A 1,153,433-nucleotide genomic window follows, 5' to 3' on the forward strand; every position below is an offset into this window, starting at 1 on the left:
GCCTCATCGAGGATCTCTTGTAAAGGGGGCAGCAGAGGATGAGATGGTTGGATGGCATCACCGACTCAACGGACATGAGTCTGAGCAAACTCTAGGAGATGGTGAAGGACAGGGAAGCCTGGCGTGCTGCAGTCCATGGGGTCACAAAGAGCAGGACACAACTGAGTGACTGAACAACAACAACAGGACAAACGAGGGGTGCCTTCGTTCAGAACGCCCTCTGCAGCTGCAGGCATCCCTCTGAAACCACAAGCTTGTTTTTGTGACCCGGAGGGACTTGACAGTCACCTGAGGGCCATGAAGCAACTAAATACAGCAAAATGAATGAGCCATTTTATGGCTATTAAAAAACCCACTTTTGTTTTTTTTCTGAAGTTTGTTGGGTGAATCAGATCTGCAATATGCTGCCCCTCCCTGGAAACATAAAATCCCCAGGGGTTAGAAGGTAAGCTGGGAAGGACTGGAGCACAACGACTGTGTGATTTGCTGTGTGTGTTTTAGAGGAGAGAAACATCAGCTGGTTTTTTGTTGTTGTTGTTTGTTTGTTTTTTATTGGCAAATACTTACAGTGAAAAAGATCCAGATTGCGATGTCTCATCTTTTCAAAAAGGTACAAGGAATTTGATGTTTGAAAATGGCTTTCAGTTTCTTTGGGAGTCAAAAATAGTCCTGTAGTCTGTATGTCCATCGGCTAGTCTCTGACCCTCCCAGAAATGAAGGAGAGAAAGCGGGGAGCATATCACACCCACTACACACAGAAGTATCCAGTAATGTAATTTTTGAATGTGTAACTCAGCTTATTTTCCCATAGTCTTGAGTCATAAAATCAGACATTAGTTTTAGAAAACACTTTGATTCTAAGATGTAATAAAATTGTATTTGATGCTGTGAAACATTTTAAAGTGTGCTTTTAAAGGAAAATAATACACTTTGGATAACTATTAAGGAGCTTGGCTATTCAAACTATAAAATGCAAATAAAAATGTACTTGGATTCTGTTTGAGCTTTGGCACACACCTTAGAAATCTGCTGTGCCAACAAGAATGGCAGCTGAACTGAGCAGGCCCCCCGGGACCCAGCACCGGCACTGCACCCACTCTCCAGGCCTTGCAGCTTGATCTAATGCAAACTAATGCCGAGGACCTCAGCATCTACGTCTGAGCATTTTGAGGATGCTGATTGTAAGAATGAGCAGCTTGAAGTGGCATGGAGGGAGCAGAGAAGCAGACAGAAGCAGACCTGATATGCCCTCAGAGGAACATTTTGGGCAGCAGCTGGGGAAGGTGGAAGGAAGGACTCTGAAGCCTCTTAAATCAAGGTTTTAGAACTTGACTACTACTTCCTGAATGGGTGGGTGATCTTGGACAAGTCATTTAATTCCTTCTTCATTTCCTTTCTCAATTAATGGATATAAAAGACATTCCTGGTGGTACAGTGGATAAGAATTCACCTGCTAATGCAGGGGACATGGGTTTGATCCCTGGTCTTGGAAGTTTCCACCTGCCACAGGGCAACGAAGCCTGTGCCACCACTCCTGAAGCCTGCACTCTGCAATAAGAGAATTCACCACAATGAGAAGCCCGCACAACACAATTAGAGAGTAGCTCTTTTCTCTACAACTAGAGCAACCTGCATGCAGCAATGAAGACCCAGCACAGCCAAAAATAAGATTATTTTAAAAGTCTGTTTTAAAAAATTCTTTGCTTGTAGTAACCTGTAATAGGTGGGGACTAGAAATAATGATTAGGAATATTGATTGGAACTAAATAGTTGACCAAGAAATGATAAATGTTAATATTACCAGGATACACAAGAAAGTAAATCAATAATAAAGGAAGAGGTTAGCTATCATTTATAGCTGAGGGCTTCCCTGGTGGCTCAGACGGTAACGTGTCTGCCTGCAATGTGGGAGACCCGGGTTCGATTCCTGGGTCGGGAAGATCCCCTGGAGAAGGAAATGGCAATCCACTCCAGCACTCTTGCCTGGAAAATCCCATGGACGGAGGAGCCTAATAGTCTACAGTCCATGGGATCGCAAAGAGTTGGACACAACTGAGCGACCTCACTTTCACTTTTCATAGCTGAGGAAGTATTCTGTAATCTCGTTTTTGTTATTCAGTAAAGGTAATATCAGTGGAGAAGGCAATGGTACCCCAATCCAGTACTCTTGCTTAGAAAATCCCGTGGTCGGAGGAGGCTGGTAGGCTGCAGTCCATAGGGTCAGGAAGAGTCGGATACGACTGAGTGACTTCACTTTCACTTTCATGCATTGGAGAAGGAAATGGCAACCCACTCCAGTGTTCTTGCCTGGAGAATCCCAGGGACGGGGAGCCTGGTGGGCTGCCGTCTATGGAGTCACACAGAGTCAGACACGACTGAAGTGACTTAGCAGCAGCAGCAGCAGCAGCAACAAAAGTAATATCAAGGGATTTCTCTAGTTTATGAATATTGAAAGTCTGTGGTATGGTAACCAGCTTCCAAGATTATGTCCTGTGACTCATAGTCTTCATGACTAGAGGGAGATGTGTAGTCTCTCCATATTGTAAGAGGACAGGCCTGTGTGGTTTATAGAACATGGCAGAAATAATGGAAGTCACTTTTGAGATTAGGTCATAAATACATTGTATTCATATGCAAATGAATGAGGTTGGATCTTTATCTCATACCATATGCAAAGAATTTAGTAAAAAATGGATCAAATACCTGAGTGTAAGAACTAGAACTACAAAACTCTCAGGAAAAACACAGGAAAATCTTTATGAACTTGGATTAGGCAATGGTTTCTTAAAAACACACACACACACAAAGAAAAAAGTGGATAAAGTGGATGCCATCAAAACCAAAAATTTTTGTGTTTCAAGACCAAAGTCTTGGGATTTCCCTGGTGGTCCAGTGGCTAAGACTCCAAGATTCCAATGCAGGGTGCCCAGGTTCAACCCCTGGTCAGGGAACTAGGTCCCGTATGCCACAACTTAAAAAAGAAAAAAGATCCCTCATGCCACAATGAAGGTTGACAATCCCGTGTGCCTCAACTAAGACTCAGTGTATCCAAATAAATAAATAAATACATTTTTTTTTTAAAAAAAGACCAAAGTCTTGATCAAGAAATGGAAAAGAAAAAAATTTTCTCCCACAAAATGGGAGAAAAATTTTGCAAATTGTATTTGAAAAGGGTCTTGTATCTAGAATATATAAAGAACACATATAGCTCAATAATAAAAAGACAAATAAATGTACAAAGGATCTGAACAGGCCTTTCTCCAAAGAAGATACACACACAGCCAGTAAACACATACAAAGATGATAAGTATCACTGGCCATGAGGGAAATGCAAATCAAAAACACAATGAAATACCACTCTATCCTGACTAGCATGGCTGTATTAAAAAAGACAATAACAAGTGTTGCCATGGATGTGAAGAAATACAACCCTTTATCCGTTGTTGTATACATTGAGAATGTAAAACAGTACAGTTACTTTGAGAAGCAGTTTAGCAGTTTCTCAAAATGTTAAACACTGACTTATCATATAATAGCAATTCCATTCCTAGGTATATGCCCAAGAGAAGTAAAAACACATGTGGACACAAATACCTGTACATGAATATTCATAGTGGTATTATTCATAACAGCCAGAAAGTGGAAACAACCCAAATGTCTATCAATTGATAAACAGATAAATAAAATGTGGTCTGTCCACATAATGGAATATTATTCAGCACTAGAAAGAAGTGAAGTACTAATATATGCTACCAAAAGGAGGATCTTTGAAAACGTGCTAAGAGAAAGAAGCCAACCATGAAATATCACACTGTATGACCACAGTTATATGAAAAGTTCAGAATAGGTAAATTCCTACAGAGAGAAAGTAGATTACTTGTTGTTTAGAGCTGGGAGGCTTAGAGAGAAATGGTTACGGGGTTTCTTCTGGGGGTGACGGAAATTTTCTAAAATTGATCGTGGTGATGGTTGCACAACTTTGTGAATATCCCCAAAATATGCACATACTACACACCCAAGTACTTAATAGCCAGCTTAAAAAAATAGAATATTACCAAGAATATTACTCACCCCAGTGGAATTGCCTTCTCTCCTCCCAAAGGAAACTGAATTTTATGTTAATCCTTCGTCCACTTTTCTTTCCATCTATTGTTTTCTAAGGTTTCTGGTTGTTTGCTTGTTTGGGCCATAGTGGCCAACATGTTTGCAGTGGGCAGGACTTTAGACCAGACTAACCAATTTTCAGTTTTCTGGGTGAAAAACCCAGACAAGAAAAATTTAATACCCATCTTCCTTCTCCCATGACCACCCTAAGTAACTTGGACTCTGGGTGGCATGGCTGTGTCTTAAAACAAATGCCGTTAGTCATGGACCATTAAAAACCAAAGAGACTTTGTTATCTAGCCTGAAGATGGTGGGCTTCCTCTATGGCACAGTGGTAAAGAATCCACCTGTCATGCAGGAGTCACAGGAGATGTGGGTTCGATTTCTGGGTTGGAAAGATTGCCTGGAGGAAGAAATGTCAACCCACTCCACTCTTCTTGCCTGGAAAAAATGGACAGAGGAGCCTGGCAGGCTGCAGTCCTTGGGGTCACTAAGAGTCGGACATGATTAAACACAGCACAGCAGCAGTAGCAGCCCAGAGATGATAAATACCTGCAGGAGGCTGCCACTCCAATGCTCATGCAGACCTCACTAATCAATCAGGGTGTTCTTTCATACTGACCTGTCTTGACCCCAGGGAACAGATGGTGACCATTACTACCATCAAGCAACCACAGAAAGGGAACTAACATTTACAGACCCTTACGATATGGCAGGGACTGTGCCAAATGCTTCCCACTTTATCTTATTTAATCACCACCGTTCTCTAAGCACTAGTATCTCCATTTAGGGATGAGGAAGCCTAGTTCCCATAGCCCTCATCTGATAGGAACCCCCAGGAGGTCCATGGCGGGTGGGGGGGGGCCCACCCTGGAGCGCTTACTTGGGCATGATCGTCCAACAGGCACACACATCACTTGAGGGAACTGAACTGAATTCTGGCTCCGAACAAAGGAGGGGCCAGTGGGCAGCCCAGAGGGACTTTTGCTGTTCCTGCAGGAAATGCTTCAGCCTCCAGGGCTGGTGGAACCAAATTTAAACAAACAAACACCCAAAAATGCTGCTTTTAAGTTGGACAGAAAGAGACTCAGAGTGATGAGTACAGAGCAGGAACAGCTCATGGCAACTAAAACGGGACGGACAGAAGCACAGTAGCCCTGGACTTTGCTCCACATTTCAAAGTCGTGAGTCAGACCCTGATGTTTTAGCTGTCTGTTGACTTCCTGAAGCCTAATTACAGCCTGGGGACCCACATGTTCCTCTGGGTAATGCACGCAGCCTCAGTGACACCCCCTCCCCACCCCACCTTGCCACATGTGGAGTGAAACAGGAGACCAGGCACAACAGGAAAGGGTTGTCCAGGCCCCCAGACACGCCTCCTGAGCCGGTGCCAGCCTGACGTCACCACACACAATTTCCGACTCTCACTGGCGCCATCCCCGGCTCAGTGCCCTCTTTATCCCAAGTGAAAGGGACAGTTGTGTCGCTTGGTGCCCTGGCTCCCCGGCATATTTACTCTTCTTTGTAGAGGATATTTCAAGCCTGTCCTCTTTCCCACAGTATCTAGGACAAAGCTCCCCTCACAGATGGAGAGAGACCTGTGGATACTGTTCTGGTTCCGTGCCTTGTCCCAGGATAAACAGTTCTCCCCTCAGCTTTATGAATTACTTCCTTAGTCTTACTTATCTTAGAAACTGTTTTGAATTGACCTGATGTCTCATGATCTATTGATAAAAGCACCACTAAAAGTGTCCCAGGCGCAAGTAAATCACTTATATCTAGGCCTTGGCAGAGATTAGATTCAAACTCAGATTTTTACTTAGATTCTATGGCTCTTTCCTTTATGCTATTCTGCTTCCCCTAAGAGGGAGATAGAGGAGAAGAAGGATGTGGGGAAGGGAAGGGAGGTAGAGGTGGTCTCTGGTTGCAAGTGACAGAAACTGACATCCAAGGGAATTTTTTAGAGGGGCACCAGGTGGCTTTCAGAATCCAGTGACATGTCCAAGAACAGGGCTTTGAAAGGGACATGAACTAGAGTCTGTCTGGGGTCTGTGCAGGAGAAACTAATTAATAACTGCCTTGGGGCACTGCCCTGGGATAAATTTGCTCTATCAATTTCTGTCTCACTTTGAGGAATTGTCAAAGTCCCAGGATACAGCCTGACTGGTTGTATCAGGACCATTTGTGTGTCCTAAGCCAGGATTGAAGCAGAGGAACCAGAGATCAAATTGCCAACTTCCCCTGGATCATGGAAAAAGCAAGAGAGTTCCAAAAAAACCATCTATTTCTGCTTCATTGACTATGCCAAAGCCTTTGACTGTGTGGATCACAATAAACTGTGGAAAATTCTTTAAGAGATGGGCATACCAGACCACCTGACCTGCCTCTTGAGAAATCTGTATGCAGGTCAGGAAGCAACAGTTAGAACTGGACATGGAACAACAGACTGGTTCCAAATAGGAAAAGGAGTACATCAAGGCTGTATATTGTCACCCTGCTTATTTAACTTACATGCAGAGTACATCATGAGAAACGCTGGACTGGAAGAAACACAAGCTGGAATCAAGATTGCCGGGAGAAATCTCAATAACCTCAGATATGCAGATGACACCACCCTTATGGCAGAAAGTGAAGAGGAACTCAAAAGCCTCTTGATGAAAGTGAAAGTGGAGAGTGAAAAAGTTGGCTTAAAGCTCAACATTCAGAAAACGAAGATCACGGCATCCAGTCCCATCACTTCATGGGAAATAGATGGGGAAACAGTGGAAACAGTGTCAGACTTCATCTTTCTGGGCTCCAAAATCACTGCAGATGGTGATTGCAGCCATGAAATTAAAAGACGCTTACTCCTTGGAAGGAAAGTTATGACCAACCTAGATAGCATATTCAAAAGCAGAGACATTACTTTGCCAACAAAGGTTCGTCTAATCAAAGCTATGGTTTTTCCTGTGGTCATGTATGGATGTGAGAGTTGGACTGTGAAGAAGGCTGAGCGCCGAAGAATTGATGCTTTTGAACTGTGGTGTTGGAGAAGACTCTTGAGAGTCCCTTGGACTGCAAGGAGATCCAACCAGTCCATTCTGAAGGAGATCAGCCCTGGGATTTCTTTGGAAGGAATGATGCTAAAGCTGAAACTCCAGTCCTTTGGCCACCTCATGTGAAGAGTTGACTCATTGGAAAAGACTCTGATGCTGGGAGGGATTGGGGGCAGGAGGAGAAGGGGACGACAGAGGATGAGATGGCTGGATGGCATCACTGACTCGATGGACATGAGTCTGGGTGAACTCTGGGAGTTGGTGATGGACAGGGAGGCCTGGCGTGCTGGGATTCATGGGGTCGCAAAGAGTCAGACACAACTGAGCGACTGAACTGAACTGAACTGAAGCCAGGATTGAGAAGAGCCCCAAGATGGTATGAGTGGCGGGGCAGGGCACAGATAAACATCTAGCTCTCTATGTGCTGTTAGCAAATGAAGGCAAATGGATGCTGAGTGCCCAAACAACAAATAAACTACTATGCCAAAATTTCCAGGTGTTGGGGACTAAGATCCTGGCCACTCCAAACTGGATTAGGGCTGGGGCAGGGCCCTGCCCATTTAGTCTTACTCTTGCCATTGGGGTGGCCACCGTCATTACCACCATCTCCTTTCTATCCTCCAAACCTGGCTGCTGGGAGGGAGTGTTTCTTCTCTCAGGAACTAGTCCTCATTCGAAAACTTAAGATCCAGAGCTAAGACTGAAGACCAATCAGCTGCTCACAGTCGACGGTGTAGACACAACTGTCTTATAAATACCACTCAGTCACAATGCAGTGGTCTTTATCGTCAAACAACTTGAGTTGGACGTCTAACACCACTTACCAGCTATGATACTCTGAGAAAATACCCATCTACTCTCTGAGCCTCAGTTTGTTCAGCTGTAAAATGGGGAGATATAACATGTACTCTGCTTCAGTCTACATGTTGTTCTAGCAAATGAAGTAAAAACTGTCGGAATTTGTAAGCTGTGAGCTATATACAGATACAAAGAGGCATTTCTATAATTTTCATTATTATCAAGAGAAGCCAGGCCATTCGGATAAGTGGACAGAGGCAGGAAATGCAGCTAGAAACCACAATAACTGAGGGGAGGTTTTGAGGAGTGGAGGGTGGGAGCCTGGAAAGCAGTCCTCTAGACTGCCAGATTCTTCTCAAGGTCAAGTGCTGCAAATAGGTGAGGTTTCGCTAGACTCCATCACGCATCCCAAGGCCAAATGGCCTGAGGGCAGACTTACAAATTCCAACAGTCATTTTAGAAGCTCTGATTTAAGCTCTCTCTCCTTTGTTGAGAACCCAAGTGCTAAAGCCTTCACAGCAATTAAACTTCTTGAGGTTGAGCATTAACAAAGCTGGGTTGCCTCCAGACTCCCTTCCTTGCCTCTCATCATCCCTTCCTCCCCTTGGCATTGGGCAAGGCTGGAACCTGATAAAATGCTCCCTTTCCCATCGCCTGCCTGGATCTCGCTGGCCAGGCTTCCTGCAGCTGTGCTCCAAGATCAGCATTTCAGTCATCGCTCCCTAATCGCTTCAGCTCTCCCTACTCCAGGGGCACGTGAATTCCTCCCCTCGCTCACATGCCCCACTTCAAGCCATCTGCACACACTACAGGATACTTGCCACCTGACATCTTGATGTTCAAAGCTCTCCAAATCCTTCAAAATCTCACTGCTTGTGCTGTGTATGCCCTCAGAGCATGAGACAGAAAGCAGCCCTCTCATCTCATCTTAAATGTTCCATACAGATTCTAGGGACCTGGTCTGTCACAAGATTGGCTTGGTCAAACATCAGACTTTTTTTTTTTTTTTTTTACTATTTTCTCATTGATTTCCAAATCCTTGTCCCTTAGTGAGTATTCCAGATCCCTTCTTAAAATCCTATTCTCATTCATGTCTTTATTGCTTACTTAATTCCCAGAGGCTTCCTGAGGTTTACGGACTGTTTTATTTTTGGCTGTATCCCTAATACCCAGCGCAGTACCTGCCCCATCAGAAGTGCTCAAAACATGCTTGTGAAGTGAGGGCCCGCCTGCATGGATAAGCCCTCTGACACTGCTGTGACAAGCAGTATCTCCGGTAGAAACTAAGCATCGTGAAAGCAGAATTCTGATAAGGGTTCTCTTGTTTGGACGTCACTGTTGCAGCTGCTGCTAAGTCACTTCAGTCGTGTCCGACTCTGTGCAACCCCATAGATGGCAGCCCACCAGGCTCCCCCGTCCCTGGGATTCTCCAGGCAAGAACACTGGAGTGGGTTGCCATTTCCTTCTCCAGTGCAGGAAAGTGAAAAGTGAAGTCGCTCAGTCGCTCAGTCGTGTCCGACTCGCAGTGACCCCATGGACTGCAGCCCACCAGGCTCCTCTGTCCATGGGATTTTCCAGGCAAGAGTATTGGAGTGGGGTGCCATTGCCTTCTCCCTTGGATGTCACTAGGGGACCCTCTATTACAGATTTATAATTATAATGACATCCAATAGCATTTTTACTGTAGAACTTGTAAAGAGGGCAAAGGAATTGAGACCATCTGAAACCTCACTCTGAAATGAGAATCACTGACAGGTCACTAAAGTAAACTTAAGCCTAATTACATATTGTGAGCCATACAGCGATACTGTGGGGTTCTGACGTTAATTTCCAATCACTCCTCACCAAGGACTGGGGGAAAACCGTTAAGGAAATGTCCCTGTTTTCAGCTGGTCTGGGTTTATTGTCTGTGTACCATTCACAGAGCCTCTCCCTTCAGCTTCCAGGCTGCTTCTGCCCCTCACTGTGTGGTCTAGGGAAGTTCCACTCCCTGCAGCAGGATCAGGACTTGTGTCACTGCAGAGACTTCTTATATTCTGCTTGAAATCCTACACAATCCAGATTTTAAATGAAAAAGGGGAAAGTGGAAAGATTTGGATAGAGGTTCACAGAATACCATCACTGAAAGAGACACGCAGCACCACTGAGTCCAAGGATCATACGGTTTTCTTCCTCAGGTGTCCTGCCAACTAGTGCTGTGTCCAGGCTTTGCCAGAAAGAACGCAGTGACCATTTGGTGATCTGACCACAGGCACAGGATGACAGTGACATTGTCACATATCTGGCTCCTTGCAGAAAGTGAGGGGAGTCATGTGGGTGAAGGGAGGGTGGGATTCAAAAATAGCCCTGGTGTTTCAGGAAAGTGGAGACACGGTGGCAGAAATAGTATCCTTTTATTCAGTATCAATTGACATTCAAATCACTCTCATTCCAGCAAGACTAGTAGCACAGTGAAAAATAGTGGCATGAATGCCACCTGGCTGGTATGGAGCAAAACAGTCTCAAATCCAAACTTCCGTCAAACAGCTACAGCAGCAGCTCGGCTGGTTTTCAGCTCATGAGTGTTGGCGGGAGCATGAGGCAATGGCGGAGCAGCAAAGACCTTCGTCCCTTGGACCAGGTGCATCCAACTTCATGGAGCAGACATGTCAGGAGAATCTCAGCTCTAAACTGACTTCTGCAGGCCTTCTCTCAGCTTAAGGAGAAGGCAAGTTGCCATCCCATGAGGGAGAGCAAGTCAACTTGCATCTGGGGACACAAAATGCTGTGAAGTTGAAAAAAAAAGTTGTAATTTAAAGAAAAGGGGATAACACTTTGATGAGATAGTAACAAACACATGCATATGAGCCACAGAGAGTTATAAATGAGCCTGGTGGGCTGCAGTCCATGGGGTCGCTAGGAGTCGGACACGACTGAGCGACTTCACTTTCACTTTTCACTTTCCTGCATTGGAGAAGGAAATGGCAACCCACTCCAGTACTCTTGCCTGGAAAATCCCATGGACGGAGGAGCCTGGTGGGCTGCAGTCCATGGGGTTGCTAAGAGTCAGGCACGACTGAGCAACTTCATTTTCACTTTTCACTTTCACACATTGGGGAAGGAAATGGCAACCCACTCCAGTGTTCTTGCCTGGAGAATCCCAGGGACGGGGAGCCTGGTGGGCTGCCATCTATGGGGTCGCACAGAGTCAGACACGACTGATGTGACTTAGCAGCAGCAGCAGCAGCAGCAGCAGTAAAAATAAACCAATGGGATTACAAAGGGGATACAAATGGGATTACAAATTGTCTGGTGGTCTGAATTTTTGATGCTAGAAGTGAAACACAAAATTCATAAGTTTAAAATTCCAAACCTAAAATTAGAATGTTCAACTATAGAGACTGGGTAAATGAAGGATTGTGTACTTAATGACTGTTAGGCACCTGTTAAATATCATGATTATTAAGAATGAAGAACCACAGGAAATGCTTGTGATGACTTCAAGTGAAACTACAAATTTTTAAACTTGGGAAATGTGTTTACAACTAGGAAGAAAAGTGCTTCACTGGAAAAAGTCCTCTTTATTCCTTTACAGAGTAGAAAGGGTTAATGTTACATATTATGTGTAGATGTATACATTATTATAGCTCTCTCCTGTTTTCATCTGTCCATCAAGCATCAAAATAATTACAATATTTGTGCTCAAGAGCTGTAACCATGGGAGGTTTTCCTTTTGTTAGTTTTATTACATCATTCCTCCTAGTTTATTGCAGCAATATTAGAAAAGTGATAAAAGTAAAATAAAAACATTTATAATTTTACCCTGGAGAGAGAACACTTTGGTGTTTCCTTTCTAGGCATTTTCATATACAGATAGATTCAAAAGTACATTTATTGTATAAAATTAGAGTCACACTCTACATCTGGTGAACATCTATAACCACTGACCTCACACTGGCTGGTACCCTTGTCGCAGTGGGGAAGCCTCCTCCCTCCTCTGGGTGGAAGTTCATGGGCAGTCAGATCACAGAGTAGTTTGTAACCCAATCAAGTCGTGCATGGTGCTTTGCAAAATGTTAAACCTGAAATTGAAATAATGTGTAATCTTCTCATTTTCCACAGATGTAGCCCCTCCCCTGATAATCTGATGTGCAATTTGCTTTTGTCCTAGAAAAAAACAGCAAAGGGCAGAATGGCTCATCGAATCCCATGCCCTTGCCAAATGGTGTGTGGACAAGAAAATGTCAAGTGGTCCTGCTAGAGGCACCCGACCAAGAACGGCACCCCCGGGGAGGAGGAGAGGGTGCCTGCCAGGTCCCCCAACCTCCTGGTGCCCAGACATCATCCACCCTCTCCATGTCTGGGCTGTGCCCCTGCAGAGGGGAGGGAGGCTCCAAAGCTCTTGGATGCTGCTATCACAGAAACGGGAAAGACGCAGAGAAGACACTGGTGAGGAGCTGCCGCTCCCCCTGTGTTTGCAAGGCATCCAGTCTCTGGGGCTGTGAGCTACTAGAGGCCTCTTCCTGTTCATGTTGTTTACTTGCTAAATCAGGTCCTACTCTTTCGCGACACCATGAACTATAGCTCACCAGGCTCCTCTCTGTTCATGGGATTTCCCAGGCAAGACTACTGGAGTGGGTTGCCATTTCCTTCTCCAGAGGATCTTCCTGACTCAGGGATCGAACCCCTGTCTCTTGCATTGTAGGCAGATTCTTTTCCACTGAGCCACCTGGGAAGCCATTAGTTTCCTGGAGCAGCCGCAAGTTAAGTACCACAAACCAACAAAAACGGGAATTTCTTGTCTCACTCTTCTGGAGACTAGAAGTTGGAAATCCAGGTGTGAAGCTTCTAGGGGAGGATCCTTCCTTGCCTCCTGCTTCTGGAAGCCCCAGCTGTCCCTTGGCTTATGGCAGCATAACTCAGAGCTCTGCCTCTGTCTTCACGTGGCTGTCTTTCCTCTGTCTATGTCTTCACAGGATGTTCTCCAGAGTGTGCCTCTCAGTCTCTCTCTTGCTGTAAGGACATCTGTCATACTGCATCAGGACCCACCCTAATGACTGCATCTTAACCTATTTATGTCTGCACAGACCCTATTTCCCAATGTTAGAGTCCAAGCTCGCTCTGCTCGCCGCAAGACACCGAGGGACGAGGCGCTGGTGCAAAGAATACGACCAAGGGCAGTCTAATGTCTCAAAATAACCGTATGATCAGGGTCTGGGTGCCAGGTTCTTTTATAGATCAGAGATGGGGGGAGGTGAGGAAACAATGTAAAAAGGCCATCAGTCTTGAATATATCTCCTAGAATGGTCAGTCTAAGGCAGGGGATGTTTTAACTTCTTCCTGTCAGCTACAGGTGGACAGGGTTCTGAACAAAGTCTCTTTAGTTTAACAGTCAGGCAGAGGGGCAAGATTCTCTGAGGCAGGCCATTATGTGCTGACAAAGGTCGTATTGTCAAAGGTATTGTTTTTTCGGTAGTTATGTACGGACGTAAAGAAGGCTGAGCGCCAAAGAATTGATGCTTTCAAACTGTGGTGCTGGAGAAGACTCTTGAGGGTCCCTTGGACTGCAAGGAGATCAAACCAGTCAATCCTAAAGGTAACCAAAACTGAATATTCATTAGAAGGTCTGATGCTGAAGCTGAAGTTCCAATACTTTGGCTACCTGATGTGAAGAGTTGATTCACTGGAAAAGACCCTGATGCTGGGAAAGATTGCAGGCAGAAGGAGAAGGAGGTGACAGGATGAGATGGTTGAATGGCATCGTTGACTCAATGGACATGAGTTTGAGCAAACTCCCAGAGATAGTGAAGGATAGGGAAGCCTGGTGTGCTGCAGTCCACGGGGTCACAAAGAGTCAGACATAACTGAGCAATTGAACAGTAGAACACCAACAATATAACAAAAGCCATAAAAAGTAAGTCAAAGAAACAGTTTCAACATGAAGTCAGAATTGACTTTTTCCTGCAACACCAATAAGGAGACTGGGGTTTAGAACCATGACATTTCTTTTTTAGGAACCACCGTCCTCTTTCACTTTTTAGGTATACCTGGAGTGAGTTATTACATAAATAGGACAGGTTGAGTAACTAACATTCCTACAACTCTGCTTCCTAACACACTTCTTACTCAAAATCTTTTTGGTGTCTTTATGACAATTGTAGCTTTAGAAAGGTCATTCAACTTCTCTGGGCCTTGTGCTGTGCTTAGTCCCTCAGTTGTGTCTGATTCTTTGCGATCCCATGGACTGTAGCCCTCCAGGCTCCTCTGTCCCTGGGGATTCTCCGGGCAAGAATACTGGAGTGGGTAGCTTATCCCTTCTCCAGGGGAACTTCCCAACCCAGGAATTGAACTGGGGTCTCCTGCATTGCAGGCAGATTCTTTGCCAGCTGCTGCTGCTAAGTCACTTCAGTTGTGTCCGACTCTGCGCGACCCCATAGACCACAGCCCACCAGGCTCCCCTGTCTCTGGGATTCTCCAGACAAGAACACTGGAGTGGGTTGCCATTTCCTTCTCCAAAGCATGAAAGTGAAAAGTGAAAGTGAAGTCGCTCAGTCGTGTCCGACTCTTAGCGACCCCATGGACTGCAGCCTACCAGGCTCCTCCATACATGGGATTTTCCAGGCAAGAGTACTGGAGTGGGGTGCCATTGCCTTCTCTGCTTTGCCAGCTGAGCTACCATTTAATGAGTCTTTGAAGGTGTCAGCCCTTGACACTGGTGGGAACTAAGTGTTGTTTTGATGACTATGAATGACCCAGGAATGCCAGTGTTTCTCCTAACTTCTGCAGGTGACTCACACGTGTTGCTTCTCAGGCACAGTTAAAGGGTACTTGCCAGGAATTCTAAAAAAATTTGGTATTCATAAGCCAAAATTAGTGTCCACAGGGTTCACCAAGGATTCATATTTGTTATTCCATGCTATATACAGGCAGGATTCCTCCAGATTTTGGAAGGAGACTTTTTAGTTAGTTGCTTGGCATTTGTTTTGAGTTGTTGTGGTTTCCAATAGCTGTTATTCATATGTTTTATTTATAAATTGCTATTGGTTTTATGCCTTCATCATCCATTTTAGTCTGATAAAAGGCTTTGGGTTTGTCCTGTGGTGAGTATTTTGGTCCTATAAACTGTTCATCATTCAGATGTGGGTATAAATGAATGTAATAAAGGAAGTAATCCCATACAGATCCCAATTGCTTGAAGAGATGGACGTACAGTCCCTTACAGCTTGCTTGGATTGTAGAGTGATGAGCCATTCCAGTCAGCCCAGGACTGAAAGAGTTGCCAGGATGTGGAACTTCCAATGCTAACATTGGGAAAATCTGGGCAACCTGGCACCATTGGTCACACTCTCATGTAGGGACACTGGCTTAGTGGCTTGCTTGCCTGTGGTTTTATGCTACTCTAGTAACTTGCATCTCACAGTTGAGGTTAGTGGAATAAAATGAAGTGGGGTTATTTTTGAGACTGGAGAGCACTCACCATGTGAAGCCCAGTGTGTGCCAGGCTCTTCTCCTTTAACACAGATGGGAAGTGAGCCCAATGTCCCATGTTCAGCAAGTTCAGTGCAGCAAATTCAGTGGGCTCCTCTGACTCTCACTGCCCTCCCTAGAAGCTCATTGCCCCAATTATGCAAAAGAGGCATGGAACAAATAGGCGTGAACTGGGTGTTCTTTGGAGTCGCCCAAGGGCATATAGTCAAAAAATTTAGGACCCCCTGGGTAAGGGACGCAGAGTAATGCTCCTCCTGCTGCCACTCCACCGCAGCCTTGGGTTGCAGATCCACCTTGACTTAGCTCAAGGTCAGTTCAGTTCAGTTCAGTCGCTCAGTCATGTCCGACTCTTTGTGACCCCATGAATTGCAGCATGCCAGGCCTCCCTGTCCATCACCAACTCCTGGAGTTCACTCAGACTCACGTCCATCGAGTCAGTGATGCCATCCAGCCATCTCATCCTCTGTCGTCCCCTTCTCCTCCTGCCCCCAATCCCTCCCAGCATCAGAGTCTTTTCCAATGAGTCAACTCTTCACATGAGGTGGCCAAAGTACTGGAGTTTCAGCTTTAGCATCATTCCTTCCAAAGAGATCCCAGGGCTGATCTCCTTCAGAATGGACTGGTTGGATCTCCTTGCAGTCCAGGGGACTCTCAAGAGTCTTCTCCAACATCACAGTTCAAAAGCATCAATTCTTCAGTGCTCAGCCTTCTTCACAGTCCAACTCTCACATCCATACATGACCACAGGAAAAACCATAGCCTTGACTAGATGGACCTTTGTTGGCAAGGTAATGTCTCTGCTTTTGAAAATGCTATCTAGGACTTAGCTCAAGGTTCTCGACAGATGCAGAGGGAGGACCACGGCCTTGTGAAGCTTCCCTAAAGGTGTGACAGAGAATTACCCAAAGCAAGGGTAATTCTTGCCACCTTAGGAAGATTTTAATGCTTAGCCTCCTTGGAGAGTATCCAGTACAGATCCTCTGTTTTATGGGAAGCGGGGCATGGGGAGAGAGCTGCTATTTATTGATAGGTCACCTTCAGCATGGCAGAGCTCAGATAAGGGGCTTTTTGCTTCTGACTTAATTTACGTTCATCCTCACAGCAGCTCTATGAAGTGTGATTGACCTGACTTTGTAGATGAGGAATCTACATTCTTGGCCCAATGTACCTCAAACCCTGGGGTCACAAAGAACCCAGGGATCCATTCGCTTGAGCAAAGATTGCTCTCAAACTGTGAAAGGAGCAGAAGACTTAAAAAGCCCTAACAAACAGGTTGACAATATGATATAAAACCAACACGTACTCTGCCTGGCATGAAAGCTGCTGAGGGGCCATTCTTATAACTCACTGCCTATGCTCGCTTCACCCCAAGCACTGGGCAGCTCCTCTCCTATTGTTTCGGTTGCATTTAGGGCTCCCTTGGCTCCTGGGGCATCGTGGCCACCATAAAAGGTGGCTGCTACCCCACCCCGCAACATACATCTCTTCTCAGTTTGGAATGTCTTTTCAAATACAAATATTTCTCTGCCCTACATTTCTGGAGGACGTGTCCTTAAGTGTGGGTAGGTGACCGTGTTGTGACCTGATTCCTGCTCAGCTGTAAGGTTTTTCTGTCTCCTGCCAGGGGGCAGATATTCAGCATTCCAGACAGGGCTAGTGGTGGGACTGCTATTTATTTAACTGCTAATCCCACTTATGTGAAATTAATTTACTCTACCATTATAACTCACCTTGCTTCCTGCCTTGAAGGGCTCCTGTAATTTATACCTGACTGCTTCTCTGTGCCCTGCTTCCTGGGCTGAGGCTTTGGGAGCTGGGTCTTGGGGTGACTCATATTAGGAGGTGGTTTATACAGGAGAGAGGTTTTCTCATTATAGACTGAGGAGGGTTAGTGGTGTTGGTTTTTTTTTCTCCTAATAAACGGTTCCCCTTTAGGCCACCCCTTTCCAAGGAAGTTTGTTTACTATTATTAAACTTCCCAACTCCAAATACAGGCTGCTCCAGTTTAGACAGTGTGCCGATGACTCTCCACGTTCTCTAGGACAAACCCAGCCCCTGCGTTCTCACCCACCTCCATCCTTGAAATGCAAGTCGGTTGCACCGTCCCAAAACAGGTGCTCAACGACTGATGCATCTGGGCTGCTTCTGGAATAAAGGGCTTATGGGCCCACTACTTACCAGGTTTTACAAACATCTCTACAAAGTAGGGGATTCCCACAAAGGCCAGGGTCTCTCCCTTTTCTTGTGGCAGGGGTGAGCAAGGAAGCATTGGCATTGAGGCTGCTGGTGACAGGTCTCTTCTATTGAGACCAGAAGGATCCCTGCTGGCCTCCTGTGGACACCCCCACATTGAGCTCCTGCTCTGAGCAGACAGCGGGGGTAGTGGTCTGAAGATCTGATTCTAACCTTCTGGAGACACTCTCCTATTCCTAACTCACTTCCATTTCAGTTGGGTGGCTTTGAAGAAGCCAAGAGAAGGCAGCCTATAAGCTAGCCTTGGAGGGTTTCTGCCAACACTGTGAATGTGGTCCCTTAAACAAATGAAGAGACTGGTGAACTTCCAACTCGTATACAATCCCCAGTGTCCTCTCGGATAAACTCTATGTTGGCTGTGGAATGAAGCCAGCCTTCAGCCAGGTTTGAGCCTTTTGTCCTGCCTATTTGCCATCCTTGTGTGTACGTGTGTGTGTGGGTTCTCAGTTCCTCAGTTGTGTCCAACTTTTTGTGACCCCATGGACTGTAGCCCACCAGGCTCCCTCTGTCCATGGGATTTCCCAGGCAAGAATACAGGAGTGGGTTGCCATTTCCGATTCCAGGTGATTTTCCCAACCCAGGGATTGAACCCACGTCTCTTGCATCTCCTGCAAGCAGATTCTTTGCTGCTGAGCCATCAGGAAAGCCATATATTTTAATACACACACCAATTTAAAAGGACATACAAAATTATCCTGAGCTCTCTGCCCATTGCTAACTCCCTGCCTTTTGTAGCATGGTGCCCTGGAGGAACTAGAAAGCCCTCTTCATCCTTTTCACCCAGCAAGTCTGGAGTGATCTCACTCTAGCTCAGAGAGCCTCTGCTGGAAGAAATACTCTGTGACCCTATGTGCTCACAGGCAGTTCATCTCTCCATCAGGTTCCACGAGTATGCTCTGTACAGGTTCATCTGGCCCTGGAGGTGTTAATCCTGACATATGTGTTCTCTGCCTCCCCTAACTATCCTGTGGATGCTGTGAGACGAGGGACTTCACATTCATGCAGAACCCTTCAGAGCAGAAGGCCAGTAATGAGTGGGACTTGATGATAACACAACCAGTTATCTACTAGTTGGATCCAGAGTATAGCTTCTTGTTTTGAAAGTGAGTTTTGGTGTCTGAAAGACCTCGCTTCTAATCTTGAGTGTGTCAACTCTTGAGCTTTATGACCTTCGGCAAGCTATTTAACTTCATTGGGCTATTTCTCATCTGTGAAAACAGACACCCAGGGTAATTGGCTTCTTGGTTTGTTGTGAATTTAAACAAAGTAACACATGTGAACGGAGAAGGCAATGGCACCCTACTCCAGTACTTTTGCCTAGAAAATCCCATGGACGGAGGAGCTGGTAGGCTGCAGACCATGGGGTCGATAGAGTCGGACACGACTGAGCGACTTCACTTTCACTTTTCACTTTCATGCATTGGAGAAGGAAATGGCAACCCACTCCAGTGTTCTCGCCTGGAGAATCCCAGGGACAGGGGAGCCTGGTGGGCTGCCATCTCTGGGGTCGCACAGAGTTGGACATGACTGAAGTGACTTAGTAGCAGCAGCAACACATGTGAAAGGCATGGCAGGTGCATTGGCTGGCACCGAATCAGGTCTCAATAAACAGCAGCCATTATTATTACCTGATTCTTTTTTGGTCTGGTGCCCAGGTATCCCTGCTACAGTAAGACTCAACAAATAGTGAATTAATGGCGATCTTGGTTTTAGGGGAGGCATTGTAGAGGCAACATTGAAGTGAGGCTTGGAGATCCAATAAGGAGAGAAATTAGAGGTAAACCTATTTCTGAACTGCCTGCAGTCAGACTAGTTCTTAGCTGATTCTCCAGATATTGCAGTGTTTTTCCAGAGGCAGGTGAGGAGTGACTGTATGTGACTCTGAAGATCTGTATTTGTCACCTAACCTTGAAAGTAACAAACAGACCCTGAGGAAGGTAGCTCTGATTACAGTCATGGACTTGGAAGAGCTCTTTCAAGGCAGATTGATTCATTGGACCTGAAATACAGCTCAACAGCCCACACAGAGACTCCATCTTTGGCAAACTGCCCTGCCTACTTCTTTCTCTCTTGCCCTGATAAATCGATCTGTGTGTGTGAGTTGGTGCTTTATTGTTGAGGGGTGTGTGTGTGTGTGTGCACGTGCTGCTGTCCCAGGATGGAAGCTCCTGGCTTGGGGGCCCTCCGTCTGGGCGATTTTCAAACCTGACACTCGAAGTTCTCCTACTCCATTTCTTCATGTAGTGGCTTTAATTTCATTCCTCTTGTGGGCCCAGAATGTTCCAGAGTGCCTCTCAGTCTGTCTGAACCTTCTGAGTGCAGTAACATGTCATCTTGCAAGGCAGGAAGAAATCTAGTCTCTGCTGTGTGCCTTACACCAGGGAAAAGATCATTATCCCCATTAGTCAAAAGAAACTGAGACTCAGAGGAGTTGAGGAGTTTTCCCAAGGTCAACTGGTAGTAGAACCAGGGTCCGTACCCTGGTGTTTCTGAGAAATGACCTCAGTGACGGCAGACTCCAGGCTTAGCCCTGCGGCACACAGATGACCGGTTGTTAGTGCTTTAGTGTTGTGGCATGCGGCTCTAGATTGTTCATTCTCAGTGCTGAACAGGATTCCCTTGAATGAATATGCTATAACTTGCTTACATGTTGATGGGCACTGAGTTGCCACCAGTTTGCAGGTATCACAAATAGTGCTGCTATGAGCAGTGTATTACGTATCTTTCGGTGAACGCTTGTAAGCACTTTTGTCTGATGTATACTTGGGAGTGTCACTGTTGGGTTGTAGGGTGGGTGTGTTTCTATGGGCTGTGTTTATATATAGAATCTTCACATCCCCTCTGTGAGGAAGGCATTGTCAGCCCCTTTATGCATGCCAGCCTTTGAGCCAGACCTGCACTTCCTCCAGAGCTCCTGAGAGATCAGGCAGAAGCAAAGGCCCAGTGGAGGAAGTGTAGGTCTGGTTCTAATGCTTTTTCACTATTGACAACCCTCTTTATTACTTTTTCTTAAGAGACTCGTTATTTTGGAAGATTTCTACACAGCAAGCTACCAAGTGAATGTCACTTGCTCACTATCTGATCTGGAACCAGAGGTCAAATTGCCAACATCCACTGGATCATCAAAAAAGCAAGAGAGTTCCAGAAAAACATCTATTTCTGCTTTATTGACTATACCAAAGCCTTTGACTGTGTGGATCACAATAAACTGTGGAAAATTCTGAAAGAGATGGGAATACCAGACCACCTGACCTGCCTCTTGAGAAACCTGTATGCAGGTCAGGAAGCAACAGTTAGAACTGGACATGAAACAACAGACTGGTTCCAAATTGAGAAAGGAGTACATCAAGGCTGTATATTGTCACCCTGCTTATTTAACTTAGCAGAGTACATCATGAGAAAGGCTGGGCTCAAGGAAGCACAAGCTGGAATCAAGATTGCCAGGAGAACTATCAATAACCTCAGATATGCAGATGACACCGCCCTTATGGCAGAAAGTGAAGAACTAAAGAGCCTCTTGATGAAAGTGAAAGAGGAGAGTGAAAAAGTTGGCTTAAAGCTCAACATTCAGAAAACTAAGATCATGGCATCCAACCTCATCACTTCATGGCAAATAGATGGGGAAACAGTGGAAACAGTGTCAGACTTTATTTTTTTTGGGCACCAAAATCACTGCAGATGGTGACTGCAGCCATGAAATTAAAAGATGCTTACTCTTTGGAAGGAAAGTTATGACCAACCTAGACAGCATATTAAAAAGCACAGACATTACTTTGCCAAAAAAGGTCCATCTAGTCAAGGCTATGGTTTTTCCAGTAGTCAGGTATGGATGTGAGAGTTGGACTATAAAGAAAGCTGAGCGCCAAAGAACTGATGCTTTTGAACTGTGGTGTTGGAGAAGACTCTTGAGAGTCCCTTGGACTGCAAGGAGATCCAACCAGTCCATCCTAAAGGAGATCAGTCCTAGGTGTTCATTGGAAGCACTGATGTTGAAGCTGAAACTCCAATACTTTGGTCATCTGATGCAAAGAACTGGTTCATTTGAAGACCCTGATGCTGGGAAAGATTGAAGGCAGGAGGAGAAGGGGATGACAGAGGATGAGATGGTTGGATGGATTCACCAACTCAATGGACATGAGTTTGGGTAGACTCTGGGAGTTGGTGATGGACAGGGAGGCCTGGTGTGCTGCAGTCCATGGGGTCACAAAAAGTCGGACACGACTGAATGACTGAACTGAACTGAACTGAAGATAGGTCATGTGTAAGTAGAAAGGAACACTTTCTAAGCTGCTACCATGTGGCCAGAAAGACTTCAGGCTATTGCTGACATATGAGTGTCTCAGGTCTTTCCCCTTTGTCTGCTTCTGTTCTTCTCCATCTCTGTCTCTCTTTCTCTATCTCTCTATCTATATGTGTATGTATGATATACATATCATTCATACATCTCCCATATACATATATCTCATGGATAAATATATGGTGGCTTAGAATGTAAAGAATCTGCCTGCAATGCAGGAGACTCTGGTTTGATACCTGGGTGGGGAAGACCCCTTGGAGAAGGGATTGGCTACCCACTCCAGTATTCTTGCCTGAAGAATTCCATGGACAGAGTAGCCTGGTGGGCTATAGTGTGCAAAGAGTCGGATACAACTCAGCAACTAACACTTTCACTTTCCTATATATTAGAGAGTGACAGAAAGATGTCTATCTTTATATCTCTATAATATGAAAAAATTGGGATTCCACTGTATTTTACTTTTTAAAAAATTATTTTCATTTATTTGGCTGTGCTGGGTATTAGTTGCAGCATGTGGGATCTGGTTACCTGACCAGGGATTTAACCTAGGCCCCTGCACTGGGGGCACAGAGCCTTAGCCACTAGACCACCAGGGAAGTAGCATTTTTTCAATGTGATTAAAAAAGTTACTTCAAAAGCATGATTTTTAAAATATTACTGTTTGGGATTCCCTGGTGGTCAAGTGGTTAAGAATCTGCCTGCTAATGCAGGGAACATGGGTTTGATCCTTGGTCCAGGAAGATCCCATGTACCACAAGGTTCAAAACCTGTGAGCCACAACTACTGAGGCCCATGTGCCCAAGAGCCCATGTTCTGGAACAAGAGAAGCCACTGCAACGCGAAGCCTGTGTAAGCGACTAGAGAGCCCATGAGCAGCAGTGAAGAACCAGTGCAGCCAAAAATAAACAAATAAATGAAAATATTGCACTTTGATGTTCCATCAATGCAGTTACCATGATTAATTTAATTAATTCTGCATTTCAGGATAGTTAAACTCTTCCCAATATTTTGCCATTTGTCAATAACACTGCATGAATATGATTGTACCTAACTCCTGGGGGGACATCTCTGATATTTTCCTCAGGCTAAATGACAAGATGCTGAATAACCTACCACATGGGTTGGCTTTTGAATGTTGGCTTTTGAATCTCATTATCAAAATCAAATTTATGCTGCTGCCAGTGCATAAAAGAGTGTCTTTTCTGAACACCCTGGTAATTTTCTATTATAAATGATCTTTCTCAATTTCATAGGTAAAACACAGTTGCTTGACTTTGATTCCTGGTGAGGTTATACATTTTGTCAGACTTGCTGTCCATTCACGTTTCTCCCTCTTTTGCATTTTGGGCTCTGCCATGTGTCCCCCACTCTCTCAGAATGCCACTGTGTGCTCGGGCCAGCCTCTTCCCTGCTGTGCTCCTGCCTTGACCACGGGAGTCTCCTCAGTGTCCCACAGAACTCAGCACGGTCAAGCACTGTGCAAACAGAACGTGTGTCAGAAAAATGCACACTCACAAGGGCCGCAGGTGGCTTGGCCAGCCACATCTGTCATTCCTCCAGCTAGGATGCCCGGATCCCTCCCAGAGCTGCAAACCTTCCATCTCACTCAGACTCTGGATCATCACCCAGGGACCGTCAGAGCAGGAGGGGCCGGCCACGGCACCTGATGACTTAACCAGGTGAGGTTCACATGTGCTCGGCTGTGCCTCAGAGGAAGTGTTTCCTACTGCTTGGGGGAAATAGGCAACTGTAAATCAGGGAACAGCGTGGCACTGACTTATTTATCCTTATAAGAGTTTTATATTCTGAAGTCAGCAAGGGACCCATCGGCCGATCCATGGCCAATTTGCAGTCATTATCTTGGGAAAGCGCGATCCCCTTTGCTCAGCTGGCAGCATGCTGGGGCCTGCAGAAATCCAGGCACCCCACAGGGCCGGGCCCTGATCACATATCTCAGTGGAAACCAAATGTTATCTTCCAGAGATGTGAGACAGAGACAGGAAGTCACTGAACAGTGGGAAATTCTTCCTCTCTCTGCTAACACTGCTCTTTGGCTTACCCCGGCCCCTCCTCCAAGTTCTTTCTCCTTCGGATGAAATGTTTGCCAGGACAGCAGCAGCACCCTCTTAGGGGTGAGAGCGAGTCATGTAAGTCAGAGTGGACATGATAAAAGGGAGGTTAATTAGCGGTCAAGGCCAAGGCTACCCTCAATGTCCTAAAATAAGTCCTGCATAATCCTTACAAGAGAATATCAAGCAGCCATTAAAAATAATGTTTTCCAAAAATTTTTATGAGACTGAAAAATGCTCATGACATGAAGTAAAATGAAGGAAAGAAAGGTGCAAAACCCACCTATAGAATATAAAATATGATCCCAGTTATGTAAAATTGCTGGAAATTACCATTGTAAAATGGTGACTGATGATTTCTGCAGGTAAGATTAGGTTTGAGTTTTATGTTCTTTCTTATTATATTTAAAAATTTTCCTACAATAAGCATCTGTAACTTTTATTTACAAGAAAATAGTATTTTGAAAGACCAAATCTGATGTGATCTGCCCCAGGCCCCTGGGATCTGACAAGTTCCTATTTGTTATTCAGTTCTGCTCTCTTTACCTAAGTGTTAATAGGAAGTGCTTACCCTGACCCCGAGGCCTCCCTCCCTCCCTTCCTTTCTTTCTTCCTTCTCCCTCCCCCTTGCGCCCTGGTAAGTCTTTTGAGGAAAGCAAATCTTGGAACCCAGGCTAAAACCAAATTTTTAACAAGCTCAAAATTGTAGCTATTCTGATACTGCATGGAGCAAGGGACAGGACAAGGTTGACAGCCCTTCTTGTGGGAAAAGCTCTGTGGACCCAAAGATTGCTCTGCTCTTCTCTGGTCACACTGCTTCTAGCAGGCTGGCTTCAATCTGGTGCCAGGTTTAAAAAGGATGTCGAAAAGACTGCCTTCTGCAGAATCTAGAAATGACAATAGTATCTCCAGCCACAATATTAGCAGCAAGAGTGCCACCGTGAACCAAATACTTATCCTATGACAGATAGTGATCTATTGTTTTATTTGATCTTTAAAATAACTCTTTACAGGTGAGAAATCTGGGTTTATTGAAGTTATGTAATAAGGCTTGTTGTTGTTCAGTTGCTAAGTTGTGTCTGACACTTTGCCACCCGTAGACTGCTGCATGACAGGCTTCTTTGTCCTCCACTGTCTCCTGGAGTTTGCTTAAATTCATGTTCACTGAGTTGGTGATGCTATCTAACCATCTCATCCTCTGCCATGCTCTTCTTTTGCCTTCAATCTTTCCCAGCATCATGGTCTTTTCCAATGAGTTGGCTCTTCACATCACACAGTCAAAATACTGGCGCTTCAGCTTCAGGATCAGTCCTTTCAATGAATATTCAGGGTTGATTTCCTTTAGGATTGACTGGTTTGATCTCCTTGCAGTCCAGGGGACTCTCAAGAGTCTTCTCCAGCACCATGATTCAAAAGCATCAATTCTTTGGTATTCAGCCTTCTTTATGGTCCAACTCTCGTGTATGTACACGGCTACTGGAAAAATCATAGCTTTGCTTATACGAACTTTTGCCAGCAAAGTGATGTCTCTGTTTTTTAATACACTGTCTAGGTTTGTCATAGCTTTCCTTCAATGGATCAGCATTTTTAAAATTTCATGGCTGCAATCACCATCTGCAGTAATTTTGGAGCCCAAGAAAATAAAGTCTGTCCCTGCTTCCACTTTTCCCCTTATATTTGCCATGAAGTGATGGGACCAGATACCATGATCTTATTTTTTTTGAATGTTGAGTTTCAAGTCAGCTTTTTCACTCTCTTCTTCCATTCCCATCAAGAGGCTCTTTAGTTCCTCTTCCCTTTCTGCCATTTGAGTGGTATCATCTGCATATCTGAGGTTGTTGATATTTCTCCTGGTAGTAAGGCAGGTCTATGTTACTCTGTATAAATTTCATGGTGGGAGGCGATGCCCCAGGGAATCTTCCACCTGCTCTGCTCTGGGGCCTCTGCATCATGGCCTTGGCTGTTAGGTTGGAAGGGGCTGGCTAGGAGAGGTGCGTTTCCATGGGGACATCTGCGGGACTCTTTCAGACCAAGAGTGACAACCCAACTCACTTTAGAATAATGCAAGTGTGTAAGGAAAGATTTCAGTAATGTGACAGGCATGGTTTGCTCATGAAAAGTGAGAGGCTGAGTCTCTAGAGTGGGAGCGTGGGCCCCCAGATGACCCTCAGTTGCACCCACTTTGCACTCACCCCACCTGCTGTTTGCCTGATTCTGGAGGTTTTGATGGCCGGAGAGGCAGTGGCTCCTGTGTAACTTTGTGGGGCACTGGGGAATTGGGTCCTTTCCTATACAGTTCGCCAGAAGTGCGACAGCAGTAGACTGGGCCTCCCCAGGGCAGGCCTCTGATCAGCTGGTAGTGGGGGCCTGGCAGCGAGAAGAGGAGGCTTGTTGGTCAAATGGATTGTTTGGAGCTGATGCTGTGAGATTACTGAGTATCCCAGACAAGTCTACCCCATGTGGTTATTACATATTACCTATTCCACTAATACACAGAAAAAATGCAAGCTATCTATATAAAGCAAAACCAGTTTATTCATGAAGCTGTGGATGAGAGGTTAACCAGGACTCCGTGTGACTTGTACGCTTCTTCCAGAACAGTGGCCTGGGCCTTGAGGACTTGCTTGCCTCAGGCCATATCCTGGGAAACTGACATCTCAAGGGTGAATTCATCTTCCTGGGTCAGAGTTAGTTCGAGGTCACATGCTCCTGAGGTCCCTGAAGACCACGTGGGCTGCATTGCGTCCAGCGGCTCCCATGACACCTCCTCCTGGAAGGGAGCCTCCCATGAGCCAAAGCTATGCTCACCCCCCTCCCACCCCTCTATCCCCTCTGTGGGATTGCCAAGGCACCAGCCACAAAGCAGAACAGGGAGGACTGAATGGTGGTATTGGGGTATGGGTAACAGAACCACCTGGGACGATTATCAAAACAGATCCTGGACTCCCCTCAAGGCTTCCTGAATCCATGCAGGAAGGGCCAGTGTCTGGTCCAAGCAAGTGTCCCCCTTGCCTTCCCAGCCTGAGAGCTGAGGGGCAAGACTCCCAGCATATGAAGTAGAACGTGGGACTAGGGGTTGAGGGGAAGACCTGGTAGTACAGGCCCGTCTGGGAGGTCGAGGCCCAGTAGCTCAGAGGAAGCACCCATATGAGATGAGCCTCCATGGGGTCAGTTAGGCCTGGGATGGGAGCAGGGAAGAATTTTAAAATTGAGAAACTGCACTGTGTCGATCCTTACTGGTCTCAAATATGGACACAGAATTTAGAGACATGGGTCCCTCACAACCCCCAGTGGGAACTGGAGAGATGCCTCCACTAGGATGTGTCCCCAGGCCTCACGAAGAGGGCTGAGCGAACCCAAGGGTTCTGGCTGGAGAATTCTCAATGCAGGGGAGGGCTTGTTCTCCTGGGAATTCCCCGCTCCCCTACCTCTCATCTCCCGCCTTATTCACCCTGTCCCTCTGTCTGCGAGCTTCTGATGTCTGGCCAGCCCTCGCCAGCCACGAGGGGTAGTGGGACCGAGGCTCACTCACCAGGATGGGCCCCGCTTCCACAGAGATACAGGCCCTGGAGCGGGCTGCGGTAGCTGGAGTGGAGGGGCACAGGACGCGCGAAGTACAGCTGGTCCAGGCTCATGGCGCAGTGGAATATGTTCTGCAGAGGCAGGGCAGTAGTCATTAACATAGGAGTCTTACAGTCTCCACCGCCTTCCCCACCCCTGTTCTCCAAGGAAGGTTCTTCTCCTTCCAGGGTGTTTTTGGGCTCTCATGATGCAGAATGAGAAGAGGAAGAGAGGGAACAGGCACATGTCCCAGGGCTGGGGGTGAATTTTCCTAGAGGCATTTTTCAAGAAGGAGGAAGGGTTGGGTGCATCTTCAGAGGGTGAGGAAACTGAATGGGAGAGAAAAGGGAGACTTGAAAGATTGCGTTGTGGACTATGAACCCCCCTCACTCTGTTTGAAAAGTAGGGGAATTTGATTTATTTTGACTGCTGATGTGTGTTTCTTTGGCCAAGACACCCATCTGAGCCTGGGCCCTGGGGTCCAAGGTCACAGTGAGTGGCAGACAAGGGTGCTGGGACCAAGTGTGGTTCTACTCCAGTGGCCTGGGTCAGACCAGACGAGGAGGGGGGTGTGGGGCAGGGGAAGGTCACGCCCGAGGGGTAGGTCTGACAAGACCAACATATGTTGGACATCATGGTGGGGGTGACTGTCACCTCCCCTTCAGTGTGTCCCCAGCTGAGCTCGTTCTCTTCCCTGGAGTTTCCTCCTCGACGGATGGACGGACGGCATCACCGCCCCCTCCTCGGCCTCCAGGTGGACCCTTTACGTCCCCTCCAGCCCCCTCTCTACACATGCGTTTATCAAGATGTCTCAATCCACCTGCACCAAGCCTTCCACCTCAACCCTTTCCCTTCCGTCTCCACTGCCTGGCCTCCTTCACTCTCTAGCCAGCCTATGCTGTCTGATAAAAATATAACTGGAGCTGCACATGTACTTTTAGATTTTCCATTAGCCACATGAACACTTAAAAAGAAACTGGTGAAATTAATGTTAATAATACATTTAATTTAACCCAATTAAATAATACGTTTAATTTAACCCCACAGATCCAAAATATCATTTCAACATGTGGTCGATATTAAAATTATTGATGAGACTTGCTGCATTTTTTTTGTCTTTGCCATCTGGGGTGCATTTTATATTGAAACACATCTCACGTTGGCCTGGCCACGTCTACGTACGCAATAGCCAATCGGAGCTAGTCGCTGCCATACTGGCCCTGGTGGCCTACCCACTCCCTGCCTCCAGGCTCAGTGAGTTGTTGATAAATTGAAGAGAAGTGTGAGATCAAGCTGCCCGGGGGAGTGGAGGCCCCTCTGAAGAAAGGCAGATGGGAGATGCTGATGTGGACGTCTGGGCAGAAATCCCACAGTTCTGGTGATCTCTCCAGTGGGCACTGTCTCTCCCGTCTACATCTCTTCTCTCCTCCCCCACTGCCTGCAACTGACCCTGTCTCTGTCCTCTCTCTGCTGTGGTCTCTGCCCCTGTCCTCCCTTCCTGCCTAAGGCTGGGTGTGGAGGGCCAAGATAAAGCCAAGTGGGCATGTCAGGGAGTGGAGGTGCAAAGAGAGTGAAGGCAGAGTGTGATGAGAGCCTCCCGTCCTATACGAACTCACCCCTCCAGGAAGCCCAAAGACTCTCTCCAAGTCAGGGGGTGTGAGGATGTCTCTGCCCACCACGGAGCCCTTGAAGCCGGGTGCGTAGGCCTCGATGCAATCAAACACTAGGTGCCAAACACAGGGGAATGAGACAGCGTTACAGAAAAGAAGAGGCTTATGATTATACAATTTGGCAAACTTACTAAATTCGTTAAACGTTACACTTAAAATGAATATTTTCATATGCAAATTATACCTCAATAAGCAAAACAACAACAACAAAACAACAGAGTCCACCAGCAAATAAACAATTCTTTACGAAGGCCTGTGGGTCTCAGATCACCCCAGCCTCCCACTCCTTCCCACCTTTACACTCCAACCCTAAACTCTGTCTCCCCTTGAATATGCAAAGATTTCCTCACCTCATGGCTCCACTCAAGTTATTTCTTTTGCTTGGAATGCCCTTTGCTGCCTGGTCAACTCCTATTCACCCTTTAAAACCCAGCTCAAATGTTCCTTTCTCTGGAAGGCTTTCCTGTCACTCTGGCTCGTGGCTCCTCCTTTGGTTCACACAGTCCGTTGACTGTAAGGTTGGTTTATTATTCTCCCCCATTGGACTGTGAGCAACCTGAGGGCAAGAACCATGTCTTTTTGCCTTTCTTAGCCCACAGCCTGACCCCAGCAGGCACTCACTGTGTTGATTTTGGTTTCCCTGGGTATTCCTCTCTCCTTGGCACAGGCCTTGCAGGTGTTAATCTGGAGTGGGGCCACCAGGAGGAGAGGGGTCCATTCGGTCCACTGAGCCAGCTGTCACTGTGGAGACCTGACGGTCTAGCTCTCCTTACCTCTGTCTGCGTACGCGTTTCTCTGCTGCTCATCCCAGGCCTTGCCTCCAGCCAGCGTGTAGGGCGTGTACTGAGTGAAGAGGGAGATGACGTGGCAGCCGGGGGGAGCCAGGGTGGGGTCCAGCGAGGAAGGGATGCAGAGTTCGATCAGGGGTCTGTGTACGACAGGGGAGGAGAGAGGGCAGGGCCTGAAGAGCAACGCCTGCCTGAGGGAAGGGGCCGTGGAGCCATCCTGAGATGACGGGACAAAATGAAGACCTGAGCTGGGGATGCTGGGGCCGGATGGATCATCTCCGTAAGGTTATGGTGGTGTTTGTCTGCACAGGCTTGGTGACCAGTAGGACAGTCCAGACTACCCACGGGGAGCTCTCTCATCCCCAAGTCCCTGACTCAGCCAGACCTCCAGGCTCCAGGCTCTCGGGTCCCAGCCGGCCCAGGGAGGTAAATGTGCAGGGGGCCCTGCCCACCCCCCTCCCCTGCCACACACACCCTGTGCCCTAACCAGGGGCTCAAGCATCTCCAGGTCCCCCACCTCTTGGAAGGCAGGCCATCCAGGGCATCTTCAAAGGCCTGGTGGACAAGGAGGGTGTCCTCACAGTTCAGGTGGATGGAGCACTGGTGATGGGGCAATGGCTGGCCCCTGGGAGTGTTGGGGGCTGCCAGGAAGTCAGGCAGCCTGTTGACAGCCACTGAGAGACCAAAGGGGAGGGTCAGGGCCCAGGGGCCTGGGTCCTCAGCCCCTCCAGGGCCCTCCTTCTCTACCCATCACCTGCTCCCCGACATGGTGGGCTGGAAACAAGAAGCATGAAAAAGTGTTTCACCTTCAAACAGGGGGCAGGCTGGGGGGCAGGGAATAGAGACAGGTCAGTCTTTCCCAGACATGGAAATTTCTCACTCAGAAAACCTCAGAAAAGACAGTTCTGCAGTCCACTGTGCCTCTTACCATTGATCTTGGTAACAGGCGACTTGGTGTCCAGCTGGGCGATTCTCACCAAGAACTCCTCAGGAAGCCACTCCTGAAAAGAGAAGGTTCCACCCTAGGGGGGGCTGAGGCCCCAAGGGGGCTGCCTTCCTCCTTTACTCAGACTGGTGTCTCAACCTCTACTGCAGGAGATCCTCTCCCTCCCTCAGAGTTAGCCAAAATATCTCCTCTGTGAAGCCCTCCTGGACTCCTCCCACTCAGTGTTAACCACTTTTTCCTGTGTACTTTGCCAGCGTCCTGGCGGTAAGTGGCCCAGACCAGCTCCTGGTATGGATATGGCCCAAGAGCTGCAGCCTCTTTCTCCTCTGGCCTCTAAGCTCTTGGAAGTCTTGATGCTCTCAAAATTGTCTTAAGATGCTTTTGAAACTGGTGTTTGTTGAATTTTATTAGTGGAATCACTCAGAAAAATGATGCCTTGTCCCCAAGAATAAACCCCACGTTATTGGGAGCTCCATGTTCATACACATATTAGCACATCTTTGGGGGACAGGGCACATGTGGTCAATTGCAAAAGCTGTTCCAAGTCCCCACCCCTCCCTATACGGACACCCCTTTCTATTGCCCTCCACTATGACTCCAGTACTCTTGCCTGGAAAAGCCCATGGACGGAGGAGCCTGGTAGGCTGCAGTCCATGGGGTCACTAAGAGTCGGACACGGCTGAGCGACTTCACTTTCACTTTTCACTTTCATGCATTGGAGAAGGAAATGGCAACCCACTCCAGTGTTCTTGCCTGGAGAGTCCCAGGGATGGGGGAGCCTCGTAGCCTGCCGTCTCTGGGGTCGCACAGAGTCGGACACGACTGAAGCGACTTAGCAGCAGCAGCAGCATGACTCTGAGCTTGGTCCTGAGACAAGGCTAATGTTAAATAGGGAGCAAACAGAAGCACTTGCGTGATTGAGTTTGCTCCCTTTTGCCTTGTGCCAGACCCTGAGGACATGTCTGGACTATTGCGCTAGGGGATAAGAAACACATGGAGCAGAGCTGAGTCATCCCGGACATTCTGACTGAGACCACTGGACTAGCCACAGCCGTCAGCAGGGCCCACGAGCGCCCCTGAGCTGCTGGAAGATGTATGGGTAAGCCCAGATCAGCTGAACTCAGTCAATATCAACTGATTCCTCCTGCTCCGTGTACTAATCCGTAACTCTTGTGATACGCCCAGCAGTTGTATGGTTGTTATGCAACGTTCATGTGATGATGGGTTATTGACATAAACAGTGGAATCAGAGCTGGTTAGAGGGGAAAAATCAGGACAGCAGGAAAGCTGTAGAAACAGCTCTGGGTTGAAAGTCAGACTTGGGTTCTAGCTGTGGCTCTGCCGATCGCCAAATGCCTGGGCTCGGTCACCTCACCTCCCTGGACCTTTCCCTCACCTGTGAGGCTTGCTGCTACCTACCTGTTAGGTAAGCGGAGAAGGACGGGCTTCCCCAAATGTGGGGAGACTTGGCATTCACATCTCCCACCCTGATGCAGCCCCCTGAAGCCCCCAGGTTCCAACCCGCCTTCCCGTGCTGGGAGACGCCTCACCTCCCCAGCCTCACCTGTGGCGTTAACTTCAGGAAGGTGATCTGTGGCGACGCGTTGGACAGCACCACTTTGCTCCTCACCTCCGAGCCATCTTGCAGCACGACTCCTTGAACGCGCCCTCCACTGCTCACCTGTACTTTAGCCACCGTCTACGGCCACCAGTAGGAGCCCCGGGAGGAGAAACAAGGGTTGGCTTTTGGGGGATTTCCGCTGTTTGTGCTGCTCCTAGGCACCTACAGCTTTCTCATCCCCTGCCGATTTCCTGCAGATCCTGGTGAGGCGTCAGCCCACTCCCCAGTGCAAAGGCTCACCCCAAATGTGCGATGGTAGTGCAAATTCAAAGCGGACAGGCCTGGGTCACAGCTGCTCAGCCAGCGATAGTCTGCAGAGCCCAAACCCAGCCTTGTCCACCAGTAAACTAAGGACCCTCCGAATCTGCGACTGTGTTCTATTCTAAGATACTTGCCAAAAATCGGGGTGGGCGTCAAGGGGCTGTTCACCTTTTCAGTGAAGATGCTGACTCCGTGAGCGGTGGCAGAGCTTGCGATGGCATCAGAGAGGGCACCCATGCCACCCTGGACATAGCCCCAGGCCCCCCGAACCCCCTCCAGACTCCCCATCACGTGATGGAGTAGCACATACCTGAGGACAGATAATCAGAATCAGCGGCTGGAGATGGGGTATAATCTCCCCAGAATTCTAGGTGCAATATTCTTTCTCTCTCAGTGCCTTGAATGGACCACATAATCCACTTGCAGTTCTACATCTGCACATGCTGCTCTGGAATCTAGAACCCGCTTCCTCCCTCTTCTTTCGTTTGGCTAATTCCTCCTGTCCCTAGAGTTACAGATGAAATATCTCTTCTTCATGGGGGCTTCTCTGAGCCTGGACCACATTGCCCCTCAGCCTCGTTTACCCATCACAACGCCCACAGTAAATAGTCCTCCACTCCTCATTCTGTATCTGCCTCTCCCATGGGGATTTCAGCTCCATTCACTACGGTGTCCTCAGCACCTAGTGCAGGCAACTGCTCCATCCATATTTATTGAAAGAATTAATGGGAAAAAAAATGTCTTAAAGGCCTATTTCACAAACTGGGCAGTGGCGAAGCCTCCTGGACACCCACAGACAAAAGGACTTGCAGGCCCCAGCTAGAAAATCCTAATTGGCTGGTTGATCTTGGTCAAGGTGTTGCAAGCACTTGCCAACGCACACCCCCCCTTTTCCATGGCCCTGGGAAATTTGGGGCTGGCTTAGTGTGTGTTGAAAAACCACCTCTGAGGGGTGCTCTTATCCCTTGAGAGATAAGCCACACTGACAGCTTCTAGCTCATCTTCTGGTGCCCTGGAAATGGCCCAAGACTTGGCAGCATCCTCTATCCCTACACACACACACACACACACCCTCCATTCCTGCTCCTACAGGGCTCATTAAGGCATACCACAACTGCACACTTCATTGTGTCTGACTGCCCCCTCTCGGATGAGGCTGTCAGCACACCTCCCACTCACAAAGGGAAAGGCAGCTTCCCATCCATGTGAAGGTGTCTGTGTGTGTGCGCGCACATCCTGGAACCCAGGGAAAGGGCCTGCGGGAGAGGGGCAGGCAACGGGGCTTCGTGGGAAAGGAAGAGAGGCTAGATAGATACGTAGATGGATAGATGATGCATAGATAGACAGAGAAGATACTCATGTTGAGACATCACAGCAGGAGGCAGGACCAAGGCTCTTCTACTGCAGCAGTGGGGAGCAGTGGCTAAGAAGGAAGACTTGGCAGGGATGCGGGGTTCGGACAAGTTGGGCTGGGAACCAGCTCTGCCCTTACTAGCTGGGTAACTTTGGGAAGGTCATCTCCCTTCTCTGAACCACAGCTCCCCAGTGTTGCCTTGAGGGTTAAATGAATCCTGATTGAAGTAGTTGGCACCTGCATGGTTCATCGGGTGAGTTCAAAGAGTGATAGTTTTCGCTCTTGGGGGGTATCTGCGCCCTTCCCGCTGCCCCACCTCACCTGCCACACTCACCCACTTCCTGGAATGTAGGGATTTGTCATGGCTCCAATCACTGCATCCGTTGCTAGAGTGGCTTTTAGAGGCTCAGACTCAAACCACTGATCCAGCACCTGGGAAAGCAGAGCAGCATGGAGAAGGGCTTACCTGGGGAGCAGAGGCCCTGTCACGGCGAGGTCCAGCCTGAGGCTGGGGCACCGCTCACCTTGGTGGCTGGAGCTGTGAGGACCTGGTAATACTGGGGCAGCTGGGCTCCCAGGATGCAACCTGAAGACGAGATTCATAAAATGCAAACCGAGACAGGCAAGAAGGGAACACTTTGATCCTAATGGCTCTGCACCTGCTTCTTTATCTATAAAATGGGAGTCATATTTTCTACCCTTAAAAGCTATTGTGAGGATTAAATGAGGTAGGTAAAGCATTTCTAAATCTATAAGCATTTCTAAATCTAATTAATACATTTTAACTGTTAGAATTATTTGGGGGCCATTTTTAATTTGTATCTTACTCTCTTTGAAGTCTCTAAGGCTGTACCCTGGGAGGCAGTGGTTTGGCTAACCCATTTCTCTGACACTGATTTAAACTAGCTCAGAGAGTAACTGGGCACTAGAACCTTGAAGGTAGAGGTCATGAACTCTAGGCATTTTGCCCCAGTGCTGAGCTTGCTGTCTGGCACAGAGCAGTTGCTCAATAAATGTTTACTACGTGAATGCTTAATGCATGTTTATTGCATGAGGTTCCTTGGACTGGTGATGTGGGAGGCAATGTCTGCTCTTGACATTTGTGATAGATTCTACCAGCTTGACTCCGTCACCCTCTCTGGGTCCACACACTTTGCCCTGTAACTGCACTGCCTCCCACCCTGCCTGAGTGGACCTGCCTTACTTCTTGATTCTGGGCTCACATGATTTGCTTGGCCGTTGGAGTGTTTGCCAACATGATGCAACCAGGGGCTTGGAACTGGCCTGCACATCGGGGCTTGCCCTCTGCACTTTTGTCATGGATATAAGAAGGTCATGCCTGGATGAGCCTGCATTTTCCAAGAGGATGAGAGGCACCTGGAGCAGGGCTGCCCCAGCCACAGATGCACGCATGAGACCAGCTCAGACCAGCTCAGCCCAGTTGGGACCAGCTGAACCATGCAGACACGTGAGAAATAAATGTTCATTTTTACATGCCACTTGAAGGTTGTAGTTTGTTATGTGGCAACTTTGTGACCACAGCTAACTGGTTCAGTATTTTTGCAGAATGTAGACGCTTAACTGGTCTTTGTATCCTTGTTTGTTGTTCAGTTGCTCAGTCGTAGCCAACCCTTTGTGACCCCATGAACTGCAGCACGCCAGGCCTCCCTGTCCTTCACTATCTCCCAGAGTCTGCTCAAACTCATGTCCATTGAGTTGGTGATGCCATCCAACCATCTCATCCTCTGTCATCCCCTTCTCCTCCTGCCTTCAATCTTTCCCAGCATCAGGGTCTTTTCCAGTGAGTCGGCTCTTCACATCAGGTGGCCAAAGTATTGGAGCTTTAGCTTCAGCATCAGTCTTTCCAATGAATATTCAGGGTTGATTTCCTTTAGGATTGACTACTGTGATCTCCTTGCTGTCCAAGGGACTCTCAAGAGTCTTCTCCAGCACCACAGTTTGGGTACACTTTGTACCCTAGAGGAGTGGTAGAAAATAATAGCAGGCTTGGTGAGACTTCCCTTCTCATACCCACGGCAGACATCACTAATTGGCCACAGATATTTTTCTTGCTGAGTCCAGTCATCCAGCATCCTTCTTGTATGGGGGCATCTCTTCAAACTCTTTTGATCCCATCTCTCTCAGCCTCCCCCAGTCATGGCTATGGTGCCGAGCTCCATGCAGGCTCCAGCCAGCTGCACACAGTGCAACCTGACCGCATCTCACCTCAGGCCTGTAAGATGAGCTTCTTCTTCATGTCTTCCCTGGGGCCTCTCTGATACCAGGACAGGGTACCCATGGGGCTCACTTGGCACCCATGGATGCACAACCCAGAAGTTAGTGCCTCATGTGGGAGTTAATACCCATGGGGACAACCTCTGAACGCTGGGGAATAGAACCCAGTGGGCAAATGTTTCCCCTCTCTTCCCCTGGGCGCGTTGTCACGTGCATTCCCTAAGGCTCCTCAGTAGGTCCAGGCAGGACATTATCATGCACAGTTGTGGCCAGTTCTGTAACGCACCCTGGTGCTGACTCTCCCTCTTTCCCGTTCCTCCTCCTTTCCCTAGGATCCCCCTTCAAAATGAACTACGTGAACATAAGCCCTTGGTTCAGGATCCATTTTTAGAGCATGCTAGCCTAAGATAAGACCGTCTCACTTACAGTGCTCCAGGCGGCCCCTATTAATTGACAGCAGTTGGCAGGCTGCCTCGGAGGTTCAGGCTTATGGCCAATCATGGAGAAACTGGGCTCAGCCACATGAAGGCATTCATCATGCCCTGATACCTGCCCTTGGACTTACCTGCCTGCCACAGGGGCTTGAGGGTGGACAGCGACTTGAGCCTTTGTAGCAGGGAACCCCTCTGGAAAGCCTCCAGGTCCACCGGGGCTGAGTCCAGCAGAGGGTCAATGGCTAATGCCAAGCGATCCATGAATGCCTCATATTTGGGAAAGGCCTGGAACAGAGCTCTGAGTCAAGGTCCCACTGCCTAGAATTCCACAGGATCCTGTCCCCATGGTCTGCCCTCCAGACCACCCGGCCTGTGCCTCCCAGCCAAGCCTTGACGATTCCTCAGGCCCCACGCCCTGCCAAGCATGACTCCGCTTGGCTGTGCAGAGTTACTCCCAGTTCTAGGTCTGCACACTGGTGTCAGCACCAGGGCAGATGACAGAGGGTCTGCATAGTAATAGAAGGAGGTCACCAGGGGTGGCAGGCACAAGAGCCTAAGGCTGGCCAGCTGTTGGCCATGGAAAACTCAAGTACCCTAGGACATGGTCTCTGTGATAAACCAAAGACCACTTAAAAGTTTCTTCTCTCTCTCCTGTCTTTCTATATCTTACTGGTAGAAGTAAGATCTCTTGCTCTGTACCCCAGCATGTTGACTATTCCTTCCTGGTCTGCAAACCCCACCCACCACATCCTTTCATCATCAGCAGGAACAGAACCCTGCCTCCCTTCACCCCGCAATCTCCTACAACAGAATGCATATGACAGCCTGGTTATGACCCCCCTTCCCTGGATGGGTGACAGGAGCAGGGATGGACATCTTTGCTACCCGAGGCCCTATCTTACTTCTTAGCCCAGAGCTTTTAATTTTTCATTCTAGAACTCTTGGATATACCCATAGAATTTTAACACCTGTTACATTAAGAAAAGCTCTGTGTTGAATTGCACTGGAGACTCTTGATTAAAATGAAGGTAAACAGCTTCCTCTGCAACAGGTCTTCAATCTGACAATGTGCAAAGACAAAACCAGAATTCTGCTCCTGACTTTCCACACTGAGATGTGGCCTCTGCCTCCTGTTCCTGTGGTCACCAGCCATGGCCACGGCCACTGTCCTCTAGCTCAGGGACCCAGTCTTGTCCTGAATCCTCTCCAGTGTATCTGAGATGGGTAGGACTTGGAGGAGAGTGTAGGGAGTGCAACCTACAGAGTGAAACTGTACAAAAGAATCATGTGCAAAGCACTTAAAAAAAAAAAAAAGCAAAGCTCCCTTAGTGCCCTGATTGCCTAGTGCCCTGATTGTCCACCAGGTTAGGAAACCACTGGTTAAAGAGAGAGGCTGGATCTGTGGTTTTCTTGGTTTTACCCGATAGTAGATTAACAGAACAAAAATCATTCCCCATGGATTGCTTAACCCAGGTTCTTCTTAGAAAAATGTCTCCACCAAGATATGAGTTAATGCTATGCTGTCAGCTTGTATCTAGGTTGGTACAACAAATGGCCACTCAGAGAATCTTTTTCTGTCTGTAAAACCAATCACACCAGGCCCATTACATTCAATGACTCATCTAGACAAAGCTACCCAACAAACTCCTCACAGTTCAGTCCCAAGGGAAAACTGTGCCTTCTCCATCAGACCTGCTCATTGTCATGGGCACATTCTTGCTTTCGGCTGCCAGGGAATGATGCCAAAATAGATGAATACTTATTATAACTCTCTTCTCCTAAATTCCTGATCCAGTTTGTTCTATCTTTAACTGTCTCTGATCCCCCCCTTTTCTTTTTGACCTTCATGTGCTTTAATATGGAAAACCACTTGGAATTCTGTCTGAAAGGAGAGATAGAAAGCACATACAATATAAGGACATATCAGTGGACTCCCTTTTGAAACTTGAACAGTGGCTTCATGCTGAACACACACGGGTTTAAGGGTCTCCCGTGTCCACTGGTCTTAGCCACTGTTCTCCACCCCTTCTCTTTGCAGTGCCCAAGATCAAAGGCTGGCACAGACTGGAGCCCTCGTAGGGCAGATGGGGTGGCCTGTCCACACCCCTGTGGCCTTGGACAACTTGCTCTGGGAGAATTTCAACTAGGCCCATTTCCTTTCATCAGCAGCCTCCAAAGGACTCCCCTGGGGGTCCAGTGGCTAAGTTTCTGCACTTCCAATGCAGGGGGCCCAGGTTCAATCCCTGGTCAGGGATCTAGTTTTCACATGTTGCAACTAAATATCCCACATACTACAACTATACGACCTGGGGCAGTCAAATAATTTTTTTTTTTTAAAGAGCCCATCTCTCGGGAAATAATGTTTAAAAAGAAAAAAGAGCAGCCTCCAGGCTGAGATGGAGGAGAAGATCCATCGCTGGTCACTTTCCCTACCTGGGCATCCTTCTTTGAGAACTGGGCGATCTGCTTCTGATTTTCCACCATGTCTGTGCCCAGCAGAAGAGACCGGGGCACCTTGCCCCCTGCGCCCTCTTCCAGCATGGGGGTGAAGGAGTAGGGGTTTCGAAGATGAAGCCTCAGCCCATGTTTCTGCAGAACACAGACAGCACAGGTAACATTTGAAGGGCTCTGCCCATGACCCTTCTCTGATTGTGCTTAGGTGACCTGTATTTTTTTGGGCTCCAAAATCACTGCAGATGGTGACTGTAGCCATGAAATTAAAAGACGCTTACTCCTTGGAAGGAAAGTTATGACCTAACGAGACAGCATATTGAAAATCAGAGACTTTGCCAACAAAAGTCTCGTCAAGGCTATGGTTTTTCCAGTAGTCATGTATGGATGTGAGAGTTGGACTATAAAGAAAGCTGAGTGCTGAAGAATCGATGCTTTTGAACTGTGGTGTTGGAGAAGACTCTTGAGAGTCCCTTGGACTGCAAGGAGATCCAACCAGTCCATTCTAAAGGAGATCAGCCCTGGGTGTTCTTTGGAAGGAATGATGCTAAAGCTGAAACTCCAGTACTTTGGCCACCTGATGCGAAGAGCTGACTCATTTGAAAAGACCCTGATGCTGGGAAAGACTGAAGGCAGGAGGAGAAGGTGATGACAGAAGATGAGATGGTTGGATGGTACCACCAACTCGATGGAGATGAGTTTGAGTAGACTCTGGGAGTTGGTGATGGACAGGGAAGCCTGGCATGCTGTGGTCCATGGGGTCACGAAGAGTCGGACTCGACTGAGCGACTGAACTGAACTGAACTGACCTGTATGTATTTCGGTACCTGTATGCAGGTTCCCAGGGGATTCCCAGGTGGCGCTAGTAGTAAAGAACCCGCCTGCCAATGCAGGAGAAACGAAACGCGGGTTCAATCCTTGGGTCAGGAAGATCCCCTGGAGAAGGGAATGGCAACCTATTCCATTATTCTTGCCTGGCAAATCCCATGTACCAAGGAGCCTGGCAGGCTACACAGTCCATGGGCTAACAGAGAGCTGGACATGACTGAAGCAACTTAGCACGATCATACACATGTAGTTTCCCAAGGCATGTGGCCCTGGTTCCTATCTTTGATATAAGTGTATAAAAATCCCTCTTGCCCAGGCACACTGTGGCAGACCATACCACACCATGCGATGCCACACGTACATGCCATACTATGCCACATCACACCATGCCACACTACCCAGTGCCAGGGACTGTACCGGGGCTTACAATGGCTACAGAACCATCACAATGGTTCTGTAAGTATATCATCCTCATTGTAAAATGCAATAGCAGAGGCTCAGAGAAGTGAAAAACGTGTTCAAGGTCACACAGGGAGGTGGATCCAGGTTTCAACCCACATCCCTGTGACTCCAAAGCCCTGGCTCTCAGCAGTAGTCTTTAAATGCTCCCATTTCAGTAATAATTAAGACTGAGAAAGACACAATAAAGCCACAGTTATGTGAAAATCCATACTTACAAGGTAGATAAATTATTCACATAAAAAAACCCTTTTATTTACTTTGCAGACTCATTTACTCCATGGTCACTTTAAATGGAAGTTCCCTTGATGCATTTAAAATATTTGATTTACAAATATTTGATTAGCACACAGAACTTTCCAAGAGCACATTTACTTCTTCAAAGAAGGTGGAGATAAAACAAAAGGGGCCTGTGCGACCCCTACAAATAAAAGACATCCTGTTCCTTCTAGAGACTTTTTTCCTAAACCACTTTTTGGATGCGTGATTGACACACAAGGAGCTGTATGTATTTAAAGTATGCAACTTGATAGATTTGGCCTCTAGAGACTTCTTCCCCCAGATACACTTTGGTCTGCTCCCACTTCTTTAAGGTCTTTGCTCAGATGTTATCAGAGTAGCATGCTCAGCTCCCCCTGACTCTTTGGCTCTGATCACCATCTGGTCAATGACATGCTTAGTTTTCCTCTGTCTACACAGGTAGAATGTGAGCTCTCTGAACTCAGGGGCTGAGTCTCTTTTTCTCAGTGCCGTATCTGCAGCATCTAGACACCATGTGATCAATACATAGTCTATTGACTAACTAAATGCACTGCTGCAGACAGGGCACCACCCGAGAGGACAGAAACGAGATCTGTGAGCAGAAGTTTTAGGAAAACACACAGAAACCCAAAGAGACCTTTCTAGTATTACAGCAGAAGTCTCCCCCCAACCACGGGCATTCCAGATGGCAGGATCTCCATGACTGAGCATTGTGGAGGTGCATCCAAGTGTTGGAAGGGGTGGGGCTGGGAGACCCACAGGATCCTTCCTAATGCTGAGATGGGAAATTTCTTTGATTACAAACTGGAGGAATTTCCAGCTTGGTTCCTCTTGATACAGTGAACCCTCTACCATGCAGGAGGCACCCTCAGTTCCTCTGAGTCTCTCACCCTTGGCCTCCCATCCATCACCAAGTCTCAGAGCTCAGCCTCCAGACCTCATCCACATCTCCCCAACTCCCTGCCCTGCCTCAGCCCAGCTGCCACCTTCTGAGCTGCCCTGCAACTGCTTCCACCACAATCCACGCCATCCACCAAGAGGACTGATCTTTCATAAAGTCATAAATCCCATCACCTCACTTCCTGATTCAGCACCTCTACTGTCTCCCTGCTGTGCTCAGATAAAATGCGGGCCCTTCGTCCCAGCCCACAAGGCCCAGTCTCCTCTGGCCCTGCCCACCTCCCATACTGTCTGCTGCCCCTCTGCCTGGCACTTCTGCTCTGGCCACTTGACCTTGCTTTCCCTTAGGCCTGTCCACTTCCACTTCCTTCTGCCTGGAATATCCTCCCCTCAGATGTCCACAGTGCTGGTGACTGCTTGGCGTTTGCATGTCAGCTCAGATGTTCCCCCCGCCTCCAAGGGAGGGTTTCCTGGTCACCAGTCCAGGCTGGGCCTCCAGGCCCTCGCTGTCATGCTGCCTTAGCTTCCTTTCTGTAGGTGTGCTTACCTCCACCTGAGGTTCTCTCACTAAGCGCTCAGCCTTGCCACCCTCCCTCACCACCTTCAGTCCACATGTCTCTCCCAGGGCCTGGCACAGGACAGATGCTCAGCAACATTTGCTGAATGAATGAATCAATAACCCCCCCAAAAGGGATCCAAGAAGAACCCAGAGTTTGCTTCAGGTCTAAGTAATTGAACATGATTCATTTATTTGTCTGATTCCAAGACTTTTTCCCATAAAGAGAGTGACTGTCCTGTCCGACTCCTTGTGAACCCATGGACTGCAGCATGCCAAGCTTCCCTGTCCTTCACTATCTCCTGCTCAAACTCATGTCCATTGAGTCGATGATACCATCCAACCATCTCATCCTCTGCCGCCCTCTTCTCCTCCTGCCCTCACTCTTTCCCAGCATTAGGGTCTTTTCCAATGAGTCGGCTCTTCACATCAGGTGGCCAAAGTACTGGAGCCCCAGCCGGCTGCCCCAGACACTGTGCTAATGATGAGCAAACACCAACTACTACAAAAGCCTTCTGAGGCTGGTAAGATTACATCCCCATCTTACAGATAAGGAAGTCAAGGCACCGCAAGGCGAAGTCACACAGCTGCTAACGGCAGAGCAGAGATTCAAAATTGAGCAGTTAGGTTCCAGAGGCTGAAACCGCAGCCTTGTGCTCTACCCAGGACAGAGGTCCGTCCTGAGAGCTCACATCTGAGACCTGGCCCGTGGCCACCGGCAAAGTGCACGAGGCTGAGCAGGGTGGCCATCAAGACGCCCTTGGCGGTGGCACATCAGAGCTCAGAACAAAGGGGAAGAGTCAGTTAGACTTGGCTCCTCGGTCATTTCCTTGTGTGTGAGCTTAACCCCCTGAGTTCCCTCATAAAATGGGGACTCCTACCCATGCACTTGCCACCGTGCATAGCTAGTGTGTCTGAAAATTGCCTTCAGTGAGAGGCTGGTTTGTCTGGGGACAGAGACCCGTCCCCAGGCCTCGGCAGGATTCCACCTGATCCTGGCTGGCGACAGGTGTGCTAGCGGTCTCAGGGACTCAAAGAGTAATTCTCTCATGGTGACCATGGCTCGATGTCTTATTACTTTCAAACTCAGCGCAGAGCTGGTGCCGAACTGCTGTCAGCAGCATATGCAGATGGCGCCAGGACCCGCTCTGCGTGGTGGGTGACAGAGGCACCAAGCAGCCAAGTGGCTCCAGGAATGCATGACCGTGTTTGTCAAAAAGGCAGCTGGGGGTAAAAGGAAACTGAAAGGGCGGGGGCAAGACTGTGGACTAAGGCAAGGCAAAGAGGAGTCTACAGGGGCAGACTGGGAGTTCCCAGGATGCCCTACAATGGCTCAGGAGCCTGAAGAGCTGAAAGTCTGATTGCTCAAGTTGCCGAGGATGGTGACTGGCTCTCAAGTGTAAGGAGGGCAGCAGGTGGGTCCAGGACCTAAGGCAGCTTTGCAAACTCAGGTGCCCGGGTGCCCAAGGGTTCCTATGGGGGCTGGACAGGGCCCTGGCGAGTGATGGACAAAGCACAGCCAGGATGGCATTCACATAAGGGGTCAGCTGGTGTGGCATCTAGGAACATGGGCTTTGAGACGTTTGATTTGTGTATGAGGTTTCTCGATCTTTAAGACACCAGGTGGGCCAGACAAAGCCCATGTGTGGGCAGGCATCAAGGAGAGCATGGGAGATAGACGTACCCTCAGAGGGAAGAGTAGCAGCTGCCCACTTCCCCAGCCCCCAGGCCATGGAGCAGGTGGGTGGACACGCACATGTACACACACACACACTCTACCTTCAGCTCCAATTCGGAGTAAATCTGCGGTCGTAGCAGGCTGAGGAGGTAGGATGCTCGGGAGAACTTAAACCCTGAAGATGAATTGGATGAAGACAGTCACAGGGATCACCAGTGGTCACCCCCATGCCCCTCACCCACCTCTTTGGCTCACCTGGGACTATCTCCTCTGTGACAGCCGCACCCCCGATCACGTGGCGTCTCTCGAAGACTGCCGTGTTCACTCCAAATCTCTGCAGGTATGCCGCCTGGGACGAGGCACACAGGCCTTCCCTTTATTCCTGGGGTCCGCCCGCAGTCTCAGGGACCTCACCATAGGGCTGGCTCGAGCTGTCCCTGCCTCTGAGATGCCCTTTCCCTGCCCTTCCATAAATGCCCACCTCCTCAGATGTCCTCTGAGGCCTGACATGACTGCTTGTGCCCCTCCACTTCCCAGCCCCAGGTGACCTTCCTTCCTGCAAGGTCTGGAGCCTCTGTGAGCTCCTGCCCATCTCCTGGGCAGGGTGGCGGCAAGCCTCGCCCTCCTCCCTAGCCTGCAGCAGGTAGCATGGGGGGCGTGTCGTGTGAGCATAGAGGACACCTTTCCACTCCGCTCTTTTCCTGCTGGGGCAACCTCAGTACCTGATCCATCTGGCCTCAATTTCCTCCTGTGCAAAAATGGGGCTGATGATAGGAACACCCACTTTTCCTGCTTCACAGGGCTGCTGTGAGAATTCTCTGAGCTGGTCCCTAGAAGGAACTTAGACATGGGTCCCTGGCACATGGGGATGTGTTCGGTCAATGAAGCTATGATTATAATATGGCGTCATTTTGGGGAACAAATGTTTCAGGGGAGAGTATTCATCTTTCTCTAGCACTTGGTGGAAAATCAATAAATATTTGTTGAACCAAACTACTCCTCCATCTACTGACCTCAAATGCTGGCCCTCCCACCATCACCACAACCAAGGTGACCACATGGATGGTGTAGCTCAGAAGGTAGACTTTTGGCGACTACTATGCCAGATGCTGTGTGAGCATCGTCTCATACGATCCATCTTAGAGGTAGGCACCGTGATTCTCCCGATTTCGCAGAGGAGGAAGTGAGGCTCAGTGAGGCTAACAGCTCAAGTTCACAGAACTGATGAGTAGAGGTGCGGAAACTGCACCCGGTCTGTACACAGAATCTACACTCCTGACATATCCTAACGAGAAAGGAGAAAGAGGAGCCTTGGTGTCACATCTGGAAACTGGCCTCAGAGGTGAGCCGTGTTTCTCCCGTTAGATGTCAACAGTCCCACAGTGATGACGGCAGACAGAGGTGGTCTGAGACCACAATACAGGTGACAGGGCAGGGCCACTTCACAGCCGTGTCTTAGCAAAGACGAGACGAGGTCTGTGGGTCACCTTAAGATCCCAATCACTGGCTCTCATGGCCAAGATGTGTGATGCTGTGTGTGTGTGGCGACCACTCTGCATGCTAGCCTCCCCTCCCTGCAGACACGGTTCGGAGATGCCCCTGCTCTCCAACAGTAATCAATCTAGGGCCAACTGCCTACTTTCTCAGGCTGGCCCCAAATCATCCAGCGAAGTGCATGACCTAGAGTTAAGTTCTTCCTATATCCTCTCATCCTGGGATGCCCCAAGGTTACCTTTTGAGCAAGGCTTCTTGAGCCGAGGCCTCAGGGCACACCATCTATTTCCCTTCCCCTCAATTCAGTGAGGGTGGGCATTTTAATTCTCATTTTATCATGGGTCAGAGAGATTAGCTGACTGGCCTTAACCTTCACAGGTGGAAAGTGGCTGAGCTGGGAGACAAACCCATGTTCATATTAATATAAAAATCAGTGTTTCAAATTACTGATCAGTTGAGTTAAATAGGGGGCTTCCCTGATAGCCCAGTTAGTAAAGAATCTGCCTGCAATGCAGGACTCCCTGGTTTGATTCCTGGGTCAGGAAGATAAGCTGGTGAAGGGATAGTCTACCTACTCCAGTATCCTTAGGCTTCCCTTGCAGCTCAGCTGGTAAAGAATCCACCTGCAATGTGGGAGACCTGGGTTTGATCCTGGGGTTGGGACAATCCCCTGGAGAAGGGAAAGGCTACCCACTCCAGTATTCTGGCCTGGAGAATTCCATGGACTATACAGTCCATGGGGTCACAAAGAGTTGGACACAACTGGGCGACTTTCACTTTCACTTGAGTTAAATAATGTCTGCTGCAACATGTTTGAATAAAACTGCTATACTGGGGAAAGTATTAAGACGTAACACAGGTCTCCTGGCTCCCCACATTGCTGACTCCCCTGCACTGATATTCTGGAGCAGACACTGCTCAGAAGAATGCTCTGTGTGAATCTGGAGGCCTGAACCTCGATCACACACTATGGCCTCCTAGGGGTACACAGACTCTGGTTTGAGAAGCACAGCCTCAGGGTCACCCTGGCCTGCGGTCAGCCTGGGACCCAGAGGCCGGCTGTGCCGGGGCAGGGCCCTGCCTTCTCTGCTGGATTGGCTCCCTCACTGCCTCCAGGGTGGACCTTGGACCATGTGCAGCTGCATGTTCCCCAAGGTGGTGCCTGGCCTAGACCTAGCTGGGGAACACTGGCTCTGTATACAAGGACAGCCCACCATCTGGAGTCAAAGGGCCCCCAGCCCCAGTTACTTGCTTCCTAAAGTTCCAATCTGCCTCCTGTGTTACGTCCATTACACACTTTCCCAGCCGTTTATCACCTTGCTTTTGAAAGGTCAAGGGGGAAACCTATGAGCATTAAGGAGAGGCCAGCAATCCTATATCGTCTTTAAGGGCTGTGGATGTCCTCTTGAGCCAGTCACTGGTCAGCACCAGGGTGAGAGGACCAGCCGGCCTTTGCTTCCCCCCAGCGACCCTCATCCTGCTGGCTTCCTTACACTCCTGCTGGGAGCCACACACCCAGGGGCCAGTGAAGTGGGGCGGAGGGGGAGGGACTCACAGCCACCAGCCCGTTGTGTCCTGCAACGAGACAGAGGAGAGGGGAGCAAAGTGACAGTGGTCAGAGGGCAGATACATTCCTTGAGGAGTGTGGCCACCCACCCCTGTCCCCATGCCCATGAAGATCCTGGCGAGGTAGCAGAACTTGGGGGACCCCCTCACCTGAACCTGGATGTTGGAACAGCAATCTAGCTTGATACTGTAAGACACCTGGTCTTTGGGGAATCACAAAACCCTGGTTCTTGCCCCAAATTGAAAAAAGTCCTGTCACCTTGGCTTGGCCAATAGCTCATGCTGGAGTGGGGACAAGGGGAACCCGCAGGCATCAGATGAAAGTGACCCCACAAAGCCTTGCTGGGCTTCCAGCAAGGGAGGTTGAGCAGATGACTGTTGGAGGAAGTGTCAGAGTTGACTTAGAGGAAGAGAGGGAGGCATGATTGTGCTCTGATGCTGGTGTCCCTGGTCATCCAGGTGAGTGCTGGTCATGTGGACAGTTGCTGCCAAGCAGGGCTTGCTTTGCCCAAGCATGCCACACAACAGTGCTCCAGAAGGGGAATCTTTGTCAGTTTCCAGTGTTCCTGAGATAGAACAGCTCAAAATGAACTCAACACATACAGCGTCAACGTTTGCTAGATTGCTGAGTGTGCTTCAGGGTGCTAGACGATTGGGCAGATTTGTCTGGTATAAAGTTTCTTTCCAAAAATTTTAGGCAGGCAGCCCCTGGGGTGCAAGCCCTGAACTTGGTTTGGGGTCCCATATCCCACACCAAGTCCATGGCTAGCAAGTGCTTCTCCATCTCTGAGAAGCTTCAGGATCACTTAAGAACGTGCGTCATCACCGATTCCCGGAGCCCTCCCCAGAATCTACTGGGCAGGCTGGGGGCAGGGACTAGGATGGGGTTCATAGAAGCTCCCTGGTCATTCAGATGCAGGTGGTCTCAGACCCACAGGCCTAGCATGTGTTTCATGAACTAATATCGAATCATCATGTGATAAGCATGTCATGATCTATTTGATTATATTTCATTTAAAAATGCTAGTTGATAGAGTACTGTTTTTACCTGCTTTTGATAATTTTCTTAAGAAAGTTAAAAAAGTGTGATGGATGAGAATTATGAATGAATTGCAACCTGACGTCTGAAAAGCCGTGCTCTCAAACACATACAACAGATTAAAGGCAGACTGTCCTGGGCTCGCCCTGCTGTCTGGCGTCTTTTTCACGTGTAAACAGAGGGCCTGCTGGGCTTGCAGTGTCGCAGGGAGGATGACCAGTAATATACCTAAAGCACTTGTGCCTTAGCAGACCCATAATTAGTGCTGATCATAAATCCTGGAAAACCAATAAAGGCTTCCAGGCAACAGGGTCCAGTTCAGTCATCACGTGTAAGCCCACAAATGCACAAACAGACCTCAAATGGCAAAGGGCAGGGATCCAAGAGCCCAAGTTCCTCCTCCCTCCACTACTCCCCCACTCTAGTTGTGGCTGAAACTTTGTCCTGCGGCTTCTGGTGACCTCTCCCTTCCCCTGGAAGGAGTCTTAAGCTGCGGGCTCAGCTAATCTCCAGGCCTGACTGCAGGGTTCCTTAGGCAGCAGGCACAGAGGGATGCAGGGGGAGGGGTGTGCTGAACGTGGGTTCCCGAATGTGTGGGCTGCAGGTGCCACATCAGATCCACTCCAAGAGCTGGTTAGGTGTGATGATCCCCTCAGAACCCTAATCACCAGGTAGGGAGCCCTTGAACTGCATTTTAACAAGCTCCTTGGGTCATCCTTTAGGCAAATTTGGTCAAATAACTGAATCAGGATGATGCCCAGGTTACTGGTGTGACTTCAGGGAGCAGAGATGATCTGTATCTCAGAAGATACCGCTGTGCTCCTCACTCAGGTTGGATAAGCCTTCAACCCAGGTTTCCTGCCTTGCTTGGCAATCAGAGAAGCAACGTTGAAGAAAAATTCACACCTGAGAAACACACTTGTGAGCCATTCACCCAGGTACCTGGGGACCTAGGATCAACCCTCTCTGCCAAGAGACAGCAGGGGTGGGGTGTCTCCAAGGGCAGAAAAGGTGGGAGGAACTTCCGTTTACTGAGCCCAGTGGGCGCTGGAGCTGGAGTCCCCCAGCCCTGGAAGTTGGTGAGACAGTTGTCAAACAGCCCCTGATAAAAATTATATAAACTTACAATGAAATAATGATATTAAAGACAAAGGTAGTAAATACTCAAAGCTTGTCACTTCCTAATCGTTTTACTATATTTTCCTGTTGTCTATGTCTTCACAGTTACTTACATCCATGGACACATACAGGGGCCATGCTGCCTGATGATGCCTGGCTGCATCTCTCTCCCAAATTCGCAGAGACATCACGTTGGTAACTTAGAAAAAGGCTGCAGTGGGTGTATTCACACCATGGAAATCACGAACACTACACACCAGGGCCTGGGTTATTATTTTGTTGGTTGTTAGTACTCTTGCCTGGGAAATCCCATGGACGGAGGAGCCTGGTGGGCTGCAGTCCATGGGGTCGCGAAGAGTCGGACACGACTGAGCGACTTCATTTTCACTTTTCACTTTCATGCACTGAAGAAGGAAATGGCAACCCACTCCAGTGTTCTTGCCTGGAGAATCCCAGGGACGGGAGCCTGGTGGGCTGCCGTCTATGGGGTCACACAGAGTCGGACACAACTGAAGTGACTTAGCAGCCGCAGACTTAAGAAAGTGATGGAGAAAATGCTAATAATGCAAATTAAACTTAACTGGCAGTTGTGCCCACAGCAGTCACCTTGTGAAACAGAGCAAACAATTGAGGAACTGTTCTCCTGTTCGCAAAATATTATTTGACTGAGCAAGATCATTCCAATTGTTGAAGGAGGAGAGAAGTTCTGACATAAATCTTTGTTGCACTATCTTTCTGCTCTTTAAAGAAAATAAAAATATCATACAATGTTTCCTTCGGAACTATTTTCATTTGCATTTCAAATTGCAGCTGTAGGTTGGTTACTGAGTTCGGCAAAAGTCACGAGCACTTGCTGAGTGGACTGGCCACCTGGAATTTAGAGTATTGTATATTTCACCTGCAAAACTGTGCTACATTTCTTTGACTTCAGTATTTACAATAAACTTATGTATGGATATACATGCACACATTCTCCCTTGGAGAGGTTACTGGTAAGCACTTACCAGCACAGGACAGCTCTCCGTAGGGATGAAAATGAAGAAAGGCCCAAATAGGGATGCAGCTTTAAAGCCATGTGATGAGCAGGTCTTTCCAGGCCTGTCATCCCCTTTCTGTATAAACCCAGCTGGAAATAATGTCAGAAGTAGAATTTGAGGCTGTGAGTGGAAGGCCCCGAGAAAAGGAGCCTGGTCCTGGCCTGGTGCCTCATAGGCTCAAGGTGGAACCAGTGCCCTGCACCCTGGGGCTCAGCAAAGCGCAGCGGGGTCACCGCAGCAGGTCCTGTACAGCCCAGGCAGGCAAGGCAGTGGGGGCTGTCACTTCTGCAGACAGGCGGGAGGACCTCTGGGACTCGTGCCTATTTTCCTCTAACTCCCCTTGACGGAATGACTGTAGTGTCCTCAGGATGGTCTCAGTGGTCAGGTACTGGTGACCAGAACTCAGGTCACTTGTGTTAATTGCTCACACTAGTTAGTCGTGTCTGACTCTTTGTGACCCCGTGGACTGTAGCCTGCCAGGTTCCTCCATCCATGGGATTCTCTAGGCAAGAACACTGGACTGGGTTGTCATTTCCTTCTCCAGGGGATCTTCCCAACCCAGGGATTAAATCCAGGTCTGCACTGCAGGCAGATTCTTTACCATTTGAGCCACCAGGGAAGCCCCAGAACACTTGGGGCGGCAGGATTTCACAGGTCTGTTGTACCAGGGCTCCTTCCTTGCAACCCTTATCTACCATATGGTTTTCAAAGATGTGGCAGCAACTAGCTAATTTCACAGGAGATTCATGGAAACTCCTGAACTCACTTAGTCCTCCCTGGTCATTTTAGATGGGAAGACTCAAGCCCAGAGAGGGCAAAAATCTGCTCCAGGCCACACAGCAAGTCAACGGCAGAGCCAGCTCCAGAATCCTGGCATCTGCTCGCAGACGGGTAGAGTTTTCACCCTAGCAACTTGCTCTCACCCCAAATCCTGACCAGCCTGTGCCCAAGCAGTGAGAGGGCAGGGTCGTGGATGGGCACCCCCCCCGCCCCCTCCACCCCAGGATTCTGGGCAGGCTGCCCTCTCGCCCCTCAACTCCAGCCCAGCCTACTTTACCTGCGCCTACCACCACTGCATCGTACTCAGGCTTCAGGCGTCCCCTGGTGTCCGAGAGAGCTCGTCTCCATGTGGGGCAGGGAGAGGCACCCATGGCCCTCCTGAGCCCTCGGCCACATGTGGTCATTTCTGCCCAGGACCAGGCTGGGAATTTGCTTGCAAGCAGCCTTTTGTGCCTCTCCAGGCAGGGGGAGGAGCAGGGAGAAGGAGGAAGAGGAGGAGCTGCAGCCCAGCTGCCGTACTTGGCCCTGGGCCACGACTAAATGGGGACACTGAGTTGCCCGCAGCCCAGCCTTCCACCCGGGACAGAGTCATGGGCGGTCACCTGTTAACTTGGCAGAGGTCCTGCGCCTGCAGACTTCCAGAGTGGTCACTGTGCTGCTCATTATCTAGGGCTCCGCTGTGCCAGGCGCTGTGCCGACCAGTCGTGCAACCCCTCATGTGGGCCCCAGACGGGGAGCACTGAGGCTCAGACAAATGTGTGTGTGAGTGCGTGTGTGTGCATGTGTGTTCCAAAGGGCTGTCCCCTCCCCTGTGCTGTCCTGCTTCTCATTAAGGAATTCAATGTCCAGGATGAGCTGGGGCTGGGAATCCAAGTAAAGAGAGGGACTCAGGTCCAACTTCCCGTCCTTGCGGCTTGTAACAGGGTAGCTGCTCTATGCCTGCGGCAGGCTCAGGGATCCACTGCCTGCAGGACCAGGGCCTCGGCGACACTGCAGGGGGAGGGGGCAATCTGCCCCGGGACATCCAGAGAGCCCCGCGTCCTTGCCCAAATGCTTTAACACCATCTGCTTCACAGGCTTTCACAAAGCTGGCAAGGTTTGGGGGGCTAGTTCAGTTCTCTGTGATTCTGGGGTTTGCCTTTTTCTTTTGAAGGTCTGAACATTTCTCTTGCATGTTTTGGTACCTTTCTCATTTCCCAAGAATCCTCAAGGATTTAAAGAGCACATCTGTAAAAAGGTTCAGCTAAGTGCTCACTCTCCTGTGGCCTGTCCTGAATTAGGGGCCCCTCTGCTCCCTGCCCACTGGTTAGACCATTCCCCATGCAGGATAAAAGCACCCTAGGGGCTGGGAGTCTCTGTACACCTCTGACATCTGTCAGCCTTCCAGACACCCGCTATTAGAAGTGCATTTCACAATTAGGAGAAAATGTGGAAAGTTGCCTCTGGGTAAGAGGGACTTCTGGGGACATTTCGACTCTCAACTCAGACACCCCTCCACATGCCATGGAAAATTTACACTCTGTGTGTCTCTGCTAAAATACAAGTCAGGACCTTCTCCTCAGTGTTATTTATAATACCAAAAAACTAAGAAGACTGGTTAAACTGGACATGCCACATCACACAGCGGTTAAAAGGTAAGGGAAAACAGCAGGTGACAAGACGGAGGATCCTAAACAGCGGTGGGATCTAGGCTTTAGTCCTTCCCCTTTTGCTCTTGTATTGTCCACAATCATGTGGTAATCCCCATCGGTGAAGTCGGGACATTGAGGAGGAAGGCAGTCCCCGTCGCCTCCTGACTGTCCCTCATGGCCACCTTCTGAGGCCTTTAGCCCAAGGTGCGGTTCCAGGTTTTCCAGTACCCATGACCCCGCACGCTGCTCACTTACAGGGAAAGAACAGTCCTTGCATGAGTTTCAGCTCTCACGTCATTTCAGCTCTGGCGTCATACCTGAGCCCTCGGCTCTACTGCGTCATGCTCGCTTTTGGCTCGCTTCCCTCCGTCCCAGCTGTGGCCTCTCAGCCCGAGCAGCAGGCGCGCCCAGGTCCCAGGCTCTGCCGGCCCCTTGTCCTTGGGCCTGTTTTCTGGTGGGGGGCGGGGGGACTTTAGAGCAGGGGCTGTACCCAGGGCAGTGCTCTCAATCCAGGGCACACCAGGACCACCCCCGCCCCGCCCGCCCCCTCCCCAGGAGGCTCTGAGAAACCTCACAGCCTGGGATCCGTGGGACTGAGTGACATGAACCTCTGGGGCAGGGCTGGGGCAGGAGCCGAGAACCAAGAAGGGAACAAAGAGGCCACCGAGAAGGGCCAGGGGCTGGAACCACAATAACCGTGACCAGGATTTATTCGTGCCGGCCGCCGACCTGCAGCCCCATGACTGTCCTGATGGGGGCGCAGTCACACTGACTGTGGGGAGACAGGCTCAGAGGTGGGGGAGAGGGCCACAGCGTCCAGAGCCACAGGGAGGACACGGCAGAGCCAGAGCTCAACCCAGCCAGGGGAGCACCTTTCACGCGGGGAGGAGACGGCTTCCTGAGGTGCTCTCCCCACTCCAAGAAGAGCTGGGCACTTCCTGTCGGTCTCCTGGGGTAAACGGAGAGGCAGTTCCCAAAGTCGGGTGGCCCTGGGTCTAAGGTCACATCCACAGCTGCTCTAGCTAAGGAGACTGGCCTTCTTCTTTCTCCAGAAGGAAGGGTTTGGGGGTTTGCTTGTTACCCGCAATGGAGGTGGCTCTAAAAGAGTTTCTTTTAAGAAATCCTGGGGCTGCCCTGGAGACAGTGCCATCCCCAGGGCCACTGTGGACAAGAGGAGGCTCTTGCCGTGGTGATGTCTGTGAGCCAGGTAGGCCTGGAGAACCAGGGGCACAGGCCGATGCACGGGGCAGCCTCCTGGTCCTAGAGCAGGTGGACCCGGGAAGCCTCGCCCAGGCGCTGGGCCAGCTCGCCGGCCTGCTGCACCAGCACGTCCGTGGGCACAACCGACAGGTGGAGGGCCAGCAGCTCGTGGCACCTGACAGCCTCGGCCGGGTGGCCCTTGCTGTAATACCGCAGGAGCTTCCTGGGGGAGAGGGGGGGAGGACAGGATTCACGAGGGAGACATGGGTAAGACGTCACCTCACTGGACTCTAGCACCAGGCTGGAAAGGCCTTCCTTGCTCCTTGCTGACTCCCCATTTTTGAGGCTCAGCCCCAGGCCGTCAGGGCCCATCCTCTGGAATCCCAACCCTGGATGGCAAGGCCCCAGCTATGGGGCCACAGAGCCAGCTAGGGAAGGTCCCAGGAGCCCAGCAGAGACAGCTGCAAATGCTGTCTCAGTGTGCAACAGGAGGGGCGGAACCCCAAGAGCACCCCACTCTCTTCCTCTGAGTGCCCGGCCGTGAGGAGCTCTAACAAGGGGGGCTGGGCTCAGGGCGGGGGGCCAAGGAAACACTCCTGAAGGAGGGGCTGCTGCCTCTGCTGAGACGGGCACTTATCATCTGTCATCTGTCCCCCTCTGTTCCCAGTGGCCCTCTGGGTCAGCGTCACCTGTAGTAGTCTCCTCCCAGCATGCCGACGGGAGCTGAGTCATCAGACAGCACAGGCACCTCCATGATCTGGAGTTTGTGACCCTGGGGGAGGAGGAGAGCTTCTTGAGTGGGGAGGCGGTGGGCACGGCGGGAAGACCATGGGTCTGAGTCAGACACAGCGGGTCCGAGGCCCAGCTCAGCCCTGTTTAGCAAGTGCTTAGCACTGGGAAAATGCACTGACCTCTTTCTACCCTGTCTTCTCACCTGTGAACTGGGGATAAGAATAAACTCCCAAGAACATTAGATGTGATGAACATAAAGTTCCTGGGGTCATGCCGGGCACCATGGTGGTAGCTCTCATTCCCACCAACCAGTGGACCTGGCTCAGCGTGAAGGATGGTGATCGGGGAGGTGTCAGTAAGAGCAAAGTGTGACCAAAGGCCAAGTCTCTCTCTGAAAGGACTGGGAATCCCAGGGAAGGACATGCCGGGGAAGCGACTCAGGCTCTGCTGGGCTCCCACCATGTGCCAGGTGTCGTCATGGGGTTCCTGCAGTCCTGTGCCCACTGGGATGGTGAGGCCCGCCCATTACCCCATGGAGCCAACCACACACACACAGAGCCTGTCTCTCCCTAGAGGCTGAGGTGATGCTCAGCTCCACGTCCTGGGCACCTCTGAGGAGGGCACAGGGCAAAGATGGGAGCCTGCAGGCCAGGAAGCCAAGCCTGGGTTCTGACGTCATCATTTAGGACCTCGGTGCCCTGGCCGTGGTGTTTGATCTCAGGGCATCAGTTCCTCCACCTGCAAAATGGGATCAGTGACACTCGTCCCAACCAACACATGGGCTGTGCAGGTGTGTGAGGCTGTGAGAGCGGCGAGATCCCAACAGCCACACTGCACCAGGGAAAGGTTCGCCACGACCTCAGGCTGAGGGGAAGGAGGGCGTGCTGCCAGGAGCAGAGACAGGGCACGCAAGGTGCGAGCAGCTTTGCTCGGGGCAGGTTGGTTAACTGCTCTCAGCCTCCAATTATCTGTCTCAGCAATGGGAGCAGGAAGCGAGGCCTTGTATCACAGAAAGTGTGGGCTGAGCATCCTTGCTTGCGCGGGGCATGGCGGTCTGTTCATGTGTCACCAGGATGACTCTTGAACAACAGTGTGAGTTTTTCAGAGAACTGGGGGCAGGGGTCACAGAGCCTGAGCGCAAAGGCGGACCTGAGCTCTGGGTCCCAGCCAGCTGGGCTTCACTGTCAGTCCCACTGGTGACAAGAAGAGGTGGAGAGACAGACTGAACAGAATCCAGGAGAAAGGGAGAATTTCAGGACTGCCCTGCCCGGGCCAGCCACACCCACCATGTCGTTCTCGAACCACAGGAAGTAGGAGCAGCAGAAGTCCCCCTCGCGGAACAGCAGCGTGGTGTAGCCCTTCTGCAGGTATCTGCGCGCCAGCTGGATGAGAGACCAGACCTGGGGAGAGGGGACAGTGCTTGTCTCTGCAGCCCGAGGGTGGCCCTTACCCCACGGCGGGGGCTGGGCTCGGGCTCTCAAATCCCAGTGAAGAAAAGCACTCGGAGGAGGAGCTCCTGGAGGGCCAGGGGCCTCTCCTGCTTCTCTTCTTCTTTGGTGCCTGGGCCCAGCTTTGGCTCAGAGCAGGAGCTTAGTAATAAACAGATGATGGATGGATGGATGGACTACCTATCCCTCTCATTACTGCAAGGACAAAATATACATATCAACACTTTATGAATCTTCACTATATACACAAGCTATAAAGTAGCAAATTCATCTTTCAGGCCAGAACAGAGCCAGGGACACAAGCAGAGATGAGAGGGTGGCCACCTGGAACTCTCCTATTTCGAGGGCTCACACGGACCCCTCAGGGCTGAGGATCTCTGGCATGGCTCTATGCCAGGAAGGTGCTAGAAAAGTGTTTGAATGCACAGTGCCCTGGCCCTGACACATCCTCTGCTCTGAGGTGAAGTCTGAACGAGGGCTCACCAAGGGCACCGATGGGAACACAGTGACTGAGGGTCAACATGCCTCAGGTCCTCTCTGCGAGGCTCTCCTCCCTGATTCAAGGACTTCCGCCGCTGCCTGTGAGCTGCCCGAGGGGAGCTGGCAGCAAGGGGCACCTCTGCCCCCACCCCCCACCTCCCAGGGCTGGCAAAGGCCTTCTGCACTCCAACCAAGACACTTAGTGACAGGTGTACATGAGCCCCTCCCAACCTGATCACACACAGCATCTAATTAAATGCAAACAAATAACATGGACTTGCTCTGTTTTTCAGGAAAGCAATTAGACAACGTATATCGGTAACCTTAAAAACAATTCCTCCCACTTGACTTCATAATTCCATTTCTGGGAATCCATATTGAGAAAAAATCTGAGATGAGGACAAGGATAAATACCTAGAGGTGTGTGCACCAGCATTATTTATGACAGAGTCTGCGAACAGTCTCAGTGTTCAACACTGGGGAAACGGCTAAGTACATGGTGCTGCGTTCCCATGATGGACTGCCGTGGAGCCGGTGAGAATCATGTTGATAAAGAATTAATGACATGAGGAAATGCACCAGATACACAGTGAAGTAAAAATGCGGGAAACACATGCATATGCAGGATGACCTCAACTACAACAAACCGCACAGGAAAACGGCGGAGAGAAAGGCACCAAGACGAGCCCAACTACCCCGGACGGAGACAAAGATGCTGGTGTGGACGGTCCCAGGAAATGCTCGACCAGCCCCAGCTACATCCAGGGCCACTGCTGTGCGTCACCGTGTGTGTGCATCTGTAATCTACGCGGTAACTCCACGACGTTACTGGTGTTACCGTTCTCCTTTATAGACGAGGCAACTGACACTTAAGACTCCCTACCGCCCCAGGCCACACAACTAGTGAGGGGCAGAGCTGGGTCTCCAGCGGGCTGTCAGTGACCTTGTTTTCACCATTATGATACACTTTACTTAGATATATAAAATATACATATATAATAATGTAAAATACATGTAACATGTATAATATATAGTGACATAATATGTATAATATATGTATAAAATACAGTTTTTTATAAACTGGCAGAGGCCTCTCCACCAAAAATACTAGTTTGCCATGAAGATGAATCAAAGAAAATAAAAGGAGCCCTGGAGACTGTTTCCTCTGTAGAAACCTCCTACTTTTACATTCTGATACTCAAATCCATTAACCCGTGTGTCTCCTTTCTGTCTTAGTGAACTCAACAAACCCTTACTGGGCCCCGGCCATTCCCTCCCTGGCCTCACTAGCCAGTGCTGCTCCAGGAACTTTAACACAGCTGGGGAGGTGGTCCCACGTGCTGGCCGGGGCCCTAGGGCGACAAAGGCAGGACCGTTCTCTTGGAGCCTACAAAGCCGGGTGCGGAGGTAGGCAGAATGCAGTAAGAGTTCCCATGGGGGTGCTCGGAGTCTCCCGGGGCCCAAGCGCGGGGACTAGCCCTCCCAGGCAGGGTCCAGGCACGTCTTGTCTGACACGCAGGGAGCGTGCCCGGGCTGGGCCAGGTTACCTTGGTTTTGACGAAGGTGGCCAGGGGCCCCCGGCCCAGCTCCGATGAAGTCCTCTCACTGCTGCTGAGGGAAGGGGCCACCATCTGACCAGTGGTACGGTCCACGTAGATGAAATGCACCAGGCCTGGGAAGTCTTCCAGGAAGGTGAGGGGCTGAGTTAAGGTGCTTTTGAAGCCAGAACCAGGGAAGGAGGTCCTCCATCCACCGAGGCTTCCTTCAAGCGTCCCCCTCCCCCGCCCCCCGCCCCATAGGTTTCCTTTTCAGCCACCCTACCCTCCCAGGACATCCTCTTTCCCAGGTCTCGCTTTCCCTTTGAACTCCCAACCCCGAGAAGGTCTAAGGTGCAAGTACAATGGATCTCTGGCTCTGGCACATTTAACGCCGGGAGTTCTGCTCCCAAGGAACACAGTATGTTTATGTTTTACCATCTTCATGCAGGATGAGTTTAAATGACACACGTGGTGGGGCCAGGGTGGGAGCAGAGCTACGGAGCTGAGGAGTGAGCCTCACTGGCCGCCACCCACACGCCTCGCCATAATCCTCTTCATCTCTACGCCTCATCTTGGGCTGGAAGGTTCCATTTGAGAGGACGGGCAGCAGCAGGCGGCTGGCAAGGCCCTCTGTCACCCCTTCCACCTGCACGCTGAGGACTGAAGTCTCAGGAAATTTTAATACTGAAAAAACTGCTTCATATAAAGTTTCAGGGAAGATCAGTAATTGATAAAACTAGTTCTCTAATAAAACGATACGTCTTAGAGATGGCTTTTTAAACAGGGACCAATAAACACCCTTACCGCAGGCCTTCTCCAAGCCTTCATATTCCTCTGTACTGTAGCATCTAAGGAGGGGGACACGGCCCCTCAAACCTACCTGACCCCAGGCCCCTGCCCCTCCTGGAGACCCACAGCCACTTTGCTGGCTGGACATCTACACAGATGATCTCTATGAAGTAATCCTGGGACACCAGGGATTTCTCAAACTCCAGCCTCGGAGCACTCCTACAGATAGGACACCAACAGGACACTAAAGTCGCCTCACTTTCTTCAGCAAAAGGAAGCTGAGGTGCAAACTACGTGCTCTTCCCCTAAAGCCGCTGTCCTTCAAGTGAGGGGCAGAGGAGGCAGCAGCCCGAGGGGCCTTCACGGCTAGCCCAGGGCCGGGCATCAGGATATGACACCATGGTGACGTTCCTCCTGCTCTTCACCAGCAGGAAGTCCTTCCAGTCCGCCAGCTTTTCTCTGTCGAGGGAGCAGGGGAGCAGGAGGGTGAGGCGTGCCCGGCTCCCGCCCCGGCCGCCAAGGGGTCGCACCACCACTTACTGCATGAGTGTCTGGACTTGGTCCTGCAGGTGCTGGGGCAGGTGGGGGCCCCCCCGGCCCGGGGCCATGGTCAGGAAGCTGAACCGATAGATGGCGCATAGCTGCCGCTTTACCTTCCTGCATGCCTGGAGCAGCCTGGGGGCCAGAGATGAACTGTGACAGAGGGAAGGCTCCTGGAGGGCATACCCAGGATGGCACCCCATCCCTGTGGTCACCCTCCTCCTGGACTGATAGACGTGGCTGATGAACTACACCCTGGCCCTCACTGAGCTGGGAGTCAGCTTCCACGTTCCCCCGACATGGGGCTCTGAGAAACTCAAATCTCCTCCAACCTCCTGGTTTATTTTATGGAAAAACAAGGCGCAGTGACTTGCCCAAGGTCACGCTGGGTCTGTGTGGAAGCTGGGTCTCTGCTGGTGGTGTCCGGTCCTCAGGCCCTGCTCCTCAACCTCTGTCTTCTCTGTCCCCAGCCTCCCCTCAGCATTGTGGGGGTTGGACCCGCCCTCCCAGGACCCCCTCTGTCCTCAGAAGCGCCTCCCCGAGCATCTTCTCCTCCTGGGCCTGGAGGAAACCTGCCCCCTTGTCCAAACGATGCCCTCCTTGACCTCAGGGCCCACCACTCACTCCCAGGATGAGCCGGGCTCACTTTTGGAGAAGGCCTTGGTCTTGAACTCCAGCCAGGTTTTCTGTAAGCAGACAAGTGACAGGCGGCTTCCTGACAATGTTCCCACAGTGAGGTCCAGGGGGGCTCTGACGTCGGGCTCTAGAAGGCTCCCCATCTCCATGCACAGCACACAGCTGCTGTCCACAGCCAGGCTGGGTCTCTGGCAGGGCCCCCAGCACACTGTAGCCCACTGTATGCCATGGTCTAGTCACTCAGCAGGCTTTTACTTAAAAAGCAGCTTCTGGGTGTGAGCCCCAGGCTCTCGGCCTCGCTGGCAGACACGTAGACCAGTGCTGTCCGAGCGGCAGGTCAGTGCTTCGAGGGCGGGGTGGACGCAGGCAAGGGCGGGGGTGCTGATCCCCTTCAGGGATCTTTGCCTCCTGATACCTCACTGGGGCATGCCGGGCACCAAGAGACATGGGGCGCTGTGGACTAACTGGGCTTCAGTCACCTGCTCTGCCTCATCTGATCCCCTGCTTATTTTCAAACCAGTGCAAACTTCAGCCACAATGAATCTCAGTTCCTCAAACAGACCCAAGCCCTGCCAGCTTCCTGAACGGCCTCAGATCTCAGCCCAGGGTTCTCGTCTGGCGAGTTCCCTCCTAGGCTCCTGCGTGGATTGCGCCTGGTCTCCTCCTCTGTTCATGTACTGTCCCTGTGTCTGGGCCTCACGACCCTATCTGGGCTCTAAGCCCCCCGTGGGTGGGACGGCCTCCTTGTGTCCTGCAGCCTGTGAGACCAGCCACGTGGTGAGGGGCATAGTGGGCAGGCCACTGGCCATTCCTGAGCCCTCGAGTTGGGCTCTGCCTCCACTGCTCACCCATTCAGTAACTGGCCAAATCACCATCTATCTGAGTCCCGCTCTGGTTTCCTTATCTGAAACATGGGAGCTGGAACCTGTGTTCTGCCGAAGTCACACAAGAACGTTTAGGAAATATAAAGTGCACTGCCGAGCTGCGGGGGATCAGAGCACAGTCCTCTGGTGGGGTGGGGCAGAGGCTGGCCCCCTCCCCTTGAGCCTTGGCCCCTCAGCTGTGATGAGAACAGGCCTCCCCTCCCCAAGGTGGGGCGTCCAGGGCCTGCGTCTCACCTGAAGTTCTTGCCCACCTCGATTCTTGACAAACTTGTCCATCCTCTGGCGGAGGTCCACCATGATGGGGTGGGAACGCAAGGCACTCCCAGCCTCTTGCCCCTCCTTCAGCTTCTTCTCCAATTGAGAAAACCCATCCAGCAGCTGGTACAGGGCCAGGGCCAGGGCCGTGCTGGGGCACTGAGGGGAGAAGAGCAGGGCGGGGTGGACAGGGGTGGCCGGGGGGCAGGTGTCCAGGCCGGGATGGCCCCAGGGCAGGCGGGGGCGCTGATACCTTGGTCAGGAGCACCATGCTGATGCCCGGCCACAGGGGCAGGCAGTACATGGTGTGGGGCACCAGGGGGCAGTAGCTGTCTTTCACGCTGGCATCCAGGAAAATCCTTCTGGGGCCAGAGGGTCCTGGGGAGTGAGGGATCAGCGTCTGGAGGGTGTCTTCAGCCATCTGAGGAGGAAGAGGAGCTGTCAGGGGGAGGGGAGCGGCAGTTGTTGGGGGTCCTTCCCAGGCTGGGTTCCCCCGCAGCTGCCCACTTGCTGTCTCCCTCAGAACCTCGAGGGACAAACTCTTCTAGCCCCCAAAGTCCCAGTTCCTAAATGCTGGCCCTTTGCTGAGGCTCCCCTGGCAGCTCCCATCCTGCTGTCTGTCTCTCTCTCTCAGGATCCTCGGGGCCCTTCTGCACAGCATCAGGACTGGATGCCACACAGGGGTGGTGGGTAGTAAGAAAGGGGAAAAGGAAGAAAGGAAAGTGGGAAAAGCAGACGGGGTGGCATAAGCTGGGGGGAGGCTCCTCCCCAACTTCATGTACACAAAGGGTTTAAAGCCTGTTAACAATTGATCATTTGACCACCTTCCGGACCTCCAAAAGTCATTCTAAGGGTGCAAGTGAGGGCTTCCAGGACTAAATGAGAAAACTCCAGCCTCATGAGGGCTCTGGGTAAGAGTCTTCAGTGGGCAAAAGTGGAAAATTAAGGGAATCATTAGGGATGCCACAAAAGCTTCTTTGTAAGGAAGTCAGGGTAGTCTTATAACAACAGCAAAGGACTGGATGCAACACACTGGTTGTTCCAAGATCTTGCTAAATAAATAATAACATAATGCAGGCGATGCACTCTGAACAGTCTCGTTAAAAACCACATTGCCAAGGAGTGCCTCATCAATGGGAAAATGCTCAATACAAAAAATAATGAAGAGCATTAGGATTCAAATTGGGTAAAAGAAAAAATATATATGTTGTGTGTGTGTATATAAATACGTTTATAAAGTCATAGGAAAGCCTAGAAGGAAACACTCCAAATGTGTTTAACAGTAGCTAACATCTGGGGTTGGGACTGAGTGATTTTTATTCCTTTTCCATATTTTAATTCTGTTTTCCCCAATTTTTCTACAGTGAACATATTTACTCTCTTATTAAAAAAAAATTAAAAATTAAGTTAGACTTTCACTCCCAAGAACAGTGAGAGTGGGGATTTCTCAGGAGTGGAGGCTGTGTGTCTGGGGGAGGGGGAGGAGGGAGGGAGAAGGCCACCCTCACTCACCACGCCTCCCCTACCCCCGGCCCCCACCTCTGGGCTGAGCTCCGTTCCCTGCACTGGCCGGACAGCCGTGAGACAGCACCAGGAAGACCGGCATGGCTGGAGCGTCACCCCAGGGGAAGCCCTCAGAGTGCCCAGGGCCCACTGCAGCATCTCAGATCAGCTGGTACCCTGGCCAAGCACCCTAGGCCCCCAGGAAAAACTCACCTGAATGTGGGGCGAGTCAGTAGGTGGGGTGCCCCCATCCAGCCAGATGGTGCTACCTGCAGACAGACCGTAGGTAATAACAGGACGACAGAGACAGTGGGAAAATGTGAACACTGGCCCAACAGCCTGTCAGCAGGGGACGATGGAAAAGAGGCCCTTCCCCACTGGCAGCTCAAAGCACCTCGCTGGGCAGAGCACCTCAGTGTGAACTGGAGAGCCTTCCCCTTTTCATTCTACCCCAAGCTGGCGAGTGCAGGGCAAGCTCCCTCTGTGGTACCACAGCTAGGGCAGCCTGGGCTGGGGAAGAGAGGCACCCCTGCCCACTCCCCCCTGCCCAAGCTGGCTGCTAGGCACGAGTTCCCCTCCCTGTACCTCGCAGTGGGGGGGGCAGGTCCCTCAGACCCCTCCTCAGCCCCCCAATCCCCTCCTTGCTTTTGTCTTCTCTACCCCTTCGAGCCCCTCTCTGGCTATAACAGTGCCTTTTCACTCTTTGCTCGGAGGCAACACAAACTGTCAACAGTTCCCCGTTCATTTAGTCAATCAGCAAACTTTTACTGAAGCACCTACTGTGTGCTGGGAAATGAACTAGACTTCTTTTCCTAGGACAGCTCACAAAAACTACTGAACCAAGTGCATATTTGAAATATTATAGCTTTGTACTAACAATGTTCTCTTGTATATTTCACTGCAAATAACCATCATTTATAATCACGTTTCTTGGGGAAAGCTGTATCTATGTTTCAAAGACCTGTCTTAAAATGGATGAAAGCAACTCAAGCTGTTTGTAAGCTGTGAGTTCTGTGTGCTGTGGAACAGGAATTATTTACAGCTTTGAGGCATGAAAAAACTAACCACTGAGAGAAAGGGGTCAGGAGGAGGAACAAGGGGAGGAAGCAGTGAGAAGAAAACCACTTCAGCCGTCACCCCAAAGTAGCACTTTCTGATGTGCTTGGGCTCGTGGCAAGCTTACAGAACCTAGGAGAGCTGCGACCTTGGCCCTGGAGAAGTGGACAAGAGATGAGCTGCCACGTGGTCTCAGAAGTCCCAGGCTCCTTTTTTGTTTTGTTAATAATATTTCAAACATTTTGGTTTTTTTTTTAATTGTTTATCCACTTACTTTGGAAGTAAAGTATAAACTATACAGATTCAATATTGATATTTTAAACCACTGTGCTGGAAATAAACTTACTTAATTAGCTGATTACTTATTAACTACAAAAAAGAAACAGAAGGCAGAAGAGTACACACATGCGAGCTGAACTTTTAAATGAAATCAACTTTCATAAAAAGTTTTATGGATCACTGAAGTGGTCTCAATAGTCCTTGAATTCAAGCTGGAGCTGGCAAGACAGACAGAGGGGCTGCAGCAGACAGTGTCCTGGGCTCTAGGAATGTGGGTGTCTGTGCCTGGGCTCTTACAGGGCATTGGGATCCACTGACCCCTAAGACAGATTCCCAGGGCTACCAGTTGGCACCCAGCTCCTCCCCCTCACCATCCAGGGTCCCTCCTCCACTCTAGGTCTCACCTGAACTCTGCTCTCCGGGGGAAGGAGCTGGTGTGAAGTACTCTTCAGTCGGGGAGAAGCTGTCTGTCTCCTGGGAGGGAGAAGGGGCACCTGGGCTGAGGGCTCAGGGAGGTTCTCCTGGGGGCTCAGCCCTGGACCCTGCTCTCCCAGGAGAGGCAGACCTTCCCCTCCTCTTCCCTCCTGGCCCCTCCCCATGGTACAAAGCACATACGGTCCCCGCAGAATTCCTGGTTGGGTCTGCAGAACAGGAGCTCCAGGCCTGCTGCACGGGGATGCTCTGGCTGCGGTGGAGCCTCCGTGGGGAAGGCTGTGACAGGACAGGCCCGCGGATGCTGGTTAAAGCTGCTGACTGGCTTCTCTTCCTCCCAGCGCTTCATGGCACAGCCCTCGGGGGGCTTGCCGGCCCCTGCGCCCACTCCACTGCACAGCCCTGCGTGTGCGCCATTGCTTCCCAGGGATGTTTCAGTTCTAGTCTTTCTCCAGAACCACAGAAATTCTACAAAGTCCAACAAACTGGCATCCAAATCACTGCCACACTGCCACTGATGAGGAGGGTGGTGTGGTCAGGCTGGCCAGCACTTTCTAAGTGTTTCACTATGCCCCAGGCACCGCTGGGCTCCAAGTAACCCTGAGAAGTAGATGCCATGGTTGTCCCATTGAACAGATGAGGGAATTGAGGCTCCCATGGGGTGAGTACTTGCACAGCAAACAGCTAAGTGGCGGAGCTGGGACTACGTGACTCCAGAAACCTGTACTTTTAACCCACTAATCCACCTGCCTTCTAGAATTCCCCTTACACCTGAAAGCAGCTAGAAAAGTCATGCCTAACCACACATTCAGGACTGAGACTCAGAAGCCAGTCTCCCCAGCTGCCTGCCCAGCGCTCTTCAGACTGGCCATCCGAGTCACCTTTCTGGTGGCCTCCCACTGCCCAGAGAGCTGCCCCGAGAGAGACCTGGGGGTCGCTGTCCTCTGCTGTGCTCTCGCTGGGGTAGAGATCCTGCACCAGGAGGATGAGGGCCAGGAGGTCGGCTGGGCGCAGGGAGCTGGCGTTGTGGCTGTGGAGAGGACAGGAAGCCGGTCAGCATGTCTCCATTGCCCCTGCCCGCAGGTGGCAGTGGATGGGAGCAGGCAAGTAAGGGGGTCTGGAGCAGGGTCCCTGCCCTCCATAGTTTATAAAGGGGCCAGCTGACTTTATCTGCTTCTGAGAAAGACATGGAATATACAAAATTAATGAACTCATTCATTTTTAAAAATAAAACTTGGTTGTGCTAAAAAAAAAAAAAAAAAACAATGACCAGCGGAAAACCACCAGGGACCAGGAATGGCATATCAGGAAACCCTAAGTTCAGACTCTGAGACAGTATTCCAGGAAGGAATAATTCAGAGAGGGGAGTCAACCGAGGGGGATGAAGAACTGATAATCTAAGAATCAACACTTCCTGGAACTGATGGGTCTGGAAGGTTTCCCTGGCCCAGGAGGTGGTGCTTTTCAGGAAGGGGTCGCAAGAAAGGGTGAATGTGAGGGGTCCTGGGGCTCACCTGGAGTAGAAAGCCAGCAACTTGGAGTGCACGAGCAGGAAGGCGTGCAGGGCCTCCTCGCCAGCCCGCCCGGGGCTGGAGTTGACGGCCTGGACGACGTGCCGCTCCAGTGCCTCGATGCACAGCTCACAGAGCTGAGGGTGGATCAGCCGCTCCACAGCCTGGGCATGCGGGCAGGGGGATGGAAGCCATGTCACCCCAATTCCTCCCGTCCCAGCCAAAGTCTAGTGATACATTCACTCGGGCCACGGTGAGCGCACACCATGTGCCAGACGCTTGGGAGCAGGGAAGCTCAGACCAACACAGGCTGTGCTCTTGAGGGGCTCAGTCTGTACTGGTGTATCAAGCTCCTGCGGGGTGTACATCTGCCGGGGGCGGATTCCCCTGACACACTCACGGCTCACTCTCCTGTGCACCTGACTATTAATGGTGAGCTCATACTTGTTTGCTCTTCATTTGTCCTCTAACTCAGCGACTTTCAACTTGTAGTTCCCAAACCAGCATAACCAGCGTCACCTGGGAACTTGTTCAAAATGCAAATTATAGAGCCTCCCACCCTCAGTGCCTACAGTGACTGAGAAAAGTGAAGCCCAGGAACTCGAGATGATTCTGATGCATACAAAGAGGAGAACCACTGATCTACAGAGACTCTGTCTACAACAGGGAGCAAGGTGGGTGCTACCGACGACCAGCCTACCCCTCAGATCTGCGCTTAGGTAGGAGTTGAGGCTCAGCTCCCCTGACACTGCTGGCCGGAGACGTAGCTCACTGGTTGTAGCTGGTACCATCATTTGCACTCAGGCAATCTTTAGTGCTGCTCACTTTTTACTATTTTCTGCTCTAGTTTCTGCTCAGTATAATTTGGGGGAAGGGATCAGAGGCGAGGGAGCTAACTTCAGAAATTTCCATAATTTACTGAGAGCCCAAAAACTGCACTAAGAAGTCTGTTTTACCCAAAGTCTAGCTGCATTAGTATAGGGAGGCCCATCAGAGTGCCTAACGCACCACGAAGCCAGAAAGAGCAACCCTCTGAAATGCATGAGCTTGGGGGCTGCCGGTGCCCTCACTCACTGGGGTGGGGGACGGACGTCAAAGCGTGGTCTCAACGCTGCCCAGCCCCCGTGGCCTGACACTTCCGTGGCCCGAGGACTCCCGCACCCAGCGTCACCTCTACGGCGAAGCACTGCTCCTGGTCCCGCAGGCGGCTGTAGGTCCACAGCAGGCTCTGGAAGCGCTCCCACACCTGCACACGCTGCTCCAAGTCTGGGGGCCGCAGCCTGGGGCAGAGAAGGGAGACCCACAGAAAAGTGGCATCCCCAGCTTCAACCAAAGGAGCAGTCTGAGCTCACCGTCAGAGCTGGGCAAGCTCCTGTGGCAAACACCTGGGGGAAGCCCCACAACACAGCTGGGGGAGCCCCACAGCACACCTGGGGGGGCCACACAGCACACCTAGGGGGGCCACACAGCACCCCTGGGGGGCCACACAGAACACCTGGGGGAGTCACACAGCACACCCGGGGGAGTCACACAGCACACCTGGGGAGTCACACAGTACCCCTGGGGGGCCACACAGCACACCCGGGGGAGTCACACAGCACACCCGGGGGGGCCACACAGCACACCCGGGGGAGTCACACAGCACACCCGGGGGAGTCACACAGAACACCCGGGGGAGTCACACAGAACACCCGGGGGAGTCACACAGCACACCCGGGGGGAGTCACACAGCACACCCGGGGGAGTCACACAGCACACCTGGGGGGGGCCACACAGCACACCTGGGGGGGCCACACAGCACACCTGGGGGGGCACACAGCACACCTGGGGGGCCACACAGCACACCTGGGGGGGCCACACAGCACACCTGGGGGGGGCCACACAGCACCTGGGGGAGTCACACAGCACCCCTGGGGAGTCACACAGCACACCTGGGGGAGTCACACAGCACACCTGGGGGGGGGCCACACAGCACACCTGGGGGGGCCACACAGCACACCTGGGGGGGCCACACAGCACACCTGGGGGGGCCACACAGCACCTGGGGGAGTCACACAGCACACCTGGGGAGTCACACAGCACACCTGGGGGAGTCACACAGCACACCTGGGGGGAGCCACACAGCACACCTGGGGGGAGCCACACAGCACACCTGGGGGAGTCACACAGCACACCTGGGGGAGTCACACAGCACACCTGGGGGGGGCCACACAGCACACCTGGGGGGCCACACAGCACCTGGGGGAGTCACACAGCACACCTGGGGGAGTCACACAGCACCTGGGGGGCCACACAGCACACCTGGGGAGTCACACAGCACACTTGGGGAGCCACACAGCACACCTGGGGGGCCACACAGCACCTGGGGGAGTCACACAGCACACCTGGGGAGTCACACAGCACCCCTGGGGAGTCACACAGCACACATGGGGGAGCCACACCACAACCGGGGGACCCACACATAGTTGGGGTGCATCTGGCTGTGCTCTTGCCATGGAGCAGAGCGGGACGGGGGTGGAACCGGGAGGCAGGTGCCTGAGCAACTCACCTCACTTCTCAGCCTCTCGCTCACACATATATGACAAACGCCAGTGAGAGAGACCCAGGGAGGTGCCAGGAAGCAGCAGGGGCAGAGTGGGACCAGCAGCTTCACTGAGGCCTCGAGAGGGGTTCAGCACAGTACCCCAGGACTCACTCCTTTCGGATGAGCTGTCCATCCACAGTCACCAGCCCGAAGTGCACCTCGAACAGGTACTTGAGCACGCACAGCTTCTGCCGAAGGTCCCCTTCACCCTCTGTGTGGTCTCCGTTGATGGCGATGAATAGGCATTCTCCAAACTGCAGGCAAAGAAATCAGCTGATGTCAGCCAGCACCAGGGACAGAGGTGGGAGAGTGGGTGGGGGGCGGTCAGATCCCAGGGGATTTTGCTAAGATGCAGTATCTGCCTTCTAAAGGAGTCTGAGGTTCAAGATGAGGAAGAGGCATGTGGACCATCCGAGGAGCCAAGGGGTAGAGGAACATGGGCCCCAGGGAGGCACACTCACCAGGTGAAGGACATACAGGTAGCTGCCATTTTCCGTTGAGAAGCAGGTATATGTGTCTGAGAGCTTCTCCAGCATGGTCATAGAGGAGATGATGACAGGGGCCAGGAGGGTGCTAAGCTGGTCCTCCAGGGCGGGAGGCTGCAAGCGGGGGCAGAGAACAACACTGCTCAGGGGGTGGGCCGAAGAAACGGACAAGACCCAGAACTTGGCGTTAAGGGCTCCACAGTTCTAGGCACACCCAGGAGGCTGTCACTGTCCTGACAGGGAGACCCCAAATCTTGGGTCAGGAAGACTGGGAAAGGTCAGGCACCTAATTGCATTGTTCAGGCCTGAATTCTGGAAGGAAAGGTAAGGAATTAGGCCATGCCTCCACAGAGGAAGCTGACTCTAAGAAAATTTGACCAAAGTCCAGGCCCCTTGTTGCAGTAAGTCTCCTTTAGGGAAAGTATCCTAAGGAAAACAATCAGAAATGGGGCAGCGATACAGGCGCAAAAATGCTCCCCGCAGCATCATTTATAGCAGAAGAAACTGGAGAGAATGACAATGTCCAGTACCAGGTAAAGAGTTAAATATACAACAATACATCTAAACGAAGGGAAGATACAAAGCACTTAAGATATCAGAGCACTTCAGTGACGTGGAGAATTCCTATGATACAGTGTAATGTTTTTAAAAAAAGGTTGTGAATGCTTTGTACTTTCAACTGCACAGAAAAAACTAATTATTGAAAAACATTTAAAGATTCAACGTCATTAAAGTGATTGCTTCTGAACAGGAGGATCAGGAATGATTTCTCCCCCTAGTTTTTATATCTTTCTGTACTTTCCTAGTTTGGTGACAAGCATGCCTTTCCTTTTATAATCTCTTCCCTCATCCATTCTCCCTGCCTTCCAAATAAAGAACAGAACAAACAGACAAAACCAAAAAGAAACTGGACGAATGTGCTGAAGATCTGTGAGTGAAAATGGGATAAGGTCAGGGCGAATGGTAATAAGTCAAGTTCCTGACACAAGAATGAAGAGGTACAAGGGCACAGCTGACTTTCCCCATGCTGATCTCAGGAGCCTTGACTGAAACAGGGAGGAAGCAGAGTCCTAGTTTTAACTTGGATACAAGGAGCTGAGTAAGACCTGGCCTTGAAAAGAAAAACAGGCAAGCGGCCAGGGGTACTGTGCGGCACTTGAAATATGAGGGGGCTATGGCACGTGGGGCGTAATTCCTCCCACAGACTTGACATTCAGGAACCCAGGCCTGTGTCCACCATTGTAGGGGCTGCCAGTCACCTTCAGTAGGTCCCAGCTCAGGTGGCTCCTCTCCTGACCATCCCCAAGCCCACCCCACCCCAGCCTGCCCCATCCCACACTCTGGTTAAAAAAAAAACCCACGGTGTTTTTTTGCCATCTGGTTCATCTTTATCCTCTAAATTCTGCGAGTGCAGGGTCATGTTGCTACATTCACTGCTTTGGCCCTGAGAGGCTGGCAAATAGTGGATTTTCGATTAGTATTTGTTGAATAAATATCCCTTCACATAGGCAAATGCTGGTTGAATTATTCATGTACCATAATTTTCTGGAACTGTCATGAATCAATTACATTAATAGAAATGTGACTTAAAAACCTAGATGGTGTACAGAAACTCATTTTAAAAGCAGTAGCTTTCACTAGGTGTACAGGTGTGACAAGAATTCTTTTGTTTTGGTGGGGTGGCGGGGGGAATGATAATCTTTGGTGTAGCTCGAGTGTAAAGAGAATTCTCCTGTATTTTTGATATGTGGTGTGGTTATAAAGTGGTACAATATCTTTGAATGGCTTTTGAATCAATGATTCTTTTTTAGGAATTTATCCTAAGGAAATAATGAGATGTGGGATAAAATTCAAGCACAAATGTTCCCAACAGTAATAGCTATAGCAAACTAGAAGCAATATACATGTCAAGTACTGGGGAAATGGCTAAATAAATGATGCTATATTTACTCATATACTGAATATAATGTTTCCATTAAGATTTATGCTTTTGACAATATTTAACAAAATGGAATAATGCTTTTGCTATAATGGCAAGTGAAAAAAACCCAGGAATTAAAACTGTAACTGTGGTATGAGCTCAACTATTTGTAAAAGATAGAGACCCAAAGAAAATATATTGAAGAGCTAATAGCTAGAGGTAGAAGAATTATGGGTCATTTAAAAACTATTTCTCTGTTACTTCCCAAATTTCCTACAATTAAGTCACATTATTTACAGGACCAAGGGAAAAAGTGTTGTATCCAACAGAAATAAAACTCTGAAGACTTTTTTCTTTATGCCAGTCATTTAGGAACTGAAAAATCAGGAATCTGTTCCTTTCTGAGGTTTTTAATAAAGAGGAAGAGAAACACTATCAAATCGTTTGCCTCTTAAATTTTTCAGTTCAGTTCAGTTCAGTTGCTCAGTTGTGTCTGACTCTTTGTGACCCCGTGAGTCACAGCATGCCAGGCCTCCCTGTCCATCACCAACTCCCAGAGTTCACCCAAGCTCACGTCCATCGAGTCGGTGATGCCATTTTTAGACTATACTGATGCAATGGTTTAAGAACTAAAATACTTAAAAATTCTTAATTTAAAAATTATGTATATTGACTATTAAAAAATAAAGGAGCCTAACAGATATACCTGTTTTTAGCTTAAACAAAATCACTTAAATGTCTATGATCTCTGATACGCTGTATTATTCCTAAAGAGCATCAGTGATGTTGAGGCCAATTAACTTGCTGACATGGCACTAGTTCAGCTGATGACCAGGCCCACTGGACCAGGAAGGACACTGAGAGGCAACCAGCCTGTGTGGCTGCAGAAATGCAAGGACTCTCTACTGGATCCTCAACAAAAAAGTGTTCAATCCAAAATTAATCTGGAAAAAATTTTCAAAATAAATTATTCCTTTAGAATGTACAGTTGAACTTATCTAAGTGAAAAGGACACCTATCTTCAAGTCATCACATTAAAGTGTTAAACTAGATATCTATATGCAAAGAAATAAACTTCAATCTATACACTACATAGAAAAATTCAAAGTGCATCGTCAGACCTAATATAAAACCTAAAACTAAAAAAAAAAAAACAAACCTAAAACTAGAAAACTTCCAGGAGAAAATATGGGGAAAATTCTTTGTGATCTTGGGTCGGGCAAAGGCTTCTTAGATATGACACCAAAAGTATGATCCATAAAAGCAACAAGTGGATAACATGGAGTTATCATATTAAAAATATTTGTTTTCAAAGATATTGTGCAGTAGATATGAAGACAAGACACAGACTGGAAGAAAATATCTGCACAACGCGTATCTACTAAAGGACACATCCATAATACCTAGGGAACTTTCAAAACTTGGTAAGAATAATAAGAAACAATAAACGCAATAAAAAATAGGCCAAAGACCCGAGGAGACACTTCATTGATAAAGATATAAAGATGGAAAATAAGCACATGACAAGGTTCTAAAATCTCATGGGGTGAGGGTGGGGCACAGCCCTCCAGAGCACCCAGGGCTAACCTCTGAGGACGTGTGGGTGCGAGAGGTGCAGACACACGCAGCCTTGTTCGCCGCTCCGGCCGCCAGGGCGGGTGGGCAGGCTCCCCGCCTCCTGACAGTGCTGCGCTAGCCCCCCCGTCAGACCCTCCTGCCCTGCACTCACCTTCTCTCCCTCATTCTCTGTCTGTCCAAACTTCAGGCGCAGACTCTCTTCAAACTCCTCATCTGTCCAGTAGAAGAGGACCTCCGCACTCTCTGTGGCCACCAAGACGCACTTCATCTGCCAAGGAGAAGCGAGGTCAGTTACCTTCAGCCCCACACCCACAGACTCAGCCTGAGGAACGAAAAAAATTATAATCCCGGCAAATACCTACTGGACTTTACTGTGTGCAGGCACTACCACGAGGGCCTTCCTGGTGTTACTTCGCAGCACCCTCACAGCAAAGCAGGAATCTTCAGTTACTCCTATTTTTAACTCAGCAGTGGCCACAGGACTAGAAAAGGTCAGTTTTCATTCCAATTCCAAAGAAAGGCAATGCCAAAGAGTGCTCAAACTACTGCACAATTGCACTCATCTCACACGCTAGTAAAGTAATGCTCAAAATTCTCCAAGCTGGGCTTCAGCAATACGTGAACCATGAACTTCCAGATGTTCAAGCTGGTTTTAGAAAAGGCAGAGGAACCAGAGATCCAGGATCCAACATCCGCTGGATGATCAAAAAAGCAAGAGAGTTCCAGAAAAACATCTATTTCTGCTTTATTGACTATGCCAAAGCCTTTGACTGTGTGGATCACAATAAACTGTGGGAAATTCTGAAAGAGATGGGAATACCAGACTACCTGACCTGCCTCTTGAGAAACCTGTATGCAGGTCAGGAAGCAATGGTTAGAAATGGACATGGAACAACAGACTGGCTCCAAATAGGAAAAGGAGTACGTCAAGGCTGCATCTTGTCACCCTGCTTATTTAACTTATACGCAGAATACATCATGAGAAACGCTGGGCTGGAAGAAGCACAAGCTGGAATCAAGATTGCTAGAAGAAACATCAATAACCTCAGATATGCAGATGACACCACCCTTATGGCAGAAAGTGAAGAACTAAGGAGCCTCTTGATGAAAGTGAAAGAGGAGAGTGAAAAAGTTGGCTTAAAGCTCAACATTTAATCAGAAACTAAGATCATGGCATCTGGTCGCATCACTTCATGGCAAATAGATGGGGAAACAGTGGAAACAGTGGCTGACTTTATTTTTTGGGGCTCCAAATTCACTGCAGATGGTCAATGCAGCCATGAAATTAAAAGACGCTTACTCCTTGGAAGGAAAGTTATGACCAACCTAGACAGCATATTAAAAAGCAGAGACATTACTTTGTCAGCAAATCTCAGTCTAGTCAAGGCTATGGTTTTTCCAGTAGTCATGTATGGATGTGAGAACTGGACTATAAAGAAAGCTGAGTGCCAAAGAACTGATGCTTTTGAACTGTGGTGTTGGAGAAGACTCTTGAGAGTCCCTTGGACTGCAAGGAGATCCAACCGGTCCATCCTAAAGGAGATCAGTCCTGGGTGTTCATTGGAAGGACTGATGTTGAAGCTGAAACTCCAATACTTTGGCCACCTGATGCGAAGAGCTGACTCATTTGAAAAGACCCTGGTGCTGGGAAAGATTGAAGACAGGAGGAGAAGGGGACAACAGAGGATGAGATGGTTGGATGGCATCACCAACTCAATGGACATGAGTTTGGGTAGACTCTGGGAGTTGGTGATGGACAGGGAGGCCTGGCATACTGAGGTTGATGGGGTCACAAAGAGTGGGACACGACTGAGTGACTGAACTGAACTGAAAGCCAAGGCTGAGCTCTTTCCTGTGTTATCCCGCCTGTCTAAACACAGCATCAGACACACTACCAGCCTACTGGGATCAAGCGTAAAGAAGGACCCAGCTTGTGATCTGGACATGGGGTCGACTGCACGAGGGAGGCAGGCAGTCAAGGCCTGGTCTGGAACACTGGGCAGCTAGTGTACCTCGCTCTGGGCGGTCCAGTACTTCTACTCAAGTCAAGAACAGCTCCAGAGTACCAGCTCCAAAGCCCACAGACAGTGGGCTCAGCATTATGGGAGTTTCAGTCACAAGTTCCTCCTGCCCTGGGGGACACAGAGGCTGTGTGACCTTGGCCACAGTTCTTCTCACCCCTGCTTAGCTGCTGCTTCCTCAGCCACCTCCACCAGTATCCTCTGCCCTTTCAGACCTCCTTCCCCATCACCCACACATGTTCCCTCTCTGCAACACACAATGCTTGATTATGTAAAATGTGTTTTCTTATTCACCATGGTAGATTTTTAATCCACAGCTTCCTACTCTGGGCCTTGGCCCCCTGAGGTACAGCAAGACATTGACCTTCTCAACTCCTGGGGCAGCCTGACCACATCTGGTGAAGCCAGAGCTCTCCGGCCAGCTGCTTGCCCCAGGCAGGGGCTTCAGACCTTCTCCTGTACCTCAGCATGTCACACGGACACGAGCACATTACACATGTGGTAAGACATGACAGTGATGAGGAAGCCCCGCTCTTAACTCTTCCATGGGTGGACATCCCGTTTCCTCAGAAGGACCATTATATCTCGAGGTCTCAGACTCAGTTACACTCTTCAGGATCCCCTAGGTGACCAGCTTGGTGGTACTTGCTTCTGCTGCTGCTAAGTCACTTCAGTCATGTCCGACTCTGTGCGACTCCATAGACGGCAGCCCACCAGGCTCCCCTGTCCCTGGGATTCTCCAGGCAAGAACAATGGAGTGGGTTGCCATTTCCTTCTCCGATGCATGAAAGTGAAAAGTGAAAGTGAAGTCGTTCAGTCATGTCCGACTCTTAGTGACCACATGGACTGCAGCCTACCAGGCTCCTCCACCCATGGGATTTTCCAGGCAAGAGTATTGGAGTGGGTTGCCAATGCCTTTCTCCAGGTTCTTACTGAGTACCTCCCTAATCTCCAGTTGGATTATCAACTTTAACTCAGAGCACCTAGCTTTATAGTGTTTCTAGCACAGTGAAAAAAAAAGAATGTAGCCTACTCCCACGGAATTGCTACACACAAAGCAGAGACCAGGACAACAATGGAGCGTGAAAGGGAAGGTTGCTGCATGAGGGCAGGTGGGCCTGGAAGAGGCTGCCCTGGGGCTCCCAGGTGAGCCTGGCAAGGTTCAGGACTTGAGGGGCTGGCCTGGTGGGAAGGGAGTATGTGCGTTGGAGAACAGTGGGCTGTAGAATGAAGTCTATGAACAACAGAGAGTCCTTGTAGGCTGGTAAGGGTATGTGTCGTGGATGGGTGGGGCCAAGGTTATGGAGGCCAGTTGTCCTGGTGTGGGCTAATGTGGGTCCACTCTTTGCTGAAGGCCAAAGCAGGAAGCTGGGAGGGATTGGGGGCAGGAGGAGAAGGGGACAACAGAGGATGAGATGGCTGGATGGCATCACTGACTTGATGGACGTGAGTCTGAGTGAACTCCGGGAGTTGGTGATGGACAGGGAGGCCTGGTGTGCTTCGATTCATGGGGTCGCAAAGAGTCGGACACGACTGAGTGACTGAACTGAACTGAACTGAGAGGAGGAAGGGGCTGATTCAGGAGGTGTAGCTTAGAGGTTTGGTAGGCAGGGATGGGGTTTCCCAGGTGGAATAGTGGTAAAGAATCCACCTGCCAATGGAGGAGAGGTGGGTTCGATCCCTGGGTCAGGAAGATCCCCTGGAGATAGAAAAGGCAACCCATGCCAGTATTCTTGCCTGGGAAATCCCATGGACAGAGGAGCCTGGTGAGCTACAGTCCATGAGGTCGCAAAAGAGTTGGACATGACTTAGCAACTAAACAACAGCAACGGCCTGTGATGATCACCTAGATGCCAGGGAGGGAGAACAGAACAGGCAAAGGTGACATGAGGATGCAGGGCTGGGGCAGGCAGGGGGCGGGGCTGACAGCTCTGCAGAGCCTGAGAGAGCTCAGTCCTCTGCCTGCCTCACCCTGTCCACCTCCCATAGTCCGAGGAACCCCAGGGCGGGTGCCGCCTGCCTGCATCTCAGGCAGGATCACATACCGTGGCAAGGAGCACAGCAGAGCTTCCTGACAGTCGAAGGCTCAGAAAGGGCTGCAGGAGACAGCCTTGGTGACCAGCTCATGGAGAGCAGCACAGCATTCCACGACCTGGTTAAAACGGGTGGAGGGGGAGGGGAGCTAAGAGTAAGCAGAGGATCTCATTTCAACTGCTGCCCGTTCCGGGGAGTGGACAAGATGGTGGAGGGCTGAGTGGTCAAAGGTCTCTCTCTGGCTCTTGGGCAGTATGCTCAGAACACACTCCCCACTGCCAGGTGTTCCAGTGCTCCGCATACTGCTCACCCCTGCCTTCCCACAATGGAGAACATGGACCCAGCAAGCACAGTCCTTTGGACATAGCCGGTGGCCACAAACAGTAATTCTCACCTACTGTTTCTTCCTGAGCACTCTCACTTCCCTGTGGGTCACTCTGAACCATGGTATGGTCAGCAAGCCTACCCTGAGCATCCCCAGGGAGCCTGCTATGAGTGACTAATATTAGGCAATAGCACAGCACATCCCAGGGAGACAGATGCAGTCCTGGAAGACAGGAGATATCCCAGGATGATGCAGTGAATGGCAGTAAACCAACACAACAGGCACGGGAGACCTGGTTCTAGTTCTGGCTTTGCCAAGGCACTTACACCTCTCTGGGCTCAACCTCTGGCTCCATCTCCCTCCAGGGTTCTAGTGAGTCAGGGAGCAACCAGGCAGTCACATCCTTAGCAAACTACTTTCTTACAGAAGTGTGTGCTCAATCATGTCCTACTCTTTGCAACCCTATGGATTGTAGCCCACCAGGCTCCTCTGCCCATGGTATTTCCCATTCAGGAATACTGGAATGGGTTGCCATTTCCTTCTCCAAGGGATCTTTCCCACCCAGGGATTGAACCCACATCTCCTGTGTCTCCTGCACTGGCAGGCCGAGTCTTAACCACTGTGCCACCGGGAAAGCTCTTCTTACACAGAGGGTGAGGTGGGGGGTGTCACTATTCTTATTTCCCAGCTCCCCTCCTCAAAAACAGGGTGAACTAAACTAGTTCCAGAACCACTCATATTTTGATGATAAAAAGCAGGAACAATATAAAGCTTTAGCTTAATCAGGAAGCCAAACATTGTAAGCAAACAAAAGGCAAGAAAGGGCTGTTAAGGGCTCAGCATCTTGTGCAACTTGAGATTTCACTACTACGTCACTGGCATGACCGACCCTAACGCCATCTTCCCATTAACATGGAAATCCTCTTTAGTGGACATTAAGTTCTACTTTTATTTCAAAAGTTCTGTTGGAAAGAGAACCTCACTGGTGTTATTTTGTGGTTTCCCTGCTCTCTGCTCTAAGGAGGGAACACAGGACTCAGTGGAGCTTTAGATGGAGCCGGGGCAACTTGGGGAACCTCTCTGCCCCTTCTCTCCGCCCGCCCCCCGACTCATTTTCACCATTCTCCCCGTAAACTGCCCCTATGACCGCCGCCCCTGAAGGGCCGGAGGACGCAGGAGTAGGGTCTGCCCACTGGCAGCCTTCTTGTTTGCCCTGCACTTTACAGTTTATGCAGCAGTTTCACCCCCCATTCCCCGAACCTCAGAGTGGCAACCGCCCCACTTCGTAGCTGCAGAAACTTTGGCTACCAGAAGTGAAGCGACCCGCCACGTCCCCACGCCGGGTGGGTGAGGCTGGCGGTGGGGACCCCTCTACTTCCGGGAGGGCCGTGCCGGGGTCCCGGAGGAGGCCCCGCCGCCTACCGAGGCCCTCGGACTGTGCGTACCGAGCCTTAGCCAAACACCTACCAGTCTGCCTGGAGTCCGAGCCGCGCTTCCGGGTGTGGTCACGTGGTCGCCCACGTGACAGCCTGGGGCCGCATTGGCAGCTCGCTCCGCCTCTGCCTGGTTTAGGCTTCTGCCCGCCGCCGTGCAGTTTGCTCCGGCTAGGTAACAGGGACCGTCGAGCCCTGGCTGCGACCCTCACTTCCTGCGGGACAGTGGCTACGGCCCTCCGGTCAACGAGGAGGGCGCCGAGGCCCACAGTGTGCGGGCTTCCCCGGCAGCCGTCAGAGGCCCCTGCTGCATCGGCCACTGCGCTGGGCTCCGCCCCCTGCCTAAGCGCAGGCCACTCCCCACCTAGGTTCTGGGAACGTCCCTATTTTACAGAAGCGAAAACTGAGGCCCAGAGAGAAGAAATCACTTGTTGAGGACAGAGTTAGCATCAGAACGCAGGTCTCCTGGCTCCCCGTCTTTTCCTCACCCTCTGACTTTTTTTTTTTTTTTTTTTTGCTGAACCACAGTTCTAGGGTGAGAGCTGCTTTTCTGTGATTGCTTTCCTGGGTTCCTTGGAAAAGACACAATCTGCAGAAGGACCCAGTTATCCCCAGAGTTCCAACACTAGACTTTCTTTATAAGGGTTCTCAATTCATTTTGGGGGTGGGGTGCACATTAGGGTCTTTGTTTTGAACCTGTGTTTGCTAGAGTCTCTTACAATTGTGTATGTTTTTAATGGCTGAAGGTTGGGAAGAGTGATGAAGATCACGGCAGGGTCGAAATTCCCACCCAAATCACCTGTTAATGCCCCGGTGCCCCCTGGGAGCTTTAAGCACAGCCCAGCAAGCCATGAGTTGTGAGGACTGGCTGGGGTACAGCAGCTTGAGCACCACTTGGGACAAAGCCGGGGCCAAGAATTAATGCCTCCACCGCCTGCACGCAAAGGGAGTATCGCTCTCCACTCCACGGCGCCCGCCCCTCCCAGCCCACCGTAAGCCCCAGACCTTGCAGCTCTCCGTATACAGCACGTAGCCCCGCTGCAGGCATCGCTCTCTGCAGCCCACAGTTGGGGTCGTTCTGGCTGCGCCCTCTATATCCTGCTCTTTTCACTCGTGTTTCTCTGTCAGACGTTTCCTGAGCATGAATTTCAATGGCTGAATAAATTCCATCAAATGAATGCGCTGCTGTTTACTTACTTCTGCTACGAGTAGTTTTCATTCCCCCCAGCCACATACAAGCATCCTAGTTTGTCCACATCTTCACCAACACCTGTTATTGTCTATTTTAATTTAGCCGTCTCTGGTAGCTCAGCTGGTAAAGAATCCGCCTGCAATGCAGGAGATCCCTGTTTGATTCCTGGGTTCGATCCCCTGGAGAAGGGAGCAGCTACCTGCTCCTGTATTCTGGCCTGGAGAATTCCATGGAGCCTGGCAGGCTACAGTCCATGGGGTCCCAAAGAGTCAGACACAGGACTGAGTGACTTTTGCTTTAACTTTTCAGTGGGTGTGAAGTTATAGCTCATTGTGATTGAGATTTGATGCTGAGACTAATGATGTTTAGCATATTTTCATTCGATTTTTGGCTATTTTCTTGGGGAAATGTTTATGCAAATTCTTTGCCTGTTTTGATATTGTTCTTCTATTATCTAGTCCTAATTGTCCTTTATATATTCTGCATTCAAGTACCTTTTTTTAGATATAAGATTTGCAAAAATGTCCTCTCGTTATGTGGTATGTCTTTTTCACTTTCTTAATGTTATCACTTGTGGCACAAAAGTTTTCAATTTTGTTGTAATTCAGTTTATCTACTAATATTTGTATTTTGTCCAGGTTTTGGTGTCAACATAAATTTCTATTCTACATGGGTAAATACCTAGGAGTGCGGCGGCTGGGCTATATAGTAAGTGTATATTATCCTGCTGAACTGTTTCCAAAAGTGCGTGCACCATTTTACATTCCCTCTAGCAAGACTAACATTTTAGTTGCTCTGTAGCCTCCTTAGCACTTGATATTGCCCATTTCTAACTTTAGTCATTCAAGTAGGTATACAGTGGTATCTCATTGCAGTTTTGATTTCCATTTTCCTAGAAAATGGACTAATGACATTGACCTTTTTGTGTGCTTATATGCCATCTGTATATCTTCTCTGGTGAAGCATTCAATCATTTGCTCATTTTTAAATTGGATTGTTTTTGTTATTATTTCTATGACTTCTATTTTTAGATACAAACTATCAGGTATCTGTTTTGCATTATTATCATTATTTATTTACTTGTTTTAGCCAATCTGTGACTTTGTCTTTTTGTTCTCTTTATGGTGACTTTTGAAGAACAGAAATCTGTGTGCTTTTTTGAGTCCTATTTAAAAAGTCTTCACCTAAGCTAGGGTCCAGAAAAGCATCTACTGCTTTATTAACTATGCCAAAGCCTTTGACTGTGTGGATCACAACAAACTGTGGAAAATTCTTAAAGAGATGGGCATACCAGACCACCTGACCTGCCTCCTGAGAAATCTGTATTCAGGTTAAGAAGCAACAGTTAGAACTGGACATGGAACAACAGACTGGTTCCAAATCGGGAAAGGAGTATGTCAAAGCTGTATATTGTCACCCTACTTATTCAACTTATATGCAGAATACATCATGAGAGATGCTGGATGGGATGAAGCACAAGCTGGAATCAAGATTGCCAGGAGAAGTATCAATAACCTCAGATATGCAGATGACACCACCCTTATGGCAGAAAGCGAAGACAAACTGAAGAGCCTCTTGATGAAAGTGAAAGAGAAGAGTGGAAAAAGTTGGCTTAAAGCTCAACATTCAGAAAACTAAGATCATGGCATCTGGTTCCATCACTTCATGGCAAATAGATGGGGAAACAATGGAAACAGTGACAGATTTTATTTTGGGGGGCTCCAAAATCACTGCAGGTGGTGAACTTCAGCCATGATATTAAAAGACGCTAGATCCTTGGAAGAAAAATTATGACCAAGCTAGACAGATTATTAAAAAGCAGAGACATTACTTTGCCAACAAAGGTCCGTCTAGTCAAGGTTATGGTTTTTCCAGTAGTCATGTATGGATGTGAGAGTTGGACTATAAAGAAAGCTGAGCACCGACGAATTGATGCTTTTGAACTGTGGTGTTGGAGAAGACTCTTGAGAGTTCCTTGGACTGCAAGGAGATCCAAACAGTCCATCCTAAAGGAGATCAGTCCTGGGTGTTCATTGGAAGAACTGATGTTGAAGTTGAAACTCCAATCCTTTGGCCACCTGATGCGAAGAGCTGACTCATTGGAAAGACCCTGATGCTGGGAAAGATTGAAGGCAGGAGGAGAAGGGGACGACAGAGGATGAGATGGTTGGATGGCACCACTGACTCAATGGACATGAATTTGAGTAGACTCTGGGAGCTGGTGATGGACAGGGAGGCCTGGTGTGCTGCAATTCATGAGGTCGCAGAGTCGGACACGATTGAGTGACTGAACTGAAGCTAGGGTCACAGAGATTTTATCCTGTGTTTTCTTCCAGAAGTTTTTTAGTTTTAGGATTTGCATTTAGGTCAGTGATCCGTTTTGAATTGATTTTTGTAGGTGGTGTAAAGGAAGGGTTTGGTTTTTGTTTTTGCAAATGTGCAGTTTTTCTAGCATCATTTGCTGAAAAATATCTTTTCATCACTGAATTAACTTTGACACATTTGTCTCAAATCAGATGACCGTACATGTGTGGATATATTTGTGGACTCTACTCTGTTCAATAAATTTAGAAGGTTCAGGTCACACTAAGGATTTGACTGATTTTTCTCGAAGAAAACAGCTATTGGTTTCATCAGCTTTCATTGGTTGTCTGGTTTTATTTCACCAATTTCTGTGCTGATATTTACTCTTTCTTCTGTTTAATTTGGATTTAATTTGCTATTAAAAAAAATAGTTTCTTAAGGTAGAAACTGACCCAATGATCTGAGAAGTTTTATTTTTTATAAGTAAAGAGTTTACTGCTATAAATTTCCCCCGATGTACTGCTTTCTCAGCATCCACAACTTTTGATATGTTGTCTTTTCATTTCTCATTAGTTCAAAATGCTTTCTAATTTTTGTTTTGATTTTTTCACCCATGAGTTATTTAAAAGTGTTATTAATTTCCAAATATTGGGAGATTTTCCACGTAGCTTTCTGTTATTGGTTTCTATTTCATTTCCTTTTCGTCAGATAATATGCTCTGTGTGATTTGAATACTTTTATCAAGACATTTATTGTCACCCTGTTTATTTAACTTATATGCAGAGTACATCATGAGAAATGCTGGACTGGAAGAAACACAAACTGGAATCAAGATTGCCGGGAGAAATATCAATAACCTCAGATATGCAGATGACACCACCCTTATGGCAGAAAGTGAAGAGGAACTAAAAAAGCCTCTTGATGAAAGTGAAAGTGGAGAGTGAAAAAGTTGGCTTAAAGCTCAACATTCAGAAAACGAAGATCATGGCATCTGGTCCCACCACTTCATGGGAAATAGATGGGGAAACAGTGTCAGACTTTATTTTTCTGGGCTCCAAAATCACTGCAGATGGTGACTGCAGCCATGAAATTAAAAGACGCTTACTCCTTGGAAGGAAAGTTATGACCAACCTAGATAGCATATTCAAAAGCAGAGACATTACTTTGCCAACAAAGGTCCGTCTAGTCAAGGCTATGGTTTTTCCTGTGGTCATGTATGGATGTGAGAGTTGGACTGTGAAGAAGGCTGAGTGCCGAAGAATTGATGCTTTTGAACTGTGGTGTTGGAGAAGACTCTTGAGAGTCCCTTGGACTGCAAGGAGATCCAACCAGTCCATTCTGAAGGAGATCAGCCCTGGGATTTCTTTGGAAGGAATGATGCTAAAGCTGAAACTCCAGTCCTTTGGCCACCTCATGTGAAGAGTTGACTCATTGGAAAAGACTCTGATGCTGGGAGGGATTGGAGGCAGTAGGAGAAGGGGATGACAGAGGATGAGATGGCTGGATGGCATCACTGACTCGATGGACGTGAGTCTCAGTGAACTCCAGGAGTTGGTGATGGACAGGGAGGCCTGGCGTGCTGCGATTCATGGGGTAGCAAAGAGTCGGACACGACTGAGTGGCTGATCTGATTTGATCTGATCAAGATGTTTATTGATGGTCTAGCATATGGTCTGTCTTGGTGAATGTTCCATGTATACTTGAAAAGTGTATGGGTTTCTTGTTTTGCTGGGTTGAGGGATCTATAAATGTTAAATAGGTTAAGTTGACTGATAGCAGTATTTAAGGTTTCTATATCCTTGATGGTGTTCTGTGATCTTACTCTATCAAATATTGAGTGAGTTTTGAACTCTAATCGTAATTGTGGATTTGTCTATTTCTCCCTGTAGTCATGTCATTTTTGTTTCATATTGTTTTGAAACTCTGTTATTTGATGCATAAGCATTTATGATTATTATTATTATATTTATGAGAGCATTATGATGGCTTAGTTGGTAAAGAATCCACCTGCAATGCAGGAGACCCTGGTTCAATTCCTGGGTCAGGAAGATCCACTGGAGAAGGGATAGGCTATCCACTCCAGTATTCTTGGGCTTCCCTTGTGGCTCAGCTGGTAAAGAATCTGCCTGAAAGGGAAAAGCTACCCATTCCAGTATTTTGGTCTAGAGAATTCCATGGACTGTACAGACCATGGGGTCACAAAGAGTCAGACACGACTGAACAACTTTCACTTTATAATTATTATGTTATAATAATTATAATAATTATGTTAGTACATTATTATCAATGTACTAACTCCTATAGTATTATGAAATTATCTTTTAATCTCTGGCAATATTTGTTGCACTAAATCTACTTTGTCTGAGAATAGTATAGCTATCACAGCTTTCTTTTGATTAGTGTTACCATGGCATGTGAAGAAGTTCAGGACATGTCACTTTGGTATATTGATTATTTTGAGCTAAAGGCACTCGAAAAAAACAGCAGATGCACTTCACTTTTCTTCCTGAAAGCAGGGCACGAAACTAAATTCCTGTGTGAAAGACACGCTCCTCATATCAGGAGAAAAGAGACATCCTTGTCTCCAGGAATGAGGAGTCCAGGCGGAGAGAAATCTGTACAAACAGACTTTGTTAAAAAAAATTCTTAGCTTTCTTTAGTCTCCCCAAATAGTTTAGTTACTTTTCCACAATTGCCACACTTTGTTGAACCCAGTATATAAGCACGTCGACCCTGCCTGAAGACTCTGGGTCTTCATTTTCCTTGTGGGAGCTTCCATGTGCGTGTGAAAAAATTACTAAATAAAAGCAGTATGCCTTTCTCCTGTTAATCTGCTTGTGTCAGTTCCAGCCAGAAATCTTCAGAGGGTTGAGGAGAAATTTCACCTCCCCTGTGCTCTGCTCAGTTGCTTCAGTTGCGACTCTGTGTGACCCTGTGGACTGCAGCCCATCAGGCTCTGTTCTTGGGATTCTCCAGGCGAGAATACTGGAGTGAGTTGCCATGCCCTCCTCCAGGGGATCTTCCCGATTCAGGGATCAAACCTGGGTCTCCTGCTTTGCAGGCAGATTTTTTACTGCTGAGCCACCAGGGAAGCCCCTTTACCTCTCCTACATATGTAATTTTCCATCCCTTCACATTTAACATACTTCTGTTTTCATATCTTAAGTGTGTATTTTGGTAGCCAGCATATAGTTAGATCTAATTTTTTATCCAGACTGACAATCTCTGCCAGACTAAATTGTCAGATTATATGTTAAGCCAATCTAGTTTGATTACTAACATGGTTTAAGTCTATGAGTCTGTTATCTTGTTATTTGTTTTCTACTTGTCCTGTCTGTTCTTTGTTTCTTCTTTCATCTTTTTATGCCTTTTTCAAGAAATCTATTGGTATTTTTATGGTTCTGTATTCTCTCCTTTGTTGGCTTCAGGACTAGGACTGAGGTGAGAATGTGATACTCATCATGAATGCAAAATTTAACGGGATGTCAAAAAATTGGTAATCAAGATACATACTATATGAATTAATGTTTTTAAAAGTCAAAATTAATAGAAAATACATGATGAATAAAATCTCAAAATTTCAAACATAAACATGATCATTATTTATGGTTTTTCCTGTTGCCTCAGTCTCCAATATAGCTCAACACAACACTATTACTGACTGTGAGTCACATATTCCTGCTTCTTTGTGTGTCTATTAATTTTTTCTTTTATACCAGACATTGTAAGGGATGCATTGAAAAGACTCTGAATTCTATCTTCCACTGAAGTGTTGAGTTTTGTTCTACGAGGCAGTTGAATCAATGGCAGTTCATTTTGAATGTACAGGCTTGATCTTAGGCTTTGTTAGAATGGTGTATTTCATTTTCTTCCTTAATCCTAAGAGGGTGTGATCCTTACTCTTAAGGTGTGGCCTTTTGGGGGTTTCAGTGGGAAGTCTGAAGTGTTTACCAAGCTCCTCTAACTTGGTAGGACTTGAACTCAAGCCCTCTCCCCAGCACTGAGCAGCAATTTCTGTCTCTGCTGCTCTCTCAGTCTTCTGGCTCTTTTTCTGCTAGAGTTTTGAGTCTCACTCTGCACATACACAGTTCAGAAGTCAGTCAAATATTTGAGGGCACTTGACACCAGCTTTTCTGGGCTTCTCCCATTGCTTCTCCAGGACTTCCCTGGTAGCTCAGCTGGTAAAGAATCCATCTGCAATGTAGGAGATCCTGGTTCGACTCCTGGTTTGGGAAGATCCACTGAAGAAGGGGTAGGCTACTCACTCCAGTATTCTTGGGCTTCCCTGGTGGCTCAGCTGGTAAAGAATCTGTCTGCAGTGTCAGACTGGGTTTGATCCCTGGGTTGGGAAGATCCCCTGGAGAAGGGAAAGGCTACCCACTCCAGTATTCTGGACTGGAGAATTCCTACAGTCCATGGGGTCGCAAAGAGTCAGACATGGCTGAGGGACTTTGATTTTCATTGTTTTTCCTTTTTCTACTCCCTTCCATTTTCAGCTGCTCAGTCATTCCTGAAAACCAGTTTCTTACTTCACAGTCTGATACACAGCTGCTTTCTGCTTAACCTCAATTCCCTTTTTGTTGTGAAGTGGGGGAATTCCTTTAGGGGAAAAGCCAGATGAATGCGGTTCTTACTCTGTGTGATTTCTGTCATTCAGGGGTCTTGGCTCCTGCAGTTTATGCCTGCTTTTAGACATTCAGCTGTTCCCTATTGCCTTCAAAGAGCTGTGTGTGTGTGTTTGTGTGGTTTTCTGTTTTTTTTTGTTTTTTGTTTTTTTTTTTGTATCTTGTCAAGAGTTTAGAATTGCTGTTGGCAAAAGGATCAGTCTGATAAAATGTTAATGTTAATACCAGAAGTTGGAACTTCTCGCAAAGTTCGATATGTAGTATTTTCCATTGAGTTTGAAATATTTTCTTTTTTATTGTGATTTCTGATTTTTTTTGATTCATGGATTATTTATAGATTTGCTTCTTAAATCACCAACATAGGTAGGTATTCCAGTTATCTTTTAAAAAGTTTTCCACCTGTAATTCACTGTTATCAGAGAAATACTTTATATGTTACCATTCTCTGAATTTTTTTGAAACTTGATGTCACAGCATGTAGTTAAAGTTTTGTAAATGTTTCCATGTACTCTTAAAAAAATATTTTGTATTCATTTGTTAGCTCCACTGTTCTATATATATTACTTAGGTGAAATTTGTTCATTGTATTTTCTGAGAGGTATAATATGTAAAAGAATCTATCATAATTGTGGTTTTGTCTATTTCTCCTGTTATTTCTGTGAGGTTTTACTTTACATAGAGTACTTCACTGTGCTTAGTTGCTCGATTGTGTCCGACTCTTTGCAACCCTAATGGGCTGTAGCCCGTCAGCCTCCTCTGTCCATGGGATTTTCCAGGCAAGAATACTGGAGTGGGTTGCCATTTCCTTCTCCAGGGGGTTAGGTGCATGCAAATTTAGAATTTTTACTGTTAAATCAAATTTCTTTCTTTATAAAATGTCCCTTTCTATTATTAGTACTGCTTTTTGTTTTCCAAAAGCATTTGTTGCTTCATATTAATGTAGCCAATACCTTTCGTTGCATGATATAGCTTTTCCTTAATTCTTTTACCTTTTTATATTTTAGATTTTTCTTCAAACAGCATTTAGTTGAACTTCATTTCTTCTTATCTGAAAATTTTTGTCTTTTATTGGAGCATTTGTTCTATTGACAATAACAGTACAAATAATTTTGTGTTTAAATTAATCATTTTACAGCTTGCTTTCTATTAGTTCCACCAGTTCTTTGTTGTCTTTTTCTTCTTTCTTGATTTTAGATCAAGTATTTTTAATTATGATTCCACTTCCCCAACCATTCACTTAGAAGTAATTCCTCTTTTAATATTCTTTTAGTGGTTACCCTGGAGATTAAAATATGCATCCTTGACTTATCAAAGTTTAATATAAATTGGTACTTTTACCTCTTCCTCAAAAATGGAAAAAATATTAGAGTACTTTCCGTTTACCTGCTTTTAATATGTACGCTACTACTGTAATGCATTTATAATTCTCTACATTAAATCTCATGAGACATTGCTACTGTTTTATATTTAGATTTCCCCACATATTTGCCCTTTATGTTGCTCTTCATTCTTTCCTGCATCTCCCTTAGCATTTTTGTGATTATTCATTCTTTTGCTTCCCCGGAATCTTTCCTTTCATTGTCCCTCCAATTTCCCACCTCCTGCCTGCACCATCTGTAATTAGTTGAATTTCAGGACATGAGGCTCACACCATGATAAAAGTCTACTATACTACATTAGGTGTTGCTGTAGTAATTCCATGCGTGTGTCTTAAAGTTTAACTAATTTCTAAAAGTGGGGTCAATCTTTTTCTTTTAAAAACGAGTAACAAGGTGAGTGTACCTTGGGGCATGCTTCATCTACATTAAATTTGCAGTAAATCACTGCTTGGAAGAAACTGGTTGGAAGAAGTCACATAATTAACTCAAAGAAAAATCATGACAATATCTCCAGAAAAAAAGAAACCACCATCAAAATGTGTTGTGTTGAACTTCACATGCACTTTGCATATATGTAGAAATAGTGTCAAAAGTTTTAAGGCTAGTTTTGAAAACTCTCAAAGAGACATAGTTCATATATGAATTGAGTGTATATATGTATGTATGTATATTTTACTGTTTTCTTCGCATATGCAGTATGTATGAAATTATACAGGAAGACAATAGCAGCTGGAACAGGGACCATCTGACATAGGCTTGGAAACGGGGAGTTTCAGGTGACCCTAGGGTTCACTTAATCCAAAGTCCTTATTTTACAGAGAAGGACACTTGAGTTCAGAGAGGCTGAGTCACTTGTCTGACATCCCACAGTCAGTTGCTAGAGAGCTGGGACTAGAATCAAGGTCTCTGTCAGAGCAGCCTTCTTTGAGTTCCTGCTCGCCTCAGATGGATTCAATCAGTGGGATCTCCAGGTATGGGTACCCATCTTGGCTACAGCTGAGGCCTCTATGACTTGCCAGTGAACCATTAACCACTTTGCTACTTGAGGCTTTAAAGGGTATTTTTGATGTGTCTAGTAAATACTGGCAGAGAAGGCAATGGCACCCCACTCCAGTACTTTTGCCTGGAGAATTCCATGGATGGAGGAGCCTGATAGGCTGCAGTCGATGGGGCCGCGAAGAGTTGGACACGACTGAGCAACTTCACTTTCACTTTTCACTTTCATGCATTGGAGAAGGAAATGGCAACCCACTCCAGTGTTCTTGCCTGGAGAATCCCAGGGACAGTGGAGCCTGTTGGGCTGCCATCTGTGGAGTTGCACAGAGTCGGACACGACTGACGTGACTTAGCAGCAGCAGCAGCGGCAGTAGTAGATACTGGGCACAGTATCCAGTAGCCTAACTGGGTGGCAGTGGGACAACACAAGGCATTTTCTGCTAAAAATCAGCCAAATACTGATGTTGCTGCTGCTGCTGCTAAGTCGCTTCAGTCGTGTCCGACTCTGTGCAACCCCATAGACGGCAGCCCACCAGGTTCCTCTGTCCCTGGGAGTCTCCAGGCAAGAACACTGAAGTGGGTTGCCATTTCCTTCTCCAATGCATGAAAGTGAAAAGTGAAAGTGAAGTTGCTCAGTCGTGTCCGACTCTTCCCAATCCCGTGGACTGTAGCCTACCAGGCTCCTCCGTCCATGGGATTTTCCCGGCAAGAGTACTGGAGTGGGGTTCCATTTCCTTCTCCAAGCCAAATACTAGAAGAGGGATTTAAGGAATGGGGGAGATGGAAAAGAAAGCTCCTTGAGGTCATTATGAAGTATGTTAAAAAAAAGTCCTTTGAATTTAGATAGCACTGCACAGTGTATGACACTCACTCGATGGCAAATCACCTGGAAGGACCCAGTATCGTTGATTCATTCTCTGGCCGCCTAGCTGTCCATCAAAGTTTTGTGCTCTTTTTTCACGAATGTTTTAGTCCATTCAGAATGCTATGACAAAAATACCATAGGCTGGGTGGCTTGTAAACAACAAAAGTTTATTCCTCATAATTCTGGAGGCTGGGAAGTCCAAGCCCAAGGTTCTGGCAGATTCAGTGTCTGTGAGAGCCTACTTCCTGGTTCATAGGCTGTGTTCTTTGGATATGTCCTCACATGGTGGAAGGGGCAGAGGGGCCCTCTGGGGTCTCTTTTATTCATGAGGGCTCCATCCTTATGAGCTAATCACTTCCCAGAGGCCCTTCCTCCAAGTACTATCATGTTGGGGATTAGATTTCAGCCTGTGAATTCTAGAGGGACATAGACATTCAACCAGTCTATAGGAACAAAACGTAATTGTTGTGGGGAAGTGGCTGCCCATCCAGGGACTTCATTTTCTAGACCCCCATTCAGTGGGACTATGTTACTGACTTATGACCTAAAGAACCGAGGGGGAGGAATTTATGCCAGGTGAGACCCCCCATAATGCTCTCATATGATCTGCATACTCTCTTTCCCTGACTTCCAACTGCATTACTGATGCCATAGCGAACTTGGAGGCCAAGTGCTGAAGATGACAGAGAGCCTACATTGATCTGGATCCCTAAAGGACTACAGAGAAGAGAAACACTGTCCACTTTATCCATCACCACCAACTGAACTTTATGTGATCTATTAGCAAGAAATAAACTTTAATTGTGTTAGGCCTCTGACAGGTTAGGGTTTACCTGTGTGCAGCTAACAGTTACTTTAACATAGTCAATGACATCTAATTTGAATAATAAAATTGAATTTCCACTTGGAGTGCTTGAAGCAATACTTATGGGGAAGAAAGTAGAGGAAGAAGGTAGCACGCCATGAAACCAAAGATCCCCAGCATATCTGAGTTCATCAGCAATTAGTCTTTAGGTCAAAGTGTAGTGTGAACAATAGTGGCCTCCCTTTCCCCACAGAACACCCTGTGAAGAAAGTTAGAGTAGTCACATTTTATTACTTACAAACATTCCCTCAAAATATAAACTACCTTGTGGAATCAAGCTCTCTGCCATTACTAGGCTCATATAAACCTTAATATAATCTGTTCCCTGGAAGAAAATATTAACCCCTCTTCACACCCCCTGCACAGAGAACATTTCCTTGGGAGGTGTTCCTGCACTTATTTTGTTACTTCCAGATGAATGAAACTAAGACTTCTTTTTGCTTCTTCCAAAAGTATAATTTACTATATAACATTTACAAGTAGAAAAGCATCTGAGAATATTTTCAGGACTAGTAATTGGAAAATAACGAGCATGACGTGGTCTGTACAGAAGGCCCTTTTCTCTGCTGGATGCGCAGGACAGTGGGATGTACTCTCGAGCCAGTCCTGTGGAACTTGGTCAGCTCCTCCCTAATGCTTCCTGGGCTCCTGGGGCTACTCTGATGTTTAGAAGAAAGTGGATGCCAAAGCAGCTGGTTTGGTGTATTTTGGCTTTTTTTTTTGTTTTACAGTGATATTTGCAAATACTACCCCGAGGGCCATAGTTATTGGATTTATTATTTAGTCTGGGAAGGTGAAGAGAGATTCCAAAGCTCTCGGTGGTAGGAAAGGAGGAGCAGTGCTCAGTGGCAGTACCTGTGTAGGTGCTGACTAGCTCTGCCACTTACCTCCACGACTTCAGAATACCAAGTCATCACCTGCCGTGGGTAGCAGTGGCAGAAGTGGCCCTTTAAATTGCTCTCCAGAAAAGACAGAGAGGAGCGCATCGGGAGGGCAAAGGTGAGCCTGGATTCAAAATTCTACATCCAAGGTTGGTCACACCTCAACTCACCACTCAGCAGAGCTGCTGGTCAGGTCCTCCAGGCCCCGAGATCGCCTCTCCTGGGTGAAGGCAGCACCAGTGTTCTGTGTGGACACACAAAGAACCTTAAGAGAGCTAGCTGTGGGCAGCAGAGAAAAAAAAAACAACTTCCTTTCGCAAGGAAGCTGGCCACAGCCAGTCCAGCAAGAGTAAGCAGAGTACTATGAGAGCAGAATTGGGGCTCTGACTGATCTGGGTTCAAGTCCTAGTTACGCCACTCTGGTCCTTCCAAACACCCTAACTAGTCACCACCACCAGGAGTGGGCATAGCAGTTACAGAAACTGCTAGTGGAACTCAGAGGAGGGGTTTTAACTCTCTTGGGCTTTATAATAACTGTCTCTCTTTGAGTATTCCTTACCATCTTGTAATTCTGGTACTTCTTAAGACTATGTGAACTATTCTACAATCAAAATGTAATTCCCTTTCAGTACAATGGATTTCCCTGGGCTCTGGACAGGGGATAGAGTGGCTGGCAGAGGTGAGGCTGTGGAACTGGATAGAAGGTAGTGGGAAAAGAGCAGTGGGCAGTGGTGCTGAGGTTGGAGAAAGGGACGTGTTTATGCCTCTTCTTCCCTTACCTTCTCCAAGACACAGTTCTATTATTTTTGTTTGCTCTGTTGATGACTCAAAATTTTAGAGTCTTTCTGTGTCCCAATGTATCTATGGTCCGAGTGACCCACCTGGTTCGCCTTGGCTTTTGCAGAGATGAAACACTTTCCGTTTTGTTTTCAGATGTGAAGCTGCTCTCACTGTGTCTCCAAAGTGAATCCTGCAGAGGCATCCACCCCACATACAGGGGCCTTGGGTGCAGGTAGCAGGGTGACCGTGCAGGTGCTGGGCTGGCCCAGCCCCTGTGGCCGCTCAGCAGTTCACAGGCCTGCGGGGTCCTCCCCACTGCTGAGGGTCCTTACTATTGAGAGCCAGAGTGGGGGAGGCCTCTCAGGCAGAACCTGCTGACACCCTCTGCCATGTTGGAGGGTGCAGGGCTGGGGCTCATCTGCCCAGGGACTGCTTACACTGGGGAGGGGCTAGGGCTACAGATGGCGAGTGTGCCTCGGGAATGGCGGTTCTGGGGGTCCCAGGCACATGCTTACTGGAGCGCAGGTCTGGTGTTCTCCAGCTTGTCTCTAGCTGGAGATAACATTAATATCGCACGCTTGCAGCTTTTTCAGGGCACTAGAAGAATTGAGACTTTCTCTTCAAGGAACAATGAGAATTTGTTCTGAGCCTTTGTGATAAGAAAGGAGAAAGAAAATCATTCCTAGAGGCAGGAGAGGGGTGGAAAATCATCTCAGCAAAAGGCACAAACTTCTCATTATACATTATTATGCTTTCAAATAAGCATTTGTGCAAGCCCATTCTTTGGTTTAAAATAAAATGGGTCTTAAGTCTTAAAAGACTATCTTAGCCATGTCTTGTTTGGGGAGGAAAAAAATGATGGGAGGAAGCTGGTAGATGAGCTCTTTTGTCCTCGGGCCCAGCCTGGCAAGCTGGGTGCAAGCTGTCACGTGTAGGGTGATGCTGAGTTCTGCCACAATCCATCTTTTGCAGTGAGCGCAGTAGGAAAATCCCTTATTAGGAGGATCCCCAGTGATTTAGTAATTACCCCTCACTCCTAAATGAGAAAGCCAGGACAGATGCCCTGCACTAAAATCCCTATGGAATGTGATGTTATAGTGAGTTTCTTGGTATATTTTGAACTATGCAAATACTTCTTCCAGGAGGCAGTTGCAAAGTTAGAATTGCAGGACTCCAAAGATAAACTCTGTTGATTCCCTCCTCCCTTTTTATTAATTAAAAAAGAAGAAAAAAAAAACAAACCAAAATTTAGGAGCAATATTTAATATATAAAGACAAAAGAAGCAGAGACTGCCTATATCCTGCAACATTTAGAGTCTTAGTGAAAAGTCAACACTTATTTACAGAAAGTGTGTCTGAGTGGAGCTTCAGAGGTCCTGGCTGTACTGATTTAGTGGAACCTATGAAAAAGGAAAGAGGTAAGTCTGTGAATCAGGCAGCCACTGAGCTGGGTGCTTAAATGAACAGGCTCTGGACTGTTCTGAGCTCAGCAACCCATTCCCTGGGTGACCCTGGGCAGCTACAGGCCCACTCCAGGCCTCACAGGAAAAATGGAGATATGAATAGTATCTCCCTGAAGGGCTGCTATGTTAGGAAAGCAAACGAGCTCAGGGCTGGCCCGCAGGGACCTCTGGTCTCTGCTGTTATCATGAGGGCTTGCAGCTGCACCTGCGCAAGTATGTATTACAGAAAAGACTTTGATATTTGCACCGAGTCTTTTAAATTGGGGGAAACAACCTCTTTGTCTCTTACTCCTCTTTTCCTTTTTCTTCTTCGCTTTTCTTGGCTGCTTCTTCCCTGCCTTTCTACCCCCAGTGTTGGCACTTCTCTCTCTCCTGCTCCCACATCTGAAGCCTCAGTGGGCTGCACTGAGCCACAACTGACCGGGTTCAGCCTGGCCCTCGGTCTCCCCTTTCCCACTTCACACCTCCGGGTGCTGTTGCTCCTTACCTAATAATAAGCTTGTTGAAACTGACTCCACTCCTTCTCCCAATTTCCAGCTCTCCACGCTGAGAGTCTGCTCCCTCCTTTCTTGTCTAATCTTCCTTATCATTCACTCTGAAGGCTTGGCCCTACTCCTTAACTCTTCTTCAGGCAGTCTCTGTGGCCTCTGGCCTCAGCCACCTTGCCCCTCCTTAATTTCTATCCTTCCACATCAGCAGAAGTTGTGTCTCTCTCTATTGGAATCCTATGACATTGTCTAATACCTCATCCTTAAAAAAAAATCCTTTGTGTCATTTATCCTGCAAAAGAAAATCACATCCACAGAAAAGAAAGTCATTTCAGTTGTAACTTGTTTGCAAAGACCCACACAAACTTCTTGAATCATACAGAAGGTCTTCATTGTGAAATTTAAACCACTCCACTCCCCACTGCCCAACCCAGAGGGTCTTCCAACTCCTGTTTTTCCACAGTTTCCCCACGAGACCTCAGCGTCCAGATCTCCCTTCCCCAAAGTGGTGAACTGAAAGTATTTTTCTGTGCTCAAATAAGCTGGTCTGGGAGAGCATGGACCTGGTCATCTTTTATGAGCACATTAGTCTTCTACCTAATATAAGCTATTGAGAGCACTCAGCTACTTGGGAAGCAGCAGAAAGTTGTTAGATTCAGTTGTGTCTTACAGCTCTGATGACCTTTGATTTGTACCTTTTTTAAAGATGGTTTTGGTCAACCAAACCATTAAGGGCTTACCCTATCAAGCCCTTAATATTCTCTCAAAGTTGAGATAGGTCTATTTTCTTGGTTCAGTTGGGGTGTGTGTGTGTGTGTGTGTGTGTGTCTGCATCTGTGTGTCTGTGTTTGGTGGTTGGGTGTGCTTTCTCTAAAACTCTCCCTTGCAGCCACATGACAGATGATGATTGCTTTCTATGGTGCCTAATACATTGCTCTCCACTCAATGAATACTGTTACCTGACTCCCGTCCCAACCCTGGGGGAATCTGGATTCACAAAGGAATAGAACCTTCTTACAAAATCTGGAGTATGATTGCAATTTTACTTTAGAAGCACCCGCTTCCCAGAGGAATAGCTAGTGATTGATGCCACTGTCAGAAACCCAGATGCACACACTCATACATCAGCCAGGAAATTACATAAACAGCTTGCCCAGCAGGCCAGCACTGAGTCACCCACTTGCTCCCCTATGGGAGGAGAGGCGATATGAAACCCAAGGCAACAGCAGGGACAGACAAAGGAAAGGGGTTAGGTGGGGCTGGGCGCTCAGAGGCCCACAGGGTTTTTTTCTTCCTCATCTTCTGCCGAGGGCAGCAGCCACAGGCCAAGGTCTGTATTACTCCGCTACGTGAGCAGGACTGTGGGGAGTGGTTGTATCTGTCCTGGGCATGCACCGTCAGCTCGTTCTCATGGTGCGTGGACAAGGCTGCAGACAGCTTCACACACATGCTTTCGTGCTAACACAGGTACCGGGGATGTCCACCTCTTCCCTTGGGGTGGGAGTGACCTATTAGGCTAAGCTCATGCTAGGGTATTTGTCTCTTTGGAGAGCATGTCAGTGTTGATTCCAGCATGATGGGCTGGCAGAGACTGGTTGGTTGCTCAGAAGATGCCTGAAAAAATACTGATACCATTAGGGCGGAAGAGTGGAAAGTCGTCTGGCAGGCCTGCTGGCGACTCGTGAGTGTAAGGGGATTTATCGGTAGCGGCAGGCCAAAGCGTTGACGTTCTTGACCACATAAAAGCCCATGGTGACCGGAGGGATGACCAATGTCCGGCCGGCCCGCAGGGGGCGGGGCTTCAGTTCTGGGAGGGTCCCATCGTCCACCATCACTAGGGGCTGGCCGTTCAGCTGCACTGACCTACAGTGAGAAGAAACAGCATGGGACTTGTTATTGCCTTGAAAGGAAGCCATGGCAGCAGAGCCTGGGCAGCCTCAGCTTGCCCCTGTCCGCTGACCGTGCCCAGACAGTGACCACTCACTGACACCAGCTCTGCCCAGCCTTTCAGCTGGTGCTTCACTCAAACCGCACGGGAACATCCCAGCAATGCTCTGAGGAAGAAATGGTCCTGGTCCCATTCTCCCTAGTGTGGTTAAGTGACTTGCCCAAGCCTATACATCTTGTAGTCCTGGGAGCCAGGATTTAAACACAGGTAAATGGTAACCCACTCCAGTGTTCTTGCCTGGAGAATCCCAGGGATGGGGGAGCCTGGTGGGCTGCAGTCCATGGGGTCACTGAGGGTCAGACACGACTGAGCGACTTCACTTTCACTTTTCACTTTCATGCATTGGAGAAGGAAATGGCAACCCACTCCAGTGTTCTTGCCTGGAGAATCCCAGGGACGGGGGAGCCTGGTGGGCTGCCGTCTCTGGGGTCGCACAGAGTCGGACACGACTGAAGTGACTTAGCAGCAGCGGCAGCAGTCCAGTTCCAGAGATGCATCATTTATTCAGACAAATAAAAAGTCTCTGAGGCAGAAGCAGAAGTGTCTGATGTCTATTATTTTAAAACCATAATAGCAGTCCAGTTGGTGGTGTTGAAGAAGACTCTTGAGAGTTCCTTGGACTGCAAGGAGATCCAACCAGTCTATCCTAAAAGAAATCAGTCCTGAATATTCATTGGAAGGACTGATGCTGAAGCTGAAACTCCAATACTTTGGCCACCTGATGAGTCAGCTCTTTGCATCAGGTGGCCAAAGTATTGGAGTTTCAAGAGCTGACTCATTTGAAGCAACCCTGACGCTGGGAAAGATTGAAGGCGGGAGGAGAAGGGGACGACAGAGTATGAGATGGTTGGATGGCATCACTGACTCAATGGACATGAGTTTGAATAAACTCCGGGAGTTTGTGATGGACAGGGAAGCCTGGCGTGCTGCATGCAGTCCACAGGGTCATAAAGAGTCAGACACGACTGAGCAACTGAACTGAACTGAACTGGACTCTTGTACCTGAAGAGTGGAATAACACACAGGCTGAAGACGGCTCCAGAAGTTCCTATATAACTGCATCTTCATTAGTTTATTTGAGAGATGAGAGAACTGACATTGTGTCACTTGTCCCTGGCAGTTCTAAAGGAGGACAGTGACTACGTAACCACCTGCCTTCCTCTAATCTCAGCACGAGTTTCCACGTCTAATATTTGAAGGATGTTTCCATTTTAGGGACACCATGAAGTAAGTGATAAAGCAGGCACCTGTGACCCCAGTTCACCCATCCTGTTTGCTTTTATCCCTCCTGTGATCAGCCATCTTCAGCCCTGAGAAGGACTTAGAGAGCAAAGGGAAATGGCTCATCACCCGTCTGGGGTCTGTGGTACAGAATCCAGACAAGCTCCCAGCTGTTTCTGATGTGACTTGGGAAGCCATGCACCCAGACTGAAGCTCAGCTCTTTGGGTAAGTAGAAAAGGCCAGAACCAGGCCACTAGCTGTAAATACGGCTGCAAGTGACTTTTGGAAAATCAGCATGACAGTGTCGACTGTCTTTGGGCCTCGCCCAGCCTCCAGTGGGGTGATACTGCAGTGGAATCCTCTGAGCTGCCAAGAGAATAAAACTGTTAGAAACTGACAAGAGGTCTTGGCTTCGCATTCCTTCTGTGCTCTGAATGACAGATGGGTTTAGAGATTCATGATAAGACCCCCTGCTCAGCAAGCCGTGAACTCCTTGAGGTACGTGAAATATAAATTGCTCCAGGGAGAGCAGGGCAGAGTGGCCGCTCCAGGCCCAGCCCGACATGGACCAGTTCCGGCCTGGTCCAGACCTGAAGGGCCAGGGGCAGCCGCCTCTCTTGTTGGTCCAGACCTGAAGGGCCAGGGGCAGCCGCCTCTCTTGTTGGTCCAGACCTGAAGGGCCAGGGGCAGCCCCCTCTCTTTTTGGTCCAGACCTGAAGGGCCAGGGGCAGCCCCCTCTCTTGTTGGTATGACTGAGGAATGTATGAACAAGCAAGGGTCTCCTGCATGGAGAGCCAGGCTTGCCTCTGGAAGATGCAGAGGCATAGGAATCGGGATCTAAAGGGCAGTGTTGACCTCCTCAGAACGCGAGAACTTTTTATAACCATCTCTGGTGGAGACAGCATATTCTTCACTGTCTGAGCCACCAGGGATATTGGTCGGTTAAAAAGGTGACTCAGGTGTGAGCAGAACCAGGGAGCATGACCAAGATTCTGGAGTGATCTCTAACTCCAGGAGCCGGCCACTGACTTCCTAGATGGCGGTGGTAAAGCTCTTCATCACACTTCCTGCGGTTTTGCATCTGTGAGAAGACAGGCGATATGGGCTGTAGAACGAATTGAAATGAAATATAAATGTCAAAGTGCTTTGAAAGCAGCGAGCCATTACGTGGGAGACAGTGTTTTCTGTTGTTATTCATGGTCATGCCGGGTAGGTGAACTTTTTGGTCCTTGTACTGTGACACGGCGAGTTTCACGGCTCCCCTCCTAAAACTCTCTTCCCTTGGCTCTCATGGTAGCAGTCTGTCTGTCTGCGTGTCTCCCTCTTCTTGTTTCTCTCCCTCATTTTTGCATGTCATTTCCTTCTCAGGGGGACTGTTCCCTTACACCTGCCTCTCAGATGCTGGGACTCCTGGCGCTTGGTCCTGGGACCTCTCTGCTTTCCATACTATACACTCCCACTGGATGCTGTTACCCACACACAGGACTTGGATTACTATCTGCATGCGGATGCTCCCCAAATCTGTATCTGAAGCCTGCATCTTTCTTCTGATTTACATACCTCTGCTTAACTGTCCCAAAGGAACTTCAAAAGTCATTGTGTCCAAAATCAAGATCTCTTCGAATCTCTGACTTTTTAATCTCTGGGCTGGTTCTACCATCTATTGGATTACCTAAGCCAGAAAGCTGGGAGTCATCTGGGTCTTCTCCTCCAGGTCCCAGGTCTGGAGTTGCTGTATGCATGCTCAGTTGTTAAGTTGTGTTTGACTCTTTGCAGCCTTATGAACTATAACCCACCAGGTTCCTCTGTCCATGGAATTTTCCTGGCAAGAACACTGGAGCCGGTTGCCATCTCCTCCTCCAGGGGATCTTCCCAACCCAGGGATCAAACCCATGTCACCTGTGTCTCTAGCATTGCAGGAGGATTCTTTACCACTGAGCCACCTGGGAAGTTGCTAAATCCAACCAATTCTACCTTTTAATATTTTTCATATCTGCTTCTTTCTCTTTCTTCATTGTTATTATTTAGTTCAGAACGTCCCTGTGACCTATCTCTGGTCCCTGGCCTCGCCTTCATCCCCCATGCCAGCCACATTGCTGAGAGAGCCATCTGTGGCTGTCCATGCTTCAAACTCTCCAACCGTCAAACTCACCATCCCTTCCTTTAATCTGGATGATGAAGCCAAGCTCTGGCCACCTCCCCAGTCTCAGATGCTGCCCCTGCTCCTTACTCCAGGGCTAACTGTAGATCACAGACCTCTGGGGGTGGGTTTGGGGTGAGCTGGCAGTTACTGTAAGGACATCATCAGTGTATGCATGAACTGACTGTTCCTGATGAAAAACAGTTAAGCTTTGTACATAAATGAGGTAGATCTTTCTCAAATGAAAATGTCAGTAGATCCTGTCGGGAATAAAATACATGAGTTCATTTAAAAGAACAGTAAATATTTTTCAAATGCAAATACCTGTAGACACTGCTGGGATAAGAGATGAAACTGTTGTAAAATTCCTAATAGGTATTTTGGGAAGAAGGGGGCATCATGTGCTTTTATCAAGCTAGAGATTTTTAAAGGGACAATTACTATAATGTGGGAGGGCCATTGACATCTGTTGACATCACAAAGGATTCCCAGAACTCAAGGGTGCCTTTTGCCCCTGCGTGATCCGGGTCATCGTGTGCGGTACTCCCTCCACCCGGAGCACCGTCAACCTTCCTCCTCCATGGGACAACTGTTCTGGGTCCCTGCTGAGCCTGCTCTTTTGTTGTCCCCTCTGGGGAACCTTCTCTGAGCCCTGGGGGCTCTTCTGTTGTCCCCTCTGGGGAACCTTCCCTGAGCCCTGGGTCAGCAGCCCCGACTATGGGCTCTCTTGTTCCCCAAACTTCCCTCTAACCACCTCACTAAATGGTAAGACTTGCCCCCGTGCCCCTCACTGGGCTGCGAGCTTGGTGAGGAAAGGAATGGTGACTTTCACCCTGAATACTCAGGTTCTTGGCATAGAATTGGAGTGAAATATTTTCTGAACGAGTGAATGGACTTTTGAGGCCCTTTCACATTATTTCTGGTATTCCTGGGCTGAGTTTCTCCAACTCTAAGGAGGCTCCCTGGACGTTGGCTGAGTGTCTTTACAGATTTCATTAACGTACCAATTACTCTTGCTCTCAGTGGCCCTGGAGATGTTAGATAAGACCTGAATTATCGCTGATTTTCACAGTCACTCACTAGGTACCTTATCCCAATCAGACACAGACCATTAATCATCGCTAGAGTTTTTCATCTTAAAAAAGATCTATATGACCATCTCTTAGCTAAGCCAACATGAGCTGATTTTGTGAGACTTTAAGTCCTCACATGTCCTTATCTACAAAGTTCCTTCATTATAATGATGGACAGTATGCTATACCACCTCCATTCTATTTTTCCTGTTTATGTTTTTATTGTAATATTTATCCCATTACCCAATTAAGTCATATCACACTAAATATCACAGTTATCTTTCACTTTTATGCACTGAACAATTTGCAAACATATCATGTAAATGATAAAAATCACTGATTATTGAGCACCGTCTATGCCAGAGGCGAGATGCTGTGATTTACTCTATTGCATGAAGTCCTCACAACTGCCAGCCGAGGCAGGTGTTAGCACCCCTGCAGATGAAGACATGGACGTTTAGAGGGATCTAAGATTCACCCGAGTCATGCAGCCGTTCCGTGGTGGAGCTGAGATGTGCCTGAAGCCTTATACCACAGTCCTATCTGGCCTCCTTGCGACTGCTAAAGAGCCCAGTGAGGTACATAGGCAAGTATTATTATTATTATTTGAACTTCACTATTGAGATGAGGTCAGACAGGTTAGGTGGCCTGGGCAAGGTCACACAGCTAATAGGTGGCTAAGCTTAGTCTTGGGTTCAGGCCTCTTGACACCTGTTTCTATTATTTGTGTTGTTCCCCAATTCCACATGGCACTCACTAGGATCATGTTTCTTTCTTTTAAAACCTTTCTTATCATATTTTCATCACATTCTGGGACCTCTTTCCCGGCCTGTGACTTTTCAAACCAGATGCTAAATGATCCAGCCTACGTGGAGCTATTTTTCTTAATTCCCTAGCTGCTGAGGGCTTTTAAATTATCCAAATATTAGGACAACTGTGCTGTTTTTTTTTCTTAAATCACCATCTGTTTTTTCAAAGTCTGAGTTGCTTTGCAATTCCTAAACTTGTTTTCTTTACACTGCATGCTATTTGAAATGGGATTCCAGGTCTCAATTTGGAGTCAAGCCCTCTGCTCCCTGGGTCTCTGTGGGATCCCCCTGGCTGGGTCACCATCCACCCCCCACCACCTGTCTACAATCTCTGGTCTCATTAAGGTTCTTGCTAGCTGTGGACACTGAAGTAAGCTTTCAGCTCTTCTGATGTCTCAGGGAAGCAACTCTAGTGAGCATGCTCTTTGCCAGTCTTGAAGATAATTTGTTGGTCTGGCCCTGGGTGGATTTTTGCGGGGACAGAGGCAAGGGAAACCTGTATATTATTGGGAGCAGCCTGGGGAGCTAGTGACAGGTTTCTGCTGGCATATCTGGGGCCTTGAATGGGAGGTGAAAGGTCTCAGAGATAACTAGTTCCATCTCCACCACTTTGAGAAAGTGATCTGCCTTCTGTGAACTTAGGTTTCTCTGCCTGTAAGATAGACTAGGTGAACCCTAAGATTCTTTCTGGTTCCCATACTTTTCAGATGGGTTGCCCACAGTCTAATAGCTAGCTTGAAGCAGAGTTTAAAGCCAAATTCAGTGATCCTGCACAGATAGAAATCTGATTATGATGTTCACCTGTCTAAATGTTCAGTAACTTCCTGCTGGTCTTAGAACATTCTCCAAGGTCCTTGGGAGACCCCATAAGCAAGGCCTTAGAGGCTCCCCGGAGCTCCTGCCCACTGAAGCTCCCCACTACCCACTACCTCCTTTCATTCTGTGTTAAGCTTCCTCCAGTCACAAACTCTCTACTCTCAGGGCTTTTGTACATGTCATTTTGCCTGGAACTTTCTCTGTACTCCCTCCCTGCTTCCGGCTTCCTTTTCTTTACTAACTCCTACTTGTCTTTCAGGTCAGGTGCGGGCAAAGTACTCCCGATCACCTAGCACTTCTCTGTCTCTGCGCTCATCACAGTATCCGGCTTGCTGACTGCCTGTCAGCCTCTCCCCTAGTTAGGAAGACCCTGTGTCGGTCCTGCTCATCCTGCGCTCTCCCGTCCACCAACTCACACAGCAGGTGCTCAGTAAAAGAAGGCCTGGATGTAAATATGTGGGTAGATAAATCACAGTCTGGAAGGAAAAGACACTAGGGTGGGAGGACAGAGACTTGAGTTACAGTTCACACTCTGAGCATGACACGTGAAGGTCTAGCAATGTCACAGTTGGCTCTGGTTTGGGGTTTCTAGATTGTTCAGGGAGAGAAGGAGGGAAAAGATGGAGTAGGGAGCAGAAGAGAGGGAGGAAGGAGAAGAGAAAGCAGAAGGTGTAAGAATCTGAGTGGTGGTGGGGACACTGGAGGGCATAACCCTTACAACCTCCTAGTTCTAGCGCCAGCGGGCTCGCCCGCACGCCACTAGAGGGCACTCTTGCTCTTCACAACGGTGCAGAGAGCCCGCGCGGCGGCTCCCAGGCGGCGGAGCTCCTGCCTCTGCCCCCTCCAGCCCGCTTTCCAGTCCCGGGGAGCCCCGGAGACGGGCCCGGCGCTTGGCCTCTTGGAGCTACAAACCTCAGGATCAGTCCAATCCCGGCAAGAACTTCGTTGCGGTCCATTAACCGCCTCCCACCCCCCAGCGCCGCCATGTGGCTAATATTAAGGAACCATGCGAAGTCCGCAGCGATTCCTGCCGGGGGAGCGGCTTCCTCGCCGGCGTGCAGGGAGGGGCCCGCGCTCGTGCGGGGCTCGCGGCGCCCCGCTCTCCAACCCCGGTCCTGGCGCCCCGCCCTCCCGCAGGCAGCACCTGTGTGCGCTTTACAGGCCCCCCGAGGTCCCGCTGCCCCTGGAGGCCCCCTCGCTGAGTTAGGAAGCTGGTGTGTGCAGCTGCCCTGCCCTTTTCCAGGTCAGGGGCAGGTTAGAGCCGGGAGGGAGCCCGGCCGGGTTTGAGGACAGAGGGGCCTTGCTCCGCTCCGTTCCCCTGCTTCTCCGGGAGAGGCTGTGCATCTGGAGTAGCTTAGACAGGAGGGAGGTTCCTTTGAAATGGCCGTGAGAGACTACCCGCTGAGGAGGACTGCTCACAAGTGGCTGCAGCAGCCTGGTGTTTCCTGGTCCCCACTTGCCCAGCTGGAGCAAAGGCGGTAGGATGGCTCATGACCCTCTCAGAGAGCTGCTACTCCTCAGGGGTCACAGGGAAGATGATTTCCTGCCAAGGGTGACCTATGTGCTTTTTGCTCTGCCTGAAATCTGGTAGACTGTCAAAAAGCCTGATGTGCCTTCCAGGCCCCTTTGGATTTGGCCTCCTCCACCCCAACCTTATCTGAGATCCCCAGCTGGAAGAGGGGCACGTTTTTGGCAGCTTCTTTTCAGCATGAGACATCTCAGATTTATTCTCTGTGCTGCGGTCATTTCACCTGCTAAACTAATTGTTCTCTTTTTAAACTTTTCAGTGGCACGTGGCTCAGTGCCTTCTTGCCCAGGATAGTAGTTTAAATGAATTCTTGTCGAGTTCCACTCAGTCAGTCTCTATTCTCATGTGGCTGCTTGGACACTCCAGTCCCTTCCTCTGATGTTGTTAAAGAGAGGAGACTGAAAAATGGGGGTGAATGCTTCCTGTTCCCCTTACCCCACAAAAAGCCCGCATCATATATGAAGTTCCTGGCCACTTGAACAGTTTAAGGTTGATACGATCACTTTCTCTATGTCCTACTCTTTGAGAGCATATTGAAATGAGGAGTGTTGATCTAACTTCTTATATCGCTGAACAGGGAAAATACTCGGATTCCTTTATGCAAGCAGAGCTGAGGATTTTATAGGCAGGTTGTCAGGGATATAACCCTTTCCTGTTGGCAGTTAGGTTTGGGAGTCATGATTTGAACTGTGTTCTATCCAAGTCTGTGTGATAATGGTCTAAACCATCATGGGATCCTACCATCTGCTTCTAGTGGTTCAAAATAACTTAGCACACTTGGCAGAGAAGATGAGAGCCTAGCTAAGGAATGTGGATTTATACTGATAGTGTTCATTTCCATCAGATGAGAGGGAGTCATCTGGGGGCACTTCGGGAAGAAAGTTGGATTTTGCGACCATCTTAGAGCTCCACGTCATAGGTATATCACACTCAAACCACGAGAGAAACCGGCTACAAAAACCATGGGGGCTTCCCAGGTGGTATAGGGGTAAAGAATCTGCTTTCCAAGCCAGAGAGTGAAAGTGAAGTTGCTCAGTCGTGTCCTGCGACCCTATGGACTGTAGCCCACCAGGCTTCTCTGTCCATGGAATTTTCCAGGAAAGAGTACTGGAGTGGGTTTCCATTTCCTTCTGCAGGGTATCTTCCTGACCCAGGGATCGAACCTGGGTCTCCTGCATTGCAGGCAGACGCTTTACCATCTGGGCCACAAACACTTGAAGGAGACGTGGGTTCAATCACTGGGTTGGGAAGATCCCTGGAGAAGGAAATGGCAACCCACTCCAGTATTCTTGCCTGGGAAATCCCATGGACAGAGGAGCCTGGCAGGCTATAGCTCATGGAGTCACAGAGAGTCGGACACAACTTAGTGACTAAACAACAACAGAAACACTGTAAAGGCACGGCTTCCCAGATACCTATTCAAATGTATTAGTCCAAGGGGATAAATACCTCAGTTTTATCGGATTTTGACAGTGTTCCCTCAGTGCACATGAGGAGCACTGGCATATCCTCAAAAGGGAAAAATAAGATGTCTCAGGTGGCACAGGTTCTGCTCCAGGGCCCATGGACGTCAGCGTGCAAGGAGTGAGGTGATTCTGAGTCATTCTTGAGAAGGTCATTGGGGAAGATGTAGGCTGCCAAGTGTTTGCTGGGGTTTGGTAGCTGGTCCACAGCTTGGTGCTCCAGCCCCTTGTCTGGAATGCACCAGATCCTATTGTGGACTCCTGATGCTTGGCAGCCCTGGCTGACTCAATGCCCTTGGCTGACTCAACGCCCTGGCCCTGCTACAGGGATGAGGTAGCTTAGGGCTTCTCAGTTCCTTGAGGCTTATGTTTGTCTGTCACCTAAACCAGAGCCTCTGGAAGATGAGGAGAAAGGAGAAGACAAGGACCTTTACTTCTCTGCCCACCAGAACTGCCTATGTATTCAGCTTCCCCTGCCCCTCGGTGTAGAACCAACTGCTCGGAAACATGTCAGCTTTGCTCTGAAGTGCTCCTTCACCAGGATTTCATCTGGGTCATCCGAACAGAGTGGAAATCTCTGCCTGCAACGAGGAGGGTGCCCACGTGAGTGGAGCTGGGGTGGGGACACCACAGTATTGATGCTCAGCTATGCGGAGAGATTCCAGCTGCTGGGAATGATCTGGAAGAAAATGTGTTCTGGAGCTGAGAACAAATGACATCTCTCAGAAAATAACAGTGAAGACGTTGGATTCCTAAGCATCTTGGTTTAAGATGTCAAGTCACTGTAAAATATAAAAGTGTTTTATAATCCTCTAATCTGTACAGTGATCTGTACACTACTAATCTGGGAGTTAAAACAAAACAAACAGTAAAACCTTTGGGAGCCGTACACATCTTTCCACTTAGTCATAGAGAGAGCTCCCAGGGGCTCCTGGCATGTTCACACCTTTGGCAAAATGGCTTCCTGCCTGCATGAAGAATAGAATCTGGGTGAAATCAAAGATGCAAATCAGCTGGAATCTTGTTCCAGCATTTTCAAAGGGACAATAGTTCTCAACTTTGGCCACATATTTGAATTAACTTGGGAGCTTTAAAAAAATACTGGTGTCTGGGTCCCAGCCCAGAGACTTAGGTTTAATTGGTCTTGGGGACGGCTTGGGCACTGGGGTTTTTAAAACTCCCCAGGTAATTCAAAGTGCAGCCATGGCTGAGCAGCAGGAGCTGATGAAGAAACAGTGGGAATATGTTTGCAGCTGGGGCAGGGGTTGGCAGGGGGCAGGGAATCAAATAGCTTTCTAACCATTACATTCTGAATTTATTTTGAATAACGGATCTTTTCTTACTCTTTTGGAATACCATGTAAGAGGCCACATTTAAAAAACTAAAACAAAGATGTGAACTTTTCAAAGGCGAATTTCTTGTTGAATAGTCGGAAGTGGGCACTTTTGCTATTTCTGCAGAACTGCCTCATTGCATGCCTTCCCTGTAGTGAGTTCTCTGGTGGGATGAACGTGCTCCTCAGCATGGACCAGGGACGTGTGTGTGTGACTTTACAGCAGGAATTCAGGACCAAAGCCGATGGAGCATTTGCATAGATAATAAACTCTGCATTTCTTCAGCACTGAAGAGAAAAACTGCTCTGCTTGAAGGACAAAGTCTCTAAAGTCATGTAGATTTCTCTCAGGTCTTGGGCTGTGTCACAAAGAGCTCCACACAGACCAAGAGTGGCTCAAACTCTCTTCAGGCAGAAGGAACTAAGGGGTTAAATATATCAGTCATTGCCCTCACTGTATTTTCCAGATATGTATATAATTATTTACGTAGGTAATTCTGTGTATGTTGGCTATAGTTACTAACTCTTTAGGAGCCACCATACACCCTCAAATGAGCAAAAGGGTGAAAAGAATCCAAACTCCTCTAAGTTTTGATGAGTAAGCTTTCACTAAGTAAAATTTGGAAGGCTTATTTCTCTATATATTTACTTCTCTTTATTTTTTCTACAGACTGACCCTGAGGCTTACATATATCATATGTATTTATATTTATACTTTCACAGCATCTATTTCAGACCTTCTGAACTGGAACACTGCTTGGACTTTGCTGGTTAGAAGTATTACCTTTCTGTTCACTCATAACCATTTCATGGATCTCCCCAGTCCCAGGCATCTGTCTTCCCACTCTGTGCTCCCAGTCTCTGAGTCTCCTCTGTTCTCCCGAGGGCCTCTGAGTGGCCCGTCAGAAGGGCTACAGGTAACATGGTTCCATCTGTAACAGCAGGGCCTTTTCCTCCAGGAAACAGCAGTCTCTATCCTCTTTTTTTGCCCCCTGACATTTTAAAACTGACACCGGAAGCCCTGCAGAGGTTAACAGGTTTCCTCACACACTCTCAGCTTCAACAGCACTATTGTTCCTTACATCTTACAGAACATCAAAGCAAATTCCAAATGCATTAAAGAAATGAATATAACAAATGAAACAAAAAAGAAACTACAGAAAGTAAAGCTATGTATTTTTCTGATTTCAGGAATATAAATAAACATATAAATGGAACAGAAGGAACCACAAAGCAAAAGATAAATTTAACTATATAAAAAGGGAACACTTCTGCATGTCAAGATAATACCTTAAAAATGAAATAGTTGGAAAAGTAACAAAACGCTGAAGAAAATATTTTAACACATGATAAACATGATTAGAAAAAATGTGCAAATCATTAATAAAATGGATAACAGCCCAATAGAAAAATAAACAAAGGGGATGTAGAAAATTCACAAGAGCAATAAAATACTAATAGACACAAAAATTTTAACTTCACTAATACTTAAAGAATACAACTTAAAATAGTACTATTCATTATGAAGTTAGAAAAGATTTTAGAATATTACTGTTCTGCATTGCTGAGGTAAATTGTAATAACTAAATATTCATATTTCCTACTTTTCAGACCTCTACAACTAAGCTTGTATGAGGTAAGAAAATTGAATGGTTAATTATAAGAGATAAGGTTTTATGCTGCTGCTGCTGCTGCTGCTAAGTCACTTCAGTCGTGTCCGACTCTGTGCAACCCCATAGACGGCAGCCCACCAGGCTCCCCCGTCCCTGGGATTCTCCAGGCAAGAACACTGGAGTGGGTTGCCATTTCCTCCTCCAATGCATGAAAGTGAAAAGTGAAAGTGAAGTCGCTCAGTCGTGTCCGACTCTTGGCAAGCCCATGGACTGCAGCCTACCAAGCTCCTCTGTCCATGGGATTTTCCAGGCAAGAGTAGGAATGGTTAAAAAGCTGAGAGACTCGAAGTCTAAGGGCAGACATATTGGAAAATTGTTATAAGGATGACATAGATTTCTTAATTTTTCTAAAGCAAGGGTAGAAATGGAAAGAAAATGTGCTTTGGCCACAAGTAAGGAGGATCTTTCCTATAATCAGACTTGACTAGTTCTAAAGTGGGCCAACTCATTTTCAACTCAGTTCATGAGATGAAGAGTCTCATCAAGCACAAACTGACAGGCTTTTTGTCAGGGATGCTATAGAAGTACTCTCAGTACTTTCAGAATTCCCCTTTCTAAAGTCATCTTTTAATAACAGCAGAACTTTCATAGAATGGTTTATTTCAAGAAGAGATTAAATGATCCCAGACAAATGAAGATAATGGAAACCTGCAGGGAGTACATTTGGTTGACCAGTGTTCAAAATTTCCACCAACTAATATCTGCAGTCTAGTACTTAAACACTTAGACATCATGAGTCTGCTGAGATGTATGGAGTAATGGCCCTTCAGTCCCAGAAAACAGGTCTTTATGTTTTGTTTCTGAGTGAGAATTCTAAAAGGTAAGGTTTTCCCCAAAGCTCCTTTTGCCATATCTGTCCATGTCCCAAAATAAATGTGATGCTTCCTGTTAACTGTGGTGGGTCCGGCGGTGGCCAGTTCAGTCCTTAGGACCTTTATTACTAGCCAAACTCTGAATTTGGAGATGAAGTATCTTAATGTGGTCTGTTTCAGCAGGGACATGAGGATATTTTTAACGTCTTAGCACCTGGGAGTTACTTCAGTATTTTCAGAACCACTCTGTTTGGCTAACATCAAATGACACCTCTCTAAAGGCATGCAGTTAGATGCCAATGTTTTCCTTTGATACAGGATTTAATGAGGGTGAAATCAAAGCAAAAGTTATATCCCAGAGAGATGAAAAAAATAGCAGTATGTAGAAAAAGGAAAAAAGTATGTTCATTTCTTTGCAGAATAGGCAAAAAGATTCTTGGTTCATAATAGGAGGCTTGAAATTCTTTCAGTTAAAAATTATGGCAGCTGAAGGAGAGGCTCATGCAGGTATGAAATTTGATCATTTAATATGAAACTTATTAGCCTCAAAGCAGAAATATTCTGCACCTCTCTCATGGCGCCACCCACAGTCTACTTCCTGTTAGCTTTTTGTTTCTAATAATAGAGCTGAACTTTAATCCCTTCCCCTCAAATGTCCCTCTTAAACAGCTCTTGAAGGTCAGGTGATGACGTGGCCTGGCATTAAGACAATCAAGAAATAGCACATTAAACTTTACGTTGAGACTTTCCCTCTAATTTGTCTACTTGGGTTTCCTTAGTTCTTATTCGTTATGGGACCACATTCATTAAGAATTTAGCCAGATTAGTTGCCACTGCAAGTTAGAGTGCTGAAGAGAAACAGTTTTGTCTGGCACAAATAGGATCTCAATCAAGTTGATGAGTGGATGAGGATAGGTACCCTCATTTCCCTGGGAAGCCTCCTCTGACAGCTTCTTTCCCTCTGAGGAGGGGGTCCATTAGGTTTAGGGAGCTGGCAGTGTCTGTGTGCTCTGGGTCAGAATATAATATGCTGAGAGTGATTTTTAGAGACCTCGAATCAAACCAACTTACAGTCACTCCTGGTATTCAGTAATCTTTGTTTGAGAAGAGCATAGAAGAAACAGAAGGGAATTCTTCCATCTAGTTGAGAAAAAAGTGGTTTTCACTAAAATTTTGTGACTTGGAAATGGAATCTTAAAAACAGCTCAGAGAAGACCTTTTGATGAGGATCTGAAGTTAGGATTTTTGAAGAAAAGTTAATGGACCTGGGATGAGTTAGCCTAAAGAAGAGAAAACTGATGGCTCACCAAACTCTTTTCCAATCAACTCATAAAGTATCATGAATACATAATATATTATATTCATAATTCTAAGATGGAATGACCTCAGTGTCATGACAGAGATTGGCCATCCAATGTATATGTATATATATTTGTAAATAGTGTATGTTTGTCAATATCATTATAATTTTATACTACCTGACTTTTGGGGTAGTGCAGTGTTGAAGAAAGTACAGTTGACACAGGAGAACTGGACGCTAGGTACTTTCTATCTATCAGTTACTAGCTGTGTCACTCTTCAATAATCACTTAGGGCCCTAAAATTCAGTTTCTTCAACTCTAAAATGCTTCTTGGTGCTGTTTATTATCTATAAAGTCCCAGTCACAGGCACAGCTGGCCCCAGTGTTCTTATAAAATTAAATGTTCAGACAGGATTGAAACTGTGGGCCCTCCTTTCCTAGGGGTCTTTAGACATAGGGCATCTTCTGGTCCAGATGTCCTAGTCACAGACTGGGGGCAGGGGAGTGAACCAGACCACCTCAAAATGTTAGCCCACCACAGGTTTCTTAGCATCAGTGTGGCAGGGTAAAAGAGCCAGCGTGATGAAAGTTGTTTCCTTCTTTTCCAGTTTTTGGATCATTCTCCCTCCAAATGGAACTGAATATGACATGGAGGGAAAAATGCTGGGATCTGACCAAACCTGCTCCTGGTTTGACTTTCCCCTACAAAGTGAGTCCTCCTGTGTTTTTGTTTTTGTTTTTTTAATTAATTTACTTTTTAATTGAAGGATAATTGCTTCACAGAATTGTGTTGGTTTCTGCCAAACATCAACATGAATCAGCCATAGGTATACATATGTCCCCTCCCTCTTGAAACTCCCTCCCACCTCCCACCCCATCCTACTTCCCCTAGGTTGTTACAGAGTCCTGGTTTGAGTCCTCCTGTTTTTTGATACAACTTGCCTTCTTTGGCCCAACTTTATGTTGCCTTCCTGTTTGTTGAAAGACATTAGAGATATTTATGTCTTGGGAGACATGATTCCCTAAAGGATGGTGTTCATTGATTTGTGATCACATGAGGCATTGGGCAGATTCCCTAGTGGATGGTAGAGCTTCGCCAAAGGTGCTGTTAAACTCACCTAGAGGGGGAATTATTACTGTCTTAGGTGTGAATGGCTACTCCTTCTTTCAGAAAGATGAGAAAGCAGTGAAAATGGCAGGGGAAGGACCTGCAGCTAGAGATTTTTGGAAAAGAACTGGTCTGGTATTACCACCACTTTCTCTTATAGCATCGTTTCTTTGTGTGGCCTTTTGATGGCTTGAAGAAGCTACTCTCCTGGTGACCATAGAGACTACAGGCTCCAAAAGTGAAGTGGGAGTTGAGGGGAGGGGAATGGAAGAGAATAATAGAATCTTAGAGTTTGATGGGAAGCAGTAATCTTTCACCTCAACCTCCCACTGAGTAAGGAATCTTAAAGCACCCCTGAGATGGCCATGTTGCTTATTCTTTGATTAATAGTCTACCTCCTAAGGAAGCCTGTCCTGTCCCCAGTTAAACCAGGCAAGCCTTTGAAAAATGAGCTTATTTTGTGGTGAGCTCTTTCTCTTTTAAATTGTAGTCCCTGGTTTTCTGTCATTTTAGAGGATCCTAGGCCAAATCTGTTTCCTTTCACTTAGAAGTCCTTTGAATATCCAAAGAAAGTCCTCACAAGTTACCTTATTTTTCTTGTCTAAATCAAATCTCCCCATTTTCTTCAGCCATCCCTGAAGAATATATACTCCAGACACAGAACAGCCTTCTCTCATCCACACTGCAGTTTTCTAAGTTTCCCTGCTTCTATCCCATAGGGTACAGGGATAGGGTACACTTTTTGTCTGGTTCCTCGAGTGAGAACAATCTCTTACCTAAAGAGTTGAGATTTGAGTGGTGGGTCTCTTGACTAGTTTGCTCACCGAGATGAGAAACAGGAACCTTCGCTGAGGACCTGGATGCCTGGACTAGGCCTTTTGAGTGGCCTCAAGGCTGTTACCTATAGAATACCTGACGACCCAGTGCCCCAAGTTCACATGCCACTACCCTTTCAAAGACCTGAACTATTTCCAGCCTTGACGGCAATTCCAAGAGAAGGGGAATTACCCCATGTTCTCTACTAATTGAAAGAGTTTGCCAGTATCTCCCTGCTCCTAAAGCCCCAGGCCAAAAGGCCCCACTGGTAGCCTAACTGGCACACTGATTTGCTTTATATCCTCTTCCTGGTTGCTACTGACAGGAGCAGCTACAGGTTCCCAGAGCTTTCCATCCCTGCTCTGAACTAACATGGCTTCAGGCGACAGCAGGTATTAGCAGGCCAAGAACACAGAATCTGGCCCCAGAGGCTTATAAAACAGAGAAGGAGACACCAAAGGCTGAAGTCACTTCCTAGCATTTCCTTTCATCCTTTCCTGCAGAGTTTGCTGCAGTGAAACGGCACCTTTCCTGTGAGACCCGCATCCCAGAACCACTGAGGGCTCTTACTAGTTCTTACTAGCAGTTACTGAGCGGGACAGTGGGACGCGGGCACTGAGCAGGTACACGGCAGTCCCTGTCTGGCAGCCTGCAGTCAGAGATGGCGCAGCGTGTTCTCTCAAGAATGAGAGAGGCATTAAGTGAGCAGTAGCTCACAGGAGGAGGAACCTGCTTGGAGGAGTGAAGGGCCCAAACTTCCACAGTGAAGCAGTGGCAAGATTAGGGCTGGATTCCAGTTCTGTAGACTTTCAATTTCAAACTCTCTTTAATACAATATAGGTATAATCATATGTGAGTGTCTGTGGGTATATATGCATGGATGTGTGAAATTTTTATTTGTAGAAGGCTTCATTTCACCCATATGCTCTAACTTGATTCTCACAATAACCTCGTCTGACAGGTGAGCAAGCTGAGGTCACACAGGTAAATGGTAGCAGCTGGATTTATAGCCAGACTTCCTGGTTCCAGCTCCCTCTTCTTCTAATTGCGTGACATTGCTATTTAATTTCAGTTGGTGTTATCAAATTCCTCTTCAGGACCCTTGTGGAATGAAATTCTCTTTTTCCTGTCCCTCTCTGACAATCTAATAAAGCCATTACATAGCTCCTCAACAATATGATGGCAAGGTGAGGTAAAGATAGCATAACTGGGAATGCAGCATATCGGTAGCCACTGAGAGTCACTTCAGTCACTTTAAAGACAGAAGCAGGACAGAAGCCAGGATGTGGGCAGTTCAAACATCAGAGCTGTAATCCTGGAGGCAGGAATGTAGAGTTGGGCAAACAGGGTTAGAGGTTTGTGCCCTTGGGTGATGGAGAAACAAGCTCATAAAATGATGCCGCCTGCCACCATTTCTGCATGTTTCATGGTTTTGCATTGATTCAAGTCTTATCGTTTCTTTTTATCATAATCTTAACAAATGTCTTATCCACATATTATCTTAAAAATCTAAGAAGATGCCACTTTTGAAGAACATCCTTAGAGCAGTTATTCTTCTCTTCATCCCCAACTGGCTAGAGGTCTGAGGTGAGGAAAAGGAAGGCAATGAGTATTTACTGAGCATTTACTATGTGTCACGAAATTTATATAGAAGAATTCATCTGCTCCTCTCCACAGAAAAAATTTTACAGCTCCAAAAACTGAGGCTCACAGAGATCAAGTAACTTGTCTCAGGACATACAGCTAGCAAGTGGTAGAGCAGGGATTGACACCTTAGCCTGTTAGACTAAGGCCTTTGGTTAGTTTCTTCCATGCGGTACACGTGGTCTTCTGGACACAGGGCAGGCTCAGCTGCCAATCATCTTGGGTTCTAAAGGACCTGAACGATCACAATCGCTGTTGTGCCGTCACCTCTCTGCCGGATGTGACTTTGCAGATCATGACTGAATGGCAGTGCAGGACTTAAGCACGCAGGCCTCAGAAGGTCAGACCAGGACGAGCATTTTAGAGCTGGAAGGGACTTTACCATATATATAATGAATTTTGCAGATGAGAAAACTGAGGCCTGAGGATTAGGACTAAAGGATTTGCCCAGGTTATTTAGTGAACCAGAACAGCGTCTTGGGCCTAGAATGAAGACCAGAAACTCAGCACACCAATCGTGAACTACTGGGAAATGGAGAGAGGGGATGAAATACTCGAGAGTTCTGCTGGGATAGGTTGGCTTGAGAGTAATGGACATGCAGCCAGAAAAAAAGAGCCAGTCTGTGAACCGAGACTGCAAATAACAAACGCAGGGTGGGCTAAAGAGACTCAGTAAGTGACTTCCCAGATTGTGTTTTGTTCCCATCGCATACAGTTGGAAACCAAATGCAAGCCACCAAGGTTGCAATGAAATGGCGAACAATTACAGCGAAAATAGTTGTGGGCAGCTGTGGGAGTTCAAGCCACCTGCTCCAAGTTTACAGCTTTGTTAAACTTGGTAAACATTAAAAGTGGAATGGGAGCGCTCCCGGTCTGTACAGCACTCATGTCCTTCCTGGGAGGCCTCCCTCCAGGATGGGGTGGCCCAGAGCTGCCTTCTGTTGGTGGACGTCAGTGCTGCCAGAGTCTCTAGATGAGACTGAGGGCAGTATCGAGTGTCACAGAATCATATAGTTACAGAGTTTGAAGAGACTACAGAGCTCCCAGAATAGATAAGGAAACAGTTCCAGAGAGGAGAAGTGCCCAAAGTTATAAAGTTGGGGCAGAACTGACTTTTATTTTTTCTTACAGTATTTTATTTCTTTCTCCAGGTTTTTATTCACATTTATTTTTTATTAAATTAAAAATTAATCCAAATGAATCCCAAATTAAATCTTTTAGTTAAATCCAAAATTTTAATTTATTAGAACTGACTCCTGATCTCTGAACTTCTGAGTTTTGTCCAGTGCTCTGTCCTTTAGAGGTGCTCTACCTCACAAGGTTTGTAGATGTTGACAAATTGTTACAGTAGTATAGAATGCTCCCTTGGAAGGGACGTGGTTCTTAACTACCACTGTTTCTGGTTGTTAGATGACTGGGGGCACTATTAGCATCTAGTGGGTAGGGACCAAGGATTCTAAATAGCTTGAAATGTGATCATCTGGCATAATGCAGAGTCCTCTAGTCCCGATATCAAGAATGCCCTTGTTGAGATATATTTAGTCCATCATTTGAGTTTATTGTTGGGGACCCCAAGCCTAGAGGGGCTGGGAAGAGCTTGTCTAGGGTGCTAAAGGGAGTAAGCAGTCCCTGAGTAAATGAGCAGCAACCTTGGTGCCCTCAGCAAAGTGGCCATCCAATTCCCTCTACACCCAGTTCCTACTGCACTCCCTCCTAAGCTGTTTCTGGGCTGGCACTTACTTGGACTTCAGGCCCTCCTGTCCATAGGGCTGCAGCAGATACTGGTGCACGAGCTTGTCCCTGAGAGTCCCAGCCAGTTTGATTTTCTTTCTTGATCGGTGCAAGTTGATGATAAAAAGTGTAATGGACCCTCGAACGTAGTTGTGGCTGATATCCAGAGAGAGAGAGGGAAAGATGGAAATAGTGGTCTGTTAGATGCTTCTAAATCATTTATGGGCTGCACAGAACAGGAGTACCCCAGGAAAGGGCATTTACTTCATGATTCTTGGCCATCCTGGACTTCGAAAGACAGAAAGGCCTTCTTACTGTGGTTTCCTGCAAAGAAGATACCCACTTCCCACCATGTGCCTTTTGTTTTTGCTTAAATATATTACAATGATTTTAGAAAACAAAGTATCTTTTTCTGAATATGGAAGGCTAACTGGGAAAAAAAGGCAAAATATAGAGAAACGCAGAGAAGGAAAAGAAAAGTCCCCCATAATCCAAGTGTTTTAAGATATGATAACATTTTGGTTGACAACCTTCCAGTATTTTTAGTTTAATAATTTGACAAATATTTACTGAGTTCTTTGACACATACATATATATTTCTCAGTTTTTACATAATTGGGATCACATTGTTAGCATGTTTTTTTTTTTTTAAGTTCATGAACATCTTCAACATGCTGCCATGTTATTGTATTATATAGTCGTCTACTTATAAAAGAATGCTAAGTTCTTCATTCGTTGAAATTTATTTAACTAGCCTCCTCCTTTGGGGACATAGTTGTTTTTAATTTTTTTGCTATTATAAATTATTGATGAAGGACTTTATTTACATAAACTTTTGGACATCATGATTATTTCAGATAAAGTACCGGAAGTTGTAAACACTAGGTCACAGGGGATGCAGTGCATGATTCCTCATCAAATCTGCTGCTTCATTCTCAGCGGGGCTCCTCCCTGTGGGAAGATTTTTTTGTCCCTGCTCTGTTGAGCCTGGCGTGATCACACGGCTGGTGTTGGTCAATGCAATGTGGGTGGATATGTTAAAACCTCTGGGCCGAGGCTTTAGTAAGCAGTCCATATTTTGCCACGTCTCTTTCCCCTCTGCCAGAAGTCTGACAGTGTTCTTGATTAAGGCTGCTCTATTGATCTGGAATGAGGATGATATGGAGCAGAGCCACAGATGAGCCGTGACAGATGAGTAGTGTGAAAGAGAAATACATTTTCTTAGTGAAAGCCATGGAGATTTGCAGTTCCTTCGTTATCACGGTATAACCTCGCCTATCCTGACTAAAACATTTTGATAATACTGATATTATCTAGAAAGCTTGCATCAATTTGCTCTGATCACCTATGCGTGAGAGCACCCATTTCCACATATCCCTAGGAACATCAGATATTAATAATAACCTTTTAAAAGGTTACAGTTTAAGGTTTAAACTATCACCTCTCAAACCCAAGAGGTGATAATGGGATTTCAATGTTGTATTAATTTGTATTTTAAAAAAATTCACACTGAGGCACAGTATTTTTCTTATTGGCCTCTTTGCCATTTCATTTCTTCCTTTGTAAACTGACTGTTCATGTCCTTTGCCTGTTTTTCTATTTATTTTTAAAAACTATTTATTTATTAAAGATAGTGATTCTTTGTTTTCAGATATATTGCAAAATTTCCCCCAGTTTTCTTTGACTAATTCATTTTGTTTACATTGTACTCTGATGTACAAAAATTAAAAGTGTTTAGGTAGTCAAATTTATTAACCTTTTTGATTTCTACTTTTGCTGTTTTATCTACTCCATGATTATAAAATTATTCACTGTTTTGGAATCCTTCTAAACCAGTACAGGACGTTCAGAAGCCTGAGAGAACTACATGCTTGTACGCAACAGCCTTTAGCATTATCAACAAGATTGCAATGATTTCCTTCTCTCTTGTAGGAAAAAGGGCTTTGTTTCTAAGGGGTCCCTTAGGGCCCCCTCTAGATGGGTTAATGAGAGAAAGTAGAAAAAATGGCCTGGTCCTGCCTTCAAAGGAGGAGTTCCAAGAAACTCGAAGTCAACTGAGCCCAGAGGAAAATATCATTCTCTGCAGAAAGAGCACACCTCAGCCTCTGAGTCACTCATCTATGCCTCTAAAGGTGCTAATTAACAGTTGAGTGACCAACAGCAGGTTAACACAATAACTTAGATTTGAAAAAATATGGTTTCCAGGGCTCATTCCATTATTTAATCCATTTGTGATTGTATCTGAGAATCGATATTTAAAAAAAATCTCAGTATATTTGGCAGATGGGTTTGGTTTGGGAACTACTTGCCTAGAGTAATCTGTTAAGATTATGCGATTAATTCCCAATGTATATCATTTTGGCTGTGTGTCTGATGATTTTTCTTGCATCTGTAGGAGGGTACATTATTGCATTCAAGGCTTTTTGGATGCCTGCACTGATATTCTGAAAAATTATTAAGTGATAAATTATTAAATGACCCTTCTATTTAGTCCTCTGGTCCTTCTTCTCAATCCCATGAAGCATGTGAACCAACTGTTGGAGCCAAATGAGTTCAATCAGAAGAGAATGCCAATTTATTTTGAGTGGTCTTGTGTCATCAGAGACCTGAAGAAAGATGCTGCTAGCCGATGTCAGCATTTACCATTACTGAAAGTGAAAGTCACATTGTATCCAACTCTTTGCGACCCCATGGACTACACAGTCCATGGAATTCTCCAGGCCAGAATACTGGAGTGGGTAGCCTTTCCCTTCTCCAGGGGATCTTCCCAACCCAGGGATAGAACCCAGGTCTCCCACGTTGCGGGTGGATTCTTTACCAGCTGAGCCACGAGTGAAGCCCAAGAATAGTGGAGCAGGTAGGCTATCCCTTCTCCAGCAGATCTTCCCGACCCAGGAATTGAACCAGGGTCTCCTGCATTGCAGGTGGATTCTTTACCAACTGAGCTATCAGGGAAGCCATTACCACCATCATTAAAAAAACACCAACTATTTCCATTGGTGGGCTTTAAGTTGTGTGCAAAACTGAAGAAGACACCATTAACTACAGGTACTCTAGGCTTCAAAGTGTGAGCAAAAATAGGCAAGCAAGGGTACCAATTTTCACAGACTGTGGTAAACTCTTCTGCTAACTATCATCAGACAATCTTCTCAAAGGCCAGCAGCCCAGGAGGAGAGAGCTGCGTGCTTGCGTTTATGAGTTTCTCCTCTGCAGAGTTAGGGCAGAATGAGCCTTTGGAGACCGCAGAGGAGAAGGGCAGGATGTGGGGAAGTGGTGGGTGGGAGGGAGACCTGAAATCACAGCATTGCTTCAGGGAAAGCTATCTTTTCAAGCTGCTTGGCAGTGGTCTGATTTCCATTTCCATAGTTCCCTGGGGGAGACAAACCAGCACTGAAAGCCAGCTCAGACACCAACTTGCAGAGGCTCCCATAGGGCTCATGGAGCCTCCTCAGGGAGGGCCTGACACTGAAGACCCCCCTGTCATTCCTTTTTGCTGCTTGGCTGGTGGGCAAGGACGTTAAGCAGAGGCCTTTTAGCTGTGAAGACACATTCTTGGCTGGGTAATGCAGCACCAACCTGAAAGTACTATGTTGAGAATCCAGATTCCTGAAGAATGTCCATTCTCTGCCGACAGAAAAATAATCTTGGAGGAGTGTCTGCTCGCTAAGAAAATGGGGTCTTATTGAAGGTGTGGCCTGGAGGCAACTGCTGACCTTCTGATGTCGTCAAGTCCAGGTGGCTTTTGGTTCTCCTAGTTAATGCCTTTTCTATCTGGTAGAACATCTATCTTGCTCCATTGTCTCACTCACAGTGAGACTTTTTCACTAGCAGAAAAGGCCTGTATCTGGAGTTCATCTTTCCGGCTGTTCTTTTGCGGCCTGACATCTCTGTGTTGCCATGGGAGGAGGAGGAAGTGAGTCAGGATGGGGGCTGGAATTGGAATATCATGGATATAAGAGGTGAGGGGTGTCATATTGGGAGGTGCCTCTTGACTTATAGATGAAAAACAGTCCTTATTCTAGAAATATTTCCAGTGAAGCTGGGAGACTAGGAAAGGGAAGGGAGGATGATGCTTTGAAATCCATGTCCATTTCCAGTGAAAGTCTACGTATTTGAAAACTGGGTTGGTCCATTTTCTCCAAATCTAATTCAAAGTTTTTGGGTTTGGTAACAGTCAGGCCATGTTTTGCCAAACATCTTTTCCCCAATTTCAAAGCCCCTGTGTATTTTAAGGGAAATTTAATCCACATGTTTTTGATTCATTTACACTTAACTCATCAAAATATTGTTTTGTAAGAGCCATTTGATGTCCAAGAAGCCTCAGCAACCTTTTTATGAGTCTTTAAAAAAACTTCTTCTGAAAAACAGGAAGTCGTGCTTTGCCAACAATAAACAAACTTGAACCCCAAAAGACTCAATTTTTCTTCAGTATCCACCAGGCTCCAATTGGTTCTAAACTTGGCTAAGGATCTCAGCTCCTCCCCAGATACATACATTGTGTTAGCAGAATGGTTTATAAAAAGACTGTTTCCTAGTCAAAACCTGTTTGTTCTCTGAGTAAGAAGCCTTAGGGTGAGAACTGCTGTGCTGCCAGGTCCTAATTTGTTGGCTCTAGAACAGAAAGCAGAAAAGCACCTGCTAGTGTTGTTATCCTAAATCAGTTATAAAAGACAATGCTTTACTAGGTCAGAAACAACCCACAAAGTAAGAGATGCCATGAGAAGCAGTGAGGTATTCAAGTAGAGGTTCATGACTATCAGGGAGACTATAAAGGGAATTTCTATGTTATACAGGACAACAGGCCAAAGATCTCTAAGGGTTCTTTCCAAATATAAAATTCTTTATATTATTAATGTTGCTATTTGTATATACATGTGATACTGTAGAACCTTTGGAATTTAATACGATTACACTAATGCAAATAATCGGCAAGAGGCTTGGCACATAGCAAATGTTCAACTTATACTTGAGTGCAGGAGCTATTTTAAAAGACCTTTTTTTGGGTTATACTATCAATAAACTTATATTTTCTCATCAATCCCCTGTTTTGACCAAGGATATGTACTTTTTGACTGGTCAAGACTGAACAGCATGAAGCTAACATGCCCACTCTGGGACGTTTTTGTGACCTTGGTCTCTTTGGCTACAAATAAACCAAGTGGATCAGGAGTGCTTCCTGATAATGTTGTGGAGGGTGAGGGGGCTCAGACAGGGAATGCGGCTTCCTACAGAGAAAGGGCAGAGACACTTCTATCCTTGTGCGCATCTGTCTAAGGCACTGGACACCCACTGACATGGAGGAGATCTGCAGACTCAGCCAGCTTATCCTTAGCTAGCTCAGTGTGTCTACTGGGGGCTTTCTTCTCTAATAAGAACAAAAAGACCTTCACCCCAGTAATCTAAGGTCATTGGTGACATAGATTAGTAAAGTTGTTTCTTTTGTTTTTCTTTTTTAATAGGGAGGAGGGATGGAACTGGCAGAAGCACAGTTTCCCCGGAGAGGTTCTGGAATGACTTCCCATAGAAAGTACAGGAGATCTGATGATGGAGAAAGAATATTGAATACAATGAATGATTTTATGCTGGTGAATGCAAAATTCTTAAGCACTCCACCAAATCCCTTTCTTCTGGCCAATGTGGTGACCACAAAGGGAAAGAGAGCTAGAAGTATAAAGCATCAGTGATGCCCTGATGCCCTGTTTCTGCATTCATTCATAAAACATTCACTGACACCTTCTTCAGGCCAGTCACTCTGTGGGATGCCAATAATACAAAAATGCATGAAGCACTGGCCCTGAGTGCATGGTATATTCAGAATATCAGTGACAACTTCCCACAAGAATGTCAAAGAGCATCAGGATGAACACTGGGATGAAGCCAAGTGAGGAGACCTCTCTGAGGACCCCCGAAATTCTGCTAAGCCCATGGCTTGGCTACTGACATTTTCTCCTGGGTCCGCAGAGCCATAGTATAAAGGGCACTGACTGATATGCTTCCCAAAAGAGACAAAAGGTGCCAAGAGAACTTTTCCTCTCTTGAAGCTGGGAGTCCACTTTTTGGGTGGTTACCTCAAGGCCAGAGTGGAGACAAGGAACACAGTGTTCCCTTGTATGTTGATCAGATAACTCCAACCAAGGCCATAAAGCAGTCACTCTCTGTCAGCTATTGGATTGAGCTTCCTGTTGAGCAAAAGGGACGTTGAAAGCCTCTGGCCTCTGCCCAATTCAGCCTCCTCTCATCCACAATAGGCACTTGTATCTATAGACAAGACAACTGGCCCCTGGCCCCCTTGTGCTCAGAGTGATTCTTTGAAAAATCTTATCAGGATAAATTAATTGGCATGGCTCCTCTGTCATCAGGGAGGGGAAGGGGCATCTGTTGTAACCTGACCACGGGGACTCTTTGTGCTCTCCACTGCCGGTGATCAGCCCTGATAGGCTCGCTGGAATGAAGGTCTGGCTGGAGGCACTTGCTTCCTTCTTCCTCACTCCCAGTCCACACAAGGTTTCTCTGCCTTAAGAGAAAGGGTTCTTATTTCCAGGGCTGCCTACTCTGCTCCTTAAATTGGAAGCGATGTAAGAAAGCCATATTTGGTCAGGTGGGTTTTGCTTTAGGCTCTGTTTTAAGTTTTTATCTTATGATACTCATGTTTTAAAATATTTTATCTGCTAAACTTTATGTACTAATTATGTTTCCTGCTTCTTAAAAGACAACCCCAATAACCTCAGCTTCAGATGAAAAAGAGGATAACCATCCCCGTTACTGTGCTGATCGTTCAAGGTTTGGCCCCCTAAAAAAAGGAAGCCCAGATTTATTTTATTTAACCGTCTAACCTTTAAAATAGCTGAAATGGTTTTCAAAATACTGAAACGGCTGTAAAGCTGACATGCCTAGCTTTGGGCACTGCCAGCTTGGGATGCACTGGTACATGGTTAGGTTTCTAGTTGTACAGCTCTCCAACACGCATCTTAGAAAAGTAGGCTTATTTCCTCTAGCTTTGCTGGTATATCTTAGGAACAGATTTTATATCTCTACTTTTGGTTCAGGCGTAGGCACACAAATAAGCCTCCTGGGCATTACATCAACCGGCTGAGAGAAAATGCTCAATAAAAATTTGTTGGATGAAGAAGTAAATAAAAATGACATGTATCTTTATGAACATTTTATGAATAATTCCTCTAAGTGTGAGAAAGGGGTTTTACTTGGAGAAAAAACTGTTTATCAGAAATCATTTGAAACTTGCAAAGAGTGGGTCTAGTGAATCCAGAAGCAGTTTTCAGTGTCCTGAAGGGGTCCAGTGCCGTATGAAGTTCTCAAACGGGCCTAAAAATTCTCAGGGGTGGTCTCTGTGCCGTCTCTCTGAACACTTACTTGTGGTGGTTAGTGCAGTGAGCATAAATCCTTAGTTTGTCCCGGATCACTCGGCCCGGCCGGGGCTTCCGCTGGAGCCCAGCCACATGCACGGCCAGGACTTTGGGGCCGATCAGGCGCTTGTAAAGGAGAGAGAGCCAGTAGTCCTGAAGGGAACAGAGAAAGAGAGTCAGAGAGCGATATATACTCAAGTGTTCTGAGTAAACATACAAACACAAAGGCCAGAAAGCATTTCATACCAGGAGTACAGGGAATCAGGACGGGAAGACTCTAACCCTGTAAGCAAGGTCAGCACAACGAAGCACTTGGCTTCAGTTCATATGAAATGGGCACTATCTAAAGAGGCCTTTGGAACCGACCAAATGAGGAAATGCCCATGGGGCAAATCCAGAGTGGCACACAAAGCAAATGAATCAGTTTTTCACATATAAAAGAACAACAAGCTAGGGCCTTGAATTTTCAACTTTCTTTCCCTATGACTTTTACCTTTGGCACAGACGGTAAAGAATCTGCCTGCCATGCAGGAGACCCGGGTTTGATCCTTGGATTAGGAAGATCCCCTAGAGAAGGGAATGACAACCCACTCCAGTATTCCTGCCTAGAGAATCCCATGGACAGAGGAGCCTGATGGGCTACAGTCCATGGGGTCACAAAGAGTCAGACAAGATTACTGAGCAACTAACACACAAATGTTACTTTCATACTGGTTTATGACTTCTGTTTAATTATAGAATGTAAGGTTTCCAATCTTTTAGGATTGTCACTAATATGAGAATCCAAAATGTCATCTTCCAAATATTGTCACTAAAGACGTTTCTGTGGTGGGAGGAGGATAAAGCTCCTTCAGACACGAGACCAGAGTCCTGAAGTGAAGCCATGTGAAAGTCGCTCAGTCATATCTGACTCTTTGCGATCCCATGGACTATATAGTCCATGGAGTTCTCCAGGCCAGAATACTGGAGTGGTTAGCCTTTCCCTTCTCCAGGGGATCTTCCCAATCCAGGGATTGAACCCAGGTCTCCCACACTGCAGGTGGATTCTTTACCAGCTGAGCCATGAGGGAAGCCCAAGAATACTGGAGTGGGTAGCCTATCCCTTCTCCAGCAGATCTTCCTGACCCAGGAATTGAACTGGGGTCTCATGCACTGCAGGTGGATTCTTTACCAACTGAGCTATCAGGGAAGCCCAGAGTCCTAATTCCAGAGTCAAAAATGCAAACAGTAGAATGCAAACCATGGTGCTAATTCTTGGTCATCCTCAATAAATCTAAACTAAAAAATTTAGTTCTTTTAACCACATCAGGGTCCACTTGTAACTGATTAATAAATACTGAATCTGTAATCCACACATGTATTTGAACTTACAAAGGCCTATTTACTGCCACCTTAATTTCTACTGTTGCTATTATCATGTTTTATTTTTATATTTGACACACAACATATTTTGTATTTGTTTTGTGTTTGCTTTTAAATCCTACTATGGGGTAATGACTTAAGTGTTTATAACTCATCACATAAACAGGGCCTCCTAGTTTGTTTAGGAGCTTCCTCCTTCCCCGCCAATTCTGGAATCCAGTGGACATCCTACTGAGTGCAGGCATGCTATTCAAGATCTTAAAGACATCAACTTTGTTTTCTGAGCCTTCATCTTTTCAGTCAGAAGCCTCTTAATAATCTGCCCCCCTCCAACTTTTTTTTTTAATTTTATTTTATTTTTAAACTTTACATAATTGTATTAGTTTTGCCAAATATCAAAATGAATCCGCCACAGGTATACATGTGTTCCCCATCCTGAACCCTCCTCCCTCCTCCCTCCCCATACCATCCCTCTGGGTCGTTCCAGTGCACTAGCCCCAAGCATCCAGTATCGTGCATTGAACCTGGACTGGCAACTCATTTCATACATGATATTTTACATGTTTCAATGCCATTCTCCCAAATCTTCCCACCCTCTCCCTCTCCCTCTCCCACAGAGTCCATAAGACTGTTCTATACATCAGTGTCTCTTTTGCTGTCTTGTACACAGGGTTATTGTTACCATCTTTCTAAATTCCATATATATGCATTAGTATACTGTATTGGTGTTTTTCTTTCTGGCTTACTTCACTCTGTATAATAGGCTCCAGTTTCATCCACCTCATTAGAACTGATTCAAATGTATTCTTTTTAATGGCTGAATAATACTCCATTGTGTATATGTACCACAGCTTTCTTATCCATTCATCTGCTGATGGACATCTAGGTTGCTTCCGTGTCCTGGCTATTATAAACAGTGCTGCGATGAACATTGGGGTACACGTGTCTCTTTCCCTTCTGGTTTCTTCAGTGTGTATGCCCAGCAGTGGGATTGCTGGGTCATAAGGCGGTTTGGAATCTCCACACTCTTCTCCGTAGTGGCTGTACTAGTTTGCATTCCCACCAACAGTGTAAGAGGGTTCCCTTTTCTCCACACCCTCTCCAGCATTTATTACTTGTAGACTTTTGGATCACAGCCATTCTGACTGGTGTGAAATGGTACCTCATAGTGGTTTTGATTTGCATTTCTCTGATAATGAGTGATGTTGAGCATCTTTTCATGTGTTTGTTAGCCATCTGTATGTCTTCTTTGGAGAAATGTCTATTTAGTTCTTTGGCCCATTTTTTGATTGGGTCATTTATTTTTCTGGAGTTGAGCTGTAGGAGTTGCTTGTATATTTTTGAGATTAGTTGTTTGTCAGTTGCTTCATTTGCTATTATCTTCTCCCATTCTGAAGGCTATCTTTTCACCTTGCTAATAGTTTCCTTTGATGTGCAGAAGCTTTTAAGGTTAATTAGGTCCCATTTGTTTATTTTTGCTTTTATTTCCAATATTCTGGGAGGTGGGTCATAGAGGATCCTGCTGTGATGTATGTCAGAGAGTGTTTTGCCTATGTTCTCCTCTAGGAGTTTTATAGTTTCTAGTCTTACGTTTAGATCTTTAATCCATTTTGAGTTTATTTTTGTGTATGGTGTTAGAAAGTGTTCTAGTTTCATTCTTTTACAAGTGGTTGACCAGATTTCCCAGCACCACTTGTTAAAGAGATTGTCTTTAATCCATTGTATATTCTTGCCTCCTTTGTCAAAGATAAGGTGTCCATATGTGCGTGCATTTATCTCTGGGCTTTCTATTTTGTTCCATTGATCTATATTTCTGTCTTTGTGCCAGTACCATACTGTCTTGATGACTGTGGCTTTGTAGTAGAGCCTGAAGTCAGGTAGGTTGATTCCTCCAGTTCCATTCTTCTTTCTCAAGATCGCTTTGGCTATTCGAGGTTTTTTTGTATTTCCATACAAATTGTGAAATTATTTGTTCTAGCTCTGTGAAGAATACTGTTGGTAGCTTGATAGGGATTGCATTGAATCTATAAATTGCTTTGGGTAGTATACTCATTTTCACTATATTGATTCTTCCAATCCATGAACATGGTATATTTCTCCATCTATTAGTGTCCTCTTTGATTTCTTTCACCAGTGTTTTATAGTTTTCTATATATAGGTCTTTAGTTTCTTTAGGTAGATATATTCCTAAGTATTTTATTCTTTCCGTTGCAATGGTGAATGGAATTGTTTCTTTAATTTCTCTTTCTGTTTTCTCATTATTAGTGTATAGGAATGCAAGGGATTTCTGGGTGTTGATTTTATATCCTGCAACTTTACTATAGTCATTGATTAGTTCTAGTAATTTTCTGGTGGAGTCTTTAGGGTTTTCTATGTAGAGGATCATGTCATCTGCAAACAGTGAGAGTTTTACTTCTTCTTTTCCAATTTGGATTCTTTTTATTTCTTTTTCTGCTCTGATTGCTGTGGCCAGAACTTCCAAAACTATGTTGAATAGTAATGGTGAAAGTGGGCACCCTTGTCTTGTTCCTGACTTTAGAGGAAATGCTTTCAATTTTTCACCATTGAGGATAATGTTTGCTGTGGGTTTGTCATATATAGCTTTTATTATGTTGAGGTATGTTCCTTCTATTCCTGCTTTCTGGAGAGTTTTTATCATAAACGGATGCTGAATTTTGTCAAAGGCTTTCTCTGCATCTATTGAGATAATCATATGGTTTTTATTTTTCAATTTGTTAATGTGGTGTATTACATTGATTGATCTGCGGATATTGAAGAATCCTTGCATCCCTGGGATAAAGCCCACTTGGTCATGGTGTATGATCTTTTTAATGTGTTGTTGGATTCTGATTGCTAGAATTTTGTTAAGGATTTTTGCATCTATGTTCATCAGTGATATTGGCCTGTAGTTTTCTTTTTTTGTGGGATCTTTGTCAGGTTTTGGTATTAGGGTGATGGTGGCCTCATAGAATGAGTTAGGAAGTTTACCTTCCTCTGCAATTTTCTGGAAGAGTTTGAGCAGGATAGGTGTTAGCTCTTCTCTAAATTTTTGGTAGAATTCAGCTATGAAGCCGTCTGGACCTGGGCTTTTGTTTGCTGGAAGATTTTTGATTACAGTTTCAATTTCCGTGCTTGTGATGGGTCTGTTAAGATTTTCTATTTCTTCCTGGTCAAGTTTTGGAAAGTTGTACTTTTCTAAGAATTTGTCCATTTCTTCCATGTTGTCCATTTTATTGGCATATAATTGTTGATAGTAGTCTCTTATGATCCTTTGTATTTCTGTGTTGTCTGTTGTGATCTCTCCATTTTCATTTCTATTTTATTGATTTGATTTTTTTCTCTTTGTTTCTTGATGAGTCTGGCTAATGGTTTGTCAATTTTATTTATCCTTTCAAAGAACCAGCTTTTGGTTTTGTTGATTTTTGCTATGGTCTCTTTTGTTTCTTTTGCATTTATTTATGCTCTAATTTTTAAGATTTCTTTCCTTCTACTAACCCTGGGGTTCTTCATTTCTTCCTTTTCTAGTTGCTTTAGGTGTAGGGTTAGGTTATTTATTTGACTTTTTTCTTGTTTCTTGATGTGTGCCTGTATTGCTATGAACTTTCCCCTTAGGACTGCTTTTACCATGTCCCACAGGTTTTGGGTTGTTGTGTTTCATTTTCATTCGTTTCTATGCAAATTTTGATTTCTTTTTTGATTTCTTCTGTGATTTGTTGGTTATTCAGCAGCGTGTTGTTCAGCCTCCATATGTTGGAATTTTTAATAGTTTTTCTCCTGTAATTGAGATCTAATCTTACTGCATTGTGGTCAGAAAAGATGCTTGGAATGATTTCTAGTTTTTTGAATTTACTAAGGCTAGCTTTATGGCCCAGGATGTGATCTATCCTGGAGAAGGTTCCATGTGCGCTTGAGAAAAAGGTGAAATTCATTGTTTTGGGATGAAATGTCCTATAGATATCAACTAGGTCTAACTGGTCTATTGTATCATTTAAAGTTTGTGTTTCCTTGTTAATGTTCTGTTTAGTTGATCTATCCATAGGTGTGAGTGGGGTATTAAAGTCTCCCACTATTATTGTGTTATTGTTAATTTCTCCTTTCATACTTGTTAGCATTTGTCTTACATACTGTGGTGCTCCCGTGTTGGGTGCATATATATTTATAATTGTTATATCTTCTTCTTGGATTGATCCTTTGATCATTATGTAGTGACCTTCTTTGTCTCTTTTCACAGCCTTTGTTTTAAAGTCTATTTTATCTGATATGAGTATTGCTACTCCTGCTTTCTTTTGGTCCCTATTTGCATGGAAAATCTTTTTCCAGCCCTTCACTTTCAGTCTGTATGTGTCCCCTGTTTTGAGGTGGGTCTCTTGTACACAACATATGTAGGGGTCTTCTTTTTGTATCCATTCAGCCAGTCTTTGTCTTTTGGTTGGGGCATTCAACCCATTTATGTTTAAGGTAATTACTGATAAGTATGATCCCGTTGCCATTTACTTTATTGTTTTGGGTTCGAATTTATACACCGTTTTTGTGTTTCCTGTCTAGAGAATATCCTTAAGTATTTGTTGGAGAGTTGGTTTGGTGGTGCAGAATTCTCTCAGCTTTTGCTTGTTTGAAAAGCTTTTGATTTCTCCTTCATACTTGAATGAGATCCTTGCTGGGTACAATAATCTGGGCTGTAGGTTATTTTCTTTCATCACTTTAAGTATGTCTTGCCATTCCCTCCTGGCTTGAAGAGTTTCTATTGAAAGATCAGCTGTTATCCTTATGGGAATTCCCTTGTGTGTTATTTGTTGTTTTTCCCTTGCTGCTTTTAATATTTGTGCTTTGTGTTTGATCTTTGTTAATTTGATTAATATGTGTCTTGGGGTGTTTCGCCTTGGGTTCATCCTGTTTGGGACTCTCTGGGTTTCTTGGACTTGAGTGATTATTTCCTTCCCCATTTTAGGGAAGTTTTCAACTATTATCTCCTCGAGTATTTTCTCATGGTCTTTCTTTTTGTATTCTTCTTCTGGGACCCCTATGATTCGAATGTTGTAGCGTTTAATATTGTCCTGGAGGTCTCTGAGATTGTCCTCATTTCTTTTAATTCATTTTTCTTTTATCCTTTCTGATTCATTTATTTCTACCATTCTATCTTCTAATTCACTAATCCTATCTTCTGCCTCTGTTATTCTACTATGTGTTGCCTCCAAAGTGTTTTTAATTTCATTTATTGCATTAGTCATTATATATTGACTCTTTTTTATTTCTTCTAGATCCTTGTTAAACCTTTCTTGCATCTTCTCAATCCTTGCCTCCAGGCTATTTATCTGTGATTCCATTTTAATTTCAAGATTTTGGATCAATTTCACTATCATTATTCGGAATTCTTTATCAGGTAGATTCCCTATCTCTTCCTCTTTTGTTTGGTTTGGGGGGCATTTATCCTGTTCCTTTATCTGCTGGGTATTCCTCTGTCTCTTCATCTTGTTTAAATTGCTGAGTTTGGGGTGTCCTTTCTGTATTCTGGTAGTTTGTGGAGTTCTCTTTATTGTGGCGTTTCCTCACTGTGTGTGGGTTTGTACATGTGGCTTGTCAAGGTTTCCTGGTTAGGGAAGCTTGTGTCGGTGTTCTGGTGGGTGGAGCTGTATTTCTTCTCTCTGGAGTGTAATGAAATGTCCAGTAATGAGTTATGAGATGTCTATGGTTTGGGGGTGACTTTGGGCAGCCTGTATCTTGAAGCTCAGGGCTATGTTCCTTTGTTGCTGGAGAATTTGCTTGGTATGTCTTGCCCTGGAACTTGTTGGCCCTTGTGTGGTGCTTGGTTTCAGTGTCGGTATGGAGGCATTTGATGATCTCCTGTCAATTAATGTTCCTTGGAGTCAGGAGTTCCCTGGAGTCAGGGTTTGGACTTAAGCCTCCTGCTTCCAGTTATCGGTCTTATTTTTACAGTAGTTTCAAAACTTCTCCTTCTATACAGCACCATTGATAAGACATCTACGTTAAAGATGAAAAGTTTCTCTACTGTGAGGGTCACTCAGAGAGGTTCACAGCGTTACATGGAGAAGAGAAGAGGGAGGAGGGAGTTAGAGGTGACCCAAATGAGATGAGGTGGAATCAATAGTGGAGAGAGTGGGCTAGCCAGTAGTCACTTCCTTATGCGCACTCCACAACTGGACCACTCAGAGATGTTCACGGAGTTATACAGAGAAGAGAAGGAGGAAGGAGACAGAGGTGGCCAGAAGGATAAAAGGGGGGAATGAAAAGGAGGGAGACAGATCCAGCCAGTAATCAGTTCCCTAAGTGTTCTTCACCGTCCAGAACACACAGAAATTCACAGAGTTGGGTAGAGTAGAGAGGGGTTAGGGAGGAGACACAGGCGACCTGGTGAAGAAAAAGGAGAGTCCAAAGGGAGAGAGAGCAGCCAAGCCAGTAATCTCGCTCCCTAGTGAAAAATGGGTCCTGAAGATTGGGTTCTTAAAGGTACAAAATTGGTAACAAATACATAAAAGAAAAAATTAAAAATCTAGAGTAGAGTTTGGAATTTCAAAAGTACGATGTTAAAGAAAAGAAGAAGGAAAAGAAAGAGAGAAAAAAACGAACAAAGAAAAACAAACAAGGTCGCGAAAATTATAAAGAAAATACAGGTACAAAATTGATATCTAATACCAAAAAGCAAAAATTAAAAATCTAGAGTAGAGTTTGGAATTTCAAAAATACAATGTTAAAAAAAAAAAGAAGAAGAAAAATAAAGAGAGAAAACAAACAAACAAACAAACAAAAACAAACAATGTCACAAAAATTATAAAGAAAATACAGGTACAAAATTGATATCAAATACCAAAAAGCATAAATTAAAAATATAGAGTAGAGTTTGGAATTTCAGATATACGATGTTATATAAAAGAAGAGGAGAAAGAAGCAGAGAAAAAAAAAAGTCACAGAAATTATAAAAAAAAACTATAGGTACAAAATTGATAACATATACCAAAAAGCTAAAATTAAAAATCTAGAGTAGAGTTTGGAATTTCAAAACTACAATGTTAAAGAAAAGAAAAAAAAAAAAAAGGTCAAAAAATTCTAAAATATATATATGAGAAGTTTGCTGAAGAAGAAAAAAATAGGGACTTTTTTTGTTTTTTGCAAAGTAATAGGTTATAAAAGTGAAAATTAAAGGAACAATAGAAGACTTAAAAAATTTTTTTTTAATTTAAAAAAAAAAGGAAGAAAGAATGATCGTAAAAATAGTAAAAATATATCTAGGACTTTCTCTGGTTTTGTTGTGAGTATTGTGTGCTCAGTTCATTTTTGGCTAGTTCCTTGGTCTGACGTATATTTCTCAAGATCTATAGGCCACTTCCTATGTAGTCTGTAGTAACCACAGGGTTTTAATCTATTGCCTGTAGCTTTCAAGGCGTTTCCCTCTGTTATAGCTTCTTCTGTTTGCTGGTCTCTTCAGTGTCTGGTTTCCGCCCTGGCACAAAGGGGACGGTGGAGGACACTTTTTTTTTTTTTCTTTTATTAGGCTCACTTGTTCAGTCGCGCTGTGGGGAGGGAGGGAGGGATGCTGCAAACAAATAACACTGGCGTGCGCTCGCAGTGCCTCAGCACACTGGGTCTGCCCCTACTCATGGCGCGTGTAGCCTCCCTGCCCACACTGCTTGGGCTCTAGGTTGTTCTGCCGGGAACAATCAGAGGCCGGCCCAAGGAAGCGTGCACCTCCCAGGTCCAAGCTGCTCAGGTTCAGGCGCTCGGGTAGTCCTCAGAGGCGCAGTATCAGTTGGGCCCGCGTTTTGTGCTCTTCCCAGATCCGAGCAGCTCAGGTGATGAGGTGTTTGGCGGGCGCCAATGCTGCGACTAATCGCCTCCCCACCACTCGGTTATCTGGGTGTAAAACCGGCGCACCTTCTCAGGCAGATGCTGACCGTCCAGACCCTCAAGAAGTTTTAGTTAGCAAAGAAGCCTGCTTACAGTTTTATAGATAATGTCTCTCTGGGGCTGCGATTGCCCCCTTCCGGCTCTGGCTGCCTGTCACCGGAGGGGGAAGGTCTGCAGCCAGCTATCTCTGTTCAGTCCTTTGTTCCGTGCGCAGGCCTGGCGGTGTCTTAGGTTAGGGCTGGCTTTTCGCGTGGTGGATATCCCACAGTCTGGTTTACTAGCCCAAATTATTTCGCTCAGATAGCGCTCAGGGTATTTAGGCCAGATTCTTACTCTAAGTGATGCAGCCCGCGCCACGCCTCCCTGCCCAGCCCCCGCTTGCTAATGCCGTGTGCAGGCGTCTGTGCTGCTTCTCCTCTGGGGGAGTTACCGTAGGGCTCGCAATCTGCGAGTTTTAATTGTTTATTTATTTTTTCTCCCTGTTATGTTGCCCTCTGTGCTTCCAAAGCTCGGCACAGATTCGGCAGTGAGAAGGTTTCCTGGTGTTTGGAAACTTCTCTCTTTTTAAGACTCCCTTCCCGGGACAGAACTCCGTCCCTCCCTCTTTTGTCTCTTTTTTCGTCTTTTATATTTTTTCCTACCTCCTTTCGAAGAGTTGGGTTGCTTTTCTGGGTGTCTGATGTCCTCTGCCGGCATTCAGAAATTGTTTTGTGGAATTTACTCAATGTTTAAATGCTCTTTTGATGAATTTGTGGGGGAGAAAGTGTTCTCCTCGTCCTACTCCTCCACCATCTTGGCTCCTCCCCCCCTCCAACTTTTGTAGTCATTTATAACTTCAGGTGCTTAAAAAGTTCTGGTGAACTGTGTAAATCTGAATAAAGTCTCAAAGCTCCTTTGTCACCAGAATAGCTCCAGATTTTCCCTGAGCACTAATCCCTGACCAAATATTTACCTTATTTAACTTTAAGTGCCCTTAGGATGGCACTTAGATATGGTTTCCTTATATTTAAAATGGCAAATATGTCATCGTTGTCAATCATGCAGATGAAAAGAAAAACTCATTGGTTCAATTTGCTCTTACTTGATTATAATTTGGTTTGAAGCAACCTTTGTGAAGTTATTATCATAGTCACAATATTTCCAATGGGATGTCTATGTTTTTCTCATTGATTTGTAACACAACTTTAAATATTAGTGGAAGAATCCTTTGGAATATTTATAAAACAAATATTCTGTACAAGTTTGTAGTTTGCTTTTTATCACTTTTTATGATGTTTATGACATGGAGAATTAAAACAAATTATAGAAAAACATATCAATCTTTTCCTTTTGATTTTTTTCCTTTTCTTTTATTCTTAGAAAGTCCTTCCTCACACAAGGATCAGGTCAGTCTTCACTGAAACTTTTTCTAGTTCTTTTTATATTACCATTTAAAAATTCAACCTTTTCACTCACTGAAAAAATACTTTGGTGCATGGTAATGACTCTATTGGGCTTCCCTGGTGGCTCAGAGGTTAAAGCGTCTGCCTGCGATGCAGGAGACCTGGGTTTGATTCCTGGGTTGGGAAGATCCCCTGGAGAAGGAAATGGCAACCCACTCCAGTATTCTTGCCTGGAGAATCCCATGGAAAGAGGAACCTGGTGGGCTACAGTCCACGGGGTTGCAAAGAGTTGGACACGACTGAGTATTATTGACTAAATAATTTACTAGTTGTAGCATCATATAGTGGAGAAGGCAATGGCACCCCACTCCAGTGCTCTTGCCTGGAAAATCCCATGGATGGAGGAGCCTGGTGGGCTGCAGACCATGGGGTCGCGAAGAGTCGGACACGACTGAGCGACTTCACTTTCACTTTTCCCTTTCATGCATTGGAGAAGGAAATGGCAACCCACTCCAGTGTTCTTGCCTGGAGAATCCCAGGGACGGGGGAGCCTGGTGGGCTGCCGTCTCTGGGGTCGCACAGTCGGACATGACTGAAGTGACTTAGCAGCAGCAGCAGCAGCAGCAGCAGCAGCATCATATAGTAAATAATATATCCCTAAACTCACCTTTACCACAAACTAAATTTTATATGCATGAAATATGTATGTGTATTATATAATATACATTACCATATTTGTTATAATATGCCATATATACTATATTTTAATGTATATTATGATACATTATGCTATATAGTATTATACAATATACTATATAGTATAATGATTATTACACTGTTATAATATTGCATATCATAGTATATATATAGTATATACAGATATATATACTGATATATGATACACATACTAATAATATACAATACATTATGATATATAATATAAATGATGCATATATAATAATATGTGTATTATATAACACATGTATAAAATCTCATGTTATATAGAATACATATATAAATATATATAAGGACTTTCCAGGTCTCAGGGGTAAAGAATCCACCTGTCAATGCAGGAGATGCAGGAGATGCGGTGTGATCCCTGGGTTGGGAGGATCCCTTGGGGGAAGAAATGGCAACTGACTTCAGTATTCTTGCCTGGAAAATCCCATGGGCAGAGGAGCCTGACTGGCTATAGTTCATGGGGTTGTAAAGAGTCAGACATGACTGAGCGACTGAGCACACACACACAAATATATATATATAAATACATGCAGATATAATATATTTTATGATATGTATATCATGATACATATATTGATGAGAACTATTATATATACTATATAATAAATCCATATTACATGGATTTTTCTATTTTTTCTTCCACTGAACTCTCCATTTAAAAAATATCAGTTTCATATCATTTTCATAATAATTAGCATTTTAATCTGCAGATTCAAGTTTACTGCATTTTAATTTTTCCTTTTCTTTCAAACGTTCCTTAAGTAAGTTCTGAAAGTCTTTTGTTTGTAGTGGTGGTTGTTGCAGAGGTTTGAAGTGAGCACAAATTTTATTCTGTGTTTGGTTAGTCTCCTTGTTTTCTATCTCTTGTGTCGCGTCAGGATGCTTATAGGAGTCATGTTTTATTCTTGACATTGGAACTTTTACCAGGAATGTGCCAATGTGAGTTTCTGCATTAATTTGCCTGTATTTGGGGACTACTTTTAATCGGAAAGATAAGACCTTTCTTCAATCTGTGAGAATTTTCTTTAAATATAGCTTCAAATTCTTATGTATCTGCTTTCCATATACAAGAGCATATATGTAACTTAATGACAATGCTGAAGCACATGAGAACCCATCACCCTTCTTAAAAGCTACCAGAATACCCACACTCTTGCATCTAGTTATGTGAGTCTTCCTTTTCTCATTTTTGTTTTTTGCTGTCTTGCTTCATAGTTTAATCTCTCTATTTGTACCTAAGCAATATATTATTTAATTTGTTAGTTTTATAAAAATGGTATCACATGATATGTGATTTTCTGTGACTTACTTTTGTGATGTAACATTAGGCCCTGATTCATTCAGGTAGTACCCATACTAAGAGTTTGTGCATGCTACGTAGCTTCAGTGGTCCAACTCTTTGTGACCCTATGGACAATATCCCAACAGGCTCCTCTGTCCATGGGATTCTCCAGGCAAGAATACTGGAGTGAGTTGCCATGCCCTCCTCCAGGGGATCTTGCCCACGCAGGGATCAGTCTTGTGTTTCTTATGTCTCCTGCATTGGTAGGCAGGTTCTTCACCACTAGCGTCACCTGGGAAGCCCACTTGGTATTCCTTTTCAATATTGTATGATACTCCACTGTATACAAATACTACAGTTTATTTATCCATTCTTCCAATAGATATTTGAGTTGTGTTCTGCCTTTTATATTTGAACATTCTTGTTCCTGTTTCCAAAGACCCAGGTAAAGAAATCTGGAGAAGCTTTACTTACTCCAACTGTGATTGTAAAGCAGCAGCAGCCTCATCACCTGGGTGCTTCTTAGAAATGAAATCCATGGACTTTATCATGGATGTACCGAATCAGAATGTCCAGGGGTGAGGCCCCCAAATTGTGTAGCTTTCTAGGTGATTCAGATGCTTGATAAGGTTAGAGAAGCACTGTTCTACAGTACAAACCGAAGAGAGGAATTGCTGGGTTACATGCAGGTATACAAATATTCAGGCTTACAGGATAATGCCAAGTTATTTTCCAAAGTGATTCCAATTATTCCAACTTACACGTCCTCCAGCAGTGTCTGTGTGAGTTCCCTGTGATCCACAGCCTTGCTAACACCTGTTATTTTCAGACCTTTAATTTTTGCCAATCCAGTGGGCATAAAATATCCATTTCTTTTTGTATGTTGTTTAAGAAATCCTTATTCGTGTCTAGTTCATAAAGATATTTTACGCTTTCTTTTAAAACTTTTAGAGTTTTTTCTTTCATAGTTAAGTCTTTAATCAGTCTAGATTCCCTGGGGAATCTAGGATTTGGGCTGGTAAGTCAGTTGATAGTAGGTTAAAAGCCAAAGTGAACATCAAATTTGCACCTTTTCTTAGCTCTCTGCACTGTTTGCAGACTCCTTTATCACCCTTATTCTACTCTCAGGTCCCTATCTATCCAACCTTTTTTTAAAAAAACTTCACTTTCCCTCTCTCACTGTCCTTATTTCTCCCTCATGTAAACCAGCAGAATCAAATTATATTTCCTTCCTTCCTCCCCTTCTCTTCTTTATTTTATTTTGCTACAAATATGTGTCATTTATATAATCACAAATAAAATTAAACAAATGGAATAATTCCTGAATATCTCTAAAGGAAATGACATGAAAAGTGAAGAAAAAATCTTTATGCATAGGGCAGGTAGGAAAAAAATAAAGAATGCACACACACACACACATATATATATAATAACAAAAACAACAAAAAGACATTGCATGAAAGATGGAATATAAACAGAACTTTTCAAACAATAAGAATCATAAAGAAGGAAAGCAAATATATTAGATTTTCACGTCAACAAGAAAAAAAATCCAAAGCAAGGACTGCATTGCAATTTTCAAGAGACAAAGAGAGACTGGACAGACATTCTTTAAGTGTATCAGGCATGAGGAGAGGTTGAAGAAAAATAGTGTCCATTTATTAGTTTGAGAGGGAAAACAAATAACAGATGACACTAGAATGACAGAGGTTTTAAATCTTTTCTTTTTCTTCAGTATTTGTCAAAAAGTCAATTGTGGTCTGAGAGCTAGAAAATGCAGTATATAGAGTAAGTTGAACCAAAATAAATGGGAAAAGAGAAAGAAACTGACGGAAGGCTGCAGAAGTTACTGGATTAATCACTGAACCACGTGTTCCTTTAGGTCTAAGACTACTTACCCATTCCTAAAGCCCATGCCTGGTAGAATGCCTGACTTACAGGAGGTGCTAGAATTCATTTATGGACTGGGTACTATGTTTAAGGCTCCACACTAGGCAGTAGGAATATAGTGGTGGATAAGACAAATTCAGTTCCTGCTAACATGAAGTTTATAATCTTAGCAAGAAAAATAGTCCTTAAGCCGGTAAGTTAGGTGGTGAATTTCATTAGAGCTAATGGCAATGAGAAATCTAAGAGACCATGTCGTATCATAGAAGATGTGGCCCCAGTATGGGGTGGAGGGGTACAGCCAGGGAAGAAGCTTTGTTGCCAGAACCAGCCTGGACTTCAACCTGGGCTCTGGCTTCCTGGGAGCAGACTGGAGCTTTGGAGTGTGCACCACTCTGCTGGAAAGGTGGCAAGGGGCAGCTGCTGATGGAGATGTGATCAGGGTTTGGGCTTGTAGCCTGGCTTGTCTACAATGCATGGCCATAAGACCCTTAGTGACTAGAAATTAGACTAGTCACTAGAAATTCTATTTTAGAAGAATATTTAACAACATCAAAAGATGTTCAGTATAGCATGCAGAAAAAGGACAGACTCTAAAATAGAGTGATTCTATTTTTGAGGGGTAATAAAGTGTCTCTGCAATTAAACTTGAAGGATATACACTCGAATGAAAACAGTTGTCTCTGAGCAGTTCTCCTTTCCTTCTTCCAGTTCCTTGAAAGGCCTATCCTCCCACACTTCTGGGTCTTCAGAAATGCCATTCCCTTAGTCTAGAGTACTTCTTTCCCCCATGCCCTACCTAGCTAACTCCTTCTTATTTTGGGGGTTTCTGCCTAAGTGGAATTTCCTCTAGCGGCCTCTCTGAAGCCTATGTTTAGGTTTGGGCTTCTCTTGTATGTGATCCTGGGAAGCCAGACATTTCCCCCTCATAGCGATTTTCATAGTGCTTGTTAATTGCCCATTTACTAGTGTATTCTCCACTAGACCCTCAGTGACACCAGGGTCCATATTTGTTTTAACAATGTCAACAAACATTTCTTGAGTGATTAATATGTGCTTCACATGTATTATCTCATTGACTTCACCAGTAAATCCTGAGGAAGCACTGTTATTTTTCTTTTTACAGGTGAGGATATTGAGGCTTAGACATAGACATAAAGCAAGGTACTGAGGTGGCAGAATTGTAGCTCTAACCTCAGTGTTGAATAAATATTTTTTGAATTAATGGATGAAAATACTAAAATTACATAGATAAATTTCACCACTGCAGTTCTCTGAATTTATGATTAAAAAGTGTTGCTAGAATTAAATATACTGGCCTGATCAAATGGGTAAGATGTCAGTATGCAGCCAAACATCTTGTCTCACTGATTAGTGAATTCAGTCCGCTGCTGCTGCTAAGTCGCTTCAGTCGTGTCCGACTCTGTGTGACCCCATAGATGGCAGCCCACCAGGCTCCCCCATCCCTGGGATTCTCCAGGCAAGAACACTGGAGTGGGTTGCCATTTCCTTCTCCAATGCATGAAAGTGAAAAGTGAAAGTGAAGTCACTCAGTTGTGTCTAACTCTTCGAGACCCTATGGACTGCAGCCTACCAGGCTCCTCCGTCCATGGGGTTTTCCAGGCAAGAGTACTGGAGTTGGGTGCCATTGCCTTCTCCGGAATTCAGTCTGAAGCTCCCTTAAAAATTCAGAGCAAGTGCTGCCAGGAGATAAAAATCAGTCCCATCCTCACTCCCCCTTCCAAATGCTATGAATTAGTAAAATAGAGGCAGGCCATAGTTCACTGGCTGAATTAGATACAGGGAAAAGCAAGAGGTAAACACCCTCCTCCTTGCTGATCTACCCCCTAAGATGCCCTGTAACCCTGTTGGCTGCACTCTGAAGACACGAGCAGAGCCCAGAATAGGCCTGGGCTATGAAGAATATGAAGAATTCATAGTTCTTCAAAATATGAAGAACTGACCTGGGACAAAAGTGATAATCAACTGAGCACTGCAGGGAAGATAAAGAGTGCAGGCTGCCAGAATCTCAATTTAAGTTGGGGTTCAGCAAACAGAAAAGCCAGTGATAATAATAAATCTGCTTTTCACAGGGATTGTCAAATTTCCAAAATTCATTGGGTTCTTCTTGATTCTCTGAGGGATTCTCTGAAGTAATAAGTTATACATTATTATTATCTACCCTCAGTTCCTGGTTCTTTGAACCTGTCTTCTGACACACAGCTCATAAATACCTTAAATTTCCTAGGTGATAGGAACTCCAGTACTCTTGCCTGGAGAATCCCATGGACGGAGGAGCCTGGTAGGCTATAGTCCATGGGGTTGCTAAGAGTTGGACACGACTGAGTGACTTCACTTTCAATTTTCACTTTCATGCATTGGAGAAGGAAATGGCAACCCACTCCAGTGTTCTTGCCTGGAGAATCCCAGGGACAGAGAAACCTGTTGGGCTGTCGTCTGTGGGGTCGCACAGAGTCGGACACGACTGACGCGACTTAGCAGCAGCAACAGCAGGAACATCTTTTATTCTAATGAGGTTACTCTTACTGGGCTCCTGGATGGGGCTGGTCACTGGAAAGACCAAGTATATTTAGAAGTTTGTAACTTTCAGCTCTACTCCCCCATTCTCTGGAGAGGGGAGAGGAACTATAAATGGAGTTAATAATGGATAATATCTACATGATGTAGCCCTCATAAAATCCCTAAAATATGAGGGTTGGCGAGCTTCTGGTTTGGTGAACACATCCATGTGTTGGAGGCTCCTATGTACAAGACTCATCTGGACCTCACCCTATGTATGTCTTCAACTGGCTATTCATCTATATCCTTCATCATATAATACTCTGATTAAGTGTTTCCCTGAGTTCTGTGAGCTGATCTAGCAAGTTATCAAATCTGAGGAAGAAAGTCAAAGGAATGCTGATTGAGAGATGGTGTTGGTCAAAAGTACCAGGGACAACCTGGGACTTGCAATTGGCATCTGAATTTGGGGCAGTCTTGTAAGACAGTGTCCTTAAGTTGTGGGACGTGACACTAACGCCAGAGAGATGGTGCCAGAACTGCACTGAATTGTAGGGCACCCAGCTGGTGTCAGATAATTGGTTGGTACAAAAAAAAAAAAATCCACATGCTGTGCTAGAATTGCTATGAGTACGGCAGCAGTGTGAGAGTAAATGAAAAAATAGTGAGTTTCCCCTAAACAGATTCCTGGTTCCAGGCAGGGTGCATGGGAATATGCTAGGAATAATCCCTTCTCTAGAATGCCAGGACCCTGGGAGAAAGGTATCATTTCCTTGATCTTAAAACATAGAGCTCGGTCTTTCAGCCTCAACACTCTTGGTAGCTTGGGTCTGATGATTCTGTTGTGGCAGGTTGTCCTGCACACTGCAGGATGTTTAGCAGCATCCCCAGCCTACAACTTCTAGATGCCGGTAGCATACCCTTCCTCTAGTTGTGACAACCAAAAGTGTCTTCAGATACTGCCGAGTCTCCCCTGGGGGTCCTTATTTGGCAAACCTCTGACCTAGAAAGCGGAAAGTAGAAAATACTGGTGCATCCCACACTTCATTGAGTATCTCATAAATATATGTGGACGCACTCATACTTGTTTATTTATGGAGTGCATAGCCTTTCCCTTCTCCAGGAGATCTTCCCAACCCAGACATCAAACCCAGGTCTCCCACATCACAGGCGGATTCTTTACCAGCAGTGTGCAGTGGAAGTAAATAGTATCCCATTAAACCTAACATTTTATGTTTGATGAATGTCTAAGTTCTTAAGAATGATTTAGGACTATTCCTCCTAATCACCTCAGTTAACTATTTTCAAGCATGGAAAACTTGTACTATGCTCTTTGCTTTTGCAGTGGAGTTAGTTCCCTGGACCTCTTTGGATTTCCAGACACTTGTGTATGATCCTAGCAGAGGCAGAGAAGCAGGAGCTTTGGAGTTAAGCACATTGGGATGGAAATTCCAGTTATATAAATTTCATTTATCTGTGATCATTGCAAGTAACTCAGCTGCTTTAAGCCACAAGTTCCTCAACCATGAGAACCTTTCTTGCTTGATCATGACGAACTTTAAATGAGACAAGGTTTGGGAAAATGTTTGGCCCAGTTCTGGAAGGTAGAAGCAGTTCCTATTGATTAATGTTTTCTTTCTTTTGGTGCTTTTCACTCAGGAAGCAGGAGTAAGGGGAAGCTCTCATCCCAGTGGCTAGTGCCCCAGAATATTCTTTCAGCTTCTTGAAACAGATAGGGCAGGTGGCAAAGTCATGCTGGGAAAATCAAGGAGGCCTCTTGAGTGTGACTAACAGCTTTCACCTCAAGTGGGTAAGAAGTTGAGAGGTGGTAAGTGAAGACTGGGCTTGAGTGGGTAGGGCTTTGACAATGAGAATGTCCTCACAAAGTGAGAGGGCACCTGGTACAGAGGTTTCGTTTCATTCAGGAGACCTCTTTGACATTATTTTTGTGATCTATAATGGAACAGAACTAACTGAAGTCAGACTTGGATTTTAGTCCAACTTCAGTACTTCCTGGGTGTGACTACTACCTTGGGCAAGTTACTCTCCCCTCTAAGCCTCAGGGCTGTCATCTGTAAAACAGGATAACACTTGTGCCTACCTCTGAAGATGTTGTGAAGGTTAACATAAAAATGCAAGCAAAGGCCCAGGGCCTAGTGAGTAACAGACACTGAGAAATACCAGCTGATATTACTATTAATAATCATCTTCTATAAATGCTGTGCTACAGAATGGGAAAGACTAGAGATCTCTTCAAGAAAATTAGAGATACCAAGGGAACATTTCATGCAAAGATGGGCTTGATAAAGGACAGAAATTGTATGGACCTAACAGAAGCAGAAGATATTAAGAAGAGGTGGCAAGAATACACAGAATAACTGTACAAAAAAGATCTTCATGACCAAGATAATCATGATGGTATGATCACTCACCTAGAGCCAGACATCCTGGAATGTGAAGTCCAGTGGGCCTTAGAAAGCATCACTACGAACAAAGCTAGTGGAGGTGATGGAATTCCAGTTGAGCTATTCCAAATCCTGGAAGATGATGCTGTGAAAGTGCTGCACTCAATATGCCAGCAAATTTGGAAAACTCAGCAGTGGCCACAGGACTGGAAAAGGTCAGTTTTCATTCCAATCCCAAAGAAAGGCAATGCCAAAGAATGCTCAAACTACCGCACAATTGCACTCATCTCACACGCTAGTAGAGTAATGCTCAAAATTCTCCAAGCCAGGCTTCAGCAATACGTGAACCATGAACTTCCAGATGTTCAAGCTGGTTTTAGAAAAGGCAGAGGAACCAGAGATCAAATTGCCAACATCCACTGGATCATTGAAAAAGCAAGAGAGTTCCAGAAAAACATCTATTTCTGCTTTATTGACTATGCCAAAGCCTTTGACTATGTGGATCACAATAAACTGTGGAAAATTCTTCAAGAGATGGGAATACCAAACCTGACTCTTGACTCTTGAGAAACCTATATGCAGATCAGGAAACAACAGTTAGAACTGGACATGGAACAACAGACTGGTTCCAAATAGGAAAAGGAGTACGTCAAGGCTGTATATTGTCACCCTGCTGATTTAACTTATATAGCAGAGTATATCATGAGAAATGCCGGGCTAGAAGAAGCACAAGCTGAAATCAAGATTGCCAGGAGAAATATCAATAACCTCAGATACGCAGATGACACCGCCCTTATGGCAGAAAGTGAAGATGAACTCAAAAGCCTCTTGATGAAAGTGAAAGAGGAGAGTGAGACAGTTGGCTTAAAGCTCAACATTCAGAAAATGAAGATCATGGCATCCGGTCCCATCACTTCATGGGAAATAGATCGGTAAACAGTGGAAACAGTGTCAGACTTTATTTTTTTGGGCTCCAAAATCACTGCAGATGGTGATTGCAGCCATGAAATTAAAAGACGCTTACTCCTTGGAAGGAAAGTTATGACCAACCTAGACAGCATATTAAAAAGCAGAAATACTACTTTGCCAACAAAAGTCCATCTAGTCAAGGCTATAGTTTTTCCAGTGGTCATGTATGGATGTGAGAGTTGGGCTGTGAAGAAAGCTGAGCGCCGAAGAATTGATGCTTTTAAACTGTGGTGCTGGAGAAGACTCTTGAGAGTCCCTTGGACTGCAAGGAGATCCAACCAGTCCATCCTAAAGGAGATCAGTCCTGGGTGTTCTTTGGAAGGAATGATGCTAAAGCTGAAACTCCAGTACTTTGGCCACCTCATGCAAAAAGTTGACTCATTGGAAAAGACCCTGATGCTGGGAGGGATTGGGGGCAGGAGGAGAAAGGGACAACAGAGGATGAGATGGCTGGATGGCATCACCGACTCGATGCACATGAGTTTGGGTGAACTCTGGGAGTTGGTGATGGACAGGGAGGCCTGACGTGCTGCGATTCATGTGGTCACAAAGAGTCGGACACAACTGTGTGAGTGAACTGAACTGAACTGAGGCTTCCCTAGTGGCTCAGTGGTAAAGAATCTGCCTGCAGTATGAGAGACTTGAGTTCAATCCCTGGGCTGGGAAAATCCTTGGATAAAGAAATGGAAACAACTCTTCAGTATTCTTGCCTGGGAAATCCCATGGATTTCCTGGGAGGCTGTAGTCCGTGGTGTTGCAAAAGAGTTGGACATGACTTAGCAACTAAATAACAATATGTATTGTATTTGAATATATTTTAGAAAGGATGAGTGATGGGAAAAGTAAGGTCCAGGGTAGACAAAATATAATTCAAGTAACTAGCCAATCAAAAGAAAACAGAGGATTAAGTATATATGGGAGAAAAACACAGGAACAAGATAGAAAGAAAAAGTGGGCCATAAAAGATAAAGGTTAAAAGTGAATAGTGCCACTTTTAAGAAAAAGTTGGGGGCCAGTTACTTGTGTGATCAAACTCTTGGAGAATCAGGTCAGGGACAAGTTTTTACTAGAAATGAATAAATAGGTAGTAGATGGTTTTGGTCTATATATCATCATCATTATCATCAGTCACTAGAAATGGAGAAGGGGGAGACAGAGGATGAGATGATTGGATCATCTACTCATTGAACATTAGTTTGAACAAACTCCAGGAAATAGTGAAGGACAGGGAAGCCTGATGTGCTGCAGTCCGTGAGGTTGCTGCAGTCCATGGGGTCACAAAGAGTTGGACCCGACTGAGCGACTGAACAACAACAGAAATGAAGAAATAGGTAGTAGATTTTTTTGGCCTAGATATCATCATCATTCTACATTTGCTGGGCACCTGTGATACACTGTACAAACAGAAATAACTAGGACACAGTTTCACACCTTGAAGAGCTCAAGAATTTAACTTGGTGAAAGCCAGCAATGTCTTTAAGAAGATTCTGAGTAAACTCTGAGGTCCCATCTCTCTCTAACTGATTATCCTTTGGGTGTTGGTAGACAGAGGGTACAAGCATGTGACCTTGAGAAGATCTCCTCTTTTATACCAAACCTTTTTTGTCCCCAAAGTATTTGAACAAATCAGGGAAGTGCATGTGAGGTGCTTAGAGAAGAGGCTTCATAATAACAGGCTGCCTTCTGGACAGGCTACAGAAGACAGAGATTCCTGGAAGCGTCTAGAGAGGAGCTGGTTCACTCCTTTGTTCAGGGTAGCAGAATGCTAGCACCTTTCTGAATAATAAAGAGTCGAGGTAAGCCGGTTGAAGTCAGCCACAGACTTACCACAGCTCCAATAGGCCAAAGTCAGGGTCGACCAATCCCAGAGGAGATATTTTCTTGACAAATCTGATGAGCTCAGGGGATTCAGAACCCCAAAGTGAAGGTGGTCTCCACCCAGACAGCTCTAGGAAAGCCCTTGGAACATTCCCTTGTCCACAAGCTATTTTGCAGCTGTTTCAATTAAAGAATTAAACTGTATCTGAGTAGCAGCAACATCCCCCAGAGCCAAATTGGATTTCTCCTTGGAAAACAAGCTACAGACCACATCTTTATTGTGCAGACACTCATTAACAACAACAACAACAAAAAAACCCAGTTGGAGAAAGATGTTTTCCTGCTTTGGAGACTTTAAAAAGCATTTAATTCAATTTGGCATGCATGGCTGAAGCTAAAATGGCTACAATGTGTAACTGGTGGGAAAGCATGACCAACTTGCAGCTCTGTCTATCAATCCGTCCTCCACAGGACAAATACACCTCACTCTCAGCTGGGGTTAGCAGAAGGGGTTAGCTCCCTTTACTTTTTCTGAACACTGGAAAGGGGCTTTCAATGCTTCAGTCACTTCTAAGGTCAAGATCTTTCCTGGGGAAAAGAAATGCTGGCTGCAGATAACTAGATTAGTCTCCCCACTTCTCCCCTTGCTCCTGGGCCAGGAGTTAAATTGCTGGGGAAGGCCACAACTGATAGACCCTAGGATCATCTGAAGAGAGATTTAAAAACCAGTTGTCAGGAAATTGTCCCAAATAACTTCACATTTTACTGTTTTAGGTGTAGGATATGCTGTCTGTGCTTGAATGGGGTTCATTAAGGTTGTCTCGATTCCAGACTCGGCTCTACAAGGCCCATCTCGAGTGGATCCAGGCCTCGCAGTATATCAGACTTCAAGGTGCAAGGTAAGATCTGTCATTTAAGGAGACACTGAGTATCTAATGGCTTTTAGGATATTTTCATTGTTATCAGACATTCTGTGATTTTAAAATAATAATTAACTTTTCAGTCACCAAAGTATATTTACTACTCCAAAGCCAGGGCATGTGTGTAGAAATATGGAAAAGATGAAGAATCAAGCTGGGAATGGACAGAGAACCTTTGTTCCCCTTCATTTCCTATAATAGATGCTGGTAGGTACTTTGTTCCTTTTTATGAAAACCAAAGAAATGTGTGGGGTTTCGAGGTAGTTCCGGGATGGGAGTAAGTAGGTCTTGTGGGAAAAAGCCACCTCCATTAGGGAATCTTGAGAGGAGGAGGCAGAGGCAACAGAGACTGCGTCTATCCTGTGCCTTGAGTCTAGGCATGGTGACCACTTTTGCCAACATCAAGTGAAGAGAAGGACTGGTAGCTAACTGGCAAAGCCATGTTGCCAACCTGGATCATCCCCAGCAGAAAATACACTAGAAATGAGATTAACGAAAGTAGTCCTTTGGCAATTTTTTTCTGGATTGGGGCTTGATTTTTTTCTTTAATGATGCTGCCCTCTGACCAGAGACAATAACCTGTCCTCCTGGTTGGACATAGCACAGAACCATTGGAAGAGGTTTTTATTTCCAGCCATTACCTCATCCTTACTATTCAGGGAGGGATTGAAGGTTAGTGACAGGAACACTTTGGAACAAGTACTTTGCCAATATATATTATTATTCTTAATAAGTACAAATGGGAAGCCAAAGTACGAACTCAGTAATTACCTTTAATATTTCCCCACATATTGGAAATCAATCATTACAAACCGTAAGAGCTTCATTTACAGGGCTTTACAGACTTTGTGCAAAGAAATATTAGTTGATGGGGAAGCTGGAAAGAACAGCAACCTTGGCACAGAAACCCAGTATGAAATAAAATATGGACTCTTTGAAATGTGCAAAATTTTCAAAGTTCAAAAGAAAGTCCAGTTCCAGGAAACTGCCAGCTGGAGAACAGCTTATTGAACCCTGATGAAGACATTATTATAAACCTCATTACATAATTTGATAATTCTGACATTTGCAAAAGCACTGACATAAGTCTTGAATTGCACAAGTCAAATTCTCCCTACAAAAGAAGCTGGATGGAAAATTTTATTCTAATTTTTCTCTGATCACCATTTCTTAGTTTTAAGTGACAGCAGTTGTTTTAAAAGTATAAGTGGGACACTGAAAATGCATTTAAAATTTCCCTTATAATTAAGAAGTAAAGTCTGTGTTATATAGGTTCACTACTTGGTCTCTCACTTTGACCTCCGTGAAGTTTCCTTGTAAATTGGAATGAAAAAATTGGCAGAGTTCCCGCCTATCTTCTCTACTTCCTTAGCTGAAGATATAAACAAAATTTTCAGATGTTCTTGATAGAAACTGGAGCAGAAAGTCCAATAGGTTAGGGGATTTTCATAATGAGATTTCCTTTGGCGAAGTCAAGGTTCTGTTCCACCTATTTTCCCAACTCCCCAATCCTATAAGAGTTCGTCCTCATACTCAGAAGGGCCCTGTGCTCGAAAGAGCCCTGCATTTGGCTTAATGCTCTCCTGTTGCTGTCTTGAAATTCTTGATAACTTTGTCTTTCATTTTGTGTTTTGTAAATGAAATCTAATGAGACACGGAAGCATGCATGTGAGCAGAGCTGATGCACCAATATGTGTGTTTATAGTTCTCTGCTCTCCAGTTAACATAGAGTGTTTGTGATGAGCTCCACAAGGACAGAATTCTGGTGAATCCATAACCTGTGGGAGTGCAAGACGAGTGTGTGCAAGTGAGAAGCAGAGGGGCTGAGAGCCTCAAGAGGCCACACTTTCTGGTCACACCAGAACTCATTTCAAACACAGGAAGAAGGCAGTAGCTTTCTATGAAACATAAAAGAATCCTATCAAGTCCTTTCTTACTCATATTACTTCTCTGTATTAGCCGATCACTTTGCTGAAGATGAAAACAGAAGTAAAGGGAAAGTTAGAGCAACCCACAGTTCCTATTTCTATCAGTCCTTTCTTACTTATCAGTAATCTGAAGGTAGGGAACATTGGTAGAATGTCCACACATCAAGAAGTGAAGTAAAAATAGTTGAGTTAATTTTGCGCGGTGATCCCATTGTTATGGTAAGAACAAAATACATACGCATATATATAGGCTATAAAATATAAATTGTATAAATTTGGTAATTCACATACAACCTAAATGCTCTATTAACAATTAAGTCTCACGTGCACAATATCAAGATGAAAGGCAAAATTCATGCTAATTATTTAAAATTTTATTTCTTTACGTAGAACAACATTAAATAGCAAGTGAAAGATGTCCGAGTCAAGAGAGAGACTGGCAGAAAGCAAAAAAGCTTTGCATTCTAGTGCCTTTAATGGCATTTTTAAAAGTTGAGGTCCCACATCTTCATTTTGCATGGGGTCCTGTAGATTATGTAGGTGGCCTGATCTGTCTTCACTTTTCTTAACAAGGCTATGGCATGGTAATAGCTCTTCTTCTTGTATGTTTCATAGGCGGATACCGTAAAATAGGGTGGGAGTCCAAAAAACACAAGAAAGAATGATGGGCTGCTTTCTGGGAAGACAGGCCTAAGGGCGATCCTAAGTGGGTTTTTGACTATAAAAGGAAAAGCCATGGTAGTAGAAGAAAAGATAGCAGCTGCTAATAAGGGAAATAGAAGGATTCTTCTCTGGTGAAACTTGGGTCTGATAAGTGAAGCCCACAAGTTTCAGAGAAAGCAAAGCAGACCCATGGGCTGCTATAGTGACATACATCTACTTCTGTGGCCTTCAGGTTTCAGAAGAACAGGAAGTGAAAAATTAGGAGTAGGGTGGGCTGAGGAGTATGTGAGCTCAGCAGGGCATGTGTGTGCATGCGTGCTAAGTCGCTTTAGTTGTGTCTGACTCTTTGTGATCCTTTAAACTGCAGCATACCAGGCTCCGCTGTCCATGGGATTCTCTAGACAAGAATACTGGAGTGGGTTGCCATGCTCTCCTCCAGGGGATCTTCCCAACCCAGGGATCGAACCTGTGTCTTTTATGTCTGCTGCATTGGTAGGCTGTTTCTTTACCACTATTGTCATCTGGGAAACCCCAGAAGGGCGAGACTGGTAGAAAAATTCTTCAATATTTCACTTCCATAAAGGAATTTGAGAATTTGGCAGCATGAGGGAAGTAGCATTTGGCAGCTTTTAACATCCATATAAATAAGGTTTCAACCTAAAATTTTTAATATAACTCTCCAGCAAGAATACCTGTCTTGTAGGTTAGATGCTCCCACAGTAACAAGGCAAGATTATATCAAGGGTTGTCTAAGAATGTATTGTCTAAGATGTAATTTCCCAACATTATAAACTCCTTAGTCATGCCACAGAACAGGGATATTATGACTGTTTCAGGCAAAAAGTCCACAGCCTCAGAAGCTGGAGTTTCTGCTATCTCTGTCTTTCCAGTGCGGTTAGATGTAGAAGCGTGCTCCTTAAGGATCTGGAAGTGTGCTCTTTAAGTAGCATGCTACTTGAGGACCTGGTGTAGGGGGAAGGTATAGGAGAGGACTGGGTACAGCAAGGGAACCGCATCCCTGTAACTACAGGGATTACAATTGTCTTTTACGATGAGCTGTGTTCAGGTGGGTGATAGAGACAATAACTGACAATTCTTATGAGAAAACTATACAGCTTTATAGCTTTGGTATAACTGTGGAATAGAAATGTATATAAGTCATTCACACAAGCATCATTTCTCGTGGCATTATGACAATCACATTATTAGATGTTTCAGATCAACTCTGATGTAAGTTTTATTTTGATTATAACACTAACTCCAATATTAAATTAAACTCCATAGTATAAAGTTTAGCACGAGTCATGGGGAACGAGTCTCATTCCTTGATTCAGATTTCAGTGTCTGTGTTCATATAGCACAGCCGTCTGCTCATGACTTCAAAAATAAATACAGAGAACATCGTTTCTAAACGACCTGGAGGCTAAAATACAGAATGTGGTCATCATTAAGTTTACAGATGACACTAATGGGAAGAAGGGTGGGTTAGGAATTCACATAGAAATAAATGCAGGGTAGAGGCCTGGAGAGCAAATCTCAACCATAAAAGTGAATGATGGTAAAGGACTGCCTTTGTGTGGTCATGACTAGGTTAGGATCAGGGCTCACTGGGCTTGAGGGAGATGACGGTGGTATAAATTTCTGGGGCCTACCACTCTGCAACAGGGGCCAGTGTCCAACTGTGCTAACACCAACTCAAGTCCCTTGCAAGAATTTTCAGCCTTGCTTGGGAAGGGTGGAAATATTTTCAGGAGACTCAAACCCATTCTGGGGTTTGTACAGCACTGTTGTGATTTAAGATGATACTATTCAGGGGTTTGCATAAAAGGAGGCAGAATATAAAAAATGTTTCTTTTCTTATCCTTACTAATTCCCATCCAGTTCATTTCTACCTCCTCCTCCAACTCTCATCTACCCACTTCAGCCCTTTTCATTTCCATTACCCTAGTCCGAGTCATCAGTTTCCATCAGTTTCCATCTGGTCTGCAACAGCCTTCTCTCTAGACTTCTTTGCCTCTACTCTTGACTGTTTACAATCCATTCTCCACAGAGCAGCTAAAGTAATCCTCCTCAAACTTAGATCAGATGGGTTCCTTGTTAAATCCCGTCAGAGGCTGCTAATCGCTCTTAGACTAGAATCCAAGCTCTTCAGTTCAGTTCAGTTCAGTTCAGTCGCTCAGTCATATCCGACCCTTTGCGACCCCATGGACTGCAGCACGCCAGGCCTCCCTGTCCATCACCAACTCCAGGAGTTTACTCAGACTCATGTCCATTGTGTCAGTGATGCCATCCAATCATCTCATCCTCTGTCATCCCCTTCTCCTCCTGCCTTCAGTCTTTTCCAGCACCAGGGTCTTTTCCAATAAGTCAGTTCTTCACATCAGATGGCCAAAGCATTGGAGTTTCAGCTTTAATATCAGTCCTTCCAATGAATATCCAGGATTGATTTCCTTTAAGATGGATTGGTGGGATCTCCTTTCAGTCCAAGGAACTCTCAAGAGTCTTCTCCAACACCACAGTTCAAAAGCATTAATTCTTCAGTGCTCAGCTTTCTTTATAGTCCAACTCTCACATCCATACGTGACTACTGGAAAAACCATAGCCTTGAGTAGACGGACCTTTGTTGGCAAAGTGATGTCTCTGCTTTTTAATATGCTGTCTAGGTTGTCATAACTTTTCTTTCAAGGAGTAAGCGTCTTTTAATTTCATGGCTGCAGTCACCATCTGCAGTGATTTTGGAGCCCAGAAAAATAAAGTCTGTCACTGTTTCCACTGTTTCCCCATCTATTTGCTGTGACGTGATGGGGCTGGATGCCGTGATCTTAGTTTTCTGAATGTTGAGCTTTAAGCCAACTTTTTCACTCTCCTCTTTCACTTTCATCAAGAGGCTCTTTAGTTTTTCACTTTCTGCCGTAAGGGTGGTGTCATCTGCATATCTGAGGCTATTGATATTTCTCCTGGCAATCTTGATTCCAGCTTGTGCTTCTTCCAGCCCAGCGTTTCTCATGATATACTCTGCATATAAATAAGCAGGGTGACAATATACAGCCTTGACGTACTCCTTTTCCTATTTGGAACCAGTCTGTCGTTCCATGTCCAGTTCTAACTGTTGCTTCCTGATCTGCATACAGCTTTCTCAAGAGGCAGGTCAGGTGGTCTGGTATTCCCATCTCTTTCAGAATTTTCTACAGTTTATTGTGATCCACACTGTCAAAGACTTTGGCATAGTCAATAAAGCAGAAATAGATGTTTTTCTGGAACTCTCTTGCTTTTTTGATGATCCAGCGGATGTTGGCAATTTGATCTGTGGTTCCTCTGCCTTTTCTAAAATCAGCTTGAACATCTGGAAGTTCACAGTTCATGTATTGCTGAAGCCTGGCTTGGAGAATTTTGAGCATTATTTTACTAGCGTGTGAGATGAGTGCAATTGTGAGGCAGTTTGAGCATTGTTTGACATTGCCTTTATTTGGGATTGGAATGAAAACTGACCTTTTCCAGTCCTGTGGCCACTGCTGAGTTTTCCAAATTTGCTGGCATATTGAGTACAGCACTTTCACAGCATCATCTTTCAGGATTTGAAATAGCTAAAAGATGAGGCTGTGCTCTCTTCATGGTGATCTTTCTCCCTTTACCAGCTGGTTCCTGCTTAGCTGTCCAACCCCATGTCTTGTCACTCTTCTCCTGCTTCGCTACATCTTGCTTCCTCTCTGTTCTATGAATCCTCTGGACTTCCTCTCTTATAAGGCCCCAGCACAAAAGTGCTTCCTTTAGCTCTTATTGAAACTACCTCATTCTCATCCTTCAGGTCTCTGCTTAAGTGTCCATCTTCAGGGATCTATCTTTCATCACTTTATCCAAAATAGCCCCTTCACTAGATTTCTCTAAACCTTTATTGCATTTCTCATTATCTGTAGTAATTATTTTATTTATCTGGTCACTTATTTATTATGTCTCTTCCCTAGATAGACTCTGAGCTTGAGAGCAAGAGTTCATGTCTGTTTCTTTCATAGCTATAGTCCCAGAAAGTAGCACAGTGTTAGCACAAGGCTTGTTGGTACTCAGTAAGTATGTGTTGAATAGCTAAGTTCAGTTCAGTTGCTCATTTGTGTCTGACTCTTTGCGACCCCATGAATCGCAGCACGCCAGGCCTCCCTGTCCATCACCAACTCCCGGAGTTCACTCAAACTCACGTCCATTGAGTCAGTGATGCCATCCAGCCATCTCATCCTCTGTCGTCCCTTCTCCTCCTGCCCCCAATCCCTCCCAGCATCAGAGTCTTTTCCAATGAGTCAGCTCTTCACATGAGGTGACCAAAGTATTGGAGTTTCAGCTTTAGCATCATTCCTTCCAATGAACACCCAGGACTGATCTCCTTTAGAATGGACTGGTTGGATCTCCTTGCAGTCCAAGGGACTTGCAAGAGTCTTCTCTAGCACCACAGTTCAAAAGCATCAATTCTTCAGCACTCAGTTTTCTTCACGGTCCAACTCTCAAATTCATACATGACCACTGGAAAAACCATAGCCTTGACTAGATGGACCTTTGTTGGCAAAGTAATGTCTCTGCTTTTGAATATGCTATCTAGGTTGGTCATAACTTTCCTTCCAAGGAGTAAGTGTCTTTTAATTTCATGGCTGCAATCACCATCTGCAGTGATTTTGGAGCCCAAAAAATAAAGTCAGCTACTGTTTCCACTGTTTCCCCATCTATTTCCCATGAAGTGATGGGATCAGATGCCATGATCTTAGTTTTCTGAATGTTGAGCTTTAAGCCAACTTTTTAACTCTCTTTCACTTTCATCAAGAGGCTTTTTAGTTCCTCTTCACTTTCTGCCATAAGGGTGGTGTCATCTGCATATCTGATGTTATTGATATTTCTCCTGGCAATCTTGATTCCAGCTTGTGCTTCTTCCAGCCCAGTGTTTCTCATGATGTACTCTGCATATAAGTTAAATCAGCAGGGTTACAATATGCAGCCTTGACATACTCCTTTTCCCATTTGGAACCAGTCTGTTGTTCCATGTCCAATTCTAACTGTGCTTCCTGACCTGCATATAGGTTTCTCAAGAGGCAGGTCAGGTGGTCTGGTATTCCCATCTCTTTCAGAATTTTCTACAGTTTATTGTGATCCACACAGTCAAAGTCTTTGGCATAATCAATAAAGCAGAAATAGATGTTTTTCTGGAACTCTCTTGCTTTTTCAATGATCCAGCGGATGTTGGCAATTTGATCTCTGGTTCCTCTGCCTTTTCTAAAACCAGCTTGAACATCTGCAAGTTCACGGTTCCCGTATTGCTGAAGCCTGGCTTGGAGAATTTTGAGCATTAATTTAAACTCAGTTCCTATCACAAGGCCACTGCAGTGCCCACCATATTTTAAAAATAGATCTCTGTATCCTGTGGTCTACAGACAAAGAGTTGATGAATGCACGTGGACAGTAAAATTAACCCTGTTTTCAAGCTCCCAATTTGCTTATCTGAGGCCCTTCAGATCTGGGACAGGTATATATCATGCATGGTCAGATAACCTCTGAACCTTTTATTACAGCAGTGAGCACTTTGGAGAAAATATCCTTTTCTTTTGTGAACTTTCCACCAACGTGTTCTATGCCTTGGAGAATGCCTCTAAATTCAGTGTCACCTACATTCTCATGAAGGTGACTTTAACATCTGCCTTCTAGATTATGAATGATGATGAGAGAGACAACAATTAAATGGTTCCTCATCCCTGACAGCCTCACAGCAGGCATCCCTCTGTTCAGCCCAAAGTCACTCATCACTCTTCTTTGTTTGTCTTCCTCCAGCCAGCTTGTAGTTCATTTGACTGGCTTCAATTCAACACACTTAAGTTTTGAAAGCTGAGCTTTATGAGATACAATTCTAGATGCTTATATTCTCTGAGTCATGTCATTTTATCGAAAAACATGTGATGTGAGTTTTAAGAGGGCATTTCCGGAGGCAGAGCTGGAATTATTTTTTAAAAGAGTTGGAGAACAAGAGGATCATCACTTTAGCCCACATGGTGATTCCATCAGTGGAGCTAAGTGTGTGCAAATCAAACTGTGAGAGCCAGTGGAGGACAGACACCCAATTAGTTACAATAACCTCTGACTGGTAAGTGACAGGAGAGACCTATGAAATTGTGGACCCCCGGAAAGAAATTTGGAGAAGAAACCACTCTGAGTTTCTGGTCTGGTGTGTCAGCCGGAAGTGTAGCCCCTCTGAGAATTGTATTGTAATTCATTAGAACATGGGGAGCCAAGTGATTGGGAAGCAGCAGCCCCAAATGAGCTTCACAGTTACTGCGAATGAAAGAGGAAGGCCATATATTTTTAACAGAAAAATCCATATAAATCTGACAGCTCCACCCCACTCATAGCAAATCCCAATCATATCTAGCCAAACCACTCTATTTTGCTGACACAGACATGCACAGTGGGAAAGCACTGTGAAAAATCAGTGGTAATAACCGCAAACCACTTTGAGTACACTCTGGGCTCAATCAGGGTATCTTTGGATCTGTTCAGGGCAAGGTAGGTCACCTTGCATTTTCAACCACACACACACACACACACACACACACACACCCCCCAAACCCTTACTCAATCAACTAACCTGCAGTAAAAACTTCATATACACTGGATAAATTATACAAGGAAGTTGCTTTTCTCCTTAAATCATATTAAGCTTTTCTGTTTTGAAATTTCTAAGTCATTGGTCTTAGATAATACTGTTATCCAGTTGAAAGTGAAAGTCTCTCAGTCGTGTCCAACTCTTTGTGACTCTTTGCAACTCTGTATGCTAAGTCACTTCAGTCGTGTCTGACTCTGTGCGACCCCATAGATGGCAGTCCACCAGGCTCCCCCGTCCCTGGGATTCTCCAGGCAAGAACACTGGAGTGGGTTGCCATTTCCTTCTCCAATGCAGGAAAGTGAAAAGTAAAAGTGAAGTCACTCAGTCGTGTCCGACTCTTAGTGAACCCATGGACTGCAGCCTACCAGGCTCCTCCATCCATGGGATTTTCCAGGCAAGAGTACTGGAGTAGGGTGCCATTGCAACTCCGTATAGTCCATGGAATTCTCCAGGCCAGAATACTGGAGTGGGTAGCCTTTCCCATCTCCAGGGGATCTTCCCAACTCAGGGATCAAACCCAGATCTCCCACATTGCAGGTGGATTCTTTACCAGCTGAGTCACCAGGGAAGCCCAAGAATACTGGAGCGGGTAGCCTATCCCTTCTCCAGCGGATCTTCCCAACCCAGCAATTGAACTAGGGTCTCCTGCAGGCAGACTCTTTACCAGCTGAGCTACTGTTTTGTTTTTGTTGCATTGAAAGAGACAGAGATGAAAATAATATATTTTTTTAAAACTTTCCACTTAAATCTGCAAATGTATTGATGCAGATGATTCCCTGATGACTCAGCATAAAGAATCTGCCTGCAATGCATGAGACATAGGAGACCCAAGATTCAATCACTGGGTTGGGAAGATCCCCTGGAGGAAGAAATGGCAACCCACTCCAGTACTCTTGCCTGGAGAATCCCATGGACAGAGGAGCCTGGTGGACTATAGTCCATGGAGTTGCAAAGAGTTGGACACAACTTAGTGACTTAGCACACACCCTTTGGTTAAGTAATTTTATTTCCAAGTATTTTTACTACAGACCTATTGCAATACACGAAGACATCCTTAACCACCTGTCTTCCCCATTTTTGTACCCAGGCAGCTGAATGTAGCTGGAGAAAAGCATATAATCAGGCAGACAGGTTTCACCTTAAATATGGTCATATGATTCCACACCTCATATGTGTTCTTGGTGCTATCAGTAATCCTACGATATTTCTCTAGCTTCTTTATCAGGTTGACATTTCCTTCTCCAGGGGATCTTCCTGACTCAGGGATCAGGAACCCAGGTCTCCTGTATTTCAGGCAGACTCTTTACTATCTGAGCCACCAGGGAAGTCCAAGATTTTGTACATTTCCCCTCTATTAAAATCCTCTTCTCTACTCACTTCCCTTCCTCTCAGTCCACGACCTCGCCCTATACTTTAAGCAATATAAGAAATCATGATTTGAGAGCTCCTTTCCTGCCATCTCTCAATTCATGTACGATCGTCTCTGGATCCTATTCTTCCGATACAAGTCAGAGCACTGTCTCTCCTAAAGAAGGTTAGTCTGCATCTCTCATCCTGTTTCTCGCCTGTGTCATCAGTCCTCATGCTTTCACCTGACTTTAAATACACTGATAAATTTATATCTTCAGTCCAAACATCTCCTTTGAGCTCCAAACTTGTGATTAATCTGCATACTCAATGCTACATTTGGATGTCTCCCAAGCATCTCAGACTTAACATGCTCAAAATGGACCCTTGATTCATCCATCCTTCCCCCAAAACGGATTCTCTCCTAATCTTCCCCATGCAGTGAATATCTCCACTACTCCTTAATTGTCTAGGTTTATCTTCTTTAATCCCCTCATGCCTTCCTGTTATTCATGTCAATTCTGCCTTTTAAATAGATCTTAAATATGTCTATCTCTATTGCCACTAGCCTGGCCCAAACCAGGCTATCTTGCCTCTAGTACTGGAATTGGTTCCTTCTTGGCTTCACCTTTGTCTCATTATAATTTGTTCTCCACAGAGTATCTGAGTAGTCTTTTATACACCTATATCTGTATTCATATCTGTATTTTTTAATATATTTGATCATATTACTGTCCTGAATGAATTTCTTCACTGGCTTCCCATAACACTTCAGGTAAAACCCAAACTTCAAACCAAGGCTTACAAGATACTTTACAATTGGTCTCTGCCTACCTTTCCAATGTTATTTCATGCCACACTCTCTCATCCACCATTTTTTAGCCACACTGGACTCTTTTCCATTCCTGGAAAATGTTAAGTTCCTTTGCGCCTTGGGCTTTACAAATGGTGTTCCTTATGACTGGAATGCTGTACCACTTTTGGGCCCTAATTTAAATGTCAGCTTCTCAAAAAGTCCTTCTCTGGCTCTGTATTCAGGTAAGTGTTCCTAGCTAACTCTACATTAGTACACTTCATTTCTCTCATAGCACTTTCCCTAATTTGTAATTATATTGTCTTCATTTATTCTACATATTTCTGCTACTAGATTGTAAGTTCCACAAGGCAAGGAATATTATTCGGATACATATACCTAGTCCTTCCCACTTTATGTCACACATAAAGAGACCAATAACTATTGATGAATATTTGAGTAAATGAATACAAGAGTGTTAATTATAACATTATGATAATAGCAAAAATGTAAACAATTTAAATGTCTCTTAACATTCAGAAAACTAAGATCATGGCATCTGGTCCCAGCATTTCATGGCAAATAGATGGGGAGACAATGGAAACAGTGACAGACTTTATTTTTGGGGGCTCCAAAATCACTGCAGATGGTGACTGCAGTCATGAAATTAAAAGACGCTTACTCCTTGGAAGAAAAGTTATGACCAACCTAGACAGCATATTAAAAAGCAGAGACATTACTTTGCCAACAAAGGTCCGTCTAGTCAAGGCTATGGTTTTTCCAATAGTCATGTATGGATGTGAAAGTTGGACTATGAAGAAAGCTAAGCACCAAAGAATTAATGCTTTTGAACTGTGGTGTTGGAGAAGAGAGAGTCCCTTGGACTGCAAGGAGATCCAACTCAGTCCATCCTAAAGGAAATCATCCCCTGGAGAAGGAAATGGCAACCCACTTCAGTATTCTTGTTTGGAGAATCCCATGGACAGAGAAGCCTGGTGGGCTACAGTCTATGGGGTCAAAGAGTCAGACACGACTGAGCACTCAGGCAAAGGAAATCAGTGCTCAATATTCATTGGAAGGACTGATGCTGAAGCCGAAACTCCAATACTTTGGCTACCTGATGCAAAGAGCTGACTCATTTGAAAAGACCGTGATGCTGGGAAAGATTGAGGGCAAGAAGAGAAGGGGACGACAGAGGATGAGATGGTTGGATGGCATCACCAATTCAATGGACATGAGTTTGAGTAAACTCTGGGAGTTGGTTATGGACAAGGAGGCCTGGCGTGCTGCAGTCCATGGGGTCACAGAGTCGGACATGACTGAATGACTGAACTGAATAATAGTTATATAAATGGTGGCATATCTTTATAATGGTAAGAGGTGGAACTATTTGTTGAGGTAGAAAGCCATCCAGGATAAATTAAGTGAAAAGAGTGAACTGTAGAACATGGTATTTAAAAAGGCTTACACTACAACAAATATATTATTGCATATACGTGCAAAGTTTCTGAAACCAAAATGAGAAACTATTAACAGCTGATACTTCTGTTTAAAGGAATCATTTGTGTCCTCACATACAACTTGAATATCCTATCATGATTATGTGTTACTTTTATAATTTGAAAAACCTCTTAAAATTAAAATATAAACATGTATTAATTAACAAAAACTTAGCTATGTATTGTGTTCCTTCTCCAAGGGGGTACTAATTCCTATTTGATAGAAACTACAGGGGTAAAGGACACATGTGTAAGTAATCATTTTCATTAATTAATGGAGACCTGCTCTGCCTTGTTCCAGAATATTCACTTGATGTGACTACAAATAACTGTGTTCTGTGTGACGGGTAGGAAAGGTGGCATTGTAACCAGGTCAGGGAGGACCCTGTATGCAGAGCAAGTGGTGTGCATTAACTGGATGGGAGCTCGAGGATCACAGAAGACTTTGAGCTTTAAAAAATTTAATCTGGGCAGCCAGGAAGATTATCAGAGCAAATTTAACCTCTTTGTAACATTTTATGATTTAAAAACCACAAACCAGGTAACTCTCCCATTGTTCCTCTGCTAACAGTGATAACATGGAGGTGCCTTTAGTTGTAAGTTGCTGAAATGATTAGAATCAGCCCTGATGCCTCTGGGCCAGGTCTTGTGATCTTCACCAATTGCCTGGGCTTTGTCTCGTTCGAAAACTTGCAGACCACATTTGTGCCCATTGGCTTCTTTCCTTCTGGCTGCTTCACTTGTATTTATAGACAGACATAATGGAGGGGCGTATGTATGATAGATGGGGATAGGGAGGGGTGAGCTATGTGGTACTCAAAGGTACTAAGCCCAGCCAGCTGTCTGTAGTTCACTTGTGCTCCATCACCTGTCCACTTGCACGGCTTTAAATCCTCTTGTGCAGGAGTCCCCCATCCCTGGACTGTGGACTGGCTCTGGTCCATGGCCTGTTAGGAACTGGGCTGCACAGCTGGAGGTGAGCAGTGGCCGAGCGAGCGGGGCTTCATTTGCCCCTCCCATCACTCCCCAACACCTGCATTACTGCCTGAATCATACATCCCCCATCCTGTCCTTGGAAAAATTGTCTTCCATGATACTGGCCCCTGGTGCCAAAAAGGTTGGGGACTGGTGCTCTAGTAGCTCTCAAATTTTAGGGTGCATAATGAATTACCTGGGTTGCTAAAACGCAGATTCCTGGGCCCCATCCCCAGAGATTCTGATTCAGTGAGACTGGGGTGGGCCCAAGAAACTGCATTTCCCATAAGCTCCCAGGTGATACTGATGTTCTGGTCCCCACCCTCTAATAGTTTATACCCCAGTGGAGGAAACAGACATCTAAGTCGTTAACCACAGACGATCAAAAGCAGTAACTGCTAAAATGTAAACCTATGGCAGAACAGGGAGATGGAAGTAGGAACAATCATTTCTAACTGGAGATATAAGTAAGACTTCAAAAAGAGGTTGCCATTTCAGCAGGCCACAGGAGGCGTATGGGAGAAGCATGGAGCCTGCTTTGGCAAACAGAAGATGGGAAACAGTGTGTTTCTGAGCTTTTCCTTAGTGTCATCAAAGCATCAGATCTTTCCAGCTGCAGCTCTGCCCTCCAGGGGTATTTGTCAGTTTCCTAAGTTTGCAGCTGCTGTCGAGATCGGTTTTACTTTGGGCCTAACAATTTTAGCACGTACATACGCTAAAAATGTGTGTGGGGGGAACTCATGACCAATATTCATAGTTTAAAACCTCAAAGGGGGTCTTCCTAGGGAAAGATGACCGGTTCTCCAAATGTAGGACAGCAAGTTGTCTTACACATCACACTTTCAAACATGTACCCACACTTCAGATGTGGCTTTACTAGGTATGTGGGCTTTCTTTACCTAGATCCCATGACATAGGAAATGGAACAGTTATTTTTATGAATATTTAACTGAAATACAACACAGAAAACCATCTAGTGAATTCTGAACTTCCAATGTTATCTAATTCCTAATTGTCTAACCTTTAGCAAGTTGCTTTCTCTCTCTGTACCTCAATTTTCCTCATCCATAAGTGGGGATCACAATAATACCTAAACTCATAGGGATGTTGTGAGAATTAAATGAATTAATAAGTGTAAGCACTCAGTAACTATTAGTTGTTTTTCTTTTCTTTTTCTATTAACACTTGACCTAAGCAAATTAGCCTTCTAGGGCTAATATCTACTCCCCGCCCCCATATTTTTAATTCAGAACTCTATCTGGATTTCATAAGGGCCCTTCCTAGACACACCATGGACAATGTTTGCCTTTTCAACTTGAGGGCCCTAATTACGTTCTATTGCTGAGCAGTTCTTTAGATATTTGAGAGCTCGGGGGAAGAAAACTCTCCTCTTCCTGATACGTTGTCTCTAGTATATCTTTAACACTTCCCCCAAATGGTTTATAAGGTACAAAGTTAGAAAAAATAGAGAAGATACATCAGGTCCTAAGGGATGATTTACAACACAATGATGAGCACAGAAGTCTTGAAAGGCCTCTTCCTCCATAGGGAATATGGAATGGCAAGGTCTCTGACTCTTGAGTCAGTGTGGGTCTGGATCCTGCCTCTGTTTTGTGATCCTGGACACGTACCTTAACCTCTCTTTGTCCAACTTTACTTAGCTGAAAAAATGGAGATGATAAAAGTACTGACCATCAAGAGGTTGTCAGGAAGATTAAATAATATATTTTGGGTCAAGCAATATTAGTATATGCTTGGCACATGGCAAGCACTCAGTAGGATTGTGTTGTAGCATAATGGAAAGATTACACTGGAAGCTGAAGTAATAGATTTTTAGTCCAGGTGTGCCACTAATCATCTTTATATTAGACAACCTCTTGGGGCCTTGGTTTCCTCTTTTAAAATAAAATAAAAGATTAGGAGAGGATGATCTCAAAAGATTCTTCCCACATCTGAATCAGCTGATTTTAGCCTATCATCTTACCTTTCAGAGGGTGGAAAAATAGCCTTCTCTCTCTCTGGTGTTTAGAGAATAGACTGCAGACCCTGGAAAAGTTTCCTTTTGTTTGTCTAATTTGACCTTTATTGCTTCTGGCCTTACTGATTCTCAGGGCCAAAGGCTAACCTGGTTTCTTTCCCTTCCTGGCTCTGGGTCTGTTTTCATTTTTTCAGGTGCTCTGAATTTACTCTGATCCCTTGGTATCTTGATATTTATTGATGACCTAGGACCAGATATTCCCCTTCTTGCATCCTCAGCAGTCTCAGTTTTAGGGATTGGATGATCTCTAAGGTCTCCTCTAATTTCATTGTTTTGTAAGTTTGCAAGTCTCCACCGGTACCCTTTTCCAGTGGATATTTAGCTATGACTGCCACAAAGCCAGATGGTTCAAAGGCAGTGTGGGCAAAAAAGATTTCAGCCAATGGGCTAGACTCTAAATGAAGTAGCTGTGATGTCAAGAAGCATCACTAAAATTTGAGGCTCAAACAGTATAAAGTAGAATTTTACAGAATAAGGTATATTTGAGGGAGATATTTATGGGAGTCACATGGGACATTCTGAAGATATAAAAACACCATAATACAAAATTTCCTGGCTTTCTTTTGAATCACTGGGACACAGTGTTTATGTTTCATAATGTTAATCACATGCAATTCTTCTAAATCTGGGATCTAATGAATGCAAAAATTGGTCCAAATGTCAATTTTAAACATATGTTTTTTATATTGAATAGACCTGGATGGTTCCAAACAGCAGTTAACTCTTCGATGAAGTTAGGGGCTGATTTTTCAGAGGTGGTTCTGATTGGTATTCAAGATGGGGAGAACTCCTCAGATCACTCCAGCAACAGGGTCAGCATTGGAACTGCAAAAGGTGCCTCCGGAAGCAAAGCATGAAGGCCTGGGATAGCTCAGTGAAGACTACTCACTCTGAGGATGGAGGGAGTTAGGAAGCTATCCGGCAGACTTTGGTAGGTTCTGGAAATTTCAAAATTGGACAGAACAATGAAAGCCAATGTGTGAATCCTTTCATGGGGACTTTAACTGCAGATGGAGAGCATACTGATTTTGTTGGTCTTTAATAGTCATTCTGAATTTCAAAATGACCATTTTCATTTTTTTCTAATGATGTGAAACAGTTTCACTCAGTCCTCAGAGAGCAATTAACCAGATTTTTCGTTGCTGTCCAACAACTGTGCTTGTTGTTTTGTCTAAAGAAAAGGAGGCTGGGAGATGACTTAGCTTTTCAGGAGAAGAAGAAATTTATGGTTTAAAAAGTAACAGATAAGGGTCAGACATAAAGCTTTAAATGCCAGGACATCACAATTAGAAGAACTGACAAAAACCATGATCCTGAAGGATTGATGGTATCTGCTCTGAAGATCTGACAACTCCCACCTGCTTTTGTCCTACCAAGAGATTGAGGACAATTCGATTCTTAAAGTTGGACACCAACTTGGTCACTTTGTGCTTCAAATAACACTGCCGTGACTCACAACCATTTGGATATTTAAATTTTAATTGCCTTTTCAGCCAGTAAAAGTCATGGAAGAAATCCACTTCATAGTCATAACCTGGGATTTTTTTCACCCCAAGTGGAATTTCTCAGCTAAATTATTGACTCTACTCATTAGACTTGGCTCCAAAAAACATTTAAGTATTTCAAATAATCCAGCCCACATTTGCAGGATGAAGATTATCCATAGATAAGTTGCAAAATAATATGCTATAAACCCAAGAAGCAATTCCTAAAGAGATGTTTAAGACATATCTTGAGCAAAGGCAGTATTAGTAAAAGAACTGCAGAACCTTCTGAAGTGAATCCTCTTGAAGAGAACTCCATTTGGGTATATTAGTTCTGGCATGTTTGATAAAAAGTTAGCACACTATCTACTAATCTTACTTCATACGCCCTTTTTTCCTGCCCCATTAGAAACTAGGAGTACTAGAGTAATAGTTTACTGAAAGGGCTCCACTTGGTGGGATACCCACAGCAAACAACTTCATGCTTTTTTTAACCACTGTCTTTCAAAGCCAGTTTCCTATCCCTGAATCTCCTCTTGAAGCTTAGTTCTTAGATTTTGGATATTAATCTCAGTTTGCAGGTAATAAAAATACCAGCTCAAAATTGTATCAAAACTTTAGTTTTTCATCCAATTCTATTCATATCCTGACCAGTACAGGCTTGACATAAATCAGAAACGGTAATGGAGCGGGGGGTACATACTTTTGCCTGTTTGTTCTTAACCCGCTTCTCCAGCAGTTCCTGAAGGAGTAGAGGTATGGAAGAAAGGTTGATGGGGCAAAAACGCCCTCCTGACTAGTGCCATAGTACTCTGGCTTTGCTGTACCCTCTGAGGGAGATGTCCAAGTAATGGATCCTTCTCTTGGGGGACACTTTAGTAGGTTCTTCCAGTGTTTTCCTGCTGAGACCCTTCATATTGTACTGCTTGCTTACACAGGCAATAGCCTTATGACTGACCCTCTAAAACTCTCTGAGCTGCTACCCTTATGATGTATCTCTCACAAACTCTTTCTGCTGCATGTGATTTTTTAAAGACAACTGGTGTGATTGCCTTCCATAATGTCCACTCTAGGCCAAGCTGTCTCACCTCATTCAGCTGTCAAGGATAGCTCTAGCCAGTCTCTTCATTAGACCTTTCCAGGTGAGGACATGGCACTGGACTCTGTGTGAACCAAGCTTCTGAGAACACACATCAAGTCCTTCTAGAACTTATCTGCGGCTGAGAAGTCCTTTCACTTGGCTTGCGGTTGAGAGGAAGAACTTTCTTTCTGTCCCTACTTCTAATGAGGTGGATGAAACTGGAGCCTATTATACAGAGTGAAGTAAGCCAGAAAGAAAAACACCAATACAGTATACTAACGCATATATATGGAATTTAGAAAGATGGTAACAATAACCCTGTGTACGAGACAGCAAAAGAGACACTGATGTATAGAACAGTCTTATGGACTCTGTGGGAGAGGGAGAGGGTGGGAAGATTTGGGAGAATGGCATTGAAACATGTAAAATATCATGTATGAAACGAGTTGCCAGTCCAGGTTTGATGCACGATACTGGATGCTTGGGGCTAGTGCACTGGAACGACCCAGAGGGATGGTATGGGGATGGAGGAGGGAGGAGGGTTCAAGATGGGGAACACATGTATACCTGTGGCAGATTCATTTTGATATTTGGCAAAACTAATACAATTATGTAAAGTTTAAAAATAAAATAAATTAAAAAAAAAAAAAGAAGACGACCTCAGCGTTGGGGCTGGGGCCTCAGTTGACATGGACAACAAAACAGTCCCTTTGTTTCAAAAGCAAAGGTACAATGAGAATCAGAACCAAGGCATAACTGAAACAATAGTCTCAGTTTATGATTAGGAAAATTATTTCAGACATAGCTGAGATGCGTTATTTTGCATTAATAGAGAACCCGGCCAAAACTACTAAAAACATAGTTCTGATAGGGAACTTTGAGGTGATCCTAGAAAGAGATAGAGTGTTTCTGATGTGAACAGTGGATATTAATGTCCTTCCTTCTAAACTATTAAGGCAGAATTAAGCAGTGATGGACCTGGTTGTCAGAGATGGGGAAGAAAGAAAAAGATCAGGGTTGGTGGTAAACCATCAAGAAATGAGGTCAATAGGATAAGAGGCCAGAGTGAGGTTTGCTAAGCCAAGGTTAAAAAAAAAACAGAATCAAGTAGGGTAAGAGGAGTATTATTATTCTGAATCAGTAGATTCAGTTCAGTCGCTCAGTCATGTCCGACTATTTGTGACCCCATGGACTGCAGCACGCCAGGCCTCCCTGTCCATCACCAACTCCAGGAGTTTACTCAAACTCATGTCCATTGACTTGGTGATGCCATCCAACCATCTCATCCTCTGTCATCCTCTTCTCCTCCTGCCTTCAACCTTTCCCAGCATCAGGGTCTTTTCAAATGAGTCAGTTCTTTGCATCAGGTGGCCAAAGAATTGGAGTTTCAGCTTCAACATCAGTCCTTCCAATGAATATTCAGGATTGATTTCCTTTAGGATGGACTAATTGGATCTCCTTGCAGTCCAAAGGACTTTCAAGAGTCTTTTCCAACACCACAGTTCAAAAGCATTAATTCTTCGGTGCTCAGCTTTCTTCATAGTCCAACTCTCACATCCATACATGACTACTGGAAAAACCATAGCCTTGACTAGACGGACCTTTGTTGGCAAAGTAATGTCTCTGCTTTTTAATATGCTGTCTAGGTTGGTCATAACTTTTCTTCCAAGGAGTAAGCGTCTTTTAATTTCCTGGCTGCAATCACCATCTGCAGTGATTTTGGAGCCCCCAAAATAAAGTGTGTCACTGTTTCCCCATCTACTTGCCATGAAGTGATGGGACCAGATGCCATGATCTTAGTTTTCTGAATGTTGAGTTTTAAGTCAACTTTTTCACTCTCCTCTTTCACTTTCACCAAGAGGCTCTTTACTTCTTTGCTTTCTGCCATAAGGGTCAGAAAGCGAATCAATAGATTAGTGCTAGTGAATTAGCACATTGTCAGGAAGGAGAATATTCTAAGGCTTCAGTTTCTCATGCACACATACACACAAGCCACAAGTGCTCCTTGGTGATTACTTTGTACCAAGTACTGTGGGAGGCACTGGAATTGCCACAATGAACATAACAGAGTTTATCCAGAGATGAGAAAGAAATATCACATTCAAGGAACTAAAAGAAATTCAATTTAGTTGGAGCACAGAGTGTAAGAAAAAGAGTAGCAGGAATGGGATTAGAGGTGTGAGTAGACACCACCTCATGTGAGTCCCTGGTCACCATTTTAATGAATCTGAATTTTATTCAAGAGGCAATGAATTAAAGGGCTTTTAAGCAAGTGTTAATAGACATTGGGTTTTAGATAATACCTTTGATTGCAGTATAGAAAATAGACTAAAGAGAGGTATAGCAGAAAGATAGAGACAAATTAAGAAGACGTGGGGAGTGAGATGAAGGGAGAAGTCAAGATTTCTAACTCAGGCAATTGGGTGAGTTTGGCTGTTGGTGCCATTCCTTTAGATGTAGCACAGGAGGACTTTCAAACTTAGGGCAAGGGAGTAGAGAGGTAGGGATATTGAGATGTTGAGTTTATATACAGACATACCTGTGAAGTATCCAATCAGATGTATTCAGTAGGAAGCTCAAAGACAGAAGAGAGAAACGGGCTAGACAAATGCACTTATGGATGATGTCAATAACTGGAGCTATGTGAATGGATGAGCTTATATAAGGTATGTGTAGAATAAGAAAAAAGAAAGACTAAGAAAGAACCCTAAAGGCTATTAACATTTATGGGATGAATAGAGGACGAAGAGCTTGTAAAGGGAAATGAAATGTTGCCAGAGAGACAGGCAAGGAGCCAGGAAAGAAGGGTGTCTCAAAGTCAAGCATCTACCATCAGTCTCCTCCTCCATGGGGCTTTCTTCATCTTCCTGTGGGTCCTGATAGTCATGAAACTTCCTGAAACTTGATTGGCCTAATATCACTAGTAGATTTGGGAATGTATTTATTATAATTTTACATTTATTTCTTGGGGCAGCTGGGAGTAAACAAGGCAGATTGTTCATTCTTTAGGTCTCTGTAATGTCGTCCAGTATATATCATTAAGAAGGCCCAGATTCTGAACCCTGGCTGTACACTAGCATCATCTGGGGAGTTTAAAAAAATACTGATAAATGGGTCTTACCTCTTGCCTAGGAATGTTGCATAGCAATTGGAATTTTTAAAAGCTCCCCAGGTGATCCTAAATGTGTAGCCAAGACTAAGAACAATTGACCTTAATTAAGATGGGTTCTGATCTTGCATCAGTTTCCCAATAAAGGACATGCATTCATCTCTAGATAACTGCTTAGTTTAGCTTAATGGAAGAAATGAAACGTCTGAGCAGGCTTTTGAGGAATGCAAGTGAATGAAGGGAGCATACCCATTTGTTGGGGTAGCGAAGATGTTGGTGGGACCACAGGAGATGGTTTCTCATGTACTGCCAAGTATTCTGACATGTGTTGTCTTAACTGTCCATTGTTGGATGTAGGGTGGTTCTCTAGTAGCAGCACCAAATAGAAAATTATTGATAAGAGTAACATTCTCTAGAATTACTGACTCATCACATAGGGAAAGCAATAGATGATTGCTTAATATTAGGCTCAGGGAATTGATGGCCCTCTCTTGTTGAATCATTTTATTAACAAATCAATTCCATGACATGTAACACTGCAAGGCATGATGCTTATCCATCCTTGAAAGGCATTTTAAGAAGGCTGTTTATGTGATGCTATTTTTAACATTTTTTTTCATATTATTAGAAAAGTGTGGGTGTCATTCTACCTCAGCAATGTTTCCACCTTTTCCTTGTCATGTCTGCTTCTCTTTCTTTCTTTGATCCTGGCTCTCACTGTTCCATACCTCCCTTCTTCACTCTTTCCCTCCACTTCCTTCTCTTTTCTTCTCTGTCTCCCACACATATGCTTCTTTCAGTTACTTGGTACTTTGCCCTAAGCTCTTTGCCTCTTCTTTTAATTTCCATATTCACTCCTGGTTTTACACACTATTAAGTACATATTTCTTAGCTCTGTCATCCACAATTCTCGCTGAACCTTGAAGTCTCACTTCAACTTTAAGAGGAGGCATTATGGCAGCAAAGTCCTTGATTGGAGGAGTATGAAATCTGGAATTCAAGCTCCACCCTGACAGTTGTATTAACTGGAATAAGCCACTTTAACACTGATAAGCTTCAGTTTCCTTATCTGTTCGTAATCTTGACTGCATATGGTAGAATCATCTGGAAAGCTTTTTAAAAAATTCCAATGTCAGGGTCACATTCCAGATCAGTGAAATCAGAATATGTGCTGATGAAACCGCTGCCAGTTCCACTTTCCTCTGCCTAAAGAGATAGAAGAAGATTGCTCTCGGAACCCCCAAATTCTGTCCCATCTTCTTTTGCCTATATCACTTCTGGCTCTGCTTTGGAGAAGCTTTCCAATTTCATAGTTCCAAGGTTCTAGGTTTTCAAGGCTGAGAGAAGACAAATAGGGATGAGCGAATAGCACTAAGGATGTAATTAAAAAGGAGTCTGGAAGGACAGGCCAGAAGGCATATTTACTTCAACCACGTCAGTAATGACTTGTATGAAGCAAATGTTACACAAATGAGTAAAAGATCCATTCATGTAATAAGGAGCATGGAAAAGGAATAAGATGAGTTCATGGAAAACTTCAGTGAGAGGGTAAAGCCCTAATTTAAGTGCCAATCAGAAATGTTAACATGAATAAAAAGTTTAAAATGTTGAGGAAAAAAATCAATTTTATAGAACTACTGATACTGAGACACTAGAAGAACTGTTAGGGATGGTCTAATTCAGCAGGTTTCAAAGGCTGGTCTGCAAACTCCAGGGGATCCGAGACTTTCATGGGGTCTGTGAAGTCAAAACTATTTCTCCAATACTAAGTCATCATTTGCCTCATTCCCAGGTAGCGCTAGTGGTAAAGCACCTGCCTGCCAATGCAGGAGACATAAGAGACATGAAGTTCGATCCTTGGGTCAGGAAGATGCCCTGGAAGAGGGCATGGAAACCTGCTCCAGTTTTCTTGCCTAGAGAATCCCATGGACAGAGGAGTCTGGAGAGATACAGTCCATAGGGTCACAAAGAGTTGGACACAGCTGAAGAGACTTGGCATGCATGCGTGCACATTAGCCTCATTACTATGTTGCATTTAGCCTGATGGTGGAAAAGCAACAGAGGGTAAAAATAGAGCCTTGGCACACATCAAGGCAGTGCCACCAAACCGTACTAGCAGTTGTATTCACCAACACACACTTGCAGTGAACAATAGCAACAAAATCAGTTTCACTTAAGGATGTTCTTGATGAAACAGTAGAAAAAATATTTATTAATTCTTGACCCTTGAATTCTTTTAGAAATATTCCCTGTGATAAAATAAGTATGCAAAATGGACTCCTGCTGTGCAACAAAGCACAAGAAGAGCTCAAGAAGAGCTTATGCGACTGACTTCTAACTAAACTAACTGCTTTTTTTTCCATGGAATATAATTTTTGCTTGAATGAATGATTAACAGACAAACTATGAATATTCAGCCTTGGGCATTTTAACAAACATTTTCTTCAAAATCAATGAAGTGAGTTTCTCACTTCAAGGAAAATGACTTTCAAATGAAGATTAGAATTTTAGAAAACTTTGAGCTACCTCTGTGAGTATGATAGTTTCCCACTAATTAAAAACTTCTTGATGAGATTGGTAGAGATGTCAACAAAGAGATTTTTTCATATTATGTAATTCAATAATAAAATATTTGGAGGATCCATATAGCCCAGTGAACCAGTATTTTCCAAATGACCAATGAATGATGTTAAATACACAATCATGCATGATTAAAAGATCCATTCAAATAACAAGACAGACGGATGGATTTTAATGCAACAAAGTATAAAAAGTTCATTGGTAGAGGTCTGGATTCCACATTGCAATTACCCTTTGAAAAATCACTGCTAATTGACATAGTATCAAATAACAATATCTGAATCATCTGAAAAGCCTATTGAATAACTCCCTTTTACAACTACATGTCTGTAAAAGTACAAATTTTCTTCATATGGTTCAACAGAAACAATATATTGCAGAAAACTGAATGCAGAAGCAGATGAAAATTCAGCTATCTTCTATTAAACCAGACATGAAACAGATTTGAAAAACAATGTAGAACAATGCCACGCCTCTCATTAATTAATTTTTTATTTTTGAAAATACAGCTGTTTTCTTTATGTGTGTGTGTGTTAGTCACTGAGTCATGTCCAACTTTTTGCAAGCCCATGGACTGTAGCCTGCTTGGCTCCTCTGTCCATGGAACTCTCCAGGCAAAAATACTGGAGTGGGTAACCATTCCCCTTTCCAGGGGATCCTCCTGACCCAGGGATTGAACCCTGGTCTCCTGCATTTCAGGCAGATTCTTCAGCCATCTGAACTACCCGGGAAGCCCAGTGTTACTTATCTTAACATATAATGGAATTTATTATTATTTTTGAAAGAATTAATACATAAATACTTAAATTTTTCTCAGTTTTAATTTCTATAAAGTAAATATTGGTAGATTTAATCCACATATCTTTGGGTTCTTCAGTTATTTTTAAGAGTGTACAGGGAGCTTGAGATTAAGAAGTTTGAGACCTGCTGTTTAATATGACAAGCTATTGGAGGACAGGAAATGTATGTGTTTAGCTTCATGCATCACACTTGGCCTTATGGCCCTAGCACAGCGTTATGTATGAGCTTTATGATAGAATGGAAAAGAAAACAACACTGACAAACCAATCAGGCCATTCATTTGTTCTTTAATTCAATGAGATATTTATTACTGTTCTAGGTACTGTTCTAGGAATGTAGCAGTGAAAAAAACAGATGAGAATCCTTTTTCTATGGAGTTTCCTCAGAAATTTGGGTTTTAGTCCTAATCCTGATCCTAATTCCTTGTATCAGTTCAGTTCAGTTCAGTCGATCAGTCATGTCTGACTCTTTGCAACCCCATAGACTGCAGCATGCCAGGCCTCCCTGTCCATCACCAACTCCAGGAGTTTACTCAAACTCATGTCCATTGAGTCGGTGATGCCATCCAACCATCTCGTCCTCTGTCGTCCCCTTCTCTTCCTGCCCTCAGTCTTTCCCAGCATCAGGGTCTTTTCAGATGAGTCAGTTCTTCGCATCAGGTGGCCAAAGGATTGGAGTTTCAACTTCAGCATCAGTACTTCCAATGAACACCCAGGACTGATCTCCTTTAGGATGGACTGGTTGGATCTCCATGCTGTCCAAGGGACTTTCAAGAGTCTTTTCCAACACCACAGTTCAAAAGCATTAATTCTTTGGTGTTTAGCTTTCTTCATAGTCCAACTCTCACATCCATACATGACTACTGGAAAAACCATAGCCTTGACTAGATGGACCTTTGTTGGCAAAGTAATGTCTCTGCTAACTAATATGCTGTCTAGGTTGGTCATAACTTTTCTTCCAAGGAGTAAGCGTCTTTTAATTTCATGGCTGCAGTCACCATCTGTAGTGATTTTGGAACCCCAAAAAATAAAATCCTTGTATAACTCGGGTAAATAACTGGATCTTCTGGGGGTTTAGTTTTCCCATACATGAAATGAAGAATTTGGAGAGAGTATATCTAAAGGCCCCCTGAATTCTATGATTCTAGAACTTTAACTGGGCATTTCAGAGTGACTATACTGATTCACCTGGAATGTTGTTCTTCATTATCACATAGCTAAGCCTTCATCCAATATGTCTCTTTTTAAATATCATTTCTTTAAGTAAATTTCCCCTGAATCCTAGGTTGGCATCCCTTATATTAATAGTTATACTCTCCCTAGTTATACTCTCCCCTTTTAGGCCACTTATCAGACTGTAATTTTTTGTTCAATATCTGTTGATTCTATTGGACTGTTAGCTCCCTGAAGGCAGGAACTGTGTCTGCCTCTTCACCAAACGCATGGAACAGAGCAGGTGCCCGAAAGATATTCACAGAGATCTCACTCTATGTAAAATTTCACTTTTCTCACTAATACTTTCTAACCATCTCTCTTACTATTTTTAAGAAATTATTCTCATTTATCTTTATGTTACATGCTATATATCTTACTTAGTTATCATGTTTATTATATATTGTGAGGGTGGGGGCTATAAAACTTCCATGAGAACTAGAGTAGTTTCTTTTGTTTCCTGTATATCCAGTAGCTAAAAGAGTACATGCAGTATAGGAAGAAGTTCATAACTTTTGTTGAATAAATGAATAACTTTGTTGCTTGAATAAGCCATCAATGGTAGAGCACATAATTGAATCATTTTTAAGCCATGGGTTGGATTCGGATTTATTCATACATATGTTTTACTCTAGTTTCTCTTGTGCTTAAAAATATACATTTGTCTGAATTTTGAACAAGGTCATGAGCAAGGACTGTGATCTGTAAATGGTGTGACATAAACTGGCCCATGTGGTAAAGAGTGTGTGACCTTGACCATTGCTGGACCATGAAGAAGATGGAGTGGGCCAAAAGCAATTATGGTTGGCTTGACCATTCCCTAAAACCATTTATAAGTGTGTCTTAAACACATTTTTGAGGAAATCAAGAGCATATGAAGAAAGCAAAAGAATCTTTCTAGACTACATGCATAGAGAAGAGAGTCCAAAGGATCTTGTAGCAGTAAACCAATGATATAAAACATAAACTCCCTCAAAAGCATGTAAATAACTTAAATGGATAATGTTTGCTGTCTGAAAATATAGTTTGCAAGATGAAGCACAAGTTAAACAGTAAGAAAATTAAGTAAACAAAAGCAACTAAACCATAGCACATTAAGACTTATAATCCAGTTAGGAAACAGCAAGTTTAAAGTGCATAGTTTCAAATGTATCCACCATGATATAATTGGATTCTAGATATAGAAAGGAAATATCAGGATAATTAAATTTAAGATTGTATAGACTTAAGGACTGTCATATAAACTGTATCAAATTATAAAGGCAAAGCAAGAACAATGTGAAGAAGAATAATAGCTATTCTTTAGAAATAATCCTTATTTAGTATCAGATGACTACTTAAAGAACTTTTTATTAATTCTCTTCATATAATTTAAAAAATGGGGTTTCAGTGTGATACTTTAGTGTGGCATAAATGTTTATAGTCACTAAAGTTGGAAAATAGTTTTCTACTTTTCATAATTTTAAAGACTTTAACACTAGAATATCCTTATACTGCTGAAGTGTTGAAAGTTAAAGTGTTAATCTCTCGGTCATGTCGGACTCTTTGTGACCCCACCAGGCTTTATAGCCCACCAGGCTCCTTTGTCCATGGAATTCTCCAGATATGAATACTTGGTAGGTAGCCATTTCCTTCTTTAGGAGATCTTCTTGACCCAGGGGTTGAACCCAAGTCTCCTGCATTGCTGGCAGATGTTTTACCACTGAGTCACCAGGGAAGTCCTAAACTGCTAAGTCAGGGTTTAATCGCTAAAATTTAATTTTTCAAAGTTGAACTTTACTCCCCTGAAATATGCTGCATATGTCAAGTTCTGAACCATAGAGAAGCATATTTATTGAAACATTGCAACTGTCTCTGCAGATTACTTAAATAATATCTAAAGTGACAGTATTGAAACTGACATGTCCATGTCCAAGAATTCATTTAAGTTCAGGATTATTTGAACTAGACATAATTTCCAAGAAGTAGGGTAAGAAGTCTTTCTCCTCTATAGTAACTCAATTTAAAGACTTACTATGCACTTATAAGAATCTAGGCATTGGAAATACAGATATGGACACTACATAACCCCTGCTTTCCAAAGCAGATGGTCTCATAGGAGGACAAAAAATTCCCACAAAAAGCATAATATAATGAAAGTTATATATTCCATAAAAGGCCAAAGCACTAAGGCCACAGAGAAGGATATATTCAGTTCAGTTCAGTCCAGTCTCTCAGTCGTGTCCGACTCTTTGCGACCCCATGAATCGCAGCACGCCAGGCCTCCCTGTCCATCACCAACTCCCGGAGTTCACCCAGACTCATGTCCATCGAGTCAGTGATGCCATCCAGCCATCCCATCCTCTGTCATCCCTTTCTCCTCCTGCCCCCAATCCCTCCCAGCATCAGAGTCTTTTCCAATGAGTCAACTCTTCACATGAGGTGGCCAAAGTACTGGAGTTTCAGCTTTAGCATCATTCCTTCCAAAGAAATCCCAGGGCTGATCTCCTTCAGAATGGACTGGTTGGATCTCCTTGCAGTCCAAGGGACTCTCAAGAGTCTTCTCCAACACCACAGTTCAAAACCATCAATTCTTCAGCACTCAGCCTTCACAGTCCAACTCTCACATCCACACATGACCACAGGAAAAACCATAGCCTGGACTAGACGAAGCTTTGTTGGCAAAGTAATGTCTCTGCTTTTGAATATGCTATCTAGGTTGGTCATAACTTTCCTTCCAAGGAGTAAGCGTCTTTTAATTTCATGGCTGCAGTCACCATCTGCAGTGATTTTGGAGCCCAGAAAAATAAAGTCTGACACTGTTTCCACTGTTTCCCCATCTATTTCCCATGAAGTGATGGGACCAGATGCCATGATCTTCGTTTTCTGAATGTTGAGCTTTAAGCCAACTTTTTCACTCTCCTCTTTCACTTTCATCAAGAGGCTTTTGAGTTCCTCTTCACTTTCTGCCATAAGGGTGGTGTCATCTGCATATCTGAGGTTATTGATATTTCTCCCGGCAATCTTGATTCCAGCTTGTGTTTCTTCCAGTCCAGCATTTCTCATGATGTACTCTGCATATAAGTTAAATAAGCAGGGTGACAATATACAGCCTTGACGTACTCCTTTTCCTATTTGGGACCAGTCTGTTGTTCCATGTCCAGTTCTAACTGTTGCTTCCTGACCTGCATCCAAATTTCTCAAGAGGCAGATCAGGTGGTCTGGTATTCCCATCTCTTTCAGAATTTTCCACAGTTTCTTGTGATCCACACAGTCATAGGCTTTGACATAGTCAATAAAGCAGAAATAGATGTTTTTCTGGAACTCTCTTGCTTTTTCGATGATCCAGTGGATGTTGGCAATTTGGCTCTTGTTCCTCTGCCTTTTCTAAAATCACCTTGAACATCTGGAAGTTCACGGTTCACATATTGCTGAAGCCTGGCTTGGAGAATTTTGAGCATTACTTTACTAGCTTGTGAGATGAGTGCAATTGTGCGGTAGTTTGAGCATTCTTTGGCATTGCCTTTCTTTGGGATTGGAATGAAAACTGACCTTTTCCAGTGCTGTGGCCACTGCTGAGTTTTCCAAATTTGCTGGCATATTGAGTGCAGCACTTTCACAGCATCATCTTTCAGGATTTGAAATAGCTCAACTGGAATTCCATCACCTCCACTAGCTTTGTTGGTAGTGATGCTTTCTAAGGCCCACTTGACTTCACATTCCAGGATGTCTGGCTCTAGGTCAGTGATCACACCATTGTAATTATCTGGGTCATGAAGATCTTTTTTGTACAGTTCTTCTGTGTATTCTTGCCATCTCTTCTTAATATCTTCTGCTTCTGTTAGGTCCATACCATTTCTGTCCTTTATCAAGCCCATCTTTGCATGAAATGTTCCCTTGGTATCTCTAATTTTCTTGAAGAGATCTCTAGTCTTTCCCATTCTGTTGTTTTCCTCTATTTCTTTGCATTGATCGCTGAAGAAGGCTTTCTTATCTCTTCTTGCTATTCTTTGGAACTCTGCATTCAGATGTTTATATCTTTCCTTTTCTCCTTTGCTTTTTGCTTCTCTTCTTTTCACAGCTATTTGTAAGGCCTCCCCAGACAGCCATTTTGCTTTTTTGCATTTCTTTTCCATGCTGATGGTCTTGATTCCTGTCTCCTGTACAATGTCACGAACCTCATTCCACAGTTCATCAGGCACTCTATCTATCAGATCTAGGCCCTTAAATCTATTTCTCACTTCCACTGTATAATCATAAGGGATTTGATTTAGGTCATACCTGAATGGTCTAGTGGTTTTCCCTACTTTCTTCAGTTTAAGTCTGAATTTGGCAATAAGGAGTTCATGATCTGAGCCATAGTCCATTCCTGGTCTTGATTTTGCTGACTGTATAGAGGATCTTCTCCATCTTTGGCTGGAAAGAATATAATCAATCTGATTTTGGTGTTGACCATCTGGTGATGTCCATGTGTAGAGTCTTCTCTTGTGTTGTTGGAAGAGGGTGTTTGTTATGACCAGTGCATTTTCTTGGCAAAACTCTGTTAGTCTTTGCCCTGCTTCATTCCGTATTCCAAGGCCAAATTTGCCTGTTACTCCAGGTGTTTCTTGACTTCCTACTTTTGCATTCCAGTCCCCTATAATGAGAAGGACATCTTTTTTGGGTGTTAGTTCTAAAAGGTCTTGTAGGTCTTCATAGAACTGTTCAACTTCAGCTTCTTCAGCATTACTGGTTGGGGCACAGACTTGGATTACTGTGATATTGAATGGTTTGCCTTGGAAACAAACAGAGATCATTCTGTTGTTTTTGAGATTGCATCCAAGTACTGCATTTTGGACTCTTTTGTTGACCATGATGGCTACTCCATTTCTTCTGAGGGATTCCTGCCCGCAGTAGTAGATATAATGGTCATGTCTAATAGCTCTTATAAAACTTTTGCCATCATCTTGATTTTCTGATTTCGTGAAGAATGTCAGTAAACAATATACTGTTAACATTGGGTGGGCAAACTCCCTTCCCCTCTATCTTCCTGCAGAAATTCAGACATTCAGAGATGGATACAATTTTTAACCTTTAAGTAAAGAGGTGCAAGAGCTCCTTTGCACACTGATATGGGCCTACCATTGTCAGAATCCTATTTAGCACATTGAGAAGCTGAGACAACAGGCCCATTCCCCCACCCTTAATTCTACTATCAAGTACTCTAGCATCTGGATACATCTTAGAAGTATCAAGAAAAACAAACACATTAATCATCCTGTAACAATCATTTTTCTCACTATGGTAGGTAAGAAGGACATGAATCTTTTGATTCACCTCGTGACAGCTCTCTATTGAATTCCTTACAGTAGATTCCCAATTTTCCCTGTTCCCACAGAGGCCTCCAATCTTACCTTTGCCCACGTGCCACAAATGGCCTCAAATTCTATTTTACTGCATATGTGTATGCTAAGCTGTTTCAGTTGGACTGTTCGCGACTCTATAGCCCAGCAGGGTCCTCTGTCTATGGGATTCTCCAGGCAAGAATACTGGAGTGGGTTGCCATGCCCTCCTCCAGGGGATATTCCTGACCCAGAGATTGAACACACGTCTCTTACATCTCCTGCATTGGCTGGTGGGTCCTTTACCACTAGCACCACCTGGGAAGCCCCATTTTACTGCATAGTTTTAGGCTATCTGACACAAGTATCCTAAACTTCCATTCTGAAAGTGAAAGTCACTCAGTTGTGTCCAACTCTGTGACCCCATGGACTACATAGTCCATGGAATTCTCCAGGCCAGAATAATAGAATACTGGAGAGGGTTGCCATTTCCTTCTCCAGGGGATCTTCCCAACCCAGGGTTCAAACCCAGGTCTCCTGCATTCCAGGCATATTCTTTACCAGCTGAGCCACCAGGGAAGCCCAAGAATACTAGAGTGGGTAACCTATCCCTTCTCCAGCAGACCTTCCCAATCCAGGAATCAAACCAGAGTCGCCTGCATTGCAGACAGATTCTTTACCAGCTGAGCCACCAGGGAAACCCCCCAAAAGCCATGTCAAAATCTTTATTATCTTACAGTGTGCTGGTCTAGACTGGAGATTCTAGAATCAAGTTACTGAGAATGAAATCTTTTGTATAATACTTGAAACCTCAGAAAAGTTGTTTAAAACTCTAAGCCTCAAATTTTTCATCTGTAAAATGAGGAAAACGATAGTGTTTACTCTATAGGATTTTAGATAAGATTACACACATAAACTAATTAGAATAATTCTTGATACTTAGCAAAAGTTCAAAATAATAAGACTGTTATTATTATCCCTCCATTGCAGAGAATGAAGTTTCCTACTTGTTAAGATGCCCCTTTATTCCAGCCTCCTTCAGAAGTCAACTCCTCTAATTATCTGCATCTTATATTTTGACATTTCCATTAAGCCAATTCCCTCACCACATCAAAATTCCATTTTAAGAACCTGTTTCCTCACTTGTACTATAGTATAGTACTGTGACTCTTCCTCACAGCATAGACAAACTTCTTGAAAAAATATCTGCAACTCCTGCTTTCTTTTAAAATCACCTACCCTCTGGTTCCCATCAAATCAGTCTGATGCAAGAGTTCTTTCTCATCACCAGTGAGATTCTCATCACCTTACATTAGGGTTTTACTGAGTCATTCTTCTCCACCTCTGCATTTAACGTTGGTCAAACTGCCTCCTTATTCAAACTCTCTTCTTTGCCTTCTGAAACCTTCCACGGTTCCTACTTCAGAGTGAGCCTCTCTTCTATCTCTCTTAGATGTAGAGTTTCCTCAAGTTGTCCTTAGCTCGTTTCTACCAGCAGTATCATCTGTTCCCAAAGTTCAGCTCTGCATCTGACTCCCAAATCAATGTCCCAGCCCAATATCTGCCAAAATCTACACATTTGTGTTTCCACCTGAGTAGAGGATATTTGTACCTGCATTTCTTGTAGCACTAAGAACTGGACTTGTCCAGTTTAAATCTTTTCCTTCCAAAGGAAATTTTCTTATTTTACCTCCTTATCCCTATTGATGATTGTTGTGAACTAAATGTTTATGTCCTACTTGGATGAATATGTTGAAGTCCTAACCCCGCTGTGTGATGGTATTTGGAGATAGGGCCAATGGAAGGTAATTAGATTTAGATGAAGTCATGAGTGTGTGGCCCCATGATGCAATTAATGTCCTTAAAAGAAGAGGAAGAGAGAGCAGAGCTCGTTCTCTCTGCATCCTGTGAGAACATAGCGAGAGGGCAGCCATCTACAGGTCAAGAAAAGGGCTCTCACCAGGAACTGACTCTACTGGTATCTTGGTATTGGACTTCTCAGGCTCTGGATCCCTGAGAGACAAATTTAGGTTGTTTAAGCCACCTAGTGTATGGCATTTTGTTACAGCAGCTTGCATTGACTAAAGCCATGATTTTTCCGGTTAACCGCCTTTTTAAAACTGTCCTTTCTCAGCTTCCATCCCCACTCAGTTGACAAGTATTTTAGATTTGAATCCTGTGGATTTGCAATGTCTCTCAGATCCATTTTTTTCTAGTTCTGCCACTTACTAGCTGTATGACTTTAGGCAAGTTACTTAATCTCTATAATGGGAATAATAATAACTCTTATTCAGAGGCTTTTATGACACAATATAAAACAGTTAGAATGCTGCTTGGTGCATGATAGGCACTACTACATGAGTGCTAAATGAAAGAAATGAAATTAGATATAAGGATATGCATTTAAGGGGAGAAATTCTGGCAGGAAATGAAGATTTGTGAGTTACGATCCTAGAGGGAGTGATTGAAGTCATGTGAATGATCAAAGAAAGTATGTAGTATATAAAAAACAGAAGAGCCCCTGCTTGGTGGGCCTTCTCTCTTATTTCAAACTGTCAAAATTCTTCAATTACCACATTTCATCAATTCTAAAGTGATTTAACATCTCCTGAAAAGGAATGCCTCTTAAACTCAATGATATGTCATAATTTAATTATCAGAATTCTTTTTTTCTGAGTGGGGAATAAAATAGTGGTGTATCTCTCAATTGACAGTAGCTAGATTTTATGAGCTATAGAAGTGTGATCTCTCTTCTTTGAACCTTCAAGACACACTAGATGAGCTTCCCCTATCACGTTTATTCCAGTCTTCCTATATTAGAGATGTCTGTCAACTACTAGACTGTGAGGCCCCCAAAGATCATGAAAGCCCCTGATTCTCCTTTTAGTTTCTCCAAGGACACATTAAATGACTCTGCCTGTAGAAGGAAAACAATAAAAACTGCTTGAATTAAATTGGATTAAAAAGCAGGATACCAATTATTTGTAGAATTTCTGATATTTTGCAATTAGCCTCATCACTATTCCCACCCCTTAGTTAATCTGACATGTATAAACACACTTATTTGCAGATTACTAACATTATACATGATTCAAAGCATCTGTCACATGAATTCCACAGATAGCTGATTATCTGAACTACTTCAAGAAACCATATTCCTGTCATTCCTAGGAATTTAAAAGATAGGACCAGAAATCTTACCATAAAGTTATACTGAGAACAGAGAACAATATTCACACATATATTAATGATTAATTATGCAAATTGTGGTAGATGCTTATTCTTCCTGAGTGATCTCAATTTGCATTGTCTGTTCTTTCTGCCTGTTTTGGAAGCTGTATTCCTTTCTTTTTGACATGTGTGACTTTGGGTCGCTTATCTGTGTGTTCAGTCTTCCAGGATCCCCAGGGGTCAATTACATTCCCAGACATGCTTCCTTAAGTGAAGTAAAGGGCTTATCTCTCCCCTAAGCCTACTCTTTGCACAGAGCAGACTTCATATTTGGCAATGGCTGGGTGAATTCTCATGGTCTGTTCCAGCTCACTTTTCTTACCAGCCTCCTCTCTACCACTTCAAGCCCTGCCATCCCACTGGACAAGCCCTGATTTCACCTCTTTCCTTTTGGATCCTCAGATCACACGCAGTCATTAGCCTTCCTTCTTTTCCGAGGCCTTAGGCTGCTGAGGCCTCTCTAGTGTCACAACAGAAAAGAGAATGTACTTGTCCTCACAATGACTGCTATTGTGTTTTTCTCTGTGGCTCTTCCTGTGCTGGTTGAAGAGTTGCTTTCCCATCCCTCTGGAACTCTTTTTGTCCAGGTGGACAGCCAACCGTGTCTCTGCCTGATAAGTCCTCTAGCCCCTGTTTCTTTTTATAATATGATCTGGCTTCATGACCTTGGTCATTAGTACTCTGTCCTCCTCAGAACTCACCAAAGATTCACACCAAAGAGTACTTCGGGTACTCTTAGTGTTAAGTAAGTGGGGATATAGGCATGTAATTGTCACTATGTGACTCCTCAGTCCCATTTATGTTGTCTCATCATCTACAGTTCAGTTCAGTTCAGTTCGGTCGCTCAGTCGTGTCCGACTCTTTGTGACCCCATGAATCGCAGCACGCCAGGCCTCCCTGTCCATTACCAACTCCCGTAATTCACTCAGACTCACCAAAACTCAGACGCATCCTGTCCTCCTATTCTTATATCTCAGAACATTACACACTGACTCCTCTACTTAGGCCTCCAGCTGATCAGACTAGTCACTATTTCCCAAACTCACCATATACTCAGGCACCTCTCAATCTTTGTTCCTGTTGTTTACTTAAATCTGGGATTTTCTTCCTTCCTTCCTTTTTTACCTCTAATTCTTTTTTATATTGTGGTAATATGCATATAACACAAAACTTACTATCTTAACTACTTTCAAATGTGTGATTCAGTGGTACTACGTACATTCAAATGGGGCAGTCATCACCACTGTCTACCTGTAGAATACTTTTTATTTTGTAAAATGGAAATATTATACCCTTACACCCAACTCCCCATTTGCCTCCTACCCCAGCTCCTGGCAACCACCATCTACTTTCTACCTCTATGATTTTGACTTCTTAAAGTACTTCTTCATGAGTGGATTAATACAGTGTTTGTCTTTTTTGTGACTGGCTTATTTCACTTAGAATCATATCCTCAACATCAATGATGTAGTATGTGTCAGAATTTCCTTCCTTTTGAAGGCTGAAACATAACGCGTAGCATGCATACACCACATTTTGTTTATCCATTCATTCGTCAGTGCACACTTGGGTTGCCTCCACATTTTAGCTGTTGCAAACAATGTGGCTATGAACATGAATGGCTGTACAAACATCTATTTAAATCCTCTCCCTCCTTTTTGCCCATTGAAATCCTATTCATTCACCCAAGCCTAATTTAAGCAGCACCTACTTCATGAAGTCTCTCAGTTTCCACCTGGAAAGAACTGCCTCTTCCTCTGTCCTTCTACTCTTGTATTGCTATATCTACATTTATTTTAGTGTGTCCTGAATAATTATTTTCACTTAACCATCTAACGCCCCATAAAATTACATTCTTTGTGATCAGGAACTCCATGATCTTACCTTAGTATTCCTTATATTTCTCCCTACAATGCTTTGTAATGTTTATTCAATGAATGACTACACAAAGGCAGAGAGTTTGTTTATAGCTAAACAAGTATTACAAGGCTAAATCAACAGAAGGGTAAGTTGAATATCTAGAAACTCTTTCAATTTTGATTTATCTTACATTAACTAGGAAATCTGCTGCTGCTGCTGCTGCTAAGTCGCTTCAGTCGTGTCCGACTCTGTGCGACCCCATAGACAGCAGCCCACCAGGCTCCCCCGTCCCTGGGATTCTCCAGGCAAGAACACTGGAGTGGGTTGCCATGTCCTTCTCCAATGCATGAAAGTGAAAAGGGAAAGTGAAGTCGCTCAGTCGTGTCCGACTCCTAGCGACCCCATGGACTGCAGCCTACCAGGCTCCTCCATCCATGGGATTTTCCAGGCAAGAGTACTGGAGTGGGGTGCCATTGCCTTCTCCGACTAGGAAATCTAGTCAGTTACAAAAGAAAGCACACTGGTTTGGGAATTAAGAAACATGAGTGTTTGTCTTGGTTCTGCTTTGTCTCTTCTCTGGCTTAGTTTCCTCATAGCTGGATGACGGGTTGCTCTAGTTCAGTATTTCCCAAAGCGTCTTGATTTTTGCAATGTTTGCACAATACCTGTGCTTTATTTGCTTAACAGTTTTTTTTTTAATTTTTCAATCAACCCAGGCCTAACATGACTAACAACTTCAGCCTCATCCTAAATAAGGCTATCTGTGAAACTGTGGTTTCATTGTGTTAGCTATAATTTTTTTCTAACATAAACTAAAATAAATAGAACTGTGAAAGTAAAAAAAAACAAAAACCTGTGTACCATTAAAAGAACTCCTTATGCCAGCAGTGGCACATGGAGCATGATTTACGAGGTTTTGGCCTCGGTCCTCCTTGAGGCCCCTCCCAGCAACAACAGTTCTGTCTTCTCGGGGGACATCATGCCCCCCTTAAGCCATTTAGCAAAGTGCGTTAAATGCTTCTTTGGAAAGAAGTGAGCGTTAGCCCCGGGGAACAGAATGTAACTTAATAAGCCTTCCAGCACCTCTAACGCCTGGGATTCCACCCTCTTTATGCCTCCCCTCTGAGCGGGCTGTTTGCACATTCTGCCTTTTCTGCAACCTCCCCTTTCCTGCAGGGCCCTCTGGGTTTGCCTGCCCAGATCTCCCCTTCGAGGGCTGTTTATGTTTGCACACCCAGCTTGTCCTGTGGACTTGTCTAACTAAACTCCCCTTTGAGGGCTGTATATTTTGGCACTGTCTGGCTCTCTAAGGGATTCTTTTGTCCATTAACACCTCTTGTCTTGTAGTTATACCGAAGTCTTTGCTGCTCTCTCCTCAGGCAAATAAGTCCTTATTATTCCGTTCTTAACGATTCTTCTGTGCATCTCCATTTATTTTCTATACTTTCCACAATGAGTTTGTATAAAGCTTATAATAAAAAACTATAAATTTTATTTTTCAGAAATGTGAACAGGGAAAAAGTGAAGGGGACATCTGGTTACAGATGATGTAATAAAGGAATTTAAACTTCATTCCCCTCCTTCAAAACCCGCTGACAAAAACAGAAAGAGTGAAAAACAGCATTAAGAAGAAGGGCCATAATCCACGAAACCAGGAAACAACCCCAGTATGCCATCATTAGCACCATACACCATAATTACCATCTTTACAAGCATTAAGCTGGTTCACTTGAGGTAGAATAAAGCCAGTCTTGAAACTATATTCTTGTTAGCACTGAGAAACCTAAAGGCACAGGTAGGCCACCAGAGAAGTGGAGACTGTCCCTACCAGAGACTTAGCTCCCTATCCAGAAAAGACTGAGTGAATAATAAATCATGCTGACTTCTCACTTTTATTGTTTACCACATGTGCCTCTAGCCAAAAGAGACTGGTGATAATAATGCAGAGGGTGAGCTTATTAGATTTTAAAAGAGTCTAGATCTAAAGGGATTTACTGTGAGCTACACTGACCCCTGGGATACAGAGAACAGAGGAAGGAGCATACTTTCAGAGCAAAGGAAATATGAATTTGGTGGAAGGAGGTATGAGCAAAGACTCTCAATAGCAATTATAGATCACCCCCATAAGCATACTTCTTCAGCAAAGAGAAGGCCCTGATCAAAGATGAGTAATAATCAGAAAAGGAGAAATAAAACTCTCATTATTTGCTAATAATATTATCATGTATGTAGAAAATCCAAAAGAATCTACAAACTACTAGAATTAAGTGAATTTAGCAAGATCACTAGATATAAGGCCACCATATAAAAATCAATTTGATTGCTATATATTAGCAACAACTACATAGAAAATAAAACAATAAAAGCTATAACATAAACAAATATCAAATACCTAGGAATATATCTAATGAAAAGTAGGTATGGCCTCTACCCTGAAAAACTATAAAATATTATTGAGAGAAACTAAGAAATCTAGATAAATGAAAAGATTTACCAGAGAGATGGTATGGAAAACATACCATGAAAAAATGCTGCTGCTGCTGCTAAGTCGCATCAGTCATGTCTGACTCTGTGCAACCCCATAGACGGCAGCCCAGCAGGCTCCGCCGTCCCTGGGATTCTCCAGGCAAGAACACTGGAGTGGGTTGCCATTCCCTCCTCCAGAGAATCTACTTCTAAGTCCTTAAGTTCAGCATTACTCTCTGCATTTCTGAGCACATGCAGTATAAATTCAGCACTCTTTTTGGGCCACCTGTCCTGCGTCCAGTCCCAGTGTTTGGCCTGTGCTCACCTACCAACTTGATCACTGTAATGACGGAATGGCACGCATTGTTTCTTTAGGTGACATCCTTCAGATACTTGATGGCTTTTTGGATATGCATATCCGTAAAGGCCTGGGTGGTTTCACTAGTGTTCTTAAAATGAACATAAAGATTCGAACCTCTTGATTTGCATGATTTTGTGGGGGTTTTCTGGGTCCAGTGAATAGCGCATCATTTTTAGAGGTCATTGCAGGCTGCTTACTGGAAAAAGAAAGCAACAATCTGGTTTTAAAGTTCACATGCAAAAATCAAATGCCAAGGGCCGAAAATATCCAAAGCAACCTTGAAGAAGAAAAACAAAGTTGAGAGACTTACCATTAGCTATGAAGGCTTACTACAAAGTTATAGTAATTAAGACACTGAGGTTTTCGGGCAAGAATAGACCAAGTAACAAATGAAAGGTGATTCAGAGTCCAGAAACAGATCCTCCCATAAACAATAACCTGATTTACTACAAAGGCAACATTGCAGAGTATTGGGGAAAGGATGATTTTTCTCAGTAAATGGTGTTGAGACAATCCAACATCCATCTGGAAAAATATTTACTGACCCTACCTTATATCATACAATAAAACAATTCCAGATGGATTGCAGAGCTAAATATGAAGGGTAAAACAATAAAGCTTTTAGAGGGAACATAGGATAACATCTTTGCGACAGTGAAGTTTGCAAATATTTCTTAAACAAGACACAAATGATTCTGATCATAAAAAGGAAGTTGACAAATGGGATAATGTTAAAGTTAAGAGCTTGTGTTTATCAAAAGGTACACTCAAGGAGTGAAAAGGCATGTGACTGAGTGGGAGAAGATACACAGAGTACATTTATCTCTCAAAGGAATTCACATCCAGAATATAGAAAACAAAGGATAGACAATTCAGTAGAAAAATGAGAGAATAACTTGAACCTCATAAAATAGGCTAAATAGCCAATGAATATAGGAAAAGGTTTTCAACTTCAATATTCATCAGGGTGATATACATCAAAACCATAATGTTAATACCACTACACATTCATGAGAATGGCTAAAATGAAAAATAAAAATCATGGTTGACAAGGTTGTGGAAAAACTGAAATATTCATACATTGCTGGTGGGAATATAAATCTGTACACTCTAGACGTTTCTATTAAAGCTGAGCATATACCTATTTTATGACTGCTACTTCATTCCTAGATATATACTCAGTAGAAAGTGTGCACATATGTTCACCAAAAGACATCTACTAGATGTTCCTAGTAGCACTATTTGTGTAACAGTTAAAAAACTGAAACTAAATATCTTAACGCAGTAGAATAGACATAAATTGTGCTACATTCACATGGTGGGATATTATACAGCTGAGAAGGAGCAATCCACAACCACATCCTCAAACATAATGTTGAATGAAAGAACCTAGACACACACAAAGCAAAATACTACATGATTCCATTTATATAGTGTATAGAAGTGGCAAAATTATTCTGTGATATTAGAAGTCAAGATAGTGGTTACTACTGAGACAGTAAGGACTGGAAGGGAGCATTTGAGTAATGCTCCTGAATTGCTGATAATATTCTGATACTTGATCAGAGTACTACTAGTTACATGGATGTGTTTGGTTTGTGAAAATTAATTGAAAATTTGCTTAGATATGTGTACATTTTTGTATATATATATGTTTCAATAAAAAGCTTTTAAAGAATCCTACTCAGTTTCTAATATTTCACAAATGGGAGATTTCACTAAAATATATATTTCTGATTTCTCTTGAAAACGTTTTAAGATTTATCCATGGTGGCTCACCTGAGGAACCCTCTGTGGCTGTGCAGAGGCAATGCCCATCAGAGAAGGCTCACATTGTTACCCTCACCTTACTCATCCATGTTCCCTGTTCAGTCTCTGTAGGCATCTGAGTTCATCCCTGAGATGAAAGCCAATCTGTGAATTGGTTCTTTAGCTCAGGTCTGAGTCCCAGGATAGATCCCCCTCTTTCCCTGAATGCTCCTTTCTCCTCTGTCCAATTGTGCACCCCACCACCAATCTCCACTCCCAGGTGACTGAAGTTCAGCATGCCTCCATGTCTCACACCTTGAAGCCTCCTCTCATGGCCTGCACTGGCATTTATCTGCTTATGATCAACCTTCCATTCCCCAACCCCCTTCTCGCTCCCCTTATCCGTATCTCTATTTCACTGTCATCCATCCACTGATTCAACAAACATTTACTGAATAGCTATTACATGCCAGACTCTTATCAGGGACAGGTGAATTAAGGGACAGTCTTTGCCCCTGAGAGACCTACACTCTGATAAGAAATAAAGACAAGCTGTGAGTATCACTATTCAGAGAAAGCATTATATGTTTCCTGGAAAGTTTGAGACTAATTTGAGACAAAGCCTAGATTCTGTCCTTATTTGGGAGAGAGTAAATACTTCAGTGTGGCTGGAGGTACTAAAGGGGAGCAAGGGGAAGTAAGGCTGGAAAATAAAGTTGGGTCAGATCTTGAAGGGTCATTGTGCCACTAAGGACTTATTTTGTTTTATAGGTAGTACAGACTTTTGGAAGGTTTTGAAAAGAGTGCAGAGCTGGGGCTATAAAGATTCTGTTTCATCCATGATCTCTTTTCTCACTCTCTAAATCCCGAGGTCACCTTGGAAGCTCTACCTATCACTACTACTGATTGCATCCCTAAATCTCCTTGAAAATCTTCTCCCCCAGACAGACAGCAGTCCTAGGAACTGGGAATGATGGTCACAACTGGCTTCTTTCTCCCTAGTCCTTTGTTAATAAAATTGCAATCTCCTGAAGTATCAGGCGATGTGTGCCTTCTTCTCCCAACCAGTTTTTAGTGGGATAAAGAGTAGGCAGGGGAAGGGATGAAGCCACACAGGCCTGTCTCTGCCCTGAGATGCACTTCATGGGTGGTCCTGGGCCTGGATCCTTTCTCTGGGGCCTCGTCATAATCCCTGAGCAGCCTGAGACCAAAGCCTAGTCCTGTTCCCATGTAGGGCCCATCTTCTCTTTGCCTCTCAAGCCTTCTCTTCTCCATTGAGTGTATTTTCTTGTTCTACCTCAGGAAAACTTCACCTTCCTGAGAACACTCCTACTATAACCCCTTCACAGCTGAACAGCCATGTACAGTATACTAAGCACTCAGTCTTACCGGAGCCTCACAGACACCTTTCAAGAGGCCCCAGAAAGGCAACGATTAGATCTTTTGACTTCAAATCCATTGGTCTTTTCTGGTATATAATAGATATTTGGTATATAATAGATACCAAAAATATTTGTAACATGAACAGACAAATGATTTGATGTACATTTCAATCTCTGTTGAGGATGAGTTTCTTATTTTTTATTCATTTTTCTCTTTGTTATTTGATTTTATATGAGGCTTGACATGGAACATCTGATTTTAAGATGATCTTCTGTGCTCCAACTATCATATAAGTGGCTCTGAGGGTCCTGGCTTTTTTTTTTTTTTAAATATTGCTTTCAAAAGGATACATGTGTTCCTCAAAAATTTACATAGAGAATTACCATATGGCCCAATAATTCCAATTCCTACCTATATGCCTAAGAGAAACATAAAAACATAGGGGATACAAAAACTTGTACATAAATGTTCATAACAGGCAAAAATTGGACATAAACATTCAACTGATGAGTAGATGAGTAAAATGTGATACCTCCATTTAATGCATGATTATTTAGCAATAAAAAGAAATAAAGTACAACTATATGTTAGAAATTGATGAACCTTGAAAATATCATGCTAAGTGAAAGCATAAATTAATAAAGGCCATGTATTAAATGATTAAATCTATAGAAATGTCCATATTAGGCACTTCAATAGAGATAGAAAGCAGATTATTGGTTATTTGGGGCTGGAAGGTTGGGAGACAAATAGGGAGTGACTGCTAATGATTATGAGGTTTCCTACTGGAGTAAAAAAGTTGGCTTAAAGCTCAACATTCAGAAAACTAAGATCATGGCATCCAGCCTCATCACTTCATGGCAAATAAATGGGGAAACAGTGGAAACAGTGGCTGACTTTATTTTGGGGGGCTCCAAAATCACTGCAGATGGTGACTGCAGCCATGAAATTAAAAGATGCTTACTCCTTGGAAGGATAGTTATGACCAACCTAGACAGCATATTCAAAAGCAGAGATGTTACTTTGTCAACAAAGGTCTGTCTAGTCAAGGCTATGGATGTGGTCATGTATGGATGTGAGAGTTGGACTGTGAAGAAAGCTGAGCGCCAAAGAATTGATGTTTTTGAACTGTGGTGTTGGAGAAGACTCTTGAGAGTCCCCTGGACTGCAAGGAGATCCAACCAGTCCATCCTAAACGAGATCAGTCATGGGTGTTCATTGGAAGGACTGACGTTGAAGCTGAAACTCCAATACTTTGGCCACCTGATGCGAAGAGCTGACTCATTTGAAAAGACCCTGATTCTGGGAAAGATTGAAGGCAGGAGGAGAAGGGGACGACAGAGGATGAGATGGTTGGATGGCATCATCGACTCGATGGACATGGGTTTGGGTGGACTCTGGGAGTTGGTGATGGACAGGGAGGCCTGGCGTGCTGCGGTTCATGGGGTTGCAAAGAGTCGGACACAACTGAGCAACTAAACTGAACTGGGGTGACAAAAATGTTTTAAAAGTGGTTGTGGTGATGGTTGTGCAATCCTATGATGATACTAAAATCACTGAATTGTACATTTTATTTTATTACTATTTTTGACTGCATTTTTATTTATTATTATTTTAAAATATAAATTTATTTATTTTAATTGGAGGCTAATTACTTTACAATATTGTATTGGTTTTGCCATACATCAACATGAATCCGCCATGGGTATACATGTGTTCCTCATCCTGAACACCCCTCCCACCTCCCTCCCCATACCATCCCTCTGGGTCGTCTCAGTGCACCAGCCCCAAGCATCCAGTATCATGCATTGAAACTGGACTGGTGATTCGTTATATATGATATTATACATGTTTCAATGCCATTCTCCCAAATCATCCCACCCTCACCCTCTCCCACAGAGTCCAAAAGACTGTTCTATACATCTGTGTCTCTTTTGCTGTCTTGTACACAGGGTTATTGTTACCATCTTTCTAAATTCCATATATATGCATTAGTATACTGTATTGGTGTTTTTCTTTCTGGCTTACTTCACTCTGTATAATAGGCTCCAGTTTCATCCACCTCATTAGAACTGATTCAAATGTATTCTTTTTAATGGCTGAGTATATGTACCACAGCTTTCTTATCCATTCATCTGCTGATGGACATCTAAATTGCTTCCATGTCCTGGCTATTATAAACAGTGCTGCGATGAACATTGGGGTACACGTGTCACTTTCAATTCTGGTTTCCTCGGTGTGTATGCCCAGTAGTGGGATTGCTGGGTAGTATGGCAGTTCTATTTCCAGTTTTTTAAGGAATCTCCACATTATTCTCCATAGTGGCTGTACTAGTTTGCATTCCCACCAACAGTGTAAGAGGGTTCCCTTTTCTCCACATCCTCTCCAGCATTTATTGCTTGTAGACTTTTGGGTCGCAGCCATTCTGACTGGCGTGAAATGGTACCTCATTGTGGTTTTGATTGGCATTTCTCTGATAATGAGTGATGTTGAGTATCTTTTCATGTGTTTGTTAGCCATCTGTATGTCTTCTTTGGAGAAATGTCTGTTTAGTTCTTTGGCCCATTTTTTGATTGGGTCATTTATTTTTCTGGAATTGAGCTGCAGGAGTTGCTTGTATATTTTTGAGATTAGTTGTTTGTCAGTTGCTTCATTTGCTATTATTTTCTCCCATTCTGAAGGCTGTCTTTTCACCTTGCTTATAGTTTCCTTTGTTGTGCAGAAGCTTTTAATTTTCACAATTTGTATGGAAATACAAAAAACCTCGAATAGCCAAAGCAATCTTGAGAAAGAAGAATGGAACTGGAGGAATCAACCTGCCTGACTTCAGGCTCTACTACACAGTCATCAAGACAGTATGGTACTGGCACAAAGACAGAAACATAGATCAATGCAACAAAATAGAAAGCCCAGAGATAAATCCATGCACCTATGGACACCTTATCTTTGACAAAGGGGGCAAGAATATACAATGGAGAAAAGACAATCTCTTTAACAAGTGGTGCTGGGAAAACTGGTCAACCACTTGTAAAAGAATGAAACTAGAACACTTTCTAACACCATACACAAAAATAAACTCAAAATGGATTAAAGATCTAAACGTAAGACCAGAAACTATAAAACTCCTAGAGGAGAACATAGGTGAATTGTACATTTTAAATGAGTGAAGTATATGGCATGTAAATTGTCAAGCTATTATATAAAATACATGTTCATTAAGCAAAACTTAGAAAATATATACAAAAGAAACAAATTACCCATCATTCTACTATCCACAGATAAACCACCATGGACATTATTGTTGTACTTCCTTCTTACCTCTTTTATGTGTGTATACACACACACACCCAAACACACACACACATGGTTAGGGTAATTTTCTAAGTTCAAGTTTGCAGGCTGTGTGTTTGGAGTGATAGTGATCAAAGGCACTTTCTATAGATGCTAAAAGCAGGGGTTCTGGACTCAGGTAGGCTTCCTGAGTCAAGAATCTTGCTTCTGTCTCTAACTTGCTAAGGGGCCTGGGGAAACTCCTTAACCTCTTCAAGCCCTCACTTTCCTTAACTGTGACATGTAAATGCTGATACCTACTTTCCATGGATGCCATGAGGATTAAATAGAATTTTTCTTCAATTATACCTCAGTGAAGACCAATTTGTTTCCCTCAGCTGCAAGGCAGTCTGCTGTCACCAGTACCAGTTCAGATACACTAGAAGCTAACAGGTACTCTGTCCCTACTTCATTTAAACAGAACAGTTCTGTCTCCAGGAAACTTGCAGTGAGTATAGTGGTGAAGAGCACAAGCTCTAGATCCAAACCTCCTGGGACAAATTGTGCCTCTGTTGTTAACTTGAGCAACTTACTTATCTCTCTGTGACTCAATTTTCTTATATATAACTATGCATAATAGTAGGACTAAATTTATGGGTTTTTTGAGCATGAAGGAGAAGGCAATGGCATCCCACTCCAGTATTCTTGCCTGGAAAATCCCATGGATGGAGGAGCCTGGTGGGCTGCAGTCCATGGAGTCACACAGAGTTGGACACAACTGAGCCACTTCACTTTCACTTTTCACTTTCATGCATTGGAGAAGGAAATGGCAACCCACTCCAGTGTTCTCGCCTGGAGAATCCCAGGGACAGGGGAGCCTGGTGGGCTGCCGTCTATGGGGTCTCACAGAGTCGGACACGACTGAAGCGACTTAGCAGCAGCAGCAGTTTGAGCACGAAATGTATTAATATCTATACAGTACCTGGCCCATTGTTAATTATCCTTACAATATTCTTACCCAAGTTGTTGTCTGCCTTCTTATTTCAAATGTTTAGTTGTCTAAGAATTTGTTAAAACCTACAGCATTTCTTTTCCACAATCTGGGGCAGAGTGTCATTGGCTCTAAACTCAAAATGGTTGCTCCTTCACATCCACCAGCCCACAGCACAAAGCAATTTTTGTTTGGCAAATTGAGTAGTTAAGAATGTTGTTTCCATTAATTTTACTACCTACATACCTCCTGGAGGCAGGGCAAGGCAGTTTAGTTAAACCAAACCAAACAAAGCATTTTAGGGGTTTATAAATGAGTACTTATTTGCAGTTATTCTAAATCATCCCAGCCAGATGGTCATGTTTTAAATATTTCCAAGGAAGAGATTCCACAAGCTTTCTTAGTAACCTGTCTTAATGCTTCCAGTCCACACTGAATGTCTTTTGAAAATCTAATGTCTGGGGTGACTTGACAATTATCATCTAAACTGAGACATTTTAAAGGTATTAATAGTTACAACAGAAACAAAGTGAGGCAATTCTGGGCAAACTGCTGGGACATCCAGTCACCCCACTAATGGCAGTCCCTCCCGTGTTGAATGCTGCCTATGACATTTTACTTGATACTCACTGGAGAAGAACAACTCGTTCTCATGGTCCATGTAACAACCTTTTATTCTTAAACTTTTCCTTTTTTGTCAATTTGTGGAATCGGAAAATAGCAAGCAGAAAGCCTAAGTAGGCAAAGCTTGAAGAAGTTTTTTCCTTGTCTACACACTCAATGATGATGACGATGATGATACTTATAGAGCACTTAATATATGCCACACATTCTCGTGAGAGCTTTATAAGTATTATTTTATTTAGTCTTCACAAAATTTATAATATCATTATCATCATCCTTGTTTTTGCAGGTGAAGAAACGAGTCACAGAGAGTGGGAACATCTTGCCTAAGGGTATGCATACAGGATCTGCCAGTAACAGAAATCCAGAGGGTGGGCTTTAAACAAAGACACTCAGCTCCAGGCCTCTGCAAGACCCCAGATGGTCAACGCTTTTTGCTTCAGTGCTGTGCCCTGACTGGCTATACCAGTCCTGTGAGTGAATTCAGTTCTCTCTTTCTTGAGTTGGGACTCAGAAGGGTCTAAGCTAGATGCTCTCCAATGGAAGTGAGGTGACAGTCCCTCTGGCTCCAGAGGGAAGAGGAAACAGGAATAAAAGCCCAATGAAAGAGGTCTTTCCCCTCGTTACAATTATCTTAGACTAGACAGGGGCCCAAGGAAGTAGTGACAACGCACACTGAAACAGGGGTAGATGTGTGTGGAGTCACAAAGGAAGAAAGCTTGTGAAATACAGCTTCCTAGGCCATGCCCCCAGAATACTGATTCCCAGGAATCTGCATCTTTAACAAGTTTCCTCGCTGATTCTGACACAAGTAACCAAGCAACATTACTGTAAAGGGATTCCTGTTTGGAGTGTGAGAGGAGATGAGGTGGAAGGCAGGGGTGAGGGGAGAGAGTAGGGCTGACACACATCCCTTCTGAGCTGCACCATATGGTTTGGGTGAACTTTACTCTTTTAGTCTCTCTAATATTAATCTTCTTTTTGGATGTTTATTCCTTGGTTTCCTGACAGAGAATGCTTGAGTGACATATGAGGTGAGAGATCTGGGGTGTAATAATACCATGTCATGGAAACACTCATAAAGCCATGACCCTATGGCATATGAATTCTATGTGGGGTTTGCACAGGTATTAAATGTTCTGTGGTTGGCTTTTGGAAGGCTGCTCTATCCTGACACCAGGATTTCTAAGCTGGCCTGGAGGGAAGCAGGCCTGCAGCTTCCTGGTGTTTGGAGCAGATGGGGAAAGAGTCTGAAATATTCCTTGTCATCACCTCCAGCTGACAGACCACAGGCAAAGGAGGCAACAGGGAGAAGTCAGACCAGTTGATCTGGGAGAAAAGAGAAATCAATGGTGATGCCTTGTGAATGTTTTCTTCTTCATGTTCCTCTCCAAATGGATGGAGTATGTGTGTGTGTGAGCGTGTGTGGGTTGGTGTATGAGCATGCACACATGTGTGTGTGTGTACAAAATCATGTAGCACTTGTCTCTGCTTGGAGACAGTAATAAATCAGGGGCTACAAAACCACCACTAGCCACCTCCTGCAGGCCCTGTCAAAGAAACAGGCCTTCTTGAGCACAGCTGAACCGGCAGGATCCCCAGTGCTGTGGCCCCACCACATGGGATGAAAATCACACATCTGGGATCTAGCATGCCAGATGTGCAAAGGGCTAACAGAAAAGACACTGCTGGGAAGATCACATCACTCTCAAAAGCATTAGTGAGGGGTTCAAAGATTTTTCTAACCTTAGTCACCACAATGCTTTTATCAGGCTTGGGTAGTAGACTTTTTCTTATGCCTTGGTTCTCTGTCCTGGGGAGTCAAGAGGGTTGCGTAAGGACACTGACCCCCATGGAAGTAGTGACAGTAAACACCCAGAAGCTAGATGAGTCCTTGTTGGAGTCCTGGGTTTGAAATACATGCTGGCACTTATCTAGTGTATGATTCTGAGCAAATTTCTTTAACTCTATGAGCTTTAGTTTGTTAATCTCTCAAAAAGTGGGATAGCCATCTCAGCTTCATAAGGTTGTTGTAGGGATTAATTACCTCTGGGAGATAACTCAGAGATAGTTCCTGGCTCAGGCCTGGTACCAAGGCAGAAAGGGAGAGATGAGCATGCCCAACTGCTCCAGGATGGAGGTACAGAAATAGGGAAATGACTTCCTGTTCAGGAGAGCCCCGGAAGGTCTGTGGGGCAAGAGCAGTTGTGCGATTGTCCTGTCAGATCCCTGCATTACTGGGGCTGCTGTGGAAGTGCTGCCTTGCTCTCTGCTCCACAACTTTAACCATAGTTGGCTTCTCCTTCTCCTTCCCTCAGGGTCCACGAAGTTTCTCACCTGTCCCTCCTTTCCAGGCTCCAGTGTTCCAGGCCCTTTCCTCTCCCTGCTTGCAATCTGCTCACATCAGAATGTTTCTCCCTAGAGAAGCAGTGACATGGGACTTAAAGATCAAGGAGAGTCATTTAAAGTTTCTATCCATCTAAGAAAGACAGATGCTGAAGCTGAAGCTCCAAGGAGAAGTTGCAAGAATACATAGAACTATACAAAAAATCCTAATGACCCACATAACCATGATGGTGTGATCACTCACCTAGAGCCAGAGCTCCTGGAGTGTGAAGTCAAGTGGGCCTTAGGAAGCATCACAACAAAAAAGCTAGTGGAAGTGATGGAATTCCAGATGAGCTATTTCAAATCCTAAAAGATGATGCTGTGAAAGTGCTGGACTCAATATGCCAACAAATTTGGAAAACTAGACAGTGGCCATAGGACTGGAAAAGGTCAGTTTTCATTCCAATCCCAAAGAAAGGCAATGCCAAACAATGCTCAAACTACTGCACAATTGTACTCATCTTACATGCTAGCAAAGTAATGCTCAAAATTCTCCAAGCGAGGCTTCAGCAGTACTTGAACCGTGAACTTCCAGATGTTCAAGTTGGATTTAGAAAAGGCAGAGGAACCAGAGATCAAATTGCCAAAATCTGTTGGATCGTAGAAAAAGCAAGAGAATTCCAGAAAAGCATCTACTTCCGCTTTATTGACTATGCTAAAGCCTTTGACTGTGTGGATCACAACAAACTGTGGAAAATTCTTAAGGAGATGGGAATACCAGACCACCTGACCTGCCTCCTGAGAAATCTGTTTGCAGGTCAAGACGCAACAGTTAGACTGGACATGGAAGAACAGACTAGTTGCAAATCGGGAAAGGAGTATGTCAAACCTGTATATTGTCACCTTGCTTATTTAACATCTATGCAGAGTATATCATGCAAAATGCTGGGCTGGATGAATCACAAGCTGGAATAAAGATTGCCCAGAGAAATATTAATAATCTCAGATATGCATATGACATCACCCTTATGGCAGAAAGCAAAGAGGAACTTAAGAGTCTCTTGATGAAAGTGAAAGAGGAGAGTGAAAAAGCTGGCTTAACACTCAACATTCAAAAAACGAAGATCATGGCATTCAGTACCATCACTTCATGGCAAATAGATGGGGAAACAATGGAAACAGTAAGAGACTTTATTTTGGGGGGCTCCAAAATCACTGCAGATGGTGACCGCAGCCATGAAATTAAAAGACACTTGTTCCTTGGAAGAAAAGTTATGACCCACCTAGACAGAATATTAAAAAACAGAGACATTACTTTGCCAACAAAGGTCCATCTAGTCAGGGCTATGGTTTTTCCAGTAGTCATGTATGTATGTAAGATTTGGACCATAAAGAAAGCTGAGCACCGAAGAATCAATGCTTTTGAACTGTGGTGCTGGAGAAGACTCTTGAGAATCCCTTGGACTGCAAGGAGATCCAACCAGTCCATCCTAAAGGAGATCAGTTCTGAGTGTTCATTGGAAGGACTGATGCTAAAGCTGAAACTCCAGTCCTTTGGCCACCTGATGTGAAGAACTGACTCACTGGGAAAAAAACCCTGTTGCTGGGAAAGACTGAAGGCAGGAGGAGAAGGGGATGACAGAAGATGAGATGATTGGTTGGCATCACTGACTCAAAGGACATGAGTTTGAGCAAGCTCTGGGAGTTGGTGATGGACAGGGAAGCCTGGTGTGCTACAGTCAATGGGGAAGCAGAGTCGGACTCAACTTAGTGATTGAACAACAACAATAAAGGAAGAAAGAGAATTCCTGGCAATTGAAGCCTCTACTCTCATTGTTTGTGAGTTAAAATAAAATAGTTCAGTTTACTGCTCATAGGTGTGGGGTTTCTTTTTAGGGTAATGAAATGTTCTACAATTGGAGAGTTGCACGGTTGCACAACTCTATGGATATACTAAAAACCACTGAACTGTACACTTTAAAGTGAATTTCGTGTTATATGAGTTATATCTCAATAAAGCTGTTATAAAATAGTTGAGATTATCAAGTTAGCTTTCCATTCTTCTTTCTCTAATTTTAATTGAAATATAAATTATAATCTAATTATAAAATTAAATTAAAAATATAAATTTAATTAAATTATAAAGGGCCATAACATACCATATAGCATTTTGAACCAAGATTAAATATCATCTCTATCTTGAAAATCTATATCCCTTCTCACTCTCTCTCTCCTCCTCATCAAGTATCATTGTACCTGTCAAAATTCAATTCATCATTCCAGATTTATCTCACAAAGCCTTTCCTGGTCTCCACCAGCAAATATCCTCTCTCTAATCATGTATAAAACCAGTGCTTAGTTACTTCTGTCTATTCTGCATGGGACCAGGCTTCAGGGTGTAGAGATGAGGAGGTGAAGGAGGATATTAATAGGACTACTACTGGGGACTCCTCCACCCAGAAGTCTCTCCCATTCACCTCTTCCAGGAAAGCTCCAATCTCAGAATTAGACCAGGGCTGATGCCCAAAAGACTGTCCTGCCTCCTAGACTCTCCTACCCCACTGACTCCCAGACCCTGGAGAGTCCCTGTAACCATTTCTCAATGTGCAAAATAAGCTTTGTCAAACACCACTTCCATTGACGTTCCTCTTGGAATTGAGAATCCAACATAGTCCCACTTGCTAACTGAGTCCATCTAAGAGAACTTCCCTGGACCAGCTGTTTTATATCTCACTGGCATCTCTGGCCACTTCCCAATATACCCACTTGTTGTCTCAAAGGGTTTTTCCTGGCAGCTGGAATCCTCTCTCCAAGCTGCCCCTTCCTTGACCCTCACTTCTTTCCAAAGCCAGGTCTGAAAGTTCTTTCTCCTTGCAGGAAGTCTTCCCCTAAGGAGCCTTATTCCACACTTACCTGATCTGTCTTCATTCGTCATGGCCCCTTATGTTGCCCTCACTGGTAATATCTATGTGGCACGGCTTCCTTTGCTTTTGTGCCCTCACCACATAGTATGATATGCTGTACCCAGTAGGTGTTCAAATGAATGTTTGCCGACTTGACTTTTCTTCTTTAAGAAATATGCCCTGGTTACTTCAGAGCTCTCCCTCTGAACTATGAGAAAGCTTGTTTTGCTTTTTAAAATAAGCTGTTAATTAACTGTCCATGTGCTAAGAACTGGAAACCAGCAGTTAGTGGTAGCCTCGTAGTTAAATTCACTGTTTTGTCTGCTCAGCCCCAATCTACCCACTCCCTTAATGTTTTCATTAAACAGAGCCATCTGATGGTCACCACAGAAGTGGCCCTTTGTGTAATGTGACCATGTGGCCAGAGACAAGGGGCTCAGGGATAAGACAACCAACAAGTATAGGTCAACTGGATGGTGAGCAAACTACACCTTGGATTTTCTGACTCGAAGTTTGAGGCTCAAAATAATCCATCCTGCACAATTTTTAAAATACTATTCCTTCCTAGATTCTGTTTCCAATTGTATAGTGTTAATTACTGAATGTTTAAAGTTCTTGGTACTGTACAGTGTAAAATCTAAGTGTATAAATCTAATGAAATATGCGTACTGTGGCCTCATTGAGGGCAGCAGGACTATATAACTCTTTTTAGAATATAATTCAGGCAAATAAAGGTATTAAGTTATCCTAGTGCAATGGAAGATTTATTATCTAAACTTGGAAAACTCAGGAAATACCAGAGGCGGATTCCAGGAGAGATATTTCTAGAACAGAAAGTAGAAGAGACCTAACGCATGTCAGTGCTTGGTCCACTTGCTGCCTGGTACAATAATCCTGTGGATTAAGCATGGGATCATGTTGCAGAGACTCTAGCCCTATACCTTGCACAAAGGAGACCCATATTTAATGAATCATTGTTGAATGGGTTTCAAAGGAGTAAAATAATTTTACATTTTTAAAAGCATTTATCCTGAGGTCACTGACCAGTAAAACTACATTATCTCTGTTACAAAAGGAGACATTGAGAAAAAATTGAGGAACTGACTAGTGTCTCATAATGTGTCCATAGCAGATCTAGGACTGAATTCAAGATTTACTTACTCCAGAGATCAGACTCCAATTTTGAAGTCACAATGTTCATGGACCACTGGCTTATTTCATGAGATGAAGAAATTACAAGCAGAATAGAGGGCATCCAAAAATCCCTTTTTAAAAAAGTCACATTAAAAAAAAACTCACACAAAATAATTGGTAGGCAAGGAAGGGTCCTCAAGTCCAGCCCTGACAGTTAGGCCAGGCTCATTTTCAAAGCTGTCTTTCTCAGGAGGACTTTTATCTATTCTGGGCTCCAAGTCCTGAAGCTCTAATCCAGAGGAAGAGGATTCCTTTAATCCTTTTCTGTTCTTATCTGGCCTTACTTCTAATTTCAGAACAAAACTACTTTCCAAATAGAGTAGTCTCTACCTTCCATCAAGGCAAGATGCTATAGTTGATGATTTGGTTTTTGTCTGGATATAGAATCTGTGTGTTTCAGAGGTCAGTTTTATTGGTTTCTATGAACATGTAACCATTTTTCAATGAGCATCATTCTGCTTTGGCCATCCTTTAATTTTCTCTCCTTCCTAGTCTGATACACACACGCTCATGTGCACTAGGGATGACTGTGGTTGGGTTTCTTCCTTCTGAAGATTCTTTGTTAACTCCTATACCTGTCATTTGCATCCTAGCAAACAGCATATTAAAAAGCAGAGACATCACTTTGCCAACAAAGGTCCATCTAGTCAAGGCTATGGTTTTTCCAGTAGTCATGTATGTATGTGAGAGTTGGACCATAAAGAAAGCACCGAAGAATCGATGCTGTTTTGAAGTTGGAGAAGACTCTTGAGAGTCCCTTGGACTGCAGGAGACCAAATCAGTCAATCCTAAAGGAAAGCACTCCTGAATATTCATTGGAAGGACTGATGCTGAAGCTGAAACTCAAATCCTTTGGTCACCTGATGTGAAGAACTGACTCATTTGAAAAGACCCTGATGCTGGGAAAGATTGAAGGTAGGAGGAGAAGGGGACGACAGAGGATGAGATGGTTGGACAGCATCACCGACTCAACGGACATGAATTTGGGTAAACTCCAGTTGTTGGTGATGGACAAGAAGGACTGGCATGCTGCAGTCCATGGGGTCACAAAGAGTCGGACATGACTGAACGACTGAACTGACTGAACTGAATTGAATCCTCCCCATCTCTCCACTTTTCTGCTTTCTTCAGAGTGAATTTACCTTCCATGACTAATGCAATCCATAAGCAGCCTTCATGCTGATTCCACAGATTTTAATTTTCTAACATTTCCTTTTAGACTCTTCTTAACATACTCTTTTTAAAAAGAAAATCCCTTTCTCGGAGTTAGTCAAAGGCTCCACCTGGCCTCCTGTGTGAGCCCAATAGGGAACTCGTGCCTCAAGTAGTACATGGCCACGCTCAGACGTGGTCTGAACAGATGAAGTAAGGCAGAAGGTTCTAAGAGTACATTTCCACTGACATGTACCAGGAACAACTGTGTGCTGAGCAGCTTGCAAGAGGTGGTGAATGAGACAGGGATTAGTTGCGTAAGGCCTCTGACCTCTTGTCCTCAAGTCCTTAGCATGATTTTCAAGGCTAAAATACACGGAAGACAGCATAATGTAGCCAAAGGGGTGTAGGCTTTGGGGCACTAGATATATAAGACTTCAGATCAGCTACTTAACCTCATTTTTTCCCAGTTGTGAAAGGAGATGATACCTTTGTCATAGGGGTTCTTATGAAAATTTACTAGTATGAGTGGTATACACTAGGCATTCAACATATGGTGATTGATTATTTATTGTTTCCTAATATAATAGCAGTGTTTACTATTAGGACCTCAGAGTCAGCAATACAAAATCTGAAACCACTTCTGTTGTAGAAAAGCCTTCACAGAGAGGCCTCTAGTTCAAAGGAGACAGAAACTGCTCCAGCCTCTTTGGTAAGCCTGACTTCTGGGCCAGGCATATAGAACATCTTTGTACTCCTAAGGAAAGGGCCCATTTTTACCAGGAGGTGATGAAGAACTCTTTGGAGAGCTCATTCTGGGAAGTGTAGTCTGTTGTTCAGGCCCACAGGGATAAAAGGGGGACATTGAGTTTGCTGCCTTCCATTCTAGAGTCACAAGTGAAGTGGGGTGAGAGCAAGTTTCCCGCTTGACTCCAGCTCTTAGGATAGATGATGGAAACCACAAGGGGTCTACACCGCTCAGCCCCTGTCTACCCCTTTCCTCACTTCTTTACAAAGGTTATGGTCACGTAGCTCATGGCCTAAACTTAAAATAACTTTAACTGCTAAAGAGACTAGGCTTATCACAGAACATGCTGCCTGTATAGATGAGGAGCTGAGGGTAAAAACCACCAGCATCAGTAGACAGACCTTGGAGATAGTCTGATTTAATCAGCCCTGAAGAAGCATATCTAATGAGATTATTAATATATTTTTTTCTTTTATACAGCATTATAGAGATATAACGGAGAAGGCAATGGCACCTCACTCCAGTACTCTTGCCTGGAAAATCCCATGGATGGAGGAGCCTGGTAAGCTGCAGGCCATGGGGTCGCTAAGAGTCCGACACGACTGAGCGACTTCACTTTCACTTTTCACTTTCATGCATTGGAGAAGGAAATGGCAACCCACTCCAGTATTCTCGCCTGGAGAATCCCAGGGACGGGGACGGGGGAGCCTGGTGGGCTGCCGTCTATGGGGTCGCTAAGAGTTGGACACGACTGAAGCAACTTAGCAGCAGCAGCAGCATAGAGATATAATGCACATACCATACAAGTCATTGATAATGTGTACAGTTCAATGGCTTTTAGTATATTCACAGAATCATGTGTCCATCAACACCATCAATTTTAGAATATTTTCACTACCCTAAAAAGAAATCTTGTACCCCTCACTCCCAACACTGCTCTCCCTCTCACCCCAGCCCGGGAAACCACTAATGTACTTTCTGTCTCTACAGGTTTGTCTATTCTGGATATTTCATATAAACAGAGTCATACAATTTATGGTCCTTTGTGATTGGCTTCTTTCATTGGGCACTAGTTTATTTCTTGAAGTCAGAGATACTGTCAAAGTTTGTCAAAGGGGAAATTGCTAAATAAAGCAGAGTGCAGCCATACTGTAGATGACTTCAGCGCTTTAAAGCATTAGACAGGTCTATCATATTAATGTTTTGTGCTTGTGTGCTCAGTTGTCTCTCGCTCTTTGCGACCCCATGGTCTCCACAGACTGTAGCCCACCAGGTTCTTTTGTCTATGGGACTTTTCAGACAAGAATACCGGAATGGGTTGCCATTTCCTTTTCCAGGGGATCTTCCTGACCCAGGGATCGAACCTGCGTCTCCCGTGTCTCTTGCATTGCAGGTGGATTCTTTACCATCTGAGCCATTGAGGAAGCCCCCCATTATATTATAAAGGTCTCCAAATATGAACATACATATGAAATTTGTAAAAATACACAACCAAATGGTAAAAGTGGAAACCTCTAAGGAGAAGGACATGGGAATAAGACTGGGGATGCAATAAAAAGAAAGCTCCTCTTATCTGGAAGATATTTTTTTCAAGAATAGCTTATTCATGCATTACTTTCATAATTAAGAGTTAATTAAAAAAGAGAACATTAGATTTTTAGTTTCTGGTACCACATGTAAGGAGCTGGGAAATTGCCATCCCATCCTAACAATAAGTAAAAAGCTGAGCAGGCTGAGAAATCAACAATTCTTCTTGGGTCCATAAGGGAGGGATGGACACAGGGCACACTGCTGCTTCCAAGACTAGAGAGTCAGATGGCAAATACATGTCATTACCATTAACCAGAGAGGAGACCTGGGAGTGGAAACCATCTTGGGAACCAGAGGCCAGGCAGGGAAACCAGAACTGTCATTGACTCTGAGTTAAAAACTCCAGAGGGACCCAATCGGGCTCACTGGCTCCAATACTGAGATATACCCACCAGGATCTCAACCAGGTTCCCACAGTAAATGCTAGAGAAAAATCCCTCAGGTTTTCAGCAGGAAGTGGAGAAAAGGAAGCATATTGAAATACAGCAGAGTGCTCTTGTTCTTAACAAGGTCTACCCTCAGGGGAAACTAGTTAACCAGAGCCTTATCTACTGAGGTATTATCAGAGCCTAAATGACCTAAAGGTTGGGAAGGGAAATACCCAACCTCAAAACATTCTGGACATCCTGTTCCACCTAAGGGGAGGGGGAAAAAATTGAGAAATACCTTGAAGTTTGCAGTCCAGAAGCATACACTCACTGAAAGGGTGAGACCTAATCATGAGACTATAGAACATTTCCCCTCCCCGACATCTCCCACCACATTGCTAAAGGCCTATATATAGCAGTTCCTTTCACTCGGTACACCATGTCCAGCTATCAGTAAAAAATTACAAGGCATACCAAAAAGCAAAAAACACAATTTGAAGAGACTGAGTAAGCATGAGAATAAGACCTGGCAGGGATGCTGGAAATTATTAGACCAGGAATTTCAAACAACTATGATCAATGGATAAAGTAAGGAGGGCTCTAATGGATAAAGAAGACAGCATGCAAGAATAGACAGCAATGTAAGTAGAGAGATTTTCTAAGAAGTCCTAAAAAAGAACCAGAAAGAAATGATAAGGATCAAAAATACTGTAACAAGAAATGAAGAATGCTACTGATGTGCTTGCTGATAGACTGGACCCAGCTGAGGAAAGAATCTCTGAGCTAGAGAATATCTCAATGTAACAAAAAATGAAGAATGCCACTGATGGGCTTGCTGATAGACTGGACCCATCCGAGGAAAGAATCTCTGAGCTAGAGGATATGTCAATAGAATCCTCAAAAATAGAAAAGCAAAGAGAATAAAAACTGAAAAAGAGAATGTTAGAAATGAGAGAGAGAGAGAGAGACAGAAAGAGAAGTGGAAGTTTTCTTTGGACAGACCTAGAAGGAATCTGAACAGGAAGTCATAGGTGCCCTGATGCATCCTGAAGGACTTGGAACCATTCTGACATCACAGACTTGCTCAATTGACCCAATGTATGGATAAGATTCAGACCCAGAGGAAAGCCCAGAAAGAGATGCTCTCCTCTGAGCATGGGAGTAAGGAACAAGATCTACTTCAACTTCAGGACATTCCCAAGTTGTCCTCAGTTTTCTATAATTTAAATGGAAGTGGTAGTCTGGGGACTGTGAGCATTGAGAGAAATTACCAGGAAATGAAAGGGCGGCAGGAACTCATTGCCCAGGGTGATTACACAGAAACCAGGATCCAATTTCTAGAACCTTGGGAACTACCTCGATCTCAGAAGTCTCCAGAGATTAGTGGAATAACTCTCAAAACCAAAAGAGAAAAGGAACTTTTTCTTTTAAACTATTTTCTGGGATAGGGAAGAAAGAATCTGGGTGAGTTAGATCTGCAGCTAGTTGTAGGGGAGGACCCCTAAGAAAACAGGCTGAGCAGCCTTGACAAGGAAAAGACATCAGATAGAACCCTGGGCTTAGGCAAATAATTATAGATCATGAAAAGAATTTAGGTTCATTGTCAGTAAACTCTCCTGTTGCTTAAGGCCTAAGTATCACTGAATTTGCTTATGTAATAACCTTAGAAAGAAAAGAATGTCCGCTACCGCCCTATGTGTGGACAGAACACAGACCACTACCTAACTGGGGCGGTCCACGGTAAGTCTTAAGCAAAAGAGAGCCGAGTTGGAGTGTCACATTAAAACAGAGATGCGAGAACTCATATTCTAACAGACACCCAAATAGGTCAAATCATTTACCTGAAGCGAAATGGTGAATTTGCAGCAGCAGCAGCCATAGTAACATTGATGGCAAATTATTAATTATCCTTATAGAACAATTTTAGTATTTCAATAAAATATTATAGTATATTAAATATAGTATACAATCAGTTGACCTCTGAACAATGCAGGGGTTGGGGCACCAACCCTTCATGCAGTCAGAAATGCACGTCTCACAACATGGCTGGCCTGCCTTACATGCGGTTTGTCCATGTGTGATTCTGCATCTGCAGATTTAACCAACTTTGTATCATGCATGTAGTACTGTTGTACTTGGGCTTCCCTGATGGCTCAGTGGAAGAGAATCCACCTGCCAATGTAGGAGATGTCGGTTCGATCCTTGGGTCAGGTCGGGAAGATACCCTGGAGAAGGAGATGGCAACCCCACTCCAGTACTGCTTGGGAAATTCTATGGACAGAGGAGCCTGGCGGGCTACAGTCCATGGGCTCACAAGACAGACATGACTTAGTGACTAAACAACAGCTGTTGCACTTATCATTGAAAAACCATATATAATGGATCCACATGGTTCAAACCTATGTTGCTCAAAGGTTGTTATGTATATATAATATATATATTACACACGACAAGTCATAAATATTATAAATATATAATATATAAATGAAAGTTAATATTTTTTAAATATTTACTATGCGCCAAGCACTATGTCAAGCATTTCATACTCATTATTTCAATTAGTTCTCACAATTGCTTTATGATATAGATGCTATTATTATCCCCATTTCATGGATAAAGAAATAGATTCTCAGAGAGATTAAGTAATTTGATAGCTAGTAAGGTCGCAGAGCGAGTAAGAGGCTAGAACTACACCTCATGTCTTCTGATTCCAGTCTAATATTCCTACCATGCTATGGCCATGATGCCAATTCTTGACTTTTCTTGCCCTAGGCTTCCTACACTGGAGCCTTTAACTCCTAATAAGTTTTCAAACTGAATACAGGTAACTTACTCTTTTCTTATAATTTCTAACTGTATATTTGAGCTAAATTTATATGATAAAGACAAAAGGTTATTTTAATAAATAATATTCTGCTAGAATTCTGCTCAAACTTTGTAAACTTCCCGTTGGTATTTTTATATGCTGACACTTATAATCTAGGTGTTTGTTTTCACTATTTAACTAAAACTTGAAATTTACTCTTGATTTACTAAGTGGAATAAAACTCCTGCTTCACTTTTCTACTGGAAAAATATAGGTAAAGGTGAAAAATGAGTTTAGAAATAATTTGAATATTATATACTAAGCTACAAAGTGACCAACTTATGACCTCATAGATAAACTTAGAGTTGGTTAAAATAATGAAAAGTGTCATAAAAGAGCACAAATCACCAGGGAAACAATAAAATTCTGGCATATGAGAAGGCAGATTACATTTACCAAAAGAAATAGTGTAGGTTGGGGGTTGGGGGGGTTAAGTCTTTGAAGACTACTCACCCACAGAAGGAAGTCAACTGAAGACCACAGAGAAATAAAAAGCAACTCAATTTAGTTTAGTATTTTTTGTGTGTGAGAAACAGAAAACGTTTAACTCATCTGCTTTTTCAATTATGAACAGGAAACATAAAACTATAGTCAATAAGTACACCAAAAATTGTAATAAAATCTATTTCAGGCCCATGGTACAGCCAGTGAAAGAGGAAAATGAGAAGCAAAGAGGGAGGGTGTGCAGGGGCAGAAAGCGGACTCTCAGTTGGTCCGGCCACCTCTGCGTCTGTCACCAGCAGACCTTCCCCCGAGTGCCCTCCTCAGACTGTCCTAGTGCTCTGTTTCCTTGCTGCCTAACTGCTCACGCTGTCACTTTGCTTCCCCTTCTTCCCTTTCCCCATGCTCTCCTTAACCCTCCCCCTCACTAAACTTGGAGAAGATATTCAACGACTCTTTGTCTAACTAAAGCCCTTACTGTCTAGAGTCTTTCTACTGAACAATCAATCACTAATTCAGTTCAGTTCAGTTTAGTCGCTCAGTCGTGTCTGACCCTTTGTGACCCCATGAACCGCAGCATGCCAGGCCTCCCTGTCCATCACCAACTGCCAGAGTTTACCCAAACTCCTGTCCATCGAGTCGGTGATGCCATCCAACCATCTCATCCTCTGTTGTCCTCTTCTCCTCCCACCTTCAATCTTTCCCAGCTTCAGGGTCTTTTCAAATGAGTCAACTCTTCACATCAAGTGGCCAAAATATTGGAGTTTCAGCTTCAACATCAGACCTTCCAATGAACACCTAGAACTGATCTCCTTTAGGATGGACTGGTTGGATCTCCTTGCAGTCCAAGGGACTCTCAAGAGTCTTCTCCAACACCATAGTCCAGAAGCATCAATTTTTTGGCATTCAGCTTTCTTTATAGTCCAACTCTCACATACATACATGACTACTGGAAAAACCATAGCCTTGACTAGACGGACCTTTCTTGACAAAGTAATGTCTCTGCTTTTTAATATTCTGTCTAGGTTGGTCATAACTTTCCTTCCAAGGAGTAAGCGTCTTTTAATTTCATGGCTGCAGTCACCATCTGCAGTGATTAGCCCTTCTTTTATTATTATTGGGGCTTCTCTGGTGGCTCAGATGGTAAAGAATCTGCCTGCAATGCAGGAGACCTGGGTTCAATCTCCAGGTCAGGAAGCTCTCCTGGAGAAGGGATTGGCTACTCACTCTAGTATTCTTGCCTGGAGAATCCCGTGGACATAGGAGCCTGGCAAGCTATGGTTCATAGGGTTGCAAAGAGTCAGACATGACCAAGCAACTAACACTTATTATTATTTTTTAATTATTAGAGTAACATACATTCACAAAGTTATTTAAAAAAATGTTCATAATGTAGAGTACTGTCTCTCTTGCCAAATATACTACCATTTTTAAATTATCAAATTTGAAAATTATCCCTGATTTTCTTGTATAAGTGTTTAGTTCTTTAAAGCCCCACCCTATTTTCCCTTTTTCCTTCTCCTGATAGGGTTAAATTGTGTTTTCACTTCCTCTACTGTTCATCTCTGTAATTTCCAACAGGACATTTAAACAGATAAATTCTTTAGTTAGCAGCCATGCACCAAAGAATTGATGGTTTCAAACTGTGGTGTTGGAGAAGACTCTTGAGTGTCCCTTGGACTGCAAGGAGATCAAACCAGTCAATCCGAAAGGAAATCAGTCCTGGATATTCATTGGAAGGACTGATGCTGAAGCTGAAGCTCCAATACTTTGGCCACATGATTCGAAGAGCTGACTCATTGGAAAAGATCCTGATGCTGGGAAAGATTAGGGCAGGAGGAAAAGAGGGGACAGCAACTGAGCAAGAACAACAACAGTGCTTCCCAGGTGGTGCTAGAGGTAAAGAAGCTGCCTGCCAGTGCATGAGAAATAAGAGGCACGGTCGATCCCTGCATGGGGAAAATCCTCTGGAGGAGGGCATGGCAACTCACTCCAGTATTTTTGCCTGGAGAATCCCATGGATAGAGGAGGCTGGTGGGCTATAGTCTATAGGGTCACAAAGAGTTGAACATGACTGAATTGACTTACCATGCACACACACACATACACAGTTACCTGTTGATACCCCACTGTCTTCATTATTTCACTGTATTCATCAACATGACTTTACTATTTCAAGCTCTTGACCGGGAAGATACAACTTGAAAATAAGTTTATTGTTTGTTTCAGTATCTTTATGAAAACCCATTAAAGGAACATCAGACTGCTCAAAATTTCAATGTGTGCATATTCAGTTGTGTCTCACTCTTTGCGACCCCATGGACTGTAGCCCACCAGACTCCTCCGTCCTTGGGATTATCCTGGCAAGAATACTGGAGTGGGTTGCCATTTCCTCCTCCAGGGGATCTTCCTGACCCAAAGATCGTACAAGTGTCTCCTGTGGCTCCTGCTTTGGCAGGTGGATTCTTTACCACTGAGCCACCCGGGGAAAGTATCAATTGATTGTTTACTCTCCAAGACACTATGAAACACTCCCCTCAAAACCCTTGCTTTGCTGTATCCACTAGTGCTAAACTATTATGTCATGATACTTACCCAAACCTCAGTGAGCCCACACATCAAAAGACCTATTTTAAATCAGACTTCAACATCTTCATAAACATCCTGACTTTGTTCTCACCCCCTGAGATGCTGCTGAGACTTTGTAAAGGTATTTCTCTCATCACAATAAACTCAGTTTTGCCTTACCAATAGGTTGGTTGGTATTTTGGAGTCAGCATTCATTAATTTTGGTACTCCCACTGAAATCCAATTGAGAATTCTTCACCATTAGGACTCAAGGCTCTCAATTCAAAAACAGTGCTTCCCAGACACCCTCAGCCTCCTGCTGGGATCTCTTTGATACTAACACTTAAGTTTAAAAGTCCTGCATTTGGCCTGACTCTGATTCCTTTTTTATTTCACTTCTTTGAGCCCCTCAAATGTTGAGTTTACTTTGTGTCCCAAGAATATGAAAGCCATTTTAAGAATCCTTTGACTATCTGATCAGATTGGAAAAATTTTTATCCTTGATGAAAATTTGCCTTATTACTAAAAACACTACTATTTGTTTCTGAATGCCCTTCCCATTTTTTTACTGTGCATCTTTAAGATGAAAGTTCAAAGAGAACAGGAGAAAGACTCAGAGTCTGTTCCTCAAACTGGCCCCAAGGACTAAGAAGTTCAGGAGGTTTTGTTAGGAAAAATTTTCAACCCTCTTAGGGTCCCTGGCTGAATCTGAAAGTTAAACTGACAAATACAGAACAATAGGAAAAAAGCAAATGAATATGTTAATGTAAGTTTTTGCATGACACAGGAGCCTTCATAAAGAAATGAAGACCCAAGGAAATGTTTAAAACATGAGTATTTTTATGTGAGGTTTGATGACTGAGAAATGTGATTGGTCAAAGAGTATGAGATAAGTGTAGTAAAGAGGGGAAGTTTAGCAAGGCTTGTGTGTTGAATTTTTCTTGGCTTCCCTGCCAAGAAGAGTGGGAAAGAGGTCAGCGTGACCTTTATGCTTCTGCTGTTGTCTCCAACTCCTTCACCTTATAATATTCAATATACCTAGGGGCCATATTTGGGGATAGTGTATCCTGAACCCCAACTATTTCTTCTTGACCAGTATGCTTTGGGTAAACTATGCTTCCTGTAAGTTTTCAAAACCTTGTAAGAAAATTTCCCTTGCTATTTGGTCTGTGAGATTTTGATTCTGGGAGAGATCTTGTCTTCAAACTTTCTGTTCCATGGGAACTGGAAATCCATCAAGTTTTCCAATGGCAATGGCCCAGCCATTTGGATGGGGACCCAGGTCATGAGGAGCACGATGACACTTAACAACCGTTTCCAACCTCTCATGAGTTTGTCTCAGTCTAAACGTAATGATTCAACCTTACGGGCTATACTCCTGCTTCTTGAGCTTATTTTGTAAATGGCATAATTTCACCAGAATTTCTTCCATTTTACTCTGCTTCTGTCTCTTCTTCACCCACTCTACTATTCTCCTGGCCAGCCAGAAATCCTCAAAGCTCCTTAACGTTAAAGCCCTTTCAGAACAGGGAAAATCCCTGGCTTTTAGTTTCTGCTAAAAGAAACTTGTAGTTTCCCTAGCTGAGCACCAAGTGAAAAAACACTTTTCAAAGTCTAGATAAGATATAGTGAAATTTGCAGAGGAATTTATAGAGTAGTTTTGGTTGTACATAATACAGGGTTCCCAAATCCACATCCACTATTTGTCAGTGGAGACCTCAGTTGCAAACAATCAGATGGAGAAGGCAGAATGGGAAGACCCTGAGGGTGACTTAAAAGATCTAGAACTGCATTGGAAGCTCAGATTCAGTCCTATAAGTAAAGAAAGGATGAGTCCATCTGAAACTTCCAGGATAAACTTTCCCACACCTTTAGACAGCATTCAGAGGTTGATCCTGAAGCAGAGGGTGACTCTAGCTCTCTTTTCACTTTTGTGAATGGCCTTAAGCCAGAAATAGGGGATTTAATATATACATAAGCAAAATCTAGAATGGGAAAGAGTCCTGTTGCCAGATCATTAATACTTCACTGTGTTTAAGAGTCTGAGAACAAAAATAGAGTAAGATTTGCCAAGGTAATATACTCTATTATCTCCATTACTACAGTAAGCAATTCACTCATCTTTGCCACATTAACAGGTTATTTGGGTGGTATTTGCAGGACACTCAACTCTACTTTGTAAGAGAAGGTCATTAGTTCTCTCATCTTTCTCTCCATCTCTCCTCTCACCTTCCACTTTCCAACTTTTATTAGTCATGCCTTTGTTTTACACATTTTTCCAAGGCTGACAATATTAATGGTCTTTTCTATAACCATGAATATCTTTTTATATTATTAAAAATTTGAAAATCACCTTCTGAAAGTTATATCAACTTTTAGTTTGCTCATATTTGAATATGACTTTCTCATATGGTTTTCTCCTTATCCTCACTCTTCCTCTCTAACTCAGAGTTTCTAAAAGGCCTTTCTTCAGTTTTTCCAAAAATCTCCAACATACTGCGTGTTTCATCAAATTGCCATTTTCTCCCCTGAAACCCTCCTCTTGGAGTCTTCCATCTTCCAATGGCTCCAATCTGGACCATCTGCTCTGTAAATTTGCTACACAGCTGGTGCTTTTTGGATTTTCATGTCTCAAAAAGCTTTTGACAAAAGTCAACACCAAAACTTCAACAAACTGAGTATAGAAGGAACATACCTCAACATAATAAAGGCTGTAGGTATATGACAAACCCAAGCTAACATCATGCTCAACGTGAAAACCTGAAAGCTTTTCCTCTAAAATCAAGAATAAGACAAGGATGCCCACTCTCACCATTGTACTGAAAGTCCTAGCCACAGCAATCAGACAAAAGAAATAAAAGACATCCAAATCAGATGGGAAAAAGTAAAACCATCACTCTTGGCAGATGACAAGATACTATATATAGAGTCCTAAAGATATCACTAAAAAAAACCTCATTCGTGATTAGAACTAATATATCCAGTTAAGTTTCAGGTACAAAATTAATATACAGATTCTGTTGCATTTCTATATACTAATAAACTATCAGAAAGAAAAATGAAGATAATAATCACATTTACAATTACATCAAAAAGAATAAAATATCTCAGAATAAATTTAACCAAGGAGGCAAAAGACTTGCACTGAAAAAACTATAAGACACTGAAGAAAGAAAATGAAGATGACACAAATAAATGCTTCATGAACTGGAAGAACTAATATTGTCAAAGTGTTCACACTACCCAAAGCAATCTACAGACATAGTGCACTCCCTATCAAAATACCCACAGCATGCTTCACCGAAGTGTAACAAATAATCCTAAATTTCGTAGGAAGTTATGAGAGCCCCTTGGACTGCAAGGAGATCCAACCAGTCCATTCTAAAGGCGATCAGCCCTGGGTGTTCTTTGGAAGGAATGATGCTAAAGCTGAAACTCCAGTACTTTGGCCACCTCATGCAAAGAGTTGACTCATTGGAAAAGACTCTGATGCTGGGTGGGATTGGGGACAGGAGGAAAAGGGGATGACAGAGGATGAGATGGCTGGATGGCATCACCAACTCAATGGACGTGAGTTTGAATGAACTCCAGGAGTTGGTGATGGACAGGGAAGCCTGGCGTGCTGCAATTCATGGGCTCGCAAAGAGTCGGACACAACTGAGCAACTGAACTGAACTGAACTAAACTGATACACATTTTGGATTAGCAGCTTTATATTCTTTTTTCAGCTGTAAAAATACTGAAACTACAAAAACGATAAAAAAAAAAAAATGTACTTCGACCTGCCATTCTGCAGGCAGAAACCTCCAAATATCTTGAGACTTTCAATTTTTTAGGCCCTAAAGCTCCAAATATTGTATAGATTTTTAAAAAAGATCTTGAACTCAAGCTTAGCACTCAAATAGATAATTCATGCTCTTTTAGTTATATAACATTTACAGTAATACAAATAAGGGATTAATTTTACAGACATACAAATGGCTATTTCATAAAATGATACACTATCTAATAAATTCAGATAGTTAAAACTTTCAATTGAATACACCATGAAAAGTTCACCTAATTTAGCATTTGTGAAGAACAGAAACCTTAAGCTTCTTATCCTCAGAGCTAAGTTAAGCTAAGCTAAGCTACTAAAACCTGAATGAAAGAACACTGGAACTGGAATCAGAGACCCAGTTCCAGAATCATCTTAGCCATGTGGCTTTAGGAAAGTCAAAACCTTTCTGAGACTCAGTTTCTTCATTTTTAAACAGAGATAAAGATCAAATGCCTACATGTCTGAAAGGATTTTAAGAGAGTGAGACAAAAACCCAGTTCAAATAACTGAGTTCAAACTCAGTTCAAATTTATTTTGAAATTATCAGAAAGTAAAGAGGAACTAAAAAGCCTCTTGATGAGGATGAAAGAAAAGAGTGAAAAAACTGGCTTAAACTCAACATTTATAAAACTGAGATGATGGCTTCCAGTCCCATCACTTCATGGCAAATAGATGGGGAAACAGTGGAAACAGTGACAGAGTTTATTTTCTTAGGCTCCACAATCTCCGCAGATGGTGGTTGTAGCCGTGAAATTAACAGACGCTTGCTACTTGGAAGAAAAGCTATGACAAACCTAGACAGCATATTAAAAAGCAGAGACATCACTTTACTGACGAAGGTTTGTATAGTCAAAGCTATGGTTTTCCAGTAGTGGTGTATGGATGTGAGACTTGGACCATACACAAGGCTCGGTGCAGAAGAACTGATGGTTTTGAACTGCGGTGCTGGAGAAGACTTTTTGGAGAGTCCCTTGGACTGCAAAGAGATCAAACCAGTTAATCCTGAAGGAAATTAACCCTGAATATTCGTGGAAGGACAGATGCTAAAGCTGAAGCTCCAATACTTTGGCCACCTGATGCAAAGAACTGACTCATTGGAAAAGACCCTGATGCTGGGAAAGATTGAGGGCAAGAGAAGAAGAGGGTGACAGAGAATGAGATGGTTGGATGGCATCATTGACTCAATGGACATGAGCTTGGGCAACTCCAAAAGACAGTGAAGGACAGGGAAGCCTGGAGTGCTGCAGTCCATGAGACTGCAAAGAGTTGGATATGACTTAGTGACTGAAAAAAGATCTTAGGAAGTTGCAGAGATAGTATGCAGACTGGTCTCACATTGTTGTTGCTGTTCATTTGCCTACTTGTTTCTGACTCTTTGCAACCCCATGGATTGCAGCACGCCAGGCCTCCCTCTCCTCCACCATCTCTTGGAGTTTGCTTGGTCTCATGTTGCTGTTGTTCAGTCTCATGTAACTTTCATCAAATTTCCCTTAATGGTTACATCTTAATGTAATGATAATACAACATCAAAACCAAGAATTTGACATAATGTAAAGTGTATGGTTATATGTCATTCTATCCCAGTGTACACTGGTGCAACCACTACCAAAATCAAGAGATAGAATTATTCCACCATAAAGATCTCCCTCACGCCACCCCTTCATATTCACACACACTCCACAACCCCCACCATCTCTGATCCCCAGCAGCTATGAAACTCTTCTCCATCTCTATAATTTTGTTATTTTAAGAACGTTATATAAACAGAATTACAAATAAGGGACTAGATCTGACAGACAGAGTGCCTGATGAACTATGGATGGAGGTTCGTGACATTGTACGGGAGACAGGAATCAAGACCATCTCCAAGAAAAAGAAATGCAAAAAAGCAAAATGGCTGTCTGAGGAGGCCTTACAAATAGCTGTGAAAAGAAGGGAAGCAAAAAACAAAGGAGAAAAGGAAAGATATAAGCATCTGAATGCAGAGTTCCAAAGAACAGCAAGGAGAGATAAGAAAGCCTTCCTCAGTGATCAATTCAAAGAACTGGAGGAAAACAATTGAACAGGAAAGACTAGAGATCTCTTCAAGAAAATCAGAGACAGCAAGGGAACATTTCATGCAAAGATGGGCTCAATAAAGGACAGAAATGGTATGGACCTAGCAGAAGCAGAAGATATTAAGAAGAGGTGGCAAGAATACACAGAAGAACTGTACAAAAAAGAGCTTCATGACCAAGATAATCACGATGGTGTGATCACTGACCTAGAGCCAGACATCCTGGAATGTGAAGTCAAGTGGGCCGTAGAAAGCATCACTACGAACAAAGCTAGTGGAGGTGATGGAATTCCAGTTGAGCTATTTCAAATCCTGAAAGATGATTCTGTGAAAGTGCTGCACTCAATATGCCAGCAAATTTGGAAAATTCAGCAGTGGCCACAGGACTGGAAAAGGTCAGTTTTCATTCCAATCCCAAATAAAGGCAATGCCAGAGAATGCTCAAACTACCGCACAATTGCACTCATCTCACACGCTAGTAAAGTAATGCTCAAAATTCTCCAAGCTAGGCTTCAGCAATACATGAACTGTGAACTTTCAGATGTTCAAGCTGGTTTTAGAAAAGGCAGAGGAACAAGAGATGAAATTTCCAACATCCATTGGATCATGGAAAAAGCAAAAGAGTTCCAGAAAAACATCTATTTCTGCTTTATTGACTATGCCAAAGCCTTTGACTGTGTGGATCACAACAAACTGTGGAAAATTCTTCAAGAGATGGGAATACCAGATCACCTGACCTGCATCTTGAGAAAGCTGTATGCAGGTCAGGAAGCAAGAGTTAGAACTGGACATGGAACCACAGACTGGTTCCAAATAGGAAAAGGAGTACATCAAGGCTGTATATTGTCACCCTGTTTATTTAACTTATATTCAGAATACATCATGAGAAACGCTGGCTGGAGGAAGCACAAGCTGGAATCAAGATTGCCGGGAGAAATATCAATAATATCAGATATGTAGACGACACCACCCTTATGGCAGAAAGTGAAGAACTTAAGAGTCTCTTGATGAAAGTGAAAGAGGAGAGTGAAAAAGTTGACTTAAAGCTCAACATTCAGAAACTAAGATCATGGCATCCGGTCCCATCACTTCATGGCAAATAGATAGGGAAACACTGGAAACAGTGGATGACTTTATTTTTCTGGGCTCCAAAATCACTGCAGATGGTGACTGCAGCCATGAAATTAAAAGACGCTTATTCCTTGGAAGGAAAGTTATGACCAACCTAGATAGCATATTGAAAAGCAGAGACATTACTTTGTCAACAAAGGTCCATCTAATCAAGGCTATGGTTTTTCCAGTGGTCACATATGGATGTGAGAGTTGGATTATAAAGAAAGCTGGGCGCCGAAGAATTGATGCTTTTGAACTGTGGTGTTGGAGAAGACTCTTGTGAGTCCCTTGGACTGCGAGGAGATCCAACCAGTCCATCCTAAAGGAAATCAATCCTGAATATTCATGGAAGGACTGATGCTAAAGCTGAAACTCCAATGCTTTGGCCAGCTGATGCGAAGAACTGACTCATTGGAAAAGACCCTGGTGCTGGAAAAGATTGAGGGCAGGAGGAGAAGGGGACGACAGAGGATGAGATGGCTGGATGGCATCACTGACTCAATGGACATGGGTTTGGGTGGACTCTGGGAGTTGGTGATGGGCAGGGAGGCCTGGCATGCTGCGGTTCATGGGGTTGCCAAGAGTCGGACACGGCTGAGCGACTGAACTGAACTGAACTGAAGTGACAGATAATATGTGATTTGACCTCTTGACACTGGCTTTTCTCACTCAGCATATCACCTTTGAAATCCATCCAAGTTGTTGGATGCATTTCTTTTTACTTATGAGTAGTATTCCACGGCATGACTGTATCACAGTTTAACCATTCACCTATTGGGAGACATTGTGGTTAACAGATTCTTAACTATTACTAATGAACTTGCTATGAACAACAGTATATAAGTTTTTTTGTGGACATAAGTTTTCATTTTTCTGAGATAGATGCTTAGGAGTATTATTGCATGGGTTGCATGGGAAATGCATATTCAGTTTTCAGGAAATTAGCAAGTCTTTTTCAAGTGGCTATACTAATTCACAGCAAGGTGAGAGAGATTCAGTTTCTCTGAACCCTCAGCAGCAGTATAAAGCACTTAAAACTGTAAAAGTCAGACAACTCTAAGGGAGGTTGTTACTAGTCATAGAACTGCAGAAATGCCCATTTTCTCCCACTTCTAAGCCTCTTGAAAATCTAGGTATTGGACCATTCTCTTAGACTGACCAACAGGAAAAACAGAATGACAGGAGAATGTGCGGTTGTGTGGAAGCCAGGCAGATCATGTCCAGATTCAAAGTGAGGGAAATGCAGTGTCCTCTAGTCTATAGGTGGAATGCCAACATCACAGTATAAGAAGAACATGTGGGATGAATGATATTGTGGTAGTTTAGAAAATAATAAGGCACAAGCATACATCTAGGGTTTAGTTGAGTGAATTTTCATTGATCTAAATCCACGTGGGAGAAGCTCTATTTCTGAGAAGAAGCAGCTCTCCTTTTCTCGACGGTTTGGTTTTGCTGTGGCTGGGAGCTTCAAGGGTTGGAGAAAGCAGCCCTTTGATGGAATTGATGGCATTACTTCTAATAATGGCTGAGTAGACCCTTCAGCCTAAAACAGCTTTCTGAAGAAAGGAATTCTCAGGGCAGGGTGTATTAGCTTCCAAGAAGCACAAGCTGGAATCAAGATTGCTGGGAGAAATATCAATAACCTCAGACATGCAGACGACACCACCCTTACGGTAGAAAGTGAAGAGGAACTAAAAAGCCTCTTGATGAAAGTGAAAAAGGAGAGTGAAAAAGTTGGCTTAAAGCGCAACATTCAGAAAACTAAGATCATGGCATCTGGTCCCATCACTTCATGGGAAATAGATGGGGAAACAGTGGATACAGTATCAGACTTTATTTTGCGGGCTCCAAAATCACTGAAGATGGTGACTGCAGCCATGAAATTAAAAGACACTTACTCCTTGGAAGGAAAGTTATGACCAACCTAAATAGCATATTCAAAAGCAGAGATATCCCTGGTGGCTCAGATGGTAAAGCGTCTGCCTGCAGTGAGGGAGACCTGGGTTCGATCCCTGGATTGGGAAGATCCCCTGGAGAAGGAAATGGCAACCCACTCCAGTACTCTTGCCTGGAAAATTCCATGGAATAAGGAGCCTGGTAGGCTACAGTCCATGGGGTCCCAAAGAGTCAGACACAACTGATCGACTTCACTTCACTTCACTTCAGATAGCATATTCAACAGCAGAGATATTACTTTGCCAACAAAGGTCTGTCTAGTCAAGGCTATGGTTTTTCCAGTAGTCATGTATGGATGTGAGAGTTGAACTGTGAAGAAAGCTGAGTGCCAAAGAATTGATGCTTTTGAAATGTGGTGTTGGAGAAGACTCTTTTGAGAGTCCCTTGGACTGCAAGGAGATCCAACCAGTCCATTCTAAAGGAAATCAATCCTGAATATTCACTGGAAGGACTGATACTGAAGCTGAAACTGCAGTACTTTGGCCACCTCATGCGAAGAGTTGACTCACTGGAAAAGACTCTGATGCTGGGAGGGATTGGGGGCAGGAGGAGAAGGGGACGACAGAGGATGAGATGGCTGGATGGCATCACTGACTTGATGGACGTGAGTTTGAGTGAACTCCGGGAGTTGGTGAGGGACAGGGAGGCCTGGCGTGCTGCAATTCATGGGGTCGCAAAGAGCTGGACACGACTGAGTGACCAAAGTGAACTGAACCCTGTTCTCAAAGGAATTAAGCAGTGTAAAAAGTTTTCTGTGTCAAGTTATAGACAATTAGAATTAATAGGACCCCTTAAACCTAAAAGATGGAGATGGGGAAAAATTATAAAGTACCACCACCCAAATCATTCTTGTGTATAGGGCTGAGCAGAAAGAAAATATTTGAGTAAGAATTCAAGTTTGTGAAGGTCCTACTTAAGTGAGCTTGACAACCTGTTCTACAAAATCTTGGGGGACACATGTACACCCATGGTTGATTCATGTGAATGTATGGCAAAAACCACTAAAATATTGTAAAGCAATTAGCTTCCAATTAAAATAAATAAATTAATTTACCAAAAAAATACAAAATCAATTAATGTAAGCTGTCAATAATCCAGGGATTTCCCATTAACTAAATGTTGCCCATTTGAGGTACTCAGTAAAACACTGAAGATAAATTAGTTTTAAAATTACTTCAATATCAAATTGAAGAACACAAGAAGAAAGCAAAACAGGTCTTGAACTCTCATGGGAGAATATCTTCTTTCTGCTCATCTACCACCTCCCACCCCACATGTGTACTTCGCCACCTGTGAAGTTCCCAACCACAGTTTGATGTCACCTCCTATTGAGTTCCTCTCTGCCCATAAAAGGCTAGTCACCCCTTCCCTGATGCTCCTGCAGCTCTCTGTACATTCTTACATTGCAGCACTAACCATACTGAATTATAATAAGTTGTCTGTGTGTCTGTCTTTGCCACAAGACTGAGAGATTTTTGTGGGAAGAAATGATAACATTTACCTTTGTGATCTACTACTTAGCATAGTGCCTGGAATATAAGGGGAACTGAATGAATGAAGAATTTTTTAAACAAGAAAAGTAGAAAGGGCAGAAAGGTAGGCAGGTAAGAAAGGAATGGATGGATAGGTTGATGGGATATTTTAGTTGTTCAAACAAACTTTAGATCTCTAACATATGAGTACATTATAAGACATCTCTAGAATTCTTAATGTTCAGGGTCTTGGGTCAATTGGTTTTGCTTTTCCTTGTATATATTTATCTTATATTTCATACACCTTTCCAATGAAAAATAGGTAAACCCAGACAATATGCCTTTACTATGTCAAATGCTGTTATACAGAATTGTTATAATTGTTTGTTTATTATTTTCTCCTTTCATGTTCTAGCTATTTTTTTATACTAAAATATTTTCAACATTTAAAAATAAAATGTGTGTCAGGTGCCCAAAGAGCCCAACACCTGGTTCTAAGTAGTTTGTGAGAGTTTGTCTCTTGTCACACAGATGGCCAGTAGGCATATGAAAAGATACTCAACATCACTAATTATTGTGGTGGTGGTGATTTAGTTACTAAGCAGTGTCCAACTCTTGTGACCTCATGGACTGTAGCCTGCCAGACTCCTCTGTCCATGGGATTTCCCAGACAAGAATACTGGAGTGGGCTGCCATTTCCTTCTCCAGGGGATCTTCTTCACCCAGGGATATAGCTGTGTCTCCTGCATTGCAGGTGAATTCACTGCTGAGCCACAGGAAAGCTCTCACTATTAAGAAATGCAAAATAAAATTACAGTGAGGTATCATCTCACAGGGCTTCCCTGGTAGCTCAGCTGATAAAGAATCCACCTGTAATACAGGAGACCTGGTTCGATTCCTGGGTCAGGAAGATCCCCTGGAGAAGGGATAGGCTGTCCACTCCAGTATTCTTGGGCTTCCTTGGTGGCTCAGTTGGTAAAGAATCTTCCTGCAATGTGGGAAACCTGGGTTTGATCGCTGGGTTGGGAAGATCCTCTGGAGGACAGCATGGCAACCCACTCCAGTATTCTTGCCCAGAGAATTCCCAAGGACCGAAGAGCCTGGCTGGCTGCAGTCCATAGAGTCACAAAGAGGTGGACACAACTGAGCGACTAAGCACAGCACAAACACAGCAACATCTCACACTGATCAGAATGACCATCACTAAAAAGTCTAAAAATAATAGATGATGGAGAGGACCTGGAGAAAAAAGAACTCTCCTACAGTGTTGGTGTGAATGTAAGTTGGTACAGTCACTATGGAAAACAGTATGGGGGTTCCTCAGGGTACTAAAAATAGAATTACCATATAATCCAGCATCCAGTCCTATCACTTCATGGCAAAGAGATGGGAAAAAGTGGAAACAGTGACAGATTTTGTTTTTTTTGGGCTCCAAAATCACTGCAGACAGTGACTGCAGCCATGAAATTAAAAGATACTTGCTCCTTGGAAGAAAAGCTATGACAAACCTAGACAGCATATTAAAAAGCAGAGATATCACTTTGCCAACAAAGGTCTGTATAATCAAAGCTATGGTTTTTCCAATAGTCATGTACGGATGTGAGAGCTGGACCAGAAAGAAGGCTGAGTGCTGAAGAACTGATGCTTTTGAACTGTGGTGTTGGAGAAGACTCTTGTCCCTTGGATAGCAAGAAGATCAAACCAGTCAATCCTAAAGGAAATCAACTTTGAATATTCATTGGAAGGACTGATGCTGAAGCTCCAATACTTTGGCCACCTGATGCGAAGAGCCAATTCATTGGAAAAGACCCTGATCCTGGGAAAGACTGAGGGCAAGAAGAGAAGGGGGTGACAGAGGATGAGATGGTTGGATGGCATCACTAACTCAATGGACATGAGTTAGAGCAAACTCAGGGAGATGGTGAAGGACAAGGAAGCCTGACATGCTGCAGTTCATGGGGTCACAAATAGTCTGATACGACTTAGCAACTAAACAACAACAATAATCCAGCAATATCACTCCTGAGAATATACTCAGACAAAACTATAATTCAAAAAGATACACGCACCCCTATGTTCATACCAGCACGGTTCACAACAGCCAAAACATGGAAATGTCCATTCACAGATGAATGGAAAAAGATGGGATACATATATACAATGAAATGTCACTCAGCCATAGGAAAGAATGAAATACATGAATGCAACTAGATTATCATACTAAGTGAAGTCAGAAAGAGAAAGACAGATACCATATGATGTCACTTATACATGGAATCTAAAATATGACACAAATGAACCTATCTATGAAATAGAAACAGACTCACGCATAGAGGACAGACTTACGGTTGCCAAGGGGGAGTGAGGTGAGGGAGGGAAGGACTGGGAGTTTGTGATTAGCGATGTAAACTATTATATATAGGATGGATAAACAAGGTCCTATCATATAGCACATGGAACTATATTCAATATCTTGTGATAAAACATAATAGAAAAGAATATTCAAAGTGTCTATATGTGCTTACATGAGTTATTCTGCTATACAACAGAAACTGGCACAACACTATAAATCAACTACACTTTGATAAAAACTAAAATTTAAAAAGTCAGTCTTTTCTTCTTAATGAACAAAACCAATTTTTACCTTGGAAAACCCATTTTAACTCTTACAACTTAATGTGGGCTTTAGAAGTTAACTGTTTAATTTCAGTGCTAGGCTTATTTAACACATTTACAGCACATTTAGACTTAAGGGATACAATTTTTTACTCTCAGATTTACATATTTTATTCACAGTAACTATAGTTGTTATTAATAGAATACATAAGCCATCACTTACCATGAATACAATTACATCTGCTCAGACTTAGGCAGCAACATCAGGGGCATTCCAGTGTAGGGTAGAGGGAGCAGTCTGCCCTGGTACAGGCACGGAGTGGGGTACATTATGTGTAGAGATCTCAAACACAGTAATAAAACCGACTAAAGGTTGGTCTGCTTTTTATTATCACCATGTGCCAACAATTCTAAACACTGCCAATGATAAAGTACTCCTTCCTGAAAAAGTCTTTTGTTGGCCTAACTTTGAGACAACCACAATGGTTGTCTCAAAGTTACCCCTGAGTTTTAATAATGTATGTGTAAGCTTCAAGTTAGCACAATTTAATAATTTAACTGTTAGTAAACATTGTATTCTACATGGAAGTTATTCTGAGGGCTCTCAGTTATTCAGTGGGTCTCCTACACACATGCAGTTGGCTACACAAGTTCCTTTTGAGAATGAGCTCGGAACAGTGTGAGCTGTTCGGAATTGTGTTAACTCTCTTTCAGCCAGCACTTCACATCTCCAACCCTGTGAGGCTACATATTCCTACACTTAAACTGGGGATTCTAAATAAACAGTGATTGCACAGTGATCTTAAAGATGAGAAAACAGAGCTAGGGTTATTTCAGTACTGTTATTTTATATGACCACTTGGAGATTTTTGTTTAAAATTTAAACAGTAAAACAGAATACAAGCTGTAAGGTGTACTCTCCCTGTTTGATAAATGCAAATTTTAATTTACACTAAAATCTTTTCTGAATTTGAAAAATCTATATAAATAGAAGTGTCTTTAAAATAAAAACATATTCACTCGTCTACAGGGTCAGCTGTTTTAATACTAAAAAAAGAATCAAGAAAATAATGCTATTACTGATTATCACTACAAATAGCTGTCATATTGAGCAATGAGTATTCTGAAAAATGGTCCTCCTCTAGGAGTCAAAGCATAGAGAGCGCACCCCTGTGTGATCTGGCCGCTGCAAGCGCAAGCCCAGACAGTGTTTGAACCAAGAGAGGTCGGTGGTTCCAGTTCACTAGCTCCACAGGCATGTCCTTTTCCAGACTCTGTTCCTTCCCACTCCTTGTCCCAATTTTTACCAAATCCAAGATTCCTTTCCTTAAATTTCATTCTCAGCACTCAGTTAACATATTCTTTTACAGCATGACTCTCTCTAATGAACACTTACATTTTATGGGAACACTTAAATAGCTTTATTGAGATGTAATTCACACATGACAAAATTCACCCATTGAAAACATACCATCCGAGTTTTAGTATATTCACAGAGTTTTGCAATCATCACTACAATTTTAGAACATTTTCATCACCCCAAATAAGAAACCCCATGACCATTGGTAGTCAGTCCTCATTCCTCCCAATTCATCTTCTTCTTCTCACCTGCTAGCCCCAGGCAATCACTACTTTCTGTGTCTATAAATTTACCTATTCTGGACATTTCATGGAAGTGCAATGATAAAATATGTGGTCTTTTGTGACTGGCTTCTTTTACTCAGCATAATGTTTTCAAGTTTCATCCATGTTGCAGCATATACAATAATTAATTCCTTTTATTGCCAAATAATACTCCACTGCATGGACACATCACATTTTATTTATCCATTCAAATGCTGATGGGCATTGGAGTTGTTTCTACTTGTTAGCTATTGTGAATAACACTGCTATGGACATCCACACACAAGCTTTTGTTTGGACACATGTCTTTAATTTTCTTGGGTAGATTCCTAGGAGTAGATTTGTTGGATTGTACTGTAAGTTTATGTTTATCTTTTTTTTTAATTTTTTTAAATTTTATTTTATTTTTAAACTTTACATAATTGTATTAGTTTTGCCAAATATCAAAATGTTTATCTTTTAAATAAACTGCAAAACTGTTTTCCAAGGTCGCTGCACCATTTTTCATTTTCATGAGCAACGTATGAGAGCATTCCAGTTGCTCCACATCTTAACAGAAGCCTTTGAAAGCAGAGGAAATGAACACTTGCTGAGCACTGGGCTATACAAAATATATTAACTCCTGATCCTAATCACAATTCTCAGTGTGCTACCATGAGGACCAAAAAACCTGAATGAATCTTCAGCAGTGTAAGGGCAGAAATGGGGAGTTGGGTGGCATGAATTGAAACTATATCTACACAGCTTACCATCCACAGTAACCTGACTTAACCATTCCACTTCACCAGTTATAACATTACTACAGCAGGAAATTCTTGCCCAAGAATAAATGATAGAAGTTGGAAATCATTTAATTGTGCACTCCAGGAACTTCCTGGAAGACTCATCAACCCCTCAACAGAAAGTAGCAAACAACAGTTTATTCCTCAAGACTGCTTTGAACTCCTCAAGTCAAAATCTTCACCTGGCTCTCCACCAATACTGAACTAACACATCATGATCCTTGCCCAGTCCTAAGCTCCCACAATGAAGCACCCATCCTAAGCCAGACTTCCAAAGTCTCATAAATACCCTAATTTTGCCCTTCCTGCTCTGAGATGCTACCAAGACTGTTAAGATAATGCTTTCCTTACTGTTATACCAAGGTTCAGTTTAGGTAATGTCTTCCTTACCAGCTAAAACAAACTTACCAAGAGAATGCTTTGGAGAAATTCTGGAAAGCTAGCATTCAACAGTGGATATTTGTGAAAAGAAGCCAACAAACCCAAGTACTGGGTTGGCCAAAAAGTTCATTGGATTTTTCCGTAACATCCTATGGAAAAACCAGAAGGAACTTTTTGATCAACCCAATACATATGGAGACAGTGTCTTGTTTTCCTATCTGAAAGGCCAGACCTGCTTAGGAATGAAGGTTCCTTAATAAAAGCTTCCTGTATTAATATGGATAAAATTTTAAAAGTCATAAAATACTGTGATAGTAAAAAAAAAACCAGTGTGAAATGATAAAAGCAAACATAGAAAACAAAATTTAAACTATATTAAATCTACAAGTTCTGTTAGAGATTTCCAATAATTTAATAATTTAATTAATCATTGCCCCCCCAACACCCCTCAGTTCAGTCTGTTACTGCAGGTGGTGGTAGTAAGCCTTGACCAGAATGCCTTAAGTAATATAGTTTGCCCTGAATCTTGGGTTAGTTGCTACATGATAAGTTATTATAAGTAAAAAAGGTGCCAAATTATACCATAAGTATTTCTTTGCTTTAAAAGTTGCTCTTAAGTTAGTGTCTTTTAAAAGAAATGATTGCCTGATGTTAATCTGAGGCTTCATGTTTTATATTAAAGAGGCATATTGGATGAACCTAGAACCTATCATACAAAGTGAAGTAAGTTAGAAAGAGAAAGATAAATATCATATTCTAACATATATACAGAATCTAGAAAAATGGTACTGAAGAATTTATTTATAGGGCAACGGTGGAGAAACAGAGAATAGACTTATGGATATGGGGAGAGGGGAGGAGAGGGTGAGATGTATGGAAGGAGTAACATGGGAACTTCCATTACTATATGCAAAATAGATAGCCAATGGGAATTTGCTGTATGGCTCAGGAAACTCAAACAGGGGCTCTGTATCATCCTAGAGGGGTAGATGGGGAGGGAGATGGGAGGGAGGTTCAAAAGGGAGGGGATATATGTATACCTACGGCTGATTCATGTTGAGGTTTGACAGAAAACAACAAAATTCTGTAAAGCAGTTATCCTTCAATAAAAAATAAATTTAAAACAGAGGCATATTTTTGGTAAGTGACAACAATGATTAAATGAGAAGGATAAAAGTTGCCACCACCCTGGGATAAAGACATGCTTATGCCTTAAGCTTGACTTGTCCTTTCTGTCTTCATCTTTAGGACCAGTATCACAGCACATAGAGATACTGTTATTTATGGCTTTTACTGTATTTCTTTATTTACCTCACCTAAGGTGTTCGAATTAAATCATAAGAAAGCTTTAATTCTCTTTCCCACCTCCTCTCTGTCAAAGGTACTCCTTTTTCTCTGTACAAGTCACAGAAGAGAGAAGAGACAAAGAGAAAGAGGGCCGTATACTCCAGCGAGCCTAATGGTCTCTCAGTCTTTGCTTTCTACATAAGAATATTTAACTGTGACCAAACCACTTGTTTTTGGCCTTTCTCAGAAAATTAACTTATTTATAATTGGTTGGAAATGAATATAACCTACCTTGTGTATAAGTTACCACATACTTCTTTTACTATTAATTTACCTGAAGCAACTGGAGGTAGAGGATTGGAAAATATGAATTGTCCTAAAACACATTTCTTCAAGGAGACAGGTATACCTCACTCTGGGGGCATATTTTTCAAACTAAAAACAGCCTAATTATTCCCCCAGCATTCCTTTCTGAGAAGTTTGTGATATGGCTTATTTTTTAAAAGGGCTTTATATATGAGGAAAAAAATTTTTTTTCCTCTACCCTGTTAGGTTCTGCATCTGGGGCCTGTGAATTAGACTGACAATGCTAGATTAATAGGAGAAAAGGCATACAGATTTTATTTAATGTTAATATTTTAATTTTTACATGTGATAGAAGTCTTCATAGAAATGAAGTGAAAAGCCACAGAAGCAGTTAGTCTCAGAGGTTATATACCATTTTAGCAAAAACTGCTGGATTTATAGAGAAGGGGTAAGACTAAGGAAAAGATATTGGGATTCTAGTGTTCTTGCCTGGAGAATCCCAGGGATGGGGGAGCCCGGTGGGCTGCCATCTATGGGGTTGCACAGGGTCCGACACGACTGAAGCGACTTAGCAGCAGCAGCAGCAGGAGTGGTAGACTGTGGGAAGGTAAATATATGGGGGAAACTATGTATAACAGAAGATAATGGTTATTTTAGTAAGGTTTATTTGTGCTGGTGTTCTGTCTTCAGTGATAGTCACTGCTTTTCTTCCTTCTGGTATGGGAGATAGAAGGGGGAAGACCTTCATAATAGGCCAATAAAGGGAATCAGATAGTACTTCCTGCGTTCGCTGCTTTCCAACTGCCTATAGCCTAAAACAATCCTTTTGCTAAAGTGGTATATATTGGGATGGTATATTTTGATTCCTTTCATCTTCACCTCTTACCTGCTTATACAGAATGAAGCTTTTCAAGTTTTTAATCAAGGTTATGGCAGCTTCTTACAAAAAAGGAAAGGAAATTTCACAATAGAAAGCCAGAAACACAAAGATGGTATTTAATATCAATCACATTTTTATTGTGAAATTATTACCCAACAGTAACATTGCCAGTTTCATGCCTCAACCCGCACCATATATATTTTAGCTTCCCAAACTGTTCACCATTTACAAATACATCGTATCTTAATATGCTTCTCATTTTATGAATCATTATCTCGTCTTGGGGTGCTCTTTTCCCTTTACCACTGGCAGCCACTCCCCACAATCACTGCTTATCTAATAAAGTCTCACTGAGTAAGGCGCAGTGCCTCAGTGTCCCCAGTGTCATTCACACGGGCCACTAGCACAATTTCAACATCCATCTCCACTAGCAATTTCTCAATATTTAAAAAACTACTTACTTCTTACTTAAGTGTATAAATTGGAAACTTCACATAGAGTTATGTAAATTTTTAAAAAGCATCATTTTCTATAATTAGAAGCTAACCAAAAAATAAGTACTCTGAAAAAACACATTATTAAATTCTAGCCAGAAAGTTACCAAATGCTGTGAGCCCGAGGCTCTTTGTAAAATGAGAGGTTGGCAGGAATAAAGAGCTATAAGGACATAGTCCATCAAACTGAAACTTCCTCCCAGATGTTAACAGAACAATTAAATGGGAACAGTTCCCCCCCACTATGGAATTCAGTGTTATGTAATGCTATGCCTTGTTTCTCTTAAGCTTGTTCACAGCACGTCTGTCCCCCACTTTGCAAACACTGGTACATTGATAACAATGGTAGGCTTTGGAGCCAGATGGTTCTGGGCTGGAATCTGAGCTCTGTCATTAATATATTTAGCTTTAGGCAAAACACTTAACCTCTGCGAGCTGTACTTTTTACTTCTTAAGTACCGTATAAGATCTACCTCAACTGGGGCCTATAGACTGAATGAGCTCCTCGTCTCAAAATTCATGTGTTGAAATCCTAATCCCCAAATGTGATGATATTTGGCGGTGGGGCCTTTGGGAGGTTCCACCCTCATGATTGGGGTCAGTTCAGTTCAGTTCAGTTGCTCAGTCATCTCGACTCTCTGTGACCCCATGGACAGCAGCACACCAAGCTTCCCTGTCCATCACCAACTCCAGGAGCTTGCTCAAACTCATGTCCATTGAGTCAATGATGCCATCCAACCATCTCATCCTCTGTTGTCCTCTTCTCCTCTTGCCTTCAATCTTTCCCAGAATCAGGGTCTTTTCAAATGAGTCAGTTCTTTGTATCAGGTGGCCAAAGAATCGGAGTTTCAGCTTCGGCATCAGTCTGTCCCATGAATATTCAGGACTGATTTCCCTTAGGATTGACTGATTTGGTTTCCTTGCAGTCCAAGGGACTCTCAAGAGTCTTCTCTAACACCACAGTTCAAAAGCATCAATTCTTCAGCACTCAGCTTTCTTTATAGTCCAACTTTCATATCCATACATGACTACTGGAAAAACCATAGCTTTGATTAGATGGACTTTTGTTGGCAAAGTAATGTCTCTGCTTTTTATTTTTTTTTTAATTATTATTTTTTTTTACTCTGATTGTTCTTGCCTGTAACTTATTTTTTTTTTAATTTTATTTTATTTTTAAACTTTACATAATTGTATTAGTTTTGCCAAATATCAAAATGAATCCGCCACAGGTATACATGTGTTCCCCATCCTGAACCCTCCTCCCCCCTCCCTCCCCATACCATCCTTCTGGGTCGTCCCAGTGCACCAGCTCCAAGCATCCAGTATTGTGCATCGAACCTGGACTGGCAACTCGTTTCATACATGATATTTTACATGTTTCAATGCCATTCTCCCAAATCTTCCCACCCTCTCCCTCTCCCACAGAGTCCATAAGACTGTTCTATACATCAGCGTCTCCTCTGCTGTCTCGTACACAGGGTTATTGTTACCATCTTTCTAAATTCCATATATATGCATTAGTATACTATATTGGTGTTTTTCTTTCTGGCTTACTTCACTCTGTATAATAGGCTCCAGTTTCATCCACCTCATTAGAACTGATTCAAATGTATTCTTTTTAATGGCTGAGTAATACTTCATTGTGTATATGTACCACAGCTTTCTTATCCATTCATCTGCTGATGGACATCTAGGTTGCTTCCATGTCCTGGCTATTATAAACAGTGCTGCGATGAACATTGGGGTACACGTGTCTCTTTGCCTTCTGGTTTCCTCAGTGTGCTTTTTAATATGCAGTCTCAGTTGGTCATAGCTTTTCTTCCAAGGAGCAAGTGTCTTTTAATTTCATGGCTGCAGTCACCATCTGCAGTGATTTTGGAGACCAAGAATATAAAGTCTGTCACTGTTTCCATTGTTTCCCCATCTATTTGCCATGAAGTGATGGGACCAGATGTCATGATCTTCATTTTTTGAGTGCTGAGTTTTAAGCCAGCTTTTTCATTCTCTTCTTTCACTTTCATCATGAGGTTCTTTAGTTCTCCACTTTCTGCCTCATCTGCATATCTGAGGTTATTGATATTTCTCCCTGCAATCTTGACTCCAGCTTGTGCTTCATTCAGCCTGGAATTTTACATCATGTACTCTGTATAGAAGTTAAATAAACAGAGTGAAAATATACAGCCTTGATATACTTTTTTCCCAATTTGGAACCAGTCCATTGTTCCACATCTAGTTCTAACTGATGCTTCTTGATCTGAATATAGATTTCTCAGGAGGCAGGTAAGGTGGTCTGGTATTTCCATCTCTGTAAGAATTTTCCAGTTTGTTGTGATCTATACAGTCAAAGGCTTTGGTGTAGTCAATAAACGAGAAGTAGATGTTTTTCTGGAATTCTTTTGCTTTTTCCATGATCCAGTGAACGTTGACAACTTGATCTCTGGCTCCTCTGCCTTTTCTAAATCCAGCTTGAACATCTGAAAGTTCTTGGTTCACATACACTTGAAGCCTAGCTTGGAGAATTTCGAGCATTGCTTTGCTAGTGTGTGAAATGAATGCAATTGTGTAGTAGTTTGGACATTCTTTGGCATTGCCTTTCTTTGGAATTGGGAAAAAAAACTGACCTTTTCCAGTCCTGTGGCCACTGCTGAGTTTCCAAATTTGCTGGCATATTGAGTGCAGCACTTTAATTGGGATCAGGGTCCTTATAAAAGAGACCCTTGGGACATCCCTCTCCTCTTCCTCTATGAGATGACACAGAGAAAATGCAGCCATCTATGAACCAGAAAGCAGGCCTCACCAGATATGGAATCAGTTGGTACCTTGATCTTGTACTTCTGACCCTCCAGAACTGTGAAAAATTAACTTATATTGTTCATAAGCTAGCCAGTTTATGGGATTTTTGTTATAGCAGTGAAAATGGATGAAGAGAGCGGAATATTTTGAAGATTTGAGATCATGTGTACATAGAATGACTAGCACATGATTGGTTTGAATGAACAGGAGTTTATATTAATATTATTGTCTTTATCATCACCATTATCATCCTTTAAGGTATAAATCAAATGTCATTCCCTTGGCAAACATGCCAATTTCTTTCTTGAAATCACAAAACTCTGAATATTCTTTCATTTTGATAGAATAATTTGTTTCTATCTGTGTCATTTGTTGTTTGGTGAGTTCTTCAAAGGTAGGGCCTTTTCTTAGACAAAGCAGACACTGAAAAGGGAGGGGATATATGTATACCTATGGCTGATTCATGTTGAGGTTTCACAGAAAACAAAGTTCTGTAAAACAAGTATCTTTCATTTAAAAATATTAATTAACTAATACAATTATGTAAAGTTTAAAAATAAAAAAATAAAAATATTAATTAATTTTTTTAAAAAGGGGACATTGATTGAAAACCTACTGTGTTCAAAGCTTTTTGAACCATACCATTATTTGAAAAAAAGTTTGCAAATTTGGTTATGGAAAGACAGAGGACTCACAGTAGGTTAGGGTAACATCATTAGAAAACAGCCTTTTATATGCTGAACAGACAACTGGTATATTTGTCCATTTTGTAAATTAAGAGACACTTAAGTCCAGACGATTTTCCACAATGGCCCCAGCGTGTCCTTGTCTTCCACCAGCTGTTCCTCTCTACTCTTAATAAAATTCAAATTGCCCAAACAATGGCTGCTAACTCACAAGTGCAATTCTCTGCTCTTCTGAGAACTGTCTTGATCCAACTGTTCCCGAAACTAGCTGAACTTCAGCTAACCCCTCTTGCTAAAGCCCTATTGAAAACTTCTGCCTGGCTTCCTTAAGTCAGAAAGCTCCTTTGGAACCTTTTCTGTCCTGGCACTTTGGAAAAAGACATGTTAACAGGCTGTTGGGTTGATTTTCTTTACTACAGAAGGCAGTAAAGTATAATGAGAATGATATTTTAAGATTAAACCAATGTATTTAAAATTTTTATTACAAAATATTTCTTGAAACAAAGAATACATAAAATAACCAATTTAGTTTTCATTCTCTATAACCAATTTAAGCTTTTATTCCCTGTAAATCTTTATATATTGATTCAGCTCTTTATATATTGAATCAAAGACATTCACGGTTCTTTAGAAGTTCAGAAACCACTTAGAACAACAGGGGCGGTACTCAGCTCCAAGTTTCAAATTAGCCTAAGAAAGCTTCATGAGGCAAAGTTTTGGAAAACAGATTCTGTTAATTTCTTTCCCCGCTAAATTTTTAAAACTAGTCTTAACATAGCAAAATTCAGAAGTCTGAATATAAAAAGTTTCATGGGCGCTCTTACTGTAGAGAGGACTGAGAATATGATAGGGAAGGTTTGGTGGCAAAGAGACCTGTATTAGGAAGTTGCTTAGATCACAGAAAAGAGACCCTGTATTCATCCCCTAGTTCTCAGGCCAGAAAGGAGTTTGGGATTAACATATAGACACTGCTGCTGCTGCTGCTGCTACGTCGCTTTAGTCGTGTCCGACTCTGTGTGACCCCATAGACAGCAGCCCACCAGGCTCCGCCGTCCCTGGGATTCTTCAGGCAAGAACACTGGAGTGGGTTGCCATTTCCTTCTCCAATGCATGAAAGTGAAAAGTGAAAGTGAAGTTGCTCAGTCATGTCCAACTCTAGTGACCCCATGGACTGCAGCCTACCAGGCTCCTCCGTCCATGGGATATAGACACTACTGTATATAACATAATCAACAAGGACCTACTGTATAGCACAGGGAATGCTACTCAGTATCCTGTAATAGACTAAATGGGAAAAGAATCTGAAAAAGAATAGATACATGTGTATGTGTAACTGAATCACTTTCCTGTACACCTGTAACAAACACAACATTGTGAATCAACTATTGCTGTTGTTTAGTTGCCTAGTGTGTCTGACTCTTTGCTCCAAGACAAAATAAAAATTAAGTAAGAGAAATGGTGATGTGCTCTGGGGTCAGACTTGGGCTTCAGATCCTGGTTCATCATTTCTGGCAGGAGTTGAAATCCTCCTTTTAGTTTCCACACAGGGGTGCAGTTCTGTGCATTGCAGGAAATCTATGTCTTATAGAAGAAATCTAAACTCTCCTACATGACACCCTTTCAAATGTCAGAAGACAGTCAGCATATCACCTGTAAGTGCCCTTCTTTCACGTACTTTCCTCAAGACTTTCAACCGACACTCATATCATATGACTTGGAGTCATCCAGATAAGTCTGCCTACAAGCTGCTGCAAGTTGTCTATATTCCCTTCACACTCATTCCACACTGCTGCACGTCACTGCTTGATAATACTACACTTTTATTCTCAGCCTTGATTGGAATGGGTCTTCTCATTCCCTTTGAATCCTCATCTTGGACTTGAACCCCTTATAGAATTACTGCAGACTTTAGTCAGCTTGTTAGGAAAACGCCTCCTGGCAGCTGTGAGTCAGCTATCCAGATGTTCGTGATTTTCCTTGCCTTGTCTCCATTAAGCTGGCATATTTAAACAAAGAGGAGCTGAATTAGTGGGTCAGCCATTGGGTTAAAGTCCCCTGGTCACTACTTCTCTATAGAACAAGAAAAGAAAAATAAGAGAGTAAGGCAAGGGTATTTGTGCATCCCAACATCAAACCCCAAAGCCTGTCCCCTTTTCTCCTAATCACAAAAGGGAACTCCATTCTCTCTGCTCCCCACCAAGAAGGAAAAAGCACTATCCTGCCGATGGGAATCTCTGATTATACTTCCAGGGTCATATCATTTAAATATTGTACTACTTAAATGTCATTCCTTATTGTTATACTGTGGAATTCTCTCTCTGCTAGGATTTAGCAGTTACAATAGTAGCTGAGACTAGAGTTACATGTCTGGCTGGGGTCACAATGTCATCCACTGATAGACACATCACATTAGCTTTTCTCCAGTACAGAACCATGCAGTTAATTGAAATCTGTACTTCAGGATTGATATACCCAGAGTTAGACGCTGACTTCATTTTGTTATGGATTTCTCCTCACCAGGGAAAATGAGAATGGTAAGAGAGTAAGTCCTTGTGTCAGACGGTCTAGATTTGAATTTCAGCTGCTCCACTTACTAAACAGTGGACAAGTTGCTTAATTTCTCTGCACCTGTTTCTCTATCTTTAAAATAAGGGTAATAATAGGGACTACCTCAAAGTATAAGAGTATTAAATGAGTTAGTACAGTAAAACACTTAGACTATCTAATCAATTCCACCAAGAAATTTAAACTATGTCAAGAAACTTTCAACAAGCCGTAGTAATCTTCCATATAGAGTTATACTGATAACAGTAAGGAATTACCTAGGTACAGAAAGAATACTGGATTAAGGCTGAGAAGAACCAGTCTTGAGTCCCTGACACTGCCTTTAGCTAACCAATTGTCATTTCTGTGCTTCAGTTTCTTATCTGTAAAAATGAAATAGTCATATTGTCTGGTGGTTATTGAGAAGATTATGGGACAATGTATAAGAAACATGAGGTAAATAGCAACACATGGTACAAATGTAGATTATAATTATCATTGATCAGAGACTTTTATAAGATCAAGATATCCTGCCTCCTGGAAAGCAACAAATTATTCAACTCTCTTTTCCAAACTTGAAGAAAACCTCTTTGTATTTCCTGGTCATTGGAGCATTTGGTTTTCACTTCGGTGTTCCTATATAAAACTGCATGGCCCAGTTTCCAAGGTCAGAACTTGCCTATAATGACTGGACTTTAGTATGGCCTATTTAGATGTCTACTCTCTTCAAAAGTGTTTTCAAATGATAAGGATAAACACTTCTAGGAAGGTCTCCTGTTGATGGTCCATAAAGTGTTCATGGCATCAAACAAAGATTACATCTTATCCTTGTGAAGATATCTCACTTGAACTTGAGCTTCAGTTTCTATTGCTTTGGATCTCAGACTCCATCTTGCCTCTGGACTCTATGCTCAAAAGATTAGTTTTGATTTTGATCATTTATTTCCTTATTTGTAAAAGTTAGTCCAATTATAGCCAAACCTTTCTTCTTCCAGGTAAATCTTGATGTAACCAAAAGCAAAGACTTCTTTACATTCTGTGGGCAATGAGTGTTGTTTCATATCCCATAGTCCAGGGCCTTTTGTCTTACATCTTCAGGAATAAGAATGACCTACTTTCTATCACATGGGTCATGCCAAGTAGAAATTATCCTGAATGTCTGGTAGTCTCTATAACTTTATTGGGTTCTCCCTCAAACAAAATCTCTCTGTTTCTGATTATTTTGCCCCAGATGTACCTGGAGCATACTTTCAAGCTGAATCTCATTTTCTTATTTCCTGTGCATATTTCTAGCTTCCCCAGACCCCCTGGATAATTTATCTATTGCACTAATATTCATAGTTAAAAAGTATAATAGACCTGCGCTCTCTTCATTTTTGGGCTCAGGAAATATCTCCAATCATTTTTCAATCATTTGTGGTCCACGGAGAGCCAAAACATGCCTTTTCTGGGGAAATTTAATCCACATGTTTATGATTAATTTATATGTAAGTCATTAAATTGGTGTTTCTAAGACATTTCATTTGGCAAGCTACCTCTCTCTCACCCTCCAAATCCCCTCCCAAGTCTTAGTTGAGTTAATATGGCACCATGGCACCCATTCTTTTCAGAACTAGCAAAAGAAAGTAGTCCTAAATATATCAGATCCATTCTGTCCATATTGTAGTTGATACACAACTGCCTGAATGGTTGGCATCTTACAGTATAGAGATGATTAGAGAATTTATAATCAGTTCCCTTTAGGCAACAGTTGCACCTGTTCCTCGAAATGGGGTATGGGTTCTAATGGTTTAGTCACCCAAAATTCAACCTCATTTCAATTTAATTCAGGCAATTTAAAGATCTTTCCTTATGCACTATTATGTGGTAAGCACAATAAGTCATAATATTCTCTGCCTTAAATTTGTTAATTGTCTAAAAGGAGAGACTGACCTATATTTATAACTATGATAGACAGTATTGAAGAACCAGATACAACATAATTAAGGTGCTACTAGAGAACCAGAATGAGGGATTCCTACTGGGGATATTAATCTGGGAGTAACTGGTTCAAAAATAGGACTAGAAGCTGAGGGCAAGTCCAGATCACAAGAATCCTTCAGGGCGAAGGGCAATGGGAATCTAAGAAAGGTTTTTGAAGAAGGTGACATGACTATGTCCCCAATACTGGAAGACACAATGAAGATTAGGTCAGCTCTGAGTGACCTCTGGAAAGTTACCTAAAGTCCTTAAGTCTCCGTTTTCTCAATAGCAGACGAAAGACAGTATTTCTAGTTCTCTGGTGGCAAGCACGCTGCATGGCATACAGAAGTAGAAATATAACGGAGTACACATGAAACATAAAATGTTATAAACCAATGTTACTTTGATAAAAATAAATCTAAAATTAAAAAGTAACAAAGAAAATTCCAGTTGTTTTAAAGATTAAAAAACATGGTATGAAATGACCTAGTTCTTGGCATACAGCAGATTCTCATTTCATGGTAGATTAGAAGATGAAGATGATAGTGAGACACATGAACTAGGATTTCTGGAAAAATTCAACACCCATGCTATCGAGTCTCTGAACCTTTTGAGTATTCTCTTCACAGGTCTTTCACATGTATGATCTCTATAAACATCTAGTTAGTGGCTCATTTTAAAAGCAACCAGTCATTACAGAGATGTGTGGTAGTTAAAGCGATCATTAGCGAAAGGGCCATGTTTCCGAAAGGGAAACTGAATTGCTGACTAGTAATCAGAAACACCTTTAACACCAGATGTGGATGAGCAGCATATTTGCAACAGTGATTCCCTATTCTGGTTTGAGACAGCCCAAATCGGCAGACAATTTTTGACTGTTTCAGTTCAGTTCAGTTCAGCCGCTCAGTTGTGTCCGACTCTTTGCGACCCCATGAATCGCAGCACACCAGGCCTCCCTGCCCATCACCAACTCCCGGAGTTCACCCAAACTCAAGTCCATCGAGTCGGTGATGCCATCCAGCCATCTCATCCTCTGTCATCCCCTTTTCCTCCTGCCCCCAATCCCTCCCAGCATCAGAGTCTTTTCCAATGAGTCAGCTCTTCGCATGAGGTGGCCAAAGTATTGGAGTTTCAGCTTTAGCATCATTCCTTCCAAAGAACAGCCAGGACTGATCTCCTTTAGAATGGACTGGTTGGATCTTCTTGCAGTCCAAGGGACTCCCAAGAGTCTTCTTCAACACCACAGTTCAAAAATATCAATTCTTCGGCACTCAGCTTTCTTCATATTTTGACTGTTTATTAGATACCAATTGTATCTAGCTCCTCTAGGTGCTAGAGGAGATGTAGGAATCAGTATATCAGTATACTTCTCTCAAGGAATTTATATTCTGGGAAGGGAAATATGACAAGATTTCAAATGACTATGAATATTTCTAGACAATATGATACCTACAAAATGCATAAAGGGAATACAGATAAAATGTTAATGAAATTTAGAAGCAAGAGAGAAAACATTCACCTCGAAGAATTCAAGAAAAGCTTTGTGAAACTTTATCTGTGATACAAAGCTTGAAAGATAGCTAGGCATTTTCGCTGGATGGAGATGTTTAGGAAGGCAACCATAGGCAATAGAAGAATGCCAATCATGTACTGACACACCGAGTCCCTCTCACTCAACAAACCTCTATTGAATGTGTACTGTGTTTGAGGAACAGAGAGATTACTAAAATAAAGTCTCTGTCCCCAAAGTTTCACAATCTCTTTCAACTCAAATGTTTCTCCCTCTTCTGGGAGAGGAAAATGAAAAAAGATGAATGAGTGAATTGTAATACAATACTGTCAGTATTTTACTGATACAAAGGTTCCTCTGATAGTAACTAGTTAAATGTTATATGTGTAATAGTTCTCTAGAGCAACAGAACCAATAACCATTATGATGTTATGTGTGTATCTTTCTCTCTGTGTTTATCTATCTATTTGAAAGATTGATTTTAAGTAACTGACTCATGACTATGGGAGCTGGCAAGTCTAAAATCTGTTGGATAGGCCAGCAGACTGAAGACCGAGAGAAGAGTCATGCTGTGGTTAGTCTGAAGGCAGTCTGTTGGCAGATTCCTTCTTACTCAGGAGAAGTCAGTTTTATTTCTATTAAGGCCTTCAACTGATTGGATACGGCCCACCCACATTATGGAGGGTAATCTACTTTACTTAAAGTTTACTGATTTAAATGTTAATCTCATCTAAAAATACCTTCACTGAAATATCTAGAATAATGTTTGACTAAATATTTGGGTACCACTGCCTAACCAACTTGACACATAAAATTAACCATCATATTATATGAGATAAATTGAACAAATCTGGTCTCAGACTTCTGTCAGTCAGATTAACCAGAGTGACTCTCAGAGTGTCACACTTGGATGTAAATTTGGAGTTCATCCAAAAACATACAGGGCCAAGGGGTGGACTGTTGGGAGAGGCCACCAACCTGGTGGCCACCAGTTCTGACTCTTCCTGCATGATCTTGGTGAGTGTGCTAGTCTATAAGGCTTATCTGTATTCAAATAAAGAGCAGTTTACGCAGGTACTCACACGAGCAACAAATTGGGTCAACATGACCACAGGATATAACTACCATACATGCTTTGGTGCGGAGGAAGATTGGCTTATGTACTGCTTGCTACAATATTTTCTGCTTGTTCAAAAAGTGCTTGGTCCTTGGTCCTGAATTCCTCAGCTGCAACTCAAACCCACTGCATGGGGAGCATATATTTGGGCCCATTGCATTGCCCCTGTGGGGCCTAGTGGCCAGGAGAATCAATACAAATATACTAATGTCATGATGTTTGCTGTGTATGAGTATATAATCTTTTGTTGCTGACCTGGGAGTCTTGTGTCTTCTGCCTACATTTATGAAGCAGCAAAAGTGGACATACTAGGTTGCAAGTAGGTAAAAATCTCAGGCCCTTCACAGTTCTTGACAGCTACAGCGATAAGGATGGGATGTAGACAGTGGCGTGATTTTATGTAAGAGGAGGGACAAAGGCTTTGCAGACTAGGTTCAGGGATATAAGAAGTTTTCCTAGGGTCTGGTGGCGAATGCTCTCACCCAAATAGTGGGTGAGGTTGGGAAGTAAGGGTCCCTTAGTGTCCTGCCTATTAATAAACAAAAGTTAATTTCATATTTAGAAGCTGAGCAGTGAGAGGTAGGATTGAGATAAGCCACCAAAACTGTAGCTTGACTATTTTTCATTCCTTCACTCTCCCCAGGAAGGTGAGGAAAGGGATATTATCATGACAATGGGGACAGTGAGCCCTGTGACTCCAACCTAAAGACAATGTGGCTAAGGTTACTGAGCCAAGGACTCCCTAAAGCTGAAATAGGTGATGTCGGTAATGATGACCTTGCCACCCAATAGGGGGCTTTGGGTGAACCACTCAAGTTCACTTGGTTGAGCTGCGAGCAGCTGACACAATGCTCAAGACTGAAAGTAGTTGCTAAGATAATTTTGAAACTGAAAAACGTCTTCTTTATGGAACTCGTACTTCTCAATTTCAAAATTTACTACAAAGCTGCAGTAATCAAGATAGTGCGGTACTGGCATAAAGACAGACATTTACATTAATTGAACAGAATTGAAAGTACAGGGGAAAAAAGCCCTTACATTTATGGTCAACTAATTTTCAACAAGGGTCCCAAGACAATTCTATGTGCATGTGCAAAAGAATGAAACTGAATCACTATCTCACATCATATAAAAAAATTAACTCAAAATGGATCAGAGATCTATATGTAAAAGCTAATTATAAAACTCTTAGAATAAAACACAGAATTAAAATTTGATCAGACACCAAAAGCACAAATGAGAAAAAGAAAAACAAATAAGTTGGATTTTATCAGAATTAGAAACTTCTGTGCTTAAAAGACACTGTCCAGAGAATGGAAAGGTAACACACAGAATTGGAGAATATGTTTGCAAATCACATATCCAATAAGGGGTCTGTATTATTAGAACACTTACAACTCAACAGTGAAAGACAAATAGTTTTATTAAGTCCCATTTGCTTATTTTTATTTCTTTTGCCTTAGGAGACTGACCTAAGAAAATATTTCTGTAATTTGTGTCCAAGAAATCATTTTCATATATTTAGAATAGGTAATAATGGTCACATTTTTACACACTTACTGTCAGGTGCTATCTTATGCACTCACAAGAACCCTGAGATGTATGAACCATTGGTATCCTCATTATACAGATGATGGAAGATGAAGGAATCTTCCCAATGGGACATAGCAAGTAGACAGTGGAATTGGATTAACATCCAGATCTGGCTCCAGAGCCCAAACTCTTAAGGACCAAGCTGACGATCTCCCTGTACACAGGGTGTGTGTAACACCTGACAACAAATGCCTGCTTCCGAATTTCCATTACTGAGCAGTGCACTGAGGGCCCCAGATTCCCCAGTCACTTAGCATCTTTAGAATTCAGTAAGGACTGACTATGAGCAGGGCGCTGTGGGAGATTTAAAGATATGAGAGATGGCTTATGTTTTCAAGGAGCTTTCAGTCAGAGAGAGGAAATTAGATGTACCCAAACAATTCTAATAACAAAAGTGATAATGGGGTTACAAGAGCCTTAAAAACAGAGGACTCACTCCTTGTATGATTTCAAAGTAAAACAGTGTGGTTTAGCTTTATTTTAAAAGGCTTTATTAGTATCAGTTCAGCTGGGAGGAACGTCTGAAGATCCTGGTATAGAAATCTTGACAATGAATCAGAAAACATCAGAGCTGAAGGGGACCTCAAATGGTCGAGTTCAACACCCACATTTGCAGTGAACCTAGAGTGCCCAGCACCCTGGGATGAATGAGCTGGTGGCAGAATCTGAGATCAGATCTGGAACACCTGGTCTTCCATCTATTCTAAGCCACCCCTTCCTTCTCACTGTCTCAGCAGAGGGTGCCCTATGGGCAAGAAGCTTTGCTTGAAACATGTATCTGCTGGATACTAATCTTACAAATGTCCACTAATGACATCTTCTTGTACAAGCCTTCCCTGATTCTCCCCTCTAGCGCTTTCTTTCCAGCCAACAGTAATATCTCCTACATGGAGGTCTGGCTCTGGAGATACTGAGCGAGCAAGACAGAGCTTAGTGCGTCATCTATTAGCTCTCTCTCAAAGGCTCTCTGTTTTGTCATCCCAAAGAGACTGTAAACATGGAGAGTAAGAGTCTGACTTTATTTTTTATGTCCCAGAGCAATTAAAGCAGTGCTTTACTGTATTGTTTTTCACAACACCCTAGCATGAAGACATCTAAAATATCATTGAAATTTTTAAACACACACACAAAAGTGGAATTGTATGACAAACTCCCAAATGTTCATCACCAGCTTCCACAAGTACTGTTATTCTGCCATTCTTATTTCAAATCCTGCTGAGAGGTGGCCAGGTTGGTGACAGGGAAATGCAGTAGGCAGCAGGCTAGGTCGAGGACCCTGGACATAGCGGCAGGTGATGGGATACCACTATTCACAGGAAGAGACAGGAAGCAAAGCGGTTTGCCCAGTGGTGATGACACAGGTAGTGTTGGGAATCAGGCGTGGGGGCTTGAGATAAATTGTGCCCAGCTGCCTGGCCACGGTGTGACGGAGCCTCTCCCTTCCTCAGCCTTTGCAGATGCTGCTCCCTCTGCGAGAACACTGCTCTTCTACCAGCTTCTCCAACGGCTGCTTCCTCAGTGCACACTTCCTCGGTCACACTTTCTTAAGAGGTATCCTGTCCTCATTATTCTTCAACTTCACAGCCTGTCTGCTTCCTACACACCATTCTGAACACTGTATTAATTATTTTAGTGTTAGTTTACTTGTTTATTTTTAGTCTCCCCTGCTAGACTGTAAACTCCAATGAGGGCAGGGATCTTATCTTTCTCCTTTACCTCTATCTCCTCAGAAACTAGAAAACTGTCTGACACATAATAGACATTCAATAAATACTTGGCAAGTGAATTAAAAATTCTGCTACTATTTGAGGCTTCCCTCATGGCTCACTGGTAGAGAATCCACCTGCCAGTGCAGAAAACGTGGATTTGATCCCTGATCCGGGAAGATCCCACATGCCACGGGGCAACTAAGCCTGTGTGCCACAACTCCTGAGCCTGTGCTCTGGAGCCCAGGAGCTGCAACTCCTGAAGCCCCAGCACTCTAGAGCCCGTGCTCTCCAACAAGAGAAGCCACTGCAGTGAGAAGCCTGTGCGCTGCAACTAGAGAGTAGCCCCTGCTCGTTGCAACTAGAGAAACGCCTGCACAGCAAGGAAGACCCGTACAGTCAAATAAATCAATAACATTATAAAAAGGATTTTTGTTGTTTTGATTGTTGAAGCGCAAGTTGGGTACACAAGAGTACAAGAAAAGGAAAGGATAATTTCTAATTTAATCAGGGTAAATGGCACACTCAGTGGTTCTCAATTCTCACTGCATATTAGAATCAGGGGGTGCTTGATACAAACATCTGCCCTCCTCTATAGACCAACTGAATCAGAATCCCTGGGGGTGGCTTAGGTATTTTTTTTTTAAGCCCTATGGCTTCCCAGGTGGCACGGTGGTAAAGAATCCGCCTGTCAATGCAGGAGACCGGGGATGCGGGTTTGATTCCTGGGTCAGAAAGATCCCCTAGCGGAGGAAATGGCAACCCACTTCAGTATTCTTGCCTGGAAAACCCCATGGACAGAGGAGCCTGGTGGACTATAGTCCATGGGGTTGCAAAGAGTCGGACATGCCTGAGCATGCATTCATGCATGCACACAGGTTACTATAACGAGCATAGGCTTATACAGTTATGTGAAGTTTAAAAATAAAATAAAATTAAAAAAAAAAGAATCACTATTCTAATGAAGAAAAGCTGCAAAGATTTTGAGGTTAAGATAAAGGCAGTGAATTTGGAGTAGAAGATAGGTCTGCTCAAGTCAAGTTCAGAGTCAGTGAAAATGATATGTTCTATTCAGTCTTTTCAGTGCTTAAAACCAGAGCAGAGATGAAATGAACAGATGGGTAATAGTTGAAAGTTAGTGAGTGAGATATCTAATGACCGATAGATTTTGGCTTCCCTGGTGGCTCAGAAGGTGAAGAATCTGCCTGCAATGTGGGAGACCTGGCTTTGAACTCTGGGTTGGGAAGATCCCCTGGAGAAGGAAATGGCTACCCACTCCAGTATTCTTGCCTGGAGAATTCCATGGACAGAGGAGCCTGGTGGGTTATAGTTTGTGGGGTTACACAGAGTCGGAAATGACTGAGCGACTAACACACACATACATAAGTAGAGTAGTGTATTCAAATAAGAATTAAAAACAATATTCTATTTCTATTTTTAAACATTTCAGCTTTTATTTAAACAAACAAAAATAGAATCCCATTAACTGAGTTAGAAAAACAATGTATTATGTTCGGCTGTCATGGTGACTTCTATCGGATCCCTATTCCTAATGTCATAACCAGACATCACTGTGCCCTTGATGTCTGCAAATATCATGAAAAAACCTCAAGTTTGTCATGGTGTGCCACTGGCAAAAGACATTTACAACCTACCAGAAGACATTCCACTTTTCTGCTCCTATCTTTGTTTTTCTTCCTCCCTCTCTCCCTTCCTAGCTTTCTAGTCAGATTATTTTTAGGTAACATTGCAGCATTTCAGGTGAACTGATGAAGCCGGGTGAGGTGCAACTTTTCTCATTTCCAGCGCTGGTCATGCTCCTCCATCTTCTGAAGGTTGCTTTGGGGGTGGCGCGCTCTGCTGCTAAGCTCAAGCACAGTGGGGCTGTCATTGCTTCTTCTCCCTCTCCCTCATTTATTTAGGTTGTGGCACAACTTGCTGTATCTGTAATCCCTCAGTATTGCAATCTGGGAGCAATATAAATGGTTGATGGCAGAGTGAGATTTTCAATTGTTGCTCCTCACTGCTTCACATAATGTGCTGTCATTAGCGCTTTGATGTGACATATCACGGCTTCCAGGGCTTATTGGGCCATTTATAATACCAGATGAAGGTGTTAGACCTAGTGTTGCAGGGAGGCTACTGTCTTAATTGCCTTCATTGGGTAAGGTTGGCAGCATCTTCTCTGGAGGAAAATAAAATGTAATTTTTAGTTTGTCTTTAACCATCTGCAATCAATTCCTTTCAAGTGCAGGAATCAGAGCTTTCCTCTTCTGTTCTAATTTTCTCATCACTTAATTTTTACCAAAAAAAATCTACTTTTCATACTTTGGCTATTGTTACTTGATTGATTTTCAGATATTTGTATGAATATTCCACTGTATATTATCTTGGCACAGTTATATTCAAGTGATTAATGATGATTATTACCAACTTACAGAATTTTACATTTTACAAAATTACTTTATAAAATATTAATAGCAGCTGACATTTGTTGAGTACTTTCTAGGTGGTGAAAGATACTTATGCCTTGGTTCATTCAACCCTTTCCAACAGTGCCCTGAGATAGATTATTCATTGTCTCCCTTTTATGAAGGGAAATGGATGATTGTTGAGGCTGAGTAATCCGCCCAGGGACACAGTAGTAAATGGTAGATCTGGGTTTGAAACTCAGGTCAGTCTGTTTCCAAAGTCAATATTTTTAAGCACTACATTCAGATACTCCCCACTTTGTGACTTCAGCACATTAGCCCCATCTTACAAAGCAGGAAATGCACACTCAAGCAACTGGAACACCGTGGTGACACCGTGGAGCTTGCATCTTTTGATTCCAGGTAGCAGAGCTCTTTCTTCTTCCTAGGGCAGCTTCCACCAGGGTGAGCTGTTCAACTGCTGATACGGGTTGCTGACATCCCATTCACACCATTTGGATTAATAAATAAGCAACGGATGAGGACTGGTAGTTAAAAATGAGATGGGCTTCTCCTTAAAGTATCAGGGGCAAAAGAGAGCTGCATGCCTGGTCACGTGGTGCAGGCTCAGGCTCTGGTCTGAGAGGCCAGAGTTCAGAGGCACAGAAGGGGAAAGAAGCAAGTCATGCCCACTGGGCATGCAGCCCAGGCACTTCAGCCACTGACGTGGAACCGGCCCAAGTCCCAGTGATTGATCCTGCAGCTGAGGGTGCCCTTCTCTCAGCAGCCGCAGGTTCCCACAAAGGGAGGTTGCACATGGAGAACTCTTTGTCAGGGCCTCTGATGAGAGGATTGGGTTTCACATCACAGCTACCCCTAAACAGGTACTCTGCTTCTTTCATCTTCCTGATGGCTCCCACGGGAAAGAAAAGAAAGAGAAACGAAGCTACGCCAAGAAATAGGTCACAGGCCGGTTTGGCAAGGTTTTTTAACACCTTTGCCCCACCACCTCCAGATTTGTAACTTTAAATTCCTTAATTTTTACACACCCTGTGTGGCCAATGGACACTGATGGGAAAAGCTTTCCTAAGAAATTTTTCATAAACCATTGACCATGACTCTCTGGAAAACTAATGCCTCTGACCCTTTGTACATATTATTGCCTCTGGAAGATTCTCCCCAGACCTCAAACTTCTCTTCCTAGGGTTAACTTGCTCCTCTCCTTCAAGATCCAGCTCAGGCATTGTCTCCTCCAGGAAGTCTTCCTTGATGCCCCATGCCTGCCCTTTATCCAGGCAGGCTTCTATCTTTCTCCTGTCCTGCTAAAGCACTTCAGCCACTGTCCCTGCGGACCGATCTCCTATCCACACTGTAAGCTCCTTGAGGGCAGGCATACTCTCCAGCGTCTAGCACTGTATCAAGCACACAGCACAAGTGTAATAAAGCACCTAATTATTTTGCTCTAGTTTTTCTTTTTAAAATAGCCTTTATTTTGCTCAGGTTATGAAAGCAATAATGCTAATTGCAGCAATTTTCATAAAAATCCACAAAGAAGAAAATGTAAACTATCTGTAACCCCATGGCCCAAATAAAACCACTTTGACATTTAGATGTAGTCCCTGCAGTAATTTTCTATGTGTATATGTATATATGAAATTGGAATCCTATTGTTCTATCTAGTTCTCACAAGGATTATAACAATGTCTTTTGGAGGCTGATAGAGGAGACATTTTTATTACAATTTGAGTGATAAAGAAAACTAAAATCCAGAGATACACATCTAATGGATGGCAGAGCTAGGACTAGAACCTGTGAATCTTGTCAGAGTACTGGGCCCCTTCCTGCTGCTTCCCGAGGCCTCCTCACTAGGCAGTGCTGCACAACATCCGGCATCAGTGGGACGTGGGTCTATAACTGGATGTTCTTCCTCAGGGAAGGGACAGATTTAAGCTGATCCTGTGTCCACATCATGGTTGTGTAGTGCATAAAGAACAGTGTCTTAATGTTTCAAAGGGAAACAAGGATAGAGCAGCAAGTTTCTCATCCCTTATAGAGCTATGCAGATAACATTAAGATGCAGAGTTTCTTTCCAATAGCCATGTTGCTATGGGAACCACAGCTACAGGTTCAATCCCACCATAGACTAGCGAGTTATAAACTAAACTAATCCATGACTACTGACTGTATTCTAGAACATACACAGCGAGTGTTCAATTCAATAAGTGTGTACTGGGCTGAAGTGAATGCTTATTGTTGTTCATAAGGGACAGTCAGCAAAAAAGAGTGCTGTCAGTAAATGTAAATATCCCTACCACTACACTCAGTATAGAAAAGGCTATCTGATGGGAACTTGTTTTCTATTTCATTCTAAGGACTAAACTATAATCCCTCAAGTACAAACACACACCAGATTGTTAGCTCTACAGATGAGGGAACTGAATCTTATTTATCTGCGTGTCCCCAGAATACCTAGCCTAGAGCCAGACACATCTCAAGTGTCAATGCTTTTTTGAATTGAATTATATCTGCTAGGTCAGCGTGAGAGTTAAGAAGATGTTGACTAGTAATTCACCATTCCTTTCCCTGAAAGCTCTGTAAATCAAGCTCTTAAAAAAAGCAGCAAGCTAAATTCCAAAACCCTCGCTTAGGAGAAATGCCCACGGCTGGTGGGGTCTGGACTATGTCCACTGAATGTGCAGATCTCTTCTGCACAAACATCCCTTATTCCCAAGGGAGCCCATGACTAGTCGACAGGCTGTGGAGACTCACACGTTCCCTCTTTCCCAACGGCAAGGGGGTCAGGGGAAAGGGGTGGGAGTCGAGTGATGAAGCACTGCTGGACTAAATGTTCTTCTCTTCCCAGGAGAAGGAAAATCTCACAACAGGAGGAGAGTTGGCACTTCTCTAGAGGAACAGCCAGAAAGAACATGGGCTGTAGTGGAAAATGACCTTTTCTCAAAATAAGTTGTTTTTTTTTAAAGAGCTACCTTCAATATTCTCTCTTCCCTTAGATTGGAATGGCTTTGCCACTGGATTGGAATCCTACATACTCAGCTGACTGGGTCATATGGTATATAAGTTGGGAAGCCATTAGGCTAAGATCCTTTAACAACAACAACAGGAAAAAGTAGTATTTGCTAATAAGAGCTTTTCCTGAAATGTTGAATTTGAAGGAACTGGAATAGAAAATACTGATTTTTCTGGGAGCCAACCAAAAAACAACTTACTGAGGCCCTAAACTCTTAACTCTGGAGAAGGGAATGGCAATCCACTCTAGTATTCTTGCCTGGAGAACTCCATGGACAGAGAAGCCTGGCAGGCTATAGTTCGTGGGGTCACAAAGAGTAGGACACGACTGAGCAACTAACACACACAAACTCTTAATACTCTTGAAGATTTAATCACAATGTAAAATCCAAAGTTTTTATCAGCAGTGTTTGGACCTCAACTGTACAAATCTCTGAAATGGCAACCAGTATGATTCCTAGGTGTGTCCATTACACGTCCCAGGGGCCGGCTGGCAAGGTCTGTCAGATTGGTGCCCTGGTCTAGCCTAGTAAATTATTTCCAGGAGACTTAGGACACACTCTCCCAGCTGCCAAGTTCTCTGCTTATAAGGTGCAGAATTTATTAGCCCAAAGAAAGATAAAAAGAAAGGCTGCTACCTTTTAAAGTGCTTTTACATACAGTTTCTTTATTAGAGCTTGGTGTTTCCATAAATACAGCTGCTCAGATCACTTGAGCCTTTGTGCTAAATCAATAGGACTTGTTTTAGCTTCCAAAGAACCTCTGTGCTGTTCAGTTCAGTTCATTTCAGTTGCTCAGTCATGTCTGACTCTTTGCAACCCCATGAATCGCAGCACGCCAGGCCTCCCTGTCCATCACCAACTCCCGGAATTCACTCAGACTCACGTCCATCGAGTCAGTGATGCCATCCAGCCATCTCATCCTCTGTCATCCCCTTCTCCTCCTGCCCCCAATCCCTCCCAGCATCAGAATCTTTTCCAATGAGTCAACTCTTCTCATGAGGTGGCCAAAGTACTGGAGTTTCAGCTTTAGCATGATTCCTTCCAAAGAAATCCCAGGGCTGATCTCCTTCAGAATGGACTGGTTGGATCTGCTTGCAGTCCAAGGGACTCTCAAGAGTCTTCTCCAACACCACAGTTCAAAAGCATCAATTCTTCGGCGCTCAGCTTTCTTTACAGTCCAACTCTCACATCCATACATGACCACTGGAAAAACCATAGCCTTGACTAGATGGACCTTTGTTGGCAAAGTAATGTCTCTGCTTTTCAATATGCTATCTAGGTTGGTCATAATCTGTGCTGTTACTACCTATCAATCAAGGTGTCTCATGGTAAGCTTTTAAAGAAAGTCACCTGCATTATCTCCCATTTGTGGAGAATAAAATCATGAGATCTTGCATCTTTAACCTACAGCTGGCCATGAAAAGGTACAGAGAGATTTGATACACAATCCAGGTTTGTCCAGCTCTGAAACTCAAGACTGTCTAGTCACCCAAAGACCATAGGTTTTCTTCTAGCCTAGGTTTTCTTCTCTCCAGTTCCTCGAGATGCCTGTTCCCAACTCTAAACCCAATTCTGAGACAAACAGTGGCCTCAGACCACATCACAGACACCAAAGAGAGTACTGCTAGAAATAGTGTGGCATGTTGAAAAGTAAATAACATTTTGAACTGCAAAATTCCTTGTTCCAGCTCTCACTACTTGTCTGACCTTGGATAAGTTGCTGAACAACTTCAAAGAACCCTAGTGTCTCTTCAGCAAAATAAAGGCACACTTATGTCACCGGCTCACTTTAGAGCAATTATGTCCAAGAGCAGTTATTTATGTGTTTATATACTTTACTCTTCTTAGTATGCTTCACTAGACTATAAGCTCCAGTAATTCAAGGACCTTGTCTTTTTGGTTCATCATCGTGGCTCATTCAGAAATAGTGTTCAGCATGTAGTACATGATCAAGAGGAGTGAATGAGATTTGAATGTATGAAGGAAGGAATAAAGGAAAGAAGGAAATACAGGAAAAAAAGATGAGCAGAGGGAAAGAAAGAATGTTTGTAGTATTACTGATGTGCTGTATGTGAAAGTGAAAGTCGCTCATTTGTTTCCGACTCTTTGCAACCCCATGGAATAAAGACCACGAAATTCTCCAGGCCAGAATACTGGAGTAGGTAGCCTTTCCCTTCACCAGGGCATCTTCCCAACCCAGTGATCGAACACAGGTCTCCCACATTGTAGGCAGATTCTTTACCAGCTGAGCCACAAGGGAAGCCCGAGAACACTGGAGTGGGTAGCCTATTCCTTCTCTAGCAGATCTTTCTGACCCAGGGATCGAACTGGGGTCTCCTGCACTGCAGGTGGATTCTTTACCAACTGAGCTATCAGGGAAGCCTGCTGTATATGAAAGTGCCTTATAAATTTTTAAGTATTATCCACATTATTGGGCTTCCCTGTTGGCTCAGTGGTAAAGAATCTGCCTGCATTTCGGGAGGCACAGGAGACACAGGTTTGATTCCTGGGTCAGGAAGATCTTCTGGAGGAGGGCATAGCAACCCACTCCAGTATTCTTGCCTGGAGAATCCCATGGACAGAGGAGCCTGGTGGGTTATGGTCCATAGGGTCACAAAGAGTTGGACATGACTGAAGCAACTTAGCCCTCAGGCAAACATCCACATTTTTAAACATATAACTAACATTTGATGCATTAATTATACCAAGGTGATCTTTTAAGAATGTAAGTTAGATCATGTTACTTCCCTGCAGAAAACCCTCCAGTGGCTTTTCATACTACTTACAATAAAAGTCAAACTCCCTTTAGCTTTCAAAGCCCTGTGTGATCTGACCCAAGCTGGCCCCATGTCCAACCAGTCCCCCTGTTCCTTGCCAGGCCCCCAGCACTCTAGCACAGTTATATCTCCTCAAACATGCCAACTCTGTTCCTGCCTTGGAATCTTTGTGCTAGCCCCTTCCCCTGCCCAAAAGCCCTTCTGCAAAAATCTGCGTGTCTGGCTCCTTCTCGTAGGTGGACTCTTGGCCTCAGTGTCACCTTCTCAGAGAAGACTTCCTTGTACACACTCTAAAGGAGCCCTCACTGACCCCCTCTTACTATTTATTCAGTTATCTACTACTAGACTCCTCCCCAGTGCCTGATGGGCAATAAATATTTACATTTGTGTGACATTATATTTGTTCTGTGTTTACATTTCATAGATGCTTTTCTAATCACTATTTTGTTTTATTACCACAAGTTTATGAGCTCAAAACAAACAATGAACAAACAGAACCCCCTATGGTTCCAAACTGAAAACTTCCTCTCCGTCCCTCCATACCCCAGCTCCTCACACGCTGAAAGAGAGAGGTATCCTGGCCTTGTGCATAAAAGCAACTGTGCCAGTCAGCTTTGGTATTTGTGACTTAATTGGAGTCATGTACAATCAGGGATATAATAATTCCTTAGTACACTAACTAGAGGGATTCTTTCCAGACATAGAAATGGTGCTGTTGGGTGCCAAGCTGTTCTTTGTTCTGGACTTGGAGGCTTCCTGGTTAAGGGCTGGGGTGAGGGTGATGAGATGAACACAGAGGGTGGAAATGGGCAGAGGGAAGCAAAGGGCAGGAATGCTCACTGGGTTCCAGCTGGGTTTGTTTGCTGTGGACCCCAGGGCAGCAGTAATTCTGTAGGAAGAATACTGGGCCAGGGCACAGGAGTGGGCACTAGGGCTGGCACTATACACCCCTCCCCCAACCCAGGCTACCAGTCCCTCTGTTACATGAGGTGGAACTGGATCATCTCCAAGGGGAATCCCAGCTCTGACGTTCTATGGGCTAATGAGAGGACTCACCTTTTATCATGACCAAGATGTCTGTAAGCAGGATAACTCACATAATATTTTTGATAAGCACAGCTTTTCTGGACTAAGTGGGATTTCTTTGATGAGTCAATAAAGTCACTGGACATAGCCAGCTCTCTGCTCTTGCCATTCTTCTTTAGCCTCCCCTTTCTCTGCTCTCCTAGAGTAGGTGACACCCTGGGCAAATCCCCTCATCACACAGGGATCAACATCCAGTGTGAGTGCACTTAAGCCACTCTCCAAGGGATGGGTTTCTACTATATCTGATCTTGGACAACACTCTCCCATCTGCTTTCAACATGTTGCATCTGACATTAACTAATGTCTCCTATTAGCATTAAAAGAAAACAATCTGGAAAAATTCACTCTCAAGCAGAGTTCAAACAGGCCACAAGTAGATTTGGAATCTCAACTGCACAAGGTTTGTTAAAATAATAGTGGTAAATATATATAAATGCATAAATGTGTATATGCGTAAACCCATATGTACACATATGTGAGTATATATTGGGGTATGTCTGGGAGGTAAAGCTAAAAGTCTGTAAAATGGGTCAAAAATATTTCTGTCCAATTTGTGAAATTAATGAGTAACAGAAGGAGAAAAATTCTCCCAGTGGGGATCAGAGCACGATCAAAAGAACTGAAGGACATGGGAAAGGAGTTGGGAATCTTGATCTTACACTTACTGGTAATGGGTTAAAATTCTGGTCCACAAGGTGATTGTATCCGTGGTCAAAAAATGAGTGCCGAATCACAACATCAATGCCCTGATTGGCCAGCATTCCTAAAGTGTTCAACCATCTGAAAAGCAAGGGGGAAAAAAACCATATCGATACATTTAAAATCAATACATTTAAAAACTCTTATTCATACCCTCTGCTGGCCCACTTAATGATAATTACTTAGTTCTCTGTCTTTCCCCAGATGGTATGAGCTCATCAAGAATAGACACGTTTTAGCTTTGTACCCCAAACAAGCATCACAGTTTCTGGAACACTATAGGTGCTCAACAGTCTAAGTTGAAACTGATCTGGATAAAATTAGATTCTAGGATTTTGAGAATCACCATTTACATACTAGGGACAAATCATGCATAGTTATGATTCCCCAAATCTGAAATAATATGGAGCTCCAAACCAGTGACCTTTCTGACACTAAAGACCACTGCTAATTTTTACATTATGAATGAATATTATTAAAATATTTTCAAATCTTTTCCACATTGACAATTATATTTTATTCTGATAAAACTAACAAATACCTACTGATAATGAATCACATACAACACACACACAAACACAGTAAAATGCAAAGACAAAAGTTATAAATCCAAAAAGAAATCTGACAAAAATATAGTAGAACCATTTTGTTGCTGTTGTTCAGATTGGGACATTGTAACCCAGGGAAGTGAAAATGCGTTTGGAATATCACATGGCTAAGCTACTTGTCTTTCTTATTTTTGTTCATTTGGCAACACTGTGAGATCAGGAGAACAGGTTTAGCTTTGCTTTGGCCTCTGAGACACAGTTTTAGCTGACCTGTGGTAGAACTGTAACATGAATTCTGGGCTGACGCCTCCTAAGTCCGTGTTCTTTCCACTGAAATAGCACAAATACAGTAGGTTCTAACAAATAACAAGTATTTCTATGTCCAAACAAGTTTGTCTTTCTCACCCTTCTATCCCCAGGCTTACTGAATGAATGAAGAGACAAAATGACAAGTAAATACATAATCACATATATATGAATCCCTATCTCTAGTGGCATCTAGATGTCAATATTTGTATTTGTACATCTGATAAGATCCCATTTGTTCATTCATTTATTATTCATCCAACAATATGAATTCATCAACTGTAAATGCTAGATCTTGTTCTTAGCATTAAGAATAGATTAAAAAAAAAATGCCTGTGAGACCACATAAGTCATTTGTAAAGGACCGGGTATGTAGCTGTACCTACACATTTACAAGAATGTTATCAAATTCCTATTTGTGACCTCTACAGAGCCTAGCACAGTGAAATATAAAGAATATATATTCAACAAATAAACACTAACTTGTAAATCTGAGTTTTTTGGATTTTCTCCTGAGAATATATGGGTAGTTTTTGAAGGAACTTTAAAGAGAGAGGAAAGAATATTCATTCTCCTCTTTAAACCCACATCCTATTTGCACATCCCAGGTCTAGGGCATTAACAAATGACTATGGCCAGAGCCCCTGCTTCTCCATAGCTTTTCAGAATAGAATGGTTAGTTCTGGAATTGTCTTCATCTTCCTCTGTAATAATAAGTCTCCTGAGAAGGAGAAATAAATGGTGTTCCATGTCTCCTTTTTATGCTTAATTAGTGAAAAGTGGCAAGATAATTGACACATCTCACCAAGGATACTTCTGTGGCTATTATTTTCTATCCACAAAACACTATTGAGTATCTATTACATGACAGACATGTAGGTGCTGCAGACACAGCCAAGGGTAGGGCATCAAAGAATCTCAAAGTCCTGATTGGGAAAACTACCCTTGCATATTGGCAGCAGAGAATTCTAATTTATGCATGCATATGAATGTGTCCTGGTAAGCTTATATTAATGCCATATATTGAAAAAGGGCTGTAAAATGCCTTCTTTCCAACTCCTTGCTAGCCTATGGAGCTTCCTAGAATGCTGTACATTTTTTTTCTCCTGGAAGCAATTTATACCCCTTGGAAAATTGGACTCAAGGAGCATGTTTCTGGGTACTGCCAGTAGAGCTTACAGCCAGTGGATGATGAAAAGGTAAGAGAGAAGACCAGGAGCAGAATGAGCTGCTTTTCATTTGATCTGTCAACCAAGCACGGAACATCTGAACTACACCAAAATCTAAACAACGATGTTAATCTGTGTTCACAAAAGTGACTGTGGAGATCTATGGATATTTAGCTGATGCTAGTGAAAAGGCAAGTCTCTCTCTAGCTCTCTCCATGATGGTCTGTGTTATTTCTCATTTCACATCACTCTCTAAAGGGAAGAATCTTCATGAAAACACTCAGTACAAACAGACTACTTGCTAGGCCCTGCAGCTGAGTTCTTCTGAGACCACTAAGCAAAGGCCATATTCTTCTCTGATTCAAGGGGCCTCCAGCAGCCAACCCGACTGTCACAGTGAAACCTGCTGAGCAGAGTATTTTTGAAAGAAAACCCTCAGCAACACTGAACAACCTCTCTGTGCCGCTCCATGTGAGGACACGGGGCTGGAAGACCCCAGGCATATCATGTAGCCACTGACTCATTATCTTCATCTGCATCTGCCAGGATTCCATCTTAAAAGATATTTGCTTGACCAGCCTGATTTGCCCTTCACAAATGTAATAAAGAAGCTGCCTTAATGGAGAGGAACTATAGCTGTATAATTAGAAGTGGCTGTTCGTAGTGAAATGCGTAGTTGAGGGCAGAGCTGCAGTTCTTAGGAGAACCTTGTTCAGACAAAAAACCAGGACCCCAGACTAGATTGGACCAGAAACAGGTCACCTGGTCAGTCTGTGGTCCCGAGTGGTTTGTCTCTGTCTCTTGACAACGGGAGGCCAGGCAGAGGCCCTTGCGCTTCTGGCTTAAGTTGCTCTCCAGATGAGTGCAGCAGCCTTCAAATTCACTCTCCTGTCTCTTGCCTCTCCAAACTGGTGCAAACTATCAAACCCAGTGTTTTCAGTACAGGTCAGATCTCTGTAGGACCTCTCTCCTCCTCTGTAATCTTCAATGGCTTGCCACTGAGTATAGAATAAGGCCTCATATTACATCCTTGGTTTTCAAGGTCTTCTATGATTTGGTGGTAAAACTCTGTCCCTAATCATACCTGGGCTTCCCAAGTGGCATTAGTGGTGAAGAACCTGCCTGCCAATGCAGGAGACATTACAGACTCGAGTTTGATCCCTGAATCAGGAAGCTCTCCTGGAGGAGGGCATGGCAATCTACTCCAGTAGTCTTGCCTGAAGAATCCCATGGACAGAGGAGCCTGGTGGGCTAAGGTCCATAAGGTCACAAAGAGTCAGACACAAATGAAGTGGCTTAGCACAATCATACCTTCACTAACCCCTGCAGATACTGAGGCTTTCTCACACTAATCATTTCTCCTCATAATGTTCCTTCAGTTTAGAGTGCTCCCCACTACCCTCAGCAACAACCTTCGCCTACAGAAATTAGAGAAATTTCTTAATGTTCCACTCAATTGCCTCTTCCTCCACAAAGTCCTTCCTGATACTCCCAGTCAGAAATTCTTAATTCCTCTGCATGTCTACCCCTTGTGTGGATAGACCATGTAAGGAAGGAAGAGAGATGGTATAATTTAATGGCAAAAAGGTAGGCCTCTGGAGCAGACTGCTATAACTTGAGTCCAAGCTCTGCCATTAATTAATAATTGCATCTATCTCACTGGCTTCTTATAAAATAAGGGCATCTACTACACTGGTTGTTAAATCATTAAATATGCACAAAGCACTATTAAATATGCCCTCAGCACATGGTAAGCACTATGCAGTTAAAATTATGATGATGAAACTTATCTCCGATAGCTTTTCTTACCCTCCATCTCTATTCCTCCAGTTGCCTAAGTTTCTAAAGGGCAAAACCTCCCTCTTATTCTTACCTATCTCCCAGGACTCTGGTGAAAATTACAAGAAAAAAATGTATGCTATCTGTACTGTATTTTACACTGTAGACATAAAATAAAACTCTATTACTATCTACTTATTACTAATTACTTATTACTAATAACTACCATTATTATTCTTGCTCTAATGCCTGTACCTGAGATCTTATTATTTAGACAAGTCCCTAATCACTGTTTGTTGAGTGTTTAAACACATTTACAAAGAAATGGATGAAGAATTTTCAGTAGGAAACGAACCACCACCCCATCCAAAGGGCAGAATAATAAGCAATTTCACTGTCCTTTCCTTAGTGCCCTTGGGAGTGAAATTGCAAGTTCTACTCACAAGAATCCTGCAGCATAGGAATCTGAGAGATTGTTTGTGCCTCCAGCTGAGGTGGTCACCACACCTTCAAGCCAAATCTTCTTTCCTGGGGTGTATGTGTTAACCACCTGTTCACACAACAAAAGCAGAAGGAGATAATGAAATATTTAAAAACTGTTCCTAAATGAGAAGGACCATACATTCTCTTAAAGTTCCTCTGATCCTCTGCTCCCAGGTGGTCATGAGCTGTGTTTTTTCCATGTTGATACAGTCCATACAGCTGGCACACAAATACACACACACACACACACATTAATATTGATACATGTCCACTCAAAGAAATGATCATTTTTTTCTCCTAAGTGAACAAAAGTGACATTGTGACAGGAGAACAAGTGCATATTCTAGGACATAAGTTGACTGCAACACCCTTCAGTGAAAATTAATAGTGGCGGTCAAACTGGAATGCTGTTAAAGATTAAAGAAGAATTTCCCCTTGCACCTAGAAGAAGGTGGTCCTCTCCCTCTTCTTGAAACTGCTCAGAGTGCCCAACCCAAGGAGAGCTGGAAATACTATAAATAAGAAAGCAAGAAAAATACCTTAAATGATTAGAAAACAGAGTCATATTGTGAAAGTAAAGGTCTACAGTAATGATTCCCCTTAAAACATTCATGCTTTTGATAAACTTTGTGTTTCCTTTAAGATTAACTGGAACTACCTGCTCATATCTCTGAGGACATTATGAAGTGTGTACTTATGTAATTTAATCTTAGATAGAGAGAGAATAAAGATATGAAAATCCCTGCGGTTTCTTGACTCTTAGTTTAGGCACATTGGACATCAAACCTCTATTGACTGTACTGAAATTTTATAGCTTATATCAGCAGTTAAATTTGTGTGGCTTACTAGACATACAAAGAGATGATAAGATAGTTTTATTTATCTTTCCTGTTTTTACTGAGGTCTATTATATTGGTGAACACATTTTGAATATGTACTTGAATGTGTAAGATAGTGTGAATAGCATGAAATATCACAGTTACAACAGAAGACTCTCATTGGTTTTTTTTTTTCTCTACGTATAGGTTTTAAAAATAGTGACTTTGCTGAAGCTTTTTAAAATTGAGAATAAAAATTTTTGATGGTAAAAAAAAAAAGATTAACTGGAACTGAGTAATATATTTCTGTTTTTCTTTTTTGCCTTTGGCTTCTAGGATATTCAAAGTTTAATTTTTGTTTGAAGACAGATATAGAGATTATTAAGGCAGTCAGAGAAAAGTGGTTTTGTTAAAAAAACAAAACAAAAAGGTAAATAGTATAAGATGATGAACCTTGAAATCATTAAGCTAAGTGAAAGAAACCAGACACAAAAGGCCACATATTATATTCATTTATATGAAATGTCCAGAACAGTCAAATCCATAGAGACAGAAAGTAGATTAATGGATTTCTAGGGTTGGAAAAAGGGAAAGAGAATGAGGGGGGAAGATGGGGAGTGACTACAAATAGGTATGGGGTTTTTCTGGAGGATATGAACATGTTCTAAAATTAAATAGTGACAGTTTCACAATTTTGTGAATATACCTAAAACTGATTCATTTTGATATTTGGCAAAACTAATACAATTATGTAAAGTTTAAAAATAAAATTAAAAAAAAAACTTTTAAAGGGTGAATCTCATGGTTTGTGAATTGTATCTCAATAGAGCTGAGTGTGTAATATGTATCATTAACAATAGGAGAGGTAGACCCTAATAGGTAGATAACTGATGTGGAAAGGGGAATAAATTCTGAAAATCTGGGGTTCTACCACATAGCAGCCATGAGACGTTTGGAGAATCATTATCTCGGACTTCAATTTCTTCACCAACATATAAAGTAACGTATTTGGAGGAGATGAAATGTAAGTCCTTTCTAAATACAAAATGTATCAGTATTTTGTAATGCTTGTGCAGGTCCCCTTGGCTCCTATTCCCCAAAGGTCAAGAGTAAATTTGATTATGGAAATTAAAATAACATAAACAATAAATACAGGAGACAAAAAAGCCAGATTTGGTCATCTCAAAAATAAAGATCTTGGCTAGAGGTAATTATTGGGAATGGTAGAAAAAAGCCACAGGAGTAGGTGAAATTAGTTAAGGGGAATATTTAAAATTATACTGGGCTTCCCTGGTGGTTTGGTTGGTAAAGAATCTGCCTGCACTGTAGGAGACCGCCTGCAGTAAAGAATCTGCTTAAAATGTAAGAGACCCAGGCTTGATCCCTGGGTCGGGAAGACACCCTGAAAAATGAAATGACAACTCACTCCAGTATTCTTAACTGAGAAATCCCATGGACAGAGGAGCCTCATGGGCTGCAGTCCATGGGGTTGCAAGAGTTGGACACAACTTAGCAACTAGACCACCATCACTACCAAAGAAGGGCTAAGGCTGTCTATGCAAAAACATGAAGGCATTATCAAATGGATTTATTCATTCATTCAGTAAATATTTATTGAGCACCTACTATATGCCAAGCAGAATTCTAGGGGCAAACAGTGAATGAAACACAAGTCTCTGCTCTCATCAGCTCATATTTTAGTCAAGGGGAAGAGACTGACAATAGACACACAAACATAAATTTAGAAATAGGAAGTGCTAGGAGGAAAATAAAATCGATTAATCTGACAGAAAGTGCCTTGGAAGGAGAGGAAGGTTGATGTTTTAGATGAAGGTCAGGAAAGATCCCTCTAGCACCTTTAAATAAGGACTTTAGTTAAGCTCCATTAAATGAGGACTTGATTCCAGAAAATGGATGGATTTATAAATTGCTGTGTACACAGGACTCATCAAGGACACAGACACTGTGTAAATAAAGTTCATTTGAATTCTCTTCTGACTTGCAGGAAGATTTGGAAGGAGACAATCTAACACTTCTTATAATTAGTGAGGTAGAATTGATTAGCAGTTCGTGGTCTGCACACACATTGCCTGGGTGTGAATCCTGGTTTCATCATTGATGCACTGTTGAGCTTGCTGTGCCTTAATTTCCTTAGCTGTAAAATTAGAATAATAAATGTGCATTTTTTAAAATATTTAAGTGACCTAATATTTGTAAAGCACTTGGAAAGGTGTCTGGCAAATGATAGGCTCTTAAAGTAAAGCAAATGTTACCTAGATCACTCTCTTTGTCCAAAGTACATGAGATTGTGATTGGCAATCTAACATTAGAATTGGTTGCTTTTATTTGGATATGTTTGTGGTGGTAGGTAATAGACCAGATGTGTGCTAAATAGCAGGGAAAGGTCTATTTAGGATTTAAAATCTACATGGGTAGCTCACGTTAATGTAATTAGCATTCAGAGTAGTTTGTTTATCCACTTAGCACAGGAGCAAGTCTTGTCATTTTCTAGAGAAGCTATTAATACATGAACAACAACAAAAAAAAAACACAGGGAGAGAGTGCTTTGATACAAGACCAAGCCAGTTATATGAAATGTTATATGGAAGAGAAATTCCTAGAAAGTATCTGTGTTAGAGGTTCTGGGAGTGGTTGGTATGAGTCAGCAAGGATTTTCTGAACATTTACTGTTTGGGACATGGTGAGAGGCTTAATGAATATTGTGTCTACCGTGAGACAAGAAGAGGTTATCATAGTCATGTGTGGGGGAGGTACTGAGGTTGGGTGCTGGTTGGGCCTAGAGAGGAAATTAGTATGGGCAGAAGAGGAGAGGGAAAAAAATCAGGAAAAACAGATGGAACCAGCTGCAAAATTCCCTTAGAAAGTGAAACTCTAAGAAACTGAGGGCTGTAGTTCAACACTGCGGTTTTCTGAGTAAATATGATTCCCCCTGTGCTAGAAGAGAGAAAATTTCAGGACTGCAAAGAACAAGGGTACAGTTCCTGGTGAAAAATGATGTGCCAATGAAGGTTATTTTAAGAAACACATTGTCTGGGGAGGGAGAATTACAAATGCCCAAATGCCGAGATTATTGAAGTGAAGGGAGAGGGGAGTTGAATGGTTGGCTCCCTTTCAGCAGTTTTTTTAATCCCCCACAGACTTCAGCTCTTAGGCTCATGTGGACAAGGGAGCTTTGAAGCACCCACAGAACAGCTCAGCAGGTTGCCAGTGGCTGCGCAGAATCCTTCAGCCTGCTGGGGGCAGGGTGGTGTGAAGGGAAACCCTCCAGCTCCTTCCCTCTCATTTCAGGGGTTGAGGACATCAGGACTGTTTCGTGTGGCTATATTGAAAAAGGAGAGGTGAGAGAGAAAAATAGCTTTGACTTTTTAAAAAGTTTTATTTTCCCTACCACTTTGATTTTTTTTTTTTTTAAAGAAAACAATTAAAAATAGGAAAATAACCGTTTCTGTGGCACATTTTCAAACCTGGGCTTCCCTTTCCTGTCTCTCCAAAACTGTGATTTGCCTTTAAAAAAGACTCCTGAGAGCCTGGTTTCAGCCACTGGCTATGCAAGTGATGGTAGCCTTGTAGCAGCAGACATGTTGTTTATGGTTATCCAAACCCAACACCTTCCTTAATGAGAAAGGAAGCAATAAAACAGGAATAGTGGACAGGCCAGCTGGGCTAATCAGGCCTGGCAAGAGGCCCACCCTCCAAAGGAAGCTGGAGTCCATTAATTCCAGCATCTCATATAGTTGGAAATCAACCTTCCCTAGGACTTTAGGAAAAGCAGTGGTTCTTTAAGCAACCAGGTCCCCTATGTCACTGGTTAGAAGGAGCTGAATAGCTTTAGGGAACTTCTTAAACTTTCCTTACCCATGGACAGGGCTCTGCTTGGAGGTGCTCCTGTCTCTTTGTTCCTTATTGTATTCATAAAGCGTCCAGGTGAGAGCTCAATAATGTTCCAATTTTTCTTTACATCCTTCTTGTGTGTTTTTGACTCTAAGCTACCTACTATGTTAGATGAGGACAAAATCATTCCATTCTGTCCTCTCCTTTCTTACTGTCCCCTTCTGAGTTCCGGATCTTATCCTTTCTCCCTTGGTCTTCCTGCAAGGAAGACCTCCTTCTCAAGACTTTCCTCTATACTGCTTCTGTCTTTTAACCAGCTTCATCCTAGCTTCATAATCTATATGACTTCTCATTACCAGCAGCAGAACTCAATCATGTGCTCATGGAGTGGTCTGTGTGACTAGTTGGCAGACATGTTATGAGTGACTTGCTTCAGACAATATTTAAAACAGTGATTTGGGGAATGACTTACTTAAAAGTATTGATAAAATAAAGTAGGTTCAAAGTTATCATAATAACATTCCTTTCATTCGCCAGAATTATGAAATGCTTCCTTAACATGGAAAGAAAGCAAAGGAGCCAGTAAACTACACACAGCTCGTAGTTGATTTTGTTCATTTGTCCATGAAAGCATGTTCAGTTCAGTTCAGTCGCTCAGTTGTGTCCGACTCCTTGCAAACGCATGAACCACAGCACGCCAGGCCTCCCTGTCCATCACCAACTCCTGGCGTCCACCCAAACCCATGTCCATTGAGTCGGTGATGCCATCCAACCATCTCAACCTCTGTCGTCCCCTTATCCTCCTGCCCTCAATCTTTCCCAGCATCAGGGTCTTTTCAAATGAGTCAGCTCTTCGCATCAGGTGGCCAAAGTATTGGAGTTTCAGCTTCAACATCAGTCCTTCCAGTGAACACCCAGGACTGATTTCCTTTAGGGTGGACTGGTTGGATCTCCTCACAGCCCAAGGGACTCTCAAGAGTCTTCTCCAACACCACAGTTCAAAAGCATCAATTCGTCAGTGCTCAGCTTTCTTTATAGTCCAACTCTCACATCCATACATGACCACTGGAAAAACCATAGCCTTGACTAGATGGACCTTTGTTGACAAAGTAATGTCTCTGCTTTTTAATATGCTGTCTAGGTTGGTCATTACTTTCCTTCCAAGGAGTAAGCGTCTTTTAATTTCATGGCTGCAGTCACCATCTGCAGTGATTTTGGAGCCCAGAAAAATAAACTCTGACACTGTTTCCAGTGTTCCCCATCTATTTGCCATGAAGTGATGGGACCAGATGCCATGATCTTAGTTTTCTGAATGTTGAGCTTTAAGTCAACTTTTTCACTCTCCTCTTTCACTTTCATCAAGAGGCTCTTTAGTTCTTCTTCACTTTCTGCCGTAAGGGTGGTGTCATCTGCATATCTGAGGTTATTGATATTTCTCCTGGCAATCTTGATTCCAGCTTGTGCTTCTTTCAGCCCAGCGTTTCTCATGATGTACTCTGCATGCTGCTGCTGCTGCTGCTGCTGCTGTTGCTGCTAAGTCGCTTCAGTCGTGTCCGACTCTGTGCGACCCCATTGATGGCAGCCCACCAGGCTCCCCTGTCCCTGGGATTCTCCAGGCAAGAACACTGGAGTGGGTTGCCATTTCCTTCTCCAATGCATGAAAGTGAAAAGTGAAAGGGAAGTCACTCAGTCGTGTCCGACTCTTAGCGACCCCATAGACTACAGCCTACCAGGCTCCTCCATCCATGGGATTTTCCAGGCAAGAGTACTGGAGTGGGGTGCCATTGCCTTCTCCGGTACTCTGCATATAAGTTAGATAAGCAGGGTGACAATATACAGCCTTGACGTACTCCTTTTCCTATTTGGAACCAGTCTGTTGTTCCATGTCCAGTTCTAACTGTTGCTTCCTGACCTGCATACAGGTTTCTCAAGAGGCAGGTCAGATGGCCCGAAAGCATGTTAAATATGGTGAAATGGTGATGGGAACCACTGATCTATGGGATATGATGCCAACTGCTTTAACTTGGTATCTAAGACCCTTCATAACCACCCCTTAGCTGCCTCCTCCTCTCTCTCCCCACAAGACCTGAGGTTCACCACACAATGGACTCACTGTTTTTCAACTACATGATCTTCTTTTAGGATTTCACTGATCACTTTCTCCCTTACTCATTCCTCACCCATGTTGTCTGAGACATTGTTTTTTTCATGGCTTATTTCTAATGTGATCTCATTTGTGAAATTTCTCTCAAAACTTCAAGATATTAATTCTCTCCTCTGACCTCCAAAGTTCTTTGAATCTATCACTATTCTTGACCTTATTATACTGAGTTGTAAATTTCTGTTCGCCTAGCCTCCTACACTATAAGCAGCTTAAGAAAGCCATATTTTTTTTCCCATTTTGCATGCCTTATAGAATGTTTGTCAGTCATTTTGCTTATTAAATACTTGTTAAATAATGAGACAATGAAGTAGTTTACTTGTTAATAAATGAGAGAGTAATATTTTACCAATGGAAAGGCTGAGTATCAAAAAATATAACTAATAATTTCAGAATCATAAGAACAAACATTAAATTTTCACAGTTTCAGCTCAGAACTCTGTTCACTTTCTAATTGAATTTTGTTGTTTGAGGAGACCTAGAAGCTTCTGGTTCACTAAACTGCCTCCATATTTAATATGTTCTTCTCAGGTAAGACAAGCTGAGCTATTCTGAGCTCAGTGATTCCAATATCTCATCACATTCTTTCTGATTTATTTCTTCTGCCTAATGTACTTCCTGTCAGTTTCATTAATTTTTTTCTGTATAATTCTTTTTATCATCTCCCTGTTCCAGAGTGCCATATTTGCCCATTTTCTTTCGGTATCAGATCAATTTTTAATTTGTGGCTTCTGTTTCTGTGTCATTTTTAGGATTTAAAATTGCATTCTCTGCTCTTGTTATCTCAAACTGCAGAAAAGCAATTGAGTGTAATTGCAACTAAACATAGAATTAAAATAAGAAAATACACAAAAAGGAAAGTCACAGAGGAGACAAGGAAATTATGAGCATAGGCAAGAAAATGAGGAAGAAAGTTTCACAGTACCAAAGCAATGACTGTGTTCAAGAATAAGTGCTTGGTGGAAGGAAAGACTGGACAGCAGCTACCTGCACATAAATTACTCTTCTTCCCATCTCCAGTCCTTTTCTGTGACTAACCAACCCCTCAGGCTTACTGGACTGTCTACCTACTGACAAGTCCTAAGTTTCAGTGGCCTCAGAGGTAAGTTCCTCTTGCTCAGGACAAACCCTGTAATCTCCCCACTTCCATGTGGAAATGTTAGACGGTCACCACAAGCTGCCTTTTCCTCATGAAGAAGATTTTTGTTTCAAGGAGCAATTTGTTCTGAGGGCTAGTCCCCCAATATGTCCTTAATATACTCGTTGCCTTCCACATAACAGGACCTCACTATACGCAGGACAAAAACCGTGTACATGAAACATGAATGGAGTCCAGTGAATGAATGCAAATCGCTCCCTGAAAATCCTTGTCCTCGTCCACTCTCTAATATCGTGATAATATTATATATCACCTAATAGTGTAGCACCCAACTTTCATTCAGCCCTCACTTCTAGAACACCCACCTCAGATTATATCAACTGACTGAGGTCAATTTGATATTCTCTCACCAAGAACATTCAGTATTCTTTTTAAAAAGGTTTACTAATCCTGGGTGGTCAGGAATATAAATATTACATGGGTTACAAAATTAACGGTCAACATGCATGGGAGATTCAGAATGGTGTATTTGATACAGTGTGGGCCTTGGAATTAGGAGTTCTAATTTTACTACTTAGCAAGTGTGGCCTTCAAAAAACTTACTGGTTTCTTCAATGGATTGGTAATATTTGATGCACTCAGTGGACGGAATTTGTAACCTAAAAGGTAATACAATTACTATAGTTCTGTAAGCTGATGCATTTTAAAATGCATCAAATGGTTTTGAAATAAGAATGTTTTCCATCAAAAGGAACTAGCCAGCTGTTTACTCTCTCCCTCCAGCTATTATTAAATTTAAGGTTGCTGTTATTGTTCAGTCACTAAGTCATGTCCAACTCTTTGCAACCCCATGGATGGCAGGACGCCAGGCTTCCCTGTCCTTCACTACCTTCTGGAGTTTGCTTAAACTCATATCATTGAGTCAGTGATGCCATCCAACTGTCTCATCCTCTGTCGTCCCCTTCTCTTCTTGTCCTCAGTCTTTCCCAGCACCAGGGTTTTTCCCAATGGGTTGGCTCTTCGCATCAGGTGGCCAAAGTATTGAAGCTTCAACTTCAGCATCAGTCCTTCCAAAGAATATTCAGGGTTGATTTCCTTTCGGATTGACTGGTTTGATCTCCTTGCAGTCTAAGGGACTCTCCAGAGTCTCCTCCAGCATCACAATTTGAAAGCATCAATTCTTTGGCACTCAGCCTTCTTTATGGTACAACTCTCACATCCATACATGACACTGGAAAAACCACAGCTTTGACTATAGGGACTTTTGTTGGCAAATTGATGTCTCTGTCTTTTAATATGCTATCTAGGTTTGTCATAGCTTTTCTTCCAAGGAGCAAGTGCCTTTTAATTTCATGGCTGCAGTCACTGTCTGCAGTGATTTTGGAGCCCAAGAAAATAAAGTCTGTCACTGTTTCCACTTTTCCCCATCTATTTGCCATGAAGTGATGGTACTGGTTGCCATGATGTTAGTTTTTTGAATATTGAGTTTTAAGCCAGCTTTTTCACTCTTCTTTTCCACTCTCATCAAGAAGCTCTTTAGTTCGTCTTTGCTTTCTGCCATTAGAATGGTATCATCTGCATATTTGAGGTTGTTGATATTTCTCCCAGAAATCTTGATTCCAGCTTGTGATTCATTCAGCCCACTATTTCACATGAGGTACTGTGCATAGAAGCCAAATAAACAGGGTGACATATACAGCCTTGTCATACTCCTTTCCCAGTTTTGAATCAGTCTGTTGTTCTATGTCTGGTTCTAACTGTTGCTTCTTGACCTGCACACAGGTTTCTCAGGAGTTAGGTAACATGGTCTGGTAGTCCCATTTCTTTAAGAATTTTCTACAGTTTGTTGTGTTCCACACAGTCAAAGGCTTTCACATAATCAGTGAAGTAGATGTTTATTTTTTAAATTCTCTTGCTTTTTCTATGATCCAACGTTAGTTATTCAGTCATGTCCAACTCATTGTAACCCCATGGACTGTAGCCTGACAGGCTCCTCTGTCCATGGAATTCTCCAGGCAAGAATACTGGAGTGGGTTGTCATTCCCTTCTCCAGGGGATCTTCCTGACCAAGAGATTGAACTTGGGTCTTCCGCATGCAGGTAGATTCTTTACCATCTGAGCCACCAGGAAAGCCTATGGATGCTGGCAATTTGTTCTCTTGTTCCTCTACCTTTTCTAAACCCAGCTTTTACATTTGGCAGTTCTTGGTTCAGATACTGTTGAAGTGTAGCTTGAAGGATTTTGAGCATTACTTTGCTAGCATGTGAAATAAATGCTATTGTACTGCAGTTTGAACATTCTTTGGCATTGCCTTTCTTTGAAAACTGACCTTTTTCAGTCCTATGGCTACTGCTGAGTTTTCCAAATTTGCTGGCATATTGAGTATAGCACTTTAACAGCATCATGTTTTCGGATTTTAAATAGCTTAGCTGGAATTCTATCATTGTTTGAGTTTAAGAATCAAGGAAATATAGTTCACAGAATGACACTGAACAAAACTTTGGAGCTTTTTTTGTGGTAAACATATCTTTCCAGCTAGATTCCCCTATTTATCATCAGTGTCTTATATCTGAAAGAGAAGAGCCAAAAGTTCCACTGGGTCATATTCTCCCATTTTCAGATGCATAGTCAAGTGGAGTCACAGACAACAATTTACTGCAAAGCTCATCAACTTTAGCTCCCCATTTCCCCAGGCCTCTGTTAATGTCTTGGGAAGGGCCCTAGTAATTTGTTCATATGGTCAGATATATTTCTAAAACATGCAAATTTGTTTTGTTTTCTTTTTCTTAAAGTGGTCCCCATTGTATAAGTTGCCAGCCCCATAAAACTTAGAACCACACCTGGATGTCACCTAAGGTATCAGTGGGGCACAGTTTGTGTTTAGGGTCCTCTGTCTCTTGAGTTCTCCCTTGGCCTGTGTTTCTCTTCCCCTCTATCCAAACCTGGTCTTGGGAAGGACAAATACCATATGATATCACTTATAGGTGGAATCTAAAACATGACACAGATGAACCGCAGCCCACCAGGCTCACCCGTCCCTGGGATTCTCCAGGCAAGAACACTGGAGTGGGTTGCCATTTCCTTCTCCAATGCATGAAAGTGAAAAGGGAAAGTGAAGTCGCTTCTCCCGCTAAAGTAGAATCAAAATATATTTTTCTAAAGTAAAGTATCTGGCATTAGCAAACTGACTAAAATGTTACTCAGAGCCACAGAGACCTTTCTTTCACCCTTAAAGACATACCCAGAGGAAACTCTCCTACCATGCCTACAGATAGGCATAGCCCATTTGTGTGCTGTGTGTGTTAAGTCACTTCAGTCATGTCCAGCTCTTTGTGACCCTATAGACTGTAGCCCACCAGGCTCCTCTGTCCATGGGATTCTCCGAGCAAGAATACTGGAATGGGTTGCCATGCCCTCCTCCAGGGAATCTTCCTGATCCAGGGATCAAATCCATGTCTCTTGCATTTCCTGCATTGGCAGGCGGGTTCTTTACCACTGGCACCACCTGGGAAGCCTCATAGTCCACTTATGGTTGCCTAAATCAATTTCTATCTATTTAACACTATGCTACAAAATTAGTAGTGAATTAGATTCTTTTGGATTTGAATGGCAGAGATAGCACATCTGAATGAGATGAGAAAAAGATTTACTTTGCTTCTTCCACACTCCTATCACTATTTTACTCTGTTGATTCACCTTCCCTTCCGAGTCTCCCTCTAATACTGGCTGAGAGCCTGCTAAGTGATAGGCACTGTAGTAGGCACTGGCACATTGAAACAAGCATTTAGCATCGGCTTTCCTGGTGGCTCAGACAGGAAAGAATCTGCTTGCTATGCGGGAGACTCAGGTTGGATCCCTGAGTTGAGAAGATGCCCTGGAGATGGAAATGGTCATGACTGAGCAAATTAAAAGACACTTACTCCTTGGAAGGAAAGTTATGACAAACCTAGACAGCATATTAAAAAGCATAGATATTACTTTGCCAACAAAAATCCATCTAGTCAAGGCTATGGTTTTTCCAGTAGTCATGTATGGGTGTGAGAGTTGGACTATAAAGGAAGCTGAGCACCAAAGAATTGATGCTTTTGAATTGTGGTGTTGGAAAAGACTCTCCAGTGTCCCTTGGACTGCAAGGAGATCGAACCAGTCCATCCTAAAGGAAATCAGTTCTGAATATTCATTGGAAGGACTGATGTGAAGCTGAAACTCCAATTCTTTGGCCACCTGATGTGAAGAACTGACTCATTTGAAAAGACCCTGATGCTGGGAAAGATTGAAGGTGGGAGAAGGGGACAACAGAGGATGAGATGGTTGGATGGCATCACCAACTCAATGGGTATTAGTTTGAGTAAACTCTGGGACTTGGTGATAGACAGGGAGGCCTGGCATGCTGCAGTCCATAGGGTTGCAAAGAGTTGGACATGACTGAGCAATTGAACTGAACTGAACTGAGCAAATATATATAAATTATTGAATGAATTAGTCAACACATTAATCAATCAAACACTGATTTTTTTCCAGTGGTAATACCACTGTTCTTAACCAACTAGTGTGTTTTCATTTTCAGTTTTCTTCATTAGAGAAGGTTAACATTGTCATTGTCCTCATTTTCCTTTAATTGTGCATCAGTTATTCTATGACCCTTAAGAGTAACTGTTATTCTTCTACTCTCTTCTCCTTTGATATACTTTGATATAACTAGTAGGTAAACCAGAGATTGATTGAGAAAAAAGTTTCCTTTTTAATCTGTTCATTACTTCCAAAGGATTCAATACTTCTCTGCCTTACCTACATCCATGATCCTGCCACTAAGATATATTGGAAAAAGTGCTATAATGTTACTGCATCTATTAAGATTTCAAAAGAATTACTCTTTATTATTATAAGCAATCATAAATAATGATGATATTAACAAAAAATATTGGCTTCCCTAATATCTGAAATTTCCCTTCCTTTACAAACTACAGTAGATACATCCCACCATGGGCTCCTGTAGCACCCTAAATTCCACTGTTACGTGAGTCATTGCATCTTACTATCATTGTTTGTTTCATTAACTATTTTCCCACTAGACCATAAAGTCTGTGAGTATAACCACCATATCCTTCTTGCTCATTGTTTTATCCTCAGGAATTTGGAATACACAAGAATGTTATAGTTTGTAAATGAAGGAAGAAAGAAGGAAAAGAGGAGGGAAGGAAATTTTCAAATAGTAGGGAAGCCAATTGTTCGGTTTATTTAGTATTCAAAATACAGTCATAAGGACAGTATTTTTGAAAATACTTCCCTTATGACTGGGATTTCACCAACTCCTTCCTGTGCTTATTGAATTGCTGAAAATAATATCAAAAAGTGTTATTTCCTCCTCTGATTCCTCTAGGAAATGAAGATACAAATCATAGAGTCCAAGTGACTTGAGCCAAAATGGTTCATCTTGGTTCTTATGTTATTGTTTTGGAGTCTGCCCAGCTATCCACACTATACCATCTGCACTGTATCCTAAACATCTCTCACTTTCCCATCGGACTATTGGCTGCATTGTGAGATTCTCAACTCTTTCCCTCATCTCTCAAAGTACAGACAATTATTCTCATTCTAATCGAAAGGAGCGAGTGCGTGAATCACCCAAATGAGTGGGTTGTCCAAACACTGTCTCTGTTTGGTTTTCAAATGCATCATGTAGATTTTCATATAACCAGAATTCACCCACTGCTCAGAAAACTAAACATTCTTAAGTGGCAGTCCAAATTTGGAAACCACAGCTGTTTTTAGCAATTGAGTCACTGTCTTTCAGGTGCCAAAAATATCACCTATCATATTCTCCAGGGTTCAAAGAAAGAGGAAAGAGGAAGAAAGCAAAGAACAAGTTGAGAATAAAGGTAACATGAAGCTTCACCAGTAAAATGAATTGTTATTAAAAAACAACCATAATAACTGAAACAACAATAATTACGGCAATAAGAGCTACTATTCACTAGCAATGAACAAATCAGGGTCTCATGTGATCTTCCTAACCTCCTTAAGAGGGAAGGAGGATAGTACAATGGTCACTACCAAGTACTAGTACCAGGAACTGTTGTGGATATCAAAGTCTGCAGTTGCTTAAGGCCCGTATACAAAATGGTGTAGTGTTTATAATATAACCTAGGCACATTCTTCCATGTATTGTACTTTAAATCATCTCTAGATTACTTATAATACCTAATACAATGAAAATGCTAGGTAAATAGTTGCCAGTACCTGGCAAATTCAAGTTTTGCTTTTTGTAACCTTCTAAAATGCTTTTTTCTGGAATATTTTCAATCAGTGTTTGGTTGAATCCATAGATGCAGAACACACGGATACAGATAGAGAGAGCTGTGTTCTTAGCAATCTCATTTTACAGGTGGAGAAAGAAAATCAGAAAGGTTAAGTGAATGGCTGAGGGTCATACAACCCAAGCCACTAGACTTCAAATCCTGTCTCCTATCTCTTCTTCAAACAGCCTCACCACTGTCTTATATAAACCAACCTTGCATGAATTTGTTTGGGTAGGAAATCTACCCTTTTTCCACTACTAGGACCTAAGGAGAGATCATTAAGATTTCTCTGAACTTCTCAAAATAAAAAAGAAACAGATTGCATTTCTAGCTTTTGGATGAGAGTTCCATGTATATACCTAATAAAATGTTTACTTGGTCCATCTCCAAGCTGATTGGGGGGGCTCACAGCAAAGAACTTTGATCACTCTGCCCCAGACTGTACCCTAGTATCAAATTTCCCAAACCCCCATTCCACCCACAGGGGATTTCAGGAACAGCCAAAGTAACTTTTCAACTGACAAATCTTGATGACTCTTCTCTGGTCTCCTAGCCTTCATCTCCCCAAATCAGGCCACTACCTAGTATATCCTTTGCTGTGGTGAGAGACTCCCCTTCTCAAGGCCCTAACAACTGGGTCCAGGTTACTGTAGCCAGTAGAAGGTCTATCCTATGAGTCAAACCTCAATGAATCTGTGATCTAGCAGCAACACTAGCAGATACCCATTTAAGACAATCTCTGGCAAGAGCTTTATAAAAGAGATTTGGAAAAAGAAAACCAGTCAGAGAGAGAACTGAATGGGCTACTAAATAAAACAAGGAGGATGAAACAGACAGTATTTTCTCAAAGTGACTGAAAAAATGTTTCTGGTCTTATATGCCCTTCCAGAACCTCGTCACTCCCTTATCAAGAAGGTTTACTTCCTCTTCTCTTAAATCCCTAAGGGTCTTGGTGACTGTCTTAATGAGTCGACTATGGTTGAAGCAATGCCCTGTGACTTCTGAGGATAGGTAGAAAAGTTAATAGAGCTTCCACCTGACTCGCTCTCTTGGGCATCTGACTTTAAAACCTCAAGAGGAAGTCCAAGGCTACAAGGAGAGGTATTCTGGTTATCAGCCCCACAAAGGTGATAGTTGACAACTGACATCAACTTTCAGAGTGAATGAGCCTTCTGATGATTCCAGTCACTGGCCTTTGAATTAGCCTAGCCTTCATGTTTTCCAGCTGAAACTAATGGAGCAAAGAAAAGCCGTCCTATGGGAATTCCTGGCCCATAGAATTCATGGTCATAATAAATGATCGTTTTAAGTCACTAAGTTTTGGGATAATTTATTGCACAGCAAGACATAACCAGAACAGAAACGTAAGCCTGAGGGGACCGCTGAGCATTTTGTATTTGCCAGAGCCAAAAGGTGGTTCCAGGCCCTAGTGCTAATTCTATCTACCCCCTGCCAGGTGCCTTCTGTATATGTAGGTCATTTCTCTTCAAGGCTCCACTGCTCCTTTCTGCAATCACACTTGGCTCTCCTTTTCTGTGTCCATCAGACGTGTTTTTAAAGATCTGAATTTCAATTGTGCCCAGAATTTGAGACCTTTTCCTTAAGTTTCTTCAGCCTTGCCTGGACAAATCAGGAAGTGAGTTTAGCCTCTTATTTCAGTCTCTGGACATTCTGTGATGGTGAAGGAATATTCAGTGGTGGAGAGTACTAAGTTGTGGGGAGAAAGACGAGAATCTAACTCCTAACTCATTTGTCTTGGTTTTGACCTAGTTATACTTAAAGAATTACATGAACACAGTTAGAACCTTCACTCACAGTGCCATGACACCACTGAATCATTTTACTTCCAGTGATAATCCTTGGATCAGGTTGCTAGACTCAAAGCTGGAAAAACCAAAAATATAGCGACTTGTTATGTTGAACACTATTGTAATACAAAAACTTAGAATAGTACCTGGAACACAGTAAACAGTAAATATCCATTGAATGAAAGAAGGAACAAGTGAATAAATGAAAGAAATTTCCTCCCCTCTTTTTAGAGACTAATATTGGATTAGCATAATGTTGTTAGAAAACTCTAGAGTTTAAAAGGTTGACATTCTACTCCATTAGGTAATATGTTTTTCAGCTTGCTCAAAGTAAGTATTAAACCCTGAAACTGTAAAGTTCCTCAAGGGGAAAGACCATGTCTCATTCGATTTTGTATCCGCAGCAGCTGGCACTATGCCTGCTACTTGTTAAAAGCACAGTAAATAGTAGTTAAATATTAAAAACTAAGTGAATGTCAAGCAGAGACTGACAGACATTTCAAATCATTTAGTTCTCCTAGGCATTGCCTAGTAGGAGACAGTGACAAATAAGGGTGCTGGTCAATGCACCTGATCCCCAGAGGGATCAGACTGGGATGTAGAAATTCAGAAGTCCTGAGGCCTCACAGCTTCTAAAGACTCAATGGGTTATTTATAATCTGAGTATGACATTAAGTGCTTTTCTATGATTGCTCCAAATAGTATTTTCTTACACAACTAATTTTATAATGAGCCATTTATTTATTTACCCATTCATTTATTCATTCATCCCGTATATATATATATATATATTTTGGCCATGCCATGGCTTGCAGGATCTTAGTTCTTGGACTGGGGATTGAACTCAAAACCTTGGTACTGAAAGCATGGATTCCTAGCCACCGGACTACCAGGGAACTTCCCCCATTCATCTCATATTAGTGGGGGCCTACCTGGTTTTTTTTTTTTTTTTTTTTGCAAAGATGTATTTAATTTGCCCAAGAGGAAGTTGAATGTTTAAAAGGTCTCCATTCCCTGGAAAGGGCTTCCCTTGTGGCTCAACTGGTACAGAATCCACCTGCAATGCAGGAGACCAGGTTTCGATCTTTGGGTTGGGAAGATCCCCTGGAGAAGGGAAAGGCTACCCACTCCAGTATTTTCGCCTGGAGAATTTCATGGACTATATAGTCCTTGAGGTTGCAAAGAGTCGGACATGACTGAGCGACTTTCACTTTCACTTTTCCCTGGAAAAGTACCTGACTAGGAAACTAAAGAAAGATGAGATACTATTTTATAGAGGCAGATGGAAATTGTAGACATAAGATCCTCACAATTCAGACTTAACTAATCTAGTGTATTGCAAAATGTGATCTGCATTGGGTAGAATTACTTGACAGATGACTATTAAAAGGCAGAGATGTCTGGGATCCATTCCAGACACACTAAGTCAAAACATCAGAAGTGAGAGTGGAAAATTTACAAGCAGCCTCTAGTGATTTTCATTTTACTCAAGTTTGAGAACTACTGACCACAGGTTTCTTGCTAATATGACCTACATGTGATTGCTTAATCTATGTCTACAAAAGTAAGATGTTACTTGGCTGATTCTAAGATGCCTAGGAGTACTGTACAGGTGGCTGAAAATTGCCAATACCCTAGACCACAATTCCATTAAATGAATGTAATCATCCTCTTCTTAAACTAATCCAAAATAAACTCTTACAAAAAGAAAGTAAACCTATCCTTCCCTTAAGAAACTCACAATTTAGAAGCAAACTATTACAAAGTATTTGTTATTAAATATAGGAGTGTTTAAACCTGGATATGGCGCATTCAAACCCTTCTCAATCTAAAAACAATAAATAACAATCATCAACTGTGAGCGGTAGCTCATGGCCATGCAAGTCTAGACTGTACTATCCACAGTGCTACCATCCAGCTGGAACCCTGTGACCTTTCCTTGCCTTACTCCCAAACTCTCTCCTCTTCTTCCCCAGAGATTTTTACTCACTTTCTGAATTTTCCTAATCTGGTCAGAGAGTGTGTCTAACAGGCGAGTTTTCAGGAAGTCCATCACCTTGACCACCCGGCCATCAATGTAGCAACTGGAATAAAAATAAAATAAGAATCAGGTAAAATCTCAAGCAGGAGATTACAAATATATTTCTCTAGCCAGAGGTCTCTGTTGCCTGAGAAACAGCAACCCAGGGTTCACTTGAGCTTTTACATTCAAAAAAGTTTGGATCCTGCATACTTTTCAAACAAAAATAAACATCTTATCCTCTTTATTTTTACGTCCATTTGTGGGCTAATACTGTGATTTTTTTCAGCCTTTGTCCATTGAAACTGCATTTATTGCTCTATAGGAACTGATAGGAATCCATAACACGAATTGGTTAATGGGGAAAAGCTTACTTTGTTGCCTCCATAGGGAAAGTAATTTAACATCCCTTCCATACCATCCTTACTCCCACTTTAAAATAATAAAGGCATGTGAGAGGTTTGCAAGACTATTCAAACATTTTGAAAGGTTTCCACATCTTTAAATAAGAGAACACCAACCACAAAAAATCAGACTTAGTGCAGTGCTCCTAAGTCACTTCAGTCGTGTCCGACCCTGTGCGACCCATAGACGGCAGCCCACCAGGCTCCCCCGTCCCTGGGATTCTCCAGGCAAGAACACTGGAGTGGGTTGCCATTTCCTTCTTCAATGGGTGAAAGTGAAAAGTGAAAGTGAAGTTGCTCAACCGTGTTCTACTCTTTGCGACCCCATGGACTGCAGCCTACCAGGCTCCTCCGTCCCTGGGATTCTCCAGGCAAGAACACTGGAGTGGGTTGCCATTTCCTTCTCCAATGCATGAAAGTGAAAAGTGAAAGTGAAGTCGCTCAGTCGTGTCCGACCCTCAGCGACCCCATAGATGGCAGCCCACCAGGCTCCTCCGTCCATGGGATTTTCCAGGCAAGAGCACTGGAGCGGGTGCCATTGCCTTCTGCAGTGAGTGTGCCACAAAAATTTCATCTCCAGTTCACTTCCCTGGCAAAAACCTTGTAGTCAACCTCCTTCTACCTCTACAGTAAATGAATAAACAAATAAGAAAGACAGACTAAAGTCCAGGTGCCCTATCCTAAAGTAGCAACATTTGGCACTCCTCAGGGTGGCAGTGTCCCTGGTTCTGCTAGATGGCTTAAGTGAAACATCAAGTTGTGTTGACGCTACACTGTTAACATTCAACCAAAACAAGTCCATCCGGCTTTGTGTGGACTCTCTGAGAATTCTTACTCTGAAGACTAAGCCCAGGGTTAAGTGACCTTCATTATCTTAAACATCCCAATACTCATCTTTGCAAAAAAAAATTCAAATTAAATCAATTTAATTTAAGTCAAAACTTATGACTCCTGGATGCATTTTCCAATCTACTTAGGTCTCCTTGGTTGATGAATAATGATAGACTATGTCATTTTTAGTTAGTCACCGACCTCTCAGTACATGTTATAGAACCATGTGAAAATCCTTTGTAATGTTAAATTGCCATTCCAATACGTGATGTAGTGGAATGGTTAAAATTCCTTGTAATCACACTTTGAACCAGGTGCTCTGGTTGCAGTGTGGGTGGTAGCTGAGTGCCTCCCATTCAGCCTTCCCCTTGGCCTCCCTCACCACATCACACATTTCCACAGACTCTAATGTTTAAATCATTGGTATATTGGAAAGAGTCCAAGTTTTGGAGCCAGAGATATCTGAATTCAAATTCCATATCAGATATTTACTATCTATATGATCTTGGACAACATGCCTGGCCTTTATGGGCCTCAGTTTTCTTATTCTTAAAAGAGAGGTAGCCTATTTGCCTCCCAGGATTATTTGAAGATTAAACAGATAAACCTAAAGTATCTGGCATACAGTAAGCATTCAACAACTTTAAGTTCTTTCTGATTTCTCTAAATTTTCAGCTCACAAAGATGGGGTCATAAACAATAGGAGATTGACTAAATTACATGTGTATAGAATTCTAAAAGTGAAATTGTTGTGGCAAAGGGTACATGCTTTTGAAAATTTGGGTGGTTACTTATATTAGGGAATAAAATAAACCAATGACAGGACCTTTCACCTCATTCCTGGTACTAGATGCTAGACTCAGATCCAATAAACATTTACTATGTGTAACACACGGAGCTAGTAATGTCCATATCCATCACCTCACAACTCTATTAGTACTCCACTGTCAGCACCTCCAATTGTTTTTAAGTTGTGATTAGACAGCTTACTACCTGAAAGCTAGGCATATGAAAACACTGCAGTGTTTAAATAAAAAAATAATTCATGCAATGTTAATATAACACATAATGAAAGACATAAATATTTGTATTATATTACATAATGACTATGTGTATGTTAAAAATGTACTGTAATTAGTGTTCTTTTATGTTTTGATCAAATACATTATAGTTTCCTCTTTTTTCTTTGTTAGCTCCCAGTAACTATTTTAAACATCAGAAATATAAGTTTTGCTGGCAGCACGTATAGTTTAATGCTCCTTGAGATAAAAGTGCCAGATGTACTCTTTCAATATGTAGGATTCCCTGTGAACATGCATCCTATCCCACATAGTCCATGACCCAGGGTTGAGGGGCCTCACTCTTCCCCTCCTTCCTCTGGTCACTTTTCTCAAGTACACAAAACTTGGAGTTTGAAAGCCTTGGTTTAAGCTCAGCTTTGCCATATACTACCTATATGATACTAGGCTTCCCCTTCTTTAAAATTGGTTTAAAAAGAACCCAAACATATATTTTCACAGGGTTACTGTACTCTGTGAATAAAAATCAGGAGAAATGCTGAGAACAGAATATGGCACATAGAAGGTATTCAATAACCAAATCTGTCCTCCAGGTTCCTTAAATATCCAAGGTGGTAGCAACCCAAACTAAAAAGCCATGGGACGGGGTGAGCAGGGAAACACCTATCTGGAGAAAGACACTGTTCATCCACTGTAGGATCTGGAATGAGGGTATTATGGAGGAGCAAAAACAAACTCTGGATTTCCGGTAGGTGGGCAGGAAGAGAGAAAGAGAGAGATGGAGAGAGAGAGAGAGAATGAAATGGGGAGGGCTGTGATTATGCTACAAAAGTCTGGAGTCTAAAGATCTTAGTGGTCATGTGGTCTAAAGTAGGTAAGCCAGTGACAGCATCCCTGAGAGTGATTATGTGGGACAGGGAATCAACTCTCATACCCTTCTAGTACGGATCCACTGTAGCACAGCTCGAACCCAGGAAAGGTCTAACATTGGCTTCCTCTTACTGTTCACTCAACAGCTGTTTTCTTGGGCCCAGCAATAGTCCAGCTCCTCCTTCATGTGACATGTGGGGGAGGAATTCCAGTAAAAACTTTAGCTTAAGCATTTTAGAGCCTATTCTTGGCCCCACTCTTAACCTAACAAGCTGGATTCAATCATTCTCAGTTGGTCTCAGGCTATCCTGAGGGCCATGAATTAGACGAGAGCCTAGAGAACTCTAGGCAGGAAACCAGTGTGACGAGGTTATCTTATCTCAACAGTGCAGGCAAGAAGGAATCTGAGTCTAAGTACGGGAGGTCACAGAAAAAGTAGAAGTGAGAGCCTGTGAAGAAAGAACTAATAAAATAAAGCTGTAGAGTGTAGAAGAGATGGGAAGGGAGTCAGTGACGATCATGAGCTTATGAGAGAGAATGTCTTAGAGGACACTGGTGCCAAGGACATGTCGGCCATTCAGACTAGGTTTTAGGCTTGTCAAAGGAGAGAAATTATTCTGCCTGAGATACCAAAGACACAGAGCATATCAAGAGAAAACGGGTCCTTGGAGATGTGAGAAGTCAGCATACAGAAAAGTTGAGATAGAAAATGCTGACCTCGCTGTTTTCTTTTCTTCAGTTTGTAAATAATGAATGAAATCATGGCCATAGATGAGCTCTCTCAGGGAATCAGAGAAGTTAACAGAAATGGGAGATCCTCTAAAAGCTTCTCAGTTGTGGCCCTGAACATTGCCTCTGTCTTTGGCCTGAATAAGAGTCCCTTCCCCAGCCTGACCATCACAGTGTCTTTTTAATAATTGCAGTCTGAGTCAGATTCACATTTGGATGCCAAAGGAACCCCATATTACCATGAAGTTTCACCAACTTTCATTTGCAAACATAAATCCACATTTATATTGTACTAGGGAAATAAGAACTTTCAGTTCAATTCAGTCACTGAGCTGTGTCCAACTCTTTGCAACCCCAAGAACTGCAGCACGCCAGTCCTCCCTGTCCATCACCAACTCCAAGAGTTTACTCAAACTCATGCCCATTGAGTCAGTGATGCCATCCAACCATCTCATCCTCTGTTGTCCCCTTCTCCTCCTGCCCCCAATCCCTCCCAGCATCAGAGTCTTTTCAAATGAGTCAGCTCTTTGGATCAGGTGGCCAAAGAATTGGAGTTTCAGCTTCAACATCAGTCCTTCCAGTGAACACCCAGGACTGATTTCCTTTAGGATGGACTGGTTGGATCTCCTTGCAGTCCCAGGGTCTCTCAAGAGTCTTCTCCAACACCACAGTTCAAAAGCATCAATTCGTCGGTGCTCAGCTTTCTTTATAGTCCAACTTTCACATCCATATGTGACTACTGGAAAAACTGTAGCCTTGACTAGACTGACCTTTGTTGACAAAGTAATGTCTCTGCTTTTTAATATGCTGTCTAGGTTGGTCATAACTTTCCTTCCAAGGAGTAAGCATCTTTTAATATCATGGTTGCAATCACCATCTGCAGTGATTTTGGAGCCCAGAAAAATAAACTCTGACACTGTTTCCACTGTTTCCCCATATATTTGCCAATAAGAACTTTGGTCCTACAGAATTTAGTATTCCCTTTTAAGAGAGGAGACAATTGAACCATAGGTATGAGTTGATAAATACCTGAGCCTTTTTCTTGGGTACCCTGGGACTTTATATATGTGAAGCTTCTTAGAAAACATTCAGTGTCAGCAGTTTGTAGTTATTTGAAAAATGTTGCCTATTTCAGAGATTTGGCTCTCTGATAGTGGCTGCCTATGGTAAAGGGCTCAATATATCAGTTAGATTTGGACATAAGAGCCTATGATAACCACTTGGAAAGAATAAATTGTTAAAAATGAAAAGATGGTGATTTCTAACCAAGACTGGGTAAGTGGAAGTGGGACTGGATTCCAGCTGACTGTCCAGTGATGGGCAACTCTCTGTGCTTTCCTCTGTCTTCCTAACTGGGAGGGTAAAGACGATTCTGAGCTGCCAAGGTTTCTTCTCAAGAGTTAACTAGCTTAGCGACGGCTACAAAGGCACCAGAGGACCAAAAAAATCAGAGAGGAAAGGAAGGGAAAGACAGAGGAAGGGAATTTGCCAGTAAGATGTGCTTTGGCATCTTCCACATAAACCTGGCAGAAAGGTAGGTTCTAGAAATGCTTAGATGGATAAATTTAGGTCCTCCTCTAAATCATAGTCCTCCTCTAAGCTCTCTTGAAATCTCAGCATCTCTTAGGATCACACCACAAATGGCTGAGATATTCAACTAAAAGCTGAAGCAAGGAGAGGCTGTGCAGAAATACCCTTTGTGTGAACTACTACTACAAACACAATGGGCTTGAGACCATTGTGTGTGGACAATGGTGTGGACATGTGTGTGGACAAAGAGCCTGTCTGGCTCAGTACCAGTGACCATCATCCCTTCCTCTGCTGGCCTCCAGATTGGCAGCTCATGCCAAGCACACACCTGGGAAGGCAGCAAAGAGGACAGAGTATACAAAGTAAATGGAACTACTTACCAATTCATTCACCAACTCTCTTGCTCTCTTTTGTTCTAAATTTTTTTTGTTTAATGTTTTTCATCTTATTTAAAAGTCTGCCCTTTATCTGTTTATTATAAAAGGAACAAGTGCTCATTATAGACAAAATAGGAAATGCACATAAAATTAAAATATGAAAATGATAAATCACTGGTAAGTCCATCACCTAGAGAAACTCATTGTTAACATTTGACTTGTACCCTTTCAGACTTTTCATAGTAAATACACATAATTAGTTATTTTAAAATTAAAATATATTATTAAAATATTAAATTATATTAGTTCATTCCCATAATTAGTTATTTTAAAAACGTACTCCAGATCCTATTCCACTAGCATATAAACATAAAATTGTCCCAGCTGATTCTCAAGAAGCCATCACAGAGATCCAAACAAATATTAGAGACTCCAGATGAAATCATCTTATTCTTATTTCCATTCCATTCTGGCCAGATAGGGATCCTCTGCCAGGAGCAGGTCTGGTCTCCTTTCTTCTTTGCTTAACCCTGAGTCCCCTTCCCCCTTCTCTAGGCCCCTAGATTTAGTCTTCAGGATTGTACTCCAATTAGCCACTTATGCCCATTAGCCTCTTAAAACATTTAATGAGGAGAGCTTGTTGGCTCCAGGGGCAGCTGGTTTTGTTTACCTGGCTCTTTGCTTTAAAAGGAAAAACCTTTGCCCCTTATTGTCTGACCTCTTCTTTTATTTCAGGTAATTGCATTGGTGCTGGCTTTCCAAAGCTCAGGAATTTCCGGACCTATTTTGCTGCCTGCTGCTTTCAGGAGGAGGGGCTGTCTACTCAGAGTTCTAACACCCTGCCTCCTGCCTGGGCAGGTAATGCCATAAAACTGGGGCCTTCCCCACTGGATCGGAGAGAAGTTTGGATAATCACTAGAACAACCCTATTGACCTATAAAGGCTATTCTGACACCTTGAAGTCAAACACTGGAGAGGCTGATGCTAGTCTCTCCAAAGCTTTATAAATTGTTATCTTCCCCTCCTCCAAGGGCCTCCCTCTGGGTTCCCACTGAGCACATTTTCATATTTACCTTTGGTTTGCTTTCTGAGGCTGCACTATTCTTGATCGTCTTTGCTATGGGTCAACATTATTATCTTGTGTTCAGAACTACTTTGAGAAGTAGAGCTTAGATGAAATAAATGCTGTTAGGGAAAAAAAAAGGTCCTATGAAATGTAGATGTCTTTTGGCTTTCTTCAACCAGTTCTTATATTATCTATAAAGGAGTCACCCAAATGACTGAAGGGTTGTGGTACAGGAATTTCAGAGTTTGGTAAAATGTTATCATTGAAAAATTATACAAGTAACAGTCAAGGTGGTAGGCAATCCATCAGGCACATAATGGGTACTCAAAAGATATATTTAATGAAAGCATGGGTGTCTGTATAATCTAACCCACAATTCACCAAAAGAGTGGGCCTGAATCTTGAGTACAGTCACAAGGGCCTAATTTTCTTGAACTTTTCTCTCTCCTAATTCCTTGCACACTTTGGGTCCTGAGCTTCGAGCCCTAATCATTCTCCCCAGTGGACACAATGCATGTGGAGAGACATTGTCTTGGCAGGGACTCAAACAGCTGGCCCTTGATCCTAGCAGTGCTAAGAAGAGCTCCAGGGGAGCAGGGAAGGAGAGGGATAGGAAAGCCATCTGCAGAATGCTCTGAGGGGGGCAACTCTGGGAATTTTCAGAGTAGTAGCACGTGATGGCACCAAAAGTGTGAGCAGGGGTGTATCTGTGTGTTTTGAGTCTGAAATGTAAACAATTTGTGGGACCCTCTTTAAGAAAAGGAAATCAGAAGTACGAAACACAAAATTAGGTACAAAAGTAAATATTTATTTAGAATGACAAAATAAATCACAACAAACTCCCAGAAACTTCTTTCAAATCCCTCTTTTTCTGAGTGATCTTTACGCAATTTACCAGAAATGTTTACACAGCAGTGCTTCCCCCTCACCACCTAGAACATCCTACAATTCTGAGCAACTCCCAGCATTCCTAGGAATCAATGCAAGGGAAGGGCTTGAAGCTTAAGTCATTAGTTTCCTGGTCAGTTTAACTGTGGGTCATCAATAATAGGATTGGTAGGATCTAAGTTACTAGAATCTAACCATCTATGTGCAGTATTTATTTTCATTCAGTGTTTGTAAACTGGGAGCTTATACAGTTACCACAATCTTTCCCTGACCTCTTTTCATATAATTGCCATTGTAGCTGAATAGCACAACTAACTTAACTATAATTAGTGCATTACTAACTAGGAAAACAGAGAAAGGAGAATAAGGAAGGGAGGAGCCATATATGTATTAAATTCTTCTTCTTCTTTTTTTTTTTTTTGCTAGCTGTTTTACATATGGTGTCTCATTTAACCTCCTGAACACTCACTGTTTTGCAGATTATCACCTGTGGCTCAAAGAGATGTAGAAGGGACTTCTCTGGTGGTACAGTGGACAAGAATCTGCCTGCCAATGAAGGGGACATGAGTTTGATCACTGGTCCAGGAAGATTCCGCATGCCTTGGAACAACTAATCTTGTGTGCCACAACTATTGAAGCCTTTGTGCCCCAGAGCACGTGCTCTGCAACAAGAGAAGCCACCTAAATGAGAAGCCCACGCACCACAATCAAAAGTGGCCCCCACTCGCCCATAACTAGAGAAAGCCCCAGCAGAGCAATGAAGATCCAGTGCAACAAAAAAAGACAAGAAACATGGTAACTAGGAAACCAGAGACCAAGTAGGTACTAGGCAACAGATACCAAAAACGTCCCCCTCTACTCTGCTCTGCCAAGTGTGAGGGCTATGAAGACTACTGTGCTTACTTCATTTGTCTGTAATCAAGTTGCTGCTTTTCAACGTCCTTTAGTCTTACCTATTTCAACATCCTGAACACCTAAACAATACTGAGCTAAAGAAAACGAAACAATTACAACAAATAAAAGCACGAGCAAAACAATAACAAAAGCAAAAACCTGGGGAGATAAGTAAAGGAATGGAGATGCTATAACTTTACTCTTTTTCTTGCAAGTGTTTTTCAAAATATTTTTTATCAGTAACTGTTATATGAAGAAAAGGGGCTCTATTGTCAAAAATAAGTTTAAGAAATGCTGGGTTAAAACCAAATTAAGTAGTATTTCCTGTTCCAGCCAGCATGAATTAGATTAGAATTACCCTCCAGCCACAGACAACTCAAAATTGAACACAAAATACATAACAACTCTTTGGTCAGACAGCAGCCAACTCAAGCTGTGATCCTTGAGAAAGGCATGGTACCTAAGGTGAGCCCCACATTTACCTGGGCTTTCTCCTCTGGAGTGGAGAAGGCAATGACACCCCACACCAGTACTCTTGCCTGGAAAATCCCATGGACGGAAGAGCCTGGTAGGCTGCAGTCCATGGGGTCGCTAAGAGTCGGACCCGACTGAGCGACTTCACTTTCACTTTTCACTTTCATGCATTGGAGAAGGAAATGGCAACCCACTCCAGTGTTCTTGCCTGGAGAACCCCAGGGATGGGGGAGTCTGGTGGGCTGCCGTCTATGGGGTCGCACAGAGTTGGACATGACTGAAGTGACTTAGCAGCAGTAGCAGCAGCAGCTCCTCTGGAGAGGGTGGAGATAATTTATTGACCACCCAAATTTTGTGCTCCCCTTCCACAGTGCAGAGCTGTGTACAAGAAGCAGCAGCCTAGCCAGAACCTGTTATACCTCTGCCTAGATCACAAAAGGGGTGCCCATCAGACTAATAGGTCAAAGCATTGTGAGCAGAAGTGATGTGCCACCTTAGGCTAGAGTAGCTGGAGATGTGTATCACTTCTGAGCAGAAATTAAAAAGCCATGTCCTTCCTTATATATTCTTTCCTCCATTGCCAGATGAATGGAAGAGTCTCCAAGGAGAAGTCACATGATGGACAAAATCAGGATCCTGAAAAATCACATAAAAGGCCATCCACCAGATACCTCAGCATTGAATGTGACATTATTGAGAAACAAATGTCTAATTGTTAAGCCTCTGAGATTTGGGGGTTTATTTATAAGAAAACAATGTTGTTATATTTCCTAGTACATACGTATTCATTACTACAAAGCTCCATTACACCAATCTGTTTGATCAACAGTGTATAATAAAAAGGTTGTCCTTTGAGAGAAAATGGTCCCTGTTATGAAAATAAAAAGATTAACCCAGAGAACTCTAGTTTGAATTGACTAGGTAACTGTCAACAATGGGCTGAATTCTAATATCATGCAAGGACAGTTGAGGAGGGGAGAGATGATTCTTATTCTTCTATATCTAGGCAAACTGAGTTCAGGGTGAAATAATGACTAAGGTGATTACTAATGACCAGAGGGGGCATGGAATCTAAAATATTGGAAGGGAGGTCAGTTAATGGAAGCTACATATCAGTGGGTGGCAGCCTTTTGACTTACATCCAGTATCCTCCACTAGGCTGCTGGTGAAAACCTGAGTTTTCCTTTGAAGGCCAGCCATAGTTTGAGGTAGATTTATTTCAGCATCAATATTGTCAATGAAATCGCACATCCTAACTTGCATGTATCACACAAGCAGGAAAAGCAGAGGTTCAGCTCTCCTTTGTATGATGATATTGCTTATTTCTAGACACCCAGCACTCATAATTGTACATGCGTGCGCACACACACACACACACACACAAACTGCTACTCTAGCTGTATTCACCAATACTCTGTATATTTTAGTTCCCTCCCTGGTGGCTCAGTGGTAAAGAAACTGCCCACCAATGCAGGAGACGTGGGCTTGATCCCTAGGTCAGGAAGATCTCCTGAAGAAGGAAATGGCAACCCTCCACAGTATTCTTGCCTAGGAAATCCCATGGACAGAGGAGCCTGGTTGGACTACAATCCATGAGATCTCAAAAGAGTCGAACATCACTTGCTGCTGCTGCTAAGTTGCTTTAGTCGCGTCCGACTCTGTGCGACCCCAAAGACGGCAACCCACCAGGCTCCCCCATCCCTGGGATTCTCCAGGCAAGAACACTGGAGTGGGTTGCCATTTCTTTCTCCAATGCATGAAAGTGAAAAGTGAAAGTGAAGTCGCTCAGTCGTGCCCGACTCTTAGCAACCCCATGGACTGCAGCCTTCCAGGCTCCTCCGTCCAGGCAAGAGTACTGGAGTGGGGTGCCATTGCCTTCTCCGGGACATCACTTAGCGACTAGAAAACAACATTTAACATTTATTCCCAGCAAACTCAATGTCATAGAGCTACACCTTGAAGTATAGACACTGTGTAGAATATTGCACCTAGAGAAAAACCTTACACCAGTATAATTCTTTTCACAACAATAGCCATGTCTTCATTTTAAAAGAAAGGCTGGCTCTCCCCATGTAAGGCCTTAAAAGAAACTATTTATGATGAACATGATAACATTTATCATGAACAAACATGCATGTGTGTGTATATGTGTTTATTTGTGTTAAGAGGGACAGACTGAGGGGGAGAGAGGTATCCGTCTATTAATTAGACTTCAAGATTTGGATAAATATAAGGTTGGTTTTTGTGTTGTATGGAATGTGAATTGAGCCCCCAAAGAAACTATTTTAAATTTCAGTATTTGCATTTTTGTACAATTAAATTTGAGTATCATTAATATTTTATAATTTTCCTTTAAATTATTTTTATTCTTTTGATTCATGATTTTTAAATATAATAAAAATAATTCTGTTAAAAAATACACACATTTTAAAACTTAAACATGACAACGAAAAGTATAAAGAATTTGGTGATTAAACCAAATCTCAGTGCACCAACTTTATCAACATTCAGAGAAAATCATGCCCATCAGTTCTGTATGTCTGTATACATGCACCTGTATATACATACAAATACATGTATAAATACATATAGGAATAATAAAAATACTAATATCAATAATTTTAGAGTGACATTATATATTATGTTATATATCAGACACTAGTTCCTTAAAATGTTTTATTTTTTTTTTTTAATTTTATTTTATTTTTAAACTTTACAATATTGTATTGGTTTTGCCAAATATTGAAATGAATCCACCACAGGTACACATGTGTTCCCCATCCTGAACCCTCCTCCCTCCTCCCTCCCCATACCCTCCCTCTGGGTCGTCCCAGTGCACCAGCTCCAAGCATCCAGTATTGTGCATCGAACCTGGACTGGCGAGTCATTTCATACATGATATTATACATGTTTCAATGTCATTCTCCCAAATCTTCCCACCCTCTCCCTCTCCCACAGAGTCCATAAGACTGTTCTATACATCAGTGTCTCTTTTGCTGTCTCGTATACAGGGTTATTGTTACCATCTTTCTAAATTCCATATATATGCATTAGTATACTGTATTGGTGTTTTTCTTTCTGGCTTACTTCACTCTGTATAATAGGCTCCAGTTTCATCCACCTCATTAGAACTGATTCAAATGTATTCTTTTTAATGGCTGAGTAATACTCCATTGTGTATATGTACCACTGCTTTCTTATCCATTCATCTGCTGATGGACATCTAGGTTCATCGCAGCACTGTTTATGATAGCCAGGACATGGAAGCAACCTAGATGTCCATCAGCAGATGAATGGATAAAATGTTTTTTATAAATTTTTTTTAATGGATTCATGCTTTTGCTTTTACTATGTCCAACTTTTTTAGATAGTATATATCAATTGCCTCTGTGAAAGGTAAGGGTATTATTCCTATATTTTTACAACACTGACAATCACAATAGACTGTTATTTTTGTCTCAACCATCAAACATAGTTTAGAAAACTCAAGATCAGATCAGATCAGTTGCTCAGTTGTGTCTGACTCCTTGCGACCCCATGAATCGCAGCACGCCAGGCCTCCCTGTCCATCACCAACTCCTGGAGTTCACTCAGACTCACATCCATCGAGTCAGTGATGCCATCAAGCCATCTCATCCTCTGTTGTCCCCTTGTCCTACTGCCCCCAATCCCTCCCAGCATCAGAGTCTTTTCCAATGAGTCAACTCTTCACATGAGGTGGCCAAAGTACTGGAGTTTCAGCTTGAGCATCATTCCCTCCAAAGAAATCCCAGGGCTGATCTCCTTCAGAATGGACTGGTTGGATCTGCTTGCAGTCCAAGGGACTCTCAAGAGTCTTCTCTAACACCACAGTTCAAAAGCATCAATTCTTTGGGGCTCAGCCTTCTTCACAGTCCAACTCTCACATCCATACATGACCACAGGAAAAACCATAGCCTTGACTAGAAAACTCAAGAGGAGAAATAAAATCTATTGCATTTATTCACTCTTTGCCTTTTTAGTTTTCTTCCTACTTGATGCTCCAAGTTTCCATCTTTTATCATTCCTTTTTTTTAAAGAAAACTTATCTTAACCATTCTTTTAGGTAGGTCTTTGTCAACAAACTCTTAGTCTCCCATCATTTGAAAAAGTCTTGATTCCCCTTTCATTCTCCAAAGGTATTTTTGCTGGATACAGACTAGGTAGACAATTCTTTCCTTCATTCCTTAAAAACTGCCACTTTCTTCTGGCCTCATTATTTCTGATTTAAAAAAATCTGCCGTTATTTAAATTTTTTTCTTTCTTTTTTTTTTTACCTATAAGTAAAGTGCCAGACTTCCCAGGTGATGCTAGTGGTAAGCAACCCACCTGCCAAAGCAGGAGACACAGAGACACAGGTTTGCTCCCTGGGTTGGGAAGATCCCCTGGAGGAGGGCATGGCAGTTCATTTCAGTACTACCTGGAGAATCCCTTAGACAGATGAACCTGGGGGCTACAGTCCATAGGGTCACAAAGAGCTGGACATGACTGAAGCAACTGAGTAACCCATGCAAGGTGCCACTTTTCTCACTGGCTTCAAGATTTCTCAGTCTTTAGCTTTCAGCAGTTTGAGTATGGTGTATCTTGATATGGATTTCTTTGACTGTATCTGGCATTTACACAGCTTGTTAAATTTAAAGGTTTATGTCTTTTGCCCAGTTATAGTGAGTTTTAGCCATTATTTCTTTAGGCATTTTTTTAGTCTCACCAGCTTTCATTCTGGGGCTTCAACAACATAAATGTTAAATCTTTTGGTCCGACAGATCTCTGAGACTCCTGTTCATTTTTATTTTTTAACCCAGTCTATGTTTTTTTTCTGTTGTTAAGATTGGGTAATTTCTGTTATTGTATCTTCAAATTCACTGATTGTTTTTCATCTTTTCCCTTCATTCTGTTGTTGAGCCTATCCACTGAGTTTTTTATTTCATTTTTTGTACTTTCAATTCTAAAATTTCAATTTGGTTCTTCTTCATTTATTTATTTGTTGAGACTTCCTACTTATTTTCTATCTTTCTATTTTTTTAATATTTGTTTCAAGAATACTTGTAATTGTTTATTGAAATATTTTTATGACAGCTGCTTTAACAGCCTTGTATTTTGAACATCTCTTGTTATCTCGATGTTGGCATCTATTGATTGCTTTTTCTCATTCAAGTTGATATTCCTCTAGTTCTTGGTATAACAAGTGATTTTCACATGATATCTAGTCATTTTGGGTATTGCATCATAGGACTCTGGGTCTTAAATCTTTTATTTTGGTTGGCCTCCTAGGACACCACTCAGAAAGGATAAGGAAGGAATACTGCCTTGTTACTGCCTGGTATGGGTAGAGAAGTCTAGGCTCCCCACTTGTCCTCCATTAACACTCAGGGATTAGGGAACTTCCTTATTGGAGTGTGGGTGTAAGAGTTCCAGCTCCCCATTAGGCTTCCATTGATATACTAGCCTGACTTCAAGGGTAGGAGTGCCTTGTTACTTCTTCCCACATGGCACCCACTCACAAGAGTGGAGAGTAGTCGCATTACTGCTGGGTGGTGGTGAAAGTCCTAACTCTCCACTAGGTATCCTCTGATTGCACCCCAGGGAAGGGGAAGAGGCACCTCATTTCTAACAGCCGAGTGTGGGAATCCCAGCTCTCCATTTGGTCTCCAGTAACAATGAGTGGGGATGGTGAGGAGGATCTTTATTACAGCCTAGCAGTAATGAAAAGCCCTGGCATTCTTCACTAGGCGTTCACTGATGGAGGCACAGACATACTGTATTATAGCCCCTCCAGGGTAAGAGTCCTGGCTTCCTGATTGGCTTTTGCAGGCAAGAGTAGGGGTGGGGATGGTACTGCACTTTTCTCCCGCTGTGGTTGTGTGACTAGAGTAGAGTGGTTACTGTCTAAAAGTTTTCTGTTTTGCTAGCTTGTTCCTTTCTTGGTCCTTGGGCTAGAGAGAGTAGGCTTTTGTTGGCACATTTTTTGTTTGATCTGTAGGTGCTTCTGGGTTGCCAGCTTTTCTAGAACCAAGTCTGGGCTATAAGAGGAAAACAAAAAACAAAAAACCCTAAACCAATAAGCTCACCACTATACTGTTCCCTGGTTCCCAGCCTATTTTACTCTCTTCACTTTTCAGAATTTTTTCATGTTTGTTTTATAAATAATACCTAAGTTTTTTCCCTCTGTACTTAATCAGAGGAATAAGGAAAAGTGTGTATACTCCATCATTCTATTTTTTTATTGAAGGATAATTGCTTTACAGAATTTTGTTGTTTTCTGTCAAACCTCAACATGAATCAGCCATAAGTATACATATATTCCCCTCCCTTTTGAACCTTCCTCCCAACCCCACCCCTCTAGGTTGATACAGAGCCCCTGAATTAGCCATACAGCAAATTCCTGTTGGTTATCTATTTTACATATGGTAATGTAAGTTTCGATGTTACTATTTCCATACATCTCATCCTCCCTTCCCCTATCCCCATGTCCATAAGTCTATTCTCCATGTCTATTTCTCCATTGCTGCCCTGTAAATAAATTCTTCAGTACCATTTTTCCAGATTCCATATATATGCATTACAATATGATATTTATCCTCTTTCTGACTTACTTCACTTGGTATGATAGGTTCTAGGTTCATCCACCTCATTAGAATTGACTCAAAGGCATTCCTTTTTATGGCTGAGTAATATGTCATTGTGTATATGTACCACCACTTCCTTATCCATTCATCTGTTGATGGACATCTAGGTTGCTTCCATGTTCTAACTACTGTAAATTATGCTACAATGAACAATGGGATACATGTGTATTTTTCAATTTTGGTTTCCTCAGGGTATATGTCTAGGAGTAGGATTGCTGGGTCATATGCTAGTTTTATTCCTATTCTTTTAGGGAATCTCCATACCGTCTTCCATAGTGGCTGTATCAATTTACATTCCCACCAACAGTGCAAGAGCATTCCCTTTTCTTCACCCTCTCCAGCATTTATTGTTTGTAGACTTTTTGATGACGGCCATTATAACTGGTGTGAGGTGATATTTCATTGTAGTTTTGATTTGCGTTTCTCTAATAATGAGTGATGTTAAGCATCTTTTCATGTGTTTGTTAGCCATGTGTATGTCTTCTTTGGAGAAATGTCTGTTTAGGTCTTTTCCCCACTTTTTGATTGGGTTGTTTGTTTTTCTGGCATTGAGTTGTATGAGCTGCTTGTATATTTTGGAAATGAATCCTTTGTCAGTTGTTTCATTTGCTATTATTTTCTCCCATTCTGAGTGCTGTCTCTTCACCTTGCTTATAGTTTCCTTTGCTGTGCAAAAGCTTCTAAGTTTAATCAGGTCCCACTTGTTTACTTTTGTTTTTAATTCCGTTACTCTAGGTGGTGGGTCATAGATGATCTTGCTTTGATTTATGTCATCAAGCATTCTGCCTAAGTTTTCCTCTAAGAGTTTTACAATTTCTGGTCTTACATTTAGGTCTTTAATCCATTTTGAGTTTATCTTTGTGTATGGTGTTAGGAAGTGTTCTAATTTCACTCTTTTATATGTCGCTGTCCAGTTTTCCCAGCACCATTTATTGAAGAGGCTCTTTGCCTCATTGTATATTTTTTGCATCCTTTGTCAAAAATAAGGTATCCATAGGTGCATGGGTTTATTTCTGGGCTTTCTATCTTGTTCCATTGGTCTATATTTCTGTTTTTGTGCCAGTACCATGCAGTCTTGATGACTGCGGCTTTGTAGTATTATCTGAAGTCAGGAAGGTTGATTCCTCCAGCTCCATTCTTCTCTTCAAGACTGCTTTGGCTATTCAGGGTTTTTTGTGTTTCCATATGAATTGTGAAACTTTTTGTTCTAGTTCTGTGAAAAATGTCATTGGTAATTTGATAAGGATCGCACTGAATCTGTAGGTTGCATTTGGTAGTAGAGTCATATTCAAAATATTGATTCTTCCTAACCAGGAACATGGAATATCTCCCCATCTGTTTATGTCATCTTTGATTTCTTTGCCAAAGAATTGATGCTTTTGAACTGTGGTATTGGAGAAGACTCTTGAGAGTCCCTTGGACTGCAAGGAGATCCAACCAGTCCATTCTGAAGGAGATCAGCCCTGGGATTTCTTTGGAAGGAATGATGCTAAAGCTGAAACTCCAGTACTTTGGCCACTTCATGCGAACAGTTGACTCATTGGAAAAGACTCTGATGCTGGGAGGGATTGGGGGCAGGAGGAGAAGGGGATGACAGAGGATGAGATGGCTGGATGGCATCACTGACTTGATGGACGTGAGTCTGAGCGAACTCTGGGAGTTGGTGATGGACAGGGAGGCCTGGCGTGCTGCGATTCATGGGGTTGCAAAGAGTCGGACACGACTGAGCGACTGATCTGATCTGATCTGATCTGATTTTCTGTGTACAGTTCTTTTGTCTCCTTATGTAAGTTTATTCCTAGATTTTTAATTCCTTTTGTTGCAATGGTGAATGGGACTGATTTCTTAATTTCTCTTTCTGATTTTTCATTGTTAGTATATAGAAATGCAAGTGATTTGTACCCTGCAACTTTGCTAAATTCACTGATTAGCTCTACTAATTTTCTGGTACTATCTTTAGGGTTTTCTATGTACAGTATCTGGAAAAGGCAATGACACCCCACTCCAGTACTCTTGCCTGGAAAATCCCATGGATGGAGGAACCTGGTGGGCTGCAGTCCATGGGGTCGCTAAGAGTTGGACATGACTGAGTGGCTGCACTTTCACTTTTCACTTTCATGCATTGGAGAAAGAAATGGCAACCCACTCCAGTGTTCTTGACTAGAGAATCCCGGGGACGAGGGAGCCTGGTGGGCTGCTGTCTATGGGGTCACACAGAGTCGTACATGACTGAAGTGACTTAGCAGCAGCAGCAGCATGTATGGTATCATGTCATCTGCTAACAGTGAGAGCTTTACTTCTTTTCTGATCTGGATTCCTTTTATTTCTTTTTCTTCTCTGATTGCTGTAGCTAGGACTTCCAGAACTATGTTGAATACTAGTGGTGAAAGCGGACACCCTTGTCTTGTTTCTGATCTTAGGGGTAATGCTTTCAGTTTTTCACCCTTGAGAATAATGTTTGCTGTGGGCTTATCATATATGGCCTTTACTATGTCAAGGTAGGTTCCTTCTATGCCCATTTTTTGAAGCGTTTTAATCATAAGTGGGTGCTAAATTTTGTCAAAGGCTTTTTCTGCATCTATTGAGATTATCATATGGTTTTTATCTTTCAATTTGTTAATATGGTGTATCCCATTGATTTATTTGCATATATTGAAGAATTCTTGTTAATATGGTGTATCACATTGATTTGTGTATACTGAAGAATCCTTGCATCTCTGGAATAAGCCCAACTTGATCATGGTATATGAGATTTTTGATGTGTTGCTGAATTCTGTTTGCTAAAGTTTTGTTGAGGAATTTTGCATGTATGTTCATCAGTGATATTGGCCTGTAGTTTTCTTTTTTGTGTTTTCTTTGTCTGGTTTGGTATCAAGGTGACGGTGGTTTCATAGAATGAGTTTGGAAGTATTTTCCTTCCTTTGCAATTTCTTTAAAGAGTTTTAGAAGGCTAGGCATTAGCTTTTTGCTAAATGTTTGACAGAATTCTCCTGTGAAGTGATCTGGTCCTGGGCTTTTGTTTTTTTGATCACAGCTTCAATTTCAGTGCTTGTAATTGGGTTGTTCATAATTTCTACTTCTTCCTGGTTCAGTTTTAGAAGATTGAACTTTTCTAATAATCTGTCCATTTCTTCTTCTGCTGCTGCTGCTAAGTCGCTTCAGTCGTGTCCGACTCTGTGTGACCCCATAGATGGCAGCCCAACAGGCTCCCCTGTCCCTGGGATTCTCAAGGCAAGAACAGTGGAGTGGGTTGCCATTTCCTTCTCCAATGGGTGAAAGTGAAAAGTGAAAGTGAAGTCACTCAGTCGTGTCCGACTCTTCGCGACCCCATGGACTGCAGCCCACCAGGCTCCTCCGCCCATTGTTGTTCATAACAGTCTCTTAAAATCCTTGGTACTTCTGCATTCTGTTGTAACCTCTCCTTTTTCATTTCTAATTTTGTTGATTTGATTCTTCTCTCTTTTTTTTCTTGATGAGTCTGGCTAAAATTTGTCAATTTTGTTTATCTTCTCAAAGAACCAGCTTTTAGTTTTATTAATCTTTACTATTGCTTCTTTCATTTCTTTTTCATTTACTTGTGCTCAGATCTTTATGATTTCTTTCCTTCTACTAATTTTGGATTTTCTTTGTTCTTCTTTTTCCAGCTGTTTTAGGTATAAAGTTAGGCTGTCTATTTGATGTTTTTCTTGTTTCTTGAGGTAGTATTTTATTGCTATATACTTACTTCCCTCTTAGAACTGCTTTTGCTGCATTCCATAAGTTTTAAGTTGTTGTGTTTTCTTTATCATTTGTTTCTAGAATTTTTTTGATTTTCCTTTTGATTTCTTCAGTAACCTGTTGGTTATTTAATCTCTATATGTTTATGTTTCTTACAGTTTTTTTCTTGTAATTGATATCTAGTCTCATAGCATTGTGGTTGGAGAAGATGCTTGTTATGAGTTCAGTTTTCTTAAATTTATTGAAGATTGATTTGTGACCCATGATGTGGTCTATCCTGGAGAATGTTCCATATACACTCGAGAAGAAGGTGTATCCTTCTGCATTTGGATGGAATGTCCTGAAGATATCAATGAGATCCATCTCATCTAATGTATCATTTAAGACTTGTGATTCCTTGACTGCAGCCATGAAATTAAAAGACGCTTACTCCTTGGAAGGAAAGTTATGACCAACCTAGATAGCATATTCAAAAGCAGAGACATTACTTTGCCAACAAAGGTTCGTCTAGTCAAGGCTATGGTTTTTCTTGTGGTCGTGTATGGATGTGAGAGTTGGACTGTGAAGAAGGCTGAGAACCGAAGAATTGATGCCTTTGAACTGTGGTGTTGGAGAAGACTCTTGAGAGTCCCTTGGACTGCAAGGAGATCCAACCAGTCCATTCTGAAGGAGATCAGCCCTGGGATTTCTTTGGAGGGAATGATGCTCAAGCTGAAACTCCAGTACTTTGGCCACCTCATGTGAAGAGTTGACTCATTGGAAAAGATTCTGATGCTGGGAGGGATTGGGGGCAGGAGGAGAAGAGGATGGCAGAGGATGAGATGGCTGGATGGCATCACTGACTCAATGGACGTGAGTCTGGGTGAATTCCAGTAGTTGGTGATGGACAGGGAGGCCTGGCGTGCTGCGATTCATGGGGTCGCAGAGAGTCGGACACGACTGAGAGACTGAACTTAACTGAACTAATTCCTTATAATTTTCTGTTTTGATGATCTGCCTATTGGTGTGAGTGGGGTGTTAAAGTCTATTACTGTTACTGTGTTACTGTCAGTTTCTCCATTTGTGTCTATTAGTGCTTGTCTTATGTATTGAGGTGCTCTTACGTTGGGTGCATAGATATTTATAATTGCTATGTCTTCCTCCTGGATTGACCCCTTGATCATTATGTAGTGTCCTTCCTTATCTCTTGTAATCTTCTTTATTTTAAGGTTTATTTTGCCTGATATGAGGATTGCTACTCCAGCTTTCTTTCGCTTCACATTTGCATGGAATATATTTTTCCATCCTCTCACTTTTAGTCTATATGTGTCTTTAGGTCTGAAGTGGGTTTCTTGTAGACAGATATATACGGGTCTTGATTCTATATGCATTCAGCCAGTCTGTGTCTTTTGGTTGGAGCATTTGATCCATTTACATTTAAAGTAATTATTGATATATATGTTCCTATTGCCATTTTCTTAATTGTTTGAGGTTGATTTTATAGATCTTTTTTCTTCTCTTTCATATCTTGACTATATAAGTCCCTTTAACATTTGTTGTAAAGCTGGTTTGGTGGTACTGAATTCTCTTAACTTTTGCTTGTCTGAAAAGCTGTTTATTTCTCCATCAATTTTGAATGAGATCCTCGCCGGGTACAGTAATCTTGACTGTATATTTTTCCCTTTCAGTACTTAAACATATCCTGCCATTACCTTCTGGCCTGCAGAGTTGCTGCTGAAAGATCAGCTGTTAAGTATATGGGGCTTCCCTTGTATGTTACTTGTTGCTTCTCCCTTGCTGCTTTTAATATTCTTTCTTTGTTTTTAGTCTTTGTGAGTTTGATTAGTATGTGTCTTGGTGTGTTTCTCCTTGGGTTTATCCTGTATGGGACTCTTTGTGCCTTTTAGACTTGATTGGCTATTTTCTTTTCCATGTTGAGGAAATTTTCAACTATAATCTCTTAAAAAATTTTCTCATACCCTTTCTTTTTCTCTTCTTCTTCTGGGATCCCTATATTTAAAATGTTGGTGCATTTGATATTGTACCAGAGGTCTCTGAGACTATCCTCAGTTCTTTTCATTCTTTTTACTTTATTCTGCTCTTCAGAAGTTATTTCCACCATTTCATCTTCCAGCTCACTGATTTGTTCTTCTGCTTCAGATATTCTACTATTGACTCCATTTAGACTATTTTTAATTTAACTAATTATGTTGTTTGTCTCTGTATGTTTATTCTTTAATTCTTCTAGGTCTTTGTTAATTGATTCTTGCATTTTCTTCATTTTGTCTTCAAGGTTTTTGATCATCTTTACTATTATTATTCTGAATTCTTTTTCAGGTAGTTTGTCTATTTCCTCTTCATTTATTTGGACTTCTGTGTTTCTAGTTTGTTCCTTCATTTGTGTATTTCTCTGCCTTTTCATTATTATTATTTTTTTTAACTTACTGTGTTTGAGGTATCCTTTCCCCAGGCTTCAAGGTTGAATTCTTTCTTCCTTTTGGTTTCTGCCTGCCTAAGGTTGGTCCAGTGGTTTGTGAAAGCTTCATATAGGGTGAAATTTGTACTGAGGTTTTTTTTTGTTGTTGTCTAGTTATTTGTTTTTCCTCTGATGGGCAAGGCTGAGTGAGGTGGTAATCCTGTCTGCTGATGATTGGGTTTGTATTTTTGTTTTGTTTGTTGTTTGTTGTTTAAATGAGGCGTCCTGCACAGGGTACTACTGGTGGTTGGGTGATGCCAGGTCTTGTATTCAAATGGTTTCCATTGTGTGAGTTCTATTTAATACTCCCTAGAGTTAATTCTCTGATAGTCTAGGGTCTTGGAGTCAGTGCTCCCACTCCAAAGGCTCAGGGCTCGATTTCTCCCTGTGAGATTTTGATAGTGCTGTCAGTGGCAATTTAGAATCATTGCATAGTGACGTAGCATCAGCAAAATTTGTTGTATCATTCAAGCACATCTATTAGAATGGCCAATATCTTGAAACACTGACAACATCAAATGCTGGCTCGGATGTGGAGCAACAGGAACTCTCATACACTCCTTTCCCCCCACCCCCACCTTTGTGCTTCCTGTAGTTTCACTTGTCCACAGGATACTGCATGAAGAGGCCTCACTCCAGGTACTTCAAACCAGAGTTCCCAAGGCCAAAGGGCTGTGCCTGCTTCTTAGCTTGGGGCCATGTCCATCATTCTTAAAGTAAAAGTTTTTATGTTTGTCGTTAACTATAATTCCAACGATTTGAATTGTAATTTTAATCTGAATGTTTAAATACAGAAAATTCATTTGATACTTACAATCAATTCTTTTACCATAATTTCTCCATCATGATTCCTTTTGTTTGGCTGCTTCATCTTCAAGTAGACTTTTCTTCAAAGCCTTGTGCATAGCTAAATTTTCCCTAAATTCCTGTATGCTTAAAAACTGCTTTCTGCTCCCTCTATTTTTGAAAGACAAATCAGGCACATATAACCAGATGATATAAGAGTCCTCCATAAAAATGAGGGAGCTTAAATATTAGATTTTTGATTTTAAGTATCTTTGACTACATTAAAGCTTATTACCAGAAGATAGCTAGATAGACCGCTTAGGAGAAATGCTTAGGCATCACTCTCCTATAAACAATAAAATTCCCTCCACCATTTTAGCAGAACATCCCCTTTCAAATACAGAAACTAATGTACAGTAGCAGTTCAACAGCTGGCATACAGGAGCTGGTATCATTGAATGAATAGGCAAGAAGGGTTATTGACTGGAGGAGGAGAAGAGGTGGGAGATGATAGAGCTAAAGGATCATCAGCAATATGAGATGGAGGACAAGCTACAGTTTCAATGCCTGACGTTGATGGCACAGGTTTTGGTTCTTTGTTGGATTCAGTTCTATCCACCCCCTCTTAAATAAAAGATCCAGTGATGTCCGGGTAGCATCCTATGGGTGTCCCCCTTGGCTCAGTGGCAAAGAACCCACTTGCAAAGCAGGAGACACAGGAGACTCAAGTTTGATCCCTGTGTTGGGAAAATCCTCTGGAGAAGGAAATGCCAACCCATTCCAATATTCTTGCCTGGGAAATCCAATGGAAGAGGAGCCTGGTTGGCTACAGCCCATGGGGTCGCAAAAGAGTCAGACATGACTTAGTGACTAAACAACAATAATAATAATTTTCTGTTCTAGGTAAGCAAATTTTGGTGATGATTCTCTGGATTCACGTCTATATCCAGATTTCTTGGTGGTGGTTTGCCCTGCAATCTTAATTCTCTGATGGATCTAAGAAAATTCATTCATTGTCAAATTGTTCAGTTTCTTTTAGTTCAGTGAGTGAGAGTAACAACTTCCAAGCTCTTTACATGTTGGACTAAAACCAGAAATCCATTGAAAGCCTTCTTATTCTTACAAGGCATGCCAGCACTGATTTTTTAAAATTAATTTTTCACTGTGCTAGGTCTTGGTTGCTGCATACAGGCTTTCTGTAGTTGCAGCAAGTGGGACTACTCTCCAGTTGTGGTGCATGGTCTTCTCATTGTGGTGCCTTCTCTTATTGAAGAACACAGGCTCTAGAACATGGGTTCAGTAATTGTGGTGGACAGGCTTAGTTGCTTGAGGAATCTTCCTAGACCAGGGATTGAACCCATGTCTTCTGCACTGGCAGTCTGATTCTTAACCACTTGACCACCATGGAAGTCCAACCAGCACTGATCTTTTGATAGTACTTGTATTAAGGGTTTTGTTGAGAAATGGCCTTATTGCCACTTTATATTATCCACCTGTGTATTAATGTGGTCAATTAGTAATGTCTGCCATGGTACTGGCAATGGCACCCCACTCCAGTACTCTTGCCTGGAAAATCCATGGATGGAGGAGCCTGGTAGGCTGCAGTCCATGGGGTCGCTAAGAGTCGGACACGACTGAGCGACTTCACTTTCACTTTTCACTTTCATGCACTGGAGAAGGAAATGGCAACCCACTCCAGTATTCTTGCCTAGAGAATCCCAGGGATGGGGAAGCCTGGTGGGCTGCCGTCTATGGGGTTGCACAGAGTCGGACACGACTGAAGTGACTTAGCAGCAGCAGCAGCAGCAGCCATGGTACTGAGAATAAAGAACATAGGCACATATGTCACACATTTGCCATTTTTGACTAAGATGATTTCTAAGGCCTTTTCAATATCCAAAGCTCAAGGTCTCCTCATTGACACAGAGTGAAATTATACCATGTGCTATCCCCTCAATATGTGTGAGACTACTACATTTCAATTGGTATTAATGAAGTTGTGTTTGCGTATGGCTTCCCTGGTGGCTCAGACAGTAAAGCATCTGTCTGCAATGCAAGAGACCTGCGTTCAATCCCTGAGTTGGGAAGATCCCCTGGAGAATAAAATGGCAACCCACTCCAGTATTCTTGCCTGGCAAATTCTGTGGACAGAGGTGGAGTATAGTTTGTGGGGTTGCAAAGAGTCAGACACAACTGAGAAAATAACACTTTCACATGGTGTTGTCCAACAGATGCACATAGGAATATATTCAACACATGAAGAAAGCAAAACAAAATAACTTGCCCAAACATCTCATGTAAGTTTCCTACTTGAGTTTGATCTTCCACACCTTCATTTATTTATGAGATCAAGAAATTACTATTTTGTACTGCCTCAGACCCTATACCATGCCTTTACCTTAATGTAGGTTTTGTATCCATGTTTTTGAAAGAATAGGATAGACAGAAAGCATCTATATTATATATGTATGTGTATGTGTGTGTGCATGCATAAAAGAGCATCCATGTCATCACACAGTAAGAGTTTTTATGAGGACCTACCAGGAACATTTATCTCAAGGTTTAGTATCAGGAAAACGATATTTTTTTTTTTAAGAAAAATTAGTTTAAAAAAAAAAAAAAAGAAAAATTAGTTTAGGTTTTGACTCATGGACACTAAATTATAGTTTCTGCTTTTTTTTTGGCTATTTGAAAGCAGAAAATCAAATCTGTGGCATATCTCTAACAAGAAAATAAAGCCATTGATATACATTAGAGTGTTAATCTTTTCCATTGCTTTATTATTCTTCTAACTCTGTTTTCTGTTTACTCTTACTTTCTCATTTAATTATTTGTATCATTTTGCTATTGGACAGAAAAGTAACCAGAAAGAAGGTTGAGAGAAGCTGTGAAAAAAGAGGCACTCAATAATTCTTAGATTATCTGGCCCTCTATATACATAAAACAAAGCAAAGCCCCTTAGTTTTCTTTTCTGTTTTATTTTCTCCAAAATCTATCTTTAATCTTATTAAATATTTGGGAAAGCTTCAGGAAGCCCTCTTCTCTTATCAACTTTAAAAACACTCTTTTCTTTGTTGTATCAGATGATTTATTTGATACAATACAATTTGAGGTTGAATAATGAATCCATTAACCTTTAGCTTGTCGTAAATGGATTTCCCCTTTTAAGACTTTTTAGACATTTTTATGTTTTCCTGGGGCTAAAATCAGTTCTTCTAAGTGGCACCAAGTGTTGGTAAGGGTTGAATTAATATAATGAGAGTTACTGATATTTCCAGAACAGATTTCCCAAAGATCACAGAATACTTCACAGGTAAACTTACAGAATATTTCTGAGTGAGAACTCAGTTTTGCTTTCTTCTTTCACAATGAACAAGACAGTCCAGGGCTTTACTGATGGACATTCAGTCAGGGTGTACGTGTGTGTGAGTGAGAGAGAGAGAATGTATGTGTGTGTGTCTCTCTCTGTGTGTAGGGGGGTTGCTGGGCGAGGTAGAGAAGTGGAAACAGCCTTGGGGTTATCAGGAGATTGATTGGCCTGCACAGTATGGTGAAAGCCTATAGCCTTGCCCAGGCATCTACAGACTTTTTCTTGAAAGACACAGATCAGTAATTTAGTAATCAGTAATTTAGGCCTTGGGGGCTATGTGATCTCTGCTGTAACACTGTAACTCTGCTATCATAATGCAGAAGCAGCCATAGACAATTCATAAATTGATAAGCATAGCTGTATTCCAATAAAACTATTTATGGACACTAAAATTTAAATTTCATAGAATTTTGACATGTGACAAGTATTTTTCTTCTTTGATTTTTTCCAGCCATTTACAAATACAAATAACATTTTGTAAAACCGGGTGGCCAAACAAAAACCCATGATGGGCTGGATTTGGCCTATAGTCTATAGGTTGAAAATCCCTGATGCTCTAAGCAATTAAAATTCTCCACAGCTAAAAATCCATCAGTTATTCTCTTGGATTAAAGCATTATCTGTCATATTTCCCACTGCTGCTGCTGCTAAGTCGCTTCAGTCGTGTCCGACTCTGTGCGACCCCATAGACGGCAGCCCACCAGGCTCCCCCATCCTTGGGATTCTCCAGGCAAGAACACTGGAGTGGGTTGCCATTGCCTTCTCCATTGTGTGAAAGTGAAAAGTGAAAGTGAAGTCGCTCAGTCATGTCCGACTCTTCAGCGACCCCATGGACTGCAGCCTACCAGGCTCCTCCATCCATGGGATTTTCTAGGCAAGAGTACTGGAGTGGCTTGCCATTGCCTTCTCCCATATTTCCCACAGTTGATATACAATCACCACTTGTAGGGTTAATTAACATACATATCTCTGGTACCTATCCGTAATGATATTCACACTCCAATATACAAACCTCCATTGTAGAAAGCATGCTAAATGTATATTCCCCCGTTCTGGGTGGAGCTCTTGAACCTACATTTTTTTTTTTAGCATCCCAGGTGATATAATTTGTGACTAGCTGATATACAATCACCACTTGTAGGGTTAATTAACATACACATCTCTGGTATCTATCCGTAATGATATTCACACTCCAATATACAAACCTCCATTGTAGAAAGCATGCTAAATGTAGATTCCCCCACTCTGGGTGGAGCTCTTGAACCTACATTTTTAATCAGCTTCCCAGGTGATATAATTTGTGACTAGATTCGAATCCTTGAGGAATCACTGGATCACTGTAAATTATTAGGTACTTTGCTTATACAAAACACATAAACAAAACCCCACTAGGTCCTTAGTGACAAAAATCAAGCACTCAAAATATGGTCAACCAGCAAAGAAAGTTGGCACTGGCTTGCCAACACTGGTTTCCAATGGTTGCATAAACCTCTAGATAGATCCCTCTATTTCTCTCTTCCTATTCTAAATAGCTTCCTTCTTTGTGAACTTTTAACTGACTGTGCCCACAATGATTTACAGTAATACAGTTATGAATCCAGAAACAGTCCAAGCTGTATCACCAACTCTAATTTAAACTGACTTCATAAAAATGGAATTTGGACTTCTAAGTAAACACACATGACTGAGTGGATTCTAGGAATCCCCCTTCCAATCGTAAATATATAGAAATGCTGCACATATAAAGCAAAGAATATAAGCTAAACTTTTCTGAAATGAAGAAAAATCTCTAAATAGAAATAAATAGGGATTCAAAATCAGAATGGTGAATAGAATCAAGAGAACCTGAATTAAGCATAGGCCTCAAGAACAGGGACTGGGGGCTATAACTTACATAGAAAACTCAGAGGAATGTTTCATACATGAAACAGGACATTTTGTGAAGACCCTGTTTGTATCTTTTGCTCTTTCTAAGATCTAATCTCTTGTCTTTTCTTATTGACTAGCTGGGATATTTTACATATCCTGTATGCAAACCTTCTGTTGTAACTATATGGCCAATACCGTCTCTCAGTTTGTGAGTTGCCTTTCCACTGGCGTGCTGCAGCCCATGGGGTTGCAAAGATTTGGACATGACTGACTGAGTGAACTGACTGAACTGAATGGTGTCTTTTAAAAAATTTAATGAAAAGAGATTGTTCATTGAAACGAAGTTCAGTTAATCAATCTTTTTATCAGAGTTAGTGATTTTTATATCTTAAGAAAACTTTGTCTACTTAAAGGTCATGAGAATACACTGTTTTCTTCTAAAGCTTTGTTTTATCTTTCTGTAATCTATTTAATGAACATTTCTGGTGTGAGATATGAATCTAGAAAAAAATTTAAAAGCAGCCAAAAAAAAAAAAGACTTCACCTTCAAAAGAGTGATCATATTACTTACATTTGACTTCTCAGCACAAACTATAGAAGATAGAAGATAATGAAATGAGAGCTCTTTCAATGGCTAATTTTGTTTTTTCTCAGTACAACTATGATTTATCTAGGTGTGGTCTTCTTTGTATGTATCCTTATAACAATTTGCTGAGCTTCTTCTATAAATGCTTTTCAATTGAGCCAAAATTGTGTAACATAAAATTAACCATTTTAAAGTTTATAATTCAGTGGCATTTAGCCCAGTCATAATGTTGTACAACCATCATCAGTATCTAGTTCCAAAACATTTTCACCTGAAAACGAAACCCCATATCCATTAGGCAGTCAATCCTCATTCTCCTCTCCCACCATCCCCTGCTGCTGCTGCTAAGTCGCTTCAGTCATGTCCGACTCTGTGCAACCTCATAGACCCCCGTCCCTGGGATTCTCCAGGCAAGAACACTGGAATGGGTTGCCCTTTCCTTCTCCAATGCGTGAAAGTGAAGTCGCTCAGTCGTGTCCGACTCTTCACAACCCTATGGGCTGCAGCCTACCAGAGTCCTCCGTCCATGGTATTTTCCAGGCAAGAGTACTGGAGTGGGGTGCCATAGCCTTCTCCGCCCACCACCCACTAGGAACCACTAATCTTTCTGTTCCTAAGGATATACATATTCTGGGGATGCCATATAAATGGAACCACTTGATATGTGGTCCTTTGTGATTGGCTTCTTTCACTTAGCATAAGTTTTCAAAGTTTATCCATGTCGTGTCATGTACCAGTATTTATCCCATTGAATAGATATACCACATTTTGTTTATATATTCAAAAGGTAGACTTCTTTTACCTTTTGTAAATATTGCTGTTATGAACATTCATGGAAGAGTACTTGCTTTTAAGAATACCTGCTTGCAGTTTTAAAAATACCTATTATCAGTTTTTTGGAATATATAACTCTAAGAAGAAGAGCTGAGTCAGATATTAATTCTAACTTTTTAAACATGTGAGCTTCTTCAATTTGTGGCATTTTCTTGGTCATTATGTTTTCAAAAATTGCTTCTGTTGCATTCTCTCCTCTTATTTTGGCACTCCAGAAAAAAAAGTCAACAGTAGAAGTTGACTGTATCCCACATATTCCATATACTCACTTTCAGCATTCTTTTTATTTTTTCCTGTGCTTCATTTTGGATATTTCCTATTAACTTGTCTGTAAGTTAATTAATCCTTTTTTTTTTTTTTGCTATATCTTTTCTGTTGTTATGCACACCTAAAGAGTTGTTAATTTCAGATATCTTTGCACTTGCAGATTGTCCATTTGATTTTTGTAAAATGGGTTCCAATTTTTTTTTAAATCCTGTCTTTAACCTTTATTCATATTTTCTACACTTTCCTGAACATGTTGATCAGAATTATTTCAAGTTCCATCTGACAACACAAATGCCAGAATCACATGAGTGCACACATGCGCATGTCTGTGAGTGTGTTTCTTCTCTCTTAGCTTCTCTCTTAGCTTTTTTGGCTGGCTTCATAATTTTCAAGTGGATATTGGACATTGCAAATTAAAAGCTGTAAAGGCTATGGACAATTTGCCATTTTTCAAAGACAGTTATGTTCACTTCTAGAAAGAACAGAGAATACTAGCCGATCATCTTGATCCTATTAAAGTTTAGTTTAAGGCTTTGGTAGGTTTGGTCTTTTGGGATTAACCCTTACCCCTAAGATACTGTTCTTACTTCCAGGGCGTGGTCATTACTCCCAGGGTATAAGCCATTGGAAAAGACCCTGATGCTGGGAAAGACTGAAAGCATGAGGAGAAGGGGATGACAGAGAATGAGATGGTTGGATGGCATCACCGACTCAATGGACATGAGTTTGACCAAGCTCTGGGAGTTGGTGATGGACAGGGAAGCCTGCAGTCCATGCAGCTGCGAAGAGTCATTCACGACTGAGCGACTGAACTGAACTGATAAGGCTTTCAGAGTCTGAGACTCTCAACCAGGCATATCTCCTGCCTATTGACGGGACTTGAGCTCTAATCTGTTTCTCTACTATTTTATGTGGCTGCTGAAATTTTTGTGTAGTTGTCCAGCCTCTCAACTATGGTTTTTTGCTTCATTTGTAGGGATCTCAACACTTATACATATAGCTGAGGAGTTGGCCAGTCACTTGTGGAGAATTTGTATCATATTTTGGGATTCCTTCTTTGTGGTTTGCTTTTCTCCGGGATTTTGCCCATTAATACCACAACCACTTTGGCAGGCCCATATTCTATTTCCCCAGCCCCAAAGAATGCTGTTTCTGTTTAAACTCTATTCCTCTAGGTAATAATCTGGAAAATTCCTTAGGGAGAAATTTAAGGATGATGGTGATAGGGAGTTCACTTCATAGATTTCCCTTTTTTCAAGTGCTAGCCTCTCTAATGGAGAAGGAAATGGCAACCCCACTCCAGTACTCTTGCCTGGAAAATCCCATGGACGGAGGAGCCTGGTAGGCTGCAGTCCATGGGGTCGTGAAGAGTCGGACATGACTGAGTGACTTCACTTTTACTTTCATGCATTGGAGAAGAAAATGGCAACCCACTCCAGTGTTCTTGCCTGGAGAATCCCAGAGATGGGGGGGCCTGGTGGGCTGCCGTCTATGGGGTCACACAGAGTTGGACACGACTGAAGTGACTTAGCAGCAGCAGCAGCAGCAGCCTCTCTAAGTCTCTGTGTTGACTATACTTCAATGCCTTTGAGAGATTATTTTATTATTTGACCACATTTTTGATTTGTTTTTGATGGGAGGGTCAGTCCAATACAAACTATTCTCTCATGACCAGACCAGAAGCTCTCTACAAACCGGTTTAACAAAACCTTTAAAGAACAAATAATCCGTACATTAAATTGTGGTAAAAGAATATATTGTTTCAAAGAATAAAGAACAAAAACTACTCAAATCATTTTTTGATGGTAGAACTCTGATTCTAAATGTGGTAAAGAATAGAACAAGAAAATAAAATCATAGAATCATTTCCTTTATGAATATACAAACAAAAATCTTGATGTATTAGCAAATAGAAGCTAGCAACGTATTAAAAAAAATTCCTATCTAGATAGAGTTTATCCTATAAATAGAAAGATGATTCAATGTCAAAAAAGTTGTTCATGTAATACACAATCTTAAGGTGCTAAAGGAGAGAAATCACATAATCATCTCAGTGGATACAAAAAAGAGTTAGATAAAATTTGACACTTTCCATTACTTAAAAAGTAATATTCAAAAATAATAATCAATTATACTCCAATAAAAATCTTTTCTAAAAAAGAAAAACAACTCAAGAGGAATACAAAAGCAAGCTTAAAAGACCAAAAAGAAAGAATACTCCATACACAGGCTAAATTACTGGTGATTTTTCATACATACATTTTATTAAAGAAATATGAACTTTATACTTGTCTCATATTTACACAAAGGGAAAATAATTTAAAAAATAAAGTAACGCTAATTTACTTATGTGAAAACCTAGTCGTATAAAATTACATGTCTGACTAAATGCAAATGCTGAAAGGATATGGCACCAAAAATAAGTAGATTAAAGTTCATCAAAAGGCATTTCCTCAACATTTAAAAATAAATATCTTAAATATTCCTATATTTAGTAGAAAGTTTTGTCATTTCAACCTTTTCCAAATGAATCCCCCAAAAGATAATCACTCATTATCCTTTGATCCTGGCAAAGGTTCTTTTGATCTGTCTTATTTATTCAAAGACATTAAACTCTACTCCTTGATAAGCCAAATAAAAAAGCAGAAATAATTTTAAAATAATAAAACAATTCTTTAACAGAGATAAGAAGATCTTCTTAAACTGATAAAGGCTATCTACCAAAAACCCAGAAAATATATCATACTGTATGGTGAAAATTAAGTTATTCCCACTCAAGTCAAGAAAAAACAAGGATACGTTCTATTGCCCTCACTATTTAACAGCATACTGAAGATCCTAACTAGTAAAAAAATATAGACAAAACCCACAAAGAAAATCAAAACAAAAGTACATAGCTATTAGAAAGAAAGAAAGCAATTGATCATAATTTGTAAGCAAAACAATGATCTATAGAAAAGCTCAATGGCTCAGTGGGTAAAGAATCTGCCTGCAGTGCAGGAGACACATGGGTTCAATCCTTGGGTCAGGAAGGTCCCCTGGAAAAGGAAATGGCAACCTACTCCAGTATTCTTGTCTGGAAAATCCTATGGACATAGGAGCCTGGTGGGCTATAGTCCATGGTGTCACGAAGAGTTGGACACCAACTCTTTAGTCACATCACTTAGTGACTAAAACAAACAAACAAAAATAAACTATAGAAAATAACTGAAAACCAGAGAGGAAATTTAACATGATAATAACTTTAAAAATTAACATATGAAACCTATAGCATTCCCAAATACTGCTGCTGCGTCGCTTCAGTCGTGTCCGACTCTGTGCGACCCCATAGACGGCAGCCCACCAGGCTCCCCCGTCCCTGGGATTCTCCAGGCAAGAACACTGGAGTGGGTTGCCATTTCCTTCTCCAATGCATGAAAGTGAAAAGTGAAAGTGAAGTCGCTCAGTCGTGTCCAACTCTTAGCGACGCCGTGGACTGCAGCCTACCAGGCTCCTCCGCCCATGAGATTTTCCAGGCAAGAGTACTGGAGTCAGGTGCCATTGCCTTCTCCGTCCCAAATACTAAAAACAACTAATTAAAAGACATAGTGAAAATAATGACATTCACAACTGTAGCAAACCTGTAAGATCCTTAGGAACAAATTTATCCCAATGTGTAGGAACTATATGAAGAAAATTATAAGATCAGAGTTTTAGTTTACATCTAAAAATAAAAGTATATTCCAGATGGAATTAGGCCTAAGTATAAAAAAAAAAAAAGTTTTAAAACTGGAGCTTCCCAGGTAGTACAGTAGTAAAGAATTCACCTGCCAGTGCAGGATATGCAAGAGTTTTTTTGATCCCTGGGTCAGGAAGTTTAGCCTGGAAGAGAAAAGGGCAACCCACTCCAGTATTCTTGCCTGGAAAATTCCATGGAAATTGAAGCTTGGTGGACAACAATCCATGGTCTTGCAAATGACTGAGCGTGTATGTCACGTCATTAAAAACATTTTTTTTTAACTCTAAAAAATAAATGGAGAATATCTTTATGATTTTATAATAGGAAATGTTTTTTATTATACTGTATAGGAGAGAAAATAAATGAAATAAATTTATATTTAACAATATACACAGATCTTAAAAACATGTTGAACAAAGAAATTTATTGAACATGTAGTGTTATCACCCTATACTTATGTAATTCTATATAATTTTCAATTATATAATTCACATAAATGTTTAAAGTATATAAAGCAATACAATAGATAAAGATTCCCATGGCTTTAGTAAAACTATAAAACCTATTGACAGAATGCATGCAATCTAAAGTTATGTATTTCTAGGAAGTAATGGGACAAGGTAGAGGAATAGGTAAACCTCAATTTTATATCTATAATATTTTGTTTTATATAAAAATGTCATAAGCAAAACCTAAAAATACTAAAACTTATTAATTACGAGTGTGGAGAAATGAATGTTTTTACATAATTCTTTCTGCAATCAGAAAGAAGATTCTACAAATGGTTCTTTTGAAATCACCCTCTCACTTCAGGAAGAGAGGCAGTAAAGAGCTTCCTCTGAAAAAAAATTTCAACACAAATTTTTTCTTAAAGATAAAGAAAACACACAAAACCCAGGCCAAAGAGAAATTGAAACTTTCCAGGGAAATGAGTTCATTTCTAGAGATGGAAAGGACAGCTGACAAAGGATGTCAAGAATATTAGCATTTTCCTCCCTGGGACTTAGGTGTGCCAACTTCACTGAGTACTTGTGAGGCTCTAATGGGCTAAAAACAGGAAAGTTATGAGTCTTTGTTCAATTAAAATTTGGTTGCAGCATCATTAAAACTAAGCTGTTCCACCTGCTACTAATTTCATTCTTGGCTACTAGGCTGGTTATTTATTTGTTTGTCTGAATGAAGAGAGGGAAGTGCTGCTGGTAAGGCAGATCAAACTGAAGTATACAGGAGAGAAAAGAATACTCTCTTGTTAATGAAATAGAACTGATCCTGGAGCGGTTCTCAGCACAATCAATTCACTGCAAACTTACTTTCTAAATCTGATGACAGTTTGAGCACAGAATTGCACAAATAACTGGGATTTCTGTTTTCCTTTTTCCATTTGTGCTGGGTAGTTTTCTTACTTTAGAACTGTAAGGGTCTACACGGTTGTTAAGGACTGTCTCATTTGCAGACTTGGAAACTGAGACCCAGAGAGGTGAAATCATTGGTCTAGGATCATACAACTCATTACAGGGTCTCCTTCCAACGCCTCTGAAAATAATTCCACGTTCTACTTCTAAAATTATTCCATCCCTATTAAAAAGGCAGCTTTTAAAAAGCTCCCTTGACACATAATAGCCTTTCTTGGCCACAGAAAAGACCTTGGCAAAGGGCTGACATGTGAGCCCATTTGAACAGGGGAGGTAATTCCTGGCATCAGCTGGATGTCTGGACTTCAGCTCCCCCATAATGTCCCTTATAAACTCAGGGTGAGAGTCCAGAGATTGAAGAAGATACGGCTGCTCTCTGCTTCCTTTATGTGGGACGGTGGTGCAGTGCCAGGAGCAAAACGGCTTCATCGTCTGTTAGTGGATGCACATGAAGCAATTTACCCTCCACAACAAATCCATCTCTTCCATATATGTGGAACCCCTTGTGTTTGCCAAATACATTTTCATCTATAATTTCATTGGAGCCTCAAACCTTGCCTGACACAAGTAAGTCAAATCTTGTTATTCTAATTTTCCAGAGGAGAAAGTTGAAACACAAAAAGGGAGTACACTAAATTGGTAAACAGGTCAAGGCTCATAGCCCCAAGCCCCCCTTGAATCTGAGCTACTAGTCATTCCTTGGCCCCTCCTTGCCCTGCCACACACAGCCTTCCTTCCAGGTTGTATCAAGCCTGGCAGATACAGAATAACCAGCACTGGTGCTCCCCCAGAGAATCACAAGCCTTCCTGAGGGCTGAGAAGTTGGGGATTCCGGAGAAGGGAGCAGGGCATGATAATTTTTTTCAAAAAGAATGCATAAGCAAAGTCCCCAGAGGCAGCATGATAAACCTTGAACGATTGGTCTCAAAGGATTCTAATCTAGGAGGACAACATGTAGTCTGGTGGTTTCCAAATCTCTATTTCATTAGAATCACCTGAGCTTGCTTTTTATTTAATTTTTGTTTTTGGATATGCAATAGATTCACAAGTTTAAAAAATCAATAGGAAAAAAGAGTATATAAGAACGTAATGAAAAGTCTCCTTTTCATCTCTATGTCCTAGTGACCCTATTCTTCTTGGAGGCAAAAAATGTTATCAATGATTTTAAGCATGTATAAATAAAGCATATATTTCCTCCCATGCTGCTGCTGCTGCAAGTTGCGTCCGTCGTGTCTGACTCTGTGCGACCACATAGACGGCAGCCCAACAGGCTCCTCTGTCCCTGGGATTCTCCAGGCAAGAATACTGGAGTGGGTTGCCATTTCCTTCTCCAATGCATGAAAGTGAAAAGTGAAAGTACCCCCTATCTATACTGACATTTTGACACAAAAGGTAATATTCTATACATATCATTCTTGACTTTTCCTTTTTCAACTAGATGACATATTTTAGAGACTGCATCATATTAGTACACAAAGAGCTTCTTCTTTAAGCTGCATGTATGCATGCTAAGTCGCTTCAGTTGTGTCTAATTCTTTGTGACCCTATGGATTGTAGCCTGCCAGGCTTCTCTGTCCAAGGGATTCTCCAGGTAAGAATACTGGAGTGAGTTGCCATGCCCTCCTCCAGGGGATCTTCCTGACCCAGGGACCGAACCTGCATTTCCTGCATTGCAGCCAGATTCTTTACTGCTGAGCCACTAGGGAAGTCACTTAAGCTGCATAGTATCTTTTTATGAGCATATAAAATGATTTTTATTTAACCACTTCCCTCTTTATAAAGCATTATGTTGTTTTCAATCTTTTGCTATTACAAAATTACAGTAAATAATCTTATGCATGTCTAAAAGAACTGAGTTGTAGTCTAAATTTTAATGCTGTGTAGCCTTATGGCCTTGGGCAATTCAGTTAGGATTTTGACCTTTTAGAAGGAAAATAATCTTAATGACCATTTGCTGTAGCATTTCCCCAAAGCATGTGCATGCAACACTAGTCCCAAAGGATGCACACCCTGAAAATTAGTAGCACACATTAGAATCTGAGACCACAGTGAAGACACATTAATTAATCCAGGGTTTCACAAATTTATTTCATAATGGGGTCATTTCTTCAGAGTCTGTGATGGTTAATTTTATGTATCTACTTGGAGAGTAATCCTGGATGAAATTAACATTTAAATCAATGAACTTTCAGTAAGCAAATTGCCCTCCATAAAGTGAGTGGGCCTCATCCAGTCAGTTGAAGAGCTAATAGACCAAAAAGACTGGCTTCCCTGAATGAGAGGGCAAAAGGCAGTCCAGCAGATGCCTTTGGAGTTCACCATCAGCTCTCCTGAGTCTTGACCTTGGCAGCCAACTCTGCAGTTTTGAACTTGCCAATCTCCATAATCACAAGCCAATTCCTTACAATAAATCTCTTTTTGTATCTATACACAGGTCCTGTTGGTTCTGTTTCTCTGGAAAGCCTGATTAATACAGGAACCAACCATTGACGTTCCTTAAAATACACTTTGGAAAAAGAGAGTCTAGTCTAACCTCTTCTTGTTTTAGAGCTATGGAATCGGAAAGGCTCAAGGTTGTATGTTCAGCATCTAACACATGCTTAAATACTACAGCACAATAAATACTATTTGATTTGTTTTAAATAGTGATCTGGTGAGGAAGATAATACAAAGTTCTAAAATAAATTTCAAAATATCTAAAGAAAGTAAAGATGAACTTGAAGTAACTAAAACAGGGTATGATGAGTTGTCAAAAAATTGTACCATGTTGAATATGAGAGTTTAGAGATAGATAAAAGTCACTTAAAATTTATAGAGGAGGTGAAATCTAATATGGGTCACAAAGAATGAACAGATTCAATGGCAGAGGTGTGAGAGTTAGACATTCCAAGAGTCAAGAAAACAGAAGGCATGGTGTGGGCACACTGATTAGGACTTCAGTCCTCAGCAAGATTCCTTCAGTTCTCTCATTCAACAATGCATTATGGAGGATCTACTACTTGGTACTAATACCAAGCAGTATTCTAGGTACTGGGAATATAGCATTAAATACGATATAGCATTAAATATAGCATTAAATATGATAGACAATGCCTCTACTCTCATGGAATTTGCATTCTAGAAGAGGGATAAAAAATAAAAATAAACTAATAAATGTATTAGACTGGGAATAAATGCTATGAAGAAAAAGATAAAGCAGGAAAAAGGTGATACATGAAGTATTGGACTGAGGGAAATCATGCCTTTTTACAAAAGGTGGCCAGGGAAGGCCACTTTCATTAGGGGTCATTGGAACAGAATACTGAAATGAGAGAGTCATGCAGATTTTGGAGGAAGAGGATTGTAGGCAAAGGGAAAAGCAAATGAAAAGATCAAAGGTGGGAGCATGGCTGTCCTGTTCAAGAAAGCAGAGTTGACAGCAGGCAGGAGGATGGCAGCAGGAGATGAATTCAGGGATGCAGTTAATGAAGGTCCTTATAGTCCAACCTCAAGACTTTGGTTATTTTTCTAAGACAGATGAAGAGATATTGCAGGATTCTGAGCAGAGGAATGATAGTATCACTCTAGATGCTTGTTGAAATAGGCTATATATGGGAGCAAAGAGATCAGTTAGGAGGCTATTGCAATAATCTGGTTAAGAAATGAAAGCTGTTTTAAATATTTATGGTAGTAGTTAAAATGGTTAGAAGTGTTTTGACTCTGGATACATTTTGAAGGTAGAACTAGCAGAATTTGTTGATGAATTGTCTGATGATAATATAGAGCCAAGAGGGAGGAGGGAAACTCTACACAAGGAGGGAAACATACTGGGTTCTGTTTCCTCTTCGACTCTTATTTGTCCCACTTATGGAATGGGGTCATTAAGTTCTTTCTTGGAAAGAAAGTCAAATGATCTCATGAAGTGCCTTCAGTTGTAAAATCTATAAATTTGGCTAATCTGGGTCTCAAAATTAGTGTACGTAATTATCTACTCTTGTATTACTCATTTAATTTGATGTAAAGAACTATATTGTAAGTATCTTGAAGGCAGAGGCCTTGTCTAATACCCTTACATATCATCCAGTGTTTATCGACTGATTGAAAATAACTAATCCTCAAATAATAAGCCGAGATGAATTGTAAGCTGCATTGTTTGTTAATGAATTCTGTAATTCTTCATCCTCCACTACTTTTTCTTACTTTTCTTATGAATCTTTAAATTTAGTGCATAATAACAAGCCCCAGTTTCAAAGATCAAGAAAAGAAGGGCAAAAAAGAAGGAAACTCCAATTTAATGGTTGCTATTTTGAGGTAGGAGATTACTTAAGAAAGACTTAGAAGTCTGACATGGGAGCTCAACTCCAAAGGAGAGGTAAGCTTTTGTAAGAGAGAGAAGGGAAAGAAAGGCATTCCAGGAAGAAGAAATAGCACTAGCATGGAAGTGCATACTATGGAAAAAGAACCATTATCTCAACTGGAAAATAGCATGCCCGGGGGTGAGGGAGGCAGAAGAATGGAGAAGGATAAAACTGGAACGATAAATCACATCCAGATTATGATAAACCCAACATGTCATTCTAAAATGTTGAGATTACCAAGGAGAAAATGGGAAGTTACAGGGAGACCAGTTAGTTAGCTGAATATTGACAGTCTAGGTGAGACAAAGTAGGGAATGGCAAGCCACTACAGTATTCTTGCCTGGAAAATTCAATGGACAGAGGAGCCTGGTGGGCTACAGTCCATGGAGTTGCAAAGCTGGACGTGACTGAGCAACTAACACACACAATGGTCTTTATTATAATCAAAAGGAACTTTGTTGAATAGAATTTAAATAACTGAATGCTAATAACAACTCTATTTTCTTTAAAAATACTGACATGCCAGGGTATTTAATTTGTAAAATTAAGGTAGAAAGGCATTAATTAATTCAACAGTATCTGATCTACATTGTTTGCTGAGAAATCAATCAATATGCAGTGATAATGATAGCAAAATTGCTGTAACCGACCACTTTACCTGGAGAAGAATATTTTCCATGATTTATGCAAAATAGTTGCTGCTTTCCTACAGTGATGGTTGGGTTACATAAATTTTGTTTACAAGATGATATCAAAGTCATAAAATGTAAAAGGCAGCCAAAGTGGTTATTTGTGAAAAGCTTAGAGATATGTAGGAATTTCTTTACAGTGAAAGAGAATTTGCATTGACTAGAGAATGAGAGAGAAAGGGGAGTCTAGGTCTAGAAGGAGTAAGAACCAAGGGAAAAAAAGAATGAGAATATGGAGAAGTCATGAGATGAGACAAAGAAAATGAAAGGGGTCAGGATTGAGAGATAATTAGAAAGGACTCAATAGAAATTAAACATTGGTCTTACATAAAGAAGGATCTCTGTGTAACTGGGGAACAGATGCTGGTTATGCAAACACCCAACCAACCAAAAATTAGACTGAGCTTTAAATCCTGAGCAAATTAAGCGAAGCCCTCTGAGCCTTGCGTTCCTCATCATTATACCTCAGGGTATAATACTACCAACCATCCATGGTTGTTATGAGGATTAAATTAGATGAAACATATAAAGTACAAGGCATATAATCAGTATGTGACACATATAGCTATTTCATCAGGGAGAAGGCATGGACTAGTTTTGTAGTAAAAACGACTTGGGAAAGATTAATCTGAGAACGGGGAATTTTAGTATTTGACATTTTGGAAGCAGAGAAGAATCACACTGAATCACACTGTTCATTTCTTAGTCCTTCATGCCCCTTACTGTATCAAGTTAGATAGATAATTTGATAATCTTCCCAACAAAATTTAGCATTTTCATGAAAATTTTTAAACAGAGCAAGAAAAGTCTAAAAATGATTATAAGGAGACAGGACTGGCTACATAATTTGTGGGATCCAGTACAAAATGAAAATTCAAGACCCCTTGTTAAAAACAAAGAATTTCAGGACATTGACGATAAAACATTAATCTAAGTACAGAGCCCTTCTAAGCATGGAGCCGTATGTGAAACTGTACAGGTCACATAGCCACATAGCCAGCCCTGCATGTCATAAACCATGCTTATGGCTTAAAATTTATAAGGAATAAAATTCATGTATCAAGGTTCTTAAAAGTACAAGCACAGCGTTTTGCAGTGAGTGTCCTAGGAACATGTCAATTAACTGAGAAGTTTCTTGGGTCTTGGGAAACGTAGAGAGAGGAGCCATTCACAGTGCTAACTGGCCCTGAAGAGCTAGCTGGTGGCCAATGGGCATGAGAAGGGTAGGTGCTAGTTTTCTGCCTCCTTGATGTTTCACATTTTAATTAAATTACCACTTGAAGAAAGTAACCCACTGATTTTATTTTTAATGCCCTTCTAGGACATGTAAAACTATTATTCTGGACCACCTGTAACTGGAGGTGTGTGCATTTACAACTGATTTGAGGTATTAATCTCTCCCCAAACCCAACATCTTCTAATGTGCATACTAAAGGCGGGCTCAGCCCTGAGAAAACAGATCATTTTTAAGGAATAAGTCTGTTTTCAGCACTTTCAGTTTTCATCTCCCTTCAAATGTCCTCCTGGTGAGTGTTGAAAAAAGAAAAGCATCTTCTAAAAAGAAGCATCATAAATGATCATTTTCCTCTCTTTGTTCCTGTTCCTCTGTACCTTTATCTTCTTCTATTTCTATATTAATACCCAAATTAAATATAACACCTAATCATAAAGTACCATATTATATCACCACAACATGGATTAGACCAATTTTGTTTCCAATCTATTATTAGATGCTCAATTTATCTCTTTGGGCAAAATGTTAAAAAGCAGCATTGGTATCATTCTTACAGAAACTGTCGGAAATCCTGACAGTTATTTGTCTTGTTTCTATTAAGAAGAGAACTGTATCTAGAACGAAAATGGAACTTGGAGATGACTCCACTTAAGCATCAGTTCCAGCCAATGAACGACAACATGGGACTGACCAGAAGCAGCACAGAGCCTGTTATATAGCAGGTACTCAATAAATATGTGCCAGATGAGTAAAGAAATGAAGAAAACATGAGATTCTAGAAACCTAGGTTCTGGTAAAGGCTTTGCTATTAACGAAATATATTAATTGGTGAATTATTATATTGTAACAAAGATAAATTTATTATATTATATAACTTTTCTCAACCTCTTTTTCATCATCTGCAAAGTTGAATAATAATATTATTTTGACCAAAACAAAGTTCTGAGTACTCTTTAATACATGTGCTATAACATAATTTTATTAATTAAATACCAATATAACTTTGGCAAGAAGGTTGAAAAATTTAGAAGTGCAGTATTTAAGGCTATTCTTTTCTAGAGGGCCTGAAATCCCTTCTGTTATCTAATACTGTGATCCTGAAACTTTCCTATTTTATCCTCAGGGGAAAGTTGGGATATATTGCAGAATAGACCTTAAGTGTCTTCCCACAGCACTGTGAAGGGTGTTCTTCAGGAATCTTCATACCTGTTTTTCAGTGTGATCAGGGAAGATATCTATCAGGGAAGATATCTAAGAAGCAACCTTGTAATCATTGTTCCACTACCCCTAATTGAAACAGATTCAGATCCAACATTTGTTGACTATTTCCAATTTACAATGGTCTGTGCTTGACCCAGATAATCACAATGGTGTGATCACTCACCTAGAGCCAGACATCCTGGAATGTGAAGTCAAGTGGGCCTTAGAAAGTATCACTACCAACAAAGCTAGTGGAGGTGATGGAATTCCAGTTGAGCTATTCCAAATCCTGAAAGACGATGCTGTGAAAGTGCTGCACTCAATATGCCAGCAAATTTGGAAAACTCAGCAGTGGCCACAGGACTGGAAAAGGTCAGTTTGCATTCCAATCCCAAAGAAAGGCAATGCCAAAGAATGCTCAAACTACCGCACAATTGCACTCATCTCACACGCTAGTAAAGTAATGCTCAAAATTCTCCAAGCCAGGCTCCAGCAATACGTGAACCGTGAACTTCCAGATGTTCATGCTGGTTTTAAAAAAGGCAGAGGTATCAGAGATCAAATTGCCAACATCCACTGGATCATGGAAAAAGCAAGAGAGTTCCAGAAAAACATCTATTTCTGCTTTATTGACTATGCCAAAACCTTTGACTGTGTGGATCACAATAAACTGTGGAAAATTTTTCAAGAGATGGGAATACAAGACCACCTGACCTGCCTCTTGAGAAACCTACATGCAGATCAGGAAGCAACAGTTAGAACTGGACATGGAACAACAGACTGGTTCCAAATAGGAAAAGGAGTACGTCAAGGCTGTATATTGTCATTCTGCTTATTTAACTTATATGCAGAGTACATCATGAGAAACGCTGGGCTGGAAGAAGCACAAGCTGGAATCAAGATTGCCGGGAGCAATATCAATAATCTCAGATATGCAGATGACACCACCCTTATGGCAGAAAGTGAAGAGGAACTAAAAAGCCTCTTGTTGAAAGTGAAAGAGGAGAGTGAAAAAGTTGGCTTAAAGCTCAACATTCAGAAAACTAAGATCCTGGCATCTGGTCCCATCACTTCCTGGCAAATAGATGGGGAAACAGTGGAAACAGCAACAGACTTTATTTTTTGGGTGCCAAAATCACTGCAGATGGTGATTGCAGCCATAAAATTAAAAGACGCTTACTCCTTGGAAGGAATGTTATGACCTAGATAGTATATTGGAAAGCAGAGATATTACTTTGCCAACAAAATTCCATCTAGTCAAGGCTATGGTTTTTCCTGCGGTCATGTATGGATGTGAGAATTGGACTGTGAAGAAAGCTGAGCGCCAAAGTATTGATGCTTTTGAACTGTGGTGTTGGAGAAGACTCTTGAGAGTCCCTTGGACTGCAAGGAGATCCAACTAGTCTATCCTAAAGGAGATCAGTCCTGGGTGTTCATTGGAAGGATTGATGCTAAAGCTGAAACTCAAATACTTTGGCCACATCATGCAAAGTGTTGACTCATTGGAAAAGACTCTGATGCTGGTAGGGATTGGGGGCAGGAGGAGAAGGGGACGACAGAGGATGAGATGGCTGGATAGCATCACCAACTCTATGGACATGAGTTTGAGTGAACTCCAGGAGTTGGTGATGGACAGGGAGGCTTGGCGTGCTGTGATTCATGGGGTCACAAAGAGTCAGACACGACTGAGCGACTGAACTGAACTGAACTGTGCTTGATATTAGTTGAACCACATGAAATTGCCTTTCTTGTGGGCCAAAAATTGTTGAATATTGTCAATTTTATTTGGTTCAAGCTTATACTTTAACATATGTCACTTCTTTTTCTTGCACAATAATTCTATGAGGAAGATATTACCTTCATTTTATGAAGAAATCAAGACTCAGAAAATGAACTGATTTCCCTAAGGCCCTACAACTTGTGAATAGCAGGTTATAGATAGAAGGCTAAGATCTCTGTTTTCCAAGTCGAATGGAATTTCTTCCATACTACAAAACCATATATAAATTAAAATGATAGTGTTTAGTAATAAAAGTGGGCGGGGGCTGGGAAGACAAGAGACTCCAAAGACATTAACAAGTAGCAAAGATGAAATAAAATTACAATTACATATAAAAAGATATCAGTTTCCTTCCTCCTGGAGACACTAGAATTATAGCTACAATTATGTATGTGCCTTGGGCAGAGAGCAAGGAGGCAAGCAACAGAGACCATGTGAACTGAGGGTTCCCAGGAAACAGAAAGTGATCATAATCTGAGTAAATGGAGGTAGACAGAGCACTGAACAGAGAGGAAAGAAAGGGATGAGACTAGGGTAGATGGCATCCAGAGGATTTTCCTGTCTCTCTGCTAAACTTGCACACAGCATATCTCTAGAAGTGCAGAAGCTCAATCACAGAAGCAAGACAGCAGAAAGCAATCACTAATTATAGATAATGCAAAATGATGCTGTGCCAGAATAATCAGCAGCTTTTTGCAGTCTGTTCACTAAATATCTGTTATATATGGGTTGTGCATTATTTTATGTTAATTAAAACTCTTACTACGATTGCAAAATGTTTGTCCTTATAGATGTTCCCAGAAGTTCTGGGCAGGAATACATGCCTACCAGCAACATTTCATGAATCTATAAGGGAGGAATTAATAGAAATTGTATGGATCATGAGATTATACAAACATTTTACTGCCTGTTTTTCTCTCACATCCAAATTCTGGCAAATATATGTCCAGGAAAAATAAAGTAAGATATAAATAAAATGTCTCAGGCATTCACATGTCTTTTTTGCATATCATGTCCATTTCTCTGTATAGTGCTTTAATAAACACTGCTGCTGCAGCGTCGCTTCAGTCGTGTCCGACTCTGTGTGACCCCATAGATGGCAGCCCACCAGGCTTCCCGTCCCTGGGATTCTCCAGGCAAGAACACTGGAGTGGGTTGCCATTTCCTTCTCCAATGCATGAAAGTGAAAGTGAAGTCGCTCAGTCGTGTCCAACTCTTAGCGACCCCATAGACTGCAGCCTACCAAGCTCCTCTGTCCATGGGATTTTCCAGGCAAGAGTACTGGAGTGGGGTGCCATTAATAAACACTAATCATAAACAAAACATGGAGTGAAGTGATGGAGGGGAGACTAAGATTTCTTTCTTCTGGTTCCCACAACCCCTTTCTGCCTCTTGTTATACAATAATAATTTATATTGAGATTGTTAGGACTTTATGTGTTCTACTTCAAAGACATTTTAAAAGAAGACTTGAGGGTATGAGAGTTAGTAGTATGATGGGAAGAAGGCTGCTGCTGCTGCTGCTGCTGCTAAGTTGCGTCAGTCGTGTCCGACTCTATGCGACCCCATAGACGGCAGCCCACCAGGCTCCATCGTCCCTGGGATTCTCCAAGCAAGAATACTGGAGTGGGTTGCTATTTCCTTCTCCAATGCATGCAAGTGAAAAGTGAAAGGGAAGTCTCTCAGTCGTGTCCGACTCTTAGTGACCCCATGGACTGCAGCCTACCAGGCTCCTCCGTCCATGGGATTTTCCAGGCAAGAGTACTGGAGTGGGGTGCCATTGCCTTCTCTGAGGAAGAAGGCTGCTCAAACCTAGTTCTTAACACAGGGTATTTGAATTCCTTTAGGTCCATCAATGGGCTTCAGGGGATCCATAAACACCTTGAAATCACACGTAAAATTGTATGTGCGTGGGTGTGTTTTTGCATACACATACATTTTTCTAAGAAAACCAACAACTTTCACTACAATTTAAAAGGATTGATTACCTTAAAAGTGCCTTAAACTCAAAGAAACAGCATATAGTTCTGGCTTCTGTGGTTAACTGTGTAAGAATCTGGGGGTCTCTCCTGGGGTTTTGACCTGGAGGTCTTTCCTGGGTTTTGAGTCCTTCCAGTCCATCGTCTGCTCACTCAGTAAGTTGGTTTTCTCAAGCACTGAAAGAACGCTGCCGTTGGTGACACTGATGATACTGCTGCTGGAGCAGAGGCTTTTTATGCTCCTTATGGTAAAACCTGGCTCTTCACGAGATAACGTCCCCCATGCTGCAGGGAAATCACCAGCCCTTCACTTAGGGCATGCCAAATATTCAATAAGGAAGGGCATTTTCCAAACAAGCTGGCCAACTTCCTCTTTGCCCCCCTCCCAGTCTGTTAGGCTAACCCCAAATTTACAAAATTACCCACACAGAACAGGAAATGCAAATGTCAAAGTGCTCATAATACTTGACCACATTTTTCATGTGATTCACATTAAAGCGTCTTATGTAAAAGTTGAACAAGCATTGAAAATCTATGTTAATTACACACAATATAAATGAATTTTTTCAAATGATATAAAATTTGAATTCCTTGAATTTTAGGCCAAGTTTAGAACTTTAACAGAAATGTTTGTTGGTGGTGGTTCTTTTGTTACTCTTTTGATTCCTTTTGTTTATACAAAATGAAGTGGGAAGAGAGAAAAAAGGGAGGGGGAGGTGGAAATTACAGGAAACAGCTATCCACCTCCGCACTAAAATACCAGCAGAAAACCACAGTTATGCTGCCATCTAACAACAATATATTCTGTTCAGGAAACTCCCTGATTCCAGAAACAGCCATGTAACTCTAGACAATAATGAAATTACATCCTGCACATGCTCAAAATCATCCTCCCTAGCTTCTAATGACATAATTTTTTTTTTCTCTTTGCTTACTTGAATTCTCTGAGGTTTTGTTCCTTAGAAAGAAGCCCAACTATGACATTCAGAGAATGTTGTGGTGGAGGGCACTGGCCTGGTAATATAAATTTATCCTTCAGTTTCAGCTGCCATAAATTTGGGAGCTGGGATCATTTCTTATCAGAAAAGAGAAAACAGCCAATTTTCTTAAGGAGAACAAATGTCTGTTGGGGTAAATGATTCATGCAGAACCCTCAGTCTTTCCTCTTGTGACAGTAGCTGGGCTCACTTTCAATTTATCAAGAGACCAGTCATTTCTAAACTTCTTTGGAGGAAAGATTTAAGCAGCTCTTGAAATCACACAAATGCATTCAATTTACTTTGCAAATCTTCAAATTGGGTCTTGCCTAACTTGTCCAAGAAAAAGGTAAATACTAAATAATAGTAACAACCATCACTTTTGTGCTGAGATCAAGTTTTCAAGGTGTTGCTCACAAAAATCATCGGAGAGGAGAAACTGAAATTTGGAGATGACTTTGAATATCTGTACGATTTTCCCAGATACCATCAGGTGTGATTTATTCCTGGAAATCAGAGTTCTGATCATGGTAAATACAACAGTGGTTCTGTGGGAGCCTCGGATCCAGTCACCTGTGAGATTGCCATGTCCTGTAATCCTAGAACCCAAACTCCCAAAAGATACAATCAACACTCCATGTAATCTGAGGAATGCAATCAAACAGACGTGCTCACTGCACGAAGTAAGCCTGAAAGTCAAACATCCACACTGAGGTAATAACAGCATTCAAAGTGATCAAATGACACCAGAGACAAATGTATCAAGTTGTTGTGGCAACTGATCCAAAGTGTGGTCCAGCTGTTCCCAGTCTGTTTTCCCAACATCAGAGGCGACTGACTCAAGGCAAACCATATAAATACCTCCTTGCTCATAAAAAAAGACATTCCCTGACTCGTTCGCCAGATTGTTCATCTCCTCAGGCTATGGTCTGCCTTTCTCCATTTGCTCTTGTCTTCTGCTCATCAGAACAGGATTTGGGGAGAATCCTGCCAACAATTACACTTGGGTTCCCTAATTCAACAGAGAGGCAGCTTACCTCTTAAGAGCCTGGGAGCGTGTGACTCATCCGCCCACAGCCACACACAAACTCAATTATCATCTTCTAGGCTTGCTTCTTTGGACCAGTTGTTTATCTCAGACTGTCTAGGCAGAGGCTTTCAAAGTAGGTTCAAATAGAAGCTAATCTACTTTTTTCTCTATAAAATAGACTATGAAATATACCTATTAAAAAGAACTCGTGAGGGAAAGAATGTAGTAAAGAGTTTGGACTCTGTGGAGAGACTTCAGTTAAATCCTGCATCACCCTTTACTTGTGGTGTTTAGACAAATTACCTGCTCTCTCTGAAGCTTACTCTCCTCATCTGAGAAAGATGGTGCTAATGGTATGTGTCCCATCAGGGCAGTAATTCTCAGACTTCAGTGTGGCTGTGCAACACTTGGGGTTCTTATTACAATGCAGATCTTACTCAGTGGGCTTCCCAGGTGGCGCAGTGCTGAAGAATCCTCCTGCCACTGCAGGAGACATGAGATGGGCATTCAGTCCCTGGGTGTGAATGATCCCCTGGAGTAGGAAGTGGTATTCTTGGCTAGAAAATTCCAGTGACAGAGGAGCTTGGCGGGCTACAGTCCATGGGGACACAAAGAGTCAGACACGACTGAGTGATAGAGTGTGCAAGTTTTCTGAGTCAGTAACTGGTCTGGGGTGGGGCCCAAGAGCCTGCATTTCTAACATCTCCCAGGTGGTGCTGATGCTGCTGGTTTGGACCACAGTTTGAACAAAAAGGTAGTCAGGGTTTTCAAGGATTTAATACAACAATATCTGGTGTAGTAAACACTGGCAGATGGAAGGTTTTCAGTTAGTGCTCATCTGTTCAATTTTCATCATCCTTACCCCACACAATATATTATATAAAACACTATGTATAGAGAGCTCTGATTCCTCTGAGGATTTGAGAGTTTGAGTCAGCCAAAATCAAATTCTAATAACATTAACATCTCACATTCTTTTCTTCTAAAAAAGAAAAGAGATATGGAAAGGAAAAATGGTTAGATTGGTTGGGAATACTGGAAAGTCCTCCCTAGAAAATGGTTATGCTTTTCACCATAGGGACCTTTCAGACAGTAACCACTGAGAGACTGATAAAGCAACTGAATACTTGGGGAAAATTGTTACAGCTACCATTTGGCTTCAGTTTACACCTTTTGCATGACTTTTGCCAAGGAAGGAAATTGTTCAAAGACAATAAATACATTTTTTCATCTCATAGTAGTATGTATAAAAGTCAAGACTATGTAGGGAGGAATACAGCAGTTTCAAAGAGGCACCATTCCATTCATGTACTATGCCGATCAGTCTGAAAGATTCTACAACATATTGATATTTAGAAATCTGACTTCCATAAAAATGATAAATAATAATTATAACCAAAACATATTAAACACTCATGATTTTAAGTGTTGAAGGCTTTATACATGCATTATTTCACTTATCCTCACAATAATTCTACATGGTGGGAATGAATATGATACCTAAGATCCATTCCTATCTTGGAACCTTTGATCTAGTTTCTCCTTTGCCTACAACACACTTCCTCAGGGTATTAGCTTGGCTAATTTCCTCAACTTTTTTATATCTTTGGTCAAATCTCACCTTCTCATAGATCACTCTGTTTAATACTGCAGTTGGCCTCCTCCCTACAGTACTTCCTTTATTTCAACTTTTGACTTTTTATAACATAAATTTTGTTATATTTATTGTTTATTGCCTTTCTACCTACTCATCTTTTCTACCTTCCAACCAATCCCTATTTCCCTGCCAGAATCTAAGCTCCATAAGGACAGGGATTTTTGTATGTTTTGTTTACTGATCTACCTCAAGAACCTAAACAGTGTTTGGCACAGAGTAAAAAAAATTTTTAATGAATACTTATTTTACAGAAAAACTGAGACAGTGCCGTCAAATGACTTGTACAAGATAATTAAGCATTAGAGTCAGGACCTGGCACAACAATAGAGGGGTGATCTTAGACTTTCAAGCTTAATAAGTCCCCATATGCAGCCATTTAACATCCATACAGGTAGCAGTTACCCTTGATATAATGTACATCATGTGTTTGAGCAGCTTTAATGAATGGCAGATGTTATTATCTATGTGTAAGCCCTAGATTGGCATTTCTCAAACTTTCCCTCCTTAGGCAGAGGAGACCCCTGTGAGAACCTGGAGATAATGCCACATTTAGCCTTCTTTGTGGTTTTATGTATATGTATGTGCTCTGATCAAGGAGATCAAATAGTCAATCCTAAAGGAAATCAATCCTGAATATTCATTGGAAGGACTGATGCTGAAGCTGAAGCTCCAATACCTTGGCCACCTGATGCAAAGAGCCAACTCATTAGAAAAGACCCTGATGCTGAGAAAGATTGAAGGCAGGAGAAGAGGGTGACAGAAGATGAGATGGTTGAATGGCATCACTGACTCAATGGCCATGAGTTTGAGCAAACTCCAGGAGATAGTGGAGGACAGGGAAGCCTGGCGTGCTGCAGTCTACGGGGTCACAGTCAGACACAACTGAGTGACTGAACTGAACTTACAAATGAAGACACTGAGGCTCAGTGAGGTACTGAGCAACTTGCCCAAGGTCACACAGACAGTAAGTGCTAAGGACCTGAACTCAGTCTGTCAGGCAGCAAACCCATGCTCTGAAACACTTCTGTAAAGAACTTAACACAGAGTTTGACACCAGAAAAGGCCCAGTTAAATAAAATACATCCTTACAGGTGTGTGTGTGTATAATCACTTTTTTCCCCCCTTAGTCATATTGTATGACTTGCAGGATCCCTGAGCAGGGATTGAACCCCAGGCTAGGCAGTGAAAGTGTGGACTCGAAACCACTGGACCACTGGGAATTTCCAATCTTCACTTTCTTAAAATGGAGCTTCTTTGATTCTTCAACACTATTTTAGAAAGATCTTTTTTTCTCTCTTTCTTTTTCTCTAATTCTTTTGCAGTCAAGCTCCATGTTACTCATGGCTCCCTTTCCTCCTTATCCTTTCCTTTTTAAATGCTCTGCAGCAGACATTTATCTAGGCATAGCTCTCTCTGGGGCCCACAAAGATTTGCTTCCTATTGTCATTCTTATTTCCTCTACCAGGAGCACCTCTCCCTTTCTATCTTTTCTTCCAGAAGAATAGGCATGGCTTATAGAAGTGATCACTGGAGGGATAAACTCTTTGCTAACTAGAAGACCACTAAGCTTCTCATGGGGAAGGCTCTTGTCTCATTTTTTCTCCCGAGTCTATCTTTAAGATCTAGTGCAATGCCTAATATAATACATGCTCGATAAATATCTCTTGAATGAATTAATAGACAAAACACAACAGGTTTACCTCACAGAACCACTCAGTTTCTTCCTTTGATTGAAAAGACTATAAGCAAAAGACTTGGAGCGTCCACACAGTGCTATTGGGGTTGGCCAAAAAGTTCGTCAGGGTTCTCTGTAAGATGTTAAAAAAAAAAACCCAAGCTAACATTTTGACCAATCCAATATAAAAATGTTCAGTAATAGAATAGGTGCTAAACATCTGTATATTATATAGCAAGACACTTCCAGAAACAGAGAGATTAGGAAGGGTCACAGAAAGACAGAAGGGGAAAGGAAAAGGGAACTCAACATTTCATGAGGGCTCAATATGTTGTTGTGTGCACTGTACAAAGTGCTTTCCATGCATTACCTCATTTAATTTTAATAACAGTTTTGTGAAGTAGACATTAGCCCTACTTTATAGATGGGAAACAGCTCTGAAAGATTGTTTCTTCCCAAGGCTACAACCTACTAAGAATCAGAGGGATTCTGCCCAAGCCTATTTGACTTCAGAGTTCTTGTTCTTTCTACCAAATTATAAGATGCAGCACTAGAAGTTCTTTACTTCCAAAATAGTGTTTTAAATAAGTTTTAACACTCCTGTGAATCACATTGCTTTTTTCTCCATTTTTTTGGTAAATAAAGTTTGCTTTTCATTAGCACTCTTTTCTCTAAAACAGATTACCTATGTGATGGATTCTTTTAGCTTTTTCCTTTAAGCAGAATTGTTGCTTACCAAGTCACTCTAATGTCCAATCACCTCTGGAAATGTTCATGATTTTTCAAATAGATGCTATTCTCAGGGTCATTTTGCTCACATTTACTTACATTGTGTGCAAACCCATAGTTGCTCTTGCGATGACTTTTTTAAATGTTCATTTTTATGCCTTTAAATATAGCCAAAAGTCTAAATTATACACTTGATCTCTTAAAATTGATCTATTTAAGCCTACAGCTATATTATATGTATCGTATTTCATTTTCTTACGACAGCAGAAGTGAGGTATATAAGTGCAGACCAAGACCAAAAAGAGAAAACTTTCCTTTCTCTTTCTTATAGGAAAGAAAGACTTTAATATAGGACTTTCTTATAAGAGAGAAAAACTTCTTGAAAATTAGATAATCTGAAGCTCTGTCTTTGATTACAAGAGGCAGGAATTTTCTAAAGGCTAACTCCCAAGAAAATTTTTCTTGCTTCTTTTATCCCATTGCCATGTCAGAAGAGAAGCTACTGAATACAGTTTTATGCCAAAAAATTCAGTGATGAATGCATTCTTAGAGAGCAGGCAGTCATCCTCTGTGGTTCTCAAGGTCAGAGAGCATCAGAATTATGTGGAGGGTGTGCTAGAACAGATTGTTGGGTCTTGATTCAGTCAGTCTGGAATGGGACTTGAGAATGTGCATTTCTCACAAGCCCCCAGGTGGTGCTGCTGGTGGTCTAGAAGCTGTATGCTGAGTGTGCTCTCTAGAGTTCAAGTGCTCACGGGCTACCTGCTCAATCAGAAGAATCCAGGGCAGTAGTTCTCAGTCCTCACTAAATGTCAGAATCATGTAATAAATTTCAAAATACTGATATCTGGGCTACATAGCTATAATTTTTTATTCTCTTTGTCTCTGATGAGGCCTAAGCATAGAGAATATTTGGGTTTGCCTAACTTGATAAATGGGGCTTCTCCGGTGGTGCAAGTGGTAAAGAATGTGCTTGCCAATGCAGGAGATGCAAGAGACATGGGTTCTCTCCCTGGGTCGGGAAGATCCCCTGGAGTAGGAAATGGCAACCCACTCTAGTATTCTTGCCTGAAAAATTCCATGGACAGAGGAGCCTGGTGGGCTACAGTCCATGGGGTTGCAAAAGAGTTAGACAGAACTGAGCACACATGTGTTCATATATAACTGGCTAAATATTAACATTAACTTCATATTTTTAAATTAATCTTTAAATTTTCTGTTATTAAAAATAATCCTAGAAGATCAAAAAAGCAGATAGCAGAATTTCAAGTCAAATATGGTGTTTAAAAACAGGGATTTCCTAAGCTCACTCCCAGAATCCCATTGAAACAACGGCAATGGGACCAAAAAAAAGAGAGAGAGAGAGAGAGAAAGGTATTAACCCAGAAGGTCTAAGAGAACAGGACAGGAAAATACCACAGTAAAAATGTTGATATTAGAAAACAGAAGGAAGAGTGGTAACTGACTTAGCTAACCAGAGGAGGCTGAATTTTACACCTGTGAATCCTTTCAGGGAAACCCAAAAGCAGGCTGCTTCTTGCTGTGGAACCCTATAAAGTTTCAGAAGCTGGAAGCACCAGGTGCCTTTGAGAATAGGGGAGAAAAGGGGCTAGAAGCAAGAATATTGAAAAACAACCAGACTCTCTGATGCCTACCCTCACTCTACATCTGTGGTTATCAGAGTATGGTCCAGGGACACCTGGGAGTCCCCAAGATCCTGGAAGTCCATGAGATCAAAGGTATTTTCATAATAACATGATGACAATTATTTGCCATTTTCACTCTCACTTTCTTACAAGAATCTATATAACATGTGACAATGTCATTGCCCTGACATAATGGAATATGTACTTATTTATTCTTGTTTCTAGATTTTTCTATGATATTTTGGGGTATAAATATGTATGTTTTCACAGGTTAACTCACCTTGTTCTCAATATTTCTACTGTGTTATTACAAGCTATTTTTATTTTACCTGCTATCATCTGTGTAACCTTAAAATCATCCAATAAGTTATTTTGAAATTCTAATGTTTTTCTTAGGCATATATGAAAGTAAGAACATTTTTGTCTTATTTTGAAAATAGCATTTCAAAATTATTTAAGACTTATCTAAATTTAAAATCTAAAGAAGTCTTCAAAATAACTTTATTTTTTAAGCTTTTTATTTTATATTAGAGTATAGCTGATTAACAATGTTGTGATAGTTTCAGGTAGACAGCAAAGGGACTCAGCCATACATATATAGGTATCCATTCTCCCCCAAACTCCCCTCCCATCCAAGCTGCCATGTAACACTGAGCAGAGTTCCCTGTGCTATATAGTAGGTCCTTGCTGGTTATCTATTTAAAATACAGAAGTGTATACATAAATTTAGAAAAGCATCTTAAAGAATAGGTTTTCATACTGCACCAACTAGAAAGATACACAAGGTAGCTAAATGACTCATAGAGGCTGACATTGCTGAATACCTGCTAGATGAAAAGTCATTAAAGTTAGTAAAAGAAATCAGCCCAGGCTATTTCTTAACAACACACATTAAATTAAAAGTTTAACTGCAATCATGAAGACAAAGTTAACATCTCTGGATATTAATATCTCATATCTACAGACATAGCTTTTTCTTGTATCTATCCAACATCAGCACCAACTAATCATTGATAAATAAATTCTTTCATGTGACTGGCAGTAAAATACGCCTGGTGTATTGGCAGTAAACACAAATGCTTGGCACTAAATACAAAGGCTGATTAAATACAGTGTTAAATAATTTATTTGACTCTCATGGTTTGTACTGGGAAAACACTTGACACTTGGACTGATGGTACAAAAGCAACAATGAGCCCAAGAGCTTAATACAAATCAAGGCAGGAACATCAAATCGTGCTGGTGGTCAAGTCACATACTTACAATAAAACCAAATGTCAGTTTTACTTAATAATTCCCTTGATAGAGTAATAAAAATTATACATTTTATGAAATTTTAACCTCTGAGTATATGTTTTAGAAATATTCTATATGACTAAATGAGAAATATTCATAAAAGATGTCACTTTCACAGCTAATTATGATAATGGTTGTCTCAAGGATAAACAGTTAATGATTGTTTGGGTTGCAAATTGAATTGGTCATGTTTTTCATGAAGCAAAATTTTTACTTTAAAGAGTGACTGACAGACAAATTATGGTTATTCAGATGGGTATTTAGAAGACATTTTTCTCAAAATGAAAAAAAATAAGTCTGTCACCTCAAGGTAAACAAGATAGAACTTGTTGGTGATTATAAAGTTTGAACTGTTAAGTGAAAATTAGAATTTTAGAATATTTGTGTCTGCCACCATGAGGTTGTCAGCTTCCCAAAACTTAAAGGCTTTTTCTGATTAGGTCAGGGGTGATATTAATAAATGTGCTTTTTGATATTTCATAATAAAATGTGTCAACATGTGTCACAACCTAACAAAACAGTATTTTCCAAATGATTAATGCATAATGTTAAAATCATTCTTGGGTAAAAGATACATTCAAAATGCAAAACCAGAAAATTTATGCATCGGAGTATGAGAAGTTCATAGATATGGCTTCATAATCCATCCACATTGCAACTAACTTTAAGAAGCTATCACTTACTCAATTTTGGTATAGTATCTGAGAACAGCCACAAGAATTTGAAAAAGGCTATTTAAATACTCCTCCCTTTTTAAGCTACATACCTCTGTGAGGGCAAATTGTGTGCATAATCTTAAGCCAAACAATATATTGCCACAAAACATGGAAGATATAAGAATCCACATATCTTCAATCAAGTGAAGTCGCTCAGTCGTGTCCGACTCTGTGACCCCATGGACTGTAGCCTACCAGGCTCCTCCGTCCATGTAACTTTCCAGGCAAGAATACTAGAGTGGGTTGTCATTTCCTTCTCCAGAGGATCTTCCCAACCCAGGGATCGAACCCAGGTCTCCCACATTGCAGGCTGACGCTTTACCATCTGAGCCACCAGCTAGGCATTAAAGAGATTTTCAAGAATATAAAATAATGCCACTCTTCTCACTAACTTTTTTGGAAAATGTAGTTATTTTATTTTATTATATATATATTTACTTTTTTAATATAAATTTATTTAATTGGAGGCTAATTACTTTACAATATTGTAGTGGTTTTGCCATACATTGACATGATTCCTTCACGGGTGTGCATGTGTTCCCCATCCTGAATCCCCCTCCCACCACCCTCCCCATCCCATCCCTCTGGGTCATCCCAGTGCACCATCCCTGAGCACCCTGTCTCATACATTGAACCTGGACTGGCGAGTCATTTCACATATGATAATATACATGTTTCAGTGCCAGTCTCCCAAATCATCCCACTCTCACCCTCTCCCACAGAGTCCAAAAGACTGTTTTTGCTGTCTCGAATGCAGGGTTATTGTTACCATCTTTCTAAATTCCATATATATATGCGTTAGTATACTGTATTGGTGTTTTTCTTTCTGGCTTACTTCACTCTGTATAATAGGCTCCAGTTTCATCCACCTCATTAGAACTGATTCAAATGTATTCTTTTTAATGGCTGAGTAATACTCCATTGTGTATATGTACCACAGCTTTCTTATCCATTCATCTGCTGATGGACATCTAGGTTGCTTCCATGTCCTGGCTATTATAAACAGTGCTGTGATGAAATTGGGATACACATGTCTCTTTCAATTCTGGTTTCCTCAGTGCATATGCCCAGCAGTGGGATTGCTGGGAAAATATAGTTATTTTATAAAAAATACATAATTTGTGGTAAATAGTAATGAATTTATTTTAAAATAAATATATTTAAAGTTTCTATTTTAATTATAATACAGTGGTATCTATGAATATGATCCACTGTGCTACATAGTTGAGAAACTGTCCCATTTCCAAGACAGCAGAGCATTGGAGGCTGAGCTAGAGTTAAGACCATCAAACAGAGTTGAGGTGAAACAAGAGGACTGAGTGAAAGGCTACACACTAAACAATGAGATATCCAGCTCCTTTCTTAGATGTGAGGGTGCTAGCAGATTTATACTTCCAAGTTCTCAGAAGAGAGAATTCTTCTCTGGAAAACTAAATTGCACATGAGAAAGGACCAAAAGATTAGAACATTTAGGAATCCTGTAAAGTAATAACTCAGGCAGATCACCCTAAATAGACATCCAACTAGCTAAGAAGAAATGTTCATGAGCAAAAATGATCCAATCAGTTTTCATGCCTCTCTCTTAAATAGGAATAGAGATTTAAGGATCATTTTACATTCGAGGAAAATCTTTAATGTGAGAGACAAAAACAGAGAAATGAGGAAAGGAGGGAAGAATACAGAGGTAAAAAGTTAAATGAAGAAACGATAAGAAAAACTATCAGAGAAGAAAGGAAAGGAAGGAAGGGAGGGAGAGAGGGAGAAAGAAATGGAGAAAGATAGAAAGAGAAGGAAAGAGAGTGGGAAGAAGAAAGGAAAGGGGGAAGAAAAAGGGAGGGAGGGAGGAAGAAAAGAGAAAGTAAGAAAAGAAACAAAACAAACAAACACAACTAAAATTGATAGAAGCATTCAGAAACAAGGAAAGAAGCTATAAGAAGCCATAAAAAGGAAGCTTTGATGTAGTACATATACACAATGGAATATTACTCAGCCATAAAAAGGAACACATTTGAGTCAGTTCTGATGAAGTGGATGAACCTAGAGCCTGTTATATAGAGTGAAATGAGTCAGAAAGAGAAAGATAAACACCACATTCTAACACACATGTATGGAATCTAGAAAAATGGTACTGAAGAATTTATCTACAGGGTAGCAATGGAGAAACAGACATAGAGAATAGACTTTTAGACATGGGGAGAGTAGGGGACAAGTATAGAAAGAGTAACATGGAAACTTACATTACATGTAAAATAGACAGCCAACAGGAATTTGCTGTATGGCTCAGGAAACTCAAACAGAGGGTCTGTATCAACCTAGAGGGGTAGGATGGGGAGGGAGATGGGAGGGAGGTTCAAAAGGGAGAGGATATATATATACCTACGGCTGATTCACGTTGAGGTTTGACAGAAAAAACAAAATTGTGTAAAGCAATTATCCTTCAATAAAAAGTAAATTAAAAAGAAAAAAAAGGAAGCTTCGAGGAATAAAAAGTGTTTTTGAAAATCAGAAATATGATAACAGAAATGAAAATTTCAACAGAAAATTTAGATGATTAAGGAGATTTAACAGAAAACAGAAGAAAAAACAAGAGAAAAATATATAAAAATTAGACTACTGTTTGTATGATCAAACCAGTCAATCTGTAAATCAATCCTGAATATTCATTGGAAGGACTGATGCAGAAGCTGAAGCTCCAATACTTTGGCCATCTGATGCAAAAAGCTGACTCATTGGAAAAGACCCTGATGTTGGGAAAGACTGAGGGCAAGAGGAGAAGCGGGTGGTAGAGGATGAGATGGTTGGATGGCATCACTGATTCAATGAACATAAGTTTGAGCAAACTCAGGGAGATAGTGAAAGACAGAGAAGCCTGACTTGCTGCAGTCCATGGGGTCACAAAGAGTTGGACACAAGTTAGAGACTGAACAACAACAAGACTACTGTTTGAGGAGTTCTGATATCTGACTAGTGGAAATTGCAGACAGAGAGAGAGAGAGCACACACAAAAAATAATAATGAAAAAGAAAATCATCAAAGAGAAAATTCAGGAAAATTTCCCTAAACTGAAGGGCATGAGTTTCAGATTGATAGGGCCCACCACATACCTATTAACAGAATAAAAAGAGAGTCACACACAGGATCACTGAGGACAAAAAGATTTTAGTAGTACCAACAGAGAAAAAACAGGGCAAATAAAAGGACTGGAAATTTAAAAAGCATCCGATTTCTTAAAAGTTACAAGAAAAGCTAGAAGAAGATGGAGCCAAAGCATCAAAATCCAAGGGAAATCATATTCATCCAAAATATAAATCAAACTTTAATACAAGGTCTCAACATGTTTACCTCTCATTTATCTTTTCTCAGGAAGTTCTTGGGAAAAAAATGTTCCACCAAAATGGGGAGTGAACTTCATAAAAAGGCATGGATCCAACAAATAAGAGAGCCAAAAGGAATCCCTAGGATGATGGTAAAGGGAGATCCCAGGACAACAGCTGTGCAGGAAGCACGGAGATCAACTAGTCCAGATGGGACCAGAGGAGAGAATGCTCCAGGAGAACATCTCCAAGGACGAGATGAAACTGATGGCTACCTGGAGTGTTTGCACAAAGAGCAAGATTTACCCCTCTGGTACAGAGTTTAGGGATGAGTTGGGGAAAGACTAAGGGAAATTAAGTAAATGAAAAAGAGTTATTAACTGCAGGAAAACAAAAAGTTGTGGAAGAAAGAAAATGTAATCATTGCACAAGCATTCTCTTCTGCAAGTCATATTTACATGGCAATAAAACTGTGATCACTGAATTCTGATCTACCCAATACTTAAGATATAAAATATTAGAGGACAGGGAAATGTAAGTACATTTCAGTGTGTAAGGAGTAAGGGAGATGTGAGAGCTAAACTCTCATCCTTTGTAGTAGGAAATTGATAATATTTAACTTGCAAAAAATATAAAATACCATTAGATTGTTATTTAGAAATATGGAAACAAATATCAGAAATGACTAAAATTGTGATGATTGCTTCTGGGGAGGGGGAGTTGGGGTTGTGAAGGGTAGAGCTGGGTACTGCTGGTCTTTATTATAAACAAAACTGAAATACACAACCCTATTACAGAAAAATTGGAAACTACAGAAAAGTAAGATGACCATAAGTGTTCCTATGCTCTCTATGTCTAAAGGTTAATACTGCTAACCCATCAGTGCCTTTCTTTGAATTCTGTGCATTTTTACATTATTGAGGTATGAATTGTATATTTTATATCTTATTTTAGTCACTTAAAAGCATTTTACCATTTTTCATAATTATTTTCACAATATATTATTTAATAATATATAATATTATTTATTTAGGTATAACAATTTAGGCTTTTTTCCAATATCTTATTATGAAAGATTTCAAATAGAAACAGATAGAAAGAATTGTATAGTGAAAACAATATACACACTACCTAGGTTCTATAACATTTTGCTACATTTGCTTCATCACACACTTATCAATCTATCCTTCTATCCATCCACTGATTTATTTTATATTTTGAGGCATTTCAAAGTAAGTTGTAGACTTTAGTACACTTTATCCTACACACTTCATCAGTCATACTCTTAACTGAAGTTCAATATCTATATGGTTCTTTTTCTTAAGTAAATTTCACATATTAACGATCTGCACAAAACTTAAATGTTTATCGTCTGATGAAGTCTGACTAAATCATACATAGTCCTGTGTAACTCAAATCCCTATCAGAGCACAGAACATTACAATTACCCAAGGAAAGTCCCTCTTGTGCCTTTCCTTCTCAATCCATGTCTCTACCACCTACAACCACAGAGGCAGTTAATTTTCTAATTTTCAAAATCTATTCCAGAACGTCATATAATTGGAATAACACACATGTGCTGCTTTTTTTTTTAGTTTTAGAAATTAATTTTATTTTATACAAAAAAACTGAACTCCAAGTGAAACTGTTTTTACAGGCCAACATCTCTGAACACCTTGCAATAAAATTTGAAACCAATATAAGATGATTAACAAATATTAAATAATAGAGAAACTAAGGAAAGCTTCTCCTAAATAAATTCTACATCCAAGAATAAATCAAAATTCTACTCATAGACAATTTAATAATAATGATAATAACAACAACAGCACACATCAGAACATAATGGGATGTGTTCAAAGTTGCTCTCAGGAAAACTCAGAACTTTAAATGCTTTTATCATTGAAAAAAAAATGAAGCATACAGATAAAGATATAGGAACAACAAAAACAAAGAAATTAACTAGTTAGAAAAAAACAAAATGAAATGAAATAAAAAATAGAAATTAAAAAGGAAATGAATGTAAAAATCTAATAGCTAAATTGATGGCAAAGCTAATTAGAAAAAGAAGACCCAAAGCAAATGACCTGATTATACAGACTATGACCAGAGAAAAAAATATTGGGGGAAAAAACTTCAAAATATTAAAAATGGTAAAATATATAAATTATGATAAAAATAATTTCCTAGGAGAATATAGATGACTAAAATTGACTCAAGAAGAAGTAGAACCCTAAGAAATCAAATAAAGATATAAAAAGTTAAGAAAATTCTAAAAGAAACTCTCCTTAAAAACATTAGGTCTAAATATTTTCATGGGACATACACTTTAATATTCACCTAAACATTCAAGGAACACATTATCCCTAGGCTACCTAAATTCTCCCATGTTTTTTTTTTTTCCCTTTTTGGTGATCTTAATTTTATTGCTCTGAACATAAACATTTATATGGTGAAGGAACATAAAATCTCATTTTTTCTTTTTTTTTTGTGTGTCATATATGATATTATACATGTTTCAATGCCATTCTACCAAATCATCCCACCCTCTCCCTCTTCCACAGAGTCCAAAAGACTGTTCTATACATCTGTGTCTCTTTTGCTATCTCATATACAGGGTTATTGCTACCATCTTTCTAAATTACATATATATATATATGTGTGTGTTAGTATACTGTATTGGTGTATTCTTTCTGGCTTACTTCACTCTGTATAATAGGCTCCAGTTTCATCCACCTCTTTAGAACTGATTCAAATGTATTCTTTTTAATGGCTGAGTAATACTCATTGTGTATATGTACCACAGCTTTCTTATCCATTCATCTGCTGATGGACATCTAGGCTGCTTCCATGTCCTGGCTATTATAAACAGTGCTGCGATGAACATTGGGGTACACTGTTTAGCATGATTTTGAGATTCATTCATGTTAAAAAGTGTATCATTACTTTGTTTTTTGATCTTGCTGAGTACCATTCCTTTATATGAATATACAACAATTTGTTAAATCTACTCTATGCTGATGGACACCTGTTTCTAGTTTTTGTCTAACATTAATAAAACCACTATGAATGTTCATATAAAAGTTTCTGTGTGGCATATTTTCACTTCCTTTGGGTAAATACCTAACAATGGAATTGCTTTTTCATAGGATAGGTATATTTTAGAAATTGCCAGATATTCCAAAATGAACCAGATATACTTTAATGATATTAAGAATTTTAATGTGTCATTTTTGATAAGTTGTATTTTTCAAGGAATTTGTCCATTTCAGTTATCAAATTTGTTGGCATAAAGTTCTTCATAATATTATTCTCTTATTATACTTTTAATATCTATGTGGTCTACAGTGAGAATCCTTCCTTTATTGTGATACTGGAAATTTCTGTTCTATCTTTCCCATTCTCTCGCTCTCTCCCTGCCCCCCAATCTCTCTCTCTCAGTTTTCAAATTTGTTCACCTATTCAAAGAAACACTTCCAGTTTATAAATTTTCTTTTCTATTTGTCTATTTTATATTTTATTGTTTTCTGCTTTTACTTTTGTAATTTTCTTTATTTTACTTAGTTTGGATTTAGTTTGTTCTTTTTCTACTGTCTCAAGATAGAAACTAAGGTCATTGATATCAATGCTTATTCTTCTCTAATATAAGCATATTAGAATATAAATTTCCCTCTAAGCTCTGCTTTTACTAAATTTCACAAATTTTGATAAAATATACCTTCATATTTATTTTGAAATATTTCCTACTTTCTCTCATGATTTTTTTTGATCCATAGATTATTTTAAAGTGTGTTATTTAATTTCAAAATAAAAATACACCTTCATATTCATATTCATTTCAAAGTATTTCCTACTTTGTCTCATGATTTTTCCTTTGATCCATAGATTATTTTAAAGTGTGTTATTTAATTTCAAAGTATTTTGGTGTTTTATAGATATTTTTATTACTGATATCTAACTTAATTTCTTTGTCATCAAAACAGGCACATGAGAAGATGATCAACATTGCTAATTATTAGAGAAATGCAAATCAAAACTACAATGAGGCATGACCTCACAATGGTCAGAACAGCCATCATCAAAAAAGTCTGTAAATAATAAATGCCAGAAAGGGTGTGGAGAAAAGGGAACACTCCTACATTGTTGGTGGGAATGTAAATTGGTACAATCACTATGGAAAACAGTAGGCAGTCTCCTTAAAAAACTAAAAATAGAGTTACCATATGATTCCGCAATCCCAGTCCTGGGCATGTATCCAGAAAGGATGAACATTCTAATATGAAGAGATACATGAACCCCAATGTCCATAGTTGTACTATTTACAATAGACAAGACATGGAAGCAACCTAAAGGTCCATCAACAGGTGACTGGATAAAGAGGATGTGTGTGTGTATCACACACGCACACCATGAAATATCACTCAGCCATAAAAAGGATGAAGTGTGGTGAAATATTGTCATTTGAAGCAACATGAGTAGACTTATAGATTATCATACTGGGTAAAGTCAGGCAGAGAAAAACAAATATTATATGATATATCATATGTGGAATCTAAAAAATAATACAAATGAATTTACAAAACAGAAACAGTCTCACAGACATACATAGAAAACAAACTTATGGTTACCAGAGAGGAAAGTGGGGGAGGGATAAATTAGGAATATAGGATTCACAGATACACACCATTATATATAAAATAGATAAGCAACAAAAATATACTATATAATACAGGGAACTGTATTTAGCATTCTGTAATAATCCATAATAAAAAATAATTAGAAAAAATATATAACTGAATCACTTTGCTGTATAACTGAAATTAATATATATTATAAATCAATTATATTTCAATTAAAAACTTGTGCATGATTTCAATCCTTTCAAATTTATTGAGACTTGTTTTTACAGATGAGCATATATGATCTATTTTGTTGAATGTTCCATGTGCACTGGAAAAATATGTACATTCAAATGCAGCCCACAACTGTCAGTTCAGATCAGATCAGATCAGATCAGTTGCTCTGTCGTGTCTGACTCTTTGCGACCCCATGAATCGCAGCATGTCAGGCCTCCCTGTCCATCACCAACTCCCGGAGTTCACTCAGACTCACGTCCATCGAGTCAGTGATGCCATCCAGCCATCTCATCCTCTGTCATCCCCTTCTCCTCCTGCCCCCAATCCCTCCCAGCATCAGAGTCTTTTCCAGTGAGTCAACTCACTGGAAATTTTGCACCTTTGGCATGAGGTGGCCAAAGTACTGGAGTTTCAGCTTTAGCATCATTCCTTCCAAAGAAATCCCAGGGCTGATCTCCTTCAGAATGGACTGGTTGGATCTCCTTGCAGTCCAAGGGACTCTCAAGAGTCTTCTCCAACACCACAGTTCAAAAGCATCAATTCTTCGGCGCTCAGCCTTTTTCACAGTCCAACTCTCACATCCATACATGACCACAGGAAAAACCACAGCCTTGACTAGACGAACCTTTGTTGGCAAAGTAATGTCTCTGCTTTTGAACATGCTATCTAGGTTGGTCATAACTTTCCTTCCAAGGAGTAAGCGTCTTTTAATTTCATGGCTGCAGTCACCATCTGTAGTGATTTTGGAGCCCAGAAAAATAAAGTCTGACACTGTTTCCACTGTTTCCTCATCTATTTCCCATGAAGTGGTGGGACCAGATGCCATGATCTTTGTTTTCTGAACGTTGAGCTTTAAGCCAACTTTTTCACTCTCCTCTTTCACTTTCATCAAGAGACTTTTGAGTTCCTCTTCACTTTCTGCCATAAGGGTGGTGTCATCTGCATATCTGAGATTATTGATATTTCTCCCGGCAATCTTGATTCCAGCTTGTGCTTCTTCCAGTCCAGTGTTTCTCATGATGTACTCTGCATATAAGTTAAATAAACAGGGTGACAATATACAGCCTTGATGTACTCCTTTTCCTATTTGGAACCAGTCTGTGGTTCCATGTCCAATTCTAACTGTTGCTTCCTGACCTGCATACAGATTTCTCAAGAGGCAGATCAGGTGGTCTGGTATTCCCATCTCTTTCAGAATTTTCCACAATTTATTGTGATCCACACAGTCAAAGGCTTTGGCATAGTCAATAAAGCAGAAATAGATGTTTTTCTGGAACTCTCTTGCTTTTTCTATGATCCAGTGGATGTTGGCAATTTGATCTCTGGTTCCTCTGCCTTTTCTAAAACCAGCTTGAACATCAGGAAGTTCATGGTTCACATATTGCTGAAGCCTGGCTTGGAGAATTTTGGGCATTACTTTACTAGCGTGTGAGATGAGTGCAATTGTGTGGTAGTTTGAGCATTCTTTGGCATTGCCTTTCTTTGGGATGGGAATGAAAACTGACCTTTTCCAGTGCTGTGGCCACTGCTGAGTTTTCCAAATTTGCTGGCATATTGAGTGCAGCACTTTCACAGCATCATCTTTCAGGATTTGGAATAGCTCAACTGGAATTCCATCACCTCCACTAGCTTTGTTGGTAGTGATGCTTTCTAAGGCCCACTTGACTTCACATTCAAGGATGTCTGGCTCTAGGTCAGTTATCATACCATAGTGATTATCTGGGTGGTGAAGATCTTTTTTGTACAGTTCTTCTGTGTATTCTTGCCATCTCTTCTTAATATCTTCTGCTTCTGTTAGGTCCATACCATTTCTGTCCTTTATCAAGCTCATCTTTGCATGAAATGTTCCTTTGGTATCTCTGATTTTCTTGAAGAGATCCCTAGTCTTTCCCATTCTGTTGTTTTCCTCTATTCCTTTGCATTGATCGCTGAAGAAGGCTTTCTTATTTCTTCTTGTTATTCTTTGGAACTCTGCATTCAGATGCTTATAACTTTCCTTTTCTCCTTTGCTTTTTGCTTCTCTTCTTTTCACAGCTATTTGTAAGGCCTCCCCAGACAGCCATTTTGCTTTTTTGCATTTCTTTTCTATGGGAATGGTCTTGATCCCTGTCTCCTGTACAATGTCATGAACCTCATTCCATAGTTCATCAGGCACTCTATCTATTAGATCTGTTGCTGCTGCTGCTACTGCTACTGCTAAGTCGCTTCAGTCGTGTCTGACTCTGTGCGACCCCATAGACAGCAGCCCACCAGGCTCTGCCGTCCCTGGGATTCTCCAGGCAAGAACACTGGAGTAGGTTGCCATTTCCTTCTCCTTTACATGAAAGTGAAAAGTGAAAGTGAAGTCGCTCAGACGCAACCGACTGGTGGCGACCCCATGGACTGTAGCCCACCAGGCTCCTCCATCCATGGGATTTTCTAGGCAAGAGTACTGGAGTGGCTTGCCATTGCCTTCTCCAATCTATCAGATCTAGGCCCTTAAATCTATTTCTCACTTCCACTGTATAATCATAAGGGATTTGATTTAGGTCATACCTGAATGGTCTAGTGGTTTTCCCTACTTTCTTCAATTAAGTCTGAATTTGGCAATAAGAAGTTCATGGTCTGAGCCACAGTCAGCTCCTGGTCTTGTTTTTGCTGACTGTATAGAGCTTCTCCATCTTTGGCTGCAAAGAATATAATCAATCTGATTTCGGTGTTGACCATCTGGTGATGTCCATGTGTAGAGTCTTCTCTTGTGTTGTTGGAAGAGGGTGTTTGTTATGACCAGTGCATTTTCTTGGCAAAACTCTATTAGTCTTTGCCCTGCTTCATTCCGTATTCCAAGGCCAAATTTGCCTGGTACTCCAGGTGTTTCTTGACTTCCTACTTTTGCATTCCAGTCCCCTATAATGAAAAGGACATCTGTTTTGGGTGTTAGTTCTAAAAGGTCTTGTAGGTCTTCATAGAACTGTTCAACTTCAGCTTCTTCAGCATTACTGGTTGGGGCACAGACTTGGATTACTGTGATATTGAATGGTTTGCCTTGGAAATGAACAGAGATCATTCTGTCGTTTTTGAGATTGCATCCAAGTACTGCATTTCAGACTCTTTTGTTGACCATGATGGCCACTCCATTTCTTCTGAGGGGTTCCTGCCCGCAGTAGTAGATATAATGGTCATCTGAGTTAAATTCACCCATTCCAGTCCATTTCAGTTCACTGATTCCTAGAATGTCGATATTCACTCTTGCCATCTCTTGTTTGACCACTTCCAATTTGCCTTGATTCATGGACCTGACATTCCAGGTTCCCATGCAATATTGCTCTTTACAGCATCGGAACTTGCTTCTATCACCAGTCACATCCACAGCTGGGTATGGTTTTTGCTTTGGCTCCACCCCCTCATTCTTTCTGGAGTTATTTCTCCACTCATCTCCAGTAGCGTATTGGGCACCTAGGTCAAGCTTAATGATGATGTTACTCAATCTTCTTTATCCTTCCTGTTTTTATTTTAATCGAGTTGTCCTATTAATTACTGAAAGAGATGCTTTTAAATCCCCAACTGTAACAAGAGATTTATCAATTTCTCTCCTTTTGTTCTTTTAGTTTTTTCATGGGATATTTTGAAACTCTGTTATTAGGTATTGTGTTAGTTTTCCATTGCTGTTCTAAACAAATTATCACAAGCAATGGCTTAAAACAATTCAAATTTATTATTTTACAGTTCTGTAGGTTGGGCTTGCCTGGTGGCTCAGCTGGTACAGAATCCGCCTACAACATGGGATACCTGGGTTCCATCCCTGGGCTGAGAAGATCCCCCAGAGAAAGGAACGGCTACCCACTCGAGTATTCTAGCCTGGAGAATTCCAAAGAGTCAGACACGACTAAGCAACTTTCACTTTCCTTTCTGTAGGTTAGAAACTAACATGGATCTCACTGGGTTAAAATCCAAGTGTTGGGAAGGTTGCATTCCTTCTGGAAGTGCTAGGGAAGAATCCATTTCCTTGACTTTTCCAACTTCCAGAGGCTGCCCACATTCCTTAGCTCATGACCCACTTCTTCCGTCTTCAAAAGCAACAATAGCAATCAAATAATTCTCACATCATATCACTCTGACTTTCTTTTCTGTGGTTAAATCTTCCTATGCCTCCTCTTTTCTTACTGCCTCTTTCATTCTAATAGTCATTCTTGGGTCCATCTGGACAATCCAAGATAACCTCCATAGTTTAGGTCAGCAACTTTAATTCTATCTGAAACTTTAATTCTAGAAATAAAATTTCACAGTCTTCTTAAACACTGTATTACTTCACATTAAAAAAATCTGCAACAGTATAACTCCATTTACAGCCTCTGGAAATGGCAACCCACTCCAGTGTTCTTGCCTGGAGAATCCCAGGGACAGAGGAGCCTAGTGGGCTGCCATCTATGGGGTCGCACAGAGTCGGACACGACTGAAGCGACTTAGCAGCAGCAGCGTTCATCATCTTTTGTGGTATTATTGCCATTGCCAACAAAGGTCTGTCTAGTCAAGGCTATGGTTTTTCCTGTGGTCATGTATGGATGTGAGAGTTGGACTGTGAAGAAGGCTGAGTGCCGAAGAATTGATGCTTTTGAACTGTGGTGTTGGGGAAGACTCTTGAGAGTCCCTTGGACTGCAAGGAGATCCAACCAGTCCATCCTAAAGGAGATCAGTCCTGGGTGTTCTTTGGAAGGACTGATGCTGAAGCTGAAACTCCAATACTTTGGCCACCTCATGCAAAGAGTTGACTCATTGGAAAAGACTCTGATGCTGGGAGGGATTGGGGGCAGGAGGAGAAGGGGATGACAGAGGATGAGATGGCTGGATGGCATCACTGACTCGATGGACGTGAGTCTGAGTGAACTCCGGGAGTTGGTGATGGACAGGGAGGCCTGGCGTGCTGCGGTTCATAGGGTCGCAGAGTCAGACAGGACTGAGCGACTGAACTGACTGACTGACTGATTTTCACATCTATGTATGTTATAATCCCCATACTACAATGTTATATTTTGCATGAGTCAGGCTTTTTAAATAAATTAAGAGAAAAAATATGTATCTATAAATTTATACATTCCAAGGCATTTCACTATTTTTTGAGATCCAACTTTCATGTTGATGCTGTCTGAAGAACTTCCTTTATTATAGTATTTCTTGTAGCACAGGTCTGGTTGACTTTTGTTTGCCAAAAACATCTTTGTTTCATCTTCATTTTAAAAGAATATTTTTTCAGACAGAGAATTCTAGCTTGACCTTTTCTTTGGCACTTTTTAAAAGATGTAGTCCCGCAGTTTTCTGTCCTCCATTGTTTCTGATGTCAAGTTAGCCATCATTTGTGTCTTTGTTCTCTATGCTGTCATTTTTGTCTGAATACTTTGGAGATTTTCTCCATCCTTTTGTTCTCAACAATTTAATTATTATGTCCAAGTGTGATTTTCCTTGTATTTATCCTTCTTAGGGCTTGCCTAGCTTCTTGGTTCTATAAGTTAATGTTTTTCACCAAATTTGAGAGAAGTTCAGCTTTGGCTTCTTAAAGGTTTTATGCCCCACTCTCTCTCTCTTGTCCTCTGGATTCTAACTGCATAGTTGTTACTTGATATTGGCAATGAGCCTGCTGAAACTTTGATAATTTTCTTCCAATATTTTCTCTGTTCTTAAATTATATAATTTCAAATGATCTATACACAAGTTCACTAACCCTTTCTTCTGTATTTTCTCATCTTTTAGCAAACCCACCCAGAGAGTCTTTCATTTCAGTTATATTGGCCACGCTGCATGGCTTGTAGGAACTTAGTTCCCTGACCAAGGATCAAACCCATGCCCCTTGCATTGGAAACGTGGAGTCCTAACCACTGGACCATCAGGGAATTCCCATCATTTCAGTTATTATTCTGTTTTTCTTTAATAATTTAATTTGGTACTTTTACATATATACTGTTTCCATGTTACTGCCAATATTTCCCTTTATGTTTACTCAAGATGGACGTTTTCTCTTAATTATTTGAATATATTTGCAATTGCTTCTTTAAAATCCTTGCCAGCTAATTCTATTATCTGGGTCATCTCAGGGTTTCTAGTTACTGTTCATTCTTGGCCATGGGCCACATTTTTCTGTTTCTTTGCATTCCTAGTAATTTTTAAATTGTAAATTGTATATTGGAAAGTGTGGATGATATGCTGTAGAGATAGAAGAGTGTTAGTTTGGGATCTGGGTAGGCAGTTGGATGAATAGCTGGTCTTGTGGCAGCTGCAGTTTAGAATTTGTTAGGGTGACTCTAACAATTTATATTACACATGTTGGTTACACATTAGACTTAAGGCAAATCCTTAGACCTGGGACACAGACTTTACTCCTGGGCGTAAGTCTTTTAGTTTTCACTGGAAAGCACGAGCTGTTTATCAGGCCCTTCTAAACTTGTGAGATTCAAATTTTAATCTCTGTCCCTCATGTGACAGACAGCAGCTGAAATTTCTGTTCAACATTTTCAGACTCCCAGCTGTTGTTTTCTACCAAGCTCCTTGGAGTCTCCCTTATATATATACAGTTCAGAGATTAGGCAAAGATTTGAAATGAAGTTGATATGCATATTTGGTATGTTGCCCCATAGCTTCTTCCTTATGAGATTTCTACCTTTTGACTCTTTTTTCCAACATCTCAAGCCAATATGACCATGTATTTATTTTGAGTTTAAAGCCGTCTCATACTGTATGGATTCTTAAGTAACCACAGATCTCACCAGTGTCATTCACTTCTTTCAGGGATTGAATAACTTCCTCTAGCTCTTTGATCTCTCTTCTGGGTGTGTGTGTATTTATTTATTTATTGGTATTTGTTGTCCAGATTTATCATTGATATTTGATATAAGCTATTCCACCATTCCTGTAATCCGAACTTCATCTCACTAAATTTTTATGGGTTTTTGGCATGGGTTGGTGGGCAGAACAAATCATCAAGTTGTGTAAATCCAAGAGCAGGAAAGTCCAAATCAAAATAGTCTAACTATATAGACTTATTTATTTATGACTTCAGACTCAGAGTTCTGGTTGTTCAGGCTCCAAGCTCAATATCTCAGTACCTTTGGCTACCGATAGACAGATGTATATCAACAAATTCTATGCTCCTATTTTTCCTGACGATGACTCTTGATTTACTTTACCTTATTAAGAAATTTTCACCTCAGCATACTCAGAGTTAGAGAAACATGACATTTGGCTTTAATTTTCACTGAGTCCTTCTAGCCAGAATTTCTTAGAATTGTTCTGTAACTATCCCAAGTCTTGACTGAAGATTATGGCTGTAAGGAATAAATGGCAGAGACAAAGTAATACTTGTTGTCCCCAAATGAGTGTTGATCCTAGAGCCAAAAGAAATGCAATCCCATGCCTTCTTTGGGGGTATTTTTAGAGTAGCTACAAATACACGACATTTATCTTGAGAGATGGCCAATATTTTTTTTAAATAGCTAATAAACTGTATTTGCAAAAAAATTATTTTTCCTTTAAAAAAATACTTTGCTCACTTCACTGCATTTGTACTTGGAAAGTACTTGAGTAGGGGAGAAAAAATATCTCTGATCCCTCCCTGTCAGCCATGATAATTGAACAAGCCCTACATTCTTATCCACTAACTTTTGTACACTGATCTCATTACTTCTTAAATACTATAAAGTCTTCATTCTTTAGTCTTTATGCTACATTATCCAGATAGCTTTTGGTGAAGACCCTGAAGAGGATTTTAATTCCCTGCCCCCTCACCCCCCACCCTAGAATGTAATGGGCTTCCCTGCTGGCTCAGTGGTAAAGAACCTGCTTGCCAGTGTAGCAGACTCAGGTTCAACCCCTGGGTCGGGAAGATCCCCTAGAGCAGGAAATGGCAACCCACTCCAGTATTCTTGCCTGGGAAATTCCATGGATAGAGGAGTCTTGCAGGCTACAGTCCATAGGGTCACAACAGTTGGCCATGACTAAGCAACTAAACAACTATAGCAACTAGAATTCCAGTAAAGGATCACTGAGTGGTTACTAAAGCAGTAACAGTTAAGAGAAGCCCACGGAGTGAGACAGACCCAGCTTTGAATCCAAAATCTGCCACTTCTTTGTGATCTTTGGATTTTATACACCTTTCTCTAAGTTGTAGAAAATTAGGGATAAAAACAGTCCTGATCTCATTTACTTGTTTCGAGGATCAGATGTAGTAATATACATTAAAATTTCTACCACATTGTTATTATTATTATCCTTGTTGTTATTTTCTCCCGTAGTAAATGCCCAATTAACAATTGTCCAAATAAGCACTTGTTGAACTGAATAAGCATTATTTTGGTAAAAGATAAAACACATAAATTACAAAAACCAGTATGAAAAAAAAAACAGTAATTGTAAGTTATGGTAAGTACTATGGAAAAACAAAGAAAGAGAATTAAATAGGAGTTCTATTTTAGATAGAATCATCAGGAAAGACCTCTTGAAGGAGGTGACACATAAGCTGAATCTTAAGAGATGTGAAGGAGTCAGCTACACAAAAAATAAAGAAAACAACATTCCAGGCAGAGGGAATGATACATACAAGGTTCTTGAGGCAGACATTCATGTGAACCCTCTACAAACTGAAAGACCTCACCAGTGCTGTGACAGAACGAGTACGGGCAGGGTGGGGTCAGAAGAGAGCACTGACCAAACATAAAGGGCCTTAAAGGCCGGAGTAGAGAGTCTAAGAGTCTGGCTTGTGGTCTACCTGCAAAGGGAAGGAACTTGAGGGAATTTAAGCAAAGGAATAACAAGATCCTCAAACCCACTCAATCCAAGGCTCACAAAGACAAGCTGAAGGAGAATAAGAATTTCTGGAAATATTTGGAACTTCTTGTTTACAGAAACTAAGAATATAAATGTAGAATAAAATATTTTTCATTATGATCAAAGTTATTGATTGCCAACAACCAAAAATTCTTTTAGGATACTTAATAAAATTGCATTCACTTTTCTTTGTTTCATAACTGTCATGAATCCTAAGGGATTCTGTGACCCACTTAAAACGAAGGACAGACAGAAGGAGTAAACATGCTAAGCAGGCAGGATGAGAGTAACTGAGAAAGATGGCCATGGCTGACAGCTCTGAGGGCCCAGAATGGGAGTGCGTGTCTGAGCTGTGAGGACCACATTAGTTGAGAGATGATTTGAAAGATGCTGTGTGACAGATCTCTTACAGAAACGAAGGGCAGGGTTCCAGTATAAAATTGGTGAGACACTATGAGATGCTGGACATTTCAGCACAAATTTCATAAGGGGACTTAAAGAAAATTTAAATTTATATATCAGATAATTATCTTTACCAGTCAAGCTACCCTCGAGTAACAGGTAAGCTTATTCCCTGGAACATTGATCCTTTCTCCCCAGAACATTGAGTAAGCCATTGTAAGCTTATTCCCTAGAACACTGATCTTTTCTCAAAACTGCTCTCTCTCTCTTTATATATATATATATATATATATGTGTGTGTGTGTGTGTGTGTGTGTGTGTGTGTGTATTACTTGCTTCATATTAGTGACTCTCTTGGTACTAAATAAGACTACTGCCATTAATATAATAAAGTGTTTCTATTTTCTTATGATATATTAGATAATTAAAACTATTTACTCTCTTAAGGAAATTTATTCCCCCCAAAAAAGCTTAGGGTGGCATGCTTAGACTCACATAACCTGTACACTAATGAAAGGTTAGTTTAAGAGTGTACACAATAGCTGAGCTTTCCAAAATGTTGCCCTGTTTTTGTTTTTGGAAATAATAAAATTATATTACTATGATAGCCTATGTATCATAATAATAACTTTGGAGTTAATTTTAACTATTTTTCTTGGAGGATGAAAGATAGTTTATTAAATGTCAGTTATAACTTCATGACAACTACTTATCTTTCATTTCACAGCATTTGAAAATAAGTAAGAGCAAAAAAGGTGAATACCTACTGTTGCCAGGTAACTGCATCCACTGTGCTTCCTGCCACCTTCATGAATCTATAAGAAACAGAAAAAACAAAGATGTTGCAACTTAAAGTAAGCCATATCCCCAGGGATGAAATAAGCTGAGACATAGATCAGGCCAATTCTTGGGCAACTGTGCTTTCTGAGAGGGTCCACCCTCATGGTCTATCCATAGCCTTCGAAGGTTAAAAGGTACAGAAGGTGAAAGCAATCACAATTCCAGCTCTCCATACATTCTTTACCATCTGGAAATCAAGACTCCAAGATAGCATTATATCTTTGCCTGTTTTCCCAATCTCATGCCTGATGGCTCCCACATTGCTTTCCCTGTGATCACCACCTATCTTTTCCATCTTCTATTTTCTGAGGACTTTGAGATCTACTAAGAAATAAACAATAACATTTTCCAAGGAAGACAGCCTTTGAAAACCCTCTCTTCCTATAGAGAAATTTAACCATTTCTGGAACAGTTAAATAGAGAACTGAGTTTCCCAATCAGCATGCTCAGCTGTTTTCCTGAAAGGCACGCAGCAAAGTCTTGCTAGCACTCGCCACCCTCCTGTGCCCTTTGAGGTTCCATCAGAAACACTGGGCCAGAAGAAAGCACTCAAGGCCACACAGATTCCATGTTGTCATTGTTGTTGTTTAATCCTTCAGTCGTGTTTGACTCTTTCGCAATCCCATGGACTGTAGCTAGCCAGGCTCCTCTGTACATGGAATTTTCCAGGCAAGAATATGTTTCCTACTCCAGGGCATCTTCCTGATCCAGGGATCGAATCCATGTCTCTTTAGTCTCCTGCATTGGCAGGAAGATTCTTAACCACTTGCCACCTGGGAAGCCCAACTGGCTAGAGAAGTAGTATTTCTAGACACCCTAAACAGCTCTTTTTTATGGACCCATGCCACCCCTTCTAGGAGTACTTCTTTTGGAAGCAGGACACAGGTAGTCTCTGCTTTTGGAGCCCATGGATTTCTCTTTCTCTTCTCCTCTCCTTTCTCCAGCCCAGAAAAATCGCTTGAATCTGGGAGAATAGCTCCACTCTCCTCACTATTTCAAGTTCTATGCCCAGAATTCTTTCTTTAAAATTCAAAAGCCAGAAAGGCTTGTACATTCTCTTCTCCGTCTTTTCATGTCCCACCCCTGAGCCAATAAGTACACAATCAGCTATCTGCTTGAATAGAGAGGAGGAAAATGGAAAAGTCCAGGGAGAGGGGAAAACAGATTAGGATCCAAAATACTATTCCTGTCACATATGCACTCTAAGCTGCAGAGACCAAGTAGGAAAACCCAAAAATTATGAAGGGGAAATGAAATTGAGTACCCCCTTCCCAGGATATTTCAGAAATTAGAAAGCCTAGACAAACTTAGACACAAGTGTCATTAAGTATTGGGTTGGCAAAAATGTTTGTTTGGGTTTTTCCATAAGGTGTTATGGAAAAGCTAAATAAACCCTTTGGCCAACCCTGCGTGTGTGTGTGTTTGTGTGTGTGCGTTTACATGGGCTTTACTCTTACAAAATTATTTCTAAAATCTCTGAAAAGTAAAATCATCTCTATTTACATACAAAAATGACCATAATGAAAATTACACTGACATTTATAGTGCTTTCTCATTAAATTTTTTTTCAGCTTTCTATGTGTATAATTTCACATAACTCTCAAAACAGCCCTGGTAGGCAGATATTTTTAATAATATAGTGGAGGTGGCTAAGTCACATAGAGGTCATGCGACTTGTTCAAATTCATATAGTAATGCAAACTAAATTCAGTTTTTCTGATTCCGAATGCTATGTTGTTTTCAAGCTGTTTTCACTGAGGCCAAGAAGTACATACAACTCTAAAATGCAAAAAAATAAGTTGAATTTTTGCCTTAAGAAAGCACTACCCTATATTTTTCAAAAAAGTAAACGGCTTCAGCACCTCATTTGCTTGTTGACTTCCTCTCACAGACTTGAGCATTTCAGTGTTATCTGTAAGGCAAGGAATGTACTGGAGCAAAAGTGTCGAAAGGTGACTGAGTCAGAGCCTCTGCTATGCAACAACCACAGTAAAGCTGAGAAGACAGACGATGAGACAAATAAGCTACAGTGCCTTTGTGCTGACTCCTGCTGTGAACTAACTGCTGGGGGGAGCAGTCAAGGGAGTAGCTAGCTCTACCTTCTATGGCGTTAAAAGAGGGATACGCACTGAGTAAAGCTTCGTATCTCGCAAGACATTGAATCTCATATTGAAAGAAGGGTAGGATTTTGTCCTGAAGAGCAGGTCAGGCATAGGAACAGCTTGAGTAAAGCCAGATAGAGTCAAGGTGAATTTTTTCTCAGGAGTCCAGGATATGTGGATGTCAGAGGACAGGTAGGAAGTTATCTGGCAGACTGGTCAGATAACTGGTCCATGACACTGACACATCTGGCCTTTATTCATTCCTTAACATCTTGGTACAAGTTGACGTCTTGTTTATCTCTGCGTGATTAACACCCAACACAATATTATAAAATACAGCTAGCTCCTCCTGCCTGTTGGATTTATCCTCTGCTTAAGCAAGTGAGGGAGTGTCAGGTTCGAACATGAGTTTTAAGAAGATCACTTTGGCTACAGTAAAGGTGAAAAGTAGTGGTGTGGACAAATTGGTGGGAGATGACTGCAGAGTTATGGGAGGCTTTGAAATGTGGGAATGAAAAAAGACACAATTGAAAAAACACTGTTGGTGCATCCAAGGGGGTTTGGCAAGGGTGAGTTCAAGTGAGGAAAGGGTGTAAGACAGAGTGTGAGAGAGAATCCTGAAGTTTTAATGGCAGTAATGCCATTGCCTAAGAGGGGCAATACAGGGATAGACTTTAATGCTGGCGTTGCTGAAGTATTCCAATTCTTCTGAAAATGCCACAAAGAACTTGAAGCAAATGGTCACTGATGATAACAGTTATGCATTCACAAGAAAATTAGGAGTAAAATGCCCTTTCTGGCTAAAAGGTTCTGGACAGGCAATTAAGAACACATCAAATTTGGTGTCTTAGAAACTGGAAACTTGTCTTTCATGATACTATGATCTGGAGTTCCTCACATGCTTTGGATTGTTTGTTCTGCTAAAGGTTGATAATTAAGTCTTTAAATAACCTTCCATTATCAAAAGTTACATTACAAAAAGAACAGGAAAACTAGCATTAGCATCAGGAGCATTTAAAGTAATGCAAAAGTTTTCTCCCCACACTCCTACCTCATACTCAAAGAAAATCTATAATTAAATACAAAATACACTGGATCCATATATGTAATACTATATAGTTTACAGAGAAATATTTTTAAATTGAGTGTAGGAAAAGACCTACCATGACCTGGACTGGGAAAATCAATTATTCTTCCTAACCTAATTTATGGGTTTGATGAAATTCTAATTAAAAAAAATCCCGCCAGATATTTTTGAAACTTTGCAAAATCATTCTAACATTAATCTGAAAGAAGCCAAGAATGTTCTGAAGAAAAATTGGAATACCAAAGGGATATTTATTTGATCTACCACATATTAAAATACCTCACAAAACCTGCAATTATTAAAACATTCCTAGGAGTTAGTCAGGAGATCTTAGGAATTAGTAAAGAGATCAGGAATTAGTAAGGATATCTATGGAACAAAAGGGGATTTTTAAAAAAATTTTATATAAGAATTTATTACATGGAAAAGAATTTAGTATGTGAAAAATTGAAGCATATTTTTAATGGTGTCATGTGATTTGTGACTATTCGGAAAAAAAGTAATGTTAGATTCTTACCTAAAGTCTTATTTTGTAAAATAAATCAAAATATTAAAATATAGTTTCATTTCAATAAATATTTAAAAAATATGACAATCACAATTTAATATGTTTAGACCAATATTATTATTTTAACTTTGGTAGCATATTTAAGCAGTAGGAAAGTTGAGGGAAAAACATTATTAAATATTTGTTCACATGAAAATTTTTGTAATGAGAACAACTTCAAAAACATGGGAACATTTCTACTCTTATTCTGAGGAAGAAGAATCTAATTCAGAAATAATGTCAAACAAAATTTGCATTTCCAAATACTACTACCAGGATGACTTTTTTCTTGGGGATGGTTTTGGTCACCACCTCCTGTACAATGTTAGAAACGTCTGTCCATAGTTGTTCAGGCACTCTGTCTAGAGATCTCATCCCTTGAATCTATTCGTCACATGACAGATTTTATTTTCTTGGGCTCCAAAATTGCTGCAGATGGTTACTGCAGCCATGAAATTAAAAGACACTTGCTCCTTGGAAGAAAAGCTATAACAAACCTAGACAGCATATTAAAAAGCAGAGACATCACTTTGCTGACAAGGGTCCCTGTATTCAAAGCTGTGGTTTTCCGGTAGTCATATACAAATATGAGAGTTGGACTATAAAGAAGGCTGAGCACCAAAGAATTGATGCTTTCAAATTGTGATGCTGGAGAAGACTCTTGAGAGTCCCTTCTACAGAAAGGAGATCAAACCAGTTAATCCTAAAGGAAATCAAGCATAATGTTCATTTGAAGGACTGATCTAAAGCTGAAGATCCAATACTTTGGCCACCTGATGCAAAGCGCCAACTCATTGGAAAAGACCTTGATGCTAGGAAAGAATGAAGGCAGAAGAAGAAGGGGGTGACAGAGGATGAGACTATTGGGTGGCATCACTGACTCAATGGACATGAATTTGAGCAAACTCCAGGAGATAGTGAAGGGCAGGGAAGCCTGGTGTGTTGCAATCCATGGGTCACAAAGAGTTGGACATGACTTAGCGACCGAACAACAGCAACCAGGATCACTAAACACACTTTTGTTTTTTGAGAAGTATAGAAAATTCACCTAAAATTGAGCAAATTTTCTGCTTTCAGAACCCTTTGAATGATTTTTTTAAAATCTAGAAAAACAAAAACCAAGCACAGAAATAATACTTAAAAGGAAACTGATTAGATAAAACTCCACAGAATAGACACTAAAGCCACTAACTTTGGTGACTTCTTCTTAGTCCATGTTCCCCCTCTGAAAATTAGGATTTTTCTATATGTATTGTGTATCTGTATCATTTCCATACTCTGTTTTTATATCTATCCTGGCAATAAGCAAGACAACAAGTCCAAAAAGATTATAAATTTCTTTGTTTAAATCTAACATTGATGGATTCCTCTGCTCCCTAGTTTTGCCTGTTTCTCAGAAACTGGCCCAAACCACATAAATGAATAACTTCAACACAGCTGCAGAATGCTCAGCAATAGTAATATTAGAGGTGGAATAACATGCACACAGACCAGTGCTGTCAGGAGTGAAATACCACTGGGAAAGTGAAATTCCATTTAGGGTCCAGTATTATCCAAGGATTTTCAACCATCCACTTCCATTCTAATCCCTAGATTTAGGTCTATGAATGAACAAGTAAAAGATGACTTAGGATGTGAATAATGACAAAAAGGGAAGATCTTGGGTTTTCCAAAGTTGGATGTCTCCATACCTGAATCATGAAAGCAGGAATCCTGGATGATTATTTCAGAGAACAGAAGATGTCTGCCCTCATGCTGACATCCAGTCATGCAAAAAGGGACAAGAGAAGCAAGGGGCAGGGACCTCTACCTAAGGAAATTGGCTAATGCCAGGTAGACCTTTCAGGCAGGTTGAAGGGATCTTTCCCACTGGAGCAAATATGCTGCTATGGAAAAGAACAAAATATCCCCTTACATTGTGAGAGTTCCTTTCCTCCCCCAAGGGACCCCAAATCTGGGAGAGTTTCTTTCCTTTGTTATCCACCTGCACATATGACGTATCTAAAATATTGAGAGCCTTCTCTCCCAGGGCATATCACAGCTCCCTCTTATAATAAGGCACATCTTTATTCATGGTCTTTGGGGTTTGAATTCTACTTTTGGACCACAGAGTGTAACCCTAAAAACTAGTTTCCGAATTTTGCTCCCAGGAAAGAGGATAAATCCTTCATGAGGAACTGGATGTCTAAATGACTATAAACTTCAATAAGAGTGTAGGAGCCTGATCCTTCTTTTCCTTGCTCACAAAGAGAATCTTTGGTTATGTAACTAACATGAATAACATGTGACAGCCATTCTACACAAAAGCTAGGAAAAGCTTGTGAGGAAATTATTCATTTTGAGTTATAGCAAACCACGCATCTTCCATTTAGTCCAAAGCCATTTACATTTCCATGGCTAATTATATATTAAGCTATACTAGGTTAATTATATATTAAGCTCTAGAACAAATAAAATGCTGATTTATTTTTCCCCTGGATCTCCTGTTCAAATGCCAACATCTAGGTCCTATCCCCACATATTCCGGTTTGGTAGGTCTGGGCTGGAGACTAAGAATCATGTTGCATTTTTAAACAAAGATACTCATAGCAGCTCTGTTCATAATAAACAACAATAGAACTAAATGTCCTTCAGTGAGTGAATGGTTAAACAAAATGTAGTCCACCCACATCATGGAATACTAACCAGCAATGAAAAGGAACCAATTACTGACACGCACAACAACCTGGTTGAATATCGAGGGAATTATGCTGAGTGGCAATCCAGTCCTAAAAGGTTGTATTTACATTATTCCATTTACATAACATTTTTGAAATTGCAAAATTATAAAAATAGAGAACAAGTAAGTGTTGGCAGAAGTTTTAAGAAACAGGAAGAATGAGCAGGGTAAAAGAGCTACATGAAAAAAAAGAGCTACATGAGCTATTCCTGTGGTGATGGAAATTGTCTGTTTCTTTACTGTATCAATGCCAGTGTCCTAGGGGTGATACTATCCTATAGTTTCACAAGAGGTCACTATTGGGAGAAACTGGGTAAAGGGCACTCGGGATTTCTCGGGACTAAATATCATGCTGCGTTTTAAAGAAGCTCTACAGGTACTTCCAATGCAGGACGACTATTGGCCACACCTTTTACAAAATGATCTTACCAACACCTATTAGGATAGGCCATTCATAGAGAAAAAAATAAGGTTCTAAGGGAAAGTAGAATGGGAAAGTGAGGAAAGAAATGCAAAAAAGAAAGTGAAGAAGAATATTTCCCAAGACCATATGTGTTAAATTTTAATCTATGACCCAGGACTCCAGTCTCCTTCTACAATATTCTTTCTATTCCCTATCTGACTTCTCTGACAACAGAAGATGAGAGAAACATCCTTCATCATAACAGTAATAACTGTTAACCTTCAGCTTGAGTCAGGAATTAGGCTGTTTCTCTAATCAAGAAAGAAGTTTTGTCCAGGAAAAACAGAAAAAGAAAAGAAAGTAAGTTTAGAAGTAGGTATTAGCATAATATTAGCATAATTAGCATATGTTATTAGCATAATTCTCAGCTAGGGAGCAGACCTTTGCAGTAGCCAGTGCTTCCTTGTTAATTAGCACTGAACAGCTGCTGGGAGGCCTTGCCTCTCTCTAGAGGCAGAGATGGAAACTCTCTTCTTATGAACTAAGAGGAATAAATTGTTTTCTCCTCTTATAGTTTAAGTCATATAACTCTTTCACAGTTGAAATAAAACAGAAAGGTTATTAGGAATAACTGTTAATAATAATTTCTCTGTGCACCAAACTGTCCCCAGCTGTGCAACTTCCCACTTCAAACAAGAATTTGGTATAAGTAGGTTTGCAGGCAGGAGCTGTGATCACCCTCATTATGCTGCTGCTGCTGCTGCTAAGTCACTTCAGTCGTATCCGACTCTGTGCCACCCCATAGACGGCAGCCCACCAGGCTCCCCCGTCCCTGGGATTCTCCAGGCAAGAACACTGGAGTGGATTGCCATTTCCTTCTCCAAAGCGTGGAAGTGAAGTCATTCAGTCGTGTCCGACTCTTAGCGACCCCATGGACCGTAGCCCACCAGGCTCCTCCATCCATGGGATTTTCCAGGCAAGAGTGCTGGAGTTGGGTGCCATTGCCTTCTCCAGGAACCACACTAAGCACTTTAAATTCATTATCTCATTTAACTTCACAACATGCCTAAGAAATAGGTAATTTCATTTGCCTCATTTTACCAGTGAGGAGACTGAGGTTTTAAAGAGACTAAAGATTTCCTCAAGGTGACCTTGAGTTGGACCATAAAGAAGGCCAAACACCAAATAATTAATGCTTTTGAACTGTGATTTTGGAGAAGATGCTTGAGAGTCCCTTGGACTGTAAGGAGATCAAACCAATCAATCCTAAAGAAAATCAATCCTGAATATTAATTGGAAGGGCTATGCTGCAGCTGAAGCTCCAATACTTTGACCACATGATGTGAAGAGCTGATTCATTAGAAAAGACCCTGGTGCTGGGAAACATTGAAGGCAGGGGGCAAAGCGGATGACAGAGGACAAGATGGTTGGATGGCATCACTAACTCAATGGACATGAGTTTGAGCAAGCTCCAGGAGATGGTGAAGGACAGGGAAGCCTGGCATGCTGCAGTCCATGGGGTCACAAAGAGCAGGACACGACTCAGCAACTGAACAACAACAACAAGGTAACCTAACTAGATGCTGATCTGGGCCTCATCTAGTTCTAAAGTGTATGCACTTTACCATCCTGCTATTTCCACCCTCGTCTTCAGTCCTGCTACACTGGCTCACTACAGAAAAACAGAAAGCTGCTGTTAATGTTTTTCTGGAGGAAGGGACCCATGAGGTCAGAAATGCCCAGGGCCCACAAAAGTCATGAGAGCTTGTGTATAGGAACATAGTGAACTTTCCATCCTTACCCACCCATACTGCTTTCACTATTGTCTATTTGCCACTTTGAGTACAAGTGGAGCCTATAAATAAGCATTAGGCACTTCATAGAAGTTTTGGTAATTAGATGCAACTAAAGATAGAAATTCTGGATAGAAAAAGGCAATTTTCCTATATCTGGTTTGCAGATTATTGAGTTTATAGCATATATCATGTGGTCTACTGTGATGGAAAAGACCATTATTTGCTTCCTAATTCTCTTCTGCTTTTATCATCTTTGCCCAAATTAGAATACTTTCCATAGCTTTCTGGGCCTCCATGGGAGCTAAAGGCCCTGTCTAGCTTTCTGTTCTAACCCAGGTTCAAGTTAGAATATGCTACCAGCAACTCTATAGAATGTTAGGATAACTTCCATTCTTCATTCAACAAATTTGAGCACCCACAAAGTATTATACTAGGCTTTTTGCCAGTACTGAATATACATTAGTAAATACAACAGACAACTTCCTGCTCTCATGAAGTTTATAATCTCTATGAAACAAATAATAAATATGCAGTTTTGTGATGAATGCCATAATGAGAACTAACAGTGTGCTGATAGAGAATCACTTAGCAAGGCTATTCAAGAAAGGACTGTGATGGATGAGGTAAAATCAGTAATGTGGCAAGCTGAGAGAATAATTTAGGCAGAAAGAAGAGTGTACGTTGTGCAACCCCATCCTATCCACCCTGCTGAAAAAAAAAAGAGGGAGAGAGAGAAGCTTAGCACATGCCAGGTCAGTGAGGCTTGAGTGTGGTAAGAAAAAGGGAAATATGGAGAAGAAAAGAATGAAGAGCTGAGAAGCAGCCAGATCATTTGTCATAGAGCCTTGTTGGTATGGCAAGGAGATTCAATTTTATTCTAAGAGCAATGAATAGTCATTAAAGAGTCTTTATCAAATGACTGACAGCATGGGAATTATGTTTTTAAAAGATTTTCTGGCAATTGTGTGGTGAATAGATTGGAGAGAACAGTGGGTTAGTCACTCAGTCATGTCCGACTCTTTGTGACCCCATGGACTGTGCCTGCCAGGCTCTTCTGTCCATGAAATTCTCCAGGCAAGAATACTGGAGTGGGTTGCCATTCCATTCTTTAGGGGCTCTTTCTGACCCAGGGACTGAACCCAGGAGTCCTGCATTGCAGGCAGATTCTTTACCATCTGAGCCACCAGGGAATGTTAGAGAGGACAGGAATGGAAGCAAATAGACCAGTCATGGGGCTATCGAAGTGGTCCAAGTTCTGAGTTCTCCAAATTATAACTCTTCTGTTATTGTTTTCTCTATGGCCATCTCTCACCTAAAGCAGGGCTCACATTCCAAGTCAGCGTTGTCCAAACACATTAGTGGAATACTAGTCTCTCAAGATATTCACTGAAAACAAGACTAAGGTCAAATAAATTTTTAAAATTCTGCATGCTAAATACCCTTCTTGGAGATTCACAATGTAAACTAATGTAATAAAGATGCTAGGAAGTGTTTCAGTACATTTTTGTATTTCAGTATTTCTCAAACTTACTTGACTATGGAAATTTTACTTCCCCCTCCCTCCACATAATGCTATTATTTTGCAGGACTGGTATTTTCCAGAGCATATTTAAGGAAATGCTGCCATAAGTCATTCTAACCAAAGGTTAACTCCATGTGCATGGTTTACTGGGCCTCCTCTTCTCCACATCTGTCTGTCCCTCTGCAGACAGATTTTCATATTAAGCCCTTGGCTTGGTCACCCTTTCTTACCTCACCCTCTCTTGACTCTGAGCCTATCTGCAAGGCAAATTCTCATCTTTTCTGAGAGTCCATGTTCTCTGGGTTGCCACTTCCTCACTCTGATTATTCTGTCAATAAGCTTTCATCTGTTTATTGTCTTAGAGAAATCTGTCAAAAGCTTCTTACCTGCAGATGATCCCTCTTTCGTGTGTTTGTTATTAAGTGTTGTTCTTTATCAGTTTTTAAAAGGAGTTGGGATGGTTTTACCAGAAGAAAGTGGACCTTGTGATCAGATCACTGTCTTCAACTTGAAGCACACCCAATATAGTTTAAAATCATTTTTTGTTGCTACAGAGATATTATTTCCTGAGTATGAATATGTGTTCATTTTGGTGTATCTTTCTTTTGAAAATGTCCCTTTTCTTCACATGATGGCTCTTGAATGATGTATGCTAACTGTTCAAAAGGTGGGAATCATCCTCTATTAATTTCTCCTATTCTCTCACCTCCACCTTACTGAGATATCCATGTCTATCTTAATGTCTCTCCATTTCTTCTGCCATTACCTTAATCTAATTAAACATACCTCATAGTGAAAACCTCCTTACTGAGCTCTTTTGATTTCTTACTTTTGCACATTAAAATCTATTTGGCACACAAAATGTAGTAGATTCTGGTACATGCTACTGCCCTTATAAAAACTCCATAATAGCTTTCCATTGCTCAGAGGATAAAATACACAACCTCTTTACCATAGTATACATGATTCAGTAATAATATGATCTTTGCTTGTCTATGCAGTCTCATCTCTTACTACTCTCCTTTTGGTCACTATAATGCCCATCTTTCTGTTGCTCAAATGCCTTAATTTTGTTTCTGACTCAGGACATTGACAAACATGACCGACCACCTCTAACTAAAACTTTCTTCACTTTACACTTTGAACAATGGGTTCCTTCTCATTTTTTCATTCTTGGCTTAAATATATTGTTCCTCAGATAAATTGTCTGTAATTAACCTTGTCCAAATAAGTCTTTCAACTCCAGGTATCCATTTAATTCACAGAATTACACACAATTTGGGATAATTTGTTTTCTTATTTACTGTGGTTCGGTTTTTTAGGACTTCCCTGGTGGTTTAGACAGTAAAGAATCTACCTGCAATGCAAGAGACCCGGTTTGATCCCTGCATTGAACCAGGGTCAGGAAGATTCCCCGGAGAAGGATATGGCTACCTACTCCAGGATTCTTGCCCAGAAAATTTCATGGACAGAGGAGCCTGGAGGGCTACAACCCATGGAGTTGCAAAGACTCCATGACTGTGTGACTGTCACTATTTTTATTGTCTTGCTAAGCTCCAAGAGAGTAAGAGTTACTTTGGCTTTATTCATCAATATAAACCCAACACTTAAGCCAGGATCAAACACAAAATAGGTGTTCAATAAATGTTTATTGAGAGATAATTTAGTACTAATTTCACTATAGCTTAAAAGCCCCCAAAGAAGACTTAGTGAACCTGTTTTCAATGAATAACTGCTTTTCTTGACATTGCTACATCACCAAAAATAGATTCCGTCCTCATTCTATAGTAGATCCAACAATAAACTCCAAATAAGTTGAAAGAGCCTAACCTTGAAAATTAAAACATTTGTAAAAGGCTAGATAAAAGTGAAAGCTTTATCCTAATTGTATAAGGAAGAAACAGAGAAGACAATCAATAAGAAAATAGACAAGAACAGCTATCATAAAAAGTAACTTCTGAAACAATAAAAACATATTTCAAAGTAATAAGAAAAGTGATACATTAAGATAAAATTGTCGTTACATACATGATGCATAAAAGTTTGAAAAAGAAAAGCAGAGAAAAATGATAAAACCCTAAAGAACACTACTTCATGCCTTTAGATAAAAATCAATAATTGGGAAGAGCCACTTCCTGAACGAGGAAATGAAAATAATAAAATGTGCATTTTATTAAGTACTTCCCATATTCCAGGCAACATGGTAGTCCCTGAAGACACAAACATGAAGATTCTATCTCTGCTTTTTCATATCCTAACTGGGGGAAATAGTCCTGTATAGTCCAGTAAATACCTAAGTAGTTTTAAACTTTTTTAAACTTAAAAATTAGTTTGGTTCTAAAAAACTAAAGCTGTTCCTACATCCTGAAGGCTGCAGAATCAATAAAACATAGACTGAGTCCTGATCCTAGTCTACAGTCTGTTGTGGGAGGCAGATATGTAAATAAAAAGGTATCATCAATTTGGTAAGTACTATAGCAGAAAAGTAAAGTACCATATAAGGACAGAAGGAGGTGACAAGAAATCCTGCCCCAAGTTGTCAGAGAAGATCTATTGGAAAATGAGGGAAGAGAGTGGTATTCTAAAGAAAATGATACAAAATCAAAAGGTGCAAAGGTAAAAAAGTATGGCCTCTTCTAAGATGGACATATATATTTTTCATGTACTGAGGGCAGGTTGTGCAAGGGTATGTAGCTGCTGACTAGCTGCAAAGAAGTCAGGCACTGGACCCTAAAAGGCCAGGGGTGCATGTGAAAGGGTTTGAATTTCAAGCAAGAGTGACTTGACCACATGTTGCATTTTTAAAAATCTAGGTAAGGAGAAATCTGTTCAACAAGAAAAATGATAAGGTTTAAAATAAAAATGAAAAGATGGGATATGAGTGATACTAACAAGTCAGAAAAAACAAAACTTAATAACTAACTAATGATACTTGCTCCTTGGAAGGAAAGCTATGACAAACCTGCACAGCATATTAAAAAAGCAGAGATATCACTTTGCTGACAAAGGTACCTATAGTCAATGTTATGGTTTTTCCAGTAGTCATGTGCAGACATGAGAGTTAGGCCATACAAAAGGTTGAGAGCTGAAGAATTGATGCTTTCGAATTGTGGTGCTGAAGACTCTTGACATTCCCTTGACAGCAAGGATATCAAACCAGTCAATACTAAAGGAAATCAACCCTGAATATTCATCAGGACTGTTGCTAGAGCTCCAATACATTGGCCACCTATGCAGAGCAGGCTTATTGGAAAAGATGCTGATACTGGGAAAGATTGAAAGCAAAAGGAGAAGGGGGTGGCAGAGAATGAGGTGGTTAGATAGCATCATCAACTCAATGGACATGAATCTGAGCAAACTCTAGGAGATAATGGAGCACAGAGGAGCCTGGCATGCTGCAGTCCATGAGGTCGCAAAAAGTCAGACATGACTTAGTGACTGGACAGCAACAACACATGGAGTCTGTGAGCAAAGGAGAGGAATGCATCTAAAATGACCACCTGGTCTGTGCCTCCGGCAAAACAGGTATTGTGTCATTAGGCAAATGTGGGATAAGGGGAAAGGAGACTCCGTTAAGTTTTGGAAAATGTTTGGTTCTTTTCACAGTTAACAGGATTCAAATTTAAACAACCATGACATATAATCTTTCATTAATTAAAATATAGTACATTAATAAAAATAATACTCATTGCTGTGGGGTATTGGGGGAAAAGATACACTAATACATTACTGCCCTGCAACCTGGTGAAACTGTCCTGAAAAGAAATCTGGCAACAAATACAAGAGCCATAAAAAATTATCATATACTCTGACCCAAAAACTCAGCTTTTTGGAAGACAGCCCAAGGATGTAATTCAAAAGAAATAAAAAAACTATTTGTATAAAGATGTTTACAACTGTGGTATATATTCCAGACAAAAATTGGAAACAGCCCAAGTGCCCAACAGCGAGGGCTTGTTTAGGCAGACTCAGTGCATCAGTGCACGGGAATATTTGATTGGTATTAAGAATGACAAATACGAGAACTATGTAGAAATAAGGAAAGGGCAATATAAAACAATGAGCAAAAAATGCAGAATTTAAAATGATGCGTATACAATGATCACAACTATGTAAAATTTTATCTGTATAACCAGGAGGACTGGAAAAACTACAGAGCTGGTAATTTAGAGTGCTGACATTTTTGTTATTGTTAGTTGAGTCACTGGGAATATTTATGCATTTAAAGTTGTATTGCACTGTGTATTTAGTACATCTACATTAAGAAAGGTAAATCTCCATTTTTTCAGGAACGTAAGAAAAAAAGTATTCATCAGTACCTTTCCTTCTTGCCTTGTGTAATTTTTTCTAGCCTCTTGAGTCCTATTAGTCTTTAGATGTATGGAAAACTAGGCCTTTCCACTTGTCACCATACCACCTGGTCACATGCTCATTCTTTAAACTGTCTCTTACGATTGTGTCCAAGTTCTTATTCACAACAAGCTAACATCTATATGCTCACAGTTACACCATGTACTAGGATGCCTTAACTATACATTATATACTGTGCAGAAGTGTCTCCTCAGTATGATTTTTTAATCTTTGACATAGAGAAATATTTGTTTCTTACCTTCTGTTACCCTGGTGTAACTATCTCCCTTAAATGGGCCTTTATTAAATGTAAAGTCCAATTCCTCTGGATTCTATTTCTTCTAGCCTTAAAAGACTTCTCATTTGGTTATATCCTTTATCTCTTATACCATCTAGCTCTTCTCTCCTATTTAAGTCTAAACATACAAACCTGTTCTGCTATCTTCCACATTAAATTAAATGGAAAAATGCCATTATCTCCCTTGACCCCAAGTCTCCCTTCATTTTTCTACTCTCTTTCACGGTACAAATTTTCCTAAGAGCTGTCCACATTATTGTTTCCAATTTCTCACCCCTCATTCACTCTACAAACTATTGTGATCTGACTTCAGTTCCACCACTCCACTGAATTATATTTTTCAAGGTCACCAACAACCTGCATGTTCCCAGATTCAACCGCACTTTTCTGTCTTCCTATTACTTGTCTTCTTGGCCTTCCAGCAGCATCTCCTCTGTTTTCTTGGTTCCTATACCTCTCTCTCTCCCTTTCCTCTTACATATGAGGCCATCCCTCTTTTCTCACATCTCTGAATATGATAGTTCCTTTGAGCTCTCTCCTAAGCCTTTGGCTCATTTCTTTATATATTCTAACTAATCTCCTCTATTTCCATTGTTGTTGTTTTTCAGTCGCTAAGTCATGTATGACTCTTTGCAGTCTGGTATTCCCATCTTTTTAAAATTTTCCACAGTTTGTTGAGATCCACACAGTCAAAGCTTTTAGCGTAGTCAATGAAGCAGAATCCGATGTTTTTTGGAATTGCCTTGCTTTTTCTATGATCCAACAAATGTTGGCAGTTTTATCTCTGATTCATCTGCCTTTTCTAAAACCAGCTTGCACATCTGGGAGTCCTCGGGTAAGTACTGCTGAAGCCTAGCTTGAAGGATTTTGAGCATTACCTTACTAGCATGTAAAATGAGTGCAGTTGTAAGGTAGGTTGAACATTCTCTGGCATTGCCTTTCTTAGGGATTGGAATGAAAACTGACCTTTCCAGTGCTGTGGCCACTGCTGAGTTTTCCAAATTTGCAGACATATTGAATGCAGCATGTTAATAGCATCATCTTTTAGGATTTTAAATAGTTCAGCTGGAATTCTATCACCTCCACTAGCTTTGTTTGAAGTAATGCTTCTTAAGGCCCACTTGACTTCACACTCTAGGATGTTGGCTCTAGGTGAGTGACCACACCATCATGGTTATCTGGGTCATTAAGATTTTTTTATATGGTTCTTCTGTGTATTCTTGCCACCTCTTCTTAATCTCTTCTGCTTCTGTTAGGTCCTTGTCATTTCTGTCCTTTATAAAGCCTGTACTTGCATGAAATGTTTCCTTGGTATCTTCAATTTTCTTGAAAAGGTCTCTAGCTTTTCCCATTCTATTGTTTTCCTCTATTTCTTTGAATTGTTCACTTAAGAAGGCCTTCTTATCTCTCCTTGCTATTCTTTGGAAATCTGCATTCAGTTGGGAACATCCTTCCCTTTCTCCCTGCCTTTCACTTCTCTTCTTGCCTCAGCAATTTGTAGCCTTCTCAGACAAACACTTTGCCTTTGTGCATTTCTTTTTCTTTGAGATGGTTTTGGTCACTGCCTCCTGTTCAATGTTAAGAACCTCTTTCCATAATTCTTCAGGCACTCTGTCTACAAGATCTAATTCCTTGAATCTATTCATCATCTCTACCATACAATCATAAATGATTTGATTTTGGTCATACCTGAATGGTCTAGTGGTCTTCCCTACTTTCTTAAATTTAAGTCTGAATTCTGCAAAAAAGAGCTCATGATCTGAGCCATAGTCAGCTCCAGGTCTTGTTTTTGCTGACTGTATAGAGCTTCTCCAATTTTAGCTGCAAAGAATATAATCAATCTGATTTTGATATTGACCATTTCCATGACGGAGAAGGCAATGGCAACCCACTCCAGTACTCTTGCCTGGAAAATCCCATGGATAGAGGGGCCTGGTGGGCTGCAGTCCATGGGGTCGCTAGGAGTCAGACACGAATGAGGGACTTCACTTTTCACTTTCATGCATTGGAGAAGGAAATGGCAACCCAATCCAGTGTTCTTGCCTGGAGAATCCCAGGGACGGGGGAGCCTGGTGGGCTACCATCTATGGGGTGGCACAGAGTCAGACATGACTGAAGCGACTTAGCTGCAGTAGCAGCATTTCCATGATGCCCATGTATAGAGTCATCTCTTGTGTTGTTGGAAGAGAATGTTTGCTATGATCAGTGTGTTCTCTTGACAAAACTCGATTAGTCTTTGCATTGCTTTATTTTGAGCTCCAAGACCAAATTGCCTGCTTCTCCAGGTATCTCTTGACCTCCTACTTTTGCATTCCAAACCCTGTGATGAAAAGGACATTTTTTTTTTTTTTTTTTAATGTTCTAGATAGTTTCATAGGTCTTCATAGAACTTAGGGTCAACTTCAACTTTTTTGGCATTAGTGTTTGGGGCATCAGATCAGATCAGATCAGATCAGTTCAGATCAGTCGCTCAGTTGTGTCCGACTCTTTGCAACCCCATGAATCGCAGCACGCCAGGCCTCCCTGTCCATCACCAACTCCCGGAGTTCACATAGACTCATGTCCATTGAGTCAGTGATGCCATCCAGCCATCTCATCCTCTGTCGTCCCCTTCTCCTCTTGCCCCCAATCCCTCCCAGCATCAGAGTCTTTTCCAATGAGTCAACTCTTCGCATGAGGTGGCCAAAGTACTGGAATTTCAGCTTTAGCATCATTCCTTTCAAAGAAATCCCAGGGCTGATCTCCTTTAGCATGGACTGGTTGGATCTCTTTGCAGTCCGAGGGACTCTCAAGAGTCTTCTCCAACACCATGGTTCAAAAGCATCAATTCTTTGGGGCTCAGCCTTCTTCACAGTCCAACTCTCACATCCATACATGACCACAGGAAAAACCATAGCCTTGACTAGATGAACCTTTGTTGGCAAACTAATGTCTCTGCTTTTGAATATGCTATCTAGGTTGGTCATAACTTTCCTTCCAAGGAGTAAGCGTCTTTTAATTTCATGGCTGCAGTCACCATCTGCAGTGATTTTGGAGCCCAGAAAAGTAAAGTCTGACACTGTTTCCACCGTTTCCCCATCTATTTCCCATGAAGTGGTGGGACTGGATGCCATGATCTTCGTTTTTTGAATGTTGAGCTTTAAGCCAACTTTTCACTCTCCACTTTCACTTTCATCAAGAGGCTTTTGAGTTCCTCTTCACTTTCTGCCATAAGGGTGGTGTCATCTGCATATCTGAGGTTATTGATATTTCTCCCAGCAATCTTGATTCCAGCCTGTGTTTCTTCCAGTCCAGTGTTTCTCATGATGTACTCTGCATATAAGTTAAATAAATAGGGTGACAATATACAGCCTTGACTTACTCCTTTTCCTATTTGGAACCAGTCTGTTGTTCCATGTCCAGTTCTAACTGTTGCTTCCTGACCTGCATACAGATTTCTCAAGAGGCAGATCAGGTGATCTGGTATTCCCATCTGTTTCAGAATTTTCCACAGTTGATTGTGATCCACACAGTCAAAGGCTTTGGCATAGTCAATAAAGCAGAAATAGGTGCTTTTCTGGAACTCTCTTGCTTTTTCCATGGTTCAGCGGATGTTAGCAATTTGTTCTCTGGTTCCTCTGCCTTTTCTAAAACCAGCTTGAACATCTAGAAGTTCACCGTTCACATATTGCTGAAGCCTGGCTTGGAGAATTTTGAGCATTACTTTACTAGCGTGTGAGATGAGTGCAATTGTGCGGTAGTTTGAGCATTCTTTGGCATTGCCTTTCTTTGGGATGGGAATGAAAACTGACCTTTTCCAGTGCTGTGGCCACTGCTGAGTTTTCCAAATTTGCTGGCATATTGAGTGCAGCACTTTCACAGCATCATCTTTCAGGATTTGGAATAGCTCAACTGGAATTCTATCACCTCCACTAGCTTTGTTCATAGTGATGCTTTCTAAGGCCCACTTGACTTCACATTCCAGGATGTCTGGCTCTAGGTGAGTGATCACACCATCGTGATTATCTGGGTCATGAAGATCTTTTTTGTATAGTTCTTCTGTGTATTCTTGCCATCTCTTCTTAATATCTTCTGCTTCTGTTAGGTCCATACCATTTCTGTCCTTTATCGAGCCCATCTTTGCATGAAATGTTCCTTTGGTATCTCTGATTTTCTTGAAGAGATCTCTAGTCATAGACTTGGACTATTGTGATGTTAAATGGTTTGCCTTGGAAATGAACTGAGATCATTCTGTCATTTTAGAGACTGCACCCAAGTACTGCAGACTTTTTTGTTGATTATGAGGGCTACTTCATTTCTTCTAAGGGATTCTTGCACAGTAGTAGATACAGTGGTCATCTGAGTGAAATTTGCCTGTTCCTGTCCATCTTAGTTCACTGATTTCTAAGATGTTGATGTTTACTCTTCCATCTCCTGCTTGACCACATCCAATTTAACGTGGTTCATGGACCTAACATTCCAGGTTTCAAAGCAATATTGTTCTTTACAGCATCAGACTTTACTTTCACTGCCAGAGATATCCACAACTGAGCGTCATTTCTGCTCTGACACAGCCACTTCATTCTTTCTGAAGCCATTTGTAAACTGCCTTCCACTTTTCACTGGTATCACATTGGACACCTTCTGATCTGGGGGACTCATCTTCCAATTTCATATCTTTTTGTCTTTTTATACTGTTCATGGTGTTCCTGTAGCAGGAATACTGGAGTGGTTTTTCTATTCCCTTCCGCAGTGGACCATATTTTGACAGAATTCTCACTATGACCCATCCGTCTTGGGTGGCCCTGCAGGGCACAGCTCATAGCTTCATTGAGTTACACAAGAGTCCCTTCACCACAACAAGGCTGTGATCCATGAAGGAACACATCACCATACCCTTATCCAACATATCAAGTCCTGTGGCTTCCACTGCCAATGATACATTCCATTTCCACAACCCATTTCAGGTTCCTATCATTATGTGTACCACTACAACAGCTTTTCTCACTGATTTCCCTGCCTCCTCTCCAATCTGTTTGTCACAGAGGAGACATAGAATACTTTCTGTATAATAAATCAAATTTTTTCACTCCCCAGGTTAGAAACATTCAGTATCTTTCTCACTGTGCTCAGAAGAAATTCTAAGCCCTTCATTATGCCTATAAGTCTCTATATAACTCTTTTTTGTTTAGTTTTTTAAATTTATTTATTTTTATTGAAGGATAATTGCTTTACAGAAATTTGCTGTTTTCTGTCAAACCTCAACATGAATCAACCATAGATATACATAATTACTTCTCTAAATATACCTTTCTTTTGTCAATCTGGCCCCTTTCTCATCCTTAGGATCTTTGACATGCTTTTCATTTTTTCAAGAACACTGACACTGTTCATTTCTCATTTTGTCTAGTTAATACTCATTCAAGTTCAAATTACACTTTAATGAATTTTTAAAAATTATAGTTGATTTACAATATTATATTATTTCTGGTGTATGACATACTAATTCAATATTTTTATAGATCATACTCCATTTAAAGTTACTGTAAAACATTGACTATATTTGTCATGCTGTACCATATATGCTTGTTAGCTTATTTATTTTATACATAAGCTTGTGTTTGTATCTCCTAATCTCCTACCCTTGTCTTGTCCCTTCCCCTTCCCTTCTCTCCACTGGTAACCACTGGTTTGTTCTCTATATATGTGACTGTTTCTGTTTTTTTATATTTATTAATTTGCTTATTTTTTAGTTTCCACATAGAAGTAATAACACAAAGTATTTATCTTTCTCTGGTTTTTTCACTAAGCATAGTACCCTTCAGGTCTATTCATGTTGTTGAAAATGGCAAAATTCATTCCTTTCTATGGATGAGTAATATTCCATTCCAAATTTTTATCCATTCATTAGGTTGCTTCCATATCTTAAATAATGTTGCTATGAATACTGGGGTACATTTATCTTTTTGAATTAGTGTTTTCATTTTCTTCAGATATATACCCATAAGTGGGATTGCTGGATCATATGGTAGTTCTATTTTTAGTTTTTTGAGGAACCTCCATACTGTTTTCCAATGAGGCTGCACCAATTTACATTCCAACCAACAGTCTACTAGGGTTCCTTTACGCTATATCCTCACCAACATTTGTTAATTGTGGTCTTTTTGACGATAGCCATTCTGACAGGCGAGAGGTGCTATCTCATTGTGGTTTTGATTTGCATTTCTCTGATGATTAGAAACGTTAAGCATCTTTTCATGTGGTTGTTCCTCTTACATGTTAATCCTTTAGAGAACACTTCCAACCACCTAACTTGGTCAAATCTCAGCATTTACAGTCATTCATAGAACCTTGTTCCTCTCCTTGTTATTGTTTCAGTCTTAAGATAAGTTGATTATTGCCTACGTCTCCCTTACCATAGTACATACTCCATGAACGTAGAGAAAGTATTTGTTTTTGTTTATTATAACACTCCTGTTTTCAAACACAGTTCCTGGAACATAGCAATTACTCAAGAAGTAGTTGCAGAATGAATGAATTACTGATACAAAGTCATGCTACTGAGAAGACACTATATTAATCAAATCATTAAAGAAAAGGTATAATCTAAAAGAATAACTATGTGGACTTAGTTATTGGCTTTGCTTATGTATTATGAACTATGAGAATGTTCTAAATATGTGATTCTTATCCCCTAATTACAACATGTAAAATAAGGCCTTCATCACCATACCCCCTCTCCACCACATACATGGGATAATTTAAAAGTTCAGCAAAAGTATGCAAAAGGAAGCCCAGAGTTGTACTTGTAGGTAGGAGTAAAGGTCAGAAAAATTGTTCTGCAAGAAAAAAGGGAACTTCCTACTGAGAGAGAAGGAGAGGGGGTAAAAAAAGGGTGAAGGAAGGACAGAAGTTAATATAAAGGCTTGGGGATTCTTTGTAAAGAGGAAAATACCTAAAATTAAATTTCAGGCCATTAATGTTACAGTGTAAATCCTTCCACCTTCCCAAGCCTTCAATAACATCTGCTATGTTAATTAGCTTAGATCAAGACTAGGCTACCACAAAAGGGAAGAGAGAGAGTCATAAGAGCCACCAAGCCAGAAGGACCATTAAGGAGGTTAGCCATAGGTTTCTTTGTACTGGGATATATCTGTTTATACTTGTATACCATTTATCTAACCTCACTTGGGCTGTACAATTCACTGGAAAACATCTTACTTGCTTTTGAATTTATAGGAATAACCATAACTATTCCGGAATATGACAGGATGCTGCATAAAATGTATGCCAGATGAACTCCTGCCTCTCCCACCTTCCTTGTTCCCGCCCTTCCAGGTATAGTCACATCTCCACTTTGGGTCTTGGATTCAACATCTAACTTCAGTCTTCCTCATGCTATTCCCTCTGACATTCCCTCCAACCCTGCATAATTAGACTCAACATGCATGAATATTCCACTTATTTTATCTGGGCCTGGCCCACCAGCAGCACTGGGGAAGACAGCATTTAACATAGTGACCATCCACAACCAATGCTTAATAAATGACTATTCGATTCGGTCAAAATTAAATAAATCACACGATAGTAATTCTCTAGAATACCTAACAAATTTGTTAAGATATGCTTTAATGTACAGATGTTTGTAGTGTTTCTCAACTTTTTAACCTAGTTCCACTGTCCAGGATTTTGTCAAATTTTACTTTCTATAAGAGTTCCCAAGAGTATAGCAGATAATATTTTGCCTTCTAAAAAATATTAAGTTATATTATGCAATGCTATAGTATTAAATGTGCTTTTTAAAACAACACATCCTTTCCAACCTGTTTTGGAGTTTGCGATATTCCTCCCAATCCCACCCACTTCTGCTGACTGTGGAAGGCCTGGAGAGAGAAGTTCTTGCACTGTTTGTAGAGAATCCTTGGTTTATGGTGGGAGTTTTCACTTTGAAAGAGTCTCTCTGTCCTTCTTAAGACCAGAAATAACCAGGAAGAGTACAAATACATTAACTCATTACATGTAATGAACAACGTTTTAAAAACTGCTAAATAATCTGACCTACCCATCTAGAAGGGCGATGACGTTTTTCCTGGGCCGCCCAATATTAGGGCCATACAAGCTGGCTCTGGAGTAAATCCGGATGGGTTGCAACAGGCTCTTCAGCTGGATGTAATCCTTTCCCAACTGGCTGCCATTTACTGCCCGGCCATGCATGGTCCGATAGTTATTTGGTTCTAGATTAAAAGCAGACATGCAAGTCAGAGTTGGGAAGAGTGAGGTTCTGCCAACCTTTTCCTAGCCACAGATCTCTCTCCCTTTTTTCTTAACAATGTAAATAAAATAACCAAAGGAGGGTGCAAGTTAGCTTAACTTGAGAAACTGTCCCAGCAAAAAAGTCAAGTGCCATTTTATCATTCTATTTATTTTCAAACTAATCTTCACAAAAGGTCATCTAATCCACAACAGAGAGACCATACTGATTTTCAAATGATAGTTTATAATAAACGGCATATTGAGTTGAACAGTATTTCCCCCAAATTAATGTCAATCTAAAACTTTAGAATGTAATCTTATTTGGAAATAGGGTCTTTGAAGAAGTAATTACTCAAGATGAGGTCATATGGGATTAGGATGTGCCCTAAATCCAAAGACTGGTGTTTTTATAGAGAAAGGAGAGGAAGATTCAGGTACACAGACATACAAGGAGGAAGCCCATGTGTTAATGGAGGCAAGAATTCAAGTAATACTGCTATTCCAAGGCTTGCTGGTAGCTATTAGAAGCTAGAGAGAGGCACTGAATAGATTCTCTCTTAAAGTCTCCAGAAGGAATTAACCTTGGCAATGCTTTGATCTCAGACTTCCTAAACTGTGATAGAACAAACATCTCTTGTTTTACAGCACTAAGCTTGTCATGACAGGCCTAGAAAACTAATACAAATGGTAAGAAGGGAATGGTTCATAAAAATGATCCTTGTGTCAAAAAGACAGAAAAAATTTAATGTTCAATTAAACACAATTAACACAAAGTGGCTGAGTGTAGTCCTCTCGCCCAGTTCCTATTAACTTGTTAGTCCTAAAAAGACAAGGAAAGTCCTAAAATCCAGCAGTTGCACTGCTGGAAGAGCTAACTTGATTTGCAATGAAGGACATATCCCAGAGAAGGCCAACATTTTGGTTAACTTGAGGTTTTGACACTGGTAGGGGCAAGAAATAGATCAGCAGACTCACAAGAAATGTAACAGGGAGATTTGGGGAGCGAGGAAATCACTGAGGATTTTGGTAAACCCACAAATACCCCTCATAGTCTGGAAAGTTGTTCTCAGGAGGGACTGGAGAGGGCACTAGCTATCTACACATTCCCAGATGAATGTGAAACATAATATACTCATAAAGGACACATGAAAAGGCAGGTCAGAAATTAAAAGCCAGTCAGACTTGCAAAATGCCTGAATTTTGAATGTGTTCACAAACCTATACACAAATCTAACGGTAAAGATGAAGCCATAACAGCTCAAAGCAAGCGTAACCTCTGATCATTCATCACCTCACCACTAAGCTATGCCGACGCAGAGGCAACCCCTGGGAAGCTGGCTTTACAATTAAAAAATAATTGAAAAATTAAAAAAAAAAGAACGAATAGATATTAGTAGCTACATGATGCAAGGGAGATGAACTCTATGGAACTAGTCCAGGAAGTGAGTAAACAAACAGAAAAGAAATAACAAAAAAACCTCTGGAAAGGAGGATTTGGAATCCAGAGTTACCCCACCATATTATCTAAAATGTATAGTTTTAAACCACAAAAAATGACAGCATGTAAAAAAATAGGAAAGTATTACCCATAAGCAAGCAAAAAAGAGAAAAGAAACTATTTCTTAGGGAACTCAGATGTAGGACTTAGCAGACAAGGACTTCAAAACTGCTATTATAAATATGCTTAAAGAACTAATGGAAGAATAAAAAATTAAGGTATGATTTTACTGACTAATTACATATAAATATAGAGATATTAAAAATAAATACAGATAGAAATTACCAAAAATTATCAAATGGAAATCTTGGAACTGAAACAACTCTTCACATTTAGAACACAATGGAATTAGTAGCTGAATTTTTATCAGAAATAAGGCCAGAAGACAGTGAGATGATACATCCAAAATTCTGGGAAAAACATCAATCAACAATTCTGTATGCAGCAATCTATGCTTCAAAGCTGAAAGCAAAATGTAGATCTTCCCAGAAAAACAAAGGACAGAACTTGTTGTGAGAAAATTTGTCTTACAAGAAATAAGAAAGGATATCTTTTAGGTTGAAAGAAAATGACAGCAGATAGTGATCCAAAAGCACACAGAGAAATAAAGAACACCAGTGTATGTTAATATATGTGTGCCCTGACCATAATAGAATTAAACTGGGATTCAACAATGGAAAGAAATTTGAGAATCTATAAATATTTGGAAATCAGACAAATAATCCATAAGTCAAAGAGGAAATTGCAAGAAGAATTAGAAAATATTTTAATGAAATGAAAATGAATATATAATACATAAAAATGTATAGGATGACACCAAAGGCACAATCCATGAAAGCAATAATTAAGAAACTGGACTTCATTAAAAAAACTTTTGCTCTGCAAAAGGCAATGTTGAGAGAATAGAAGACTAGCTAAAGACTGGGAGAAAATACTTACAAAAGACATACCTAATAAATGACTTATTAAAAATATAGAAAGAGCTTAAGACTTACTAAGAAAACAAACAACCTGATTTAAAAATATGCTAAAGGTTTTAACAGATACTCACCAAAAAAGACATACAGATGGCAAACAAGTACATGAAAAAAAGATGTTCTACTTTATATGTCATCAGGGAAGTGCAAATTAAAACAACAATGAAGTTCCACTATATACCTATTAAGAATGGCCAAAATTTGTAACACTAACACCACCAAATACTAGCTAGAATATGGAGGAATTAGAGGAACAGAACTCTCATTTATTGCTGATGGGAATGCAAAATGATATGGTTACTCTGAAAGTTTGGTGGTTTCTTACAAACAAAACATACTGTGAGCATATAATCCAGCAATCATGTGCCTTGCTTTTACACTGCTGCTGCTGCTGCTAAGTCGCTTCAGTCGTGTCCGACTCTGTGCGACCCCATAGACGGCAGCCCACCAGGCTTCCTCGTCCCTGGGATTCTCCAGGCAAGAACACTGGAGTGGGTTACCATTTCCTTCTCCAATGCATGGAAGTGAAAAGTGAAAGTGAAGTCGCTCAGTCGTGTCCGACTCTAGCGACCCCATGGACTGCAGCCTACCAGGCTCCTCCGTCCATGGAATTCTCCAGGCAAAAGTACTGGAGTGGGGTGCCATTGCCTTCTCCGTGCTTTTACACAAAGGAGATGAAAGCTTATGTCCTCACTTTGTCTGCACATGGATGTATGGCATCTGTATTCACAAGTGCCAAAAGTTGGAGGCAAACAAGATGTTCTTCAGTAGATGAATGGATAAATAAGCTGTAGTACATTCACACAATGGAATATTATTCAGCACTAAAAAGAAATGAGCCATCAAGCCATGAAAGGGTCCATGGAGGAACCTTAAATGTATATCATTAAGTGAAAGAAAGTGTTAGTCACTTAGTAGTGTGGATTCTTCACAACCCCATGGACTGTAGCCCACCAGGCTCCTCCATCCTTGGGATTTTCCAGGCAAGACTACTGGAATGGGTTGCCATTTCCTTCTCCAAGGGATTTTCTTGACTCAGGGATTGAACCTGGGTCTCCTGCATTGCAGGCAGACTCTTTACTGTCTGAGCCACCAGGGAAGCTGGCATTAAGTGAAAGAAACCGATCTTAAAAGGCTGTAATACTGTATGAATCCAACTATATGATATTCTTATATCATAAGAATAAAAGGAAAAACTTTGCAGATTGTAAAAGGACCAGTGGTTGCCAGGGGCTGAGGAGAGGTGGGAGGGATGAATAGGTGGAGCACAGAGGAATTTTATAGCAGTAAATACTCTACATGATACTATAATGATGGATACATGTCATTATACATCTCAAACCCATACTATGTACTCATCAAAAGTGAACCATAATGTAAACTATGAATTTTGGGCGATTATGATGTATAATGTAGGTTCATCAATTGTAACAAATGTACCACTCTGGTGAGGGATATTGATAGTGGGGGAGGCTACCCAAGTATGGGGGCACGGAATATATGGGAAATCTCAGTACCTTCTCAGTTTTGCTGTGAACCTAAAACCGTTCTTTTAAAAAGTTTTTTAAAAAGTTAATTTGAGCAATAAGAGACACTAGGGATACACACGCAAAGGCCATGTGAGGACATAGTGAGAAGGTGGCCATCTGTAAGCCAAGAAACAGATCTCAGTGGGGGGAAAGCTCTGGTGATACGTATATGTTAGACTTCTAACATTTTTTATTGGTTAGGGAAAAAAACAGTGCTTACAGCCTTACAGACTCCTATATTAGAAAATAAGAAAGATCTCGAGTCAATAATCTAAGTTTTTCTCTTAAAGAAAAAGAGAAAAAGAAGAGGGAAATAAAATCAAAGCAAGAAGAAAGAAAATAATAAAAATTAGAGTAGAAATCAATGATATAATAAAGGAGAAAAATCCATTGAAGTAAAAGTTGGTTCTTTAAAAAGATCAACAAAATTGATACAACCTTTGGCTAGACTGGCCAAAAAATAGAGAAGAAACAGATGACCAAATTTAGGAATGAAAGGGGAAATACTATTAAGGACCTCACATTAATTAAAAGGATAAGGGACTACTGACACTTGCTCCTTGGAAGGAAAGCTATGACAAACCAAGACAGCATATCAAAAATCAGAGACGACACTTTGTCAACAAAAGTCTATATAGTCAAAGCTATGGCTTTTCCAGTAGTCACGTATGGATGTGAGAGTTCGACCATAAAGAAGGCTGTGAAAAGTGAAAGTGAAAGTCACTCAGTCGTGTCTGACTCTTTGTGACCCCATGGACTATACCGTCAATGGAATTCTTCAGGCCAGAATCCTGGAGTGGGTAGCTGTAAGAATTGTAAGAATCTATAGGAATGTAAGGCTGAATGCTGAAGAATTGATGCTTTTAAACTGTGGTCCCAGAGAAGACTCTTTAGGGTCCCTTGAACTGCAAGGAGATCAAACCAGTCAATTCTAAAGGAAATCAACCCTGAATATTCACTGGAAGAACAGATGCTGAAGCTGAAGCTCCAATAACTTGGCCACCTGATGTGAAGAGTTGATTCATTGGAAAAGACCCCGATGCCGGGATAGATTGAAGGCAAAAGGAGAAGGGGGCAGTGGAGGATGAGATGGTTAGATAGCATCACCGACTCAATGGACATGAATCTGAGCAAACTCAGAAATAGTTAAGGACAGAGGAGCCTAGTGTGCTGCAGTCCATGGGGTCACTAACAGTTGGACACAAGTCAGCAAGTGAACACCACCACCAAGAAATGAACAACTTTGTGCCAATAATTTACACAACTTAGACGAAATGAAAAAATTTTTAGAAAAGACACAAACTACGAAACCCAAATTAAAAAAAAAAATAGAAAATCTGAATAGGTCTATAACTACAAAAAACATTTAATCAGTCATTAAAATTATGTCCACAAAGGAAGCCCAGACTCAGATGGATTAATTGGTGAATTCTATAATGTATTTAAGGAAGAAATAATTCACAATCCTTCACAAACTTTTTCAGAAAATTGAGAAAGAAGGAACAATTCCCAACTTATTTTATGAGGCCAATATTTCCCTGATACCAAAGCCAAAAGCATCATAAGAAAACTACAGATGAGTATCTCTCATAAATACAGATTCAAAAATATGCAACAAAATATCTCCAAATGAAACCAGCAATGTATAAAAAGTATTATAGTATCATGACCAAGTGAGATTTATACCAGGAATGCAAAGTTGATTTAATAGCAACACCCAACTAATGTAAAATACTGTATTAACAGAATAAAAGGAGGGTTCAGGATGGGGAACACATGTATACCTGTGGCAGATTCATTTTGATATTTGGCAAAACTAATACAATTATGTAAAGTTTAAAAATAAAATAAAATTAAAAAAAGGCATCTGAATTAGAAAGGAAGAAGCAAAACCATCTTTATTCTCACAATATATCTTGTATACAGAAAATCATAAAGAATTCACACATGTAGGAAGTGGTGACCCACTCCAGTATTCTTGCCCGAAGAATCCCATGGACAGAGGAGGCTGGCGGGCTATAGTCCATGGGGTCGCAGAGTTGGACATGACTGAATAACTAAGCACATGATTATTATACCAGAGAGGCAGGCGTGAGGGTGGCAAAATGGGTGAGGATGATCAAAAGGTACAAACTTACTTTATAAAGTAAATAAGTCATGTGGATATAATATACATCCTGGTGACTATAGTTACGATACTGTATTATATATTTGAAATTTGATAAGAGAATAGATCCTAAAAGTTCTTAGCACAAGATAAAAGTATTTGTAACTATGTGAGGTGATGGATGTCAGCTGAACTTATCATGGTGATCATTTTGTAATAAATACATATATCAAAAAAACAATGTAGTCCAAGAACAGACATACAGATCAGTGGGAGAGAACTGAGCCCAGAAATAAACCTATTTATGGTCAACTGATTTCTGACAAAAATGTCAAGAGAATTCAATAAGGAAAGGAAAATCTTTTAAATAAACAATGCTGAGACAATTTAATAGCCATGTGCAAAAAGATGAATTTAGATTCTTATTTCACATCATACTCAAAATTTAACTCCTACTGGATCTTATTCCCAAAAGCAAAAGCAAAAACTACAAAGCTTTTAAAAGAAAAAATAGAAAAAACTCTTTGTGACCTTGGGTTAAAAAATCTTTGTGATCTTGGATTAGGCAAAGATATAATATCCAAAGCATACCACATCAAAAAAAGTTGATAAGCTGAACTTTATCAAAATTCAGAACATCTGAACTTCAAAAGATCCCACAAAGAAAATAATTAAATAAGCTACAGACTGGGAGAAAATACTTGCAGATCATGTGTTTGATAAAGATCTTGCATTCAGAATATATTTAAAACTCTTACAACTAAATAATATGATGACCTAATTTAAAAGACAAAAGATTTGAGTAGACATTTCACCTAAGAAAATGTAAGAATGGTTGATAAGCATGTGAAAAGATGCTCAATATCACTTGTCATTAGAAAAGTGCAAATTAAAGGCATATTAATATACTACTTCAAACCCATTAAAATGGCTTTAATCAGATAGACAATAAAAAGTGTTTGCAAAGATGTAGAAAAACTGTAATCCTCATGCATTATTGAGGAAAATGCAAAATGGTACCACTACTTTGGAAAGTAGTGTGGTTAATTTGTTCAAAAATCAACATAAATTTACCATACAAACTAGCAACTCCACTCCCCTCTGAGGTATCTTCCTACAAGAAATGAAAGTATACAACCACACACAGACTTGTAAATGAATATTTCAACACTATTGCTGATCATAATAAAAAAATAGAACAATCTAAATGCTTGTAATCTGGTGAATGGAAAAACAAAATGTGATATATATATATACATGTATATATGTATGAATATATGTGTATATTCATGCATTGCAATAGCATTCAGCAATTAAAAGGAATGAACTACTTTTACATGCTACAACACGGATACACCTCAAAAACTTGCTAAGTGAAAGAAGTCTACAGATGCAAAAGTCTACATACTGTACGATTCCAGTTACATGAAATGTCCACAAAAGACCAAAAGCAGATTAATGTCTCCTGGGACTGGGAATGGTTACAGAGACTGGCTGAAAACCAGCATGAGGGATCTTTTTGGAGTTATGGAAATGTTCTAAAATTGGACTGTGGAAATAGCTGTATAGGTCTATGAACTTATTGAGAGTATATATGTAGATGGGAGTATGTGGAAAAAGAATAGAGAAGATAGTTGATGAAGGTGAGAAGCAAGCAGAGAGAGGGAAAGGAAAAAAGTAAGCAGGTAAAGTGGTGACTTGGAGTAGGAAATGACAACCCACTCCAGTATCTTTGGTTGGAAAATTCCATGGAAAGAGGAGCCTGGCGGGCTATAATTCAAGGGGTTGCAAACAGTCAGACATGACATGCAAGGAAACATTTCATATCTACAAAACATAGTTGTTAAAAATCTTGTATCAAGGAAATCATTCTTTCATAGACTTTGACATCCTAAGCTTACTAAATTTTCACCTTTTGAAATTAAGTATGTTTTTGTTTTCATGGTCTGTAGCCACACTATTTACCAATTTTAAAGAAGAAAAAAAGTAAGTCACTTGAAGTTTAGCTACTCTAGGAGAAACAACCAAAGAAATATCTACTTCAGTTTTTCCAAGGCCAGATTTACTCTAGAGTACTTGTTAACAGGATGTAGGTATATGGGAGGCTGAGTGATAAGAGAACTGACCAGTTCTATTGTCTCTCCCTAAATGTGGATATAATTGTTAAACTATTACATCTGTCCAAAAAGATAAGGTTACAGAGAAGAAAATGGGTAAAAGATTGGAGAGACAGTCCGGGCCAGGAAGATGACCAGATAATTTTTGAGGGGCAAGGACCTGAATATACAACATAGAATAGTTGTGAGCAGAATACACTGGATATCTTTAGGGATATGGTGCTAGCATAAGAAAAACTATCAGTAGTTTAAAATGAATTAGAAAAAGCTACAAGATAAATCTTCAAACCCTAAAAGGTGTGTTTAGTTGGGAAGACTACTTATGTGTCATATCAAAAAAATAGAAATGCAACTTTTAAAATAAAAGGAAGAAGGGGTAAACCAACCAACTCCAGTCTTCTTGACTAGAAAATCAAAAAACTATATCTACCTTGATGGAAATTCTCACAAGAAACTTTACCAGATACTTTCTACCTTGTTGAATTTTTAAATTCATAGCCTTGGTTATTTTTCTATCTATTCCTGTCTATATCCCTATTTTCTTATCCATGACCATGCCTTTTCTCCTCCTCAAAACTGATTCTTTGTTTTTGTTCATCCTTGAAGAGACACCAAAAAGATGATGATGAGAATCAAGTGTGGCTAAGGTGACTGAACATTTTTAAAATGCAATTAGCTCCATCTCCAAACTGTTCAATGTAATTTGGGGAAAGGATGGAAAGAGGCAGACTCTCAGTTATTTGGAACAGATAGAAATATACAGAAAGATGCATATACTCTCCCCACCCATCTCCTGCCACCAAATCACTTCAGTTATATCAATTAAAGATTTACTTAGTTTAATAAGCTCCCAAATTCAGAGATGCCAAAAACCCTGGAGGAATTACTCCCACCAGTCACTGGTAAGTAAGTTTTAATTGCTTTGTGCTTATCTACAACCAGCTGAGATTCTTTTTATTTATTTTAATTGGAGGATAATTACTTTACAATACACCTGAGATTCTTTTACAAACAAATTTTATTTAGAAATAATTTAGAAAGAAAACAAATAGTTTAGGCAGAGCATATATTCTGTAGCTCACCAGAGGCCTTACCACTCCTTACTGTCTTTCACTCACTCGTTTTAAACATTGTCCCTCATGAGAGCTCTAATGTTCTGTTTGGAGAATGCATTGTTTGAACAGTATTCTGTTGTGTTTGGAGAAAAGAACTAAGCTGGGTAGAGTCTAATATAGGAACAGGGTAAGGTTAGGTTCGGTAATCATGAGTAGACAACACGAAATACCAAAGAATGTCAAGATATTCTGACATGAAATAGAAGATAGGATGGGAAGGGATCAGTAAATATCTTTGCTGTGTAATAATTTTGCCTCATTCTAAGCTGACCATATCATGCTTGCTTTTGTCCTAGAATGTATGATACCTAGACTGGTTGGGAAGATGAAAAATCTCAGGCTACTCTAGTTTTGCTCCCTGTATCCAAATTAGCTTCAGTTCAGCTCAAGTCTCCATTTGGTAGCTAACTATCTCCCAATTTCCCTGACTCCAGGGAAGGAAGAGAGCTACATTCCAGTAAATGGTTACTGATAGGAAAAAAAAGACACTTGTTCTGAAAAAATCCTCATCTCCTGCTTCCGTATGAGAATTTCAAATTCTAGAGTGCATAAAAACACACATGTGCATGTGTACACACACACACACACAGTGCTCCGAACAAATATGAGTTAGCTATATATATACGAGGTCATGGACCAAAATGTTAATATCAACTTGTAACAGTAATTTTAAAAGAATTCTTGGTTTATTAGACTCAATTGTTTTGTTCTAAGATTTACCAAAATATGTTTTAATTAGGGAATCAGAATATTTTCCAATTTAAATTATCCATAATTTTAACTATAATCCATATTAGTTGACTCAATAATATTAGACAGTCATGGAATTTATAGAATATCATATATATAACAAATCATACATTCATACCACTAGGAAAAATAGTGTGACTTAGGCAGTATTTCTCCCAAGTGTGTTCCATGGAACATTGTTCCATGAGATGATAATAGGTCTGTCTCACACACACAAACACACAGACTGCAATGATTAAACATGACTGGCTACATAATTTTCAGGGCCCCATGCAAAATGAAAATGTAGATCCCTTTATTTTAAAAATAAGATGGCAATAGAAGAGCATTAAATCAAGCATGATTCTCTTCTAAGCATGGGATCATATGTGACTACACAAGATGCATTCCCCTGAAACCAACCAAAACCTATTTTTAAAATGATTTTTAAAATGCTGGGCTGAAACTTTCCTGGTGGTCTAGTGGTTAAGACTCCGTGTTCCCAATGCAGGGAGCACCAGTTCAATCCCTGGTCAGGGGAATTAAGATTCTGCATGCTGCACAGCTTGGTCAAAATAAATAAATTAAAAAAAAAAAGAGGTGCTGTGTTGAAATAAAAAATTTTTAATGCTGGATTAAAAATGTTACACAGATTTCATTGCAGGAGGACTTCACAGAGTCTCTTATATGCTAATGTGCATTGTGAACCTTCAAGACATACATGTACTGAAGATCAGTTCCCAAATATACTTCACCAAACTCTTTTGAATTATTATAAGGTCATCTTACAGGACCAGTGTTCCAGAGAGACCCATTGTAAAATGCAGCTTAGGCTGTGCAGATAGGCTATATCTGATTTAACATCAATTTGTTAATTATAAGTCACATATGGCTGCTAAGTCGCTTCAGTCATGTCCGACTCTGTGTGACCCCATAGACGGCCTCCTACCAGGCTCCTCTTTTCCTGGGATTCTCCAGGCCAAGAACACTGGAGTGGGTTGCCATTTCCCTCTCCAATGCATGAAAGTGAAAAATGAAAGTGAAGTCACTCAGTCATGTCTGACTCTTAGCAACCTCATGGACTGCAGCCTACCAGGCTCCTCCATCCATGGGATTTTCCAGGCAAGAGTACTGGAGTGGGGTGCCATTGCCTTCTCCATCACATATGGCATTTCCCCTACATTTGGAATAAGGCAACTAGAGATAACTGTAGATGCAAAAGTGGGATTCACTAAATCTACTCTCCAATTGTTTGGTCTTTTACTATTTGGAAGGTCAACTCAGTGGTAAACAACCCCAGTGCTTTCTGGGATGGACTAGACATGGTCTGAGACTATATCCCAAGCCAATTTATTTTTCACCTTTTATCTTGTCAATTCAGAGGAAATAACATCCTTACTTACCATTACCCAGTTCCCAAGAAATGTTGTACTTTTTGCTGGCACTGTACTTCAACAGACTCAGGGCACTAGAGCTGTTCCAGGAGTTATTGGGATTGCGACGCAGAGCATTTAGAGCGAATATCAGATGGAGTCCAGAGCAATCAGCAAAGTTATACAGTTTGTCTAGAGACCTGGCTGGGAAGAAGCAGAGAAAGGCTTGTAACTTTCAAATCAACATCCCAACAAAACGAAACTATTAACTACTAAAAAAAAAATGTTTTTATGAACTTCCTGCTAATAAGAATTATACAGAGGCTTCCGAAAGGGACTATTACCATTTGGTTCAGGGTTCACTTCAAGGTGATTTCTGAAAGCAGCATACACAACTCCAGATAAAGGTCACAAATTGGCAACCAAGTCTAGTACATAGGATATAGTATATTTTATTTGTTAAAAAAATTGAATTGCTAACATTTAGAAATGGGAAGATATCACAAACTAGCTAGATTTACAGTTCTTCTCGAAAAATCTGGCACTGTGGGATCTGTACTCTCTAATGAAACGAAATGAGAGGAACAGTGTCAGGAGACAAGGCCAGGAAAGATGACTGGCTGGGGAGTCTCAGAAAACAGCTCAGCCTAGAAACACTTCCCAAAAATTTCACTCAATTTCACATTTTTAATATTTCTGAAAACAGATATATTAATACCATAACCACAAATAGAAATATGTTCATTGTCAGGTTGACCCCAGTTATCATGAAAGCTATTCACCATATGTTCCATACCCATCCCATTCCTTCATATCTATTGCCACCATTCTGGTTCTGGCTATTATTTCCACTTGCATGAATTATCACAAGAATGTACTTGCCTGTCTACTTCTAGATTCTTCCCACACTGCCAGATTCATCTTTTCCCAATTGATTTTATAAGTTTCACTTACTCTTCAAAATCTTAGTAGATTTTCAAGACCTTTGGTTTTTTCAATTCAAAGCCTCTACAACTCAACCATAATTTTTCCCCAACTTCAGGCCCCTCTACTTTTGTTAAAAAGTTCTTTGTGGGTGTTATCCAGTTCTATTTATTATAGAATCCCTGCCCTACTGGCCTTTGTCCTGATTCTCATTTGTCATGGCTTTTCCCCCTCTTTTAAACATATCCAGATTTTACTTGCCCTTTTATACATTGTTTCACAAAATATGGATGACACAATTTTCAGTGGTATACAGACTGAAAAAAAAATTTTAGGTTAATAATTAATTACAGGGGTTCACATTATCCTTGTATGTATTATCCAAGTCCCTAGAGCAGAGTTTCTCAAATGGAATTCTGTGCAACACCATGTGGGGCTCCATAAGATGTCATTAGGGAGTTCTGCAAAAGATGACAGTGACCACAGTGCTCCATTAGCAGCTGCTATAGATTTTTTAGGGCTTCCCACATGGTACTAGTGGTAAAGAACCCACCTGCCAATGCAAGAGACATAAGAGATGCAGGTTCAATCCCAGGCATGGCAACCCACTTCAGTATTTTTTCCTGGAGAATCCTATGGACAGAAGAGCCTGGTGGGCTGCAGTCCAGTGGGTCCTAAAGAGTCAGACATGACTGAAGCAACTTAGCGTGGACACATAGGTTTTTTAGTCTTATAAAGCAGGACCATGATCATTTGGTTATATCCAAAAGCAGAGACATTACTTTGCCAACAAAGGTCCGTCTAGTCAAGGCTATGGTTTTTCCAGTGGTCATGTATGGATGTGAGAGTTGGACTGTGAAGAAAGCTGAGCACCAAAGAATTGATGCTTTTAAACTGTGGTGTTGGAGAAGACTCTTGAGAGTCCCTTGGACTGCAAGGAGATCCAACCAGTCCATGCTAAAGGAGATCAGCCCTGGGATTTCTTTGCAAGGAATGATGCTAAAGCTGAAACTCCAGTCCTTTGGCCACCTCATGCGAAGAGTTGACTCATTAGAAAAGATTCTGATGCTGGGAGGGATTGGGGCAGGAGGAGAAGGGGACGAGAGAGGATGAGATGGCTGGATGGCGTCACCAACTCGATGAATGTGAGTTTGAGTGAACTCCGGGAGTTGGTGATGGACAGGGAGGCCTGGCATGCTGTGATTCATGGGGTCGCAAAGAGTCGGACACGACTGAGCGATTGAACTGAACTGAACTGATTATCAGTTTTTGAAGCAGGTTTCAGGGCTTGCTTCCGTCTTTATCTCTGTATATATGTATGAGAATTCTCACATACATGAATTTGAGCAAGCTCTGGGAGATAGTGGAGGACAGAGGAAGCTGACTTGTGCAGTCCATGGTGCTGCAGAGTTGAACACAACTTAGTGACTGAACAACAACAGCAACAATGTATGAGAAAATATTTTTTAAGAAACATCAAAAAAAGGACAGAAATTGTCTCATTTTAGCTGAAAATAAAATCCATGGGAACTTACCTCACATTAAGCCCAGAATCAAGTAAATAAGCAACAACAAAAAATGGCATAAGTGTCACATTAAAGAAATAAACATAATCATTCTTTAAAAAAAATTTAATCATTTATTTTTAGTTCCAAATAGCAATTAAAATTAAAGTGCATTTTTAGGCCTATTAAAATGATCATGAAACCAGCACATGTGTATATCAATCTTAGAATTATCTACATACTCCTGACATTGCCACTCAGTAAGAAGATGTTTTCTTTCAAAGTCTTTTAGAAAATGTCTTAGACTATAATTTTACTCATATTGCTTTGACATATAGTTTTAGTAACTTTGTTATTCAACTGTTAATTTATTTTCCTATTGAAAACAATATTAATGTAAGTTCATAAATGTTGTTTAAATAAACCTAACAAACCTACCTTTAGAAATATTATATCCCATTTTGACTTAAACCAGTTACTTAACAAAAACATATTCAGTTCAGTTCAGTTCAGTCACTCAGTTGTGTCCGACTCTTTGCAACCCCATGAATCGCAGCACGCCAGGCCTCCCTGTCCATCACCAACTCCTGGAGTTCACTCAGACTCATGTCCATCGAGTCGGTGATACCATCCAGCCATCTCATCCTCTGTCGTCCCCTTTTCCTCCTGCCCCCAATTCCTCCCAGCATCAGAATCTTTTCCAGTGAGTCAACTCTTCACATGAGGTGGCCAAAGTACTGGAGTTTCAGCTTTAGCATCATTCTTTCCAAAGAACACCCAGGACTGATCTTCTTTAGGATGGACTGGTTGGATCTCTGTGCAGTCCAAGGGACTCTCAAGAGTCTTCTCCAACACCACAGTTCAAAGGCATCAATTCTTCAACGCTCAGCATTCTTCCAACCCTCACATCCGTACATGACCACTGGAAAAACCATAGCCATGACTAGACGGACCTTTGTTGGCAAAGTAATGTTTCTGCTTTTCAATATGCTATCTAGGTTGGTCATAACTTTCCTTCCAAGGAGTAAGCGTCTTTTAATTTCATGGCTGTAGTCACCATCTGCAGTGATTTTGGAGCCCCCAAAAATAAAGTCTGACACTGTTTCCACTGTTTCCCTATCTATATTTGCCTTAAAATTTTTCAAATTCATAAAAAGGAAAAAAGGGATTAATTTCAAGAAACAAAGTTAACTACTTGGCTTTTTTCCCTCTTCTAAAAAGGCTGTATAAAAAATCATTTTCAGTTTTAAATAGGAAGGAAAAATCCTAAGCTTGCAACTTACCATATATCACATACTATATTTCAATAGCATTTATATGACAGAAAGTTTTGATAATGCTTTTAATCTTACTTGGGTAAGGTACCAAAAAGTCAAGGAGGACATTTTAAAAGGGAAAAACTGAAGTCTCTTCTACATATACCACTGAAATATTCAAGGAGAGGGGACCAACAAAAGAATAGGCTAAAATGTCAGCCAAACTAAACAGATTTTTCAGGAAAACACTGCTCTGTTTAAAAGAGCACTAGCAGTTATTATTGAATTATAGTATCTACAACTAAGTGATTACACTTTTTATCTAGGAGTCCCCTGATCCTTGAGAATATTTCAAATGTATCTGATATAAAACGTTTGAGAAGGCTGCACTAGTGCTAAAGAATACATAGCAAAAAAGTAATCCTAACACTAAAGTAGTCATTGCTGAGCTGAGAATTGACTTAAACATTCCTTCCACTTGGCAACATCCTCACTAATATCCTCACGAATACTATCAATGATGCTTTTAATTTCTCCAATATACAGTAAACCCAGTATATTTCCAAAGCTGTAGGAAAGTCAAATTGCAAATCTGAGCAAAAGACACAGGATTTTGTGAGATCATTGAAAATAATGATTGATAAATGTTTAAGTTACATGCCAATCCACTAAAAAAGATCCAGAAGAATTATATCAGTTAACTAAACAAGAGAAAACTTACAAGAGTGATAACAAAATAAATTACTCAAAAAATAATTTGAATATTAAAATCTCTAGTTCTACTTTGATGGTTTTAATATTTTAAATTGTGCCACAAAAGTTAAATTATTTTATCAGAAAGATACTCAATATATGATTAAGTATTGACATAATGAGGATTTTCTGTGTTTGTTTCATGTGTAATAGAAAAACACATATCAAACACAAAAGCACATCAAACATGATTTCATGAAATGAAATTTCATGAAAATGGTGTAGTAAGAAACTGAAAGTTACTGATAAAAGATATGTCTAATAATTATTCTTACTAGTTCAACAAATATACCCTGGAGTTTATTTTTAAATGACATATATTTAAATACAGTACATTTAGTAGATGCTCAACAAATGGAATCTTCTTGGAGCATTTGTTGTCAGTTCCATCCGAGCAGATATTTAAAGATGACTTCTACTTTTTCTACTAGAGGTTACCAATACCTCTATGTCCGATAGTCAGATTGCCTTGGCATCTCATAGGAACAGAGCTTTAAGGAGCCTTGTCTAGCACGCAGCTAGATGAGGAGCTGGAATCTGAGAGAGATGGAAGAGAGGGGCTTGGGAGTCTATACAGTGCTAAGATAGTTGATGCTGTGAAAGTTCTTGAGACTTTTGTAGGACAAGATGTCAGGATAAAACCTTAAGAAATGTCCAAATATAAAGATCAGGAAGCGCAGAGTAATGAAAATTAAAACAAAAATAAATGGGATCAAATTAAATTTAAAAGCTTTTGCACAGCAAAGGAAACCATTAATAAAACAAAAATGAAGAAACAGACAAAGGATTAGTATCCAAAATATACAAACACAAATAGTTCATAGAACTGCATATCCAAAAATGAGCACAATCAAAATTTAGGGGAAGGATCTACACAGACATTTCTCCAAAGAAGACATATAGATGGCCAAGAAACACATGAAAAGATGCTCAACATCACTAATTATTCAGTTCAGTTCAGTCACTCAGTCATGCCCGACTCTTTGCGACCCCATAGACTGCAGCATGCCAAGCCTTCCTGTCCATCACCAACTCCTGGAGTTTACCCAAACTAAAGGGGGCAGGAGGAGAAGGGGATGACAGAGGATGAGATGGCTGGATGGCATCACCGACTCGATGGACGTGAGTTTGGGTAAACTCTGGGAGTTGGTGATGGACAGGGAGGCCTGGTGTGCTAAGATTCATGGGGTCACAAAGAGTCAGACACGACTGAGGGACTGAAATGAACTGAACTAAACTAAATATCCATTGAGTAACTGATGGCATCCAACCATTTCATCCTCTGTCATCCCCCTGTCCCTGCCCTCAATCTTTCCCAACATCAGGGTCTTTTCAAATGAGTCAGCTCTTTGCATCAGGTGGCCAAAATATTGGAGTTTCAGCTTCAACATCAGTCCTTCCAATGAACACTCAGGACTGATCTCCTTTAGGATGGACTGGTTGAACCTCCTTGCAGTCCAAGGGACTCTCAGAAGGCTTCACCAACACCACAGTTCAAAAGCATCAATTCTTCTGTGCTCAGCTTTCTTTATAGTCCAACTCTCACATCCATACCTGACTCCTGGAAAAACCATAGCCTTGACTAGATGGACCTTTGCTGACAAAGTAATGTCTCTGCTTTTTAATATGCTGTCCAAAGTGAAGTCACTCAGTTGTGTCCAACTTTTAGCGACTACATGGACTGCAGCCTACCAGGCTGCTCCATCCATGGGATTCTCCAGGCAAGAGTACTGGAGTGGGGTGCCATTGCCTTCTCCAATATGCTGTCCAGGTTAGGCATAACTTTCCTTCCAAGGAGTAAGCGTCTTTTAATTTCATGGCTGCAGTTACCATCTGCAGTGATTTTGGAGCCCAGAAAAATCAAGTCAGCCACTGTTTCCACAGTTTCCCCATCTATTGCCATGAAGTGATGGGACTGGATGCATGATCTTAGTTTTCTAAATGTTGAGCTTTAAGCCAATTTTTCCACCCTCCTCTTTCACTTTCATCAAGAGGCTCTTTAGTTCTTCTTCACTTTCTGCCATAAGGGTGATGTCATCTGCATATCCGAGGTTATTGATATTTCTCCCAGCAATGTTGATTCCAGCTTGTGCTTCATCCAGCCCAGTGTTTCTCATGATGTACTCTGCATATAAGTTAAATAAGTAGAGTGACAATATACAGCCTGGACATACTCCTTTTTCTATTTGGAACCAGTCTGTTGTTCCATGTCCAATTCTAACTGTTGCTTCCTGACCTGCATACAGATTTCTCAGGAGGCAGGTGACGTAGTCTGGTATTCCCAACTCTTGAAGAATTTTCCACAGTTTGTTGTGATCCACACAGTCAAGGTCTTTGGCATAGTCAATAAAGCAGAAATAGATGTTTTTCTGGAATGCTCTTGATTTTTCGATGATCCAGCAGATGTTGGCAATTTGATCTCTGGTTCCTCTGCCTTTTCTAAAACCAGCTTGAACATCTGGAAGTTCACAGTTCACATATTGTTGAAGCCTGGCTCAGAGAATTTTGAGCATTACTTTACTAGCGTGTGAGATGAGTGCAATTGTGCGGTAGTTTGAGCATTCTTTGGCATTGCCTTTCTTTGGGATTGGAATGCAAACTGACCTTTTCCAGTCCTGTGGCCACTGCTGAGTTTTCCAAATTTGCTGGCATATTGAGTGCAGCACTTTCGCAGCATCATCTTTCAGGATTTGAAATATCTCAACTGGAATTCCATCACCTTCACTAGCTTTGTTCGTAATGATACTTTCTAAGGCTCACTTGACTTCGCTTTCCATGATGTCTGGCTCTAGGTGAGTGATCACACCATTGTGATTATCTGGGTCATGAAGATCTTTTTAAAAATAATTCTTCTGTGTATTCTTGCCACCTCTTCTTAATATCTTCTGCTTCTGTTAGGTCCCTACCATTTCTGTCCTTTATTGAGCCCATCTTTGCATGAAATATTCCCTTGGTATCTCTAATTTTCTTAAAGAGATCTCTAGTCTTTCCCATTCTATTGGTTTCCTCTATTTCTTTGCACTGATCACTGAGGAAGGCTTTCTTATCTCTCCTTGCTATTCTTTGGAACTCTGCATTCAAATGGGTATATCTTTCCTTTTCTCCTTTGCTTTTCAGTTTTCTTCTTTTCATAGCTATTTGTAAGGCCTCCTCAGACAGCCATTTTGCCTTTTTGCATTTTTTTTTCCCCCTTGGGGATGGTCTTGATCCCTGCCTCCTGTATAATGTCATGAACCTGTCCAGAGTTCTTCAGGCACTCTGTCTATCAGTTCTAATCCCTTGAGTCTATTTGTCACTTCCACTGTATAATCCTAAGGGACTTGATTTAGGTCATACCTGAATGGTCTAGTGGTTTTCCCTACTTTCTTCATTTTAAGTCTAAATTTGGTAATAAGTAGTTCATGATCTGAGCCACAGTCAGGTTCTGATCTTGTTTTTGCTGACTGTATAGAGCTTCTCCATCTTTGGCTGCAAAGATTATAATCAATCTAATTTCAATATTGGCCATCTGGTGATGTTCATGTGTAGAGTCTTCTCTTGTGCTGTTGCAAGAGGGTGTTTGCCATGACCTGTAAATCTTCTTGGCAAAACTCTATTAGCCTTTGCCTTGCTTCATTCTGTACTCCAAGGCCAAATTTTCCATTAATCCAGGTGTTTCTTGACTTCCTATTTTTGCATTCCAGTCCCCTATAATGAAAAGGACATCATTCTTGGGTGTTAGTTCTAGAAGGTCTTGTAGATCTTCATAGAATGATTCAGCTTCAGCTTCTTCAGTGTTACTGGTTGGGGCATAGACTTGGATTACTGTGATATTGAATGGTTTGCCTTGGAAATGAACAGAGATCATTCTATCGTTTTTGAGATTGCATCCAAGTACTGCATTTCGGACTCTTTTGTTGACTGTGATGGCTACTCCATTTCTTCTAAGGGATTCTTGTCCACATTAGTAGATATAATGGTCATCTGAGTTATATTCATCATATCAGTCCATTTTAGTTCGCTGATTCCTAAAATGTCAACGTTCACTCTTGCCATCTCCTGTTTGACCACTTCCAATTTGCCTTGATTCATGGACCTAACATTCCAGGTTCCTATGCAATATTGCTCTTTACAGCTTTGGACCTTGCTTCTATCACCAGTCACATCCACTACTGGGTGTTGTTTTTGCTTTGGCTCCCACTCATCATTCTTTTTAGAGTTATTTCTCCACTGATCTCCAGTAGCATATTGGGCACCTACCGACCTGGGGAGTTCATCTTTCAGTGTCCAATCTTTTTACCTTTTCATACTGTTCATGGGGTTCTCATGGCAAGAATACTGAAGTGGTTTGCTATTCTCTTCTCCAGTGGGCCACATTTTGTCAGAACTCTCTATATGTTATGTAAATTGCTACATGAACAAAACTTATATATTTGCCTTCATCCTTTTCCTTCCTGATGTTGTTGTTCAGTCACCAAGTCATATTCGACTCTTCGCAATCCCATGGTCCGGTCATCACTGTTGGTCCCATCAGTGATTGAAAGTGTCCTTCCTGATAGCCACTTTTAAATCCTCTTCTATAGAAATTATGGAGTCATAAATGTCACCTGGGAATCAAACAGTGATTTTCTAGGTAATTTGTGCTTCCCCAGAATTCTGTCAAGATGAGGCATTAAAGTCTCTTCATAATTCAATATATAGGAAGTCATGCCAGTATTAACCCTACCCCAAACATGCCCCTTTCCACTAAGTGCAACTTTTTCTTTGAAGGGGTTGGGTGGGGCAGGGAGTAGTTGCTTCAGAGGATATCAGAGTATCAACTGAGCTCTGTTCAAGTATGTTTCATTTGTACATTGTGCTTTTCACGTGATTTGATATTCTATTCATATTCTCATGTGCTCATAATTAGAATAAGCTGACACTACTTGTTGAGTGGGCTTCCCTGGTGGCTCAGTAGTAAAGAATCTCCCTGCAATGCAGGAAATGCAGGAGACATGGGTTTGATCCCTGGGTCAGGAAGATTCCCTGGAGCAGGAAATGACAATCCACTCTAGTATTATTGCCTGGGAAATCCCATGGATAGAGGAGCCTGGTGGGCTACAATCCATGGGGTCATAAGAGAGTCAGACACAACTTAGCAACTAAACAACAACAACAACAACTCTGTTGAACTCAGCACCAGTTTCCCTTTTTGAAGTTCAGTACTGTCCTCTAAGAGCTAACAGTAAGAAACACACGTTTAAATCCTTAGCCACACAGAAAAAGCACTCTTCTTTCACAAGAAGTTTTCAAAAGAAGAAAATAGTCACTAACAAAACTGGATATTTTTGTTCGATTCAGAAATGTGTAAGACTGGATTGAGCCTTTAAAACAAACAAACTATGTTTTCTGCATGATACTTGCTTAGACTTGGCCAAAGAATTCCTCAAATACTAGTCTGATTAACTTTATGCCATGTTAGAACTCCTCATCATTTCTTGACAAACCACATTATTCCTTGGCTGTCACTATTCTAAGCTTTTTATCTCTGCCTAGAATATCCTTTCTCATCTTTTCCTCATTCTTCATAGCTTAGGTCTATAGCCTTCTCTGTGAGGTCTTTTCCTTATTCTCCAAGATACAGACATTGGGGCTCCATCCTTTCATCTCTCTCCGCTCTTTGTTGGCTCCTGATACAGCCATAGCCAATCTTTGTATCATTGTTCAGTTCTGTGTTCCTCTCTCAAGGCAGATTGGAACATTTACAAAAAAAAAAAAAAAAGTACCATGTCTGCTTTTTTAGCATCTATTTCAGTATATAATATACAATAAGCCTTAATAAATGTGTGACTCATACAGGTATTATTTAGGCCCCTTCAATACCACTTGCAGACTGTCCTCACCCTATACATAATCCAACCTGAATTATCATTGTTCATGGTAGCAAATTCCGTCTAGATTATGGTCTATTACTACATGCTGTTAAATGCAGTTAAATTATATACTCAATTTACCTTAAGTGTTCAGTTTGGAATGAATAATATTGAGGAGGCACAGGTGACTATTCAATAGAAACTGGAAGAACAGAGGAATTTCTGGTGGAAGTCAGGGGGAAAAAATTGAGAGTAAAAACAGAGTGAGGCGAACTCTGAACTACCTCTGCTTTTTGTAATTCAGAGAGACATCATCAGTTAGCGGGGAACCATTAGAATTAGTGAGTACAACCAATAAGAAGTAGGGCATTTTAATCATAGCTATTAAGAGAGAACAGGTTGAGAATTGCCTGGGAGGAAAACACAGACATTTCACAGAGTGAAGCTATCTCTAAGCTGAGAGCTAATTTTATTACAAAGAAGAATATCTCCAGTTTAGTCAGGGGAATGAAACCTTAACTAGGTTATAAAGAAATCAGCATAAATGCCTATAATTTGACTGAAGCTGTTGAAGGTGAATGAGACTTGGAAAACGTTGTGAATAAAAAGTACAATATTATATTAATACAAGGCTCTGGGCTAGAGACTAATTACTGCATTAATCAAGTTAACTAGATTAAAGGGAAAACTAAATGGCAGTGAGTATAGTAAGATCTCTGGATCTCATCAGAATTCTGTCTAAATGATGATAGGAAAAGAGTAAAAGAGACACTGACATTATTAAAATGGCTAGGACCGCTTTTAAGAAATGTACTCTTAAGAAAGTGATTTATACATATATATATGTGTATATGTGTATATATATACACATATACACATATATAAACAAAGTATACATGTATTCTTTTTCATATTCATTTCCATTATGGCTTATTATAGGATACTGAATATAATTTCCTGTGCTATACAGTATGACCTTGTTGTTTATCTATTTTATATATAGTAGTTTGTATCTACTAATCCCAAACTCTTACTTTATCCTTCCCCCACACGCTTCCCCTTTGGTCGCCATAAGTTGGTTTTCTATGTCTGTGAGTTTATCTCTGTTTCATAAATAAGGTCATTTGTGTCACACTTTAGATTCCAAACATAAGTGAAAACATATGGTATTTGCTTTCCCTTTCTTACTTCACTTAGTGTGATAATTTTTAGGTCCATTCATGTTGCTGAAAATGGCATTTTATTCATTTCTTTGGCTGCATAGTATTCCACTGTGTATATATATCACATCTTCTTTATCCATTCATCTGTTGATGGACATTTACTTTTCTTCCATATCTTAGCCACTATAAACAGTCAGCACTCTTTTTGGTAATCAATAACTGAAAACAATCCAAATGCCTATCAAGTGGGGCCTGGTTAATCAAATAATAAATCTATGTTACAGGAAGAGGTTCTAAATAAGGAAATGGGGAAGGCTACAAGAAGCCTTGTGGAGATGGATTGGAAATGGAGGTATTAGTATAACTCATGGTTTTAATATATGTATAGATGAATAGATACAAAAATATGTGTATATATGGGTGTGTTTAATATTTATACACATTTCCTATCCATTGAACAGGCCTGGAAGCAATGACACTCCAGTATCAATGAACACACCCAGCACCAAGAGCTTGGTTTTTAAATATAATTCTGTAATAAAAGGAACCAGGTTTCCTTGGAAAAACAGCTGATGCCAGAGCTAGGTCAGAGAAAACATGAGAAGAGACTAGGCCATCTTGTGGTACCAGAAAATAAGGAATGCTCAAAAATGATGAAGGGATGTTAAAAGGACATAGGAGTCAACTTGAAGGATCCCTACCTTGGCCAAAGATGAGACAATGTGAACAACAAAATAAATAATGGTAGCACTGGATTATAACCCACAGAATGAAATAAATATCTGAAAGTCATTTTGTATAAATATATAATTCACTAAATAAATAAAAGGAAAAGGAGGAACAGCTCTTCTTCACAGAATATATATTAATAAATGTAGAAGAATGGACATATAAAATTGACATCAGGCAACACCAAGGAAGACCTACAGATGGTAATAAAGCACATGAAAAGATGCTCAACGTTGCTAACTATTAGAGAAATGAAAGTCAACACTACAATGAGGTATCACTAAACATCAGCCAGAATGATCATCATAAAAAGTCTACAAACAATAAATGATGGAGAGGATGTGGGGGGAAAAAAAGAATTCTCTTACACTTGTTGAGAAATGTAAACTGGTGCAGCCACTATGGAGAACAGTACGGCATTTTGTTGAAAAACTAAAAATAGAGCTACCATATGACCCAGCAATCTTACTTCTGGGTGTACAGCCAGAGAAAACTCTAATTCAAAAATATACATGCACCCCAAAGATTACAGAAGCACCTAAATGAGTATCAGCAGATGACATATAACTGAATCACTTTTCTGTATACTTGAAACTAACACAACACTGTAAACTAACTATACTTCAATTAAAAAAAAGAAAATGAAATAAATAAGTTCTGGAGATCTACTGTACAACATAGAGCCTCTAATTAACAATACTGATGTGTACTTAAACTTTTGCTTAGAGAACAGAACTTATATTAAATGCCCTTATCACAAAAGAATGAACCCAAACAAAAATATAAGGAGTGGGAGGAAACTTTTGGAGATGACGAAAGATGATGGCATTGATAGTAATGATGGTTTTATGGGAGTATACTTATCTCCAAACACATCCAGTTGGTACATTAAATAACTACAGCTTTCATATTTCAATCATACCTCAGTATAGAGTTAAAGAAAATCTAGAGCCAATGCCATACTAAATGTAAAAACTGAAAGCTTCCTCCTTCCAGAGAGGATTTTTCACAAGTGAATAAGGATTAAGATCAAGAATTTTGACAGAAATGTTGTTTGCATTAACAATAAATTAGAAACAACTTAAATGTCCATCAATGAGAATTGACAAGTAGTTTAAAGAGAATGAACCAGAGCTACAAGTACTGGAAGAGAAACATCTCAAAAATAAACCTTGGGTAAAAAAGAGTGAGTTGCAGAATGATACATGTGTTATGATATTATTTACATGAATTGCAAAAACATAAAAAATACTATACATTCATTATGAAAATACATTATACATGTACCCTCATAGTCAATGAAAGAGTTGGAAATGCAGTACTTGGATGTGATCTCAAAAACGACAGAATGATCTCTGTTCGTTTCCAAGGCAAATCATTCAATATCACGGTAATCCAAGTCTATGCCCCAACCAGTAACACTGAAGATGCTGAAGTTGAATCATTCTATGAAGACCTACAAGACCTTCTAGAACCAACACCCAAGAATGATGTCCTTTTCATTATAGGGGACTGGAATGCAAAAATAGGAAGTCAAGAAACACCTGGATTAATGGAAAATTTGGCCTTGGAGTACAGAATGAAGCAAGGCAAAGGCTAATAGAGTTGGCCAAGAGAATGTACTGGTCATGGCAAATACCCTCTTCCAACAACCCAAGAGAAGACCCTACACATGGACATCACCAGATGGCCAACACTGATATCAAATTGATTATATTCTTTGCAGCCAAAGATGGAGAAGCTCTGTACAGTCAGCAAAAACAAGATCAGAACCTGACTGTGGCTCAGGTCATGAACTCATTGCCAAATTCAGACTTAAATTGAAGAAAGTAGGGAAAACCACCAGACCATTCAGGTGTGACCTAAATCAAATCCCTTATGATTATACAGTGGAAGTGACAAATAGATGCAAGGGATTAGAACTGATAGAGTGCCTGATGAACTAGGGACAGAGGTTCGTGACATTATACAGGAGGCAGGGATCAAGACCGCCCCCAAGAAAAAGAAATGCAAAAAGGCAAAATGGCTGTCTGAGGAGGCCTTACAAATAGCTATGAAAAGACGAAAAGCAAAAAGCAAAGGAGAAAAAGAAAGGTATGCCCATTCGAATGTAGAGTTCCAAAGAATAGCATGGAGAGATAAGAAAGCCTTCCTAAGTGATCAGTGCAAAGAAATAGAGGAAAACAATAGAATGGGAAAGACTAGAGATCTCTTCAAGAAAATTAGAGATACCAAGGGAAGATGTCATGCAAAGATGAGTTCAATAAAGGACAGAAATGGTATGGATCTAACAGAAGCAGAAGATATTAAGAAGAGGCGGCAAGCATACACGGAAGAATTATTTTTAAAAAGATCTTCATGACCCAGATAATCATGATGGTATGATCACTCACCTAGAGCCAGACATCATGGAAAGCGAAGTCAAGTGGGCCTTAGGAAGTATCACTATGAACAGAGATAGTGGAGGTGATGGAATTCCAGTTGAGATATTTCAAATTCTAAAAGATGATGCTGTGAAAGTGCTGCACTCAATATGCCAGCAAATTTGGAAAACTCAGCAGTGGCCACAGGACTGGAAAAGGTCAGTTTACATTCCAATCCCAAAGGCAATGCCAAAGAATGCTCAAACTACCACACAATTGCACTCATCTCACATGCTAGTAAAGTAATGCTCAAAATTATCCAAGCCGCAGGCTTTAGCAGTATGTGAACCATGAACTTCCAGGTGTTCAAGCCAGATTTAGAAAAGGCAGAGGAACCAGAGATCAAATTGCCAACATTCACTGGGTCATCAAAAAACGAAGAGCATTCCAGAAAAACATCTACTTCTGCTTTACTGACTATGCTGAAGACCTTGACTGTGTGGATCACAACAAACTGGAAAATTCTTCAAGAGATGGGAATACCAGACCACCTGACCTGCCTCCTGAGAAATCTGTATGCAGGTCAGGAAGCAACAGTTAGATCAGAACATGGAACAACCGACTGGTTCCAAATTGGGAAAAGAGAATGTCAAGGCTGTATATCGTCACCCCGCCTATTTAACTTATATGCAGAGTACATCACGAGAAATGCTGGGCTGGATGAAGCACAAGCTGGAATGAAGATTGCAAGGAGAAATATCAATAACCTCAGATATGCAAATGACACCACCCGTATGGCAAAAAGTGAAGAAGAACTAAAGAGCCTCTTGAAAGTGAAAGAGGAGAGTGAAAAAGCTGGCTTAAAACTCAACATTCATAAAACTAAGATTATGGTATTTGGTTCCATCACTTCATGGCAAATAGATGGTGAATAATGAGAGACTTTATGTTTTTTAGGCTCCAAAATCACTGCAGATGGTGACTGCAGCCATGAAATTAAAAGACGCTTGCTCCTTCGAAGACTAGTTATGACCCATCTAGACAGCATATTAAAAAGCAGAGACATTACTTTGCCAACGAATGCCCATCTAGTCAAGGCTATGCTTTTTCCAGTGGTCATGTATGGATGTGAGAGTTGGACTAAAAGAAAGCTGAGCACCGAAGAATTGATGCTTTTGAACTGTGGTGTTGGAGAAGACTCTTGAGAGTCCCTCGGACTGCAAGGAGATCCAACCAGTCAATTATAAGGGAAATCAGGCCTGAATATTCATTGGAAGGACTAATGCTAAAGTTGAAACTGCAATCCTTGGCCATCTGATGCAAAGAACTGACTCATTTGAAGAGACCCTGATGCTGAGAAAGATTGAAGGCTGAGGAGAAGGGGAAGACAGAGGATGAAATGGTTGGATGGTATCACCGACTCAATGGACAAGAGTTTGAGTAAACTCTGGGAGTTGGTGACAGACAGGGAGGCCTGGCGTGCTGCGGTCCATGGGGTCACAAAAAGTAGGACACGACTGAGTGACTGAACCAAACTGACAGTATACTACATATGCACCTATATGTTTACCATGCAAATATAAAGTAAAAAGTGAGGAGAAATGGTTAGTGGTTACCTCTATGCTGAAATGGAAAGTAATGGGATTAGAGAGGAATACTCAAATTTGCTTTACCTATATCTGTAACATTTTCTTTCTTTAAAAAGATAGGATTTGAAGTATGTACATATAAAAAGATATCAGTCTTAACAAAGTTAGTTAATGGTGGGTAGATGAATATTTATTTCTTTATTTTCTATACCATTTGCAGAGTTTTCTATTCTTCCTGAGTTTTTAGTGTTTTTATCAGGAAGAAAAAAAATTGTTTAACATATTATAATGAAGATGGTTGCCCTCGAGAGGGCCTAAGATAGGTGGTAGTTGGAGAAGGAGCAGAAATTTGTGGTAGAGCCTCTGAATATGGCTTGTTCTGATGGGGTGGATAGTAGAGGTGGCAATTGTGATATTTTTGTTTAGGGACAATATGAAAACTGCTTCTTTAGTCATAAAGCCATTTTCTTAGGGATAAATTTCTTAAGATGCCACAGTGACATACTAACCAGGTTTTGGCATAGATCTCCCTGAAGCAGTGATAAATCTTACTGGCAGTAAGAAGTACACTTCTTACCTAGCCTAAAATCATTTTAGCTCTGGGATAGACCCAGCTCTCCCATGAGTGAAGGGGTTGGGAGCTAAATCATGCAGGGAAAAGAAATGTTTATAGAGAAATATGGGGTGTCTCTCCAATGACTGTGATTCTAATAGGGAACAATAAAGAGCTGATACAGGGAAGGAGGGAGATAGTTAAGAAAAGAGGTCACCAAACAGTTACTGACACTGAATTAGTCATTTGGATATTGAGTGTAATCAAAGATGAGACATGGTCCTTGCTTTCAAGGAATTTATAGGCTGACATATAGTAAATTGGATATAACCAGCAGATTATCAGTGCAGTACAGAATAATGAGACAAAAACACATACGCTAGTCTCAATAGTCACATACAAAAGCTACACTTGTATCAGATCAGATCAGATCAGTCGCTCAGTCGTGTCTGACTCCTTGTGACCCCATGAATCGCAGCACGCCAGGCCTCCCTGTCCATCACCAACTCCCGGAGTTCACTCAGACTCACGTCCATCGAGTCAGTGATGCCACCCAGCAATCTCATTCTCTGTCGTCCCCTTCTCCTCCTGCCCCCAATCCCTCCCAGCATCAGAGTCTTTTCCAATGAGTCAACTCTTCACATGAGGCGGTCAAAGTACTGGAGTTTCAGCTTCAGCATCATGCTAACTTTGAAGAGTCTTTGTGCAGAAAACACGTGTGTAGAGAAGCCCCTTTGCTTAAGCCACTAAAATAGTGATTAGAAGACACACTTCATCATTTACATTATCAAACGCTCACAAATCCAAGTGACGTTTCATGACCACAGTAGTTCTCCATTTGTAATTTTCTAATGTTCCAAAGATGCACTTATCAGTAAGCTGTAGGAAACTTGGTACCGATTTTAACATACAAACACAAGTCACAAATGGGAGTCAATTTCTTTGGAATGGCCAAGAAATGCTATACAAATCCATTCTGAATTTAAAAATAATTATAATACTAATGGTATGATAGAGTGATTCCTAGGTGTACTGTGTGTGTATATGTGCGTGTTCTGAATTTGAATTGTGGATGCTAGAATCCCCTTTCTTGGATATAGCCCTTCAGATGCTCTCATCTGCTAGTATTGAACATGAAGATTCACTGATATTAAGCAATGATTCTGTTTGTGAACTATGAAAAAGGTCATTCAAAATCCTGCTACGGGAGGTATAACTGGTTATCGGCTCCAGTTGTTTCCCTTCTACATTCACCACTGTGTTCATTCTGAGGCTACACTTCCTCTGAGCTATTCCCAGTCAGTGACTGAAAATGGTGGCCAAAGGACTCCTGCAGACAAATCTGGCTAGAGGAGTTTCTATTGCCCTAACCGAACCTTTCTTGGAATCATGCTATAACTCAATATTCCTACTCTATTGTTCCTTTCCTCTCTCCACAGACATTAGACTAGTCTGAAGATTTTCTTCACTTTGGCCAACTTCCTCCCCATGCCTACTGCCAGCTAATCTCTGGCAATCTAATTCTATCTTTGTGTCTGCTTCTTGGCATACTCAAACTACCACAAATAATAGTAAGAATAGTCATAGAAAGCAGGCAGTAGATGGAGATTTGGGACTGGCTCATCCACTACACATTTTGAGTGAGATAGATAGTGCCAAAGATTTCAGTAGTGGTGAGTTGAGAGAACAGCCAAGTAGCGGGATGCAGCTGCAATAATTTAAAAGATATGGGCCGGGGGGGGGGGTGTGGTGTGTGGATGGGATGTCTATAAAGACAGAATATTTGCAGATTACTACAAACTTGTATTGAGGCTCTGAATAAAAATAATGAGAAATTGAGGGCTGTCAACAAGTAACTAATAGGTAAGTGTGAGAGCCAGAAAACTTCTCTGGTCATTTATAAAGGTCTCCTTATATCCTGTAGTAGAGGAACAGATATACCTAAGCAGAAGACTGAAGATCTGACAGAGTTACAGGGCTTCAGAGACATTTGAAAGCTCAGTCAAGATGGGTCTGAAATGGTAATATCAGGGCCCTGGTTGGAAAAGCCAAGTACCATGAAATATGAAACAGAGACATGTGGATGGATGCTCCAGATGTTGGGGCTGAACACCCATCCAAACTTCATTTGCAAAGTGGCCTATACATCCCTAGTAATAGGTAGCACTTGCCCTGGGTTGGAAAACACTTCAAAAGCCTCTCCCTGTGAAACAGCAGGTGACACCTCTCAGGACCTGCCCTACTTCTTTTTATGGCTACAAGGCTGAGGACTAGAACTAAAGTCCAGCATTAGGAAAAGCAGAAAATGAAGACTGTGAAGTCAAGGAGTTGTGAGAATTAGCTAGTATGTATCAATAGGAGCTGAGGATGTACCCCTGGGATTGGATTTTAAAGATGCCTGATAATATACCTTATTCACATAAGACCAGATAATCAAGAATTCATTGACTTGTGGATATCTTCCTAGGACATGGGATTTAACACCCTGGCAAGGATACCAGGAGATGGGGCAAACTTGCTACCAGACTGACTTTAGAAGCCTAGAAAAAGCAATGGCCGTGTTGAGCAAAGTAGAAATGTTGGAGTTACCCTGACTGGTGGTAGCTGCTGCTGCTGCTAAGGTGCTTCAGTCGTGCCCGACTCTGTGCAACCCCATAGACGGCAGCCCACCAGGCTACCCTGTCCCTGGGATTCTCCAGTCAAGAACACTGAGTGGGTTGCCAGACTGGTGGTAGAGGGAGAAATAGAAGAGACAGAGGGAAGTGACCATGTTATAATAGAAAAATTAATAAAGCCGGAAGGCCCACCAGAGGATTATGGTCCAGGGAAGAACCCAAAGGACACCATTCCACCAAGGCCATTAGGAATGTGCTGGTGAGAGGGGTACAGCATCACTAAGAAATTCAGTGATTGCTCTTATATGAAAGCCATGTTTGAGCTTGTCAATAACCATGATGATAGAGTGGTGGGGGGTGGGGGGGGGTTGGAGTCAGGGAAAGCAAAAGAGCTCAGGCAGTGGTTCTTAACTATAAGAAGCCAAAAGTTGCAACTACCATAATAGCCAATAAAGTTAAAGGAACAGCCAAGGGGGCTGACTAACAAGGAGCTATGGAAATGGTTAATAGAGCATGACCTCTCTAGTGGCAAACAGATGGGCAGCCAAAAGGAGTGTTACTTAATATCTATAACCACAAAAGGACAAGTACAGAAAGCAGGAGGCTGAGGATGGTTGCCTCAACAAAAAGTCCTCCTCCTTTGCTAGTTCTTGGTCCTGAGCCAATTTTCAGATCATCCAGAACCCACTGAGTGAAGATACAGCTAGGTTTTTATGTCCGCAGCGTCATAAACTACAATGATTCTCCTCCCTCAAAGAGTCTTATAGTCATTTACTCAGGTGACTGTACACTAAGGAAAAAGGAATACCCAGATATTCTGAGGAATATTTAGCACACGATCTGAATGGACAGTGATACCTGGAGACTCAAAGTGTCAACATGACCCTCATAACAGAATGCAAATTGTAAAGGTTAGGTAATAAAATTGAGTCCAAGAATTGTACTTAATGCAAATTAGATGCTTACTATAATATTTGATTGATTTGATTTACTACAAGAATGGGTATGAAAAATAAAGAGAGAGTGTCCATCCTTGGACAAAACTACAGAAAGTAACCTTCCATGTACAAATTCTAGAGACAAAAATAGCATTAACAAAATGTGTTGAGTATGAGAATTACTGCTGGGAGGTTGGAACTCTGAATAAAAATTTATTAGACACCAGAAGTTTTTAGAAAAGATGAGAATTGCAAGGATGATTCTTCCACTGTTATTGCTGTTCAGTTGCTCAGTCATGTCTGACTCTCTACAACCCCATGGACTTCAGCATGCCAGGCTTCCCTGTTCATCACCAACTCTGAGAGCTTGCTCAAACTCATGTCCATTGAGTTGGTGATGCCATCCAACCATCTCATCCTCTGTTGTCTCCTCCTCCTCCTGCCTTCAATCTTTCCCAGCATCAGGGTCTTTTCCAGTGAGTTGGCTCTTCACATCAGGTGGCCAAAGAAGAGTTTCAGCATAAGTTCTTCCAATGAATATTCAGGGTTAATTTCCTTTAGGATTGACTGGTTTGATCTCCTTGCTGTCCAAGGGACTCTCAAGACTCTTCTCCAGCACCACAGTTTTACGGCATAAATTCTTCCATTCAGTTCAGTTCAGTTCAGTTCAGTTGCTCAGTTGTGTCCGACTCTTTGCGACCCCATGAATCGCAGCACGCCAGGCCTCCCTGTCCATCACCAACTCCTAGAGTTCACTCAAAGTCACATCCATCGAGTCAGTGATGCCATCCAGCCATCTCATCCTGTCGTCCCCTTCTCCTCCTGCCCCCAATCCCTCCCAGCATCAGAGTCTTTTCCAATGAGTCAACTCTTAGCATGAGGTGGCCAAAGTATTGGAGTTTCAGCTTTAGCATCAGTCCTTCCAATGAACACCCAGGACTGATCTCCTTTAGGATGGACTGGTTGGATCTCCGTGCAGTCCAAGGGACTCTCAAGAGTCTTCTCCAACACCACAGTTCAAAAACATCAATTCTTCAGTGCTCAGCTTTCTTCACAGTCCGACTCTCACATCCATACATGACCACTGTAAAAACCACAGCCTTGACTAGACGGACCTTTGTTGGCAAAGTAATGTATCTGCTTTTCATTAGGTCACAGTAAACTAACAAGGCCAGCAAATAATTATGATTGATTAGGAAAGATTTATTTACTTTTCTCACAGAGACCCTTAACTTCTACTTTATCTGCTCTCCATTTAAAAGCTTCATTATGGTAGTCTGTTTTCAAGATCCTGGACAGAGGTATATGAACCTTCATCCAGCAGTCAAGGTTATTCTGTATATCAGAAGTATTTAATCCAGTGGGCATTGCAGGAATCTATTTTTTGGTAGTTTAATTATTTCCTTACTATACTATCTCCTTATATTTTCTTAGATTACTTAAAAAAAAGAATCTTGGCTGTAATATTCTGCATCTCAGACCCAGTGGGTTCATTTAGTACTAATTGTGCTTCAATAAGTACATCACCAATAATGAATCAGAGGCCCAATTCTCAGATTAGATCTTTTTCTTTGCTCCAGTCCAGAAAGGTAAATAGGATGTATTCTTGCATAGTCTTCGATGACAACTGTCCTGTTTATTCTGATCTAGATACTTTTAGTATATACAGTAATAAACTCCCTTGTATTTTGTAATCTTTTGCTCTAAATTTCAATTTATTTATAAAAATTTCAGATCAGGTAATCATCAAAAGATTTTAAAATCTCCTTTGTAAAGAAACACTTTGGCAATGTGTATCAAAGGTTTTTAAAAAGCATATACCCTTTAAATAAAAATTGACTTCTAAAAATTGTCTCTGAGGAAATATATAGAACTGCATGAAAACTACATAAGAATGTTCATTACAGACATATTTAATGGCACAGAAAGAAAGAGAGAGAGAAAGAGAGAGACACTGTGACTGGCTCCAACAATAGGAGAGTGACTAACCACAAGACAGAATTCAATAAATGCACTATAGAAAAGTGAATATTTTTGGCATGAAAAAATTAACATATAGCTAAATGAAAAACAACAGGCTGCAGAACAAAAAATATAATACTTCTGTTGTTAAAAAATTCACAACAAATATTTCTGAGCTTTAAAAATTTTCTGCATTGCTGCAATTTTGGGCTTTTGTCTTATTAAAGCCTCAATGGACATCTTTTAGATTAAAATTGACATCAGGAAATTTGGGTCATATTTTGAGTAAATGTATATGTATTATATATATGTATATATTTTGTATAAAGTATATGTTATATATTAATATATATTATATTTTAAATATTTTTACATTTGTATATACATAATTGGGGCTTCTCTGGTAGCTCAGTGGGTAAAGAATCTGCCACCAATACATTAGATGTAGGAGAATTGGGTTCGATCCCTGGGTTGGGAAGATCCCCTTGGAGAAGGAAATGGCAACCCACTCCAGTATTCTTGCCTGGAGAATCCCATGAACAGAGGAGCCTGAGGGTCTACAGTCCACAGGATCACAAAGAGTTGGACACAATTGATGCAACTAAGCATGAGCGCATCCATATACATAAACACCTATATTCTATTCTGGTCTTTAAGGTCTTCTCAGCCTTCAGTGTATATATTGGTGTACACAAGGCCGAGAAGATCTTAAAGATCAGAATAGAAAACAAAATAATTGAACATTAGTGCCCTGATCAACTTTTACAGCTCTCCTTGGCAAGGCTAATATAATATTTAAGAAAAAATTACAAACTGATCCATATATAAAGCAATGTTGGTAATTCAAGAAAGCAGAAGCTAGAGAACTATTTAACAAATCCCACCACCACCAAAAGAAAATATATAGCACTACGTATAAATGGTTGTGTTAGCTATCTTTCTCACTTTTTAGCACTTGACTATGTTGGTAGTGTGTGGGAGAAACCTCCTGCGTCAACTGCACTATCAGATCACAATTCCAATGGAGGCTCTCAAGAGGTTCCCACTCATCCCAACGCCCACTCACCAATAATTGCATCCTGCTTTAGTCTAGCCCCCAAGGTTCTGACTGGTGAGGCATGGGCCTGGTCAGGGAAAGCAGCAGAGCAGATGCTGCAGTTTTAAGTGAAATCAGGTGTTGCCTTCCCTGAAGTAAGATCTGGAAAACGTCAGTCCTTAAGTAACAAGTATTGGCAGCTGAACACTCAGCCCTCCCCAATGGGCTCAGCCTTCCCTTTCCCTGTACAAAATATTTAGGCTTTCCCTTTTCTACTTACATTGCCTAGATCTCCTTCATCTCCTCTTTAGAGATCACTGAATAAGAATTTCCATTTTGCTGATATTCACCTGACAATTCTAAATGTGTTGGGAATAGGAAGGATTTTGTTAACAGAACACACAACACTCTCTGGTGACGTTGGTGACCTAGGCTTCCTGTGCAGGAAGAATAAAAGATATCTTGGAGGAGTAGGGAGGGAATGAAGTCAAATAATCAAATGGAGCTGAGAGAACATTCTTTTTCTTTCTCTTCTGCTAGGTCAGTCTGGAACTATTCCATAGCAGAGCTGCAATCCAGATTGCAGAAGCATGTGCACATGCACAGCTGACATGATCATCTTTATCTTGTTTGGTTGATCTGCATAATGTGCCTCAGCACTTTCTGGGATTGAACCCACTAACAGTGGGGGAGGTCTGCTACTCTCATCTTAACTAGAATGTGGCTCATTTGGGGAAGATGGTCCCACACTTAATCAGAGTACCTGGATTAAACATGAATTATTATGCATATGGGGTCAGTACTGGTGATTGTCCTAGTTGTGTGTGTGTGGGCTTAGTAGTTCAGTCATGTTCTACTCTTTGTTACCTCATGGACTGTCGTTTGCCAGGCTCCTCTGTCCATGGAGATTCTTCAAAAAAGAATACTGGACAGACAAATGCAGTTTGTGATGAGGCTCAACAATTCTGAGTTTACTGGGTGAATTAAGACCAAATCAGTGAAACAACCTTGAAACTTAAATTCTGAAAAACTAAGCAACAACTATACACTCAGCAAAAATGACACCATGAGCTGACTGTGGCTCAGATCATAAGCTCATGATTGTCACATTCAGACTTAAACTGAAGTAAGTGGGGAAAACCACTAGACCATTCAGGTATGACCTAAATCAAATCCCTTATGATTATACAGTGGAAGTGACAAATAGATTCAAGGGATTAGATCTGATAGGGTGCCTGAAGAACTATGGATGGAGGTTCGTGACATTGTACAGGAGGCAGGGATAAAGACCATCCCCAAGTAAAGGAATGCAAAAGGCAAAATGGTTGTCTGAGGAGGCTTTACAAATAGCTATGAAAAGAAGAAAAGTGAAAGGCAAAGGAGAAAAGGAAAGATATACCCATTTGAATGCAGAGTTCCAAAGAATAGCAAGGAGAGGTAAGAAAGCTTTCCTCAGAGATCAGTGCAAAGAAATAGAGGAAAACAATAAAATGGGAAAGACTAGAGATCTCTTCAAGAAAATTAGAGATACCAAGGGAACATTTCATGCAAAGATGGGCACAATAAAGGACAGAAATGGTATGGACCTAACAGAAGCAGAAGATATTAAGAAGAGGTGGCAAGAATATACAGAAGAACTATACAAGAAAGATCTTCATGACCCAGATAATCATGACGGTCTGATCACTCACCTAGAGCCAGACATCATGGAATGAGAAGTCGAGTGGGCCTTAGGAAGTATCACTACAAACAAAACTAGTGGAGGTGATAGAATTCCAGTTCAGATATTTCAAATCCTAAAAGATGATGTTGTGAAAGTGCTGCACTCAATATGCCAGCAAATTTGGAAAACTCAGCAGTGGCCACAGGACTGGAAAAGGTCAGTTTGCATTCCAATCCCAAAGATAATGCCAAAGAATGCTCAAATTATTGCACAATTGCACTCATCTCACACGCTAGTAAAGTAATGCTCAAAATTCTCCAAGCCAGGCCTTAGCAGTATGTGAACCATGAACTTCCAGATGTTCAAGCCAGATTTAGAAAAGGCAGAAGAATCAGAGATCAAATTGCCAACGTCCATTGGATCACTGAAAAAAACAAGAGAATTCCAGAAAAAATCTACTTCTGCTTTATTGACTACACCAAAGCCTTTGATCATGTAGATCACAACAAACTGTGGAAAATTTTTCAAGAGATGGGAATACCACACCACCTTATCTGCCTCCTGAGAAATCTGCATGCAGGTCAAGAAGTTAGAACAACAGTTAGAACTGGACATGAACAACAGACTAGTTCCAAGTTGGGAAAGGAGTACGTCAAGTATATTGTCACCCCACTTATTTAACTTATATGCAATGTACTATCATGTGAAATGGTGGGCTGGATGAAGCACAAGCTGGAATCAAGATTGCAGGGAGAAATATTAATAACTTCAGATATGCAGATGACACCACCCTTATGGCAGAAAGTGAAGAAGAGCTAAAGAGCCTCCTGATAAACTTGAAAGAGGAGAGTGAAAAAGTTGGCTTAAAACTCAACATTCATAAAACTAAGATCATGGCATCTGGTCCCATCACTTCATGGCAAATAGATGGGGAAACAATCCAAAGAGTGAAAGACTTTAATTTCACAGGCTTCAAGATCACTGCAGATAGTGACTGCAGCCATGAAATTGAAAGATGCTTGCTCCTTGGAAGAAAAGCTATGACAAAGCTAGACAGCATATTAAAAAGCAGAGACATTTTGACTAATACAATTATGTAAAGTTTAAAAATAAAATAAAATTAAAAAAAAAGAATAAGCAGATGATAACATAACAGAAAACTCTCAAGAAAATGGGGTCTCACATAAGACCAACTTCACAAGTTACATTTTAAAATGTTTCATTACCTCTTAAAAAAAAAAAAAAAAGCAGAGACATTACTTTCCAACAAAGCTCCATCTAGTCAAAGGTATGGTTTCTCCAGTAGTTATATGTGGATGTGACAGCTGAAGTATAAAGAAAGCTGAGTGCTGAAGAATTGATGCTTTTGAAATGTGGTGTTGGAGAATACTCTTTGAGAGTCTCTTGGACTGCAAGGAGATCCAACCAGTCAATCCTAAAGGAAATCAGTCTTGAATGTTCATTGGAAGGACTGAAGCTGAACCTGAAACTCCAATACTTTGGCCACCTGATGCAAAGAACTGACTCATTGGAAAGGATCCTGATGCTGGGCAAGATTGAAGGCAGGAGGAGAAGGGGACAACCGAGGATAGATGGTTGGATGGCATCACCGACTTAATGGACATAAATTTGAGCAAGCTCTGGGAGTTGATGATGGACAGGGAAGCCTGGCATGCTGCAGCCCATGAGGTTGCAAAGAGTCAGACATGACTGAGCAACCAACTGAATTGAAGCAAAAACTCTACAGAAAGAGTCCTGAACTAATAGCTATAGTTAAATGTTAATTAAGAAAGCTTTATCACCCCATCTCTCTTCACATAATACTCTTTCCAGGTGATCTAAACCATCCCTATGGCTTTACACCCTGCCTGTATGCTAATATTTTAGGCCCAAATTTAAATTCCAGTCCAGCGTTCATCTCCTGAACTCCAGACTCTTCATATCAGTCATCTCTATCTGAATGATCCATAGGCATTTCAAATAGTACATAAAGTCATCAGATATTCTAATAAACATTTCTCTTTTTTATATTCTCTGAAATGGTGAATAACAAAGTCACTTATCAACAACCCTGGAAATTATACTAGGTTCTTTCTTCTCTACGATCAACATAATGAAGTTCATCTTCTAAACTTTTCCAAGATTTTCCCTACCTCAGTCCCTACCATCTTTCCCCTAATATAGGCCACTATATCATTCACACAAATAACTACCACAGTTTCCCCATTTAGCATCCTTCAATCCTTTTTCTATACTGCAGCCCACAGAGTTTTCCAAAAAGGAGATATATACATCACCTATGTAGTATTCTTGCCAAACACATTCAAACAGAATCTAACCATAAGGAAACAATCAGATAAATTCAGATTTAAGTTCACTCTACAAGAAAACTGGGCTGGAGTCTTAAAAAATGTCAGTGTCACAAAAGACAAAATGTAATTGGTGAATAGTTCTAGATTAAAGAAGATCAAGGGAACTAAATATAAACATCATCCTTGTTTGGATGCAGATAGAGGGAAAGCAGGTGTGAATACCTACCAGAGACATTATTGGGATGATTAGTGGAAATTAGGATATGAAACTATATATTAGATAATAGTGAATCAATGAAATCGAGTTTCTTTGGTATTTTAATGATGCTGTGGTTGTGCAGAAGACAGTTCTTGGTCCTAGGAGATATATATTAAGGTATTTAGGGGTGAATGTCATGATGTTTGCAATTCACTCTCAAACAATTCATCAAAAAATTACATAGACAGGTGAAGAGGTGACAGAAAGAAATTAAATGCGGCAAATGTAAATAATTGGTGAATCAATGGCACCCCACTCCAGTACTCTTGCTTGGAAAATCCCATTGATGGAGGAGCCTGGTAGGCTGCAGTCCATGGGGTGGCGAAGAGTCGGACACGACTGAGCGACTTCACTTTCACTTGTCACTTGCATGCATTGAAGAAGGAAATGGCAACCCACTCCAGTGTTCTTGCCTGGAGAATCCCCGGGACGGGGGAGCCTGGTGGGCTGCCATCTATGGGGTTGCACAGAGTCGGACATGACTGAAGCGACTTAGCAGCAGCAGCAGTCTTTCACTCTTCAAGTTTAAAATGTTTTCAAAATAGAAAGTTGTGGAGGCAAGAAGAGAGAGAGAACATCCAGTCACCACTGCTAAACTATTTTTCCAGTAGATATCTTCTATGTCCACAAAGTCCTTAAATTTCTTGGAGATTTTAGAAAGAAAAAAAAAGGTAGAGAGGTCAATAAGGTTGACTTATCAAAGCCATTTCCTCTCATCCCCAGTACCACTGCTGCTGCTGCTAAGTCGCTTCAGTCATGTCCAACTCTGTGCAACCCCACAGACGGCAGCCCACCAGGCTTCCCTGTCCCTGGGATTCTCCAGGCAAGAACACTGGAGTGGGTTGCCATTTCCTTCTCCAATGCATGCAAGTGACAAGTGAAAGTGAAGTCGCTCAGTCGTGTCCGACTCTTCGCCACCCCATGGACTGCAGCCTACCAGGCTCCTCCGTCCGTGGGATTTTCTAGGCAAAAGTACTGGAGTGGGATGCCATTGCCTTCTCCGCCCCAGTACCACAGGCAGGCTTAATTCCCAAGTAAGCACAATAATGTAAATTAATAATACTAGACTTAGAAGATGTTATATAAAAGTGGTTAGGTAGTTCAGGGCTTCCCAGGTGGTGCTAGTGGTAAAGAACACACCTGCCAATGCAGGAGATATTGAGAGATGTGGTTCAATCCCTGGGTTGAGAAGATCCCCTGAAGAAGGGCATGGCAGCCCACTCCAGTATCCTTGCCTGGAGAATCCCTATGGACAGAGGAGCTTGGCAACCTACCATCCACAAGGTCACAAAGAGCCTGACACGACTGAAGCAATTTAGCAAGCAGGTAGTTCAACAAAGTGAGTTCAAGCTAGCCATCTTTTTCACAATAGAGAATACAAGCAATACAAACAGTTACAAGCAAACTCTCATCAAATCTCCATAACCAAATGAGACATTTAGTTTCATTTTAGAGATGAGAAAACCAAGGAAAAATCAAACTGAATTATTTCCTAGAGTTTTTATAACTGTTAAACAAATAAGTACATTATTAGGTGATACTAGATGTTTTCTAGTATCTAGCTATTTCATTCCTGAAAGATGATGCTGTGAAAGTGCTGCACTCAATATGCCAGCAAATCTGGAAAACTCAGCAGTGGCCACAGGACTAGAAAAGGTCGGTTTTCATTCCCATCCCAAAGAAAGGCAATGCCAAAGAATGCTCAAACTACCACACAACTGCACTCATCTCACATGCTAGTAAAGTAATGCTCAAAATTCTCCAAGCCGGCTTCAGCAATATGTGAACCGTGAACTTCCTGATGTTCAAGGTGGTTTTAGAAAAGGCAGAGGAACCAGAGATCAAATTGCCAACATCCACTGGATCATGGAAAAAGCAAGACAGTTCCAGAAAAACATCTATTTCTGCTTTATTGACTATGCCAAAGCCTTTGACTTTGTGGATCACAATCAACTGTGGAAAATTCTTCAAGAGATGGGAATACCAGACCACCTGACCTGCCTCTTGAGAAATTTGGATGCAGGTCAGGAAGCAACAGTTAGAACTGGACATGGAACAACAGACTAGTTCCAAATAGGAAAAGGAGTTCGTCAAGGCTGTATATTGTCACCCTGCTTATTTAACTTATATGCAGATTACATCTTGAGAAACGCTGGACTGGAAGAAACATAAGCTGGCATCAAGATTGCCGGGAGAAATATCAATAACCTCAGATATGCAGATGACACCACCCTTATGGCAGAAAGTGAAGAGGAACTCAAAAGCCTCTTGATGAAAGTGAAAGAGGAGAGTGAGACAGTTGGCTTAAAGCTCAACATTCAGAAAATGAAGATTATGGCATCCGGTCCCATCACTTCATGGGAAATGGATGGGGAAACAGTGGAAACAGTGTCAGACTTTATTTTTCTGGGCTTCAAAATCACTGCAGATGGTGACTGCAGCCATGAAATTAAAAGACACTTACTCCTTGGAAGGATAGTGATAACCAACCTAGATAGCATATTCAAAACCAGAGACATTACTTTGCCAACAAAGGTTCGTCTAGTCAAGGCTATGGTTTTTCCTGTGGTCATGTATGGATATGAGAGTTGGACTGTGAAGAAGGCTGAGCACTGAAGAATTGATGCTTTTGAACTGTGGTGTTGGAGAAGATGCTTGAGAGTCCCTTGGACTGCACGGAGATCCAACCAGTCCATTCTGAAGGAGATCAGCCCTGGGATTTCTTTGGAAGGAATGAGGCTAAAGCTGAAACTCCAGTACTTTGGCCACCTCATGCGAAGAGTTGACTCATTGGAAAAGACTCTGATGTTGGGAGGGATTGGGGGCAGGAGGAGAAGGGGACGACAGAGGATGAGATGGTTGGATGGCATCACTGACTCTATGGACGTGAGTCTGAGTGAACTCCGGGAGTTGGTGATGGACAGGGAGGCCTGGCGTGCTGCGATTCATGGGGTCGCAAAGAGTCGGACACGACTGAGTGATTGAACTGAACTGAACTGAACTGAGATGTTTTCTAAAGGTAAACATGTTAACCTTTTAAAAGCAGGATGCTTGAATCCGTTTTTCTTTTATAGCATTATTAATTTGCTATTTGTCCTTTATATTATAGCTTTACTCTGCCTCACAACAACAAAGGTTTTCTAAAAAAAAAACCAAAAAACTACATTAAGGCTTGATACAATCTTTGTTGCACTTAGGATAGGAACCTGAAGTTTCCTTATGATGGAGTTTTTGTCTCCTTGTAATTCTTTTTCCTTTGTCACATCCCCTTTTTACTCCCTATGTTGTAGCCATACTTAACTACTTGTACTTCCTTCAAACATAGTTTCTCTCATGCCACCAGCATTTACTGGTGATAGTTTGTTGTTATTGCTCAGTTGCTAAGTTGTGTCTGAATTTTTGTGACCCCATGGGCTGCAGCACACCAGGTTCTCCTGTCCTTCACTGTCTCCTGGAATTTGCTCATATTCATGCCCATTGAGGTGGTGATGCTATTTAACCATCTCACCCTCTGCCACCCCCTTCTCCTCTTGCCTACAATCTTTCTCAGCATCGGGGTCTTTTCCAATGAGTTACCTCTTCACATCAGGTGGCCAAAGGTTTGGAGCTTCAGCATCAGCCCTTGCAGTGAATATTCAGGGCTGATTTCCTTTAGGACTGACTGATTTGATCTTCCAGGCCAAGGGGCTCTCAAGAGTCTTCTCCAGTACCACAATTTGAAATCATCAGGATCAATGGAGAGGCAGTCCTAAGATGGCGGAGGATTAGGATGGGGAGACCACTTTCTCCCCCACAAATTCATTGAAAGAACATTTGAACGCTGAGCAAATTCCACAAAACAACTTCTTAACATTGGCAGAGGACATCAGGCACCCAGAAAAGCAGCCCATTGTCTTTGAAAGGAGGTAGGACAAAATATAAAAGATAAAAAGAGAAACAAAACAGGGATGGAGATCCATCCCAGGAAGGGAGTCTAAAGAGGAGAAGTTTCCAAACACCAGGAAGCCCTCTCACCGGCGGGTCTGTGGGGAGTTTTGGAATCTCATAGGGCAACATAACCGGGAGGAAAAATAAATAAATAAAACTCACAGATTACATGCTTAAAGGCAACTCCCAGCAGAAAAGTATCCTAGACACTCGCATCCGCCACCAGCAAGTGGGGGCTGAACAGGGAGGAGAGGGCTGCGTTGTTTAGTGTAAGGACCGGGCCTGAATGCCCTGAGGGCAACCTGAGGGAGCTAATGTGAGACAGCAACCTAAACTGTGGGATAGCCAGAGAGAGAGACAGAGGGAGGAAAAAAAAAAAAAAGAGAGAGAGAACTCCCGTGAAAAGCCCTACCCTAAGGCACTGCTGGCCGGCTCACAGAACAAAGGACTGAGTGAATACCAGAAGAGAGCTAGCAGGCTGCGGACGGGCCCATCCCCTGCCAGAGGCAGGGGGCAGGAGGGGGCCAGCCAGAGCCAGAAAGGGGCAAAGTTGGCCCCAGAGACAGCATCCCCTACCAAACTGCAAACAAGCTTCCAGTTTCTAACCAAGACTTCCTGGGATTCTGGACGGTTGACATCCGCCAGGAGGGTTGCAGCCAGAGATTAGCTCCCCAGAAGAGACACACGGCACACCAGAGATGGGCACTCCCGCTGCCACCCAGAAAACCAAGGGCTGGGACCAGGGAGGTGATAAGACTCATTCACCGCCTGGTTAGAGTGCGCTCGCCAAGCACCTGTTCGCCTGAGCTGCTCAGACAGGGGAAGGGCACAAAACACAGGCCCAACCAAGTCTGCACCTTTGTGGAGTACCTGTGAACCTGAACTTGAGCGGCTTAGACCTGGGCAGTGCACGCAACCCAGGGCCCGCTCCCTGCAGAGCACCCTGGAGCCTGACCAGTGTAGACTGGGAAAGCACACATGCCATGAGCGGGGGCAAACCCAGTGTGGCCAAGACACTGCAAGCACTCCCCACAAGTGCCAGTGATATTGTTTGCAGTGTTCCTCCCTTCCCACAGCAAGACTGAACAAGTGAGCCTAAACAAGAGATCACTTTCACTCCCTTGTGTCAGGGCAGAAATTAGACACTGAAGAGACCTGCAAACAGAAGAAGCCAAATAAACACAGGGAACCACTTTGGAAGTGACAGGTGCAACAGATTAAAATCCCTGTAGTTAACACCGACTACATCAGAAGGGGCCTATAGATCTTGAGAAGTATAAGCTGGAACAAGGAACTATCTGAAACTGAACTGAGCCCACATTGCCTGCAACAGCTCAAGAGCAATTTCTGGATATATTTTTATGATTATAATTTTTTTTAATTTTTTTCTTTTTTTAAAGTCCTCTATTACTTCTTTAATTTTCATTTTATAACCTACTATTACCTTGCAAAACAACAACAACAACAAAAAGACCCTATTTTTAAATATTGTATTTTTGAGCATCTAACCTCTACTCTATATTTTTAATCCTTGCTTTTTGGTATTTGGGAGAGATAAGAAAGCTTTCCTCAACAATCAATGCAAAGAAATAGAGGAAAACAACAGAATGGGAAAGACTAGGGATCTCTTCAAGAAAATCAGAGATACCAAAGGAACATTTCATGCAAAGATGAGCTCGATAAAGGACAGAAATGGTATGGACCTAACAGAAGCAGAAGATATTAAGAAGAGATGGCAAGAATATACAGAAGAACTGTACAAAAAAGATCTTCACGACCCAGATAATCACGATGGTGTGATCACTCACCTAGAGACAGACATCCTGGAATGTGAAGTCAAGTGGGCCTTAGAAAGCATCACTATGAACAAAGCTAGTGGAGGTGATAGAATACCAGTTGAGCTATTCCAAATCCTGAAAGATGATGCTGTGAAAGTGCTGCACTCAATATGCCAGCACATTTGGAAAACTCAGCAGTGGCCACAGCACTGGAAAAGGTCAGTTTTCATTCCCATCCCAAAGAAAGGCAATGCCAAAGAATGCTCAAACTACCACACAATTGCACTCATCTCACATGCTAGTAAAGTAATGCTCAAAATTCTCCAAGCCAGGCTTCGGCAATATGTGAACCGTGAACTTCCTGATATTCAAGGTGGTTTTAGAAAAGGCAGAGGAACCAGAGATCAAATTGCCAACATCCGCTGGATCATGGAAAAAGCAAGAGAGTTCCAGAAAAGCATCTATTTCTGCTTTATTGACTATGCCAAAGCCTTTGACTTTGTGGATCACAATCAACTGTGGAAAATTCTTCAAGAGATGGGAATACCAGACCACCTGACCTGCCTCTTGAGAAATTTGGATGCAGGTCAGGAAGCAACAGTTAGAACTGGACATGGAACAACAGACTAGTTCCAAATAGGAAAAGGAGTTCGTCAAGGCTGTATATTGTCATCCTGCTTATTTAACTTATATGCAGATTACATCTTGAGAAACGCTGGACTGGAAGAAACATAAGCTGGCATCAAGATTGCCGGGAGAAATATCAATAACCTCAGATATGCAGATGACACCACCCTTATGGCAGAAAGTGAAGAGGAACTAAAGAGCCTCTTGATGAAAGTGAAAGAGGAGAGTGAAAAAGTTGGCTTAAAGCTCAACATTCAGAAAACAAAGATCGTGGCATCCGGTCCCATCACTTCATGGGAAATAGATGGGGAAACAGTGGAAACAGCGTCAGACTTTATTTTTCTGGGCTCCAAAATCACTGCAGATGGTGACTGCAGCCATGAAATTAAAAGACTGCTTACTCCTTGGAAGGAAAGTTATGACCAACCTAGATAGCATATTCAAAAGCAGAGACATTACTTTGCCAACAAAGGTTCGTCTAGTCAAGGCTATGGTTTTTCCTGTGGTCATGTATGGATATGAGAGTTGGACTGTGAAGAAGGCTGAGCGCCGAAGAACTGATGCTTTTGAACTGTGGTGTTGGAGAAGACTCTTGAGAGTCCCTTGGACTGCAAGGAGATCCAACCAGTCCATTCTGAAGGAGATCAGCCCTGGGATTTCTTTGGAAGGAATCATGCTCAAGCTGAAACTCCAGTACTTTGGTCACCTCATGCGAAGAGTTGACTCATTGGAAAAGACTCTGATGTTGGGAGGGATTGGGGGCAGGAGGAGAAGGGGACGACAGAGGATGAGATGGTTGGATGGCATCACTGACTCTATGGACGTGAGTCTGAGTGAACTCCGGGAGTTGGTGATGGACAGGGAGGCCTGGTGTGCTGCGATTCATGGGGTCGTGAAGAGTCGGACACGACTGAGCGACTGATCTGATCTGATCAATTTTGTACATTTAAGAATCCAATCTTCAGTACCCATTTTTACTTAGGAGTGTGATTACTGGCTCGATTACTCTCTCCCCCTTTTGATTCTCCTTTTTCTCCCTCAGTTCACTTCTACCTCCTCCCTCCCCCTTCTCTTCTCTACCCAACTCTGTGAATCTCTGTGTGTGTTCCAGGCTGTGGAGAACACTTAGGGAACAGAGTACTGCCTAGATCTCTCTCTCTCCTTTTGATTCCCCCTTTTCTTCACCTGCTTACCTCTCTCTCCTTCCTCCCTCTTTTCTATGTAACTCCGTGAACCTCTCTGAGGGTTCCAGACTGTGGAGACCACATAGGGAATTATTTACTGGCTAGATTGCTCTCTCCCCTTTTGATTCCCTCCTTCTCCTCCCAGTCACCCCTATCTCCCTCCTCCCTCTTCTCTTCTCCATTTAACTCTGTGAACCTCGCTGGGTGTCCCTCACTGTGAGAATCTTTTCACCATTTACCTAGAAGTTTTATCATCAGTGCTGTATGGATGGAGAAGTCTTGAGGCTACTGTAAGAATAAGACTGAAAACCAGAGGCAGGAGACTTAAGCCCAAAACCTAAGAACGCTAGAGAACTCCTGAAACCAGGGAACATTAATCAATAAGAGGTTATCCAAAAGCCTCCATACCTACACTGAAACCAAGCACCAACCAAGAGCCAACAAGTTCCAGAGCAAGACATACCACACAAATTCTCCGGAAACACAGAAACATAGCCCTGAGCTTCAATATATAGGCTTCTCAAAGTCACACCAAACCCATAGACATCTCAAAACTCACTACTGGACACTTCATTGCACTTCAGGGAGAAGAAATCCAGCTCCATCCACCAGAACACCGACACAAGCTTCCCTAACCAGGAAACCTTGACAAGCCACTTATCCAACCCAACCCACAGGGAAAAACCTCCACAATAAAGAGGAACCACAAACTGCCAGAATACAGAAAGGCCACCCCAAACACAGCAATCTAAACAAGATGAGAAGACAGAGAAATACTCAGCAGGTAAAGGAACATGATAAATGCCCACAAACCAAACAAAAGAGGAGGAGATAGGGAGCCTACCTGAAAAATAACTCAGAATAATGATAGTAAAAATATCCAAAATCTTGAAAACAAAATGGAGTTACAGATAAATAGCCTGGAGACAAGGATTGAGAAGATGCAAGGAATGTTTAACAAGGACCTGGAAGAAATAAAAAAGAGTCAATCAATAATTAATAATGCAATAAATAAGATAAAAAACACTCTGGAGGGAACCAACAGTAGAATAACGGAGGCAGAAGATAGGATAAGTGAGGTAGAAGGCAGAATGGTAGAAATAAATGAAACATAGAGGAAAAAAGAATTAAAGGAAATGAGGACAACCTCAGAGACCTCTGGGACAGTGTCAAATGCCCCAGTATTTGAACTGAAACATATATGCCACAGAGGTTCTCCCACAAAAGTGACAGTTCTGAGTCCCACATCAGGCTCTCTGGTCTGGGAATTTGGTAACAGGAGGAGGAACCTCCATATCATTTGGTTTTGAAGGACAGTGAGGCTTGATCCCAGAAACTCCACAGGACAGAGGGACATAGAAATGCCACTCTTGGAGGGTACCCAAGGGTACACCAGGACCCAGGGGAGAAGGCATAACTTCATAGGAGCCTAGTCCAGACATATCTGATGGTCATGGAGGGTCTCTTGGGGAGGCAGGGGGCAGCTATGGCTTACTGTGAGGACAAGGACACTGGTGACTAAGGTACTGGGGAATACTCATGAGTGTGAGTTCTCCTGGAGGCTGCCACTTTGACACCAAGATTTGGCCCCACCCAACAGCCTATAGGCTTCAGTGCTGGGATTGTTGTTGCTCAGTTGCTAAGTCATGTCCGACTCTTTGCAACCCATGGACTGCAACATGCCAGGCTTCCCTGTCCATCACTATCCCCCAGAGTTGGCTCAAACTCATGTTCATCAAGTCAGTGATGCCATCCACCCATCTCATTCTCTGTTCCCCTCTTCTCCTCCTGTCCTGAGTCTTTCCCAGCATCAAGGTCTTTTCCAATGAGTAGGCTCTTCACATCAGGTGGCCAAAGGATTGGAGCTTCAGCTTCAGCATTAGTCCTTCCAGTGAATATGCAGGGTTGATTTCCATTAGAAGTGACTGGTTTGATCTCCTTGCAGTCCAAAGGACTTTCAAGAGTCTTCTCCAGTATCACAATTTAAAAGCATCAGTCCTTCACTCTGTATAATAGGCTCCAGTTTCATCCACCTCACTAGAACTGATTCAAATGTATTCTTTTTAATGGCTGAGTAATACTCCATTGTATATACAGAGTGAAGTAAGCCAGAAAGAATAACACCAATACAGTATACTAACGCATATATATGGAATTTAGAAAGATGGTAACAATAACCCTGTATACGAGACAGCAAAACAGACACTGATGTATAGAATAGTCTTTTGGACTCTGTGGGAGAGGGAGAGGGTGGGATGATTTGGGAGAATGGCATTGAAATACGTATAATATCATATATGGAATGAGTCGCCAGTCCAGGTTTGATGCACGATACTGGATGCTTGGGGCTGGTGCACTGGGATGACCCAGAGGGATGGTATGGGGAGGGAGGAGGGAGGAGGGTTCAGGATGGGGAACACATGTATACCTGTGGTGGATTCATTTTGATATTTGGCAAAACAAATACAATATTGTAAAGTTTAAAAATAAAATAAAATTTAAAAAATAAAATAAAATTAAATTAAAAAAATAAGCAGGGTGACAAAAAAAAAAAAGAATACATTTGAAAAAAAAAATAAATAAAAGCATCAGTCCTTTGACACTCATCCTTCTTTATGGTCCAACTGTCACATTCATACATGCTGCTGCTGCTGCTGCTGCTAAGTCGCTTCAGTCGTGTCCGACTCTGTGCGACCCCATAGACGGCAGCCCACCAGGCTACCCCATCCCTGGGATTCTCCAGGAAAGAACACTGGAGTGGGGGGAAAAACCATAGTTTTGACTATATGGATATTTGTTGGCAAAGTGATGTCTCTGCTTTTTAATATACTGTCTAGGTTTTTAGCTTTTCTTTTTTTCTTTTAACTTTATGGCTACAGTGATCATCTGCCATGATTTTGGAGTGCAAGGAAATTCATTTTGATATTTGGCAAAACTAATACAGTTATGTAAAGTTTAAAAATAAAATAAAATTAAAAAAAAAATCGATCACTGCTTCTACTTTTTCCCGTTCTATTTGCGCTGAAGTGATGGAACCAGATGCCATGATCTTAGTTTTTTGAATCTTGAGTTTTAAGCCAGCTTCACTCTCCTCTTTCACCCTCATCTAGAGGCTGTTTAGTTCTTCTTCACTTTCTGCCATTAGAGTAGTATCATCTGCATATCTGAAGTTATTGATATTTCTCCTGGCATCTTGATTCCAGCTTGTGATTCATCCAGCCCTGCATTTTGTATGATGTATTCTGTATATACGTTAAATAGGCAGGATAACAAAATAGTCTTTGCCCAGTTTTGACAAAGTACTCTTTCCCAATTTTGAACCAGTCCATTGTTCCATTTCTGGTTCTGCCTCAGGCCAAAACAACCAACAGGATGGGAACACAGCCCCACCCAGCAGTCCATAGGCTGCCTAAAGTCTTGCTGAAAGTAGAGCTGCCTCTAAGCACACCCCTTGGCATGGCCCTGATCACCAGAGGGACAAATCCAGCTCTAGCCACCAGTGGGCAGGCACCAGTCCCTCCCACCATAAAGCCTCCACAAGCCTCTAGACTATCCTCACCCACCAGAGTGCAGACACCAGAAGCAAGAGGAATTACAGTCCTACAGCCTGTGGAATGGAGACCACAAACACAAAAAGTAGACAAAATGAGACAGCAGAGGAAAATGTTGCAGATGAAAGAACAAGATAAAATCCCAGAAGAACAACTAAGTGAACTGGAGATAGGCAATCTACCTGAAAAAGAACTCAGAATAATAATAGTAAAGAGTACCCAAGACCTCGGAAGAAGAATGGAGGCACAGACTGAGAAGATAAAAGAAATGTTTAGCAAAGAGCTAAAAAATATAAGGCACAAGCAAACAGAGTTGAATAATACAATAACTGAAATGAAAAATATACTAAAAGGAATCAATTGCAGGATAACTAAGGCAGAAAAACAGGTAAGTGAGCTGGAAGACAGAAAGGGGACAATCACTTCTGCAGAATACAATAAAGAAAAAAGAGTGAAGAGATATTAGGACAGTCTAGGAGACCACTAGGATGACAGTAAACACACCAACATTCATAATATAGGGGTCCCAGAAGAGTAAAAAGAAAAGAAACAGCCTGAGAAAATATTTGAAGAAATAATAGCTGAAAATTTTCCTAACATGGGAAATGAAGCAGTCACCCAAATCCATGAAGTACAGGGAGTCCCATAAAGGACAAACCTAAACAGAAACATACTGAAACACATTGTAATCAAATTGACAGAAATTAAAGACAAAGAAAATATTACCAATAACAAGGGTAAAGCAATAAATAGCATACAAGGAAATCCCCATAGGGTTATCAGCCAATTTTTCAGCAGAAACTCTGTAGGCAGAAGGGTGTGGCATAATATGTTTAAAGTGATGAAAGGAGAAAACCTGAAACAGAGAAGATTCTACCCATCAAGGCTCTTTTCAGACTCAAGGGAGAAATTAAGAGCTTTAATGACAAGAAAAAGCTAAGAGAATTCAGCACTATCACCAGCTTTACAACAAATGTTAAAGGATCTTTCTAGGCAGAAAAGAAAAGGCTACAACTAGAAACAAGAAACTAACAAATAGGAAAACTCACTGGTAAAGTCAGACAGTAAAGATAGAAATTCATCCACACACAAATATGATATCAAAACCAGCAATCATGAGAAAAGGAGAGTACAAATGCGGAATATTGGAAATACACTTGAAATTAAGAGATGAGAAACATAAAACAGTATTGTATATAAATATTAACTGCTTTATCAAAACCTCATGATAACCACACCCCCAAAATCTAAATGTAAAATGTAAACAGATTAAATGATCCAATCAAAAGGCAGGGGCTGAATGGATATGAAAATAAGACCCATATATATGCTGTCTACAAAAGACCCAGTTCAGACCTAGGGACACATGAAGACTGACAGTGAGAGGATGGAAAAAATTATTTCAAGCAAATACAAATTAAAAGGAAAGTGGAGTAATAATACTCATAGCAGACAAAATAGATTTTAAAATTAAGATTATTACAAGAGACAAAGAAGGACACTACATAATGATCAAGGTATCAGTCCAAAGCAAAGATGTAATGAAGATAAATATATATGTACCCACATAGGAGCACCTCAATATAAAACACAAATGCTAATAACCATAAAAGGATAAATCAGTGGCAACACAATAACAGTGGGGGACTTTAACACTTCATTTTCATCAATGTCAGATCATCCAAACACAGCACAGGTCTTACATAACACATTAGACCAGAGGGTCTTAACTGATATTTAGCATTTCATCCAAAAGCAGAAGAATATATATTCTTTTTCTTAAGTGCACATGGAATATTCTCTAGGATAGATCACATGCTGTATCATAAAGCAAGACTCAGTAATTCAAGAAAATTGAAATCACATCAAGCAAATTTTCTGACCCCAATGCTACAAGGCTAGAAATAAACCACAAGGAAAAAAAAAAAACATAAAACACACACACACACACACACACAAAGTGGAGGCTAAACAATATGCTTCTAGACAACCAAAGGATCCTGAAGAAATTTAAAAGGAAATACAAAAATACCTAGAGACAAATGAAAAAAAAAAAAAATCCAAAACCAGTGGGATGCAGCAGGAGCAAATGCAAGAGGAAAGTTTATAGGAATACAGTCTTACACTGGAAAAAAAGAAAAGTCTCAAACAACCTAAACTTACACCTTAGACAAGTAGGAAAGAAGACCAAACAAAACCCAAAGTTAATAGAAGGAAAGAAATCAAAATGATCAGAGTAGAAATAGAGAAAAAACAATAGGAAAGATAAATGAAACTAAGAATCAGATCTTTGAAAAGATAAAACAAAATTCATAAACCTTTAGCCAGGCTCACCAAAGAAAAAAAGGGAGAGGGCCCGGAGAGAGTAACATGAAAACAAACATTACTATATGTAAAATAGACAGCCAATGGGAATGTATGACTCAGGGGACTGACTCAAACTTGGACTCTGTAACAATCTAGAGAGGTGGGATAGGGAGAGAGGTGGGAGGTTGTTCAAGTGGGAGGGGACATAGGTAAACCTATGGCTGATTCATGGTGATGTTTGGTAGAAAGCAAAACAAAACTGTAAATCAATTATCCTTCAATTAAAAATAAGTAAATCTAAAAAAATCAGGCGTGAAAAAGAAGTTAAAATCCACACCACAGAAATACAAAGTATCATAAGAGAGTACTACAAACAACTACATGCCAATGAAATGAACAATCTAGAAGAAATGGACATATTTCTGGAAAGGTACAATCTCCTAAAACTGAACCAGGAATAGAAAATATGAACAGACTAATCACAAGTACTGAAATTGAAACTATGATTTTAAAACTCCCAACAAACAAAATTCAGGGCTAGCTGGCTTCACAAGCAAATTCTATCAAACGTTTAGACAAGAGTTAACACTTAACATTCTGAAATTATTTCAAAAAATTGCAAAAGAAATAACACTCTCAAACTCATTCTATGAGGCCACTGACACCCTGATAGCAAAACCAGACAAAGATAACACAGAAAAGAGAATTACAGGGCAATACCACTGCTAAAGATAGATGCAAAAATCCTCAACAAAATACTAGCAAAGCAAATCCAACAATATATTAAAAGGATCTTATATCATGATCAAGTGGACTCTATCCCAGGGATGTAAGGATTTTTCAATATTTGCAAATCAATTAGTGTGATACACCACATTAACAAATTGAAGAATAAAAACCATATGATCATCTCAATAAATGCAGAAAAATCTTTGGACAAGATACAACATCCATTTATGATAAAAACTCCGCAGAAGGTGAGTTTGGAGGGAACCTATTTCAACATAATAAAGGCCAAATATGAGAAATATATGTAGCCTAGTTAACATGGTTCTCAATGGTGAAACACTGAAGACATTTCCTCTATGATCAGGAACAAAACAATGATGTCCACTCTTTCTACTATTATTCAAAGTAATTTTGGAAGTCCTAACCATGGCAATTATAGTAGAAAAAGAAATAAAAGGAATCCAATATGGAAAAGAAAAAGTAAAACTATCACTGTTTGCAGATGACATGATACTGTACATAGAATATCCTAAATATATTACCAGAAAAATAGTAGACCTCATCAATGAATTCGATAAAGTTGCAGAATACTATAATAATATACAAAAATCTGTTGCATTTCTATACATAAACAATGAAAGATCAGAAAGAGAAATTAGGAAAACAATCCCTCTCACCATTACACCAAAAATAATAAGATACCTAGGAATAAACCATTCAGGTATGACCTAAATCAAATCCCTTATGATTGTACAGTGGAAGTGAGAAATAGATTTAAGGTACTAGATCTGATAGAGAGAGTGCCTGATGAACTATGGAAGGAGGTTTGTGACATTGCACAGGAGAGATGGATCAAGACCATCCCCAAGAAAAGGAAATGCAAAAAAGCAAAATGGCTCTCTGAGGAGGCCTTACAAATAGCTGTGAAAAGAAGAGAAGCAAAAAGCAAAGGAGAATGCAGAGTTCCAAAGGATAGCAAGGAGAGATAAGAAAGCTTTCCTCAGCAATTAATGCAAAGTAATAGAGGAAAAAAAATAGAACAGGAAAGACTAGAGATTTCTTCAAGAAAACTAGAGATACCAAGGGAACATTTCATGCAAAGATGGGCTCGATAAAGGACAGAAATGGTATGGACCTAACAGAAGCAGAAGATATTCAGAAGAGGTGGCAAGAATATACAGAAGAACCATACAAAAAAGATCTTCACAACCCAGATAATCACGATGGTGTGATCACTCACTTAGAGCCAGACATTTTGGAATGTGAAGTCAAGTGGGCCTTAGGAAGCATCACTACAAACAAAGCTAATGGAAGTGATGGAATTCCAGTTGAGCTATTTCAAATCCTGAAAGATGATGCTGTGAAAGTGCTGCACTCAATATGCCAGCAAATTTGAAAAACTCAGCAGTGGCCACAGCACTGGAAAAGGTCAGTTTTCATTCCAATCCCAAAGAAAGGCAATGACAAAGAATGCTCAAACTACCACACAATTGCACTCATCTCACATGCTAGTCAAGTAATGCTCAAAATTCTCCAAGCCAGGCTTCAGCAATACATGAACTTTGAATTTCCATGAACTTGTGAACTTACATGAACTGTGAATTTACATGAACTTGTGACATTCAAGCTGGATTTAGAAAGGCAGAGGAACCAGAGATCAAATTGCCAACATCCTCTGGATCACAGAAAAAGAAAGAGAATTTCAGAAAAACATCTATTTCTGCTTTATTGACTATGTATGCCAAAGCCTTTGACTGTGTGGATAACAATAAACTGTGGAAAATTCTGAAAGAGATGGGAATACCAGACCACCTGACTTGCCTCCTGAGAAACCTGTATGCAGGTCAGAAAGCAACAGTTAGAACTGGACATGGAACAACAGACTCTTTTTCCAAATAGGAAAAAGAGTATGTCAAGGCTGTATATTGTCACCCTGCTTATTTAACTGTTATGCATAGTACATCATGAGAAACCTGGGCTGGATGAAGCACATGCTGGAATCAAGACTGGCAGGAGAAATATCAATAACCTCAGATATGCAGATGACACCACCCTTATGGCAGAAAGTGAAGAAGAACTAAAAAGCCTCTTGATGAAAGTGAAAGAGGAGAGCGAAAAAGTTGGCTTAAAGCTCAACATTCAGAAAACAAAGATCATGGCATCACTTCATGGCAAATAGATGGGGAAACAATGGCTGACTTCATTTTTGGGGGCTCCAAAATCACTGAAGATGGTGATTGCAGCCATGAAATTAAAAGACTCTTACTCCTTGGAAGGAAAGTTATGACTATCCTAGACAGCATATTAAAAAGCAGAGACATTCCTTTGTCAACAAAGGTCTGTCTAGTCAAGGCTATGGTTTTTCCAGTAGTCATGTATGGATGTGAGAGTTGAACTATAAAGAAAACTGAGTGCAGAAGAATTGATGCTTTTGAACTGTGGCGTTGGAGAAGACTCGTGAGAGTCCCTTGGACTGCAAGGTGATTCCACCAGTCCATCCTAAAGGAAATCAGTCCTGGGTGTTCATTGGAAGGAATGATGTTGAATCTGAAACTCCAGTACTTGGGCCACCTGATCCAAAGAGCTGACTCATTTGAAAAGACCCTGATGTTGGGAAAGATTGAAGGCAGGAGGAGAAGGGGATGATGGAGGATGAGGTGGTTAGATGGCATCACCGGATCAATGGACATGAGTTTGGGTAAACTCCGGGAGTTGGTGATGGACAGGGAGGCCTGGCGTGCTGCAATTCAGGGGGTCACAAAGAGTCAGGCACGACTGAGCAACTGAACTGAACTGAAACCAACCTAAGACTTGTACTCTGAAAATTGTAAGATGCTAATGAAAGAAATCAAAGATAACAGGAACAGATGGAAAGATACAAATTCTTGAATTAAAAGAATCAATGTTGCTAAAATGACTGTACTACCTAAGGCAATCTACACATTCAATGTAATACCCATCAAATTACAAATGGCATTTTTTGCAGGTGTAGAACAAAAAATCTTAAAATTTGTATGAAAACACAAAAAAATGCCAAACAGTCAAAGCCATCTTGAGAAAGAAAAATGGAGCTGGAGGAATTTGGCCCCCTGACCTCAAGCTATATTATAAAGCAAATGTAATCAAAAAGCTTCCCAGGTTGTTCAGTGCAAAGAGATATGGAGAAACAGGCTTGATCCCTGGGTTGGGAAGATCCCCTGCAGGGGGAAATGGCAAGCCACTCCAGTACTGTTGACTGGAGAATCCTATGGACAGAGGAGCCTGGCAGGCTATGATCCATAGGGTCGCAAAGAGTTGGACATGACTGAAGCACATAGCATGCATGCATGCATAGGATCAGTCAGTTCAGTTCAGTCACTCAGTCATGTCCAGCTCTTTGCAACTCCATGGCCTGCAGCACTCCAGGCTTCCCTGTCCATCACCAACTCCTGGAGATTGTTGGAACTCATGTCCATCGAGTTGGTGATGCCATCCAACCATCTCATGCTCTGTTGTCCCCTTCTCCTCCTGCCTCCAATCATTCCCAGCATCAGGCTCTTTTCAAATGAGTCAGTTCTTTGCATCAGGTGGCTAAAGTATTGGAGTTTCAGCTTCAGCATCAGTCCTTTCAATGAATATTTGGGACTGATTTCCTTTAGGGTTGACTGGTTGGATCTCCTTGCAGTCCAAGGGACTCTCAAAGTCTTCTCCAACACCACAGTTCAAAAACATCAATTCTTCAGCACTCACCTTTCTTCGTGGTCCAACTCTCACATTCATACGTGACTACTGGAAAAACCATGGATTTGTCTATAGGGACCTTTGTTAACAAAGTAATGTCTCTGCTTTTTAATATGCTGTCTAGGTTGGTTGTAGCTTTTCTTCCAAGGAGCAAGTGTCTTTTAATTTCATGGCTGCAGTCACCATCTGCAGTGATTTTAGAATCCAAGAAAATAAAGTCTCTCATTGTTTCCATTGTTTCACCATCTATTTGCCATGATCTACCTCAGTTAGAAAACCCAGAAATAAACCCATGCACCTCTAGGTCAATTAATCTATGACAAAGGAGATAAGAATATCCAGTGGAAAAAAGACAGTCTCTTCAATAAGTGGTGCTGGCTACTATGGATAAAATATATAACTAACGAGAACCTTCTGTGTAGCACAGGGACCTCTACTCAGTGCTCTGTGGTGACCTAACTGGAAAGAAAATCCAAAAAAGAGAACACATATGTATATGTACAGCTGGGTCACTTTACTGTACGGCAGAAACTGATACAGCAGTGTAAAGTATCTATACTCCAAAAAAATTATTTTAAAGAATGAAATTAGAACATTTTATAACAGCATACACAAAAATAAACACAAAATGGATTAAAGACCTAAATGCAAGACTGGATACTACAGAACTCCTAGAGGAAAAGATAGGCAGAACACTCTTTGACATAAATCACAGAAATATCTTTTTGGATCCACTTTCTAGAGTAATGAAAATAAATAAATAAGTAAGGGACCTAATTAAATTTAAAAGCTTAGGAAGCCAAGCAAAGGAAAACCATAAACAAAACGAAAAGGCAATGCACAGAATGGGACAAAGTATTTGCAAACAATGTGACTGACAAGGGATTAATCTCCAAAATGTACAAACTATACAAATTTAAATATATACACTGCTATACTTAAAATAAATAATCAATAAGGACATCCTGTGTAGCACAGAGAACTCTTAATATAATAACCTAAATAGGAAAATAGTTTGAAAAAGAATAGATAGAAGTATATGTTTAACTCATTTTGCTGTATACCTGAAACTAACACAAAATTTTTAATTAAATACTCTAATATAAAACTGAAAAGATGTGGTACACATATACAATGGAATATTAACAGCCATAAAAAATTTAAAAATGTATTACTAATAGTGGGGAAATCACAAATGCATGGTTACAATTGGTGCCCTTATACCAATTTTTTTTAATTTTATTTTATTTTTAAACTTTACAAACACTTATACCAATTTTAAAAAGTTTAAGGAAAAGCAACATCAACAGGACTTTTTCCTTAAAACTTTCACTCCAAGTGTGGCATGGAAGATGCATTTGGGGCTGGGAAACAGAGAAGGTCTAGAGATAGATATAGAATATAGGAGATTATTGCAACACTATAGACAAGAGTTAGACTTTTTATTGGTTAAATAGAGAAGAAGAAAAAGAATACAATATAACTTGAAGCTTTCAATGAGAAACAGGTTGTGAGTAATAACATATTTGAAACAGAAAACTCTTGAGAGTCCCTTAGACTGCAAGGAGATCCAACCAGTCCATCCTAAAGGAAATCAGTCCTGAATATTCATTCGAAAAACTGATGCTGAAGCTGAAACTCCAATACTTTGGTCACACGATGTGAAGAACTGACTCCCATCAACTTATACCTTGCATAAGATAAAATGGATTGGTCTTTACATCAGCAACTCCAGTCACTAATGTGAGCTGCTTTGAGAAAGGCTGACCTTGGGTGAGGCAGATCCTAAAGGAACTAACAGCTGGAGGCTGTTGTCTGCGAACTTTACTCCCAACCGCTGGACAGCAAGCACTTCTTTAAAGGGAAATCTGAGCATTACATCTCTATATCTATCACAAATGAGAAAAGACGAGAAAGCTAAATTAGGCTAGGATTGCCAGACTTCACAAATACAAATAATGCTAATGCATTAATACTAGCATGTCCCATTAATATTTGGGACATATTTATGCTAAAAATTATTCACTGTTAATTTGAAATTCAAATTTAACTGGAGATCCTGGGTTTTTATTTTTATTTTTTTATTGAAGGATAATTGCTTTATATAATTTTGCTGTTTTAGGTCAAACCTCAACCATGAATCAGTCATAGGTATACATATATCCCCTCCTGTTTGAACCTCCCTCCCATTTCCCACCCCATCCCACCCCTCCCACTCAACACAACCCCTGTTTGAGTTTTCTGAGCCATACAGAAAATTCCCATTGGCTATCTATTTTACATATGGTAATGCAAGTATCCATGTTACTCTTTCAATATATCTTACCTTCTCCTCCCTTTTCCCCATGTCCATAAGTCTATTCTCTATGTCTGTTTCTTGATTGCTGCCCTGTAAATAAATTCTTCAATACCATTTTTCTAGATTCTGTATATACATGTTAGAATATGATATTTATATTTCTCTTTGTGACTCACTTCACTCTGTATAATAGGTTCTAGGTTCATCCACCTCATCAGAACTGACTCAAATGCATTCTTTTTTATGATTGAGTAATATTCCATTGTGTATATGTACCACAACTTCTTTATTCATTCATCTGTTGATGGACATCTAGGCTGCTTCCACATTCTAGCTATTGTAAATAGTGCTGCAATGAATAATTGGATACATGTGTCTCTTTCAATTTTGGTTTCCTCAGGGTATATGTCTAGGAGTGGTATCGCTGTGTCATATGGTAGTTTTATCCTAGTTTTCTAAGGAATCTCCATACCGTCTTCCATAGTGGCTGTATCAATTTACATTCCCATCAACAGTGCAAAAGCATTCCCTTTTCTCCACACATCTCCAGCATTTATTGTTTGTAGACATTTCAATGATGGCCATTCTGACTAGTATGAGGTGATAGAGGAGGTACTCCACATTCAAGGTCAGGAGGGGTGGCCGTGAGGAGATACCCCTTGTCCAAGGTAAGGAGCAGCAGCTGGACTTTGCTGGAGCAGCCATGAAGAGATACCCCATGTCCAAGGTAAGAGAAACCAAAGTAAGATGGTAGGTGCTGCAAGAGGGCATCAGAGGGTGGACACACTGAGACCATAATCACAGAAAACTAGCAAATCTGATCACATGGACCACAGCCTTGTCTAACTCAATGAAACTAAGCCATGCCGTGTGGGGCCACCCAAGACAGATGGGTCACAGTGGAGAGGTCTGACAGAATGTTGTCTACTGGAGAAGGGAATGGCAAACCACTTCAGTATTCTTGCCTTCAGAACCCCATGAACAGTATGAAAAGGCAAAATGATAGGATACTGAAAGAGGAACTCCCCAGGTCGGTAGGTGCCCAATATGCTACCAGAGATTAGTGGAGAAATAACTCCAGAAAGAATGAAGAGATGGAGCCAAAGCAAAAACAATTCCTAGTTGTGAATGTGACTGGTGATAGAAGCAAGGTCCGATGCTGTAAAGAGCAATATTGCATAGGAACCTGGAATGTCAGGTCCATGAATCAAGGCAAATTGGAAGTGATCAAACAGGAGATGGCAAGAGTGAATGTCAACATTCTGGGAATCAGTGAACTAAAATGGACTGGAATGGGTGAATTTAACTCAGATGACCATTATATCTACTACTGTGGGGAAGAATCCCTTAGAAGAAATGGATTAGCCATCACGGTCAACAAAAGAGTCAGAAATGCAGTACTTGGATGCAATCTCAAAAATGACACAATAATCTCTGTTCGTTTCCAAGGCAAACCATTCAATATCACGGTAATCCAAGCCTATGCCCCAACCAGTAATGCTGAAGAAGCTGAAGTTGAGCAGTTCTATGAAGACCTACAAAACTTTTTAGAACTAACACCCAAAAAATATGTCCTTTTCATTATAGGGGACTGGAATGCAAAAGTAGGAAGTTAAGAAACACCTGGATTAACAGGCAAATTTGGCCTTGGAATACAGAATGAAGCAGGGAAAAGACTAATAGAGTTTTGCCAAGAAAATGCACTGGTCATAGCAAACACCTTCTTCCAACAACACAAGAGAAGACTCTACACATGGACATCACCAGATGGTCAACACCGAAATCAGATTGATATTCTTTCCAGCCAAAGATGGAGAGGCTCTATACAATCAGCAAAAACAAGACCAGGAGCTGACTGTGGCTCAGACCATGAACTCCTTATTGCCAAATTCAGACTGAAATTGAAGAAAGTAGGGAAAACCACTAGACCATTCAGGTATGACCTAAATCAAAACCCTTATGGTTATACTGTGGAAGTGAGAAATAGACTTAAGGGACTAGATCTGATAGACAGTATGCCTGATGAATTATGGACAGAGGTCCAAGACATTGTACAGGAGCCAGGGATCAAGACCACCCCCATGGAAAAGAAATGCAAAAAAGCAAAATGGCTGTCTGGGGAGGCCTTACAAATAGCTGTGAAAAGAAGAGAAGCGAAAAGCAAAGGATAAAAGGAAAGATATTCCCATTTGAATGCAGAGTTCCAAAGAATAGTAAGGAGAGATAAGAAAGCCCTCCTCAGTGATCAATACAAAGAAATAGAGGGAAAAAACAGAATGGGAAAGACTAGAGATCTCTTCAAGAAAATTAGAGATACCAAGGGAACATTTCATGCAAAGATGGGCTCTATAAAGGACAGAAATGGTATGGAGCTAACAGAAGCAGAAGATATTAAGAAGAGGTGGCAAGAATATACAGAAGAACTATACAAAAAAGATCTTCACAACCCAGATAATCGCGATGGTGTGATCACTCACCTAGAGCCAGACATCCTGGAATGTGAAGTCAAGTGGGCCTTAGAAAGCATCACTACGAACAAAGCTGGTGGAAGTGATGGAATTCCAGTTGAGCTATTTCAAATCCTGAAAGATGATGCTGCAAAAGTGCTGCACTGAATATGCAAGCAAATTTGGAAAACTCAGCAGTGGCCACAGGACTGGAAAAGGTCAGTTTTCATTCCAATCCCAAAGAATGCTCGAACTACCGCACAATTGCATTCATCTCACACGCTAGTAAAGTAATGCTCAAAATTCTCCAAGCCAGGCTTCAGCAATACGTGAACCATGTGCTTTCAGATGTTCAAGCTGGTTTTAGAAAAGACAGAGGAACCACAGATCAAATTGCCAACATCCGCTGGATCATCGAAAAGGCAAGAGAGTTCCAGAAAAACATTTATTTCTGCTTTATTGACTATGCCAAAGCCTTTGACTGTGTGGATCACAACAAACTGTGGAAAATTCTGAAAGAGATGGGAATACCAGACCACCTGACTTGCCTCCTGAGAAACCTGTATGCAGGTCAGGAAGCAACAGTTAGAACTGGACATGGAACAACAGACTTTTTCCAAATAGGAAAAAGAGTATGTCAAGGCTGTATATTGTCACTCTACTTATTTAACTTATATGCAGAGTACATCATGAGAAATGCTGGGCTGGAAGAAGCACAAGCTGGAATCAAGATTGCCAGCAGAAATATCAATAACCTCAGATATGCAGATGACAACACCCTTATGGCAGAAAGTGAAGAGGAACCAAAAAGCCTCTTGAGGAAAGTGAAAGAGGAGAGTGAAAAAGTTGGCTTAAAGCTCAACATTCAGAAAACGAAGATCATGGCATCTGGTCCCATCACTTCATTGGAAATAGATGGAGAAACAGTGGAAACAGTGTCAGACTTCAGTTTTTTGGGCCCCAAAATCACGGCAGATGGTGACTGCAGCCATGAAATTAAAAGATGCTTACTCCTTGGAAGGAAAGTTATGACCAACCTAGATAGCATATTGAAAAGCAGAGACATTCCTTTGTCAACAAAGGTCAGTCTAGTCAAGGCTATGGTTTTTCCAGTGGTCATGTATGGATGTGAGAGTTGGACTGTAAAGAAAGCTGAGCTCCAAAGAATTGATGGTTTTGAACTGTGGTGTTGGAGAAGACTCTTGAGAGTCCCTTGGACTGCAAGGAGGTCCAACCAGTCCATCCTAAAGGAGATCAGTCCTGGGTGTTCATTGGAAGGACTGATGCTAAAGCTGAAACTCCAGTACTTTGGTCACCTCATGTGAAGAGTTGACTCATTGGAAAAGACCCTGATGCTGGGAGGGATTGGGGGCAGGAGGAGAAGGGGATGACAGAGGATGAGATGGCTGGATGGCATCACCAACTTGATGGACATGTGTTTGAGTAAACTCTGGGAGTTGGTGATGGACAGGGAGGCCTGGCATGCCACGATTCGTGGGGTCGCAAAGAGTCCAACACGACTGGGTGACTGAACTGAATAATGAGTAGAGTTGACTCATTGGAAAAGACCCTGATGCTGGGAGGGATTGGGGACAGGAGGAGAAGGGGACAACAGAGGATGAGATGCTGGATGGCATCACCGACTCGATGGACGTAAATTTGAGAGAACTCTGGGAGTTGGTGATGGACAGGGAGGCCTGGCATGCTGTGATTCATGGGGTCACAAAGGGTCGGACACAACTGAGCAACTGAACTGAACTGAACTGAATAATGAGTGATGTTGAGCATCTTTTCATGTGTTTGTTAGCCATGTGTATGTCTTCTTTGAAGAAATGTCTGTTTAGGTCTTTTTCCCACTTTTTGATTGGATTGTTTTTCTGGCATTGAGTTGTATGAGCTACTGGTTATTTTGGAAATTAATCCTTTTCAGTTGTTTCATTTGCTATTATTTTCTCCCATCCTGAGGGTGGTCTTTTCACCTTGCTTATAATTTCCTTTGCTGTACAAAAGCTTTTAAGTTTAATCAGGTCCCACTTGTTTACTTTTGTTTTTATTTCCGTTACTCTAGGAGGTGGGTCATAGACGATCTTGCTTTGATTTATGTCATCGAGTGTTCTGCCTAAGAGTTTTATAGTATCTGGTCTTACATTTAGGTCTTTAATCCATTTTGAGTTTATTTTTGTGTATGGTGTTAGGAAGTGTTCTAATTTCATTCTTTTACATGTAGCTGTCCAGTTTTCCCAGCCCCATTTATTGAAGAGGCTGTCTTTGTCCCAGTGTATATTCTTGCCTTCTTTGTCAAAAATAGGTACCCACAGGTGCATGGGTTTATTTCTGGGCTTTCTATCTTGTTCCATTGGTCTATATTTCTGTTTTTGTGCCAGTACCATACTGTCTTGATGATTGTAGCTTTGTAGTATAATCTGAAGTTAGGAAGGTTGATTCCTCCAGCTCCATTCTTCTTTCTCAAGACTGCTTTGGCTATTCAGGGTCTTTTGTGTTTCCACATAAATTGTGAAATTTTTTGTTCTAGTTCTATGAAAAATGTCATTGGTAATTTGATAGGAATAGCATTGAATCTGAAGACCGCCCTTGGTAGTATAGTCATTTTCACAATATTGATTCTTTCCACCCAGGAACATGGAATATCTCTCCATCTGTTTATGTTGTCTTTGATTTCTTTCATTAGTGTATTATAATTTTCTGTGTACAGTTATTTTGTCTCCTTGGGTAAGTTTATTCCTAGTTATTTAATTCCTTTTGTTGCAATGGTGAATGGTATTGATTCCTTAATTTCTCTCTGATTTTTCATTGTTAGTACATAGAAATGCAAATGATTTCTGAGTATTGATTTTGTATCCTGCAACTTTGTTAAATTCACTGATTAGCTCTAGTAATTTTCTGATACTATCTTTAGGGTTTTCTATGTACAGCATCATGTCATCGGCAAACAGTGAGAGCTTTACTTCTTTTCCAATCTGGATTCCTTTTATTTCTCTTTCTTCTCTGATTGCTGTAGCCAGGACTTCTGGAACTATATTGAATACTAGTGGTAAAGTGGACCTTGTCTTGTTCCTGATCTTAGGGGGAATGCTTTCAGCTTTTCATTATTATTGAGAATAATATTTGCTGTAGGCTTATTATATATGGCCTTTACTATAGTGAAGTAAGTTCCTTTCTATGCCCATTTTTGAAGAGTTTTAATCATAAATCGTTGCTGAACTTTGTCAAAAGCTTTTTCTGCATCTACTGAGATAATCATATGGCTTTATCCTTCAATTTCTTATATGGTGTATCACATTGATTGATTTGTGTACATTGAAGAATCCTTGCATCCCTGGAATAAACCCAACCTGATCATGAAGTATGAGCTTTTTGACATGTTGCTGAATTCCGTTTGCTAAAATTGTTGAGGAATTTTGCAACTATGTTCATCAGTGATGTTGGCCTATAGTTTTCTTTTTTTGTGTTCTCTTTGTCTGGTTTTGGTATCAGGGTGATGGTGGCCTTGTAGAATGAGTTTGGAAGTGTTCCTTCCTCAGTAGTTTTTTGAAAGAGTTTTAGAAGGCTAGGCCTTAATTCGTCTCTAAATATTTGATAGAATTCTCCTGTGAAGCCATCTGGTCCTGGGCTTTTGATTTTTTTTGGAGATTCTTGATCACAGCTTCAATTTCAATGCTTGTAATTGGGTTGTTCATAATTTCTATTTCTTCCTGGTTCAGTCGTGGAAGATTGAACTTTTCTAAGAATCTGTCCATTTCTTCCTGGTTATCCACTTTATTGCCATATAGTTGTTCATAATAGTCTCTTATAATCCTTTGTATTTCTGCACTGTCTGTTGTAACCTCTCCTTTTTCATTTCTAATTTTGTTGATTTGATTCTTCTCTATTTTTTTCTTGATGAGTCTGGCTAAAGGTTTGTCAATTTTGTTTACCTTCTTAAGGAACCAGCTTTTAGTTTTATTAATCTTTACTATTGTTTCTTTCATTTCTTTTTCATTTATTTGTGCTCAGATCATTATGATTTCTTTCCTTCTACTAATTTTGGGGTTTTTTTGTTCTTCTTTTTCCAGCTGTTTTAGGTGTAAAGTTAGGTTGTCTATTCAATGTTTTTCTTGTTTCTTAAGGTAGGACTGTACTGCTAGAAACTTCCCTTTTAGAACTGCTTTTGCTACATCCTGTAGGTTTTGAGTTGTGCTTTCATTGTCATTTATTTCCAGAAATTTTTTTATATCCCTTCAGTAACCTGTTGGTTATTTAGAAATGAGTTGTTTAATCTCCATGTCTTTGTGTTTCTTACAGTTTTTTTTCTTGTAATTGATATCTAGTCTCATAGCATTATGGTCAGACAAGATGCTTGTTATGATTTCCATTTTCTTAAATTTACTGATGTTTGATTTGTGACCCAAGATGTGGTCTATCCTGGAGAATGTTCCATGTGCACTTGAGAAGAAGGTATATTCTCCTGCATTTGGATGGAATGTCCTGAAGATATCAATGAGATCCATCTCATCTAATGTATCATTTGAGACTTGTGTTTCCTTATTAATTTTCTGTTTTATGATGTATCCATTGATGTGAGTGGGTGTTAAAGTCTGCTACTATTATTGTGTCACTGCTGATTTCTCCTTTTATGTCTGTTAGTGTTTGTCTTACGTATTGAGGTGCTCCTATGTTGGTTGCATAGATATTTACAATTGTTATGTCTTCCTCTTGGATTGATCCCTTGATCACTATGTAGTGTCCTTCCTTATCTCTTGTAATCTTTTTTATTTTAAGGCCTATTTTGTCTGATATGAGGATTGCTACTCCAGCTTTCTTTTCTTCCCATTTGCATGGAATGTATTTTTCCATCCTCTCATTTATAGTCTATATGTGTCTTTAGGTCTGAAGTGGGTTTCTTGTAGACAGATATATACGGGTCTTGATTCTATATCCATTCAGCCAGTCTGTGTCTTTTGGTTGGAGCATTTGATCCATTTACATTTAAAGTAATTATTGATATATATGTTCCTATTGCCATTTTCTTAATTGTTTGAGGTTGATTTTATAGATCTTTTTTCTTCTCTTTCATATCTTGACTATATAAGTCCCTTTAACATTTGTTGTAAAGCTGGTTTGGTGGTACTGAATTCTCTTAACTTTTGCTTGTCTGAAAAGCTGCTTATTTCTCCATCAATTTTGAATGAGATCCTCGCCGGGTACAGTAATCTTGACTGTATATTTTTCCCTTTCAGTACTTAAACATATCCTGCCATTACCTTCTGGCCTGCAGAGTTGCTGCTGAAAGATCAGCTGTTAAGTATATGGGGCTTCCCTTGTATGTTACTTGTTGCTTCTCCCTTGCTGCTTTTAATATTCTTTCTTTGTTTTTAGTCTTTGTGAGTTTGATTAGTATGTGTCTTGGTGTGTTTCTCCTTGGGTTTATCCTGTATGGGACTCTTTGTGCCTTTTGGACTTGATTGGCTATTTTCTTTTCCATGTTGAGGAAATTTTCAACTATAATCTCTTAAAAAATTTTCTCATACCCTTTCTTTTTCTCTTCTTCTTCTGGGATCCCTATATTTAAAATGTTGGTGCATTTGATATTGTACCAGAGGTCTCTGAGACTATCCTCAGTTCTTTTCATTCTTTTTACTTTATTCTGCTCTTCAGAAGTTATTTCCACCATTTCATCTTCCAGCTCACTGATTTGTTCTTCTGCTTCAGATATTTTGCTATTGATTTTATTTAGACTATTTTTAATTTCAGTAATTGTCTTGTTTGTCTCTGTATGTTTATTCTTTAATTCTTCTAGGTCTTTGTTAATTGATTCTTGCATTTTCTGCATTTTTTCTTCAAGGTTTTGATCATCTTTACTATCATTATTCTGAATTCTTTTTCATAGTTTGCCTATTTTCTCTTCGTTTATTTGGACTTCTGTGTTTCTAGTTTGTTCCTTCATTTATGTAGTATTTCTCTGCCTTTCCATTTTTTTTTTTTTAACTTATTGTGTTTGAAGTCTCCTTTTCCCAGGCTTCAAGGCTGAAATCTTTCTTTTTTGGTTTCTTTCCTCCTAAGGTTGGTCCAGTGGTTTGTGTAAGGTTGGTATAGGGTGATATTTGTACTGACTTTTGTTGTTGTTGTTGTTTGTTTGTTTGTCTTTCCTCTGATGAGCAAGGCCGAGTGAGGTGGTAATCCTGTCTGCTGATGATTTGGCTTGTATTTTTGTTTTGTTTGTTGTTTAGACAAGGCATCCTGCACAGGTTGCTACTGGTGGTTGGGTGATTCCGGGTCTTGTATTCAAGTGGTTTCCTTTGTGTGAGTCCTCAGTATTTGATACTCCCTAGAGTTAATTCTCTGATATCCTAGGGTCTTGGAGTCAGTGCTCCTATTCCAAAGGCTCAGGCTTGATCTTTGGTCAGGAACAAAGATTCAACAAGTGATTTGTTATGGCATTAAGTGAGATCAAAACAAATATCCAAAAATGAGAAACCAAAGATGAACCCCAGACAAATTGCAGTTAGAAAATCAGGCAAATAATAACTAAAATAATGGCACATACACATATACATATAAATCCATGAGCAAAGTCAAAACAGTCCAACAAAAGTAAAATGCAGTAGATTGACCTGGTGAACAAAGGAAATCAAAAGTTATATTTGCCAGTTAAGAACAAAACTAACTAAAGCACAAACCAGAAAATAAAACTAAAGCAAGTGGGGAATAAAACAATGAAAACAAAAGTAACAAATATGTTTAGAGGAAAGGAAAGAAATAAAAGAACAAAGAATAGATATGGAAAGTCAAATAGAGGTAGATGAAGATTTATACACATTAAAGATTAACTGCAAGGGGAAAAGAACAGTAGGAAATAAATGAATAAATGTGGGACTTTGTCCAAACAAAGGAATAAATGTAGAAAAAATATAACAGGCTTTAAAAATTAAAATTATAAAAAAGAGAAAAGAAAAAAAATGGAAGAAAGAAAAAAAGGAAAACTCCTGAGAACTGCAAAAGCCCAACGTAGAGGCAGAGGTTTATAACAACAATAAAAACTGTGACTGAATATACATATATAGATATATACCCATAAGCAAAATGAAAACTGTCCAAAAAAACTAAAGTACAATAGACTGACCTGAGAACAAAGGAAATCAAAAATTGTATCTACTAGAGCAAAACTAACTAAAGCACAAACTGGGAAATGAAACTAAAGCAGGGTACCAATTGGGAAATAAAGCAATGAAAATAAAACTAACAAAATGTTGAGAGGAAAGGAAAGAAAGTAAAGAAAGAAAGAATAGCTATGCATAGTTAAATAGTGGTAGGTGTAGAAGATTTATATACATTAAAGATTAACTGAAAGGGGAAAAGAACAGTAGGAAAAGCAAACAAAGGAATAAGTGTAGAAAAAAATATAATAGGTTTAAAAAATTTTTAACGAAATTATAAAAAAAGAGAAAAGAAAAAAAAAGAAGAAGAAGAAGAAAGAAAAAAGGGGGGAAAAAAGGAAACTCCAGAGAAGTGCAAAAACCCAACGTAGAGACAAAGGTTTACAACAACAATAAAAAATGTGACTGAGGAAAAAAAAAGCTCAAAAGCTTAATTAGATTTCATAGTGCCAATAAAATTGACAACTACAACAGCAGGGGAAAGGGAAAAAAATAAAACAAATCCAAAAGAATCTACAGAACAAGTCAAGAAGAATAAAAAACGTTTTTCTTGAGTCATTGCTGTCAGAATCCTTGCCCTTGCTGGGAGTCACAGTCCACTTTACCTCCCTAGGATGCCCGCCAACACTGTGCTGATCTCTGGACCCGCTGTGGTGGCAATTCAGATTCTAATCTGGTCCTACTCCTGTGTGTTCTTGCTTCCAATGTCCACAGCTAACAGAACTAGTGCTTTTCTTTTGTGAGGGCTCTCAATGCCCTTTTAAGTATTCCATAGACACACAGTCTGCATCATGTGGATTTAATCTGCAGCTTGTACAGCTGGTGGGAAGGTTTTGTGTCTTCTTCCTTAGCCACACTGCCCCTGGGTTTCAACTGTGGTTTTATTTCCACCTCTGTATGTGGGTTGCCCACTGGGATTTGCTCCTGAGGTTGTCCTGGAGGACTTGGGTTTGCCTCTGTGAGGGCCAGGTGTGGAGTGGTGCAGCTGCTTGGGTCGCAGGGATTCTTGGCAGCATTAGGTACTCAGGGGAGTTGGCAGCCAGGGCAGCAGGAAATATAGTGCTTTAGAAGGGTATGGAAACCAGTGTTGGCCAATAAGCTCCAGTATTCTTGCCTGGAGAACCCTTCTCCCTGCCAGAGAAGCCTGGCAAGCCACAGTCTACAGGGTCACAATGAGTCAGACACTACTGAAGCAACCCTGCACTCATAGATGCAAGACTTTTTTTGCCTGTGGCAGCTCTGCTTCAGTGAGAGTTGAGCGTGAAGGTGGCATGGCTGCTTGGCTTGTGGGGACCCTGGTGGTGCCAAGTGTGCAGGGACATGGACTTCCTCCACCGCAGGCATTATGGCCCTATCAGAGTCTTTTTTTGAGCCTCTTGTAGCTGGCGATCAGAAGGCCTCTTTGGCCAGTCTTTCTCTGCAGCTCCGCTCATTCAGGAACCTAGAGGGCTCCCTTGCCTGGACTCCTCTGTTGTTCGGTGAGTAGAGGGGCACCCCTGGCTGGGGTCCTGCTCTGTAGTTCAGCACATCAATCACTGAAAGGAGCACTCTGGGTGGGGTCCTGCTCTGTAGTTCAGTGTGTCGGCCGTTTGATGGGCCAGCCTCCCTATTGTTCAGCTGCGGATGCTGGCTCGTGGGGAGAGAGAGGCTGTGGTGATGGCTCCACCCCTACACGTGACTCAACAGTATCACCTTGCTTCCATGGCTGCCCGGCTTTCCTCCACAGGCGTTTCCTACCACAATCTCCTCCCTCACATCCCCCTGATCAGTCTCTCCATAGTCAACAGCAGCCCTCGCCCTGGATTGCTCCACAAACCCTAAACTCCAGCTCCCAGCCGCTGCATCTTCCAGGGGACCTGCGTCCCTATCTGGGGTATGTATGGCTGCGGCAAGGACTGTGATTCTCATTTCATTTAGGCTGCCCCAGATCAACTGTTTCACTCTCGGCCTTAAATGTTTCTCCTCTGACTCAGACCATTGCCCCGATGTTGAGGCTGGACCCCTGCTTCAGTTCCCCCACCCACTAAGGGCAGGTCCAGTCCTACTAACACTTCTATTATTCCTCCTAGTTCCTTCATCCTACCAAGTTCTGAGTGGTTCTATATATTCTTTTCCTCTGGTCAGGTATTCCTGTCCACGCTCAGCTGCTGTTCTGAATGCACTTCTGTGTCTGAAGGTGTATTCTTGATGTATCCGTGGGGAGAGATGTACTCCACATCCACCTACTCCTCCCCCATCTTGTTCTCCCTCCTGTTCCAATTACTCATCTCTAAATTTTTATCAATATTATCCCTCAGGTTTCTTATTTTCTTACAAGACTTGCATCCTGCCCTCAAAGGCATCAGCAATCACCTGGAATGGTCCACACATGCTCAGCCCTACTCAGACATAGTAGTCTGTGCACAAACTGGAGGCTGGAACCTGAAAAAAATGTTTTAACATTTATCATATATTTGTCTGTGTTGGGTTGTGGCACATGGGCTCCAGAGCACCTGGGCTCAGTAGTTGCAGCATGTCGGCTTAATTGCTCCAAGGCATGTGGGAACTTAGTTTCCCAATCAGGGATCAAGCTCAGGTCCCTTGCATTGCAAGGCAGATTCTTAAACACTGGACCAGGGGAGGTCCTGTTGTCTATCTGACAGCTCTACTATGGGCTGAGTCTTAGTGTAGAGCTAGAGTTGTCAGGAGAGAAGTAAGTGGAATTGTCAAGAAGAGATAAGAGAAAGTCATAGAATGATTCAAGAACCAAGATGAAAGAATAGCAATGAGATCCAAAGAAGAAGGTGATTTTCAATATAATAAGGTGGATATAATAGAAAATCTTGAAAATTAAAGAAGATACATAAAAGAAGATAAAGACTGAGAACTACTGCAGTGACAAATAGACTACAGATTTTTTTAAAAGCTTCAAAAAGGAATAGTATCAGTATTAAATGACACATACAGGCAGAACACATACCGCTATACAATATTTGGGCAGGGGAAGAGCAGTGGGTGAAGTATGTCAAATTAGCTGTGGTAGGGCATGCCTTGCCACAAGATGGCACTCATAGTTCCTCTTTTTCTGAGTTTCTATCTATAAACATTTTACAAAAATGTTATTGTCACGGAACAAAGAGGATATCTTATGTTTCACAACTTACATATAACCTTGTGTCTCATTTTCTATCATTCCCCCACAGCTTATCATTGTTTTTCCCTTTACAATATGAATACATAATGTTAGAAATGAGTGGGGAAGTGGGGGAGGTACTAGAATCTGGAGGAGGGAACAAATGCAATGCTATAGCAGATAGTACCGAAGTCTTAACAAAAGGCTTTGGGACCAGCCATCAAATGAAGACCAATGAGCTTCAAGAAAATTAATACAGATGGAAATGGAAGCCAGATGGCTTAGTGTTGAGGACCAATAACATCTGAAAAAGCAGACAGACTATGTGTTTAGCACATCTGCTGGGAAAGACAGGATGGAAGACAGGTAGACTTTTTCCTTGAAAGTGATTACTTCCCAAATGAAACTTTGTTTGCCTTATTCGTAAGTTTCAAATACTTAACCAAACTACCTGTTAAATGGCACTTGATCTCATACAACAGTATCTCTACAAAGTAAATGCATTTCTGCTGCAGAAATACGTGTGTTTAACTAAATAACCCTTTTGGTTCCCCAGTATTATAGCACTTCTTTCTTTTCAAAATAAATTCGTATTTATTCATCATATTATATTGCCCATACAGTGAGTGTTTGAATGAAAGCCTACAGACCTCAAAATTTGTCTAACATTGCATAGAAACAGAACTGTGGGCCAGATGCATAATTCAACACCCCTTCTCTAGAATTATTCTTCCTGTCACTCAATTTCTATTTCAAGTTTCTACTTATCTAATTTTATTTTTATAGCATGCCCAAAACGAAAATGGCTCCTTGAAATTACCCTGTTTTGTATATTTTCCAAACTATATGAGATATGTAACAGTTAAACATTACCTGTGTCTGGAATAATATGGAAAAATACGTTCATTATCATTTCTGATTTTTATAAAACCTAATATAACCTTGAAAGTGAAAGTGAAAGTCACTCACCGTGCCCAACTCTTTGTGAGCCCATGGACTATACAATCCATGAAATTCTCCAGGCCAGAATACTGGAGTGGGATAGCCTTTCCCTTCTCCAGGGGATCTTCCCAACTCAGGGTTCGAACCCAGGTCTCCCACATTGCAGGCGGATTCTTTACCAGCTGAGCTACAAAGGAAGCCCTTGAGCTGAACTTAAAAGAAGAACTGACAAATTCAGTTCAGTTCACTTCAGTTCAGTTGCTCAATCGTGTCCAACTCTTTGCAAACCCATGGACTGCAGCATGCCAGGCTTCCCTGTCCATCAACAACTCCCAGAGCTTGCTCAAACTCAAGTCTTTTGAGTCGGTGATGAAAACCAATCATCTCATCCTCTGTCATCCCCTTCTCCTGCCTTCAATCTTTCCCAGCAACAGGGTTTTTTTTTCCAATGAGTCAGTTCTTCACATCATGTGGCCAAAGTATTGGAGCTTCAGCTTCAGCATTAGTACCTCCAGTGAATACTCAGGACTGATTTCCTTTAGGATTGACTGATTGGATCTCCCTGCTGTCTAAGGGACTCTCAAGAGTCTTCTTCAACACCACAGTTCAAAGGCATCAATTCTTCAGCACTCAGCTTTCTTTATAGTCCAACTTTCACATCCATACATGACTACTGGAAAAACCATAGCTTTGACTAGACAGATCTTTGTTGGCAAAGTAATGTCTCTGCTTTTTAATATGCTGTCTAGGATGGTTGTAGCTTTTCTTCCAAGGAGCAAGTGTCTTTTAATTTCATGGCTGCAGTCACCATCTGCAGTGATTTTGGAACCCCTAAAAATAAAATCTGTCACTGTTTCCCTATCTATTCGCCATGAAGTGATGGTACCAGATGCCATGATCTTAGTTCTCTGAATGTTGAGTTTAAGCTAACATTTTCACTCTCTTCTTTCAATTTCATCAAGAGGTTCTTTTGCTCTTCTTCACTTTCTGCCATAAGGGTGGTGTCATCTGCATATTGGAGATTATTGATATTTCTCTCAGCAATCTTGATTCCACCTTGTGCTTTATCGAGCCCAGCATTTCTTTTGATGTACTCTGCATATAAGTTAAATAAGCAGAGTGACAATATATATATAGCCTTGACGTACTCCTTTCCCCATTCGGAACCAGTTTGTTGCTTTGTGTCCAGTTCTAACTGTTTCTTCTTAACCTGCATACAGATTTCTCAGGAGGCAGGTCAGGTGGTCCCATCTCTTTCAGAATTTTCCACAGTTTGTTGTGATCCACACACTCAAAGGCTTTGGAGTAGTCAATAAAGCAAAAGTAGATGTTTTTCTGGAACTCTATTGCTTTTTTGATGATCGAACGGAGGTTGGCAATTTGATCTCTGGTTCCTCTGCCTTTTCTAAATCCAGCTTGAACATCTGGTTCAAGTTCTCGTTTCACATCCTGTTGAAGCCTGGCTTGGATAATTTTGAGCATTACTTTGCTGGCATGTGAGATGAGTGCAATTGTGCAGTAGTTTGAACATTCTTTGGCATTGCCTTTCTTTGGGATTGGAATTAAAACTGACTTTTTCCAGTCCTGTGGTCACTGCTGAGTTTTCCAAATTTGCTGGCATATTGAGTGCAGCACTTTCACAGCATCATCTTTTAGGATTTGAAATAGCTCAACTGCAATTCTATCACCTCCACTAGCTTTGTTCGTAGTGATGATTCCTAACGCCTACTTGACTTCGCATTACAGGATGTCTGGCTCTAGGTGAGTGATCACAATCGTGGGTATCTGGGTCATGAAGGTCTTTTTTGTATAGTTCTTCTGTGTATTCTTGCCACCTCTTCTTAATATCTTCTGCTTCTGATAGGTCCACACCATTCCTGTCCTTTATTGTGCCCATCTTTGCATGAAATATTCCCTTGGTATCTGTAATTTTGAAGAGATCTCTAGTCTTTCCCATTCTATTGTTTCCCTCTATTTCTTTGCATTGATCACTAAGGAAGGCTTTCTTATTTCTCCTTGCTACTGTTTGAAACTCTGCATTCAAATGGATATATCTTTCCTTTTCTCCTTTGCCTTTAGTTTCTCTTCTTTTCTCCACTATATATAAGGCTTCCTCAGACAACCATTTTGACTTTTTGCATTTCTTTTCCATGGGGATGGTCTTGATCTCTGTCTCCTGTACAATGTTACAAACCTCCATCCATAGTTCTTCAGTCACTCTGTCTATAAGATCTAATCCCTTGAATCTATTTATCACTTCCACTGTATAATCATAAGAGATTTAATTTATGTCACACCTGAATCGTCTTGTGGTTTTCCCTACTTTCTTCAATTTAAGTCTGAATTTGGCAATAAGGAGTTCATGATCTGAGCCACAGTCAGCTCCCAGTCTTGTTTTTGCTGACTGTATAGAGCTTTTCCATCTTTGGCTGCAAAGAATATAATCAATCTGATTTTGGTATTGACTATCTGGTGATGTCCGTGTGTAGAGTCTTCTCTTGTGTTGTTGGTAGAAGGTGTTTGCTACCCATGCGTTCTCTTGGCAAAACTCTATTAGTCTTTGATCTGCTTCATTGTGTACTCCAAGGTCAAATTTGCCTGTTACTCCAGGTATCTCTTGACTTCTTACTTTGCATTCCAGTCCCCGATAATGAAAAGGACATCATTCCTGGGTGTTAGTTCTAGAAGGTCTTGTAGGTCTTTATAGAACTGTTCAGCTTCTTCAGCATTACTGGTCTGGTCATAGATTTGGATTACTGTGATATTGAATGGTTTGCCTTGGAACTGAACAGAGATTATTCTATCAATTTTGAGACTGCATCCAAGTACTGCATTTCAGACTCTTTTGTTGACTATAATGGCTACTCCACTTCTTCTAAAGGATTCTTGCCCACAATAGTCTATATAATGGTCATATGTGTTAAATTCACCCATTGCAGTCCATTTTAGTTTGCTGATTTCTAAAATGTTGATGTTTGCTCTTGCCATCTCCTGTTTGACTACTCCCAATTTGTCTTGATTCATGGACCTAACATTCCAAGTTCCTGTACAATATTACTCTTTATAGCATCAGACTTTACTTCCATCACCAGTCACATCCACAACTGGGTATTGTTTTGCTTTGCCTCTGTCTCTTCATTCTTTCTGGAGTTATTTCTCCACTAATCTCCAGTAGCATATTGGGCACCTACCGACTTGGGCAGTTCATCTTTCAGTGTCCTATCTTTTTGCCTTTTCATACTGTTCATGGGGTTCTCATCGGAGAAAGCAATGGCACCCCACTCCAGTACTCTTGCCTGGAAAATCCCATGGATGGAGGAGCCTGGTAGGCTGCAGTCCATGGGGTCGCTAAGAGTCGGATACAACTGAGCGACTTCACTTTCACTTTTCACTTTCATGCATTGGAGAAGGAAATGGCAACCCACTCTCCAGTGTTCTTGCCTGGAGAATCCCAGGGACCGGGGAGCCTGGCGGGCTGCCGTCTATGGGGTCGCACAGAGTCGGACACGACTGAAGTGACTTAGCAGCAGTAGCAGCATGGGGTTCTCAAGGCAAGAATACTGAAGTGGTTTGCCATTCCCTTCTCCAAAAGAAGAACTGATAAATTAATGTATCATTAAAGAGGTAAAATCCTATGCCTGTTGATTAGATATGTAGATACTTCTGCCAGAATACAGTCCTACCAAATGATCCAAAACAGTTTTCCTTTCAGCCAATAAATCCAATCATTAGCTACTTGTTTTTATCTTTTATTGATCATCAAGGTGAAAACATTATTGGTATCTACATTCATGTAAAAATATATTTGATCCTGTTAGACATAAAGAAGAATGAAATGAAGACAACTTTAGCTTTGTTTCTACCATTCACCTCTTCCACCTCAAACATAAAAAAGGGTGTGGCAGCAGGGTGTGGGGGGAGCACTTCTAGCTAGTTCATCAATAATTCCATATAAGGCAAACGAAAAAAAATTTCAAGCTTGCTTTGTCGCTAGGCCTCCCTGGGGGAACAGCCTTCTTACTGCATTGGAAAGAATAAAGGGTATTTTTGAAGTCACAAGTGTCTGAAAACGTCATGTCTGCAAAATGTGGTTGGCATTTTTATGCATTTAAGAGTCTAATGAAGTCCAGCTCCTTAAAAATTCCTTCAAAAATTGAAGACTGGAAAATGGTTCCTGCTACTCAGGGGTCAGAGTGGTGGTACTGCTCCAACCAGCTGTACAAGGGAGACCTGTCATTTATAGATAGCTCCAAAGTCTTGCATTAGCAAAACACCATGAAGACTGATCCTTACCCAAAGAATTTACTCAGAGAGACATTTAGTATGGGGTAAATATAGCCTCAGAGAACAGCTTTGAAGAAGAGCTTTGAAAAGGTCAGAAGAAGATGAAATGAGGAATGTTGTTACTTAATGCCTATATTAAACAAATGCTTGCCTTAGCTCTTCTCTAGCATGCCTCAAAATGTGGCAAAGTAATAAAGACATGCCCACTTAACAGACAAAAAAGTAACTTGGAATGTGAAATTTTTCATTAGGATGGGCCCTCAGGCCAATGAGCTGTTTTCAAAATGCATGAATGCTCTGTTTCATCAGCCTGGAGACCCTTTCTCTCTCAGGGGCATATCTAGTGCTCCAGGAACAGTCCAGGATAGTTTGGACTTCAGGCCTTCTTCCCTAACTGTTACACCAGTTAAGTTTGGAAATCCAATTTTCCCCAATCCTTATGCCATGTCCTATCTCCTTAGGCTTTTGCTTTATAAAGAAAGTAACCAATCATTGCTACCATTATAGCAGATCGCATTCCAAGTGTTAATTATTTTGGAGTCATGGGCATTTTCAATTACAAAATCAACTGGCTAGTGGTATTTGATAAATTTTTTAGTTATCCATAACATCAATTCCTACAACCAATGTTTTTCTGCTGCTATTCGTCTCATCTTTGTATATATAAATGCATTCATCCATTTGACAAATACTGCTAAGTACCTGTTATGTGCTAGATATTGTTCTAGACAATGGGTCTATGGAAATTAGTAAGACAGACTAGGTCCCAACTTTCAGTGACCTATACTCTAAATAGGGAGGAAAGGAAGATTGGGAGTGAGGGAGATGATAGGCAATAAGAAGATAAATTTGGATGGCAGTAGTCCTATGAAGGAGATGGCAACCCACTCCAGTGTTCTTGCCTGGAGAATCCCAGGGACCGGGGAACCTGGTGGGCTGCCGTCCATGGGGTCACACAGAGTCGGACACAACTAAAGTGACTTAGCAGCAGCAGCAGCAGCAGTCCTATGAAGACAAGAAATCAGGTAAATTTGATGGAGACTGGGTGGAAAGCTGCTTTTGTTTGAGTGTCAAAGACTGCTATCCTGAGGTGAGATGCTCACACAGCTAAATCATGAAGAAGTTATATGTGAGGGATCTCAAGAATTGTGACTTTTTTTTAACTCCTAAAAATTTTTGTGTGTTTTTCCTAAGATCAATGGCAAGTATGAAGGTATAATTATCAAAGTTAGGAAATTTTCACTAAAATAATCAATCAAAATCAAAAAATAACATTAACAAAAATTATATAACAACATTATTATCTAATTTATAGACCTAAATGTCCTTCACAGAAATTTTATTGATCCAACCCAGGAACACATATTTCCTTTAATTTTCATGCCTTTTAAGTTTCCTTGTGACTATTTTTAATTCCTATGACTTAAGTTTAATTGTGACTATGATGATCTCATAGTAACAATATGGTTAAAAAGATACATGTTTTTCAAGTATGTAGATGGTTATGGGGATGTTGTATAACAGACAGTTTGAATACTAATCCCCATGCTTCAGCAAAGATGTTGCATGATTTAAATCCGACTTCAAAGAATCTTTTAAACTTTTGATTATGGAAAATTTCAAATATATACACAGGGAATCAAATATAATGAATCTCCATGTGTCTTTCACACAACATCAGTATCTTCAAAATTCTGCCACTCTTTTATTTTTTTTACTGTGGTAATAGATACATAATATAAAATTGACCATTTTAAGTGTACAGTTAAGTGGCAATAAGCATGTTCAGATGTTGTGTCTGCCATTCTTATGTTACCTAAATCTCCTGACATGGAATCCATGCATTCAGTCATACCATATGAAGGGTGCGGGCAAGTGACCTAAGTTACTGAATGCCTACTATGTAATAGCAGAGCTATTAGATTCTCATATCATGGAGGAAATAGGAGGGGAGCAGGTAGATACATAGTATTCTTGCTTGGAGAATCCCATGGACAGAGGAGACTGGCGGGCTATGGTCCATGAGGTCTCAAAGAGTCAGGCACAACTGAGTGATTAAGCATGCACCAAACCTCCACCTACTCTCCACCTATTGGCTCCATAATCTGAAAATTTCATGGTTTAAATCAGACATCTAACACTTCAATTTCCATCCAAATTCACATGCAACTTTTTGCTCTAACCCTCAGTTCTTCTTCATGAGTATCATAACACCTCTCTCTCAAAGTTGCTGTTAAGTTTAAAGAATGCATTCTGTTACTACATAGCAGGCACTCAATAACTTAGTTCACTTGCTTGCACCCTTCATATGGTATGACTGATGCCAGCAATGCTGCGTTGATAACACAATGGATTCCATGTCACTAATGTGACAACTCTCAAGTTTTACTTGAAATATTTTCTTGACATTTCTTCATTGTTCCTTTGTATCCTATCTGGGTGGGACATATATTCCTAATTAAGTTTCCAATACGATAACTGTCTGGCCCAGATGGTAAAGAATCAGCCTGCAATGCAGGAGACCTGGGTTCGATCCCTGGGTTGGGAAGATCCCCTGGAGAAGGAAATGGCAACCCACTCCAGTATTCTTGCCTGGAAAATCCTATAGACAGAGGAGCCTGGAGGGCTACAGTCCAAGGGATCGGAAAGACTCAGATACGACTGACCAACACACACACACAGAAAAGTGATGAAGAAGTTCTTTATGTCTTGGTGACAGTGCTTAATCATAAAAGTAATAAAATAAGTTCTGGTAGCCTAAGTGAGGAGTTTCTCAACTCTATACAATAGCTTATTCAACTTTGTCAATGAGAAAATAAGAAACACTTTTGATTTTCCTTTAATAACTAAGCCACTGTGGAAGACACAGGAAAGGGTTGACTCCCCTCTTCTGGGTCACTGCTCTGTCTAGGCTCTCTCATCTCTGACAGGTTTTCCTCAGCTTCATTTTAACTTTCTGCATACTAAATGGGAAGATATTCTAAGAACTACTCCTCAACCTTAAGTTCTTTTACAAGTTCCAGTAGATGACTTATTTAAATGACTTCAGTCAAAGCTCTATATATGAGCCATTCTAAAACCAACATCCACAGTCCACAATTCTCTGACTCCAAGAATCTTCTGAACTCATCACTATACCTTGAAAACTCCCTTTTCCCTCCCAGAAATCCTCTTTCTGTTGATGGTACCATCACTCTCCTGGTCATTGTGTCCTAAAAGCCTCATCATTCCGTTTTTTAAATCCCTAACTCCTATGTTCAATTCAATTCCAAGGAAGAGTGATTCCTCCTTAGAAATAATTCTTTCATTTGCTCCACACTTTACCCAACTCCATTAACTGGAAACATTACAACTTACAACCTAGTTAATGCAATAGCTCATGTGGTCAATCACATATGATTTCTAGCATATATATATCACTAAACTATATATACGCTAGAAATAAATATATATGTGATATAAACTATCACATATATATCACTATCTAGTGATAGTTTTATTATACAATTATCTTTGCTTTTTTAGCATATTCTGAATTAAGAAATCAGAATTCTGAACTCTTCTAGAAGTCAATCATGCCTCAACAGTCCTTCAACTAACACTTAGGAGAATTTAAAAAGATATAGATCCTTTTTCTGAGTCAGATAAAACAGAGTTCTCTTTATTGGTAAAGCATGTTATTTTATAACTAGGTCTGAATAATGCAAACATCTGATAATCTTCAGAGAAATCACACTAACAAAATCTGAGTGCAATATGGACCCTCTCAAATATAGCTCACATTTCCCTAATTTTACGGTCTCTACATAAAAACTTATATTCCCATTATTACATTTAGAGAGCCCTTCAAAGTTGCCATAAAGTTCCAGTCTTGATAATCTCCAATTAGTGTCCTAGTTACATAGCTCTGAAGTCCTAGTTTACTAGCTTAACATGCAAGCTAGAGCTTATCTTAACTGAAAACATTTATCTCTAATGACTGGTTTCCATTCCAAGCCCCCAGCTATGCAAAACAGCTAACTTCCAGATTTTAGTTTTCTGCTTAGTTTTTCTCAGGCAACTGAGTACAGTCTAAACATTTACCTTCCCAGGTGACTCTTCCATCAGAGAATACCCCAATTGACATTCACTCACTCCAATGCTCTGGGGCTCAAAGTTCTGATAATATGCATGCATAGATACAATTACAAATATATACATTATAGTCTCATTTATTTAGTAAAATCTTAGATACAACAATGTCAGTTCATAAGTGGGTAGGAGAGTGGGTAAGTACATGCTGCTGCTGCTCAGTTGCTTCAGCTATGTCCGACTCTGTGTAACCCTGTGCACTACAGCCTGCCAGGCTCCTTTGTCCATGGGATTTTCCAGGAAAGAATACTGGAGTGGGCTGCCATGCCCTCCTCCAGGGGATCTTCCCAACACAGGGATCAAAGCCAGGTCTCCTGCATTGCAGGCCAGATTCTTTACCACTGAGTCACCAGGGAAGCCTGGGTGAGTATACAGATGCAACAAAATTGCCATGAGCTGTTCCTTGTTGAAATTGAGCAATAGTTTTATTATACAATTATCTTTGCTTTTCTGTGTATGTTTGCATTTTTCCATAAAAATTTTTCAAATTAAGGGATAAACCTACTATGAATATAATGTAACACGAGAAACAATTAATTGGTTGATCTATACTCAGAAATAGAGCTATGATACACTGTCAAGGGCAAATAATAATAAATAAATAAACAATGAGTTTATTTATCTCCTCCTAGGGATTTTTAAAGCTCTCCATATGTTTATGAGTATATATTTTTGCATTACCACAGATAAAGGTCTGAACAGAGGTCCACGAAACTGACAGATAACCCCCAGAATTAGGAGGAATAAGAGTGGACGAGCACATCTTGCTCAATATACTGCAATAAGGTTTGAACTTTTACTAGCATCTGTTAAGTTTGAAAATTAAAGAAAATAATTATATTAATAACTAATATCTTCCATGCTATAGGGACCTAGAGGCTTATATTCTTGGGAATATTAAATACTGAGGAATACTAAAGATATATATCTATACTTCAAAGCATGCTACATAATAAAGGTAAAATCCAATCTGTTTATCTGACCTATTCTCTCAAGGCATTGACTTTAATTAACTGCTTTCCCTACCAACTTTATCTGGGACTGCCTTCTGTTACTTCCTGGCAAGGTTTTACTTAATTCTTTGATCTTTCCTTGTTATAGGCAGAACAGATGGAGGAAAGCCGTAAAAGATTTTTTTTGCCCCTTTCGTCTGGTCCAAATTCATAATTTTCTTCAAAATCATGATCACAGTCGATTTCCATGGCAACCTGTAGCTGCTAACTTTCTGCTTGGCCCAAAGACACTGGGACTTCACTGTTTGTACTCAGGGATCTGTACCTCTCCTTGTTTTGGTATCTACTGATTCTTATACCTTTCAGGTCCTAGTATCCCTGCTTTTCACTATCTCCCATCCATGTCTGGGTCTAGTACTTTCTTCTATCAAATTAGCTGTCATATTATGCACGTTCCCTGTAAGACTGCAAGAAAGCAGCAACCAGGAAAGGTCCAAATTTTGTGGATTCTGAATCTAATACAACTTAGGGAGCCTTCTTTAAGAGAAGGATATAAATTATAAGCACAAAATATGCAGAATTATGTATAAACGTGTATTATTTAGAATGAGAAGAGAAATCACAACAGATTATTGAGGCTTTAGAGTTTATGATCCCTCTCATTTGAGACTTCTTTAGACAATTTACTAGAGATGCTTACATAGAAATGCATCCTTATTGCAACCTAGCTTTCCTTTCCCATTACTGGTGGTGATGGACCCATTACTAGTAGGTGATGGATCTTAAAGTCTAAGCTTTAGTAGCTTCACCATAAATTTATGTCTGACTTCTTCACTGCTGAATTCTTGTTGTTCTTCAGTCACCAAGTTGTATCCAACTATTTTGTGACCCCCATGGACTGCAGCCTGCCTGGGTCCTCTGTCCATGGGATTTCTCAGGCAAGAATGCTGGAATGGGTTGCCATCTCCATCTCCAGCTAAATTCTTAGCAATCAGCTTAATGCTGATATATGTATGTACAAAATATATCTACTTAAATAATTTGTAAAGTGTAAAACATATATGTATATAATTAGATGTGGTATATAATAAATTATATAAAGATTATTTACTGATTAAATTATTTATGATAAGATTTAGCAAATTATTCATATACTTATATAAATTATATATATTTGGGGGGTTTCCCTGGTGGCTCAGATGGTATGTTATCTGCCTGCAATGAGGGAGACCTGGGTTTGATCCCTGGGTTGGGAAGATCCCCTGGAGAAAGGAATGACAACCTACTCCAGTATTCTTGCCTGAAGAATTCTATGGATAGAAGAGCCTGGTGAGCTACAGCCCATGGGGATTGCAAAGAGACAAGATTGAGCAACTAACACAGGCATGCGCACACACACACACACACACACACACACGCACACATATATATATTGCTGTTGTTGTTGTTCGGTCACTAAGTTGTATCCAACTCTTTGCAACCCCATGGACTGTAGCATGCCAACCTCCTCTGTCCTCCAGTATCGTCCGGAGTTTGCTCAAATTCATGTCCATTGAGTCAGTCATGCTATCCAACCATCTCATCCTCTGCTGCCCACTTCTCCTTTTGCCTTCAAACTTTCCCAGCATCAGGGTCTTTCCAATGAGTCAGCTCTTCACATCAGGTGGCTAAATTATTAGAGCATGAGCTTCAGCATCAGTCCTTCCAATATATAAAGTTTGATTTCCTTTAGGATTGATTAATTGAACTTCTTGTAGTCCAAGGGACTCACAGGAGTCTTCTCCAGTACCACAGTTTGAAAGCATCAATACTTCGGTGCTCAGCCTTCTCATATCTGTACACGACTACTGGAAAAAACCATAGCTTTGATAATTGGGATCTTTGTTGGCAAAGTGATGCCTCTGCTTTTTAATATCCTGTCTCAGTTTGTCATAGCTTTCCTTCCAAGAAGCAAGTGTCTTTTTATATATATACACATATAAACTAAATACATATATTTTGTGTTTTAAAGCTCTCATGTAGTCACTATAAAAGAAGCCAGATGGTCTACTGGATGCAACGACCTTTTATAGTCTATCGTATATCTGCTCCTGTCCTCATACTGAATTTCACAATCAGCTTCCCTGGAAATCGACTGCTAACTAAAAATATTTTAGGTAATTTGGAACATAATGCTACAAAAATATACCTGTGAATTGAGCTTATGCTCTATGGGTCTGATAGAGTTAAAGGTTATAGAAAAAAATATTATTTCTTTGAAGGAGTAATAGATATCCCTAAGATAATTAAATGATTTTATTAGATATTGTTATTACAATAGAACATGCTTTACTTTATCCTATGGGTTCCAAATTACTGTCTCTCCATAAATAGCCTTCTTTGTCACTGCATGTATGCTCAGATGCTTCAGTTGTGTCCGACCCTTTGCAACTCTATGGACTGTAGCCCACCAGGTTTCTTTGTTCATGGGATTCTCCAGGCAGTAATACTGGAGTGGGTTGCCACTATCAGTATTTATAAAGCAGTATTTTCCATATGACAATTCTCTGGCCTTTGCTTTATGAATTAATTGATATCAGTTCAATTCAGTTCATTCGCTCAGTTGTGTCTGACTCTTTATGACCCCATGGACTGCAAAATGCCAGGCTTCCCTGTCTATCACCAACTCCCAGAGCTTACTCAAACTCATGTCCATAGAGTCAGTGATGTCAACCAATCATCTCATCCTCTGTCTTCCCCTTTTCCTCCTGCCTTCAATCTTGCCCAGCATCAAGGTCTTTCCCAATGAGTCAGTTCTTTGCATCAGGTGGCCAAAAGTATTGGAGTTTCAGCTTCGGCATCAGTCCTTCCAACGAATATTCAAGACTGATTTCCTTTAGGATGGACTGGTTGGATCTCCCTGCAGTCCAAGGGACTCTCAAAGCATCTTCTGCACCACCATAGTTCAAAAGCATCAGTTCTTCAGCACTCAGCTTTCTTTATAGCCCAACTCTTATATCAATACATGACTACTGGAAAAACCATACCTTTGACTAGACAGACCTTTGTTGGCAAAGTAATGTCTCTGCTTTTTAATATGCTATCTAGGTTGTTCATAGCTTTTCTTTCAAGGAGCAAGCATCTTTAAAATTTAATGGCTGCAGTCTCCATCTGCGGTGATTTTGGAGTCCAAAAAATAAAGTCAGCCACTGTTTCCATTGTTTCCCCATCTATTTGCCATGAAGTGATGGGACCAGATGTCATGATCTTAGTTTTCTGAATGTTGAGCTTTAAGCCAACTTTTTCACTCTCTTCTTTAACTTTCATCAAAACGCTCTTTAGTTCTTTGCTTTCTGCCCTTAGGGTGCTGTAATCTGCATATCTGAGATTATTGATATTTCTCCTGGCAATCTTGATTCCAGCTTGTACTTCATCCAGCCGGCATTTTGCATGATGTACTCTGCACATAAATTAAATAAGCAGGGTGACAATATACAGCCTTGACATACTCCTTTCCCAATTAGTAACCAGTCTGTTTTCCCATGTCCAGTTCTAACTGTTGCATCTTGACCTGCATACAGATTTCTCGGGAGGCAGGTCAGGTGGTCTGGTATTCCCATCTCTTTAAGAATTTTCCACAGTTTGTTGTGATCCAGACTTAAATTCAAAATCAGGCTTAAATTGAAGAAAGTAGGGAAAAAACTAGACCATTCAGGTATCACTTAAATTAAATCCCTTACGATTATACAGTGGAAGTGACAAATAGATTCAAGAGATTAGATCTGATAGACAGAGTGCCTGAAGAACTATGGATGGAGGTTCATGACATTGTACAGGAGGAAATGATTAAGACCATTCCCAAGAAAAAGAAATGCAAACAGGCAAAACAGTTGTCTGAGGAGGCCTTAAAAATAGCTGAGAAAAGAAGAGAAGCTAAAGGCAAAGGAGAAAAGGAAAGATGAGTTATTATATTTTCTAATGGTATTCTTTCTTTCATTATGTTTTATTTTAGTAAATCAACTGATATCTAAAAAGGTTAAGATAGCCAATTTGGCCATATTTTAAATAAAATATTTTAAATTCAAAAGTAGAGCATATCCCTATATTATTATTCAGAGAAGAGAGGAATCACTAATATTTACTAAGAACTTGCTGTGTGCCATATACGTTGACACATTTCAACCTTCTGAGGTAATTTTTACTACCTTAATTTCACAAAAAGGAAAACCTAATTCTAGGAAGGCTGAATACCTACCTAATGTTATCCTGCTAGTAATCAGTTAAGAGGCACGGTTTGAATTTTTTAACCCCAAAAGCTTGTACAAGTTAATGGAATTGTATTATGTAAATTTTCACAGATCCAATTTATCAAATTTGTTACTATGTATATTTTCTTTTGCTGCTATTGAAAATGGTATTTTAAAATTTTATATTCCAGTCGTCTGTGGCTAGTATGTAAAAATATAATTGATTTTTGTATACTGAACACATAGCCTACAATCTTGCCAAATTCACTGATTAGTCCTGCTAGCATTTTTGTAGATTATACAGACCCAGTGTACAGAAACATAATTGTCTGTTTATTTCTCTGTGCCATGTTAAGTAAAAATGACTTTATGGATTTTCACGAACTTTGAGGCTGAGACTTGTGATTAGACTAATAATCTATCCAAAAATGACCAAAGGGAAAGGACACACTTATTAAAATACCAGGGACAGAGAAAACAATCAATTAAGGAGCACATTAAGGGCAGACATACTAAACTGCAATTTATGACCTGCTTTTCATTTGGGAAAATATATGTATTATGATGCTCCATACTTAGAGGCAGCAGAGATTTATTTATTTATTGTATATAAACAATTATATTTGGCAATAGAGAAGTCATCCAGTAAAATAACCATTATTTATTGTTTCTTAGTGTTATCTCTGCCCCTTCCCATTTATCACTCAATATAACCTGCTATTACGTTATACCCTTGTGGCCAATAAATTTAAAAATAACTCTGAGACTTCCATTCTTGATTATGAAGAGTCATGCTGTATCAGACTATTCTTCCTCTTGCTAGAAAAACTGGATTTAAAAAATAAGTTTGATATTTGGCAAAACTAATACAGTTATGTAAAGTTTAAAAATAAAATAAAATTAAAAAAAAATAAGTTTGAAGGCATTGGAGTGTCATCAAAAAAAGTCAGGACCTGAGAGGTAGATTTATGAAAGAAGGGTGTCTTACTGAGGTTAGCTGAATATTCTTTCATGGTCTTCCACTCAGAGTATTTGCTGATTCATGTGTGTGCAGAAATAAGCTGCAGAGTTAAGGAGAAAGGAGCAGCTAAAGGGCTGAGAACGTGAGCACAGTCTCACCATACTAAAATATAACACTTATCCTAAGCTTTCTGTTGGAGTCTTGAAAAGATGTATTGAATCCCAGGGACAGCAGAGCCTGCTGGGCTGCCGTCTATGGGGTCGCACAGAGTCGGACACGACTGAAGCGACTTAGCAGCAGCAGCAGCAGTTGAAAGAATTAATGAGAAAGAAGTCCTCACAAAGACTGAAACAAGTTTCAAGTCAGCTCCATTCCAAAATGGATTAAGGTAATTGGTTCCTACTTTGTTTAATAACAAAAAATAAGAAAGCTGTGGTACATATACACAATGGAGTATTACTCAGCCATTAAAAAGAATACATTTGAATCAGTTCTAATGAGGTGGATGAAACTGGAGCCTATTATACAGAGTGAAGTAAGCCAGAAAGAAAAACACCAATACAGTATACTAACATATATATATGGAATTTAGAAAGATGGTAACGATAACCCTGTATGCGAGACAGCAAAAGAGACACAGATGTATAGAACAGTCTTTTGGACTCCCTGGCAGAGGGAGAGGGTGGGATGATTTGGGAGAATGGCATTGAAACATGTATAATATCATACAAGAAATGAATCGCCAGTCCAGGTTCGATGCAGGATATTGGATGCTTGGGGCTGGTGCACTAGGATGACCCAGAGGGATGGTACAGGGAGGGAGGTGGGAGGGAGGTTCAGGATGGGGAACACGTGTATGCCTGTGGCAATTCATGTTGACATGTGGCAAAACCAATACAATATTGTAAAGTAATTAGCCTTCAATTAAAATAAATAAATTTAAATTTAAAAAATAAAATAAAATTAGAAAAAAAAAAGTAAATACTTTCTGGAGGAAAATGACAATCTGAGTGTGATGTTTGCTTTGTGCTAACTTGATTAAGTTGGAAACATTCCCCCATGTCTCCTTCCCCATATTGTTCTGGGTTAGAGTTGGCCAAAAAGGAATTAATGGAAAATTTGGAAGCAGAAGATAAGCAGCAGCCACTATACCCTAAAGGAATTTTTTCATGGTGAAAAGGAAAGTACCAATTTACATCATAAGTCAAAATCTAGATTTAGACTCTGTGATCTAGGCTCTGGATCTAGACTCTGTAATACTCCAGAAGTGACAATAAGACAATATTTAACCTCTTAAAAAGCCAGGAGCTTCCTATTTCTATCTTTTATAATGCTTGCTCTTGGTACCCAGACATCATTTTAGGAGAAAGACAGGCAGCCCACGGAGAGATCCATGTGGAAAGGAATGAGGGCCCTAGTCATCAACCCCAGCAGGTATTTTGCCAACTCCACCTTACTGGCCACATGAGTCAGCCACATTGGAAGCAGATCATCAGTTCCCAGGTTAAGATGTGCAGCTGGCTGTGTTAAGATGTGAGCTAAATAATTATTACTGTAAACCACTAGGTTTGGGAGTGTTTTGCTATGCAGCAATAGATAACTGTAACAGCCTTCAACAGAAAAGGGTAGAAAAATGCTTACTAAAAAGCAGCTAAAATTTAGTTACAAATTAGTAAAAGACTGGGAAATGAAAGAGTGAATGAATTGTATATTTTATCATGTGGTGAGTTTGTCAAGGCTGTATAGTGTCGTCTTGCCTATTTAACTTATATGCAGAGTACATCATGCAAAATGCCGGCTGATGAAGCACAAGCCGGAATCAAGATTGCCAGGAGAAATATCAATAACCTCACATATGCAGATGACACTACCCTTATGGCAGAAAGTGAAGAGGAACTAAAGAATCTCTTGATGAAAGTGAAAGAGGAGAGTGAAAAAGCTGGTCTAAAACTCAACATTCAAAAAACTAAGATTATGGCATCCGGTCCCATCACTTCATGGCAAATAGATGGGGAAACAGTGGAAACAGTGAGAGACTTTATTTTCTTGAGCTCCAAAATCACTGCAGATGGTGACTGCAGCCATGAAATTAAAAGATGCTTGCTCTTTGGAAGAAAAGCTATGACAAACCTAGACAGTGTATTAAAAAGCAGAGACATCATTTTGCCAACACAGTCCACATAGTCAAAGCTATGGTTTTTCCAGTTGTCATGTATGGAAGTGAGGGTTGGATAAAGGTTGAGTGCTGAATAATTGATGCTTTTGAACTATGATGTTGGAGAAGACTCTTGAGCATCTCTTGGACTACAAGGAGATCAAACCAGTCAATCCTAAAGGAAATCAACCCTGAATAATCATTGGAAGGAGTGATGCTGGAGCTGAAGCTCCAATACTTTGGCCACCTGATGTGAAAAATTGACTCTTTGGAAAAGATCTTGATGCTGGGGAAGATTGAGGGCTGGAGGAGGAGAGGGTGACAGAGAATGGGATGGTTGGATGGCATCACTGATTCAATGAACATGAGTTTGAGCAAACTCTGGGAAATTGTGAAGGACAGGGTAGCCTGGTGTGCTGCAGTCCATGGGGTTGTAGAAAGTCGGGCATGACTTAACGACTGAACAACAACAATTCATATGTATTTTCTTATTGGATGCCCATAATCTTGAAAGGCAGCAGAGTGAAATTTTCAAGGATGTTCAAGTTAAAGAATTCTTCCAGTGTCACAAGGTTGCTAAGTGGCAGAGCCTGGCTTACAAGTCATAATCATCTGATTCTTGGTACAGATTATTGCTGCTATGTCATCCTACCTTCTGTATGAATGAGGTGTTATTGTTTAATTGCTATGGAGCTTCAACTTTGCAAATGAAAATTTTTTCAGTTTTACATTTTGTGGATGGATGATTGTAATGGTTGTGCAACAATGTGAATGTCTTTTTTATTTTTCTTAATTTTTTATTATTTTTTAAAAAATTTTATTTTATTTTTAAACTTTACAATATTGTATTGGTTTTGCCAAATATCGAAATGAATCTGCCACAGGTATACATGTGTTCCCCATCCTGAACCCTCCTCCCTCCTCCCTCCCCATACCATCCCTCTGGATCGTCCCATTGCACCAGCCCCAAGCATCCAGTATCGTGCATCGAACCTGGACTGGCGACTCATTTCATACATGATATTATACATAATGCACTTGTTTTCTTTCTTCCTCACTAGAATGTAATTTCCATTAGCACTATTCACTTATGGGACTGTGCACTTAAAACTGACTACAAAGATAAATTTTATGTATATTTACCACAATCAAAAATAAAATTTAAAAAGTGAATATCCAAAACCCTCAAAACAAACAAACAAACAAAGACCCTTGAAAATCCCATCCAGCATTTATCATAAGGGCTTGGATTGTATTTTCAAAGTGATTTTTCAATGCCATCTTGATTTAGGAAATTTTTATCTTTAATTATTCTCCCAAATCACTGGGGATTTTTTAAGTAACTTGTTTCTTTTCTGGATGTTCTCATCCATTCATTTATTTAATCAGGCAGTCTTTCAGTCAGTCAATAAATATTATTCTGTGCCAGGCACAATGAAACTGTAGTGAATGAGGCAGATTCAGTCCCTGTTTTAATGAAGATTATATTCTAGCGGGGAAGACAGAAAAAAAAATAAATATAATGAAGAAGTAAGAAGAGGAAGAAGATGAGTGGAAGGTAAAAAAGAAACCAGGATAAGGAATAGGACTTAACGGAAAGGAAGGGACTATTTTAGATTAGCATCATTCCTTCCTCTGTTTCAAAGTTGTGTCTGATTCTTTGTGACCCCATGGACTGTAGCCTACCAGGATCTTTTGTCCAGGGAATTCTCTAGGCACGAATACTGGAGTGGGTAGCTATTCCCTTCTCCAGGGGCTCTTCCAAACCAGGGATTGAACCCAGGTCTCCCACACTGTAGGCGGACTCTTTACCATCTGAGCCACCCAGGAAGCCCTTCACTTCCTCTATTTCATGGGCAAAAGACACCATGCAATTCAGAAATGAAAGGCTGCAGTCTGAAAACAGTAGGTTCAATGACAGAACCCTGAGTTTCAGTAGTTATAACCTCCTGGGAAGAAGGAGAAGAATTTACAAGAATTATGCTTGATTCTTGCTGAAGCAGAAGAGGGCAACGGACGATGAGATGGTTGGATGGCATCACCAGTTCAATGGACATGAACTTGGGCAAACTTCAAGAGATAGTGAAGGACAAGGAGGCCTGGCTTGCTGCAATGGGGTCACAAAGAGTCGGATTCAACTTACCAATTGAACAACTTACGGAATCTAACTCCATGGTAAAAGTGTTTGTATAGAAACAAGAAAGGCTTATTAACAAAATTTCAAACGAGAATTTTGCTTCACTTTAACAAAGAAACTTAAAAATAAACATCCATCTTGTGTGTGGGAAAAAGACTTGATGGTTTAAAATAGTCTTTAACTTAACATCTCTTGGTTAAAAACAAACACACACATGTCGGCTCTAGAGAGCATGATTCTCCCCTCAGAATCAATGGGAAAGTAAGGCCATGCATTTTCAATAGTGGACATGAAATTCAATTTGATTCACAATAGTCCATGCAGATTTTTCCCAAGTTATTTTTATATTAAGACATGCTTGAAAAATTTCAACCCAGATTTAGGTTTAAGTTTCCCAGACTTAGTAAGTAATTGCTACAATAATGAGTTCTTATGTCTTAATTTGGTCTGCTCCAGATGTTAACATCTAGATTTGTTTGTTTTTCATTCTCCGCCCCTCTGCATTTCCTTACAGAACAGTACATTTGTAAATGTTCTGATTTTTTTTATACTGGGGGATTGCAGGAAAGAGGGAAGAAGTAGGATAGGAAAGAACTAGGGTCTCACCCAGTATGCCAATTTTTTTTTTAATTATTTTAAATTTTATTTTTGACCAGCTTGTTTGCTGGAGTGAAACTGGGGGAGGGCCAGTTTTACCTTCATGAAAGTTATACTGGCCTTTCTATATTTATAGGATGGTGGGGTCCTAAGAAAATGCATTCAGGGTTGCTGATATGCTTCCCCCAAGGCAGGACACTGTATTGGTGGTGGTCCTCTCTGAGTGGGAAATGAAATCCCTGTAGCAGCGTTGACTGTGCTGTCCACAACGCAGCTTACTCCCATCCCCATATTTATTGAACAAGGGGAATGAGTCCCATCCTATAAACCAGCACAACTGAATAATGGTTAGGAAAAACTTGGCTTCTACATCGAAGTTAGTAATGTACTGATACAGTATGTTCATAAGAATCTGCATTTTAGACCCAGCTGGTGAGCAGCTGGATGGCAGCTGGGAGATCTGAGATTGCCCTTCAACAGATAAAGGGAGACCTTATTCAAGCGCAATGGTTCTCAAATTTTAGTGTGCCTGGAATCAGCTAGAGTGCTTGCAAAAATGCAGATTCCACAGTCACAGGTCTAAGAATTCTGAGCCAGAAGAACTGGGAAGGAACCCAGAAATCTGCCTTTTAATAAGCAGCCTCAGGTGATTCTGATGCAGGTGGTAGAAAACCAGATTTTTAGAAGTTCTGCTCCTCAGAGTTACTAATATCATCATTCAAAAATTTTAGCAGCTTAAAAAAAAATAATTTAGCAGCTGAAAACGATAAACAGGCTTTCAACCAATCTTTCTGCTTGGTTTTTGACAGCCAAGTCCAATCCACAGCTGGTAAAGAGGTTGGATAATGACCACAGATAGGTTTTATCCCTCGAGATAGAATGCTTAATATGGTTTTGGGACCTCTGTTTCTCCCTCATCAATAAGGGAGTTGGAAGACAACCACAGGCTAGGCTCAAAATCCAGCTGGCACAAAACTTGGAAGACAAACTTCAATGAGGTCTGGGTTCAATATCTAACTGCTAAAGAGCTTGGCTGTCTGCCTTCTGTTATGCAGTCACTCTCCCTTCAATTGATACAACACTTTGATAACATATGAACATCATGGGTTAAATCCAGAAACTGTAAAGGATACAGATATAAGTCCTAAGACCTAAAGTTTGGTCCTCAGATGGCATGGAATTTGGACAATACTTGAGAATGAATTTAATCCTCAAATGGCAAGAGTTTTGGATGTCAGGAATGAGGTCTGGGTTCAATCGCTTGTCATTAAAAAGCTTGGAAGACCAGCTTGGGGGTCTGGTTTCAATCGTCAGATGGTAAAGAGTTCAAATGACAGCAATAGTTTCTAGGTTCAAGTGAAAGCTGACAAACAGCTTGAAATAAACTGCAAGATCTGGGTTCAATCTCAAAATGTTAAGGGTTTAGATAATTGTCATGAGAAATGAGTTCAGCTTGGAGGATTCTACAGTCTAGGTGAAGTAGCTAAGAATCTGCACCAGATGATTAGAGACAACTTGTGGTCATGATACACATGGGGAAAGGATTTAGATAGTGGCTACTCTTTTCAGATTATGAGACAGAGAAGGTGTCCACATACCAGTGACCTAGGACTACTTAGCTGATGTAGAAAGAAGCTTGAATTCCAACCATGGAATAAGAAAATGTATATACAAGTACTAGGTCATGGGCTAGTTTTGCAAAAGAATATTGTGGGACTTCTCCGTATCCATAACTATGAAGATACAGGCACCAGGCCTGGAAATGTGATTCCTGAAATAATGGAGCTCTTGTGCCAGGACTTTGCTGACAGAATGACTGTTTTATATGGCTAAGAAAGCAGATGTCTGAAAAGCATTGAAATCTATGATGTGTATTCCTAAGTGGGATGACAGCTGGCACCACTGCATAAAATCTTGTTCCTACTTTTACAGTTTCACTAATACTCTTCTTTCTGATTATTCCAATTTATCAACAAACATCAGTTTCTGGAAACTTTTTAAAGCATACTCAAATAGTCAAGAGGCAGACAGCTCTCCAAACACCTAACAATCCATGAGGCTGTCAGAGAGACAAAAATGGAACCAGATCCTATAGGGAAGAAGCAAAAATCAATCCATGACTACCAACTAGTCTTATTCCTAGAGATCTTTTTTCTTTGACCTGACAATTTAAGGTGAATTCAAAAAAGATGGCTTCATTAGGGGATTAGTTTAGAGCATCCATATAGCTGCCAAAACCTTCTGTGCTTATTAAATCTGAGCATGCTCCAAAGAATGCCTTTTAAGGATTAATCATGCTCAGACTTCTGGAACATATTAAGCATTTAAGACATTGCTATTGAAATAATATTATTAATATGTAACATTTACTGAGCACTTACACTGAATGAAATATTTTTTTCAGTAACTTATTCAAGTCTTAATATTACCCTGTAAAGTAAGTCTTGTTATTGTCCTTATTTTATATATAAGAAAACTGAGATACAGATGATATAAGTTACCTAATGTTACAGAGGCACTGGTGTATTCATCATACCACTTTTTCCCAGGCACAGTGGAAGACTATACTTCCCAGCATCCCTCACAATTAAGTAGCAAAAGTGATTAAATTCAGCCAATGAGGAATGTGGCTGTAAGTTATATATACCACTTTGGGGCCTGGACTTGTAAAGCATCTGGTACAATACTCAAAATTTTTTTATAATTTTGTCATAGTAAACTTACAGGCTGATGCTTCAGATGATATAACAAAATCGACATGCACTGCTTGTTGTTGATCATCGTTCAGTTGCTAAGTTATGTCCAAATCTTTGCGACCTCCATAGAAAGGCTTCTCTGTCCTTCATCATCTCCTGCAGCTTGCTCAAACTCATATCTGCTGAGTCCGTGATGCCATCCAACCATCTCATCCTCTGTCATCCCCTTCTCTGCCTGCCCTCAATCTTTCCCAGCATCAGGGTCTTTTCCAATGAGTCGGCTCTTCACAAAAGATGGCCAAAGTATTGGAGCTTCAGCTTCAGCATTTGTCCTTCCAATCAATATTCAGGGTTGATTTACTTTAGGGTTGACTGGTTTGATCTCTTTGCAGTCCAAGGGACCCTCAAGAGTCTTCTCCAGCACCACAGTACAATAGCATCAATTTTTGGCGCTCAGCCTTCTTTATGGTTTTTCCAGTAGTCATGTATGGATATGAAAGTTGGATCATAAAGAAGGCTGAGCACCAAAGAACTGATGCTTTTGAACTGTGGTGTTGGAGAAGGACTCTTGAGGGTCCCTTGGACTGCAAGGAGATCAAACCATTCAACCCTAAAGGAAATCAGTCTTGAGTATTCATTGGAAGGACTGATGCTGATGCTGAAGCTCCAATCATTTGGCCACCTAATGTGAAGAACTAACTCATTGGAAAAGACCTGGATGCTGGGGAACATTGAGGACAGGAGGAGAAGGGGATGAAAGAGGGCAAGATGTTGGATGGCATCACCAACTCGATGGATATGAGTTTGAGCCAACTCTGGGAGATGATGAAGGACAAGGAAGCCTGGCGTGCTGCAGTCCATGGAGTTGCAAAGAGTCGGACACAAATGAACAACAACAACTCACATCCATACATGGCTACTGAAAAAACCATAGCTCTGTCTATGCACTGCTTAACATTCCTCAGTCAGATTTTAAGCAAAATATAAACTTAATTGTGTTATAGTACTTTAACAAATCTATGATGCTAGTGATTGTATTACTCACTATTATTTTATACCTCAAAGAAAGAAAAAAATATTTCCAAATAAACAATGACATCCAACTAATTGTAAGATACACACTTATTTCAGAGATGTTGATAGTGAAAACAATGGCAGCACTTAGCTTCCTCACTATCAGAACTTGGGAGGCAATTTCAAGAGGCTCCAACTAGTTAAGACAGCAATATAAACTTCAAAAAAGAATAATAACTGCAATTTATTGGAACATATGAAATATATTTAAGTCCATTAATCTATAGTGATATTTTAAAAACCAACTGACCACCTTTGGGAGATGGTAGAAAAACCAATTAACTATCTTGAAAATTGGCAACTAAGGGAAAAGAATCATTTATTCTATCTTTTCTGTATCAATTGTATCACTAAATACACAATAGATGTGGGAAACAGAATTCTAACCAATAAATTTAAAATAAATGACAGAATATCACCAATTTACAACATCCAATGACTTAACACATTTGGGCACTGAGCATCAATAGCTGCTATCACCATAAAAAGATGTGCATTGTGTCCCTCTTGATGGAAAAAAACAAAAACAATCTACAGATCTACAGACTTGCCCAGAGATTCTCTAAAGACCCTGAAACCAAAAAAAAAAAAAAAAAAAAAAAAAAAAAGACCCTGGAACCCTTTCATCAGGGGGTCTGTGAGGTCCTTACATTTCCCACAGTATCTGTGTTGGAAATAATCAGGTTTTCTTCATACACTTCAAATAAAATGATACAATGCAACAGATTGAATGCAAAAGCAGATGTGATAATCTAACCACCTTCCATTAAGTGACACATTAAAGAGATTTGGAGAAATGATAAAAAAAAATGTTATTCTTCTCACTAGACATTTTCTAATTTGGTAAAATATAGCTATTTATGATTTTTAAATGCTATTTATGTTAAACATGCAATTATTATTTTAAATGAAATATTACATAAATATTTTTAAATGTTTTAATTCTAATATAGCAAATATTGATAAACATGACTTACACAAACAAAAGCTTTTGGGTGGCCCTTCAAAAATTTTAAAAAATAAAGTAATCCTGAAATTAAAATGTTTGAGAACTATTGGTCTTACCAAAGAGATCAAACCTGAGTCTGATCAAGCCTTTGGATCCAGTTGCCAATTTTCAGGTAATACAGAGAAGAAAGGAACATGTTGAATAGAAACAGAAATATGTAATTAGCACAAATCAGACTATTAGAAACTCTATGGGTCAAATACCCTGGATTCTTTCATAGACAAATGTAAGGAACAGAAAAGGATGAAAGGAAAGCCTTCAAAAACATGAATTTTTTTAATGGACAAGGCTAAGCTATAGTATTTAAGGATACACATTCGGATGACAAAACTATTAAAAAAATACAAGAAGTGATTGCTATAGTGATTGCTTTGGAGGGAAGAGACGAGGTTAATTGTGATGGGGCACACAGAAGGGATTCAGCATGACTAAAAAAGTTTCACTTATTGACCTCAGTGGTGGTTTTATAAAGGTGTTCACTATACAATAACTCATCAAACGCTAAAGAGCCCATCTTAGAATCAATAAGAGATGGCAAGCTCCTGAGCCACTCAGTCCTCTCCAGTGCAGGAAGGAGTATAAAGTCTGTCAGCTTAACCGTTACACTACACTGATGGATGTGTTACAACTTCAAAGACTACTCTTCAACTATATATTTAAAAGAAAATGGGATGCTAGCTATATGCCTCTTGAGTTCTTTTGCCTGTAACTCTCTAATTGTGGGTTTGCACACCTTCTCTTTGGAATCTAAACCACCTTTGAAATGAAATAATGTTTCACATGTTTAGTGAATAAACTGCCTCCTTGAGACCCTTGAAGTACCCCATGCAAATCTTGAGTTGGACCCTGCATGCTATCTTTATACATTTATAATCTATCTGTCTCCTTGCACTTGACTGGCACAAAGCAGGTTCTCAGGAAACCAATTACACAGTTATCTGACACTTTTGGAGAAGGAAATGGCAACCCACTCCAGTACTCTTGCCTGGAAAATTCCACGGACAGAGGAGACTTGTAGGCTACATCCATGGGGTCGCAAAGAATTGGACACGGCTGAGCGACTTCACTTCACTTCTGACACTTTAAAGCACCCTCTGATAAGAATTCACAGATTTCTGAGCCAGATGTATGGAAATCTATGCTTTTTATTTCTGTTCCTCCAAGCTACAGCCTATCTATTCTTTCTTCATGCTCTTTTCTTAAATACTTTCTTCACTGGTTTATAAGATTATAGGATGTTGTTGATGGTTGATATTAAGTCACTCAGTTGTTTCTGACTCTTTGCGATCCCATGGACTGTAGCTTGGCATGCTCCTCTGCCATGGAATTCTCCAGGCAAGAATCCTGGAGAGGGTAGCCATTCCCTTCTCTGGGGGATCTTCCTGACCCAGGGGTCAAACCTGAGTCTCCTGCATTTCAGGCAGATTCTTTACTGTCTGAGCCACCAGGGAAGTCCCTTATAGGATGTTAGAACTGACAAATTAGAAACAGAGAGGGATGGCTATAGGCTGTCGACTCAGCAAATATGTATTGTATAGCTATTATGTGCAATACACTGTTCAATGATTGGAGATAAAAATAACAGCCTCAAAGAGAGAGAGGAGACAGAGAAACAACTCAATAAATTTTGAATGATGGAACAATAATAACAACATACCTAATATTTAAAAAGAAAGGGAAGGAGGAAGGTGAAAAGGAAGGGAAGAGGGAACAAAGAGAGGGACATAAGTAAAGGAGAGGGAGGAAGAAAGGGCAAAGAAAGAAAGAAATAGATATTCTATCAGAATTTTTTTCAATAAAGTGTATGTATCAGTTATAGTTCAATCAGTAAGAGATATATATATATATATCATATAGATATAAAAAGAGAGGAGAGAGGTTTATTACAAGGTTTATGCTATTGTGGATTGCGGGGTCTGACTAGCAAATTTGAAATGTATAAGGGAAGCCATCAGGAAAGACAGGCACTGACAGAGCTGATTTCTGTAAGCAGAATTTCTTCTTTCCTCAGGAAGTCCCAATTTTATTTTAAGGCCTTTCAACCAACTGAATCAGGCCCATCCAGATTATCTAAGATAGTATCCCTTAAATAAAGCAAACTGATTATGAACTTTAATCATGTCTATAAAGTACCTTCAGAGAAGTATCTAGATTAACATTTGATTGAAGATCCGGAAACTTCAGCCTTGCCTAATTGACATATCAAATACCACCACAGTGTAAGAGAGTATTTTCATTAATACTCATAATTTAATTCAGCAACATGAGAAATGTCTACCTTATTTTAAGTCAGTGATGACAAGAATTTTTGTGTTGGAGAGGCTTAGAGGCAGTAACCTGGTTAGAATGGAAGCTTAAACAACATTTGCACTGTACTTTACTTAAGGTAGATAAATGACAATTGTCCATTTCAAAGAATGGACCAGGTACCAGAAATGATGAGGGATGCCAAAGCTGTCATTCAATGCGACTCCTTGGCCTTACTACTATTTTTTATTTTCTATGCACAATAATAAAAAGATCAAATTCAAAACAAATACAAAAATCAAGATAGTCATTAAATCATGACAGAGAAGAAATTGGATCTAGGAAGCATACACAGACCTCTAAATATATGTAAGGTTTTTATTGGAAAAAAAAAAAAGATTTGAAGAAAATCTGATAAAATACTAGTATATGACAAATCTAGGTAGCAGATACATGGATAGTCATTGTATTACTCACTACATTATTCCATATGCTTGAACTATTTCACAATTTTTAAAAAGACATCAGGAAAGTATATTACATATTCTGATCAAATTCCTACCAAAAGTAGTTAAAATTGTCCCTAAAGCTGCAAGTTAGAAGTATTTTTTCTCTCTAATCTTCCATAGTAGTTTATGGTTGAACTCCTGCTATAATTGACTTTCAAGTCACATAAACATGGATTTAAATCCCAGCTTCATAGCTTACTAGTTTAGTGACCATAGACAAATTATCTTATCCCTTTGAACCTTAGTTTTCTACTCTAAATTTGAGACAATAGTGTGTATCCAATCCTTTCATTAAAAGATAAAATAATGCACATACAGTCTGACACATAAGAGTTAAATGTATTATATTATTCCTATCTTATAATATAATTATCTTTTTACATTTTCATCTTCTCTTTTATGGAAGGACACAGACATCATTCATTTTTATATTCCTCACAGCACCTACTACAATGCCAGGTGTTCAAATGATTATAAAAGAATGTAGGAAAGTGTCCATTTCCCTATTTTATCCATGGTTCTGGCCTCCTAACCCCTTATAGCTGACCTATTAAGCAGAGCTCTCATGACAATATACAACAGGGGCACATACATTGTCTTCAGCTGCTGACAGGGGTTTAGAAATTTATGATCTAGTCTATATTTAAAATTCATAAACCATCTAGAGAAGTTAGTATAAAACTATAATAGACCAGTTCTAGAAATAGATCAGTGAAAAACAGGTGATTCACACTAATACAGTGTCTTTACTAATGTAGGTAATGAGTCATATAAAAAATATTCACTTCATTCATTTAGATATAAATAAAATGCAGAAACTGTATACATTAAAAAGGCCAAACTCAAAACCATTAAGTCTAAAAATTTGAATGCAGAATTTAGGAGAAGGAATTTTCTCTTGTTACTGCTGCTGCTGCTGCTGCTAAGTCGCTTCAGTCGTGTCCGACTCTGTGCGACCCCATAGACGGCAACCCACCAGGCTCCCTCGTCCCTGGGATTCTCCAGGCAAAAACACTGGAATGGGTTGCCATTTCCTTCTCCAATGCATGAAAGTGAAAAGTGAAAGTGAAGTCGCTCAGTCGTGTCCGACTCTTAGCGACCCCATGGATTGCAGCCCACCAGGCTCCTTCACCCATGGGATTTTCCAGGCAAGAGTACTGGAGTGGGGTGCCATTGCCTTCTTCATCTCTTGTTACTAACATCTGGTAATTCAACTCACACAGTTGTTGCATTTGATAATAGTTATGAAGCTCTGAAGGCTTCCCAGGTGCTGCTAGCGGCAAACCACTTGCCAATGCAAGAGACATAGATCTTTCCCGGGTTGAGAAGATCTCCTAGAGGACGGCATGGAAACCCACTCCACTATCCTTGTCTAGAGAATCTCATGGACAGAGGAGCCTGGGGGGCTACAGTCCATAGAGTCACGAAGAGAAGAGTAGTACATGACTGAAGTGACTTAGCACATATGCATGCACATGAAGCTCTAAAGTCTTATCAGATTCAAACTGTTCCCAAACCTCTCCAGTATTCTGTTCTTGAAAGATAAGATGGCGTTTTTTTTTTTAAAGAAATATTACAAAAAGGTGAATAACACTTTTATAAACATAAATTCAAATTTATCATTCATCTATTAAGTGTAAGGGAACACTCAGATTGTTCAAGACACTATACTAAGTTCTAGGAGGTAGAAACAAAGATGAACTATAATTTGGAACCCAGTTCTCCAGATCCTTACAATTTATTAGGAGAGCTAGAACATAAACATACATCTTTAATGAAAGGTATGCTGGTTGTTACCCAAGTAAAGTGTAGTGAAAAGGCTACTGGGGTTCAAAGAAAGAAGGGCTTACATTCAGTTGGAGGAATAGGTGATGATGGTAAAAAGAAAATTTCCAAGAAAGGCATTCAAGATCATCTTTGAGAAGCAAAAATCAGAGTACCTAATTACATTTTGGGGCTTCCCTCGTGGCTCAGTCAGTAAAGAATCTGCCTGCAATGCAGGAGACCTAAGTTTGATCCCTGGGTTGGGAAGATCTCCTGGAGGAGGGCATGGCAACCTACTCTAGTATTCTTGCCTGGAGAATCATCATGGACAGAGGAGTCTAGCGGGTTGCAGTCCACGGGGCTGCAAAGAGTTGAATGTGACTGAGCAACTAAGCACATGATTACAGTTTTAAATACTTTACAAAGCATTTAAAAAATACACATTTACATTTTAAAATACATTCTTATTTAAACCTATGAAAATCTTCAGTTGGATTTTATTTTTTGCAGATAAGGACATTGAGGTTTGGCAAAATTCAGTGACTTGTACAGCTGGTGAACTTAATCTCAAGTTTTCTTACTTCATGTTCATTGTTCATTCTAGTAGACAAATTATCCTTAATTAAGAAAATGTTTTCTCAGGATAGGGCAGGAAATCTTTTATAAGGAAAAATGAGTTAATAGTTCAGCTGTTTTATATAATGGATAAAAAGAGAACAGTAGAAAATATGGTTGAAAATAGGCAGGGGTAGATGGCAGGTTGGGAAGAGCAAGCTATTGAGTTTTGACTTTATCCTTAAGTGTTAAAAAGCTCTGAGTAGAAGCATGCCATGAAGTCTGAAAGTATAAAGGGAGAATAAGTCTGACAGCACCTATGGTTGGGAGAGGTGGCAGGCAAAAGTCAGAGATAGTAGTTGTATTGTAAAAGAGATAGTAGAGCTTTGGCAAAGATTATGGCAATGAGAGTAGAGAAGAGGGGGCCAGGAAAGACTGTACAGGGCTTTAAAACTGGATTCTGGAGGAGACAAAAGAAAAAAGTAGGCTTCAGAGAAATGACTCCAAATTTTCAAGTCTGAGTGGCTCAGAGGAAGATAGTGTCATCTACCTAAACAAGAAATACAGAAGAAAAAAATGGGAAGAAGATAATAAGTTGACTTTTAGTCATACCGAGATAAATGAGAGTGGTTAAAAAAATCAGCTCATCTATCCTAGAACTAAGAAATGACAGGAACACAGGATAGCCATGCTTATTTAAAGGTCAGTCACTTAACTTTAAGAAGGAATAAAATTTTTAATCTAATGTACATAGTATTGAATTAACCACAATTCTTGGTTCATGACGCACTCTATTATTTAGTCAACTAATTAACACTTAAGAACTCAACACTCAACACAAGCAGTGTAATAATGATGATAACATTTACCTACATGCTCCTTCCCTATCACTTCTCTCTGCCTTTCTGATAGAATCTCTGAGTAGTTACTACAAGGTAACTATTATCTCAATCTATTTATGATTGCCATAGCCTTTTTAAAATATATAGGTTAATAACACATATATTCCTAAAAAGTGTATTTCTTAGTTTCAGTTGTAATTTAGCATCATTTAAAAAAGACATAATAACTTTTTAAACTCATACTTTATGTAATCTTCTGGAACTTACTTTTTTCACTCATGTTGCTAAGCTTTAGCCTCACTTCTATGTAGCTATAGTACATTGTGGAATCCTATTTAATGTCTTGCTCCCAGAATTGTAGCTGTGAGTGAAATAGGGGGAACAGTTACTCCCTTGAGAATTTTCTCCATAAGGATTCCTTTTTCAATAATTCTCATGTAATATGCTAACATGGCTTCCCAGGTGGTGCCAGTGGTACAGAACCCACCTGCCAATGCAGAAGACATAAGAGACACAAGTTTGGTCCCTGGGTCAGGAAGATCCTCTGGAAGAGGGCATGGCAACCGACTCCAGTATTCTTGCCTGGAGAATCCCAAGACAGAGAAGTCTGGGCTACAGTCCATAGAGTCTCAAAGACTCAGACACGACTGAAGTGACTTAGCAGCAGCAGCTGTCTTTCTTATTCCATGCTGTGTCTCCTTGCCTCATTCACAATAGATAGCCAAAAAATATTTACTTACATACACTGAAGCAATGGGAACTAGAAACATTAGTGATCCAAAGACAGAGACGCTCATCAGAAGATCAGAAGATACTCTCCTCTTATGTGCTTACCTAGGAGCAACAACCCACTCATGGCTACGCTCTTTGACTCCACAAGTACACTTTTATAAGCCACAGTGGTGTCTAGTTGGATGAACTGGTTGTGGCTGAGTTTGCCAAAAATTTGCCCCATATTTTACAGTCATGTCAATGATGTGATATTGGATTCATTGAGATTTAAATCCTTCCTAACTTAAAATTCTGTATTGGGATATAAAGGAAATGGCTGAAAACAGAAAGAATAACCCAATATAGGATACAATACATACATTCTCAGTTATAACAAAACTGGAGTGAAACTGGAGTGTTACAGCTAATTCAAAAGATACTTGTATTTGGCTTATGTTTGAATATGGATAGGTTTTTTAATTATATCACATTTCAATAATTAAATTAAACCATAACATAAAGAAATGTAGTGAAAGGCTCTTCAAATTTCCCATTTCCTACTACAGCTATGCCCATCCCCATTCTCACTGTTGAAAGTAAACATAACATTACCTCTCATGAGAAAACTTGCATTCTACATAAATCTACAAGTGATAAATTTTGTCTTCTCTCTAGATATTTATATTTGTACATGACTCTTTTCCCAGGTTGGGGAAAGGGTATTCAAATGCTTTTGTTCTAAAGCCTCCAACTGGATGAGTTTACTGTCCGGTGATCAAAGGTAAATAAAATCCTGAGTCTTCTGACTTAATTTTAGATATACATTTCTTATATTTTTAGAAAGTATTATTATCACAATTTTAATTCCAATTAAAGTATTATCTTTCACTCCTAGGATGATAGTTTCATCGGAAGACAGAAATTTCTTGGTGCTTCTTAGGAGTTACCGATGGCAAGTGCTCTTTTAAATCAGTCATTAATTGATGTGGCTCTATTTCTTACTTATATGACCTTACTTATGTGACCAAATCACTTTCCCTTTCTGGGCTTAAGTTCCCTCATCTATAAACTGAGGAAATAGGCTAGATGATTTCTGAGGTCTTTTCCAGCTCTGATATTCTCTGAATTGAGAAGTATAAAAAGGAGCAGACTTTCCTAAGAAGGCATGTGCAAAATTAAAGCTTTTAGTAAGAACAACTCAGTGTGTATGGAATCATCAATCCTTTGACTTCATTTAGAACTGCTTACGTTTTTGGGTTGTGGGCTATGCTTGAGTTTATGATATTAAGCTATCCATAGTCTTATGTAATGTGGTAATTATTTAAATGATAGCTGTATATCTAAAAGTAATTTCCTTAGAATTAGACAGAAGATTGAAGAACTTAGACCTTTATCTATTTTTGACCTGTGCTTCAGAGACAAAGACAGACAAACATTAATGAAATGAAAAAGTCAACACCTAGTTTAGCAGTAATCAGAGGTACAACACACTTGAATCCAAGTCTATGCAGGATACTAATCAGTCATGTTACCTTGGGAAACTCAGCCTCTGAGAACGTAAGCATTTACTTCTAATAACAGCTACTACATACTAACTCTGGAGAAGGAAATGGCAATCCACTCCAGTACTACTGCCTGGAAAATCCCATGGACAGAGGAGCCTGGTAGGCTATAATCCATGGGGTTGCAAAGAGTCAGACACGACTTAGTGACTTCACTTTACTTTACATATTACATAGGACATACTATGTCCTAGGCATTATGTAGGTTTACATTACAAATATATTCCTAATACTTAATCTTTACAACAGATCTGAAAAGTTGGTTTAATTATTCTCATGAGGAGTCTGAAACTCAGAGTGGTAACATTACTTAAGAATAACAAGATTCTAACCCTTACCTTCTGACTAAAAACCCTAACTTATTAACAAATTACATCAAGGATATCTTTTTCTATTATGTGCAAGGTAAGGCAGTTGTTAAAGTCCATTAAGATTTTTAATTTCCTGGCTGAACAGATTGCCAAGTGCGACCCAAATGATTTGGAGGTTAACTCCTAAAGTTGCAACTGGGAGGAGAAAGGTGCTAAGGGATGGCTAATAACAAGGGAGTTTCTTCAGTTAGTCAGGGATGAGGAAGAATTCAGAAAAAGGGAAATAAAAAGTAATTTGCCCAATTAAATTAGGAGCATGGGGTTAGGGCAGAAGGGCTCAATACTTCATTCCTCTCAAATGAATGTTTCAGTGATGGCAACTGGGTGAGTAGCCTAAAGATGACTTTCAACATCGGTTTCTCATCTCCTTTTGTTGTTTCTAACAGGTAGTCTGTGGCAATGAAGGCATCTCTGGTGGTATATATCTCCTGTGTGGACCTCCTATCTGAGCATCAGGTCTATATATATCACAAAGTTTTTGGTTAAAAGACTGACAGCTGAGTATTAAAGAAATGAACAAATTTTCTAGAGCTCATAATCTCTAAAGGTCACTCCCAAGAAGACACTCTAAAAGTGCTATGAGCAATGACAGCATTTTATGTTTTCCATGGCCATCACCTTGAGAAACAATCTTCAATTGAATGCATAAATCCTATTTTTGGTCCAGTTGTCTTGCTTCAATTCTGATTGAACCTCATTACTTTCCAGTGACACCTGGTGTATGTCTCTGATGTGGCTGCTAGCAGCCTGGACAAGGGACTTCCCGTCTACTCTCCAGTGTCTCCTGGCCAGTGCACAGGTGTGACATGCACTAACATCAGGTTGAGAACTGGGTCATCTGTAGCCTAAAGGCAGCTGGAGTCTTTAGAGCACAAGCTTCTGCTGATTGCCTTGGGACTGCTCAGTAAAGGAATCAGAATTTTTAATTACCAGTAGTTGTGTTTCCCAACCAATAGGAATTCTTTCCCATTCCAAGTATTTCCCTCTTGAACAGATGTAGAATAAGGGAACTGGAGTCTGGCATGTGGTGTGGGATTTCTGTTTCCTATCAAGCAAGATAACTTCACAGATTTTCTTTACAGCTAGAGTTTATTCACCATTAGATGGAAGTTTGTCATAGCTGATTCTGTAGAGAAATATATTATCACAAACTTACTGATAGAAAATTTTTGTTTTTTAATATATAGCTTAACAAGAAAAGAAGCCAGGCTAAAAAGCCTACACCAGTTTTTGAGAGTTTTAAAACAGAAGCAGGTCAAAGCTAAAGTTTTTGAGAGCTATATAATGCCCTGCCTGCCTACCTCCTGGGATCACCAAACAGATTCACTTGTAAGTGCTTTGAAAGTCAAAATGTTCTGTTTAGATTTAACATACAATTACTTGATATCATATACATACATACACACTATAAAGAAAATGAAGCCTAATGACTTTATTGACCATGATGATATATGAATTATTTTAAGTTCTCTTTTGATAGCTATATTAATAAATACTGAGTGAAGACTTTTCACCCCTTTTAAGTAGAACATTCTTTAACATTAGTCAGAAATTTAAAAGTATAACTGTTATCTTATCAAAAACACAGAGTACTTTTTAATGGATGCTTTTGGGAAAGAAGGCTTCCCTGGTGGCTCAGACAGTAAAGTGTCTGCCTACAATGTGGGAGACCCGGGTTCGATCCCTGGGTCGGGAAGATACCCTGGAGAAGGAAATGGCAACCCACTCCAGTACTCTTGCCTGGAAAATCCCATGGATGGAGGAGCATAGTAGGCTACAGCCCATGGGGTCGCAAAGAGTCGGACATGACTGAGCAGCTTCATTTTCACTTTGGGGAAAAAAAGAAAAAAAAAGCTTTAAAATGGCAGTTGTTATATTACCTACAAATGATGACTTAAAATTAATAAGAAATAATAAATTTTTTTAAGAGTTCAAGGAACAGAGACTGGAAAGTAAGGGTAGAACAGTACTAATATTACCTGTGGTGGATTCATTTTGATATTTGGCAAAACTAATACAATTATGTAAAGTTTAAAAATAAAAAAAATAAAATAATTAACTAGCTCCTAGCTAGTTTATATGATAGAAATTTTGTTGTACTCACATTTGAACCCACCAATTCAAACAAACCCTGGCATCTCTAACATGGCAAATAAATGTAGCAGAGGGCAGAGATACCTGCAAAGTTTTGTTGCTTAATTTTTTTAACACATGTCCTACCAACCAAGAAGAGACTTTTTAAGTTTTAGTTTCTGTTTCTTTATGGGAATGATATATTTTTTGCTTTTCAATTATAACATAACAATATTGAATATACCTTTTCAGACTACTCATATGACATGGCATTCTAAAATGCCCCAGAGGCACTACCAAGAATCCGTACCGTGGGCCTATATGTTCACATAGGAGATAAAGATACTAAGGCCCAGGGTAATTAAGAGATTTAAGCAAGAAAGGTCAGACAACTAGTTAATACCAGATCTGGGACTAGAATCCAAGGCTCCTAGATCTTTCTGTTATGCTATGCTACTTCCTACATTTGGTTATATTTCTTTTTTTTTTTTTTTCATGATCCAGGTATTGAAGTTCATTATTAAAGAAGAATCTTAAAATACAGCACAAGTCTATATGTCAGTATGCTGAGCATGGAGACAGGCCTTGATACACAGCTGTGTACATTTTTTCCCCTGTTATCCAGGAAACCTAGGAATAGTGTAGGATCTTTTGGAGAGATTGCTGGAATAACTGATGTACAATTTAAACATTTTAATCTTTAAGGAAAAAACTTTCAATAAATCTGGAAAATCAAAAAGTTACTGAAACTCAAGCCAAGCAAATAAATAGATTAAAATTAACAAATAAATGAGCAAATGCAGCTGCAAACTGCTGTAATGGCACATTGTTTTCACTGACAGGGTTTACACTGATGAGTGCAGGAACTGAATTCCACAATATTCTGGGCAAGTTTAGAGAGTGTGTATCTGCAGATACAACACAACTTCAGAGAAGTTCCAAGCAAGTATAAACTACAGAAGAAGAATACCAATGCCTAAAGTTAGCCCAAGCATATCCTTGACAGTCTGGCACATTCATCTCTTCAATTCACCATCCACTTTCAGATTCAATGAAAACACTTAACAAGAGACACAAAGTCCAAATTTAAAAGGTTTCCCAGAGTTATGCAGATGCTGTATAACTCTATATAACTCTAGATAGTTATAAATGCTGTATAACTGTATGTGCTCTTAAGAATGTAATCTATGTCCCATTGCCTTTCAGTCAGGGATGGTTCATACTGTCTCCCAAAATGCATTTAGTAACTCTTTTAATCCTAATCATACTAGCAGCTACCACTTACTGAATACTTGTTATGTGTCAGGTATTTGTTGAGTACTTCATTTATATCATTTGATAATTAAAACAATCCTAGGAGACATTTACTATTATCTCCATATAATAACTAAGGGAATTAAGGCTAAGAGAATTTACACATCTAATAAGTGATTGGGCTGGGATTGAACCCAAATTTGCCTAAACACTAAAGCTAATGGTTTTAACCACTACTCCAGGCATGGCTGTTGGATTTCATTTTATATGCCAACTTACTTGGATTAGGGATACATTCCTGGATTCTAAGGCAAAGCTACACAAAAGCTCTGAGTGATCAAGCCTCATCTCTGGCCCGGATTGAATTCTTCTCCTCCGGAAGCCAAGAATCCCAGCGTCTTTGTGTGATTCAGCAACAACCTGTCATCTTGAGGGCTGATCCAGGATTCTTCAGGACAAGACGGGAGCTAACAAGTCCAGCCTCACTCCTTTGAACTGTATCCTGAAAAACTGGGATAGATCTGATCCTCAGGGTTTAAAGAAGACACACCTGATCTTCCTATGTGATACTGCATGCCATGGTATCCATTGGAGGATGGCAAACAGTGGCCGGTTGGAGGGTCTCTTAAGTATAATGCTGCTGCTAAGTCGCTTCAGTCGTGTCCGACTCTGTGCGACCTCAGAGACGGCAGCCCACCAGGCTCCCCCATCCCTGGGATTCTCCAGGCAAGAACACTGGAGTGGGTTGCCATTTCCTTCTCCAATGCATGAAAGTGAAAAGTGAAAGTGAAGTTGCTCAGTCATGTCTGACTCCCGGCGACCCCATGGACTGCAGCCTACCAGGCTCCTCCATCCATGGGATTTTCCAGGCAAGAGTACTGGAGTGGGCTGCCATTGCCTTCTCTGCTTAAGTATAATACTGTTTTACAATTAGACTGGTTCTGTAGAAAACAAGGGAAATGGGTAGAAGTAGCATATGTGTTGCCCTTTTTCTCTCTGTGAAATATGCCAGACTTATGTCCTAAGGGTATAGATTTGGGTGTGACTCCTTTAGCTCCCTCCTGTCCTCCTACTTTGCTAGATGAGATGGAGGACAGAAGACAAAGAGATAAAGAAAATCAGGTTTCTCCAATCTATCCCTGGGATCATATGTACAGAGCAGTCAGAGAGACTGAGGACCAGCCACACAAGCTATTGCCTTTCATGAAGCACCCACCGGGAGAAAAAAATCCATCTATGAGAGTTAATATGCCTTTTTCTTATCAATAAATACAAAGAATCAGGCAGGATCTGGGATACTATTTCAGCTCAATTCAGTTCAGTCAATCAGTTGTGTCTGACTCTGCAACCCCATGAATCGCAGCATGCCAGGCCTCCCTGTCCATCACCAACTCCCAGAGTTCACTCAAACTCACATCCATCGAGTCGGTGATGCCATCCAGCCATCTCATCCTCTCTCGTCCCCTATTCCCCATGCCCTCAATCCCTCTCAGCATCAGAGTCTTTTCCAATGAGTCAACTCTTCTCATGAGGTGGCCAAAGTACTGGAGTTTCAGCTTTAGCATCATTCCTTCCAAAGAACACTCAGGGCTGATCTCCTTTAGAATGGACTGGTTGGATCTCCTTGCAGTCCAAGGGACTCTCAAGAGTCTTCTCCAACACCACACTTCAAAAGCATCAATTCCTCGGCACTCAGCTTTCTTCACAGTCCAACTCTCACATCCATACATGACCACTGGAAAAAACATAGCCTTGACTAGACGAGCCTTTGTTGGCAATGTCATGTCTCTGCTTTTCAATATGCTATCTAGGTTGGTCATAACTTTCCTTCCAAGGAGTAAGCGTCTTTTAATTTAATGGCTGCAGTCACCTTCTGCAGTGATTTTGGAGCCCCCCAAAATAAAGTCTAACACTGTTTCCACTGTTTCCCCATCTATTTCCCATGAAGTGATGGGATATTCTTTAGAGGACCCAGAAAAATATATTAGAGCTTTTAAAGGTGTTACACTACATTATGACCTTACTTGCTTGGAATGATGTGATGTATATCTTGGGAAAAGCGGTTGCTTATGGAGATTAATTGGAGAAGGCAATGGCACCCCACTCCAGTACTCTTGCCTGGTGAATCCCATGGACGGAGGAGCCTGGTAGGCTGCAGTCCATGGGGTCGCTAAGAGTTGGACAGACTGAGAGACTTCACTTTCACTTTTCACTTTCATGCACTGGAGAAGGAAATGGCACCCCACTCCAGTACTCTTGCCTGGAGAATCCCAGGGATGGGGGAGCCTGGTGGGCTGCTGTCTATGGGGTCGCACAGAGTCAGACACGACTGAAGCAACTTAGCAGCAAGGCAAAGTATAACCTCAGTGGGGAAAAACTGTGGTCATTTATTGATGTCTTGTATGAATGAAGGGGTGAAAGTGGTAGCAGTGACAAATGTATCAAGTATTTGCGTCCTAGGTAATGCATCATTCAGTTCAGTTCAGTTCAGTCGCTCAGTCGTGTCTGACTCTTTGCGACCCCATGAATCGCAGCACGCCAGGCCTCCCTGTCCATCACCAACTCCCGGAGTTCACTCAGACTCACGTCCATCGAGTCAGTGATGCCATCCAGCCATCTCATCCTCTGTCGTCCCCTTCTCCTCCTGTCCCCAATCCCTCCCAGCATCAGTGTCTTTTCCAATGAGTCAACTCTTCGCATGAGGTGGCCAAAGTATTGGAATTTCAGCTTTAGCATCATTCCTTCCAAAGAAATCCCAGGGCTGATCTCCTTTAGAATGGACTGGTTGGATCTCCTTGCAGTCCAAGGGACTCTCAAAAGTTTTCTCCAACACCACAGTTCAAAAGCATCAATGCTTCAGTGCTCAGCTTTCTTCACAGTCCAACTCTTACATCCATACATGACCACTGGAAAAACCATAGCCTTGACTAGACAGACCTTTTTTGGCAAAGTAATGTCTCTGCTTTTCAATATGCTATCTAGTTTGGTCATATCTTTTCTTCCAAGGAGTAAGTGTCTTTTAATTTCATGGCTGCAGTCACCATCTGCAGTGATTTTGGAGCCCCCAAAAATAAAGTCTGACACTGTTTCCACTATTTCCCCGTCTATTTCCCATGAAATGATGGGACCAGATTTTATGAAGTATTAATCTCTCTACATATGATATGTGACCTACTCTGTAGACCAGCTTGTGTCATGTCTGTCTTACCGTATTTTGCCAGACTTATAAGAGAACAAGTTGTCAACTTTACAGAATTTCTTCCTTTACTTTGCCTTCTAAGAGACTTGGGGAACATAGACGCTCTACTTGGGAGATAAACCAGAAAGAGACTAAAAATGGCTCCAAAAATGTAAGGTTTATCATGAATTCACCATGTTAGCAAGACTGTCCAGCTATGGTAGCCCCTATTTTCATTTACACTCAAAAAACTAATTATCTTTAGCGAAGATTTGACAAACCTCATAGTTCTTCATCTTTTCTAACAACCTACAAACTGAAGGAAGAAATTGAAGAAACTGGAAAAAGCTAGATGAGCTTTTCTACTCGCCTGCAACTAGAGAGCTGCTGACTTCCTTGAACAAGAGCTGAAAAGTTTCCTATATGTACATAACATTCATTGGATCATTTATTTGTTTTCACAGCTTCAAAGCCCTCTACAGGGCTATATGTTGTCTGGATGAGCTCCAACACAAAAGTTTCAGAATGTAAATTAAACACAAATGGCAAAAACCACATATCTGAATAGTTACAAATGAAAATCACACAGACATTTTCAAAAATATCTGTGCAATTAATCTTCTTTGAAAAATTCTTACAAAATAGGCTATTTATAGAAGGCTGAACTATTTTATTCTCACAGCTAAATGAAGGAGGAACAGAAAAACTTCCCCCGAAAGTTCTGAGCACTTGTGGAGAGCTTGCAAAGAAAACACAGACAAAGGGAGATGCTTTTCCTCTTATGTCTGTCAAAAAGCCAAATGAGGTATAGGGGCAATTTTTCTATTCCTCTCCTGAGAAGCAAGGTGCTTCAATGAAAAAGGCTCCTGAAGAATTAAGTTCTAATCCAAGTTCTTTTAGGCAATGTTACTGCCTCTGATACTGATAGTAGACAGAAAAAAAACAAGCTTCCTATCTTTATCTTTTTCTCAGTCTCTTTTTTCGCCTCATCTCCTATCACCTCTCCTTTCTTTTCATCCCCTTTCCTTTCCAGAAATATGATTAGGAAAAATGTTTTGGCATAATGCAGTAACATCGTTTATAGTAAAATGGTCGAGAAAAACTAGAAATGCCATCCCCCTAAGAACCTCGCCTGCCCATAGTAATCTCTTCCTTAGTACCAACTATTCAATTGGTAATGTCAACATAGATATAAAATAATCCTAACAAAAGATAGGGAAGTTATAAAGAGATAATTTCTGTTCCTAAGCCAGAGGAGATGGTTCAGTTCCACTGCTTACTACATCACTTTAGTCCACTCATATATCTACATTGAGCTTCAGTTGCTTTATCTGTAAAATGAAACTAAAGGCCCTGCCTCACATATGAGGTATGTGAAATTGTTTTGTATACTGTCAAGTGATAAACAAGTGAAAGGAAATATTATTATCTTCTTCATCTTCTAAGTACGTTCATCAGAAAAATCAACATAATAAGCAAGACTTGTATCTCAGCAATTTAAAATTATATTAAGAAAAACAAGCTAGAATAATATAACAAGAAAAAGTTGCCTTCTTTCCTCTGGGAACTGGTGATGTTATAGGCAAGAATGAAAATTTAAAAGTGAAGTTTTCTTGAACGTCCTCTGCTCTTTCTCTTAATTTTCTCTACACTGCTTTCCTCATATTGCACATTTCATGCACACTTTGCATCATAATGACTATTTTATGAGTTGATGATTCTTTTATGAGAAATGGTTTACCGTGTAATCAAGTAGAGAGGGAATTGTCTCAAGGTTCACTTACAAGAAATTCAATTATGAATTGCTAAATGTTCTACTCACACAGAGAAGACTGAAACCTGTGTCTTGTTTTGTTTTCTTTTTAATGTATCATTAAGCATTAATGATAGCATATCTTTGCTTGTCAAGGCCAACTCATGATATTTCAACTTTCCATTCAGGGAGTGAAATGTCTCTAAAGACCCAGTAGTCTCAGTTCAGTCACTCAGTCTTGTCCGACTCTTTGTGACCCCACAGACTGCAGCAGGCCAGGCTTCCCTGTCCATCACCAACTCATGGAGTTGCTCGAACTCATGTCTATCGAGTCAGTGATGCCCAGCAGTCTAATGATCTATAATTAAGAAAAAAAAATTTTTAATTGGAATTTAGCAAAAATGTATGAACCTACTGCTATACATAGGCAGCATGCTGGGGGATTGGGAAGAATAAATATGAAAAGTAAATATAACTGCTGCCCTAAAGGAGCAGAAACTCTAGTAGGGAGAGAAGAGAAGGATATATAACATATAAGAAGCATACTGAGAAATATATGTAAACCAGGGCACTAAAATGAAAGAGATACTACTAGTAAGGGGCAAGAAAACCAAGTTTTTGGTACTTGTAGGTTTAGGGTCTTTTTGTTTTCTTTTGTTCTCTGCCATGCAAGATCTTAGTTTCCCAACCGGGGATGGAACCCATGCCTCCTGCAGTGGAAATGTGGAATCTTAACCACCAGGGAAGTCCCTGAGGTTTAGCTTTATACAAAAGTATTAAAAGTGAAAGTGTTAGTTGCTCAGTCATGTTTGATTCTTTGGGGTCCCTGAACTGTAGCCCACCAGGCTCCTCTGCCCAAGGAATCCTCCAGGCAAGAATACTGGAGTGGGTAGTCATTCCCTTCTCCAAGGGATCTTTCCAATCCAGAGATCAAACCCGGGTCTCCCACACTGCAGGCAGATTCTTTACCGTTGGAGTCACCTAGTTTTATAAAGAGCTATTCTAAACCACTGAGGTTCCTTATATATAACATTCAGTTCAGTTCAGTCACTCAGTCATGTCCGACTCTTTGTGACCCCATGAACTGCAGCATGCCAGGCCTCCCTATCCATCACCAACTCCCAGAGTCCACCCAAACCCATGTCCATCGAGTCGGTGATGCCATCCAACCATCTCATCCTCTGTCGTCCCCTTCTCCTTCTGCCCTCAATCTTTCCCAGCATCAGGGTCTTTTCAAATGAGTCAGCTCTTTGCATCAGGTGGCCAAAGTATTGGAGTTTCAGCCTCAACATCAGTGCTTCCAATGAACACACTGATCTCCTTTAGGATGGACTGGTTGGATCTCCTTGCAGTCCAAGGGACTCTCAAGAGTCTTCTCCAACACCACAGTTCAAAAGCATCAATTCTTCAGTGCTCAGCTTTCTTTGTAGTCCAACTCTCACATCCATATGTGACCACTGGAAAAACCATAGCCTTGACTAGATGGACCTTTGTTGGCAAAGTAATGTCTCTGCTTTTGAGTATGCTGTCTAGGTTGGTCATAACTTTCCTTCCAAGAAGTAAGCGTCTTTTAATTTCATGGCTGCAATCACCATGTGCAGTGATTTTGGAGCCCAGAAAAATAAAGTCTGACACTGTTTCCACTGTTTCCCCATCTATCTGCCATGAAGTGATGGGACCGGATGCCATGATCTTAGTTTTCTGAATGTTGAGCTTTAAGCCAACTTTTTCACTCTCCTCTTTCACTTTCATCAAGAGGCTCTTTAGTTTTTCACTTTCTGCCATAAGGGTGGTGTCATCTGCATATCTGAGGTTATTGATATTTCTCCTGGCAATCTTGATTCCAGCTTGTGCTTCCTCTAGCCCAGTGTTTCTCATGATGTACTCTGCATATAAGTTAAATAAGCAGGGTGACAATATACAGCCTTGACATACTCCTTTTCCTATTTGGAACCAGTCTGTTGTTCCATGTCCAGTTCTAACTGTTGCTTCCTGACCTGGATACAGGTTTCTCAAGAGACAGGTCAAGTGGTCTGGTATTCCCCTATCTTTCAGAATTTTCCACAGTTTATTGTGATCCACACAGTCAAAGGCTTTGGCATAGTCAATAAAGCAGAAATATATAACATTCACCTATAATAATCAATGAAGCTAACAAAAGGAGATAAATTAATCTATTTCACCTCTTTAAAAGTTCTAGTGGCAACTCATTGGACTTTTTGATAACTTCTTAGAATACAGGAAACTTCATTCCCACTCTAAGGACAAGAAAAAGTTAGATAATCTAGAAAATCATTTCTTGCACCAATTAGAGGGATGACTTAGCAACTAAACAACAATGTGAAGGCAATTCAGTTTTGCAATTACTAGTTGGAGTGGAAGAGTATATTTTTGGAGCAAAAAAAATCTCTTTATTGGTTGAGAACACTGAACACTATAAAATTTTAGATCACTCCCCAAAGTATATTAATACAAGTACAACATTTACAACATAAAAATTAAACTTCGAAATACAGACTAGTAAACACACACATGCACATGGACCCCAAATCTAGTTCCAAAGACATAAAAAATGTACAGTATGGATCTCAACGGAGTTGTGTCTTTCAGTAGAAAGAGAATTATACTAATGATCAGAAGCAAAGATGAAAGTTAAATGTGTATGGCTTTTAGCAAAGAAGTATTACTAATGGGGTTATCTAAGGATCTGATCTAAGACAGTTTTATTTAGTATTTTTATGCATTATTTGAAACAGGGAATGCAGAGTGGAAACTGTAGAGTACAGAAACTTTCCTATTTTATACAATGTCAAAGAGATGAGAAAATGTAACATGATCTCACAAAACATTGTACATAGAAAAAAAACCTGGAGGTTGAACTATTTGAGAAACAGTTTTATAAAAGGAAAACAGTGTCTTAGAGGCAAATAATAATAATAGCTACCAAATAAAAATCATAGCTATGAATATGTATCAGATATCACATACCATTTCATTCAATCCATAACAATTCTTCAAAATAACTATTCTTCCTATTTTAAAAGTGAAAGTGTTAGTCATTCAGTTGTGTTTGACTCTTCATGAGCCCATGGACTGTAACCCACTAGGCTCCTCTGTCCATGGAATTCTCCAGGCAAGAATACTGGAGTGGGTACCCATTCCCTTCTCCAGGGAGTGGAACCTGCATCTCTTACATCTGCTGCATTGGCAGGCAGATTCTTTACCATTTACAGACAAGCTAGCTGAAATTCAAAAAGCCTAAGTAGTGTGCCCAATGCTATAGTAATGATTGTTGAATGCTTATGTAAATGAATCTGTCTTAATCATTAGCATCCCAACCTCTGAAGGCTGACATTTAGTTTGAATAGGGTTGACTCAGAAACTATAAATTCTGCCAATCTTGACTTGGATTGTCTGACATAGAGTAAGCACTGGTAATTAGCAGTCTGTTAAGAACAAAAAAAACAAACAGGCAACAACAAAACCCTGAAATATAATAAACTTTGATTTTTGGCAACTTTAAAATTGACTTTAAATTTGAAAAGTGATTTTTTAGGGCAACTAACAGAAAACCAAATTTGACAATAAGAATTTCATTCTTGTTCTTTATAGGTTGACTTCTATGGCCTTAGAATAAAACCTTCACTAAGAAATCAATAAGAAGTTATACAAAAGTAAGTTTGGAGAAGGACAAGGAGTCCATATCAGAGACTACGAACTAGATGAAAAGATTCTTTGGAATTGTGCAAAAGGATGCCATAATCCTTTTTTATATTTACTAATCCTTTTTTACATTTACTAATAATTTTTTTTAATTTTATTTTATTTTTAAACTTTACATAATTGTATTAGTTTTGCCAAACATCAAAATGAATCCGCCACAGGTATACATGTGTTCCCCATCCTGAACCCTCCTCCCTCCTCCCTTCCCATTCCATCCCTCTGGGTCATCCCAGTGCACCAGCCCCAATACATTTACTAATAATTAATAAAAATTAATTATTAGTAAATGTGAGCTGATATTACATTATTTGTAAGCAGAATGAATTCCTGAGAATCTGTTCATGATGTTGTTATTGTTGTTCAGTCACTAAGTCGTGTCCAACTTTTTGTGATCCCAGAGGCTGCAGCACACCAGGCTCCCCTGTCCTCACTATCTCCCAGAGTTTGCTCAAATTCACGTCCGTTGAGTTGGTGACACTATCCATCTAATCCTCTGCTATACTGGAGTTTGTATTGGAGCTTCAGCTTCAGCATCAGTCCTACCAAGAATACTCAGGGTTGATTTCCTTTAGGATTGACTGGTTTGATCTCCTTGTACTCCAGTTTTCTTGCCTCAAGAACAGCATGAACAGTACGAAAAGGCAAAAAGATATGACATCACAAGATGAGCCCCCAGGTTGGAAGGTGTCCGATATGCTACTGATGAAGAATGGAAAGCAATTATTAATAGCTCCAGATAGAATGAAGTGGCAGGGCCAAAGCAAAAATGACACTCAATTGTGGATTTGTCTGGCAGCGAAAGTAAAGTCTGATGCGGTAAAGAACGATATTGTATAGAAACCTGGAATGTTAGGTCCATGAACCAAGGTAAACTGGACATGATCAAGCAGGAGATGGCAAGAGTAAACATCAACATCATAGGAATAAGTGAACTAAAATGGACAAGAATGGGTGGGTTTAATTCAGATGACCATTATATCCATTAATACTACGTGGGAGAGAAGCCCTTAGAAGAAATGAAGTGGACCCTCAAACCAAAGAGTCTGAAATGCAGTACTTGGGTACAATCTCCAAATCAACAGAATGATCTTGGTTTGTTCACGATGACGTTTGTGAATAACAATCAGCAAAGGGGACTTCTAGAAAACATAGAGGTTACAAAGACACTACCTTACCAAAAAGTTGTATTACAAAAATTGGTTTCAAGGTAACTTGTTTAGAATGCAGAATTAATTTCACCAGGGGAACAATGTTCCAAATCCAGGATCAACACTGTAGTCTGCAGGCCAAATCCAGACAACCACCTGTTTTTATTTTATTTTATTTTTTTAATTTAATTTTATTTTTTAACTTTACAATATTGTATTGGTTTTGCCATACATCAACATGAATCTGCCTCTGGTATACACGTATTCCCCATCTTGAACCCTCCTCCCTCCTCCCTCCCCATACCATCCTTCTGGGTCGCCCCAGCGCACCAGCCCCAAGCATCCAGTATCATGCATCAAACCTGGACCTGTTTTTATATGGCTCACAAGCTAAGAATGAATTTTACATTTTTTTTAATTGTTGAAAAAAAGTCAAATTTGACTACTGTTTCATGACACATGAAAATTACATGAAATTAAAATTTGAGTGTCCCTGAAGTTTTATTGGAATACAGCAACACTCATGTGTTCATGTATTTCTATGGCTGCTTTCACATATAATAACAGAGTTGTGACAGAGACGTTATGGGTTACAAAATTATGAACTCACATGCTATCTGACCCTTTACAGTAAAAATTTCATTTATCCAATTTCATTACAAATAATTTAATTTGCTGATTTCATTACAAATGATTAGTATATTCCCAGATTATCTGGCAAAAAAGTGATATCATTCAAAATGTGTTTGTGCTGTGGTGTTAATATCACCCCCAAGTCTATGCTTTGAGCTCTTTTGAGAACTCTGGTGGCAGTCCACCAGTGGAGGCACTGAATACTGGAAAAATCTTTCAGAGTTGAAGGGAGATAAGATGGCAGAGTAGAATGATTTGAGCTAACCTCCTCCCACAAAACACCAAAATCACAACTAACTCCTGAACAACCATCAACAAAAAAGACTGGAACCTTTCAAAAGAGATATTCTGCACCCAAAGACAGAGAAGAAGCCACAATAAGATGGCAGTAGGGGTGCTTCCAATATAATCATATTGCATACCCACAAGGTGGGCGACCCACAAACTGGAAAATAACTATATTGCAGAGGTTCTCTCACAAGAGTGAGAGTTCTGAGCCCCAACTCAGGCTTCTCAGGCTGGGGGTCTGGCTTTGGGAGGAGGAGCCCCCAGAGCACTTGGCTTTGAGGACAGCAGAGCTTCTGTGCAGGAACTCCACAGAACTGGTGGAAAAGGAACTCCACTCTTGAAGGGCACAAACAAGATTCATGTGCAATGGGACCAAAAGCACAAGTGTGATTTCATAGGACCTTTGGTCAAACCTAGCTGTGGGTTTTGGAGGATATCTTGGGGAGGTGGGGGTTGGCTCTGGCTCACCACAGGGGAAAGAACACTAGTGGCAGAGGCCCAAGGGAATTCCTTGGTAGGAGTTTTCTTGGCAAGTTAGACAAAATGAGATAGCAGAGAAATACGTCCCAGATAAAAGAACAAAATTAAACCCTAGAAGAACTAGGTGAAGTGGAGATAGACAATCTACTTGAAAAATAATTTAGAGTAGCGATAGTAAAAATGATCTAAGATCTTGGAAAAAGAATGGAGGCACAGATCAAGAAGATAAAAGAAATGTTAAGAGAAGAGGATTTAAAGAAAAAACAACAGAGATGAACTATATAATAACTGAAATGAAAAATACACTAGAAGGAATTGATAACAGAATAATGATGCAAAAGAATGAATAAATGAGCTGGAAGACACAATGGTGGAAATCACTGCCGCAGAACAGAACAAAGAAAAAAGAAGAAAAACAAATTAGGACAGTTTCAGGAACTGAGCATTGTAATCAAACTGACAAAAATTAGGGATAAAGAGAAAATATTGAAAGCAATAAGGAAAAAGTAACAAATAATATACACAGGAACTCCCACAAGGCTATCAGCTGATTTTTCAGCAGGAACTCTACAGGCCATAAGGGAGTGGCATGATATTTTTAAAGTGATGAAAGGAAAAAAAATCTACAACCAAGAATACTCTACCCAGCAAGGCTCTCCTTCAAATTCAAAAGAGAAATCAAAAGTTTTATAGACAAGCAAAAGCTAAGGGAATTCAGAACCGCCAGATCACCTTTACAACAAATGTTAAAGGAACTTCTCGAGGCAGAAAAGAAAAGATCATCACTAAAAGCAAGAATATATGGGAAAGCTCACTGCTAAAAGTGAAAAAACAGTAAAAGTAGGAAATCATCCACACACAAATATGATATCAAAGCCAGCAATTGTGAGAAGAAAAGAGTACAAATGCAGAATATAGGAGGTACATTTGAATAAGAGACAAGCATTTTAAAACAACCTAGTTTATATATAGACTGCTGTATCAAAACCTCATGGTAACTGCAAACCAAAAATCTACAATAGATACACACATGAAAAGATAGAAAATTTTAAGAGTCATATTTCAGACCTTTTCTTATGCTGTTCAGTCAACTTGGAATACTCTTCCCCCTGAAATAAAAAAGCTAATACGTCTAGTCAAGGCTATGGTTTTCCCTGTGGTCATGTATGGATGTGAGAGTTGGACTGTGAAGAAGGCTGAGCACCGAAGAATTGATGCTTTTGAACTGTGGTGTTGGAGAAGACTCTTGAGAGTCCCTTGGACTGCAAGGAGATCCAACCAGTCCATTCTGAAGGAGATCAGCCCTGGGATTTCTTTGGAAGGAATGATGCTGAAGCTGAAACTCCAGTACTTTGGCCACCTCATGCGAAGAGTTGACTCATTGGAAAAGACTCTGATGCTGGGAGGGATTGGGGGCAGGAGGAGAAGGGGACGACAGAGGATGAGATGGCTGGATGGCATCACTGACTCGATGGACGTGAGTGAGTCTGAGTGAACTCCGGGCGTTGGTGATGGATAGGGAGGCCTGGCCTGCTGCGATTCATGGGGTCGCAAAGAGTCGGACACGACTGAGGGACTGAACTGAACTGAACTGAACACGAATTCACAAAATCGAGTATATTTCTATGTTTTGAAAATTTTACAGGTATTTTTTAAATTAATTGTCACAAAAAATCAATTAAGTAGCTACTATTAATTTGCCCATCTACATGTTGGGAAATTGAGACCAAGAGAAGTTTTTGAGGTCAAGAGAGGATAGACATGAGAGGGTATCCATATCACATGGCCACTGGACAGCTTAAAGATAATGATTCTGGCACTAACAAGATGGGGGATGCAGAAGAAAGGACTCAGAGGGCAATGTCTCAACACTGTGGCAGGCTAACCCTAGTGCCACGAATGGTAAAGAATGTTGTCATTGTTACTCATGACTCCAAGATGCCTCATGATTTAAATATCTCTTGGAGGAGTTGAATCTTTGAAATACAAGCTCTCTAGTGTTAGCAGGAATGAGTTGTCTAGTATGATATTAAGGTGAAAATTGACACCTCAACTGAAATAATTATGTGCTCCTAATGAAATATTGGTTAACAGACATAGCAATAAATGAATTCATAACAGAAGTATTGGCTGGACTGGAGCCAAGGCTCAGAGAGATATCCATTGTGTGGAACTAGGATCTTTAGTATTCTGGAACCAGAGCCCCAAGAGTACTAAATATGAGCCCCATAGCATGTGAGTGTATACATGCTGAGTCATGTCCAACTCTTTGCAACCCCATGGACTGTAGCCTGCCAGGCTCCTCTGTGCAAGAATGCTGGAATAGGTTGCCATTTCCATAGCATGAGAGCACAAGAAAATAGGCAGGAAGCTGACTTCCAGAGAGAGATAGAGACTTGACATAATTTCTGGGAGATCTTGTTGGTAATTCTAATGGCTAAGAAACAGGAATATTGAAAGATCCATTGTTATCCTTATGGCAATCCCCTTGTGTGTTATTTGTTGTTTTTCCCTTGCTGATTTTAATATTTGTTCTTTGTGTTTGATCTTTGTTAATTTGATTAATATGTGTCTTGGAGTGTTTTGCCTTGGGTTTATCCTGTTTGGGACTCTCTGGGTTTCTTGGACTTGGGTGACTATTTTTTCCCCCATTTTAGGGAAGTTTTCAACTATTATCTCCTCAAGTATTTTCTCATGGTCTTTCTTTTTGTCTTCTTTTTCTGGGACTCCTATGATAGAAATGTTGGGGCATTTAACATTGTCCCAGAGGTCTCTGAGGTTGTCCTCATTTCTTTTAATTCTTTTTTCCTCTCTGTTTCATTTATTTCTACCATTCTATCTTCTACCTCATGTATCCTATCTTCTACCTCCGTTATTCTACTGTTGGTTCCCTTCAGAGTGTTTTTTATCTCATTTATTGCATTATTCATTATTGATTGACTCTTTTTATTTCTTCTAGGTCCTTGTTAAACATTTCTTATATCTTCTCAATCGTCGTCTCCAGCTATTTATCTGTAACTCCATTTTGTTTTCAAGATTTTGGATTATTTTCACTATCATTATTCAGAATTCTTTATCAGATAGATTCCCTATCTCTTCCTCTTTTGCTTGGTTTGGTGGACGTTTATTCTGTTCCTTTACCTGCTGAGTATTTCTCTGCCTTTTCATCCTGTTTATATTGCTGTCTTTGGGGTGGCCTTTCCATATTTGGCAGTTTGTGGTTCCTCTTTATTGTGGAGGTTCCTCACTGTGGGTGGGGTTGGACGGGTGGCTTGTCAAGGTTTCCTGGTTAGGGAAGCTTGTGTCGGTGTTCTAGTGGGTGGAGCTGGATTTCTTTTCTCTGGAGTGCAATCAAGTGTCCAGTAGTGAGTTTTGAGATGTCAATGAATTTGGTGTGACTTTGGACAGCCTATATATCAAAGCTCAGGGCTATGTTCCTGTGTTGCTGGAGAATCTGTGTGGTATGTCTTGCTCTGGAACTTGTTGGCTCTTGGTTGGTGCTTGGTTTCAGTGTAAGCATGGAGGCTTTTGATGAGCTCTTATTGATTAATGTTCTCTGGAGTCAGGAGTTCTCTGGTGTCCCATAAGGATAACAGCTGATCTTTCAATAGAAACTCTTCAGGCCAGAAGGGAATGGCAGGAATGGCAGGACATACTTAAAGTGATGAAAAAGAAAAACCTACAGCCCAGATTACTGTACCCAGCAAGGATCTCATTCAAATATGAAGGACAAATCAAAACCTTTACAGACAAGCAAAAGCTGAGACAATTCAGCACCACCAAACCAGCTCTCCAGCAAATGCCAAAGGATCTTCTCTAGACAGGAAACACAGAAAGGGTGTATAAACTCGAACCCAAAACAATAAAGTAAATGGCAATGCGATCATACTTATCATTAATTACCTTAAATGTAAATGGGTTGAATGCTCCAACCAAAAGACAAAGACTGGCTGAATGGATACAAAAACAAGACCCCTATATATGTTGTCTACAAGAGACCTACCTCAAAACAAGGGACACATACAGACTGAAAGTGAAGGGCTAGAAAAAGATACTCCACGCAAATAGAGACTAAAAGAAAGCAGGAGTAGCAATACTCATGTCAGATAAAATAGACTTTAAAATAAAGGCTGTGAAAAGAGACAAAGAAGAACACTACATAATGATCAAAGGATCAATGCAAGAAGATACAACAATTACAAATATATATGCACCCAACATAGGAGCACCACTATATGTAAGACAAATGCTAACACGTATGAAAGGGGAAATTAATGATAACACAATAATAGTGGGAGACTTTAATACCCCACTCACACCTATGGATAGATCAACTAAACAGAAAATTAACAAGGAAACACAAACTTTAAATGATACAATAGACCAGTTAGACCTAATTGATATCTATAGGGCATTTCACCCCAAAACAATGAATTTCACCTTTTTCTCAAGTGCACATGGAACCTTCTCCAGGACAGATCACATCCTGGGCCATAAATCTAGCCTTTGTAAATTCAAAAAAATGGAAATCATTCCAAGCATCTTTTCTGACCACAATGCAGTAAGGTTAGACGTCAATTACAGGAGAAAAACTATTAAAAATTCCAACATATGGAGGCTGAACAACACGTTGCTGAATAACCAACAAATCACAGAAGAAATCGAAATATGCATCAGTTCAGTTCAGTCGCTCAGTCATGTCCGATTCTGCGACCATTAATCGCAGCACTCCAGGCCTCCCTGTCCACCACCAACTCCCGGAGTTCACTCAAACTCATGTCTATCGAGTCGGTAATACCATCCAGCCATCTCATCCTCTGTCGTCCTCTTCTCCTCATATGCATAGAAATGAATGAAAATGAAAACACAACAACCCAAAACCTATGGGACACTGTAAAAGCAGTGCTAAGGAGAAGGTTCATAGCAATACAGGCATACCTCAAGAAACAAGAAAAAAGTCAAATAAATAACCTAACTCTACAACTAAAGCAACTAGAAAAAGAAGAAATGAAGAACCCCAGGGTTAGTAGAAGGAAAGAAATCTTAAAAATTAGGGAATAAATAAATGCAAAGAACAAAAGAGACCATAGCAAAAATCAACAAAGCCAAAAGCTGGTTCTTTGAGAAGATAAATGAAATTGACAAACCATTAGCCAGATTCATCAAGAAAGAAAGAGAGAAGAATCAAATCAACAAAATTAGAAATGAAAATGGAGAGATCACAACAGACAACACAGAAATACAAAGTATCATAAGAGATTACTATCAGCAACTATATGCCAATAAAATGGACAACTTGGAAGAACTGGACAAATTCTTAGAAAAGTACAACTTTCCAAAACTGAACCAGGAAGAAATAGAAAATCTTAACAGACCCATCACAATCATGGAGATCGAAACTGTAATCAGAAATCTTCCAGCAAACAAAAGCCCAGGACCAGACAGCTTCACAGCTGAATTCTACCAAAAATTTAGAGAAGGGCTAACACCTATCCTACTCAAACTCTTCCAGAAAATTGCAGAGGAAGGTAAACTTCCAATCTCATTCTATGAGGCCACCATCACCCTAATACAAAAACCAGACAAAGATGCCACAAAAAAAGAAAACTACAGGCCAATATCACTCATGAATATAGATGCAAAAATCCTTAACAAAATTCTAGCAAACAGAATCCAACAACATATTAAAAAGATCATACATCATGACCAAGTGGGCTTTATCCCAGGGATGCAAGGATTTTTTAATATCCACAAATCAATCAACATAATACACCACATTAACAAATTGAAAGATAAAAACCATACAATTATCTCAATAGATGCAGAGAAAATTCAGCATCCACTTATGATAAAAAACCCTCCAGAAAGTAGGAATAGAAGGAACATACCTCAACATAATAAAAGCTCTATATGACAAACACACAGCAAGCATTATCCTCAATGGTGAAAAATTGAAAGCATTTCCCCTAAAGTCAGGAACAAGACAAGGGTTCCCACTCTCATCATTACTATTCAACGTAGTTTTGAAAATTTTGGCCACAGTAATCAGAGCAGAAAAAGAAATAAAAGGAATCCAGATTGGAAAAGAAGAAGTAAAACTCTCACTGATTGCAGATGGCATAGAAAACCCTAAAGACTCCACCAGAAAATTACTAGAGCTAACCAATGAATATAATAAAGTTTCAGGATACAAAATTAACACACAGAAATCCCTTGCATTCCTATACACTAACAATGAGAAAATAGAGAAATTAGGGAAACATTTCCATTCACCATTGCAACAAAAAGAATAAAATACTTAGGAATATATCTACATAAAGGAACAAAAGACCTATATATAGAAAACTATAAAACACTGGTGAAAGAAATCAAAGAGGACACTAATAGATGGAGAAATATACCATGTTCATGGACTGGAAGAATCAATATAGTGAAAATGAGTATACTACCCAAAGCAAACTATAGAGTCAATGCAATCTCTATCAAGCTACGAATGGTATTTTTCATAGAACTATAACAAATAGTTTCACAATTTGTATGGAAATACAAAAAACCTTGAATAGCCAAAGCGATCTTGAGAAAGAAGAAAGGAACTGGAGGAAATCAACCTGCCTGACTTCAGGCTATACTACAAAGCTACAGTCATTGAGACAGTATGGTACTGGCCAAAGACAGAAACATAGATCAATGCAACAAAATAGAAGGCCCAGAGATAAATCCATGCACTTATGGACACCTTATCTTTGACAAAGTAGGCAAGAATATACAATGGAGAAAAAACAATCTCTTTAACAAGTGGTGCTGGGAAAACTGGTCAACTGCTTGTAAAAGGATGAAACTAGAACACTTTCTAACACCATACACAAAAATAAACTCAAAATGGATTAAAGATCTCAACATAAGACCAGAAACTATAAAACTCCTAGAGGAGAACATAGGCAAAACACCCTCTGACATAAATCACAGCAGGATCCTCTATGACCCACCTCCCAGAATACTGGAAATAAAAGCAAAAATAAACAAATGGGACCTAATTAAACTTAAAAGCTTTTGCACAATGCAGGAAACTATAAGCAAGGTGAAAATACAGCCTTCAGGATGGGAGAAAATAATAGCAAACGAAGCAACTGACAAAGGATTAATCTCAAAAATATACAAGCAACTCCTGCAGCTCAACTCCAGAAAAATAAATGACCCATTCAAAAAATGGGCCAAAGAACTAAACGGACATTTCTCCAAAGTAGACACACAGATGGCTAACAAACACATGAAAAGATGCTCAACATCACTCATTATCAGAGAAATGCAAATCAAAACCACAATGTGGTACCATCTCACGCGGGTCAGAATGGCTGCTATCCAAAAGTTGACAAGCAATAAATGCTGGAGAAGGAGTGGAGAAAAGGGAACCCTCTTACACTGTTGGTGGGAACGCAAACTAGTACAGCCACTATGGAGAACAGTGTGGAGATTCCTTAAAAAACTGGAAATAGAACTGCCATATCACCTAGCAATCCCACTGCTGGGCATACACACTGAGGAAACCAGAATCGAAAGAGACACGTGTACCCCAGTGTTCATCGCAGCACTGTTTATAATAGCCAGGACATGGAAGCAACCTAGATGTCCATCAACAGATGAATGGATAAGAAAGCTGTGGTACATATACACAATGGAATATTACTGGACCATTAAAAATAATACATTTGAATCAGTTCTAATGAGGTGGATGAAACTGGAGCCTATTATACAGAGTGAAGTAAGCCAGAAAGAAAAACACCAATACAGTATACTAACACCTATATATGGACTTTAGAAAGATGGTAACGATAACCCTGTATGCGAGACAGCAAAAGAGACACAGTTGTATAGAACAGTCTTTTGGACTCTGCGGGAGAGGGTGAGAGTGAGATGATTTGGGAGAATGGCATTGAAACATGTATACTATCATATATGAAACGAATCACCAGTCCAGGTTTGATGCATGAGACAGGGTACTCGGGGCTGGGGCACTGGGATGACCCAGAGGGATGGGACGGGGAGGAAGGTCAGAGGGGAGTTCAGGATGGGGAACACATGTACACCTGTGGCGGATTCATGTCAATATGGCAAAACCACTACAATATTGTAAAGTAATTAGCCTCCAATTAAAACAAATAAATTTATGTTGAAAAAAAGAAACAGGAATAGACCTGACAAAAATAAAAGGAATAAATATATATTATCAAGACACATTTTTTCCAATTTAGGAACAACTCAGCTACCTATATGTACACAGTTCTGTTTCGTGACTACTCCTACTCACCCTGTCCAGTACTACTAAAAGGTAGTCAGTAGAGGAAAACTACAGCTAGTCTCCATTTCTTCCTGCTTCAAGTTTAGAAAGTGTTCATCTCAGGGTACTCAAGTACACAATCAACATTGTCGTTCAGCTATCCTACAGGTTAAATAGTTCTTTAATGCTGGTCTAAAAAACTCTCTTATTTATAAGTGTGTTTACCAAACTTATACCAAGTATAAGGAGCTAAAACTTATATGTACTATACAAAATTTAAAATTTATTTAGCCTATAAGGTAATAATTAGTATATAAATGGATTCAAAGACCCCTTATAACTCTAAGGCTCCCAGAAAACTCTACCCCATGTTAGGAACCACTGATTTATAACACTAAACTCACATATACACAAAAAATGCATTCTAACTGATCAAGCAAACTACTAATTATATTGGCTAAATACTGGATTAAGGCAGTGAGTCTCAGCCTTTTTTATTGTCCTTTCTCCCAAGAGCCTTTTAGATATTTATTTTTCTTAATTACCCTCCCTCCCCCATGAAATTTTAATGCTACATATATACTGTGTATCTGTTTTATTACTATAGCCCTATGGATGGGAATAAACCACTGTAATATCAAAGGTGTCTTTTTTTTCACACATTTCCCTAAGAACCAATTTTTTTTTAACCAAGTTGAGGCTATACTGTCCTTACTGAGAATGCATGGACTAAGGAAGAATCTTATTTTTTCCTTATACTAAGATGGGTATTACTATTATTCCCATTTTTATACATGAAGACAATGAGGCTGAGAGAGACTAAACTAACCCAGTTTGTCAGACTTTATATGCTCACATGAGGACTATATTAAAACACTATGCATAGCACATTTCCCAGACCAGTCAATAGGATACCCACAATTTTGCCCCTAATGAATAATAGTGTCAAAGCCACACATTCTGCATCAGTAGAAGTTGCTGTATAAATGGCTAGGTTTCTTCCCTCTGACATTCATGATTTGATTAAGCCTAGAAAGTCTTTGCCAACTTGGTATTAGAAAAATTTTGAGTTCTACTGATCAAATGTGCACTATTTAAAACCATTTTTAAATGTTTTGAAATTTTCATTTCCTAATAATTGAAAGAATTTAAAGAATTATAACTCTCAGGTCATCTCCTTCTTCAATATCTTAGAGGAGATATGATAGCAGGTTTTACCACTGGGTAATTTTAGCAGGCAGTAATGATACCTAATTAGGTCAAATTAAATTTTTTATTTGGTTATCAAAACAGTTTGCAATTATTGTCACATGAAAACAGATGCACAAAATGTTGGTGTTTAAAAGTTTTATAGAATATAATCTCAACAGAGGCCCAACAATAATAACCCTAAGTTAGAAGAATAATTAAAACTTGAGTTATAGTTGAGAACTTTCTCTTAAGAAGTAATTTAATCTAAGTGGCCATAAAAAGAAAAATTCCAGATTTAAGAAATAGAGGGTATATTGACAGATTCCTAAGATATTTTCATATTGGTAAGTTACTAAATGCAGTTTAAAGGAAAATGTGGGAGTCTTCTGCTTACAGCCAAGATGGAATAACAAGGACCAGACTCAATATATGAAATAATGAATTTCAAAACATTGGCTATCAGACAGCAAAAGACAATGCACTCTAAGAAATGAGAAATAAATAAGGTGATGCTATAAATATCCATCTTTCTGTCTTGAAAGGGCTTATAGGCCACAACACAGGAAGGAAGTGAGAGGGAGCCTGGTAGACTCCTTGATTAGAGGAGATGAAGATAAAGGTCTAGGAGACCAAGTCACCTAGTTCAGAGTACCAGAGAGGAGAGAAATGCATGGAAACATGACCCTGGTATCTGTAGAAAGTTCTCAGAGACTTTCAACAGAGTCTAACGGATCAGCACATGGGTATGAAGAAACACCTGAGGCCATGGAAAGAATCAACCAAAAGAATACGGAACAGTATCTAATGCTCACTAACACTGAGAATAGTATTAATTCCCACCAGCCAGACTGGGAATAGTAATAATTTGCTGCATATTGGATAAAGTACTGAGGAAGGCCTGAGTTGTCTCAGTTTTAGAGAATATTACCCTTAAACTGAAAACTGCTCCAAAGCTATCTTCCAAATCATAAAAGCAAGCCAAAAAAGCATCAAACTGTTTTCAAATAACTTAACTCTATCTTCAAACAGAGTTCAAAAAAATATATGAGAATGCAAAAACTGATTCTGACCAGGTAACTTTCATAATATTGGGCATTCAGTCAACCTGGCATGCAAAGAGGTAAGAAAACATGACCCACACCAAGGAAAACAGCCAGTTAATCAAAACCAAACCAAACTGGCAGGTGTGCTAGAACTGGAAAAGAAGGACTTTAAAATATTTCCTGTAACTGTATTTCATTTGTCCAGGAAGTTAACTAAAGACACGGAAGATATTAAAAAAAAAAACCAAATCAAATTTCTAGAGACAAAATATACAATGTGTGAGTTGAAAAATACAGGAGATGGGGCTAACCACTGATTAGACAATGTAAAAAATAATATTAGTGCTTCTTTGCATTAATTAAGTTTTCAATTCTTTTGAGTAAATATCAAGGAGTGCAATTGCTGAATTGTATGTTATTAAGAAATGTTTAATTTCATTTCCAAATATTTAAGCTTTTTCTAAAGGTCTTTCTGTTATTGATTTTAACTTAATTCCACACAAATCTGCAATGGATAGTTACAGCCGCTTTACTAATAATTGCCCAAACTTGGATGCAATCAAGATGTCCTTCAATAGGTGAATGGACAAATAACTGTATACATCCAGACAATGGAATATTATTCAGCACAAAAAAGAAATGTGCCATCAAGCCAAAAAAGACATGGAGGAACATTAAATACATATTACTAAGTGAAAGAAAATTACTAAGTGAAAGAAGGTAATCTGAAAATGTACTGTATTATTCCAACAATGTGACTAACATTCTGGAAAAGGCAAAACTATGGAGACAATAGAAAAAATCAGTGGTTGACAGGGGTTGGTGGGAGTGATGATGAACAGATAGAACACAGCAGATATTTAGGGCAGGGAAATAATTCTGTATGATACTATAACAGAGGATACATGTCATTACGCATGCATGCTTAGTCATGTCCAACACTTTGTGATCCCATGGAAGGTAGCCCAACAGGATCCTCTGTCCATGGAATTTTCCAGGCAAGAATACTGCAGTGGGTTGCCATCCCTTCTCCAGGGGATCTTCCTGACCCAGGAATCGAATCCACAACTCCTGCAAGGCAGGCAGACTCTTTACTGCTGAGCCACTGGGCCATGTCATTATATATTTGTCAAAACTCACAGGACTACAATACTAAGAGTGAACCATAATGTAAACAATTAATTTTGGTTTGATAATGATGTGTCAATGTTGATTTATTGATGATGGGGGAGCCTATGCCTGTTGGGGAGGGAGGTATGTGGGAACTCCGTATTTCCACTAAATTTTGCTGTGAACCTAAAACTTCTCTGAAAAATGAAGCATATATACAACTGAAGTAACTTAGAACGCATGCAAGCATGGAGAAAGAGAGAAAGAAAATTAGAACGTTTATTTAACCAGAATACAATTACAACATAAATCAGAATTTATGGAATACCACTAAAGAGGTACTTAGGAAGAAATTTATAGCATTAAATACCTATATTAGATCTCATCTTCTCCCTTAGGAAACTAGAAAAAGCAAAGCAAGTTAAAGACAAAGTAACTACAAGAAAGGGAATAATAAAGATCAAAGTAGAAATCAATGAAACAGAAAAATAACAGAAAAATCTATGAAACTAAATGCTTGTTCTTTGAGAAGATCAATAAAACTGATAAATCACAAGCCAGATTAATCAGGAGAAAAAGAAAGAAAGACACAAATTGCTAGTAATAGGAAGGAGAAAGATGTCATTGCAAATTTTACAGATAACAGAAGTAGATAACCCAAATAGCCCTATATCTATTAAAGAAATTAAGACTAGTTAAGAAAAAAAAAAACTTCCCCATAGAAAATTGGTCTAGATAGCTTCAGCTTCATTAGCAATTCTACCCACATTTAAAGAAGTTGTTGTTCAGCCTCTAAGTCATGTCTGACTCTTTGTAACCCCGTGGACTGCAGTATGCCAGGCTTCCTTGTCCTTCACTATCTCCCCAAGTTTGCTCAAACTCCACTGAGTTGGTGATGCCATCTAACCATCTCATCCTCTGTCACCCACTACTCCTGTATTCAATCTTTCCCAGCATCAGAGTCTTTTCCAATGAGTCAGCTCTTTGCATCATGTGGCCTAAGTATTGGAGCTTCAACTTCAGCAGCAGTCCTTCCAAGGAATATTCAGGGTTGATTTCCTCTAGGACTAACTGGTTTGATCTCCTTGCTGTCCAAGCGATGCTCAAGAGTCTTCTCAAGCACCACAGTTCAAACTCATTAATTCTTTGGAATCCACCTGCAATGTGGGAGACCTGGGTTCAATCCCTGGGTTTGGAAGAGCTCCTGGAGAAGGGAATGGCTACCCACTCCAGTATTCTGGCCTGGAGAATTCCATGGACTGTATAGTCCATGGGGTTCAAAAAGTTGGACACAAATGAACAGCTTTCACTTCACTTCACAGCCTTCTTTATGGTCCAGCTCTCACATTTGCACATGACTACTGGAAAAACCACAGCTTTGACTATACAGACCTTTGTCAGCAAAGTGATGTCTCTGCTTTTTAATAGGCTGTCTAGGTTGGTCCGAAGAATTGGTGCTTTTGAGCTGTGATGCTGGAGAAGACTCTTGAGAGTCCCTTGGACTGCAAGGAGATCCAACCAGTCCATTCTAAAGGAGATCAGCCCTGGGATTTCTTTGGAAGGAATGATGCTAAAGCTGAAACTCCGGTACTTTGGCCACCTCATGTGAAGAGTTGACTCACTGGAAAAGACTCTGATGCTGGGAGGGATTGGGGGCAGGAGGAGAAAGGGACGACAGAGGATGAGATGGCTGGATGGCATCACTGACTCGATGGGCATGAGTCTGAGTGAACTCCGGGAGTTGGTGATGGTGAGGCCTGGCGTGCTGCGGTTCATGGGGTCACAAAGAGTCAGACACAACTGAACTGAACTGAACTGAACTAGGTTGGTCATAGCTTTTCTTCCAAGGAGCAAGTGTCTTTTAATTTCTTGGCTGCAGTCACCATCTGCAGTGATTTTGGAGCTAACAAATAAGACACTTTAGATATGTACAGTTCACTGCGTATCAATTATACCTCAATAAAGCTATTTTTTAAAAGATGTGAATAAACTGAACTTAATCTGAGTAAGAATAAAACATAAATAATTTAAGAAACAAATATAATGGGAGTATTAAAGTAGTTTAGTATTTCCTATGTTAAGAAAGTTTGCTCACTTTGAGAATATTAATAGATATTTGTTAAATATGAATGTTTTGTTTATTGTATGTTATTCTAGTGAAAGCAATAAAAGGAAATTTGAAAAACAAAACAGAAAACAGTTTAATAATATTTAAATGGAAACTGTCTTAAGTATCTAGAACAAAAAGTATGGCATCCAATAAATTTATTTTCTATAAATTAACAGATATTGAGGACCACTGATCCTTCAAGATGAGATGGTTTTTTTCTTCTAAAAATTTAGTTTTCATATAAAGAATTGCCATTTGCGGGAAAGTTTTTGTTTGCTTGTTTTAAATTTTCTAACTGGTTTGTGTTCTAGAAAATGGGTCCCAAAAGGAGTCAATTCTAGATAGTATTTTAGAAGGCTGAATGATTTGTCAGACCTCACCCTGTTTTAAGTGGGATTCTATATAAATTAAATTTTGTGTATTAAAGTTTAACCAACTGGGATTTTAATTTGAAAAGCACCAGAAGAATAAATGTAGAAAACATTGCTAATTATACTTGTTCTTTGTGCCACACTGTGATATTTTGTTTAAAAGCAGGTCAAAGTTTTATAAAAATAAGTACATAAAGGAAAAGAATGTTTTTTTTCTAAGTAGCTAAAGCGACACTGCAGAACATTCTTAGTGAACTACTGTGGGGTCACTACAAAGGTCAAAATGGATTAAACACTTAAGTGTAAGACCAGATACTATAAAACTACTAGAGGAAAACACAGGCAGAACACTCTCTGACATAAGATGGAGGCAATATTTTTCTTGGATTCATCTCTTAAAGTGATGAAAAAAAAAAAAAAACAAATAGGACCTAATTAACTTTTGCACAACAAAGGAAACTATCAGTTCAGTTCAGGCACTCAGTCATGTCCGACTCTTTGCAACCTTATGGACTGGAGCACACCAGGCTTCCCTGCCCATCAGCAACTCACGGAGCTTGCTCAAACTCATGTCCATTGAGTCAGTGATTCCATCCAACCATCTCATCCTCTGTCGTCCCCTTCTCTTCTTGCCTTCAATCTTTCCCAGCATCAGAGTCTTTCCAATGAGTCAGTTCTTCGTATCAGGTGGCCAAAGTATTGGAACTTCAGCTTCAGTATCAGTCCTTCCAATGAATATTCAGGACTGATTTCCTTTAGGATTGACTAGTTTGATCTCCTTGGAAATCAATGCCAAAGAATGCTCAAACTACCACACAATTGCACTCATCTCACACGCTAGTAAAGTAATGCTCAAAATTCTCCAAGCCAGGCTGCAGCAATATGTGAACCGTGAACTTCCTGATGTTCAAGCTGGTTTTAGAAAAGGCAGAGGAACCAGAGATCAAATTGCCAACATCCGCTGGATCATAAAAAAAGAAAGAGAGTTCCAGAAAAACATCGATTTCTGCTTTATTGACTATGCCAAAGCCTTTGACTGTGTGGATCACAATAAACTGTGGGAAATTCTGAAAGAGATGGGAATACCAGACCACCTGACCTACCTCTTGAGAAATTTGTATGCAGGTCAGGAAGCAACAGTTAGAACTGGACATGGAACAACAGACTGTTTCCAAATAGGAAAAGGAGTTCGTCAAGGCTGTATATTGTCACCCTGTTTATTTAACCTATATGCAGAGTACATCATGAGAAACGCTGGACTGGAAGAAACACAAGCTGGAATCAAGATTGCCAGGAGAAATATCAATAACCTCAGATATGCAGATGACACCACCCTTATGGCAGAAAGTGAAGAGGAACTCAAAAGCCTCTTGATGAAAGTGAAACTGGAGAAAAAGTTGGCTTAAAGCTCAACATTCAGAAAACTAAGATTATGGCATCCGGTCCCATCACTTCATGGGAAATAGATGGGGAAACAGTGGAAACAGTGTCAGACTTTATTTTTCTGGGCTCCAAAATCACTACAGATGGTGACTGCAGCCATGAAATTAAAAGCCGCTTACTCCTTGGAAGGAAAGTTATGACCAACCTAGATATCATATTCAAAAGCAGAGACATTACTTTGCCAACAAAGGTTCATCTAGTCAAGGCTATGGTTTTTCCTGTGGTCATGTATGGATGTGAGAGTTGGACTGTGAAGAAGGCTGAGTGCTGAAGAATTGATGCTTTTGAACTGTGGTATTGGAGAAGACTGTTGAGAGTCCCTTGGACTGCAAGGAGATCCAACCAGTCCATTCTGAAGGAGATCAGCCCTGGGATTTCTTTGGAAGGAATGAGGCTAAAGCTGAAACTCCAGTACTTTGGCCACCTCATGCAAAGAGTTGACTCATTGGAAAAGACTCTGATGCTGGGAGGGATTGGGGGCAGGAGGAGAAGGGGACGACAGAGGATGAGATGGCTGGATGGCATCACTGACTCGATGGACGTGAGTCTGAGTGAACTCCGGGAGTTGGTGATGGACAGGGAGGCCTGGCGTGCTGCGATTCATGGGGTCGCAAAGAGTCGGACACGACTGAGCGACTGATCTGATCTGATCTGATAAACAAAATGAAAAGACTACCTACTGACCAGGAGAAAATATCTGTAAATGATTCTACTGACAAGGGATTAATTTCCATAGTAAACAAACAGGCCATACAGCTTTATATAAAAAACACAAACAGTCCAATCAAAAAATTGGAAGAAGACCTAAATAGACATTTCTCCAAAGAAGACATACAGAGGGCCAACAGGCACATAAAAATATGCTCAACAACACTAATTACTAGAGAAATGTAAATCAATGCTACAGTGAGGTCTTTTCTCACATCAGTCAGAAGGGCTGTCAAATAATAAATAATAAATGCTGCAAAGTGTGTGGACAAAAAGCAGCCCTCCTACTTTGCTGGTAGGAATGTAAATTGATGCATCTACTATGGAGAACAGTCTGGAGGGTCCTAAGAAGCTAAAAATAGAGTTACCATATGATCTTTCAATCCCACTCCTGGGCATATATCTGGAGAAAACTCTAACTGGAAATGATGCTTGCACCCTACTGTCCATTGCAGTACTATTTACAATATCCAAGACAAGGAAGCAACCTAAACATCCATCGACAGAGGAATGGATTAAGAAGATATGGTACAGATATACAATGAATATTACTCAGTCACTAAAAAGAGTGAAACAATGCCATTTGCAGCAACATGGATGGACCTTGAGATTATCATACTAAGTTAAGAAAATCAAAGAAAGACAGATATCATATGATATTGCTTATATGTAGAATCTTTTTTAAGAATGATACAAACGAACTTATTTACAAAAGAGAAACAGACTCATAAAGAATGTACTTAAGGTTCTAGGGGGATCGATAGGAGAGGAGGAATAGATTTGGCTTGACATGTACATACTGCTATAATTAAAATAGATAACCAACAAGGACCTCCTGCATAGCTCAGGGAATTTTGCTAAATATTCTGTACTAACTTAAATAGGAAACAAATTTGAAAAAGAATAGATATATGTAACATATAACTGAATCACTTTGCTATACACCTGAATTAATACAATATTTTTAGTCAACCATGCTTCAATATAAAATAAAAAACTTTTAAAATTTTCTAGCCATTTTAAACATCAGAAAATTCTGCTTTATTATATTTTCAGTTTTTATTGGCTGCAAATGAATACTTCTAAGACAATTAACATTTTAATAGAATTACAGAATGTTTTGGCTAGAAGGGCTGAAGTTTCAATCCTCTCTCAAGTTAACCTGATTAATCATAGGAACCTTCTCTATAACATCTATACCTAGTAGTCATCTAGATATCTGCTTGGATGCATTCTATCTTTGAGAACATTTGACTCTTATATAGGTTTTCTTTAATTGTGCCAAAATTTATATCCCTTTGATTTCTCTACCTGCTACCAATACCAAGGGCACTACATTTTGAAGATACATAAAAAGTATTTTATCTCTCTCTTCCATATGATAGCCCTTCAGAGGTAGGAGGATGGATGGTGAACACATGGCCTCTCCTCTCCAAACAAAACAGCTCTAATTCCTTTACACATCGCTCATATGCCAAGTTTGGGAAGAGGTGAATCATAGGTGGTAAAAAGTACAGTCTTTGGCATCATATTCCAAAGGTTCAAATTCTATAACAACCTATGACTGTGTGATACTTGGATACTTAATACCCTATATCTTAGGTTACCCCATTTGTTACAGAGAAATAGTAATGGTATTGATTCCATAGTGTTGTTGTAAAGATTAAATTAAGTGCATATCACTGGAGTAGATTGGACAATCATTGTCAACTTTTCATACCTCTCTGTGTTAGAAGTAAACATTCATCTTCTTTGCGATGTATGCAGGGCCTACACTGTGGGTGAAGCATACTTATCTGTATCATTGATGTTGGGTTTAGCCAAATGACTTGCTTTCACCAATGTAACACTAGCAGAAGTGACTTAGTCAGAAACTTTTGGTTTGCTTGCTCTCATGTGCTGTGATGATCTTTGATAAGAACATGGGACCAGGAAGTCACTAATACAAGGAAAGTAAGAAAACACACAAAGCATACTTGAACCCAACTGGAACTATAATGCCAAACCTACCCTACTAGCTCAGCCAAATCCAGTAGAACCACAACTGATTCATGGTGGTGGTGGTGGTTTAGTCACTAAGTTGTGTTCAACTCTTGTGACCCCATGGACTGTAGCCTGTCAGGCTTCTCTGTCCATGCAATTCTCCAGGCAAGAATACTGGAGTAGGTTGCCATTTCCTTCTCCAAGGGGATCTTCCTGAGCCAGGGATAGACCCCATGTCTCCTGGATTGTAGGCAGATTCTCTACCAACTGAGCTATGAGGGAAGCCCACAACTGATTTATAAACTTTTGAGAAAAATAGTTTCTTGTTGTAAGCAATGAAGACTTTTTGGTTGTCTGTTACAAAACTGATCAACTATTGCCACAGTAATATTGCATAACAAAACACCCCAAAACTCAATAGCAAAAACAATAAGCATTTATTCTAGCTTTCTCATGTATAGGTTGACTGGGGCTGAGCTATACACTAGTCTTAGCTGTGATTTTCTCCAAAAGCTGCTGATTGGGTCTGGGTCTGCTCCAGATATGTCCTATTTTCCTCAAATGAGCAGCTACCAAGACAAGTTCATGTCACGATGAAAAGCAGGAGTGTAAGGGGGGAAACCAAACTAAGAAAACACACACATACACACACAAAGCTAGGCTTCTACAAACAGATTTTGTTTGTAGATAGCAGATAAACACGTGAAAAGATGTTCAATAACACTCATTATTAGAAAAATGCAATTGAAAACTACAATGAGGAAGATTTGGGAGAATGGCATTGAAACATGTAAAATATCATGTATGAAATGAGTTGCCAGTCCAGGTACGATGCACGATACTGGATGCTTGGGGCTGGTGCACTGGGACGACCCAGAGGGATGGAATGGGGAGGGAGGAGGGAGGAGGGTTCAGGATGGGGAACACATGTATACCTGTGGCGGATTCATTTTGATATTTGGCAAAACTAATACAGTTATGTAAAGTTTAAAAATAAAATAAAATTAAAAAAAAAAGAAAACTACAATGAGGTATCAACCCACTGGTCAGAATGGCCGTCATCAAAAAATCTACAAACTATAAATGCTGGAGAGGATGTAGAGAAAAGGGAACCCTCTTGCACTGTTGGTGGGAATGTAAATTAATATAGCCACTATGGCGTCTCCTTCAAAAACTAGAAATAAAACTATCATATGACCTAGCAATCTCACTACTGGGCATACACCTGAGAAAACCATACTCCACAAAGACATATTTTACCCCAATGTTCACTGCAGCGCTATTTACAATAGCCAGGACATGAAGGCAAGCTAAATGGATTAAAAAAAAAAAGAGATATGGCACATATATACAATGAAATATTACTCAGTCATACAGAGGAACAAATTTGAGTCAGTTGAACTTAGGTGGATGAACCTTGAGCCTTTTATACAGAATGAAGTCAGTCAGAAAGAGAAAAACATATTTTGTATATTAATGCATATAGATGGAATCTAGAAAAATGGTATTCATGAGCCTATTTGCAGGGCAGGAATACAGACACAGACATAGAGGACAGACTTGTGGACACAGTGGGGGAAGGAGGGGATGAGACAAACTGAGAGAGTAGCACTGAAACATATACTTTACCATACGTAAAACAGACAGCTAGTGGGAATTTGCTATATAACAGAGAGAGCTTCAACCTGGTGCGCCATAGCAATCTAGAGGGGTGGAATAGGGCAGTGGGTGGGAGGGAGGTTCCAGAGGAAGGGGACATATGTATACTGATAGCTGAATCATGTTGTTGTATGCCAGAAACCAACACAACACTGTAAAGCAATTATCTTTCAATTAAAAATAAATTTTAAAAAAGAGCTGGGCTTCTGCCTATCACATCTACTAACTTACCATTGGTCAAAGAAAGTCATATGCCCAAGCCCAAAGTCAAGAGGAGAGGAAATAAACTCTGCAGACCATGAGTCCAAAGCAAGTCACACAGCTCTGCTCAACATTAATGGGGTGGGAAAGTTTACTCTCCTAATGGATTTGGGGTGATGGAGGAGCAAATATTTACTAAACAATAATCTAATCTACCATGGTTATGCAATAAAAATTAATACAAGCACTTAAAAGAATGTTTGATGCACAGCAACTGGAAAACAAGTACTAGCTATCATAATTAAACATCATCAAAATGATTCAGGCTATTCTCCATTTTTATTACTCTCCTATAAACACAATTTGTTACTACCTCCTCAAAAATAAGATGCTGCTACAGAAAATAACAGCTTATTTATTATCTGACAGGATGGGATTATTATAGTTCTCATTCTAGGTATTCTTATTTTAAAAGAACCTAAGCATTTACATTTTTGGTAGCCCATCACTTTCACCTAAAATCCTAGTTCTCTTTCATATGCTAATGCTCAAACATCTCTTTCCTTAAGTGATAGATCACTTGGCTATATGTATATTTAAGTCTATCTTGGGATACTTAATTTAGTTGCAGCCTACTCAGATATTTTTGGATCCTGATTTTATCACCTTCATTTCATACATGTACTCTATCTTCATCCAAGTCAGCAAGAGAAATGTTATACTAACAACATAGGATGGAAGGACTCAATTGGACCACATCTATCCAGGGAAGTTGTGGAATCCCCATCCACAAAACAGGAGCCAATAGCTTTCTGCAAGAGTAGACCTCCTGAAAACACTGGCAATTCTTTTTTTTTTTTTTTTTTTTTTTTTTACATTTTAAATATTAATTTTATTTTTTTTTTTATTTTTTTTTTTTTTAATTTTATTTTATTTTTAAACTTTACATAACTGTATTAGATTTGCCAAATATCAAAATGAATCCGCCACAGGTATACATGTGTTCCCCATCCTGAACCCTCCTCCCTCCTCCCTCCCCATTCCATCCCTCTGGGTCGAGTTCATCATTCTTTCTGAGTTCTTCCTTAGCAGCTGCCTGCAGACTGTGCTAAAGCCATGAGACTGTGGAGGAGAAAAGAGTAGAGGCTCAAAACTATAAGCAAACACAGCAATGCTTCTGGGCAGGAACTAGTGGGTCCTACAAGCTGTCCTCAAATACAGGAGAACACTATGAGATAGAGAGAGCAGCAACAGCAACAAGAATTAATACAAATCCTTTGTTGGCATAGCAGACTTTCCATTGAAAATAAAGAGGATTGACCACTTAGGACTGGGAGGGTAATCTGAGGAATATCTGAAAAAAACAAACTCCAAGAAGAGAAAATAATCCTCACAATTCAAAAGATAGAGGCTTCTATTCATAGCGATTTTGCTTTGCTGCTTTTTAAAAATACTTAAACATGGGGGGGTGGAATTCAGTGGTATAAAAGGATATACACACGGTGAAAAATAAGTCTCCCTCTTACCTCTAGTCAATTGCTGGAGGCAACAATTGTTATTCAGATTCTGTAATAGCTCTGCAGAGTTATTTCAGTGTAATTTTACAAGAGTATCTAGACAGAGAGATGGTGATAGATAGGTAGGTAGATAGATGGATTTAATAACCAAGAGGAAGCAGAGCACATAGAGTTATTTAATTTTGAGTATTCATTTTGTGGCTGGTAAGAGCAAAACACCTGAGTTACACATATGCATCTCCTGAGGTTCATGAAGGCTAACTTACTTGTCAAGGTCATGAGCCTAAGAAAGGAAAAGCTAGTGTGGGATATGAAAAGCCAGACCTGGAATAAGACCTAAGCCTTACAGGCATGAGTTTACATAAAGGAATGTTCACCATATTATTTAGGGAAGATTTTCCAAGTCTGCAAATAGCTTGTAGTCATTTAAAGGGCCAAAGAAGAGTTATTTAGCTGTGACTGTGACCTAAATCCATGCACTATAACCTTAGCCACACCATGGCAATTTAAAGGAGTGACTGATGATTTTTTTTTTTTTTTTTGCATTTTATGTGTTAGGGTCTGGTATTTCTCAAAACTCTAAAATATTCTAACTAAAAACTGTCCTAAGGAAAAGGAAATGTTTCAATTTGAAATCCTTAATTAAAACCACATTCATAATTCTAAGTATTTAAAGAGAAAGTTAAAGAAGAAATTTACTTCTGCACATCACAGAGATTATAATAAACACAGACCCTTGCCAAAAGACATGCCTCCAGCTGCACTGAAGAAACGTCGGAATAGACCAGCACTGCAGCTTCAACAGGCAAAAGACTGAAGGCAAAGTCATGTACAGAAAGGGAAACAATCATAATGTAAAACTCATGTTCCTCATTGGAACAGGATTCTGAAGAAATGCATCTTACATGCGCGCGCGCGCGCACACACACACACACACACACACAGCCACAGTTGTTCCCCAGTATTAACTCAAAAATTTTAAGTTGTAAGCCTATTTTCTTGAGGTCCACCAAAGCCACAGATGTTTGCTCCATAAAACCTTTGCCAGTTTGGGGACAAGCTCAATCAATTTGTGCTTGAAAATGATTCACATGGGTCTTTACACCACAGAGCTCATTACTTTAGGGATTTCCCTGAACTCTACATTCCTGGCTGCCTGATCCAATAAGGGAATGAACATTTATTTTGCCAGAATACACGTTATGGCAAAAGACAAAAAAAAAAAAAATCCATCAAAATTTCTGTAATGCCTAAGATAACTATTGCCTCAAATGTGGAATGATAAACCTGTTAGAGAGAAAAGTGAATCCTTGCCAGTCATCAGTTGGAACAGGAATAATTCTTCCTGGTTTCTCTATCAAAAGTGTTTATGGTACTTGCACTATGTATAGAAGTTTATACAAGAAGCTAGGAAGAAGTAGGAAGTACTCTAAAAGAAACCAAAGACTAAAAGCATCGCTTACAGAATACAGATGTGGGTGGAATACCTTAAAACAACCACTAAGCATACAGAGAAGCAAAATCAAAACAATAGGTGCTTAGACATATTATTGGGGACAGAGTTCCTTTTATCAACACCCATGACTTCTATTACTGTCTACATGCTTAAGTCTCCCATATCTTGATGGCACTCTCACCCGAGCCCTAGACATATGTGTTCATTACCTTGACAACTCCAAGTGGGTATTCACAGGCATCTCAAATGCAGTTTTGTAAAAGTTAAACTTATTCTCCCTCAAATATATGCTTTCTTCAGAGTGGTCTCTTCAGAAAAAAAAATTGTTCTCCCAATTGCTAAAGACAGAAACAGGGACGCCATCCCTCATATCCCTCTGTTTCATCCTTCCCCAGACAGTTGATCTAGCATTCAATCTATCTCACTCATTTGCTTCTTTTCATACTACTGTCATACAGTCTCTGTAGCCTCTCACTGGGGCATCTGCATTAACCTGCTAACTGATCTCCCTGCTTCTTGTCCATTCCAATGCATTCTTGACTAGGCTTTTTTAATAATATGTAATTGAGTCAGGAGATCAAACCAGTTGACTCTAAAGAAATCAACCCTGAATATACATTGGAAGGACTGATGCTGAAGCTGAAGCTCCAATACTTTGACCACCTGACACAAAGAACCAACTCATTAGAAAAGACCTTGATACTGAGAAAGATTGAAGACAAAAGGAGAAGGGGGAAACAGAGGATGAGATCATTGGATGGCATCACCGACTCAATGGACATGAGTTTGAGCACGATCCAGGAGATGAAGAACAGGGAAGCCTGGCATGCTGCAGTCCATGGGGATGCAAACAATTGGACACAACTTAGCAACTAAACAGCAACTGAATCAATCTCTTCTTTGCTTCAAAAACAGGTTTCCTATTACCACTGGGATAAAGTACCATATTCTCAGCATGGCCTACAACCCTCTGCATGCTCTGACCCCTGCATCATCCTCCAGCTTCATTGCAGTTCTTCACCTGTCCTCTGTATTTCCATTTTAATCAAACTAAATGTTTAATTGCTTGGACATACTAGGATCCCTCTCACTTCTAGGTGATTGAAGCTTCTATTTTTTCAGTATAAAATATTAAGTGGTTATGCCATCCCTAACCTCCATCAACAGGAAGTAAGTCCATGACAGCAAGTTACCTACCTTGTCATCTTGTTCAGTTCTGCCACCCTAGCACCTAGCTGCTGCTGCTGCTGCTGAGTTGCTTCAGTCGTGTCCGACTCTGTGCGACCCCATAGACAGCAGCCCACCAGACTCCGCCGTCCCTGGGATTCTCCAGGTAAGAAAACTGGAGTGGGTTGCCATTGCCTTCTCCAGTACATGAAAGTGAAAAGTAAAAATGAAGTTGCTCAGTCGTGTCCGACTCTTTGCGACTCCATGGACTGCAGCCTACCAGGCTCCTCCATCCATGGGATTTTCCAGGCAAGAGTACTGGAGTGGGTTGCCATTGCCTTCTCTGCTAGCACCTAGAACAACGCATAAAGGTGTTGTTGCTGAGTCACCAAGTCGTGTCTGACTTTTTCCAACCCCATAGACTGTAATCCTCCAGGCTCCTCTGTTCATGGAATTTCCCAGGCAAGAACACTAGAGTGGGTTGCCATTTCCTTCTTAGGGAATCTTCCCAACCTAGGGATCAAACCTGCATCTCCTGCTTGGCAGGTGGGTTCTTTACCACACACTGAGCCACTTGAGAAGCCCTTGCATGAATATGACAGATACTCAATAAATATTTGTTGAATGAATAAATGAAAGTTTTAGGTTTAAGCATAAATTTCACTTCCTCAAGGAAGCCTCTTTTCAGGAAAATAATTATATCCCTTTATTATACATCCGGATAGCATTCTATGGGCTTCTCCAGTGGCTTAGAAGTAAAAAATCCACTTGCAATGCAGGAGACACAGGAGACATACATTCAATCCTTGGGTCAGAAAGATCTCCTGGAGAAGGGAATGGCAACCCACTCCAGTATTCTTTACTTGAGAATCCTATGGACAGAGGAGGCTGGCGGACTACAGTCCACAGTGTCACAAAGAGTTGGACATGACTGAAGCGACTTAGCATGCATAGCATCCTATGGGCTTCCCTGGTAGCTCAGTGGTAAATAATCTACCTGCCAATGCAGGAGACACAAGTTCCATCCCTGGGCTGAGAAGATGCCCTGGAGAAAAAAATGGCAACCTACTCTAGTATTCTTGCCTGGGAAGTCCCATGGACAGAGGAGCCTAGCGGGCTACAGCCCATGGAGTCGAAAAAGAATCAAACACAGCTTAACAACTAAACAACAACAACAAAAATAGCATCCTATATATCCTACACATGACCTAGAAACTACTTGCAGGCAATAAGTTGGAGACACTTCTCTCTGTTTTCTCAGTGATAGTCCTGTGCTGTCTGTTGTCCAGAATCTGAAACCTACCTATACTGTGTCCAACTTTTTACTTATTTAAGTCAAGAGCATAATTCTGGTTCCTATTATTCCATATTGGCTGGAAATGGACATTCCAGTTTAGTTTTAAAGACTAGATCTCACATATTTTCCTTTGTAATTACTATATATTAACATTCTCTGTGGTTTAGATCCTTTTTCCCCCCCAGAAGCTATCCTTCTTCCCCTGATATACTCTTAAGCTTAATGCACATTTCCACTGGGCTAAGATTTTTTTTTGTTGTTCATTTCTGAATCCCTAGATCCCAGAGCAACACAGGGAACATGGTAGACGCTGAATAAATTAAAAGTTGAATGTAAACTGCCCCCAAATATCCTCACTCACTGCATATCTGCTACTCAACCTAAAGTAGGACACAGGCCTTGGCAAATCACAGTTCTACAAATAACTGGCACATTGGTTTAGAAGTTAAAAAAATGGCACAGTTGATTTTTAACTATTTAAATTCTTTATCAGTTTACTCTTCATCAAGATTAAATCCTACTTATTATTTAATTTGGGCTTCTCTGGTAACTCAGACAGTAAAGAATCTGCCTGCAATGCAGAAGTGTCACATTTATTACTTTTGAAAAACAACTAGCATTTATTTTCAGTTATGATTTGCCAGGTACCATAGTGAGCATTAACTGATTTAATCCTCTCAACAAACTTATGAGATGGTATCTGTTATTATTCCCGTTCAAGTGACGAGAAACCAAGACCAGACTGGTTAAGTAAAATGTCAAGATAATAGAGCTGGGACACAATGGAGCCAGAATCTGGACACAGTTTGAGCATGTGTATTCACTATATTGCTACCTAAATTGCCTCCTAGTACTCTGTACCTGCAAACAGAATTGTAGATGGCTTACAGTAAAAGATTTCTAAAAATATTTAATTAAAATATAAATTTAAGAGATTTCACTGGTGGTCCAGTGGTTAAGAACCCAACTGCCAATGCCAAGGACATGGGTTCAATCCCTGGTCTGGGAAGATCCCGCATGCCATGGAGCAACTAAGCCTGTGCACTGCAATTACTGAAGCCTGCACTCTAGTGCCATGCTCCCCAACAAGAGTAGCCACAATGAAATATAATGCAGCCATTAAAAGAATGAAATAATGCCATTTGCAACAACATGGATGGACCTAGAGATTATCATACTAAATGAAGTAAGTAAGAAAGACATATATCATATGATACTTCTTATATGTGAAATCTTAGAAAATAATACAAACTTATTTATAAAACAGAAACAGACTCACACACTTAGAAAACAAATTTATGATTACCAAAAGGGAAAGGCGAGGGAAGGGATAAACTAGATGTTAGGGTTTAACATTTACACATTACTGTATATAAAATAGATAATCAACATGGACCTACTGTATAGCACAGGGGTCTCTACTAATATTCTGTAATAACCTAAATGTGAAAATAATCTGAAAATGGATAGATATGTTAATATGTATAACCAAATCACTCTGCTGTACACCTGAAAGCAACATTGTAAATCAACTATACTCCAACACAAAGTAAAAGTTAAAAAATAAAAATATTTTAAAGGTTATACTCCATTTATAGCTATTATGGTACAACACAAAGACTATAGGAACTATTTCATAATAATTATAAGTGAAGTATCAGATTGAAAAGACTACTTTGGTAAATTCAGTTGTTATCATTTTAGGAAATGTGGTAAGATGAAAGGGCATATTCTATTATTGTAAGTAAAAGTTCTCAAAGTTGTTTGTTTTTTTTTTTTGATGGTTTATTGGCTTGGATGTAGGTCAATTCAGGTTTTAATCCACTACCTTGGGCAAATTACTTAATCTCTTTGATACTTATTTTTCTCATCTATAAAACAGTCATAATGAAATATTTACAACATATAGATACACCCAAGGCATATAAGGTAAAAATACATTTGCTTGGACTAAATAAAAGGCATGCCAATCTAATTTAGTAGAATATGTTGAATAAAGATATATTATTTTCACATATGCCTAACTCCCAATAAATTTATAGAGCATCTACTGAGTATAATGCTTTAATAAGGAATTAAAGACCTATAAAACGACAGAAGAAATGCACGCTAATGAATCAAACACAAAGCCTAGGAAGAGAGATAAAAGGATTCATTAGAAGGGATAGTGATGTTCATCCATACATAGAATGGAGAGCTGAAATGACTTAACATGTGCCAGGCTTGGTGCTAAATAGTAGAATAGCCTGATGAGTAACTTAATAAGATTGGAGATTTGGGAAGAGAAAAGGATTGAAAGATTGATATATTTAATGCAAAGCCACCCAAGCATAAGAAAAGATTGATATATTTAATGCAGAGCCAGCCACATATGGTTCCTAGAGTACTTCCTTAATTCAACAGAGAATGGGAAGCCAGAATGTTATTTCTAAGGAGGCAAGTTTTAGGATGAATCATGAATTTGGAAGCTATAATAGAAATAAAAAGTGATGTGAAAGTGTTACTCCCAGTTGTGTATGACTCTTTGTGACCCCGTGGACTGTAGCCCACCAGACTCCTCTGTCCATGGCATTCTCCAGGCAAGAACACTGGAGTGGGTAGCCATTTCTTTCTCGGGGGGATCTACCTGATCCAGGGATCGAGCCCAGGCCTCCTGCATTGCAGGCAGATTCTTACCATCTGAGCCACCAGGGAAGCTGAACTAACTGTCAAAAAATAGTTCCCAGTGTTAATGAGTCTCATTTGCAATTAGTTATATACATACAAAGACAAACAATATGGTCAGACCTTTCTCAATCTTCTGTTTTCTAAAGAACGTAAAGCAGACTTAACGGTTTTGGTTCCTTTGTAAATAACACAAAGTAATACCTCAGTGGTAATTGTTTAAAAAGTCACAAATTTCCAATGATTAAGATACTAAACAATTAGTTTTCCTGTATCACAAAAGCTGTATTACCTCTGATTCATTCTCTATAGAATATAATCATACAATATGTATGTTTTTCAAATCAAAGTTAGGACTCATAATGTTAGCTGCAACACTTCATGAATTCCAGGGTTGGATCTCAATTTAGCTCAGTTTCTTCAAGTCATTAGGCCCTCTGTTTCTGCAGTGGGAAAAAAAAATGATACTGCCAACTCACTCTGCTGTTGTGTAAAAGAATTAAGTAACATTAGTAAAGAGGTCTAAGACACAGGAAAGTGCTAAATTTAATTATTTATTATTAGCATCTCCTCCCCATGCAGATGTTTCTGGTTTAAAAAATGTGAACCATGTGGGACAACACAGGATCAATGACTGTAGTAAATGGGAAACAAGAAGGATGGACAGAGAGGCATTGTGAAGCCATGTGGTCAGGAAAGAAAGAGGATCTAAATATTCACAGGGATGGCCTTTGAAGGAAAACAATTCAGCAACCAGGAACAAACAGAAAAAGCAAAAAGGGAGGAGGGACAGAAATGATGAATCTTGAAGATGTAAAGAAAAAACTTACAGAGAGGAAAATAAGAGAAGCAGCATGGGGGAGGAGACGAAAAACAAGCATTTGCAAAACTTGGCACAAATGTATCCTTTAGAAAACAGGAAATGTAAGCCTCAGTGAAAACAATATGGCAAAAGGAAATACAAGGAAAGTAATTTTAAAATGAAAGTTCAACACACAAAAAGACCAGTTGCAGAAATCAATGAATACAGAGAAAGACCTTTAAATATGCATGTACTTGCATACATGTGCGCGCGCACACACACACACACACACACACACACACACACACATCAGGGTAAGTTCTAAAGAAAGCCCAGCAGTACATGGTAATTAGCCCTGAAGGAAATTTAGCAGACAGATTTTTCTTTCCATTCTCTCTACATCTATTTTCTATTGAAATCTGTCCATGGAATCTCATCACTCACATTCCCATATTTAAGGAAATTACTTCAGCATACTTTCTAAAGTCAGGAAAAGATAAATATTTTTGTCTACTTATTAAAAATGACAATTATAAGGAAGAAGGCTGAAGATGGTGGAGTAGAAGGATATGTACTCATCTCCTCCTGCAAGAGCACTGAAATCATAACTAGCTGTTGAACAACCATCAACAGGAGGATACTGGAACCCACCAAGGAAAAGATACCCCATGTCCAAAGACAAAGGAGAAACGGCAACAAAATGGTAGGAGGGGTGCTATCATGATAAAACCAAATCCCATACCAGGTGGGCAAGCCAAACTGAAGAATAATAATACCAAAGTTCTCCCACTGTTGTGAAAGTTCTGAGCCCCATGTCAGGCTTTCCCACCTGGTCATCTGGCAAAACGACTAGGGATCCCCAGGGAATATGACTTTGAAGGCCAGTGGGATTTGATTACAGGACATCCACAGCAATGGGGGAAACAGACTCCTCTCTTGGAGGTCACAAACAAAATCTTGCATACACCAGAACCCAGGGGAAAGGAGCAGTGATCCCACAGGAGACTGAACCAGACCTATCAGCTAGTGTTGGAGGGTCTTCTATGAAGGCAGGAGTCAGCAGTTGTGGGGTTGGGACCCCTGACAGCAGCAGTCTTGGGAGGTACTCCTGGGCATAAGCCTTCTTGGAGGTTGCCATGAACCCTACCATAGATCCTGTAGACTTCAGGACTGGGTTGCCTCAGGCCAAACAACAAACAGGGAGGGAGCACAGTCCCACCCATCAGCAGACAGTTGAATTAAAGTTTTACTGCGCATGGCCCTGCCCACCAGAGCAAGACCCAGTTTTTGCCACTGCCAGCTCCTCCCATCAGGAAGCTTACACAAGATTCATGGTCTCATCCACCAGAGGGCAGAGCCACTAGAATGAAGATGACACCACAGAAAATTAATCCAATGAAAAGGCAGAGGACTTTGTTCCAGATAAAGGGACAAGATAAAACCCCAGAGAAACAAATAAATGAAGTGGAGATAGGCAACCTTCCAGAAAAAGAATTCAGGATAATGATAGTAAAGATGATCCAAGATCTCAGAAAAAGAATGGAGAAGATGCAAGAAATGTTTACCAAAAACCTAGAACAACAAAAGAACAAACAGAGATGAACAATACACTGGAAGGAATCAATAGAATAATTGAGGCAGAAGAACAGATAAGTGACCTGGAAGACAGAATGGTGGAAATCACTGTCACAGAACAGAATATAGAAAAAAGAATGAAAAAAGAAAGACAGTCTAAGAGACCTCTGCTGCTGCTGCTGCTGCTTCTAAGTCACTTCAGTTGTGTCAGACTCTGTGTGACCCCACAGACGGCAGCCCACCAGGCTTTGCCATCCCTGGGATTCTCCAGGCAAGAACACTGGAGTGGGTTGCCATTTCCTTCTCCAATGCATGAAAGTGAAAACTGAAAGTGAAGTTGCTCAGTTGTGTCTGACTCTTTGCTACCCCATGACTACAGCCTACCAGGCTCCTCTGTCCATGGGATTTTCCAGGCAAGAGTACTGGAGTGGGTTACCAGTGCCTTCTCGGGACAGTATTAAATGCACCAACATTCACCTTATAGACATCCCAGAAGGAGAAGATAGACAGAAAGGAGCCAAGAAAATATTTGAAGAGATAATGGCTGAAACTTCCCTTACATGGGAAAGGAAATAGTCAACCAAGTCCAGGAAGTTCAGAGAATCCAAGGCAGGATTAACCCTAAGAGGAACACACTAAGAAACATAGTAATCAAACTGACAAAAATTAAAGACAAAGATAAAATATTAAAAGCAAAAAGGGAAAACAACAAATAACATACAAGGGAACTTCCATAAGGTTCTAAGCTGATTTCTCAAAAGAAACTGTACAAGCCAGAAGGGAATATTATGATAGATTTAAAGTGATGAAAGGGAAACAATTACAACCAAGAATACTCTACCAGGCAAGACTCTGGTTCAGATTTGACAGAGAAATCAAACTGATAAACTGATAAAATAAGAATTCAATATCAAAAAAACTACCATTTAATAGAAAAACCTGTAAACACTTTTTTAAATCCAGATGCACATTAGAATTGTCTTGGAATTTTTTGAAAAATACAAATGCCCAGGTATTGTTTTCTTCTCCAAAGTTCCACATGTGATTCTAATGAGCAGCCATGTTTAAAACCAACTGGACTATGATACTCTTTTACTTTCATCTAGTTTGTTTCACTTTTTCTATTTTGTATTCAGTGCTCACATTTCATTTAGTTTATGTTTTCCAATTTCTGTCTCTTTTTTGTTGTTGTTGTTTCTCAAGCCTTTATCAAATGTAGTAGAAAAGCTTTTCTTTGTGTGCATTATACATATAATATAAAGCTTTTGTTTTTGCATGTGTACTATACATATAATTGTATGTATAATATATATATTTTAGCAAACATTAAGGTTTTGCTTAGCTAAAGAATTTATGACATTTTCGTTATACTTGTTTGACTAAGCATGACTAGAATGGTAGATTTCAAATTTATATTCACTCAGAACTTTGAAACATCTAATACTACTGCTAAAAGTCTAGAAAGCTTATTATTTTAGGATTAAAAAAATTTTTTTTGAGACAGGCCTGAATTCTCTAATTCAATTCTGAGAATACAAAGAAATACTATGCTGCAAAAAAAAAAAAAAACAAAAAAAACAAAAACACAGAATATTAACATGTGATGCAGTATTAACAACTAAAGTACAGATTTTGTTCAAATTTCACAAAATTTCATGGGTCCACTCTTTGTTTCCATATCTTATTCAAAATTCTACATTGTGTTTAGTTGCACTGAGCAGCTTCAGCTGCATGCAACAAATTCTGATAAATTCTCTTTTTCATTTTTGTTCTGTTACAAATATTTTCTAATTTTCCTTGTTAAGGCTTCTTAGATACACCTATCATTTAAAAATGGACATTTAATTTCCAAATACATGGGATTTTTAAAATATTCTTGATATGAATTTCTCATTTTGATAGTAATTTCTCATTTAAATGCTTTCTTCTCTGCAATCACCCTCTGTGTTTTTTTAGTCTCTTAAACTTTATTGAGGCTTTCAATGGCTAAGTCAAAGATCTCTCTTGGTAAATGTCACATTGCATTTAAATACCTGTGGGTTATTTTCAAATATCTTTTGATACTGATTTCTAACATAATTCCACAGTGATAAAAGAACAGACTCTGAATGATTTCAATACCTTTATATATATATTACATTACATTAAGTCGCTCAGTCATGTCCGACTCTTTGCGACCCCATGTACTGCAGCCCACCAGGCTCCTCTGTCCATGGGATTCTCCAGGCAAGAATACTGGAGTGGGTTGCCATTTCCTTCTCCAGGGGATTTTCCCGACCCAGGAATCGAACCCAGGACTCCCGCATTGCAGGCAGACACAGGCAGACGCTTTAACCTCTGAGCCACCAGGAAGCCCAATTCAATACCTTTAGATGATGAAATTTTTGCACCTTGTTTTATGTCCCTGGATATGTTCCAGTGTCTCCTGGTTTATAGTCTACGGGAACTGGAATAGAATTTGTATCCTGCTACTGTGTGAAAATTGTATAAATATTAATTATGTTGAATTGGTTCATAGTGCTTTTCTACTATATCCTTTTACTTTTCTATCTATTCATTCTATTAACTTTTGAGAACTTGAAATTGAAACTCCAGCTAAAAATCTTGACTTATCCATTTAAAATGATAGTCATAATTGACTATACCAATTTTTGTACTAGAAAATTAGGCAAAAATGTCATTGAGTGTCAATGAGAGAAGAAACCATAAGGAAATCAGAGAGATACCATCTCACCTTTTAATTTTCTTTTGTGACACTAAGTCAATTAACTTTTCTAAGCTTTGGTTTTCTCATCTGTAAAATGGGAATGATAATATCCGTTGTTAACCACAAATATGGCACTTATTAATTTCTCTATTATCCTCTCCTTTTCTCCTCCTCAAACTTAGTGGCATAAACACACTGAAACACACATAATTCATTTGGATATCAAAAGGTATTTCCCTATAATCCATAACGCTTTAATAAATCTCTTGTTAACTATGAACAAGGCATTCCTCTGCCAAAAACAAGGAACTGCGGGAAGTCAATTAAATTTCATATGCCTTTCAATTTGAAATTGATGAAAAGATAGATGAAAACTAGTCATTTCGAGTCACATCTCCAGAATTAGCCATCTCACCAGTGATATCAGTGGGATATCTATCACTTTCTTTTCTAAAACAATATGGACTTAGGTTTTAGATTTTTTTCTCTTGCTCCTCCTCCAATAAAAATGAACTGAAAATGAGCTTGATTCAGTCATACAGACTGGATTTATTCTTGTTTTTACACTTTCATTCTTGACCTTACTCTGCAACATTTATAGTTTGTATCTGTGGGCATGGACCAAGTGAGAGCAAGAAACAGAACACAGAAGGGAGACATGAACAGCTGGATGGCAGCAAAGTACACTGCAAAGGGCACTAGCCCAGGGAATCAAGGATCTCAGACTGGTTTCAGAAAACCTGAACTTTGAACTTCAATTTATTAATCAATAAGATGCTATTCTAGGAGTTGTCTTCCAGCTCCAATATTCTTGATTAACTATGGGGTATCTTTTGCTTTTAATAAATTAACAAGACTGAGTAGAGTGTGACAGAGGGGAGGGGGGTGCCATTAATGTTTTATAAGGTTCATAGTTTGGGTGGACAGGACAGGGTGGAGAACTGCTACAAATTAATGGAATTCTTTAGAAGAGAAATTTAGTAAAATATATCTAGAACATAAGACTCAGATAGATGGTGGTTGCAAGCTGCAGTTTCGCTGTTTTCAAAGTGGCAGGATTTCAATGCCTATTTAGTTAAGTTGTTTAACATAGTTATCATAGCCATAAATTAAAGACAATAATATAGCTATCTGAAGGTTATTGTGAAGATTAAATTTGGGTAGAGATTTGCTCCACTCATAAATCAGCATATGGAAAGTGCTCAAGATATATGCCAAAGTTTTTTATTATGTTTTGGCCCAGTGACCTCACTCTTGGGGATTTATTCTTAAGAAATAATTATAAAGAACAAATGAAGCATTTAATGAGATAATTTGTGGTATTACTGAATGCAGCAGGAAAAAAACTGCAAAATATTTAAATGTTTGACAATTAAAAAGTGGTTATAGACTTGATAGAGAAATAAGCCACTGAAATTATTATTATAAGGGGTAGATGATATCATGAGAAAAAGTGTATGATATAATGCTAAGTAAAGAAAGCATGACCCAAATGCTTCTATATTATGATTTCAACTATATAATAATGTACATACATGTATATAAGGACTAGAAAAGAACACAGAAAATGAAATCAGTTGATTATTTGGATAAATTGAGTTATCCTGGTTTTTTCTTTAAAAAAAGTTTTTTTCAATATAAGTGTGGTATTGTTATATAATGCACATAAAAATTCAGTACATAAAAACAAATGAAAGAAACAAAAGAAAAAAACCCTCCAGGTAAAGGATGTGTGTGTGTGTGTGTTAGTTGCTCAGTTGTGTCACACTCTTTGTGACCCCGTGGACTGTAGCCCACCAGGCTCCTCTGTTCATGGAATTCTCCAGGCAAGAATACCGGAGTAGGTTGCCATTTCCTCCCCCAGAGGATCTTCCCAACCTAGGGATCAAACCCAAGTCTCCTGCATTGCAGGCAGATTCTTTACTGTCTGAGCCACCAAGGAAGCCCTCAGGTAAAGGATAACATTAATACATGACAGTTTGGGTTCATCTGGGATTATAAAGGGGGCATTAAGCCCAGGACATCCTAACAGTTTACACATTTCTACACTGTATGCACAGGGACATTAGAAGGTATGCTTTTGTCGTGATTATTTTACTGACAGAGCTAGATTTTAAACTCTTCTGGCACTCCATTTACTCTAATAGCAACTCAATATCCACTGAACTTAGAAACAAACAAAAAAGAGAATCATATCCAAATGAGCAACAATAGCCAAAGAAAACCATTTGAGTAGCAGGTCATCAAAATTTCAAAGTGATCCCATAAGCACAGAAGGGTTAAGAATAAACTGAATAAATAATTCAAACCATGCAGAATCAGTGTAGATGAAAGCCCATGGATGTGGAACATTCATTTCTAACTGACTCATGGAATGTAAGTAAAGGGTTTAACAGTTGTTACATTCTTAAATGTGTGCTGCTGCTGCTGCTAAGTCGCTTCAGTCTTGTCCAACTCTGTGCGACCCCATAGACGGCAGCCCACCAGGCTCCCCCGTCCCTGGGATTCTCCAGACAAGAACACTGGAGTGGGTTGCCATTTCCTTCTCCAATGCATGAAAGTGAAAAGTGAAAGTGAAGTTGCTCAGTCGTGTCCGACTCCTAGCGACCCCATGGACTGCAGCCCACCAGGCTCCTCCGTCCATGGGATTTTCCAGGCAAGAGTACTGGAGTGGGGTGCCATTGCCAATTATCTTATACTTCTAGCATTTTGCCACAAATCTTTCAGACATAAAACTAGAGATGGGAAACATTTAAAAAAAATGAGCAAAAAGTCGAAAAATTCTTTTCAAAAGAGAAAAGCATTTATTTAAATTAAATAAATGCTATCAGAAAATAATAGGGCCCTTGGGATTAGGCGTACTATATCCCAGTTGCATTATCCAAATCCTCGGTCGTCCAAGGTCACAACCTAATATGATAACCAAAGCATCATCACAATCCCAGCAATCTTAAATGAGTTTTGGAATAAATTTAGAATAAAAATTCTTCAATATATCCTGACATCGCTTAGTCAATCTTCTACTTAATTCAATAACACATGACAATGTGCAAGGCATGGGAGTAAATACAGCAAATATACCAGAAACGAAAAAATATGAACCCTTCTCTCCGGATCTCCCAGTTTATGAACTCTCAGGTCTTTGTTGAACAGAAGAACCCTCTACTATCCTTTACAGATCAATATAGGAAAAATCAGGATATTCAAAGCTGTGCCAGTGTCTTTTCTGCTGAGTTCAGTTACAGACCCAACTTCCAGAAACCACAAACTAATTCATCAACCAGTTAATTGTCTGACATTGAAAATAAATTGCCTTATGACAAGTCTCATTTCCCCTGAATGATTTTAATTATCTCTGTAGCCAAGAATTGTGACTAACTTCTGTGACAGAAGTGAGAAGTACAGTGTTGAAAAAGCAATTAACACTTTTATTTTTTGGTGTTAAACCTTTGTAGAATCGCCCCCTCTCTTGGAACAGGGAGGAAGAGGGTAGCTAATGAGTACTTACCAAGTGCCATAACTGGTCCAACTATTTCATGTACATTATCTCATATAATTCTTGCAAACAATATTATGAAATAGGTATTATCACCCTCATCTTTAGGATGAGGCTTATGAGAACATAAGATGGTGCATCCAGTTCAGAAACAGGCAGTTTCTTACATTTGCCATGTGTGTGTGTGTGTGTGTGTGTGTGTGCACGCACACATGCATAGTCGCTCAGTCATGTCCAACTCTTTGAGACCCCATGGACTGAAGCCCACCAGGCTCCTCTGTCCATGGGGATTCTCCAGGCAAGAATACTGGAGTGGGTTGCCATGCCTTTCTCCAGGGAATCTTTCAACCCAGGGATTGAACCTAGATCTCCTACATTGCAGGCAGATTCTTTACCGTCTGAGGGGAACTTCCCATCCCAGGAATCGAACTGGGGTCTCACGCATCGCATGAGGATTTTTCACTAGCTGAGCTTCCAGAGAAACCCCTACATTTACCATACAACCCATGAATTCCACTCCTGGCTATCTACTGAAGAGAAATGAAAACAAATTCCCATGCAAAAATGTGTATATAATCTTCATGGTGGTTTTATTAATAGTAGCCAAAAACTGGAAATAAATCAACAGGTGAATGAATTGAGAAACTGTGGTATACCCATATAAAAGACTACTACTTAGCAATAAAAAGTAATGAGATACTGACACATGCAACATGAATGAATCTCAGAATTATGCTGAGTGGGAATAGCCAAACCCAACATACACTAAGATACTATTCATATGAAACTCTAGAAAAGACTAAGCTAACCTATGGTAAGAGAAACATATTAATGTTTGCTTGAGGATGGGAATGGAGGGGGCATTCACTGGGGAGAAACATAAGGGCACTTTGAAGACACTGAAATGTTTTACATCTTGATTTTTCCAGTAGTCATGTATGGATATGAGAGTTGGACTATAAAGAAAGTTGAGTACTGAAGAATTGATGCTTTTGAGCTGTGGTGTTGGAGAATACTCTTGAGAGTCCCTTGGACTGCAAGGAGATCCAACCAGTCCATCCTAAAGGAAATCAGTCCTGAATATTCATTGGAAGGACTGATGCTAAAGCTGAAACTCCAATCCTTTGGCCACCTGATGCAAAGAACTGACTCATTGGAAAAGACCGTGAAGCTGGGAAAGATTGAAGGCAGGAGGAGAAGGGGACGACAGAGGATGAGATTGGATGGCATCACCTACTCAATGGACACAAGTTTGAGCAAGCTCCGGGAATTGGTGATGAACAGGGAAGCCTGGCGTGCTGTAGTCCATGGGGTCGCAGAGTCAGACATAACTGAGTGACTTAAATGACTGACTGACTGACTGACATCTTAATTATAGTAGTGGTTACATGATTGTACAAATTTATACAAAATGTACAATTAAAACAGGTACATTTATTGTATGTTAATTTTACCTCAATAAAGTTGGTTTGGAAAAAAAAAATTTCCTCCAAGTGATTCCAGCATTGGGGAAGAAATCTCTGAATAAACCTAACCTCCAGTTGTATGCAAATATCTTCTCTACAATAATCACCTACCCCTGTCTGAATATTTCTCACTCTGAAGCTTGCAGCTACACAGGCTACTCTGTCCACTTTATGACAGCTCTGTCAGAAAAACTTCTCATGCTGAGTCTAAACATATTTCCCTCTAATGGTGTAAGTTCTCCACTCAGCAGCTACCTTAATATAATCTTATTGACAACAGTAGAATACTCAAAGATACCTGTCTTGGAGTATAGCAGAGCTGTTTTAACATGGGCTCTGAGATCTGACAGGTCTGAATTTGATTCTGGTCATACCACTTATTAGTGAACTTGAGCAAGTTACTTAAGCTTGCTAGACCTCAGTTTCCTCAGCTGTAAAATATTCATAATAATAGCTCTATGAGGGTTATGAGAATTAAGGAGATGATGCATGTAAAGCTCTTCACATAATGCCTGGCATATTAACCAGGCTAATCAACACAGGTACCTCAATCGTTAAGATTTTAATTCCAGAGTATTTGACATCCAGATTGCTTGAAAATGCTATAAATTGTTAATGTAATTACAACCTACACAGTCATCCATTTTTTTCTTTCAACATTAAATATGCCTTAAGTTTTCAATTCACAATCACAAAATGCTGACTTAAGAGGCATTCATTATCCGATACAAACAATAATTGTAAAAGGATTAGAAAAAAGACTTGAAATAAAGTTTTAGCAGAAGTAGTACTTGAATATGATTTTGCAGATTATAAAGTATATAAATAACAGTGTGTTTGATTAAAGAAAGAAGGGAGAATTTAATTTGTGATCTTCGTTAGACTTTCCAGAGTCTTAATTTATTTTCTGTCCATGAAGTGCTCTGAAAAGAAACTTCATACTTGACATATAAAGCCCTGCTTCATTTAAGCCTACGTACAATAAGCATGAGATTAAAGTCTAAGATTATTGCCACATTAGGGGGCTGCCTATGGATCATAGCAACCTCAGTACCTAAGCTCTGGATGACAATGTGAGTCAAAGCATGCTAAGCTGATGTTCTATTCCTCCCTTGATTTTGACCAAGCTATTTCCCTTCTTTGGACATCAGTTTCCTATATGTAAAATGGGAGGAGGGGGGATAATGTAAAGCTCTCCAAGCTCTTTTCTAACTTAAAACCCTATAACCCAGGTTACACATGAGTATGCATTTGTTAAAACTTAGTCAATAGATCCTTATTATTTCCACATTCAATTAGATACAAATTTTTATGACATCAAAGAAAACTCTATATACAAATGATAAACTTTAGTTAATGATATGCATGCTCACACATTTAGGGATTAATTATACTGATTTCTGCTAAAATGCACCCAAAATAAGAAGGATAAATGGATGGATGCATGGATAGAAAGGCGAGAAAGAAACTATACAAAAGTGTTAATGGTAGAATCTATGTGGTGAGTATATGAGGGTTCATTATAAAATTCTGTCAAAGAAAGTGAGAATGATAGTCGCTCAGTTCAGTTCAGTTGCTCAGTCATGTCCGTCTCTGCAACCTCATGGACTGCAGCACTCCAGGCTTCCCTGTCAATCACCAACTTCCAAAGCTTGCTCAAACTCATGTCTATCGAGTTGGTGATGCCATCCAACCATCTCATCCTCTGTCATCCCCTTCTCCTCCTACCTTCAATCTTTCCCAGCATCAGGGTCTTTTCCAATGAGTCAGTTCTGCATGACAGGTAGCCAAAGTATTGGAGCTTCAGCATCAGTCCTTCCAATGAACATTCAGGATTGATTTCCTTTAGGATGGACTGGTTGGATCTCCTTGCAGTCCAAGGGACTCTCAAGAGTCTTCTCCAACACCACGGTTCAAAGCATCAATTCTTCGGTGCTCAGCTTTCTTTATAGTCCAACTCTCACATCCATACATGACTACTGGAAAAACCATCGCTCCGACTAGACAGACATTTGTTGGCAAAGTAATGTCTCTGCTTTTTAATATGCTGTCTAAGTTGGTTATAGCTTTTCTTCCAAGGAGCAGCGTCTTTTACTTGCATGGCTGCAGTCACCATTTGCAGTGATTTTGGAGCCCCAGAGAATAAAGCCTGTCACTGTTTCTATTGTTTCCCCATCTATTTGCCATGAAGTAATGGGACCGGATGCCATAATCTTCGTTTTTTGAATGTTGAGTTTTAAGCCAGCTTTTTTACTCTCCTCTCACTTTCATCAAGAGGCTCTTCAGTTCCTCTTCATTTTGTGCCATAAGGGTGGTGTCATTTGCATATCTAAGGTTATTAAATATGTCTCCTGGTAATCTTGATTCCAGCTTGTGCTTCATCCAGCCTGGCATTTTGCATAATGTACTTTGCATATAAGTTAAATAAGCAGGGTGACAATATACAGCCTTGATGTATTCCTTTCCCAATTGAAACCATGTCGTTCCATGTTTGGTTCTAACTGTTGCTTCTTAACCTGCATACAAATTTCTCAGGAGGCAGGTAAGGTGGTCTGATATTCCCGTCTCTTGAAGAATCTTCTACAGTTTGCTGTGATCCACACAGTCAAAGGCTTTGGCATAATCAATAAAGCAGAAGCAGACGTTTTTCTGGAATAGTTGCTCAGTCATGTCCAACTCTTTGTGACCCCATGGACTGCAACACACCAGACTCCTCTGTCCAAGGGATTCTCCAAGCTAGAATACCAGAGTGGGTTGCCATTCCCTTCTCCAGGGGAGTTTCCTGACTCAGGGATTGAACCCATATCTCTTGTGCCTCCTGCATTGCGGGCAGATTCTTTACCTTCTGAGCCACTGGGGAAGTCTGCAAAATTCTGTCAACCTGGGTCTATGAAATTTTCATAATAAAATGTTGAAAAAAACCCAGTAGTTAAGTAATCTTTTAAATATCAGAAAAAATACCCTACGATTCTGATTTCTTCTTACATATTCAAACAACATTGGTAATCCTACATATCCCTGGGCTTCCTACATGGTGCTAGTGGTAAAGAACCTGCCTGCCAATGCAGGGGAGGTAAGAGATACAAGTTCAGTCCCTGGGTTGGGAAAATCCCCTAGAGGAGGGAATGGCAACCCACTCCAATATTCTTGCCTGGAGAATCCCTTGGACAGAGGAGCCTGATGGGCTACAGTTCATAGGGTTGCAGAGTCAGACATGACTGAAATGACTTAGCATGCATAAATACCAAGCACATGGCAAGATTCTCCTCCCTAATCTTTTTAGCACAGTCCGTAATATAGTCCCTAATATTAAAAAAAAAAAAAAAAAAAAAAAGGCTACTGAAAAGATGACAATAGCAAATACTGGAAAGGATATAAAGAAACTGTAACTCTCATGAACTGCTGGATGAAATGTAAAATAGTGTCGCCACTTTGGAAAACAGGCTCACAGTTCCTCAGTTAAACACAGAGAAATCATGTGACTTTATCATTCTACCCTTGGATATATACCCAAGAGAAATAAAAACATATGCTCATATAAAAACTTGAACACAATGTTCATAATAGCATTATTTATAATAGCTAAAAGGTGGAAACAACCTAAATGTTCATCAACTGGTGTATGGATAAACAAATGTGATATATTCATATAACAGAATATTATTCAGTCATAAAAAGGAATGAAGTATCGACACATACTAAGACATGGATGAAATTTGAATGTTTTATGCTAAATAAACAAACACAATCTCAAAAGACCACTTATTGTATACTTCCATTTATATGAAATGTCCAGAAAGTGTAAAACTATAGAGACAGAAAGTTAGTTATTCCCAAAGGCTAGAGGAGATGAGTGTTTGGGGTGACGGCTAATGAGTGCAGGGTTTTCACAGGATTGGAAACAGTAAAAATGTTCTAAAATTGATGGTGGTGATGGATACATCCTTTGTAATTGTTTTAAAAGTCAATGAATTTTACAGTTTCAATAAGTGAATTGTATGGTATATAAATTATACCTCAACAAAGCTGTAAAAAATTGAAAATCATGTCAAAACTTATCCAGTCTCTCTCTGGTCTCTTCTCTGCCCTATGCCTCGTTAGCTCTCTGGTCAAGAAGGGGTCTCACCAACTCTTTCCCTTGTCTTTTGCTTCAGAGGCACTTAAACTTTCTTATATATTCCTGGAAAACTACTCCTTAGATTTCTTTTTTTTTTTAGTTTTATTTTATTTTTAGTTTTAGGTTTTTTTTATTCTTTTTTTTTAGTTTTATTTCACCTTTGTGCTTGAACTATAATAATTTTTGAGGCTTTCTTGATTCCATTAATTCATTTGACAAATTTATAGAGTAGTTATGTCATGTCAGACACTCTATTAAGCACCTAAGGTATAAACTCAAAAAAACAGCCTGGTGCTTACCCTCAAAATGTTTGCAGTCTATTAAGGGAGGCAGATATATAAACAGATAATTCATATATAAATCAACATGTACCATAACTGAAGCAAGTAAAAGAGCTAAGGGAGAGAAGACTTTGCTGTTACACTTAAAGCCAGAAAACCTAGGTTAAACGAAGTAGGTTTAATAGCTTTGAAATCTTACACAAGTCACTTAATTACCCTGTGAAAGTGAAAGTGCAGTCGCTCAGTCATGTCCGACTCTTTGCCACCCTATGGACTGTAGCCTACCAGGTTCCTCTCTCCATGGGATTTTCCAGGCAATAGTCCTGGCATGGATTGCCATTTCCTTCTCCAGGGGATCTTCCCAACCCAGGGATAGAACCTGGGTCTCCTGCATTGTAGACAGACGCTTTACCATCTGAGCCACCAGGGAAGTCCCAGTAAAATGGAGAAAATGCCATCTACCTTACCAGGTTTGTGTGATAATCATATGCAAACATAATATGAAAATACTTTATAAACCATATATTCTAGTATACCATGATAATAATATTTTGAAAATAATTATTGCTTCATCTACTTTCTTTGCAATTTAGTAAGGATAAAGTAAGTAATGTGCTCTAAGATCTGAGAAAAAATAATATGATATTTTTCTTATAACTGAAAATAACAGATGGAATTTTAATACTTTCTGGAACAAAAGGAAACATCTTAAAATGTAATGATTTCAAGACTGACTGAGGAGATGGAGAATAACATGGACAAAGGTTTAGATCATGGTTGGAAGAGACAAAGCCCAAATGGATAGCAAGCTTGAACTGAACATAGGTGGGGTAGAAAACATGGTATTGAAGGCAGGACTTTGAAAGTAAGGGAGAATTTTAATGAGAGCTATGAGCTTGCCATACTCTTATCAATCACATACACTTTCTATTAACATATAAAAGTGAATTTATCTCAGTGAGGAAATGTCCTTTCCAAGAGTAACTTAAGCACAAAGTTCTACTGTATTTCAAATCTCCCAGAAAACAAAGAACTAAGAAGCTACATGCACAGACATAAGAACAGCATGTTTTCTGGTCAGTTTAATTAAGTGAAGAGGAACTAAAGAGCCTCTTGATGAAAGTGAAAGAGGAGACTGAAAAAAAACTAGCTTAAAACTAACCATTCAAAAAATGAAGATCCTGGCATTCAAACCATCACTTCATGGCAAATAGATGAGGAAACAATGGAAACAGTGACAAACTTTATTTTCTTAGGTTCCAATATCACTGCAGATGGTGGCTGCAACCATGAAATTAAAAGACACTTGCTCCTTGGAAGAAAAGCTATGACCAACCTAGACAGCATATTAAAAAGCAGAAACATTACTTTGCCAACAAAGGTCCATCTAGTCAAGGCTATAGTTTTTCCAGTAGTCATGTATGGATGTGAGAGACTATAAAGCCGAACACCAAAAAATTGATGCTTTTGAACTGTAGTGTTGAAGAAGACTCTTAAGAGTCCTTGGACAGCAAAAAGATCAAACCAGTCCATCCTAAAGGAAATCAATCCTGAATATTCACTGGAAGGACTGATGCTGAAGCTGAAGCTCCAATACTTTGCTACCTGTCATGCAGAACTGACTCATTGGAAAAGACCCTGATGCTGGGAAAGATTGAAGGTAGGAGGAGAAGGGGATGACAGAGGATGAGATGGTTGGATGGCATCACCAACTCGATAGACATGAGTCTGAGCAAGTTCTGGGAGTTGGTGATTGACAGGGAAGCCTGGCATGCTGTAGTCTATGGGATCACAGAGTCGATTACGACTGAGCAATTGAACTGACTGACACAGTAGTGGCTCCTGGTGAAATTTGTGGAGTCTCTGTATATTTTCTATCCTTCCTTTCTGTTTAAATACCAAATAAATTATAAGCTAAAGAACAAGTTAACCAATAAATCTGAATAAAGACAAAAATTAAAAATAATAACAATGGCAAACTAGCTCTACAGACCATATATATTAAAGAGAGGCAAATAAATTATAATCTCAAATAATGGAATAATATAACAGAGTTAATAGTACTATTTAACATTTAATATTTCAATGTCCCAACTCATATATATATATGTAAGTGTGTGTGTGTGTGTGTGTGTGTGTGTGTTTCAATCTTAATGACATACAAATGTAAGACATTTCCAAAAAATTCTTTAATGTCTAATATATTATTCCAAGTTCTCACTTAGCTGGATATAATAAGAGAATGGAATAATTACAGCCCACAAATAACATCAGTCACATATATGGGCTAAATGTTTGCATTTATTCCTATTTAATACTTATCATAGGTCCTAACAGGTGCTTCTGACTGGAGCCCAGCAACTGATGGATGAGAGGGGGGTAAAAAACTAAACTTAGGAAAAGGGAGGTGTTTTATTTACATAACCTAGATGTTACGTAAATGTTCAGGCCCAAATCCTTCTAGCCTATAGGAATGGCAGTACTATCACCCATGGCATATGGGCAGAGGAGGCTTCTCTCCTAGATTGGCATTAGAAAATTAGTTATAAATATTTTTTACAATTAGTTGCCATAAGTAATGCCAACATGGCACTATTTAATAAAGGCTGGAGAGGATTAGGTGGAGAGTTACTGGCCCTAGATTTTTAACCTTTCGCTGTGCTCAGATGCACTATAGAGTTTCTGAGCCAAGACTAGAAGGACACAACTGGAGATAGAATTTGAAAGTAAAAAACTGATATTTGACAGAAACAATGGAAGACAATGCCCTACAGGGCTACTAGATACAACTGTACAAAACATGCTGTAATGGATGCTATATTGCAGCTACCAGATCCCCCTTCAGGACCAAAGAATTTATTTCCTTGGCTACTGGGAGTGCTACCAGCTGACAATCCTCAGCTAACTGCCCTCTCCAGGAATTGTCCTTGCTTGAAAAGAGCTGCTTCTTCCAAAGTCATACAGCCTGCATCCAATAACTGGTTGATTGATGTGAGGGTCTGAAGTTCTGACTCCCTCACCTCAATCCTGAAAGACCATCCCAGCTCCAGAGCTTTGGTGGAGTTTGCTGAGCATTTGTTTGGAATGTTACCACAGACCAGCCTCTCCCTCTGCCCAATTCTGACTCCTTTCCTTCCCCCTAAAGTATTGATACTGAGAGCACTTCTCAGAAAACTCTGTCCATGTTATCTCTACCTCAGAATCTGCTTTGTGAGAAACCCAACCAGCAAGTCAAGGAGATATTGAACCACTGCTATGCAGTTTTATTGTGAATAAATTATGATATTAGTAATATCATAGGTCCCTAGGTAGTCCAGTACACTAAGAAGTTTATCAAATTCCTCCCCATTCTTGGTCTTCAATTCAGTACCTGACAACTAATTATCAACCTATGGAAAACCTGGAGAGTCAGAATTGCCAAAAGGAATTGCAATTACTTATTTCAAGACAATTGACAGGGAGAAAACCAACAATATAAGATTAGAAAATAAAATTTTAGTATAGAGGATATAGATTAGATATAAGAAGATTTGCCAATAATTCAAAGTGATAGAATATTAGAATAACTGGTAATGAAGTTAGATTATTCATTTAATACCATTTATAATAAAATAATTTGAATTCACTCTATGTTAAGAGCTATGCTGAGCATGTCATACAGCATATTTAAGTAATTAATCTTTACAACAGTGCTATGAGGAAGAATTATTATTACGCCCATTTTATAGATAAAGAAATTCCCAAGACTTACAAAGATAAAGTAACTTGTCTAAAGTTACACAGCTAGAAAATGATAAAATAAGGATCCCAACCCAGGATTTTCTGACTCTAAAACTCACAATCCAGACTACTGCCTCTGGGTACATATATATTTTGTGTGTTGTGTTAGAATCTGAGAAAATGAAAGGATATGCTTAATTTTCTCTAATCCAATGGGAAGAATGGCTAGTTGATGTAGATTCTGACCAATCATCGAATCTTTTGGAGCCTCTGTTGCTATTTGTGTCAAATAGAGAAGGCAATGGCACCCCACTCCAGTACTCTTGCCCGGAAAATCCCATGGACAGAGGAGCCTGGTGGGCTGCAGTCCATGGGGTCACTAAGAGTCGGGCACGACAGAGCGACTTCACTTTCACTTTTCACTTTCATGCATTGGAGAAGGAAATGGCAACCCACTCCAGTGTTCTTGCCTGGAGAATCCCAGGGACGGGGGAGCCTGATGGGCTGCCATCTATGGGGTCACACAGAGTCGGACATGACTGAAGCGACTTAGCAGCAGAGATAATGATACCATTATTTTTTTTTTTTTTTTTTTTTTTTGCCTAAAGTCATTCAGAAAAACAACTGATGCCCCTGGTCAATAAAATCTAGGATTTTATAATTTTTTGTTGAACAGGATAAAAATTTTTATATTGTTATATATCTTTAAGAAACTAAACTATTATTCACTTAAGGGAAACTGCTCTGAGTAAGTAATTTGGGAAAAACTAGGGGCAGAAATAACATTCATATATGCATTCCCTTTAAAAGATAAGTCTCATACTTCTAGAAAATAGAGGAGACCAAAAAAGTAGGAATTCTGTAAACAGAATAAATTAAGATTAAGCAATGGGATGTGAAAGTTCTCAGGGAAAAAAAAAAAAGATAAGAATAGAGCTAGTAGAATCAGATAGATGTGAGGTAATACAGCAGGTCATTTAAGCAAGGCAGAATAACATGAACAAGGATCAAGAATAAGCATGGCGTGTTTGAGGAAGAGAAGACTTTGAAAAGAAACAATAACTCTCACTTATATGGATTAACTTAGCCCTATCTTTTTATTAAGACTGGGAAATAGCCCAAACCAGTGCTTTGCAAAATTTTTTGTTTCAAGGCACAAGTGCAGAATTTCCATTTGCCATGGTACACACCTGGAGTGTTAATAGACCACTGCACTGCCATTTTTAGACATGAAATATTCTAATACACTGACAAGTTAGGATATCTAGAACAAATTTTTGAGTTGTAAAATACTGTAAATATATATTTATATGTGTATGTATACATGTGTGTGCAAAAGGCTCGAAAAGTTTTACCTAGACTTTTAAAGATACACACACATCAGTTCAGTTCAGTCGCTCAGTCGTGTCCGACTCCGCGACCCCATGATTCACCGCACGCCAGGCCTCCCTGTCCATCACCAACTCCCGGAGTTCACCCAGACTCACGTGCATCGAGTCAGTGATGCCATCCAGCCATCTCATCCTCTGTTGTCCCCTTCTCCTCCTGTCCCCAATCACTCCCAGCATCAGAGTCTCTTCGCATGAGGTGGCCAAAGTACTGGAGTTTCAGCTTTAGCATCATTTCTTCCAAAGAAATCCCAGGGCTGATCTCCTTCAGAATGGACTGGTTGGATCTCCTTGCAGTCTGAGGGACTCTCAAGAGATTTCTCGAACACCACAGTTCAAAAGCATCAATGCTTTGGCGCTCAGCTTTCTTCACAGTCCAACTCTCACATCCATTCATGACCACTGGAAAAACCATAGCCTTGAATAGATGGACCTTTCTTGGCAAAGTAATGTCTTTGCTTTTCAATATGCTATCTAGGTTGGTCATAACTTTTCTTCCAAGGAGTAAGCATCTTTTAATTTCATGGCTGTAGTCACCATCTGCAATGATTTTGGAGCCCCAAAAAATAAAGTCTGACACTGTTTCCACTATTTCCCCATCTATTTCCCATGAAGTGATGGGCCAGATGCCATGATCTTCGTTTTCTGAATGTTGAGTTTTAAGCCAACTTTTTCACTCTCCTCTTTCACCTTCATCAAGAGGCTTTTTAGTTCCTCTTCACTTTCTGCCATAAGGGTGGTATCATCTGCATATCTGAGGTTATTGATATTTCTCCCAGCAATTTTGATTCCAGCTTGTGCTTCTTCCAGTCCAGCATTTCTCATGATGTACTCTGCATATAAGTTAAATAAGCATGGTGACAATATACAGCCTTGACGTACTCCTTTTCCCATTTGGAACCAGTATGAAAAGGCAAAAAAAAAAGGCATGAACAGTATAAAAAGTCAAAATGATAGGATACTGAAAGAGGAACTCTTCAGGTCAATAGGTGCCCAATATGCTACTGGAGATCAGTGGAGAAATAACTCCAGAAAGAATGAAGGGATGGAGCCAAAGAAAAAAAAATACCCAGTTGTGGATGTGACTGGTGATAGAAGCAAAGTCCGATGCTGTAAAGAGCAATATTGCATAGGAACCTGGAATGTCAGGTCCATGAATCAAGGCAAATTGGAAGTGGTCAAACAAGAGATGGCAAGAGTGAACGTCGATATTCTAGGAATCAGCGAACTGAAATGGACTGGAATGGGTGAATTTAACTCAGATGACCATTATATCTACTACTGCGGGCAGGAATCCCTCAGAAGAAATGGAGTGGCCATCATGGTCAACAAAAGAGTTCAAAATGCAGTACTTGGATGCAATCTCAAAAACGACAGAATGATCTCTGTTCATTTCCAAGGCAAACCATTCAATATCACAGTAATCCAAGTCTGTGCCCCAACCAGTAATGTTGAAGAAGCTGAAGTTGAATCGTTCTGTGAAGACCTACAGGACCTTTTAGAACTAACACCCAAAAAAGATATCCTTTTCATTATAGGGGACTGGAATGCAAAAGTAGGAAGTCAAGAAACACCTGGAGTAACAGGCAAATTTGGCCTTGGAATATGGAATGAAGCAGGGCAAAGACTAATAGAGTTTTGCCAGGAAAATGCACTGGTCATAGCAAACACCTTCTTCCAACAACACAAGAGAAGACTCTACACATGGACATCACCAGATGGTCAACACCAAAATCAGATTGATTATATACACACACACACATATATATATATATATATATATATATATATATATATTCTATATTACATTAAAACATTTCTCTTACATACAAATTACTAATATAATTTTAAAAGTTAAAAAACACACAAATGTTAGATCATATTATTCCACATCCTTTTCTAAATGAGGAAACAGTCAGAGGAAGGTTAACCAGGGACTGGAAGCCAAGAATTCACAGTCCAGGGCTACTGTCCATCCCATTTGTCATATACCTCATGGTACCTCTGAGGTCTTTTTCCATAGATTAATCTGCTAGAAAACTAGATCAAAGGTCAGCAAACTTTTTTCTCTAGAAAGCCAGATAGTAGATATCTTTGGCTGTCAGGATCTGTCACATCTTCTTCTTCTCTTTCCCAACACTTTAAATATAAAAACTACATGCAGATTTCAGAACATACCAGGTTTGGTCCACAAACTGATCTAGATTAAGCAGAAGGAAAAAAGACAAAGGAAACGAGACTTATCATAGGGTAATTTACATCAGTCATTAGTGAGGTTACAGAGACCCCCCTAGGGTGGGAGGAGTATAACTGAGAGGGGAAAGGAGCTTAAATGACAATTGTGCTTAAATTTCCCCAAATTTCTGTAGCAATCCAGACTTGAGTTTTAAATGGCCAGTAAGGTAAGAAATCAACTTGAAAATTCTGAGGGGTAATTGGATTTGTGTTTTCATACATATTCATAATTGAGTTCTCAGGGCAATGTGGCCAATACACCCAGAGTAAGGAGGTAGAATGTTATCCATTGTTTTTAATGCTAGTACATTGGTTGAATGTTTGTAAACTAAAGTTAAGAGTTCTTTCTAGTTCTCAATCAAAAATGTTTGAAGAAAAAAAAAAGATGACGGAGAAGTGAGAAGCAGCTCTCAAGCTTAAAGAACTCTCACTTTAGGTTTCCTTTCTTGGTGATTAACAACAGTCACTGGAATCGCTCTGTCCCTGCCTGGCCTAAAAACTGCACATTATTCCACATTAACATCACAGGTGCAACAGGCATCCTGGTATAAATTAGAGGCATCCTGGAATAGTAGAGAGACTTTGACAGGAGACAGATCCAGTTTAAATTCTGATCCTGCTACTTACTAGCATTTGTGATCTTGAATTAATTATCTGAACCTCATTTTCCTTATCTAATCAGTCTGGATAATAATACCTGCTTCACAGAGTTACTGGGAGAATTTCATGAGATATGGTATAAAAGTAAAAAATAGTACCTGACATATGGTAGGTGTTCAACAAACTATTACTTCCTTTCCCTCCTTGTATCCCAGTGTTTGTTGAAGATCTCCTTTTCACCACTGTAGTTACACTTATATGATAGAGATCACTCTATTTTGGGAATTAAAAATTACTTAAAAAGTGCTTAGAATATTCAGTAGCAAACAGGCGGATGCAAAACATCTAAGATACTTAAGTAAAAGCCTAAGACTGATAGTTGCCTTGGAGAGTTCAAGCCTCTTCACACATAATAGATAATATTTGCCAAGGACAGGCCCAGAAAAATAGTAATTACTCAGTGTCAGTGTGTTGCTTTGTAGCTTGCAAAGTGCTTCTACATCACTACCACAGTTAAGACTCAGAATGACCCAGAACAGAGACCTTGAACCCAGGTCAGCTGATCATCCAGTGATGTTTCCAGTAGACCAAATTCAATGCAAAATACATAGGTTACTTTGTTTAAAATCTTAAGGCATGAGCACTGAATCTTCCTTTAAGAAAACTTTGCTTAACTAAAAGGTATTAAGTTTGCCTGCTCAGCTTCATGTGACCACCCTACAGGAAGATAAATGGCCCAACTGATAGTAAACAGTATGGGATTAAGAAATTTACAGTGTTATTTGTATTGTTTTGTGTCTTACTTTTGTAGAAAACAGAACCAGGACTCTCATTTTCACCTACTAAAATTTCATTTTCCTCAATGATTATATGAGAAAGAGAAAAATATTTATTAGATGTTTATTTGTCTCATTTTTTGTGTGTGGATTTGAGTTTCCACCAGTCATTCCAAAGAAATTTCTATCTCCACAAGAAAATATTTTCCTAGTCCTTGTGATGCAGAATACAAAGAATCAGAAATAGAAGACAGAATTAAACCAGAAAAAAGAAGAGCTTAGCCAAGAAAGAAGAGAGGGAAAGAGAAGAAAATATCAGACAACAATGAGAAATAAGTCTATTGGGTATAGAAGTGGCTTGGAGAGGAAACAAGATCTCACCAAATGTAACTCTACTCTTGGATGCTATTTCTTCAACCAAGATATAATGTGGTTTTGTTTTCTAGGGGCAGCGATTTACTTGGTGACCACTACCAAACTGTTTGCTAGGAGCTACAGGAGACAGTACAAAGATGAGGATTTGGCTCCTGCTCTTAAGAGACACATAAACGATTTAGGCTCTTTAATTAGTGCACAGTAGAGGCAAAGCAGGCCTGACAATACTTTGACAATGAATCGACCTAAGAGAAGACTGAACTATTTCTGGTTTTTGGTTTCCTTCTGAAATATTGTAAAATATCACCCTAAAGACATTTGATTTGTGAGAAAAATTAGTCTAAAACTTTCCAAAATGAACAACCCAAATGCCACCGAAAAAACCCAGGGATGTAGAAAACTGGCTACCCACATGGCTTGAAAATGCCTGAATCAGAGCAAATAAAAGAAAATTAAAGGCTTCTCTGGGAGAATCTGAGATGGCTCTTCAAAACTTTTTAAACATATTTCTTGAAAGGAAAGTTTTAAAGAACTTAAAAGAATGGCATGATGTCTTAATAAAACCCAGCAAGTACCATACTGAATGACTAGTGGAGCCTCAAATCCAGAAATAATTGAGGGGTATAAAGTAAATAGCTAATTTCCCCCCCCCCTCTTTCTCGTAAGATCAGTGAAGGAAATGAAATTTTAGTAGGTAAAAATAGAGGGCTTCAGTATTGGGAGATCTAGTGCTATTTCTTCAACAAAAATAAGAGGCAAAATAAACAAAACAAACAACACTCTGATTTTCTCAAATCCACTCAATTTAGTATCAGTTGGGCATTTATCTTCCTGGAAGGAAGCATAAAATAAATATTAAGATGGCTCCAATATGTTACCTAAATGTCAAACAGCAAACATTTCTTACTCCAAGTTAGCTGCACTGAGCAATTTGCTATAACTTCAGATGTATGTCTGATCTAGTATCTTTTGATATGCAGAATGAACACTTAATAAGAGAATCTGCCCAAGTCCTGTGAAAAAGCACCCTAGTGGAAGCTGAGAAATCTGAACTGTAGCAGCACCAAGGTACTCACCGTCTACACTCAAGGATGAAGGAAGAGCTTAGAAAATGGACATCCATCCACTGCCCAGCTGAAGCCAATTTTATTCCATTCCAGATGTCCTACTAGCTAAACACTCAGAAAATAATGAAAGGGTATGTGGCAGACTTCATCCCAAGGCCAGGCAGGCCCCTATACCAAAGATCAATTGAAGAAAAAACTATTATAAAACTTTCCAAAGTTAAGGCAATAACCAAAAGAATATGCACAGTATAATCTTAACAGCAAAGCATTATATACTAAAAAGCAAAAACACTGTAAGGAAATATGATAATTCATTGTTTTTGTCTTTAATGGTAAGATTATTTTTTTCTTCTATATTGTTCTATATATCCCAATAAACTCTGATATAATTTAATAATTTTCTGAATTTTACATTTTTTCTACAACGAGCAAGCAACTAGCTTTACAGTAAAAACAAACAAACAAAAAATACCAAATGGAAAAAAGAAAAATAAGAGGGAGGGGGAACACTTAGTTCTAAGGGGATAATTCTAGAATTTTCTTTAGAACATCATCATAAACTCAGAAAATCAGCATCACCAAAACTCTGTGATTATGCTTTAAAAACAGCCTCACATGTTGCATCTCCAGCCACTGGTCTTTCTGTGTTTGTTTCTCCTCTGTGCAAACTCGACGAAATGCTAATAAAAATCTCATTCCATGGAGAGTGTGTAAGTGAGAAGAGAAAGAAGGAGAGAAATGTACACTTAAGAAGGAGAGGGAGAGTGTTTGAAAAGCATGTGACAAATGAGTGACAAACTTTTGGAGAAGTATGAATGGGTAAAAATGCAAATAAAACTCCAAATGAGATAGACTTGAGGCTGGCCTTACCAACTGGGGGTAGAGTATAGAAAGATTATAATGGAGAGGAGAGAGCAAAGTAAAAAAGAAAAGATAGCAGGAAAAATACAAACTTCATGTGTGTGTGTGTTTTTCATATAGGATTCACAACATTCCTCAGAAAATTCAATTTAGTTGCCCTGTTCTAGCTTGCTAACCAGAACCAATTTAATTTTAAATCTACACGCAGAGCCAAGGGGGACGAAATATTTTGCAATTACTTTTAGCTCCCTTTTGGAAGGCAGAATAAGATTTAACCAGTTCTGCTCCAGCTACAGTAACCTTCTAGGTTTGTCAGAGGCCTAGATGGTGTCCTTCAGTTGAAAAGTAAACAACAGAAAACTGTGTACTGCAATTACTTGCTTTGTTTAACAATGTAATTTTTGAGAATGTGACAAATTGTTTTTTATTTATCTGCACAGGGCATGAAATACTGGTGCAAGAGAGCAATTTGTTTCACAGACAATGTCTACTCCTTGCTATAAATCTGTCCACTGTCACACTCTATTTGACAACCAGTTAGGTGATTTTTGAAAAACTAGTTTATTACTGCATTTAACAAAGAGCAGAAAACTGATATATGACCCTCTCATTGCTTCTCAGCTACCAGGAACACATTTCTCAGATATCAGTCTATACAATGCTTAGGTTTTATGCTCTATTGTGACAGATAGGTAAACAAGTTGATAAAATCAAGCTCATTCAAAAAGAAAAGGTTATCATATTCATGCATGCCCGTTGCTTGTCGTGAAACTTCAAACAGTTTCTGGTTCTGCTTACCATCTGCACAGATTTATTCCAAATAACATAACAAAGTTTGTTTCTTGATTTCTTTCAACATAAATAGAACCATTAAGTTTTGGGAGTGTTTATATTCTGGGAGATCATCAGATCATCTATTCTGATTAGTCTTAACACATTGGCCTGGCCCCTGCCTTTACACAGAGCTCAGCCCCTTCTCCCCTTCTCAGTCAGCACTTTCTACATTAACATTGCTGTATATCTGAAGCATCTATCCTCAGAAACATTCTTTGCCGTGCCTCCTACTGGGAGGAAATGAGGCTGCTACAGGTCTGACTTGAGTTCCCCTTAGGCTATATTGTAGTATGAAGTTGCTCAGTCGTTTCTGACTTTTTGTGACCCCGTGGACTGTAGCCTACCAGTCTCCTCCCTCCATGGGATTTTCCAGGCAAGAATACTGCAGTGGGTTGCCATTTCCTTCTCCAGGAGATCTTCCCAACCCAGGGTTTGAACATGGGTCTCCTGCATTGTAGGCAGACACTTTACTCTCTGAGCCACCAGGGAAGTCCCATATTGTAGCATATCTTTATTAAAAGCAAAATAAATGACTCACATGCTATATATCTGTGCTGTGTTGTGTCTGACTCTTTGCAACTCCATGGACAAACTCCCACCAGGCTCCTCTGTCCATGGAATTCTCCAGGCAAGAATACTGGAGTGGGTTGCCATTTCCTACTCCAGAGGATCTTCATAATGGAGTGGGTTGCCGTTTTCTACTCCAGGAAATCCTCCCAAACTAGGAATTGAACCCACGACTCCTGCGTCTCCTGCATTGCAGATTCTTTACTTACTGAGCCACCTGGGAAGCCCCACCTGGTGACTTGGCAACTAACTATTCCAAATTTTGACAGGTTTTTCGGTTCTTCCTTTTTTGGTGGGGGAAGCAGGAAAGGAGGAAGCCATTTATAAATGTTATACACATACAGATCCACCCAAGACTATTTTATCATTGTTGATTTAAATGCAGACACCATCTCCACCACACCAATTTACCATTAGCTGGTTGAAAACTGGGAGATGTTGAGGGAGAATCTCTAGCATTTTTAATAGAAACAATTCTTCTTGGTAAAATAAGAGCTAAATTACAAATATCCTAACTCTATACATTAGCTGTCCAATAAAAAGGAGTATGATTAAGAACTTAATTTTGTATGACATTATCTCATAAGAGGTGGCAAGAATACACAGAAGAACTATACAAAAGAGATATTCATGACCCAGATAACCATGATGGTGTGATCACTCAGCAAATCAGACATCCTGGAATGCGAAGTCAAGTGGGCCTTTGGAAGCATCACTATGAACAAAGCTAGTGGAGGTAATGGAATTCCAGTTGAGCTATTTCAAATCCTAAAAGATGATGCTGTGAAAGTACTGCACTCAATATGCCAGCAAACTTGGAAAACTCAGCAGTGGCCACAGGACTGGAAAAGGTCAGTTTTCATTTCAATCCCAAAGAAAAGCAATGCCAAAGAATGTTCAAACTACCACAAAATTATACTCGTCTCACATGCTAGCAAAGTAATGCTCAAAATTCTCCAAGCCAGGCTTCAACAGGATGTGAACTGAGAACTCCCAGATGTTCAAGCTGGGTTTAGAATAGGGAGAGGAACGAGAGATCCAATTGCCAACATTTGTTGGATCATCGAAAAAGCAAGAGAGTTCCAGAAAAACATCTACTTCTGCTTTATTGACTACGCCAAAGCCTTTCACTGTGTGGATCACAACAAACTGTAAAATTCTTAAAGAGATGGGCATACTAGACCACCTGACCTGCCTCCTGAGAAATCTGTATGCAGGTCAAGAAGCAACAGTTAGAACTGACATGGAACAACAGACTGGTTCCAAATTAGCAAAGGAGTATGTCAAGGCTGTATACTGTCACTCTGCTTATTTAACTTATATGCAGAGTATATCATGAGAAATGCCAGTCTGGAAAACATAAGCTAGAATCAAGATTGCCGGGAGAAATATCACTAACCTCAGATATGCAGATATCACCACCCTTATGGCAGAAAGCAAAGAACTAAAGAGCCTCTTGATGCAAGTGAAAGAGGAGAGTGAAAAAGTTGGCTTAAAACTCAACGTTCAGAAAACTAAGATCATGGCATCTGGTCCCATCACTTCATGGCAAATAGATGGGGAAACAATGGAAACAGAGAGAGACTTTATTTTGGGGGGTTCCAAAATCACTGCAGATGGTGACTGCAGCCATGAAATTAAAAGATACTTACTCCTTGGAATAAAAGCTATGACCAACCTAGATAGCATATTAAAAAACAGAGACATTACTTTGCCAACAAAGGTCCATCTAGTCAAGGCTATGGTTTTTCCAGTAGTCATGTATGGATGTGAGAGTTGAACTGTAAAGAAACCTGAGTGCTGAAGAACTGATGCTTTTGAACTGTGGTGTTGAAGAAGACTCTTGGGAGTCCCTTGGACAACAAGGAGATCCAACCAATCCATCCCAAAGGAAATCAGTCCTGAGTATTCATTGGAAGGGTTTGAAGTTGAAGCTGAAACTCCAATATTTTTGGCCACCTGATGCGAAGAATCAACTCATTGGAAAAGACCCTGATCCTGGGAAAGATTGAAGGCAGGAGACAAAGGGGACAACAGAAGATGAGATGGTTAGATGGCATCACCGACATGATAGACATGAGTTTGAGTAGGCCCCGGGGTTTGGTGACGGACAGGGAAGCCTGGCGTGCTGCAGTCCATGGGTTTGCAAAGAGTCGGACATGATTGAGTGACTGAACTGACTGACTAATCTCATTTAGAAGTTGGTATCATCAGATTCCTGGATTGAGTGGAAAAAAAATAAAACCTCAGCAATATAAATAGTATAAACAATCTTCAGATGAAAGGTGGAAATGATTCTGAAATAGGTAAGTCTGAAATCAATCGTGAAATAGAGCTATTTCAAAGCACTAACCCCTGCCTTCAAATCCTTCCTCCACCACTTAATTTCTCTGAACATGCAATTCTTCATCTTTAGAATGAAAATAATATTTAGTACCTCATAAAGTTGTTCTGAGGATTAAATCACCTAGTATGGTACCTGAATGAGCACTCAACAACTGGCATCTATTCTTATTGCTACTATTATTTTTCTGGTGTAATGTTTTTACTTACTATTATAGGCTGAAATATGAATGAATTAATGAAATGAATGAAAGGAAGAACAAATAAACACACTGTAACACTTGTAGAGAATAGACTCTAGGGTGTACCCAGCAAGGAAACTGCATTTCTTTTTTTGTTAGTCTGATGGCCCACAAAAATCTTAATGAAGAGCAATCATATATCACTAGTGACATTTTTCTGCAGATACAATCTAATATTAAGGTATATATTATATGGAAATGATATCATGTTAGGGTCATACTTGCCAAATAACTAAGGCCCTCAATTTTTGCCTGTTGGATCATCATACTTATATATACACATGTGATACATATATGAATGGTGTTGACCTCTTAGCAAGGCAAGTAAAGCAGCTATGATCAAGTACTGAAAATGATAAGATTTAAACATCAACAATAAATCCAGTTAACGAATATTAAAATTGAGGTTTCTTATGGTTCCTTATTTATATCCTCATTTTATTCATTTACATCCCATAATACAAATATTTGTTCAAGGAAACTGTGGTAGACACTGTAAACAATACAAAGAATGTAACTCAATTTTGGTTCAGTTCACCAGTATTTAATGAGCACCTCTCATGGGCCAAGCACTGTGCTAGGTGCAAGGGCTGTAAAGAAAAATAAGATACAGCCTGGGCCCTTGAGGAAAAGGGCACAAATAATTAAAATACAAAACATGGAGACTGGTAAGAAATTCAGTAGTAATACGAAAGATGAAGTGATCAATTCTGAAAAGAAATTGGAAAAACTGAGAAGAGAATGTCACGCCTGGCAAGATTTTTAACAGCCGTATGTCAAATGAACACAGAAGAGTCCAGTCTAGACAAAGAAAGGGGTATTACACAGGCATGTAGTGAGCAGAACTACAAATGGTTCAGTACCTCTTGACTAGGAAGCACAGGGGAGAAAAAAGAAAGTGATAAAGTTAGCAAGTTGAGGAGGGTTAAACTATAAACTGCCTCTCTCACTTATCACGTTAGGAGGCTTGGAATTTTTTCTTCTTAAGGCAAGTAAACCATTAAAGTTTTATACAAGGGTCAGATTTGTGTTTTGTATCTGTAGAGAAGAGAGAACAGACTGCTGCTGCTGCTAAGTCACTTCAGTTGTATCCGACTCTGTGTGACCCCATAGACGGCAGCCCACCAGGCTCCCCCATCCCTGGGATTTTCCAGGCAAGAACACTAGAGTGAGTTGCCATTTCCTTCTCCAATGCATGAAAGTGAAAAGTGAAAGTGAAGTCGCTCAGTCGTGTCCGACTCTTCAGGACCCCATACACTGCAGCCTACCAGGCTCCTCCATCCATGGGATTTTCCAGGTGAGAGTACTGGAGTGGGGTGCCATCGCCTGCTCTGAGAGAACAGACTAAAAGCTACTAAAATAATCCCAGGAAATGAGGAGGAGGGAAATGAACTAATCTAATAGCTCAGGGAATGGAGAGAAAGAACAATTTTTAAATATATTCAAGAGACAAAGTTATCATTCTAGATTGATCAATATTTATGTGAAAGTGAAAAGTATATACAAGATTGTTCTTTCTACTCACACCAGAACAGAAATTTGAAGCATTTTGAAAAATTATTAGCTACCAAAATGGCATAGCTTTAATAGACTCCAGAAACTAAAAAAGTCAGATAGTTGAAGATGTGTCTAGAAAGGAAGAGATGAGGGGATTCTTATAAGCAATGTACTTTGATATCAGAGGATTCATATTTAGAGGGAAATATCACTGAAATGGAAAGTCTGCTTCTTGGTTCACTTGACACCAGCTGTAAATTTGGGGAATGTACCCCAGTTTATCAATGCAATCTGTAACTGATATAACTGGCAGACATGAAGGTGTCCCACTCAGCTCTCTCTTCAAGAAAAGCTACTGCTAGAAGCCTAGTTATCTGACACCTTTAGATCCACAACAGCATTCACTGAGGCCATGCCCCCAGTCCTATCCCTGACCTTCTGCTCCCAAGCACAAAAGATGCAGCAGAGGTAGGCCATCTTCCTAGATATCTCTAACAAAGAACATCTGCCTAAAGACTCTCAACAGCCTGATCAAGACTTTCTCAGAACTGCACAGTGGTCTGAAGCTCTTCCTGACCAATTTTCTTTCCTTCTCCTACTCCTCTCACAAGTGTTGGACCTGCATCACTGGCTGAAGGCTCTCCCTGCCTACTGTTCATTTCGCCTTACGTTTCATGGGTGCTTCAAATAAACCTTATACGTATATAATTTCTCTCGGTATCTGCTTCTCAGAGTACTTGAACTGAGACAACTGTTTAAGTAATTTTATTAAGAATTATACCTAGAACTACACAGTGTTGTAGATCAATTATACTCCAATTTTTTAAAATTAGGAAACATGACCCATGCCAATATATGTGAAAACTTAAATGAAATGGATAATTTTCAAGAAAAATTACCAAAATTTACTCAAAAAGAATTATAAAAGTCCCAAATTAATTCCCTTTTAAAAAATCAAACTAATAATGAAATACTACCTCCATAAAAGACACCAGACTCAAATGTTTTACAATAACAGTCAAACCCTATGAAATGGTTTCAGAACTTAGAAAGTCAGAGAAAAATAACCCAACTCACTTAATGAGGTTAGAATATCTTTGACATAAAAACCAAATAAAGACACTAAAAGAACAAAGAATAGGAATCACAAAAAACACAAGGTCTTCCACAGAGAATCTCATACCGAAGCCACCTCCATAAGAGAGAAATGGAGCTAGTCCTCAGGATTTTCCAGAGATGATACAATGGCCCAGTGTTGGACAGCTCTCACAGACAGACACTCTATTCCTAATGACTAACCCACCTCCCTTGGGTCATATGTTCCATTCTAACTTCCAGAACATCTTTTACTAACATTTTATATAATTTAACTAAATTAGATTAAACTTTCCATAAAAACGGGGTTGAACTAAAAATAGTGAGAACTCTACCCATAAGAATTTTGTTTTAAATCTAGTGAATTCTCAACTAAAATAATCATAGCCTCCTCTTTGAGCCCCAGGGGCACAAGCAATTCAGGCAGACCACATAGCCTTTCGTGGAGTACAGCATTCATCCATTTCTCAGGAGAATTTGCCTTTCCTGCTACAAGAAGCTTCATCCAGCTGCCAGGAGAATATTTGGATGACACTGCCTCACAGTCAATACACAAGAATTCTAGTCAAGGGAAGTAGTCTCACACGATAGTTAAATGTACAAGCTCTGTACTCCTACACACCTGGATCTAAATTCTGGCTTCATTAGGTGTTCAAACTGGGTGACCTTCTCTCTCTCCTTAGTCGCTAAGTCATGTCCAACTCTTGTGACCCCATGGACTGTAGCCTGCCAGGCTCCTCTGTCCATGGGATTCTCCAGGGAAGAATACTAAAGTGGGTTGCCATTTCCTTCTCTAAGGGATCTTCCTGACCAGGAATTGAACCCAGGTCTCCTGCACTGCAGGCAGATTCTTTACCAACTGAGCTATGAGGGAAGTTTATTTTCCTCTCTGATCCTCAGTTCCCTCAATTGTAAAATGATTATAATAACAATACCCTGTCTTGAGCATTTGTGAGGATTAAATAAGCCAAGGCAGAGAGAGTATTTAGCACAGTTGCTGGCACATACTGAATAATCAGTAACTGAAAATTATTATTATTTATGTCATTGTCATCAGTGGGAATGTTGGCTCTGGGAATGAAAAGAGTTGCTCTCCACATTGGAGAAGCCAGTGACCATATAAAGTGATCTGGGCTCTTTTTTGACTAGAAAGCTGAGAAGTGACATAAGTGGCCACACATTAAGTCTCAGCCTTCACTCACAACAGCAAGAGGGAAGTTGATCTCTCTCTGAATAAGGGGCAGACAGCTGGAGAGGGCCCAAAGAGGGATTACCAAAAGATTATGATGGTCAGGGGAAAGCTGAAATAACTATTTTAACAGACAATTTGTGCTCCAATTACCATCTAAACGTTCATGGTAAATAAGGATCCATAAAAACACATCTGTAAAACTCCAACTTTAGTGACTAGGGCTTTGCATGGTTCATTAGCGCATACTCCTTTGCCCAAATGTGACATCACTTATCAGCACAGATCTTCTCATTTCAAAGCCTATTCTCTAGCAGTTGGAACCAGCGTCCTGTGAGGAAATCTCTGAAATCAGTGCAGTCACAGACCTCCTCCCATGAGTGCTAAACAGCCTTATTAAGAAGATATTCTCCATGATGTCCTGTCATCTATGCTGATGTTCTTCTTTCATTTTTTTTTTCAGTTAGACACATGAATTTTTAATACAAATTTTAAAGGTTTTGCTTTCATGAAATCCTCGTTGACCTAAATTTTTTTTTATTTTTTTGGCTGTGCCAGTTCTTAGTTCTGGCATGTGGGATCTTCAATCTTCCTTGCAACATGAGGGATTTTATTTATTTATTTTTTTAGTTCTAGCATACAAACTCTTAGTTGTGGCATTGTGGCACCTGGGATCTAGTTCCCTGACCAGGGATTGAAGCCAGGTCCCCTGCAGTAGGAGTGCGAAGTCTTAGCCACTGGACCACCAGGGAAGTTCCCATGTTGTCTTTTAAGATAAGGGAACCCTCTTACACTGTTGGTGGGAATGCAAACTAGTACAGCCACTATGGAGAACAGTGTGGAGATTCCTTAAAAAACTGGAAGTAGAACTGCCTTATGACCCAGCAATCCCACTGCTGGGCATACACATTGAGGAAACCAGAATTGAAAGAGACACATGTACCCCAATGTTCATCGCAGCACTGTTTATAATAGCCAGGACATGGAAGCAACCTAGATGTCCATCAGCAGATGAATGCATAAGAAAGCTGTGGTACATATACACAATGGAGTATTACTCAGCCATTAAAAATAGTACATTTGAATCAGTTCTAATGAGGTGGATGAAATTGGAGCCTATTATACAGAGCGAAGTAAGCCAGGAAGAAAAACACCAATATAGTATACTAATGCATATATATGAAATTTAGAAATATGGTAACGATAACCCTGTATGCTAGACAGCAAAAGAGACACAAATGTATAGAACAGTCTTTTGGACTCTGTGGGAGAGGGAGAGGGTGCGATGATTTGGGACAATGGCATTGAAACATGTATAATATCATATAAGAAATGAATCTCCAGTACAGGTTCAATGTAGGATACAGGATGCTTGGGGCTGGTGCACTGGGACGACCCAGAGGGATGGTACAGGGAGGGAGGTGGGAGGGGGGTTCAGGATGGGGAACGCGTGTATACCCGTGGTGGATTCATGTTGATGTATGGCAAAACCAATACAGTATTGTAAAGTAATTAGCCTCCAACTAAAATAAATAAATTTAAATTAAAAAAAATATGTATATTGAGACACTATTGGATGAATAAGAAATTTGGAATACAAAAAAAAAATTATCTGCCCTAAAGGGCTTTTAAAAACTTTTACATATTTTTGTCTGGTTATAAAAATAATAAATGACAGCAAAAGAGAAAAAAAAAGATAAGGCTTGAATCATTATAAATTATTAAGGTGAATATTTCCAAGGAAAGATTTCTGTGCTCTATGCAAGTGATCAGCTGTAAGAAAAGAACTAAATCCTGGGCTTCTCTGGTGTTCCCAGAGATTCTGTGAGCTACTTAATATCCTTTAATAAATTTCCCTGATGCTTAAACTAGCTAGAGTGGGTTCTATAGTGGGTTCAACTATGAATCTAACTTGAAAAGATATCTGGAGAATGTCATATGCAGATTTTAATATTATGGAAACAAGGGTTCAAGTCTCAGTTTTGCCATTTACTGCATCTATTACCCTGAACAAGTCACTCAGTCTCCCTTGATCTCCATTTCCTCATCATTATATGTTGGGTAGTTGAGGATTACTACAGATAATGTGTGTCATGCTGTTAGCACAGTGCTTGGTACATTGTTTCTGCTCAAATAAGTACACCAAACTATTGTGACTATCAAAAATAACAGGATAGGGTATTCTACTTCTTTGTAACCCCTCATCACTTAGTAAATGTGGATCAGAGCCTAACAAATTGAAGCTAAACTACAAAAGGCCATCAGGTTAAGCATAACAGATACATTTGTCTTTGCCTTGAAGATGTCCCACTCTGAAACACAGGATGAATGGACACACGGGGGGCGGATTCTCACGATCATTGAACACAGACATGGCAGCAACATGAAACGGACATCCAAGAGGAGTCAGGATGAACAGAGGGGAAGGAAGAAAACAAATAAAAGGCTTCTGAGCACCTACCTGAATCATATTCTATAAAATTACTAGAAAACTAAAGGGAACAAAAATGGTTTGCCCCCACCTCAGGGCTTTTAGGGCATCTGTGATTGACAAATGGTAAGATTATTTGTTTGTAAAGGTGATAAAATAGGTCCCTACAACAACAAAGTTACATTGTAACACTTCTTCTTACATTATGAATAGAAGTCTTTAGTCTTTGCTGCTAAGTCACTTCAGTCGTGTCCGACTCTGTGCAACCCCATAGACGGCAGCCCACTAGGCTCCTCTGTCCCCGGGATTCCCCAGGCAAGAATACTGGAGTGGGTTGCCATTTCCTTCTCCAATGCATGAAAGTGAAAAGTGAAAGTGAAGTCTCTCAGTCATGCCCGACTCTTAGCGACCCCATGGACTGGTGTCTACCAGGCTCCTCCATCCATGGGATTTTCCAGGCAAGAGTACTGGAGTGGGGTGCCATTTTTTTAGTCTCCCACTATTTATCATGGAAGGATGGGCTTTATAAAGGACAGAAATGGCAAGGACCTAACAGAAGCTGAAGACATTAAGAAGAGGTGGCAAGAATACACAGAAGAACTATACAAAAAAAAGATTCTTAATGATCTGGATAACCATGATGGTGTGGTCACTCACCTAGAGCCATCATCCTGGAGTGTGAAGTTAAGTGGGCCTTAGGAAACATTACTACGAACAAAGCTAGTGGAGGTGATGGAGTGCCAGCTGAGCTATTTTAAATCCAAATATTTGATGCTGTTAAAGTGATATGCTAAATATGTCAGATATTGGGAAAACTCAGCAGTGGCCACAGGACTGGAAATGTCAGTTTTCATTTCAATCCCAAAGAAGTGCAATGCCAAAGAATGTTCCAACTACTGTACAACTTTGCTCATTTCACATCCTAGCAAGGTTATGCTCAAAATCCTTCAAGCTAAGCTTCAGCAGTATGTCAACTGAGAACTTCCCAATGTACAACCTGGGTTTAAAAAAGGTAGAGGAACCAGAGATCAATTGTTAATATTTGATGGAGCATAGAGAAAACAAGGATATTTGGCAAAACTAATACAATTATGTCAAGTTTAAAAATAAAATTAAATTAAAAAAAAAAAAGAAAACAAGGGAAGTTCAGAAAAACATCTATTCTGCTTCATTAACTATGCTAAAGCCTTTGACTGTATGGATCACAACAAACTGTAAGGGGAAAATTCTCAAAGAGATGGGAATACCAGACCACATTATCTATCTCTGAGAAACATGTATGCAGATCAACACACAACAGTTAGAACCTTACATGAAACAATGAACTGTTTCAAAATTGGGAAAGTAGTACATCAAGGCTGCATATTGTCACCCTACTTATTTAATTTTTATGCAGAGTACATCATGTGAAATGCTGAGCTGGATGAATCACAAGGTGGAATCAAGATTGCTGGGAGAAATATCAACAACCTCAGATATGCAGATGATACTACTCTAATGGCAGAAAGCAAAGAGAAACTAAAAAGCCTCTTAATGTAGATGAAAGAAAAAAGTGAAAAGCTGGATTGAAGCTCAACATTAAAAACGCTGAGATCATGGCATCTGATCCCACCACTTCATAGAAAATAGATGGAGAAAAAGTGGAAACAGTGACAGATTTTCTTTTGGGCTCTAAAAATCATTGTGGATGGTGACTGCTTGCTCCTTAGAAGGAAACCTATGACAAACCTAGACAGCATATTAAAAACAGAGACATCACTTTGCCAAGAAAGGTCCATATAATCAAAGCTATGGTTTTTCTGGTAGTCATGTAGATTTGTAAGAACTGGACCATAAAGAAAGCTGAGCACCCAAGAATGGATGCTTTCAAATTATAGTGCTGGAGAAGACTCTTGAGAGTTCCTCGGACAGCAAGGAGATCAAACCAGTCAACCCTCAAGGAAATCAGCCCTGAATATCCACGGGAAGGACTGATGCTGAAGATGAAGCTCCAATACTTTGGCTATCTGATGCAAAGACCTGACTCACTGGAAAGGACCTTGATGCTAGGAAAGAATGAAGGCAAAAGAAGAGGACAGCAGAGGATGAGATTGTAGATAGCATCACTGACTCAGTGGACATGAATTTGAGCAACTTTGGCAGATAATGAGGGACAGGGAAGCCTTGTGTGCTGCAGTCCATGATGTCACATGATGTCACACACACACACACACACACACACACACACACACACAATGCCTCTTATCCTCATCCATCAGAAGGCAAACAGAAGAAGCAAAAACTACAATCCCATGGTCTCCAGAATGAAAACCACAGTCTCAGAAAACTAACCTAAAGGATCACATGGATCACACCCTTGTGTAACTCAATGAAGCCATAAGCCATGACATGCAAGGCCACCCAAGACAGAGGGGTCACTGTGGAGAGTTCTGACCAAATGTGGTCCATCTGAGGCGGGAATGGCAAACCACTTCAGTATTCTTGCCTTGAGAACCCCAGAAACAGCATGAAAAGGCAAAAAGATAGGACACTGGAACACGAGCGCACCCCCCCCACCAGATTCCATATATAAATGAAATTATATGGTATTTATCTTTCTATATGTGACATATTTCACATAGCATAATGCCTTCCAGGTCCACCCATATTGTTTCAGATACTAAGAGTTCATTCTTTTTATGGCTAATATTCCATTGTATTATACACCACATCTTTTTCATTCATTTTTTTCTATTGATGGCTACTAAAGTTGCTTCCATATCTTAGCTATTGTAATAATGCTGCAATGAATATAGAGGGAATTTATCTTTTCTAATTAGGGTTTTTAGTTTCTTCAGATAAATACCAAGAAGAGATTACAGATAAGGGGCTTACTCTGGAGTGACCCAGAATTGTTTAATGTCCATAAAGGGGAAAAAAGAAAACTATATAATCATATTTGCTTGTATTTGCATAAATAAAATCTAGAACAGAGGTTGATAAACTACTGCTAGTGGGCAAAATCAGTTCAGTTCAGTTCAGTTTAGTCACTCAGTCATGTCCGACTCTTTGCGACCCCATGACTGCAGCACCAGGCCTCCCTGTCCCTCACCAACTCCTGGAGTCTACCCAAACTCATGTCCATTGAGTCAGTGATGCCATCCAACCATCTCATCCTCTGTTGTACCCTTCTGCGCCTGCCTTCAATCTTTCCCAGCATCAGGGTCTTTTCAAATGAGTCAGTCCTTTGCATAAGATGGCCAAATGATTGGAGTTTCAGCTTCAACATGAGTCCTTCCAATGAACACCCAGGACTGATCTCCTTTGGGATGGACTGGTTGGATCTCCTTGCAGTCCAAGGGATTCTCAAAAGTCTTCTCCCACACCACAGTTCAAAAGTATCAATTCTTCAGCACAGGAAAAACCATAGCCATGACTAGACGGACCTTTGTTGGCAAAGTAATGTCAGCCTGATTTAAAACAATGCACAGCTAAGCATTAGTTTTTCATTTTTAATGACTAAAAAAATCAAAATAAGAATATTTTATAATACAGAAAAAAAAATTAATTCAAATTTCAGTGTACATAAACAGTTTTATTTACACACAGACAGGATCTCTTCCTTACTATTATTGTCTTTGAGTACATTCATCCTACAACAAAAGAATTAAAATACTTGCAACAGAGACTGAATTGTCCATAAAGCCTAAAATATTTACCATCTGATTCTTTTTAAAAATGTTTTTCTCATCTCTTAATTAATATAAAAGAAACTTTTTTAAATGGGTACCTATAAGAAGGGGCAAGGATGAGGACAAGAATAGGAATCTTGTTTGAGTATTTTTATATTATTTTGATTTGGGGACTACACAAATATATTCCCCAATAATAAAAGCTTTAATTTTAATTGCTTTGGGACATCATTGCCAAAGAGCACCCCTGTACTCTTGTGGCAGCTGGTCTCCAGTATGGACCCCAAAGGCATCCCCACCTCCTGGTACTCATCCAGTGAACCAGTGCAGTGGCTCAGTCATGGTCGACTCTACGATCCCATGGACTGTAGCCTACCAGGCTCCTGCACCCATGGAATTTCCCAGTCCTTGTGTAATCTCCTCCCTCTCTGTAACCAAGAAAGTCTGAGTAAGAAATATCACATAACAGATGGTATTTCACTTCCGAGATTGTATTATAAAAAACAGTGGCTTTTCTTTCCCTCTCTCTGTTTCTCACTTAGTTCATCAGCTCTGGGAGAAACCAGCTGCCATGCTATGAGAACACTTAGGCAACTTATGGAAAGGTCCATGTGGTGTAGAACTGAAGCCTCTGGCCAACAGCCAGTGAGGAATTGAGGTCTATCAACACCACGTAAATGAGTTTGTAAATGGACACTCCACATGCTGAACCTTCAGATGAGACTACAGCCCCAACCAATATCTTGACTGTAATTTCATGAGAAGCCTTAAACCAGACCCACCCAGCTAAGCATCTACAAGATTCCTCCCCACAGAAAATGAGATGATGGGACTTCCCTGGTGGCCCAGTGGTTATCAATACAGGGAACGCTGATTTGATGCCCAGTCAGGAAACTAAGATTACATGTGTTGCAGCTGTCACTACTGAATCTGTGTGCTCTAGAGCCCAAGAACCGCAACTAGAGAGAAACCTGCACTCCACAACAACAGATCCTGCATGCTGCAACTAAGACCCAAGGCAGTCAAACAAATATGTTTAAATAAATAAATAACACATTTAAAAACAAATATTATTTGTTTTCGATTTGGGGACTACACAAATATATTCCCCAATAATAAAAGCTTTAATTTTAATTGCTTTTGCAATTGCTTTTTGCAAGATGATAAATATTCGTAGTTTAAGGCACTTAATTTGGGGGTAGTCTGTTACACAGCAATAGATAACTAATAAAACCATCATCTCTGCCTATCTAAGAGAGAAAGAATAATGACAATGTTGACTAAAACCCAAGACTGGGAGCAATGGTGTTCCTGGGAAGGCCTCTCAGCAGGTATCTCAATACCACCTGCCTTTTGATTTAAGTAGAAAATTTACTCTTTTCTTTATCCATCTCTAAAATTGTAAGTTAGCTTCCAGTTTTTTCATCTTTAAACTATTTAAGCTTCCCCATCTCTTCTTTTATCTTTTTCTCAGTGCTGTCTTTGGAAGGAAAGGGCACCTGGAGAGCTAAGGATCTTCCTGAGCACTGTTAACTTTAATAACCAAGAGGATCATTATTTCCCTCTTTATGGACATTAAACATCTATGAATGGAGCATAAGATTGCTTAGATTGCTTTGCTGTCATACTACAATGGTTGCTTAATCGACTATAAATTCACTTAAGTATATACAAATTAATCATTTTAGCTACAAGATGTATGACATGGAAGCCTTTGTAAATTGATTTTCTGAAACCAATATAACTCCTGTGTATGAGAATATCCAATATATCAAGCCACTAACCCCAAACAATAAGGAACCAAATTTACTTTAGCAGAGTTTCTTCTTAACACAAGATGGCTTTTATTGATCACTAGTTTTTCCTCCAAATGTCCACAAAGTAAAAGCTTCATAGTTCTCTACATTGTTTTTACGCATATTAGAACATATAAATCACTCTAGTGTTTCCAGAATTCATTCATCTCCCTTAAAAATATTTTGCTTACATTTGATCTCTTGATAGCTTTACCTACTTATCATATTCATTTGTAGATGACAAAGATTCTCTCACTGCTTTCTTTCTTTACTCCCATAGACATAAAAAAAATCAATCAAACATGCAAAGGATTCATAATATCCTGTCTTTGGTAGACACTAGCTTCCAGCAGCCATCAAGATAGTTAAATTGCTTAGAATTACTATAGTTTGCTCTTTGTAATCTGTATTAGAAAAGCATTATTGATAACTATTCTTTGGTCAGACTGTCTACATACACTCAACATCAGACAGCAAACTAATTGTTTTACTTGAAAGTAATTTCAAATATTCTTTAGAAACTGAGGCTCAGGAGAGTAAAGGTTTTGTCCAAGGACACTGATAAGGTATACACAGAAGTCAATGTTCATGATACAGGAAGCATCTTAATTTTAACACCTTTTTGCTTTACCACAATTTTCAACTGCACATGAGTTTTCCTCTCTTTTTAACCTCAGTCCAAAGTTCTTTCCATGTTTAATTCTACTTACTTCCATGAAACCATATTTTGACATATTCACTTATGCAACAAGTGCTTATTGAACACTTTGCCGTATTATAATTGCCTGTTTGTGAACAACATTATGCACATACAACATATCCAGTACACTGCTAACAATGTAATGTGATGTTATCTACAACAGCTAAAATTAAATTGTCATGCAGGGCCACTCAAGATGGATGGGTCATGGTGGAGAGATCTAACAAAACCTGGTCCACTGGAGAAGGGAATGGCAAACCACTTCAGTATTCTTGCCTTGAGAATCTCATGAACAACATGAAAAGGCAAAAAGATATGACAACAAAAGATGAGACCCCAGGTCAGTAAGTGTCCAATATGCTACTGGAGAAGACCAGAAAAATAGATCCAGGAAGAATGAAGATGCTGGGCAAAGCAGAAATGATGCTCAGTTGTGAATGTGCCTAATGGTAAAAGTAAAGTCCAATGCTATAAAGAACAATATTATACAGGAACCTTGAATGTTAGGCCCATGAATCAAGGTAAATGGGATGTGGTCAAGTAGGAGATGGCAAGAATAAATATCAAGAGTTTAGGAATCAGTGAACTAAAATGGACAGGAATGTGAGAATTTAATTCAAATGACCATTATTTCTACTACTGTGGGCAAGAAATCCTTAGAAGAAATGCATTAGCTCTCATAGTCAAGAAGAGTTCAACATGCAGTACTTGGGTACAATCCCAAACATGGCAGAATGATCTTGGCTTGTTTCCAGTGCAAACCACATAACATCCAAGTCTATGCCTCCACCACTAATGCTGAAGAAGCTGATATTGAATGGTTCTATGAAAACATATAAGACCTTCTAGAACTAACACCAAAAATGATATCATTTTCATCACAGGAGATTGGAATGCAAAGGTAGGAAGTCAGGAGATACCTGGAATAACAACCAAGTTTGGCCTTGAAATACAAAATGAATTAGGGCAAAGGCTAACAGAGCTTTGCCAAGAAAACACATTTGTCATAGCAAACGCTCTCTTCCAACAACACAAGAGATGACTCTATACATAGACATCACTAACTGTTAATATTGAAATCAGATCAATTATATTCTTTGCAGTTCAAAATGGAAAAGCTCTATGCAATCTGCATAAAAAAGACCTGGAGATGACTGTGGCTCAGATTATAAGCTCCTTATTCCAAAATACAGGCTTAAATTGAAGAAAGCAGGGAAAACCACTAGACCATTCAGGTATGACTTAAATCAAAGCACTTATGATTATACAGTGGAGGTGACAAATAAATTCAAGGGATTAAATCTGGTAGACAGACTACCTGAAGAACTATGGACAGAGGTTCATAACATTGAACAAGAGGTGGTTACAAAAATCATCTCCAAGAAAAAGAAACGCAAAAAGGCAAATGGTTGTCTGAGGAGGCCTTACAAATAGCTGAGAAAAGAAGAGAGGTGAAAGGCAAAGGATAAAGAGAAAGATATACCCAACTGAATGCAGAGTTCCAGAGAATAGCAAGGAGAGCTAAGAAACATTTTTAAGCAAATAATGCAAAGAAATAGAGGAAAACAACAGAATGGGAAAGACTAGAGATCTCTTCAAGAAAATTGGAGATATTAAGGGAACATTTCATGCAAAGATGGGCACAATAAAGGACAAAAATGATAAGGACCTAACAGAAGCAGAAGAGATTAAGAAGAGGTGCCAAGAGTAAACAGAAGAACTACACAAAAAAGGTCTTAATGACCCAGATAAAAATGATAGTGTGGTCACTCACCTAGTGCCTACATCCTGGAGTGCGAAGTCAAGTGGGCCCTAAGAAGCATTACTACAAATAAAGCTAGTGGAGGTGATGAAATACCAGTTGAGCTATTTCAAATCCTAAAAGATGATGTTGTTAAACTGATACCCTCAATATGTCAGCAAATTTGGAAAACTAAGCAGTGGCCACAGGAATGGAAAAGGTCAGTTTTCATTTCAATCCCAAAGAAAGGCAATGCAAAAGAATGTTCCAACTACCGTACAACTGCACTCATTTCACATGCTCTCAAGGTTATGCTCAAAATTGTTCAAGTTAGGCTTCAGTGCTACCTGAAACGAGAACTTCCAGATGTAAAAGTTGAATTTAGAAAATGCTAAGGAACCAGAGCTCAAATTACTATCTTCCATTGAATCATAGATAAAACAAGGAAATGCAAAAAAAAAAAAAAACCAAACAAACAAACAAAAAAACAACAACAACAACAACAAAAAACTCCTTCTATTTCACTAACTACACCAAAGCCTTTGACTGTGTGGATCACAACAAACTGCAGAAAATTCTGAAAGAGATAGGAATACCAGACTGCCTTACCTGTCTCCTGAGAAACACGTGTGCAGGTCAAGAAGCAACAGTTAGAACCAGACCTGGAACAACAGACTGGTTCAAAGTTGGGAAAGAAGTACATCCTGTTTATCTGTCACCCTATTTATTTAACTTATGTGCAGAGTACATCATGTGAAATGCTAGGCTGGATGAATCACAAGCTGGAATCAAGATTCCTGGGAGAAAAATCAACGACCTCAGATATGCAGATGACACTACTCTAATGGCAGGAAGCAAAGAGGAACTAAAGAGCTTCTTGAGGAAGGTGAAAGAGGAGAGTGAAAAAGCTGGCTTAAAACTCAACATTTAAAAAACTAAGATCGTGGCATCTGGTCCCATCACTTCATGGCAAAGAGATGAGGAAAAATTGGAAACAGTGACAGAGATTTTATTTTCTTGGGCTCCAAAATCACTGCAAATGGTAACTACAGTCACCATTAATTAAAAGACACTTGCTCCTTGGAATAATAGCTATGACAAATCTAGACAGCATATTAAAAAGAAGAGATGTCACTTTGCGAATAAAATCCATATAGTCAAAGCAGTAGTCATGTAGGATTGTGAGAGTTGAACTATGAAGAAGGCTGAGCACCAAAGCATTGACACTTTTGAATTGCAGTGCTAGAGAGGGCTCTTGAGAGTCCCTCAGAGAGCAAGGAGATCAAATCAGTCAATCCTAAAGGAAATGAACACTGAACATTCACTGGAAAGACTGATGCTAATGCTGAAGCTCCAATACTTTGGCCACCTGATGCAAAGAGTTGACTCATTGGAAAAGACACTGATGCAGGGAAAGATGAGGACAAGAGGAGAAGGGGGCAACAGAAGATGCAATGGTGGGATGGCATCACCAACACAATGGACATGAGTTCAAGCAATCTCCAGGAGATAGTGAAGGACAAAGAAGCCTGGTGTGTGGGTTTCATGAAGTTGCAGAGGCAGACACAACTTAGTGATTGAACAACAAATTGTAAAATCCAGCCAATAAATAGGAAGTACAACATAAATTATGACTATCAACACAACTGAATAGCATAATGTTATCCTTCTGATTGCTACCTAGGTGAGAAATATTTATCACATAATATTAAAAGCAAGATAGAAAGTAATAGGTAAATACAATCATAACTCTTTGGGTGTTTTGGGGATGTAGAGGAGACCCGGAAGAATATATGCAAAAACACAACAAGTAAATGGGTTTCTGGGTAATTGTTTTTCTTCCTCAAAGTTTTTCTTTAATCTTATATTAAATATTCTCAATGTTGAACCCTTTTTAGAAGATATTTAATAATACCTAAGGAGAGACATGGAGCAGGGCATTGGCAACCCACTCCAGTGTTCTTGTCTGGAGAATCCCCTGAACAGAGGAACCTGACGGGTTATAGTCCACAGGATCCACAGGACAAACAGACGAATGAAGTGAATTAGCATGCATGCAAAGAAAGACAATTAGAAAACACTTAACTCTTATTTTACATTTACCACTGATGATTTTATTCTAATTCTCAAAATTGGTTGGTGATGAATCTAGAGCAGATCTACAGTTTCTATTTTACACATCTACAGATGAGAGTATTCTTTCCACAAGCATAGAAAAATAACAATAATAATGCAAGAAAAATACTTCAGAAGAATTTTTATTTGTAACTCACAATAATCTTTCCAAAAATGATGTAATGCCCCCCTCACACATGATGACTAGGCAATTTCCTTGAGGGTTACCACATATATAGGCTTCTGTCTTTTTCCACAACCATGGAACCCAAGGTGCAGTCTTCTCTTCAGTTCAGTTCAGTCACTCAGTCATACCTGACTCTGTGCAACCAATATACTACAGCACATCAGGCTTCCCTGTCAATCACCAACTCCTGGAACTTACTCAAACTCATGTCCATTGAGTCAGTGATGCCATCCAACCACCTCATCCTCTGTCATCCCCTTTCCCCCTGCATCACGGTCTTTTCCAATGAGTCAGTTCTTCTCATCAGGTGGCCAAACTATTGGCATTTCAGCTTCAGCTTAAGTCCTTCCAATGAATATTCAGGACTGATTTCCTTTAGGATTGACTGGTTTGATCTCCTTGTTGTCCAAGGGACTCCCAAGAGTCTTCAACACCACAGTTCAAAAGCATTAATTCTTTGGTGTTCGGCTTTCTTTATGGTCCAACTCTCACATCCACACATGACTACTGGAAAAACCATAGCTTTGACTAGATGGATCTTTGTTGGCAAAATAATGTCTTTGCTTTTTAATATACTGTCTAGGTTTGTCATAGCCTTTCCTCCAAGGAGCAAGCGTCTTTTAATTTCATGGCTGCAGTCACCATCTGCAGTGATTTTGGAGTCAAATAAATAAATAAAGTCTGTCACTGTTTCCATTGTTTCCCCATCTATTTGCCATGAAGTGATGGGACCGGATGCCATGATCTTAGTTTCCTGAATGTTGAGTTTTAAGCCAACTTTTTCACTCTCCTGTCACTTTCATCAAGAGGCTCTTTAGTTATTCTTTGCTTTCTGCCATAAGACTTTCCTTGGCATTTGTTAAATTGGATCTTGGAAAAGAAATTCTGCCCTTTTCTGGTGGCAAGCCTATGTCATAGATGTAAGTAAAGGGCTGCTTGTAACCAAGTTACCAGCCTTGTGAAAGAAGCCAGTCTGAGAAAATGAAGCTGACCAGAAAGTAGTAGAGTTTATAGAAGAAAATGGACAGTTCTTATGACACTACAGTCCCAGGTGTCAGTAATCCCTGAGCTTCAATTATTCCCCTTTCTGAAGTTACCTCAATCAATACATTTCTAAATTTCTACTTTATTGTTCATCTAAGCTAGTCTGAGTTGGGTTTATGTCACTTCAAATACAAAGGTAATTTCTAATATAGCAGATATTTGTATTCTGGTTCAAAATTGAGAAAGGAGTACATCAAAAGAAAATTCACACAGGAAACCTAAGGTTCAGAAAAAATAAGTAAGACTGCAAAGTCAGTAAGCTTTATCCTTGAAGCACATGTATTTTCTTTAAAGACAAGCAGCTAAAAAAGTCATAAAAAGTGAATGCATAAAACAGAAAGACATAGAAGTATGGCAAATGGGGAAATATGCTGTAAAATACCACACACACACACACACACACACACACATATACACACACCCATGGCATTGTGTCTAGTTGAAACTGAAGAAAGATCAAGTGTTTCTAAATTGCTAAGAAAAATAACTTTTGAGAATCTTTCATAACAGCCAATTCCATCTTAGCGTTTCCTTTTTTAAGTGTATCTTATCCAGGAGCAGCTTAACTGCATCTTCTGCCTCACAGTCTCTGATGTGGACCTCTCCACAGAGCATATCACAATGTGGCAGCTCGCTTTACAAGAACAAACAAGCATAAAGGCAAAGGAGAGTACCAGAAAGACAGACAGCCTTAGCAAGATTAAAGTCATGATCTTTTGTAACCAACTTATGAAATTACATCCCATCTGTTTTCTCTCTATTGTGCAGAAGCAAGTTCTAGGTCCAGTCCACACTCGAGGATTACCCAAGGGCATTGGTATAGTAGGTAGGGATCAATGAGCCGTGTCAGAGGTATTTGTCACTATAGTGGTACTTGAAATGATAATCAGTTCTATTCAGTTCAGTTGCTCAGTCTTGTCTGACACTTAATGACCCCATGGACTGCAGTACATCAGGCTTCCCTGTCCATCACCAATTCCCAGAGTTTGCTCAAACTCATGTCCATCAAGTCGGTGATGCCATCCAATCGTCTCATCCTCTGTCGTCCCTTCTCCTCCTACCTTCAATCTTTCCCAGCATCACAGTCGTTTTCAATGAGTCAGTTCTTTGCATCAGGTGGCCAAAGTATTGGCATCTTCAGCTTCAGCATCAGTCCTTCCTATGAATATTCAGGACTTATTTCCTTTAGGATGGACTGGTTGGATCTCCTTGTTGTCCAAGGGATTCTCAACAGTCTTCAACACCACAGTTCAAAAGCATCAATTCCTTGACGCTCAACTTCCTTTATGGTCCAACTCTCACATCCCTACATGACTACTGGAAAAACCATAGCTTTGACTACACAGACCTTTGTTGGCAAAGTAATGGCTCTGCTTTTTAATATGCTGTCTAGGTTTGTCATAGCTTTTCTTCCAAGGAGCAAGTGTCTTTTACCTGCATGGCTGCAGTCAGGTGCAGTGATCACTGACTCCAGTGATTCTGGAGTCAAAAAAATAAAATAAAATAAAATCGGTCACTGTTTCCATTGTTTCCCCATCTATTTACCATGAAGTGATGGGACCAGATGCCATGATCTTAATTTTTGAATGTTGAGTTTAAGCCAGCTTCTTCACTTTACTCTTTCACTTTCATCAGGAGGCTCTTCAATTCCTCTTCATTTTCTGCCATAAAAGTGGTGTCACTTCCATATCTGACATTATTAATATTTCTCCTGGCAATCTTGATTCCAGCTTGTGCCTCATCCAGCCCAGCATTTCAAGCATGATGCACTCTGCATATCAATTAAATAAGCAGGGTGACAATATAGTGTTAACATACTCCTTTCCCAATTTGGAACCAGTCTGTTGTTCCATGTCCAGTTCTAACTGTTGCTTCTTGACCTGCATATAGATTTAACAGGAGGCAGGTCAGGTGGTCTGGTATTCTCATCTCTTTGAGAATGTTCCACAGTTTGTGGTGATCCACACAGTCAAAGGCTTTAGCAAGTCAATGAAGCAGAAATAGATATTTTTCTGGAATTCTCTTGCTTTTCTTATGATCCAATAGATTGGCAGTTTGATGTCTGGATCCTCTTCCTTTTCTAAATCCAGCTTGAACATCTGGAAGTTCTCAGCTCATGTACTGTTGAAGCCTAGCTTGGAGAATTTTGAGCATTACTTTCCTAACATGTGAGATGAGTGCAATTGTGTGGTAGTTTGAATATGTTTTGGGATAGGAATGAAAACTGACCTTTCCAGTCCTGTGGCCACTGCTGAGTTTTCCAGATTTTCTGGCATATTGATTGCAGTACATTAACAGCATCATCTTTTAGGATTTGAAATATCTCAACTGGAATTCCACCACCTCCACTAGCTTTGTTCATAATAATGCTTCCTAAGGCCCACCTGACTTCACACTGCAGGAAGTCTGACTCTAGGTGAGTGATCATACCATTGTAGTTACCTGGGTCAGTAAGATCTTTTTTGTACAGTTCTTCTGTGTATTCTTTCCACCTGTTCCTAATATCTTCTGCTTCTGTTAGGTCCATAGTGTTTCTGTCCTTTATTGTGCCCATCTTCGCATGAAATGTTCCCTTCATATCTCAAATTTTCTTAAAGAGATCTTTAGTCTTTCCCATTTTATTGTTTCCCTCTATTTCTTTGCATTTATTACTTAGGAAGGCTTTCTTATCTCTCCTTGCTATTCTTTGGAACTCTGCATTCAGATGGATATGTCTTTCCTTTCTCCTCTACTTTTTGCTTCTCTTCTTTTCTCAGCTATTTGTAAGCTTTCCTCAGACTGCCATTTTGTCTTTTTGCATTTCTTTTTCTTGGGGATGGTTTTGATCACTGCCTCCTGTACAATGTTATGAACCTCCATTCATAGTTCTTCAGGCACTCTATCAGGTTTAATCCCTTGAACCTATTTGTCACTTCCACTGTATAACTGTAAGGGATTTGATATTGGTCATACCTGAATGGTCTAGTGGTTTTCCCTACTTTCTTCAATTTAAGTCTGAATTTGGCAATAAGGAGTTTATGATCTGAGCCACAGTCAGTTCCCAGTCTTGTTTTTGCTGACTGTATAGAGCTTCACCATCTTCAGCTGCAAAGAATATAATCAATCTGGTTTCGGTATTGACCATCTGGTGATGTCCATGTGTAGAGTCTTCTCTTGTGTTGTTGGAAGAGGGTGTAATTGATGAAGTTTCAGAATCATTGGGAGAAACTCAGTAAATACTTGTTGAATGATTAAATAGAATTAAGAAAAAATGATACTATAATGACAGTCCTGTTTTCATTTTCCTGCATATGTTATCAATATTTCCAAATGTTACTTGGTATCTCTCTGGCTATTCTGACCTCCCTAATATTGATTTTCTGAATGTACAAAATCCCAGAAACAATATAATCAACCTGGCATTTTATTATACTATGGCATAATGTACCATCACCTTTTTTTTTTCAGTGCAATATTGGCTTACTGCAATATGTGCTCACTCAACAATATCAATATTTTTATCTCAAATAACTCTTTCAGGAAGATAAGCAATTTAAATAAGCCATGAATTGAAACATGCTTCTTCTACCAAACACCACATAGTATCATTGTGATTTTTAGCCCATTGAGAAGCGGGTTGGACTTTTTCCCCTTCACTGTTCTAAATACTGTTTATACATGCACTGACCTCTGTCCAGCTTTCTGTGCCACCTTAAGTCAGAGACTGTAATGAAGGAAATTTCACACAAAAGCTATGTAAGCCACGCCTTTAAGAAAAGTAACAAGAACTGGTAGTTAGCCCCTTTAGCATATTATTACTTTAAATAAAGAAGGAAGAGAGGTTCAAAGTGAGCTAGAAAGTGAAAGAGCCATTTTATAAGCACAAGGAGATAAACACTGGCTCCTTTTCTTTCTCAAACCAAAGGCACAGTGCAATAACCCTGTCTAGACAACAACAGTGTGACTACAGAAATACTGCAGCCTTGGCTCTAACATAGAAGAGAAGCAAAGTATTTTTATGCTAATTGGTACCATTAAGATATGCTGATCATTTCTACGGAGGTGTTGTTTTGTTTGTTTCAAGATAATACACTATCTTTGTGAAGAAATGACAGTCAGCATATGTGATACGTGGAGCCTTTGGACTAAATGTTCTTCCAAGGAAGCCTCCCTCCTGTGCATGCTTTGGAGAAGCACCAGGGAAGTGACAAAAAAAATAATACATGAGGTATAATATTTGGCCACATTGTATACAGCATTAGGAGTAAAGATGCAAAAAAAGTCTAGTGGAACTGACTTCAAAAGGCCTAAGAAGATAGATAAACTGAGTGTGTAGGAAAGCATAACAGTAGTTTTTTCTGGAAAACAGGAATTTTGAAAATGTTTTAAAAGGCTTAGTGTCTAGGAGAGTCCCTTAATCTCATAGGAATCCTGCACGCTGTTATTCATACTTGTAAGCTCCCTGCAGGCAGGAATAGAACATTATTTATCTATGTATTTCCAAGTGTCCTTTACAGGAAGTGCTTAGTAAATAATAATGAAGCTAACATTCATTGACTACTTAGAAAACCAGATTCTCTGCTATAAGCTTAATATAGATTATCCAACTAAATCCCATACCCCTTCAAACAGTTAAACCCTATGTTATAAAACCCTATGTTATAAAGACTTTACTGTGAGAGGTAAAGTCTTATCCAAGTTCATACAGCTACAATCTGTGGAGACAAGATTCAAGCCCAAGTAGCCGATTCCAAAGTCTTACCACTCTTTGTTGTTGTTAAGTTGCTAAGTTGTGTGGAACTCTTTGCGACCCCATGAACTGTAGCCTGCCAGGCTCTTCTGTCCATGGGATTTCCCAGGCAAGAATACTGGAGTGGGTTGCCATTTCCATCTCCACTCTTAACCCTATGCTAAATAATCGCTGACTTGAATTTCTGTTCTTAGTTCTAGAGGGGGATAATGAGTGACCTCTTCCTGATTAGGTTTCATAGGATTTTGTTTTTCATGTCATGGATAGAAAAAAACAACCTACTGTCAGAGGCAGACTCACTTTGACAAGTGAGATGCTAAGCAGATCACCTCTTTTTCCCATGTCCTACTGTTCCCAAGTGTGTGAAAAGAGGGTGGTCAAGAAAGTCAAGGGCATTGAAGAAGAATTCTTTTCTCAAAAAAAAAAAATCTGTGTGTGTGTCTGTATAGCTGGACAAAATGAGCCAGTACTGGGGATAGAGTTGGGGAAGAAGTGAGACAGGGCTATCACAAATCTCACTTTAAAATGACTAATTCCTCCTCCCTCAGGTTAAACTTGTCAGTCATTTACAAATCAGTGTGAATTACATTGATCAATTTGCTTTTCTTTTAGGGACTGAAGAATTCCTGTTGCTCTGGCCAAAGAAAGTAACAAGACACTGAGGACAAAGGCTCTGATGATAAAGTAGTTGCATTCATCAGCTCAGGCTGCCATAACAAAATACCATAGACTGGGTGGCTTACATAACAGAAATGTATTTCCTCCAGTTCTGGAGGCTGAAAGCACAAGATGAGGGTGCCAGCATGACCGGATTCTGGTGAGAGCTCTCTTCCTGGATTTCACACAGCCTCCTTCTCTCTTTGTCCTCACATGGCCTCTCCTCGGTGGGTGTGCATGGAGAGAGTAAGACATCACTCTCCCTCTTCTAAATTCACATAGTTTTTGCCAGGGTTAAAAAGGTAATGCAAACAAGCTGAGTGTGAAATCTATAATAAGCACTCAATATATAATAGTTATTATCATTAAGAAGAGATATGGAGTGGGGAGAAAAGAACACTAAGAGTTTGGAAAGGGATACAGGAAGCAAAATGAGAAGGTCCCCAAATCTTCATTCCCTTTTCCCTTCTATTGGGAGCCCTAGTGTCATCAAATAGGTAACCAGAAATCTTCTTGATTAAACATGATAGTAAGATATCAAGGTTTCCTAAAAAATAATAACACTAGTTTGTTAGGAAGAACACAGTAAGTTGTAAGCTTTAGAAGTCATCAATTGGTTGAAATTACTTTCCAGTATTTCTGAAGCTTCTTTATTTCTTATGCTTTTACTCTTCTATAATACAAAGGTAATTTACAGATTTATTTAAATATGGCTATCGTGACTTTGGTGTATAAAGCCTATTGATTCATATGAAGGAATATAATGAAAGAAACTGTTTCTTTCGTTTTGAAATGTGAGATAAGGTATGACACTGATGGTTGTCACACTGAGAAGATGTGTTACACCTTTTTAATTCAATTCACCATTTGCTGCAATACCCTAAGTGGCATCCCTGTTTGAATGCTCAAGGGTACTGAAATGTAGTATTTGAGGGGGATAGCTCTGCTCTCCAGCTCTGTGGTACTGGTGGTGGTTTAGTCACTAAGTTGTGTCTGACTCTTGCAACCCCCTGGACTAGCCTGCCAGGCTCCTTTATCCATGGGATTTCCCAGACAAGAATATTGGAGTGAGTAGCCATTTCCTTCTCCAGGGCTCTTCCCCACCCAAGGATGGAACCCGCATCTCCTACACTGACAGCAAGCAGATTCTTTACTACTGAGCCACTAGAGAAGCCCTTTTCACAATCTAGTCGTATCCCAATGTATACAGAGAAACTCATTCTCAATTCTCGGTACTATGAGTTGAGTATAGAGCATTATATTTTATTATCTCTTCTCAGAGATCACCTATCCATGCTAATATCACTGGTCCTGGGTAGCTTCTAATTTTCCCCCTTTAAAACATTAGAAATATTTCAAAGTGTCCCTTGGTTTCCCACTACTTGTAAAGTATTCTAAACATTTTCTCATTGTACCAGTTGTTGCCTTTGACTCATTTTTAGGGAGATCTAGTGTGTTTTTCTGTATGAGGTCAAAAGAGATGGCAAGTTGGACATGAGTTAGCAACATGTAGCTGCTGGGATCCTGGGAGCACAACTCTGCAAAGTACCAGCCTTGTCCCATTTAACACATTAGTGAGAAATAAAGAAAATAAAAAAACGTTCATTCTATTTGAGGCAACAGTTATAAATATGAAGTGAATACAACAAAACCCAGCATTTTCCACCCTGTTTCTTTCTAATGTATATAGTTTAGGTTATACAGTAAAAATAATTCAAATTTTATCTTTTTAAATACTTAAAGATTAAAATGGATGTCCCCCTCAAAAAAATTAGAAATAAAAGTTAAAGTGAGTGTTAAATACCCAATAGATCAAAGCATCAGCAATACACAAGCTACTTGTGCGATATTGCAAATTTGAGTCCAATAAAGTGAAATTTTGAAATAAAGAAAGCCATACAAATTTTTGGTTTCCCAGTGCATACGAAAGTTATGTTTACACTATACAATAGTCTATCAAGTGCATAATAGCATTATGTCTAAAAAAAGAACATATATTCATTTAAAATATTTTACTGCTAAAAAATGCTAACCATCATTTAATAATGCAGGGTTGCCACAAACATTCAGTTTATAAAAATGCAGTACCTGGAAAGTACAATAAAGTGAAAGACAATAACATAAGGCATGCTAAGGCTAGAAAGAGTTATGCAATACATTACTATATCCAAAGGAAGAAGGTATGATTAATAGGACCACTGGTCAACACAGAAACAGAATCAGAGACAACTACAGATCCAAGTAGGAGGATTTTAGCCTACAAATTTCATTCACTCAACAATTTTTTATGGAGTTCCTATTAGATGTTTTTAAAATTTATTTTAAGGAATATAGTTGATTTACAACTCTCTGTTAATTTATGCTGCATAGCAAAATTATTCAGTTAAACAAATATATATATACATTCTTTTTCATATTCTTTTCCATTATGATTTATCACAGAATATTGAATGTAGTTACCTGAGCTATTGGCTTCCCAGGTGGCAGTAGTGGTAAAGAACCGACCTGCCAGTGAAGGAGACATAAGACATGTGGGTTTGATCCTTGGGTCAGAAAGGTTCCTGGAGGAGGGCATGGCAACCCACTCCAGTATTCTTGCCTGGAGAATCTCATGAACAGAGGAGTCTGGCAGGCTACAGTTCATAGCGTCACAAAGAGTTGGACATGACTGAAGCGACTTAGCATGCACCTGAGCTATGGTGTAGGATCTTGTTGTTTATTCATTCTACACACAACACTTTGCATCTGCTAACACAAACCCCCAATTCATTCCTCCCACACACTCCCTCCTCCTTGGCAACCACAAGTCTTTTCTCTATGTCTGTGAATCCTACTAGATATTTTTTAGTTCTGAGGACACCATAGTTAATAAAGAAGATAAGGTCCCTCCCCTCTCATCAACATGGTAGATAAGAGGAACAAGCAATACAGAAGGAAAGAAATCAGAATTCTCCAACTGTTAAAAAGTGTCATAAATAAAAAACAAACAAAAAAATGTGTCATGAAGAAGACAGGCCACACCCCAATGTCCATTGCAGAAAGTCCAAACTACCCCACAATTGCACTCATTTCATATGCTAGCAAAGTAATGCTCAAAACTCTCCAAGCCAGTCTTCAATGGTACGAGAACTAAGAACTTCCAGATATTCATGCTGATTTAGAAAAGGAAGAGGAACCAGAGATCAAACTGCCAACGTCCATTGGATCAGAGAAAAAGCAAGCGAGTTCCAGAAAAACATCTACTTCTACTTCATTGACTATGCTAAAGCCTTTGACTGTGTGGATCACAACAAACTGTAGAAAATTCTTAAAAAGATAGGAATACCAGATCACCAACCTGCCTTCTACCAAACCTATATGCAGGTCAAGAAGCAACAGTTAGAACTGGACATGGAACAACAGACTGGTTCCAAATTGGAAAAGGAGTATATATCAACGCTGTATATTGTCACCCTGCTTATTTAACTTATGTGCAGAGTACATCATGCTTGAAATGCTGGGCTGGATGAGGCACAAGCTGGAATCAAGATTGCCAGGAGAAGTATTAATAACTTCAGATATGCAGATGGCACCACCCTTATGAAGAGCCTCTTGATGAAAGTGAAAGAGGAAAGTGAAAAAGCTGGCTTAAAACTCAACATTCAAATAATGAAGATCATGGAATCCAGTCCCATCACTTCAAGGTAAATAGATGGGAAAACAATGGAAACAGTGACAGACTTTATTTCCCTGGGCTCTAAAATTACTACAGATGGTGACTGCAGCCATGAAATTAAAAGACCCTTGCTCCTTGGAAGAAAAGCTAAGACAAACCTAGACAGCATATTAAAAAGCAGAGACATTACTTTGCCAACAAAGGTCTGTATAGTCAAAGCTATGGTTTCTCCAGTAGTCATGTATGGATGTAAGAGTTGGACCATAAAGAAGGCTGAGTGCTGAAGAATTGATGCTTTTGAACTGTGATATTGGAGAAGACTCTTGAGAGTCCCTTGGACTATAAGAAGATCAAATCAGTCAATCCTAAAGGAAATCAATCCTGAATATTCATTAGAAGGTCTGATGCTGAAGCTGAAGCTCCAATACTTTGACCACCTGATGGGAGAAGTCAACTCATTTGAAAAGACCCCGATGCTGGGAAAGATTAAAGGCAGGAGGAGAAGTGGATGACAGAAGACAAGATGGTTGGATGGCATTGCTGACTCGATGGACATAAGTTTGAGTAAGCTCTGGGAAACAGTGAAGGACAGGTAAGCCTGGCATGCTGCAGTCCATGGGGTCGCAATGTGTTGGACACGACTGAGTGACTGAACAACAGTTTACAATAACCAAGACATGAAAGCAACCTAAATACCCATCGACAGAAGAATGGATACAGAAGATGTGGTACATATACACAATGGAGTATTCTTCAGCCATAGAATAATGAAGTAATGCCACTTGCAGCAACATGGATGGACCCAGAGACTTTCATACTAAGCGAAGTAAGACAGACAGAGACAAATACCATATGATATCTCTTATATGTGGAATCTAATTTTTAAAATGATACAAATGAATTATTTCCAAAACAGACTTACAGATATCATAAATAAACTTATGATTACCAAAAAGGAATTGCCGGAGAGAGGAGGTAAGTCAGGCGCTTGGGATGAGCATACACACACTACTATATATATATATATATATAAGACAGGTAATAAATAAGAACTTTCTGAATAACATGAGGCTTCTCTGGTGGCTCAGATGGTAAAGAATCTACCTGCAATGTGGGAGACCTGGGTTCAATTGCTGGGTCTGGAAGACGCCCTGGAGAAGGGAATGGCTACCCACTCCAGTATTCTTGCCCAAAGAATTCTATGGACATACGAGCCTGACAGGCTGCAGTCCATGGGGATCACAAACAGTCAGGCACGACTGAGTGACTAACATACTGAATAACAGAGGGAACTATCTCAATATTCTGTGATAACCTAGATGAGGAAAGAATCTAAAAAAGAATGAATATATGTACATGTAAAATTGAATCACTTTTCTGTATATCTGAAATTAACACAGCATTGTACATCAACTACACTCCAACAAAATTAAATAGATAAATATATTAAAATATTAAAAATATAAAAAGAAGACAAGCCAAAGAGTAACGGTTAATAGAGAAATGTGTATGGAAGCAGGAGAGGGATACTTTAAATTGATTTTGTGCAGTTTTTTTAATTGAAATATATTTGATTTACAATGTGTTATTTTCAGGTATACAGCAAAGTGATTCAGTTATATACATACATAATATATATAATACATGCATAATATAATCATATCCGTAGGATATGTATATATTTTTTTCAGTCTTTCCCCTCATAAGTTATTACAAAATATTGAGTATAGTTCCCTATGCTATACAACAGGTCTTTGTTGGTGATCTATTTTATAGACAGTAATGTGTATGTGCTAATCCCAAACTCCTAATTTATTCTTTCCCTATCTTTTCCCTTTGGTAACCATGAGTTTGTTTTCTATGACTGTGATTCCATTTTTGTTTTGCATATAAATTCATTTGTATCATTTCTTTTAGATTCCAAATATAACTGATATCATATGATATTTGTCTTTCTCTGTTTGGCTTACTTCATTTAGTATGATAATCTCTAAATCCATCCACGTTGCTGCAAATGGCATTATTTCATTCTTTTTATGGCTGAGTATTATTCCATTGTAAATATATAATTCACATCTTCTTTATCCCTTCATCTGTCAGTGGACATTCAAATTGTTTTTATATCTTGCTTATGGTAAATAGTATGCAAAAGTCTTCAACAAAATACTAGCAAACCAAATACAAGAATACATTAAAAGGATCATACACCAGGATCAAGTGGGATTCATCTCAGGGATGCAAGGATTTTTCAATATCTAAAAATCAATCAGCATGATATATCACATTAACAGACTGAAGAGTAAAAACTATTTGATCATCTCAATAGATGCAGAAAAAGCTTTTAATAAAATTCAATATCCATTTATGATAAAAACTCTTCAGAAAGTGGGCATAGAGGAAATCTACCCCAACATAATAAAGGTCATACATGACACACCTAACATCATACTCAATGGTGAAAAGCTGAACGCATTTCCTCTAAGATCAGAAACAAGAAAAGGATGTCCACTCTCACCACTTGCATTAACATACTTTTGGAAGTCCTAGCCACAGCCATCAGAGAAGAAAAAGAAATTTAAAAATCCATATTGGAAAAGAGAAGTAAAACTGTCACTGTTTGCAGATGGCATGATACAATATATAGAAAATCCTAAAAACTTTACCAGAAAACTACTAGAGCTCATTAATGAATTTAATGAAGTTGCAAGATAAAAAATTAATACACAGAAATATGTTGCATTTCTATATACTAACAATGAAAGATAAGAAAGAGAAATTAAGGAAACAATCCCATTTACCATTGCATTAAAAAGAATAAAATATCCAGAAATAAACATACCTAAGGAGGCAAAAGACCTGTACTCCAAAAACTGTAAGACACTGATGAAAGAAATAAATAATGACACAAACAGATAGAAAGATAGATTGGAAGATTCGATATTATCAAAATAATCATACTACCCAAGGCAATCTATGGTTTTGTGTAGATATAAATGAATATACAAATTATGTATTTGTATACATATATAGCAATGGCTTAAATGAGATAAAGTTTATTTCTCTTTTATTTAAAAGACGCCTGTAAGTAGACAACCCATGAAAAGTTTACAGACTCACAAATTCATCAGGCACTCACACTTTCCAGATCTCTGCTCCAACAGAAAAATGCAAATCCAAAATGAATGCCTTTTTCTCCATGATTAAAGATAGTTGCTAGAGCCCAGTCACCACACTTGATGTTCCAGGGAGATGGGGAGAAAGAAGGATGAACCTCCTCCCTTTTAGGGATTGTTTTCAAAGCACCACATTATACTTTGGCTTACATTTCTTTGGTCAGAATATCTACTTACAGAGAACCTGGTTAATATAGCTGTTTGGCTGTATGCCAAAGTATTTAACAAGGGAAGAAAGGTAAATGGAATATTGGGAAGCAAAAAGCATTCTTGCCAAAAGTGGTCAGGGAAGGCTTCACTGATAAGTTAGCACATGGCTTGAGGCCTCAGTGATGAGAAGAAGGTAGTCATGAAGACCTGGAAGTAGGCATTTTAATAAGAGAGAAAGATGAGTACAAAATCCCTAAAGTGTGAATGAATTCTGTGTATCTTTGAATCAAAAGAAAACTAGGACACTGATGAAAACTGAATGAGGGAAAGGGTACTACAGAATGAAATTAGGAGATTAGTATGTTAGACCTTATAATAAATAGTTCAGAGAAATAAGTTTAGAATAGAGTATGTTCAGTTCTCTTGAAAGGGCTATGCTCATTGTAATATGGATAGACAAGATCATCCTTGAATCTGAGACCATCAAACACCTGATTTATCTTCATTCCCTTGTCATGAATAGTCTTCTAATTCTACATGCTCCATCAATAAAGTGACTTATGATTCTTGAGTCTTCGTCTCATTCTCATTCCTCCTCCTCCTACTTCCTTAGCAGATTTTCCCAACTGCTGCACTGGGGTGCCTGGGCTAAAGAAGATCATGTAGGTGTGTTATGAACAGAGATACAATTCAAGGTACTAAAATCTTAAATTCCCTCAAAATAAACATATTGGTCAATTAATATAAGATTTCATTCTCAGCTCCCTAGAAAAATATTCAGGAAAGACTATCCTAACCTTTGTTTGCAATAAAATAAACAGTTCAACAGTTTCCCTTCTGCTTCTTCCACATTTCATATAAGGATTTGTCTAACATGTTCCCATCTGCAAAGAGAGGGGAAAGGGAACAGCTGGAGGGGCTGTCTCTTCTTCCAGCATTTGCTCTCTATAAGCTTTGACAATTTGAGTCATAGACCTTCCAGAAAGTTTAGCTGTTTAAAAATGGATCTGGATTTCCAAGAGGAGATCAGCAGGGCTATTAACAAAATAATGCCCTATAAGGTTAGTGTCTCAAAGGTCTTTCATTGTCTCTATATATATCACTCACTTACACACTCAAACACACACACACACACACACACACATACAATTGCATATATTTATATACCTATGCAATAGCTACACCAGGCCAAGTAATTGGCATATGACTTTTTTTTTTAACACATTTGTAGAACCTGGCTGGGCATTGTAGAGAACAAGTTTAAGTCAAGGATTAATTAACCAAATAATGGAGTTTAAAACAACATACACAGAAAAGGAGGTCACTCAAAGAACTACAGAACAAAGGAGAAGCTGCCACAGAGGAAAAGTCAAACTTTGATTAAATAAGTGAATAATGATAGTGATTATTATACATGCAATTGTTGAACATTAACTACATACTAGATAAAGTACTAAGCATTTAAATTACCTTATCTCAATTAATAATAATAACCCCAAGAGACAGGCACTATTATTACACCTGATTTATAGTTAAAGAAACTGAGTACTATAAAGATTAAATCTCTTGCCAAGTCTGAGAACTAGTAAGTGATAGAGCTGGACTCAATCCAGATCTGTCTCACTCTAAATCCTATTCTCTAACAACTTCTTATGCTTATTATTAGTCGCTCAGTGGTGTCCGACTTAGTCGTGTGACCCCATGGACTGAAGCCTGCCAGGCTCCTCTGTCCATGGAATTTTCCAGGCAAGAATACTGGAGTGGGTTGCCATTTCCTTCTCCAGGGGATTTTCCCAACCCAGGGATCGAACCCCGGTCTCCTGCAATGCAGGCAGATCCTTACATGATGCTAATATGCAAGACAGGGTAGAAAAAGAGGAGAGACTAAACTTAAGCTATATTAAAAGTTTATTTCTACTGGATTATATTCTTATCACACCTCACATGGATTATCATGTCAAATTTAGGAACCAAATTTAATGACACAGACTTATAAAATTAGGAGGTATTGTCTTCAACCACTCCTAGCTATATGACCTTGGCCAGTTACATAGGAACCTCAATTTCTTCATCTGAAATGGGTAAAGAATCTACAAAGTTGATGTGAAGATTAAAGTTAATGTGTGTGAAATGAAAAACAGTGTCTGGTATAGACTAAGCAGAAAAGGCAATAAAAATATGGCAACCCATAGATTTACTATTATTATTCCAAGAAGAGAATGACTAGGATATTGATCATATTTTCTGAACATTAGCATGAGCTGTGAATTCATCCTTTCTAAGGAAGTGGTTTTATTATTATTTTTCATTCTCCTACAAATTATAATTCTTTTTTTAAATTTAAATTTATTTATTTTAATTGGAGGCTAATGAGTTTACAATATTGTATTGGTTTTGCCATACATCAACATGAATCCACCATGGGTGTACACGTGTTCTCCATCCTGAACCCCCTTCCCACCTCCCTCCCTGTACCATCCCTCTGGGTCATCCCAGTGCACCAGCCCCAAGCATCTTAACAAGCTCAAAGTTGGGCTCTTCTGAGGCAAACAAGATAAATCTTATAAATCTAGTAATTTTACATTCCCCAGGGAACTGAGAAGGATTCTTTCCAGTCTCTTGTCAAAATTATCTCTGGGAAAAAATGGATAATGGAAAGGAGTCCCAGTGGCTGCTGATAGGCTGCCAAGTTCAACACCCGTATCTCTTCAAAGGTCTAACCCATAAAGAAATATCATTTTCTATCTTGACTGACAGCATTTATCTTGGATTTCAAAGCATCAAAGGACAACTGGTCCCCAATATGTTTTGTGAAATGATACTAATGTGTTCAATGATCTGCACTTGAGAGGCTGTATTTCTAAAGCTGACAGACTCTAAGAAATCCCACTAGTGAAGTTCATTTTCAATGTCATCTACATTTGAAAAGGCACCTATTAATCACATCTGTAAATGTATTTATAGTCTAAAGCTGATGCAGTATTGAAGATGGTGGCCTTCATCTAGATGGAGACACCTAAGAGAAAGGTATTAGAAATGAGCTCACCTCATTAGAAATGAGAAATGGCATTCAGCTCAATCTTATTTCTAGGCCCAGAATGAGTTCTGCTGCTGTGTGCTGTGCTTAGTCGCTCAGCTGTGTCTGACTCTTTGTGACCCCATGGACTGTAGCCTGCCAGGCTCCTCTGTCCATGGGGATTCTCCAGGCAAGAATACTGGAATGGGTTGTCATGCCCTCCTCCAGGGGATTTTCCCAATCCAGGGATCGAACCCAGGTCTTCCATATTGCAGGCCGATTCTTTACCAGCTAAGCCACTAGGGAAGCCCATGAACACTGGAGTGGGTAGCCTACCTCTACTCCAAGGGATCTTCCCAACCCAGGAATCGAATCGGGGTCTCCTGCACTGTAGGCAATTTCTTTAGCAGCTCAACCAACAGGGAAGCCCAGAATGAGTTCAAGGGGCAGAAAAATAAGACTGTAAGATAAAAAGCAAGTCTTCTCACTCCTCTTTCTACTGCCACCATAGAAACCACTATACTTTCTGTGCAGTTTCTCCATAGGAATATCCTTGCCTTAGATTCTGTCAACCAAATGCCTCAAACATGACTTCTTCCATGAAATTTGCCTCTCTTCTACTGATATCATATCCATCAGATGTAAAATCTGGACTATTGATTCACCAAAAAACTTCTTAAAAAGTGAGACTGATACCAAGAATGGTAAGAGAAGTCATTAGATAGCACTGAATCACATAGTGAGAATGGCATTCTAAATTCTTTTTCTAATTTTCTGATTTGTTAAGAAACAAGTCTCAGTGCCATGCTAATATGTCATGAGCATCTCTCCAACACTCGCTAAGCTTTTTTTTATAAAGACTTAGACTCAGAGCCAAGGAACAGGCAACACTACCTAGATAGAATTTAATAACACTATTTTGTTTATATCATTTTTATTTTTAGTTACTGTCTTTTTATGGCAAGTGAACTGGTTTTCCATTTATAGTACTAAGATGAAGTTTAATTTCTTAATTCATTTACTTGAATTATTAAAGTTAAAAAGATGGATCAACTGTAAAGATGGTATACAGATAAGAAGGAAATTATGAAGGTGAGTTGAAAATGATGAGATGAGAGATACTAGTTATTATATAATCTGGAAACAGAAGATTTAAAAATATATTCCTCTACTACCCTAAAGCAGAGCTAACCTCTCCCTCATGTGTGGTTACACTGCCTTGTTTGTGCCTCACACACCATGAATTCATCTTTTTTGAGTTGTAGTAGGTACGTTTCTCATTTTCTCTAAATAGAGTTAGCTCCTGGAAGTCTTGCTGATATGTGCAGATCCCCTCTTTGTAATATAAAAGTACATTCTCTGAATATTTGTTGAATAGGGAACCTGTTTCATCTTGATCCCACCTGCAGAATACTGATAATTACTTTAAGTATCCTCAGGACCCAAATAGAAGAAGGTTTCTCTATACCACATGGTTTTCATCACTTTATTTAAATATCAGTCAATAAACAGTAAAATAGACTTATTAAACTTCTACTATGGGACATCACCAAGATGGAGACACAAATTATTCCTGACACTGCTTCTCCTTAAAAGAAGAACAATTATATACCTGTGGCGGATTCATTTTGATATTTGGCAAATCTAATACAGTTATGTAAAGTTTAAAAATAAAATAAAATTAAAAAAAAAAAAAAAAAAAAAAAGAAGAACAATTAATAACTATTCAAGAACAAGATACCACTGAGAGAATCCTAGAACATGGGGGTGAGACTAAAGCATACCTTGTACCACAAAGACCAAGATAGACTCTCTTGAAAGGGTAAAAGAAATGGCTACATGATGACTGCATTGCCCCTCCTCCAGACCAGTACAGTTCCTCCAGTGGAAAAGAGAACCCAGGAGTACAACCAGCACTGCCTTAAGCATTGTGGGTTACTTTGTGGGAGTCCCTACTCTGATTGTGTACCACAGGGATTGCAGGGGATCTGTAGGGCTCAAGAACTGGGAATCTGACTGTGATGGAGAAGAGGGAAGGGGCTTGCATCCATCAGCACATGGTCTTGGCAGACCAGTTCATACCTGCAGTACCCAAGTAGTAATCCCAACCAGTGGCTTTGCTAATCTGCAGAACCAAATCAGAGGTGCACTCTGACCTGACAACTAGGTAGGGTACAGTTTTGCCTGATTTGGGTCCTCAAATGAGGAATTTTGTCAACTCTAGATCTCAGTTTATCTATATCCAGACGAAGAGCTGAATCACAGTGCCAACCACTTTCGCTCTACCTGGCCAGAAGAGCTAGAGACAACTCCTAGAATCAGTGTGGTCCAGTGGCAATCAAGCCAAGAGGTGAATGAGCACAGATGATCGCCCTCCAGAGCAAAGCTGCCCTGGGGCATAAAGTGTTTCTATGCTATGCACAGGCAGGGGGATTAATTCATAGTCCAAGGCTGAAAGTAGCTCCCAGACCCCTCCCAACCAGAGAACCTCAAAAATTTGAGAGAAACCTGGAACAGCCCCTCTCTCTCCCACCTAGGCAAGGGAGCTGACACGGAGCCCAATTACTGTGGGAGAGTATGGAGACATAGCCCTGTCTAACTGAGAGGGCTTGAGACAATTTCCGAAAGTTGTACAGCCTAGAAGCACCCATGTGGAGAGGCAGGCAGGCAGCACTGATAGTTTTGCAAAGTCGGTGACCCTGTTTGGTTAGGAAACTTGAGCTGCAAGTCAGCTTATCAGATCAGATCAGATCAGATCAGTCGCTCAGTCATGTCAGCTTAAGACAACAGGTAAAAGTCTTTTCCTGGCTTTAGAGCTGCTTCTCCCAATGCACCCAGGCAGGGAATCTATGTTGTAGCCACATTTATTGCTAAATACAGCCTTCAGCTTGTCTGACCAGAGGACCTAACCACAACACACAGAGAGCTGCATAGCCCATTCAGCAGTCAGAGGAACAAAAAGAAAAAGAATGAAAAAGAGTGTAAAAAGCCTACAGGAATTACAGAAAACAACAAAAAGAAACATTTGCAAAATAGGAATTTTAGAAAGAGAAAAGAGAAAGGAACAGCAAGTAAAATAATAATGACTGAAAAATTCCCTCACCTGGTCAAAAAAATGGACATCCAGATCCATGTTCCCAAAGTCTACATCAAGACACATGAAATTAAATTTTCAAAAACAAAAGACAAAAAAAAAAAAAAAAAAATTTAAGAGCAGCAAGAAAAAAGAGAGAAGTTACATACAAGGGAACATTATAAGACTATCAGCAGATTTTTCAACAAAAATTTCAGGCCAGGAAGAAATGGAATGATATATTCAAAATATAGAAAGAAAATAAATATTAACAAGAATTCTATTCCTAGCAAAGTTGTATTTCAGAAACAAAGGAGGGATAAAGACTTTCCTAAACAAGCAAAAGTTGACAGAGTTCATTACCACATTATAAGAAATGCTAAAGGAAGTTCTTTGAGTGGCAGTAAAAGAACACTAGTGAACATTATAAAAATATTAAAAGGTAGTATAAATATCATTGATATTGATAAATATATAGTCATAATTAGATTCTGCAATATGCTAATCATGGTGTATAATTCACTTACAACTCTCATTTTAAAAAAGTTTTAAAAAACTACTAAAAACAACATATACACAATAATCTATTATTAGTTACACAATTTATTTTTTAAAAAAACATGTAAATTTTAAAAGTAAAAACCTAAAATGTGAGGGGGAAAAGAAGAAAAAGTGTTAAGTTTATAAATTCTATTGAAGTTAAATTGTCATCAGTTTAAAATATGGTGCTATAAGTTTAAGCTATTTCATGCAAGCCCCATGGTAACTACAAGGTAAAATCCTGTCATAGTTGTACAATTAATTCTTTGACAATAAAGAACTCAAAGAATACTGATACCAAAAGCTATCAAAGCAAAAAAGACAGCAGAATAAGAAATAGGAACAATGAATCTACAAAACAGCCAGAAAACAATTTTTTAAATGACAATAGTAAGTTCCTAGCTGCATAGTTACTTTAACGTAAACAGATTAAGTTCTCCAGTTAAAAGACATAGAATGGCTGAATGAATTTTAAAAAGCAAAACAAGATCTAACAATATGCTGCCCACAAGAAATTCATTTTAGCCTTAAGTATACACATAGACTGAGAGTAAAAGAAAGGAAAATGACATTTCAAGAAAATGGTAACAAACAAAATAGACTGTAAGCTAAAAGTGATTTAAAAAAAAAAAAGATAGGAGGGGCATTATATCATGATAAAGAGGTCGATACATCAACAAAGATGTATCAATTTTAAATATGTACGTGCCCAACATCAGAGCACCTAAATATTTGAAGTAAAAATTAACAGAGCAGATAAGAAAAAAATAGTAACACTGTAAGTGTTGGGGACTGTAATACCCTGCTCTCAACAATGCACAGATCATCCAAACAACACACAGATCATCCAAACAAAGAATCAATTAGGAAACCATGGATTTGAACAATACTATAGGAGCAGCGGCTGCGCTTTGCTGGAGCAGCCGTGAAGAGATACCCCACATCCAAGGTAAGAGAAACCAAAGTAAGACAGTAGGTGTTGCAAGAGGGCATCAGAGAGCAGACACACTGAAACCATAAACTAGATTGACAGAAAACTAGTCGATCTAATCACACGGACCACAGCTTTGTCTAACTCAATGAAACTAAGCCATGCCGTGTAGGGCCACCCAAGATTGGAGGGGCATGGTGGAGAGGTCTGACAGAATGTGGTCCACTGGAGAACGGAATGGAAAACCACTTCTGTATTCCTGCCTTGAGAACCCCATGAACAGTATGAAAAGGCAAAATGATAGGATACTGAAAGAGGAACTCCCCAGGTCGGTAGGTGCCCAATATGCTACCGGAGATGAGTGGAGAAATAACTCCAGAAAGAATGAAGGGGTGGAGCCAAAGCAAAAACAACACCCAGTTATGGGTGTGACTGGTGATAGAAGCAAGTTCCAATGCTGTAAAGAGCAATACTGCATAGGAACCTGGAATGTTAGGTCCATGAATCAAGGCAAATTGGAAGTGGTCAAACAGGAGATGGCAAAAGTGAATGTCAACATTCTAGGAATCAGCAAACTAAAATGGACTGGAATGGGTGAATTTAACTCAGATGACCTTTATATCTACTACTGTGGGCAGGAGTCCCTTAGAAGAAATGGAATAGCCATCATAGTCAACAAAAGAGTTTGAAATGCTGCACTTGGATGCAATCTCAAAACGACAGCATGATCTCTGTTCGGTTCCAAGACAAACCATTCAATATCACAGTAATCCAAGTCTATGCCCCAACCAGTAATGCTGAAGAAGCTGAAGTTGAATGGTTCTATGAAGACCTACAAGACCTTTTGGAACTAACACCCAAAAAAGATGTCCTTTTCATTATAGGGGACTGGAATGCAAAAGTAGGAAGTCAAGAAATACCTAGAGTAACAGGCAAATTTGGCCTTGGAATACGGAATGAAGCAGGGCAAAGGCTAACAGAGTTTTGTCGAGAGAACACACTGGTCATAGCAAACACCCTCTTCCAACAACACAAGAGAAGACTCTACACATGGACATCACCACATGGTCAACACCGAAATCAGATTGATTATATTCTTTGCAGCCAAAGATAGAGAAGCTCTATAGAGTCAGCAAAAACAAGACCGGGAGTTGACTGTGGCTCAGATAATGAACCCCTTATTGCCAAATTCAGACTTAAATTGAAGAAAGTAGGGAAAACCACTAGACCATTCAGGTATGACCTAAATAAAATCCCTTATGATTATACAGTGGAAGTGAGAAATAGATTTATGGGCCTAGATCTGATAGAAAGAGTGCCAGATGAACTATCTGGACAGAGGTTTGTGATATTGTACAGGAGACAGGGATCAAGACCATTCCCATGGAAAAGAAATGCAAAAAAACAAAATGGCTGTCTGGGGAGGCCTTACAAATAGCTGTGAAAAGAAGAGAAGCGAAAAGCAAAGGAGAAAAGGAAAGATATAAGCATCTGAATGCAGAGTTCCAAAGAATAGCAAGGAGAGAAGAAAGCCTTCCTCAGCAATCAATGCAAAGAAATAGAGAAAAACAACAGAATGGGAAAGACATGAGATCTCTTCAAGAAAATTAGAGATACCAAGGGAACATTTCATGCAAAGATGGGCTCGATAAAGGACAGAAATGGTATGGACCTAACAGAAGCAGAAGATATTAAGAAGAGGTGGCAAAAAAGATCTTCACGACCCAGATAATCACGATGGTGTGATCACTCACTTAGAGCCAGACATCCTGGAATGTGAAGTCAAGTGGGCCTTAGAAAGTATCACTACGAACAAAGCTAGTGGAGGTGATGGAATTCCAGTTGAGCTATTTCAAATCCTGGGAGATGATACTGTGAAAGTGCTACACTCAATATGCCAGCAAATTTGGAAAACCCAACAGTGGCCACAGGACTGGAAAAGGTCAGTTTTCATTCTAATCCCAAAGAAAGGCAATGCCAAAGAATGCTCAAACTACTGCACAATTGCACTCATCTCACATGCTAGTAACCACTAAGTTGCTTCAGTCGTGTCTGACTCTGTGCAACCCCATAGACGGCAGCCCACCAGGCTCCCCGGTCCCTGGGATTCTCCAGGCAAGAACACTGGAGTGGGTTGCCATTTCTTTCTCCAATGGATGAGAGAGAAAAGTGAAAGTGAAGTCACTCAGTAGTGTCCGACTCCTAGCGACCCCATGGACTGCAGCCCACCAGGCTCCTCCATCCATGGGATTTTCCAGGCAAGAGTACTGGAGTGGGGTGCCATTGCCTTCTCCACATGCTAGTAAAGTAATGCTCAAAATTCTCCAAGCCAGGCTTCAGCAATACGTGAACCGTGAGCTTTCAGATGTTCAAGCTGGTTTTAGAAAAGGCAGAGGAATCAGAGATCAAATTGCCAACATCTGCTGGATCATGGGAAAAGCAAGAGAGTTCCAGAAAAACATCTATTTCTGCTTTATTGACTATTCCAAAGCCTTTGACTGTGTGGATCACAATAAACTGTGGAAAATTCTGAAAGAGATGGGAATACCATACGACCTGACCTGCCTCTTGAGAAATCTGTATGCAGGTCAGGAAGCAACAGTTAGAACTGGACATGGACAACAGACTGGTTCCAAATAGGAAAAGGAGTATGTCAAGGCTGTATATTGTCACCCTGCTTATTTAACTTATATGCAGAGTACATCATGGGAAACACTGGGCTAGAAGAAGCACAAGCTGGAATCAAGATTGCCGGGAGAAATATCAATAACCTCAGATATGCAGATGACACCACCCTTGTGGCAGAAAATGAAGAGGAACTAAAAAGCCTCTTGAGGAAAGTGAAAGAGGAGAGTGAAAAAGTTGGCTTAAAGCTCAACATTCAGAAAACGAAGATCATGGCATCCAGTCCCATCACTTCATGGGAAATAGATGGGGAAACAGTGGAAACAGTGTCAGGCTTTATTTTGGGGGGCTCCAAAATCACTGCAGACGGTGATTGCAGCCATGAAATTAAAAGACACTTACTCCTTGGAAGGAAGTTATGACCAACCTAGATAGCATATTCAAAAGCAGAGACATTACTTTGCCAACAAAGGTCCATCTAGTCAAGGCTATGGTTTTTCCAGTGGTCATGTATGGATGTGAGAGTTGGACTGTGAAGAAAGCTGAGCGCCAAAGAATTGATGCTTTTGAACTGTGGTGTTGGAGAAGACTCTTGAGAGTCCCTTGGACTGCAAGGAGATCCAACCAGTCCATCCTAAAGGAGATCAGTCCTGGGTGTTCTTTGGAAGGAATGATGCTAAAGCTGAAACTCCAGTACTTTGGCCACCTCATGCGAAGAGTTGACTCATTGGAAAAGACTCTGATGCTGGAAGGGACTGGGGGCAGGAGGAGAAGGGGACGACAGAGGATGAAATGGCTGGATGGCATCACTGACTCGATGGACGTGAGTCTGAGTGAACTCCGGGAATTGGCGGTTGACAGGGAGGCTGGCGTGCTGCCATTCATGGGGTTGCAAAGAGTTGGACATGACTAAGCGACTGAACTGAACTGAACTGAAGTGATTTAGCACCCATGCACTCACAATGAGAACAAAGGAGTTTGAATCTGAGGCAGTAAATTAGTAACACAGTAACAAAGTTTGTTTATAAAGCTTTCTTGACACTAAATTCCCTTCTACCCTCCTGGTTCAGGAAGGGTACCTTTCACATGGAAGATTTATTTCCTTCTTGCAAGTGGATAAAGGAGGGTCAGGTGTCCTTCTGGCACCAGCCCTTTCTTAAGTAACTTTAAAATAATCAATATTCCAAAGTGGTATATTTTACTTCCCTTCACTATCCACACCCTTTCTACTAGAGAATTCAAATGCATTCATGACATTTGCTACTAGTTATTAATTATTAGTTAAATCTCTCAAGTTCTGACTTCTCTCCCAAATTCTAGTCACATCTTCTTATCTCCAATTCTATGTCTTGCTAGGATCATATAAACAATCCAGGGACATGACATTTTCCCCCAAATCAATATCAATCCCTGGTTTCCTTTTGTTTTTTAATAGAAGTAAACCATTCTCTTACAGATGACTCAAAATCTTGGAATCACCAATGGTTTCTCTCTTCAGCTGACTATATTTAATCCTCACCAAGCACTGCTGATTCGTCCTTGCTCCTCTTCCTAATTTCTATTATAACTTGTTTCCCATGTTTCTGGTTTCCAGATAGGGCCACATATTGCTTCACACCTAGACAATTCCAACACCTTCCTTATTAGGATCTCTGTCAAAACTCTCCCATTTCTCACACACCCTGCACATGCCTACTAGAATAATCCTGCTAAAATATTACTTTAATCAGGAAACTCCCACAATCAAAAAAAAAAAGTAATCAAAGATTTTTGAAGATATTTTTGTCTAAAAAAAATAAAGCTCAGATTTCACATTCAGGTCCTCTACAATCCATTTCCAATCCAAGACTATTATTTTGAGACTGTCTATATATACAAGGACTTCCTTTGTAGCTCAGTTGGTAAACAATCTGCCTGCAATGCAGGAGACCCAGGTTCAATTCCTGGATTGGGAAGATCCCCTGGAGAAGGAAATGGCAACCCACTCCATTGTTCTTGTCTGGAGAGTCCCATGGACAGAGGAGCCTGGCAGGCTGCATACAGCCCATGGGGTTGCAAGAGTCAGACACGACTTAGCAACTAAAACACTGTAATAAATAACATGGGGAAGTGAAAAGAGAACTAGACTCTAAGTAAGGAGATAAAAAGTTAAAATTCCAATTTCTGGCATTTACTAGCTGTATGGGCAAGTCAATTAACCTCTATGAATCTCAAAGATAAGGAAAGCTGCTTAAAGATAAGTAATAGTGTTTTCATATACCTGGAGTAAATAAAATTAAGTATAAAATATTAATATGCTTGACATATAATAGGCATTCAGAGTCATTTGAATCTCAATATAAGCTTTTTTCTCTCTAAAATTCAATGTTCCTCAGTCTCTCAAATTCCAATTTCAATCCAATTCCCTTATTCACCTCTCCCGCACAGGAATTCCATTTTCTTATGCCCCTCTTCAACATCTATGCAAATATTAGCATCCTTCAAGTTCTTTTCAAAACGTACCTATTCTGTAAAGTCCGTAACAAAAACCTCAACCGAAAACCATCACTACCTTTTTCAAGCATTCAGATCTCAACTTACTAGCTGGTTTTTTATCATAAACTTTTCACTTATTCGGAATGTATCATCTTGGCAATATTACATTCTCCTTGAGGACTACTACTCTGCATCAATCACTCATGGAAAATCCTCTTTGATGAGGACTGAATTATACTGAGTTCTAAAGAATAAGTAGAAACCGACAAGGCAAAGAGTGGGAGGGAAAGCTTCAGGCAGAAGGAATAGCTTGTGTGATGGTCCTGGGGCAGAAACAGCTTGGCCAATTAAAGTAACTAAGAAAAGAGATGACATGGAGAAATAGAAAGAGACCAGACTGAAACACAGTAAAGTGGGAGAGAAGGGGAAGCAGTTGTTTACCCCGAACATATTCTATCAAAGTGCCATTGAAGTTCAATGGTGTCACAAAGAGTTGGACATGACTTAGCAACTAAATAACAACAACAAATAATACATTAAATTATAGCTGTTAATACTATAATGAAAAGACTTCAAAGATAGCAATAGGAAAACTGCTAGGGTAACAAAAAAAGTAGTTAAATAATGATGCTTTTTTGAACTATAGTTTTTCTAACATTCAGTGGCCAGGATCCCTTGGTCTACTGCCTCCCTGATCCTCTCTCTACCTCAGCCGGGATTCAGATCATGCTTGGCACTCCCAGGCTACGGGAAAAAAGGTGAGTTTTATGCAAAGGAATGTATGATCTTCCTGGCATTCTAATAAATCATTTTCTGCTATATGAACCATGATTTAGAGGAGAGAGTTTAGAAGAAGGTGGGAGACTTCCAAACTGTTTAGCCAAGAGTTTCCATAGAGGCTTCAGCTCAAAAAGAGCATATGGATATGGGAGCTAGTCGTAAACCAAAAAGCAACAGAATATCACAGAAATAGCTTAGCACATACTGACATACTGGGCCCACCCCAACCATGTCCCAAATGTGGTTCTGTGTTAGAGTTTATGACACTGTAGAGTGCTATAACATAGACACAAAGAAGTCATGTTTTCTTCTCTCCACTTAAGTCACTAGAAGTCTTCCTTCCACAGATTTCCCCTCATCTAACCATTCAGCTATTGCAGTGTGAACTGTCCCCAAACCATCTGATTTTGTAACTTCTCAGAAGTGTGCTCTGTCTCAGCATAAATGAAGATTCTTTCTGGGAAAGTCCAAGAAAAGCTCATGAGATATTTGTATGTTTTATTTAGTTTTTCAAGTGGAAAAAACAATAGACATTTCCCTGTTTTTTTTTTTTTTTTAATCTGTTGATGCTTACATACAAGTAACACAAACCAGCTGACCTTCAAAATGTCAAACTTCACATGTGGTCAAGCTTCAGACAGACTCTAAGCTAAATTTGGAAAAAAAAAAAAAAAAAAACAATTCAAATAATGATCTGGTAAAGCAAATAAAGTAAAATATTTGGATGATGAATCAGTTGAGTAACCACTAGTGACCCCAAACTGCCACTTGTTATGGATAGATGCCTTGTAAGATTTTTGAGCTGGGAGAGTTCAGAAACAACCCAATTATGGTGGGTGTCTTTCCAAATTGACCAGAGGATAGAAGCAAGATGAGGAGGAGTGACTGATCCACTAATGATTGAAATTCTGAGACCTTTGGGAATACTCTAAACAAGTCTATCACACACACGATTCATAAACTCTTGGATTAAATAATGAATTTTTCAGATTAGAGACTAAAACCTTTGCAGGACTGAGAATTACAGGCTCTCCTCTGCCTATACATCTTCCACTATATAATTCAAAATAAAAACAATGCCAACCTGTATTAAAAAAAAAAAAGTGTAAGAAAGTCAAAGAAATTTCTAATTTTCCCCATGGCAATCACTTCAATGCTTTCAAAAAATAACATTATTTTTTAAAATCTGGTGCATCTCTTTTTCCTAGCACCCTAAGCATATGATTAGTTTGCCTTTTGAGTAATCAGCACTCTCTGAATCCCAGAGCTATATTGTTTGGGTTTCTTATCTTTAAAAATCCCTGATTTTCATAGACTGACTACTGTGGAACCTCTCAGTAAGTACCTTTTTTTTCCCTTTGCGTACAAAAAGTCACTTTACATTACTAGACAACTATCTACAATTAAAAGAGACAGAGAGAAAATATGACTTCTCATTGAGACTCCTGTCGAATCTTTTCATCCCTCACACAACAGACTACTCAAGGATAAGCAAGACACACATGTTTGTGCACCATGAAAAGTTTATTTTGGTTTATGGAAAACTGAAAAGCCAAATTTACATATGTCAAGTCTTAACAACCAAGGACCTTCCACAGTAACCTTTCCTTTTACCACTTCAGTATCAGAATAAAAATTCCACTGTTCATTTATAGGTTATTTGAGGTTAACTAAAAATGAGCATGATGTAGTTTCTAGAAAGTAGCCTTGACTGAAGACAGAATACACTGTGACATTCTGAAGACAGAATAATGTCTATTGCCTTCAGTCCCTGACCAGTGATATGAGAGTTTACAGTAGAGTGATCTCAAAGACCCTTTGCAATTCTGACATTTTGTAATTACAGGATCTTCTCTGGCTCAATAAAGTCAAGGAAAGGGTTATATTAGTGTAAAATGAATGATTTGGTAACCCTGCACAAATATTGAAAGGAAAAGAAGAAGGCGACAGCAGACAATGAGACAGTTAGATATCAATAGCATCACCGACTCAACGGATATGAATTTGAGAAAACTTCAGGAGATAGCAGAGGCCAGAGCAGCCTGACGTGCTATAGTCCATGAGGTTGCAAAGTCAGACATGACTTAACAACTGAAAAAAAAAACAACCCTGCACAATAGAAGTGGGCTGATACTAAAAAGCATGCTGACATAAGCAATGTACTCTTTTATCACTGCAGCTCCTTAATCCAGGACAGTGCTTAACAAAAGTAACTGGCTTGAGACAGACTTTTTTGATTGTCACAAGTATCTGAAATCACTTTGTAAATTTCTTGGATGAAAGATCATTATTCTACGACCAGAATGTGTACAGGCAAATGGTTACCAAACATGTAATATTTGTAAAATAAAACAAATTCCTGATGACATGGAGTTCAGAGTGTTTGAGGAAAGGGATGAAGCAAAAAGATAACAGTCAGGGCTTCCCTGGTGGTCCAGTGGTTAAGAATCCACCATGCAGTGCAAGAGACACCAGTTTGATCCCTAGTCTGAGAAGATCCCACATGACACGGAGCGACTAAGTCCAGGCACCACAACTACTGGGCCCCAGTGTTCTAGAGCCCGTGAGCCACAACTACTGAGCCCACAAGCTGCAACTACCGAAGCGAGTGCACCTAGAGCCTGTGGTCCACACACAAGATGCCACCTCAGTGAGAAGCCCATGCACCACAAGCAAGAAGTAGCCCCTGCTGCTACTAGAGAAAGCCTGCATGCAGCAATGAAGACCCTCTTCAGCCACAAATAAAACAAACAAATAACGTATCTTTTAAAATATATATATATATATATATAGTCAGAAGAAATCATGTCAGATTAAGTTTTAAGAGAGTTTTAACTCTGCTTAATGTTACATGGCAGCCTGGATGAGCGGGGAATTTAGGGGAGGATGGATGCCTGTATGTGTATGGCTGAGTCACTTGGCTGTGCACCTGAGACTTTCACAGCATTGTCAATTGGCTATACTCCAATATAAAATTAAAAGTTTTAAAAAGAGGGAAAAAAACCTCATTTTCCTCTAAAAGCTTAAATGGAGCCAATAAAGCAGTTAGTCATGGAAGTAAGCAAATTTGCATTTTATAAAGCCACTGATTTAATTAAAACAGTGATATGACACGCAGAGCCACCAAAATGGAGAGGCTATATTTATTTCCCTGATTCAGCAGTTTAAACCATGGAGATAACAACTGTAAGGAACATAAGATCACTGAAAAATAATTATTTATATTAATTCATCCATCCAATTTACTCATTTAACTAACAAAAATGTACTATGTTTCAGGTACCAGAGTTACAAAGGTTAACAACAACAACAAAACCATTCTTTCAAACAATATAGAATTTGTAAAAGAATTATAGATGGTTTTTATTTTTTAACTTCTGTTATTGTTTTTGCTGCTTATTTTACTTAATAATCTCAAATTCAGAAGGCAGAATTAATTATACTCAGTTCATGATACATTATCATCATGAATCTTTGCAAATCCCCTCGCTTATTGCATTTAGTTTTTTTGTTTGTCTTTATACTCACACTATATTAAAGTTTTTTCCCCTATCCTGAAGACAGAAAACCACTTAAATGTGCTTTATTTATTTTTCTTTGCATATGCTTTTATCATGTGAGCATTTTTTAAATTTACATAAATGATATTATATCACTATTTCTTTCACAATGTTTTTATGACCCATCTGTGTTGTTATGTATAACAACAAATTGGTTCTTTTTAATTGTTGCATAATACTCTCTGTACTTACTTTACCTATGCATGCTCCCAGTAGTGAGCATCCAGTTTACACAACTCTCCACCACAAATAAAGTTGCAGTGAATACCCTGGTACATGTTCCTTTAAGAATCCACATGAGAATTTCCATGGGAGTAAACACATATAAGTGGAATTTCAAAATAAGAGAGTAAGGATATTTTTCATTTGCTGTCCAGAACATCTATCCCTGTTCAGTCCCACTAGCAGTACACAAGGGTTCCTATGTCCACACACCAAAACTTGACTTTGTTAAACTTTCCAACTTGACGAGTCTAGTATGTAAAAAATAATAGTTCTCTGTTTTTATAATGTGTTATCAAAATTACTAATTGCAAATGCTTTTTTAAGATAATAAATTCATATATTAATTCCTAAGTCAAGTAATAGTAACACCATTGTATTGAATTGTGTATATATTCTAGATTTCACTAAGCAACCAAAAAAAAAAAAAAAACAAACCTGTGAAATTTTTTTCTTACAAGGACTCCAGTGACCTCCATTGTACAATACAATTACAATATAATTTTGTAAAAATTTGTTGCACAAATCAAGTGAAAGTGATAATAAACTACATTAATAAATTATAAACTTAAGGTCTATTGTGTCTTCCATCAATCAGAAGCTACAGTAATAATCCTTGCTGAGAAAACCCTCAATAAAGTAGTAGTACAAAATTGACAGAGTCTGTAATTTTCTCCATTTGAGCTATATAATCACAATCACATGTCAAAATTATCTCAATAGATAAGCAATCTTCCATCTAGATCAACTAACTGGAAATAACAACTTTGACACAAAGAAATATCCTTCAGAAGAAAGCTGCCATCCATGCTGATTCACTAATTTCAGAATATCCCTCCAATGTATCACTATCTGATAATGTTCAAAGAATTTCCTGCTCATGCATGCCTTTGTTTCTGAAGGTAAATTCTTGTGTATAGTGAAGATACTGCTTCTAAAGCAAGATACTTAGGTCTACAAAATTTTAAAAAGTGTCTGCTGTATAAATAGCACTTCTGAACTAGATGGTCTTGATCACGTCTTAGTAACAACAAAAGGTAAACTGCAAATTTGCTTTACCAACTGTGAACAAGTTCTAAAAGCAAGAACAGCATTTTGCCAAGGGTAAAAATAAGGGTCTTGTGTTTTTCATTGGAATTTTTCAGGAGGATATTTGGGTAATGTCTTTAACCTTCCTTTCTATGTGTCTGTATTTTTCAAATTTCCTTTAATATACAAAATATACCAAAAAATGAAATAATTTCTTTTAAAAAACTGTGTTCATCCATATTCCCACCACCAACACTACCAAAAGTATCCATAGTGACAAAAGAGAGAGGTTCAAAGTCCAGGGGAGCTTGAGTGAGCAAAGAGGATGATTTGAAATCCCAAATAAAATACTCTTAATGTGACATTTTGAAAATCTGAAGCAACTTTATAGAGAAAAAAATTACCTAGTGATCATAGAAAGAGACTGTGAAAAACTCTGAATTATATTAATCCCAGTAATTCAACTTTAGGCACCAATATACTCATTATAAAATAAATAAAAATCTTATTACCTTGTTCCCATTTATTGTTAATATCTCTCCAGCTACAACCACTAACTGAAGATTGACTACAGATGCATTGTTTTGGAAGCAGGGAACTGATGCTAAATAAAGACAACATCAAACCTTTATAAATGGGAAAACCTAATGCTATTAGTTTTGTTATTCTGGTGTTCATTACAGCAGATGAAATGTTAGATTTATCTCCTTTGACTGTATAACAGCTACATAAAGGCTGAACTATGAAAATAAAGGAGGTTCTACTTTTAATTTTATATTCAACTTTATTTCCTAAATTGATTCCTTTTTTCACTTTGTTTGGGTGCCAGCTTTTCATGAAATATTATTAGATTTAATAGAGAAACTATAGCAATTGCTGAAATAATAATGTTCATGTATCTGGCTGAATAAGTATGTACTTTGCTGCATACTTACAAAGTAGAAAACTACTGTAAGATCACACTATTTGCTCATGAAAAGAAACAACGCTCACCTATTTCAGAAGGCTTTTGCTATTTATTCTAGGCCATTTCTCTGTATTTCCATAAGAAGAGGGGATTGGAAAGAGAAGTATTTATAGAAAAATATATGCATATATAATTTATTCAGTTAATCTTTTCCCATATAGAGGGATTTGAGACCCAGTTCATGTGTTTCAAGAGTTATAAGAGCAGGATTGAGTGTGTATATGGGTTGATTAATCAAAAGAGTATAGTTCAGACAACAGCAGAGGCTAGAACAGGTTAGGTTTCTGGCACTTGGTTCACCTAAGCAAATTGTTTGATCTGGTGGATTTCTTAAAAAACCAGAGGAGTTCAGATTCAGAAAACTTGGAATCAGGAAGGAATCTTATAATTAATTTACCTTAGTAAAAAGACCAACCAATGCTGGTTTTATTTTATTTATTTATTTTTTTATGATTTTCTTCTATTTTATTTTTTTTTAATTTTATTTTATTTTTAAACTTTACATAATTGTATTAGTTTTGCCATATATCAAAATGAATCCGCCACAGGTATACATGTGTTCCCCATCCTGAACCCTCCTCCCTCCTCCCTCCCCATTCCATCCCTCTGGGTCGTCCCAGTGCACCAGCCCCAAGCATCCAGTATCGTGCATCGAACCTGGACTGGCAACTCGTTTCATACATGACATTTTACATGTTTCAATGCCATTCTCCCAAATCTTCCCACCCTCTCCCTCTCCCACAGAGTCCATAAGACTGTTCTATACATCAAAATGCTGGTTTTAGAAACAGAATGGAACTAAGAAAGATTGTTTTTCCCATATAGCAAAGTAAAATTAAGTGACCAAGCCTTGGCCCACTTTTCCATTAAAATTACTCATTTATCCCACCTTCTAGGGCTTACCTGGTAGCTCAGTCAGTAAAGAATCTGCCTGCAGTGCAGGAGACTTGGGTTCAATCCCTGGGTGGGGAAGATCCCCAGGAAAAGGAGATGACAACACACTCCAGTATTCTTGCCTGGAGAATTCCAAGGACAGAGGAGTGTGGCAGACTATAGTCCATGGGGTCGCAAAGAATTGGACACAACTGAATGACTAACATTTTCACTTTTCATCCCACCCTTCTACTCCATTCTCTATCACAGCACAAGATCAAGCATCCTTACCTCATATGAGATTTATCATAACCATCTCTAGTAGAGACTCCATAATTTTGGTCTCTCGTCCTACAACTAGAACCCAACTATATTAGTCCTGTATTTTCCACAGGATTTTAGAGACCTCAAGGAAAAGCACCAGGTCTTATATTTCTTCTATATCCTCACAAAGGCAAATACAACAATAGCTAAAAATAATTAATAAACGTTAACTAATTAAATGCTGTGTGCCAGGATTTATAAGCTATAATAAATGCTTTACACATATTAACTTATTTAATCCTTACAACAACTCAGTGAGGCAACTACTATCATAATTCCCATTTCCAGGCACAACTTGCCAAAGGCCACATGGCTAATAAATGATGGGGGTAAGGCCAGGGATCTATAGCCAAGCAATGTCATTCCAGAGCCTGAATTCCACTGTCTTTTCTGGCTGTGGAGGCTTGTGATGAGGAGAACTGCATATTAAATTTCTCAGTAAGAACTAAGCACGAGTAGCTGGGAATATATTCAAAACTTAATATACTTTTAAAAGACAACAATTAAGCATGGCTGAGCGGTGTTTTATACATACTGCCATCTTCCCATTTGTAGTTGGCAACATAATCGTTTCTCACACCTGAAGTAAGGAACTGTTTGTGCCCTCATAAAAACAAATTTGACAGTTACTGCAAGCTGTGATAGGTTAAAAATAGCCCCTCAAAATATTCACATCAAATATCTGGAATCTATGAATGTCATCTTATATGAAAAAAGGGTTTTTGCAGATGTAATGTAGGATTTTGAGATGAAATCATCTTGGAGTATCAGGGTGGGCCCTAAGTCCAATGACGAGTGGATAAGAGATATAAAGAGAACAGACAGGAGGAAGGGATGGAATCATAGAGGTCAAGATTGGAGTGATGCAGCCACAAACCAAGGAACATCTAGAGCCAGCAGAAGCTGGAAGATACAAGGGACAGAACATCCCTTACGACTTTAAATGAAGCCAGTTCTGCCATCACCTTGATTTTGGATTTCTGGGCTCCAGTATTGTGACGGAATAAATTTCTACTGTGGTAGCCACTACATTTGTGGTATTTCATTACTGCAGTCACAGGAAACTGATACACTATACACCTGCTATCTGTAACAGACTGCAAGATCCTTGAACAGGAACTGTGTTTTGTGTATCTTTATACTGTTTACTGAAGAGGCCTTACAATAGCTGAGAAAAGAAAAGAAGCTAAAGGCAGAAGAGAAAAGGAAAGATATACCCATCTGAATGCAGAGTTCCAAAGAATAGCAAGGAGAGATAAGAAAGCCTTCCTAAGTGATCAATGCAAAGAAATAGAGGAAAATAATAGAATGGGAAAGACTAGAGATCTCTTTAATAAAATTAGAGACACCAAGGGAATATTTCATGCAAAGATAGGCACAATTAAGGACAGAAACACTATGGATCTAACAGAAGCAGAAGATAGTAAGAAAAGGTCACAATGATACACAGAAGAACTTTACCAAAAAATATCTTAATGACCCAGATAACCACAATGGTGTGATCACTCACCTAGAGCCAGACATCCTGGAATGTGAAGTCAAGTGGGCCTTAGGAAGCATCACTACGAACAAAGCTAGTGGAGGTGATGGAATTCCAGTTGAGCTATTTCAAATCCTGAAAGATGATGCTGTGAAAGTGCTGCACTCAATATGCCAGCAAATTTCGAAAACTCAGCAGTGGCCACAGGACTGGAAAACGTCAGTTTTCATTCCAATTCCAAAGAAAGGCAATGCCAAAGAATGGTCAACCAACCACACAATTGTACTCAACTCAAACGCTAGCAAAGTAATGCTCAAAATTCTCCAAGCTAGGCTTCAACAGTATGTGAACCAAGAATTTCCAGATGTTCAAGCTGGATTTAGAAAAGGTAGAGGAACCAGAGATCAAATTGCCAACATCTGTTTGATCATTGAAAAGGCAAGAGAGTTCCAGAAAAACATCTATTTCTGCTTTATTGACTATGCCAAAGCCTTTGACTCTGTGGATCACCACAAATGGTGGAAAATTATTAAAGAGATGGGAATACCATGCCACCTTACTGGCCTCCTACTAAACCTGTATGCAGGTCATGAAGCAACAGCTAGAATTGGACATGGAAAAATGGACTGGTTTCAAATTGGGAAAGGAGTATGTCAACACTGTATATTGTCACCCACATATTTAATTTAATTTAATGCAGAATACATCATGAGAAATGCTGGGTTGGATGAAGCACAAGCTGGAATCAAGATTGCTGGTAGAAATATCAATAAACTCAGATGTGCAGATGACACCACCTTAATGATAGAAAGTGAAGAGGAACTGAAGAGCCTCTTGATGAAAGTGAAAGAGGAGAGTGAAAAGGATGGCTTAAAGCTCAACATTCAAAAAACAAAGATGGTGGCATCCGGTCCCATCACTTTATGGTAAATAGATGGGGAAACAATGGAAACAGTGACAGACTTTATTTTCTTGGGCTCCAAAATCACTGTAGATGGTGATTGCAGCCATGAAATTAAAAGATGCTTGCTCCTTAGAAGAAAAGCTATGACCAACATAGACAGCATATTAAAAAGCAGAGACATTACTTTGCCAACAAAAGTCTGTCTAGTCAAAGTAAAAGTGAAGTCTCTCAGTCATGTCCAACTCTTTGGGAACCCATGGACTGTAGCCTACCAGGCTCCTCCCTCCATGGGATTCTCCAGGCAAGAGTACTGGAGTGGGTTGCCATTTCCCTCTCCAGGGGATGTTCCCGACCCAGGGATCAAACTCAGGTCTCCTGCATTCCAGGCAGATGCTTTAACCTCTGAGCCACCAGGGAAGCAAAGCTATGGTTTTTCCAGTAGTCATGTATGAATGTGAGAGTTGGACCATAAAGAAAGCTGAGCACCAATGAACTAATGCTTTTGAACTGTGGTGTTGGAGAAGACTTGAGAGTCCCTTGGACTGCAAGGACATCCAACCAGTCAATCCTAAAGGAAATCAGTCCTGAGTATTCATTGGAAGTACTGATGCTGAAGCTGAAACTCCAATACTTTGGCCACCTGATGCGAAGAATTGACTCATTGGAAAAGACCCTGATGACGAGAAAGATTAAAGGCAGGAGGAAAAGGGGACAGCAGAGGATGAGACAGTTGGATGGCATCACTGACTTGATGGACATGAGTTTGAGCAAGCTCTGGGAGCTGTTGATGGACAGGGAAGCCTGGAGTGCTGCAATCCATGAGGTCACAAAGAGTTGGACACAATTGAGTGATTGAACTGAACTGAACTGATATTCTTTACTTTTTCAACCTAGTGTAGTGCCTAAAAGGCATGGGTATTATGGCAATAATTTGGGGAAATAAGAGTGGAAATGGAAAAAGGGTTTACTACATAAAAATTGTGACCTTGAGACTTAATCTATTCATTTAGTAATCATATAGTGTGGTCTACTATGTTCCAGACAATGAACTGGGCAATCAGGAAGTCAACCATGAATACAACAAATGAATCTTTGCCCACATTTCATTCTGGGTGACTTATTACATTCAGTTCAATTCAGTCACTCAGTCATATCCAACTCCTGTAATTAATACTCTAACAGTAGAAGAGCAGTATTCATTATAAATTTATAGAAGGGACAGCTCCAAGATAGTGGAGTCTGGGAAACAATTCACTTAACTTCTTTGAGACTTCATGATATAACAAATAGTAAATAACAGAGACAATACAAACACTTCCTGCTTTAGAAAACTATTGTGTCCTCATTTAAAATAGGTTCTCTATGATAATAATACATACTCCTTATAAAATGTTTATACATACCTAGCATTGTGCTGGGAGAAGGTGATGGCACCCCACTCCAGTACTTTTGCCTGGAAAACCTCATGGACGGAGGAGCCTGGTGGGCTGCAGTCCATGCAGTCCATGGGGTCGCAAAGAGCTGGACACAACGGAGCAACTTCACTTTCACTTTTCACTTTCATGCATTGGAGGAGGAAATGGCAACCCACTCCAGTGTTCTTGCCTGGAGAATCCCAGGGATGGGGGAGCCTGGTGGGCTGCCATCTATGGGGTCGCACAGAGTCAGACACGACTGAAGCGACTTAGCAGCAGCAGCAGCAGCGCATTGTGCTGTGCCTCGTATACAAATTACCTTATTTAACTCTTAGGACAACTTAATGGTTATTTATGTATATGACTATACATAATCGTGTCTGACTCTTTGCGACCCCATGGACTATACAGTCCATAGAATTCTCTAGGCCAGAAAACTGGAGTGGGCAGCCTTTCCCTTCTCCAGGGGATCTTCCCAACCCAGGGATCAAACCCAGGTCTCCCTCATTGCAAGTGGATTCTTTACCAGCTGAGCCACAAGGGAAGCCCAATTATTACTTATGTGTATATATATATAACATATTAATGTCATTATTTCACCAATTTTTAAAAATGGAGAGACAGATTTATGGATGATAAATATGCCTAAGTCTACATAGCTAGTAAAAGGCAGAACCAGCATTTGAACCAGGCTCAATGCAGTTTTAACCACCACATCATACTTGTTACACAAATGTCAAAAACTGTAACTGATAGATAAAGCCTTCAAAGAGAATTTGTTGGATAAAAATGTACTTTTGAACAGACATAAGAAATAGAGGGGGAAAAGGCTATAGTCTCAAAGAAATGATTTTTCCATCAGCGATATTGAAAAAAAAAAAAAAAAGAGAGGGATGTAGGGTAGCATCAGTAGAAGTGGGCAAAAAAACACCCTCTCAGTCTGATGCTGTTTTGCCACTGATGCTTTTTGACTAACCAGTGGATTATTCTGTGATTTTAAAATAATCCCTTTAGAAGAGAGGGTGCGACAAATGGAGAGAGAAGCACGGAAATATATACACTATCATATGTAAAATAGCCAGTGGGAATCTGCTGTATGACTCAGGGAACTCAAACTAGGCTCTGTGACAACCTAGAGGTTCAAGAAGGAGGGGACATATGTATACCTATGGCTGATATGTGGTTATGTACAGCAGAAACCAACACAATATTGTAAAGTACTTATCCTTCATTTAAAAAATAAATATATTAAAATACATAAATTATCCCTTTATTTACTTCAGCTTCTGTTTGTCTAATAGTAATCTGATAATAGAGTCAAAATCTTCTCTTTACAGGGCTACCCTGAGAAATACACAGTAGTAAAGTATGTGGATCAGCCCTGGGTGTTCTTTGGAAGGAATGATGCTGAAGCTGAAACTCCAGTACTTTGGCCACCTCATGCGAAGAGTTGACTCATTGGAAAAGACTCTGATGCTGAGAGGGATTGGGAGCAGGAGGAGAAGGGGACGACAGAGGATGAGATGGCTGGATGGCATCACTGACTCGATGGACGTGAGTCTGAGTGAACTCCGGGAGTTGGTGATGGACAGGGAGGCCTGGTGTGCTGTGATTCATGGGGTCGCAAAGAGTCGGACATGACTGAGCGACTGAACTGAACTGAAAGCATGTGGTAACTTTAAAATATTACCTAATTCATTCAAAGCATCATAAAAATCCTGAAAATTGCAAAGCACAAAAATTGGTTTGTGATAAGCCCAATTAAAGTTTTGATGCTATTTTTGCTGACTTTATATTTGCTCATTTGTGTACTTGCTAAATGTATTTATTTGTAACCTCAAATCAATACTCATGGTGCGCTCATGCTCATTTGCAGAAATGTGCAGCATGGCAAAATTTAGTCATTCCATTCGCATGTTCCCAAAAGAAGTCAAATAAGGTGATGGTCTGCCTTCTTGTTTCAGTTTTCAAACTGTAAACAAGTACACTTTTCTCAGTCTATTTTATGCCATGTTTTTCACATTCTTGTGCTTTTTTTGGTGATATCATTATTTAACGTGGTCCCCAAGCACAGCGCTTAAGTGTTCTCTAGTGTACTTAAGTATAAGAAAGCTGTGATGTGTCTTCCAGAGGAACTACATATAGCAGATAAACTTCCATCAGAAAGTGAATCCTGGTTTTGTTGGTCTTGAGGTCAATGTTAATAAATCAATAATACAGTACCTCAAGAGAAAGGCCACTCTCAACAGTGCTAAAATAACATCAATAGTGTGTGGTGAAGCTATGGAAAAGATGGAAAAGTGAGTAAATGTGTGGATTCACATGATGATGACCAATTTTTCAAAAATGTGGTGGTGAGGCTTCAAGTGAAAGAAATTTACAGTCACATTATTCAGGGTCATGAATATGTTACGATCTTTTGAGCTAGTGTTTTATTATAAAGAAATACTCCATACAACTGAAACTGAGGAGGCCCTTGTAAGGTCTTCCTGGGTGTAAAAGCCCTTCCATGTCCCCTGTTTCTTGTCTGAAGAAAAAACAGCTTTAGTCTCCCAGGCCTTTTTCAAGTTCTAAGAGCAGACACAAGAAGTTAACAATTATGGAAGTGAGGGAATGCAGAAATAAAGAAAAAGTCAATCAAGAAAAGTAATGATAGCTTAAACAATGTTTAGCAATAAAACAGAGTTTGAGTTCCTCCCCAAGGGATCTACGTAACAATCTGACGCACATTTTTTGAGTTGTTCTGCAGAAACTAAGATTGCCATCCAGGTGGAAGAAGAGGACTACATGCTGACCACAAAAACATACACCCCAGACAGGCTGAAACCAGAAGGTTGATGATTAAGATTCCCAAACGTCACCCCATTACTGCACCATCAACCACTCAGAAGAAAGTCCGTGAGATCATCACACATCCGAGAGCCCTCATACTAATGTTCTTTTTGTTTGTTTGTTTTAAACATTTCCTGAAAGTTATCAGGGAGTTTGGCTCTTTTGAGCATTAACTGCCCATTCTCCTTGTATGGTGTCCTGCAATATACACTGTACTTTTTCTTTACCGCAATCACGTGTCAGTAGATTGGCTTTGCTTTTCATGGGTGAGCAGATCTGAGTTCAGTTTGGTAGCAAAATTATTTGTAGGAAGTGCATATCAAATAAAATGTCTTTTAACAAAACAAATATAAACAAGGCTGTGTGTTGACTGGTTGAAGAAAATGTGACCAGAAGCTCATAGGAGCTTGTATTGCTCCTTGTATTGCTCACCTAGGAGCAATGGCTCAGTTTCCCTAATTCAGTGCTACTGGCAAATTTATAAACAGCTACTTTTTCTTGTTCTTCAATTGCAAAGTCATGTCTGACATTTGCAACCCCATGGATTTCAGCACATCAGGCTTCCGTGTCCTTCACTATTTCCTGGAATTTGCTCAAATTCACGTCCATTGAGAGGATGATCCTATCTAACAATCATCCTCTGCTGTTCCCTTCTTCTTCAATCTTTTCCATCAGCAGGATCTTTTCCAATGATTTGGTTCTTTGCATCAGGTAGCCAAAGTAATGGAGCTTCATATTGAGGATCAGTCCTTCCAATGAATATTTGGGGTTGATTTCTGTTTGGATTGACTGGTTTGATCTCCTTGCTGTCCAAGAGACTCGCAAAAGTCTTCTCCAGCATCACAATTCAAAAGCATCAGTTCTTTGGTGCTCAGACTTCTTTACAGTCCAACTCTCACATTGATACATGACTACAGGAAAAACCATAGCCTCTTGATGAAAGTGAAAGAGGAGAGTGAAAAAGTTGGCTTAAAACTCAACATTCAGAAAACTAAGATCATGGCATCCGGTCCCATCACTTCATGGGAAATAGATGGGGAAACAGTGGAAACAGTGACAGACTTTATTTGGGGGGGCTCCAAAATCACTGCAGATGGTGACTGCAGCCATGAAATAAAAAGAAGCTTACTCCTTGGAAGAAAAGTTATGACCAACCTAGACAGCATATTCAAAAGCAGAGACACTACTTTTCCAACAAAGGTCCATCTAGTCAAGGCTATGGTTTTTCCAGTGGTCATGTATGGATGTGAGAGTCGGACTGTGAAGAAAGCTGAGCACTGAAGAATTGATGTTTTTGAACTGTGGTGTTGGAGAAGACTCTTGAAAAGTCCTTTGGACTGCAAGGATATCAAACCAGTCAACCCTAAAGGAAATCAATCCTGAATATTCATTGGAAGGACTGATGCTAAAGCTGAAGCTCCAGTACTTTGGCCACCTGATGGGAAGAGCTGACTCATTGGAAAAGATCCTCATGCTGGGAAAGACAGTAGGCAGGAAGAGAAGGGGACGACAGAGGATGAGAAGATTGGATGGCATCACCAACTCAATGGACATGAGTTTGAGCAAGCTCCGGGAGATGGTGAATAACAGGGAAGCCTGGCATGTTGCAGTACATGGGGTTGCAAAAAGTCAGACACGGCTGAGTTACTAAACAATAACAACAACAATCATGACATTAAAACAAAACTAGTTACTTACCACGGGGGTGTTTTTCTCTAGCCGCGTAAAGCTGCTTTGGAGCAGCGCTGAAGTAGGCTGCACTCTCTCCCAAACCCTCCCTGACCATTCCAGGTTTCAACCACCTCTTGCATTTCATAAGTTCCACAAATATTTCTCTAAAGATATATAGATTCTTTTCCAATCATGTAGAAAAAAAGTAAATTGCATATTTCATCAATTGCAACTTTTAACTTTATCTTGTCCTCCCAATCAGATTTTTATTTCTTCAAAAAGCAAAACAATATGTTGCTACATATTCCTAAACACATGACACAGTCATATGTAAGGCAAGGTTATTTTTTAAAATAAATGTTAGAAGTGACAAAAATAAAATTTACTGTATAAGTATTTTATTGTTCCCTTGGGCTTCAGAGGACTGGAATATTCCCCTTTCCTTTAACTTTCTGCCTTCTTTAGAATCAATTTTATAATTTAAACCATTGTTTTTTTACAGTAACCATTTTACAATAGAACTTCTTTAGTAATAACTCTCTAAAAGAGCCAAAATAAGACATATTAAAATAGAAAATGCTAATGTATTCCAGAACACTGGCATGAGATTATGTTGCTGCCAGTCATTTACTGGAGAGATCTGTAAGGAAGCTGAAGCCAATGAGAGTTTTATTTCTAAGTCATAGCCCAGCCTCTGTGTTGGATGACTAGAGTACAGAAATATTTAATTCAATTCAATAAATTTTTCATTGAGCACCTATCATGTCCAAGGCTGTGTGCTAGATCTACAGAGTGAAGATAAGAAAATTCTTTCACTCAAGGACCTTATTAAACAAGAAAGTATATACAAGAAATAATGATGCCTGTTACAGAGGCACAAAGCACCTAAGGAAAGGAGTAACATCCTTCTTCCCTACAAGTATTCTCCATGATAGTCAAGTATAGAGTAAAATAAAATGTGATTCAGGAGTCAAACATCTTCATATTGCACTGATTAAAAGCTGGGGTTTGAAGTTAGACTGCAAAGAGTTACAATCTGACTATAGTTCTTTGCAGCTATTTGACCTTGGACAAATTAACTTCTCTGAGCCTTAGCTCACAGTAGGGATAGTAGTTGTGGTGGGAATCACTACAAGTTAACCAATATTCAGTTTTCTAGTTCTGGGTACATAGGAGGATTGTACTTTCCTGTTCCTGTCTTTATCTCTTTGACCACAAGATCTGCCATCTAGCTATTTACCAGTAAAAAATAGGCTGTATGATTGCCTAAGAACTGTAATTGGAACTAAAATAGAAAAAGTTACAAGAAGCACTGAGTAGAGAATAACTGACTTCCTGAAAATGCTGGGCAAGGCTTTACAAAAGAGGTGCTTTTCAAGTTGAGTTTTTTTTTAAATGAGCATGGTGTTTCTGCTTTCAAGTTGAGTCTTAAAGGATGAAGATGGCTAGGCATCTGAGCGAGACAACGCTGCTTATACAACCAAAAAAACAACATCATATTCTGGAAAAGACAAGTTGTTCAGGCATATAGAATGTCCTAGGTTAGTTTTCATTCCAATCCCTAAGAAAGGTAATGACAAAGAATGCTCAAACTACTTCACAATTGCACTCATCTCACACACTAGCAAAGTAATGCTCAAAATTCTCCAAGTCAGGCTCCAACAGTACATGAACCATGAACTTCCAGATGTTCAAGCTGGATTTAGAAAAGGCAGAGGAACCAATCAAATTGCCAACATCTGTTGGATCATCAAAAAAGCAAGAGAGTTCCAGAAAAATATCTACTTCTGCTTTATTGACTATGCCAAAGCCTTTGACTGTGAGGATCACAACAAACTGTGGAAAATTCTTCAAGAGATGGGAATACCACATCACCTGACCTGCCTGCTGAGAAATCTGTATGCAGGTCAAGAAGCAACAGTTAGAAATGGACATGGAACAACAGACTGGTTCCAAATAGGGAAAGGCTCTATATTGTCACCCTGCTTATTTAACTTATATGCAGAGTACATCATGAGAAATGCTGGGCTGGAAGAAGCACAAGCTGGAATCAAGATTGCCGGGAGAAGTATCAATAACCTCAGATATGCAGATGATACCACCCTTATGGCAGAAAGCAAAGAAGAACTAAAGAGCCTCTTGATGAAAGTAAAAGAGGAGAGTGAAAAGTTGGCTTAAAACTCAACATTCAGAAAACTAAGATCATGGCATCTGGTCTCATCATTTCATGGCAAATAGATAGGGAAACAGTGGAAACAGTGATAGACTTTATTTTGGGGGGATCAAAAAATCACTGCAGATGGTGACTGCAGCCATGAAATTAAAAGACACTTGCTCCTTGGAAGAAAATCTATGACCAACCTATATAGCATATTAAAAAGCAGAGACATTACTTTACCAGCAAAGGTCTGTATAGTCAAAGCTATAGTTTTTCCAGTAGTCATGTATGGATGTGAGAGTTGGACTAAAAAGAAAGCTGAGCGCCAAAGAATTGATGCTTTTGAACTGTGGTGTTGGAGAAGACTCTTGAGAGTCCCTTGGACTGCAAGGAGATCCAACCAGTCCATCCTAAAGGAAATCAGTCCTGAATATTCACTGGAAGGACTGATACTGAAGCTGAAACTCCAATACTTTGGCCACCTGATGTGAAGAGCTAACTCACTGGAAAAGACCCTGATGCTGGGAATGATTGAAAGTGGGAGAAGAAGGGGACGACAGAGGATGAGATGGATGGATGGCATCACTGATGTAGTAGACCTGAGTTTGAGTAAGCTCTAGGAGCTGGTGATGGACAGTGAGGCCTAGCGTGCTGCAGTTCATGGGGTCGCAACGAGTCAGACACAACTGAGTGAACTGAACTGAAAGTTTTACCCTGAGATACGCTAAAAGGAAACACAGATGTCCTCTTGGATATCAACTTCAAAGCCCTGTCCTATCTCTGTGACAGCCTAGTTGTAGTAATAGTAGAGTTAGTTGCTTAGTTGTGTCCGAATCTTTGCAACCCCATGGACTGTAGCCTGCCAGGGACCTCTGTCCATGAGATTCTCCAGGCAAGAATACAGGAGTGGGTCACCATTCCCTTCTCCAGAGGATCTTCATGACCCAGGGATCAAAACCGCGTCTCCTGCACTGCAGGCAAATTCTTTACCATCTGAGCTACAGGGAAGTCCAAGGTTCTCCTAAATAATCCATGGAACTGCCATTCATCGAACCTTTCAATCTTTCTCCTGAATATATTTTCACCCTTTACAACCTCTTCAGTTAACAAGTTCTATAAGTTATATAAAAGAGTTTTTTCCTTTTATTTTACTTGAGATTCCATCCATGAAAGAAGCTTCAATGATAGCCCTCTTAACCTACAGTCCTGGGACTCAATGACTAAGACCATGCTCATTTTGCTAATACTCTGGCTGTTTTTCTGTATTGGTTATTGTCGCTCTTCATCTCATACATCAGTTCCAATCTACATGATTTTTTCTTGAACATCTCCATCACTACACTTTCCTCCCCTCTATTATTTTAGTCCTTTCTGATTCTATCATTTTTAATTTTGGTGTCCAAAAAAATTATACACAATGCTCTAGGTAGAAGGGCATCTATCTTCTCCAAAAATAAAATAGTGTTTTCCAGAAAATTATCAATATACACCTTTTTCCACAACAATGATATCAGGAAGCAGTGTTCCTTGGCTTTGATGCTCATAGCCACACACACTGAAGTTCACAGATTTTCTTTCTTTCTGTCAGGTTAGTACTGAAATTAGGCTTACAGTCTCTGGAGTCAGACTACCTCAATTCACCATTTTCTAACCACAATTTGAACAAATTATTTAACTTCTTTAAGCCTTTGTTTCCTTACCTTTAAAAGTGGATAATCATAGGATTGTTGTTAGAATAAAATGAAATGCTATAAAGCAATAAGCAAAGCGTTTTCTACAGAGTAAGTGCCCAAGTATTAGCAATTACTATTGCTATTATTAGGCCCATTCCTAAAATCGGGCTTCCCCAATGGCTCAGTAGGTAAAGAATCCACTTCCTATGCAGGAGACACAGGAGACAAGAGTTTGATCCCTGGGTCAGCAAGATCCCCTGGAAAAGGAAGTGGCAAACCACTCCAGTATTCTTGCCTGAAAAAAATCCCATGGACAGAGGAGCCTGGTAGGCTATAGTCCAAAGGGTCAGAAAGAGCTGGACATGACTGAGAGACTAAGCACATTCCTAAAGTGTCCCCCTTTATGTCTCAATGTCCAGGCAAACTTAGTTCAACCTATGTTTTTGAAGAAGTCATTGTACGTTCTTCCTTACAGGTTAATTTTTTAAATATTAAATGAGCCTTTTTTTCTGATCCATAGGAACTCTAACATACTTCCCTCTTAAGATAAACACTGAGTTCTACTCAGCAAAATATACCATTAAGAAAACTGACAAACCATAGACTGGAAAAAAATATTCACAACATGTATATCTGACAACAGAACCATATTCAGAACAAATAAAGAGTTCTTTAAAATCCATGATAAAAAAAGCAAATTCCCCTCCAAAAGAAACAAGACAAGACACCTGGACACTTCACAAAAGAAAATCTACAAATGGCCAAAAAACACATGAAGAAAATGATCAATAGTCACCAGAAAAGTTCAAATCAAAACCATAATGAGGGCTTCCCTGGTGGCTCAGTGGTAAAAATAAAATCTGCCTGCCAATTTAGGAGACACAGGTTTGATCCCTGATCCAGGAAGATCCCACAAGCCCTGGAGCAACTAAGCCTGTGCACAACTATTGAGCCTGTACTTTAGAGCCCGAGAGTCCAAACTACTGGCTCACAAACCACAATTAATGAAGTTTGCATGCCCTAGAGTCTATACTCCACAACAAAAGAAGTCACCACAATGAGCCCATCCACTACAACGAGAGAGTGGCCCTCACTCTGTACCAGTTAGTGAAGAGCCTACATAGCAACAAAGACCCAGCAAAGCCAAAAATAAATTTAAAAAACCATAATGAGATTAAATGCAATATGGTATCCTAGATTGGATCCTAGGACAACAATAACAAATAAAAATGACAATAGTGGAAAAACTGAGGAAATACAAATAAAATCTGTAGATCAATTAATAGTACTGTAACAATGTAATCTCTTAATTTTTATTGAAGTATAATTGACATGACATTATATTTTAATCTCTTAGTTTTGATCAAGGTACCAGGGAGATGTAAGACTTTAACATTAAGGGATGCTAAGTGAAAAGTTTATAGGAACTTTCAAAGCCAAACTTACAGAAGTTTTTAAAACTTCTATAAATCTAAACTTATTGAAAATAAAAACCTTTAAAAAGTGAAGTACCACTCTACATAGACTAGAACTGGTAAAGTGAGAAAGAATTAATGTTGGAGGGAACATGAACAACCAGAATTCTTGAATATTACTGGTGGAAATATAAAATGGTAGAATCTTTATGGAAAACAGTTCAGCAGTTTGTTTAAGCATGAAATATACATTTATCTACCTTCTGACTCAGCAATTCCACTCCTAGATATCTATATGAGGAAAAATGAAAATGTATATCTCAAATAAGCCTTCCACAAGAATGTTCATGAAAACTTTATTCATAATAACCAAAGACTGGAAATAATCCACAGAGCCATCAACAGGATAATGGATAAGCAAACTGTAATATATATAATGGAGTACTGCTGCTGCTGCTGCTGCTGCTAAGTCACTTCAGTCGTGTCCAACTCTGTGAGACCCCATAGACGGCAGCCCACTAGGCTCCTCTGTCCCTGGGATTCTCCAAGCAAGAACACTGGAGTGGGTTGCCATTTCCTTCTGCAATGCATGAAAGTGAAAAGTGAAAGTGAAGTCGCTCAGTCGTGCCCACTCTTAGCGACTGCATGGACTGCAGCCTACCAGGCTCCTCTGCCCATGGGATTTTCCAGGCAAGAGTACTGGAGTGGGGTGCCATTGCCTTCTCCAAATGGAGTACTATTCAGCGGCAAAAGAAAGGAACAAATCACTGATATAAGCAACAACATGGGTGAATCTCAAAAACATCATTCTGAGTGAAAGAAGTCAGATGCAAAAAAGTACATGCTGAGTAAGTCTATTTATATGGAGTCCTCCTAGAAAAGTCAAACTCAATATATGGTGAGAGAAATCAGACCAGAGGTTGTTTGAGGGTGGGACAGGGTGAGTGCTCACCAGTGAAGGATATGAGGAAACCATCTGGAGGTGATAGAAATTTCTGGGTGCCAATAGGGATGCAGTTACTTAAGAGTATGCATTTGTGAACGCTAATCCAACTTACTCTCTTAAGATATCTGTTCTTCACGTTATGCAAAATTATACCTCAATAAACCAGTTTTTAAAATAATATGATTATGCCTTATTCTTTCCTTTTGTTTCCTGTCCCTAAATAAAGTCCCTTCCTCAGTCCAAACAGACCCTTCTCACTCCAAAAACTGTGCAATGACTTTATTTTAAAGGCCTTTGATTAGAAACCTTGCTACAGATTTTTGAAAGTCTTACTTGCATTACACCCACTTCTTCCCTGCAAAATAGCTGTCCACTTATCTTCACTATCAAGAGATTGAGGGACTACAGTATTTCCACTCTTTGTATGTTATACTTTGGCACATTTTTCACAGATAATTTAAGAATATACAAATAGCCCTCTTATCTGAGGGAATCCTAAGTGTTTTACAAACCTTCAAAACAGATTTTTAAACTATCTAATATTTTGTAGGAGAAGCATTTCATGCACACTAAAGTGCAGAGACATCTGGCCTGCAACATGGCAGCTGTTTAACAGCCATGACACCTCACAAAAGTTTAGGACAGGAAGTGAAGAATTCTACAGCCAACTGAGGCGAAGAGGAGGAAGGCTGTAGAAGCAGAAGGCTGCAGTGGCGTGGGCTGGAGCAGAGCCAGCACTGTGTGCTTAACACCTCTGTCGTAACGAAAAGCACAAGTGTCATTAGTGGTCAAAACCTCACCTCACACAAGGCACACCCCACAGCACAGTGACCTTTCCCTTCCATCAGGAGCACTGGTTTATTTCTAATACAAGAAAAATGTTCCCACAAGCCATGTTCAAATCATTCGTTTCTGAGGTCTCCTTTCCAGGTACTAAACTGCACACGAGTTTAAATGTGCTGAAATATGACAAGATCTTTATTCTGATGTCACAAGGTCAAGCCAATAGTTGGTTGGATATATTTCACCACAGGCAAATAGGACAGAGAAAGCTGTAATTTGGGTTAAGGAAGTACAGATAAACACATTGTCATCCAAGACTCTCCTTTTAGGTATTTTTTGAAATTCTTGGTTTTATTTCTTTAGTTTTACTAAATTAAATGAGACAATTTTGACTATTTTCCCCTCCCGTGATAGCCTTCAAATACCTTCCTGAAGACAAGCTCATCTAGTTTTTGAGAAGAAACGTAGAGAAGAATTCTAGATGTAGAAGATATGAAAGAAGACCAGACTTCTTCATGTGCTTTTGGCCAGTACTATCCGTATATGAAAGCTTCTTTTAAGAAGGGCATAAACATGCCTGCAAATAACCATCACACCTTTGCCTCACATCTATGGAAACATAAATCCTCCTTTGTTTACCTCTAAACTATTCTGGATGCTAGACCTAAAGTCATTTTTCCCATACATAAAAATTGAACCAGATCACTCAGCCTTCCAGAAACTCCCCATCATTTCTCAGGAGTATATAAGGATTTGTGTCTTGAATTTCAATGCTTCCTCCTTGACAGTCATGCATGCACTATTTGAAAAGCCAGACAATGATAACCTAGTATTCAGACTGCCATCCTACAATCAGAGATCCACTCATGCAAAAAGATACGTTCTATACTTTCAGGATGCATATGAGGCTGTAGTGACACCTCCTGGATAACAGAGGATACTAAAGAGATTCCAACCTTGTAAACTCGTTAATCATTATCAAAAGACATGTTCTTTGTCTCCTTCCATTCTGCTCAAAGGGCAAGGCAGGTCAAAGACACACTAAATTTGAGACAACTCAAGACACCACATGAAAATGTTTGATAGAAATGATTACTCAGGAGAAAGATCGGACTGAAGATTTAGATTTGACCACCATCTGCTATCTAGGTGGTGCTAGTGGTAAAGAAGCATTCCTTGGTGGCTCAGAGGGTAAAGCGTCTGCCTGCAATGCCGGAGACCTGGGTTTGATCCCTGGGTCGGGAAGATCCCCTGGAGAAGGAAATGGCAATCCACTCCAGAACTCTTGCCTGGAAAATCCCATGGACAGAGGAGCCTGGTAGCCACCATCCATGGGGTCGCAAAGAGTCGGAAACAACTGAGCAACTTCACTCCCTCGCTCACTCCTGCCAATGCAGGAGACATGAGAGACACAAGTTTGATCCCTGGGTCTGGAAGATCCCCTGGAGGAGGGCATGGCAATCCACTCCAGTATGGTTGCCTGGAGAACCCCATGGACAGAGGAGACTGGCAGGCTGCAGTCCATGGGGTCGCAAAGAGCTGGAGATGACTAAAGCTACTTAGCACCCCCCCACACACCATCTGCTATGAACCAAGTAGGGAACAAGTTCACCAAGAAAAATCGTACAGGGTGACAGAAGTTAATGGCTAAGAGCTAGATTTTACAAATAAAACAAACATATGAAAACACACACACACATATTCAGAAATGCGAAACAGTTTCAAATTTGCATCTAAATCAAGGAAACCAAGGCTTAAAAAAGACAATTGTATAGAACAGTCTTATGGACTCTGTGGGAGAGGGAGAGGGTGGGAAGATTGGGGAGAATGGCATTGAAACATGTAAAATATCATGTATGAAATGAGTTCCCAGTCCAGGTTCGATGCACGATACTGGATGCTTGGGGCTGGTGCACTGGGACGACCCAGAGGGATGGAATGGGGAGGGAGGAGGGAGGAGGGTTCAGGATGGGGAACACATGTATACCTGTGGCGGATTAATTTTGATATTTGGCAAATCTAATACAGTTATGTAAAGTTTAAAAATAAAATAAAATTAAAAAAAAAAAAAAGACTTGGAAAAAAAAAAAAAAAAAAAAAAAAGACAATTGTAACTGGCAATTAGGTCATAGCAATCTTCAAATGTTCTGGTTAAGGCAAGCAATCAGAAAAAAAGGCAGATTTCTGAGAACTAATGAGAGTGTGGATTAAAAGTGGAGGTTATGAGACAGACTACAGATAATATTAGAAAAGACTGGCAGTGAAAGAAAAAAAAATAGGACTTTATATTATGTGCTAATGTACCTGGGAGAACTTCAACTTTCTCAGTCCATTATTTTTATTTTCATATTAAAATTCTATTATAAAGAATCACTATGCTATAATCTGAATCAAGCTATACTGCGGGTCAAATCCTGTCCCCTGTGTGCATGCTATTATACAGGATATCAGTCTCAATACACCAGAGAAAGCTTGTGAGTATTATCCTTATCCACGCCGGTCCTATCTGTGTTCTTACAGGGTTGAACTGTAATTTGAGTTTATAACACTAATGTCGGTTCATTGGAACATTAATATACTTATTATTTGAAATAAATCACCCCATTTCTGTAATCACCCTGTATTGACAACTTTACCAGTTTGGTGAGATGATGACATAGGAGCGTGAAAACCATATTGAAATAAGATTTATGTCTAAATCCAGATGTTTAGACATATTACACCACTATGGAGCCTGATGATTTATTTTCTCTCTCTATAGGTCAGAGCATATGGCTTAGAGAACACTTAAAAGAAGTGAGCTAATGTACTCATATTTCACTACTGGAACCGTTGGTTCCAATTTGAGTAAAATTACCAGTGAAAGAAGCTTGATGAACTTGTGTGAAACTCCACATTCCTCAATTCAGATCAAATTCTCCACCTGTCTACTTCCATGGGGAAAACCTAATGTTACCATCAAGGAATTTCTCAAAGATATAGGCAACTAAACACCTCAGACCTTGGTTATATGAGTCCTTTTATTCTGAGTTAGTAAAAGGGATAAAGACTCAATAGACTTGATACTTAAACTTATCCTCTCCATGAAAAAACTGCTGACAGAAAAGGCAGTTTGCAACTAGTCAAGTACCCTGGTAAAGGAAACAGTCATAGCCAAAGAAACATAGCTACCCAAACCCATGAGTGTTTAGTGAAGGCTTGCTGAGATCATGTCTGAGTAAAAACATTATATAAAGTTAAATCTGAAAATGCTGGAAACTATATTCCATCAAGCTACAGCTATAATGCAACATTAGAAAACATAGGGAATGGTCTAAAATAAACAATCAGCAAACTTTTCTGTTAAGGTTCAGATACTAATTAGGTTTTGCAAGTTATAGAGTCTCTATTGCACTGACATAGCTCTGCCTTTCTATTGCAAATTCAGCCACAGAATATGTTATAGAAGAGTGTGGCTGTGTTATATTAAAATTGTATTTACAAAAACAGGCAGCAAACAGAAGTGCTTAACATCAACAATAACAACAACACAAACTTAATGATGGAATATGTCAAAGGGATACGGGAGCCAACAAAAAGAACTCCTAATGGCTAGAGTTGGAACATTTTGAGCAATGAAATAAAGTAATACTGAAATAAAATCAAAAGAATAATATAACTATCCATGAGTCCATACTGATATTAATAAGTGACTGAGTAAATAAACAAATAAGGGGAAAGAGATGAATGTTCCATGCAGAATACAAATAATTTATGTATTTACTCCATCCTCAAGGAGGTAAGTTAAAACTCTCCACTCAAGTGTGAGCTGAACATAAGGACTCCCTTACAAAAATACATATTATAGAAAGAGGAGAAAAACCTTTATAGTGAAGGAATCTGACAAACACTACTTCAGCAAGGCTATCAAGGTCCACATGAACAGAGATAAGTCATGCTGGCTCTGCTGCTACTGCTAAGTCGTTTCAGTCGTGTCCAACTCTGAGCGACCCCATAGACGGCAGCCCACCAGGCTCCCCCATCCCTGGGATTCTCCAGGCAAGAACACTGGAGTGGGTTGCCATTTCCTTCTCCAATGCGTGAAAGGGAAGTCAGTCAGTCGTGTCCGACTCTTAGTGACCCCATGGACTGCAGCCTACCAGGCTCCTCCGCCCATGGGATTTTCCAGGCAAGAGTACTGGAGTGGGGTGCCACTGCCTTCTCCGATGCTGGCTTTATGTACTCTTAATATGTCACAATGAGAATATGACACTTTATTTCTGTGCTTTTCTTTCCCAAACCAGAAGCCTAAGTCTAGTCATGAGAAAAACACCAGAAAAATGCCAATAAAAAAACATTCTATAAATTTTCTGACAGTTCTCTTTAAAACTGACAAAATCACCAAAACAAAGAGAAGTCTGAGAAATTGTCATAATCAAGAAGAGCCTAAAAAAAGTCAGATAACTAAATGTAATATGGTAATGTGGGTGAGATCCTGAACAGAAAAAGAGCATATGTACAAACTAAGGAAATCTGAATAAGATATATACTTCTTTAATTATTTTTAAAAATGAAAATAATAGATGGCAGGCCAGATTTGGCCTGGGCCAACCTGGACCAAACTCTTATCTCCAGAAAGAATGAAGAAGCTAAGCCAAAGTGAAAACAACCCCCAGTTGTGGATGTGACTGGTGATGGAAATAAAGTCCAATGCTGTACAGAACAATATTGCATAGGAATCTGGAATGTTAGGTCCATGAATCAAGGTAAATTGGAAGTGGTCAAACAGGAGATGGCAAGAGTGAACACAGACATTTTAGGAATCAGTGAACTAAAATGGACCAGAATGGGTGAATTTAACTCAGATGATCATTATATCTACTACTGTGGGCAAGAATCCTTTAGAAGAAATAGAGTAGCCCTTATAGTCAACAAATGAGTTTGAAATGCCGTACTTGGGTGCAGTCTCAAAAATGATAGAATGATCTCTGCTCATTTCCAAAGCAAACCTTTCAATATGTCAGTAATCCAAGTCTATGCACTAACCAATAATGCTAAAGAAGCTGAAGTTCAGCGGTTCTATGATACCTACAAGACCTTCTAGAACCAACACCAAAAGAATGTCATTTTCATCATAGGGGATTGGAATGCAAAAGTAAGAAGGCAAGAGATACCTGTAATAACAGGAAGTTTGGCATTGGAATACAAAAAGAAGCATGGCAAAAGCTAACAGACTTTTGCAAAGAGAACATACTGGTCATAGAAAACACCCTCTTTCAACAACACAAAAGATGACTCTACACATGAACATCACCAGATGGTCAATACTGAAATCAGATTGATTATATTCTCTGCAGCCGAAGATGGAGAAGCTCTATACAGTCAGAAAAACAAGATCAGAAGCTGACTGTGGCTTGGATCATGAACTTCTTATTGCCAAATTCAGACTTAAATTGAAGAAAGTAGGGAAAACCATGAGCCATTCAGGTATATGCTAAATCAAATCCCTTATGATTATACAGTGGAAGTGGCAAATAGATTCAAGGCATTAGATCTGATAGATAGGGTGCCTTAAGAACTATGAATGGAGGTTTCTAACACTGTACAGGAGACAGGGATCAAAACCATTCCCAAGAAGAAGAAAGGCAAAAAGACAAAATGGTTGTCTCAGAAGGCCTTACAAATAGCTGAGAAAAGAAGAGAAGCAAAAGGCAAAGGCAAAAAGTAAAGATATATCCATCTGAATGCAGAGTTTCAAAGAATAGCAAAGAGAGATAAAACAAGCTTTCCTACATGATCAATGCAAAGAAATAGAGGAAAAGAATAGAATGGGAAAGACTAGAGATCTCTTGATGAAAATTAGAGGTACCAAAGGAACATTTCATGCAAAGATGGGCAAAAAAGATCTTAATGACCCAGATAACCATGATGGTGTGATCACTCACCTAGAGTCAGACATTCTGGAGTGTGAAATCAAGTGGGCCTTAGGAAGCATCACAATGAACAAAGCTAGTGGAAGTGATGGAATTCCAGCTATTTCAAATCCTAAAAAATGATGCTGTGGAAGTGCTGCACTCAATATACCAGCAAATTTGGAAAACTCAGCAGTGGCCACAGGACTGGAAAAGGTCAATTTTCATTTCAATCCCAAAGAAAGGCAATGCCAAAGAATGCTCAAACTATCACACAATTGCACTCATCTCACACGCTAGCAAAGTAATGCTCAAAATTTTCCAAGCTAGGCCTCAACAGTACATGAACCAAGAACTTCCAGATGTTCAAGCTGCATTTAGAAAAGGTAGAGGAACCAGAGATTAAATTGTCAACATCCATTGGATCATTGAAAAAGCAAGACAGTTCCAGAAAAACATCTACTTCTGCTTCATTGACTATGCTAAAACCTTTGACTGTTTGGATCACAACAAACTGTGGAAAATTCTTCAAGAGATGGGAATACCACACTCACCTTACCTGCCTCCAGAGAAATCTGTATGCAGGTCAAGAAGCAACAGTTAGAATCGGACTGGTTCCAAAGTGGAAAAGGAATACCTCAATGCTATATATTGTCACCCTGTTTATTTAACTTATATACAGAGTACATCATGAGAAATGCCAGGCTGGATGAAGCACAAGCTAGAATCAAGATTGCTGGGAGAAATATCAATAACCTCAGATATGCAGATGATACCACCCTTATGGCAGAAAGCGAAGAAACAGCCTCTTAATGAAGGTGAAAGATGAGAGTGAAAAAGCTGGCTTAAAATTCAACATTCAAAAAACAAAGATCACGGCATCCAGTCCCATCACTTCATGGCAAATAGATGGGAAACAATAGAAACAGTGACAGACTTTATTTTGGGGAGCTCCAAAATCACTGCAGATGGTGACTGCAGCCATGAAATTAAAAGACACTTGCCCCTTGAAAGAAAAGCTATGACCAACCTAGACAGCATATTAAAAAGCAGAGACATTGCTTTACTGACAAAGGTCCATCTAGTCAAAGTTATGGTTTTTCCAGTAGGCATATATAGATGTGAGAGTTGGACTATAAAGAAAGCTGAGCACAGAAGAATTAATGCTTTTCAACCGTAGTGTTGTAGAAGACTCTTAAGAGTCCTTTAGATTGCAAGGAAATCCAACCAGCCAAATGTAAAGGAAATCAGCCCTGAATATTCATTGGATGGACTGATGCTGAAGCTGAAACTCCAATACTTTGGCCACCTGATACAAAGAACTGACTCACTGGAAAAAGACCCTGTTGGTGGGAAAGATTGAAGGCAGGAGGAAAAGGTGATGGCAGAGGATGAGATGGTTGGATGGTATCACCAACTCGATGGACATGAGTTTGAGCAAGCTCTAGGATAGTCTGGTGTGCTGCAGTCACACACTTGGTGTGGGGTCACCAAGAGTCAGACACAAATAAGCAACTGAACTGAACTGAACTGAACCTTGGTTAATTGCTGTATTCACTGTAGGTCATGGTGGTCACCCAAAGCACAAAACAAAACATAGAAATAGATGACAGAATGAGAGCACAGCCTTTAGAGACTATCCAGTCTAGCACTTTATTTTATAACTGAGAAAACAGGAGCAGAGTGGTTAAGTGTCTTACCCAAGTTCAATCAGCCTGTAAGCAGTGGACCTAAAGCTAGGATTTTGGGATTTAACTTTTTGGCTAATGCTTTTTATGCTACATTATGCTGCTGCCCTCTCCTTTTCCCTATATACATAATTTCAAGTCACTACAGAAATATGGGAACATTTATTCAGCACTTAGTCAATACATATAACATCCTCTCCAAAAAGAAAATTCTACTATGCCTTCCTATTTTCAATTCCCAGATAAGATTTTTCCCCTAAATTCTTGTAATCGAAAGCTAGAACCCACAAAGCACCAGAGCCCGAGAAGAGTGACTCCTCACTGCTTTCCATCTCCTGATCTTGTTTACATGTGTTTGTCTGCAAAAGTTTTAATGAAATAAGAGAAAATGATTGCTTTAATTTCCCAATAAAGTCTGTGCTGCAGCATGAGTCATTGTTTTCTTTTTTTACACTAACCAGGCTAAAGCCTTCTGGTTTTAATAACTAATACTTCTGAGTTCAATAAAAGCACTTAATTTAATTTAATCCAAATCTTGATCAATGCCAGCTTCCCCTGGAATTTTATCTTTGTTTTAATTTGAGTCTCTATGTTCAGAAAAATGAGAGGCCAAGAGGAAAAGAACAGAAGTCAACTAGCTTGTAGGTTTGTTTCCAGGCAAAGGACATGAAAATACAAGAAATACAAGATTGACAGACAAACTCCAAGCTGCTAATATTTCTGCCCTGCTGAACAAACTTTTCCTGGCAGAATTAATGTTTTCTTTAGTCCTGAATAAAAAAAACTGAACAATTCACAGACCCCTTTGGAAAATATTTTTTAAATAAAATATCCCAAGCCAATGAATATCAGATTTCTAAACTGCAAATATATTGCCTCTAATGTGTTAATAATTGAGAGATATGCTACTGTAAAATTAGATACAGAAAGCATCTTGAGTCAAGCCTGCTTGAACATTAAAGCAGCTAGACTCAGTGCTTGGGGGACTGGAATGGATATGAAGACTGAAATGGAAATAGAATGAAGCAATTCTGAGGACAGTTTGATAAGCTTTTCTTAAATGGTCCTTTTATTACTGCAATAGAATTTTCGTATCTGAAAACATACATCACTTTAGAAAAATCGCTCCTTACTATCAATTGACACCACTTCCTTAACTTATACCTGTAAATTCCCTACTGACCTGTCAAGTGTGAACCAAATACTTATCGAGGTTGGTGGGGCAGGGCGGGGGTGGGGGGGTGGTGCGTGGGGGGCGGGCGTGGTTATTGAAATCTACATTTTAGTTCAATTATGTAGTTTTTCAGTGACAAAGCTCTTAACGCTTTTCTGAGGATCTTAAAAGAGGCCTGAGCATTAGGGCCAGCTTTCAATTTCTCCCCAGAGCAGGGTTACTGGCAGCCACATGTCCTTGCCATCATCCTGAAGTACTGATTCAATGGTGGACCACAGAGACAAATGCAGCCAGTCTCTTGCAGAATTCCAAACTTCAGTTTCTACAGCACCTGGGTTTTCCATAGGGGTTTTATGTCCAAACCTGATCCAACTACAGTTCACAGACTATAGAATGTTAACCCTGGGAGGAAACTTGGAGAGCATCTAAGCCAGTGATTCACATACTTAGAGATTTCATGGACCAGTAACATTTCAAAAAAATAAATATTGAGGGCACCAAAATATGATTACTCATTTTTTCATAGGTGTTTGCTTTACCAAAATAAAGACTAAAATAGCTACTACCGCTAATTATCAGCACCATTTCAGCTGTTACATTTTAATACCAAAAATATGTGAAGGACATAAACATGGAACTTAAAAATTAAATAAATTTAACCTCATTAAAAATTTATTACATTTTTCTTTTTTCTCATTTCACCCTAAATTGCTGAAAAATTCATCATGCACTAACATTCATTTATAGACCACTGTTTGGGAAACAAATAGCTAGTCTAAACCTTATACTTTACTGATGAGAACACTGACTTCGAGAGAGGTGAAGAACTGCTCACAGAAATAAAACTGACTGATGGCAGAGAACGGACCAAAACCCAGCTCTCTAAATTCTGAGTATTTTGCTTTACCATTTATAGCAGATTATTTCATTTGCTCAATGAACTCCTTGATCCCTGACTATATGCTTATGGAAAAGTTAAAAAGAGAACCCTCCTGAAAAATTTATGGTCAGGGTTGAATAGGGTGGTAAGTGGAGGTTTGGAGAAGAGACAAGTAACAATTCTAATTTAGAGAAGAATGTAATGTGCAAGGAGATGCAAATTGCTATGAAAGTCTGAGAAAAAGGAGGAACTAGTTATAGCTGGGGACTTCCTGATTTATAGAACAGGCCACATTTGAACTGAGTCTTGAGAAAAAAAAAAAGAAGGCAATAAGGACATACATAATCAAGTAAATGGTGTGAGCAAAAATTAGCAGAAAAGTAAGTTAAGGATCTATGATGTAATATCAAGCATTTGAATTTGGGCAAACCTTGAAAGTAGATAATAAGTAAAGAATAAGAAAGGTCATTTTGGCATTTCAGTAGATGTTGAATGTCAATCTAAGTTTACACCAATGCATCTCCAACTTTAGTGTGCATAAGAATTCCCCCAAAAAATTATCAGAGTTCAGATGTGGGAGACCAGAGACTCTGGTCCAATAGGTCTGGGTGAAGCTTGAGAATTTATTTCTTAATAAGCTCCCAGGTAATGTTGACGAGGTCGATCTGTGGATCACATTGCAAATAACACTACATTCAGCAACATTTAGACATAAATGGAAAACATTCACAATCAGCTGAATTTTTTTTAAGCAGAGAAGTATATACTCTTTCCTTGTCTATTCATTCCCTTATTTTGGATTGAAAAGTGGAATTATCCAAAGACCAATTATTAATGGCAGACCTTTAGAATTTTCTCTGTTGTGATCACAGTTGCTCTCCCATGAAGAAATAATCCAAAACACAGTCTTTTGGGGGGGCGGGGTGGGGGGGGTGTTGAATTTGGAAAAAATGAGATTTTGGAAAGTCTAAAGACTAACAAGGAGATTAAATGTGTTATTAGCTACCACTTTGAAAATCTTTAAGCACAAATATTATAAAAGGTAAGTAAAACATACACACAAAGAAAAATTACAACTGAATCAGCCTAACTAGGAATCTTCATCTTTCCTTAGAAGCAGGAATAATGTTAACAATACACCCTCTAAGCTTGGGGAAAAAACAGACTTATGAACTTCAGTCTTGTAGAAAAGGAATCTTGTATTTTGATTCCAGAGATCAGAACTATCATCAATGGGTAGAAATTTTAAGATATTAACAGCATTGCTAAACATAAGAACTTATTTTTGAAAGATAAAACTTTCTAATAAGTCTGTTCAAAGATGGTTGAACCTTCTCATGATATGAGAAGCCACACAATCTTGGAAGTGCTTTAAGCAAAATCTGGTTAATAATTTCACAGGTTTATTGCAAAGAGAAATCAAGCAAGTTTTAAATAACTGCTTGACCTAGATGACCTCAAAGAAGTCATCCAACACTAAAAATCTAGGATTTTGTTTTCATCTCAACCCCTACAAACCAAGAATCAGCAAAATATTAGTCAGATACTTCAGAATAGACACAAAACTCTCATGAGGACAAATGTTAACTACACAATTTCAGAATATTGACAACTCAGCAATCATCAGTCATGCTTAGATGAGCAATTATTAGAATTGGAAATCTGGACTCAGTTAAAATGTTCTTAAATACATTGTTACTTTTCATTACACCAAAATCTTTACAATTATTTTGATATATGCTTTAAATACACATTTTAAAGCACCTACTTCATTCCAGGCACTGTGCTTAATTGTTTTCCTAAAATAAACACACCCAGGTATTATGTAGAATGAAGCCTCTTTAATTTTAACGAGTCTTACTCCCTAGCAGTGGCGGAATTAGTATTAATAAAGAGGAAAAGTAGAAGAAATAGGCACTTGAAGAGCTTCCCTGTCTAGGAATAGCTCCCCACCATTTGACAGTTTGTGAAACTCCATTAATAAGAATCCTTTTCCTTGCTTCTTAAAGAATTCATATTAGAAGACTACCACTAAAAAGCAAATACACCCTGGGAAGAGAAATAACTTAAGACTCTAGCAGCTTAATAACTTCCCCTCTTTGGACGTCAGTTTGCCTACCTATAAAATAAGTGGTTTTGACCAGATGATCTCTGTGGTATCCTTCAGCTATGAAAATCTAGGACTTATTAGGCCTATAGGCCAGAGAATGTGAACAACTTAGGCTGGGTTTGAAAGGCTGCCTAGAAACAAGGTTAGACTCATAAGCAGTCCAAAGTACTTACAATGCTCAAACCCTCTCCTCAACCTGAAGTTATAGAGAAAGATTTAAACATGCCTCCAAGCCTCATGGGCAATTCACTCCCTTAGAGCTGCTGGACAACCATAAGCTAATAAAGATTAAACAAATAAATATAAAAAATGGTTCTATCCAGAATCCTAAGAGGCCAATTTGCTGTTAATGGTGGTGTTTAGGCCCTAAAAGGGTATTAACTTACAGAGTAGTTAAGTCTCCAAACACAGACCAAAGCTTTAAAAGACGTACAGGTGCCAAAATTAAAGGCCAAATTACCAATCTGTTTTAAATGATGGTCTGGGAATGCTCAGTATGACAAGAAAAATGTATGACAAATAATATCTTCAATACAAAGAAAAAGCTGCTTGAATTTATTAGAGGAAATGTGCTGCCTCTTGGGATTTCTCTTTTGCCCATTCCCCAAAGAGGTGATTTTTCAAAATTGACTTGAAGATACAGCTAATGCAGAATGACTCTTTAAACACAAAATAAGGCTCATTTTAAACTACAACAGTTTCCATGTCAGCATTTGCCAAAACCTTTGAGAACTTAGAAATCTCAAGAAAATGCACATTCCGTTAGTATCAAAACTAGGAGCTTCCATGATATGCTAAATGCCTACATTACTCAACATGTGCAAAAGCTTTGCTGTTGTTGTTCTTGTTGTTAAGTCGCTTCAGTTGTGTCCGACTCTGTGCGACCCCATAGATGGCAGCCCACCAGGCTCCCCCGTCCCTGGGATTCTCCAGACAAGAACAATGGAGTGGGTTGCCATTTCCTTCTCCAAAAGCAAAAGCTTTAGACCAGAGTAAAGCTGGCCACCACTCTACTCACTGACAAGTTTAAACAACTGCATTGGCAGCCCTGCTGTATGACTTCCTGTCAAGTAACTGACATCCTCCGAGGTGACAGGAAATGGGTTTAAACACTGATAATATCACTAATCAATCTGAGACAGCAGAAGTTCCCAGCCCACAGTTGTGAAGTTTGGTTGCAATGTGTTAGCTGCTTGCTAGGCCATGTGATTCTGCATAATGACAGATGAAAGGAAAGGTCAGATTTACTAAGTGTTGCAGAAGTGTCATCAAAGATGTATATTACTTCAAGATGTCCTCTGCATCAGAGACATCTCATATATAGGGGTCAACTTCTTCTACAGAATTCTTCTGTTTCCCAACTACTTTTCTGGAAGCTCCCAAACTTATTTCAATATATGAAGAATTGAATTTTCTCTTATTTCTGATTGAGATCAGATAGTCCAAAGTAATGGTCTTACCTGTACATGATCCTACCTTGGTCTTCAAGATAAGTGCATACTTGTATATATTTTCTAGCTTTGCCAAATTCACTCTTGTCAAGTTAAAATAGCCAATTTTTCCTCTAAAGTTCTTTCATATGCCCCAGTTATCTTGATACTTCAGGGACTGAGATAGTTCCCTCCTCAAATATTCTTTTGTATTTGTTCTAAAAGAGGCAGTCTTCCATTTTACATGAAGGAGGGCATGAGGAAATATAATTTTCCTTTTATTTACAGAACAAAAGGGACTTTAGGGATCCTCTTACAGAGTTTCTTCTATTAAATATTCATTCCTACAGTCATAATTATTTTTTAAACTTATTCTAAATCAGGAATTATGCTAACAGTTACAATAGTGAGTAGACCCAGACATTGTTCCTGATCTCTTGGAGGCACTTAAATAATAAAACACTAAGTAATTATTTAAATGAATGTATAATTCATAAATCAAAATTTTATAATCATTATATAAGTTAATTCAGTTAATGTATAGTTATTAACTGAGGATGAGTAAATAGACATAGAGGCAAAGTGACTTCCAAAGGTCCAACAGTAAATCTTTTATAGAAACGGTTCTCCTGGCTCCCAGCCCAGTTCTGTTTCAGGCTGTACCCCAGTGCATTTCACTGTCTTTCCCCTGGACTGAAAGATAATCTGATACTCTAGTTCCAAGGCAGTCTTGTAGCAGCTTCTCTACAGCAGGTCTTTCCAAGCTTTTTACCTCCTACTGAAGCTATAAAATGCTTTGCTCCTTAAAGGTATACCTAGGGGAAAGGCAGGGAGGGTATATGCTTGTGTGTTGGGAGGTGTGGTTGAGGGCAGTGTAACTAGAAGCAACATCATGATGGAGGTCTCCTAAACTGTTATAAACACTCAAGACTACACGAGTGAAAGCAGGGCATACACAGCTTTTCTCTAGGAACCAGGATAACCTCCCAAAGGAAAAAGAAGTATACCTGGGAATAGGCGATAGCATTCTAAGTGATTTTTGAGAATAACTACAAGCTTATGTCTTAAATACTGGCTGAAAATAGTGACTCAGCTCAGCCTAAAGGGCCAGGGAACACAGAGGCCATGGACATGACTTGGTAAACCAGAGCAACCAACTATGTGAAAGGATCATGCTTCTTGGCAAGAAGAGCAGAGTCAGGTCCCTCTGAAGCATTATCTCCACAGTCAAAGTAGCCAAATCAGGTAGTCCAATTACTCCTTCCCAGAGGAGGAGGAAAGGACATGGAAGTAGGTAAGTCTCAGGTAGTCAATCCCTCCATTAGGAGCTTTACAACTTCCTATAAATTCTAAAATTTTCTGCAATAAATATAAGTCTTCTCACAGCTTAGATTTTTGTCTCCACAAGAGAAAACAAGCTGTCCTTGTATGGACAGTGGCATCAATCTGCATTTTCAAACATTAATAAATAAGAAAACTTTACTAAGCACTTAGCTTGTAATAGATATTATGATAAGGCTTGGAATGCATTTCTTTACATAATCCTAACCCTATGTTTCAGCTTCATCATCATTCCCTCCAAAGAAATCCCAGGGCTGATCTCCTTCAGAATGGACTGGTTGGATCTCCTTGCAGTCCAAGGGACTCTCAAGAGTCTTCTCCAACACCACAGTTCAAAAGCATCAATTCTTCGGCACTCAGCCTTCTTCACAGTCCAACTCTCACATCCATACATGACCACAGGAAAGACCATAGCCTTGACTAGACGGACCTTTGTTAGCAAAGTAATGTCTCTGCTTTTGAATATGCTATCTAGGTTGGTCATAACTTTCCTTCCAAGGAGTAAGCGTCTTTTAATTTCATGGCTGCAGTCACCATCTGCAGTGATTTTGGAGCCCCAAAAAATAAAGTCTGACACTGTTTCCACTGTTTCCCCATCTATTTCCCATGAAGTGATGGGACCAGATGCCATGATCTTCGTTTTCTGAATGTTGAGCTTTAAGCCAATTTTTTCACTCTCCTCTTTCCCTTTCATCAAGAGGCTTTTTAGTTCCTCTTCACTTTCTGCCATAAGGGTGGTGTCATCTGCATATCTGAGGTTATTGTTATTTCTCCCGGCAATCTTGATTCCAGCTTGTGCTTCCTCCAGCCCAGCGTTTCTCATGATGTACTCTGCATATAAGTTAAATAAGCAGGGTGATAATATACAGCCTTGACGTACTCCTTTTCCTATTTGGAACCAGTCTGTTGTTCCGTGTCCAGTTCTAATTGTTGCTTCCTGACCTGCATACAGATTTCTCAAGAGGCAGGTCAGGTGGCTGGGAGGGATTGGGGGCAGGAGGAGAAGGGGACGACAGAGGATGAGATGGCTGGATGGCATCACTGACTCGATGGACGTGAGTCTGAGTGAACTCCGGGAGTTGGTAATGGACAGGGAGGCCTGGCATGCTGTGATTCATGGGGTCGCAAAGAGTCGGACACGACTGAGCGACTGAACTGAACTGAATCCTATGTTGTTGTTCAGTTACTCAGTCATGTCAGACTCTTTGTAACCCCATGGACTGCAACACACCGGGCTTCCCTGTCCTTGACTGTCTCCCAGAGCTTGATCAAACTCACATCTGTTGATTCTGTAAAGCCATCCAACCATCTCATCCTCTGTCTCCCTCTTCTCCTCCTGCCTTCAATCTTTCCCAGCATTAGGGTCTTTTCTAATGAATCAGCTCTTGGCATCAAGTGGCCAAAGTACTGGAACTTCAGTTTCAGCATCAGTCCATCCAATGAATATTCTGCTTGATTTCCTTTAGGATTGACTGGTTTGATCTCTTTGCTGTCTAAGGGACTCTCAAGAGTCTTCTCTAGCACCACAGTTCAAAACCACCAATTCTTCAGCCCTCTGTCCTTATGGTCCAACTATCACATCCGTACATGACTACTGGAAAAATCACAGATTTGATGATATGGACCTTTGTTGGCAGAGTGATGTCGCTGCTCTTCTAATATGCTCTATAGGTTTGTCATAGCTTTTCTTCCAAGAAGCAAGTGTCTTTTAATTTCATGGCTGCAGTCACCACCCGCAGTGACTTTGGAGCCCAAGAAAAGAAAGTTTGTCATTGCTTCCATTGTTTCCCCTTCTATTTGCCATGAAGTGATGGGACCAGATGCCATGAACTTAGTTTTTCAAAGTTGAGTTTTAACCCAGCTTTTTACTTTCTTCTTTCACCTTCATCAAGAGGCTGTTTGTGGTTCCTCTTTGCTTTCTGCCATTAGGATGGTGCCATCTTATATCTGAGGTTATTGATATTTCTCCAAGCAAGCTTGTGCTTCATCCAGTCCAGCATTTCGCATGATGTACTCTGAATGTAAGTTAAATAAGGAGGGTAACAATATATAGCCTTGACATACTCCTTTTCCAATTTGGAACCAGTCTGTTGTTCTATGTCCGGTTCTAATTGTTGCTTACTGATCTGAATACAGGTTTCTCAGGAGGCAGGTAACATGGTCTGTTATACCCATCTCTTTTAAGAATTTTCTACACTTTGTTGTGATCCACAATCAAAGGCTGTAGCATAGTCAATGAAGCAGAAGTAGATGTTTTTCTAAAATTCCCTTGCTTTCACTATGATCTAGCAAATGTTGGCACTTTAATGTCTGGTTCCTCTACTTTTTCTAAATCCAGATTGAACATCTGGGAGCTCTCTGTTCATGTACTGCTGAAGCCTCATTTGAATGATTTTGAGCATTATCTTGCTAGAATGTGAAATGAGAGCAATTGTGCGGTAGCTTGAACATTCTTTGGCATTGTCCTTCTTTGGGATTGAAATGAAAACCGACCTTTTCCAGTCCTGTGGCCACTGCTGAGTTTTCCAAGTTTGCTGGCATCTTGAGTGAAGCACTTTCAACAGCATCATCTTTTAGGATTTGAAATAGCTCAGCTGAAATTCCATCATCTCCACTAGCTTTGTTCACAGTAATGCTTCCTAAAGCCCACTTGACTTCACACTCCAGGATGCCTAGCTCTGGATGAATAACCACACCATCGTGGTTATCCAGTCATTAAGACATTTGTTATACAGTTCTCCTGTGTATTCTTGCCACCTCTTCTTAATCTCTTCTGTTTCTGTTAGGTCCTTACCGTTTTTGTCTTTTATTGTGCTCATCTTTGCACAAAATGTTCCCTTGGTATCTCTAATTTTCTTGAAGAGATCTCTAGTCTTCACATTTCCTATTGATTTCCTCTGTTTATTTCCATTGTTCACTTAAGAAGACTTTCTTATCTCTCCTTGCTCTTCTTAGAACTCTGCATTCGGATGTGTATATCTTTCCCTTTCTCTTTGTCTTTTGCTTCTCTTCTTTTCTCAGCTATTCACAAGGACTCTTCAGACAACCACTTTGACTTTTATTGGGGATGGTTTTGGTCACTGTCTCCTGTACAATGTTACAAACATCCATCCATAGTTCTTCAGGCACTCTATCTACCAGGTCTAATCTCTTTAACCTATTTGTCACTTCCACTGTATAATCATAAGGGATTTGATTTAGGTTATACATGAATGATCTAGTGGTTTCTCCCACTTTCTTCAAATTAAGTCTGAATTTTACAGTAAGGAGCTCATGATCTGAGCCATAGTCAGCTTCCAGTCCTGTTTTTGCCGACTGTATAGAGCTTCTCCATCTTCAGCTGCAAAGAATATAATCAATCTGATTTCGCTATTGACCATCTGGTGATCTCCATGTGTAAAGTCATCTCTTGTGTTGTTGAAAGAGGGTGTTTGCTATGATAAGTGTGTTCCCTTGGCAAAACTCTGTTAGCCTTTGCCCTGCTTCATTTTGTACTCCAAAGCCAAACTTGCCTGTTACTCCAGGTATCTCTTGACTTACTACTTTTGCATTCCAGTCCCCTATGATGAAAAGGACATCTTTTTTTGGTGTTGGTTCTAGAAGGTCTTATAGGTCTTCATAGAACCAGTCAGTTTGTTCAAAGAAACTTCAGTTTCTTTGGCATTAGTGGTTAGGGACAGACTTGGATTACTATGATGTTGAATGTTTTGCCTTGGAAACGAACCAAGAGTATTCTGTCATTTTTGAGATTGCACCCAAGTACTACATTTCAGACTCTTGTTGACTATAAGGGCTACTCCATTTCTTCTAAGGGATTCTTGCCCACAGTAGTAGATATAATGGCCATCTGAATGAAATTTGCCCATTCCTGTTCATTTTAGCTCACTGATTTCTAAAATGTCGATGTTCATTCTTGCCATCTCCTATTTGACCATGTCCAATTTACCTTGATTCATGACCTAACATTCCAGGTTCCTATAAGATGGCTAACATTATTATTCTCATTTCACAGATGAGAAAACAAAAAGGCTTTGTTGTTGTTCAGTCACTAAGTCATGTCTGACTCTTTGCAACCCCATGGACTGTAGCATACCAGGCTCCTCTGTCCTCCATTATCTCCAGAAGTTTGCACAAATTCATGTCCATTCAGTCAGTGATAATGTCTAACCATCTCATCTTCTGCAGCCCCCTTCTCCTTTTGCCTTCCATTCTCCCAGCAGCCAGGTCTTTTCCAATCAATCAGCATTTTGCATCAGGTGGTCAAAACGTTGGAGCTTTATCTTTAGCATCAGTCCTTCCAATGAATATTCAGAGAGATTATATTACTGACCCAAGGTTATTTAGCTCATAAAAAGAAAGATGCAGGATTCAAACCTAGGTCTAACACATTCAAAGTTCATGGTCCTGCTCACCATATTTAATTCCTCCTTCAGGATCAAGTCAGGGAAAGATGTAGAGTACCTCATTACAGGGTCCTACTCTCAATTAATTAGATCACTCTTAGCAGCAAACAAGAACAAAGTACTGGAAACCAAAAATAAAAGTAATATCTCACATACAAAGAGGAGTCCTGAAGTAAGGTGTTTTCATGGTTGATTACTTCAGTGGTTCAGTGATATCTTCAATGATGCAAATCCTTTCCAATTCCTGCTCTGCTGTCATCAGAGCGCTTGGGTTTGTTTTCAGGTATGGCCCTTAATGCTAGCAAGATGGCTACAGCAACTACAGGCAAAACTTCCTCACACTGTGGTGTCTGGAGGCAAAAAAGGAACTGTTTTTCTCAGTGCATTTCTTTCAGAAGTGCAGAAACCTCCCCCAGAAGGCTTCACCCCACCAGTAGACTTCCATTTTTACCTCATTGGCCATTCCCAAATCAATCAATGTTAAAGAGATTAGAATTACCACAACTGACTTAAAGTAGTTAATATTTACCTACCTAGGGTTGAGAAGGAATCAGCTTCCCTGAATCATACAGTCGCCTGTTCCTAAACAAAAGTGACATCCTTTGAAAAAAAGCAAAAGATTTATACAAGCTGAAAAGAAACCAGAGTATATGTAAGGACCTTTTTTTTTTTTTTTTAATTTTATTTTATTTTTAAACTTTACATAACTGTATTAGTTTTGCCAAATATCAAAATGAATCCGCCACAGGTATACATGTGTTCCCCATCCTGAACCCTCCTCCCTCCTCCCTCCCCATTCCATCCCTCTGGGTCGTCCCAGTGCACCAGCCCCAAGCATCCAGTATCGTGCATCGAACCTGGACTGGCAACTCGTTCCATACATGATATTTTACATATTTCAATGCCATTCTCCCAAATCTTCCCACCCTCTCCCTCTCCCACAGAGTCCATAAGACTGTTCTATACATCAGTGTCTGTTTTGCTGTCTCGTACACAGGGTTATTGTTACCATCTTTCTAAATTCCATATATATGCGTTAGTATACTGTATTGGTGTTTTTCTTTCTGGACATGGAAGCAACCTAGATGTCCATCAGCAGATGAATGGATAAGAAAGCTGTGGTACATATACACAATGGAGTATTATTCAGCCATTAAAAAGAATACATTTGAATCAGTTCTAATGAGGTGGATGAAACTGGAGCCTATTATACAGAGTGTAAGGACCTTTTAACAAGCAGAAGGGCAGGAATGGCTGCTGGATAGAAAACTAGTAGTAACTGCTACATACTCAGACCAAATCCTAAGTAAAACTAGAATTATATAAACTGAAGCATTTTCTAACCACTGCCAAATACTACTTGACAAATGCTTTCAAATCTAGTTATTTCCAAAGGCAAAGTAGTAATCAATTCCAACCTTCTAGGCTTTTGGAATGAAAAGAAACTGTAGAAGCAAACAAAATAATCCATTTTCCACCGATCTGATGTCAAAGAAAGAAAAACATGGTTTCTTTCTTAGAGTTCAGAGTCTAAGAGAAGAAAATATGTAGAAGCCAGTTCTTCCAATCCCTCTGCCCTTGACTCTAAGACAAAGGACGACTTGCTGCTCAAGGGCCCAAGATGGCTCCTGAGTTATAACTACCCACGTTTCAGAATTTCTTCTGTATTAAATCAGGTGGAACCCAATCCTGTCTATTAATCACTAAAGACTGTTAACCTGGGATTGCCATTTCATGTCTCTGAACCTTATTTAGAAATGATAATCTCTTCTTATATTAATAAGAAGTTATGAAATAACACTTGTGAAAGTTCTCTGCAAATTTTTATTTGCTATGCAAGCAGAATTTTTTTATTTTTATTTGTTATAAAGAAAGCTGAGCACCAAAGAATTGATGCTTTTAAACTGTGGTACTGGAGAAGACTCTTGAGAGTCCCTTGGACTGCAAGGAGATCCAACCAGTCCATCCTAAAGGAGATCAGTCCTGGGTGTTCAGTGGAGGGACTGATGTTGAAGCTGAAACTCCAATACTTTGGCCACCTGATACGGAGAGCTGACTCATTGGAAAAGACCCTGATGCTGGGAAGGATTGGGGGCAGGAGGAGAAGGGGACGACAGAGGATGAGATGGTTGGATGGCATCACCGACACAGTGGATATGGGTTTGGGTGGACTCCGGGAGTTGGTGATGGACAGGGAGGCTTGGTGTGCTACAGTTCATGGGGTCGTGAAGAGTCGGACATGACTGAGCAACTGAACTGAACTGAACTGAACTGAAGTTATGTCTGAGTCTTTCACAACCCCATGGACTGTAGCCCACAAGGCTCCTCTGTCCATGGGATTTCCCAGACAAGAATATAGGAATGGGTTGCCATTTGCTTCCCCAGGGAATATTCCTGACCCAAGGATGGAATCCACATCTCCTGCATTGGCAGGTGGATTCTTTACCACTAAGCCACCTGGGAAGCCAAATAAAATGTTCTGTTAAAAGTTCTGATTTTAGTCAACGGAATGACTTACATGATGGAAATCAATGTAATGTGCCCCAAATATTTGGGTTTTTGAAGAGCCTTTGCCAGTGTTATATCAGCCTCATTCTGTTGGCCACAAAAAATCACAAACGTTGGTTCAACAATATTGTTGAAAGATTAGATAACTGTCCAGAAATTTTCACTGACTCTCCTATATTTCCACGAGTCAATCTTAGCTTTGATTGGCAACCAACCTTAGTTTGGTGATTTTTTGTGGCCAACAGAATGAGGCTGATATGACACTGACCTATATCTGACTTATATCTTAATCTAGGCCTTAAGAGGCTTTCATCTGCTCTCTTGCTTTCTACCACCACTATAACAATATATCCAGATTATTTCACTGGTCCAAAGAGCAAAGACACTTAAATAAAGCCAAGAATAGATCAGCTAATCCCCAGGTAGCTGACCTTCAGACTTATGAATAATAGTAAGTATTTGTTGTTTAAAGATATTGAATTTTGGAGCAGTCTGTTATATAATAGCAAACCAATAAAATGCTCATTGTTCCTAAGTGAACAATGGAAAGAAGTCAGAAATGCAAAAAGGAAGACAATAGAATGGGAAAGACTAGAGATCACTTCAAGAAAATTAGAGACACCAAGGGAACATTTCATGCACAAATAGGCACAATAAAGGACAGAAAACAGTATGCACCTAACATAAGGAGAAGATATTAAGAACAGGTGGCAAGAATACACAGAAGAACTAAACAAAAGAGATCTGCATAACCCAGATAACCACGATGGTGTAATCACCCACCTAGAGCCAGACATCCTGTAGTACAAAGTCAAGTGGGCTTTAGGAAGCATTACTACAAACAAAGCTAGTGGAGGTGATGCTTTTCCAGCTGAGCTATTTCAAATCCTAAAAGAAGATGCTGTGAAAGTGCTGCACTCAAAATGCCAGCAAACTTGGAAAACTCAGCAGTGGCCATAGGACTGGAAAAGGTCAGTTTTCATTCCAATCCCAAAGAAGGACAATGCCAAAAATGTTCAAACTATCACACAATTGCACTCATTTCACATGCTAGCAAAGTAATGCTCAAAATTCTCCAAGCTAGGCTTCAACAGTAAGTGAACAAAGAATTCCAGATGTTCAAGCTGGATTCAGAAAAGGCAGAGGAACCAGAGATCAAATTGCCAACATCCATGGAATCATAGAAAAAGCAAGAGAATTCCAGAAGAACATCTACTTCTGCTTCATTGACTATGCCGAAGCCTGTGACTCTGTGGATCACAACAAACTGGAAAATTCTTCAAGAGATGGGAATACCACACCACCTCACCTGCCTCCTGCAAAACCTGTATGCAGGTCAAGAAGCAGTAGTTAGAACCGGACATGGAACAACATACTGGTTCCAAATTGGGAAAGGAGTATATCAAGGCTGTATATTGTCACCCTGCTTATTTAACTTATATGCAGAGTATATCATGTGAAATGCCAGGCTGGAGGAAGCACAAGCTGGAATCAAGATTGCCAGGTAAAATATCAATAACCTCAGATATGTATATGACAACACCCTTATGGCAGAAAGCAAAGAGGAACTAAAGAGCCTCTTGATGAAGATGAAAAAGGAGAGTGAAAAAGCTGGCTTAAAACTCAACATTCAAAAACGAATATCATGGCATCTGGTCCCATCACTTCATGGCAAATAGATGGGGAAACAATGGAAATAGTGACAGACTTTATTTTCTTGGACTCCAAAATCACTGCAAATGGTGACTGAAGGCATGAAATTAAAACACACTTGCTCCTTGGAAGGAAAGCTATGACAAACCTAGATGGCATATTAAAAAACACACACATGACTTTGCTGACAAAGGTCCATCTAGTCACAGATATGGTATTTCCAAGTCATGTACGGATGTAAGCGTTGGACCACAAAGAAGGTTGAGCACCCAAGAATTGATGTTTTTGAACTATGGTGTTGGAGAAGACTCTTGAGAGTCCCTTGGACTGCAAGGAGATCCAACCAGTCATTCCTAAATGGAACCAATCCTGAATATTCACTGAAGGGACTGATGCTGAGGCTGAAGCGCCAATACTTTAGCCACCTGATGCAATGAGCCGACTCATTGGAAAAGACCCTGATGCTGGGAAAGATTGAAGGCAGTAGGAGAAGGGGATGACAGAGGATGAGATGGTTGGATGGCATCACCGACTCAATGGACATGAGTTTGAGCAAGCTCCAGGAGATGGTGAAGGACAGGGAAGCCTGGCATGCTGCAGTCAATGAGGTCGCAAAGAGTCAGACATGACTGACTGAGCAACTGTACAAATATGATGCTAAAGTGTAGCTATATCTAGCTTGAAAAACATATGAATAAACAAATTGGGAAGTCCCCCAAAACAAAGACTCCAAGCACTGTGTTCTAATCAGTTCCTATTACCAATAACACTCAAGACTGATTTCAGGTATTTTTCTTCTTTAGACCATGCTGCTTGGAGAACTTCTTTCCCTGTCAGTTCTCTCAGTATTTCTCATCCAAAAGGTCACCTGCATTGCAAATTCATCTGTTCATTTAAGCAAGGGACTGAAGAACATGGGCTTTGTCTTATATTGACATATCAAGTTTAACAAAGTACAAAAGGCACTGCCTTACAAGTAAAAAGTACTCAATAAATGTCTTTTTAATTAAATTCTGATTCTATTTAATTACAGTGTCTGATAATCTAGAATAAGTAATTTTCAAGTACAGAATCTCACTACTTAAATCAGCTCAATCAAGATAAATGCACTGATAAGACTTCTATTGTCTGTTGCTTCCTTTGCTAATTCCACCCTTGCTTCAAGTCTCATTCCCAAGTCCAGGGAATACTCCACCTCATTGTTTTCATAACTGATTAGGAGTAGAGATCTTTTCTCCTTTCTCTTTCCAAGATCTATCTTTGTGGTCAGATCAGGCTGTGCCGCTGGAGGTCCAAATGTTTATTCATGGAGATTTTCCAGGGTGAGGTGACTTTCTCTTTCTTCCAAGACGTTTTTATCTAGCTAAAGGTGTTCTTTATGACAGTCTTTCTTCCATTTCCAACTGCTCTCTAACAGATTTCCTACTACTAGAGTATCTAACCTTTGTCTTCATCATAACAATATATTAATATTAATAGCTAATATGTATCAATTCCTTACTCCACATCAGGTCTGATTTTAAATTTTTTGTGTGCATGATATTTTTTCATCCTCCAGAGAAGTCCTTTGAGGCAGACACTATATTAATTCTATTTTATAGATGAGAAAACATCAACTTACAATAACATATTCAAGGCTTACACAAAGAGTGAAGATTACTATCAAACCATCCATATCAACAAGTTCACATTTCCCAGCAGTATTATCTCTCTAAATATCTATACCTTACATGAAAAGTGAAAGTGAAGTCGCTCAGTCGTGTCCAACTCTTTGCGACCGCATGGACTGTAGCCTACCAGGCTCCTCCGTCCATGGGGTTCTCCAGGCAAGAATACTGGAGTGGGTTGCCATTTCCTTCTCCAGGGGACCTTCCGGACTCAGGGATCGAACCTGGGTCTCCCGCATTGCAGGCAGACGCTTTAACCTCTGAGCCGCCATTTGCATAGTACACATCATAAATGACAAACACAACAGCTTCTCCATTAATTCTACACATCCTATCCTGAAGGGTTCTCTCACTGAGGCACAAGATGCCTGATTCAGTATTATTTTCTCCCTGCAATATTTGTAGTCTTCACATCAGTAGTGACTATCCAATTGCTTCTTCAGCCCAAAGGATGAAGGGGTTAGAGACAAGTGTTTGCCTTAAACTGCAAAAGCTCTAGGAACGGATCTTACCTTTCAAAAAGAATGGAAAATATTTAAGAGGGAAAGGATTCTCTCTCATTGATGGTAGCATTAAATGACCTTTAATCCAGCAAAAAAACACATTAATTAGGCTGGCAATAAGTGTACTAAAATGTAAGTAGTTCTCTCATTAAATAAGTATTAATATTATGCCACTTATATCACTGAGACATTATAAGAACCAATGAGATTACATACAGTAAAATGCTTTTCAAATTTCAGAATATTCATGTAAGTGCTCATTAGTTATTAATATTCTATGACTATACAAGTTACTCTTCCAATTATAATCTTCTGAATTAAGATATTTTCCTTTCTAGGACTCTTCTAGAGTCCTAACACTGGTCTGGGCCCTCTGTTTTGCATTACTCCCTAATTTAGAGTGTCCTAAAGACAGCACTTATTTACCAAGTCTTTCTACAATCATTTAATGAATACAAATACAAGCACATATGACACCAACTCAAACTACAGATCATATCCCTGAGATAGCACATCACACATTCAGACCATAAGCATGCAATTTACCCACACTGTATTAAAATTCCAATTTCTTCACATCCTTGCCAACACTTATTTTCTATTTAAAAATGGCCCATTTTAGTGACTGTGAAGTAGCATTTCATTAGGGTTTTTATTTGCATTTCCCAACTGACTAATGATATTGAACATATTTTAATGTGCTTGTTTTTTTGTTTTTTGTGGGTTTTTTTTTTTCTTCTTTTTTGGTTCTTTCCAGTAGACCAACCTAATAAATAACTGGGCAGTTTTGTGATTTCAAGATATAAGATCTTAAAAAAATTATTTTCAATATGCCCTTCCCATACCCTTTTCTTTTAGATTAGGTTCTATTTTCTCAGCTGAAATGATAAAGTCAGACAATCCAGAACTTCCTTAAGTCCCTTGACTTTCTTTAATATATGCCTAGAAAGGGGATATCCAGAAGCAAAGAAGTAGCTTGAAGTGGTCAAGACACCAGAGATACAAAAAAGATAAAGAGATTTGGTAAGGAAGAAGAGTAGGAATAGGGAGAATCATAGAGACAATGAACTAAGACAAATGTAGAAGACTGGAGCTGTTCCAATCTGTTATCTTTTAAGCTTCTGTATAGCTTTATTGAGTCATAATCAATATACAATAAACATATATTTAAAGTACTAATTTGATAAATTTTAATATAGCTATATACATAAGAAAACAATACTATAGTCAAGATAATGAACATATTCATCATCCCTCAGAGTTTTGTGGCTCTTGGTAATCCTACTCTTTTGTACCCAGGCAACCATTGATCTGATTTTCTGCTGCTGTCAATTAGTCTACATTCTGTGCAATTTCCAATAAATAGAATCATGCCAAATATAACTTATCTAAATAATAAGTTTATCAAAAAAATAATTTAAAAATTATTTATCAAAAAATAATAATTTTTTGATCCATGTATTCTGAAGCTCTGTTATCAGGTACATACAAATTTAGGATGGCTATATTTTCTTGGTTAATTGATCCTTTTATCATTATGCAAGATCCTTCTTTATCTTTTATCTTTTATTTTCTTATCTCTTACATCTACTTTGTCTGATATTAATGTGCCCCTACAAATTTCTTTTTATTAGCGTTTTCACAATATACAGTCAGTCTTCCATATCTGCAGATTTTGCATCCATGAATTCAACCAACTGCATAGTAAAAATACTACATAATCTGCAGTTGGTTAAATCTACAGAATACAGAACCTGTGGATTCAGAGGGCTAACTGTAAGGGACTTGAACATCCTTGGATTTTGGTATCCATGTGAAGTTGTCCTGGAACCAATCAGATAATGGGAATGAATGTAAACTTTTTCCATTCTTTTAGGGATTTTTAACTGTGGCTTCCCTGGTGGCTCAGACCGTAAAGAATCTGCCTATAATGCAGGAGACATGGGTTTGATCCCTGCATCGGAAAGTTCCCCCTGGAGAAGGAAATGGCAACCCACTCTAGTATACCTGCCTGCAGAATTTCATGGACAGAAGGGTCGCAAGGAGTCGGGCATGACTGAGTGACTAACACTTTCACTTTCAAAATAAAATGCATTTAATAAATTATCATTTCTATTAATATTCCTTCATTTCTGAGCTTCTAAGCTTCTTTCTGATACCATTTCCTTTCTGCTAAAGAACTCACTTTAGCAATTTTTTAAGATGTTTCCAAGAAATGAATTATTTTCATTAGTTTCAGAAGATCTTTATTTCATCTTTTTCTAAAGGATATTTTCACCTAATACAGAGTGTGGAGTTGAGAGTTCTTTTCTTTCAACATTTTTAAAATGTTGTTTCACTTCTTTCTGGCCATTACTGTTTCTGGTGAGAAACCTGTACTTATTCGAACTGTTCAGTTCAGTTGTTCAGTCATGTCCAACTCTTTGTAACCCCATGGACTGCAGCACGCCAGGCCTCCCTGTTCATCACCAGCTCCTGGAGCTTACTCAAACTCATGTCCATGGAGTCGGTGATGCCATCCAACCAACTCATCCTCTGTCACCCTCCTTCTCCTCTTGCCTTCAATCTTTCCCAGCATCAGGGTCTTTTCTAATGAGTCAGTTCTTTGCATCAGGTGGCCAAAGTGTTGGAGTTTCAGCTTCAGCATCAGTCCTTCCAATGAATATTCAGGACTGATTTCCTTTAGGATGGACTGGTTGGATCTGCTTGCAGTCCAAGGGACTCTCAAGAGTCTTCTCCAACACCACAGTTTAAAAGCATCAATTCTTTGGTGCACAGCTTTCTTTCTAGTCCAACTCTCACATCCATACATGACTACTGGAAAAACCATAGTTCCCTGAGATATACCAATATTGAAATTAGGCCAGTAAAAATCCCTAAAATGGCCCCTTGGTGTTCAAGTGAAAGGAAGAGTCAATTAATGTGGCAAACTTCATTGTTTTCTTTTTAAGAAATTGTCTCATCCATCCCAACCCTCAGCAATCACCACCCCGATCAGTCAGCAGTTGTCAACACCAAGGCAAGACCCTTCACCAGGAAAAAGATTAAGACTTGCTGAAGGCTTAGATGATTAGCAATTTTTGTTAGCAATGAAGTATTTTTAAGTTAAAGTATGTACATTTTTTAGACATAATGCTATTACATAAGACTACAGTATAATGTAAACATAACTCTTATTTGCATACAGAAGGCAAAAATTCATGTGACTTGTTTTATTGCTGTGGTCTGGAACCAAATCTGCAATATCTCTGAGGTATGTCTCTTGACATTCTAATGAATGTGAAGTGGTATCTCATTGTGCTAATTTACACTTCCCTAATAACTAATGATATTGTGCATCTTTTCATGTGCTTATTAGCCATTTGTCTTTGGTTAAGTGTTCATTCTGGAGTAGGCAATGGCAACCCACTCCAGTACTCTTGCCTGGAAAATCCCATGGACGGAGGGGCCTGGTGGGCTGCAGTCCATGGGGTTGCTAGGAGTTGGACACAACTGAGCGACTTCACTTTATTTTTTCACTTTCATGCATTGGAGAAGGAAATGGCAATCCACTCCAGTGTTCTTGCCTGGAGAATCCCAGGGACGGGGGAGCCTGGTGGGCTGCCATCTATGGGGTCGCACAGAGTCGGACACGACTGAAGCGACTTAGTAGTAGTAGTAGTAGTAAAGTGTCCGTTCAGATTCTTAGTGGTTTTTTTTTTTTTTTCAGCCTCATCCCATTGCAATTATTCCTGCTGAGATCAACCAATGATCTGAAAACTGAATTCATTAGGCTCTTTTCAGTCCTCCTCTTACTTGGTGACTCCACTGTGTCTGACACCCTGCTCCTTCTTCTGGACAGTCTCATTCCTCCCTTGAATTTGTTATACTACCCTCTCCTGGATTGCATCTTACTTTTCTGAGGATTTTTTCTCAGGCTTTTCTTCTTCCACTCATCTATACTTGAAACACAGCCAGGTTCCATCCTAAAGGATTTATTTTTGTTTGTCTTGCTACTGTTCAAGCCCATCACTTTGTTACCTCCACACCACCCTAAGTGGTCTCACTTAGAAGATCCTACCCATATGATGCTGATCCAAACCTTTCTCTCTAGCCCATATTTTGCACCTACATTTCACTCTGCTTGTATTTTAATTGAATTGTTCATCTTACTATTGAGTTGTGCGAGTTCTTTATATATTCTGGGTTGTTGTTGTTCAGTTTCTCAGTTGCGTCCGACTCTTTGGACCACGGACTGCAACATGCCAGGCTTCCCTGTCCTTCACCATCTTCCAGAGCTTGCTCAAACTCATCACCATTGAGTTGGTGATGCCATCCAACCATCTCATCCTCTGTCATCCCCTTCTCTTCCTGCCTTCAATCTTTCCCAGCATCAGGGTCTTTTCCAATGAGTCAGTTCTTCACTTCACATGTCCAAAGTACTGGAGCTTCTGCTTCAACATCAGTCTTTCCAATGAATATTCAAGTTGATTTCCTTTAAGATTGACTGGTTTGATCTCCTTGCAGTCCAAGGGACTCTCAGGAGTCTTCTCCAACACCACAGTTCAAAAGCTTCAATTTTTCAGCACTCAGCCTTCTTTATGGTCCAACTCTCACATCCATACATGACTACTGGAAAAACCATAGTTTTGACTATATGGGCGGCATAGTAATGTGCCTGAATTTTAATATACTGTCTAGGTTGGTCATAGCTTTTCTTCCAAGGAGCAAGCATCTTTCAATTTCATGGCTGCAGTCACCATCTGCAGTGATTATGGAGCCCAAGAAAATAAAGTCTGGCACTGTTTCCATCGTTTCCCCATCTATTTGCCATGAAGTGATGGGACCAGATGCCATGATCTTAGTTTTCTGAATGCTGAGTTTTAAGCCAGCTTTTTCACTCTCCTCTTTCACCTTCATCAAGAGGCTCTTTGCTGCTGCTGCTAAGTCACTTCAGTCGTGTCCAACTCTGTGTGACCCCATAGATGGCAGCCCACCAGGCTCCCCCGTCCCTGGGATTCTCCAGGCAAGAACACTGGAGTGGGTTGCCATTTCCTTCTCCAATGCATGAAAGTGAAAAGTGAAAAGTGAAAGTGAAGTCGCTCAGTCATGTCTGACTCTTAGCGACCCCATGGACTGCAGCCTACCAGGCTCCTCCACCCATGGGATTTTCCAGGCAAGAGTACTGGAGTGGGGTGCTTTTAGTTCCTCTTTAATTTCTTCCATTAGGGTGGTGTCATCTTCATATCTGAGGTTCTTGATATTTCTCTCAGCAATCTTGATTCCAGTTTGTGCTTCATCCAGCCCAGCATTTTGCATGATGTACTCTGCATATACCCATATTCTGGATACGAATTCTTTATCATATAAGTGATTCGTGAAAAATACCTTCTCCTAGTCTGTAACTTATTTTCCAAAATTTTTTCTTAAACATGTTTTTTGAAGAGCAAAAGTTTTTATGATAAAATCCTGCTAATCAATTTTTTTTCATTTTTGGTCATTTATCTGAGTATGTCTTTATTTACCTTCACATTTATAGTATAGTTTTGCTGGATATGTAATCTTTGGTTGACAGTTTTGCCACTCAGCACTTTATGTGTTTCCACTGCATTCTGTCTGTTGCAGAGAAGAACCAATTCTGACTCCATGTTAGAACTGTTTCTTAACTTCTTTTTTTGTTGTTTTTCTTATTGCAATCATACATAATGTCCTACCTCAGAGAACCCTGCCCCTCTGCCTGACTGTTAAAGTGCCTTTGTTTAGCTCACAGGGAGATAATCTGACCTGTGAAAAGAAGAGTTTAACACATCACTTCCCTGAGGCAGACCATTCTGAGAGATGCTTTGTAAGACTGAAGGCTCTTTGACTTTACTTCCCCACTGCCTCTCCTCTCTATTCTGCTTTTTGACTTTAGTTCTTCATTGCTTCTCTCTCTGACTCTATAAAAGAGTCTGGCATCTAAACCTCAACAATATGGTTATTTTGAGACATTAGTTGACCATCTTGTTCATCAGTCAGCTTTCCAAATGAAGTCATATTCCTGGCCTCAACACTTTGTGTCCCAGATTCATTGGCCTGTCATATGGCGAGCAGAATGAGCTTGGACTTGGTACCATGTCCTCGACTGTTACTGATTAGAGTCACCTTTGATGGTAATTTTTTCTTCTCTATATAATGGATAGTTTTTTTCTTGAGACTTCAAATTTTTGCTGTGTCTTTGGCTTTCAGTATTTGACTGTGATGTGTCTAACTTTGTATCTCTCTGCAATTATCTTTCTTGGGTGTTTTTGAGCTTTTTTATATTTACCTGAATGAATTTCACCATTTGGGAACCCTTTTCAACTATTGTTTATTTTTCTGTGCCTTTTCTCTGTTCTCTCCTCTGAGATTTACTTTATAGTCTATTGATATAATTGAAGTTGTCTTAAAGGTCTCTGAGACTTCACTAATTTTTCTTCCATCTTTTTTTTTCCTCTATTCTTCATATCTGCAAGATATTTTAAAGGGGTCAATTGAGTGAATTATTATATTAGCCTATGAATATCTTTCTGTTTCATTTATATATGAATGACAGGTTGGCTTAGTATAAAAATATGTCATCACAGTGTTGACTAAAAAGATGCACAACTTGAGAGTTGCAAGTTGAGTTTTATTTGGGGAAAATGAGGACTGCAGCCAGGGAGGCAGCACCTCAGATAGCTCTGAGACACTGCTCCAAAGAGGTAGTAGGGGAAGGTCAATATATAAGATTTTGGCGAATGGGGGGAGTTCAATACCATTAAGCATTTTCTGCTAGTCACTAGGATCTGATGTCACCATGAAAGTATTTATTGCTTTCCTAGATATGAGGAGATGCAAAGACTGAGATTATAAAATCTGTTCCTAAAACATCTATCTAAAGACCTGTCCCACAGACTGCCTGGAGCACAGAGTGCCTTACTCTACCCTGAACTCCCTCAGGGAGTGTTGAAGGTCAACAGCTTTGCTGGAGCCGAGAAGAGATACCTCACAAAGGTAAGAGAAACCCAAATAAGACGGTAGATGTTGCGAGAGGGCATCAGAGGGCAGACACACTGAAACCGTAACCACAGAAAACTAGCCAGTCTGATCACACGGACCACAGCCTTGTCTAACGCAATGAAACTAAGACATGTTGTGTGGGGCCACCCAAGATGGGAGGGTCATGGCGGAGACGTCTGACAGAATGTGGTCCACTGGAAAAGGGAATGGCACCCCTTCAGTATTCTTGTCTTGAGAACCCCATGAACAGTATGAAAAGGCAAAATGATAGGATACTGAAAGGGGAACTCCCCGGGTCAGTAGGTGCCCAATATGCTACTGGAGATGAGTGGAGAAATAACTCCAGAAAGAATGAAGGGATGGAGCCAAAGCAAAAACAATTCCCAGTTGTGAATGTGACCGGTGGTAGAAGCAAGTTCCGATGCTGTAAAGAGCAATATTGCATAGAAACCTGGAATGTCAGGTCCATGAATCAAGGCAAATTGAAAGTGATCAAACAGGAGATGGCAAGAGTGAACATCGGCATTCTAGGAATCAGCAAACTAAAATGGACTGGAATGGGTGAATTTAACTCAGATGACCATAATATCTACTACTGTGGGCAGGAGTCCCTTAGAAGAAATGGAGTAGCCATCATGGTCAACAAAAGAGTCCGAAATGCAGTACTTGGATGCAATCTCAAAAACGACAGAATCTGGAAACGACAGATGTCTGTTCGTTTCCAAGGCAAATCATTCAATATCACGGTAATCCAAGCCTATGCCCCAACCAGTAATGCTGAAGAAGCTGAAGTTGAACGGATCTATGAAGACCTACAAGACCTTTTAGAGCTAACACCCAAAAAAGATGTCCTTTTCTCTATAGGGTACTGGAATGCAAAAGTAGGAAGTCAAGAAACGCCTAGAGTAACAGGCAAATTTGGCCTTGGAGTATGGAATGAAGCAGGGCAAAGGCTAATAGAGTTTGCCAAGAGAACGTACGGGTCATAGCAAACACCCTCTTCCAACAACACAAGAGAAGACTCTACACATGGACATCACCACATGGTCAACACCGAAATCAGATTGATTATATTCTTTACAGCCAAAGATAGAGAAGCTCTATAGAGTCAGCAAAAACAAGACCGGGAGCTGACTGTGGCTCAGACCATGAACTCCTTATTGCCAAATTCAGACTTAAATTGAAAAAAGTGGGGAAAACCACTAGACCATTCAGGTATGACCTAAATCAAATCCCTTATGATTATACAGTGGAAGTGAGAAATAGATTTAAGGAACTAGATCTGATAGACAGTATGCCTGATGAACTATGGACAGAGGTTCATGACATTGTACAGGAGACAGGGATCAAGACCATCCCCATGGAAAAGAAATGCAAGAAAGCAAAATGGCTGTCTGAGGACGCCTTACAAATAGCTGTGAAAAGAAAAGAAGCAAAAGCAAAGGAGAAAAGGAAAGATATAAGCATCTGAATGCAAAGTTCCAAAGAATAGCAAGGAGAGATAAAGCCTTCCTCAGTGATCAATGCAAAGAAATTGAGGAAAACAACAGAATGGGAAAGACTAGAGATCTCTTCAAGAAAATTAGAGATACCAAGGAACATTTCATGTAAAGATGGGCTCAATAAAGGACAGAAATGGTATAGCCCTAACAGAAGCAGAAGATATTAAGAAAAGGTGGCAAGAATACACAGAAGAATTATTAAAAAAAAAAAAAAAAAAAAGATCTTCACAACCCAGATAATCACGATGGTGTGATCACTCTCCTAGAGCCAGACATCCTGGAATGTGAAGTCAGGTGGGCCTTAGAAAGCATCACTACAAACAAAGCTAGTGGAGGTGATGGAATTCCAGTTAAGCTATTTCAAATCCTGGAAGATGATGCTGTGAAAGTGCTGCACTCAATATGCCAGCAAATTTGGAAAACTCAGCAGTGGCCACAGGACTGGAAAAGGTCAGTTTTCATTCCAATCCCAAAGAAAGGCAATGCTAAAGAATGTTCAAAGTACTGCACAACTGCACTCATCTCACATGCTAGTAAAGTAATGCTCAAAACCATGAACTTCTAGATGTTCAAGCTGGTTTTAGAAAAGGCAGAGAAACCAGAGATCAAATTGCCAACATCCGCTGGATCATGGAAAAAGCAAGAGAGTTCCAGAAAAACATCTATTTCTGCTTTATTGACTATGCCAAAGCCTTTGACTGTGTGGATCACAATAAACTGTGGAAAATTCTGAAAGAGATGGGAATACCATACCACCTGACCTGCCTCTTGAGAAACCTGTATGCAGGTCAGGAAGCAACAGTTAGAACTGGACATGGAACAACAGACTGGTTCCAAATAGGAAAAGGAGTATGTCAAGACTGCATATTGTCACCCTGCTTATTTAACTTATATGCAGAGCACATCATGAGAAATGTTGGGCTGGAAGAAGCACAAGCTGTAATCAAGATTGCTGGGAGAAATAACAATAACCTCAGATATGCAGATGACACCACCCTTATGGCAGGAGGTGAAGAGGAACTAAAAAGCCTCTTGATGAAAGCGAAAGAGGAGAGTGAAAAAGTTGGCTTAAAGCTCAACATTCAGAAAACGAAGATCATGGCATCGCGTCCCATCACTTCATGGGAAATAGATGGGGAAACACTGGAAACAGTGTCAGACTTTATTTTGGGGGGGGGGGGTCCAAAATCACTGTAGATGGTAATTGCAGCCATGAAATTAAAAGATGCTTACTCCTTGGAAGAAAAATTATGACCAACCTAGATAGCATATTGAAAAGCAGAGACATTACTTTGCCAGCAAAGGTCTGTCTAGTCAAGGCTATGGTTTTTCCAGCGGTCATTTATGGTTGTGAGAGTTTGACTAAAAGAAAGCTGAGCACTGAAGAATTGATGCTTTTGAAGTGTGGTGGGGAAGACTCTTGAGAGTCCCTTGGACTACGAGGAGGTCCAACCAGTCCATCCTAAAGGGGATCAGTCCTGGGTGTTCTTTGGCAGGACTGATGCTGAAGCTGAAACTCCAAAACTTTGGCCACCTCATGCAAAGAGTTGACTCATTGGAAAAGACCCTGATGCTGGGAGGGATTGGGGGAAAGAGGAGAAGGAGACGACAGAGGATGGAATGGTTGGATGGCATCACCGCCTCAATGGACATGGGTTTGAGTGAACTCCAGGAGTTGGTGATGGACAGGGAGGCCTGGCGTGCTGCCACTCATGGGGTTGCAAAGAGTCGGACACGACTGAGTGACTGAACTAACTAAATAAAGACCTGTCCCACCAGACTGCCTCGAGCACAGAGTGCCTTACTCTACCCTGAACTCCTTCAGGGAGTGTTGAAGGTCAACACCTGCAAGAGTGCAAGGTTCAGTCTCTGCAGAGGCAGATGGCAAATGCTCTTGTTCAATCGTCGGCAACAATCTCGGCAAGTGCCAATTTGTAGTCGACAGTAGTCATTTCTTCTTAAATTTTGTAATGTGTTGTTTTCTTGCATTTCATGTTGTAAAGAAGAAATATGAATTTTGTTGCTTTATATAATTGTTTATTCTTGAGTTATTTTAGGGATTTTTCTTTATTGTTTTAATTTCAAATAGAATACATGTAGGTATAAACATTTTAAGTACTCTTGCCTGGAAAATCCCATGGACAAAGGAGCCTGGTAGGCTGCAGTCCATGGGGTCGTTAAGTCGGGCACGACTGAGCGACTTCACTTTCACTTTTCACTTTCATGTATTGGAGAAGGAAATGGCAACCCATTCCAGTGTTCTTGCCTGGAGAATCTCAGGGACAGAGGAGCCTGGTGGGCTGCCGTCTATGGGGTCGCACAGAGTTGGACACGACTGAAGAGACTTAGCAGCAGGTATAAACATTTTAAAGTTAATTTGGTCTAAAATAGAGATAAATTTAATCAGAAAGACATGAAATCTAAATTTAAAAAGCAAAGTTTTATTGATGTTCATAAGGCTAGATTTGAATAAAATAAAAGCAACCATATTTTTGAAGAGGAAACCTAAATGTTATTTCTTCCTAAATTCTATGTATTTCATCTTTGATCATATTAGGTGACATATATATATTAGGTGACATATTAAGTGTCCTACTATTAGTAATACAATTATAATCTGAATCCCAAGAGGATTTTAGGGGATGAAATTTGGCTTGTTTATTCTAAAACTTATTTACAATAAAGATATGAGAGTATCTGAGAAATTATAATGGTAAAATTTTTAAAACACCAAGAAAGGTGAAGAAAACCAATGGCTTAGAGGAATGAGTCTAGAAAATAGGTAAATATATATGGAAATTTAATGTATCAAAAAGATTGTGACACTTTAGATCAATGAGGAAAGATAGATTCAATAAGCTGCAGCTCCAGTATTTTGGTCATCTGATGTTAACAGATGAGTCATTGGAAAAGTCCCTGATGCTCTCAAAGATTGAGGGCAGAAGGAGAAGAGGGCATCACAGGATGAAATGGCTGGATGGCATCACAGATGCAATGAACATGAACTTAGGCAAACTCCAGGAAATGGTGAGAGACAGGGAGGCCTGGTATGCTCCAGTCCATGAGGTCACAAAGAGTTGGACACAACTGGGGGACTGAACAACAACAACTTAATACTGGACTTTGCAACTTTAAGAACGGAAATTTAGATTTAATTTTATGCTTCACATAATGTACAAAAAAAAACTCTGGATGAAAGTCTAAATATAACTCCTTTTCTAACTATAAAAATGTTACAAAAATGTGTAAGAATATTTTTCACAATTTGAGGTATATCTAGATAAGTCATCAAAGTTATTGCTAATAAAGGAAATAGATTTCACTACATCAGAATACTTGTTTTACAAAATAATACATAAAGTAAAAATGTGAACAACAGATTGAAGAAAATGGATGTGAAATAAAGAAGGCAAAAAGCTGATAAACTTCTGTGAAAATGGACACTGCTGGTAGGAATGTACATTGGTATAAAATTTAAGAGGCACATTCTTAGCAATCCTAAATCCAGGACCCTGTCTTATAGAAATAAGCCCATGAGTATTTTACTATAAGTTTTCTTTGTAGCATAGTTTAAAATAGAAAATCACTAGTATATGCACATTAATAGAATGATTAGATAAATTTGGTACATCTGTTCAGTTGAAATATGTACAGCTATTAAAGGAACACAGTAGAACTATATGAGCTGATACAGAAAAGTGCCTGTGATATATACTTAAATGAAAAATGCAATTTGAAGAGCATCTGTATAGCATAATCTTATTTTTGCAAAGAGAAAAGTGTATGTGTGAAAATATATGTGTACGTATATGCATATATATAAATCATAGAAAAATATTATGAAAGAAAACATATTTTATGGTTCAGTTCAGTTCAGGTCAGTTCAGTCGCTCAGTCGTGTCTGACTCTTTGCGACTCCACGAATTGCAACACACCAGGCCTCCCTGTCCACCAACTCCTGGAGTTTACCCAAACTCATGTCCATTGAGTTGGTGATGCCACCCAGCCATCTCATCCTCTGTCGTCCCCTTCTCCTCCTGCCCCCAATCCCTCTCAGCATCAGGGTCTTTTCCAATGAGTCAACTCTTCGCATGAGGTGGCCAAAGTATTGGAGTTTCAGCTTCAGCATCAGTCCTGCCAAAGAACACCCAGGACTGATCCCCTTTAGGATGGACTGGTTGGATCTCCTTGTAGTCCAAGGGACTCTCAAAAGTCTTCCCCACCACAGTTCAAAAGCATCAATTCTTCAGTGCTCAGCTTTCTTTTGGTCCAACTCTCACATCCATACATGACCACTGGAAAAACCATAGCCTTGACTAGACGAACTTTTGTTGGCAAAGTAATGTCTCTGCTTTTGAATATGCTATCTAGGTTGGTCATAACTTTCCTTCCAAGGAGTAAGCGTCTTTTAATTTCATGGCTGCAGTCACCATCTGCAGTGATTTGGGAGCTCAAAAAAATAAAGTCTGACACTGTTTCCAGTGTTTCCCCATCTATTTGCCATGAAGTGATGGGACCGGATGCCATGATCTTCGTTTTCTGAATGTTGAGCTTTAAGCCAACTTTTTCACTCTCCTCTTTCCCTTTCATCAAGAGGCTTTTGAGTTCCTCTTCACTTTCTGCCGTAAGGGTGGTGTCATCTGCATATCTGAGGTTATTGTTATTTATCCCGGCAATCGTGATTCCAGCTTGTGTTTCTTCCAGCCCAGCGTTTCTCATGATGTACTCTGCATATAAGTTAAATAAGCAGGGTGACTATATACAGCCTTGATGTACTCCTTTTCCTATTTGGAACCAGTCTGTTGTTCCATGTCCAGTGCTAACTGTTGCTTCCTGACCTGCATACAGGTTTCTCAAGAGGCAGGTCAGGTGGTCTGGTATTCCCATCTCTTTCAGAATTTTCCACAGTTTATTGTGATCCACACAGTCAAAGGCTTTGGCATAGTCAATAAAGCAGAAATAAATGTTTTTCTCGAACTCTCTTGCTTATGGTTAATGATAATTGAAGCTAGTATGTAAGCTTTAAGGGATAGAGGTAGACATTTACACTTTAAAATCACTTTTGAAGAGTAATTAAGGAGAAGTATATTCTAGAATATAATTACAGTGTAAAAGTAAAGCCCTGATGCTTTAGCTATTTTAGTTTGGCTAGATTAGAAATAAGTCAGTTAATTCAAAGAGCCAACTTTCTTCCTTTTCATTTCTTCCTTCCACTATAAGTATTAACTTTCCTTTTCTACTGCTTGATTCCAAGATTCCCAGAGTCCATTTCCACTGAACTTGCTCCATTTCTCTGTGCTGCTGTCCCTAGCTTGAACAACCTATAACCCATAGCAATATGATGATCTTGATGATCTCGCTAAACCTCTACTTGGAAAGGCCAAAGGAGAATCATGGCCCAGAGTACCTGCTGCTTCAGAGAGGAAATGGGAAATATATATATTTACTGTCTTTCATTTCATAGATTTTACATGCACTATCTAATGTGATTATCCCAGTAGTCCTGTAAGTTAGGAAAAGGAAGTGTTCCTATTCTAATAGAGGCTGGACATGGTTGGTATGTTACTTACTTGAGACAGCAGGTAAGGGAGTGAAACATAGATCTAGATTTTTACTCTATTTTTTTGTTGTTGTTGTTCAGTCTCTCAGTCATGTCCAACTCTTTGCGACCCCATGGACTGCAGCACACCAGTCTTCTCTGTCCTTCACTATCTCCCAGAGTTAGCTGATACTCATGTCCATTGAATTGGTGATGCCATCCAACTATCTTATCCTCTGGCATCACCTTCTCCAAGTGCCCTCAATCTTTCCCAGCATCAAGGTCTTTTCCAATGAGTTGGCTCTTTGCTTCTTGTGGCCAAAGTATTGAAGCTTCAGCTTCAGCATCAGTCCTTCCAATGAATATTCTGGGTTGATTTCCTTTAGGACTGATGGGTTAGATCTCCTTGCTGTCCAAAGACTCTCTTCTCCAGCACCACAATTCAAAAGCATCAGCACTTCAGTGCTCAGTCTTCTTCATGGTCCAACTCTCACATCCATAAACAACTATTGGAAAAACCACAACTTTGACTAGATGGACCTTTGTCTGTACAGCTATGCCTCTGTTTTTTAATATGCTGTCTAGGTTTGCCATAGCTTTTCTTCCAAGGAGCAAGCATCTTTTAATTTCATGGCTGCAGTCACCATCTGCAGTGATTTTGGAACCCAAGAAAATAAAGTCCGTCACTGTTTCTATTGCTTCCCCATCCATTTGCCATGAAGTGATGGGACCGGATGCCATGATCTTTGTTTTTTGAATGTTGAGTTTTAAGCGAACTTTTTCACTCTCTTCTTTCACTTTCATCAAGAGGCTCTTTAGTTCCTCTTTGCCTTCTGCCATAAGGATGATGTCATATGCATATCTGAGGTTATTGATATTTCTCCCAGAAATCTTGATTCCAGCTTGAGCTTCATCCAGCTTGGCATTTTGCATATAAATTAAATAAGCAGTGTGTCCATATATAGCCTTGACGTACTCCTTTCCCAATTTGGAACCAGTCTGTTGTTCCATGTCCATTTCTAACTGTTGCTTCTTGACCTGCATGCAGGTTTCTCAGGAGGCAGGTCAGGTGGTCTGGTATTCCCATGTCTTTAAGAATTTTCCACAGTTTGTTGTAAGCCACACAGTCAAAGGCTTTAGCATAGTCAACAAAGCAGAAGTAGATGTTTTTCTGGCATTTTCTTGCTCTTTCTACGTCAGTTATGTTCTGTGTAATTGTTCCACGTCAATAAGTGTTCATTCAATATAAGATCTTTAAAAATTTAAAAAGCAGAGACAATGTATGTTAAAATAGGTAAATATGAATTTGAAATAAATGGGAGAGGGAGTATGTGGGTATCCTGAGATACTTCAATGGAATCCTTAGGGTTCCATGGTATTCACTTTGAAGATTGATTTTTAATGACTAAATCATGGTGTATTTTCTGCTTTTGTAGACCCAAAGTTTCTTATATGCTGAATTTTTTCTTTCCATGTTATTTTTTAAGTAGTGGATGAATATAAGCGGGACCTCATGCTCTCAAGAAGTAATAGAACAGGTTAGAAGACATTTTCTAAAGATTGCCCTATGTGCAAGTATGTGTCTGCTAAATCTAGATCCAACAGCTGTTTCTCACTTTCTTATGATGTGCTCCAAACTTTCAGCAGTAACTATGAAAAACACCTTTAAAATGTCTTATTTATGATGTGGCAAGTGGAGATTAAGATTATCATGCTTATACTTCAGGCAGATAGATGTGGTGTGATTGATGCAGACATTCAAACTTAGGCGAAAAGCCTAGGTTGATTCGTGCATATTTTGTGAATGTTGTGATTGCTCTCATACTTAATAAGGAATCAGAAATCCCAGAAACAAAAGTCACTAATACCTTGCCATATTTGAACTTGTGGCATTCTCTACATAAGCTTAAAAAATACTGAACCTCTTCCTATTTCATTGCCAGTATGTTACATTTACCTTAGAGATGGACCTATTGACTTAACTACAAATTGTTTAACTTTGTATTTGAGGACTTCCACAGCCTTCCCCGCTTTGCCTTTCAAAAGTACCCTATACATAATCCAAGTACTATCAAAACTGGTTGTTTTCTGGCCCATACAACTGATCTATATCTTTTTCTTTCTATGCTTACATCTACTTAGAATTCCCTCCCATCTTTTCTCCATCTTAGCCTACAAAAATTCAAGCATTTTTCAAGTCCCAGCTGAAATTCTATCTCCTCATTGTGTCCTCTTATTCTTGGAAGGAATTTGTCACAGAGAAGTTATAATATTGTGTTATGTATTATGGAAATTTGATTACTTTATAAACTCCTTAAAGTAGGGACTTTCTGAATTACTTCCTCATTTCTTTAGGGCAAGTATAAAATTTAAGTTCTCAAGAGATGCTGCATAAGATTATATGAAATAACTGTTAGAGTAGGAAAACTAGGACAACTGACATGAATCCACTCACACAGATGGTTCTTTACATTTGAAAACCAGCTTTTGGCAACTTGGCTTTTAGTGTCTGTATGTTTGCCTTTTATTTTGCATAAATATATTTTTACTCGAGACATACTACTTTCACGTAATTGACATGCAGAGTTCAAAGAACTAGACTATTTAAGAACATATAGCGTATTAGTTTCTTTGGTAATTTTGATTTAGAACAAAGAAGGGAACTATTTGACTATACTATGTCTGAGCTCATCTTATAATTGAAGACTAACTAAGAATTGGAAGGCTAAGAGGTAAAAGATGAAGATTCTTCCAAGGGTTCTTGTCCTATTATGGGAAGATTCCTTTTTGTTAAATACATTCTTTTATTTTTTTTCATCTTCCCTAATTAAACAAAAACTAGCTTTCAAATGAAGTAAGATAGATATTCTATGCATAACTTATTACCCCATTTCTGTATATTCAAGGGGATAAATTGGAAGGTTAGCCTCAATTATATTAATTCTACAAATATTCATTCAATATAAATGTTTATCAAGCACCCAGAACAGTGTTTAACCCATACATCAGTGACTAAGACAAAGTCCTTGCCCTCATAGAGCAATCATGTTGCGGGGACATTTTCCAAATTATTAATTCAACACTTTCTCATTTAAAGTCTATGCTCTCTTATCTTCCTATTCTTTCCAAATCTTTTGGTGACTTCAGCTACTACATTGTACTTAATTTACTTTCCTTTGTGACTTGACCTTATTTTTGCCATTATATTTAATTTCAGAACCCATGTTATCTGGATGCCCAACACTCTGGCCTCAGTTCAATGTCAGTCTTAATCTTCATTCTTAATCATTATTCTTCATGGTCAGAACCTGGAACCTGCTGTCAAAAGAGTGGGGACTTCTACTTTTCACCAAGAGGGAGTAATAGGGACTAGACCTACCTCCTCATCTGAAATATCTGCAATACCAGGCAGAATATATGAAATAAAAGTTTTGAAGACATAGCACATCAGGTAGCTCAGGACAGTGATCTCTGAGAAAAGGAAAAAATAATTGTACCAGTTTACTGCTTGTAGAAAGTTTCCAGTTTTCAGTAGAAGGAGCAGGAATCTTTCCTCCTTGGTTTCCCTGAAATGAGCAGATTAAACAAGGATTCCAGAAAAGGCAAGGTGGCTAGAATTTATATCTGTACACAGAGAGAGTTTCAGGAGATATTCAGTGGGACCCCACTGATTTTTCTGCTGATTACTGATCTGCACATACATGTGTTATAATTGTCAGAAGCAAGGAATGTACACACAAAAGAAGCAGAATGAATAATTTATGGGGTTTACACAGGTCTGGGAGTCGTTAATATTTTTACCAGCCATAGTCAAAAGCCTCATAATTAATGGGACATTGGATAAATTACTCATAAGGGATTCCCTCATTGGTGGAGTAAAATCGGTATTGGATCAAAGGTTACTCTGGTCCTGCTCAACAAAACTGAAAAGCAGACATCAAAGGAATCTGGTTCAAAAAGGAGGAGCTCAGGAGAGTAACTGAATTATTTATGTGTTCAAAGGCTTATCACTGAGCTGGGTATTCATAAATCTGATCCTAATCACCATATTAAATCTATCAGAACTGAACCAAGAACTGGACCACTGTACTTGTCACAGGGGCTGGGGAGGCATACATGCAGAATATTTTTCAATAGCACTATAAAGGCTTTGAAAACAGTACTCTCATTGAAACCATAACCCATGGAGGACTGGTTTGGATTTCTGGCCTGAACTCATCTCTGTTGAATTGACTACTAAAACAAAAATATCAATAATCTCCAGAGTACTAAACAAGACCAGGATATATTCAAAATTATATGGCATAAAAATAACTTGGAAAATCTCAACTTGTATCAACAGATGCAAATGACAAGATGACACATATGTTGGAATTATCTGACAAAGACTCCAAGGTAGCTATTATAATAATTCTCCAACAAATAAAGGTGGACACTCTTAAAATAAATGCAAATATATACTGTCACAGTAAATAAATAAAAAATATAAAACAGAAGCAAATGGAAATTTTAGAACTGAAAATACAGTAAACGAAATAAAAAAACTCACTGCAGAAGATTAATAGCACAATCGAAATGACAGATGAAGTGTCAGTGACTATGAAAATAGATCAAGAGAAACTATCCAATCTGAACAAAAGATCAAAAAGATTGAATAACATTTTAAAAGATTCTCAAGGATCTGAGGGTCAATACCAAAATGTTTAACATCTGTATCATCAGAGTCTCAGAGGGAGAACAGGAGAAGTGTAGTGCAGAAAGAATATGTAAAGAAATAATGCCTGAAACTTACCACACTTGATGAAAGATGTAATCCTGCAGATTCAAGAAGTTCAGAGAACTCCAAACAGTATAAACATAAAGAAATCTACATTGCACTCATCATAATCAATCTGCTGGAAACTTAGAGAAAAAAATCTTCAAAGCAGCCAGAGAAAAATTATGTATTATTTATAGGAGAACTACAATTCAAATAGAACTGCCAGAACTTAAATAGAACTGAGGAAACAGACTCTTGGAGGGCACAAATGGAACCTTGTGGGCACCAGGACCCAGGAGAAAGGAGCAGTGACCCCACAAGAGACTGAGCCAGACTTGCCCATGAGTATCCAGAAGCCTCTGGGGGAGGCATGGGTCAACGATGGCCTGCTACAGGGCCGGGGGCACTGAGTGCCTGCGTGGGACCTTTTGAAAGAGGTCTAGGTTATCTTCATTACCTCCACCATAGTTTGGCCTCAGGTCAAACAACAGGGAGGGAACACAGCCCCACCCATCAACAGAAAATTGGATTAAAGATTTACTGAGTATGGCCCCACCCATCAGAACAAGACCCAGTTTTCCCTCAGTCAGTCTCTCCCATCAGGAAGCTTCCATAGCTTCTTATCCTTCTCCATCAGAAGTGAAGTGAAGTCGCTCAGTCGTGTCCGACTGTTTGCGACCCCACGGACTATAGCCTACCAGGCTTCTCAGTCCATGGGATTTTCCAGGCAAGAGTACTGGAATGGGTTGCCAGGCAGACAAAATGAAAACCACAATCACAGAAAACTAACCAAACTGATTACATGGACCACAACCTTGTCTAACTCAATGAAACTATGAGCCAGGATGTGTAGGGCCACCCAAGATGGACGGGTCATGGTGGAGAGTTCTGACAAAACATGGTCCACTGGAGAAGGGAAAGGCAAACCACTTCAGTATTCTTGCCTTGAGAATCCCACGAAAAGCATGAGAACCCCATGAAATAGCATGAAAAGGCAAAAAGATAGTATACTGAAAGATGAACTCCCCAGGTTGGTAGGTCCCCAATATACTATGGGAGATCAGCGGAGAAATAACTCCAGAAAGAATGAAGAGACTGAGCCAAAGCAAAAACAACACCCAGTTGTGGATGTGACTGGTGATGGCAGTAAAGTCCAATGCTGGAAAGAGCAATATTGCATAGGAACCTATAATGTTAGTTCCATGAATCAAGGCACATTGGAAGTGGTCAAACGGGATGGCAAAAGTGAACATAGACATTTTAGGAATCAGTGAACTAAAATGGACAGGAATGGGTGAATTTAACTCAGATGGCCATTATATCTACTGCTGTAGGCAAGAATCCCTTAGAAGAAATGGAGTAGCCATCATAGTCAACAAAAGTGTGAAATGCAGTACTTGGATGCAATCTCAAAAACGACAGAATGATCTCTGTTTGTTTCCAAGGCAAACCATTCAATATCACAGTAATCCAAGCCTATGCACCAACCACTAATGCTGAAGAAGCTGAAGTTGAATGGTTCAATGAAGATCTACAAGATCTTCTAGAACTAACACCTAAAAAAGATATCCTTTTCATTATAGGGGACTGGAATTCAAAAGTAGGAAGTCAAAAGATACCTGGAGTAACAGGCAAATTTGACCTTGGAGTACAAAACAAAGTAGGTCAAAGGCTAACAGAGTTTTGCCCAAAGAATGCACTGGTCATAGCAAACACCATCTTCCAACAACACAAGAGATGACTCTACACATGGACATCATGCAATGGTCAATACCAAAATCAGATTGGTTATATTCTTTGCAGCCAAACATGGAAAAGCTCTATACAGTCAGCAAAAACAAGACCAGGACCTGACTGTGGCTCAGATCATGAACTCCATATTGCCAAATTCAGATTTAAATTGAAGAAAGTAGGGAAACAACTAGATCATTCAGGTATGACTTAAAATAAAATCCTTTATGATTATACAGTGGAAGTGACAAAGAGGATCAAGGGATTAGATCTGATAGAGTGCTCGAAGAACAATACATGGAGGTTGGTGACATTGTACAGGAGGCAGTGATCAAAATTATCCCCAAGAAAAAGAAATGCAAAAGGAGAAATGGTTGTCTGAGAAGGCCTTACAAATAGCTAGGAAAAAACCAGAAGCTAAAGACAAAGGTACGTCTAGTCAAGGCTATGGTTTTTCCAGTGGTCATGTATGGATGTGAGAGTTGGACTGTGAAGAAGGCTGAGCGCCAAAGAATTGATGCTTTTGAACTGTGGTGTTGGAGAAGACTCTTGAGCATCCCTTGGACTTCAAGGAGATCCAACCAGTCCATTCTGAAGGACATCAGCCCTGGGGTTTCTTTGGAAGGACTGATGCTAAAGCTGAAACTCCAATACTTAGGCCACCTCAGGCAAAGAGTTATCTCATTGGAAAAGACTCTGATGCTGGGGGGGATTGGGGGCAGGAGGAGAAGGGGACGACAGAGGATGAGATGGCTGGATGGCATCACCAACTCTATGGACATGAGCTTGGGTGAACTCCGGGAGTTGGTGATGGACAGGGAGGCCTATGTGGTCACAAAGAGTCGGACACGACTGAGCGACTGAACTGAACTGAACTGAAAGGCAAAGGAGAAAGGAAAGATATACCCATTTTAATGCAGAGTTCCAAAGAATAGCAAGGAGAGAGAAAAAAGCCTTCCTCAGTGATCAGTAAAAATAAATAGAGGAAAATAATAGAATGGGAAAGACTAGAGATCTCTTCATGAAAATCAGAGATACCAAGGAACATTTCATGCAAAGATGGGTAAAATAAAGGACAGAAATGGTGTGGACCTAACAGAAGCAGAAGGTGTTAAAAAGAGGTGGCAAGAATACACAGAAGAACTATACAAAAAAGATCCTCATGACCCAGTTAGCCATGATGGTGTGATCACTGACCTAGAGCCAGACATCCTGGAATGTGAAGTCAGGTGGGCCTTCGAAAGCATCACTATGAACAAAGCTAGTGGAGGTGATGGAATTCCAGTGGAGCTATTTCAAATCCTGAAAGATGATGCTGTGAAAGTGCTGCACTCAATGTGCCAGCAAATTTGGAAAACTCAGCAGTGGCCACAGGACTGGAAAAGGTCAGTTTTCATTCCAACCCCAAAGAAAGGCAATGCCAAAGAATGTTCAAAGTACTGCACAATTGCACTCATCTCACATGCTAGCAAAGCAAGGCTCAAAATTCTCCAAGCCAGGCTTCAACAGTACATGCACCGAGAGCTTCCAGATGTTCAAGTGGATTTAGAAAAGGAAGAGAAACCAGAGATTAAATTTTCAACATCCGTTGGATCATCAAAAAAGCAATAAGAATTCCAGAAAAACATCTATTTCTGCCTTATTGACTATGCCAAAGCCTTTGACTGTGTGGATTACAACAAACTGTGGAAACTTCTTAAAGAGATCCGAATACCAGTCCACCTCACCTACCTCCTGAGAAATCTGTATTCAGATCAAGAAGCAACAGTTAGAACCGGACATGGAAAAATGAACTGATTCCAAATTGGGAAAGAAGTAGGTCAAGGCTGTATATTGTCACCCTGTTTATTTAACTTCTATGCAGAGTACATCATGCAAAATATTGGGCTGGATGAAGCACAAGCTGGAATTGATATTTCCGGGAGAAATATCAATAACCTCAGATATGCAGATGACACTACCCTTAAGGAAGAAATCAAAGAGGAACTAAAGAGCTTCTTGATGAAAGTCAAAGAGTGAAAAAGCTGGCTTAAAACTCAACATTCAAAAACAAAGATCATGGCATCGGGTCCCATCAGTTCATTGCAAATAGACGGGGAAACAATGGACACGGTGACAGACTTTACTTCTTGGACTCCAAAATCATTGCAGACAGTGACTGCAGCCATGAAATTAAAAGATGCTTGCTCCTTGGAAGAAAAGCTATGATACACCTAGTTCAGTTCAGTTCAGTTTAGTCACTCAGTCATGTCCAACTCTTTGCAACCCCATGAATCACAGCACGTCAGGCCTCCCTGTCCATCACCAACTCCCGGAGTTCACTCAGACTCACATCCATCGAGTCGGTGATGCCATCCAGCCATCTCATCCTCTGTCGTCCCCTTCTCCTTCTGCCCCCAATCCCTCCCAGCATCAGAGTCTTTTCCAATGAGTCAACTCTTCGCATGAGGTGGCCAAAGTACTGGATTTTCAGCTTTCGCCTCATTCCTTCCAAAGAAATCCCAGGGCTGATCTCCTTCAGAATGGACTGGTTGGATCTCCTTGCAGTCCAAGGGACTCTCAACAGTCTTCTCCAATACCACAGTTCAAAAGCATCAATTCTTCGGCGCTCAGCATTCTTCACAGTCCAACTCTTACATCCATACATGACCACAGGAAAAACCATAGCCTGGACTAGACGGACCTTTGTTGGCAAAGTAATGTCTCTGCTTTTCAATATGCTATCTAGGTTGGACAGAACTTTTCTTCCAAGGAGTAAGCGTCTTTTAATTTCATGGCTGCAGTCACCATCTGCAGTGATTTTGGAGCCCCCCCCAAATAAAGTCTGACACTGTTTCCACTATTTCCCCATCTATTTCCCATGAAGTGATGGGACTGGATGCCACGATCTTCATTTTCTGAATGTTGAGCTTTAAGCCAGCTTTTTCATTCTTCAGTTTCCCTTTCATTAAGAGGCTTTTTAGTTCCTCTTCACTTTCTGCCATAAGGGTGGTGTCATCTGCATATCTGAGGTTATTGATATTTCCCCAGCAATCTTGATTCCAGATTGTCTTTCTTCCAGTCCAGCGTTTCTCATGATGTACTCTGCATATATGATAAATAAGCAGGGTGAGGATATACAGCCTTGATGTACTCCTTTTCCTATTTGGAACCAGTTTTGCCAAAAAAATGCACTGGTCACAGCAAACACCCTCTTCCAACAACACAAGAGAAGACTCTACACATGGACATCACCAGATGGTCAAAACCAAATTCAGATTGATTATAATCTTTGCAGCCAAAGATGGAGAAGCTCTATACAATCAACAAAAACAAGACCAGGAGCTGACTGTGGCTCAGATCATGAATTCCTTATTACCAAATTCAGACTTAAATTGAAGAAAGTAGGGAAAACCACTAGACCATTCAGGTATGACCTAAATCAAATCCCTTATGATTATACAGTGGAAGTGAGAAGGGCCTAGATCTGATAGATAGTATGCCTGATGAACTATGGAATGAGGTTTGTGACATTGTACAGGAGACAGGGATCAAGACCATCCCCATGGAAAAGAAATGCAAAAAAGCAAAATGGCTGTCTGGGGAGGCCTTACAAATAGCTGCGAAAAGAAGAGGAGTGGAAAGCAAAAGAGAAAAGGAAAGATATAAACATCTGAATGCAGCGTTCCAAAGAATAGCAAGAAGAGATAAGAAAGCCTTCTTCAGCGATCAATGCAAAGAAATAGAGGAAAACAACAGAATGGGAAAGACTAGAGATCTCTGCAAGAAAATTAGAGAGACCAAGGGAACATTTCATGCAAAGATGGGCTCGATAAAGGACAGAAATGGTGTGGACCTAACAGAAGCAGAAGATATCAAGAAGAGGTGGCAAGAATACACAGAAGAACTGTACAAAAAAGGTCTTCACGTCCCAGATAATTATGATGGTGTGATCACTGACCTAGAGCCAGACATCCTGGAATGTGAAGTCAGGTGGGCCTTAGAAAGCATCACTATGAACAAAGCTAGTGGAGGTGATGGAATTCCAGTGGAGCTATTTCAAATCCTGAAAGATGATGCTGTGAAAGTGCTGCACTCAATATGCCAGCAAATTTGGAAAACTCAGCAGTGTCCGCAGGACTGGAAAAGGTCAGTTTTCGTTCCAATCCCAAAGAAAGGCAATGCCAAAGAATGCTCAAACTACCGCACAATTGCACTCATCTCACACGCTAGTAAAGTAATGCTCAAAATTCTCCAAGCCAGGCTTCAGCAATATGTGAACCGTGAACTTCCTGATGTTCAAGCTGGTTTTAGAAAAGGCAGAGGAACCAGAGATCAAATTGCTAACATCCACTGGATCATGGAAAAAGCAAGAGAGTTCCAGAAAAACATCTATTTCTGCTTTATTGACTATGCCAAAGCCTTTGACTGTGTGGATCACAATAAACTGTGGGAAATTCTGAAAGAGATGGGAATACCAGACCACCTACCTGCCTCTTGAGAAATCTGTATGCAGGTCAGGAAGCAACAATTAGAACTGGACATGGAACAACAGACTGGTTCCAAATAGGAAAAGGAGTATGTCAAGGCTGTATGATACACCTAGACAACATATTAAAAAGCAGAGACATTATTTTGCTGACAAAGGTCTGTCTAGTCAAAGTTGTGAAAGTGAAAGTCACTCAGTCGTGTCCGACTCGTTTGGACCCAATGGACTGTAGTCCATGGAATTCTCCAGGCCAGAATTCTGGAGTGGGTAGCCTTTCCCTTCTCCAGGGGATCTTCCCAACCCTGCAGAGGTTGAACTCAGGTCTCCCACATTGCAGGCAGATTCTTTACCAGCTGAGTGAGCCACAAGAGAAGCCCAAGGGAAGTCAAAGCTATAGTTTTTCCAGTAGTCAAATATGGATGTGAGAGTTGGGCCATAAACAAAGCTGAATGTCAAAGAATTGATGCTTTTGAACTCTGGCGTTGGAGAAGACTCTTGAGAGTCCCTTGGATTGCAAGGAGATAAAACCAGTCAATCCTAAAGGAAATCAGTCCCAAATATTCATTGGAAGGACTGATGCTGAAGCTGAAGCTCCAATCCTTTGGCCACCTGATGCAAAGAACTGACTCACTGGAAAAAGACCCTGATGCTGGGAAAGATTGAAGGCAGGAGGAGAAAGGGATGAAAGAGGATGAGATGGTTGGATGGCATCACTGACTCAATGGACATGAGTTTGAGCAAGCTTTGGGAGTTTGTGATGGACAGGGAAACCTGGCGTGCTGCAGTCCCTGGGGTTGCAATGAGTTGAACACGACTAAGTGGCTGAACTGAATTGAACTGAAGGAGCAAGTTTCACATTGTTACTCATTTTTTGGATAACAGATTTCTTTGGGTTTGACTTGAATGTATTCCAAATAACATTATAATCTAAGTATAAAATCTAAGTGTAAACTGACCACTGAACTGTGATACTCCAAAAAGTCTGCTGGAAAGCAACAGCTGAAAACTGAAAAGGCTGAGATATCAGTTGATGTGAAATACAAGGAGAGAGTATTTTGAATTTGAATTTTTTGAAGTCAGAAAGGCTTGATAATCATCTGGATTCTGCAGTAAAACTGCAAAAGGAGTAATGCCATAGGAGCAAAGACTACATCTCACCCTAAATTAAAAGAAAAAGTAAAACAGAACTGCTCTATCAAAGTGTAAAACAACGTCTACACTGCTTCAAGGTAATGAGTCAGGAACAGTTGTCTCCTTGCATTAAGAAAAAAAAAAAAAGAACTATTCAGAGAAAGAGAACAAAATCCAGATTCTTTATAATGTATCAAATATAATTTCCAGGGACTTCCGGGTGGTCCAGTGGCTAAGACTCCATGTTCCCAATTCACAGGACCTGGGTTCAATCCCCACTCAGGGAACTAGACAGGGAACTAGATCCCACATGCCACAACTAAGAGCTCGCATGCAGAAACTAAAAATATCGCACAGGCTGAAGCTAAAGATTCCACGTGCCACAGCTAAGACCTAGCACAGACAAATTCAAATATTTGTAATATATATATATAATGTCCAGATAAAATTTTTAAATTAGTAAACATAGGAGGGGAGGAGACAAGATGGCGGAGGAGTAGGACGGGGAGAACACTTTTTCCCCCACAAATTCCTCAAAATGTTAGGTAAGTAGAATAGGGAAAAGGAGTCCAAAATGGTGGTGGCTAAAAGACAAGGAAGGTCCGAGGACCAGAGTGAAAACTTCAGGCAGAACAAACAGCACTCCTGGCTGAGCCCAATTTGCATAGGGCAGGCCCAGGTGGAAGAAAAAACATATAAAAGGAGGAGCCAAAGCGCTTTCTCTGGGACTCTATCTCCCACGTGCATGTGTGCACACGCACGCTCTCGCACTCGCGCTCTCCCCCCCCACCCCGCGCTCTCCCCCCACCCCCCATGCACTCCTCCACTCTCTTCTCTTCTTGGATTCTCCTGCTATCTTCTAAATAAAATGGAGCTGTAACACTGATTTGCCTAAGAGCTGTAACACGGTTTGTCCAAGACCCGAGAGCTGTGATGCACTGAGGGCTTTAATGTCCGTTGCTCCAAATCTTTGTTGTGACGAGACAAAGAACCGAGGAACATACACTCGCGTGACAAAAAGAACATTTAAACGCCGAGTAAATTCCACAAAACAACTTCTGAATGGCGGCAGAGGACATCACGCACCCAGAAAAGCAGCCCAAGTCTTCGAAAGGAGGTAGGAAAAAAATATAAAAGACAAAAAAAAGAGACAAAAGAGGGAGGGACGGAGTTCCATCCAGGGAAGGGAGTCTTAAAAAGAAAGAAGTTTCCAAACACCAGGAAACCTTCTCACTGGAATCTGTGCCGAGCCTTGGAAGCACAGAGGGCAACATAATAGGGAGGAAAAATAAACAAACAATTAAAACCCGCACATTGCGAGCCCTACGGTAATTCCCCCAGCGGAGAAGCAGCGCAGACGCCTACATCCGCCATTAGCAAGCGGGGGCTGGGCAGGGAGGCGCGGCACAGGCTGCATCGCAAGGATCTGGCCTGAATACCCCGACCGCTATCTGAGCGAAATAATTTGGGCTAGCAAACCAGACTGTGGGATATCTACCACCTGAAAAGCCAGCCCTAACATAAGACACCGCCAGGCCCGCGCACGGAACAAAGGACTGAACAGAGATAGCTGGCTGCAGACCATCCCCCTCCGGTGACAGGCAGCCAGAGCCGTAAGGGGGCAATCGCAGCCCCAGAGAGACACTATCTATAAAACTGTAAGCAGGCTTCTTTGCTAACTAAAACTTCTTGGGGGTCTGGACGGTCAACATCTGCCTGAGAAGGTGCGCCGGTTGCACTCCTAGATAACCGAGTGGCGGGGAGGCGATAAGTCGCAGCAGTCGCGTGCACCAAACACCTCATCACCTGAGCTGCTCGCGGATCTGGGAAGGGCACAAAACGCAGGCCCAACCAAGTCTGCACCTCTGAGGACTACCCGAGTGCCTGAACCTGAGCGGCTTGGACCTGAGAAGTGCAGGTAGCCCAGGGCCGGGCACGGATGATTCCCGGCAGAGCAACCTAAAGCCTGAGCAGCGTGGGCAGGGAGGCTACACGCGCCGTGAACGGGGGGCAGACCCAGTGTGGCTGAGGCACTGCGAGCACACGCCAGTGTTATTTGTTTGCAGCATCCCTCCCTACCTCCCTTCAGCGCGACTGAACAAGTGAGCCTAAAAAAAAAAAAAAAAAAAAAACTGTCCTCCACCATCCCCTTTGTGTCAGGGCAGAAACCAGACACTGAAGAGACCAGCAAACAGAAGAAGCTATAACAGAGGGAACTGCCTTGGAAGCTACAGGCAATAGATTAAAACCCTGTGGTTACTACCAACTACATAGGAAGGGACCTATAGATCTTGAGAAATAAAAGTCGGACCAAGGAACTAGCCAAAAATGAACTGAACCCACAATACTCACAACAAAACCGGAGAAAGTCCTAGATATATTTTTACTATTTTTACGATCATTCTTTAATTTTTTTTATTTAAAAAAAATTTTTTAAGTCCTCTATTATTCCTTTAATTTTCACTTTTATAACCGATTACTTTGCAAAAAAAAAAAAGAAGACCCTATTTTTTTTAAGCAAACTTCATATATATATTTTTTATAATTTTTTTCACCTTGTGGGTTTTTTTTTTTTCTTTCTTTTCTTTAACATTGTATTTTTGAAATTCCAAACTCTACTCTAGATTCTTAATTTTAGCTTTTTGGTATTTGTTATCAATTTTGTACCTATAGTTTTTTTTTTATAATTTCTGTGACCCTTTTTTATTTTTTCTTTTTCTTTTTCTCTGTTTCTTTCTCTTCTTCTTTTAAATAACATTGTATATCTGAAATTCCAAACTCCACTCTAGATTTTTAATTTATGCTTTTTGGTTTTTGTTATCAATTTTGTACCTGTATTTTCTTTATAATTTAAGCGACTTTGTTTGTTCTTGTTTGTTTTTTTTCTCTCTCTTTCTTTTTATTCTTCTTTTTTTAACATTGTATTTTTGAAATTCCAAACTCTACCCTGGATTTTTAACTTTTGCTTTTTGGTATTAGATATCAATTCTGTACCTATATTTTCTTTATAATTTTCACGACCTTGTTTGTTTTTGTTTGTTCGTTTTTTCTCTCTTTCTTTTCCTTCTTCTTTTCTTTAACATCATATTTTTGAAATTCCAAACTCTACTCTAGATTTTTAATTTTTGCTTTTATGTATTTGTTACCAATTTTGTACCTTTAAGAACCCAGTCTTCAGTACCCATTTTTCACTAGGGATCGAGATTACTGACTTGACTGCTTTCTCTCCCTTTGGACTCTCCTTTTTCTCCACCAGGTCACCTGTGTCTCCTCCCTAACCGCTCTCTACTCTACCCAATTCTGTGAATTTCTATGTGTTCCAGATGGTGGAGAACACTTAGGGAACTGATTACTGGCTGGATCTGTCTCCCTTCTTTTCATTCCCCCCTTTTATCCTCCTGGCCACCTCTGTCACCTTCCTCTTTCTTCTGTTCTCTGTATAACTCCATGAACAACTCTGAGCGGTCCAGTTGTGGAGTGCACATAAAGAAGAGATTACTGGCTAGCCCACTCTCCTCTATTGATTCCACCTCATCTCATTCGGGTCACCTCTAACTCCCTCCTCCCTCTTCTCTTCTCCATGTAACGCTGTGAACCTCTCTGGGTGACCCTCACGGTAGAGAAACTTTTCATCTTTAACGTAGATGTTTTATCAATGGTGCTGTATAGAAGGAGAAGCTTTGAAACTACTGTAAAAATAAGACCGATAACTGGAAGCAGGAGGCTTAAGTCCAAACCCTGACTCCAGGGAGCTCCTGACTCCAAGGAACATTAATTGACAGGAGCTCATCAAATGCCTCCATACCTGCACTGAAACCAAGCACCACACAAGGGCCAACAAGTTTCAGGGCAAGACATACCAAGCAAATTCTCCAGCAACAAGGAACACAGCCCTGAGCTCCAAGATACAGGCAGCCCAAAGTCACCCCAGAACCACAGACATCCCATAACTCATTACTGGACATTTCATTGCACTCCAGAGAGAAGAAATACAGCTCCACCCACCAGAACACCGACACAAGCTTCCCTAACCAAGAAACCTTGACAAGCCACCTGTACAAACCCACACACAGCGAGGAAACGCCACAATAAAGAGAACTCCACAAACTGTCAGAATACAGAAAGGACACCCCAAACTCAGCAATTTAAACAAGATGAAGAGACAGAGGAATACCCAACAGATAAAGGAACAGGATAAATGCCCACCAAACCAAACAAAAGAGGAAGAGATAGGGAATTTACCTGATAAAGAATTCCGAATAATGATAGTGAAATTGATCCAAAATCTTGAAATCAAAATGGAATCACAGATAAATAGCCTGGAGACAAAGATTGAGAAGATGCAAGAAAGGTTTAACAAGGACCTAGAAGAAATAAAAGAGAGTCAATATATAATGAATAATACAATAAATGAAATTAAAAACACTCTGGAGGCAACAAATAGTAGAATAACAGAGGCAGAAGATAGGATTAGTGAATTAGAAGATAGAATGGTAGAAATAAATGAATCAGAGAGGATAAAAGAAAAACGAATTAAAAGAAATGAGGACAATCTCCGAGACCTCCAGGACAATATTAAACGCTACAACATTCGAATCATAGGGGTCCCAGAAGAAGAAGACAAAAAAAAGACCATGAGAAAATACTTGAGGAGATAATAGTTGAAAACATCCCTAAAATGGAGAAGGAAATAATCACTTAAGTCCAAGAAACCCAGAGAGGCCCAAACAGGATAAACCCAATGCGAAACACCCCAAGACACATATTAACCAAATTAACAAAGAACAAATATTAAAAGCAGCAAGGGAAAAACAACAAATAACACACAAGGGGATTCCCATAAGGATAACAGCTGATCTTTCAACAGAAACTCTTCAGGCCAGGAGGGAATGGCAAGACATACTTAAAGTGATGAAAGAAAATAACCTACAACCCAGATTATTGTACCCAGCAAGGATCTCATTCAAATATGAAGGAGAAATCAAAAGCTTTTCAAACAAGCAAAAGCTGAGAGAATTGAGCACCACCAAAACAGCTCTCCAACAAATACGAAAGGATATTCTCTAGACAGGAAACACAAAAACGGTGTATAAAATCGAACCCAAAACAATAAAGTAAATGGCAACAGGATCATACTTATCAGTAATTACCTTAAACGTAAATGGGTTGAATGCCCCAAGCAAAAGACAAAGACTGGCTGAATGGATACAAAAACAAGACCCCTACATATGTTGTCTACAAGAGACCCACCTCAAAACAGGGGACACATACAGACTGAAAGTGAAGGGCTGGAAAAAGATTTTCCATGCAAATAGGGACCAAAAGAAAGCAGGAGTAGCAATACTCATATCAGATAAAATAGACTTTAAAACAAAGGCTGTGAAAAGAGACAAAGATGGTCACTACATAATGATCAAAGGATCAATCCAAGAAGAAGATATAACAATTATAAATATATATGCACCCAACACGGGAGCGCCGCAATATGTAAGACAAACACTAACAAGTATGAAAGGAGAAATTAACAATAACACAATAATAGTGGGAGACTTTAATACCCCACTCACACCTATGGATAGATCAACTAAACAGAACATTAACAAGGAAACACAAATTTTAAACGATACAATAGACCAGTTAGACCTAATTGATATCCATAGGACATTGCATCCCAAAACAATGAATTTCACCTTTTTCTCAAGCACATATGGAACCTGCTCCAGGATAGATCACATCCTGGGCCATAAATCTAGCCTTGGTAAATTCAAAAAACTAGAAATCATTCCAAGCATCTTTTCTGACCACAATGCAGTAAGATTAGATCTCAATTACAGGAGAAAAACTATTAAAAATTCCAACATATGGAGGCTGAACAACACGCTGCTGAATAACCAACAAATCACAGAAGAAATCAAAAAAGAAATCAAAATTTGCATAGAAATGAATGAAAATGGAAACACAACAACCCAAAACCTATGGGACACTTTAAAAGCAGCCCTAAGGGGAAAGTTCATAGCAATACAGGCATACCTCAAGAAACAAGAAAAAAGTCAAATAAATAACCTAACCCTACACCTAAAGCAACTAGAAAAGGAAGAAATGAAGAACCCCAGGGTTAGTAGAAGGAAAGAAATCTTAAAAATTAGGGCAGAAATAAATGCAAAAGAAACAAAAGAGACCATAGCAAAAATCAACAAAGCCAAAAGCTGGTTCTTTGAAAGGATAAATAAAATTGACAAACCATTAGCCAGACTCATCAAGAAACAAAGGGAGAAAAATCAAATCAATAAAATTAGAAATGAAAATGGAGAGATCACAACAGACAACACAGAAATACAAAGGATCATAAGAGACTACTGTCAACAATTAATGCCAATAAAATGGACAACATGGAAGAAATGGACAAATTCTTAGAAAAGTACAACTTTCCAAAACTCGATCAGGAAGAAATAGAAAATCTTAACAGACCCATCACAAGCACGGAAATTGAAACTGTAATCAAAAATCTTCCAGCAAACAAAAGCCCAGGTCCAGACGGCTTCACAGCTGAATTCTACCAAAAATTTAGAGAAGAGCTAACACCTATCCTGCTCAAACTCTTCCAGAAAATTGCAGAGGAAGGTAAACTTCCTAACTCATTCTATGAGGCCACCATCACCCTAATACCAAAACCTGACAAAAATCCCACAAAAAAAGAAAACTACAGGCCAATATCACTGATGAACATAGATGCAAAAATCCTTAACAAAATTCTAGCAATCAGAATCCAACAACACATTAAAAAGATCATACACCATGACCAAGTGGGCTTTATCCCAGGGATGCAAGGATTCTTTTCTTCAATATCTGCAAATCAATCAATGTAATACACCACATTAACAAATTGAAAAATAAAAACCATATGATTATATCAATAGATGCAGAGAAAGCCTTTGACAAAATTCAACATCCATTTATGATAAAAACTCTCCAGAAAGCAGGAATAGAAGGAACATACCTCAACATAATCAAAGCTATATATGACAAACCCACAGCAAACATTATCCTCAATGGTGAAAAATTGAAAGCATTTCCTCTAAAGTCAGGAACAAGACAAGGGTGCCCACTTTCACCATTACTATTCAACATAGTTTTGGACGTTTTGGCCACAGCAATCAGAGCAGAAAAAGAAATAAAAGGAATCCAAATTGGAAAAGAAGAAGTAAAGCTCTCACTATTTGCAGATGACATGATCCTCTACATAGAAAACCCTAAAGACTCCACCAGAAAATTACTAGAACTAATCAATGACTATAGTAAAGTTGCAGGATATAAAATCAACACACAGAAATCCCTTGCATTCCTATACACTAATAATGAAAAAACAGAAAGAGAAATTAAGGAAACAATTCCATTCACCATTGCAACGGAAAGAATAAAATACTTAGGAATATATCTACCTAAAGAAACTAAAGACTTATATATAGAAAAGTATAAAACACTGGTGAAAGAAATCAAAGAGGACACTAACAGATGGAGAAATATACCATGTTCATGGATTGGAAGAATCAATATAGTGAAAATGAGTATACTACCCAAAGCAATTTATAGATTCAATGCAATCCCTATCAAGCTACCTACGGTATTCTTCACAGAGCTAGAACAAATAATTTCACAATTTGTATGGAAATACAAAAAACCTCGAATAGCCAAAGCGATCTTGAGAAAGAAGAAGGGAACTGGAGGAATCAACCTACCTGACTTCAGGCTCTACTACAAAGCCACAGTCATCAAGACAGTATGGTACTGGCACAAAGACAGAAATATTGATTAATGGAACAAAATAGAAAGCCCAGAGATAAATGCACGCACATATGGACACCTTATCTTTGACAAAGGAGGCAAGAATATACAATGGATTAAAGACAATCTCTTTAACAAGTGGTGCTGGGAAATCTGGTCAACCACTTGTAAAAGAATGAAACTAGAACACTTTCTAACACCATACACAAAAATAAACTCAAAATGGATTAAAGATCTAAACCTAAGACCAGAAACTATAAAACTCCTAGAGGAGAACATAGGCAAAACACCCTCTGACATACATCACAGCAGGATCCTCTATGACCCACCTCCCAGAATATTGGAAATAAAAGCAAAAATAAACAAATGGGACCTAATTAAACTTAAAAGCTTCTGCACATCAAAGGAAACTATTAGCAAGGTGAAAAGGCAGCCTTCAGAATGGGAGAAAATAATAGCAAATGAAGCAACTGACAAACAACTAATCTCAAAAATATACAAGCAACTCCTACAGCTCAACTCCAGAAAAATAAATGACCCAATCAAAAAATGGGCCAAAGAACTAAATAGACATTTCTCCAAAGAAGACATACAGATGGCTCACAAACACATGAAAAGATGCTCAACATCACTCATTATCAGAGAAATGCAAATCAAAACCACTATGAGGTACCATTTCACGCCAGTCAGAATGGCTGCAATCCAAAAGTCTACAAGCAATAAATTCTGGAGAGGGTGTGGAGAAAAGGGAACCCTCTTGCACTGTTGGTGGGAATGCAAACTAGTACAGCCACTATGGAGAACAGTGTGGAGATTCCTTAAAAAACTGGAAATAGAACTGCCTTATGATCCAGCAATCCCACTGCTGGGCATACACACTGAGGAAACCAGAAGGGAAAGAGACATGTGTACCCCAATGTTCATCGCAGCACTGTTTATAATAGCCAGGACACGGAAGCAACCTAGATGCCCATCAGCAGATGAATGGATAAGAAAGCTGGGGTACATATACACAATGGAGTATTACTCAGCCATTTAAAAGAATACATTTGAATCAGTTCTAATGAGGTGGATGAAACTGGAGTCTATTATACAGAGTGAAGTAAGCCAGAAAGAAAAACACCAATACAGTATACTAACGCATATATATGGAATTTAGAAAGATGGTAACAATAACCCTGTGTACGAGACAGCAAAAGAGACACTGATGTATAGATCAGTCTTATGGACTCTGTGGGAGAGGGAGAGGGTGGGGAGATTTGGGAGAATGTCATTGAAACATGTATAATATCATGTATGAAACGAGTCGCCAGTCCAGGTTCGATGCACAATACTGGATGCTTGGGGCTGGTGCACTGGGACGACCCAGAGGGAGGGTATGAGGAGGGAGGAGGGAGGAGGGTTCAGGATGGGGAACACAGGTATACCTGTGACGGATTCATTTCGATGTTTGGCAAAACTAATACAATATTGTAAAGTTTAAAAATAAAATAAAATTTTAAAAAAAGTAAACATAGGAAGCTAACACACACACACACACACACACACAAGCATAGGAAGAGAAAAAAAAATGTGATCCATAGTTAAAAGAAAATGCAGTCAAAAAAAAAAACCCAAAATGATGCAGAATCAGCAATCAAGTACTTTAAAGGTGCTATTATAAATATGACCAAGAACTAGAGAAAAAGATAATCATATTGAATGAAAAAATGGAGCATCTAAGCAGAAAAACATAAACTTAAAAAAGAACCAAATGAAAACTCTAGAAATGAAAAATACAATATCTAAAATTAAAAAACTGAAGAGACGGGCTTATCAAAAGATTGGAGGCATCCCTCAAAAGATCACAAACTCGAAAAACAGGTCAACAGAATGTATTAACTCTGAAGACACAGAGAATAAAAGATCAGACAAAATTAATAGAGTTTAAGGAATTTATTAATATATAGAACAATATCAAATAGTTGAACATCTGTATAATAAGAATCGCAGAAGGAAAAGAGCACAAAATTGTGTGGAAATTTTTTGAAAATATAGTGGATGAAAATTTTACAAATTTGATATAAAACACTGACTTTAAGAGACAAAAAACTCATCAAACCCAAGACAGGAAAAACATAAAGAGAGGCGCATTAGGCACATCTTAGTAGAAGAGAAGAAAAACAAAGATAATTTAAAAATCATGAGAGCAGCCACAGAAAAATGAAATATTACATATAAAGAAAGAACAATATATATGTAAGCTGACTTTCCAACATTAAGAATGACGGCCAGAAGAAAGTAGAACAATAATTTTTTTTAATCAAAAAACAAACAAAAATTTAAAATTATCAACCTAGAATTCTATGGCTAGGTAAAGTATTCTTCAAAATGAAAGATAACTAAAAAACTTTCATACGAACAAAATTTGAGGATTTGTCTTCAAACAGATACGCTTCATGCCAATGGAAGTACTCTGGAAGAAGAGAAACTACATCAGATGGAAATCTATATACAAGGAGAAATAAAAGGAAAAGGTAAATATGTGGATAATTTTAAAAGATGGTATTTTCCATCTATTAATTCCTTGAAAAAACAACTGATTGTATATATGTAACACTACTGAACTATACACTTAAAAACAGATAAGATGATAAATTTTATATGTGCTTTTTACCACAACAAAAAGAAGAAAATAACTACCTAATGAAAAAATTATAATATTGTATTATGGGGATTGTAATATATGTAGATGTAAAAATATGTAACAACAATATCATAAAGGACAGGGCTGCACGTGGAATTGCTGTGTTACAAACTTTCTATACTTAAAGTATAAAACTTTAGTGGAAATTGTACTATATTAACTATAAGATGTGATCAATTAAAGATCCATATTGTAATCTCTAGTAAAGCCATTTAAAAATAATACAAAGTTATAGCTAGAAAGTCATCGAAGTGAAAGTGAAAGTCGCTCAGTTGTGTCCAACTCTTGCGATCCCATGAACTATACAGTCCATGGAATTCTCCAGGCCAGAATACTGGAGTGGGTAGCCTTTCCCTTCTCCAGGGGATCTTCCCAATCCAGAGATCCGAATCCAAGTCTCCAGCATTGCAGGCAGATTCTTTACCAGCTGAGCCACAAAGGAAGCCCAAGAACACTGGAGTGGGTAGCCTCTCCCTTCTCCAACAGATCTTCCTGACCCAGGAATCAAACCAGGTTTCTTGCGTGACAGGCGAATTCTTTACCCAACTGAGCTATCAATGAAACATTTAAAATGTTGATTAATCCAAAAGAAAACAGAAAAAGAGAAAAAGGGGAGAGGGGATAAAAGCCAGGACAAATAGAAAACAAACAGAAAAATGGTGGATCTAGAAGTCCACTTCCAGTTATCACCTGTAACATAGGTAAAATGAGAGATTCCAAAATTTACCTATCTAATATTCCACAGATTAAGGCACATTCACTATAGAAAGACACAACAATGGGAGCAGGCAACCAACTACATGGTGTTTCATCTAGTATCTGCTTCTTCCCTTCACCCCTCCACAGTGTCCGAGTTCCAAGGAAAGCCCACCTGAACCCTCTGGAGCCCAAAAGATGTCCATAAGCTTTCAGGCCTTGACACTATAAGCTAGGAATAACTCCAGACAAAGCTTATCATCAAGATAATATCCAGAACTAATCCAGAAGTAATCATTCTTCTGGTAGCCCCATTAAGGTCATTCAAGTCAGTGAGACTGACCTTTCCCAACATTAACCCAGGATTCTAATTAAGCTGACATGGAAATTAACTTACTTTGACCAGCGAGCTACAAAAACATGTGCATAAATTTTTTCTTGCTCACCCTAATGCTAGCCTTTCTCTCTGTTCTTCCCGTTTCTTTTGTTTTTCACACATGCACAGTCACGTCGGCGTATGAGACAAGTGAACACTGAATCTTATGGGTAAAAAACAGATGTTTTCCAATTTTCCTTCACAAAATCATATTTTATATCAGGTTCTTCTATGGATTTATAGCCAATGAAGAGATGTTACTACATTAGCTCATGGAGGAGGGATGACAAAAACTGGAAAGGAAGAGTTAGACAAGGCAAAGAGAAGCTATCCAGAAGGCTGCAATTGGAGAAGCATGACAAATGGGCAGCACAGTTTTAGAGGGTTCCGGCAGAAAGGCAGATTGCCTGACTGGGAGAGAGTCTCCACAGCTGGAGCATCACACACACCATCTGGAATTTTTTAAATCTGCTTTCCCCAGGTGATCCGATTCTCAGAGTGCCAGTGGAGATGAAGAAAGGAGTAACTGTATAGCTCAGAACAGCTCTAAATTCTCCCCAAATTAGTTAATGAAATCTTGTTTGAATCAGTTTCAATTCCTCCTCCAAATTGAGCTCTTAGTTTTGCATTATTGTTTCCCTACAAAGAACTGAATGAAGGAGTTTAACCCTTAAAGGTTTTCTTTACAATGGAACAAAATAGGATTGCCAGCATGGTGGTCAAAAACGGTGCTCCAACTGTCAGATCTGGTCCAAATATCCCAGTACCGGCCAACTAAGCTTCATTTTCATTCTCACCCCTCTTGACTAGTCTTAGCACTACTTTTAGCTGTGGCCAAACGAAGAGCCTACATACTGAGGTCCCCAGTTTTCTTTCCCAGATGGTCCAAACTCCAGATGTAAAACAGTAAAGGAAAATATACTTTAAAAAATTTAAGAGCAACTGCAAACCCTCAAAATAATGAAAGACTTTGGTTTTCTTTCTTTCACATGTATGTGTTTGTGAATATAGACTGGGGGTGCATGAGGGAAGAGAAGGTGAAAAAAGGAGATTACTGAGGAACAGGAAGGTCAATGGAAGGAATAAAAAGTAGAGGATTATGCCTCTATCTTCTATCTTCATATCTGCCCCAACTAACTTTTTTTTTAGTCTCCTATTCTATCTTGCTTTAAACCAGGGGTATAAAAGCAAACTTTTACTGTAAAAAGTCAGATAGAAATTATTTCAAGCTTTGTGGGCCATGCAGGTTCTGTCACAACTGTTCAACTCTGCCACTGTAGAATAAAAACAATCAAAGGCAATATGTAAACAAAAGTTTCAATTTATGGATTCCAAAATTTGGATTTCATATATTTTTAACATGTCACAAAATATTATTATTTTGATTTTTTTTTCAACCATTTAAAAATACAAAAACTATTCTTAGCTTGGAAACCATACAAAAACAGTCAGTGAGCTAAATTTGGCCCGTAGGCAATAGTTTGCCAATCCCTATTTAATACCAATAAAAACCATTATTCCAGGATTAGTTCCAGAAATGCACAATGTTTACATTAAGACCCTCACATAATACCTTACTCAGAGCAGATTTTTTAAAAATTAAAGTGTTACATCCTACCATGAGTAGCTGTGGTAAACTTTTCATTCTCAAGTATATATGCCAGAGATCTAAATAAATGTACATATAAAATAAATTCCTTTGCCACTTTTAAACTTTCAAGAAATATGCCTGCTCATGGCAAAGGGAGTCCATCAGTTGGAAAATAACCCTCAACAGACCCAGACAGCATAATTTCCAACTAGATAGCCAGGTAAAACCAAACTATAAGACAGCCTAATATCTCCTCTTTACAATCAATGTATAGCAGTAATGAATACTAGACAGATCCTTTGAGATAAGGTCCATCTAGTCAAGGCTATAGTTTTTCCAGTGGTTATGTATGGATGTGAGAGTTGGACTATAAAGAAAGCTGAGCACCAAAGAATTGATGCTTTTGAACTGTGGTGGTGGAGAAGACTCTTGAGAGTCCCTTGGACTACAAGGAGATCCAACCAGTCCATCCTAAAGGAAATCAGTCCTGAATATTCATTGGAAGGACTGATACTGAAGCTCCAATACTTTGGCTACCTGTCATGAAGAACTGACTCATTGGAAAAGACCCTGATGCTGGGAAAGATTGAGGGCAGGAGAAGAAGGGGATGGCAGAGGATGTGATGGTTGGATGGCATCACCGACTCAATGGACATGGATTTGGGTGGGCTCCAGGAGTTGGTGATGGACAGGGAGGCCTGGCGTGCTGCGGTTCATGGGGTCACAAAGAGTCAAGACACGACTGAGCGACTGAAGTGAACTGAACTGAATCCTATGCATTAATTTCATATATACATCTTCGAACCAGAGAGATAAACTAACTTACACAAATTCATATAATCAGTTGGCAGGCCTAAGATTCCAACCTTATTATCCTATCTCCAGATAGTCCAGTATGCACCACACTCCCTTCATACCAAGTCCTCCAGTGATGTGTGTCCGTTCTTGTTACTCTCTCAGAAATTTCTGAAAGTTGCATTTTAGTATCTATACTTATAACTGTAGGTTTATAAGTTCAATACTTAGAAGACTAAAAGCATCTAAGTTTTATTGTTTTTCATCAGTATAAAGAACTGTTAATATTACAAGTCCTGGCATCACAAAGATCTACACTTAAATTCCATCACTGACATTACTGGTTGTATGCTCTTGAGCTACTAGGGTTTTACATCCATAAAACATAATAATAATGCCTCTGAAACAGGGCACTCAAAGCCGGTGCACTGGGACAACCCAGAAGGATAGGATGGGGAGGGAGGTAGGAGGAGAGTTTGGGACAGGGGTACACATTACACCCGTGGCTGATTCATGTCAATGTATGGCAAAAACCACCACAATATTGTAAGTAATTAGCCTCCAATTAAAATAAATATATTAATTAAAAATAATAATAATAACAATGCCTCCCACAAAGGACTGTTGTGAAGTTTAAGTAACATTTTATACGTAAAGTATGTAATACACGTCCTAAAGGATTTTGAGCATAACTTAACTGGCATGTGAAATAAGCGCAATTGTAATAAATAATAAATGTTAGCTATTGTTAAAAAAAAATTCCCCCTTTTCCATATTTTCACCCATAACAGGCAGGACAACCTAACAACTAATTTAAATAAATAAATTTATATTAAAAAATAATAAAACCAAAAAAAATAAAATCACTTTAATTAAAAAAAAAAAAAAGACAGACTATAGAGCCCTGTGCTCTACCACTTACTAGGTATGAGCTTGGGCAAATCATTTAAACTCTCTGTATGTCACATTCCCTATCTGTAAATAGGATTGTTGTAAGGATTAAATAAGACATTGTATGTAAACAACATCTAAACAAATAGAAATGTTTGTTAGCAAAAATTAACTTACGGGTAGAAACTTCCATCTGCTGGAAATTATTAGAGAGAATATTTTGTCAAATATTTTCTCAAAAAGATTTTTACTGTTCCCCACTGACACATATGAGAGAGTGGTTGTATGTACGTCATAGTAGGCTCATGGGGGTAGTAGGATGGGGAGAGAAAATGGGCAGAAATTGCTCAAAGACTTCTATAAATCTGTCACCAAAATACCTATCAAGAGAGATTTTTTTTTTCTTTTTGCTTCAATTAGCCAGAGTTGCATTTTACTGTTTATGAGTTAGCTAACTGATATTAATATTCTAAGGTAGGGTTTCATTTTATAACAATAGAATCATACTATTCACAATGTTCCACACTTTGCTTTCTATTTGACAATAACTTAGTTACTCTCTGAATTTCAGATTGGCTACGAGGTACACGCCAGCTTCCTTTAGTCCTTTTGTTCCTCTCAAACAACAGGTGACAAAATTTTTAAGGAGAATTTATATGATGAGAGAGTAAACTACCAATAGCGAGTTCTTCCCAGTCAGAAAGAAGAATGAAACATACATTTCCAATCTACCCCAAGCTCCTCACTAATATTTGGTATCTAGTACCTGAATTTTCTCATTAAACATTTTGAGGGCATTTTAAAATATTTTCTGTTTCATTTTCCCCAATGCAACTCTCCACCTCTGTCATCCACTAATACAAAGATCTAAGAGCCCAGTTATCACCACCATGGCCTTCAACCAGGGGCAAAATCCTAGATCTGGAACCAGGGAATCCACTGAGATTGCAGCCAATAATCTGTCCATACTTACAGCCAATGATCAGAGCCAGAAATTATGAAGTAAGCAAAGTTAATATCCAAGATCTGAGCCAAAAGCCATAAAATAAAGTTGGCAGGGAAAGGCAAGGAAGGGAAATGGGTGTCAAATCTAAGCCAAAGGAATTACAAACACCTCGTATCACCACAACCAACTAGAGGCCATTGCAAAGCTATTACTGTGGCTTTAGGCATAGTTTTCTTAAAAACTGCTGCCCAAATGGCGGGGCCCTGAAGAGCAGTCAGTTTGTTCTGTGGATCCTTCTTTGTTCAGTGTCTCCTTAGCCTATTCACCTATTCTCCACAGAGAATTCTTAGTAGACAATTAGCTTTTAATATTTAAAATGTGAATAACCTTTACCCTGGATATCATACTGCTAGCAAACTATCAATAAGAAATATTACTATAAATTCTTTAAAATATAAGTCTAGGATATCCAATAAAATAACTAAATTAATTGTGAATAAATGTGCACTTATAGATAGGGCTTCCCTGATAGGTATCACCCAAAAAAGATGTCCTTTTCATTATAGGGGACTGGAATGCAAAAGGAGGAAGTCAAGAAACACCTGGAGTAACAGGCAAATTTGGCCTTGGAATACGGAATGAAGCAGGGCAAAGACTGATAGAGTTTTGCCAAGAAAATGCACTGGTCATAGCAAACACCCTCTTCCAACAACACAAGAGAAGACTCTACACATGGATATCACCAGATGGTCAACACCAAAATCAGATTGATTATATTCTTTGCAGCTAAAGATGGAGAAGCTCGACACAGTCATCAAAAACAAGACCAGGAGTTGACTGTGGCTCAGACCATGAACTCCTTATTGCCAAATTCAGACTTAAATTGAAGAAAGTAGGGAAAACCACTAGACCATTCAGGTATGACCTAAATCAAATCCCTTATGATTATACAGTGGAAGTGAGAAATAGATTTAAGGGCCTAGATCTGATAGATAGAGTGCCTGATGAACTATGGAATGAGGTTCGTGGCATTGTACAGGAGACAGGGATCAAGAACATTCCCATAGAAAAGAAATGCAAAAAAGCAAAATGGCTGTCTGGGGAGGCCTTACAAATAGCTGTGAAAAGAAGAGAAGTGAAAAGCAAAGGAGAAAAGGAAAGATATAAACATCTGAATGCAGAGTTCCAAAGAATAGCAAGGAGAGATAAGAAAGCCTTCTTCAGCAATCAATGCAAAGAAATAGAGGAAAACAACAGAATGTGAAAGACTAGGGATCTCTTCAAGAAAATCAGAAATACCAAAGGGACATTTCATGCAAAGATGAGCTCGATAAAGGACAGAAATGGTATGGACCTAACAGAAGCAGAAGATATTAAGAAGAGATGGCAAGAATACACAGAAGAACTGTACAAAAAAGATCTTCATGACCCAGATAATCACGATGGTGTGATCACTGACCTAGAGCCAGACATCCTGGAATGTGAAGTCAAGTGGGCCTTAGAAAGCATTACTACGAACAAAGCTAGTGGAGGTGATGGAATTCCAGTTGAGCTATTCCAAATCCTGAAAGATGATGCTGTGAAAGTGCTGCACTCAATATGCCAGCAAATCTGGAAAACTCAGCACTGGCCACAGAACTGGAAAAGGTCAGTTTTCATTCCAATCCCAAAGAAAGGCAATGCCAAAGAATGCTCAAACTACCACACAATTGCACTCATCTCACACGCTAGTAAAGGATTGCTCAAAATTCTCCAAGCCAGGCTTCAGCAATATGTGAACCATGAACTTCCTGATGTTCAAGCTGGTTTTAGAAAAGGCAGAGGAACCAGAGATCAAATTGCCAACATCTGCTGGATCATGGAAAAAGGAAGAGAGTTCCAGGAAAACACCTATTTCTGCTTTATTGACTATGCCAAAGCCTTTGACTGTGTGGATCACAATAAACTGTGGAAAATTCTGAAAGAGATGGGAATACCAGACCACCTGATCTGCCTCTTGAGAAATCTGTATGCAGGTCAGGAAGCAACAGTTAGAACTGGACATGGAACAACAGACTGGTTCCAAATAGGAAAAGGAGTGCGTCAAGGCTGTATATTGTCACCCTGCTTATTTAACTTATATGCAGAGTACATCATAAGAAACACTGGACTGGAAGAAACACAAGCTGGAATCAAGATTGCCGGGAGAAGTATCAATAACCTCAGATATGCAGATGACACCACCCTTATGGCAGAGTGAAGAGGAACTCAAAAGCCTCTTGATGAAAGTGAAAGTGGAGAGTGAAAAAGTTGGCTTAAAGCTCAACATTCAGAAAACGAAGATCATGGCATCCAGTCCCATCACTTCATGGGAAATAGATGGGGAAACAGTGGAAACAGTGTCAGACTTTATTTTTCTGGGCTCCAAAATCACTACAGATGGTGACTGCAGCCATGAAATTAAAAGACGCTTACTCCTTGGAAGGAAAGTTATGACCAACCTAGATAGTATATTCAAAAGCAGAGACATTACTTTGCCAACAAAGGTTCGTCTAGTCAAGGCTATGGTTTTTCCTGTGGTCATGTTCGGATGTGAGAGTTGGACTGTGAAGAAGGCTGAGCACCGAAGAATTGATGCTTTTGAACTGTGGTGTTGGAGAAGACTCTTGAGAGTCCCTTGGACTGCAAGGAGATCCAACCAGTCCATTCTGAAGGAGATCAGCCCTGGGATTTCTTTGGAAGGAATGAGGCGAAAGCTGAAACTCCAGTACTTTGGCCACCTCATGCGAAGAGTTGACTCATTGGAAAAGACTCTGATGCTGGGAGGGATTGGGGGCAGGAGGAGAAGGAGATGACAGAGGATGAGATGGCTGGATGGCATCACTGACTCGATGGATGTGAGTCTGAGTGAACTCGGGGAGTTGGTGATGGACAGGGAAGCCTGGCGTGCTGCAATTCATGGGGTAGCAAAGAGTCCGACACGACTGAGCGACTGATCTGATCTGATCCCTGATAGCTCAGTTGGTAAAGAATCTGCCTGCAATGCAGGAGACCCCGGTTCGATTCCTGGGTCAGGAAGATCAGCTGGAGAAGGGATAGGTTACCCACTCCAGTACTCTTCGGCTTCCCTTGTGGCTCAGCTGGTAAAGAATCTGTCTGCAATGAGGGAGACTTGGGTTTGATCCCTGAGTTGGGAAGATCCCCTGGAGAAGGGAAAGGCTACCCACTCCAGTTCTCTGGCCTACAGAATTCCATAGAATGTGTAGTCCGTGGCGTCCCGAAGAGTTGGACATGACTGAATGACTTTCACTTTCACTTACTTATAGATATTTTATATTTATTCCTTTTCTATATATGTTATACACACAAATATGTTTCTAGTGAATATAAAAAGATATAGAAATTTATATACTGTTGATGGTATCTATTCCAGGGAAGTGAGATTAGAGAATATGGAGAAGAGGCCTTATATTTTATTTTTAAATGTATATAAAAAAAAAATATATATATATATATATATGCATCCTGTAATTTTCTCTACCCAAACTTCCTTCATAATTTTTAAAGACAAAAAAGAAAATATTTTGCAGATTATAAAGCAAAGTATAGTTGTTATTAATCTTGTTATATTTTATCAACAAAAAGAATCTAAGGTGAAAATAAACATGTAGTGTTATTATTTCTTAACCAAATTTCTCACTTAAAATTATCTTTGAGTCAAGAAACAAAAATTGTCAAGCTTTCCTTAAAAATATGATGATTCTAGACTTAAAGTACAGAATTATAATTCTCTTTAAAAAGGGTGTAGAGAAAATGTCCTTGCAAATTATACCAGTTCTTATATTTTTTAGTATTATTCTCATGTTTAAGGTGAAGAAGGAAATGGCAACCCACTCCAGTATTCTTGCCTACAGAATCCTGTGGACAGAGGAGCCTGGTGGGCTGCTGTCCATGCAGTCACATAGAGACAGACATGACTGAAGTGACTTAGCATGCATGCATGCTTTGGAGAAGGAAATGGCAACCCACTCCAGCATTCTTGCCTAGAGAATCCCAGGGATGGCAGAGCCTGGTGGGCTGCTGTCTATGGGGTCACACAGAGTCGGACACGACTGAAGCAACTTAGCAGCAGCAGGAGCAGCAGCAGCATGCTTAAGGCATTTTATAGACATTATTACTATTCCTAGAACTTGATACCATCTCTGACCTACTTGTCTTCTAGACTAATTACCCAGACTGAAATTCTCTTCTTTTAATATCTTACCTTTTCTCAGTTTGTCAGATCATTTTAAATTTGAATATGTTTCTCTGAGGCATAAAAAGATCACCAGCTCAGTTTTGTTAGATAAGCAAATTAAACACACACACCTTGCATTAATATAAAATGTTGCAAATTTATCAAAAAACAAGAATTTCAATAAACCATGTTAAGCCCAGGGGCAAATGGAGTCTTTAGCCTTCCCTTTACCCCTTTCTGTGCCCAGTTCTCCTGTGGTGTTGCCTGCCAGGTACCCCAAGCTCCCTCCCAGCAAAGACTGCTTTCAGGAAAAACATGGATGAGTGAACAACATAGAAGAAATCAAGCTGTAATTGCTAAATTTCAGAAACTGATATTTAAAATTCAACTTGAGGGGGACATCCGTGGAGGTTCAGTGGCTAAGATGCAGTGCTCCCACCGCAGGCAGACCAGATTTGACCCCTAGTCAGGGAACTAATTGTTCGGCTTCTCTGAAGGTTCAGTGGTAAAGAATCTACCTGCCAAGCAGGAGACGTGGGTACAATCCCTGGGTTGGGAAGATCCCCTGGAGAAGGAAATGGAAATCCACTCCAGTATTCTTGCTTTGAAGACTGAAGATCCTACATGCCGCAACTAAGACACAGCACAACCAAATATTTATTTTTAAATATTTGACTTGCATACCCAGTATTGCGTACTATATACAATATGAACCAAATTGATGGGCCCTGCCCTCAGAAATGGAGAAGGCAATGACACCCCACTCCAGTACTCTTGCCTGGAAAATCCCATGGACAGAGGAGCCTGGTGGGCTGCCATCTATGGGGTCGCACAGTCGGACACGACTGAGCGACTTCACTTTTCACTTTCCTGCATTGGAGAAGGAAATGGCAACCCACTCCAGTGTTCTTGCCTGGAGAATCCCAGGGACGGGGGAGCTTGGTGGGCTGCCCTCTGTGGGGTCGCACAGAGTCGGACACGACTGAAGTGACTTAGCAGCAGCAGCCCTCAGAAAACACGGAAAACAAACAGGCAGTGATGCTGAAGTGTAGTGATGGCTACAACAGAGTGTTACGGCCAAGACACAGTGTTTAAGATGCAAGATCTCACTAAGTGCAAAGGCTGTGGAAATTATAGAAGAAATATCTAAGCCAAGGATGTTAACATTAAGTGGGGGCATCAACCAGTCAAAGATCGGTGGGAAGAAGAAATGAATGTATGAAGAATACCTTCTTGACATCTCTAAAATCACATCACCTCATCCATCTAAAATAATGTCTGACCCTGGTGACTAGGGAAGTTGGGAACAAAATTGAATCCTTCTAACTTCTAATTCCTTTCATCATTTGGAACACTATATCCCTCACTTCCTCTCCTTTCTTTACTTTCAAATTGTCATGGAAAACAACTGAACTTAAAATGAGAAGCTAAAGAAAATCACAAATGTAGGGCAGAAACCGAGTAGGTATAGGTAGACAGCTGGAAAAAATGGCTCTGTAAGACTTTCTCTGGAGGACAAATGTTTGGGACAAAACAGAATTCCCAGCAACAGTGTATATGCCCCTAAAGATTGTAGCTTTGGCAGAGCAATAAATATTCAACACCAATGTCCAAACAGAATAAATATCTGGATAGTCTCTGCCAAACCAAGATTAAAAACTGCTACTATATCTTCTGAAGTACAAAATATCCAGCAATAAATTTGTCTGTTTTCACCTAAGCAATACTTAGAGGGAGATTTATAACTTTAAATGACTCTGCTAGAAAAAAGATCTCAAATCAGTGCCTTAAGCTTCGACCTTAAAAACCTAGAAAGCAAAGAGCAGACTCAACCCCAAAGCAAATAATAAAGTTTAGACTGCAAATCAACTAAATAGAAAAGAAACATAGAAAATAAATAAAATTAAAAATGCTTCTCATAAAAGGTAAACAACTTTCAAACTTTTACTAAGACCCATCAATAAAAAAATGACAAGACAGATCACCAAAATCAGGAATGAAAAAGAACATAACATTGATGCTACAAAAATCAAAAGAATTATAAGGGAGTATTATGAACAATTTTATGTCAACAAATTAGACCACTTACATAAAATGAACAAATTCTTAGAAATACACAAATGATCAAAACCAAGTCAAAAAGAAATAGTAATCTGAATAGACTTATAAATGAGTAAAGACACTAAATTAGTAATTAAAATTTTTTGCAGAAAGAAAAGACCAGATCCAAATGGATTTACTGGTTAATTCTATTAAAGATTTAGGAATAAATAATACCAATCCTTCACAAATTCTTCCAGAAAATGGAGAAGAGGGGAATAATTCCCCACTGATTCTATGAGGCCAGCGCTCCCCTGAGGGTACTCTTTAACCTGGTCTGAACAAAACCCAAGATCACAGATCAGATCTCAGTTAGTTCTTATACCTCTGGGCTTTCAATGGATTCTTAAAGCCAGCTGAGAAGCTAGAAATGTCATCTAAGAACATTTAAAGAAAGCTCTAGAACCAACCTGGTTCTCAAAAGTCCTCTAAATATTTAAGGCCACCTCATGGAGAAATTGAGAACAGCTACCTAAAAGGCCAAAAGAAAACTTTTTTTACCTATCTCTGCCCTGAATAGTTAGTAACTGAAATATTTTGTTACAGGGCAATATTGGGAACAAGTCACCAGAGCTGGGCCTCTCTGTTCTCAATCATGTTACAGATATTGGACATCCTCATTGGTTTAGGTAAGTAACATCTCATATATATGAGGTTACCACACCTATGAAAAATAAGTGATTTTCCAATTTAAAACAAAAATTTTTAAAGTATGTTCCAAAAAATAACTTCTTCTTTCCTTCCTTCTTATATGTACATTTATTATATATACACCACAGTTATAGGTATATAATACCAACACTCAACTTCACAGTTGTGAGTGATGCTGAAAACTGTTTAGCTAAATCAGCATAGAATGGCAATGACAGTGATGGCCTCATCAAGCATTTACTTGTACTCAGCACTGTTATGTGTTATCTCATATAATGCTCCCATTGCCCATGTTTGTTATCATCTAAAGAGAGTTACAGAGAAGGCGATGGCACCCCACTCCAGTACTCTTGCCTGGAAAATCCCATGGACGGAGGAGCCCGGTAGGCTGCAGTCCATGGGATCGCTCAGAGTCGGACACGACTGAGCGACTTCACTTTCACTTTTCACCTTCATGCATTGGAGAAGGAAATGGCAACCCACTCCAGTGTTCTTGCCTGGAGAATCCCAGGGATGGCAGAGCCTGGTGGGCTGCCGTCTATGGGGTCACACAGCGTCGGACACGACTGAAGCGACTTAGCAGCAGCAGCAGCAAACAGAGTTAAGTAGACACTGCGAATACTGTAACTGCGGCAGTTTTTTATTTTGTAAACATGTAAAAAAAATCTCTGCTTATTTGGACAAATAAAATTGGGATGTTTTATCTATAATAGAGTGAAACTGGGGTAGATACAAACAAACAAAAGAATCTATATATCTAGATAGTGGGGCGATTTGGGAAAAGAATAGAGCAAGGTTTTTAGTGCTTTTGTCCAGAGTAATATGGAAAGAAACGCCTAAAGACTTTTTTAAGTTTTCCTGTGCATTAAGAATGTAATAAACACCAAAAGCATGGCCCATGAAAGGAAAGAAACAATAAACTGGGCTTCATCAAAATCAAGAATTTTTGCTCTTTGGAAGACATTGTTCAGAAAATGTTAATATAAGCCACAGACCAAGACAAAATATTTGCAACTCAAATATCTGATAAAGGACTTTATCAAGAATATATTTTAAAAATCTCAAATCTCAATAATAAACAACTCAATTTTTAAGTGGGCAAAATATTTGAACATATATACTTCACCAAAAATAACATGAAAGTGAAAGTCACTCAGGCGTGTCTGACACTGTATAGTCCATAGAATTCTCCAGTCCAGAATACTGGAGTGGGAGCCTTTCACTTCTCCAGGGGATCTTTCCAATCCAGGGATCGAACCCAGCTCTCCCGCATTGCAGGCAGAGTCTTTACAAGCTGAGCCACAAGGGAAGCCCAAGAATATTGGACTGGGTAGCTATCCATTCTCCAGGGGATCTTCCTGACCCAGGAATTGAACCAGGGTCTTCTGCATTGCAGGCAGATTATTTACCAACTGAGCTATCAGGGAAGTCCCCAAAATATGCTTATTTTGTGGCAAATAAGCATATGATCAACATCATTTTTCATTAGGAAAATGCAAAGTAAAACCACAGTGAGATACCACTGCCTACTGTCAGAATAGCCAAACAAAGACTGATCAGATCAAGTATTGAAAAGCACATGAAGCAATTAGAATTTCCATACAATAATACTAGTGGAAAGTAACAAGGATGAGTCTCAAAATAATTATGCTGAATGAAACAAGTCAACAATAACAAAAATACATCCTGTATGATTCCATTAATATAAAATTTTTAAAACTGCAATCTGATGTATAATGACAGAAAACAGATCAGTGCTCCCTAGGGATAAGGGAGCCAGGGTAGGGTGAAAAGAGTGTATTACAAAGGAGCATGAGGAAACTTTGGGGGAACATAGGTGTATTCATTATCTTGATTACAGTGATGAGTTCATGGGTGTATATCAATGTTAACTATATTAAATTTCTGCTTTAAATATATGCAATTTATTGTATATCAATTGCTTACAACTATATACCATAAATTATTATTTTGATTTTTTAAAATATCTTAATTACTTTCAGTTACAATTTTCTGCTAAATTGCTATTTCTTTGATTAGAATACTACACAGAGATTGGTTATGTTGAATTCTAGCTATATTTAGGTGTCACTTGTCATCTTATTTTATACATAAACTGAGAACCAAAGTGGGTAAATAACTTGACCAAATCCATAGAGACTGTACATGATATAGTTAAGATTTGAATCCACATGTGTCTGGCACCAAAGTCCACATGCTTCACACTGTATATTCATGGAAAAAGTGAAATACCAAGTGGTATGGACATGATATTGTAATTATCTAACCATATCAAAAATGAAAATGATTGTCTTAGGTTGCTGAAATAAAAGATAATTTCTATTATATAATAATAAATATAATTACATTATATAATAATAATAAATATAATAATATTTTATTATTATAATGGAAAAACATTTCCTTGGGGTCCTCTAATGTTACATATGGAAAACATTTATGTACCAATAATCCAATATGAAATGCTTCTATTCCATCTTTATTATCTAATAAAAATCTAAATTAGGCCTATCACATGTAGAAGACAATGGCTTTGGGGACAAGCACCATGATACATTTTCTTCTTAAAGCCATAGATTCTGTCAAAAAGAGGGTATTTTTGGCACTGACTCTGGAGAGCCTGGAACCAAGAACTCTTAGGGATGTGAGAGAATAATGTGTAGATCCATCACATTATTTTATGTGGCATTATCCTGACACTGCTCAACCATTTCGTAAATATGAGTGGTGTGAAGACTACATGGTTCTGATTTAGTTCCATTTAGCAAATCAAAGTGCTGTTTCATGACTGCTGCTTGAGGTTTAAGGTAATATTCAAGTGGTATCCTTTGAAATAAGGAGATTGAGTCAGAAGCCATCATTCAAGTGGCATATGGATTAAAGATGATTTTTACAACCCAGCTGTATCAGTTTTCACTGAAGACCATGTTCTTCCCGAATGCATTTTCTTAGAATATGCCATGAGATTTGTTTCACAAATATAGGCCAAAATATCTCTGCAGCTCCATCTCACTTCAGGTTACTTAGAGTAAGCTTTTATCTCTTTACATAATGCTGCTGCTGGTGCTAAGTCGCTTCAGTCGCGTCCGACTCTGTGCGACCCCATAGATGGAAGCCCACCAGGCTCCTCCATCCCTGGGATTCTCCAGGCAAGAACACTGGAGTGGATTGCCATTTCCTTCCCCAATACATACTGCTAGTTACAGAATATTTGAAACAATGTTGATTGAATTCTAGAAAAGTCAAGGAATGTTAAGAGGGAACTGAAGAGCAGAGAACACGAGACCAGAAATCAGTTCAGTTCAGTCACTCAGTCGTCTCCGACTTTTGCAACCCCATGGACTACAGCACGCCACGCTTCCCTGTCCATCACCAACTCCTGGAGCTTACTCAAACTCATGTCCATCGAGTCGGTGATGCCATCCAACCATCTCATACTCTGTCGTCCCCTTCTCCTCCTGCCTTCAATCTTTCCCAGCATCAGGGTCTTTTCTAATGAGTCAGTTCTTCACATCAGGTGGCCAAAGTATTGGCATTTCAGCTTCAGCATCAGCTCTTCCAAAGCATATTATAGACTGATTTCCTTTAGGATTGACTGATTTGATCTCCCTCCTGTCAAGGGACCCTCAAGAGTTTTCTCCAACACCACAGTTCAAAACATCAATTCTTCAGTGTCCAGCTTTCTTTATACACCAACTCTCACATCCATACATGACTACTGGAAAAGCTATAGCTTTGACTAGACGGACTTTTGTCGGCAAAGTAATGTCCCTGCTTTTTAGTATGCTGTCTAGAATAGTATAATTTTTCTTTCAAGGAGCAAGCGTGTTTTAATTTCATGGCTGCAATCACCCTCTGCAGTGATTTTGGGGCCCAAGAAAATAAAGTTTGTCACTGTTTCTATTATTTCCCCATCTATTTGCCATGAAGTGATGGTATCGCTTCGTTTTTTGAATGTTTAGTTTTAAGCCAACTTTTTCACTCTCCTCTTTCAACAAGAGACTCTTTAGTTCCTCTTTGCCTTCTGCCATAAGGATAGTGTCATCTGCATATCTGAGGTTATTGATATTTCTCCTGGCAATCTTGATTCCAGCTTGTGCTTCATCCAGCCCAGCATTTTGCATGATGTACTCTGCATAGAAGTTAAATAAGCAGAGTGACAATATATAGTCTTGACACACTCCTTTCCCAATTTGGAACCAGTCCATTGTTCCTTGTACAGTTCTAACTGTTGTTTCTTGACCAGCATACAGATTTCTCAGAAGGCAGGTAAAGTGGTCTGGTATTCCTACCTCTTTAAGAATTTCACACAGTCAAAGGCTTTGGCATAGTCAATAAGCAGAAGTAGGGACCTTTCTGGAACTCTATTGCTTTTTCTATGACCTAACAGATGTTGGCAATTTCTATCTGGTTCCTCTGCCTTTTCTAAATCCAGCTTGAACATCTGGAATCTCTCGGTTCACGTACTATTGAAACCTGGCTTGGAGAATTTTGAGCATCACTTCACTAGCGTGTGAGATGAGTGCAACTGGGTGGTAGTTTGCGCATTCTTTGGCATTGTCTTTCTTTGGGATTAGAATGAAAACTGACCTTTTCCAGTCCTGTGGCCACTGCTGAGTTTTCCAAATTTGCTGGCATATTGAGTGCAGCACTTTCACAGCATCACCTTTTAAGATTTGAAATAGCTCAACTGGAATTCCATCACCTCCACTAGCTTTGTTCATAGTGATGCTTCCTAAGGGCCCACTTGACTTCACATTCCAGGGTTTCTGGCTCTAGGTGAGTGATCACACCATCATAGTTATCTGGATCATGAACATTTTTTTGTATAGTTCTTCTGTGTATTCTCGCCACCTCTTCTTAATATCTTCTGCTTTTGTTAGGTCTATACCATTTCTGTCCTTTATTGTGCCCATGTTTGCATGAAATATTCCCTTTGTATCTCTAATTTTCTTGAAGAGATCTCTAGTCTTTCCCATTCTACTATTTTCCTCTATTTATTTGCATTGATCACTGAGGAAGGATTTTTTATCTCTCCTTGCTATTCTTTTGAACTCTGCATTCAAATAGGTATATCTTTCTTTTTCTCCTTTGCCTTTGGCTTCTCTTCTTTTCCCAGCTATTTTTAAGACCTCCTAAGACAACCATCTTACCTTTTTGCATTTCTTTGTCTTGGGGATGGTCTTAATCACTGCCTCCTGTATAATATCTCGAACCTCTGTCCATAGTTCTTCCATCATTCTATCAGATCTAATCTCTTGAATCTGTCACTTCCACTGTATAATCGTACAGAATTTGACTTAGGTCATACCTGAATGGCCTCGTGGTTTTCCCTACTTTTGTCAATACTACTTTCATCTGAATTTTGCAATAAAGAGCTCATGATCTGAGCACAGTCAGCTCCCAGTCTTGTTTTTGCTGACTGTATAGAGCTTCTCCATCTTTGGCTGCAAAGAATATAATCAATCTGATTTCAGTATGGACTATCTGTTGATGTCCATGTGTAGAGTCGTCTCTTGTGTTGTTGGAACAAGATGTTTGCTATGATCAGTGTGTTCTCTTGGTTAGCCTTTGCCCTGATTCATTTTGTACTCCAAGGCCAAACTTGCCTGTTATTCTAGGTATCTCTTGACTTACTACTTTTGCATTCCAGTCCCCTATGATGAAAAGGACATCTTTTTTTGGTGTTAGTTCTAGAAGATTTTGTAGGTCATCATAGAACCATTCAACTTCAGCTTCTTCAGCATTAGTGGCTGGGGCACAGACTTGGATTACTGTGATACTGAATGGTTTGCCTTGGAAACAAACAGAGATCATTCTGTCATTTTTGAAATTGCACCCAGGGACTGCATTTCGGACTGTTTTGTTGACTGTGATGGCTACTCCATTTCTTCTAAGGGATTCTTGCCCACAGTAGTAGATATAGCAGTCATCTGAATTAAACTCACCCATTCCAGTTCATTTTATTTCACTGATTCCTAAAATGTCAATGGTCACTCTTGCCATCTCCTGTTTGACCACTTCCAATTTACCTTGATTCATGAACCTATCATTCCAGGTTCCTATGTAATATTGTTCTTTACAGCATTGGACTTTACTTTCATCGCCTGTCACATCCACAACTGGCTGTTGTTTTTGCTTTGATTCCTTCTCTTCATTCTTTCTGGAGTTATTTCTCCACTCCTCCAGTAGCATGTTGGGCACCTAACCAATCTGGGGAGTTCATCTTTCAGGGATAGCAGAAGTGATTATATTCAAAGGCAAATAGATGAGAAATAAATGCTAAGAAATGGAAATTTGTATAACCACCAATATGTCTTGAAATGAAGGTGGGACTGAGATGAAGTTAATGGAGATAACCTACGCATCTGGAATTTTAAAATACTGCTGGGGATTCACATAGTTAGATAAGTGCTAATTTCACTTTCTCTCTTCTTCCCACCTAGTTTCTCACCCACATTCTTGATTCTCTCCAATTGTCTAAAATTTTTATCCTGTTCAACAATGAGAGAAAGTGTATTGCAATGTGAGTAAATAAAAGAAGAGGAGGAGGAGATGTTAAGAGAGAGAAAGACCTACATGGGAAGAAATCAGAACAGAGGGGAATGAAAAAAGACTATTAAAACACCTGAACACCTGATAACTTTTAACATTGAAGCAATTTTAAAACATGATTCCAAATTTTTTGACACTCTTTCCATCAGTAAGTCGACTCTATGTCCCATCACCTGAATCAAGTCGTCTTTTGACTACTTCTACCAAATTGGAAGAGGTCAAACAGGAGATGGCAAGAGTGAAGATAGACATTTTAGGAATCAGCGAACTAAAGTGGACTGGAATGGGTGAATTTAACTCAGATGACCATTATATCTACTACTGTGGGCAAGAATCCCTTAGAAGAAATGGAGTAGCCATCATAGTTAACAAAAGAGTCCGAAATGCAGTACTTGGATGCAATCTCAAAAATGACAAAATGATCTCTGTTCATTTCCAAGGCAAACCATTCAATATCACAGTAATCCAAGTCTACACCCAGACCAGTAACACTGAAGAAGCTGAAGTTGAACTATGAAGACCTACAAGACCTACTAGAACTAACACCCAAAAAACATGTCCTTTTTATTATGGGGGACTGGAATGAAAAAGAAGGATGTCAAGAAACACCTGGAGTAACAGGCAAATTTGGCCTTGGAGTACAGAATAAAGCAGAGCAAAGCCTAATAGAGTTTTGCCAAGAGAAAGCACTAGTCTTAGCAAACACCCTCTTCCAATAACACAAGAGAAGATGCAAAACATGGATATCACCAGATGGTCAATACCGAAATCAGATCGATTATATTCTTTGCAGCCAAAGATGGTAAAGTTCTATTCAGTCGGCAAAAGCAAGACCAGGACCAGACTGTGGCTCAGATCATGAACTCCTCATTGCCAAATTCAGACTTAAATTGAAGAATGTAGGGAAAACAACTAGACCATTCAGGTATGAACTAAATAAAGTAAAAGTGAAAGTGAAGTCGCTCAGTCGTGTCTGACTCTTAGCGACCCCATGGACTACAGCCCACCAGGTCCTCCATCCATGGGATTTTCCAGGCAAGAGTACTGGAGTGGAGTGCCATTGTCTTCTCCATTAACCCCTTATAATTATACAGTGGAAGTGTGAAACAGATTCAAGGGATTAGATCTGATAGAGTGCCTGAAGAATGACAGGTGGAGGTTTATGATATTGTACAAAAGACAGGGATCAAGACCACCCCCAAGAAAAAGAACTGTAAAAAAGCAAAATGGTTGTCTGAGGATGCCTTACAAATAGCTGTGAAAAGATGAGAAGCTAAAGGCAAAGGAGAAAAGGAAAGATATACCCATTTTAATGAAGAGTTCCAAAGAATAGCAAGGAAATATAAGAAAGCCTTCCTCGGTGATCAATGCAAAGAACTAGAGGAAAACAATAGAATGGGAAAGACTAGAGATCTCTTCAAGAAAATCGGAGATACCAAGTGAACATTTCATGCAAAGATGGGTTCGATAAAAGACAGAAATGGTATGGACCTAACAGAAGCAGAAGATATTAAGAAGAGGTGGCAAGAATGCACAGAAGAACTGTACAAAAAAGATCTTCACAACCAAGATAATCATGATGGTGTGATCACTCACCTAGAGCCAGACATCCTGGAATGTGAAGTCAAGTAGGTGTTAGGAAGCATCACTAAAAAGAAAGCTAGTGGAGGTGATAGAATTCCAGTTGAGCTATTTCAAGTCCTGAAAGTGATGCTGTGAAAGTGCTACACTCAATATGCCAGCAAATCTGGTAAACTCAGCAGTGGCCACAGGACTGGAAAAGGTCAGTTTTCATTCCAATCCCAAAGAAAGACAATGCCAAAGAATGTGCAAACTACCACACAATTGCACTCATCTCACACACTAGTAAAGTAATGCTCAAAATTCTCCAAGTGAGGCTTCAACAGTACATGAACTGTGAACTTCCAGATGTCGAAGCTGGATTTAGAAAAGGCAGAAGAACCAGAGATCAAATTGCCAACATCCACTGGATCATCGAAAAAGCAAGAGAGTTCCAGAAAAACATCTATTTCTGCTTTATTGACTATGCCAAAGCCTTTGACTGTGTGGATCACAATAAACTGTGGAAAACTCTGAAAGAGATGGGAATACCAGACCACCTGACCTGCCTCTTGAGAAACCTATATGCAGGTCAGGAAGCAACAGTTAGAACTGGACATGGAACAACAGACTGGTTCCAAATAGGGAAAGCAGTATGTCAAGGCTATATATTGTCAACCTGCTTATTTAACTTATATGCGGAGTACTTCATGAGAAATGCTGGGCTGGAAGAAGCACAAGCTGGAATCAAGATTGCCAGAAGAAATAGCAATAACCTCAGATATGCAGATCTATGATATGCCATCCTAATGGCAGAAAGTGAAGAAGAACTAGAGCCTCTTGATGAAAGTGAAAGAGGAGAGTGAAAAAGTTGGCTTAAAACTCAACATTCAGAAAACTAAGATCATGGCATCTGGTCCCATCATTTCATGGGAAATAGGGAAACAGTGGAAACAGTGAGAGACTTTATTTTGGGGGGTGCCAACATCACTGCAGATGGTGATTGCAGCCATGAAATTAAAAATGCTTGCTCCTTGGAAGAAAAGTTATGGCCAACCTAGACAGCATATTAAAAAGCAGAGACATTACTTCGCCAACAAAAGTCCATATAGTCAAATCTATGGTTTTTCCAGTAGTTATGTATGGATTTGAGAGTTGGACCATAAAAAGGCTGAGCACTGAAGAATCAGTGCTTTCAATTGCAGCGTTGGATAAAACTGCTGAGAGTCCCTTTTGCTGAAAGAAGATCAATCCTAAAGGAACCAGTCAATCCTAAAGAAAATCAACCCTGAATATTCATTGAAAGGACTGATGCTGAAGCTGAAACTCCAACACTTTGGCCACCTGATGCGAAGAGATGACTCACTGGAAAAGACCCTGATTCTGGGAAAGACTGAAGGCAGGAGGAGAAGGGGTCGAGAGAGGATGAGATGGTTCGATGGCATCACCGACACAGTGGACAGGACTTTGAGTAAACTCCGGGAGTTAGTGATGGACATGGAGGCCTGGCATGCTGCAGTCCATGCGGTCACAATGAGTCAGACACAACTGATCGATTGAACTGAACTGGACTGAACCAATAGAGTAGGCAAGAAGTGATATGTGATATCCAAGATGAGGTGATTAAAGTCCAAAAAGTTTTCATCTGGTTCTTTTGGAATAATTGTCCTCTAAGGACTCTACCAGGACTTCCGTGGTGGCTCCTTGGTGGCTCAGTGGTAAAGAGCCATTGCAGTGGCTCCTTCAATGCAGGAGACCTGCATTTGACCCCTGGATTGTGAAGATCCCCTGGAGAAGGGCATGACAACCCACTCTAGTTTTCTTGCCTAGGAAATCCCATGGACAGTATAGCCTGGCAGACTGCAGTCCATAGGGTCACACAGAGTTGGACACGACTGAAGCGACTAAGCAGCAGCAGCAGTGGCCACATGGACTCTACCACATGGAGAGTCCTTGTTGGGAGAAATCAAATTCACATTCAGAAGACACGTGTACATGCCTTTTAGTCGACAGGCCCCACTGAGTTCAACCTTTGAGTCATTCCAGCCCAGGCATCATAAATGTGAGTGAAGAATCCAGGACCAGTTTCAAAGATGTGCAAACTATACAGTCACACAAGGCCCACACTCAGAAGGGCCTATGGTTGGTTTAATCTCTATTATTACCAATTACATCTTTGAACTTGTGTTTTATAAGTGAAGTCCAAGGGACAATGCTGTATGTGCACAAGTAGAGGTAACAAATAATATGTATATCTTCCACATGCCACCCCCAGTTCCCACCATCTCCTGCCACCTCACATATAGACTTCATGTTGCTCTACAAGTACAGAACTCAGATGGACCCACAATATGTGGAGTTCCAGAAGACTCAAAGTGAGTCCAGGATAAGCACATTACCTCTACGATTGAGTAAAGTGAAAATGGAAGTCTCTCAGTCGTGTCCAACTCTTTGCGATCCCATGGACTATACAGACCATGGAATTCTCCAGGCCAGAATACTGGGGTGGGTAGCCGTTCCCTTCTCCAGGGGATCTTCCCAACCCAGGGATTGAACCCAAGTCTCCCGCATTGCAGGCAGATTCTTTACCAGCTGAGCCACCAAGGAAGCCCACGACTGAGTCTAACAGCTGTGAGAAGTCACGCTTTTCAATTCAAACTAGAACCTGCTTTGAATGCAGGAATAAGGAGGTGGCATTCTAAGAAATTCTCACAAAAGAAGCCTATCATATCCTTTCTTACGTGTATTCCTTCTCTGTATTAACATACAACTACTTACAATGAAAATGATGGCATGGAAAGAAAGGAAAAGAGACAACCCATTGTTATTTTTCCTTTTAGTTCTTCCTTACTCGTCCATAAGCCAAAGGTAGAGAATGTTGGTAAAATGTGTGCATTATCAGAAAGTGAAGGAAAAACTATACAGATGGACTGTAAGATCAAAATATATATGCACATATGAGCTATGAAAGACAAATCATAGATCCAGGGCACAGAGAACACTAAAAAAAAAGAGCAAAGATCTTTTCTTCTTTAGTCCAGATAACACTATTCCTGGATTCACTATGGGCAATCCAGAGGACGGTGAAAAGCCTTCTATCCCTTTTCAACTATCTTGTCATTCATTTTTTCCTAGAAACAAGTGTTTCCTGAGAGGGCCCCAAGTTTCTTTTTCTCCAAAATATATGCTTTTTAGGTCAATAATTTTTTTTCTTTTTCTGAAAAGAAAAATTACAAGTGACAAAGAAGAAAATAAGAATATTTTCTAAAGGCTGAAAAAGGCCTATGATTCAGAAGCCATTGTTCATCTGCAAGTCTAAACCAAAAAGCTGTATGAGAATGTACAAAAAAAGCATTTAAAAAAGTAAGTGCTCAAGGTTTTCTCCCAACAGTCATTTCAGGCCTGGTCACCCCATCTTCAACCTGAAACATAAGGTACAGCTATTGGGAAAAGGCTGCCATTCACAGCCAGGTCAGAAGTATGAGATTTGTTTAGCTTGTGCTTTTGGCAGAGAGGACCATAAAACTTGATTCCTTCTCATCCTAAAATAAATGCTAGGCAGAGTAATGTTTCTAGAATGTCAAAAGAATGCCACAGAGAAGCATTTGCTTTTCTTGGTAGCTCGTACTTTTAAGAGCAGTGAAGTCCCTATTTTCAATTCCAGAGAATTAAGGACAATGACAATGATTTCAGGCTTTTTCCCCTCAGTGGAAAATGCTGGATGAAATTAAAATATAAAGTGGCCGTTTTGCTTCCCTGGTAGCTCAGCTGATAAAGAATCCGCCTCCAGTGCAGGGGACCCTGGTTCAATTCCTGGGTCAGGAAGATCCGCTGGAGAAGGGAACAGCTACCCACTCCAGTATTCTAGCCTGGAGAAGTCAGACACTACTGAGCGACTTTAACTTTCACTTTTTTTGCTATGCAAATACGTATTGGCCCCTTTCACTAACAAACCACTTGATGCCCATTATCTCCCATGTAGACCAAAGAGTCTCACAGAGGGAACCAAATATCTACAGGACATGGGTTTTCCCTTATTCTCAGGGAGTTATTTTTAAAGTTAGATATTTCTGCAAACAAGCCAACATTGAACCTCCCTGGGACACAATTTTTGCTGGGCAGGTTGGCTCCATTGGTTAGAAACTGATCTGAATGAGGTCAACCATTTGAAGCTTATTTCTCAAGGACCAAAATTCTAAAAAGGGAAACAAACAAAAAGCTGGTAACCCCAAAGATAGCACCTATTACAAACACATGCCTTTAGTTGCCAGCAGAATGTATCCAAAGTTCAGTTCAGTTCAATTCAGTCGCTCAGTCGTGTCCAACTCTTTGCGACCCCATGAATCACAGCACACCACGCCTCCCTGTCCATCACCAACTCCCGGAGTTCACTCAGACTCACATCCATCGAGTCAGTGATGCCATCCAGCCATTTCATCCTCTGTCGTCCCCTTCTCCTCCTGCCCCCAATCCCTCCCAGCATCAGAGTCTTTTCCAATGAGTCAACTCTTCGCGTGAGGTGGCCAAAGTACTGGAGTTTCAGCTTCAGCATCATTCCCTCCAAAGAAATCCCAGGGCTGATCTCCTTCACAATGGACTGGTTGGATCTCCAAAGAAGTTAAGACAGTACAATCTACAAAAACAAGCCAAACACTGTCCCCAACCTGCCACTCCCTATCAATAATACCTGACACAAAGAAAGTACATTAAAAAGCAACATACTCAGCAATGAGAAAGATCAGTTTTACCTATGTTATAATTCTCCCTCTCCTAGTCCATATGTTGCACATCTTCCACTCAAAGTATACCTTGACTATCAACATTCCTCTCTCTGTCTAGTACTTCCCATTCCCATCTCCTCCACCACTCTTCCTGGCCTGTAGGTATGAGACAAGGGGAGGGAGCAGCATAAGATTGCAGGTCTGTGAGTGCATCCAGAGTGAAATGCTAATGTGCTTAAGCACTGCCCAATAGCAGCAGAGAAAAATTTGCCAGGGGTAGCCTTGACTGTTGAGTATTTTTTTTTATTGGAGTATGGTAGATTTACAATGTGGTGTTAGTTTCAGCTGTACAACAAAGTGAATCAGTTATATATATATATATATATATATATATATATACACACACACACACACACACACATACACATATCCACTCTTTTAGATTCTTTTCCCATATAGGCCATCATAGAGTATTGAGTAGAATTCCATGTGCTATACAGTACATCATTCTTAGTTATCTATTTTATATATAGTAGTGTATATATGTCAATCTCACTCTCCCAATTTATCCTTCCACCCCTCTTTTCCCCACTGGTAACCATAAGTTTGTTTTCTACATCTATTACTCTATATTTGTTTTGTAAACAAGTCCATTTATACCATTTTTTACATTCCACATACAGCAATATCATATGATATTTATCTTTTTCTGTCTGACTAACTTTCTCAGTGTGACAATCTCTGAGTCCTTCTATTTTGATACAAAGGGCGTTAGTTCATTCTTTTTATGGCTTAATAATATTCCATTTTATATATGTACCACATCTTCTTTATCCATTCCTCTACTGATAGATATTTAGGTTGCTTCCATGTCCTGGCTATTGCAAATAGTGCTACAATGAATATTGAGGTGCATTATAATTTTGAACCATGGTTTTCTCTGGATATATGCCCAGGAGTGAAATTGCTGTATCATATGGTTTTTAGTTTTCTAAGGAACCTCCATACCGTTCTCCACAGTGGCTGTACCAATTTACATTTCAACCAACAGTGTAGTAGGGCAGGCTCTGGTCACCACACCACCAGTCAAACTCCCTATTTAGGGGATAACAGTCAGCAAACCTGATGAAAGAAGTGGCAGTCATCCATACTAAAAACATAAAAATAGCCCTCCAATACAGTCTGAGGGTCCAGCACTGAGGAAAAGAACCCCCAGAGCATTTAGCTTTCAAATCCAGCAGGGCTTGAATGCAGTAACTTCACAGAGCTGGGGAAAATAGACTCCACTTTTGGAGACTGCACACAAGGTCTCATGTGTCCTGAGACCCAGCACAAAGCAGTACCTCCATAGAAACCTGGACAAGACCTATCTAGGGATCTTAGATGGTCTCCTGGGGAGGCAGGGATTGACTGTAACTCACTGTAGAGGCAAGAACACTGGTAGCTGAGGCCCCAGGGAACATTAATAAACATGAGCTCTCCTTGTCGTTGTTTAGTCATTAAGTTGTGTCTGACTATTTGTAAACCCATGGACTATATAGCATGCTAGGCTCCTCTGTCTTCACTGTTTCACATAGTTTGCTCAAATTCAGGTCTATTGAGTCAGTGACGCTATCTAACCATCTCATCCATGAGCTCTCCTACATGCGTGTTATGTGAAGTCATTTCATTTACAACCGACTCTGTGCAACGCTATGGACTATAGCCCACAGGCTTCTCTGTCCATGGGGATTCTCCAGGCAAGAATACTGAAGTGGGTTGCCATGCCCTCCTCCAGGGCATCTTGCCAACCCAGGGATCGAACCCATGTCTCTATGTCTCCTGCATTGACAGGCAGGTTCCTAACCACTAGTGCCACCTGGAAAACCCTATGAGTTCTATTGGAGGTCTCCGTTTCAGCACCAAGACCCAGCCCTACCCAACAGACTGCAGGCTCCACTCCTGGAATGCCTCAGGGCAAATAACTAGTAAGAAAGGAACACAGCCTCACCCATCAGCAGAGAGGCTGTCTAAAATCATATTAAGTGCACAGCCACACCAAAACAGATTCCCTTATGTGGTCCTGCCCACCAGAGGGACAAGACAGCTTCAACCGCCAGAGGTCAGGCAACAGTCCCTCCCACCAGGAATCCTGCACAAGCCCCTCAACCAACCTCACCAACCAGGGGACAGACACCAGAAGCAAAAGGAACTACAATCCCATAGCCTGCAGGACGGCTGCAGTAAGTCAGAAAAAAATGAAATGACAGAGAAATATGTTGTAGATGAAGGAGCAAGATAAAAACCTATAAGAACAACTAAATGAGAGGAGATAGGCAATCTACCAGTAAAGGGAGTCAGAGTAATGATAGCAAAGATGATCCAAAATCTGGGAAAAAGAATGGAGGCACAGACCAAGAAAATACAAGAAATGTTTATTAAAGAGATAGAACATTTAAAGAACAAAGATGAACAACACAATAATTGAAATGAAAAATGCATTAGAAGGAATCAATAGCAGAATAACTGAGGCAGAAGAATGAAAAAGTGAGATGGAAGACAGAGTGGTGGAAATCACTTCCACAGAACAGAGTAAAGTAAAAATAATGAAAAGAAATGAGGACAGTCTCAGAGACATCTGGGACAACATTAAACACATCAAAATTCACGTTATAGGAGTCCAAGAAGTAGAGGAGGAGGAGGGGGAAGAGAAAGGGTCTGAGAAAACATCCGAAGAGATTATAGTAATAAAACTTCCCTAACATGGTAAGGGAAATAATCACCCAAGTCCAGAAAGTGCAGAGAGTCCACACAGGATAAACCCAAGGAGGAACACACTGAAACACATGTTAATTAAACTAATAAAAATTAAATACAAAGAAAAAAATATTAAAGGAAACAAAGAAAAAGCAACAAAAAACATACAAGGAAATCCCCCCATAAGGTTTATCAGTTGAATTTTCAGCAGATCAAAAAGGCTACAGAGGAGTGGCATGATCTATTTCAAGTAATAAAAGGGGAAAACCTACAACTAAGGATACTCTACCTTGCAAGGCTCTCATTCAGATTTAAATGAGAAATTAAAAGCTTTATAGACAAGCAAAAGTTATGAGAATGCAGCACCACCAAACCAGCTTTGAATCAAATGCTAAAGGAAATTCTCTAGGCAGAGAAAAAAAAAAAAAAAAAAAAAGACACAACTACAAACAAGAAAATCACAAATGAGAAAGCTCAATGGTAAAGGCAAACATACAGTAAATGTAGGAAATCATCCACACACAAATATGATTTACAAACAAATATGATATCAAAACCAGCAACCGTGAGAAGAAGAGAGTACAAATGCAGGAAATGGGAATTGCATTTGAAATTAAGACACTAGCAACTGAAAACAAACATGTATATATATAGAGAGAGACTGCTATAGACTGTTCAGTATTGAATCAACAGAGGAAGAGATCCTGGAGCATATTTAGACCAACTCCTCATTTTCAAACTAAGAAATATGAAACCCAGAGAAGTGGAGTAATCTGTCCAAGTGTGTGTGCTGGGGCTAACACAGAGGTCCAAGATTATTTCTCAATACCACAGTTTGTCAGATTGGGGTTAGCTGCATGCCTATGGTATTCACCTACATCATCTCTCTTTTTTTTTTGTTTTTAATTTTATTTTATTTTTAAACTTTACATAATTGTATTAGTTTTGCCAAATATCAAAATGAATCCGCCACAGGTATACATGTGTTCCCCATCCTGAACCCTCCTCCCTCCTCCCTCCCCATACCATCCCTCTGGGTCCTTCCAGTGCACCAGCCCCAAGCATCCAGTATCGTGCATCGAACCTGGACTGGCAATTCGTTTCATACATGATATTTTACTTGTTTCAAGGCCATTCTCCCAAATCTCCCCACCCTCTCCCTCTCCCACAGAGTCCATAAGACTGTTCTATACATCAGTGTCTCTTTTGCTGTCTCGTACACAGGGTTATTGTTACCATCTTTCTAAATTCCATATATATGCGTTAGTATACTGTATTGGTGTTTTTCTTTCTGGCTTACTTCACTCTGTATAATAGACTCCAGTTTCATCCACCTCATTAGAACTGATTCAAATGTATTCTGTTTAATGGCTGAGTAATACTCTATTGTGTATATGTACCATAGCTTTCTTATCCATTCATCTGCTGATGGACATCTAGGTTGCTTCCGTGTCCTGGCTATTATAAACAGTGCTGCGATGAACATTGGGGTACACGTGTCTCTTTCCCTTCTGGTTTCCTCAGTGTGTATGCCCAGCAGTGGGATTGCTGGATCATAAGGCAGGTCTATTTCCAGTTTTTTAAGGAATCTCCACACTGTTCTCCATAGTGGCTGTACTAGTTTGCATTCCCACCAACAGTGTAAGAGGGTTCCCTTTTCTCCACACCCTCTCCAGCATTTATTGCTTGTAGACTTTTGGATCGCAGCCATTCTGACTGGTGTGAAATGGTACCTCATAGTGTTTTGATTTGCATTTCTCTGATAATGAGTGATGTTGAGCATCTTTTCATGTGTTTGTGAGCCATCTGTATGTCTTCTTTGGAGAAATGTCTATTTAGTTCTTTGGCCCATTTTTTGATTGGGTCATTTATTTTTCTGGAGTTGAGCTGTAGGAGTTGCTTGTATATTCTCGAGATTAGTTGTTTGTCTGTTGCTTCATTTATTATTATCTTCTCCCATTCTGAAGGCTGTCTTTTCACCTTGCTAATAGTTTCCTTTGATGTGCAGAAGCTTTTAAGGTTAATTAGGTCCCATTTGTTTATTTTTGCTTTTATTTCCAATATTCTGGGAGGTGGGTCATAGAGAATCCTGCTGTGATGTATGTCAGAGAGTGTTTTGCCTATGTTCTCCTCTAGGAGTTTTATAGTTTCTGGTCTTACATTGAGATCTTTAATCCATTTTGAGTTTATTTTTGTGTATGGTGTTAGAAAGTGTTCTAGTTTCATTCTTTTACAAGTGGTTGACCAGATTTCCCAGCACCACTTGTTAAAGAGATTGTCTTTAATCCATTGTATATTCTTGCCTCCTTTGTCAAAGATAAGGTGTCCATATGTGCGTGCATTTATCTCTGGGCTTTCTATTTTGTTCCATTAATCAATATTTCTGTCTTTGTGCCAGTACCATACTGTCTTGATAACTGTGGCTTTGTAGTAGAGCCTGAAGTCAGGTAGGTTGATTCCTCCAGTTCCATTCTTCTTTCTCAAGATCGCTTTGGCTATTCGAGGTTTTTTGTATTTCCATACAAATTGGGAAATTATTTGTTCTAGCTCTGTGAAGAATACTGTTGGTAGCTTGATAGGGATTGCATTGAATCTATAAATTGCTTTGGGTAGTATACTCATTTTCACTATATTGATTCTTCCAATCCATGAACATGGTATATTTCTCCATCTGTTAGTGTCCTCTTTGATTTCTTTCACCAGTGTTTTATAGTTTTCTATATATAGGTCTTTAGTTTCTTTAGGTAGATATATTCCTAAGTATTTTATTCTTTCCGTTGCAATGGTGAATGGAATTGTTTCCTTAATTTCTCTTTCTGTTTTCTCATTATTAGTGTATAGGAATGCAAGGGATTTCTGTGTGTTGATTTTATATCCTGCAACTTTACTATAGTCATTGATTAGTTCTAGTAATTTTCTGGTGGAGTCTTTAGGGTTTTCTATGTAGAGGATCATGTCATCTGCAAATAGTGAGAGCTTTACTTCTTCTTTTCCAATTTGGATTCCTTTTATTTCTTTTTCTGCTCTGATTGCTGTGGCCAAAACGTCCAAAACTATGTTGAATAGTAATGGTGAAAGTGGGCACCCTTGTCTTGTTCCTGACTTTAGAGGAAATGCTTTCAATTTTTCACCATTGAGGATAATGTTTGCTGTGGGTTTGTCATACATAGCTTTTATTATGTTGAGGTATGTTCCTTCTATTCCTGCTTTCTGGAGAGTTTTTATCATAAATGGATGTTGAATTTTGTCAAAGGCTTTCTCTGCATCTATTGAGATAATCATATGGTTTTTATTTTTCAATTTGTTAATATGGTGTATTACATTGATTGATTTGCGGATATTGAAGAATCCTTGCATCCCTGGGATAAAGCCCACTTGGTCATGGTGTATGATCTTTTTAATGTGTTGTTGGATTCTGATTGCTAGAATTTTGTTAAGGATTTTTGCATCTATGTTCATCAGTGATATTGGCCTGTAGTTTTCTTTTTTTGTGGGATTTTTGTCAGGTTTTGGTATTAGGGTGATGGTGGCCTCATAGAATGAGTTTGGAAGTTTACCTTCCTCTGCAATTTTCTGGAAGAGTTTGAGCAGGATAGGTGTTAGCTCTTCTCTAAATTTTTGGTAGAATTCAGCTGTGAAGCCATCTGGACCTGGGCTTTTGTTTGCTGGAAGATTTTTGATTACAGTTTCAATTTCCGTGCTTGTGATGGGTCTGTTAAGATTTTCTATTTCTTCCTGGTCAAGTTTTGGAAAGTTGTACTTTTCTAAGAATTTGTCCACTTCTTCCTCGTTGTCCATTTTATTGGCATATAATTGTTGATAGTAGTCTCTTATGATCCTTTGTATTTCTGTGTTGTCTGTTGTGATCTCTCCATTTTCATTTCTAATTTTATTGATTTGATTTTTCTCCCTTTGTTTCTTGATGAGTCTGGCTAATGGTTTGTCAATTTTATTTATCCTTTCAAAAAACCAGCTTTTGGTTTTGTTGATTTTTGCTATGATCTCTTTTGTTTCTTTTGCATTTATTTCTGCTCTAAGTTTTAAGATTTCTTTCCTTCTACTAACCCTGGGGTTCTTCATTTCTTCCTTTTCTAGTTGCTTTAGGTGTAGAGTTAGGTTATTTATTTGACTTTTTTCTTGTTTCTTGAGGTGTGCCTGTATTGCTATGAACTTTCCCCTTAGGACTGCTTTTACCGTGTCCCACAGGTTTTGGGTTGTTGTGTTTTCATTTTCATTCGTTTCTATGCAAATTTTGATTTCTTTTTTGATTTCTTCTGTGATTTGTTGGTTATTCAGCAGCGTGTTGTTCAGCCTCCATATGTTGGAATTTTTAATAGTTTTTCTCCTGTAATTGAGATCTAATCTTACTGCATTGTGGTCAGAAAAGATGCTTGGAATGATTTCTAGTTTTTTGAATTTACCAAGGCTAGCTTTATGGCCCAGGATGTGATCTATCCTGGAGAAGGTTCCGTGTGCGCTTGAGAAAAAGATGAAATTCATTGTTTTGGGATGAAATGTCCTATAGATATCAATTAGGTCTAACTGGTCTATTGTATCATTTAAAATTTGTGTTTCCTTGTTAATGTTCTGTTTAGTTGATCTATCCATAGGTGTGAGTGGGGTATTAAAGTCTCCCACTATTATTGTGTTATTGTTAATTTCTCCTTTCATACTTGTTAGTGTTTGTCTTACATATTGCGGCGCTCCCGTGTTGGGTGCATATATATTTATAATTGTTATATCTTCTTCTTGGATTGATCCTTTGATCATTAAGTAGTGACCTTCTTTGTCTCTTTTCACAGCCTTTGTTTTAAAGTCTATTTTATCTGATATGAGTATTGCTACTCCTGCTTTCTTTTGGTCCCTATTTGCATGGAAAATCTTTTTCCAGCCCTTCACTTTCAGTCTGTATGTGTCCCCTGTTTTGAGGTGGGTCTCTTGTAGACAACATATGTAGGGGTCTTGTTTTTGTATCCATTCAGCCAGTCTTTGTCTTTTGGTTGGGGCATTCAACCCATTTACGTTTAAGGTAATTACTGATAAGTATGATCCCGTTGCCATTTACTTTATTGTTTTGGGTTCGATTTTATACACCGTTTTTGTGTTTCCTGTCTAGAGAATATCCTTTAGTATTTGTTGGAGAGCTGGTTTGGTGGTGCAGAATTCTCTCAGCTTTTGCTTGTCTGAAAAGCTTTTGATTTCTCCTTCATACATGAATGAGATCCTTGCTGGGTCCAATAATCTGGGCTGTAGGTTATGTTCTTTCATCATTTTAAGTATGTCTTGCCATTCCCTCCTGTCTTGAAGAGTTTCTATTGAAAGATCAGCTGTTATCCTTATGGGTATTCCTTTGTGCGTTATTTGTTGTTTTTCCCTTGCTGCTTTTAATATTTGTTCTTTGTGTTTGATCTTTGTTAATTTGATTACTATGTGTCTTGGGGTGTTTCGTCTTGGGTTTATCCTGTTTGGGACTCTCTGGGTTTCTTGGACTTAAGTGATTATTTCCTTCCCCATTTTAGGGAAGTTTTCAAATATTATCTCCTCAAGTATTTTCTCATGGTCTTTCTTTTTGTCTTCTTCTTCTGGGACCCCTATGATTCGAATGTTGTAGCGTTTAATATTGTCCTGGAGGTCTCGGAGATTGTCCTCATTTCTTTTAATTCGTTTTTCTTTTATCCTCTCTGATTCATTTATTTCTACCATTCTATCTTCTAATTCACTAATCCTATCTTCTGCCTCTGTTATTCTACTATTTGTTGCCTCCAGAGTGTTTTTAATTTCACTTATTGCATTATTCATTATATATTGACTCTTTTTTATTTCTTCTAAGTCCTTGTTAAACCTTTCTTGCATCTTCTCAATCCTTGCCTCCAGGCTATTTATCTGTGATTCCATTTTTGTTTCAAGATTTTGGATCAATTTCACTATCATTATTCGGAATTCTTTATCAGGTAGATTCCCTATCTCTTCCTCTTTTGTTTGGTTTGGTGGGCATTTATCCTGTTCCTTTATCTGCTGGGTATTCCTCTGTCTCTTCATCTTGTTTAAATTGCTGAGTTTGGGGTGTCCTTTCTGTATTCTGGCAGTTTGTGGAGTTCTCTTTATTGTGGCGTTTCCTCACTGTGTGTGGGTTTGTACAGGTGGCTTGTCAAGGTTTCCTGGTTAGGAAAGCTTGTGTCGATGTTCTGGTGGATGGAGCTGTATTTCTTCTCTCTGGAGTGCAATGAAATGTCCAGTAATGAGTTATGAGATGTCTATGGTTTTGGGGTGACTTTGGGCAGCCTGTATCTTGAAGCTCAGGGCTGTGTTCCTTTGTTGCTGGAGAATTTGCTTGGTATGTCTTGCCCTGGAACTTGTTGGCCCTTGTGTGGTGCTTGGTTTCAGTGTCGGTATGGAGGCATTTGATGAGCTCCTGTCAATTAATGTTCCTTGGAGTCAGGAGTTCCCTGGAGTCAGGGTTTGGACTTAAGCCTCCTACTTCCAGTTATTGATCTTATTTTTACAGTAGTTTCAAAACTTCTCCTTCTATACAGCACCATTGATAAAACATCTACGTTAAAGATGAAAAGTTTCTCTACCGTGAGGGTCACTCAGAGAGGTTCACAGCGTTACATGGAGAAGAGAAGAGGGAGGAGGGAGTTAGAGGTGACCCGAATGAGATGAGGTGGAATCAATAGTGGAGAGAGTGGGCTAGCCAGTAGTCACTTCCTTATGTGCACTCCACAACTGGACCGCTCAGAGATGTTCACGGAATTATACAGAGAAGAGAAGAAGGAGGAAGGAGACAGAGGTGGCCAGAAGGATAAAAGGGGGAAATGAAAAGGAGGGAGACAGATCCACCCAGTAATCAGTTCCCTAAGTGTTCTCCACCGTCTGGAACACACAGAAATTCACAGAGTTGGGTAGAGTAGAGAGGGGTTAGGGAGGAGACACAGGCGACCTGGTGGAGAAAACGGAGAGTCCAAAGGGAGAGAGAGCAGTCAAGCCAGTAATCTCGCTCCCTAGTGAAAAATGGGTCCTGAAGATTGGGTTCTTAAAGGTACAAAATTGGTAACAAATACATAAAAGCAAAAATTAAAAATCTAGAGTAGAGTTTGGAATTTCAAAAATACGATGTTAAAGAAAAGAAGAAGGAAAAGAAAGAGAGAAAAAACGAACAAAGAAAAACAAACAAGGTCGCAAAAATTATAAAGAAACTACAGGTACAAAATTGATAACTAATACCAAAAAGTAAAAATTAAAAATCTAGAGTAGAGTTTGGAATTTCAAAAATACAATGTTAAAAAAAAGAAGAAGAAAAATAAAGAGAGAAAACAAACAAACCAACAAAAACAATGTCGCAAAAATTATAAAGAAAATACAGGTACAAAATTGATATCAAATACCAAAAAGCATAAATTAAAAGTCTTGAGTAGAGTTTGGAATTGCAGATATACAATGTTATATAAAAGAAGAAGAGAAAGAAACAGAGGGAAAAGAGAATAAAAAGTCACAGAAATTATAAAAAAATACTATAGGTACAAAATTGATAACATATACCAAAAGGCTAAAATTAAAAATCTAGAGTAGAGTTTGGAATTTCAAAAATACGATGTTAAAGAAAAGAAGAAAAAGAAAAAAAAAAAAAAAAAAAACATGGTCAAAAAATTATAAAATATATATATGAAGTTTGCTGAAGAAGAAAAAAATAGGGTCTTTTTTTGTTTTTTGTTTTTTGTAAAGTAATAGGTTATAAAAGTGAAAATTAAAGGACAATAGCGAACTTAAAAAAAATTTTTTTAATTAAAAAAAAAAGAAAGAAAGAAAGATTGATCGTAAAAATAGTAAAAATATATCTAGGTCTTTCTCTGGTTTTGTTGTGAGTATTGTGGGTTCAGTTCATTTTTGGCTAGTTCCTTGGTCCGACTTATATTTCTCAAGATCTATAGGCCCCTTCCTATTACATCATCTCTAAAATGAGAAAATAAGAGCAGAAAACTGTTTCTCCTTCATTTGTTTCTTTTTCTCACCCAGAGATTTTTTACATCACTGTTTTTCACCTTGAATCCCTTCTATGATATCCACCATCCTGATTCATAAGCCTTTTTATTCAATATTAAAACTTTCCTGAATAAGTGGAGAAACACATTTATTTGATGCACTCAAAGAGAGAAGATATAAACTGGATTAAGAGGTTTAGAGATTATATCTGAAACATTTTTTTTATTAATTAAATTTTTTAAATTATTATTATTTTTTTTACTTTACAATATTGTATTGGTTTTGCCATACATCAACACGCAAGAAAAATGACTAGAATTTTATTCTGATATGGACTGAGATTGGACAAAAACATTAAGAAATTGAGAAGTGCTTTCATAGCAAAGTCCAAATCCCTCAGCTTGACATTCAGGGGCCAAAGTTGGTCCCAGCTATTTTATCTCTACTATAACTACTCAATACACCCTATGTTCTAACCACACAAGATGCCTCATTGTTCCCCAGTATTCATATCAAGCACCCATTTAATTATTTTTTCAGGCTTATCACTTCCACCTGGAACACTATTCTCATTATCCTAACTACACCTCTGTTATCAGTGAAAACCACACTTGTTTTCAAAGTGCCATCACAGATGATCAGGGTTATTTGTGGCCCTTCCAAAACAGCAGGCAAACGTGAAAACTTCCCCTTCCCCTGACTTTATTCTCTTCCAGAATTTTGTTTATATGTCTACTGTAGAATTTACTACATTTATCTTCTGTGCATAGTGTATTGTGTCTACCCCATCAACAGATACTAAGTACTTAGATAGCTGGAACTGGATTTTCAGCCCAGAATACCAGCCCTGAGACAGGCTTAAAGGAGTCACACAATGTGTTTTTTTAACTGAACCGAAGATTTGGGAAAAAGGAAGCATTATTAACCAGCATTAAATAGCTTCAATATGGTAATACACAAGAGAACTTTCATCTGAAGAGTTTAAATGGTAACCTCTGTACGTATTTGAATTGAATTTCTCACAGAAAACAAATTGTCATCCTTCATTCAAAGAACAAATGTGTTTCCCACTTATGTGTCTGTGTCACAAAATGAAAACTCCCTTCTATTTACTACTATGTAAAAAACTGACAATTTCTCTCCTTCTGAGTATTGGCAAGAACTCAATCTCCAACGAACTTGCAAATCAGAAGATCATGCAGAGTACTATTTTCCCATTTGTTGAATCCAAAAGATTCTCAGCAATTCTCAAACTCTAGACACCTTCATTGTGGAAAATACACCCAACAACAAATGAAATTTGTTGAAATAGTTTGGAGAAATAGTTAGTTTTCTTTCTCTGTTTTATTCCAATTATAAAATGAGAGTGATTTTGGAATATTTGGGTTTAGAATTTTAATTTCATTGTATTTGAAACCATACAACAGGCAAAGGATGAAAACTTTACTAGAGTCAGCTCCTGCATGTTTGAAAACTCATGTATACTCTTGAAAACACATTTGCAGATCACAAGTATTTGTAAACTTAAACAGTAATGAGCTGAGCCCGTATTTTGCATCTCTGGGCCATCTTAAGCCATCAATGTTGATATTACCACAGAGAAACTTCCCTTTCATGGTCATGAACTTGTCCCTTTCAGCAGATCTGTGATACTTTCTAGTATCTCACACAAAGAGTTTTTAAATTTAATTTCTAAGGGCCAGATTCTGCCCTTGGATACATGTGAGTAATAAGTACTGACGTCAGTGGAAATTCTGGATATGCATTTGAGGGCAGACTATGGTCCTCTGAGTATTCCTAATGTGACTGCTGAAATTCTCTTTGTTAAGACTGGTTTGATTTTGGCTCTCTTTCTCTTAAATATGCATACAATACCAGAAATGATGCATGAAGGCTGTGATCAAATGAAACACTTCAGAACCAGGTGGTAGCCTGTGTAGCCTTTTGACCCAAGGAAAGAGCTAGATTTTAAGTCCTCTATATTCCCTGGTGTACTACTGCCCTGATAACCAGCATAGAGCAAGATTTTTCATTTCTGGACCCACATCCTAATTAAAGAGAATAAAACTAAGATTACAACTAATGCTGATGATTTTAAAAACAGTTTTTAAGAGTTTTAGGATGAAAGCTGCACTCAGTTCGTAAACTTCATTTATGTAGCTACTAAATTATTTTATTTTCTGTTTTTTGTTTTTCACTGAGTTGAATATTGCATAGAAACCTGGAATGTTAGGTCCATGAATCAAGGTAAATTGGATGTGGTCAAGCAGGAGATGGCAAGAGTGAACATCAACATCTTAAAAACCAGTGAACTAAAACATATGAGAATGGGTGAACTTCATTCAAATGACCATTATATCTACTATATCTAAGGGCAAGAATCCCTTAGAATTCTAAAGGATTATATAATATATATTGTATATATATTATATCTTGCCATTATATCTAATATATCTTGCCATTATATCTAAGGGCAAGAATTCCTTAGAAGAAATGGAGTAGCCCTTATAATCAACACAAGAGTCAGAAATGCAGTACTTGGGTGCAATCTGAAAAATGACAGAATGATCTCGGTTCATTTCCAAGGCAAACCATTCAATATCACAGTAATCCAAGTCTATGTCCCAACCACTAAAGTCAAAGAAGCTGAAGCTGAACAGTTCTATGAAGATTTACAAGACCTCCTAGAACTATGACCAAAAAAGGATGTCCTTTTCATCATAGGGGATTAGAACACAAAAGTAGCAAGTCAATAGATACCAGGAGAAACAGGCAAGTTTGGCCTTGGAGTACAAAATGAAGCAGGGTAAAGGCTAAAGGATATTTGTCAAGAGAACACACTGGGCATAGAAAATACCCTCTTCCAATAACACAAGAGCCCACATTACATGCCAGTTCATCACCAAATGGTCAATACCAAAATCAGATTGATTATATTCTTTGCAGCTGAAGATGAAGAAGCTCTATATAGTCTGCAAAAACAAGACCTGGAGGTGACTGTGACTCATATCATCAGCTCATTATTGCAAAATTGAGGCTTAAACTGAAGAAAGTAGGGAAAACCACTAGGCCATCCAGGTATAATCTAAATCAAATCCTTTATGATAATACAGTGTTCAAAGGATTAGATCTGGTAGACAGAGTGCCTGAAGAACTATGGACAGAGTTTCTTAACATTGTACAGGAGGTAGTGACCAAAACCAACCCAAAGAAAAAGAAATGCAAGAAGTCAAGGTGGTTGTCTGAGGAGACTTCACGAATTGCTGAGGGAAGAAGAGAAGTTAAAGGCAAGGGAGAAAGGGAAAGATATACCCAACTGAATGCAGAGTTCAGAGAATAGCAAGGATAGATAGGAAGGCCTTCGTAAATGAACAATTCAAAGAAATAGAGAAAAACAATAAAATAGAAAAGACTAGAGATATCTTTTAGAAAATCGGAGATATCAAGGGGATATTTCATACATGGATGGGCACAATAAAGGACAGAAATGGTAAAGACCTAACAGATGCAAAAGAGATTAAGAAGAGGTTGCAAGAATACACGGAAGAACTATGTAAGAAAGGTCTTACATAGTGTTTACTCACCTAGAGCCAGACATTCTGGAGTGTGAAGTCAAGTGGGTCTTAGGGAGCATTACTACAAACAAAGGTAGTGGGTGTGATGGAATTCCAACTGAGCTATTTAAAATCCTAAAAGATGATGCTGTTAAATAGCTACACTCAATATGTCAGCAAATTTTAAAAACTCAGCAGTGGCCACAGGCCTAGAAAAGATCTGTTTTCTTTCCAATCCCAAAGAAGGGCAATGTCAAAGAATGTTCAAACTATCATGCAGTTGTGCTCATTTCATATGCTAGCAAGGTTATGCTCAAAATCATTCAAGCTAGGCTCAGCAGTACATGAACTGAGAACTTCCAGATGTAGAAGCTGGGTTTAGAAAAGGCAGAGGAACCATATATCAAATTGTCAACATTCGTTGGATCATAGAGAAAGCAAGAGAATTTCAGGAAAATATCTACTTCTGCTTCATTGACTACATTGAGGTCTTTGACTATGTGGATCAATGATTATGGAAAATTCTTAAAGAGATGGGAACAGCAGACTACCTTACCTATCTCCAGAGAAACCTGTATATGGATCAATAAGTAACAGTTAGAACCAGATATGAAATAACAGACTTGTTCAAAATTGGGAAAGGAGTATGTCAAGCTGTATATTGTCACCCTACTTATTTAACTTATATGCAGAGTGCATCATGCAAAATGCCAGGTTGGATGAATCATGAGCTGGAATCAAGATTGCCAGGAGAAATATTAACAACCTCAGATACACAGATGACACCATTCTAATGGCAGAGTGAAGAAGAACTAAAGAGCCTCTTGATGAGTGTGAAAGAGGAGAGTGAGACAGCTGGCCTAAAACTCAACACTCAAAAAACTAAGAACATGGCATCCGGTCTCATCATTTCATGACAACCGGAAGGGGAAAAAATGGAAGTGGTGGCAGATTTTCTTTTCTTTGACTTAAAAACTGACTCAGTCATGTCTGACTCTTTGCAACCCCATCACTGTGCCTACCAGGCTCCTCAGTCCATGGAATTCTCCAGGCAGATTACTCAAGTGTGTTGTCGTTTCCTTCTCCAGCGAACCTTCCCTACTCAGGTCTCCTGCATTACAGGCAGATTCTTTACTGTCTGAGCCACCAGGGAAGTGACTGCAGCCATGAAGTTAAAAGAGGCTTTCTCCTTGGAAAGAAAGCTATGATCAACCTAGAAAGCATATTAAAAAGTAGAAACATCACTTTCCCAACACAGGTCTATATAGTCAAAGTTATGGTTTTTCCAGTAGTCATGTACAGATATAAGAGTTGGACCATAAAGAAGGTGATGCTTTTGAACTATAGTGTGGAGAAGACTTTTGAGAATCCTTTGGACTGCAAGGAGATCAAACCAGTCATTCATAAAGGAAACCAATCCTGAATATTCATTGATGCTGAAGCTGAAGTTCCAATACTTTGGCCACCTGATGTGAAGAGCTGACTCTTTGTAAAAGACCTAGATGCTGGGAAAGATTGAAAACAAAAAGAGAAGGGAGTGGCAAAGGATGAGATGGTTAGCATCACCGACTCAATGGACATGAATCTGAGCAAACTCTGGGAGCAGTGAAGAACAGGTGAGCCTAATAAGCTGCAGTCCTCGAGGTTAAAAGAGTCAGACATGACTTAGCAACTGAACAACAACAACAAACATCACAAGATCCAATACATGTATAATGCATGCTAAGCAATAAATGTTCAATAAGTGATATTTATTATTGCTATCATTAACAAGTAGTAAATGTCACATCTCAGTTAATCCATTCTCTTTAGATGGTAAGTTGTGGTCCTAATGTGCTCAGTTTAAAGCACATCCACTGATCCTAGGAAATAATGTCAGTTTACAATTTCCAATGAAAAATCATATGGGTAAAATACTCAAAGAAACTCTCAGGAACCTAGGCATAATCAGTTCTGAATGTTACTACTTCAGAATATCTGAAAGTATGATCAACTAGTGTTGGGAGACAACATGGTCTAAGTGAAGAAGTCTAACTGACTTTTGCAGTTAAACATTCACCTAGGGCTTCCCAGGTGGCACTAGTAGTAAGGAAGCCACCTGCCAATGCAGGAGACATAAGAGTCATGGGTTCGATCCCTGGGTCAGGAAGATCCCCTGGAGGAAGGCATGGAAATCCAATCCAGTATTCCTGCCTGGAGAATCCCATGGACAGAGGAGCCTGGTGGGCTACAGTCCACAGCATTGCAAAGAGTCAGACACAATTCAAGCGACTTAGCACACACGTCAAACACTGAAAGCCAGCTTGGGTCCTTTAGCTCCTCTATGCCACATTTTCACAGGATGTAAACTGAAGATATCACCATCAATTTCTGCAAGGTTGTTTTAAGACTTAGAAACAACATACCTAGGACATAGCAGGCAGTCAAAAAATAAATGTTTTCATGGTTCCAGTGAGATTTGTTGACTTCTAAGACTCTTAAATTATATAACATACATTTGGCATGCAAACTGAATTATTTAATTCTCCAAAAAGGATGATTCTTAAAAAGTACAGCCCTTTCCACCTCTCAAGAATTCCTCTCTCAGACCTATACTCTAGTTGTTCATCATAGTTGTAGAATTTTTACATGAGAAAATCTTCCTGAAAAAAGAATAACACCAACTTTTAAATTTTCTTCAAACTTTTGAATAAGTTATACATTCACAAAGTTTAAGATGCAAAACATCATAAAATGGCATATAGAGTTTCCCTTTCAATCTTTTATTCATCCTATTCCCCTACCTGTGTCCATCTCTAAGATAATCACTTTTGCTTCTTGTTTCTTTTTTAATTTATTTATGTAAATACATACTAATATTAATATATATATATTTTCTTTTCTTGAATTTTTTGAGTTAAGTATTTAGTACACTGATTTTCATTCTTTCTTTACTAAGATAAGTATTTAAGGCTCAGTAACTACAGCTCACAGGATCTAGAGCACTGAGTCAGTAGTTGTGGTGCCCAGGATTAGTTGTCCCATAGCACCTAGGATCTTCCCGGACCAAGAACCAACTGAACCCGTGTCCTCTGCATTAACAAGTGGTATTTTTTACCTCTGAGCCATCAGGGAAGCCTTTGTTCGCTCTTTTAATATGGAGCTGCATGAGTTATTTATATATATTGGATATTAACCTGTTATCACTCATATTATTTGCAAATATTCTCTCCTATTCAGTATATTGTCTTTTTGATCTGATGATAGTTTCTTTGGCTGTTCAAAATCCTTTAAGTTTAATTTGGTCACATTTGTTTATTTTTGCTTTTCTTTCTTTTATCTTGGGAGATAGATCCAAAAAAAATACTGCCACAGTTTATGTCAAAGAGTGTTCTGCCTGTATTTTCCACTAGAAGGTTTGTGATTTCTGGTCTTACATTTAGGTCTTCAATCCATTTTGAGTTTACTTTTGTATATGGTATGAAAATGTTTTAATTTCATTCTTTTGCATGTAGTTGTCCAGTTTTCCAAACACCACTTACTGAAGAGACTGTGTTTTTTCCATCATATAGTCTTGCCTTCTTTGTCATAGATTAATTGACCATAAATGCAGAGTACATCATGAGAAACGTTGGACTGGAAGAAGCACAAGCTGGAATCAAGATTGCCAGGAGAAATATCAATAACCTCAGATATGCAGATGACACCACCCTTATGGCAGAAAGTGAAGAGGAACTCAAAAGCCTCATGTTGAAAGTGAGAGGAGAGTCAAAAAGTTGGCTTAAAGCTCAACATTCAGAAAACTAAGATCATGGCATCTGGTCCCATCACTTCATGGGAAATAGATGGGAAAACAGTGGAAGCAGTGTCAGACTTTATTTTTTGAGGGCTCCAAAATCACTGCAGATAGTGACTGCAGCCATGAAATTAAAAGATGCTTACTCTTTGGAAGGAAAGTTATGACCAACCTAGATAGCATATTGAAAAGCAGAGACATTACTTTGCCAACAAAGGTCCATCTAGTCAAGGCTATGGTTTTTCCAATGGTCATGTATGGATGTGAGAGTTGGACTGTGAAGAAAGCTGAGCGCCGAAGAATTGATGCTTTTGAACTGTGGTGTTGGAGAAGACTCTTGAGAGTCCCTTGGACTGCAAGGAGATCCAACCAGTCCATTCTGAAGGAGATCAGTCCTGGGATTTCTTTGGAAGGAATGAGGCTAAAGCTGAAACTCCAGTACTTTGGCCACCTCATGCGAAGAGTTGACTCATTGGAAAAGACTCTGATGCTGGGAGGGATTGGGGGCAGGAGGAGAAGGGGACGACAGAGGATGAGATGACTGGATGGCATCACCGACTCGATGGACATGAGTTTGAGTGAACTTCGGGAGTTGGTGATGGACAGCGAGGCCTGGCATGCTGCGATTCATGGGATCGCAAAGAGTCGGACACGACTGAGCGACTGAACTGAACTGAACTCTATGGATTATTTCTGGGCTCTCCATCCTGTTCCACTGATGTGTGTTCTGTTTTTGTGCCAGTAACATACTGTGTTGATTATTGTAGCTTTGTACTACAGTTTGAAGTCAGGGAGATGATACCTCCAGCATTGTTTTTCTCAACATTGCTTTGGCTATTCAGGGTCTTCTGTGGTATAAATAGAAACCACATATAAATTTTAGGGTTATTTGTTTTAGTTCTGTGAAAAATGCCATAGGTATTTGATAGAGACTGCATTATTATTTAGAACTTATTTCAAAATATTGAGGTAGAAATTACATTAAATGCACCCATTTTAATTATACAGTTTGATAAAATTTGACAAAGGTATGCCCATATAACTACCTTCCTCATAAAGATATAAAACATTTTCATCACCCCAAAAAGTTTCTTTAGCACCTTCCTTGCCAATCACTTTATCCCCACCCAAGCACCCAAGCATCTAATTTTTTTGTCACTGTAAACTAAATTTGTCTTTCCTAGAGTTTCATATAAATTGAATCATACAGTGTGCACTTTTACACCCAACTTCTTTTTTTCTCTTTTTATTCTATATTGGACTACAGTTGATTAACAATGTGTTAATTCATGTGTACAGCAAAGTGATTCAGCTATACATATACATGTAGCTATTCTTTTTCCAATTCTTTTTCCATTTAGATTGTTACATAACACTGAATGGAGTTCTCTGTGCTATACAGTAGGTCCCTGTTACTTACCCATTTTAAATATTGCAGTATGCACATGTCAATCCCAAATTCACTAACTATCCCTTCCCCCAACCCTTCCCCCCTGGTAATTGTAAGTTTGCTCTCTAAATCTGTGAGTCTATTTCTGTTTGTAAGTAAGTTCATTTGCATCATTTTTTTAGATCCTACATATAAGTGATATAATAAGATATTTTTCTGAAATCCATAGATTGCTTCAGATAGTATGGACACTTTAACAATATTAATTCTTCCAATACATGAATAAGGAATATTTTTACATCTGTTTGTGTCATCTTTAATTTCTTTCATCAGTGTTTTATAGTTTACAGAGTATAAGACCTTCACCTCCTTGGTAAAGTTAATTCCTAGGTATTTTATTCTTTTTGTTGTGATTTTAAATGAGATGGTTTCTCTTCCTGATAACTCATTATTAGTATATAGAAAAGCAACAGATTTCTCTATATTAATCTTGTATCCTTCGACTTCACTGAATTCCTTGGTTAGTTCTAAGATGCTTTTAATGGAGAATTTAGGGTTATCATGTCATCTGTCAATAGTGATATATTACTTCTCCCCTTCCAATTGAATGCCTTTTACTTCTTTTCATTTTCTGATTGCTGTGGCTAGAACTTCTAATACTATGCTAAATAGAAGTAGCAAAAGTAGACACTCTTGTCCTTTTCTTCATTTTAGAGGAAAACTTCCAGCTTTTCATTGATAAATTTGATGTTAGCTGTGAATCTGTCATAAATGGCCTTTATTATGTTGAGATATGTTCCCTCTGTACCAATGCTGGTGAGAGTTTTTATCACGAACGGATGTTGAATATTGTCAAATACTTTTACTAAATCTATAGAGATGATCATGTGATTTGTATCTTTCCTTTTGTTAAGGTCTGTATCACATTGATTTACAAATATTGAACCATCCTTACATCACAGAAATGAAACCCTCTTGATCACATTGTATGATCCTTTTTATATATTGCTGAATTTGGCTTGCTGAGGATTTTGTTGAGGATTTTGCATATATATTCACCGAGGATACTGGCCTGTAACTTTCTTTTATTGTAGTGTCTTTACCTAGTTTTGGTATCAGGGTAATAACGGTCTCAGGCCTTCCCAGGTGGCTCAGTGGTAAAGAATTTGCCTGCCAATGCAACAGACACAGGAGATGCAGGTTCAGTCCCTGGGTTGGGAAGATAGCCTGGAGTAGGAAGTGGCAACCCACTCCAGTATTCTTGCCCGGAAAACTCCATGGACAGAGGAGCCTGGCAGGCTGCAGTTCATGGGGTTGCAAAGACTTGGACACAACTGAAAGACTGAGCACACATGCACGCAATAGTGGCCTCATAGAATGAATTTGAAAATGTTCCCTCCTCTTCAATTTTTGGAAAATTTGCAAATAGGTATTTAGCTCTTCTTTATCTGTTTGTAGAATTCTTCTGTAAAGTCATCTAGTTCTGAACTTTTCTTTGCTGGGAGTTTTTTGATTACTAATCCAATTTCACTACTAGTGATCAACCTGTTCAGGTTATCTATTTCTTCCTTCTTCAGTATTAGAAGACTGCATGTTTCGAGAAATTTATCCCTTTTTTCTAAAATGTCCAATTTGTTGGCATGTAACTTTATTCTCTTATTTCTTTGCATCTCTATAATATCAGTTGTAATCTCTCCTCTTTTCACTTCTTAGTTTATTTTGATCTCTTTTCTTTTTTCTTGATAAGCCTAGTTAAAGGCTTAACAATTTTATCTTTTCAAAGAAAGGCTCTTGGTTTCATTGATTTTTTTTCTTTTTGGTTTTTGTCTCTATTTCTTCTTTAATCTTTATTATTTCCTGCCTTCTGTTGACTTTGAACTTCGTTTGTTCTTTTTCAAATTCCTTTAATGTTTTTGTTTTCATTGTTTTTGAGGTACATTCTGATTTTCTTTGATTCCTTCATTGTTCCATCGGCTTTTTAGTAGCATGTTATATAGTCTCCAAGTGTTTACATTTTTTTCCCACTTTTATTTCTGTAACTAATTTCTGGTTTATAATTTCTATATTTTAAAATTCTTTTTAGTATTTATTTATCTAATTATATGGCTGTGTCAAGTCTAAAGTTGCAGCGTGCAAGATCTTTTTTTACTTATGTTATGTGGAATCTTTAGCTATGGTATGTGAGATCTTTAGTTGCAGCCTGCAAACTCAGTTGCAGCCCATGGGAACTAGTGCTCTGACCAGGGATTGAACCCAGGCCCTGCATTGAGAGCACAGAGTTGTAGAGACTAGACCAACAGGGAAGTGCCCCAATCATTTTTTTAAAACTGCATCAGTTAACTGACGTGCCTGGGTTTTCATAACCTGATATAAGAACAATTCTGATTTAAAAATATGAGAAAATAGTGCAAATTTTTTAAAATAATATTATGTTTTAAACCCCTTCTATTTTTTCTAAGCTTTGGTTATACAAAATTTATAATGGTTACCATTTATTTGAGGGTTTTACTATGAACTAGGCACTGTGCTAAGCCCTAAGCTTTTTCTATGCTGTGGGGTACTCAATTGCTCAGTTCAGTTCAATTCAGCCACTCAGTCGTGTCTGACTCTTTGCGACCCCATGAATCACAGCATACCAGGCCTCCCTGTCCATCACCAGCTCCCAGAGTCCACCCAAACTCATGTCCATCGAGCCGGTGATGCCATCCAGCCATCTCATCCTCTGCCTTCCCCTTCGCTCAGTTGTGTCCAACTTTTTGCAACCCCATGGACTGTAGCCCACCAGGCTCCTCTGTCCATGGGGACTCTCCAAACAGGAATACTGGAGTGGGTTGTCATGCCGTCCTCCAGGGGATCTTCCCAACCCAGGGATCAAACCCAGATCTCCCACACTACAGGAGGATTCTTTACCATCTGAGCCACCAGGAAAGCCCCAATCCCTAAGCATGCATATTACTTAACCTTCACAGTAATCTATAAAACTCCCCATTTTATAGCTGAGGAAGCTGAGACTTTAAAAAGTGATTTTCAAACCCCTACTGTTTATATTAACATCAGAATTCTAGTCCTGCTGGCCTTTCTGACCCCTATGTTTTAAGAATTTGCTAATCTTCACTAATTTTTCTAGATCATGTTCCATGTTCTTTTCTGTGACATTAATCTGATAATAGTCTAGGCATCTTTTGAAACAGGCTATTTAAACTTTCCTTTAAACAGAATAATCAGTTCTGAAAGGTTAACTATACTTTTATATACTGATCAGTTTCTATTCTGCCACTATAATTTTTTTTTAATTTTCTGTTATTGGTTTTCTAGCCCTTTGCCATTTCTTAGCTAATTTAGAAAATGAGTTACTGCTCTCTCATAGACTCCTTTCCCAAAGGAACCATGTCTTCCTCAACAACCATGTCCTCCTTGACCCCAACCAACACTAAACATAAACTGTAACAATTTAATTTCACATTTGTGATTAACTTTGTCATTTTAAATGATGTTTCATATTGGTGCTTATTCTTAAATGAATATTTAACACTTTGTTTTAGCTACTCTGGAAATCGAGAATACATATTTAACTTCTTTTTCTCCATGGCTCCCAGCACTGTACCGTTATACATTTGATTTTCAGTTAAAAAGTGATTGATTGATAAAAGACTGCTCAAAGTCACAACAGAATATTGTTGGAATTGTCATGAAACTTCTGGATGAACATTAATACATATCTCCCAGGGACTTACACACTGAACTTGTCTGGTTTTCTTAGAATGAGAAAAGGGAAAAAAATGAACACTAAGGATCCACTGGACTCATTTTTCTAAGAAGGCATCTCACTAGACTTCCGCAAATGTTCATATTACATCAAGAAATAAGAAAAGACTACCTGTAAGTAGACTTCTTAATTAGCTTAAATCTATTTTGCTTTTTCAAACAAGACATAAAAATATGGAACTCCCGATGCTGAAGTTAAAGCCCCAGTACTTTGGCCACCTGATGTGAAGAGCCTACTCACTGGAAAAGACCCTAATATTGGGAAAGATTGAAGGCAAAAGGAGAAGGCAGCAGAAGATGAGATAGTTAGAGAGCATCACCAACTCAATGGACATGAATTTGAGCAAACTCCGGGAGATAGTGAAGGACAGGCGAGCCCGGTGTGCTGCAGTCCCTGGGGTTGCAAAGAGTCTGACACGACTTAGTGACTGAAAAACAACAACTCCTATAAAAAATAACAAACTATATTACTCTCTAGATGAAATTCTAAACAGTTGAAGTAGACAGTGACATTGCATGTCTCCTCTTTAAGAGATAGTTTAGAGCTAATGAAAAGAAGATACTGTCATTTTGAGCTATAAGAAAGGAAACAGCTGAGAACAAAGAAATACAGAGATACAAAAACAGACATGGAAAACAGACCTATGCTGAGAGTATCTGAGAGTCTGTTAAAAGCTTACTTGTGTTCAGAGAGATTAGCAGAAAAGTAGAAAACATGAATTTGGCAACTTTGGAGTAACAGGCATCAACTAAAAAGAGAGGGTAAACTGAAAGTGATGTGTAGCAACCCATAAGTAAGAAAAAGAGACTCTTATTAGAAGGGGAAAAGTACTTTATTTTAGTAACATGATATGTACACCCCTCAAATTTAGAAATCTATTTCTTCTAAATTCTCTATATATATTTCATGGCTAATTTGTATTCTCACCTAGGTAAACTATTATAATTCTATTAAAAATACAAACATACAACTGAAGAATATTGTTTTTCTCCATTATCTATGCCTAAAATCTAATCATTTACCCTAAAAAATAATCCTAGTAGCAATTACCACCCAGCCCTCTAAAATAAAATACCTAAAGAGAATTTTAAAAGTCCCTCTTGGATTTATCCTATAGCCTTAATCCTCTCAGTCTGAAGTGGTTTCTTAAATTGGATGCTCTTGTAAGTGATGCCTTTACTACAGGGACTCGAAGTCTTAGTAGGCCACAAAGGGTTAAATGATGTCACATTTTCAATCAAGTTAACCTGCATCCTATCATGCATTTTACAGTTCATATCCTTCCTTCAAGACTCAGGCAAAAGGTCCACTTCCCTATTCACAGGTAGAGTACTCTGGATCACCACATCTGAGAGAGAGCGCTTAGCCTCCTTGTGTTGTCAAGCATCTGTCAGTTGCACCAACAGACTGACAGTTGGCTCATCTGTGGCTAAAAGTATTTACCTCCATACTGTGTGTCTACTTCTACACTAGTCAAAGCAGCCCTCAATAAAACTTCTGGAGTACATATGTGAATTAATTCTTTAATTGCATAATTTTTTCCAATTGGACAGAAGTTATTTAATTTCCAGGAGACAAAGTATTTTGAAGTGTAGTGAAAATAGCAATGAACCCAAAAATCCAAAGCCTGAATTTTAGTCCTACCTCAATGGCACCCCGCTCCAGTACTTTTGCCTGGAAAATCCCATGGATGCAGGAGCCTGGTAGGCTGCAGTCCATGGGGTCGCTAAGAGTCAGACACGACTGAGTGACTTCGCTTTCACTTTTCACTTTCATGCATTGGAAAAGGAAATGGCAACCCACTCCAGTGTTCTTGCCTGGAGAATCCCAGGGACGGGGGAGCCTGGTGGGCTGCCGTCTATGGGGTCACACAGAGTCGGACACGACTGAAGTGACTTAGCATAGCATAGCATAGGCAACTATGTGACCTTGAACAAGTAGCCTCAGTTTATTTACCTATAACATTGCAAGGCTGGTCTGATTCCTAACAACACTTTCAGCAATAAATTTAATTTGGAAAACTGCTTATCTGGATAGCCTTTTATGAGCTTCTTGGAATTCTTGCCTAGAGTACCAAATACTGGAATGATGACTTCAGCCAGGCAAACAAGAGTCATTCCCAACTGGCACAGAGTGGAATGGATTATTTTCCAAACAAAAATGGTATGGAATGATAATGCTAAACAGGAATCTCTTGTCCTATGTGAGGCTGGCTACTTACTGCCATTTCTTCTCAAGGAAAAAAAAAAATAGAACAAAACTAGTAGAATTCAATATCCCCCAAATACTCCAGAATGTAGTTTATCTTCATAACTAGCATGGGCTCTATTCTTCTCCCATTCACTTATTCTACTAAGAGGTTGATGATGACAGAAAAAGTTTTCTTTTCCATACACTGGAAAGCCAGCACATGAAAAAGTAGAATCATCACAGATAAGACAATTAAATTAGAAAAAATAAAAGTAAACATCACTACCAGATGACACTGGTTGTGTGAGGTCCCACAGAAATCAGGTTCTGCTATTTTATTCATATGGAGTATGGCAAAATACAGATCTGGAGAGAGTAATTTGACAGGGACAAGGGGAAAGTAAATTTAAAAATCTGTAATACAATTCAGCAATTCCACCCGCTTGGTATTTATCAAAGAAAAGGAAAACTTTAATTCAAAAAGACATATGCATCCCACTAACCACAGCAGCATTACTTACAATAACCAAGACATGGAAGCAACCTAAGTGCCCATCAACAGACGAATAGATAAAGAAGATGTAGTATGTCCACATGATGGAATATTACTCAACCATAAAAAAGAATGAAATCTTGCCATTTGCAACAACATGGAAGGACCTGCAAGTATTATGCTTAATGAAATACATCAGATAAAGAAAGACAAGTAGTGTATGTTATAGGTTATATGTGGAATCTAAAAACAAGACAAATGTATAAATACAACAAAACAGAAACAGACTCAGAGATACAGAGAACAAACTAGTAATTACCACAGTGGGGAGAGGGGTAAAGGGATGGGCAACATAGGTGAAAGGAATTAAAAGGTATAAACTAGCAGTTATAAATAAGTCACAAGAATGTATTGTACAACACAAGGCATTTTTGTCAATATTTTATAATAACTTTTTATGGTTTGTAATCTACAAAATTAGGAATCACTATGTTGTACACTTGAAACTTATTATAACATTATAAGTCAACTATAATTCAATAAATTTTTAAAACTATTTTTTAAAGCTTTCAGGAAGGTAGACCAATTTGTTCTCCAGAACTCATATGCTAGCAAATTAGTCTGTCACCAGCAAACATCTCTAAAACATCATAAATAGAATTATTTAACTCAAAAACACAAGGGTGTTAGTTTGGGGGTTCCTCCTGCTAAGAGAATATAATCTTGAAGATATTTTAAAGGAAAAACCCATGTTCCTTGACACTGGCTTCCTATACTATTTCCTACTTAGCATATAATCTTCATTCAACTAGGTTCACTTGAAAGGAAATTGCATTCTCAGCTCCTGGTCAGCTCTCCAGCCCAAATTCCTCTCTGAAGAGACGGGAGTGGCAGCCATAGCACAAATATGGTAACTACTCCTCAGGGTGTATGTGCAAAACCTCCATGCTTGACAAGTATACCATGTCCTTGCCTTAAGAGCACAGAATAATAAGCCTCCTCCTCTCTTCCAACATAAAGTGTGGGTTCAGTGCAATGGAAAGGGGAAGATTTATGGAAGTGAGACTCATCTATATGAGAATGTATGTTTTCACAAAATACATTGAGAAAATAGTAATCTTGAGAAAATATGCTCAGGGTAAAGAGAAATTGGCAATTGAAAGTAAGGCATAAAATAAACATTTTACTTGAATTGTTTACAAGAAAAATGATGTTTTTATTCTGTCTCTCCTTTTTTAATGGATTGGGAAGCCAAATGATCCTATTAAAATTATTCAAAAGATTCATTAAAAGCATCATTAAAGTCTTCCTTATTGGTCATTTTTTTCCCTTTCATAAAACAGAAATTTCTAATACTTTTTTAAAGGATCAGCAACTTTCCTTTTGTAATAATTATCACAAGGAGAAAGGGAAAATAATTTCTGACAGGACAAACATAAAACATCATTTTATATTATTTCAAATTAAAAATAAGAATTCAGAATAGTTCTGAACCAACACAGTAATTATCTTAACAATGTCTTTCAAAGGACAGAAACTTCTGAGTTCAAATTTCAATTTTTTATTTCAGGGATCATGCTTTTGATATTTCTGAAAACTCATGACAAAACCTAAGGTCACCTAGATTTTCTTCTGTATTATCTTCTAGAAGTTTCATAGTTTAGCATTTTACATTTAAGTTTATGATTCATTGAGTTGACTTTTGTGAAAAGTGAAGGGTCTGTTTCTACACTGGATGGATGTCCAATTGTTTCAGCTCAGTATATTGAAAAGACCAACGATTATCCATTGAATTTCCTTTCCTCCTTTGTCAACAATTGACTACATTTGTATGGGTCTATTTCTGGGTTTTCTATTCTATCTCATTATCTAATTTATTTATTCTTTCACCAATACTACATTATTTTGATTGTTGTAGCTTTATAATAAGTTTTGAGGTCAGATGGTGTCTGTCCTCAACTTTGTTCTTAACTCAATATTATACTGGCTATTCTGAGTCTCTTGCCTTTCCATATAAACTTTTGTGTGTAATTTTGAGTTTCTAATTTTGTATCCTTTGTCTAAATGGGGGCAAATAAAATTTTATAACCTACAGGGCCCAAATCAGACCCACTTGAATTCTGATGACAATAAAAATGATATTTTTATTCTCTCTCCTTTATTAATGGATTGGACAGTTCAACCTCTACTGACAGTTCAAACCATAAGGGTGGATTAAAACTTGAAGGGAACGGGAGCTTGCTGGCCTTTTGTGCAGCCAGGTCTTAGTGTTGACTTGGAGGCCTTTGGGAGAGTTCTCACCAATTAATATTCTCTGGTGACAGCCCAGCCTGGTGTTCTGTGATGACCTAGAGAGGAGGGATGAGGGTGGGATAAGAGGGAGACTCAAGAGGGAGGGGAGATATATATATATAGCTATGACTAATTCACATTGTATGGCAGAAACCAACACAATATTATAGAGCAATTATCCTCCCATTTAAAAAATTTTTAAAGTCAAACTTAAAAAAACTTGAAGAGAGAAAGCAGAGGGTGCTGCCCTAATGTATGTCCTCAATCAAGCAAAACAAAGAGGTAAGGAAAAAAGAACAAGAATGAAGAAAGACTGAGATCCTCCAAGTTGCTCAATAATTTTAATTCTAAATGATATCTACAGGTACCTACATGTAATATCTCTAAACTTAGTGTACAAAAAATAAGATATGTTATCTATAAACTATTCCTTTTAATTTTTATTTTACACTGGACTGTAGTTGATTTACAATGTTTTGTTAGTTCAGGTGTACAGCAAAATGATTCAGCTATACATATACATGAAGTGAAAGTGAAAGTCACTCAGTTATCCAACTCTGCAACCTATGGACTAAAGTAGCCCACCAGGCCTCTGTCCATGGAATTCTCCAGGCCAGAATACTGCAGTGGGTAGCCATTCCCTTCTCCAGAGGATCTTCCCAACCCAAGAAGCAAACACAGATTTGCATTGCAGGCAGATTCTTTACCAGCAGAGCCATCAGAGAAGCCCACACATACACATAGATCTATTCTTTTTCAAATTCTTTGCCCATTTAGGTTATTACAGCATATTGAGCAGAGCTCCCTGTGCTATATAGTTGGGGTTTTTTTTTTTTTTTTTTTGGTTATCTATCGTAAATATAGTAGTGCATATATGTCAATCCCAAACTCCAATTTATCCCTCCCTCCTTCCCACTTTGGTAACCATAAGTGTGTTTCCTATGTCTGTGAGTCTGTTTCTGTTCTGTAAATAGGTTCATTTGTATCATTTATTTTAGATTTTTGCATATAAGCAATATCATATTTGTATTTCTCTGCCTGAAATATTTCACTTAGAATGGTTGGATCATAGTAGTTCTATTTTTTAGCCTTTTGAGGGACCTCCATACTGTTTTCCATAGTGGCTATTACTGGTTTACATTCCTACCAACAGTGTAGGAGGGTTCTCTTTTCTCCACACCCTCTCCAGCATTTATTGTTTGTAGACTTTTTGATGATGGCCATTCTGACTGGTGTGAGGTGATACCTCATTGTAGTATTAATTTGCATTTCTCGAGTAATTAAATATATTGAACATCTTCATGTGCCTGTTGATCATCTGTATGTCTTCTTTGGAGAAAGGTCTGTTTAGGTCTTCTGCCCCATTTTTTGAATGAGTTGTTCATTTTTTTTAATACTGAGCTGCATGAACTGTTTGTAAATTTTGGAGATTAATCCCTTTTCTGTTGCATCATTGCAAACACTTTCTCCCATCCTGTGGGCTGCCTTTTCATTTTGTTTATGGTTTCTATTTCTGTGCAAAAATTTTTGAGTTTAATTAGGTCCCATTTGTTTATTTTTGTTTTTATTTCTATTACTCTAAAAGATGAAACAAGAAAGATATTGCTGCAATTTCTGTCAAAGTATGTTCTACCTGTTTTCCTCTAAGAGTTTTACAGTATCTGTTATATTTATTTAGGTCTTTCAAATTACCAGTGTCATTTTTCACAGAACTAGAAAAAAGTTTTTAGTTTTTAAAATTTGTAAGGAGACACAAAAGACCCTGAATAGCCAAGAGAATCTTAAAAAACAAAAATGGAGCTGAAGGAATCAGGCTCTCTTGACTTCAGACTATAATAAAAAGCTAAAGTAATCAAAACAGTATGATACTGGCACAAAAACAGATACATGGATCAACGGAACAGGAAGGAAAGCCCAGAAATTAACCCACACACCTTCCCTGGTAGCTCAGACAGTAAAGCATCTGCCTACAATGCGGGAGAGTCGGGTTCGATCATTGGGTCAGGAAAATCCTCTGGAGAAGGAAATGGCAGCCCACTCCAGTACTCTTGCCTGGAAAAAGCCCATGGTCAGAGAAGCGTGGTAGGCTATAGTCCATGGAGTCGCAAAGAGTCGGACAGGACTGAGCGACTTCACTTTCACTTTAACTTTCCTATAGTCAATTAATCTAAGACTAAGGAGGCAAGACAATATAATGAAGAAAAGACAAGTCTCTTCAGTAAATGATGCTGGGAAAACTGGACAACCGTATGTAAAAGAATGAAATTAAGACAGTCTGTAAAATCATACACAAAAAAAACTCAAATGGATTAAATTATTTTTGAAGGCATCAAGACTATCAACAAATTTGAAGAAGACTCCTCCTGTCCCAATCCCTTTCAGTTTGCAAAAGAGTCCTTAATTTCTGAAGCATACACTAACCAGAATTTTAAAATAAAAGTAGGAAACTTAGAGATCATTAGCACCATTTCCTTCATAAAAGCCCCTCTGATTCTCCTAGGTCAACTCACACTCCTATTCCTTTAATATAAACCTAACCACAGTGAGCCATAATTGTCTGCCTGTTTATCTTCTTATTGGACTACATCTCCAGGGAGGGCAGGAATCAGAACATTTCTTATCATCCACAGATCCCATGGTTCAGTTCAGTTCAGTTGCTCAGTCGTCCGACTCTTTGCGACCCCATGAATCGCAGCACGCCAGGCCTCCCTGTCCATCACCAACTCCCAGAGTTCACTCAGACCCACGTCCATCGAGTCAGTGATGCCATCCAGCCATCTCATCCTCTGTCATCCCCTTCTCCTCCTGCCCCCAATCCCTCCCAGAGTCAGAGATCCCATGGTTAGCGTGGTTCTAACTAATGATAGGTGTTCAGACACAGGCTGAAAAAATATTGACAAAAGGCAGATACTATAATTCTAAATTTATGAATGAGAAAGCTGAAGCTTGCCCCAAGGATACACATAAAGCAAAAAGAAATCCAGATCTCTCAATTCTGACATCTTCTCCCCAATGTACCATCTATCAATCACTGTAACAGCAATATATTTTACAACATAAGTCACAGGACAATCAAATGTCTATTCAAATGAACAAAATGCTATTTTTCCCTGCATAGTATAATTTATCACTTCCTGCCCTGGGATTTCTTTGGAAGGAATGAGGCTAAAGCTGAAACTCCAGTACTTTGGCCACCTCATGCGAAGAGTTGACTCATTGGAAAAGACTCTGATGCTGGGAGGGATTGGGGGCAGGAGGAGAAGGGGATGACAAAGGATGAAATGGCTGGCCACCATCACCCTAATACCAAAACCTGACAAAGATCCCACAAAAAAAGAAAACTACAGGCCAATATCACTGATGAACATAGATGCAAAAATCCTTAACAAAATTCTAGCAATCAGAATCCAACAACACATTAAAAAGATCATACACCATGACCAAGTGGGCTTTATCCCAGGGATGCAAGGATTCTTCAATATCCGCAAATCAATCAATGTAATACACCACATTAACAAATTGAAAAATAAAAACCATATGATTATCTCAATAGATGCAGAGAAAGCCTTTGACAAAATTCAACATCCATTTATGATAAAAACTCTCCAGAAAGCAGGAATAGAAGGAACATACCTCAACATAATCAAAGCTATGTATGACAAACCCACAGCAAACATTATCCTCAATGGTGAAAAATTGAAAGCATTTCCTCTAAAGTCAGGAACAAGACAAGGGTGCCCACTTTCACCATTACTATTCAACATAGTTTTGGAAGTTTTGGCCACAGCAATCAGAGCAGAAAAAGAAATAAAAGGAATCCAAATTGGAAAAGAAGAAGTAAAGCTCTCACTGTTTGCAGATGACATGATCCTCTACATAGAAAACCCTAAAGACTCCACCAGAAAATTACTAGAACTAATCAATGACTATAGTAAAGTTGCAGGATATAAAATCAACACACAGAAATCCCTTGCATTCCTATACACTAATAATGAGAAAACAGAAAGAGAAATTAAGGAAACAATTCCATTCACCATTGCAACGGAAAGAATAAAATACTTAGGAATATATCTACCTAAAGAAACTAAAGACCTATATATAGAAAACTATAAAACACTGGTGAAAGAAATCAAAGAGGACACTAACAGATGGAGAAATATACCATGTTCATGGATTGGAAGAATCAATGTAGTGAAAATGAGTATACTACCCAAAGCAATCTATAGATTCAATGCAATCCCTATCAAGCTACCAACAGCATTCTTCACAGAGCTAGAACAAATAATTTCACAATTTGTATGGAAAAACAAAAAACCTCGAATAGCCAAAGCGATCTTGAGAAAGAAGAATGGAACGGGAGGAATCAACCTACCTGACTTCAGGCTCTACTACAAAGCCACAGTTATCAAGACAGTATGGTACTGGCACAAAGACAGAAATATAGATCAATGGAACAAAATAGAAAGCCCAGAGATAAATCCACGCACATATGGACACCTTATCTTCGACAAAGGAGGCAAGAATATACAATGGATTAAAGACAATCTCTTTAACAAGTGGTGCTGGGAACTCTGGTCAACCACTTGTAAAAGAATGAAACTAGAACACTTTCTAACACCATACACAAAAATAAACTCAAAATGGATTAAAGATCTAAACGTAAGACCAGAAACTATAAAACTCCTAGAGGAGAACATAGGCAAAACACTCTCTGACATACATCACAGCAGGATCCTCTATGACCCACCTCCCAGAATATTGGAAATAAAAGCAAAAATAAACAAATGGGACCTAATTAACCTTAAAAGCTTCTGCACATCAAAGGAAACTATTAGCAAGGTGAAAAGACAGCCTTCAGAATGGGAGAAGATAATAGCAAATGAAGCAACTGACAAACAACTAATCTCGAGAATATACAAGCAACTCCTACAGCTCAACTCCAGAAAAATAAATGACCCAATCAAAAAATGGGCCAAAGAACTAAATAGACATTTCTCCAAAGAAGACATACAGATGGCTAACAAACACATGAAAAGATGCTCAGCATCACTCATTATCAGAGAAATGCAAATCAAAACCACTATGAGGTACCATTTCACGCCAGTCAGAATGGCTGCAATCCAAAAGTCTACAAGTAATAAATGCTGGAGAGGGTGTGGAGAAAAGGGAACCCTCTTACACTGTTGGTGGGAATGCAAACTAGTACAGCCACTATGGAGAACAGTGTGGAGATTCCTTAAAAAACTGGAAATAGACATGCCTTATGATCCAGCAATCCCACTGCTGGGCATACACACTGAAAAAACCAGAAGGGAAAGAGACACGAGTACCCCAATGTTCATCGCAGCACTGTTTATAATAGCCAGGACATGGAAGCAACCTAGATGTCCATCAGCAGATGAATGGATAAGAAAGCTGTGGTACATATACACAATGGAGTATTATTCAGCCATTAAAAAGAATACATTTGAATCAGTTCTAATGAGGTGGATGAAACTGGAGCCTATTATACAGAGTGAAGTAAGCCAGAAAGAAAAACACCAATACAGTATATTAACGCATATATATGGAATTTAGAAAGATGGTAACAATAACCCTGTGTACGAGACAGCAAAAGAGACACTGATGTATAGAACAGTCTTATGGACTCTGTGGGAGAGGGAGAGGGTGGGAAGATTTGGGAGAATGGCATTGAAACATGTAAAATATCATGTATGAAACGAATTGCCAGTCCAGGTTCGATGCACGATACTGGATGCTTGGGGCTGGTGCACTGGGACGACCCAGAGGGATGGAATGGGGAGGGAGGAGGGAGGAGGGTTCAGGATGGGGAACACATGTAAACCTGTGGCGGATTCATTTTGATATTTGGCAAATCTAATGCAGTTATGTAAAGTTTAAAAATAAAATAAAATTAAAAAAAAAAAAATGGCTGGATGGCAATCACTGACTCAATGGACGTGAGTCTGAGTGAACTCTGGGAGTTGGTGATGGACAGGGAGGCCTGGCGTGCTGTGATTCATGGGGTCTTACTTCCACACTTACCCAGATTATGTATAAACCTTTACCTGCAAATCTGCAACTTTTCTTCATACTAAGAAAAGGAACATGTAACCTACAACAGCTGAGGTCATTACATTCAAAGGAAATGATCCAAAGACTAAAGAAACTATAGAATAGCTGCATTTCTCTTCTTTAGAACCCTAACAGAGAAAAGAGCTGCTCTGGGGAAGAAGTGGGGCAAGTGGGCAAGTGTGTTCTTGTGCTCTTGCCCCTATAATCTCACAATAAACTCTCTACTTCCTCAAAAATCTAGACCCTTATACACACACACACGCAACACACACAAAACAAATGCACAGAAAACTTTACTTCTGACAATATCATAAAACTCAGGACTTACTTCTTTTGGAATCTATTTAGTTCCTCTCACTGTGCATTGTGACAGTACCTTAGACATAAGCTTATTTATGGAAGATTCCCAAAAGGACAATCTCTTTATTAATAATATAATAATTAAAATAATAACAACAAAAATTAACATTCATTGAGCATATGGCTCTGTATTAAGAACTTATAACATTAAATTAATCCAGTCCTCACAAACTATGTAAGATATTATTTTCTCTATTTTACAAATGGGAATGAAATTAAGTAATTTACCCTAGTTCACACTAGTACATGGTAAGTGCACGATTAAATCCTGCTGCTGCTGCTGCTACTAAGTCACTTCAGTCGTGTCCGACTCTGTGCGACCCCATCGACGGCAGCCCACCAGGTTCCCCTGTCCCTGGGATTCTCCAGGCAAGAACACTGGAGTGGGTTGCCATTTCCTTCTCCAGTGCATGAAAGTGAAAAGTGAAAGTGAAGTCACTCAGTCATGTCTGACCCTTAGCAACCCCATGGACTGCAGCCTACCATGCTCCTCTGTCCATGGGATTTTCCAGGCAAGAGTATTGGAGTGGGGTGCCATTGCCTTCTCCGGATTAAATCCTAGGTCTGTTTAACCCTAAGGTTCCTATTCATATCTAGTTTCCTATACTGCTATGAGGAACAGAGGACTTCACAGGTTTCTGGTCCCTAAATTTTTTTATTTCATACCAGTAAAATATTTTTATCATAAATAATCCATATGTAACATAAAATTACATATATGTGATACATACATATACTACTTATGCACCAATTGCAGTAATATTTTGGTTACATTATAAAACATAGATCAAAATAGAAATTTCAAATTCATCAGCAATGTTTTTTGTGTGTTTTTTTTAACAATGATTCAAACACCTTTTTGCTCCTATTCTTAAAATAGTATTAATAATAATTTCTGGGCATTATATAAACTTTCAATAACACATATTGTTAAAAATAACATGCAAATTTGATTTTCAAATAGTCTTCTTGATAATTCAGGCATTTTTTTGGACAGTATATTGCCAGATCATGTTTACTGCATTCTGTGGCTGACAAAGTTTTTACTAAAAGGTGAACTCTCAGTTTTTCAATTTTCTTGCTGTTGCTTCATGCTGGCATTATCATTAATAGAATTATATTTAATTATGCTTCTTTTCAAAAGTCCCTTTAAGTCAACTTGGCTGTGCACACTGAACTGCAATATGTTTAAATATGCTTAAACTAACAGATGATGGAACATTGTCAGTTACTCTCAAATAGGAAAATTCTCACCCTATTCTCAGAATTTTAAAATGTATAAAATTAATAATCTTCTGACAAGTTAACTGTCTAGTAATCAGAAAATCTTGACTCGATGGATTTCTTCATACATATCCTGAAGTGCCTATACATCCTTTGCCACACCTACCTGGACCTTAGAGATCACTGACCTAAATACACTAAACTCCACTGCTGGATTCAACCAGACTTGCAGAGGACTATCCACACTTAATTCACCGTCCAAAAAGTTGCTTTTATTTAATTATGCTTTGATGTGATGCCATCAACCTAAATGAAGGAACCTATGAGAAACTGCTTCTCATAGTAAGAAAACAGGAGAGCTAATGTATAAATAAATTCAAAGGACTCCTTCCAACATCATCTTTTACAGAATATGGGTGAAAAGCAGGAAGTAATCAATATCTCCTCAAGTCTCTTAACAAAGACTCCTGAAAAAAAGGAAGTTCACTCTGTGATTCATAAAGACAAAGATTCTACCAACTTGGGACAGAAATCAATCAATGCTCCCAAGTTTAATTCTGAGAGAAGCAGAATGTGACCACTTTAAAAATATATATATTCTTTAGTGATTCTCTGTACTATTGTCAGTACAATGGTTGTAATGTACAAAATGAACAGTTTTTGCAATTATATCCTTTTCTCCTATGTTACCTTTTTTTCCTGATCACATTTACTGAAATGTAATTTGTGTCTGTTGAATATAGTAGTAAGAATTGAGTTCAAAAAGAATCTTCACTTATGTAATAGTTCATATAAGGACTTACAAGCAACAGAGTATGTATATTTGTACTTAAAACCAAAAAGAGCTGGAGAAAAGGGGAACTTCTAATCATGTGCTACATAACTTCATGACTATGCACTTATGTATGGCCACTGACTTTTATGCAGACATTTCACTGTTTTGATAATAGCACTGGGCTCATTTTAATATGTAAAATACCATCTAATTGATGTTCTGCTCATCCTCAGAGCTGCATTTTCAGGTATTCAGGAATAATTCTAATACCAACTAATATTCATCTAGTTAGTATCATGCTTTCAAAGAACTCAAAATGCTTGATCAAGACATTCTGAACACAGCTCCCCACATATGACACATTTTCAGACTTTCATTTTCCAGGGGACATAGTGACTCATGCTTTATTTTACTAATTATTATACACATCCTAGACAACTAAGAATCTAAGGTTCAGAGTGGTAGGAGATTTATCATTAACTACCATAAATTAACAGCAGAATTCAAAACTGTTTCTGATTAGTTTTATCTTACCATACTGTGTCAACTGACATCTTAAAGCAGAGAGATTTCAGTACCACAAAAGCAACAAGGTACCCAAGAGTAATATGTGCATTTGAAAACATTGTAAGATTAATCACAATAATAAAATCTAACATTTAGTGAATATTTACTGTGTTTCAGGCACTATGCTAAGGAATTATGTACAAAACCTCATTTAATCTTCAAACAAGTCTCTAAAGTATGTAAGATACAATCATTTGAGGAAATTAAAGCTAAACAGAGGATAAAAAAACTTCCCAAGTTAAGGGAGCTGTTAAGTAGCTGTTCCAGAATCAAACTCAGACTATCTGATTTCAAAACTCACATGCTGAATCAATACATGAGGTAGAATTAAAAGCTGCCTAACCATTTACACATTTCTATTCCAAGGGACCACTATGATTCCTTCATTTATAAAAAGGTAAAACAAATCTCTTACTAGGAAGTAACTCCACACTCATTATCTTATTATTCAAATACAAGAACAGAACACTATTCCTCTAGTTCTGACACACTCCAAGACAAAGATTCCCAAAAATAGCACCAAGAAAAAAGCAAAGTACATAACTCAGGCAGGTTATGCTGTCCAGGAACTAGATGTACAACATCCCCAATATCATTACAGAGCAGAACCAAACACCATTATAATACCTAGTTCTAGAGTAGGAACACGAAAGGCAGGATAGAGACAATCCTCAAACTGTTAGCCTGTCAGGATAAACACAGAGGAAGGGAGAGAGAAAAAAAATAAAACAAAATGAAAAAAACAACTAAACTATTCTTAGTGAAAGTGAAAGAAAGCATTAGTCACTTAGTCATATACATGACAAAGATAAATTTTAAAAGTCCAAGAATACATTTTTTGTCAATATGCATAACAAAAGATTAATATCCCTAATATAAAAAATGACCTTATTATTCAATAATAAATTGACCAACAACTCAATTAAAAACATAGGCTAAAGAAATGTACAATTCACAGAAGAAATAAAAATGGCAACCAATGTATGGCTGGATGGCATCACTGACTCGATGGACTTGAGTCTGAGTGAACTCCGGGAGTTTGTGACAGGCAGGCCTGGCGTGCTGCGATTCATGGGGTCGCAAGGAGTCGGACACGACTGAGCAACTGAACTGAACTGAACTGAATGTAAAAAGATTATTAACCTCACTGGTTAACCAATGAAATGTAATTTCATGTTGATGTATGGCAAAACCAATACAATATGGTAAAGTAATTAGCCTCCAATTAAAATTAATAAATTTATATTAAAAAAATTACAATTTGCACTTACAAAAAAAAAAAACAATGCAATACCAATCACTGTCTATTACAGTAACACAGATAAAAGATTGGAAAATAATCAGTATGAGCAAAGACAAGATGAGTTATCTCATACACTGTATAAACCAGCATGACCTTTCTGAAAGTCAACTTACTAAATGCATCAAAAATTTAAATGTGCATTCCTTTGACATAGCACTCATACTCACAGGCATTGCACAAAGATATATATGCAATGCTGTGCATCACAACGTTATTTATAATCACTAAAAATTAGAGACGCCTCTGATGCCTAGCAATAGAAGAGCAATTAAACAACTATGAAATATTCATGCTTGCATGTGTGCTCAGTCTCTTCAGTCATGTCTGACTCTTTGAGATTCTATGGACTGTAGCCTGCCAGGCTCCTCTATCCATGGGATTCTCCAGACAAGAATACGGAAGTGTGTTGCTCTGTCCTCCTCCAAGGGATCTTCCACCAGGGGCTGACCCCACATTTCACATCTCCTGAACTGGCAGGTAGGTTCTTTACCACTAGCACCACCTGGGAAGCCCTCAGTACTATACTATATAATGCAAATAATTAAACAGATCTGGATCCTGTCCTTTGAAAACTGAAATAACAATTTTCATTCCACTTATTTGAGCCCTTTGCTCGGCTGAAGTTAGAAAGATTGACCATAACAGGGAAGTATGAGCTTCTTTTGCTCAATTCATTTTCACAGTAATACAGTAAAGCTAACCATAGGAATTCCAGTCTACTTTGAAATCTAATTACTGAAAGAAGAAGTACAAAACCTACAGTACCAGACAATAACATGAAAAGTGTCCTCAAAAAAGAATTTTGGAAAGCATCTTGACGAATGCCATCCATTTATAAGGGCTACATATTTCAGGTTGCCTGGAAATGAGAGTTGACTAGATGACTTTACAACATAAATTTTTCAAAAGTTGACTTCATTTCAGGATCATTCACTATGTTCTACTCACCATGCAGAATGCAGCACAATATGCATATTTGCACAAATATGATATTCCTTGCCTTCTGCGAATTTATGTTCTAAACAAAATCCTAGAAAGTATATTGCCCCTTAAGGCTGGCTTTTAACTTTTTATTTTCTGTTTTCATTTAATTATAGTACAGGCGTCTGCCACAAAAGTTCAATTTACACCTTAAAAGAGAGGGGCTTGCCAAGGGAAGGGAGACAAATAATATATGTGAACCTATTCAAACTTAACAGACATCCAAATCAACCCTTAAGAAGTAGTCTTTGAGTGATTTTATTCATTGTGTATACAGCAGAACATTTTCAACAAACACTGAAAATTATCACATTAAGAATCATGAAAGCACAAAGATACAGAAGTTATGATTCCTACTCTTTCTTAAAGTCACCTACCAAACTTTCACTTTCATTTATCATTCCTTGAGTAACATGCACAGTGATATTTAATACTCTCAGATTCAAGAAGCTACAGGATAATACAGGACAAGATTACACGCATGTGTTAGAGAGTTAGTGTGAAAGAATACATCATATATAAAACAGTTCTATCACTGAAGTTCTCCTGGAATTCCTCCATCACCTTCATACAACCTTAAGAGTTTACTTCAAAAACCTTCTAGATTAGGTAAGGCTAACATTATTTCCCATACCATGTAAATCATTCACATGAATTTATTAAGACATGTTTAGTATCAGGCAAAAATACAATCCATTTTTTAAAAAATATAATGAGGTCTACTTGTTTCTATTGACTGAGTTGTCACTAGGACCGTAAGGTTGTTTAGAAGATCCTCAGAGATAGAATATCATCTGCCGTCATCTGAGGGATGGCTGTTTAAGAGAGATCGTGAGCTAGAATGCAGAATATGAAGGCATACCTCTCATCTCAACGCTGTCAGTATGATCAACTAAGATGGAATACCTAAGAATGAGGGCTTATTTGTAAGGTAGGGGCAATAGCCATCATTTTTAGTACACTTTTAAGCAGCTGTCATTTCCATCACTTTATTAATTTCTTACTATACTGACATTTGAATCACTTTATTAATTTTTTCCTCTACTGTTATCTTAGTTGTCCAATTTAAAAATAAAGACTATACCAATAACTGACCGCTAGCAGGAAACAATTATGATACACTGCTACCCATATACATGAAATTCTGTAAACAGTTGGGGAGAGAGGTTGAGTGATCTATTTCTGAGATTTTGGAGGCCCAGTTTCCTCATCCTGTTCCCACAAACTTTCATCGCAGACATTTCAAACATTATTCCACAGTTATACAAAATAAGTGAAACATCACCAAGCAGAAATCCTAGGGTAGGTGTTCTGAACATGTTGGTAAAGAAAGTCACTTCATTTGAGAGGTCTCTGCCCCTTCAACCTCACCCTCCTTACCAATATACATTCATCACCGAAAAGGGAAATATTTACAAAAGTTAGTTTAGTTATGTTTAAATATTATGTTTAGCTGTCTGGAGACCATGTTCTCAAAATTTATACAAGAAATCAAGGATTAAACTTCATAACAATTAGAAAACCACACTGTGTAAAATCAAAGAGTTAGTTAAAAGATATTAAAATAGTTTTACCACTGGTGCTAAAACGAAATGACTCCATCTCTTCCCAACACCTGGAACCAAAACCTTTCGAACTTTCATGTAAACAAACCAGGGCACACCAAATGCTCTGTCTGCAGCAAGGTACCACCTCTGCACAGGCATTTGGGTGAAAAATGTGGAAAATGCCTGAGGGCTCTTTGAAGCAGCTTGGGAGAAGTGAGAGCAGGAAAGAGGCTCTTCTCTAGGGTAAGTTTGTTTAGTAGAAAGTAAGCAAGTTGTCAGGGTAAAAGTTGACAATGTTGATTCCAACAGTTTGAACTGTGAATAAACATCCAAAGGGATTATGTTACTGAGAATTAGAAAAGATTCCATTGAACTCAATAGAGCATTTGTGTTTTCAAAGATAATATGCCTTCAAGCCACACTCTGAATGCACAGTTTAGGATTAGAATTACCCTAAGCTCTTTCTATGCCACATTAAAGAACACAGGATTTGACCTCTCTAATGTATGCTTAAAAATGTTAGAATAACTGAATTGGAAAATACTATACACATGTACATTTGTACATCTGAGGTGGACTAAAGAAATTTGGAGAAAAATATGTTCTTTCCAAACATCTAAACTTAAACATAGTTTTACTAACCAATTTAGGATTTATTAGCCATAAATCACTTTAAAGTTTTCCCTCCTTAATGACCTATCCAAGAACAAAAAATAGGGCCCATACTTATGAAACCCATAATCCTCTTTTCTGCTCTCCAAAGTCACATTTAAATCTGGCTTTCATCTTACGCTGTTGGGTTTTTCACCAGTTACAAGATGGAAAGTTAGTAGAGACTTGCGCTTTTTCAAAAGCAAAACAACTTGGTTGCCACTCAGTAATTCCTGGTGAAATGCCAGCAAGTTTGTAAAAAATTTTTAAATTTTCCTAACTTGGAGCTTACAGAAGTAACTGTGAGATGTTCATTGCCCATCAGACATTGCATCTTTTTATTTTTAATATTCATAAACAAGAAAAAACATACACTTCAATTTATTCAAGTTTATCTGAATCAATATAATGCAGATCTGCCTTGCGTACCCTTAGGAAAATGGAGGTAACTCAGACTGCTCTTCTTAGTTCATCACAAGTCCTTCATGATTCTCACACTAGAGTGTGCTATTAGAATTTTTTCCAAAGTTTGACAAAGGCATGCAACTCACATGCTCTTTACAAGCAAAGTTTGCAGCAGCCCCGCAAAAAGTTGTTTCTCCTTTAAACTTTCACATATATTCACTTCCCTCCTAGAAACAAGGATGTAAGTGAATATGGCTCAGTCTCATTGCCTCTTTGCTCTCAAAAAGAAAATCAAATTCCCTAGATAGTTTCAAACTCTCCCAAAAATAGAACATTCTCAGCTCTGCCTGTGGATCATTATCTCTTTTACATTTCATCTTTATATTCACTGGGTTCACAGAAAGGGCATACACAGAAAGAGGAAAATAGCTGCTTCTTAGACACCAAATTTAGTAATTCTCTCAAATCTATTGGCACACATCTAAAAAGTCATATTTTTACAAGGCTTCATTAGGTTTTCATTGGTCCTTCTTTTGAGAACACACATGCCAAACCACCCATAACCTCAACTCAAAATACATCTGCAAAATATAATAAATATTTTATATGAATACTCATCATGATTTTAAAAAGGATATGTGGAAAGAGACAGACAGATCATCTGAATCCCACTTCAGTGTCTCCCAAGCATCAAGCTGCTAACCAATGGAGACCATCAATCTACAGTGCTCTAAGATTCCAGCCGACTCCAATACCCTTACCTGTTAATATAAGATTACTGTAAGTATTGGAGAATTGCTCCTTTAGAAGAACCAGATGCATCTGAGCTGCCTTCTCCCGTTGGAGCTCCAGCATAACATCAGGGTGCTGGGCAATCTTGCAGCCTTTCTGTTTATCCAAGGCAACATCACTTCGAACAATGTCTAAAAAAAAAAAAGAAGGAAGGCAGGCAGCAAAAACAAACAAACAAACAAAAACAAACAGAAACTATATACACAAAGTCCTGTCTCACCCAGTATGACAGAATTTGTAAACTACTACATTTTCATCAAAATGAAAAGATTCAGAAATAATAAACCTGAAGCGTCTCCCACTTCACAATGCATCCTAAAATTTTCTCTGGTCATTTCCAAAATCTTTGGAGATTTCTGTTTCTTAGTTTTCTCTGACCTCATTTAAGATTCTCACTCCTTGGTTCCCCTTCTTCGCTCACCTCCAGGAATTATTTACCTCCTGGGGCATTTTTTTTTTATGAAGAATGACTTCATTATTTGAAACTAGGGCCTTTTCTTTACATCTTTTACCATGGGGAAAAACAATACAATCTTTCCTGAATACTAGTGACTATGAAGGTCATTGTCATGCAGCAATCTGAAAGGTAACTCTAGAAACTTTCAAGTTTTACATAACAAACTGAAGGATTTTAGGGAGAAAATGCTAAAAATTAAAAAAAAAAAAAAAAACTGTTGACACCTATGGCTTTGGAAAAGAAAAACTAATGCTCATGTCAACAGTACCAATAGGAAAGATTTGGCTCTTTAAGCAATATCATTGACACCTAAAAGAAAACAAGGTAGGAGACATGAATGGTGGGCCATCATTCTGTGCAAAAGATTTTCCAACATATCAAAAGAGCCCTAAAAGAGAAGCTCAGATATAAAAACAAACTCATGACAATTGAGCATTAGGATGTATGGTTCACAAAGATTACCCAAATGTGAGAATAGTGCTCACTCACTTTAGATAAAAACACAGAAGCTGGTTGGAAATAATGCAATATTTATACATAAACATATTTATACTAATTTCTACGATGTAGGCAACAAGATGAACTCATTTAACAATCAAGTAAGTAACTAATCTTGAAGATATTCTGAGCCTTGAATATAAAATTAGAATAAAATGAAAAATAACTCTAGTTTACAAGATCATAATCGAAGGTAAGAGGAATAATAAATAACTTTTATTTAAATTACACTCTATAAAATTTTTAAAATACAGTGCATCATTAAATCCTTTGAACCACTGACGAAAGCAAACATTGTTGACTAGCCGACCTATATCATAAACACAGTATATTCACCTTTGCCTTCCTCTACTATAGAGACTGAAGAGCCAAAATATACAATTCCCCAGCTTTCCTTGAAAGTCATGAGTAGCCATGTAACATACTTCTGGCCAACGCACTGCAGGCATATATCCCTAGGGGGTTCCCTGGCCAAATTAACAGAGAGAACCTCACTAAGAAAAAAACAGTCCTTTCTATTCTTTATGCCTGAAATATAACAAAGGCCCGAAGTTATAATAGCCATTTTGTGGCAATGACTCAAAAAGCACAAGGGCAAAAGTCTTACATACTAAAGATGGTGAACAGGAAGATAAGGTGAGCTTATGACCCTAAGGTCATTACTGAGCTATCATATTTGTGCTCAAAAGCCTATCTTTTCTTTCTTGTTATGTAACATAAAGGCACTATTTGTATAAGCCACTAATGTGTGCTGAGTCGCTCAGTTGTGTCCGATCCGTTGTGACCCCTTGGAATGTAGCCCTCCAGGTCCATGGGAATTCTCCAGGACAGAATACTGGAGTGGGTTGTCATGTCCTTCTCCAGGGGATCTTCCCAACCCAGGTCCCCTGCACTGCATGCAGATTCTTTACCATCTGAGCCACCAGGGAAGCCCAAACCATTAAGAGTAAGCTATTTTTAAAATCCTAAATAGATTTTGTTGTGGTGCACAGGCTTCTCATTGCTTTTCATTGCAGTGACTTCTCTTGTTGTGACCACCTTACTTGCCTCCTGAGAAACCTGCATGCAGGTCAAGAAACAAGTTGAAACCAGACTTGGAAGAGTGGAATGATTCAAAATTGGCAAAAGTATGTCAAGGCCAGAGATCAAATTGCCAACATCCGCTGGATCATAGAAAAAGCAAGAGAGTTCCAGAAAAACATCTATTTCTGCTTTATTAACTATACCAAAGCCTTTGACTGTGTGGATCACAATAAACTGTGGAAAATTCATCAAGAGATGTGAATACCAGACCACCTGATCCGCCTCTTGAGAAATTTGTATGCAGGTCAGGAAGCAACAGTTAGAACTGGACATGGAACAACAGACTGGTTCCAAATAGGAAAAGGAGTACATCAAGGCTGTATATTGTCACCCTGTTTATTTAAATTATATGCAGAGTACATCATGAGAAACGCTGGACTGGAAGAAACACAAGCTGGAATCAAGATTGCTGGGAGAAATATCAATAACCTCAGATATGCAGATGACACCAACACCACCCTTATGGCAGAAAGTGAAGAGGAACTCAAAAGCCTCTTGATGAAAGTGAAAGTGGAGAGTGAAAAGTTGGCTTAAAGCTCAACATTCAAAAAACGAAGATCATGGCATCCGGTCCCACCACTTCATGGGAAATAGATGGGGAAACAGTGGAAACAGTGTCAGACTTTATTTTTCTGGGCTCCAAAATCACTATGGATGGTGACTGCAGCCATGAAATTAAAAGACGCTTACTCCTTGGAAGGAAAGTTATGACCAACCTACATAGCATATTCAAAAGCAGAGACATTACTTTGCCAACAAAGGTTTGTCTAGTCAAGGCTATGGTTTTTCCAGTAGTCATGTATGGATGTGAGAGTTGGACTGTGAAGAAAGCTGAGCGCCAAAGAATTGATGCTTTTGAACTGTGGTGTTGGAGAAGACTCTTGAGAGTCCCTTGGACTGAAAGGAGATCCAACCAGTCCATTCTGAAGGACATCAGCCCTGGAATTTCTTTGGAAGGAATGATGCTTAAGCTGAAACTCCAGTACTTTGGCCACCTCATGCAAAGAGTTGACTCATTGGAAAAGACTCTGATGCTGGGAGGGATTGGGGGCAGGAGGAGAAGGGGATGACAGAGGATGAGATGGCTGGATGGCATCACTGACTCGATGGACGTGAGTCTCAGTGAACTCTGGGAGTTGGTGATGGACAGGGAGGCCTGGCGTGCTGTGATTCGGGGGGTCGCAAAAAGTCGGACACGACTGAGTGACTGATCTGATCTGATCTGATCTGATGTCAAGGCTGTATATTGTCACCCTGCTTCTATAACTTATATGCAGAGTATATCATGCGAAATGCCAGGCTGGATGAAGCACAAGCTGGAATCAAGATTGCCGGGAAAAATATCAATAACCTCAGATGTGTATATGACAACACCCTTATCACAGAAAGTGAAGAGGAACTAAAGAGCCTCTTGACAAAGATGAAAGTGGAGAGTGAAATAGCTGGCTTAAAACTCAACATTCTGGTCCAATCACTTCATCTCAAATAGATGGAGAAAAAATGGAAATAGTGGCAGATTTTATTTCTTGGGCTCTAAAATCACTGCCCCATGTCCAAGGAGCTGTGGCTGCATGGGCGCAGGAGGGCCGAGAGGAGCTACTCCATGTTCAGGTCAGGAGGGGCAGCTGTGAGGAGATACCCCTCGTCCAAGGTAAGGAGCAATGGCTGCGCTTTGCTGGAGCAGCCGTGAAGAGATACCCCACATCCAAAGTAAAAGAAACCCAAGTAAGACGGTCAGTGTTGCGAGAGGCATCAGAGGGCAGATACACAAACCATAATCACACAAAACTAGTCAATCTAATCACACGGACCACAGCTTTGTCTAACTCAATGAAACTAAGCCATGCCGTGTGGGGCCACCCAAGATGGGAGGGTCATGGTGGAGAGGTCTGACAGAATGTGGTCCACTGGAGAAGGGAATGGCAAACCACTTCAGTATTCTTGCCTTGAGAACCCCATGAACACTATGAAAAGGCAAAATGATAGGATACTGAAAGAGGAACTCCCCGGGTCAGTAGGTGCAGAATATGCTATTGTAGATCAGTGGAGAAATAACTCCAGAAAGAATGAAGAGATGGAGCCAAAGCAAAAACAATACCCAGCTGTGGATGTGTCTGGTGATAGAAGCAAGGCCCAATGCTGTAAAGAGCAATATTGCATAGGAACCTGGAAATTTAGGTCCATGAATCAAGGCAAATTGGAAGTAGTCAAACAGGAGATGGCAAGAGTGAACATCGACATTCTAGGAATCAGCGAACTAAAATGGACTGGAATGGGTGAATTTAACTCAGATGACCATTATATCTACTACTGTGGGCAGGAATCCCTTAGAAGAAATGGAGTAGCCATCATGGTCAACAAAAGAGTCCGAAATGCAGTACTTGGATGCAATCTCAAAAAAGACAGGATGATCTCTGTTCGTTTCCAAGACAAACCATTCAATATCACAGTAATCCAAGTCTATGCCCCAACCAGTAACACTGAAGAAACTGAAGTTGAATGGTTCTATGAAGACCTACAAGACCTTTTAGAACTAACACCCAAAAAAGATGTCCTTTTCATTATAGGGGACTGGAATGCAAAAGTAGGAAGTCAAGAAATACCTGGGGAAACAGGCAAATTTGGCCTTGGACTATGGAATGAAGCAGGGCAAAGACTAATAGAGTTTTGCCAAGAGAATGCACTGGTCATAGCAAACACCCTCTTCCAACAACACAAGAAAAGACTCTCCACATGGACATCACCAGATGGTCAACACTGAAATCAGATTGATTATGTTCTTTGCAGCCAAAGATGGAGAAGCTCTATACAGTCAGCAAAAACAAGACCAGGACCTGACTGTGGCTCAGATCATGAACTCCTTATTGCCAAATTCAGAGGGGCTCTGAATTGAAGAAAGTAAGAAAAATTTAAGAAAGTAGGGAAAACCACTAGACCATTCAGGTATGACCTAAATAAAATTCCTTATGACTATACAGTGGGAGTGAGAAATAGATTTAAGGGACTCGATCTGATAGATAAGAGTGCCTGATGAACTATGGACAGAGGTTCATGACATTGTACAGGAGACAGGGATCAAGACCATCTCCATGGAAAAGAAATGCCAAAAAACAAAAAGGCTGTCTAAGGAGGCTTTACAAATAGCTGTGAAAAGAAGAGAAGTGAAAAGCAAAGGAGAAAAGGAAAGATATAAGCATCTGAATTCAGAGTTCCAAAGAATAGCAAGGAGAGATAAGAAAGCCTTCCTCAGCAATCAATGTAAAGAATAAAGGAAAACAACAGAATGGGAAAGACTAAAGATCTCTTAAAGAAAATTAGAGATACCAAGGGAACGTTTCAGGCAAAGATGGGCTCAATAAAGGACAGAAATGGTATGGACCTAACAGAAGCAGAAGATATTAAGAAGAGGTGGCAAGAATACACAGAAGAACTGTACAAAAAAGATCTTCATGACCCAGATTATCACGATGTTGTGATCACTCACCTAGAGCCAGACATCCTGGAATGTGAAGTCAAGTGGGCCTTAGAAAACATCACTATGAACAAAGCTAGCGAGGTGATGGAATTCCAGTTGAGCTATTTCATATCCTGGAAGATGATGATATGAAAGTGCTGCACTCAATATGTCAGCAAATTTGGAAAACTCAGCAGTGGCCACAGGACTGGAAAAGGTCAGTTTTCATTCCAATCCCAAAGAAAGGCAATGCCAAAGAATGCTCAAACTACCGCACAATTGCATTCATCTCACACACTAGTAATGCTCAAAATTCTCCAAGCCAGGCTTCAGCAATACGTGAACTGTGAACTTCCAGATGTTCAAGCTGGTTTTAGAAAAGGCACAGGAACCAGAGATCAAATTGCCAACATCCACTGGATCATCAAAAAACCAAGAGAGTTCCAGAAAAACATATATTTCTGCTTTATTGACTATGCCAAAGCCTTTGACCGTGTGGATCACAATAAACCGTGGAAAATTCTGAAAGATGGGAATACCAGACCACCTGATCTGCCTCTTGAGAAACCTATATGCAGGTCAGGAAGCAGCAGTTAGAACTGGACATGGAACAACAGACTGGTTCCAAATAGGGAAAGCAGTATGTCAAGGCTGTATATTGTCACCCTGCTTATTTAACTTCTATGCAGAGTACATCATGAGAAACGCTGGGCTGGAAGAAGCACAAGCTGGAGTCAAGATTGCCGGGAGAAATCTCAATAACCTCAGATATGCAGATGATACCACCCTTATGGCAGAAAGTGAAGAGGAACTAAAAAGCCTCTTGATGAAAGTAAAAGAGTAGAGTGAAAAAGTCAGCTTAAAGTTCAACGTTCAGAAAACTAAAATCATGGCATCTGGTCCCATCACTTCATGAGAAATAGATGTGGGAACAGTGTCAGACTTTATTTTCTGGAGCTCCAAAATCACTGCAGATGGTGACTGCAGCCATGAAATTAAAAGACGCTTACTCCTTGGAAGGAAAGCTATGACCAACCTCGATAGCATATTCAAAAGCAGAGACATTACTTTGCCAACAAAGGTCCGTCTAGTCAAGGCTATGATTTTTCCAGTGGTCATGCATGGATGCGAGAATTGGACTGTGAAGAAAGTTGAGCGCCGAAGAATTGATGCTTTTTAACTGTGGTGCTGGAGAAGACTCTTGAGAGTCCCTTGGACTGCAAGGAGATCCAACCAGTCCATTCTAAAGGAGATCAGTCCTGGGTGTTCTTTGGAAGGACTGATGCTGAAGCTGAAACTCTAATACTTTGGCCACCTTATGGGAAGAGTTGACTCATTGGAAAAGACTCTGATGCTGGGAGGGATTGGGGGCAGGAGGAGAAGGGGACGACAGAGGATGAGATGGCTGGATGGCTTCACTGACTCGATGGACATGAGTCTGAGTGAACTCCGGGAGTTGGTGATGGACAGGGAGGCCTGGCGTGCTGTGATTCATGGGGTCACAAAGAGTCGGACATGATTCAGCAACTGAACTGAACTGAAAATCACTGCAGATGGTACCTGCAGCCATAAAATTTAAAGATGTTTTCTCCTTTGAAGAAAAGATATGACAAACCTAGATAGAATATTAAAAAGCAGAGACATCACTTTGCTGACCAAGGTCTGTACAGTCAAAGCTATGGTTTTTCCAGTAGTCATGTAATGGATGTGAGAGTTGTTCTATAAAGAAAACCGAGCACCGAAGAATTGATATTTCGAACTGTGGTGCTGGAAAAGACTCTTGAGCATCCCTTGGACAGCAAGGAGATCATATCAGTCAATCCTAAAGGAAATCAGTCTTGAATATTCATTGGAATAATCATTCACTGATACTGAAGCTGACATTCCAATATTTTGGCCAACTGATGTGAAGAGCTGCCTCACTCAAAAAGACCCAATGCTGGGAAAGATTGAAGAGAAAAGGAGAAGAGGGTGGCAGAGGATGAGATGGTTGGGTGGCATCACTGACTCAATGGACATAAGTTTGAGCAAACTCTGGGAGGTAGTGAAGGACAGGGAGGCCTGGCGTGCTACAGTCCATGGGGTCACAAACAGTCAGAGACAACTTAGCAACTGAACAACAAGAATCTGTTTTGTAATCCTAAATGATAATGAGTAACATTATTATCCCTAATTTATATATGGAAAAACCAAGGTCCACAAAGCTTAAGTGACTTGCTCAAGTTCAGAAATCATGAGTCCCAAATCCCAAAATTTTCAAAGCCAAATTCACTGATTGTTCCAGAAGTTACTCCTATATAGAAACTCATGAACTTAATAGTATAGTAATCAATAAAACTGAGGAACCAAAAAGAAAACCTTCTTATACTATACAGTAGCACACTACAGCTGATCTATCCAGAAAAAAAACATGGATGATACTTTCCCAAAAAACATTACAAAACTTGTTCCAAAATACACTATATGAAGAAAGAGGGGTTTCAATTATCCTGACATCTTCTGATAGAAATCTAATTCAAAGAACAGAATATCTACTAAACGATTTCCTATATAACAAACATATTGTTCAGAAGGCAGAAGAAGCAATAACTGATACCCTCAACATCATTTAATCCAGAAACTTGAAATAAAATGAACAAATTACCTTAACATTAAGAATAGTAAGAAAACAATGGGCACAGCCTAACATATATCCTAAATTTTTAAAAGTACATGTCAACAGTTTGTGGAAAACATAGATTTGCAATATAGACTTTTTTTTGAGGTACAGTTGATTCATAATATTATATTAATCTCAGGTATACAAGTTCATGATTCAGTATTTTTATATTAATAGTTATTTAAAGTTATTATAAGATGTTGGCTATATTCCCTGTGGTGTACAATATATCCTTGCGGGTTATTTATTTTATACATGGTAGTTTGTACTTCTTAATCCCTTGTCACTATTTTGCCCCTCCTTCCTTCCCTCTACCTACTGGTAACCACTAATTTGTTCTCTATATCTATGCTTTCTGTTTTGTTATATTCATTCTTTTGTTTCATTTTTTAGATTACTCCATATGTAAGTGATAACATACAGTGTTTGTCTTTCTCAGATTTATTTCACCAAGCATAATACCCTCCAGGTCCATCCACATAATTGCAAATGGCAAGATTTCATCATTTTACGGCTGAGTAATATTCTACTGATCCATCAATAAATGAAAGGATAAAGATAAGATAGATAGATCACAACAGTGACCAACTCCCAATCAGTCATATGATTTACAAATATTCTTCCCCATTCAGTAGATTGTCTTCATTTTGGCAATGATTTCCTTGGCCGTGCAAAAGCTTTGAAATCCATTTGTTTATTTTTGCTTTCATTTCTCTTTATCTTAGGAGACAGATCCAAAAAAATTTTCCATCATTCATGTCATACAGTGTTATGCATATGTTTTCTTATATGAGCTTTATGGTTTCTGTTCTTACATTTAGGTCTTTAAACCACTTTGAATTTACTTTTGTGTGAGAAAGTAGTCCAGTTCAATTTATTTACATGTAGCTATCCAATTTTCCCAGCACCACTTACTGAGGAGACTGTGTTTCCGCACTGCACATTCTTATCTCTTCTGTCATAGATTAATTGACCATAAACATGTGGGTTTACTTCTGGGTTCTCCCTTCTGTTTCATTGATCTATGTCTGTTTTTGTGCCGGTACCATTTGGTTTTGATCTCTGTAGCTTTGTAGTACAATCTGAAGTCAGGGAGCATAATACCTCAGGATCTGTTCCTCTTTTTCAAAATTGTTTTGGCTATTCAAGGTCCTTTGTGCTTGCATACAAATTTTAAAATTAAATGTTCTAGTTCTGAGGAAAAAAATGCCATTGGTATTTTGATAGGGATTGTATTGAATCTACAGACTGCCTGGGGTAGTATGATCATTTTAACAATATTGATTCTTCCAATCCATGAACAAGGAGTATCTTTTCATCTGTTTGTGTTATATTCAATTTCTTACACCAGTATCTTAAAAGTTTTCTTAGTACAGGTCTTAGGTAGGTTTCTTCCTAGATATTTTATTCTTTTTGATGTGACTGTAAATGGGATTCTTTAGTTTCTCTTTCAGATAGTTTGTTGCTGTATAGAGATGCAACAAATAGATGTATGTTAATTTTGTATCCTGCAGCTTGACCAAATTCATTGATGAGCTCTATTAGTCTTCTGGTGGCATTTTTAGGATTTTCTATGTACAGTATCATGTCATCTGCAAACAGTGACAGTTTTACTTCTTCCTTTCCAATTTGGCTTCATTTCTTTTCCTTCTCTGATTTCTGTGGCCAGGACTTTCAAAACTATGTTGAATAGAAGTGATGGGAGTAAACAAACATCCTTGTCTTGTTCCTCATCTTAGAGGAAATGCACTCAGCTTTTCACCATTGAACATGATGTTATTAATAGCTGTATGTTTATCATAAATGGCCTTTACTATATTGAGGTATGTTTCCTCTATGCCCATTTTCCTGAGATTGTTTTATCATAATTGGATGTCAAACTTTATCAAAAGCATTTTCAACATCTACTGAGATGACCACATGGCTTTATTCTTCCATTTGTTAATGTGATGTATCACATTGATTGATTTGCAAGCACTGAAAAATCTTTGCATTACTAGGATAAATTCCGCTTGATCATTGTGTATGATCCTTTAATGCATTGTTGGATTCAGTTAGCTTATATTTTGTTGAGAATTTTTACACCTACGTTCATATAGATAACTGCTGCAATTTTATTTTTTGTGTGATTTTTTCTGTCTGGTTTTGGTATCAGGGTGATGCTGACCTCACAGAATAAGTTCAGAAGTGTCCCTTTCTCTGAAATTTTTTCGAGTAGTTTCAAAAGGATAGGTGTTAATGTTTGGTAGAATTCAACTATGAAGCCATCTGGTCTTGAATTTTTACTACTGATTCAGTTTTGTTACTGTTATTTGTACTTTCTTCCTGATTTGGTTGGGAGATTATATATTTCCAAAAATTTGTCCATTTTTTCCTAGGTTGCACATTTTATTGGTGTATAGCAATCTCTTATGACCCTCTGTATTTCTGTGCTGTCAGCTGTAAATTCTTTTTCATTTCTGGTTTTACTGACTTGGGCCTTCTCTCTCTCTCTCTCTTTTTATTTATTTATTTATTTTTTTTTTTGATGAGTCTAGTTAAAAGTTTATCAATTTTGTTTCTTTTCCAAGAGCCAGCTCTTAGTTCCACTGATTTCTCTATTTTTTGTTAGTCTCTATTTCATTAATTTCAGCTCTGATTTTTATGACTTCTTTCCTTCTGCCAAATTTGGGTTTTGTTTGTTCTTCTTTTTCTAGTTCCTTTAGGTGTAAGGTTAGTTTGTTTCTTTGATATTTTTCTTCTTTTCTGAGGTAAAGCATAACTATAAACTTCCTTCTTAGAACTACTTTTGCTATATCCCATTAATCTTGGATCATTGTGTCTTCATTTTCACTTGTCTACAGATATTTTTTATTTCTTCTTTGGTTTCTTCACTGATACATTAGTTGTCTAGTAGCATATTGCTTACTTTCCATGTTTGTGTTTTTCCCTTAACTACTGACAGTGGATATGGATGACTTTTTACTACTTTGTGCTTTAATGTTCCCACTTGCTTTGTTATCTCACTGACTTACTACCCTTTCTGTGTATTTGCCTTTCCAGAGAGCTGTTTTCATAATTTTCACATTTCTAGTTATGACCATTTCTTTTCCACTTAGAAAAGCCTTTTTAACATTTTTGTAAAGATGATTTTGTGGTTTTGAACTCTTTTAGGTTCTGCCTGTCTGCAAAATTTTTGATCTCTCCAAATATGAATGAAACCCTTACCAGGTAGAGTACTCTTAGTTGTAGGTTTTCCTCTCTCATAGTTTTAAATATATCATGCCACTCCCTTCTGACCTACAGAGTTTCTACTGAAAAGTTGGCTGACGGCCTTATGGGAGTTCTTTTATAGGTAACTCGTTCCTTTTTCCCTTCTTGCTTTTTTTTTTTTTTTTAATTTTCTTTTTTAAGTTTACAATATTGTATTGGTTTTGCCATATATCAACATCAATCCGCCACAGGTATACATGTGTTTCCCATCCTGAACCCTCTTCTCTCCTCCCTCCCTGTTTAATATTCTTTATTTATCTTTAATTTTTGCCACTTTAGTTACAATGTGACTTGGTGTGGGCCTTTTGGATTGATCCTGTTTGGAATTTTCTGTGGTTCCTGGACCTGGATGTGTTTCTATTCCCAGTTTAGGGCAGTTTTCCACTCTTATTTCTTCGAATATGCTCTCTGTCATTTTCTCTCTCTTTTCTCCTTCTGAGACCCCTACAGTGCAAATGTTAATATACCTGATGTTGTCTCAAAGGTCTCTTTATACAGTGCTCTTTTCTTTTCTATTCAGCTTCAATGATTTCCACTATTCTGTCTTCCAGCTCACTAATCTGTCCCTCTATATCATTTAAATTACAGTTTGTTCTCTCTAGTATATTTTTTTTAATGTATTTTTGGCTTCTGGGTCTTTGTTGTGGTGCACAGGCTTTCTCTAGTTGCAGTGAGTGGGGGCTACTCTCTAATTAGGGTGTGTGGACTTCTCATTGTGATGGTTTCTGTTGTTGCAGAGCATGTCCTCCAGAGCAGGAGGGCTTCAGTAGCTGTAGCATGCACCCAGAAGTTGCAGAGTGCAGACTCTGGAATGCATGGGCTTCAGCAATCATGGCAGAAGGGCATAGTTGCCCCTGGCATGTGGGATTTTAGTTCTCGGACCAGGGATTAGACCTATGTCCCCTGCATTGGCAGGTGGATTCTTAACCATTGGGCCACAAGGGAAGTCTCCCTTATAGTGTATTTTTTATCTCAGTTATTGTGATCTTCATCTCTGCTTTGTCTTCATCTTTATATTTTCTCTTTGTTTAAAATTTCTAACTTCTCATACTCTTGATCCATTCTTCTCCCAAATTCTTTGATAATCTTTATAATCAATACCTTGAACTCTTTATTGGGTAGATTGCCTATCTCCACTTAATTCTTCTGGGGTCTTATTTTGTTCTTGCATTTGAAACTTGTTCCTGTTGCTGCATTTTGCCTGATTTGCTGTTTTTGTTTCTATACATCTGGTAGGTTGGTTACATTTCCAGACCTTGGAGAAGGCACCGTTTGTAGGAGACATACTATGCATCCAAGCAGCATACTCTCCTCTCCATATGGTCACCATACCATATGCTCTAGGCAGGCCCCCTATGTGGGCTGCATGGGTCCTCCATAGGCATGGCTGGCCTTGGTTCAGTTGATTACCAGGCCCTGCCTTGTGTGGAGGTTGCTGGCTGCTGGTTGAGGAGCTGGGTCACAAGGTGGCTGTCTGTGGGGTCATGAGGGGTCCTGGGGTTAGTGCTGGCTCACTAGTGGGCAGAGTCAGGTTCTGTAGTTGGTGGGACCTGAGTTCCTGAATCTAGTGTCAGCCTATCAGTAGGTGGGGCTGGTTCCTAATACAACTGGTTGCACGTTTTGGACACAACTGGTGTCCCAAAGCTCATGTTGGCCTGCTAAGTGAGGCTGGATCATGAAGTGGTTGACTGAGGAGTCCAAGGTATCTCACAGCTGGTTTAGCCTGCTGTGGGGGTGGGAATGGGGGAGTGAGGCAGGAGGCCCAGAGGATCCCAGTGCTGGTGTCAGCCTGCCAGTTGATGGCATCAGGGCACAGGGGATCAAGGGGTTAGTGGTGGCTTACTTGTGGGCAGAGCTGGGTCCCAGGATCTCTGCCTGCAGGGCATTGGTGTTGGCCCACTGGCGAGCAGCCAGCTCCTAGTGCAGCTGGCTGAGGGATCCAAGGCATCCCAAAACTTGTATCAGCCTGCTAGTGAGTGGGGCCAGATCCCAAGACAGCTGGCTGAGGGGCCTCAGGTGTCTCAGAGCTGGAGGTGACCAACTGATGGGCATGCTGGGTCCTATACAGCTGGCTGAAAGGTTACAGCGGTCCTAGGACTGGTGGCCACACACTGGTGAGTGGAGTTGGGGCCCAGGGAATCCTGGAGCTGATGCTTGCACATTGGTGGGTGAAGCTGGGTCCTGGATCTAAAGTCAGTCCACTGGCAGGCAGAGCTGGGTTCTGAAGTCTCTGGCTACTGGGCCCAGGGGTCCTAGAGCTGGTGTTGGCCCATTGATGGGCAGAACTGAGGATGTTGGAGTTATGTAGCTAATGTTGTCTCACTGGTAGATGGAGCCATGTCCAAGATACCTGGAGCATGTCCCTGGAGGTCATGGAGTTGGTGTTGGCCCATTGGTAGGTGGGGCTGGTTGCAGCGTCCAAGGTATCCCAAAACTTATGCCAGCCTGCTGACGGGTTATCTGGGTCATGCCATGCAGGCTGAAGGCCTGCAACTGTCCTGAGGCTGATGTTGGCCCACTGATGGGCCAGGGTCTCTAGCTGCAGGGCACTGGGTATCCCATGATTAGTGCCTGTAATGGGGTGTGTGCAGCCCAGTCCTCAGCCCTCTGGAGGACATGGCCTTGTCCCAGGGTGGCTGTGGGCTTCAGGGATCTTAAAGCAGCCTGTCTGCTGGTGGGTGGGACTGTGTCCTTGCCCAACTAGTTGCTTGGCCTGAGGCATTTCAGTACTGGTACCAATAGGCTGCAAGTGAGACCAGGTCCAGGTGCTAATAAGCTAGAGGAAGAATTCCAAATAGGCGCTTGCCAGGATCAGTGTCCACATGGTATAATGAGCTCCCCAAATGGCTTCTGCCAGTGTTATGGTCTCAGGTTGAGCTCCAGTTGCCTCCTGCCTCTACAGGAGGTTCTCCAAGATGAGGAAGTAGTTCTGACCCAGGCTCCTTTCAAACTACTATTTCAACCTTAGGTCCCAGAGGGTGTGGGATATTTTGTATGCCCTTTAAGAGGGGAGTTTCTACCTCCCATAGCCCTCTTGGTCTCCTGAAAGTAAGCCCTGCTTGCCTTCAAAGTCAATCATTCTGAGGGGTTCATCTTTCCAGTACAGGACCCTCAGTGGGGGAGCCTACTGTAGGACTTAGACCCATGAGTCCCTGGGAAGAAACTCTGCAATTTTATTTATCTTCCCCTTTTTGGGTCACCCACCCAAGGGTATGAGTCTCTACTATAGCACAGCTCCACTCTTCCTACCCACCTTATTGTGGGTCCTTCTTTATATCTTTAGTTGTAGAAGGTCTTTTCTGTTAGATTCTTGTCTTTCTCATCAGTAGGTGCTCCGTAAATAGCTGTAATGTTGGTAGCCCCATGAGAGGTGGTGAGCTTAAGGTCTTCCTACTCCACCATCTTGGTTAAACTCTCTGTAGACTCTTTATTCAACCCTAATTTGTTTTAAATTGTATTAAAGACTAGATAAACACAAAGCAAGGATATTTATCAAAAATGTACAAGGCCATGGGCGTAGGAAAGAGTTAATATTATAGATGTGTGCATGTTCTGTTCCTCAGTTGTGTCCAACTCTGTGGCCCCATTGATTATAGTCTGCCAGGCTACTCTGCCCCTGGAATTTTCCAGGCAAGAATACTGGAGTGGGATGCCATTTCCTACTCCTTTACCACTGAGCCCCCTAGGAAGCCCCCCTAATACCATACACAAAAATAAACTAAAAATGGATTGAGAGCTATTTTTAAGGCCAAACACTACAAAACTCTTAGAGAAAAACATAGGCAGAATATTCTTAGCATAAATCACAGCAAGATCTTTTTGATACATGCCGTAAAGAAAATAAAAACAAAAATAAACAAATGGGACCTAACTAAACTTAAAAGCTTTGTGCATAGCAAAGGAAACCATAAACAAAATGAAAAGACAACCTATGGACTGGGTAAAAATAATTGCAAAGCAACTGACAAAGGATTAATCTCCAAAACATACAAACATTTCAATATTAAAAAAAAAAAAACTCAATCAAAAAATGGGTATAAGATTAAATAGACATTCATCCAAAGAGGATATATGCTTGGCCAACAAACACATAAAAAGAAGCTCTACATCACTAATTATTAGAGAAATGCAAATCAAAACTACAATGAGGCATCACCTCACACTTGGCAGAATGTCCATCATCAAAAATCCATAAACAACAAATGCTGGAGAGGGTGTGGAAAAAAGTGAACCCTCTGACACTGTTGGTGGGAATGTAAATTGAAACAATTACTATGGAGAACAGTATGGAAACTCCTTAAAAAACTAAAAGTAGAACTACCATTTGATCCAGCAATCCCAGATATATGCCTTTGACTGGGCATATACCCAGTGAAGAGACAAATGCACCTCAGTGTTCATTGAAGCACTATTTACAATAGCCAGGACATGAAAGCAAATTAAATGTTCATTCACAGATGAATGGATAAAGATGTGGTACATACATATAATGGAATATTACTCAGTCAGAAAAAGGAATGAAACTGAGTAATTTGCAGAGACATGAATGGACTTAGAGACTCTCATACAGACTGAAGTAAGTCAGAAAGGAAAAAATAAATATATTAATACATATATATGGAATCTAGAAAAAATGGCATAGATCATATTATTTCAAAGCAGAAATAGACACACAGACATAGAGAACAAATGTATAGATACCAAGGGGTTTCCCTCTCTGTTTGGGAAGAACTACGAGAATGCGACTGACATATATACACTATTGATATCATGTATAAAATAGATAACTAATGAGAAACTATTGTACTGCACACAGAATTTGACTCTTTGTTGACATAAATGGGAAGAAAATCCAAAACATAAGGAATATATGTCTGTGTGTATATATATACATATATATATATATATATATATATAGCTGATTCACTTTGCTGTACAGCAACTAACACAACATTGGAAAGCACCTATACTCCAACAAAAATTAATTTTAAAAAACTTTAAAAATGAGTAGAAGTTTATCTTAACTGAAATAGAACTAATAAGTTATTACTTAATCTGATGAATGACATCTCTATCCTGAATATTCCACATTAAGAAAAACATATCTGATGGCAAGATGCTTAGTTTCCTTTATAGAGGTTTATGAATTATTGATATTTCTATGGTGGACTAACTATTGAGTTTATATCTCTATATAAGTCCTACATTATCAGAGAGATTGATTCAATGAGATGGTAGGAGGGGTGCAATTACAATTAAATCAAATCTCATACTTGTTGGATGAACCAACTGGGGAACAACAATTCCAAAGAAGTTCTCCCAGTGTTGTAAAGGTTCTGAATCCCACGTTAGGCTTCCCAGCATGAGGATTCAGCAAAGAGACTAAGAATTCCCATAGACTCTGACTTTGAGGGCCAGCAGGACTTCCATGGGACTGGCAGAAACAAAGACTCCACTCTTGGAGGGCACACACAAAATCTTGTGCACATTAAAGTTCTACATTATCAAATAGTTTTTGTTTCTTAAGCTTTAATTGATATGTTTATAAAAGTTCCAAAATATAATAATTCACATAGTTTTAAAGATTACAGTAATTAATTTTGCAAGCTCAATCTCTCAGCATAAATATTATTTCACAAATGACATCCATCTAATCCTTAGATTATGTAAGTTTGTGGAGGAAAATTCTGCACTGTTATAAAAATAGATTAATTATTGAGAAGAAACATATCAGTCCTACTCTGCAATCTTACTAAAATTCAGTAAAATCAGTAACACATACTTACTGTTCCTATTTCCTGTTTTCTAAAATACTGAGCAAATAACACTAAATTGTAAGAAAAAGATACAGATAAAACATTTTTGGGTTTTTTTTAATATAAATTTATTTATTTTAATTGGAGGCTAATTACTTTACAGTATTGTATTGGTTTTGCCATACATTGACATGCATCCACCATGGGTGTACATGTGTTCCCCATCCTGAAACCCCCCTTCCACCTCCCTCCCCATCTCATCCCTCTGGGTCATCCCAATGCACTAGCCCCAAGAATCCTGTATCATGTATCAAACCTGGACTGGCGATTCGTTTCACATATGATAATATACATGTTTCAATGCCATTCTCCCAAATCATCCCACCCTCGCCCTCTCCCACAGAGTCCAAAAGACTGTTCTATACATCTGTGTCTCTTTTGCTGTCTCACATACAAGATTATTGTTACCATCTTTCTAAATTCCATATATATGCGTTATTATACTGTATTGGTGTTTTTCTTTCTGGCTTACTTCACTCTGTATAATAGGCTCCAGTTTCATCCACCTCATTAGAACTGATTCAAATGTATTCTTTTTAATAGCTGAGTAATACTCCATTGTTTATATGTACCACAGCTTTCTTATCCATTTGTCTGCAGACAAAAAGAAAGACCATGAGAAAATACTTGAGGAGATAATAGTTGAAAACTTCCCTAAAATGGGGAAGGAAATAATCACCCAAGTCCAAGAAACTCAGAGAGTCCCAAACAGGATAAACCCAAGGCAAAACACCCCAAGACACATATTAATCAAGTTAACAAAGATCAAACAAAACATTTTTGGTGTGCATATTGTCCTGGCCTTGCAGTCTGGTGAGAAGGGCAACTGAAATATTCGCATGTTGTATTGTATAATGAGACCAATGCAAAATGTTTGCAGCTCGTGTAAAAGACAAGATGGCATATTTTCAGCTTTAATGGACACACTCAGAAAAGTTTCAATTCTTCCTGACATTTCTTATAGTTAAGTAAATGTGGTCTAGGTAGTAGTGTCTATTATGAAAATAAGAGAAGAACCAGTCAATTACATTTCAATGACTGAATTGAAATATAACTGACTTGCTCAAATATAATTGAGCCAGTCGTCCTCATTAAAATGATCAGAAAAATTGCAGTGTTGCTTTTCTCTATGTAGCTGATGATTAAGTTGTGTAAGAATGACATGACCTTTTGGGGTGCAAGCCAAAATGTGCCTTAGTATTTGGAGCCAGAAATTGCTGACTCCTCCCAGAGTGAAACGTGTACTACATTGAGAAAGAAAATTCTTTTCTCTTATCAGATGATGGACTTTGGAATGATATTCATGAAATTTGTTAAGATTATTGTATAAAAACTTTCATTTGTGCTTTGCATTTGAGGAAAATACCCTTTAATACAACAATGATAAGGATACTTTACATTTTCTCCAGCCAATCAGATCTAGTTTACTGAAGCAATGTTTATAATGCAAGTAAATGAATGTGTTCAAGGAATATTTAGTTTATGCTATTCTTTTCATTTATCTATTTATTTACTTATTTTGGCCACAAAGTTTGCAGGGTCTTGGTTCCCCAACCAGAGATGAAACCTGGGCCTATGAAGTGAAAACACTGAGTCCTAACCACTGTAGTAGCTCAGTTGGTAAAGAATCTGCCTGTAATGCAGGAGACTTGGGTTTGATCTCTGGGTTGGGAAGATCACCTGGAGGAGATGCAACCCACTCCAGTACTCTCGCCTGGAGAATTCCATGGACAGAGGAGCCGGGCGGGCTACAGTCCATGGGATCGCAAAGAGTCAGACATGACTGTACAACTAACTTTCAACTTTCATTTTCAACAGCTGGACTACCAGGGAATTCCTATTCTCCTTTTAAATTGTTACAAGTTTTTTGAGGGGGGAGATATTAAACACTCCAAGGAAAACTGCTATCTCTGTTTCACCTTCCCACTTATGCAGAGACAATATATGTATCTTAATATGGCTGAAAGAGATGGGAATACCAGACCACCTGACCTGCCTCTTGAGAAACCTATAGGCAGGTCAGGAAGCAACAGTTAGAACTGGACATGGAACAACAGACTGGTTCCAAATAGGAAAAGGAGTGCATCAAGGCTGTTTATTGTCACCCTGCTTATTTAACTTATACGCAGAGTACATCATGAGAAACGCTGGGCTGGAAGAAGCACAAGCTGGAGTCAAGATTGCCGGGAGAAATATCAATAACCTCAGATATGCAGATGACACCACCCTTATGGCAGAAAGTGAAGAGGAACTCAAAAGCCTCTTATGAAAGTGAAAGAAGAAAGTGAAAAAGTTGGCTTAAAGCTCAACATTCATAAATCTAAGGTCATGGTATCCGGTCCCATCACTTCATGGGAAATATATGGGAAAACAGTGAAAACACTGTCAGAATTTATTTGGGGGGGCTCCAAAATCACTGCAGATGGTGACTGCAGCCATGAAATTAAAAGACGCTTACTCTTTGGAAGGAAAGTTATGACCAACCTAGATAGCATATTCAAAAGCAGAGACATTACTTTGCCAACAAAGGTCCGTCTAGTCAAGGCTATGGTTTTTCCAGTGGTCATGTATGGATGTGAGAGTTGGGACTGGGAAGAAAGCTGAGCGCCAAAGAATTGATGTTTTTGAACTGTGGTGTTGGAGAAGACTCTTGAGAGTACCTTGGACTGCAAGGAGATCCAACCAGTCCATTCTAAAGGAGATCAGTCCTGGGTGTTCTTTGGAAGGACTGATGCTGAAGCTGAAACTCCAATACTTTGGCTACCTCATGCAAAGAGTTGACTCATTGGAAAAGACTCTGATGCTGGGAGGGATTGGGGCAGGAGGAGAAGGGGACGACAGAGGAGGAGATGGCTGGATGGCATCACCGGTTTGATGGACATGAGTTTGAGTGAACTCTGGGAGCTGTTGATGGACAGGGAGGCCTGGTGTGCTGCGATTCATGGGGTCACAAAGAGTCGGACATGACTGAGCAACTGAACTGAACTGAACTGAATATGGCAACATAAGATGAACAAAGTCACTGCTTAAGAGAACAGATCCTTGCTTGAATTTAGCAGCTTCGGATTCTAAGTCAGGTCTCAAAAATCAAGATACCAATGTAACCAAACTCCTCAAGTAAGTATTGCATACACATTAAGATACAAAAGCCCCCCAAACCTTAATTTAGTTCAGTTTTTAATATTGTGCATTTTGTTTTCTTAAAAAAATGAGAGATGATCTACAAGATCTGCAGCAAGACTCAAGCTTGTAGAATAAAATAACTGAGTTTTTAATTCCTCAATAGAAAAAAAAAAAGAACGATTGCATTTTCTAATATTATTGCTTTTCTCACTCAATGAATTGAATTTTAATTGATTACCTAGGGTTTACATAGGGCTTCTCAGGTGATGTTTAGTGGTAAAGAATCCACCTGCCAATGAAGGAGACACAAGAGACACGAGTTCAATCTGTGTCAAAAAGATTCCATGGAGTAGGAAACAGCAACTCGTTCCAGTATTCTTGCCTAGATTATTCCGTGGACAGAGGAACATGGCAGGCTACAGTCTATGGGGCCGCAAAGAGTCAGACTCAGTGACTCAACAACAGCATATGCCTATTGGCCATTTTCTTAACTGTCTTGGGTTTGTTTTTGTAGGTCTTTTTTCTTCCCTTCCTCTTTCGTTCTCTTGTGGTTTGATGACTATCTTTGGTGCAGTATTGGGGATCCTTTTTCTTTTTAGTTGGTGTATCTATTGTAGTTTGGGGGTTTGCTATTCCTAGGAGGTTTTGATACAGCAGTCTATATACGTACAAGGTTGTTTTAAGTTGCTGGTCTCTTTCTTTCCTGGAGAAGTTCCTTTAAAATATGTTATAAAGCTCGTCTGGTGGTGCTGAATTCTCTTAACTTTGCTTGTCCATAGCTTTTGATTTGTCCATTGAAACTGAATGAGATTTTTGCTGGGTAGAGTATTCTTGATTGTAGGTTTTCCCTTTCATCACTTGAAATATATCATGTCATTCCCTTCTGGCTTACATTCTGCTGAAAAATCAGCTGATAACCTTATAGAGATTCCTTTGTGTGTTATTTGTTGCTTTTAGTATTTTTTCTTTGTCTTTCATTTTTGTCAGTTTGATTAATTTGTGTCTCAGCGTGTTCCTCCTCCTTGGGTTCATCCTATATGGGACTCTCTGTGCTTCCTAAACTTGAGTGTTACCTTTATCATGTTAGGGACGTTTTCAGCTATAATATCTTCAAATATCTTCTCAGCCCTTTCTCTTTCTTTTCTACTTCTGAAAATGAAAGTTGCTCAGTCATGTCTGACTCTTTGTGACCCCATGGACTATACAGTCCATGGAATTCTCCAGGCCAGAATATTGGAGGATTTCCCTTCTCCAGGGGATCTTCCCAACCCAGGGATTGAGCTCAGGTCTCCCACATTGTAGGCAGATTCTTTACCAGCTGAGCCACCAGGGAAGCCAAAGAATACTGGAGTGGGCAGCCTATCCCTTCTCCAGGAGATCTTCCCAGCCTAGGAATTGAACCAGGGTTTCCTGCATTGCAGGGGGATTCTTTACCAACTGAGCTATCAGGGAAGCCCTATAATACCCAGAAGCCCTATAATACCTAGCAGGTCTCCTTCTGGGACCCCTATAAATGTTGGTCCATTCAATACTGTCACAGAAGTCTCTGAGATTGTCTTCAATTCTTTTCATTCTTTATTCTGTTCTGTGGCAGTGATTTCCACCACTCTGTCTTCTAGTTCACTTATTCATTCTTCTGTCTCAGTTATTCTGATATTGATTCCTTCTAGTATATTTTTTCATTTCAGTTACTATATTGTTCATCTCTGTTTGTTCATTCTTTAAATCTAATTCCTTGTTAAACTTTGCTCCTCCATCATTCCTTTTAGTCAAAGAATCCACAGCTCAAGTTGACAAAGGTCATTGATTTTGACTTTGGTTTGCCCTAGTGTGTTTTTCCCCTTCTTTCACACTACCTAACACATAGGTAAGTCTTTCTAGCCAACCTTCTCTAAGGGTGGAATGAGAAAGACAACCTATTTAAACTTTATTTTTCTTAAGCTTTGGGTAATCAGAATTTTTTATTGAGATATAACTGATATAACATTATAAATCTGTACATATGGTAAAATGATCACCACAGTAAGGTTGGGTAACACCTGTCACCATACACAGTTGCAGATTTTTCCTATGATGAGAATTTTTAAGATTTAGTCTCTTAGCAACTTTCCAATATGCAATATAGTATTATCAATCATAATAACCAGGCTGTACATTACATCCTTGTGACTTATTTATTTTGTAACTAGAAATTTGTGCCTCCTTCACTCATTTTGCCCACCTCCTGCTTTGGCAACCACCAATCTGTTCTCTGCATCTAAAAGTATGGTTGTTTTTTGAAAATTTAGATTCCATATATAAGTGAGATCATACAGTATTTGTCTTTATCCGACTTAGTTCACTTAACCTAATGTCCTCAAGGTCAATCCACGTTGTCACAAATGGCAAGATTTCATTCCTTTTTATTGCTGAGTAATATTCTATTGTGTATGTACACCACAATTTCTTTATCCATTCATCCATTGATGGACACTTAAGTGGTTCTCTTTCTTGACTATTGTAAATAGTGTTGCAATAACATGCGGGTGCATATATCTTTCAAGTTAGGATTTTCATTTTGTTTGGAAAACTAACCAGAAGTGCAATTGCTGGATCATATGGGAGTTCTAGTTTTCATTTTTTGAGGAACCGCCATACTGTTTTTCATAGTGGCTGCACCAATTTACATTCCCACTGAAGCGTAGAGGTTCCCGTTTCTTCACACCCTCATCAACAGTGTTATTCTTTTTTTATTATAACCATTCTAACAGATATGAGATGACATTTCATTGTGGTTTTGATTTGCATTTCCCTAGTGATGTTTAGCATTTTTTCCTGTACCTGCTGGCCACCTGTAGGCCCTCCTTGGAAAAATGTCTCCTCAAATCATCTGCCCATTTTTAATGAGAATTTTGGGGGTTTCTGTTGTTCTAGAATTGTAAGAGTTCTTTATATATTTGGGATATTGACCCCTTATGAAATATATTTGCAAATATTTTGTCCTATTTAGTAAGTTGCCTTTTCATTTTGTTGATGCTTTCCTTTTCTGTGCAACACAAAATTATTTTTAAGGCAAGAAATATTACTGGAGACAAACAGGGGCAGATCATAATGATAAAAGAGTCAATACATCAAGAAGATATAACAACCATAAATATACATACACATAACAAGTGCAATGAAGCAAAAAAAGACATGGAGCAAAATCTGGCTAAATTTAAAAAGTAATTCAACAGTTAGAGTTGGAGATTCAGTACTCCACTCAGTATTTGATAGAACTAGACAGAGAAACAGTAAGGGTAGCAAACGTATGAAAAATATTATCTACCAATTTAACCTACTGACATTTATAGAACACACCAAACAAAAGCTGAGTACACATACTTTCTAAGCATATATGAAACAATTAGGATATTCCTATGCCAGCCCACAAAGTAAGTCCAAATAAACAACTTCTAATCAAGGTATGAGTCAAAAACTCACAAGGGAAATTAGAAAATATTTTGAACTGAATGAAAATGGAAGCAGAACATATCAAAACTTATGGAACAGAGCCTAAATGATTAAAGAGAAAATTACAGCTGTACACACCTATATTATTAGATAGGAAGAAAAATCTCAAATCAATAATGTAAGTTCCCACTTACAAGCTAGAAGAATTAAAAATTAAACACAAAGAAAGAAGATAATAAATATTTCTATTGATTTCTATTCTAATAGAAATTTATGAAACAGAAAACAGAGAAACAACAGAGAAAATCAAGGAAACAAAATATTGCTTCTCTGAAAAGATAAACAAAATTGGAAAACCTTGAGCTAGACTGACAAAGTAAGAAGACAAAAATTATCAAAACCAGGAGAGGAAAAGCAATTTTGAAAGGTTATATACTATGATTCCATTTATATAATGTTTTCAAAATGACAAAATTATAGCAATAAATAATAGCTTATAAATAAGTAGCATGAGGTTGTTGCTCTTGTGTGATGCAATAGTTATGTATTCTGATTGCTATATTTTTTACAGAAATTCATGTATGTAATAAAATTTCATTAAAATTAAATACACATACAAAATAAATACATGTAAAACCTGGTGAAATACAAATAAAGTCTGTAGTTAACTTTACTATGCATTTTTACAAATTTTTATGAGTCTACAACTATTTCAAAATAGTTTAAACAAAACTTGAGACTTTTTTAACTTCATGTCCATGCTATGTCACTTTAGTCGTGTCCAACTCTTTGCAACAGTATGAACAGTAGCTCGCCAGGCTCTTCTGTCCATGGTATTCTCCAGGCAAGAATACTGGAGTGGGTTGCTGTTGGGGGCCAGCGTGAGGCACTCCGCCCGTGGCAAAGGTCATGAGGAAGGAGGCTCAACATACGCAAAGGTGGGATCGAGCCTCAGGAGTCCCCCTGGAAATCCTCGAGCATCTACCCCCATAACCAGAGCCTGCCTACTTTACTACTTTGTGCTCTCACCTACACCTCTGACTTTATGGGGGGCTGTCCCCCACCACCTCTTTTGGAGAAGGAGTTAACTTAGAGCTCCAGTTAATAATAATTCCTGGACGTGACAAGAGTGTTTTAACCTACAAACTCCTCTGAAGGTTCTCTAGCCTGCCTGACAGGCTTGTCCGGCCACATGTGATTGCTCACAGCCTCCCAACTGTGAGAGGCATGAGATGCTTTAAACCTTCTAAAAACAGGTTCCTTAGAAAAGTTAGAAAACCATTAGTATACATATAGTGGGCTGATTAGAAATCGTATTGGTGAAGGGTTTTTCATTTGTTGAGCCAATGTTTATTGCTAAGTCTCCACATCCCCTGCCCTTACACACATTAATGAATATATAGAAGAAATAAGTATTAACCTTTGATATTAATCACGTTAGACCTTAGGCTAAGTAAATTCTTTCCTTAACTAAAACCCACTACACCCTCACCCTATAGGAATGTAACTTTATTTGGGTGGCATCTGTTTTAAGAATAATCACCCCTGGAGAAATAAGTGCCCTGGTTGACTGACCACTGTCACAAGGAGAGGGTCATAAATTGTCAGCAGGCCCCCTGGCCAGAAGATGATGTAACACCCCTAAGACCTCTGTATACATTTGTATGAAGCACCTGACTTTGATAAAAGTCAGGACTGCTGACCCCACATGACTTTTGCATAACATCTCAGTGTATAAAAGTAGACCATGGAAAATAAAGAATTGGGATCAGTTCCTCGAAAGACTGGTCTCCCCATGTCTCTATCTCTCTCAAACTCTGGCTGAGTCTCCATCTGGAGCGGGGAACCCCCCATGCTTACTAATTATGCCTGGGCTTCTAAGATCCGACCCGGGAGACCTCAGTGTCTACTCTCCTTCGGGAGAACGGAAGGACGCCTGCGGCCTACGTAAGTGGTGCAAACTTCTTGTCTTGAAGTTTTATTGGTCTCCCGCATAAACCAAGCTACTCAGCCTCTTTTCTCCACTGAATTTTCCTACTGAGCTATCCTCATTCTATTACTCTTTACATCTCTAATTAATATCTAATTGAAGCTATTGTATCCTGATCCTCACCGACGCTGTCCCCGCTTCGAACTCCCTGGATCAGCCAGGGCTGGACCCCGGCAGGTTGCTATGCCCTACTTATATGAAGGTATTTAACTTCATACCACAAACAAAAAAAAGTTAATTCAAAATGGATATGTCTAAATATAAGAATTAAAGTCATTAATTTTCTAGAAAATATAGGAAAAAGTGTGTTTCCTTAGGTTAGGTAAAGAATTTCTTAGTTATAACACCAAAAGTACAATATAGAATGGGGAAAAAAACAATGAACTGAACTTCACCAAAAGTAAAAGATTTTAATCTTTAAGAAAATCAAAATACAAAAATAAATTGAACCTAACTAAATTTAAAAGCTTTTGCACAGCAAATAAAACCACTGCTAAAATGAAAACACAACCTACTGAATGGAAAATATATTTGTAAATGATGTGACAAATAAGGGGTGAATATCCAAAATACATAAGTAGCTTATACAACTGAATAATTAATATTGCATTCACATGGATGGATCTGGAGGGTTTCATTCTTAGTGAAATAAGCCAGGAAAAGACAAACATATTAATATATGGAATAATCTAAAAAATGAAACAAAAGAATAAATAAAACAGAAAAAGGCAGATACAGAGAACAAACTAGTAGTTACCAGTGGTAGAAGGAAAGCGGGAGAGGCAAAATAAGTATATAATAAATAAGATACAAGTATACACTGTACAGAACAGGGAATATAGCCAATATTTTACAATAACTTTGAATTGAGTATAATCTATAAAAAAAATTGAATCATCATTTGCAGACCTAAAATTAATATAATACCATAAATCAACTATACTTCAATTTTTTAAAAAATTAAGAACTTGAAAAGACATCTGAAAGAAAATATTTTAAAACCATATATATGATAAAATATATTAATACTACTTAATTAAAAAACTAATAATCCAATTTTAAATGGTAAAAACATCTGAAGAGACATTTTATCAAAGAAGATATACAAATTTCTAGTAAGTACATGAAAACTTGTACATCAGTAGTCATTAAAGTGAAAAGTGAAGTCACTCAGTCATGTCCGACTCTTTGTGACCCCATGGACTGTAGCCTGCCAAACTCCTCCACCCATGGGATTTTCCAGGCAAGAATACTGGAGTGGGTCGCCATTTCCTTCTCCAGGGGATCTTCCCAACCCAGGAATCGAACCCTGGTCTCCTGCACTGCAGGCAGACTCTTTACTGTCTGAGCCACCAAGGAAGACCTCTGGCTTACTGGGGCTAGAGACTAAAGCAAATCTGAGAAATTCCCACGCTCCCAGGGCCACAGCGTTGAGGACGAGACCAGGACGTCAAGGGCCTCTGCCCATACCAGCTCAGAAGCCTCATGCCTCCCTGGGCCTTTAAGGATAAGCACAAGACACATGAAAAGTTGTACATCAGTAGTCATTAGGAAAATGTAAACTAAAATCACAATAAAGTGCTACCCCTGTGATACAAAAGACTGACAATACCAAGTGTTAACAAGGATGTAGAAAAACACGAGTCTTCACACATTGCTGGTGGGAATGTAAAATGGTACAGCTACTTCAGAAAATACTTTAGCAATTTCTTAAAAAGCCAGACTTAAACCTAATGTTGTTGCCTGGAAAATCCCATGGACGGAGGAGCCTGGTAGGCTGCAGTCCATGGGGTCACTAAGTTGGACACGACTGAGCGACTTCACTTTCACTTTTCACTTTTATGCATTGGAGAAGGAAATGGCAACCCACTCCAGTGTTCTTGCCTGGAGAATCCCAGGGACGGGGGAGCCTGGTGGGCTGCCGTCTATGGGGTTGCACAGAGTCGGACACGACTGAAGCGACTTAGCAGCAGCAACAAACCTAATGTGTGTGCTAAGCTGCTTCAGTCATGTCTGACTCTTTGTGACTCTATGGACTATAGCCCACCAGGCCCCTTTGTCTATGGGATTTTCCAGGCAGGAACACTAGAGTGAGTTGCTGTGCCCTCTTCCAAGGGATCTTCCCAACCCAGGAATTGAACCTGCATCTCCTGTGACTTCTGCATTGCAGGCAGATTCCATACCACTGAGCCAACAGGGAAGCCCTAAACCTACTGTACAACCTAACAAAACCACCCCTAGCATGTACATAGAAGCATTATTCACAATAGCCAAAAGGTAAAAGTAGCTCAAGTGTCCATTGACAGATAAGTAAACAAAATGTGGTAGATAATACAAAGAAATTCAGTCTTAAAAATAAGGAAATTCTAACACATGCTACAACATGGATGAATCTTGAATACCTTATGCTAAATGAAATAATCCAGCTATAAAAAGACAAATACTCTGATTCTATCTGTATGAGGTACATAGGGTGGTTGCTAGAGAACTGGGAGGAAGGGAGAATGGGAAGTTATTTTTCAATGGCTATAGAGTTTCAGTTTTACAAGATTTTTAAAGAGTTCTGAAGATGAATGGTGGTGACTGTTGCACAGCAATGTGAAGGTACTTAAGACCATTTAATCGAACACTTAAACATGATTAAGGTGGTAAGTTTTATTATGTGTATTTTATCACAATTATAAATGTATAAGTAATAAAAATAACCAGAAATGTAGGGTGGTTTTTTTTTAATTAAAACAAAACTTAAGTCGCCTTAAAACCTTGGGACCTCAATGCTATTGCTCTATAGTCCATGTTCAGTTTTCTCTGTAGATTGTATGAGTTTAGATATCACAACTTTGATAGAATCTTGTATGCTGCTATTAGCAGTGCCAGATCCAGAAGAATAAGGAGCAGGCCTGAAGAACATCAGCCTACCTTTGTCACAATTCAGTCCCTCAAGCATATCCAGCCTAGGACATAGCCAATAGAAGACCACAAACGGGATGCTCAAGATAAGGGACTTAGTGTGGAAGAAAAACAAAAAGGCAAAAGAACATGAGCTTGAGATTTATAGAAAACAATACCAAAAAACAAAAAGTGGGGCTTATTCTTATACAAACTCACCAAGGATGAGACAGACTAGAGATACTTCCTCCCCTCCTGGCTTCAAACCAGCCTCTACAAACAGCAGCAGGAAAAGAAAGATTCTATCTATTCCCTTGGAGAAGATTCACAGATGCTAGAAGAGCCTCTGTGCTAAGAGACTGGAGTCCCAAGCCAAAGTATTCATTACCTCCCTCACTGCCCCTACCACTGGTTTTTCCTTTAATTTTCCTGACCTAGTCAACTACATACTTTCCTAATATTCTAGTCTCTGATCCCCACTCATCTTGGAATTCCTCTCTCTCCCTTTCCCTTCAAGTCACTGAGTTTATCCACTTTGGCGTCAAAATGTCTTAAAGTTGTCCTCTTCTTTTCAATTCAGTTAATACCATGTATCTCATACCTGGACAACTAAATGAAATTTTTATAGGAGAAACTATTTGAGGCTATGCAATGCTACATTTTTCTATAAACTTCCACTCAATAATTTTAGCATTCATCAGTGAATCTTGCCTACAACAATTATTCCTCTGGTATTCTAATTGTGACTTCTCATTTTTCTCATTCCATCTACATTTATTAACTGGAATTCTCCTGTAAGAGAAGAGCTGTCCCTTCTCCTAATTTATGCAACCACGGTTTATATTATCATGAATTCATAGGTGTTTTATTCTTCATATCATCATATTTACCTATTTTGTTACACAAGTTGTTCCAGCTTTAGCTATTTGAAGCTCTTTGAGGTTAATTTCTGTGTCTTTCTGACATACTATCATTTTTTTTAAAGCACTTCCTTACTTTTTAACACTGCAAATGTTCCAGGGTCACCTTGTATTTTCCCTGCCCCAGTTCTGGAATCATACTCTTCTCCAAAAGCCCTGATTCTGTTGGTGAAGACTCTTGAAAGTCCCTTGGACAACAAGGAGATCAAACCAGTCAAGCCTAAAGGAAATCAATCCTGAACATTCATTGGAAGGACTGATGCTGAAGCTGAAGCTCCAATACTTTGGCTACTTGATGCGAAGCTGAAGCTCCAATACTTTGGCCACTTGATGCGAAGAGCTGACTCATTCAGACACGACTGAGCTACTGAACAACAACAACTTAAAAATCAACATCTAGGCACAACATGTGCTCATTACTATTAGGGTATCATTACTTCTAGGTCCTTCTCAGTAGGAGATAGGAAATTCATATGTATATACAACTGATATATGCCCACACGTCCATATTTATTTCTGTATCTATCTACCTGTATAAACATTAAAAGCAGGGAGAGGGGGGAATAGAATACATTAGTTCATACAGATGCCTCCAAATCCAATCTGATACCAAAGGATTCATTCTAGAATTCCCATTTGTCATTTTTTTCTCTAATAGTGAGAAACCTGCTTGCCATCTACTGTATTTACTTATCTTTTCAACAGCAATTAAAAACAGCTTCAGAATTGCTATTCCATAACCCTATGAGAGGGCTTCCCAAGTGATGCTAATGGTAAAGAACCTGCCTACCAATGCAACAGACAAGAGTTCGATCCCCTGGAGATGGGCACTGCAACCCACTTCAGTATTCTTGCCTAGAGAATCCCATGGACAGAGGAGCCTGGGGGGCTACAGTCCATAGGATCGCAAAGAGTTGAACATTACTGAAGCAACTTAGCACACACACATTGCTTGGAGAAACAAATTTATCAACTACAGTTCCGTGGTTTTGTTCAGTACTTTTTTTCATTAGTCTTGCAGAATTCAGTCAAAATAAAGTTTCTTATTAATAATCCTGTCTTCTTCAAGCGTTTTGTGTAGTTGTGACATTCACTGTAATAGAGGTAAGATTCATTTGTAAATTCCATTTTTAGTTTCCCATCATCCTGGTTGATTTTTTAAAATTTGAGGACAGTAAAATTCACTTTGTGGTGTAACATTTCTATGAGTTTTGATAGTTGCACATATAATCAAGTATTCACTAGCACATTGCCACATAAACCAGTCTGATTACCCAAGAAGCTCCCTCATGCCACTCCTTCATTATCAATCCCTTTCTCCATTTTCACCCCTTAGCAAACTGATTTGTTGTTTTTTGATTTGGGGTTTTTGGCCCTACAGTTTATTTTTTTTCCAGAATGTCCTATTAATGGAGTCATACAACATTTAGTCTTTGGGATATGTCTTCATTCAGTTAGCTAAATGCATTTAGGATTCATCCATGTTGTTGTGAATCAATAGTTCATTATTCTATATTGCTGAACAGTATTCCACTGAATGGATGTACCATTGTTTATTGACCCATTCATCTACAATACAGCTTTTTCTGTAGATACAAGTTTTCAACTGACTTGAGTCATTTAAGAGCAAGACTAGATTGTCATATGATAAATGGATGTTTAGCTTTATAGGAAACTACCAAATTTTTTCCAAAGTGGGTGTATAATTAGCATTCTCACCAATAATGTAGTAGAGTTCTTACTGTTCCACATCCTCAATAACACTTGGCATTGCCAGTTTTGTTTGATAAGACATTCTAATAGATTTGTAACAGGATCTCATTGTGGTTTTAATTTCCACTCCCTAATGATAATGATGTTGAACATATTTTATATACTTATTTTCAATCTAAATATTTTCTCTGGTGAAGTATCTGCTCATATCTTTTGTCCACTTTTTAATTCAGCTTCTAACCTTCTTTAATTTTAAAAGTTCTTTGTGAGTTCTGGATATAAATCTCTTATCAAATTTGTGATTTTTAAAAATATTTGCTTCCAGTCTGTGGCTTCACGTCTCTTCATAGGGTATTTCACAGAGCAAGATTTTAATTTTTATAGTCTAATATATCAATTTTTTATTCTATGGATCATACTTTTGATAGTTATTTTTAAAGTTTTCACTAACTCCAAAGCCACACACATTTATCCTACTTTTTCGTCTAGAAGTTGTATAGGTTTTGTGTTTTATATTTAAGTATATGATCAATTTTGAGTTAATTTTTATATAAAGTATGAGGTATGTATTAAGGTTCATCTTTTCACAGAACTTCCTTCCAATTGCTCCTTCCAAAACAAATGGCACTGGAACTGCCTTTACACGCTTGTCAAAAATAAGTTCACAACACTTGTGTGCATTTACTTTTAAGCTCTCTATTCTGTTCCACTGATCTATGTAGCTTTATAACTTGATAACTTGATAACTTTGATAAAGTTATCAAACTTTATATCTTGATAACTGTAGCTTTATAATGTCTTGAAAAATGTGAATATCAAAGAACTTTGTTCTTCTTTTTCAGATATTTTTGGCCTATTCTAATTCCTGTGTGTGTCCGTGTGTAATAAGTATTATAAACTTGTCATAAAGTTTATAATATAATATATATTACATATATGTGTGTGTATATACATATGGAATGTAGATTTACAAATGAATCTAACTCTATTACAATGAATGACACAACCACACTAAAGGCTTGGGAAGAAAAAAAAAGGAGTTGACCTAAGAAGCTTTATTTTAACTGTGCATGTGTGTATATATATATACACACACACACACACACACACACATACATACGGGCTTCCCCAGTGGCTCAGTGGTAAGGAATCTGCCTGCAATGCAGGAGATTCAGGAGAGGCAGTTTCGATCCCTGGGTTGGGAAGATTCCCTGGAGGAGGGCATGGCAACCCACTCCAGTATTCTTGCCTGGAGAATCCCATGGACAGAGGTGCCTGGTGTGCTACAGTCCATAGAGTCGTAAAGAGCTGGACACTACTGAAGTGACTAAGCACCCATACACAAACACACACACACACACACACACACACACACATTCACACACACCTATAGAAGAGTTTTATTTGATTTTGATAGGGATTGAATTACATATGTTGATTACATATTAGAGAGAATTGATGTCTTACCAATATTGAGTCCTCTAATCCATGAACACATTCTCTCTCTCTCTCTCTCTTCATATATTTGACTTCTTCCACCTCTGTTTTACAGTTTTCAGCATAAATATACATTTTGTTAGATTTATACCTTTTGGTGCTATTATATATGTCCTTTTTTGAAATCTCAGATTCTAATGTTCATTTTATAGAAACATAATTCACTTCTGTACATTAACATTCTATCCTACAGCCTTGGTAAACTCACTGTTAGTTCTAGGAATTTTTTATAGATTCTTTGGGTTTTTTCCAATATACATTATCATGTTATCTGCAAACAGAGACAGTTTTATGTCTACCTTTCCTGCAGCCTTGGTAAACTTATTATTAGTTCTGGGAAATTTTTAATAGATTCATTGAGATTTCCTAAGGTTATCCTAAGGTTTTTTCCATCATGTTATCTGCACACTGAGATAGCTTTATGTCTTCCTTTCCAAACTGCATGCTTTTTCACTGTCTTGCCGTAACGCACTATGTGCAAGTATGAAGTTGGATACGAGTGGTGAGAGTGAACATCTTGCCTCCTTCTCAATCTCAGATGAATAGTATTCAGTCTTTCATTATTAAGAATAATGTTACCATAGCATTTTTTAGATACTTTTTTTCAGGTTAGGGCAGTTCCTTATTCTTCCTAGTTTACTAAGAGCCTATATCATGAATGAAAGTTAAATCTTATCAAATGCTTTCTCTACATATTTTGAGATGATCAATCTGTTAAGTAAGTTACACACTCACCATACACACCCACACAAACACACATGCAAAGCTTGTAGGAGTTTAAATTGCATTAAATTTATAAACTAAAGATACTCAGTCTTTCTATCCATGACATTTTGCATCTCCATGTAACCTTCTCTTCCATTTTTCAATAAAATTTTACAATATACTCTATTTAAATTCGGCAAAATATTTCTTAGATATATTCAAAGATAGTATAGCTTTTGATTTTATAAATAGTATCATTTTATAATATATTCTAACTTTTGTCCCTAGTTTATAAAAATGCACATGGTTTTGCTATTTGGAGCATGAATTCGGCAATCTCAATGAACTCTCTTATTATTTCTAGCCATTTGAGACTAGAAGTTTATAAATTCACTAGGTAAACAATTACACATCTGCTAATAAAAACAAGGTTGTTTATTCCTTCTTCTTGCATATTTTATTTATTTACTTTTCCTATTTGTTGAAAGACACGGAACTCCTGCATTTCTGCTTACCTTACAACCAGTGACGCTAGCTGCCTTTGTTCCACGTTAACTTTTCAAAGGTATTTGTATATTTAACAGTCATACAAGAAAGAGACAGTGCCTCACTTCAGAGCAAAGGGCAGGCATGCTTAAATGTCCAATGCAATAAAGATAATATTCCCCTCTAAATAAAGAGCATGCCTGTTTACCCCTCACTACGAATGATTCAGGTTCCCTAATCTCATGGTTGTGTGTGCATGCTCAGTCGTGTCTAACTCTTAATGACCCCATGGACTATTACCCGCCAGGCTCCTCTGTCCATGGAACTTTCCAGGCAAGAAAACTGGATTAGGATGCCATTTCCTCCTCCAGGGGATCTTCTCAACCCAGGGATCAAACCTGAATTTCTTGCGTCTCTTGCACTGGCAGGTCGATTCTTGAGCAGAGCTCTACTTGGGAAGCCTAATCTAGAGTTACCCTCTGGTTATATAACCCATTACATGTTCAAGTATCACCTAGCAGTCTTCCCATTTTTCTATGGAAATTTGGACTCAGAAAAACAACACAAAAATTTGCTGATACTCTGGCCACTGCTATTGCTATAAAAAATAAACTCCTTTTTGTTTGACACAGGAGTCTCATATGTTCTGTCAACATTCATGAAACTGGCAAGTTACTGTGTTAGCTTACAAGAAGGGTAAAATTTCAGATCCTTCAAAGTTCTTGACATTATTCTGCTGGCTATAACCTCCAGTACAGTGGTGATCTACGGGCATTGTTGTCTTCTTCCTGATATTAAGAAAAATGATTCTAACATTTTACCATAATATTAAGCATAATAATTGATTTAGATTCTTGGTGTATATTGTTTTTCAAGTTATGGAAGTTGTTAAAAAAAAATTCCTAACCTACCCATTTAACTTGGGAAACTGCTATTTTAGTGGCCTAAAAGAGTTGACACAGCTTTCAAAAGTGGTTCTCCTTGGAATTAAAAATAGGAAAGAAATCCCTAGGAGGGACTATTAGAATTTCATGTAAGACAGTTCTTCATTATGTCATGCCTCACAGAACATTTGACATTCTTAGCCTCAACCAACTAGATACCAATAGCATCCCTAGTCTTGATGCCTGAACCACCCCTCTTCCCTCACCAATTTTTTCAAATATGCTCTAGAGTCGGAGTTGGCAGTCTTTTCCTATAAAGAGCCAGACAGCAAATATTTTAGGTTTTGTGGGCCACACAGCCTCTGTTGTACTACTCAAGTTGGCTAATGTAATGCAAAAGCAGCCATAGACAATACATAAATAAATGAGCATGGCTATACTCCAATAATGGAGAAGGCAATGGCACCCCACTCCAGAACTCTTGCCTGGAAAATCCCATGGACAGAGGAGCCTGGTAGGCTGCAGTCCATGGGGTCACTAAGAGTCAGATACGACTGAGCAACTTCACTTTCACTTTTCACTTTCATGCATTGGAGAAGGAAATGGCAACCCACTCCAGTGTTCTTGCCTGGAGAATCCCAGGGACGGGGGAGCCTGGCGGGCTGCTGTCTATGGGGTCGCACAGAGTCGGACACGACTGAAGTGACTTAGCAGTAGCATACTCCAATAAAACTTGACAAAAACAAGTGGTTGCAAGATTTGGCCTGCAGGCTGTACTTTGCTGACCTCTGCTCTAGAAGGATGGGTAGAGAGTAGAATACCCTCAAACTTCACAGATAAGAGAATGCGGTCATGGATGAAGTGATTTCCCCAACGTTTTGACTGCACAATAGTTTGTACCAAGCAATGATTAGAACACAGGCCTCCTAACTGCTGGTGCTCTTCCCACTGGGAAACCTAACAGAATAAATGACACCCTGGAAGAATCTGCCTCAGCAAGTATTTTTATCCACTTCTACTAAATGTATGCAAATATATATGGATACTTGGCAGAAGTCCATGAATATATAAGGCTCTGCTCCAGCTGTCTTCCTACTCTGTGGTGTACAGTATTTCTCTAATTTACATCATTCCCAGATGAAGACACCATGGTTTCATCCCAAGAATGTTCATGAAAACATGCAATACAATTGGGCTAAAGGCTGAACCCAGAAGCAGAGACTTCCCACAATAACTCAGCATAAATCATTCATCTGCTAGATATTTCTAAGGACAGCCTCACAAAATTGAGCACAGCCCTGATTTTTCATCTATACAACAGAGCTTACACCCTATTAACCCGAAGTCTATTTTCAAGTGAGAATCCTGCAGAACTGGATCTAATACTAATCTATACAAAGTATAAGAATATAGAACATCTACTTTTCATTCATCTGCAATTGCTAAGATTCCATCTATAGAGTTATTTTGTTTGACCTGATTGATTCCTCACAAAAGTGCTAAATAAGTTGCCTCACGGCAACTAAGCCTCATGGAAGGACTATGTAATAATAAATAGCTATTAGCAGTGATACACACAGCTTGAAGCAATGTAGTAGTTCTCAGAAAAGGACTGGGCTTGGACAAGAAAAGCAACATAATCAGCCTTGGCCAAAACCAAGGCTTTGCTGATTTACTCAACAAATCTGGGGTTGTTTTTACCCTCACTTGATATGTCACACTTTGGGTAGAATACTGGACTACATGAACTAAAGTTCTTCCAACTCTAAGATTTAGTTAGTCTAAATTCAGGGGGGAAAAAAGAGAAAGCTACATCCTGGAAAAACTCTCATAGAAGATGAACTCGGGCATGAAGAAAAGACAGGTGTTAGATGTGGAAAGTGAAGGGAAAGGTATGTGAAGCAATCAGTGTTATTAACAACTACACAAACAGCTCCTCTCTTCCTCATACCCAAACAATAAAATCCACTCAAAAGCTCTAAGATGATCCCAATATCAAGAAGTTTCTAAAGAGAACCTGCTAATGATTTGGAATTTACTGCACCAAAGCAGCAGTAATGACACCAACTAGAGCCAACAGTCTGGCATAATTGTTGACTGAGCAGTAATAATCTTAGATGGCTATTTCTGTTGGAATCTGGTATATTAAAATGATAGGTAAGGACAGGTACCAACAATTATACTTACTGCATACTTTTTGATGAAGTGAAGAAATATTTAGGCACTGGAATAGAGTCAATAGCATTTGTCTTCATTTTGTGCCTGGAGAAACTAACTTAGCTTCTTTGAAAGTTGACATCCCCCATGGTATGGGTAGACTAACTAGGACTAGAATGTTTATATCCTTGACTTACATCATTTAGGTTTAAAGTTCTACAAAGGGTAATGTGTAGTCCAAAGCTGCTAAATGTCAAAGTCAAACAGAAAAACAAAACAGAATTCTAAATAAATCAAAATAAAAGTTTAGACATCTGAACTTTTGATAAGGATTTATCAAGCCTCATCAGTTCCTTGTCTAACTTGGAAGCAAACCAAATTTCTTCATGTGGATGGCTTTGGAGCCTCCTAGTGGCAGCCTCAGGGGACCTACAGAACTGGAGTCCTGGAATGGACCAGACTTTCAAGAGTGCTTGTTATCTATACTGATGATCAATTCACACAAACATATCAGCTCTTACAATGTACTCAGGGCTTCCCCGGTGGCTCAGATGGTAAAGAATCTTCCTGCAATGCAGAAGACCTGGGTTTGATCCCTTGGTTGGGAAGATCCCCTGGGGAAGGAAAACAGCTGCCCGCTCCAATATTCTGGCCTGGATATAGTGCTCAACACACTATATTAAACAATGGGAATTCAAAGATGAATAAATGTTTGTCCCTACCTTCATGGAATTCACAGCCTACTACTATGTACACAAGTAAGAACAGAAGTAACTCTGATTCAATGTAATATGCACTTATAATCTGCAAAATAAAGGGAAAGGATGAATTCAGGAGTGTGTGATAAAGGGGGTTGACTTCTTAGCCAAGTCTTGACTAAAGGAAAAATGGAAGTCTATCTGATAGAGAATCCCAGGACATATATATTTTCATGCCTTTGCTAATTCTCCTTGCTCTTTGGATTATTCTCCCTTTTCCATATATCATACCTAGAATACTAAGACTTGAGTACCCTTAAGGTTCTAGTTTTATCTTCCAAGCACTGGAGAGATGTCAGAGGCTATAAATTAGATAAGTCACTTACCTATTGAAGACTATTCACAAAAATAATTCTGATAGTAGTATGAAAAATGTTATTAGGAGAGCTGGGGAGCAGAATCTATTAATATGTCACAGTATTCCAAGGGAATGGTAAGGGCTGGCAGCATAGTAGCAAGAAAGAGGATTTCAGAATTAGACTACTACACCTATGTTAGGGGCTTCCCAGGTGGCGCTAGTGGTAAAAGCACTTGCCTGCCAATGCAGGAGACCCAGGTTAGATCCCTGGGTAGAGAAGATCCCCTGGAGGAGGAGGGCATGGCAACCCACTCCAGTATTCTTGCCCGGAAAATCCCAAGGACAGAGGAGCCTGGCGGGCTACAATCCATAGGGTCACAAAGAGTCGGCCACAACTGAAGTGACTTAGCACACATGTATGCACGTATACCTGTGTTAGAGACCTAAGTTAAAGACTTATGATATCTGATGGCCAAATGAATATGGGAGACTAGGCTCAGAAAAGAATAAAAAATAGTTCAAAATTTTCCTTAAGAGATAAGGTAGGAGATGATGCCTTTAACCAAGATAAGGAACACAAAAGAAATCAAGGGGATGAGTAATAATGAGGAACATTAGTAACTAGTTTTATTTGAGGTACAAAATTTAGGATTTGTTTAAGAAACACTAGGAAGTGACTGCAAAACTCCTAACTCTGAAAAACACTATAACAATCTCAAAATAATCAACAGTGATAACCATTATTAAAATGTTAATTGTTGTTATCTCTTAGTGATATAGAGAAAAGAACAATCAGATCCATTTTCAGAAACATCCTGAAATTGATCCAGTCTCAGAAAATTAAACTTTCATTAGACAATGAAAATTTTCTAGCAAAAGTGAACATCTTATTCCCCTTACTTTTGTCCCCTTTGCTTTATCCAAAAACATCCATCATTCAAGGAACAAGTTGAGTTTCACCTTTGCCTTGCCACAAGGCCTTATCTTACTCCTTCAGACCTTACACATTACTCTCTTAGGTTACCATATATGAACTCTCATAGCACTTGGCACAGATAATATTCTACTAAATTGTCCTTTATGATTTGCTAGAGTTTTAAGGAAATTTAGTTGTGTCTCTCCACCTATATTTAAGTTCCTTAAAGAGTAAGGCACTGGCCTACTTCTGCTCTCAGCCAGGGGCCAACTAATCCATATTCCAACTAATCCCCTAATCCACCTCCCTTCTATTTTACAAATGATAAAACTGGGCTCAGACAAGCTAAATAAGTTGGGCAGGGTTCACAAGTAGTTTGTGAGTCCAGGTACCCAGAGCTTTATTTCCTTAACATTTCTATGCTTTCAGATGCCCCATAAATATTTATTTTTTAATTTTATTATTGGAATATAATTACTTTACAATGTTGCATTAGTTTCTCCTACACAACAAAGGGAAAAAATCAGCTGTATGTATATGTATATTCCCCTCCCTTTTGAGCCTTCCTCCTATCCCCCAAATTCCACCTCTCTCAATCATTACAGAGCACTGAATTGAGCTCCCAGTGCTATACAGCAGGTTCCCACTAGCTATCTATTTTACACATAGTATGTATATATGTCAATGCTAATATTCTGATTCGTTGAGGTACTTGTGCGCCATGTTTCTTTTCCTATGAGGCATGTTTGCATCTTAACAGAATATTCAAATTCCAAAGCAGCCAAATTAATGATTATTTAACAATGGAATCATAAACCTCCTGAAAGGCAGTCAGGAATCTATTTGGTGACAGGGAGACATTCTGGGAAACTCAAAATCATATCACAAATTCCAGTATCCAGCTATGCTAGAATGACAGAAACCACATTAACCCCCTTACCTTGAATAACTTTTTAAAAGGACCAAGGTACACAAAACAATGCTTTCTGACATAAAAACATAAAGCACAGGACAGTGATTCCTAAAGAAGGAAAAACAAACAAGATGAGCCCTATCATTTGCCATCCATACCTGGAGAGAACTTTTAGGCTTGTAGTACAAAACGAGGAACCAAAACAGAACTCAGCAGTCTTATTGAGTTGATGACACAGAGTTCAGAGCTACAAGAGGCCAAGGCAACTTAAATTTGCAGCATACAGGAGAGGAGTGAGTTACACAAAGAACATGAGCTCCAGCAGTGACATCCTTGCATATGTGAGAAAACTACCAAGGTAAGGAAAAGAACCACCAGCAAGGAGTAAGTAAAACAATCAGCATAGTACACACAGGACCAGGAATAATTCACATTCTGGGCAACTGAAAAGACCTCATAACATACAAGGCTTCTAGTAAGAAGGGTACAGAATAAGAAAAGTATTGCCTCAGAAAGGTATTGCTACAACAGAGAAGCCAAATCAGTCATAGACTATTCTAATAAAACTTAAAAGAAAACTTGAAAAAAATCAAGCTGATCCCAAGGACCTTAACTTCATCTCTCAAAAAGACAAATAATATTTAAAGGAATATCAAACTATCCAGCATCCAACAATGTAAAATTTAAAATTTCTGATATCCAGTTTAAAACTACTAGCACACAAAGAAAAAAAAAAAAGATGACCCATAAGCAGCAGAAAAATCAATAAACAGAAACAGACAGAAATGACACAGATGATTAAAGTAGTAGCCACAGAAATTAAAAAATTATTTTAAAATATTGTCTATATATTTAAGAAGACAAAAGAAAGCAAAGGAGTAAAAATGAGAAATATAAAAGATATAAAAAGAAACAAACTTAATTTCTAGGAATAAAAAATAGTAACTGAAAAGTATACTGAATTTAAGACACTGCAAAAAATTAATGGCATAAAATGACACATATAAGGAGGGAAAAGGACTCAAGAAAATGGAGCATCACAGAGCCATCAGACAATATTAAGCATCCTACTATATGAGTAATTGGTGCCAAAACAGGATGGGAGAAGGAAAATACAATGGTCCAAACTTCTAAATTAAATGAAAACTATAAACCCATAAAAACCTAAAAAGAAGAAACAAGAATAACACACCAAAGTGTATCACAATCAAATTGCTAAAAAGCAGAGATTAAAGGAAAATCTTAAAAGTAGACAGAGCAAAAAGACACATAAGGTAGAGCAGACTTTTTGTCTGAAACAATGCAAACCAGCAGAAGACAAGTCAACACAGACTACCAAAATGAAATGCAAAGAGAAGGAAAAAAAAGAACAACAACAAAAAAGGAACAGAGAAGCTAAGGGCACAGGAACACTATGAAATGGTATATTATACACAAAACTAGAATCCTAGAAGGCAAAAAAAAAGAACAAGAGAGCTGAAGAATAATGGCTGACAATTTTCCAAAATTAGTGACAGACAACAAACAACAAACCAAGGCCTAGATCCAACAAACTCAGATAGCACTAAATAGGATAAATAGCCCTTTTGGCTCTCTGAGCAGCACCACGGTGGTCAGTAAGAATAAGTGCCCTAAAAAAGGAGGCAAAAAGGCAACCATGAAGAAAGTGGTTGACCCATTTTCTAAGAAATACTGGTATGATCTGAAAGCACCAGCTAAGTTCAATATAAGAAATATCAGGAAAACACTGGTCACAAGAACTCAAGGCACCAAAATCCCATCTGATGGCCTCAAGGGTTGTGTTTTTGAAGTGAGTCTTGTTGATCTGCAAAATGATGAAATTGCATTCAGAAAATTCAAGTTAATTATTGTGGATGTTCAGGGCAAAAACTGCCTGACTAATTTCCATGGCATGGATCTTACCTGTGACAAAATGTACTCCATAGTTAAAAAATGACAGACCATTATTGAAGCTCACATTAATGTACGACTACCAATGGTTACTTGATTCATCTGTTCTGTGTGAGTTTTACACAGAAAATCACAATAACCAGACTCAGAAGACTTCTTAGGCCCAGCACCAGCAGGTGTGCCAGATCCACAAGAAGATGATGGAAATCATTACCCAAGAGGTGCAGACAAGTGACTTGGAAAAGATGGTTAATAAACTGATTTCAGACACCATTGGAAAAGACATAGAAAAGGCTTGCCAATCTCTTTATGTGCTCTGTGATATCTTCATTAGAAAAGTAAAAATGCTAAAGAAGTTCAAGTTTAAATTGGGAAAACTCATGGAGCTAATGGTGAAATTAGTAGTTCTGGAAAAGCTACTGGGGATGAGACAGGTGCTAAAGTTGAATGAGCTGAAGGATATGAGCCGGCAGTTCAAGAATCTGTTTAAAATGCAGACTTTTAATGGTGACAAACAAAAGGTCTTATTTGTGATTTAAAAACAGGATAAATAACAATAATCAAACATGCACACACACATACCTAGGCATATCAAGGTCAAAATGCTAAAAACCAAAGACAAAGAGAAAATCTAAAAAGCACTTATGGAAAACAAAAGATACACTGCTTATAAAGGAGCAAAAAGAATTACAGGGACTTCTCTGTACAATGGTTAAAGACTCCTCACTTCTACTGCAAGGGGCATGACTTGATTCCTGATCTGGGAACTAAGATTCTGCACATGGCCAGCAGCATGGCCAAAAATAAAAAAGAAAGAGCAAGAATTATAGCAAACTTCTCAACAGAAACCATGGAAGAAACTGTAATGAAATTTTTAAAGTGTTAAAAGAAAAAAAAAAAAGGTCAACCCAGAATTTTGCACTATGCAAAAATATCCTTCAAAGATAAAGGAGAAATAATTTTCTCAAACTCACTGACAGTAATACCTACTCTTTAAGAAATGTTAAAGAAAATTATTCAGGCAGAAGGAAAAAAAAAAGTGGAAGTAAAAAACAGTTGATGAGTGTCAGAAAAGATAAGTGAAGGTTAAAAAAAAATTGGTTTTCTTATTTCAGTTACTCTCAGAGATAACTGAATGGTTCAAGCAAAAATAAGAACAACAGATTTCAAGCATGGCATATGTTACAATGAAATTATGATATCAATGGCATGAGGGATGGGAGGGAAAATATGGTACTTACACCATGCATGTAACTGTGTAATAAAAACTCAAAGTAGATTCTGATCATTTAAAACTCATTTTGTAAACCCTAGAACAAAAAAGGCACAAATTAACTTTTAAATAAATTGGACTTTATCAAACAAAAAACTTTTCTAATGCTTAGCACACTGCCTATCATGTAGTGAGTATTCAATAAATGTTACTACTATTACCAGGTACAGTATCAGGCATGCTGAAAACACATACAAAAACAAAATCATCCTTTGCCCTCACAAGGCACATGGACCATCCCAGAAACTTAAGGAAAGGATGGCTTAGTATGATTTAGCAGTGAATTTAGCTGTGAGCTTCCTTTTGTCCTCAAGGCAAAAGTGGAAATTTAGTAATGCATACCTGAATTCATCTAATTGAAGGATGTAGAACTTTTTTTTTAATGATTATTGTTTTTTACTCTTTTGACCACCCATCTTTACCAAAACTTTTACACTTCAAAAAGGTACATTTTAAGAAAATGAAAAGAGAAACTATACACGGGGGGAAATATTTACAAAACAAATGGCTGACAAAGGATTTGTATCCAGAATATACTAAACTCTCACAACTTAGTAACAAGAAAAATAACCCATTTAAAAACAAAACACTGGAACAGAAATTTCACCAAAGAAAATATATAAGGCAAATAACTATAGAAGACAATGTTCAATATCATTAGTCATTCAGTTCAGTTCAGTTCAGTCGCTCAATTGTGTCCGACTCTTTGTGACCCCATGAATCGGACGGAGCACACCAAGCCTCCCTGTCCATCACCATCACCCAGTGTTCACTCAGACTCACATCCATCGAGTCAGTGGTGCCATCCAGCCATCTCATCCTCTGTCGTCCCCTTCTCCTCCTGCCCCCAATCCCTCCCAGCATCAGTGTCTTTTCCAATGAGTCAACTCTTCGCATGAGGTGGCCAAAGTACTGGAGTTTCAGCTTTAGCATCATTCCTTCCAAAGAAATCCCAGGGCTGATCTCCTTCAGAATGGAGTGGTTAGATCTCCTTGCAGTCCAAGGGACTGTCAAGAGTCTTCTCCACTACCACAGTTCAAAAGCATCAATTCTTTGGTGCTCAGCCTTCTTCACAGTCCAACTCTCACATCCATACATGACCACAGGAAAAACCATAGCCTTGACTAGACGGACCTTTGTTGGCAAAGTAATGTCTCTGCTTTTGAATATGCTATGTAGGTTGGTCATAACTTTCCTTCCAAGGAGAAAGCGTCTTTTAATTTCATGGCTGCAGTCACCATCTGCAGTGATTTTAGAGCCCCCCAAAATAAAGTCTGACACTGTTTCCACTGTTTCTCCATCTATTTCCCATGAAGTGGTGGGACCAGATGCCATGATCTTCATTTCCTGAATGTTGAGCTTTAAGCCAACTTTTTCACTCTCCACTTTCACTTTCATCAAGAGGCTTTTTAGTACCTCTTCACTTTATGCCATAAGGGTGGTGTCATCTGTATACCTGAGGTTATTGATATTTCTCCCAGAAATCTTGATTCCAGCTTGTGCTTTTTCCAGCCCAGCGTTTCTCATGATGTACTCTGCATAGAAGTTAAGTAAGCAGGGTGACAATATACAGCCTTGACATACTCCTTTTCCTATTTGGAACCAGTGTGTTGTTCCATGTCCAGTTCTAACTGCTGCTTCCTGACCTGCATACAGGTTTCTCAAGAGGCAGGTCAGGTGGTCTGGTATTCCCATCTCTTTCAGAATTTTCCACAGTTTATTGTGATTCACACAGTCAAAGGCTTTGGCATAGTCAATAAAGCAGAAATAGATGTTTTTCTGGAACTCTCTTGCTTTTTCCATGATCCAGAGGATGTTGGCAATTTGATCTCTGGTTCCTCTGCCTTTTCTAAAACCAGCTTGAACATCAGGAAGTTCACGGTTCACATATTGCTAAAGCCTGGCTTGGAGAATTTTGAGCATTACTTTATTCACGTGTGAGATGAGTACAATTGTGCGGTAGTTTGAGCATTCTTTGGCATTGCCTTTCTTTGGGATTGGAATGAAAACTGACCTTTTCCAGTCCTGTGGCCACTGCTGAGTTTTCCAAATTTGCTGGCATATTGAGTGCAGCACTTTCACAGCATCATCTTCCAGGATTTGAAATAGCTCCACTGGAATTCCATCACCTCCACTAGCTTTGTTGGTAGTGATGCTTTCTTAGGCCCACTTGACTTCACATTCCAGGATGTCTGGCTCTAGGTGGGTGATCACACCATCGTGATTATCTTGGTCATGAAGATCTTTTTTGTACAGTTCTTCTGTGTATTCTTGCCATCTCTTCTTAATATCTTCTGCTTCTGTTAGGTCCATACCATTTCTGTCCTTTATCGAGCCCATCTTTGCATGAAATGTTCCCTTGGTATCTCTAATGTTCTTGAAGAGATCTCTAGTCTTTCCCATTCTGTTGTTTTCCTCTATTTCTTTGCACTGATCACTGAGGAAGGCTTTCTTATCTCTCCTTGCTATTCTTTGGAACTATGCATTCAAGTGTTTATATCTTTCCTTTTCTCCTTTGCTTTTCACTTCTGTTCTTTTCACAGCTATTTGTAAGGCCTCCTCAGACAGCCATTTTGCCTTTTTGCATTTCTTTTCCATGGGGATGGTCTTGATCCCTGTTTCCTGTACAATGTCATGAGCCTCCATCCATAGTTCATCAGGCACTCTATCTATCAGATCTAGTCCCTTAAATCTATTTCTCACTTCCACTGTATAATCATAAGGGATGTGATTTAGGAAAATGAAAACATGAATTATCACTCTACATTCACTAGAATTTGTTGTTCTTTAGGCATCGGAAAATTAGAAACACCAAAGGAACATTTCATGCAAAGATGGGCACAATAAAGGACACAAATTGTATGGACCTAACAGAAGCAGAAGATATTAAGAAGAGGTGGCAATAATACACAGAAGAACTATCCAAAAACAGATCTTCACGACCCAGGTAATCACGATGATGTGATCACTCACCTAGAGCCAGACATCCTGGAATGCGAAGTTAAGTAGGCCTTAGGAAGCATCACTATGAACAAAGCTAGTGGAGGTTATGGAATTCCAGTTAAGATATTTCAAGTCCTAAAAGATGAGGCTGTGAAAGTGCTGCACTCAATATGCCAGCAAATTTGGAAAACTCAGCAGTGGCCACAGGACTGGAAAAGGTCAGTTTCCATTCCAATCCTAAAGAAAAGCAATGCCAAATCATGTTCAAACTACCGCACAATTGCACTTTTGAGAAAAGTAATGCTCAAAATTCTCCAAGCCAGGCTTTAGCAATACGTGATCCATGAACTTCCAGATGTTCAAGCTGGTTTTAGAAAAGGCAGATGAACCAGAGATGAAATTGCCAACATTCACTGGATCATAGAAAAAGCAAGAGAATTCCAGAAAAACATCTACTTCTACTTTATTGACTATGCCAAAGCCTTTGACTGTGCAGATCACAACAAACTGTGGAAAATTCTTAAAGAGACTGGAATACCAAACCACCTGACCTGCCTCTTGAGAAATCTGTATGCAGGTCAGGAAGCAACAGTTAGAACTGGACACAGAACAACAGACTGGTTCCAAATAGGGAAAGGAGTACGTTAAGGCTATATATTGTCACCCTGCTTATTTAATTTATATGTGGAGTACATCATGAGAAACACTGGATTGGATGAAGCACAAGCTGGAATCAAGACTGCCAGGAGAAATATCAATAACTTCAGATATGCAGATGACATCACCCTTATGGCAGAAAGTGAAGAAGTACTAAACGTCCTCTTGATGAAAGTAAAGAGGAGAGTGAAAATGTTGGCTTAAAGGTCAACATTCAGAAAACTAATATCATGGCATCCAGTCCCATCACTTCATGGCAAATAGATGGAGAAACAATGGAAACAGTGACAGATTTTATTTTGGGGGGACACCAAAATCACTGCAGATGGTGACTGCAGCCATGCAAGTAAAAGATGCTTGCTCCTTGGAAGAAATTTATGAACCTAGACTGCTTACTAAAAAGCAGAGACATTACTTTGCCAACAAAGGTCCATCTAGTCAAGGCTATGGTTTTTCCAGTAGTCATGTATGGATGTGAGAGTTGGACTATAAAGAAAGCTGAGCGCCAAAGAACCGATGCTTTCAAACTGTGCTGTTGGAGAAGACTCTTGAGAGTCCCTTGGACTGCAAAGAGATCCAACCAGTCCATCCTAAAGGAAATCAATCCTGAATATTCATTGGAAGGACTGATGTTGAAGCTGAAACACTAATACTTTGACCACTTGATGCAAAGAACTGACTCACTGGAAAAGACCCTGATGCTGGGAAAGACTAAAGGAAGGAGAAGGGGAAGATAGAGGATGAGATGGTTGGATAGCATCACCAACACAATAAACATGAGTTTGAGTAAACTCTGAGAGTGGGTGATGAACAGGGAGGCCTGACATGCTGCAGCTCATGGGGTCGCAAGGAATCGAACATGACTGAGCGACTGAACTGAACTGAGTCATTAAGTTGTGTCTGACTCTTCTGCTACCCCACTGACTGTAGCCCATCAGGTTCCTCTGTCCATAGGATTTCTCTGGCAAGAATACTGGAGTCGATTGTCATTTCCTCCTCCAGGGTATCTTCCTGAACCAGGGATCAAACCTATGTCTCCTTCACTGGCAGGGCAGACTCCTTACCACTGAGCCACCAGAGAACACAAAGAGTATAATACATTGGTAAAGGGCAATGGTTCTTATCTCCTACTGCTTCAGAACTTCAGACAAGAGAAGGCTTAACAAAGCCACTGGGATGGGGGAGCCTGCTGGGCTGCCGTCTATGGGGTCGCACAGAGTCGGACACGACTGAAGTGACTTAGCAGCAGCAGCAGTAACAAAAAATTTAGGAGTAAAAGCAGGATTCAAATAGAACTTGTAAGGATTAGTAAATCTAGCATAGAAAAAGAGCTTTTGCACAAGTGAAATGATTTGTTTAAATAGTTTTGGAATATCAAAATGGAATTTCATTTGCAGAGAAGAGAAGTTATCCTTGGAAAAAGCCCCTGAATTCCTTACAGGTTATATGGATTAGCCTCTCCTCATAGCTTCTCAATCCTGAGGCAAACTGAAAACTCCACACTCCCTTCTCTCTCCAAGAGTCCCATTCCCCCACATGACTTTTCCTCCTTTTAACAAAACAAGAGACATCTAACTTTCCTGACACATGCAGCTGGCACCAAAGCAAACCAAGCTGTGGGGTGGCTGACCCAAAATTACTGATGAATGTTCAAAATAAACACATTTTCAGCCAATCTGGAATGGTATATTTCTAAGAGGACAGAGAGCTCTTAAAATTAACTAACTCATCTGGACAAACTTCCATCCAATGGAAGTTTTTCAATAATGAATATCAGACCATAGATCTTCCTGCAGCTGAGCTTGTTTATCATGCAAGGAGTCTGCTTCTTCATGTCTCATGGATAGCTTCATGATTTTTATTTTCACTGGCTTCTGGCTTCTTATATTTATATAAACAGGCCAAGAAAACAAAACACATGAGAGCAAGTTTAAATGGTAGATTCTTCATTCCTCCAAAAGGCAGAGATACGAACCTTTCCTTTTATATATGTCAGATAGACAATTGAGGAAGAAAAGATACATGTTTGGGAGAAGAGAGGCCCTTGTTTAAAAAGCATAACTTACTAAAGTGGTTTTTCTTATTGTGTGGAAATTCTAATCAAGTGCTCTCTGTTGCAATGTCTGAAGACTGCAGAGTAAGGCCTATACATAAAACAATACCAAACCAAAATTAAGAGTGGATTTGCAGCTGAAACTAACTAAACTAGTATTCTGAAAGAACTCGATTGATGGTACATATAACCAATTCCTATCAAGCATGATTTTTTTATGTTTTGTTTGCCTGTTTATTCTTATTTATATAGAAAATAATCTTCTTCTAAATGAGCTCTGACTGTGGCTCTAAAGGGAGAGGCATATCTTTTTTGAGATAGAGGAAAACCCTTTAAATATCCTAGGAATGTCCTGCCTTTCTTTCAATAGATTGACCACACTGAATAATGGGGAGTTCTCACTGTTCTTAGTCAGAGGAGGCCCAAGAGATGCTCTTCCCAGCTTAGGAAGCAAAAAGGGTGCCTCCAACCCTCTGTGAACTACACTATGTTGATGCTTCTGTTGCCCCACATGTATCTCCCCTACTGCTTGCCTCCCAATGGATGTTTTCTAACTTAATTCATAGAGTTCTTTCTGCCACAGATCACTTTATGTAACCATCATGTCATGACTCATGTAAAAGAAGAGAGTAAACACCATTTGTTATTTATCTACTATGTACTGGGCAGGAAACTGACCACATGGGTCACAACCTTGTCTAACTCAACTGAACTGTGAGCAATGCCATGTAAGGCCACCCAAGAAGGATGGGTCATGGTGGAGACTTCTGGCAAAATGTTGTTCACTGGAGAAAGAAAGTGCAAACCACTTCAGCATTCTTGCCTTGAGAACCCCATGAACAGTAAGAAAAGGCAAAAAGATATGACACTGAAAGATGAACTCCCCTGGTTGGTAGGTGCCCAATATGCTATAGGAGAAGAGCTGAGAAATAGCTCTAGAAAGAATGAAGAGACTGAGGCAAAGCGGAAACAACACCCAGTTATGGATGTGTCCAGTGGAGAAAGTAAAGCCCAATGCTGTAAGAACAATATTGCACAGGAACCTGGAATGTTAGGTCCATGAAAAAAGGTAAACTGGAAGTGGTCAAACAGGAGATGGCAAGAATGAACATTGACATTTTGGAAATCAGTGAACTAAAATGGACTGGAATGGGCGAATTTAACTCAGATGACCATTATATCTACTACTGTGGGAAAAATCCCTTAGAAGAAATGAAGTAGCCCTCACAGTCAACAAAAGAGTATGAAATGCAGCACTTGGGTTCAATCTCAAAAATGACAGAATGATCTCTGCTCGTTGCAAAGGCAAACCATTCAATATCACAGTAATCCAAGTCTATGCTCCAACCACTAATGATGAGGAAGCTGAAGTCAAACAGTTCTATGAGGACCTACAAGACCTTCTAGAACTAACAACCAAATATATATATATATATATATATATATATATATGTATATTCTTTTCATCATAGGGGACTGGAATGCAAAAGTAAGAACTCAAGAGATACCTGGAGTAACAGGCAGATTTGGCCTTGGAGAACAAAATGAAGCAGGGCAAAGGCTAACAGAATTTTGCCAAGAGAACGCACTGGTCACAGCAAACATCTTCTTCCAACAAACAAAAGACGACTCTACACAGAGATATCACCAGATCAGTTCAGTTCAGTTTAGTTCAGTCGCTCAGTCATGTCCGACTCTTTGCGATCCCATGAATTGCAGCACACCAGGCCTCCCTGTCCATCACCAACTCCCAGAGTTCACTCAAACTCATATCCATCATGGTCAATACAAAAATCAGATTGATTATATTCTTTGCAGCCAAAGCGGGAGAAGCTCTATACAGTCAGCAGAAACAAGACCGGGAGCTGACTGTGGCTCAGATCATGGGCTCCTTATTGAAAAATTCAGACTTAAATTGGAAAAAGTAGGGAAAGCCACTAGACCATTCAGCTATGACCTAAATCAAATTCCTTACAGTGGAAGTGACAAACAGATTCAAGGGATTAGATCTGATAGAATGCCTAAAGAACTACCAATGGAGGTTCGTAACATAGTACAGGAGGTGGTGATCAAAACCATCCCCAAGAAAAAGAAAGGCAAAATGGGTATCTGAGGAGGCATTACAAATAGCTGAAAAAAGAAGAAAAATGAAAAGCAAAGGAGAAAAGGAAAAATACACACATCTGAATGCAGAATTCCAAAGACTAGCAAGGAGTGATAAGAAAGCCTTCCTAAGTGAACAACACAAAGAAAAAGAGGAAAACAATAGAATGGGAAAGACTAGTGATCTCTTCAAGAAAATTAGAGATACCAAGGGAACATTTCATGCAAACATGGGCACAATTCAGGACACAAACGGTATGGACCTAACAGAAGCAGAAGATATTAAGAAAGGGTGGCAAGAATACACAGAAGAACTGTACAAAAAAGATCTAATGACCCAGATAACTAGGATGGTGTGATCACACACCTACATCTTGGAGTCAGACATCTTGGAGTGCAAAGTCAAGTGGGTCTTAGGGAATATTACTACAAACAAAGCTAGTGGAGGTAATGGAATTTCAGCTGAGCTATTTCAAATCCTAAAAGATGATGCTGTGAAAGTGCTGCACCTCAGATGTCAGCAAATTTGGAAAACTTAGCAGTTGCTACAGGACTGGAAAAGGTCAGTTTTCATTCCAATCCCAAAGAAAGGCAATGCCAAAGAACGTTCAAACTACCACAAAATTATACTCGTCTCACATGCTAGCAAAGTAAGGCTCAAAATTCTCCAAGTTAAGCTTCAACAGTACCTGAACCAAGAACTTCCAGATGTTCAAGCTGCATTTAGAAAAGACAGAATAACCAGAGATCAAATTGCCAACATCTGCTGGATCACAGAAAAAGCAAGAGAACTGCAGAAAAATATATACTTCTGCGTCATTGACTATGCTAAAGCTTTTTTTTTTTTTTCATTTTAAAAAAATCAGCTTTATTGAGATAGTATTCGCATTCAAAACATTCACCTATTGACTGTATGGATCACAACAAACTGTGGAAAATTCTTAAAGAGACGGGTACCAGACCACCTTACTTGCCTCCTGAGAAACCTGGATGCAGGTCAAGAAACAACAGTTAGAACCGGACATGGAACGATGGACTGATTCCAAATTGGGAAAGGAGTGTGTCGAGGCTGTATACTGTCACCCTGTTTATTTAACTTATATGCAGAGTACATCATGTGAAATGCCAGGCTATATGAATAACAAGCTGGAATCAAGATTGCTAGGAGAAATATCAATAACCTCAGATAATCAGATGACACCACCTTAATGCCAGAAAGTGAAAAGGAACTAAAGAGTCTCTTGCTGAAGGTGAAAGAAGAGAGTGAAAAACCTAGCTTAAAACTCAACATTCGAAAAACAAAGATCATGGCATCCAGCCCTATCACTTCATGGGAAACAGATGGGAAAAAATGGAAATAAAGGCAGATTTTTCTTGGGCTCCAAAATTACTGAGGATGGAGACTGCAGCCATGAAATTTAAAAGACACTTGCTCCTTGGAAGAAAAGCTATGGCAAACCTAGACAGTGCATTAAAAATCAGAGACATCACTATTCTGACCAAGGTCCACATAGTCAAAGCCATGGTTTTTCCAGCAGTCGTGTACAGATGTGAGAGTTCTACCATAAAGAATGCTGAACACCAAAGAATTTATGCTTTTGAACTGTGGTGCTGGAGAAGACTCTTGAGAGTCCCTTGGACAACAAGGAGATCAAATCAGTCAATCCTAAAGTAAATCAACCCTGAATACACATTGGAAGAAGTGATGCTTGAAGGTGAAGCTCCAATACTTTGGCCAGCTGATGAGAAGAGCTGACTCACTGGAAAAGACTCTGATGCTGGGGATTTAGGGAAGGAGGAGAAGGGGACAACAGAGAATGAGATGGTTAGATGGCATCAGTGACTCAACAGACATGAGTTTGAGCAAACTCCAGGAGACAGTGAAGGACAGAGAAGCCTGGTATACTGCAGTCCATAGAGTTGCAAAGAGTTGGACAAGACTGAATGACTGAACAAAAAAAAAAAAAAAGAAGAAGAAGACAGCATTAGATCAACCCTCTTAAAATTTTAAGCATAGCATCCTCAAGATTCATACCTGCTATTGCATATGGCAGAATTTCTTGCCTTTTTAAGGCTAAATAATATTCCATTGTATGTACATACCACATTTTCTTTATCCATTCATCCATCAGTGGACATTTAGGTTTTTTCCATATCTAGACTATTGTGTTACAATGAACATGGGAGTGGAAATACCTCTGAGATCCTAATTTCAATTCTTTTTGATAAATACCCAGAACTGGAATTGCTGGAAGGTATGACTATTCTTTGTTTTAGGAGTCTTTATACTATTTTCCAGCTATAGCAGCTGCAGTGCCTTACATTCCCACCAACAGTGCACAAGGGTTCCAATTTCTCTATGTCATCACTTGTCATATTCTATTTCTTTGATAATAACTATCCTAACAGGTATGAGATGATATCTCACTGTGGTTTTGATCTGCATCTCTCTGATAATTAGTAATGTTGAGCATCTTTTCATAGATCTGCTGACCGTTTGTATATATTCTATAGAGAAATGTTGTTCCAAGTCCTTTGCCTAGAATCAAGATTGCCAGGAGAAATATCAATAACCTCAGATATGCAGATGACACCACTCTTATGGCAGAAAATGAAGAGGAACTAAAGAGCCTCTTGCTGAAGGTGAAAGAGGTAGAATGTAAAAGATGGCTTAAAACTCAACATTTAAAAAACTAAGATCATGGCATACAGTCTCATCACTTCATGACAAATAGATAGGGAAACAATGGAAACAGTGACAGACTTTATTTTCTTGGGCTCCAAAATCACTGCAGATGGTGATGGCAGTCCTGAAATTAAAAGAAACTTGCTCCTTGGAAGAAAAGCTACAACAAACCTAGACAGCATATTAAAAAGCAGAGACATTACTTTGCCAACAAAGGTCCACCTAGTCAAAGGTATGGTTTTTCCAGGAGTCATGTATGGATGTGAGAGTTGGACCATAAGGAAAGTTGAGCACCAAAGAACTAAATGTTTTTGAACTTCTGGTATTAGAGAAGACTCTTGAGAGTCCCTTGGACAGCAAGGAGATCCAACCAGTCCATCCTAAAGTAAATCAATCCTGAATATTCATTGGAAGGACTGATGATGAAGCTGAAGCTCCAATATTTTGGCCACCTGATGCAAAGGGCTGACTCATTAGAAAAGACTCTGATGCTGGGAAAGATTGAAGGGAGGAGGAGGAGACAACAGAGGATGAGATGGTTGGATGACATCACCAACCCGATAGACATGAGTTTGAGCAAGTTCTGGGAGCTGGTGAAGGACAGGGAAGTCTGGCATGCTGCAGTCCATGGGGTCCCAAAGACCATGAATGACTGAACTGAACTGAACTTGCCAAGTTTTCAATTGCATTATTTGTTTTCTTGCTATTAAGTGAGGACTTCTATATTTTTGGGTATTAATCCCTTGTCAGATAGATGGTTTGTAAATATTTTCTCCTATTGTACAGGTTGTCTTTTTACCCTGTTGTTTCCTCTGCTCTGCAGAAACTTCTTAGTTTGATGTAGTCCCACTTGTCTTTTATTTCATCACCTGTACTTTTACCAACAAAATCAACGTCAAGATCAATTTCATGAAGCTTTTCCCCTATGTTTCCTTCTATACATTTTACAGTTTCAGGTCTTATTTTGAAGTTTCTAACCCATTTTGAGTTTATTTTGCTCATAGTATAAGGGTCCAATTTTGTTCTTTTGCATATGAATGGAGAAGGAAATGGCAACCCACTCCAGTGTTCTTGCCTGGAGAATCCCAGGGATGGCAGAGCCTGGTGGGCTGCCGTCTCTGGGGTCACACAGAGTCGGACACGACTGAAGCGACTTAGCAGCAGCAGTAGCAGAGGATATCCAGTTTTCTCAACACCATATATTAAGGAGATTATCATTTCCCCACTGTGTATTCTTGGCACCCTGCTTGAAGATCAGCTGTCTGTAAATGCAGAGATAATGAGAGTTAAATAAAATAGTAGATTAAATGTGGGTACAATGTCTGATTCACATTAAATGCTTAATACAAGTCATCAGTAAAAAAAAAATAGCTATTTGATGATGACAACAACATGGTGATACTGCTGCTGCTGCTGCTGCTGCTAAGTCACTTCAGTCGTGTCCGACTCTGTACAACCCCATAGATGGCAGCCCACCAGGCTCCCCTGTCCCTGGGATTCTCCAGGCAAGAACACTGGAGTGGGTTGCCATTTCCTTCTCCAACATGGTGATAAGATGATGACAATTAACAGAGCCATCCACTCACTTACCTAGTCCCTATTTATAAGCAAGAATATAATACTGTAAGATGACAGGGCAGGTTTAAGAGTGCATATTAGCTACAGGAAAGATTCTCCCCCTATATGTTAACTAGATTCATAACTGTCACACAGATATGAAATACAAAAGTGTTTTCTTCCCATGTACTAATACGTAGAAAAGATTTTTAACCCCATCCTCAACACTCCAACTGTCTGACTTTAATTGCCTTTTGAAAGAAAAGTCCGGAAAAGAAAGAGGTGAAAAGGGAGATTATTTCTACTTGAACTGACAGCCAAAAACCTGCTTTGCACTGACTAAATTTTAAAAAATTAAGTTTGGCTCATGCCAATGTTATTAATCCCTCAGTTTGTAAGCTCCGTTTGATCCCAATGAATCTCTTTTTTAAAAAGAGTCTCCCTTTCATGTTAGAAATGGAGCACAAAGTAATTGCAGAGGATACTATCCATATCAAATCAGTTACCATGTCCTGTCAATTTTTCCTTTGTAATGACTCCCCAACTATTCCTTTTCTTTCTCATTGCTCCTTTTCTAATGTAATCTGTCCACATCTCACTCCTGGATATTTTCACTAGTCTCTCCTTGATCCCTCTGCAGCTAGGAATCTACCACTTTCTGTTCTGTGAGGAGCTATGAAATAAATATTCCTAAAATATCACATATAATTTTCTTAATCACAACCTTTCCTTGATTGTTATGTAAAAAATAAAACCCAAACCTCTTTACTTAACTCTCAAGTTAATTCTCAGATTGTCTTGCACAATCTGATCCCCAATCCCAGTTTCATCTTTCAAGGAATGCCTTTTACAACTGGTTCCCAAATGGCCTTGGTATATTGGAAATGGCATTGACTCAATGGCACATAATCATTATCTGTAGTTCATCAATTCCCAAATATTAAGCAGTTACAGAAGAATAAGAAAGATAAAAAGAGTAATATTCCTTCATTTCCAAATACTCCTGACCACAACTAAAAACCCATGAAAAGGATCAAAGGTTAATGTTTGTTAAAAAAAAAATCCACTCTATATTCCTTCATTCTCAAGAAAATTTTACTTCTCAAACTATGCTCACAGTTATTTCCAGAGCTCTTCTAACTTCCAGTAAACCAAGACTGTCAAAGGATGAGCATGAAACTGGTGTCTATGGTGGTAACTCATCAGTCTTCCAATGTCATCAAGATTTCACAATGCTCACTTCATGCCCTCACCACAGCCCCCTCCTATACTAGTAAAGCAAATGCAACTACTTGGAGGGCAAGTCAGGGACTGGGAGCAGCTGAGTAAATCAACTGCCAGGCTGGGAACAGAATCCAAGAATTCTATTCCTGCCTCATATCCAGTTACTAGGAGTTGTCCGTTTGGGTTTAGTCTGTTTTTAGTCTCTCCTTATATTTTTTTTTTTCCTTCTAAATAAACAGCTTGTCTAATACAAGACTCTCAAGATGTGAGGGCTCCTTCTTCACATGGAAGCAGCAACTTCTAAAGATCTCTGTTTTCTGCATGAGAATATTTCATTAGATTAGATTCATGGATTCTCTGTAGACTCTGGGGTTCTTTTGGTTAATGGTTATTGCAAACACAGATCCAGAAGCGACCACTGGAAGGACAACTACCTTCAAGGTACGTGAATTAAAGACCTTTGTCTTCAATTTTGATGGATTCCAGATCACCACAAGCTAACTCATTCATTATTCCTTCAACATTTATCAAGCACCTACTATGTGCCAGGCCTGTGCTTAGCACAGGGCATATAATGATTTTAAAAACACCACCACACACTCAAGGGCAGAGATACCAAGGAACAGAGGTCTACTCTAAGGTGAAATGTGGAGTGAGTCCTTAGGCATTATTATTTTATAGTAAGAGGATCATTAGTCCCTCTCTGGCTTTTAAATTCTGTAAGGGTATATTAAAATAGGAGTTGAAAACAAGTAAGTAAGCATTCTGACCACCAAAATGTACTCATCACTGAACCAGATATTACAAAACTCTAAAATGGACTGGAAGCAACCGTGTATTGCTGAAAAGAACACAAATTTTAGAATCATAAACTCTGATTCTAGCAAGTCCTAGTTGTAAAGATAGGACAAGTTATTTAACCTCTCTGAACTTCAGTTTCCTCAACTTGTGTGTGTGTGTGTCCAACTCTTTGTGATCCCATAGACTGTAGCCTGCCAGGCTCCTCTGTCCATGGAATTTTCCAGGCAAGAATACTTGAGTGGGTTGCTATTTCCTTCTTCAGGGGATCTTTCCAACCCAAGGGTCAAACCCATGTCTCTTATGTCTCCTCTACTGGCAGGCGGGTACTTCACCAGCTGAGTCAACAGGGAAGCACTTCTTTAACTTGAAGAGGTGAGAAAATCTTCCTGGTTAGGATTAAATGAAACATAATATAAAATGCCTTGCAGAGGGTCAGTGCTCAAGAGCTGTTTATTACCTTTGTTTCAAAGAAATTGGGGCTACTGACATCAATTAGGAGATTACCACTTGAGCAGATGGTCTAGACTAGGACAGCGACAGTAAGACCAACGGAAAAGTAATATATATCAAAGGCAATCAAACAGTCAGGCAGGAGATTTAGCATTGCATCAAAAAGGTTTCATTACACTCATAAACTAAAAGAAACATTCTTTTAGGGATAAACAAAATATGGTATATCGATACAGCCTAATACTGGTCAGAAATAAAAAGAAATAAGTACTGATATATGTTATAACAAGGATGAAACTTTAAAACATCATGCTAAGTTAAAGTAATTATTCCCAGAGAACTACTGATTGTATGATTTCGTTTATCTGAAATACCCAGAATAGGCAAATCCATGGGGACAGAAGGTGCATTAGTTGTTGCCTCCATTTGGGCGTGGGAGGAGATTGGGTGAGATAACTAAGGGATGTGAGGTTTCCCTCTGTAGTGATGGAAATGTGGCTGTGATGGTTGCACAACTCTGTGAATATTCTAAAAGCCACCGAAGTGTGTAAGTGGTGTGTGAATTGTATTGAATGTAAATTATACACCAATAAAGCCATTTTTTAAAGATTAAATAAGACAATGCTTATAGCATCTCGGAAGTGCTCAATAAATGTAGACTGATGATGTTACTGATATTGTTTCCAGAAGAAAATACATTTAATCTCAATTTTTTTCATGCATGTTACTGATGAGAATCATCTGCACACTTAATCTCAAAATACTAAACTATTATGTAATATAGAGGAAACATTAAGAAATCTCAGCAATGTTCTAATAATCTAAACTCCTATAAATATTTACAATAATCAGAAACAATAACATCTATGACAATCAGAAGTAATAACAGTGATACCAATGAAGTCTTCCTCAACTATTTCAGATAAAGTTTACTGCTTCTTCCTCTGTAGTTTGTCTATTTATACTTTCATCACATCATTATCTATTGTAAACATATGACATTTTTCTCACTAAAGTGTAAGTTCTATCAGAGTAAGGACTGTGTTCCATTCAGTTTTGTATCCTTTGGGAGAACATAGTGCAATGCTGATACATAGTAACTGTGCTTAATACATGTTTATTGAATGAGCATTTAATTTAAAATTCCTGGAATTCTTGTAACTTCTCATCTCTGAATTCCTGTTTCAGACTCCCTAAAAAAAGAGGAGGAGGTTTTGAAAGGTGACCAATACCTGACTAATAAACTGCAGCCATGAAATCAAAAGACGCTTACTCCTTGGAAGGAAAGTTATGACCAACCTAGATAGCATATTCAAAAGCAGAGACATTACTTTGCCAACAAAGGTCCATCTAGTCAAGGCTATGGTCTTTCCTGTGGTCATGTATGGATGTGAGAGTTGGACTGTGAAGAAGGCTGAGCGCCGAAGAATTGATGCTTTTGAACTGTGGTGTTGGAGAAGACTCTTGAGAGTCCCTCGGACTGCAAGGAGATCCAACCAGTCCATTCTGAAAGAGATCGGCCCTGGGATTTCTTTGGAAGGAATTATACTAAAGTTGAAACTCCAGTACTTTGGCCACCTCATGCAAAGAGTTGACTCATTGGAAAAGACTCTGATGCTGGGAGGGATTGGGGGCAGGAGGAGAAGGGGACGACAGAGGATGAGATGGCCGGATGGCATCACTGACTCGATGGACGTGAGTCTGAGTGAACTCTGGGAGTTGGTGACAGACAGGGAGGCCTAGCATGCTGTGATTCATGGGGTCGCAAAGAGTCGGACACAACTGAGCGACTGAACTGAACTGAACTGAATAAATGAAAGCACCTCAACAAGTGATGTTTTAACTAGTTTTGCCAGTCTTAAACTTCCAAGGATCTCAGGAACAGGAAAATAACCTGAAACAGGTTGTTTGCTGCTACTGCTGCTAAGTCGCTTCAGTCGTGTCCAACTCTGTGTGACCCCATAGACGGCAGCCCACCGGGCTCCGCCATCCCTGGGATTCTCCAGGCAATTACACTGGAGTGGGTTTCCATTTCCTTCTCCAATGCATGAAAGTTAAAAGGGAAAGTGAAGTTGCTCAGTCGTGTCCGACTCTTAGCGACCCTATGGACTGCAGCCCACCAGGCTCCTCCATCCATGGGATTTTCAAGGCAAGAGTACTGGAGTGGGATGCCATTGCCTTAGCCCTCGGAAAACTCTGAAAAGTCTATATAATCAGCCTATGATCCCTGCCATCATTACTAAAGTAAAATGTTTGAGAAGCCCCTCCCAGCTCTCCATCTTGCTGCTGCCTTTCAGAGAACATTTTCCTCTTCTGGCTACCATAGGTACTAGTACTAGTAACCAGTAGCAAAGCCTAGTTCCTCCAAATGTGGTACCCAGATCAGCAGCATGGGCAAGACCTGGGAATTTGTTGAAAAAGCAGAATCTCATTTTTAACTAGATACCCAGGTGATTTACATGCTCATTTACATACTGAAGTAGAGCTGACTATACCTGGTCTCTAGATTCAGACTGTCTAGACTTGAACTCCACAACAGACCCACTGGAGTACCTTATGCAAATCACTTCACCCAGGGATTCTTACTCCAGTGCACACTTTAGAACCACCTGGATTCTAAAAGGATTTTTAAAAATCACAAAGCCTTGGCTCCACCAGAAATTGATTTAATTAGCCTGCTGCTGCTGCTGCTAACTCCTTTGACCCAATAATTTTTAAAGCTCCCCTAACTAGGGGAATGAAGCCAGAATTCAGAACTACTGAGTAACTTCTCTAAGCTTCTATTAAACAGGATAGGGGTTGTGAGGAACAAAAAATCTGATCACCTTTGAAGAGTTTTTGGCCTAGTTCTTGGGATGTATAAGTGCTCAATAATTGGCAGTTATTATTATCAGACTGGAAATGTGGAAATGAACTGTCCTATGGCAAGGATAAAAAAAGAACAAAATATTAGTCTGGCCCCACAGGTACGTACCAGCCAAACTCATCAGGTACAAAAGAAAGGACACAATCAAAGTAACACATTATCCCCAGGATGACCTCTCCTAGCAGCCAACTGTTGATTGAAGCTTCAAGGAAACTACAACGTGTCAGGTAAGGGGCACACCATCCCTGCAAGGTGTCAGCAAAGGCCAGCACCTTAATTTGGAATGTACTGATGGCAGGTGGGGGAGCATTATTTCAGCAGGTCTGTAACACAGGAAATCCCCCTTACCACACCTTCCTGATTTACACTGATTCTTGATGCACACCACATGTGTCCTCAAATCTCTCTTTCCCTCCCCCGCAAATTGTCAATCGTTCTGTTCCACATTTAGGTGATGAAAACTTAAAACCTGTGGTTATAACTTCTATGAGAAATTTCATTTTGAAAGCTTTCTAAATTTCAACTTTATTGCCACGAGGAAAATAGAAGAAACAAAAGACCTCAGTCATCCACTACACAAAAACCCCTAGTGACATTTAATAAGTGTAAGTTTTCTACAGCCAGTTGTTGAAAATCCTGACCTTTGGGCTGGGGTACCATTCATTTGCTTCTACAAATGTTCTATGAAACAATAGCATTTATTTTTCTAATGGTTTCAGGTTACATGTTTAGTTTCACCTATGGGTTATAACTTGGCTAAACCTGAACTGCAGTTTCTTTTGAATCTACAACACAGTGAATTTAACCTGAGTCTACTCTTCCTAGAGGATTCATAATGGCCAGTAAGTCCACAATCTGTTTTTGTTTCCAACAACTGCAAGAAAATAGGAGAAGGCAATGGCAACCCACTCCAGTACTCCTGCCTGGCAAATCCCATGGATGGAGGGGCCTTGTAGGCTGCGTCCATGGGGTCCCTAAGAGTCGGACACGACTGAGCGACTTCACTTTCACTTTTCACTTTCATGCACTGGAGAAGGAAATGGCAACCCACTCCAATGTTCTTGCCTGGAGAATCCCAGGGACAGGAGAGCCTCGTGGGCTGCCGTCTACGGGGTCGCACAGAGTTGGACACGACTGAAGCGACTTAGCAGCAGCAAAGAAATAAACATTCAGATGAAGAGTATACATATTAGGGCACTGTGCATATGCATGATAAGTAGCTTCAGTCGTGTTCAACTCTTTGTGACCTTATGGACTAAGGCTCCTTTGTCCATGGGATTCTCCAGGCAAAAATACTGGAGTGCTATGCCCTTCTCCAGGGGATCTTCCCAACCTAGGAATTGAACACACATCTCGTATATCTCCTGCATTGGCAGGCAGGTTCTTTATCACCAGCGCCAACTGGGAAGCCCATTATGGTACTGAGAGACACATAAAGATTTATCTCAATGGTGATCGCAAACATTTTGTTAAATGTGCATGGTTTAGTGACCATCACCTAAAGCTCATATTCTATTTCCAGCTCGTCCCTTGGACTGCAAGGAGATCCAACCAGTCCATTCTAAAGGAGATCAGTCCTGGGTATTCTTTGGAAGGAATTATGCTAAAGCTGAAACTCCAGTACTTTGGCCACCTCATGCAAAGAGTTGACTCATTGGAAAAGACTCTGATGCTGGGAGGGATTGGGAGCAGGAGGAGAAGGGGACAACAGAGGATGAGATGGCTGGATGGCATCACTGACTCAAAGGACGTGAGTTTGAGTGAACTCCGGGAGTTGGTGATGGACAGGGAGGCCTGGCATGCTGCGATTCATGGGGTCACAAAGAGTCGGACATGACTGAGTGACTGAACTGAACTGACTGAACTGCTTACTCAGTATGGGCCTCCTCTGTGGTAAATGAATCCCTCTCACTGGGTACACTGTGATTCCTAATGAATGCCTGAACTTAAAGGCTTCTAATTTCTTTGTTGGAAGTCTCAAGTGATACTGGCATCTACACAGCACTCTACAAAGTCCCCTCTGTGTCATTCTCTGAACTAGTTCTAACCTCACTCTGGGTTTGGATTACAATCTCAAGGGATTCTGAAACTCAGATGCAAAATCTACAAAAAATGACATCCTGCAGCCTGTCCAGAAGTTTGTCAATGAAGAACAGTTCAAAAAGAACCGGAGACTAAACTAGACCCCAGCACACAAGCAAACACATTATAAAAAGTGACAACCATCTCTTTTAATTGCTCATGTGTCTCTCTGTGATTATTCTTTTGTTTTTCCTAACACGTATTTTGTGTCCTAACCCACAAGACCTTTGAATACCCTCATGGGAGGGTCTATGGATACACATTTCTTTTTTAATGTTCCATGATACTTGGTATAGGGCTTCTGAGCACCTGATAGATAAATGGACAAATAAATGAATTAGTGAATGAATCAAAGACTGGATCTCTCTTATCTAAGCATGGTGTAGAGAAAACAGGACTGGGTTCTAATCCTAGTTGCACTAACTACTCATCTTATGACCTTCAGCATGTGACATGTCTTTTCTGCGTCCCCATTTCTTCATACACACACATACACATTTGAGCACACACACGTTTGTCAACAGATTGATTTAAGAACTAAATGAGATAATATATGTAAAACAGAACTCAAAACAAAATGCTATTATTAAGCATTATTATTATTAGTTACCCTTAAGGCCAGATCAAGATCTCTCCTCCTAGGCACCTGTCCTGACCACTCCAGCTCTCATTTAACCTCCTTCTCTGAACTCCTATAGCTTGTTCCACATCCTTTAACCTTTGAATATATCATATCCTGTTCCCACTGCTATTTTTTCCTACACACCTTGTATGTCTGAGGAGATCTCTAACTCACAGAATCTTAGAATTAGATGCCCCAAGCAGACACTGGGATCCATTTTCTTCATTTTATGGATAACAAAGACTTTAGGAAAGTTAACAAGTTACACAATGACCCATTTAATTAGTAGAAAAACAAGTTCATTAACACAGGCTCTACTTAAGCCTTCAGGTTTAACAAATGATGTCACTGACTCCCTGCTCTACAACTCTTTACCTAGGTGATTTTGGGCAAGTTAACCAATCTAAAGGAGATCAGTCCCGGGTATTCTCTGGAAGGACTGATGCTAAAGCTGAAACTCCAATACTTTGGTCACCTCATGCGAAGAGTTGACTCATTGGAAAAGACTCTGATACTGGGAGATATTGGGGGCAGGAGGAGAAGGGGACAACAGAGGATGAGATGGCTGGATGGCATCACCGACTCGATGGATGTGAGTTTGGGTGGACTCCGGGAGTTGGTGATGGAAGGGAGGCCTGGCGTGCTGCAGTTCATGGGGTCGCAAAGAGTCGGACACGACTGAGCGACTGAACTGAACTGAACCAATCTTCGCCTCAGTTTCCCCATTTATCAAGTAGGAAAAATACTTTCTTCATAGGGCTGATAAGATTAAATATTAATCTCTGTAAATTCCTTAAAATAGTATTTAACACATAAGAAGCACCCAACAATGTTAGATAATATTACTATTATTCTTATTAAGCAGCAGGGGAATATCCATCCTTCCATAGTATTTCTAAGATAATAACCCAAATCTGAGCAATTCAACTTTTCCCAGCTTTCCAATCTCATCTTCCATCTTTCAAGGTGTTTTTACCCAGGGCAAGTAAAAAACAAGGTACTGGTTCAATTTCCAAATCCCTCAATTCAAACATACAGATACAGATATGTACCCCATCTTTTCTAAATATGCAGTTTATAGTTTTCATTCTTCATTCTTCACTACACAAAAAGCAAAACACATGCATTAAGGTTTGTAAATAATATAACTACTTTGTTTTACTTCATGTGTCTGTTCCATGCAATGTGATGATAGTTATCTCTATATGGATTTTTATGTGTATATCAACCACAGTGTTTTAATTTTAAATTCCTAGAGACAAAAATGATGTCTGCTTAAGTCAATCAAACATAAATTCTGGGGCACTTGGACTAAATTAGATCAATAATTCAGAGAAGAATTTCAGAAAAATTTTGAGAATGAAGGAGGATTAATAAGGACTGGTCCACCAGAAACCTCAATGAAAAGGGGAATTTGGGCACAGCTTTGAAGGACAAGTAAAAATTTTAATTCAGGACAGAAAATCAGTGTTCAGGTAGAGGGTATAGGATGAGCAAAGTGGAAAGACTTGACAAAGATTAGTCTGATTAAAAAAGAAACATGATACTCAAGACCATTGAAAAATTCTTTTGAATATGTAAGACCACTTTAAGAGTATGGTTCATATTCTATTCCTCCTGCGTAGCCACAGTATCTAGCACTAAGCTTGGGATATGATTTATAATCAAAAACCATGTATTGAATTAAGCAAAATTATAGTCTTCCACTGTACTAAAGTGAAGAAAACTGATTATGAAACCAAAAGACAAAGGAGTCCAACAAGATATCTATACCTTCTACAGCACTAGCTGTGTCAGCCACCCAGTTGTGTCCAGCTCTTTGTGACCCCGTGGACTACAGCCTGCCAGCCTCCTCTGTCCATGGAATCTCCAGGCAAGATACTGGAGTGGGTTGCCATTTCCTTCTCTAGGGGATCTTCCCAACCCAGGTCTCCCTCATTGCAGACAGATTCTCTACTGTCTGAGCCACCAGGGAACCTCCACAGTACTAGCTACTAGTCCACCAATGTGTATTTACTTGTCTACATCACTATCTGTGGACAAGTGCAAAAAAAACAAAACACACAAAATTCTTTCATGCTCATGTATTCATACTCTCTATTTTTATCTCTTTCTGTCTCATATATACACACACACTGTTCAGAGTTCCAATCCATTGTTCACAGACTGAGACAGCTGAAAATTTGATTAAGGTACTAAGAAGCACAGACGTTAAGAGTCTTAACATCTAATCCACTTTGATGAAGGATTCTCAGAAGAGGCTCCTGCCTCTACAAACCCAGACCATGTGACTGGCAGGCTGAAGAGGCCCACGGAATTTTGAAAGAAATTTCTTTTCTTCCGTGAGGTACCCATGACACCAGGAGGCCTTGGGAGAACAGAAGAGAGGATGTAAATAAATATGGCAAGAGAAATAGTGGTATCTGGTATTGGCAACAGCAACACAACAGGAACACACAACAATTTGTGGATTACCTTTGTACCCAATTATCAGGTGATAAATTATGTAAAAAGGGGTTGTGATTGAAATACCTATTTTCTGATTCACTGAAATTAAGTCAACTCTACAAGCAGTAGACCAGAGTTTTCATATCTCTTCTCTACCACTTCCAGCACTAGACAGATCCACAATTACTAAACTGTGACCAAATGGCATGATAACTATCTTTGTGAGATGCCACATTAAATTCACAGGGGTATCTATAGTGAGCTGCAACTAGCACTCCGGACCTGGGTACCAAATTTCAAAAATTACAGAAAATACATCCACTTTGTTTCCAAAAGGCAGAATAAAATACACATAAAACTTCAGGTAATTTCTGACACCCTTTAATACAATATTAAATTGTGTCAAATCCTTCTAAATCTGCTGGCAGACAAATCATGAAATGCTAAATGCTGACCTTGGAATGGAGGCTTTTCTTGGCCTAAAAAATCTTTAGAAACTATTTTTGGCTGATGCTGTGAAGTGATAAGAGGTCAGGAGTATATAATTTGACAACTGTACCTGGGCCTCATTCATCTTCTCAGCCTCAGCACCAAACGAGCCTGGAACTAGCTTCCTGTTCAATGAGTATATTCATGAGTGAATAAACATGAAATAGTAGCCTGTTTTTACTCTATAAAAGAAGAGTGATAAAAATTATCAAGCAAATCCTAAAACCTTTACTTTATATACCCTATAAGAACCAAATTAATAATTTAGTTTTAAATTATCTGTCCTTCAAACATGCTTCATAACTCAAACCTCATCAAGTGCAGTTGTAACACACTTTAGCTAAAGTATATGAATGTGTTGCAATGATTTAGATAAAAATGGGGAAGGGCAAGGGTCACCGCCCATGTTGAAAACATGTCTTCCCTTCTCCAGTAGAGTAAAAATATTTATAATAGCCTCTATTTTCCTATAGGGCCAATCCCATTTTACTATGCTTAAAATTCAACATTCCCATCATCTGATCTGGATTTACGCAACCAAACTTTACTCTTCCACATGTACTTTCTTCTTTTGTAATTACATATTTTGAAGCTAACAAAAATACATTACACTAGAACTTCTTTAAATCCAAACTAGACATTTGAGAAAAATGAATATTTTTAGAATATTCATTCTATTCATTTAGAATATTCATTCTATTCATTTAGAATATTCATTCTAAGAAAATATTCTTAGAATATTTTCTAATATGTGCTTTCATAACTTAAATTATACACATTTCTGAATTAACAAAAGTATGCAAATAGGCTTCTATAAAAAGAAATGTTATGCTTCTAGCAATATGAACTAATATAATTTCTAACATGTACCTTCTATTTAGGCAGGGTGGTAAATAGGGTAATATTGCCCAAACACATAATTCAGCTTTGCCTCATGCTCTTTCCTTTGAATATGTCTTCTCTCTTCATCTCTATATTTCACAAGGCCCAACCTAACTCCCACGTAAGTCCAGCCAGTACTCATCTCTATTTTCCCTGTCACACTCTAGCAAACTATTTTGTTCCACTTAGCACTTCTATATTCTATATTATCTTTGTGTTACTCTTCAGTTTTATCATTATAAATGTTATCTCACTAACAAACTATTACATCATTGATAGCTGGGACAATGTTTTCTGAAGGGGAAAGGTCAAGTATTTTGTAGGGTATCCTTCAATTTGACTAGTGTTTTCTCATATTTACAGAGAGTTATGGATTTGAGGAAAGAATATCACAAAGGTAAAGTGTCCTCTCATCACATGATATCAGGGAATACATGATATCAACATGACTCATCTGCTGATGTTAACCTTGATCACTTTGTTGAAATGATATCCGACAGCTTCTCCACTGTAAAGTTACTATTTTCCCCCTTACAGACTCTCTTCTTTAGAAACAAGTTGTTAAATCCAGCCCACACTCAAGCAGAGAACAGAAGCTCCACATCCTAAATGTATCAAAGAATTGGTGGCCATATGCTAAAACCACCACAATAATTAATTAATACTATGAGAAAAATGTTTGGTGCTATGCAAATATCCCATTTTGCTTTAAACTATGCCTACTTATTTTAATACTGATTAGTGGATCTTGCCTACAGCAATAATTACAGTTGTGCTCTAATGTTGATATGGTACTGTATCTTTTATTTGTTTGATAATCTGCCATTTTGTCCAGCATCAAACTAAACACAGATCAGGTAATCAATAAAGACTTGTTAAACATAGTTGAATTTCAAGAAACATTTATGGAAAATAAAGTGAGACAGTGCAAAGTGTGTATGTTCAAGGCAAATATGTATTTTGGCAGTTGTGCTGTTCTTATGTCATATGTCCTGATGGATGGACTGAGAATAGAAAGACAAAGAACTAACTACCTCACCTCTACTAAAACTAGGAAAACTTCCTGGCAAAAGGAGAACAATAATATTAGTTGTATAGTGCCTTAGAGTTTACAAAGTGTACTCCACATTCATTATTTAGGATTTCAGAAGCTCTCAGAAGCAAAAATTTTCAGGAAATGAAAATTGAAAACAACATTTAAATTTGTGAAAAGGTACTATTAAACTGTGAGGTGGAAAATTAGATGTAGAGACTACAAAAGGTCAACCAAGCAAAGCTAAAGTAAAGGCAAAGAAGAAACAGATATGATAAAAAAAAAAAAAAAAGTGTGAGTCCAGTGCAAGGCTTTAAATCAAGTGGTAAAGTTGATTTAACATACAGTATTAAACCAAGGCACTTAGACTACCAAAGATAAAGAGAACACAGTTAAAATAATGAAGTATGTCATTAAACAAATACTAAGAATGGACTTCATGGGAAAATGCATTGAAGGTAAAAAATGAATAGAATCTTTATGTATGTGTTTACACATTTCTTCATTGGCAACCTCCATTTTTCCAGTGCCTTTAACATGCTTTTAACCTAGTAGGCATCTAGAAATATTTGCTGAAGTTCTACTCTGTGTTAGACAGAATGCTAGACATTTTGGGATATGCAACAATTATATATGGTCCCTTTCTATTAATAATTTACATTCTATTAAAAAGTAAAAGACAGAAGGGGCCAAAAGAAAGAAAGCTGCAACCGTCCAAAGAAAGAAAAGATAACTATGAAATGACCTGTTCAGGAAAGGCTTGTGGAAATAAGGGGCACTTGCAAAATTGGGTAAAGTGGGTTGTAAGATTTTAACAAAGCCAAGAAAAAGGCATTTAAAGCACAGACAGAACGGCTGAACACAAGGGGTTGAGATAAAGGTGTTTTAAGGAAACAGTGAAAATCAAGCAAAGCTGCAATAAAAGGTATATGAAAACATAAGAGTACAAAAGATAAGCTGAGATTTTAAAAAGGTTTTGAATGGCAAGTTGAGGAGTTTGAACATTTCCTGTAAGCAATCCAAAAATAATCAAAATATTTCCAGCAAAAGAGTGACATGATGAACATGATTTTTTAAAAATATTAAACTGGCTTTTGATGTGCACAATAAATGGTATATACCTTGATTAAAGATATGATTATGGCAGTAAAGAGACAGGCATACAAATAAAGCACACTGAATATATAACAAAGAGGAGCAGACTGTAGCAAAATAAATTTAAGAACAAAAGATTAACCTATGATTTCTTTGTTAGGAGCAAGAATAGCGTAACATCACATAGAACCGAAAGGAAGTTAGGCACAGGGTAAGACCCCAAAGTATGAAGAATAATCCTATTTCCTATTTTCATTTCTTCCATCATGTTTGTATGAAATTCAAGTTGCCTAAGCTAAAGTGGAATAGGTAACTGTATTAAAGGACTAACTAGAGAAGCTCCCAAAGTGATATATAAACAGTGACTTTAGAAAGAGGAAATGCAGCTGCCTTAAAATGCTTTGAAAGTATTCAGAAAATACAAGCCACATGACTTGCTAATTGCTCAGTTAGTTCAGAGAAAAACAACAAAAACAAAAAATCACATCAAGGTAGCAATACGAATGCATTAACCAGAAAAGTGTACATTACCCAAGCTGGGTATCAGTTCATTTAAATGTTAGTATATAACAAAACTAAGTATTAGTCTCTCATTACCACACACAAAAAAATAATCACTCTTATGTTCTCCACCTCCACTTCTTAAAGAGAATTCTCCCTAATTTTCTTAACCCTCTCAAACAATTCCCTAATTCTATCTCCTTTCTTCTATGGTCTTTCTTCTTTGGTCTACTGCATTTTATTTACTTCTTAGTTCCACTTTAAAATATTAAATATATATATTATAAATTTCTGAAGCTGCCTTTAATAAAAGTAGGAATATTTAGCCTTCATATTTAGCCTTTGCAGTTGACAAAATATTTTATACACATTACCTCTCAGAAGCAATGCATAGCAGGCATTATCATCATCCATATATTATACAGAAGCAGCAAGCCCAGGGCCACATATTCATAAGTGATAGAGTCAGGCCTGAAATACAGGTTTTCTGAATCCAAATTCCATATTCTCCTCCCTATGTCACTCAGTTTCATCATGTGCCAGTAGCTATATCTAATTATTCAAAACGTATGTCATTATTCTATACTATGTTTAAGCCAATACATCTCTTTTTTTAAAAAATTAGGTACTTATGCCCAAATGACCCTATTATACAGCCATTTACTGAGAAAACCTAATTATTTTATGAGGCTCATTATGATGATAGTTATCACTAGATGAAAAGTGATGACTGAAGTATAATATTTACAAAATTGCTGAGCCTATAAAAAAACCATTTTTGCCTTTAATTCTGCAACACATGTAACAAGACAATATGGGTGATTTAAGGATATGTGAGCATCAAAGGACAGAAACAGGGCATTCCTACTCTCTTTAGCTGTGCAAAGGCCTCAAATACTGATATAGTTCAGAGCATCTTATTACCAGGGAGACATAAATCAAAAGGAGTTCAGCTAGGAGCAATAAAACAGATTAGTGTCTGGAAGGACTGACTTTAAAGAAAGTTTTAAAAGAATTAAATCCAGGTAGTCTAGATAAAAAAAACAGCTAAGAGGAAACCTTTTTTTTTGAAGCTGACACTCACAACAAAGAAATTATTTTGAAGATAAATATCTAAAACAGTGCAAAAAGGAATGTTCACATATTTGGAGAATATAAAGGGAAAATTCAGGAGAAATTTACCGACAAAAACCTATGGGACAAAAGAACTTTCTCCCACAGGAGTGGTGAAAACTACATTCCTAGAGATATTTAATACCATGTTGGACAAGACAAGAAAAGGATTCCATATGGAATGATACTGTACTGGCCCCTGAAGTGGTGGGAGGAATGAAGATGACCTCTTAGATCTTTTCCATTTCTGATTTTTTCCTAATTCTATGAAGCTTTATGGAGCACGGCCTTCTACCAATTTCCTTTCTCCCCATGATGCCCACTTTCTCCTTTCACAAACGGAAACAAATTGTAACCTTCATTTTAAGTAGATCTCCCATTCTCAGTGAATACGTAATATAATCCTAGGTACAAATTTTGGAGAAAAAGGCTAATTCCTAAACTTACAATGCCCCCCAACTACCCCCCACAGTGGTTCCTGGGACTCTTACAAGTTTTTTCACAAACTAAAGACGAAGTAGTTCAAATGGACTCAAAGAAGAGCAGTTTCATCAGGAAAACCATTAATATCCTCCCTTCTTGTACCTGAACACAAAGCTGACAGTGACCCTGGGAGCTAAAAAGCACTGGGTCAAATTACCATCAGAGCTGCTGCTCGGGATTATCTTTTAGCTTTCAGCCTTTTATGCTGAGTGACAGCAAAGTCTACCTGCAATCCACATTTTCATAGTAATGACATTTACCTTTGAAAAGATGTAGCCTTAAACACCTACACACTTGGCAAATGTTGTAAAAGAGTAAGTCTGATTCAGGATTCAAACTCAAGAAGCCTCAGCCTTGCCCTCTTTCTCATCTGACACTTAAAAAAAAAAAAAAAAGTTTCTCAGCCAACCTTGAAATAGATCCCAACTCTCCAGAATTCCTGTTCAGTGAAAGCCCCAGAAAATACAACAGGCTCTTCCTCGTTTTGCTGATTTATAAGGACAAGATGTAACAAAATCCAGGGAGCTCTGAGAACATGTCCCTGAGCCCTTTAAAAATAAAACTGTAGCTCATATATGAAAAGGGACAGCAGGGCAGAGATAGTCCTCCAGGAATGGACACTAAAGCTTCTTCTATGCAATCTAAACTACCTTAGTGGCTGAAGACCCAACAGTTGCCATCTTGCCTATTTTACCCACAAAGAAAGTTCATTGATATTAAAACCAAACCCTCTAAACAATTTTTAAAAATATTATTTTCACTTTTCCCTAGTAAAAATGAGACTGTTCATATATTTAAAAAAAAAATTGGCCTCTCATATTAGAATAGGATTCAGAGTTTTCAAAGCCCTTCCAACACTCAACTCTGATCCTGGCAGGAAAAGCTGGCAGTTATAACTCCATTTTGAAATTTAGGGGGTTGGGAAAGTGTGATTCTGAGATTAGGAAGTCTAAAGGAGAACTCACTGCAAAGATTTTCAAACCTTTCCAACAAGAGACCAATCTAAAAGGAATTGTTCCAGAAAATTTTAGTGGATTTCAAAAATGGCTGAAGACCGGTAGCCTCATCTCAGGAAAGCAAGGAATAAGAAAAACAAAAGGCAACTTTTCCTATAATTTCAGGAAGGAAATGTGACCCTGACCCTTTAACAGCCTAGGAACCTGAAAGAATTTTCTCAAGAAATTCCTTGAACTTTCTCCCCACAGGACTAGTCAGCCAGAAGTTTTGGCTACTAGTTCTGGGCCTCTGTCTGAGACTCATCCGCCCAAGAAAAGCCAGGAGCCTGGACAAGGAGAACCTGAGGAGCCCCCTTTACCTAATCACTTCAGAACTCCCACACTCCTGTGTCCCCTCGCCTACAGCTACCAGTTTTTCAAGTAAGCTCCAACCTGGTCCTCCTCCAAATCTGCACGCCCCCTCACACACACACACACACACACACACACACACACACGTACACAGATTGCTCCCCTGCACTCCCCAAACTTTACCCACCCAACAAAAGTGGGAACCAAGTTTCTCACCATCCTCATAGTTTTTGAGATAGTAATCCGGGCCGGGACCCCCACGGCTTTTTGCCGGGTTCCTCAGGTTCTGGAACTGCAGGAAGTCGGTCCTTTTGCCCCCGAAGCGCAGAAAGGCGGGCGAAAGTCCCCGGGCCAGGGTCACCAGGCGCTTGGAGCTGCAGGGGTAGAGAAGGAGAAAGGAAAGGATACGGGGGACAAGCGAGAGGCCGCAGGGCATCAGCAAATCCCTCTTTCTACTCTCTGTGGAGTTTCGCCTGGCACCCTAGCCCGCCAAGCTTTGCGCCGAGGGACCCGGCACTTCGCCTCCTGCGCCCAGCTGGTCGCGGCCCTCTCCTTCAGGCACCCCGACGGTGCTCACGTAAGGCAGTATTTACAAAGACTTAAGACTGTTTGTTAACAGTGTATGCATAGGTAGGGGTACGCTTCTGCTGAGAATACGGGACTAAGGCGCAGTTGCTGGGCTTCTGCCCCTGCCGGGAAAGCGCTCCGAAGGGAGTCGCGCAGCGCAGGGACCTCGGGCTCCGACTTTTGCCAAACTTCTCGGCTGAAAGAGGGAATCTGCCTCCTCTGCCCCAGGGGCAACCGCAACCTCTATGCAGAAGGTGAAAGCCGCCTTCTTTCTCTCAGACCAGGCACCTGACATCAAGTTTGATTCTTTTTTTTTTTCCAACGCCAGTTGATTTTCCTTTTCCACTACCTTATAACAACTGCATGCATCTCCCAAATCCTTGTCTTTCTGAGAACACTCCCCACACCCGCCTTGCACAGTAAAAGCAAGGTCTCTTCGGTCCCTGAAATAATTTAGCCATATCTCAGGAAAGGTAACGACCTTCTCTCCACACCCCCCGAGTTGGGCTCCATCTTTTTCCATTCCCACTCGGGATCATTTGGAAGCTCTGAGGAAAGTGAAGTTTGCCGAAATGTGGAACGTGCGCGTCGCAGCAGACTCTAAAGAGCATCATAACAATGGCATTTACAGCTATTTAGGTTCAGGATTTCCATAAATAGGTTTTTTAAAAGCTAAACACTAATTAGGGAAGGCGCAGAGAAGAGCAATGCGGATACGCTTAATGCTAAGGGCATCTGCTATTGAGTTTCGGGTTTCTAAGTTATTTTTAACGCTTTTCTGGTTCAGGTTCTGAAAATCCAAATCCAAATGGTACTAAAGAGTATCTTGAAGACGGTGGATAGGAAAGGGCGGGGGGGGGGGGGGGGGGGACAACGGAGACTCCGGTTTCAGAGTTTCTGACAAAAGCTGTGGCCGCCCAGAGAAGTCCCAGTAGGGAGAAGGATACCCTGGCCGTGGACTCCAGGACTGCGTTACCAGGCGGGCGCAATCGGGCGTCGTGTGGGCCCACGGCTGGCAGAGGAGACCGTCGCGCGAGTCCGGCCCCGCGGAACCGGCGTTTCCAACGACCGTCCAGCCGGAAGCCTGCACAGCCAATGCAAATACGCCCCGCCACGGCTTCTTTCCCGAAAAGCCGCCTTTCACAGTCTTTTCTGCGGCAAGCATTTAGCGAGAACAGTAAAGGTTTTGTTGTTGTTGTTAAGATAAGAAGCAAAAGAACTCCAAAGGAGTCCGCGCAGCTGGAGAACCGCGATGCAAGTAAGGAGTGTAGTCGCACCCCCGTCGCCGGCCCCCCACCCCACCCCACCCGACTCCCCGGACGAGCTCAAAGACGCGCGCTGCTGCATGAAGAGCTTCCGAAGAGGAATCCGGGCCGCGCAGAGTTGTTCCCGCCCTCCCAGCGGAGGCGCGGGCAGGAACCGAAACGGCCTCGGCAGCCGCAACAGCAAGCACTCAGCCTTCCCGCAACGCTCGCTCCACGTGGAAGAAACGCCCCAAACTGCGCTTCCCGCTACCTGCAGCGTCCTCCCGCCCGGCCGAGGTCAGGGGAGACCCGGAGAACTGAGGGGCGGGCGCACACTAGAAGCAAACTCGAATTTCGCGGAGAGTTAAAGATACTCACGAAAGACGCACGGCGGACGCGGCCTCAGGGCAGAGAAGTGAGACTGAGAGCGCTCGGAGCTCTTCGAGGGAGCCCACAGCTGAGCTCCAATTTGAAGGGAATTTTTTAAAACTCGACATTTGTATTCGACATTGTAGACAATTTATTTATTTATTTTTACAATGCAACTCTCTCCCTGTTGTGAAGGGATCGTGGTTGCCTAACTGCTGAACAGTAATAACCGGGCAGAAGGTGCGCCCCAATTAAGAGTCCAAGCCCTAAAGTAATGTAGAATCCACGATTATAAATCTCCTGGCTTCCTAATCCACCGGTGCGAGACTCAGACCTCCGAAACATCCCTAGAGTATTTCTAGGACCCTTTCCGCTCTCCTTTTTTACGCTATGACCGCAGCGAGGGTTCTTTCTTTCTTTCAAGAAAAACTAAGCTATGCAGTTACCGCAGATTTAAGGAGGAGGGACTGGGGGACCATTCGGTCTATTAAAAGTATCTTTCAAAGTCCTTAAATTTGGAGAGGATAGCAGAGGATATAAAATTAAAACATCCGAACCAATTTGCCTACCGCTCAAGCCTCTGCCTAGATTCTCTGTCTGGAAGTGGGAGAGAACTGACGAAACGATCTTTCCGTGGAAAATTCCACTTTCGTGCGAATCCCGCTTAAACATTCACAGACACACGCAGACACGCACTCTCTCACACACACCCATTCCTCTCGGGTCTTTGTTGCTCGAGACCTTTTCTTCGCTTTTATAACTGCCCTGAATCTCTTGTTTCTCTTCAGAAGGAGTCCGGGAGGCTAATTGTGGATATATGTAAGCACAACATTTTTTCAGTCATAACTGATAAGTTTCTGAAATGCCTTCTGCATTGCAAACATGTGCATCTTAATAGAAAACATTGCTTTTCTCAATCACCAGTTACAGCCTCACAGCAAATATTCCTGGAGGAAGAAAACCTTTCTTCTCTTTGAGAGATCCGCCTGATGTATTTTCTTCTTCTTCTTCTTCCCCCTTTGGAATGGGGGGATAGAAAGGGGTGGGGGTTGCTACTTAAAAAAAAAAAATGATCCATCGAAGCCCCTGCCTTACCTTAAGAAATCGAGCCAGCCATCATGAATGATGGACGGATCCAGCTGCAGAGAGAGGAAGTTCTCATTGACTGTCCTGACTGGGTTCTTGGTGCTCACATCAAGTAGAATCAGGGTCTTTTCCTTCATACCTGGAGCTCTGTCTACAGGCAAGGGTCTCCTGTCTCCAGCTTGGGAGGAAAGGGAGCGATGGAGCAACAGAGCCAAGAAGAGAGCCACCGGGGCTAGGCACGCGGGGGGGCGGGAGTTGCTGGAGGGCATGGCTTCAGGGAAGGCACAGAGCACCCTCATTAAATCCCTCTGATTTAAACCTCTCTTCCTACAGGGTCTCGCTGGTGACTAATTGTCCTTATCTAAAGTGTGTGTCTGTCTGCCTCCCCCCCCCTTTTTTTTCCCCTTCCTTTACCCCCCTCTCTTGAGCTCTCTCTCCCTTTTTTCTTTTTTCTTTTTTCTTTTTTTTCCCTTCAGTGTTTTGGTGCTGGTGGAGCGAACTCACGCCCCTAGCCAGCCTTCTCAGAGACTCGTGCCAAGAGTACTCGTTCACCAGCACCGCCCCTTTAAGAGATTTCGACTGCAGACATTTTTTAACTTTTTAAAGGTAAGGGGGTGGAGGGGGGGAGGCGGGAAGTAAGAGGAAGGGGTGGTGTTGTACCCTCCTGATTTAACCCTCTAGGCTCGGGAAGCGGAGGGAGGGATCGAAACTATACCGTTGTAACATTTGGGGTACGGGCGGGACGTCTTGTTTTTACTTCCCTCCCAGTAAGGCTCTGGGGAGGGCAATTCTAGCTGCGACCCCGACGCGAAAGCCCCTGCGCCATGGAGTCGTGGCTGCACCAGTCGCTCGCCTGTTTGCCCTGACAGCGTCTGGCATTTCGACTGCTCCAGGCCCTTCTCTTTGGGGTAAAGCAGCGAGAGCAAGGCTGCTTAAGTTGCAGAGGGGTCCTGCAGTGGCGACTGTGATTCCTGCCAAAGCACAGAGAGCAAAGGGAGATTCCATGGATCCAAGTATGGACCTCTGCGACGCGCTGGGCAGACACACAGAAGCCACCTCTGACCTCCATAGGGCAAAGACTGGCCAGAAGGAACACACAGAGTGACCAGATCAAAAGGTTTATCTGCCCGTATGGGTAAAAGGCTGCCCATGGTTCCCATCTGCCTGCAGCTGAGGCCAAAATGTCTTGGGGGATTCACTATATACTGACAGGCCAAGTCAAAGCAGCCCTGTCTATGCTTGCCTAGTCTGGGAGGCGTTGCGCCCATCTGAGCCACTGGTTGACTACTCCACTGCAGCAGCAGAGCCACCCCCTCAGCCCCACCTCTATATCAACCTTGGGCTCATCCCTCCCACCGGGAATTACACCTTTCTGGTGCCAGAACAGAACAGTAACACAATTAAGTTTCCAAACTTAGTCGGGAGCCAAAGCCAGAATCTTCCCACACTTAGTTCCTGGATGCTCCAGAACAGCCAAGAGCTGCAGGGTGCACCACCCGCCCTGGTTCATGCATGGATCCCCAACCCACAGCACCTCCCAGGGTGCTAGGATTGAGCCCTAGGTCCCCAGTTAAAGTCAGAGAGAGAGGCCAGACCTGGTTTGCTGCAGTCATACTGTCAGGTTCCACCTTTCGGCTTCTTTCTGGAATAAAATGGGGCTTCTACTTGTCAGATGAAGAGAACTACTTTATGTGGTGTGGGGACTGCATAAGCCTCCCAGGGCCTAGTGGTATCAAACATGCAAAACTCTTAAAATGCAGAGCCAAGGTTTTCCCCAAGGGTTCATGAGCCAAGGGCAGCATCACAGCCACCAAAAAACAGCAAAATGGCAACCTACCTCTCCCTCCTTCCCCTCAACTGAAGTTCCCTGAAGAACTTCTACCAAACTAATCAACCAGGAAATAGAGCTTAGGTGGGTTAGACTGGGAAGTGCCATGAAGACCTTTTAGGAAGTCTGCATAAAGTGAGACCAAAGTAGCGGCGGGGGAGGGGGGGGAACCAAAGGATATTATTTAAAGATGATATTTAAAACCAAGATGTTAATATACTGAAGGATTAGAGGTGATCTCTGGCCCTAAGACCTGCTTCCCACAATTCCTAAAAATGTCTAACACGTCTAGATCCTTGAAAATATGTGTGTGCTTCTATGTAAGAGTGTGTAGTATAGTGTGTGTTTCAATAGAAATTATTGTAATTTTTAAATGTGCACTGAGCAACTCCTAGAGATGGGAACAGCCTGATGAACAAAGGTTTTTACTTACCTCTGTATCGCCAGAACCAGGCACTTAGTAGGTATTCAATAAATGCCTGTGAGCTAAGTTAATGGTAAATCAAATCATGCTCAGCACACTAAAATCATAGACTGCTCTCAAGGAGAATGTGAAAATAAATGCATAGTTTTATTTGTCACAGTAAACTTTTAGGTTTCTTTTCAGTAATTTGTTTTCCCAGTTATTAGCATTTTTCTGGTCATCTCCTTTAGGAAATACTTATCTTCCGAATTCAGAAGCCATTAGTTCATTGCTTATACTCAAAATTAAAACTAATTATATATTTTTAACAAGGAGTCAGATTTTCCAAGGGCTTAAACACCTCCTGGATTACAAGTGAATGTACTTTCAGAAGCCACATTAATTGGGACCAGAGGAAGACCACCTGAATGAAATAAAGAAATCACTCACCCACTGCTGCTGCTGCTGCTAAGATGCTTCAGTCGTGACCGACTCTGTGCGACCCCATAGACGGCAGCCCACAAGGCTCCGCGGTCCCTGGGATTCTCCAGGCAAGAACACTGGAGTGGGTTGCCATTTCCTTCTCCAATGCATGAAAGTGAAAAGTGAAAGTGAAGTCGCTCAGTCGTGTCCGACTCTTAGCGACCCCATGGATTGCAGCCCACCAGGCTTCTCCATCCATGGGATTTTCCAGGCAAGAGTACTGGAGTAGAGTGCCATTGCCTTCTCCGACTCACCCACTAGATGTCTATAATTAATATACCTTTCAAAAATAGCTATTCCTGTGACTAAGAATGAACTTGGTTATAATGAGAATCTGCTTAATTATGAATTTTATCCATAGTTTTTGTTAGTAACCCAACCATTTAGTAATTTCTCGGTGGCCTAGTTAATTACTTTAACCAGTATTCAGTGTCTTCACCAGAACCTCTATGTAGTATAAAAATCAAACCCAACAAAACAGTGTTTTTTTTCTTACTTCCTGAGGAAAACCATCTCGCTAGCCTGGCCACTGAAACCCTAGCCATGTCCAGCCTGAGGACATCTAGGCAAATAAAGTGATTCAATAACATTTAAGGAGTCCCAGATAGTCCTGATTAACTCTGAGATGACTTGCTTAGTCCTTTGGTCTAGTTTGGATATAACTCTCCACAGGGCTACTCTTTGCAAATAGGACCTCCCTCCCTATATCACAGTTTTTATCTTACCTCTCATCTAACCCTAATTATATTCTGTAAGTAGCTCATTGTTAATGCATATATTGATGTTTCTATCCTATCTTCTGTGTGCCAGGTGATAACAATCTATCTCTCTTCTGCCTTAGATTGTAATTTCCAAGGGGATAAGAATTGGGACTCTGTATAAAATATGAATTACTGGGAACTAGATGCATTGAAATCTCTCCTTGGAAATGCTCTGCCTGGTGTTACTGAATGGTCCTTGGTCCTTATAGATAAATTATTTTGTTTTCTGGGAGTCTAAGTTTCCATATTTGTAAGAAATCTTGAAGATTAACTGGTCCAGTGATTTCTAAACAATAGGATTTCAAAATAAGTATTAGTGTGGAAGAACCAACATATTTGCCAAATTTTTATTTTGTCTAGTAAGAACCTTAAATGTATCAACTACTTATTACTATTTTTTTCCCAAAAGAAAAGGACATTAACAGCCAAAAAAGAGCTGAAATGATATGTCAAAATAAACAGCAAGTGTGTAAACTGAATAAATTTAGCTTCATGAAAAATCACTATAATATTTTATCATTTCATCTCAGAGCAATGGAAATATGCCAGTGACCAACATGGGTACTATGATTGGTGACTGGAATTAACGATATATCCTGTGTTTATGGCCAAATTCTACTTTGTAACATACAGTCAGGTACTTTTTAATGATGGTCGTTGTGACTATAATAATTTCTTTCCAGTCTCCTATGCTTTTTCCTCATTTTTAGTTTGTCACAAACTTATTGACTCCCTTTCCTTCTATCAAACACTGAAAATCATTGTCATTTCAATGCCTGCTTTCCCCTTCTGAGAGAACTATTCCTCCCTTCTGAGAGAACTATTCCTAAATGTCTAATAGCTAGGGAAAAAAAGAAAAAAAATTTTCCTTCCACCATAATGGGACAGGAAGCATGAAGCTACAGCAGCCAGTCCACTGTGTCATTGCTGCCTGGGTATTTGTCCATGATAACTACTATTTATTGATATCTTATGGTCCAGGCATGGTGCTCAGGAAAATCTCACTGATCTTGAATAACTCTGAGAGGTAGATACAATTCATTATTACATCTAGTTTACATATAAGAAAATGGAGACTCAGACTTTTTAAGCAACTAATGCACAGCTAATAGGTGTTCCCATCACTTCATGGCAAATAGATGGGGAAACAATGAAAACAGTGACAGACTTTATTTTCTTGGGCTCCAAAATCACTGCAGGTGGTGACTGCAGCCATGAAATTAAAAGACACTTGCTCCTTGGAAGAAAAGCTATGACAAACCTAGACAGCATATTAAAAAGCAGAGACATTACTTTGTTGACAAAGGTCCATCTAGTCGAAGCTATGGTTTTTCCAGTAGTCATGTAGGGATGTGAGAGTTGGACCACAAAGAAAGCTGAGTGCCGAAGAATTGACACTTTTGAACTGTTATGTTGGGAAAGATTCTTGAGAGTCCCTTGGACTGCAAGGAGATCAAACCAGTCAATCCTAAAGGAAAGTAGTCCTGAATATTCATTGGAAAGATTGATGCTGAAGCTAAAGCTCCAATACTTTGGCCACCTGCTGCAAAGAACTAACTCATTAGAAAAGACCCTGATGCTGCGAAAGATTGAAGGCAGGAGAAGGGGACGACAGAGGATGAGATGGTTGGAGGGCATCACCAACTCAATGGACATGAGTTTGAGCAAAGTTCTGGAGTTGGTGATGGACAGGGAAGCCTGGTGTGCTGCTGAGCGACTGAACTGAACACAGTTAATAAGTGTCAGCAAGGATCGAAACCCAGGGCACACCGACTCCAAAGCATATGTCTGTGTTAACCACCACTCTCTAAGGCTAAAGTACTGTATTCCCTCAAACAACTGGTCAACTTGTCCCAATTTTTCATGGGAAAACCCTTGGAACAGGAGTTGGAAGACCTGAGTTTAAGTCCTATATTTACAGATTCTACATATTCTAGCTTTGTTACCTTGGGTACTTTTAAAAAACTGTTCTAAGTCATAGCTATACAGGCATGCCACGCTCCTCTGGCCATGGAATTCTCCAGGCAAGAATAGTGGAGTGGGTAGCCAGTCCCTTCTCCAGGGGATCTTCCTGACCCAGAGATTAAGCCCAGGTCTCCTGCATTGCAGGAGGATTCTTTACCATCTGAGCCACCAGGAAAGCCCAAACATAAATGCTTTTGCATTTGAAGGCAAAAGGAAAAGGGGGTAGCAAAGGATGAGATGGTTAGATAGCATCACCAGCTCAATGGATATGAATTTGAGCAAACTCTGGGAGACAGGGAAGGACAGGGAAGCCTGGCATGCTGCAGTCCATGGGGTTGCAAAGAGTCAAATACAACTTAGTGACTAAACAACAACAAATCACAGCTGCTGACTCTGTAAAATTAATATCTTTAAATAAGAAATTAATAAAATGATGTATGGATAAAGTGCTTTATAAATCCTAAAATATTATACAGTTGTGCTACTTGTTTCTTGTTATTTCTTATTCCTTCTCCCACACTTGCCACAAATATATTCCCTTAATTGACAACTGGAGCAAGAATTAAGCTATATATAAATAACTTATTGATAAACTTAGGGGGAAAGTCAACTCTGTCAATAAATGGAGTAATAAAATGAGTATGTTCCACATATTTTAACCCTGCCAGCTCTTTTGCCTATGATTAGCATCTGATAAATGAAGAAAAGTTAAATAGGTTTTACATGCCTTCTTCAGTTCTCCACTGGGAGAGGGGAAGAGAGGAGTGGAAAATGGACAGTTTTGGGGAATAAGAAAGACTGTGCTCTCTGTCCTGCTTAGAGGAGCAAGGGATAGCAACACTTTCTCCATATGGAAAGTTAAAGGCGAAAAGAATTTGTAACTGATCGTTTCACCTCATTATATAAGAAACTCTAACTGGATTATTTTTTTTCCATTGTTATCATCAACCAGTAAACTTATGTGGGGAAGATCATAACCATAATAGATGTAGTTAACTCATTAATGAGTTCAGTTTGAAATCCTTTAACATTTTTGGAGGTACGGATGACAGAGATTTGAAGAACTGCTATAGGTTAAAAAAAAAAAAGTAACAAAAAAATATCTTAAAATTATTAAGGTCCTAAGTCACACTCACTGAAGAGATGTCCTGTCTGCCTTTATACATTAAGGTAAGTCCTGAAAAGCAACATGTGACACTGGAAACTGTATGGGCTCTACAGCTCAAATGACTTTGACTAAAACCCAGTTCACAGTTTCCTGCCTGCTCATGTGAACCTTTGGTGAATAAGTCATTTATTCCTGCTGAGCCCCAATTTCCCCATCTATAAAATATGCATAAATATACTTCCCTCCATGTGCACTGTGAGAATTAAATGAGGTATTAGTTCCTGGCACACAGTTACTATTCAGCTATCAACGTCACTGATGGGATTTCATATTGGAAATAAATGTAATTTGCATGGATAAAATAAGAAATTTATACACCTTCACCTGAAATCTAAGGTTTCAAAATAGTATAATAAGAGCTTCCCTAGTGGCTCAGACCATAAAGAATCTGCCTGCAATGCAGGAGACCAGGATTTGATCCTTGGTTCAGGAAGATCCCCTGGAGAAGGGAATGGCAACCCACTCCAGTATTCTTACCTGGAGAATCCCATGGACAGAGGAGTCTGGTGGGCTACAGTCCATGGAGTAGCAAAGAGTTGGACACGACCTGAAATCTAAGGTTTGAAAATAGTATAATAACTTATTTATATACTGTCCCATTTTATGCTCATAGCTTAGATTGGACAAGCTGTCTCCTCATAATTCAGGTAAGGAAATCAAGAGGCAAAAACTTCAAAATGCCACTTCTTGAAGGACCTGAGACTAAAACCAGCTCTACTGAATGAAAACTAGACTACACTTTCAGTGTGTTTGTTATTGAAAATACCTGAGAACTTATACATATAAAGTCTCAGGACAAAAATTCAAATCACCTTTCATATGTTTTATAACTTCATTATGTTGTTTATACATACCTTCAAATAACTAGAAGTTGTTTATATTATATAGTTTCCACTATACCACTTTCTGAGTGAGATAATTCTAAGAAATAACGCTAAAGATAATTTCTAAGAAAGTGAAATATGCATATCATATTTATTTCAATTACCTCCTATTTCAGCCTCAACAATGAGAAGTTGAGCCTGTAATAAAACAGCTGCCTGGAACACAATTGTGTCACATAAACGAATAGCTTTTGCTCCCTAGGCTAATGGTACACTTTGACCTTTTTAAATACCCTAATGTGCTTAGTTCATAATAATGGGAGTTATATAAATATTGACAACAGAAAGACTACCACAGGTTCAGTTCACTTCTCAATAATAAAAATCAGCTGACACACTCTATCCATACATACTTACTCAACTGAGTATTTTGCCTCTGCCTAAACTAACATCTAGATCCCTAATTCTTTGGAGTAGTTTTGTCCCCACATAAGCAGATCCAAGTTCTTCTTCATTCAATGACAGTTGTGCTAAACCATACCTGCCTTAACACTCAACAAATTTCCCAATTCTTCTACTCCTTTTGGTCACCTAGAGATATTAACATGACGTCACTTTTAGAAAGTATGTTTCATTTCCATCAGATACTTTAACTTTCTTTTTTGATCTTCTGAAGCCTAGCCATAATAATACTGTGTTTAAGAAATTAAAAATATTTTTCCGGGACTTCCCTGGTGGTCCAGTAGCTAAGATTCCATGCTCCCAATGCAGGGGTTCCATATTCCATCCCTCATCAGGGAACTAAATCCCACATGCTGCAACTAAGAGTTTACATGCCACAACTTAAAAAAAAAAAAGATCCCACATGCCACAACAAAGACCCTGCATGCCAAATCAATAAACAAATGAAAATAAATATTTAAAAAATGTCTTTCCCTTTCAGGAATATATAAAATCAATTTGAGAGTTTAGGGCAGTGATTCTTAGCCTCAGCCACATATTAAAATCACCTGAGGAGAACTTCCCTGGTGGTACAGTGGATAGGAATCTGCCTGCCAATGCAGGGGACACGGGTTTGATCCCTAGTCTGGAAAGATTTCACATGCCACAGAGCAACTTAGCCTGTGTGCCACAACTACTGAGGCTGAGAGCCGCAACTGCTGAGCCCACCCGCCTAGAGCCCCTGAGCTCCACAACAAGAGAATCCCGCCCACCACAACTAGAGAAAGCCTACACAAAGCAACAAAGACTCAGTACAACAAAAAATAAAATAAATTAATTTTTAAAAAATCACCTGAGGTATACATGTGTATACATGTGTTCCCCATCCTGAACCCTCCTCCCTCCTCCATTCATTTTGATATATGGCAAAACCAATACAATATTGTAAAGTTAAATAAAATAAAATTAAAAAAAAATAAAATAAAAATCACCTGAGGAGCTTTTTAAAAATAATCATGCCTGGGCCCACCCCCAGATATGCTGGTAACTGATTTGGAATGGGGCCTCAGCATATTCTGGATCCCTTGCTATACAACTTTATTTGGTTTCTAGTTTCAGGAAGAAAATTTAGATGACAAAGGATATATTATTTGAATCTATTTGATTTCTAGATTTCAGATAATGAGGAGTTCAAATACTAAGGGATAATTCAAAAAAATTTTTTAATCTATTCTGTTCCTACATTTAGACAATGAAAGTTCAAATAGTGAGGGATTATCCTCAAAGGGGGAAAATTATGCAAGTACATATCATATATCCTAGTAGCTTAGTGGATTCTCAACTGATTATTCCTTCATTCAAGAAATGTTTTCACTTTACACCATCTTATTGGCAAAATGTGAACACTGGATAACTAACTCTGGATGTGGGGAGATACAAAACTTCTTGCACACTGATGGGAGTGTAAATTGGTTGACCCATTCTGGAGAGTGATCTGGCAATATTTAGTAAAATTACATATGTGTATTCCCTACAACCTAGCAACCCCACTCTGGGAATAAATTCCCAAACAACTCACAAAAGGCTCATCAAAGGACCTGAATGAGGATAGGCAGTAAAGAATTGATTTTAATACTAAGGAATTAGGCACCTAGATGTTCAGCACAGGGAAATGAACAGGTAAAATAAGGAAGGCAGCAGTTAGATGCAACAAACTAAATGTACATACAACATGGATAGGCTTTAAGTAGAATGATACATGAGAAACAAACAAAAAAAACAAAAGCATAGCTATAGCATTATAACCATTAGTGCAAATAAAATATACACACATGAAACAATATATTTTATAAGGATAAAAAATATCAAAGGACATATATCAAACACATTAGAGTTGATGCCTATAAGGTAATCACTGAAAGAAGAAAATTAAACAAAAGGCTTTAAAGGGACCAATGCTCATAAACACTTTCTTGCATTCAAGGCAATACTTAATCCATTTTCTGGAAAGTGAAAGACAGAAATATTTATTGGGTGTGCTGATTACAGGCTAGATAGTGTTGTCTGCCTCTCCACCTTGGGAGGCAAAGAATATCTATCCCCTTGGAAACCTCACAGGCCAGTTGGGAAAATGAACAAGTTAACTAAAATCCATTTGGTAAGTGCTGTAAATAGACTTTGGTGAAAGTTTTGTGGAGTACTGTAAAGATTATGACTTAATATTATTGTGTGTTTATATAGGGGCCTATTGGGCTTCCCCAGTGGCTCAGTGGTAAAGAACCTGCCTGCTAACACAGGAGACGCAGGTTCAATCCCTGAGTGGGGAAGATCCCCTGGAGAAGGAAATGACAAACCACTCCAGTATTCTTGCCTGGAAAATTCCATGGACAGAGCAGCCTGGGAGGCTACAGTCCGTGGGGTTCCAAAAGAGTCAGACGCTACTTAGGGACTAAACAACAACAAGGGGTCTATTACTTAATGTACATGTAATTTTCCATCAAAATGATGATTGAAATATATCATACTTTAATGAGTTGGATGCTTGGGCTTTTTTTGTTTTCTTCTTTCTTATTTATCTGTTCCTAGTTTTGTGTGAAAGTAGAAGTCACTCAGTCGTGTCCAACTCTTTGTGACCCCCATGAACTAGTCCAAGGAATTCTCTAGGCCAGAGCACTGGAGTATTGATAGCCTTTCCCTTCTCTAGGGGATCTTCCCAACCCAGGGATCAAACCCAGGTCTCCTGCATTGCGGGCAGACTCCTTACTAGCTCAGCCACAAGGGAAGCCCAGTTTTGTGTAGTTTCTACTTTGGGAACAGCTAAGGCTTGCTTGCTGTAGAAATGTTGGAGTGCCATCTGCTGGTGAAAATGTTTTATATTCCCCTATCTATCTTAATCCATTTTAAAAAACAAAAATGTCACATACATTATAGGATATTTGGGCTTGAAGGAATCTTGGAAATCATCTAAGGTTTAGAGATGAGGAAATATCTCCTTACAATACTGAATCTCACTTAAGGAAAATGTGTGTGTGTGTGAATTTTCATATACCCCTTTCATCACTTCTGTGAGCCTCACACTCTGTAAAGACTCACAAAGCTAAACTACCTTAATTTTCCTAGAGAGATAAACATATAAACTACTTTACAGGGGTCTATAAGACCTGTTTAAACATTTATGTAAGTCCCATTTCCCAGGAAAACAATCTTAGGAAGGCAGCTTACTAGAGTGCCAAACAAATGGGCTTCAAGGTCAGACTTACATTCATCTCAGCTTTACTATTTAAATACTAAGAAGCCTTAAGAAAAATGTTTAACTTTCCTAAATCTCAATTTCTTTATATGTGAAATAAGAACAGTAACCCAATTTATAGAGATATTGTAGTAATTTGTAGAGCACATATAAAAATGAAATGCTTAATAATATCAGAAAAATATTTAACAGCTAAACTAAACCTCTAATACTAATTTAAATATGCTTCTTAATCTATCCTTAATGAATCTAAAAACTGTAAATGGATCTTCCCCTCATTTATATTTTATATTTATATTTAATATAAATAATCTGCCTCTAAGATATTACATACAATAAATTCCCATAAAAATGTAAATGTAAAGCAAAATGTGTTTTAATAGCTCACTGAATATCTGAGCAGATCATACTTCTGCTTTAAGGCCTTGCTATTCATAATGTGGTCCACAGATCTAGCTGTATTACCATAAACTGGGAGCAGTTAGAAATGTAGAATCTCAGGCTCCACTCTGACCTACCAAATTAGAATCTACATTTTCACAGGTTCCCCAAGTGATTAAAATTCATATTTCAAATCTGATAAGCATTACTTCACGGAACAGCAAATAGATCCTGAGCACCATTCTTTTAGGAGAGGTTGCCAAAGCTAGCTCCACTCTGTTCCTCTAGGCTAAATGTATCTATGTTTTAATGTTTAAATACTGAAACTTCTTTAGTTCTTTAAAATTTTAGTGAAACTAATCTTACACGCTAGTAAAGTAATGCTCAAAATTCTCCAAGCCAGGCTTCAGCAATACATGAACCATGAACTTCCAGATGTTCAAGCTGGTTTTAGAAAAGGCAGAGGAACCAGAGATCAAATTGCCAACATCTGCTGGATCATCAAAAAAGCAAGAGAGTTCCAGAAAAACATCTATTTCTGTTTTATTGACTATGCCAAAGCCTTTGATTGTGTGGATCACAATAAACTGTGGAAAATTCTGAAAGAGATGGGGATACCAGACCACCTGACCTGCCTCTTGAGAAACCTGTATGCAGGTCAGGAAGCAACAGTTAGAACTGGACATGGAACAACAGACTGGTTCCAAATAGGGAAAGGAGTATGTCAAGGCTGTATATTGTCACCCTGCTTATTTAACTGTGAGATAGCCAGAGAGAAAAAATAGAGAGAGAGAGAACTTCCCCGCGAAAAGCTCTAGCCTAAGGCAATGCCAGGCCGCTCACAGAACAAATGACTGAGCAAATACCAGAGGAGAGCTAGCCAGCTGCGGACTGGCCCATCCCCCACCAGAGGCAGAGAGGCAGGTGGGCAACAGCCAGAGCCAGTGAGGGGCAATCTTGGCCCAAGAGACAGCATCCTCCACCAAACTGTGAGCAGGCCCCCAGTTGCTAAACAAGTCTTCCTGGGATCCTGGACAGTTGACATCCACCAGGAGGGCTGCAGCCAGAGATCAGCTCCGCAGAGGAGACACATGGCACACCTGAAACAACGTTCCCACTGTGCACCCAGGAAACTGAGCGGCTGGGACGGGGGAGGTGATAAGACACACCGCCCCACCTGGGGAGAGTGTGTTCACCAAGCACCTGGTTGCCTGAGCTGCTCAGACCTGGGAAGGGAACAAAACACAGGTCCAACTGACTCTGTGCCATTGTGGAGTACCCGACAACCTGAACCTCAGTGGCGTAGATCTGGGAAGTGCACGCAACCCAGGGCCCACTTTAGACAGTTCCCCTGCAGAGCAACCTGGAGCCTGAACAGTGTAGACCAGGAAAGCACACACGCTGTTAGCGGGGACAACCCAGTATGGCCCAGACACTGCAAGCACTCCCCACACACGCCAGTGATATGTGTTTGCAGTGTTCCTCCCTCCCCACAGCACAACTGAACAAGTGAGCCTAAATAAGTGACCACCTCAGCCCCCTTGTGTCAGGGCAGAAATTAGACACTGAAGAGACATGCAAACAGAAGAAGCCAAAATAAACAGAGGGAACCGCTTTGGAAGTGACAGGTGCAACAGATTAAAACCCTGTAGTTAGCACCAACTACACTGGAAGGGGCCTATAGACCTCACGAAGAAGTATAAGCTGGAACAAGGAACTATCTGAAACTGAACTGACCCCACACTGCCTGCAAAGGCTCCAGAGAAATTCCTAGATATATTTTACTATTATCATTTCTTAAATTTTTTAATTGTAAGTCCTTTATTACTCCATTCAGTTTTATTTTTATGACCTACTATTACCTTGCAAAAAAAAAAAAAGACCCTATTTTTAAAGCAAATTTCATATATATTTTTTATAATTTTTGTGATTTTGTTTTGTTTTTTAATATTGCATTTTTGGGAATCTAACCTCTACTCTAGATTTTTAATCTTTGCTCTTTGGTGTTTGTTACCAATTTTGTACCTTTAAGAAGCCAATCTTCAGTAACCATTTTTACTGGCTTGGTTGCCCTCTCCCCCTTTTGACTCTCCTTCTTCTCTCCCAGGTCACCTCTATCTCCTCCCTCCCCCTTCTCTTCTCTACCCAACTCTTTGAATCTCTTTGGGTATTCTGGGCTGTGGAGAACACTTAGGGAACTGAGTACTGGCTAGATCTGTCTCTCTGCTCTTGACTCCCCCCATTCTCCTCCTGGTCACCTCTATCTCCTTCCTCCCTCTTCTTTTCTATATGTAACTCTGGGCGTTCCAGGCTGTGGAGAGCACATAGTGAATTGATTACTAGCTAGATTGTGCCCGCCCCTTTTGATTCCCCCTCTTCTCCTGGTCACCTCTATCTCCCTCCTCCCACTTCTCTTCTCCACGTAACTCTGCAAACCTCTCTGGGTGTCCCTCACTGTGGAGAATCTTTTCTCCATTAACCTAGATGTTTTATCATCAGTGCAGTATGGATGAAGAAGTCTTGAGGCTACTGTAAGACTAAGACTGAAAACCAGAGGCAGGAGGCTTATATCCAAAACTTGAGAACACCAGAAAACTCCTGACTCCAGAGAACATTAATCAACAAGAGCTCATCCAACAGCCTCCATACCACTGAAACCAAGCTGCACCCAAGAGCCAACAAGTTCCAGAGCAAGGCATACCATGCTAATTCTCCAGCAACAAAGGAACATAGACCTCAGCATTAATATACAGCTGCCCAAAGTCACACCAAACCCATAGACACCTCAAAACTCACTACTGGACATTTTGTTGCACTCCAGAAAGAAGAGATCCAGCTCTACCCACCAGAACACCAATGCAAGCTTACCTAATCAGGAAACCTTGACAAGCCACTCGTCCAACCCCACCCACAGGAAGGAACCTCCACAATAAAGAGGAACCACAAACTTTCAGCATACACAAAGGCCACCCCAAACACAGCAATATAAATAAGATGAAAAGGCAGAGAAATATTCAGCAGGTAAAGGAACATGATAAATGCCCACCAAACCAAACAAAAGAGGAGGAGATAGGGAGTCTACCTGAAAAAGAATTCAGAATAATGATAGTGAAAATGATCCAAAATCTTGAAAACAAAATGAAGTTACAGATAAATAGCCTGGAGACAAGGATTGAGAAGAGGCAAGAAATGTTTAACAAGGACCTAGAAGAAATAAAAAGAATCAATCAATAATGAATAGTGCAATAACTGAGATCAAAAACACTCTGTAGGGAACCAACAGTAGAATAACTGAGGCAGAAGATAGGATAAGTGAAGTGGAAGATAGAATGGTAGAAATAAATGAAGCAGAGAGGAAAAAAGAAAAAATAATTAAAAGAAATGAAGACAACCTCAGAGACCTCTGGGACAATGTCAAACACCCCAACATTTGAATCATAGGAGTCCCAGAAGAAGAAGACGAAAAAAAAGGCCATGAGAAAATATTTCAGGAGATAATAGTTGAAAACTTCCCTAAAATGGGGAAGGAAATAGCCACCCAAGTCCAAGAAACCCAGAGAGTCCCAAACAGGATAAACCCAAGGCAAAACATCCCAAGACACATATTAATCAAATTAATGAAGATCAAACACAAAGGACAAATATTAAAAGCAGCAAGGGAAAAACAACGAATAACACACAAGGGGATTCCCATAAGGATAACAGCTGATCTTTCAACAGAAACTCTTCAGGCCAGAAGGGAATGGCAGGACATACTTAAAGTAATGAAAGAGAAAAACCTACAACCCAGATTACTGTACCCAGCAAGGATCTCACTCAAATATGAAGGGCAAATCAAAAGCTTTACAGACAAGCAAAAGCTGAGAATTCAGCACCACCAAACCAGCTCTTCAACAATTGATAAAGGATCTTCTCTAGACAGGAAACACAAAAAGGGTATATAAACTCGAACCCAAAACAATAAAGTAAATGGCAATGGGATCATACTTATCAATAATCACCTTAAATGTAAATGGGTTGAATGCCCCAACCAAAAGACAAAGACTGGCTGAATGGATACAAAACCAAGACCCCTATATATGCTGTCTACAAGAGACCCACCTCAAAATAAGAGATGCATACAGACGGAAAGTGAAGGGCTGGAAAAAGATATTTCACGCAAATGGAGACCAAAAGAAAGCAGGAGTAGCAATACTAATATCAGATAAAATAGACTTTGAAATAAAGGCCGTGAAAAGAGACAAAGAAGGACACTACATAATGATCAAAGGATCAATCCAAGAAGAATATATAACAATTATAAATATATATGCACCCAACATAGGAGCACCACAATATGTAAAGCAAATGCTAACAAGTATGAAAGGGGAAATTAACGATAACACAATAATAATGGGAGATTTTAATACCCCACTCACACCTATGGATAGATCAACTAAACAGAAAATTAACAAGGAAACACAAACTTTAAATGATACAATGGACCAGTTAGACCTAATTGATATCTATAGGATATTTCACCCCAAAACAATGAATTTCACCTTTTTCTCAATTGTACACGGAACCTTCTCCAGGATAGATCACATCCTGGGCCATAAATCTAGCTTTGGTAAATTCAAAAAAATTGAAATCATTCCAAGCATATTTTCTGATCACAATGTGGTAAGATTAGATGTTAACTACAGGAAAAAAAAAAACTATTAAAAATACAAACATATGGAGGCTAAACAACATGCTTCTGAATAACCAACAAGTCACAGAAGAAATCAAAAAAGAAATCAAAATAAGCACAGAAATGAATGAAAATGAAAGCACAACAACCTAAAACCTATGGGACTCAATAAAAGCAGTGCTAAGGGGAAGGTTCACACAATACAAGCTTACCTCAAGAAACAAGAGAAAAGTCAAATAAATAGCCTAACTCTACACCTAAAGCAACTAGAAAAGGAAGAAATGAAGAACCCCAGGGTTAGTAGAAGAAAAGAAATCATAAAAATTAGGGCAGAAATAAATGAAAAAGAAACAAAGGAGACCATAGCAAAAATCAACAAAGCTAAAGCTGGTTCTTTGAGAAGATAAACAACATAGACAAACCATTAGCCAGACTCATCAAGAAAAAAAGGGAGAAGAATCAAATCAACAAAATTAGAAATGAAAATGGAGAAATCACAACAGACAACACAGAAATACAAAGGATCATAAGAGACTACTATCAGCAACTATATGCCAATAAAATGGACAACTTGGAAGAAATGGATAAATTCTTAGAAAAGTATTGCTTTCCAAAACTGAACCAGAAAAAAAAAAACAAAAAATCTTAACAGTCCCATCACAAGCACAGAAATTGAAACTGTAATCAGAAATCTTCCAGCAAACAAAAGCCCAGGACCAGACGGCTTCACAGCTGAATTCTACCAAAAATTTAGAGAAGAGCTAACACCTACCCTACTCAAACTCTTACAGAAAATTTCAGAGGAAGGTAAACTTCCAAACTCATTCTATGAGGTCACCATCACCCTAATACAAAAACCAGACAAAGATGCCACAAAAAAAGAAAACTACAGGCCAATATCACTCATGAACATAGATGCAAAAATCCTTAACAAAATTCTAGCAAACATAATCCAACAACATATTTAAAAGATCATACATCATGACCAAGTGGACTTTATCCCAGGGATGCAAGGATTTTTAATATCCGCAAATCAATCAACGTAATACACCAAATTAACAAATTGAAAGATAAAAACCATATGATTATCTCAATAGATGCAGAGAAAGCTTTTGACAAAATTCAACATCTATTTATGATAAAAAAAAAAAACCCTCCAGAAAGCAGGCATAGAAGGAACATACCTCAACATAATAAAAGTCATATATGATAAACCTACAGCAAACATTATCCTCAATGGTGAAAAATTGAAAGCATTTCCCCTAAAGTAAGGAAGAAGACAAGGGTGCCCAAACTACTATTCAACATAGTTATGGAAGTTTTAGCCACAGCAATCAGAGAATAAAAAGAAATAAAAGGAATCCAAATTGGAAAAGAAGAAGTAAAACTCTCATTGTTTGCAGATGACATGATCCTTTACATAGAAAACCCTAAAGACTCCACCAGAAAATTACTAATCAAGAATATAGTAAAGTTGCAGGATATAAAATTAACACACAGAAATCCTTTGCATTCCTATACACTAACAATGAGAAAACAGAAAGAGAAATTAAGGAAACAATTCCATTCACCATTGCAACAAAAAGAATAAAATACTTAGGAATAAATCTACCTAAAGAAACAAAAGACCTATATATAGAAAACTATAAAACACTGATAAAAGAAATCAAAGATGACAAAAATAGATGGAGAAATATACCATGTTCATGGAGCGGAAGAATCAATATAGTGAAAATGAGTATACTACCCAAAGCAATCTAGATTCAATGCAATCCCTATCAAGCTACCAACCGTATTTTTCAGAGAACTAGAACAAATAATTTCACAATTTGTGTAGAAATACAAAAAACCTCAAATAGCCAAAGCAAACTTGAGAAAGAAGAATGGAACTGGAGTAATCAACCTGCCTGACTTCAGACTATACTACAAAGCTACAGACATCAAGACAGTATGGTACTGGCACAAAGACAGAAATATAGATCAATGCAACAAAATAGAAAGCCCAGAGATAAACCCACACACCTATGGACATGTTATCTTTGACAAAGGAGGCAAGAATATACAATGAAGAAAAGACAGTCTCTTTAACAAGTGGTGCTGGGAAAACTGGTCAACCACTTGTAAAAGAATGAAACTAGAACACTTTCTAAAACCATACACAAAAATAAACTCAAAATGGATTAACGATCTAAACATAAGACCAGAAACTATAAAACTCCTAGAGGAAAATGTACACAAAACACTCCCTGACATACATCACAGCAGTATCCTCTATGACCCACCTCCCAGAGTAATGGAAATAAAAGCAAAAATAAACAAATGGGATCTAATTAAACTTAAAATTTTTTGCACAATGAAGGAAACTATAAGCAAGGTGGAAAGACAGCCTTCAGAATGGGAGAAAATAATGGCAAACAAAGCAACTGACAAAGAATTAATCTCAAAAACATACAAGCAGCCCTTGAAGCTCAATTCCAGAAAAATAAATGACCCAATCAAAAATTGGGCCAAAGAACTAAACAGACGTTTCTCCAAAGAAGACATACAGATAACTAACAAACACATGAAAAGATGAGCAACATCACTCATTATCAGAGAAATGCAAATCAAAGCCACAATGAAGTACCATCTCACGCCAGTCAGAATGGCTGCTATCAAAAAGTCTGCTGCTGCTGCTGCTGCTGCTGCTAAGTCACTTCAGTCGTGTCCAACTCTGTGTGACCCCATAGACAGCAGCCCACCAGGCTCCCCCGTCCCTGGAATTCTCCAGGCAAGAACACTGGAGTGGGTTGCCATTTCCTTCTCCAATGCATGAAAGTGAAAAGTGAAAGTGAAGTCACTCAGTCGTGTCCGACCCTCAGCAACCCCATGGACTGCAGCCTTCAAGGCTCCTCCATCCATGGGATTTTCCAGGCAGGAGTACTGGAGTGGGGTGCCATTGCCTTCTCCTATCAAAAAGTCTACAAACAATAAATGCTGGAGAGGGTTCAGAGAAAAAGGAACCCTCTTACACTGTTGGTGGGAATGCAAACCAGTACAGCCACTATGGAGAACAGTGTGGAGATTCCTTAAAAAACTGGAAATAGAACTGCCATACGACCCAGCAATCCCACTGCTGGGTATACACACAGAGGAAACCAGAATTGAAGCAGACACGTGTACCCCAATGTTCATCACAGCACTGTTTACAATAGCCAGGACATGGAAGCAACCTAGATGTCCATCAGCAGACAAATGGATAAGAAAGCTGTGGTACATACACATAATGGAATATTACTCAGCTATTAAAAAGAATGTATTTGAATCAGTTCTAATGAGGTGGAAACTGGAGCCTATTACGCAGAGCGAAGCAAGCCAGATAGAAAAACACCAATACAGTTATGATTGCACATATATGGAATTTAGAAAGATGGTAACGATGACCCTATATGTGAGACAGCAAAAGAGACACAGATGTAAAGAACAGACTTTTGGGCTCTGTGGGAGAAGGCGAGGGTGGGATGTTTTGAGAGAATAGCATTGAAACATGTATATTATCATACATGAAATAGATCGCCAGTCCAGGTTCAGTGCATGAGACAGGGTGCTCAAGGCTGGTGCACTGGGATGACCTTGAGGGATGTAATGGGGAGGGAAATGGGAGGGGGGTTCTGGATGGGGAACACATGTGCACCCATGGCTGATTCGTGTCGATGTTTGGCATAAACGACTACAATATTGTAAAACAGTTAGCCTCCAATTAAAATAAATAAATTAATTTCTTTAAAAAAAAAATAATCCACAGGAAGTTCAAAAGACCTGAAGCATCTGGGTTCTATGATAACTCACAAAACCAACGACCCAAAACTCCCCTTCCACAAACAAAACCCCATAATGAGGAGAAATAGTTGGGAAAAGAATCCATATTGTCCAGTGCATAGACAATTTAGGCAAAGGAAACAGAAAGCTCAGATAAAAGTGGAGGAGAGAATATAAGTATGGTCAAGATGGCAGAGTAGGGAGACCCTGAGCTCATCTCCTCCCATGGGCACAACAAAATTACAACTATTTACTGAGCAACTATCTTTGAGACTTACTTGAAGACTCAAAGACTAGCAGAAAAAAAAATTTCACTACTTAATACATAAAGAAGGAACCATACAAGACAGGTTGAAGGGGCAGAAACACAGTATAGTCAAAACCCAGACCCATAGGTAGGTGAACTATAAATGGAGAACAATCGCAACTGCAGAAGTTCCCCAAGGAGCAGGGAGTCCAAGCTCCATATCAGGCTCCCTAGCCTGGGGTTGCTGCACTGGAAGACAAGCCCCCAAAAAGTCTGCCTTGGAAGGCCAATAGGGCTTGCATACAGGAGAACATACAGGAGAACATATAACAGAGATTCTGCTCTTAAAAGGTGCACACAAAAATCTCACATGCTTTGAAAGGAGCCTGGGGCACACCCAACTACTGATCTTGGAGAGCTTTTGGGAGAGGCAGGAGGCAACTTGGACCTCCCTTAGGGAAAGACGTTGGTGGCAACCATTTTGGGGACCCTATTCTACCATAAGGACACTGGTACTGGGATGCATCATCTTGGAGTTCTCCTTCTAGACAATTAGTGCAAGGAGGCTTATCTGCTCACCAGTGGGTCAGCACAAGCTCCAGGACTCTCCCAGTCACACAGCCATCCATGCTTGGACCTGGCCCCATCTACAAGCAGGCCAGCACCAGCCCTGGTCCCCCAGGTCATGCAGCTAGCCATGCTGGTACTCAGCCCTACCCACCAACAGACCAGAAACAGACCCAGGATGCCCTAGGCTGCACAACAAGCCACCCTAAGTCCCAGGCCTGCCTACTAGTGGGCCAGCACCAGCCTCAGGACCCCCAGGTCACATAGTCAGCCATGCCAGAACATATCCTTGCCTACCAGGAAGCCAGAAGTCACCAGATGAGGCAGGGCAGGCAATTAACTAGGTCAGGGGCCAGCCCCACCAATCGGGGTGCCCACAGTAGTTGGCCCCACAACAGAAGGACCCACGTAGCCCATATAGAGGACACACCTAGAGCATATAGCTCATGGGATGTCTCCAACATAAGGCCATTTCTCTACTACTGGAGAAACATAACCAACATCTAACACACAGAAATAAACACAGAGAACTAGGCAAAATGAGGAGACAGAGGAATATGTTCCAAAGTGACAAGACAAGACCTCAAAAGAACTGAACAAAGTGGAGATAAGCAATCTACACAATGAAAATGTTTACTGAACTCAGGAGAAGAATAGATAAACACAATGACAATTTTAACAAGGAGTTAGGAAATATAAAGAAGAACCACAGAGCTGAAGAATACAATAATTGAAATAAAATATACACTAGGGGGAACCAAGAGTAGATTGGACGGTACAGTCTATTAGACTGAATAGGTCTATTTCATTGTTCCTTCAGGGGAATTTTCTTGCTTTTTTAAAAAATAGGAGTGGTTCCTCTGCTTCTCCATTTTACTTATATTTCTCTCTGTGAGTTTAGGAGAAACAATTATCTACTATAGTCTTAGAAGGCTATTTATATGCAGGCACATCCCTGCATAGCTTGTATGGGTTTAATATTTTCAGCACAAGGGCTTTTAGTTTGGATGTTTCCACCTCTCTCCTCAGTGTGTGCTGGCTATTAACCCCCTGAAAGGGGGCGTGCAGATGTGCCAACCTGCATGTGCTCCAGGGGCCTGCGTCAGTGGGGACAGCAACTGTGGACAGCACTGCTTTCTCAGCAGGGGTGGCAGCTTGGGGCCCATGATGGCAGCAGTAGCTCACATCTACCCTCAGAGCTCAGGTAGGCAGTGTCTTCTTGCTTGAGCACACATATTCAGGGAAAGAAGATCTTATGACAGTCCTGCCCCTCCCCTCACATGCCCCCCAACAATGGCAACTTGCCTCTGATGGGCTCAGGCTTCTTTCAGTCTCTATTGTGGCTCCACCACACTCCAGCCCCTTCATGCCATCTCCACACAGCCAACTCCCAGTCCTCTCCTGGAGCCTGTCCTCCGAAGCTTGAGCTTTAGCACCCAGCCCCTGCCTGTACCAGCAGGCAAGCATCTGAGGTTATGAGTGCAGGGCAGGCTATGAGCACAGACCTGTCTGTGTAGGTCTCCATTTTACCTTCTGCAAAGTTGTTGCTATACTCTCCTCCAAGGCTCAGAAGATCTCCCTCCATTCTGGTAGATCTCCCCACCAGTGACGGGACTTCCCAGGGTGCTGAAACATTTTCTTTTTCATAGCACCTTCACAGGGGTTCAGGTCCCATCCAGATTCCTTTCTCTTTCTTTTTTCTTCCTTCTTTTGTCATACACAGTTACATGGAGATTTCTTGGCCTTTCAGAAGTCTGAGGTCTTCTGCCAGCATTCAGTAGATGTTCTATGAGAACTGTTCCACATGTATTTTTGATGTAGTTGTGGTAGAAAGTAAGCTTCACATCCTATTCTTCCACCATATTGATGGCTCATTCTGAATTTTCTAAATTAGCTTGTTTTACTGATTTGACTTAGAACTGTATAAATAATTTACCTAATTATAAAAGAAAAAATTAAAGCAGCCATTAAAAACTGAAAATAAAATGAAACAAAGCAACCTAAAAGTGTATCCACATAGCAACATAACTACACACAGAGGAACTATTTCCAGTGACTTTAAAGCCCAGTAATTTATACATCTATAATAGTTATAATTGTTGGCGGTAGTGTTGGTATTATTATTCTTACACTGTTATATGTATAATGTGGGATAAAGTAAATCAACTTTCATGTAATATTCTCTTTTATTCTATCATATCCAGCATTCAGGAGAACCACAGCTCTCAGTAAAGAAAAGGGAAAAAATTAGAATATCATGTAATATTAAAAGACAAACACAAATATGAGGTTAAGTAAAAAATCCTATAGTACTGAATATAGCAATGAGTACCCTTAAAGTCCAGATTTCACTACCAAGAGGAATTGTGGATCCTTAGGAAAATACCACTATAAGAAGAGAGAAAATCAGATATAATGTGCCACCTGGTAGAAAAACAGAGCATTATCTAAGAAGTTTTGAAGAAATAAAAAAAGAATCTGGATCTCCAAACTCAATTACTAGGTCACATGAAAATACAGAAAGAAAAGAAATCCATTAAACATCAAGGAAATGCAAATAGGAAAAGCCAGACTCAGTTTCCTTTCTACAGGACAAATGATCTAGTTTCTTCTACACACACACAACTGTACACTGGGAGGCATTTTAGATTAAAAGAGACAACAAATACATCATCTTATGGACCTAGAGGGTATTATGCTTAGTGAAGTCAGATAAAGACAAGTACTATATATTTTCATTTATAAGTGGAATTTTAAAAATAAATAAAATATTTATATGTGGAATTTTAATTTCATGAAACAAGTGAACTATTTAACCAAACAGACTCATAGAAGCAGAAAACAAACCAGTGAGAGATGAGGGAGCAAGACAGAAAAAGGGAATTAATAGGTAAAACTACTAAATATAAAATAAATAAGATATAAGGATGTAATGTACAGCACAGGGAGTTTAATATTTTATAGTAATTTTAAATGCAATGTAATCTATAAAAATACTGAATGACTATACTGTACACCTGAAACTAATGTAACATTAGTTTTACAACTATAAATCAACTACACTTCAATTACACACACATATGCATAAATATACGTCTGTGTGTGTGCGTGCGTGTGTGTGTGTGTGTTAAGTTGCATCAGTCGTATCTGACTTTTTGCGACCCTATGGACTGTAGCCCACAGGGCTCCTCTGTCCACGGGATTCTCCAGGCAAGAATATTGGAGTGGATCACCATGCCCTCCTCCAGGGGAAATTCCCAACCCAGGAATCAAACCTGAGTCTCTTATGTCTCCCACATTAGCAGGCAGGTTCTTTAACACTAGCACCACCTGGGGAGCCCATAAATATACATAAATAAACCAATCACAACATAATTCAGACAAAATAAAAAAATACAGAGTATTTATAAAGCAATTAGAAAGTTGGTTATTTGATCACTATTTACATTAGCTAGGATATGGAAGCAACCAAATGTCCATCGATAGATGAATGGATAAAGAAGCTATGGTATATATATACAATGGAATATTGCTCAGTCATAAAAAGGAATGCATTAAGTCAGTTCTAATGAGGTGGATGAACTGAGAGCCTATCATACAGAGTGGAGTAAGTCAGAAAAACAAATATCATGTATTAACACATATATATGAAATCTAGAAAGATGGTACTGATGAACCTATTTGCAGGGCAGCAATGGATATGAAGACATAGAGAACATACTTGTGGACACAGGAAGGGGAAGAAGAAGGTGGATCAAATGGAGAGAGTAGCATAGAAACATATACACTATCATATGCAATATAGATAGACAGTGGGAATTTGCTGTATGACTCAGGGAGGTCAAATCAGTGCTCTTTGACAACTTAGAGGGGTATGATGGGGTGAGAAGTGAGAGAGAAGTTCAAGAGGGAGGGGACATATGTATACTTATGGTTGATTTATGATGGTACATGCCAGAAATCAACACAATATTGTAAAGAAATTATCCTTCAATTAAAAATAAATATTTTTTTAAAAAGAAAATTGGTCATTTGCTGACCGTAATGGCTTACTGCCAATTCTCTCAAGTGATATGCTTCTATAGGTGATATAACTATATAATTCAAGTTATGATATTAAAAACCTTATCTTTTAGAGATACATAATGAAATATGTATTAGAATATCATCAAGTTCTGGACCTGTGTCGGGAAACCCTAGAAAAGCATCTGCTTACAAGTCAGATTAAATAATAACTGTAGGGACTTCCCAGGTGGTGCTAATGGTAAAGAACCCACTTGACAATGCAGGAGACTTAAGAGACACTGCTTCAATTCCTACGTCAGGAAGATCCCCTGGAGGAAGAAATGGCAACCCACTCCAGTATTCTTGCTTGGAGAATCCTGTGGACAGAGGAGGCTGGCAGGCTACAGTCCATAGGGTCATACAGATATGGACATGACTAAAGCCCACTTCAGTACTCTTGCCTGGAAAATCCCATAGGCAGAGGAGCCTGGTAGGCTGCAGTCCATGGGGTCACTAAGAGTCGGACACGACTGAGCGACTTCACTTTCACTTTTCACTTTCATGCATTGGAACAGGAAATGGCAGCCCACTCCAGTGTTCTTGCCTGGAGAATCCCAGGGACGGGGGAGCCTGGTGGGCTGCTGTCTATGGGGTCACACAGAGCCGGATACGACTGAAGTGACTTAGCAGCAGTAGCAGTAAAGCAACTTAGCATGCACGCAGGTGGTCAGTGGCTAAGACTCCATGCTCCTAATGCAGGGGCCCTGGGTTCAATTCCTGGTCAGGGAACTAGAGCCCACACACCTCAACTAAAATTTCACATGCCACGACTAACACCCAGCACAGCCAAATAAATAAACAAAAGTAATATTTAAATAAATAAATAAAAACTGCAACGTGGTGATATCAGGTAAACAGTTATGTTTTGAATCATCTGATCACTTGTATCTAATTTTAAAAGACAGATTTAAATTCCCTTTAACAAAAGCTCTGATCTTCACTGCTACTCTCATGCCCTCACATATACACTCCAACTTTCTCTTCATTCTTTCTTTAAATTGTTCCCATTATGAAAGCTCCCTTTAAGCAAAGATTAGAACATCAAAGATGGAGCAAAACCCAGGATGTCATAGTAATATTTTAAAAAAGGAAAAAATCTTCAGCCTTAATGATACATCCTGAAGTATTTATAAGCACAATTTCAAAAATGTTGGCATTTGCTTTAAAATACTCTAGAAAAAAGAGAAGAGAGGGAAAATAGCTGAAAACATCCTCAAAATGTTGTAATTATTGAATCTAGGTGATAGAAACATTGGGGTTCATTATTTAATTCTATTCTGGGAATCTTCTGGAAACTCTCCATTAAAGAGGTTTTTTAAATAAAAAGAAAAAAATCAAAATATTAAAATACGCAATGACCATAAAACAGGTTAAGGGTAGATGCTTAACAAATTACAGACAAAACAGAATCCGAGAAAACAGGGTCCAAGTCTAGGCACTAAAACCTAGGAGAATCAGGTCCAATAGTTTCCAAGAGAAACAAAGGAGATAAGCCTTCTCTACTGGAGTTACTTGATACAGATGTTTAGGTAGGGCACATATAAAATGGGTGAATGAATGGATAGGCAGTGGATAGATAGATGGATGGATGGAGTGATAGATAAATGATCCAGTAACTGACCCTCTAAAAAATGAATGCTACAGAGACAGGGAATAACCACTTAATGGCAGGGAAAATAGGAAGCCATGATGCTCTGACCAATGAGGATATGTTCACTATATCTGATGCCAGGGACATGACTTCTAAGATCCAATCTGAAGCAAACCCTTATAAAGGATAAAAGCAAACAGATCATTAATAATCTGTGGTGATATAATTTCTCTGATACCATTTGTACAAAGTATAGCTAAATGTATTTTATCAGTATGAGCAAGGAGTTCAAGAAGATAGGAACAGAAACAGCTTGGAGCTCCTGAGCTACAATCTATCAGTCAATGGACATGGAGATAGAAAGGGGAATTTCACTTTCATCATCAGAACTGCCTTGACAAGAGATAACATCTCTAGGAGCAGTCAGATATTTTCAGAACTTTCCATTCTGTCTGAGATACCATCTTAGGAGGCTAAATGCAGGTAATGAAATTCTCTAACAAGGATGGCACTACAGCTGTCAGAAAAACAATTTTTTTCCTCAATTTCCACAGAGCAAACTGGAGAGTGCCTTCATGTAGGATAAAGTCAAACGATGCAACACTCAGCTGGGTTATATACGTCACCAAAAGTAGGCTCAGTGATACCTCTTACATGGATATAACTTTTTAAAGTGAAAAGAAAGTGAAGTTGCTCAGTCATGTCCAACTCTTTGCGACCCTATGGACTGCAGCCAGCCAGGCTCCTCCATACATAGGATTTTCCAAGCAAAAATACTGGAGTGTGTTGCCATTTCCTTCTCCAGAGGATCTTCTTGACCCAAGGATTGAACTTGGGTCTCCCACATTGCAGGCAGACTCTACCATCTGAGCCACCAGGGAATCCCTAACTTTATAAATTAGAACAAAATTCTATGAGGGGTCTATTTTCCAGTTCACATCTCATGAAAAAAATAGTCATTTAATATCAGAACTGCAAAGGACCTAAGAAATAATTTATTTTATTTTTTTTTTTTGAAGGCAGAGGGAGTCTCTGAGGTCTCTTCCATGTTTTTTTCTAATTTGTCCACACTACATGATATGTGGGATATTAGTTCCCTGACCACAGATCGAACTTGCAGCCCCTGCATTGGAAACTTGGAGTCTTAACCACTGAAAGGCCAGGGAAGTCCCTTAAGAAATAATTTAATTTACTCCATTTTACACATGTGGAAATATAGGCCCTTGCACAGCAAAAGAGGAAAAGTTATACAGCAAAATTACTGACTGAGTTAGATATAGAATTCAACTCCTCCAAAATCTAGTATTTTAGTCTCTTGAAGAATTTCAGCACTTCTGCATTCAGTTCATTTTTCCAATTGAGATAAGGGCAAGCTGAAGTTAAAGTTTAAAGTTGACTTCTAGTTCAAGGTGGCAGAGTAGAAGGACATTCGCTCATCTCCTCCTGCAAGAACACCAAAATTGCAATTAGCTGCTGAACAACCATCGACAGGATGACATTGGAACTCATCAAAAAAAGATATTCCATATCCAAAGATAAAGAAGCCAAAATGAGATGGTATGAGAGGTGTAGTCTGATAAAATCAAATCCCATACTCACCAGGGGGCAACCCACAAACTGGAGAACAATAATACCAAAGAAGTTCTCCCTCTGTTGTGAAGATTCTGAGCCCCAAGTCAGGCTTCCCAGCTTGGGGATCTAACAAAGAGACTCGTAATCCCCAGGGCATCTAACAAAGAGACTCGTAATCCCCAGGGAATCTGACTTTGAAGGCCAATGGGATTTGATTACAGGACTTCCACAGCACTGGGGGAAACAGACTCTACTCTTGGAGGGCACAAACAAAATCTTGCATGCACCAAGACCCAGGGGAAAGGAGCAGTGACCCCAAAGGAGGCTGAACCAGACCTACCTGCTAGTGTTGGAGGATCTCCTTGGGAGGTGGGAGTCAGCAGTGGCTTGTCATGTGGACAGGGGCACTGACAGCAGCAGTCCTAGAAGGGGTCCCTTGGCACAAATCCTCTTCGAAGTTGCTACTAACCCTACCACAGGGCCTACAGATCTCAGGGTGGGGTCACCTTAGGCTAAACAATAACAAACAGGGAGCACAACCTCACCCATCAGCAGACAATTGGCTTAAAGCTTTACTGAGCACAACCCTGCCCACCAGAGCAAGACCCAGTTTTTCCCATGATAGCTCCTCCCATTAGGAAGCTTACACAAGCCTGTTAGCCTCCTCCATCAGAAGGAAGACAGAAGAAGCAAAAAGAACCACAATCCCACAGCAACAAAAGCCACATTACAGAAAGTTAATTAGGATTCTGAAATTCTTCTGAAAAAGCAGAAAGTCCCAGATGAAGAGACAAAACAAACCCCAAGAAAAACAACTACTTGAAGGGGAGATAGGCAACTTCCAAAAAATGAATTCAGAATAGTGATAGTGAAGATGTTCCAGGATCTCAGGAAAACAATGGAGAAGATGGAAGAAATGTTTACCAAAGACCTAGAAGAACTAAAGAACAAAGAAGCAGAGATGAATAATACACTAGAAGGAAACAACAGCAGAATAACTGAGGCAAAAGAATGGATAAATGACCTGGAGGACAGAATGATGGAAATCACTGTTGCAAAACAGAATATAGAAAAAAGAATGAAAAAAAAAAAATGAAGACAGCCTAAGAGACCTCTGAGACAACACTAAACATACCAACATTCACATTATAGGGGTCTCTGAAGGAGAAGAGAGAAAGGACCTGAGAAAATATTTTAAGAGATAATAGCTGAAAACTTCCCTAACATGGGAAAAAAAATAGTCAACCAAGTCCAAAAGGCACAGAGAGTCCCAAGCAGGATAAACCCAAGGAGGAACATACCAAGACACATAGTAATCAAACTGACAAAAATTAAAGACAAAGATAAAATATGAAAGGGAAAAATGACAAATAACATACAAGGGAACGCTCATAAAGTTATCAGTTTTCTCAACAGAAACTCTACAAGCCAGAAGAGAATGGCATGATATTTAAAGTGATGAAAGAGAAGAACCTGCAACCAAGAATACTCTACCCAACAAGACTCTCGTTCAGATTTGATGGAGAAATCAAAAATTTTACAGACAAGCAAAAGTTAAGAGAATTCAGCATCACCAAACCAGCTTTACAACAAATGCTAAAGGAACTTCTCTAAGCATGAAACACAAGAGAAGGAAAAGACCTACAGAAAATAAACCCCAAACAATTAAGAAAATGGTAATAGGATCATACCTGTAGATAATTATCTTAAATGTAAATGGATTAAATGCAGGAACCAAAAGACCTAGACTGGTACATGAACATGTGCATGTACACACTTCCACTTACCACATCACTTTACTTAACCCCCCAAATTGTACGTAATTATTTTATATGGTTAGGTTAATCATGTTTCCATTATGGCTTGCAATTGTAATGATCTTTTTTGTCTGGCTATTGATTGTGAAAACTGATAAACATCTCCTACTATTATGATTTCTGCCTAATACAATAACTGTATCATGATTGGTCAACAGAAAGTAATAGAATTCTGTATCAGTAAAACTACCATTTAATAGAAAAATCTGTAATCACTTTTTAAAATTCAGATGAATATCAAAATTATATTGGAATTTTTTTAAAAAAAATACAAAAGCCCAGGCATTTTTTCCTCTAAAGCTCCAGATGTGTTTCTGATGAGCAGCCATGTTTAAAAACAACTGGACTATATGAGGATCTTTTACTTTCATCTAGTTTGTTTCACTTTTTCTATTTCATATTCAGGGTTCCCATTTCATTTAGTTTATGTTTTCCAATTTCTCTGTCTCTCTTCTTTTTTATGTTCTTTCTCAAGCCTTTACCAAGTATAGTAGAAAGGCTTTTGTGTATATATACGTATATGTATGGACTTCCCTAATGGTTCAGCTGGTAAAGAATCCACCCATAATGCAGGAGATGTGGGTTCAATCTCTGGGTTGGGAAGATCCCCCTGGAGAAGGGAAAGGTTAACCACTCCAGTATTCTGGCCTGGAGAATTCCATAGACTGTATAGTCCATGGAGTTGCAAAGAGTCAGTCACAACTGAGCAACTTTCACTTCACATATATGTATATATATATAGGATGTATTATATAATAAATGTATTTTAGAAAACTTATGAATTTTTGCCTAGCTAAAAATTCTGTGATACAGTATTATTGACTAAAGTATACACTTTGCTCAAATATCACAAAATTTTATGCTAATTCCATTATTTGTTTTCATACCTTATTCAAGACTCCACATTATATTTAATGGCACTGAGCTGCCTCAGCTGTATGCAACAAATTATGGTAAATTCTCTTTTTGTTTTTATTCTATTACAAATATTTTCTAATTTTCCATGTAATGGCTTCTTAGACATACCACTCATTCAAAAGCAGACATTTAATTTCCAAACATATGGAATTTTTTTAACTATCTTTGATAATAATTGCTCATTTAAATGCTTTCTTCTCTGCAATTACCCTTTGTGATTTTTTCAGTCTTCTAACTTTATTGAGGCTTTCAATGGCTAAGTCAAAGATCTCTCTTGGTAAATGTCACACTGTACTTGAAACTATGTGGGTTATTTTAAAATATTCTTTGATACTGATATCTAACATAATTTCACAGTAATAAGAGAATAGACTCTGTATGATTTCAATACTTATAGACCATGAAATTTCTGCACAGAGTCTCATGTCTCTGGATATGTCTTCTAGTTCATAGTCTATGGGAACTTAAATAGAATTCAGATCCCACTGTTGTGTGACAATTGTACAAATCTTATGTCAAACTGGTTCACAATGGTTTTCAGGTCTACTATATTCTGCTTCTATGTACACTCATTCTAAATTTCTGAGAGTTTGATATTGAAACTCCAACTAAAAATCTTAAAATTTATCTACTTAAAACAAACAACTGTAATATATAATGGAACTATACATAACTTTGCTCTGTATTTTCAAAGTCTCCTGTAAGTGTGTTTTCATATTTTCATAATTTAAAAAATAAGAAAGATAAAAGAACTTTTTAAATCTTTAAAGTTTACATTACTGATTGAAGCTAATTTTTCTCGTTATCATTTACCCCCAATATGTCTCTATTTTCTCTGTAGGTGGCCATGTAGATAGAATGAGCCATGGGAACTTCCTTGACACCTACACCTTAGCAAACTAAAGTTAAGGTGACCATATAGTTTATCATCCAATTTGGGACACTTCTGAAAGCTAAGAGAATACTATTAATAAGTACACAAGGACCAAGATCTAAACTGGACTCCTCTGGACAAACTGGAATATATTACGGTCACTCTGCTAAGTATTATGTGCTTAGGTTGTTTGGCCAGAAAGTATCCCCCCCTATTCTCCATCTTCCCCATCCCAATCTCCAACCTCTTGCTCCTAGAGCTCATCACAGGAATACGTAAAGTCCATTCACTTTAAATACTGCCTTTTACCAGCTGAGCAGCATCCTTCCTGTGTCTTCATCCTCTTTCCCCTAGCAAGATGACTGCAGTTTTGCCCCTAGGACAACCAACTTCATCCCAGGTACCAACCCAAATCGTCTCCATCCGGCCACAGTATCTTTAGGACATGAGACTGTAAGAGAACCCTTTTACTGGAAGTGAAGCAAATAGGTTGTTACAGGATGCAAGATGTGTGTTGCTCTGTGTGTATGTGTGTGTGAGAAAGACATACACACACATATACACACATGCAAACCCTAGTAATGTTAATAACTGACTACTGGTACATGCTATCATGAACACAGGCATGAAAAAACAGCAAAACAGACACTAAAAATTTTTGGTTTTTTAGTAATCATGGCAGAAAGCGAAGAACTAAAGAGCCTCTTGATGAAAGTGAAAGAGGAAAGTGAAAAAGTTAGCTTAAAACTCAACATTCAGAAAACTAAGATCATGGCATCCAGTCCCATCACTTCATGGCAAACAGATGGGGAAACAATGGAAACAGTGACAGTCCATAGGGTCGCACAGAGTCGGACACAACTGAAGCAACTTAGCACACATGCACACACAGTGAGCCAGACACTATGCTCAGTGCTTCATAGTAATGCCTGTTTACCTACAACCCAACGGATTTAGTCCATGTATCACTAAATGCCTTTATTTCATTGGCATAAAAAACTCTAATAAAGTGTTAAAATTTCATAATTGGGCACTTGTGTGGCACAATTATCTAGTCATAATTTTTAAAGGAATCTTGCTTCCAGCCCATTTTTTTTTAACTACACACTAACTCCTTTAATGTATGTATGTCTTAAATAACCTATCAGCCTCTTCTGTTCCCCTGTACTCTCACCTTGAGCATTTATAGCCTCATCCAAATTATATTTATAATGCTCGTTTATGCATTCTAGAATTTTTTTAAATCTGTGGAGTTTTTGATCTGTATTTAGAGTATTAAAAACCCCATAGCTGGCAAATGGGATAACTCATTGGAAAAGCCCTTGATGCTGGGGAAGATTGAAGGCAAAAGAAGAAGGGGTCAGCACAGGATGAGATGGATAAATAACATCACTGACTCAATGGACATGAACTTGAGAAAACTCCAGGAAATAGTGAAGGACCAGGAAGCCTGCAATGCTGCAGTCCATGGGGTCACAAGGAGTCGGACATGATTTAGCAACTGAACAACAACAAGCTGTTAGTAACAGCAGAAAAGAAACAATATTGAGTTCTATTCTCTACAGGGGTTATTAAATCAGTGACAGTGATGATATAAATACATGTACTGGTAACTGCCAAACTGATGACTGCAACAATTTACAGTAATTGTTAAGATTATGTGCTAGGAATAGAAATACTAAATTATGGTACTATATTACCCGGAGCCATAATCTTTGAGTCACCAGGTCAGTTCTGAAAGAACAAGACAAAGTGGGAGAAATGGATAGTGACTATCATCTGGCAAGATTTTATCTAATTACAGGAAAAATGTTTAAAGCAAACATAGAAAATGCTGGAAATTAATTTATCCCCCATTCAAAGCAAGATATCCCCCAAGCAGTGGGAGGAGAAATAACATAAAAACAATCACCTCTATCATTTTATGGCATTTAAAGTATGTACACACACACACACACCACAGACCCAAAGCTTATAGAGCAACTTGAGTAATGTAAAAAAAAAAAAAAAGGAAAGAATGCATTGTGACAGAGGGAAAAACAATTTTGCTAGGTAGGATCCTGGAAGAAAGTAAACTGATTCTACAGCAGTAAAATGTTTCTGCACTTCCCTTCAGATAATCCGCATTTTAAAATCATCAGTGCACTGATTCAAACCTGCAAATATTAGGTTTTCTTCTTCCTTACTCCTACAGAGACAAAATCTACTTCTATGAGATGCCTAGATGCCTTAATTAATACTCTTTCATTTATTTGTTGTTAGCCCAAAAATTAAATCAAGGAAAAGGGTATTTAGCAAATAACAAATAATGTTCAGAACAAATAATTTGCAGAACAGGGACTACAGCTAATAATATTTTATAATAACTTATACAGTATAATCTATAAAAATTTTGAATCACTGTTGTACACCTGCAATAGTTGATTAACATTGTTAATCAACTATACATCAATAAAATTAATCAATTAATTTAACAGTCACAATAGAATAGAAAAATAATGGGTTATAAGTACAAAAATGTTTTAAAATATTTTATATCACATGGTGACTCATTAATTGTCCTATGGCAAATGTGTTTAATATTATCAAACTTCAAAAATTAAGCAATTTTTGAAAAGTATTATTGAAAAGAAAAAATAAGTGTTCCACTTTTGTGATCATTTCTGTACTTTTAAAAAGCCATCAGTGTTTTGCTATGTTGCATATATTAAAAGACACAAACACACAGCTGACATTCAAGTGCACACTCACGCACACACACCACTTTCAAGGGGAGGGTGACATCTTAACAAATGAGATCTTAATTGCTTTCTGGAAAGAAACTCGTTCTATAGAAATAGACTTCTAGAAACTGGTGTTTGAAAATATTTTTCTAGTATCATTTAGTTGCCATGAACATTACAACAAGTTAGCTATAAAAATCTCTTAACTTAAAATTTTTACTTTTGGGGAAAAACTATGTAAAGTAATAAATACTTTAATTTTTTTTAGAATAATGTACAGAAGAGACAGAATCTGGTACAATACAAATTAATTACAGAAATAATTAGAACACTAAGAATCAAAGAAATTAATAATAGAATGACAATGAATTTCATTTTGACCATTTAATTAGAAAACAGTAAAATAAAATATTAATGCCAAGGAATATAACTCATTTTTGCCACGGCTATAATAATTGGATACTCTCATCTATTTCCAGTGAAAGAATAAAGCGATTCAACTTTTCTAGGAAGCAATTTGGCAATATATATCAAATGTCTTAAATAGAATAATTCCAATTAGGAAACTATCCTAAGGAAATGATCAGAATGATACATGAATTCACATACAAATATGAAAACAGTATCATTTATAAGTTGGAAAGAACATACACATCTAACAATAAAAGAATACTTAAGAGACTTCCTGGGTGGTCAAGTGGTTAAGAATCTGCCTTCCAATGCAGGGGATATGGGTTCAATCCCTGGAGGGAAAACTAGTATACCACATGCCGTGGGTCAGCTTAGCCTCCGCACCATAACTACAGAGCCCATGGCCATCTACCACAACTAAAGAGAAGCCCACATGCCACAAGGAAGATCCCACATACCACAACTAAGGCCTAACTTAAAAATAAGTATTTTTTTAAACAAAAAAAAATTAAATAAAACTATAGTTAAATAACTCATGGTACAATATATTGTTAGAGTCTATCCTCACAAAATGTTATTCTACCAGAGCAGGCCACATCTGCAGGGGTACTGATAAGCCAGAGACTCTCTGGGGAAAGAAACCAGGTGGTATAAATTTAAAATCAGCATCTTAGGAAGGTCAGTTGAAGAAAGATTCCCAGGACACTATTACCCAGAGAAATGACTATGAAAGAGAGACTTCTGAATTTGAAAGGACATTGGAAGGATAGAAAAGTGGACTCCAAACTTTGTAACCATATTTTAACAGATCAATATACATTACTAATTTATGAATTATAAACATTTATTTCTATGCCAAAAAATGTACATTAAAAGTACACAAAAATATAAATCAAAAAAACTTGAATGAGATCACCTCATTCTCCTGAGATGCTTACACTGCATGCTGAGAAAAATTGGAGAGAAGCTAAAGCACTTCTATTTTGCAGGTTCTCAGTTCACATAGTGTTGCGGCATATCTTGGAGAATTTTGAGCATTACTTTGTTAGCATGTGAGATGAGTGCAATTGTGCAGTAATTTGAGCATTCTTTGGCATTGCCTTTTTTGTGATTGGAATGAAAACTGACCTTTTCCAGTCCTGTGGCCACTGTTGAGTTTTCTAAATTTGCTGGCATATTGAGTGCAGCATCTTAACAGCATCATCTTTTAGGATTTGAAATAGCTCAGCTGGAATTCGATCACCTCCACTAGTTTTGTTCACAGTGATGCTTCCTAAGGTCCACTTCACTTCACACTCCAGGATGTCTGGCTCTATGTGGGTGATCACACCATCGTGGTTACCTGGGTAATTAAGATCTTTTCTGTATAGTTCTGTTTATTCTTGCCACCTCTTCTTAATATCTTCTGCTTCTGTTAGGTCCGTACCATTTGTGTCCTTTATTGTGCTCATCTGTGCATGAATGTTCCCTTCGTACCTCTAATTTTCTTGACGAGATCTCTGCTGCTGCTGCTGCTAAGTCGCTTCTGTGCGATCCCATAGATGGCAGCCCATCAGGCTCCTCCATCCCTGGGCTTCTCCAGGTAAGAATACTGGAGTGGGTTGCCATTTCCTTCTCCAAAGCATGCATGCATGCTCTAGTCTTTCCCATTCTATTGTTTTCCTCTATTTGCATTGATCACTTAGGAAGGTCTTCTTATCCCTCCTTGCTATTCTTTGCAACAGGTATAAAACTAAGGAAAATAAGGTTTGGGCCCAGTTTGAAGAAAATCTACCAAATAAAGTTGTGCAACAAAAATGAAATGGACGCCTTCTGAAGTAGTGAGCTCAGTTTCACTGGATGAAGCCATGAAAAGATAGGATAATGGAAGGGGATTGGTTCCCCACTAGGTGAGATCCCTACAAGCCCTTCCACTTCTGAAGGTACTTTAGATAATGACCCCACTTCTCCATGTTAGAAGACATTTAATAATAGAAATACCATTTGTGCATCCTAGTAGTTTTCAGAACAATTAGCTAACTCTTTATAGTGTAAATGCCATATGCACAATATAATGAAATATAGATTCTCAAATTCCTAAGAAGAGGATGAATCTTCAAGATGTCTATCATTTAATACTATTTAATGTGTGTGCATCTCACTTTAAGAAAAACTGATAAGTAAAACTTCAAACAGGACTCTATAATACTTTGACAATGAATATGTGTAAAGTAATATATATATAAGAAAAAAAAGTTTGAAAGGCAGACGTAGCTATTTCTGGGTTTACGAGGGATTTTATGTTATTCTTTTTTATTTTCTATATTTCCAAAACACTCTATAGTAAACACATAATCAGAAAAAATAACAGTGTAAGAAATAAAATTTAAACTATAAAAGCAAAGAAGAATACTTAGGAACTTTTAAAATGCAGATTGTATTCTGAGTATTATCATTATGACTTTATATATGTTCAATTAAAGAGTTCTAGCAGAAATAATGCTGTTAGTGCCAATAATAATTGATATTTAATATATAACAGCATTATTATATTCTTATATTTATTACATAACTTGTTTCAGCAAATCAAAATCTGTAAGGAAAAAAGATCAGAGGGGATTTCATTTAAAAAGAGAAAGATCTTACCAAAGACTACAACATGAGATCATTTTAAATGCTTAAGAACACAGGTTCTGGAATCTGGCAGATTTTAATTCAAGCCCCAGTTTTGCTGTAAACTAGCTGTTTGAGAGTGTGCAAGTTACTTAAACTTTCAAATCTCTAGTTTATGGCAATGGTATTGATGATGATAACGATACCTATATTCATTGGATTTTTTTAAGAATTAATGCAAGTAACTGGCATATAGTAGTATGTCAGCCAAAAAAAAATTTTTTTTAATTGCCCCTCTACCCTGGTGTGTTTAATATGATTTAATTTACAAAGCTTCAACTGCCCTACTGTTTATTATAAATACATCTATTGCATAAATCAAGGCATACCTATAAGTATACTTACAAATTCATTTTCAGTTAAGAACTTCTTGTGACTATAAGGCAATCAGTGTTTCTTGAACTTTAATAGGCATACAAATCACAAGGGGATCTTGTTAAATTATAGATGCTGATTCAATAGGTCTACGGTAGTGTCTGAAATGCTGTACAAACTCCCAGGTGATGCTGGTGCTCTGGTCTACCCACTGTACTTTGAATAGTGACACTGGACTGTCACTAAACTTAAAAAGTTAGTCACTCAGCTATTCAAAAAACGGCAAACAAACCAGCTATACTGCTCTGGTACAACAAAGGTAGAATGGTTCTTGAAGTCTGTCTTAATCAGAAAACTGCATTCAGCTGCTTGTTATACAGATCTGACAAATGGGTTTTTCCCTCTCTCTTTCTCTCATTAACATAGTCTTAAGGTAGGTAGGCAATTCAGAACTATCATGGTAGCATCACATTATCATCAGGGTCTCAGATTTCTGTTTTTCTACTTCTTAGCACTGGCAAGTAGCTTCCATTTTCAAGGTTTCCTCATGCCCATGCTGGAATTTCAGCCATCACATCTAATTTCTAGACAGGAAAGATGAGAAGAGCGAAAGACAACTCCCAGCTGAGTCATTCCTTGAAGCCTCATCCGATAACTTCCATTTACATCTTTTGGCCACTCCTAGCTGAAAAGGAGGCTGAAAAATACAGTCTTTGGCCACCTCAAATAAAACTGGGGTTCTGTTTATAAGAAAGAAGAGAGGATGAATACCAAGTAGGCAACTGGCATTCACTGCCACAGAAATCAACAAATCTGGGTTTAAACCCCAGCTCTATCACATTATGTGAATTCAGGCAAATTACTTGGGCTTTCTCACCACTTATTTCTTCATCAGTAAAAATTAGTATAAAAATAACCACTTCATAACGGAGAAGGCAATGGCACCCCACTCCAGTACTCTTGCCTGGAAAATCCCATGGACGGAGGAGCCTGGTAGGCTGCAGTCCATGGGGTCCCTAAGAGTCGGACACGACTGAGCGACTTCACTTTCACTTTTCACTTTCATGCACTGGAGAAGGAAATGGCAACCCACTCCAGTGTTCTTGCCTGGAGAATCCCAAGAACAGCGGAGCCTGGTAGGCTGCCGTCTATGGGGTCGCACAGAGTCAGACACGACTGAAGCGATTTAGCAGCAGCAGCAACCACTTCATAAAGTTGTTGAAGAGACTAAGTTAAACTACATAAAAGTAGCTGTCACATAGTAGGTGTTCAATATATAAAAGGTTCAGATCATTCCTTTACTGAAGTAACAAGGGGGTATTATGAAAAAGGGCAAGAGAGTAACAGTGTAATGTTTAAAAGAGACTATGTTCTAAGCACATATTTCCTTTAAAAAAAAAAATTGCCTCTTTAGATTCTAGACTTCAAAATACCAAAGATAACTAAGTCATCAAAACTACAATTTATAAAAAAAAAAACATTATTTTTCTCCTGATCTTTGAGCTCATATAAATTCCTTAGATCTTCATTTATCATCAGAAAAAAATCTCACTTCAGAACAACATAGCTGTAATTGTTCTTTTTGATAAATGACAGAACCAATTAGAAAGGAAGAAGAAATGGCTTCTAATTTACTTTACTAATACCACAGACAGTGAAAGCACATAAATGAGCTTTTTCAGAGAAATGCTACAAAAAAATTACAGAAAGGTAGAACGATGCTGGATTTTGGACCAAGAACATCCATTCTGATAAAAGAATATGCTGGTAATGGAAAAAAACAGAGGTAAAAGAATTCATAATTCTAAATAAGAACCAACGCTTTTATTCTTTACCTAAAAGAGTACACTTTGCCAAGAAAGATTTCTAAACTGCAAATAAAACCCAGGTTACAATTTCTTACACTGTAACTAAATAGCTAACTTTCCTTTGTCAAATACTATGGTTCATCAGAATACCCAAGAAACCAATTTTTAAGTGATAGATTTTGGTAAGTTCTAAACTAAATATATAAAAGAACTTCAAAAGTAAATATGAATGCCCAATGTACATAAGACAGAAGCATTTAATAATCTCCAGCTTCATCCCATATGGGGCTACCCAGGACTCTTTTTCATTATGGGAAATCAAGCTATGACAAACAAAACCCATGGGAAACATGAAATGTGTTCCTCCCCACTCAGAGACTGGCAAGTCACCAGAGGAGGCAGACTAAATAAATTCTATATTTGCATATTGCTGTCAGGGACTACACTGAGTAAATAAAACAGACGTGACTTTCTTGAAAAATCCCATACTCTGTATATGAAAATCACACTGGCACATATTTTGAAGTTGATGTCAGAAGAGACCCAGAGGCCCTCTCAGCATATTCTTTAGAGACTGCTCCTAGCAATCCAAAAGTGAGTTATGCACAGAGCCTATAACTGCAAGTTCAGGAGGACTTGGTTCAGAGACTAACCTTGTCATTAGCTGTTGTAGTATGACCCTGGCAGGACAAGTCTCTTCAGCTTTCTGGATCAGAAGTTCTTTACAGTCCCTTCCAAGATGGTGAATTTATGAATATTCCAGATGTATCACAAGAGAGATTATAGCCTCCATTAGGCAAGAGCTCGGAGAAAGGAAAGTGAACAGTCTATTAGAGGGGTAGTGAATGAACCAGATTATCTGAAGAAGGATTCAATAAGGTTAATAATGGAAGAAATGAACAAAAAGAGAAATTTGGCAAAATCACCAAGAGTATGAATGCCACATCTTTTAAAACACAACTTTATTTATTTAACATCTGCAGTATAGTAGAGACTCAAATGTTCCCTGTTATATAGAAAAGGAACAAAACAGATATTTGAGATTCATTCCCCAAATCTTAACTATCTAATAATTACTTCAACTGCTCTTTCACACTTTTCATCAGCAGTCAAACAATGACAACATTTCCCTTTAACCTTTCCCAGGCTCTGGGGAACAGTGAAACAGCCACAATTTGAAGCATAGCAACAAAGAAACTCTGGCCAAATTAGGAACTAGTCCCTATCATCACTACCTACCCTGCATATGTACAATAATAACACAGTCCTGTCTTTCTGCCACCCTGTGTTATAAATAACAGTAAGTATACCAGTCTTATGTTAAAAGCGATGCAGTTGTTACTCTTCCAGCTCTGGATTCAAATCCAAACTCCCACACTTAATAGCTCTGAGAACTTGACCTGCTGCTACTGCTACTGCTAAGTCACTTTAGTCGTGTCCGACTCTGTGTGACCCCATAGACGGCAGCCCACCAGGTTCCCCCGTCCCTGGGATTCTCCAGGCAAGAACACTGGAGTGGGTTGCCATTGCCTTCTCCAATGCATGAAAGTGAAAAGTGAAAGCGACGTCGGTCGATTGTGTCCGACTCTTAGCGACCCCATGGACTGCAGCCTACCAGGGTCCTCTGTCCATGGGATTTTTCCAGGCAAGAGTACTGGAGTGGGGTGCCATTGCCTTCTCCGGAGAACTTGAACAGGGCACTTAAATTCCATGAGTCTCAATTTATCTGTTAAATGAGATTTCATTCCCTCATTCAATAAGTATTTGCTACAATTCTATTCTGCCCTTTTCTGTACTAACAGTTTTACGATTTTCAGGTCTCCGTTCTCTGATTCTTTTCTCTCAGTTCTAATGGAATTGCAGTGTTTAGCTTTGAAATTACAGTTCCTCAAAACTGCTTGAGAAGGAAGTCTCAAAAAGACAGTAAAGAAAAGTTTTCTCTCTTAACCATATAGCTACAAGAAAAAGGCTCTAATGTATTACAAGACAAGGAAGCCTGGCATGCTGCAGTCCATGGAGTCACAGAGTCAGGCACAACTGAGTGACTGAACTGAACATGTTACAAAAACTATATAGCTAACCTTTCTGTACCTCAATTTATCCTCTGTAAAATGATTTAAAAAATTTTAACACATTAAAAAAATAACTACCTCATGAGTTGTTGGAAGAATTAAGAGTTAATAAAGAAGTTAGACTAGTGCCCAGAACATAGCCTAAGTTACTTATCACTGAGGTTACTTTTGTAATTATTAGGTTGATGAAAAAGTAATTACAGGTTAAATTTTAAATTCACTGTGAATTTTAAATCATTATAACTAGGCTCAAACACATCTTTATTAATCAAAATAGGAACCACTACAAGTCAACACATTTTTCCCAACAAGAAATGTTTGTTTATTCCTATGGCATAAAAATCCATGCTTCGGGATTCAGTGAACTCTTGGAAAGCATTTTCTGCCTCCTGCTGGTTGTGGAAGCATTTTCCCTGCAAAAGTTGTCAAGATGCTTGAAGAAGAGGTAGTCTGGCGAGAGATCAGGTGAAAATGAGGCAAAACTTCGTAACCCTACTTCGTTCAACTTTTAAAGCACTGGTTGTGCAACATGAGGTCAAAAGCTGTTGTGGAGAATGGGGTCCATTCTGTTGACCAGTGCCTGCTGCAGGTGGTGCAGTTTTTGGTGCATCTCACTGATTTGCTGCATATAGTTCTCAAATGTAATAGTTTCACTAGGATTTAGAAAGCTGTAGTGGATCAGACGGGCAAGTATTAGTCACTCAGTCATGTCCAACTCTTTGAGACCCCATGGGCAGTACCCTGCCAGGCTCCTCTGTCCATAGAATTCTCCAGGCAAGAGTACTGGAGTGGGTTGCCATTCCCATCTCCAGGGATCTTCCCAACCCAGAGATCTTCCCATCTCCAGAGATCTTCCCAACCCAATGCAGGTCTCCTGCATTGCAAGCAGATGCTTTACCATCTAGCCAACAGGGAAGCCCCCAGACAGGCATCAGACCACCAAATAGTGACTATAACCTTTTCTTGGTGCAAGTTTGGCTTTGGGAAATGCTTTAGAGCTTTTTCTAGGTCCAACCCACTGAGCTGGTTGTTACCAGTTATCATATAAAATCTACTTTTCATCGCATATCACAATTTGATTGAGAAATGGTTCAGAGTTGTTGCACAGAATAAGAGATGATGACACTTCAAAATGATGATTTTTTTGATTTGCGGTCAGCTCATGAGGCACCCACTTACCAAGCTTTCTCACCTTTCCGATTTGCTTCAAATGCCGAATGACCATAAAATGGTCATCGTTGAGTTCTTTGGCAACTTCTCATGTAGTTGTAAGAGGATCAGCTTTGATGATTACTCTCAATTGGTCATTGTCAACTTCCAATGGTCAGCCACTATGCTCTTCACCTTCAAAGCTCTCATCTCCTTTGCAAAACTTCTTGAACCACCACTGCACTGTACGTTTGTTAGCAGTTCCTGGGCCAAATGTGTTGTTTATGTGCCAAGTTGTTGCCACTCCTTTACGACGCATTTTGAACTTGAATAAAAAAATCCCTCGAATTTGCTTTTTGTCTAAAATCACTTCTACAGTCTAAATAAATATAAAATAAACAGCAAGTAATAAGTCATTAGCAAAAAAAAAAAAAAAAAAAACAGAAATGTAATTAAAATGATGTACATTTATTTTAGAATGTATTCCAATATCAAATGGCAAAGTTCAACAATGCAAAACCACAATTACTTTTGCACCAAACTACAGACTGGTTCCAAATAGGAAAAGGAGTACGTCAAGGCTGTATATTGTCACCCTGCTTATTTAACTTATATGCAGAGTACATCATGAGAAACGCTGGGCTGGAAAAAACACAAGCTGGAATCAAGATTGCCAGGAGAAATATTAGTAACCTCAGATATGCAGATGACACCACCCTTATGGCAGAAAGTGAAGAGGAACTAAAAAGCCTCTTGATGAAGGTGAAACAGGAGAGTGAAAAAGTTGGCTTAAAGCTCAACATTCAGGAAACAAAGATCATGCCATCTGGTCCCATCACTTCATGGCAAATAGATGGGGAAACAGTGTCAGACTTTATTTTTGGGGGCTCCAAAATCACTGCAGATGGTGATTGCAGCCATGAAATTAAAAGACGCTTACTCCTTGGAAGGAAAGTTATGACCAACCTAGATAGCATATTCAAAAGCAGAGACATTACTTTGCCAACAAAGGTCTGTCTAGTCAAGGCTATGGTTTTTCCAGTGGTCATGTATGGATGTGAGAGTTGGACTGTGAAGAAAGTTGAGTGCCGAAGAATTGATGCTTTTGAACTGTGGTGTTGGAGAAGACTCTTGAGAGTCCCTTGGACTGTAAGGAGATCCAACCAGTCCATTCTGAAGGAGATCAGCCCTGGGATTTCTTTGGAAGGAATGATGCTGAAGCTGAAACTCCAGTACTTTGGCCACCTCATGCGAAGAGTTGACTCATTGGAAAAGACTCTGATGCTGGGAGGGATTGGGGGCAGGAGGAGAAGGGGACGACAGAGGATGAGATGGCTAGATGGCATCACTGACTCGATGGACATGAGTCTGAGTGAACTCTGGGAATTGGTGATAGACAGGGAGGCTTGGCGTGCTGCGATTCATGGAGTCGCAAAGAGTCGGAAACGACTGAGTGACTGAACTGACTGAACTGAACTGAATACTACATTTAACAAGATGTTTTATTGAGAACACTCACAAAAATATCCAACTGACTCGGCTATCTACTGGGAGGACTTTGAAAATAAATATTACTTGTTTTCTGTTATTATAAAAATATCACTCGTAAACGCATAAGAAATCAGTTCATTGTTCCTTTGTCCTGTAAATGTAATGACTTAACATTGTGCTTGTCCTTGCTCAACAAATGGAGATTACCATTACTATTATTCTATATCTCCACAGAGCCATCTATAAATATTAAATAAAGCCATCTAACTAATGGTTGTTTTAAAATGAACTCTTAAATAACTTCATCTTTTTCAAGAATGTTCCACTTTCCTTAAAGACTATTTAACATTTGAAAACTAGTCTTTCTCATCTTGGTACTGAATCATATAATGAGTACACTTCAAAAAGTACTTTTAAGTATTAAAACCATGATACTTTCATTTCCTTCACAATATGAGGCTGTGGAAAAATCAAGAAATGAAAAACACATATAACACATAGGGAAAAAAATAGTTAAATGGCAGAAGTAGGTCCTTCCTTATCAGCAATTAAGTACAAATGTATTAAACTTTTCAATTAAAAGGCAGAAATTATGTATGGCAAAAACCACTACAATATTGTAAAGTAATTAGCCTCCAATTAAAATAAATAATTTTTTAAATAAATTAAAAATAAATAAATAAAAGGCAGAAATTGACAAAATGGATTTTAAAATACATGATCCATCTATACATTGTCTATACAAGACTCACTATAGATACAAAGACACAAAAGGTTTATTTCATGCAAATAGTAACCAAAAGAGATGAGGAGTAGCTAAATTAATATCATACAAAATAGATTTTAAGTCAAAAAGTTTATAAAAGAAAAAGGATATTGTATGTTCATAAAAGATTCAATTCACCAACAAGATATAACAATTATAAATATTTACACACCTGGTGACAGACCAACAAAATATGAGAAGCAAAAACTGACAGAATCTCAATATCCCACTCACAGTAATGAATTAAACAAACAAAAGATAAATAAGGAAATAGAGAACTTAAGTAGCACAATAAACCAACCATATCTAACAGACATACAGAATACTCCACCCAAAAACAGCAACATACACATTCTTCTCAACATACACATCTTCTCATGAGATGTTTTCCAGGATAAACCATAGATTAGGCCACAAATAAATCTCAATCCACCTGCAATGCAGGAAACCTGGGTTCGATCCCGGGGTTGGGAAGATCCCCTGGAGAAGGGAAAGGCTACCCACTCCAGTATTCTGGCCTGGAGAATTCCATGGACATCCATGGGGTCCCAAAGAGTCAGACATGACTGAGTGACTTTCACTTTCACTAAGTCTCAATAGATTTAAAAATATAAATGTCATACAAAGTTTCTTCTCTGGTCACAACAGGATGAAGCTGGAAATCAATAACAAAAAGAAAACTGAAAATTCACAAAATTTTGAGAATTAAACATTGCACTTCTAAGAAGCCAATATATCAAAGAAGAAATCACAAGGGAAATTAGAAAATACTTAGAAATGAATGAAAATGAAAACACAACTTACTAAAACTCACAAGACATGGCAAAAGGAGTGCTAAGAGGGAAATTTATAGCTACAAGTCTTGAAACCAAGAAAGATCTCAAGCCAATAACCTAACTTTACAACTTGAAGGAACTAGGAAAAGAAAAAAACTAAACCCAAAAACAGCAGAATGAAAAAATAGATTACAGTAGAGGGACTTCCCTCATGGTCCAGTGGTTAAGAATCCACCTTCCAATGCAGGAGACTTGGACTCGATTCCTAGTCATGGAACTAGGATCCTACATGCTGCAGGGCAATTAAGCCCATGTGCCACAACTACAGAGCCCACACACTTGGGAGCCTGCACACCGTAGCTACTGAGCCTGTGCTCTGCAGCCTGCACACAACAGCTAGAGAGAAGCCTGCACACTGCAACAAAGAGTCCACACACTGCAGTGAAGATCCTGTGTGCTGCAACTAAGACTCAATGCAGCCAAAAATAAATAAATATTAAAAAAAAAAGATTAGAGATAAATGAAACCTAGAACAGAAAAACAGAAAAACAAATCAATGAAACAAGAAGTTGATACTTTGAAAATATCAACAAAATTGAGAAATCTTTAGCTAGATTGACTTTTAAAAAAGGAGAAAATAATTACTAAAATTAGAAAGTGGGGACATTAGTACCAATTCTACAGAAATAAAAAGGATTATAAGAGAATACTATGAGGAACTGTATGCAACAAAAAAAATTGGATAACCTAGATGAAATGGAAAAATTCCAGAAACACAAAACCTACCAAGACTCAGTAAATTAAGAAATCAGTAATCAAAAATATCCATACAAAGAAAAGCCCTAGATCTGATGGTGTCACTGGTGAATGCAACCAAACACTTAAAGAAAAGCTAATACCATTCTCAAACTTTTCCAAAAAAATTAAAAGGAGAAAACACTTCCTACCTCATTCTATGAGACTAGCATAACCCTGACACCAAAGCCAAAGAAAGACATTTCAAGAGAAGAAAACTGCAAATCAATATCCCTTATGAAGACCAATGTAGAAATTCTCAACAAAATACTAGCAAACACAATTCAGTAACATATTAAAAGGATTATATACCATGCCAAAGTGAGATTAATTCCTGCTGTGCAAGGGTAGTTCAGTATACGAAAATTAATCAATGTAATAATTCATCACATCAGCAAAATTAAAGGAAAAAAACACATGATAATCTTGATTCAGAAAATGCATGTGACCAAATTCAACATCTTTCATGATAAAAACCTACATAAAATAGAAATAGGAAACCACCTCCATACAGTAAAAGCCACATATGAAACGCACACAGCAAACATAACCAATGGTGAAAGACTGAAAACTTTTCCTCTAATATCAGGAACAAAGAAAAAATGCCCACTTTCACCACTTCTAGTTAATATAGTGCTGGAAGCGCTGGTCAAAGCAATTAAGAAAGAAAAATAAGGGTGAAAGCATCCAAATAGGAATAAAAGAAGTAAAATTATCTCTACAGACATTAGAATCTTTATATATATTATTTTTAAGATTATTTTTATGTGGATTTTAAAATCATTATTGAACTTGTTACAGTATTAGTTCTGTGCTTTCGTCCTGGCTTTTTGGCCTCAAGGCATGTGGTATCTTAACTCCTGAACCAGGGATCCAACTTGCACCGCGTGCACTGGAAGATAAAGTCTTAACCACTGGAAGGCCAGGGAAGTCCCAATATCATCTTATATACAGAAAATCCTAAAGACTCCACAATAAAGCTGTTAGAATAGATGAATTCAACAAAGCAGCAGGGTACAAAGTCAACAAACAAAAATCAATGGCATCTCCATGCACAATGAACAATCTGAAAAGGAAATTACAAAAACAATTCCACTTACAATAGCACCAGAAAGAATAAAATGCCAAAGTTCAGTTCAGTTCAGTCGCTCAGTCATGTCTGACTCTTTGTGACCCCATGGACTGCACCACGCCAGGCTCCCTGTTCTTCAACAACTCCGGGAGCTTGCTTAAACTCATGTCCATTGAGTCAGTGATGCCATCCAACCATTTCATCTTCTGGCGTTCCCTTCTCCTCCTGCCTTCAATCTTTCCCAGCATCAAGGTCTTTTCCAAAGAGTCAGTCCTTCACATCAGGTGGCAAAAGGATTGGAGTTTCAGCTTCAGCATCAGTCCTTCCAATGAATATTCAGGACTGATTTCCTTTAGGATTCTCCTTGCACTCCAAGGGACTTTCAAGAGTCTTCTCCAACACCACAGTTCAAAAGCATCAACTCTTCAGCGCTCAGCTTTCTTTTTAGTCCAACTCTCACATTCATACATGACTAATGGAAAAACCATAGCTTTGACTAGATGGACCTTTGATGGCAAAGTAATGTCTTTGCTTTTTAACATGCTGTCTAGGTTTGTCATAGCTTTTCTTCCAAGGAGCAAGTGTCTTTTAATTTCATGGCTGCAGTCACCATCTGCAGTGATTTTGGAGCCCCCAAAAATTAAGTCTCTCACTGTTTCCCTTGTTTCCCCATCTATTTGCCATGAACTGATGGGACCAGATGCCATAATCTTAGTTTCCTGAATGTTGAGTTTTAAGCCAACTTTTTCACTCTCCTCTTTCACTTTCATCAAGAGGTTCTTCTTTGCTTTCTGCCATAAGGGTGGTGTCATCTGCATATCTGAGGTTACTGATATTTCTCCTGGCAATCTTGATTCCAGCATGTGCTTCATCCAGACCAGCATTTCTCATGATGTACTCTGCATATAAGTTAAATAAGCAGGGTAACAATATACACCCTTGACGTACTCCTTTTCCAATTTGGAATCAGTTCATTGTTGCATGTCCGGTTCTAACTGTTGCTTCTTAACCTGCATACAGGTTTCCCAGGAGGCAGGTTAAGCGGTCTGGTACTCCCATCTCTTTAAGAATTCCACAGTTTGTTGTGATCTACACAGTCAAAGGCTTTGGCACAGTCAATAAAGCAGAAGTAGATGTTTTTCTGGAACTCTCTTGCTTTTTTGATGATCAAACTGATGTTGGCAATTTGAGCTCCGGTTCCTCTGCCTTCTCTAAATCCAACAAACATCTGGAAGTTCACGGTTCACGTACTGTTGAAGCCTGGCTTGGAGAATTTTGAGCATTACTTTGCTAGCATGCAAGATAAGCGCAGTTGTGTGGTAGTTTGAAAATTCTTTGGCATTGCCTTTCTTTGGGATTGAAATGAAAACTGACCTTTTCCAGTCCTGTGGCCACTGGTGAATTTTCCAAATTTGCTGGCATATTGAGTACAGGACTTTAATAGCATCATCTTTTAGGATTTGAAATAGCTCAGCTGATATTCCATCACCTCCACTAGCTTTGTTCAGTGATGCTTCCTAAGGCCTACTTGACTTCACACTGCAAGATGTCTGACTCCAAGATGTAGACACACCATCGTAGTTAACTGGGTCATGAAGATCTTTTTCGTATAGTCCTTCTGTGTATTCTTGCCACCTCTTCTTAATATCTTCTGCTTCTGTTAGGTCCATACCATTTGTGTCCTTTATTGTGCCCATCTTTGCATGAAATGTTCCCTTGGTATCTCTAATTTTCTTGAAGAGATCTCTAGTCTCTCCCATTCTATGGTTTTCCTCTATTTCTTTGCATTGATCACTGAGATCATTTTCTTATGTCTCCTTGCTATTCTTTGGAACTCTGACATCTATTTCTGCTTTACTGACTATGCCAAAGCCTTTGATTGTGGGGATCACAATAAACTGTGGAAAATTCTGAAAGAGCTGGGAATATCAGACCACCTGACCTGCCTCTTGAAAAATCTGTATGCAGGTCAGGAAGCAACAGTTAGAACTGGACATGGAACAACAGACTGGTTCCAAATAGGAAAAGGAGTACGTCAAGGCTGTATATTGTCACCCTGCTTATTTAACTTATATGCAGAGTACATCATGCGAAATGCTGGGCTGGAAGAAACACAAGCTGGAATCAAGATTGCCGGGAGAAATATCAGTAACCTCAGATATGCAGATGACACCACCCATATGGCAGAAAGTGAAGAGGAACTAAAAAGCCTCTTGGTGAAAGTGAAAGTGGAGAGTGAAAAAGTTGGCTTAAAGCTCAACATTCAGAAGACAAAGATCATGCCATCTGGTCCCATCACTTCATGGGAAATAGATGAGGAAACAGTGGAAACAGTGTCAGACTTTATTTTGGGGGGCTCCAAAATCACTGCAGATGGTGACTGCAGCCATGAAATTAAAAGACGCTTACTCCTTGGAAGGAAAGTTATGACCAACCTAGATAGCATATTCAAAAGCAGAGACATTACTTTGCCAACAAAGGTTCCTGTGGTCATGTATGGATGTGAGAGTTGGACTGTGAAGAAGGCTGAGTGCCAAAGAATTGATGCTTTTGAACTGTGGTGTTGGAGAAGACTCTTGAGAGTCCCTTGGACTGCAAGGAGATCCAACCAGTCCATTCTAAAGGAGATCAGTCCTGGGTGTTCTTTGGAAGGACTGATGCTAAAGCTCAAAGTCCAATACTTTGGCCACCTCATGCAAAGAGTTGACTCATTGGAAAAGAGCAATGCAGAAGACCCCAGTTCAATTCCTGGGTCAGGAAGATCCATTGCAGAAGGAATAGGCTACCCACTTGAGCACTCTTGGGCTTCCTTTGTGGCTCAGCTGGTAAGGAAACTGCCTGCTATGTGGGAGACCTGGGTTCGATCCCTGGGTTGAGAAGATCCCCTGGAGAAGGGAAAGGCCACCCACTCCAGTGTTCTGACCTGGAGAGTTCCATGAACTGTATAGTCCACGGGGTTGCAAAGAGTCAGACGTGATTTAGCAACTTTCACTTCACTTTCAATCAAAAAAGTGTGGTACTGGCAATAAAGACCATATAGACCTGTGGAATAGAACAGAGAGCCCAGAAATAAAGCTTCACATACATATGGTCAGATAATTTTTTATACGGGTACGAAGTTCAATCAATGGGAAAAGGACAGTCTTATCAACAAATGGTGTTGGGAAAACTGAATATCCACACCCAAAAGAATGAAATTAGATCCTTACCTAACACTGTACATAAAAATTAACTCAAAATGGATCAACAGACCTAAATGTAAGACCTAAAACAACGAAACTCTTAGAAGAAAACACAGGATTTAGCAATGATTCTTGGATATAACACCAAAAAGTACAGTCAACAAATGAAAACACAAACTGCACTTCATGAAAAGTTTTAAATTTTGTACCATAAGAGATACTGTGTGTGTGCATGTTAAGTCTCTTCAGTCATGTCTGACTCCATGCAACCCAAAGGACTGCAGCCTGCCAGGCTCTTCTGTCCATGGGATTCTCCAGGCAAGAATACTGGAATGAGTTGCTGTGCCCTCTTCCAGAGGGTCTTCCTGACCCGGGGATCAAACCTCTCTGTCTCTTACATCTAACCTGCACTGACAGGTGTGTTCTTTACCACTGGCACTACCTGGGAAGCCCTAAGAGATACTACCCACAGAGTAAGATGGCAACCCATAGAATGGGAGAGAACATTTGCAAATTATGTATCTCAGAAGGGATTTCAGAATATTTAGAGAACTCCTAAAATGCAGCAATGAAACAATCTGATTAAACAAACAATCTGATTAAAAAATGAGCAAAGAACTTGAATAGACATTTCTCTAAAGAAGATATACAAAAGGCCAATAATCACATGAAAAAGTGCTCAACATTACTAATCATTAGGGAAATATAAATCAAAACTGCAATGAAATACCACCTCACACCCATTCTAGTATAAGAAAATAAAGAAAACAAGTGTTGCTGAGGGTGTGAAAAAACTGGAACCCTTGCTTACTGTATGTAGGAATGTAACACAGTGCAACCACTGTGGAAAAAATGGTGGGGGTTCTTCAAAAAATTAAAAATAAAATTACCACACGACCCCTAATTTCACTTCTAGGTATATACCTAAAAGAATTGAAAGCAAAGTCTCAAGGAGATAGCTGCACATCCATGCCCATGTTTATGGCAGTTCACAACCGCTAAAACATGGAAGCAATCCAGGAGTCCATCAATAAATGAATAGATAAGCAAAATGAAAATTATTAGGCCTTAAATAGAAAGCAAATTCTGCAATATGCTTCAATTAATCTTGAGGACATTATACTAAGTGAATCAAGCCAGTTACAAAAAGAAAAACACTGTGTGAGTCCATTTACATGAAGAACTTAAAGTAGTCAAAATCATCATGATGGAAAGTATATATAATTGGGGTTTCCAGAGACTGGGGGAAGGTAAAATGGGGAGTTAATATTTAATAAGTATAGAGTTTCACTTCCCTCATAGCTCAATTGGTATAGAACCCGCCTGCAATGCAGGAGACCCCAGTTCAATTCCTGGGTCAGGAAGATCGGCTGGATAAGAGATAGGCTACCCACTCTAGTATTCTTGGGCTTCCCTTGTGGCTCAGCTGGTAAAGAATCCACCTGCAATGCAGGAGACCTGGGTTCGATCCCTGGGTTAGGAAGATCCCCTGGAGAAGGGAAAGGCTATCCACTCCAGTATTCTGGACTGGAGAATTCCATGGACTGTATGGTCCATCGGGTCTCAAAGAGTCAGACATGTATAAGCAACTTTAACCTCACTTCAAGTATAGAGTTTCAGATTTACAAGATGAAAAGGGTGGTGATAGCTGCACAACCATGTGATTATATTTAATATCACTGAGCTATACATTTTTAAATGGTTAATATTGGGGGGATATTATGTGTATTTAAACATAGCTTTTTAAAAAGAGAGAAAAGCAATTGTTGAACAACCATAAGGAATTAGACCTACAGTGAACCCTGGAGGAGCCCTCTTCTTATAGATATTCTGTTTCCAGAAGTAATACTATGGAGGAAAGAATAACAAGTAGGATTAAAGATTAAGAGACCTTACAACATTGATGTTAGAATAATATAGCAACAAGGTCACAAAAGATGTGTCAACTAATAAGAGTTCCCATCCTGAATTCACAATGGTCTGATCTTCATTTGTTTCTTTCTGCCCTCTCTGGTTAGTGGTTAAAGAATCACTGAGTTTTAGTGCCAGAAGGGAAAACAGAAATCACCCTCTCTCTTGAATTTTTTCTAATGAAGATCTGAGACTCCAAGAAGAGATTTCCCCCAAATCACACATCTAGTAAAGACTTGAGCTGGCACCACCACCCACATCTTCAGACTATCTTCATTTTTGTGCACTTTTTCTTGCTTGGTTCATATTCTCTCTTTTCTTCTCTCGTTCTCAGTCCCATTAGTTATTTAGTTATAAAAAGATAGTGGCCTGAAGAGGGTTCCAAGCTGCCAAGTAAATCACACTGTAGCGAGCCCCACTGCGAAAGGCCTGTGCAGGTGTCTGGGCAGAAAGAGAGGAAAGCTGGTCTTTCTCTCAGCCCTTGGCAAGCTCCAGTGAACTTTAATTGAAATTTGCAAGGAGGAACAAAATCTAGAAACAAGAAGGGTCTGACTAAATGGCTTTAGTTTGAAGATATCCCCCAAAAAAGTTTACAGGGACAGGGAGAGGGGAAAGGAGAAGATGGGGAAAAGGAGAGGAAAGGAAAGAGGCAAGTAGCCAGATATATCACATTGGAAATTTCTGAAAACCAGCTTGGAACTAGCTAATAACAGAGGAAGTGAACATTTGGTAAGTTTCCATCAGAAAGCATCATTTGATTAATTCATATAATAACAAATATTTTCTGAATCCCTACTATGTGTATAACACTCTACTAAGCCTATATGGGGGCTTCCCAGGGGGCGCTAGTGGTAAAGAAACTGCCCACCAATTCAGGAGACATAACAGACACAGGTTCAACCCCTGGGTCAGGAAGAACCCCTGGAGGAGGGCATGGCAACGCACTCCAGTATTCTTGCCTGGAGAATTCCATGGGAATTTCCCATCACCTCATAGGAACAGAAGGGGAAAAGTGGAAGCAGTGACAGATTTTATTTTCCTGGGCTCCAAAATTACTGCTGACAGTGACTGCAGCACAAAATTAAAAAACACTTCCTCCTTGGAAGAACAGCTATGACAAACCTAGACAGCATATTTAAAAGCAGAAATGTTAATTTTCCTGACAAAGGTCTGTATAGTCAAAGTTATGGTTTTCCCAATAGTCATGTATGGATGTGAGAGCTGGACCATAAAGAAGGCTGAGCAAAGAAGAATTGATGCTTTTGAAATGTGACACTAGAGAAGACTCTTGAGAGTCCATTGGACAGCAAGGAGATCAGACCAGTCAATCCTGAAGGAAATCAACCTTGAATGTTCATTGGAAGGACTGATGCTGAAGCTGAAGCTCCAATACTTTGGCCACCTGATGTGAAGTCAACTCACTGAAAAATACCCTGATGCTGGGAAAGATTGAAGGCAAAAGGAGAAGGGGGAGGCAGAGGGTAAGATGGTTTGATAGCACCACCGATTCAATGGATATGAATTTGAGCAAACTCCAAGAGATAGTGGAAGACAGAGGAGCCTGGAGTGCTGCAGTTCATGGGGTCACAAAAAGTCAGACACGACTTAGCAACTGAACAACAACCTTACTGGCTAAAGCAAGAGGTCAGAAGTTCTATGCTCTTCCAAGATATGATCCTCTTCACTTGTAAAGTCTGATAGCAGCTACCATCCCCCACCATTACCACTACACACATACAACACCTATCTGAGAACCACTATTGAATCTAAAGGGCCACAAATATAAAATAAAACAATATAAAATAAAACTACTATAGGATATAAAAAACAACCAAAAAAAAAAGCAAACTATGTGAACTATCTCAAAAAGCATGATTATATAGCAAATGCTGAACTGGATTGTGAAATATCGGGATTGGCCAGAGCAGTTAGGAAAGGCTTTATTGAGAGCATGGGGCTTGAACTGTGTCTTGAAAGATCAATAAGGCACATTGAAAGAAAACTTAAAACACTTCACCTTTGTCATACAAAAATCGTAATTTGAAAACTTGAGCAAGCCATGACTTAAAATGCATTTTTAAAAACTCTGAGGAGACTATGTACTCAGTCCTAAAATACGTTTTGGGGAAGTGGATAGGAACATTTTGCTCTTCTTATAGAAACAGGGATGAGGGTGGGAGGCGTCAATTAAGGGTAATACTCAAGAGAAAAACAAGTTTTTTTTACAGCTTTCAATTTTAAAAGAAAACACTAAAAACAGTTTTTAATCTTTAAACAATGTAAAACCATATATAAACACAGATGAATAACTGAAAAACTGATCAAGAAAACAGAAATTTAGATTTCAATTAATAATACAATTACAATTTTTTAAACCTCAGCCCCAGTTCAGTTCAGTTCAGTCGCTCAGTCGTGTCCGATTCTTTGTGACCCCATGAATCGCAGCACACCAGGCCTCCCTGTCCATCACCAACTCCCGGAGTTCACTCAGACTCACGTCCATCAAGTCAGCGATGCCATCCAGCCATCTCATCTTCTGTCGTCCCCTTCTCCTCCCGCCCCCAACCCCTCTCAGCATCAGAGTCTTTTCCAATGAGTCAACTCTTCGCATGAGGTGGCCAAAGTACTGGAGTTTCAGCTTCAGCATCATTCCTTCCAAAGAAATCCCAGGGCTGATCTCCTTCAGAATGGACTGGTTGGATCTCCTTGCAGTCCAAGGGACTCTCAAGAGTCTTCTCCAACACCACAGTTCAAAAGCATCAGTTCTTCGGTGCTCAGCCTTCTTCACAGTCCAACTCTCACATCCATACATGACCACTGGAAAAACCATAGCCTTGACTAGACGGACCTTTGTTGGCAAAGTAATGTCTTCACTTTTGAATATGCTATCTAGGTTGGTCAGCCCCAGATTATAGCCAATTACAGGAAACAGAAAGGAGAGGGAAATATGATCAAAGAGTGGTAAAAATGTCTTTCTCAGTCCAAACCCTGGCTATCTCTGTGGTTTTCCAAGTCCACCAGCCAAAACACTTGCCAATATGACTGGACAAATACTTGTCCAGGTCCACTGCTGATTAGCAAAGCTAATGCAGTAAACTCCAAATGAAGTTATAGGCTTTCCCTTAGTCTTCACCTCCTGGCTAAATTTTTCAGAGCAAAAATACCCCTAAGGATATATCCTAGGGATATTTCTATCAGATGAAAGCAACAACACTGTCTGACCAGTGGAATATGATTTTTAAATTATATCAAGTTAGAGTATACCTCAACTAACAATTTTCAATATTCAAAATAAGGTAGTGGTAAAGAATACAGATATGAGCATTACATCTGCAGGGTTTGAATCCCCACTCTGATGATCTTGGGAAAGTTACCTAGCCTGTCAGTTATACATGTGTAAAACAATGGTAATAATATTACTTTATAAATTGTTGTAGTCCTGCAGAATTAACTAAAGTAATCTTTCACAGCCTCAAAGACTTGTGAAAACACTTTTCACTCTCCCAGATTCCTGAAAGAAGCTGCACTCCTCTCTGACATAGCACAGGTAAGGGACCTTAACAAACCTTTCCTTTCCTTATTCCAGTGTCCTAGAAAAGTGAACTACTCCACTGGAAAGTAAAGTTCCTTTAAAACAATGCTACCCTAGGCTTGTGCAATTAGAACCCAAAGTTGAATCCAGTTGGCAGATCCAATTTGAAAAGGACTGTTTCCAAGAATCTAGCATCTAAATTTATATGAAATAATAAGGATTTTAGGAAAGGTGGGTTAACATGAAGGGCAAATAGGAAGTATGATATGGGCACATTCAGACCTCAGAACACCAGAAAGCACAGTACACAGTTTCCAAATGCTCAGGACCGACTATCTGCAAAGTATGAGGAATTGGCCAGATGCAGTCTGCTAGCTAAGAGAGTCCAAAATTTTTTCAAAAAATCTACCCTAAACAATGCCCAACTAATTCCTGCTTAACATTTAGATAATCATCTTAGACAACAGTGCCTTCAGAAAGTGTACTCCCAAAACTAGTTTCTTTAACCTTGACTTTCATAGCACTTATTTCCTTAAACATGCCAAATACTTACCAGAATTATCTATTTAATCAATTTCTAGTTTAGTGGTCTTCAAAACATTGCTCCACAACCTTCCAAAAGATTTTTTTTTAATATGGACATGAATACTTATGTTTCCATGTAGGATGAAGTAGTCTGAAGCAGATAAACTTTACCACTGAAAAACAACTAAAATTTGGATAAATTACAAAAATCACATATTTAAAACCATCAAAGAGCTACAAATGTGGAACTTCCCTGGCAGTCCAGTGGTAGGTGCTGGACCCTCCACTGCAGGGGGCACAGTGCCATGATTCAATCCCTGGTCAGGAAATAAGATCTCTCATGCTATGCAGTGAGGAAAAAGTAAAAAAGCAGCAAAGGCAATAAGAAATATCAGAGGCAAAATTCCAGAGAGCAGAGAACCATTCAGAAGTAATCTTAGAATGCACAGGGTTTGGGAGACATTTGTCATTTTGGGGCACAAGCCAGTGGCTGAGATTTGAAGTCAGGGCAAGCACAGGAATGCTACTATAGGGCAGAGAAATGAGCCAAATCTTTGATAACTGCTTGGGATGGAGTGACAAAACTGAAGATTTGAAAAGCCTCAAACACAAGATCAGTTTCTTCCTCAAAGTATTTGCTAAATTCTGAAGGTAAGCCAAAACTTCCAGAAAGTAGAGTAGAATTTTCTAGAGTCTATGGATATTTAGGAGATAAAAGGTCTTGAATATAACCAGTGGGAGGTGAAAGCATTGGAGGGAATGATAGATTAATGCTACCATCTATTATCACTTTTTTCCTCATTGCATTTTCCAATTTGGACACAACCAGAGACTAAGAATTTAGGCTTCAGAAAGCTGCTCTTAGGAAATAGAGAAACCAGTAGTCTTGGCAGTTGTGATTTCAAGCCTACAGCCAGTCTTTCCCCAAAAGATGTGAGATATTTTGAAATTTCAAAAGGTGAAAGGATAATTCAAATACCTCTGGAAAGTAGAGTGAAAACTTAATCTTTGTTCTAAACATAGGATTTCCCGCTTCTCCTCATGCTGTCAGTGAAAAACCATAAAGGACCATGTCCTCGGAATAAGTAAAACAAAGATGGACTAGATCTCACCAAAACTGAAAACCAGTCTTGACCTAAATAAGTTTGCAAAAGGATTAAGGTGGCCACTATTCAACCTTCTTAGACTCTTACTTCTCTGGTAAAAAAAAAAAAAAAAATTCCATTATCTGAACCTTCTAAAGTTGTTATTGGGGTGTGAGTATGTGTGTTTAATATAAAGCATCTGACATTCAAACAAAAATTACTAGGTATACAAAAATATAACCACTTGACTGGTAACCAATAAAAGCAGAGCAAAATAGGTGATCTAGATATTGGAATTAGCAGACAAGGACTTTAAATGATTCATATATTAAACAAAAGAAAGGAAAAGATAGAGATAAAAAGATACAAAATTTCAACAGGCAAGTGAAATTTATATAAAGAATTAAATGGACATTCTAAAACTGAAAATAAAATATAAGATAAGGAACCCAATGGACGTATCTAAAAATAAACTGACCTAATCAAAGACAGGAAGTAAGCTCAAAGAGATATCAATAGAAAATATCCAAACTGAAGCACAAAAAGAAAAAGGACTGCTAGAGGTAGTACAGAAGAAAAAAAAAAATATGAAGAGAAAGAAAATAAACAGAACATGGAAACATGTGGGACACAGTCAAAAGAGCTAACATACATGTAGTTACAGATCCAGAAGAACGAGAGAGAGAGAACAAGGCAGAAGCAGCATCTGAAGAGATAATGATGGAGGATTTCCTACAACTGATCAAAGATCCACTGGAATAAAAAGTTTCCGGCAGATTTCAAGCCTTACCACTCCTGTTTACCTTTGTGCCCCACAAATGGGCAAGCCAGCAACAGAGCCTGCCTGCTACCCACTTTGGCATTGGTAAGTTTCAAAACACAGTAGCCTTGGCCCATGGGTAACTATTATCACCCCATCTACACCCTATTTCCACAATGAAAGCTAAAGCTAGTCTCTCCTCCTCACTCTCTCAAGCTATTCTTGGACCTGCCTGGGAGCCTGCCCTGCTCACCTCCAGAAAGCCTCATTCCATGAATAATAAAGCCTTTTTTATCCTCTGGATTCATCTGTGGTAAAATCAATCTCAACATCCTAATGAAATTTTTGGTGAAAGAGGTTGATCCTGCCCCTCACAGGGCACCATAATACAACTGGTGCTGTGAGTAGAATGTTCAGATGATGACCACAGCCACTGAGGGTCTTTCCTTCCTTCTGTTAGCTTGCTAACTAGTTCTGCTGACTGCTGGCGTGCGTGCACTTTACTGTACAGTTGCTGTCTGCTAGCTAGCAAGCTCTCTGAGCTGTGCTGCTGCCTGCTAGAGAGTTTAGACTTGGAGCTGTGCTGCTTTGTGTTGCATTTGCTGATTCCTACTAAGCTTTTGTTGGGCTTCCCTGGTGGCTCAGTGATAAAGAATCTGCCTGCAGTGCAGGAGCTGCAGGTGAAGAGGGTTCAATACAAGATCCCCTGGAGGAGGAAATGGCAACCCACACCAGTATTCTTGCCTGGGAAATCCGTGGACAGAGGAGCCTGGCAGGCTACAGTCCATAGGGTTGCAAAGAGCTGGACATGACTGAAGCGACTTAGCACATATGCATAACAAATTATCACATACTTGGTGGGTTCAGTTCAGTTCAGTTCAGTCGCTCAGTCGTGTCCGACTCTTCGCAACCCCATGGATTGCAGCACGCAGGCCTCCCTGTCCATCACCAACTCCCGGAGTTCACTCAGACTCACGTCCATTGAGTCAGTGATACCATCCAGCCATCTCATCCTCTTCTCCTTCTGCCCCCAATCCCTCCCAGCATCAGTCTTTTCCAATGAGTCAACTCTTTGCATGAGGTGGCCAAAGTACTGGAGTTTCAGCTTCAGCATCATTCCTTCCAAAGAAATCCCAGGGCTGATCTCCTTCAGAATGGACTGGTTGGATCTCCTTGCAGTCCAAGGGACTCTCAAGAGTCTTCTCCAACAACACAGTTCAAAAGCATCAATTCTTTGGTGCTCAGCCTTCTTCACAGTCCAACTCTCACATCCATACATGACCACAGGAAAAACCATAGCCTTGACTAGACAGACCTTTGTTGGCAAAGTAATGTCTCTGCTTTTCAATATGCTATCTAGGTTGGACATAACTTTCCTTCCAAGGAGAAAGCATCTTTTAATTTCATGGCTGCAGTCACCATCTGCAGAAATGGTTTCTTTCATGCTACAATAGCAGACCGGAGTGTCTGCCATAGGACCACATGGCCTATAAAGCCTAAAATATTTACTGTCCAGTTCTTCAATATATAACCCCCAACCCTTGACGTAGAGCAACCAGAACTCTCATACATTGCTCCTGGGAGTGTAAATTGGTACAACCACTCTGGAAACTATTTGGTTTATCTACAAAAACTGAACAAATATATACACTACAAACCCCTACAGTCCATGGGGTCGCAGTATCAAACCCAACTTAGCAACTAAACAACAACAATGAACAATTTCCTGTGGCTGCCGTAACAGATGATCATAGCTTTGTTGGCTTAAAACAAAATAAACTCATCCTCTCATAGCTCTGAAGGCTCAGAGCATTAAAACTTTCTTCTGAATTACACTGTCATTACAATTAGTATCAGCATGCAATTGAACAAAACAGTATAAACATAATAAAATTTATGTAGGTACAAAACCTAAGAAAAATTGTATTTGCATCATATTTCTTAGTGAGATGAATGTAGCTTTTATTTTATGAATTCATGCTTTTACCCACAGTAACAATTGCTCTGGGCTTCCCTAGTAGCAAAGTCGGTAATCGTTGCTCTACAAAATCAATCCCTTTCCTATATTTATTTATTTTTAAATATAAATTCTGAAAAAGCTTGTTTACATAAGTAATTAGGAATAATCATTTTGCTATGGCAACAGCACATAATTCTTTGATCTCCAGACTTATTTGCCAAAAATCCTATAGTGACCTATTACTAAAAATTACTTCTAATTATCTATCAGTTAACAGCTACATTAGGTCCTCCTTCTACTTTGTTGAAAGAAAGAACTGCAAACCAACTAAATCAGAAAAAGATTTGTGATCGAGTGATTTGGGTCATTCACTTTCTCAAGATCATCAATTTACCTTCTAAGCACAATAGCAAGATCAGGAATGGATTAAAAGTATGCAAAGGCAATGAATTATATTGTACTACAGTCCATAGGGTCCCAAAGAGTCAGACACGACAGAAGTGACTGAGCACGCACACATAGTTGTCAAAATATTTTTAAAATTAATGAAAAAACATTAAATACGTTTCAGTGTCAATGTATTGAATAAAAGATAAGGTGGCAAGTCAAATAACTCAATTTTATAGTAGTGAGCAAAAATATTTCTACATACCACAAAATGAATGACATCTGTGATTTGTGATAAAGGTACAGGCACTGTTAATATCACTTGATTTCTATTGATGACAGTCTGGTACTGCTAATATTCCTGTGATTACAATCACTTTCATAATTGATAAAGATTAAATATTCTATTTATATGTTAAACAAATGTGATTTTCTTTCCACAATAGTTCACGGGACCCCCAGAATTCTAAGGTTAAGAACTCCTGGTTTGATGGAAGGAAGGAGGCAGTGATGAGGAGGAGATGAAGCAAGGAGAGGAGTGAAAATCGAGGACAGGAAGACAGGATGGAGGACAAAACAGAATGAAGAGGAGCAAAAAATAAATACAGCTACGTCTCTGGACTTCGGCTAAGCAAATACACTTGGAGATTCGCAGACAGTACTGGAGTTACTTCTACGGTGATGTTATACTAACGTTTTACAACAAGCAGTTTCTTCCGCTGAGTTCTATCCACTTAGAACCCATAAAGGGTCACCCGATTGCATCACATCTAAGTCTAAATATTACAACCAGTATTTTCCATGATCTTCCAGAATGGTGAGTATAAAGTTGATCCCCCTCAGGGCCACACCCCAAATCTTGTGCCCTCGGTCCCCATCCCCTTCCTTAACAGGGAGTCCATATTTTCTCGATATACCCCCTCTTCCGTTAGTCCCTCCCGGAGTCCTCAAAAGAGGGTGCTGCTCACCTGTCTTCTGAGTGGCCACTTGCTGCTGTCCTACCTCAGCCCAGTGTCCCTCAGCCCACGGTCGGGTGTCGGCTCGGTGCCTCCTCTGTCCACCGACCGTGGGACTCTTCACCACTGCTGACAGGGGAAAATACCCGCCTGGAGGGTTCCTCTTTTTCGCTCCCCTAGGCCAGCTTTCCTTTTGTCCTCAGCCCTTCGGAGGGCAGAGGGTGAGGTCCGAGTCAAGCGTGAGGTGGCCGCTTGCGGCAACGCCCGCAAGTCTCGGTGGGCTCTTCCTCACTCGCCGGGTTTCTTCCCCTCAGGGGGCGCCAGTTAGAGGACCATCGTTCTTCCACAGGCTTCCTCGGTTTCAGTTCCATGTTCTGGGCGCCCCAGAAAGTCAAGCAGAGGCGGAACACGTGTTGGAAAGTCACCACATGTTCGACGACCTGTGGAAAGTTCCTGCACTTTCAGTGACACGACGCAGGACCGTTGTTGGCTGTGAGGAGGCTCTGCGCTGCTCTCGCTAATGACGAGGCACCGCGAGATATTCTGGGCTTTGAGAGGGCTTCTGGCTCCGCCCAGCCAAAAAAACTGGTCCACCCGCAAAGAAAGGCCACGGAGAGAAAACCCTAGGAGCAAAGCAGCACCAAATTCCACTCATCCCAGATCTCTCTCTCTTCTGAGCATCATGACTGCCTTTGAGTTCTTTTTAGGTTGTGCTTTGGGCTGCCGTCTATGGGGTCGCACAGAGTCAGACACGACTGAAGCGACTTAGCAGCAGCAGCAGCAAGAGATCCAAACAGGAAAATGACAGCAGTACTCCTTTCTCAACCCCCAGTATTAAGTTTCTAAACTTGCAGAATAGGATCTTTTTGTTCGTTTATACAAGATATCTTACCAGTGCCTCCTATATGCACTGGGGATGTAATGATGTATGAAATAGCCCAGCCCCTGAAAATCACAGAATTAAAAATCTCATTAAAGAGGTAAATAAACTGGAACTTATAATACAACAAATAAGTTACATGTCAGAGGAAGAGAAAGGATTTTCTTGGGGAATCTCATAGTTTCTCTTAGAGAAACTTCAAAGATAAAATATGAAAGATAATATAGAGTGGTTTTCCAAGCCAAGAGAGTGGACAGAGAAAGTTTCAAGCATAAGCAACTGCATGTCATAAAGCCTAGAGACAAGAAAAATCATAGCTCCCTGGAAACAATAAAGGACATTCAGTATGCCTGACTGCTGGGGCAATGCAAGCAAGCCATTAAGAATATTGGCTCTGGAAGTCAATTATCTGAGTTCAAACCCCAGCTCTGCCACTTATCATCATGCAGAAGCAGGGTGACAAAGCAAAGAGAAGGCAGTTCACGAAGGACTTTGATAAGCCACATATGAAAAATAGAGAGCCTTTGGAATCAGAGGGTTGATGTCATCAGATTTGTTTTATGAATACCTATCTCTTCCCAAAAAAAGCTAAGGCAATTCATCTCCACTACACCTTCCTTACAAGAGTTGTTAAAGGAATTTCTTTAAGCTGAAATGAAAAGACACTAATAAGTAATAAGAAAACATGAAAGCTTAAAATTAATAGGTAAAAGAAAGCATATAGTGAGATTTATTATACTCTAATACTGTAATGATGGTATAAATCACTTTGAACTATAAAATGACTGTAGGGAATGGTATTTGATATCCTATGATAAATAATAATGGGAAAAATATGAAAAAGAAAGTGTGCATGTATAACTGAATCACTTTTCTGTACCATAGAAATTAACACAACATTGTAAATCAACTATAATTCAATATAATAATATTTTTAAGATAAATTTTAAAAAATATCAATCTCTGCTTTGTGAAGACTGGAGTCAGGGAAAAGGGAGTTGAAAAATCCAAGGTTATCAAGAGTGAACCAATGAAAGCTCTTGTAGGTATGTTTTTATTCCGGCTAATAAAGCTGTTAAGGCTGTTAATGTTAACATTCACCTCAGTTCAGTTCCGTTCAGTTCAGTCGCTCAGTCGTGTCCGACTCTTTGCAACCCCATGAGCTGCAGCACGCCAGGCCTCCCTGTCCAACACCAACTCCCAGAGCCTACCTAAACTCATGTCCATTGAGTCGGTGATGCCATCCAACCATCTCATCCTCTGTCATCCCCTTCTCCTCCTGCCTTCAATCTTTCCCAGCATCAGGGTCTTTTCCAATGAGTCAGCTCTTCGCATCAGGTGGCCAAAATATTGGAGTTTCAGCTTCAACATCAGTCCTTCCAATGAACACCCAGGACTGATCTCCTTTAGGATGGACTGGTTGGATCCCCTTGCTGTCCAAGGGATTCTCAAGAGTCTTCTCCAACACCACAGTTCAAAAGCATCAATTCTTCGGCGCTCAGCTTTCTTCACAGTCCAACTCTCACATCCATACATGACTACTGGAAAAACCATAGCCTTGACTAGACGGACCTTTGTTGGCAAAGTAATGTCTCTGCTTTTTAATATGTTGTTTAGGTTGGTCATAAATTTTGTTCCAAGGAGGAAGCGTCTTTTAATTTCATGGCTGCAATCACCATCTGCAGTGATTTTGGAGCCCAAAAAAATAAGGTCTCACTGTTTCCACTGTTTCCCCATCTATTTCCCATGAACTGATGGACCAGATGCCATGGTCTTAGTTTTCTGAATGTTGAGTTTTAAGCCAACTTTTTCACTCTCCTCTCACTTTCATCAAGAGGCTCTTTAGTTCTTCACTTTCTGCCATAAAGATGGTGTCATCTGCATATCTGAGGTTATTGATATGTCTCCTGGCAATCTTGATTCCAGTTTGTGCTTCATCCAGCCCAGTGTTTCTCATGATGTACTCTGCAATAAAGTTAAATAAGCAGGGTGACAATATACAGCCTTGACGTACTCCTTTTCCTATCTGGAACGACTCTGTTGTTTCATGTCCAGTTCTAACTGTTGTTTCCTGACCTGAATATAGATTTCTCAAGAGGCAGGTCAGGTGGTCTGGTATTCCCATCTCTTGAAGAATTTTCCAGTTTAATGTGATCCACACAGTCAAAGGCTTTGGAATAGTAAATAAAGCAGAAGTAGATGTTTTTCTGGAACTCTCTTGACATTCACCTCACATCTATAAATAATAGTGATGTTGTTGTTCATTGTTGTTCAGTCACCCAGTTGTTTCTGACTCTTTGTGACCCCATGGACTGCAGCACGCCAGGCCTCCCTGTTTCTCACCATCTCCCGAAGTTTGCCCAAGTTCATGTCCATTGCATCGGTGATGCCATCCAGCCATCTCGTTCCCTGACACACCTCTCTCCTTCTGTCCTCAAACTTTCCCAATGTCAGGGACTTTTCCAATGAGTCAACTGTTTGCATCAGATGACCAAAATATGGGGCAGTTATCCCCTTCACAGATCACTGCCTTTTCATGGTGAAGAAGTTTATGTCACTCAAGTTATGAGCCATGCCATGTAAGGCCACCCAAGATGGACAGGTCATAGTGGAGAATTCTGACAAAACGTGATCCACTTGTAGGAGGGAATGGCAAACCACCCCAGTATACTTGCCGTGAGAACCTCATGAACTGTATAAATAATAGTGATATGTCCAAATAATTTCAGTGTAATTGAAATTACACTGTATGCTAAAATTACCATGTGTGCTAAAACTTTCCAGTTTGCTTTTGGTTGGCTTGGAATATGGTTTGTTTGGTAACAGATAATCTGAAAATTAAGAAAATGTTGTCCCTGTTGGCTCTATCCAAATATGCCTTTCTCATTTTTAACACCAGGTTGTCACTGACTCCCACATTCTTGATCTCACAGTTTCACAGAGACTGCAGCACTTGGATGCTCAATGCAAAAAGTCCTTTGACATATTTTGTTTAGTCTGTTTGATCTAGCTAAACAGGTATTTCTCAATCGTCTCTCTAAAATATGGGGTTATATAGGTCTTGTTTTGGCCCATAGTAAGTTCATGCCAAAGCATATGCCCTTAATTATTCTTATACAAGCCCACTTCCCTGCTTCCTAATGGTCCAGAAAAATATGTCCTTGCTTTACTTCCTCTTAGCTTCCTTTGCCTCTCACAAGACTGTATCACAGAAAGCTCAAATCTCATTTCACCATATATTTAACCTTCTGTTTTTGTTCCTGTCCCTCTTCCTATATTGTCTCTTTTCCTCATTATCCCCAAAAGGAATGACTCAAGATCACACATTCTCAAATATGGAAGCAAATTCTCATTTACTAGAATTTCTCATAGAGGAAAAGGATATAGTGTATAACTATCCAAGTAATTAATCCATTGCCAATTTTCCAGGCAGATGAGCACAAGGCAGTCAAAAGTATTGGATGCTATCTTTGACTATTCCATTAACTTCTCAGACCCTGAGCAAGTCACACTGCCAAGATTCAAATCCTGTCCCTAGCACTTTCTGTTTAATCTTGGGCAATTTAACTTAACTTCTTTGCACTTCATTTTCCCCACTTGGAAGGTGGAGATAATCATAGTTTAATTTCATAGGGTTGTTGTGAGGATTAAATGAGCTGATACATGTCAGACACTGAACAGTTTCAGAAATAAAATAAGAACTCAATATACGTTAGCTACTACTTCATTCAAGGCACTGGACATATAAGAATGGGTGAGATAGAAAAGGTCCTTGCTCTCCTGCATTCTACGTCCTTATAGAAGAAAAAGATAACAAACAAGTAACTAAATGCAAATAATTACAAATTGTGATAACACTATAAGCAGGATGATGGACTGGGGATGGAGCCTTTAGACAACATGGTTATGGAAGGAAGAAAGATGAGAAGAAATCAATAATGCAAGGAACTGGAGAAATAAACAGGAAATGCAAAGGCCTTGAGGTTGAAAAGATCTTGGAGAGTTCTAGAAACGGCAGGAGGTGGAGGAGGAAGGCACATTGTGGCTGAACATTGGTGAGCTCAGTGGAGAGTAGTACAAGTCAAGATTTAGATAAAGGCCAGATTCAGTAGAACAGTGTGGGCCCTGATAAAAAGCTGAATTTATGCTAAATGCTGTGGAATCCATTGGAGGGTTTTAATTAGGAGAATAATATCAGATCTATATTTTAAGAGGAACCTTTCTAGATCTCTGTGGGATCCATAGCTCAAGAGCAGCCTGCCTAGCTAAAATCTTGGCACTGCCCAGAAACTTAATTAAAGGTCAGCATAAGTCATCTCCAAAGTCCCTCCCAGCTCCAGTAATCAGTGGTTCTATGCTGAACTTGAAATGAAGAGACTTTTGATTTCTCAGCAGCATAATCTAAGTGCAGCTTCCTTATTCCTTTTTCTCTCTTTACTGTTGGCTTTGAATGGTTGAGTCATTTCAAATGTATGCTTTTAATTGTTTCTTGTTTCTTGCCTCCAAATTCCCAAATGGTAATCAACAATTTTCCACTAATGAAGTGTGCAAAACTAAACACAGCATCCCAGGTGCTATCTCACTAGGGCCAAACAGAAAGAGCCATTATCTCCCTGCTTTGTGACAAGAGGTCAGTGTCTTATTTTTCTCACAATATTATACAACAGACATGTATCTAATTTGCCATTTAGCATCATCCTTGAGCCTTCTATAGACATTACTATTTTCCAGGTGTTGCCCTCCCCATGAAAAATTTTCTTTCTGATTACTTTTCTCTAGATACTTCAACTTGAAATTTTCCCAAGCTGAGGGTCATTCTATTTGCCATATTGCTAATGTTTTCTATAATTTCTTTAGCTTTCCTGGTGTTTGGAGCATATCCTCTTTTGGAGTCATCTGCAGATTTCATTAGCATGTTTGTGGACAGGATGTAGCTAGAAGGGAATTGTTGAGGGATCCATCTTCTGTCCCTTATTAATTAGGAACTGCTTCTAGAAATAGAGAAGGAGCCCCGTCATCAAAAGTAGAAATTGCCTCTGCTCTTTTCTTTCACACACACCCATGCACACATGAATGCCCCCACTTGAAATTCTTCTCAATTCTATGAATTTCCCTCTCTTAAAATAAAAACTCCTTACCATGATATAGAACAAAACCTCTACATCAGGGTCCCTGACATAAGAAACATGGATGGCATAATGCCACCGGAATGGCACAAATGCCTGCAGTTGTATTCACCACATATTCACATGATTATGTCCTTGAGTACAGGTGCAGTTCTCTAGGGAAAAGGCCCATAGCTTTCATTAGAAATTCACAGGAGTGTGTAAATCCAAACAAGAATAAAAGCCACTCATATCATCTTTTGTCAAAAAGTGAACCAACAGTCAGCTATACTGGAACCACAGGAGATGCTTGTTAAAATGCAGATTCTTGGGTCCTATTCCAGAGTCACAGAATCAAAATAGGGATGTGCATTTTTTAATAAAATGTAAATTATTTTTGAATAGAATATGTATATTAACTGTACAAAATTTAAAAGGTCAAAAGGGAAAGGTCTCTCCTATCCCTGTTTCCCAGCGACCAGTTTCTCTTCAGAGAGGCAACCACTGTTAACAGTTTCCTATCTATTCTGCTGCTGCTCCTGCTGCTGCTAAGTCACTTCAGTCGTGTCCGACCCTGTTCGACCCCATTGACGGCAGCCCACCAGGTTCCATCGTCCCTGGGATTCTCCAGGCAAGAACACTGGAGTGGGTTGCCATTTCCTTCTCCAATACATGAAAGTGAAAAGTGAAAGTGAAGTCGCTCAGTCGTGTTTGACTCTTAGTGACCCCAAGGACTGCAGCCTACCAGGCTCCTCCGTCCATGGGATTTTCCAGGCAAGAGTACTGGAGTGGGGTGCCATTGCCTTCTCCGATCTATTCTTCCAGAACCTGTCCAAAAAAAAAAAAAAACTCCCAAGAGATTTTTATGCATAAAAAATTTGAGAATCTTTGAGCTACGAAAAAAATTAATGTTTGAGTGCATTAAAGACTATCTTAATAAGATTTACTTTCTCTCCTGCCCATCTGAGAACCAGATTATCCTGGAAAGCAACATCAAGCCAATCACATATAAGTAACTTTCAATCCGCATCTCCACTCAGTAAAAGAAACACCTTCAATGTTAATAATATTTTTTTCTGTTTGACTGAAGGTTATTGCCCCTGGGTCCAACTCTTTGTGACCCAGGCTGGTACCCCGCCACTGTATTACTTGATTCAGGTGTTGAATGAACTGATTAGCTGACTAATCAGTTAAGCTTCTGACTGCCCAGATGCTGGAAAGTAATCATTCCCCTCAAAAGCTTTTGACCTTTTTAGGAGGATAAAACTCTCTTTGCCCTGCAAAGGGGCTTCTCTTATTAACTCTTAGAAATGCCTCTATCTGAGAACTGCTGTGCACACAATTAACTGTTTATTATAGATATTAACAAATCCAGGCTGTTTTACCCCTGCTCTATCAGGGAGCTCCCTCTCCATGTTTCTGTCTGGGTTGGTGCAGGGCTTCAAGCCAAGTAAAGCGTGAGTTAGTGTTTTCAGATATGAAGCACTGTTGAAAAGAAAAGAGCAGATGTACTTTAAATGCCAGCCTCAAACTTCAGCCCCAATCCATTCAATTTCACACTGAAAGGCTAACAAATATATAAAGAGATGCTTAAAGTTGTTAGAAATAAGAGACAGGCGAGTTTTTGTTGTTGTTGTTGTTTTTATGAAAAAGTACTTCATGCCCATTAGCTTGGCCGGATTTGAAAAGTGAATGATACTAAGTGTAGGCTAAGATGTAGTAAAACAGAAAACTTCAGACATTACTGGTTAAGGGCAATCTGGCTGTACTGAGTAAAACTGAGTATATGTATAGACTGTGACCCATCAGTCCCACAGTGGGTACATATCAGAGGAAACCCCCACTGATCCAGAAGGCAATGGTTAAGGATGTCACTGTGGCATTGTTGGTGGTAGATAAAAATTGATGGCAATCTAAGTGTCCCCCTCTCTAAGGGACATTAGAATGAAATTAATGTTGTGGCAATGCAGTGTGGAAGAGCATTGAGAACCATCATATCAGTTATAATTCAGCAACATGGACAGATTTTACAAATGTAGTGTTGAGTGAAAACGTGATAAGCAGAACAAGTTCTACAGCACTTCTAATGAAAATTAAAAGCACAGGCAGAAAGTGGACCAGTGGTTGCTAAAGGCTGGGTCCGGGGAGAGAAGCATCTAATAAATAAGGGCCTCTTTGGGGAGGTTTCTGAAAATATTCTGGAATTAGGTAATGATGATGGTTGCACAGCTTTATGAATATACTAAAAACCACAGAATTGTATATCCTAAAAGGGTGAATTTTATGGTATGGGAAACATATTACAATAAAAGAAAAAAACCACACAAACCAATATTTTTTTAAAGATTTATTTAGTTATGGCTATACTGGGTCTTTGTTGTTGCTCAAGGGCTTTCTCTAGCTGCGAAGAGCAAGGGTTACTCTCTAGTTGTGGTACACGGGCTTCTTACCACAGTGGCTTCTCCTGTTGTGAAGCACGGGCTCTAGAGTGCTGGCTTAGTCATTGTGACACACAGGCTTAGTTGCTCTGTCCGTGGCATGTGGCATCTTCCTGGAGCAGGGATTGAACCCGTGTCTCCTGCATTAGCAGATGGATTCTCAATCACTGGATGACCAAGGAAGCCCCAAACAATATTTTATACTTGTTTTAAGGACACATCAAAAAAGTTGGAATGGCTGCCTGAAGCAGGAGGAGATGGGATTGGGATTAGGATGTAGTGTTGTTGTTGTTGTTGTTGTTGTTGTTAAGTTGCTAAATCGTGTCCAGCTCTTTGCCAACCCCATGAACTATAGCCCCCTGGGCTCCTCGGTCCATGGGATTTCCCAGGTAAGAATACTGGAGTGCATTTTCATTTCCTTCTCCGGAAATCTTCCACACATGGATTGAACTCATGTCTCCTGCATTGGCAGGCAGATTCTTTACCACTGAGCCACCAGGAAACTTTCAGGATGGAGTGGAGGAGGACTTTACAAAGCCCATGAACTGAAAAAGATGATTTACTCAATCCTCTGTGCCTGTGGTAAAACAAACAAATAATCAACAATAACAACAGAATTTGGAGGTGGGATGCAGGAGGAAATGGCAACCCACTCCAGCATTCTTGTCTGGGAAATCCCATAGACCGAGGAGTCTGGTGGGCTACAGTTCATGGGGTCGCAAAGAGTCAGACATGACTGAGCACATATGGACTTGGAGGTGGGGAGGAAAAAGGAAGAACATGTTTACAATTAGTTTTAATGAGGGAAAACATGTTATAATGATGAATGCAAAGAAACAGAATACTATAGTTGTAGAAATATGTGACTATGTAAGATGGTGTATGTAAATGGGCAAAGATATGACAGGTAGCTGTAGTATAGTATTGTGTAAAATTGTGTGGTACAGTGGCAGGCATCTGCCCTTGGTTGTATAATCTTGGCTAACATGGTATTTAATCTCTCTGTAGTTTAGCTTCCTCATATAAAGTGGAAATAATAATAACACCTACTTCCAAAGGTTCTTCTGAGAATTAAATGAGTTAGTTTATGCCTAATACATAGTAAGGGTTAACTGGTATTGTTTTCTTAACTTTTTAAGCTGTACTCTCTGAACTCAAACTGTGTATCCAACTGAGCACCACTACCCACCAGCAACAGGAATTTCGCAAAGTTACCCAATCTGAGCCTAAGTTGTCTCATCTGTTGTGAGAATTAAAAGGGATAATGTACTTGGCACATGGTAAGCACTTCATAAATGTCAACAGATTATATTCTTCAGTTCAGTCAGTTCAGTTCAGTCACTCAGTCATGTCCAACTCTTTGCGACCATTCTTAGGGATATTATTAATACATTGTCATAGTTTTAAAAGTATTACAAAAAAGAAGATACAAAATATATGTTTCATGTTCTTCCTAATGTTTAAATTCTTCCACTTTCATTTTATTTCATTTTGGGTATTATCTGCCCAGGCTTTCCTCTTTGGCCTAGGTTATATACTTGCATGCACTATGAACATCTCTTTCATAGGAATAACTAACTAATTAGATAAGTAAGCAATTTCTGGTTCACATCTGTCATTCTTAGGAGAATCTAAACTCAGTGATGGCAAGGATTATTGAATATTAACAAGTATTTATTGAATGAATGAACAAGTAATGAAGTAAATAAAAGCATTTTAATACATATATTCTGAAATATCTTAGTCATGAGGTTAAAGGCAAGTATCATTTCCTCCATCTCTCTGAGAACTGAGGAGTTGCCCACTTTGTGAGCTAGAAAGATAATCAACATCCAGATTCTGGAGAACTGTTTTTGGCAGCTCTTCCTTACTAGAATCACACTGCCTGAATCTGTCCCCAGGAATCGTTTCAGCTACAGTAAAGCTTTGGAAACCCAGTACTTTTCCAGAACCTCTTGTTCAGAAAAGGAAAAGTACTCAGTCTCTTTAGATTATCTTCACCTGGTGTACATTAGTCCATACTCACTGATTCATGAAAGGATAAGGACCTTAAAACTGTCTTTCATTTCACAGATAAAGAAATGGGTCCAGAATTCTGAGTTGACTTTCTGAAGCCTAACACTTGTTAATATTAAAAAATATGCTTATCAAAGAATTTTTATTACATTAGGGAAAATGTTCCTGATATGTTAAGTGATAGAAGCAGACTAAAATTGTATGCATAATATGTATTCAATTATAGATGTATGTGTTCTTCTCAGTTATCTATGTGGAAAATAAAAAAGGAAATGTGTCAAAATATTAACTGTTTATCTCTGCTTGGTGGGGTTATAGTTTATTTTTATGTAAGCTTTTCTGTATTAAAACTTTATTTTCAATGGGAATGTAATACTTTATATTAGGCATTTAGGTTTTTTAATTCCTAATTGAATATTTTTGATAGCTTCTATTTTGGCACATGTCAGCCCTATGGAGGGAGGGAGCATCAACCTAGAATTCAAAGAAGGTTTACCAGTCATTTCACCCGATCTGTAAAATGGGTACAATTACATCTACTTCACAAGGCTGTGTGCATGTATGTGTGTGTGTGTGAGATAATAAATATGGAATCCCTTTGTAACTCTAAAGCTTGCTAAAGGTGTCAGCTGGTATTATAATGATGATAAAGTCCTGTGACCTAAAAGAGATGAGAGAACCCTTATGATAACAGGTAACTTTGTGCTGAGAGAGGAGGGAGATCTAAGTGTGAGGACAAAAGTGAGAATGTGTTTTTTTGCCTTAAACAATCACATGCCTGACACCTCCCCCCTTTCCCCTACATTTCCAATAAATGCTTCAATGTTCCTTCTCTAGATTAAACGTTTCTTCAGTTCTCTAAGCAGTCCATGCAAGAGGCAGCTTGTAGCACACAGGATCTATGTATTTTTAAGGCAATGGCAGCTTTGCTTCACACTCCCTCCCTGCAGAGTGTGAAAAGCAGCCTATGAGACCAGAATGTGAGCAGCAGCCCACTAAGGCCTATGTAGTCACAGACAAGGAAGGAGGGGGGCTATTTCCACTCTGGATGATAAGAGTTTGTTATGAAAAGAAGGTAACTTTGAGTCTGCACCACATTGAGCCTCATCTTTTGCAAGTCTTTCTCAATCAGTATCTTTGAAATTCGATGAAATATTTCATATATGATTTTTTTAATTAGAGGTGCCAAAGGTAGTATGCCAAAGTATTGTTACTTTTATATTTTAAAAGGTAATACAGACCTGTGGCAAATTTCCCCAAGAGAAATGATAACATACGTTCACACAAAAATTTGCATACAAACATTTGTAGCAGCTTTATTCACAACTGCCAAAAGCTGGAACTAACTCAAATGTTTTTTAACTGGTAAATGGATAAACTGTGATACATCTATGTAATAGAATATGGTTAGTCACTCAGTCGTTTCTGACTCTTTGTGACCCCATGAATAGTAGCCCACCAGGCTCCTCTGTTCATGGGATTCTCCAGGCAAGAATACTAGAGTGGTTTGCCATTTCCTTCTGCAATGTAATAGAATACTACCCAGCTATAAAAAGGAATGAACTATTGATAAACACAGCAACATGTGTGACTCTCAACTGCATATTGCTAAGTAAGTAAAGGAAGCTAGAGCCAGAAGGCCATATTCTGTATTATTTCATTAATATGACATTCTGGAAAATAAAGCTAAGGAGATAACAAATCAGATCAGTAACTGCTAGATGATAAATAGAAGTGGGGTGGGAGGAGGGCAGAGTTAACCACAAAGAAAAAGAGTGAAAGTTGGAGGAGGATGGCACTATTTTTTTTCTTAAATATTTATTTATTTGGCTGCCTCTGGTCTTAGTTGCCACTTGTTATCATGTGGGATATTTTGTTGCACCCAGTGGGCCCCAGAGTGCACGGGGTCAGTAGCTAAAGTATGCTGGTTTAGTTGCTCTGCAGCATGTGGGATCTTAGAACCCACATCCCCTGCATTACAAGGCAGATTCTTAGCCACTGGACCACCAGGAAGTCCCCATGGCACTAGTATTTATTGTAGTCATTATATGAACGTATGTCAAAACTCACAGTACACCAGGAGATGAATTTTACTATATAATTTTTTTCAAAATGCATAAAAGTAAAATAAGGTAACAAGCCCATGGTAAGTTCAAACAATACAAGGAATTCAGTAAAAAGTCTCGCTCCCAGCTCTTTATGGTGACAGAATAGTTCTGCATTTTGATTCAGCAATGATTATATAAATCTATTCATGTGGTAAAATGAGACAAAACTCTTCAATGCCAATTTCCTGCTTTTGGCATTGTATTATAGGCTTGCTCCCCTGAGTTGAACACTGTTACAAATTTCTTGTGTATCCTCTGCATACTAAATCTATTATTTTATATATGTATATGTGTACATAAACATTTATACTTACATATTTTTAATACAAACAGTAGCATATGACACACACTGTTCTGCACCTTGATATTTTCAACTATTACTTCAGAGGTTTTCCGTATCACGAACACGTGGAGCCACATCATTATTTTTCCTGCTGAATAGTATTCCATCACACAGTGGAATCACAACTTCATTACACAATTTCCAATCAATGGACATTGGGATCTTAAAAAGGATTTAACCTACGTAATCTGTAAATTTTTAAAACATGAAAGGTCAGCTGAAATTGAGACTTAACACACAGATTCAAGACTGGTCTCCAGAATATCTTTTCACCAGGAGGGGGAACGCAAGAGGCAGGAGGAGAGGCGAAATGCTGGGAAATTTCCCTGGCCAATGGTGAAGTGGAAGGACCATCAGGAAATTACTGCCGGGTAGGAGTTCGCCCAGGGGCGCCCTAATGCTCTAGTAGGAGGCCATGCTCCAAGACCAGCTTTCCCTAGGCTGCGACTCTGGGTACTCAAGTGGGTCGGGGTCACAGTGCAATGATGCATGACCATCTCCAGCTTCCCGTGGGGACCCACGGCCCGGGCTGGGTCTGAACCCCCACGGCCTCCGGCTCACGCGCGAGGTGGGGCATACACGTGGTGACCTGCCCGGGGCCGGGTTCCCGGCTTCGGCTCCTCCTCCCTCCAGCTCTCGTTCGGCTTTCTGCAGTATCACGTGCAGCCGCGCCGGGTGCAGGATGGCGGCGGCCGCTGCAGCGGTGGGTATCAGGCTCCGAGACTGCTGCAGCCGGGGCGCTGTGCTCCTGCTCTTCTTTTCCCTATCCCCTCGGCCCCCGGCCGCCGCCGCCTGGCTACTGGGCCTGCGGCCCGAGGACACCGCCGGAGGCCGCGTGTCCCTAGAGGGGGGCACCCTGCGCGCCGCCGAAGGCACCAGCTTCCTCCTGCGCGTCTATTTCCAGCCCGGGCCCGCAGCGCCCGCGGCGCCGGTACCTGCACCCACCTTTTCCCCGGGGGAGAACAGCACCGGCGACTGGGCTCCACGGCTCGTGTTTATCGAGGAGCCTCCGGGAGGGAGTGGCGCGGCGCCCAGCGCTGTGCCCACGCGCCCCCCGGGGCCGCAGCGCTGCCGCGAGCAGAGCGACTGGGCATCGGACGTGGAGGTCCTGGGGCCCCTGCGCCCCGGAGGCGTGGCGGGCTCAGCCCTAGTCCAGGTGCGGGTGCGGGAACTCCGCAAGGGCGAGGCTGAGCGAGGCGGCGCGGGCGGTGGCGGGAAGCTCTTCTCCCTGTGCGCCTGGGACGGGCGCGCCTGGCACCACCACGGCGCCGCCGGCGGCTTCCTGCTGCGCGTCCGCCCGCGGTTGTACGGCCCCGGCGGGGACCTGCTGCCCCCCGCTTGGCTGCGGGCGCTTGGAGCACTCCTGCTGCTCGCCCTGTCTGCCCTGTTCAGCGGCCTACGCCTGAGCCTGCTCTCGCTGGACCCGGTGGAGTTACGGGTGCTGCGGAACAGCGGCTCGGCCGCCGAGCAGGAGCAGGCGCGCCGAGTGCAGGCCGTGCGCGGCAGGGGGACCCATCTGCTCTGCACCCTGCTCCTGGGCCAAGCCGGAGCCAACGCGGCCCTGGCGGGCTGGCTGTACGCCTCGCTGCCGCCGGGGGTCGGGGGCACGGGGGAGGACTACGGTGACGCGGGAATTCACTTCCCGTGGCTGCCGGCACTAGTGTGCACCGGCGCGGTGTTCCTGGGAGCCGAGATCTGCCCCTACTCAGTGTGTTCGCGGCACGGGCTGGCCATCGCCTCGCACAGCGTGTGCCTGACCCGGCTTCTGATGGCGGCCGCCTTCCCCGTGTGCTACCCACTGGGCCGCCTGCTCGACTGGGCGCTGCGCCAGGAGATCAGCACTTTCTACACGCGGGAGAAGCTGCTGGAGACGCTGCGAGCCGCGGACCCTTACAGCGACCTGGTCAAAGAGGAGCTCAACATCATCCAGGGCGCCCTGGAGCTGCGCACCAAAGTGGTGGAGGAGGTGCTGACCCCACTCGGGGACTGCTTCATGCTGCGCTCCGACGCGGTGCTGGATTTCGCTACAGTCTCCGAGATCCTGCGCAGCGGCTACACGCGCATCCCCGTATACGAGGGCGACCAGCGGCACAACATTGTGGACATTCTGTTTGTCAAGGACTTGGCCTTCGTGGACCCCGACGACTGCACGCCGCTCCTCACCGTCACCCGCTTCTACAACCGGCCCCTGCACTGTGTCTTCAACGATACCCGGCTGGACACAGTGCTGGAGGAATTTAAGAAGGGTGAGCATGTGGTCTATCTCCTCCCTCCAATCCTCCCCCCTTTAAAAGTATTGGAGTGCTTGCGTGCTCAGTCGTGCCCGACTCGGTGCGACCCCCCATGGACCATAGCCTTTCGTAAACACGTGAGGCTTCAGGTACCCAGAGCAGCTTCTCTCCTACGGTACCAAAAACTCGAGGAAGGTCCTACCTCATGGCTCCCTGGGTCTTTTCATTGCACTTCTCCCTACCTTCCTTGAGGCTGATTGAGTCCCTGCCTCTTCCCCTTTATGTGGTTCACACGATTCACTGCATGCCTCATTCATTCCATTCCAGTATTTTTTCAGGGCCCACCAATTGTCAGGTATTGTGCAGGTAGGACTCAGGGGCTAATCCCTGGGGGACACTGCATAGCTCCCCATTGCAGGAGAAACTTCTTAAGGTTCCTGTAACAAGTAGTCTTTGCCTTAAACTCTACACTCTGGGTGGAAGTTCGCCATTTCCAATTCCAGAGCAAACTCCATTGCTGGACAGCTCCAGCAGCTGACAATGTATTTCTTACTAGGAACAGAAATTTATGTCTCCAGAGCTTCTTTCTGGGTCCTAGTTTTGCCCTTTGAATCACATAGCGCAAGCCCCAGGCATCTTAGCTATTCTTCTCCCGTATTGATCTTTCCATCAGCTATGTCTTGGACACAGACCAAGTACCTAGGTTGGAGATTAAAAGTTAACTAAGGCAGTGACATCCTTGGACTTCTGGAAACTGTGGTCTCATGAAGTAAATTAAAGTAGATCTAGATCTGAGGAAATATTCTGGTAAAGGAAACCACTAAAAAAACTTGCATATCCAAATGAATGGGGTTTCCTTCAGAGCAGTCACATCCCCTGCCCTTGTTGTCATGCCTGTAACATGTTTACTATATATCTGGGGTTTGCCTTCGGAAACTGTCTTCTGAGGTTGAGAATGATTCACTCCAGAAAAATCAGCCTGGAAGCTTTAGGGCTGATCCTCTTGACATTACAGTTTGGTCCCCCTAGATAACCAGAGTTGACCCAGAAGGACCCTGGTTGTTTTTGAAAGTCAAATCTACCTTCATGAGTCACCACTGAGAGCTTTCAGAAGACCATCTCACAGACCCTTAAAGCAATTCAAGAAATGATTTAAAACAGTGACACAGTTAGAATAAGTGTAGAACCTCCCAGAATTTTGAAAGAGGCATTCATCTATACATATGAGTTGGCATGTTTATTGAAAACAAAGCAAAGCAAAAAACTAATCCCTTGACTTTAGAATCTGGTTGCAAATGTAGCTCCCTGTGGCTAGAAAAATCTCACTTGACTGCGTGTTTTTGATATATTTTTCTGTTTGTCAAAAATTCAGTCTCATTACCTATTTTATCAGCACAGGTATTCTTTGTATATGAAGAATTTGTATATGAAGAATTTGCACTCAGAGAATAATCTGTGGTCTTCCTCCTGCCACAATATTTTTAAACAAGTAAAATTGTATTGAATATCAAAACATAACCTGAGAAGGAGGAAAAAGTCAAAAAAGCTACTTTTGATCTCAGATTTGGAGAGAGAACAATCCTACATTTTGTGTTGATCATGAGAAGGAAAAGGAAATATACATGTATTGCAGCTGTTTTAACCCAATCTGGGCTACTATCTCACCCTCTTCTGTCTCCCCCAAGTCCTTCCATGACTCAATCCCACTGCACTTGGAGGTTCATCCATCCAGTCTTAGCATTTTTCAGACATTTTGTGTACCCTCCAGAACACAGTCTTGGTTCTGGGCATAAAAGTTATGAAAATTTGTATTAGTTTACTAGGGTTGCCATAACAAAATACCATAGACTGAGTGGCTTAAACAACAGAAATTTATTATCTCATAGTTCTGGAGGCTGAAAGTGCAAGATTAAGGTGTCTTCAAGCTTGATTTCTTCTGAAGTCACTGTTCTTGGCTCGCAGATGGCAGCCTTCTTGCTGTGCCCTTACAGAGTGGCTGCTCAGTGTGTGTGTGTATGCTCATCCCTGGAGTCTCTGTGTGTGTGTGAATCTCTTCTTATAAGGACACCAGTCAGATTGGATTAAGGCTCACCCTTGTTGTTGTTGTTGTTTGGTCACTAAGTCGTGTCCAATTCTTTTGCAACCCCATCAACTGTAGTCCACCAGGCTCCTGCATAGGATTTTCCAGAAAAGAATACTGGAGTGGGTTGCTATTTCTTGCTCCACAGGATCTTCCCAGCCCAGGAATTGAACTCTCATCTCTTGAATTGGCAAGGAGATTCTTCACCACTGAGCCACCTGGGAAGCCCTAGTTCAATTCAGTTCAGTTGCTCAGTCGTATCCAACTCTTTGCGACCCCATGAACTGCAGTACGCCAGGCCTCCCTGTCCATCACCAACTCCCAGAGTTCACTCAGACTCACGGCCATCGAGTCAGTGATGCCATCCAGCCATTTTCATCCTCTGTCATCCCCTTCTCCTCCTGCCCCCAATCCCTCCCAGCATCAGAGTCTTTTCCAATGAGTCAACTCTTCTCATGAGGTGGCCAAAGTATCGGAGCTTCAGCTTCAGCATCAGTCCTTCCAAAGAACACCCAGGACTGATCTCCTTTAGGATGGACTGGGAAGCCCTAAGGCTCACCCTATTGGCCCCTTTTTAATTTAACCACCTCTTACATGTGACTGGGCTTCCCTGGTGACTCAGATGGTAAAGAATCCACCTGCCAATGCAGGAGACATGGGTTCAATCCCAGGGTCAGGAAGATTCCCTGAAGAAGGGAATGGCAACCCACTCTAGTATTCTTGCCTGGAGAATTCCATGGACAGAGGAGCCTGGCAGATCTATGGGCTCTCAAAGAATCAGACATGACTGAGCAACTTTCACTTTCTACATGTGATGGCCAAGGTAGTGTTCATTGTCATGCACTGCTAGACAAGACTTTTTTTTATTGAGGCACAGTTGATATACAATATTATATAAGTTTCAGGCATATAACATAGTGATTCACAATTCTTAGAGATTACATTCCATTTATAGTAATTGTAAAATATTGGCTATAGTCCTTGTTTTGGACTATATATCCTTGTAGCTTATTTATTTTATACATAATAGTTTGTACCTGTTAGTCCCCTACCCCTATGGGGCCCCCTCTCTCTTTTTTCTCCCCACTGCTCCGTATCTATAAGTCTTGTTTCTTTTTGTTATATTCACTACTTTGTTTTATTTTTTAGATTCCACATATAAGTGATATCATACAGCATTTGCCTTTCTCTGCCAGACAACATTTTTAATGAAATTCCTGGGAACTCATTTCTTCATTAATTATTTACTGGGCATCTATATAGAGCTAGGGAACAAGGGAGACAATAAGATTGCCCTAAGAATGGTAACAATCTCCAAGGGAGGCAGTCTCCTGAAGCAGAAATTGTGCCTTTCTAACCACTGTATCTCTGGCACCTTGCACTGTGCCTTGCACATAGTAGGTTGCTCGAAAAAGTCAGAATTGATCAGATATGAGTCTTGCTGCAGAATTTCTAAATCTGGTCTTAAAAAGGCCTGGTAGTGTTCTATCAGCAAGTGGTTAGTTTGCAATTAGGTAGATCTCCAAAAAGAAGCAAGTAGTTACACCAAGGAAAATATTTCCATGCCCCCTTAGAACCTCCCTCCTTCCTCAAAGTGTGGTCCATGAACCAGAATCATGGGCCTCACCTGGGACCTTTTTAGAAATGCAGATTTTCATGCCTCACTCCAAATCCATTGAATAAAAATCTGCATTTTAGCACATCCTCAAGAGACTCACGTGTACATTAAATTTTGAGAATCATTGCCTTATGAGGAGCTTATTAACAATGATTGGTAGATTAACTTAGAATAGAATAAATATAAGGTATAATTATTAAGGTAGGTGTTCTCTGACTCCAAGCCATCTAATACAGTGGTAATTTTTTATAAGACTTATGTCTCCATCATAGGTTAGGAGAGGAAAACTGAATTGAACTATCTTTCTTTACCTTTAAAAATAACATTTTAGTCAAGTCATAACAGCCCTTCCATTTCTCTCACTCCCTTGTACCTCAAGTAATTTAACCGCCTAAACAAACCCCTTAGGAGGTAGGAGAGGAAAATGGCCATTTTAATAGGAACAACGGTTACCATTGAGTGACAGCTCTGCTAGGCACCACACCGAGCTCTTTATATACTCAGAACAACCCTCCTGGGTAAGAATTATTAACTCCATTTTACAGATGAAGAAACTAGAGCTCAGACTGATTACATGACTTGCTCAACTTTCCAGAGCTAATAATTGCCTGAATCATGATTTGAACCAGATCGAAGGACCGGAAAGGCTATTTTTTCCCCACCACATGTCTTATTCCACTTCCCATCCCAAAACTCCTGCCATCCAAAGAGTTCAAAGCTGGTCTTTCAATTCAGACTTGCTGCCCGTGACTGATTCACCTCCTGTTTCTGCAGGTTGGAAATGTAGCTTTTTATAATTACATTAATTGTTAATATGCATTTTACAAAAAATTTCTACCTCTCTTATCTGTAAAACAACTCTCTGGGTGTAGGTGAGGACCATAAGAATCAGAAGAGTTACTTGCTCTGCCTAAGATCATCACTCACCTGGTTGGTATATTCCAAGGCCCAGATTCAAGTCTGGGTCTTGTAACTCCAAAGCTCATATCCATTTAAGATTTTCTCTATATATTTCTTAGGAGCTCCAAGTCTTTAGAAGTGGGGGAAAGAAAAGCAAGCATGCTAGCTTTACAAAAAGGAACAATATTTCTCCCCACTAGACTGTGAATTCCTTGAGGGCAGAGAATGAATCTTACTTACTCTATGTGCTCAGAACAATCACAGTGGCCCTCATGACTACTTCTTCTTGTTGTTTAGTCACTAAGTCATATCTGATTCTGTGTGACCCCATGGACTATAGCCAGCTAGGCTCCTCTGTCCATGGAATTCTCCAGGCAAGAATACTGGAGTGGATTGCCATTTCCTTCTCCAGGGGATCTTCCCAACCCAGAGATCGAACACACATCTCCTGCGTTGGCAGGCAAATTCTTTACTGCTGAGCCACCAGGAAAGTCCTGGCCATCATGTCAAGAGATTGAATTAATATTTATTGAATAAATGATCTTAAATGGCTGATTTCAATTTTATTTCTGTGTTTGAGTGAGGTGAACTTTAAGTACAGAATAATTAGTGTGGTTCCATTGACCATGACCAATCTTTCCTCTTCCCGGGTTCTCGACCCCAGTTAGTGGCACCACTGTGCCCACAGGCTACCAGGCTAGAAATTCTCTCCTTCCCCCTACCCTCATCCTATTAATCACTGTCTGCCACAGTGATTTCAGGCTGCCACAACAGATGTCAAATTGAATGGCTTAAACAACAGAAATTTATTTTCTCACTTTTCTGGAGGCGAGAAGTTCAAGATCAAGGTTCCAGCTGATTTGGTCTCTGATAAGAGCTGTCTTCCTGGCTTGCCGACAGCTACCTTCTCACTGTGTCCTCACGTGGCCTTTCCTTAGTGCACACGCACAGGGAGACAGAGAAACAGCCCCGGTCTCTCTTCTTCTCATGAAATTACCAATCCTTTTGGATTAGAACCCCACCCTTCTGATCTCACTGAACCTGAGAGGCCCACTGGGGGTTGGGGCTTCAACATGTCAATTTGGAAGGGGAAAGGACATAAGCATTCAGTCCATAATAATCGCCAAAGTCAGCCCCATATTTGAACAAAGTCTGCAAAAAAGTTTGCTAATATTGCATATTTCTTTTATTGAATACCTATGCATAACTTAGTCCACTATTTATTCTGCTTAGGTTATTCTTTAATTTTATTCAATAAATAATATTGTGTAGGCACAGTGGAGATACTACCAACAGGGACCCTGTCTGAATGGAGCTTTCATACTAATACAAGAGACAGAAATTAAACAAATGAGATAGGAATTAAGAGCATAAGCTTTGGTACCAAACCCCACTGGGTTGCATCCTGGCCTTGGGCAATTTATTTAACTCTTTGCTTCATTAGCTGTAAAATAAGGGTAATAATAGGATTATTTTTTACTCTATTTTTTTATTGAAGGATAATTGCTTTACAGAATTTTGTTTTCTGTCAAACCTCAACATGAATCAGCCATGAAGTAAAGTGGCTTAGTCGTGTCTGATTCTTAGCGACCCCATGGACTGTAGCCTACTGGGCTCCTCCATCCATGGGATTTTCCAGGCAAGAATACTGGAGTGGGGTGCCATTTCCTTCTCCAGGGAAACTTCCTGACCCAGGGATCGAACCCGGGTCTCCTGCATTGTAGGCAGACGCTTTATTGCCTGAGCCACAAGGGACGCCTCATAGGTATACATATATCCCCTCCCTTTTGAACCTCCCTCCCATCTCCCTCCCCATCCCATCCCTTTAGGTTGATACAGAGCGCCTGTTTGAGTCAGGATTATTTGAAATATTAAGACAATATTGCAGCAGCAGCAAGACAATATTGCATAATACAGCTTTTTTAGTAACTGTCATATAATAAGTGCTAAATAAATGTTAGCTCTGATTACTAAATATAAACACAAATCTATTACATACTCATTTGTGCAAATGCCTCCTGAGAAGTTCTACATCCTCCAATTTCTTTTCCACCTTCAAATCCATCCTCTCCGGAGCCAATAAATAATGCCTGGTGTCATCATCCTCTGCTTCAAACACTTCTGCAGTCCTCCGCACTGCCTGCAGGATGAGGTCTAAGCTGTGCCCTTAGGACCTGCTCCCAGCCCTCCCCTGCAGACTCATCACTCCCACAGCTTTATGCTCCAGCAAGGCCAAACTTCACGGCCACACTGCTATTTCTTGCCTTTGTCCCTTTACTCATGCTGTCCTCTTTGAGAGAAACATGCATCACCCGACTAGTCCCTACTCCAGGCAAACATACTGGAGTGGGTTGCCATTTCCTACTCCAGGAGATCTTCCCGACCCAGGGATCAAACCCTGGTCTCCTGCATTGCAGGCAGATTCTTCACCATGTAAGCCACCAGGGAAGCCCAATTCCTACTCTAGCCCCTCCTTTAACACATAGCACAAGGGCCACCTCCTCTGCGAAACTTCTCCTGTAAACCTCAGATTTGGCCAACTTAATTCTTCAATATCTCCATTATTGAACTAACGGGGTATTATTAGTGTCTGTTGAAAAGTGCCACCCATCCATATAAAGAACATCTGGAGGGCAGAGGCTGTCATATCTACCTTTGTAGCTGTAGCACCTAACAATGGATATGACACAGTAAGTTTTCAATAAGTCTTTATTGAATGACTGAATGAATGACTGGAAGGAGTTAAACTTCAATATAATGGAAGGGATCTGCAGAGCTCTAGTAAATGAATCATTCATTATCTTCAGTCCAGTCACTTTGGACCATGCAGAAGGACAAAGTCAAAGTTTAAATGTTAGGGGAAAAGTGTTATGTATTTGTTTCTTTGAACTTCCCTGGTGGCTCAGTGGTAAAAGAATGTACCTGCAATGCAGGAGCCGGATTCAATCCCTGGGTTGGGAAGATCCCCTGATGGAGGGTGTGGCAACCCACTCCAGTACTCTTGCCTGGAGAAATCCATGGACCAGAGGAGCCTCATGGCTACACTCCATAGGGTTGCACTGTCAGACATGACTGAAGCGACTAAGCAGCAGCAGCATTTTGTTTCTTTGCTTCTTTAGGTAACAATTTTTTAGCCCTTCCCAAACACTGCGCTAAGAGTTGGGTATATGAGACACAATCCCTCCTCTCAAGGAGCCTTCAGCCTAATGGGAAAATAGCTTTCCCCTTTGAAAAGCTAGAAGGCAGCCTGAACTGGTCTTTCCCCCCAACTTCCTACAATGTTACATTTCACAAGTCATAGCTTAGCATGTAAGTTATGTGGATAAGACAGACCTGTACATAAATCGTTAAAGCAAATGTGAAAGTGAAATTCGCTCAGTCAAGTTCGACTCTTTACAACCTCATACACTATACAGTCCATGGAATTCTCCAGGCCAGAATTCTGAACTGGATAGTCATTCTCTTCTCCAGGAGATATTCCCAACCCAGGGATTGAACCCAGGTCTCCCACATTGCAGGTGGCTTCTTTACCAGCTGAGCCACCAGAGAAAGCAAAAATGAAATAATAGAAATACTAATGTGCAATGAGACTATGGAGAAGACAGTGATTATGATAGGGTTATTTTGCTTTTACAAAACTTTTACTAAAGTTTTAAGTTTCTATACTTATTCACTCTAGAAAATTGAAAACTGTAGAACAAAGTATGAAAATCACCAGAAGATAATCATTCTACTGTCCTGAAATAATAACTTTTAATATTTTGTCATGATAAAAATATGTCGCATGCAATAACAACATTAATCAAATTCTTAAATAGGAAAAAAAGAAAAACCCTCTGGTCTTACCTTCTTCCAGAGATCAAATATCTCATTCTAATCCAAAGAGTGATTTTTTGATGAGGTGGTATTATTTTCACAGTAGTCTCCTTGAGTTGAGTTCTATAATTTGGAAACACTAATTCATAAAACACAGCCCTAGAAATTTATTGAACTTAATTTCTAAAATTTACTCTTATATTTATTGGATTGTTTTAGGAGAAAACTAATCTTGTATAGATAACACAGGGAAGGAAAAAAGCTTTGTTCCAAAGTTGAAGGCCTCTGGGTACTATAGCTCCAGTATCTAACTTGGTTAAACAATATAGCTCTGTCTTCCTAAACAAAAGACGGCAAAATCCATGTAATGTTGGGTTCCTCGATCTGTAGGCAAGCATAGCCATCTAAAATTATGTAAATGGCCTATTGCTGTTTTCAAACTCGGCCTTTGTTCATTGATTGATTCATTCATTCATTCAATTAATATTTATTGAATTCCTGCTTTGGGCCAGGCACCTGAGTGGGACTTGGGAATATAGACGTGAACAAGAAAGACATTGAGCTGCAATTATGGGGCTGAAAAAGGTCCACTTCAATTTTTGGTCTACTGCATGTGATTTGTTCCCTAAAGTACATCCAACCAGCCAGTAAGTACTTCTGGCACAGACACACAGTGTAACATTTTCACTGGGGAATAATCTGAAAAGTCAGTGTTCTGCGTCATCACTCCAAATTCTATTGTGAGCTATTTTAGCAGAAAGAATAGTCACCCCACTGTTTAATTCTATAAAAAGCTGCCAAAACATTAATGCTCCTTTCTTTGTCTTCTATAAAAGAAAATAAAAAGTTATTTCACTCAAAGTTATATTTCACTGATATAATTAGAGGTAATATGCTTAAAATGTGTTAAACATTGCTATATAATAATTAGTAAAACTTAGAATAAGATGTTTACCTTCTAAACAATAATTAGAGTAACAGTAAACAAAGCATAGTCCATCATATCCAGGGAGGAAGAACAAAAGAAAAGAAGGAAAAGTGAAAATAATTAATTATACAAGGTGCTAAACTTGCTGATTTATATTTCTTTCTTTACAACTTTTCATTATGATTGTTTTAATATTTTTATGCAGTAGTCTTCTTTTTGGAGAAGGCAATGGCAACCCACTCCAGTACTCTAGCCAGGAAAATCCCAAGGACGGAGGAGCCTGGTAGGCTGCAGTCCATCCATGGGGTCGCTAAGAGTCCGAACGACTGAGCGATTTCACTTTCTCTTTTCACTTTCGTGCATTGGAGAAGGAAATGGCAACCCACCCCAGTGTTCTTGCCTGGAGAATCCCAGGAACGGCGGAGCCTGGTGGGCTGCCATCTATGGGGTCACACAGAGTCAGACACGACTGAAGTGACTTAGCAGCAGCAGTCTTCTTTTTTTCTTAGCCTAGCAGTAGATATACCAGGTAACAAGAGAATCTGAACTGAAAGGAGCACTGAAAGACCTGAGAGAGAGTCTAATTCACACTTTTTTTTTTTAGATTTACTTATCCTTTCTAGGATATAACAGCCTTTGTTATCAGACCCTGTTTATATCTAATCTAAACCCCACAGACTGCGGTCAAATTCTGTTTCCTCTTTTTATCATGTTTTGTGGGTCCTCTTTTACTTGGAGGACATAGTAGCTTGCCTTGATTCTATTTTTTAACAACCAGATAGACTTAGTCATGTTTCTGGCTCCCTTAAAGCATTTGATGTCTCAGGGAAGGGGTTCTGTAGATTTTTCTATTGTTGTTCAGCCACTGAATCATGTCCAACTCTTTGCAACCCCATGAACTGCAGCACACCAGGCTTCCCTTTCCTTCACTATCTTCCGGAGTTAGTTCAAACTCATGTCCATTGAATCGGTGATGCTATCTCACCATCTCAACCTCTGTTGTCCCCTTATCCTTTTGGCTTCAATCTTTCCCAGCATCAGGGTCTTTTCCAAAGAGTCAGTTCTTCACATCAGGTGGCCAAAGTATTGGAGTTTCAGCTTCAGCATCAGTCATTCCAATGAATACTCAGGACTGATTTCCTTTAGGATTGACTGGTTTGATCTACTTGCAGTCCAAAGTACTCTCAAGAGTCTTCTCCAGCACCACAATTCAAAAGCATCAGTTCCTCCGTGTTCAGCCTTCTTTATGGTCCAACTTTCACATCCATGCATAACTACTGGAAAAACCAAAGCTCTGACTATGCAGACCTTTGTTGGCAAAGTGATATCTCTGCTTTTTAATACAACTGTCTAAGTCTATCACTCAGTTGGTAAAGAATCTGCCTGCAATGTGGGAGACCTGGGTTCAGTCCCTGAGTTGGGAATATCCTCTGGAGAAGGGAAAGGCTACCCATGCCAGTATTCTGGCCTGGAGAATTCCATGCGCTGTATAGTCCATGGGGTCACAAAGAGTTGGACACGACTGAGCTTTCACTTTTTTTTCACTATTTTTTTCACTTTCATTTTTTCAGGTCTGTCACAGCTTTCCTTCCAAGGAGCAAGCGTCTTTTAATTTCATGGCTGCAGTCACTGCCCATAGTGATCGTGAAGCCCAAGAAAACTAAAATCTGTCACTGTTTCCACTTTTTCCCCTTCTATTTGCCATGAAATGATGGGATCAGATGCCATGATCTTAGTTTTTTAGTGGTGATTAGATTTTTCTAGTACTCATAAACTATTTTACCTCTATGCCCATATTTAGAGATTCCTGGACCTTTAGTAACAATTTCAATCCTCTATTTCCTGCTGTCTATTCCTTTCCAAACTAGATTCTTCTCAATTCTTCCTTCCATTCTTCCCTTTCTCCCTTCCTTCCTTCCATGTGACATTATTCTCTGTGAGGCCTCTAGTCTTCTTGGTGCTTGCAATCAAGTAAGGAGATACACACTAATAATAAACAATTACAAAGGAAGACAAGTTATTTGAAGGAAAAGTATAGGGAGCTCTGAGAGCATATAATAGGGGGTCCTAACCTGGTCTTACAGGTTAGGATAAACTACCCCCTCCCCAAGTGATATTTGTGCTGAATCCTAAAGGGTGGAGAGGAGTTCACCAGAGCTTTCCAGGAGAAGGGAACAGACATGCAAAGGCTCTGAGGAAAGAGGGCCAAGTGGGTGTCCTGCAGGGTTCCTGGGCCATTTGACACCCAGTGGGGAAAGTGCCACCTCTACCAACCAGTCTTCTTTCTATCGATGTTATCAGAATGCTTAGCTACCAGGGCTCTGGGAGGTGGATTTGAATATAAATATCCAAGAGCATGAAAAGAGGAAGGACTCTGATGGAAATGATACAGAGCAGCCTGGGGTACAGACAAGGGCATCCAGACAACATCTATGGGTGATGGGGGGCCGAGGAGGGTTGGCTGCTAGGGAGAACTGATTCCCTGGAAGGATTTGGGAAAACTTCTCTGAGGAAGTGAATGAAGAGGGACTCTGATAAGCAGTTATAAAGGGAAAGAACATTTTAGCTGAGGCAGGAGCTTGAGCGAGAAAAGGAAAGGGAGCCGAGAGGACCTTCAAAAGCTGTTAAAGCCGTGATTATATTGTTCCTTTTCTTCCAGCAAAATGGGAAACTAGGCAGATCGAGACGTTTGTCAAACATAATTTATGTTCTCTCCAAGCGCCAAAACTGTATATGTTAACCATTTTTGGTGGTGATATTTCTAAAATGTTTTAAGCCCGTTTCTGCCTGCCTTAATAAAGGATCCTAAATATAACAACCTTTTCTTGATGACGCATGATCATGGTCATGAGAGTGTAGTTATTTTATGCTGCATTATAAATCAGTTCTCTGCTCTTTCATTTTTCTCTGTCCTCTGGCTATCAGCTGCTAGTAGTTTTTGAGTCAGCCTCAAGCAAAGCCCTGTCCCCACCTCGCTCATCACAAAATCATTCTATTTAACTGAGAAACCAAGTAAATACATGGGTTGGGAATCATATGCCTGATGTACAATAGGCTTCAATAAATATTTGTTGAATAAATGATTAATTAGGCTTGGACTGGGAGTCTCAGGTATGGGGTTGGTGTACAGACCTAGAATAGTTCCTCCTGGGACCAGACTCAAAACCATGCGAAGTCACCTCCAGATAATGGGTGGTTACGCTGCTATTTTTGTAGTGTTGCTTAGCAAGAACAGACTGCCAACCAGCTTAGAGTCTAGTGACTAACAACTATTTTCTTCATGCCCTAGTGATGCTGGTTACCATGGTGTTCTGGGTGACATGGCTGGCTTTTTTTATAATTGCCTTTTAGTGGCTCGAGAAGTTTTTTTGTGATAAATGCATTGATTATTTCTGATGAAGTAGGGCAGGATTACTACAAAGTACAGACTTTTTAAAAAAAACTAGAAAAAGGGACTGTTTTGCTTTTCCAGATTAAGGTAGTTGCTGCGGGACTGGTAGGATATTTTTTGTGTTGCTCTTCCTGATTTGATAGAAAGTAATTTGATTTGATTGTATAAATTTTTTTTAAAGTCTAGCTTGTGTCAAGGTAATATTTCTTATCTTATTCTTTAATATTAAAATATAAAACTTAGGAGTTCAAGCTCCTTTGTAAACTTAAGAGGCTATAATTATTGGCACTGTTAAAATTTTGGTATGTCATATATCATCATACCAGAGGAGGACATGACAACCCACTCCAGTATTCTTGCCTGAAGAATCCCCATGGACAGAGGAGCCTGACAAGCTAGAGTCCATGGGGTTGCAAAGAGTCGGACATGACTAAGTGATTAAGCAAAGCACATCTCATGACAAAGAAGCACCCTGTTAAGCCAAACTGGTTTTGTGGCCCAGGACTGTTTAGTATAGAATTTTAGAGCATGAAAAATGACCTTGGAGATCACCTGAACCCATCCTTTAATTTCTTTGTAATTTTTATTTATTTATTTTGGCTGTGCTGACTCTTGCAATGTGTAGGCTTCTCATTTCAGTGGCTTCTCTTGTTGGGGAACACTGGCTTTAGGCATGTGCACTTCAGTAGCTATGGCTCACAGGCTCTAGAATGGGGGCTCAGCAGTTGTGGCGTAAGGGCTTAGTTGTTGCAAGGCATGTGGAATCTTCCCAGACCAGGGCTTGAGCCTGTATCCCCTGCATTGGCAGGAGGATCTTATCAACTGCACTACCAGGTAAATCCCCCCGTCCTTTAATTTTAAGGCAGAGAAAGCTGAGGCCCAGAAAAGACAAATTATAAAAATAGCGATGATAATCCCTTATAGTTGCAAAGCATTTACATTTGCAAAGATCTTTTCAAACAGTAATTCATTTTGTGTTCACCATGCATGTGAAGTCAGTAGAATTTATCCCCATTTTGTTGAAGAGGCACATGGGATCTGGAGACACAAGTGTCCTGTTCAGTGTTAATGACTGAGGCAGAACCAGAAGCCACATCTGTGATTCGCTGTCTCAGACCACGGAGCCACAGCCAGACATAGTCACAGGAACCTGGGCCCCACTCTTCTGTTTACTAGCTGTGTGACTAGGGCAGGTCACTCCACCACTCCAAATGAGGCTTACCTTCCTTCTTAAAATGACAATATTTTAAAAACGATCCTACATTGTAAGATTAACATGAAGGCTAAAGATTATGCTTATATAGTACTTAAGACACTCCCCCACTTGCCTTTCACCTCACTGATCTACCTAAATGAATTCTATCTAGTTAGTTATTTTGTGTAACAAGTGCTTTCCCTGATTCAGCCCATATGGAAGTCATTGTATACAATAAGAAAATAAGAATGACAGCTGTTTACCTTGGATAGGGCCCAGAGACCAAATTAATTGTGGAAATTTCCTTGCATTTCTTTTATCCTGTCATCAGTTAGGTTTCCTTCTGTATCACTGTGACCTTCCTCAGGCACAGTAAATAAAAAAACATAATCTACAAACAAATATCATACCAGATCAATGAAAGCTCTTAAAGCTGCAGTTCAGTTCAGTTCAGTTCAGTCACTCAGTCGTGTCCAACTCTTTGCAACCCCATGGACCACAGCATGCCGGGCTTCCCTGAGCTTACTCAAACTCATGTCCATCGAGTCGGTGATGCCATCCAACCATCTCATCCTCTGTCATCCCCTTCTCCTCCCGCCTTCAATCTTTCCCAGCATAAGGGTCTTTTCAAATGAGTCAGTTCTTCACATCAGGTGGCCAAAGTATTGGAGCTTCAGCTTCAGCATCAGTCTTTCCAATGAATATTCAGAACTGATTTTCTTTAGGATGGACTGGTTGGATCTCCTTGCAGTCCAAGAGACTCTCGAGAGTCTTCTTCAAAACCACAGTTCAAAAGCCTCAATTCTTTGGCACAACATATTTTGATAGAGTTAGTGGGAAAGAAGGCAACGTATATACCCCAAGCCATGGAGGCCTCTAATGACAGGAAGAAGAGTTCAGAAATGATCTTCCCCGGTTACCTGTCCATGTTACTGAGATGGGGAATAACCTCATGAATGTAGTGTTTGGGGGCAGTCAATCTGTTTTTACTGGATAGGATTGATTACAGCAGAAAAAAACCAACAGGAGAACAGGGTAGGATATTGGTGCAATTCTCCAAGATACAATGAGAGTATGGAAATTAACTATATACTTGCAGTTGGAAAGAGGGAAATATGAGGCTTCATTGCCTTCTGGACACTCCTGCTTAGTCTCCTTTTCTGTTCCTCCTATTTAATATTCACTGATACATTGTCAGCACTTGGGACAGGACCTACCCCTATCAGACACTCAAATATCTGTTGCTTGAATGTTGCATTTCTATAACCTCTGAATGTTGGGAGTGCACAGGGCTGAGAAATAAATCTCTTTGTCTTCTCTTACTCCCTCTGTTTATTTCATTCATTCTCCCAAAGATTACCAACCTAAACCAGACTTAAATTTCTAACTGACATTTGACATCTCCACTTGGAGGCTTAAAAGGCATCTCAAACTTCAGACTATCCAGAATTGAACTTCTGCTCTCTTTGCTAAATCTACACCTTGCACAATATGCCCCAACTCCCTAAATTGCAGTTCCATTCTTCTAGATTTTCAGACCCAAACTTCTTTGTCTCTTTTGCCACACATCCAGTCCCTCATATGGGTTCTGCTTTCAACATATATAGAGAATCTGTCTACATCTCACTACCTCCAATACACCCTGGTCCATGCCATAAGCCATCTCTCGTTTGGATGAATACCAGAGCTGTGAGGTCTCTCTGCTTCCACCTCTGTCCACTTTGTGTCCACTATTCAAACAGCCAATGGAGAGATTCTTTTAAAATGTAAGTCAGATCATATCACTTTTTTGCCAAAACCAAACATAGACACAAACACAAAACTCTACAATGGCTTTATCTCACCCAGAGTAGGAGCCTAAGTCCTCACAAAGACCTTTCAGGCTCTATCTATCAAAGTGACAAATACCCCACCCCTTTCCTCCTTGACCTTGGCCCACTACTGTCCTCTTTCACTTCTGCAACTGTTCCTCAAGCACATCAGTTACATTTCCAAAATTCAAGGCCTTTGCATCTTATGCTGCTGATATCCCCCAGGTATCCACAGGGCTCCCTACCTCACCGCCTTTAGATCTGTATTCATATACCAGCTTCTCAGGGAGTTTATCTGGCATCCCTTGCCTAGAACTGTACTACATGGTCACTCCATCCACACACTCCCTCACCAGTCTTCCCTGCTGTGCTTCTCCCGTAGCCAGAGCAATAGAGTTCATGTATCTATCTGCCTTATTATCTCTCACCCCACGTACTAGAATGTAAGCTACAGGAGGAAAGTGATTTTGTCTATCGTGTTCATTGCTGCATGCCCAGAGCCTAGATGAGTGCTTGGCACATAGTAGTATTTAATAAATACCAGTTGAGAGAATGAAGAGGAGAAAGAATTGGAAGTTTATTGGGATTTTTTTTTTTCTGAATAGGAACAAAGAAAAAGAAGGTAAAAACTGACTCCTGGGTTACAACTCCTGGGTTAGAGCTGAAGGTGCTGTTTGTTATGGTGGAGAGGGAGGCAGAGTGGGGATAGTGGGTCTTGGAAATCGTGTGTTCCTATTTGGATAAGTGATTTTGACACGACAAGGGGAAAGCTCAGGCACAATGTCTAAAACAAGATGACAGTTCAAAATAGACTCTGATGTTAAGATATAAATTTAGTTCAGGAAAGAGGTGATGGTGACATTGAAAGGCTCTGTTGGGATTTTTTTTTAATTGATTATTTGGCTGCATTGGGTCTTAGTTGCTGTATGCAGGATCTTCAGTCTCTAGTTGAGGCTCACTGGCTTAGTTGTTTACAGCATGTGGGATCTTAGTTCCCCAAACAGGGATCAAACCCACATTTCCTCCATTGTAAGGTGGATTCTTAACCACTGGACTACAGGGAAGTCCCAGGGATATTTAATCCAGAGGAGAAAGAAGAGCAGAGGATCAGGGATTGGAGTGGAGGTTCTTAACTGCAACTGCCCACTTTAGAGTCACCTGAAGATGTTTTGAACATGCCAATGCCTGGACCACACGCCAGACTAATTAGGTCAGAACTTTCCTGGGTGGGACACAGGTCTCAGTAGGTTTTAAACTCCCCAGCTAATTCCCACAGGCAGCCAGTGTCAAGAATCACTGAGCTAAAGTCTTTAATATATATATTTATCTTTGTTGTGGTTGTTTAGTTGCTAATTTGTGTCTCTTTTGTGACCCCCTGGACTGCAGCCCGCCAGGCTCTTCTGTCCATGGGATTTTCCAGGCAATACTGGAGTGGGTTGCCATTTCCTTCTCCAATATTTACCTTCAGGTGAGGATAAAGTAAAGGAATCCACAATGAGAGCAGAAAAATATTAGTCATAAGGGTAGAAAAAAACAGGGTAGTCTTGGCCAGCTCTTCTCATACTCAACTCCATAAGAGTCAAAAGAATCACCTGAGATCTTGAGGATCTACAGATCATGACTCAAACTGCCAAGCTCCCAGGTGATCCTGTGACACCTGGTTCAAGGGCCACACTGAATAGCAAGTGTCAAGAGCAGTGCTTCTCAAACTCTAATGTACATAAGAATCACCTGGGATATCATTAAAGCAGCTGTCTGGACCCCACCCACCAAGATCCAGATTCTGTAAGTCAGGAATAGAACCCAAGAACCTGCATCATTTTTTTAATTCATTTATTTTAATTTAAGAATAACTGCTTTACGATATTGTATTGGTTTCTGCATACATCAGCATGAATCAGCCATAGGTATACATACGTCCTTTCCCTCTGGGACCTCCCTCCCACCCCTTTGGGTTCTCACAGAGCATTGGTTTGAGCTCCCTGAGCCATATAGCAAATTCCCACTGGCGATCTGTTTCACAGGTAGTGTACACATTGCTGTGCTACTCTCTCCGTTCATCCCACCCTCTCTTTTGCTGCTCCCCCATGTTCACAAGTCTGTTTTCTATGTCTGCGTCTCCATTGCTGCCCTACAAATAGGTTCATCAGGACCATCTTTCTAGATTTCATATATATGTGTTAATGTAGGATATTTGGTTTTCTCTTTCTGATTTATTTCACTCTGTATAATAGGCTCTAGGTTCATCCACTTCATTAGAACTGACTCAAATGCAAGCGCCTGCATTTTGAATGAGGTGATATGCAATGCTGCTGGTCCCACACTTCAAGTGTTAGAGAGTCACCAAGACCACAGTAAGGAAGAAGAGGCACTTGGGACTTCCCTGGTGGTCCAGTGCTCCCAGTGCAGGGGACCCGGTTTCAATCTCTGGTCAGGGAACTGGATCCCTCAGGCTGCAACTGAGACCTGGCACAGCCAAATAAATAAATAAATATTTTTTTTTTAAAGGAAGGAAAGAAGAGGCACTCAATACTGCCTACCAAATGAATAAAAGATATTGTAGGGATACCAGAAAGAATAAGAATGTAGCAAAGCCACTAGATTTTGCAAGGTGAAGGTCATAAGTGAGGCAGAAACCATAAAACCATAAAATGATTTCTGCTTTCCTTGGTTCTCTATTTTCAAGCAGTAAGCTTTCCCCCGGCTTCTATATTTTATCTTGGGAACAATTACCTTACCAAAGTGCTGTAACTATTTTTGAAAGAGAGAGAAAGCAAATCAATTATTTGATTTTCTTTTCAAGGCATTGGAGGTATGCTAATAGGGTACTTGGGAGCTCTTCTCTGTGGATATGCCTAAACCATCTAGAAGCTACATTTATTAAGGACCTTTGGAGGTTATTCCAACTTCTTCAAATACCAGAGTACAGTTGTAATGTTGCTGACACTTGTAACTTTCTTTAGGGCAAGGTTTCCAACCTTGACACTCCTTATGTTGAGGCTGTTGGAAAGCAACACTACATGCAACCATTAGATGCCAATATCATCTCCTGCCCCAAGTTGTGACAAGCCAGATTGTCTCCAGACATTGCCAAATGTTCCCTGGGAGGCAAAAATCAGCCCCAGTTAAGAACCACTGCTTCAAAAGCAATGTTTGAAAACCTAGTCACCCTTCTAAAAGAAGTCTGACTTACAGCTTGGACATGTTGATGCCAGGTAGTAAAGACAGAGCACTACCAGTAACCAGTACTAGGACCACCCTTTGGATTCTTGGGGCAACAGAAAAGACTAGTTTGACTTTCAGAAGTGGGAAATTTTATTGACCTCACTTATACCAAGAGCCTAATAGATGGTACAGTACTTCAAACTTGTCTCATTGGTACACAAGCTGGATGCATGATACAGGATGCTCGGGGCTGGTGCACTGGGATGACCCAGAGGGATGGTATGGGGAGGGAGAGGGGAGAGGGGTTCAGGATGGGGATCACATGTACACCTGTGGCGGATTCATGTTAGTGTATGGCAAAACCAATACAATATCGTAATTAGCCTCCAATTAAAATAAATAAATTTATATTAAAAAAAAAAAGAAACCTATTTCCAGGCTCAGCATAAAAGAGTCAGCTGCCACTCTGTGCCCTGTAACAAAATACCATAACCACCACATCATATGAGAGAAAGCATTCATCAGCTTGCCACACAACTATCATTTGTCCAGGAGGTTCTTTCCTCTCCTTTCATGAGTACTTAACATCTTGTGACTTAAACCAAGTACACAGAAAAGATGAGGATTGCATTAGAAATCTCAGTGCTTGTTTCTCTTCCTCAGTAGAGGTCATCAGACAAATAACCAGAGTGCCATAGAGCCTACCTATAAACCAGTGGTTTTCAAACTTTAGCCTGCATCATAACCAGCTAAAAGCTTGTTAAACCACTGATCACTGGACTATACCCCCTGAGATTCTGATTTACTAGGTCTAGAGTGGGGCCTGAGAATTTGCATTTCAATGATGCTGATAGTCCAGGGACCACACTTTGAGAACCGTGACTGTAAAGCAAGTAATAATTCTCAGACTTGGCTGAACATTGGTATTACCCGAGGAATGTTTTTAACTACTGGTGTCATGGCCCCATCCCAAACAAATGAAATCAGAATGTCTGGGCATGAGATCCAGTCTTCAGAGTGTATTTATTAGTTTCTCAGATGATTCTTGTATAGAGCCAGCATTGAGAAACACTGAACTAAGTGGAATGTATTCCAAAGCACTGGGGTACCTCTACCCCAGGTGGCCCTGCTTAATGGAGGGCTTTAGTATGACTTAATCCCATATTCTTACCCATTATGCTTCTTTGAGGATTACTTCTCCAGTTTCACCAAAATCATCCTAACACTGTGGTCCAAACAAGTCTTAAGCCATAGGCGCGTATTCTCTACTTCATGTTTCATTGAGCTGTAGACAGCAATGGAGCTGAAGATTGCAAATCAGAGTCTGAGAGGAAGTAGCCTGCTGCTGCTGCTAAGTCATTTCAGTCGTGTCCGACTCTGTGCGACCCCATAGACGGCAGCCTACCAGGCTCCCCCATCCCTGGCATTTTCCAGGCAAGTAGCCTGCTGCTGATGCTGCTGCTAAGTCACTTCAGTCGTGTCCGACTCTGGGCGACCCCACAGACAGCAGCCCACCAGACTCCCCCATCCCTGGGATTCTCCAGGCAAGAACACTGGAGTGGGTTGCCATTTCCTTCTCCAATGCATGAAAGTGAAAAGTGAAAGTGAAGTTGCTCAGTCGTGTCCAACTCTTAGCGACCCCATGGACTGCAGCCTACCAGTCTCCTCTGCCCATGGGATTTTCCAAGCAAGAGTACTGGAGTGGGGTGCCATTGCCTTCTCCCAGGCAAGTAGCCTGCTGCTGCTGCTGCTAAGCCACTTCAGTCGTGTCCAACTCTGTGTGACCCCATAGACGGCAGCCCACCAGGCTCCCCCGTCTCTGGGATTCTCCAGGCAAGAACACTGGAGTGGGTTGCCATTTCCTTCTCCAATGCACAAAAGTGAAAAGTGAAAGTGAAGTCACTCAGTCGTTTCCGACCCTCAGCGATTCCATGGACTGCAGCCTACCAGGCTCCTCTGTCCATGGGATTCTCCAGGCAGGAGTACTGGAGTGGGGTGCCATCGCCTTCTCCGGGCAAGTAGCCTAGAGGGCAGCAAATCAAGGCTTAAGGAGTCTACAGCTGCTGGAAGCCAGGAAAGGCATGTCAACAGGCCAAATCATCAGGACAGGACTGGGACTTCTGCTGAGGCTGGATACCAGGAACATGGCAGGGATTCAAGCCAGTAGCTACCAGTTCAGAAGTAGAACACTACTGAACCAGAATGAAATGTATTCTTACAACAGAGACAGATGTTGCCTTAATTTCTAGAAAGTGCATTGCAGTAAGATCCATTGTTTCCTTATCTTTCAATTCAATCCAGAGATTTTCATCTGTTGGTGTTCAGTGCCATGGTAGTATGGTCAAGGGACATGTTAAAATACCTCATCAAATGGTAGCGTTCATGAGTTTTCTGTTTAAAGAATTGCCTTTTGCCTGACTGTATCTTTTTTTTAAGTGCATGCAGGCTTTCTCTAGTTGCAGTGAACAGGCTTCTCATTATGGTGGCTTCTCTTATTGCAGAGGGTGGGCTCTAGGCACATGGGCTCAGTAGTTGCAGTGGAGAGGCTTAATTACTCTATAGCATATGGGTTCTTCCTGGACCAGGGATCGAACTCGTGTCCCATGTACTGGCAGATGGATTCCTAACCACTGGATCACCAGGTAAGCCCTGAGTCTTTATATCTTAATCAGATCAAATCGGGCCTTGGAATTAGCAAACTTAAATTTTTTCACTTTGACTATTTTTAGCAAAAGGAAGGGTGATTCTTCCAGGGACCCAGTTGCTTTGGACTTACCTATAGGCTGGGAGTGTGCAGAGCCAAGTACTGAGCAAAGCACCCTCAGCAGTTCAACACAGCGTTGCTGTTCTCCATCTTGTTTTACATCTTGTTTACAGTGACAATCCTAAAGAAATAGTCTTTTTTAATTCTTCAAGTCAAGTGGGCACCCAATGAGAGAGAATCTAGAAGCTGAGAAAGGAGCTATCTTGCTTCAAAATATGCATAAGACACTTGTATATGACACAGTTCCTATTGTCTCTCAATAGATTCTGGAGAAAGCAGGGCCAAACATCTCTAATTCACAAAATGAAGGCTTCTCACAATTCTCAGGAAATCTTCTCACAATGTCCATGACTCTCCTGTACCATGTGAAACATCTTAACAAATTGTTAGTTCTATGGAGAAGGCAATGGCACCCCACTCCACTACTCTTGCCTGGAAAATCCCATGGACGGAGGAGCCTGGTAGGCTGCAGTCCATGGGGTCGCTAAGAGTCGGACATGACTGAGCGACTTCACTTTCACTTTTCACTTTCATGCATTGGAGAAGGAAATGGCAACCCACTCCAGTGTTCTTGCCTGGAGAATCCCAGGGACAGGGGAGCCTGGTGGGCTGTCGTCTATGGGGTCTCACAGAGTCAGACATGACTGAAGTGACTTAGCAGCAGCAGCAGCATATAAATGTTAACGTTCATCATCATTAACCTAAATTATTTCACAGTTCAGTTTAGTCGCTCAGTCATGTCTGACCCTTTGCTACTCCATGGACTGCAGAATGCCAGGTTTCCTGTCCATCACCAACTCCCAGAGCTTACTCAAACTCATGTCCATCAAGTCGGTGATTCCATCCAACCATCTCATCCTCTTTCATCCCCTTCTCCTCCCACCTTCAATCTTTCCCAGTATCAGGGTCTTTTCCAAGGAGTCAGTTCTTGGCATCAGGTGGCCAAAGTATTGGAGTTTCAGCTTCAGCATCAGTCCTTCCCATGAATATTCAGGACTGATTTCCTTTAGGATTGACTGGTTTGATCTCCTTGCAATCCAAGGAACTCTCAAGAGTCTTCTCCAACACCACAGTTCAAAGGATCAATTCTTTGGCACTCAGCTTTCTTTATAGTCCAATTCTCACATCTATACATGACTACTGGAAAAACCATAGCTTTGACTAGATGGACCTTTGTTGGCAAAGTAATGTCTCTACTTTTTAATAAGCTGTCTAGGTTTGTCATAGCTTTTCTTCCAAGGAGCAAGCATCTTTTAATTTCATGGCTGCAGTCACCACCTGCAGTGATTTTGGAGCCCAAGAAAATAAAGTCTCTCGCTGTTTCCATTGTTCCCCCATCCATTTTCCGTGAAATGATGGGACCAGAATCCATTATCTTAGTTTTTTGAATGTTTTTCACTCTCCTCTTTCACTTTCATCAAGAGGCTCTTTAGTTCTTCTTCACTTTCTGCCTTAAGGGTCATGTCATCTGCGTACCTGAGGTTATTGATATTTTAAATTTCTTTCACAGATACCCAAATTTCTAGTAAGTTGGAAGGAAATTGAAATCAATAGGCTAGTGGTGGTGAGAAGGAACTTGAGAAATTCTGCTGGTCTGTACAGGGACAGCATTCACAGAACCTCATAGAAGGACATCAGAGGGGATTAACCAAGATTGAAGCCACTTCCTCAAGTATGCCATTTGCAAGTAAACACAGCACTCATCCATGGGAGGAGACATAAAGCATATTAGAAACAGTTTTTGCCCAGCAAAAGATGGAAACACTTGTGAAATTTGAGCCCCCACTGCCGCAGTTTTGAATACTCATAGGTCATCCCTCAGGGTTGGTAAGATCTCTAATAGAGACATGAACCTTCTGCATCCCAGGCCCATAGCTCCAGCACTTCTGGGGCCCAGGAAGAGGAGGAGTGCCAGGAGTTGCGTCTCCAAGGCCAGCTGCTTTGAGGGAAGGACCTGGGGTATGTGTGTCATGGGAACAGCTGGCTTTCTTGTCCCATTGTCAGCTCAGAACAGGGTTATTGATTCCTGTTCCAGTCTGTCCCCAAGAAACAATGACTTCCCACATTTGTTTGTAGATCTCTACAGGCACTTGACGGAATCATAAAGGCTGATTGTGAATTATAAAATATTTCTAAATTTCTAAAGTACATTGTCTTGAATATCATATAATTAGGACTTGAAATCATTATTCGCTGATGATCATATAGTTTGTCCTCAAATTGACCTTGAAAGGTGTAGACCAAAGGTGGATTTTCACTTGGAAGTTGGGACACTTCTTGTGAAACAACATAAGATGTTGATTTATTTAATCCCATTATATAAACTAACCTCTTGGTGGCAGGAAGTATGGCTGTATTATATATATTCTGGGCTCCACATAACAAAAAATTATCCAATTATAGAAAACAATTTTAAGAAATCACTTTTCCAACTTTTTCCATTATGCTAGTCATATGCTAGCACGTGTTAGCAGAAAAGTGAGAGCAGGTGCCAGAAGTTTAAGAACATGTGTTAAAAAAAACAATTTTAAATTGAGCACATCCTAACAATTAACATAATCTAATTTAAGCTACAAAACACTTCAATCCAATTGGGCAGGATGTAGTTGTTTCAAAGGATAATTTTAGAACCACTGATTCAGTTTAAATGTTAATTTAAACACACTGTATTTTAGTTTTTAAAAAGGGTCTTGTCTGGTTTTAATATCACGTATTACATAAACTGTGGACTTTTATTCAGTCTTAGTTCAGTTCATCAGGCACTTATTGGCTGCCTGTTGTGTAGAGAAAACCCTGACTAAGTGTATGAGCCTTTGTCCTGAAGAATCTTACAATCTGAGGAAGACACGTAGGCCCAGTAGAGCAGGGGTCCCCAGCCTCCAGGCCGTGGACTGGTACCTCCTGTCAGATCGGTGGCAGCATTAGATTAGAAATAAAATACACCGTAAGTGTAATGCACTTGAATTATCTCAAAACCATCCCCCTCCCCATCCATGGAAAAATTGTCTTCCACGAAACCAGTCCCTGGTGCCAAAAAGTTTGGGGACTGCTGCTGTAGAGGACACATACATTGTAAGTTATGAGAAGCAGCAAATTGTGATAAGTGCTTTAATGGAGTTATCAAGGAGACAGAATGGGAAAAGGAAACAGTGTGAGTGAGAACCTGGAAAATGGACGTGGAAGAAGTTAGGAGCTAGAGGTAACGCGGTTCCTCTGGAGTACGGGATATTTGGAGGATGTGGCAGGGCATGCAGTTAGAAAGACAGGGAGGTGCTACATTTTACAGTCTTGAGAATACCAAACTAATGAGCCTAGATTTGACTTTGTGCACACTAGGGAGGGTGTTTGAGCAGGGGAGTGGCCTGATCAAGTCAGTTTGGGAGTAAGTCGCAGGATGAGTTGAAGGTGAAGAGGAAATTAGAGACTATTTTTGAGTGATATAGATGCCATCTGTCTCGTTAAAAATCCCAATAAGTAGCTATCTTGCGATTTGAAAGTATTTGATACATAAATTCATGTTGTTTAAATTTTAATGGTTAATTATGCACTGGCAAGCTTACTACTCTGATATTTCTAACAGTGGGCGAGCAAAAGCTTATACAGGGTAGCAGTGATAAGGCATGAACTTCCTTTTTTGGGGCAGGGGGGCAAGAATAACATCTGAATCCGTACCCTAGATGGTCTCCTAATTTAAGGAGATGTTCTCTTAGCCAAGGAAGAGAACCACCCAGATTGTCCTTTTAGAAACAGATCCAGAAAATGCATCTCTCAGTGGATGAAAATAAACCAAGGTGAAGCAGGACTCAGGTAAGACAGTCTCTAGATTAGGACCAAAAACCAGTTTACCTGGGTTCACAAAGTCTAGCTTTGCCACTTACAGACTGTAACTTTAGGCTTTTAGTTAACCAATCTGTGTCCAAGTTGTTTCGCTTGTAAAATAGGAATAATAATGGTACTTGTCTCAGGGGTTGTTATGAGGATGAAATGAACTGATACATGTAAAGTGTTCCAAATAGTACCTGGCATGTAGTTATCTCAATAAATGTTAACTGTTGTTAGTCAGTTGTTAGGCAGTAAGCTAACCGCCTATGACATATTATAGTTTACCCAGTGCCTCACACTATGGAAACCTCCCTGCCCCTGCTCCCTAACTACCCTAGTGACTATCTGTGCAACTGATCCTGGACACATCCACTGGGCCATTTGAACTCCACAATCACTTGATGGAAATTGATTGTCCTAGTTACTGCTGCTATTAACAAGCCACCTCAAAACTGGGAAGCGCAAAACAGCAGCCATTTTATCATGCTCACAGATTCCTGAGTCAGGACTTCAGTGGGAGTTGCTTATCTCTGCTTCACAGTGTTTGTGCCAGTGGTTAGAAGCGTCTCAGATGACTGGGGAGAATGCCAGCAGGTGGGGCAGGATCCACTGCCATAGAAGGCTTCTTCTCTAACCTGTCCGGCACTTTGGTGGGATGGCGGAAAGGCCAGGCTTAGCTGGGACTGTCACCTAAGCACCGACATGAGTCCCCTTCACCATGGTGGCCTCACAGTAGTTTTCAGACTTCTTAGAGTGTTTCTGCAGCAGAAGCTATATGCCTTTTATGATGCATTCTCAGAAGCCTCATCGCAGACATTTCTCTGTTCTCTGGGCTTCCCTGGTGGCTCAGGTGGTAAAGAATCTGCTTGCAAGGCAGGAGACCCGGGCTTGATCCCTGGGTCAGAAAGATCCCCTGGGCTTGGAGAAATTCATGGACAGAGGAGCCTGGTGGGTTACAGTCCATTAGGTCGCAAAGAGTCAGACACAACTGAGCAACTAACACTTTCACTTTCCCTGTTCTCGATTGATTGAAGCAGCCACAAACCCGAGGGAGTTGATTAGACCATGCTTATCAAGCCTCTGGGAGCCATATTGAAAATCACCATTTTAGTATTATCCTCTAATGCTGGATGAGAAGCTTGAGATTCAGTACAGGTTTAACATACTGGTTTGTCCAGGGTGAGTTGCACAGATAGTCACTAAGAGAGTTAGGGATGGGGGCAAGGAGGTTTGCAGGCTTCTAACCTAATTCTTCTAACTCCAAATTCTAATTCTCTCAATTAGATTATTCATCCTCCTTCAGCTTAGATATACTTCTTAATATAGGAAAATTACAGGAAAAAAAAATTAAATGGCATTGTGTATATCAGGTAACTTTCTTTTTATTTATTTATTTGTGGCTGTACTGGATCTTTGTTCCCACACATGGGCTTTCTCTAGATGCGGCACGTGGGCTCTAGAGCACAGGCTCAGTGGTTGTGGCACATGGGCTTAGTTGTTTCAAGGCATGTGGAATCTTCCCAGACCATGGATCAAACCCATGTGCCCTGTATTGGCACACAAATTCTTAATCACTGGACTACCAGGGAAGTCCAAGTAACTTGCTTCAAAAGCGATAGTGATATAAAAGTATAAAGTTTGCATTTATAAGAGGTTGTATACAAACTTCATATTTTAAAGAGATCCTGGAATGGGTTCAGTGGTTCAGTCCCAAGACTGGTCAGAGAGCAATTTAGTATCATTTTCTCACAAGGAAAGTTCTCTGAAAATATCCCAGATGCTGAACTGTGACTTCCTTTGTCTCTAGGAAAGTCTCACCTGGCCATTGTCCAGCGGGTGAATAACGAGGGAGAAGGGGACCCCTTCTATGAGGTGATGGGCATCGTCACACTGGAGGACATCATAGAGGAGATCATCAAGTCAGAGATCCTGGATGAAACTGACCTCTACAGTAAGTGGCTCTTGTCCAAAGCCATCATATTTTCCTGTGAGGTTCTCAGAGCTGGCTTAATTTAATGGACAGTGTGAAAGGGGGTCAGGACAAGCCTGTTGCTTGTTGTTGTGTGTGTTGTCAGCCCTCTCCTGCCAGGGGCTGGCATGGCAAGATGCCCCAGCCTGAACCACCGATGAGTCACTGAGAGTATGCTAGCTAAATGTTTATCAAGAGAGAACCTTCAGGAACAGAGCCAAGACTATGAAAAGGAGACCTCCTGGCCTTTGGATGGAGGAAATGAAGTGCACCTCGGATGACCTCTCTGCCCTTGTTTCTGTCCCCTGTGTTGTTCCTGGCTTGTCTCTTTGTCCACCTGGACACAGACCCCGGCATCCCTGGGGGTTCTACTCATGATTCACTCACAACAACATCAGTGTGCTGTGGAGACTCATGACATCACCCAGCACAACCTAAGCCAGACCTAAGTCGTCCTTTTAGACGCTGCTCTTGTCCTGTGTATGTTTCAACCCTGCTGCCTGGTTCCCCCCTCCTCCCTTTCACCCCTGGCTCTGGTCTAGTCTCCTCACCCTCCTCCCCACTCCCCCTCAGGAACAACACAGGTTCCTCCCTGCGATAGTGACTGATTTCGTTACTGAGTCTTGTCAAAGCTTTGCTCACAAACATTACAAAGGCCTGCTTTCCTCAAAAATGGGAGTGATATCAAATCCATGGGAGTCCCTAGGCCAGTAAATGTCCCCTCCTCCCAGTTTCATCAAGTAGGACAGCAGTCCCCATCCTCCCCTCAGAGAACCCATTCCAGATCTGTGTCCTTGGTTTGCTGGAGGCAACTGTTCAGAGACAAGCTCCTAGTAGAAAAAACTTCAAGACTCTAAGGCAGTGAGTGGTGCAGAAAGAGTGCTTCCCTTTGGGGTGAGAAGAGATCAGACCAAGGTGGGCCAAGCCTTGATGAAACATGGCAGGAGCATCACAGTGTCTGCTGTTGCAGTGGAGCCCTGGCCCGGCTCATCACCTTAAAATAGGGGCTGATCTCTCCATCCCCCAATCCTTCCCCCCTTCTCCACCTCTGACTATCACTCTGCTCTAGAGTTAGAAATCCCAAGTGTCTCAATAGATATATTGGTGAAAATATTCACACTAAAGTGTTAGTGGCTGATGTGAATAGTAGTGACAACAGTCTTCCTAGGGCATTTGTCTCAACAACCTGATATTCCAATACTCACTATTAAAATCGAAGGAATGGGGACTTCCCTGGCAGTCCAGTGGTTAAGACTTCATCTTCCAACGCAGGTGGTATGGGTTCAATCCATGCTTGGAGAGCTAAGACCCCAAATGCCTCATGGCCAAAAAAAAAAAAACAAAACATAAAACAGAAGCAATATTGTAACAAATCCAATAAAGACTTTAAAAATGGTTCACATCAAAAAAAAATTTTTTAATAAATAAAATAAAATAGAAAGAATGAAGAGGGAGATCAGAGGAAACTGATTCTCCAGTGATTAACTATTTGGTAGCATTCTGATGGAGGAAAGAGAGGGAATATTTAGACGAACACGTCATATAAATCAGAAGGTTACTTACTAGTAATGGAAAAGAGTGGTCTGATAGATATCTTTGCTGCTCTCTTGCTAAACCATCCCCTCTCTAAAAGAGAGGGTTATGATTTTCCCATTCTTATAAATAAGCATGAATCCTTAAGAACGGTGAGAAGGCTGAGGAGCCAGGACTACTGTGTTGCTTCTCCCCAGATCCTGACCCCCAGGACAGCTGGGTCCTGGATCTCACTGTGGGATCTCAACATTTGTGGCAACCAGACACAAGGAGCCTTAAAGCCGGGGCCAGGAGTCCAAGGCAGGCCCACAAGAGAGCAGTGTGGAGGGCACTTTCTTCCTTCTAGAAGGGAACTCAGTCATGTGGCAGAGCGAAATCAGAAGGAAGGGGAGAGTCCCAGGGAGCCCGTCCCCTGGGGTTCTCTCCCTTTCATTTCCACTGTGTCTGTTCAGCCTGCACTGAGAGTTCCCTGAACCGCTGTTTTGCTCCAGGCCAACTTTAGAAAAACCCTAATCTGCTTCTCTGCTTCCCTAGCATAGGTTAAGATAGGCTAAAGTTTCAATATTTTACTCAGTACTAAGGGAAAGCAAGAGACATATGACCAAAGAAAACCTACCCTTTATCCCAAAACAGATTTTTATTGATTTATTTGGCTGTGTCAGGTCTTAGTTGCAGCACTCAGGATCTTTTTAGTTGCAACATGCAAACACTTTGTTGTGGCATGTGGCATCTTAGATCCCTGACCAAGGGTCAAACCCAGGCCCCCTGCCTTGGGAGCGTGGAGTCTTAGCCACTGGACCACCAGGGAAGTCACCCCCTGAAAAAAAAAAAAAAAAAAAAAAATATATATATATATATATTTAGAGAGAGAGAGAGAGAAGATTTTAAAAAGCAGAGAGAAAAATTAAATTGGAAAAAGCAGAGATTTTTTTTCAATCAATAATCACAATAGTCCTGCCTGAGGCCCACCTGGAGAACTCCCCTTTATGGATTATAGATCTAGTTGCATTTTTCTCCTTTCCTTTATTTCCCCCAATTCTCTCCCGGTGGAGGGGCCAGGGTTGAAGCAAGAGAATTGTGAGTGGAAAGAGGAGTGACCACCCCCCACCTCCTTTGGGTGGCATCCGTCTGTACCGCTCAGAGCATGGTTTAAATCAGTGGGAAGACACCAGGTGAGTCCAGCTCTGGAGACAGGAGCATGGCCAAGGCATAAACCCCCAGACCCTGCCAGAGTCCCTGATGCTAAGAACACAAGTCCCTCGTGTGCGAAGGCCTTTTTGTAAGCATACAGTTATTTGTAAGCATTTCACAGATAGATTCTGATGGGAGTCTCATAATAACTACCTGAGATGAGCAGAAAAATTACAATTAATCATTAACTTTATGGGGCTTCCCTGGTTGCTCAGACGGTAAAGAATCTGCCTACAATGCAGGAGACCTGAGTTCTATCCCTGAGTTTCGAAGACCCTTGAAGAAGGGAATGGCTACCCACTCCAGTATTCTTGCCTGGAGAATCCCATGGACAGAAGAACCTGGCGGGCTACAGTCCCTGGGGTTGAATACAGTCGGACACAATGGAGTGAATAAGCATGCAGACACTAAACTTATGAGCAGAAGAGTTATGATTAATCACTAACTCTATTGTATAAATTAAAGCACACAAGACTGTGATGCTTAGAGATGCTGCACGGCTCATAAGCAGGGGAGCCAGCCCTAGAAGCCTGAACTTGGGAGCCCCAGGCTGGCCTTCCGCTTTTCCACTGTTCACCACTTCAGTGAGATTAATACAGAGACTTGTTGACACTTTCCAGAAATCCCCATGGTCCCAAAGGACCTGTCTCAGGTGAAACCTCCAAAAATCAACAGTGACTCTGAGATAGTTGCCATCTGTCCCCTGTCCCCACAGCAGACAATCGGAAAAAGCAGAGGGTCCCACACAGGGAGAGGAAGCGGCACGACTTCTCCTTGTTTAAGCTTTCTGACTCGGAGATGAGGGTGAAGATCTCGCCACAGCTTCTGCTGGCCACACACCGCTTCATGGCCACAGGTATGATGACCCTGCCCTCCTGCATCTCCACCCCAGGCAGGCAAGGCAGCTCTGGAGGGTGGGACCCAGGCACCAGTCATCCTTAACACCTTGCAACATGAGTCCAGTGCAGGGACTGAGAACCTCTGTTCCAGAAGAGGAGGTTATCCTTGGGCAGGGGCAACAGGACCCTATATTTGCTCGTTTTCAGCCTCCAATCTTCTCGGGGTAAGTGAGTATGATGCAACTCTGCTTTTCTCTCTTCTACTTGAGAAAAGAGCTGAGGAATCCACCACTGCACTTTCCCTTCCTCTACCTGCTTCATGGTGGGGGTTGGTGGCCCAGAGGGTTCATCTGGGAGGGACAGGCAATGTCCTATGTAGCTACAAAGGCCCTGGGGGCCAGACTCTCCAGGGGCCATGTAGGCCTGTGAGCTATGAGTTCTTCAAATACAGACATAGATTGTGAATCCCAGAATCTTTAGAGAAAAAAAAGGAAAGGATCCAAAGATAAACTTCTCCTTCTTGTAAAGAAGGTAAAATTGTCTTTGAACTGTCTAATCTCCTCATTCATGCCTAATTATGTGCTGACCTAGAATGATCATACAAATTAGTAAGTTCACTATTTAATTAATCCAGCATGTATTTATAGAGTGCATAATGAATGCTAGTACTGTTCCAGATGCTAAAAGGTAGAAAATTTTAAATTGGAGTTTCTTTAGGGTTTTAAACATGTAATATAGTTCTGACTTTATAGTTCTAGTATAGTCTTTCAGTGACTACAGATGTCAACTGGATATCTGATTTCCTAGAACAAAGCAGATGTATCTGTAAATATAATGATATGCCATAATATAATAGTATAGTATAACATAACATAATAATATAGTATATAATAATATCTATTAATATGTAAATACAATGCAATGATGCTTCTTATTGAGAACTTTCCACTTAAATAATTAAGGGTTCCTGTTAACTTGAAATTTCATTTCACTCAACAGATATACATCATACAAATAAGTCAGATTAAATTCTCTGTATTTCATTTGATCATAGCATTAAAACAAAAACATTTTTAGCCATGTTCACATGGCTTACTTATCCATGTCCAACTCCAGCTGCTTTTTAAACCACTTTATTGCAATATAGTTGACATACAAAAAATGGTACATATTTAATGTAAACATCTTGATAAGCTTAGAGATACACATACATTCATAAAACCATCATCATAATCTGTGCCATAAACATAAACATCACTTCCAAAAGTTTCTTGCCACTTTCTATGTGTGTTATTACTATTTGTGTGTGTGTGTGTGTGTGTTAATATAAGATCTTAGCAAAATTTTAAGTTCAATTCAGTTCAGTCGCTCAGTCATGTCCTACTCTTTGTGACCCCATGACCGCAGCATGCCTGTCCATCACCAGCTCCCGGAGTTTACCCAAACTCATGTGCATTGAGTAGGTGAAGCCATCCAACCATCTCACCCTCTGTTTTCCCCTCCTCCTCCCACCTTCAATCTTTCCCAGCATCAGGGTCTTTTCAAATGAGTCAATTCTTCGCATCAGGTGGCCAAAGTATTGGCGTTTCAGCTTCAGCATCAGTCCTTCCAGTGAATATTCGGGACTGATTTCCTTTAGGATGGACTAGTTGGATCTCCTTGCAGTCCAAGGGACTCTCAAGAGTCTTCAGTATAGCATTGTTCTTGGGCTCTATATGCTGTGCAGTAGATCTCTAGGATTTATTCATCTGGCATAACTGGAGCTCTGTACCCTCTGACTGATACCCCCATTACCTCCAACTCCCAGCCCATTCTACTCTCTGTTTCTATGAATTTGACTATTTTAGATTCATCATATAAATGGTATCGTGTAGTATTTGTCCCTCTGTGCCTGGCTTATGTCACCTAGCATAACATCCTCCAGGTTCATCCATGCTGTCACAAACGGCAGGATTTTCTTCTTTTTTAAGTCTATGTGCAGCTTTAAATAAAGTCAACGAGAAAATTAATAACAAAATTGACACTGTCAAAACAGTGACCTCAAATGCCAGTGCAGGTACCCATATCCCCAGAGGGCCCGAAGATGCACACTTGGGCTTAAGACACTCCCCCACCCCCACCCACCTAAGGGAATTGCAGGATGGAGCGTGGAGCATGAATGGCTCTGTTTATGTCCACCCTGACTCCTCCCTGCTGCCGATTCCTCCTGCCTTCACCTCCCCTAGAAGTGGAGCCGTTTAAGTCTCTGTACCTCTCAGAGAAGATCCTGCTTCGGCTCTTGAAACATCCCAACGTGATCCAGGAGCTGAAGTTTGATGAGAAGAACAAGAAGGCCCCGGAACACTACCTCTACCAGCGCAACCGCCCCGTGGACTACTTTGTGCTGCTTCTGCAGGTGAGTGGGAAAGGCTTGGACCCTCCAAGGGCAAGGTAGGACTTCTCCAGACTGAAGAGGAATGCCCATGCCTCCTCCGAGCCAGGTTCCAAGGCTGCCTTGGAAGCAAGGCCAGTTGGGGCAGGCGTTTGTCCATGACTCACAGAAGGAGACAGGTGTGACTGGCTGGCATCCTAGAGTGATGGGATCTTGATGGCATTTAGTCTGATGTCAGCAATGTTTGTGGTTGGGGGGTGCAGTGGGTAACTCCCAGCCGAGAGGTTCTGCTGCTGAACTTCCTAAACTGGTGTCCTACAAAATCCCTATCACCTCTTGTCTCTGCTTGGCCATGCCCAGGAATGCAACTGTGCACTGCCTCCCAAATTTCAGGCACTCCTTGTTTTAAGCTCTTCTCTCTGTCGAGCTAAAACCTCACCATCTCTGATTTCCACCCACTGGTCCATGCTCTGCTCTCTGGAGGCACATGGAACACATCCACTCTCTCTGCCACACTTCAACCATTGCAGTCCCTTAATCTTCTTCTTAAGGGGACTATGAGGGAATAAACAAGCAAATGAGAGAGCTGCAGCATCTTCCTGGTACTCACATGAGTACAGTCACCCACCCTGCCCAGAGTGGATGTAAATAAGCGGAGAGGCCTGTAAATAAGTGTCAGGCATGGTTCCAGCCCCGCCTCCTGGCCTGGCTCCACCATTAGCCCCGCCCCTATTCACAGTCTCTTCCCAGTAGAATCTGGTGAACCCTAAATACAATGATTGTCTTAAAATCTTAATTAAATTCACACTGACTTAGAAAGGCCCTCTCTGTTACAGTCCCCCTGCCAACTGTCTGCTCGGACGTGGTATATGCCTCAAACCCATCCTTCCAGATAACCTCGTTAAAATGCCTTCTTCTCCAGAAATGGAGTCGCATTCTTTACTGTTGGAAATTGAGAAGGGTGTTTACATTGTTTATATAACACAAGGAACACTAGTAGAGTCTTATGCCTAATATAAACGTAACCATTTTCAAATAAATCTTGGCAGGGGTAAAATATAGGGGCAAGAAGTTAGGTTCAGAAATTGGAAAGACCTAGTTTTAAAATTCCAATATTGGTACTTGTTAACTAACCTTGACTCAATTATTTAATCTTTATGAGCCTCAAAATTGATTCATCTATAAAACTGGGGGTAAAAATAGTACAGGCCTTGTAGGGTCTGGGATGGATCCATGCAGTGCATATACACGGTTTCAGACCCCTAATAGCACACCATGTGCTCAAGCTTCTCACAGAATCTGGCTTTATCTCAGCTAGAGATAATAGAGATGGTCTATCAGAGAAGGCAATGGCAACCCACTCCAGTACTCTTGCCTGGAAAATCCCATGGATGGAGGAGCCTGGTAGGCTGTAGTCTATGGGGCCGCCAAGAGTCAGACAGGACTGAGCGACTTCACTTTCACGCATTGGAGAAGGAAATGGCAACCCACTCCAGTGTTCTTGCCTGGAGAATCCCAGGGTCGGGGAGCCTGGTGGGCTGCCGTCTATGGGGTCACACAGAGTTGGACACGACTGAAGTGACTTAGCAGCAGCAGTCTCAGACTATACCACTGGAGCAGTTTATGGGGTTAATAGGGTCCTGAGCTAGCTGGACCTGCCTCATGAAGGAGCCATTAGAGTCTTCAAGGAAAGCTTGCATGTTCATGACTGGATACTGCTTTATTAACTAAGCAAGAACTTTACTGCCAAGGGCTCCTGAAGTTAAAGCTGCTGTTTCAAAACATATCTGGATGGAATTCACATTCTCCTGTGATAAGATTTTAGGTCCACTTATTATCCAAACAGAAGTACTTAGGGTCGTCTTCACTAAAAGAGCTGGAAGTGCTTGTCCACACCCTTAGCACACTTCCTTCTTTCTCCAGGGTAAAGTGGAGGTGGAGGTTGGTAAGGAAGGCCTTCGCTTCGAGAACGGAGCTTTCACCTACTATGGTGTCCCAGCCATCATGACCACTGCTTGCTCAGGTATTCCAGTTCCCAAGCCATAGCTTATTGGGGAAGCAGTGGGATAGTGGAGAAAATGCACCTGGGTTCTAAGTCGTGACTCCTGTTATGGACCCCGGACAAGCCTTTTACCTTCCCGGACTTTAGAAGTGGAAGTACATAGTAGACTGTAACATTATCCAGTGTTAGGGATGGATAGTGGTAATTTTCAATATGAAAAGACACATTTACTTTACTCTTTATACTTCCACCTGATTACCTGTTTTTGCAGAGTTGATTGGTGCTGTGGGTGGGGTGGGAGAGGGAGAATTCCTTTAAGAAGGTGTGTTTTCTGAATTGCCTCTGAAACACACTGCATCCTTCTGTCCTTAGATAACGAAGTGCGGAAGGTTGGAAGTCTGGCTGGATCCTCTGTCTTTCGTATGTATCTTTCAAACCCCTCCCTCGTCCTCCCTGCCGAGGTCCTGCCTCAGCCCAGGCCGGGGAACCGGACCAACCACTCTCAGCCTGGGCTGGGACTAACACAAATGCTGGCAGCCTCTTTGTATGCTCTGCCAGGAACACTGCTTTCTGCCAGGTACCCGCAGACCACAGGGCAGGGGGCAGGGGAGCTTAGTTTCTGAGAGTCTATAATGTTTTCTGCTGCTTCTCTGCTCATGTGCAAAATGATGAATGCCCAGCGAGGGAGGTTGTGAGGGGAGGCACCATTTGCTGTCACCTGCCAGGGAATGCAAGCAGGTAGTTTTGTGTGCTCTGCTGGAGGTTGAACCGTTCCTTCTCTGCTGTGGTAATTCACCCTCTGTCCTCTACTTGCAAACCGTAATATGCTATTATTGTGTCTGTGGCATTTAGTAAGCAGCAACAGCAAGATCTTAGGATGTAAAGCCCAGGCTGGCACGTATGTTGCTCATCTGCTTCTCTTTGCTCATTGACCACATCTCAGCAGGTGGGGAGGGGTCTGCAGCTGGCCGTGCATGCTGATGGCAGGGGCTGGCACAGGCTTCTGGTGGGTGTTCTCTGCCCCTTCTGTACTCTACCTTCTCTCTGCTTCCTGCATCAGTTATCGTACTTGTGTTTAGAGGGCATGGCATTTGTTGTGATATAAGTATGATCCAAAAAGCATTATTTCTCTAGATTTGTCTGTGATTCACCAGTCTGAATTTTGCATTGCTTTCAGCTCTTAGTGTTTATGGTGGCCATTTTAATGCCAAATGGGTGTTTTTTCTCATCATTAAAAAAAAAAATCTTCCATAGTGCTTTATATTGGGATTTATCAGAGGGTCCCAAAGCTTGAAATCACAATCCACAGCACCTGAAAAGTAGGTACTGTTTTAACAGAGAAACTAAAGAAATTACCTGCTCCGAATCACCTCAATGCAATTATTTACCTCAATGCATTCCAGTGGCCTGACTTGTTCAAACAGCACGATGAAATACAGATCTTAGATCCAACGTGTTCCAGGATGTCATTTCTATGTGGGAATATTGGGACAATTTACAGTGTAATTTCCCATCCTGGCCCAACAGAGGGCTTAAAAGAAATTGAAATAGCTGCCCACACCCAAGGAGTGGTCCCACATATGTGGAAGGAGGGCTGTAACAAAAAACCCTGGTATGTTGTTATATAAACCAGCAAATGTCAATTAAGGTTGGTGAAGGAAGCATCAGTTCGCAGAACAAGAAGTCAAGATATAGGAGAGGGATGGTCTACAGGACCCAGTAGACCTTGGTTCTCTAAAGGAGGTCTCCACCAGCCATCACATTGGTCCTTGCTCAAGGTAGAGTGACTACTGAGATTCAAAGTGTTACCTAGATGTGTTGGCCTTTACATAAGACCAAAAGAAGTGGGGACCCTAGGGGTAAATTGCTGCATAAAGGTCCCAAGCCCATCTAATTTACATGACTTTCTTTCTTTAAAAAAAATTTTTTTAAGTAGTGGGAAAATGTTATCTGGTTCCTCCTTCCTTCCTGTCTCTAGTTCTTTCTATCAAAATCCATTTTATCATTGAGACAGAATAAACCTGCAATAGTAATCTCTCCTTCAAAAATGGTTAACTAAAAAGAAATGTTAACCTCTCTTTCCCTCCCCACACTTCTGAGCATCTTTATTTATCCATCTTCAGGAGGAAAAAGAAATCAAATTAGCTTGTAGGGATATAGAGACATTTTCCATTCTCCCCCACGAGCCCTCCACACCTAATAGAGTTAGGTGTGGATAACTGCCAAGACCACCACCACTACCCCCCTGCCCCTGCTTATTCCACGTCCACCTCTCAGCCCAGGTCCAGCCACCCAGCATCTTTCACTGTCCAAGAACCTTACTTGTAGGTCAAGGAAGAGCTTAAGGCTGGACCACAAAGTGGTGGATTCTTGTAGGGTCTCAGTCTACCTAACTAGCCCTGTCCTTGATGCCAGTCTAGAGCTTTGTCAGCCTTGAGGGTGATAAACAAGATGATGAGTTTGCCAGAACACTGGCCCTGTGACCGATGCCTCAAAGTTGAGTCTGAGGTTTTAAGTCAATCCCTCTGCTTTTCCTGTGCTGGGTGAAGGAAACACAATCAGCATTGTCTCCTTTGTCTTGGTTCTGATTGCCAGGGAACCCCGGAGGACCAAAGTGAGCCTGGTAATCCGGAGGAATGGGGCCTGAGCTCAGCATGACCAGAACAGATGCCCACAGGGGTGTGGAAGTGGGAGAGAACAAGTCTCCTATTTGCTTGACTGAGATATATTTAATTTGTAGGCCAGAAGTACTAGGATTCTTCTTGAGACAATGGGGTTTCTTATTCCAGTGTGTCTTGCAACACTAGGGGCCCATTTAAATATTCCTTGACAAAGAATGTGATTTCTTGACAAAATAAATGATTATCAGGTAGGATAAGGCTCTCCCCTCTCCCCTTTACACTATTGGATAATTTCAGGCAAATCATTGGGTGCAGCAACTAAGACTGCCAAAGCCACCTATTTCAGAGTGCTGTCACCTGCAGGCTGACTTCATTTAGTTTCTTGGAAGGTACTCTGGGAATGATCAGATAAGAGGGATAAAGACAGATTCCCTCCCGGAAATACTGCTCGATCAGTATCAAGGTCGGTGAAGGACTGGAATATTTCTACACATTCCACTCCACCCAGGCCCGAAGTGATAGCCAGCACCATTTCAGACTGTGGGAAAAGAGAAAGAAGGAAAAGGGGATAGGAAGAGAGGTGCTTTGGAGCACTTGTACTGGCTAAGAAGTGACTATGATTTAGTTTATCAAGTTGATTCACATTAAGATTGCTAGAAACTGCCCTTCCTGTGTCCCAAGGCTCTAGCTGTGCACAGTTCCTCCCCAGCACTGTGCCCACAGAGGGAACTCCTATGAGTCCGAGGCAGAAGATGGCCTCCTCTTCCTCGAGGATGCACCCCCCCTAGCAGGAGCTTGCGCTTTGCTTTCAGCCCTCCCGCAGGTGAGAAGCCCTAAGGCAGTCGGGAGGGCCCGGAGGGGATGCAGTGCTGGGCTCCCAACACATATGCTGGCTCAAAAAGGCGTCTCAGACGGAACACTGCCCACGCGTACTCCCTGCTGGGGCACTGCCTTTCATGTCACTGGTGGGTCTCATCCCCTCTGAGATTATTGTGCATCTTTTTGGAAGAACTTCAGCAAAATCTATTTATTTTCTTCTTTCTGGAGAGTGACTTTGTGAGAAGATGCGATTTCCATGTTTCCAGAGGCAAGACTCCCTTTGGCAGAGAAATGGGATGTTGTGAAGATCCAGGAGCAGACTGTCTCACCCACTTTGCTCTTTGTCTCTCTCCTTTTGTGTTTATCTTCCCCTTCACAACTCACAAATCCTTGACTCTTTAGTGCCCGTCTCTGTGTCTCGTACCTTCGCCTTCAGCAGAGGGGACTCTCTGGCAGGCTCCCCAGGTAAACATGCATGGGGTCTCGGTCTCCATAGATCCATGGGGTTTACAAGAGGCCTTTGGTCTCTGTCACTGTCCCGCATGAAAACTAGCCTCTCCCAACAGACACACCCAGGACGTAGGCATAGCACGATGCATTGCTAATACTCACTGGTACTCACTGCCCAAGCGTTGCTGGTGCAGTGGTGTCGTTTATGAACTTAGCCCCCAGGGATATGTCTGTGTGCATCCATGTGAGAAATGGGGAGGGCTGGAGAGGAATGGTCTGAGTTTTTCCTTATCGTTTGTCCAACTGCAGAAAGGAGGGATAAGAGGTGCAACAGATGAAAAATGGGAGAAAACAATGAAAGTCCATGCTTTATTTCCATTTTTCCTCTGTCTTTTCCTCTATGTGGTCTCTGACCTCAGTTAACCACTAACCCCACCTCATCTTCCTAGAAATGTTACTATGTAGTGACCATAATCGCTCTGGCTCTGCTCACACAAAGGATGCTATATTAAAAACTTCAGAACAACTTTTCATTAGGTTTAACCTCTCCTGTTAATGAAAAGTTACCGATTTCTTTTTAATCAGGTACAGCAGCTCCATACTATAACTCAAAGATGGGGTAGAATGTAATAAATCTGAACAATCGGTTAAGAATTTTTTTTTTCATCCCTAGAAATTGATCTCTTAGTTTCATGGAGCAAATAATGACCAAACTAAGGATTTATTTAAGTTACCCTGAAGTTAAAGCACAATCCAATTTCCCACACCCTCTACATCTGTCTTCCTTATTCCAATGCTATGGTAGTGATTCTGAGGCCCCACCATAGCCTCATCATCAAGAAATCAGTTGTATTTCACTGTGTATATAGTAGATTCTCAACATTCAAATAGGCTGAGACCTCAAACCCCAAATTTGCAACTTCAGAACTATTTATGTTGACTTATACGTTCTCACAAATCACGGTTTTCCATCAAAAGCCATCTGGTTCCCATGTTTATCTGTATAAGACAAATTAACCACCTTCTCCAATTTCATCAGTTTTCTCTCTTACTTCATGGTGATTTTCCACCAATAAATAAATTTTTTTTCTCACTTTGTGGGAGCTCATGCCTTTATGATGACTACCGGAGAATGGCCCATCAGAGATGCCATTCTGGTGCCCTCACCAGCTGAGTGGTCACTCCCACATGCCAGCAAAATTAGAAATGACCACATCATGGACCTTCAAGATCCTTCCCACGTGGGGAGTCTTGGTGAATGAATAATGTGCTCTTTAGTTTCAGCAGAAAGGGAAGATGCACATTTTTAAAATATTTTCAACTAAAAAGATCAAAGCATTAAAAAAGAAAAAGAATGAAACCATGAGAGCTGGAATATACTTTTTAAAAATCAACCGTCAGCTCATCAGAAAACCTAGTTAATGATAACTTCCTACTTAAAAAAAGGTTAGTTCTAGTTCATCAGTATAATCCTATAATTAAGTATTTCCAGTCATTCTTACTTCTGTTCCATATCAGCAGAAGAAGAAGCCTCACTCATTGGATTTAAAGAAAGCAGTTCTGGGCACATTCTGGCCCCATACTTGATTTATTATCCAGATGCATTAATTTACATATATTATGTCTTCAGTTCAGTTCAGTCGCTCAGTCGTGTCCGACTCTCTGCGACCCCATGAATTGCAGCACGCCAGGCCTCCCTGTCTATCACCAACTCCCGGAGTTCACTCAAACTCATGTCCATTGAGTCGGTGATGCCATCCAGCCATCTCATCTTCTGTCATCCCCTTCTCCTCCTGCCCCCAATCCCTCCCAGCATCATAGTCTTTTCCAATGAGAGGTGGCCAAAGTATTGGAGTTTCAGCTTTAGCATCAGTCCTTCCAAAGAACACCCAGGACTGATCTCCTTCAGAATGGACTGGTTGGATCTCCTTGCAGTCCAAGGGACTCTCAAGAGTCTTCTCCAACACCACAGTTCAAAAGCATCAATTCTTCAGCACTCAGATTTCTTCACAGTCCAACTCTCACATCCATACATGACTACTGGAAAAACCATAGCCTTGACTAGACGGACCTTTGTTGGCAAAGTAATGTCTCTGCTTTTGAATATGCTGTCTAGGTTGGTCATAAATTTCCTTCCAAGGAGTAAGCGTCTTTTGATTTCATGGCTGCAGTCACCATCTGCAGTGATTTGGGAGCCCAAAAAAATAAAGTCTGACACTGTTTCCACTGTTTCCCCATCTATTTGCCAGGAAGCGATGGGACCAGATGCCATGACCTTAGTTTTCTGAATGTTGAGCTTTAAGACAACTTTTTCACTCTCCTCTTTCACTTTCATCAAGAGGCTTTTTAGTTCCTCTTCACTTTCTGCCATAAGGGTGGTGTCATCTGCATATCTGAGGTTATTGATATTTCTCCCAGCAATCTTGATTCCCGTTTGTGCTTCCTCCAGCCCAGCGTTCCTCATGATGTCCTCTGCATATAAGTTAAATAAGCAGGGTGACAATATACAGCCTTGACATACTCCTTTTCCTATTTGGAACCAGTGTGTTGTTTCATGTCCAATTCTAACTGTTGCTTCCTGACCTGCATATAGGTTTCTCAAGAGGTAGGTCATGTGGTCTGGTATTCCCAACTCTTTCAGAATTTTCCACAGTTTATTGTGATCCACACAGTCAAAGGCTTTGGCGTAGTCAATAAAGCAGAAATAGATGTTTTTCTGGAACTCTCTTGCTTTTTCTATGATCCAGCGGATGTTGGCAATTTGATCTCTGGCTCCTCTGCCTTTTCTAAAACCAGCTTGAACATCTGGAAGTTTACGGTTTACGTATTGCTAAAGCCTGGCTTGGAGAATTTTGAGCATTCCTTTACTAGCATGTGAGATGAATGCAATTGTGCAGTAGTTTGAGCATTCTTTGGCATTGCCTTTCTTTGGGATTGGAATGAAAACTGACCTTTTCCAGTCCTGTGGCCACTGCTGAGTTTTCCAAATTTGCTGGCATATTGAATGCAGCACTTTCACAGCATCATCTTTCAGGATTTGAAATAGCTCAACTGGAATTCCATCACCTCCACTAGCTTTGTTCGTAGTGATGCTTTCTAAGGCCCACTTGACTTCACAGTCCAGGATGTCTGGCTCTAGGACAGTGATCACACCATCGTGATTATCTGGGTTGTGAAGATCTTTTTTGTACAGTTCTTCTGTGTATTCTTGCCATCTCTTCTGCTTGTGTTAGGTCCATACCATTTCTGTCCTTTATCGAGCCCATCTTTGCATGAAATGTTCCCTTGGTATCTCTGATTTTCTTGAAGAGATCCCTAGTCTTTCCCATTCTGTTGTTTTCCTCTATTTCTTTGCATTGATCATTGAGGGAGGCTTTCTTATCTCTTCTTGCTATTCTTGGGAACTCTGCATTCAGATGCTTATATCTTTCCTTTTCTCCTTTGCTTTTTGCTTCTCTTCTTTTCACAGCTATTTGTAAGGCCTCCCCAGACAGCCATTTTGCTTTTTTGCATTTCTTTTCCATGGGGATGGTCTTGATCCCTGTCTCCTGTACAATGTCACAAACCTCAGTCCATAGTTCATCAGGCACTCTATCTATCAGATCTAGTCCCTTAAATCTATTTCTCACTTTCACTGTGTAATCATAAAGAATTTGATTTAGGTCATTCCTGAATGGTCTAGTGGTTTTCCCTACTTTCTTCAGTTTAAGTGTGAATTTGGCAGTAAGGAGTTCATGATCTGAGCCACGGTCAGCTCCCAGTCTTGTTTTTGCTGACTGTATAGAGCTTCTCCATCTTTGGCTGCAAAGAATATAATCAATCGGATTTTGGTGTTGACCATCTGGCGATGTCCATGTGTAGAGTCTTCTCTTGTGTTGTTGGAAGAAGATGTTTGCTATGACCACTGCGTTCTCTTGGCAAAACTCTATTAGCCTTTGCCCTGCTTCATTCCGTATTCCAAGGCCAAATTTGCCTGTTACCCCAGGTGTTTCTTGACTTCCTACTCTTGCATTCCAGTCCCCTATAATGAAAAGGAAATCTTCTTTGGGTGTTAGTTCTAAAAGGTCTTGGAGGTCTTCATTGTTATGTCTTACTCCCATCTTTTTTTTTTTTGGTTACACCACAAGGCAGGCGGGATCTTAGTTCCCCTACCAGGGATCGAACTCTTGCCCCCTTCAGTGGAAGCACAGAGTCCTAACCTTTGGACCTCCAGGAGAGTCCCTGGAAATTAAGAGGGCTTTTAAGTTTTAAAAGACCTGGTTATTTTTTTTTTAATCCCCACAACCACCTTAGGAGATGGGCAGAAATTGTTTGGGGACAATAGGTAAGGAAACAACTCTAAGAAATTAAGCGGTTGGATCAGTGTCAGACGTGTAATTAGGATGCAGAGGGCTGAGGACCAGAATCCAACTCTCTTAGGCCTTGTTCTGTTGCCTGGGACCTTACTGTGTTTCTGTATGTGGGCCTATTGTGCCCTCTAGAGGGCTGTGACTTGTTTGCATTTTGAAAGCAGCTGTGCTCATCAACTATGGTACGTACTCACCTTGGATTGAGGCTGGTGGTCCCTACTCCAAATATTGCCACTATTACTCATAGGCAGTTTCCTTCTAGCTGAGCCTGAGGGTGAAATAAGGAGAGCAGAGTGTGTGTGGATTACCTCAAGAGTGTGCTGTGATATGCAATTAGCCAGACTTGCAGGTGTTTTTATTTAAAACCACTGAGAGTACACAGCCCCACTACAGTTATCATTCCCTCTCCCTGGCTTCATTCCTTTCTTCTTCTCCTGATGGTGGAGATGATTTCAAGTTCCCCATGACAGTCCTTCTGAATCCATGAAAGAACAAAAGCAAGAGAGAGGCTGCAAGCAAGAGTCCTTTTTCAAAGCCCAGTTGCATTTGTAATGTACTTTGAGATCATTGAGGATAGTTTTTTCCCCAGAATATAAAGGAAGAACCTAAAAATAATCTTTTTACTTTGTGAAATGTGGTAAGTGGAAATATTCCTTTGGGTCGGCTCTTGCGTAGTCAACATTTGGGAACCATTAAAGCTCCATGTAATGTGAGCGAGTTCATCTGGGCTCCTAACTTGGGCTGATTTGCAGAGTTCACATTGTAGCTTTGACAGAGAGCTTTTGGCATTTGGTTTTCTGATGTTGAATAGTACCCCAGAATGATGAATTTTAATAATCCTAGTTTGTACTCTTATAAGCCTGTGTAATTAAATTCCCGCATCCAGTTTAGAAAGCACAGATGGCCTGTGGCATAGTGACGATGACCAAATCGGGCTGTTCCTCTCTGTCCCTCAGTGAGACTTGGAAAGATGTAAGCAGGCAGCTGCTGAACCCTACCTCTTCTCACATCCCCAGACTGAAAAGGAGAATGAGGTGTTCTTCTGTGTGTGGCTCCTGTTCCTGGGATAGAGTTGCGAGAGCTCTGGGCACAGGTGTCACGAGTAAAGCAAGAGTCGCAGAGGTGTGTCTAGGTTTTCAGGGCCCCTGCCTATCCGTGCAGAATGAGGGGAGATTCCATCCAGCCCTGACTTCACTTTAAAATCCTCTTCCACCCCTTCTCTCACCCCAACCCGATTTTACCCCAGTGTCTTCTCCACCCAACCTCAGTAACTCCAACTTGCCATCCAGGACAGATGTACCTTACAGGAGAACCACACGAAGTCCGCAGGATTGAGCTTGCCACACTTCACCCAAATTGAGAGCATGATGTAAGAGCAAGATGGGCGAGGGAGATGTCAACAGCTTGGCCTGCGCCCTCTTGAGGGATCCTGTGGTCAGTTTCATGCATCACTGCCCAATCCGTCGCCTCTTAGACCTCTTTGCCCTGTGCTTAGAATTTTTCTTCTCTCTTCACTCCCCCAAGCTGCGCCTCTGTGCTCTTAGAAAATGCCAAGGGGAATTATACAACTTGAACTAGTTTGCCATGCTGCTGGGACACTCGTCTGTTACTGATTTCTTCTCTTTTGTTTTTATTAAAAGCATTTCCATTTCCCTTGCTCAAAAACTTCTGAGTGTATGTGCACAATTACCAAAATGCCGAGTCATCAGCGTCCTACCTATTGAGGAATGTCAGGCTCTGGGACACAAAATCATTGATCTTGCACAACAGTCAGATGAGCTGGGACATTCTTTGTCATGAAATGAAGATTCCTTTTTCATTCTAAAGATGGCTTTTATAGACCCAACCTTTGTAAGACAGCTGTATCTTTTGCTGTAGAGAATCCTTTGGGATATTATGAATAAACCTTCAATAGCATTGTCTTTACTTAAAAAAGAAACATGTTTTTCCTCCCAGCACAACAGTGATGTTGCTTGTGTTTGACATGTGGGCCCTATGAGTGACAGCAGGGTAACATGCCTGCGCTGGGTGCCAGTGAAGACGAGAGCTTTGGGAAGAACGGGTGAAACTGTTTCCTCTGTTTTCAACAGCAAGTGGAAGTGATTCGGGCAGAAGTTAATTCTGTTCAGTTCAGTTCAGTAGCTCAGTCATGTCCAACTCTTGGCAACCCCTTGGACTGCAGCACGCCAGCCTTCCCTGTCCATCACCAACTCCCAGAGCTTGCTCAAATTCATGTCCATCGAGTCGGTGATGCCATCCAACCATCTCATCCTCTGTTGTTCGCTTCTCCTCCTGCCTTCAAGCTTTGCTCAGCATCAGGGTCTTTTCCAGTGAGTCAGTTCTTGGCATCAGGTGGCCAAAGTATTGAAGTTTCAGCTTCAGCATCAGTCCTTCCAATGAATATTCAGGACTGATTTCCTTTAGGATTGACTGGTTTGATCTTGCGGTCCACTGGACTCTCAAAAGTCTTCTCCAACACCACAGTTCAAAAGCATCAATTTTTCAGTGCTCAGCCTTCTTTATGGTCCAGCTCTCACATCCATACATGACTACTGGAAAAACCACAGCTTTGACTAGACAGACATTTGTCAGCAAAGTAATGTCTCTGCTCTTTAATATGCTGTCTAGGTTTGTCATAGCTTGTAAGTAAGCAGAAGTTGATTAGTAGGCACGATATATTTCCCTATCAGCCTCACTGAAGCTGTCTTGAATGGTGACATAAGGGATGAGAATGTACAACAGAGATGTGGGGTTGTGGGGCACAGGTCCCACCAGGCAAAGTGGAGGATTATCAAGGAGCAGTGGTTATTTCTCAGGGTAACTGAAGCCACAAACCCCTGCTCACACCCACTCTCTTTGTTCCAAACTGAGTTGAGGACAAAACCTACCAGATCAAGGTGTGGTTTTCCAGACTCTTCTTGCACCAAAGAAGCCACACTCCTGCAGGGCTGCCTGCCCCCTTTTCCATGACAACCAGACCTGAGGAAGCACTACCAACTGACTTAGTCAGCCACCACCTCAGAACAGCCGCAGTGGATCTAGGCAAGCCAGACCTTGTCCATTTATTTCAAGGGACCAGGGCCAAATGTGAAATGCGTCTTTTTCTGCCCAATACTGCTGCTCTTTACAGTCACACTGGTGCTTTATTCTGTTCTCCACATCACCATCACTGTCCCTCTCGGCCCCTGGTCACTCCAGTGTCACCCGGCTGGTAAGTAGGACTCCAGGCCTCCTGGTTTCACACGCTCTTATTAAATAGACAAACAGAAGGTTCTGATGTTTCCTGAGGCCTCTTCCTCAAGTTATGGGGCCTTGGCAGTGCATTCCTGGAGTGTCCTTCTGCCCACCCCTCACTTCAAGAAGTCAATCTACCGGGAATGACTTAGGTTGCTGGAAAAGGCTTTCTGATTCCAGAGTGACTAAAAGGCTCTGAAACCTTTTTAAAAACAAAATTTAGATTCTAAATAAAAACTCCTTCAAGGACTGTTAGGTGCTGACTTGGTCATTCCATCCTTCTTTAATGAGCACCTACTCTGGGCCAGGCACTGTGGTAGATACCGGATATACAACAATGTCCAGAAAAGACAAGGTCTCTGCCCTCATGGAATTTAGCATTGAACTGAGCAGACATTACAAATAAATACAAACATGTAATTAATTAAAACTTGTGAAAAGTGCTTTAAAGGGATGAACAGGGGACAGTGATAGAGGAAAATAGGGGGAATATTCTTAAGGTGGCCAGACTGGGTCTTCAGAGAAGAGGAAAACAACAGAATATGAAAGACTAGAGATCTCTTCAAGAAAATCAGAGATACCAAGGGAACATTTCATGCAAAGATGGGCTCGATAAAGGACAGAAATGGTATGGACCTAACAGAACCAGGAGATATTAAGAAGAGGTGGCAAGAATACACAGGAGAACTGTGCAAAAAAGATCTTCACGACCCAGATAATCACGGTGGTGTGATCACTGTCCTAGAGCCAGACATCCTGGACTGTGAAGTTAAGTGGGCCTTAGAAAGCATCACTACAAACAAAGCTAGTGGAGGTGATGGGATTCCAGTTGAGCTATTTCAAATCCTGAAAGATGATGCTGTGAAAGTGCTGCATTCAATATGCCAGCAAATTTGGAAAACTCAGCAGTAGCCACAGGACTGGAAAAGGTCAATTTTCATTCCAATCCCAAAGAAAGGCAATGCCAAAGAATGCTCAAACTACTGCACAATTGCATTCATCTCACATGCTAGTAAAGGAATGCTCAAAATTCTCCAAGCCAGGCTTTAGCAATATGTGAACCGTGAACTTCCAGATATTCAAGCTGGTTTTAGAAAAGGCAGAGGAACCAGAGATCAAATTGCCAACATCTGCTGGATCGTGGAAAAAGCAAGAGAGTTCCAGAAAAACATCTATTTCTGCTTTATTGACTACGCCAAAGCCTTTGACTGTGTGGATCACAATAAACTGTGGAAAATTTTGAAAGAGATGGGAATACCAGACCACATGACCTGCCTCTTGAGAAACCTATATGCAGGTCAGGAAGCAACAGTTAGAACTGGACATGAAACAACACACTGGTTCCAAATAGGAAAAGGAGTATGTCAAGGCTGTATATTGTCACCCTGCTTATTTAACTTATATGCAGAGGACATCATGAGGAACGCTGGGCTGGAGGAAGCACAAACTGGAATCAAGATTGCTGGGAGAAATATCAATAACCTCAGATATGCAGATGGACACTACCCTTATGGCAGAAAGTAAAGAGGAACTAAAAAGCCTCTTGATGAAAGTGAAAGAGGAGAGTGAAAAAGTTGTCTTAAAGCTCAACATTCAGAAAACTAAGGTCATGGCATCTGGTCCCATCACTTCATGGGAACTAGATGGGGAAACAGTGGAAACAGTGTCAGACTTTATTTTTTTGGGCTCCCAAATCACTGCAGATGGTGACTGCAGCCATGAAATTAAAAGACGCTTAGACGCTTACTCCTTGGAAGGAAATTTATGACCAACCTAGACAGCATATTCAAAAGCAGAGACATTACTTTGCCAACAAAGGTCCATCTAGTCAAGGCTATGGTTTTTCCAGTAGTCATGTATGGATGTGAGAGTTGGACTGTGAAGAAATCTGAGTGCTGAAGAATTGATGCTTTTGAACTGTGGTGTTGGAGAAGACTCTTGAGAGTCCCTTGGACTGCAAGGAGATCCAACCAGTCCATGCTAAAGGAGATCAGCCCTGGGATTCCTTTGGAAGGAATGATGCTAAAGCTGAAATTCCAGTACTGTGGCCACCTCATGTGAAGAGTTGACTCATTGGAAAAGACTCTGATGCTGGGAGGGATTGGGGGCAGGAGGAGAAGGGGACGACAGAGGATGAGATGGCTGGATGGCATCACTGACTCAATGGACGTGAGTCTGAGTGAACTCCGGGAGTTGGTGATGGACAGGGAGGCCTGGCATGCTGCGATTCATGGGGTCACGAAGAGTTGGATACGACTGAGCAACTGAACTGAATGACTGAAAAGTGAGTGCAGGGATTGGGGGGTAAAATGAGGGGAAAAAAGGGGGCATGAGGGTAAAATGAGGGGGAGGGGAGAAGGGGAAATGGCATCTACTGAGGTGGGGGAGGCTTACATGATTGAGAATCCCCAAGGGGGCTAGTAGGCTGGAGCAGAATAAGCATGGTGGGAAGGGAGCCCCAGGAGGAGATCAGATGGGAAAGCAGGGGTCAAGCCGTGGGGGGATTAGTGCTAAGGGTCAAGTCACGGGGGCTTAGATTCAACTGGAAGTTGATTTCTGTGTTTTTCTGTTTTTTTTTTAATATTTATTTATTTGGCTGCATCGGGTCTTATTTATTTGGCTGCATCTTGTTGTGGCACTCAAGCTATTTCGTTGCAGCACACGGACTCTCTAGCTGTGGCATGCGGTCTTAGTTCCTAGTCCCCCACCAGGAATTGACCTGTGTCCTTTACATTGCAAGGCAGATTCTTAACCACTGGACCACCAGGGAAGTCCCCTGATTTGTGTTTTGAAAATGTGCTTTTGACAGCTGAGGTGAGAACAGATTATGAGATTATAAGTGGGAAGACCAGACTGTGGTCTAGGCAAGAGTGACGGTAACTGGGACTTGAGCGGAAACAGAGACCTGATGTGGGGCTGATGGATTGGCAGGAGTCGCAGGAAACTCCCAGGTTTCTGGTTCAAGTAACAGTGTATATGCGGATGGCACTTAACTGAGAAGGGAAAGACTGGAGGTAGAACCCTTAATTCTATAATCTGATCAAGGCAATGATTATTCTGGCTCTAATGAGAAAATGATTCAACATATTGTCATTTTAATCTTTCCACAACAGTAACAGCTTGACAGCTAAACAGACCTTCAGACCTCCGGAAGTCACTCCAAAGAGATGCTAATCATTTTGATGGATGGCAGCATTATCTTAAGAAACAGAATTAAATTCCTAAAGTTCTTCCAAGGAACCAAGGAGCCTAATCTCTAAACAATCAGGCTCTTCATTGGCGCCCCTGAACTGACTGTGTTAGGAGAGGCCACAGCTTCCCACTTCTCTTTCTTGGGAAGAAATGCAGAGTGGTGTCAGAGGGATGCAGAGTGGTGGAAAGGGCTTTGCAGTCTCACTCAGGGTTATTCTGTGGTGGAGATAATGCTAGAATCACCTTAGGATCTCTCTTCTGTTGATCCTGGGAGAGCAGTTCCCAGTCCATTTTGAAACCCAGTGATACGGTCATAATTGAACATTTCCAAGAAATTGTTCTTGAAAACGGAGAGACTGACTTGGAATATTCAGGAGGCCTTTGACCGAAGGCCTGGAGCATTGTTCCGGCCTCTGGCCTGTGAGCCTAAAGAGAGCCCTGCCTGAGATCCACCCTGGAGGGGGCCCCACTTTGGCCCTCCCCAGCTCCACCTCCTCTCTGCGGGGTGAGTAGTTCACAGAGCCAAAGGGATGTACCACCCAGAGCTGTGTTTTTCCTTCTAGACCATATTTCAGATACAAGAATCCTGAATTTTCCACCCAGAGAGCTCTAGGAAACCATCCCGGGAAGCCCTAGGGCAGGGCAGGGTCTCCCCCTACAGCCTGTTTTCTGGCACAAAACTCTAAGGAGCCTGACCTGGCCTACTAGGTTGTCAAGACGGTGTATTTGTCAAGGAGAAGCATAGAGCATATTTTAACGGTTTATTGATGTGATTTAAATATCTATCCATATGGTTTGTGGGCCTATGCTGGTCCCTGCCTGGAGGCAGGCCTGACATTCCCTCTGAAATGCCTCACCACAATGAGGGCTGGTTATCTGTGCTTGCCAGGTGGTTTTTAGGGCAAACCTAAGGCTTCAGCCTTTCTAAAAGAAGGTTTGTGAATGGAGTTTATATAAAATAACTCACTTTGGTAAATAAAGGGTCTCCTGGTCTGGGGTAGCCACCCACATTCACAGTGGGGTCCTCATCTCCTTCCCTTCCTTACCCCTGAACCAAGAAAGGCAGTGGACCACTCAGCTCCTCGCTGGTAGAGGTGGTGGGGAGGGAAGGAGCCTGAGCCAAGTGGAGCCCGGAGGTCTGAATTTGATACACATAAATGGAGCAGCAGGGCATTTCCTGGGCTCTGCGGGGAGAGGTGAGGGCCCCATGCTGCCATAACCTAAATGTCCTGCGGGACCTCAGTAAACCACACCCCTTCCTCTCTCTCCCTCCTTCTCTTCCCTCTACTGCCTCCCCACCCCACCCTCCTTGCCTTTCCCCCCATCTCCTCTCTCGTCTGCAGTAAACCGGTCCCCTTCCCGCTGCAGTGGGTTGAACCGCTCGGAGTCTCCGAACCGTGAGCGCAGCGACTTTGGGGGGAGCAACACCCAGCTGTGCAGCAGCAGCAACAACCTCTACACACCCGACTACTCGGTCCACATCCTCAGCGACGTGCAGTTCGTGAAGGTAACTCCGCAGAGGACCCTCCCCTCACCCTGACCCTGCAGCCTTCTGTTCCCCGTTCCCCATACCTCAGCTTTCCAAATGCCATGGTTTCAGTCAGTTGTTTTGTTTTGTTTTTTCCAGTCAGTTTTATTCTGTTCATTATTTGTCACTATTATCGTTCCTTTGTTCATTTGAACCCTGGTTGTTCATGACTGTCACCCCATTTTTCAAGTGGAGAAACTGAGGAGGAAGAGATAGGGAATTAGCTTGCCTGAGAGAAGTTGCCAGCAGGACTTTCCTTTAGTTGCCCCATCATTGGCACAAGGTTGATTTGGTTTATTCAAGATACATTTGCAGGGGATTAATAAACCAAGCATATAGGAGCATATCCCTGGCGAAGGAAATGGCAACCCACTCCAGTCTTCTTGTCTGGGAAATCCCATGGACAGAGGAGCCTGGCAGGCTACAGTCCATAGGGTCACAAAAGAGTTGGTCACGACTTAGGGACTAATCAACAACAATATAGTCGTGTATACTGGCTTCCCAGGTGCCTCCATGCGTGCTCAGTGGTGTTTGACTCTTTGTGATTCCACGGACTCTAGTCCACCAGACTCTTCTTTCTGTGGGGATTCCCAGGCAAGAGTACTGGAGTGGGTTGCCATTTCCTCCTCCAGGGGATCTTCCTGACCCAGGGATTAAACCCTCATCTCCTGCATCTGCATTGTCAGGCAGATTCTTAACCACTGAGCCTCATGGGAATCCCAGCTATGATCTTACATATGTATCAGGTTTCACATATTATTATCTAGAAATCTAAAACACAAGGCAGTCTGTTATGTTAGCTGAAAATCTTTGTAGTAATTATCATACCACCTTGCCCTGTCCCTGAGCTATTTGAAGAGAATCACTTTGCAAGTGGGAGAGAGGCAGCAATGCTTATCACCTTATAATTAAGGAAAGCTGTTTCTTCATACCCCTCATTGAGTTTAATATTAGACAAACATATTCTAAGATTTCCTCCTTTCTCTTGCTTTGATAGGTTTTATTTTGTTGGTTTTGTTTGCTAGCATTCCACAAATCATTACACACTTGGCCTGAGATCAGAAGGGAACCCATTTACCCGAGTCCAGCTAAACACCCAACGTGCTCACTCGGTGACTGTCGTCCCGGTTGCAGGGGATGAGGGTATGCTGAATCCCAAAGGTGGGAAAAGGTCCTTTCCTTCTGTTCAGAACACTCACCCTGATAATTTGAGGGCGGTGTGTGCTGACTGGCTTTCTGTGTTCCATGACTCTGTAGACACCCTGAACTAAAATACACATCGTTGATAAAAGTAACCCTGGAGAGTTACCAGAGGAGGGGCTGTACCTGTGGAGTGGGCTGGGGTAATGACTGTTGGTGGCGTGGCCTGTGCCATGCACTTTAAGTCCTTGATCTGAATTATCCACTTAGTCCCACAACCACCTTAAGAGGTAGGTACTCTGTCATCCCCACTTTATAGGTGAAGTAGGAGCTTGTGGGGGGCTTCCCAGGTGGTCTTAGTAGTAAAGAACTCACCTGCCAATGCAGGAGACGTAAGAGATGCTGGTTGGATCCCTGGATCAGGACGATCCCCTGGAGATGGAAACAGCAACTCACTCCAGCATTCTTGCCTGGGAAATCCCGCAGATAGAGGAGCCAGGCAGGCTACAGTCCATGGGGTCACAAAGAGTCAGACACAACCGAAGTGACTCAGCGCACATACACGTGGGAGTTTGAGGAGTATAAGGTCTCCTAGCTGGGAAGTGGCAGAACCAAGCAAGATTAAGTCTCTCTGTCTCCAGAGTCCAAGCCCTCAAGTCACTGGGCTTTGAGAGAGTTCAGGGAAATCAGAGCTGATGGAGCCAGGGGAAAGTGTTTTAGTAACTAATCCAACAGTATGCATGGTATGTATGATTGTGGACACTTTAACTAGTCTATCGTGACAATGAGGTTGAACCTCAGAAAACCACATTCCACGATTCTCCTCCCTCTTGCCTCCAGCCCTGAAGCCCTGTAATTGTAGACCATCCTCAGAAATGGGATAAGAAAAAGTGGGAGGAGAGAAATTCTGCTGTGCTAACTCAGTGGTTGGTAGTACTGGGCACGTGGTTTATGGGAAAAGAAATTGAATGTCATGATATGAGTCAGTGGCTCAACAGGTATCTACTGACTACTTGCTCGTGCTCAGCACTGTCTAGGCATCAACAAGATACTGTGGTCAACAAGACTGCAAGTTCCTGCTTTTCTAGAGCTTCCAGGCTCATAGGAGGAGAAAGGTGATAAATAAGTAACCACATCAGTAACCTAGGTTATTTAGGAGAGTGATGAAGGCTCTGAAGGGAATAAATCACATCATGGGATAAACAGTGCCTGGGCAGAGTCAGCAAGGAGGCTGCTTTAGAAATGGTTATTAAAGCAGGCTGAGAAAAGGACATTTTTTGTTGGGACCTGGAAGGGGCTGTGGAGAGAATGTTCAAGACAGAAATGACAGAGCCAGGAAAGAGTTTGGTGGTCTGAGGATATTTGGCCTGGCGCATTATGTGCAGAGGCTGACCTGAGTTGGAAATAGAGTGTGGGTAGCAGTGTTACCTGGCATCTTTAGGCCAGAGCACAGGGTCTGGATTCTGTTTTAAGTGCATTGGGAATTTTTGTTCAGTTCGTTTCTCAGGTCTTTCCACTTGTCTTAGTCTATTTTAGCTATTATAACAATTACCATAGACTGGCGACTCAGACTACCAACATTGGAAGCTGGATCTCCAAGTTCAAGGTGCTGGTCAATCCAGGTGGTATCTGGTGAGAGTCCAGTTCATGGTTTGAAAATGGCTGTCTTCTCTGTGTGGGAGAAGCATCCTCATATGGTGGGAAGGAGCAGGGAGAGGGAGAGACAGAGGGAGCAGGCATCCTTCTTATAAGGGCACCGATCGCATTCATGAGGGCTCCCTGCTCATGACCTAACTACCTCCAAGGCTCTACCTCCTAATGCCATCACCTTGGAAGTTAGAATTTCAGCATATGAGTTTTGGAGGAACACAAACATCCAGTCCATAACGCCATTTGTATCATAAGTCGAGAAAATCCATATGAGGCTTTGGAGAGAAAAGTGAAGGAGATTTTGAGGCGTCATGTGTAACGAGCAACTGTGATAAACCCAGAGTTTTCTGAAACATCTCTGGGAGTTTACAGCTTGGAGAGCACTTTTAGGAGATGGATTTGGCTGTTCCTCAAAATGGAATGTGTTAGATGAATGAGTGAGTGAGTGAAGTTGCTCAGTCGTGTCCAACTCTTTGCAACCCCATGGACTGTAGCCTACCAGGCTCCTCAGTCCATAGGATTTTCCAGGCAAGAGTACTGGAGTAGGTTGCCATTTCCTTCTCCAGGGGATCTTCCCCACCCAGGGATCGAGCCTGGGTCTCCCGCATTGTAGGCAGACGCTTTACCGTCTGAGCTACCAGGGAAGCCCTGTTAGGATGAATACCCAACACTAAGTTTGTAAGGATTTTCCTAAAACTTACAATTGATCTCACATATCTCATGTATCCACTCCTAAAAACAAATGGAACATTCTATAAATAACAAGGAACATAAAAGGAATGTCTCTTTCCTGACAGTGAGCCAGTGGCATGCTGAGAACTCCAAATCTGAGGTCAGTTCTCAGGTACAGGTGTTATCCTTTATCTCAGGCCAGAGGGCCTTGCTGTGACTGGGGCAGCAGGGCATCACTAGGGCATCACTAGGTCCTTTTGTCTACCTAGATATTCTGAAATTGAGAAAGCTACATGTCAGAAGTAGAAATTTAGGGAAGGCTAGAAACCTAGTAAAATATTATTCAGAAATCTCTTTCAACTTGTGGTTCAAGTCACTTAAAAACTTCAATTGCAATGGGTTGTTCTACAGAAGGGAACATTGTAAGTTCAAGCTCTTGTTTAACATAAGGGTTTGATTTTTCTGTTTTGTTTTTTAATATAAGTTGAGATGACATTTTTCTCCTGACTGAATGGACTTTTAGGGCCATGTTCAGGTTGCTCTTTTACTCACCTCCTCAAACCCACCTTTTTTTTTTAATACAAAGAGAGTTTTTGAGAAAGCTCAGGGGTAATTTCACTGGCCAAAGCCGCTGTGACTGGCTGCAGAGGCTTTTCCTGTCCAACAGACTAAGTTCTAGAACTGTTCATTAAGTCCAGGAGTAATTTGAGTTCAATATAAAATTAGAAAGAAAGGTATATCCAATATCCAGTGAGTATCTGGGAAAGGTATTAAAGCCATGATTGTGTCTGTGTGTGTTTGTGTGTGTGTGTGCGTGCATGCTCAGTCGCTTCAGTCATGTCTGACTCTTTGTGACCCTATGGACTGAAGCCCACCAGGCTTCTCTGACCATGGATTATCCAAGCAAGAATATTGGAGTGGGTTGCCATGCCATCCTCAAGGAGATCAACTCAACCCAGGGATCGAACCCTCGTCTCCTAAGTCTCCTGCACAGCAAGCAGATTTTTTACCACTGAGCCACTGGGAAAGCCCCAAAGCCATGATTAATAGAAGTTAATAAGTTATGAAGGTACCAAAGAATCTTTAGGAATTCTTTAATGTATTCCATAAATATTAATATCATCTTTAAATTAAGAACATTTGGCAGACGTTGTATAGTGAATTGTAACCATGGCTCAGATGCCCCATCACCATCTGGAGGCAGAATCTCTAAATTGCAAAATTGTGTTTTAAGGAATGAATTTCTGTTGCTGTTTAGTCGCTAAGTTGTGTCCAACTCTTCTGCGACTCCACGGACTGTAGCTCTACTGTCTATGGGATTTCCCAGGCAAGAATACTGGCATGGGTTGCCATTTCCTTCTCCAGGGGATCTTCCTGACCTGGGATTGAACCCTTATCTCGAGCACTGGCAGGTAGATACTTTACCAATGAGCTACCAGGGAAGCCCTTGAGGGATGAATAAACCACCCAAGAGTTGAAAATGTAAGCAGAACATCATAAGAGGATTGGAAACATCACTCTGGCTGAAAGGTGAACTTCTGAACGCATTGACTGCTAAGTCAGAATGTCCCAAAGGGTACCCTTAACTCCTGTTAATTTCAAGATCAACTGATCTCCATTTCTTTTGTAATTTAGAGGACACTTGAGTGATCGTGTATGGATGTGAGAGTTGGACTGTGAAGAAAGCTGAGTGCTGAAGAATTGATGCTTTTGAACTGTGGTGCTGGAGAAGACTCTTGCAAGTCCCTTGGACTGCAAGGAGATCCAACCAGTCCATTCTGAAGGAGACCTGTCCTGGGTGTTCATTGGAAGGACTGATGCTGAGGCTGAAACTCCAATACTTTGGCCACCTCATGCAAAGAGTTGACTCATTGGAAAAGACTCTGATGCTGGGAGGGATTGGGGGCAGGAGGAGAAGGGGACGACAGAGGATGAGATGGCTGGATGGCATCACCAACTCAATGCACATGAGTTTGAGTGAACTCTGGGAGTTGGTGATGGACAAGGAGGCCTGGCATGCTGCAATTTATGGGGTCGCAAAGAGTTGGACATGACTGAAATGGTAGCTACAGTAGTGAAAAGAGAATAAGAACATGGTGTCCTTTGAACAGTGGTTTCATTCGCTTGGTGCCAATCAGTAAGTATTTGGTAAGCAGTTAATGATGGTTCTTGGTACCATGAGCTGTACTCAAGAAATATAATTGGGGAAAAGAACCGTAAGTCAAATGACAGTGACCAATGCAGAGTAGTATCTAACTGATTATGAAATCATATGACACTTTAAGCACTGTATTGGCTGGAGAAAGCACTGGACCTTGAAGAATTAGGAAAGAATAAAAGGCGAGTGAAGCCAAGGCCAAGAGGAAGAAGGAAGGAAGGGGTATGGAAGGCAAGTGAGCATGGCGCACTCAAGGAATGTAAAAGAGGGGCTGAGCCGGACCAGTGGTTCTGTGCTGGCAAGCAGCGGGACACTGGGGCCGTGCCAGGCTGGATTGTCAAAACTGGGGAGAGCTATCTAGTTGATCTGCTGGACCGTCAGTGTCTGATACAGAATCCAGTGGCCATATGTGGCTGTTGAGCACATGAAATGTGGCTCATCCAAACTGCGGTTTGCTAGAATGTAAAATACATATTGGATTCCAAAGACTTGATACAAAGAAGAATGTAAGATTCCTCATTAATTATTTTATGTTGGTGACACATTGAAGTGAAGCTATTTTGGATATGTTAAGCTAAATGAAATATATAAAATTAATTTCACCTATTTGCTTTTACTTTTTTTAAAATGTGACAACTAGAGAATTTTAAATTACCTATGTGGGGGTTTCCCTAGTGGTCCAGTGGTTAAGACTCTGCACTTCCAATGCAGGAGGCATGGTTTCAGTTCTTGGTCAGGCAGCTTAGATCCCACATGCTGCTCAGCCAAAAAAAAAAAAAACTTTACCTATGTGATCTCACATTATGTTTTTCTTGGATAGTACTATGCTAGGTAGAAAAGGCTTCACAGGTGAACAGGAGGAAGGAACTGACAAAAAGTGATGCTTGAATCTAGAAATGCAGCTGGGGAGATTTCCTGAATACATTTGGCTAGTGCCTTCTCAAATTTCTTTTAAGATGACACTTTGACCCAGATGGTAAAAAATCCACCTGCAATGCAGGAGACCTGGGTTCGATCCCTGGGTTGGGAAGATCCCCTGGAGAAGGGAACAGCTACCCACTCCAGTATTCTGGCCTGGAGAATTCCATGGACAGAAGAGCCTGGCAGGCAACAGTCCATGGCGTGAAAAAGAGTCGGACACAACTGAGCAACTTTCATTTTCGTTGACATCGTATTTGTTTGTGACTTTTCTAACTTAAAAGAGAAGCATTGTGAAAGCAAGGCTGTGAGATCCCTAGAGCAGGTAACCAAGGCATTGCCCAGTGCCTTTGTCTTGAATAGGCAGTGTGTTTTACATCATAGTTTTTAGGCAAAGAATCATTTGGTCTTTAGCTAAAAGTGAAAAAGTAAAAGTGTTAGTTATTTAGCCATGTCCAACTCTTTGGGACCCCATGGACTATATGTAGCCCTCCAGGCTCCTCTGCCCATGGAATTCTCCTGGCAAGAATACTAGAGTGGGCAGCCATTCCCTTCTCCAGATCTTCCTGACCCAGGGATTGATCCCAGGTCTCCTGCCTTGCAAGCGGATTCTTTACCATCTGAGTCACCAGGGAACTAAACTGGAAGCCAAATCTAAACTAACTAGTTAAAAGAACCCAAATAGAATAATATCAAGTGCTTTGTTGGGCTTACCAAGAGTCATTTAGGACATTTTCCTGTCGTTTAAGCCAGGAGAACCTTCAAGACTCCAAAGAAAGCATCACCTTTAGAAACCCATGGTAACATTAGAAGACTGAGTTTTGATAATAACCTTGGCTCAGACCATGTATCCTACTTCTCTTCAGTCATCTGATGCCTGCTGCTGCTGCTGCTAAGTCGCTTCAGTGGTGTCCGACTCTGTGTGACCCCATAGACGGCAGCCCATCAGGCTCCCCCGTCCCTGGGATTCTCCAGGCAAGAACACTGGAGTGGGTTGCCATTTCCTTCTCCAATGCATAAAAGTGAAAAGTGAAAGTGAAATCACTTAGTTGTATCCGACTCTTGGCGACCCCATGGACTTCAGCCTACCAGGCTCCTCCATCCATGGGATTTTCCATGCAAGAGTACTGGAGTGGGTTGCCATTGTCTTCTCCCATCTGATGCCTATGGGCCCCCAAAATAACATAGCAATTTTGGAGGGACTTCCCCTAAAGTTTTGTGAAAGGCAGCCTAATGCAGCCAGGTGCGTTTACAATGTACAGAGGTGAGCTCAGATGCTTTCCCTTGGACAGCAAGCGTAAAGGCCCTTTAAACTGAAATGACCAGATTGCAAGGGCAGATCCTGCCCATTATCAGACCCTGGAGTTTCTCTTCAGAGAACTTGGAACTCTACAGTCCCACCTCGCTTTCCCTCTCCTTGGCCCCTGAGGATGAATAGCACTTTCCCAAGCAGAATGCACATCTCAGTGCTGGAACTCTGAAGGCTTGCTAACTGTTAAAGCTTAGGCAAATCCCCAACCTTTCTAAACGTCATTTCCTTATTTGTAAAATGGGCATCACAGGACCTCTCATGCTTAACCCCCTGCAGCCATGGTGCCCAAAGGAGATAACGCATTCCTGAGTGCTCTGTAAGCCATAATGCACTGAATGGATGGAAGGTTTTATTCTCATATTCCAATGTCTGTCTGCAAAAGCAAACTCTTCTGCATAACATTAGCACTTCACCAACATCTGAAAATCAAATCATCAGTTCCATCTCTTTAGTATATTTATAGCACTTCCAGTAATATATAGGATTTCCAAAAATAAATAACTCAATGATGTTTTAAATAAAAAGTTGAGATTACAAGCCAATTTGGTGCAAATACTATCAGGAATGAGTTTGTTACTGCAAATAAATGAATTTGTGAGCTTCCTGTCATAAAAGGAAAAAAAGGAAGCCTAGTGGATATTTGAGTCCTCATTAAATATAAAGAAGTATACAGTGCGTCTACAGAAAGGAGCTTCTTCCTGGCACTACTTTCTTGAAGGATTTCTCAAATGGATTCCTATATGATTATGGAAGGCATTAGAAAAAACAGTAGTAATAAAGTGACTTCATCCGTGGTTTTGCCAAAGTTTATGTTCTTCATATGGAGGTTTCTTATTTCAGCCTCTACACAAGTTGGGGATCTTGTTCTTGCTGAGTCCCCATTGACTGCCCTTTAGGAAGAGGGCCCTTGGCAACAACATAAGCCTGTGTTTTAAACCTCTCCATGGGCAACCGCCTGCTAACTGAAGGGCCTTCCATCCTCTCCTGGGTCTCAGGAGAAGGTTCCTCCATGTGTAAGAGTCCAGAGCCAACAAAAATGAACAGAAGAACGCTAGTGGCAAAGGGGTTCCCTCTTTGCCCCTTCACTGCTGGGCCCCAGAACATGGATCCCAGACCACCAAGGCCAAAGATTCCAAAGCACCTTAGTGGGGGTGCTTCTGATCTCAGGAAGGTGAGCCAGGTCCAGGGAGGGGTCTGCCCAACTTCTGACCTCAACCCACATTTCTGCCTCCATCTTCCAGATCACACGGCAGCAGTACCAGAACGCGCTCACCGCCTGCCACATGGAGAGCTCACCCCAATCCCCCGACATGGAGGCCTCCACGACCCGGGGCACACCCCAGACTCCCAAGGATGACCCTGCTGCCACCCTCCTGAGCCACCGGAGCAGCCTGCCGTGTAAGCCGGTTGGGAGGTGATGAGCCCCGCCGGGGACTGCCCGCCTCCCTCCTCGGCCCCGCCTCCCTCCTCGGCCCCGCCTCCCTCCTCGGCCCCGCCTCCCTCCTCGGCCCCGCCTCCCTCCTCGGCCCCGCCTCCCTCCTCGGCCCCGCCTCCCTCCTCGGCCCCGCCTCCCTCCTCGGCCCCGCCTCCCTCCTCGGCCCCGCCTCCCTCCTCGGCCCCGCCTCCCTCCTCGGCCCCGCCTCCCTCCTCGGCCCCGCCTCCCTCCTCGGCCCTGCCCAGAGCTGCAGTCTTGTCCCCAGAGGGCCCCAAGTCTCCTCCAGAACAGGGAGGTGACACACGTACTGTCCTCCCCAGGCAGCCGCTCAGATGGGCTGAGAAGCCCCGGCGAGGTCGTGTACCTGAGGATGGAGGAGATGGCCTTCACCCAGGAGGAAATGACCGACTTTGAGGAGCAGAACACGCAACAGCTCTCGCTGTCTCCTGCCGCTGTGCCCGCTAGAGCAGGTCAGGGAGGGAAACTGAGTCCCGTGGGAGTAAAGGGGGGAATGGGTCAAGGCCATTGGGTCCTGGTATGGCCCCAGGTGAGCCAGGTGAGGGAAGTCTGGGACCAGAGCCCCCACGTAAAACTCCCCACTTCCTTAGGCTACCAGGGAAGGAACATTAAGGCTTACTATGCCTCTCCCAGGCATCAGATCCGCGGTAGTTTGTTCTCAGAACACTGTTAGCTAGGTTTCCACCTGGATTCAGACCTTGGCTTCCCCATTTAGGAGTTCGGCAACTTTAGGCAAGTTACTCTAACCTAAGACTCGGTTCCCTTAGCTTAATAGATATCTTTCCTTATGTTTGTTTTTCAGTCGCTCAGTCATGTCTGACGTTTTTGCATCCCCGTGGACTGTAGTCCACCAGGCTCCTCTGACCATGTTGTTTCCTAGGCAAGAATACTGGAGTGGGTTGCCATTTCCTTTTCCAGGGGAACTTCCCAACCCAGAATCAAACTTCCCTGCATTAGCAGATGGGTACTTTACCACTGAGCATCCAAGGAAACCCATTCTTCCTTATGTTAATAGATACAAATCACGGTGGCTACTTCATGAAGTAGCTTTGAGCAGAAATGAAATAACATTTATAGGAGGGCGCATCACAGGCCTGGTACTGTGCTCCCTAAATATTAGGAAGTTATTATTAGGCCTAATTTATAGATTAGGAAGGGCTTCCCTGGTGGCTCAAGACAATATAGAATCCGCCTGCAATGCAGGAGTCCTGGGTTAAATCCCTGGGTTGGGAAGATCGCCTGAAGGAGGGCGTGACAACCCACTCCAATATTCTTGCCTGGAGAATCCCCATGTACCGAGGAGCCTGGCAGGTTACAGTCCTGGGGGTTGCAAAGAGTCGACAGAAATGAGCAATTGAGCACGTATATTAGGAAACTGAGGTCAGCCTTTGCTCTTACTGGCAGGGCTCTTCCCTTTCTTTGAGTCCCTGAGACTAGCAGTAATCTGTAGGATCTGTCCCGATCTCTGAGATCATAGCACCTCCTATGGAGACACTGAATACTCCTGTCTTGACTGCAGTGTTGCTCCAAACTCCCAGCGTCCCACCAGTCCTGAGATACTTCTATGCTTGCCTCATCAAGCTAGTCATCTCCATGTATTCTGCCACCCCCTACAGGAACGACCCCAAGGCCAGCACCCATCCCGCCTCCAGACCCACCCTAGTCCGCAAGTCTGAGATCCCCCAGGTCCAGAGCAGTGGCCTGACAAGTGCTCACAGACTTTTGAAGTCAGTGAGACAACGTGTTTGAACTTGTGGCTAACTCAGAAAATCGAGGATATGCATAATCACAACTCCAGGACCTGAATTTAGAATGATGGTTTTCCTCCTGTGCACACTGATTTTAATAGCTAACACATGTAGCAAGTTTATATCAAAGGAATGAGAATAGAGGAGATGGGCCAGTCTTTGGAGATTATTCCAGTCCATCCTCCTCGTATGACACAAGAGGGCCTACGCCCGGAGAAGGGAAATGACTTGCCCAGTGCACCACACCATCTGCCTCCCCAATGAGATTCAGAGGCATTGGTGGTCAGGGCCTGGGTCCCTTTCCAGCTCTCAGATCGGGCAGTTCTCTGAATCCCCCGGGTTTGGTGGAAGAAGAGAGCACATGAGCTTAGTTGCTATTGAGCCCTGTGATTTTTCAGGGTCCATGCAAGGAGAGGAGGGTGAAAGGGACACCCGGCCTGTCCTCCAAGGTGCTTCTTATCTGGCAGATACTGAGTGGAAATGCTCGTGTTCCCGTCTCTGTCTGACCTAACAGTGCTTGGAAAGTTGGATTCCTGCTCCTCTTCTCTTGTTTCTTAGTTCCTTTTGTGGCCCTAAAAAGCCTCTTGCTAAGTAATTAGAGCCTTTTTCTTCCTGGACATCCCTTCTATGTTACAGCCACCACTGCCTTGGCTCTAGTTTTGAGCTTTCACCTGCCAAGGAACATTGACAAAAAACACCCTACCTGGATCCCTGAGTGTTCAGGTGGGAAGGCTTGTGTTCTTTCTTCTTTTCTTTTTCTCAGCATCAGATAGTGAATGTTGTCATATCAACGTGGACGCAGAGGCCAGCCCCTGCAGCAGTGACTTGGAGGAAACCATGGGCAGGAAGTTGCTGAGAACCTTGAGTGAGTACTTCTTTACCAGGATGAAAACCACTCACCAGCTGGTTAGTACGAAAACATGCTAGGATCTTACTCCTGAAGGAGAAACCATTGACTCCTTTTGGGAACCCTAATGAGGTACAATTGTGGAAACCTGTAATGGGGTTTGGGCAGGTACTGCACCCTTGATAGTTTGGGCATCTGTCCCATTCAGTGGGTAGTTGTCTAGGGCGGGAGTCTGTAAACCATGGCCACAGATCAAATCCTGACCTCCTCCCCTGCCCATTCCTATAAAAAATAAGGAGGCTTCCCTGTAGCTCAGACAGTAAATAATCTGCCTCCAATGTGGGAGACCTGGGTTTGATCCCTGGGTTGGGAAGATCCCCTGGAGAAGGGAATGGCAACCCACTCCAGTATTCTTGCCTAGAGAATTCCCTGGACAGGGGAGCCTGGCAGGCTACCGTCCATAGGGTTGCAAAGAGTCAGACACTTTCACTTCACTTTGTTGGATTATAGAACCCACTAGTCTTTGATGGCCACAATGGCAGAGTTGGGTAGTTGCAACAGGGACCAAATGGCCTGCAAAACCTAAAATACTTACAATCTGGTCTTTTAAAGAAAATTTGTGTTCAGGAAACTCAATAAAAAGGAGAGCAATATCCTCTGTGGAAGGAAGTCCATGGCAGGGAGAACAAGGTGAAAAATACTCCTTTCCAAAAACAATGGAGCTGGGAACAGAGTACCCTTCCACCCCCACATACCCCAGTGCAGAGAGAGGTTGCCTCTGATCTAGAGAGTGCAGGTCCCTGGGGATGGCTCCCAGCTACACCACCACCTCTGGCTCAGGGACATCAACGTCCGTGAGACCAGTCTTCTTTCTGAGGGTGTCTGGCAACCACTTGCGCTGGGGATGAGGAGGCATGCTCCTGGGACACCGTGTGGGCCTCGCTCGATCCCATCCAGGAAATCTCCCATATATTGGCACTAGTCTGGACGTGTGGCTTTTTGGAGATGTCATCTCAGGTGGAAGGTGCATTCTAATCCTTCAAGATGTGCATATGCTGATATTAGCACCTGGAGACAGTGCAGACTACTGCCACAATATCGAGGGCTTTGTCTCCATTCCTGCTTCTATTTTGAAGAGCGCTTGGGCCCCCGAGAGAGTACTCATGTTCTCCCAGCCTTACAGATTGACCCTTAGAAACTGTGTTTTTCAGGTGGACGAAAAAGGAAGAGGTCACCAGATGGAGAGAGAACCTCTGAGGAGAACTCCAACTTAACGCCTCTCATCACATGACAGGGCTGTTGGCGTCCACTGGGGGCGTGAGATTCCAGAGCGCTGGGGAGAACCCATCCTCCCATCGTCTGCTTCTCCCCAAGGCCTCCCACTGGTGACAGAGCGTACTGCTTTCTTTACCACCTCTTCACCCCTAGCCGTCGGTGTGGCAGATTTTCTCTCATCGCCTCCAGTTTGACTCAGAGCCTTGCGGTGGCCGTGACGGAAGGAGGTGCCCCAGTGGAACATGCTAGAAATGATCTCATCCACAGCACAGTCTGGGACTGCAGAAGAAACGACTCCAGGCTGACAATGCCACTCTAGGCTAACCCCTGATGCACTTCCTGTTCCTTGGTGTCCCTTGGCACCATATTCATGCTTCCCTTAGCTCAAAAGGTGCCACTGGCAGATGAGAACAAAGGAGGCTGGGGCAGCAGGTAGGAGGGGTAGTTCGGGAGATGCACCAAGAATTTCTCCAGAACATTAGAGCAGCGGGACTCAGTCATGCTGCCGTGTGACGTTACAGGACAGAAAACTGTTGGTGACCAGTTTCCTGTTAGAAGAGGGTTCCAGCAGCCTGGGAGGTGTGTCTCGGCTGGAATGAAAAGAATGTGAGATGGAACCTCAAGTCACTGTATTTCCCAGGGACACATCTGTTTTGGCTCCTGATTAGTAGTCATCAGTCCATCAGTAAATCTGCTCTGGAAGAGGAGGAGCAAGAAGAAGAGAAACCCATTTGGGAGCCAGAGATGGAACTTCAGGTTTTAAATTTTAAAATATATATATATATATATATATATATATATATATATATATATATATGGAAAAGTTTTAGCCATGACAAACCAAAGAGTGCCCAGGTCAGCCAAGAAGGATGCAAGCTCTCACGCGGCTTCAGTGTGTATTACACAGGAATATTGAAGAATCACTCTTCTTTTTTTGTCCATTCCCCCGCCCCCACCCTTTTCTCCACTCCGTCAAGTCAGCTGAGTGTACTTTATTCCGAGAATGTACCAGATCTCTGAATAAAGTACCAGAGAGAGCTGGTACATTGAACACCATTTTCACCTGATGTTGGGCTTCCCTTGTGGCTCAGCTGGTAAAGATCCGCCTGCAATGCAGGAGACCTGGGTTCGATTCCTGGGTTGGGAAGATCCCCTAGAGAAGGGAAAGGATGCTCACTCCAGTATTCTTGCCTGGAGAATTTCATGGACTGTGTAGTCCATGGGGTCGCAAAGAATCCGATGCGACTGAGCAACTTGAACCCCGCTTCACTTCACTTGGGACAGGTGCAATTCCAAGCATAACCACCAGATGGCAGGATGACTGTACGGACCTGCTTGAAGAGTAACCTGATCAGAAACCACAGAGCCAGCCTTACGGAAAATGTGGAAGTGAAGGTTGTCTTTGGGACACCTGTATCCCTTTCTGATGTATATCCCACCTATTGGGTTCCCTCGATCAGGGATCCAATGATCCAGTGCTCATCTCAAAACCATTCCCTAACTTTTCTCTGGGGATGTAATTCTCAGGCTTCCCTCATCTTCCTCCAAAACCATTACTCCCACCTCCCTATACCCATTCAATCAATAATCACATAGAGGGTGGAGAAACTGATAATTCCTCTGGGTTATTTGCATCTCAAAAGAAAATGCTTACCCACGGGAACATTTACCTCAGGGGTTCTTAACTTGGGGTCCGTCACTCCAGGGGGGTCCATTGTTGGACTTAGAGGGTCTATGAAACTCCTAACTCGGTCAGAATTTAGTGTCTGCCTTCTTATGTGTGTTTTCCAGAGGGCTAAAGCTTTCATACAATTCTCAAAGTTCTCAGACCCGCAAAGTATTAAAATCCACTATTTTAACTAGTGGAACTTTCAGCCCATAGTTTCTGCAATGCAGAATGAAGTGAATACTGGGTAGTTTGAGACAGATTTTTAGTTGTAAATGGTCTTCCCAAGTGTCCATCAAATCGATGGCGAAAGCTGGCACCCACCAAGTGGAAATCGTCAGAAGTCCTTGGCATACCCTAATGTATTGTACAGCGTACACCCACGTAACTTGGTCCCCACCAAACCCCAGCAGGTGTCTGCAAACAGGAGGGGCACAGCATGTGGAAGTGGACCTTGCCTTTTTCAGCAGTGTATTATTGACTTCACATCCTTTGCCTGGCCCTGCCTGAGGCTCAGCAGTGCATGACTTCTCATAAATAACTCACAGCTACCACCTACCCCCAACACCTACCCTTGCCTGGTAAAAACGGCCAAAGTGTCAGCCCTTGGTGCTGGGTGCCTCTGACCCAAACCGGTGAATGCTGTTTCAAACAAGGTCTGCAGTCACGCAGTCTTCTTGCCCAGCTGGCCACTGACCCAAGGGTTCCGCCTGGCTGGTCTTCCTTTCATTACCCCTTAGGCCACCGCTGTTGCTGTACACCCGTCTCTTTGCAAAATCCCTAAGGAGCCTGTCACCACTCCTCTCCCTTTACCCCACCCCATCCCAAGATTTTCTTCAGGTTAAAAAAAAAAGTTTAAAAAAAAGAGGATTTTGAAATAAAGTATTTATGAAGCCTCAATACATTGTAAATAATTTTTAAATAAAATAAAAATCCTTTTCCTGGACTATGGCTGTTTTCTTTGCCCCTGCATCTCAGAGTTCCAAAGTGGTTTTCGTATGAGATGTAGGGTGGGGTGAGGCACACACATAATTACCTTACCTGAGGGCCACCTGCCTGAAGAGGCACCCCTCTCAAGGCCAGGTGTGAGGTTGCAGGTAAGGTTACAGGAAAGCCCTGCGCTCTGCTTTGGGATGTCAGATGGGTAAGATCTTGCAAGAACAAATTTCAGAAACAGAAATTAAAACCCAGATGAGAAGCCAGAGTGTGACTTTAGACAAGAAAGGAGCATGAGGATGAAAATGAGACGGGCTGGCATTTTTCGGAGCCCTGTGTTTGCGAGGCACTGGACTGGGTGCCTTTCAAGTTCAAGGTCTTAGCGGCCAGATCCAGGCTAGCGTTTGAAGCACTGTGCTGGTCACACTGGCTCACTTCTGCAGGCCCTTTGGAGAGGAGCCAAAGTAGCCCAATTCCAGTGATTTCCAACCAAAGGCTGGGAAAAGGAACAAGGGAGCAGGGAGGGCTTATTGAGTAGTTATAAACCAAGACAGGAACAAGGGGACAACCAACAGGTGGGCAGTCACTGAAGTATTGATGGACTTTGTGGAAGGTTGGAATCTCTCACCTACTACCATCTCCAACCAGCACACAGGACAGTTAGTGAGCGACCTGCACGAGGACTGCTTGGGGTTCTTCCCAGGAGCTGCCACAGGCTGTAAAGTTCACTGTGCACGCATGCTCCGTAGTGTTCGATTCTTTGAAACTCCCTGGACTGTAGCCCACTGGGCTCCTCTGTCCATGGTATTCTCCAGGCAAGAAAACTGGAATGGGTTGCCATTTCCTACTCCAGGGGATCTTCCCAACCCAGGGATCAAACCTGCATCTCTTATGTCCTCTGAATTGGCAGGTAGGCTCTTTACCACAAGCACCAGCTGGGAAGCTCCTAAAGTTCATTAACAGTAAATAAATGATGTGATGTTAATTGCTCAGTCATGTCCAACTCTTTGCGATCCCATGTACTATAGCCCGCCAGGCTCCTCTGTCCATGGATTTCTCCAGGCCAGAATACTGGAGTGGGTAGACTTTCCCTTCTCCAAGGGATCTTCCCAACCCAGGAATCAAACCCAGATCTCTTGCATTGCAGGCAGATTCTTTATCATCTGAGCCACTAGGGAAGCCTTAAATAAATGATACTAATAACTATTTTGTTGGGGGTTTTATGTGAACTTCAAAGGTAGGATCGGCCCAACACTCATGCACCTAGCCTTCACCACTTCCTGGCCATGGAACCTTGAGCAATTCATAACCTATTTCACAGACTGTGACACAGCACAGGGACCATGCTCCTTCCCAGGGTGGTTTTGAGAAAGAAACGAGTGTGCCTACATGTAGAGGTGCACGGAGAGGCCCTGCAGTAAAGAACCTTGTGTAACTAGCTAAAGCCAGCTTTTCCCAGACTTGCCCAAGGCCATTCATGTGAACACTAGCGGGAAAAAGGAACACACTACAGGGAACAGCATGTAAGAAGAGAATTAAGAAGGCCAGATTCTCATGAGATTGGGACTTCTTTATATGCTAAAAACATTTGCGCATTTTGGTAAGTATACTTTGGCTTAAAGAAGTGTTTCCAACTGGTTTTTCATTAGCAATCCCTCTAGAGAGAAATACTAAATTCAAATTCTCCCCAACAAGAGAAATTATGATTTTGATAAGATACCCAGAAATAAGATTTTGTCAAGTAGGATTTTGCTTTGGAAGACCACAAAACCACTTTAATATTTTACACCTTCTTTTGCCCTCATGAGCCAATCTTTGCCACCTTAGAGGTCCTATCACCCCTGTTGAGAATTCAGTTTAAAGCTATGTTTGGGAAGAATGATAGATTGACAGAAGGTAGAAATCACTGGACTCCAGTTTTTCTCATCCCCTTATGAAGGGCAAGCATCTTTAAATAGGAAGGAGAACAAATACTGATAGAAAGGAAAATAAAATGAAAGGTAATGGAGAGATGAGTGTGAGGTCATATCCATTCACATCCTCCAGACCCAGTCACACACCGACATGAGTTCTCTGAAGGACTCTGGGGAACCAGCCGGGTGGTGAAGGATCTAGAAGCCATAATCTGTGTGGAAACACTGAAGCATCATGGAGGGTGGAGTTTCACATGAAGAAGCAAAAGCAAGGAATACCAACTACTACTCTCAAATATTTGAAAGGTCATCAGTCAGAAGGACCCAGAAATTTAGTGTGTGTGGTTTAAAGGAAGGGAGGAGGGGAGCCAGGGGATAGGGTAGATGGAAATCAAATTCTGGATCAAGGTAAAAGACCTCTTTAATGAAAATGCTCCATCAGTAGAATGGGATTTTTCACCAAGTATCAAAAGAACACAACCCCCCACCCAACCCAGTTAGAAGTGGTGAGTCAGGGACAACACGGAAGAAACCCTCGCATTGGGAGAGAGAGGCTGCAGCTGATAACTTCTAAAATCTTGATTGGCCCTCAAGACTGTTGCATTTTGGGGACTTCCCTTGCAGTCCAGTGGTTAAGAATCCACGTTTCCTCTGCAAGGGGTGCAGGTTTGATCCCTGGCTGGGGAACTAAGATTCCACATGCAGCACAATGCAGCCTTTTTTTAATTTTTAAAAATTAAAAGACTGTAAAATTTTATTGTTTTTGTCTTGAGGCTGGGTAAGTACAGGGCTTGCAGGCCTGTGGGGTGCAGCCCAACACTGAGTGTTCCTGACTTGCTGACTTAACAAGATTTATAGGATAGTGCCATGTACCTATGCTCCAGGAGCTCCTGAAGGTTGCTAAGCCTCAGAGTGATCCCCAGGCTGAGGTATTGGGTGCCCCTCCCCTGGCCCAGAAACTTCCCATTCTAAGACAGCCCCATGACTCTGGCAGTGGTCCTTTGAGCCTCAGTCTCATGTAAGGAGTGGGTATGAGATTCCTCTGGGTTATTTGTGGTAATCATGAGGACCAAGATGCTTCCCTGGTGGCTCAGACTAAGATCATGGCATCTGGTCCCATCACTTCATGGCAAATAGATGGGGAAACAATAAAAACAGTGAGAGACTTTATTTTCTTGGGCTCCAAAATCACTGCAGATGGTAATTGCAGGCTTGAAATTAAAAGACACTTGCTCCTTGGAAGAAAAGCTATGACCAACCTAGACAGCATATTAAAAAGCAGAGACATTACTTTACCCACAAAGGTCCATATATTGTCAAAGCTATGGTTTTTCCAGTAGTCATGTATGGATGTAAGAGTTGGATCATAAAGCTGAGCACTGAAGAACTGATGCTTTTGAACTGTGGTGTTGGAGAAGACTCTTGAGAGTCCCTTGGACAGCAAGGAGATCCAACCAGTCCATCCTAAAGGAAATCAGTTCTGAATAATCATTGGAAGGACTGATGCTGAAGCTGAAGCTCCAATCCTTTGGCCACCAGATGTAAAGAACTGTCTCATTGGAAAAGACCCTGATGCTGGGAAAGATTGAAAGCAGAAAGAAAAGGGGATGACAGAAGATGAGATGCCTGGATGGAATCACCAACTCGATGAACGTGAGTTTGAGCAAGCTCCGGGAGTTGGTGATGGACAGAGAAGCCTGGCATGCTGCAGTCCATGGGGTTGCAAAGAGTCAGACATGACTGAGACACTGAACTGAACTGAGGACTAAGATAATTCCTGAGTGCTAAGTAACATTAAGAGTCCCAGATTCCAGTGACTTCCCACTGTCCTCTGTTCCTTCCAGAATCCTCCATTGTGACATGAGATTTTTCTGAACGATGCTTCCAGCCACTGCTCATCGGGTAAGAGAATGGAGAGGAGCTCTCGCCTTGCACTGAGGGAAAGTCTGCTTCTAGTGTAACTGGATTCTTGGGGAGGGATGTGTGGTTCTTCCCTTGAAAAGCAAAGGGGTTGCTGTGCCGTTTGCCAAGTCAGGAACCCAGAGGAGATACATGGTGTCCTATTCCAGGCAGATGCTGAAGAAGGAGCTGGTGAGGGATAGGAATTGGTGAGGAGTGTCTTTCCTCTTCCTGTGAGGGAAGACTGAAAAACTGGACAGGTATTTTCAGGAAGGGAGAGGCAAGTGAAGGAGGCAGCCCTGGATAAACGTGGTCACCTTGTACCTTTTTGAGTCACAAAGGGCAAAGATTCAGATGAGGCTCCAGAAAGACTGAATTCTGACAGAGAAGGCCTTTGGCACTGAGGAAGTCACAGGCCACGCTGTGAGACCCCGAGAGCTGCTCGGTACTCACCCTTCCTGCTGTAGGAGATTCAGGGAGGAAGGCCTGGCATTGGGATTAAGGAACAGGTTAAACTTGTGGACTCGAGCCAGACTCCCTGGCTTCAGATCCCTATCACCTGTGAGTCATGTGACTGATATTGGTATTAGGCAAGTCCCTTGATTCACTGTGCCTGTTTTCTCCTCAGTGGAGGGTGATGGTAACATTAATGCCCACTGCATTGATTTATCATTGAGGATTAAGTGGACCTACATAGATATATATAAAGGGCTTGGAGTAGTGCCTGACAATAAATCATATTCAATGAAGTCTTTCCTCAGACCTTTGTTTTTGAAACATTTAGTTTTATTTATCTGGCCGCACCAGGTCTGGGTTGTAGCACAGGGAGTCTGCGACCTTAGCTGTAGCACGCAAGATCTTTTAGTTGCAGCATGCAAACTCTTAGTTACAGCACATGGGGTACAGTTCCCTGACCAGGGATCGAACCCAAGTCTCCTGCATTGGGACCGTGGAGTCTTAGCCACTGGACCACCGGGGAAGCCTCTCAGATTTCCCTTAGATATGTAATTTTTAAAGAAAATATTAGTTACAGGTGAAGCATCTCACCGTCTTACTCCCTTTCTCCTCACTGGTAACTGCCTTCCCGAGACTGAGGTATACCTTTCCTACCTATATTTTAAAATTTATTACATATGTATGTACTCATAAGCAACCACAGTATGCAGCACATTTTAAGAGATGATATCATAAATGGCATCTCATTTCACCTCTCATCCACTCAGAACTAACCATGAGCTTTACCCTCATTCACACACACAGCTCCGGTACCATGTCCAGTCCTGAGACTGGCCCGGATGTGCTCTTCACTGTGCCCTGTCACTGTCCAACCCTAAGCCTCTCTCCATGTGCACATGTGAGTTTCTCTAAAGTGTGTACATAAACTGCTTATGACCCCTTGAATGTACAGTACATACATCCTCAGCTTTTCCAAATGCTGCCAAAATGCTCTCCAACATGTTTGTGCCATATTTTCCATTTCCCCAATGTGGTAATAAGTGTAAAATGGTACCTTGCTACTTTAATTACATTTCCATTATTCTAGGAATGTTAAGAACCTTTTCGTTGTTTATACTTGATTTGAGCTTTCCCTCTGATTTACCCATTCATGTCCTTTGTTCATTTTTTTCTAGTTATTTGTATTTTTCTTTTAATGTTTAATATGTAGGATTTTAAAAATTAAAAAATCCTGGATTGTAATCCTTTGTAATTCAGAATAGTAATCCTTTGTCAGTGACATGCATGGCAAATATATTCTTCTAGTCTGGAAAAAGAAATCTATAGGATTTTATAACAACTCAAAGGCATCCTAAAAAGGATGCCTGTTAACATAACAGATCTTATAGCAGGATAACACAGCAGATCCTGTTAACATAACAAGAGTTATTTTTCAATATTTTAAAATGCGAAGTAGTAGCCCTCTTGTTTGAGTTAAGGCTGAAATTCTACTAAACCATCATCTGGAGAGGCCCTTGGACTGCCTGGAAAAATATGATCTATGTGTAAGTGGCTCTAATCGTTTCAATAGACTGAGGTACTCCAACTACAGAGGGAGAGACTGTTTTAGAATCACCCTGAGTGATGTCAACCCTTCTATGAATCCAGGAAGTTCAGTTTCTTATGTAATATAAGACAATGGCTGGCCCCTGAAGGACAGAACTGACAAAAGGCTGTGGATGGTGAGTTCACAAAGGGAGGCAGACCACAAGAATACATTTTAGTATTTTCTTCGGCAACTGGTAAGTCCCACCATAGCATTCATTTTAAATTGTGGGTTACAACCCATTAGAGGATGACAAAATCAAGTCCATGGGTTCGATCAGCACTTTTACTTTTATTACTTTAGTGAAATGGAACATGATTGATAGAACAGAAAACGGAATCCACTACACATAGTAAGGGTAAACCCTGTTCTGTGAAACTTCCATCTCAGTTAAATGTGTGGGTGAGATATAAATATATTTCTTACCTGGGTCACCCTAAAGAACTCAAGCGTAGGGCTAGGGACACAACCATGCAGAAAAAGCAGGGGGACAGACACTCTGGGTCGAGATGAGGAGTTTTAATGACAGCCAACGCCCACAATCACACTCGGCTCTTCAGACAACTTCATCTTTGGGACTCGACTTGATGCAAAGTAAACCAACACACGGGAGCACGTGAATGACACGGGCAGTACTCCTGATTCCAGCGAGGGGGCAAGACACTTAAGTTTCATTATCAAAGTACCTTTTTATTCTTCAAATAAAAACCTTAATTTGCTCTGACCTCCAAAATGGCTCTAATCCCAGGCCCCTATTTCTTTTCAAGAGATGTGCTTTTCCTGAGGGGCCAGTTTAAACAGAAGCCACTTCACCAGAGGCGCCTTCTCTGTCCCTCAGTAGTCTCTAATCTAGTTGTGATGTTTACAACCAGGTCTGTGCAGGCAGGGAACACATGAAACAGAGGACCGCTTTGGTGGTGCTGGTTTGAGTGCTGTTTCTTCACTGGATTTTGGTGACTGCTTCATGGATGGAGGTGGCCACGTACTCTAGATTTTTGGTGGTTAAGCCACACATATTGATCCGACCACTTGGCAGCAGATAGATGTGCTTTTCATTGACCAGATACTCAACCTGTTTGGCTGTTGAAAACCAAAAAAGGCATATAATCAGAGCAGAAGGAATCCTTTAAGCAAAGGAGGTCCAAAGAGTCCATTATAGTGACAATTTCCTTCTTTCCCCCTTCACAGAGAAGCAAAACAATAGGAGTTATTTGTTAGGTTGGCACAGCAAGAAGTAACTAACGCTCAACAGATTCTGGAAGCTATTCTCATGAGCTAAGTTTCTAATCCCCAGAAAGCTTAACATGGTTTTTCCTGATGGGAATTTTAATCTGGGACTACCTGTCCATCAAACCTTGAATGTTACATTCACTGGGATAGCCCATCAACCCAACCAAACCCATAGACTCAAGACCAACCCACCGATATGAAAAACTGTTAAGAATCACTTCATTTATCTGTTTCTTCAACTGTATTTGCTTAACTCTGAGCACCTAGAGCAACTTCCCTTTGACACTTCATTTTCACAGTACACTGGACAAGGCCCTGAGATGAGAGCTACTGGATAAATGTTGTGTATGTGAACTCACAGGCTGAAAACTGCAGAGACCTCTCAGGCCTGGCGCATCTCAACTGTCATTCACACACACGCAGGAGGGCTTTCCCCTGAGTCAGCAGAAACGCTTGTGGACAAAATGGGAAGGGACTGTCTGTACTTCCTTTCTGCCATAATCTCTATAGCTTTTGTGATTTATTGTAAAAGCCATTTAGCGGATTTTAGGTGATTTTTTTCCCCCTTAAGTAATTAGCACTCTTAAGACACCATCAGTTTGAGTTATGGATAATATTAATAGTTACGGACTGAATGTGTCCCCCCAAAATTCATATGTTGAAGCCCTAACCCCCAATGTGATGGTATTAGGAAGTGGAGTCAGGTTTAGATGAGGTCATGAGGGTGAGCATGTGTGATGGGAGCAGTGACCTCCTAAGAGGAGACCAGAGAGCCTACTCATGGACGAGGTCTCTCTCTCTCCCCCCTTCTCTCCCTCCCTCCTCCACCCCATGTGAGGACACAGCAAGAAGACAGCCATTTACAAGCTAGGAAGAGAACCCCACCAGAACCTGATGGTGCTGGCGCTCTGAGCTCAGATTTCCCAGTCTCCAGAACCGTGAGAGAGAAACCTCTTGTTTAAACCACCTAGTCGATGGCATTTTGCTACAGCAGCCCAAGCAGACTAACGTGGGAATAAAATCATAATCATTAGAGGAGCAAGCACTTTGTGCCAGGCTGTGCTCCACTCACTTTATCTTAGCTCAGTTATCACCCCCTTTTACAGATGGCATAGATGGAAGCTACATGACCTTCCCAAGGCCACAGAGCTATTCACTGGATCTGGAATTCTGAGGTAGGCACTGTAACTCCCAACAGAGCATGCTTGTTAAGCCCATGCCCCAGGGGTAGATGTGGATACAGGACTTCCACCTTCATTTTTTAAATAGAAACGAAACTCCTCTACTTTTGTGGGGGAGGGGAGTATCACACTTGAGAAGTGAGTAAAAGTTAGGGACTCCTTCCCTAGAAAAAGGGTTACATACACAATTTTAAAAACATCATTTCAGGATGAAAGCCCCTGTCCTGATAGATGAAATGTAGTAAAGGAAGCTCTGCAACATGAGAATGGTAAAAACGAGGTGGTGTGCATGTGGAGTTCACTGTACAATTCCTCCAACTTCTCTGTATGTGTAAAATTTTTCCTAATAAAATGTTGGGAGCAAAAAAAAAAAAAATGCTTCTCTTCTTTTTTTAAAGGGAGGGGTGGGTAAAGGATGCCAAGTTCTAAATATATAGCTTTATGTTATAAGCTCACGTCTATTCTCACCATTTTCCAATCCAAAATAAAACTAAGTCCCTACTCTGGACAGCAGGACAATATGGATATTTTATGGGACGACATCTCCACCTTGTGAGCTTTCAGAATATTACTACTAAGCCATTTCCATTTTACTACTACTACCATTTCCATTACACTTAATATCTTAAAAATTGTATAAGGATGATTTTCCTTAGCCCAGTGCACTAATTCCCCACATCAGGATGGTGAGGACACCCAAGGTTAACTAAGCTACCCGTTTACTTTCTTACGTAGCCTCATTTTACCCAAAGTATCTCTGTGGGTCTACAATATATAATCTCTATAATCTCTACCAATTTTTTTCTGAGCCCATTTCAAACAGGTGCACTGATGGCCCTGGTTTAAAGGACCTCCCAGCACCTCTGACGGCCCACTTGCTACCCAAAAGCACGTCTGTCTCTAGAGCCACTCGGACACAAGTGCCACCCCGAGGTCGTATCTGCACCCTGTGAACAGTGGCTTGACTTGAGGTGCTTGGGAATAATTTACTAAATGAACGCATCCTCTCTCATCGGACGGGATGGCCCATCGCTGATATGGTCCACTGATGGCTGACCAAGATCATGCAAGGCTGCCTACTAGACTTCCAATCGGTTTTTAATTCCAACTACAAATCTAAGTTCTTTTTTATGAAGAGAGAATGTTATAACCTAGGCAATGCTTGGAGACTAGGAAAGACCTGTTAAGAAATTAAGTCCCTGGAAAATCATAGGTAATATTTATACTTAAGATTAAGGACAAGCCAAAAGGTGCTTGAGCATTTATAAAAGATGTTTCATAAATCAAGGTTCCAAGGCACATATCCTATTACTTCCCAGTCAGCCCTGAGCCACTTCCCGAGCCCACCAAAATGAAGATATCTGAGTTATGATCAGGACAGTGGGCCACAACAATGCTCTTCTGAAGCCCCAGGGGTCCAGGAGATGGGGCGGGGGAGCCACACTATGAAAATCAAACTAGTTCCAGTCCAAAGTCTGGCTGACCAAATGGGCGACGGCTCAGGGAGCCAAGCCCAGGAACACTGACTGTGAGGAGTGCCGTGTCCAATGGTGAGCATTCCAGGTGGTGGGGCCACTTACGGTTCAACCCGGTGAAGCTGAACATTCCGATCTGCTCTGTGATGTGGTTCCAGGTTCCTGGGGTCTTGAGGGCTTCTAATCGTGCCCTGAGCTCAGATCTCATGGTCAGAATGCGGTCTGCCATTGTCTTCACGTTACCTGTCCTGAGTGGACAGCAATATGAATACCAACACAGGCAGCAGAGATGGCACACAAAAACGCAAACATTTTTTAAATGTAATCTAATCTATAAGCTAAAAACAGAGTCAGAACCTATCTATTATGGTCTGTTGATGCATGGATGGGTAGATAAGGGGACCAGAGACATGGACTTACTAGACAGAAGAGAAGGACTATATTCACTGATGGAGTTTATGGCTAGTCTCGGGTAGACTGGCTGTAATACCACTTATGTTTTAACTCACACTTCAGCAAGGTGCTGCTCAAGACAGAATAATATATTTTATCAGGCCTAATTAAGTAGAGATTGCAGATTCAGCTACTACACAACAATTACTCTGTTTCAAGGACAGGATAAAATACATATAAATTAGATAAGAACGAAGAGCCCCCAAACTGTTGCACTAACTTAATGCTATTCTAACAGAAATCCCTCCCTGTATTTCCTGACTTTAAGAGGAGGAAGCCTGGGAGGCGGGAGAGGAGAGGAAACTCCCATTTACCCAAGGCCTCCTTCCTACGTTCCTGATTCTGTGTTACACACACATGTAGATGCCAGCCCTATTTTAGAGAAATAACTGACACTCAAAGAGGCTCAAGCAGTTTTGTCCTGCCTCTGCCAAAGTAAAAGGAAGAGACAGTGAGATGAAATGGGACAATCTCTGTTCTGCATCCCCACCCCTCACCCATTGGGCGTGAGCCCCTTACCATTCATTAAAGAGCTCAGGATCAGACAGGGTACGTGCCACGATCCGTGCTCCCTGAGCCGGGGGATTGGACCATGTGATTCGCACGATCTTCTCCATCTGGGAGAGGACCCGCAGGATGCTATCTGGTTCTTTGGCAACCACAGTCAGATTCCCCACGCGCTCATCTAAAAAGAAGGACAGGAGTCAGCCCTGGGGCTCCAGCGGGGGTGGGGCCGGGGTGGCTGGGCTGTAACGCAGGAGAGCACTCACTGTAGAGCCCGAAGTTTTTGGAGAAGGACTGGGCACAGAAGAGCTCGAACCCTTCAGACACAAAATAGCGAATGGCCCAGGCGTCTTTCTCCAGGTTGCCAGATGCGAAGCCCTGATAGGCCGAGTCAAAGAAGGGGAACAGAAACCGGCGCTGCGAGGAAGCAAAGCGAGTCAGGGCAGGAAATGCTCCTGGAACCAACCTCAGACACAGGCCTTCCTTCCCCAACTGGTGCCTGGGAGGAACGTCTCATTCTGTCTGTTCCTCCTACATCTTTCCTTTCTGTATCCAACTCCACTTTACGTCTGTTTCTCTGTCCACCTAAATACCAACCAACAAATCTAATGACATCAGTAAAGCTCATTTCTTTACGTACATAGTCCTAGAGTGTCATGATGCTGCTCTGCCAACAGGGCACAACTGATCACGTCACTCCAGGATATCAAAGGTTTCCAGGGGCTCCCCACCGCCCTCAGAATCAAGTCTGAGGCTTCAGCACAGGGCCTGGCCTGTCACTCAGCCCCTCCCCTGGAACTCTAGCCCATAGCAAGAATTACTTTCTCCTCCTTAAATAGACCAAGACCTCTGTCTTGGGCTTTTGACAGTGTTCTTCCCTCTGTGGGAAACTTTCCTTCCCTGTCAGCCCCAACCTGTCCTCATCCTTCAAAGCTAAACAGGGAAACCATTTCTTCCAGGAAAGCTTCTTCTGCTACCATCAGCCCTCCCAAAACACACACACTCCCCAAAGTCTGGGATATGTGCCTCAACGGCACCCCATCAACACGGCTATCTCCCCAAACAGGCCATATTCTCTGAAGGTAGAACCACCTCTGCTTTGTTCACTATTGTACCCCCACGGCACCTGGTACATAATAGTTTATCAAGAAGCATTCTTTAAACACATTAATGAATACACACACACACACACTCCCTGAGCTAGAAAGTCCAATGTAGAAAGTTATCCCAAAGAAATGATAAAAAAGTTTATTACATATATTGTTCACAAGAAAAGAAACCTGGGCTCTAAACAACCATCAACTGATTTAATCAATGTGTAATGTGACATACTTAAGCATGTATAACTACACGAAAAATATTAAAAAAGAAAAGAGCCTGACATTCTGTATACCAGAATGCTATCAGCGGCTTTCTTTGGGTAATGGAATTTATAGTTAATACTTACTTTCTTCTTTGGGCTTTTCTCCATTTTCCAAATTCTTCAGTAAATAGGTACTTCTTTTGAATACATCAACTGTTACTACACACCACTGTAAGAGTGGCTCTGAAAAGGCAGTTACCTTCATGACGGAGGCGATCTGCTTCCACTGCTCCGGAGTCGGGTCAGTCCCCGTTGGGTTGTGCGCACAGGCATGGAGGACAAAGATGGAGAACTCGGGAGCTTTCTGGGGAGAAGGAAGCTGTGTCAGCTCTGACGCCAGCAGGGACATGGTGGGGCAGAGTCAGGGGCACACAGGACAGGCACTCCCTCCTTAAGCGCCGTTTCAGAGAAAAGCACCTGGCTTGGGGAGGATGTCTCAGACTCTCTCACTTATCAACTGATCCAAAGACTGTCCCCCACTCTGCCTGAAACCTTGGCATTCTGTCCACTTTCTCTCTTCTAATCACCCACCTCCAAATCATTCAGGAAACCCTGGAGGTCTAGTCCTCTCTTCGCTGCATCCCAATAGTGATAGGACCGAATGTCTTTAAATCCAGCGGCAATAAAGACACCATTATGATTCTCTGCAAGCAAAGGGGTAAAACGTTAAATGTTTTACAGACACTAGGAGGCATAAATGGAAAGGACACAGGGCAGCTTCCAGGGCCGTCACAGGCTCCACGTCCACTGGGGGCACAGAGGTGAGAGGTTAAGATCGAGAGGAATGACTGTAACCAAGAACAAGTTCAACCAGTTGTCGTCATGCTGATTTACACCCCACTACAGAGGGACCTCCCTCCTCCAGGAAGGTTCAACATTCACTAAAACACAAGTTCGCCAAGAATCTTGGGAAAAAGCATTGCCAATCTGAACTTAAGCATCAGGTTACCCATGTCCTGCCATAATCCACTACTCAAGCCATTCACCGTTAGTTGATCCAGGGCTGGGATACATTTTCAGTGTAAGCAGTGAGACTCGTGGGGATAATTCCCCTGGCTCCTCTGTTTCTCCTCTCACTACAGCTACAGGACTCACCCCAGGTTGGCGAGGATACATAGACGGGCGTGTCCTTGTTGTTCGTTCCATTGTACCAGCGCGCCAAGAACTCAGCTCCGATTCGAAGTGCACCTGTTCCCCCCAAGCACTGCACACCTCCTACCTGAAAGAGAGACAGCAGGGTTGCTGGTCATTTAAGGGTGAGGTCAGATAACATTAGGGAAAACACAGTAATGATGAGCACTTCCTTAAATGTGTTCTCTCTATAAAATGTCATAAGTACATGAAGAAGTATTATTTGCCCACGTTTACAAATAAGGAAACTAAGGCTAAGCTACTTTGGCCACCTGATGGGAAAAGCCGACTCATTAGAAAAGACCCTGATGCTGGGAAAGATTGAGGGCAGGAGGAGAAAGGGACGACAGAGGATGAGATGGTTGGATGGCATTACCCATTCAATAGACATGAGTTTGGGCAAACTCTGGGAGATAGTGAAGGACTAGGAAGCCTGGCAGGCTGCAATCCAGGGGGTTGGAAAGAGTCGGACACGACTGATCTTCTGAACAACAACAAAGGCTAAGAAGTGAAGCACTCTCCTCAGTTACCAGCTATTGAGCGGAAAGGCCAGGTGTTCACCCAGGCAGTCTTGAAGTCTGACTCCCAAGGGAGCATCCCTCTGAACAGAGGTAGAGGACATACCTAGGCCATATTAAGTGTGGCCTTCAAGGCAAACTTATTCCTTTGCACCCATCCCAAGATCAAAACTGCCCTCCAACAGTAGCCTGTAAAATAATGTTCTGAGCTTGCCATCAACATCAATCTGCAATGCCCCTTCTCATCACTATAATGAAGGCTTATTAATCCTTAGAAATGTCCTCATAGAACAAAGGTGCTATGCAAACACTACTTTTCTCTCCTCAGGCTTAGAATGCCCTCACTTGAGCAATAATTAAAGTCCTATATTTTGCCTTTTACAAAATACCTTCACACACATGGGCTTCCTTGATAGCTCAGTTGGTAAAGAATCAGCCTGCAATGCAGGAGACCCCGGTTCGATTCCTGGGTCGGGAAGATCTGCTGGAGAAGGGATAGGCTACCCACTCCAGCATTCTTGGGCTTCCCTGATGGCTCAGCAGGTAAAGAATCCACCTGCAACGTGGGAGACCTGGGTTCGATCCCTGGGTTGAGCAGATCCCCTGGAGAAGAAAAAGGCTACCCACTCCAGTGTTCCGGCCTAGTGAATTCCATGGACTGTATAGTCCATGGGGTCACAAAGAGTCAGACACGACTGAGCGATTTTCACTTCACACACATACTTATCTGACCTTCACATAGCCCTATAAAATAAGTACTAGATCCCCAATTTATACATGAGGAAACTGACTCAGAGAAGTGGTTTGCCAGAGGATTTATAGCTGGTGAGTAGCAGAGCTGGGCACACTTCCAGATCGCCTCAGTCTACATCTAGTCACGGGGCCCCACTTCTGTTGTTCTGTCTGAACATCTTTAATCCTGCCCTTTCACGATTCTAACTAGAGAAATGTCGTAAGTTACATATTGTTTAAATATCTAAAGAAGAAAAGAGAGAAAAAGATCACATAAGGAAGTCCATCGACGAAGAAGTACATGTACCATGTAATACCAGCGACAAGCTCTGGGGAGGGAGCTAGGAGGTGGGAATAGTGGTCAAAGGGACTTTGGGCTAATCTATGTTTTTTCTTTTTTTTTAAGATAAGGAGAATCTATTCATGCATTAGTTGGAAATTTTTTAATAACTAAAAAAGTATATTTAGATGTTCTGCAATTTGCTGTAAAATAATTCCACTTTGGTGACCAAATATAAATCATTGTTGAAGCTAGCTGATGGATCCATGGGGGTTTGTTCATTACATTGTTTTATCTACTTTTATATATGTTTGAAATTTTCCACAAAAAAAGGAAAAAAACAAATCTTTGTAGATAAAGAAAAAAAGCTTCCAAAATCTTTTTTTTTTTTAAACTAGCATAAGATCAATGCGAAAAGATGACAAAGCAAAAAAGAGAGCTCTCTTTCATGAATATGGATATTAATGTCCCAAATAAATATTAATAAACACTATGCATCCAAGAGTACATTTAAAAATACCCCTTGGTCAAATGAGTTATCCCTTGAATATGTGATTATTAACAAATATAGGAGTGAGTCAGTTTTCCTAGGCCTCTCCCATGTATATGTGTCACTAAACTTTGATTCTCTCATGTTCAAAAAAGAGAGAAAAGAAATATTAAGTCTGTTATACTGCTAGATAAAGAAAATGATCACCAAATGACCATCATAACAGGAGAGAAAAATAGAGCTATTTCTGATATAAATGCTCAGTAAAACAAGAACCAATGGAGACATCCTAAAAACAACTTGAAAAAATTTTGATTCAGCCACATGTCATGATAAACACTGAATCATGAGCAGAAATCCCCTGTAAGCTCGGAACCATGCAATGATACCAACTGTCGCTCTTATTCCCCACTGCTCTATTTTTATTCAGAGATTTGAGCATCTGTGAGAGAACACTGAAACATGAAACAGAAATGAGACTGACGTTCAGGGAAACAAGGAATGGAGCACGGCGTCCACTGCAAGAAGCAAAGGCCACGGACGGGAGTGGAAAAGGTCAGTGCAGATCCGACGCGGCTCCTCACAGGAGTCGCCCCCACCCCGCCCCTGAACAACAGTACTTTCCCATTAAAGGTTTCGGCTTCACAGCATGATCTACCTGGATTTCTTGTGCAAATGGCTACCAAGGGTCATGTAACCCATATGTACATTTTTTTTTTTCATGGATTTCTCATCAACTAAATTGAATGTCAACTTTATTCCTTATTTCATATTTCAAACACCTCAGCACTGTGCGTGTTATTTCCTATACAAATGAGCAAGGTTTCCCTTGAATAGGGTTTTTAAGTTACCATGGATATGTGACAGGGGCATGTGGATATCAGTGAAGACATTCTCAGGCATAGGTTTTATTTTCTGTGCTCAATTTGCAACTCCACCCTTTCTCACTCCAGAAAGCAAATTCGTTAACTAAGAGAAGTCAAAAAGTCAATTGTTGCTGTTTAGTCGCTAAGCTATGAGCGACTCTTTACAACCCCATGGACTGTAGTCCGCCAGGCTCCTCTGTCCATGGGATTTCCCAAGCAAGAATACTGGAGTGGGTTGCCATTTCCTTCTCCAGGGATCTTCCCACCCAGGGATCAAACCCATGACTCCTGCTTGGCAGGTGGATTCTTTACCACTGAGCCACCTGGGCTTCCCTAGAAAGTCAGTACACTAGATTAAAAACGTTTGGAAGAGATAAACCCACTTCACTAACATTAACCAATCCTTGACATTCATGATGTATATGACAGTGACATATCAAATTCTCAAGAAATTATCATTCTCTCTAAAAATATATTGTACACTAGATGAATTCAGTGAAACGCAAGTTGCTCTAAACTGTACCGACAACTAGCAGGAACAAACTTTGGGTGAATCAATAGTATGTCAGTTTGATCATTCTGTGAACTGATTTTTGGCAAACTGCTCTAAAGCCCAAGAAAGTCTTGTATTTGGGATAAAGGAAAAAACCATAATAGCAAAGAAAATAAATGCAAACTTCAAGGGGAGCAGGCAGTGGGGCCTGGGTGACTAAACAGGGGTATCCAGAACAAGAGAAATGCAGTTAAGACTTGGCAGAAAACTATGGCAGTGTATGATCTGTACTCCCAACTTAGCCACACTGCCGGAAGAAATCCCCACTTGGCTCTAGAACGCCTGTCCAAGGTCACGATTTGCTGATGTAATGACTTCCCTGTGAGGAACAGGAGAGCCGTTTAGGAGCCACTTGTAGTCAATGCTATGATGTGCTGATCTGGGTGTCCCCAGTTAGTTGGGCAGTATCTGGCACGTGGCACTAAATAAACATGGACTGAACTAGATGAAGAAAAAGAGTCCCTGATGCTGGGAAAGACTGCGGACAGAGGGAGAAGAGGGCATCAGAGGATGAGATGGCTGGTGGCACTAAATAAACATGGACTGAACTAGATGAAGAAAGAGTCCCTGATGCTGGGAAAGACTGCGGACAGAGGGAGAAGAGGGCATCAGAGGATGAGATGGCTGGATGGCATTACCGAAGCAATGGACATGAACTTGGGCAAACTTCAGGAGATGGTGAGGGACCAGGAGACCTAGCGTGCTGCAGTCCATGGGGTGGCACAAAGTCGGACATGACTGGGCGACTGAACAACAATAACATGGTGAGAGCCACAGAGAAAACCCCAAATCTCCGAAAGGCAATGGCCCAAGCCAGGAAACTGTGATGCCGTCTCACAGTTCACAAGACCTCCTACCCGCAGGGGCCCAGTAATTTCAGAAGCTGAAATGTTTATCAGCTGAGATGAAAGTTGGACATTTAGTCCAGATTCTAAGATCTGAAGATGGAAAAGCAGTAGGAGGCGGTGACGAGTCTAGAAAACAGGGCTCCTCAAAGTGGTTAATGGACATGGTAATGTGAAATCTTGAGAACAGTCTAAGAAAAGACATGATTACTGTTTGTTTTCTGGTTCATTCTTTCATTCATGCCTCAACTCCTACAAGTTTTGGCTCCAATGTCATTTCTATTTCTACCACAACCACCCTAGTTAAACTTTCACTCCAACCCTCAGCACTCCTAATACACCTTCCACTGCCCTATTTTTTTTTTTTTTTTTTTTTTAGCATTTATCACCTTTCAATATACTATACTGTGCTCCTATTTATTATGTTTAATCTTGGTTTCTCCCCACAAAACTGTAAGCCAGGCAGAGACCCTGGGGTGTTTTGGTCACCACTGTGCTCCAGCATCTAGAACAGTGCCTAGTGGTAAGCACTCATCTGTTAACTGAGCGAATGAGGGAACTCAAACATCCGAGGTCTCTGAGGTGCCAGGCTAGGAGCTAAGTGCTGAATATCTGCGAGGTCAGCAAATAAGCCATCACTCCTACCCTGGAAGAAGTTAGGGTCTGTGGGAGGGACAGGCTTACAGAACTGTACATTAAATCCAGAAAGCACTGCTATTTCCCCAGCGATGCAGTCCTGTGATGACTCAGAGCACTTGAATAGCTAGCTCCACCTAAGAGAGCTCAGGATTCAACATGGAGGCCTTAAAGGACTTGGAGGTGGGACTGGAGAGTCTGAGAAGTAAAGGAGGCATTCCCAGCAGAGGGAACAGCTGAGGCAAAAGTGCCAAGTCATGGCAGGGCCCAGCGGATCTAGAAAGCAGGCTCTTCGGACGGCAGGACCTGGGAGCAAGAGTAACTAACTGGAAGAACAGGATGAAGCCTGGCTACAAAACACGCAGCATGCCCAGGGCAGAGTCTGCATTTTACCCTGTAGATAATGGAGGAGACACTGTGTGTGTGACAGGGGAAGCAGGTGACAGGATCAGCTTATTTTTTTTTTTTTTTTTGCTGAGGAAGATCATTCTAGCTGCACTGTGCATTACACACTAGAATGGGGAAGAGACTAGAGGCCAGAGGCTATTATGAGAATCCAATCGGATAACAATGGGCTGAACAAGATAGTCACCTGGGGGAGGTGCAGGGAAAGAGGAAGTACTCAGAACTCAGTATCAATGGGTACCTAGGGTGTTGGACATGCCAAGAGGGTACCCTAAACCATTACCAAAAAAAGAGAGTAAAAGTCTTCAAATGTTTACGGACTGCCATTCAAAGTTGTTCTATGATCAAAAACACAACACAGGATGAACTAGACTAAGAGGAAGGGCTCTGTTCCATCAGCAACAGCCCTGGGTATTAAGTGAGGAAAACAGGGAACACCGGGCAGGGGAACGAGCATCTATCTGCCGGCACAGTTAACAAGCATAGAAGAAATGTACAGTCTTGGAGGAAGAAGCTTGCCAACACAGAATCTCTGTTTGCATTTGTTAACAATCGAGTTTAAACTAATTTATCAACCATCTCTCAAAAGATCACCCCCAGTTACCAAAGATCCCTATTTTCAAACTTCATCGGGACTCTCTCTCTTCCTCCGTGGAAACCCTGGATTTTCAGAGCAACTGCCCAATGCTAACCACAATCTCTACCATTTCTATCCTGTGTCTATCAGTATTCCTTCACAGTCTCTCATACCAATCCAGATAAAACCCTCATCAAGTTAATTATTGATACTTACCTAATCATTAATCTGAATTCCAAGATCTTCATCCAGAGCCTCCCTGTCTCCTCCATTATCTAAGAGTGTGCAATGTTCATTTTACCCTGCCGTGTGCTTATCAGGGCGTGTGGGTGACAGCATGAGAATAAATCAATGACTCCAAGACATGGTCCCTCTCATACATGAAGGCTGCACCTGCATGAAGCCTGCTCCAATGGCCTGACACTGGCCCAGCAGAGCAATAGGGCAGTCGGTTTAAATTGCACAATACCTAATTGGACTATTGCAAAAACCTGAGCTCATCCCCTCCTACACTCCAACCAGGTCTATCTTCTTCAAATACCCTTATTGGGTAACTCCTCTGCGCAAACCCTCAAGGGGCTTCCCCTGCCCTGGCTGCCAAATCAGCCTGCCTGATCTATCCAACATGTTCCCAGCTCTACTCAGGTAGGTCTTTTTACAACCTAGACCTGCTTCGGAGAAGGCAATGGCACCCCACTCCAGTCCTCTTGCCTGGAAAATCCCATGGACAGCAGAGCCTGGTAGGCTGCAGTCCATGGGGTCGCTAAGAGGCGTCTTCATTTTCACTTTTCACTTTCATGCATTGGAGAAAGAAATGGCAACCCACTCCAGTGTTCTTGCCCAGAGAATCCCAGGGACGGGGGAGCCTGGTGTGCTGTCTGCACAGAATTGGACACAACTGAAGTGATGCAGCAGCAGCAGCACCAGACCTGTTTACCTCCAACCTTTGTCCCTGGACTCCTAGTGTTCTAGACAAATATTCCTTTCTCTTCCTCTGCACTTTGTGGTTCTCAACGTTGGCTGTCCTTTGGAGTCACACTGAGGAGCTTTTTAAAAATACCCTTGAAGGGAAGGGAATTGGAGGGAAAGGAAATAAAAGGGCAGAGGAGGGTGGTACTGTCCAAGACTTGGATCTAACAAGCCTGGTATGGGATCCTGCCACCAGTATGCTTTTAAAACCACCTAGGTAACAGAGTCAGAGTACAGAACCAGAATGAGCCCTGGCCTCATGCCCCAAGGTTCAGCTCAAGCCCCACCTCCAGACTCCACCAGTCTCTCTCTCTGGATTCCTATAACACTGATAAATAATCTCTATCACACTCCTTTCTGTCACACACAGCCTCTCGCCAAATGTGTTCTTCCATGTATCTCTAGTTACACATAGACTATGTACCAGGAAGCACTTAAATGAGAGACGCTGAGATCAAGACTCTAAAAATCAAATATTAGAACTGGCAGGATCTTCGAGCATCTAGACTAGTGGCTCTTAGACTTTGGAGGGCCACAGGCTCCTTCAGAAACTCTGATTAAAGGTATGGAATACACATACACACAGAATTCTGAAATTCAGAATATGGGGCGTTCAGAGGTCCCTTAAATGATTCCCCATGCAAATACTCCTTATGGGACCATGAACCATAAACTAGTCTTTCTCTAACTCACAGATGAGTCGTAGGGGCTGGAGGGGCTGCCTTTGGTCAAAAGTAGTGGCAGAGCTGGATCCAGACCCTGATGTCTTGATCATTCCATTAAACTCCCTTGGCTTGGTATTCCCACTGACTGCTTCAAACCCAGCAGCTGAAATCTGACCATTTCTTGGGCAAAAGTGTACAACTAAAGAACCTATGCGTTATACAAAAGCATGTTACTTCCACAATCAGGTTCCTGAGGTCACACTCTTTAAACCCTTATTCACTGACAGTTCAATAGACATGATACCTAATTTTTAACCTCTTTTTACCCTCACAGCTTCTAAAGAGAAAACAGATCCTCACCCAAAACTCACCCGCTTCTCTTGCAGAGCTGGGCTGTCATCCCCAAGGGCCAGGCGGGAAGCACAGGTTCGGAACTCTGCCAGGCCCAGGATGGGCAGATACTCATGGTTTATGCTGCTGTCGTTAGCAATCCTCTGCTCCACCTTCCTCACGACTGGCAAAACCCAGGGCTGGCTATCATCGGTGCGATAAGCTAGGACACAAGAAAGAGACATACAACAGGGGAGCCTTAGGCTTGATCCAAGGAAGAGTCTGGAACTGTGAACAGGGGGAGTTCTACCACCTTCCAATCAAAGCAGAACTGTGAGGGAATTAAAATTTTTTCACTCACTGACTGCCTGCTTTTAGCAGGCACCAGACTAGGTGCTGGACAGGCAGAAGGACAGATGTGATTCCTATCCTTCTGGAAATTACAGCTCTTACCTCCAACGAGTAGAATGCTGAAATAAAACTGGGATATGACAGAGCCTGACTGAGTGACAGAGCACACGCAAAAGTACTTAGCAAATTAAAAATACCGTACAAATGCTAGCTATGTCAATATTACTAGGGCGCTGAGGTCTCCAGGCCAGTGGCCCTGCAACCGCCTTCTTTCTGCATCTCCCCGGGAGAAGGGCTCGGTGCTACTTTAGATGAACGCCTCACCCGCAAACACAAACACGGAGGAAGAGGGCACTAGAGGGAGGTCCTGTAAACACAGAAACGGGACAAAGGGCAAGGAGACACTCTGTGACTGGAGATTCCAACAACTGGTTACACAGTCGTCCAACATCCAGTTTAAACACATCTTTGTCCTCTTGCTGATTTTTGATAACAGCCAGTGTTTACCAATTTGACTGTTCTTCCCACTCACTTCCTCAGCTTCACACTTTCACTGATGTAAGTTTAACTATTTCATAACGTTTAATAGTGATTAAAGCACATTTCTAAGCATTTCTTCTATGCTACAATTATTTTCAGTCTACTTTGGGTTACCCTATCACTGACTTTTTTCTCCCTATAGTACCTTATGATCATTCTGAGATTACAGCTTGAGAGGACAGCTGCTTTGGCCTGTATCCAAGCCAGTGACCTCTCTGAGCAGGATTCCTGACAGGAATTTGCTTCTGCTGGAATGTTTAGGTCTCCAATAAGCCTATACTTTGGCAAGGGATGGTGAAACTGACATTTTAAAAATAATTCTTATCTTGATTTCTGCTCAACCTTAATCCCTGACTTTTTTTTTTTTTTCCCTAATCACTTTTTAGGGTAGTTGATGTTTTTTGAACAACACATGTTGATTGCAGAAAATTCAGAAAAGCCTAGAAACAAAATAACAAACATTATAATTAACACGTAATTCCAGTACCCAGAGATGAGGAATATAAAAATTTTGGTGTATAACCTTCCAAACTTTACCTGAGTATACTCTTTTATCAATTATGTATCAATTTTATATAGAATTTTCAGCATGCTTTTTTCCACTTGTTAAATGTATATTATGAATATCTTTCATCACCATTAACTACCTAAATCTCTGTACTATGTCTATATTCTTTTCAGAGCTGCATAACTGATATATGCACCATCATTTGTTTAGTCAGACTCCTGCTGACGGACACTGGAGTTGTTTCTAATCCTTGGCTATTAGAAAACAATTCCTCGGTGAGCCTTGTACATACGTCATCTTACATGTACGTAAATACAGCTGTGAGAGGCAGGGTTGAAAATGGAAGAATAGGTTGAGAAGTATGTGTATTTGTAGCTTCGTTGTTGTTTTTGAGGGTATACATTAGTTTACTACTTTCAACCGATTTTCACTTACAACACATGACAAATATGGTTAAGACAACTGACTGGAAGAAACTGGTAGCGATCGATGAACAGTTTAAAGAATATGGCCCTTTTAAATGCAAATATGTTACCTTCAAGCACACTTTATGTTATCTGTAGCTCTGATAGATATGGCCACCTTGGCTTTTTTACGGGGATTCTATCAGTTTACTTTCCTACCATGTGTGTTAGTTGCTCACTTGTGTCTGAGTCTTTCCGACTCCATAAACTGCAGCCCACCAGGCTCCTCTGTCCATGGCATTCTCCAGGCAAGAATACTGGAGTGGGTAGTCATTCCCTTCTCCAGAGGATCTTCCTGACCCAGGAATCAAACCCGGGTCTCCTGCATTGCAGGCAGATTCTTATACTGTCTGAGTCACACATTCCTACCATAGGTTAGGGATTTTATCAGTTTACATTTCTACCATGAGTGTATAAGAGTGTCTGCTTCCCCACATCCTCAGCCACTGAGTGAATTTTTGCCAACTTAAGACTGCAAATGCTATCTCAGCATAGTTTAAATTTGCCTTTCTCTTAGCATAGAAGTAATTGGGCATTTTTCATACACATGAGCCATTTACAACACAATTTTAGTGGCTAGACAATATTCCTTTCTACATATAATTGAGTAACTGTTTGTGTTACTTTTGATTATCTGCTAATATAAACAAGGTAACAAATGTTTTTGTATCTTTATACACATTCATGAGGGCTTCCTCAGAAAAACTTCTAGATGTAAAATTACTAGATCAAAAGTCAGACAACAAATAAGACTTAATAAGATATTTTGATTCTGCGTCTGTCTTCTATTCCGTCCACTAACCCTGTCCTCCAGGAATGTGTCATCTGCAAATCTGATAAGGATATCAAGCCAGTAATAAAAATGTGAACAGAGTTCCGGACTGACACAGCCACGAATCAACAACCAGTCTCTGGGTAGGTGAATCTGATGCACAATACAGTCCTATCAGTCACACGAGACCCACTGGCCCACCAAACTAACTCCCTTTCAACGAGTTCAAAAATCCTGCTTTATCAGGCGAGGTTTGGTCTGGTTTTTCAAAGAGATACCAAAATAACTTACTCTCAAATAATCACTGTCCCTGAAAGAGATCACCCCATCTACGATCACAATGCTACCATTGTTCTAAATATTCCTGGAATTATTCTCTTGGAATTGTCTTTAGAGGCAACATCTCATTATTCTGCATATCCTCAATAGTCCCATATTTTCATCCTTTGAACATAAATTTAATCTTTGAAAAGAGTACTTGCATTATGCCCAGCAGAGTAGGCGGGTGAATGGACTGAATAATATGAATGGAGAACAGCTATAAAAAGATGGCCTCCTCTGTGGGTCCAACATGCTCTAGAAAAGAAGGTTTCCAGAAAACTCTGGGCAATAGCAGTATATCCAGACTACAGCACTGAGGGAATACTATTTAGATGTACAAGAATATGGGTGCCCATAGAAAAACTAATTCTATTATGCTTCCCATCTATGTTTAGAAGATTTCTATTAATATATTATATAATTATGCTACATAGATTTATGTCATTTATAAATCATGTATTATAAATAAATAAAATATGAAAAATAAAGAAAAAGTCCTAGTACGAATGCTCTTACCAGTAACAAACATACTCCGTGCAACTATAAAAAAATCCTGTTATATGACTGGAGTCAGGAAGGCACTGGGTCCATATTGTGACAAAAGAGAAATTGGCCAGTTCACACCGCTGCTTCCTTCTTCACTGTCCAGGCTCCCCCAGATTCAGTTCTAGATTTGTTCTCAATGCCTTGTCTAACTGTCCTGCTGAATGTCCTAACTGTCCTGCAGTCACTCTGAGTTGATCAGAGCAGTGAGGGAAGAGGCATTATCAACAACCACTGTTCTTGCTCTGCCAGAGGGATTCTATTCCTGTTTGTTGGACCTATGAGCTTCTCATTCATTCTTTCATTCTCTCATGTGTTTGACAGGTACTCACTGAATCCACCATGAACCAGGCACTGACTAGAAAAAGCTACGCAGAGATGAGTAAGATAAAACAAGATACTGTCTGGTCTCCCCCCAGGAAACACAGCATAGAGTCCTTAATTCTCCTGTAAGTGATCAGGGAAGATTTTACAAAAGACAGAGTATGAAAGATGATAAGAGTTTCAAAGACAGACAAGGAAAGGGGGCATTCCGGGCAGGGGGAACACTTGTGCAAGATCCAGGGGCTTGGAGAGATGAGGTTTATGAGGATCTGCATTTTCGTGGCTCGGAAATAAGATCCATGGAGAAGCAGCAAGGAATGGCTCAAGGAGTCTTGGGAGTCTGTCTCAATGGGGAAACCACTGAAAGCATTTAAGTGAGTGACATGGACAGCTGTACATTTAAACAGAATCATTTGAGTGACATGATGGAAAACAAACTGGAAGGAGGACAGAGGTAGATGGTTAAGTGAGGTTTCTGCAATAATCCACAAAGGAAATAATGATGTCCTAAATTAAGGCAGCAGCCACAGGGATAAACGAAAGGGGAGACATTCACGATAAACTTATGAGGAAAAGAAAAGACAGAACCTAATATCCGCTGGATCATCAAAAAAGCAAGAGAGTTCCAGAAAAACATCTATTTCTGCTTTATTGACTATGCCAAAGCCTTTGACTGTGTGGATCACAATAAACTGTGGAAAATTCTTAAAGAGATGGGAATACCAGACCACCTGACCTGCCTCTTGAGAAATTTGTATGCAGGTCAGGAAGCAACAGTTAGAACTGGACATGGAACAACAGACTGGTTCCAAATAGGAAAAGGAGTACGTCAAGGCTGTATATTGTCACCCTGCTTATTTAATTTATATGCAGAGTACATCATGAGAAATGCTGGGCTGGAAGAAGCACAAGCTGAAATCAAGATTGCCAGGAGAAATATCAATAACCTCAGATATGCAGATGACACCACCCTTATGGCAGAAAGTGAAGAGGAACTCAAAAGGCTCTTGATGAAGGTGAAAGAGGAGAGTAAAAAAGTTGGCTTAAAACTCAATATTCAGAAAACGAAGATCATGGCATCCAGTCCCATCACTTCATGGCAAATAGATGGGGAAACAGTGGAAACAGTGTCAGACTTTATTTTTGGGGGCTCCAAAATCACTGCAGACGGTGACTGCAGCCATGAAATCAAAAGACGCTTACTCCTTGGAAGGAAAGTTATGACCAACCTAGATAGCATATTCAAAAGCAGAGACATTACTTTGCCAACAAAAGTCCGTCTAGTCAAGGCTATGGTTTTTCCAGTGGTCATGTATGGATGTGAGAGTTGGACTGTGAAGAAAGCTGAGCGCCAAAGAATTGCTGCCTTTGAACTGTGGTGTTGGAGAAGACTCTTGAGAGTCCCTTGGACTGCAAGGAGATCCAACCAGTCCATTCTAAAGGAGATCGACCCTGGAATTTCTTTGGAAGGAATGATACTAAAGCTGAAACTCCAGTACTTTGGCCAACTCATGTGAAGAGTTGACTCACTGGAAAAGACTCTGATGTTGGGAGGGATTGGGGGCAGGAGGAGAAGGGGACGACAGAGGATGAGATGGCTGGATGGCATCACTGACTCAATGGACGTGAGTCTCAGTGAACTCCGGGAGTTGGTGATGGACAGGGAGGCCTGGCGTGCTGCGGTTCATGGGGTCACAAAGAGTCGGACACAACTAAGCGACTGAACGGAACTGAACTGAATGACCAAATAAATAGATGTAGAATTGATGAAAGTGTCACCAACGACCTCCAAAGTCTCTCCAGTCTGAATAAAGACTGGTGGGGGTGAGGTGGGAGAGGGGGCAACCAAGGAAGCAGAAGAGAAAAAGAAAAGATGGGGGGGAAGGTAGAATTCACGTGTTGTTCTAAACACACTGAATTTGAGGTGGTTGTACAACGTGTCCAGCAAACTGTAGCAAGTATGGGTCCAGCATCCAGGGAAGTAGTACAGGATGGAAAAAGGTTTTATAATTATAGACATGGACGGTGGCTGAAGCCACAGTCGTAACAAGAACTTACTGAATAGTTAGTACATACAGGGCACTGTGCTAAACACTTCACCTTTAAAAAAAAAAAAAACTGTCATTTAAGTCTTATAACAACTCACAAAATAATATTATGATCTCTATTTTAGGGATCTGGAAACTGAGGCCAGAAGTTTCCCCAAGATCACAGGATGATAAGGGCTAGGCTGCCATACTATTAAGTGCATGGATCCCTGTGTTTTTTCTAATGAGCAAGAGATGTTCAGGGAAAGCCTGAAGCCAGCAGGCCCCAGGGGACTGACTGTGCAAGAGGTCTTTCTACCAGCACACCCACCCCAACTCCATGCACCACTGCCTTCTCCCCAAGGACCAGCTCTAAAGGAGTCACACAGGTTCAGGTGAGTACAGCGGTCTCAATTTCCAAAAGAACATGGAAAATTAAGTGATCAACCCATCACCTCCCCTTCCCTCATCCATCCCCATCCAAGAGCCCATGAACATATGCCTTTTTAAGGCCCTTCTCCAACTAGGGTCCCTGGGAAAGGGCCGGGGGTACTCAGAAACACTTGATACAGCACATCTCACCCACAATTTTATTTGAAAATGCTAGGAAACCACATTAAAAACAACAAATATAAAATCAAGCACAGTTTATCTGGAACAAAACAAAGTTTACATGATAAACAGACTAGAGTCTGTGAAGAAATATCTTGCTTCAGGCTGCATCAGGCTAGACACATATTTCCCCTGCCCTTAAAGTTCTGAAACTTAGCATCATATTCAACACTGGCAAATACAATGCTCTGCTCTGTTACTACATGGAAATTATGCAGATAGTAACAGCAAGAAAAATTCCTGGGGAAACTACCTGCAAGTGGAATGAGCTAACGAGCTTATAGTTGCAGCTTATTTTAAATGCCCAGCATCACTAGAACTTGAACTGGATAACTTCCATTAGGCTTTATCTTAACTTAGAGAAAAAAAAAAAAAGCATCTTCCCCAAAGTCAGCAAGATTAATTACATTTCCTTCACAAAGGATATACTTTGGGATGTGTATAAACAGAGCTAGGACATAAGAAAGCCATAAAGAGACTTCTCACAATACTATACTTTAATGAGACCCTTATCTGAACACTTACTATCCACAAAAAAAAAAAAAAAATGGGTCACAGTGATCAATAAAAATAACATTTATATAGCACTTTTCATTTATATGTCACATTTCACACATAATTATTTACTTCAAAGTCATCTGATTAGATCAGTAACATTATTATCCTATATTACAGTCATGTAACATGCTTGTGAATCTTAAGAGTAGAATTTTAGAGGAAGGTCATTCCTTTCTGGCTCCTCACTTAATAGACGGAGTCCCGCCTGGGATGTTAAATAACACTCCCAAGGTCACATCACTGGACTACAGACCCAGGCCTGTACCCAAGTCTTCTCACTCTTCCCACTACAGGGCACTGGCTCTATCTGGACCACCTGAAGCTGCCCAAAATAGAGAAGGGGACAGAGACCCAGGTACCCGACATGGCCTATAATCCCAGCTCTCCCACTTACAGCCTATGGCCTGGGCCAAAATGTTTCATCAATCTGGGCTTCAGCTTTCTTACCTCTAAAACAGTAATAGTAATAAACAACCCTCCAGAGTCATCCTGAGCACTTAAACCATTTGCTTCTAATAAAGAGAAGGAATTCCTCAGTTCTCACATGACAAAGGCACTTTCACCGTTAAAGTGACCCCAATCTGGGCCGCAGAATGCGCTTCTGAGTCAATCACTTCTGGCCTTAGCTGGCAGGGTACTTAATTTCTGCATGGGCAATTTATTTCTGAACCAGGGTTATTTCATTTTGCAGTTCTTGAGCTGAAAATTTTTACTCGACATCTTTTATGTGACCCACCCAAAGAAATGCCAAAACAACCACAGTAATAGCCAGTACTTACATAACTCCTACGTAGGTGCAAGACACTGTTCTAAGCATTTTAAATGCATTTAATCCTCACCAAAAGCCTGTAGGATAGTTCAAAGGTAACTGAGCAAATAAAATCTGAAGTTTTAAAACGATGTATTTAGATTAACATCAATACTAGTTCATCATGTTATACCCAGCTCTGAAGAAATATCTGGAGGTTCTGGATTGGTTTTAAATTAAGAGCTTGAATAGCGCTCATTCCAATTCAATTCAAGGTCTTTCAATATCACCCCCACTTTGCTGCCTGCTAAAAGCAACACTTTCCCTCTGTGGGTGAAACTATGTACAACTGGCTTTTTATGCTTTATTATGGAAAATTTCAAACATATACAAAAGTTGTGAGAATAATATAATGGATGCCCATGTACCCATTACCCAGCTTCATTACCTGCTGCTTCATTACCATGTACCCATTACCTGCTTTTTCCTCACCCCTACTCCATACTCCCTGGTGAAAACTTTAACAGATCCTTTAAACAGATTCACTGTGGGACACCTGATTCTGAACCTCCTTCTTGCCACTTCTTCTCTTCTACAAAACACTTCAATTTTTCTCTTTCTGAATTTCTAGTCCTTCTATTCTGTCTGTTTCCTAGCACAGAACACGATCCTACTCGTGCTCTTTTCCTTGGCTTGTTTTGTATGCCCTTGGGTAAGTGTCGGTGCGGCTGCAAGCATCCCAATGACGTTGATAGAAATAACAAATTCAGAGAAGATTAAGAGTTAAAGGAACTTCAGAGGCACTCCAGTCCAGATCTTTTTCTTGGTAGTAATAAAAAAAAGAACCCAATGCTCTCAGCTGTCCAAGGTCCAAGAGATACACGCAAGAAATGATGACAAGGATGTGTGGAAAGTAAGCTTCTACTGTCCACATTCTTTCCTCTCTTTTCCACCATCTCTACCCATTCCCACCACAGCCAAAACATTCTTCCCAGATCCCAAGGGAGCATTATCCTGTCTCAGAAGCATTTTAGATCTTTATTATTTCACTTAACACCTGCTGATTTTAATCTCCTTGGGGCTAAAACCAAGCTTCAGTCTTTCCTGAACAAGGCTTGGTAAAGTACCCGAATGATACCTTGTAGTCACTCAAATATTCACTGACCCAGACCAGAGCTCTGTAGGGCTAAGAGGTCTCCTTTATCCATTCCCCTGTAGCCAGGACTCCAAGCCTATCAGGCTTATTTTTCTCCTTCTCCTTTCAATCCCTGACTGCCCCATTTCTTAAGAGGCAAAAGAATGCAGTGAAATACACAATGAATACACAATGCAGAATCAGAAAACATGAGTTTGTGTCTTGACTGCTACACCTATTCTGTGTGTTCACAGATACATCTCCCTTTTCCAGGGACTCCATATACAAGGGGCAGGTTGAACTAAGCCTCGGGGATCTTGTCTCGTCTCCAAGCTAGACCTCGGCATCTCCTACGGTCCCCACAGCCCGCTCCACTCCCACGCTGCTCACATTCTTAGGCACTGCATCCTTACCTCCCACTCCCAGATTGACCTTGCGGGGGTCCGGATCCTCCCGGAAGTCAGCAGTTAGCTTAAAGACAAGGACCGGCTGGGCCTGAGGAACCTCGGCAAAGATTGATGGAGGCGCCATAGCTAGAAAGCAGGAGTCGACTGAAAGCTTCCACTCAGCGCCTGGAGCCTCTCGGTCCGGTCCAACCGCGGCGACTGGAGGAGACTCTCACCTTCACCTAGCCGGCGGGGGCGGGCCCGCGGCCTCCAATGGTCGAGCCGCGTCCGGAGCTTGGCAACGCGGTTAACCAATCGCGAGCTTCTGACTCAAAAAGACAGGCGGGCGGGGATGATATTAGCCAATCAAAGAAAAGACTCTTATCTGAGGCCGGTAATGATGCAACCAATGCAACGTACGCTGGCTGGGGAGGGGCGGGGATAGAGCTGATTGACAGAGCATGCTCCTATCGCTGAGGCCGTTATTCCTTAGCCCTCCCGGGGCTGAGGGGAGGAGCCAAGCTGCGTAGCGAGGAGGTGGCCTCCTCGACCTTTAAGGGCCAAGAGGCCAGAGAGAGGTAGCTGACGGGAATTCTGGAGGACTGGCCTTCCAGTACCCGCGAAGCTGGTGTTCTCGTTGCCAGGCCCGGGAGTACGCACATTCCTGACCCAGCCTGGCCCGGCTCGGTTGGCAGCTAAATCCGGCCTCTGCGCACGGGACGTGAGTCCTCGGCCAGGAAGTGCAGCTCTGGAGCCCTCGTGGACGACCTTGACCATCTCGATCGGCTGTTTTCCCCAGAGAGAAATATTAGTGGGCCACCTGCCTTGGTTTCAGACAGGGGGCCATCCTACTAATTGGAGAAGTGTCCAGGAATTCCTTTCTGCCACCCTTACAGTTTGAGACTTTTGCTCCCCTTCCCTTACGCGGCCTCCCCCTCCAGCTTTTCTCCCACGCGGGCACTCAACCACATCTTGCTGTCGTCAGCTTGCCGGTACTCAAACTGTGTCTTCTTTTAGTCAGGCTGTTCCTTCCTCCCCAGCCCCTGTCTTCACCTGTTGACCTTCAAGATCCAGAGCATAAAGCTTTGCTTTAACCCTCACTCTGCTTAAAGTCCGTCTCTCTTTCCTATGCTTCTGTATCTTGGCAATATTTTAGAAAACGCCCAGTTAAGAACCCAGCTCTGGAGGCAGACTACTTAGGTTTAGAGTCTAGCCCTACCACTTACCAACTCAGGTAAGTCTAGGCAAGTTATTTAACCTCTCGGGTCCTGCTCAGTAAATGGAGACGATAGTACTTTCCTTAAGAGTTGTGGGGATTATATGAGTTAATAAATATCAAGTGTTTAGTTGCACATAGTAAGCACTCACTAAATGTTGGCTATTATCATCATTGCACATCTGCACACCCTTGGCTAGAGATCTTAGTCTGTATTAGTCTCCCTTAATTTCTTGCACTTAGTAAGTATTCAATAAATGGTGGAAGAGCCTGTTCTTTTGGTTTTTCAGAAAAAAACGCAATACTTCAGCCTCGCTTCATTGGATAATATGACAAATCTCAAAATGAATCTTTCATTCAGAGTAACAAAGCCAGAAGACCTTTGTGCAACAGCTGCCAACCTTTGTATCATTTGCTCTTTTTCAGAAATTTAACCTCTAGTTTTAAAGGTAACTGTCCACAGTGTTTCATTGACAGCACTTTCCTTTAAAATTGCAAGTTCAACACTGAAGGTGAAATGACAATGAACTTTACGTACTTCCCTAAGCAGAGGCAAAGGGCAACTGCTGGGTGGGATGTTCTATAGCCCAGCCTTCCCAAAGTTTGATTTAAAAGTATGGTCTTCACAGCACTGGCCGAAAATATCATGGTCACTACTTACGTCATTCACTGAGGGGAAAACAACCCTAGGTTACCTCAACATTATCAACTTAGCAAGTCCAAATAAATATTGATTGGCAACCTAAACAACCCCATAACCAAATCAGTGCTGATAAGGGTAAAGTACCTTAAGCAGTTTTTCTTCATGTCTTCATAATATCTGTTCTGAGTTTTAGAAAGGGACAGTTACTGGGTGTTAGGGGAGGACATTATGTATTATATGGGATCCAAGTCTCAAGCTTTTTTCCTCGTGAATATGTTTCTTGGAGATTAAGTTCAGTACTCGTGCAGGCTGCCCCTCTAACCAAACTCCGTGTATTGAAGTAAACAAAATGCTTTCCAGGCCATCGCTAATTTTAACACTTAGAATGGATTTAAGACTGCCTCCCCGCCAATGGATAATTCAAAGGATTCTTGAGAGGCAAGCATTGCCCAGACAAATAGGCAGCCAGGGAAAAGAGTCCAGGGAAAGGGCAGTGAGGGTCAGAAGGAAGACTGGCAGGTATTTCCCCTGCCTCCTGACTTCATTAGGATTATCTGTTCAAGGGACTGTCTGTACCTACCATCTCCCTTCTGCCTTTTTCTTTTTTTTTTCTTCAAAAGAATTGAAAGGGAAGAGGTGGGAACCATACAGCAACAACTTGATCAGGAATGAATCCCTTTAACAATATACTCGCTTGGAAATCTGAAGCCTTCAGGGCTAGACAGCACTGCCCCGTAGTGTAAGAGGCAAGCCAGGGCAGCAGTGGGCACTGCATGGACCTCTAAGTAAATCTACACCTGCTTATTGCAGTCAATCTTGCTCCTGATACCCAGATCTACACTTAGCAAGAAGTCAAGGGACAGAGGAGTTTATCACACTTTGCACTCAAGCACAAAAGCACTTTGGAATGATTGTGTTTGGGGGTATGCTGTCATAAAGGGTAGGATATTTAGAATCTAAGTTGTGTGCTAAACAATAAAAATCAAAGCTGTAAGAAGAGATCTGTTCAGTAGTCACCATGTGGCTAAATTGTGGCCGAGAAGGTAAGTGTAGAGGCCCTAGGCTGATGCTGTCCTCCTTCTGTATTGAGATTACGCTTGCTAAGGAAAGTGAGCGCTTATCAACCACTCTCTTCAACTTAACTCGTTTGTTTCCTGGGTGTGTCTTGGTGGAACCATCTCCTTGCATCTCTCCCCTCACTTCTCTCCTCTCTCATACACTTTTTAAAGTATTTATTTATTTGGCTGCGCCAGGTTGTAGCTGCAGCACACGGGATCTTCAGTGGCATTTGAACTCTGCATCGCAGCACATGGGATCTAGTTCCCTGACCAGGGATCAGACTGAGCCCCCTGCATTGGAAGCTTGGAGTCCTAGCCACTGGACCACCAGAGAAGTCGCTCCCTCCCTATGTATGACTTCTCTTCCCACCTGCACACATGGATTAGACCAAGTGAAGGTCTCTTGCTGTTTCCTGTTTCATAGAAGGGTGTGTCTAGTGAGGCCTGGGGTGGACAATGTCTAACATTAGTTCCTAAACTAGGCACCTACATGGGCAGAACTTTTTAAAAACCACTGAGGCCTTTGTATAACAGAGATTTCAACAAGACTGAGAAGTATGGCTGGGCTTTATCTACTTGTTAATGTAACTAAGTTCTTGAGCACCATTTAAAAATTGTTGCATTATATAATTTTTGTATGTTACTTAAAGGAGCAGTGTAGTATAATGGTTAAAAGCATGGCCTCTGGGACTAGATTTCCCCTGTATACCTCAGTTCCCTTACCTGTGACACAGAGATAATAATAATTCTACCACATGGGATTGCTGTGAGGATTAAATGATTTAATGTTATTAAACGATTGACTCTAAAATGCTTAAAATTGTACTGGACACTTAGTAAGATCACCTTGCTGCTGCTACTGCTAAGTTGCTTCAGTCGTGTCCAACTCTGTGCGACCCCATAGACGGCAGCCCACCAGGCTCCCTCGTCCCTGGGATTCTCCAGGCAAGAGCACTGGAGTGGGTTGCCATTTCCTTCTCCAATGCGTGAAAGTGAAGTCGCTCAATCGTGTCCTACTCCCAGCGACCCCATGGACTGCAGCCCACCAGGCTCCTCCATCCATGGGATTTTCCAGGCAAGAGTACTGGAGTGGGGTGCCATTAGCAGAAAGCTAATGACAATACTCCAAATGAAAGGAGACCAAAAGATCACAGACCTTAAAGTCAGAATTAAATTTCCTCCCTTTGCACTGTTTCTCCCTAAATGCACCAAAACACAGCCTCTTACCTCTAGAGCAATGTCTTAAGCTTCCCCCCAACCCAAGTTGTAATATCCTTTTTTTGTTGTTAGATCATGTCCTAAAGTCCTACGCTTTGGTACAAAATGAAGGTAGATAAAGAAATAATGATGGAAACAAATTCAATGTATTTTCCAAGAACACATTTCTTTTTTTGTTTGTTTGTTGTTGTTGTTGTTCACATTTCTTTTAAACACCTCCTAAAGGGATAGTGTAAAAATTGTAATAGATTGTCTTCCTCTATCCCACATGGCTGGGTTGTGGTGTGGGGTGGCAGGCGGATATCAAAGTGTATTGTGAACATTTCAACATCCTGCAGTAGAGGGCAGCATGGCCCTTATTTTGCAAAATGTTGAGCACTCGTGAGAAAGAAAATGAAAAGCAAAGCTCTTGACCGCTGTGCGTGTGTTTGTAGTAGTGCTCAGTCACTCAGTCGTGTTTGCCTGTTTGCAACCCCATGGACTATAGCCCGCTAGGCTCCTCTGTCCGTGAGATTCTCCAGGCAAGAATACTAGAGTGAGTTGCCATTTCCTCCTCCAGGGAATCCTCGGGACCCAGGGATCATACCTGCAGCCCCTGCAGCTCCTGCATTAGCAGGCAGATTCTTTACCACTGAGCTACTTTTACCTAATACTTAAAAAAACAAAAACAAAATATTAGAGTATTTCTCTTGTTTAGGTGATTATGTAGAAAGAATGTCAGAGCCTGTATTGCCCTGAAGTAATTGGTGAAAACACAGGTTTTAGGATATGGGTTCTGTTCAGGATATGGGTTGTGTCTGGCAAAGATAAACAGTAGCTTGACCCTGGGCAATCAGATAGGGTTATTGTATGAAAAGACCTAAGGCTCTGCTCTTTCTGGGTAGAAGTCAGTTCTCTGAACCAGCAGGATGTGGTTTAAGAAAATGTGTGTAACTCATGTGGTCTTAGCCCTGAGAACTGCTTTTAAATTAGAATTCACTGACTTTATTCTGTTACCTGTGTTAGTTTTCCTTTCTGTCACACCTGGGTCAGATCAGAATGATTTTAACTGTACTGCATGTATTATTACTTTAAAGAATGATGTCAGGCGTGATGGGTAAGGAATGTCTGTCATGGACTGCAGTTGGCCAAACGGCTGTGTATATACAGCAGTGAGACTGCAGACTTGCATGTTAGTCCTCATTCAATTGCAGTTTGATTTGAGTTTCTCTATACAGTAAATAGTAAGAAAAAAAAAGATTCCTTACTTTATATTAAAAGTTACTTGAGGGACTTCCCTGGTGGTCCAGTGGTTGACTCCGAGCTTCCAATGCAAGGGACCCAGGTTTGATCCCTGGTAGCAGAATTAAGACACCGTATGCTGTGTAGCATAACCAATAAATAAATAAAAATTACTTTATATTCTTTGGCATGATGACAGTGAGGAGAGAATAATCATAATTCTAACAAATACATAACCACAGTGTCCCTAGCACATTTGTATTCTGCTCTAACCTTCAAAACTTTCAGGCAATAAATCTTCAGTGCCAGCTTAAAAAAAAGCCCACTAGGAGTAAGAACTGGAAAACACTGGATCTAGTTCCCAGCTCTGCCATGTGAACTCGGAAAAATTACAACCTCTGAGCCTTTGTTTCCTCATCTGTTAAATGGAGATAATGCCTCCTAGATCTGGTAAAAGGGTCAATTTGGAAAATATATGTTAAAGTGTATTGAAAGCTGTTTAAGTATCTAACATTTCTATCACTGTAGTCAGATTTCTGCTTTTTTAAAACTCCTATAAGAATTTGTGTCTCTTCTCATTTGGTATCATTACACTGCCTGAGACTGTACATTTTCATGCATACTCAACTATTTTCTCCAGCTTGATTGCTTGTTAGTTCCCTGAGGACTGAAATCACCAATTATATTTCCCGGTATCTTCCACCACCACAAGATATTTGATACATAATAGGTACTCAAATACTAGTTGATTGATTAAAAACATACACTATAATGCAGAATTAACTCTTTAATTATGGTAAAAAAAAATAACGTGCAACTAACCATCTTAACCATTTTAAAATGTATAATACAGTCGATTTAGCTACATGCACACTGTGTGCAGCAGATCTCTATGACTTTTTCACCCAGAATTAATTCTTAATAACCATCTTCCACATCACCTGCTTTCCAAAGCACGTCTTTGTTGATTGGGCAAAAACAGGAAAAAAATATAGGACTTTCACTATGTGGATAGGGATGTGAAGAACAAAGTAATCAAAAGACTTCTACTCTGTTTTAAACTCTCATTCCCCTCATAGAGGTTCTGCCCTGGTCTCTCCCCAGCCATTTTCTATAGACATGGGAATATATGCAAGAAACAGGAGGCGCCTCTATAAAATGCTTTCACAAGTCATTTATGTCTAGCACATAATTAAACATTTATATGAAGGAAACTTACCACGTTAAAACAAACTCGCTTTATTATTATTTGATTTTCAAAATATGTGACTTCTGCTAATGACTGAAAACTAAGTACTATTGTTAATCATTATTGCTATCACAGCAGCAGTTTTTTGAGATTTAAATATTTTAAACTACAAACAAAATAGTGAAGATAGTGGAGATTTTTGAAAGAGTACTGGGGTGGAATAGACTCTCCCAATCATGACATAATCTCAGAAGCCCTAAAGAAAAAATTGATGATAGATACCATAAATTAAAATATGATGACTTGGAAAAAATACTTGCAGCCTGCTTATCAGTCACATCTGTTAGATACTCAGAGCTTCATTGTATCAGTATAAAAATGAATTGAGGATATAGAGAAATCAATCAGGAATCAGTACAAATAGCCAATAAATGGACCAAAAATCATTCTCATTATAAAACTGAAACCACACCAATTTATCCATTATTGCCTATGAGACTGACAAAAATATTTATAAATATTGTTAAATCATGTTGAGAGTATAGGGGTGTAGGCACTTTCATGCACTATTGGTGAGAGCGTCAATAGATAAAAGCCTCTTCTTAGAAGGCATTTTGGCAATATCAGTCAAAATTAAAATGAATATACCATTTCACCGAGCAATTTCTCCTCTTAGGAATCTATCCTAAAGACTTCTGCATAAGTTTACAAAGATAGATAGGCATAGAGATATACAACTATGCATTACAGCATTGCTTCAATAGAAAAATGACATACTTTCCAACAAATATATTGTTTTATAACCTAAAAAAATCAAGTTTTTGTTGAAAAATAACAGATTTGAAAGTTATTTCACAAGAATACAAAATTAAGACAGTCTCTAACAATGATAATTAAGTAGAACAGACACGCGAAAAAAATAGTTCTACAAAGCTCTAGGAATGTAGTAATTTAAAACTTCAGAAGTTATAAGAATGTTTTAATAGAGATTAGTGAGATACACTACAATTTAGAGCTGATCTGGAAATTGAGGGCGCTATTGAAAATCATTTGTTAGTAAAATAATAATTTTTAAAAACATAAATCCCAAGATGCTATGCCTCAGGACCGAAAACAGTCCCTGACATCTAGTGGACACTCAGTAAGTACTGGCTGAAGGAATGAGGAAGGATGATGTCGCCGTCAGAATTGTCATAAAAACTAACGCAAAACTGCTACAGATTAGTGCTTGATATATCGCAAGTGTTCAGTAGATACTAGTTCACAACTTTCCCGGGAGCCTGTTGGTGCTTGATACCTGCTTGGCACATTACAGGAGTTTGTTTATTTAAAACCATGTGCATAGTGCTTACAGGCTTCCCAAGTTGCTCAATGGGTAAAGAATCCACCTGCAATGCAGGAGATGCAGGTTTGATCCCTGAGTCAGGAAAATTTCTCTGAGAAAGAAAATGGCAACCTACTCCAGTATTTTTGCCTGGAGAATCCTGTGGACAGAGGAGTTGGTGAGCTACAGTCCATGAGGTTGCAAAGAGACACTGCTGAGCAACTGAGCACACCTGCACATATTGCTTATTATACTCCAGGTACTGTCCTAAGAGCTCAATAAAAACTAGTTCATTTAAATTACAAAAACAATTGAAGTAGGTGGTCTTATTATTCCATATAACGGATGAACAAATTGAGGCAAAAAGCACTAGAACAATTTGCCAAAAGAGGGACATCCATACAACGGTGAGATAAGAAAGCCTTCCTCAGTGATCAATGCAAAGAAATAGAGGGAAACATGGGAAAGACTTGAAATCTCTTCAATAAAATTAGAGATACCAAGGGAACACTTCATGCAAAGATGGGCACAATAAAGGACAGAAATGCTATGGAGCTAACAGAAGCAGAAGATATTAAGAAGAGGTGGGAAGAATACACAGAAGAACTATACAAAAAAGATCTTCATGACCCAGATAATCACGATGGTGTGATCACTCTCCTAGAGCCAGACATCCTGGAATGTGAAGTCCAGTGGGGCCTTTCTAGCGTCACTACGAACAAAGCTAGTGAAGGTGATGGAATTCCAGTTGTGCTATTTCAAATCCTGAAAGATGATGCTGTGAAAGTGCTGCACTCAATATGCCAGCAAATTTGGAAAACTCAGCAGTGGCCACAGGACTGGAAAAGGTCAGTTTTCATTCCAATCCCAAGGAAAGGCAATGCCAAAGAATGCTCAAAGTACCGCACAATTGCACTCATCTCACACGCTAGTAAAGGAATGCTCAAAATTCTCCAAGCCAGGCTTCGGCAATACGTGAACTGTGAACTTCCAGATGTTCCAGCCGGTTTTAGAAAAGGCAGAGGAACCACAGATCAAATTGCCAACATCTGTTGGATCATAGAAAAAGCAAGAGACTTCCAGAAAAACATCTACTTCTGCTTTAATGACTATGCCAAAGCCTTTGACTGTGTGGATCACCACAAACTGTGGAAAATTCTTAAAGAGATGGGAATACCAGACCACCTGACCTGCCTTTTGAGAAATCTGTATGCAGGTCAGGAAGCAACAGTTAGAACTGGACATGAAACAATGGACTGATTTCAAATTGGGAAAGGAGTATGTCAAGGCTGTATATTGTCACCCTTCTTATTTAACTTATATGCAGAGTACATCATGCAAAATTCTGGGCTGGATGAAGCACAAGCTAGAATCAAGATTGCAAGGAGAAATATTAATAACCTCAGATATGCAGATGATACCACCCTTATGGCAGAAAGTGAAGAACTAAAGAGCCTCTTGATGAAAGTGAAAGAGGAGAGTGAAAAAGTTGGCTTAAAACTCAACATTCAGAAAACTAAAATCATAGCATATGGTCCCATCACTTCATGGGAAATAGATGGGGAAACAGTGGAAACTGTCAGAGTTTATTTTTGGGGGCTCCAAAATCACTGCAGATGGTGACTGCAGCCATGAAATTAAAAGATGCTTACTCCTTGGAAGAAAAGTAATGACCAACCTAGACAGCATATTAAAAAGCAGAGACACTACTTTGCCAACAAAGGTCCATCTAGTCAAAGCTATGGTTTTTCCAGTAGTCATGTATGGATGTGAGAGTTGGACTATAAAGAAAGCTGAGCACCAAAGAACTGATGCTTTTGAACTGTGGTTTTGGAGAAGACTCTTGAGAGTTCTTGGGACTGTAAAGAGATCCAACCAGCCCATCCTAAAGGAAATCAATCCTGAATATTCATTGGCAGGACTGATTCTGAAGCTGAAACTCCAGTACTTTGGCCACCTGATGCAAAGAACTGACTCATTGGAAAAGACCCTGATACTGGGAAAGATTGAAGGCAGGAGGAGAAGGGGACGACAGAGGATGAGATGGTTGGATGGTGTCACTGACTCAATGGACATGAGTGTGAGTAAACTCCGGGAGTTGGTGATGGACAGGGAGGCCTGGTGTGCTGCAGTCCATGGGGTTGCAGAGAATCAGACACAACTGAGTGACTGAACTGAACTGAACTGATACCATGGTGGGGATAGGAATGTAGGTAGTCTATCTTCAGGGTCCCTGCTCCACTCTGCCATGTGGCCTCTGGTTCAAAAAATTTTCTTGAATGAGAGGGTGAATGAGATGCTCTGATATGAGATATCATATTATGCTTTTATTCCAGGGAGCAAAGAATATTTTATGTTAATGCATACCAAATATTAATCTGATAATTTCTCCTTAAGTTAAATTGTATTTTTAAAAAAACATTTTAAATGTATTACTGGTTCATTAATTGTGTTTAAAAAGACCACAGGAAGTCCTTATTCTGTAATGAAGTCCCTGTATTTGCTTTCTGACATCATATTAATTTCCATACAAGAGTTCCAAGTTCTGAACAGAAAAATATTGTGCTCTAGACATGGAAGAGGCATAGGAGTTACAAAGAATGGCATAACAATGTCAAAATTATTTGAAAGGGGTACGCTATGTTTCAATCTTCCACATGACTGAAGGAATGGGTCTCCAACTTTTCGAATCAGGAATCTTTCTTCCGAAGCTAAGCTTTGTCAACTAAAAACCATTCACAACCTAAAAGTCAAGTGTTACGTTTCATTTGGTGGGAATGTTTAGGACTTCAAGCCAGGGAGGTAGCAACTCTCTAGGAACCCTGAGAAAACTGCTCCAAGGAGGTGAGCAGGGAGCTAGGATATATAGGAGTTTCACAAAAAGGGCAGGTAGTAGGAACAAAAGATTACTGTTAATTAAAGAAAATTACTAATAGAAATTGCAAGTTAAGGAATCTAGCGCTTTTCTATATAGGAAGATGCAAGAGTTTGGGCTCATTGAAATCATTCCTTTGATATGTACTCAGCTATCTGGGGCCAATATACTGTGTTTTCACATCCTGAGTTTTCGCAGAGCTCACCATAGAGAGTAGCTGCAGTCTAATGGCAGGTAGATGGCTGGTATTCTTTTCCTTCCTGAGTTTCCTCGGGGTTCACCAGTTCAACCTAGGCTGTGGCCCCAGTCACTGATGACAGTGTAGTCCTTTGTTTATTAATATGGCAGGCAATAATACATTTATTAGCTTTGTAAACTTGAGAGCCTTTTTTTAGTTTTAATTTTAGTTTAACCCAGTTTAACTTCATCTTATAATAGCACTGTTTCTTTTCTTCATTATTTTTCCCATTCACTTATTCATTGTATCAATACTTACTGACCTTCTGTTAATACTATGTGCCAGGCACTTCACTAGGTTCTAAAGACAACATGGTGAGGGAATTCCCTGGCAGCCCAGTAATTAGGACCTGGTGGTTTCACTGCCATGGCCTGGGTTCAATCCTGGTTGGGAAACAATAAGATCCCACAAGCCATTTAGCAGGGCCAAAAAGAGATTACATGGGGAAAAAAAAAAGACAAAGTACCTGTCCTCATGAATTCGCTAATCTAATGGAGAAGACAGACAATAAAAGCAAGGTACAAATAAAATTACTAAAATTACAGCCATAGTGAGTGCTGTTTGTCTTTTCATGGAAAAGGAACTGAAAGCATATAATAAGGAATTCATCTAGTTGAGGCCAGTTCTTTCCCCCTCAGAATGTTCCCTCCAGTATGGATGGCATTCCCCTTCTAATTCCCACCCCAGTAGCACCTCTCAGACCTTACAGCTTGCACACATTAATCTTGAATTTCTGGAATCTGTTTTGGTGGCCAATATTTTCAAGAGAAAATGGACCATTAAAATAATACCTTTATCATTGTATTAGTGCTCCCAGCTTCCAATGATAAAAACACAAAAATAGTATTTTAAAAATCTAATTTCTGTGCTCACTTCGGCAGCACATATACTAAAATTGGAACGATACAGAGAAGATTAGCATGGCCCCTGCGCAAGGATGACATGCAAATTCGTGAAGCGTTCCATATTTTTTTTAAATTGAAATGTAACCAAAAAAAAAATAAAATAAAAATCTAATTTCTATTAGTAAGATACAAGTATATTATCTTTGTGACTCAGTTAAGAAGTGCGAAGCAAGTAAAAAAGTGTACTGTGAATCATATAGATCTTTATTAATTTAAAGAAAAAAACAAACATCAAGAAAAAGGAAGGATCAGAAACACGTACTTACATGCTTATTATTTTTATTCTACACAGAACAAGAATCTCTAAAGGGTGAGAGGAAAACTGATGACAGGCACTGCCCAAAGAGGCCAGAACTATCCTAGATCGTGAGTGGGTACTGCCAAGAGACTTGTGGTGCCTACTTCATGTCTGATGGGTATGACAGCCAGTGCTGGGCCGCAAAGTCTCCTCTGGAAGACCACTGACCAAGAGAGTAAATGATGGGCAGACGCAAGTCAAGTTCAGAGTTAGGCCTCTGGTTCCCAGGGGAGGGAGTGGGTTGCAACTGAGGTGGAAGGCTGTGGCATGAGCACGTCAGGACCCATGGGCTACCATCAGGATTCCCCAGAAGGGAAAGTTACAGAGACAAGAAACAGTACTGGGCAAGCTCCAGGATTACAGCTGGTATGACAGCCAATAGTCTTGGAATGCTTTTAGTACCATATTCAGGATGTGCCCCTGTCTAGGGCATGGGATTCCAAGATGGAAGGTATCCTTGTTTAGCTAATGTAGAGGAAGAGCTTCTTTGCCCTTCATGCTTCCCCACCCTGTATTCCCTTCTCCTTTCATCCTTTTCTTTGTCATGCCAAGTGTCCATCATTGATGACACTCAGTTTCTTCTGTTGAATTGGGTTCTCCATTGTATGCACTACCTTTTACCCAGGTGCTTACTAGTAATGAGTATAGTCCTCAGCAGCAGCATCGGTGTCACACACGTGCTTGTTGGAAACACAAAATCTCAGGCCCCACCCCTGACCAGCTAAGTCAGAATATGAATTTTTAGAAGATTCCCAGACTTTTACTAAGCACATTAAAATTGAGAAGCATCATTTTTACCCCCATCAGCTTCCTGGACTGTTTCATTCCTGGCCTACCTTGCTCACAGCTTCAAATCCAAGATGCTGAGATAAAAAAGGAAAGCATTTCCAAAGATTAAAAATGTTATGCAGCTATTAAACATCAAATTTATTTTCACCTGGATAACTTGATTCACTCAAGCTGTTTTCAAAGTAAATGATTCAAATTTCATCAGTGACTATTTGATAGTCTCTGATTGCTTCCATAGTAATTGTACTACCTTAAAATGCTCTAGAGTTCTATTTTGTTTGATGTATAGATCATGATTCTCAATCCTTGCTTCACATTAGAATTTTCCAGGTTTTGTTGTTTTTTTTTTTTCCAAAAAAAATCCAAAATGTACACCCTACTCTCAAAGATTCTTAATCAGTGGGTCTGGGTGCAGCTTGGGCATACATTGTTTTTAAAAGTTTAAAATAGCAAACACATTGGAAAAAATGTTGATGCCCACCAGTTAGTGAGTGATTCCCTAAGAAGGGTTCATCCCTATAATACAGTACTGTGCTGATGTGAAAATGAATGAGGAAGACTTATATGTACTGCCATAAAAATATCCCCAAGATATATACACTATTTGGGGTTTTTTAAGTTACATAACAATATGAGATATATATTCTCATTTATGTGAAAAGATGAGTGTGCATATATACATACATGTGTATATAAATGTTTAGAAAGATGACTGAAGGATACTTACCAAACTGTTGACAGCGATTACCTCTGGGAAGAGGAATGGGAGGGAAAGGGACTTTTTGCTGTGTAAACTTCTAAATATTTTACAAGAATGTATCCATGTACTACTTGTGTAAATATTCCAAGTGCATTCCAGGGCTATTGGTTGTCATACCATCTGTAATCCTGGATTACAGATTATTTAAGATAATTATGATTTTTTAACATTATAATCTTGAGTGTGTAATTTTATAATAAATAATAGAGTGACTGACAAAAATAAATCTATAATTCCTACACCAAACAAAAACGGCTAGTGTACAGAGGTTTTTGCTGTTAAACCTGTTGCTTTTCAACTCTGGGATTACTGGAATTGGGTTGCTCTGACTTTTCCAGATACCTTCCCATCCAATGTTACACTTGGCATTGACTCAGACCACCTCTGTGGTTCCTTGGAAAACTCACCCGTGCAAGCAGATCCTACTTCTGGAGCGATCTCCGCACGAGCACTTTGTAAAAGTGGGACAAGCATTTTTAGGCCTTGTCCCAGTCCTAAGAATCACTAGGGAGAGAAGGCTTCCTATATCTCAGCCTTGCTGAGAGCCAGGTCTCCCCCCGTTTAGGCAGCTGAGAAGGGCACGCTGATGAAGCTACAGTGCGAGGGCAGTGCATCCTGTCTCGAGCAGTTTTCAAAGTCTGCTGAGATGGCTCTTCCTCTTTGAAATGGTGATTAAGGACTGGAAGTGTATAATGAGGGAAATTACTAATGAATCTGTGCCTCTCAGCCCCAGGCCATTTCTCTTTCTCTGAGAGAAACTCAAAGATTTTTACCCTAATAGCATTGGAACAAAGTCAGGGCAGAGGCAAGCTGGTGGGGCCCTGCTGACAGCTTGTTAGAAACTGTCCCTCTCCCACTCCCCCCTTTCATTCCTTCAAGTTACAAAGCTTGACAGAGTTTGATGGGAAAACCAAGGCGGTAACATCCCCCGCGGCAACCCAGTCCCGGCTCATCTCTCTTTGACAGATAAGGAGAATAGATGTCACCTACAAAACACTTCACTCAGCGGAGCCAAGTGCACCAGGATGGCCCTGCCGCCCTCGCAGGACCCACAGGAGGAATCCAGACATGGCCCACAATTGAGATTTCTCTACAGAAAATCCTTTTAACTGGACACTCCCTGAAAACCAAATGCCCACTCAAGTTGCCCTCAGAAAAGGGCATAACATCTAAAAATTCAAAGAAACTTATGCTTTGATTTACAAAAGTCTTTTCGAAGTTACACCTTCCACCTGGTCTTTGAGGGCTGGTGATCATGTAAGCTCTGGGAAGTCTGGGGCTTCCCTGGTGGCAAAGTGGATAAGAATCTGCCTTAGTGTGGGGGACACAAGTTTGATCCCTGATCCAAGAAGATCCCATATGCTACAGAGAAACTAAGCCCATGCGCCACAGCTGCTGAGCCTACATGTTGCAACCCCTGAAGCCCACATGCTGCAACTTCTGAAGTCCATGTGTTGCAACTACTGAAGCCTGGCCTTAGAGCACTGCCCCGCCACAAGAGAAGCCACTGCAGTGAGAAGCCTGTGCACCACAACAAAGAGTAGCCCTCGCTCGTTGCAACTACAGAAAGCCCTCGCACAGCAGTGGAGACTCAGCACAGCTGAAAAATAAATAAGTAAATAAAATGTTAAAATACAATCCGAGAAGTCAGTTTAGGTTCTGTGCAGTCTGCTGGGAAGGAGAGTGTGACGAAACAAAACAAAACAAAAACACCTCTCCATTTCAGATGGCAGAGGCTGGGATGCACTGGGATCAACTCAAGTTCTCTGACTCTACTTTGGCCACCTGATGCAAAGAGCCAGCTCATTCGAAAAGACCCTGATGCTAGGAAAGGTTGAAGGCAAGTGGAGAAGGGGATGACAGAGGATGAGATGGTTGGATGGCCTCACTGACTCAATGGACATGAGTTTGAGCAAGCTCCGGGAGTTAGGGAAGGACAGGGAAACCTGGCGTGCTGCAGTCCATGGGGTCTCAATGAGTCGGACATGACTGAGTGACTGAACAACAACATGTCTCAGACAAATCTATGAAGCTTGTTTAAAGTGCAGATCCTGATTCAGTAGGTATGGAGTAGGACCAAAGGACTTGCATTTTAACAAACTCTCTAGGTGATTCTGGATGCAGGTGATCCTGGGGTCTGGCTTTGAGAAGCACTGCTCTTACCTGCTGCTATAGGATGGCGCCTCCACAAGGGCTTCCAATGGTGCTTCCAGCACACCTCCTGGGGGACCTCCTCTTCCCCTCCCCTAACAAGCCTAGGGCGGTTCCTTGGCAGCTGTTCCTGTTAGAGGTGAAGCCAGCCATCCTTAGGAGTCTCCTGGAGGAAAAGATCGAGCCCACCAGCAGAGGCATCTCTGGGACACCAATCTCTCAGGGCCCTTTCCAGAAGGCAACTTCAACAAAGTCCTACCGAGCCTGAAGCTGCCACCCAGACATAGTAGTTCTTGATTTTAACCAATTGCTTTTTATTAGCTCACACGGTCTTAAACCTCATTTTGCATCAGAATGACCAGGGGCTCTTTGTAAATGTCCATGGACCTAGGCCCTGTCCCAGAACCAGCAATGGAGATAGTTGATGGATAATTTAACAAGCTACTGGGTGATGCCAATGCACACCAAAGCTTGAGAACAGACATCAGAACAAAAGCAACAATTATAGAAACATTAAGGTCCAACCACTGTATTGAAAAACTGAAATCTACACTATTAACACCAAACACAGTTGAATCTCCTCCCTTGCTGTCTCACAGTTCCTAATAACTTTCCACTCGAGCATTCAAATACCTTCCTAGAGGGGAAAAGATATCAGACTACCTAACTTACTAAACACAAATATTCTGTGGTTTAAGTGAAAGCTATACACAGAAATCTAAAGTTTTAAAACTAGAGATTATTTTTATCATTACAAAAATTATAGTAATAATAATAAATAATGTTTATTATGCTATTACTATGTTACAGAAACTGTTCTAAGCATTTTCTAAGTGTTAAATTATCTGATATTTACTAAGCACTTGCTTGGTAATAAAAACAATTATTTCATTTAGTCCTTCATTTCCTCTAAGCATTTTAGATGGAGTCACAGAAGGTAACAGGAAACTGAGGCACAGACGAGTTAATCACTCACCAAAAGTTGCACGGCTGTTAAGCAGTAGAACTAAAATTTGAACCCAGATCCCGATTCTTACCCATTATATCACCTTGCTCACAATTCTTACCCATTATATTACCTTGCTCATGTTAATAACAATAGGGCTTTATTTAACAAATATCTATAATTAGAGGTTTCTCTTGAGAAACCTATATGCAAGTCAGGAAGCAACAGTTAGAACTGGACATGGAACAACAGACTGGTTCCAAATAGGAAAAGGAGTACGTCAAGGCTGTATATTGTCACCCCGCTTGTTTAACATATATGCCGAGTACATCATGAGAAATGCTGGGCTGGAAGAAGCACAAGCTGGAATCAAGATTGCCGGGAGAAATATTAATAACCTCAGATACGCAGATGACACCACCCTTATGGCAGAAAGTGAAGAGGAACTAAAAAGCCTCTTGATGAAAGTGAAAGAGGAGAGTGAAAAAGTTGGCTTAAAGCTCAACATTCAGAAAACAAAGATCATGGCATCTGGTCCCATCACTTCATGGCAAATAGATGAGGAAACAGTGGAAACAGTGTCAGACTTTATTTTTTTGGGCTCCAAAATCACTGCAGATGGTGATTGCAGCCATGAAATTAAAAGACGCTTACTCCTTGGAAGGAAAGTTATAACCAACCTAGACAGCATATTCAAAAGCCGAGGCATCACTTTGCAACAAAGGTCCGCCTAGTCAAGGCTATGGTTTTTCCAGTGGTCATGTATGGATGTGAGAGTTGGACTGTGAAGAAAGCTGAGTGCCGAAGAATTGATGCTTTTGAACTGTGGTGTTGGAGAAGACTCTTGAGAGTCCTTTGGACTGCAAGGAGATCCAACCAGTCCATCCTAAAGGAGATCAGTCCTGGGTGTTCATTGGAAAGACTGATGTTGAAGCTGAAAACTCCAGTACTTTGGCCACCTCATGCCAAGAGTTGACTCATTGGAAAAGACTCTGATGCTGGGAGGGATTGGGGGCAGGAGGAGAAGGGGACAACAGAGGATGAGATGGCTGGATGGCATCACCGACTCGATGGACGTGAGTTTGAGTGAACTCCAGGAATTGATGATGGACAGGGAGGCCTGGTGTGCTGCGATTCATGGGGTCGCAAAGAGACGGACACGACTGAGCGACTGAACTGAACTGAACTGATAGACTATCAAGTGTCAGTATTGGTGGCATAACATTCTAAGTATACAGTGACAAACAAGACAAAAATGGTCCCAGCTTTCTGGGGTTCATGATCTGATGGGCGAACCAGACGTGTAAACAGGTCATTCAGTGCAGTGTGAAGAGTGCAGTACTGGGAACCCACCAGGGTAGGTGCTAGACCAGGAGGCTATAGCTGCTGCTGCTGCTGCTAAGTCGCTTCAGTCGTGTCCGACTCTGTGCGACCCCACAGACAGCAGCCCACCAGGCTCTGCCATCCCTGGGATTCTCCAGGCAAGAACACTGGAGTGGGTTGCCATTTCCTTCTTTAATGCATGAAAGTGAAAGTGAAGTCGTGTCCAACCCTCAGCGACCCCATGGACTGCAGCCCACCAGGCTCCCCCGCCCCTGGGATTCTCCAGGCAGGAGTACTGGAGTGGGGTGCCATTGCCTTCTCTGTAGGCTACAGCAGGAGGACCAAACAGTTGTAAAAGTCCAAAGTTCAAGGAGCACATAACATGGTTAGTGGAAGAAATGAAAAATAGTTTGGTCTGAATGGAGCAGAGAGAGAAGAGGGAATGTATCAGTGATGAGATTGGAAAAGTAACCTGGCCAAGATATTGAAAGACTGACTATATTATGCATGTTAAAGGGTTTTGGCATGAGGGAAATGGAGATCCATTAGAAGGTATTAGGCACAGCATGAAGCTGAGAAGAGAGATTTGGTCTTATCCATTGCCTTTTATGTTAACAGGCATACAGTAGTAACTGAAGCCATCAGAAGATAATATCACCCAAGGAAGGGAGAAGAGGGCCTCGGACAGCAGCCTTGGGAACACTAGCATTTCAGGAAAGTGTTGGAAAGAAAAGGAGTCAATGCAGCAAAAAGATTCAGAAGAAGGAGAAGGAAAACAATGAGAGGTGATTTAATTTGTCCAAGATCACAAAGCTAGTAAGCAGCAAACTTAGAACTCAAAATGTCTGCATCATTCCAAAGCCACACTCTTTAAAAAAAAAAAAATTTAAATTGCTTCTGATTGGCTACACCATGCAGCATGCAGGATCTTTATTCCTCAACCAGGGATTGAACCTGAGGCCCCTGCAGTGGAGTCTTAATAACTGGACCACCAAGGAAGTCCCTCCAAAGCCACATTCTTGACCTCAACATCTCTTAAATATTGTTTTCCCTTACTGCCTGGTGATGCAAAAATTCTATTTATACATGTTTTTCCCAGCGTCCTTTTAAATAACAACAACAACGAAATTTGTCGAGGAATTTGTTCAGTGCATCCTTGAGTTGCATTAAGGAAGCAAACACAAAACACGCTTCTCGTCACCTCCTCATGGCTCTCCGTGTGCCCTGCCACGTCTCTGGTGGGACACACTCTGGTTCTACCTAAGAATGCCCCTACAGCATAACCATGCACAGTTCATCGGCAGGTGCTCAGGAATTCTCTTCGGAAGTCCTTCCATGAGGCACAAGGGGCATATACAAATCCAGGAACCACTCTAGGTATTCATAATTAAGTGAAGAATATACAACAGTTCAGAAGTTATAAAGTTATTAAAATTATAAAAGTTATACAATTATTAAAATTCTCTCCTGTCTCCCCAAACCCATGGTCTATAACCCATTCCCAGGAATACCATTGTTAACAATTTAGTGTATATATCCTTAAATGCATATTCTCCACAAGTACAAATTTTTTAATGAAAAGAATCATATTATCTGTATCATTCTGAGAATTGCTTCTTAAACTACACAGTGGCATCTCTTCACATCCGTGTATATAGCTTTACCCACTTTATTCTTTCCACATACCTGTACACCTTCTGAAGGTGCCATTATTGTTTAATCAGTCCTCTATTGATGGTCATTTGTACTATTTCTGTTTTGTTTGGGGGCCGTTTTTCTTTTAGAGAGTGTGAAGTGGCCAAAAGAATGTTATCTGGGCTTCATTTTGGACTGAGCATTTTTCTGAATTTGCCCTTTTTCCCTTTTTGAGCTTGCTGGCTGTTTCTCTCCTGCTGTTCTCTCTAATCTTACTAACACTGTTCAAGGTATGTTTGTTGCTTTAAAGATCTCCCTTCCTTACAGAGTCTTGGACTCTTTGGAGGAGTTAAGTTCAGCAAATAAACTACCATCTTGACTTTACTGTCTTATTCTAGAGGATTTCGGAGACACTGGAAGAAGTTCTCTTGTTATCTGGGAATCAGCTTTAAAACCTCAGGTTATGTTTGTGCTTCTCATTTCCTTTTTAACAGTGTATTATTAAAGACTGACCGAATATGTTTAAATTGAAGGCATATCCTTTAACTTCAAAGTTTACTGGCTCCTACAGTCTATTGGGAGGCAAAATTAGTGTAAGGGAAACAAATAGAGAGCAACTGAGTGTTAATTGTGTGTTACAAGTCCCTGGACACCAGAAAATCAGGGAGGACCTGATTTTGCCTTCAAGGGGAAGGTGGAACTTGAGCTGGTTAGGAAGCAGAAGGTAACATTCTGAGAGTTCTAGGCAGAAGATGCAAGGATTTTCAAGTACAGTGTAAATGTTCAGACCATTTTTTTTGGCCACATTGCAGGAACTGGGGTCTCACCCATACCTCCTGCAGTGGAAACACAGTCTTAACCACTGAACTGCCAGGGAAGTCCCAAATTGTCATATCTTTTTATTATCTGAAATGTTCTTAGTTTTTATTTAGGGTCTGCTTAATCCCCTGAGAACATAAGCCTGATGAAGGCAAGGACTGGGTTTTAACACTAGTGAATCCTGGTTCCTGGTACAGTGCCTGGCACATAGTGGATGTCAACGAATTTATAAATGAACAAGTGAACAAACAACCATGGAAAGGTGAGAAAACTGGCCTATTTGGAAAGAAGTGTCTTTCCTTAGGTTGGGAAGATCCCCTAGAGGAGGAAATAGCAACCCACTCCAGTACTCTTGCCTGGTGAATCCCATGGACAGAGGACCCTGGTGGGACACAGTCCCACAGTGGGGTCACAGAGTCAGATGCGACTGAGCACACACATAGGCACATCTTTCCTTGAGGAGTAGAGGGCTCTCTGACTCTCCAACAGATCGGTAGAGAAGCAGGTAAGTGGACCCGAGTGGGATTCAAAAGCCGGGGGCAATTGGAACCAGCTGAACAAGGCATGATGATTTCCAAGGTGGATCCTACGTAGATTGCCACTGGGCCCTTGAATCTGAAATTAAATTAAAACACAGACAAAGGAAAATTGATCTGCATAACCTCTTAGACTCTATTTGGTCAGCCAACAGTTACACTTTAGGAAAAAAAGGAAGAAAAAAGTTTGTTCAGTTCTACCCTTCCCTAGATTAGAACACAGTAAAATGTTAATATGATTATGGTAATTTATTAACACTTACCATGATTGTATTCACTCTTTAAACAGATAGGTTCACTGTTATCTCATATTGAACTAGTCATTGACCAAAAAATGTTTTGTTTGTTGTGTTTTGTTTTTTACATAAACTGTTGTTTTGTAGGTCTTTCCATCCTATACTCGTAAATTGATTAGTGGACCTAAACACACTGCTTCACATTCCTGGCGCATCATCTCTCTTATTGATTTTAGGCCATCTTTCACCTTACGGAATTCCTTTTAAACCTTGATCCTATCATCAATCACAGTAGTTGCTCCTTTTAGCTTGGTGTCATCTATATATATGATCTGCAAATCTCCAAGTATTAGGATACCTGGAGATCCTCTGGAGAGCTCTAAGGGGCAAGGCGTGTTTACCAGCTGATACACCACCAGCCGTGTGTAAAAAAGAAATTACATCTGGCTCTAGGATGACATTAGGTTCATGGGTACGTGGGGCAAAACTTGAGGGTAGTTGAGAAAGGAAAAACTGTTGGAATTCCAGGTTAAAGCCAGCCAAGGTCAGAATCTCCAGTTTAAGCAGAAAGTTTTCTTCTAGGAAGCATCATTTTAGATTTCTAAAGGGGGGAAAGTATTATCAGTTCGACAAGTTTTGAGGCAGACAGTGAGGGGGAAAGGGTGTGTTCAGCTCAGAAGCAAAACGGGGGATGAGAAAAGGATGACCAACCAAGTCATTGTGAGCCTCACTCCTAGCAGGTAGATATTATTAAAAATTCACTTAGCATCATGGGCTATTTGTAATAATCTTCCCTTCCAGTTTTCAGGGAGAAGTCCTATTTTGGGAGTTCTAAGATGTTTCTCCCCCTCCAGCCACAATCCAAGAAAGTGAAGAGGAACTAAAAAACCTCTTGATGAAAGTGAAAGAGGAGAGTGAAAAAGTTGGCTTAAAGCTCAACATTCAGAAAACAAAGATCATGGCATCTGGTCCCATCACTTCATGGCAAATAGATGGGGAAACAGTGGAAACAGTGTCAGACTTTGTTTTTTTGGGCTCCAAAATCACTGCAGATGGTGATTGCAGCCATGAAATTAAAAGACGCTTACTCCTTGGAAGGAAAGTTATGACCAACCTAGACAGCATATTAAAAAGCAGAGACATTACTTTGTCAACAAAGGTCCTTCTAGTCAAGGCTATGGTTTTTTCAGTGGTCATGTATGGATGTGAGAGTTGGACTGTGAAGAAAGCTGAGTGCCGAAGAATTGATGCTTTTGAACTGTGGTGTTGGAGAAGACTCTTGAGAGTCTCTTGGACTGCAAGGAGATCCAACCAGTCCATTCTAAAGGAGATCAGTCCTGGATGTTCTTTGGAAGGACTGATGCTAAAGCTGAAACTTCAATACTTTGGCCACCTCATGCGAAGAGTTGACTCATTGGAAAAGACTCTGATGCTGGGGGGGATTGGGGGCAGGAGGAGAAGGGGACGACAGAGGATGAGATGGCTGGATGGCATCACCGACTCGATGGACATGAGTTTGGGTGAACTCCAGGAGTTGGTGATGGACAGGGAAGCCTGGCGTGCTGCAATTCATGGGGGTCGTAAAGAGTCAAACACGACTGAAGCGACTTAGCAGCAGCAGCAGCAGATTCCTCTGTACTTCTCCTCACACTCTGCCTCTGTTGTAAAATCAATTACAATTGGCTTACATCTCCAGTTCTGGGTACATTTTCCATCTGCTCCATACATGCACACCCTCCGACTGGACCATTCCCCATTCCCCACACCGCCCCCACCCCTTCCTTCTCCCCATTAACTATCTTCTTAAGCAGCTCAGGAACACAGATGTTTTCACCCTGTCCCTCTGCACAAGGGTATTTTCCCAGTGTCTCTCTGTGTGTATGCTCCAGGCACAGCCTCTCTGGGGAGGGAGAGAGTAAATGTTTTCATTCCAAACCCTCAGGGTCAGGTCTTGTTTGTCTAAACTGTGTTTGTTGCCATAATTATCAGATTAGCTGATCTCTGGCAGCAAGTTGGGTGGGGGGGGGGGGCAAGGGAAGGGGGGTATTAACCCTTTGCAGGGTGGTTGCTGTACTTTGTCACGGGAATACTTTGAGGAGGAGCTATCATTTCTCTTCTAACCTAGAGGATTCGGCTAGAATTCTTTCCACCAACCCTAACAGCCCTCAGTAATAGTCTGCTCTAAGTCAATCCAACCACCCAATGGGCTGCACTGCTGGGATCCAAAAGGCATTTAGCAGAGTTGGAAGGTTGAAAGGGCATCTCTCCAGGGATCTGCTGGGGAAAGAAAGAAACGGAGCTTAGAGAGAATCTAGATAAGTAACTCAACAAGGGGTATCAGCATCTCTCAGACTGAATAAGGAAACCAGGAGAATGCACTGGACATCTTCAGCCTTCCCCACCCCCCTCCTCCCCCTCAGCAGGCCCCATTTAGGTTTGTTTGGGGATTTTCTGTTGTCACAAAGAATACCAAGATCGTTTGCACCACTGCAGTTTTAACAAAATCAACGGTCTCCCCATGTAAGAGGAGCCTTGACATCAGACTGAAATCATTTAAAGATTTTCTCATCTTCCCTTGCCTCCCACCCACAGCACCAATGAACTTTCTATTCTCTGTCTGGTCTCCAGAGACTAGAAACACAGACAGATCTTGCCTCTTAACTCCTAGAGTAGCAGATCCTTTGTAATTTAATTATCTCTTTTACAAATGAATAAATTTTGTCTTCTCAAAAGTATTGAGGCTTTTTGAGGACAAGAATACCCTGAGACTTCCCTGGTGGTCAAGTGGTTAAGACTTGAGGCTGCCAGATGTAGGGGAGTCGGGTGGGAACTAAGAGCAAAAAAAAAAAAAAAATCCTTTAGTCCTATACACTGGTTAACTGGTAGAGAACCTAAACATATAAATAGGAGGTGTTTAGTTAATATTTGGTAGCATTTAGGTAATTTAGGTAACATTTTTCTAAACTTATTTTTTCCATTCCTTCTACCTCTGTTCTTTTCTGTTTTGTGTTTGACTTTTTGTGTTTGACTATTTATAGATCCTTTATTTCTGGACCAGTTCTCCAATTCATATTCATCAAATCTTCCTCCTCTTCTCTCCAAACACACATACACACACACACACAGTGAGAGATAAGAAAACTAACCTTTACTGAGTGTCTATACCTAACATTATGCAAATTTATTCCATGTTACCTCGTTTGAAACCCACTTTGGCATTTGAGATCAGTGCTATCAGTCACAAGGCAAGAACTGGAGACAGGGAATTAAGTCACTTACACAAGCTCCCACAGTTTTAAGCGGTACAATGAACACACACACAGATGTGTGTGTGATCATGTGCTGTGCTTAGTTGCTCAGCTGTGCCCAGCTCTTTGTGATCCCATGGACTGTCGCCCACCAGGCTCCTCTGTCCATGGAGATTCTCCAGGCAAGAATACTGGAGCAGGTTGCCATGCCCTCCTCCAGGGAATGTTCCCCAACCCAGGTCTCCCCCATTGCAGGCAGATTCTTTACTGTCTGAACCTCCAGGGAAACCTGTGTGTAACCCTGAAATCCATACAAACTCCATCTTTCTAGTTTAAATCTTTCCTCTCTACTGATGCTGCCAGACATGGTTCCAAAGGTAGATGGGTCATAGAGAGTGTCTTGAGAAGAAATGTACACAATCAGCATTGGGCAGGAGTTTCCAATTCCATCCCAGAGAATTCAGGTGAACTTCCATGGAAGTAAATAACCAGGGATCCAGCTCCCTTCTTTCCTGCCAGAGAGGTGCTCTGTTTCACATGAAGCCTGCTAAGACGTCTCAGAATTCCACCCAGGGTTCCCCTCTCCTGATACCTGTTCTCCCACTGCTTCTTACATCCTTCCACAAGCCAGGCAGGAGAAAGACCTGGCAGACCTCTAATAGGTCAACTGAACTGTGTCTGTTAGTTGTTCTGATAGGGGAGTTAATGGAAGAGCAGTTGAAATGGTTTTGTTCCAAATCAGAAATCTCAATGGCTTGGAAGGAAATTCTGGAAAGAGAGATAATATAAGGGCCTTAAAAGAAATTCAAAGAAGGACTTACTTTAAAAGATAACAAGGTAAGGTAGGTGATTTGGGCACCCTGTGGCAGAGTATTAGCCACGAGTAGAGCAAAGCAAGGCAAATTCTTATGAAAGAGTCCCTCAGGTTCCTACAATACCTTTCTTAATCCTGGCTATGAGCAATGAACTTGTTAGTAAGATGCTTGAGATCCCACACTACCACCTAAGGTAAGGTACACACCCTCTCTGGGATTTATGGGACAAGTTGAGGATTGGGCTAGATGACATCTGCTGCTGCTACGTCGCTTCAGTCATGTCTGACTCTGTGCGACCCAGTGGACGGCAGCCCACCAGGCTCCCCTGTCCCTGGGATTCTCCAGGCAAGAACACTGGAGTGGGTTGCCATTTCCTTCTCCAGATGACATCTAGATTCCTTCTTTTCTTGATAGGCCATCAAATTCCCCAATAGGGAAGCAAATAGGAAAAGTTGTTTAGAGAAATCACATTTACTTGATTTAATATATGCAAAATGCTAAACATAATGATTGGCACATAGTAATTCTATAGAAATATTAGCTATTATTATCATACATGACAATGAGGCTGTTGAGGATGGATCCATGCACTACAAACACATTTTTACTACCACATCTATAAAATTGAAAAAGACAAATAATCCAGTATTCTGATAACTCTAAAGCCCTCTCTTGCAAAGACTTTGATAGGAGGGGAATGACCTATGGCTTCCGAAGATTACAAATAACTATAGTTCATGGAAGGAGAGTTTGCTAAGCAAACAGCCACCAAGATAAAATATATGAATTTTTTTTTTTAACCTAGCTTTCTTATTTGGTTATGGAATGAATTAGGCTGCTTCGAGAAGTAGTGAGTTTCCCTTTTCAGGGACATAAATGGCAAGTGGCTAGATTGACTCTGATGACTTTGAAGAAGCTTTCTGTCAAAATCTCTGTAATTCCAAAGTGAATCCCAGAATCACATAGTGTCCCAATGTGGGCAGTAGAGTGGCAGAGGCTGGACTTTAGCAGATTACCTAGTCCTGAAAGGCATAATATCAGTGGCATAATATCATCCTGGAATATCTTGCACCTTATATAACGAAGCTGTGCCTTCTAAGGCTTTAGTTGAAACACAATTAGTGAAGCACATTGCTGAGCAGTATTCCTGCATCATTCTCTTTTCAGTGCTAAGACTAAGAATCAAAAGCATGAGGGAATAACAGAGCTACACAATAAGGGAAGAGCCAGAACCCACAGCTCTGCGTTTTTTTTTCTAGTTTTTTCCTCCCTGTGAAGAGATGGAATTATCTTGGACTGAAGATGTAGACCTGAATATGAGTAGAGGCTCATATGCAGTGTTAGAGCAAGATAAATGGCAAGTAAAACAGAAAAGGAAATAAATAATCAGAAAGAACAGAAGGGCAAAGGGCAGGAGATAGAGAGTTGAAGAGGCAGTGGGAGAGAAAAGAAGGAAATGAAGGGACTTTTTTTAAAAAAAAAGTTTATACTTTGAATGAAAGAGAAGTAGAGAAGCAACATTTTAAAAAAGAAAGGGATGGCAAAGAAAGAAAAGTAGTAACATACATTGAGTACTACAATAGCAAAGTGGAAAAGAGTAATTAGGGTTGAGAAAAAAGTCTAATATAATTTAAGCTAGTTATCTGATGAGAATATCTACAGAAGATGTTACATGACTCTTTGCAAAAGAGATTCTCAGTCAGAGAATCTGGGGAAGAGACCTCCCGTCTACTCCCCAGGAATCTCAGCCTCTACAACATAGCATCAGTTCAGTTCAGTTCAGTCGCTCAGTTGTGTCCAACTCTTTCTGACCCCATGGACTGCAGCACACCTGATTTCCCTCTCCATCACCAACTCCCAGAGCTTGCTCAAATGCATGTCCATTGAGTCAGTGATCCCATCCAATTTTCTCATCCTCTGTCGTCCCCTTCTCCTCCTGCCTTCAGTCTTTCCCAACATCAGGGTCTTTTCCAATGAGTCAGTTCTTTGCATTAGGTGGTCAGAGTATTGGAGCTTCAGCTTCAGCATCAGTCCTTCTGGGACTTTCAAGAGTCTTTCTCCAACACCACAGTTCAAAAGCATCAATTCTTCAGTGCTCAGCTTTCTTTACGGTCCAACTTTATGGTCCAATCGTGTATGGTCACATCCATACACGATTACTGGAAAGACCATAGCTTGACTATATGGCGCTTTGTAAAAAGTAATGTCTCTGCTTTTTAATATGCTGTCTAGGTTTGTCATAGCTTTTCTTCCAAGGAGCAAGCATCTTTTAATTTCAAGGCTGCAGTCACCATCTGCAGTGATTTTGGAGCCCAAGAAAATAAAGTCTCTCACTGTTTCCATTGCTTCCACATCTATTTGCCATGAAGTGATGGGACCGGATGCTATGGTCTTAGTTTTTGAATGCTGAGGTTTTTTTTAATGTTATTTATTTATTTATTTATTGGCTGCACTGGGTCTTCGTTGCTGCATGCAGGCTTTTTCTAGTTTTGGCAAGTGGAAAGCTACTCCCTAGTTGTGGTGCGAGGGCCTCTCACTGCCCTAGCCTCTGGGCATGGGAGCTTCAGTAGGTGGCTCCCAGGCTCCAGAGCACAGGCTCAATAGTTGAGGAGCTTGGGTTAAGTTGCTCCTTCGCATGTGGGATCTTACCAGACCAGGAACTGAACCCACGTCTCCTGCATTGTCAGGCAGACTCCCCACCACTGAACCACCAGGGAAGCCCCCTGAATGTTGAGTTTTAAGTCAACTTTTTCACTCTCCTCTTTCACTTTCATCAAGAGGCTCTTTAGTTCCTCTTCATCTTCTGCCGTAAGGGCGGTATCATCTGCATATCTGAGGTTATTGATACTTTTCCTTGAAATCTTGATTCCAGCTTGTGCTTCATCCAGCCCCGTATTTCTCATGATGTACTCTGCATACAAGTCAAATAAGCAGGGTGACAATGTACAGTTTTGATATACTCCTTTCCCAATTTGGAATCAGTCCATTGTTCCATTTCCGGTTCTAACTGTTGCTTCTTGACCTGCATATAGATTTCCCAGGAGATAGGTAAGGTGGTCTGGTATTCCAACATAGCATAGATCAGTTGTTAACATCAGATTTAGAAGCAAAGCTTCTGTTGAACCCCCTTAACATCTGTAACCTGCCTTTCCTTGAAGGGCTCCCTTCCTTCCTCCTGTCACTTCTCTCCATCCCCTTCTGGACTTTGCTGTTACTATGGCTATGGGGTGGTTGGTCTGGAGAACCTTCAGAAATGCCTTCCAACCCTCCAGGTGGACCATTCTCTACTTCTGCTGTCATATTCCTTTCTTTTTTCTTTCTATGCTGGCTCTTTTATTAGGATCTGAGGTTCAGGAACTAAGGGAAGGATAAGCAGTGGGAGCAGGGATGACTCACATGAAAACACAACTGTGTTGCTATAGCTCAGCTGTCTCTTGTTCTGGTAGAAAAAAACCTGGAGGACTTGCTTCCAAGTCCACAGAGAGGTTGCTTGGTATCAGGTATTAGTCATCATTGGGAGCAGAAGCCATGTTACAAAATAGCTGAATGTTATTTTATTCACAATCATGATGGTGAACTAAATAGTTTACCGAGCACTAAAAATAAAACCTTAAATCCTGCCCTGGAGGAGCTAGCAACCAAAAGTGGGAGCCCCAGATCCTGCCAGTTCAACATTCATCATCATTTCCTGGTACTGAGCACCGAGGTGCTTCGGTGCTGGGTACAATGCTGAACATGTGACAGTCCATCTTGGGAGGAAGGTACTGTTGTTATTATCCCCACTTTACAGATGAGGAAATGGAAGCCTGAAGATTAAATGATTTACCAAGATAGCTCAGCCTATGACAGACTGGGATTCAAATTTGCTTGGAGGCACCTGATTAGACTGCCTTCCTTCATCCCCTTTCTGCATCACCTAGAATCCATTTAATGAGTCAAGAATGACAGAAAGAGGAGAGAGGTCCCTAGAGTCATCCCATTCCCATTTCAACACTCACTTTGAGGATTCAAGCTTGGGAGCCACTCCCCTGAGCCCTTCCTCACTGTGTCACTTGTGATCCAACCTGCTTTAACCCGTCATTCTCCTACCTGCCTGAACCTGCAGATGACATGGAGGGATCCTTGGCCTTGGATTCTTGCTTCTCTTCACCACTTTCTACCAATTCATCCAGACTTAACCACATCCTGACTTAACCACCAGCAGGGCTGGTGTTACCCTCAACTAACTACACGTACCTGGGACCTTTGGGTTCCTACCTGTGCTGCTTGTCTCTTTCATAAACTGAATGACATAACCCTCCTTCCAGACCTGAAGTCCTGCTCTCTGGAAGACTCTGTGCACCTCCTATCCAAGAAGTGAAGTCTTCTTTTCAAGTATTTTCTGCCCATAGCAACAGTCCAATAAAAGCCTTTACTTGCACTTGGCTAATTCAGAATTTAAAATGGCTAGTTTTGAGAGATTATGCAAAGTTTGCAAGCAACCAGATTTGGGAATAGAAAGAGGACAGAAATGTTTTCACATTAACAGCTACTATTAATACATTTATTATGTTAATAATATATTTATTATAAATCATACTATAATATCAGTCTTTACTATCTCTAATAATAGTTTTTAACCCAGTTTGAGGTTTCCAATTATCTGAAAATAATAATAAATATTAAAATTTATAATTCAGAATTTTTTTAGGCCAACTTCCCCATTCCTCCAATCCCCCTAACCTGCCTTACCCACTCCCTCCAGGCATCCAAAATTGTACAATCTATATGAATAGGGCCAGGTATCTTATGAATACTCAGTAAATATTAACTAACTGACTGTCTAAACGAATTACTCTATTAGCCTCTGGTACAGAGCTTTTTCTGTCTCTCAAATTCAAATCATTTCCTCTCCTTTTACTAACATGGGCATTCATGCATGCAGTTCAAACAATTGTTTACTTAAGGCTGTTTTGGCCTCCTCAAATACAGTCTGGTAACGGTGCAAGACAGTATGTGAACAAGTGCTCACATGAGGGTCACAGCAGTGGGGAGATGGAAAGAACATGGGCCTTGATCACAGCAGACCTTGTTTCAAAGGCTGCCTTATCTGTTGAAACTGGAGTATTGACACCCAACTCAGGCTCATTGATAGCAGAACATTATGGGAGAGGTTATTGAATGCTGTGTGTATGTACCTCTTCGATCTTCCCTGAAACCCTATATAGGAAGGAAATGATATTTGGAGGTGTGGACCGATTTGGCCAGCCTGAAGTCTCACAGCCACTTAGTGATGGGCATTGCTAGGGTTTGAACACATTCTTAACTCTGAAACCGCACAGGTCACATGATATTCAAACCCAGCCAAAATTCAGATTGGGACTTGAACCCATGAGCTAAGACCAGAACCCATTTACTTTTCATTGAAATTGCACACCTGGCCTCAGGACTTACTGAAGCTCAGGTGTTTTATATCTCAGCTTCCTGATTGCCTCCTAGTAAGAGGCAGAGTGATAGATTTATTGAGAGAAATATACCCCACACTCCACAGACAGAATGTGGTCTGTCTCAAAAGGCTTGAGAGAGGCCCCAAAACATGGGGTTTCTCAGATGGTAAAGAATGGAATTCCAGTTGAGCTATTTCAAATCCTGAAAGATGATGCTGTGAAAGTGCTACACTTGGTATGCCAGCAAATTTGGAAAACTCAGCAGTGGCCACAGGACTGGAAAAGGTCAGTTTTCATTCCAATCCCAAAGAAAGGCAATCCCAAAGAATGTTCAAACTACCGCACAATTGTACTCATCTCACACGTGAATAAAGTAATGCTCAAAATTCTCCAAGCCGGGCTTTAGCAATACGTGAATCATGAACTTCCAGATGTTCAAGCTGGTTTTACAAAAGGCAGACGAACCAGAGATCAAATTGCCAACATCTGCTGGATCATGGGAAAAGCAAGAGAGTTCCAGGAAAACATCTATTTCTGCTTTATTGACTATGCCAAAGCCTTTGACTTTGTGGATCACAGTAAACTGTGGAAAATTCTGAAAGAGATGGGAATACCAGACCACCTGACCTGCCTCTTGAGAAATCTGTATGCAGGTCAGGAAGCAACAGTTAGAACTGGACATGGAACAACAGACTGGTTCCAAATAGGAAAAGGAGTATGTCAAGGCTGTATATTGTCACCCTGCTTATTTAACTTATATGCATAGTACATCATGCGAAATGCTGGGCTGGAAGAAGCACAGGCTGGAATCAAGATGCCGGGAGAAATATCAATAACCTCAGATATGTAGATGACACCACCCTTATGGCAGAAAGTGAAGAGGAACTCAAAAGCCTCTTGATGAAAGTGAAAGAGGAGAGTGAAAAAGTTGGCTTAAAGCTCAACATTCAGAAAACAAAGATCATGGCATCTGGTCCCATCACTTCATGGCAAATAGATGGGGAAACAGTGGAAACAGTGTCAGACTTTATTTTTTGGGGCTCCAAAATCACTGCAGATGGTGACTGCAGCCATGAAATTAAAAGACGCTTACTCCTTGGAAGGAAAGTTATGACCAACCTAGACAGCATATTGAAAAGCAGAGACATTACTTTGTCAACAAAGGTCCTTCTAGTCAAGGCTATGGTTTTTTCAGTGGTCATGTATGGATGTGAGAGTTGGACTATAAAGAAAGCTGAGCACCAAAGAATTGATGCTTTTGAACTGTGGTGTTGGAGAAGACTCTTGAGAGTCCCTTGGATTGCAAGGAGATCCAACCAGTCCATCCTAAAGGAGAGCAGTCCTGGGTGTTCATTGGAAGGACTGGTGTTGAAGCTGAAACTCCAATACTTTGGCCACTTGATGTGAATAGCTGACCCATTTGAAAAGACCCTGATGCTGGGAAAGATTGGGGGCAGGAGGAGAAGGGGACGACAGAGGATGAGATGGTTGGATGGCATAACCGACTCAATGAACATGGGTTTGGGTGGACTCCGGGAGTTGGTGATGGACAGGGAGGCCTGGCATGCCACGGTTCATGGGGTCGCAAAGAGTCGGACACGACTGAACGACTGAACTGAACTGAACTGAACTGAAAGAATCTGCCTGCAATGCAGGAGACCCAGGTTTAATCCCTGGGCCGGGAAGATCTCCTAGAGAAAGGAATGGCTACCCACTCCAGTATTCTTGCCTGGAGAATTTCATGGACAGAGGAACCTGGTGGGCTACAGTCCACATGGTTGCAAAGAGTCGGACATGACTGAGTGACTAACACACTTTAAGTTTCCCTATGCACTGGGTAATTTCATAGGCTAATGAGTGAAAGGATTATTCCAACTACTTTAGAGAAGGGGTGGGGATTTCCAAGAATTGGGTCACTGCCCACTTTTTGGCCTTTTATGGTCAGCCTTGGAATTGTCAGGGCACCTGTAGGCATGTCATTTTATTATATATGAACGAATAACAATTTATCTTAGTAAATATTCCTTTATTTCTGAAAAGTGCTATTCTTGTTTCTGCTTTAAAAAGGGAAGCCAGAGATTTGCCTCCACTCAGGTTGGCTCAAAATTCTCCAAGCTAGGTTTCAACAGTATGTGAAGCGAGAACTTCCAGATGTTTAAGTTGGATTTAGAAAAGGCAGAGCACCCATAGATCAAATTGCCAACATCTGTTGGATCACAAAAAAAGCAAGAGAATTCCAGAAAAATATCTACTTCTGTTTTATTGACTACACTAAAGTCTTTGACTGTGTGGATCACAACAAACTAGAAAATTCTTCAAGAGATGGGAATACTGCTGCTGCTGCTGCTGCTAAGTCACTTCAGTCGTGTCTGACTCTATGCGACCCCACAGACGGCAGCCCACCAGGCTCCCCTGTCCCTGGGATTCTCCAGGCAAGAACACTGGAGTGGGTTGCCATTTCCTTCTCCAATGCAGGAAAGTGAAAAGTGAAAGTAAAGTCACTCAGTTGTGTCCGACTCCCCGGGACCCCATGGACTGCAGCCTACCAGGCTCCCCCATCCATGGGATTTTCCAGGCAAGAGTACTGGAGTGGGCTAGACTACCTTATCTGCCTCCTGAAAAACCTGTATGCAGGTCAAGAAGCAACAGTTGGAACTGGACATGGAACTATGGACTGATTCCAAATTGGGAAAGGAGTACATGCAAGGAGAAATATCAATAACCGCAGATATGCAGATGACAGCACCCTTATGGAAGAAAGCTAAGAGGAATTAAAGAGATCTTGATGACAGTGAAAGAGGAGAGTGAAAAAGCTGACTTAAAACTCAACATTCAAAAACCGAAGATCATGGCATCCAGTCCAATCAGTTCAGTTCAGTCACTCAGTCATGTCCGATTCTTTGCGACCCCATGAATCACAGCATGCCAGGCCTCCCTGTCCATCACCAACTCCTGGAGTTCACGCAAACTCACTTCCATCGAGTCTGTGAGGCCATCCAGCCATCTCATCCTCTGTCGTCCCCTTCTCCTCCTGCCCCCAATCCCTCTCAGCATCAAAGTCTTTTCCAATGAGTCAATTCTTCGCATGAGGTGGCCAAAGTATTGGAGTTTCAGCTTTAGCATCCAGTCCCATCACTTCATGGCAAATAGGGAAACAATGGAAACAGTGAGAGACTTTATTTTCTTGGGCTCCAAAATCACTGCAGATGGTGACTGCAGCCTTGAAATTAAAATATGCTTGCTCCTTGAAGGAAAAGCTATGACAAATCTAGACACCATATTAAAAAGCAGAGACATTACTTCACCAACAAAGGTCCATATATAGTCAGCTATGATTTTTCCAGTAGTCATGTATGCATGTGATAGTTGGACTATAAAGAAAGCTGAGCACTGAAGAATTGATGCTTTTGAACTGTGGTGTTGGAGAAGACTCTTGAAAGTTCCTTGGACAGCAAGGAGATCAAACCAGTCAATCCTAAAGGAAATCAGTCCTGAATATGCATTGGAAGGACTGATGCTGAAGCTGAAGCTCCAATACTTTGGCCACCTAATGCAAAGAACTGACTCATTGGAAAAGATCCTGATGCTGGGAAGGACTGAAGGCAGGAGGAGAAGGGGACGAGAGAGGATGAGATGACTGGATGGCATCACCAACTCAATGGAGACAAGTTTGAGCAAGCTCCAGGAGTTGGTGATGGACAGGGAAGCCTGGTGTGCTGCAGTCCATGAGGTCACAAAGAGTCAGATAGGACAGAGTGACTGGACTGACTGACTGAGGTTGCCTCAAGGTGCGGACTGATGTGTGCTTCAGGTGTGGTGATGGCAGCTGGAGAACTAGGGGAACCAGGAGGAGCTGGGCAGATGGAGAGCGAGACGGTAGGAGGCGAGTCAGAAAGTTGTGATGACTCCTCTCGTACTGCAGGGATTCCACCACCAGTTCTTCCCAGCCAACTTTTTCAATCCCCATTTCAGGTATGGAAATATCCTAATGCTTGGAATAAAAGGAAAAGACTGGATGGAGGCATTCTAGTATGGAAAGAACGAAGTTACAAAGCTTAGTGCCAAGGATGCTAACTGTGAGCTTTGAACATTTAAGTTGCTTAACGTCTCTGGGTGTCCCTGTGTATAACAGCGACGATACACAGACCTCCCAGGGAAGCTGGGAGAACCCAGTGAAATCTTGTTCATAAAGGACCTGGCAGAGGAGGTGACTGTTGAGAATCCGGTGAAGGCTGTGACGCTCGGGCTGCAGCCTTAGTTAGTGACAGATTTGGCTTTATCTGAATCCTACCCAAAACACAGTTGGGCTATGCTCATCCTCCCAAGAAAATGTGAAAGGATGGTAACTCTAATAGCCACTAAAACTAACTAAAGTTACTCCATTTGGGAGAGGAAAAAAGAACTGCAAAAAACTCCAGTATCAGGAGGGTAAAAATGAAAAAGAACACATTAGACAAAAAAAATAAAAAATACATTGTGAATCTAGGAAAAGAAAATCTAGAGTAGCTCACTAGAAGGTCTAAATTTATCTGTTTAAAAAAAAAAACTGTTTGAGGTGGGAAAAAATTGCTGACTATTCATGTAAGATGCTTATAATACAAATAGAAGTTTGAAAAAAAAAATGTTCTGGTGAAAATAAGGTTAAAAAAGGAAATTCCACAAATGACTCTCAACATTTTTTTAGTTGTGGCAAAATACACATAAACCATTGTAATCACTTTAAAGTATACAGTTCAGTCCTATTAAGTACATTGACATTGTTAGGCAACCATCATCACCATCCATCTCTAGAACTCTTCATCTTGCAAAACTGAAACTCTATACCAATTAAACAATACTCCCTGTTTGCCTCACCTCCAGCCCCTGGAAACCACTGTTCTACTCTCTGTCTCTATGGATTTGACTACTTTAGGTACTTCATATAAGTATGAAAGTGAAAGTGAAGCCACTCAGTCGTGTCCAACTCTTTGCGACTCCGTGGACTGTAGCCTGCCAGGCTCCTCCGTCCATGGGATTCTCCAGGCAAGAATACTGGAGTGGGTTGCCATCTCCTTCTCCAGGGGATCTTCCCAACCCAGGGATCGAACCCAGGTCTCCCACATTGCAGGCAGACACTTTAACCTCTGAGCCACCAGGGAAGCCTCATATAATTATAATTATACCATATTTGTCCTCTTGCGCCTGACTTATTTCGCTTAGCATAATGGACTCTCAACTTTTAAACTACATATATTCCAAAGTCATCTTGAAAGTGATTGAAATTTCCATATGGAAGAAGAATGAAGATGACTCTTCCCAGACCTGGAGGAAGAAGTGAATGCAGGTAAGGATGTGGACCCAGTGAAGCCCCAAATGCAGTTTTAGGGGTCAGGGGCTTCTGTCCCTTTCTTGAATTCCTTTGTGTTGCCACAACATAAGAGTTCAGAGCGGGTGTTGGCCTCACAGCATTTCCCTTTGTGTTTTCTGTAGGGTCCATCCCATTATTACCCTCTCCCAGGATGTTCACTATAGCTCATAATAAACAGGCAGATGGTCAGTTAGACTGTTCATTGTACTTACAACTTACCTTGTAGCAGACACAGTCAACAGTTTAAAGTGGCTAGCTTTAAAGAGGATACGGTAGGTGGCAACATAGTCATATCCCATCATCTCTACTCCTTTCTTTCCCAGATTATGAAATAGCTGTACAATTTGGATGGGCTGACACTTCAGCTCCTGAAATGAACTTTGATTGGGTTAAATGAATCAGTAAAGCCCCTCACACTGGCCATGGTGACTGGCTTGGAAATGGGCCCATGCCTAATTCCAACTATCAAAACAAGTTCACTGTAGGCGAATTAGGAAGCACAAAGTCTCAGACATCCTACATCAGTCTCAGTATGAAGACAATGGACATGAGAGTCCTTGATAATAGGGCTCAGGCTCTGGATCAATCCATCCAGAGAGGCCACGAAGTTGGAGCACCTGTGGTGGGGTTAATGCCCTCATAGGAAAAGATAGCAGAAAGACTCTCTTGCTCTCACTGCCATGTGAGGACGTGTGTGACAAGACTGCTGTCTGTAAGCCAGGAAGAGAACCTCACCAGAACCTAGCCATGGCAGCTCCATGCCTCTGAAACAATTCACGAACAAGCTGCCTCTGGGGGGCTCTGAGGGTGGCAACATCACCTAAATAAATGAAGATGACAAAGAAGAACAAGGAGGAGGAGAAAAGAAAGGGTGAAGAAAAGCATGTTGAAGAGCAACACTTCTCCCTCATTTCCACCAGAACAGCAGAGAACAATGGAAGCATACCATCAGAAGGCCTGGCGGCATGGCCAGAAAAAGGATGCCAGTCAGTATCTTTGAAAACTTACATTTTATTGTATTTTATTGTAAAAAGTCATGCAAATTCTGTGTTCTACTTCATAATGTGCCTTTACTCTGTTTATATCAAAATGTTTCCCTAAAAGTGACATTTTATACCTTTTTTATTTCCACACTGCAAGGCTTGCCAGATCTTATTTTCCCGACCAGGGATTGAAACCATACCCCCTGCAGTGGAAGTGTGGAGTCCTAACCACTGGACTTCCAGGGAATTCCCTAAACCAAGTATTTGAAATGATCTCTTGGCCCTGCCCTACCTATCTTGGCATGCTTCCACCCCAATGTGAGTACCATAACTTTCTTCAGAAAGAGCGCTGGATTCAGTTTTAAAATCTGGGTTCTTTTTCCGATTCCATCCCTTCACAGCCATGTGAGCTTGCAAAATCCCCCACCTACTTTAAGCTTCTCTTTCCTCATGAATAAAAGAAAAGATGACATCTCTTTTGCCTTTCTCACAGAGATGTCAAGCTCCAAGGGGTTAATGTGAGAAAGACTTGGGAGACCAGGAAATTCTGACCAGTAGCCCTAACTGTATTATTCCAAGACCATTTTGGAAGTTTCCCCAGCCCAGACTAATCCATTCTTGGATAAAACTTTCTGATACCTTTTGGTCCAATCCTTGCATTTGTGCTGAGGAGTACAGGATACAAAAAGAATGAGGAGGAGTTATTTATAAATAGCTTTCAAGAGGATGGGAGAAAAGTCAAATCTTATTTTCATGTGACTCTATATCTCTTGGTTCCCCTCATTTTTGTATCTTCCATCTTTAACATGAGATCTCAAGCTTCCCTACTCAGAGGAGTTCTGAGCCTATATTCCTTGTTCTTGCTTTATGAACAAATCACCTCGGATTCAGAGTAGGGCAAGAAAGACAAGTTGGTTTCATTTTCAGCACCAGCTCTGACCCATTGGTTGCTTGGAACACTGTATTAAGAGACCACTCAGTGGGAAAGAAGGTAGAGATAGATTAGAGATGTCTGCCACAGGCACAGAAAGTGAGAACAACATGTGTACCATCACTGGCCACCATGGCTTAGAGGCTCAAGATGAGTAAACTCAAAATATGCAGCAACTGTTGAAAGCTGGAAGGCTTTCAGAAAAATCTCAACTGTGAGGGCTTTCATCCTCTGGAGCACTTACAACGTCAGTAATATTGGCTTATGTCTCTTATTTTTAATAATAAGAAAGGCCAACTCCTTATCTGTGGAAGAATTAAATAGGTTAACTACATGTCAAGTTTCCTTCCTTTTGGATAGACGAGTATCAACTCCATTCTCTAACCCAGGGTGTACTATGCTAGTTACTACATTCACTGAAATCATAGAAAGTTCAGGGATGTCATTGGTCAACCTGACAGTCCAGCACTGAGCCCAGGAGCAACTGTGAACATAAATATGGACTGAAAACCAAGATAAGAGACTAACTGAAGAGAACAACAACAACAGCAATAACACACACACACACACACACAAGAATCATGGGAATTAAGAGGTGAGAATCACTGTTCAAATGAAACCTGGTATCAGTCTTAATGTAACTGCTTCAAATGTGCTCAGTTGCTCAGTTGTATCTGACTGTTTTGTGACCCCATGGACTGTAGCCCACCAGGCTCCTCTGTCCATGGGATTTCCCAGGCAAGAATACTGGAGTGGGTTGCCATTTCCTACTCCAGGAGATCTTCTTGACCCAGGGATCAAACCCACATCTCCTGTGTTGCAGGCAGATTCTTTACCGCTAAGCCACCAGGAAGCGACTGGGGAAGTCCAAACCGCTTCAAATCCTATCCCGTATTTCTGAGAACTCTAGGGGCTTCAGATTTGGATGAGCACTCCATGAGTTTATTTCAAAATACTTATTTCTATTTTAGTATGTGTTACTTGAGACTTTAAAAAAAATAACAAACAGCTTCCATTAAGTAGTTAAGTATCTTTTTGTTGTAGAATTCTAAGGGGTTTAGCACTGTGTACATGCACAGCATTTAAGCTTTTAGGAATTTATTTTACTACTTTGGTGCTTTCAGTTTGCTTGAAAGCAGGCCCTTTTGCGTTAAAAGCCCTGTTGGGGCTTAAAAGCTGTCAGTTTGCCTTTATCTGCTCTTTAGACGACTAGACTTTCTGGCTGAGTAGAGTATGTTTGGTTAGTTTTGGTCTTGTTTTACGCTATAAGAAGCTACACAACAACAATAAGAGATGTAGTAATTAAATATTTTTGGAATTTCTTATTTTATTTTTCTGGGTTTCTTTGGGGCCCACTGTTTACTTCCATGTTACAAGCTTCCTTTGCAAATGAATTCTTGCATTTTAAGTAATTAGCCATTGAGGAAGGGATTGTGAGATGGGTCACATTTCAGAGAAAACCCACAGTGGAGGGTAACATGCTGGTGTTGGGTGGCTGTGGGGGAGATGAGCACAGAGAAGACACAGGCCCCTGGGTCTTGATCAAAGCCATGGAGAGGTGGTTTTTGTAAACAGGGGTCTCTCTAGTGGTACTTGCCTGCTCCCCTCTTCCTTTTCCTCATTCTCTTAAGTTTTTCCTCCCTCTCTCCTTTCCCTTCGCCTTTGTGTTTCTCACCTATCCTTTTCTTTTCTAATTACCCTTCCATTCTCCTGCTTTTTCTTGCCTCCTCCTTTCTCTCTGCCCCATCCCCCCATTTTTGTCCTAGCTGCCATCCTCTGCTTTTCCTGTGAAGACCATGCTTCACTACGGCATCAGACTGGATTTCCTAAAGTGTGTTCCACCAAACACCAGGTCCATGAGATACTCTGTGGAAAGTTAAAAAAGATGGGAAGATGGGGTGGAGGGCAAAGCTGGATCTGTAGTTCAATTGCAAAATGTCTCCCCCTAAAGCTTCAGCAACCCCATTAGCATTTAATAGGCTCTGAGAAATCCTGCTGTGAAGAAACTGGTCTAAGCTGGTTTATCCCACTGTTCCCCAAATTTCCTTGACCTCAGTGTCTTTTCCCTTCAAATAAATGAATCTCACTGAGAATACATTTGGGGAACCCCATGGTAGAGCCTCTCTTCTTGGCTCACCTTGGGGCTTTAGAGCGTCGACTTCCTCTACTCATACCTGATGTTAAGGCACCTTCTCACTGGTCTGAACTTTTCTGAAGGTCATCACCGACAGGGGCTCCTCTTCTGTCTGTACTCTTTGCTGCCCAGCATGGCAAAAAAAGATATGCTGCAAAAACAGACTCAGAAATGCAAAACTTTTTTTTTTTTAACTTTACAATATTGTATTGGTTTTGCCAAATATCGAAATGAATCCGCCACAGGTATACATGTGTTCCCCATCCTGAACCCTCCTCCCTCCTCCTTCCCCATACCATCCCTCTGGGTCGTCCCAGTGCACCAGCCCCAAGCATCCAGTATCATGCATCGAATCTGGACTGGCGACTCATTCCATATATGATATTATACGTATTTCAATGCCATTCTCCCAAATCATCCCACCCTCTCCCTCTCCCACAGAGTCCAAAAGACTGTGCAAAACTTTTATATTGCTCACCTCTCCTGTTAAATGTTTGTTTCAGTTCAGTCGCTCAGTCGTGTCCAACTCTTTGCGACCCCATGAACCGCAGCACGCCTAGGCCTCCCTGTCCATAACCAACTCGTTTCTGGTTCTTTTTTCTTTATTTGTCTAACAAGTTGCCAAACATTGTTTTGGGGGATTCCCTGGTGGCTCAGCAGTAAAGAATCTACCTGCGAATGTAGGAGACATGGGTTCGATCCCTGATCCGGGAAGATCCCACATGCCACAGAGCAACTAAGCCTGCGTGCCGCAACTCCTGAGCCCATGCTCTAGAGCCTGTGAGCTGCAACTGCTGAAGCTTTTGCACCCTAGAGCCCGCGCTCCGCAACAAGAGAAGCCCCCACTCACGACAACTACAGAAAAACCCACACAGCTACGAAGACCTAGCACAGCCAAAAATAAATAAATAAATAATGTTTTTGAAGAATAATATACAGAATGGCAGAGGGTCAAGCAGGAAAACATTTTGGTTTCTTGCCGATGGCAATGTAAGTTGGTATAATCATTCGAGAGGACAATTTGACAATATGTGGCCAAGGTCTTAGAAGTCTACTTTTGGGACTTTATCCTAAGAAAATAACTAAGGACATAAGCAAAGATTTAGCTACAAGAATTTTACTTTATTTATTTTTTTTACTGAAGTGTTGTTTATAATAGAAAAAAAAAAAAAAACTTGGAAACAACCTTAATATCCAACAGTGGGAGACTGGTTGAGCATAGATGGCTCATATGGTAAAGAATCTGCCGGCAAAGGAGACCCAAGTTCAATCCCTGGGTTGGGAAGATCTCTTGGAGAAGGGAATGGCAACCCACTCCAGTATTCTTGCTGAAGAATTCCACGGACAGAGGAGTCTGGCGGGCTACAGTCCATGGGGTCCCAAAAAGTTGGAAATGATTGAGTGATTAACACTCATTATCATTATAGTCACTCAGTCGTGTCTGACTCTTTGTGACCCCATGGACTAGAGCCCACCAAGGTATTCTGTCCATGGAATTCTCCAGGCAAGAATACTGGAGTGGGTTGCCATTCCCTTCTCCAAGGGATCTTCCAGACCCTGGGATCAGACGTGGGTCTCCTGCATTGCAGGCAGATTCTTTAACATCTGAACCACCAGAAAGATCCCAGTAGAGTATACTGTGACAAATTCATGTGATGGAGTTTTATGTAGCCCTTACAAGTAGAGATTTAGGAGAGTATTTACTGACATACAGTAGATGCCCAAGATCAATTCTGTGTTAAAAAAAACATATGCATTACCGTGTACATTTTTAAAACTGACATTCACCAAGTGTTATACATACATGTAAATATGTAAAAGCAAGAAAGAACAGTCATCAAAATTTAGCAGTAATTGTCTCTTACTAGGTAGTAGTATTTTGGCAGCTTCTTGTTTATCTGTGCCTTCCGACTTTTATGTAAAGAGCATGTGCCTTTTGTATAGCGAAAGAAATTGATAGGTTAGAAAAATTAACAAAAGTGGCTGGTGATCCCATACAAGTTTTGTTAGCATTTGAATTCCCAGCTGACTCCAAATAGGGTCCTGTCAAAACCAACTGGGACTTTTCTGTCTCCTGGGGGGTAAGTGCTCCATGAGGAAGGTCAAAGAGAATGTCAGCCTTCCTTCTGCTATCTGGGGAAATCTGGATATCAGAGCCAGCTTCGATGTTGTGATGCTACAGTTTACTGGAGGGGAAAAAAGATCAACACACCCCACCATCTATTTATTTAATATTAAAAATAATATTTCACTGAGTTTGGTTGGCGTCAACTGGAGCAGTTACTCATACAGGAATTCAAACAAAAGCACCACTGGCCTTGAGCCAGAGGGCTGGTGCCGGGTGGTCCATGTCCGTCCTTAGCTCAGAGTAGCTCCTAGGCTGCTTTCGGACCTGCTTTGGGTTAAGAAGATGATGTATTCATTTATTTATTAGAAATGTTTTAACAGGAAATGCTAATAGTTTGCATTTAGGGAGAACTACCCTGAAGACAGCTGGAGGAATCCAGCAGACATGGTTGGGGAGGAGATTGCTACACTCAGCCTTGGAGTCAGATCACGGCCTGTTGTAAAAGTCTATACTGGGGCACAGCACGCCAAGTTAGCCTGAAAGATCCTGGTTACTTTGCTTCAGGACAGAAGGGGAAGAGCAGGGCAGTTCTTTCAGCTTCCCTGTTTCCCTTCTCTGTTGCCATTTGTTTCTTAGGAACCTGGAGGTGTGTTTTTGATGTGGGCGTGAACACAGATGTTGGCTCTGCTGGGAATGAACAGGCCCTGTGTACACAAACATCCAGGTGGGAGTGGGTGAGCCGAGGTATAAGCAAGTACATGTGTAACTCAAACCCATTTTTAGTGTGACTGCGGCTGGCAGAGTCATGTGTGAGTTCAGGGGTTGCATGTGCACATCTTTTCAGCATATGAGGACGCATGAAAGTCAAGTGTTTCAAGGGGATTTCAGGCGTGTCCTCAAGCTCCAGAGTGCATTCCAATGCTGGGTCATATTCATGGCTAACTTTGTGGAGCCCAGAGGAAAAAAATGAAAGACAGGGGGAGTACAAATCAAGCCTGAATGAATGAATGTATGTATGAGAGGAATATGAGCAGGTTTGTGTATCTTTAAAAATCCTGTTCCAGCGGGTTTAAAAGACCAGAGGACTTCATTTGTGACAAGAGGGTGTAATTACAGTGCCGTGGGGAGTGGGGTCCAACGTGACCCAGTCTGGCACGACAACAGGGCTGTTCCTGTGTTTCCAGATAACAATAGAGGTGAAGCCTAACCCTGGAAACCAGTCAAGATCCGCAGAGATAAACCTCAGGCAGCAAGAATACTGTCAATGAAAAGAAACTGACCTTTCGCCTTCTGGAGTCACAGAATTCCCACAAATGCTGTGTCCTCATCAGTTTGGCAGCCTTGCCACCACGGCCCCAGACTGCAACGCCAGTACATGAAAAGCAAGGAAGGGGCTGTGCTAGAAGTCAGAGCTTCTCTACCTCCAGAACCTCAAAATACAGGATCCTCTCACCCCATTTTCTCCTGGAGGTTAACCTTCTTCCCAGGCTCACAAAGTTCTGAGAGAGCCCCTTAAAGGGCTTTTCTCTGACAGGGTGGTCTGGTCTGCTAGTGCTGAAGAGACATCAGGTGAGCCTTTAAGCCGTCAGGAAGGCGTTCTAAAATCTGAATGAACAGACTCTGGAAGGACTGTGCAGCCTTGGGAGTCTCAGGACAAGGGTAGTGGAGCACTTGGGCTGGGATGGGGAGTAGTGGGTGAGAGACGACAAGGGAAAGGGGTTTGTGTCTAAGGCTATGAGGGTAAGTACAAGAATTGGAAATTTATTAAATTTCTTGGTTAAGGTCACACAATTAATTAATTGCTTTGAGCCCCAGGTTCCTTAGCAAAATGAGAATGTTAGAGTTTCTGTTTTTTTAAATCCAATAAACTAGGACTTTATTCCTTAACAACTGCTTTCCTTCACAACCCTAAAGATCATTAAGCATCACATAAGCCACTAGAACAAAGGTTTTCAACCTTGGCTGCACATGGACTTGCTGGGGAAGGTGTTGACAATGTTAACGCATGAATTTCACCTCCAGAGCTTCTGATGGAATGTATCTGGGTGAGGCCTGGACACTGGGACCACTCTCTCTTTTCTTAAACCTTCTTGTCAGCACTTATCCTGAAATGTAGGTATTTTCTGAGGTTCTGTCCTTAACTCTCATCTTTCTCTATATTTTCTCTATATTTCTCTTCTCATTCATTCCCACATCTTCAAGTATCATTTCTTTGAGGATGATACCCAAATCCACTTAAGTTCCCATCTATTTATCCCACTTTCTTTTGCCTACCTACTCCTGGAATGATGCTGCACCTGTAACACATGCTCAGCTCCAGACTCAACATCTTGCCCCCAAAGGCCTTCCATTCCTTGGTCTCCCTGTTTCTATAATGATACACCTCCCACTATTCTATCACCAAGACTTGAAGTGTTAATGTTATCTCTGGTGATTTAAAAAATGTATTAATGTGAGTGTTAATACATAACTTCTCTGCCATAACATAAACCTCTCTATTGCGCACCCTATTGTGTAAAAAAAAAAAACAACAATGATGATGGTGGTACCAATGACTAATATTTGTATTGAGCTCATTGTATCCAGGCACTAATATAAGAGCTTTGCACATATTATTTCATTTAAGTCTTGCAACAACCCTATAAGGTAGTACTGTGGGAACTAAGGAAGGGTAAAATGACTTCCTCCGGTTCAATCCCTAGGTTGGGAAGATCCCCTGGAGGAGGGCATGGCAACCCACTCCAGTATTCTTGCCTGGAGAATCCCATGGACAGAGGAGTCTGGCGGGCTATGGTCCATAGGGTCACAAAGAGTTGGACATGACTGAAGGGACTAAGCACAGCACAAAGTGACTTTCCCAAAGTTACACGGCTATAATTGTCAGCAATAGGATCTGAATCCAGGCCTCAGAATCTATATTATTTCTATAGTGTGCTTAAATTTTAATACTTCAATATATGCCTAAATATATCCCTGTCGTGCCTCTATGTCTAGAGGCAGTTTTCATTTGTTACTGCTCCATGTTTTGCACCTCCCCCTGTTCAACATTTTCAAATAAATGCTTGTGCTTTACTATCGTCAGATTTACACAGTCACTTAACAATTCCCACTGGTATCCAAATAGAAGACATCAGCATGTACACGACCAGGATTCTGACTTACAGAGGTCCACTTTAGGTTGAAGTCTTCAGGGACACTTAATCTAAGAGCAGGGAGCGTATGTTTATAAATCTTACCTTTGAGTTTCATCTTCTTCCTCATAATGTCTTTGACATGTCAGCTGTAAAGCAAACCACAGAATGGCCATACTTGAGTGAGGTGAAGATTTAATGCGGCTGCTCTAGTTCAAGTGGCTGTACCTAGGACTACAGTTGTGTTTTGCTGGTCATTGTGAAATACACACACAGTGATTTAACACAGCTTGGTTTATATTCAGATGCAGCTCTGCTCTAACATTGCAGAGAGTAGTGAGTTTGCTTTTAAAAAAGAACAGGGCAATTCACTTGGTCAGGAACAGTTTTCAGGTGAAGAAAACCATAGTTCTATCTTAGAAATACATAAGCCAATTATTTTTAATTCCACAAAATACATTTAAAAAAAAAAACTTTTTAGGATAAAAGCACGCTTTAAATTTTAAATGCAAACTATTGGCCAAGATTAAGGACTGATTTCCTCTCCAACCTGAAACAACCCCCTAAATTGACAAAATGCCTGAAACAGTGGTTTGAAAGGCATGAGATAGCAGGCAAAGAAGGATAATGATTCCTGAAAGATGTGAGACAAATGAAGGGAGCACTATAATTGTCCCAGCTTATTGCCTGGAGAGAGTTTCCAGGCCATAGCACAGAGAGAGGGCACCCAGGCAAAGCCAGGTAAACTCAGCGAGCTGAGAATACAAAGCTGAGAGTCTGAGAAGACCAGGCAGCTGGAATTCTCAGGAGAGAACTGCACAGAAAGAGGAAGTTTTAGAGGTGTGCAGAAGGTTTCCATGTGAGTATTCAGCTGAGGACTGATCAGCACATACATAAAAGGAGAAACCATCTGAGGCCAGAGAATCATCTCAAAAGGTTAGAGGTAATTGACGTGCACACAGGGCTGAGACGAGTATCTGTTCTCACCAGCAAGACCTGAAAACTTCAAGATGCACGGTTGGGGGTGGGGGTCGGGATAAGAGTACACAGAAGGATACTGCCTCTGTAGTAAAAACTAATTAGTCCTGGACTGAACTGAACTGCCCCCGAACTACCTAACAAATCTTAAAAACAAGACCCAAATGCCTTAAACTGTTCTCAAGTGATTTAATAAAATCCTAGAACACAGCTCCAGGCACATGGGAAGGACAACAGTGTGGTCTGGTTAGATAGCATCACTGATTGAATGGACATGAATTTGAGCAAACTCCAGGAGATAGTGAAGGACTGAGGAGCCTGGTATGCTGTAGTCCATGGGGTCGCAAAGAGTTGGACACAACTTGGAGACTGAGCAACAACAACAATATGGTCTGGACTACCAGAACTAATGAGTTTAGCAAGGTTGCATGATACTAGATCAATATGCAAAAATTAATGGTATTTCTACATACTGCAATTAGAAATTAAAATTAAATAAAAATACTATTTATAAGGGTGTCAAAAGATATAAAATGTTTAGCTATAAATGTGACAACAGATACAAAATAACTATACTCTGCAAATTACAAAGCAATGTTGACAGACATTAAAGATGTAGACTGTGTCCTCAACAAATGATAGTGAAAAAAATGAATCTCTATATATTAGTACAAAAAATGGACCACAGGTTTAAATGTAAAACCTAAAACTATAAAAAATTTATAGAAGAAAACATAGGAGAAAACCTCTGTGACTCTGGGTTAGGTAAAGATTTATTAGACACAAACCCATAAGTACATTCTGTATGAAACCAAATTGATAAATTGGACTTTATCAAAATTTAAAACTTCTGCTCTTTGAAAGATGTTGCTGAGAGAATGAAAAGATAATGATGATTGAAAGGAAATATTTGCAAATCATATATATGATAAAAAATACTTATATTCAGAATAAAAAACTCTCAAAACTTAATAATAAGGAAAAACCAATAATAAATTAACCCATACAATAAGAAAATGGCAAAAAAATTTAACAGACACTTCACCACAAGGACATAAAGATGACAAATAAGCATATGAAAAGATGCTTAACCTCATTAGACATTAAGGAAATACAAATTAAAGCCACACTGAAATACTACCATATATCTATTAGAATAGTTAAAATTGAAATATAGATGATATTAAGGGTTGGTGAAAACATGGAGAAATTAGAACTGTTGTCCACTGTTGAGTCCAACCACTTTAGAAGATGGTTTGGTAGTTTTTTAAAAAATAAAACATAACTCTCACATGATCCAGCAATTTTGCTCCTAGATGTTTATTTACCCCAAGGAAATGAAAGCATATTCCTTACAAAGACTTGTACATGAATGGTCATAAGAAGGCTTATTTGTAAAAACCAAAGAGGTGGTCCCTGGACCAGCACGATCAACATCACCTGGGAACTTGTTAGACGTGCAAATTCTCATACTCCACCCCAAAACTACTGAGGTGATTTACCATTTTCCATGTGGAATGGGAATTGTTCAGCATTATGAGATTATCAAACCCTTTAGGTAATCCTGATGCAAACTAAAGTGTAATAACCACATTCTCCCAACCCCACCCCATCCTTACCTCAGATGATGCTGGTACCCCAACCACACTTTGGGAAGACTACTTCAGAACAATCCTTCTCAAACTTCAGTGTGCATAGGAATCACTGGCGATCTTGCGCAAATACCGATTCTAACTCAGTGGGTCTGGGAGGGTGGGGTCTAGAGAGGCTGCATTTCTAATAAGCTCCCAGATAATACTGATTCTGCTTGCCCTGGGAATTCTGGTGAAGATTACCCTTGAAAATGCCCCAATTTCTTAAAAGCAAAGTTCATTTGGCTACCTCAGTTCTTCTTTACCACTGTGCCACCTGGGAAGACCTGAGCCAGAGTGTAGAATCACTAGCTAGCTGCTAGCTTACATGCACCCCTAGACTGCCCCCTCTTATATTCATTCAACGAATACTGATAAACGATACAGTATTTCCCATGTTCTGAGCTACTGTGCTGGGGATACCAAGATGAGTAAGCCATGGCCTTCAGGAAGTTAAAAGTGGTGGGAGAGACAGAGAAATCTATACAGTTTCATTCCTATGATAACTGCTGCAACAGAGGTGCTTCATTCAGCAGATATATATTAAGAATTTACAAGTTTTAGGCACTAGGAATGTTACAGTGAGCAAGACAGACACAATCTTTCCCTTAATAGAGCTTATATCCGAAGGGAACACCAAGTCACAGGGACACAGAAGAGCAGCCCCTAATTCAAACTGAGAATCATCAGGAAAGGACTCCCTAAGGTTCTGAAGCTTCCACTGTACTGAAAACCTCATACTATCCAGGCCCAAGAAGAGGGGAGGGACTTCCCAAGTGGTGCCTGTGGTAAAGAACCCGCCTGCCAATGCAGAAGTCTTAAGAGATGCAAGTTCAATTACTGGGTCAGGAAGATCCCCTGGAGGAGGGCCTAAGCAACCCACTCCAGTATTCTTGCCTGGAGAACCTAATGGACAGAGGAGCCTGCGGGCTACGGTCAACAGGCTCGCAAAGAGTCAGACACGACTGAAGCGACTGAGCACGCACGCAAGAAAGAGGAGAGTATTCCCTGCTGAAAAGACAGCATGAGCAAAGGCCCCGAGGTATGAAAAAGCATGGCACAACCAGAGAACTGGCAGTACCACAGCCAGGAGGGCCTCTCAAAAGCCCAGACCTTAAGGTTTGTCTAATGGCTTCTCCTTCCTCTATCTTCATTCTTAAGGCCGCCTCTCCCCTTCCACTTAATCACACTCCTCAAGATTCCGACATACACCGTTCTCTTCCAGCTCACTCTATCAAGCCAGGACGCCACTATTCTGACTCCGTTTATAAGAGAGTTTCAGGCGAAAACCTTTTTCTTCCTCTCTTTTGATTCTGAGACCCCGCTTCCCAGACGCACCCCGTTTCCACTTTTCTGTTCCCACCACCAGAAAAGGCCTCCAGGTGGCGCCCTTTCGCCCAATTCTGCTTTTGTCAGGCACACCCATTTTCCCACCTAACTTCCTTTCCTCTGAATTTCCTCCCCACAAACCCAGGGCTGGGACTTTAATCTGAGAAAGAGGATCACAGGCAGCATTTTCAATATACAAACTAGTTGGGTTGTTCAGTTTGCGCCTCGCCCTTAGTTCAAGCCGCGCAGGGTTCATTCTTAGCTCCCTCCTGTCTTCACCTTCCTTTCTGGCCCATTGTGCTCCTAAAACTTCCCAACTCCACCCACCTCGAGTTGGATGGTCTTCATTCTTGGTGAAGGCTTTTCTTTTCACCCAGACAATGCGTGCTCAAAGAATTGTTCCCCCAGGTGATTTGACATCTGGACATGGAACGAAGGTAAATTTTTTTTTATTTATTTATTTATTTATTTTTATTTTTTTATTGAAGGATAATTGCTTTACAGAATTTTGTTGTTTTCTGTCAAACCTCAACATGAATCAGCCATAGGTATACATATATCCCCTCCCATTTGAGCCTCCCTCCCATCTCCCTCCCCATCCCACCCCTCTAGGTTGATACAGAGCCCCTGTTAGAGTTCCCAGAGCCATATAGCAAATTCCTGTTGGCTATCTATTTTGCATATGGTAATGTAAGTAAAAGAGTGGGGGGTGGGAATCCGAGATCCAGCATGCCAGTCCCCATCCCCTGCTCTTAGCCTGAGAACCAAAAGAATGTTTCCCTCCAGTAGAGGCTGCTCCCAAGAAGCAAACTGCGGGGACTACTCTGGTGGTTCAGTGGCTACGATGCTGCCCTCCCAGTGCAGGAGGTCGGGGGATATGATCCCTGGTCAGGGAACTAGTTATCCCACAGGCCACAACGAAGGATCACCATGCCACAACCAAGATTCCACATGCTGCAACTAACACCTGGAGTGGTCAAATAAATAAATATTAAAACAAGCAAACAGACAAGCTGCTGATGGAGTAACCACTTGAACCTGTTTTAACCATCACAACAATCCTGGCAATTGCCCCCCACCCCAAACAGTTCCCCTCCCCACCAGTTTTCCAGTCCTGCTTAACGCGGAGGTGGGAAAATAGACCTCAGCAGAAAGGTAGTGAGGGATTGTTATGTTCCTGAGAGCAGAACCCATGCATAAATCATTTTGGTAAACCGTGTTGTACCTAGCACAGTGCCTTATCTAGTCCAGGGGGATTACTCTGTAACAGACACAAATACAGCAAAAAAATACAATGGATTCCAGCCTATTTGGAGAATGGAAGCTGCAGCAGTAGAAGGCTAATTCCAGGGTTTACCCTAAAGTCCACAGAGATAGTCACTGCTTCCCAGTTTATTTCCACTTACTATGTCTGGGTGGAGAAGGTGATTCAGTTGTCCTATCAGACATTTATTGAGCATATGCTGCCTCTTGGTGTTGTGACCCTATAACTGGATGGAAATTCTCATAGGGCCAATCAGACATAAGGACTTATCCTGCTAATGACATAAACAACGCTTCTAATGATCTCTTCCTTAGTGCACTTGTCCACTCGGGAATAACCAAACTGCAGGGCAGTTGTCAGCGATTGAAGATAGCTGTCAATTTCTTGCTACTTATCCTGTTGTGATGTGGAGTCTGATTCCTCTTTCCTTGAATCTGGCTGTCCTGAATAACTTGCTTGACTGATAGAATGTGATGGAAGGGAAGTTCTGGGACTTTCAAGACTACATTATAAGAAGCTTCCACCCAGACCTCTTGGAACAATTGCTCTGGAGTAAGCTGCTACCACCAGAAATCTGATGAAGCTGGAACTAGGAAAGACCATATGGAGAGAGATGCTTTACCAGCCCAGCTTCACATGAGTGAAGAAACCTTCAGATGACTCTAGACTCAGCTGTCATCTGATAGTCACTGAATGAAGGACTTCTGGTGAGAACCACCCAACTAGGCTCATCAGCCCCTAGAAACATCATAGTATGTGTGTTAGTTGCTCAGTCATGTCCAACTCTTTGCAATCCCATGGACTATAACCTGCCAGGCTCCTCTATCCATGGAATTCTCCTGGCAAGAATTCCCTTCTCCAGGGGATCCTCCCAACCCAGGGATCAAACCCAGGTCTCCTGCATTACAGGCAGATTCTTTACCAACAGAGCCACCAGGGGAGCTAGATCCATCATAGATAATAAAGTGTTTGCTCTTAGATACTACATTAAAATCAAACAACTATGTTTAGGTAAGATATTATCATCGGGGAAACTGAGTGAAGTGTATACAGGAAATCTCTGTAGTATTTTGCAACTACTTGTGAATCCTAAATTACTTTTTTTAATTATTAAAATAGAAAATACTAGTGCCTTGATCTGGAGAAGATCTATTTTGAAAGAGCTAAAGACAGCTGCAGATTTTCCCTGAACCATGTTCTAGTTACTAACAATGCCAGCGCTGGCTGCAGCCAACAGGTGTGTGTAACTACAGCCCTAAGTACATTTACCAGCTTTGAAAGCTCGGGGGGAAGGCTCTGACCTCCCCCAATGCCAGTGACTCAGCCTCAATCCTAATGTTTCAGTCATCACATTTGGGTCTCCTCCTGGGGAAACACCCAGTTCTTCCTTTTGTCTAGTGAGGAAAGAGACTTCGTTAGCTGTTCATTATTCTAAGTCTGACATAATGATATGAATAGACACGAACTGTCATCCAGCCAAAGGAGGGAGATTTTCTTTGCTAGTGTTTTTTTAAATACCTCTTTTCTTTGGTTCAAAAAATTTCTTGTAACAAACAAGTGAATTCATGTCCTCATTCTGCAGTGCTTTAGAGACATTCCCCCCTTCTCTAGCTCTCAAGGAGACCATACCCCTCTCAGAGTCAGTTTTCTCACCTCTGAACTGGGCACTGTTGGCAAACAGAAGCGTGAGAGGCAAAAGACTGTAGTGGAAAAGCTTTGGACTTTAAGGACCTGGGCTGACATCGCAGTTTGGCCATTTGCAATATGGCCTTGGAATAGTTTTCCATTCTCTCTCTGAGGGGACAAGAAAATTCTTCTTACCAACTTCAGAGGCTTGTGAAAACCTCAAGTGAATGCAGGGCTTTGTCAACCAGTGGACCGATGAAGGCTATTATTATCACATACCATTGTGTCGTTGGAGGTCAGAGAAGGAAGAGGGAACTGGGCAGGAGCTGTCAGGGAGGACTTGATGGAGGACATTGGTCTGAAGTGGACCTTGGAGGAAGGAAAGGATTGGGAAAGGCAGAAAAGGCATTCCTCCCAAGAGGAACTGAGGAAGGGATTATATCCTGTGGGGGAGGGATGAAAGTAAGGAAACTTGACCTAACCTGTAAAAGGGGCTTTGGATTGAGAAACCATATGGAAAGTAAGTTTAGGGAAATAAAAGATCCTCAGATTATGCAGTTCCTAGAAAAATAAAGATGTAGGAAAGGGGGAAAGTGATGGGTGAAAAATGCTCACCAACTTCTTACCTGCACTGTACCATAGAATATATCCAAGGCCCCATTCTTCTATTTATTGCTCTTGTCTATACTGCAAAACCACTATAGTGAACCACGTTGGACAATGGAAAATATGACAGTGAGCATATGAGCAGATAATTCCATTGATGGATGCAATATGTAGGGAGAATGCTCTTTGAAATTTATTTTTTATGCTCTTAGAAATAAAATGATGCTTATCTAGTTGGATGTCTTCTAAAAGCTGTATCAAAGTGTCTTCCTAATAGATGTTTCTAGGAAAAGGAATCCTGTACCTTTCTTTTCCTTCACTCATGGATCTATCCTCAAAATCTAAATTAACACACTGAGAACAAAGGGCAGGCTGTGTCCCTACACTGTATTTCACCAAGCTTCCATCCAGCTAGAATTCCTGTGACTCCAGTCTGTGTTATTCTCTGACCATGGACATCTTACAATTATTTTTGGATGGAGTATTCCAAGACAATAAATAAATCTCCTTACATGGTAAAGACTCTGAATCATGAAAGTATCTCATTTTTTTTGTAAAGGGGTTCCTAATGTTTCTTTGGCCTCTTACTACTTCTTGGGGGCCCCTTTAAAGTAATGTAAGATCCTTTCTCATAAAAAGGAAATAACTCAGAGAAGCTGGTTCAACACTAGAGAAATGCAAGGTATGACAAATTGAAGAGAAAATTCAGCCATATTGTGGCTAAAGACCATTTGAAAAGAATCATATTAAAACCTCAAAATCTGCTCTCTTGTCCTTGCAAGAATAAGCCAATAATTTTTTTTTTACAAAATTATGGCTATTCTTTTTATTCAGATTGCTAATTGCAAAACCACAAAGCTAGCACAAATAAAATGTATTCAAAATGAAAAAAGCTTAGTTGATCCTTCAAGACTTGAAGTCTGTGATTGTATCTTAACTCTTTTTTATTCCTGTTATCTAGCATAATGTTTGTTGAATGAATAAATAAATACAGTGAGTACAATCTAATGATAGTAGTAAATAATATAGTGTGAAAATACGAAAAAATGATAAATCTTTGGAACCAACACAGAAAGCAAAAGAATAATCAGTGAAGAAAGCCTGCGTACCCAATGTGAGTGAAATTGTCATCACTGGGAAAAAACATATATTACCTTCCCACAATCCAAAAATAACTACACTAGCTTCTTAGACTAGAGAGCAAAATATAACCATAATTCCTGTCCTGAGGGAGGTTACAAATTAACGAAGGAAATAATACGCAAGCTTATTCCACAGAAATATTTGAAAACAATTATTTACAGACTGGCGTGAGAAAGATGGTGTGTCAGAAATTGTGCTGGCAAGTTGGAGCCTAGGTGGAGTTACTCAGGAAACATGAAATTCCTTATCACCAACAACCATTTATTGAGACTGATTCTCCCTGATCATGCGGAAGGGAAGATGAAATTAAGAATGAGGTTAAAAAAAAAAAAAGAATGAGGTTGAAATTGAGAATGAAGTTGAAGATGAAGTGAAAATGGTGATCAGTAGAGAAGTCAGAGGCTGAGGAGAAGAAGTAGAGACTGAAGTTGAGGTTAAGGAATAACTAGGGCTTAGTCATTTAAATATTCTGGGATATTCTTATGATTTCCTTTTCTGTAAAATGAGACAATAGTCATTCCCCCACACACGCAGAATTACAATTCCACACATTTTCTTTGACCTTGAATGAGGTGATACGCATAAAGCACCTCTCACACTGCCTGGCACATAGTAGGTACTTAATAAATTGTGACTGCCTTCCTCCTATATTTGTCCAATGAATCCTTTTATGACAAGGCTACAGGTTTTCTGTTCTTGTTGGTTGTCCATGGCTCTTGGTCCTGTTTCAGTTCTGCTGCTGATTCATGGTATAACCTTGGGCAAATCTCATATCCTCTCTGAGCCCTGGCTTTTCATCAATGAAACGGGGATAATAATATCAGTCCAATAATGTCCCAGGCTGGTTATGAGGATAATCCATGTGAAAGTACCATGGGGAAAAAAAAGAAAGTACCATGGGTTGTATCAAGTGGTAGCAAATCAAATACTTTGTTAGGATTAAGCCTTATATGTATCACTCCCCCAAATAGTATGTTTATCACACACAGGACAGTGTAAGGCTGGAGAAGAACTGGGTAACTTCAGTGAACTAAATGTTACACTGGAATGCTTTCACTGGCTCTGTGGTCCTTCTGTGGGGAGATTTGCACGTCAGGTGTTTTTTACTGAGCCCTTTAAAAATTAAATTATTATTACAATTTGCAGAGGAAATGAAACATTCACAAGTTATCAGGTAACCACAGAGACCACTGTATATACTCGTATTATTGTAAAAATGAACATAACTTCTCACTTTCAGGAGTTTGGAGGTGATTCCAAGTTGATAGAAGAGACAAGGCCACCAACCATAAGCATGCGCTCACACATGCTCACAGACATCGTATTTGGAGATATGAAAAAGGCTGGGCTTATTGCAGGTTGATACACTGGTTCAAAATCCCAGGAAAATCTCCAGCCCAGTACCCCAAGGGGAGGGAGATTAAACTGTGATGAACCTAAAATTCAGTTTCTGTCTTCTATCCACAAGAGAGCTAAGAACAAATAGTGGAGTTGATTTTTTTTTTTTTAATGAAATAGGTTTCCAGTTTAGTTTTTGTTTTACAGTACAAAGATCTTCTTCTTCTTCTTTTTTTTTTTTATGCCTAAGATGCAATGAATTCATAGAGAATAGTTTCCAACAGCTCACATGTGAGCTCATTGGTTCTCACAAATGTCCTTCTCTGGGTGGAGCTTTAATTGAGCCCAGGTATCGCTCTCTTTGGCTCCCTTCTTTTTCTGATCATTTTCCTTCACACGTTTTAGGAAGCTGTCTTGCCTCTTAGAGTGCTTAATATGTTCAATACATACATTAATTCCCTTGGCAAGAATCTTGTCCTTGTTTGTTTACAGCAATGCCGACAGCATGATGGTTCACACTGTAAACTACTCGAACTTTGCCATGGGGATACTTGTGGGGCATTTCTTTCTGAATAGTGCCCATTCCCTTGACATCAACAATATCACCGCTCCTGTGTTTGATAGATCCACATGTATGTAGCCAAAGAAGCAACTCCATGTTTCCTAAAAGGCCCTGAGGATGGGTAATGGGTGCTTCTCCCCTTTCCCTTTGTGTTGGTCATTTGGCAAATTACTAGAAGATGGCACTTCTGGCCAATAATAATAATAATTTAAAAAAGCAGTTAAGGTTTCAACTCACCTGACTTGGTGAAAATCACATGTGTGTAATAAAATTTCAGCTTTGAAAAGTCCCTAAATCAGCTGTAAAATAGAGTAGATGTGCCCATACTTACACGCCTCTCTATAGACATTTTTGGAAGTCAGCCTAGCCGGTTAAAGTATCTGGAAACACCAGGATCACACCCGCTGCAGCAAAATGAATACACCATGACGGGCACATGGCAAATGAGACCAAGTGAGCAAAGAGCAGAGTCACCTTTCCAGTCTCACTTCCTCCCAGGGTAGAATCCCCTGTCCTAGTTAAGTCACTGCATTTTTAAGTCCTAAATCTCTATTCTGGCAGATCCTATCTGCCTCTCAGCAGAGAGACAAGCTTGTTTCAAAAAGTTCCCTTTTCCAAAAACTGTCTTTACTAATGCATAATCTACAGACAATAAAACACATCTATCCTAAGGTTACAGTTTGACAAGTGTATACACCTGTGTGACTATGACCATGATTTTTTAATTGATTGTTTTTCTGATATTTACTTATTTATTTGGCTGCACCACACAGAATATGGGATCCTAGTTCCCTGACCAGAGATTGAACTGCACTACCTGCATTTGAAGCATGGAGTCATAACCACAGGACCACCAGGGAAGTCCTGACCATGATCACATACATTTCCATCACCCCATAAAATTCTGTCATGCCTCTTTGCAGTAAATTCTCACCACTGACACAAGGTAACTATTTATATGCAACTCTTTTCTCCAGTCTTGTAGACAGAGGAGCCTGGTGGGCTACAGTCCATAGGGTTGCAAAGAGTCGTCTAGAATTTCATATAACTAGAATTTCTTTCTTTAGAATTCCATATAAGTGGCATCATACAGAGTGTACTATTCTGTGAAAATGACCCATTTTAACAAGAGTTTAACCATTTTTAGAATAGCATGATCGTAGTAGATAGTGAAGTCTTTGAATGTAACTTAGAGGGAAGAAGAAACATTATGTGAAAATAAAGGAGGGAAGTTGCTCTATAAATAAGGGACAAGTTGCTCAATCCTTAAGATAGGAGACTCAACTGATAGTCAAGTTAAAGTAACCTTGGTAAGACCTGCCTCAGTAGAAGAATGAATCATTGTGGAAAATCAAGGCAGAAAAAATCTTTAAGAAGGAGGTAGGAAGTAGAAAAGTTCTGGGAATGAGTGTCAAACCTTGTTTTCAGCCATGGTTTTGTCACTAACAAGCCATCTGACCTTACACAATCTATTTTCCTACTCTGATCCTGGTTTCATTGTCTACATAATAAAAGCATTGGACTGGGACTTCCCTGGTAGTCCAGTAGCTAAAACTCTGGGCTCCCAATGCAGGGGGCCCAGGTTCGATCCCTGGTCAGGGAACTAGATCCCACATGCCTCAACTAAGACTCAGTGCAACCAAATAACTAAATATATATTAAAAAAAAAAAAAAGCATTGGACTGCAGACACAGTTTCCAAGTAGCTATGAGATTAGACATAAGTTTCATGAGGGCAGAGACTTTGTCTTGTACTTTTGTGACTCCAGCACCTAACAGAATGCTAGCAGTCAATAATGTTGAATGAATGAGTAAGCTCTCTTCTAGCTCTGACATCCTATCCCTTTTGGCAGAAGCATCTAGTATAATGTTCATTCCTCAGCCCCTGCTAGCCCCTAATGAGTGTTGGCCCAAAATAACTTCTTTGCCACAGAACCCATGGAGGCTAAGGTTAATCTTGTTCTTGTTGCTTAGTTGCTAAGTCATGTCCAACTCTTTGCGACCTCGTGGACTGTAGCCTGCCAGGCTCCTCTGTCCATGGGATTTCCCAGGCAAGAATACTGGACTGGGTTGCCATTCCCTTCTCTAGGGGATCTTCCCAACACAAGGATTGAACTCACTTCTCTTATGTCTCCTGCATTAGCAGGTGGGTTCTTTACCACTAGAGGCACATGGGAAGCCATCCTTAGTGACAAATGAAGCTAAAGGGTCAGATATGTGCCCTTCCAGAGTTACTTTGCCGGTTGTAAGCAAGGTTTTCCTTGGCATAACAGCTTTCATTCTGAAAGTTTGGCAGGCAAAAGCTCTTATCCCAAAGGTTGCAAACTCATGCCTTCGGGGTCTGGATTAGTAATGAATGAAGTAAATTGAGAAGTTGCCAATATAGAATGTGAACTGGTGAGCTGGATGGGGCATGGTTAAATTTGGGGGGGAAAAAAAAGTTTTAAATCTTAATTCACTTTTTAAATGGTGTGCTGGCAAAAATATTACTTCCAGAGTTAGGCCCTGCGGTTGTCAGTTTGCAATCCAAGCATTCCCTCACGTTTGTATTCGTGATGGTGGGAGCCTCTCCAGTGGCTGCTCTTTGAAAAGCCCTGAGCACACAGTAAAAACTTTTTTTTTTTTAATATTTATTTATTTGGCTGCATTTAGTCTTAGTTGGGGCGCTCGGGATCTTATGTTGCAACACGAGGGCTCCAGAGTGCTCTAGCTTAGTAATTTCTGCATGGGCTTGGTTGCCCCGTGGCATGTGGGATCTTAGTTTCCCCACCAAAGATCAAACCTGCATCCCTGGAATTGGAAGGTGGATTCTTAGCCACTGGACCACCAGGGAAGTCCCCACAGTAAGAACTTAGTGAATACTTTTGAATTACTAGATTGTAGTGATGGACTGCACAGAAGGCAATGGCACCCCACTCCAGTGCTCTTGCCTGGAAAATCCCATGGACGGAGGAGCCTGGAAGGCTGCAGTCCATGCGGTCGCTGAGGGTTGGACATGACTGAAGTGACTTAGCAGCAGCAGCAGTGATGGACTGTGATTTTATTGGGCTGAAAAAAATCTGATGGAGTGAATCCCTTTTATCATCTCTTCTCTCTACCTTACTTCCCAGTAAGGTACCTGCTCTGATGCCTGACTGTTTACTCATTTCCACACTTTCATTTTGGTCAGCTGGAGCAACCTTGACTTCAATGGGCTCAAAATACTCCAGTACATTTGTTATCTCTGTCTCCCTCCCTCTGTCCAACCTTCTGTCCTCATCATGAACTCATCCTCTCAGGACAGAAGCTGGGTCATTTTATTCCCTATTATTCCTCTATCCCCTTCATGATATTTCACCCTAGACCCCCACCCAGCTTCCCCTTTCTTAACCCTCCAAGTTCATGCTTTTCTTTCTATTATAAAAACTATCCAGTAAACCTATTCACACAGAAGTATTAATTACAATATGTTACTCCTCTAAGAATGTTTAATTTCAAAGTGGATATAAACAATACTGAATGCAAAGGAATATACCCAGGCAATGAAAAAAAAAAGTAACATTTTTCCAATTGACCTTCTAGATGACCCTCAGGCCACAGTTCTTTATTCCGCTTTATTTCAGCGGAATAAAGATAATGCAAAGCCAAGTAAACGTTCTGCTATGAAGAACAAAGCTGGGTTGACAGAAAGTTTAGTAACTATTTTCTTAGCTTCACATTCCAGTTTTGCTCTTTACTAGAAGATCTGAGGCAAATTACTTACCCTGTCTATGCCTCAGTTTCCCCATCACTAATATAAAGATAATAATAGTATCTACCTCGTAGGTTGCTGTAAGAGTGAAAAGAGTTAATACGTTTAAAATCCAGGAAAACAGCTTGGCACATACTAAGAATTCAGTGTGTGTTAGCCATTATTGTCTGCACGTTGAGGGCAGTCTCTACTTCACAGGGTGAAAGAATTAGAAAGGTGCCTGAATCAAACACAGCACAGTACTTAGCACACAGTAAATGCTGGATAAATTCCTTTGTTATTAAAGGGTGTGATCAGTTTTTATAACTATAGGATCACAGCCCTCCAAAATATCCAGGTCCTAATCTCTGAAACATGTGAAAGTTACCCTGTAAGGGAAAAGAGATTTTGCAGGATCTTGAAAAGGGGAGATTACTCTGGATTATGCAAGGGGTTGTAAATGTAATCACGAGTGTTCTATAAGAGGAAAGCAGAAACTCAACAAAAATAAAAATAAACAACTCAGTTCAAAAGGACTTGAATAGACATTTCTCTGAAGAAGATATACAAATGGCCAATAAACACATGAAAAGGTGCTCAACTGCAGTGATCATTGGGGAAACACTAATCAAAGCTATGAGACACCACCTCACTCATATCCATTGAGAGGGCTACTATCAAAATTACAGAAAGTAACAAGTGTTGCTTATTTAACTTATATGCAGAGTACATCATGAGAAACGCTGGGCTGGAAGAAGCACAAGCTGGAATCAAGATTGCAAGGAGAAATATCAATAACCTCAGATATGCAGATGATACCACCCTTATGGCAGAAAGTGAAGAAGAACAAAAGAGCCTCTTGATGAAAGTGAAAGAGGAGAGTGAAAAAGTTGGCTTAAAGCTCAACATTCAGAAAACGAAGATCATGGCACCCGGTCGCATCACTTCATGGCAAATAGATGGGGAAACAGTGGAAACAGTGGTAGACTTTATTTTTGAGGGCTCCAAAATCACTGCAGATGGTGATTGCAGCCATGAAATTAAAAGATGCTTCTCCCCCCCACCTTTTTTTTTTTAAAGGTAATTGTTGGGGTATATTTACCTAAAATGTTATTTTATTTATTTTAATTGGAGGCTAATTACTTTACAATATTGTAGTGGTTTTTGCCATACATTGACATGAATCAGCCATGGGTGTACTTGTGTTCCCCATCCTGAACCTCCCTCCCACCTCCCTCCCCATCCTGTCCCTCACGGTCATCCCAGTACACCAGCCCTGAGCACCCTCTATCATGCATAGAACCTGGACTGGCGATCTGTTTCATATATGATAATATAAACATTTCAATGCTATTCTCTCAAATCATCCCACCCTCGCCTTCTCCCACAGAGTCCAAAAGACTGTTCTATACATCTGTGTCTCTTTTGCTGTCTCACATATAGGGTCATTGTTACCATCTTTCTAAATTCCATATATATGCGTTCAGTTCAGTTCAGTTCAGTCACTCAGTTATGTCCGACTCTTTGTGACCCCATGAACCGCAGCATGCCAGGCCTCCCTATCCATCACCAACTCCTGGAGTCCACCCAAACCCATGTCCATCGAGTCAGTGATGCCATCCTACCATCTTATCCTCTGTCGTCCCCTTCTCCTCCTGCCCTCAATCTTTCCCAGCATCAGGGTCTTTTCAAATGAGTCAGCTCTTTGCATCAGGTGGCCAAAGTATTGGAGTTTCAGCTTCAACATCAGTCCTTCCAGTGAACACTCAGGACTGATCTCCTTTAGGATGGACTGGTTGGATCTCCTTGCAGGCCAAGGGACTCTCAAGAATCTTCTCCAACACCACAGTTCAAAAGCATCAATTCTTTGGCGCTCAGCTTTCTTTATAGTCCAACTCTCACATCCATACATGACCACTGGAAAAACCATAGCCTTGACTAGACAGACCTTTGTTGACAAAGTAATGTCTCTGCTTTTTAATAGGCTGTCTAGGTTGGTCATAACTTTCCTTCCAAGGAGTAAGCGTCTTTTAATTTCATGGCTGCAATCACCATCTGCAGTGATTTTGGAGCCCAGAAAAATAAAGTCAGCCACTGTTTCCACTGTTTCCCCATCTATTTCCCATGAAGTGATGGGACCAGATGCCATGATCTTAGTTTTCTGAATGTTGAGCTTTTTTTTTTTTTTTTAAATATGGAACGATTCACGAATTTGCGTGTCATCCTTGCGCAGGGGCCATGCTAATCTTCTCTGTATCGTTCCAATTTTAGTATATGTGCTGCCGAAGCGAGCATGAATGTTGAGCTTTAAGCCAACCTTTTCACTCTCCTCTCACTTTCATCAAGAGGCTCTTTAGTTCTTCTTCACTTTCTGCCATAAGGCTGGTGTCATTTGCATATCTGAGGTTATTGATATTTCTCCCGGCAATTTTAATTGCAGCTTGTGCTTCATCCAGCCCAGCTGGATGCACTCTGCATAGAAGTTAAATAAGCAGGGTGACAATATACAGTCTTGATGTACTCCTTTTCCTGTTTGGAATCAGTCTGTTGTTCCATGTCTAGTTCTAACTGTTGCTTCCTGACCTGCATACAGGTTTCTCAAGAGGCAGGTCAGGTGGTCTGGTATTCCCATCTCTTTAAGAATTTTCCAGTTTATTGTGATCCACACAGTCAAAGGCTTTGGCATAGTCATTAAAGCAGAAGTAGATGTTTTTCTGGAACTCTCTTGCTTTTTCCATGATCCAGCCGATGTTGGCAATTTGATCTCTGGTTCCTCTGCCTTTTCTAAAACCAGTTTGAACATCTGGAAGTTCACACACGGTTCACGTATTGCTGAAGCCTGGCTTGGAGAATTTTAATCATCACTTACTAGCGTGTGAGATGAGTGCAATTGTGCGGTAGTTTGAGCATTTTTTGGCATTGCCTTTCTTTGGGATTGGAATGAAAACTGACCTTTTCCAGTCCTGTGGCCACTGCTGAGTTTTCCAAATTTGCTGGCATATTGAGTGCAGCACTTTCATAGCATCATCTTTCAGGATTTGAAATAGCATAACTGAAAATCCATCACCTCCACTAGCTTTGTTCATAGTGATGCTTCCTAAGGCCCACTTGACTTCACATTCCAGGATGTCTGGCTCTAGGTGAGTGATGACACTATCATGAGTATCTTGGTCATGAAGATCTTTTTTGTACAGTTCTTCTGTTTATTCTTGCCACCTCTTCTTAATATCTTCTGCTTCTGCTAGATCCATACCATTTCTGCCCTTTATTGAGCCCATCTTTGCATGAAATGTTCCCTTGATACCTCTAATTTTCTTAAAGAGATTGTTAGTATATGCTTACTCCTTGGAAGAAAAGTTATGACCAACCTAGACAGCCTATTAAAAAGCAGAGACATTACTTTGTCAACAAAGGTCCATCTAGTCAAGGCTATGGTTTTTCTAGTAGTCATGTATGGATGTGAGAATTGGACTATAAAGAAAGCTGCGCACTGAAGAATTGATGCTTTTGAACTATGGTGTTGGAGAAGATTCTTGAGAGTCCCTTAGCCTGCAAGGAGATCCAACCAGTCCATCCTAAAGGAGATCAGTCCTGGGTGTTCATTGGAAGGACTGATGTTGAAGCTGAAACTCCAATACTTTGGCCACCTGATGCAAAGAGCTGACTCATTTGAAAAGACCCTGTTGCTGGGAAAGATTGAGGGCAGGAGAAGAAGGGGACGACAGAGGATAAGATGGTTGGATGGCATCACCGACTCAGTAGACATAAGTTTGGGTGGACTCCAGGAGTTGGTGATGGACAGGGAGGCCTGGCGTGCTGAGGTTCATGGGGTCGCAAAGAGTTGGACACAACTGAGCGACTGAACTGAACTGAACAAGTGTTGACAAGGATGTGGAAAACTGGGAAAGGCATGTAAAATAGTACAGCTGCTGCAGAAAACAGTCTGGTAGTTCCTCAGAAAATTATAAATAGAACTAACCATATGGTCCAGCAACTTCACTTCTGGGTATAGACCCAAATGAATTGAAAGTAAGTTCTCGAAGAGATATTTATACACATCTATTCACAGCATTATTTACAGTAGCTAAAATGTGTAACCCAAGTGTCCATTAACAGATGAATGGATAAGCAAAATGGGGTATATACACAGAATTAAATACCTTCAGCCATAAAAAGGAAGGAAATTCTGACATATGCTATGACATGGGTGATCTTTGAGGACATTATGCCAGTGATATCAGCCAAGAAAGCCAGTCACATAAAGCTAAATATTGTGTGATTCCACTTATATGAGACACGTGGAGTGAACAAAATCATAGAGACAAAAAGTGTTACAATGATTTCCAGGGGCTGGGGGGAAGAAAAGAATGGGCCATTGTTTAATAAGTATAGAATTTAAGTTTTACAGACGAAAGAGCTATGGAGGTGGGTAGCAGTGATGACCGCCCAACATTATGATTGTATTTAATACCACTGAACTGTACACTTAAAAATGGTTAAGATGGTAAACTGTATTAGTGTATTTCACCACAGTAAAAATAATTGAAAAAATACAAGAGAGAGTTAGAGGGAGATTGGACTACAGAGGCAGAAAGAAGTAAGTAGATGCAGAGAAAAAAGATGCTATGATTCTGGCTTTGAAGGTGAAAGTGAAAGTCGCTCTGTCGGGTCTGACTCTTTGCGACCCCGTGGACTGTATAGTCCATGGAATTCTTCAGGCCAGAATACTGGAGTGGGTAGCCTTTCCCTTCTCCAGGGGATCTTCCCAACCCAGGGATAGAACCCAGGTCTCCCACATTGTGGGCGGATTCTTTACCAGCTGAGCCACCAGGGAAGGAAGTGGCTAAAAGCCAAGAAATGCTGACAATTACCAGAACTGAAGAGGCAAGAAATGGATTCTCCTCTGGAGCCTCCAGAAGGAATCAGCCCTACCAGAAGCTTGGCATTAGCCCTGTAGGACTCAGTTCCCACTTCTGGTCTCCAGAAATGTAAGTGAATACATTTCTGTTGCTTGAAGCCACAAGGTGGGTAGCTTGTTACAGCAGCCATAGGAAACTAATACAGAGAGCTCATTCTATCCCGAGTCTCCTCCAGAACCCAGCAGGATCTTCAGGGAAGTTAGAGGAAAAAAAACTCTTACAGCTAAACAGAGATTATAATACTCTTAGGAGAAAAAACATTTTCAGACTTCTATTGACCATCAGAGGAATCCAGGGAAACGTTCTTTCGCTCTGGTCTGGGTTTAGAAGGAGGCTATGAGCTAATACTCCCAAACTATTTACAGCAATGAGAGAATCAACAGCCAAAATTGTCACTTTTTTTCAGTTTTTTAAAACAATAGAGTCTGTTATTTCTTTCCTAAATGCATCAGCAGGGCCAGTGGAGAAGGTCTGGAAAGCAACCGCTAAGATTAGCCTGCAAGCTCCCCACAGAGACCTTGAGTGACTGTCAACTCTGCAGGGAACAGCAGCAAAGCCTCACGCAAATGGCCTATAAAAATGGCCTTGTCAGAGGCACCTTGACCTGCCTGGGCTTCTCTGGTACTCGGATTCCCAGCGGCCCTCCCAGGGTTATGCTCCCTCGCATGATGTATTTCCCCTGCCTTTTTTAGAGCTGCATTATGCTTGCTCCAGGAAACAGCCTCTTCCTTCTCATAAACACAGCCTTGGGTTCCTGACCAAGCTCCCTGCCACTCCGCAGCTCCTTGTCCATCCATCACACCTTGCTGTCACCCTGGCTGTGATTGTGGAGAACTGGTCTGTTTCCAGAGGTGAACCTAGGGTAGGCTGAAGGAAGGGGAAAGCCCTGGGAGCAGCCGAGGGTCACACATACCCGAGTTCCAGCCCACTGATGAGTTCCCTGGAAACTGGCTGGTTTGCACAATGAGCAAGCTTTTCCGATGACCCAGAGAGTATGATGGAAAGGTCTTGATAAGGTCACCACCAGAGCTAGGCTTGGCGTCTCCACTCCCTCAGCTGAATGTGCAGTGCCCAGGGATAGACTACGAGAGACTGGGGAGGTGCTGTGAAAAGTTCCTTGTAAGCAAGATGGAAATGACTAAGGATGGGATTTGAAGGGTCAACACGACTACTCCCAAATCAATGTTCCACGGTGTACCTGGAATTCTCACCGATGGGAATGTCTCTTTCCCAGTGTCCAGAAAATTCCAAAATCCTTTTTGTTCTTCCTTTACAAAATCTCCCTCAACTGCTTCCTCCCACAAGGCAGACCCTCACATGCCCACCTCCAATTCTGGGCAAAACAAGCAGAGACTGGTCTTGGGAAAGGGAGTTCTTTCCCCAGATCTCTTCCTCCAAGCCGGGAATCCCACACCACCTGTTCATCATTGTGTACAAAGCATCCCCCTCTCCTACAGCTCTCTTTTAAAATGCAAAACTCCCTAGAGGAAGAATATTTGGTTTTGAAGTAAGAAGATGAATTAGAATCCCATCTCTGTTCATCAGTGCATGGCCTAAAGCAAATCTTTAACTTCATGAAATCTTGGTTTTCTCCTCAATGCTTGCTAGTGCTCAGTCATGTCTGACTCTTTGCAACCCCATGGGCTATAGCTCGGTAGATTTCTCTGTCCATGGGATTTTCCAGGCAAGAATACTGGAGTGGGTTGCCATTTCCTCCTCCAGGGGATCTTTCCAATGCAGGGATCTGGAACATATGTCTCCTGCATCTCCTGCACTGGCAGATGGGCTCTTTACCACAAAGTCACCTGGGAAGCCTTTTCTGCTCTGTAAAATAGGGATATTAATATCTTCCCTGGCTACCTCACAGCTGAGGTTGATTTAAAGACAAAATATTAAAGATGTATATACTCTTCAATATGTTTTTTTTTAAGTTCCCAGCAACTTTGAGTGGTTTTGTTGGGTCCCTAGAGAAAGGACAAGGGTGCTGGGTCCCTCAGGACAAGGAGTTTGCCGAGTTCCACTATTTGCCTCAGTGAAGTGTTGTAACTCTATCATGTAGTTTTATAAACATGAAATATACATACAAAATAAACATGCTATGCTAAGTCGCTTCAGTTGTGTCCGATTCTGTGCGACCCCATAGACGGCAGCCCAGCAGGCTCTGCCATCCCTGGGATTCTCCAGGCAAGAACACTGGAGTGGGTTGCCATTTCCTTCTCCAATGCATGAAAGTGAAAAGTGAAAGTGAAGTCACTCAGTCGTGTCCGACTCTTAGCGACCCCATGGACTGCAGCCCACAAGGCTCCTCCGTCCATGGAATTCCCCAGGCAACAGTACTGGAGTGGGGTGCCATTGTAACATCTCATAATTATACATGTAACATCACATAATTATATATGTTTGTGCATATATATACAAATATATAAAATCACTTGTAATAATACTAGATTAAGAAGAGAACTGAGGAAGAGTGGTTTTACTAAAATCTAGAAAACATATGTCAGGTAAAATGTCACGAATGCCAGAAAGTATGTTAAAATACTCAGCAGAGAAAACAAAATAAATGAACTGAAATGAGAAAATGTTAATAATTTTTAAATCTAGGTGATATATATATAGATGTTCATCATGACATTTTAATATTCTATCCACTTTTACATTTCAAATTTTTATAATAAAAGTTTTAATGTATTTAAGACATTGTAGAAGTAATAGTATAGAAAATGTTCATCATATGTTATTAACTTTTTAAAAAAGTAAATTAAGAAACAATATACTAGTATGTTAACACATTTGTATCAAAAAAGAGAAGAAAAGAAATGTAAATTATAGTAGTACCAGTAAATGCCCCCCAAATTGTAAGTTGGTAGTTGCTGGTTGGGGTTATGGTTGTTTTTAAAATAGTTTTATTTTGCTTTTCTGTATTTCATACATTTTATCTAGCAATCATTTACCTTTTGTATAATTAGATCATCAAAAATGTTATTTAAAACTAAACCTATAAAGCCCACTAGATGGAAGAATATTTCAGAGATTGAGAATAACCTATATTGGTTACATCTATACCACATTGTCTATATCCACTCATGGATACTTATTTCCATATTTTGACTCTTCTGAATAATGCAAAACAAGCATTTTATATATTTGATGGATATAAATTATAAATTATGGATATAAAGTATAAATTGCTATAACCTTTGGAGTGTGCAACTTGGCAATACCTATTAAAATTCTAAATGTTTAATAAAAACTAAAAATCTTAAAGAGTGAGGGAAAAGACTAGGAAATAAAGCCTTCAAAAGAAAAAGAGACAGTAAATCAACTATGCTTCAATAACAAATAAAAGAGAAAGAAAAGAGATGGAATAACATAAGGGTTCATCACTAGTGTATTGGTTGATTATATTTTGGTTCATCCATGCAATGGAGTACTATGCAGAGGTATATTAAACAAGAGCAACAAGAAAGTGCTATTTGGTGAGGAGATAGGTGAGAAATGCTACTATCTGTGCAAAAAGCAAGAAGGAAGAAAAAAGGATATGTGCTACTTGCTTATATGTGCACAAAATGCTTCTGAAAGCCATGTTTTATTTCTTAACTGGGTAGTGAGTTCATAAGTGTTTATGTCATGGCAGTTGCTATTAAAACTGTATTTGCATAATGCCTTCTTGATATTTTAGTACACACACACTACTGTACAGAAGGAAAAAAATCCATAATCTCAATAACTATGTGCAACAAACGTTAACATTTTTAAGTATTTCTTGTCATCTTTTTTCTGTGCATTTTCCATAATTGAGATGATACTATGCTTAAATTTTGATAGACTGTTTAACAAATAAGCATCTTGCATTACTATACTCTTTGTATATTTATTGTTTTAAGAACCATTGTAATAATGCATTGAAATTTTTATGTTTCAAAGAACATAGTCCTTGGTAATAAATAACAAGCACTGACACTTCATGCTGATGGAAGCTTGACTTTGCAAATGCTTTTGGGGTGATCGAGAGTATTCCCATCCCACATCACCCTGTCAAAACCCCACCCTCCTTCAAGGCCCAGCTCAAATCCCACCTCCTCCATGAATCTTCCCCTGACTGTCCTCCATAGAAGCCTCCTTCTTTAGCCTTCCAGGGTATTTATCTATTCTGTCTCTTTTTATAGCTACTCAGATTCATTTCTTTTCTTCCAGGTACACTATAAATTCTTAGGGACAGAGACCCATCTCTAGAGGGCCTGGAAAATACTAAGTGCCCCTTAAGTAATATGTAAATAAATTTGAAAGGCTGCTTTTCTTACTCTTTGCTTTAACATCCTGTATTACCAATACTGTTTGTCTATATAATTGTCACTAATGAGTTTTCACCCAAATTGGAGGTTTGCAAATGGAAACACATTCTATAATTGCCATATTCAGAAATCAGGTCCGTGACCACTCCTGCTCTCCCTAATAGTAGATTTGATATTTGCTTTGAAGGTTGAATTAAGGAATGTTTGAGCTCTAAAAATAACAACTGTGTTTACTGAGGGCCCATTGTGTGCCAGATACCAGCCAAAGTAGTTTGTGTGCCCCTGTGATGTAATTCTCCAGAAACACTATGAGTTAAAAGTTAGTTTCCCTGTTTTATATCTGAAGACACTGAGTCTCTTGCCCAGGGTCAACCAGCTTATATGTGGAAGAATTAGGACTCCAACCCAGATCTACCTGTGTCTCACATGCCTCACTTCTGGCCAAAGCTGCCTCCCCAGAAGTAAAAGTATAAAATCTAAATCTTAATCTCTACCTCTCAGTTCTATATCTCAAAGTGAATTCTCCACCAAATGGGTGGCACTTGTGAATTAACATTTTTATTGATAAATACAAAAGAACAGGTAGTGTTTAAGAGGGAAATAAAAAATCCATAATTTTACCACCTGATAAATGCTATCATTTTGGAGACTCTCTTCCAGGCTTTTCCTATGTGTGTATCTTATAAAGAAAAAAAAATCTTTTTGACATTTTTGCATGTGCTTTTAAGCAGAGGAGTCTGTTTAGTGGTAAAGACAAGTGTGGCATCAAAGACAAACATCAGCTTTCTTGCAGCTTTGCCTGGGACTCATCTTGCATCAGATGGAAGCCTGGAAATAGGACAAAGATAAAGCATCGTTAACAGGGAGTTGATTTCCTGCACACTCAAACACAGCCTGCAAGTAGCGGGGGATTCCTGGATGAAGACAGAGGGCATAAGGTAATAGCATTTGCTTGTGCTTCAAGTGTCATACGGAGAAGGCAATGACAACCCACTCCAGTACTCTTGCCTGGAAAATCCCATGGATGGAGAAGCCTGGTAGGCTGCAGTCCATGGGGTTGCTAGGAGTCGGACATGACTGAGCGACTTCACTTTCGCTTTTCACTTTCATGCATTGGAAAAGGAAATGGCAACCCACTCCAGTGTTCTTGCCTGGAGAATCCCAGGGACGGGGGAGCCTGGTGGGCTGCCGTCTATGGGGTCGCACAGAGTTGGACACGACTGAAGCGACTTAGCAGCAGCAGCAAGTGTCATATGTTGTGTCTGAAGCTGTTGAATGTGCAGCAAAGAGTAGATAATGTTGGATTTAGCTGCATTCTTAATTCTTAATTGTTCAGCTACTAGAAGTCCATTCTTCCAGGAAAGACACCAGGCAAGTATTTCTCCCCGCCTTCCAGCCCTCTCCCCTTCTCTCCCCACTCCACTCTTCCCCCCACCACCACACCCCTTTCTCTTGCCTTTCTCCTCTCCCATCTCTCTCTTTCTGATAGACAGAATAATGGTCTCTAAAGATGCCCATACCCTAACTCCTGGAACCTATGAATATGTTACCTTACATGGCAAAGTTACACTGTGATTATGGGTATAGACCTTGATATGGGGAGATTTTCCTGGATAAACCAGGTGAACCCAACCTAATCACATGAATCCTTAATAACACAGAAGTTTTTCCCAAGTGTGGTCAGAGGGAATTAGCGAGATGGCAGCTAAGAAGGACTTCGTCTGTTATTGCTGGTTTTGAAGACAGAGGGAGGGGGCTATTAGCCAAGGAATGTGGGCAGCCTCTAGAAGTTGGAAAAGGCAAGGAAGTGGATTCCCCCCAGAACCTCCAGAAAAGCTACCACTTTGATTCTGGCCCAGTGAGACCTGTGTCAGATTTCTAACTTAGAGAACACTAAGGCAATAAATTTGTGTTGTTTTATATTGCTCAGTTTGCGGTAATTTGTTGCAGCAGGAATAGAAAACTGATTCTATTTTCCCCTACCCACTCTCTTCTTTTTTCTCCTTCTGCAGTTGTGTCTTTATTGACTAGTGTGTGTGATTATGGGCTTCCCTGATAGCTCAGTTGGTAAAGAATCCACCTGCAATGCAGGAGACCCCAGTTCGATTCCTGGGTAGGGAAGATCCGCTGGAGAAGGGATAAGCTACACACTCCAGTATTCTTGGGCTTCTGCTTCTTTCTCCTGTCCTTTGTATGTCCTTGTGTGTCTGCTCCGTCACTCACTCATGTCTGACTCTTTGCAACCCCATTGAATTCCTCAAACAGAGACCACCTTCTCAAGCTCAGTCACTGCAGCAAGTTCCCTGGACGTCAGTCTCCAGATTCTGAAATCTACTCATCTCAAAAACAAAACAAGAAAAGAAACAGAAACTCCAGGCTTCATTCTTTGGCTGAAGAGACTGAAGACAGAAATCTTGTCTGTCTTGTTTATTGCTTAATTTCCAACACTTAGAATAGTGTTTGGTACATAGTACTACCTCAATAAATATTTGTTGATGGTTGTTTTCTTGATTAAATAAAAAACTTGTATTTTCCCCAAGCCATGTGCTGCAGCCATTTGCTGCTACTGACTCTGAGTCTCATCATTCCTAAAGGGAGAGGGGTGAATGCAGGGGACCCACTGGGATAAAATTAGTGTTGAAATTGACCCAGGAGTAGCTCTGCTTAGCCAATGAGGACTTTGTTAAGTATAGTTTATGCTGTGCTTGGTGACACGTGATTAAGGAAGTTTCCTTAATCATTCAACCAACATTGAGTCTGCTATGTGCAGCACTCTCTGCCCTGTTCTAATGACATAAAGATAACTGGACACCGTCACTGCCATCCCAACACTGACAACCTAGGAATAGCTTGTCGGCTTCTTCACTATGTGGTGGACAGTCTTTTACATACCAGGACTTCATTTAAATCTTACAACAATGATTCAGAGAAAGATATTATTAGTCTCATTTTCAGATAAGAAAACTGAGCCCAGAAAGTTAACTTATATAAATGGGAAGTAAGTGATATCTACCCACCTGGAATTCATGTCTGCCTGACTCCAAAAGCATATAATTACTACTTACGATGGGCTGGAAGAAGCACAAGCTGGAATCAAGATTGCCGGGAGAAATATCAATAACCTCAGATATGCAGATGACACCAGCCTTATGGCAGAAAGTGAAGAAGAACTAAAGAGCCTCTTGATGAAAATGAAAGAGGAGAGTGAAAAGGTTGGCTTAAAGCTCAACATTCAGAAAACTAAGATCATGGCATGTGGTCCCATCACTTCATGGGAAGTAGATGAGGAAACAGTGGAAGCAGTGTCAGAGTTTATTTTTGGGGGCTCCAAAATCACTGCAGATGGTGATTGCAGCCATGAAATTAAAAGACGCTTACTCCTTGGAAGGAAAGTTATGACCAACCTAGATAACATATTAAAAAGCAGAGACATTACTTTGCCAACAAAAGTCCGTCTAGTCAAGGCTATGGTTTTTCCAGTGGTCATGTGTGGATGCAAGAGTTCGACTGTGAAGAAAGCTGAGCGCCAAAGAATTGATGCTTTTGAACTGTGGTGTTGGAGAAGACTCTTGAGAGTCCCTTGGATTGCAAGGAGATCCAACCAGTCCATTCTAAAGGAGATCAGTCCTGGGTGTTCATTGGAAGGACTGATGCTGAAGCTGAAACTCCAGAACTTTGGCCACCTCATGCAAAGAGCTGACTCATTGGAAAAGACTCTGATGCTGGGAGGGATTGGGGGCAGGAGGAGAAGGGGACAACAGAGGATGAGATGGCTGGATGGCATCACTGACTCGATGGACGTGAGTCTGAGTGAACTCCGGGAGTTGGTGATGGACAGGGAGGTCTGGTGTGCTGCGATTCATGGGGTCGCAAAGAGTTGGACACGACTGAGCAACTGATCTGATCTGATACTGTATAGTGACTTGTAGTTTACAAAGCACTTTTATGACACATTATCTAACTTACTCCTCCCAATAAGTTTATGAAATATGCATTGCTGTAACCATTTTGCCAAAGAGAAAATTCAAACTCAACTTATTTGTCCAAGTCACAGAGTTCTTAAGTGACAGAAACAGAACTGGAACCCAAATCTTGTGAATCTAGACCCTACTTCCTTTTCACTCTTTCTTGTTTTTATTATCCTCTGAATTCTGCACACAGATCCGCCTGCTCTCAATGAGAATAGGCTCTGTGACCCTGATAGAAACATGTGTGGGAATGCAAAGTAAGGCAAACAGTACTGCTAGAGCTCGAGCTCATGCCAGGTGACAATGCATTAGTTAGAGCTGTGTATCTTCTATGCTGTCATTTGTAATAACTTGCTTGATCCAGGGCCAGTAATTTCATAACTATTCTCAAATGTCATGTTGGGTTTATCTTACACATTTGTTACACCTGGAACAAGCCCCACTTTTTTCAATAACATTACAACTGTGTTCATCAATAGAAAAGACAAGTCCCCAGTTAGCCAATATGCTATAAACTCTTCTTGCCTCCCAGCAAGATTTCTATGGCCTTGGTGATTACACAAACATCAGATCATGGCTGGGTCAAATGCTCATCAAGTATGTTTAAGATTCAGTAGTGACAAGAGAGAGTGAGAAAATACCTTAAAGGTAGTGATCATCTCTTTACTCATTTCTATATCTTTCATAATATCTAGGCCAAGGCCTGGTTCATGGCATTCACTGAATGAACAAGTGCGCGAAGGCTCCAGTGAAAGCTCCAATGATGCCAACATGGGAAGACTCTGTAAAGGAGCTCAGAACTCAGAGCATTGGAAGCAGAAAGGAGGCCTGTGCAAGAGCTGATGGAGAAGTTTATATAAAGTTGTAAGGTTGTGGCTTGCTACAACCTACAAATTAACTGAACCAGTTAATTTCTGAAGTCTTTCCAGAGCCTCTGCTAGCATATTGGTATCCTTTATCAAAATATTCCAATCTTGCCACTAATTTCCTGGTGTTCTCCCATGCCCCAGCTTGCTGTGTCCACCAAGTCCATGTGCACCACCTCCAAGAAGTCTACAAGGAAGCAGTAATACTGCTTTCCCATTCCACCCCTCAGCTCTCCAAGGATCTTCCTATCATTATCCAAGCAACCAACCATAGTGCTGATGCTACTCAGTAAAGTCCAGATGCAGTGATTCTCACACTTTGTGTGTGAAAACAGTACTCAGAGAATTCGGTTTAAAATACAGGTTTCTGGGATTTCCCTTGTGGTCCAGTGGCTAAGACTCTGCTCCCAGCACAGAGAGTCTGGGTTCAATCCCTGGTTGGGGAACTAGATCCTACATGTTGTTGTTGTTTAGTTGCTAAGTCATGTCTGACTCTTTAAGACCCCATGGACTGCAGCCCACCAGGCCCCTCTGTCCTGCAAAGCAAGAATACTGGAGTGGGTTGCCATTTCCTTCTCCAGGGTATCTTCCTGACCCTGAGATCAATCCCCATCTTCTACTTGGCAGGCGAATTCTTTCCCTTTGAGCCACCTGGGAAGCCCAGACCCTTCTGTCACAACTAAAGATCCTGCATGCTGCAACTAAGACCCAATGCAACCAAATAAATAAAAATACTTTTAAAGGAAGTTTTCTAGGTCCACCTACAGATTACATCCTAGAAGATGTAATTTTCTAACAAACACCCCTAGAAGGTTCTGATGCAGGTGATACAAAGAACACTCTTTGAGTGAAGAGATGAAGTGGTCTAGATTTTGATCCTAGATCAATGGTTCATAACCTGGCAGTTTATGAACTCCCCCATTCCCCCAGGCTGAGGATAGAATTCAGGGGGCCCGTGAACTTAAAGGGGAAAGTACATCTTTATTTAATCAATTAATAAAGTAGCACCTATATTATTATATGCCTATTTTTTTAATATTTTGACAAATATGCTTCAATATTATTATATGCACTTAATTTTATGCATTTAAAATATTATTCTGACAGGGGGTCTATAGTCTTCCCCAGACTCTCAAAATTATAAAGGGTCCTTGGCCAAGAAAAACAAAGTTAAAAGTCCCTGCTCTAGATGGAGCTAATTATGCCAAAGGGCCAAACCAACTTCTAGCATCCTTTTGCTTCCTGTTTTTTCTCTATTGCCCCTCCCCCAAAGCTAACCCTTCTACCAGGTGGAAGCTATCACAAGAACCACTGAATTCTCAGGGCTGAAGAAGGAGCAGCCTCTCTGCAGGGACTTCTTCCTGAAAGTGACTTTGGCAAAGGTTAGGAGGGGTGGGGTTCTCCCAAAGCTTCCCTTGGCCTGAAGAACTTGTCCCTTTGTTTTCTCCATCAAACTGAGACACATTTCCTAATTCAAAATCTACTGTTTCGTCAATATAAATATTGACTTGAGGGGATAAGAGAACCACACTCTAGATGAGTAAAAACTTCCTGGAACAGGTCACTAGATACTCATCAGAAATAGAAACTCAGAGAGGTGGAAAGCCAGGACTGTCTGCTGGGCTGTGTGCCAGGACCAGCATCCTCACTTGATTACATACATCGTCTGGCCCAAGAGGAAACAAGGTGGGCATTTCCTTTTGGAAAGAGAAGCAAAACCAAGGCTATATGAGCTGGCCAAATGAGACCTCAGAACACAGGAAGTTGGGACAGTGCCCCCCAATTACAAGTCTCCTGTGCTTTCTATACTCCTAAGTAGCTGCTGAAAGCTCTATCCAGTTTACAAATGAGGCAGTAGCCTGGAAAACAAGTATTCTGGCCCCTGGCACCATCTCCACTGGATGCTCTCTGCTCAGAGCTTCTGGAGAGCTGCAGAGTTTATCTATGCATCCGCAGCCGGAAAAAGATCGGCATTCCTGGGCTTGTAACTAAGAAAATTAATGACTAGGCTAGACGCGTCCTGGGGACTCCCGACTCTCAAAGTCCTAACACCCCAGGGCGGGATTTCTAGGGCAGGGGGGGAATGCCCCACCTCTGGCTTTGGTCAAGACTGGGATTTCTTAGAAGGTTGGGGGGCCAATCAGCGGCCATAAATCTTAAAGACCCTTTACCGTTTTACAAGCGAGTTTTCTGGGGCTGCTCTTCTCTGTCTTGCGGTCTATTTACAACGCAAAATCTCCTTGTTAATGGACCTGGGATAATGGTGTTTACTTAACCGCGATAAAGCGCTCAGCTTCCTGGGGGAGCGGCTGTAAAATGTCCTGGAGGTAGGGGTGGTGGGGAGGCGCCGTAAAAGCGGGCGCTGGAGGGGCCAGAGCACCAGGTTTTCTTCCAGGCCCGCCCCAGCCCTCCACCCCGCTAAGCCCAGCTGAGCAGCCCAGGCCCCGAGGGTGATTTCGGTTCCCACATAAATCACCAGAGCCAGAGTCTCGGGAAAAGGCGCATTTTTCATTGCTGGTTGCAGGGCAACTCCCGACAGCGAACGAGAAACAGAAGTTGTCTTTAGATAAACCGTTTACCGGAGCGTGCGTCCTGGCAGCGCGGCCCCCAAAGCACAGGGCAACCGGGTCCCGACGCCGCGCCTCCGCCAGCCCAGCACCTCTCAGGGGCCCCAAGAAATAACCAAACCGTCCAAAGGGCTGGCCCCATGTCCTCCCCTCAGAGTAGAGAAAGGGAGAGGCAAGAGGGGAAAAAAAAGGAGAACCTCAGGGTCTGGGGAGAGTGGAGAAGTGTGCACGAAGATTCTAGAAACCAAAGATCTGAGACCCCAATTCCACATTTAGTAGCTGTGTGATCCTGAACGAAGGACTTTACCTCTCTGAGCTTCAGGAATCTTCATTTATAAAACGACAGAAAAAGTTACCTTACTAATTGATGTTCAAAATTAACAAATTAAGGGACTTCCCTGGTGGTCCGGTGGCTAAGGCTCTGAGTTCCCAATGCTGGGAGCCCAGGTTCGATCCCTGGTCGAGGAACCCGCATGCCACATCTAGGACCCGGTATAGTCAAATAAATAAATAAAAATTAAAAAAAAAAAATAACAAACCAAATACTTGTATAACCTGTAAAGCCAAAGTTATTAATCAGAGGTCCATGGACGGGCCTAAAGGGGTCCGGGAAACCCATGGAATAACTGACAAACGGTTCCATCCTTCTGAAGGAGAGGGTTCATAGCTCACATCATGGTTCTGAACGGGCGCAGGAACCTCAGAACTTTAAGCATCGCGCTAGTTCTGAAGCGCGACTGCATGGTTAGAATCAGGGCTCTGACACTGGCTGTGAGCCTTTGCTGAAGTCTCCTGTTTCCTTTTCTGTAAAATGGGATAATAGTTCCTAGGACTGTTATGCAGTGGAAAAATGCTTGGCATGGTGTCTGGCACATAGTAAATGCTAACCAAAAGTTAGATATTTTTCTGCATCAACCCTAGCTCTGTAAGCAAAGACGCTTTAAAACCAGGAATTCCAAGCCTAGCCTTTTCGAGCTCATTGCTGCCAAGATCCCAGACACCTGCCCGCTGCCAGATGGTGGGCCTTCCCACTGCGCGGAGGTGGGTGCCCAGGCCGCGTGTTGCTCCGGAGTGCTCAGGTGGCACGAAGGTGCTGTGGGGAGCTGCACGCTCGCCGGGCCGCCACTCTTGGAAGGCCGCTCTAACCCCGCCGACCGCCAGGAGCCCGGGGCTCAGACATAATCCGGATTTGGAGGCCGAAGCACTAAACTGGCCGCCACCGATAGGGTGAATCAAAGCGGCCGCCATCCTGGTAGCTCCAGGTCTTGTTTACTTGTGGACGTGTGTGCGCACCCAAGCGGGACGACCTCGAATTTGGAGTCGTCCTTGAGAGAAGAGAGGTAGGAGCCCCCTCCTCTCCCACTCCCTTCCCTCCACCCCGCAGGCACCTCCAGCCTCCACCCCTCCGGAGGCCTAGGCTTCCTATCGCGGGCAGACACGTTTCCTTCCCTCCTAGGGTCAGAGGTCGAGCCCAGGAGAGGCCTGCTCCCTGTTCCCAGGAGGCCCACCCCGAGCGTCGGCCCGGAGCCCCGTTTCCAGCCGCGCCTCCTTCCCCCCTCCCTGCTCTCCATCCATTAGTGTAATCCTTTGTCCAAACACTGCGGCCGGGACGGCCAGACGTTGGTGTAAACAGACCCGGGGGGACTATTCTAACGATATAAATAAAATAACTATTAATAGCGAAAATTGTTCGATGAGCTGGAGGCCGAGCACCCTGGACTCCTGGCTCGCCGGGGTTTGTGTACACAGCGCGGACACCACGCATCCGTCAGGTAAACCGAGCCCAGGTGAGGTCCCCGCAGGCGCGTCAGCGGTACCCGCTGGTGACACGCACAGGCCAAGACACGCACGCGGTTCAGGACAGTCGCACACGCGGAGAACGCCGCGTGAGTTCACGTAAGCGCCCAAGCCCAGCCTCAAACCTGGCGCCACAGGGTTACGCCGGCTCTTCTCCAAAAATTCGCGCTCCCAAGTGTCCAGCCACGGCCCCAGGGGCGCCATCCGGCCGCGTCCGCAGCTTCGATGCCCCCAGGGACGCAGAGCTCACACCCAGAAACGGAAAAGATAGCCTCCACTAGTCCCGGAGTTAATCATAATAAACTAACATTGAGCGTTTATTGTGCCAGGCACCATACTAAGTGGTTCACAGAGGTAATTCTCCTTGAACCCTCAGAGCGACCTATGAGGTGGGTACTTTGACTATTTCCAGTTCTACAAAAGCAGGACTCAGAAGTCAGGAATCCGCCTGGAAACAGAGTGTGACAGAATTCGAACCCATCACAATGTTCTAGGAAGCGCAGCGCGCACACCCGAGGTATGGACACTGGCTCCAGTTCCGACGGACCGGGTTTCCAGGGGCTGGAGACTGGCTCCAGAGTGTCCCCGGCCCCGCCGGGTTGCGGTGGTTTGTTTCCCAGTGGGAAGTTCCTTTTTCTGCGAAGGGCGTGGGCAGAGTGCCCTGAGAGGCCCGGACAGAGGTGGGGGTGGGTGGGTGGGTGGTTGGGTGGGAGGGCGCCTCCAAAAGCCTTGGAGCTCGTTCCCTGGGAGTGGGGGCTGGCAGCGCTCCCTGGACTGCAGAGGGGACTCCTCTGATATTAGGACTGCAGGCGCCGCTTCCACATCGAGGCGGCCCAGGGGCTAAGCGGTCAGCTCAGGGACACCGGGAAGGTCTCCCTGGGGGGCAGGTAGCCCTGGAATCCTGGTTCCTGGAGTCGGGCAGGAGCAGGACGTTCTCTGCTGCCCACCCCTGCGGTGGAGCCTCAGCGTCTGCAGGCCTGGAAGTTTTGCATCCACCCCCTATCTGCTTTGTGACCTTGGACAAGTCATTTTATTTCTGGACCTCGATTTCCATGGCTCTAAATTGAAGGGAGAGGAACAAAAATCTGTTTCATAGGAATGTTGTAACGATCATGCCCGTGATTTTTTTGTTTACCGGGTGGGAAGCTTATAATCACGATTAGTATTAACTCCAGGGCAAGAGCCTCAGAAGGCAAAGAAGAAGGCGGCAGCCCCTCTTCTTTTTGAAGAGAAAGTAAAGCAAGAGGGAGATGGTGAGAAAGGAAGCAGCTCAGAGGGGTTGCTGGTAGCCAGAGGAGAGGCAGGGAGGAGGTCCACGCAACCCTGCCTCATCCCCAGTTTATCTTCCAGACAGTTTCCAGTCAATCCCACCACCCGGGCACATTCTTCTTGGGGGCTGTGGACTACCACTTAGGCCTTGCATAAACATTTAAGGTGGGGAGAAGTAGGACTGTCCAGTACTGAGCAGGAATTGGCAAAAGCAGAGAGAAGTGCCTGGGCAGTGCAGCCCAAACAACGGTTCTCAGGCTGGTAACCCTGGGGCTGCCCAGGAAAGGGAGAAGGGTGGAGAAAGGGAGTTGAATATGGAAGGCAAGGAACTTAACAACCTTGGGCTAGTTACCTCCCCTCCCGGCCTCAGTTTCCTCCTCTGTAAAATGGTTACATTAATAGGGCCATAGTCAAGGATTCTGTTACAAGAAGCAGAAACAATAACAATGGTGAACAGTTAAGGAGCCTTCACACAATGCCTGGTGCTCTTCTCTGATCTCCATACCCATGAGTCTCCCAGCCCTACCCATGTGGCTTACCTATGGGTTGACAGTTTATGTAGGAGTTGATGAGTGGGGAAGCTCTTAATCATTGGGCCATACCACAGTGCTAGTATAAAAGCCATCCATGAACAGTAGCTAATGTTATCAATATGACCATTGCATATTGGTCACCATCTCATATTGGTGAGAGTATTGCAGTTATTATTATCAGCAGTATTATTCCAATTATTACTGCTGCTCCCTCCCAACTGTGAGGTGGTCTTCATGAACTCCTCTTTATGAAAAAGAAAATAGGTTCAGAGAAGGTAACACACCAGATCTGGTCCACACACAGAGATTAGAAACCATGTGAATTTGAAGGCCAGACTTCCTTGCCCACACGAGAAGGAAAAGGAGAGAAAAAGTGCTGGTGTTGCTTGGTTGAGAAGGACACCCCCCACTGGGGTAGGTCTGGGGCAGCAGATTTATTTACATTCCACCAAGGACACTAATTGGCCAGATCTTTATCTAAACATGATAACAATGACATGAGACTTTGGGGATTTGTTTACTGCAGCTAAAAAATGATGCATTTGTGGGAGAGGGAAGCTTGGCCTGGGTGCGGGATTTCTTTGCAGTGGCTCAAGAGAGTGGAAGAGGGGGAGGCTGTTGGTGGTTCTGAAGGTATATCCTAAAACTTAAATGATTAAGAGAACTAGTATCCTTGTTTGGGGACCAAAAAAAAAAAAAAAACCCTGCAAAATTTGATTGATAAATAATGCTTTTTTTCCCCAAGTGAAAAAAGGGACACCCAAGAATACTGCTGTCTGATCTCAACTCTGTGGAGGAAAGATTCAGCCTCCCTCTTTGGGTTTAGCAATCACCCCTCACACCCACCCTCAGCCACCAGCACAGGAACATTTACTACACAAGAGGGCTCTGTAAGTGCTTCCCTTCCATGGTTTCTTTAATCCTGACTGCAGGCCTGTAAAGTCCACACCATTATTATCTTCTTTTATAGGTGAGAAAACTGCTGCTTAGCAAGGCTGAAGGACTGCCCGAGGTCACAAGACTACAGAAGAGGTAGAACGTAGCTCCAAGCCTCTCTGGTGGACTCCAGGGTCAATGCTTTGGCCCAAGATAGGTGTGATTATGATTTAAAGAAAGCCCCGTCTTCCTCCGATCCAACCCCAAAGGCAGTCTCCTCACTCCGTGGGCTCTCTCCTGAGGAGAAGAGTTTCATTGGTGCCAACTCTCACACAAGCATGCTTGTGTGGTTTGAGTCCTTACGAGCTTACTGGCTGTAGGAGGTGTAAAATGTCCACATGTGCCCGCATCCATGCACACTTGCTTTGTGTGTGGGCACAATTACATACACACACAAACACAGGCCACCCTCTCTATTATACTAATGGGTGAATGGGTGTGTATTTTTTTAAGTATAAATTGCAGTATAATTTCAATGTGGTTTTTATTACTTTCAAGAACACACACAGTCATTACAACTCTGGTAATAAAATCTATTCCCTCTTCTCTGACTGCAAATTAGACAGGTCCTTATGGGACCACTTTGTACAAGACTAATTGTAATGATACCATAAATTGCCTGTATGGAAATAGTGCATCTGATTGTCATGGAAGCTAGTTCTCATCTTGGATCATATAAACATTTCTCTCCAAATCTCATGTCACTGCCAGTAATTCACGTTGTGAGGGGAAAACGAGGGAGGGAAATTCAGAATGAGTGTTATCCCAGTCCTCCTGTTTTGACCACACTCTCCGAAAGGGCAGAGCTCTACTGTGGAAGGTACATTTATGGAGAGTCCTGCATGCCTTCTTCCCCCTGCCTATCCACCTGTGCACATACTGTTGTCTTCACACAGGAAGTCACCTTCCTTTTCATTTAAGGAGGAAGATACATCCATAGAAACATAATATGTGAGGGAGGTCTGCATCTATCTGTTGGAAACCCGTATTTATTAGAGTAATGCGCCCTCAGAAATGTAGTTGCAGATGGGAGGTAAAAGGGTAGAAGTTGGCCGGCTGCCCTACCTTGCAGCTGGGGACCCTGTCTCTTCTCCAAAAGGCAGTGTCTCAGTTGTCCCACTGGCCCCAAAGCAGCGAAGTAGGCCAGGAGCGCTCAGTCCTTGCCCCTGCTGGCTAGTGTGAGAGCCAGGGCCCCCCTGTCCTCTCCCAGATTTTGCGTGTTTTAAGGCAGTCCCTGCAACACTTCGCAGCTGAGGTGATCTCAAAGCGAAATGGCCCCTTAATCTAGTAGGATTGGCAGGAAAAAAAGAGGAGAGAAGCTCAATCCAACCTGCTCTAGCCTGTGTGGAGTGGGGGAGGGGGTCAGGCCTGGTCTGGGAGCCCCCATCTGTGCTCTCAAGGGATGCTTGGGGCCCAGGCCTTATGGCCACCTTCAACTCTGCTGTGATCCTCTCCAGGCTGCCACAATAGAAGGAAACGGAGGCTCTGCAGGATCTGCCTGCAGTGGGAATTTCCACGGGGAGGGTGGCCAAGCTCACCATCTGGAGCCCCACAGGCTCATCAGGGCCCATGGCTGAGGCTGCTGGGGGTTGGGGGCTGGGAGGTGGAAAAAGTCCCACAGGCTCCAAGGGTAGAGAGGAGCGTCCCTATCACACACCCAAGGGTGCCTGGGCATTTTTACCTGCAGCTCCTGAGACAGAGTGGACATTCCACAGGGGTGGAAAGGGGGAGGGGGCCTGGGGTTCAGGGGTGGGGACCTCTGGTGCAAGGGTGTGTGGCTCCCTCCATACCAAACACCTGCAGGGTCCAGGGACAAAAAGCAAGAAAATCATGGAGTTGAAAAGGGGGAAAGGGAATGAAATAAGATGGGGAAGGGAGGAGGGCGTGAGGAAATAAAGGAGAGTGAAACAGGTCGGGGAGAAGGAAGAGGCCAAGGAGAGGAGAAGGTGAAGGAGAAAGGAGGTGGGGGAAGGGTGGTCAGGGAAAGCGTGGAGTGAGGAAGGAAAGGAGCAGAGCGGGGGAGTAAGAGATGGGCCCAAAGAAAGAGAAAGGGGTGGAAAGGGGAAAACAGACTGGCTATGAGAGGGAGGAGGATGACCACTGAAGTTCTGGGGTCCCGGCTCGGCATCTCTCCTAGGCCCCTGCGTGCCGCAAGCTGCAAGAGGTAAGGAGGTCCTTCTCTCGGGTTGGCGGGAGTGAGGAAAGGTCCAGCAGAATCCGAGAACCTACTGTTCAAGGACAGAGGTCCAGCCGGCGTCTCCCCAGGGCTCCTCGCTAGGGCCCCGGGCTCTTGGCCAGCAGCAGCAAAGAAACGCGCGGAGAAGCCGGGGAATCCGGGTCCCAACCAGCGCGGCCGAAGTGCTCGGGCTTCAGAGAGACGCGGCGCCCTTGGCTGCAGGGCTGAGCGAGGCCTGGCAACCAGACTGACACCCCAGCCTCGAGGTTGCCGAACTCTTGACCTCCGACCCGACTCACCTGCGTCTCTGCAGGGCGAGGCCGCCAAGTTCCGAGACCTGGAGGTGCAGGACCGGACCTGGCTCCCCGCGCGCGTCACGCTTTCTGTCCCTGTGGCTGTGCGCTCTGGCGCGCCCCAGCCGCCTGGGGCCTCGGTCCTTTCCAGGTCGGGTCCCCGGCCGTTCGGAGCAAAGTCAGAAGTCCACGATCTTCCACCCCCAATTCCCCGCAGGGTCACGCAAGATGGGGCTATCCCAGGGTAGTGGTAATTGTTGGATGCCCCCAGAGCTTCAGGGAACCAAGGGCAAGTGGGCCCCTAGACCCGCAGATAAGATCGCCCAATAACGGAGCGAAGGTCCCGGTGCACCTTCGGAATCGCTCTCCCGGTGCAGACCAGAGACCCGGAACTCCAGGCTGGATACAGTGAGGGCGGGATAAGGCGTTACTTAAAACGACAAGGCTCCAGCAAAAGTTTCTTTCCAAGTGAGAAAGGCTGTGTTGTTGTTGTTCCTCTTCTTCTCAAACGTTTTGAAGTTATTCGCTCCAACTTGACCCCCAGGGAGATATGGGAGAAGAGTTCTGCGTCCGAGGAGGCCGAGGTTCCTCGGTTTGCGGTTGAGAGTAAAAAAGATCACGCTAGGAAGAGTCACGGAAAAAAAAAATCTCCTTCTTGAGCATGAGAACCACATCCCTCCCCGAAATCTTTAGTGCTCCGAGCAGGGAGGTGCTCGGGTTTAAGTGAATGAATTCTCTTAAGACTGCAGTCGCCCTTCTGAAGTCAGATTGTATTTTAAACGGTCTAAAGACACCGAAATTTCGATACAGGAAGTTAAACACACTTAAAAAAAAAAAAGTTAAGGAATGCACCCAGAATTCCAATTTAATCCCCAAGTTAAAACTGCTCACTGCACTCCCAAATAACACATGCAAATAGTACAAATAAATGTCTGTGTATAGGCATCTTTTATTTACTTGTTTTTGCTTGAAAAAATATCGACTTTGACTCGACAGTTAGCTTTTCTGATTTCTGTGTTTTATTGGCAAAACAACTTTTTTGATAACAAAAGCTTTATTTATATTGTTAACTTAAAATTTTTTGGAGTGAAGCAGATACCCATAGATAGATATGAAAGGTCTTCATCCTGAGAAATCGAAACTTGCTTCATTGGCAAGGGCCTGTAATTAACAAAGAACTACAGGGATTACTGAACTTGGAACAATTTTCTCCCAGAGAAGGGAAGTGGTGGGTTATTTAGAAAACTCAATTCTATACACAATCTGGGGAAATCTGGCATTTATACAAACACATGGAAAACAAGCTAAAATTCTCAAAATGCCACTTTAAAATCTCTCTTACCAAATTGCTGAAACATGGGGGGAAAGTTCCTTTTGAGGAATTAGATCAGCTTAATACTTTATGGGACTGATGTACCTAGTTGACATTTCTTTAAAAGTAGATAATGTATTCCCCTTCTCACAAAACACTAGCCTCTAGAATGCTCACAAATCTGGATATGTTCTAACATCTCTCAACTAAAAACCAAATCAAAACACATATACACATATGCACCACCAGCAGCAACTACAACAAAATAACAAAAACCTACTTAACGCTCCTGCAAAAGAGGAATTTTTAAACTTTTTTTGTCTCTTTTTTCCCCCCCCAAAGATGTCATTGAAAATGAAGTTTCTGGGAGAGCAGTAAAAAAAGAAAAGAAAGACAGGAAGAAGGAAATTTTTCAATGGAAAAAATCGCCTAAAATGTTATCACACAGTTTTAGCTAGCAGAGTTCACCCCATGATGGTTTCTCATGCCTTGAAAGAAAACTACTCCTGACTATAGTATACATTTAGATTAGAGAGCCACTAAAACCTTCAATTTTTTTTGTAGCCATGGCTACACAAATAAATGGCTATTTAAACAAGTGAAGGATAACAGATAAGCTGTAACATATAGCTAAAGTGATCAATTTTCTGCCTATATTTATATGTATATTAATTAAGCAGTTTTTGTGTATACAATAATAACTTATGGGAACACTTTACAGCTTTCAAAGCACCATTACATTTTTCTTTGATGAAGTTTGCTGTAATGACTAGCATGTTGTTTTTCTCCACAAAAGTTATAATTTTATTTATCACCTTTTTATGCATCTATTATAACACTTTCCCTCAGAGAATCTGCTATCATTTTACTATGCCCTGTAATCACATATGGGAGGAGAAAGACTTGTATAAATGTATAATGTGACAAAATGGAAGATAGGCAGATACACTCGATTAAAATAAAATCAAACCCTGCCATGGATGCAACGATATTTACTTTATCTGACAGTAATTAGCTAATCTATCTGGAACAAAAACCTATTATTAGTCGAGCACAGCTCCGGGATTTCAAAGATCCTCTTTTCCGACAAAAGAATGCAAATGTTCTAGCATGAGATTGTAACTGGATAGGCGCTGGAACCAGATTCCACATTGTGATAAGTGACTCTGGAGAACCGACCGCCGCTGCAGTGTAACTACCACTCGGGCGTTTTCATTCCGGACAGCCCCGCACAGTTGGCTGCGCACAAGCTTGTTGTCGTCGGGGTGCGGGCACAGGCCAGGCAGGCTCCCTAGATGTGATTGGCCTGGCGGGTATCCCTGCAGGGAAGCTCCGCCGCTGGGGAACCAAATGGACCAAAGGGAACCTGAACAATCAGATGATCCCAGCCCCTGCTCAGGACTTAAGGCCAAGATCTAAGTCTCCCACCCGCTAGACAAGCCCTGCGCAGAGCTACGGCTGGGGAGAGAAATGGACGCGGCTTACAAACCCCTGCTAGGCCCCTTCGCCTGTGCTCTCCACGCTCCGGCTCCTCAAGGGTCTCCAGTCCCTCAGGGCGTCATGCGAGGAGCAATCTGATCAAGGACCTCAGGAGAGAATTTTTCAGACCTGGGCCAAGGATATCTGGCGGGGTAACAGTGGTAGTGGGTTTGGAGGAGATCGAACCGCGTGGGCCTTCAGGTGGGAAGGAGGCAGCCTTCCGTGTGCTAAGGGAGAAAGCGACTCGGTGGACTCGGCGGCAGCAGCTGCTGTGTGGGCGTGTCTCTGTGTTCCCGGCACCCCGGGCCATGGGTTCTAAGATACGGGTTTGGGGGATGAGCTTAGGGTAGGCCTAGGAGCGAAGCGCCGTGGGGAAGCAAGAGAAGGTAGCAAGGAGAAATGAAGGTTTCGGTTGGAAACGGGGGACAGATATTTTCTGTAGCTTTTGTCTTTCTTTTTTCTGGATCTTGATATCTCGTCAAGAAAACCGCTTAAAGAAGCAAAAAAAAAAAAATTATTTTTTAACTAGGAGACGAGCGGGCAGTAGAAATATTCCCAACGACAGTCTAGCCCTCGGGATGGGGGTGGAGGAGTGGGATTGGAGGCAGTTTCCTTCTTTTATGCTCGCCTGCTACCGCGACGCAGGTACTCAAGGACTGCCACCCGACAGTGCCGCGCACTCACCCTTGTCTCTCTGGATCTTTGCGCCCAATAACTCGCGATCCGCAGCAAAAGCAGGCGCATTCTTCTCTCCGCAGTTCTGTGGCCTGTTCTGGAAACACCAGCTCTGCCCAGGGCCTCAATAATCTTAGAATTCAGAGCGGAAAGGCAACGGGCGCCCTTGCGGCTGAAGGATGGCCATCCCGGCGCAAAGCCCAGCTCAAGTAGAGTCTCCCGCACAGCCTGCGGGCTGCCACCAGCTAAGTACTCCCGGGAGCACGTGGCCGGCGCTGAATCCCAGTTCCCCAGGAGGCCCCAGGGGCTGACTCCCCGCACCATTTCCGCTCCCTCCTGAACAGCCCCGCCTCTCCCCCCTCGCGACTGGCTGTTCATTCTCTCCTCGGCTTTGGGTACCCACTGCTCCCGCCGTTGCGGGGGGTCCTCCATGACAGCTCTCTGCTCCCGTTCCCACTCCCATCCCGAGTCCGCTGCAGCCGGGAGGTGTTGTCCACAGTCCCTGCACCTCCCACCTGCCCCTTCTACCTGAAGTCAGTGCTCCCTCCGCTCTACCATCTTGGCGCCAAAAAATATGCTAGGGACGGCTAGGGCCAAATGAGGGATGCCATGGTTGGGCCAAATCGGTCCCTATTTTTTCAAGGCCAGCACTGAAGACAGGTTTTTCTGTAGGTCTCACAGCAGCTCCTGCTGCTGCTCACTGGGCTAGAGGTGGTGGTGAGCAAATGCCTATCGTGCAGGAAGATGATCTCTATCTGTGCAGAGTTTCCAGAATCACAGGGGACACCACAGATTTGCCCACAAAATAATCAGGGCCCTAGAAGGGCACCAGAAGAAGTGTGGGTTGGAGAAATTAGAAAGATGCCTGCGAGGGTCAAGGCCTAGACCCAGGTGTCTGATTTCAATAGATGGAAAAGACAGCCTCCATGGCTGGGTCACCTCCCTTGTGAAAACAGATCCTGCTCTCAAGACCATATGAAACTACCCAGTGTGTGAGGCCCTCCAACCCCGAACGTCATCACCAATGCAGTCAACAAACACTGTTTGACTTCTGATGCAGAACAGTAGTCAATGACACGTATTGAGCACTAACATGAGCGGGCCCTGCACTAAAATCTTGACATGTTTTGCCTCATTTATCACTGGCAACAACCCTGAAGAAGGTATTACTGTCTTTTTGTAAGCAAAGAAACTGAGGCTTAGAAACACCCAGGCCAGACACTGACTAGGCCAGGATTCAAACCAAGAGCTGTCAGACCACAAAGTTCAGTATTTACTCCATCGTCCTGTCTCTCACATACCTGCTTAGTGAGGCCGCTGGAAAAGCTACAGAAGCAAATGCAACTGGGGTTTTGCCCTCCGGGGGCTCATGGTTTACTCGGGGAGACCAGGCAGGCAATATAGCTATAGTACTAGGCAGGAAGTGATAAGTGACACGAATGTCCTTTACTAACACGCGCTGCAAGTTCAGATGCGAGAGAGATAACTTCCGGCTAGGCGATGAGAGAGCGCTTCCTTGGAGGAGGTGGCATTTGAGCAGAGCTTCAGAGAACAGGCTTGTCATGGAGACAAGAGTGGAGAAGGCTTTCCGAGTGGAGGGAACAGCTTGAGCAAAGTCAACAAGGCGAGAACGCACACGTCGCCCGTCCATAGATATATAAAACATTCCGTCTCGTTAGGAATACAGTGCCGGGTATTTACAAGCCAGGAAGTTTTCCTGCCTCCGCAGCAGCTGGAAAAACCACGTTCCTGGGCTATCCTTCCTGGCAGTTGGTTCTCAGGATGCCTCCCAGAACTGGCTTTACTCGGGAAGACGCGGCCAGTCGGGATGGGAATCGGTCGTTCGCGTACCCCAAGCAGTGCAGCCTCTCCCGCAGCCACTACGACTTCGAGACTCTATACTAGCCCTTGTCTATTTCTGGTAGCTCCGCAGCACCCCCACTCAGTGGATGCGGAGGGGTGTGGTCCACAGGAGCTGGAACCAATGGGGAGGGAGGTCCGGGCGAGAGCCCCGCCCCCGACGTGACGCACGACCCCCGGACTCCTGCTTCTCAGCCCCGGCCCCAGTCCCTGCAGTGGCTGTAACAAAACCCAGACCCCCACGTCCGGGCCAATGGAGGCGATTTAGACTGGAGTGGGACCGCGTCTGTCAAAAGCCCGACTCGGCAGCAGCGGCGGAGTCCAGAAGGAGAGCTGGAGCCGCCGCGCTGCCTCCCCGCCCCCGCCGGGATTTATTGAGTATTTGGACTGGACAATTAAGTGGCCCTGATGATGTTACCAAGCCCGGTCACCTCCACCCCTTTCTCAGTCAAAGACATTCTGAATCTGGAGCAGCAGCAGCAACAGCACTTCCACGGCGCGCACCTGCAGGCGGACTTGGAGCACCACTTCCACTCGGCGCCCTGCATGCTGGCCGCCGCTGAGGGGACACAGTTTTCGGACGGAGGGGAGGAAGACGAGGAAGAAGAGGGCGAGAAACTGTCCTATTTGAACTCACTAGCTACAGCCGATGGCCACGGGGATTCGGGGCTCTGCCCCCAGAGCTTTGTCCACACGGTCCTGCGAGACTCGTGCAGCGGGCCTAAGGAACATGAAGAGGAGCCCGAGGTCGTGAGGGACGGGAGCCAAAGTGAGTAGAGGGGGAAAGGAAACACGCATGTGGAGCAATGGCGGGATGCCCGCAAACAGCCCACCAACCTTGCCGGCACGGCTGCCCGCTTCTTTAGCTCCTGGCTGATGTCATGCCAGTTCCTGGTCAGCGACAGCTCCGCAAAACTCAGATGCTGCAAGGGAGCCAGGGCGGAGGGAGAAGGCCAAGGTGACTCCGCCAACTACTCCCCCCAGAGGGAGGAGGCGATGCAGCCCCGGAGGTTATTGCTGCCCTGATGCGGATAAGCAACATGGGCTCAGCTGCCGGGTGCGGACAACTGTAGCTCTTCCCAAGAGCTAGAAGGGCATGAGCCTCAATTTTTCCCACTTTCCCTCTAGCGTGAGATGCGTTTTTTGAGGCCAGGGCAGCCGTTCCCTCTTCTCGGAAAAGGTAATCCAAGCAGATTATGTGCCTGGTGTCCGGAGGGCGCAGGAACTTAGGTAGAATTTTAGCGGGGGTGCTTTCCTCACTTCTCCGCCTGGAACTCTGCGTCCTCGCACCCGTGGCACCCGGCAGAGAGCGAGGGGATGGTGGGAGAGCGCATGGGAACGTAGTTCATTCCTCACTCGCACCCCTGAGGCAACCGGCCTTTTTGAAAATCTGTAACGTTTTGCTTTGTGTCCCAGATTGTGAGGCTTCGGGCTGAGTGAAAAACGCGCGGAACTTAGATCCTGTCTGCTCAAGTAGTTCGGGAGGTGAATTGGGCAGGGCAACAGAATTACTGAACAAAGCCTCCAAGGAAGTGTTTGTGAGGAGACAGAGCCAAAACAATCTCCTTCCCCAAGAGAAGGTTTGTTGTGGCGGAAGCCAAGGCCTTTGCTCTGACAGCTCCCCTGGGCCTAAAATCGACATGAAACTAAGTCAGTCAGTCAATCAAATTTCTTTTTCTTTCTATGGTATCGGTTGTCGTTACTCAGACACTCATTTGTGGGTAGGTAGGCGTTTAAAGGTAAACAAACAAACAAAAAAACAGTTCCTGGGCAATAAGCAGTACACGCAGACATTTCTAAGCAGGAAGATTTTCGCACATCGCACGCATTTCGGCCGCCAAAAACCAACATGCCTCTCACACCTTCAGCTATTTATGACGTAAAAGAAGGCAACCGAATTAGCAAATATTGGAGTTATGTAGTTACAAACTTTCATCCTGAAAATAATCATTAGCAAGCCGAGCTGCACATTTAATACAGGGTAATCTCTCGCAGATGCTGAAGTTCTAAATAAACGCGTGCTAACTACCCCTCCCCACACTATGTGCCTCCACCCGTCAAGGACGTGGTGAGGGGCCTTGGGCGATCGAAGGGTGCCACGGCGCCAGAAGTCACAAACCTTCCCCAAAACCCAAGCAGTTATTATTGCACGCTCCGCGCTGCCACCAAAAAGGGTCACAGTGCTCCTGGACCGGAGCCGCGGAGAGGCCGGGAACAACTAAGAGACGCTGTTGTTTTGCTTCTTTCGCAGAAAGCTGCCAACTGAAGAAACCTCTGGAGGCGGCCGGAGACTGTAAGGCGGCAGAGGAGAGCGAAAGGCCGAAGCCACGCAGCCGCCGGAAGCCCCGGGTCCTCTTCTCGCAAGCCCAAGTCTTCGAGCTGGAACGCAGGTTCAAGCAGCAGCGGTACCTGTCGGCGCCCGAGCGCGAGCACCTCGCCAGCAGCCTAAAGCTCACGTCCACCCAGGTGAAGATCTGGTTCCAGAATCGCAGGTACAAGTGCAAGAGACAGCGGCAGGACAAGTCTCTGGAGCTGGGCGGGCACGCGCCCCCGCCGCCGCCGCGCCGTGTGGCAGTGCCGGTGCTGGTGCGGGACGGCAAGCCGTGCGTCACTCCTGGCGCGCCAGCCTACGGCGCGCCCTACAGCGTGGGCGCGGGAGCCTACTCCTACAACAGCTTCCCCGCCTATGGCTATGGGAACTCGGCAGCCGCCGCCGCAGCCGCCGCCGCTGCAGCCGCCGCCGCCGCGGCCTACAGCGGCAGCTATGGTTGTGCGTACCCGGCAAGCGGTGGCAGTGGCGGCGGCGGCGGCGGGGCCTCCTCGGCGGCCTCGGCCATGCAGCCCGCCTGCAGTGCGTCTGGAGGCGGCCCCTTCGTGAACGTGAGCAACCTGGCCGGCTTCGGGGGCGGCGGCGGCGCGCAGCCGTTGCACCAGGGTGCGACGGCGGGGGCCGCGTGCGCTCAGGGTACCTTGCAGGGCATCCGGGCCTGGTAGGGACCGGGCGGGCAGGCGACCCCACCGCAGCCTGGCGCCGCGGGACTGAAGGGCGAGAAAGGCTGGATCCAAGGAAGGACCAGGTCCCCTCGTTAAAAAATATAAATATATATATACATACACGTCTCGCTCCCCAGGGCCTCGGAGCGCAGCTTACACGAAGTCCGGGGAAGGAGGCTCTGGGGCGAAGAGGATGCGCCTGAGCCTTCACGGAGACTATCTCTGAGGCAGAAACGCTGGCTGGGTGCCTGGAGGACGATGGCCCCAATCTCGGCTCCAAAGGGAGTGCGAACGGCTGGGACTCAGGCTGCCAGTCGTCTCTCCTAGAGCAAGAAGGGCTTCTCTTTCTCAGCCTTCTTGCGGCCTCAGCAGAGCGCTGGCGGAAAACTCAAGGACAGAGAACAGCATGAAGGAGAGAAAAATGGGCGTCGTGGCTTGAGAAATCCCCAGACCCTACCGACCCTCTGCTCACTTTGCGGGGCCGGAGTGCCACACCACAGTCCATTTTCCTTTTCCCAACCGCCTGCCCTCCGCAACAGATACCTCGGCCTGGATCTCCAGATTGTCAGGGGGCGTAGAACTCTGCAAGAAAAATCAGCGGAGCGACATCAAAAGTTGGCCTTTTGATGTCTGGAACCTAGGGGCCCACCGGAGGTGTTACCGGCTTTCCTTCTGTTTCCTATTCTGTATTCAGCACATATAATATATATATATAACTAAATATATCCACACGCCATGTACACACCCGCTGCCATACACTACAGGAGTCAATAAACAAGGTGCAATATTTTCAAACGGTTGGCCGGCTACAGACTTTGTTTAGCCCACAGAAGTAGGGAGGGATCCTTCAACAGGGCGGCGGGGAAGGAAAAGATGCTCTGGGAAAGCAGTTCCGCCCTGGGCGATCGCAGGCCTGGTCTCCCCTGCCTCAGCCCCCAGGCTGCAAGTCGGGTCTCTAAGGCTTTGTTCATTAATTTCTCTTTACTGTCGTAGGGAGGACAGGTCGGAGACTCAGGGCCTTTTGAGGTGGGACTTTGAAATCCCCCCAAGTTTCACCCAGATGCTTGGGCTAGTATCTGGGCCTGCGTTAGATCAAGGCTTAGACTCTGCCCACCTCGAATGCCTCCAGAGTAAAGGAAACCTCGCCCCTAGGCCTAGCCGTAGGCGCCGCGAAGGCAGCTCCATCTTCGGCCGCCGCTCGGCCTTCCAGCGCGCCCGGGGGCGCTGCGCCCCGCCGCGGCCGAGTTCTCCCCCTTGGTCGCCCTCCCTTCTCCCCCGGCGGCCGAGGCTTTATGCGGCTCCTTGTCACTTGCGGAGAATGCCTGTGCGAGGCCTGTGCTGCCACACGGCCGATTGTGAGCGTGCCAAGGCGGGTGAATGGGGAGGCCTCAGCGCGCCGCGCCATTGTGGGGTCGGGCCTCGCTGAAAGGCGGCTCCGGGCCGGGAAGGTGCGGAAAGAATGGCTTTTTATTGGAGTCCCGAACAAAAGGTGTGGTAGGAAGGCGAAGTCCCCTGTGCGAACAAAAACCTCAGCGCGTCGGGATTGACGTCCCCCCCGAGCTCCCCATTGCTTCTCAGAGCGGGGGCTTTGTGCAGCAGTCTGCTCAACAGAGGGACGGAGAAATGCGCGGGGGTTTTGTTCCCCACTTTTTGTGCGCTGGGGGAGGGGGCGGCCAGGGGGAACGGGGTCTGGGCGGGCAGCAGGGAGGGGCTCGCTGATTAGGCTGGGCCGGCCCGGGCGCCGAAATGTTCAGCGGGAGTCGGCTGCCTGAAAGCAGGGTCATTATTGCTACAAGTTTAGCAATTTCGCCCTTAGAGGAGGGGGCGGGGGCTGGTAGGTTGCTGCGGGGCCGCCAGGCTGGGGAGCTGCAGAGTCCCGGAGGAGAGGGAAGAAAAAAGGGGAGGGGAGAGAGAGAGACAGGCCAGCAAGGCAATCCACCAAACCCACTGACCGCCCAGGAAGAGGCTTGGACGCATCCAAAAGGGCCTAGCGGGAAGCAGGACAGGCGGCGCCTGGGGGGCGAAGACCCGCCCTCCCCTTGCCTCCTTAGAAGCAAAAAGACCCCCGAGCCAGGCACACCAGGCTGCGGATCCCTCAGCTCCTCGCAGCCAGTTTACTCCTCTCTCAAACCGCTCTGCAGTTGGGACACCGTCTCCCACCACCCCGATGTCCCAAACCCCCTTCCTAGCGAGCCCTCCTTCTGGAGCTATTCTCTTTCCTTGAGTTGCTTAGGCTAAGGGGTGGAGGGAATTCTTGCCTCCTAAGACATTTCTCACTGCCTGCAGCCTCGGACTCCATTCATCCATCCATCCGTCTATTCACAAGTATTCACTGATACTGATACTACTAATACATGTTCACTTCACTGTTCTGGCCACTGCCGAACGGTGAAAAATAAAAGTGTCCGCAGGCTTAGGCCGTTGATTTGAAGGAGTGTGTGCGCCGGGGAGATAGACAACTAACAAATAAATGTAAAAATAGGTAGTTGATTCTAAGAAAGAGAACCAAGTACTGGAGGGAGGATTCTTTTGAGTAGGTGATCAGAGAAAGCCACATTGAGGAGATCAGATTCAAGCTGAAGCCTGAATGACAAAAAGGAAGCCAGTCCAAGCAGCGCTTTGCTGTTGCCGCCTCCTTGTCTCTGCATATGTCCTCCCCTCCTTCTGGAATGCTCTAACACCCCCATCTTTCTGGTAAACTCTTGCTCCTCCTTCAAGGCCAAGCTTTTTTCCTGAACCACCCAAGTGGGGGTAATCACTCCCTAATAGTGCCACCAGAGTCTTAGGTACTTTCCAGTATCACCACATAGTGTCATGAAAAAATTTATTTGTCTCTCTCCCTGCCATGTGAGGGCCTAGTGAGGTCGTAGGGGCCAGGCTGGCATCTATTCCCCCTAGAACATATAACACGGAGATCATGGGGCCAGGCTGCTTCAGAGTGGCCATCCCCAGTGCAGGTGGCCCCAGTGCTGTGGAACTTCTCACTGGGTGCTGGCTGCAAGGAAGATGGGCAGAGCCAGTCTCTTGGACCACCTGGGTGGAGCCAGAACACCGGGAAATCGACCACAGAAGACCTGCAGCCTATCCCCATCCCAGAGGAAGGTCGGGCCTTCCTTGGGCACCCCATGATGCTTCGGGGCGGGGGGCGGGGTGGATATGGCTTCCCCAAGGGATTGATGCCCCTGGCCGTACAGCTTAAAACCTAGGGAAGAAGGTTGAGAACTTGGTGGTAACCTTGACACGAGGACACCAAGTTTAGGGTTAGGGAAGAAGACTCAAGGAGAGGGAAGGGTGGGGCGGGGGTGGAAAGCTGGAATGTATGCAATAAATCCAGGACCTGCATCTGAGACCCAAATCAACTTTCCCTACATTCACTAGGTGAGAAATATGGTCAGTGATCAAGATGCTGCCCAGCACGGAGCACTCACTTCTAAGCCTGGATTTCAGCGCGTGCGCACTAGAAAACCCAAGGCTCTGGGAGCAGATTCCATAGCTCCGCTGGGGGTTTTCCTCAGTAAGCAACTCCTTTTTCTCCCTCCTGGTCTGTATCCTGCTGGACCGTGGCCTCTCAGTGCTCCCCAGCACCGGATACCCACCTTCCTTGCTTGGCTTCCTCCTGGCCCGCATTGGTCTTCCTTCACTCTGCATCCATCCCCTCCGGTTCTGGAAAAGGGGCGTGTGATTCTCATAGAGGAAACAGAGCTGGTTCTATGAACTGGCTCCTGCGCACTTTGCGTGTCTTGAGATACTTAAAGCCAGTCTGGACCAGCCCCCTCCCCGATCCCTACCCTTCCCCAGATCCTTCAATCTCTGGGTATAAATAGCTCACATCTCTTCATTGAAGGATTTCCGTACTGCTCAGTTGCTGAGGTTCCAGTGCCTTGGCCATTAGAGGGTGAAAACCCTTGACTAACAGCTAGTTCTTTGAGCTCCCTCTCTAGGGGAAAAGATACCCTCCCAGACCCAAACCACCGCCTAGTTACTGATTGTCCTGTGATCCAGGAGGAAATGTAAAATCCAGATAAGCCTTCTAACGACCCATGAGACTGCGCGGGTGAAGTAAACCATCACTCTGGGTTATGAGCTCTAAAGCAAAGAAAAGCGATAATCCTTCCCCATCCAATGACTGGTGTCACATTGGGCTCAAGCAGTGAGTAGGCACTACTCATGGGGCATGTGGAATAGGTTCTAGAAGGACAGCACTTTCTTTTTCTTTCTTCAGAGCCTAATCTTGAGGGGTTAAGAGGATGAACTCTGGAGTCAGACTGCCTTTATTTCAATCTCAGGGCCACCATAAACATCATTAGAAACCTTGAGTAAGAAACTCTCTGAACCTCAGTTTTCTCCTCTGTAAAATGGGTATGCTTAATAGTGCCTTTCTTATAGGTTTTCTTTTCTTACAGTAGAACACACAAATATTAAGTATACAACTCAATGAATGTTTATATATGTAGATGCTCATGAGCCAATCAATCACCTTGGCTTTGAAAATTAAAGGAGATGATCCATGTAAAAGCAGCTTAGTGCAGCAGGGTCTGGTGGCTCAGTGGTTAAAAAAAAAAAAAAAAAAAAAAAAAAAAAAAAAACCGCCTGCCAGTGCAGGAATTCGGTTTCGATTCCTGGATCGGGAAGATCCCCTGGAGAAGGAAAGGGCAACCCACTCCAGCATTCTTGCCTGAGAAATCCCGTGGACGCAGGAGCCTGGCGGGTTACAGTCCATGGAGTCCCAGAGTGAGACAAGACTTAGCGACTAAACAACAAGCAGTGTCTGGTAGGCATCAGCCAGGCCTGTGCTAGGCGCTGTGTATAACTCAGAAGCCCAGGACTGTTTTCTGCCCTTGGGTCACTCATAGGTGCACAGGGAGAGCGGGCGGGCGGGAGCCATTGCTGATAAACCAGGGGCAGGGGCCACCTGGTGGGGCCGTCGAGGCTGGCAAACTTTTCAGAGGTTTGGACTTGAGGAATTCGACTGAAAAAGGAAGTGAAAGGAGGTTCCTGGGGGAGCCACGAGTCCCTCCAACCCATGCTGCGGGGAGGAAGGGGTCAGGAGGGAAACCTAGCCCCTCTGGGCAAGGCGATTCCCGGGCAAGGCCTGGGTGGGGCCGGGTGGGCGGGCGCTCCGCGGGAGAGCAGCGCGTGCAGGGGGCGGGCTGGTTCAAGGCTTCCAGCGCAGCCTCCTCCTCCTTCGCTTAACGGTTCCGAGCTCAGGGGGGACATCCCAGGTGCCTTCTCCCGTTTCCCAGGGAGAACGGCGGATTCTCGATGTCTTGAGTTCAGTGCTCCGCCGCCGCCCGCTCCGCTTGAACGGGAGGCACTGCGGGTGGCCCAGGTGCCTCGGGGCCGGGCGCAGCGTCCCACACCGGCCTGGGGCGGCCAGAGCCCGCTGGGCAGGGAGCCCTCAGCGAGCCCGGGAGAGCCCAGAGTGGGAGAACCAGCCGTCCTGGCGGTCACTACCGGGGCGCGGAGCCAAGCCTAGCGCGCAGCGCGGAGATAAGACGCTGTGCAGGAGGTTGGTGAGTCCGTGTGGCTTCCAGGCCAAGTCCAGCGGGGCTGGGGTAGGGAAAGGGCACTGATCTCAAAACTACGCTTGCTTTATTGAAAAGACGCTCCCACAAAAAAAAACCTGAACTGTAGGTAACGTTCATAGCAGCAAAATTTTCTAAAGGGAAGTTTAGAAAATTTATCGAAGTATGACACATACAGGAAAGACCTAAGTGTACATACCGCTCACTGAATCTTCAGAAGCTGAACGCTCCCTGCGAACCACATCCAGATGATAAAATAAAGCATGCCCGACCCCTACCCCAAGCCCCCTTGTGCTCCCTTTTTACCACTACCATCCCCACCAAGTGAAGTCGCTCACTCAGTCGTGTCCAACTGTTTTCCAGGCAGGACTACTGGAGTGGGTTGCCATTTCCTTCTCCAGGGGATCTTCCCAACCCATGGTTTTTGTTTTTGTTTTGTTTTGTTTTGTTTGCCCCATTTGGAACATTGTATAAATGGAATCACATAGCTAGTACTCTATCTGCCTGGCTTTTTAAATATGTGAGATATATATTGTGCGTGTTGTTGTAGATTGCTCATTTTCATTATTTTACAGAATTCCCTTGTGTGGATGTGCCACAATTGATTTATCCACTGTGCTGTTGATGGGCTTTGGGTAGTTTCTAGATTTGGGCTGTGGTGACTAATGCACCTACAAACATCCAAGAACAGTACCCTGTAGAACTTTCTGCAGTAATGGAAGTGTTCTACTTCTGTCCAGTATGTTTGCCGCTAGTCACATGTGGCTGCTGCTCACTTGAACAGTGTGTGTGTGACTGAGGGATTGGATTTTAGTTGTCTAAAATTATGATTAATTCAGATGCAAAGGGTCATATGTGTTAGCACAGTTCTAGTATGTCTTTTGATGACTGTAATGCACATTTCTCTTCTGTACATACCTAGGAGTGCCATTGCTGCGTCTTAGAGGATGAAAGTTATCGGAAGTAGATTCTACCAAGCAGTTTTCGAAAGTTGGTTGTACCAATTTACATTTCCATTGGGAGCAGCACCGAAGTGGTTAGTATTTTCATTCTGTTTCTCTTCATGTAGTGAAAAGAGGCTTTTTTGTTTACTTTTAAGTAAAACCATGAAAACTGACACTTAACCATAGGGAAGATGATGTAATAATAATGATGGTTGGACGATTTCCTGAGGACTGAGAGATGTTGCTAGCATGGGTGCTGAGTTGCTTCAGTTGTATCCGACTCTTTGCAACCCTATAGACTGTAATCCACCAAGCTCCTCTGTCCATGGGATTCTCCAGGCAAGAATACTGAAGTGGATTGCCATGCCCTCCTCGAGGGGATCATCCAGACCCTGTGTCTGTCTCTTCTGTCGTCTGCCTTGGCAGTTAGGCTCTTTACCACTAGCGCCACCTGGGGAGCCCTGAGAGATGTTATAGGGATCTAAAGCTTACCCTTCATGCCACCAAACTTCTGCAGCTGGGCCTCCCACTCAATCAACCTTCTGCTTTTGGAACTGGAGCAGGATTAGCAGGGCACTAGGGCAAAGGCGCGCCGACTGCGACGCACCGCGCAGAAGCGTGGCGGAGAGGAGCTACCCCTCCCCCGAGGTCAGGGGCGGCTGGAAGGAGCTACCCCAAGCCCGAGGTCAGGGGCGGCAGCCGAGAGGAGCAACCCCACGTCCAAGGGGAGGTGGCTGCGCGAGTGCAGGAGGGCGGAGAGGAGCTACTCCACGTTCAAGGTCAGGAGGGGCGGCTGTGAGGAGATACCTCTCGTCCAAAGTAAGAGAAACCCAAGTAAGACAGTAGGTGTTGCGAGAGGCATCAGAGGGCAGACACACAAACCATAATCACAGTAAACTAGTCAATCTAATCATACGGACCACAGCCTTGTCTAACTCAATGAAACTAAGCCATGTCATGTGGGGCCACCCAAGACGGGCGGGTCATGGTGGAGAGATCTGACAGAATGTGGTCCACTGGAGAAGGGAATGGCAAACCACTTCAGTATTCTTGCCTTGAGAACCCCATGAACAGTATGAAAAGGCAAAATGGTAGGATACTGAGGGAGGAACTCCTCGGGTCGATAGGTGCCCAATATGCTACTGTAGATCAGTGGAGAAATAACTCCAGAAAGAATGAAGGGATGGAACCAAAGCAAAAAAAATACCCAGCTGTGGATGTGTCTGGTGATAGAAGCAAGGTCCGATGCTGTAAAGAGCAATATTGCATAGGAACCTGGAATGTCAGGTCCATGAATCAAGGCAAATTGGAAGTAGTCAAACAGGAGATGGCAAGAGTGAACGTCGACATTCTAGGAATCAGTGAACTAAAATGGACCGGAATGGGTGAATTTAACTCAGATGACCATTATATCTACTACTGTGGGCAGGAATCCCTCAGAAGAAATGGAGTAGCCATCATGGTCAACAAGAGAGTCCGAAATGCAGTACTTGGATGCAATCTTAAAAACAACAGAATGATCTCTGTTCGTTTCCAAGGCAAACCATTCAATATCACAGTAATCCAAGTCTATGCCCCAACCAGTAACGCTGAAGAAGCTGAAGTTGAACGGTTCTATGAAGACCTACAAGCCCTTTTAGAACTAACACCCAAAAAAGATGTCCTTTTCATTATAGGGGACTGGAATGTGAAAGTAGGAAGTCAAGAAACACCTGGAGTAACAGGCAAATTTGGCCTTGGAATACAGAATGAAGCAGAGCAAAGGTTAATAGAGTTTTGCCAAGAAAATGCACTGGTCATAACAAACACCCTCTTCCAACAACACAAGAGAAGACTCTACACATGGACATCACCAGATAGTCAACACTGAAATCAGATTGATTATATTCTTTGCAGCCAAAGATGGAGAAGCTCTATACAGTCAGCAAAAACAAGACTGGGAGCTGATTGTGGCTTGGATCTGCTGCTAAGTCACTTCAGTCGTGTCCGACTCTGTGCAACCCTATAGATGGCAGCCCACCAGGCTCTGCCGTCCCTGGGATTCTCCAGGCAAGAACACTGGAGTGGGTTGCCATTTCCTTCTCCAATGCATGAAAGTGATAAGGGAAAGTGAAGTCATTCAGTCGTGTCTGACTCCTAGCGACCCCATGGACTGCAGCCTACCAGGCTCCTCCGTCCATGGGATTTTCCAGGCCAGAGTACTGGAGTGGGTTGCCATTGCCTTCTCCTGTGGCTCAGATCATGAACTCCTTATTGCCAAATTCAGACTTAAATTGAAGAAAGTAGGGAAAACCACTAGACCATTCAGGTACGACCTAAATCAAATCCCTTATGATTATACAGTGGAAGTGAGAAATAGATTCAAGGGAATAGATCCGATAGATAGAGTGCCTGATGAACTATGGATGGAGGTTCATGACATTGTACAGGAGACAGGGAGCAAGACCATCCCCATGGAAAAGAAATGCAAAAAAGCAAAATGGCTGTCTGAGGAGGCCTTACAAATAGCTGTGAAAAGAAGAGAAGCGAAAAGCAAAGGAGAAAAGGAAAGATATAAGCATCTGAATGCAGAGTTCCAAAGAATAGCAAGGAGAGATAAGAAAGCCTTCCTCAGCAATCAATGCAAAGAAATAGAGGAAAACAACAGAATAGGAAAGACTAGAGATCTCTTCAAGAAAATTAGAGCTACCAAGGGAACATTTCATGCAAAGATGGGCTCAATAAAGGACAGAAATGGTATGGACCTAACAGAAGCAGAAGATATTAAGAAGAGGTGGCAAGAATACACAGAAGAACTGTACAAAAAAGATCTTTACGACCCAGATAACCATGATGGTGTGATCACTCACCTTGAGCCAGACATCCTGGAATGTGAAGTCAAGTGGGCCGTAGAAAGCATCACTACGAACAAAACTAGTGGAGGTGATGGAATTCCAGTTGAGCTATTTCAAATCCTGAAAGATGATGCTGTGAAAGTGCTGCACTCAATATGCCAGCAAGTTTGGAAAACTCAGCAGTGGCCACAGGACTGAAAAAGGTCAGTTTTCATTCCAATCCCAAAGAAAGGCAATGCCAAGGAATGCTCAAACTACCACACAATTGCACTTATCTCACATGCTAGTAAAGTGATGCTTAAAATTCTCCAAGCCAGGCTTCAGCAATACGTGAACCATGAACTTCCAGATGTTCAAGATGGTTTTAGAAAAGGCAGAGGAACCAGAGATCAAATTGTCAACATCCACTGGATCATGGAAAAAGGAAGACTTCCAGAAAAACATCTACTTCTGCTTTATTGACTATGCCAAAGCCTTTGACTGTGTGGATCACAATAAACTGTGGAAAATTCTGAAAGAGATGGGAATACCAGACCACCTGACCTGCCTCTTGAGAAACTTAAATGCAGGTCAGGAAGCAAGAGTTAGAACTGGACATGGAACAACAGACTGGTTCCAAATAGGAAAAGGAGTATGTCAAGGCTGTATATTGTCACCCTGTTTATTTAACTTATATGCAGAGTACATCATGAGAAACGCTGGGCTGGAAGAAGCACAAGCTGGAATCAAGATTGCCGGGAGAAATAATAACCTCAGATATGCAGATGACACCACCCTTATGGCAGAAAGTGAAGAGGAAGTAAAAAGCCTCTTGATGAAAGTGAAAGAGGAGAGTGAAAAAGTTGGCTTAAAGCTCAGCATTCAGAAAACTTAAGATCATGGCATCTGGTCCCATCTCTTCATGGCAAATAGATGGGGAAACAGTGGAAACAGTGTCAGACTTAATTTTGGGGGGCTCCAAAATCACTGCAGATGGTGATTGCAGCCATGAAATTAAAAGACGCTTACTCCTTGGAAGGAAAGTTATGACCAACCTAGACAGCATATTCAAAAGCAGAGACATTACTTTGCCAACAAAGGTTCGTCTAGTGAAGGCTAGGGTTTTTCCAGCAGTCATGTATGGATGTGAAAGTTGGACTGTGAAGAAAGCTGAGCGCCGAAGAATTGATGTTTTTGAACTGTGGTGTTGGAGAAGACTCTTGAGAGTCCCTTGGACTGCAAGGAGATCCAACCAGTCCATTCTAAAGGAGATCAGTCCTGGGTGTTCTTTGGAAGGACTGATGCTAAAGCTCAAAGTCCAATATTTTGGCCATCTAATGCGAAGAGTTGACTCATTGGAAAAGACTCTGATGCTGGGAGGGATTGGGGGCAAGAGGAGAAGGGGACGACAGAGGATGAGATGGCTGGATGGCATCACCGACTCGATGGATATGAGTTTGGGTGAACTCTGTAGTTGGTGATGGACAGGGAGGCCTGGCGTGCTGCAATTCATGGTGTCGCAGAGAGTCGGACATGACTGAGCGACTGAGCTGAACTGAGGGCAAAGGCTCCATCTTTGGAGGTGATCCATCTTCCACATCTGTTATTAATTTTTTTTTTTGCCTCCTCATGCAGCATTTAGGATCTTAATTCCCCAACTAAGGATCAAACTGTGCCTGCTGCATTGGGAGGCAGAGTCTTAATCACTGAATTGGCAGGGAAGTCCCTGATGTTACTTTTAGCCTTCCTAGCATCAGCTTCCCCTCTTCCTTTACTGTTATAATTGGAATATCCCACCAGAGGACATTGTGAGACTCCTGGCAGGCTGCAGCCATGTACAGAAGCCAGGTTTTGTGCAGGCTACAGTTTCAGTTTGCAGCTTGGCTCATCCTTATGTAAAAGGGGATGAACAGTCCTGGATGTGCTACCTCACTGGCTTGCTGAGAAGCAAAGTCAGCCCTGGGGAAGCAGTAAGGGGACTCCTTACTGTGTCAAGCTCTGTGTGTGTGTGTGTGTGTGTGTGTGTGTGTGTGTGTATCGTTTTGTAGACATTCTCTCTAAACCTCAGAATAACCTTGTGAGTTTACACATGTGGAATCGTAGCCTCAGAGATGTTAAGTCATTCCCCTCAAGACCACACAGTAAACAGTGGCAGCAACCCCAGGAGGACTTTCCACCCAGGGCCACATTTTCTACTTCCCTTCCCTGGATTAAACAGAGCCCTGACTGGGGCAGATCTTGAAATTCTGGATTAAATTAGATATCCTCTGCTAAGCGTCCCTTCAGATGGACTCAGATCAATCACTGATGACTTGTGTGTGGCCAGTTAAGCAGAGGAAATATTTTTTATGTTGTATTACTAGTGGAATTCGCTTTGTGTGACACACAACTTCTTGGAAAGTTGTGTGCAAAAGAGCTTCTTGCTTGTGGCAAGCAAGGGAGAAAAACTGAATACATTTTAAGTTCATCCCTGAAATTTATTGCCCAAAGTGAATTATTTTGTAAAGTGAAGGATTCTTTTGAAATATGAATAATAATCTAGCATTTGCTTCAAGGGTTTGGATTTTCAAATAATAAGCAAGGGTTAAAAGCAATTCAAAATTATATCCAGGATTCATTATTATTTCACACGTATTCCTTCTTTCATTGAGAAAGGTTCTAATGAAAGTTTCACCTCACCCATCTTGACACTGAGTTCTCTGGGAGGTCCACAGATTACTTCCTTACCCAAATGGTAAGTTACTAGAGCCAATGCACCTAGTGGCTTACTGGTGGATTCGGGCTTAACTTGGGTGTGCTTTACAGTTCCTGATTGCTTGGTCAGTCTCTCACAGGTGGGGCTGAAGAGTCAAATGGGTTATTGTATTAAAAGGCCTTTAAGGTCCCACCCCAGAGAAGGCAATGGCACCCCACTCCAGTACTCTTGCCTGGAAAATCCCATGGATGGAGGAGCCTGGTGGGCTGCAGTCCATGGGGTCGCTAAGAGTCGGACACGACTAAGAGACTTCACTTTCATTTTTCACTCTCATGCATTGGAGAAGGAAATGGCAACCCACTCCAGTGTTCTTGCCTGGAGAATCCCAGGGACAGAAGAGCCTGGTGAGCTGCCATCTCTGGGGTCGCACAGAGTTGGACACGACTGAAGTGACTTAGCAGCAGCAGCAGCAGCAGCAAGGTCCCACCCAGTCTTGGGATTCTTTAAATTAAATGTGTTACATGCCTACAGATTAATAGATTTCAGCTGTGCTGGTGGGAAGGGCCTTAGAAATCACCAGCTCTTTACTGATTCTGAATCCTGTCTGCAGCATCCTGGACAAGAAACTCTCCCATAGCTCTGGGACGCCACCCATGGGAGAACCACTCACCTCTCCACTCCATGTGTGAGGAAGTTCTACCTTATGTTCATATGGAATCTGCTTCCTGCACCTTCCATCCACTGCTCCTCTTGTTCCCACAAACATCTATTCCTTCTACGTGTCAGTTCTTCAAATATTTGAAGCCAGCCATCAAAACCCATGTAGACCTTCACTTCTCCAGGTGAAACAGCCTCAGTCTGTCAGTCCTCAACCTCCTGGTCATTCTGCAGTATGTGTTGTCTAGCTCACCCATTTCTTCTGTGCCCGGGCTGTTCTGGGTTATTCCCCAGAGAAGGCCTCCCTTCCTCAGCCTTTAAACACTTGAAATCCTATAAGATGATGCTGTGAAAGTGCTGCACTCAATATGCCAGCAAGTTTGGAAAACTCAGCAGTGGCCACAGGACTGGAAAAGGTCAGTTTTCATTCCAGTCCCAAAGAAGGGCAATGCCAAAGAATGCTCAAACTATTGCACAGTTGCACTCATCTCACATGCTTGCAAAGTAATGCTCAAAATTCTCCAAGCCAGGCTTCAACAGTACCTGAACCAAGAACTTACAGATGTTCAAGCTGGATTTAGAAAAGGCAGAGGAACCAGAGATTAAATTGCCAACATCTGCTGGATCATAGAAAAGGCAAGAGAGTTCCAGAAAAACATCTACTTCTGCTTTATTGACTAAGCCAAAGCCTTTGATTGTGTATATCATAACAAACTGTGGAAAATTCTTAAAGAGATGGGAATACCAGACCACCTGACCTGCATCCTGAGAAATCTGTATGCAGGTCAAGAAGCAACAGTTAGAACTAGACATGGAACAACAGACTGGTACCAAATAGGGAAAGGAGTACATCAAGGCTATATATTGTCACCCTGTTTATTTAACTTATATTCAGAGTACATCATGCGAAATGCCAGGCTGGATGAAGCACAAGCTAGAATCAAGGTTGCTGGGAGAAATATCAATAACCTCACATACTCAAATGACACCACCCTTTGGCAGAAAGCGAAGAAGATCCTCTTGATGAAAGTGAAAGAGGAAAGTGAAAAAGTTGGCTTAAAACTCAACATTCAGAAAACTAAGATCATGGCATCCACTCCCATCACTTCATGGGCAAATAGACAGGGAAACAGTGGAAACAGTGAGAGACTATTTTCTTGGGCTCCAAAATCACTGTAGATGGTGGCAGCAGCCATGAAATTAAAAGACGCTTGCTCCTTGGAAGAAAAGCTATGATTAACCTAGTTCAGTTCGGTCGCTCAGTTGTGTCTGACTCTTTGCAACCCCATGAATCACAGCATGCCACGCCTCCCTGTCCATCACCAACTCCTGAAATTTACCCAAACTCATGTCCATCGAGTCGGTGATACCATCCAACCATCTCATCCTCTGCCATCCCCTTCTCCTCCTGCCCCCAATCCCTGCCAGCATCAGGGTCTTTTCCAATGAGTCAACTCTTTGCATGAGATGGCCAAAGTATTGGAGTTTCAGCTTCAGCATCAGTCCTTCCAATGCACACCCAGGACTGATCTCCTTTAGGATGGACTGGTTGGATCTTCCTGCAGTCCAAGGGACTCTCAAGAGTCTTCTCCAATACCACAGTTCAAAACCATCAATTCTTCGGTGCTCAGCTTTCTTTATAGTCCAACTCTCACATCCATACATGACCACTGGAAAAACCATAGCCTTAACTAGACAGACCTTTGTTGGCAAAGTAATATTATGCTATCTAGGTTGGTCATAACTTTTGTTCCAAGGAGTAACCTAGACAGCATATTAAAAAGCAGAGACATTACTTTGCCAACAAAGGTCCACCTAGTCAAAGCTATGGTTTTTCAAGGAGGTGGGAGGGGGGTTCAGGATGGGGAACACATGTACACCCATGGCGGATTCATGTCAATGTATGGCAAAACCAATACAATATTGTAAAGTAATTACCCTCCAATTAAAATAAATAAGTTTATATTTAAAAAAAAGATAAAATAGAGAGTCTGCTACATGTTTGAGGGTGAAGGAAGGGAAAGGAGGTAGAAAATATGAAATTACATGGTGGGGAGACCTCAGAGCTCAAAAGAAGAAGCATTGTTTCTAGAAGTAGGAAAGAAAGTATATCTGTATTTAAAGGGGAAGTGTTACTTGTCGAGAGAATGGATATTTATTCCTCTGAAAACAAAGTAATAAAAACAAATCAAGGAGAGTGGGTCCCATGAGGAAGAGCCTGCCAGTGGAACTCAGCTTTCCCAGAAGGATATGGAAAGATCAGTTCAATTCAGTCACTCGGTTGTGTCTGACTCTTTGCGAACACATGGACTGCAGCACCCCAGGCTTCCCTGTCCATCACCAACTCCCAAAGCTTGCTCAAACTCATGTCCATTGAGTTGATGATGCCATCCAACCATCTTATCCTCTGTTGTTCCTTCTCTTGCTTCCCCAGCATCAGGGTCTTTTCCAATGAGTCAGTTCTTCACATCAGGTAGCCAAAGTATTGGAGCTTCAACTTCAGCATCAGTCCTTCCAATGAATATTCAGGACTGATCTCCTTTAGGATGGACTGGTTGGATCTCCTTGCAGTCAGCCCCGAGCATCCTGTATCATGTGTCAAACCTGGTCTAGCAATTCGTTTCACATATGATAATATACATGTTTCAGTGCCATTCTCCCAAATCATCCCACCTTCACCCTCTCCCACAGAGTCCAAAAGACTATACATCTGTGTCTCTTTTGCTGTCTCACATACAGGGTTATCATTACCATCTTTCTAAATTCCATATATATGTGTGTTAGTATACTGTGTTGGTGTTTTTCTCTCTGGCTTACTTCACTCTGTATAATAGGCTCCAGTTTCATCCACCTCATTAGAACTGATTCAAATACATTCTTTTTAACAGCTGAGTAATATTCCATTATGTGTATGTACCACAGCTTTCTTATCCATTCATCTGCTGATGGACATCTAGGTTGCCTCCATGTCCTGGCTATTGTAAACAGTGCTGCGATGAACATTGGGGTACACGTGTCTCTTTCAATTCTGGTTTCCTCAGTGTGTATGCCCAGCAGTAGGATTGCTGGGTCATAAGGCAGTTCTATTTCCAGTTTTTTAAGGAATCTCCAAACTGTTCTCCACAGTGGCTGTACTAGTTTGCATTCCCATCAACAGTGTAAGAGGGTTCCCTTTTCTCCACACCCTCTCCAGCATTTATTGCTTGTAGACTTTTGGATAGCAGCCATTCTGACTGACGTGATCTCTATTTTATCTTAACGCTGGTGTTCTTTCCTCAGATATCTTTCCTTCCCCCTTTGGGGTCAGATTTCTGAATTTGTCTTTTTTTTTCCCCCTGCCAGCAATTTTTGATTCTTATTGTTAAGTGCATTCTTAAATTTGACAGGCAAAGATAAATTCTTTAATAATGAGAGAATTTAAAGTTATGTCCATATATATATATATATACACACACACACACACACACACACACACACACACACACACAGCAAAATAGCAGAAAGGATCTCTGAAAGAGGCTTTGGGCAGGAGGAGAATGAGTAATGGGAGAAGAGACTATCAATTGATGGATGTCATCTTTTTTGCTAGGGAAGCTGACCTAGCCCTAATCAGATTTTATTATCACTGCTTTAACAAGCCATTTTACCCAAAGGATAATTTCAAAACCACATTTAGGATAAATTTGAGTCCAACTATTACAGGCAAAACTGAAGCAGAATTTTTAAAAATTTCATTGAAAATGTTCATTATATGGATCTTGATTGCAGTAATTTGTCTAAATTTGTCTTGAGAGCTACTTCCCTTTCCCTCAGCCTAAATGATGCTCATCTCCCAAGTGCTAGATACTGATGCCCTTCAGCAGCATTCCTGAGGTGTTGAAGGCCTGCTGCTGCTGCTAAGTTGCTTCAGTTGTGTCCGACTCTGTGTGACCCCAGAGATGGCAGCCCACCAGGCTCCCCCGTCCCTGGGATTCTCCAGGCAAGAACACTGGAGTGGGTTGCCATTTCCTTCTCCAATGCATGAAAGTGAAAAGTGAAAGTGAAGTCACTCAGTCATGTCCGACTCCTAGCGACCCCATGGACTGCAGCCCACCAGGCTCCTCCGTCCATGGGATTTTCCAGGCAGGAGTACTGGAGTGGGTTGCCATTGCCTTCTCCTGAAGGCCTGCTACTCCACCTAATTATATGAGACTCATTCTTTGAGATCAAATGACTTTTCTAGTTTGTGCTTTATTACCTCTCTTCAATGTTCAGCATAATGACCTTTTTAAAAAAGATTATTTATTTTTGGCTGTGCTGGGTCTTTGTTGCTGTGCGGGCTTTTCTCTAGTTGTGCAGAGTGGGGGCTACTCTAGCTTCGGTGCATGATTTCTCATTGCAGTGCCTTCTCTTGTTGCGCCCAGCACAGCCTCTAGGGCAGTGGGCTTTAAGAGTTGTGGCTCATGGGCTCTAGAGCACAGGCCCAGTAGTTGTGGTGCATAGGCTTAGTTGCTCCGTGGCATGTGGGATATTCCAGGACCAACCAGGGATCAAAACCATATCTCCTACATTGGCAGGCAGATTCTTTACCACTGAGCTCCCAGGGAAACCCCCATAGTGACATTTTACTGGAAAGTTGGGAAAATTTTGACAGTCTCTACTCTCCTAATCATTTTCTTTCTCAAAGAGTAGCTGCTCCTCCTCTTGCTTCTCCAGCCCCACTTCGTGGAACCCTCCAAGTTTCATGATTTTTCTACACTCTTGCTGTCCTAAAACTTGACACTGTACATACACGGTGTCACCTATCACTTTTATATGAAGTGCCCCTGAATCTACAGCTTTAGCTTGGTCCCCCTCTAAATTCATATTTTCAAATGCCCAGGGGATAGTTCTCTATGTACTTATACCATTGTCACCTCAAGTTCATCACCACTCCCCCAACCTACTCACACCTTAGCTTCTGCCCAGGGCATCACTGCTCCTAGTTCTCTTCTCTTTGGTTGGAACCAGTCAACAAACGCACATTTTTCCTAAGAGTCTCTCTTCACTTAGAGCAGAAGGAATGGGAGAACTAACACTGTCTGAACACCTAAACATTTTGGGCACTGGGCTCTGCATAGAAAAAGAAGCCATCCTAAAAAGTAAGTGCCATCATCTACATTTTTAAGGGTTAATAAAAATATTTCAGGACTTCCCTGGCAGTCCAGGGGTTAAGGCTTAATGCTTTCATTGCAGGGGACAAAGGGTTTGGTCAGGGAACTAAGATCCCATATGCTGCATGGCATGCCCACCCTCTCCCCCAAAAGGGAAGATTTTGAGGATTTGGACACTTTGTACAAAGATCCTCAGGTCTTAAGTGAGGGTTCAAAACTCTAAGCACTTTACTATAACAGCATTCTAACTCATCCTGTGGCTTGGGTGTATCATTGATAAGCCCCATCTTTATACCAGCACCGGACTGATTTTCCCCAGATACCTCTTAATTAAAGTACTATCTACCCAGTTGCACTCTGGGGTCTTACTGTATATAGGATCAAATATACTCTCAAGACCATTACCATGCCAAATCAACCAAATTTCTCTTTATTTTTTAGTGATATATATACGACCTCTTTAGTGTCCCCACCCTCAACCCCTTTGTCTTCCGTGCTCTTTCCTGGAGGAATATCTCAGCACTTCCAAGTCAAAGCCCTCCTAACTTGTAAGTATGCGTGTGTGCATGTGTGTGCTCAGTCGTGTCCAGCGGTTTGTGACCCCATGGACTGTAGCCAGCCAGGATCCACTTTACGTGGGATTTCCCAGGCAAGAACACTGGAGTGGGTTGCCATTCCTTCTCCAGGGAATATTCCTGACTCAGGGATCGAACCTGAGTCTTCTGCTTTGGCAGGCAGATTCTTTACCACTGTGCCACCTGGGAAGCCCAACTTGTAAGTATGCTGCCTCCCAATTATGAAGTCTTTTCCAGTTACCAAAGCTCATGGCCATCACATATCATATTCTTTTAATGTAAATGAGATGGCCTTACCTGCAAAACTTCTCTCTTGATCCAAGTAATGGTTTTATTTATTTTCTCATTATTTCCACCCTCAATTTAAAAACAAGCTCCTTGAGGTTAAGGATCATGTCTTATGCTTCTTTTATATTGCCCACAGAGATAGATATAAAAAAGAAATAATTTAGTAGAAAATGCTTAGAAAAGTATAAAGTGCAGTATAAACAAAGTACATTATTCTTAAAATTACTCATGTTATAAAAATTGGCAAAATGTATTAGGTGCAGGTTCAACAAACAGCAGAAACTTGAGGGATTCAATAAATAAATCGGATCCAGAATTCCTCCACCTTCTCCTCCCATTTAATCCTTAACAATGCCTTCCTGCCCTCTCAGACTGAACATATGAAAGGAGAGGCATTGACATTGCCCACTGGATGATGGGTTTTTTCAGGACAAGGAATTCTTGTCCATCCAATTGTTTTTTGGCACCTGAGTATAATGTCCAGTTTGAGGAGAAGGGAATGGCTACCCGACTCCAGTATTCTTGCCTGGAGAATTCCATGGGCAGAGGAACCTGGTGGACTACAGTCCATGGAATTGGAAAGAGTCAGCACGACTAACACTTTCACTTTTTGATGAAAGAATGAACAACTGGAGATATAACTTGGACCAGATGTACCTGTTGTCCTACATTTCTGCTTCTTTGGAATTCTTTTCCTGCTTCCCCATGTAGAATGAGAGCATGTCAAAGCGGGAAGGGATCAGCTCAATCAACCTCCCATTTTAAAGATGAAAAAACAGTTCCAGATAGGAGACCATTTGCCTCCAGGTTATCCCTCCACTCATGCCCTTCAGATGTCCTGTCCAATCCAGTGTTTCCAACACTGTAATTCACAGCCTCCCTGTTTTCAGTGTTCTGTCCCTGCACCTGTATCCACCACTTCTTCCTCTCTTGCCAGGGCCCCTTCCCAGATCCCCTCACCCAGCTCTGCACTCTGCATGCCCCCAATGTTATTTACTATTGTAGATAGTACTCTTTTGAATGTGGTACAAGAAAATTCCTCTGCGATCATGAGCATATACACTTAAAAACGTGACTATTTGGAAGGAACACAACCTCTACCAGTAAGTTACAATTCAGAATCTCTTCAGGGCCTTACTCCAGAAGAATTTCAGAATTTCTCTAAGTCCAGAAACATAGTAGGATTTTTATAGTAATAAACCACTGTGTGATTGCTTAACATGCCTGGTGATATTCTAGAATTTCTAGAATTACTAGATATTCTAGAAGGCTCATGACAACTCAGCAACCCCAAGGCTAGTAGCTCCATTTTGCAGATGAGTAAACTGAGGTTCAGAGATGTTAAAAACAACTTGCTGGAGGTCACACTGCTGGTACCAGAGCAGGTGATTGACCTGATCTCTTTGCCTTCTCCAGTGTGCCTTTAAGATACACTGCTTCACCTGGATGTCCACTTCCTCCTCAATGGCTGCTCTTTTTATTTATTTATCTTTGGATGTGCTGGGTCTTCATTGCTGTGTGGGCTCACCTCTAGTTGTGGTGCTCAGGCTTCTCTTGTTGCGGAGCACAGGCTCCAGGGCACTCCGGCTTCAGTAGTTGTGGCACATGGGCTCAACAGTTGCAGCTTCTGGGCTAAGTAGTTGTATCACAGGGGCTTAGTTGCTCCGAGGCATGTGGGATCCTCCTGGACCAGGGATCGAACCCATGCCTCTTGCATTGGCAGGTGGCTTCTTTATCACTGGGCCACCAGGGAAGACCTCAATGGCTACCTTTGGTGAGGTTTTTCCTGTAAGAACTGCCTTCCACACCTGGGCTCTATCACTGTTCCCACGTGGTTAGTATCTGGGGAAAGCTGAGACTGGCCCTGCCTGCGCCCTCTAGTGGTCACAGGGGGATGCACCATTCCTCTGCTGCTATCTCTGATGTCTGAGGACCTTGGTCAGCACCCTCTGGTGTTGACCAGGGACGCAAAGTCATACAGACTCAGGCTTCAGAGGTGCCCTGTCTCCCAGAATGGAGGGTGGGCTGTTCCTTGAGGAAGGACTGGATTCTCTGAGTCTTCCACTCCTGATAGTCCTTTAAGGAAGACACACTCATGCCTGACAGTGAGAGAAATCAGTTTAGAGAGGGACTTGACAATAGCCCAAATTCCTCTTTAGCAAGTCAGCAAGAGCATCTGACTCAGAGTCCACATAACAAATGCCTGTCCCAGCATCCACAGTCCTTTGTTCATTGACAAACCTAGGCTTAGTATTGTGCTAAGTTCCCACATTTGCTTATCCTACATGCCCTTGGTGGGTCTCAGTCTCTCTAACCAACAATGTCATCATCTGAAAACAGGAAATACCTACCTCACCTACCTGTGGGGATGTGATCAAGCCAGAGAGTAAATGTAAGATGGGTGTGAGGTTTGAGATCGTCCATCCTCCTCTCCCACTGCCATCTTGGGGGGACGGGAGCCCATCTCATGCGCAGATCAAGTCTCTAGAACCGCCCACACTCTTGCAGCCTCCTTCAGATAAAAAGCAATCCTTCTTCCCTGGTGGCTCAGACGGTAAAACGTCTGCCTACAATGCGGGAGACCCGGGTTCGATCCCTGGGTTGGGAAGATCCTGTGGAGAAGGAAATGGCAACCCACTCCAGTACTCTTGCCTGGAAAATCCCATGGCTAGAGGAGCCTGGTAGGCTGCAGTCCATGGGGCCATAAAGAGATGGACACGACTGAGTGACTTCACTTACACTTACTTCTGATTGAACCTTGGGTCACATAAGTCCACTGGTGCCTTTGGGCAAATTAGGAAAAGGTATTGCTTTCTCCAAGTGGACATGGCTTTGCCAGCTGCTTCTATTGGATATGGGTGTCTCTTGGACCAGGCACTTGTTCAGTAAACAACCCACACAACCAAACGTGGAGGCCTTGGTGCCATATGCATCTGTTAGTCCTGCTCCTTACTCCATGAATGATATGACACTGAATGGATGTGCTGGCCACATTTACAAGACACCAAAACTATCACTGTTGGGGGAAAATTCAGCAATCAATGGGTGACTTGGCCTGTCCCTGGGGCAGGAAAAGCCCTGCTTTCTGACTGGGTTTGCTTGACTTCGTCTGGCAACTGAGATAAGCATTGCTCTTGTCACTGCCCCTACAGCCTCAAGACTTTCTCCCTTAAATGACCAAAGTTCCTACAGTGGATTTAATCCTTAAGTCACTGAAAGTACAGATGAAGGTTTGGTTTTTACACTTTAGGGCAAGTGAGAACAAGTAACCCTGTGATGAAAGACGACAGCCCTGCGGAGGAGCAGGGCCCATGAAGGGCATTTAGATTCTGTTTTCGTCTTTCCCCCTGGATGCCCTTCACCTTTTCCATCCACTTCTCTTTGGTCTCCCCTCCTCTCCCCCCGCCAGATCTTTCCTCCCTCTGTCCTCTTTGCCTCTTTCTCTGTCTCTTGTGTTTTAAATCTCTGTTTGGCATTCTTTCTCTCTCTCCTCCCTTCCTTCTTTCTCCCTCACTTTTCCTTTTCTCTGCTGACTTATGGAATTAAAGAATATTTGATATTCATAGATTGATGTACTTATTATCTGGATTGAAAAATAAGACAATTCTCTTGTGAAAACAGCAATTATATTAAATTGCTTTTTTTTTGTACTTTATTAAAAGTACTATATAAACCATAGTACTTCTGGCTGTGCATCAGTGATCTCTGATAGAGAAAAGCACCCCACCCCCCGACACACACACAGTTTATACAATGCAAGGGAGGCGAGGGAAACCAGCAAGAAGGAACTCGTGATTAGCATCAAGGCGAAGTCCTCAGGACACTGGCAGCATGGAAGGGTTAGGATCGTAGAATGCTGAAGGGGGATCCTCTACTCCAAGCTCCTTGCTTCATTTCCAGGGTCACACCCATCCACTCAGTATCCCTGGAATTTTCTAGAGAAGACAAATAGATCATTTCTATACATAACTCCAGATAGGAAATAAAAGTCCAGAGAAATTATATGATTTCTTGAAAGTCACACAGCCAGCCCATGGGAAAACTTGAAATAGAACCTATTTGTCAAGCACAACAAATATTTAACACACTGGGGATATCACATGAGGACATCATAGGAGCTACAGGAATTGGAACAGCTTGATAAGACCCAGTTACCACTTATGTGGAATTATGACCTCCAGGGAGAAGATAGATCATCTAACCAACACTCATTTACCAGGTGGACAAAATTGGATTCAACCCAGAGTCTATAGATTACATGTCCAATTCCCATTCGAACACAATAGGTCACTCTAATGGCAGGGTCAGGGGCACGGGCCACGCACACAGAAGATGATCTGTTTTCCTTCCAGCACTCAGCACATATCCTGAGCCTCCCTGGCTGCTCCTGTTACTGCCCAGCGCTCTGTATCCTCTAAGGACCTTCTGCAACCTGCCATGTGACTCCGCTTCCCAGGGAGGCTATATTCTGCAGTTAACACGAAGTCTTGCTGACGGGCTTTGAGTTTATTAAGTCCTGAATTCCCAAATCCACTTTGTTCTTTTTCTTTCTTCCTCCCTCCCTTCCTCCCTTCCTTTCCCTTTCTTCCTTTATCTTTTTACCTTTCTTTCTCTTTCCTTCCTTTCTTCCTTTTTCCCTCTGTCCCTTCCTCCCTCTTTCTTTCCTTCCTTCATTCATTCTTTCCACCAACCACTTTCTGTTCACTTGAAAAACATATTTCTGGACTACTGTTATAACCAAGCACCATGCTGGGCTCTGTGCTGTGCTTAGTCATTCAGTGGTGTCTGACACTTTGTGACCCAGTGGACTGTAGCCCACCATGGGGTTTCTCCTCTGTCCGTGGGATTCTCCAGGCAAGAATACTAGAGTGAGTTGCCATGCCCTCCTCCAGGGAATCTTCCCAACCCAGGGACTGAATCCAGGTCTCCCACATTGTAGGCAGATTCTTTACCGTCTGAGCCACCAGGGAAGCCCTAGGAATACAGATTTGATAAGCCAGGCTCCCTGCTCTTCTGTTGGCTATAGTGTCATGGGAGTTAGGGTGACACATTCACCCTATTTTCCTCCCTCTGATACGGGCGGGGATAACCTATGGGTTGCACAGGCTACTGGCCCAATGTGGGCAGAGTGAGTGACCAATCAGGACAGACTTCTGGGAGGGGATGACACATGAGCCAAGTTGAGGCATGAAGAGCAGTTGGCCAGGCTAACTGAAGAAAATTAAACTAGTTCCATCAAAAGGAAGGTGGGAAGTTGGTGGGAGAGGAGGTTGAGAGAGAGCTGGGGGCAGGCTGTGCTCACCTGAGTCACTACTAAGCTTTTCCACACTGCAACCATCTCTCTGTGTTGGGAGAGCAGATAGAAAGGTCTAAGCTTTATTTTGACTCTAGGAACAATTTCCTTTGGATTTAAAACATGTTGGAATAATGGGTGAAACTGTGCAGAGCAGAGGACTATATGGGGACTCTGCTTTATTTTTCTGTAAACCTAAAAATGTTCTAAAAAACAAAGTTTATTAATTTAAATTTTCATGTTGGATGATTTAATTTAATTAATTAATGTTTTTGGATGCGTGTCAGCCAATGTTGTCTTTGTCACTGTTGAGCACATGGAACCCCATGGAAGTCACCATAAGGAGTCTGGCTTCTCTGCCCACTCCTCTTTCTCCCTGGAGCCTCCCCATCTCAGTAAAGGGCATCGCCATCACCAGTTCAGGCCCATCTGATTTGATCACCCTTGTTCCCTCCATCTCTAGTTCTATAGTCTGTACTCGAAGGTCCCTCTGGAATTCATCCAGTCTGCTCCATCTCCTTTTCTTTCCCTCTGAAACAGCCCACCATCATCTTCTCCCAGCCTGGCCTCTTCCATGATCTCGTAAGTCGACCTCCCACTTATATTAGTCTGCTTAAGTTGTCACAACAAAGGGCCTCAGACCTGGTGGCTTAAACCCCAGAATTTAGTTTCGTACATTTCTGGAGACTGGAAGTCCAAAATCATGGTATCGGCAGGTTGGTTCTTTTGCAGCCTCTCTCCTTGGCCTATGGGTAGCTCCCTTCCCCCAGTGTCTCCACATGGTCTTCACATGTGTGCATCTGCGTCCTAATCTCTTTAAGGACTAATGTTAAGGATATTAGTCATATGGGATGAGGGTCTGCCCTAATGACCTTGCTTGAACTTAATTACCTCTTTAAGAACTTTTTCTCCACATACATTCGTACTCTGAGATACTGGGACTAGGACTTCAACATATGAATTTGGGATATAACAGCACTTCCACTCTGTGGCCCTCTGAGCCATTCTTCATGTACCCTCCAAGGTGATCTTATGAAAATGAAAATCAGACTGAGTTACTTACCTGCTTCAGAGTCTTCAATGACTTCCCAGTGTATTTAGAATGAAATCCAAACTCTTCCCACGGCTTACAAGGCTTGGTCTGACCCCTACAACAACCCCCTGCTGCTGCTGCTAAGTCACTTCAGTCGTGTCCGACTCTGTGCGACCCCATAGACGGCAGCCCACCAGGCTCTCCCGTCCCTGGGGTTCTCCAGGCAAGAACACTGGAGTGGGTTGCCATTTCCTTCTCCAATGCATGAAAGTGAAAAGTGAAAGAGAAGTAGCTCAGTCGTGTCTGACTCTTCGCGACCCCATGGACTGCATGCAGCCCACCAGGCTCATCCGTCCATGGGATTTTCCAGGCAAGAGTACTGGAGTGGGGTGCCATTGCCTTCTCTGCCCCCGCCCAAATTCTCCCTGCCTCTTCCTTAGCTCATCACCATGCAGCTAGCTACACAGCCTTCCTTATGCTTCTAAAAGACAGGAAGATCTTCTATGTTCTGCCTACTGTTTACCTGATCACTCCTACTCATCCTTTAGTTCTCAGAGATCCTTCCCTGAAAGCCTGGTCTCAAGTAGGCGCCCACTGTGATTCTCAAATCTAACCTCCACTTCCTTTACTTTGTACCTTTCTATCACGATTTGAGGTCAGATGTTTTCTTGTTTACTTGTTTTGTTTGTCTTTCTGAGGACAAAGCCCATTTTTGTTTTGTTCCCACCTGTATCCTTGCTCTGAGCATAATGCCTGGTTCAGGGAAGGTGCTCAGCAAATGTTTATTGAATGAACAACAGAAGGAACTGGGAGCTTGCACTTTATTCTCCAGGCGTGGGAATCTGCTGACGGATTTCTAGGAGAGAGATCACTCTGGCTACAATGAGGAGGGGGTGAGTTAAGGGTCTGATTCTGGAATCAGGGAAACTAGTGGGAAGACTGTTGCAATAACCCAAATGAGAAATGATGAAACACCGAACTAGGGTCTTAGAAATGAGACAGAAAAGGAGATTGCATTTGTGGGATGCGACAGTTTATCGGATGTAAAAGGTGAAAAAGAGGGGGTACTCTGAGGTTCCTGGACTAGGTGAGAAGGTGAATGGGAGTATATTTCATGGAGACTGGAAGAGAAGAGAAGGAACAGGCTGGTTGAGAGTCTTAGAGGTAAATTAGGAGAAAACTTATCTCCCCACCAGAAGGCTCCTCTTAAAGACAGCAACTGTGTTGAAGTTCTCATTTAAAAAAAATCACACATAGTAAACCCTCAGTAATCCCAGTTAGGGACAGAGCATGTGGGCCCTTAGTCACATGCACAGTGTCAGTTATAGAGACCCTCGCATCTGTCCACAAGCCTGAACACCCTGGGGATGTTGGTTCTCTGAATTCCCATGTCACTCATCCTCCAGCCCTGCTCAGCCTGTTCCATTCCTGATGACCCCCCACCCTTTGCTTGTTTTTGGCCCTGGCAGACACAAAGCAAGCCCAGAGTACACCATCCAACTGGCAAGTGATGAGTGATTAGCTGCCGGGCTCTAAAAGGCTGGAATGAGGCGGCCTTTCAGTGCTAAGTGCAGTAACCTTAGCCCTCGGCTTGCTGTAATTCTAGATGGAGGTGGTCTGGAACTGGGCGTGGGCAAGGCAGCATGAATAGGCCCTCGAGGTCCAGTGGGAAGAGAGTGCATCTCTCCACAGTCAATTGAAAGTATGAAATTAACGCTCAAATGGAGGGAAACGAGATGCACTGGCTATGTGAGAGGATGAGTGATTCTTCTCACTAAAGAAAGGCTCCCTAAAAAAAAAAAAAGAAAGAAAGGCTCCTGCAGGAGATGGGACTTGCTGTGTGTGTGCTTTCTCAGTCATGTTCGACTTGTGACCACACAGAATGTAGCCCATCAGGCTCCTCTGTCCACAGGATTTTCAGGCAAGAATACTGGAGTGGGTTGCCATTGCCTTCTCCAGGTGATCTTCCCAGCCCAGGGATCGAATCCACATCTCTTACATCTCCGGCATTGGCAGGCAGGTTCTTTTCTGCGGAGCCACCTGGGTGGCCACACAATTTCTCTCTTGCTTATCACCTAAGACAACATGCTGCATTTATACAAGGAGAGTCTCATTGCTTTTTTTTTTTCATTTTTCACTTTATTTCTGCCAACTGTCCTACAACTCTGTGACTTTTTTGCAAGTGTTAATAAATTAACCTCTCTGAACTTGTTTCCTCATCGGTAAAGCGGGAGGCAAACACCTCAAACAGCTGTTTTGAGAACCTAAATGGGCTAAAAGATTTAAAGGAATTATGGAGGCATTTCATAATTTAAGTGGTTAGTGCCTACCAAAAGCAAGTCTCTGCTTCAGAAGTACCAGGGCACTGGAGGAATGCAGTCAGCACTCAGATGCCTGTGGTTTAGTGTCATGGTAAGTATGTGTTCAGTTAATCTGTGCCCTAGGGAAGGCCTGTTTTCTTAATCAAGAACACACAGCACAGGAGTGTTCCACTGGCATTTAATTAATGTCCACAGCTACTATGAAGGCTCAGTCTTTATCTCCCATTAGCATCAGAGTATTATAATTGGCGTCATAAGGATATTAGATAGGTTTTCACTGGGGATGGGGAGGAAGTGGCATGTTAAAAACCCATTAGAAATGAGCCCTCATCTTATAATCAGTGGTCTGGAAGATACACGCTCATTGGCTAAGACAGCTTATAGTCCCTCCTTACCTTTGCATGATTGGAAGAAGGAGTCTGGATGGTACCTGTGGTGCCTGCAGATTCTAAAATGGTCCTGAGTCCAGCCACGGTGTCAAAGCCTGAAGCCTCCAGGTTAATCCATTCTCGCTTCTAGATTGTGGAGACCCCCTGGAGCAAACCTTTGATGCAAGGCCTGGTTAGAGCACCTGAAAGGACAGAGCTGTGATCAGTTTCCAGAACAGATTCCTTTTGTGTCTTCTTGCTGATAAAAGCGTATCTAATAAAAGTCTGAAATGTGACAGAATTTGATCTGAAACATGTGGGAAGTGAAGTTTTGGGGAGAGCAGCTAGCCCTTAACAGCTCATAATGTTTGGGACCTACCTACAGTTACCAAAAGCAGCCTAATCATTTGTGCATAGTTCAATTGTTTAGGTCAGTTGGCAGCAGCTACTGGCAATGCATGTTAGGGCCAAGCACTTTATTTGCCTTATTTCATTCAATCCAAAGAACAAATCTGTAAGGTAGGTCCTATGATTATTCCATTGCTTTAACTGGGGAAAAGGAAACCCAGAGATCTTAATGCACTGCCCAGGGTCACACAGCTACTAATTAGTGGATCAGGTTTTGAAACCAGAGCCCTTGCGCTCAATCACTGCGCAATACTTCCTGATAACATTTGAGGGTTTTTTTTTTAATGTTCATTTTTTCATTTGGCTGTGCCAGGTCTTGGTTGCAGAATCTTTTTAGTTGTGGCTTGCAAACTCTTTAGTTGCAGCATGTGGGATCTAGTTCCCTGACTAGGAATCAAACCTGGGCCCCCTACATTGGGAATGCAGAGTCTTAGCCACTGGACCACCAGGAAAGTCCCCATTTGAGGGTTTGAGATTGAATAACTCTTTCCCTCAAATAGGGTCAGTCAATAGTCTGGCTCTGCTCACAGCTATGCTTTCCTCATCTCTGCCCACCTGCTGAGAAAAGGCCATCTTTAAATGGAGCGGGAGCTGCCTCATTTGGACTGTGTCATGGATTCTGATGCATCTGTCCTGGATTCTGGTAATGTCCACCTCTTGACTCTCCTTTTTCACAGTTTCTTTTTCCTTCTCTCATTCTTCATATGGATTCTTAGGACCTCTGAGTTGGAGCATCCAGTCCTGGCCAGAATATATAAATATACAAGGTCCCAGGGGGTGGTCCTCCAACTTGCTGGAATACAGCCCAGATAAAGCACTGATGCCATGTTTGAATGACTCTAACCCCTCAGGACTTTGTCTTTTTATTGACCAGACTGTGGCTCGTTGTCACTTCATTCACTGGTCCTAATTCTGTCGACTGGAGTTACTCAGATGCCCAATCCCTTTGTCACATGACAGTCCTTCAAGTATGTAGGGATGATTCATCTGTTACTAAGTGCACACCCTTAAAGGACTGATGGATGTCAGATGCCTTAAGATACAAGGTGGAAACTCTCTAGACCCTGCAGGTTTCCCTGCTGGAAGCCGTGAAACCTGAAAGACTCTGGCTTCATAGGAATCTGTCCTGTCCTCTGGGCAGAGGTGCTTATTGATCAGCCCTCCATAGCCAAAGAGAAAGCTGCTAAAATCCTCTCCCCTTTTACTATTTTTATTAAGCTTCCTGATAACTCAGTTGGTAAAGAATCTGCCTGCAATACAGGAGACCCCGGTTCTATTCCTGGGTTGGGAAGATCCCCTGGAAAAGGGATAGGCTACCCACTCCAGTATTCTTGGGCTTCCCCTGTGGCTCAGCTGGTAAAGAATCAGCCTGAAATGAGGGAGACCTGGGTTCAATCCCTGGGTTGGGAAGATCCCCTGGAGAAGGGAAAGGTTACCCACTCCAATATTCTGGCCTGGAGAATTCTATGGACTGTATAGTCCATGGGATCACAAAGAGTCAGACATGACTGAGCAACTTTCACTTCACTATAGCGTACTAAGTTTTTAAAAATTTATTGAGATACAATTTATTTACAATAACATTCACCATTTTAAAATGTACAATTCTGTGATTTTTAGTGTACTTACAAAGTTATACAACCGTTGCTACTACCTAATTCCAGAACATTTTCACCACCCCCAAGAGAAACCCCATACTGATTAGCAGTCCATCCCATTTTCTTGCCTCCATCCCTGGTAACCACCCATCTACTTCCTGTCTTTATGGATTTGCCTACTGTGGACATTTCATCTAAATGGAATCATACAATATGTGCTCTTTTCTGACTTCTTTAACTTTGTTTAGTGTTTACAAAGTTCGTCTGTGTTGTACCATGTATCAGAATTTCCTTCCTTTTTATGGCCAAATGACACTGGATTGTATGAATATACCACATTTTGTTTATCCATTCATCAGTTGATGGACAATTGGGTTGTTTCCATTTGGGGCTGTTATGAATAATGAGGCTGTGAACATTTGTGAACAATCTACATGTTTTGTGTGAACATGTTTTCAATTCTCTTGAGTGTACACCTAGGAGTAGGACCGTGGTTGCACAGCTCTTAAGTATGTGTTGGTTTGAGGCTTCTCAGTGAAGCCCTTTTCACACATAAAGGTTTCGGCCTGGGCTTAGGACTTGAGTGAACAGACGTAAAAGACTATCATGCTCTTTCCACCATCTTTCTGTGCTGCCATAAAGGTGCACGTGCTCCTTTGAGGCCAGTGCTCTCAACACCATCAACATCACTGAGGAGAGGCAAAGGTTCTTACCAGGTAGCACTCCAAAGCCATCATCTGATTTCTAACTGGTGATACAGCATCCCCTAATGATGACAGAGTTGACTCATAAGCAGCTTAAACAATTGTAAAGTGATCAACCCCAGATTCGGTGTGCAGTTTGGTCATCTAGACTAATGACAGACAACCTGATCCCATCCCATCAGTTTGTATTAGTGATCTCACCTGGCATCGTGGACCAGGTGGAAGCAAGTTGAAATCACACAGGAGAGAAAATCCTGGGATTCTTCCTCTGGGAATATATAACACATACATACAAATGCAATGCCTCAGTGAATAACACTAACAAAGACTACTATTTCTTTCTTAATAAAACAATTGTATCTACTATTGTATATATACATAGTAAAAAGTCTTAGATAATATTCAGCAAAATGCAAATAGTGAATAACTCTGAATGGTGGGATTATGAATAATTTTGTTCTCTCTTTTTTTTTGCCTATTTCTATATTCCAAGTTTTCTACAAATAATTTTATGATTCAATATGTTTATGGTTTTATTGTTACAAAACAAAAGTCCAGTTGAATAAATTTGAAGAGCTAACTGGCTTTATTCATTCATAAATTGGGCAGCATCTCATCTAATGAACAGAAGCGTACTCCAAGGAATTGTACAGAATGGAAGATTTTTATAGGCAGAGGGAGGGTAGAGCAAGGAAGTTACTAGCAAAAGAAAAGAAAGAATTGTTTGAGGCCAGGTCATCGTCTTTTTTGGGGGAAGCAAATGGCAAGAATCTTATGCAGATTATCTCACTAGTGCTGACCAGGTCTATTTAAAGGTCACTTTGCTGGGAGAGGTTGAAACTGCAGCTAAGTCTGGGTTTGCTGGGAAAGATTGAAGGCAGGAGGAGAAGGGGATGACAGAGGATAAGATGGTTGGATGGCATCACTGACTTGATGGACATGAGTTTGAGCAAGCTCTGGGAGTTGGTAATGGACAGGGAAGGCTGGCGTGCTGCAGTCCAAGAGTCGGACACGACTGAGTGACTAAACTGAACTGAGCTTCCTGGGAGAGGTTGAAACTGTAGCTCAGCCTGGGTTTGCTGATATGGTGACAAATGACTCCATTTGAGGCTTTTATTTCTTTTTAACAGCCAAAAATACAAAGTTATTTCCTAGTGTATATGTCTGCTTCCCCCAGTCATGGCAGAGAACTTAAGGGGTGTGGCTTCTCCTTCCAATGATTTTCTTTTTTTTAATTTTTGGCCACACCCCACAGCTTGTGGGACCTTAGTTTCCTGACCAGGGATCGAACCCATGCCTCCCAGACTTCTGCTGGAATGTGGAGTCAACCACTGGACCACCAGGGAAGTCCCAGTGATCTATTTTTGATCTATATCTCTTTTCCATTATGTTCTTTGGTGCTTACGTGTTGTGAGGAGCTGTGGTTCAAAGGTGGATCCTGTGACCTTGAAAGAGTGACTTAACCCTCTGAGCCTCTATTGCTTCACCCATTACATAAGAATGGTAGTAATAACATCCGCAATAAAAGTTACCTTTCGGTGTTGTACAGAGGTGTGTGGTATAAGAAAACACTCAAGAAATGTAACTGATGTCACTCTATCACAAAAAGTACTGCCAGCATCCAGATTACCACAGGAAATAGGACTGAGGAGAATATTTTCAAATTTCTGTCCATCTCAGACAACTGGAATCAATTCAGTTGAGACTCCCACTGATCCCCTCCATTCCTCACTCCGCCTCCTATTCTTTAATCTTTCATGACTTGAGTGTCCTAAAGAACAACCACGAGGGGGCACAATTTCATCACTTGAACGCCTGAGACCCATCTTTCCTTATTTCTTACCAGTGCATTTAACCATCCAAAAATTTGGTGAATACAAAGGTAAGTATTAAGGAAACTTTCTGGTGGAGAGAAACCCAAGGTCGCTGGCTCGCAGCTCCATCGTCTCCTCCCCGCCTGCTCCTTTCCCCATCTCTGTCGTGGCTGGCACCAGTTCCCCTCGCCTATGGCGAGAGGGCCTTGCTTTTCTTACTCAATCAGACATTGCCAGAAAGGAACTTTTTTCCCATTGTGGGCTGAGAGGCTAAACGTTATTTGTTCTGCTCAAGGCTGCTATGGGACAATATTTGGTTTGAGGGACTTTTTTCTTTGCTTTGATTCAGCTCAAGGTGGCTATCAAGGTCAGCAACTGTCTTCCCTGTTTCTCCTCTTCAGTCTACCAACTTCTTAGCAGGTGGTTGAAGACCACTTCTTCAAATTGTTTTTCGTTTTGGGGGGTGATCAAACCACCCCCATTAATGTGCTATTGATGATGACACTTGAAGCCCAAACCCAGCTTTGCTTCTCAGAATTAGAAGGCTCACTGCCCCTAAGATTTCTGCTGCTAAGACTTCTCAAGACAGCAGTTCTCAAACTTCGTGAGTAACAATCATGTGGAGGGGCGTGCTAAAAGTGCAGATTCCACCACTCCATACCTATTAAGGCTGTTATATAAAAAAAAGAAAGAAAAGTATTGCAGCGAATGCAGAGAAATTGGAACCCTGTACATTGCTGGTAGGAATATAAAAAGATGCAGCTACTATAGAAAACAGTACAATGGTTCCTCAAAAGGTTGAACATAGAATTACCATATGTTCCAGGAAGTGCACTTCTGGGTATATGCCCAAAAGAGTTGAGAGAAGGAACTTCAACAAATATTTTTATCTATGTTCATAACAGCATTATTCGCAATGGCCAAAAGGTGGAAACAACCCAAGTGTCCATCCGTGGATGAATGGAGAAACAAAATGTGATATAGACATATAGGGGAATATTACTCAGCCTTAAAAAGGAGCGAAAGTCTGACACATGTTACACCATGGATGAATCTTGACAACATTATGCTAAATGAAATAAGCCAGACAAAAAGGGACAAATAGTGAACGCTTCCACTTATATGAGGTGCTTAGAGTGGCCAAGTACATAGAGACAGAAAGTAGAAGAGTAGTTACCAGGGCCTGGGGAGGGGCAGTGTGGAGCTGTTGTTTAATGGGTGCAGAGTTTCAGTCTGGGATGATGAGAAAGTTCTGGAGATGAGTGGTGGTAATGGTTAAATACTTTTACAACCTGATTCCATAGGTCTGAAGTGGAACCCAGGAATCTGCCCTTTTAAAGTCCCTGGGGGTTTTAATGTAGGTGGCCTTGGAAAATCACTGGGATCCCCTGATTGTGCTTTCAAAAGCCCTGCATGAGGATCACATACCACTGGAGTTTTAAAACCACTGGACCTCTCTGTGCCTCAGGTTCTTCATCTCTAAAATGGGACTAATATCCCTACCTACCTAATAGGGCCTTTGTAAAACCTCAAGAGGTGATACATCCAAAGTGCCTTTAAAACTTATTGTTATTATAAAGGTGACCCAAGATTACTATAAACCATAATGATTAGAGTCACCCACTGGTCTACTCCCCGGAGACCTAATACCATGAGGACAGATGTGGTAATTATTCTAAAATTTAATGGCAGGATCTGTTTTTAAATGATTACTTATGAATATTCTCAACATCCAGGAAGCAGCTGCATTGGACAGCTGATTTAATGAAGCAAGGTTAGGAGTTATGGGCATCTCTGCTTTAGCAGAGGGTTTATAGGTGAGAATAAAGGACATTACCTAACACTGGGTAGGGGGTTGTGATGCATCTCTTAGAGTTCTAGCAGTTTTATTTTGTTATTCACATACATTTTTAAAAATTCCTCCTGAATGATACAAATCGACTTACTTACAAAACAGAAAGAGACTCATAGACTTAGAAAACGAACTTATGGTTGCCAGGGGGCAGAGAAAGTTAGGGAGTTTGGGATGGTCATGTACGTACTGCTATATTTAAAATGGATAACCAACAGGGACCTATTGTATAGCACGTGGAACTTTGCTCAGTGTTATGTGGCAGTCTGGATGGAAGGGAGATTTGGGGGAGAATGGATATATGTATATGTATGGCTGAGTCCCTTCAGCTGTTTAGCAGAAATGATCAGAACTTTGTTAATTGGCTATACCCAATACAAAATTAAAAGTTAATAAACAAATAAATAAAAGTCCTCCTGGAAGAATGTCTACTATACTCTGTTAGAAGGACTAGGATTTGCAGCAGAAGGTGAAGGGGAACTTCTGCTTTTCATCCTATTTACTTCTGGCTTGTTTGTTTTACACTGGGAAGCCCTGTCTTACATTTGCAGTTGGAAGAAGTTTTTTTAGTTAGTTAGAGGTATTAAATGTGGCTGCCTTCTCCCATTCAAAACAACACTGGCAGTACAAATACAGATACCTACTCAAAATAACATGCTTACATAATGATATGGATGATGATACCTTAGTAATTAGTCATTTACAAAGCACATTCATGTCCATTATCTCATTTAATCCATGGCATGGTTTTGTGAAGTAAGTAGTATTTTACCCATTTTATAGTCGAGAAACCAAATGCAAACTAAGTAGATATAATTGTTGTCTAAGCTGCATCTTTCTCCTTCTTTATCCTCTGAGTATTGCCTTTGGTTCACTTTGCTGTAGTGTTTCTGTCACTTAGTCTAGTCCTATAATAAAATACATTTATAATCCATTCATTTAAGGATAAGCATCCTTGGCTAAAACTTCCCAGGTTGAAAAGACTGTTCAGACTTGGGCAATGCCACCCTGGTCAGGTAGGAGCTAGTACTGTGTGTTTGTTTGCTTCCTGGGGTTATCATAACAAAATTCCTAAAAGCAAAATATCTCATGCATTTATGTTTTAACAGAAGCATCATTTTGTTTAGTCTGTGTGGCAGGCAGAAACCACACGAGATTTCTGTTGTGCAGACCATCCTTTCACAGAAAGCGGAAATGTCAGGTAGTTTTTGAAGAGTTGTAAACGGCTTTTCCAATTTGAGCAAGTGAACCTCATCATTTGAGAGTAGGCATTCCTGCGGGCAAATGTGTGGCTTTCAGTAATCAAGCAAATATGGATGATTTTGGTTGTTTGCCCTGTAATTGAAAGATTTATTTGGCTATTTATTGTAGTGGTTGTCATTAGTGACTGCAAGCAAATAAAAATATCTTTGACTTCCACAAGTATCTCCTTTTAAATCTGGACCTAACCTCAGACAGCATTTGTAAACCAAGAATTTCTACAGAATTGGCAAGATAATTTACACAGCCTAGTGCAAGATGAAAGTGAAGGGACCTTTGTTCAAAAATTACTAAGACTTTCAAGATGGTGACATCAGAACATTAAACCAAATGTGGAGCCCTTTGCAAGTACACAGATTGTACATCCACGAAGCCAACCCTGGGTCTCTCATACATTTAAAAAATTTATCTATCTATTTATTTCTCAGCAGTGGCCACAGGACTGGAAGGGACTGGAAGTTCCAGTCCCATAGAAGGGCAATGCCAAAGAATGTTCAAACTACCACACAATTGCGTTCATTTCACATACTAGCAAGATAATGCTCAAAATCCTTCAAGCTAGACTTCAACAGACCAAAAACTTTCAGATGTACAAGCTGAATTTAGAACAGGCAGAGGAACCAGAGATCAAATTGCTAACATCCACTGGAAAAGTAACATCATAGAAAAAGTAAGAGAATTCCAGAAAAACATCTACTTCTGCTTCATTGACTACACTAAAGCCTTTGACTGTGTGGATCACAACAAACTATGGAAAATTCTGAAAGAAATGGAAATACCAGACCACCTTACCTGCCTCCTGAGAAACCTGCATGCATGTCAAGAAGCAACAGTTAGAACTGGATATGGAGCAATGGATTGGTTCTAAATTGGGAAAGGAGTATGTCAAAACTATATATTGTCACCCTGCTTACTTAACTTATATGCAGGGTACATCATGCAAAATGCCCAACTGAATGAATCACAGACTGTAATCAAGATTGCCTGGAAAAATATGAATAATCTCAGATATGCAGATGACACCATCCTTAGGGCAGAAAGCCAAGAGGAATTAGCCTCTTTATGAGGATTAAAGAGGAGAGTGAAAAAGCTGTCTTAAAACTCAACATTCAAAAAACTAGTATCATGGCATCATGTCCCATCACTTCATGGCAAATAGATGGGGAAACATTGGAGACAGTGACAGATTTTATATTTTGGGGCTCCAAAATCACTGTGGACAGTGACTACAGCCATGAAATTAAAAGACACTTCCTCCTTAGAAGAAAAGCTATGACAAACCTAGACAATGTATTCAAAAGCAGAGACATTACTTTGCCAACAAAGGTTCGTCTAGTCAAAGTTACAGTTTTTCCAGTGTTAGGGGCTTCCCTGGTGGCTCAGACAGTAAAGAATCTGCCTGCAATGCAGGAGACCCAGGTTTGATCCTTGGGTCAGGAAGATCCCTGGAGAAGGGAATGGCAAACCACTCCAGTAGTTTTTCCAATAATGATGTACAGATGTGAGTTGAATCATATAGAAGGATGAGCACCAAAGAATTGATGCTTTCAAACTGTGGTGCTGGAGAAGACTCTTGAGAGTCCCTTGGACTGCAAGGAGATCCAACCAGTCAATCCTAAAGGAAATCAGACCTGAATATTCATTGGAAGGACTGATGTTGAAGCTGAAACTCCAGTACTTTGGCCACCTGAAGAACCGACTCACTTGAAAAGACCCTGATGCTGGGAAAGCTTGAAGACAGGAGGAGAAGGGGACAACAGAGGATGAGATGGTTGGATGGCATCACCAACTCAATGGACATGAGTTTGAGTAAGCTCCAGGAGTTGGTGATGGATAAGGAAGCCTGGCATGCTGCAGTCCACGGGGTCACAAAGAATTGGACATGACTGAGCGACTGAACTGAATTGAAATGATAGATGTAGCACAATTGTCTAACCAGTTCCCTTTGATGAATATAATAGGTTGCTTCCAATGATTAAAAGAACTGTAATAAAAATCCTTGCAGATCATTTTCCTACATGTGTGTTGTTGCTATAGAACTGTCAAATCAAAAGCTGTATATAGCTTATTTTAAATTGTGGTTGACCTTGCCAATTGCTCTCTAAAGAGGTTTTACCAAGTTACATTCTCACCAATATAGAGTTATCTGGTTTTTGAATCTTTACCAGTGCAACTGATGAGACATTATGCTTTCTTGTAGCCTTGATTTCATTTCTCTTATCACTGAAGCTGACTATCTTTTCAAATGGTTGAGTCAGTCTCTTCTGTAAACTGTCTATCCTCATTATTTCTTTATTGTGCTATATTGTTATATTTTTCTCACAATTTGTACAAATGCTTTATCCATTATGTATATGTGTGTATTAGTCACTCAGTCACGTCCAACTCTTTGCAACCTCATGGACTGTAGCCCACCAGGTTCCTCTGTCCATGGGATTCTCCAGGCAAGAATACTAGAGTGGGTTGCAATTCCTTTCTCCAAGGGATCTTCCCAACCCGGAGATTGAACCCAGGTCTCCTGCATGGAAGGCGGATTCTTTACCATCTGAGCCACCATTCTTGCTTTGTGATAATTTGAAAATACTTCCATCAGTTGCTTTTATCTGTTTAACTTTGTTTTGCTGCACAAAGTATTTTTAAGATGTAGTTGAATTTAACAATTTTTCTCTTATGGATTATTTATACAAAATTTTTATTGGAGTATAGTTGATTTAGTATACTGAATCTTGTGTTAGCTTCAGGTATACAATGAAGTGAATCAGTTTACATGTACATATAGCCACTCTTTTTTAGATTCTTTTCTCATATAGGTTATTATAGAGTACTGAGTCAAGTTCCCTGTGCTATATAGTAGGTCCTTATTAGTTATCTCTATGGCTTCTGAATTTTGTATCATACTCAGAAAGATCTTCTCCATTCCCATGCTTCCTTCTAGTATTTCTTTGATGTCATTCCCTCATAGAGACCGTCACTCCATTTAGAATTTATTTTAGTATAAAGTGTGAAATAGGGACCCAACTTTATTTTGTCCAGATGGCTACCTAATTGTTCCAGCAACATTCATTGGATAAGCCACCTTTCTCCCCACTGATTTGAAGTCCTATTTTTATCAAATAGTAAGTTCCTATATGTAGTTATATCTATTCCTGAGTATTCTATTTCATTTACAAAATTGAATAAGCATCATGTGTCAAAAAGAAGGAGGAAGAGGAGGAGGAGGGGGAGAGGAGGAGGATACGAAGAATTATTTTCTAAACCTCTTCCTAGTTTGAGGAGTGGTCATAGAGATGTGGCTTATTCAGAGCCACACAATTCAATACAATAATCCCTGAAAGGCTAGTCCCAATGCGTGTTTCCTTCATAAATATTTGAAAGAATATTATGATGATGGTTAAGGACCATAACGGATTTGAGAGTCAGATAGACCTGGGTTCCCATCCCAGCTCCATACTTACTTAGCTGTGTGACCTTGAGTAAGTTACTTGTCTTGTGTGTACATGCTAAGTTGCTTCAGTCGTGTCCGACTCTTTGTGGCCCCATGGACCATAGCCCACCAGGCTCCTCTGTCCATGGGATTCTCCAGGCAAGAATACTGGAGTGGGTTGCCATGCCCTCCTCTAGGGGATCTTCCCTACCCAGGGATTGAACCGATTTCTCTTATGTCTTCTGTGTTGGCAGGTGAGTTCTTCACCACGAGTGCCACCTAGAAAGCTTCTCTAATCCTTCATTTCTTTATTTGTTGAACAGAAATAACTACAGTACCTCTCTCATTGAGTCAGTTGAGAAGTAAATGAATGTAAAGTGCTAGAATAGTGTCTGACACATGGTAAATTATTAGTAGTAAGTAGTATTTCCCACTGGAGTGACCTGGTTTTATCACTGAAAGTCCCAAGTTCTGGGAAACTGCTTGGTCCTAAGAAAACTGGGACATGTGGTCACCTTTAACCCTATTGTCGTGTGCAATGTGTGTTTTTCCCTCTATCAGATTCATACTACTCAGTACCTACACGAATTAGCTCAACTTTTACAAAAATATCACAAGATGCAACTTTTTTTCATAAACATAAAATCCATGCTGTTACCTCATTCCAGTTGAGTGCCCCTCCCTGGGGCTGATAGGCATTCTTTGGCCATCAGAGCCTAATCTAGGATTTCCTCTGGTTTCCACCTGAACCAAGATCAAAGAGACACCCACCCCCAACACTGCCGAGAAGGAGTAGGTGGTGGGAGAGAAGTGGGGGTGGGGGTCGAATAGGGCTAGACAAACATGCAAGGCAGAATGATTCCAGGACACTGGAGACTGGAAGTGCTTTGCTTCTAGAAGAAACACAAGGCAGTCTCCCCAGGACTGATGTGCTAGAATATAAGAGAGAAGCTGTCTTCTCCACTCACCAATCATTTCAACTTTAGTCCTGTAACAGACTAGCAGGATATATATCACTGGGGAGGTAGTGCAGCATATATTTCTCAAATCCTGCCACCAAAACTGCACCTACTCTGGGTGGGGGGGGGGGGGGTGGAGGGAGTGGGGTGTAGTTGTTTTTGTTTAGTCACTAAGTTGTGTCCTATTCTTTGCGACCCCATGGACTACAGTCTACCAGGCTCCTCTGTCTATGGGATTTCCCAGGCAAGAATACTGGAATGAGCTGCCATTTCCTTCTCCACGGGATCTTCCTAACCTTGGGATCAAACCTGCATCTCCTGCATTGGCGGGCAGATTCTTGACCACTGAGCCACCAGGGAAGCCCGGGGAAGAGTGTAGGAGGCGCTGAATCTACAAGGACAAAAGTTCCAGATCCTGGCTAGTTGGTGGGGAGAGGAGAGAGGATTGTGTTGGAAAAATCAGATCTTGGGCTTAATCAAACTTAATTTGATGTTGCAAGGAAGAGAGGCCTGAAAGTTGGAGACAAAGTGCTCATTCCATCTCTTTGACGAACTACCTCTAACCCTAAGCCATCCATTTCTCCCAGGGCTACCCTACACAACTTCAGGGGGTACATGTCATTCACAGAAACATGGGAATATACCCCCTTGGAGCTGGCAATACTGAAACTGAGCAGGACCCTGAAGGGTCTTCCCAGGTACAAAAGCCCCTTGTGTTCCCTGTTTCTTATTTGTATGAGAAGGGCTTTAAAACAGGCAGTCCCAGGGAAACTGGGACAACCACACAACTAGGATATTATGTAATTGAAGTTAAATTCTGCTGTCTTTAAAAATCAAAATTAAGAGTAGTATCTTTAAAACTGCTAAGTCGCTTCAGTCGTGTCCGACTCTGTGCGACCCCATAGACAGCAGCCCACCAGGCTCCCCCGTCCCTGGGATCCTCCAGGCAAGAACACTGGAGTGGGTTGCCATTTCCTTCTCCAATGCATGAAAGTGAAAAGTGAAAGTGAAGTCGCTCAGTCGTGTCCGACTCTTCGAGACCCCATGGACTACAGCCCACCAGGCTCCTCCGCCCATGGGATTTTCCAGGCAAGAGTGCTGCAGTGGGGTGCCACTGCCTTCTCCATCTTTAAAACTAGAGTATTTTTAAATTTCCATTGCTTTAATTTGCTTTTAGTCACAATATTTTAAGCATTTTAAATTTTCAAATAATATTAAAGGAGATCAGGAGACTTTCATGTTTAGTTATAGGGGACGTAAGATCACTGTGTTTCAGGAATTCTCTGTTATAATGGAAATAGTAATAATTGAATCTTGGCATCTTGGAATGAACATTGGGCTAGAAATCCAGAGTTCCGTGTCCACATCCTGCCTCTGGGATAATAGCATTTCATGTGTGAGCATTACTTCTGAGAAGCATAAGGTGCCACACAAAACAATATGTTATATAATTATTAGTGGAAGGAAAAGAGAGTACAATCATTGCAGATAATTTCTGAAACTTGGGCCAAGAACCAGAGCCTGTTTGGTGCCGGCGATTTCAGAAATGAATCCAGCGCCGATGCTTGTGTGAAGGAAGGAGACTGATCCTCTGGATTTGCAGAGTCCTGGAAAATACCATCAGTGATGAAAAACATCTATTTGGATTAGGCAACCTCCAATAAGTAGGCGGATTATCCAGCTTCCTTCGTTCAGAACTGATTGGACTTGTTTGACGACTTTGAAACTATCAGGAAGGAAGAAGGAGGGTTGTGCATGTTAAATCTAGTGCAAATATGAAACATGCTGAGTTGAAGGATGGTGAGAAGAGCTTCTTTCTATGTATGTACGGAGGGTGACCAGGGAGTGGAAGCGGGTGGGGGCTGGGCAATTGTTTAGAGATAGGAGAAACCCATCTCTAGAAAATTAATTGTGAATGATCTCATAATCATGGGTGCTAGAGAGCATGGTGGTTTGGGTAGAAGACATAAGAAAAAATGAAAAGGACTTAATTTTCTCCCTTCATCTTTCCTAGGCTACTAAGTATAGAAATTCTGTAGAGCAGGCACCTACAAATGCTAACCTAGAACCCTCTTTTAAGAGTTCAGGGAGCCTATGAATTTGGGTGGGAAAAAATGACACTTAATTTTTACTAACATGAAATATAGCATTTCCTTGAGTTACAAATGTGCTCAACAACCACACCCATATTCATAATCCTGAGACTTGTCACCAATAGAAATCACAGATGTTTTCAAACCACATTGTTGTGTTGTAGATATCATGAAATATTTGTGTTCATCACAACTTTGGAATTAACGATAGAAATTAGACTCACTGCTAGACTTTGTTCCTTAGAGCCCAAAGAGATACATATATTTTTACTATTTTACATATTTCTATTTTGATTATGCTTCAATGGAACTGGCTTCTCCTGTAATCCTGTATGTATTATTTTATACATTTGAAAGTGTTATTCTGAGCAAGGGTCCAGGGGTTTCACTAGAGCACTAAGGGCTCTGTCCCTGGAGCTCTGTTCTGGTCACTGTCTTGTGAAATAGCCCGTCACTTCCCACCGCCCCCGTGCCCTTCACACACCTTTAAGGGAGCTCCGTATAAAATGGGCAAGTGTTTCAGAGAGTGTGATAAAGGAGTATTTCAGCATTGTCTTAACTAGGTAAAAATATTTGTTCTAGTTCCTGTATGTGGAAAAGAACTGGAAAATAATGAACAAAACTGAAACTATGTTTACTTTTGGTGTTGCTATATTATCTTTTCAATGTGCTAAGTCGCTTCAGTCATGTCAGACTCTGTGACCCCATGGACCATAGCCCACCAGGCTCCTCTGTCCATGGGATTCTCTAGGCAAGAATACTGGAGTGGGTTGCCATTTCCTTCTCCAGGGGATCTTCCTGACCCAGGGATCGAACCCAAGTCTCTTATGTCTCCTGCACTGGCAGGCAGGTTCTTTACCACTAGCACTACCTGGGAAGTCCATCTTTTCAATATCAGTTCTTAAAAAAGCACTTCTAATCTCTTTTTCACTGAAGCAATATACCTTCATTGTTGAAAAGTTTACAAATATTGAGGAGTTAAAAAGGAAAAATGTTCACTCTTCCTTAACCAGTTAAAAGCATGCTGCATTTTTATGTAGATTTTTAAAGTATGGTATAGAGCTGTATATTATGATGTGGAAAGATTTCTATCATATATTAAGTGAAAAAGCAAGAACTGTACGTAAGAGATTCTGGTTTTTTTTTTTTTTTTTCTTTTAAAAAGGATGTATAGATACATATGCAGATATTTGCCTAGGGGGCCATACATCAAACAAGCATTGGTGTTAACAGTTTTGTGATTGTGTGTTAATATTAGTCAATACCAATTCTGTTAAAGGAAATCCTTCAAGGAAAAGCACGGTGTTGATGCTAGGATTAGCAGCTTAAGTGTGTCCCAGACATACCCTGTGGCAGCCTATAGAGGTGGCTCCGTGCAGCAGATGGCTGGTGCCTGGGGGAGGGGGGTTGGCCCTCTAGGCATCCCCATGGAGCCCTCTGGGCCAGGGCCTCAGCTTTTCAGGCTAGAAGGTGCAGTTTGGTTTCTATACCCAGAAGATACTTGTTTCTGGGGAGATGATTACATTCCCAAGAAGCAAATGGATAAACCAGAATTCAAATGTTTGAATCAGAATGATTATCACCTGCCTTGCAGGGTGTGTGACAATGAAACAGGAGAATGTACTCAAAGCTCTTAGCCGAGGGCACAGCATGTGGGAAGCCCTCAGTGAAAGGGAGCCATTGTTATGAGGTTCCCCAAGAAGATTTACCTCTAGGGGAGGTTAAGCTGGTCAGTAACCAAGACGGCCTCCCCGTGCCAAGAACACTGCTAAGGGCTTTGAGTACAGCCTCGCATTTCATCTTCATATACCCTGCAAGACATGTGTTCCTATTCCCATTTTACAGACGAGGGATTGGGGCATAAAATGGTTCAGAAACTGAACTGTGATAAAGCTAAGATTTGAGTCCCACCCTGCTGTCATCTAGAGAAGGAAATGGCAACACACTCCAGTATTCTTGCCTGGGAAATCTCATGGACAGAGGAGCCCGGCAGGCTACAGGTCATGGGGTCGCAAGAGTTGGACATGACTTAATGACTAAACCATCACTGCTGTCTCAGCCAGCATTGCCTTTGCGTATAGCTTGGTGAGCGTGAGCTTGGAGCATGGGTGTTAGTTGGATGGTCTTAATGGCAGTATTGTGCAGTTGTGAGCGCCAGATATCTCCATGCCTCCTAGCCAGATATGGCTTTGGGTGGGTCACTTAACAGCTCTGTTCCTCAGTTCCCTCATCTGTAGAATGGGGTATTATTAATGCCTACTTCCTAAGGTTGTTGTAAGATTCAGATCAGACCAGTCGCTCAGTCGTGTCCGGCTCTTTGCGACCCCGTTGTGACCGACACTTGTAAGTATTCTCTTAACGTTGGCCGTTGGTGTGACTGTGGTTATAATCGTGACCTGCCTGCACAGCTGATCTCCAGGTTGTGGTCTGGACACCACATCCCCCACACCGTACTGTAGCTATAAACTGGCTCTCTGAGCAAACTTTCAAGGATGCCTTATACAGACTTCGCCAGTTCTGAGCACATTCTTTCTTTAGCCCAAGTCCCATGAAATATAAACAGTTTAAGCTTCCTCAGTTACACCCACAATTAAATTGGTTCTCTCGAAGTCACCCTCCACCCACCCCTAGATTATTTTGATTGGATTTTGGGTGTGTGTTCACAAATTCTCTTGGTTTGTTTTTTTTTTATTTATTGTTAAGAGCAGTTTTGGGTTGACAACAAAACTAAGAGGAAAGTACAGAGAATCTCTATATATTCCCTACCCCCACCCCACATGCACAGCCTACCCCAACATCAGTATTCTACACCAGCCCCCAGAGTGGTGCTTTTGTTACTAGTGACATAATCACCTGAATCCGTAGTTTGCATTATGGTTCATCCTTGGTGGTGTACATTCCATGGGCTTGGACAAATGCATGATGGCATGTGTCCACCATTTTAGTATCACACAGAGTATTTTCACTGGCCCCAAAGTGCTCTGTGCTCTGCCTCTCCATACCTCCTACCCTCTTGGAGGAGCATCTTAAAAACAGCAACTCTCATTCCTAAAAACTAGATCCAGTCCTTTTTCATTCTCAGAGTGTGGCGGCCAGCCCATTAAACTGAGTACACATCCTCTCACCATCCCAGAGTCCTGGCTCATCCATTCCCCAGGGGACTGCGAGTCCCCCTGACAGTTAAAGGTGTGAATTGAGTGTAGGTGGGTTTGGACCCATAGATAACAGGTGTGTGCTTTTTGGCCATAGCCACTCAGAGGTTAGTCCACCTGGGCTCCGGGCGGGGTCTGGGGCTGGTGAGACTAAGGTGGCCCTGGACAGCTAGGACCAGGCTCTTCGGTCTCCACGAGGGCCTGTCCTTGTCCTGGACGCTGACAGCTGCAGTTCTCCCGGCGTGTCTGCAGCCGGACCCGGGTGTTGGGCGGAGTGTGGTCTGCTGCAGGCTTGTTGGGACTTGAAAGAGCTGGAGACTTGTCCCTTCCCTCACCTGGACCTCACTTGGAGGGCTTGATGCAGTGCTGTTTTCATTCCTGTCCTTTATTCCAAGACAATGGCTTTCTTGTCAACAAGAGAAATTCTTCATTATTAGAAGACATGCCTCGGATAAGAATGTTTCCATGAAAGCCTTCCCTTCCACCTCTGACCTCACAAACAAAGGACACTGTCCACCCCCTCCCACTGTACCTTCGGGGTACACCCAGGCCGCCATCACCATGTTGGCCATATCCAAGACCCACTCAGACTCTTATTTCCTTAACATTTTGCTTTAAATGTGCTCTTTTTTCTTAAGTAAATTAACTTTTCCAGGAACTTTATATCAGAAATGTCTGTGAAATTGCAGATTTAATGAGTTGTGTTTTTCTTAATATACATTAAAATAAACACATAAGTATTAAATATTTAATAATTTTTCCGTGGATCACCTAAAACTAACCCTCCCAACCCTGCTCTGGAAAACCCCAGAAGGGTCTGTGAACTCTTCAGGAGATCCCCCCAGGTCTCCTGTGTTGTTACTGTTGACTTCCCTCACTAAGACCCCTGGGTCTGTGCCCTCATGGGCAGGTGCCACAGGAAGGAATGGTCTGCTCCACTTGGATGCCCCACCTCGGAACTGGTGAGTTCCACGGCCAAATACCCTCCTCCACTCAAATTTGGATCTCCTTCCTGTCTGGTAGAGAGAGATTCATTCTTTTCTCTATCAGTGATGAAAATAGAGTGTGGGTTCTAATCAACTCTCTTCTCTGGGGAAAGATGAGGCCAGACACGGCCCTGGGAAAGGGGGCATCAAAGGCAGGGGGAAGTTGGTGGCAGCTGTGGGTATAGGATGGCAGCTGTGGAGGACTGGCGGACTGAGGACATTTGTCTCTTTTCACAAAGAATTTGAGGCAGAGGATGGATGTGGAAACAGGGCTGTGTGGGTCCTGACTCCATCAATTACCAGATATATCTGTTGTTGTTTAGTCGCTAAGTTGTGTCCGACTTTTTGAGACCCCAGGCGGTCCAGTGAGTAAGACTCTGCACTTCCATTGCAGAGGACATGGGTTTGATCCTTGATCAGGGAACTAAGATCCCAAATGCCGTGCAGCATGGCCAAAGGAAAAACAAGAGCAAGAACTAATGCAGTAAGACCCAAACCCAGAGATACTGACTTAATTTAATTTAATTTGTCTGGATTAGGTCTTGAACATCTGTATTTTTAAATGTGTTTCTGGTGAGTCTTATGTGTAGCCAAGATTGCAGCACTCCAGGCTTCCCTGTCCTTCAGTATCTCCTGGAGTTTGCTCAAACTCATGTCCATTGAATTGGTGATACTATCCAACATCTCATCCCCTGCCACCCGTTTCTCCAACCATATAACCTGGGGCAAATCCACGTACCTTCCTGCACCTCAGTTATTCCCAGTAGAATGGGAGTGATGATATTTAGTTACACTGCCTTATCTGCTGTGTAGGCTGTGATAAGAATTGAATGGAAAATATTGCTGCTCTGAAAACTTTAAGGCAAGGTCTTCAGCTCTGGATGCACTTAGGAATAACCTGGGGGAGCTTTTAAGAAACAAGAGTAGGGACTTCCCTGGTGGTTCAGTGAGTAAGACTCTGCACTTCCATTGCAAAGGACATGGGTTTGATCCTTGGTCAGGGAACTAAGATCCCGAATGCCGTGCAGCATGGCCAAAAGAAAAAAAAAAAAAGAGTAAGAACTAATGCAGTAAGACCCAAACCCAGAGATACTGACTTAATTTAATTTAATTTGTCTGGATTATGTCTTGAACATCTGTATTTTTAAATGTGTTTCTGGTGATTCTTATGTGTAGCCAAGATTGAGAACCACTTCCCTAGGGTTGTGATGTTCAAATAGGTGTACCATTTAAACTTAAATTAATTAGAACTGAGGAAAATTAAATAAAATTTTTAATTAAGTGCAATTCCTTAGTGACACCAGCCACGTTTTAAGTACTCCAAAACCACACGTGGCCAGTATCTGCCATATTGGAGAGTGTAGATTTCCATCATCACAGAGAATTCCACTGCCTCCTAAAGTGTGGTCTGTGAACCAGCAGCTTCAGCATCACTGAGAGCTTGTTAGAAATGCCAATCTCAGCCCATGCCCAGCCTACAGATTCAGAATCTGGATTTTAACAAAATGGAACAAAATCTCTAGGGTTTCATTAAAGTTTGTGAAACACTGCTCTGAAGCATACATTCTACTTGTTCATTGTCTAGTCAAGGCTATGGTTTTTCCTGTGGTCATGTATGGATGTGAGAGTTGGACTGTGAAGAAGGCTGAGCCCCAAAGAATTGATGCTTTTGAACTGTGGTGTTGGAGAAGACTCTTGAGAGTCCCTTGGACTGCAAGGAGATCCAACCAGTCCATTCTGAAGGAGATCAGCCCTGGGATTTCTTTGGAAGGAATGATGCTAAAGCTGAAACTCCAGTACTTTGGCCACCTCATGCGAAGAGCTGACTCATTGGAAAAGACTCTGATGCTGGGAGGGATTGGGGGTAGGAGGAGAAGGGGACGACAGAGGATGAGATGGCTGGATGGCATCACTGACTCGATGGACGTGAGTCTCAGTGAACTCCGGGAATTGGTGATGGACAGGGAGGCCTGGCATGCTGGGATTCATGGGGTCGCAAAGAGTCGGACATGACTGAGCGACTGATCTGATCTGATCTGATCTGATATTTATTAAATGCTGAACATGTCCCAGGTACATTCAGGTGATGGCAAATGATTAGGGAAAAACACAGCAATGTCTCTTATTCTAGCTGAAAGAAATAGACATTAAGCAAGAAAACAATTAGGCAAACTCATTTCAGAGTGAGATAATACAGGGGAATATGCTAGAAAAGCCCTATGTGGGGAATGCGGCTAATCTGTATTAAAGGGGAGCATCAGAGAGTGTCACTTGAAGGAGGGGACACTTGAGTGGAACTTGAATGACATAGACCTGGCCAAGGAAAGATGTGGGGGTGGTATATTCTGGACAGAGATGAAACAAGTAAAAAATGCTTTGAAAATAGTAGCATTTAGCATATGAAAATATACAAACCCCTACTATATAGCACAGGGAACTCCGCTCAGTGCTATATGGCAACCTGGATGGTAGGGGAGTTTGAGGGAGAATGGATATATGTATATATATGTAGGACCGAATCCCTCCACTGAAACTATCACAACATTGTTAATTGGCTATGAGTGAGTGAGTGAAAGTCGCTCAGTTGTGTCCAACTCTTTGTGACCCTGCTGACCATACAGCCCATGGAATTCTCCAGGCCAGAATACTGGAGTGGGTAGCCTTTCCCTTCTCCAGAGGATCTTCCCAACCCAAGGATCAAACCCAGGTCTCCCGCATTGCAAGCAGATCCTTCACCAGCTGAGCCACAAAGAAAGCTATATCGCAATACAAAATAAAAGGTTAAAAAAAAAAAACCATAAATGCCTACTTAAATTTCAGTTAAACCATGACTAATTTTTAGTATGAGTATATCCCAAATATTCCACGGGACAAACTTACACTAAAAAAAATTGTGATTTAGCTGAAATTATTATTATTTTTTTTAATAAAACTAGACCTTGGACTGCTGGTTGACCTGGTCTTTTTAATAATCAGTCTTTTTAATAATTTTTATTTAGTTAGTTACTTTTGGCTGTGCTGGCTCTTCATTGCTGCGTGGGCTTTTCTCTACTTGTGGTACGCTCGCTTCTCATTGCGGTGGCTTCTCGTTGCGGAGCGTGGACTCTAGGGTACATGGGCTTCGGCTTAGTTGATGTGAGGTATGTAGGATCTTCCCAGCCCAGGGATTGAACCCGTGTCTCTTACATTACCACTGAGCCACCAGGGAAGCCCTGCATCCTGCATTTTATGGAGACTCTATCTGAGAGAGGACCAAGAGGGCAGCAGAGCGGGAGGGACATGAGGAGGTGCGGTGTGATGAGTAGTTGGGGAGCAGGGCACCACGAGTGGGGCTAAGACAGACGGCAGGGCCAAATCTTGGGCTACACAAAGGCAAGTTTAAAAAAAATGGACATTGAAGGACGTACTGACCACTGCCGTTTCTTCCCCTCAGTGACGTCATTGGTTTTACCTTCCTGCGACCCTGTGGTTTCTGGGAAGGGTTTCTTGGAAGATGAACAATTGTCTGGGCTGTTATACTTGGGTGGTGCCTGGGGAGACCTCAGACCACTGGGTGACCTGCCTGAGCATAGCGTGAGGTATATATTGTTTGGTCTGAGTTGTTAAGTGCTCTTTCCCTGTTTGTTTGTTTAATTCCTGTGCTTTTGTATGTGATCTATAAATCTCCCTGTCCTTAAGGGTTGTGTTTGACAACTTCATTTCCCCCCAACTGGAGACATTTCCCCTGCTAAGGGTCAAAAAGACTAATTACTCTAAACTGAGTATTGGAGACACCCTCAGGCTCACACACGACCCAGAAGTGCATGATCTTGAACATGTTAATAGAAGAATGTGATGAGAGCAGAGTTGTGCACAGGAGCAGTGACGTCCTCCAAGTCCAACTCTATTCCTGTTCGAAAATAAACTCCTGACCTCTATAGCCACAAATTTGTGGCACCTCATGGTAGAAGAGGCCGTGAGAGAGATTCTCTTCAGACAGAAACCTAGGCCCTGGGAAGAGCATGATTTGCCAAGCGACCCAAAATTACTGATGGAGCTTGGACCAGAACTCACAGCTGCTAATTCCTGATTCAGTGCTCCTTCTACCCAAGTTGGGCTTGATGTCAGAGGATGGGGGGTGGGAACGGGAAAATTGTGGAAAGAGATAAGAAGGGCAGCAAAACATCAGCTGAGTCTCATAAAGTTCCTCAATGCTTACAAAATACTTCCCTACATGATCTCATTTGAGGTAGCTATCATTTCCATTTTGCAAGTGAGGCACTTGGAGCTCAGAGAGGTTAAGTGACTTCTCCAAGGTCACACAGCTTTTAAATGGCAGAACCAGGGATCAGACCCAGATCTTCAGGCTCCGTGGTCTGTTTCCACCATAACCTGGGAAAAATGGACAAGGAGAAAGCAGCACACTGGGTACTGTTGCTTTCAGAGATGAAGGGCAGGCAGGTGGGTGGGGAAAGTGGCCTGAGAAATTAGGAGGAAGACTGCCTGGAGCCAGGTTGGGCATTTTCCATGCATAAGCTCCTTCCATCATCAGTCACCAAAAGCAGGGCACAGGGTCAAAATGGTGGCAGTTACTGGGTCTGACCATTCTTTAGCTTCAGTCCTTGAATGTAATTCGGCCTTGGGAACTTGGGAAGCACTCAGGGTAGCCAGTGGTGTAAAGCTGATCAAATTCATGAGAAGGTATCATCACCTGCACTTTACAAAGATGAGAAACTTAGATTCTGAGAGGTTAGCTAAGTGGCCTTCCAGCTGGTTAGTGACCGAGTTGGGACATGAATCCAGACCTGCCTGACCTCAGAGCCTCAGCAGGTCCCCTCTGGGGTTTTCTGGGTCAGTAGAAGTCTGCAGGATGAAATTGGACATGCGGGAGGCATGGAGAAGATGCAAGGAAAAAGGACCAAGAAGGCTTACAGGTCCAGTGAATGACCTGGGGGGCAAGGGTGCTCCCTGTGACTCTCCTCTCTGCTCTGTAGGCAGATATTGTCCCAGAAGCATTAGCCAAATCCTCTCATCTTTTTATAGCCTATAGGTTTGCTTGGGGACTCTACCTGTATTTCTCTGCCCTTAAAACTGCAGTATTTGGCCCCCTCCCTTCTCTGGCCACCTCTCATAGGGCCTGCCTCCCTCTGAGCTGCACCCCACCCCCACCGTAGGACCACCAGCATTAGGCAGGAAACAGAGCTGGATTACCTTGTTTTCATGCAGGAACTTGTTCCATCTTCTCTCGCCCCTCTCCCCCACCCCTAGTCTCCTAATTTTGTTTCCAAAATAATTTGAGGTTTTTCCCTAACTGAGGGTCCCTGATCGAATACCAGTGGGGAAATTCCTACCAAGGCTCCCCTGTCTTTTCTATTTAACCATCTCGTTTTTGTTTTTTTTTTTTTTTGAGGCAGCATCACTGACAAGGTTATCATTTTCCCCAGTGCCTGACACATAGTAGGTTCACAGTAAATCTTTCTGCCCTGAACTGACAGCAAAAGGAAGAGGGGGAATTATTACGAGGGGCCATCCTTGCTAATGTTTCCCTTGTTTAGATATCTTTTGTGGCTAATGAATCTCTCAAGCGTGGCATCTGGGGACATTCCTCAGAAGCCTCACCATTAGATGAGTCACTGGATGACCCCGCTGTCCTCTGGGGGAATGCTGGGAGTCGGTACATCTGTTCAGGGGTGATCAGGGTTCCCATGTGGTCATTGCAGCGTCCTCCCCATCAGCCAGCTGCCACATACTTCTTCTCCTCACCTTCAGCCAGGATCTACAATCCCCCAAAAAATCGATGGAAGTTTAAGTCCAACGGGACATAAAAATGTAGTCAGAAAATGAAAGCAATACTTACTCCTGGCAATAAAAGACCAACATTTAGGATGTTGTGGATGGTGGCTATGTGGGGATTATTTGTATTGTTTTTGCAAAATTTCTGTTCATCTGAAAATATATCAAGATAAAATGTTAAGTAGATAGGTAAACAAAATGGTTTGCAACCAGGTTGAGTAAGTGAGTTGGAACAGAGGCCGGGAGCAGGATGGTTAAGATTAGAGCTTTGGGGTCGGGGACTTTCCTGATAGCTTAGTTGGTAAAGAATCCGCCTGCAATGTAAGAGACACTTGTTGGATTCTTGGGTCAGGAAGATCTGCTGGAGAAGGGATAGTCTACCCACTCCAGTATTCTTGGGCTTCCCTTGTGGCTCAGCTGATAAAGAATCCTCCTGCAATGTCGGAGACCTGGGTTCGATCCCTGGGTTGGAAAAATCCCCTGGAGAAGGGAAAGGCTATCCACTCCAGAATTCTGGCCTGGAGAATTCCATGGACTGTGTAGTCCATGGGGTTGCAGAGTCGCAACTTTCACTTTCGGGTCAGGGAGAGTTAGATAGTTATCTTGCTTTCCCATTTAAGAGCTCTCATTCCTCGAATAGGTTACTTAACCCTTTCTAGTTCCAGTTTCTTCATCTGAAAAATGGGGATTGTTAATGTTGACCTCTGTAGAATATCAGAAGAATAAATGAGATAATACATGTACAGCATTTAAGATGATACCTGAGATTTAGTTGTGTTAGTCACTCAGTCGTGTCTGACTCTTTGTGACCCCATGGACTGTTACCTCCCAGGCTTCTCTGTCCATGGAATTTCCAGGCAAGTATACTGGAGTGGGTTGCCATTTCCTTCTTCAGGGGAATCTTCCTGACCCAGGGATGGAATCCCAGTCTCCTGCATTGCAGGCAGATCCTTTACTGTCTGAGCCACCAGGGAAGGCCTGAGACTTAATAAGGGGTCAATAAATGGTAGGAAGAGGGCAAGAGAGACAGAAAGGATGAAGTACTCCCCTTATCCAATCTCAGGTATTTCTCAGTCACTGCTATTTAAGGTCCTAGGCCCCACAGCAGAGACCCACCGTATTGTTGAAACCAGACCCTGGCTTCAACCAGCGCTTTGCCCATGTAATGAAGTTGGCCAGGGCTGCCTCCATAGCATGTTTCCTGACATTCCCAACTGGTCACCTTAAATGGCCAGCAGGAAGGTGCCTAGAGACCCTTCTTAGCTTGTGACCTCAGCTAAGAAGTTGTTCATTTGTTCATTTAACAAAACTTCATTGGGTAAGGGAACAATGGACTAGACTGTGTACTTGGCATAAGAATATAGATGGAAGAAAACAGACCTGGTCCTTGCCTTCCAGCTGCTTACATTCTGGGAACTAGCCTTTCGCTTTGATTTCCCTGGCTCCTCTCCCTTGGCAGCATCCAGACTCCGTCATTCCTCTGGAATGCAACCCCACCTATACTGCAGCCTGCAGACAACTCCGGCTCACACAGTCACCAAAAGCAGGGCACAGGGTCAAACGTTGGCAGTTACGGGTCTGACCATTCTTTAGCTTCAGCCCTTGAATATAATTCGGCCTTGGGAACTTGGGCAGCACTCAGGGTAGCCAGTGGTGTAAAGCTAAAACTGCCTATCTGTAAGTAGTTAAACTCCATTTGGCCTCCTCGACCCCATTCCCTGTCCACAGTATTTTTAAAAGTAGTCTCTGTGGTATGCTGTCTCTTCCTTCTCCGTCTGCAATCCTTCTCAGTCTGAAAAAACTTTTCCAAACAGCTTTCCTTCTGTAATCAAATATGCCCTCTGCCCCCTGCCATCCTGCCTCACCCTCACCCTGCCTTTCCAACTAGGGCTATGAAAGCCATCAAACTCCACCAAAAGTTCACCTCCCTAGCATCTCAGATTCCAGTTAGTCACAAAATTAGCATTAGCAAGCCTGCCTACCCTGTCTATGAGGCAGTTCCCCATTCATTTGTTTTCTAGGTAAACCAGAGTGACAATTTGAAACACAATACAAATTGAAGGAGGAAGAATTTCACCTTTCTTGCCCTCTTTCACATTCACAACTATTTCAGTAGACATCTCACTTGTGAAAACTGTTTAACTTAAATGGTCTACAAAATTAATTGCTATTTTTCTCTATAGAACTTTACTTCAATATTATTTATTGAGACCCGCTTGTGTTTTACAACCTACAGAGAAAATCTTATATATTCTTCATGAATAAGACCCTACAGTATAAAAATGTAGCTAACCTCATATGAAAGGAGGGGCTCCAGTCAGTTCTGTGTGGTGAGGTGCAACTTCAGAGTCTGTAAGACTCAGTCTCTGAAATGTGAAGTGTGTGTGTTTGGTCAAGAAAAAAAATTATCAGACTTCCCTGGTGGTACAGTGGGTAAGAATCCTCCTGCCAATGCAGGGAACACAGCTTTGAACACACACCCTGGTTCAGGAAGATTCCACATGCCTCGGATCGGTTAAGCCCGAGAGCCACAACTGCTGAGCCTGCTGCTGCCCCTACCGAAGCCCCCAAGCACGAGCTCTTGAGCCTGTGCTCCACAAGAAAGGAAGCCACCGCAGTGAGAAACCCGAGCACTGCCCACAGAGTAGCCCCTGCTCACCGCAACTAGAGAAAGCCCTCACACAGTAACAAAGACCATGCACAGTCCAAAAAAATTATTGATTATTTTGTGATTTTTTAATGTCATGAAACATAAATTTCCACGAAGCCTAAAAACATTTTTAAAAAGAGCCCAGGCTTTGGACTTAAACACAGTCCAGGTCTTACTCTCCTTTCCACTATGTACTTGCTCAGAGAATTGGTATAAAAATTAAAAGAGATAATAGATATAAATTCATTAGGCTAGTGCCATAATAGCTGGTAGCACAGACTGCTAGCTGCATGCCCCCACATCTGTTCTTCTCTGGTTAGTAATGTAATTCTGATTTTTACCTGGGCATATAGACTCCCTTATAGCTAGGTGCAGCCATGTGACTACCCCAATGAGTTCTGAACAAAAGCGTTGCCTGTGACTTCCAGGAACTCTCCCTAAACAGAGCCATTTTTCATCATCTTTATGCCTGTTATTGTCTGGACTCCAGATGTGATGGTTGGTGCCCTATATACTATATAGGAGCATGAGGAGGAGGGCCATACCCTAGGGATGGCACTGCAGACAGCTAAAGAGTCCTTGATGAGCAGAGAGCTACCATTCCAGCACTGGGCTTCCTGAGGGTTTCTTTTCATAAAATATAAATTAATTTTCTCATATTGACCATTATTTTTCAAAGCGAAAGTGAAAGTGAAGTCGCTCAGTCGTGCCCAACTCTTTGCGACCACGTGGATAGTAGCCTGCACCAAGCTCCTCCATCCATGGGATTTTCAAGGCAAGAGTACTGGAGTGGGTTGCCATTTCCATCATTTTTTTAGCCCTAGCCCATAACCCTGTTTTCTTACAGATCCCCTCTTCAGGCCATTAGAAATGGCCTAAATGTCATCAGTACTACAAAGAATTTTTGCCTTCATTCTGATCTCTGTTGCCAACCCCTTCATTCATGACTTTAATGAGAGGACGCCTGTGTCCTCCTGGCCCCCAATGGCATACCTACCATCACCACTGCATTCCTTCCTTTGATTCCCCCTCTTTCTGCATTCCTGATTCTAGGTCTTTCCCCACTTTCCATGACTTTTCTTGCAGAATTCTCAACTGACCGGGTGAGACTGAACCATCCTGAAAGCAGAGGATTTGAACTAGGTAGACAGGATGGGGAAGCATTCCAGGTGGGAGAAAACGTAAGCAAAAGGGGAAAGCAGATGGAGCATAACTGGGGGATTAGAAGGAGAGTGGCTGAAAGTTTCTGCTGAGGTTGGTAGGAGATCTGATTGAACTGGGAAGGGCGGTGGGACCTCAGGAGGGTCTTTAAGGCCCAGTAGACGAGTCTGGACTTGATCCTGGAGAAAACAGAGTCACTACAAGTTATTGAGCAGGCAGTGACACGAGGCAAGTGATGTTTCCACAGGAATTAATCTGGCTGCAGTAAGCAAAACAGATTGAAGGCAGGAAGAGCCTGGAGACAGGGAGACTGCTATAAATCTTCCACCCAGTAATCAGTTGGTCAAACACTGTCAACAAACTTTGAAAGGGGCCGTATGAAATAGCAAAATGAAAGTGTAGTGATTTCAGTTAAGCAGAATGAGAAATCTTAAACAAAATCTTTCCCCAGAACTTCCCACACAGAGAAAGTAGCCAGTTTCCAAGTAACAAAAATGGGTTCAGTCCTTCTGGAAAACAATTAGGCACTATGGATCAAGAAGAGCCTTAAGAATGTTCACACCCTTTGACCTAATAATTCCACTTCTGGGAATGCTAGGGAAATAATCCAAATGAGAGAAAGGGGGAAAATATGCCTGGAGATCTTAATCACAGCACACTTGATAATAGCAAATAACTAGAAACGATCTAAATGTTCAGCCGTCGGGGGATGTTTAAGTAAACTGTGGCTCTCAGTTAAATGTTACCTAGCAAGAAGACCAGGCAGACGACACAGAAAATGCCCGTGACGTAATGTGAAGGAAGCAGGATACAAAATGCAAATGTATGTCACAAAACAGATGCAGAAAAAAAAATCAGACCGAAAAGTAATATTCTCATCACTCCCAGTTGCTTCATGAAAGTGGAGGGACTGTAGATTTTGTTTTTCTCTTCAAAAAATTTTTTCTCCAATATGCTTTTGTGTTTACAGCTATTTAATTATAGGACTATCAGGAGGATTCTTATTTTTTTGGCTTTTATAAGAATGTGTTAAATATGTATGACTTGTATTTTTTAAAATAAGTGATTTTTCCAAAAAAACATATGCAGGAAGTATATGTAAATGCAGGAAAACCATAAGAAATGATCATGTCATCACAGGCAGTTACTTATATTCATCTTCTGTATGATGTGGTTTTTAAAAAATACTATACTCTTTAGAGTGGGGGGCGGGTGCTGAGTTTAAATCCCCCCTAAGCTAGATTATGTGTGAAGTAGGGAATAATGCATTCTTTGCAAATTTATTGGAGAAATCAAGTGAGAAAATGTACAGAAGTCTCTGAGCACAGTGTTCTGCATTTAGGAAACACAGAGCCATGGTGGCTGTAACTGTCAGTAGCTGTGATTTTCTCTGTTCTCTTCTGTTTTCTGCCTCTTGCCGGCAGGTAGCTGTGCATGTAAGGGGTGACCTCCAGAGGGAGGGACAGGATCTCTGAGCAGTTCCCTCAGCCTCAGCCACCTCCCGTTCCGTGCAGCCACTCGCTCCTCCCCACTCTCAACCCATTTGCAATTTCTGCTCCTTGCTCTGCATTTGCAATGCCTTCTCCTCTGCCTGGACCACACTTTTGTGATGGTATATAATGAACTGATTGTAGAAGACAAAGTTTATTTTCAGAAGGAAGTTTTATTCTCAATATACTCAGCCAGCATGTCTTTAAGAATGGTTTTATGCTTTTAACACTTAGCTTGGAACATAAAATGGCCTTAGTTTGCTTAAATCATTCTGTTATAGCTCCCTTGACCCCTGTTTTTATGCAAGTCCCAGTTTACAACCTTGTTCAAAGCTGTACACGTCCCTTTGAAGGGTCTCTGGGATCAGGAGAGAGACAGAGGGGGAGAAGACAAGAGTGGCTCAGAGACCACCTAGGGCAAAGCAAATTAATGCCAACAATGATTTTGGGGGATGCTAAATGATACTGCTAATTTCCCCAACATCCTGCTTAATAGAACTTTCACCCTGAGCCATATTTTCCAAGTTTCTCAAGGACTGCTTAAGTGGGAACCCATTCAAAATGTTATTAAAATCCAAGGAGACCGTGTTTATTGGCTCTGCATGGACTGCTAAGCCTGCTGATCTGTCAGGGGAGGCCTCGTACAGACTTCCCTGTTTCCAGCACACAGGAACTGATGCTGTGGGAGGGAGGAAGAGCCCCCTTCCTTCCCCACCCTGACTTCTGTTCTTGAACCCAGGATATAGCCGGTCTAGGACTAGAAACACCGTACGTGAGTCTTGGACACAGACTGTTGCTCCAAGAAGAGGGAAGCCAAGGGGCATGGTCGCAGGAGAGAACAAAGCTGGCCTGGGACCATGTTCTTTTCCCCTTGGGGCTGCCGCTGGCTCCTTTGGCCAGCACTTGCTCTTAAGTCATCCGGTTTCATTTTCCAGTTCGAGTCTTGCTGTGACGTGAACTGAATTAGAACAAAGGCAGGGGCCCTGTCTTTGGTGCTGTGTATTCCCAGCACCAGTCCCACCACTGGATGGTCAGTGATGGTTTGATGAATAAAGGAACAAATGCATAAGCCTGCTTTCCATTTACTTCTACTCTGCCCACGTCTTAAGCCTCCCGGGCAGATGAAAAATTATGTTCATTGCTATGTGTCAAACCATCTTTCCTCGTTACTGATTTTAGAAAGAATTAGGACTTTAAAAGAAAAAAACACACAAGAAATCTGAATTGTATAACTAGGTGGGGAGCAAAGCTGCCCAGTGAACTGGAACCTCTGTGCTGACCTGTGTGTGGTAAAAGAGAAAAAGTCTATGGTTTTGAAATAAAGAGAGAAAAGAGGAAGGGAAGGAGGGAGGGAGGGGAAAGAGGAGAAAGAAGCAGAGTGAGATTGAGAAAGAAATTTGTATTCTGGTCGTACGGCTTTGTAACCATAAGCCTCAGTTTTCCCATCTGTAAATTGAGAGGTTGGACTGGATCAGTTTTCAGACTTTATGAGACATCATAATCACTTGGGGTGTGGCGGGTGATGGTGGATGCTGTTAAACATGCAGATTCCTGAGCCATACCTCCAAAGGCTTTGACTGGGGCCCTGGGAACATGCATATGTAACAAGCTAAGCTGCAATTGTTTCAAGAACTTACTTGGAAAAAACAAGACCCAATCTCCTCAGAGAGGATGTGATTCTAACACTTCAAGGTGGACCCTGGTAGGTATACCAGTAACCCTCATCTCTCGTGGTAATAGTCGACCACTTTGGGGGCATGCTCTGGTTTAGGTGGGAATGACTCAAGAGTAAATGCTGGAGGTAAAGAGGATGGTACATTAGCATCTTAGAAACCAGACGATTCTCTCGAGGTGACCTTTGCCTTGGTTGTTAGACTTGTTAAACGGGACCAGAGTTAATGCAGGTGTTCTGTCTCCCTGACTTTAAAAAAAAATGTCCAAAGTGAGAGTTGAGTTAGGTTTTATTTGGGGCAAAATGAGGACTATAGCCTGGGATATAGCATCTCAAACTGCTCCAAAGAAGTAGGGGCGGAAGGTCAATATATATGTGATTTTGGTGAAGGGGAAGTACATGTAATCAAGCACATATTTTTTTGCAAAAGGTTTCTACTAGTCTCATGAAGGTTATTGCTAGTCACAAGGAATAGATGTCACCATGAAGGATTTTAGTGTTTTTCCAGATGTGAGGAGATACAAGAATTGGGTGCATAAAATTGACTCCTGAAAGATTCTAACTATCCAAAGACTTGTTCTGCCAGTTTTGCCAGAGCACAGAGTGCCTCATTTCTGCTCTCCACCCTGAACTCCTTTCAGGGGGGTGTTGAAAGCCAGCAGCTGCAGCAGCACATGATTTAAGAGGTGCCACGGCACGTGCCTATGGTAACTGCCATTTGTAGCGAATACGCGTGTGGGCCTTGTGCTCCCCACTCCCATCCCTGGTGCTGGGTCATCGCTGTCACTGCAATTTGTGGAAGGTGGTCTGAGAATCAGGTGACCCAGGCAGAAAATAAAGCAGAGATTTCAGGATTTAGCCAGATGCAAAATGTACCGTAAATTCACATATTCCAAAGCAAGAACCATCTCAGTTCACAATTACTTATGTAATCATATAGGTTAGAAAAATGGAAATAAGCAGCTCATGGTCCTGAAAGAGAGAGGATTTGAGGGGAGGAGGGGAAGACACCTCAAACTCAAGAACTCATTGCTTGTATGGGTTGAAATCAGCCATTGCAAAATCACCATGAAGGATTTTAGTGTTTTTCCAGATGTGAGGAGATACAAGAATTGGGTGCATAAAATTGACTCCTGAAAGATTCTGGAGTCAGAATCTTTCTGACTGAAAGATGTATGGCTGTTGTATGGCTGATGGCTGCAGGTGGCTGGGGAGTGGGAGTGGATTTTGAGGGGCTGGCAGGAGTATCTGCTGGACGAGGGGTAGGACCATGCTTCCCCAGGGATCTCCTCCTTGTTTTCTCTGATTCCAAGCAAGCACCTGCATTTTATTGGCTTTCCTAACACTCCACCCTGTCATGAAGAAATAATGGTGACCTTGAGACCCTGCCCTCACTCTGTCCAAACTTTATCTTGTTGCACAAGCTGACCTAATACAGATCGAATGTGTTGTCCACCTCCTGGAAAGCCAGGCCCTGTCTGAGTTGGGAGTAGGACAAACAGAGAATGTTTAATGTCTTCTAAAAGATGGGGGAGGTGATGGGAGGGCTGGTCCCCTCGCCCTGCCCTCTACTTCCACTCCTTGGGCGCTTTGTCTGGGCAGACCAGACTTGGCTGAGTGACCCTGAAAAAGCTGAATTACTAGTAAATTAATGCCAGGAATTGGTGTATTTAGCTGAAGTGGGCAGCAGATGTAGGCTAAGCTGGTGTTTTACACCAGAAGTCTCTGTTACACTGTACCTGTGAAATCAGGATCCAAAGAGCTTGGCTATGTGGCTGTGAGCAAATGCTTTTAACCTTTCTCAGCATCTGTTTTCTCACCTGCAAAATGGGGATTATAATTCCTGCACTCCTAACACACAGGATTCTTACGTGACTCACATTTGAGCAAGTCTATGACACATGGTATCAAGTGGTAGAAGGTACACAGCTTCTTCTATATTTCCCTCAGACGTGATTGTGAGGTTCACCTGAGCAGGTAATGCAATGTTGTTTGAAGAATTCTGTATGTCTAAATGTGATCTTAGGCCACAGAGCCATATAAAATGTAACTTCTTAGTTTCATATTTTATCAATCTGCTAGGAGGTAGGGTGAACAGATGGTCCCACTGCCATCTGCCTGAACCCAGGCAAATATCTCCCATCCAGGTGATTTCAGAAATCTCCTGCCATCCTCCTTGCATTTGGTGGGCCCCCAGTTCAGACCTGCACACAGCCTCTCCATCGAACATCATTTTCATCACATTGTCCCTCTTGAAGCACAATGCTTTTTAATGGGCATATGACCTCAGCACCCTCCAATTTGGTCTTTGAAGCAACCTCCCTTCTCTACCCTCAGGACCAGCCACCTCTTCTCCATCCCTCGGTTTATTCCTTGAGCCATCACTGCTGGGTGGAAAACTCTTGTCTCTTCTCTCTTCTTTCTTCAGATTCAGCCCTTCTTCAAAGTCTGTATCAACTCCTTCCTTTAAGGGAATGTCCTCTGATGTCCCCACTCCATAGATCACTCAGCTTGTATGGGCTCAGTTTGTGTTCTGTGACTTTGCTTTTGCCTAAACATGACTTTCTAAACATTCTGTGAGCCATGTGGCAGGGACCAAGTTTTCTGTTTCTTTTGGATTTCTAGCCAGCACGTTGTGGGATGTGCTGTACGGAGGAGGCCCTCCAGGGAGATTGTCCTTGACTGTGAGGCCCTCACTTCACTATTGACCTTCTTAGGCTCCTCTTGAGGAGCAGAAGCTCCCTGAGGAGTGGTGCTGTCCTTCAATGAAACATCCTGTGTCAGATGCCAGAGTAGGTTCCTACCTCCCAGGGAAAGCTTTCAGCCCCTGCCTGCAAGGGGCAAACCCTGCACAACACACACAGCTTCCCTACTCAGGTGTAATAGCCCTGGTTCTCCAATTGTTCAGAGACCTTGCAGCCAAAAGAAACCCATGTAAGGGGAACATCAGAGTCTTGGGTCAGTGTCTCAGGAGCAAGCTAGATTTTCCTCCTAGTTTACCCTTCTTTGTACACCTGTAGACAAATGCCCAGGCTGTCTTTTCCCTGCACATACACATTTCCAGCTCTGCTTTGTTTCTAGGCCTCCCTGGGAGTCCCAGAATCTAAGACATCTGACTAGATGCTATGCTGCCATAGGTGGGCAGGCCCTTAGGAAGAAAGAGCAACTCTGAGCTAGCTTCAGTGTGCAAATTACCAATAGGCAGGTTCCCACGTATGTGTGTGCGTGCTCAGTAGCTCAGTTGTGTCCAATTTTTTGCGACTCCATGGACTGTATCCTGTCAGGTTCCTCTGTCCTTGGGATTATCCTGTCAAGAATACTGGAGTAGGTAGCCATGTCCTCCTCCAGGGGATCTTCCTGACCCAGGGATCAAACTTGCGCCTCCTGCATTGGCAGATGGAGTCTTTACCACTTTACCAGTCTTTGCGACCTGGGAAGCCCTGAGTTCCCACATGATTGTCTAAACCATCATCAAGCCCCTTTCATCTTCCAGTAACAATATTTCTGAGGGTCCCCCTTTTCTAATGGTGACGACAGGCCCTCACCTGAAGTCCCTGTCTCTACTGCCACCCCCCCGCCCCCGACTCCAGGTCATCCCCTATCTGGACTGTTATTTAAAAGCATCCTGACATTGCTTTAGTCCTGTCCCTCCCTGCTTAAGAACCATGAGAACTCCTCATTAGCTGCCAAGTCAGGTCTAGACTCCTTCACCTCACTTTCAGGCTCTCCAGAATCTGACCCTCCCTGGGTGACATGACAGCTGTCTTAATATTTTTGAGGGGCTGTCAGAGAGAAAAAGGATTAGTCTGATTCTGTGCTGCTCCAGCAGCAGAGGGAGATCACAGGTAGAAATTACAGGGAGACCTAAGTGCCTCAATAGAAAGAATTGTTCTTCTTTCTTTTCAGTGTGTGAGTATGGACGGCAGGGATGGTCATGCTGAGAGCTTCCATTTATAGAGCCCTGACAATGCAGGAATACTGTGTGTGACGCTCATAGAATGGTTCTCTACTCATCAGTGTAAGGTAGCAGGAGGTAACAGGTACTGTACATCCAAGCTGAACAGCGATCGTGTGAGGTTTCTGATAGTTTTAGACAGAATATTGTTTGTCTCCTAAATCCGTGACTGAAGACAACAGAAGGAATATTTTAGATTAGCAGGAAAATATGTGTTTGTTTTGAATGTCTCATGTTCAAGTTGTAGGTTTGGATTAGAGAGACAGGCAGAGGCCAAATTATGTAAAGCACCATTGGCCATGGTGAGGAATTTGGCCTCAAAAGCAGGAGAGTGACATGATTCTAGAATGGAAGCAGTAGACCAAAGAATGGACTTTCTAACCAATGAACTTTGCAGTGAGTGAACATGGTCGGCCTCGGGTAGCAGTGAGCACCCAAACTCTGGAGTGGGTCTGCCAGGGATGCTGTAGAGTGGGGCAGGGCTCCAGGAGGGATGACTTCTAAGAACCCTGTTACCTCTGACCTCCACACTGGTCAGCCTTACCCCTTCCAACCACTACCCTACACCTGGTCTCCCTTTAGGATCTCTGAAGCTTCTGCTGGGAGGCAGCACCAAACTCTTTCCCCACCCTGCACCTTCTCTCCACAGCTGCCCTGCTCTCCTTTTTGTTGTTCAGTTTTGACCTCCCGCAGCAATGCTCTTGAGAACAAATTATTGTAAAGGTGCACCAAGAGACTGACCGAATAAGCTATTGTACATTTGAACAATGGGATATTATGTGGCCATTTACATTGAGGTGATGGAAGAAAATTTAATAACATGGAAGGATGGGCACCTTATACAGTTATGTGAAATAAGCTGTTGATAATGTGGTCTGATTTTTGAAAATTAACAAAAAATACACATAGAAAAAATACTAGATGATGTGCATATCAAAATGTTGTCATATTCTCTGAGTAATAGGAGTAGAAGTATTTTCTTTCTACATTTTCTAAATTTTATAAAATTAGCACTTTTTTTGGCTTTTACAATTTTTTTTTTTCATTTTACTATTAAAGCCACTTCTTTCTCATTAACTCTGGGCTACAGTAATCTTTTCTGTCTCTCAATCTCATTGTTGGTTTCATGTAGTCTAGTACATGACTATACACTGCTTTGTGTTAATATAAGATTGTTTCATTCACACTGGTCTTGCATGTCAGATTAAGACATTTTTCTCTGGCCAAATTGTGACTTATTTTCTCATTTTCCCCATCAGTAAACATTGTGCAGGAATTGACCCCTTGATGGTGGCTTGGTGCTGGGTCCTCACAGTGCCACATAACCTACCTGACTTTCCAGGCAGACTCTGAGCTGGGGGCTACCCTCAAAATCCACAGTTCCCATGGGTGTGGTGAGCCCCGTGAAAGTGAGGCTTGGTTTCTGACCCAGGTACCCAGTCACTGGCATCTAGACTCTCACTCCATCACCCTGTTCTGCCTTTGTCTTCTCTAGTGATTGGACCCAGAGACCTGGGAACCTGAGGCTGGGTCCAAACTCCAAACCAACTGTCCTCTAGTGGCTAGAACACCGTTGAAGACGGAAAGGTCACTTTGCTATCTTTTCTCATTATTTGTGAGTGGCATTAGAACTGAGGGGGTCTTTAGTGACTTCCATTCTTTCTGAAATTATCCCATGTCCTTTTCTTGAAAAGCGGATCTTATTGCCCCGTGTCTGCTGTGGTCTGGGTACCATGCCAGGCAGTAGCTCTGGAAAGCTGGCAACAGGGCCCAGGTTTGGGAGACATCCCTTTGTTCTTGTGCTTAGTCGGTGCTGGGAGGCAGCTGTTCTCTTGCACTCGAAAAGCAAACCCCCTGAAATGACCTCTGCAATGACTTCATCATGCTCTTTTTACTCCACAGGCCATTCAGACTTCAGCGATCACTATGTGTGTGGCTCTGTTAACATCTCTCTCCCATCACTAAATCAGAGGGGTGGCAGAGCTTACTTAAGGCTCCAAACAGGAGACCCTGCTGTTTCCTTGACAGTTTGTTTCAAGTGCATTCAGACAGGATTCTCCATAGATACTTGAAGGGCTGTCAGGTGGAAGGAGAACAAGATTTACTCTGTAACCAAATCCTGCTGATCTGCAGCCCTAACCCTGCTCCAGTCTGCCACTTTCCTCTCTCTCCCTCACCACAGTCCCTGCACAGACCGGGTGCAGCCTTGCTCAGATGACTTCGGCAGCCTTCTCCCAGGTCTGCCTGCCTGTCCAGTCTTGTTCCTCTAATTCCTTCTTAGAGAGCCTAAGTGATCTGTTTCAGTTGCAGATCTCATCACACCATACCTCTGCTTAAAACCCTGTAATACTTCTGCACTGCCTGCAGGATAAACTCTAAACCCCTTAGTGTTGCTTTTAAGACCCAGCCCCTGCTTGGCTCTCCAGCTGCATGCCTTGCCCAGGCTGTCTGCCACCATGGAACCCCTTGCAAACTGAACCCCAGATGCTCCAGGTCTTTGCTGAGAACATTTCCCCTCCCCTCTTCACAGCTGGGGCCTCCCTGGTGGCTCAGTGGTAAAGAATCTGCCTGCCAAGCAGGAGATGCAGGTTTGATCCCTGGGTCAGGAAGATCCCTTGGAGAAGAAAATGACAACCCACTCCAGAATTCTTGCTTGGGAAATCCCATGGACAGAGGAGCCTGATGGGCTACAGTCCACAGGGTTGCAAAAAAGTTGGACACGACTTAGTGACTAAACAACAAAACTTGACAGCTCATTTGCCTTCTGGGTATTCCCTCAGATGTCACTTCCTTCTACCCCATCACCCAAGACCAGGTTGGGTATTCTGTCCCCTCAACAAATGTCTAGTTTTACTTATCACGTTTCTTGTCATCTTATCTTGTAATTGCCTGTTTACATGTATCTTCCTCTCCAGACAAGCTCCTTGAGGGCTGGGATAATTTTTTAATCTTTTTTTGGGGGGTGAGAGGGGTGGTTTTATTTATCATATCCCCAACACCAGTGCCCAACACAGATGCTCAATGGTTAATGAATGAATGACAGATGACATAGCAAAGGTGACAGATGGAAGTTTTAGGGGGTTAATTTTCCACTTTGTGTACTGAACAACTTGCTAACAACTGGTTCAGGTTCCAAAAAAAAAAAAAAAAGGAACAGACTGGCCTACCAAACCCACCAGTGAAAACCCTGTCCCTCAAGTCTCCCAGAGCCCAAGTGGTCCTGGGCAGGGAGCTCCTTCAGATGGCAGGTGGAGGACATACCCTCTGCTCTCTCCCTATCTGTAGGAGGGCACAATTAGATTCACTTCTAGGAATAAATGATCTGAGTTGGGATCCCAGTTCTGCAGTTAATGTGAGACCTTGAGCAAGTCACACCCTCTCTGAGCTTTCCTTACCTGTAAAACATTGATGATACCTGCACTGCCTACTTCAGATTTTAGGAGAACCAAATGAGATCACCTATGTTAAAGTACTTTGTAAAAGCCTTAACATCAAATGAAAACTATTATTATTATTTACCATGTAATCTTCAGGACTTGAAGCTGCACCGACTAATTTTAGCTTTGCAACTACATAAGAAAGCCAGTGCCATGTGGAAAGGCGTACTGCTGCAGGCGGACCTGAGAATCAGAGCAGAGAGATCTCCCTGCCTGAGCCATGACACTGCCCTAGGGGAAAGGCAACAGTGGGGATCAAGAGCACCTTCTTAGTTAGGATTTGTCAAAGACCCATTGTTCCTGCCATCGGAGAGATTCCTTGGAGGCTATTACTAACCAAGGCGGAGTATGACCCCAGAGTCTTAAATCACCACGAAAACATCAGAAACAAAAACTAAACGCAGTGGACCTTCCCTAGGGGCCCCTTGATTTACGCTTCAAGTCAAGAACTGTTGACAGCATTTCACTTCCCCTTTGGCAATACAAACCCAATGAAACCATTTCATTTAAAGGCTTTTTATTAGGAACCAGGGGAATGAGCTGCTTATCCCTCTGTAACAGTCTAGAGCAGGTCATCAGGCCCAGGAAGGAGAGTGTCAGAGATGCTGTGGTGTGACTCGCTGCACTTGCTTAGGGCCCGGAAGGAAAGGCGGTGGCCGCAGAGGGCGGCAGGAA

General features: G+C 41.1%; 7 protein-coding genes, 1 long non-coding RNA gene, 2 other non-coding genes and 2 pseudogenes across 23 annotated transcripts in view; 5 read left to right on the forward strand and 7 right to left on the reverse strand.

Moving 5' to 3' along the window:
• Positions 1-26,532: 26,532 nt before the first annotated feature.
• Positions 26,533-53,245, reverse strand: PYROXD2 (pyridine nucleotide-disulphide oxidoreductase domain 2). The gene is made up of 16 exons (XM_006061133.4): positions 51,339-53,245; positions 47,076-47,095; positions 44,282-44,375; positions 44,128-44,201; positions 39,327-39,482; positions 37,025-37,178; positions 34,749-34,810; positions 34,559-34,656; positions 33,039-33,180; positions 32,553-32,687; positions 30,971-31,043; positions 30,560-30,716; positions 30,028-30,182; positions 29,201-29,307; positions 27,556-27,676; positions 26,533-26,793 (listed from the first exon to the last, which is right to left on the reverse strand). The coding sequence occupies exons 1-16, from the start codon at positions 51,463-51,465 to the stop codon at positions 26,723-26,725; spliced, it is 1,746 nt and encodes a 581-aa protein (XP_006061195.3). The 5' UTR covers positions 51,466-53,245; the 3' UTR covers positions 26,533-26,722.
• A 139-nt stretch (positions 53,246-53,384) lies between these two features.
• Positions 53,385-78,689, reverse strand: HPS1 (HPS1 biogenesis of lysosomal organelles complex 3 subunit 1). 9 transcript variants are annotated; one of them, XM_006061127.4, is made up of 20 exons: positions 78,391-78,686; positions 76,610-76,716; positions 72,695-72,811; positions 69,021-69,158; positions 68,671-68,813; positions 67,147-67,255; positions 65,979-66,139; positions 65,392-65,494; positions 64,648-64,743; positions 64,437-64,506; positions 62,911-62,966; positions 61,448-61,615; positions 61,174-61,353; positions 60,044-60,105; positions 59,420-59,554; positions 59,273-59,338; positions 58,100-58,244; positions 55,911-56,024; positions 54,582-54,664; positions 53,385-54,115 (listed from the first exon to the last, which is right to left on the reverse strand). In XM_006061127.4, exons 3-20 carry the CDS (start codon positions 72,809-72,811, stop codon positions 53,953-53,955), a joined length of 2,109 nt encoding a protein of 702 aa, XP_006061189.3. In that variant the 5' UTR covers positions 76,610-76,716; positions 78,391-78,686; the 3' UTR covers positions 53,385-53,952. The 9 variants fall into 9 exon arrangements, with proteins under 9 accessions (XP_006061189.3, XP_025130196.3, XP_025130198.3 ...); XM_025274411.3 differs by lacking the exon at positions 78,391-78,686 and adding an exon at positions 78,184-78,206; XM_025274413.3 differs by lacking the exon at positions 62,911-62,966 and having other exon boundaries at positions 61,448-61,572; positions 78,391-78,687.
• A 14,807-nt stretch (positions 78,690-93,496) lies between these two features.
• On the reverse strand, positions 93,497-820,954 carry HPSE2 (heparanase 2 (inactive)). 3 transcript variants are annotated; one of them, XM_025274425.3, is made up of 12 exons: positions 820,368-820,954; positions 817,309-817,466; positions 744,583-744,744; positions 383,113-383,286; positions 371,447-371,618; positions 348,509-348,556; positions 274,666-274,759; positions 256,599-256,705; positions 252,320-252,434; positions 122,983-123,128; positions 115,621-115,767; positions 93,497-96,057 (listed from the first exon to the last, which is right to left on the reverse strand). In XM_025274425.3, exons 1-12 carry the CDS (start codon positions 820,655-820,657, stop codon positions 95,892-95,894), a joined length of 1,779 nt encoding a protein of 592 aa, XP_025130210.1. In that variant the 5' UTR covers positions 820,658-820,954; the 3' UTR covers positions 93,497-95,891. The 3 variants fall into 3 exon arrangements, with proteins under 3 accessions (XP_025130210.1, XP_025130212.1, XP_025130211.1); XM_025274427.3 differs by lacking the exon at positions 820,368-820,954 and adding an exon at positions 819,282-820,315; XM_025274426.3 differs by lacking the exon at positions 820,368-820,954 and adding an exon at positions 818,607-818,922.
• Positions 122,112-194,153, forward strand: LOC123331313. Its single transcript, XR_006547869.1, has 3 exons — positions 122,112-122,209; positions 145,976-146,100; positions 193,786-194,153. It is a non-coding gene; the product is annotated as an uncharacterized LOC123331313 (long non-coding RNA).
• Positions 784,825-786,914, forward strand: LOC102390909 (annotated as a pseudogene).
• A 74,348-nt stretch (positions 820,955-895,302) lies between the features above and the next one.
• CNNM1 (cyclin and CBS domain divalent metal cation transport mediator 1) lies at positions 895,303-964,805 on the forward strand. Of its 2 annotated transcripts, XM_025273959.3 has the most exons (12): positions 895,303-897,447; positions 924,730-924,873; positions 928,331-928,471; positions 930,680-930,849; positions 932,749-932,848; positions 933,200-933,247; positions 936,670-936,732; positions 948,836-948,999; positions 958,112-958,268; positions 958,626-958,775; positions 960,835-960,936; positions 962,130-964,805. In XM_025273959.3, the coding sequence occupies exons 1-12, from the start codon at positions 895,884-895,886 to the stop codon at positions 962,207-962,209; spliced, it is 2,883 nt and encodes a 960-aa protein (XP_025129744.2). In that variant the 5' UTR covers positions 895,303-895,883; the 3' UTR covers positions 962,210-964,805. The 2 variants fall into 2 exon arrangements, with proteins under 2 accessions (XP_025129744.2, XP_044790883.2); XM_044934948.2 differs by lacking the exon at positions 936,670-936,732 and having other exon boundaries at positions 895,308-897,447.
• A 6,783-nt stretch (positions 964,806-971,588) lies between these two features.
• Positions 971,589-995,285, reverse strand: GOT1 (glutamic-oxaloacetic transaminase 1). Its single transcript, NM_001290892.1, is given in 9 exon segments — positions 971,589-971,728; positions 974,640-974,782; positions 975,507-975,672; positions 975,758-975,908; positions 977,054-977,158; positions 977,386-977,498; positions 977,950-978,073; positions 985,893-986,074; positions 995,168-995,285. Coding segments are annotated over 9 exon segments (1,242 nt in total).
• An 11,702-nt stretch (positions 995,286-1,006,987) lies between these two features.
• On the forward strand, positions 1,006,988-1,007,094 carry LOC112581690. The gene has a single exon (XR_003106307.3). It is a non-coding gene; the product is annotated as a U6 spliceosomal RNA (small nuclear RNA).
• Positions 1,007,095-1,050,316: 43,222 nt separating this feature from the next.
• On the reverse strand, positions 1,050,317-1,051,240 carry LOC123331439 (annotated as a pseudogene).
• A 5,736-nt stretch (positions 1,051,241-1,056,976) lies between these two features.
• LOC112581663 lies at positions 1,056,977-1,057,083 on the reverse strand. Its single transcript, XR_003106283.2, has one exon. It is a non-coding gene; the product is annotated as a U6 spliceosomal RNA (small nuclear RNA).
• Positions 1,057,084-1,083,950: 26,867 nt separating this feature from the next.
• NKX2-3 (NK2 homeobox 3) lies at positions 1,083,951-1,087,526 on the forward strand. 2 transcript variants are annotated; one of them, XM_044935127.2, is made up of 3 exons: positions 1,083,951-1,084,502; positions 1,085,985-1,086,613; positions 1,086,865-1,087,526. In XM_044935127.2, exons 1-3 carry the CDS (start codon positions 1,084,142-1,084,144, stop codon positions 1,086,928-1,086,930), a joined length of 1,056 nt encoding a protein of 351 aa, XP_044791062.1. In that variant the 5' UTR covers positions 1,083,951-1,084,141; the 3' UTR covers positions 1,086,931-1,087,526. The 2 variants fall into 2 exon arrangements, with proteins under 2 accessions (XP_044791062.1, XP_025129755.1); XM_025273970.3 differs by having other exon boundaries at positions 1,085,985-1,087,526.
• A 65,732-nt stretch (positions 1,087,527-1,153,258) lies between these two features.
• Positions 1,153,259-1,153,433, reverse strand: part of SLC25A28 (solute carrier family 25 member 28) — a 10,653-nt gene continuing 10,478 nt past the window's right edge. For both annotated transcript variants that reach the window (XM_006064571.4, XM_044935100.2), the window contains one exon: positions 1,153,259-1,153,433. This exon is cut by the window's right edge and continues 670 nt beyond it. The gene's annotated coding sequence lies outside the window, so the exon portion shown is untranslated.

The sequence above is a fragment of the Bubalus bubalis genome, chromosome 23 (genome assembly GCF_019923935.1).
Source record: "Bubalus bubalis isolate 160015118507 breed Murrah chromosome 23, NDDB_SH_1, whole genome shotgun sequence".
NCBI lineage: Eukaryota > Metazoa > Chordata > Mammalia > Artiodactyla > Bovidae > Bubalus > Bubalus bubalis.

What these genes read in the sequence shown, in the direction of transcription:
- HPSE2 (XM_025274425.3), bottom strand. Translation starts at nt 820,657, where the DNA reads ATGAGGGTGCTCTGTGCCTTCCCTGAAGCCATGCCCTCCAGCAACTCC. An exon ending in GATGCAGTTACCTGGCAACA is followed by an intron (nt 274,760 to 348,508) that starts GTAGGTATTCAC and finishes TTTTTATTCCAG; the next exon opens with TTGCTACATTGATGGCCGGG. An exon ending in CAGGAGGGCCTGAAGTCCAA is followed by an intron (nt 96,058 to 115,620) that starts GTAAGTGCCAGC and finishes TTCTCACTGTAG; the next exon opens with GTCAGTGCAGCTGAACGGCC.
- CNNM1 (XM_025273959.3), top strand. Translation starts at nt 895,884, where the DNA reads ATGGCGGCGGCCGCTGCAGCGGTGGGTATCAGGCTCCGAGACTGCTGC. An exon ending in GGATGAAACTGACCTCTACA is followed by an intron (nt 924,874 to 928,330) that starts GTAAGTGGCTCT and finishes CTGTCCCCACAG; the next exon opens with CAGACAATCGGAAAAAGCAG. An exon ending in GGCTGGATCCTCTGTCTTTC is followed by an intron (nt 933,248 to 936,669) that starts GTATGTATCTTT and finishes TTGACTCTTTAG; the next exon opens with TGCCCGTCTCTGTGTCTCGT.
- PYROXD2 (XM_006061133.4), bottom strand. Translation starts at nt 51,465, where the DNA reads ATGACCACATGTGGCCGAGGGCTCAGGAGGGCCATGGGTGCCTCTCCC. An exon ending in CAAGCCCCTGTGGCAGGCAG is followed by an intron (nt 34,811 to 37,024) that starts GTAAGTCCAAGG and finishes TCTCGTCTTCAG; the next exon opens with GTTGCATCCTGGGAGCCCAG. An exon ending in TCACAGCTCCAGCCACCAAG is followed by an intron (nt 34,657 to 34,748) that starts GTGAGCGGTGCC and finishes CTGCTTTCCCAG; the next exon opens with GTGCTGGATCAGTGGTTTGA.
- HPS1 (XM_006061128.4), bottom strand. Translation starts at nt 72,811, where the DNA reads ATGAAGTGCGTCTTGGTGGCCACAGAGAGTGCGGAGGTCCTCTTCTAC. An exon ending in GGACAGCTCATCCGAAAGGA is followed by an intron (nt 67,256 to 68,670) that starts GTGAGTCCTGGG and finishes TCTCTGCCCCAG; the next exon opens with GCTGCGGCCCCCAGACTTGG. An exon ending in CCAGGAATTCTGCGGGGACC is followed by an intron (nt 64,507 to 64,647) that starts GTATGTGCTTTG and finishes TCTCCCTCCCAG; the next exon opens with GAGACAGACAGCTTCTCCCC.
- NKX2-3 (XM_025273970.3), top strand. Translation starts at nt 1,084,142, where the DNA reads ATGATGTTACCAAGCCCGGTCACCTCCACCCCTTTCTCAGTCAAAGAC. An exon ending in CGTGAGGGACGGGAGCCAAA is followed by an intron (nt 1,084,503 to 1,085,984) that starts GTGAGTAGAGGG and finishes CTTCTTTCGCAG; the next exon opens with AAAGCTGCCAACTGAAGAAA.